This window comes from Myotis yumanensis, unplaced genomic scaffold (genome assembly GCF_028538775.1).
Source record: "Myotis yumanensis isolate MYYU_CA2020_CCGP unplaced genomic scaffold, mMyoYum1.0.hap1 SCAF_9, whole genome shotgun sequence".
NCBI classification, from domain to species: domain Eukaryota; kingdom Metazoa; phylum Chordata; class Mammalia; order Chiroptera; family Vespertilionidae; genus Myotis; species Myotis yumanensis.
The window spans coordinates 75,056,998-75,962,500 of NW_027223760.1; the positions used below are offsets into that span (position 1 = coordinate 75,056,998).

General features: G+C 39.3%; 5 protein-coding genes, 1 non-coding gene and 4 pseudogenes across 9 annotated transcripts; 8 read left to right on the forward strand and 2 right to left on the reverse strand.

Moving 5' to 3' along the window:
• Positions 1 to 19,967: 19,967 nt before the first annotated feature.
• On the forward strand, positions 19,968 to 25,356 carry YAE1 (YAE1 maturation factor of ABCE1). The gene is made up of 3 exons (XM_070424728.1): positions 19,968 to 20,136; positions 21,620 to 21,741; positions 23,604 to 25,356. Exons 1-3 carry the CDS (start codon positions 20,008 to 20,010, stop codon positions 24,031 to 24,033), a joined length of 681 nt encoding a protein of 226 aa, XP_070280829.1. The 5' UTR covers positions 19,968 to 20,007; the 3' UTR covers positions 24,034 to 25,356.
• Positions 25,357 to 35,559: 10,203 nt separating this feature from the next.
• Positions 35,560 to 36,847, forward strand: LOC139016027 (F-box only protein 31 pseudogene; annotated as a pseudogene).
• A 17,266-nt stretch (positions 36,848 to 54,113) lies between these two features.
• Positions 54,114 to 89,531, forward strand: RALA (RAS like proto-oncogene A). Its single transcript, XM_070424729.1, has 5 exons — positions 54,114 to 54,336; positions 67,099 to 67,247; positions 76,681 to 76,889; positions 83,918 to 84,092; positions 87,402 to 89,531. The coding sequence occupies exons 2-5, from the start codon at positions 67,134 to 67,136 to the stop codon at positions 87,522 to 87,524; spliced, it is 621 nt and encodes a 206-aa protein (XP_070280830.1). The 5' UTR covers positions 54,114 to 54,336; positions 67,099 to 67,133; the 3' UTR covers positions 87,525 to 89,531.
• Positions 89,532 to 120,267: 30,736 nt separating this feature from the next.
• Positions 120,268 to 120,530, forward strand: LOC139017024 (splicing factor 3B subunit 5-like; annotated as a pseudogene).
• A 21,581-nt stretch (positions 120,531 to 142,111) lies between these two features.
• On the forward strand, positions 142,112 to 263,265 carry CDK13 (cyclin dependent kinase 13). Of its 3 annotated transcripts, none has more exons than XM_070424731.1 (14): positions 142,112 to 143,429; positions 175,525 to 176,178; positions 182,962 to 183,132; positions 184,376 to 184,515; positions 186,251 to 186,421; positions 215,841 to 216,030; positions 216,944 to 217,000; positions 234,514 to 234,615; positions 234,709 to 234,786; positions 247,515 to 247,631; positions 248,218 to 248,349; positions 254,555 to 254,760; positions 261,258 to 261,713; positions 262,291 to 263,265. In XM_070424731.1, the coding sequence occupies exons 1-14, from the start codon at positions 142,198 to 142,200 to the stop codon at positions 263,139 to 263,141; spliced, it is 4,557 nt and encodes a 1,518-aa protein (XP_070280832.1). In that variant the 5' UTR covers positions 142,112 to 142,197; the 3' UTR covers positions 263,142 to 263,265. The 3 variants fall into 3 exon arrangements, with proteins under 3 accessions (XP_070280832.1, XP_070280833.1, XP_070280834.1); XM_070424732.1 differs by having other exon boundaries at positions 261,438 to 261,713; XM_070424733.1 differs by lacking the exon at positions 261,258 to 261,713.
• Positions 162,981 to 163,169, forward strand: LOC139017140 (U2 spliceosomal RNA). Its single transcript, XR_011472806.1, has one exon. It is a non-coding gene; the product is annotated as a U2 spliceosomal RNA (small nuclear RNA).
• Positions 177,982 to 178,547, reverse strand: LOC139016538 (small ribosomal subunit protein eS24 pseudogene; annotated as a pseudogene).
• Positions 186,859 to 191,401, forward strand: LOC139016656 (dnaJ homolog subfamily C member 9 pseudogene; annotated as a pseudogene).
• Positions 263,266 to 292,248: 28,983 nt separating the features above from the next.
• MPLKIP (M-phase specific PLK1 interacting protein) lies at positions 292,249 to 294,179 on the reverse strand. Its single transcript, XM_070425192.1, has 2 exons — positions 293,766 to 294,179; positions 292,249 to 292,772 (listed from the first exon to the last, which is right to left on the reverse strand). Exons 1-2 carry the CDS (start codon positions 294,099 to 294,101, stop codon positions 292,572 to 292,574), a joined length of 537 nt encoding a protein of 178 aa, XP_070281293.1. The 5' UTR covers positions 294,102 to 294,179; the 3' UTR covers positions 292,249 to 292,571.
• An 860-nt stretch (positions 294,180 to 295,039) lies between these two features.
• SUGCT (succinyl-CoA:glutarate-CoA transferase) lies at positions 295,040 to 822,148 on the forward strand. 2 transcript variants are annotated; one of them, XM_070425194.1, is made up of 15 exons: positions 295,090 to 295,177; positions 298,256 to 298,396; positions 302,659 to 302,710; positions 303,342 to 303,415; positions 305,143 to 305,228; positions 305,735 to 305,785; positions 311,508 to 311,628; positions 336,312 to 336,403; positions 342,089 to 342,232; positions 390,740 to 390,835; positions 470,192 to 470,263; positions 479,214 to 479,311; positions 511,168 to 511,270; positions 731,478 to 731,541; positions 820,722 to 822,147. In XM_070425194.1, the coding sequence occupies exons 4-15, from the start codon at positions 303,367 to 303,369 to the stop codon at positions 820,883 to 820,885; spliced, it is 1,140 nt and encodes a 379-aa protein (XP_070281295.1). In that variant the 5' UTR covers positions 295,090 to 295,177; positions 298,256 to 298,396; positions 302,659 to 302,710; positions 303,342 to 303,366; the 3' UTR covers positions 820,886 to 822,147. The 2 variants fall into 2 exon arrangements, with proteins under 2 accessions (XP_070281294.1, XP_070281295.1); XM_070425193.1 differs by lacking the exon at positions 298,256 to 298,396 and having other exon boundaries at positions 295,040 to 295,177; positions 820,722 to 822,148.
• The last annotated feature ends 83,355 nt before the right edge of the window (positions 822,149 to 905,503 follow it).

Genomic DNA, 905,503 nt, shown 5'->3' on the forward strand with positions numbered 1-905,503 from the left:
TATTGGCTCTGTTTCTCTGGAGAAAACCGGCAAATGCATCTTATCATCCCTAGAATCTAAATTCCCAATAGCCCTCTGACCAAAGCCTATGTATAGATCCCTCACTTTCTTTTTTTTTTATTTATCTTTGTTGTTGAAAGTATTACAGAGGTCCCTTTGTTTTTGTTTCTTTCTTTCCCACTGATCCCTTCCACCACACACCCGCCACTCCCAAGCCTTCACCACACTATTGTCCGTGTCCATGGACTATGCATATATGCATATAAATTCCCCGGTTAATCTCTCCCCCCACCCACCCACTCTCACCCCGCCTTCCCTCTGAAATTCGTCAGTTTGTTCCATGCTTAGAAAAAAAGAAGAAGCATAGCATTCACCAAGGATAGTCTCCAAACCTTACACAGAATAAGAAGCATGGTAGTCACCAAGGATAGGTCTCCAAACCTTACAGGAAGAAAGAATGGAAAGGGCTGTAATAAAAGGTAGAGGCTGGGCAACAAGATAGGTCTGGTTACTAGGTAACTGACTCTCAGCCACAACTCCCTGGCAGTTTAGGTTATTCCAATTTATGCCCAAGCAACATTTTGCAATTTTTCTTAGAGAATGGACTTCCAAATCACACTCAAATGTCTTAAACTGTAAAAGTTACAGCTATAAATGGTTAGAATCTACTAGGATGTGAAAAATTGCTGCACAGCCCAATCAACTGAGAAAATGTAAGATAAGTTGAACTAATGAGAAACTCCCAAGAACTGACTTGAGTCCTTCTCAGCCTCTTTTTTAAACGGAGGTAAATTGACATATAAAATTATATTAGTTTAAGGTGTACAGCATAATCTATAATAATAAAAGCATAATATGCTAATTAGACCAGACGTCCTTCTGGACGACCTTCCGGACCAAGATGCGGTGGTGGGGCCAAGGCAGCCCCTTGCATGAATTTCATGAATCGGGCCTTCGTGATTTAATATTTGTATATATTATAAAAATGATCACCACAATAAATCTAATTAACATCACACACAGGTTACAAAATTTATTTTCTTGTGATAAAAAATGTTAAGTTCTACTCTTAGTAACTTTAAAATATACAATACAGTTTTATTAACTATAGTACCCATGCTATATATCCCATGATATATTTATTTTATAACTAGAAGTTTATACTTTTTAGCCCCCTTCACCCATTTCGCCAACCTCCAGCCCACCCCACTCCCACCTCTGGTTACCACCGATCTGTTCTTTTTGTCCATAAGCTTGAGTTTTTTGGTTGGTTGGTTAGTTGGTTGTTTTTGTTTGTTTGGTTGGTTGGTTTCTAGATTTCACAAATAAGTGACATCATGAAGTATTTGGTTTTCTCTGTCTGGTGTATTTCATTTAACATAATGCCTTAAGGTTCATCCATGTCACAAATGGCGAGATTTCATGCACTCATTTTTAAGGCTAAATAGTGTATGTATATCCATTGTGAAATGGCCAGCACACCTCATTAATTCTTATTTCTCATGCTAACTCTGGTGGGCTTAAACCTATAATCTCCTCCAAATGCCAAACCACAAAGCAGAGAGCAGACATCCTGAGAAACACCATGATGACTCATTCTCAAAGGAATGCTTTCCAAGCCTTTGCCATCCTTTATTTAAAAGGGAGTAAGGGAGAGGAGGAGAGGAAGGGAAGAAAGAGCAGAGAAAAAGGAAATGAGGGAGGAGAAGGGAGGGAAGGAAAGAAGAGAGGGGAGGAAGGAGAGAGGAAGGAAGGAGAGGGAAGGTGTGGGAAGAGGCGAGGAGGGGATCAGCCAGTGCAATGTGCAAAACAGATGCCATACCTAACTAGCCAGGACATGGGCATGTGGGCTTCCCAAGGCTCAAACACTAAAGTGAGATTCTTCAGTTCAGCCTGGAGAAATTCATATTGGTTGCAGCAAAGGATTCAATAAAGCAAGAGCTGACTGGATACCTCGAATCATAACCACAAAAGACCATTTTGTGGTTTTTGTGGCTATTTTAGTTCACTCTCTGGAGCAAAGCACAGTTGATTCCCTGCAGGATAATCTTCAGTATGTCATCCAATCGCTTCTCAAATGCCTTAAGCAATGGGATTTTCACAGCTTCCCTTGGGAAGTTATTCTTTTCAAGTAGAATGGCCGAGGTATTTTTCCTGATATTGAACATCCATCTTTCCTTTTCTTAACTTCATCCCTGTTATTCTGTGGAATAAGCTTATGTCCTCAGCACTGTCTTTTTCTCTTAGTGTTTACTGATGCATTTGCCAGGCATACTTACTGTACCACTTCAGCTTCTATGCACTCGAGCCTCAGAGATTAAGAAACGGCTAAGAAATGCAGTGACAAATAAGAGCTCTGCCACCTGGCAGGCATAAACATAAATGAGATGGGAGAACAAAATTTCAATAAAGAAGGGATCATCATCAATCCACCCTCCATGCGGAGGCCCGTGACAACCGCAGAATTACTCTGCAGTGACTGATGCTCTGCCAATGGGACTCTGTTCTCACTGTGTTTCATTTTTACAACCTAATGAGTTCTCCCTCCCTCAAAATGATTTTATGAAACATTAAATTTATCTTATTATATCTATCTTTAACTTTATTCACACAACTCGTTGTACTTTCTATCTTCACTGTGCTATGGCATGAAAACAGAAGCCTGGTGTATAAATTCTCATTCTACAAAACTTTTGAGAGTTAAGAGCTTGCTAACTCCTTGCTTTAGGTAGACGAGTCAAAGTGAGCTCTGACAGTGGGTTGCCCAACTGGACATGAGCCTTGTTTTCACCCTGATGAATGTAGAGGGATTTGGCTCTTTTCTCCCTACATTTAGAATCTTTTTTCAAGATCCAGGAAATCTCTAGTAATTAAAAATAGCTGCTTATGTGGCTTCCAGTAAAGCTGGTGGAGTAAGTAACCTCTGTGCTCACAACCTCCCACAACCACATCAAAATTACAACTAAATTACAGAACAATCATTTTTTTAAAACATATTTTATTGATTTTTTACAGAGAGGAAGGGAGAGAGACAGAGAGTTAGAAACATCGATCAGCTGCCTCCTGCACACTACCTACTGGGTAGGTGCCCGCAACCAAGGTACATGCCCTTGACCGGAATTGAACCTGGGACCCTTGATTCCGCAGGCCGATGCTCTATCCACTGAGCCAAACCGGTTAGGGCCAGAACAATCATTATTTAAAAAACACCTGAAGACTAACTGATCAGAATTCCTGTAACTAAGGATGTAGAAAAGAAGCTACCCTGAGACTGGTAGGAGTGACAGAGATAAAGATCAGACAGGTCCCACACACGTGTGGCAGTTAAAAATCTTGAGGAATATCTCAGATATGGAGGTCCCCCCTAAGAAATGAGGGGCTCCAGCCCCACACCAGGCTTCTCAGATGAAGGTACCAGTGCCTGGAAGAGTGAGTGAGACAGAGGACTTGTGGAGACGCAGACATCCTGTTATAGAGCCCGCACACAAACTCACTCACTCACAAACGCACTGGCTGTGAGTTCCAGCGCTGGAGCAGCAGCTTGAAAGGAAGTGGAATTGATTAGCTTCAGGGTGATGGCTTGGGAGTTAAGGGTCAGGACAACTCTCTCTGGAGACAGAAGTGCCCGCAGGTGCCATTTTTCCTTTGTTGAACACCCCTCTGGCCTAGCCAGCCAGAAATAAGCTGATGTTAAATCAATGTTCTCTATGAACATAGCTAACACCACTCACTCCACCCTGGTGATTCCCTGAGACCCTACCCCAGCCAACTCACCCATCTCTTCCAGCAGCTCCTCCACACAAACAGCCTGCCTCGGCTCATGCTGTGGACTTTCCCAAAACCTCTTAAAGATCCACAAATCCCAAACAGCAGCGGCTGACTTCAGAGTGCCTTATAGCAATTGCTAAGAGGCTCCAAGCACAACCCAAGTGGTGGCTGACTTCAATGCACATTGAGGTGCCCATCACGGGGTTCTGAGCCCGGCACAAGTGGCAGCTGACCTTGAATCACTACATAACCTCTCCCAGGCACCTCCAAGCACAGCACAGGTGACAACCAACCACAGATCACTCTGTAGCTCCTACCAAAGGGCCCCAAGCCTGGCCAAAGAATGGCTGGCCTTGCCTCACAGAAACACCTCACAAGAGGCTCTATAACCAACACACCTGATGGTCGGCTTCAGACCACACCAGAGCACCACCCAACCAGCTTCACAAATGACACACCTAAGGCCAGACTCAGCTGGCACCAGAGCCTTCCTAAAGTTGAGAGCACTCAGTGGAATCAGTCCCTATACAACAGCTCATCTGATGTATTCACAGTCAGTCTGAGAGTCAACCCAATGCACTGACATGCAAGAGCAATTAGGGCTCATCCACTCTCAAAACCCACACAGGTGACCAGGGAGACTGCACCACTGAGCCCCACAAGACACCTTCCACATAAGGATATTCTGTCAAGACTGGGAGACATAGCAGATCTACCATAAATAGAAACAAATACAGGAGGTCAAAAAAAGTGAGGAGACAAAGAAACTTGTCTCAAATGAAACAACAGGACAAAACTCTAGAGAAAGAGACAAACAATCTACCAGATGCCAAGTTAAAAACACTTGTTATAAGAATGCTCAATGAACTTAGGGAAAGAATAGATGAGCTCAGTAAATACTTCAACAAAGAAATCGAAAACATAATAAAATAAAATAAAAAATAAATATGAAACATAGAAATGGATATAGAAAACATAAGAAGAACTAGTCAGAAATAAAGAATGCAATAACTGAAATGAAGAACACATTACAAGGGATCAATAGCAGGTTAGATGAAGCAAACAATTGAATCAGTGATCTGTAATACAAGGTAGCAAAAAGCATCCACTCAAAAAGAAAGAAGAAAAAAAGAATTTTAAAAATGAGGATAGTTTTGCCCTAACTGGTTTGGCTCAGTGGATAGAGTGTCTGCCTGCAGACTCAAGGATCCCAGGTTCGATTCCGATCAAGGGCATGTACCTTGGTTGCCGGCACATCCCCAGTAGGGAGTGTGCAGGAGGCAGCTGAATCAATGTTTCTCTCTCATCGATGTTTCTAACTCTCTATCCCTCTCCCTTCCTCTTTCTAAAAACTCAATAAAATATAATTTTTTAAAAAATGAGGATAGTTTAAAGGACCTCTGGAACAACATCAAATGTACCAAGAATTGCATCATAGGGATATCAGAAAGAAAAGAGGGAGAAAGAGACTGAAAACCTATTTAAAGAAATAATAAATAAAAACTTCCCTCCCTGATGAAGAAAATAGACATACAAGTCCAAGAAGTGCAGGGAGTCCCAAGCAAGCTCACACCAAGACATATCATAATTAAAATGCCAAAGGTTAAAGATAAACAGAGAATCTTAAAAGTAGCAAGAGAAAAGCAGTTAGTGACCTACAAGGGAGCTCTCATAAGACTGTCGGCTGATTTCTAAACAGAGACTTGGCAGGTCAGAGGGATTGGCACAAAATATTCAAACTGATGAAAACCTGCTACAACCAAGATTATTCTACCCAACAAAGTCAGCATTTATAATTGAAAAACAGGTAAATAGCTTCCCAGACAAATAAAAACTAAAGAGGTGGTTTCCTCAAAAAACTAAAAATGGAACTTCCATTTGACCCAGTGATCCCACTTCTAGGAATATATCCCAAGAAACCAGAAACACCAATCAGAAAGGATATATGCACCCCTATGTTCATAGCAGCACAATTTACAATAGCTAAGATTTGGAATCAGCCTAAGTGCCCATCAGCAGATGAGTGGATTAAAAAACTGTGGTACATCTACACAATGGAATACTATGCCACAGTAAAAAGGAAGGAACTCTTTATCATTTGCAACAGCATGGATGGAGCTGGAGAGCGTTATGCTAAGTGAAATAAGTCAGTCAGAGAAAGATAAATATCACATGATCTCACTCATTTGTGGACTATAATGAACAACATAAACCAATGAACAAAAACATATCTAGAGACAGAGAAGCATCGATCAGATGCTCTAACCTCAGAGGGAAGGTAGGGGAGGGTGGGGGTTAGGGGGAGAGATCAACCAAAGGACTGGTATGCATGCATATAAGCATAAGCGATGGACACAGACAACAGGGGGTGAGGGTGAGGGCAAGACTGGGGGGATGAGGGGACAATGGGGGGATAAAGACACATTTGTAATACCTTAATCAATAAAAAAAATTTTTTTAAAAACTAAAGAGTTAATCACCACCCAACCAGCATTACAAGAAATGTTAAAGGATCTCCTTTAAAAAGAATAAAAAAAGATCAAAAATATGAATAATAAAATGGCAATAACTACATTTCTATAAACAATTACTTTAAATGGAAATGAATAAAATGCTCCAATCAAAAGACATATGGTGGCTGAAGGAATAACAGCATATACATTTAAAAAAGAACTACCTTTATGTCCCAGCAATTCCACTTCTGGATATTTAACCAAAGAAATCCAAACCACTAATTAGGAAAGATACATGCATCCCTATGTTCATTGCAGCATTACTTACAATAGCTGAGATATGGAAGCAACATAGACACAATGGACTATGACTCAGCAATAAAAAACAATGAAATCTTGCCATGTGCAACAACATGGATGGACCTAGAGGGTATTGTGCTAAGTAAAATAAATCAGACATTGAAAGACAAATACCATATAATTTTACTTATATGTGGAATCTAAAAAACAAAATAAATGAACAAACAAAACAGAAACAAACTCATAGATACAAACTCATTGAAAACAAACTGGTGGTTTCCAGATGGGAGGGAGTTGGGGGGATGGGTTAAAAAGGTGAAAGGATTAAAAAGTACAAACTGCCAGTGATTAAAATAGTCACAAGGCTGTAAAGTACAGCATAGGTAATATAGTCAATAACATTGTAATAAGTATTATGGTGTCAAATGGGTACTAGATTCTCGGGATGATCACTTTGTAAAGTATATAAATGTCTAATCACTATGTTGTACAACTGAAACTAATATTGTATGTCAACTGTAATTGAAAAATAAATTTTTAAAAGTTAAAAAATAAACACAGAAAATAATCTCTTTTGAACCACCTAATTTATCTCCTATCCACACTCTACCTCCACTATATATATGCACTCTGTTCATACCACTCTCTTTCGGACCTTTTACTGTGATGCCTCTTAGAAAATGTTCCTTTTTCTCCACCAAACATAGTTTACAGAATTTATATCTGGACAGGTCCTTAGTTGAGACTTTTTTTAGATGACAGAACTAGAGACTCAGAAAGAAAAACTTTAATCTGATGCTCAGTTTAGTGCTTTTTTCCCCATTTTTTAAAAATACATTTATTGTATGGCATGGAGATATAAGGCACAGTCCTTACCCTGAAGGAACTCTCAGAGTAGTGGAGATGATACACAAATAAACAGAAAATTGCTTTTGTGATTAATAAGTGCTTTGCTCAACAACAACAAAAAGTACCAGATTCTTTAGGAATATCTAGGAGGGATTGCTAACCCAGAGTGGGGTACATCATTCTTTTTGCTCTTTATCTCCCTCCTAGCCATTCTCCAGATTGTAGTCAGAGTAATCTTTTTTAAAATAAATAAATAAAATTAGGTCATTCCTCTGCTTATGAAAGTTCAGGGGCTTCCTATGCATTCAAATGGAATTCAAGCTTCCTATTGGGTTATACACCGTTATAGGAGAGCTGGCCTTGACTACCTCTGTAACTCCCTCTTCTATCACCTTCTCCATGGCTCATCATATTCCAGCTCCACTAACCTGTTTTCAATTCCTAGACTTTATTTTTTAAAAAAGGCACAGAGACTTCACTTTCCCAACTTCCACCAAGTGAGGGTACAAGAAGTTGCCAGTCAGCAACCTGGAAGAGGGCCTTCACCAGAAGTCAACGCGGCTAGCACCCTGATCCAGGAGCTCCAGCTTCCAAAACTATAAGAGCAAGTCTGCTCTGGGTGCTTTCCTCCTCCTCAGCAAGAGTGTGAAGTAAATGGTTTCTGCCCCAGTGGTGTCATAAAGATCTTGTGTGGCTGGACAACCTCCATCACCTATGATTGTCTGATGATTTGCGAAGGAAAACGTTGCCTCTCCAATGTGTAAGTGATTTATACTTTCCCCCGAAAAGTTGGAAATAGAAAATGTAGACACTTTGAAACCATAAAACGCTTGGCAAACTTCACTCACCCTTGTCATCCCTGAAGATCGAACATGATCCCTGTCTTTATTCACATGGAGAATTGTCACAGCTCCAGGGAAATGATTTTCCCCTGAACTCAACAGATGATGAGAGACTCTAGAGAAGATAAACAGAAAGGAAACAAAAGGAAGAACTGAACACTGAACTACATTAAGCTGACTCAACTAAATAAAAGGCGAGACTTCACTGCTACACTTCACTATTCAGGGGGATGCTTCCATTTTATTACCGGAGTAAATTCAGATCAGAAAGTGACAGAATATTGGCATTTCAATCAAGGCAGTTTCACAAAGGCACACATGTGGACACACACACACATACACACGCTTTCACATACACATCTTCCTGCCCAGTTCACTGATCTCTGTGTGTTGAAAGCTTTATGAAAGAAAGCCTAGAGGATATCCAGAGATCACTGACAAGATTCAAATCCTTATAAAAGAACTGGGAGCCCATGCCAATAAGAAGTTGAAATATGTCCCTCCACTCCTCTGGCTGTACAGAAAAATATCATAAACAACTTGCAGAGAATATACATTCCCACAGAATATATCAACCTCAAGCTGAGTCTTACTGTCCTCTCTTCTTCTTTAAAAGCTAGGAATTAGTGATGTTGCTTGGGTAATACAGACTTGCCTGGCTCCTTCAATCACTTGGCAAATTATAAAACAGAGGTATGTCACTTCAGCTACTGAAATAAGGAGGCAGACTGACATTACCAAGTAAGCAAGTCCAGTGCAGGGGTATAAGAAATGGGGTGATATTTCAAGTGCTTAGAAAGTGACAAATTTTATGGTGAGCTACAGTCACTGCAGGGGCAGACATTGCATGAGAGTAAACTGTTTGGTACACATTTGTAAAATATTTACATTCCACCAGGAAAATAATAATGCTTCTTTGCACATATGCCAGATAAGTTTTATAATGGAAGTTTTAGCCTGTTTCTATGTAAATTATTAAATCACCAGTTCTCTAATGAAATATAATTGTCTGCTCTGATCTTCCAGAGAAAATGACTGCCCCAGAATAAGAGAACTAATATGATACCATACTTCAGAAGATTGTAGAAAATTAAAGAAACCAGCATTTATTGAACAAAATGTCAGGCACTGAGTAGATGACTGACTTGCTATGTAATTTTACTAAATCCTAATATCAACTTACAAAGAAAGAATAATTTCTCCCATATCAGAAATGAGAATATTCAAAGAGGCTAGATCACTTGCCAAGAAACACAATCCTAAGAAGTGATAGAAATAAGGTTTGAAAATCTAGGTCTTACTAAAACCTAACTTCATTCAAATACTGTATACAAACTCCCAACCTGGACAAAGTTGACCTAGATAATCTTGCCCTGGCTTTTCAAGACAAAATTAAATATAGTCTTAATAAGTAGGTCATCTATCAACCAATGTATGTTAATGTCCATACATGTTAGGTAATTTGTGTCAGGCACTGTACTACATTTCATACATATAGACTATGTAACCTAATATAATCGCTCTTAGTAATCACAAGTAAGGTCAGAGAAACTTTTCAAAAAGAATTTATCAAAATTGGAAGCTAAGTATCATCTAATTCATCTTTCAATTTACTGACTAATTCATTCAACAAATATTTGTTGAGTGCCTAGGGGTCATGTACTGTTCTAGACACTGTGGATATAGCAGTAAATAAAACATACATCATCTCTACTCTGATAGACCTTAAATTTTAATGGTGAAGACAGATAGTAAATAATATCTTTACCATGGAGAAACCCAGCAAACACTACCTTAACCAAGTGATGAAAGTTAACATCACCAGTATATCATGTGGATGACATTTACCTCTGATATGATGTGATGAAAAAGGCACCTCACTTTTCTAGTATTCTTTAAAAATAAATAAATAAATAACAACAACCTAACTCCAGTCTAATTATGAGAACAATATCAGGCAAGCTCATACTGGAGACAGTCTACAGGATACCAAACCAGTACTCCACAGGGCTGTCAAGGTAATAAAAAACAGAAGTTTACAAACATGTGGAACTAAACAACTCACCCCTGAACAAACAAAAAGTCAAAGAAGAAATCCAAAGGGAAATAAAAAAAATATATATCTGAAAACTAATGAAGATGGAAACACAACATATCAAAATCCATGGGATTCTGCAAAAGTAGTTCTTAGAGGGACATTTATAGCAACAAATGCATATATGTTAAAAAGAAATATCTCAAATAAGTAACATATTTGAGATATGTTAACCTCAAGGAACTAGAACAATAAAAACAAACTAACCCAAAGGTTACCAGAATGAAGTTACTAAACAAAAATAAGAAAATAAACAAATGAAATAAAGACCACAAAAATAATACAAAATAACAAAACTAAATTTAAAAAACTTTTTTGAAAAGGTAGACAAAATTGGCAAATCTTTAACTATATTAACTAAGAGAAAATAAGCAAATCGTACAATCAGAAATGAAAGTAGAGACATAACTAATATCACACAAATATATCTATACTAATAATAGAGGAATATGCAAATTGTCCAGGACACCAGCACAGTAACAGTAACGACCAAACAGCAGGCTGTGTGGGTTGACAAGGCCATCAGGGGGGTTAGTGAGGGACGACCAAATGACTGAACAGCAGGCTACATGGGGCGACCAGGCCGGCACGGGGCGGGGGGCAGTTGAGGGCGACCAGGCTGATTGGGGGGGGGAGGGCAGTTGGGGACGACCAAGCCAGCAGGGTGGGAGCAGTTGGGGTGATCAGGCTGGCAGCGGGGGGAGTTAGGGGTGATCAGGCAACCAGGCAGGTGAGCAGTTAGGAGCCAGCGGACCCAGATTGTGAGAGGGATGTCCCCCAAGGGATCCCGGATTGGAGAGGGTGCAGGCTGGGCTGAAGGATTTCATGCACAAATTTCATGCACTGGGCCTCTAGTCCTATATAATAATAGCCTAATATGCAAATCGACCGAACAGTGGAATGACCAGCAGAATGACTGGTTCCTATGATGCGCACTGACCACCAGGGGGCAGATGCTCAATGCAGGAGCTGCCCCCAGCCCACAGGCCCCAGACCAGCCAAGGCAGATGCTAGTGGGGGCCCTCCAATTGCCCCACTGGTTGCCCCATAGATTGGCCCTGATTGCTGGCCAGGCCTAGAGACTCTACCTGTGCACAAATTTCGTGCACCAGGCCTCTAGTAGTATCATAATTGACTATTATGAACAATTACAGGGTAAGGCAAAAGTAGGTTTACAGAAAATATGCAATAAATAATAATACAAGCATAAACTCTGTGTTTCGCATACTTTGCCCCAACCTGTATATGCCAACAAATTTGATATTTTGGAAGAAATAGATAAATTCCTAGAAACACACAACTTATCAAGACTGAATCATGAAGAGAAAAACAATGTAAACAGACCAATAATGAGTGAGGAGATTGAATCAGTAATCAAAAACCTCCCAACACAGCAAAGCTCAAGACTAGATACTTTACTATTGAATTCTACTAAATGTTTAAGAAAGAATTAATGTCAATCCTTCTCAAACTTTTCCACATTATTTAAAATATTTTCAAACTCATTTTAAAAAGCCAGCATTACCCTGATACCAGAGCCAGATAAGAACACTACAAGAAACGAAAATTATAGATCAATATCCCTGACATATATAGGCATAAAAAAAATTCTTAACAAAATATTGATCAAATACAACAGCACACTAAAAGGATCATATACCATGATCAAGTGAAATTCATCTCTAAAATGCAAAGATGGTCCAACATATGAAATCAATAAATCTGATATACCATATTACTAGAATGAAAGATAAAAATCATATAATCATCTAAATAGATGCAGAAAAAGCACTTGACAAAATACAACACCCTTTCATTATTAAAAAACCCTCAACAAATTGGATATAAAAGGAACACTTCACCCTAACTGGTTTGGCTCAGTGGATAGAGCGTTGGTCTGCGGACTGAAGGGTTCCAGGTTCGATTCTGGTCAAGGGCATGTACCTTGGTTGCAGGCACATCCCCAGTGGGGGGTGTGCAAGAGGCAGCTGATTGATGTTTCTCTCTCATCAATGTTTCTGGCTCTCTATCCCTCTCCCTTTCTCTCTGTAAAAAATCAATAAAATATATTTTTTCTTAACAAGAAGATAAATATAACACTGATTTGAACATGCTTAAATGCTTCAGACATAGCTGTCCATCAATTGGCCATTTGAAACACCAATCAGCCTTCCTGTCTGATATTTCTACTTCATCCTATCTAATACTCAACAAACATTCCATATTGGACTAATAATTTTCCCCATAGCTTTGACAGCTATATGATAACTGGGGTCTTCTGTAGACACAATACTTTAAAATAAAGGCAACTCTACCCAGGATCAACCTACCTACTGTAAAAGCCCTCTCTTTAGAAGCCATATTTTGAATGTTCTTCCATCATTTTCAACACTAGCAACAATTATATTTTTAATACATATTATACAGCCTTAGAGAAAACATATTAAAATTAAAAGATGACACCCAAAGACTTAGTCAACCAAATAGCACTGAAGTTCATAGAAGATAGGAAAGTTTAGAAGGGACAAGAAAAAATGGAAAACTACTTCCCTTGACACATAGAAATCAGGAATTCTGCTGGCTGGTTGCCAGAGATTTAATGATTAAAGCCAGTATGCTAGAAACTTTGACAAGGAACCAAGAAAAAGGTCTGTGCCCTTTTAGAGTTTATTATACCAACTACCAAATAGCAGTTTACAAAAGGCACAAATAAGGTGTAGGAAACTGAGATAAAAATGAAACATAGCAGGAGAAGGGAGATAGAAGGACATAAAAAAGAATTGCTGAAGGCCTTTGAAGGAAAAGACGGGATGAAGGATAAACAGAATAGGAAAAAAATCTAGTGCATGCTAAAGGTTGACTTCCTCATCATAGAGTATTTATATAAGAAATATTGAACTGCACAATAAGTTTCTAAATACTTTGAGTAAGTTCGCACTGTGACACCAAAATTTATACAGGGGGTTGTCACCGTTATTTACACTTCATTTTAAAAAGAAACGCTATTTTGGGAAGAAAAAAATAGAATCACATTTGAAAGGACCTTGAAAGATCATCTTGTTCCTGGCAAAGGCATACAGCTGTCAGCCTCCAGCTGTTAGCATTTACAGGACTAAGTGGAAATCCGCCTCAGATTTCCAACCAAGGTCACACTCTACAAAGTCATGCCCCAGCCAATAACTGAACATGGCAGGGGTACCAAGGCCAGGCCTTGTGTGCATAACACAGAACTTCTCTTTGCCTTTTGCCCCAAAGCCCACTTTTACATTGGCCAAGACTTTGTCAGATCTACATACCAATCTGCAGCTTCCTCAGCCCAATCCTGCTCCCTCTCCCCCCCACACACTTTCCTATTGTAGGGATAAGATCAGCATCCCCTTCCCTTTTTAAAAAATTTATCTTTATTGTTGAACCTATTACAGATGTTCCCTTTTTTTCCCCCATTGACCTCCTCCACTCCGCATCCACACTCCCAGGCGATCCACACTATTATCTGTGTCTGTGGGTTATGCATATAAGTCATTTGGTTAATCTCTCCCCACCTTCCGTCTGAGATTCGCCAATTTGTTCCATGCTTCTGTGTCTCTGGATCTATTTTGTTCATCAGTTTATTTTGTTCATTAGATTCCACATATGAATGAGATCATGCGATACTTGTCTTTCTTGAACTGGCTTATTTCGCTCAGCACTCTCCAGATCCCTTGTATGGGCTTTCCCTGTTTCCTCCTCTTTTTATCTTTCCCTAAAACACTTCAAGAACTCCTAAGTATCTCCATCTGCACAGCTGTCTCCTGATGGATTATAACTACTGCAAAGAACATATTTGCAATTCATGTATCTGACAAAGAACTTATGTGCAAAATATATAAAGAAACTTTTAAAATGCAATAAGACAACCCATTTTTTTTTTTAAGGGACAAGGACTTCATTTCCAAAGACAGAAAAATGGAAAGTAAGTACATGAAAAGATGTTCAATATCATAAGTCCTCTGGAAAATGAAAATAAAAGCCATAATAAGGTGCCACTATACACCTATCAGAGGAGCTAATATTACAAAGATTGTCAATGCCAAGTGAGGAAGAGAATGTGGAGCAACTGACACAAGAATACACTGCTGGTGGGAGCATAAAGTCACTTTGGAAAACAGTTTGGCAGTTTCTTATAAAGTTAGTTTTTATTTACCATTTGACTCAACAAACCCACATCTAGATATCTACCCAAGGGAAATGAAAACGTGTACACAAAATGACTTGTACAAGAATATTCATGGCAACTTTATTCAAAATAGCCAAAAACTGGAAACATTCCAAATGTCCAACAACTTGTGAAAGAATAAATTATGGTCTATCCATGCAATGAAAAGAGTACTTAACAAGAAAAAAGAACAACCTACTAATACAACCAACCACATGAATGAATCTCAGAAACATGTTGAGTCAAAGAAGCCAAATACATAAAAGATGGCAAAACTAATCTTGAGTGATAGAAATTGGATCAGGGATTGCCTCAGATGGTGAGGAATTGACTGCAAAGAAGTATGAGGAAATTTTACAGGGTGATGGAAATGTCTATATCTTGATTGGGGGTGGTTACACAGGTATGTGTATTTGTCAAAACTGTACACTCAAAATGTATGCATATCACTGTGCATAATGTAAATTATACTGCAATAAAGCTGACTTTTTAAAAAAATATATTTTTATTGATTTCAGAAAGGAAGGGAGAGGGAGAGAGAGATAGAAACATCAATGATGAGAGAGAATCATTGATCAGCTGCCTCCTGCACGCCCCACACCGGGGATCAAACCCGAAACCCAGGAAGGTGCCTCGTATTTCTTAAAAAGAAATCAAAACAGCTGAGCTTAAACTAAATTGTTTATCTCCCAAGATCTAATCTGAGCTTGGAAAATATTCAGAAAACAATCAGACCCCCACCTGCCATTTGTGCCCCCTGCAGTGGCGGGGTCACCTTGGAAACTTGGGGGAACGCGGGCTCCTCCCTGACCCTGTCAGCAGAAGTCTCCCATCTGTTCATCCTGACGTTGCTGGTCTGAACGCAGCCAGAGATGAAGTGGCTTTAAAGCCAACAACGATGTCTGTGATGGGAGGGGAGGACCGGGCTGCTGGCGGCAGCGTCCTCGGAGGAGGACTCGCCAGCCCGGGGAAGGCTACGCTGAAGCCAGACCGGCTCTGCCTCTCCTCCCGCACAGAAGTCTGCGGGGAGAGCAGTGTGATGCCGGGGCGCAACTCTGCTGAAAAGTCGGTATTCATGTTAAACTAGGGTGATTTTTTTTTTCAACCGGCCTCTTCCTTAACTAAACAGCTCCTCAGGAACCGCTCAATAAATTATCCATTGGAATAGGCACCACCGTTAACAGTCGCTTTTCAGAGGAAGAAACCCATCGCTGAATATACAAACCCACGTAAGCAGCACGCTGGTATCAGAAACACTAATGTGTGAAATATGCACATTGGAATCGAGGTATCTGTGTGCATGTATCTGTGCTATGTCACAGATATACACGAGGCTATACTCATAATATGCATAAACACACTGAATTCATATAATAGAAACAAGGAGAGAAAAAAAGAAACAGGTCGCAGGAACTTTGTATGCTTACCTCTATGTGAACACACATGTTCCACTTAATCTTGACTCATTTCAGGTTGAAGGTGCACAGAGACCAGGGCATCCGGGGAACTGAAATATAACCAGCATTCTGCTTTAAGTGGGAAGAGGATGGAAAGCCATCTGCTTACAGCACTAATGAGTGCCACTAATTATTAAGAGATTATTTTAAGAGTGACAACACTGGGAACAGGTTTTGTTCCACCTGGTACATCGTATAGTGAGATTTTAGAACCAGCAATGGAGGGAGGCCCAAGCGTGAGTTTTCTTTCTTTTTCTCCCCCCCATTCCCCTTACTCTGCAGATGCCCTTTGAGCCCTGGTGCTGCCCCAGGAATTCTAATTAATTCCCTTTCAACGTGCACGAATCTGTGCACCAGGACACTGGTTGCTATGTAATAATCACTGCTGTATTGTAACTGCTATCTAATCACCTTCTGCATGAGGCCTTTATGTTAGATTCTGCTCCTGTGGAGCCCTTAGCTGGCGATGAAATCCCATGGAAGGGGGGGGGGGGGGGGGGGGGCTGGTGCTGGAGTGGCACATGCAGCCCTGAAAGCATGGGCACCGGAGTGGGAGAAGCCAGGGTGGAACCCCACAGTGGCACTCGCTGTCTGTATCCAAACAAGAAACTCTCTTTCTCCAAGTCTCAGGCTCCTGGCCTGTCCCATAGGAATGGCAGGTCCCCTGGGGGAGTGGCTGAGGATGTCTGTAAGCTTATGTTCTGTAGCACCTAGAACATTGCTTGGCAGGTCATGGGGACACGCAGAGAAGTGACCTGGGATACAGAGTTAGGAGACAATTTCATGGGCGTGGTGCATTTCTGCCATCTTCAACGCACAAGGCACCAACTGCTTCCATTCCGGACTATGTTTCCTGGATGTTTACCCAGTAAATAGTTTGGAAGATATGGTGTCTCCCTCCAGAGCAGAGAGCAGGGTGGCTTACTATCCAGTATCATAGAGAATGTCTCCCCTTGGGACAAAGTTCAGGCAGGTGCTTTTGAGTCCATTAAAAAAGGTCTGGGTTCCCCGAGCTCAGGGTACCTTCCTGTCACACAACCCCTCAGGTGGGCGGGCAGCACCGGGGCCGGATGAGCCGCACCTACAAGCATGAAAAGACTAAGGGGCAGCAGACAACAGCCTGGCGCCTTCCCCAGGTCTCTGACCCGACCTGGGCCCACAGAGCCTGGAGAACTGGAACATTGCAAAGACGTGATAGTGCAAAAACTAGAGGGGGGAGGGGGAGGCAAAAAGAGTGCCGTGCTCTTTACGAAGGGCTATTTCTCAGCTCTTTTCAGAAGACATCCCTAATAGACACTGAATGGTAAATCCTTTAGCATGGCACCACCAAGCACAATACACCTCCAAGTCCAGGGAATTCTAGCAAAACACATATACCTTTCAGGCCTGGGCAGGTGAGATGTCCGACCGGGTCTCCAGGGTTCAGCTCCAGAGCCCATGCAGCTGCCTCCCGACCTCCTGCCTGCAGGACCGCCAGTTGGTGGGCAAGACGCTGCCAGCTTGGACCTCTGAGCCAGGGCAGGGCAAGTCCTCCAGGAGGACTGGGTTTGGCCTAATAGGTGGCGTGAGCTGGGTTGTTCAGGGACTATCTGGGGGGAGGGCCTCCTGCCCCCGGGTGCCTGCTGTTTCTCATCACAGAAATCTCTACCTCCCATAGGACCTAGAGACCCCAGTTCAGGCTCCCTCTGGGGAGTGTGGTCAGGGCTCAGTGCCCCAACCCCTCCCCGCATTCCGTGTTGCAGCTGCGTTCACACCTCAGGCCTAGGAGATGTTTGCGTGTCAGGCCTCGGAGATGTTTGCGTGTCAGGCCTAGGAGATGTTTGTGTGTCAGGCCTAGGAGATGTTTGCGTGTCAGGCCTCGGAGATGTTTGCATGTGCCCAGCAAAGAGCGTCGCCAGGGGCATGCTTGTTTACAAGGTTATGGGATTTAACATTGCTGCCATTATCAGAGTTCGCCTGGGCTTACACGTGCTTTCTGTTAGAGAGGAAGGGAGGGGGGAAACAGAGGGATGAGAAAGAGAGAAACATTGAGGGGGGGTGGGAGACCCCCCAGAGGACTCAGCAGGCTGGGCACCGAGCGGGAGGGTGTTGCTCCCAGGGAGAGCTGAGCAGCTGGCTCTGCACTCAATCTAGGGCCGTGGTCGGCAAACTGCGGCTCTCGAGCCACATGTGGCTCTTTGGCCCCTTGAGTGTGGCTCTTCCTAAGCCTTAGGAGTACCCTAATTAAGTTAATAACAATGTACCTACTTATGTAGTTTAAGTTTAAAAAATTTGGCTCTCAAAAGAAATTTCAATCGTTGTACTGTTGCTATTTGGCTCTGTTGACTAATGTGTTTGCCGACCACTAGATTCTAGACGAGTGTCAACTGGGCTGACTGGGCACTTCAAGTCTCTGCCCCGTATCTGTTCCATGCCAGTAGCTACCTCAGGAATGTCCTCATGGAGATGACAGAAGCACAAGAAAGAGCAAGGCCTCTCAAGTTGTAGACTTAGAAGCAGCATACTTGCACTTCTGCTTCATTCTATTACCCAAAGTCAGGCACATGGTCAAGTCCAGAGACAGAGGCAGAGGACACTTCAAAGTTAAATGGCCAAGGGGGTGGATGCAGAGAGGGTAAAAGATCATCCAACCCATCAGCAAGACCTATCAATTCTACCTTAGAAATATTTTCCACACCTGTCCAATACTCCTTCTATCTTATTGCTCCCACCACTTCAGTTCACCATGAACTCTCTTACCTATCACCACCTGACTGCTCTGTCCAAATCTTTCTTGTCCATTCCTTCTCAGACCATTCTTTAAGACCGAGGCTGACCAGAGATGCCTTTTAGTCCACAAGGAGTTATCCAGTTATTCTTTCAGAGTTTCAGAAGGCTTATCAGGATTTAGGCACACATAACCTTATTCCCTGTCTCTTCTCCCCAATTTTCTCTCAGTGATCAACAAGAGGCAAATGTGAGTGGTTTAACGTCAACAAGTGGTATTAGGTGAATCTACCAGGGAAAAAAAGGTGATTGAAACCCTTTGCTTTAGGCCCTAAAAAAAAAAAGAGAGGAGAAGAGTGCAGATTGGTTTGGCTCAGTGGATAGAGCTTCGGCCTGGGGATTGAAGGGCCTGAAGTTTGAATGCAGCCAAGGACGAGAGAGAGAGAGAGAGAGAGAGAGAGAGAGAGAGAGAGAGAGAGAATGTACCTTGGTTGCGGGCACATCCCCAGTAGGAGGTGTGCAGGAGGCAGCTGATTGATGTTTTCCTCTCATCAATGTTTCTAACTCTCTATCCCTCTCCCTTCCTCTCTGTAAAAAATCAATAAAATATATATTTTTTAAAAAAGGAACATACTTTGACATACTAGGCCAGTATCTTCCTTGACAAAAAGGTCCCTCTCTACTGAGCCTATCTACTGTCACTGTCTTTTTGCATCTATGAATGTCAGAATAATTCCCTTTTGCCATACCCCTCAGGGCACAATCTCCCTCCAGAGCAGACCACAGAACCCCCTCATTGTTGTCTGGTTCCATCTCTATGTGTTGCAAATGTTCCTTGTTAACTATCCTGCCCCACCGTTATAAATAGATGTGTCTATGCATTTTCTTATCCAATCCCAGGGACTTCCGGCTTTGCTTTCTCCCACCTCCCTCATCTATCACCAATGGATTTCATGCAACCCCTTGGGCCTCCTCCTTTGGGTGGAATGCATAAAATAAGGTGCAAAGCTACCATTCCCTGGCGCATTTTTCCAATCCGTTGAGCTTTTGCTCCCCGGCAACTGTCGTCAGTTTGGCTCAAATAAACTTTTAAATATTCTCTGCAGGTTTAAACGTTTCTCAAGTTGACGTGCCCAGAACCACAGTGAGGCGAAAGCTGCTGCAAGAGCCAGGTCCCACGAGTCCGCCCCGCCCCGCCCACCCACACACCCTCTGCGCGTGCGCAGCCCCCCCCCCCCCGCCCCACCCCCCCAGCCAGTCGGGACTCCAGGCATCCCGCCCCTCAGACCGGAAGCGACTGCGATTGCTTCCTGCGCTCGCCCGGCCTTGGGGTTGCCTAGCGATGTCCTGGGTCCCAGCAGCTCTCGGGGTCCGGGGCGGCGGAGAGGAGGGCGAAGTGTTCGACGAGGAAGCGGACGAGTCGCTCCTGGCGCAGCGGGAATGGCGGAGCCAGATGCAGAGACGAGTGAAAGTAAAGCCGCGCGGACGGACGGCGCGGGGTCCCTGCTGGGCTGGTTGCGGGGCGGGGCGTGGGCTCGTGAAGAATCTGGGCAGGACCTGGGAGGCCGGAGTGGTCTGGCCCGGCCCACGGAGGCCCGCATCCTGCCAGGGTCACCCAGGGGGTTCCTGACGCAGCGGTTCTCAACCTTCTGGCCCTGTAAATACAGTTCCTCATGTTGTGACCCCCAACCGGAAAATTATTTTCGTTGCTACTTCATCACTGTCACGTTGCTACTGTTATGAATCGTCATGTAAATATCTGATATGCAGGATGGTCTTAGGTGACCCCTGTGAAAGGGTCATTCGACTGCCAAAGGGGTCGCGACCCACAGGTTGAGAACCGCTGCTGAAGGCGTGTGAACCACCGAGTGCGCCCGCCGGGTGGGTAGGCGCAGGGTCCGCCCGCAGGAAACCGTGCACACTTGGGAGAGATCGGGGTTTGCCGAGGGCCGCAGGGGCGCGGTGGGGGGATGTGGACACTGTGCTGACTATGGCTGTCAGAGGACTTGTGCAGGTCGCAGGGTTGCTCGAATGGGTGAGGAGCCTGCGGTTCGGGGTGATGTTAACCGGTGTATGTACGTGGGAACAGCAGGTGTAAGGATGTTGTCAGAGGGCTATACGGGGAGCCTAATTGGAATACTGGGGACCAGGTGAGGAAGCATTAACGTTGGGGTTTTTATTTGTTAGGTGCGATTTGCCCGTCTCTGATTTGTTTCACTTTTCATGAGATTAAGCTTCATACCACACCCCCCGTTGCCAGGTGGGGCCCTGGCACCAAATGGCAAGGTCCACTTGCACTCACTACCATTGCCAGCCATTAAACTGCCCTGAGTCTGCTTCTGTTTAATGTTTCAGTCAAATAATGGCTGAGCCCAACGACCGTGTTGTCGGTTTCAGAAACGCCGGCGGTGAGGCTGGGGCATCTTTTGAGCATCTTTTGCGCGGGGTGGCACCGCCGGGTGGCACCAGCCGAGATGCAGGACCAAAAGCCCTGCCCGCCGTGGATTTGCAGTTTAATTGAATGTAGATATCAAACAGAATTTCTAGAGCTGGGTTTCTTATTTTCCTTTTGCTAAACCAGTTTCCTCTTTCCCTCCTTCAGCTAATTATCCAAGGCCTTTGATAACCCTACTTACTGCCTTGCTTCCTCACCTACCATACCAAGCCAGTCATTGGCAAAGGGGCCAGGCATGAAATTCTCCATGTATCCTTTCTGTGAAGCCGCTGCTAACACAGGATGTTAATGGGATAGACCAATAATATATTTCTATGAGAAGTATAGTCTAGTCTACTTTGTGTAGCTTCGCCATATGTTTTAGAACCATGATGTTAAATAACTCAGGAAAAGCTTGTTTTCATTGATTTTCTAAATTGATTCTATGACTTTCTAGAAACACCTACAGTGGTTCACTTGATGTTCGTTACAGCTGAAATTCTTCATTACTTATTTTTAGGAAGGCTACAGAGATGGACTACAGGCTGGCAAAGCAGTTGCCCTTCAACAAGGCTTCAATCAAGGCTATAAAGAAGGTGCAGAAGTCATTATAAACTATGGACAACTCAGAGGAACGCTGAGGTAATTTTTAAAACTTAAATCTGGAGTCATTTTAACCTCAGGACTACTGGGAGATTTTTATAAAAGTAGTATGTGAAAACCATAGTGTTTAAACGAAAGTGCTTTTCCTGGTGTTAAATCCACAAGAGGGCTGCAAAGCATTAGAATAATATTGCCTTCAAAAAGTCAAGATTATCAGTTCATCCACTTTAATATGTGAGCCAGGTGCCCTTTATAGCAAAGAAAAGGTAGAAGGTGTGTACTTTTTACTACCTGAACTATCACCAGTCTATATCTCGACGTCATTTAAAGGATCTTCAGGTTTTGAGTAAAGCTTTTAGTCTTGCACATGTGGCAGAACACAGTATGACAGAAGTCTATACTAGAAGTACATGATGGAAATTATAGCTGGTAATAGAGAGAAAAATTATCCCATGTACTTTAATCCTGAACATCGAATACCTGCCAAGATCCCATAGTAGTAATGCCATATTTTAGAGCCAGTGGTCAGATGGCACGTGGAGCTAAGGGCATGACAGAGTTGTCCTTTTTGATACTCTATATCTTTTAAATTGCCCTCAATAGAGAAAATGCTGCAAAGAATCATTGATTTTTAAAAGGGTAGAAAATAAGTTATCAAAACAACAAAAAATGTATTGTTTAAGATTTTAGAAAATTCAATGGTAAGAATCAGAATATGTAGTCTACTACCATAGGAAAATGATCATCTTTATCTTTACATCAGATTAAATCCTTTATAAGCTCAGAAAGCTTATTGCTAAGTCTTTTTCATCAGTTGATTCCATTTTAAAACATCGTTACTTTTCACAGTCTTTTTATGTCATGATTATCTGAACAATCTGAACTATCCAAAGACAAAAGTACTATCTGTACTAGAAAAGTAAGAAAAATATTTATTAGGAATAGAATGATTTTTACCTTCTTCAAGAAAATTGTTAGCTCAGCAAACAGTGTCTGCTTATAACAAAGTTGGGAAAGTGAAGTGGCCTAAAAACTTATTTTCCTAATCTTCAGTTTTGATGGCAAGCAACTGCTGTATATGATTAGAACAATGGTTCAACCTTGGCTGCACCTTGATATCAGCTGGGCAGCTTTAAAAAATAATACCCCTAGCCTAGAGATTCTGGTTTAATTGGTCTGGGATATGACCTAGGTCAGTGATGGCGAACCTTTTAAGCTCATCGTGTCAGCATTTTGAAAAACCCTAACTTAACTCTGGTACCGTGTCACATATAGAAATTTTTTGATATTTGCAACCATAGTAAAACAAAGACTTATATTTTTGATATTTATTTTATATATTTAAATGCCATTTAACAAAAAAAAATCAACCAAAAAAATGAGTATGCGTGTCAAAGGTTCACCATCACTGACCTAGATCTTGATAGTTTCAAGAGCTCCCCACCTGATTCTAATGTACATCCGAGATTGAGAATCACTAGTTTAGAAGCTGTTTGATGTCTTTAGAGGAAAAACTAATTTTTCTGGTCTCCCTCTCTTCTCTCTCTCTCTCTCTCTCTCTCTCTCTCTCTCTCTCTCATTGTATCCCTCTTCAACAGAAGCTACACAGTCATAAGGGGAAAATCTAAAATGAGGAAAAGTGGATGTAGATCTGTGAAGGAGGGGTTATGATATAGAAACAGTTTATATGGTTAAGCCCAATTGTTTAATTCCTGTTGAAAGATACATATTTTTTAATCCTATTTTGCCATTATTACTTTCTTTATTTTGACTTGCATTATTGTTATTAATTCGCTTTGCATGGTGTTATCTAGAAAAGAAACAGGTAGCATAGAAAGTTCTAAAAGCTTATGATTGTTTAATTTTTTCCCTATTAAACTCTTGTTTATATTTTCATTCAGTGCTTTGCTCTCCTGGTGTCACCTTCATGATAACAGTTCGGCTTTGATCAGTAAAATAAATAACCTTCTGGATGCAGTTGGCCACTGTGAAGAGTATGTGCTCAAACATCTGAAATCAATCACCCCACAGCCGCATGTTGTAGATTTATTGGACTCCATTCAGGACATGGACCTTTGTCATGTATCTCCAGCTGAGAAAAAGATTTATGAAGTTGAAGATGAAAGACTCTGTGAAAATAATGCTGAGTTTAACAAAAGCTGTAGCAATAGTCTTAGTGGGGTAGATTGTTCATCTTTAGAATGTTGTGGAACGCAGGAGCGTACACATTCTGAAAACCCAAGCCTCACTTGGATTTTAGAACAGACAGCTAGTTTGGTAAAACAGCTGGGAGTATCAGTAGACATATTACAGCACCTCAAACAACTATGAAAATTATCTTCACTTTTCTGGTGAAAATAATGTTCAGAACATTCCTTGGAGCGTTTTGTTTCTTAACAAGTTTACCAAAATTTGTACTGGTTTCTACATTGAACACTTCACTAGCCTTTGTGGAAGTTTGAAACATCTTTAGAATTAACACTATTAAATGTAACATAAGCCTTTTTTCTCTGTCACTGGTAATTTTTACGAAGTTTATGATATGCTCAGAAATTCCAGTTATCGTTGTCATTTCCAGATTTCTGATCAAAACCATTTTCAGACTCACTAGCAAAAGTGAATCAAACATTTTGTAAGGGCCTAACCATGCTTTCTGCTCTATCACCATCAGTTAGTTAGGACCTCATTTCCAGCTAGTCAGACCAAGGTTACCAAATATAATGGCTAACATCGTAAATAAACACACATAGATTTGTAGATAATATATTGAAAATAAGAGGCCATAAGTATAAAAAACTGAAGACGTTTTTATACTGGTGATTAAAAACATGCTATAAATACTAAAATTGATTTTAGTTTAGTGTTAATTTAAAAGTAAAAACATACAATTCCTTGAAAAATACAGAAAATAACTTATTTTCTACTCTTTTTAAAATCAATGATTCTTTGCAGCATTTTCTCTATTGAGGGCAATTTCAAAGACACGGAGTATCAAAAAGGACAACTCTGTCATGCTCTTAGCTCCATGTGCCATTTGATCACTTGGCTCTGAAATATGCCATTACTGCTATGGAATCTTAGCAGGTATTCGATGTTGGTGCTGAGGCCACCAACATTTTTTGTGATTGATAGGAACTGGGCAACTAAATTCCCCTACCTGCATCCTTATTTATATCCTAACCCAGCTTACTAACTGCTTTGTGGTAAACCAAAATGAAAGTTTTGAACCAAATCCAAGTTACGGTCCTCACCCATCTTCAAACTAAAATTAAAGGTTTGTGTTCTAGTCTGAGACTGAAGATATATTAATATATATAGGAATAGAGTCTAACTTAATTCTAAGTCTTATTCTTAATTTCAGACCAGTGGATGAAGTAAATATCATATGCTATGTTAATAAACTACCAATCAGCCGAACCGGTTTGGCTCAGTGGATTGAGCGTCGGCCTGCGGACTCAAGGGTCCCAGGTTCGATTCTGGTCAAGGGCATGTACCTGGGTTGCGGGCACATCCCTACTGGGGGCTGTGCAGGAGGCAGCTGATCGATCTCTCTCATCGATGTTTCTAAGTCTCTATCTCTCTCCCTTCTTCTCTGTGAAAATTCAATAAAATATATTTTTAAAAAAATAAAATAAAATAAAAATAAACTACCAATCAGACTTCTTGCTCTGCAGAAATTCTCCAAGCTCCGTCATGCAGATACTTCACAATCATTGTTGGCTCCCTACTGCCTTTCCCCAGCAATCTGACTCCTCTTCCTCATTCCTGGCTGTTCTGCCCAGAATACTGGAAGAGGAGTCTTGTCACTGTCTCACCTTGTTTTCTTCCCATTCATACTCCTCAGCTTCAAACTGCTTTTGGCTAAGGTCACTGATGGCCAAAGTCACACAACTGCCCCTGACTTGTTTTAGTTCTGTCTCATGTCTCCATCACTGGACATGAACCATCTCTACTTTTATAATCCTTTCTACAGCAGCACTTTTTCTTATTATTACTACTTATTTCTACTGTACCAGTTATACACTTGAATTTTTCTGGGCCCAAGCAACATTGTCATTCTGATCTCTCATCCTGCCTCCTGCTCCCCGAACACTCCACACTTTTTTATGGATGATGCTGTAATATTTTATGGACAATTCCCAACGTGCAATATTGCTCATTCCTGACCGTTCTGCCCAGAATACTTTCCCACATCCCTCCTTACCAGAAAAGTCCTATTTATCCTTCAGTTACAGCTCAGATTTCAACTTTGTCAGTTAGTTGCTCTTCCCAGTGTTCCTTCTGCGTTTTGAGAATCTCAGACTTCATTTTTTTTTTCAAGAAAGTGCCTTATTGTTACATCACCAGTACTTAGCACCATACCCTGTACATAGATGCATAGGTGGTATTTGGTGAGATAAAAAATATTTAAATGCATCTACCAATGAAAATCAGAAATTTAGATTCCAAAATACATCATGTTATATTTTTTATTTTAAAAAGCAAACCACTTTTTTTTGCCTTTTTTTAAATGTTTCTTTTCATTTTGCATATTAATAAAAGTCCATATCTACAAATTGTGTTGTCTTATACCAGGCTAAATTGTAACAGGTGATCATATTTACCAATCACTAAAAGAATTGCACTAATGAATAAATAACATTAAAATATAATATTTAAAGATACAAAATAACAAGTACAGTTTCACATAATAAAGGACAGAAGGAAACTGCAAAAAAAAAAAAACAACCCTGGAAGAACACCCAAAAATATTAGTTTCTATCAGGATGCCTGGTGCATAGTATCTAATAACTGTAAGAAGGAGTTGGAAGAAATAGAGGAATGGAAAAGTAATAGCTAACACATGGTGTTAATGATATGCAGGCACTATTCTGAAAACTTTACATATATTAATTTGTTTAATCCTCATAACCCTATAGGCATAACTATTACGTATCCCCATCCTAGAGATGAGGCAACCAGGACACTGAGAAGACTGGGTAACTTGTCCATTTCACAGCCACCAAATGGTCCAGTTGAGATTTAAAGCAAGGCAAATCTAGCTCTACAGTTTGCTCAGGATAGAGGCACACAAAATAATAGCATTAGCAGTCATTGTGTATAATAGAGGGACTATTTCCCCCATGCTGTTAATTTCTACTTTTGTGCACTTTTCAAATCTAACCCAGCAGCAAGTGTTGTTTATAATGTGTATATTAATCAGCAGCTACAAAGAACAAATAAATTACCAGAAGTTTGTTTGCTATCCATCTAGAAAAAGAAATACCATTCCCTATTGGAGAGAATCTTTGTCATCTAGGAAGTGGTATAGAAAGGTGTCTTGAGCCTATACAGAAACTAAATTCTCCTTGAAGGCCTTAGACTTTCCATACTCTTGGTGGAGAGGATAATTTGTGTCACTCATTTTGTGATGCTTCTTAGCTCTCATAAACTCCTATTTAACTTTCAAAAACAGACGTTAGCTCACTACTTATAAATATATTCATTGCCAAAAAGAGCCAAAAGTCCTTAACATACACCAAACTCCATTTTCTTGTCCTATAAATTGTCTGATCTTTCCAGAAAGTAGGATAACAAAGTAAGATCAGAACTACCTACAATGGATTCAATTCTGCAAAAGTTAAATCCTGGTGTTTTCATGCATGCCTATGTAATACACCATTCAGAGAGGCGCTGGACTTCGGGGTCATATTTCCAAGGAGCTGCTAAATTCTTTCAAGGCCACTGGGTGGTGCTGGTGCATCCTGATTTGTAATGTGCTCTATGCTGCGTTTTCATGGTCACAAGGACAAAAAGCCAATGATTATCCCTAAAGCTGTGCCAGTCATTTGTCAGGTTGGGTGGGTGAGGTTAGTTTTCTGAGGTATGTCCAAAAACGCAAGAAATTAGAGTACCCTGCATTTTTTAATTCTAAGCTGATAATTTTTCTAAATCAAAGTAACCAATCATAAGGAAACCCATTCACAAGAAAAAAAAGCACATTTTATTCTCTCCAAACCCCTGAGGCCTAAAAATAAACACCTAGAATCCAAAGCATACAGCCTCTAATCGGAAGTGATATAAAATTATAATTTCACAGGCTTGAAGCATCTTTTTCAGGCAGGACTGTACCTAAACTAAAAATCAATCTCTCCTCTCTCTCTCTCTCTCTCTCTCTCTCTCTCTCTCTCTCTCTTTATATATATATATAATGTCATCTGCAAACAATGACAGTTTTACTTCTTTCTTTCCCATTTGGATGCTTTTTTTCTGATTGCTGTGGCTAGGACTTCCAGTACTATCTATAATAATAAAAGCGTAATATGCTAATTAGACCGAACATCCTTCTGGACAACCTTCCAGACGAAGCCGCAGCAGCAGGGGCCAAGGCAGAGGTGGAGACCAAGCCCCCTTGCATGAATTTCGTGCATCAGGCCTCTAGTGTTGAATGAAAATAGTGAAATTGAACAAACTGTCTTGTTCCTGATCAAAAGGGAAACACTTGTAGTTTTTGCCTGTAGAGCAGCGGTTCTCAACCTGTGGGTCATGACCCCTTTGGCAGGGGTTGCCTAAGACCATCCTGCATATCAGATATTTACATTACAATTCATAACAGTAGCAAAATTACAGTTATGAAGTAGCAACGAAAATAATTTTATGGTTGGGTCACAACATGAGGAACTGTCTTTAAAGGGCGAGAAGGTTGAGAACCACTGCTATAGAGTATGATGTTGGCTACTGGTTTATCATATTTGGCCTTTGTTACATTGAGGTATGTTCCCTCTAGTCCCACTTTGCTGAGCGTTTTTATCATAAACTAGAGGCCCGGTGCACAAAATTTATACACTCAGTGGTGGGGGGTCCCTCAGCCCGGCCTGCACCCTCTCACAGTCAGGGAGCCCTCAGGGGATGTCTGACTGATGGCTTGGGGGCCGGAGAGGCTCCCGCCACCGCAGCTACGCTTGCCAGCCCTTAGCCTGGCTTCTGGCTGAGCAGCGCTCCCCCTGTGGGAGCACACTGACCACCGGGGGGCAGCTCCTGCATTGAGCATCTGCCCTGTGGTGGTCAGTGTGCATCATAGCAACTGGTCCTTCTGCCATTCGGTCGATTTGCATATTACACTTTTATTATATAGGATAAATACTGGATTTTATCAAATGCTTTTTCTGCATCTATTGATTATGTGGTTTTTATCCTTCACTTTGTTTGTGGTATATCACATTTATTGATTTGTAGATATTGTACCAACTTTGCAATCCAGGAATAAATCCCTTAATTATGGTGTAAATCTGTTTAATGTATTTCTAGATTTGATTTGCTAATATTTTGTTGAGAATTTTAGCATCTATATTCATCAGGGATATTGGTTTATAATTTTTGTTCTTTTCAGTGTAGTTATCTGGTCTTAGAATTAGGATAATGCCTGTTTCATAAGATGAACTGGGAGTTTTTCCTCCTCTTACATTTTTTGGAATATTTTGAAAAGGACAGGTGTTATTTCTGCTGTGAGTGATTGGTAAAATTCACCTGTGAAGCCAGTCCAGGATTTTTTTTTTTTCGGAGTTTTTTTCTTTTTCTTTTCTTTTCTTTCAAGTCGGAGTTTTTTTATTACTGCTTCAAATTCACTAGTGTCAACTCAGATTCTCTGATTCTTCCTGATTTAGTTTTGGAAGATTGTATGTTTCTAGGAATTTATCCATTCCTTCTAGATTGTTGAATTTGTTGGCATATAGTTGTTCATAACATTTTCTTACAATTATTTGTATCTGTGTTGTCAGTTGTTACTTCTCCTCTTTCATTTCTGATTTTATATATGTGGGTCCTCTCTTTATTGATGAGTCTGGTTAAAGATTTGTCAACCTTGTTTATCTTTTCAAAGAACCAGCTCTTAGTTTCCTTGATCTTTTGTATTGTCTTTTTAAACTCTATTCCTTTTTAATCTTCCTGCTCTATCTTTATTATTTCCTTCCTTCTATTCACTTTGGATTTTGTCATTCTTTTTAAAGTTCCTTTAAGTGTACAGTTAGATTGTTTTTTTTTTAATATATTTTATTGATTTTTTACAGAGAGGAAGGGAGAGAGGTAGAGAGTTAGAAACATCGATGAGAGAGAAACATCGATCAGCTGCCTCCTGCACACCTCCCACTGGGGATGTGCCCGAAACCAAGGTACATGCCCTTGACCGGAATCGAACCTGGGACCCTTCTGTCCACAGGCCGATGCTCTATCCACTGAGCCAAACCGGTTTCGGCAGTTAGATTGTTTATTTTAGATTCTTCTTGTTTCTTGAAATAGGCCATTAATGCTATGAATTTCCCTCTTAAGACTGGTTTTGCTATGTCCCATAGAATTTGGGTTGTTGTGTTCTCATTTTCATTTGTTTCAAAGTATCTTTTTATTTCATCCTTGATCTTATTGTTAACCCATTCTTTGATTAGTAACATGTTAATTAGCCTCCATGTCTTTGTGTGTTTTTCAGTTTTTTGACTGGACTAATTTCTAGTTTCATACCATTATGATTAAAAAAAAAAAAAGATGCTTGATATGATATCAATCTTCTTAAATTTAGAGAATTGTTTTGTGTCCTAACATGTGGTCTCTCCTAGAAAATGATCTATGAGCAACTTGAAAAGAATATATACTTGCTGCTTTGGGGAGAAATACTCTGAATATATTAGTTAGATACATCATATCCAGTATGCAATTTAAGGTCTCTGTTTTCTTGTTGATTTTCTGTCTGGAAGATCTATTCATTGATGTCAATGGGGTGTTAAAATCCTCTACGATGATTTTATTATTGTCAATTTCTTCCTTTTTGTCCACCAATATTTTCTTTACATGTTTAGATGCTTTTATATTGGGTGCATAAATGTTTACTAGGGTTATATTCTCTTGTTGGATTGTTCCCTTTATTATTATGTAGTGCTTTTCTTTGTCTCTTATTATAGCCATTGTTTTAAAGTCTATTTTGTCAGATATAAGTATTTCTAGTCCAGCTTTTTAAAATTTCCATTTGCATGAAATATCATTCTCCATTCCTTTACCTTTAGTCTGTGTATATCTTTCATTCTGAGGTGGGTCTGTTATTGACAGCATATATATGGGTCTTTGCTGGGGTCAAACCCCAACAGGTCCAGGGGTCCCCAAAGGTGTGGACGGAGTCGGCGATGAAGGAATGACATGGAGACAGCGTTCAGTTGATCAGCAGCCTAGCCAGGATCTCTAGCCAGGAACTCCAGCCAAGTTCTGGTCAGGACCTCCAGCGAAGTTCTGGTCAGGACCTCCAGCGAAGTTCTGGCCAGGATCTCCAGCCAAGTTCTGTAGCCAGGTTCTGGTTCTCCAGCCAGGTTCGGTTGCCAGGTTCTATCCAGGTTCTCCCGCCATGTTCTGTCTAGGTTCTCCAGCCAAGTTCTGTAGCCAGGTTCTGTCCAGGATCTTTTGCCATGTTCTCTCCCTAGGTTCTCTCTCTAGGTTCTGTGTCTAGGTTCTGTCTAGGATCTCCAGCCAAGTCCTGTCTCTAGGTTCTATGTAGGATCTCCAGCCAAGTCTTGTCTCTAGGTTCTGTGTAGGATCTCCAGCCAAGTCCTGTCTCTAGGTTCTGTCTCTCTCTAGGTTCTGTGTCTAGGTTCTGAGTCTAGGTTCTGTGTTTTGGTATCTTGTTACATCTGTATTTATACCAGTTGATTTTAATCCTATCAACTTCTATTCCAAAGGTTAGGGTGTTTCTTATCTCCATTCCAGGGAGTAAAGATTATGTAGCTTAAGCATGATTAACTACCCACCTGGCACTTAGTTAAGGGGTTTTATCTCCTCCCTAACTTCAGGGAAAAATCCCTACCTGGGGAAACAACCTTTCTCGGAGAGGTGATCTTGGTTAAAACACATAGCGCTAAGGGGAGCAAACATATCAAGAACAGTATGCCACATACGCCAGGTCCCCCGAAACATACGCTGTGCAGATGTTTCTTCTCTGCAGCGACTGTGTCAAGCAGCAAGGATGGACCGGCTCCCGGCAGGTCTTGTTTTCTTATCCATTCAATTACCCTATGTCTTTTGATTGGAGCATTAAGCTGTTTACATTTAAATTGATTATTGGTAGGTACAGATTTATTGCCAATTTATTCTTTAAACTTTGTTCTTCTGTCTCCTCCTCCTCCCCTTCTTCTTCTTCTTCAAGTAGGCACTTTAGCATTTCTTGTAATATTGGTTTGGTGGAAACAAACTCCTTTAACTTGTTCTTGTCCGGGAAGCTCTTTATTTCTGCTTCAACTTTCAATAACAGCATTGCTGGGTAAAGTAGTCTTAGTTACAGGTCCTTGCTTTTCATCACTTTAATTATTTCATACCATTCCATTCTGGCCAGAAATGTTTCTGTTAAGAAATCAACTGACTGTCTTATGGGAGCTCACTTGCTTTTCTCTTACTGCTTTTAAGATTTTTCTCTTTGTCTTTAATCTTTGGCATTTTAATTATGATGTGTCTTGGTGGGGACCTCTTTGGGTTCATTTTGTTTGGAACTCTCTGCACTTCTTGGACTTGTATGTCTATTTCCTTCACCAGATTAGGGAAGTTTTCGGTCATTACTTCTTCAAATAGGTTCTCAATCCCTTGCTCTCTCTCTTCTCCCACTGGTACTCCTATAATGCGGATGTTGTTATGCTTCATGTTGTCCAAAAAGTCCCTTTAACTATCCTCATTCTATTTAATCATTTTTTTCTTTTTGCTGCTCTGATTGGGTGTTTTTTCTACATTGTTTTCCATATCACTGATTTGACCCTCTGCTTCATCAAACCTACTGTGTATTCTTCCCAGTGTATTTTTCATTTCAGATATTGTATTATTCATTTCTGATTGGTTCTTTTTTATGGTTTCTATGTCCTTTCTCATGCTGTTGAGCATCCTTTTAACCATTACGTTGCACTCTTTATCTGATAAATTGCTTGCTTCCATTTTATTTAGCTCTTTTTCTGGATATTTCTCTTGTTATTTCATTTGGGGCCTGATTCTTTGTCTTTGTGTGGTGGCCTTGTGTAGTAGGTGTCCTTGGGGGTCCAATAGTGTAGTCTCCTTGATCACCTGAGTTGGGTACTCCAGGAATGTCCCTTGGTGGGTCATATGGACCATCTTGTTGTTATTGAGTCTTGATTGCTATTGGCCTCTTCATGTGTGGATTGACCCTCAGGTTGGCTGATTCAGGCTCAACCATGACCATCACATGAGAGCTTCTGTGCAGGTGCTGACCATCTGAAGCAGAATTTACCTCAGCTATGTTTGGTGCCTGCTGATATCATCCTTTAGATATCTTGCTTGTAAAGCTAATTAGATCCTGCTCTTATGTTATCTGATGCTGGCCCCTGGGTGTGTTAGTTCTGGGTCTCTTGGGAAGGAATCTGGTGCAGGAAAATGTAAGATGCTGTCCGTGACTGGCCCTGGGCAACCTGTTTGTGGCTACAAGTGATCCAGAGTTTGTGGCTACTTCTTCAGGGTTTGAGTGTGTGAAGAACAGAAGGATGAAGCTACATACCAAGACTGGCTTTTACCAGCACCAGGCTTGGGGCAGGTCATTAAAAGTCTCAAGGCACTCAGAGATCTGCCTCTGCTGGCCTTCACCTACTGGCTGCTCTTAGGCTCCGTCACTGAAAGAGCCTCTGGCAGTACTCATAATGCTTGAGGTAGATTCATAGTGAGTCACCAGGTTGGGGCAAGCGGTTGTCCCGTAAGGGGGAGGTGCTGACCAGGCTTCCAGGAAGATGGTGTTGTGGCTCCCAGGCTGATACTACACATAGGGGAGTGTTCCACCCAAGAAAGATGGTGTCTGAGGTATAGAAAAATGATTCAGCACAGGGATCGTGGTGCCTGTCCCTTCAGCTCTCTTGCCAGAAACATAAACCCCAGACTCTCCTCATGCAACTCTAATCTGCTCCACTCCTCCTTTGAAGGAGCCCAGGGTGAGTGGCTGTGAATGAAATTTTGTGTGTCAGCCTTTTAAGAGGGCACCTGGTCTCTAGTGGACCCTCATCTCTCCCTGATGAACAGAACCACTAATTTTCACAGCCAGATGTTATGTGGGCACCTTTTCCTGGCCCTGGTGCTCTGGACTGGGAGCCTGGCTTGGGGTCTAGACACCATGCTTCTTTGGGGGAACCCCTTTAGCTGAAATATTGCTCCAGAACTTCAGCCACTGCCCATGAAAGCAGGGTGAGTCTCCCTGACCCACCAGACACACATGTACCCTTGGAGACCATCCCTCAAAGTCCCATCAGTGCAGGATCCTGAAAGAAGAGTCTTTGCACCCATTACCCAGTTGCATACCAATAGTAATATGGGGCTATTCTTCAGGGGAGGGATTGAGAAGTTTTAGTCTTTAAATGATCGAGGTCAGTGTCTGTGGCAGATGGAATTTGCACTCCTCTATCAAATAAACTGCCCTGAATGTCTATTCCTGACAAAAGCCAAATCAAATTCCTCCCAGGGCACTGGGAGGACCTTCCAAAGGTCAGAGTGTTTCTCTGGTAGGAATCCAGAAAAGTGGAAAGAAGAAATCTAGCTGCTCTCAACATGAGGATGGAGGCCTGTCTGAATAAGCGGGGCCAGTCTCAGCCCATAGGAGAGTTATGTTCACGGTGGGCAGATCCTGTGAACTTTTTTTTGAGGGCATCCATTCACCCAAGGAGCTAGCAGGGTTAGTCACTTGAAAGTGAAGAACTGAGGTCAACCGAAAGTGAGGAACTCGAGTCCATCCTTGCTCACATGTAGGAGCCCATTCCTACCAGGGTCCTGGGAGACTTGGCAGAGGCTGGGTTGAGGCTGAGCATAGAATGGATTTCCCTTATGGAGTTCAGGGTCAGGTCAACCCACAGTCAGTGACTCTGCTCTAAACTATAGTGAAGTACCACTCAACACTCGCCAGGATGGCTATCATGTGTTTTTTTTTTAAGCATTCATGAGAATGTTTAAAAGTTGGACCCCTGGTGCAGTGCTGGTGGAAATGTAAAATAGCGGGGCCACATTGGAAAACGCTTTTGGCAGTTCCTCAACATGCTAAGCATAGAGTTACCAGATGACCCAGAAGTTCCACTTCTAGGTACATACCCAAAAGAAATGGAAACATGTTCACACAGAAAAACTTGTACACAGTGTTCCTGCGGTGTTGTTCATGAGGGCCTCAAACCGGAAACAGCGCAAATACTCATCAACTGATGAATGGGTAAACAAAATGTGGTATACCCATACACTAGAATATAGCGTACATAAAACTTTAAAATGTTATGCTAAGTGAAAGAAGCCAGCCACAAAAGACCAGATATTATGACTGCATTTATGTGAAATGTCCCGTTTCCAGCCCCCCGCCTCCCCCCCAGGCATATCCCTGGAGGCATATCCCTACAGAAAGCGGATTAGTGACTGCCTGGGGCTAGGGCGGGAGGACAGGGAGGGGGCACTGGGAAAGCGTATGGGATTGTCAAGGGTGGGGAGGAGACATATGTAATACTCTTTGTAATACTTTAAGCAATAAAACAATTAAAACAAAGTCCTACAATTGGCTCCTCTCTGAGGGGGCGTGGCTGGACTCAGCTTAAAGCCCGGCTGAGGAGCAGGAGCCCACACTGTGGTGGCTGTTACACGTGGAGGCATGGAGGAGTGCGCTTGCATCAGCGGCTTGGGCTCTTCGCCAGGACGTCGATGTAGTCAGCAGCGCCAAGGCCCAGCTGAGACGGCAGCGGCTGAGGGCAAGCCCGCTCGACAGCAGCAGAAAAGCACCTCGAGGCAGAGGCAGAGGCAGAGGCAGAGGCAGAGGCAGAGGCAGAGGCAGAGGCAGAGGCAGAGGCAGAGGCGGCAGCACGGTGCTGTGCGGGGAGTGGAGGAATCGGGAGCCCCATGCCGCCCCACGCACTGCTCACTGCAGGGCCTGCCGGTGGAGATGCTGGTGGACATCTTTGCCTGGCTCCCCGGCACCGATCTGCTCAGCCTGGCCCTGGCCTGCACCAGATCCTGCACATCGACAGCATCTGGAGACGGCGCTGCCGGGAGGAGTTTGGCTTCTGTGAAAACTTGCAGAACCTGGAGACGATCGGTATGTCTTACCGAGAAGTCTATGCGAAGCTGTTCCACCCGTACAGACACATTTTGGGATTGTGGCAGCTAGGTCATGACTATAGAAGACTGCTGAAAGTCGTGGTGGACGGCTTAGGCATTACTGGTTGGATGTACGGACCTTCCCTTAACACCCATGTGGATGGCCCAATGCCATTCAAGCCCGCGTTCAGAATTCGCCTGACAGAGCGGAAATCAGCCACGGTGGAGTGCCTGGAAGGCTGCCACAGCAGGCCCCACAGCAGGCCCCACCACCCAGTGCGACAAGACAGACCACCTAACAGACTCACCAACGCGGTTTAGGGGAAGACGGGGGCTGGTGCTGTCGCAAACACAGGGGTTTGACTTCCTGGTCTACCACCGCCTCTACCTCCCACCATGCCACCCGGATGACCTCATCAGGCCAGGCCTCTTCCAAGGCAAATACGATTGCTTCAGCCTATCGATTGTCATGCTCAGCTTCCATGGGAAGTATGCCAGGGTCACCAAGATCACGGGAGACTCCAAACAGATATTAGAGATCCACCTCAAGCACCGCATCCAGCTGCGAGATGGCGAGATCTTCCGCAACTTCAACGAGCTCTCCCGCGTGGTCCAGGAGATTGACAAGCAGGTGATCCGGGAGCAGCAGCAAAAAATCGGGACTGAGGAAAGCGAGGGCCATGGCTGGCAGAGCCCTGCTCAGCCCAGCGTTGGGGAGTCCGGGGCTGCAGCTTCGGAGGAGCAGCCTGTTCCATTTGTTCTGCCTGTGGGCGTGAGCTCATCGGACCAGAACTACCCCCGAACCTGCAGGATGTGTCTCTATGCTAGCGTGGACACTGTTACTGTTACCCACTATGGCTTCCCCTACTGCATGCACTACCCTGGAGTCTTCGTCCTGTTCGATGAGGACCACTTCGGGTTCATCTGTCTGGAGCTGAAATACTTCATCCTGTACGGCAGAGTCCAGAGCAACTTCCAGAATGTGGAGGCACCATCCCCGCAGGCTTTCCTGAGATGCTCTACCAGAGCATTCAGTCCGGACCCCCTGGGAGGAGCAGCTTGCATGCACTTTGAAGATTTCACCTTCTGACCAGGTTACCCACCTTTGTTTGTTTTTTTAATCCTCACCCAAGGATATTTCCCCATTGATGTTAGAGAGAGTGGGGGAGAGAGGGAAAGACAGAAATAATCCATGTGAGAGAAACACATCAGTTGGTTGCCTCCTGTCCAAGCCCGGACCAGGGCCAGGCTGGGTAGGAGCCAGCAATTGAGGTAGAAATAAACCTTAGACCAGTGGTTCTCAACCTTCCTAATGCTGTGATCCTTTAATACAGTTCCTCATGTTGTGGTGACCCTCAATTTCATTGTTACCAATTGAACATAATTAAAGCATAGTGATTAATCACAAAAACAATATGTAATTATATAGGTGTTTTCTGATGGTCTTAGGCCTTTCCATCTGCAGGTCCAGGCTCTATCCACTGAGCCAAGCCAGCTAGGGCTGAGCATGTCTTTCTTTTTTCTTATTTTTTTAAATTGTTTTATTGCTTAAAGCATTACTAAGAGTATTACATATGTCTCCTTTTTTTTTAGCCGCCCTTGACAATCTCCTGGCCTCCCCTAACCCCCAGTGTCTTATGTCCGTTGGTTATGCTCATATGCATGCATACAAGTCCTTCGGTTGATCTCTTACCCCCTTCCCTCCTGCCCCCCAACCCTCCCCGGCCTTCCCGCTGCAGTTTGACAATCTGTTTGAGACAGCTCTGCCTCTGTATCTATTATTGTTCAAAAGTTTATAATGGTCTCTATTATCCATGAATGTGTGAGATCATGTGGTATTTTTCCTTCATTGACTGGCTTATTTCACTTAGCATAATGCTCTCCAGTTCCATCCATGCTGTTGCAAATCTATTTTTTTTTTTAATTAGATCTTTATTTTCAGATTAAAAACAAAAAAAGAGCAGGGCGAGCCCTTTCTATGACTCTGTTCTTCCTACCAGTCTTGATGTAGCTTCTTCTGTAAATCCTTGGCTATAAGACCTCTTTCCAGTTAGTCTTCAGTTGGTTACTCAGGATGATTATTCTATAATTTGGTTGTAATTCCAGTTTGGTCTTGGGAGGAGGTGAGTGTAGCTTTTACCTATTTCACTGCCATCTTGATCTCTTGTAAGAAAATATTTTAATCAATTCATTATTTTTTTTTAAATATCTTTATTATTGAGAAGACAATTCATTTTTTTAAATCTCCCAACTTCTCATACTGTTTATAATACGCATACAAATTGATTTTTTCTTTTATTGAAGTTGATATATTTATCATGCTTTTAATAAAAATAAGACTATTAAAAAATATATTCAACATTCTCTTAATACATTTTTTAAAAGTAAATTGGGGCCCTAACTAGTTTGGTTCAGTGGATGGAGCGTTGGCCTGCGGACTGAAGGGTCCCAGGTTCCATTGCGGTCAAGGGCATGTACCTTGGTTGCGGGCACATCCCCAGTGGGGAGTGTGCAGGAGGCAGCTGATCGATGTTTCTCTCTCATCGATGTTTCTAACTCTCTATCCCTCCCCCTTCCTCTCTGTAAAAAACCAATAAAAAATTTTTTAAAAAGTAAATTGGGTCTTTCAGTCTCAGTTTTATAATCTGAACAATGTTTTTTAAAATGTGAGGCTAAAATTTCTATATTTAAATTTTTATTTCTCTTAATTACTGAAAAGAAAAGAATAATCCAATTTTATAATTAATTCTGTTATGAGCCTTTTTGTTTTCCATAATTAAAGGTAACTTACTAAAGTCCCTGACATCTCTGTCACAAAATACTCTCCTGTTTGCCAGGAGGCCCTATGATGCCTGTCAAGGGTAACTTCAGGAATTTGGGTGGCAGCATCTACATCAGTAACAAAGCTACTGCAGTCCGTCAGCATTTAGGGAACTGCAGCCATATTTCAGGAAGCTCTGCTTGGAGGCAGTAGGCAGATGAAAAGTCACGTATCACCACAAGACATAAGACGATGACTCACCAAAATCCCCTTTCCAAACCTTGGGATTCAGAGACAGATAACACTAGTAAAATATCCATGTGATTACACAAACAGGAGGTTCCAAATACAAAGGAATATAATTTCAGTACAGCTCACCCCCATCAATGTGAAAATCTGTGTCTATAAATGAATTATTAATGAATATATACTATGTAAGTGTTTAGTATTTCAAGTATTTACAAAGACACTGTACTAAATACTGTAAACCATAATAACATTGTTAACATCATAGTCAATCAAACATAACTTACATGTTAATCATTTTAATTACTGGAGATATTTTTAAAGAAATTATCATTTATATGCATCTCACAGAGTTGTCATGAAATTAAATGATAAAATAATGGTACTTATTGAGCACTTAAAATGTGTCAAATACTAGCTAAGGGATTTACATAGACTGTTATTTTATTCTCATTAAGTGATAATATTATTCCTATTTTACAGATAAATAGCCAGTAAGATTCAACCCATATCTGCCAGGCTCCAAAGCCTGTCCTTTTAATTACTATGATCTTTAGAAATATCCTCTCAGGCCTTTACAGTGGAGTGCCCACTTTTTTACAGAACTTAATATAACACTTGCATTAGCTGCCTTTCTTTCCTTTCTTCTCTCCCTACCTCTCTACTGTTAAACAAAAAAATTTCACTTGCTGGACAGAAAGTCTTTTTAAAAGTAAGGGTTAGGTCATTGCTAGAAAAAAAATAAAAATAAAAAGAACACTGGTCCTAGGTCATGGATTCTAAACCACCAGCAGTTTGGCTGGGTAGAAAAATACATGTCCAGCCCTGACCGGTTTGGCTCAGTGGATAGAACGTCGGCCTGTGGACTCAAGGGTCCTAGGTTTGATTCCGGTCAAGGGCATGTACCTTGGTTGTGGGCACATCCCCAGTAGGGGGTGTGCAGGAGGCAGCTGATCAATGTTTCTCTCTCATTGATGTTTCTGACTCTATCCTTATCCCTTCTTCTCTGTGGAAAATCAATAAAATATATTTTTAAAAAAGAAAGAAAAGAAAATACATGTCCAACATCCAAGAGTTCTGCAAGCACTTTTATGCACCACGTCATTCTGAAGGAATTTACATTAACTATTGGGGGTGGGAGAAGGTGAAGCAGGGCTAGTTCTGTAGCAGAGTCTGCAGCACAATGAGTTAAGCTTCTGTGTGAAGAAGATGCAGAGCTCCTGGGGTTCCCAGGGGCCTGGCTATTGTCTCTTTTGGGTAATCACAGATATCACCTGAAAATTAATCCTAAATTCTAACAGGTACATATGTACGTTTGTTTTTTAGGGTATTTTTCTTTTCTGTAAAACATTAAAAAATTTTAAATTACAATATTATATTTGTTTTATGTGTACAACATAGTGATTATACATTTACATAACTTATGATCACCGCAGTTAAGTCTAGCACCTACCTGGCACCATACATATTATCCTATATAATAAAAGGCTAATATGCAAATTGAAATTGTCCCCTCGGGAGTTCAACTGACTGGGAGTTTGACCACTTGCTATGATGTGCGCTGACCACCAGGGTGTGGTACAGAGCGAAGGAAGGCCCCAGCCAGCAGCTGGCAGCCAGGGAAAGCAAGGCCTCAATCGGCCCTGATCGCCGGCCAGGCCTAGGGACCTTACCCATGTACTATGCACCAGGCCTCTAGTTTATTATATTTCCTATGCCCCATGACTACTTTGTAACTGCCAATTTGTACTTTTTAATCATGAAAGGACATTTTTCTATGCAGATGTAAAACTCTAGACACTTTTGCTAGGTATGTGTTAGATTAAAACTCTGGTGTTTGAGTTTTTTCCCTTTCAGCACTTTATGCCATTCAGTTGCCTTCTGGCTTCTGGTAAAAGTCTATTGTCATTATGTGTCACCGTTGCCCTGTTTATAATGTGCTGGTTTTCTCTGGCTGCTCTAAAGAATTTCCCTTTAATTTTGGATTTCAGTAGTTGATTATGACATGCCTAGGTGTGGTTTGCCAAGTATCTTGGATGTTTACTGAATTTGAAAACACTTTGGCCATTGATTCTTCAAATTTTGGAGTCTCCCCGCCAACCCCCCATGGGACTTCAATTACACATACTGTTTTTTCCCAGGTTTTCTTCTGTTTTGTTTGTTTGTTTGTTTTGTTTTGTTTTTTTCAGATTGAATAATTTCTATCAATCTATCTTAAAAGGTACTAATTCTTTCTTCTATTATTTTCAATCTGTAGTTAGGCCTATCTAGTCAATCTCCCATATCAGATATCTTAACATCTAGTTCTAGAATTTCAATTTTTCTTTTTTTTAGTTTCCATTTGTTTGCCTAAATTTTCTATATGTTAATTCATTAAAATTATATTTTCTTTTACGTTTTTGAGTATAGTTATAGTATCTGCCTTAAAATCCTTGCCTGCTAATTACAAGGCATCTTCAGGTTAGTCTGTATTAATTATCTTTTCCTTTGAATATTGGTCACATTTTTTTTTGTTTCTTCACTTGTCTTGTAATTTTGGATTGTGTAATGGGCATGGTGAATGATACATTGTAGAGACTCTGAACTCTCTTATTTTCTTCTCAAGAATATTGACTTTGTTGTAGTAGACAGTTAACTTAGCAGAACTCAAACTCCAAACTCTGTTTCCTTTATGTTGGGCAGTAGCTGAATCTTGTGTTCTGTTCTTTTAGCCTTTAGGCCACTTAGATCTGCCCTGAGCACACATAGTGCAGGGGTCAGCCAGATGTCAGGCAGAGTTTATACTCATAAACTGGGAGCCCCTTCTATTGCTCTCTCTTTTCTGGAATATTCTTCTTCACATTTCAGCTGTGGTTGTTCTAAGCATTGACTCTGAATACTTAACCTGTAAAATTCAAAATTTCATTGGAAGAGAAACTGTTCCATGATGTGACCACTGTCTGTCTAGCAAGTGGGACCTGGGCCAGAACAGAGGTTGCTTCCTGCAAACCCCACTTAGAAACTGTCTGATCTTAACGGATGCCCATTCTGACATTAATCAGCACTCCTCCTTTGCTTCCTGCTAAGTGCTGATTCCTACAGCAGATTGTTGTCCTGACCTGGTCAAACAGGTAAAGTAATTTCTGTACCTGATGGTATACACATACCCTTTACCCTATACAATTATCTGGCACAGGGATCCATTTTATCTTGCAGTCACCTAAGATATGCCTTGTATGTATGGAGGCAGTGTTCAGTTGATCAGCATAGCAAGGTTCTCCCGCCAGATTCTGTAGCCAGATTCTGTCCAGGATCTTTTGCCATGTTCTCTCGCTAGGTTCTGTCTCTAGGTTCTGTCCCTAGGTTCTGTCTCCTGTTGTCTTGTTACATCTATATTTATACCAGTTGATTTTAATCCTGTCAATTTCTATTCTAAAGGTTAGGGCGTTCCTTATCTCCATTCCAGGGAGTATAGATTATGTAGCTTAAGTGTGATTGTTCTTAGTTAAAGTGATTAACTACCCGCCTGGCACTTAGTGAAGGTGTTTTATTCCCTCCCTAAATTCAGGGAAAAATCCCTACCTGGGGAAACAACCTTTCTCGGAGAGGTGACCTTGGTTAAAACACATAGCGCCAAGAAGGGGAGCAAACATATTAAGAACAGTATGCCATATACGCCAGATCCCTTTGAAACATATGCTGTGCAGATGTTTCTTCCCTGCAGTGACTGTGTCAAGCAGCAAGGATGGACTGGCTCCGGCAGAGAACAGACTGACTGATGCTTGCCAGAGTTGAAGAGGTTTGGGGGACTGGATGAAAAAGGTGATGGTATTGGGAAGTACAGATTGGTTGTTAGAAAATAGAGATGGGGATGTAAAGTACAGTACAGGAAATATAGTCATTAATAACGTAATATTAATAACTAGAGGCCCAGTGCACAAAATTTGTGCACTTGGGGGGGGTGTCCCTCAGCCTGGCCTGTGCCCTATCGCAGTTCGGGACCCCTCAGGGGATGTCTGACGGGCCTAAGCCGGCAGTCGGGACATCTTTAGTGCTGCGGTGGAGGTGGGAGAGGCTCCCACCACTGCTGCTGCGCTCGCCAGCTGTGAGCCTGGCTCAGGGCTTCTGGCTGAGCGGTGCTCCCCCTGTGGGAGCGCACTGACCACCAGGGGGCAGCTCCTGTGTTGAGCGTCTGCCCCCTGGTGATCAGTGCACGTCATAGCGACTGGTGGTTCTGCTGTTTGGGCAATTTGCATATTAACCTTCTATTATATAGGATAACCTTTGGGTACTGAAAATATCAGGGGAACACTTTGTAACGAATATGATTGTCTAACCACTGTGTTCTACACCTGAAACTAATACAAAGTGAATTTGAACTGTAAAAAAAGATTAAAATATAATCTGAAAGTCCAAGAGCACCTTGATAGCAAATTATATAAGCAAAACAAGGCAGGTATACAAAGACAAACAAGTGTTTAAAAAAGGAAATGCAACCATAGTTCTCTGTTTGGTTTTATAATGAATAATATTTACATCATCATAATGATATAAACATTCATTATTGGTTTATCAAGAATAATGATGTTACCAAATTGGAAGGAAGGGAAAAGTTGAGGTGCTTGTTTATAACAGAGCCAAATCATTATCTATCAAGCTGCAAGTCAACAGATAATGTTTACAGCTGATAAATAAGAAATGATGGTGTGAGCTCATTATTGAGAAACATGACAACAAATACTGGAAAAAACAGGTGTGAAAGCTAAAAAGGGATTTCAATATTGTTTTATTTTTTATTTACAGTATGTGTATCAGTTTGATAATGATTTATTGTGGTGAGCTGAATACTGCCCACACCCAAAGATGTCCATGTCCTAAAATTTTGGAACCTGTGAATATGTTATTTTATATGGCAAAAGAAACTTGGTAGATGTGATTAAGCTAAGGATATTAAGTCAGGAAATTATCCTAGATTTTTCTCATAAACCCAGTGTAATCATAAAAATTCTTATAAGAGGGAGGCAAGAGGGGCAGAGTCAAAGAGGAGATGTGATGACAAATCAAGGTTGGAGTGATACAATTGCTGACTTTGAAGATCGAAGAGAACCATGAGCCAAAGAATGTGAGTGGCCTCCCTATGCTGGAAAAAAGCAAAGAATAGAATTCTCCCCTAAAGCCTTTAGTAGGAACATAGGCCTGCCAACCACCCACATGAGACTTCTGAGATTTGGAACTGAAAAGTAATAAATTTGTCTGCTTAAAGTCACTAAATTTGTGGTAATTGTTACAGCAGCAAGAGAAAATGAATACATTTATTTAGAAAATAGATTTTAAAAAAATAGAACATGCTAAGACATGAATTATAGAAACTTACCAGCTACTGGCAATAGTTCAAAATGAAGGAATAAATTAATCTGAATTAGAAAGGGATAATTTGAATATGATTACATGATTACTTATTATGCATTAGGACAAGGTTAGGTAACTAAAGGATAGTCATATGAGTCAATGCTTAGCCACATTCTAATATTCTTTACCGTATATATTTTTCATTATTCCTTCTCCCTTTTTTTCTTCCCCACTCCCTATGTATCTTCTTTCTTCCTGTCACTGATATACTGTTGTGATAGCTGTCTGGCTCCCAGTCCAGTGATTCTATCATATCCTGAAATGGTCCCTATATCAGTCAGGGTTCTCCAGAGGAACAGAACCAATTATATAGAGAGAAATTTACTTTAATGAATTGCCTCACATGATTGTGGGTGCTGACAAGTCCAAAATCCATATATTCATTGGGCAGGCTGGGAACTCAGCAGAAGTTGCCATTGCAGAGTTGAAACACAATTCTCTCTTTTCTAGGAAATCTTTGTTTTTGTTCTCAAGGCCTTCAAATTCAACCACATTATCAAGAATAACCTCTTTTACTTAAAATCCCAATTGTAGATGTTAAACATATCTGCAAAATGCCTTCACAGTAACAACACCTAGAGTTTAATTAAATAGCTGAGTACTGCCCTGACCAGTTGGCTCAGTGGATAGCTCAGAGCGTTGGGCCTGGGGACTGAAGGGTCCCAGGTTCCATTGCGGTCAAAGGCATGTACCTTGGTTGCGGGCACATCCCCGGTGGGGGATGTGCAGGAGGCAGCTGATGGATGTTTCTCTCTCATCGATGTTTCTAACTCTCTATCCCTCTCCCTTCCTCTCTGTAAAAAAATCAATAAAAATATTTTAAAATAAACAAATAAATAGCTGAGTACTATAGGGTAGCCAAATTCACACATAAGATTAGCCACCACAGCCCCCAATTCTTGAGGAGTGGGTGGCAGGCACCATGTTTGTGCTCTGTGACTCCTGCTCACAGGTGGCTGGTTCAAGAGTGGACACATCACACCCACAAGACTATACAAAAGCCTAAGGATGTACTAAAGGAATCTAGAAAAAACACTTGGCCCTCTCTTTTGTGGTGGCAGCCTTGAGAAGCAAAGATTGGAAGATATCAGTGGCCATATGATAGCTTTCATTCTGAACTGGAAGAGGCTAAAGCCAACGTACAGAAAGAATCAGAAAAAGATCTGGAAGAGTCTTGGTTACAAATATGACAACTCCGAGCCACTCCTGCATTTTAAGTGGTTTAATTTCTTTCAGCTCTATGATCTCATTATTCCCTTATCTCCTAAACTAGATTGAACTGGATTTATGTCACATGTAACTAAAAGAGTCTTGACAAAGACATATGAGTAGGGTATCTTTGGGCTATATAGAAATGTTCATGTTTCCCTCTCCTTCTGGGCACGTGAGGGGTTACCTGCTTTGAACAGGCACGACTACATAACTTGCTTTGTCAAAATATGAGCAAAATATGTCATTTTAAGAGCAAGTGAAAGATTTGCCAGGTTCTCGGTGCCTGCAGTGACTGTGGAACACTCGTCACTTGGTGCCGCCAACAGGTGAGTTCCTAAGTGACAGTGAGGAGAAAATCCCAGCAAGCTGGCACATGTATCATAAGCAAGCAATGAACTTTTGTGATGTTAAGCCACTGAGATGTTCTGCTTTCTCTTCCTGCATTGTAACCTACCTTATCTTGATTAACAGAGAGGGCACTTACCTTCATAATTTTTTTGCCATGATTCATTCATTTAAAAAATAATATTGATCTAATATAGGGCCATAACAGTACACAAAACAGATCTACTTCCTGCCTTCCTGAGTAAGAACTGTCTTTCTTACAATCCCAATAAAGTGTGTTATGTGCCAAGGAAAGTACAGGGCACAAAGGGAGCCCAGGCTTCTGTCACCTACCGCCTACGGGAAGTTGAGGAGAAGCTTCCTGGATGAAGTGATATAAAGATGAATGACTGGGAAGTAGGAGGTTGAAGGGGGAGGAGTATGAGATTTTTCTCCAGGCAGAAAAAAACAGCAGGGATAAGAGCACAGGGAGAGGTGGCATTGAACTTTATACATTAATCCCCTCCTTCCCCACCCTCTACTTTTTCTAGGCTGAATTGGGATCACAACACATCCACTGATAAAAAGTGAAGCTGTTATTACATAGTGGTAATTGTCAATTAATAGTTTAACTTCAGAGTAATGCCACCTTTGCACAGCAGTATTTGTGCAATTGTTTATATAATTTTTTGCATTTGAACTTAATGTTTTACAAAACTTAATGAGAAAATTAAAATGCTGCTAACAACAGTATAATTGAGACAAAGGCCAAATATATATATATATATATATATATATATATATAATCATTAGGTTGGCCTACAGTTGTGAATCTTTAGCCTAAATCAGATGCTTATCGGACTTGAAATTGACTATAAATTCATATGTAAAGGAAAAGAACTACATTAAAGAACACTGGAGAAATACTAGAGATTTATCCTTGACAATTGTGTCTAAGACATAAAACGCAGTGACAAAAGATATGGAAAGGTCATTAAAATTATCAATTGATAATTGATTTAAATACATAAAGAACATAGTATAAATGAAAATGTGCCCTAACCGGTTTGGCTCAGTGGAAAGAGCATCCGCCTGCAGACTGAAGGGTCCTAGGTTCAATTCCAGTCAAGGGCAACCTTGTTTGCGGGCACATCCCCAGTAGGGGGTATGCAGGAGGCAGCTGGTCGATGTTTCTCTCTCATTTTCTAACTCTCTATCCGCCTCCCTTTCTCTCTGTAAAAAAATCAATAAAATATATATATTTTTAAAAAGTGTGATATGTGCCAAGAAAAGTACAGGGCACAAAGGAAGAAAAACACCAACAAATCTAAAACTTTTACACAACTAGAAATTTTAGAATTTTTATATCTTTATAATCTTTAAAACCCAACTTTTACTCATTTAACTTTCATGTTTTTTTGGACTGCAATATGTACAAAAGCAGGCACCTATATTTTTGGAGCCAGGTGTGTGTGTGTGTGTGTGTGTGTGTGTAGCGAGGGAAACAGTACGTGACCAGAGATGAGACTACAGAAAGAAACAGAAATTAGATTGTATTAGGCTGCACAAGACACATGAAGGAATTCAGACTAACTTGAGATTAATGGAAGTATTGAAAGAGTTTAGGCAGAGAAGATATATGATCCTATTTGCCTTCCAGAAAGATCATGATGGTTTCAGTGTGAATATTGGATTTAGAGGAGGAAAAGGCTGAACCCACTGGACCTATACTGCAGTAACCGTAAGCAGGTAATAATAACTTGAATTAGGGATGTAGTAGTAGAAATGGAGTGGGATGGATGATTCCGAAATATACTAAGGAGGAAGGTTTAACAGCCTGATGACTGAGCGGATATTGAGGAAAATATAGAAATTCAAAGTTAACATTTAGATTTCATGGGCATTTAATGTATGATGGCAATAGCTCAGTTTAGACATGTTGTGTTTGAGTAGGATGTCTATAAAACACCTAAGAGATACCAAGTAGGGGACTGAATATATGGTTTTCAAGCTTAGGAGTCAGCTCATGGCTAGAAGCCATCAATGTATAGAAAGCAAAATCATGAGCATAGATGAGATCATCCAAGAAGAATGTATAGATTAGACTAGAATGATAAGAGCCTTAGAATTCCTTTAATGGCAATATTTAAGTAAAAACAGAAGTGTCCAAAGGACAATGATGAGTGGCCAGAAAGGAAACAGTGAACTGTGTTATTACAGAAGGTAAAGAATGTTTCAGAAAGGAAGTAATGATCAACAGTTAAAATATTAAAAATTAAGACATCATATAATAGGGATGATATTGGTGACTTTATTGAGACTAGTTTCACAGCAGCGTTGGGAATGTAAGCCTGATTACAAAATGATTGAGAAGTAACTCGGAGATGACAAAGTAGAGATGGCGAGCACAGAAAATTCTCTCAAATTTTTTCTTTAATGAAAGGAAGGAAAATTTGGGCAGAAGCTAGAGGAAGAATATGTATGAGGGAAACATTTTAAACAACTGAGCATGCTAATGGCAAGGAACCAGTACTCTGAGAGGTTGAAGAAACAATAGAAAGAGAATAATTAATGGAGCAAGGTTCTCAAGTAGACAGGAGTTGAGATCCAAAATAGACTGAATGATGGCCTTCCCTTCAAAAGAATGAAGGGATGGGTATGGTTCAAAAATTGGTTTGATCGTGCTAATTAACATGCACTAGCTCATGTAATTTTTAATTCTTATAATAAACTATACAGTGTAAGTATTTTAAAAGACAGGGAGTAGCCTGGGCAGTATGGCTCAGTGGTTGAGCATTGACCAATGAACCAGGAAGTCACAGTTCAATTCCAGGTGAGGGCACATGCCTGGGTTTGGGGCTTGGTCCGGTAGGGGCCTGCAGGAAGCAGCTGAGCAAAGATTCTCTCTCATCATTGATGTTTCTATCTTTCTCTCTCCCTTCCTTTCTCTGAAAACAAACAAAAAAAGTTAGAGAGTAATATAATTTGTTCAAGTGTCCTGCTTGTTAATACTATTAATACTATTTTTCTGACTCCAAGCCAAGATTTAAACTGCCTATGTTGTAATGTACCCCGCGAATCACACAAGGACGCCTCAAGAAGTCGAATTAAAGAGTCATATTTATTGCAAATCTGGGACTATGAGGGGGCATTTCCGCTCTCCCAAATCTCACAGTGATAAGATGGCCGCAACACCAGATTTATATAGGCAAAGATCACAAAGGTATTGATTACATCCCAGGGTTTGGAATGGGGAATCTGGTTCACAAAAAAAAGCAGTTTACAGAAGCAGAAGCAGCATGTTATCTAAATTATAGTTTTGGGTCTCCGGCCGGATCACTGAATTGACAGAAACACATTATCTAGAGCCCTCAGGTCTGGAATGAGGAACCTGGTCAGACTTAAGCATGTTATTTAAATTACAGTTTTTGGGTCTCTGGAACACTGAGTCAACAGGGACATGTTAACTGGAGCCCTCTGACCTTGGGATAATCGTGCTGTCCTTCCCAGGTAAAGGAAAATGTGCTTTCTGAAAGGGTAAGGGCTACGCCCTCCACCTTGCCCCAGGGTAAGGGCTAGGCCCTCCACCTTGCCCCAGGGTCAGTGCTCCATCTTACCTTGGCCACGTGCTTGGCAAGGAGCTTCTTCCCGGAAGTCTAAGCCCCTGCTAGCCACACCCAGGAACAAGACACCAACTCTTGCCTGGCCAATCGGCAGAGCACAGTCCTTTCTCCTCCCCTTACTCCAACTCCCCCTATATAACCCGTCTCCACACAGCGTTATCTCTCTCTGCTTCCTGCTGCTGTGTTGGCAAGGTGGGGGAGCCGAGCTAGCTCGAATAAAGACTCTTATGCTTTTGCATCGGACATGGCTGGCTCCCTGATGTGGTTTTTTGGGGATCCTGAAATCTGGGCATAACACTTTCTAAAACCAGTATGACCAAACCAATGGGATATTCATATTACAATCGATAGAGTATTTAATCGAATGGGGTGATTTATATAATTCAGAAAATTAAAATAACTTTTCTATTATTTTAGCAAGCAAATAAGTATAGAAACCAAACAGCAGGGTTAAACTATAGTTTCTACCTGAGATGACTGCTTCCATACTTCACCTAGATTTATAGAATTTCACCAAATATTCTTTATTTCAGCAGTTCTCAACCTGTGTGTCGCAACCCCTTTGGTGGTTGAACCACCTTTTCACAGGGGTCGCCTGAGACCATCCTGCATATCAGATATTTACATTACGATTCATAACAGTAGCAACATTACAGTTATGAAGTAGCCACGAAAATAATTTTATGGTTGGGTCACAACATGAGGAACTGTATTTAAAGAGTCAGGAGGTTGAGAACCACTGCCTTATTTTGTAAGGTGCCTGATACAAAGTCTGAAATATAGTAAATATTCAATAAATACGAATTTAATTCTCTTTCCTTAACTAATTCCTCCTTCTGGCTTCTCAGATCTAATCTATTCTACTTACCAGATCCCTCCTGACTCTATTTTTTGGTCATCCTCACCTGAGGATATTTTTTCATTGATCTTTAGAGTGTAGGAGAGGGAGAGAGAGAAGCATTGATGTGAGAGATAAACATCGATTAGTTGGCTCTGCAAGCACTCCTTAAGCAGGGCCAGGGATTGAGCCTACAACCAAGGTATATGCCGTTGACTGGAATCTAACCCGGGACCCTTCAGTCTGCAGGCTGACAGTCTACCCACTGAGCCAAACCGGCTAGGGCCTTCCTGACTTTATAAATACTTTCTGTCGGGTCTATCCCTACCTTTACCCTTTCCCAGGACAAATTAGTTCATTTATGATAGAATTCACTTAATGAAGTACATTAAACACTAAATTAGCATTCAGCATGAAGATATGAAGGTATTCTGTATGTGTGTATACACACAGACAGCACACACAATAATACAGGAGCCACTAGAAGTTGATACTAGGTATGTGGAAAATAATGCAACTTATAAAACTGGATAAAAATAAAATGGGTATCAATTTTCATAGAAATAGATGCTGACCAAAGGCGTATTTTCCCAGACTTTGCCAAAATGTATCAAAGAACCCTTAAAAATATTGAACTGGCCAGGCGGCAGTAGCTTAGTGGTTGAGTGTCGCCCTATGAATGAGGAGGTCATGGCTCAATTTCCGGTGGCACATGCCTGGGTTGTGAACTCAATCCCTGATGGGGGGCATGCAGGAGGCAGCTGATCAATGATTCTTTTTTTTTTTTTTAATATATTTTATTGATTTTTTTACAGAGAGGAAGGGAGAGGGATAGAGAGTTAGAAACATCAATCAGCTGCCTCCTGCATACCCCCTACTGGGGATGTGCCTGCAACCAAGGTACATGCCCTTAACCGGAATCGAACCTGGAACCCTTCAGTCCCCAGGCTGATGCTCTATCCACTGAGCCAAACCAGTTAGGGCGATCAATGATTCTTTGTCATCATTAATGTTTCTATCTTTCTCCCCCTTCCTCTCCCTCTAAAATCAATAAAAACATATTCTCAGGTGAGGATAAAAAAAGAAAGGTCATAAAGAGTTAAGTGACTTTTCTAGGATCATACAATGAACAAAACATAAAAGGGCCTTAGCCAGTTTGGCTCAGTGGATAGAGCGTTGGCCTGTGGAATGGAAGGTCCCAGGTTTGACCCTAGTCAAAAGCGTAAGTGTGGGTTGCGGGCTCAATCCCCAGTAGGGGGCGTGCAGAAGGCAACCAATCAATGATTCTCTCTCATCATTGATGTTTCTCTCTCTCTCTCTCTCTCCCTCTCCTTTCCTCTCTGAAATCAATAAAAATATATTTAAAAAACAAGAAACATAAAAGTAACTCAAGCTCAAGATCATTTAGGTTCATTAATAGACCTAAATATAGGGTGTCCCAAAAAATGTATACCCACACTTACGCTTTTGACTAGAGTCAAACCTGGGACCTTCCATTCCACAGGCCAACGCTCTATCCACTGAGCCAAACTGGCTAAGGCCCTTTTATGTTTTGTTCATTGTATGATCCTAGAAAAGTCACCCTGTATATTTCTACTCTAGGACAATTAAGAATAATGTACTTAAATAATCTAAGAACTGAAAGTGAGAGTTCCTCATTTTTTTGTGTTTAAAATGCTGCTCTATAGGAATGTAAAACAAGACCTAATAATCTTTGACACTGTAGCTATTATTTATAGGGCTTTTGCTATTTGTGGTTTTCTGAAGCCTCTGCTCAAAATGATCCATACTATTTCTGAGGGCTTTAAGACAGGTTAGCAAAGCTGTGAACAACCGAGACAGCTGAGACAGGCTAATGAATTTAAAGTTGTCTTTCGTTGTGTTCCCGCTGCTCATTCCTAAGGCCATCCTCCTTCTAGTTCTCCATTCAGCAGTTACTTGCACAATCTGCCATCCTCAATCCTTCATCTGTGGCCAGCTTAACTAACCTAATGTCAGTGATCAAATTTAAAATATCTTTTCATTAAAATTACATTTCAATTTACGAGTTTATGATGCTATACTCTTACCATTGTCATATTCAGTTCCCTGTAAACCTAACCTTTATGATCCTCAGACCGTTAAGCGTTTGGGTATTAAGTCTATAGAGGGGCAGAAATCATCACATGAGGGAGGGGAGTGGTTTCAGTGTAACATTTCAGCACTTTCCCAAGAAAACATAGGAAGAAAGGAGAAGTGGTTTTGAAACTGCTCAGTGAAGTGAGACTGCCGTCTGCCTGGATGTGGTTAACACATACCTGGGGCTTTTCTTTTTTTTTTTTTTTTTTTATTGCTTAAAGCATTACAAAGACCTGGGGCTTTTCTAAGTCCAGCCTACATCCTCCCCAGAGCCTAGATCCATATTGCAACTGCCATTTGACCTGCTACTTCAAACTCACCAGGTCCCAAATGGCACTCATTTGCTGCACCCCTCCCCCATCTGACTGCCACCCTTCTCTCATTTATCCTCCCCCGAAGTCAAAACAGCCTCATTGCCACACACACACCCCCTTTACCCCGCACCTGACCTCAGCAATCAATTACCCAAATCAGTTGATTTGGCCTCCTGAGTATTTTAGGAATCTATCTTTGCATGATCACTGATACTCACATAATGATCCTTTCATCCTCGATCTCTGGTCTGCAAGTACTCTTCTTGCCCTGCTCCTCCCAACTAACCTGTCCCTCGCCCACAGCTTGTCCAAGCGCCCGGGCTCATCACTCTAGTCATTGCCTCACCATGGCAGGGAAGGTAGTTCTCATGATTTGTCTTCTGGCTGCTGCTCCAGCCTCATCTTTTTTCAGAAATTCGGGCCTGGAATGGATTTCTCAACACATTATTTGTCCCTGCGCTGCATGACTTTTCTGTTAGGAACTGGACTTGCATCCCATCCCCCATTTTTGAGCTGGGAAACCCGCATTTGACTTTAAAATCTAACTGCAGAGTTAGTCAAGTCACTTATTCTTGCTCCGTCAACCTTGATAGACCACACTTCCGATCGTAATTATATGCTTTCATGTCTGCCTACAGAGTGGGTCCTGCCGATCCCTGAGTTGGTACTCAGTTTGGAGGCAGGGCGCAAAGATAAGAGAACAAAAAAAAGTAAAAAAAAAAAAAAAAAGAGAGAGATACGGCTCTATAGTTACTAACAAATGTTAAGCAAATGATCTATGTTGAACCTGTGGCTGGATTTAAACAAAGCAACCAACTCTGGGAGTACAGCTACCAAATCCAAGGGTGGAGCCGCAGGGCGACCTAAGCGCCGCGCCGCCCTGCAGGGTCCCGGGGGGCGGGGGGAGAGCCCCTCGTCAAGGCTCCAGCGTCCAGACCACCCGGGCGGGCGACCTCCACGGACCAGCAGCCTCGAGCCCCGGGGGCGGCCCCCGAGACCCTCCCGCTCGGGCGCTGGGCGGACCCACTTCCTAGGACTCGGCCCGCGACCAGCCAGGGCGCCGGCTCCGCTTCGGCAAACCCCGGCCGCCGGACGGAGAGGCCTCCATCCTAGGACGCCCCGGGAGAGGGGGCTGCTCCCTAGAAGCAAGATGGCGTCCTCTGGTCTTCCCTCTTTCCTCCAAGACCCCCCTCTTGGCCCCCATAAGAGAGAGAGAGACGTCGCGGCGCTGACGCAGAGATCGGGAAACTCCCCGAGGCTGCGGCCACTCCCAGGCCCGCGGGAGGTGATTTCATCTCGGGCACAGGGAGCTGGGGGTGGGGACGCCCCACAGGCAGCGCAGCCGGGCCGCAGCCCGCAGAGGGTGGACGCGAGAGAGCCCGCCCCCCGCCCCCCAAGCTATTGTTCTCCAGCTCGGGCCCCCGGACACCCTCGGCTCCGCCAAAGGAGCGGAAGTCCCGCCCCATCTGGGCCGCTCCGCCCCTAGCGCCCCGGAAGTGCTCTGCGGCGGCTGCTGCAGAGCGGGCGGGAGGAGGGTGGATCTGTCGTGAGCGGGGCGTCCCTAGTCCTCCTCCTCCGCCTCCTCCGCCTCGTCCTCCCCCTGCCTCCCAGCCTCCTCCGCCGCCGCCCGTCGGACTCCTCCTGCTGCTGCTCGCGGCGCAGAGCCTCCCAGACGAGGACCGAGCACTCTCGGCCGGAGCCAGCCCTGCCGCGGCTTCCGGTGCCCGTGGGGCGGCGGACTGGTTGGCGGTGCAGGTGAGCGACGCCCGTCCCGGCCGCTCGGGAGGGTGGGGGCCGCCGGGGGGCGGCGGGGGTGTGTCCGGCTGGCAGCGGGCCGAGGCCGCGGCGCGGGGCCCGGCGCGGAGATTGCACCTCGCGCGTTCTGCCCGGGGCGAGCCCGGGATGGAATCCGCGCGCCGTGTTCGCCTCGGGGCGGCCGAGCGCACCTCCGAGGGCGGGCGGGCGGCGGCGGCGAGGGCCCCCGCGCCCGACACCCGCTCCAAGTTCTCTTCGTCGGAAGGTCACCCCGCATTTCTGGCCCTGCGCGCGGAGGACCTTGCCTGGGCGGTGCCCGCAACCTGGGGACCCGCCGCCGCTGCCCCAGCCCCTGCGCCTCCCTCCGCTCCTGTCCCCTCCATCCCTTCCTTTCAACTCCTGGCCTGGACTAGAGCGGTCAAAGGAAAGGGGTTTTTTCCCAGACTGGTCGTTAGATTTTACGCACTGAACTCAGTAGCCGGCTCTGGGCTCTTGCACAGGTTTGGCCCCTATTCGGGTAATTCCGCCTCTTAAGACGAGGAAGAGAATGTAATTCTTTGGAGCGAAGGGTAGTCCGTCCCTACAGGCTGTCCAGAGGTGGCAGGTGGGATCGGTACGCGCGAGGCTGATAGGTGTCCAAGTGGGCGGGGTCGCCGTGCCGCGTTGTTTTCAGGTTTGGGGAGAATGAAGGAGTTAACTGGCCTTTGCTCGGGAACCAGAATGTCCAGATGTTTGAGAGCTCATCCAGGTGCCATGGAGGTTGTGTGAGAACTCCAGCGCCACACCCAGCATGTCAACCTGAAAAACACCTCATTTACAGATGGTGTCTGGTGGTGATGGTAGGGGGAAACTATAAAACATGTGTCATAAGTTAAATCCTGTCCTTAATGACAGCTTTAATCATGTTCCGAAAACGGGGTAACAAATTTCCTTAGTGAACTCACAGTAGAAGGCATTTCACTTACCTTATGTTTACTGATCTGTTTAAATATGTATATCTTCTTAGTTGTTTTTGTGCCTTTATTAAAATGACTGTAACTCTAAAATATTATTTTTAGACTTAGAATTTCTTCAGGGCAGAAGCCATGTCTTACTCGTCTGTTTCCATGTGATGGGCCTACATAGACGTTATTCATTCATTTCTTCATTGAATGAATGAAAGTCTAATTAGCTCACAGTTGTCTTCCAGGAGTCATTTATTTTATTGGGCTAGGTTGTGTGTGTGTGTGTGTGTGTGTGTGTGTGTGTTCCAGTTTCTTGACACATACAGACTTTGCTTTGCCTGTCTGTTCTTTAGCACGGTCAAAAAACAATTCAAGAAGAATCCCTCCCTCTCCTTCCAAAACTCTGTCCTCCCTTGAAAGGTTAAAATTATATTTGGGGAATTGTGACTAGGCATTATAATAATTTGTATCTCAGTGTTAAAGGTTTACTACTTGAGCATGTTTGTCCAAGGTTATCAAGCAGAGATTTCCTGGTGATAGTAAGTTTAGGTTTAGAGTTGACAGCCATACCCTGTCTTTAAAAAGAGGAAATTGGGAGCTGCCATTGTTGGGAAAACGTGGTGCATCCCGGAATTGCTTATAGTGGCTCATTTTTCCCATGGATACGTGAAATCCTATGACGTCCAATATGACCTTGGCATAATTTACCAATAGCCACGTTCACATTTCTTTTCAGAGATCCAGATGCTGCTCTCTAGTGTGTCTGCTGAGTGTGCAGGCATCTGCATCATCTATTTTGAAGCAGTTCTTCAACACCTTTTTTGAAGGGCTTTCAGGTGGAAAGGGCCAATTATAGGAAAGACCCTTGCCTACCATTTGTGTGGGGGGGATAATTTTTGTCTGTAAGTAGTTGGGTTATTTTCACTTTAGGAAGGTCCAAATAAAAAAGTGCTGATACCTTCTTTCCTTTCCAAATATCTGGTGGTGGTTCTGCACTGGTTTTCTAAGCTCCGCTTCTAAATAAATGTACCAGTATCATTTCTTGTATGTGTATGTATCAGTGTAATACGTACTAGTAACCCTTACTAGTTGGATGGCCAGGACAATCACTTTTAAAATACTAGAATAAGAGGCTGTTAATGAGGAAAAAGATTTATGATTTTGAAGAAGTAGGGAGACAATATATGGTTTCCATTGTTTTATAAAATGTTTTCATTTTTAGACACTAAGGAGAGGAAGGAAGCCTGCAGTTTCTTACTTCATTGTCATTATCACTGTACAGTGGTCAGATTTCCCTTTTTGAATGTACCAACCCTCCTGATAATAACATTCCTCATACATTGATTGCCTGCCAAGTCCTGTGATAAGAGCTTTACTTACATTATTTCAAATCTCCACAGTACCTCTGCAAGATAGGTAGTTTTCCTACACTTTACTAAGTGAAGCTATTTGCCAGTGGCTAGGCAGCTAGCTAGTGTGTAGTAAAGTCTGAATTTTAAAGTAATGACTTCTTAAAGCTTGGGTATTGCAATTAATCCTAAGAGGCTGAGGAAAATGAGATTCGGGAAAGCAAGATACTGATCTCAGCACTTGGTTGGCTAGTGGGGCCTGGGGCTGCTAGTAACCCTGGCCAAGTGGCTGGCAGTGGCAGTGGCAGTAGCGACTCTTCTGTTTATCTCCAGTGAACCTATAAATACAGTGTTATCACCCTTTATATGTGCTGTGATGAAAAAAATGGTTGGGCATTATTCATATAAGTGTCCTGGGAAAATAGAGTACATATTAGGAACTCAACTATGGTGTTTGATGACTGCTTTTTACCTCTGCAGTATTTGAAATGTGAGGGGATTTTTTGAAACCTATTTATAGTAAGCTTTCCTTAAGGCATGCTGTTTTTTCTTTCACTAAAAGAGATGGGGGAGAGGTTGTAGGGGAATGGGAAAATGGTAAAAGAAGCAAAGGTGGCCCTAACTGGTTTGGCTCAGTGGATAGAGCGTCAGCCTGTGGACAAAAGGTCCCAGGTTCGATTCCGGTGAAGGGCATGTACCTTGGTTGTGGGCACATCCCCAGTAGGAGGTGTGCAGGAGGCAGCTGATCGATGTTTCTCTCTCATCGATGTTTCTAACTCTCTATCACTCTCCCTTCCTCTCTGTAAAAAATCAATAAAATATATTAAAAAAAAAAAAAAGCAAAGGTGTACTGGGTGTATTTTTACCATTTTAGACCATATGTCATTTTCTTTTTGGTTTTAATATGGAGGCTTAAAGTGGGCTGAACTTTTGTAAGGGTCTAATTGCTATTTAGTGCTAGAAGAATTCTCTTCACTCTCTCTAAGCCTGTGGAGTTTTTTGTTTTTTTAACAATTTTAAATGGGCTCAAGTCAAATGTGTTCATCTCTTGGTTTTAAAACAAGTACCTAGCTGTATGTAAAAACAGCTCATTATCTAGTCCTCATTAGTAACAATTATTTTTTTATTTCTTTTTAGCTCTAAGACACCTTATCGTACCCATTAGGATTTGGTTATAATATATAAAAAGTAAAATGAAAGGTCTGAGTTTTTCAAGGACTTGTGAGTAAATTTTAGAAGAGAATTTTTATCTTTGATTTAATTATAGCTTAAGGTGAAGACTTAATTTCTCAATGTCAAGGAGGTAGTCTGTACAAGCCAAAAAAGCAAATTTCCATAAAATATTATAATACTATCCTGAAGGGCTTTCCCAGCTAGAGTCCTATATGAGATTTAGTAGATATAACCTTTGACACAAATAATCTCTTTGAAATGTAGGATCCAGTTTCACCGCTGAATTCACTTATTGAAGCTAAATATCAGGGTTTGACAGTGTCATCTTGAAGAGTAAAACAGCAAGATTGTGAACTGACTTCTTCTCCCAAATGCATTGTGAAGGTGAGGCAAAGATCCCAGATTTTCACAAAGATCATGATTGTCGTCACCGAAACCACAGGATCTCTGCTTCTGTGTTAAGCAGTTGAATAGCTAGCATACTAGTGCATTGAAAGTGGAGGTTGCCACATCACTGAGTAATTGCAAATGCTTTAGTTCAGCTGCTCTGTCCAGATCTATTCTGAATTACTGCAGCAGCTTTTAGCCTCTGGTTGCTCCCCACCACCAACCCCTCTTTCCTCCCCATTTTGTTAGAGCAATCATGATACTCCCCCACTTAAAACCCTGTTGCAACTCCTTTTTGCCCATTAAAATAAAATCTAAACTCCTCTTATCCTCAATCACATAAACAAAACCTTCAAGATCTACTCCTTCCTAACCTCTTTTTTTCCAGGAGACTCAGTGTCAGCAATGCCAAGTTTCTGGACCCAGCATTTTCTCAGTCCTCCATTTTTCTCTTCCTGTAATTCTAGCCACTCCTTCCCCCCAGTCTAGTATACTTCTCAGAACTCAGCTTAGGTTATGTCTCCAAAAATTTTATCTTGATTAGATGCTTTCTCTTAACACAATTTCTGGGGGAGTGGGGGGAGACAGACAAAAAACAACTTTCAAGACAGCTACTTGCTCTTATGTGCCATCATAAAAATCTATTATAGCTCTTATACTATGGACAGTGCCTTCATTAGCCTATTGTAAATTTTGTTAACCACAATCCACAGTAACCTCATAACTACATACACATACACTCTTAAAAGCCTTCACAGGCCTTTATCAGAAGTTCCCAAACTTTCTCAGTTTATGGCAGCCTTATTATATCCGTAAGTTTTTTATAGCATCCCTAGGTCAAACGAAACATGTAATGGTTTTATTTCTTACATAGTTAGGTCCAAACAACTGAATATACATTTATGTCCTAACAATTTAGAAGCTGTTTGAAAAACTGATACACATAAATTAAATAACTTTTCCTTCTTGACTGCATAGAACTCAATTGTGTGTACAAGGGTTTATTCAACCATTCTCTTGTACTTGGACATTTAAGTATTTACCAATATTTTTCTATTACAAATGATCTATGGTAATAAAAGCATAATATGCTAATTAGACCAGATGTCCTTCCTGACAAAGCCGGGGCTGCGAGGGAAGCCCAGGTTCCGGGTGCTAGAGGGAAGCCGGTGCCGGCAGCTGGGGGAAGGAAGGCCTACTCTTGCACAAATTTTGTGCATCGGGCCTCTAGTGTTATAATGAAAAACTTTGCTTATATGTATTTTTGTATTGTTGGACATATATCTTCAAGATAAATTCCTGTATAAGATTTATTAGATGCTAGAGGCCTGGTGCACGAAATTCGTGCACTGGGGGAGGGGGAGTGTCCCTCAACCCAGTCTGCACCCTCTCCAATCTGGGACCCCTGTGGGATTGGGCCTAAACTGGCAGTCGGACATCCCTCTCACAATCCGGGACTGCTGGCTCCCAACCGCTCGCCTGCCTGCCTGATTGCTCCTAACCACGTCTGCCTGCCAACCTGATCAGCCCCTAAACACTCCCCTGCCAGCCTGATCGATGCCTAACTGCTCCCCTGCCAGCTCGATTGCCCTCCCCTGCTGGCCTGGTCCCCCCCAACTGCCCTCCCCTGCAGGCCTGGTTCCCCCCCCAACTGCCCTCCCCTGCTGGCCATCTTGTGGTGGCCATCTTTGACCACATGGGGGCGGCCACCTTGTGCGAGGGTGTGATGGGCAATTTGCATAATACCTCTTTATTATATAGGATTGCTAAATTCCTCTCCCTGTGCGGTTTACTATTTTGAATTACCATCAGTAGTGTATAAGAGTGCCAGTCTCTGCACCCAGGCCTTTCCCTTCCCTCTGCCCTGTTTACCCCTAGTCCCTCAGGTGCATTACCTTTGCCTTTCTCTCTCTTAAGCTCCAAGGGCCCTTCTTTTGCTTCTATAACTTGTTTCCTTAGCCCATTTCTTCTATGGCTCACTTTTACTACCTCTGTAACTTTCTAAATAAACTTTCTCTTATAATTTGAGTTCCTGGTTCTGAATTCTTTCTTTGCCAAACTCAAGAACTGAGATTAATAATACATCATCTAAGTTTTTAACATTTCAGTTTATTCATAAGTATTTTATTTTTTGTTGCTATTATAGGGTTTTCTTGTCCATTCTATCTTCTAACTGGTTATTCTTCATGTATATGAATATTGCTAATTTCTGGATATTTCCTGCTGCCTTGCTGAATCCTTATTGTTTGAGTTACTTTAATCATTGCTTCTCTTAGATATACTATCCTGTCACCTGTATATAGAAATTGTATCCCTTTCTTTTCCAATGTTTATGCCTCTCATTATTTATGTTATCTAATTGCATTGATTAACATCTCCAGAACAAGGTGAAATAGCAGTATTACAGTGTCTTTAGTAGATATGTTGAGAGCTTTATTGTATTATCTTCTCTGGATATACAAAGATGTACATTTGCATGTTAATTTAGCTATGGATATGCCTGTCAAAGACTGTAGTCCTTCGCTATCTCTAAGATATCTTTCATGGAGATGAATGTAGTAAGAGGTAGGGCTTTCTTGGTGGGCAGCAGCACAAAGTACAATGATAAGCAATGCTAGAAATGTTCCATGGTTTCCCGGTTCATACAACTAGTCCTGAGTTTTGTTCCTGCTTCTCCACACAATTCTTCCAAACTTCATTGTAGTCTTCACTCAACCAGTCATGGATGTCACCGTGACTTCTAGGCTAATGCTGCTATAGGTCGATGAAAATCTAAGGGTTCCCTTCTAGGTTTTCATAGTCTTAAGTGGTTTCTGTGTTTTGCAGATGAATTGGGTTAATGTCATATTGATGTGGTTTTGGCTTCGGTCTATAGGTTATTTGGCAAAGCAAGTTTGTAGACCAGTTTATCCATTGGGATGGCCTAGAGTACACAGCTGTGGGACAGTTCCAGATACATTTGTAGAGCCTGGATCGTCTGACTTTGAGGCTATTCCTTCTCCAGAACTCATTTATGAAGACCTAGTTCTCTGGCTGGAAGTGATGTGTTGGTGTAGAATCGGGTGTTGGCCCAGCATCCTGCACATATTCCACCCACATGCAATTATAGGCAACACCAGTGCTCAGTCTCCCAACTTTGGAGTGTTTTTATTTCACTGCCATCTAATTCATCCAGAAAGTTCAAGTAGGATATTTTCTGTAGGTTCTTGTTCAAGTTTATTTGGGTGCATGTGTGAACTCTCAGTTCACATCCCATTATTTATCTCTGCCATCCGAAGTATTTCCTTTTCCCAGGAGTGTTGGTGGTAGGGTATTTGTTAATTTCTTGTCCCTTATGCTGAGATACTTCTCTCTAGAAGTTTCTACAGTTCTCATTTCATCTTTGCTGTCCCAAGAGTGATGGTAGCTGGGTGTTTACGAAATAATCTCTTCTTGTCCCTAGGTTGAGGAGCTCTCACTTACTTGGTGAGTACTCTTTGTCCATGGCTGACTGTCCATCCCTACTTTTCCTGGCACCCATGTTGCCTTTTACTCTCCAGGTCTTGCTGCCTAACTGGCATGCCATTCAGCCTTGGGTTGGAGGTTAGGGGTGTCTCACCCTCTAGTACAGTGGTTCTCAACCTTGGCTGCACATTAGAATCAGCTGGGAATCTTTTTAAAATCCTGATTTCTGGGCCTCATCATTAGTAACAAAGAAACAGAATTTCCAGAGGATGAGGCCCAGAAATCAGGATTTTAAAAAGATTCCCAGCTGATTCTAATGTGCAGCCAAGGTTGAGAACCACTGTCCTAGTATATGCTGCCATCCTGATGGCAGGGCTTGGTCAGGAGGCTAATCTTTTCCATTCCCTCTATTTGCCCCTCCCCACACCCCCTCCTTTTTAGTCTGAGGACAGTCTGTTTCCCCTCTTATTTCTGCCTGAGACATTTTGACGGTGACAAAATCCCTGTGCCCTGAGGACTTAGGTTTCTGGGACACCAACCCTGCTCTCTTAATTTTTGGATTATTAGTAACTTTCCCAACACCCTATTAATCACCAAGGTCTTCCTATTTCACATGACTAAAAACTACAACTAAGATAATTCTCTCTGAGTCTGTTGCTTCATTTAATCTTACTTGGTGCTTATGGGTTTTGTTTGTGTGTGTGTGTGTGTGTGTGTGTGTGTGTGTGTTTTATATATTTTTATTGATTTCAGAGGGAGGAAGGGAGAGAGAGATCAGAACATCAATGATGAGAAAGAATCATTGATCAGCTGCCTCCTGCACACCCCCCACAATCTGGGGATTGAGCCCGAAACCTGGGCATGTGCCCTGACTGGGAACCACACCATGACCTCCTGGTTCATGGGTTGACACTCAACCACTGAGCCACACCAGCCAGGTGGTGCTTGGGGTTTTTAGTAGTTGTCTTGGTCCTTCACAATAAGATAAAACTTGCCTTAACCGGTTTGGCTCAGTGGATAGAGCATTGGCCTGCAGACTCAAGGGTCCCAGGTTCGATTCCGGTCAAGGGCATGTACCTTGGTTGCGGGCACATCCCCAGTGGGGAGTGTGCAGGAGGCAGCTGATCGATGTTTCTCTCTCATCGATGTTTCTAACTCTCTATCCCTCTCCCTTCCTCTCTGAAAAAAATCAATAAAATATATTTTTAATAAAATAAAATAAAACTTGATCAGATTATAAAAACTATTCCTGTCTTTATGTTTTATTTTGAAGATTACATATTTGGTTACAACTGTTTGAACTTTTGTACATTCAGTGGTTATTTATATTTTTTATTCTGTGAAATGCCTTTTTATGACCTTTGCTTATTTTGGGATGTGGGAGGCTGATATTTTAAAATAACAAGTTTACTAAGATATAATTTACATATCATAAAATTTACTCTTAAAGTATGCCATCTAGTAGATGTAGTTTGCAATCATCACCACTATCGAATTCAAGAACATTTTCATTACCCCATAAAAGAAACCCCATGCTCATTAAGTCATCACTCTTGATTCCATCCACCCTTATAGCCCCAAGCAACCACAGTTGACCCTTGGACAATGTCGGGGTTATGAGTGTGGACATCTGTGCATTTGAAAATCTGTGTATAACTTTAACTCACCCCAGACTTAACTACTAAAAGCTTACTGTTGACTGGAAGCCTTATTGATAATATAAACAGTTGATTAACATATTTTGTATGTTATATACAAATAATATATATTCTTACAATGAAGTAAGCTAGAGAAAAGAAAATGTTATTAAGAAAGTCATAAGGAGCCCTGGCCGGTTTGGCTCAGTGGATGGAGTGTCAGCCTGCGGACGCAAAGGTCCCATGTTCGATTCCGGTCAAGGGCATGTACCTTGGTTTCGGGCACATCCCCAGTGGGGAGTTTGCGAGAGACAGCTGATCGGTGTTTCTCTCTCATCAATGTTTCTGACTCTCTGTCCCTCTCCCTTCCTCTCTCTGAAAAATCAATAAAATGTATTTTAAAAAAGTCAAAAGGAAAAAAATGTACAGCATTGTACATATTTAGTAACCAAAACCCATGTATAGGTGGACCCGTGCATTTCAAACCTGTGTTGTTCAAGGGTCAACTGTACTTAATCTACTTCCATCTGTACAGATTTGCCTATTTGGAAATTTCTGGACTCCATAAATGGAATCAGACAATATGCAGTCTTTTTTAAGTGCTATGTAATTTACATCTAACATCATATTAGTTTCATGTGTACAACATGATTTGCTATTTGTATATACTGAGAAATGATCACCACAGTAAATCTAGTTAACGTCCATCACCACACATAGTTACAAAAATATTTTTTTTCCTTATGAGAACTTTTAAAATTACCCTCTTGGCAACTTAAAGCTAAGTCAGTAGTATTACTAACTATAGTCACCATGCTGTATTAAAGCCCCTTGACTTATTTTTTTCACTAGAGCAGGGGTCCTCAAACTTCTTAAACAGGGGGCCAGTTCACTGTCCCTCAGACCGTTGGAGGGCCGGACTATAGTTTAAAAAAAAACTATGAACAAATTCCTATGCACACTGCACATATCTTATTTTGAAGTAAAAAAAAACAAAACGGGAACAGATACAATATTTGTATTTGCATGTGGCCCGCGGGCCATAGTTTGAGGACCCCTGCACTAGAGGTTTGTACCTTATGGTCCCCTTCACCTATTTTGCCCTGCCTCTGGGAAATACCAGTCAGGTCTCTGCAATTATGAGCTTGTGTTTTTTTTTTCAGATCCACATGTGAGTGAGATCATATTGGATTTGTCTTTCTCTCGACAACATAAGAAACATTCGAACCTATAGTGAATTTTTGTGAGTTTATTTGAACCAAACTGTCAATAATTGCTGAGAAGCAAAATCTCAACAGATTGAGATAATGCTTCAGAAATGGCAGTTTTGCACTTTATTTTATTCAGTACAGTCAAGAGAGAAGACAAAAGTGAGTTACATGAAGTCCATTGGTGATAGATAAGGGAGATGGGAGGAAGCAAAGTGGGGATTGGATTAAAAGTAAAGTGATAGACATATACATCTTTTACATAGGTGGGTACAGGATAGTTAATAGTCAACAATTAGCATGATAATAGCAGTGAGAGGAATTATGGTCTTCATGGGGTGCATTGGTTGTGCCCTGAGGGGTCTGGGAAAAGGAGAGTTACCCTGCCATTCCAAAGGTATGTTATGGTAGGTGCAAAAGACAGTAGGCTAAGTTAAGGTAACGATTGACTGGTTGGCCGTTCCCTTAGGTTTTTATGTATATAGATCATGTTAGCAGAAGCAGCTTAAACTGTGAAATGTACCGTAAAGAATCCACACTTGAAGGCTCGAAGTTCAATTCAACTCAAACAACAGGATTGAGTCCCTCTTTTTCCTGGATACCAAGGACATGATCATTCTATTCTGACTGACTACCACTGCTCAGAAATAGTGAAAATAGTACACTTCAGATAAGTGTAAACCAAGCCTACACAAGTTTACAGAGCGTGCTGCTGCTGGTATGTCTAAATAAATCAGGAAATTACTTCTTTCTCACTATTATAATCCTTACTCAGTAGCTGTAATCATTTCATGGCTTCTTAACTATGGTTTTATTTTTAAAACATTAAGTATCACATGAGCTCAGGGTGTTACCATATCAATTAATACTCTAAAATTGTGTGTGTGTACATTTTTCGTTTTGTTAATCCTTCCTGGAAGATATTTTTTCCATTGATTTTAGAGAGACTGGTTGGAAGGGGGGAGAGGGACCGAGGACAGAGAAAAACATTGATGTGAGAGAGCCCATCAATTGTTTGCTCCCCAACATGCCCCAACCAGGGAAACCTGAAACCCAGGTACATGCCCTTGACCAGAGCCGAACCTGTGACCCTTCGGTTCTCGAGCTGATGTTCTAACCACTTAGATACATGGGCCAGAGCTGTGTGCTCATTTTTAAAGCAAAACATTTAGCAATTATACCAACTGGGTTAAAACAATTTTCCTTCCACAACAGTTTAAAATATAGTCTGTGACTTAGAAAAGGAAGAGGGTCCCAAAGACATTTTCCCAAAGTGCAATTATCCTATATAATAATCCTATATAATAAAAGGGTAATATGCAAATTATCTCCTCGACCGAAAGTTCGACCAGAGTTCAACCAGGGGGCAGGGCTAGCCCGCCAACCACCTGGGGCCCCTCCCCGCGGCCACCCCCACCCCTGATTGGCACCCCCCACCCCGATAGGAGGTGGGGTAAGCCCGCCAACTGCCCACGGCCCCCAAGGAAAGAGAACAAAGGACAGGGAAGAGCCTAATTTAGACTGAGATTTTCAGGCAAGGCTGAAATCCTAAAACGGAGTTTGCCAGCTAGAATAAGAATGTGCCAAATGGAAGAAACTGTATAGCAAAGGCTAAGAGGTAGAGAAGAGCATATGAAGAACTGAAGGGAGACCAGTGTGTGTCTGATGCAGCTAAGCTGGGAGAGATTAGCACAATATAGGGAAGTAGGCAGGATGGGGTGTGGTCCTGTGAGCGGCAACTTGGGAAAGCTGTATCTGTGGCCAAAATAAGTCAAAGAGATGCTGAGAAGAAAGGTAAGTCCCCGGATCTCCTAATAAGATAAACTCTTCTTGTTTGGTCCTCCACACAGTCAGTGTTTGTTGTGACCTCGTGGCCTCCTTTTCTAAGACCTGGTACCATAGTCAAAGGTAACTGGGTACCATTAATGTACCTCACCAGTACAGCTTCTGAAGGAACCTGGCCTTTCTACGCTGAGCACATGCACGTAGTAAACAAATGATGCTTGTTCCACAGAAGGGCACAAGACCCAGGACTTGAAACATTTGTTTATTAGCCATCCACCCAACATTCCAGTGCTAGGATACTTTGGAGTTGGGGTAGATGGTGTTGGATTCTATTCATAATTCTACTACCAATTTGCTGGGATGTGGTTTCTTCTTTTCTAAACTGAAATAAGCCTTTCAGTTGGCATTCTTCTTTTGTTGTCCAGTTTCTTACTGGAACTAGAAAAATATCTCTTCAATTATTGCCAATAGAGGTTAATATGAAAACAAAGTGATCATTTAACCGGTTTTCATAATCTATGTGATTATATTCTCATACAAGTCTATTATCGTCAACATGTGGTTGCACTGGGATGTTTTCACTTTTGGTCACAGCTCATTACTAAAAACTATTATAAGAGAAATGCCCTTGAGTTATATACTTGTTTTATTGGCAAGGTGTTGTTCTCTGATAAGTGGTTTTTCCCTTAAATGAGCACATTTCATTTGCCATCTGTTTAAAATCACTGCAGGATGAAAACTAGTATCTTGAAGCATAAGGACATCATACCTCTTTCCTTTACTGGATTCTGAAGAAGAATATACTGAGTATTACTTATTCTCTCATTCTTTTTAGATTCTCCTTACTCCTTTGGTGAAAACTGATATAAGATGGCCACAAATAAGCCCAAGGGTCAGAATTCTTTGGCCTTACACAAAGTCATCATGGTGGGCAGTGGTGGTGTTGGCAAGTCCGCTCTGACTCTGCAGTTCATGTATGATGAGGTAAGTCCTAATTTTATAATGGATATCAAAGTTTGGGCTTTCAGAGAGTATTTCTCTAGCTTAGTTTGGTGCTGTTTTGGATTAATTCCTTGAATCTTTGAACACTATTAATCTTTTTTTTTCCTTTTTAAATTCAGAACCAACATTTATATACAGATTTATATACCAAGTCAAGAACTCAAAGTTCATAAAAACCTTATCCTTAAAAAAAAAACAAAAACAACAAAAAAAAACACAGATCTAGAAACAGTACCTATTCTTAAGCAATCTAACTTGGGCCTTTATTTTTAGTGTTTTAATGGCAGTTCTCACCTTGAATTAATAGAACTGGTGAATATAGTACCTAATTGAGACTTGAGGTTAACATACATAAGGTGTCCTATAATAACTTCAGTTAAAAGGTTCTTTATTGTGTATTTGGCATGGTACTACATTCACCATTAAACAGGTAAAGGCTGTATGCCTAAAATGTAATTGCTAGACAGGTTATCAGATTTGTGTGCATATAATATATCAGACTTTATCGATCCAGATTCTTTCCCTGGAAGACTATTATTAAGTCTAAATAATTTAAGAGTTGGTCACCTAATTTAAGCATTTATCCTCAGTTCTTCTAATAAAAGCAGGGTTTTGTGGTTACTCTTTCTTACCTAATGCTCATAAAAGTCCTGCATGGTAGGTAGTGGTATTCCCATTTTACAGATGAGAAAACAAACCCTCAAAGAGGTTATTCAACCTGCTTAAATTGGTCTCTTGAAAAAAATCTTGCAGATTTCTACCACCCCATGTCTTCTTCTATTGCATCCTTCTATACCATATTTTTCATACACACAAAAATCTTAAATCTATCAGCTGTCTCACTTGTCAGTGACTATAATAAAAAATTTAAACAGAGGGGAAATTGAAATAGTACTTTAAATGAAATTACTAATTTATCTGTTCAATTCTGTTGTCCATACTATTCATTTTAACAGCTACTCTTCTTTTTTTTAAAAATTTATTTTTTATTGATTTCATAGAGGAAGGGTGAGGGAGAGATAGAAACATCAATGATGAGAGGGCATCATTGATCAGCCGCCTCCTGCATGCCCTCCACTGAGGATCGAGCCCGCAACCTGGGCATGTGCCCTTGATCAGAATCAAACCTGGGACCCTTCAGCCCGCAGGCTGATGCTCTCTCCACTGAGCCAAATTGGCTAGGGCTCTTCTTTTTTAAAAAAATCAAAGTGTACAAACTACACTTTGTCAAGTGGTAAGAATAATGGTTTCCTTTTTCAAAAATTATGGCTTACAAGACATTCTTCCACAAAGTACTTGCTCTAGCATCCTAATTAATATTTCCTTTTTCTTGGTTAAAATCATTGTCATCTTTTAAAAAATTTTATAATTCATTTTTCAATTATAGCTGACATACAATATTATATTACTTTCACATGTACACCATAGTGAGTAGACATTTAAATAACTTATGATCACCCGGATAAATCTAGTGCCATCTAGTACACCATACATAGTTATTAAAATATTCCCTATTCCCTGTGCTGTACTTTACATCCCCATAACTATTTTTATAACTGGCAATTTGTACTTATTAATTCCTTTCACATTTTTCAACCATTCCACAAACCCCTCTCTGATATAGAGACCATCAGTTTGTTCTCTATATCTATGAGTTTGTGTCTGTGTTGTTTGTTCATTTATTTTATTTTTTAGGTTTCACATGTAAGTGAAATCATATAGTATTTGTCTTTCTCTTTCTGACTTCACTTAGAATATTAATCTAAGTGAAGGATGTTATGTTGTTGCAAATGGCAAGATTTCATTCTCTTACCGCTGAGTAATATTCCACTGTATATATGTACCACATCTTCTTTTATTTATTCATCTATCAGTAGACACTTCGGTTGCTTCCATATCTTGGATATTGTAAATAATGCTGCAGTGAACATTGGGGTACATAGGTCTATTCAAATTAGTGGTTTGGATTTCTTCAGATAAATACCCAGAAATGGAATTGCTGAGACGTGTAGCAGTTCTATTTTTAGTTTTTTGAGGAACCACCTCCATACTGTTCTCCACAGTGGCTGAACCAATTTCGAGTCCTATAACACCAGTGCATGAAGTTCTCTTTTCTACACAACATGTTGTTTGTTGATTTATAGATGATAGGCATTCTGACAGGTGTGAGGTTGTATTTCCTCTGGCTTTAATTTGCATTTCTCTGATGATTAGTGACATTGAGCATTTTTTCTTATGTGTATTGGCCATCTGTATGACCACTTTGAAGAAATGTCTGTTCAGGTCCTCTGCCCATTTTGTAATTGGATTGTTTGGTGGTTTTTTGGTGAAAAGTTGTATGAGTTTTTTATGAATTTTGCATATTAACCTCTTATCGAATGCATCACTGGTCAATATCTTCTCCCATTCAGTAAGTTTTCGTTTTGTTGATGGTTTTCTACACTGTAATAAAAATTTTAGTTTGATACAGTCCCGTTTTTTGTTTCTTTTGCTTGAGGAGTCATAGCCCCCCAAAATATTGCTAGGGCCGATGTCAAAGAGTTTAATGCCTATTATTTTTCTTCTAAGAATGTCATGATTTCAGGTTTTATATTTAAGTCTTTAACCCATTTTGAGTTTACTTTTGTTTATGGTTTAAGAAAGTGGTCTAGTTTCGGTTTTTTTCCATGTGTTTGTCATTTTCCCAACACCAATTATTGAATGCACTATATTTACTTCATTATATATCCTTGTCCCCTTTCTCATGTATTAGTTGACCACAGAAGCATGGCTGGTCTCTCTATTCTGTTACATTAATCTTTATGTCTGTTTTTATGCCAGTACCATGTTGTTTTGATTACAAAAGCCTTGTGGTATAGTTTGATAACAAGTGGCATGATACCTCAGACTTTGTTCTTCTTTCTCCCTATTGCTTTGGCTATATAGAGTTTATTGTGAATCCACATAAATTTTAGGATTCTTAGGTCTAATTCTGTGAAAAATGCCATTGGTATTTTGATAGGGATTGCATAGAATCTGTAGATTGCTTTGGATAGTATGGATATTTTTAACAGTATTAACTCTTCCGATCCATGGGCACAGAATATCCTTCCATTTGTTTGTATCTTCTTTTATTCCTTCAGTGTCTTCTAGTTTTCCAAGTACAGGTCTTTTACCTCCTTGATTAAATTTATTTCTAGATATTTTATTCTTTTCAATGCAATTGTAAATGGCATTGTTTTCTTAATTTCTTTGACAATTCATTATTGGTGTATAAACATGCAACCAGTTTCTGAATATTAATTTTGTGTCCTGCTACTTTACGGAATTCATTTGGATGCCTTTTTTTCCCCGTATCGGATTGCTATGGTGAAAGTTATGGTAACTGTGGGTTTGCCATAGATGATCTTTATTATGTTAAGATTTGGTTCCCCATCCTCCTCACTTCCTGAGAGTTTTTATCATGAATGAATTTTGGATTCTGTCAATGCTTTTGCACCTATTGAAGTGATCATATTATTTTTACCTTCCTTTTTGTCTTTTTTAATCCTCACCCGAGGATTTTTTTCCATTATTTTTAGAGAGAGTGGAAGGGAGGGGAAGAGACACAGAGAGAAAAACATTGATGTGAGAGAGACACATCAATTGGTTGCCTCTTGCATACACCCTGACCAAGGCCAGGGATGGAGCCTGCAACCAAGGTACATACCCTTGACGGAACTGAACCCAGGTCTCTTCAGTCCGCAGGCCAACACTGTATCCACTGAGCCAAACCAGACAGGGCTTTCATTTTATTCATGTGGTGTTATCTATCATGTTAATTGATTTGTTCACATTGAACCAACCTTGAATCCTGAGAATATATTCCATTTGATCACAGTGTATGATCTTTTTAATGTATTGCTGAATTCAACTTGCTAATATATTGTAGAGGATTTTCCTCTAAGTTCATCAGGGATATTGGCTAGAATTTTCTTTGTCTGATTTTTTCAGAGTATACTAGCCTGGTAAAATGAGTTTGGGAGTCTTTCCTCGTCTTCAATTTTTTTTGAATAGGTTAAGAAAGATAGATGTTAATTCTTCTTTGAATGTTTGGTAAAAGTCCATCTGTTCCAGGACTTTTGTTTGTTGGGTGTATTTTGAGTACTGATTTGATTTCATCAGATTTTTTGGTTCTTCCTGATTCAATCTTGGAGGATTGTATGTTTCTAGGAATCTTTTACTTCTTCCAGGTTGCCCAATTTGTTGGCATACTAATGTTCATAGTATTTTCTTATAATTCTTTATATTTCTGTAGTATCAGTTGTCAGTTTTATTTCTGATTTTAATAATTTTAGTCTTCTCTGTTTTTTTATGATCAGTCTGGCTAAAGGCTTATCAGTTTTGTTTATGTTTTCAGGGAACCAGTTCTTGCTTTCATTGATCTTTTAAAAAAAATTTTCTGCTTTGATCTTATTATCTTCTTCCTTATAATCACTTTTGGCTTTATTTTTCTATTTTCTTTAGGAATAAAGTGAGATTTTTCTTGCTTCTTGAGGTAGAACTGTATTGCTGTAATTTTCTCTCTACAACTGCTTTATCTTGTCCCATAGATTTTGGGTTGACTTAGTGTATCTTTTGATACCTTTCTTGATCTCATTGTTAACCCATTCATTGTTTACTAGCACATTATTTAGCCTCCACATGTTTGTGTGTTTTTTCAGTTTTCTTTTTGTAGTTAATTTCTAATTTCACACCATTGTGGTCAGAGAAGATGTTTCATATGATTTAAATCTTCTTAAATTTATTGAGACTTGTTTTGTGGTCTGACATGTGGTCTGTTCTGGAAAATATTCTGTGTGCACTTGAATGTATATTCTGCTTTGGGGTGAGGTGCGCTAAAAATATCAATTAAATTTATATGGTCTAATGCATCATTTAAGGCCACTGTTTCCTTGCTGATTTTCTATGTGGATGTTCAACCCATTGTTGTCAATGGAGTGTTAAAGTCCCCTACTGTTACTGTCTTACTGTTGAGCTCTCTCTTTATGGCTGTCAATATTTGCTTTAGGTATTTACATGCTGCTACATTTGGTGAATAGATGTTTACAAGTGTTCTGTCCTTTTTATGTATTGTTCCCTTTATGGTTATGAAGTGCTCTTCTTTATTTTGGTATAGCCTTTGTTTTAAAGTATATTTTGTCTGCTGTAAGTATTGTGACTCCAGCTCTCCTTTTTGCTCTCACTTGTCTGAAATATCTTTTTCCATCCCTTTTCTTTAGTCAAGGTGTATCTAATCTGAAATGGGTCTCTTGTAGGCATCATATATTGGGTCTTGTTTTCTTATCAAGTCAGCTACCCTATGTCGTTTGACTAGAGCACTAATTAATTTACACTTAATGTAGTTATTGATAGTTATGCAGTTATTGCTGTTTTATTATTATACCTTTGATCTTTCTCCTACTCCTCCTCCTCCTCCTCCTCCCTTTAACATTTCTTAAAATAGTGGCATGGTGGTGATGAACACTTTTAGCTTTTTCTTATCTAGGCAGCTCTTTATGTCTCTCTGCTTTGATTCTTGTGGGGTAGAGTAATCTTGGTTGTAGGTCCTTGCTTTTTATCACTGAATATTTTGTGCCATTCCCTTCTGGCCTACAAAGTTTCTGTTGAGAAACCAATTGACAGTCTTTTGGGAACTGCCTTGTAGGTAATTGCCTTTCTCTTGTTGCTTTGAAGATTCTCCCTTTGTCTTTAACCTTTTGCATTTTAATTATGATGTGTCTTGGTGTGGGCCTTTTTGGATTCATCTTGTTTGGGACTCTGCACTTCCTGGACTTGTATGTCTATTTCCTTCACCAAGTTAGGGAACTTCTCATTCATTATTTCTTTGAATAGGTTTCTAATTCCTTGCTCTCTCTCTTCTTATTCTGGTACCCCTGTGATGTGAATGTTGTTATGCTTGATGTTGTCCCAGGAGTCCTTTAAACTAGTCTCATATTTTTCTTTTTTCCTTGTTGCTGTTTTGATTGGATGTTTTCTTCTACCTTGTCTTCCACATCGCTGATTCTGTCCTCTGCTTCATCTAATCTGCTGTTGATTCCCTCTAACACATTCTTCATTTCAGTTATTATATTCTTCATTTCTGACTGGTTCTTTTTTATGGTTTCTATCACTTTGTGTAAGTTCTCACTGAATTCATCTATTCTTCCCCTAGGTTTTTGAGCATTCTTATAACTATGTTTTGAACTCTGTATGTGATAGATTGCTTGTCTCCATTTTACTTAGTTTTCTGGCATTTTGTCCTGTCCTTTCTTTTGGGGAAGAGTTTCTTTGTCTCTTCACTTTGGTTGTGTGTGTATGTTTGTGTCTGTTTTTAAGTAGATCTTGCTATGTCTCCTGGTCTTGATAGTGTGATCTTTTATGTAGAAGGTGTCCTATGGGGCCCAGTAATACAGTCTTCCTGGTCACCTGTGCTTGGTGCCCCAGGAATGTCTTCTGTGTGGGTTGTGTGTGCCCACCAGTTGTAGTTGGGGTTCAGTTGCTGTTGGCATGTGAGTGAGTGGGGTTGACCTCGGGCTGACTGCCTATGAGGGTGACTGTGACAGTAGCAGGCATGCAAGGGCAGCAGCTTGAAAGACCCATTGGAGCAAGAGTTGCTTTAGTGGGGCACTGGTGCCCACTGAGTGTGGCCTTTAGGTTTGTCATTTGTGGAGCTGCTAGAGAGATGCTGTGGTGTGTTTTGATACTGGTCACTGGGCATGTTGGGTCTGGAGCCTCCTGGAAAGGGCTCCAGTGCAGGTCAAGATCAGCTGCCTTTTGTTTCATGCTTGGGGTCTCCCAAGTAGAAGCTTCAAAGTGATGTATAGTTGGTTGCCACTGGCGCTGGATTTGGAGATGCTTGGGAGAGGCTACACTGTCTGCTGAGGCTGGGCGCTACTCGTTCCTGTCATGGGACCCTGTGATGGGCACCATAGTGCAAATTGAGACCAGGCATCACCTTGCCAGGTTTGTGGCTACTTAGTTAAAGCTGTGTTCCAGGCCAACACTGGCTACTGCTTATGCCAGGCTTGGGGTCTGCTGATGGGAGGTAACAGTGCAAGTTGATGGGAGTTAGCAGTGCAAGTTGATGGGAGTTAACAGTGTAAGTTGAGACCTGTCACCACTTTTGTTGGGCTTGGGGCTGCTTACAAGAGCTACAAGGTACACCAAGGTCACTGCTGCTTTTGGGGGTTTGGGGATCTTTCAGACATTTTGGGAAAGTTCACAGCAGTAGCCAAGGCAGGGTACTTTTCTGTAGGAGTTGCTGGAAGAGGCTTGGGCTGGGCAAGTGAGTTGGATGGGACAGGGTCTTGGAATCATCAGGGTGGGGTGCATGGTGTTAGCCAGGTTAAAGGAGAGCACAGATTTGGCTCCCACTTGTGCCTGGCTGGCTAGGTTGAGGGGGGAGTTCAACAAAGGAACGGTGGCACCTGCCAGCTTTTCTGTCCACAGAGAGAATTGCCCTGATCTCTCCCCCTTCAGCCCCCTTCCTGAAGTCAGTCAGTTAAGTTCCTCCCCAGATGTTGCCAGTGGTTTTCAAGCTGCTGTCCTTGCATGGAAACTTAGAGCTACTGAGTTTGTAAGTGAGTGACTCTGTTGCTGGCCTCCCAAGAAGTTCACATCAGTTCCAGCAGTCCCCTGTCTTTCTCAAATGCACAGCCAGATGTGCAGGCTCCTCTTTCAGACATCGGTCTGCAGAGCCTGGTATAAGGCTGGATCCACTTCCTCCTCAGGGGGACCTCCACAGCCAAGATACCCCTCCTGATACTTAATGTGGGGCCTGCCCGTTTCACGTCTTCACCCATCCTACCAGTCTGGATATGGATTCTTTATACCCTTAGTTTTAGGACGTGTGTGCAGCTAGTCTTCAGGTGGTCTCATCTCAGTAATGGTTGGTCTATAATTTAGTTGTAATTTTGTGGGGTCATGGGAGGAGGAGAGCACAGAGTTTACCGACTCAGCAATTCTGACCGAAACCTAGCTACTCTTTCAACCTAATCCTAAATCCGTCTCCTTGACAATAAGGAGGTCAAAAGTAATAATATTCACAATCCTGACCTTTGATGAATGGTTAAGCCTTCATTTAATATTCATAAATATAAATATTCATTTGATGTTCATAAATATTTATAAAACATTAGCATGTAAATATGATAGAATGTTCTATAGCTTTTATAGTTATAAACACACTCTGTTCATTTTCTAAAAAATAATTCTTTATTGAGTGTCTAAAATGTACAAGGCACTATTTTAGACTTTGGAGATATAGTGATAAGTCCCAGTAGTCAGCACCTGCTCCTAGAGGTTAAATGCTAGCAGGAGGATATAGACAGTGAGTAAATAAATGAGAGAGTATTAAAGAATGAAATATTTATAGGAACTAATAAAAGTGTGTTCATATATAGACTCACACTAACAATAATGCACTGATGAAAATATCAAGGTGAGATTCATGAGGTTGAAAATAGAAGTGGGCATGTAAAGTTGTTTAATTTACTATTTAAAAATATCAGCCCTAGCCTGTTTGGCTCAGTGGGTAGAGCATCGGCCTGTGGACCAAAGGGTCCTGGGTTTGATTCCAGCAAGGGCACGTACCTTGGTTGCAGACTCCTCCCTGGTCCAGGCCCTGGTCGGGGTGCATGCAGGAGGCAACCAGTCTGTGTGTTTCTCTCACATCAGTACTTCAGACAGAGGTCTTTCCCTCTCATCCATTTTCTAAAAAATCAGTGGAAAAATATCCTTGGATGAGGATTAAATATATATATCAAAAGTTTGAGAAGAAATCTCAAAATTCAAGATTTGACATTCTGCAGAGAAGTATAAGCCAGTTTGACTTGATTCATTTTGGAGAAAGAAAAGATTTAATGGTACTTTCAGTGTTTACCTAAATAAAGACTTACTTTCAAGTTATTTCCTTATTTCCACAATTCTGGCGTGAAAATTGATATTTAGAGTCACATAGAAAGGGATTCTTACACATTTAATACAATACTGGCATGCGTCATTTTATAGCACCACGCTTTACTGCGCTTCACAGGTTTTGTTTCCCAAATTGTAGGCAAGACCCTTTCCACCAACAGAAAGATTACAACTTGCTTTATTGTGGTTGTCTAGAACCAAACCTGCAATATCTCTAAGGTATGCCTATACTTATGTAATAGTGTTTGCAGGTAGTGTTTTAAGGAAGAAAAAAGGCACACATTTCAAGCTGTAAACAGCCTCACTTATTACAAATGAGGAAGCTGCCAAATTGTCTAAAATGAAAACTTAAATTAATACCATCTTTACCATTGGGGAAAACTGAATGGGGGTACAGGACCTCTCTACTATTTTGGAAACTTCATGTGAATTTATATTTCAAAATAAGAAGTTTTGAAAAGTAAAGCTAATTTTTAAATGGATTTTTCATCTTTTTTAGTTTGTGGAGGACTATGAGCCTACCAAAGCAGACAGCTATCGGAAAAAGGTAGTGCTGGATGGGGAGGAAGTGCAGATCGATATCTTGGATACAGCTGGGCAGGAGGACTACGCTGCCATTAGAGACAACTACTTCCGGAGCGGGGAAGGTTTCCTCTGTGTGTTCTCTATTACAGAAATGGAATCCTTTGCAGCCACAGCTGACTTCAGGTATGTCAGGGAGTAATGTTGATGCTCTTATTGCATAACAGTTTCTTCCCCAGAAACATGTGGACAACAAGAGGTTCTTATTTGGTAGGCTTTCACTCTGTCTATCTGTCCACTATGTACTTATACGCAGATGCTATCCCAGTTCCAGCTGTATTGGAGCTTGAGTTTGTGACAGCCTCGCTACCCAACATTACAGTAGTCTCTTCATGCATCATAGTAGTATTTCTCTTTGAAATAGAGTGTTACTGCTGCCGTAATAGTTGACATTTGGATCACATAATGGAGCTCTGACCCACATTTTAAATCTTTCTTCATTAGTCACTGTTTTCTCAGCACCTGTGTAGTGCTCAGCAGGCGAATTGCCATCCTCCTCACAATATAGATGTCCTGACAGCATGAAATGAGATTTTTAATTGTAGATTGGCACACTAGGTTATTTTGTGTAATATCTTTTCTACCTTATTTACCATTTGCTTAATCAAAATCTGACATCCATTTGGTTTGATGGAGAGAGGAGTATGGGAGAGAGGGGCTCTCTTTATACCCAAGAGAAATGTAACATAAATAAGCTCCTGAGTAGTCTCATAAATTCTACATGCATAATCAAAAGTATTCTTTAATTATATGTTTTTATTTCTGTGTTAAGTACCTGCTTTGGTATGGGGGACACAAAAGAAGCATGTCTTGTTTTCAAGCTTCATACAGCTTAGTTGAGTAAGACATGAAACCAAAAGCAAGTTAGTGACAAGTAGGAGACATGAACAGTGTCATTACAGAGGACCCAGGCGAGGCCTTCATGAAATAGACGAGCCTGAAGAACAAGGACTTCTACAGTTGAGGAAAGAAATTATTTCAGATGGCTGAGTAAAGAACTGAATCTGGGTGTATACAAAGTATTCCTTTCTATGTACACTTGAAAGTCTCAAGAACTTAAAGGATTCTAGAAGAACATTCTTTACAAAAGCATATCGTTGAGAACCTTTTAAAATAATGGATTTATTTACAAAATTAAGTTTGTTGATTTCTCTAAGGAAGCAGTTTTGTATGTGGTAAAGTGCAAAGGGTGGCAGATTCTGGTAGCTTGTAACACTGGGAGACAGGTTGAAAGTTACATAAATGTCAATGCTTATTCATTCAGCAAATATTTGAGTGCTTATTGTGTCATAGCAGGTTCTATTGTAGGTAATGGAATAAATTTTATCACCATAGTCACCAAAGCCAAAGTGGTATTTCAAGGAAATAAGGTATTTTTATGCCAAGAGAAAGACTCTTGGGCTATTGCTAACAGTGAATCATTCATTACTCCTCTGTTGTACCTCCAGTATGTTGCCCTTCTCATAAACAACAATGTCCTAATGACTGACCAGCGATTATCGGAGGGGGTTTTGGGGACTGTCAGTCCACATGGTCAAACCTGCAAAGTGCACCACGGATGTCAGCTCCTCTGTGTAGTCTTTCTGGTCCTCCCCCTCTCAGGGTGGAATCCATTGTTTCTTCATCTCTGTTTGCTATGTACTTTCCCCGGCTCCAATAGCACTTATACTGAGCTTGATTTATAGGTAAAGATTCTTGAGAGCAGAACTCATTTCTTATCCATGTCAGTGTTCCTATCACCTGTAATTTGCACAGTTGCTAGCATATCTATACTAATAAAAGGGTAATACACTAATTAGAGCGGATGTCTTCTGGACAACCATCTGGACGTCCTTCCGGACAAAGCTGCGGCGGCTGCTGCGAGGCCCAGGCCAAGGCTCAGGCCAGCAGTGGCAGCAGCAGCGGGGTAAAGAGGGCGGCGCCTTCCCCTGATCCACCAGGTCGCCTCCCACAGAGGGAAGCCAGACTGCAGCTTAGGCCGGGGGCCAAGGCAGAGGCAGTTAGGGTTGATCAGGCCAGCAGGGGAGCAAGGTAGGGGCAATCAGGCTGGCAGGGGAGCAAGTTAGAGTTGATCAGGCCAGCAGGGGGCAAGGTAGGGGCTATCAGGCCGGCAGACAGAGGCAGTTAGGGGTGATCAGACAGACAGGCAGAGGGGTTAGGGGTGATCAGGCAGGCAGGCAGGCAAGCAGTTAGGAGTCAGCAGTCCCAGATTGCAAGAGGGATGTCCCAGATTGGAGAGGGTGCAGGCCAGGCTGAGGGGACCCTCCCTCCCCCATGTACAAATTTTGTGCACCAGGCCTCTAGTCTACACTAATAAAAGAGAAACATGGCAATTAGCATACGACCGCTACCCTTTTCATTGGCTAATCAGTGAGTATATGCAAATTAACTGTCAGCCAAGATGGCGGCCGGCAGCCAGGCACTGAAGCAAGCATGAGGCTTGCTTGCTGCGGACTCTAACGTTCCCCGCCTCACTTGCCGGCCTCTCAGCTACAACTCTAAGCAACTATGTACTATGTTGCAAATAAGAAGCTAAACAAAACACCAGAAACCAGCCGGACTAAAAGCCAGCGGACCGAAACTTTGTATCGATGTTTTCAGCAGCGAGGCCTCAGAGCTAAAGCTGGCCCAGAATTAAAAAAAAAGAAAACAAGGAGCGGTTGGAAGCTTCAGTCACTCGCTTCTGGAAAACAGCCCTCAGCCCCTCACCCAGACTGGCCAGGCACCCCAGTGGGGACCCCCACCCTGATCCAGGACACCCTTCAGGGCAAACCATCCGGCCCCCACCCATGCATCAGGCCTCTATCCTATATAGTAAAAGGGTAATATGCCTCCCGGCACCAGGATCAGCGGAGCAGCGAGGCTCCTGGCACCAGGATCAGGGTGACATGGGGCAGCGCCTAAACCCCCTGATCGCCCTGCAGCTCTGTGTGTGACAGGGTGCGGCGCCCCAGCCCCCTGATTGGCTCTGCTCTGTGCATGACAGGGGGCAGCGCCCAACCCCCTGATTGGCCCTGCTCTGTGCGTGACAGGGGGTGGCGCTGCAACCTCCCCATCAACCCTGCCTTGAGTGTGACAGGGGGCGGTGCCCCAACCCCCCAATCGGCCCTACCCTGAGCGTGACTGAGGGTGGCATCGCAACCTCCCGATCCGCCCTGCTCTGTGCATGACGGGGAGGCGCCCCGACTCCCCAATCGGCCCTGCTCTGAGCCTGACCAGGGGCTGCACTTAGGGATTGGGCCTGCCCTCTGCCACCCGGGAGCAGGCCTAAGCCAGCAGGTCGTTATCTCCCGAGGAGTCCCAACTGCGAGAGGGCACAGGCCGGGCTGGGGGACCCCCCCCCCCCCCCCCCCCCCGCCGAGTGCACAAATTTTTGTGCACCGGGCCTCTAGTCTATAATAATAACAGTGTAATATGCTAATTAGACCAGATGACCTTCTGGACAAAGCTGGGGCTGCAAGGGAAGTCTGGGTACCGGGTGCCAGAGGGAAGCTGGTGTCGGCAGCTGGGGGAAGGAAGGCCTACTCTTGCATGAATTTCGTGCATTGGGCCTCTAGTAACATATAATGCTTAGTAAACAATTGATAGAAATGTTAGTAGACTCTCTTGCTTTTTTTTGATTCACACTTTTCTTATGTCAAAAATGAAGAAGCTGGACCAGTTTGTAAAGGTTCTTTCTTATTCTAAAAGTCTGTAATACTCTCTTTAACTCTATTTAAAGAGAGCATCACAGTAAGCAAATGTGTATGAATGTTCTAGACACAGCAGTATCTTTCTCTGACATCCAGAAAAGCAGCTAATAAAACCAACTTATTAATAACTTCAAAGAATGTTGTCTTCTCACCTCTGAACCCATTGCGTCCAAGTTTTCTATGGCCATTTTTTGATAGCATTAATCACACTGTAATTTCAATACTGGATCTTCCTGAAGCACCTGACCCATAGTAGCTTTGTAGGTATTTATTAAGAAGTAAATTTGCCCTAACTGGTTTCGCTCAGTGGATAGAGCGTCGGCCTGTGGGCTGAAGGGTCCCAGGTTCGATTCCAGTCAAGGGCATGAACCTTGGTTGCAGGCACATCCCCAGTATGGAGTGTGCAGGAGGCAGCTGATCAATGTTTCTCTCTCATCAATGTTTCTAACTCTCTATCCCTCTCCCTTCCTCTCTGTAAAAAATCAATAAAATATTTAAAAAAAATTTTTTTTTAAAGAAAATAAATTAATGATTATATATAATATGACCAGAAGTGCTAGAGTCACAAATTAGAGTTACTCTTATATTCCTGGTGGTTAGTGAGACTGAGTGGTAAGTCAGTTATTAGCATCTTAGTTTAGGCCAGTGGTCGGCAAACTGCGCCTCTCGAGCCACATGCGGCTCTTTGGCCCCTTGAGTGTGGCTCTTCCACAAAATACCACGTGTGGGTGCACATTTACAGTGCCGCATGTGGCTCGCGAGCCGCAGTTTGCCGACCACTGGTTTAGGCTGCTGTTCACAAAGGAAACTGGGTAAGAAAGTAAGAGCAAATTGGTGTTACCAGCACTGGGAAAAGATTGTGATTGGCCGAAATCCTCCTCACAGATACGTCATAAATTTAATACCAATAATGCTGAGTGTTGAGATGCTTTTTGCAAGAAATCATGTGAGTAGTAGGAAACATAGCACTCTAGAACTGTACAGCTCAGCCTCTCACCCATATTCGGTACTCTATTAACATTTTTACTTTCTAAAAGAATGTTTAAGGTAACTACAAATCAGTGAAGGATGGAGGTGACTGTATGTATGGTCCGTAGTTTAGTCATACTAGAAAAACTAGTAATTCCGATCCAAAGAGTGTCCTGCAAGCATTGAGTCAGAGTGTTTATCACTTCATCAGTAATCGGGTGAATGTAGTACTATTGATGCTAGGACACACAGTTTTTACATTTTGTCATCTATTAAAATCAGGACTGCGTCATATTGTATGACATCTTAATTGGCAGCAGTTTTTCTTAGTAGTTCATGAAATAAATAATGCATATCGTTAGTGACTTCTTAAAAGTGTGTGTGTGTTAAATATTATCCAAATTTATCAGTGAAGAAACCGAAGCACACAAAGGCTCAGTGACCTCCCCCCGTTCATGCAGTTAGGAGTGGCAAAGCAGTTAAAATCAGGAGGTCCCTATTCTTGCTTTTAAAAACTCTGCAATACTGGCTCTCGTTAAACAACTGATGGCTCTTTTATCACACCATATGGCCATCCCATTTCATGTTGTTAAAATGGAATATGGCGAATTTTCTTTTTAAAATGCAGCCCTTTCCCTACTGTGTATTTTTTAATGTATTAAACATTTTTATGTAAGGCATTGTTTTTAAACTATGTAATTAAAGTATTTTATGACATCATATTGTATCACTAGTTATCTTGTTAGTATCAATCCTAACCCTCAGTTGAAACAACTAATTGAAAACATTTTCTCAGAAAGGTAAATGTCTTCATATGATCAACACTTTTCTCCCACCTTTCTTTTACCTCATCTTCTCCCACAGGTTGGCTCTGATGACTATAACTAGAATAAAGAGGTTTCCCTCTGCCAGTTTGTAACTTTGCCATGCAGGGGAAATGTCCTGTAACGTGGAGACCCTCACCATAATGCCCAGTGGACACCTTGGTGTTCATTCCGTATCAGAGGTAGGGGTCTCTTGTGATGACTAACTTTTGGGAACTAAACCTTTTGAACAGGGTTTGTTCCGTTAGACATTCCATTATGGGGAGGCCCCGTAGTATCTAGTGTAGAAGTTGTATGTGTGCTCTGGAGTTAGATTTCTCAAACTCCTATCCTACTTCTACTTAACTGTGACTAAGCAAATTACTTAAGTTCTCTGTGCCTCATTTTCCTTATCTGTAGTAGGACGATAATATTAGTATTAATGTAGTTAGGGGTGAGGATTAAATCAGATAATAAATGGGAAGCACTTAAAACATTTAAAGCACCTGCTGCATTGTGAGCACTCAAAATGTTAGCAGCAGTGGAGGTGGTGGCATTATTTAGCAGATGCTAAGAGCCACAAAATAAACTAACCTGAAAATAAACCATGACAAAGATTGATACTGTCAAAGGTCACGGTAAGAGTCCTACAAAATCAGATGCACCTGCTGATCTGTCATTCTAATCCCTTAATTTTCTGATTTTCTCTTAGTCTAAAGTATTTACATTTCTATAGTTTCAATGTCTCTTGATTTCAAAGGAGAGGCATCTGTAAGATAGTAAGCTAGTAAACCTGTCTCTGGAATTTCTCTTGTTTGTTGATTTTACAAGAAAACATCTTTCTCCAGTGGATTAATGATAATCCATAAGAGTAGCTAGCATTTCCTGAATATTGACTGTGTGCTAAGCACTTTATGTTTAATTCTCACAGCAATTGTATAAGGAAGATATTATTGTAGTCCTACTTTACAAATGAGAAAACTGAGGCAAAAAAAAAGGGCTGTATTCAGAGTCGCATGACTAGGAAGGGCAGTGCTATCTGTAAAATTGGTGGCACTTTCAAAGCTGGAAACTTATCTCTAAATGCAAAATCTATACTAAAGAGCTGACGTCCAGATATTTCCAGCATGTGTGGGGCTTTAAAAACATTTAGTTGGATCTTTGATATGGTGTGATAAGAATGGCGTTCTCTCCATTTGTGTCCTCCTCCAAAATCCCATGACCCCAGTTTAATCATGCGAAAAGCATCAGACAAATCATAATAGATATTTTTCTACAAATTACCTAACCAGCACTCTTCAAAACTGTGAAGGTCATCAAAAACAAGGAAGGTCTGAGAACTGTCCTAGCCAAGTGGAATCTGAGGAGATAGGATGACAAAAGGTCATGTATCCTAGGTGGAATTCTGGAAAGCATTCAGGGGGAACTTGCATTTGATACTTTTATTTCGTACTTCACCTGCCATATTTTATACTGTCTTCCTTGGGGTATTTTTCCTTTTTCAGTTAAGTGAATGTGTAACTCAAATGGTTGATGGTAGAATAAGGAAGAAGTGCTGCACATTTCCTACCATGGAATAAATGAGCTGATTGTTATTATGCAGAAACAAATAAGTGCCAAAAGCAGGTGGTATTTTAGTTATTTTAACAAGTACAGGTAATGTTAATGTTTCTCATTTTCTCTCATCCAGGGAGCAGATTTTAAGAGTAAAAGAAGATGAGAATGTTCCATTTCTGCTGGTTGGTAACAAATCAGATTTAGAAGATAAAAGGCAGGTTTCTGTAGAAGAGGCGAAAACCAGAGCTGATCAGTGGAATGTTAACTATGTGGAAACATCTGCTAAAACACGAGCTAATGTTGACAAGGTAAAGGTGGCTTGCTGTACTCCATGTTAAAAATAGGTTGATTTGATTTAACTCTGTTCCATTTTGTCCAGAAATTCTGAGACTTTCAAATCACAATTTAATATGTGTTGATTTTTTTTTGTCAGCCCTGAATGCTCAAGTGCAACATGTTAGGGATTTCTTACTTCACTTTGTCCCTTGGTTTCCAAGAGACATTACAACAGGAGACACCATAGCAAATGTACATTTTTGTTGTTGCACTGCTGGGATTCCTGGCTTGAATGCTTGCCTTTTTTTCCCCCTCCCCTTTCTTTTCTTGATTGGTGGCTGGATGATTTAGAAGGAATTGTATCAGTCCACAGAGCTGACACCTGTCTCCCCATTTAAGTTCTCAAAAGTGAAAGAGCCCTAGATTAGAGGATTTTTAAATCTCTGTATAACTCTACTCCCCATCCTCAACCTCTGTTTTGCCCTGAGTGGAAAGGGAAACTGCCTACCCTCTTTCCTTATAGTCCCACTTTGTTCAGATTGGTCTTTCCTGGAGACCAGATGAGGAACACACTACTTGTTTCTAGGAGCCTTCCCAGGTGCATTTAATCCTGCTGCCAGCGATTGTCTTCAGTATTTAGGAAAACTGCCTCTTGGGCTGAGGCAACACAGGTGCTTAGAGCTGGGGAGAGGGGGGCCTTTTTCAGCCCCCAACCATCTAGATCCCACCAAGTGCTCGATAAACACAGATTCCGCCCTAGCTGGTTTGGCTCAGTGGATAGATAGAGTGTCAGCCTGCCGACTGAAGGGTCCCTGATTCGATTCTGGTCAAGGGCACAAGCCCAGGTTGCAGACTCGATCCCCAGTAGGGGGCGTGCAGGGGGCAGCCGATCAATGATGCTCTCTCATCATTTATGTTTCCCTCTCCCCCTCTCCCTTTCTTTCTGAAATAAATAAAAATATGTATTTTTTAAAGACACAGATTCCTGGGTCTTACTCCCCAGAGATTTTGATTGCTCTGGTTCAAGGTGGAACCTGAGAGTTTGCATACTGGTTGTCTCCCAGGTGGTGCAGACTGGACTGCTGAAGCCCACTGCCTGAGGAACAGCGCTGCTCTAGGTGGCCTAGAGCATGTTCTAGGGAACTCTCCTTGTGCTTGTAGATTTACAGCCCTGATCCAGAATTCAGAAGGTTAAAAACATTAGCAATTTTTTTTGTTCACTTACTGTAGGTCTTAAGACAGTGTCATTACTATATCAAGCTGATTAGATTTTTTTTAGTCACATGGTCAGATTCCTATAGATCCAAGATATCTGTACAAAATGAATGCTATAAAATTTCTACTCAGTATACGAGTTTTCTCTAAAGTTATGGCCAATGTTTTTTAAAGTATTAATAAAAATATGTTTTAAGGTTATACGTTTGGGGTTTTGAAAGGCAGTATTGCACATTATCATAGCATTAGTGTATATATACTTTGTTTTCTCCTCACTGATGTTTTGAGCAGATTGTAGAACATACTCTAAACCAGTGGTCCGCAAACTCATTAGTAACAGAGCCAAATATCAACAGTACAACGATTGAAATTTCTTTTGAGAGCCAAATTTTTTAAACTTAAACTATATAGGTAGGTACATTGTTATTAACTTAATTAGGCTACTGCTAAGCTGGCCTTTGCTAAAAACGTCCTCAATCTGATTGAGGTATGTTCGCTGAGGTTGACCCCTTCCAACCTCCCATCCTCAACTCGTGCATGAATCGCGCGCGCCTCCCCCGCGCTGCGTCTCCTGTTGCCGCCTGACCCACACCCCCCACTTCTTCTAACACCACTTCTTCAAAATAGACTCGCCCAGGCCAAAAACCGACTTCTGCGCATGGGCCACGAAGTTTCAATCGCACTGTACGTGCGCGCCCGCACGTGGTATTTTGTGGAAGAGCCACACTCAAGGGGCCAAAAAGCCATATGTGGCTCGCGAGCTGCGGTTTGCCGACCACTGCTCTAAACCATTCGGTCTATCAAGTGGAAAAGTATCATGTTTTGTCACAGAAAACAGATACTTATCTCCCTACAAAATTCCTGTCCTCATCTGGTTTCCAAATGGACCATTGGGTAGATGCTTCAGAGAGGCAGATTTAAATCCGTCAGTGAATCCACCTTGTGAAAAAGCTTCGTGACCATCAGAGTTGTTGAGCTAGAGCCTAGCCTGTTCCAGGAGGCTGTGCCTATCACAGAGGAATTACCCAGATTAGAGGGCCACCGACATACCTGCTTGTGTACTGACTGGCTGCCAGGTTCATCTGATGACCTTAATACCCTTCTAGCTAAAGGCTTTGGCTTTTTAATATTATTTTGTTTGTTTTTTCATTGTATATTGCTTATACAATATGCTTATTGTGCAAAAAACATTCATAATTTGGAGGGAGAAGTATGAGGAAAAAGTGAGTCACTCTTCACCCAGATTCTACTTCCCTCCCCTTCCTGGAGGTAACCGCTGCCAACATGTGTGTATCTTTCCAGGCATTTGCTTGCATTTATAGGCCACCATACAGAGTCTAAGGGAGAGTGTGTTTGCTTGTTTTTCCCCGTATAAGTAGGGTTTTTACAGTATATAGTATATAAATGTATAGTGTGTTTATATATTATATGAATAGCATTTCTGTATATGATGATAGACAATTTCTGTGGTTTTTTTTTTTTAAATATATTTTATTGATTTTTCACAGAGAGGAAGTTGAGAGGGATAGAGAGTTAGAAACATCGATGAGAGAGAAACATCGATCAGCTGCCTCCTGCACACCCCTCACTGGGAATGTGCCCGCAACCCAGGTACATGCCCTTGACCGGAATCGAACCTGGGACCCTTCAGTCCGCAGGCCGACGCTCTATCCACTGAGCCAAACCAGTCAGGGCCTGTGGTTTGTTTTTTAAATTGTACGATGGATAGGGCTTGTAGTTCTTTCCATGGCATTGTATATAGATGTACCACATTCTTTTTAGATCTGCAAAGTGTTCTATAATTAGGCTTTTTCATAATTCAGATGTAATCCATTGAGTTTTATCTTTGGAGCTGTCATCACTTTTATCTTAAAAATTGGAATGGAAAGACCAGGTTATATTATGTGAACATTTTTACCAAAAAGTGTAATTCAGGAAACTTCCCAATTTTTACATTTTTCCAATATACGTAGAGAAGTAGACTTTAATTTTCCTCTCCCTATGCTCCCCAAACAGCCCTTAAGTATTTATTCTTATATTATGTCCAAGGGTTACTGCTGTGATTCTGAGAAGTACCAAGCTCATACTATCTGTTTGCTTTATTTACCTTCTTTTCTTCTTTCTAGGTATTTTTTGATTTAATGAGGGAAATTCGAGCCAGAAAGATGGAAGATAGCAAAGAAAAGAATGGAAAAAAGAAAAGGAAAAGTTTAGCCAAGAGAATCAGAGAAAGATGCTGCATTTTATAATCAAAGCCCAAACTCCTTTCTTATCTTGACCATACTAATAAATATAATTTATAAGCATTGCCATTGAAGGCTCAATTGACTGAAATTACTTTAACATTTTGGAAATTGTTATGTATCACTAAAAGCATGAATTGGAACTGCACTGAAAGTCAGATTCGCTTTAAAAAGAAATTAATGTGGCTTCACAAGAAGCAAAGTTCAACTTACTTCATAATTGCCTACATTATCACGATCCTGAATGTAATGTATGAGCTTGTGTTTTGAGGGCAGTCTTTACGAAACTGTTAAAGGGGTGCGCTGGGGGTGGAGAGTGGGAGGTAAAGCTATTTTATATCATTTTAAAATGTTGTGGTCTCCTACTGCCTTGAAAATGACAATTGTGAACGATAGTTAAACTGTACCACTTTTTTAAACCATTATTATGCAAAATATAGAAGAAAAGTTATTGGCATGATTGTTGCATATAGTTATGAGAGTAATTTATCTGTGAACCGGCATTAATTACCTGGTGATTGACCTAGAAGAGTGGTGTAAACTTGCACATGGACATTTTTAAATATGCCTTAATTTAGAAACTAAAAATACCCAGTTCCATCATTCTGGGTGTGTCCTCCTTGGTGCCATGGGCCATTACCCCGTGTGTCCTGGTGAGAGACTCTATACCTGGTAAGGAATACAAAGGTTCTTGAGAAGTAACTGCTAGGGAGTCTGTTCAAATTTAAAATGTGTGCCATACTCTGGTTCTTCAAAGTAAGCTTCCAGAGCTCCTGAATGCTTTTAATTAACAATACGGGAGTTTAAAACGAAGGGCCAGCATATACCTGTAAGATAATTTTAGACTATGAGGATTCAGCACCAGTTACATTTTAGTGAACCCTCTTTTTCTTTAAGATGCTAGTCGCTGGAAATCTCTTTCTGCAAGTGGTAAGCATGTTAAGGTTTTTTCTCCTCGGAGCAATCACAGGAAAAACATCAGTAGCACGAATGCATTTTGCACTAGAACTTTGGGGAACTATTCATGCTTGCCACCTGTTAAATTTTTTTTTATCTTCATCACAGGATATGTTTTTATTGATTTTTAGAGGAAGGGGGAGGGAGGGAGAACCATCGGTGTGAGAAAAACATCCATCAGCTGCCTCTCATGTGATTGCCCTGACTGGGAATCGAACCTGTAACCTTTTGGTGTACAAGATGACACTCCGACCAACTGAGCCACCCGGGAGGGCACCACCTGTTAATTTTTAAACATGTACTCATGAGATTACATTTTGGCTATATGGGCGTTATTAGGTGTATTTGTCTCCTGTTTGTGTTCATAATGAACACTGTAGCTATATTTTCCTTAAAGTTAACATCAAGCAATCAAACCTGAGTACAGTGCAGAAAACAAGCATACACAGGTAAAACCTTAGGCCTGTGTCACCATTGTGTGGGGTGCCCACCGGAAGAATTCTAGCATGCTATTTAGGAACATAATTTCAGTGGGAAATCTACCACTGTCAGATTTTTCTTTTATTTTTTGGAACGGAGCTAAGACAATTGATTCGCAGAGTTTTTCTTCCTTTTTGTTCAGTCCTAATTTCATTAGTTCAGGCATTCCAGGTAACAGATGTGTAAGTAAAGTTCATGAAAATAGGCTTTTTAGAAACTCAGCTCTTTAGATATTGCACCTGGCTTGTTATGTTAAATATTTGTCCTGAAAGGGTTTGAGATGTACATCTTTTATTTGGTATTTTTCATAGGCTGCCATGTCAGAATTAAAGTACCAATGTCACACCGGCCCCGTGGGCCCTGCGCTCTCCATGTGTACTCATTGTGGTCTTATTTAACCAGGGGTCCTAACCACTAACATTGTGACTTTGCTTTGAGACCTTTCCTCTCCTGGGTACTGAGGTGCTATGAAGCCAACTGACAGACACATCACATGTCTTAGGCTGATGCCACTACCCAGTTGCTTTATTTGCAATTTGAGCCATTTAAAGACCAATAAAATTCCTTTTTTAAAAATGTTTGTGGTGTTACTTGATGTTTACAATATGACATGTAAAATTCAGATTTATCAACCCTGGGTATCTTTACTAGAGATTTAGAAAACAACTAGATCTTTTGAGCTATCTGTTTAGAGACTTCTTTTGTGTAACACCAGATTTCCTAAACAACAGTGTTATCATTGCTCAGGTTTAGTCGAGGCTCAGAAATAGAAGAATCCCACGTGCACAATTACATAGAAGATAGGCTGCCGTGAAATTCACAAAATTGTGCATTAGTTTTAGACTACATTAAACTCTAGCATGAATAGAGTGACAGCTTCATATTCATGTGCAAAACAGAAGCCCCATCCCCCCCGAGACTATTTAATTTCCAAATTGTTGCTGGAGTAACCACCCTGTTACCATTTCACCAAGCTTCCGGCCATTCTCTCTCACATTCGGGGTCTGGTGAGAAATAGTGGCCTGTTAACTATCAAACAGCCTGTGGGTTAGAAACGATTGGTCCAATATTGAGCACAGTCTTTCAAACTTCAGTTCATTTTAATTCATTTAAGTATTAGAAATCTCCTTTAGCAGATACTTTGGAAGTCAGAAGTGGCAGGTCAATAGAGGTTTTCATACCTTTAGTTTTCAGTACATTTTTATGGACCATCTACTGTGGGCACTACTGGGAATCCAACAGGTCAGGTGAAGGACGTGAGTTACGAGCCACATGCATTAGGAGAGAAAAAGAAGGTAAGAGATTAAGTTTAGTTCTTACTCTAGGCTAGACCTACTTATGATTTTCAACCCTAACAGTAATGGCAGCAAGCTCACAGTGCATCTAATATCAAGATACTATATATACATTTAAATTTCATAACCCTATGAAGGAGGTGCTATCATTAACCCTGTTTTGCAGATGGAGAGCAGTTGAATAACACCCAGGGCTACAAAGCTAGTAGTAGTGATGATTACCTGGAATTGGAAGCAAAATAGTCTGGCCCCCAAGTCTATGCTCATCCCTGCAGAGTGGAGACTAGAATTAATTATGGAGTAGCCTGTACTAAGGTAGGCAATGCCTGGTTTCCCCAAGGCTGCGGCCACTTGTTCAATGATTGTCTTCGGAGAGCTTGCAGAGGCTGCTTTGCACGGAAGAGGCCTTTTGTCATGACAGCCTGGTTGTTAATAGATCAGATGCTGGGCGGGAGAGCCAGGCGCAGAGCTCAAATGTAGAGCCGGTCTTGCCATGCTTTTTCCATGACCTCAGTAAAGAGGCAGCATTCCTCTGGCAGGTCAGCAGCTTTCATCCCAACGTTTTTAACTGCAAAATAATTTCCTATTCCTAGCCCTGCTCCAGCAGCCCCGCATGCAGCTGTGGCGGGCTGCAGATGCATGGCAAGCGGATGGGGAGGAAGGTTAGGTCATCTGCATTCTCGATCTTAAAGAAACTCCGTTTCTGGGGATAGAGGGCGGGCAGGGCACTGAACATCTGTTCAAGAGGCTGAAAGACCTGTCATTCACTTTCATGGTTAATCTAATAGAAGGACAAGGTTGCTTTTATCAAAAGCTCCAAGGAACATAAACAGCCGAAGTGCTTGGTGCTTCACCTAGGACCTAGCAGTTAGAAAATGCTCCTAAGGCCAGAGTGTGTGAGAGGACCCCCCCCCGCCCCCCCGCCCCCGCCAAAAAAAAAAAAAAAAAAAAAAAGGTCGGCAAGCCTTGTTTAATTGGAAGGTAAAGGAGCAGGTATGAGAGCTGACTCCTGGGCTCCTGCGGAAAGGAGCCACCCCCATGGGAGTGAAGGACTTGCAGGCTGCAGCCCGACAGTTACATCAATGACACCAGAGCTCTCCCGGATAACACTCTTCATAGCAATGACATTTACTGCCGCAAGTACTTAATATCTGCGGGTGCCTCTGCACTGTGACTTCAATGTGTTAGCTACATTGTCTGCTTTTCCCCATCATGGCCTGTTGGTAGCACAGGCCAGATACACATACAAATGCTCAGCAAGTACTTATTGGAGTGAATAGGATTGGTAGAGATTTGTAAAAAAAATAATAATAAAAGTAAAGAAATTTTAAAAAGGCACAAGAAGCCTTCAAACCAGAAAAAAGAGAGAGAGATTCTGTGACTAGTGTAAAGCAAGTGCTATCAAGGTGTGAAAAAGTCCTGTCAGATTAAAAAGGGGGGAGTCACTGAGTCACATCCATGGGGCAATGTTATCTATATAGCTTGTTACTATAGAAAATTTAGTTATTCATAAGAGTGAAGAGAATAATAGTATAATAGACCCCCGTGTACCTTTCATCCAGTTTCAATAAGTATTAATATTTTCCCAAATGTTTTCATCTTTTTCCCCAACTCTACTTTTTTCTAGAGTATTTTGAAGTAACTCCAAGGAATTATATCACTTTACGCATAAATACTTGCATCATTCCACTTATAAATACTTCAGTATGCACCTTCAATAGGTCAAGATGATTTTTGTTCATAAACATCACATCTAACAAAATTAATATTTTTAATATTCTCTAATACCCAATCTATATTCAAGTTACTGATGTTTTCTCAAAAAAAAAATTATAGTTTGAATCGGGATCCAAATGTGTCTACATGTATTTTATTACATGTTTAAGATTTTTTAAATAAGTTTTTGTGTTAGAATTTTAGATTTACAGAAAAGTTGCAAAGAATTCCTATATATCTTTCCTATATACTACTAATGTTAACACAATCAGGGTCACAACTAATAATTAATATTTGTACAAAAGACAATTAGTTAAACCCCAGACTTTATTAACTTTCACCAGTTTTTCCAGAAACTTTTTCTGTTTCACAGTCCAATCCAGAGCCTGCATTGAATTTAGTCTTCATATCTCCCTAGATTCCTCCAGTCAATGATTATTCCTAATAGAGACGAACTGGAAGCATGTGGCCGGGGACACAGAAGACAATAGGTGTGAAAGGTCTGCCCACCTTACCCTCACCAGCTACATGTCTAAATCCCACTCCTGCTCAAGGCCCACCTCAAACATTCCTCCTCTTTGCAGTTTTAGGCAATTGAAAGACAAAATAGTGGATCTTATATTCAAAATATATGTGATTGTTGGCCATTGTATGGGAAAACACACATTTTGGGGGGCGCTTCGGCAGGATCTACTAAAATATAAAAAGCACATACCTTAATACACAAAGTTTACTTTTTCTGTCTCTCTAAAGCAGGGGTGTGGGACTTTTTTTCTGCCAAGGGCCATTTGGATACTTACAACATCATTCGTGAGCCATACAAAATGATCAGCTTAAAAATGAGCCTGCTATATTTGCTCAGACATTTAATTAACTCACCCCTGATGCCTTGGCAGGGCCAGACAAAAGGATTTCTTGGGCCTTCTGCGGCCAGTTCCCCACCCCTGCTCTAAAGAAACAATTGCAGAGTCAGGTACAAGGTGTGGTTCATTGTAGCAGTTTCCCAGAGGAACACGAGCAACTACCTAGATGCCTAGGAACAGAGGAATGACTAAACAGAATGTGTCATAGTCATACAATGACTTACTGACTGTACAGTAGTTTAAAGAAACAGACTAACGATGTTTATCAGCATAGGAAAGCACTTTTCAACCAGTGTGCAGCAAGGATTTTTAAAACATGCAATAACTGACTGAATAGTCAGGACGCTGACCTCTTTTCCCTTAGATTATCAAATGTAAAAACGACAACAGTCAACAATGGTCATCCGGTGAATGAATCAAAATTATACCTTTTTTTTGTCAGATTGGCAAAAAATATATTTTTTGGTGTGCTACAGAATTTTAGTAATTAGTTTATGTGTGCCATGAGACGAAATAGGTTGAAAATCACTGGCATGGAGAAATCCCTAAAATATTCTTGAGTCAAAAATGCATTTTGCACTGTGATACAAATAATACAACTATTTTGTAAAACATATTTCTAAAACAACACTATAGACATTTTATGAATTTGTATATTTTGAGAAAAGTATTTTTAAATATCTAGATAGCTATACCTCAAATACATAATAACGGGTTACCTCTGGGAGGATGGTGGAATAGGAAAGGATTTGCTGGTTTAAACTTTATCTTATATTACTATTTTGGGATGAAGAATGCATTTATGTTCTTCTTACATGTTTGAAATTAATTTTTCAAAATATATGATTGCATATCCAGCAAAGGCCCTATATCTAGGATATATTTTTTAATTCAAAACAGTAAAAAAATTAGAAAACGGAAAAAAGACAAACAGATATTTCACTAAATGGCAAATAAACATATGAAAAGATGTTCATCATCATGCCACTTGGGAAATTCAGATTAAAGCCATAAGATATGACTATGCACTTATTATAACAGATAAATTAGAAGTAACACCAAATGTTGACAAGGATGCAGAGAAACTAGATTTCTCCTACATTGCTGGAGGGGGAATATAAAATGGTACAGCCCATTTGGGCAATTTATTAACAAATCTGGAAAGCATTTTGTCAGTTTGTTAACAAAACTAAACATGCATTACTCAGTAATTGCACTCTTAGATATTTATCCTAGAGAAATAAAAACTTATGTTCACACAAAACCTGCATACAAATGTTCAAAGCAGTTTTCTCCATAATAACAAAATACCAGAAAGAACCCAACTGTCCCTCATTGATGAATAGTTAAACAAACTCTAGGACATCCCTAAAGTAGAATGGATATCAACAATAGAAAGGAATAAACTATGTTCATTTACAGCATTATTTACAATAGCCAAGGTTTGGAAACAACCTAAGTGTCCTTTGACGGATCATTGGATAAAGATGGGGAGGACACACACACACACACACACACACACACACACAGAGGAATAATACTACTCAGCTACAAAAATAAAGATGAAATATTGCCATTTACAACAACATGAATGAATCTTGAGAGTATGATGCCAAGTGAAGTAAGTCAGATGGAAAAGGACAAGAAACATATGATTTCATTCATGGGATATAAACTCAAAAGCAACAAACAAGACAAAAACAAACAAATTCATAGACAAAGACAACAGAATGGAAGTTAACAAAAGGAAAGGGGGGTGGAAGAAGAAGAGACTAGGGTGTCTAGTGGATGGTGACAGAAAGAGACTAGAATTTGGATGGTGAGCACACAATAGAGTATATAGATGTCATATTATAACGTTGTAAACCTGAAATTTACATAATGTCATTAACCAATGTTATACCAATACATTTAATTTTTTTAAAAGAACAACCTAGATAAATCTGGTATTCGTTTTCTATTACTACTGTAATAAATTGCCACAGACTTAGTAGCAACACAACTTTATCATCTTATAATTCCGGTGTAAAGAATCTGATATGAGGTTTGAAGTCCGAAATGGAACTCATTAGGTTAAAATTAAGGTGTCAATGTTCATTCTGGAAACCTATGGGAGAATTCATTTCCTTGCCCTTTCCATCTTATGAGGCTGCCTGCATTCTTCGACTTACAGTCACCTTCCATCTTCAAAGCCAGCAACACTGGGCCAATACCTTCTCACAATGCTATCTTTCTGGTTTTCTCTGCCCATTATTTCCTCCACTTGTAAGACCCTCATAGTCACACTGGACCCACCAGCTAATTAGTACCCAAATTCCCTTTGCTATATAACTTAATGTATTTCAGTGGTTCCAGATTAGGACATAAACATCTTTGGGAAAGCATTATTCTGTCTACTACAAACCTCAAGTCAGTCTGTAAAGGTTACCTATTCACAAGAAAAAAATGTCACTCTCACCACTTCTCTTCAACATTGTACTTAAGACTCCAGCAGGATGATTAGCCAAGAAAATGAAATAAAAGGTATTCAGATAAGAAAGGGATAAATGAAACTGTATTAATGGCAGGATCATCTATATAGAAAACCTAAAAGAAACAACAAAAAACTTCTGAAATAATAAACTATTATAGCAAGGCTGTAGAAAACAAGGTTAATATGCAAAAGTCATTCGCTTCCCTATACACCAGCAATGAACAAGTGGACTTAGAAATTAAAAGCACAATATCATTCACATTAGCACCCCACAAATGAAATACATAGGTATAAATCTAACAAAATATGCACAAAATCTCTCTGTGGGGAAAAACTAAAAAAACTCTAATGAAAGATGTTGAAGGACTAAATAAATGGAGAAAGATTCCGTGTTCATGGATAAAAGGATTTAATATTGTCAAGAGGTCAGTTCTTCCCAAGTTGATTTATAGATTCAATGCAATCCCAAACAAATTACCAGCAAGTTATTTTGTGGATGTCAACAAACTAATTCTAAAGTTTATATAGAGAGGCAAAGGATTGAGAATAGCCAACACAACATTGAAGAACTCAGTTGGAGGACTGACACTACCAGACCTTAAGACTTACATAAAGCTATAGTAATCAAGACAATGTGGTAATGGCAAAAGAATTGATGAGTAGGTCAATACAACAGAATATAGAGCCCCAACATAGGCCCGCATACAGTCAACTGATTTTTAAAATATTCTTAACATATTTTTATTGCTTTCAAAGAGGAAGGGAGAGGGAAAGAGAGATAGAAACATCAATGATGAGAATCATTGATCGGCTGTCTTCTGCATGCCCCACACTGGGGATCAAGCCCACAACCTGGGGCATGTGCCCCAACCGGAAATTAATCTGTGACCTCCTGGTTCATAGGTCAATGCTCAACCTCTGGGCTACATCAGCTGGGCAGTCAACTGATTTTTGCCAAAGGAGCGAAGGCAGTATGCTGGAGGGAAGAGAGTCTCGCCCTGGCCGGTAGCTCAGTTGGTTAGTGCATCATCCCAATACCAGCCAGGTTTATGGGTTTGATCCCCAGTCAGAGCACACACAAAGATCAACCAATGAATGCATAAACAAGTGGAACAACAAATTCATGTTTCTCTCTTTCTCTCTCTCTCTGGCCCTCTCTGAAATCAATAAATTCCTGGTTGGGGTACATGCCCAGATTGATCCCCAGTAGGGGGCATATAGGAGGCAGCCAATCAATGATTCTCATCACTGATGTTTGTATCTCCCTCTCCCGTCCTCTCTGAAATCAACAAAAATATATTTAAAAATAAATAGTAAATAATAAAAATTTTAGTTCTGGCCTGTGTGACTCAATTCGTTGAATATCATCCCATGCACCAGGAGTTCACCGGTTTGATACCCCCTTAAGGGCACAGGCTCCACTTGCAGGCTTGACCCCCAGTAAGGGGTGTGCGGGAGACAGTCGATCGATTTTTTTCTCTCATCAATGTTTCTCTATTTCTAAAATCAATAAAGGAGCATATATTTTTTAACTCTATCATCTAAAATAAATTTAAAAAATCTAAAAGGACAGTCTTTTCAACAAATAATGTGGAATATCTGGATATTTATATGCAAAAGAAAATGAATCCAGACACATACTTTACATCCTTTATAATAATTAATTCAAAATGGACCATAGACTTAAATGTAAAATGCAAAATGATGAAGTGCCTAGAAGATAACGTAGGAGAACCTTGGATGACCTTGGTTTGGTGATGGATTTTCAGATATTCCACAATCCATGAGAGAAGGAATGGATAAGCTGGACTTCATTAAAATTTAAAAATTCAGCTCCACAAGACACTGTCAAGAGAATGAAAAGATCAACCACATACTGGGGGAAAATGTTTTCAGAAGACATATCTGAAGAAGCACTGTTACACAAAATATGCAAAGAATTCTTAAAACTCAACAATGAGAGCCATGACTGGGTGGCTCTGTTGGTTGGTGTATCATCCCATTCGCCAAAAAGGTTGCAGATTCAATACCCTTTCAGGGCACATAACTGGGATGCAGGTTCAATCCCCTGTCAGGGAGCATATGGGAGGCAGCCATTGGATGTTTCTCTCTCACATTGATGTTTCTCTCTCTCTCCCTCTCTTTCTCTCTCTCCCCTTTCTCTAAGCATATCCTCGGGTGAGCATTAAAAACAAAACAAAACACAAAACTCAACAATGAGAAAACAAACAACCAATTAAAAAATGGGCCTCAGACTTTAACATACACCTCACCAAAGAAGATACACAGATGACCAATAAACATATGAAAGATGCTCCACAGCATGGATCATCAAAGAAGTGCAAAGTGGTACAGAGGCCAATAGGGGCCAGATCATGAAGGACCACGTAAACAACAGTCTTTGGAGTCCTGTAAGGGTGGATTTTGCCCGTAATTAGATGCCCTCATTTGCTATGTAAGAGGCCCTTGAGTCAAGGTCATGCCTAGAGGGAAGGTCAACAGACCTTTCTATTCTCCTTCAGTCCATGTGTAATATAAATGAGCCAAAGATGGCCTCGCTAGGTTGTTAATTTCTTCACTGTGGACCAAGACCCACTAGCTCAAAAGCCTGCCAGTGCGCAACTCAAATTGTTATACATCAAATTACTTTTAAAATAGCCCCCCAAAAAACAGATTTTTAGCCATTTAGAGCCTTCCTGCTTTGCGCATCCTGAGCAAAGTGGCTCACCTCATGTCTACCAGCCATAAATAAGACAGACCCAGTAGTTATAAGACCCCAAGCTGCCCTTTAACCCAGAGACCCCTCACCATGCTGCTGAGAAACTCCTCCCAGGCATGTGAGCCCCTCTCCAAGTCCCATGAGCCCTGGAAATCCCTTGCCTTCCTCCCCTTTCAGATGGTGGCCACCACTCTGATGGTCTCATACTATGGGTCTCATGCTATGGGGGACTTCCGTTCCCATGCAACCTTGTTCAAGCACAACCTTGTTAAAGCTTTTGTGTTATCACCTATGATGGTCATCTCTCTCTTTTTTTTTAACCAGCCCCTAAGTCCCTGGAACCTCAACACCCTGTCCCTGTCCATGCCCCACTTACTCCTTCCTGGGACTGCAGCTCAGGACACGGTGAGGAGCGTCCTCAAACCCAGCCCTGTTCTCTGGGTGAATCCTTTGATCCATCTGAGACAGCAGAAGAGGAGGGAACATACTGAGAGGAGGGGGTGGGATGGATTCCTCGCAGGGGCTTGGGGAGACAGCCCGAAGGCCTCAGATCCTAGCACTTGGAAGAGACAGTTTTTTGGGAAATGGTCAGGGTGTTATCAAGAAAAGATATCCTCTTAGTGAAATAAGCCAGACAGAGAAAGACAAATACTGCATGGTATCACTCATATGTAGAATCTTTAAAAACAACAACCAAAAAAACACTTCAAACTCATAGAAACAGAGTAGCAATGTGGTTGCCAGAGGCTGGAAGTGGGGAAATAGGGAAAGGTTGGTAAAAGGGTACACGCTTCAATTACAAGGTGAATAAGAGGCTCTAATGTAAAACATGGTGACTATTACCAAAAACCCCGTATTGTTTAGCTGAAATTTATAGAGAGTGAAAAGACAAATATGTGGGGTGATGAATGTGTTAATTAGCTCGATGGGGGCATCTTTTCACAACGCATAAGCATGTCAAACCACCATGATGTACATGTTAAATAAACTACAATTTGATGTGTCAATTATACCGCAATAAAGCTGAAATTTAGGGCCACGTCTGGCATGATCTGCTCCCTGTGTTCAGCACCGATGATTCTCTCAGAACAGAGGCTGCAGGATAGAGTCTAGAATTCAGGTTCCAATGCATCCGGGAACATAGTCTCCTTGAGGGCTGGAACCTCGTTGTCTTATCCATTACGGTATCTTCAGCACTTGGCACAGGGCCTGGCTCATAGTTGGCCCTGACTACAAAGAAAGGAAGGAAGGGAGGACTGACCTCTTTTCAGGGACCCTCCCCCAACCTGGGCTAAGCCAGGTTCTGTTTCCATCTGAGGAAAACACCAAGGCCTGCTGGGCCCAGAGAGTACTTGATACAGACACTCCCCTCCCCAGCGCCCTGTCCTCCAGAAATACCAGTGGATAGACGCCTGCCATGTAGGAATGTCCAGCCGCCTCTGGCTACAGACCCACATTTCTCACTGTCTGCTGGCCATCTCCGCGGGACCCGGGGAGACAGCCTGGCAGTCAGCCTCCCTATAAATTCCCCTCTAGCCAATCCCCCCTCCCCTAGGCACACCTCCGTTGGTTGAATAGACTTCTTGGTTTTCCAGGGTGGCATGTCCCTCCCCAGTCGGGAAAAGCCCTCCTCAGCCTTTCCTCCCACTGCCGCCTGAAGCCCCCGCAACCTTCCCAGGCAGAATCCAAAGTCAGCGACCAGGTTCCTTAGCGAGGCCTTCTCTGACCCTGCCCCACTCATGGCCACCACTCCTAGTGGACACGGCTGTGCCCACTTTGAAACCGAATTCAGGAGGGGGTGCCTCTGCCAGGCTCTTAAATACGGCCGTCCCTCTGGGCACTGGCCTGAGCTCTCTTCTCACCGCAAGTGCCATCTCTGCAGGTAGTTTCCAAGTCTCCGTTGCCAGCTCAGATCTCTCCTGACCTGTGAACTGTATTGTGTAATGTCCTCATCCTTTCACTCAAGAAAACGGGTCTCTCCACTGCTCTGAGGGGGTCTCAGGAAGAATAAACCAGTGAAAGACAAGTCCCCACTTCTCACCTATCAGCCTGGAGGGTGGCAGACCAGCCTGCCCACCTCCTCCAGCAGGAATGGGAATGTTCCGCGTGACATCCGAGCCCCTTAAAATTAATTGTCCAGGTAAAGCTTTGAGACCCAGGAGACTCTATGTTCCCCACCTCAGGGAAGAGCTGGAAGTGGACCCCAGAGCAGTAAGGCCTTGGTCCAGGAGGACTCCATGTGGGTGGCTTAGAGAAACTGTTTGATACCCTTTTTTCTCCTTTCTCACTGTTTGAGTTAATTTAGGCCTTCTGGACCCTGGGGCTCACAAATCATTTTATGAAAGGCCTACCTCTCCACGCTCATCTCTCATGGCTCCCTTTGTCCTCCAGATGTACCTTGGAGTCTCTGCACATGCTGCTTCCTCGGCCTAGAACGTACTCTGTCCTGGTTACAGCCCTGCCACCCACACTTTCACAAGGCCATTTGCTACCCATCCTTCTGATCTCAGCTTAGATGTCACATCCTCTAGGAAGCCTTCCTGAACCTCAAAAATTGGTTAAATATTCTTTACAGATGCATATTAATGGGTGTGGAAATGAAAGTGACACAATGTCTAGGATTTGTTTTAAAAATAAATAAAGAAAGAAGAGAAATAATTATCAAGAGTGACCAAATTTTGATACTTACTGAAATTAGATTGTTATAAGAGAATTTATTACGCTATTCTCTCTACCTTTGCACATATTTGAAATTTTACCAATTTTTTTAAAAAAAGAGGAAAAGTATATATATATATATATATATATATATATATGAACAAAAAATAAATCTTGGGTAGGAGTGACAAAGCCAGACCCAGACACTTCCACTTTTGCTGCTGGCCAATGTCCTGTTCTTTGTCTAATATAAATGATTAGCTAAGATTAGAACCATTTGTCCCCTTGAAACCAGCTAGACACAGAGATGGTAAACATTTCCTGTTTAGCTGACTGAGACTTTTCCTGATTGCAAAACAATCCCAACAGTAAATCCCCACACCTGCAGCTTGTCTACTTCTCCCTGTAAATGTCTAAGGCAAAACCACACTGCCTACTAGACTCTCCAACCTTCAGATCTCCCTAATGCAATAAATGGAAGAAAATCCTTTTACTTACTTGTCTGGATTTTGTCTTTGATAGGAGTCCCTTCTATGGTTTCCACAGAAATCCTCTCCATCAGAGATATCTTGATGAACTGTAATTGCCTGTCTGTCTGTCTTCCCCCGTATCAAGCACAATACCTGGCATAAAGTAGATGCTCAATAATTATTTATTAAAATTTTAAAAATAGTCAATCTGTGACTCTTTTTTTTTCTGGTAATAATGATCTAGCAGAAAGCCCTCCTCGTTTGAAGGAATAATGCATACCATATGTTTATTACAAAATGCTTATCTTTCTGTTCTCTGTAACAAGAAAATGGAACTGATCCCATGTAGAAGTTTTATGCTTTTAATAAACAAATTGAAAAGAAGGGAGAGTAGATCATAGCATTGTGTTGGGTTTGTTTGAAGATTGTTTCCATGGAAGTTTGGCTTCCCCTTCTCCAGTGACAGATAGCTAACAGTGCTTCTCAACCTTAGCTCACCTGAGAGTCCTAAAAAATAAAAAAAAATGCTACCTGGGCCCCACCCCTAAAGATTCGGATGCAATTGGTCCAGGGGGTGTCCTGGCTACAGATTCTTAAAATGTCCCCAGTGATCCCACTGTGCAGCCAAAGTGAGAATCACTGTTACATCTGAGGCAGAGCACCCTCCGCATCCCCTCCTGGCAGCATCAATGGGACAATGGAGTGAGTCTCCACTTGGTGGCACCTCCCTGGGGTTGGCGATCTGACTGGCAGTGCTGCCAGCAATCTCAGCGTTGGCACCTCTAGCCAACTGCAGACAACCCAGCGTTGCCAATCTGGACTGGTGGCAGGAAGCCATCTCTGGGGTGGATCGAGGTCTGGCAGCTTTGATCTCATTACCAAGAGGCCTGGACAGGGGAAACTGGTCGGTAGCCAGACCGAGAAAGCTGCTGAAAGAGCTGGATGAGGGCAAGGCTGGTGCTGGCCAGGGCTGCCCGGATGACAACCTCAGTGTCCTCATCCGTAAATTGGTGCTAAAAATAGCATCTGTTCATAAGTCATTATGGGGAATAAATGAGTTTACTGGTATGGACAGGAAGTATTGCTAAGTGGTGTGTAGGCCTTAGCTATTGTTGTAATTGTTTGGAGGGGCGAGGAAGCAGGCAGCTGTTTCAGTGGATAAAACGGGAAGGCTTTTCACGCACATGTCTTCCCTCCCCAGGTGGCCTCTTCCTATGAAGGTGCTCGCAGTTGACTTTGTTTTTAGCTCCGATCATAATGAAAACACTTGCGGTGGTGACACTGCCTCAGTGTAAACGCACTTCTGTGTTGTACGTCACGCCGTTTTCATGTACTAACATGACTTGTGTTCTGCCAGACTTCATTGCATTTTCCTCCTTTAGAACTTCAACAAGACGCTGGGGTTTATACTAGGACTGGCCATGTTGGGGGAGTGATTGGGAGGGACCTCACATCCATGTCTACCAACCAACTACCGTGCCTTTACCTGTGGCCTGATCTCCTGGGTTAGCTTATTGGGAACAAAAGACACTTAGGAGGCTGACACTTGGAAGCCAGGGACAGGTGGGTGTGACATCCCCGTCTCTGTGACGTCACGGGGTGGACTGTCCTGAAGGAGCCCACCTGCTGTTCTTCATGCCTGCGCAGGTCCGGGTCTGTGGTAGCACCAGAGCTCCTCCCAAGCCCTGGGGGTGCTGACCTTGCAGCTGTCAAACTTGAGCACAAGCACAGCAATTCCACCTGAAGACAAACAGGCTCAAACAAGAGAATTCAGCCCCCATCCCTCCCACCCCCCGCCAGGGGTCCCATTATTGTTGTTGTCCTCCTGAAGAAAAAAAGGCCCAGGAATTGTCCACAATTTTAACCAACTGACACAAGGGGTGGGGGTGGGAGTGGGGGTGGAATACTGTGTCAGAACAAGAGAGACTGTAGACTATTGTCTAATCCTCTGGAAAACCAGGCATCTTTTGAAACGATTTGTATCTGAAATTCAAATTCTAAATTGAAGTACCTTGAACCTATCAAAAGCAGCTCAGTGACATTCATTGGAGCCCTTTGTATGTCAGTCAATGATAAATGCTTTCTATATGTTCAATCATTTAAAATCCTTTTAACAAAACGAATGCAAAGATAGCCCAGAAATTCTGAAAAGGAAAATAATGGAAGGGGGACTTGCCCCCCTCCCCTTCAAACACTAAAAGACATGGACAAGAATGTTCCTAGTGGCATTATTGACAATAGCCAAGAATGAGATAATATCCAAATTCCCATCAACAGTAGAATGGATAAATGCATTGCTGTATATTCATAGAATGATGCAGCATAAGGAATGAACTCCTGCTACACCCAACAACGGGGGTGAATCTGATAGATACAACCATGAGTGAAATAAGCCAGTCTTCAAAGAGTGAACGCTATATGATCTACTTCCATAGAAAGTTCAGAAACCAAGGCTGACAGAAACTGGAAGAGAGGTTACCTTCGGGGTGAGAAAAACAATGTACACCGAGCCACTTCAAAATGCAATCGGAGCAGCTATCCCAGAGGAACTGTTTTGCATGTCTTACTCCTCACACCTTTTGAATGTTAAAACTAAGCAAAATAACTTTTGGACTGGGCCTAAAGCAGTATTGTATCCTAAAACTTTCTTATTTTATTTATTTTTTATTGATGAGAGAGAGAGAGAGAGATTTATAGCTCCACCTATTTATGCATTCCTTGGTTGATTCTTGTATGTGCCTTGACCAGGGATCAAACCCACAACCTTGGTTTATCAGGAGAGTGGTCTAACCAACCGAGCTGCCTGGCCAGGACTGCAACATAGTATTCTAAACAACTGTCTCTTATGACTGTGGGACTGAAAATTAAAGATTCTCTTTAGCCAAAACCAGTTTGGCTCAGTGGATAGAGCATCGGCCTGCGGACTGAAGGGTCCCGGGTTCGATTCCGGTCAAGGGCATGTACCTTGGTTGCAGCCACATCCCCAGTGGGAGCTGTGCAGGAGGCAGCTGATCGGTGTTTCTCTTTCATCGATGTTTCTAACTCTCTATTTCTCTCCCTTCCTCTCTGTAAAAAATCATTAAAAATATATTTAAAAAATAAATAAATAAAGACTCTCTTTAGAGTTAGCATCTCTATATTATCTTTTCTGCATTCCTTGGCTTATTAATACCCATGGAAATTCCTTTCTTCTATTCATGCAATCATTCCCCTTCTCTTTCTCAGAAAAACTCCTTGCCTTCACCTAATCAAACCACTATTGGGCTTCCTGCCCAAATCAGTGCTTCCTGAATAGCTATTCTTTTGGATCTCAAATTAAAAGGCTTTTTCACTTTAGCCTTTTATTTTTAGGCTAATAGGGGCACAAGAGAGGATTCCGATGTAATGATTACACTTTTTAAAAATTCAGTATTAGAATTTACCAGAATATACAGGGAAGAAAATAAATGAGCTACTCGACAACATGCATACGTTCACAAAGTTAATATTGAGTGAAATAAATCAGACACAAATGTATGATTCCATTTATATAAAGCCAAAAGATAGTCAAAATCAATCTATAATGTTAAACTCCAGAGGAGTGCTCATATCTGGGAAGTCAACTCCTGAACGAATGCGAGTGGCCCAAGCAACCCTGAGGCTCAGAGACTGGATGACACCACATCGGCTCCCAGCTTACGCCCGTTGTCCTGGTGTCATTACTCACACTTACCTTTTCATCCTCCAAAGTGCCCCAGTGTGAGTGGTAAATTATATGTTCTCCTTATTGAGAACCTGACTGGAGTCTATTATCTCAACAGTTAGCAAGATTTGGCAGCCTCAGTTTGGAGAACCAGGGTTCGGGGACACTGTGGTGGTCCCCAAAAGGTAAAAGGAATGGATAGTGCGGGGGAGGGTTGAAGTTGTTCAGCTGAATGTAGAAAGACCCAGGAGGCAAAGATACCTGCTCCGGTTCACCTCCATGCTCCTGTCAATGTGAGAAATGTTTAAACCTGTAGAGAATTTTTGTGAGTTTATTTGAGCCAAACTGACAACAATTGCCGGGAATCTCAACAGATTGAGGAAATGCTCCAGGGAATGGCAGTTCTGCACCCTATTTTATGTTACAGTCAAAGGAGGAGGTGTACCTGGTTTACATGAGATCAATTGGTGGTAGATTAGGGAGGCGGTAGGAAGGAAAGTTGGTAAAATGAAAGCCCGGCCGGTGTAGCTCAGTGGCTGAACCCAGAGGTCACTGATTCAATTCCCAGTCAGGGCACATGCCCAGGTTTCGGGCTTGATCCCCAGTAGGGGGCATGCAGGAGGCAGCTAATCAATGATGTTTCTCTCTCATTGATGTTTCTATCTCTCTACCCCTCTCCCTTTCTTTCTCTCTAAAAAAAAAAAAAAAATCAGTAAAAACATATTTAAAAAAAATAAAACGATATTTTACAGAGGTGGGTACAGGATAGTCAACAGTCAACAATTAACACAATAACAATAACAGTGAGGGGATTTGTGATCTCTGCTCTGGTGAGGTCGTTGTGCCTGGAGAGGTCCCGAAAAGGGGAAGTACCTTCACATTCCAAAGGTATGTTATTGCAGATGCAGAAAGACAGTAGACAGGCTTAATTAAGGCAAAGATTGACTTTTGTCGGGGAAGGTTCTGGCCTACGACATGACTACCCACCATCAACTGCTTTTAGTTGAAAAGTTTTCATTTCGGACCATCCTATGTGGTTGCTTTAGGTCTCTGAGTTTGTAAGGCCACCACGCAGGCCTCCCCTGAGCTTGTCAGGTTTGGTGTGAGGCCCCTTCGTCTACATCCCTGTCACCCTGTCTGCTGGGCACCCACCCTGCTGCTCCACGTACTGGGAATCCAGAGGCATGAAGCACTGACCTCAGCCTGTGATTAGGAGAAATCAAACACTCATTCCATCTACCAAGCATTTGCTGATGCCCTCCTTAGGGCTAGGAACAGTCATGAATCCTGGGAGTTTAAAATGAATTTCAGGAGGGTAAGTAAAGACATCACTCAGTGAGGTAAATGCTGTAAGTTAGTTGAGCTCAAGGTGCCTCAGGAGCCCAGAGGAAGAAGTGGCTCGCTTTTCCTGGAAAGGGAAGGGGGTGGGTACCAGGAAAGCTGCCACAAAGGAGCTGTGTGAGTCTGGCTCTGCAGAGAAGAGGAGATATCAGGTACCTCCATGTGGGAGGCAGGGAATTCTCAGCTTTCAAGAGCCAACCAGCTATGATTAATAGGACGCGTGAGACAGCAGCAGGGCCCAGGCGGGCAGATGAAAAACAGGATGAGAGGGTCTTGGAGGATGGGGCTGGTGCTCCTTCCACTCTCCTCTTAGGAACAGCTTCCGCCAGGACCTGAGCTCAGGCTGGGTCTGCAGGTCAGTGGCCTCTAGATAGCCTTCGGGAGGCGAGGGGAGGGTGGGTCTGAGAACCAGAGAGGCTTTTATAAAGTTTATCTGACATTAGATAAACTTCCTGGGGAGACCATGTGAAGCAACAAAAATAGGCAACCCCCCAGGCACTGGTTTATGTGCGCCTAGAAGAAAAACTTTAGAAACAGGGCTGTCCTTGCTCACCCCTCCCAGCCCCTTCACTGTCCATGATTTTTTCCAACTGCAGGTTGTGCTCAGTGCTGTGGTGGAGACCCCAGCACTGAGGATGCGGCCCTGGCGGGTAGCTCAGTTGGTTAGAGAGCATCATCCTGAGAAGCCAAGGTTGTGGGTTTGATCCCCAGTCAGGGCACATACAAGAATCAAGCAATGAATGCATAAGTAGAACAACAAATCTCTCTCTCTCTCTCTCTCTCTCTCTCTCTCTCTCTATCTATCTCATGCACACACACAACAAGTATGCCATTAGGTTAGGGTCTGCTTGAGGTTGCCTACTGGTTCTCAAGCTTCAGCAACACCTGGGAGGGCTGTTAAAACACAGATTTCTGGGCCCCAGTCCAGAATCTTTAAGTCCATAGAGGTGGGGTACCCCAAGCTTCCAGTTATCTGACTCTCGTGTTTTGAGAACCACTGAAGTAACTTGTTCTGCCCTGAGAGGCTGTCTGGGGCTGAGGAGAGGGCATGGGATTTGCAAACAGGCAGCTCTGGATATGGGGTTTGACTCCTCAGGGTAATTCCGAGTCTCAACCAAGACCTTAGCTGCGAGCCCATTTGTAAACAGAGAGGTAAGGTTCACTGTCAGTTATCATTGCACCCATACATAGAGCTGCAAAATGTGCTTTCTTCTCCTAAAATAATTACAGCTGTGACCTGAGAATCACACTCCTTTGTCACTCCTTTTTCCTGATTGGGTTAATCAGATCCTCCCACGTAAGTGTTCAGAACATGTTTAATGTCAGAAGGAAATGCGATTCTCTTGCGTTTGAGAAATGTGGTCCCTTTAAATGTCTCAACTAGTTGCAATTTGACTGGTCCGGTGCTTTGGCATTTCGTTTGCGAAGGTGAAATGCAGACTGGGCAAGTCTCTTCCGAGAGTGGCATCCCTCTTTGAGGTACCACATCCCCTGGAGGCGTGGCTTAGCACACAGCCGCCAGCTGCAGCCCCTGCAGGACGCTCGAGGTGTGAACCTGTGTGCAGCTAATGGAGTCTCTCCATGGCAGTAGCTTGCCCTATTCCGTGTTCATTTAGCATTTCTTGCAGAAGAAATCAAGTTCCCTCATGTATCAATTCACACTGAAACTGTTACAGAAGACCAGAGAAGACCAAGCAACGCTTAGAGAGATGGAGTTACATTTATTATTATTATTACAGCGGGCCCAGAGGAAAAATGTCTCTAGAATTCTGGGCGGAGTCACACAGGAAGTTTCCTGTATTTATACCTTTTTATCTTCTTTGTCTCCCAAATATGGGGTTTTCCCGTCTCCTTTGCAAGTTCTTAAAGGGCCCTATGTGCTGGGGCTTTGAGACCTCAACCAAAGGCTTGGCCTGGTGCCAGCACTGATAACTTCGTCTGGGGAAGGTTTAATGGCCGCTCTGAAATGGGAGTAGTCTTATTTTCCTTATTATGTAAGCCAGCAAGTATTTACAGAAGCCAAAATAGCAGGGTTAAAACGTCAAACAGCAGTTTTTATATAAGATAGATGCTTCAAAACAAATTTGTATTTTCTAATAGCAAAACTGACTGTTCTGCCAGAAGGCTGTAATGCAGCCATTAAGAAGGTGCTGATATGGAAATAGCTCTAAAATAAATTGTAAAGTTAAAAAAAAAACCAAGGTGCAAAAAAAAAAAAAAAAAAAAAAAAAAAAAAAAAAAAAGGTGCTACATCTCTGTAGCCTGGCAGGGAAAGTGTTTGTGGATTTAGAATACCTAACGAACAACCTGAGACTTCCTCTGAGCTTTCTGCTGAATTGCCTGGGGTCACCTCATCACAGCACCCTGGAGTTCGAGGACTTATGAGAGCTGTTCTTCCGAATTGCAATGTGTATACTCAGCACACGGCGATTAGTAAAAGGTAAACTAGGATACGTGAAAATTTGAAGAGCTTATCTGACCAAAGATCAATTTGGATCAGGCCGTACCAAACAAAAAGTGGTCACGAGCCCTCCATCTACAGGTGTGAGGAGAAAGATTTTTATAGAGCAGATGCCAAAGCAAATCCAATAAATTGCTTGATCGGCTGTAGCTTGAGCATTGTCTTATTTAGGAAATCCTAATTGGCTGTTTGTTCTTAAATTTTGTTTTCTGAGATTCGAGTGCATTGACTGTGGTTTAGGTTTTGGTTTGTTTACATACGCTGCCAAGGCATGAGCGCCACCTTGGTCCATAGTTTACACTAGGGCTTACTCTCGGTGTCACACATTCTAAGGGTTTGGACAAATTTATAATGACATGTATCCATCATTATAGTGTCATCCAGAGCAGTTTCACGGCCCTAAAGATCCTCTAAATTCCATTTGTTCATCCCTTCCTCCTCTCTAACACCTGGCAACCACTAACCTTTTTACTGCTTCCATAGTCTTGCCTTTTCAAGAATGCCAGTTTGGCTTCTTTCCTTTAGTGTAGTAAAAGGCATTTAAGTTTCCTTCCTGTCCTTTCATGGCTTGGTAGCTCATTTCATTTTAGTGCTAAATAATATTTCATTGTCTGGATGTACCACAGTTTATTTATCCATTCACCTACTGAAGATTCCAAAAATCTTTTATGAGTAAAAGGAAACCCCATACTCATTAAGTACTCACTCCCCATTCCCTTCTCTACCCACCCGCTGGCAACTACTAATCTACTTCTGGTCTCTATGGATTTGCCTATTCTGGACATTTCATATAAATGGAATCTCATTAATTATTTTACCTTCCTTACACTTCAGTCTTTCTTTCATTTGCTCATTTTCCACTTCTCATCCCTAGATGCTCAACTTTCTCCTGCTACAAAGTATGACATTGTGTTAACTTCCCTCAGCGCATTTGCATTTTAAACCCATATGAATGTAGCAGGCATAAAGCAAAAAATATATATATATATGTATTTTGAATCATATTTCTGGGCAAGGTGATTCCCCTCACCTGGTTCATCCTCAGAGTCACCTGGAGAATTTCATGAAATGCAGATCCCACCTGTCCACGAGAGAAGTCTTACCTAGATTCCTACGGTGTCTTTGGCATGGCTTCGAAAGTCGTCTTTTGTTCGTGTGCACTTGTGAGCACTCTGGGCAGGGCTGGGAGCAGAGTAACAGTGAGCCCTGGGCGCAGCAGGAGGGTAGCACTCATGCTACCCACTTGGTCCACCCCAGTCAGGGGTCTCCTAAAATTGTGTGGGGAAAATAGGTGCCTCTAGTCTAGGCAGTGGTTCTCAACCTTGGCTGCACATTAGAATCACATGGGGATCTTTTTAAAATCCTGATTTCTGGGCCTCATCCTCCGGAAATTCTGTTTCTTTGTTACTAATGTTGTGGCCCCACCCCATAACAAAGACACAGAATTCCCGGAGGATGAGGCCCAGAAATCAGGGTTTTAAAAAGATTCCCAGGTGATTCTAAAGTGCAGCCAAGGTTGAGAACCACTGCCCTAGGCTAGGGGGTTGGAGCCAGCAGCCTGGCTCAGAAAATACACAGGTTATACCGATAAGGCCTCTTTACGTAAATAGTATGGGTTTTCACTGTTATCTTTTAAAAGATGGTATCTTTAATTAGTGGTCACAACCACAGGGCAAGAGACGTCTGAGAAAAAAAAAAAAGAGACGTCTGAAAACTATTTATAATTTGTGACATTGACTTGTCTCAAACGGAAGCGTTCTAAGACGCTGTATTAGTCTCCTAGGGCTGCTGTAACAACTACCAAAACCTGGGTGGCTTGGAACAGCAATTCATTCTCTTCCAATTCTGGAGGCCTGACGTCTGAAATCAAGGTGTTGGCAGGGCCATGCTCCCTCTGAAACCTATAGGGGAGAATCCTTTATCTGCTCTTTCTGGCTTCTGGGATGTGCTGGCCAATCGTGGCATTTCTCAGCTTGCAACTGCATCACTCCAATCCCTGCCTCCACGGTCACATGACCTTCTCCTCTCCTTGTCTGAGTCTGTATCTCTGTCTTGAAATCTCCCTCTCCTTGTAAGGACGCCGATCACTGAATTTAGGCAACTGTAATCCAGTATGACATCATCCTAACTGGATGGCATCTGCAAAAAAAAACTATTTCCAAATAAGGTCACATTCGTAAGTTACAGATGAACATGAATTTTCACGGGGTGGTTGGGGTTACTATTCAACCCAGTACAGGTAGTTTTTCCATTTGATTTGGACTTGTTCTCTTCACCTCGCTCTACATAAGCTGGGGACTTTTGTAAGGATTTGAATGGATGTTGCCAACCATCTAACACCAATTTAAAAAGAACGGAAAAGGATATTCTCACACATGAATCGGCACATCAAATTCTTCGTGTGCTCTGCTCCCCTATAGAAATGCACATTTATAAGGGAGCAGCCTTTAGGGTTCAGCCAGCTTGTACATTCCCAACTATAGCTTGTCTCAGTTTGTAGTCAGTTGAGCCCTAGGGAGGCTAAGTGATTTTCTAAGTTCACACAGTTCATCAATCACCTACAAAATGTTTATTAATTCTCTACTACATATAACCCTCTATGCCGAGTGGTGTAGGGGCCCTTGACTCTAGATTGCTGGTCTCTTGCTTTTTCCTGTCTAAAATGCTATTTCAGCCCTGGCTGGTTTGGCTCAGTGGATTGAGCGTCAGCCTGTGGACAGAAGGGCCCTGGGTTTGATTCCGGTCAAGGGCACATGCCCAGGTTGCTGGCTCGATCCCCAGTGGGGGGCCTGCAGGAGGCAGACAATCAATAACAAAGAAACATATCTCCTGTGCCCCCTTAGCAGGAGATATGAGGCACCTCAAGGCCAGATGTTATTTTGGAGGTGTTTGTGAATCTTTAAGAGATTTTAGGCAAGACTGAAGCATGTGCTAAGATAGACCGTTTGTATGGAAAAGTCACTGGAAACAGCTTGGGTGGGCCCACAATTTGTTTCTCTCTCATCATTGATGTTTCTATCTCTCTCTCCCTCTCCCTTTCTCTCTGAAATCAATAAAAATATAAAAATAAATAAAATAAAATAAAATGCTATTTCATCTCACAGCCTCAAATCATCTGCCTCTGAACCCCAGCCATGATTTGCCTTGTTCACTATGGCACTGATGGTGAAAAGCAATCATGGTGAATTTGTTTGGGGTTTCAGCAGCACCTAACTGTATTGTAGTCATTGCATTCTTTATCTCCGTACACTGACAACTTTTGAAAAAGCCAGTATCATTTAAGAACGTTCTTTCTGTTTGTTCCATTTGAGTTCTGATTTTAAGGAGCGTATGCTGGGTTCTTACAGTCCCAGTGAGGGGCAGCGACAGAACACTTCCTGTGAGATAACTTGTTAACAGCAAGTCCCAGTGGCCTCACCCTGCAAGTCCACATAGGCGTGGGGTGGTAAGGAATATCGGCATTGGCCTAACACTACCTCTGGGAGGTATCTAAACCCTTCTCCCACTCCTGAAAAGGCACTGAGTCATTGTTTAAGTTGCAAACGGAACTACCTGCATTTTCCATGGAGCACCATTTTTACTTTCTGAAACAACACCTAGCAGACAAACTAGATCTATTCACACTTGAGTATTTGGCAGGCATTTCTTAGAAAATGAGTGAAGTGAGCATGCCACTTTAAGGAAAAATTATCAGCATTGTTGCCAATGATAAAATTTGAAGTTTCAAGTAAAAATTAGAATTTTGGAGAACTTGTACCCACCACTCTAGTGAGTGGGACTGGAGGAAGGGTTTCCTCATGTGAGTGTAGGGGGCCCTCTTCCACGATGACTACTAATTGATGCCTCAGACGGACCTTTCCTTTGCTTTCTTTCAAATCATACATGTTCCTGCTTCAGGGTCTACATTATTCCTTCTCCTGGAACATGCTTAGTTGAGATCAGGGATCAAAGATCAGGGGTCAGCAAACATAGCCAATAGTCTATTTGTTATATTGCATCTGATCTAAGAATGTGTTTTGCATTTTAAAATGGTTAGAAAAACATTAAAAGAAAAATAATATTTTGTGGCCCATGAAAAGTACATGAAATTCACATTTCTTTTTTCTTTTTGTCTCCTCATTTTGACAGGCTCCCTGTGTTTGTTTCTATGTATTACACAGCTCTGTTATGTCTCCCAGTCTTGGAAGAGGGGCCTTATGTAGTAGCTGTCCTGTAGGGCCCAATGGCATAGCCTCCCTGGTCACCAGAACTGGGCGTTCCAGGTTAACCCCCAGGAGGGCTGTATGCACCCTCTTGTTCCAGCTGAACCTTGATTCCTATTTTCACATCAGTGGGAAGGATTTACCCCAGGGTGATCAGCTGTGAGGAGGTGACCCTACAAAGCAGAACTTGCTTCAGCAGGGCTCTGGTGCTTGATGAGTCTGCCCCTTGAATGTGTCGCGTGTGGAGGTGGTTGGGTGGTGTTTTGGCATCTTCTGAAGCTGTCCACTGGGTGTGCTGACTCTGGGGCCTACCAGAAGGTCAAGGCCAAAGCCAGCTACAGCCTGTGCCCTGCTGTGGGCCAGCTGGCATGAGCTACGGAGCAATTTGCGGATGGTTGCTGCTTGTGCTGGGCTTGGAGTTGCCCAGGAGAATCCAAACTGTGAGCCGAGGTTAGCTGCTGCTAGTACCAAGCCTGCGCCCCCTTAGCAGGAGATATGGGGCACCTCAAGGCCAGATGTTATTCTGGGGGTGTTTGTGAATCTTTAAGAGATTTTAGGCAAGACTGAAGCATGAGCTAAGACAGACCATTTGTATGGAAAAGTCACTGGAAACAGCTTGGGTGGGCCCACAATTTGGGTGGGCAGGGTCTCAGGGAATCAACTGGCGGGGGGAGGGGTGGTGATCAGTGTTAGCCAGGTTGATGGAAACTTGGATATGGTGCTGGCCTGCCGTCTCTGTGGAGGGAGGGCTCAGCGAAGGAACAATGGCCGCTGCCAGCACGTCTGTATGAAAGAAAGCTGCCCCTCCTGCCTTTGCCCTGAATCTAGATAATTCAGTTCCTCCCTGTGTGTCCCTGGCACCTTTTGAGCCGCTGTCCCAGCACTGGAGCTCGGAATGAGTCAGCCTGAGTAAGTCTGTGTGAAGGCCCTTTAAGAGGAGCACCTGGGACTCCAGAAGCCCTCTGTCTCACTCAGGGACAATCTCTGCTAATTTTCACAGCCAGAAGTTATGGGGACTTCTCTTCTTGGCACTGGCACCCTGCGCTGAGCAGCCTGGTGTGGGCTGGACCTGTCGCTCCTCAGGGAGGACCTCTGCCACCAAGATATCCCTCCCAGTTTTTAACCACCGCACAGTCAGTGAGGGAACAGCCTGTTCTGGGTCTCCACCCCTCCTGCCATTCTTGATGTGGCTTCTTCTGTATATCCTTAGTTATAGGACTAAGGATATATAGAAATATATATATATGGAAATATATATATATTTATATAAAAATATATATATATTTCAGAGAGGAAGGGAGAGGGAGAGGGAGATAGAAACATCAATAATGAGAGAGAATCATTGATCAGCTGCCTCCTGCACACCTCACACGGGGATTGAGCCCACAACCCGGGCATGTGCCCTGACTGGGAATCAAACCATGACCTCCTGGTTCATAGGTTGATGTTCAAGCACTGAGCCACGCTGGCCAGGCTGTTTAGTTGTAATTTTGATGTGGTTGTGGGAGGATGCACATACCACACTTATCAACTCGGCCATCTTGACTGGAAGCCTGCACCTTGGATTTTAGATGATCATTGGTTTCTATCAGGCAAGGTCAGGGCAGAGAAGACCCAGGGAATGAATGGTATGCTGCACAAAAGATGCCTTCATAAGGGCTGGTGGTGGGGTTTTAAGTGAAGGAGATGAAGAGAGGCAATGGGAATTCCTAGGGTAAAGAAAGGGGGAGGTACTCTCCAAGGGACACAGGTCAAACCCAAGTTACCTGTGAATATGTATATCTCTTATAAATAAATAGGAGAAATTTAGATAGTGCTTCTATGTACCAAGGATTATTCTAGGTGCTTTACAGGCAAACCTCCCAGCAACCTGTGATGTAGGCACTATTAACATCTCCAGTTTCATGTGAGTGAGCTGAGGTGAAGAGCAGTTAAGTAACTCACTCAAGCTCCCCTAGCTGCTACATGGTGGGGCTGGTCTCAAACAAGTCAGGCTTGTTTTAATATCCTTCCTCCAAACCATGAAACGATGGTGTTTGTGTGACCCGGTGTTGAGGATAGCACGAAATGTCAGAGTTACAAATTCTGGTTGATCTTCCTTCCCCAAAAACTGGATCACCCTTACAATCCCTTGGTTTATTCAGCCAGGACACTGTGGGTCTCCAGCATTTCCCCCTGCTCACAGCCAGTCCCTCCTGGATCCCTCTTGGCTTATCCTATTCTTAGATGGGGTGTCCTGTCTCTGTTCCAGTGAATCAGTCAGAGAAATAAACACCACTGTCACCAGGAGTGCTTTTAAACAGGGGACTGACAACGGGCACGAAATCATTTGGGGAGCTGGTCAAAAGGTCTAGTATGATGTTCTGGAAGTGAAGATGGATACAATAAAAGGGGTGGGGGGAGGGGAAGGGGAGGACAAAGACAAACTTGAACCCACAACCATAAAGCCAGAACCAAAGGAGAGATTGCAACCCACATATGTCTTTCAAAAAGCCTCCAAATTCAAGGAAGTGGGTGTCCCATAGAAAAGCCAGATCTGCCCCTATGGAACTGAACACACACTTGGCCCAGGACTCAGAAGCTGAAGGAGGCGCCAATGGGAGCCGGAGAGTCCCCCAGGCGCTGCAACCCACCGCACCTCAACACCCTACAGCAGTCTATGTAGAAGGAATTTGGCAGCTGTTTCACTTCCGCCTTCCAAATTCCATACCAGATGTCTCCTGCGGCCCATGCCAACCGAATCTGCAGGGAGGGGAATTCCAGGAACGTAGTTCCAGTTTAACTAAATTACTACATTACCAAGCCACATACTTGGGATGGGACACCCTGCTTATGCTGGGGAAGCCCCACTGTCTTTCACTGGCTTTTAAAATCCGGGGGTGGGTAGTAGGGGGGGCAGAATCCAGAAAATTTCCTTTCTTTAATATTTGCTTTGTGCTTTATTTATTCCTCCCTCCCCCACCCCTGGACATAGGGTTACTTTTCAGTTACAGCTCATGTTTAATATTATTTGGTATTAGTGTCATCTGACTGGCTGCAAACAAGAATGTGTGTGCTGGCCTTTTAAGAGGGCACCTGTGTCTCTAGCCGACTCCCTGGGGGACAGAATCCCCACTGATTTCCACAGCCAGATGTTTTGTGGGCGCCTCTCCCCCCTCGGGTGCTCTGGGCTGAGGAGCCCGGCATAAGTTTGACCTCACACCCTCAGTGGGTGCCTTTGCGGCTGAGATATCCCTTCAGGTTCTCAACCACGACATGTGGGTGCAGAGAAGGCCCTTTTGGCACCTCAGCCTTTCCTGCGAGCCTGGGTGTGGCTTCTGTATATCCTTGCTTATAAACTTCTCTGTTCAGGTAAATCGTTTTACAATTCAGTTGTAATTCCAGTTTGGGAGGAAGTGAGTGGAACTGTCGCTTTGGGCAAGTGTTTTGTTGACTCCAAGCCCAACAGGAACTTCTTTTGGAGAAGCGTGTTCTGGCGCCCTCTGGTGGCTGACCAGCCACCGTCTTGGATCCACTTTGTGATTTACCTCTTAGAGCAGCGGTTCTCAACCTGTGGGTCGCGACCATCGGAAAACACATATATAATTACACATTGCTTTTGTGATTAATCACTCTGTTTTAATTATGTTCAATTTGTAACAATGAAAATACATCCTGCATATCAGATATTTACATGACGATTCATAACAGTAGCAAAATTACAGTTATGAAGTAGCAACGAAAATAATGTTATGGTTGGGGGTCACCACAACATGAGGAACTGTATGAAAGGGTCGCGGCATTAGGGAGGTTGAGAACCACTGTCCTAGAGCCTCTGGTGAGGACACCCCAGTGGGTCCTTCAGAGTCACCCTCACCCTCCGATGTCCTTGGGCCTCTTCTCCGCAGAAGCGGTTGTTATTCCCATAAACACTCAGTTATGAAGAACAGAGAATCCCTGACAGTCACCAGTTTGGGAAGTGCAACTGATTTATTTTTTTAGGATCTAAATGATATAAGCCTTATATTTCAAAATGCATTTCCCCTTAAGTATTGAACAGTGTCTTTTGAATATGCCACAATTACATGGCCGAACATAAATGACAGTGTAATCATATCTCCCACTCTGATCTCCAGGGTAAGTCTAGGCCCAGGGTTGTTTTTATTTAAATATCCTCACAATTGGAGGTAACATCGCCTCGGGCAGAGTCAAACTTGCCTGTGGCAGAACCGCCTGGAGGGTTGGTTAGAACTCTGCTGGTTCCCATTCCCAGAGTTTCTGACTCTAAAGGTCTGGGGTGGGGTCTGAGAACTGGCAGTTCTATCACGTTCCCAGGTAATGATGGCTGGTGCTGGTCTGTGGCCATACTTTGAGAACCACTGGCCTTGTGGTTAAGATGACAGGCTTCGAGGCCAGGCGCCATGGGTGGGGCTCCCAATTCACCATCTCTTTGCTGTGTGACCTCTGCCAAATTGCTCAATATCGGTATGCTTCCATTTCTTGCCATGTGAAATAGGGATCATAAGGGCACCTACATTTGGGGGTTACAGTGAGGCTTAAATAAATTAATCCACATAAAACACAGATACTGGATTTATCCATAAAATACCTTACCATATAAAATATAGAGACAACATATAGTAAGCACTCTGATATTTTCCATTATTTTAATTCAGAATGTTTTCTGCGTCAGTAATTATGTAGCAAATGCATATTATAAAATATTCCAGATCCACAGGTGTTTCATACTTATAAAGGTGGAATCAGCAAGAAATTGGAGGTTTGTTTTTTTTGTTTGTTTGTTTAAATATATTTTTATTGATTTCAGAGAGGAAGGGGGAGAGAGAGAGAGAGAGATCAATGATGTGAGAGAATCATTGACGGACTGCCTCCTGCACACTCCCTACTGGGGATTGAATCCACAACCCAGGCATGTGCCCTGACAGGGAAGCCAACTGTGACCTCCTGGTTCATAGGTCGATGTCAACCACTGAGCCACACCAGCCAGGCAGAAATTGAAGTTATAAATTTAATTTCTCAGTAATTCCTTGTGAAATTTTTGTGTCTTTTCATATTTGTCCCTGCGTACTTTTCTAATGACAATCACAGAACTTGGAAATGTCCAGCAAATGCACTAGGAAAAAACGTATTATGATAGAAATACAGCATAACATGTAACGGAAAAGCTCATTTTAAGGCAAAGTTTTAATTTCCTAGTTGAACAGAGGGTGGCAGCACTACACGGGAATTCTGCAGAAGAGTGTTGCTCTGAGCTGCCTCCCTATCCCCAACCTGCACTTCCCACCACAGGCTGGCTGTTTTGTACTTTGAGCCCCATTTCCTGGGTCTCAGACTCTTTAATATTCCTGTTCAGGCTTTAGACCTTCAGTGGACGGAGCTCCCTTCCTGTTGGGGACTCCATGTCAGTTCATGGGTTAGAAAACAAGTTTTACCACCGAAGTGTGGACGAAAGGGGCCACATGCTGACCTGACAAGCTCAGGGGAGGCCTGCATGGCAGTCTTGCAAACTCAGAGACCTAAAGTAACCACAAAGGATGGTCTGAATTTAAACTTTAACTAAAGTAGTTATGGTGGGCAGTTACGTCCTAGGCCAGTATCTTCACTGACAAGGTCAACCTTTACCTTAACTGAGCCTATCTGTCTTTTTGCATCTGTGATAACATACCCTTGAAATGTCTGGGTAACTTGTAACTTCCCTTTTTCTGGAGCCCCTGGGGCACAACCAAATGTGCTGGGTGCCAGGACAGATACCACAAACTCCTTCATTATCATGTTAATTGATCCTGCACCCACCTAAGTGTGTGTCCATCATTTTACTTTTTATCCAACTCCAAGGGTTTCCCTGCTTTGCTTTATCCCTCCTCCTTAATCTGTCACCAATGAATTTCATGTAACCCACCTACATCCCTCCTTTGATTGCAATGTATAAATATAAATGTAACCCGCCATTCTCCGGAGCATTATCTCAATTTGTTGAGGTCCTGCTTCCCAGCATATGTCCACAGTTTGGCTCAAATAAACTCACAAAAATTCTTTACAGATTTCAATGGTTTTTACGTTAACAGCAGCAAGACTAGCCTGAAGTGGGACTCCAAACTGGTCCCTGTGCCCCTCTGAGTTCCTGTGTAAAAGGAGGACAGTGGAATGGGGGCTCTCCGAGATCATCAGCCCTGACAGCCGGGGAGATGGAGGGGGGTCAAAGTTCACAGTGGGGCTTGCAGGAGGTGTCACAGCAGGCAGGGCCATCTGAGCTCCCCAGCGAGTGCGGGCTGCAGGACTGCAGGAAGCGTGGGTCCGCGCCAGGCTGTGCCAGGCCAAGACCAACACGGCGCCCTCTGGAGCATCCTGTTTAGCTGGTGTGAGAAATGTGAAAACATCGTCTGCCAAGTTAAAACAAGCCAGGATGTGCCAGGAAATCCAGTGGAAAGTCACATCAATGGTTAACATACAGCCGATGACGTCAACGAAGTTGCATGCCTCAGTAGACTTTTTCAGGGGCCACCTCTTCTGTCTTTGGGGTACTTTAGTGGAGATTGTCACTTTGGGCAAGTGTTTTTGTTTAATCAAAGCTTAACAAAAACAGATCCAGAGACGGAGAAGCACCGATCAGACAGTCAAACCTCAGAGGGAGGGGAAGGGAGGGTGGGGGTAAGAGGGAGAGATCAACCAAAGGACTTATATGCAAGCATATAGGCCTAATTGCCAGAAGCCCGTCCATCCTTGCTGCTCGACAGTCGCTGCAGGGAAGAAACATCTGCACAGCATATGTTTCAAGGGACCTGGCGTATATGGCATACTGTTCTTAATATGTTTGCTCCCCTTCTTAGCGCTATGTGTTCTTACCAGGGTCACCTCTCCGAGAAAGGTTGTTTCCCCAGTGGGGATTTTTCCCTGAAGTTAGGGAGGGAATAAAACCCCTTAACTAAATGCCAGGCGGACAGTTAATCACTTTGACTATGAACAATCACGCTTAAGCTACATAATCTTTACTCCCTGGAATAGAGATAACAAACGCCCTAACCTTTGGAATAGAATGGATGGGATTAAGATCAAATAGTATAAATACAGATGTAAGAGGTCAATAAAGAGAGAACCTAGCTAGATGATCAACTGAACGCTGTCTCCATTTCCTTCATTCTTCGCCGACTCGGTCCACACCTTTGGGAACTCCTGGTCCTGCTAGAGCTGGACCCCAACACCTAATCAATGGACACAGACAACAGGGGGGTGAGGGCATGGGTGGGAGGATAGGAGGTAACGTGGGGATAAGGACACATACGTAATAACTTAGTCAATTAAAAAAAAAGCTTAGATTCGCCCGCGACAGTGCTGGCCGGAGGTTCAGTGGAGCGTTCCCTCTCCAGCGTGACTTTCCAGGACGGTTCCCTGTCGCCGCGGCCTCTGACCTGGGAGCCACGAGGAAAGCGGCGAGATGACGGACCGCTACACCATCCACAGCCAGCTGGAGCACCTGCAGTCCAAGTACATCGCCCGGGCCACGCCGACACCAACGAGTGGGAATGGCTGGTGAACCAGCACCGCGACCCCTACTGCTCCTACCTGGGCCACTTCGACCTCCTCAACTGCTTCGCCATTGCGGAGAACGAGAGCAAAGCCCGAGTCCGCTTCAACCGATGGGGAAGATGCTGCAGCCCTGCGGACCGCCGGCCAGCCGACAAGCCCGAGGAGAGCTGAGGTCCCGCCGGTCCGCGCTGTGCCGGAGGGCACCGTGTTCCTCCCGGGGTGCGGCGGCGGGGGCGGGGTGGGCGGGGGGGGGGGCGGGTCTGCGTGCCTCCGGTGTCTCCCCGGACACACGTGCTGCCTCCGGGCGCCTCCTGACCTGCCTCCGTGTGGACCCTCGGAACACAGCGTGGGGCCCCTGAGATCTGTGACCTTGGCGAGACGGCCCTGGAATGAGACGGAATAGAGAGGCTTGCTTTTATTTTTATTTTTTTGCATTCTCAGCCCATGCTGCTTTATTATGCACACACACACACACACACACACACGTGCAGAGTTTCCAATTCTTAAAGCAGTTCCTTTTTACATAAAATCTTTAGAAAACAATAAAATCTTTTCTAAAATCCCAAAGATGCACAGATTAGAAAGCAAGCTGCTTTTGTAATACTTTAAACATTCAATGAAATTCTTTTAACATTATCGCCTATGTCACTGGTGCAATGGAGAAGAGGCAGAATAGCAAGTAAAAACAATGAGCAACAACTGTACTTAAAAGGACAGGTAGCACATAAAACCCTATGTAAAGGATACTCTCATGTGATTCTTAGTGATGGGTGATTTTAAGGTAAATGCCAAGATGACCGCTATTGTTTAAGGACTGATGATAATGTATTGCCAGAATATCTTTTGTCCCTGGGAGAAAAATATATTTGAATTGATGGCATGGCTGACCATCGCCACAAGAGACAAAATCTTCTGGAAATTGTTAGTAACCCTAAAATATCTGACTTAAAAGGGAGGCTTTGGAGTATGGATTCCTGGAGAAATCTATGACTTTTGTTTTTCTAATAACCTTTAATATGGGAGGCTCGCTTTTAGCCAGTTTGATCGTCGCTGTGGGTTTTTTCATAAAGTTCAGGAAATGTTAAAAAAAAAAAAAAGCTTAAGGAGTTCATCACCACCAAACCAGGAATATATGAAATGCTAAAGGATGTTCTTTAAGAAGAGGAAGAAGAAGAAAACGTTAACGATAAAAATTATGAACAACAAAGTGACAACAAATAAAGAACTATCAACAAGTGAACCTAAAAATTAAGTCAGAATAAACTGGTGAATATAATAGAAGCAGGGGCATAGAAAGGGAGTGAACTGACAATTCTTGGGGAGAAGGGGGTGTGGGGGGGCGGGAAGAGACTGGACAAAAATCGTACACCTATGGATGAGGACAATGGCAGGGGGTAAGGGCATGGGGTGGGATGGGAACCAGGTGGAGGGGAGATATGGGGGAACATCTGTAATAATCTGAACAATAAAGATTTATTAATTTTTAAAAAAAGCTTAACGTATTTTTGTTCAACAGAAACGTCTTTTGGAGAAGGATGCTCTGGCGCCCTCTGGTGACTTCTAAGTAAGGCACCATTCACCTTATTAATGCTTTTGAATCTCTCACACCAAATAATCCCGTTTTTTGCCTTAGAGTCCTGTTACCTGCTTCTGGATTATTGCTTTTTGAAAGCTAATTCTAGGATCCTCCCAAGTAGCGGTTATGAGGTTCCAAGTTAGTAATATGGACTCCAGACAAGGTCAGAGCAGAAACACTAATTAAGCTGACTTGGTGGAACTGCCAAGACTCTGGTGTTGGTGATGGTTGTCAGTCCCAGCAGGGACAGGGAACATCCGCCAGGAGCCTCACATTTTCTGTGCTGATGGTCCAGGTAGCTGTCACTCTGGAATCCCCGCCCCTACCCTTTCCTCTACCTCCTGTCTACTCAGCGCCGCTTCAGGTCATGCTTGAGATCACAGTTTCTCACAGACTGGCTCCTCTTGGAGCCCCGACATGTAGTGAATGAGGGGCCAGCTCCTGACCTTTGTGCCTGGAAGTGTTGCTAGAAATACCAATATTTCTCTAGGGATCAATCGCATCAGAATCTTCTAAGATGCTGCTGACGTCCAGACTCCTTGGGTCCAGGCCCTTCGGGTCCAGCCCTGAAATTGCTGCACTAGACTCTCTGAAGGTGGAGATGAGAATTGTGCATTTGAAACAAGCTCCCTAGGTGATTGTTAGGCAAGCCAAGATTTAGAAATTGCTTCATGGATCTGTGACTCATCGTCATGATACCCTCTGTCCACATAATACGTGTCTGCATTTCAGCTGCCACTTCCCCACCCCACCTCCAACCGAATTGCACCAGCCAGGGTGCATGAGAAACGTAGAATAAACACATCATAGAGTAAATTTCTCAGCTCTTTTCTGGACTCATTTTTGCTTCCATCAGGCTAGTGCTTCTGAGATTGCAGCAAAACTCTTTGCTGAGCAACTTTAAATTATGCCCCTAACATTAAAATAAAAAATGTCAGGGAACTTGTAAGGTCATAAAGGCGTATGTAAGCTGTTATGAACATATCCCCAGAATCATTTATATTTAGGCAAAAATAAAAGCTACCTAATCAAAACAATTGTGCTGTATTTTGGTAGCTTTGCTCAGTTGAGACACCCTTTGTCTCCATTTGTGTCTGTCAGTCTGTCTTTTTGTCTGTGATAGGCATGGCACTCAGTTGTGCACTTACCATTAACAGGAATAACTTGAAAGTGAGCATTTGGCATTTCTGTTAGACAGAAACCCATCCCAGGGTTCAGGAGCTCAGTGTTGGGAAGGACAGTAAAGTCCAGCGTCTTCCTCGGGGCAGGAATCCCTTCCCCACACACCCACTCAAGGGACATTATCTTAGATACCGACTTCTGCAGCTGCCTGCCCTTGGACCTGTGTTCAGGTATACTTTTAATTTGAGTACCTGAGTGCTTCCTCACCCAGAAAGGCTCACAAAATAGGACGAGAACAAAATAGTCTACAAGCTCACTAACACTGGTCAGTAGCATTAGAGTGCTGCTGCTCACAGAGGCTAGGGTAGTGCTAACACCATAGCCAGGGGCCACATGTGGCCATCGAACACTTGAAATGTGGCTCATGTGGGAGGAACCAACATGATGGTGTAGGTCAACACTGGTACTCGCATCCTCCCACAACCACATCAGAGTTACAGCTAAAACACAGAACAACCATCATTCAGAACTACCTGAAATCTGGCTGGATGAAAGTCCTACAACTACATTAGTTAATATATATATACATATATATATATATATACACATACATACATACATACACTAGTGGCCCGGTGCACAAAATTCGTGCACATTAAAAGGGAATTAATTAGAGGAAATATTTTAATATTGCTATTTGCCCTTTCTCTATAATAGAAGTGTCAGAGATGAAGATTAGTAAAATGTATATGAAAATCTTCCTCCTGTCAGAGTCTGGGGTGCGCCACAGGACCTAGAGTCAAGTCCCCACCCACCACCCACACACACTTTGAAAACGCAGGAGACCCAGACCCGGCCAGCCCCACCCCCGTTGGGTGAGACCCAGACCCAGCCGGCCCCACCCCGGTCAAGCCCCTCTGTGTGGGGGGGCACAGCCTCAGGTCCCTGAGCCCGGCACCATGGGGGCGGCACAGTCTCAGGTCCCCCAGCCCAGTGCCAGGGTGGGGGACACAGCCTGAGGTCCCCTATCAAGCCCCGTCAGGCAGGGGGTGCAGCCTGAGGTCCCCCGGCCCTGCACTGGGGCTAAGGGGGGGGGGGCATGGCCTGAGGTCCCCTGGCCTGGCGCTGGGGCAGGGAGGGCACGGCCTGAGGTCCTCCGTCAAGCCCCGCTGGGCAGGGGCACAGCCTGAGGTCCCTCAGCCCAGTGCTGGGATGGGGGGTGCGGCTTGAGGTCTCCTGGCCTGGTGCCAGGACAAGGGACATGGCCTAAGGTCCCCGTCAAGCCCCACGGGGTAGGGGGCATGGCCTGAGGTCCCTCGCCCTGGCCAGGCGCCATGCAACCTCAGGTCCTTGCTGTTTGGTCATGATGTTATGGCATCCTGGCTAATTTGCATGTTCCTCTATTATATAGATCGATAATATTCTGGATATGTTGGACTATATAAAAACATCGTTAAACTTAATTTTACTTGTCTATTTGTCTTTTTAAAATTTGGCTACCAATGGGCAATTTAAAATTACATGGCATGGCTCTGACCCTATTGGTCTAAACCTGTGGTATTTATCTAATGTTCTCTACTGTGACTAACCTTTTGGGGCTTAACCACCTCCCCAGACTATGTGATCAGTCTGGTTCTTCCTAGTTCTTCCCCTCCGGGCCAACCCTATCCTATTGCCCATGGAGCTGTGTGACACATGACAGGTCTTGCTAGAATGCTCCAGGTTGTTCATTTCATTGCTCCATAACACCAGCTGTCAGAAGATTCAACTTTTATAGAAGCCAAAATATGCTTCCCTGGGGAACAGCTTTCCATGAGAATAAATGAGTCATAGTTAATGACCACATAGGAACAAATTTATGCCATTTATTTAACCAGTTTCCTAATGCTATTATTTAGTCTGCTTTCAGGTTTCTAAAAATTGTATTATGGTAATCATCCTTACACTTAAATCTTGATACACATGTTAAATGATTTCCTTTATTTTTTAAAAATATATTTCTTTATTTCAGAGAGGAAGGGAGAAGAAGAGAGAGATAGAAACATCAATGATGAGAGAGAATCATTGATTGGCTGCCTCCTGTACACCCCCCACTGGGGATTGAGCCCACAACCCAGGCATGTGCCCTTAGCCGGAATCGAACCCGGGACCCTTCAGTCCACAGGCTGATGCTCCATCCACTGAGCTAAGCCAGCCAGAGCTAAATGATTTCCATTAGATAAATTCTTACTAATATCATCATTAAAACTTTGACACCATTCTATACTACCTGATGACATTATATATATATTTTTTAAATTGGCTTCAGAGAGGAAGGGAGAGGGAGAGAAAGAAACCTCAATAAGGGAGAATAATTGATTTGCTGCCTCCTGCACACCCCCTACTGGGGACCAAGCCTGCAACCTGGGCCTGTGCAGTGACCTCCTGGTTTATAGGTCAATGCTCAACCACTGAGACACACCACTCAGGCTAGATATTATATTTTTATCTTTATATTTGTAATAAAATGATAATTTGTTTAAGATGTTACATTAAAATGATTTAAAATAAGTTAAAAATGGTAATTTATTTTTTTCCTTTACTGTGGTGGTATGATATTGGAATTTTATTAGTTTAATTAGCACCTAATTTCAACTCAAGCTCCCTTTTTGTTATGGTAGAAATTAAGTAGAATTCAATTGCTAGGTTTTACATGTGTGTATTCTTCAGGAGGTACTTTATACATTTTCTTTAAAAAACTTTTTTAAAATATATTTTTATGATTGATTTCAGAGAAGAAGGGAGAGGGAGAGAGAGATAGATACATCAATGATGAGAGAGAATTATTGATCCGCTGTCTCCTGCATGCCCCACACTGGAGATTGAGCCTGCAACCCTGGCATGTGCCCTGACTGGGAATTGAACCATGAGAGCATTGAAGATTCCTCAAAAAATTAAAACTGTAATTCCCATGTAACCCAGAAATTTCACATCTGGGTATTTATCTGAAGAAACCTAAAACACTAATTTGGAAAGACATGTGCATGTCTATGTTCATTGCAGCATTATTTTATTTTTATTATTTTTTTCATTGCAGCATTATTTACAATAGCTAATATATAGAAACAATCCAGGTGTCCGTAAACAGAAGAATGGATAAAGAAGAGGTGGTACATACATACAATGAAATATTACCCATAGAAAACAATGAAATGTTGCCATTTGCAACAACATGGATGTACCTAGAGGGTATTATGCTAAGTGAAGTATGTCAGGGAAAGACAAACACCATATGATTTCACTTATGTGTGGAATCTAAAAGACAAAATAAACAAACCATGAAAACAGAAACAAACTCATAGATAAAGGGAACATTTTGATGGTAGCCTGATGGGAAGGGAGTTCGGGGGATGGGTGAAAAAGTGGAAGGGATTCAGATATACAAATTGCCTGTTAAGAAAACCGGTCACAGAAATGTGAAGTCCAGCACAGGGAATATGGCCTATAATATCGAAACAACTATGTATGGTGTCAGACTGGTATGAGGCTTATTGGGTGATCACTTTGTAAGTTATATAAGGGTCTAATCACTGTGTTGCACATCTGAAACTAATATGATAGTATATCAACTGTAATTTAGAAAAATTTTAAACTATTTTTAAAAAGATTAATGATTGCCAGAAGTTAGAAGGGAGCTTGAAAGGTTTAAATAGGTGAAGTGCAGGGGATATTTTGTTGTATGTGTGTGGGAGGAGTATATTTTAGGGCAGTTAAACTGTTCTACGTGGTACTCTAATGAGAGATACATGAATTTCATAGCTGTCTTATTAATAATAGCTTTAAACCAACAACAATCTGAATGTCCAACCACAGGTGAATGGAGAAATAATGTGTGTATCCATACAATGGAATACTGCTCAGCAACAGAAAGGAAGGACAAGGTGACGAATCTCAAAAACATTATTCGGAGCAAGAGAAGACAGATCTGCATAGTCTATGATTCAATTAACCAGAAATTCTAGAACATGAAAACTAATCTGTATCTAGTTGCTGGAGGCCAGGTGGTGGTAGTATATCAGCAGTAAGGTTGACTGGACACAAAGGAGATTCTCGATGGATAGACCTTCTTTCAGAGCACAGGTAAAGTCCTAACTGGTTTGGCTCAGTGGATAGAGTGCCAGCCTTGGACTGAAGGGTCCCAGGTTCAATTCCCGTCAAGGGCACATTCTCAGGTTGCAGGCTCAATTCCCAGTCAGGGGCCTGCAAGAAGTAACCAATCAATGATTCTCTCTCATCATTGATGTTTCTATCTCTCTCCCTCTCCCTTCCTCTCTGAAATCAATAAAAATATATCTTTTAAAAAAGAATGGAAGATTTTCCTGCTGTACCGACTCCTTCCTAGCATCCCTAGTTCTCTCTAGGCCAGCGGTTCTCAACCTGTGGGTCGCGACCCCTTTGGCGGTCGAACGACCTTTTCACAGGGGTCGCCTAAGACCATCCTGCATATTAGATATTTACATTACGATTCATAACAGTAGCAACATTACAGTTATGAAGTAGCAACGAAAATAATTTTATGGTTGGGTCACAACATGAGGAACTGTATTTGAAGGGCCAGAAGGTTGAGAACCACTGCTCTAGGCAGTTCTTTAGAAAAGAAGTCTCCACTCCTCCCCAACCTGCACCACCACCATCCAGGGGTAGTCAGTCACCTGACTGCCAACTCTTCTGTGTTTCAGGGTTTGGATGGCAGTTGTTCTGTTCCCTATATAGCTTCAAATCAGTCTCATCCTGACGCACTTCTCCTTCCTTCCCTTTGTGATATTTTCTATACCCAAGTCCAGAACCTTTTCCAAGTTTTGCAAATGCAAAGGTGTTAATTTTTTCTGAGGATTTTGTGTGTGTGTGTGTGTGTGTGTGTGTGTGTTTTCCTCTGATGAGTGATTTAATCTGATTAAGGGAAATCATTTTTTTGAGAATAATTTAGCATTTTAACAGTAATTCTTTACTTGTCATCCCAACTTTATTTATTTTTTATTGCCTACCTTTTTAAAAAATTTTCTTTATTGATTAAAGTATTACATATGTGTCCTTATCCCCCTTTGGCCCCCCCACACCTCCACTCATGCCCTCACCTCCCTGGTGACTGTGTCCCTTGGTTAGGCTCATATGCATGCATACAAGTCCTTTGGTTGATTTTTACTTCTTGATGTGCATCCATTAATTTTATCCTAGTTGAAGGGCATTGCATTAATTATCTATTGCTGCATCACAAATATCATAAAATTTAGGGGCTTAAAACACAATAAAAAGGAGATGAAAATCATTGGGGATCATCTTGGAAGTTGACTAATACAGTCAGTAAATACTTGTGTGTTTATGTCCATCTACTTCATTTTTTTTAAAGTATATATTTTATTGATTTTTTTTTTTACAGAAGGGAAGGGAAAGAGAGTTAGAAACATCGATGAGAGAGAAACATCGATCAGCTGCCTCTTGCACACCCCCTTCTGGGGATGTGCCCACAACCAAGGTACTTGCCCTTGATCGGATTCGAACCTGGGACTCCTCAGTCCGTAGGCCGACACTCTATCCACTGAGCCAACCCGGTTAGGGCCATCTACCTCATTTTTATGCCTCACAGGTGTTTCATCTGCCACTTGTGAAGAAAATACTAATCAATTTTATTAGTACAATAAACATAACTAAGAAGTTTATAGTTTTTAAAAGTACAATTGTATGTGTTTTTCTCTTTTAAACATTTAATAGAATTTTTAAAGCAGTTTTAGGTTTATGAAAAAATTGAGCCAGAAACATAGAGTTCCCCTATATTCCTCATCCCCTGGATTCTTCTATTAATATCTTACATCAGTGTGGTACATTTATTATAATTAATGAGCCAATATTCATACATTATTACCAACTAAATTCCATAGTTTACATTAGAGTGTTCACTCTTTGTGTGTTGTACATTCTATGAATTTTGACAAATGTGTAACGACACATTTTCTTACAGTACATTTTCACTTCCTGAAAAGTATCCCTTGCTCCCCTCGTCACCCTCTCCCTCTGAAATTCTGATCTTTTTACTGTCTCCAGTTTTGCCTTTCCTAAAATGTCATGTAGTTGGAATGATGCAGTATGTGGCCTTTTGAAACTGGCTTCTTTCATTTAGGAATATGCACCTAAGATTTCTCCATTTCTTTTTGTGGCTAATAACAATTATTTTTAATGCTGAGAATAATCCATTGTACGGATGTACCACAGTTTGTTCAACCATTCCCTTACTGAAGGATATCCTGGTTGCTTCCAAATTTTGGCAATTATGGATAAAGCTGGTATGAATATTGATGTGCAGGGTTTGTGTGAATACATGCCTTTTCATCCCTTGTTCGTCAAGTTTTCTTAGATGGCTTGTTTCTTCCACATCTGAGAAAAACTCTTTCATCTTGCATAATGAGCCTGAATTCTTATTAGGTTCTCAGAGATATTACCACAAGGTTCCTCAAAATTCATACAAAATCTATAAAATTTGTTGAGTGATTTTCAAAGTCCTTTAGATTTCCAGGAGCTGGCCATTTCTACAGAAAGGTAGAATTATGTGCTATAATCGAGATTGGAACACTAAATAATTTCTGCATAGTGTAACGAAAATTATTTTTTTTAAATATATATTTATTGATTTTTTACAGAGGAAGGGAGAGGGATAGAGAGTTAGAAACATCGATGAGAGAGAAGCATGGATCAGCTGCCCCCTGCACACCCCCCCACTGGGGATGTGCCTGCAACCAAGGTACATGCCCCTGACTGGAATCGAACCTGGGACCCTTCAGTCCCCAGGCCGACGCTCTATCCAGTGAGCCAAACCAGCCAGGGCACAAAAATTATTTCAAGTTCTTTTCAGTTGACATCTTAAATGCCTATTTTGTAATTTTTTCTACACTTAACTGAACACTTCATTAAGTAAAACTTCTAGCACAAGACAAATTAATTACTAAACATTCCATTTGACTACAGAATTAAGATTTGTTTTTCTAAAAACATCACTCAATTCAAGTGTTTTGATGACCTTTTAAGCCATTCCAGAGGCCCTATATATACCAAAACAGACTGCTTTGTGTGGGAACACATGTTTTGCTTTAGTTCTACATAGCTGTAACAGATAGCTGTACTTTCTTGGTTGCTCCATAGCAAACCCTTCTTCCTGTTTGAGGGCATTCCCCCACTGTCTCGGTGACAGGCATGCCCTCCTTTCCACTCTGGAAGTGGGGAGGGACCATATCCTGATGGTCCCACCTCTAGCGGTCTGAACATGGGCACTTGATCTTTAGCCAGTGATAATTTTTTCCAGAAATTTGAATCTTGACCAAGTGACAAACAGACAAAGAGGTGATGATGAGATGGAATTCGCAGCAGTGAGGAGGTTATTTCCAAGAGGGTTGAGGCGGAATCCCAAGGAGGCAGCAGCAGGGCCCTACAACAGAGGTCGGTGGTTGTGTTCTGCTACTCCTGCAAACATTTTCCAGCTTCCTGGCTTCCCAGAGTTACCTTGGCCTTAACCTATTTTTTAAGCTTGCTACTATAGCTTTCTGTCAATTTGTGAGCCCATTACACCTATCCAATAAATTCCTTTTTCACTTAAGATTGTTAAGAGTAGCTGTTACTTTCAATAGAAGCATTTTAAATGAAGAATCAGCAAAATCAATTCATTCATTAATTCTCCCAATATTCAGTAAGCACCTACCAGGTACCATACATTGTTCCAGGCTTAAGAATATGATGGTGAGTAAAGAAGACATCGTCTCTACTGTCTTGGAACCTACAGTTTACTGGAAAATACTGATGAGGAGAAAGATGACTGCAGTACATGTCTGATGGGGGAGGACACCATTCAATGGGAACAGTAAGGAGGAGTATTTCATCTAACCTTAGTCGGGGGGTGGGAAGGGGTATCAGAGAAAACTTTAAGAGATACCTACATTGAGATTTAAATATGTAAAAATTAGGCCTAGTTGATATGTAGGAAGTGGGATGAGTATTCCAAATAGTGGGGACAGTCCATGTGAAGGCCCAGAGTTGAGAGAAGTCCAGAACCTTAAAAAAACTGAAAAAAAGTCCCATATGACTGACGTACAGAGTTCAAGCCGAGATAGAAAGATGAGTCTGGAGCAGTAACGGGACTCATGCAGAGTAATGTGTACATTATTGCAGAGAAGATTGCCTGAGACCATGTTCTTTAGTGTTTTTGCTTGTATGTCCTAAAAAAGTTTTGAGAGTCTATATATCCCTTTGCATCTTTTGATGTTGACAGTTAAGATTAAGATTCTGTTAATTATAAATTTAAATAGTTGCAAAGGATGCAATTTTTTGTGGTTTTTATAAAGATTAACATCTAAAAATAACACTATTATATCATTCTTGTGTGTATCCAAAAGACTCTCAAACAAAAACTATTTGATACCCACTATCATTCTTTTAGTAAAATGATATCAACTGGCAGAATTTTACATTGTTCCTTTTACTTTTTCAATTTGTATTTCCATTCCATTACTCTCACCATTTTATCCTAACGTAATACACTAACATCCATTTTTGCTTTAAAGTCTTTTGTTAATCACTCTATCATCCTGCCATAAAATATGTATGTAAATGGGAATTTATGTTGATTTTTCTCTAGATTGAGTCATAATTATAATGATCAGTACTATACAATTGATTAAAACAGCAGGTACATTTCACATTTTGATGAATAATTTTTAAACATTAATGTGCCCCCTACTAGTTCATATGTCCATAGAAGAATATCACTTACTATGAGACAGACTGTCTTGATTAAAAAAGCCTTTCTTACACCAATGTTTTGAATCTTGGCCTGGTTTGCCTTTGATCTTACACTTTGGGGCAATAATATTAGAGAATGAATGACAATTGTGTCTTTGTTTTTTAAAGTGGGACAAAGAGAACCAGCAAGATGCCTTGATCACATTTTCAGGCAGATCAATGTTAGAAATATTGAAGTTGAGGATCTGAAAACTGATTTCCTCAAAACTTTCTACCCTATGTACCCCTTAGAATGTCTTTGGGCACCACAAATGAGTTTGAAAACCACGAGTTCATGTAAAGAGTACGGAGCAAGAGAGAGATAAAATAAACTGGGCTTCCTTGACAAAGTAGCAGTAAGATCTTAGACATCGGATTTGTGTAACTCTCAGTTCCCATCAATAAAGTGAGGAGAGGGGTATTGAGCTAATTTTTACGGATTCTTACCAGCTCTAAGTTTCCTTAATTTCCACTGGAAATTTTTAGCTGCGCCCAGGACACTGGGAAGAAGGCCAGGCACCAACAGAGAAATGGAAAAGAAGTACTTGTGTGGTCACTGAGGACAATGAAGGACAAAGGGATTGTTTGGATATAGATCAAGAAACACTTTTAACAAGAGTGTTTTTCTGTTCAGGATGTATATGGGGGTTAAAATTCCAGTTTCACATTATTGTTTATATGGTATAGACAACTCAATCTCTGAGCTTTACTTTAGGTTAAGAGAGAAAATAAAGCTTATTTCACTTAGCATGAAGTTTTCAAAGTTCATCCATTTTGTAACATGTATCAGAAACTAATTCCTCTTTATTGCTGGAAAGATACTATATTAGAGATATGTAATATTTTGTTTGTCCATTAATCTTTTGGTGGATATTGAGGTTGTTTCCATTCATGTGCAAGTTTTTATATGGAAATATGTTTTCATCATATCTTGTGGGTATATACCCAGGAGTGGAATTGCTGGGTTATATTGTAATTCTATGTTTAATATTTTCAAGAACTGCTGAACTGTTTTCCAAAGTAGCTGTACCATTTTTACATTCCCACCAGCAATGTATGAGGATTCTAGTTCCTCCACATCTTTGACATTTGTCTATTGATTATAGTCATCCTGGTATCACATTGTGGTTTTTACCTGAATTTCCTTAATGGCTAGTGATGTTGAACATCTTTTTTTTTTTTAATATTTTAATAATTTTTATTTCTTAAAGTATTACAAAGAATATTACATATGTCTCCTTTTTTCCCCCCCTTGACATTCCCCCGGCCCCTACCCCCCGCCCCGTGTCTGTGTCCATTGGTTAATCTTATATGCATGCATATAAGTCCTTCAGTTGGTCTCTTAATCCCCCCCCCAACCCTCCCCAGGCTTCCCACTGTAGTTTAACATTCTTGAACATCTTTTCATGTTCTTGTTCGCCATTTGTATCTTGCTTAGAGAAATGACTATTTAGATCTTGTAATCATTTTTTATATTGGGTTATTTATCATTCTATTATCGAGTTGAAGTAGTTATACATTTTAGATACAAGTCCCATGATAGGTATATAATTTGTAAATATTTATGGGCTGCCCTTTACACTTTCTTACCAGTGTAATTTGAAGCACAAAGTTGTTTTAATTTTGAGAAGTCCAACTTAACTATTTTTCTTTTTGTCACTTGTGCTTTTGATGTGTAACCCAACTGTGAAAATATTTATTCCTGTTTACTTCTCAGTTTCATAGTTTTAGCTCTTCTATTAGGTCTCTGATCCATTCTGAGATAATTTTTGTATGTGGTTTGAGGTTGGGGTCCAACTTCATTCTTTTGCATGTGGCTATTCAGTTGTCCCAGGGCCATTTGTTGCAGAGACTATTCTTCCCCATTGAATTATATTGGCACCCTTGTTGAAAGTCATCTGACCATAAATATAAGTGTAAATCAAGTTTAAATGCTAATTCTAATACTTTTATTGTAATGCTCTGAAAATAAAGTAAGAGTCACATTGTCAGTTAAAAAGTGCTTGTAGAAATTATTTCCTTTGATTTATTGTAAGATTATAATGACCTTATTTATGAGAACTTTCTTTTCTTTTTTCTAATAAGACTAAATATATTCAATAACCGAGTAAAAGTTTTGAGTATAAGTATCCAACAGTATAAAAAGTACAAGACAGATTTGTAGATTTCTAATATATTAATACAAAGTGCATGACATATGAGAACTTTTAATACAACATAGATGAATTGTTCAGGTTTGCTTATGCTTTCTTCATCAACTCTGTTGATGTATTTATAAATTTAAAATATTTTTATTCTGTAGTTGAACTTCCAAAAATTCCTGAATATCTATCTCCTATATTCTTATGAAATTAAACATTAATAAAATATTTATCTTAATACATCATGTCCCCTTTAAACTCTGACATAATTCAATTGTGTTGTTTTGATATATGTTTATAAGGCATAGCTAACATAGCATAACTGTAATGTTATAGTGCTATGACAGGATGTGAATCCTAAATTTTTGGACCAACCAAATCCCCAAATAATCACAAGAATTGCTCCAGGACAAGCATAAAAAATAATTTCATTGATAGTACCAGCTCTGACCTATTGGTAATGGATCTCTAAATGTGTAAATAATGAGTTTGGGAGCAGCACATCTATCACTTCAGAGTTTCACCAGTGAAATTAGTCAGAGAACTTTACCATCAATTTTGCATTATACTTTATTTTCTTTTGGAATATATTACACTCTGTGTGTGGATGTCCGTCCCAAGCTTCTTTATTTAAGACCAAAGTGATGAGTGATGTGGGATTAAAATCAAGAGCATCACTGAACTTAACCTTCCCTCTAACCAGTTCCCCCAAACTCCCTGCCCCTATACCCTTTGTGTTTTTAATTATTTTCTTATTGAATGAAAAACCTAATCCCCAAAGCCCTGGTATAAATCCAGGGTTCTCTTTCTCTAGCTTTCCCCTTTCCTCTGTCCTCCCAGTACTGGGATGGGGAGGTATTTCAGTATAACATATGGAAGAACCCAGAGTGGTGAAAGATGCAGAGGGAAAGGTTACTGACTACAACACAGTAAACTGAGGGCCCCCATAACCTGGGGTACCAAAATGGGACCCCGGTGCCAGAAGAAAGAATACTGGTCCCCCTGAGAAAGGGACCCAGCAGCCTCAGAATCTTCTCATTGCAAGTAGTCACTGCTTGATCGTTTGCCCTTCTGGTGACAGTTGCAGAACCACACTCAGACCATGTTCTTCTCAAACTACTCGAGCTTCTGGGTGATGTAGCTCATCTGCTGCAGTATGGATTTCAGGTACTTACGTTGACAAGGATTCTGGGACTGTATTTAGATTAGCAGGAAGAAGTGCTATCATTAATTAAAGCTACCCATCATGGAAGAAGGATAGGAGCATGGGGTCACATTGTAATATTTTGGAATTTAGTTTGGCTGTAATAAAATTTGAAAAAGCAGTGGCTTAAACATGTTACCAGTTTTGTATGTCTTTTTCAGTCCAAGGGTGGTTTGGTAGATCCACAATGTCCTCAGGGAGCCAGGCTCTTCTTTCTTTTCATCCTTAGTATGTGTTTGTTCCTTTCTAGTCACAAGATGGTGGTCAAACTCCAGTATTGCATTTGAGTTCCAGTTGTAAAGAAAAATAAGGCTTACGGGTAAAAAGCACAGGTCAACTAACTTGGACTTCTTTTTTTTTTTAAATGTGTTTTTATTGATTTCAGAGAGGAAGCGAGAGGGAGAGATAGAAACATCAATGATGAGAGAGAATCACTGATTGGCTGCCTCCTGCATGCCCCCTACTGGGGATCAAGCCTGCAACCTGGGCATGTGCCCTTGTCTGGAATTGAACCCAAGACTCTTCAGTTTGAAGGCCTATGCTCTATCCACGGAGCCAAACCAGCCAGGGCTGGGCTTCCATTTTAAGAAACATACCCAGAAGCCTCATCCAACAACTTTCACTTACACTTCATTGGCCAGAACTGCATAAAATGGTCATTTCCTTCATCTGCAAGGAGTGCTGGGAGATGTAGTTTTTAGCTAGGCACATTTATACCCCACAGCTAGTTTTCCATTGATCATGGAGAAGCTATATTCGCAAGGTCTTTCACAGTTTAGTCCACCATTCCTGTTCTAGAAATAGGTATCCTCACTCTATGTTTATTACAGCATCATTTATAATAGCCAAGATATAGAAGCAACCCAGGTTCCCATCAACAGACAACTGGATAAAGAAGGTGTAGTACATATATAAAGAAATATTACTCAGCCATGAAAATGAATGAAACCTTATCATTTGCACATGGATGGACCTAAAGGGTACTATGCTAAGTGAAATAAGTCAAACAGAGACAAACCATGTGAATCTAAATAAAGAACAAAATCTCAAGAATAAGATAAATGAACAAACAAAACAGATTCCAAAGAACAAAACAGATGAACAAAGCATCCAGAAAGACTCATAGATACAGAGAACAAACTGAGGGTTGCCAGATGGGAAGGGGGTAGGGGAGCTGGATGAAAAAGATGAAGGGATTAAGACGTATAAATTTGTAGTTACACAACTGGTAGTACAAATTGGTAGTCATGGGGATCTAAAGTACAGCATAGGGAAGATATATAGTCCATAATCTTATATAATAAAGAGCTAATATGCAAATTTGTCAGGACACTGTCACAGTAACAACCAACCGATCAGCAGGAGGCTGTGTGTGCAACAGGCACGCATGGGTGGGCGGGGCTGGGCTGCGTGCCCGACGGGTCATCAGGAGATGCATGGAGCACCTCTGGGTCCCTCCCTTGCCTCCCACAGAAGCAGTGCGGCTCCCTCCCGCTGGCTCCCGCGGAAGCTGTGGGCGGCCTACTGCGCATAATACAATACACTAGTATTGTAATAATTATGTATACTACCAGGTGAGTACTAGAATTACTGGGGGATCACTTCGTACATTATATAACTGTCTACTAGGCTGTAGACCTGAAATTAATATAAAATAATATTGAATATCAATGGTAATTGAAAAATAAAAACTACGTATCTTTCACCTTTATTGAGCTGGTGAGAAGCCCCTCTAATTCCCCACATTGTTCTTCTACAAGGGCTAATAGCAAGTGTGAGCCTCTGAGCTGTGTCAAAGATGAGCATGGGAAAGGCACATCTATCACTTCAGTTTTACTAGCAAAATTGACCTTAAATTTTTATCATAAATTTTTCATTTCTTTTATTGTGGAATATCCATTATAATTGGGTTAGACATAAATTTCAGGAGCACTGTTATCACTGTTAAACATCTTGTAATTCTTAAAAGACTAGGCTACTAAGACTTGTTTTCGGATTCCAGATCCACGTTTATTGATAGTGTACTTTGGGCAAGACACTCAGTCTATGTGCCTTAGTTTTCTCATTTGTAAATGGGGATAAGAATTTTTACAAGCAGGATGATCAGGTAATTTATATCCAGACCTGGAAACTTATGTACTGGAAAGGGAACCTATAATTATAAAAGTGTAATATGCTAATTAGACCAGAGGTCCTTCTGGAGGAAGCTGGGGCTGTGAGGAAAGCCGGGGTCCCGGATGCCAGAGGGAAGCCGGTGCCAGCAGCCAGGGAAAGGAAGGTCTCTACTCGTGCACGAATTTTGTGCACCAGGCCTCTAGTACTATTAATAATTAGGCTTGAACAAGAGGCAGAAACCAGTACCACTCAGGCATACCCACGACTATGGTCATCTTACTAGTAGACACTTTTGAGAAGATTAAATGAGAAAATAGATATAAAGCACCTAGCACAGAGCCTGACATACAGTGTTGAGTAAATACTTGCCACAACTTGTTTTTACCATTGGGTTGAAAAGTTCCGTTATTTCAGCATTGCTTTTCTCTCGTTTAACAATATAATATGCTTGATTTTCTTCCTTACAATGGAGAATAATGGACTGAGAAAAGAACTTAAGTTTTTGCAAGACTGAGAAAAACCCAATTTAAAATCAAACAACCAACCTCTCTAAAGGAAGAACAACAGTGAAAGACACTGCAGAAATTCCTAGTTAAAAGAGAGATTCTGGAATGACAGTGCATGTAAACTCTTTGTACCAGTGAGAAGCATAAAGGGGAGAATCAGAATTTTAACAATTTCTGCATTTTGCATTTCTCAAAGGTTTTGGTCTGGGGATCCCTTTACACTCTTAAAAATTTTTGAGGACCACAAAGAAGCTTTTCTTTATATGAGTTATATATATTCATGTAGAAATAAAAATTGAGAAAATTTAAAAATATTCTCTTAAAACAATAATCCCACCATATATGAATATAAATAACACATTTATTTTCTATTAAAATATATTTGTTATTGTTGATAGTATTACAGACATCTGCAGATCTCTTTATTGCCTGGTTTAGAAATGAAATTAATTTTAATATCTGCCTTTTTATGCAACTTTGCAATATGTTGTTTTACTGGAAATATATGAACACAATGTTTTTGGAAAAGGGGTGGAATATTAATCACCTTTCAAGATAAGTGTGTTTACTCTTTGACACTGTACTAAAACTCCACAATAGTGTCTTAAAGGTTAGTTGTGAAGTGGACTCTGAAATTATATCAATGAAATTTTTGTGCTGTTACATTAGAAACAATCTGTCTTATAGTTTGAATGAATCTTTTACTCATGCTTTTTTGTTGTTGTTAATCCTCACCGGAGGATATTTTTTCCATTTTTTGAGAGATAGTGCAAGGGGGGAAGGGGGAGAAAGACAGACAGAGAGAAACATGATGTGAGAGAGACACATAAATTGGTTGCTTCCAATATGCATCCCAACCAGGGCCCAGGATAGAACCTGCAACCCATGTATGTGCCCTTGACCTGGAATCAAACCCTCAACCCTCCAGTGTGGTGGGCCAATGCTCTAACCGCTGAGAACGCCGGCCAGGGCTACTCATGCTTTTGTAATATTCATTACTCATTTGGAAAATATTGGTTCACTTCAGAAACCTAATGCCTAGAACATTCTAGAAAAATGTGAACACACAAGCACACATTCCATTAGCCATTAGAATGATGATGTCATATTGCCTCTGGAAAACTCCACTATACATTTGTGAAAGAATGAGAGGGAAAAAGATAAATCATAACATTATTATTATGAAAGTAGTCTTGACTATGCTATTCGTTGAGAAGGTTTTAGTTTCAGAGCACACTTTAAGAATAGCTGATATGACCCTTAAAGCCAAAAACTTACCAGCTGTTTTTAAAACCAGGAGACAACCAGCAAAATACTAAAATATAGTCCCAAGTGACAATTTCAAATCTCTTTAGATGAAGGCAACTAGACAAGCCTATTAGAAAATCAGATGGCTTCTAATTTAAAAGCCTTTCTCATTTTGGGGAGTTTGAATCCTATTAGCATCTCTGTGCATGTGGGCAAGTATTTGGGGGAGCTCAAAATGCTTCATTTCTTCCTCTTCTCCACATCTCCCCCAAGATAGAATCTTCGTGGAAACATGTAGCTGGCAAACCCCCACTAAAGATATTTTAATACATGTTTTCTGTTTGTAATGTTTGCAAATTTCTATCCATTTACTAAGGATCAAGTTTTCTTTGCAAGAATACGATAGAAGATGACTTCTCAAGTGGAACTGGTTATCCATGTGAAGAACTTGCTTTTCAAAGTAGGATGATAGGGCAGGTTGATCTTTTTATAAAAACAACAACAAACAAACAAACAACCTTGCTAACTAGTTTTAGCGGGAGGCTGGTTATAGGACCTCCACTCAGCAATTCTCAGCCAAGGAGAAACTTGTTTAGGGCATCCTGCCCCCTAGCTTCTCAGTTTCCCAGTGCCCTCAAGCCACTTCCTTTTGGCTGCATAGTAGGTCTACCCCCTTAGGAAATGCTTTGACTTCTAGATTACCGCTTTGCCTCCTCTTTTATCCTTCGGCAACAAACACCCTTGTATTCATTTTTTTTCATTTAAGTCTGGTCTTCGATCAGTCCAGTTTGAGATACAGTGTTAGTGGATGTGATAAATAAAATTATTTACATTAAGGTCTGAATGAGGGCTAGATACCAGATGTTTAAGAACTAAGAACCGACTAATGGTCTGAACAAAACAATCAGCAAAGGGGTGACAACATGCAGCCAATTGAATGGACTTAACTTTTATTTTCAACAAACCATATTAAGAGCCATTTAGATTTTTAACCCAATTATTCTAAGTGTCCCATCTATAAATAACAAGCAAGCCTGGTAAGGCAGGAAATGAACCCCGCTGGCTTGGCTCCGTGGTTGAGCTTGGCTGATGAACCGAGAGGTCACGGTTTGATTCCCAGCAGCAGGACATGCCGGGGTTTACGGGCTCCATCTGCGGGAGAGGGGCGTGCGTGCGGGAGAGGGGCGTGCGGGGGGGGCCGCAGCGATCCGGGATTCTCCCTCATCATTGATGTTTCTCTCTCTCTCTCTCTCTCTCTCTCTCCCTCTCTGAAATCAATAAAAATATATTTTAAAAATCTTAACACTCCCCCTCCCGCCCCCCAAAAAGACAGCGAATGAGACGCGAGGTTCCCGAATGGCTACTCTGTGACAGCCGCACGGATTAGGTGTCAAGGAGAAAGCGGGGGAAGTGCCCAGCGGGCAGTCCTCCCTGGAGCAAGATGTTCCGACTTCAAGGTCGTTGGTAATAATCCTGATATTTCTCAGTAGCCCCTTTCGACGTTTCATTTATTACCCGGATTAGTTTAAGGCTTTTAAAAAATATAAAGTAAATTTCAGTGCTTATGAAAGCTCGACACAGTGATCTCCAAGTGTGTTTTCAGGGTAAGATGTGGCCTCGGGTTTGGGCGGACGTGAGGCCACGGCAGCCCACGGACCTTCGCTCTCCTCGGCAGGCGCCGTTCTGCGCTCAGCTGTCCCCACCCCGGGGTTGGCGGAGGGGAGATGCTGGGTAACTACCGAGCCCACAGGCCCGTGAACGGCGTGTCCCCCGTCAAAGTCTTCCGGTTCTGGCCTCTCGCCCCGACCTCTCGGCCGGCAGGCAGGCAGGCGGTGTGGCGCCAGCGGAGGGTCGGGGCCGGCTCTGCGCGCGGGACGTCAGCCGCGGGCACGGCCGGCCAGGCGTCGCCGCGAGTCCCCGCGACAGCAGTGGGCGGCGCGCCGAGCCTCTCCTTTCTTTCACCCCGCTCCCCACGCAGGCGCACCCTCGCCGGAAGCTCGTACTTACGTCACATCCGGTCGGGGCGCCAGTCGCCGGCGGGAGCGAGCCCGCCGGTGCGAGGCCACTTTGTTCCCGCCTCCTTCGCCCCGACGCCACTCACCTTCGGCTCCTGCGGAGCGTGGCCTGCGTGCGCGCTCCCGGCCGGGCGTCAGGGCCCGGGGACAGGCCGAGGGAGCGAGGCGAGGAGGAGGGGCTGGGGAGGTGAGGGCCCAGCCAGCCAGTCCCGGCGCCCTCCCTCCGCCAGACGGGGCGCGGAGAGGGAAGGGGAGGAGCGAGCGGGGCCGGCCGCGCACCCCAGAAACCTCCTCGTGGGAGGGGGGAGCGCAGGAAAGGGGCAGCTCCGCCACCTCTGCTCGCGCCGGCGAAGGAAGGAGAAAGTCAGGGCTCCTACCCACCGCCACGGACTCAGAAACCCCCACCCCCGCCCCCATCTCCCCGGAAACAGCCCCCCGCCCAGTTCGCACACTCGCTGCCCCGAACGAGAGCCGCAGCCCGGTCGCCTCCGCCTCGCCGCGTCGCCCGCCCCTGCGGGCCGCAAAGTGCGCGAGGCCCTAGGCCGGGAGTTGTCAAGACCCAGCCATTGCCGAGGCGCCCGCCGTGTGTCGCCACCACCCCTGGAAGACGACGTCGACGCGGAGGAGGAGGCGGCGGCGGCGGAGGCGTGTTGTTGTTTCGCCCACTCCCCTCCCCTGAACTCGCACCCAACGTCAGGGCGCGATGGAGTGAAGCGACGACGAAGGTGGTACTTCCGCGTTGCGCTGCCGGAGCCGAGCGCGGCCCAGGCCGCTCCCCAGCCCCGGGGGCACTTGGAGGACTCCGGACTCGCCCGCCCGGCGCATCGGCTGTTTCGGCTGCTCAGGACTAGGACGACCCGCGCGAACCGGAGCTCGGCCGCCCGGATCCCTGCTGCCCTCGGGCCTGGAGGCCGCTGCGTACCCCACGGTGACCTGGAACCCGGGGACCCGCGTCCCGACCCGGATTATCGTGGCCTGGCCGCCGCACCGCCCCGGTGCTCGGTGTCCCTCCGCCGCCGCCGCCGCGGTCCCGTTTCCGGCGGGAGCGATGGCCAGGATCTGACCCGGGAAGAGGCCGCACCCGCGCCGCGCTCGGCGGCGAGCCCTAGGCGATGCCGAGCAGCTCGGACACGGCGCTGGGGGGAGGCGGGGGCCTGAGCTGGGCGGAGAAGAAGTTGGAGGAACGCCGCAAGCGGAGGCGATTCCTGTCCCCTCAGCAGCCGCCGCTGCTGCTGCCGCTCCTCCAGCCGCAGCTCCTGCAACCGCCGCCGCCCCCGCCGCCTCTGCTCTTCCTGGCTGCTCCCGGCACGGCCGCCGCCGCCGCAGCCGCCGCCGCCGCCGCGGCCTCCTCCTCTTGCTTCAGCCCGGGCCCCCCTCTGGAGGTCAAGCGGCTGGCGAGAGGCAAGAGGCGCCCCGGGGGGCGGCAGAAGCGGCGCCGCGGGCCCCGCGCCGGGCAGGAGGCGGAGAAGCGCCGGGTCTTCTCGCTGCCCCAGCCGCAGCAGGACGGCGGTGGCGGTGCCAGCAGCGGCGGGGGTGTGACCCCGCTGGTGGAGTACGAGGATGTGAGCTCCCAGTCCGAGCAGGGGCTGCTGCTGGGGGGCGCCAGCGCGGCCGCGGCGGCGACGGCTGCCGGGGGGACGGGGGGCAGCGGCGGGAGTCCGGCCTCCTCCTCCGGCACCCAGCGGCGGGGGGAGGGGTCGGGGTCGGGGTCGGGGCGCCGGCCCCGCCGGGACCGCCGCCGCAGCAGCGGCCGCAGCAAGGAGCGCCACCGCGAGCACCGGCGGCGGGACGGGCAGCGCGGCGGCGGCGAGGCCTCCAAGTCCCGCAGCCGCCACAGCCACAGCGGCGAGGAGCGGGCCGAGGCCGCCAAGAGCGGCAGCAGCAGCAGCAGCGGCGGCCGCCGGAAGAGCGCCTCGGCCACGTCCAGCAGCAGCAGCGGCCGCAAGGACCGGGACCCGAAGGCTCACCGGAGCCGGACTAAGTCGTCCAAGGAGCCGCCGTCGGCCTACAAGGAGCCGCCCAAGGCCTACCGGGAGGACAAGACCGAGCCGAAGGCCTACCGGCGGCGGCAGCGGTCCCTGAGCCCCCTGGGCGGCCGGGACGACAGCCCGGTGTCGCACCGGGCCTCGCAGAGCCTGCGGAGCCGCAAGTCCCCCAGCCCGGCGGGAGGGGGCAGCAGCCCCTATTCGCGGCGGCTGGCGCGCTCCCCGAGCCCCTACAGCCGCCGCCGCTCGCCCAGCTACAGCCGCCACAGCTCGTACGAACGGGGCGGCGACGTGTCCCCCAGCCCCTACAGCAGCAGCAGCTGGCGGCGCTCCCGGAGCCCCTACAGCCCCGTCATCAGGTGAGTCGGCCGGGGCGCCCCTGCGTGTGCCCGGGGCTGGGCCGGCGGGTTCCCGGGGGCCGGGAGAGGGGTCACGGGGCTCCGCAAAACCACCCGGGACTGGACACCCCGCTCGGGGCGCGCTTCAAGGGTCCAGAGGCGTTTGGGCGCCGTGACGCCGCGGAGGGGGCGGAGGGACAGAGCAACAGGTCCGGCCGAGCGTGTCTCCTCCGGGGAGGAAGGTTTCCAGGGAGAGTGCAAAGCTTTAAACTTGTTGCATTGGTAGGTCCACAGGTTCCTCTCAACCGCCCTTGGTGTTTCCAGCACAGTTAATTGGGATAAACGTAGAGCCTGTTTAATGTGTCATACTTTTTTTGGAAAACCCTCTAAAGAGGTTCCATTGTTGAAGATTTAGGGGCTATTTATTATAAAGGAGGGTTTGAGTCACGTGCTGATGTCAGGTTTAGATACAGATTGTTAATGTGTCAACGATGGGAAAGCAGCTCTTCTGTAAGGTGTATTTCTTAATGTGTGAAAAAAAGCTTATAGTTCTAAATTCTTGAAGACAAGGAAGAACGTTCATTTTGCGATGTTTTTGGTGGTATAGTTTCTTATGCAGTCTTTCAGTCATAATTTCAAAAAGTAGAAAAATGACAAAGACAAGATTGTTGTTTTTTTTAAGGTTGTTGGTTTTTGACGACACCCAGTTGTTAATTACGTGCAAATGTAATCTAGTTGATGTAGTCCAGTGTAACCAAGTAAATGTTCTAGTACATTCTCACGTTAACTCTTATTCTGAGTTACTATTTACACTTAAAGTAAAGTACTAGTAGACCCTTAAATATTAGGATCTTTGTTTAGAAATCTTTTAAAGGGTAAATTTAACCTAGCGAAATTAGAGTAAATCTTTGATATAGCTATTATGCCTTGCTTGTATTTCTCAAAAAAAAGTGTGATCATTGATATATAACTACCTGTAAGCACGGTGAATTATAAGGAACTTTTGAGTATTTTGCATGATCTTATATTCTTTAAGATGTCTGGAAATTCTAGGCCTCGTAATTTAGGAATTTACAGAATGACATTTGCATTGATTGTGATTTTCGTATTGGTCTTAGTTTTCTTTCAGTAATGCCAAATGGGTGCTTAGTACCTCTATGTACGAGTTATGTTGACTCAGTATAGTATATGTACCTGTAAAATTAGCAGATTTTTTGAAGTGCCAGCCTAGTGTTTGTAAAGATGTGATATGAATAGAGATACAGGTATGAGTTTATCTTTAAACTAAAACAGCTGTATACATTTCTTCATTTCTTTTTTTAAACTTTATTTTTATTGCTTAAACTAAAGTATTACAAATAGTAGTACATGTGTCTCCTTTTCTTCCCCATTGACCTTCTCCCGGCCTCCCCTAACCCTGGCACATGCCCTCACCGCCCGCCCCCCCCCTCCAGTGTCTTGTGTCCATTGGTTATGCTTATATGCATGCATACAGGTCCTTCTGTTGATCTCTTCCACCCTTCCCCCAACACTCCCCAGCCTTTCCGCTGTAATTTGGCAGTCTGTTCGATGCTCATTTCTTCATTCTTACAGTGTTCAAGCACACTCAAAATGCTAGTTGATTGATGCTTTACGCAGACTATCAACACTGAAAAGTCATTTCACCAAATTTATTCTTTACATCTTGTAAGACCTTATATCAGTGGTTCTCAACCTTCTTAATGCCGCGACCCTTTAATACAGTTCCTCATGTTGTGGTGACCCCCAACCATAAAATTATTTTTGTTGCTACTTCATAACTGTAATTTTGCTGCTGTTATGAATCGTAATGTAAATATCTGATATGCAGGATGTATTTTCATTGTTACAAATTGAACATAATTAAAGCATAGTGATTAATCACAAAAGCAACATGTAATTATATATGTGTTTTCCGATGGTTTTAGGCCACCCCTGTGAAAGGGTCGTTTGAGCTCCAAAGGAGTCGCGACCCACAGGTTGAGAACCGCTGCCTTATATTTTACTTTTAAGATATTTTAGGTTTGCCAAAAGGTTTGTGTTTTTTGTTTTAATTGAATTTGTTTTTGAAAATCGATTAGGCAGAATTTCAGGACTTTAGTGATTTTAAGTGTGATATAATATTAATAATGGATATTATGTTTATCAGGCTTTTTAGTTGCTGGATACTTTAGCAAGGTCCTTTATTATCTAATAGTGCTATGCATTTTGTTTATTTGATATAACAGTGGTATGTGTGATTGGGGTTATCCATATTTAGCAAATATTTATTGAGTATATATTATATGCCAGATACTGTTCTAGAGACTGGGATATAGCAGTGAAGAAAGACAAGGTCCTTGCCCTTAGGAAACTTGCCTTCTAAAGAACCATTCATAACTGAAATATTTCGTGGTGTTTATATTGACCACTAGTATTTCTAAAAGATTCGATTTGGAATGAGCTTTAGAATATCTTCACTAACATTCCTGACAGCTGGCCATTTGGTGTGTTCCTGAATACATTTAGAGGTGGGAAGATGTTGCTTTGAAGGCAGCTTATTTCATTACATCTGGGACTCAAGTACTAGTCTTGGTTTGCCCAGGTTTTAGCTAGATCCTTGGAGACTCAGTTTCCTAAGCTGTAACAGGAAAATACCTGTTTTGTGGTGTGTGTTTGTGTATGTGTGTGTGTGTATTTCAGGAATTAAATGAAAATTTATGTATAGAAATAGTGTAGAGTATTACAGAAATCTACTGTGGTTTAGATGTTATTGAATTATTAGAATTCTTCATATTGAAACAGAAATCCAGCTCTGTGTCAGTTCTAACCATTGCTTCAAATTTAACCCTTTGAAATGATACAGAGCAAACCTGTATGGTACCTCTTTAAATATAAAGAGTTACTATATCTTGAGTCTTCTTTTCTTGGCCCCCAAACTCATTTTTCATAAGATATGCTATTAAGATTTTCCACATTATATCTAGTTTGTCAAATGTCCTACTTAAAATGTGGGGCCCAGAATTTATAGCTAACATAGTTGATTGAAAAACTTAAAGATTTTTAAATATAGCAAATGTTTAATTACTGTTTAGGAACAGTTAATTGAACTCACTTGTCCAGTTTAATACAAAAAGTTTTATTTATTTTTAGAATATAGTAATTGTAGTAGGTGACCCATATTGTTTAAGGAATAGACTACTGGATTGGGAGCTCCATGAAGGCAACTAGCCTGTCTTGACCACCATTATAATCCTAGTGCTAATCATAGTGTCTGACAGAAGTAGACTCAATAATTGTTGAAAGGGAAAATGAAGGGATGATGGACTTTACTGAGCATATGAAATATTCATGTGGGCCTGGATTATGTAAGTATTTAATATAGACCACATGTTGTGCTGCAGGAAATAAGCCTTGGATCTTTCTCCAGCCACATGGAGCTTACATATTAATAAATTGTCAATGTAGATATCTTTAAGGAAATGCAAACACATGCAAAATACTAATATTGAAACCATGATTGATATTTTTCTTGGTATTAATTCCTAGAATAAATCCTCTCTATTCTGTTGACATCTGCGTTATAACGGCTCTTTGCCTTTATTTGAACCTTCAGTCCTTTGCTCGTGCTTTTCTTTTAATCAGTCACTTTGTAGCTTTACTTTTCCCCCCTGTATAACCAGTTTACCATACTTTCTTTAATACTTGAATGTTGGAGTGTAGGAAGTCACATAATTTTGCTGATTGGCCCTGTAATAAATATGAGGGTGCACTGAAGAGAGGGGCTGTTTAGGAAAGGTACTAAGATGAGTTTTACTATGTGCCACACGTCGATAAATATTTAACGTACATCCACCCCCAAAACACATGTTACCGGTAGTTGGAAACATTTCTGTTGATAGTTTGGGAAATGGAAACTCTAAAAAGTTAAGTGATTTGTTACAAGGCCAGCTTGGATTGGTCTGATTCTAAAGTACATGCTGTTGGTATTATGCTGTATCAAACCTCACCTGGCATTCAAGGGAGCTGGCCATCTCACATAATAATTTGTTTTGCTAAAATTCAATTACTGTTTGGATATTTATGTATTAATTTTTGTTTTCCTGGCCACCATTGCAACATTTGAGGATTTTAAAAAACACATTCTTCTAAAGATTCTTTCAGCTCATTTTGTCTTTACTAATTCATAGCTTTTATGAATAGGAGCTTAAAAAAAACATTTCTTAAAGACATTAATTACTCTTAGTTATCGATTCTTGATCCGAAGTTGATCAAGTCAGATCAGGTACAATTAATACAGTAAATTGTTATATATAATTGGTTGTCTCTCTGAACCTATAGAAGTTCTATTCTACCAAGAAGTAGCAGAGTCTCCATTATGGAAAAACAATATGACCCTGTGAATCTAAAGATGGGTGGACCTAGATGTAAATAAGTGAATATATTAGTATTCACTTGCATATGATGTGGAGTACCTCTATCATGGATTACTTAGTGTTTTGTCCTAAAAACTTGTGTTCTAAAATATACAAAATGAAGACATTCTAGAATTTTAAAGAAGCTCCTAAATGCTACTGGTTTTAATATATATTTAATAGAAGTAAGTCATGGGTATCCTTAGATGAATGGAATTCTTAAAATGCTTTTTTAAAGCGTCAAAAGTATAGGATACTAGAATAAATTCAGAAACACTCAGAAGGGCTGTAAATTTAGGTGAACTCTCATAAATCTCTAAACTTTTAATCACTCCTTTCATTATTAAGATGGCCTTGTATTTTGCTCCTTTTTCTGACCAAATCTTTTTTTTTTTTTTTTTTAAATATTTTATTGATTTTTTACAGAGAGGAAGAGAGAGGGATAGAGAGTTAGAAACATCGATGAGAGAGAAACATCGACCAGCTGCCTCCTGCACATCTCCTACCGGGGGTGTGCCCGCAACCAACGTACATGCCCTTGACCGGAATCGAACCCGGGACCTTTCAGTCCGCAGGTTTCTGACCAAATCTTACTTGACATTTGTATCTACTCAGCCCTTACCACATTTTTGTTCCAACACAAGTTATTTATCCCATTTCCATTTTTAGCTCCTTAGTTCAGGCCCTTTTTTTTAAAAATTGCACTTCCTGTTATTATTTCTTCCCTATTCATCTATTCTTTTATTTCTAACTAGAGGCCTGGTGCACGAAATTCATGCACTCGAATAGGGGTCCCTCAGCCCACTCTGCACTAAGCCAGCAGTCGGACATCTCCCAAGGGGTCCTTAGTGTTGTCATGGAGGTGGGAGAGGCTCCCGCCACCACCACTGCACTCGCCAGCCGTGAGCCCGGCTCAGGGCTTCTGACTGAGCGGTGCTCCCCCTATGGGAGTGCACTGACCACCCGGGGGCAGCTCCTGCATTGTGCGTCTGCCCCCGGGTGGTCAGTGCATGTCATAGAGACTGGTCATTTCTCCTTTTGGTCGACTTGCACATTAGCCTTTTATTATATAGGAGGACTAGTGACCCGATGCACAGTTTCATGCACATTGAAAGGAAATTAATTAGAAGGTCGCCGGTGGGGTGGGACTGGGACTGGGTGAGACAGGCCAGGCATGCCCTGGAGTGAACTTCCCACGGTCCCTCCCCAGAGTCTGCGGAGTGAGCGGCCTCCCTCCGGCAGGTGGGGTCCCTTGGCCTGGCCTGCCGGGGTCAGGCTGAAACCGGCTCCCTGACATCGCCCCAGGGGTCCTGGAGTGTGAGAGGGCACTCTGCAAAGTTGCTGTTGTACAGGGTGTGGAATGCAAACGCAAGTGTGCAGTAAACCAGATTCAGGGCCAACAGTGCCCCCAGGAACAACATAACCCATAGCTGAAGGTGGAATCATGCTGCCCCGCGTGGAATAGCACGGCCCTGCGAGGAATCGGCCTCCCTCCTCTCTGGTTTTGGGGTGCGTCACCCGAGAACCGCCGCTGCCAAGTCTCTGCAGCTCAGCAGATCCTGTATTGAGTGTCTACCCCCTAGTTGTCAGTGCGCGTCATAGCGACCGGTCAGACGAGCAGAGGGACAATTAGGATATTATCCTCATATATATATAGATTCATTCATTATTAGAATTTTCTTAAAATCTTGGTCTGATGTGTCACTTTCATTATATAGAATTAAATCCAAGCTTTCTAATGCATAATCAGGTAATGTCTTTTATGATCTGGCCTCATTCTAACAGAATTCTGTTTTTAGAGGCACTTTCATTAATTTTACTTTTGCTGTTCTTTTAGCTTGAAATGCCCTTTTTTTCTCTTCTCTGCCTCCAGTTGCATTCAAAACCCAACTCAAATCCCACTCCATCTTGTAACCTTTCTGCATTCATCTAGAAAAAGTTTATTCCTTTTCTTATATTTCTTGCACTTTGCTTTTTCTTTGTTATGGGGCTTAAAAAACCCTATTTAATATTCTAATTACTTGGCTGGCTACATTTGTGTTTTCTCTACTAGACTGTAAGCTCCTAGAGGACAAATTCCAAAGTGTATTAGTGGTTGAAATATATTAACTTTTTTTTCTTAAAGTAAATATACTAAAATGTTTATTAGATTGAAATACCATTTTTCTCCACAGATTAATGCAAACGAATCTTTGCACAGATATCAGTTGTGTGTTTTTTTTAGTGATAATTTTCTGAGCAGACATTTGAATGTCAAGCTCCTATAAGCTAACTGAAAAATTGTAGCTATTTCTGAAAAACCAGTTTAAAATTAATGTTGCTTAACATTCACTATTTAAAATCATTTTATTTACTTTTTTATTTTTTTTAAATAACTTTATTGATTTCAGAAAGGAAGGGAGAGGAAGAGAGAGAGAGAAATATCAGTGATGAGAGAGACCTCCTGGTTCATAGGTTGATGCTCAACCACTGAACCACGCTGGCTGGGTTTAAGATCATTTTAGTTTTTTCTCGTGTACTTTTAAAATAAATATTACTGAAGTCTTTAGTTTCTTGGTTTGCTTTGTTTTGTATGTAGATAACTGTAAGCTTTAAAGTGGGTGTTGGAAGCAAAATGATCAGAAGTATTACTTGTTTGCACTGATTTTTGTTCCTTAAATATCTAAATTGTGCATATCTAAATTGTGGGAGAATCTTATGGTCTTAATATATTTGGAAAATAAAATGTAGATTAGAGGGTAAAATTTAGGTTAATACTGGAATTTTTATAAAGTGGAAAAGAAAGGGGTAGTGAGATAAACTGAAAGCTGAAAATAGTTACTGGGCTGTGTGCCTTCTTACTTTTCTATTTCTTTAGTTTCAGTTGCATAGGGACACTTTCACTGAGATTTTTTTTTTGACACTCCAAACTTAATTTACCCAACATTAAATTAATTATTTTACCTTTCTTGGAGTCATATTTTTCAGATATTGCTCGCCATTATTTTTCACTTGTTTACAAAGATAGTAGAGGCTTGTAGAAATTTTCGGTTAGTTTAGAAAAGGGTAAGAGATTCAAGGCGTGTTGAGTCCAACCACTTGAGATGTTCACCCTTGATATTTTGATGAACAGTCTTCTAGACTTTTCTATGCAAATGTACATAGGAACATAAGATTTTATATAAATGGGAACATACTGCAATGCTATTTTGTACCCTGTAGTACATAGTATATTCTTTCTACTGACTCCTAGGATTCCATTGTATTGGTGTCCTATAACTTGTTTGGCCAAGTCCACTTTGCTACTCTTAGACTGTAAGCTCCTAGGACTTATTTTTGCAATGTGTATGTATCTATTGCAAATTTTGTGTGCATTTGTCCCATAATATCTTCTAGATTAGATTTCCCAGGGGTAGAATTCTTGGGCCAAAAATGCTATGCACATTTGTAGTTTTGATAATTCTGTCATATTGCATCTTCAGAAAGCTTTTATCAATTTGTATTTTCCAAGTATCGGAGTACCCATTTCCGCAGTCTCCACTGTCTGTGGAGTTGTCAATTATCCCATTCCTGTTTTCAGTTGCATTTCTTTAAAATCTAATAATGCTAAATTTATTTTCATCTATTTTTTGGTTCTTATATCTTGATTTTTGTTAGTTTTCTTATTAGCTTTTAAGAGCCTTTTTTGTATTAGAGATATTAACTGGTGTGTGTGTGTGTGTGTGTGTGTGTGTGTGCGCGCGCGCGCGCGCGCGCATATCTTTAATTAGCAAGTATTTTTCATGAGTTGTCTTTTGTCTTTTAACCTTGTTTATGTTTTAAGAAGTTTTTGATTTGCATATGTGTGTGCAAGTGTTTTAAGAGGTAGTTGTTTCTCCCAGACAGCTAGTGCTTAAAGTAATATTTATCTTTTCTCCCTCCCCACTTCGAATAAATTGTTTGTTCTGTTGGCGCTTTTGCAGTGGTTTCTAGTCCACTCTGATTTAGTTTAAAGCTTCTTAATTTATGGATCTTCTTATTGTTGGATCTGCATGCTTTGGGCCTTTATTCTTCAAGCTCCTACCGTTTTCTGCATTGAAATTAATCTTAAAATACCACTTTGATTCTATCATTTTCCTATAAAACATATTTACAGATTCAAATTTTTCTTCTTTAAAATATATTTGTATTGATTTCAGAGAGGAAGGGAGAGAGAGGTAGAAACATCAGTGACGAGAGAGAATCATTGATTGACTGCCTCCTGCACAGGCCTCACTGGGGATCGAGCCTGCAGCCTGGGCATGTGCCCTGATAGGAATCAAACCATGATCTTCTGGTTCATAGGTCAATGTCTACCACTGAGCCATGCCAGCCAGGCCAGATTCAAATTGTATTGGGCATTTAAGGTTCCCCACCCAAGACTCACCCAAATTACCCTTCTTATATACTAGAGGCCTGGTGCACAGGATTCGTGCACTAGTGGGGGGCATGGCCTGTGGGGATTGGCCTTTTGTTGGAGCACTTGCCCTCTGAGCGGTTGCTCTTGCAGTGGTAGCAGCCACTCATCCGGGTCAGCCAAGCAGCACCCCATTGTGGGAGTGCACTGACCACCAGGGGGCAGCTCCTGCATTGAGCGTCTGCACTCTGGTGGTCAGTGCACATCATAGCGACTGGTTGACCTGTCATCTGGTCATTCTGCCGTTTGGTTGCTGGGCTTTTATTATATCAGATGTTGATCACAGTACAAACTGGACTCCTTAATATTTTCCTTTCTTTTTTTTTTTAAATTAAATCTTTATTGTTCAGATTATTACAGTTGTTCCTCTTTTTCCCCCCATAGCTCCCCTCCACCCGTTTCCCACCCCACCATCCGCCCTCGCCCTCCCCCCACTGTCCTCATCCATAGGTGCACGATTTTTGTTCAGTCTCTTCCTGCATCCCCCACTTCCCTTCCCCCCCCCAAGAATAGTCAGTCCACTCCCTTTCTATGCCCCTGATTCTATTATAATCACCAGTTTATTCTGTTCATCAGATTATTTATTCACTTGATTTTTAGATTTACTTGTTGATGTGTATTTGTTGTTCATAGTTTGTATCTTTACCATTTTCTTCTTCTTCCTCTTCTAAAAGGATACCTTTCAGCATTTCATATAATACTGGTTTAGTGGTGATGAACTCCTTTAGCTTTTTCTTATCTGTGAAGCTCTTTATCCGAACTTCAATTCTGAATGATACCTTTGCTGGATAAAGTAATCTTGGTTGTAGGTTCTTGGTATTCATCACTTTGAATATTTCTTGCCACTCCCTTCTGGCCTGCAAAGTTTCTGTTGAGAAATCAGCTGACAGTCGTATGGGTACTCCCTTGTAGGTAACTGACTGTCTTTCTCTTGCTGCTTTTAAGATTCTCTCTTTGTCTTTTGCTCTTGGCATTTTAATTATGATGTGTCTTGGTGTGGTCCTCTTTGGATTCCTTTTGTTTGGGGTTCTCTGCACTTCTTGGACTTGTAAGTCTATTTCTTTCACCAGGTAGGGGAAGTTTTCTGTCGTTATTTCTTCAGATAGGTTATCAATATCTTGCCCTCTCTCTTCTTCTGGCACCCCTATAATTCGAATGTTGGTACGCTTGAAGCTGTCCCAGAGGCTCCTTACACTATCTTCGTATTTTTGGATTCTTTTTTCATTTTGCTTTTCCGGTTGGGTGTTTTTTGCTTCTTCGTATTTCAAATTTTTGACTTGATTCTTGTGATCCTCTAGTCTGCTGTTGGGAGTCTGTATAATATTCTTTATTTCAGTCAGTGTGTGCTTAATTTCTAGTTGGTCCTTTATCACAACCTCGAGGGTCTCATTAGATTTCTTGAGGGTCTCATTAAGTTTATCGGTGGTTTCTAGAAAATTCTTGAAAAACCTTAAAAGTGTGGTTTTAAACTCTATATCCAGTAGTTTGCTTTCCTCCATTTCTGTCATTTGTGACCTGTTTCTTTGTCTCCACATTTTGGCTGCTTCCCTGTGTTGATAGAGTGGCTTTCTGTGCTAGGTGTCCTATAGGGCCCAGTGGCTCAGCCTCCCCAATTACCTGAGGTAGACACTCTTGGTGCACCCCCTTGTGGGCTTTGTGCACAGTCTTGTTGTAGTTAAGCCTTGATTGTTGTAGGTAAAACTGGGAGGGATTGACCTCCAGGCCAATTGGCTGTGAGAGTCAGCTGTGTCTGCAGTGGGAGAACTTCTGTGCTGGAGACACCCCTCCGGGGCAAGACTTGCTTCAATGGGGCTTCGGTGCTCACTGAGTCTGCCCCCTGAGTTTGTCCTTTATGGATCCGAGGAGCTGCAATCTGGATGGTCCCACTCTGACCACCAGGCACACTGGCTCCTGGATCTCTAAGGAGGCGCTAATCTAGCCTCTGCCTGAGGCTATCCAGCAGGAGCCAGCTGTGATGCAATGCATGTTGCCCTGGGGCCTTGGGCCAGCTGCAGTTTGTTAGGTAATTATCAGATTGCAAAGGGTCAGGCCTTTCATATGCAAAAGCCTCCGTGGCTTGGGCAGGACGGGGTCCCAGGGATCAACAGGGCGAAGCGAGCAGTTATGGCTGCTCTCAGTCCTGCCCTCAGAGGCCCTGCTTCTCAGTGTCCCAGCAATCACTGCAAGCACCCCCGAGAGAAAGCTGCCCTCGAGTTCCGACCGATGCCAGACAGTCCAATTTCTCCCGTATGAGTCTGGGTCCCCAGAGACCCGCCCGAAACTGGAGCTCAGAGCTGGAGACTCCCTCCCAATTGAGAAAGACAACGTGTCCTCAGCCGCCAGCCCTCTCCACATGTGCCTCTGTACCTCTGTATTTTACTTCCACACCGCACCTCCTCTGAGTCTCGGTATGCTTTTCTCTTTCCTTCTAGTTGTAGAATTTCCACTCAGCCAGCCTTCCTGTGATTCTGGATGATGTCCGTTCCATCTTTTAGTTGTATTTTTGAAGTGGTAGTGCCAGGCAGCAATCTCCGGGATTTACCTATGCCGCCATCTTGGTTTCTCAATATTTTCCTTTTTTTAATTGTTTTTTTTTAAGGAGGAGATAAGATTCATTTATGGAATAGAATTCATTTGTGAATAGAATTTTTCTCCCTGCCCCTTATTATTTGCCACTCAGTTGTCTCATATTGGTCTAGTGTTCTTTATTTAAATAAAAGCAAATATGAATATATGTTCTTATTTCCCTTCCTACTTTTTTATACAAAAGGCAGCACATTACATAACTTTTCTGTAACTTGCTTTTTGTCCTTAACAGTATGACCTGGGACCTTTCTATGTTGGTACAGGAAGAGTTTCCTTATTCTTATTTTCCAAAACTGCATAGTATTCCATTGTGTGAATGACTGCCTCCTAGTTTATGGAACCAGGCCCTTACAAATGGACACTATAGTTGTTTTCAGTATTTGCTATTACAAGCAATACTTCAATGAACAAAAGCAGCTTTTTTAAAGGATTGCACAGCACTGCATATGCTACCTTTTTCCCTTTTTATTGACTTTATTGGAATGACACTGGTTAGAATTCTGTAGGTTTCAGATGCACAATTCTATAACACATCATCTGTCCACTGTATCATGTGTTCACCACCTCAGTCAAGTCTCTGTCCATCACCATTTATCCCCCCATACCCTCTCCCATCTCTCCCTATCCCCCTCACAATCACTATACTGTTGTCTGTGTCCGTGAGTTTTTTTCTCCTTTTTGCTCAATCCCTTCACCACTTCATATGCTATTTAAAGTGAGATTATTTTTCAGTCTTAGAATGCTTGTTGGTTTTATTGGTTGATAAATTCCCAATTATTGGTATTCATGAATGAAACATTGATGGTAGGACTGACATCCCTTCATAATTAAAGTATCATTAATTTGCCCCATGGAGGCTTATTGCTCTATCTTAAGTTTATCTATATCATAAAAGCCCAGTGACTGTTTCAGCGGAACAACCAAAATGACCGGTTGCTATGACGCGCGGGCCGCACGGGCCGCCGCTGCTGAGCCCAAGGGCCCCAGGGCCAGTTGTGCAGCTGTCGCCAAGGCGCTGGTAAAGAAGAAGGCGAAGGTGGCCAGTGTGAGTGTACAGCTTGAGATGAAGGTTCTGTGGGATGAATTCAATCAGCTGGGCACCGAGATGATCGTCACCAAGGCTGGTAGGTCAGGGCGCCCCTCTCCCCGCTGCGACCCTCCCCACATGGTGCCAGTCTCAGGCAGCGGGCTTTGGCCCAATCCACGCAAGCAAGACTGACAAGTGGGGTGGGGGCACGGCCTGGCCACCTGCAGGTCGCTCTCAGCGCAGGCCAGCTCCTTTGCTCTCTGAGTCCTGGCTCTAGTGACAGCCGCCTGGCATGCCAGGCTGGAGGGTGCTGCTCGGGAGGCCAGGAAGGCGATGGAGAGAAACCCTGTGGACCTGCCGCCTGACCAGCAGCCCAGGACCTGGCACCACCAGAAAAAGACTGGCTCAGAGCACACTGAGCTTGGGGGGAAGGCAGCTGCCTGTGAGGGGCCTTGTCACCAGCTGGCTTCTGGTGGATCCCACCTCAAGGGAAACTCGGTTTTTGGTTCCTTAGTTCAATCTATCCTGGCTAAAGAGGAGCTGATGGGCATATTTAGGGGAGAATTAATACTCTAAAACAGTGTGTTCTGTTCTGTGGAGATTGCTACCCAGTTGTCTTAGGCCTAAATTATGGGTGATTGTGGGGCCTGGCTCTGCCACTGGGGTCCACGTCTTCCAATTAGCCTCTGTTTGTTGTAAGGGCTCAAAGAGAAGAAGGGGAACAAGTTTTTTGTTTGTTTTAAAATAGATTTTATTGAAATTTTGCAGAGAGGAGGGGAGAGGGATAGAGAGTTAGAAACATCAATGAGAGAGAAACATCAATAAGCTGCCTCCTGCACACCCCCCATTGGGGATGTGCCCGCAACCAAGGTACATGCCCTTGACTGGAATCGAACCTGGGACCTTTCAGTGTGTAGGCCGACGCTCTATCCACTGAGCAAAGCTGGTTAGGGTTGAACAAGTGTTTTTGATGCAATGGATTTGACCAACAGACAAAGGCGAGTGCCGGGCTGTGTCTAATGTACACACAGAGACCAGCTCTGAGTCCGCCTGGCCTGAGGGAGTTCAGGGTCTGTTTGTAGAGTCTTCTGGTGGTTTCTGTTTCCTTGCTGAGACCATCCTCCCTGGAAAGCCTGGGGCCCATGCTCATCTCCAGTTCAGTGGGTCTTTTCCAGGCCCCTCCCCCAGGCTAGCCCCACCCCCTATTGGCCTGGCCCGACCCCACCCGTGCACAAATTTCTGCACTGGGCCTCTAGTCCTATCTAATAAAAGAGAAACATGGTAATTAGCGTACAACCGCTACCCTTCCCATTGGCTAATCAGGGCGATATGCAAATTAACTGCCAGCCAAGATGGCGGCCGGCAGCCAGGCAGCTTGAAGCTAACAGGAGGCTTGCTTGCTTCAGTGACAGAGGACTCCCAACATTCCCCGCCTGCCTTGTAGGCCTCTGAGCTTGCAGTTTGAAACATTTTAACAAATATAGAAGCTAAACAAAACCCAGAAACCAGCTTTCAGCCGGCCGGGATCTCAGAGCTGGAGTTATACATTGTTTTTATTATAGAACACAAACAAACCAGATACCTGCTTTCAGCAGCGGAAGCCTCAGAGCTACAGCCAGAGCTAAAGCTGGCCCAGAATAAAAAAAAGAAAAAAAAAGGAGCGGTTGGGAGCTTCAGTCAACCGCCAGCCTGAAAGCAGCCCTCAGCCCCTCACCCAGACTGGCCAGGCACCCCAGTGGGGACCCCCACCCTGAAGGGTGCGTGACCAGCTGCAAACAGCCATCATCCCCTCATCCAGGCTGGCCAGGCACCCCAGTGGGGACCCCCACCCTGATCCAGGACACCCTTCAGGGCAAACCAGCCGGCCCCCAGGCCTCTATCTTATATAGTAAAAGGGTAATATGCCTCCCAGCACCGGGATCAGTGGAGCCTCGAGGCCTCCTGGCACCGGATCAGCGTGACAGGGGGCAGCACCCAAACCCCCTGATCGCCCTGCGGCTCTGTGTGTGACAGGGTGCGGCGTCCCAAACCCCCCCCCCCCCCCCACAGGCCCTGCTCTGTGTGTGACAGGGTAGAGCCATAACCTCCCCATCGGCCCTGCCCTGAGTGTGAAAGTGGCGGCACCCCAACCCCCTGATCGGCCCTGCTCTGTGGGTGATAGAGGGCGGCGCCCCAACCCCCTGATCGGCCCTGCTCTGTGTGTGACAGGGGGAGGTGCCCTAACTCCCCTATCGGCCCTACTCTGTGAGTGACAGGGGGGAGCTCCTCAACCCCCTGATCGGCCCTGCTCTGTGCGTGACAGGGGGGAGCTCCCCAACCCCCTGATGGGCCCTGCTCTGTGCATGACAGGGGGCAGTGCCCAGCCCCCTGATTTGCCCTGCTCTGTGTGTGACAGAGTATGGAGTCCCCAACCCCCCTGATGGGCCCTGCTCTGTGCGTGACAGGGGGTGGCGCCGCAACCTCCCCATCGACCCTGCCTTGAGTGTAACAGGGGGCGGTGCCCTAACCCCCCAATCGGCCCTACCCTGAGCGTGACTGAGGGTGGCATCGCAACCTCCCAATCCGCCCTGCTCTGTGCATGACGGGGCGGCGCCCCAACTCCCCAATCGGCCCTGCTCTGAGCCCGACCAGGGGCTGCACCTAGGGATTGGGCGTGCCCTCTACCACCCAGGAGCAGGCCTAAGCCAGCAGGTCGTTATCTCCTGAGGGGTCCCAGACTGCGAGAGGGCACAGGCCGGGCTGAGGGACCCCCCCTTCCCCCCCTCCCCCGAGTGCACAAATTTTTGTGCACCGGGCCTCTAGTATAATAATAAAAACTTTAGAAATTTTAATAGTGAGAGCTTCTTAAAGCCCTTTGCTCAAGAAGTCTGAATCATTGATCACTGACATTTCTGTCATGGCAACTGTAGAGCAAGTTAACATGATAAAAGTGAATAAGATAAATTCCACTTCAGGTTCTTTTGTGTTTTGTTTGTTTGTTTTACCCATCCCTCTGCACCTTCCCTTTTGGTAACCATCAGCTTGTTCTCTATTTCTATGGGTCTAAACTTCTTACTATTTTAAAAAGGGTGGAATTGTAAGCCCTCTGTACTTTAGTTTATGTCCTTGACTCAATTAGCCAATCCTCTTGACCATTCTTCCAACCATAGTTCAGGTGTCATCTAAGAAGCCTTCATTAATCTCATCCAGAAGAGATTTCTCTTAATTTCTTTAGCACTGAGATAACTTTTATGAATACTTACTATATCCAGATTATATTAGAGTTGTCTCTCCTCCTTTTTAGAATATATATATATATATATATATATATATATATATATATATAGGATGTTTCAGTAATTCATTAAAAAAACAACCACAAATCATTTATATTGAGGTATGATTTATATACAATATAATTCATCAATATTAATTGTATAATTGAGTGGATTTTGACAAAGATAAACTTGTGTAACCACCACCACAATCATGATAAAAAGAACATTTCCAGCCCCAGCTCCAAATGTTTCATGTATCCCTTTCATTCTGTCCCCTACTTCTACCTGTGGTCCTTGGCAACAACTGATCTATTTTCCATCACATTACTTTGATCTTTCTTGAACTTTATATAAATGGAATTACATGGTTTGTGTGTGTGTGTTTTTTTAATCCTAATACTCGAAGATATGTTTTTATTGATTTTAGAGAGAAAAGAAGGGGGCGGGGTGAGAGAGAAACTGATCGTAAGCACCACAACCAGAGATCAAACCCGAAACCTTTTTGGTGTATGGGACAATGCGCCAACCAACTGAGCCACCCAGCCATGGCCGTTGTATGTACTTTTCATTGTCTACCTTCACTTAACATGGTTTTGAGGTTAATCAGTGTTGCATGTTCAGGTGTTTTGTTCCTTTTTATTGGTGAGTAATACTCCACTTATGGACATACCATTAATTTGCTTATTCATTCACCAAATTGAACATTTTGAGTTATTTTCAGTTTTGGGCTGAACAAAGCTGCTGTGAACATAGGAATACAGGTCTTGTTTTTGTTACTTGAACATTACAGTTGCTTCACACCCTCACCAAGACTTCAATTTATGTCAGTCTTTGATTTTAGCTATTGTAGTAGATGAGTAGTGGCATATCATTGTGGTTTACTGGCAATTCCCTAATGATTAACAATGTTGCGCATCTTTCCATATGCCTATTGGCTTTTCATATCTTTTGTGAAGTGTCTTAAAATTTTTGTCCATATTCTTCATGAATTTTATTGTCTTACTAAATTGTAAGAATTCTGTACATATTCTGTAAACAAGCTCCTTGTCAGACATATGTTTTGCAAATGTTTTTTTCTCAATCTGTGGCTTGCCTTTCCTTAATTTCAAAGAGCAAAGGTTTTCAATTTTGATGAAATCCAATTTAGTAGTTTTTCTTTTATAACGTGCTTTTTGTAGCCCCCCCTAAAAAAAAAACAAAAAACTTTGCCTGTCTCATGGTCACACAGTTTTTCTCCTTGTTTTAAAATGTATCTCTTCAATTTATCAGTCTACTTTCATGCATAATATGACATTACAAAAGTATACTTTCACTTTCTTCCTCTCTAATACTATTCTTGTCATGCTTTATTTCTACATATGTATGACTTATGCATGTTATATATACATGAAATTTAAAAATGAGAAAAGTCTCTTTTATAAACACTTTCTCATTTCTTTGTGCACATTCAAACTTTGATGTATTTTCTTCTGTCAAAAGGAATGGCTTTTAACATTTCTTACAATGTAGGCCTGCTGTTTTGTTTGTCTGAAAACCTCCATTTTGAAAGATATTTTTGCTGGGTATGGAGTTCTACATGTACTTTTTATCCCTCAGTACTTTGATTCTGGCTTGACGACTATTTTCATATTTTGTTTTTACTTTAGCCACTAGATTGAAAGTCCCATGAGGTTCTTTTTAAACCTTGTCTTTTAAGCACTGACACAGCATATGATAGATAATAGGTACACAGAAAATGATGTTAAAGTGATTTAGATAAGGAAACATCCAGAAACTCAGAATTTAAAAAAATATATATTTTCATTGATTTCAAAAAGGAAGGGAGAGGGATGGAGAGATAGAGACAATGATGAGAGAGAATCATTGATCTGCTGCCCCCTGTACACCCCTCACTGGGGGTTGAGCCTGCAACCTGGGCATGTGCCTGATTGGGAATTGAACCGTGACCTCCTGGTTCATGGGTCAATGCTCAATCACCTAGCTACACTGGCTGGCAAACCTCAGAATTAAAAATAAAATCCTGTTGATATTAACAGGGTCCAGTGTTGGCCTATGAATAAATTCATAATAACTAGAGCTAGACTAATCAAAAGTATGTGTCTTTGGGCAAATCAAGTATTACGCTCTTCCTCTACTCCTCGCCATCTTTTTCTTGAGCGAAACATGAAGACATGCGCAGAGTTTATGCTCAGTGAATTAGAACTTGTTTAGCTGAGCCACTCAGTAAAAAGTCAGCCATGTGTCTTTCATTTTTTTTAACTTTTAGTGTTGCGTAAGGAACATAAAGGAAAGGAAGTATACTTTTAGAACAGCAAAAAACATTTTAATTTTATGTTACTTTTTTCTAGTTTTAAAATAACACCTTTTTTTTGAGATATAATTCACACCGACCATGCAATTTACTCTAATTTTAAGTGATACTATCATTGGCCTTTATTATATTTACAGAGTTGTACAGCCATCATCACTAATTTTAGAGCATATTAATCACCCCCTCCCCCCAAAAACACACACACAAAACTTCCCCTGTTAGTAATCACTCCCCATTCGTACCTCTTGCAGCACCTGGCAACTACTTTCAGTCTTTATGGATTTGCCTATTCTGGACATCCTATATAATAAAAGCCTAATATGCATATTGACCGAACGGTGGAACAACTGGTTGCTATGATGCACACTGACCACCAGGAGACAGATGCTCAATGCAGGAGCTTATGTTAGCCCGCAAGCCCCAGGCCAGCCAAGGCGGGTGCCAGCGGGAGCCCCCTGATTGCCCTGCTGGTCGCCCCACAGATTGGCCCTGATCACCAGCCAGGCCTTGGGGACCCTACCTGTGCATGAATTTCATGCACCGGGCCTCTAGTTTCATATAAATGGAATTATACAGTTTATGCTCTTTTTTTTTACTTAAGCATAAAGTTTTTAAGACTCATCTATGTTGTATTATGTATCAGTACTTCATTCCTTTTTATGGCAAGTATTATTCCATTGTATGGATATATTGCATTTTATTGTTAGTTGATGGACATTTAGGTTGTTTCCACATTTTGGCTATTATGAATTATGCTTCCGTGAACATTTATGTATAGTTTATTTTTCTTGGGCATATACCTAGGAATGGAATTTTGGGTTGTATGGTAATTCTATGTTTTACATTTTAAGGAACTGCCAAACTGTTTTCAAAGGCTGCATCATTTTTATATTCTGACCAGTAATATATGAGGATTCTGATTTCTTCATATCCTTGGCATTAGTTGTCTTTTTTATTATTATCATCCTGAAGTTTAATATGGTATCTCATTATGACTAATGATGTTGAGCATCTTTTCATGTGTTAATTTATATATCTTTTGGAGGGAAATATTCATTCAGATCCTTTACTTATTTTAAAATTGGTTTTTCTTCTTTTTGTTGAATCTTACGAATTCCTAATATACTCTGGATACAAATCTCTGACATGACTTGTAACATTTCTCCTCCTAGAGAGAGGAATTCTTGTATTCAGGAGAGTCAATTTTAATTCAATACAAAGAAGTGGAGTCTTCCCCAGGTGATTTGTTCATAACCATTTCGGCCATTCTAATAGTGTAACATTGAACAAGTCATTTAGCTTCTGAGTCATTGTTTCTTGACTCAAAAGAAGAAAAGAAAGAAGTTCTAGGGTCAGGTGTCAACAAAACAATCAAATGACCACTATCTGTTAAATGGGTAATTATCCAGTAGAAAAAAGCAAGTGCTTAGAAATTATACAGATATGGATTTAGGTGCTTTTGTAGCAGAATAATAATAAGCATTTCCATTAACTTACCTTTTTTGAACTTTGGTGTTTCTTGTAAAATGGGATGAATAATGCCTACCTAATTAAAAAACAACTTGATCACTTCTCGGCCTTTTGGCTAAGATCAAGTGTAGTATCTTCTTATCAGTTTAACATCTGATACGTCCTCTATCTGAGAACATTATATTAAATGTATTTTTGGAATAGGGAGATGGAATAGTAGCTTGCTCCGTCTACTCCACGCATTGACCCAGTATTGCAGTACCTCTGGGAACGGTGCACCAAGGGGGAAAAACAAACAAACTCGAAACAACCCAAGTACTATGAATAAAGGAGCAGTTAAAATAAATTATGGTACAGGTACTTAATTTGCAAATATTTTTTCCCATTGTATCCCTTTGATGATGTCCATTAAAGCACAAAAGTTTTAAATTTTGTTGAAGTTCACTTTGTTTTTTTCTTTTATTTATGCCTTGGTGTCATATCAAAGAAGGCTTTGCCTAACTGAAGGTCACAAATATCTATATTTTCTTCTAAGAGTTTTACAGTTTAAGCTTTTACACCTTGGTCTTTGATCTGTTTAGAGTTAATTTTTTTGTATGATGAAAGAGGTCCAACTTCATTATTTTGCATGTGGATATTTAGTTGTCCACATGCAAAAAGACAATTCTTTCTCCATTGGCATTCTTTTATGTTTTTTTTTTTTTTTTTAATATATTTCATTGATTTCTTACAGAGAGAAAGGGAGAGGGATAGAGAGTTAGAAACATCGATCAGCTGCCTCCTGCACATCTCCCACTGGGGATGTGCCCGCAACTCAGGTACATGCCCTTGACTGGAATCGAACCTGGGACCTTTCAGTCCGCAGGCTGACGCTCTATCCACTGAGCCAAACCGGTTTTGGCCATTGGCATTCTTTTAAAAAAAAAAAGTAATTTGTTGTTGACAGTAATACAGATGTCCCCCATTTAACACCCCTCCCCCTCCACTCAGCCCCTACTCCGCTGCAGACCTTCAGCACTATTTTCTGTGTCCATGAGCTATACATATACAATAAAATCTTGATAGACTAATTTGGGCTAGGGAGTATCTGTTAAGGCGAAAGTCCGTCATAAAGTGGATTTTCTGAATGGGTATGTTAAAAATGGATAAATTAGTTTATCTGTTTTTACTTATGCCAACACATTTGTGTAATTAAAATTAAGCATGTATGAAAAGTTTAATTTCACAAAAGAGTTTTCTATATGTATTACTGTAATTTTAAAATCTACTGAATTTAAATGCATGCATTCACCAGTAACCTCTAGTAAACAAATGCACACAGCTGGGGAATGACTTAGAGCCCACCTGGGCAAAACTGCTGCAGAAAGTTCCACTAGAAACAACAGAACCAATTACTGAGGGATGTAGTGTGATCACCTGCTAATCATTCTCTGAACATTGCTTAAGAGCGGTGACTCTTGGATTTAAATATGTAGACTTCTAGGTACCCAGTGCAGGAATTCATGCACCTTGAAAGGAACTGTCGGCCATGAGGCTGTGGTGGGCACAGGGGCGGGTCTTGGCCCATCCTCCTCGCCCCCACCTGGTCCCTCCTGCCATGGCTCCCAGTCCCCTGTCTGCTGGCAGCCCCACTCCCACCACTACTGCACCCACGCGCCGAGGGCGCTGGCCCCGCTCGCACCTGCTGATGCGTGGAGCGAAAGGGGCTGGCGCCAGCAGCGGGTGCAAGTGGGGGGCTGGAGCCGTTAGTGGGTGCAAGTGGTGGCTGCTGCCCTGATCACCCCTCAGGAGCAGGAGGAGGTGGAGAAGCCCGCAGGGGTGATTGGGACCAGCGCTGGGCGCTGGCAGCAGGTGCGAGTGCCGGGCGGGAGCAAAGAATTTTCAGTAACCACCAGAGGCTTGCCCTGATGACAGTGACCAATGCCACACCTTGGTCTGGTGCCCCCACTCACCTGCTCCACTATCCCGTCCCAGCCGACGCCCACCATGTTCCACACTCTGCCGCCTGCTGCCAATGCCCGCATGTTCTGTACGTGCCCCCAGTGGTCAGCACACATCATAATGACTGATTGTTCAGTCTATTTGCAAATTAGAGTTTTATGTATATAGATAGTTGTAGAAATATAATATTAATTTATGTCAGTGAAATTACTACAGTGTTTTTTCCAACATATGGCCTATTTGCTAAAATTTATTAAAAATAACAGTGAGCTAACAAAAAACTCCGATAATTTAATTATAAGCAAATCTTAACTAAAAGCATTTTAAAATGAACAGGGTTATAATTTTCACATATGACATACAGACTGGGAATTTTGTCCATTAAATCCGAAGTCTGTTAAAATGAGACCCACAAAATTGAGGGTTTACTGTACCACACATTCTTGATTATTCTGCCTTTATAGTGATTTTTGAAATAGGAAGGGAGAGGAATAGAGAGTTAGAAACATCGATGAGAGAGAAACATCAATCAGCTGCCTCCTGCACACCCCCTACTGGGGATCTGCCCGCAGCCAAGATACATGCCCTTGACTGGAATCGAACCCGGGACCTTTTAGTCCACAGCGTGATGCTCTATCCACCGAGCCAAACCGGTTAGGCTGAATTTTATTCTTTTAGATTGCTTGACTTTTTTTTTAATTTGGTGTGGGGGCTGCATTTCCATGTGAATTTTAGGATCACCTTGCCAGTTTGTGCAAAGAAAGTAGCTGAGACTTTTGTAAGGATTGCATTGAATTTGTTGATCAACATGAGAATATTGACATTTTAATAATGTTAAATCATCTAATATACGAACATGAAATTTCTTTCCATTTAATTACGGTTTCCTTTATATTTTCCATTGTGTTTTGAAGTTTTCAGGGTACAATCCTGGCACTTTTGTTAAATTTATTCTGGGTTTCTTGTTAAGCCTATTGTAAATAGGAGTTTTTTTTTTGGTAATTTCATTTTGATTGTTCAATGCTAGTGTATAGAACTATAATAGATTTTTCTATATTTTTCATTTTTCCTTCCATTTTCCTGACTTGTTTCTTAGTCCTAATAGTTAGTAGATTCCTTCAGATTTTCTATATACAAGATTAAGTCATCTCCAGAGATAGTTTTACCTTTTTCCCCCCCTTAGTATTGGATTCTTTTATTTTTGTCTTGTCTAATTGAAATGGCTAGAATCTCAAGTACAGTATTGAATTGAAGTGGTGAGATTGGACTTCCTTGTCCTGTTCCTGATCATATAGAAAATGTATTCAGTCTTTCTCCACAAAATGATAGCTGTGAAGTTTTCAGAAATGCCTAATTTTATTTTTTTATGAAAATTACTTCCCACAGAGTCTAATTTTTTTTTTTTTTTTTAATTAAATCTTTATTGTTCAGATTATTACATTTGTTCCTCTTTTTTCCCCCCATAACTCCCCTCCTTCCAGCTCCCACCCCACCCTCCACCCTCACTCCCCACCCACTGTGTTCATCCATAGGTGCATGATTTTTGTCCAGTCACTTCCCGCATCTCCCACACCCCTTTTTCCCCCAAGAATAGTCAGTCCATTCCCTTTCTATGTCCCTGATTCTATTATAATCACCAGTTCATTCTGTACATCAGGTTATTTATTCACTTGATTCTTAGATTCATTTGTTGATAGATGCATGTTTGTTGTTCATAATTTGTATCTTTACCTTTTTCTTCTTCTTCCTCTTCTTAAAGGATACCTTTCAGCATTTCATATAATACTGGTTTGGCGGTGATGAACTCCTTTAGCTTTTCCTTATCTGTGAAGCTCTTTATCTGACCTTCAATTCTGAATGATAGCTTTGCTGGATAAAGTAATCTTGGTTGTAGGTTCTTGGTATTCAGCACTTTGAAAATTTCTTGCCATTCCCTTCTGGCCTGCAAAGTTTCTGTTGAGAAATCAGCTGACAGTCGTATGGGTATTCCCTTGTAGGTAATTGAGCCTCTTTCTCTTGCTGCTTTTAAGATTTTCTCTTTGTCTTTTGCTCTTGGCATTTTAATGATGATGTGTCTTGGTGTGGTCCTCTTTGGATTCCTTTTGTTTGGGGTTCTCTGCGCTTCTTGGACCTGTAAGTCCATTTCTTTCACCAGGTGGGGGAAGTTTTCTGCCATTATTTCTTGAAATAGGTTTTCAATATCTTGCTGTCTCTCATCTTCTGGCACTCCAATGACTCTGATATTAGACCGCTTAAAGCTGTCCCAGAGGCTCCTTACACTATCTTCACACTTTCGGATTCTTTTTTCATTTTGCTTTTCCAATTGGGTGTTTTTTGTCGAATCTTTGGTTTGATTATTGTACTCCTCTGGTCTGCTATTGGGTATAATATTCTTTATTTCAGTCCGTGTATGCTTACTTTCTAATTTCTTTATCGTAGCATCGAGGGTCTCATTAGTTTTCGTGAGGTTCTGCACAAATTTATGGCAAGCCCTCAAAATTGCGATTCTTAGCTCCATATCCTCCATTTCTGTCATGTTTTTTTGTCTCCGCATCTTTTATGCTTTCTTGGTGCACCCCCTTGTGGTCTCTGTGCGCAGTCTTGTTCTAGCCAAGCCTTAATTGTTGTAGTTAACACTAGGGGGATTTGACCCCCAGGCCGGCTGGCTATAGTAATCAGCTGTGCGGAAAACTCTGTCTTCTGGGGAGGCGCTAATCCAGCCTTTGCCTGAGGCGATCAGCAAATGGCTGTGCGCAGGCTTTGGGCGGGGCGGGATCAACAGGGCGGGCGGAGGGAGCAGTTATGGCAGCTCTCAGTCCCGTTCCCAGAGGCTCTGCTTCTCAGAACCCCGGCAGCCGCTGCAAACCTCGGAGAGAAAGCTGCCCTCAGGTTCCAACTGATGCCGGGTAATCCCGCTTCTCCCGTTTGAGTCTGGGTCCCTAGAGACTCGCCCGGATCTGGAGCCCAGAGTCTGAGACTCAGTCCCGACAGAAAACGACAACCGCGCCCTCAGCCACCAGCCCGCTTTCGCGCGCACCTCGGTACCTTTGTATTTTCCACACTGCGCCGCCTCTGAGCCTCGATTTGCTGTTCTCTTTCCTTCTAGTTGTAGAGTCTCTCTTCAGCCAGCCTTCCTGTGGTTCTGGGTGATGTCCGTTCAGTCTTTTAGTTGTATTTTTGAAATGGTTGTTTGCGGCAGCGGTCTCCGGTGTTTACCTACGCCGCCATCTTGGTCGACTCCAGAGTCTAATTTTTGCTGTAAAAACAATTCTGGGTGTTTTGGTTGACCTTAAACATGAGCCTGTGTAATTATCCATTACTGTCCTAGAGGCTAGGAAAAAAAGAAATCTTCTATTTGTTATGAAAAATATATGCATAATGTTGGTAGTATTTTCTTTATTTAGCTAGTATTACTAAAAGCATTCTGATTTTCTAGATTTAATTATTTGAAGTTAAGCATTTGGAGTAGTGGAGTAAGAATAAATATGTACAACCGTTTTAATTTTAATTTATACTATGTTTTGATTTATAGTAATTTGCAGTGGTGTTTATCTTTAAAATTTTCTGTATTTTTTTTAGTTTTCTATTATAAATTTTTTTTGCTTCTTTTAATCTGCCCTCTCTTTATATTTAAAACATATGAAATTACTGAAAACAGTACAGAAGCATACAGAGCAAGATGTAAAAGAAGCCCTTTATGTCTTTTCATTCCCATTACCTTCCAAACATATAACCATGCAAGTAGATTGAAGTACATCCTTTTTCTGTGTATGTAATTACAAACATATATACATATAAATGTTAAGAGTGTTTGCCATAAATATTGTTATTTACATGCTTTTTTTAAAAGGATTTGCAGGTCCTTCCGTAAGGTTATATAAAATTCCATAATGAAATTTATCAAGCTTTATTTAACTATCAGTTGTTGGGTACTAAGCTGATTTTTCTATATTATAAACTATCCTTTAAAGGATATTGTATAACAACTTTTTTTTAAAAATATATTTTTTATTGATTTTTTTACAGAGAGGAAGGGAGAGGGATAGAGAGTCAGAAACATCGATGAGAGAGAAACATCGATCAGCTGCTTCCCGCACACCCCCCATTGGGGAAGTGCCCGCAACCAGGGCACATGCCCTTGACCGGAATCGAACCTGGGACCTTCCAGTCCGCAGGCCGACGCTCTATCCACTGAGCCAAACCGGTCAGGGCTGTATAACAACTTTTTGACACAAATGGAAATATTTTCTAAGAGGGTATTCTTGTAAGTAAAATTGCAGATCAAAAGCATTTGGTAGATATTACCAAATTGCCTTTTAAAAAGCCTTAACAATTTTATATTTCCTTAACAATTTATATTTATAAATTGATAATTTATGTGTGACCATTTCTCTGCATTCTCACGATTACTTGATATTTTCAAAATTTCTATTTTGGCCATTCTGATGGTTGGAAATTTATTACCATTATTTTATTTTGCCTTGTCTGGTTACCAAAGAGAAGGGAGCATTTTAATTTCTTTACTGGTGATTTGTATTTCTTATGTGATTGTATTATTTTTATAATCATGAAGATCCTCTGTTATTAAAAATAAGGAAATGTTTACATTAGAAAAATTAGTTTTGCTTATTAAATTTGTTATTAGAAAATGGATGTAAAATGTTTGATTGTTAAGGAAAATAATAAAATCATCTCAGTGTTTATATGAAGATACCAATTAACTAAATGTAATGGTTTTCTAAATTTTCAGTTTAAGGAGAATTTTATCAATGGACCTATGACCATTGATTAACTTGCTGGTTATCAATGACGAAAAGCATTCTGTTAATATTTGCAGGTATTCAGAGAAGAAGATAACCTGTTTATTCGTTTTTATTCATCAATTCAGTAGAAATCTTTTGATCCCTTGTTGCATGACAGAAAAAGTTTTAGGTACTGGCGATGTAGTGATAAACAAGACTGGTGGAGGAGAGGGGTATAGATGTGTTAATATATCTTTCTGGTGAGGGGAAGTCTCACTGTGGAGTTGATAAATGGAATCCTGAATGATGAGAAAGAATCAGCTCCTGGACTCTAAATAGACTTCTTAACCATCTTTATTTTAGTCCCCCCATCTGCTTTCTTTTATACCTTGGTTTCTGTGAAGAGCAAGTCAAATTAAAAATGCCTAGAAAAGTGTTTTGTAAACTGTGAGGTTCAATGCAGTATGTTTGTTTATTCAGTAAAAAACTGCTATTTATGTGGTATTATGATAAGGGGTGTGGAATGATAAAAAAAAAAAAAAACAATAGACATCAAAGAGGTCCATTCTGCTTCTCAAAGAGGATGTAGTATAGTAGACAATCTATATATATAAAAGCCAAGTGACCGGAACGACTGGTCGCTGTGACGTGCACTGTGGCCGTCCAAACAGCCAGATTGGGGGTGGGCCAGCCAGCCAACATCCTGTGGTCCCTACCCCTGCACCGATCGGGGTGGGCCAGCTGGACCCCACCCGTGCACGCAAGGAGAGCTTGCTTCTTTCTTGATGTTGGTGGCAAGGCTTTTTGAAGGAAGGACTCTTGAAGTAGGCCTTAAAAGATGGATAGGACTTTAATAGAAGATGGAAGGAAGAGAAATTTCTCAGTAGATGAATCTGTGGGAGTAAAGGCATGGAAAGAAGCATTAGGCAGATTCAGAAATTGATAAGAAAGGCAGGGTTTCAGGCTAAGGAAGGTGAATTAATTCAGTAAGAATACTATCAGCTGTATATTTAATTCTGCAAATATTTATTAAGCATCTGCTATTGCTATGTTTGTGCTAGGTAGGACTATGAAGACACAGTAATCTCAGTTTAGTTAGGGAAGATAGATGATCTAATTATTCTAATGAGATATGATCAAAAGCTGGTAATCACAGGACAAGGAACATCTTCAGCTGCCTGACTTCATAAGGGAAAACTTTATATAGAGATCTTTTATATCTGGTGCTTTGAAATGAAGTATCTCTTTGCTTAGCAGATAGAAGAGGTGAAGAGAGGAATGTCAGAGAAATATTTCTCTTTATGTGTTTTGGGATGGCTTGGCAAGGCCTTTGTATGCAGTGCAAGGCTGTGAAGAGTTTTGTAGAGGGGTAACTGAAAGATGCAGATGGCAGTATGGAGAGTAAATTGGAAAAGATAGAGACTAGAGGTAGGGAACCTGGCAAAAAGGATATTTTGGAAATGATGTTTTATGGTTTTGGTCTCTATACTAATTGGGCCAAGTGAGAGATGATGTAAGCCCTAATATGAAATGGTAACTATGGGGATAAAGAGCCTGGAAAACTGGAGAGATGCTTATATGTAGAATTAGCAGGTCTTGGCTATCAACGGATATGGAAGAAGGGAGGAAAGGAATATAGAATGACTTCTGGATTTCTATTTCAGTGAATGCCATTGCCTAAGAATAAGATACATTTAAGGAGAAAGGAGGGTGGGTTTGGAGAGGAAACAATAGTTTTAACTGTATTGTGTTGAAAGTGCATATAGGATAGTTGGAAGGGGGAGGATGACTTGGTGGGGTAATCAATAGTTAAGTGATAATTAAAGCTATACATAAACATAAATTAAATTATTGTGGGAGAATGAGTATAGTGAAGAAGATAACCTTAAAGAGCACTGAGAATCCTAGAAGTAAGAAAAGAATCAGGAAAAAAAGTAGTGGAAGTAGTCAGGGAGTATTTTTTAAGGGTGTGATCAACATTGTCATCACAGATATTGATATTTTTCTTCCCTCCTTTCTCCCACTGCCCAAAATAAAGGAAAGGTAGATCATTGGTCACCTCAATAATTACAGTGAGGGTAAGAGCCAGAATTGGCTGCAATTGGAAGAGGTAAAAATACAATATCAAGGTACCATTATTTGCATGTTTGTTTGTTTTTTTCTGGTCTGTTTTTAAAAAGCTTAAAGACGAGTTAATTTATGCCTTAAGACGAAATAGCAAATGGACTATTGCAACAGAAATGCTCAGCATAGTGCATCTGAAACTTTAATGAGGGTCTTATTAAATGCAGGTTCTGTGTCAAAGGGTCTATGTTGAGGCCAGAGATATAACATTTCTGACAAGCTTCCAGATGATGCCAGTGTTGCTGTCTATAGACCATACTCTGAGGATCTGGAGAGTATGAGATTGATAGCATTTTAGAGGACTTAGCCTTGGACCTCTACTAAGGTGGAATGTAACTTGGATAGAGATAAAGATTACATTTGCAGGCAGGAGACATGCTTTTGATAATCTTTTTATTTTTTTCTGTGAAATAGAAGTACAGTGATGTTAAGAAAAGACATTGGGAATGGAAGGTGAACTTGAAGAAAGTTGTGAAGGTTTGGAATAGGTACTGAAAAGAGAAGGAAAGTGAGTGGATTGGAGACATGCAATAATCCAGTGATTATTACTTAGTGAGGATTACTTTGGTTATCATGTCTATAGAAATAATTGGAGCAGGGAGAGATTAGATATGTGAAAAGATTTTTAATAAGTTAAGGAAGGAAGCCTACAGGGGAGGTAATGAGGTCTGAAATAGAACAGTACCCTGGAGAATTGAAGATGAGGGTGTGTAGTCTGAATAATGCCACACCCCTCCCCAAAGATATTCCTGTGAACCTGTGAATGTTATCCTACATGGCAAAAGGGACTTTTAAAGATGTGATTAAAATAGGGAACTTGTGAGGGAGAGATGATCCTGGATGGGTACTATGTAATCACAGGGTCTTTTTCTTTCTTTCTTTTTAATTGAATTTATTGGGGTGACCGGTTCGCAAAACCATACAGGTTTCAAGTGTACAACTCAATAAAACATTATCTGCGCACTGTATTGTGTGCCCATCGCACCAGGCGAAGTCTCTTTTGGTCCCCATTCCCCCCCACTTTGTCCACTTCCACCTAGCATCCACCCCCTTTCCCTCTGGCTACCACACTGCTGTCTTGTCTATGTGTTATGTATCTATGTTTTTTTTAAAATATATTTTTGTTGATTTTAGAGAGGGAAGGAGGGAGGGAGAGAGTGGGAGGGGGAGAGAGAGAAAGAAACATTAATGATGAGGGAGAACAATCGATCAGCTGCCCTCCTGCACTGTGGGGACCAAGCCTGCAACCCTGGTATGTGCCCTGACTAGGAATCAGACCGTGACCTCCTGGTTCATAGGTCAACACTCAACCATTGAGCCACACCGGCCAGGCTGTATATATGATTTTTGGCTAATCCCTTCATCTTCTTTCAGTCAGTCCCCACATGCCCCACCCCTCTGTCAGCTGTCAGTCTGTTCCAAGTATTTATACCTCTGTTTCTATTTTGTTCATTAGATTGCACATATAAGTGAGATCATATGGTATTTATCTTTCTCTGACTGGCTTATTTCATTTAGCATAATGCTCTCCATACTGTCACAAAGCATAAGAGTTTATTCTTTTTCATGGTTGAATAGTATTTTATTGTATAATTATACCACAGCTTTTTCATCCACTTATCTACTGATGGGCACTTGGGCTGTTTCCAGATCTTGGCTGTTGTAAATAATGCTGCAACAAACATAGGAGTGCATATATTCTTTCACATTAGTGTTTTGGGATTCTTAGGATATATTCACAGAAGTGGGATCACCAGGTCAAAAGGCACTTCCATTTTTAATTTTTTTTGAGGAAATGACATATTGTTTTCCACAGTGGCTGCACCAGTTTGCATTCCCACTAACAGTGCATGATGGTTTCCTTTTGTCTACATTCTAGCCAGCATGTTTGTTGATTTATTGATGATAGCCATCTGGCAGGTGTGAGGTAATATCTTATTGTAGTTTTAATTTGCATCTCTTTGATGATTAGTGATATTTAGTATTTTTTCATATGTCTGTTGGCCATCAGTATATCTTCTTTGGAGAATTATCTATTCAGGTCCTTTGTGTGTGTGTGTGTGTGTGTGTGTGTGTGTGTGTATATATATATATATATATATAAATAAAATCTCCTATGTAATAAAAGCCTAATATGCTAAGTGTCTGGTCATCCAGTCGGCTGTTCAACCGATCAAAGCATAATATGCTAATGATATGCTAAGGCCTCTCAACTGCTCGCTATGACGTGCACTGACCAACAGGCGGCAGTCAATCAGTCAACCAGTGACTATGATGTGCACTGACCACCAGGGGGCAGATGCTCCGACCAGTAGGTTACCTTGCTGCTGGGGTCTGGCTGATCAGGACTGAGTGATATGTGCCGGACATGCTCTGGAGTCCTACTGTAGTCCCTCTCTGGCTGGCCAACCTCCTGCATCCCTCCCCGGCCCCGATCATGCACCAGTGGGGTCCTTCAGCCTGGCCTGTGCACTCTCGCAATCCCGAACCCCTTGGGGGATGTCAAAGAGCCGGTTTCAGCCAGACGATATAACAACCAGTTGCTATGATGCGCACTGACCACCAGGGGGCAGATGCTCAATGCAGGAGCTACTTCCTGGTAGTCAGTGCGCTCCTACCGGGGGAGCACTACTCAGCCAGAAGCCGGGCTGATGGCTGGGGAGTGCAGCAGCAGTGGCGGGAGCCTCTCCCACCTCCGCAGCACTGCTAAGGATGTCCAACTGCCATCAGTTGGAATACCCCGAGGGCTCCCAGACTGCGAGAAGGCACAGGCCGAGCTGAGGGGGACACCCCCCCCCCATCACCACCACAAGTGCACGAATTTCGTGCACTGGGCCTCTAGTGTGAGTGTGTGTATGTGTGTGTATCTTTATTATTGATTTCAGAGAGAGGAAGGGAGAGAGATAGAAACGTCAATGATGAGAGAGAATCATTGATTGGCTGCCTCCTGCACGCCCCACATTGGGGATTGAGCCCGCAACCTGGGTATGTGCCCTGACAGGAAATTGAACCTTGACCTCCTGGTTCATAGGTCGATGCTCAACCTTTGAGCCAAACCGGCCAGGCCTCCAATAATTTCTGAGACGTGAATTGCACAGTCATTAAGTAGTTCCCAAGATTTAGAGACTTTTACTTATTGCCTAATGACAGGTGTTGTCTTTTTCACTCTTGTAGACAGACCTACTTCTGAACTTAATGGGTGAAGATGCTTTTGAGATGTAGAGATCATCTCCCTGGTAAAAGATCAGTCACGCTGCTACTGCTATCCCTGGTATCCTTGTCGCCTGCTTCTGTTTTCTTCTGTTTTCTGTTTTGTTTTTAATGTTTTTGTTGATTTCAGAGAGGATGGGAGAGTGAGAGAGATAGAAACATCAATGATGAGAGAGAATCATTTGATCAGTTGCCTTCTTACTGGCTGCCCCCCTCCTCCCATTGGGGATCGAGCTCACAGCCCTGGTAATCGAACCATGACCTCCTGGTTCATGAGTCAGTGCTCATCCACTGAGCCGAACTTGATGGACTTCCTCCTAATTCTTAACAGTATTTCTTCTCTCAGAATCTGTTTTCATCCAACCTCACCTTTGAGCTTTTGTAGGGTAGGTCAAGATACTCAGACATTCGCTCTAGTTTCAGTAAAATTATAGCCACGAGATCACCAGACAATATTCTACTTAAAAGCACTTTTTGTTTTTTAAAAATCCTCCCACAAAAACTATATTATGATTTTGAAAATAAATATATCTTTCATTTCACAGGCTGGAGTTAGCAGTTTTTATAAATTTCAACTGAACTTTTCTGAATTACTAACTAAATCTTAATTATTTTCCACCAGACGGTCTGCCAAATCCCGAAGCAGAAGCCCATATTCATCTAGGCATTCAAGATCTCGTAGTAGGCACAGACTATCTAGATCCAGAAGTCGTCATTCTAGCATTTCTCCTAGCACACTAACTCTGAAGAGTAGCCTGGCAGCTGAATTGAACAAGAATAAAAAAGCACGAGCTGCAGAGGCAGCAAGAGCTGCAGAGGCAGCGAAAGCTGCAGAGGCAGCCAAGGCGGCTGAGGCCGCTGCCAAAGCTGCCAAAGCCTCAAACACTTCTACTCCTACCAAGGGGAACACAGAAACTGGTGCCAGCGCATCACAAACAAACCATGTGAAGGATGTGAAGAAACTTAAGATTGAGCCTGCACCTTCTCCCTCAAGTGGTGGAACTTTAAAAAATGACAAGGCAAAAACAAAGCCACTTATTCAGGTAACAAAGGTGGACAATAATTTGATTGTAGATAAAACCGCCAAGAAAGCAGTTGGGAAGGAGAGTAAATCTGCTGCTACAAAGGAGGAACCAGTATCTCTTAAAGAGAAAACCAAACCACTTACACCAAGCACAGGAGCCAAGGAGAAGGAACAACATGTGGCTCTAGTGACCTCTACATTACCACCATTACCTTTGCCTCCCATGCTGCCTGAAGATAAAGATGCTGATAGGTAAGTGCAGAAAATTTGGTCAATAACTGTTTATTATTATTTTTTTTTGTTAATCCTTACTTGAGGATATTTTTCCATTGATTTTTAGAGAGAGGGAGAGACTGAGAGAGAGAAATGTTGAAGTGAGAGACACATTGATTGGTTGTCTTCTGCATGCACCCTGACCAGGGCCAGTGTATGTGCCTTTGACTGGAATCGAACCCAGGACCCTTCAGTCCATGGGCCTATGCTCTATTCACTGAGCTAAACTGGCTAGGGCAGGTCAATAACTATTTGAAGAAAAAAATATGTAAATTTGAAGTGAGAAATTATTTGACTTTTTCCCCCCAAAAAAACTTTACAAAAAATGTTATGTGGATTAATTTTCTAATATATGTCTTAAAATGAAGCACATTGTATAATTCTTAGCATAATTATAGCTTATGCTAAGAATTCCCTGGAAAAATTTGCCAAGTCTTGGAATACAATGTATATATCAGTTTGAGTTTGAGAATTAGAACTGCCGGTATATACTTTGATTTAATATTCCTTGATGATAGTATCAGAGACAGGACATTTAAAAAAAAAAAATATATATATATATATATATATATATATATTTTTTTTTTTTTTTTTTTACAGAGAGGAAGGGAGAGGGATAGAGAGTTAGTAACATTGATGAGAGAGAAACATCGATCAGCTGCCTCCTGCACACCCCCTACTGGGGATGTGCCCGCAGCCAAGGTACATGCCCTTGACTGGAATTGAACCTGGGACCCTTCAGTCCATTGACCGACGCTCTATCCACTGAGCCAAACCTGTTAGGGCTGAGAGGACATTTTATGAGGGAGTCTTTGCTGGGTAATATAAAAGCATGTGTCTTGGTTTTTTAAGTTTCTTTAGTGGCCTTTTAAATTTACCAGTTTGGGTGGATTTATGAATTTATCCCTTTAGTCTTTCTTGACTTTAACTTTTTTGCAATTAGGGATTGATTATATATTACAGAAAACCCATAATGTGGTTATGCTTTCCTTTAATATATTTACAGATTTCTATTATGAATATTGGGGATGTGGCTTGCTTTTTATTTTGAAACATTTTATTTTTAAGAGGATGAAGGTAAGAATATGTGTAAATTTCTTAAATGTATGCTAGGATAGATGCATTATGCTATTGTGTTATATCTGCCTATTATGCCACTTAATTTTTTCAATTTTTATGAAGAAATTAGAGCTGTTTTCCTTCTTTCTATTGAGAAGCAACTTTATGGACAATTTTCCTAACTGAAAGAATTCTGCCATAACAAGCAGATAAAAACACCACGTGGGTAGTTCTTTCAAGTGCTCACTTTGGTTAGCATTATGAAAATTTTATAACTTAATAAAAAAATTTCCTGTGTCATGCCTTCTGAGGCCCTTTTATCCTACAATAAAAAAATGTTACCAAGATACCCCTTTCGATTTAATTTGGTGTTATTCCATTATACTACTACAATTGTGGTAATTCCAGGTTTGACTGTTATCTAGGAGTATTGAAGGTTCATAGTAGTGATTTGGAATTTTCATAAGTGCTGAAATGGGCTTTTCAGCACAATTGAGTGCAGATTTGAGTCACTTATTGGTACCTGAGAATTCAGTGATTATGGACCAGTGAGACTTGTCTCTACTTTATTTTTCATATATGCTTTAGGGATAAATTTTTACTGGTGGTATTTTCAAGAACTCAGGACATACCCATGTGAATGCTCAAGGAGGATATTCTCTGTGCATCTGTTTTTTGTGTGTGTGTGTGTGTTTTTTAGGTTTATAGTTTATTAATCCTCTCATGAAAAATCTGCACAGACATCACAGATAAAGTCACTGAAGAATCTTTACTCCTTCTGTAGTTCAATCTCCAGCTCACCTTTTGCCAGCACCAATGTTGGCCTTTGCAGTGCCCCTGACTTTCTTCATTCTGTTCTTGCGTTCCTTTCTCTGTGTTTTTGTGGTCTTCTTCTTCTCATATAGGCCATGTCTTGCCAAGTCTGTGTTTGGGTTCATTTTTCTTTGCGTAATCCAAGGAATCATAAATCATGCCAAAGCCAGTGGACTTGCCACCACCAAAGTGAGTTCTGAATCCAAACACAAAGATGACATCAGGTGTGGTCTTATACATTTTGGCTAATTTTTCCCGAATTTCTGTCTTGGGTACTGTTGCCTTCCCAGGGTGAAGGACATCAATGACCATTTGCTTCTGCTGAAGTAGTCTGTTGCTCATGAACTTCCTGGTCCTGATAGTTACTGTGTCATTCATGATGGAGGTTGATCTTTAAGCAGCCAGGGAGGAAAAGAGCTCTGTGCATCTATTTTTAATGAGATGGTGACACATTTCATACTTGGTCATTAAAAAATTTCTTTTGATCTGTCTTCTTTTTTTCTATTTGTTGTGTCTCTGCTTTTATTTCTTTGAATGTGTTTGTATGTTTCGTGGATATATAAGTTTCTTCTGTTTTTTTTTTATTCGTCACCTGAGGATATGTTTTCATTGATTTTAGGGGGAGAATGAGAGAGAAAGAAACATCAATATGAGAGAGAAACATCGATCAATTGCCTCCTCCATGCACCCTGACCAGGGTTTGAACTTTGAACCTGGGACAATGCTCCAACCAACTGAGCCTCAGCAGCCAGGGCAAAGATGTTTCTTAAGACCCTGAGTTCTACTACTAATGTGTGTGGTCAGAGGTTGATTCAAGACCAGTTATAGTCACTCTTCCTTTTGATGCTCCAAGTGTCGGAAATTTGGCCTGTGGGGACTTTTTAAAGCTGATTCCTTTGTCCTTTTAACTTGATCCCATTTTGTTGTTGCTGTTTGTTTTGTTTTAGTTAATTCTCACACGAGGATATTTTTCTATTAATTTTTAGAGGGAGTGGAAGAGAGAGGGAAAGACAAAGAGAAACTTCATTAAGATGAGAGAAATACAGCGATTGCCTGCCTCCTGCACACCCCCCGACCAGGGCCCTTGACGGGGAAGGAGGAAAAGCCTGCAACCTGAGTACATATGCCCAGAATCTAACCCAGGACCCTTTGGGCCGTAGGCTGATGCTCTATCCACTGACCCAAACCGGCTAGTTAGGGCAGCCATTGGTGTTTGAGTGAGTCTTCCTTGTTTCCTAGTGAGTCTTTTAGGTTAGGTTCAGTATTCCTACTTATAGGAATGGATGCATCATGCTCTCATTAACTATTCTGCTGTTGACTAATGGATACTTAGATTCATATTTGTTTGCTATTAAACTCACCTTATATTAATATTTCATGTACATGTGAGTTATTTTTAGGGTAGTTGGAAGATCAAATTATGTACATTTAAGAATTGATAGAAACTGCCAAATTGTATTTCAATAAAACTATGTACCAATTTATGCACCCACATGTATGAAATTTCTTAAACAGCATTGCCATTTTTGAATTTTTGATAATCTTTAAAATATGTAATGATTAATTTTGCATTTTGCTGATTATTGAGACATAGCATCTTTTTGAATATTTATTGGCTATTTATTTTTTTCCAGTGAATTGCTTGCTTATATCTTATGCTGGCTTCTCAAGATTGTTTTCCTTTTTCTGATTGATTTGTAGATACTCCTTATGTTAGGGATCTTGACCTTTGCCTCAGTCTGTTTGATTGCCTTTGAGATTTATTTGTTTCGTTCTTGGCTACATTGGTGTTTTCCATTTTAAAAATTGTTCTTTTTCTTTTAAAACTTCTGAGTATATAAAAAGGTTAACTTAAATCTTACAAATATTTGTCTTTAGTTTTTAAATGAAGAAGGAAGATACGTCTCCCCACTATCACCCTGTGGACTAATAAATCCAATTAGTAACATCATTTATTGAATGCTCAATTTCACTGATTTGTGGTGCCATATATAAAAATTCTTATAGCTATCTGTGTTTCCGGACTCTCTTTTATTATCATATATTATTATTTCTTTACCAGTATCTTTTCATGGCATATTGGCTCTCAAACTCAAATTTCTATTATGCGGGTAGGGATAATGTGAGCGTGAAGAGATGGAATCAATTACTGATTAATGAACAGCCCTGCTATTCATCTTTAGCTTCAGTGATGCTGTACATGAATTTAGGTCCATTGTTGTGAGAGTGTTTTTGTTTGTTTTTTAAGAAGTCTGGAATCTGAATGTTTATGTAAATCTTCTGATTTAAAAGTATTATAGTTGATAGTCTTTTACAAAACATTGTATAGAAAGTAATACATATTCTTTGACTTCATCCAAGCCTTTGGCTTTTGGTTTGAGATTTTTTTGGATAGGTGACTCACAGGGCAAATTTCACTTTATTATTCTTTTTCAGAAATTTCTTGGTAGTTTTTTGCTTTTATTCTTAGACAAATTTTCTATTCAGTCAGCTTGTCAAGTTTTATTTAAAAGACTATTCCTGCCTGGCTGGTGTGGCTCAGTGGATGAGCGCCAACCTATGAACCAGGAGGTCATTATTTGATTCGGGGCAAGATGCATGCCCAGGTTTCTGGCTCGATCCCCAGTAGGAGGCATACAGGAGGCAGCCAATAATGATTCTCATCATTGATGTTTCTCTTTTTCCCTCTCCCTTCCTCTCTGAAATCAATAAAAAAACATATGTTAAAAAAAGACTATTCCTTGGGTTTTGTTTGGGACTCTATTAAATGTAATAGGTTAAGCCCTAGCCGGTTTGGCTCAGTGGATAAAGCGTCAGCCTGAGGATTGAGGGGTCCCAGGTTTGATTCTGGTCAAGGGCGTGTACCTTGTTTGCAGGCACATCCCCAGTAGGAGGTGTACAGGAGGCAGCTGATCGATGTTTCTCTCTCATCAATGTTCCTAACTCTCTATCCCCCTCCCTTCCTTTCTGTAAAAAACCAATAAAATATATATTTTGAAAAAATATAATAGGTTAATTTGGAGACTAACGGTATTATAGTTTCCATACAAAAACATGGTTTCTTTTCAGTCAAATTTATTTTCATCAGTCAAATGTTTCAATTTTCTTCTCTTAGTCTTGTACATTTCTTATTAATGCTTTTTATTATTTTTAATGCTGTAGTATATGGAAACTTTTAAAAAATCACATTTTCAAATAGGTTATTGCAGATATTCAGTGAAAATACAATGTTTTTTAATTATGTAATGTTCTTGAAAAACAGTATTTCATTTCTCTTAAATCTGTGAATCTTGCTGAACTTTATAGTTCATCTAATGACATATTGGAATATAGGCGGTCTTTTAAATTTTAAGTTATAAGTAAAGTTAAGACTTTTAGTTTAGTTTTCCCCCCCAAAAAGTTGATTTGAATCCTCAGATAAATGAGAATTTTTGACTAAAACCTAATTACAAGTTAGCAACTTAGTCTTCTAAATAAATTATTTTAATAAGAGTATTTTCAGACAGAGTACAAATTGTACCTTTTCTAGAAAGAAGCTTTTATTGTCTTTCAATCCTGAATAAAATGCCCGTTAGATATCACATTACTCTGGGAATCCATTTGTGTAGTATTTATCCTGTTGCTTACCTGACTGTCTTCTAAAAAAACTGTAAGCTCTTTTCTGAGAGGAACTGTGTCTTAATTGTTATTATTTCTGTTGTTAAATCTCCAGTGCCTTATGTAATACCCAGCACATAGAGGTATACAATCTGTAATAGGAGACAGTAAAATTGAAGAGTAGGCTCTGATACCATTACTTTAAAACAAACAAGTAAATAAATAAAATCAAATAAAACTACAAACCTTCTTTTGAGCATGTTTTTTTCTGTTAAAGAACCTTCTGGTGAGTAACAGGATTATGAAGAAAAGGATCAATTTTTTTTATACAATAATATTAATTTTCAAAAAATTAGTAAGAGTTTTATTGTAAGAAATTAAATCATACATTTTGATAACTTCTTAGTAACTTCTGACTACAGCGGTGTAGTTTCACTAAACTTTCTCATTATGGGACTCATACCTGCTATGAAAGTATATTAAGTCCACATTTTATTATCAATTTAAGATTCTCTTTCAACATGTCATATTATTAGATAAAAGATTTTGTAATATCTGAGAGGTTTAAAATAATGAGTTACCAAAGTAGATATAGTACTTTAAAAATCAGAGCTCTTTATCCATTCATAAAAAGTACTAAACTAATAACTAAGCTAAAATTTTCACCAGCAATTCTAGTAAGCTAGAGCCTTAAAAAAGTTTTAAAAGAACCAATGTTTGATTTTAGAAAAATTAACCTGAAAAGGGATGAAGCTAAATTAGTTGTTTGTGGTTATTTAAATGGACAAGATGAATAATAGCTTGTAGTTTTATTATTTCTTACAACGAAACAACTTTTGTTTCTTCACTGGAATAAAACCAAATGCTATTATAAAATTAATTTTCTTGTAAAACAGTTTACTTTTTGTTCTAATATAGCCTTATAGTAATTATATATTATTTTAAAAAATACACAGATTTTTACAGAAAAAATATACCCTGCACACAGTTTCCTCAGTATAAACAACATTAGTATGGTACATTGGTTAAAATTAATGAGCCAATATTGATAATCCATACTTTGTTCAAATTTCCTTAGTTATGAAATTATACATACTTTTTTACCACCTAATTTTAAATTTGCATTTGAATATAGTATAATATTTTATCTGGAAAATAAGAAACATAGTTCAGTATTTTGCCATTGTATGCTACTTAAATATAAGACATGGCTGCATTTTTATTTTTCAGTGAAATAAAGTTTTATTGGTTTGCGTTTTTTGTTTATTTTTGTCTGACTCCTTTGTTTTTTAGCTTACGAGGAAATATTTCAGTAAAAGCAGTTAAAAAAGAAGTAGAAAAGAAATTACGATGTCTACTTGCTGATTTACCACTGCCCCCTGAGCTACCGGGAGGAGATGATCTCTCAAAGAGTCCAGAGGAAAAGAAAACAGCAACACAGTTACATAATAAAAGGAGGCCTAAGTATGTGCTTGCTTTCTACCTGCTCTTAAATTGACCAGAGGTGATTCTGGATCCTTATAAAACACAAAATTAAGATTTAAAATAATAAAAAGCGTATTTATTTGTTCGACTTAAATATCTGAATAAACTCTTATTAGAGTTTTGAAAAAAATTTCTTAGTTGCCTGCATACCTATTCAAAATGACTAATAAAATTAAATTTAACTTTCTCTCACAGTTTGTAATGTATTGATTTTGGGGGTTATTGTATGTGTTAAAGATAACTTTTATAATGAAGATATTTTTATAACAGAAACACTGAAATTGGACAGATGGTAGTCAGCATTAAGTAATCCCAAACAAAATTAGTAATGGGCACGCTGCTGGTCTTTCCTTGGCTGCATCAGTCAAGCAGGGAGAATGTTGATTTCTTTTTTTTTTTTTTAACTTAACCAATCGAATGTGTTAGAGTTACATCCATTGTAAGCATTGCTGTTCAGGTGCACCTATTGTAAGAATATAAGATGATTTTTCTAGTATGGAGCAGAAAGCTAGAAAACTTTTAAAAATAGTCTTTCTTTGAGTATTAATAGCTTTATTCCATTATATGAATTTCTGTTACTACAGAATATTAAAATACTACAAGACTACATTTTTTTAAAGAATGTCAAATATTATATGTATAACACACACATACATGCACACACACTTAAAGTGTGGATTCCTGAGTGTTGATTTTATTAATACTTGTGTACTGTCAGACTAAAGTTTTTCTGGTGTTTCCATTTTCAAGATAATTTTATCTACCATAAGTCTAAATTTGTCAGTGAGCCTTATAGTTAGATTTTTGGTAATGCTCATTATCAAAATTCTGTGTTTTGAAAGCAGATATATATAGTCAATGAATGAAAAAGAAAACTTTCTGGAGGTTGGTTAGAGAACTTAACTTTGGCTCTTCATACCAATGTTGGTTTTTTCCACTCACTGCAAACGAGGTTTTATTTCTGAAAGTCCTTCATGTAAGCTTTACGTCTTTTCTTCCACAGTTTAAGTGCTATTGTACAAAAGAAGAGTCAGTGTGGAGATTGATACCTTGACTTTCATGATATTTTATAGTACCAAATCCTGGAGTTACTTGCATTCAAATGTGGAAGGGTATGGGGAAATAAAGGATGTAGGATTAGGTGGTGGGAGGAGATTGAGTATTTAACAATTTATTCAGTTTGCTTGATTGTATATAAAAACTTCAGAACTATATTTGATAGAATATGTGGGCCTCGCTATGGTGAAATCAAAGAAAAAGATATTGACTGGGGAAAACGATGCGTGGATAAGTTTGATATCATCGGAATTATTGGAGAAGGAACCTATGGACAAGTTTACAAGGCCAGGGATAAAGACACTGGTAAGAATGCCAAATGTGTGGATCTTTAGGACTATGGGCTGTATTTGTGTTTCTTTTCTAACGAATAACTAACTTCAGCAATTCTCAGGAAAACAGTTAAATTTTTATTATGTTTTTGTTTCATCTTGTTATTTTATATATGCACTTAAGTAATAATCGAGTACATGTAAGTGGGTGTGCATATTTACATTCTAAAAGTATTTAGTATTTGTAATATGTAGTATGCTGGGATTTAGGTTTCTTTTTTTATGGTGAATAAATTCTTAACGTTGTCAGTAATCAGAGGAAAAAAAGTATATTGATGTTATTAGACTTAGTAATAAATCTTGTTGTAGTAAGCCTTATACAACACTTATTTTGGCCAAAATCTTTTTTTTTTTTCTTCTGTAGAAATTACCCTTTATTTGGAGGCCAGATTTAGCAGCTGAATCTTTCAGAACATAATCAGGAACCTGAGAGAAAGTTTTAAAAGGCCTTGCAGAAGAGGAAAATGTAACTGTCAGAGGCTGTATATTTTACAAAGTAATGCTCTGAGCCAGAGTATAATCTTATAATTCCTTGTTGAAATAACCAATAGATTAAAATAGCATAGCTATTCAGGCCATTTAATACGGGGAGGACTACCTTATGCTTAGAACCTCCTGAAGGCATTTACGGCGTGGAGTAATAATATTGATAATGATGATTCTGCTTTATCAAAAACAGATTAAATTATAACCTTTAAAACTGTTTAGTAAACAAGAAGTCCCACATTTTAGAATTCCCTTTAAAAGAGTCAAATACATTTTAATTACTAAAGGTAAAAACATTTTTCTTTTAAAAAATTTGTAAATACAGAATTCTTTTTTCTCCAAAGTAGAATGAACAAACCTTTATTATAGTGATGAATATATTCTTATAATAGAATTTGTATATATGCATGTGTATATTTTACTTATTATTTAGGGTTTATCTGACACAAATATGTGTAAATTATTAGGCTATTAGAGCAGTGGGAAGAGCAAATTTTGAGACAGCTAAACCAGATTTTGAATCCCACTTTCATTACTGGATAATTGGCCGACTTTAGGCAAGTTAATATGTCTTAGCATTTCTCACCTGTGCAATCTACAGAATTTTCTCTTCTGTTCAGAGGGATTTTATACATATACTAGAGGCCCAGTGCATGAAATTCGTACACTGGTAGGGTCCTTAGCGGCTGCTGGTCAGGTACTCCCTCCCTTCCCCCAGCCGCCCGCCACAGCTGGCCAGGGCGTCCCTCCCTTCCCCCAGCTGGCCCTGCCACTTCATTAAACTCCCGGACAAACTCCCGGTTGAGGGGACAATTTGCATACTATGCTTTTATTATATAGGATAAGCTTATTGTATATATTTATCTTCTCCTTCTTTACTTTTCAAAAATGGCAGTGTAATTTATCTACTCTTTCTCATCATTCTTTTTTCATTTATCTTGGAGAACATAAAATAACAATACATATGCACCTACCCTATATTTTTATACAGTTGTATGGTATTCCACAGCTTGGATAAATATCTCTTAGGTTATTTAGCCAGAGATCTAATTTCTTAAACTCTCAACATTATAATGTGGTATGTTGGAAACTAAATATATATTTTGGATTGTAACTTGAAGAGGTAGGAACAAATATTATGAATTAAAATAAATTTAAAATTAAGAAAAATGTCCTGTGGTTTTTGTTAGCTAGTAACTTGATTTTATTTAATTTTCTAATAGGAGAAATGGTTGCCTTAAAAAAAGTACGTCTCGATAATGAAAAGGAAGGCTTTCCGATTACAGCAATTCGAGAAATTAAAATTCTTCGGCAGCTTACTCATCAGAGTATTATCAATATGAAGGAGATAGTTACCGATAAAGAAGATGCTTTGGATTTTAAGAAGGATAAAGGTATGTGTGCATATTTAATGAACCATTCTGTGTATTCATGATTAAGCTATCTTGCAGATTTTGTTATAGGTGTTGACCACTTAAGTAAATGTAGTTGAAGAGTTAATTTATTTACTGTAGTGGTTTTTGAGTCACTCAAGTAGACATCAAAGCACATTTACCAGTATCACACATAAAATATTCACTAGTAGTATTTGGTTTTTGAGCATCAGTGTGATTGAGAAATAATTTATAGTAGTCTTAGAATATTTATACCTTACATCTTTAATGTTATAATGTCTTAATATACGAGGAAATTTATGGTAGGCTTATATATTAATTCTAAAAGTGTGGAGTCAAAAATCTTACCTGAAATTGCATTGAATAAACTGTACCTGGTACATGGTTGGCTTTTAGCAGAAAAGTTGAAAAGAAATTAGTGTATACCATTAGGGAACATGATGGGTGAAAGAAAAGCTCTACTGGCCAGTAGGTTTTAGATCTTCAGAGTAAGATTTTGGAGCCAGTGCTACCCCCTTTATAATCTATGGTTTTTGAAGAGCAGAATTTTTTTTTTTCAAACAAACTCTAGCAGCCCTCGCTGGTTTGGCTCAGTGGATAGAGCATTGGCTTGGAGACTGAAGGGTCCCAGGTTCGATTCAGGTCTAGGGCACATGCATGGGTTGGGGGCTCAATCCCAAGTAGGGGGCGTGCAGGAGGCAGCTGATCAATGATTCTCTCTCACCATTGATGTTTCCATCTCTCTCTCCCCCTCTCCCTTCTTCTTGAAATCAATAAAAATATATTTAAAAAAAAATCCTAACTCTAGCATAAAACAGATTTAAGTGGGTATGTTCTGATTGAACATGGTCTTAACTTCCTTCTATCCTCAACCACACATATTCTCATTCTTATTCTTTCTCTCTCTCTCTCTCTCTCTCTCACACACACACACACACACACACACACACAGTCTTATTCTGGGGAAAACACTGTAAAATGATTGATACATGATAATTGTTTTGTATAAAGGAATTTCTGTTTGAGAGTGTTCTTATGCACTCTGGAGATCATCAAAATTATCTTTTTAATCTGTCACTTCCATTAGTTTTTGCCATAATAAAGCTCATATTCCTTTAGCCTTATTTTTAATCCACTTTGTATTTTTAACTTTATTTTTCATTACTTCTTATTGTGTAGTTGAAAGGATACTGGTTTGACTTAGGCTAGTATGTCTGGGATTTGTGACATAGCTTATTAGCAGTGCAGCCTTATTAGCTGTTTATCCCTTCATTCATTAAAGGGGAACATTACTTCTCTAACTGGATAGGAAAATTTAATTAAAATTTTATATCTGAGGATTGTGTGGAAATGTTTTTTATTACCCTAGTACTATAATCAAATTAATATTTGCTTTTCCCCCATCATACCCTGAACCTCCTGTTTCTTTGATCTGTGGGGACACACTGCCTGCCCATTTCTTCAATCCCATCTTTGCCATTTTTCTGATTGCTCACCAAACTTCAGTTACATTGGCCTTTTGAATTACTACATATGCCATTGCACTTCTCTACCTTAAACATGCTGCTTTCCTGGACTTAAACATCTGCACTCCCAGCACATACATACCACACATTTACACAAATATGCATGTACCTGATTTAAAAGGCTAACTTCTCATCCAATAGGTCTCAATATGAATGTTGCTTTATTCATTAGTAAGGCCTTACCTGACCAGTCTTTCTATTTTCTGCTGAATATAGACACACATAATTTAAGAGCCCTAGCTAGAGACTTGGAGAGAGGGTTGTAAGTGGAGACTGACAATGAGTACGAGGCTCTTTTTGTGGTGATGACAGTGCTCTAAAATTCAGTGAAGATGGTTGCATAACTGCAAATACATTAAAACCAGTTGAATTGTACACTTTATAAATGGGTAAATGTACAGTATGTGAATTAGATCACAATAAAATTATTTAAGACACACACACAAAAAAACCCAACTAGCTTTCAATAATTTCATGTTCTACCCTGGCCAGTGTTGCTTAGTGGTTGAGCATCTACCCATGAACCAGGAGGTCACGGTTCAATTCCCAATCAGGGCACATGCCCAGGATGTGGGCTTGATCCCTAATAGTGTATGTGCAAGAGGAAGCATATCCATGATTCTCTCTTCTCACTGATGTTTCTCTCTTTCCCTCTCCCTTTCTCTCTTTGAAATCAATAAAAAAAGAATTCCGTGTTCTGATGAAAATATTGCATTAATTGAGAGGGATAACTGTTGGGGGAAGTGGTGGATCTGTAGAAAATGAAGCTGTAGAAGTAGGTTAGGACCAAAATTGGTGCTTGACCTTAAATCTATGCCAAGAAACTAAAATATTAACTTTAACTTTCTTTAACAAAAATAGTGCAGTGCTTATCGCGTATTTGAACTAGCATTTATAGTAATTTTATTTGACCTTTAGCAGTTTGACAGATAAAAAATTGTATTTTATCTTTTTAATATTTCTTATTACTATGAAGATCAATGGTTTTTGTGCTGTATTTTATCTTTTTAATAATTATTTCTTATTACCAAGGAGATTGATGATTTCTTGTGCCCATATAATTTCTTTACTCATATAATACTTGTTTATGTCTTTTGCCCATTTTTATTAGTGTATTAATGTTTTTCTTAGTTGGTGTTAAATATGGTTTTTTGTTGTTGTTAATCCTCACCCAAGGATATTTTCCCATTGATTTTTAGAGAGAGTAGAAGGGATGGGGAAAGACAGAGAGGGAGAGAAACATCGATTGATTGGTTGCCTCCCTCTGGCACATGCCCTGACCAGGGCCAGGGATGGAGCCTGCTGCAACCGAGTTACCTGCTGTTGACTGGAATCGAACCCAGGATCCTTCAGTCCTTGGGCCGACGCTCTATCCACTGAGCCAAACCCGCTAGCACAGATGTTAAATTTTTTTACATAGTAGGAATGTTTATATTTTGAGTGACTAGCAGAAAAACTATATAGCCATCTGGTTTCCTTCTTTTCCATGTGTTTCCTAACGTTAGTGCTCAGTAAATGTTGAGTTGAATTGAGGAGAAAAGTATTTATAAAACAGATTGTAGTCTGTTCCAGATTAACCAAATTAACCTGTCATGATTGTGAATTTTGCATAATCAGGAAAAGATATAGGAAGGTGCTTTAGTTATATTCAGTGAATTATAGCAAATAATCCTTTGCAGGGGAAAAAGTGACTTCCTTTTCTGGGTCACAAGGAAACAGAGTTAGTATCATCTGTTGAAATTCAGAGTTTATAGAACATAGAGAAATCAGAATATATAGGTGTCTTCCAGGAGATAACCTATGGCAAAGAATTTAAAGGAAAAGGAATCTGTGGCAAAGTAGGGAAGGTGTAGTGGAAATAGAAAGGGGTGGAGGTGGGGCTTTCCCCTGCCAATATTTCCTAAATGGGTGAATAAGAAATAATGTTCTTTTGAGGCAGATGTAATAAGGTAATAATAATGGGAATTACATGTAGTGGTTAAGAATATAGTTTGAGCCGAAACCGGTTTGGCTCAATGGATAGAGCGTCGGCCTGCGGACTCAAGGGTCCCAGGTTCGATTCCGGTCAATGGCATGTACCTGGGTTGCAGGCACATCCCCAGTGGGAGATGTGCAGGAGGCAGCTGATCGATGTTTCTCTCCCGTCGATGTTTCTAACTATCTATCTCTCTCCCTTCCTCTCTGTAAAAAATCAATAAAATATATTTAAAAAAAAAAAAAAAAGAATATAGTTTGAATCCTTGGTTTTTCCATCATTACATACTGTTTTCCTCATCTGGAAATGGTGTAATAGTACCTAACTCATAGATTTGTTATATTAAATGAAATAATGCATATGAAACACTTATCCTAGAATATTACACATAGTAAGTACACAGTAAAATTTGCTTTTATAGCTTGTTGGTACATCATGAGAGCAGAAATAGATCGATAATATAATAATAATTGTTTATAATTAAGCAGAGAGGATGGAGGTTTGGAAGAAATTAATATTTTACTTTTAGTCCTCTAATGAAATTTATGTGGAGATCAGACATCAGGAATGGTGTTGACCCAGAAGTAAAAAAAGAATTTTTTTCTGAAAGTTTAGAAGTAGTCTCTAATTATTAATTGTAAAAGTTTCAAGAAGAGTGAAAAGCTCTAGTCACATCTAACTAGCTGTGATTGATTGGTTAAACTAGCTGGATAAGGAAGTGTTCACTATCACCTACCTTTACCCAGTGTCCGGTGTGCCCTGTGAGGCAAGGTCCCACACGGCCACCACAAGGTGTCCTTGCAATTGCACCTAGACCAGGTGGATGAGCACGACAAGGAGGATGCCAGCTGCCACTTCCAGACTCTCGGGAAAGTATTGCCTTCTGAGTGGCAGAGAGCCGTGTATGATGAGCAGGGAGAGTGGATGAGCTTTCTGCTGTGTGCTCAACCAAGATTAGGACTGGAAGGTATATTGGATGTTACTCTTTTTAAAAATATATCTCTATAAGACATTCAAGCTTTCACGAAGACAAAGAGATTCTGAAGAAGAGCTGGCTGATATTAAATAGGCATGTCTGGACTTCAAAGGGGACATGGATTAGGTCATGGAGTCTGTGCTATGTGTGCAGTATACAGAGGAACCAGGATAAGGAACATTATTCAGCAAGCTATTTATGCTAGAGAGGTCCCATCCTATAATGCCTTTGTCAGAGAATCGAAGCAAAAGATGAATGCTAGGAAAAGGAGGGCTCAGGAATTGGCTAAAGAAGCAGAATTGAGCAGGAAGGAGGTGGGACTTGAAAAAGAAGATAACTTGAGAGCAATCATTGAGAGAGAGCGAGACAAAAGGTTGGTCAAAAGAAAATGGACAATTTTCTGTCTCCGATGGAAGCAGAGTACTCAAGAATGAAAAGAAATAATGGAGTTTTCTCTTCAAAAGTCCTTAAGTGTCAATTGGTGCCATTGTAGGCAAGGTATAGTCCAGATTTAAAGACAAAAGTCAATTCAACCCTCGAGAACAGTTGTCTTTCCTGTCTAAATTATTCATATTGAGTATGGTAACCACATCTTAGTATATCCTAGAAATCCCCTGACATTCTGTGAGGTCCTCCTATGAAGGAATTTGATGGTGATCAGTGAGGAAAGAGGGGGAGGTTGGTATACTTCTGACAACATTTTTGTGGATCTTCTATACAAGGATATTTATCTAGAATGTGGGTCTGCCTATACATCCTTTACCAGTTGTCATTTTGCCACACAAGAGTGAGCTGCAGAATATTCTGAGTGATGTGTGTGTTTATTATAACAGGCACTTCAGGCATCTTTATAAGACTTATACATGATTAAATAAATTAACAAGTAAAACATGACTGTTAAGTTTCAAATGATCATTGGGAAATTACTGCTGAATGTCCTTAGGCAGGTCACTGAGTTTGTCTGAACTTGTGTTCTCATCTAGGAAAGGCTGGTGGATTTTGGGTAAATGACTTAAGCCATCAGTAGCTTGTTATCTTGTACTCATGGTATTGATTTGTGAGAATAGTACAGACATTTTCATTTATATTTAATTTAATTTAATTGTATGTATTCATTAGAACATATGGAAGTTTTTAGGGACTGTTCAACTGAAAATCGCTTGATTTATAGACTAATAAATACATTTAATGCTGTATGCATGAAACAAGCCTTTTGTTACTGAGCTTTATGTGTCATAACTTATCTGAGATGAGCACGACATGTTTTCAGTGTGGATTATAACAGGTTAAAAATGCTCTTTAATTGTATTAAAATATAATTTAATGCATTAGAATGCTTATATATATTTAAAAAATTACTCTTCCTCTGAAAAATAAAATAAATATTAATCACATCTAAAAAATATCTTCACAGCAATATCTACACTGAGCACTATAGCCTAGCCATGTTGACACATATAATTAACTACCACACTGTATTGGAGTGATTTCAGCAGAGTGACAGAAAATCCAGTTGAAATTGTTTAAACCAAATGGGACTCTATTAGCTTACTTAAGAAGAGGTCCAGAGAATAAGCAGACTTTAGGGTTAGTTGATTCAGTGGCTTACGGATGTCATCAAAGACCCCAGTTATGTTACCCATGCATCTGTTTCATACTCATTGTAGTATGACTTGGAGTGGCAATGAAAGAGGGCCTTGGCTTCCTTTCCATGGCTCTCTGAAGTCCAAGAAGGCTTCTCAGGGGCCTTATTGATATTAAATCTAGGACATAATGTAAAATTCCAATTGGAATTTTAGCTGGACTGGCATGCTAATAAAAGGAGTTTTTAGGGGTGAAAAAGACAGGTTTAGGAAGCTTTAGAAATTAGGGGGCCCATGGGGGAGAAATACAGGGTTGCAAAGCTGGGAGCTGCAGAAGGTATATTCACAGAATAAGGGAGGTGCCAGAAGGCATACATTCATAGAATAGGGGGCTGGGAGCTGCCAAAATGTATACATTTATAGAATAAAGGGAAAGGAAGCCACTCATTCAGAAAAGGAAGTGGAAGGCCAAAGGGAGCAAAAAAACAAAAAAAGAGAGGAACCCCACGTAGGGTTTGAGCTCTGAAGCTGCTTATATAGTAACCAGTTAGAGGGGATATCAGGACACAACTGTAGCCTTTATAAACCTTAGAGAAGAGGGACTTAGTGCAGTGATGGCGAACCTTTTGAGCTCGGCGTGTCAGTGTTTTGAAAAACCCAGCTTAACTCTGTTGCCGTGTCACATATAGAAATTTGTTGATATTTGCAACCATAGTAAAACAAAGACTTACATTTTTGATATTTATTTTATATATTTAAAATGCCATTTAACAAAGAAAAATCAACCAAAAAAATGATGTCATAGGTTCGCCATCACTGACTTAGTGGGTCTCTCTCCTTCCCCTTGTGGGAGTCTGTGCTTGTTTCCCAATACATTTCCACCTTTTTCTATACCACCTTTTTTTCGTGGCTTCATTCTTTGAATCCACCTGGACAAGAACTCAGGAAATCACCTTTGCATCCTGCCCAGAGGAAAACAACACATTTCAATTCCGCATTTCACTACTGTTAAAAATTAAGTGGTTACATTTGTCTTGTCCCAGAATGTCATTGAGGTTGCACATACCTCTCATTGTATAGCCAACTCTTACAGCATGTTACATTAAAAGGTGACAATTTAATGGAGCACTCATGATTAATTTAAAGAGAAGTTGAGTAAAATAATAAATAGCCTTTTTAGGTGGTGACGATATTGTTATGGGTAAAGCAAGTTATAGGTAAAGTTTTTAGAAAGCCAGGTAACTTTGAAAGATAAAGTTGCTTTAAACATATTGAATTTATAAATTAAATTAATCCAAAATTCACAAAGGTTAGTTCATGTGCAAGTCTTTAGAAATAATAATTTTGACTCTTTAACTCTATACAGTTGTCTTTGAGGTAGACCAAAAATTTTATGAAAACAGTACGAAAAAAGTAGAAGCAAATATACTTTTTGAAAATTAGAGAAACTTTTAACAAATCTAAAAAATGAGTTAGTATTTTATGTCATTTGAAAAAGGAGCCAGGTTCTGTCCTAAGCTCCTTACATATTAATCCTCATTAAAAAAAATCTGTGAGGAGCAGAGAAAGAAATGAGGTATAGGAAAAGTTAGAACCATTCTTTGATAGACACAATACTTGATAAATGAAAATAGTGACTAGAAATATTCTTTTTCAAGTATATAGTCATTTCAGTTTATTTTAATAGGATGTGAAAAATTGAATTTCCATGTATCACAGTATATTTGTGGGAAAAAGCATTGGAAATTCAAATTTGAGGCCAATTCACACCTATTCTCTCATACTCCCAGTTTTGGTAGCATTAATAGAGTTCTACTCTTTTTACTCCTATCACCTTTCATGTAGTGGAAGCACATTTATTTACTCAGCTTACTATCACTGGAGGCCTGAATAAGTTAGGAATGGAGGCCCTGAAGTGTGAAGAGCCAGAAGCTCTCAAGTTTTTAGAGTTTGAAGCTTGGAGAGCTTGGGTTTTCTTTGAACCTCTTTTTGGTGTCAACACCTCTGAATTTGAGATAATTTGTTTCCAGGCTGGTCTAATCATCAAACCTTTCTCTTCTGCCATTTCAGGAATTGATAAATTTCTCTCTTTATTGCTGCTGCCACTCTCAGCCACAATTTCTTATAATATGTAATGTGCATGCACTCCTTTTTAGGTTTTCTACCACTAATACCAATGAGACAGAGAAGTGTGCGAGTTCCTTCCTTCTCTGACAACACTCACACCCCCAACCCCTCCCAGACATTTTTTCCTGTCTCTCTGACCTATGGGAATACAGACTTACGAATGTGACTTTGGGGTAAATAAAAATGCTGAAATAAGATCCATGAATACTTTTAGAAGAAATTAATATCTGTTGAATACCTATTAAATGCCATGCATTGTTGTAGTTGCTGGGAGCAGGCAGTAAATTAGATAGACAAGGTCTCTACCCTATGGCCTACATTAGCAGTATAGTGAGTGTGACTTTGGCTGTCTTGGATATTCTATCCTAAGAGTTTAGGATTGGGGCTGGTGGTGGCGGGCGGGGGTGCGGGGGGCGGGGTGGTGGTGGTGGTGGTGGTGGTAAAGAAACAAGGAAAAGAACATAAGTTCAAAGGAGAGTGGAGGAGTGTCCCTATCCATCCTCAGTGGTAATATATGGGTTGGGACTCCAAATGTTAGGTTAATTCACTTCCTCCTGTTAAAGCTAGAAATGTTTTCTAGCAATTATGGATTAAAGGCAAAGATGGCCACAGGAAGAAATGTTTTGCTTTTTTTTCCTTTGCAGATTTCAGGCAGAAAAGTTTTTGAATTTCATACAAATGTCTTGAAAATTTACATATTACAAATATTTAGTACTTGATTTTTTAACTTGTTTTCTCAAAGAGCAGTGTATTTTTTTGTATCCTTAGTTTTACAGTTAGAACTGTTAAATCATGTCTGTTAACTTCTTTCTTGATTATTTCTGATGTTGCATTTGAGAAACAATTCTAATATATCTTACACTTTTCTTTTGAATTTATAAAGATATTTGGAGTTGTAATTAATGATTTTCTAAGACTCTTCACAAAGAAATTCATACCTATTTATTTGTCCTTCTGTTATAAACCTGCCCTAACCTTCAATCTTAGATTGATCACTTTTTTTAATATTAAACTTACTGGGGGGGAAATCATATAACCATGTAGATTATTTTCTCCTCAGACTTATGGCCTATAGCAGTGATGGCGAACCTTCTGAGCTCGGTGTGTCAGCATTTTGAAAAACCCTAACTTAACTCTGGTGCTGTGTCACATATAGAAATTTTTTGATATTTGCAACCATAGTAAAACAAAGACTTATATTTTTGATACTTATTTTATATATTTAAATGCCATTTAACAAAGAAAAATCAACCAAAAAAATGAGTTTGTGTGTCACCTCTGACACACGTGTCATAGGTTCGCCATCACTGGCCTATAGAGCTCGAACTCCAGGACTGCTGGGCAGTCCTTAATCAGCTTCTTCTTCCCTTCTACAAAGCAAACACTCTGTTCTCTTAAGAGAAGAAATTGCTTCATTCTCTACAAAGAAGCTTACACTTACCGATGAGAGTTTACTCTCTCAACTTCTAACTTTCCATGCCTTTCCTTCAGTCTTTACTATTTCACTCCTTTATTTCAGAGTAGGTAGTATTTCTCCTTCCTGCTCAGAGCTGATGCTTTCAGGTTCTTAGGAACCAATGTGTGTCATCTCTTCCTTTCAAACTCTTCCCTCTTCACTGGCTTCTTACTTTCAGCACTAAACCTACTCAAATCTCTGTCTTAAACAGACAAATCTTGCTCTGATTTGAGTCAGCCAATGGCTCCATTACTCTTTGTTGCCAAATTTTTTGAAAGAGTAATCAGTATTTGCTGTCTGTACTTTCTCACTTTTTCATTCATTAATTGGTCTGAATTTTCCTACCACTTTATAAAAATAAGGTCACTAAGGATCTCTTGCCAAACCAGTAGTAATTTCTTAGTTTTTTCTTTCTTTTTTTTTAAAATATATTTTATTGACTCCACAGAGAGGAAGGGAGAGAGACAGAGAGTCAGAAACATCGATGAGAGAGAAACATCGATCAGCCGCCTCCTGCACATCTCCCACTGGGGATGTGCCCGCAACCCAGGCACATGCCCTTGACCGGAATCGAACCCGGGACCCCTCAGTCCGCAGGCCGACGCTCTATCCACCGAGCCAAACCGGTTTCGGCAAGTTTTTTCTTTCTTTTCATGGGCAATATTTATTATGTTGATTTGATTCTTGAATGTTTTGGCTTTTCTGAAAAAGCTCTAGTCAGATTTGTTTTCTCTCTGTCTGACTATTGCTTCATAGCTTAAATCTAATTGGCCCTTTCTTTGCCTTATTCTTAAATGTTGGTGTTCCTCAGGGTTATGTTGTTGGTGGTCTTATCTCTTCTTCCCAGATACTCTCATAGCTCTAAGGTTATCATCATCATTAGCTCTAGCCCTGAGCTCCAGAAAGCTACAACTATTCACTAGATCCCTCCATGTTCACATTTTACAAAGGTATCTCAAACTGAGCACGCCCCTGTCCCCATCATTCGCTTGCTCCAAGCCCTGCTATAAATCTCAGCTTAGATTTCTCTTCATGATTCCCGAGTCAGATTTCATCTTTCAGGATACCACTGCATTTTAAAGCCTATTAGTTAAAGCATTATGATATAATTATTTAGTTATCTATCTGTAGTGCTACCTTATCTATTTGTGTTACTGTATTAGGCTACTCTTACTCTTTTTTGTACTAATAAAAATATATTTCTGTTGACGGTTTTGTTGTATAAAGTCTCACAAAAGTAAAATCCTAAAATAAATGATATAATATAAAGAGTTCATATAAATATATAGTCTAAAAAATAAATTAGGATTTGCAAGGGAAACTTGTAGCTTTTTGGTTCACATTCACTATTCCTATTCCTTATGTCTGCTTTCAGCCATTACTGATTTATTATTTTTGAACAAATAGTCTCTAGGTTAATATATATCATTTATAGAATGGATAATTGAAAGTAGATTGGTCTTTCACATCCTTTTCTCAAAATGTTTTTTTAATTAGGAATAATTTTACTATAAAAATTTTAAAACACATTTTTATAAACTGTGCTAGCTATGATTTCACCTTTTCCTAATTGGTCATGATTTTGGAATTAGTAATAGGTAGACAATTTAGTTTAATCTATTTAAATTGGTGTGCCAGTGAAATTGTTTACTTTCTTGGTGTAACCCACGCTCCCCTTGCCATATATTTTTAATATAATTTATTTTACCCAAAATATTGTTCTAACATGTAATAAATATTAAAATTTTGAGGTTATTTCCCTTATTTTTATACTAAGTCTTCAAAATCCACAGAACATCTCATCTCAGTGAGTCTAGCCATGTTTCAGGTGCTCCATAGGTACTTGTGGCCAATGGCTTCTGAACGGACAATATAGTCATAGAAGAGATTGGCCTTTTGTTGAGGATCCACCTTTCATCTAATCTAAGTCCATGTAGCTGTGGAGCTGACTCCACTTTCATTTCCCTAGAGGCATGTCACTTAGATCCTTTCAGTTCTCCTGTCCAGAGTTTGAGACTTTCCTAAGATTTTATGTATCGTAACTGTGAGATGTGAGCCTAAGAGCAAGAAGGGTCTGTTGCTGCAGCAACCACCTGAGGCTGTATGGGTTCTGAGGATACAGCCAGCACTGAGAAATGGAGAGAGGGACCCTTTTTAAAAAAAAATTTTTTTTCTTAAATTGATTTCAGAGAGGAAGGGAGAGGGATAGAGAGATAGAAACATCAATGATGAGAGAGAATCATTGATCGCCTGCCTCCTGCATGCCCCTTACTGGGGATCGAGCCTGCAACCCAGGCATGTGCCCTTGACCAGAATCAAACCTGGGAACCTTCAGTCCCCAGGCTGATGCTCTATCCACTGAGCCAAACGGCTAGAGCTAGAGAGGGAATCTTGCCATAAAAATTTTGAAAGCTCGATTTTACTCCTTACTCCAAACAAAGGAAAATTTTTAGAAGATTGATAAATTTTCTTTTTTTGTTCAAGCCAGTGTGCATTGGGTTGTAGAACATCCAAGTTTGAGAGGTATGGGTTAGGGAGGTCCATCTTAAAATAGCCTGTCTTAGAATGCCCCAATAGCATCACGTTATTCTGAAGTTGATGATTGGAAGTTGACCAAGCAGAAGTCAGGTCAAGTTGATTCCCAATCCTCAAATGTTTGGCTTGACTTCTTTTTAAAAAAATATATTTTATTGATTTTTTTTAGGGAGAGGAAGGGAGAGGGATAGAGAATTAGAAACATCGATCAGCTGCCTCCAGTAGCGGATGTGCCCACAACCAAGGTACATGCCCTTGACCGGAATTGAACCTGGGACCCTTCAGTCCACAGGCAGATGCTCTATCCACTGAGCCAAACCGGTTAGGGCTGGCCTGACTTCTTGTCAAGGGTTGTTCAGATCTTTTGGTGGGCAGATATTGAAGGATTCAACCTAATTACAGTGAACAATAATGACTGTACCGTCTACTACTCAGTGAAGGGGATCAGAAATGCAAGTAGCACAATAATTTATTTCCCCTTGGGGTGTTCTCATTCCATTTTATTGCTTTGTCTATGAGGATAGAGTTTAATGTGACTAGCTTTTAATGAATTTAAAATCGCTTGTATTTTAACGGCTTATAACTATTCTGTAATTTTTTCTTTTGGAAGTAGAATTCCTCTGTAAAAAGTATAAAAGTAAAATTAATTTACTATAATCATTGAAATAATGCTAATCTATGTGAATAAGAAAAAATTAATTTCCCATTCTCTGTTGCAACTTTCTGCCCAACCCAGTGTTATCAGCCTGTTGTATCCTTCTAGACCTATGCTCAAGAATGGCAATTCTTGAGCATAGAAGGCCTGTTTGGTTCAGTGGATAGAGTGACTGAAGGGTCCTGGGTTCGATTTGGGTCAAGGGCACTCTCGTACCTTGGTTGCAGGCTCGGGGGATGTCAGGACACAGAAATAGAGAGAAAGACAGAGGCATAAGAAGTCCCACAGACACAGAGAATCTGACTGACAGACAGACACATACACACATAATATTCTGACTTTTAAAAATACTCTCTTCCACCTATTCATTCTCCCCTCTTGAAACCCTGGCAACCACTGAATTTTTTACTGTCTCCATAGTTTTGCCGTTTCCAGAATGCCATATAGTTGGAAACATGCAGTAGGTAGCCTTTTCAGATTGATTTCTTTCACTTAGTAATATACATGTAAGTTTGCTCCATGAATTTTCATGCCTTCAAACATCATTTCTTTTTAGTGCTGATTAATGTTCCATTGTCTCAATGTACTACAGCTGCTTTCAAATTTTGATGATGATGAATAAAGCTGTTAATAGACATTCATATGCAGGTTTCTGTGTAGACCATAAGTTTTCAGCTATTTTTGATAAATACTTAGGAGTGTGATTGCTGGATCATATGGTAAGAGTATGTTGGATTTTGTTAGAAACTTTTACACTGTCTTCAGTGGCTGTATCATTTTGTATTCCCACAAGCAATGAATGGTGGTCCAAATCCTTATCAGCACTTGATATTATCACTGTTTTGGATTTTTGCCATCCTGATGTGGATATGATTTCACATTATTGTATTAATTTGCCATTCTCTAATGAAATATGTTGAGAATGTTTTCATATGCTTATGTGGGATGTATCCATTTTCTTTGGGGATGTGTCTCTTCATATATTTTGCCCACTTTTTAATTGGGCTGTTTGTTTACTTATTGTTGATTTTTAAGACTTCTTTCCATATGTTGGATATGTTTTTTTAAAAAGATATGTTTTATAAAGATTTTCTCCCAATCTGTGGTTTGTCATTTCATCCCCCTAACAATGTCTTTCTCAGAGCTGAAGTTTTACATTTTAATGAAGTCCAACTTCTTCTTACACAAAAAGACCGTTTCTTTTTTTTTTTATATATATATATATATATTTTTTTTTTTTATTGATATTTTACAGAGAGGAAGGGAGAGAGATAGAGAGTTAGAAACATCGATGAGAGAGAAACATCGATCAGCCGCCTCTGCACACCTCCTACTGGGGATGTGCCTGCAACCCAGGTACATGCCCTTGACCAGAATCGAACCTGAGACCTTTCAGTCTGTAGGCTGACGCTCTATCCACTGAGCCAAACTGGTTTCGGCCCGTTTCTTCTTTACAGGTTGTAATTTTAGTGGTATATCTACCAAGTCATCACCAAATCTATGTTCACCTAAATTTTCTCCTATATTCCCTTCTAGGAGTTTTACAGTTTTGTATTTTACCCTTAGGTCTATGTAAGGTCTGTATCTAGAATCTTTGGGGGTGTTTTTGGTGTGTGTGTGTGTGTGTAGGGGGTTGTTTGTTTTTGTTTTTATATCTGTGTTTACTTGTCCCAGCAGCATTTGTTGAAAAGACTACCTTTTTGCTAGTGAAGTGTTTTTGCTCTTTTATCTAAGATCTGTTGACTCTTTGAAAGGGTCTATTTTGTGAACTTTCTGTTTTGTTTCATTGACCTACTTGTCTGTTCTTTTGCTAATACTACAATACTAGTATTGATTATTGTAGCTTTATAGTGAGTCTTAAAGTCAAATAGTAACAGCCCTCTAACTTCATTCTCCTTTAATACTGTATTCAATATTGTGTTGGCTATTCAGATCTTCATTCTTTTTTATATTAAACTACAGGCCCAGTGCAGAAAAATTTGTGCACTCTGGCGGGGGGGCGGGGTCCTCAGCCCGGCCTGTGCCCTCTCGCAGTCTGGAACCCCTCGGGGAATGACCACCTGCTGGCTTAGGCCTGCTCCCTGGGGGATTGGGCCTAAGCTGGCAATCAGACATCCCTCTGGCAGCCCGGGAGCCCTTGGGGCATGTTCACTTGCCAGTGGGGAGCAGACCTAAGTTGCAGTTGGACATCCTTAGTGCTGCTGAGGAGTCAGGAGATGCTCCCACCACCACTGCTGTACTGGCAGCCATCAGCCTGGCTTGTAGCTGAGCAGAGCTCCCCCATGTGGGAGCTAACTGACCACCAGAGGGCAGCTCCTGCATTGAGCATCTGCTCCTGGTGGTCAGTGTGTGTCATAATGACCAGTCATTCCCAGTCTTTCTGCTGTTAGGGTCAGTTTGCATATTACCCTTTTTACTATATAGGATAGAAGCCTGGTGCACGGGTGGGGGCCGGCTGGTTTGCCCTGAAGGGTGTCCCAGATCAGGGTGGGGGTCCCGCTTGGGTGCCTGGCCAGCCTGGGTGAGGAGCTGATGGCTGTTTGCAGCTGGTCACACCCCCTTCAGGGTGGGGGTCCCCACTGGAGTGCCTGGCCAGTCTGGATGAGGGGTTGATGGCTGTTTTCAGGCTGCCTGCACCCCTTTCAGGGTGGGGGTCCCCACTGGGGTGCCTGGCCAGTCTGGATGAGGGGCTGAAGGTTTTCAGGCTGGCCAAGCCCGCCGGCTACTGAAGCTCCCAGCCTCTCCTTTTATTCTTTTTTTTTTTTTTTTTTTTTTATTCTGGGATTTATTTACCTTCTATAATTGAAACTTTGTTGCCGCTCCAGCTCCAAGGCCACGGCCTGCTGAAAGCAGGTATCTGGAGTTTGTTTAGCTTCTATAATTGCAACTTTGTTGCTTAGAGTGGAGCTCAGAGCCTGGCCGCAGCAGGAAGGAAGCTTGGCTTCCTCCATCACAGGAGCAAGCAAGCCTCCTGCTCGCTTCAGCTGCGTGGCTGCCGGACGCCATCTTTGTTGGTGGTTAATTTGCATATCTTGCTGATTAGCCCATGGGAAGCGTAGCAGAGGTATGGTTAATTTCAGTCTTTGTTTATTATTAGATAGGATACTAGAGGCCTGGTGCACGAAATTTGTGTACTTGGGGGGGGGCTTGTCCCTCAGTCCAGCCTGCAACGATGCCAGTGTCCCGCACACAGCCAGGGCCAGGACGCTGGGCTCACGTTCCTGGGGCGACACTGCCAGGGTCCTCCTCAAGCCCCCGCCACTATGTGCACCGCCATATTTGTCGTGGAGTGATGGTTAATTTGCATATTCTCTTTTATTAGATAGGGCTAGAGGCCCAGTGCATGAAATTCATGCACTGGGGCGGGGGGGTTGTCCCTCAGCCCAGCCTGCACCCTCTCCAATCTGGGACCCCTCAGGGATGTCCAGCTGCCGGTTTATGCTTAATTTCTGACTGGTCCTTTTTCATGTCTTTGACATTCATACTTAGACTCTTGAAAGTCTCACTAAGTCCTTTGAAGCTCTCATTAAGTCCCTTGAAGCTCTCATTAAGATCCTTGAGTAACCTTATAATCATTGTTTTGAATGCTGTCCAGTGGTTTACTTGCTTTCATTTATTTGTGACGTTTTTCTTTGCCTCTGCATTTTGGTTGCTTCTCTGTGTTTGTTTCTATGTTTTAGGTAGAGTTGCTATGTCTCCTGGAATTGGTAGAGTGGCCTTGTATATTAGGTGTCCTCTAGGGCCCAGTGGCTCAGCCTCCCCAGTCACCTGAGCTGGGCACTCTAGGTGAGTCCCTGTGTGAGCTGTGTGCACAGTCTTATTGTAGTTGAGCCCTGATTGCTGTTGGCATTGGGAGGAATTCAAGTGTAGACCAATTGGCTGTGAGGACAAGCTATGACTACAGTGGAAGAGCTGCTGTGCAGGAGACACCCCTATGGAGCAGGACTTGCTTCAGTGGGACTCTATTGCTAATTGAATCTGCCCCTTAAGTGTGTCACTTGTGGATATATAGAGTTGTAACCTGGCATGGTCTGAAGCTGTCCACTGAATTAAAATGCCACTGGGGCCTCCAGGGAAGTGCAAAGTCAGCCACTACCTAGGGCCACCCATCAGGAGCTACAGAAAGGTCTACAGATGGCTGCTTTTTGTATTGGGCTTGGAAGTGCCCAGGCAAGGCCCTGCTGTGAAGCAAGGCAGGCTGGTGCTAGTGCCAGATCTTGAGCCTTTTACTGATAGGTTTAGGGCAAACTGATACCAGCTGCTGCTTGTCTGAGAGATTTTAGCAAAGCCTGAAGCCTGAAGCAGGATAGGCTATTAATAAGGAAAAGCCACTGCAAATAACTTGGGTGGGGCTGCAAATTGAATGGAGAGGGGTCTCAGGGAATTTCCAGGACAGAGCAAACAGTGTGAGCCAGGCTGATGGAAACTCAGATATGGCTGCCAGTCAGCTCTGGGACAGGTGAGGTCTCAGCATAGGAACAGTCTCCTAAAGTTAAGGAGACTTCTCTTCCAAGCTTGGGAATCCTGTGCTGGGAGGTTTGATGTGGGGCTGGGACTCTTGCTTATCATGGGAGGCCTCTGCAGTGGAGATATCACTCCCCACCCTGCGCCCCAATTTAAAAAATATGCGCATGTGATTGTCAGACCAGCCTGTTCTGTGACTCTACCCCTCCTGCCAGTCTTGATGAACTTTGTTGTTTACTTCTTTAGTTGTAGGACTTCAATTCAGCCAGCATTCCAGCGGTTCTGAATGATGGTTGTTCTATATGTTAGTTGTAATTTTGATGAGGTTGTGGGAGGCATTTACCTACACCACCATCTTGGTTCCTTTATTTCTTTTTTTGAAGTTTCATTATTAACATATAGGAAAGCAGTGGATTTTTATACATTGCTTTTGTATCCTGCAACTTGACTGTATTTTTTCATTGTTTCTAGTAGGTTTTTTTTTTTGCTGGGATCTTTAGGGTTGTCTATATATAGAACCATGTTATCTGTAAAAAGTAACATTTTTATTTCTTCCTGGATGCCTTCTATTTATTTCTCTTGCCTTATTGCTCTGGCTAGGACTTCCAGAACTTTGTTGAATAAGAGTGGCCTCCTTGTCTTGTTTCTGATTTTAGAGGGAAAGCTTTTAGTTTTTTGCCATTGAGTATAATATTGTCTGAGGGTTTATTATATACTAGAGGCCCAGTGGGGTCTCTTGGCCTGGCCTGTGGGAATTGGGCCCAAACCAGCAGTCCACCATCCCCTGAGGGGTCCCGGTTGCAAGAGGGTGCAGGCCAGGCTGAGGGACCCCACTGGTGCACAAATCTGTGCACCGGGCCTCTAGTATGCATATAAGATCTTTGGTTAATCTCTTCCTGCCCCCCCCCCCCCCTTCCCTCTGAGATTCATCAGTCTGTTCTATGTTTCCATGCCTGTGGTTTTTGCTCCTGCATTGAGCATCTGCCCCCTGGTGGTCAGTGTATGTCATAGCTAATGGTCGGACAGTTGCTTAGACTTTTCTATATATAGATGGCCTTCATTATGTTGAGGTACTTTCCCTCTGTTCCTATTTTATTTATTAGTGCTTTCGTCATAAATGGATATTTAGCTTATCAAAAGCTTTTTCTGCATCTGTTGGTAAGATCATATGATTTTTATTTTATTTATTTATTTTTTGGGTTAATTTACACCTGAGGATATTTCTTAAAATATCCTAGTTCTTTAAGATGTAATGTTGATTTCAGAGAGGAAGGGAGAGGGAGAGACAGAAAGAAACATCAGCAATGAGAAGAAGTCATTGATTAGCTGCCTCCTGCACGTCCCCTACTGGGGATCAAGCATGCAACTTGGCATGTACCCTTGACCGGAATTAAACCTGGGACCCTTCAGTCCACAGGCTGATGCTCTATCCATTGAGCCAAACTGGCTAGGGCTCCATTGAGTTTTAGAGAGAGTAGAAGGGAAGGATGTGAAGGGGGTGGAGAGGGAGAGAGAGAGAAACATCAATGTGAGAGAGACATATTGATAGTTTGCCTCTGTATGTGGCCCAACCAGGGCCTGGGATTGAAACTGAGACCCAGGTATGTGCCCTTGACTGGGAATTGATTGGGTGACCCTTTGGTACATGGTCCGATGCTTTAACCACTGAGCCACGCCAGCTAGAGCAAGATCATACGAATTTTATTTGTGTTTTTGTTGATGTTGTGTGTTACATTGATTGATTTGTATATGCTGAACCATCCTTGTGCTCCTTGAATGAATCCCATTTGATCATAATGTATTAATTTTTGTTGTATTGTTGTATTTGATTTACTAGTATTTTGTTTAGGGTTTTTATATCTGTAGGTAATTTCTTTTGTGTTATCCCTGCCAGGTTTTGGTGTGAGGGTGAGGTTGGCCTCATAAAATGTGTTAGGAAGTATTGCCTCCTCAATTTTTTTGAAGAGTTTGAGAAGGATAGGTTTTAAATCTTCTTTGAACATTTGGTAGAATTTGCTGGTGAAGCCATCTGGTCCTGGACTTTTATTTTTTGGGACTTTTTTATAGTTGTTTCAATTTCTTCACTGCTGATTCGTCTATTTAGATTTTCCAGTTCTTCATGATTTAGTTTAGGAAGGTTATACATTTCTAGGAACTTATCAAAATTATTGAATTTGGTGCCATTTCCTTCTATTGTCTTTGGGTTGCTTTTGTTTTTCTTTTTCTAGTTCTTTAAGATGTAATAATGTTAGATTGTTTAATTGAGATTTCTCTTATTTCTTGAGATAGCCTTGCAATGATATAAACTTCCCTATTACTGCTTTCGCTGCATCTCATAAGTCTTTTTTTTTTTAAATACATATTTTTTTTATTGATTTTTTTTTTTTTTTTTTTTTTACAGAGAGGAAGGGAGAGGGATAGAGAGTTAGAAACATTGATGGGAGAGAAACATTGATCAGCTCCCTCCTGCACACCTCCTACTGGGGATGTGCCCGCAACCAAGGTACATGCCCTTGACTGGAATCAAACCTGGGACCTTTCAGTCCGCAGGCCGACGTTCTATCCACTGAGCCAAACCAGTTAGGGCTTTCATAAGTCTTGATATGTCATATTGTCATTCTTGTTTGTCACTGTATGTCTTTTGAACTCACTTATTTCTTCTTTGACCCAGTCATTTTTTAGTAGTATGTTGTTTAATCTCAACATATTTGTGGATTTCTTTACTTCCTTTTTGCAGTTGATTTCTAATTTCAAAGCATTTTGATCAGAGAATATGCTTGGTGTAATTTCAGCCTTAAATTTATTGAGGCTAGTTTTATGACCTAACATATGGCCTATCCTTGTGAATGTTCCATGTACAATAGAGAAGAGCGTATAATCTGATGAAAGGTTCTATAAATGTCAATTATGTCAATTCTAATGTGTTATTAAGCTTTTTTATTTGTTTAGAGAATCATTTTCCACCCTTTCACTTTGAATCTACCTTTGTCTTTGCAGCTTAGATATTTCTTTAGAAGGCAGCTTATGGTTGAGTTTTGTTTTTGATACACTCTGCTACTCTGTGCCTCTTTATTGGTGAATTCATTTCATTTACGTTTAGGGTAATTATTGTTGTAGTTGAGGCCCAGTGGGGTCCCTAGGCCTGCACCCTCTCCCAATCCGGGACCCCTCGGGGGATGTCGGAGAGCCAGTTTCAGCCCGATCCTGCAGGCCAGGCCGAGGGACCCCACTCATGCACCATGCCTTTAGTACGCACTTAAGATCTTTGGTTAATCTCTTCCAGCCCTTCCCCTTCCCTTCTGAGATTCATCAGTCTGTTCCATGTTTCCATGCCTGTGGTTTCTGCTCCTGCATTGAGTGTCTGCCCCTTGGTTTATTCCTGGTTGTTCAACTTCAGCTGCTTCAGTGCATGGGTTTCTCAGGTGTGCTTCTGTATTGAGCAGGGAATCATTTGTTATAGTTGAAGTTTCAGGAGAAGCCGAGGGGATCATCATGCTGCCATTCCTAGAAGCAAATATTATTGATGAAAACACCTCAAAATTTACAACTAATTGACAGCACTTGCTTATATTAAAACCAAATCTAAATTGCATTGTTGCTTGTAGTGAAAGAAATACTTCTTGCCAGCTATAAATGTTTCACATTTTACATGGATGCTATATCTTATTTATCTTCAATAACAGCTTCTATAAGCCAGTCACAAGGTTATTGCAACATCCACCTCACTACCTCTTCAAGGTCTTTATATGAACTTTTTTAGCTTGTCAATATCCATAAAATAACTTGCTGGGATTGTATTAAAAATCTATTGATCTATTTGGTAAGAATTGACATTTTGACAATTTGAGTCTTTCTTTTCCCATGTACATGGAATATTTCTACTGATTTAGAGCGTGGTTTCTTTCATCAGAATTTTGTGGTGGTTCTTATATAGCTCTTGTATATATTTTGTTAGATTTATACCTGGTGTGTGTTTTTCTGCTCAGGTAAATGATGTAATGTTTTTAATTTCAGATTCCAGTTGTTCATTGCCAGTATGTGGTAAAGCAGTTACCTTTTGCATATTATCTTGGTACCTTGCAATCTTATTGTAATTGCTTATTAGTTCCAGGACTTATTTGTTGACTCTGAGATGTTCTACATAGACAATTGTGTGATTTGTGAACAAAGGCATTTCATTTCTTCCTTGCTAATCTATATATCTTTTCCTTAACTTATTGCATTAGCTAGGTTTTACAGTACAATGATAAATAGAAGTGGTGAGAGGGGATATCCGTGGCTTGTTGATCTTATTGGAAGTTCTCTCACCATTAAAAATGATGTTAGCTGTAGGTTGCAGATATTCTTTATCAAGTTCAGGAAGTTCTCCTTTCTTCCTAGTTTTTGTGTGTGTCAGGGGGAGAATTATTATTATTTTTTAATCATGAATGGTTGCCAAATTTTTTCCAATACTTTTTTGCATCTGTTTCTATGACCATATATGTGTTGTTTTTGTTGTTGTTTAATGTAATGGCTTACATTAATTGAATTTTGCCTTGCATACTTGGAACTAGAGCAGCCGTGGGCAAACTACGGCCCGTGGGCTGAATCCGGCCCATTTGAAATGAATAAAACTAAAAAAAAAAAAAAGACCATACCCTTTTATGTAATGATGTTTACTTTGAATTTATATTAGTTCACACAAACACTCCATCCATGCTTTTGTTCCGGCCCTCCGGTCCAGTTTAAGAACCCATTGTGGCCCTCGAGTCAAAAAGTTTGCCCACCCCTGAACTAGAGGCTTGGTGCAGAAAAATTTGTGCACTGGACTTGGGGTGGGGGGCTCTCAGTCCAGCTTGCCCCCTCTCACATACTGGGAGCCCTCAGGGGATGTCCTACTCCCTGATCCCTGCTCCCCTTTGGGAGCGGGCCTAAGCCACAGTCTGGCCTCCCTTTGTGGGAGGCGACTGGGCTGATCAGGGGAAGGCACCAGCCCCATCACCCGGCTGTTGCAGCCACTGCCAGTCACCGCAGCCACCAAGGTGTTTTCATCAACACGGACTCCAGTCCCTTCACCATGAAAAAATGACAACTTTCTTTAGGCATTTTCAAGATGTGTCTTTCGTAGGATATGACATTTCTTTCTTTCTTTCTTTTATCCTCGCCTGAGGATATGTTTCCATTGATTTTTAGAGAATGTGGAAGAGAAAGGGAAAGACAGAGAGAAACATCAAAGTGAGAGGAACACTTTGGTTGGTTGCCTCCTGCAGGAGCCCTGACCTGGGCCCAGGCCAGGGAGGAGCCTGAAACCTAGGTACATGCCCTTAGTCAGAATTGAACCCAGACCCAGCAGTGGGTAGGCTGAGGCATTATCCACTGAGCAAACCCAGCTAGGACAGGATATGACATTTCTTAACTCTCCAGCAGCGGACCTTCCTTTTTTTCTCCAGGAGTGTGGTAAAAACCCTAGATCACCTATTTGGATTCTTATTACCAAAGTTACTAAGAATATTACCAGTGGCATACAGGGAGCTAAACCAATGAGCAGTCAGAAAAGGTGTTTCCTCTGTAGTTCATACCAATTGCCAGCTTGGCCCCTGCCCAGGCCTAACTAATGCCTCTGGCCGAGTCATTAGTCCTGGGCAGGGGACCTCCAGCTCCCTCAATCGTCGGGCTCAGCCCCTGCTCCCCATGATCGCTGGCTCTGCCCCTGCTCCCCACCATCGCCAGCTCCCTCCCTGCTCCCCGTAGTCGCTGGCTCTGCCCCTGCACAGGCCTAACACCTCTGGCCAAGGCCTTAGGCCTGGGCAAGGGACCCCCAGCTCCCACCATCACCGGCTCCACCCCTGCTACCCCCGATTGCTGGAACCGCCCCTGCCCAGACCTAACATCTCTGACTGAGGCGTTAGGCCTGGGCAGGGGACCCCCAGCTCCCCACAATCGTGGGCTTCGCTCCTGCTCCCCACCATTGCTGCCTCTCCCCCTTCTCCCCACCATCGTGGCTCCGCCCATGCCCAGGCCTAACGCTTCTGACCGAGGCGTCAGGCCTGGGCAGGGGTCCTCTCAGCTCTGATTGCAGGTTCAGATAGCCAATAGCCGCTGGGTGCCTATGTATGCAAATTAACCACCATATTTGTTAGCGGTTAATTTGCATATCACACTGATTAGCCAATGGGAGGTGTAGCGAAGGTATGGTCAATTACCCTTTTTGTCTATTATTAGATAGAATGACTCTCATTTGTCATGGTTTATAATTCTTTTTATATATTGTTGGGTACAGTTTGTTTATATTTTGTTGAGGATTTTTACATATGTGTTCATGAGAGACTGCTGTTTAGTTTTCCATTCTTGTAATGTCTTGTTTGATTTTGGTATTAAAATAATGCTGGCCTCATAGAATGAGTTGGGAAGTGGTCTCCTTGTATTTTCTGGAAGAGATTGTAGAGAATTGGTATAATTACATCCTTAAATTTCATCAGTAAATCCATCTGAGCCTGGTGCTTCCTGTTTTTGAGAGTTATTAAGTATTGATAAATTTTCTGCAATAGTTATAGGCCTATTGAGATTATCTATTTCTCCTTTTAGTTTTGGTAGATTATGTCTTTCAAGGTATTGATCTATTTCATCTAGAGTATTAAATTTATGTTTATCTAGTTGTTCGAGTATTCCTTTACCATCCTTTTAATGTTCCTGGGAGCAATAGTGATGACCTGATATTAGTGATTTCATTTCTCATATTAGTAATTAGCACCTTAACCTGGCTAAAGATTTACCTGTTTTATTGATCTTTGCAAAAAATCAGCTTTTAGTTTTGTTGATTTTTTCCCCCTCTGTTGAGTTCCTATTTTCAATATCATTGATTTAAGTTCTGATATTTATTACTACAAAACCTCAGTTTTTGAACTTTTTTCATTCTGAAGGCTGTTTGAGAAGTGATTTGTTCGAAAAGTGAATCATTTTTTCCTATTTGAAATGTAAATTGGCCTGGGATGGGGCAGGAATAAGGTGGCAGTGGGCCCTGGGGGGGAATGAAGGAGGAACATCTGTAATACTCAACAATAAAGATTTAAAAGAAATCGCTGAAACCGGTTTGGCTCAGTGGATAGAGTGTCGGCCTGCGGACTGAGGGGTCCCAGGTTCGATTCCGGTCGAGGGCATGTACCTGGGTTGCGGGCACATCCCCAGTGGAGGGTGTGCGGGAGGCAGCTGATCGATGTTTCTCTCTCATCGATGTTTCTAACTCTCTATCTCTCTCCCTTCCTCTCTGTAAAAAATCAATAAAATATATTTTAAAAAAAAATAAATAAAGATTTAAAAGAAATAAATAAATTGAATTAATCTGTTCTAGACACACAAATGATTCCATTTTAACCTTTCTTATATACAGTACATGTTTAATGTACTGTTTAATATAGAAATAAACACTTCTTTTCTTAAATTTCTAACCACCCTCTACTAACCTTAAAGGAATCACTTTCAGTACTAGTTCCAGAGGTATCTTTCAGGAAGTCTGTATGCGGCATCTTCCTGCCTCCAAAACGGCTGTCACTCAAACTGCTTTTCCTTTATCCAAATCACCAGCAACCTTTCTACCTCTTCAGTTTCCTGTGATCCTTTTTTTCACTCCTTAGCAACATTAGCACTCTTGATGGCTTCTTTATGTTTTAAAACTAGTGGCCCGGTGCACGAAATTCATGCGGGGGAGGGGGTTCCCTCAGCCCGGCCTGCACCCTCTCCAATCTGGGACCCCTCGGGGGCAGCAGTCGGACATCCCTCTCACAGTCCGGGACCGCTGGCTCCTAACAGCTCGCCTGCCTGCCTGATTGCCACTGACCACTCTGCATGCTGGCCTTCTCACCCCCAACTGCCCCCCAGCCAGCCTTCTTGCTCCCAACTGTGTTGGCTTGCTCAACCCCAACTGCTCCCCCTGCCAGCCTGCTCACCCCCAACTGCCTGATTGCTCCTAACTGCCCCCCACTACCGGCCTGCTCACCCCCAACTGCCCTCCCTGCCGGCCTGCTCACCCCCAATTGCAATTGGCCCCCCCCCCCCCCCCCCATCGGCCTGCTTGCCCCTAACCGCCTCTTGTCTTGGCTCCACCACCATGGCTTTGTCCAGAAGGTCTCCCGGTCTAAGCATATTACTCTTTTATTAGTATAAATGGTGCTGATCCTTGATTTTGCCATCAACAAAAGCATTTTCTCATTTGTTTCCTGAGAGATGCTTTTTTTTTTTATGGTGAGGTATCAGCATGAAAGGGTTGTCTGGTCGAAAACTGAAGTTTTGTTCTATAACGAAGACATTTTTTTCTGTGAACAACTTGGTTGAGAACCAAATTGTTCAAGGTGGGAGATGTTTGAGAACCAAGTTGTAACTATTTCTCCTTTTCTGTTTACTTGTAAATTTAATTTGCTCTTTCTCTAGAGTCCTAAAGTGGATAGTTAGGTTGTTGATTCTAGATCTTCTTTTCCTATACATTTACTTAGTGCTATAATTTCTCTCTAAGGAATAGCTTTGCTGTATCCACATATTTTAGTTGTTTTTATTTTAATTTACTTCAAAATATTTTAAAGCCTCTTTTTAGACTCATCTTTAACTCAGGTGTTATTTTAAAGTTTTTTATTTTTTTAGCTCTGAGTGCTTTTGGTTTTCAGCTATCTTCTTGTTACTGATTTTTAGTTTTATTTCTTTGGTATACTTTGTATGGTTTCTTTTAAATTTGTTTAGGTGTGTTTTATGGTCCTGAGTATGCTCTGTATTGGTGAATGGTTCATGTGAATATGAGAAGAATACGTATTTTGTTATTGTTGGATGAAGTACAATATAGATGTAATATTTATTAACCAGTGTAATTCTTTCAGGTTTTTTTTTTCTGATGTATTTTGGCAGCCTTTTGTAAGGAGTGAACACAGTAAAGGTTATTATATGTTCTTGGAGAATTGACCCCTTTATTCCTGATAACTTTCCTTGCTCTTAAATCTGGTCTGTCTGAAATTAATAAATTACTCCCGCTTTCTTTTGATTAGTGATAGTATGGCATAGCTTCCTCTGTTCTTTAATTTTAATCTTTGTCTATTTCTCTCTATTTTTTTAATGCTTGCCCAAGGATATGTTTTTATTGATTTTTAGAAAAAGGATTTTTAAGGGGGGACGGGGGAGAGAGAGAAGAGAGGGAGAGAGGGAGGGGGTGGTGAGGTGAGGTGAGAGAGAAACATGGATCAGTTGCCACTTCTACACACTGTGACCAGGGATTGAACCCACAATCTAGGTATATGTCCTGACTGAGAATCAAACCCATAACCTTTTGGTGTATGGGAGAATGTTCTCCAGTGGTCACCAACCTTTCGGACCTCATGGACCACCAGTTGGCAACCGCTGCAAGGCTCTATTTATATTTAAAGTGTATATAGGAAATATCTAGTTGGGTCTTATTTTTCTTATCCACTTTACCAATCTCTATGTTTTAATTGATATATTTAGATCTTTGGTATGGAAGGTGATTATTGATATAGTTAGATTAATATCATCCATATTTGTTATTTTTTTATTTGTTGTCTACCCCCCCCTCTTTTTCTGCCTTCCCTGGCCTTCATTAAGCTTTTCATATGATTCCATTTTTCCTCCCTTTCTTTAGCATATCAACAATGCTTATTTTTTAAAATTATCTATAGTAGTTGTGCTTATGTTCACAGAATACATTTATAATTTTTAAAATAACATTATACTACTTTATAGGTAGTATAGGTACCTCATAACAGAGTATTCCCAGTTCCTTGCTCCCATTTGTTATAATATTATTAATATTCTTTCACGAGCTAGTTACAGAAACCATTGCTGTTATTTTGAACAAACAGATCAATTAATAAGAAAAATAAATATTTTATTTTACCTTTATTATTTTCTAATGTTCTTCCTTCCTTTATGTGGATCTGAGTTCCTTTCCTGTATCATTTTCCTTCTTTCTGAAGATTTTTTTTGCCTTTGGCAAAGCAGATCTACTGATGACAAATTTCTTCCGTTTTTTTTTTTTTTGAGAATGTTCTTATTTCTCTGTCACTTCTGAAGAATAATTTTGCTGGATATGGAATAGGGAATTTTAGGTTGGTGGATTTTTCTTTCAACACTTTAAATATTTCATTCCACTCTTTTTTTTATTCAACGTTTCTTAAGATAAATCAGTTATAATTTTTATCCTTGAATGCGGTTATAGGTAAGATGTTTTTTCCCTCTGGCTTCTGTCAAGGTTTTCTTTTTTTGTCTTTGATTCTCAGCAGTTTTGCTATTCCCCTTGATGTCCTCCCTAGTTTTCTGGATCAGTGGTTTTCATATATTTTATTGATTTGAGGAAATTTCAGTCATTTTTATTTTACATATTTCTTGTTTTCCGTTCTCTCTTTTTCTGTTGTTTCTTGTATTCCCATTACACATATGTTAACACTTTTTGTAATTGTCCACATTTTGGGGATATTCTGTCTTTTTCTTTGCACTTTTGTTTTGAAAATTTCTATTGACCTATCTTCAAACTCACTTATTCTTTGCTAGGCCATATCCTTCAAACTGATGAGCCTGTCAAAGGCATTCTTTACTTGTATTATGCTGTTTTTGGTTTCTAGCATATCCTTTTGATTTTATCTTATAATTTCTATTTTTGTTCACTGACTTAAAATGTTTTAGTAATTGTTAGATATACAGGGTATTCTCAAAAAATGTATACACACTTTAACAGCTAATAGCTCAGTTTTGAAAATGAAATGTATTTTAATAAACATTGCTTTTATAATTATTCAAAGTTGTATGTATACATTTTTTTGGAACACCCTTTGTATTTGGTGTTTGTTTTCTGGTGTATGTATATTACACTGTTCTGTCTGTCCTAATAGTATGGTAGGTCATATTAATTTCTGGTACAGTAAATGTTTATCACCAGAAACATTTTGGCTGGTACTCTGGTTTTTGTTTAATTCTTATTAAAATTTATTCCTAGTCATTTGTAATATAATTTTTTTCAATTGTGGAGTCTTTTAAATTTTATTTTCTAATGAATTGTTGCTGGCATATATGAAGTCCTTTGCTTTTTTGTATGATTTTCTGTAACTCTCTTTTTATTCTTTCGGATTTTTAGACAGTAAGTTTACTATGAGATCTTTGCTTTGTTTTTAATTAGAAACTGTGAACTTTCTTCAGATGCCTTTTTTTGACATATTGATATTTTTTCCTTTGACAAATAGATGTATTGAATTTTATCAGCTTTTTCATTCTTGAATTGCTAAATTAAACTGTACTTGATTGGGATATTCTTTTTTTTTTTTTTTAAATATATTTTATTGATTTTTTACAGAGAGGAAGGGAGAGAGACAGAGAGTCAGAAACATCGATGAGAGAGAAACATCGACCAGCCGCCTCCTGCACATCTCCCATTGGGGATGTGCCCGCACCCAGATACATGCCCTTGACCGGAATCGAACCCGGGACCCTTCAGTCCGCAGGCCAACGCTCTATCCACTGAGCCAAACCGGTTTCGGCTTGGGATATTCTTTTGATACAGCTTTGGATTCAATTTATGCAAGTTTCACTTAGGATTTTTGAATCTCATAAGTACAGTTGTGTATGTGCTATGTTATGTTTTGGTAGGATTAAGTTGGCTTTATAATATAAAGCTGTAATTTGTATGCTTTCAAATGCTCTGGAGCTGTATAGATAGAATGAAATTATATGTAGAAGGCTTAAATGGATTCATCTAAAGTCCAACTGAGCTCAGATTTTTTTTTAAATTAAAAACAACTCTTTTGCCACCTTCAAATTTTCTTTAATGAGCTGTACTGATTTTATTCCCTTTTCACTAAGAGACAGTTTGTTCGATATGTAAAACAGTTAAGAATTTATTTTACATTAATTATACCCAGAAACTGTGCTATGTGAAAATCAACAGGGTTGATTATATAAGAGTTTTGTTTATGAGACAAAAACTGGGTTAAATGTGTCCTTGGGATGTATTTATTGATAGTAAACTCAGAGAGAAAGATGAACATTATCAAAGGATTAGAAAAGGATTAGTTTTCACCATAGAATTTAAAAAAATTTTGAACCTATAGAAAAGTTGTAAGAATAAAAATCGTTAATGTTTTAATTGTTCTTGTTCTTAGGTGCATTTTATCTGGTATTTGAATATATGGACCATGATCTGATGGGACTACTGGAATCAGGCTTGGTTCATTTTAATGAAAATCACATAAAGTCATTTATGAGACAGCTCATGGAAGGTCTGGATTATTGTCATAAGAAGAACTTTTTGCATAGGGATATTAAATGTTCAAATATTCTTCTAAATAATAGGTATGATATAACTTTGATATGTATGTTCAAAGTGAGTGTTATATAATGTATACCTTGATTTTGTTTAAAGGATTTTTAATTTAGATTATAGTTGACTCTTGAACAACTGGGGGTGGGGGCGGGGGGGTGGGGCTAGGGTGCCAACCTCCTCTTCATCCTCCCAACACATTTGAAAATTTGCATATAACTTTTGATTCCAAATACTGTACTAATAACCTCCTGTTGACTGGAAGCTTTACCGAGAATATAAGTATTTGATGAATACAAATATCAAAGTTTTAAAGTGGCCTTTTTGAAGTGCATACACACGCACACGCACATGCACACACACACGCAAAGCTTGTATTGAATATTTTACTGGCAGCATAACCTGAACTCCTGATAAGTCTATTGTAATTGGTATTATTTGTTAGTTTAAGTGAAGCATGTCTGGTCCTGATTTGGGTTAGTATAAAGTGTTCCAGGCACCTTGCCCCTCTAAGAACAGGAAAATCAATTTAAATTTAAAACATTGTGATTTAGATCTTGAACATTATTGACTTGAGCAAGTAATTTGTCTTATTACTAAGTAGTAGAAATTGCCTCATTTTGTGTTATTTTCTTTGAAGTGTACTTTTCTAAATAGCAACTAAATAGTGCTGAAATACTGTTATACTGGTAATACTGTAATAATAGCAATAATAATAAAAATAGTACTAGTATTATGGTATTAGCTGAACTTCTTCCAAAGAAAAATTTTTTACCTTATTTTATCCTGAGTTTATCTACTTTCCTATACCTATAGTACCTTGAGTACTGCAGTGTGATCAAAGTTAAAGTTTACATATTTTTTATTAATTCTAAGAACATGATTTTGTATGACCACTTCAGAGTAGAATAATATCTTTTATTCATTTTGTTTTACTTCCACCAGAGGGCAGATAAAACTTGCAGATTTTGGACTCGCTCGATTGTATAGCTCAGAAGAAAGGTAAGAGTACTTTAAATTAATATAGACATATTAGAGACCAGTTTTAGAAGCCATGTAAGAATATCTTATTGATAGTTTACTTTTTTTAAGAAAAAGGAAATTTACTTTTTTGTAGTTAAATAAATGGGGTAATAAAACTTTACACCAGAATAGGCTTGACTATTTTAATTACAGAATTTTATACATTTGTCTCAATTTTAAATAATTGTGTTTTTAACACTTAGAGGTAAATATAATTTCTTTTAAAATGTGCCATTGTAAATGTAACTTAAGTGAACTTAGGAATTTGTTTTTCAGTTTTTTTATTTCAAGTAAAATGATTTTAAATATAAAAATGTTACATGCAATAAACCTTAATATTTCAAGAAAAATAATCTTAAATATAATGTTACATGCAATAAACATTAATATCTCAAGAAAAACAATTTTAAATACAATGTTATATGCAATAAACACCAATTACTCAAGAAAAATGATCTTACATATAATATTATATGCAGTAGACATTAATATCTCAAGAATCAAAGGATTTTAAGTATAATAATTCTAAAACTGTACTAACATGGTATGATACCACAAAAGTTGTAGGAAATATTAAAAGTCTGCAAATAACAGATTATTTCTATTATATTCTAGAATATTCCCCCCCCCCCCCCCCCCCCCGCTCTATTTTTGTTCATCAGTTTATGTTGTTCATTATAATCCACAAATGAGTGAGATCATATGATATTTATCTTTCTCCGACTGGCTTATTTCACTTAGCATGATGCTCTCCAGGTCCACCCATACTGTTGCAAATGGTAAGACTTCCTTCTTTTTTATAGCAGCATAGTATTCCATTGTGTAGATGTACCACAGTTTTCTAATCCACTCATCTGCTGATGGGCACTTAGGTTGTTTCCAAATCTTAGCTCTGGTGAATTGTGCTGCTCTGAACATAGGGGTGCTTATATCCTTTCTGATTGGAGTTTCCGTTTTCTTGGGATATATTCCTAGAAGTGGGATAACTGGGTCAAATGGGAGTTCCATTTTTAGTTTTTTGAGGAAACTCCATACTGTCTTCCAGAGTGGCTGCACCAGTCTGCATTCCCACCACCAGTGCACAAGGGTTCCTTTTTCTCCACATCCTTTCCAGCACTTGTCATTTGTTGATTTGTTGATGATAGCCATTCTGACAGGTATTGTTTTGATTTGCATCTCTCAGATGATTAGTGACTTTGAGCATATTTTCATATATCTCTTGACCTTCTTTATGGTCCTGTTTTAAAAAGTGTCTATTTAGGTACTTTGCTCATTTTTTGATTGGATTGCTTGTCTTCCTTTTGTTAAGTAGTATGAGTTCCCTATAAATTTTGGTGATTAAACCCTTATCAGAGATAACATTAGCAAATATGTTCTCCATGCAGTGGGCTTTCTTGTTTTGTTCATGGTTTCTATTGCTGTGCAGAAGGTTTTTATTTTGATGTAGTCCCATTTGTTTATTTTCTCTTTAGTTTCCATTGCCCTAGGAGCTGTATCGGTAAAGATATTGCTACGACATATGTCTGCTGTTTTTGCTGCTTATGGATTCTAAGATTTTTATGGTTTCCCTTCTTACGTTTAAGTCCTTTATCCATTTTGAGTTTATTTTTGTATGTGGTGTAAGGTGGTGGTCTAGTTTCATTTTTTTGCACGTATCTGACCAAATTCCCAACACCATTTATTGAAAAGACTATCTTGACTCCATTGTATGCTCTTGCCTCTTCTGTCAAATATTAATTGAGCATAATGGGTAAGGTCGATTTCTGAGTTCTCTGGTTCCATTGGTCTATATGTCTGTTCTTGTGCCAATACCAGGCAGTTTTGAGAACTGTGGCTTTGTAATATAGCTTGATATCTGGTATTGTGATCCCTCCAATTTTGCTCTTATTTCACAGGATTGCTGCAGCTATTCGGGGTCTTTTTTTATTCCAGATGAATTTTTGGAGAGTTTGTTCTAGGTCTGTGAAATAAACCGTTGGTATTTTAATGGGGAGTGCATTGAATCTATAGATTGCTTTGGGTAGTATGGACATTTTAGTGGTGTCGATTCTACCAATCCATGAACGCAGTATATTCTTCCATTTATTTATGTTTTCCTCTACCTCTTTTTTTCAAAGTCTTGTAGTTTTCCAAGTATAGGTCTTTTACCTCCTTAGTTAAGTTTATTCCTCGGTATCTTAATTTTTTTTTTTTTTTTTGTGCAATGGTAAATGGGATTTTTTTTTTAGTTTCTCTTTCTCTGATTTTGATTGGTATATAAAAAAGTCATAGATTTCTGGGTGTTGATTTTGTATCTTGGTACATTGCCAAATTCATTTATTAGTTCTCGTAGTTTTTTGATGGAGTCTTTGGGGTTTTCTATGTACAATATTATGTCATCTACAAATAATGACAATTTTACTTCTTCTTTTCCAATTTAGATGCCTTTTATTTCTTTTTCTTGTCTGATCGCTTTGGCTAGCATTTCAAGTACTATGTTGAACAGGAGTGGTCAAAGTGGGCATCCCTGTCTTGTTCCTGTTCTTAGGGGAAATGGTTTTAGTTTTTGCCCATTGAGTATGTTGTTGGCTGTAGGTCTGTCATATATGGCCTTTATCATGGTTAGATATGCTCCCTCTATTCCAACTTTGCTGAGAGTTTTTATCAAAAAATGGGTGTTGGATTTTGTTGAATGCTTCTTCTGCATCTATTGATAATCCTGTGTTTTCTGTCTTTCAATTTGTTTATGTGATGTATCACGTTTATTGATTTGTGAATAATGTACCAGCCTTGCATCCCTGGAATAAATCCCACTTGATCATGATGTATGATCTATATTGCTGGATGCGATTTGCTAATATTTTGTTGAGGATTTTAGCATCTATGTTCATCAGGGATATTGGCCTGTAACTCTCTTTGTTTGTAGTGTCTTTATCTGATTTTGGAGTTAGGATAATGCTGGCCTCATAAAAAGAGTTTGGAAGTGTTTCTTCCTCTTGAATTTTCTGAAATAGTTTGAGAGTATAGGTGATACTTCTTCTTTGAATGTTTGGAAAAACTCCCCTATGAAGCCCTCTGGACCTGGACTTCTGTTTGGTGGGAGTTTTTTGATTACTGCTTCTATTTCATTGGTTGTTATTGGCCTATTCAGGTTTTTTGATTCTTCCTGATTCAATTTTGGGAGATTGTAATTTTCTAGGAATTTATCTATTTCATCCACATTGTCCAGCTTGTTGGCATATAGTTATTCATAGTATTTTCTTACAATCCTTTGTATTTCTGTAGTGTCCGTGGTTACTTCTCCACTTTAGTTTCTGATTTTATTTAATTGTTTCTTAATGAGTCTGGCAAATGGTTTATCAATTTTGTTTATCCTTTCAAAGAACCAGCTCTTGGTTTCATTGATTTTTAGTCTCTGTGTTATTTATTTCTGCTGTAATCTTTATTATTTCCATCCTTCCATTTACTCTGGGATTTTCTTGTTCTCTTTCTAGTTCTTTAAGTTGTAGAGTTAAATATTTATTACTGATTTTTCTTGTTTTTTGAGGTATGGCTATAGTGCTATGAACTTCCCTCTCAGGACTGCTTTTGCTGTGTTCCAGAGATTTTGGGTTGTGTGTTCATTTTCATTTGTTTCCAGGAAGTTTTTGATTTCTTTCTTGATTTCATTGATAATCCATTCATTGTTTAATAACAAGCTATTTAGCCTCCATGTATTTGAATGTTTTGGGTGTTTTTACTGTAGTTGATTTCTAATTTCATTCCACTGTGATCTGAGAAGATGCTTGATATGATTTCAGTCTTCTTGAACTTGTAGAGATTTGTTTTGTGTCCTAACCTGGTCTGTCTTTGTGAATGATCCATGTGCACTTGAGAAGAATGTATATTCTGCTGTGTTGAGGTGAAATGTTCTATAAATGTCTATTGAATCTATCTGATCCAGCGAGTCCTTTAGAGTCTCTCTTTCCTTGTAGAGTTTTTGTCTGGAAGATCTGTCCACGGACGTCAGAGGGGTGTTAAAGTCCCCTAATATGACTGTATCGTTGTCAGTCTCTCCGTTAACGTCCTCTAGAAGTTTTTTTTTAATATATTTAGGTGCACCTATATTGGGTGAATAAATCCTCTTGTTGGATGGATCCCTTTAGTATTATGTAGTGACCTTTGTTGTCTCTTGTGATGGTCTTCATTTTAAAGTCTATTTTGTTGGATATGAGTATTGCTATTCCAGCTTTATTTTCTTTTCCATTTGCATGGGAAATTTTTTTCCATCCCTTTGCTTTCATCCTGTGTGTGTCTTTTGTTTTGAGGTGGGTCTCCTATAGACAGCATACAGTTAGGTCATGTTTTTGTATCCATTCAGCTACCCTACCCCTTTTGATTGGAGCATTTAATCCATTTACATTTAGGGTTATTATTGAGAAGTACTTTTTATAGCCATTTTAATTCTGCATGGCTAGGTTTCTCTCTCTGTTTTCTTCTCAGCAATCCCTTATAGTAGCCCCTTTAGCATTTCTTGTAATGCTGGCTTGGTGGTGATGAACTCCTTTAGCCCTTTTTTTGGGTCTGGGAAGGTCTTTATTTGACCGCCTATTTTGAATGATAACCTTGCTGGATATAGTAACCTTGGTCTCAGATCCTTGCTTTCCATTACCTTGAGAACTTCATGCCATTCCCTTCTGGCCTATGGAGTTTCTGATGAGAAATCAGGTGTCAGCCTTATAGGAACTCCTTTGTAGGTAAGTTTTCTTTTCTCTTGCTGCCTTTAAGATTCTGTCTTTAATTTTTGACATTTTAATTATGATGTGTCTGGGTATGGGTCTGTTTGGGTTCTTCTTGTTCAGAGTTCTCTGTGCCTCCTGAACTTGTGTGACTTTTTCCTTTACCAGGTTAGGGAAGTTTTCTACCATTATTTTTCAAACACCTTCTCTATCCCTTTCTGCCTCTTCTGGCACACCTACTATTCTAATATTGTTACGTTTCACATCGTCCCACAGCTCCCTTAAGTGGTCCTCCTGTTTTTTTTAATGTTTTTTCCTTTCTTTTTCGTTCTCTAATTGAGTGATATTTTCAACTCTGTCTTCTAATTCACTGATTCGATCCTCAGCTTCCCCTAATCTGCTATGTATTCCTTCCATGTGTTCTTTGTGTTATGTCATTCTTTATCTCAGACTGTTCTTTTTTCATAGTCACTATATCCTTTTTCATACTGTTGAGCATTTTTACCATCATTACTCTGAACTTTGTTTCAGATAAATTTTTATCTCTGTTTCATTTATCTCTTCTTCTGGAGAATTTACTAGTTCTTTCATTTGGGGGTTGTTTCTTTGTTTCCTCATTTTGGTTGCCTGTTTGGGTTTGTGATTATGTATTAGGTAGATCCTCTACACCTCTGAATCTCTAGTGCAGGATAGTGTAAAGGCTGTTTTTGACTAATTGGATCAGGCAGAGACTCAAAGCCTCCAGAGACTGCCTCTGTCTGCCGACTAAAATAATATTCTGACTTGAATTGCCCCCAGGCAATCATCCTCAGGTGTAGGGAGAGTTTTTCAACAAGGTGGGGCAGTTGCTTCTGCCTGGAGGCTAATTGTTACTTTTAATCTCTTAAGTGGCCTTAGGGCAAGGTGTTTTCCAATAAGGTATGTCAACTGTCTTCCCCCAGGCAAGGCAAATATCTATGTGGGAAAGATGTCCTCCTCTGTGTGAAGGAATGACTATCTCTCTGGGACTTCAGTTGCCATCTATGGTTGCCCAGCCAACCCTTTCGCCCCTCCACCCCTCCCACCAGTCTCTATGTGGTCTCCACCTTTGGTTCTTGGGTATCAGGGTTCTCTCCTGTGAGTTTTCCATTGATTATTAAGCAAGCCTTTCCATATTTCAGTGAACTTAGGACTTTCTTAGAAATTTATACTTATTGAGTTAAGACATTTGTAATTTTTGTGTTTAATGAAAAACACTGGTATATACTTTTTATATTGCATGTTTAAACCTATAAATTTTGTTTTGATTATTATTTTGAACATCTTTTAAAATTATAGTTATATCTATAATGGTATTTGTTTGTTTTAAGCTCCTTAGAGCCTTTTATTTAAGCAAATTTGTGAAGAAGTTCAGTGTATACTAGTAACTTCTTTTTGTGGAGTTTCTCTGGTGAAAGTTGGCATGTATATCCCGCTTTGGTACTTTTATACCTGGTGGTAGTGAAATATGACTTGTTTTATTAGAACTAATATGGAATTTTAAAATATTTTTTGTGAAGTAGTGGATTTTATATAAACAAACTATGGAATTAACTGAGTTTAATAAAGCTCTAGTTTATTAGCCCATTACTTTCCTGTCATTATAATTTCTTTATTTTTAAATACATACTTAATTCTAACATTCTTTATGGCAACTCCGTAATTTCTTTGGTGTAACTACAATGTAATAAAATATTAGTTAATTAGAATTCTTAAAAACAGGTATTTACTTTCACTGAATTTTTGCCAGTTTCAGATTAGTTGAAAAAAATCCGGTTTTGTTTGAATTTTTTAGAGTGAAAAAAAATCTGTTTATTTTCAAATCTTGCAGTGCCCGTGACATCATTCTGAAAGTTATTTTCATTGTTTACTGTTTAGGAGGTTGTTGAATGGTGTGTTTTGGGTCCATTTGAGTTTGTGAAACCCCTCAGAAACTGTGGTGTGGATGGGTTATTGTGAACATGGCTACAGTCCCCTCTACCTACTTTAGCCAGAGCCTTTTTTGCTTTTGTTTTACCCACTACACAGCTATAGCCCTCATTTTGTATTTGAGAAAACTGAGATCCAGAAAGGGTTGAGTGACTTTAAATATAAAAAAATACGTTGTTGGCAGAGTTAAACGTGTATATATAGTTCAAGGTTTCCAACTCCCAATTTTTTATTCTTTCCATCATATATAATAGTGCCTCATGGTAGAAATTGAAGGGGAAAAAATGAATTGGTCCAAATGTGCACTTAATCCAACACTTCACTTGAAATATGTTTTTTGAATGACTAAATTTCAGTTCCTATTCTTTAGGGGGAAATTCTACTTAATTAAGGCATCTATCTGCTTAGCTGATTAAATGAGATTTCACTGTAATTAGATCATTCTTTCATAATACAGTATGTGTCTGTCATACTTGAATATAAACTCACTTTTTCTTGTTTATATGTTAGTTGTCAGTGTAGACTGAGAACAGCTAAATTACCATTTCCCATCTCAGATTATTTTTATGCAGATATTTGTTCACATTGGAATAGATATGTTCCAGAAAATCCGATTTTAAAGCCAAATTTTATCAAAACTTTTAAAATGTAATGTTGGATGTGCCATGGGTGTGGTATGTTTACTGAGCCATGGTCCTCATTGCCCTGCTAAATTCACATGGGAATTTTGAGCTTAGAGGAGCAGGAAATTTAAAATCTTTGCATTTTTATATAATGTATACTGAATTTTTCTGCTTAATCAAATTTGTAAGATAAAAATTTGGTGTATCATTTTGTTTCATAAGTATCATATCCTTCAGGAATTTATATATTCTTTTTAAAATTTATCTTTTTCAGATTTGAATATTTTCAATTTCTTTAAAATCAGAGAAGTAGGCTTATTTTGATGGTATGACTTTAAGAAATATATATTGTTCCAGTAAAGTTTAATAACATAACTTGATTTCTAACACTGAAACCTGCCTTTAACAGATTGTGCTGTGTTGTCCCATGTTTTCTGGATATTGAACTAAACATACAGCAAATGATTTTTCATTCATATTTTTAAAATTATAAACAGAAAGGTAGAGCTTGACCGTAATACTTATCCATCCAAATGTCAAATCAAAGAAAATATTACTTTGAAATATTTTCTAAGTAATTAGCAATAGATAGAATAACTAAAGGATTCAAGAAATTATTATAGGGTTTATTTGTTTAAAAATTGAGCAGATTTGAGCTTGCCACTTTAATAGCATCAACTACATCCTTTCACTCTTGTACTTTTGGATATCTTTTTTGAGATTGAGGAAAACTGGATGGAGTTACAGCTAATATGGAAGAATTGAACACTGAGTGGGTATGAACAAAATGGATCTCCACTGTCATGTGTACTGCAATATAAGAAAAAGCAAGAACTACTAGATTAAAATGAGAAGGAAAACAGTTCCTTTAAAAACTTGCAGAATCATTTTCTCATTTTGAACATTAATTATTAATATTTTATCTCATTTGGCATTGGGAAATATAGATCTTGAGACCAGACCCCCAATTACTTCATTTGATTATTTTTAGTAACTATTTTAAGTCCAACTTTTCCTATGACTGATATGCCCTCTTTCGAGTTTTTATTTTACTAGATTGCTCCAATGCTTTTCTTAATGATGGAATATCTCTTTTTATGTGATTGTCCCATATAAAAAAGTATTTGCTTTCCTATTAAGTTGAAATTAATTTCATTTTCTATAGAAGAAACTATAATTTAGCACATTTGCTTTTTTAATACAAGTAACATAAAACATGTAGGCTCTAGTCCTGGCATTGCTGTTTAATCTGTTGTGGAATATTGGGTAAGTCACTTAATATCTCTAGACCTCATTATTCTCAACTTTAAGAGGAAGGATTAAAAATCTCTAAAATCCTTATTTATAAGGTATTGAAAAACATCTTTTATGGTTCTAAAAATTAACTGATCAAAATAAGTCTTGAAAACATTTGGAAGGCAATATCGCCATCTAGTGTTTTTTCATAAAACTACCATTAAAAGCAAAATTAAATTTCTTCAAAGCTCTATGTATAGGTTAAACGGTAGAGAGGTATTGCCTCTTTGATATTTATCCGAGGACTGGGTGAAATTATATTAATGATAACATTGTCACCTTAACGCTGATCTTATTACTTGTGTTCTTGCCTTTTCAATCAAGCTAGAATTGTAGTTATGCATTTATAGTAACTTTCATTAATTTTGATTTATAAAAAGATTATCCTGATCTGGAGGATGCTTCTCGTATAGATTAGTGCAGGTAGCTTTGGGAATTCTAGATAATGCAGAGGACCTTCTGAGAGACCCTGGACACTGTAGGAACCATGGTAATATAAAAGATCATTCATAACATGAATAACAACAAATAATGTGACTAAACAAGTCTCAGAAATGGAAATCTCATTTAGATTACTGATTTAATTGTAATTTAACAAGATTAAATTGTACTTTTTTGTGTGTGGCCCTAATGGAGTAGGCTACATTTTAAGCATATAAAATGGGAAAGGCAGTTTAATTCTTTCAGGTAGTGTTACCATTCCTCAGTTCCATTAATGCTGAAAACTTACAAATCTGAATTTCAAGCTTTGATCCTTTTTTGATCTCTAAATCTTTGTGTTTACTGGACATAATCTCCTCCTAGATTATCTAAGTACCTTAAACATAGTTACAAAACCTATCTTCACATTCCCTCAAAAAAGTCTATTTCTTTTACTTTATTCTCCACTTTAGTTAAAGATATTCAGTCATTCTCACATATAAATATCTCATATAGACTATTGCAAAGAAAATTTAATTGGTTTTCCTGCCTCTGTTCTTTTGCCCTAACATTCTTTTCTCCTATCTATCTATAATAATAAAAGCATAATATGCTAATTAGACCAGACAGCCAAACAACCTTCAGGACATCCTTCCAGATGAAGCCGGGCTGTGAGGGCTGGGGCTGCAAAGTCCGAGGCTGTGAGGGCCGAGGCAAGCTGCTGCAGCTGCGAGGGCCGAGCCCCTTGCACGAATTTCGTGCGGCGGGCCTCTAGTGTTCTTATAAACTACTAGTTCGGAGTTCTCTGTGCCTCCTGAACTTGTGTGACTTTTTCCTTTACCAGGTTAGGGAAGTTTTCTACCATTATTTTTCAAACACCTTCTCTATCCCTTTCTGCCTCTTCTGGCACACCTACTATTCTAATATTGTTACGTTTCACATCGTCCCACAGCTCCCTTAAGTGGTCCTCCTGTTTTTTTAAATGTTTTTTCCTTTCTTTATGTCTTGATCTTTACAAAGTTTAGTTTTTGTCCATCTAAGAATGTAGCTCATTGGTATTCGTATTTTTTTTTTAATTTAATGGTGGAGAGATTTTGTGTATTGGGTGTGTTGCTATTTTATGGAATGTATTGCTTGGAATGATTGCCCACTCCCTAGTAATAACAATGTTGAACTATTAGCACTTTCCTAAACAAGTTGGGCTCTTGACTACATTTGTGATTCTACATAAGTTGTTTCCTTTTGTATGGAATTGGACTTCCCTGTTTTATTAGTCTGACAAATTTGTGGTTTTGTGTGTTTTTTTTTTCTCTTCAATGTGCAGTTTTGACATTATCTGAAATCTTCCCTGAATCCACAGGCAACATCGGCACATCTTTCTCTATGTGTCCAGAGCATATTATTCATTCTTTTATGTAGTACATAGAGTATATTGTTATAATTTATATCTATATTGTCACCAGACTTTAAGGCTCTAAACAGCTACAACCGTGGTTGGTTGGCTGGCTGTTAGTGCAGTGCCTAGCTTAGAATTTAAGTAAATATTTGTTGTTTATAAAGAAATGAACACACTTAACTAGCATTTGTGCATGATACTATTCTTTTTATTATATTTTTTAAAATCCTCACCTGAGGATATGCTCTACTTATTTGAGAAAGAGGGCAAGGGAGAGAGAGAAAGAAAGAAAGAAAGAAATCAATGTATGAGAGACCTGGGAATCAAACAGGCAAGGTGCATGGAGCCACGCTCCAACCAACTGAATTACACCGACCAAGGCGCATGGTACTTTATTTATACTAATGACCCAGCGCACGGATTCATGCACATTGAAAGGAAATTAATCAGAAGGTGGCCAGCAGGGTGGGACTGGGTGAGACAGGCCAGACACGCCGTGGAGCCAACCTCCCGCTGCCCCTCCCTGGTGTCTGCAGAGTGAGCAGGGTCTCTCCGGCAGGTGGGATCCCTCGGCCTGGCCTGCGGGGATCAGGCCAAAACCGGCTCTCTGACATCCCCCGAGGTGCCCCAGAGTGTGAGAGGGCACTCTGCAAAGTTGCTGTTGTACAGGGTGTGGAACGCAAACACAAGTGTGCAGTGACCAGATTCGGGGCCGACAGTGCCCCAGCAACAACATAACCCACGGGCAAAGGTGGAATTGCACGGCCCCGCAAGGAATAGGGCTTTCTCCTCTCTGGTTTTGGGGTGTGTCACCTGAGAACCTCTGCTGCCAAGTCACTGCAGCTCGGCAGCTCCTGCATTGAGCGCCTGCCCCCTTGTGGTTAGTGCGTGTCATAGCGACCAGTTTGACACTTAGTATATTAGCCTTTTATATACTAACTAGAGGCCTGGTGCACAAAATTTGTGCACGGGTGTTGGGTCCCTCAGCCTGGCCTGCACCCTCTCCAATCCAGGAACCCTCGGGGGATGTCCGCCTGCTGGTCAGACATCCCTCTCTCAATCCAGTACCACTGGCTCCTAATCACTTGCCTGCCTGCCTGATCACTTACCACCCCTGCCTGCTGGCCTGATGCCCCTACCTGCTCCCCTGCCGGCCTGATCGCCCCTAACCGCCTCTGCCTGCCGGCCTGATTGCTCCCTAACTGCTCCCCTCTGCTAGCCTGATTGCCCCTAACCACCTCTGCCTAGGCCCCTGCCACCGTGGCTTTGTCCGGAAGATGTCTGGTCTAATTAGCATATTACCCTTTTATTAGTATAAGTACATGCTAGAGGCCCAGTGCACGAAATTCATGCAAGAGTAGGCTGCCGGCTGAAACCGGTTTGGCTCAGTGGATAGAGCGTCGGCCTGTGGACTGAAGGGTCCCAGGTTCGATTCCGGTCAAGGGCATGTGCCTGGGTTGCGGGCACATCCCCGGTGGGAGATGTGCAGGAGGCGGCTGATCGATGTTTCTCTCTCATCGATGTTTCTAACTATCTCTCTCCCTTCCTCTCTGTAAAAAATCAATAAAATATATTTAAAAAAAAAAAAAAAAGAGTAGGCTGCCGGCACCAGCTTCCCTCTGACACCGGGACCTGGGCTTCCCTCCAGCACCAACAGGCACCTGGGACCCAGGCTTCCCTCGAAGCCCTGGCTTGTCCGGAAGGACATCTGGCCTAATTATCATATTACACTTTTATTATTATAGATAGATGGTTTCCTTTTACAATAGTTATTTTAAGGGGGAGCAGTCCTGTGACATGGGTGGTGTGAATATCATTATTCTTACTCGAGTTTTATAAATTGAAGTTTATTCTTACTCGCGTTTTATAAATTGAAGTTTAGAAAACTGAAGTTTTCACATAGTAAGTGGCAGAGCTAAGTAAGAATTAAACTTGGATTATTTGACAGAAAAGCTACTTATTTTCATTAAATTGGAGTGCTTCCCTGGTTGGACTCTGGATGTAACCTTGATTACCTAAAAAGTATTTTACAGGTGGAGAGCTCAAGTCTGCTTTGGAGATATATGGCAGTTTTTTGGAGCTCTTTTGTAGCAAATATTGTCTGCTGAATTTCATTGTCTCTGTTATCTTATCCTTCAAATATTGTGTTTTATTTTTGCTTAAAAAATGTTACCTTATTACCAGGTTAGCAAGTGTGTGATATTTTAATTTCTGAATCTCACTTGAAGTTTCTTAAGTATGTAATAAGAAGTGAGAAATATTTTGGTAGCATTAAATATTTAAAATTACTTGGGATTTCACATGAAAGTTTTATTAGTAGAAATCCAATGACTTTACATTTTAATATTTTTGTTTGCTACATTAAGGTAGATAGTTTAAAATAAAAAGAAAGTGTTTTTATTTTTGGGTGTTAATTCCCCAACTGTTCCCAAGAAATAGTTCTGCTTTTATTTTTTAAAATGTTATTGAGATTTACAGAGGAAAATATTTAGTGGAAATTGAAATTCAGAGTATATAACATTGTCACCATTATTTCTTTTAAAAAAATATTTCTAAATTTTTTAATTGATTTGGGGGTGGGGGAGAGAAAGAAACATCAGTGTGAGAGAGAAACATCTATTGGTTTGTCTCCCTCACATGCTGCGCGCTCCCTGACTAGGAATCCAACCCACAACCCAGGTATGTGCTCCAACCAGGAACTGAACCCACCACCTTTTGTGTACCGCAGATACTCCAGCCAATAGCCACACCAGCTAGGGCAAGACCATTATGTCTTGATCTTTACAAAGTTTAGTTTTTGTACATCTAAGAATGTAGCTCATTGGTATGCGTATTTTTTTTTAATTTAATGGTGGAGAGATTTTGTGTATTGGGTGTGTTGCTATTTTATGGAATGTATTGCTTGGAATTTAACTATGAGGTTAAATTTAGTGTTCATCTATTTTTAGGTTTTCCTTTTTAAAGTATATTTGCTCTGTAACACCTAAGAACCTGACCATATGTTTTTCATTCCTGTTTTTCAATAGGAATCAGTTTTTTTGTGTGTATGTGGAGAAATTGGGTAGACATTTCTCAAAAATGTAATTTTTAAAAATTCATTAGAAAAAATAAAGCGTCATATATGTGGTGTCACATCAGTTTGTGTTTTCTTTGTGTGATCTAACCAGGACCATCTCTAGAAGTTGACAGTAGGTAGCCAAACCTAGTTGACCCAAGTTTAGAATATTCATTTTTGAGGAGTCTAGATTTTTATTTATTTGTTGGACTTTGGATGATATATTTTCATACTACAACAGTCCTTCAGTTTTCTGGGATTTAAATGTTCTCGTTTCTAAACACAGTTTCAGTGCCTTTTACTTTTGTCTTTACATTTGTAAACACAGCATCCTGATCATAGCATGGAATATTTTCTTCATAATGCTCTAAACCAGTGTTCTCAACCTTCTGGCCCTTTAAATACAGTTCCTCATGTTGTGACCCAACCATAAAATTATTTTCGTTGCTACTTCATAACTGTAATGTTGCTACTGTTATGAATCGTCATGTAAATATCTGATATGCAGGATGGTCTTAGGCGACCCCTGTGAAAGGGTCGTTCAATTGCCAAAGGGGTCTCGACCCACAGGTTGAGAACCGCTGCTCTAAACAGTTATTAACTGTGTGATTCAGTCGACCTTGTTTTTTGTTAATGCCACCTAGCAATTTGCTTTTATGATTAAAGTCCTTTTGTCTGCATACTTTCTCGATGTTTGGTTCTTTCGCATTAAACACTAAAGTGGAAAGTGATGTTTGGCACCTGTTTTGCAAAAATTTGGAATCATCAAGAAATTTTTCTTGACTTTAATAAAGCAATCTTTTTTATTGTCTATTGTCGGTGTTAACTTTTAAATGTTTATTAGCCCAGCCGGCATAACTCAATGCTTGAGTATTGACTTATGAACCAGGTCACGATCTGACTCCCGGTCAGGGCACATGCCAGGGTTGTGGGCTCAATCCGCAGTGGGGGCTATGCAGGAGGCAGCCGATCAATGATTCACTCTCATCATTGATGTTTCTATCTCTCACTCTCCCTCTCCCTTCCTCTCTGAAATCAATAAAAAATATTTTAAAAATGGTTTATTAAACTAGTTTATTAAAAAGCTTATTTAAAGTATTTTTTTGAAAAACATTTAAAACATAATTTAAACTGCTAAAATGCTCTAAATGTTGCCTAGAACTTGAGATGTAAAATAATAATCTTATTTAAACTTCTTTCTTATTAGGATTTAGTAACCTTTATGTGTGTAATTTCTCCACATAATTCAACATGTTTTTTTAAAAAACATCTAAGCCTTTACCTGTGGGCTCAGTTGGTTGGACGTCATCCTGGGCCAGTTCATTTCCTGGTCAGGGCACATGCCTGGGTTGTGGGCTCTATCCCCTGTAGGGGGCGTGCAGGAAGCAGCGGATCAATGTTTATCTCTCACAGCGATGTTTCCCTCTTCCTCTCTCTCTAAAAATCAATAAAAACATTAAGAAAACCATTTTAAACATAAAAAGATTTTAAAATTAGCTATTTACAGATAGATTTATATTAATTTAAACATTTTCTTTATTATAGATAACTCATTGCACTTTAGTAATAAGAGCATGGGTTTCATAGGCTTATGGACGCTTGAAATGTTTTAGAAAACTAGTCTTCATAATTTTCACAAATTTTGTTCTTTCACCCAGGTCGCTAATTCATGTACGTAACCTAAAGTTGCAGGCCCATAAACATTAAGGTGTCTGCCCTATGCCAGCATTGTTCAGGCTTTGTGTGTGGGGTTCATAATAAAGAATGGTTTCTGGGCCTTAGCTCGTTTGGTTCAGTTGGATAGAGCATCGTTAGTGGACTGAAAGGTCCCAGGTTCGATTTCAGCCAAGGGCACATGCCCAGGTTATGGGCTGGATCCCTAGTAGGGGACATGAAAGAGGCAGCCAGTCAATGATTCTCTCTCATCATTGATGTTTCTAGCTCTCCCTCTCCCTTCCTCTCTGAAATAATAAAAATATCTTTTTTAAAAATGACTACGTTGAGCATGTATTATTATTTTTTTTTAAAAGAATGCTCTCTGGGGTCTTTTGACTCTTTGGGAAGGTAGAAAACCTAAAATAGAGTGTTTAATACAGTGGTTGGTGTGATACAAATTTCAGAATGTGAAAATAAATCTATTGTAAACAGAAATAAGTCATTATGGAGATGGGTCTTTCACTGTGCCTTGAAAGAGGTACAGGATTTGATTGAGAAAAATAGGGAAGGAATTTCAAATTTATAATGAGATAAACATATTTTTAAAGAATGATTAAGTCCAGTTTAATTAGAGTAGTGTGATACTAATTTAGTATCTATATTTTAAAAGACCTTATGTGAAAATAAGTGGTTCTAGTAAACAAACAAAAATCACTAAGAAAGGTATTTTAATAATGTTAGAAAAGTCAAATTCTAATTTGCTATTGAACATATATTTCTTATACTATATTCCTTATTTTCACAATTTATACCAAGGTCAATCTTTTTTCCTGCTTTGGCATACTGTTACTATAGTCCTGGCTGTGATAATGCTATGATGCCCAGATCGATGGCATATAGCACAAGTATTTAAATTATTTGGAGAAATTTGGCTGGGTGCAGGCTGCTGAGGGCTTACGCTATCTGGAACTTCAGACCTATGGTTAGTAAGAGGGAATTGCTTTATAAATTATACTAGAGACCCAGTGCATGAATTTGTGCACCAGTGGGGTCCCTCAGCCTGGTCTGTGGGATCAGGCCAAAACTGGCTCTCCAACATCCCCCGAGTGGTCCTGGATTGTGAGAGGGTGCAGGTCAGGCCAAGGGACCCCACTGGTGGCATGATCAGGGCCGGGGAGGGACGCGGGAGGTTGGCCAGCCGGGGAGGGATTGTGGGAGGGCTCCATGGTGTGTCCAGCCCGTCTCACTCAGTCCTGACCGGCCAGATCCCAGCAGCAAGCTAACCTACTGGTCAGAGTGTCTGTCCCCGGTTGGTCAGTGCACGTCATAGTGAGCAGTTGAACGACCTTAGCATATCATTAGCATATTACGCTTTGTTTGGTTGAACGGCCAACCCATCGACCGGACACTTAGCATATTAGGCTTATATGATATAGGATACTCCTTTCCTTATTCCCAAAACTGATTCAGGGCTAAGCCAACCTCAAGTGAAATACAGCCTTAATGGGGCATTTCCTATGAGATGGCCTTGGCATTCTTGTGATTCAGATGATATCCAGAAAGAGGTTTAGAGTTGATCTAAACACATAGTGATCAACCTGAAGTATATATCCTAAACACGATCAGTGCAAGAACCACCTCTAACTTCTTAAGACCCTCTTTAGTCATGTAAATCAGCAGAGTGAATTGAAAACATTTTGCCAGAGAATTTGTACTGTGGTGGTAAAACTTGTCCCTAATACAACTTACTAGATAATCTCTTATATGGTAAATAAAGAGATATCAGTATATATATCTCCTCTCTGTTAGAAGGTGAAAAAGGAATCATCTGATAAAGTATTATACCTGTTGCTAGTGATTTTTTGCAGCATAGACTTCAGCTACTACAATCTACATTTCTGTACTTTCTGTTCACATACTAAAGTGGATTGAAACCAATGAAAGATTGCCAAGAGATATGCCCAGTTGAAAACTTTTGTTAGGTGTTCCAGTTGAAAGTATATCTTGCTACATATTGGTAACTTGCCAGGTTTGGTCAAAATCAACTCTATTTAAGCCAGTTAATCTCTTTAAACATTATTATAGAAAGGAAAAGCAGTACTGAACAGTGGAGGTGATAAAAAGACCTTTCTTTGGCCACATTATAATTAAAACCAGCCAATTTTTATTTTTATATATTATGGGATTTTTCAGTTAATCACATTGCTCACATGTATTTTATAATCATATATTATCTGTCTGTATTTAATAGGCATATGAAAGTGATTTTAGTTAGGATTTTAGGTTTTTTTTGAGCAGCCAAACTAATATTTCCTAAGAGAATTTCTCTTATTCTAACAGATACTAAATCTAAAGAGTTGGTGTTTTTTTGTTTGTTTGTTTTGCTTGTTTTTTTGTTTTAGTCGGCCATATACTAACAAGGTCATCACTTTATGGTACCGTCCACCTGAACTGCTGTTGGGAGAAGAACGGTATACACCGGCTATTGATGTGTGGAGCTGTGGGTAAGATAGGTTTATTGATTGGTTTAATTTACTTGAAACCTTTGTTAAGTAAAATCCATATCATTTGCTAATGATGGGTATTTTTTCCATTAGATGTATCCTTGGTGAACTCTTCACTAAAAAACCTATATTTCAAGCAAATCAGGAACTTGCACAACTAGAATTAATAAGGTAAGCTTATGATTTCATATTTGCCGAGTGGAGGTTGTTATACTCTGTAGGATATTTAAAATCTTTCAGAATGTTTTCAGAGGGAGAACAGCCTGATTCTCTTGAAGGCTCTAATGACTGCTGAATGACAGAGAAACTAGAATGCAGGCACTTTGATCTAGTAAAATTAAGGATCTTAAGGTCTCTAAATGTGTGTGTGTGTGTGTGTGTGTGTGTGTGTGTGTGTGTGTGTGTGTGATTAAATCAAAGGGCTTGAAGTAGAAAAGATGAGACTGGGAAGGAAGAATAAATATGAGGGAGGAGAAAATGAAAGGTAGATACATTTTCATTAAGTATGACAGGATGGAAGAATTAATGGTTTGGGATATTGCAAAGAAATACTCTTATTTATATCCATTTGCATATATGTTTAAATGTATCTATATATGTATACACAGCAAAATATATTCATCATGAAGCATGGGTCTTCATGATTTGAGCCCATCATATGACCTAGGTTATAAGTAATTATCATACATCAGTCACCTTTCTCTTCATCTAATATTTTAAATTTTTTTTTTTTAAAAGAGCTTTTCCGCCCTGGCCAGCTTGGCTCGGTGGATAGAGCATCAGCCTGCGGACTGAGGGGTCCCGGGTTAGATTCCGGCCAAGGGCACATGCCTGGGTTGAGGGCTTGGTCTCCAGTGCGGGGCGTGCGGGCGGCAGCTGATCCATGATTCTCTGTCATCATTGATGTTTCTCTCTCTCCCCTCTCCCTTCCTCTCTGAGGTCAATAAAGAAATATATATATATATTTTAAAAAGAGCTTTCCCTCCATATATAATACTAGAGGCCTGGGGCACGAAAATTCGTGCACCTGCGGGGGGGGGGGGGGGGGGGGTCCCTCAGCCCAGCCTGCGCCCTCTCACAGTCCGGGAGCCCCTCAGGGATGTCCACTTGCTGGCTTAGGCCCGCTCCCCAGGTGATTGGGCCTAAACTGGCAGTCAGACATCCCTCTGGCAGCTCAGGAGCCCTTGGGGGATGTCTAACTAACGGCTGAGCACTGCTGCAGAGGTGGGAGAGGCTCCCGCCACCGCCACTGTGCTGGCCAGCCATGATCCGGCTTCTGGCTGAGTGGCACTCCCTCTGTGGAAGCACACTAACCACCAAGAGACAGCTCCTTCGTCTAGTGTCTGCCCCCTGCTGGTCAGTGCGCATCATAGCGACCGGTCATTCCACTGTTGGGGTCAATTTGCATATTACCCCTTTATTATATATGCTTAATTTACAACTTGTAAGATTTGCATAAGTATTTTAAAATATGCATGAAAACGTTTAGAAAAGAAAATGAATGATATGAGACAGATACCAATATACTATGAATTTTTCCTTCAATAGACTTGTTAGATTAATAGATAACTTTCCATTTCTTCTGTAAATAATATTAGCTTAGATAACATGGGAAGCTGAATTTTTGCAGCTAGTAACTCTGGTAACTATCCCACTAGTTGAAGAGTATGATGACCAAGAGGCAGTTGTTTCCAATCTTTCATGCCAACTTTTTATTACTGTATATTTGTCATTTAATTAACAGATGCAGTGCTTTGCAAGGACTTAAAGTTTGGCAAATAGATATAAATTAGAAAGAAAAGTCATAAAAATTTAGAAGACACTCTGATTGTTTTAAATCCTTGATGATATGTATTGATGTGGTTTACGCAAGAAAGCTAATGTAGAATCCCATTCAGTGAATCCTCTGTGCAAAGAGAAAGCGTTGGCTATGTCAGGAGATTGGAGAATAAATGTTCATTTATAAATTTTATGTTAAAATAAAAATGTTTAAATTATGTATGTGTATCTTTTTTTTTTTTTATGATTCCCTCTGACCATTTTTTCAGTTTACTTACTGTTTGTTCTGATTTTATTGGATACTAGGGCATCTATTTTAATAATAAGTTCACACATATGATGCAAGCATTGTTCTAAGAATTTCATCTGAATTGGCCACATTTGAGCTCTGTAACAACTCTTTGTCTTCTTTTTATAAAGTTAAGAAAAATGGACTTTACAGAAATAAAGAATTTGTCCAGGGTCAAATAACTAGAATGGTGACAAAATTAAAATTAATATGTAGACAGTTTTACCTTAGTATCCAAACTTTTAATCAATTCTCAGTACTATGTAAGAAATAAAACTTTTTACAAAGATAGTGTGATACAAACTTCAAATTGACAAAGACAACATGAAAAATGTCCATAGGATATTAGTCCAAAAATTCAAAAGGAGAGAGATTAGCCAATAGTGTCAGGCTTTTCATTAGAAAATTTAACTTGCAGAAAGTCAAGTAAAGTTCACTTCAAGAATAAAGGATGCTTTGTTTTAGGAAGTCTGTTCTTATAACTCTACATTTTAATAGAAGTAAAATAATATGGTTATCTTGATAGGTGTTGAATAGGTATTTTCTAGAAATATAAACTTGCTAAACTGAGGAAGTGTAGAGAGATATTTCTTTAACATGATAAAAATGTGTATCACAAATTAGTAGCCTGAATAATATTTAGTGGTGAAATATTAGAAGTAAAGACAAGAATGATAAAAAGTTGTCTTCTAGTATTATTTAAGAGTATTTTAGAAGTACTAACCAGTTACCTAAGAGAATTAGAAAAGGGATCCAATAAGAGGTATAACAGTGGAAAAATGAAGGCAGTATTGTCATAATTTATATAATGACTAGAGGCCCGATGCACAAAATTCGTCCGGAAGGTCATTCAGCTGTCTGGTCTAATTAGCATATTACACTTTTATTATTATAGATAACATCACATATATGCATGCAACATAGAAAGGAATTACCTGAAACATCTTAAATAACAAGTTTGGTAAAATGGGGAAGTGTTAAGAAAATTGTGTGTGTGTGTATACACAAAAATGTGCTAATATATGTTATATAATGATACGTACATATTAAAAACAATAGCTTTTATAAAATATGAACCAATAATCACCAGTTAGAAACATGGTGGGAAAGAAGCTTTTTTAAAAACCACCACCATATATTCTCCAGAAACATTAAAAGCTATAATGTCCTGCTTAAAACTATAAAGAAGATTGAATAACTATTATATAGACATAACTTGTTTTTGACTAGGGAGACTTAATTGTTTTTAAATATGATAATTCATTCTATATCATGGTAGTTCTAATGAGAACTTAAAAAATATTTTTAAATGATGTTTGATTTTTAATATTCATCCTGGAGAGATAAATATGGCAATCATCAAGAAAATTCTCAAAAAGAAGGAAAATTTGGCATATCATATGTTAAAACAAAATTATAGTAACTAATAAGACTATTTTGTACTGGCACATGATACATAGATAAATCAATAGGATTATATGGAAAGTCCAGAAATAAACCAAGTTTATATGGACCTTACATTATAATACAGAAGACATTTCAAGTTAGGAGATTAATTGAACAGTATTTATTGATTGCTGGTTGTGTGCCAGTTCATAGGTTCTTTTAGGACACAACGAAGGGTCAAGGCTATATCCTCAGTGCCTCATAACTGGCACACAACTTCTTTTACTTTCTAGTTGAAGACAGCAAACATAAACAATAAAATATATCACGTGATTATATGTGAAAGGGGATGGAAAATGGTAGAAGGTAGTGTTGTAGGTAGAAGGGATGTCTCTCCCATAAGGTATCATTTGAGCAGAGATCTGAAAGAAATGAAGGAACAGCAAAGTAATCAAAATCCTGAGGCATGAGTGTAGGTGAGTTATTTATGAGCATGTTAGCTGCCTTAGTGTGAACCACATGGGAAAAGAAAGAAAGCTCAGTCCATCTGCTTAGCAGCGAAGTGTATAGTAATTAACAAGTAAATGGTAGATCCAAAGGTACTAACATGGAAAAGCAGCATGATTCCATGAAAAGAGCAGTTTTCCAGAAGACTATGTTTAATTTGATCCCATTTAGGTAAAACAAACACATCAAGAGACTGGAATTGTTTATCAACATGGACCTGTTTTGCTTTCCAGTTTATATATTTCAGAATGTTTTTGTTTTGTTGGTAAGATACCATATTTAAAACAGAAAGAGATGCTTCACCTTTGATTCTATAGCATTATTTTTTAAAATATGAAGAGAAAATGGAAGTTTCTGATAAAAGAAACAAGTCTCTGATTTGAAGGAGGCAGCAGAGTGTATTGAAAGGGGTGGGCTGGAATCTTACAGACCTCCGTTCTAATGACCATCAGCTACTTCCTGCTCTTGTGACTTATGGTAAGTTCCGTAGTGTTTGTTTCTTCACAAGTAAAACAGGACTTATGCTTAGGGTTATAAGAATTAAGTAAATGTAAGTTTCCAATACATACCTCCCCCCCACCCCCCACCCCTCATCTTATTTGCAGTAATGCTGGGATATTTCTGCCATCTTAAAAACAAAACAAAACACCTCAGGAATGATGAGGTCCAGAGTTTGTATTATAAAAATAATGTGTAAACTGGTCAAGAGTGGGAATACTAATCAGACTCTGTCTTAAAGAGCTTTATACTACTACAGTAAGCAGGCAGTCTGTATGTTGCCTTGTCCCAGAAAGTATCTTAGGCAGATCACAAAAGTTTTGTGATAGAAGAGCATAGGTTAAAATGTGATGGCAAGCCCTGGCCGGTTAGCTGAGTTGGTTAGAGTGTCCTCTTGATACACCAAGGTTGCAGGTTTGATCCTTGGTCAGGGCACATGTAAAAATCAACCAGTGAATGCATAAATAAGTGGAACAACAAATCGATGTTTCTCCCTCCCCCTCCCTCTCCTTCTCCCTCCCCCCTCCCCCTTCTCTCTCCCTCTTCCTCTCCCTCCCTCTCCCCCTCTCCACCTCCCCCTCCCTCTCCCTGCTTTTTCTCTCTCTAAAGTTTTTAAAAAGTGATGGAAAAAGTGAAAAGCAAAGGTGAGGACATAATGGGATGAATGAGGGCAAAAATGTTTTCACACAAGAGTCAACCCTTTTTAAGACTTCTTGCTGCCAGCGAAAGACTGTTTATATATCACACAGTGTACATTACTTATGAAATAACAGACATTTATAATCATGGAAGAAATTGAAAATAGATAGGAGTGGAAAGAATCCTGCTTCTCTCTATCCAACCTTCCCCTATTCCCCCCACTACTCTTCCCTCCAAAGCCTCAGGCTTGGATGGTGACTCAGGTGAAATTTTAAAAACATTAACGGCACAGGCTTTGGCTTTTTCAGAATACAGGAAAAGAAGGAAAGTTCCCATTTTTTAAAAAATGAAGCATATGTAAATAATAACATAAAAAAATTCCATAGACTTGTGCTTCTTAAGCAATTTTGGTCTCAAAACTTATCTACACTTTTAAATATTATGAAAGGTCCCAGGAGCTTTTGTTTATGTTGATAGTATTTATTGATATTTACCACATCTGAAATTAAAACTGATAAATTAAAAATACTTTAATTCATTTAAAAATAATAGGTTAAAAATGACATCTAAAATTGTAAAAAATCATCTTCTAAATGGAAATAAATGGTGAAATGAGTAACATTTTTATATTTTTAGAAATCTTTTACTGTTTGGCTTAGTAACTACATCTGGGATCCTTATGTCTTTGATGCACTGTTCTTACTAGTCTTTTCAAATCTTTGTGCATCTTCTTTTTTGAAACTGCACTAAATAAATGGTAATTTTTTTGCAGGTTAGTTATGTGCAATCTGAAACCAAATGAAGGAATACTTTGTACTCTAATATATTGAAATCCATTGGTCTCTCTTGCCATCTGAATGGATTTTTTACAACTCTGATGATTTTGTAAATTATATATTGGTCATTTGGAAAATATTGTATCACTGAATTGGGCATCTCTTCCACATGTAACATTTCATTATATATTATTTATTATCACCACTCTTCTCAGCAGAGGAGCCTGTAGGTATTTATTATGAAGCTGTCAATTTCATGGTGTAGATAATAAGCTTTCTAGTCTTCTGATTTTTCTCCTGAAAGCTCGAATTGTGTAATTGGCAGTAAATATTGCAGTTGTCTTCCTTGAAGTAAAAAGCTGACTTTGAACATATTTGAGAAAATGTCTGACAGATACCCAAGTCTGAATGATCATAGTTTGTAGTTGTTTTTGCAGGTAAAAGTGATCCGTGAATAAAGCGGCTACTTCAGCTTGCAACTCAAATAATTGTTCAGGTGCTTCTCAAGGTAGCTATCAGATTTTGTTGTGCAGTAGAAGTGCTTTATGAGTATTTTCTATTTCATTACTGAGAATGTTAAAAAGATATATCCTCAAAGTATTAGGTTTAATACATTAATATTTTTTACTGCTTCAACAAGTAGATTCTTAAGTGAAACTGGCTTCCGCCTTGCTCCTAGATTGTGTGGTAATGAAGAGTACTTATTGCTTTGTGTCATTGCCTTGAATCATGTTAAGGTTCTGGTAGTTTTACCCACTATTGGCTGTCTACTATCAGTAGTAAGTCAACATATTGCAAAGGGCACATAATGTCTTAGTAATACCTTCAAAGTGCCAGGCCCTTGAAGGGCCTAGGGGACACCCAGGGGTTTTTGGACCCCAATTTTGAAAACTGCTGCTATATACCAATCTCACATGAGTATTGATGCAGGACAAATTAACAAGTAGAATGCAGCATGTTAATAAAATATTAGTACTTTTATTAGGCCTAGGTGGCATTCCTTTTCTGAATGTAAGGATAATCAAGTATTAAGGAAATCTTTTACTACATTAGTAGCTTAGGGAAGGAAATGCAGATAATGATTATAAGGTTTCTAAAAATTAAACTGATTAAACTAAAGCATCCTTTAAATATTTAAACCCATAGTAAAAAGGAATAAAAAATGCTTCCAGAATAGGATATGTGGCCGAATTTTTGGGTACCAGTAACTATCTTTATTATGTATTGTTTTCAAACGAAAGTCATCATCTTTCCCAGTGGTAAGCAATGAAAGTACTCCCATTAAAATCAGAAACAAAGCAAAATTATCCAGTATTGTGTAGCACATCATTATCATTCTTACATTGATTGGAAATTACTACATAATGTAACATGCCATAATGATAAAGAGGTATACTCATTTGAAAAAATGGATGAATTCTGAGTACAGGTAATACAATTATAAACCTAGAAAGCCTCAAAGAAACAACTACTAAAACTGTTAGGAGTCATAGGATCTCAGATGGCTGCCTAAAATTTTCATGTCAAATTTCAAGCTTTTCCTACAGTAAAACTTTCCTACTTACTGCTTAGGGAATACAATAAGGATGGGAATTTTTAAAAAGTAAAAACAAAACAAAACACACACCTATAAAAAGAAATATATAAGCCATAGCCAGTTTGGCTCAGTGGATCGAGCGTCAGCCTGCGGGTCCCAGGTTCGATTCTAGCCAAGGGCACATGCCCGGGCTCGAACTAACCCCCCTCCAGTGGGGGGGGCGTGCAGGAGGCAGCCGATCAAGGATTCTCATCATTGATGTTTCTATCTCTCTCCCTTCCTCTCTAAAATCAATAAAAAATATACATTTAAAAAATATATAAGATCTAATTGAAGAAATATATATTAAAATGAATGAAATATAAAAAGTTTAATATTTTTGTGATAGAAATATTAAGCTTTGTAAGGATAGCAATACTTTCGGAATTAATCTATAAATTCAGAGCAGTAGTTGAATTCCAATAGGATGCTCTTCTGGAGTGTGGCAGTATTGATTCTACATTTTAGCTGTAAGGAAATTCTGAGAAGACTAATTAGAGGAATGGGTAGGTAGAGGGGTTTGTCCTGTCAGCCTCATAAAAAATGTAGAACTCATATAGTATTGACATCAGAATATATAAGTCAGGTAATAGATTTCAAAATTAGACCTCAAATATTTGGGGTTTAGCATATGATACATTTTAAGACATTTTCAGTAAATATTTTTGGATAGCTGGCTGATCATCAGGCACAGATGTTGCTAATATGTAGTTATCAATTCCTATCTGCTTCCCTAGATTCTAGTAACTTTCCATGCCTCAATATGTCTATTCCATCCTGAATGCTGGTACCAATTGATAATTTTAAGACTTAGATAATTTCCCACCACATATATAATGAAGTAATTAAAACTCTAGCTAAGAGGTATTGAAACTGATATTTATTATAAGGCTATTCATGGGCCAGGATGCTAGCTCATTTAATTTCACAGCTCTTAAGTAAAATTAATCTGTTTTATGAAAGAAGAAACAGATTCTTATGCAGTGCAATTTGATCATTATTACATAGGATTCAGTTCTAAAGTTTGTCTTCATTGTACAGTTGACCGTTGAATAACACGAGAGGTTGTGGCACCGACCCCATATGCAGTCAAATTTGAGTATAAATTTTGACTCCCCCAAACTGAACTACTAATAGCCTACTGCTGTCAGAGGCCTTGCCAAATAACAGAAACAGTCAGTTAATAAGTATTCTGTTACATATATACTGTACTCTTACAATAAAGTAAGCTAGAGAAAAGAAATGTTATTGAGAGTAAAATACATTTACAGCATTTATTGAAAAAAATCTGTATAAGTGGACTTGTGCAGAACTGGATTGTTTAAGGGTCAATTTTAGTTAGGCAAACTGCCTCTTAAAACTGAATTGTGTTGCCCCTGTTTATCTTCCAGGTAAACCTCCCTGAGCTCTAAATTCTTCCTGTACTGATTTTCTTAGTCTTCCTCCTAAATGTCTAAATTTGGCCACTTCATACTTTTGCCTGAGTACTTCTCTTTGCCATTAACATATTTCTTTTTTTTTTTTTAATATATTTTATTGATTTTTTTACAGAGAGGAAGGGAGAGAGATAGAGAGAGAAACATCGATCAGCTGCCTCCTGCACATCTCCTACTGGGGATGTGCCCGCAACCCGGGTACATGCCCTTGACCGGAATCGAACCTGGGACCTTTCAGTCCACAGGCCGACGCTCTATCCACTGAGCCAAACCGGTTTCGGCATTATTAACATATTTCTTATTCCCTTTCCCACCTGTATATTGTTTAAAGGTCATGATTCCCAAATAATAATTTAATAAGACAAGCGTACATGTAAACAACTAAAATACAAAGCAGGATGAAATAGTATCAAAGGAAACAAGTAGCATGCACAGAGCAATCATTTTGAGTAGTACTGGGGATAAAGAAGACTTCTGTGAATGGATTACTTTTTATCTGACCCTTGAGAAGTGAAAAAGATTCAGCTAGGTAGCATCTAGGGCAGTGATGGTGAACCTTTTGAGCTCGGCGTGTCAGCATTTTGAAAAACCCTAACTTAACTCTGGTGCCGTGTCACATACAGAAATTTTCTGATATTTGCAACCATAGTAAAACAAAGACTTATATTTTTGATATTTATTTTATATATTTAAATGCCATTTAACAAAGAAAAATCAACCAAAAAAATAAGTTCGCGTGTCACCTCTGACACGCGTGTCACAGGTTCGCCATCACTGGGCTAGGGAGAAAGGACTATGAGCCTCAGTATGGAGGCATGGTTGGTCTGTGGGGAGAGCGGAATTGGGAGATGAGACTAGGGAAGGCAGTTTGGGACCAGATTATAAAAGGCCATGCTCCTAGTTTGGCTTTCTTTCCTAAAAAAGAAAAGATTGGGAGTGGACAACGAATAAGACTTTGGTACTTTTCTTAAAGCTTGGGCTTATAAAAATCGAAAACTACAGTAGTCCCCATTATCTGTGGTTTCAATTTGGTTACCCTCGGTCTGAAAATATTAAATGTAACATTCTAGAAATAAATCATAGTTTTAAATTATGTGATGTTCCTGGTAATGCAATGATGAAATCTTACATCATCCCATTCCTTCCCATGGGGAACATGACTCATCCCTTTGTCCAGGGTGTCCACACTGTATAAGGGTAAGTGCAGGGCAATAAGATATTTTGAGAGAGCCCTCGCTGGTGGTGTTCAGTTGGTTGGAGCATCATACCATATACAAAGAAGTGGCAGGTTCAATTCCTGGTCAGGACACATACCCAGGTTGTGGGTTCAATCCCTAATCAGGGTGTGTGCAGGAGGCAGTCAATCAATGTTTCTTTCTCACATAGATGTTTCTCGCTATTTCTGTTTCTGAAATCAATAAAATTTAAAAAATTATAAAATAAATTTTTATTAAAAAAAGGATTTTTGACCAGCCAGTGTGGCTCAGTGGTTGAGCGTTGACCTATAAACCAAGAGGTCACAATTCAATTCCCGATCAGGGCATATGCCCGGTTTTAGGCTTGATTCCCAGTAGGGGACATGCAGGAGCCAGCCAATCTGTGATTCTCTCTCATCATTGATGTTTGCATGTCTCTCACTCTCCCTTCCTCCCTGAAGTCATTAAAAAAAAGAAAGGACATTTTGAGAGAGAGAGACCACATTCATATAACTTTTATTACAGAATAGTGTTATAATTTTTCTATTTGATTATTAGAGTTGTTAATTTCTTGCTGTGCCTAATTTATAAATTAAACTTTACCATAGGTGTGTGTGCCTGTATAGGACAAAAACATTGCACACAAAGGGTTTGTTACTATTCCTGGTTACAGGCATCCACTGGGGGTCTTGGAACATATCCCTCATAGATAAGGGAAATTATCGTATATTGAAACAAAAAGCACAGTTTGGTTGACATATAACTTTAAAAGTGTGAGAGGTTCTCTTACATAATGTGTTTCTGAGATAGCATTCTGAAGCCCAACTAAAGAATGGCAATTTCAGTTGTGAAATGCTTATGCACATTGGTGCATACATTTATATTTATGTGTGTATAGAATATTTTTAGTCAGCAATACATGGGCCTTTTCTTTTTACATTTAAATACCAGCTGACATTTTACATACTATATACATTATCCTTGAGATTTAGTATATTTAAGTTAAGCATATTTAACTAATTTTTTATCTGTCTATTACCAAAATCTGTTTTTAACTATTTACCAGCTGGAGTTACCTATTAGTTATTGCATTTTTTAAATTATTGTAACAAAGACTTACTAATTAATAAAATAATTATGAGGGTTTTCGCCCTGGCTGGGTGGCTCAATTGATTAGAACTGTTGTCCTATACACCAAGCATGTCAAACTTGCAGCCCACAATGAATGTTTTTGCGGCCCAGCCAATGTAATGGTATGTAAGAAACATTTTAATAAAAATTTTGTAACTTAATTCTTACAATATCCTGTTACACATAATTATTAACGAACTACAACGTTCAATAATGACTGATTACTATAATCGTGTTGCATTCATTTCACTTATGCGCCTTACGCGCAGGCGCACTATTTCTCTCCACTCTTACTAGCAGTGAATATTTCAGCAGCCCATTGCCACGTCATTAGTCTTGTACTGACTTGTTTGGTGTGTGCAACAGGAAATAATTCGCCTTTGGAGGACAAGAAAAATAGGTTTATTTGTGATATGCTTATTAATCTGTGCAGTTATTCATTGTCTGGTAAGTTAATGTTCAAAAATACTAATTTTTATTAAAATGTTCTCTATTTTATGTTAACAATGACTCATTTATTTCAGCCCTTTGTATTCAGCATGTCTCTATTGAAATAAACCTACGTTTCTATGAAAATGGAAGGTGGTTGTTTTTTTGCGGCCCACATAAACTTAAACCTTGTTTATTTGGCCCATGTTAGCCTTTGAGTTTGACATGCTTGCTGAACACCAAAAGGTTGCAGTTTGATTCCAGTCAGGGCACATACCGCGGATGGGAGGCAACCGATCGATGTTTCTCTCTCACATCGACATTTCTCTCTTTATATATATATATATATATATATATATATATATATATATATATATATATATATATATAAAATCAATAAAAACATGTCCTCTGTTGAGGATTATTTAAAAAATATCTTTTTAAAAAATTAGTATTTGCCGAAACCGGTTTGGCTAAGTGGATAGAGCGTCGGCCTGCGGACTTAAAGGTCCCAGGTTCGATTCCGGTCAAGGGCATGTGCCTGGGTTGTGGGCACATCCCCAGTGGGGAGTGTGCAGGAGGCAGCTGATCGATGTTTCTCTCTCATCGATGTTTCTAACTCTCTATCTCTCTCCCTTCCTCTCTGTAAAAAATCAATAAAATATATTTTTTTAAAAATTAGTATTTTTAAGGTACAGATAAGCAGAGAGTAAAGCAGTTAAAATTTCTTAATACCTTGAAATCTGGCACAATTTTAAAGAACATACATGTTTCAAGAATGTTACTTTTAGGGTCCACCAGTTGACAGAATTTAAGTCTTTATTTACAATGTACTTACCTTCCTGAGTGTAGTATATCTGTTTCTGATTTTATCGCAAACTTCATTATATTTATGAAAAGTGGTAAATGACAGGTACCTATAAAACCAGAGAAAGGCATATACTAAACTCTCTTAATTTATTGGAATAAGTTTTTTATTTTGTTCAACATATGATCAACATATTTTGAGTGTTACCTTTCAGATTTGATTTTATAAATAAGAAGGTTTTCTTTCTAGGAATTTGAATGTTGGAGTATTAGAAGTATCCACGGAAAATAAATTGATTTCTTAAAACAAGTAATTATGTTGGGATGACTGAAATATTTAATAAAATTTCTATAATTATATCAGGACTTAAATGAGTTGATGTTTTGTATAGCAGTTGTATTATTTTGTCTGTGTAGTTTATAGTGATGTACTTCTTTTTGTGTGTTTAGCCGTATATGTGGGAGTCCATGTCCTGCAGTGTGGCCCGATGTAATCAAACTACCATATTTCAACACCATGAAACCAAAGAAGCAATATCGTCGAAAGTTAAGAGAAGAATTTGTTTTGTAAGAAGGGGATGCTTAAACATCCATATTGCATTGAATGTTTTTTTGTTGTTTGTTTGTTTGTTTGTTTAGTTAATTACTCTGAATTCTAAATGTTACTCAATTCTCTGTTGACTAAAAGTAGATCTATCACAATTATTCTGTGTCATTTTATTTTGAGTTTCCCTTTGCTACATGCAAATTATCATTTCACCACCATTATGGAATCAGTGGTTTGTGTTTGTGTGTTAGATTTGGTACTTACATAAGAAAGAACTTTTACATTATTTTAAATTTTATTGAAACATCTTTCAAGTTCCTTGAGCTCAGGTTTTTATTTTTATTGTAGGAAACTATTCTGTTCAATTCTTAATTTATAACAGCAAATTGCCCATAGAGTAATAAAATATACTCTTTGCCAAAATTAAAATTGTTAGAATGATAGTTATAAAAATATGTGTAAGTATTTTTCAAAAGAAAATTGATATTTACTGGAATAAAGTATTATTAACATGGTATAAAATGCTAGTACTTGAAATAAGCTTCTAAAGAAACATTAAACTTGTGTCAAAGACCATGAATGACTTTTTTAACCCTCTCATGTTAGTATTCCTGCAGCCGCACTAGACTTATTTGATTACATGCTGGCCTTGGATCCTAGTAAGCGCTGCACTGCAGAACAAGCTCTTCAATGTGAGTTCCTACGGGATGTGGAACCCTCAAAAATGCCCCCACCAGAGTAAGTGACTTTTTATTATTAGATCCCTTATATAAAGAAACTGGATAGTTTTAATAACATCAGTATATAACTTTCAGAAGCTTTTTCATGGTTAAGTCAAAAGAAATAAATAAAAAGAAATAGAATAACAGTATAAAATATGTAATTTGCATATCTAGAATGCTTAATGTTCAGCTAACCGTAAGACTAACAAAAGTAGCCTTCCTCTAGCCAATTTTATTAATATATTTTAATTCAAAGAACACATTTCTGCTGCAGCTTATTGTAGTACCCATACTACTGCTTATACTATTAGTTGGTGTTGCTAAAATTTTGAGTGCTAATGCTAAACATTTTTCATGTGTTACATTCATACTCAGGTGAGTATTATTATCATCATCACCATTTTACAGAAGAGGAAGCAGGCTTAAAGAGGTTAAGAAACTTGCCCAAGAATACAAATATAGTAAAGGGTGGACCCCGCTCTCAAATTCAAGTTTGTCCAATAAGAGAAAGAAGTTCTAATATATTCCTTGGCAAACTATATAATAAATTTTTTATATATATAATAAAATTTTAAATCATTGGATAAAAGAATATTAGTATCAAAAGCCTGTATAAAATAAGTTCATTGTCCAATGGGGGGGCTGTGGAATGCATAGAGTTTGGGAGTCAGAATAGCTGGGTTCTTGAAACTTTACTCTCTTGTGGCTCCTATACTTTCTCTAAGATTGATTTGGGGAAAGGGGAGAGGACAAAGCAGATTATTTGGTTCTTGGCAAGATCTAGAAACTTTGCAGGGATTTTTAAAATAATTTAAAAGATGCCGATGAGCGTCATAAAGCAAGCCTGTGCGTACAATAATAAAATATTTCCATGTAATACAATTAACATATTGTAAATGAACAAACATGGGCTTTGGAGTTCAAATCTTGACTCTTTCACTTATCACTTAGATTGGGTTTACTATATTTCTGTGAGACCCTCATATTCAGCTTCATTGAGTTTTTGCTGTATACAAATAGCCTTTGTGGAGATGATTTGAAAGGCTTAAAGGATATATCATCTGACATATTGAGGGACCTGAATTATTCATTGTTGAATTGTCTCATGGATTTTTGTTGGGTTTGCTTATCAGTAGCTATTAGCTGTCATGAAACTTTGGCTCTAGTATCCCTTTAAAGAATTTTTTTCAACTTTGGATTTGAAAATTTTTCTCATTTACATTAATATAGAAAAAAATAATACAGTGAGCATTCATATGTCCTTCACCTAGATTTAACAGTTAATATTTGGGCATATTTGCTTTATCACTCTATGTAAACTTTTATCTGAACTGTTTGAATAATATATTGTGGAAGTGATGCTTCATTTATAAGTGATTCTATAAGAACTAACACTAATTCTGTATAAAGCATAAGAAATTTAACATTGTAATATTTAATAGCCCATAGTCAAATTTCTCCACAATAATTTTCTTTTATACCCCCCCCCCCTTTTTTTTTAGGGCAGAGCTTACATATTTCATTTAGCTGTCATGTGTTTTCAGTCTTGAATCACTCTTTGGATAAGATTTTTATGACATTGACACTTTTGAAGAGTCCAAGCTAGCTGTTTTGTAAAACATTCTAAAATCCGATTAATTGCTTTCTTAATATCAGGATTAGAGTAACATTTTTTTTATTTTTTTGTTGCAAGAACTAGCTAGGTAGTAACGTGTGCTTCCTGCTTTATCATATCAAGAGGAATATAATGTCATTTTTCTTATATTGATAATGTCTAAGTTGATCTAAATTGATATCTTGGTTTAGGTATTACACATGAAAGAATTCTGGTAAAACTGTATGAAAGTTCAATTTTAATCGACATCTAAACTTTTTAAATCAATGGTTTAAATAGTTGCAAAAGATGTAATTTTCAGTCTATCATAAATGTTGACACTTAAATGGAGCAGTTACATCACTCTTAAAAATATATTCAATGAAGTAAAAATATCTTATCTTTATATTCACAAACATTCCCTTAGAAAACATATGAAGAGCTCTAGTCCTTTGGCTTAGTGGATAGTCAGCCCATGGACTGAAGGGTTTCAGGTTCGATTCCGGTCAAGGGCACATACCTTGGTTGCAGGCTTGATCCCAGGCCCCAGGGCCACATGCGTGAGACAACCAATCAATGTGTCTCTCTCACATCGATGTTTCTCTCTCTGTCTCTACCCTTCCCTTCCATTCTCTCAAAAACTCTGGAAAAATATCCTTAGGTGAGGATTAACAACAATAAAAATGTATGAAGAAACTAATAATTTGACATTGCTCTTTTTTCATTTTGGACTTACATTGCTTCTGCAGATTTTTAATGCAGCATATATTTTTGCTTGAAAGCATTAATTGATTACCTTGTGATACATTTTTAAAACAAATATATGTGTACATATATAAATGGAAATTTGATTTTTAAAATCTGACTACAAAGTTCTTTTTCTTCTTAATTTGTCATTGCAAATATTAATAGCACACATTTCAGTTAAGAAAAGGAAAAAAAATTAAAATTTGTTGGAAATGCAACCTAATGAAATAAGTAGGGCTAATTTCCCCATGTAATTTGCATACCTATCAATTAATAGTACTTATTCTAGATTGCAATAGTTCCACATTAATTTTAGTATTATTTTAATAAGTACCCTTGTAAACAAGCATTTGAGAATAGGTGGAGTTTTGTCATAGTTAATCACTGAGTTTTAAATTCCCTCCATATTATATCTCCAAAACCACATAGTAATCGGTCATCAAAAATTATTTTAATGACCTGTCAGATATAAACTTAAGATTTTTTTCTCCTTTAATGTTTTTGACAGTAAATCCTGGAAACTACATGACTTGCCAAAAGATAAGTTATTCAGTCATTAACCACTTAATTTTTCAAATTTTGGGAAAGTAAGCCAAAGAAGCTTTACGAATACTTACTAAAATACTTATTATACTTGTTACTTTTTCTTTTTATTTATACTTGTTTAATCCAGTATACTTAGAAAAGGTTAGGAAGTCAGCATGTCATTCCAGTGTTACTTTGCCAGTCAATTTATTAAATTGTTTCTTATTACATTTTTAAACTACATGTGTTTTTTGTCAAAACCTTGGAACTATAGATGTATTCCCTTCAATTTATGAAAAGTGTCTCCCACATAACTTAATTGAAAACACTTCATATTATCAAATGTAACACCTAAGTTCACTGTTTTTATCAGAACATACCTGACTATATTTTGTTCATTAAGAATAAACATTAATACACATTTTGATGAAAACTCTGTAAACCAGTAATAAATTATGGGATATATCACTAAGGCAGTCAGGTAAAATTATAAAGATGTCAATCTAATATTTAAATAAAAAAGTTATATAAACAATATTACCTCATTTTGTAATATGAAATAGATAATTAAAATTATAAGTTATTTATGAGCTAAGGACGATGAAGAAAGGCATGGCATTCCTTTAGGAAATATGTGTATATAATACACTCTTCTGATCAATTTTTTAGGAATAATCAAATGAGAGTGGGGTATTAAAAAACACAAAAAATAACTCTATTAATTGTGTTAGATGTCCTGTCAAACTTTTCTGAAGTATTTAATGAAAAGAGAAAAAAATATATATTGTTAAAAAGTGAATTAGAATGGCACCTAGCCTATAATTTTTTTCTTAATAGCAAGTATAAAGTATTAAATAATGCATAAGGTAAAATATGAACAGCTGTATTTGCATAAATATTTCATGGTGTGATTTAATAAAAATAGCTTTAAGCTACCTTTTTGAATGATGATAAATGGAATCAAACATGAATATATTGCCTAACCAGGCCCGAGCTCTTACATATGTTAACGTATATTACCTCTACCTATAATGTATTGTTATCTCATTTTTAAAAACATGGAAATTGAGGCACAGAAGTCATTACTTGCCTAATGAGACACAATAAATAAGTCGCTGAGCCAGTATTCGAACCTTCAGAAAAGAACATAAAAATGTGCTCATCCTAGAAAACATTCCTGGTGTATCTGTGAGTCAGCGTCACTGAGTTAATACTGTGTTAGCTATTTGTTGGGTGATGTTTATCTGTCCTAGAGATGAGTGTTGAAATCATCCATAAAGAATCTCTTACCTTTAAATTATGGGAGGGAACAAAGCCCTTTCAGTGGATTTCTTTGCTTTACAGTCATGGGACTCATTTTCTTAAGAGCCATGCATTCCCAGGATATTTGGATGGTGGAAGTAAAATCCTCGTTACTGCAGTACTGTAGTACATCTGATTTCAGAATATCCCCACAGAGGCTAAGGCTACACATCTTGTAAAAACACATGAGGGGCTAGGGGGAGAAAAAGGAGAGGAAAGGCTTTGTCGGGATTATGATGCCTTACAGCTTCCCAATATCAATATTTCAAATTGTCCCTTTGTTTGTTACTCCAGGAGGTTTTTACACGCTGAGGCAATGCGCCATAGTAAGATGGCTGAGAGGTATGCCTTTGTTTTGTTTTTGGACCTCAGGTGCATAGACTTGGTTTAATCATAATCCTTGTATCACTCATCATTGGTCCATGCATGGCTCTTTTTTTTCTTTAGTTACTTAGTTATTTTCAATGGTGTTGATAAGCAGCTATGAGCCTACCAAATGAAAGCTGGAGTCTTGAAAACAATCTACTTTAATCATATCATACCTTTCTCCACTCCAACCCTACACCACTACCTATATCCCCTTGCCTTCCTGTACCTGAGGTAACCATCATCGCTGTTTTCTTTTGTATATACTTTTTGTTGCCATCTACATGTACTCATAATAATTTATATTTTTTAATTTTAGTTTTTAATTTTATAAAAGGGGGTCATGCTGTTTGTATTCTTTTGGGAATGACTTTTTTTTTTGCTTAATATTATATTACATTGCTAAGATTCAACCATGTTGTTGCATATACCTTTCTTTTATAACATGACATAAGAGTAATTGTAAAAGAGGAGGTATGAAAGAATTTGCTGAATGTGCAGGCCATTCTCAAAGATCCATTGTAGGAAAGAGGACATGTGGATATGGAAATTATTTTAAAACAATTTTAAGTGTACCCCCTTAAAAAATCTTCATGTATCCTTAGAGGAAAACATGTATAGGCTGAAGACTGCAGACTTTTATCACCAGGTCGCGGCTTCTTAAGGAAAATTGTAGTTATTTTGGGCAAGTTTATTAACCTTTCCAAGCCTTAATTTTCTTATTTTAAATAGACACAATATTGGATTATTAGGGTAAAAAGAAAATATTTATAAATCAAATATTTAAGTCTCTTTTTAAGCAAAAGTTATTCTGCACGGTTGTCAGGTTTATGAAATTACATTCAGGTAGAGTTATTTCATAATTGAGGGTAATTTTGATGATACTTGCTAGTTATTCAGAACTTTTGTTGATGAATAATGAGCCTGGATTACCTATTTTTGAAATGCCTCTAGCATCAGTGTAATTCTAGGACATTTGCTTACAACAGCAAATACAAGGGTATTAAAAAGTTAAAAGTTTTTGCAAGAAAATTTTTCACAGTTGGTATGTCTTAGTCTTTGTACTTTCAATCCTCTGTCTAGTCTAGTTTCTGCAAATGGCATATGTTTTGCCTTTTTAAATATCGTATTCAATGTATGATGTTCTATGATAAGAATTGGCTTTAAAAGGTTGTACCAAGGATCATTGTAACCCATTTTTATACATTATTTTTTAAAAATATATTTTTATTGATTTCAGAGAAGAAGGGAGAGGGAGAGATAGAAACATCAATGATGCAAGGGAATCATTGATCAGCTGCTTCCTGCACGCCCCCTACTGGGGATCAAACCCGCAACGTGGACATGTGCCCTTGACACCAGTATCGAACCCTGGACCCTTCAGTCTGCAGGCCGACGCTCTATCCACTGAGCCAAATCAGTTAGGGCTGACCATATTTTCTTCACTTATAGTTTTAATAAATGATTAATTAGTGATTATTCAGAAGTCACCATCTGTTTATAAAGGTGAAGGACCGAAGGAGGTGTGCATCAAGGGCAATTTTTATTGGAACAGTTTGTAAAGCCTGTGTGTGAAGTCTTCAAGAACAACTTGCAGGGGCGTGGGATTGGCAATTTGGTTGTTAAGAAATATTAGCATTTTGTTAAGAAATGCCACTGAGAAACCATTTTATTCTTTTTTTTCTAGCCTTCCTTTATGGCAAGACTGTCATGAGTTGTGGAGTAAAAAGCGAAGAAGACAGAAGCAGATGGGCATGACTGATGATGTTTCCACAGTTAAAGCCCCCAAAAAGGACTTGTCTCTGGGCTTGGATGACAGCAGAACGAACACACCCCAGGGTGTGCTGCCAACTTCACAACTGAAATCTCAGGGCAACTCGAATGTGGCACCTGGTCAGTAATGCTTCCATGGTTTTCTTCCAGTTGTTTTGTGGCTACTGTTGATTATATTGTTCTAGTGCTAAGGCATTGGAGGTTAAAAGTTGAACATTAAGGTTTTCACTGAACTTGACATTTCTTTATTATTTGCTTGTGCCAGTACACATGTGTTGCTGGTACTGGCATCGCAATATTAAGCAATGTCAAGGTAAGATGAACTTACAAAGAGGGACTCAAATTACATATGACTAGTCATTAGTCAGATTTCTCTACTTTCTTTTTCCTCCTAGTACAGGAATCACTAGGTCTTTTGCTAACACTGTTCTCACTGAGGCTCAGCATTTAATGTCTGAATGCTCAAGAAGTAAAAAGGATATAGGAAAAGAGCCAAAAATTATAATAGAAGCTCTTTTGTACTGTCTATAATATCCTTAGAAGTTACTCTTAATATATTTCCCATTAATTATAGAATCTCAAAGATTAGAATCTGATTTTTTGTGCCAAAAATGACTTGAAGGATGACAAAGAAGGATATTTGGGGAAAACTTAAATTTCTTCCTCTGACTCAATCTATTGTAAGAGTAAGCTTCTTCATGAGAAATCAGTCTCTTCAGTGTTAACTTTTCAAAAATGGAATCTATTCCCTCATTTGGCCTCAAGAAACCAGAAAGCATTCACGTTTAGTTTAATGTGTGTGTGTGTGTGTGTGTGTGTGTGTGTGTGTGTGTGTGTGTGTGTGTGTGTGTGAAGACAGAGACTAATATGAAATAAATACAGGCATACTTTGTTTTATTGTGCTACACTTTATTGCACTTCATAGATATTGCAGTTTGCATAAATTGAAAGTTTATGGTAACCCTGCATTGAGCAAGTATTTCAGTGCCATTTTTCCAACAGAATTTACTCATTAGTCACATTTTGGTAACTCTCAGAATATTTCAAACTTTTTCATTATTATATTTATTGTGGTGGTTAGTGATTGATCTTTTATTTTTTAAATATATTTTTTAATTGATTTTAAAGAGAGGGGAGAACATCAATGTAACAGAGAAACAGTGATTGATTGCCTCCTGTATGCAACCCAACCAGGGGTCGAACCCCATATATGCCCTGACAAGAAATTGGTGACCTTTTGGTGCATGGGACAATGCTCAACCAACTGAAGCCACACTGGCCAGGGTGGTGATCAGTTACTATTGTTATTGTTTAGGGGCACCCCAACAGTGCCCATAGAAGACAGCTTACTTAATTGGTAAATGTTATATGTGTTCTGACTGCCCCATTGACCTTTTGACCATCTCTCCCCATCTCCTTGGACTTCCCTATTCCCTCAGACACAACAGTAAATTGAAATTAGGCCAGTCAATAACCTCATAATGGCCTCTACCTGTTTAAGGGAAAGGAAGAGCCACACTTTAAATCAAAAGCTAGAAACAATTAAGTGTAGTAAGGAAGGCATGCCAAAAGCAGTGTCAGACCGAAAGCTAGGCCTCTTGCACCAGTTAGTCAAGTTGTGAATGCAAAGGAAAAGTTCTTGAAGGAAATTAAAAGTACTACTCTAGTAAACACACAAATGGTAAGAAAGCTAAACAGCCTAATTCAAAGCAAGGCCATAACTCTCCTCAATTCTGTGATGGCTAAGAGAGGCAAGGAAATGGCAGAAGAAACATTTGGAGCTCGTAGAGATTGCTTCATGAGGTTTAAGGAAAGAAGCTGTCTTCCTAACCAGAAGTGCCAGGCAAAGCAGCAAGTACTGATGGAGAAGCTGCAGCAAATTATCCATAAGATCTAGCCAAGGTAATTAATGAAGGTGGCTACACTAAACAACAGATTTTCAATGTAGAAATACATCCTTAAACTGGAAGAAGATCTAGGACTTTGGTAACTAGACAGGAGAAGTCAAAGCCTGGTTTCAGAGGACAGGCTAACTCTTGTTAGAGGCTAATGCAGCTGGTGATTTTAAGTTGAAGCCAATGCTCATACACCATTCTGAAAATCTTCATGTCCTTAAGAATTTTGGTAAATCTACTCTGCCTGTGCTTTATAAGTGGGACACCAACACCTGGATGACAGGACAGCTGTTTACAGCATAGTTCACTGATATTGTAAGCCCACTGTTGAGGCTTAATGCTCAGCAAAAAAAAAAAAAAAAAAAAAAAAAAAAGATTCATTTCAGAATATCACTACTCATTGACAATGCACATGGTCACTCAAGATCTCTGATGGAGATGTACAGCAAGATTAATGTTGTTTTCATGCCTGTTAACACAACACCCATTCTTCAACTTATGGATCAAGGAGTAATTTCAAATTTAAAGTCTTACTATTTAGGAAACACATTTTGTAAGGGTATAGCTGCCATAGATAGTGATTCCTCTGATGAATTTGGGCAAAGTAAAAACCTGGAAAGTATTCATCATTCTGTATGCCATGAAAAACATTCATGATGCATGGGAAGATTTCTAAATAACATTAACAGGCATTTGGAAGATGATTCCAAACCCAGTGGATGACTTTGAGTGTTCAAGACTTCAGAGGAGGAAGGAAGATGTGGTGGAAAGAGCAAGAGAACTGGAAGCAGAAGTGAAGCCTGAAGATGTGACTGAATTGCTGCAACCAATCTGATAAAACTTCTAATGGATGAGAGTTGTTTCTTATGAGAGGGAAAAGAAAGTGGTTTCCTGAGATGGAATCATCTCCTGTGACGATTGGTGAACTGATACAGGATTTAGAATACCACATAAACTTAGATGATAAAGCCACTTCAGTGTTTGAGAGGTTTGACTCCAATTTTGAAAAAAGTTCTACTTTGGTAAAGTGTTATCAAATAGCATTGTGTGCTGCAAAGAAACTGTCACCCCAACCTTCAGCCACCACCACACTTGGTCAGTCAGCAGCCATTAACAATGAGGCAAGACCCTCCACCAGCAAAAAGGTTATTGACCAGCTGAAGGCTCAGATGATGGTTAGCATTTTTTAGTAATAAAGTATTTTTTTATTAGGTATGCATATAATATTTTTAGAAATGATATTGTTGTATACTTAATAGACTTCAACATAAAATAAATATAGTTTTTATATGCACTGGGAAACCAAAAAATGTGTGTTGACTTGCTTTATTGCAATATTTGCTTTATTTGTGTGGCACCAAACCCACGCTATTTCCAAGGTATGCCTGTATGTACTAGTATATATGTGTGTATGTGTGTATGTAGAGGTGGTAGTTTATCAAACATGAAAAAGTAGTCTAGTACATATTAAGAGATGAATAAATATTGGTTCATTAGTTAATTGATAACAGATCTGTGAATCAGATTTGACTTTTGGTGGTTGAGTATAAATATAGATTAGATTAGCTGAGAAAGCGTGAGTAAGATTACCATTAATGCTTTCCCATGTAATCTGCAAGCTCATACTTGACCTTGGTCAGACAACATTAAAATATTGATACATGTTACTTTAAAAACCAGCAGCAGTTTTTATTTTTTGTAGAGAAGTATTCTTCAGAATTTCTTAAAGTGAATTTCCCTTATACATTAAAATATTTTATACATAGCTCTGGAAAACATGTCTGTTGTACACATTATGATGGCTGTCTAAATCAAGTTCAGTTTATTTTCATGTTAAAAATGTGTAAAATATGGAGAAAGGCAAAAGAGAAGCAACAGGAAGTTTTCTTAATTTGCATTTAAGTTACATGTTTTATATACCATCTACTACTGAAACAGGATCTGAGAGGTCAGTAATACGAAGTGTGGATGGTAGTCAGTTGTCCCAGGTTACAGTTGTCATCTTCCTTAACAAGACTATCAGGTCTTTATTTCTGCTCCTTTTCATGGAACTGTTGTCCTTATTCCACTAGCAAACCTAGTGGAAGGTTAGTTATTTCATTCTATTTTAGCTGGTAAAAAATGAATTGCCCTTTCTGGGCTCATTTTGTTATCTACATATTTAATAACCCTATTAATGGTGGATAGTTTAGTTTTATTTTTTTGTTTTCCTTTTTTTAAAATTCACTATTAAGTGAGAATTCTGATTTTTTTGAAATAGGAATATATCCTCTTTGCTTAATTTTCTTCGTTAATCAGTAAGGGCCTTGAAATAGGGAAATGCCACTTCTGTGGAGGAGACACTGTAAAGAGTACTTCTGAACTCATACAGAGACTGCCTCTGTAAATAGAGAAATGAAAGGGAAAATGAGGAAAAATAGCCTTTGGGGTGTAGTAATCAAACTTTGTTCCTTATTAATGCTGCAGGTCACAAGAATAACTTATAAAAGTTTGATTTAATCTAAAACTGGTATCTGTAATAATAATAAAAGCATAACATGCTAATTAGACCGGATAGCCGAGCGAACTTCTGGACATCCTTCCAGATGACCTTCCGGATGAAGCCAGGGCTTCGAGGGCTGAGGCAAGCGGCTGAGGCTGCAGAGGCAAGCCCCTTGCACAGATTTCATGTGCATTGGGCCTCTAGTTATATAATAAAAATATCTCAAAATCTATAAAGAGAGAATAGAAAAAGACAGCATTCATCATCAGTTTTTAATCTTTTTGGAGTGTTTCTTCTATGATGTGGCTATGGAAATTGCTTATCAGTGTCTGTAGTATTATGTTGTACTAGAGGCCCAGTGTATGAAATGCGTGCCCTGGGTAGGGTCCCTCGGCCTGGACTGTGCCCTCTCGCAATCTGGGACTCCTCAGGGGATGTTGGACTGCCTGGATTGGGCCGAAACTGGCAGTCTGACATCCCCCGAGGGATGTAGCAGTGCGCGACGTGGCAGGCAGCTGGGTAGGAGCCCAAGCCGGGCTCAGCGCTTGGTGCTGCTAACCACTTGCTGCTTGCTCCTTACCGCTCGCTCCTTAGTGCTGCTGCAGAGGTGAGAGGCTCCTGCCACCGCCGCTATGCTTGCCAGCCGTGAGCCCGGCTTCTGGCTGAGTGGCGCTCCCACCGTAGGAACGCACTGACCACCAGGGGGTAGCTCCTGCATTGAGGGTCTGCCTCCTGGTGGTTAGTGCGCATCATTGCGACCTGTCATTTTGGTCATTCCACATAAAGGTTGCTTAGGTTTTTATATATAGAGACTAGAGGCCCATTGCACAAAGATTCACGCAATAGGCCTTCCTTCCCCTGGCTGCCGGCACCGGTTTTCCTACGGCAACCAGGACCCAGGCCTTCGGTCCAGCCACAGTGGAGAAGCCAAAGCTTGGCTTCTCCGCTCCGGCTGCAGCTAAGAAGCCAAGCCTCTTCAGTCTCCAGTCATCTTTAGTGTTCATTCCTCTTCAGTCTTTGCTCCATGCCTGCATATGCAAATTAACCGCCATCTTTGTTGGGTTAATTTGCATACTCATCCTGATTGGCTGGTGGGCATAGTGGAGTGATGCCAATTTGCATGTTTCTCTTTTATTAGTGTAGATTATATGCATTTGAGCTTTGTTGTTATATAGGGGTGGGGAAAAGTAGGTTTATAGTTGTGGGGGTATGATAGTTTATTCTTGTATTATTATTTATTTGTTATTAGTAACCTACTTTTGCCCACCCCTGTATATGATCCAGATAAGCTTTCACAAGAACCTGTATAAACGATCACAAGTCTAAACTGGAAATTGGAAAATGAAAAACCACTGAATCTGTTTTGCTGGTGATGAGTTATTTACCCAGAATAACTTAAAATTTAAAAAAAGTAATTTGAATAAAGTATACTTTATCAAAGAGCCTATGAGAAAAGTTTGAATTAAGCACAAATCTAAGATGGAAGAAGATTTGACTTGGGTGGTAAACATACAATATAATATACAAATGACAATATTGTAGAATTGTATACCTGAAACCTATATAATTAGTGTCACCCCAATAAATTCAATAAATAAAAATAAAACATAAACTTAAAAAAACAAATACAAGGCTAGGTTCTTAGATAATAAGCATTATTTTAGATAAGCAGTACAGTGAGTAGTTAAAAGAGTGCAGATTCTGGAATCAGAATGCTAGGTTCAAATCTCAACTCTGCCACTTACAGAGTTTATGACTTTAGACAAGTTATTTAACCTCTCTAGATGTCAGTTTCTTCTTCATTTAAAAATGGGGCCAATAATAGGGTATGCCTTATTTTGTTGTAAGTAAAAGAGGATATAAAATGCTTAGAAAGTACCTGACACTAGCTGTCGTCGTCGTCGTCATCATCATCATCATCATCATCATTCATTCCCATTCACAGCTGACATTTCCTAGTTACCTTTATAGTATAGGGTTCTAGTGATAGTTTTGATTTTCCTTTTGAAATATTTACTCCTAAAGATAATTTATTCAAAATGGACCACATTTCTTTTTTTTAAAATCTATATACAGTTACATCTTAAATGAATATGAAATTAAACTGAGATTCCCTTTTTACAGTGTTTCTTAAACACTGTCCTACAAATATACATTTTCATGTGGTCATACAGAGCCATTTTGTGGGTGGGGCAGCCATGAATTACAGCAATTCTAATTGATACAAATTTTGTCTTTAGTAAAAACAGGCCCGGGACAGCAGTTAAACCACACTGAATTGGCAATTCTACTAAACCTACTACAATCTAAAACAAGTATTAATATGGCTGATTTTGTTCAAGTGTTGAACATTAAGGTAAACTCTGAGACTGAACAACAGCTAAATAAAATAAACCTTCCTGCTGGAATTTTGGCAACAGGTGAAAAACAGACAGATCCATCAACACCACAACAGGAGTCTTCAAAACCATTGGGAGGAATTCAACCTTCTTCTCAGAGCGTCCAGCCTAAAGTGGAGACGGATGCTGCCCAGGCGGCCGTGCAGAGTGCATTTGCGGTTCTGTTGACTCAGTTAATAAAGGCTCAGCAGTCAAAGCAGAAAGATGTGCTACTAGAGGAAAGGGAAAATGGGTCGGGCCATGAAGCAGCATCGTTACAACTCAGACCGCCTCCAGAACCTAGCACTCCAGTGTCGGGTGAGTGTGCAGATAGCAGACCACTAATGTAGCTGCGTTCACACTGTTTTCTTGCTGTTGGTGGTTATCTATAATGTGTATTGTTGAGTGGCATTGCTAGGAGATGTGTGAAAATTCTCAGGCCTTCGGTTTTTTAATCTGTTCTAAAAATTGACTCTTTAGCAAATTATCCATGTGAGATATAACTTATTATGAACGTCATGGATTTCTATGGTTAAGAAATAATCTTTTACTCCAACTATAACAGGATGATTGACCAAGGCAGAAATTTTGCATATACAGTAGCTTTTGTTCTTCAAGCAATAAACAGGTATATATGAAATACCTTTGAAAAGTCAAATATAATTTAATTTTTTGGTCACGATAGACTTAAATGGTAGTAGGCAGTATTAGGATTTATATACCGTTTCCCTTTTCTTTCTTTTTTTTTTGGCGGGGGGGGGAGGGGTTACGCAGAGATGGAACTTCTAATGCTCTTTAGGACCACCCATAGGAAACATTAACTATTTTGAACATTTGGTTTTCCACAGTATATTTTGACTTTTTTTTCTTCTTCTTCTTTTTTTTTTTCACTTAGGGCAAAATGATCTCATTCAGCACCAAGATATGAGGATGTTAGAGCTCACACCAGAACCAGACCGGCCTCGTATTCTGCCTCCTGATCAACGACCTCCGGAACCACCTGAACCACCACCAGTCACTGAAGAAGATCTGGATTATCGGACAGAAAACCAGCATGTTCCCACCACTAGTTCTTCACTAACTGACCCTCATGCTGGAGTGAAAGCAGCCCTGTTACAGCTGCTTACTCAGCATCAACCCCAGGATGATCCCAAAAGAGAAGGTGGTATTGATTACCAGGCAGGTGATACTTATGTACCCACTTCAGACTACAAGGACAATTTTGGATCCTCTTCTTTCTCTTCTGCTCCTTATATTAGTAATGATGGTCTAGGAGGTGGCTCTGCTCTACCATTGGAACGACGTAGCTTCCTTGGAAACTCAGATATTCAGTCTTTGGATAACTACAGTACTACTTCATCTCATTCTGGTGGCCCACCTCAGCCTTCTGCCTTTTCCGAGTCGTTTCCCAGTTCAGTGGCTGGATATGGAGACATTTACCTCAATTCTGGTCCCATGTTGTTTAGTGGAGACAAGGACCATAGATTTGAATATAGCCATGGCCCCATTGCAGTCCTGGCGAACAGCAGTGACCCTTCCACAGGGCCAGAGAGTACTCATCCTTTGCCAGCAAAGATGCACAACTATAACTATGGTGGTACCTTACAGGAAAACCCGGGGGGCCCCAGCCTCATGCATGGACAGACCTGGACTTCTCCTGCCCAAGGACCTGGATATTCACAAGGATACAGGGGACACATTAGCACATCAGCTGGCAGAGGTCGAGGCAGAGGGCTACCATACTAAGTATCAGTTTTTCCTCAGGCACATCATTTTTATCTGGAAAGACTTTTCTAGCTGCAATTTAAGGCAGCAATCCAAGAGACTTGAATAATATTAATTCAACAACAGCTTTATTTTTATGTGAAAAGGGTCTTGCATACAATAGTTTAAAAAGACCAAAAAAACAAAAAAACCCACCTTTGCTTAAATTCATGCTGTTCTAAAAACTAGATCTATTGATTGTACATCTTCACAAATTCTAGTTAACAGTTTTATTTTGTATTCTTGCAGTTTTAAGTGGATGCTAATATTAGGGACATAAAAGTTCTTTATGGCCCTCTTGCAGATCTCAACTATGCACATTTGTGCTTTTTTTTTGTAAGTTTGGACCAACTTTTATGTAACAACCAACCAATCCCTCCCTTCTCCAGTTTTACAACAATCAGAAAGGGCACTGATTTATTTGGTATTTTTCTTTTTACAAAGCTACCTTTAGTCAAAGGTCACTGTCAGTCTTTGCACCTGCTTTCAGTGTTATTGTGAAAGGTGTACTTTGTGCTCATTTCAGAAAATAAAACACAACCTTTCTCTTGATGCAAGTTTTTATAAAAAAAATGGTCAATGTTATTTTTATTTTATTTTGCAGATTATCATAACCTAGCAAAATGCATTCAAATGAAAAGTGGGTTTTATATGAAAAATATGGGTAGGGTGGGGCGGGTAAGTAAGTGCCTTAACAGGTAAGCTTAAGGTCTGAAAAGTAGTTACCTTTACACGCATTTGTCTTCTGAAGGGAATCAATGCATTGTATTGAAGAGGAAGGGAGCTCTTGGGGGTTTAGGGCTGCCTGTTCAGTTCCTGTTAGAACCATTCTCTGCCCATCACACTTTCTCCTTTTCTGCCTGTCTTTGGGCTGTGTTATCTTCCACTACCACCTTCTCTTGAAAAGGGAGGGAGAGTAAAGTACTGCGATCAGTACTTTGTTACTTCCGATAAGCTCTAAAAAGTTTTGTCATTTAAATGTTGAAAGTAAAAAAATATATATTGAAAGCAATAGCTTAATGAGAATTTCAGAGCATGTTTTCTTTTAGGCTGCCGTGTCCTTCCATTTCCATTTGCCATGAGTAATTGGCGGGCAGTAACATAGAAGCAAGACCTAACAGAATTTGCATAATTCTATTACCACCATTGGGGGGAGGGGTAGCAAACACCATATTTTAAGTTACACAATTTCCATATTAAGAAAAATTAACGCTGTTCACTTGTTAATTACAAACATTGCCTAAATTTAATTTATTGCAAGTGAAAAAAAGTGAGAGGAAACTTCTCCTCTGACCTGTGAGGTTTATTAGGACTTCTGCCAGACTTAGGGCAACTTTAGTTCAATTCAGCATTTTTTAAAATTAAAAGCAACAAAGAATGGAGAAATTCTTATTTAAATTGTAATGTGTCAAATCTAACTTTTTGTGCACACTCACACAGATAATTACAATAATTTTAGAAAGGAACCAAAGGTACACAACCAGTGTTTCCACATCATTAAGTGAAAAAATAGGCTCTGGAAATGAGAGTTGTATCAATTAACCATTTTGTTTTCCTGTTCTCTCCTGGAATCTGATTTGGAATCTTAAATTGAAACAACTGTTATAGAATGGAAATAGCTCCAGTTCTAAAGTCAGTCTTTTAACCCTGTGCCCTCTATCTGACTTGTGAACCTTCCTTTAATATAGTATATGGGAAGCCTTCTAGCTTGGTGAGAGTAAGAATATTTTAAAGTGGATAATTTACCATTTTACTGCTATAAAATGATGTCAGTTGACCATTTTATTTTTTGATGGAATTTTTTTGTTGTTGGGGAGAAATGAATGAAAGAAAAACTTATTTTGCTTTTATTTGGATATTAAGTACTAACAACTTATAATGAAACTGCATTGCAGGAAGTGAATAAATATTTTGAAATTTTACAAAATAGCTACAGTATTCAAGTATCTGAAATTTTAATATGGTGAGTCTTAGAGCTTTAGACTTTCCTATAAGTGACAGTATCTAAGTTATTCTTAATAGTCATACTTGTTAATTCTGCTGACCATAGTAGCTAACATAAAATTGAAGATATTTATGTGACATGAATAGACTGTGTTTTAAAAATTAAATATTTTATATACAATTGAACTGTGTTTGGATAGTTTTTCTAATTAAATCTTTTAGTTATGTATTTATGTTGCGAGAGCGGCTGGATGGATAGGGAAGTTGTTACTTGAATATTGCCCTAACGCAGCATTGATTGAGAGACATACCAGTATTTTATGCAACACTTAGAAATAATGTTGCCAATTAAACCACAATACAATTCTAAATAAGATGAGCAAATTTAAAGAGTCTCCCCAAATTCAGAAATGGGAAAGAATGTGTCTTAGAATCTATGAAATACGGTAGTAAAAATCTTATACCATTTAATATTTTAGGAATTTGGACTAATAAAAAGAGCAGGGTTAGGAAATTGCTACTTCTGTAGGTTATAAAAATTGCAGTAATCACTAGGTATTCTGGAGAGAAATCTAAGGAACATAAAATAATTGCTTAAGTTTTTTGGAAAACAACCACACGGTAAGTCGGATTCCAAATAAAATGAAAACAGAATAGAATGACCTATCAAAAGAAGAAAATGTTTGTCGCCCATGGGAAATGCCTTTGTGTATTTCCTGACACAGCAAGTTTTTCTGCATGTAACTCATTATGTTTCCCATCTTTATTTAGTTCATTATGTGTTGGAGAGTTATAGTCACCCATGTAATTTAAAAAGACTCATTTTAAGGGATTTATTGATTAAAACAGTTTTCAAATGTGAATTAAGATAATGTGTTAGCTGTGATTCAGAGCCTCATTCTATCAGTAAATATATATTTAGTGCCTACCAATGCCAAGTACTGTTCTGATTACTTGGAATACATCACTAAACATGGAAGGCATTAAGTCATACTTTCAGTAGGCTGACAGTGAACAGGGAGATTTTTTAAGTGTCTTGAAAAGCTATTTGCCACTTGAAAATGTGAATGTCTTTGTAAAATTTTAAAGTCATAGTTGAATATAGAAATAAGGTTCTGGAAAGAATAGAACAACTGGAAACTCAATAATGAAAACAAATTTTTAGTTGCATCTAGCTAGTTTGTAGTAAGCCAATTTGTAGGAAATATCAAGATTTCTTGAGAAAAATGGAAGGTAAATGGGTTAAATGCTTCCAAACTAATCTCACTGGTACTTATGAGTTAAAGTACCAGTATTTGCTATGAGCTTAGTCACATTTTTAATAACTTTTCACCATAGGTCCTTTATGTACTTATTTTTTTGGAGTAAGTCTGAAATACATGTTTTGAATAAAGATCTGATTCCCTGGGATATTGGTTTTGATATCTTAAAAGTCTGAAGAGGATGTCCGAGTAATTTAAAGTTATGTGGTCCATCTCTTCACTTTACTGCTAAGAAAATGAGACTTAAGAGAGATGGATTGCCAGTGCTTGTTCCTCTAGTTAGGTTTAAATTCTGCAGAAAATACTTAACTTTTCAATAGGAAAATTGACTATTAAAGTACCAATGTTTTAGTAAGAAAAATTAAATTTAGAATACTGAACAACTAATTTAAGTCAGATGACTTTAAAAAGTCAACAATCCAGAAAAAATAGGAAAATAAGCAATTTTAGAAAATTTAATTAGGGACTATTTCATATGTGGGTAGTCTTTAAAAAGGAGGCTCCTCTTTTTTTTTTTTTTTTTTTAAAGATAATAGCTTCTTAAATATCCAACAATTAGAAAATAAGACTGAATCATTAAAGTGTATTTTCTATTTGTAGGAGGAAGAGTGATACCAGCAAGTCTGCAAACATTGCTTTTATACTTTATCAAGGTTTCATGATTTTTAAGTTGTTTTATAGGGGGAGCAATGGTTTGTGAGGTACCAGAGGCCCCTCCAGATAAGTTCTGAAACTGTTTCTAATTTAATTAAAAATAAAAGCTGTAAATTAATAAAGTATCAAGGGATCCAGTTGAAGATGGGGAAAACAAAATTTTAATCATAATGGAAAAACCTTGCCCTTCAAACTATATAGACTAAAATTTTGTGAGTCTTATTCCTTTCACCATATAAAATGTCCCATTAAGAAAGAATTTTCTGGTTCTAATTGCATTCAAAATGCTGCTGTGTAGTGAATCACCCTTTAATTTTTTTCACAAGTTAATTTGTTGTAAAGTTATGCTTTTTTTTTTTTGGCAAGAACTTTCAGTAAAGTCTTGTAACTGTTAAATCTAATGTGTTTAAGCCATTTGTTTTTAAAAAATATGTATTTGATAGTCTGTAAATAAACTGCCATTAAGAATTTCCAGGCCATTTTTAGCCTTGTTTTCTTCTTGTTTATCTGCAGAACAAATTTAGGAATCTTGTCTGATAAAGGTGACCACTTGTTATCCACTCTGGCATGTTTTATTGACTAAGTTTAAAAACCCTTTTTTCCTTTTTTATATGAGTACATATGTGAAAACATAGGAACACAACCAGAGATAACCACCATTAATATTTTTCCTTTTGATGGATGGATGCGAATGCAAATCTATTTTTTAAAAAAACAATGGGATTACATTTTGTGATTAATTTTTTTTCATGTAATATATTGTGAACATCCTATGTCAATAATTCTATCTTTTTAGTGGTTCTAAATTCTTTTATGGAAAAACCATAATTTAACAACTTCTTATTGCTGAACATAAAATATTTCTAATTGTTATAAATAACAATATGATGAAAATCCACATAGATACATATATACAAGCATACATAAATTCTTTGGAGTTGCTGGCCTAAAGAGTGTACTTCTAAACTTTTGCTTCTAAATTTCTAAGCTTAAAATTGCTCTCAGGAATGGTGCTCAAGTTTTACATTCTTTTTACTTCTGCTTTTCATTTAGCTATGTTAGCTATTTAAAATTTTTAAGTCTTTGCCAGTTTAACAGGTAATAAATCATCTTATTTTTATATTTCTTAGTGAAATTTATTATTTCATTTTAGCCAGTTGTCTTTTGTTTATTAACTATTCATAAGCTTAATAGGTATTTATCTCCTGCTCTGAAGAGCTCTTTATATAAGGAAGGTAGCCCTTTTTAATCTTAAAAATTCTGGGGATATGTTTTAATTATGTATAGTGAAGTCTGTCTTTCTTTATGGTTTCTTCTTAGAAAAGCTTTCTCTACTTTAAGATTACTTTGCCCTGGCTGGTTTGGCGCAGTGGTTGGAGCGTCACAGGCTGAGGGGTCTTGGGTTTGATTCCCCGTCAAGGGCACATACCTTGGTTGCAGGGAGATTTTTAAAGTGTCTTGAAAAGCTAGTGGTATTTGCCTAGTAGGGGCTCCTGGGAGAGGGAACCGGTCCATGTGTGTCTGTCACTGCATTGACTCTCTCTGTCTCCCCCCCCCCCCCCCCCCCCCCCGCCCTTTCCACTCTGGAAATCAATGGAAAAAATAGCCTCAGGTGAGGATTAAAACAAACAAAAAGATTAATTTTCACACAGATTTTAGTTTACTTCTCTAGCATTCTACTTTTACTGTTAATTCTAAGCCATTCTAGAATTTGTTAGATGTGAGGTAATGACCCAAATTTATACTTTGTTACTAATCAGGCCAACATTTGTTAAACAATTCATTCTATCCCTAGATAGAAATTCTTGATACTCATTTGGGGGTATGTTTTTATTGATTTGAGAAAGAAACATCAACTGGTTGCTTCCCATTCTTGCCCCAACCTGGGATCGAACCTGCAACCTGCGTATGTGTCCTGACTGGGAATGGAACCCACCACTTTCTGACTCTCCAACCAGCTGAGCCACACCGACCACGCTGGCTATCTCTAGTTTTAAAATACCATCTCTGTCTTATGTGGGTCTATTTCTGGGCTTTCAGTAGTTATGTTCCACCCCTGATCTTTCTCTTCTGGGTACAAATACTACACTCTGTTATAAACTATGCATCTTTCATTGTAGTCTTTTTTAAATCAATTCCAGGAACAGTTTGTGACACAGACAGTATTTGTTGTAGGATGGAACTTAATTGTTCCTTTGTCAAAGTTTTCTATTGCTGCCCATTTATTTTTCAATGTGACTTTCAGAATCACATTTTGATCACTTAAGTATTGTGTTAGTATTTTAACTGGAAATATACGCTATATTACGTGTTTAAATTTATAATGGTGAGCAGGTCTTTTCATTGAAAGCATAGTGTTTTATTTTGGAATGTTCCTCATTAAAAGTTTGAAATATAGTTCTGATATGTTTGGGGTTTTTTTAAGTTTCAAAAAATATTTGTTTTGCTTTTAGAAATGGACTCTTCATATTATTATTAAGGATTGTAATATTTTAAACCAGTCACTACTTATATAGAAAAGCTGTTGTGTGTGTGTTTTTTAAATTGGCCACAATACTTGGCTTTTCTATTATCATTTTTAATGGCTTTCAGTTGACTGAATATGATAATGGGAATTTTTTCTTTTTTAAAAGATTTTTTATGGATTTTTAGAGAGGGAGAGGATGAGAGATAAACATTTATGTGAGAAGGCGACATCGATTGGCTGCCTCCTGCATGCCCCCTACTGGGGGATCAAGTCCGCAACTCAGGCATGAGACCCGACTCAGAATCAAACCAGCAACCTGCCAGTGCATGGCACAACACCCAACCGAGTCACACTGGGTAGGGTGGGGATTTTTGTTTCGGATTTTATGAATGTCTAATTTTTGCTTTTTGTTAATCTTGTCCAGAGTTTATTTTTCCATTGATTTTTAGGGAGAATGGAAGAGAGAGGGAAAGACAGAGAAACATCGATGTCGATTGGTTGCCTCCTGCACAAGCCCTGACCAGGGTCCCACCAGCCAGGTTGCAGGCTCCAACCAAGGCACGGGCCCTTGACTGGAATCGAATCTGCGACCTTTTGTTCTGCAGGCTGACGCTCTAGTCTATCCACTGAGCAACCCGGCTACGGCATGAATATCTAATTTTGAGGATTTCACTCAGAAGATTTTTTTATGCATTTCTGTATTTGCCAATATATGGATTTTCTCCTTTTACCTAGTGATGATAGATACCAGTTACATTAGTAGAATCTAATATTGAGCCATCTGTTTGCTGCATTCTGTTGACTAAACTTGTATTCAGGATTTTGTATTTATTATTCACTCATAAGAGAGAAGTCTGGTTTTGATTAACAGGTTTTGATGTCTTTCCAGAGTAAATTAGAAAACGATTTCATGTTTTATTTGATTCAGAATAGTTTATATATTCTGAGAATTACCTGTTTTCTGAAGTGGTATTATTTTATTTATATCCAAATACACCTGAATCTTTTCTTGAATGTAATTCTTTCACAAGTTTTCTATTTCCTCATGTGTTCTTGTTCTGTCTCTTGAGTAAATCTTGGTAATTTCCCTTTTTCTGGAAATTCATAGTCTACCTTATATTTAAAATGTTTTTTTAGCATATGGGTACACTTAATGTTAATGTTTTAAATACATATGTTATCTACTATTGCATATCCTTTTTTTGTCTTTTCTCCTTGTCTAGACAAATAGGATTTGCCCCATTCCACCTCCATATTCTTTTCTCACCACCAGAGAATAATTATCATTTATTTCTAATTTATTATAGTATATTGATTTTGATTCCTTTCCTTTACTGTCTTTATTTTTCTTCCTTTCAATTGTAAAAGAAACCATTTTAATTATATGAATTCTCTTCTGATTATTTGGCTCCATCCTATAGGTTAAGAATGTATTTGTTTTCTAAATTTCTGGCAGTGCAAATTTGACTGCTTGTTTGATCCAAGAATTATTTAGGATAGTGTATTTCAACTTCAGGTGGTTGGTATATTTAGAATTTTTAGTTTAGCTTTTTTTGTTAATCACTTGTAATTTCTATTACGTGTAGTTTTCTTTTAGAATTTATTAAAGATTTCTTTTTAGGTTTCTAAGCAAACAACTTTTGTAAATATTTCCTGGGTGCTGGGGTGGATATGTCCTTTGTACAGTTTTCATATAACCATTAAATTGATATTATTAATTAAACACTGGTGAGATTCTCTATAACCTTCCTTATCTCTCAAGAAGTGAGACAGTTAAGTAAATTCTTATGCTGCTATTATGTATTTTTTCCTTAGATGTCTATTTCTTTTTGCTTTATATATTCAGCATACACCTGATCATAAATACATAATTTTTTTCCATTCAAGTTTTTTTAAATATATATTTTGAATTACTTGGGCTCTGTCAGTTTATTCTGTACTTTGCCTTTAAATTTTATTTTTTAAATGCTACCTTGCTGGCTTTGTTTCTAATGTTTTGCTAAATTTTTTTTTCATTTTCTCTCTTTTTTAAATTTGTATTTGGGGATTTTCTGTTGATTTTTAGTGTGTACAGACTTTCTATTTAGCTTTAAATATTTCAAAGACTTTGAAAACTCAAACTGGCCAAAACCGGTTTGGCTCAGTGGATAGAGCGTCAGCCTGTGGACTGAAAGGTCCCAGGTCCGATTCCGGTCAAGGGCATGTACCTGGGTTGCGGGCACATCCCCAGTAGGAGATGTGCAGGAGGCAGCTGATCGATGTTTCTCTCTCATTGATGTATCTAACTCTCTATTTCTCTCCCTTCCTCTCTGTAAAAAATCAATAAAATATATTTTTAAAAAATCCTAGATTTAAAAAAAAGAAAAAAACTCAAACTGATTGTAGGTTATTATTGACCTTAGTGGTTTAAAAAGCAGGCTTACAAGCCAGTCCAAATCCTGGCTTTATTATTTATTAATCTGTATGACCTTAGGTTATCGAAATACTGATTCTCAGTTTTTACATTAGTGAAATGGAACAATGAAACAATACCTAAGGTTTTCAGGATTGGATAACTTAAAAGTGCCTGGTATATTGTATAGTAATTGCTTTATGAATGTTTGCTGTTGGAGATAGAGATTGGGTGGGTGTAGTAAAGGGAAATTTTACTTCATCGTTGATGACTATTTCTTATTTTAATTTAGAAAAATGTCTTTGTAATAAAATAAATTCTGAGTTGGAAGGTGTCGATTCCAATCAACCAATAACAATATTCACCATTGATGCTTTCCACATAATATAAAATATTTGAACTATCTTGTGTCTAGTTCCATCTTAAACATCTGAAGGAGTGATTAGTGCAGAACTCTCTAAAGTGTCATTTTCTTGAGAACACTACAGTTTATTTTCAAATTCAGAGAAATGATTTATTTCTCTGTGTCCATTGGAAGAGATAAGGTAATTCTACATTTGCTAGAAGGAAATGGTATAAGTCTTCTAGCATCTGAACCATTCACTTCAGATATTTTAGTCTTTATCCCGTGTTCAGATTGGCTCTTTCAGGCCATACCTGAAAACAAGTTTCAGCCTTGAATGGGCATCAGAATCACATGTTAAGTTTCATTTTTAATTTCATTTTAAAAGTTATTTAAGTATAATATGTATAAATTAAGGTAATATTTAGTGCACTTAATGAGTTTTATATGTTTACTAGAGGCCTGGTGCACAAGTTTGTGCACCAGTGGGTCCCTTGGCCTGGCCTGCGGGATTGGGCCGAAACCAGCTCTCCAACATCCCCTGAGGGGTCCTGGATTGTGAGAGGGCACAGGCCAGGCCAAGGGACCCCACCAGTGCATGATTGGGGCAGGGAGGGATGCAGGAGGTTGCAAGCTGGGGAGGGACAGCGGGAGGGCTCCAGGGCGTGTCTGGCCCATCTTGCTCAGTCTCAGTCAGCCTGACCCCAGCAGCAAGCTAACCTACTGGTTGCAGTGTCTGCCCCCTGGTGGTCAGTGCATGTCATAGCAACTGGTCGGCTGTCTGCCCCCTGGTGGTCAGTGCATGTCATAACAAGAGGTTGAGTGGCCTTAGCATTATCATTAGCATATTACGCTTTGATTGGTTGAATGAACAACCGGACACTTAGCATATTAGGCTTTTATTATATAGGTTACCCGTGTAATTACCACCCAGAGCAAGACAGAATGTATCTATTATTCCAGGCCATCTTGCTCCTTCCCAATCATTACCCGTAAACAGAACAATTCTAATTTCTATCACCTTTAATTACTTTGGCCTGTTCTTAAGCTTCATATTAAGGGAATCAGACAGTATATACTCTTATTAACTTTGGTCCAATAAATTTGGTAAGTTAGATGAAATAGACAAATATAATTTAAGACTGGCAGAAGAAGAAATCTAAATGTCGTGTATGTATGAAAGGAATTGAATCTATATTTTTCCCACCAAAAAGAACCCCAACCCAAATATATCTGAAGGCTAAGAATGCTTCACTAATGAAATCTTTGAAACACTTATGGAAAAAGTTGTAATTTTACTTTTAGAGACTCTTAGAGATTAGAAAAAGAAGGAATAAGTTCCAATTCATTGTATGAATTCAGCATAACCCTGACACCCAAATCTGACATGGACTTCATTGAGATAATTATAAGCCAATATCTCATTGAACATTCTTAACAAAATAAAAAATTCAGAGATTTTTTAAAAGGATGCTACATTAGGACCAAGTGGAGTTTATTCCAGGAATGCAAAATTGAGTAACATTCATTAATCAATGTAATTTACCATGTTCATGTAATAAGGGCAAAAGGTATAACATTAAACATCCACTTATAATTCCCAGCAGACTAGAAATAGAGGGATGTTTTTAATTTGGTAAGGATACCTATAAAAAAAACTACAATAACAAAACTAACGGGGAAATAAGGAACATTTTCTCCCTGAGGTCCAGACAAGACAAGGATGTTCACTATCACTACTTGTCAATATTTTACCAGCGGTCTGAGCCATATGGCAAAGGGGAAAACATAAAGATTGGAAAGGGAAAAAAAATCTGTCTTTTTTTGAATGACATGATTGTGTATACAGAAAATACAGAAGAATCTATAAACAGGTTATTTTAGTAAGAAAATTGAATAAGCCCTAACTGGTTTGGCTCAGTGGATAGAGCGTCGGCCTGGGGACTCAAGAGCCCCAGGTTCAATTCCGGTCAAGGTCATGTACCTTTGTTGCGGGCATATCCCCAGTAAGGGGTGTGCAGGAGGCAGCTGATCGATGTTTCCTCTCATCGATGTTTCTAACTCTCTATCCCTCTCCCTTCCTCTCTGTAAAAAATCAATCAAGTATATTTTTTTAAAAAAGAAAAGAAAAAAAGAAGCCCTGACGGGTTTGGCTCAGTGGATAGAGTGTCAGCCTACGGACTCAAGGCTCCCCGGTTCGATTCTGGTCAAGGGCATGTACCTTGGTTGCGGGTACGTCCCCAGTGGGGAGTATGCAGGAGGCAGCTGATCCGATGTTTCTCTCTCATCGATGTTTCTAACTCTCGATTCCTCTCCCTTCCTCTCTGTAAAAAATCAATAAAATATATTTAAAAAAAAAAGAAAACTGAATAAGATCAATATACAAAAGTCAATTGTACACACATACACATATGCTAGCAATGTTGGAAAATAAAATTAATTAATCACATTAGCATTAGAAGTCATCTGCTTAGGAATAAATCCTAAGAAAGATGTACGTCTATACTAAAAACTATAAAACATTGCTGAGAGTAAAGATCTAAAGCTATGCAGGGAGGGGAAGGGAGCGTGGGAGAAGACACTAGCTCACGAATTGGAAGCCTTGATAGTATAAAGGTGTACTGGTTAATAATGCGGATTTTGTAATCAAAGAAAACACGATAATTTCAAGAGAAACATCAAAAGTGCTTTATTCAAAGTAATGTCCATCGCTAGCTACACATTTCCCCCATCTTTCAGGTAATTTGTGGATACCGTCCCAATAGAAGTTTTCTTGTTTTGAGGCAAACCATTCAGATACCCAATTTTCCACTTCTTCGTATGTTTTGAAGTGCTGCTCAGAAAGTGCATGTGCCATTGATCAGAACAAGTGGTAATCTGAAGGAGCAAGGTCGTGAATACGGTGGGTGGGTTGATACTTCCCAGGTAAGATCTTTTAATGTGTCTTTAACTGGTTTTGAAGTGTGTGATGGTGCGTTATCATGAAGCAAAATTACTTTGCCGTGTCTTCTGGCCCATTCTGGTCATTTCACCATCAAAGCGTGGTTCAAATTGATTATTTGTTGTTGGTAGCGATCAGTATTAACGGTTTCACCTGGTTTTAGAAGCTCATAATACACCACATCTTCCTGATCCCACCAAACGCAGAGCATTGTCTTCTTTCCGAAGCGATTTGGCCTTGCATTCGATGTTGATGGTTGACCTGGATCAACCCATGATTTTGTGCATTTGGGATTCTCAAAATAAATCCACTTGTCACCGCCAGCCACAATTTGATGCAAAAAAGACTTTCTTTTATGCTGTTGAAGCAACATTTTACTGATGACTTTTTGATTTTCCATTTGTCTTTCATTCAGTTGATGTGTCACCCATTTTCCTTCCTTTAAAATCTTTCCCATTGCTTGTAAACGAACAGAAATTGTTTGCTGAGCAACGTTTAATCTTTCTGCAAGTTGTTTTTGAGTTTGACACGCATCTTCATCCAAGAATGCTTGTAATTGTTGGTCTTCAAACTTTTTCGGTTGACCTGGACGTTCTTTGTCTTTCACATTGAAATCATCACTTTTAAAGCATTTAAACCAGCGTTCACAAGTATCTTGAGATGGAGCATGTTCACCATAATAAGCTTTCCGAAGTATATGATAACTTTCAGCAGCACTTTTCTTCAAAATAATGAATTAAAACTTCCAGCAAATGCTCTTTTTTTGGCACGAAATTTGACATTTTTAAACGTAAAAATATTTATGATGTTAACACCTTCAGAAAATTTGACATAGGAAGTTTTGAAGCTTGCTGTCAATACAACAAAACAGCATACATATCAAATAGCATATATATCAACATATGTGTAATTCCATCTATTGAAAAAAAAAGCCGCATTACTAACCGGTACATCTAGCATTAAAATTCTGCCGAAACTGGTTTGGCTCCGTGGATAGAGCATCGGCCTGCGGACTCAAGGGTCCCAGGTTCGATTCCGGTCAAGGGCATGTACCTGGGTTGCAGGCACATCCCCAGTAGGAGGTGTGCAGGAGGCAGCTGATCGATGTTTCTCTCTCATCGATGTTTCTAACTATCTCTCTCCCTTCCTCTCTGAAAAAAATCAATAAAATATATTTAAAAAAAATAAAAATAAAATTCTCATGTTGGGCTATCTATAGATTCAATGCAATCCCAATTATAAACGCAGCAGGTGTGTGTTTGTAAATTGACATGTTGACATTAAAACTGATGTGCAAATGTAAAGAAACTAGTCAAGGCAACCTTGGAGAACAAAGCTGAAAAACTTTTCTACCAGATTTCAATGCTTAATATAAAGTAACAGTTACTAAGATCATGTGGTATTGGCACAAAGACAGACATAGACCAGTGATTTTCAACCAACGTGCCACAATAATTTTTTTCTTACATCTTTATTTTTGCACAAGAATTTTTAAAACATGCAATACCTGACTAGTCAGGGGCACTTTGTCAAATTTAAAAAATGACAACAGCCAACACACTAGCTGTCCAGTATGAATAAATCAAAATTATACTTACTTTTTTTTAAGATCAGCAAAAAATATATTTTTTGTGCTACAGAATTTTAGTAATTGCTTTATGTGTGCTATGATGAAAAAGGTTGAAAATCTCTGACCTAGGCCAATCAGAAAGAAAACAAATTGTTGGAGGAGGGTGTGATACAGGTTACACCAAGCTGCATCGGAGGCTCCGCCCTCCCCCACCCCATCCTTGGAATGTATGTTCTGTCCACCATTGCCACAGTAGAGGGCATTTTTGGGGACACAGTCTTGAGAAGGCAATGTGTTGTTGAGATCATCTGGGTGGTATATGTGACTGAACCCACCATATAAACTTTTAAAATTCTGGCAGAGGGGTGGAAATCTACTCCTCGAGGAGCCCAAGATAGGCCTCATATGTAAGTTCTCTTGCTCATTAAATCTGCCACCTACCAATCTGGAGTGGTCTGCCCCTGTCTTCACTCTCTCCTTGCCCTTTACTGGAGCCCATTTCAGATTTCTTTTTTTAAAAAATATATTTTATTGATTTTTTACAGAGAGGAAGGGAGAGAGATAGAGAGTTAGAAATATCGACGAGAGAGAAACATCGACCAGCTGCCTCCCGCACATCTCCCACTAGGGATGTGCCCGCATCCCAGGTACATGCCCTTAACCGGAATCGAACCCGGGACCCTTCAGTCCGAAGGCCGATGCTCTATCCACTGAGCCAAACCGGTTTCGGCCCCATTTCAGATTTCATCTGGGAAGTTCCCAAGGTTTTGAACCAACCGAAGTCCAGAAACAGACCCTGGCGTACATTACCTTGATGGTCCCTCCTCAGCTGGCCAACTTCCAACATCCCTCCCTGGCCCCGATTGTGCAGTGGTGGGGTCCCTCGGCCTGGCCTGCGCCCTCTCGCAATCTGGGACCCCTTGGGGGATGTCAGAGAGCCAGTTTCAGCCCGATCCCACAGGCCAGGCCTAGGGACCCCACTGGTGCATGAATTTGTGCACTGGGTCTCTCTAGTTTTCTTAAACGAATCCAGAAAAGGTTGGGCTTCAGACATAGTACATGAGGAATACAGGTTTACTTCTTGGTAGTTCTCTTGGTTCTGTCTTTCTCTGTTTGGCTTTATCTTTAGCATAGTAGCGAGATTGTTGTGGCTGTTCCATGCATCATAGTGAAACAAAATTCCCTTGAGCAAGAAGGATCACCTTTTAAGAAGTACATCTCACTAGCCCAAATTGAGCTACATACACATTGCCAACTCCATTACTGAAAAGAGGAGTGAAATTACCAGTGACTTAGACCAGGGTTGTAGGAATGTTGGAGAATCACCTATATTTAGTATTAAGCATTCATTAAAAAATAAAACAAAAAGGTGACAAAAGAAAGAATCAGAATTATTGAATTTAGAAACATGATTGCAAACAAAAAAAAATGTGGATGGGCTGTAATATAGAATATCCACAACTAAAGATCAAATTAATGAGCCGGAGTATCAAGCTAAGAAATGCTGGGGATGATCCTCCCTAAAACTCACCACTAAAAAAGGGGGACATATGTAATACTTTCAACAATAAAGATTTTAAAAAAGAGAGGGAAAACTAACTAAAATTAAATAGAAAAAAATATAAAATGAAAATTAAGTAATAGAGAGTAGATTTAGATATTCTAACTGTTCATCTGATAGGAGTTCCTAAAGGAGAGAATGGAGAGGAAGAAATAAATACTAGAAGTTTCCACAGGGTTGAAAGAGACATGAGTCTCTTCTAATTAAAGAGGTCCATGGGAAGCAAAGCAATATATATGATAAAAGATTTACTATTGAAATACATCAAAGTAATATTTCAGAATTTTAAATTTTATTGAAAATCTAGATTTATTTTTATTGAAGAACTAACAAAAACAGATTGTCTACTAGTAAAAAGAAAGAGAACCAGACTGGTGTCAGACCCCTCACCATTAACACTGAATGCTAAAACTTTCTGCAAAATTTAAGGGAAATAATTTTGACCTTAAAATACCATAGTCAGTGTGTTACAGTGTAGGTGTGTTCCCTTGGCCTTCTTGCTTTGAAGCATGGCTCTTTCCTGAGAACACTGATTGCCCTGCATCCCTCACAAGCAATAGCTCTTTTCTCTCCCTTGCATCAGTGGGCCTGGAGTCTAGTTAGGTGTCCTTAATCTTTCTTTTCACTTTCAGGCCATTCTTGTTGCCTCCTTAAAGCTGCATAGCTTTCAATTAAAAAGTAAAAGAAATAAAATAATAAATAAAAAACAAATAATAAAGCACCATACCAAATACACACACACACACACACACACGCATACCTGCATAGCTTTGATTCTCATGTCCTCAGACTGTATCACTCATTTCCCCCTGTTGCAGTTATTTACTGATCTGAGTTATTCTTCCTCCTTCACTGTCCCCACCATACGCTGCCACCTACCCATTCTTGGAAGATTTTACTTCCTGGCTTTCACTCTCCCCTATTTCTATCTTGATGTCAACAGGCCTGCGGATGATCCTTCAAATCTTGGCTTCATTGTTTCTTGACCACTTCTCTAATGCTCTTATCCTCCACCTCATCTCAGCTACTTTTGCTCTTGTAAAACCCTGGACTTAAATATCAATCACATACTCACCCCGCCGCCCCCCTGCCAATGGCAACTGAAAGCATACTATTTATATTACTTGAAAACCCCCTCTGAAGTTTGCAGCTCACTCCCTTTAGTACTCAGACTCCAATGACCTTTTCCATAATCACTCTCTCACTCCCTTATATACATATTCAACTTCCTTGTCACTCTCTTGCTTTCCTGTACTCAGCTGAAAAAACAACATATTTTAAAGAAATGAGAAAAGTATATGCATTATTTTGTAGGCTTTTACGTTTATGTGAAGAATAATACATAGTCTTTGTGTGGGTCTTTGCTCAAAATTAGTTTGGAGTTTTTCGTATTGTATCATGTAGCTCTATTTAATTCAATTGCTGAATTGTGCAAATATGCAACTTATTCATTCTTTCTCCTATTGGTGGTCATATTGTTGCCAGCATTTTGATTACTACAAAGAACATTCTTGAATATGTCTCCACACAAATTCGAGTGCATGTATTTCTCTAGGTTACCTATGTTTTCAAATACTTTGTCATAGAGTTCATCATCCTGTGTTTGTGAGAATTTCAAAGCCTTTACTGATATTAATATAATTTCTTCATCTTAAACCTCAGTATACCAGGAAAACCAGTCATCATTTGTTATGTGTCCAATGGACCTTTTTAATTTTTAAAAATAATTCTTTATTTAGTGAACATGTAGAGAATAAAGAAATAAACTTTAATAGAAATTCTAATAAGAATGTAAACATAGAAAACACAACTTTTAAAAAATATTTTTTCTGGTTTTGAAGATATTTAATACACAAGATGGTTATCATCCCTTAAACACAATTGGGTGTTCAACTATCATGAACCTAGAATATATTCACCTTATGAATATATTGAGAATTTAGATGTATTCATGTGACTCATGTGACTCAATTTCAAATGTATCTTTAATGGGCTCTCGTTTATTATCAGTTTTTATTTTGCACTTGCAGATTCAAAATGTAATACATTTAAGAACTCTGATGTCACTTTTTTTTTTTTAATCCTCACCTGAGGATATTTTTCCATTGATTTTTAGAGAGAGTGGAAGGGAGAGGGAGAGACAGAGAGACACATCAATTGGTTGCCTCCCACATGCGCCCCGATTGAGCCTGCAACTGAGGTACATGCTCTGGACCCGAATCGAATCCGGAACCCTTCAGTCCAGGCCGATGGTCTACCCACTGAGCCAAACAGGCTAGGGCTGATGTCACATTTTTATTGGAGAGGATGGCCACCTTTTTTGCTTCATAATTGCTAAAACATTCTCACTTTGATTTCTAAACACCTATCAAAATGGTAAACCCAATTGATTTTTCACTCTTATATAATCTATTTACCCCACCCCCCCACCCTAGTATGGTTGGATATCTTTACTTCAGTTATGTTTGGCTAGAATAAGTAATGAAATTTGGAGATACAATAAATTCTCAAAGAAACTGATTTGATCATCAGGCTTATTCAGCTTAAGTTGTACCTGACTTTACTTCATCTTTTTTTAAAAAATGTATTTTTTATTGTTGATAGTATACAGATATCTCTCATTTGCACCCCACCCCCACCCCCATACTCCCTTTCCCAGCCTCTACCCACCCACTCTAGGCTTTCACTACCCTACTGCCCGTGTCCATGAGTTATGAATATAAGTATATAAGTTCGTTGGTTTATCTCTTCTCGTCCCCCCAACCCCACATGGAGGTATGTCAGTCTGTTCCATGCCTCCATACTTATTTTGTTGGCCAATGCATTTTGTTCATTAGATTCCACAGATGAGATCGTGTGATATTTATCTTTCTCAGATTGCCTTATTTCACTTGGCATAATATTTTCCAGGTCCATCCATGCTGTCCAAAAGGGTAAGAGATCCACAGCTGCATAGTATTCCATGTTGCAAATGTGCCACAGCTTTTTTTATCCATTCAACTACCGATGGGCACTTGGGCTGTTTCCAAATCTTAGCTATTGTAAATAATGCTTCTATGAACATAGGGGTGCATATATTCTTTCTGATTGGTGTTTTGGTATTTTTTGGACATATTCCCAGAAGTGGGATTGCTGGGTCAAATGGAAATTCCATTTTTAATTTTTTGAGGAAACTCCATACTGTTTTTTTTTTTTTAAATCTTTATTGTTCAGATTATTACATTTGTTCCTCTTTTTTCCCCCCATAACTCCCCTCCTTCCAGCTCCCACCCCACCCTCCACCCTCACTCCCCACCCACTGTGTTCATCCATAGGTGCATGATTTTTGTCCAGTCACTTCCCGCATCTCCCACACCCCTTTTCCCCCCAAGAATAGTTAGTCCATTCCCTTTCTATGTCCCTGATTCTATTATAATCACCAGTTCATTCTGTACATCAGGTTATTTATTCACTTGATTCTTAGATTCATTTGTTGATAGATGCATATTTGTTGTTCATAATTTGTATCTTTACCTTTTTCTTCTTCTTCCTCTTCTTAAAGGATACCTTTCAGCATTTCATATAATACTGGTTTGGCGGTGGTGAACTCCTTTAGCTTTTCCTTATCTGTGAAGCTCTTTATCTGACCTTCAATTCTGAATGATAGCTTTGCTGGATAAAGTAATCTTGGTTGTAGGTTCTTGGTATTCAGCACTTTGAATATTTCTTGCCATTCCCTTCTGGCCTGCAAAGTTTCTGTTGAGAAATCAGCTGACAGTCGTATGGGTATTCCCTTGTAGGTAATTGAGCCTCTTTCTCTTGCTGCTTTTAAGATTCTCTCTTTGTCTTTTGCTCTTGGCATTTTAATGATGATGTGTCTTGGTGTGGTCCTCTTTGGATTCCTTTTGTTTGGGGTTCTCTGCGCTTCTTGAACCTGTAAGTCCATTTCTTTCTCCAGGTGGGGGAAGTTTTCTGCCATTATTTCTTGAAATAGGTTTTCAATATCTTGCTGTCTCTCATCTTCTGGCACTCCAATAATTCTGATATTAGACCGCTTAAAGCTGTCCCAGAGGCTCCTTACACTATCTTCACACTTTCGGATTCTTTTTTCATTTTGCTTTTCCAATTGGGTGTTTTTTGTCGAATCTTTGGTTTGATTCTTGAACTCCTCTGGTCTGCTATTGGGTATAATATTCTTTATTTCAGTCCGTGTATGCTTACTTTCTAATTTCTTTATCGTAGCATCGAGGGTCTCATTAGTTTTCGTGAGGCTCTGCACAAATTTATGGCAAGCCCTCAAAATTGCGATTCTTAGCTCCATATCCTCCATTTCTGTCATGTTTTTTTGTCTCCGCATCTTTTATGCTTTCTTGGTGCACCCCCTTGTGGTCTCTGTGCGCAGTCTTGTTCTAGCCAAGCCTTAATTGTTGTAGTTAACACTAGAGGGATTTGACCACCAGGCGGACTGGCTGTTGGAATCAGCTGTGCGGAAAACGTCTGTCTTCTGGGGAGGCGCTAATCCAGCCTTTGCCTGAGGCGATCGGCAAATGGCTGTGCGCAGAGCTTGGGCGGGCGGGATCAACAGGGCGGGGGGAGGGAGCCGCTATGGCCGCTCTCAGTCCGTCCCCAGGGGGGGCCGTAGCCAGACAGTCCCGCTTCTCCCGTTTGAGTCTGGGTCCCTAGAGACTTGCCCGGATCTGTAGCCCAGAGTCTGAGACTCACTCCTGATTGAAAACGACAATCGCGCCCTCAGCCGCCAGCCCGCTTTGCGCGCGCACCACCTCACCACCGCACCACCGTACCTTTAAATTTTCCACACTACGTCTCCTCTGAGCGTCGGAATGCTGTTGTTTTTGCTTCTAGTTGAAGAGTCTCTCCTCAGCCAGCCTTCCTGTGGTTCTGGTTGATGTCCGTTCCGTCTTTTAGTTGTATTTTTAAAGTGGTTGTCCATACTGTTTTTTATAGTGGCTGCACTAATCTGCATTCCCACCAGCAGGGAACTAGTGTTCCCTTTTCTCCACATCCTTGCCAACACTTGATTTTTTTGATGATAGCCATTCTGACAGGTATGAGGTGATATGTCATTGTGGTTTTAATTTGCATTTCTCTGATGATTAGTGACTTTGAATATTTTTTCATATGTCTCTTGGTCATTTATATGTCCTCTTTGGAGAAATGTCTATTCAGGTTTTCTGCTCGTTTTTAAATTGGATTGTTTGTTTTCCTTTTGTTGAGTTATATGAGACTATATATTTAGAATATTAACCCCTTATCAGATGTATCATTGGCAAATATGTTCTCCCAAACAGTGAGTTCCCTATTCATTTTGATGGTTTCTTTTGTTGTGCAGAAGCTTTTTATTTTGATGTAGTCCCATTTGTTTTCTCCTTTTAAAAAAAATATATTTTATTGATTTTTTACAGAGAGTAAGGGAGAGGGATAGAGAGTTAGAAACATCGATCAGCTGCCTCCTGCACACCCCCTACTGGGGATGTGCCTGCAACCAAGATACATGCCCTAGACTGGAATCAAACCTGGGACCCTTAAGTCTATAGGCCGACACTCTATCCACTGAGCCAAACTGGTCAGGGCTGTTTATTTTCTCCTTAGTTTCTTTGCTTCAGGAGATATAACCATAAACATATTACTACGTAAGATGTCTGATACCTTAATGCCTATATTCGCCTTTTTTTTTTAAGGTTTCATGCCTTACACTTAAGTCTTTTATCCAGCTTGAGTTTATTCTTGGGTATGGAGTTAAGTTGCTGGTCTAGTTTCATCTTTTTGCATGTGTTTGTCCAGTTTTCCCAGCACCATTTGTTAACAAGATTGTTTTTACTCCATTATGTTCTTGCCTCTTTGTCAAATATTGACTGTAATGGTGTGGGCCAATTTCTGGGGTCTCTGTTCTGATCCATTGGTCTATAAGCTTGTACTTACACCAGTACCAGGCTGTTTTGGTTATAATGGCTTTGAGGTATAGTTTGATATCCGGTATTGTGATCCCTCCTACTTTGTTCTTCTTTCTCAAGATTGCTGCAGCTATTCAGGGTCTTTTATGGTTCCATATAAATTTTTGGAGTATTTGTTGTAGCTCTGTGAAGTATGTCATTGGTATTTTAAAAGGGATTGCACTGAATCTATAGAATGCTTTGGGCACTATAGACATTTTAATGATGCTAATGCTTCCAATCCATGAACATGGTAAACACTTCCATTTGTTTATATTTTCCTCTTTCTTTTTTTCAATGTCCTATTTTCTAAGTACAGGTCTTTTACCTCCTTTGTTAAGTTTATTCCTAGCATCTTATTTTTTGTTGTTGTTACAATGGTAAATGGGCTTGCTTTTTTCGTTTCTCTCTCTGGGAGTTCATTATTGGTGTATGAAAATGCCATTGATTTCTGGATGTTGATTTTGTATCCTGCTATGCTGCAAATTCATTTATTAAGGCTAGTAGTTTCTGGTCGAGTCTTTAGGATTTTCTATGTACAATATCATCTGCTTCCTCCTTTCCAATGTGGGTGCCTTTTATCTGTTCTTGTCTCATTGCTGTGGCAAGGACTTCCAATACTATGTTGAATAAGAGTGGTGAAAGCAGATATCCTTGCCTTGTTCCTTTTCTTAAGGGAAACACTTTTAGTTTTTGCTCATTGAGTATGATGATGGCTGTAGGTCTGTCATATATGCCCTTTACTATGTTGAGGTATGATCCCTCTATTCCCACTTTACTGAGTTTTTATCAAAAAAGGGTGCTAAATTTTGTCAAATACCTTTTCTGTATCTATTGATATGATCATGTGGTTTTTATCTTTCAATTTATTTATGTGAAGTATCACATTTATTGATTTACGAGTATTGTACCAGCCTTGCATCCCTGGAATACATCCCACTTGATCATGGTGTATGACCTTTTTAATATTCATCTATTTACTTGAATCACTTTTGAATATATACCTTCCTTTAGTATTTGCCTACTTACAAACACTATCGTGTAAATTATGATGAACAAACATAAAAGATGTTGTCATAAAGTATTGTGTGATTAAGTTTTTTTTTGGATGACTGATTGGATGAGAGTATGTATTTCTTTTGTCCTTAGAAATATATATATTGTCCGCTCATTGAATTTTGAATTTGAGAAAATTTTCTGAGAGTTTACTTATGAGTTCTGAGTGCTGATTTGTTTAATAATTATGAAGCATCTGTTAAAATGTTTTGGCATTATGGGTGAAAAAAGAAAAACACTAAATTCCTAGTTGTGCCCAAATAAAAGCTTAGAAGACATTTACAACCTGGCTGGGTGGCTCAGCTGACTGGAGCAATATCCCTACATCAGAAGGTTGTGGGTTGGATCCTTGGTTAGGGCACGAGCAGGAGGCAACCAATTGATGTTTCTCTAACATCAATGTTACTCTCTCTCTCTCCCTCCCTTTCTCCTAAAAAAAAACAACACAAAAAAAACAATAAAAATATATCCTTGGTTGAGGATTAAAAACTATTAAAAACATTTACATAAAGTATGTCTCTAGGTTTCTTTTATACCAGTGGTTCTCAACCTTGGCTGCACATTAGAATCACCGGGGAATCTTTTTAAAATCCTGATTTCTGGCCTCATCCTCCGGAAATTCTTTCTTTGTTATGGGGTGGGGCCACAATATTAGTAACAAAGAAACAGAATTTCCGGAGGATGAGGCCCAGAAATCAGGATTTTAAAAAGATTCCCCGGTGATTCTAATGTGCAGCCAAGGTTGAGAACCACTGTTTTATACCTCCTTGTAAGATGATGCAGTATTTGAGGCAATGCAATAAGAAAGCTGAAGGATAATGCAAGTAATTTATTTCGCTGTTGCTTTTCATTCCAAGTGATGCCATCACTATTGTTTTCTCACTGTAGTCTTTTTTTTTAAATCGTAGTTCCTGATGTTATACCAAAGGTTAATGTTTATTTTTTTCTTTTTGTCCTCCCCTCCCCCCCCCCCCATTAATCTTGGTCTACTTTAATTAATGCAAAGAATAGGTGTTTACTTTTTTGATATTCTCTATAATTTGTCTTCTGTTTCACTGACGTTTTCCAAAGGAGGGTACTTTTGGTTTTTAAATATATTGAACATTTTGGTCAGAAAACACAATCTGTATAACTATCAAATTTTTGAAATTTGCTGATTTTTTAAAATTCATTTTTTATTTTATTGATCTTTTAGAGAGAAGGGAAGGCAGACGGAGATAGAAACATCGATGAGAGAGAACCACTGACTGGCTGTCTCCTGCACATCCCCCACTGGGGATTGAGCCCACAACCTGGGTATGTGCCATGGACAGGAATCCAACCAGTGACCTCTTGGTGCATGGGACGATGCTCAACCAACTGAGCCACACCATCCAGAGTGAAATTTGCGGAGACTTTCTGATTTAGAACATTTATAAAAAATTTATTTTCTTGGCTGGGTGGCCCAGTTGCTTAGAGCAACAGGACATTAAAAGATTAGTAGGTTCCATTTCAGATCAGGGCACAAGCCCAGTGCAAGAGGCAACTGATTGGTTTCTCTCTCACATGGCAGTTTCTCTCTTCCACTTCGTCTCTCTGGAATCAATACAAAACTGGGAAAAAATTTATTTTATACTGTTTATACCTGGAAAAATACATATTATATATAATCTCTATTTTGTATACCAGCTTTCTATCATTACAAATTCTACATAAGTCTTAATTTTAGATGCATCTTTTCGAAACCAGCAAATAGAATGATTCCATTTCTCTAATCCAATCTGATAGTCTTTTAAAAGGGAAATTTTTACTTTTTTTTAGGTCATCACTACTGAAATACTTGGACTTACTGCTGTCATTTTTTTTTACCTTTTTCCTCCTTCCCTTGGATAGTTATATTTCCCTCTCCCTTCTGCTGGTTTGAGATCTTTAAAATTTTTGCTAAGAATATATGTTAAGAATCATATATTCTTTAACATAATTCTGAAAAGTGATGTACTAGTATCCCTTTTACAAATATTTAAGTCAATATACAACCATTTTTTATCATAAGTTTCAAAAATTGCAAAGGAAGTGATTTCTGCAGTAGTGATATTTTGAGTTAAATCAATTACATTAAGGGAATCTAAATATCATAGAAATCTGATATGTACTATCACTCCTTAAAATAATAGGAAATTTTACACTCTTTTATTCCTAATTCATTTTATACCACTTTACTTCTCCACTTTATTAGTATAGTGATGCTTGAAGGTCTTTTACTGATACCCTGTCATACAGCTGTTTCTCAGAATGTATGAAAAAATATATTTATTAAAATAAAAAAATTTGGGGGGAATTAAAAAATCAATTTTTTATGACTACGATTCAAATGATAAAAATAAAACTATATTAATTTTAATGTTATTAAAACATTTTTATTGAAAATGTATCTCTTAATGAGATGGATGGTGCTGTATTTTTCTATATTCAAGGGTAAATATTGCTAATTGCTAGAATGAGATATCAATTTTATTACTCTTTTTAAAGTAAATGCTTAGAACTCATTCATGCATATAAAGAAAAAAGGAATATAGTTTTGTTATAGTGATGCCATTTAATTCTTGGATGCCTTTTATGTTATATGCCAAAAAATCATAAACTGATCTATCATTATTTTGAATGATCATCAATTGACAATTTGATTACACTTTTTTTCAATTTTGCTGGAAGCAAATAATTAAAAAACACACTCACTGGAGACCTTGATGTTCAGGCCATTTTCTTTCTTAGCTCCTTGGAATGTTAACCAAAAGGCTTTACCAAGACTTACCTATAACTCTTACACTTAGAATCATCTTCCTTATGGAAAATTAAGACAAAACTGAGTAAAAATACCCCCATAAAATTGGAAATTGCATAGATATCTTGAAGATGATTATATAGAGATTTAGAAATGTTATATTTGACAATTATTTATGTTTGTTACAAAATTAAAAGAGAATATAAACATCTGACATGGAAGAACTAATCTTAAGTCGTTTTCTACACTTAAATGCACTATGTCCTTAGATTACATTTTATGGACATTTACACCTATACCTACATGTAATTATATGTTCTGCTTTTAAGTATTGTTTAAGCCAGTGGCCGGCAAAACGCGGCTTGCGAGCCACATGCGGCTCTTTGGCCCCTTGAGTGTGGCTCTTCCACTAAATACCACGTGCGGGTGCGCACGTACAGTGTGAAGTTGACTTAAAACTTTAAGTAAAGTTTATTAAGTTAATTTTAGGGAACGTTGTGGAGTGAAAGAAGATGTAGTGTCGAGGATTGAGAAAGGTATGTTGAGATGGTTTGGACATATAGAGAGGATGAACGAAAGGAGATAGACAAAACAAGTATACAAGATGAGTGTGGATGGGAGAGTTGGAAGGGGTCGACCTCAGCAAACGTACCTCAATCAGATTGAGGACGTTTTTAGCAAAGGCCAGCTTAGGAGTACCCTAATGAAGTTAATAACAATGTACCTACCTGTACAGTTTAAATTTAAAAAATTTGGCTCTCAAAAGAAATTTCAATTGTTGTAACTGTTGATATTTGGCTCTGTTGACTAATGAGTTTGCCGACCACTGGTTTAAGCTATTTATCAAGCTAAGATTCACATTTTAACATCTCTGAAATTAGGATGCATCTTATAATTAATGGCATATCATAGTTTATTCTTTTTTGGCATAACATAGTTTAGTTGGCAATGTTTTTCTTTTTATTAAGTGATATATAATGGTGAATCATATAATAATAATGTCTTACATTAGAAAAAATTATATTTGCCTGTGGAAATTAAAAGCAAAAAGATAGTCATTAGTAAGTTCAGGGCTTATGCAAGGTATCCTGATGGCTATTATGTTTTATGACTACTACTGATGACTATTGTTTTATTTACAGTAAAATCCACACTATACTTGTTAATTTTAAAACCTAAGTGTATAGTAAGAATGGAAAAAGCAGATAAATAGCTCAGAGACAATAAGCAGGAGCCTTGGGCCAGGTAAAATTTTAATATGAATTTACAGAATCTAATGATGAACCTGGCAAAGATTAATAAAAATATTTCACCCAAGAATCTGAAAAATGCTCTAGAAAACATAAAATTATGAACTTACCTCTGAAATATGATCTTTCAACTTGAAGATGTAATGTTAATATGTCAGAAATAAAAAAGTAATACACTTCTAATTTTAACTTTCTCCTTGAAATCATGCAAATTATGCTACTCAGACAGGTTTTAGATGTATTCATCAGGCTCTTTACCATTATTGATAATGGTGAAGACAGTTTGCTTGATATCAGATTCACCAAAACCCATAACGCTTGAATATTCTAATTCTAAGATAGATGAGGTCAGCAACCTTCCAATTAGTTGCCTAAAAATAAGGGTTTTTCCCTCAGGCTCTCTTTGCTTTACTTTCACACTACTCAATTATAGGAAAAATGGTTTTTTGAATAGTCAGGTGACAGAAAAAGCAAAGTCATTATACAAAACCTGTCATCACTCTGTCTTTCTACTTGACAATACATCTAAATTCTGAACATCTCCACATTGGCCAATATAACCCATTTCTAAGACCACATCTCACCCACAATGAAAATACATTAGCTTCCACCATACTTCCTTGGTGGAAAGGAAGGAAAGATCTACTCAAGTTCAAAGGGAAGGGACTTAAGTTCACGTCTTGATGGGGGTAGTGGCAAGGTTCTGGAAGAGTATGTGAGACCTGAAATATTATTGGGGTATTTTTTTTTTTTTAAGTGGGATAGGGCGATTACATAATGGCAGAAGAAAAATGGAGAACTGGCATAATCCACTGGTCATGGAGGTGGTCTTTAAAGGCAGATCAGTTTTAACAAAGAGTACAGAGGGGAATTGAGGGTCTGGCTCTGGGTCCCTTAAAGCTTTCTGTGCCTGCATATCCCTTGGGAAAGTTGGATATTGTTGCTGAAGACACAACTATAGATTATTTTTACATTCCTTAATTATATAAATATTTAAGTATAAATTTTTCTAATGTAATTATTTAGCAGGTAAAAATGTGTATTCTGAAACACTAAAAAACCAACCATTTTTCATTTAAAAGAATAATCCACTTTTTTCATTCAGCTAAACAAAAGTAGGCTAATAATAGAAACAAACCAAAATATCAATGTCAAAAGAACTTTGATAACTGACATGACCAACTAGAGTATACAGCAATGCATCTTTTCTGATAACAAAAAGTGTTTCTCTTAAAAAAATTAGAAAAAGTCAGACCTCTGGAAGTATATGTTGGTAACTTGACAGGAAAAAAAAGGTTTTACATTTAGTTGTTTAACATTACACTTAGAGTAAAATAAAATGCACATAAACCACTAGAAGTTAAAATTTGAAAGTCTTCCAAATATGTACTTTAGCACAAAATACTCCTTGACTTCCTTTATCATTTTTGCCAATAACCCAGTGATCTCTAAGAGTTGCTTTAATAATTATTTCCAAAAGCTATTTCCTAAAGATAATATTGCTTACCTCTGAAGTTCAATAAAAGATTTAAAAAAGTAATACACTTGTTCTAATTTTCATTACACATCATGACCTTGAATCATTTGGAAAGACGAGATGTTAGGGAATACAGCCATTTCCTTTAATATACTGGGGTTAAAATATTTACTATTTTTTAATATACAGGATATAAGGGCAGAACAATATAGATATAATCAGAATGTCTGCATTTATTCACCTAATATTTATGAAGCACCTACTTTTTTTCGAGGCACCATTCTAAGAGCTAAGGACATCGGGGTGAATGAGAAATAGCTACAAATTGTCTGAGTGCTTACTATGTGCCAGGCTCTGGCCTAATAGTTCACACATGTAAACCCACTTAATCCTCAAATACAACACCTCTATGACATGGGTACTATGAATTTCTTCATTTTACATGAGAAAACTGAGGCATAGAGAAGTTAAATAACTCATCCAGCTACTAATTGGCAGTAGTAGTCCTGGGTATCACGGAGATTTTATTAATCTAAAATCCTTCCCTTCTCATTTTCTTCTTTGCCTATGTGAAGACCTAACAAAATTAACTGAGTATAGCTCAAATAGGTGGTATGATCATTTCATTTTTGGACATTTATTTCTGGGAATGTGTAAACAAAATTTTAACTAGCTCTATTTTCATGTATTGTGACCTCAAAATATTTAAAAAGCCTGGATGTTATAAGACTTGATTTAAAAAAAAAAAAATCCCTTCATATTTTTCTCTTCATTTCTGTAGATAAATATTCATAACATTTCTCTCTGTGGAAAACCACTTCTCTACTTCAGGTAGGCATAGTGGGGCTAAAAATCACAGTTCCATCTCATTGTAGGGGAGTGTTCATTGTTCGAACTAATTAGGCCTCATACCTTGGACAGTTATTGGAAAAGGACTACACAAACATAATCTAAGTAAGCATGGCCAATCTGCCTTCCCTGGGATTCACAAAGGTGGGAAATGTCCTCTTCACAGTGGAAGTGAATTGAGACTGCCAGTAGCCATCTTTCTTAGCCTCAAGAGAAAATGACTCCACATACTGAGTAATGTAGAGACATTCAGACACAAAATACTTTGACCTAGCTATGCAAGAAATAGGTATGTTCTTGCCTTTTCCAGTTAAGTAAGGGTTCAAAACTCTTTACTTAAGCTTGAGTTTCTGTGGCTTCCAGTCAAGTTCCAATGCATTTTAACAAAAGCATTACAGAAAATATGCACATAAAACAATGGTTATAACAGACAGGAACAGAACTCTCCTTTATTCTCTTCCGTGACCCCTCTTTCCCTAGGTGAACAAATATAGAACTGTCTATAGCTCAAAGGATGGTTTATTAATTTATTTTCAAAAGTAGTAGGCAAAATATTTACTTACGAATTCTGATGACAAAGCATTAATTTAATACTTCTATTCCTTTAGCATATGACAAAACCACAATATAGCTAGGAAGACAAAATGTTTTATTTTAAAACACTGGAAAAACATTAAAAGACAAATGTCCATTATATAACCAAGAATGTTAAATAGTTGGAAACTGTAAATCTTCTAAAATGTGGTAGGCACTTTCAGAGAAATATTGCAAATTATCCTACCATATTTCTTTTCTAATACCAACAATATTTGACATGATGAAAAATACCAAGAAGACTCAACTAATTATTCAGTCAAAGTCACCATGTCAGGGTTCAATTTAGGGTTCAAAACACAAGTGAGTTTTGTCCAAGATGTTCCTGACACATGAAGCTTCCAGTTGAATTTCAGAAATGTTAACAAAAGTATCTTCCTTTTTTGCCTGTGAATGTCTGAGTATTGCTGTACTGTTGGCTTATATCCACTACGGACACTGGTTCTAGGCCAGCCCAAGGGTCTTCAAGCATTGAAGGTTTGAAATAACTTTCCAACTCATTAGACATTCTTTTTTCTCTACCACGCCCTGATCCAAAGGGTGTAGATGTCCTTGGAGAACCCTTTAGGAAAAAAATCATCAGTTAAAAAAACATTTCCTAGGGATAACTGGTACTTTTTAAAAGGTCCTAAGGGTCACACTGCCAGTTTAAAGTTGATGTGCCTTTGAAGCCAAATATGTTCAATTGCAAACTCCATCTTTATGTAATCTAGTGTTTTTGTTTTTGAAATGTATTTAAACCAATTTGGGATGCTCTTTTATTATTAATTCCATGCTCACTGTCACCTCAAAATACTTTGGGTCTTCTAACTTTGCAGAACTACCAATTGGTGGTGAAATTAAGAAACAATTGTATTTCAATTTTTTTCCCCCCTCAAAATTCCCCTATTTTCTGGGGGGTGGGGATGGGGAATTTAAATCTTGTAAACCCTACAGCTTAAAGATTTCTAGAACCTTCCCACCTTCATTAGCTCTAGATTTAAAGGGACGGGGTTGATTTAGCATAAGGAAAGATGGCAATGCATCGAGTACCTGCGAGCAGTAAACCAGCAATCCTGCACCCACCGGAAGCCCCCTCTCCTGCACTCACTCTCACTGAGGGGAACAGGAAGCGGCCACCATCACCGGTCCTCCCCTGGGAACACTTGGAGCGGAAGCCAGTGCGGTTCGAAAACAAAGCCGGGGAAGGAAAGGGGGGAAAGAGTGCAGGAGCGATGGCCCTGCAACCTAGCCGACCGCTATGCTGGGAGTCGGAGCTCGGCGCCTGGAGACCGGGCTCAGCATAAATGCACTGACACGGGCTGACGAGACCTCCGACCACGGAGAGAGAACTGGGGGCAGCCGAGGGCTCTAGGAAGGGAAGGCTTTGCCCGGGGAACCTAGAGACCGTTACTTAACTTCTCTGAGCCTCAGTTTATTCGTCTGCCAAGAGGGGCTAACAAGCGATCGTCTCACCTCATAGAGGATCGAAAAAAAAATAAAAATCCACGGACAGGGATTCTGGTACCGTGCCTGCCAGACAGTAAGAACTCCGCCAACGCTGGCTATGTGTTACCTGGGGGTGGGCCTGCTGCCCCGGGGAGTAGCCGAATTGCTGCTGGGACCCCGCGGGGGACCTGGAGTAGGAGCCAGGGTAGCCGCCAGGGGACGGAGACCCGAACCGGCCCCCGGGAAAGCCGCCGCCGTGTCGCGGAGAGTGGCTGCTCCCATAGGGCCTACACCGGGGCCCGAACGACGGCGTGTGATGCGGGCTCCCGTACCCGTCCCGAGGGGAAGGAGGCCGCGGCCCGCCTCCGCCCGGGGTACCCCGGTAGCTGCTCCCGCTGCTCCAACCTCCTACCCCCGGGCCGGGGTAAGGAGGAGTCGGGGGTCGGAAGTTCTGTCGGTGCATGTCGGCAGAGGAAGGCCTCACACCCGCGTCCCCGGAACTGTCTCGACTGAGCCACCGGGGAGACCTGGTGGTCCTCTACCAAAGCAGTCCCTCACCAAAGCAATCCCCCGGCTGCCGGAGCCGCACAGCACATTGGTTCCGGCTTCCCAAAGGTTCCGCTACGGGCAGGGGAACAAATGGGGGCATTATTTATTTCTATTGATTTCAGAGAGGAAGGGAGCGGGAGAGATAGAAACATCAATGAGAGAGAGAGTCATTGATCGGCTGCCTCCCGCACGCCCCACACTAGGAATCGAGCCCACAACCGGGCACGTGCCAGGAATCGAACCGTGAGCTCCTGGTTCAGAGATGGACGCTCAACCACGGAGCCACGCCGGGCGGGTTATTGAATTGGGTAAAGAACCAGCGAATGAAATAAAGGCAGGAGGAAGAAGAGGACAGAAGAGAGGCCGAACGCCCGGCTCGGAAACCGCCTGTACAGTTTGGCTGCGTCCGGTCGGGGCGGCTGGTGGGACACCTGCCCGGCCAGTGACGCGGCGAACGAGCTCCGCCCGGTGCTCCCGCCCCTGCCCAGGCGGGTCCAGGCGGCTGCGGACGAGCTCCGCCCGGCGCTCCCGCCCCTGCCCAGGCGGGTCCCAGCGGCAGGGGGAGAGCTCCGCCCCGCGCTCCCGCCCCTTTCCAGGCGGTCCCAGCGGCTGCGGACGAGCTCCGCCCGGCGCTCCCGCCCCTGCCCAGGCGGGTCCCAGCGGCAGGGGGAGAGCTCCGCCCGGCGCTCCCGCCCCTGCCCAGGCGGGTCCCAGCGGCAGGGGGAGAGCTCCGCCCCGCGCTCCCGCCCCTGCCCAGGCGGGGAGAGCTCCGCCCCGCGCTCCCGCCCCTGCCCAGGCGGTCCCGGCGGCTGGGGGCGTCCTCTGCGGCTGCAGGTCGCGCGTGCGCCGGGCTCACTCCCGCCGGGACCGCGGCGTCTCAGAGGCTCGAGATGCTGGCTGCGCTGGCGCGGGTCGCCGCTCTGCGGAGGACCGGCTGTGTGTGCGGCCCGGGCGGCAGGAGGCAGCTGTGGACCGGCCCCCCGCAGTCAGGTACCCCCACGGCTCGGTCTGGGCGGCGAAGCGCACCTCGCCCCAGCCTCCAGCCTCCGGCGGCGCCCGGAGCCAAGTGCCCGAGCCTTCCCGAAACTCCTGCTCGCCCCGCCGCCCGCCCTCCCGGCTGTCCGCCTCCCCGCGCCCGGGCTGGGGCCTCGGGGCTGGCGTCGTCCGCTCCACGGCCGCCCCCGCTGCCCTGCGTGCGGCCCGGGGCTGGGAGCTTGCTGCTGCGGGTCCGCCCCCCGCTCCGTCCTAGTGGGCGGGAGTCTCGCCCTCGGTCACCCCCACTCTCTCCTTCTCCTTTAAATAACGTTAACAATGTGCACCCGTGTTTCAGAACGGGGTGCAGGGTGCATCTCTAACTGGGAGAGTCTCTGCAAACAGCTGCCGGACTTTACCCCCTCTTTTGGATTAGCAGGCGAGGGAGGTGGCTAGGAAGCAGGAGGACTGATTTTCAAAGAACAAAATTTGGCCAACGCGCTCCATTATTGTTTCACAGACTTTTAGTTATAAAGAAAAATGTGACAAATCAAGAACGACACCTAATGTATAATAAAATATGCCTTTGTATCAGACAGCTGTCCCGGAATTTGTTTAGGATTCGAAATTTAAATTTGCCACAGTTGTGTAGAACGTTCTTTACTCCTTCAGAATTTGGGGTTGTAGTCACTGAACCTTGAAACCAGCTTGTAGGAAACAGTCTTCAAGTGTTGGCGGCGGGAATGTCACCAGGTGTTAGACTCCTTGGGGTCCCTGGACCTGGGTTCAGCAACCTGGGTCCTTGCGTTCTGGCTAAGAAAGAATTCAGAGGCAAGACTCAAGACGCAAACTGTACGATAACCTTTATTTATAAAACTAGAGGCCCAGTGCACAAAAATTTGTGCACTCGGGGGATCCCTCAGCCCGGCCTGTGCCCTCTCGCAGTCTGGGACTCCTCGGGGGGATGACCACCTGCTGGCTTAGGCCTGCTTCCCAGGGGATTGGGCCTAAGCTGGGAGTCAGACATCCCTCTGGCAGCCCGGGAGCCCTCGGGGGATGCCCACTTGCCAGCGGGGAGCAGGCCTAAGCTGCAGTCGGACATCCTTAGTGCTGCTGAGGAGGCGGGAGAGGCTCCTGCCACCACCGCTGTACTGGCAGCCGTCAGCCTGGCTTGTGGCTCAGCAGAGCTCCCCCTGTGGGAGCACACTGACCACCAGGGGGCATCTCCTGCATTGAGCATCTGCCCCCTGGTGGTCAGTGTGTGTCATAGTGACCAGTCATTCCCAGTCATTCTACTGTTAGGGTCACTTTGCATATTACCCTTTTATTATATAGGATCACAGAGGTGGAAGAAGTAATTCATGGAAGAATACGCTTCAGTTATAGAGGCAAAGAAAGGGCCCTTGGAGCTTAGAAGGAAGGAAGGTAAAGGTAATGAGCCTGGCAGTGGGGGGATGGTGAGGTGGAGGGAGAAGGTAGAGGCAATGGCCTGCTCCAGGGAAGTAGAGGCAATGTGTCCCCTGTCCCGTGGGTTTTAAGGGTAGAGCTTTTAGGGGAGGTCCCAGGAGAAGATCTCAATAGACTGTTCAACAGCTTTCCAGGTGTATCCTTTTGGGGTCAGGGTCTCCACTGATTGATTGCTGGGCGCCAGGGCAGGGAGTCATTATTCAGTGTAGTTGGTCCTGAGGTCCGTGTGGCATTGCTGGTCTGGTTTTGCTGCTTTTCTGAGCTCGGAGCTGAAATACAACTGAGGCCTAGATGTTATCTCAAGGGAAGAAAGGTCAGGGAGTCTAAACCACATGACCAGTGATATGCTAGGGGGCAATGGTCACCCTGGGAACGAGGTGCCACCCTAGAATTGTCCTTTGCTAGGTACCCCCGGCTATCCCCCCCTGGGACCTCTGTACCTGCCCCATCGTCCTTGCTCTGCTCATGTGTGTCTAACCATGACCACAAAAGAACTTAAACTCATTCATTCTTTGCCTCATGGATAGCCTGTGCTTTTCAGCCTATACATGTTCTTGCAGCTGCCACTCCTCACTCTGTTTTGCAACAGGCCTAGCCTAGAGTGTTAACATAAGAAACATTTAAATAATTTTTTTTGAGTTAATTTGAGCATGGTACTGGAAGTCCTAGCCACAACAATCAGGCCAGAAGAAGAAATAAAAGGCATCCATGTTGGAAAGGAAGCAGTAAAACTTATTATTTGCAGATGACATGATACTGTATATAGAAAACCCTAAAGGTTCCATAAAAAAAAATCTAGAACTTATAAGTAAATTCAGTAAAGTAGCAGGATACAAAATAAATATCTAGAAATCAATTGCATTTTTATACACCAATAATGAATTATCAGAAAGGGAAACTAATAAAACAATTCTATTCACAATTGCTTCAAAAAGAATAAAATACCTAGGGATACTTTTAATCAAGTATAGAAAGGACTGGTACTTGGAAAATTATAAGACACTGAAACAAGAAATTGAAGAAGATACAAATAAGTGAAAGCATATACCATGTTTATAGATATAATTAACATCATTAAAATGTCCTTACTACCCAAAGCAATCTACAGATTCAGTGCCATTCCTATCAAAATGCCAATGATGTATTTCACAGAACTAGAACAAAAAGTTACATGGAAACACAAAAGACCCCAAATAGTAACAGCGATCTTGAGAAAGAAGAACAAAGTTGGAGGAATCACGCTACCAGATATGTAACTATACTACAAAGCCATAGTAATCAAAACAGTGTGGTACTGGCATAAAAACAGACATATAGATCAGTGAAACAGAATAGAGAGCCCAGAAATAAACCCATGCCTTTATAGCCACATTAATATTTGACCAAGGAGGGAAAAGCATACAATGTGGTAAAGATAGTCTATTCAGTAAATGTTGTTGGGAAAATTGGACAGATGCATGTAAAACAGCAAAACTAGACCACTTTCTTACACCAAACACAAGAATAAACTCAAAATGGACTAAAGACTTGAATGTTAGATTCAAAACCATAAAAATCCTAGGAGAAAACATAGGCAGTAAAGTCTTGTATATTTCTTGTAGCAATATTTTTTTCTGATATATTTCCTAGGGCAAGAGAAACAAAAAGGAAAATAAACAAATGGGACTACATTAAACTAAAAAAATTTTCCACAGCAAAGGAAACCATCAACAAAATGAAAAGACAACCCACTGAATGGGAGAACATATTCGTCAGTACATCTGATTAAAGGTTAATATCTGAACTTTATAAAGAACTTACAAAACTGAATACCAAAAACCCCCAAACAATCTAATTTTTAAATGTATAAAGAACCTGAATAGACACTTCTCCAAAGAGGACATGTAGATAGCCAATAGACATATGAAAGGATGCTCACTGTCACTAACCATCGGAGAGATGCAAATTAAAACCACAATGAGATATCATCTCACACCTGTCAGAATGATTATCATCAATAAATAAACAAAGAAGTGTTGGCGAGGATGTGGAAAAGACAACCCTTGTTCACTGTTGGTGAGAATACAGACTGGTGTAGCTACTGTGGAAAGCAGTATGGAGTTACCTCAAAAAATTAAAAATGGAACTGCCTTATGACCCAGCAATTCCACTTTTGGGAATTTATTTGAAGAAACCTGAAATACTAATTCAAACGAATATATGCACCCATTGTAGCATTATTAACAATAGCCAAAATTTGGGAGCAGCCTAAGTGTCCATCAGTAGATGAGTGGATAAAAAAAGCTGTGGTACATTTACACAATGGGATACCACTCTGCTGTAAAAAGGAAGAAAATTTCTCCTTTTGGGAGAGCGTGGATGGACCTGGAGAACATTATGCTAAGTGAAATAAGCCAGTGAGAGAAAGACAAGTATATGATTTCACTCATGTGGAATTTAATGGACGTACTGAACTAACAAACAAAATAAAGACAATCTCATAGAGAGCAGGCAGACAGCTCTGGAGCAGGGGTGGGAGTAAAGGGTTGGTGGAGGGGGAATGGTGGGGAGGGTAGGGGGATTGAGCAAAAAAGAAAACAGAGAAAGTACTCATGGACATAGACAACAGTGTGGTGATTACGAAGGGGAAGACGGTATGGGGGATAAATGATGATGGAAAAAATAAAATTGTTTTTGCCTTGGGTTAATTGATTTCAATTAAAGAACTATTTATAGAGTACTTAGTATGTATAAAGCTTAGTGATCATCAGTGCAAAAGTACAAAATGGATAGGAGATAAATGCTGTATAAATAATAAGAATCCAAAGCTGAATAAAGTGAATGTCTTAAGAACAACAACAACAACATCTGTGAGTTAAGGTCACAGAAATAATACCCAGTTAGAAAATAAGAAATAAATTCATTGAGAACTGGCAATTTAATGGAGACTTGAAGCATGGGTAGGATTTTAGCAAATGATGTTGGGAAAAAGTACATAATGAGAAGGAAGGAACATAAATTAGAGCTTAGAGGAGAGATAGATACAAGGGTAAATTCTTGGGCAAACATTTCAGTACTAGAGGCCCGGTGCACGAATTCGTGCACAGGGGGGTCCCTAGGCCTGGCTGGCGATCAGGGCCGATCAGGGCCAGGTCAATCGGGGCCTGCTGGCCATGGGGAGGGATGGGGCGCGGGAGGTTGGCTGCCAGCTCCAAGGAGGGAGCTGGCCTTCAGCCCCCCTGAGAAAGGGATCCACCACCACCAACCCCAGGTTCCCCATCCCAGCCCAGGGCTGAAGGTGACGGTCGCCAGCCAGCCCGGAAGCAACAGACGCCAGCTGCTGACACTGCTGGCTGGCTGTGGGAGGTTGGCTTTGGGAGCAGCTCCTGTGTTGAGCGTCTGCCCCCTGATGGTCAGTGCGCATCATAGCGAATGGTCAACCGGTCGTTCTGTTCATTCAGTCCTAACGGTTGCTTAGGTTTTTATATATATAGATAAACATAGTATAGGATCAACTCTGTGGTATGTTGGCAATTTCCCATTTCCTCAGACCTCTTTTGGAATGTCTGGTTCTGCTGTTTGCTTTAGTTCAAAAGCCATTCCTTGAATGTTCACGAAGTAATCAGCACTCTCAGTCACTCACAGAGATAAGTGTTCTCTTTTACTATGTGCTCAGAGTTCTCGTTAGAATCTTGGAGTGGTCTGCCCAGAAAACGGGAGCATCTTTCTGATGTTGTCTTTGTATAGTTTTCCTTTTCATTTCTCCATTGAAGATGAATGATTCAAAGAATCCAAATAATGCTTGTGAAAATATACTCCATCTTAAGGGAAAGTGAAAATCACGCCTGGCTCCAAAAAGCTCTGGAAATGTCAGAATTTTCTGTGTATGGCAGTAGCTGCGATGTACCCACTCCTACAGGCCCCTCTCCCAGCCCACTTAGTGCCACAGGAACTAATGAAGCCCATTAAAAAAATGTATCAAGCATCCCTGGCTGAGTGGTCAGTTAATTGGAGCATTGTCTGGTACACCAAAATGGTGTGGGCTTGATTCCTGGTTAGGGCATATACCTAGATTGTTGGTTTGATATCTCTCTCTCTCTAAATCAATAAAAACATATCCTTGGGTGAGGATTTTAAAAAAATGTATTGAACCAATTAGTTTCATCATTTTTCTTCATAAGTTCAGCCTGATCTGAACTTTGTAAGCCATTTGACTGTAATTTGATTTTGTGACTTAATGTTGATGTTAGATATGCAGTGAATTACTGAGATAATTGACAACCTATCTCCTTTTCTTTTTTAATCCTTACGGAGGACATGTTTTTTAATTGATTTTTTTAAGAGAAAGAGGAAAAGAGAGAGAGAGAAACATTAATGAAAGAGAGAAACATCAATCGCTTGCCCTATACACACGACTGGGGTCATCTAGGTGGATTGAACCTGCAAACCAGGGGTGTGCGCTGACTGGGAATCAAACCCGCCATCTTTCAGTGCATGGGATGATGCATTAGCCAACTGAGCCACACTGTCCAGGGCTGTCTTCTTATTTTTAAAGCTAATGGGTGAAAAGAAAAAGGAAATACACAGATGATTGTAAATTGTTTAATAAACTTTAAAAAATCATTTTTTCTTCCTGTCTTAAATGTAGAACAAATATGCAGAGGTCTTTATTGTTATTTTTTGTTACTACTTTTTTTTTTTGTTTAGTTTACTTTATATTTTATTTTATTTTATTTTATTTTTTTAAAATATATTTTATTGATTTTCCACAGAGAGGAAGGGAGAGAGATAGAGAGTTAGAAACATCGATGAGAGAGAAACTTCAATCAGCTGTCTCCTGCACATCCCCCACTGGGGATGTGCCTGCAACCCAGGTACATGCCCTTGACCGGAATCGAACCTGGGACCCTTCAGTCCGCAGGCCGACGCTCTATCCACCGAGCCAAACCGGTTTCGGCATTTTTATATTTTATTTTATTTTATTTTATTTTTTATTATTATTATTTTTTTAAAATATATTTTATTGATTTTCCACAGAGAGGAAGGGAGAGAGATAGAGAGTTAGAAACATCGATGAGAGAGAAACATCGACCAGCTGCCTCCTGCACATCTCCTACTTGGGGATGTGCCCGCAACCCAGGTACATGCCCTTGACCGGAATCGAACCTGGGACCTTTCAGTCCGCAGGCCGACGCTCTATCCACTGAGCCAAACCGGTTTTGGCTATTTTATTTTATTTTTTAAAAAAATATATTTTTATTGATTTCAGAGATGAAGGGAGAGGGAGAGAGAGAGAATCATTGATCAGCTGCTTTCCCCCATGTCCGCTCATCGGGGACCAAGTCTGCAACCTGGACATGTGCCCTTGACCGGAATCCAACCCGGGACCATTCAGTCCGCAGGCTGACTCTCTATCCACTGAGCCAAACCAGCTAGGGCTGTTTAGTTTACTTTTTATTTGTTTTTTAAAGGCTGTATATTTTTAGAGCAGTTTCAGGTTCACAGGAAAATTGAGAGGGAGTTACAGAGATTTCCCATATATTCCCTACCCCCACACATGCACAGCCTCCTCCAGATGGTACTTTTGTTACGACTGATGGACCTACATTGACAAATCATAATCACCCAAAAACCATACTTTATATTAGGGTTCACTCTTGGTGATGTACATTCTTCGGGCTTGGAAAAATGTATAGTTACATATCTAACATTATAGCATCATATAGAGTATTTTCAGTGCCCTAAAATTCCTCTGTGCTCAGCTTATATGTCTCTCCACTTCTTACTTTTTATTTTTCAAACTATTGCAAGTGTAGCTGGTGACTTAATTAATTGTGAATAATCTGGGATTGGAAGTTTTAATTTTTACAAATTGACTTAATTGGATCAGGCCAAGATTTCTGTGTTACATATAAAGCAGAAATAGTGTAAAAGAAAAACATTTTCTTTTGGTAGTAATAGAAATTGCTCAATACACAGTGTGAAGAATTCTTGATTCTTTCTCCTGAAAATTTGTAATCAAGACTCTTCAAGTGTTTTCTGTGTTTTGGCAGATACTGACAATGTGAAGCCATTGGAGGGTATAAAAGTTCTGGATCTAACAAGGTTTGTATTGGCCTATCTGTTTTTTTGGTGGTTGAGTTTTAACTTCTCAAAAAATATTCATCTTTTATATTATAAGAGGGTGCTTATATGCTTAGTATCAAAATTTTGGAAAGAAAAAAATTCCTGTAATTTTATCATTCTAAATGACAATTAGTATAATACTTATGCATTTCTTCCCAATCTGCATATTTAAATATATTTATAAAAACAAATATTTGAACCATATTGAAATGATAGTTTTACCCATATTTTAAATATTATGTTATATTTTCAATGTGTTCCTGTCATTCAAAATTCAATAAAAATATACAATATTTTATTATATAGTTGTCACAAAATCTTCCCCCAATATTTCACTATTATAAGGTAGGTTTCCTATTACATAAATCTTTGTCTCAGTAATCTTTTAACTTCTTCCTTAGGATAGAATTCTGGAAGTAGAATTACTACACCCAAGGGAATATACTTTTTAAAACTGTTGATACATATGGCCAAATTACATTTTGGACAGTTTTATCAATTTTAATTTTTGCTATCATTATATAAGCTTGTCTGTGTTGATGGACTATTAAGAAAATTAATATAAAAATCTTCAAGGTGGTAATTTATATATCATTGTTTAACATTGTAGAGTATTGGCAGGACCTTTTGCTACGATGAATTTAGGAGATCTTGGAGCAGAAGTTATAAAAGTGGAAAGACCAGGTAAAATTATTGCTACCTTTAAAACATAAAAACAAATGAATAAGTATTTTTAATAGTTTAAAAAATGTCCACGTACCTGCATATGGGATGAAGAAAGAATTGAAATGAAATGATTTTCTCTTCTCCATTCCTTATTTTCTTCTGGACCTAGACTAATCATCTCTTTTTATTCTTTTAAAAAATATTTTTATTGATTTCCGAGAGGAGGGGAGAGGGAGAGAGAGATAGAAACATCAATGATGAGAGAGAATCATTGGTTGGCTGCCTCCTGCACACCCCACACTGGGGATTGAGCCCACAACACCGGGCATGTGTCTTGACTGGGAATTGAACTGTGACCTTCTGGTTCATAGGTCGGCACTCAACCACTGAGCCACGCTGGCCAGGCTCCACAGATTAAGGCCTAAGCAGGTCTTTCACACACATGTGAAAGCCTCTGGTGAAAACTGAGATGCCAACAACACTTACCAGAGTGCCAAGCACATATATATATAATGTTGCCTATATTAATTTATTTAATCTTTACATTACCCTTATGGGCTGATGTTATTATTCCTAGATTATGAATGAGAAGACAGAGACACAGAGAGATAAAGCAATTCATCCAAGGTCACACAGCTAAGAAGGAATATCCAGGCACTCAGGTCTGGTTCTGGCTCTCCTTAGGCCCACACAAGCCTTACTGTTGAGACTGAGATTGGACTGAGCCTGGCCACACTCCCTCCTGTGGGATGAAAAAGAAATCAAAGTCCCGGAAAAAAGAAACCCAAATACCCTAACCTAAGTCATTTTTTTTCTATTTTTAATAAAAGAAACACTTTTCCATTTTATAATTTAAAGATTTTTAGGGAAGACACCTAAGCTTTGTTTTTATGTTTCTCATCTGACATCTTTCTGGTTCTTTTTTCCCCCTTTGTCCATCAAATAAATGTTTTTTTGTGTATACAATTCTCACTTTTATTTGGTACTTTCTTAGCATTTTGGTGTTCAGTTCATGCCATTATTGACACTTAAAAAAGTGTCATGTTGTGTGCCCTTTCCTCCAACAAGAGCTCAGAGCAGAGTCTGTGTTCTCTATATCCTCTACATCCTATCGAATAAAGAAGGAATATGCTAATTGACCCTCACACTATTGCAAAGATGGTGACGCCCACAGCCAATAAGGAGGGAATATGCTAATTGACTGCCCTACCCTCAAAGTTGTCAGTGCCCACAGCTAATAAGGAGGGAATATGCTAATTGACTGTCCCACCCTCAAAGATGGTGGCGTCCACGGCATACAACATGCCGTTGTATCATGTCATTTTATCACTTATCATTATTCCGATTTAAATAATATTTAACAAACATCTTTTGCAGAGTCAACATTTTCTTTGCATATTTAATGCCAAGAAACACAGACTGAATTGCTTGCCAAAAACTGAGTGTAATTTTTCCCCCTTAGATTTGCCATTTATTAAATGTAAAGACTGCTGGTAGGATATTTCCTTCTGGATTTTGACTTTCAGGGATAGATTTTAGTGAAAAGATAGGAAAGATTTAGTGATTAACATTTACAGGTAAAGAGTTTAGACAGTTCTAATGGGCTCCTCTACATTGTTAATTCCACTTAACAGAACTGATTAGTTCAGTCATCTGTGAATGCATATGATGAGTGAGACTGTTGGTCTGAAATGTCTCATGATGTTTCACAGTTAGAGATTAATAATTCATACTGTCACTTTCAGGAGCTGGTGATGATACACGAACTTGGGGACCACCTTTTGTGGGGACAGAAAGTACTTATTTTCTCAGTGTAAATCGAAATAAAAAAGTAAGAATATAATTTTTTTATGCTTTCTTTGTGTAATTCTCTTATAAAAACAAAACTTTTGATATCCTGGTTTGTTTGTTTTTACCCCTTTCTGTAGATGTAATTAATATTTTAAATAAGGTGAAATTTTATTCATTCGACAGTTACAAATAGAAACAAGAGAGCTTTTTGCTAATCTTCCCTACTAACTTAAAACAAGAATTTATAATGGAAATAATTTTATTAAACTTATTAAGTGGTTCTTTACATTTGTTATTATTTTGGAGATTGATAACTGCCTAAAAGTGGGTATTATAATTTGAAGCATTTTTACTGTAATCCTTGCTACATTCTAACATATCTAAATTTCAAATAAAATAAGTAAAGATGATTTAAATATTTCTTCAGGAGGAAAATGCATTTGCTTTAAGAGGAGAATCTATGGTATGATTTGCTCCCTTATTGAACTGTTAGTATTAACAAAGAATTTTATGATACCATTGTAATATACATATTTTAATTTTTAGAGTATAGCTGTTAATATCAAGGATCCAAAAGGGGTGAAAATCATCAAAGAGGTACAGTATACTCAATGAAAGGCATCTTACCACTGGGGTTGTAATTAGGGATTTGAGCAACAGAGTAAAAGTGTTTTAAAACTTTATTTAATTGACAATCTGTAATTTTTTTGTACATGCCATTTAAGAATTTAACTTTACTTTTATAGTAAGTATAATTTGCTTTATAGTTTCTTTTATATTGTGTATAATGTTTCTTCACACTGTGAAGGTAAGTATTCCATTGTAGTACTGGCTGCTATTGACTGAGTGCCTCCTCTGTATCAGATCTTAGGCTTGAGCACTTCACTTACGTTATCTTCTCAAATCCTCAGAATACATGAGGTATTACTAGTAGAGTCTTCATTTTCACAGGTGTGAAATGAGTCTGATGGGGCTTCAGTGATGCTCTAAAGATCACATAGCTAGTAAAAGGAGGAGCCGAAATTTTGAACCCTGGGTCATGTTACTGGCCAAAACTTTTTGTTGTTGTTAATCCTTACCAGAGGATATTTTTTCTATTGATTTTGAGAGAGAGTGGAAGGGCCCTTCATTCTCAGGACCTTCTTTTTGTCTTCTCTGTAGTTATTATTATTACTAGTGACCTGGTGTGCGAAATCGTGAGGCCCCGCCCACCGCCCGCCTTGACACCCTAACCTCTCTACCTAGAGCTTGAGTGCACCTGGCCCCACCCCTGCCCCTGCCCCTGCCCCCTCCAGCCTTCTCTGGCTGCTTCAAGTCCCACCCTCGGTTCTGTGAGTCACCTCGGCTGGTCCTGCCTCCTCTGGGTGCCTCCCCACTTTCGTCCCGTCTCTGGAGCAACATGGCGGCTTCCCCCCACTGCACACGCACATGCAGCCTCCTGCTGATTGGTCGTTATGGCGTGAGGGTGTCATGACCATTAGCATATTAGCTTTTTATTATATAGGATTATATATATCTAAGGGATTGTTCTTTCCTTAATTCTTCTCTTTCTGCTCTGTGTTTCTTAGTTTCATCTTTAGTTTCAGTTCCTACTTCTTTGCTTTTATTTCAGGATATTCTGATATTTTATCTAGTCAAGGTTTCATGTTTGATTGAACAGATATGGCACCATTTCAGTAGGGGTTCTCAGTAGGGCAGTGTTGGGTGGAATTCATAACTCTTACTTCTAAGGCATTTGAACATTTTAGGCCAACATGTATCATTCTGACCAAAATAAATGAGTTGCTGGGACTTCCTTTTACTCTCCTTGGGTCTTGCTAGTGTCCACCACACTATAACTATTTTAAATTACACTTCATTGTGGGCTTGATTTCTCTGATTGATAACAATAAAGTACTTTTCAGCTCATAATAAACGTTGATTGTCTGGAGACATTATTCATGCCTATGGTTTTAGCTAGTTATATCACTTAAAAGTTATGCATCTTACGGCCTAGAGGAAAAATTATTTTTGCCTAGTTTTTTTTTTTTATTCTTCAGGGCATGGATTTCTTTTTTGACCTTAAGAATAGTAAAATAACATCTGTACTAGTATTCAGACCTTGGCGGCTATTATAGCTAATATAATGAGTCTAGATTATAGAAACGGTTCCAAAGTATTATACCAACCCAACAGTGGATATGTGAGATCCCCCCAAAATATGATTTCTTTGTCAAGTAGGTTAACCAAAAACAGGTTGTGTGGCAAACAAAACTCTGCTTAAAAAATCTATGTGGAGCCTGGTATTTCCATGGCAATATGATATGATATCTTTCTAATATGTTATCTATATTTCAGATACTTTTCCATGTTAGGTGACAGTCACACTATTCATACTGTGTCCACAGAACAATGTGATAGGTTTTGTTTTCCTCCAACATTATACTGTGAAAAATTAAAACATAACAAAAACATTGAAAGATGCAACAATTTTAACATTTTGCTATATTTGCTTATTTACATATGTATTCATATGTGTATGCATCTGTTTATGTGTGTATTTTTGAACCATTTGAAAGTAAGTGGAAGATGTTATGAAACTTTGTCCTTAAATCCTTCAGAATACATCTCCTACAGATATGGATATTCCTTGACATAAAATTTAAAAATTATTATTATTATTTTTTAAAAAATATATTTTATTGAATTTTTACAGAGAGGAAGGGAGAGAGATAGAAAGTTAGAAACATCGATGAGAGAGAAACATTGACCAGCTGCCTCCTGCACATCTCCCACTGGGGATGTGCCGGCAACCCAGGTACATGCCCTTGACCGGAATCGAACCTGGGACCCTTCAGTCTGCAGGCCGACGCTCTATCCACTGAGCCAAACCGGTTTCGGCTAAAATTTAAAAATTATTTTATGATTTTTTAAAATACATTTTATTGTTATTTTACAGAGAGGAAGGGAGAGGGATAGAGAGTTAGAAACATCAGTGAGAGAGAAACATCAGTTAGCTGCCTCCTTCACACTCCCCACTGGGGATGTGCCCGCAACTAAGGTACATGCCCTTGACCGGAATCGAACCTGGGACCCTTGAGTCCACAGGCCGGCGCTCTGTCCACTGAGCCAAACCAGCTAGGGCTATTTGATGATTTTTTAAACTAATAAATATGGTTACATTATCATTATCACTTTCTCCTCTACTTCTGATGTTGCTCATCCATTCTGTTCCTAAGTTACACCTAATAAAGAGAACTCAGAATTTGGTACGCTATATTTCAAATTGATTTTAGTTCTTATTTTACTCTGTGACTGGAAGGAAGAATTAGTTTTTCCCTTTGAGAAAGAAAGAGATGGTGGGTTCTCTAAGTCACAAATTTTTTTTTTTTAATTTTGGGCAACGTTCTAGAAGAGGTTATTAGGTAATTTGTGAGCAACTCGATGAGGCAGAGATGATCAGCAGTAAAACTGGGAACCAGTCTTTTTTTTTTTTTTCTCACTTTACTTTCTAGTAGATGATTAAGTCAGGGAATCCAGTAAACAAATTTCATCTCCACTGGAGCAGTTAACTTGTATAATACTTGAAGATAATGTGGAGATCAGTGTAACTCAGAAGTTTTCTGATGGCTCTGATTTTAACACTGTTGTGTTTAGAATTTTTATGAATGACTTTGCTAAAGCTGTAGGGAACATACATGATATTGAAATGGGTGAATATCCTGAAACAAGAGAGGGAGAGATAATATTTTGGATGACACATTCACTAAGAATATCTAGTAAGTAGCTAGTTTTTATTTATTTAAAATAAACATTTATAAAATGGAGAAAAGGATAAGTTCTGCCCTATATCCTTTTCCAGGGATATTTTATCAATAAATATAAAAATGCATATATATAGATTTCTTGGGTATCATAAAAAAACTACTGGGTATCTTTATCAGGAGAAATCTTTAGCTTTTAAACTCAACTTTTGCATACTTTTTTATCACATTGTACTCTCAGACTGCATGTTACTTTGAGTACATTTTTAGTTAAAAATAGTTTTTCTTGTTATATAAGTAATAACTGTTCATGAGCAAAAGGATTAATATTTTAGCATATCATATAAAATGTCTTTACATCCTTTGAATAACAATTTTTCTCCCCAAAACATGAGATAATACCATGTACATTGTTTTTTTATCTGATTTTTTGATTAATACTTTTCTACTAGTATAAGTTATTCATTATATTTATATTTGTGTTTTGTTGAAACAGTGAATTTGTGCTCCATCTGGATACTTTATATGGATTGAGTTGTGATTTAGGATTCCATAGAAGTCTAAAAAATACAAATACCCTGCATTGTTAAAAAATTTGTTTTTATTGTGGTAAAATATATACAATAAGAATTTCCATTTTAATAATTTTCAAGTTTACAATCCAGTGGCAGTAATTACATTTAGTGTACAACCATCTATCTGTTTCTAAAATATTTCATCACTTCAGGCAGTAACTCTGTATACATTAAGTAATAATTCTCCACTTCCCTCTCTACCCAGTCCCTAATAATCTCTTATCTATTTTTTGTCTCTGACTTTTCCTATTCTGGATATTTCATGTAAGTGAAATCATATGATATTTGTACTTTTTTGTCTGGTTAATTCACTTAGCGTAATACTTTCAGGTTCATTCATGCTGTAGCATGTATAGAAACTTTTGATAGCTAATAATATTCCACTTTATGGATGTATTTGTCTGTTTTGGACAGGAGTTATTTCCACCTTTTGGCTACTGTGAATAGGGCTGCTATGAACATTTGCAAACAAGTATTGGTTTGAGTCCCTGTTGTCAATTGTTTTGGGTATGTGCCTACGAGTGGCATGGCCGGGTCATATGGTAATTCTATATTTAACTTTCTGAGGAACTGACATGAGTTTTTTAAAATAAAAAATAATTTATTAGGTGTCATTTGCATAATGTACTGTTTTATGCACCATGCAGAAATATGACCAGTGTAAAAGCCTAGATGGGCTTGATATAGTTTGTTTCCTTTAGTGCCTGCAGGAGTGCCTTGTAAGTAGTAAATAGAGGCTTAGAGAAAAATTGTGGAATAAATTGATGTGTAACTATAGATTTGTGTTGTATTTCATACTAACCCCTGCCATCCCACCAAATCCCCAAGCAATACTTTGTAGAAAATTAATAATAAATAAATGTATAATTATTGGGATTCTCCCTGGAGCATGCTACATGGAGTTGCCCACAGGAGAAACAGGTCAAATGGTAATTGGCACCTAAAATTTGGAAAAGATGCCTATGCCTGAAACTTGGGGTGCATGCGTAAGCCTTCCTGTCTTAATACATTTATCATTCCTCTCTAGTCGGTGGTCAGTGAGGCTTCTGGTGCATCTGTGTCAGGAGCTCAGGAGGATGACAGCTTATTTCCTTGAGATGTGTCCTAAGTTCTCCCCTCCCCCTAAATTAGGTTGTCAGGCAATTCCATAAACACAGTCCCAATTTGGTGATGCAGTAATAGACAAGCATTCAATTTTTAATAAGAGTATATTTTTATTGATTTCAGGGAGGAAGGGAGAGGAAGAGAGAGATAGAAACATCAATGATGAGAGACAATCATTGATCGGCTGCCACCTGCACACCCTAGGCTGGGGATCGAGCCCACAACCTGAGCATGTGTCCTGCTTAGGAATCAAGCCGTGACCTCCTGGTTCATGGATCAACACTCAGCCATCAGCCATACAGGCTGGGCTGTTTCAGATAGTTATTGATACACTGGGTTACAGTTTAATAGTTTAAAAAATGGTTAATTTAATGTATTTAACACACTGGAAAGAAAGCACCTGAAAAGTTTGAGAGCATGTAAGAATCATGTTTACATGTGCTTATATGTGTATGTTGTAATGAGGAATATCACATAATAAGGATGGAGAAGTAGTAAAGTCATTATATTTTTTTAAGGGTTTAAAAGATGTTTTTCATATATTTTCTTTACTTATATTCTAATTTTTCTACCTCGACATCTGAAAATATATTTGCACCATGTAGCCTAGATATTTTTTACATTTAACATAAGCAAAATCCATTTAATACTATGGTATTTACTGAAAACTTTAATAGCCATTGTTTTACTGGCAGTAATACCTCAAGTATTTGACCAGAGCCTTTATGTTGATCTAATTCTACTTTGTAATTCTACTTTTCCTGTGCTTTTTGTATGGACTATTATAAAAATGAGGGTCAATTTTGTTTACTGAAATTAGAATTCTATGATGTGCGGATTTGTTAAATGTTTGACAGTCGTTTAAGAAATCTGACTCATCTCTACCTCTTCCTTCAGCTTGCAGCTGTGTGTGATGTGTTTGTGGAAAACTATGTCCCTGGCAAACTATCTGCAATGGGCCTGGGGTACGAAGAGATAGACAGAATCGCACCTCACATCGTCTACTGCTCCATCACAGGTATTTCAGTCCCACACACTCGCCAGTGAATAGATTTTCCAGTTTCTATCAGAAACCTCTTACTAATGTTCGTTTTCTTGATGTGATTCTGCTCTTCTTCCCCTCTCAAAATATTTTAGGTTCCCGAAAAGTAACCTTTAAAAACATTAACTTAAATGAACATTTTTTTTCATGTATTTATCGGCAATTTACATTTCTGTGAATTGCCTGTCTATAATTTTTTATTTTGCAGACATTTTCAAAGTACTATTGATTCACATAGAATTATAGTTGAAATGTTAATAGCCTTTAAGATAATACAAGAACTCAACATATCTCTTCAATATATTCAAAAGTGCTAAGCCAAGGAAAAGGTGCTATAAAGTCTTTCAGTTTTTTCAGCCTTTGTAGTGACCTTCCTGTGTGTGTGTGTGTGTGTGTGTGTGTGTGTATGAATGTGTGTGAATTTAGGTCAAAGAGGAAAACAGTCATCATATATGTTAGTTTTACATATTTAATAAGCATAATAACACATTTTTTGGTTTCATTATTTTATGGTTGAGTAATATTCCCTTATTTTATGTACTACATCTTCTTCATCTAATTGTCTACTGATGGGCACTTTGATTGTTTCAATATCTTGGCTATTGTAAATAATGCTTTAATGAACATAGAATTGCATATATCTTTTTGAATTAGTGTTTTGGACTTATTTTGATAAATACTCAGAAATGTAATTGTTAGGGCATCTGATACAAGTATTGCTACCCAGCTTTTTATTCATTTCCATTTGCATGAAACATCTTTTTTCATTCCTTTACTTTTAGTCTGTGTGCCTTTTAATTGGAAGTGGGTCTTTTTTAGATAGCATATGTATGGGTCCTGTTTTCTTATCCATTTAGCTATCCTATGTCTTTTGATTGGAGCATTTACTACATGTATTTTTGAAGTGATTATTGATAGGTACATAGTTATTGTTGTTTTATTGTGATATTTATTTTCTCCCCCCTTCTTCTTCTAAAAGAAGTCCCTTTAACATTTCTTATAATACTGGTTTGGTGATGATGAACTACTTTAGCTTTTTCTTGTCTATATATCACTATGAGATCAGGATTAAAAAATGTTTTTATTGATTTTAGAGCAAGAGGAAGGGAGAGGGAGAGAGAAACATTGATGTGAGAGAAACATCGACTGGCTGCATCCTGCACATCCTGTACTGGGGGTCGAGCCTGTAACCCTGGTATGTGCCCTAACCAGGAATCCAACCAGTGACCTTTTGGCTCATAAGATGAAGCTCAACCAAGCCATTCGGCCAGGCAGAATTTTTTTCTTAAAATATCGCAGTCCAGTGGAAATGTTGAGGTCTAAAATATTAAAATAGGTAAAATATCTTTTGAATTGCCCCCTTACCATAAAAATACTGCATGTGTGACAAATGCAAAATCTTATATGACAATAAGAATTTATTTCTCATTCACATGAATGTGGGCCAACTGGGATTCAGCTGATTTAAACTGATTTGATTTGGCTCCATATTGCAGTTTGGGGCCTGGTTTGCTCTACATGTCTCTCATATTCCTTGGACCAGTGGCTACCAAATGCACGTTCTACTCCTAGTGAAAGGCAAGAGCACAAAGAGAACAAGCCAAGTCTCACAAGCAAGTTTACAGCCTCTCCTCACATAGCATCTGCTAACGTTCCTTTGGTCATGAAAAATCACATGACCAAACCCAGTATCAATGGGTCATGAAATATATTCTACTCTTGTGGCAGGAACTACAAAGTCACGTGACAAGGAGGTGGATTCTGAGGAGGTGAAGACTGGGAATTCCAATGCATTTTATCAATCACCTAGCCAAATAAAGTGCTAATCTACGTGGGAAGCCTCACACTTGCCCAAGTTCCACATCTATAACTAATGATGGTTAGAGTTAGAAGTTCTTCTGGGCCATGGCTTATGACTGGAGAATCTCTAAGTTTTCTTCCTGTTCTTAGATCCTGTATTAACATTTTAGTGAGGCAAAGGGCCTTAGACATCTAATCTAATAAAAGAGAAACATGCAAATAGACTGCACCTCTGCTACACCCCAAGCCACACCCACCATCCAATCAGAGCGACTATATGCAAATTAACCCAACCAAGATGACGGCTGGCAGCCACAGAGCTGGAGTAAGCAAGAGGCTTAGTTGCCCCAGCGATGGAGGAAGCCAAACTTCCTGCCTGCCCTGGCCGGCTGTAGCCTCCATTCAAGGCAACAAAGTTTCAATTATAGAAGCTAAATAAATCCCAGATACCTGCTTCCAGCCAGACTCCACTGGGAGCTTGGGTGGCTGGGGGCCATGGCCAGCCTGCAAACAGCCATCAGCTCCTCACCCAGGCTGGCCACACCCTCATGGGGTGAGGGTCCCCCCTGGGGGGCTTAGCCAGCCTGAAAACAGCCCTCAGCTCCTCACCTAGGCTGGCCAGGCACCCGAGCAGAACCCCCACCATGATGTGGGACATCCTTCAGGGCAAACCAGCTGGTCCCCACCCATGCACCAGGCCTCTATCCTATATAATAAAAGGGTAATATGCAAATTGACCCTAACAGCAGAATGACTGATCACTAGACACACACTGACCACCAGGGGGCAGATGCTCAATGCAGGAGCTGCCCCCTGGTGGTCAGTGTGCTCCCACAGGGGGAGCTCTGCTCAGCCACAAGTCAGGCTGCCAGCTGCCAGCACAGTGGTGATGGTGGGAGCCTCTCCCTCCTCCTCAGCAGTGCTAAGGATGTCCGACTGCAGCTTTGGCCTGCTCCCCGCTGGCAAGTGGACATCCCCCAAGGGCTCCCAGGCTGCTAGAGGGATGTCTGACTGCCAGCTTAGGCCCAATCCCCCGGGGAGCCGGCCTAAGCCAGCAGGTGGTCATCCCCCGAGGGTTCCCAGACTGTGAGAGGGCACAGGCTGGGCTGAGGGGACCCCCCCCCCCCCCAGTGCACAAATTTTTGTGCACCGGGCCTCTAGTAGATAATATAATTCAGAAGTTTTCAGCTTAGGGGAAATTGGGGGTATCATATGCTTTTAAGTAATAGGGATGGGGTAATAAGGAGTTGATGGGGAGAGGCATGTGTAGTCTGAAAAAATACCTCTCAAAATTCTGTAATTCCCTACGTGCACATCTAACAATCATTAGAAGAACACCCATTTAGTACTGTCTCCTTTATTTCCTGATGAAGAAACAGACCTAGAGCAGCTAAGGTACCTAAGTTCACACAGCTCTTTAATGGCAGATGGATTTAAAACTCAGGCTTCTCGACTAGTATTAAGTGCTTCTATGCTTTTCATACTCAGACATATATTATTGTTAAGTGATGACATGGATTTTGTGATTCCAAGACACTGAACAGCTGTAGTTGAGAATAATGTATTTTTGCTCTTCTCTTTCATTGGTTGTTAGTCATATTTGCGATGGAGGAAATCATGAAAAAATGTGCTCATCAGGGAGTCTAAATTTCAACAGATTCTTTTAGAAGCAAAGGTCATTTATGAGTCATGAGTTTGTGTGTGTATATAAAGCAAGGGCCATCTCTCTTTTAAAAGTTTGATATTCTTGGTAATCAGTGTTTGTTTTTTTATTTTTTAGTAAGACTGATTAGATCAGTCTAAAGTTGCACATGTTATGATTGGGATCCTAGACTTTCCTGATGTTTCCCAGTGGTATTGCTGTCTCGTCAGTGCTGTCCAAGCCCCAATGGTCTGTTCTCACTCCCATGTTGGCCTTACTGCTTATGTGAGCAATCTTAGAATGGTTAGGATATTTACTCTAATGCATCCTGACTGTTGTGTGGTTGAGATTGCCTTGGGCTGTGAAATCTGGTCTGCAGGACAGAAATGCTAGACTGATCACAGGGGAGGAAGGACCCGATTATTTTTTATTGGCATGATCCCTCTGTCATTTTAGAGGAAGCTGAATATGGACATTAGGGGGCAGTGTTTAAAAAGTTATAATTCACTAGGAATTTCATTTTGAGAGAACTTTAGGATTTTCTTCATGCCACTGGATAGAGAGAATCTCTGAAAGGACCTATTTATACTTTTTAAAAAGTATTTCTTTTAAAAGCCACCATTCTGTACCTCTCTATACTTTTAGAATTCTATCGATATTTTCCTTAACAATTTAAAGTTGTACCTTCTTTCCTTTGAATACTCTGAGCATGTTATTAGTTATAAAAATGTAGCAGTATGACTTTCATATACCACATTTAAAATATTTCTTCTTGTTAACTTTATTATTCTTTCTTTCCAGAAGGATAAACATTACATTATATTTTTGACTAGACTGATTTTGTGGTAGGAACAGCACATATACCCTTTAATTATACCTCCCCCCTCTTTTTTTTAAGGAAAGAAGTTTGGAAAGTGCCTTTTTGTTTTTTTTTTTTTGTGAATTTCCCAGTGGCATTTTCTTAATCTCTGTCCTTGAATGGACAGATTGCAGGGTTCTACTTGGGCCTCATGAGGACCTCTTAGGGAAATGGAAGTGAGTTAATGGGTACGTACCAAAAAGCCATTATATTATTGGTGTAGGTGGAGTCCTGCATTGGAACCTTCTGTATGGCTGAAGCTCAGTTGGTTGCTCTTTGTCTTATAGGAGCTTTATAGGATCCTCAGAGACCTCAGACTGAAGATTTTACCCTTCGGCCTCTATTGTGTGTGTGTGTGTGTGTGTGTGTGTGTGTGTGTGTGTGTATGTTCCTTATAAAGAGTCTATCTTTTCAGGTCACCTTATCTTATAAGCAGCCCTCATGGGTAAAACTCCCTTTAAATGAACTAGTTCTGCTCTCCTGATAGTCTGCTTGGCCCACAGGGAAAGCTCCCCTTCCGCTTTTTCACCATTGGAGGAAGTACAGTTCACTCCCAGATCTGTTAGTTCTGCAGCCTTTAACTGATGTAACCATAGTCTCTTGCTTTTGATATAATTTTAAGCACATGTCAGGTCTTTGGTAATTTCAAAATCTCAGAACACAGGCTAAGATTTCAGATACTTTTTATGAAGTATCTCTCATATGGCTTGAAGTAAAGGGAGGCAGTTTGCTCCTCCCCTATGACATAGTGAAATGACAATTCTTCCTAAGGAAATCCTTACTAAAAGTCTTATTTACCTTTCTACCTTTTCTTGTATACTCACAAATGCATGATACACTAAGGGCAGCAAAACAGATTTCATAGCATGACCTGCATTGTGTTCTGGCACTTAGGATATCTTCTGAGTTGGAAGCCTCGGCTGAAATTTATTTTGTTGAAGAAATATGTTTTTCGGGTGGTAGAGTAAACCTGAGATACCTGTCTTCAAAGTTTTTAGTATGAAGATATAATATTTCCTAAGATAAAAGTGTTTTGATTCATTTCCTATACATTGTCAGTTATTTAAACAAATGAAAAGGTCAAGTTTCTCCAGATATATAATTCTAAATAAATATATTTTTCCAATAGCAAACACCACTTTGAAGCCAATCCTGTCTTGTTCCTGGGATAAGGGACATTATTAAAGTTTTCTTTGGAAACTCCTTATGAAACTGTAGGATTAAGAAAATCTACTGCATTGGAACATAGACAAAATGAGTCCCCAAAATGATGGAGTGACATGATTTTATTCATTTGAATGTATGTTTGAACTATTCAAGTTCCAAAATACTTTGATTTTTCTTAATTGTTCAATAAAATAGAAATCCAAGACTTGAAAAGGAGTTTGGTTTGTTTTTTCAATGCTTTCAAATTCCAGAAGCAAGACATAGCCTGGGCTAGGAATCTGGTGTGAACCTAGAGTCAGCTGGTTTTACCTTTGGTCTCTGATTTCTAGTATGTGGATATAGTGGCTCCCAAGTTAAAGAACATTTGGGGACCAGAAGCCAGCAAGAGGGAAAAAGATGACAATGTTAGTTAATGTCAAAACAGTAGTTATTTCAGAACCTTCACAAATTAAATGTTTCATAGCGTGTGCCAGATAAACATGCCAAGACTTAACCACCATAGAAAAACTCTGTCATCAGAACTGAATTGTTTCTTCTTTTAGTGATAGGCCTGGGAAATAAATCATAAATTTAAAGAAGCAATGCTAGATAAGAAGAAATGTCATACTTAAATAGGTAAAAAAAATAAATGTTAGATAAAATTTATATAACATTTATTTCAGGAATGCTAATGATTTTTTTCTATTTAGCATTAGTGCGATATAGCCTTCAGCCCATTATTTGAACCATAGTATCTTTTAAAAAAATATGTATTTTTATTGATTTCAGAGAGGAAAGGCGAGGGAGAGAGAGAGATAGAAACATCAATGATGAGAGAGAATCAATGATGGGCTGCTTCCTGCGTGCCCCCTACTGCGGATCGAGTCCACAATCCAGGCATGTGCCCTTGACCAGAATTGAACTCAGGATTCTCCCGTCCGCAGGCCCATGCTCTATCCATCGAGCCAAACTGGCTAGGGCAACTATTATTTACTTTTGATCTTTGTGATTAAAGATACTATGATTCAGCCATAGTATCTTGACTAGTCAAAGAGTTTCATCCTTCCTTCCTTCCTTCCTTCCTTCCTTCCTTCCTTCCTTCCTTCCTTCCTTCCTCCCTTCCTTCCTTCCTCCCTTCCTCCCTTCCTCCCTTCCTCCCTTCCTCCCTTCCTTCCTTCCCTCCTTCCTTTAAAAAAATCTTTATTGTTGAAAGTATTACATATATGTCCCCCTTTCCCCCCCAATAACCCCCTCCAGCCTGCCCCTGTCCCCTGCCCCAGGCCTTCACCACCCTATTGTCTGTGTCCATTGGTTATGCATATATGCATACAACGTCTTTGGTTGATTACCTCCCATCTACCCACCCTCCCTCACCTTCCCTCCGAGATTCTGCACTCTGTTCCATGCTTCCATGTCTCTGGACCGACTCCATTTATTTCTTATAAAATGCAAATAATATTTAGAGGTACCTGAAGGTTTGGCACTTCTATGCTATGAATGGTTCAGGATTTTGGAGCTGATATTTCTCCATTAGTAGGTAGAGGTAGATGCCTGCAGCCCACAGTTCACACTTTTAAGGAAATACCAGGTTATAATTACCTTTTGTAGGACAGAGATTATGGGTCTAAAATAAAATTTTCTTTCAGCTTTCATCCACAGGAGAAAGCCTGTTTTACTTTCCTTACGTGTTTTGGGAAACCCAAGTGTTCTAAAAAGGATTTTAATGTTTTATTTTTCATTTTGTCTTGTTGCAGATGTATAGATAGTTTACAAGGAAGCATGAAGGATCATGCCTGGCTCGTACCCTTTTTATGTAAGAAGGAAAAAGGGATTACAGGGCAGCTAGGAGGTTAGGCCACATGCAAGGATATTCCTGATGGAGTTTCCTTTTCCATGCTGACTGTCCACTGGGATGCTGGTATTTCCTCTCTCTCAATATTAGATTGAATGGGAAATTGTTTATAGAATCTGTATCTGAATTTAGCAGAGGTTTGTTGCACCAAGGTTTTTAGTCTCTTGCTTTAACTAACTGATGCTGTTATTAGGCTCGTGCCACAGATACTGTGTGGGGTCTGCCCTCTCTCCTGCCAACCCACCCCCCCATGAATTGCTTCCAGAATTATTCTTGTCTCCACCCTGCTCATAGTTCATTTTCTTAGTTATCAAAGCATCCCAGCATGCTGTGCATGCCTTCAAATCCTCATTTAATTTCTCCTCCGTTGTGTAGTAGAAATTGGTAGTCTATAAATGGCTGTGGAAACAGGAAAGTGAATGGGCTGATAGAGGACCTAAATTCTGGTTCTGGAAAATTGGTGTGTGTGTGTTTTTTTACATGCAGTTTATGCATTCTAGAATTAATGACTGTACCAGCCTACTCCTGGAAAATCTTACATTTGTGGCCAGAGATGTTTAGCTATTTGCCACTAATCCTTATAGAAAAAAAAGAGCTTAACAAACTGTCACTAGTGTCCCTTGAGTCTTGCATGGTTAGGGACTTACATTCCAAGAACAATTTACACAATTAAAAAAAAAAACACGTGAAAGCAAGAGTTGCTCTGTGAAATTATTTTATTTTACTCTTTGGGGTACTATGCATATAAACGACTTTATAGCAATTATGTTTTTATTAAATAATAGAAGCCTGGCTCCTAATGCTCCAAATGAGAGGAAAAAAAGGGTGTTAGAATTAGCTATCACCATGATCAATCATCTCAATTGTAAGAGTCTGGTCACCTTGTCTCTTAGGGATGTAGTCACGGGGCTGGCTCCATGGAAATTTTCCGTGAATGAACCTCTCTTCACCAGGTGTGCTGATAGTAGGGTGATGATTCCATTCTTTGTATGTTTCAAACAAACATCTAATAGGTACAATAAGACAAAAATTAGAAAATTAAAAACTCGTCAGCAAGAGCTGAAAAAAAAGCAACCAGTGCAGGTAATACCTTAACATAGAAATTAAAAGGGTCTTTGTTAAAAAAAATATCTTTGACCCCCAAAATCTCTGAAAATCTTTCCTTAGAATTCTAAATATTTTGCTAATTGCCATATAAAAAGTATCAATTAACTAATTAGGGCCTGGTAAAGATATGGAACTCTATCCTAATCTCTAACTGGTTGGCCTGTATGATTCTGATTTAGAATAGAACACATGATTTATCATTCAAGAATGTGCTTAATCCTTTGCACCAATCATGCTTTTGGTGGAAATTGTCCACTAAACATGGAATGTGATGTTATCTTCCCTCTAAGTGATTTCCCCCTCTCCCTACCCCTCCCCCAGTTTTTTATTTTTATTACATGCCTCTATAGGTATTTTGATGGGATGTTGAGAGAACGTATACAGGGATTGCTGTCTGCTGCCATGTTAACCCAGAAATTAGAAGGACCACTTTCGCTACATTTCCTGATATTTCATCTGGCTCTAATGATATTCCCAGAGTGTTACAGATATTTATGTATCTCTGGTGCAAAGTTCGTATTAATTAAAAACATAAAGCTGGCTTTGTAATCTGACTGTATCGGGGGAAACTTGGTATTGGTACATGATTTTGTGATAAGTCTGTTACCAAGTATTTTCAGGCTCTGAGACCATCAGACCAAGTGATAGTCCCCGAGTGATGATGGAGGAATGTATTGCTTAATCTAAACTGTGTGTGGAGATGACAAAAGCTGAAATCTCTAATCACTTTATCAAGCTCATTTAATTTAGGTCTGCAACAGAAACTACTCTCTGTGCAATGGTTTTTCATGCACTGTAGGAAGTTTTCGATTTCTGGTAAAATTCGACAAATAAATAGAAATAACATTTTCAACAAAATAATGCCAGCTTCACCTTAGTTTTTTTATTCTTAGAAAAACACATGGTACCTTTGGCCGGTGTGGCTTCGTTGGCTGAGCATCGATCGTCCCATGCACCAAAAGGTCACTCCAGTTTGATTCCTAATCAGGGTACATGCCCAGGTTGCGGCTTTGGTCCCTGGTTGATGTTTCTCTCTCACATAGACGTTTCTCTCTCTCTTCCTTCCTCTCTCTCTAAAATAAATAAAAACACTTAAAAAAAGAAAAGCATGGTAAATTCTCAATTATTTATTTTTGGATTAGCTACAGAAAAATTTTGAACCTGGCCGGATTCCCCCAGATACAAAATGTGTGTTTTATTAAAATTCTTAGTTTATTAATCCTCTAATGAAGAATCTGTATAAGCACCACAGTAAAGTCACTGAAAAATCTTTACTCCTGTTTTTTTTTTTTTTTTTTTTGCTAGCATCAACCTTGGCCTTTGCAGTCCCCTGATTTTCTTGATTCTGATCTTACGTTCTTTTCACTGTTTTTTTCTTTAAACATTTTTTTTATTGTTTAAAGTATTACATATAGTATTACATATGTCTCCTTTTCCCCCCATTGACCTCTCCCTGGCCACCCCCACCCCCCACATATACCCTCACCCCCCTAGTGTCTGTGTCCATCAGTTATGCTTATATGCATGCATACAAGTCCTTTGGTTGATCTCTCTGCCTTACCCCCACCCTCCCCTACCTTCCCTCTGAGGTTAGAGCATCTGATCGATGCTTCTCTGTCTCTGGATCTGTTTTTGTTCATCAGTTTATGTTGTTCATTATATTCCACAAATGAGTGAGATCATGTGATATTTATCTTTCTCTGACTAACTTATTTCGCTTAGCATAATGCTCTCCAGGTCCATCCATGCTGTTGCAAATGGTAGGAGATCCTTCCTTTTTACAGCAGCATAGTATTCCATTGTGTAGATGTACCACAGGTTTTTAATCCACTCATCTGCTGATGGGCACTTAGGCTGTTTCCAAATTTTAGCTACTGTAAATTGTGCTGCTATGAACATAGGGGAGTATATGTCCTTTCTGATTGGTGTTTCTGATTTCTTGGGTTATATTCCTAGAAGTGGGATCACTGAGTCAAATGGGAGTTCCATTTTTAATTTTTTGAGGAAACTCCATACTGTTTTCCATAGTGGCTGCACCAGTCTGCATTCCCACCAGCAGTGCACAGGGGTTCCTTTTTCTCCACATCCTCTCCAGCACTTGTCGTTTGTTGATTTGTTGATGACAGCCATTCTGACAGGTGTGAGATGGCATCTCATTGTCATTTTGATTTACATCTGATTAGTGACTTTGAGCATGTTTTCATATGTCTCTTGGCCTTACTGTTTTTTTCTTGAGGTCTTCTCAGTCAGGCCATGTCTTATAAATCTGTTTGGGTTAATTTTTTTTTGTTTAATCCACGGAATCATAAGTTATGCCAAAGCTAGTTGTCTTGCCACCACCAAGATGGGTTCCGAATCCAACTACAAAGACGACATCAGCTGTGGTCTTAAGACATTTTGGCTAGTTTCTCCTGAGTTTCTGTCATAGGTACTGTTGCCTTCCCAGGGAGAAGGACATCAGTGACCATTTGTTTCTGCTGAAATAGTCTGTTGGTCATGAACTTCCTGGTGTGGATAGTTACTGTGTCATTCATGTTGGTGGTCAGTTTTCAAGCAGCCAGGGGTGAAAAGAGTTTTTTTTAAAAATAGTTCTTAGATGAAATGTTTTGAATTATTTTCCTTTGCCATTGTTTGGATTGTGGAAAAAAAATGTAAATTTATCTTAATACTTGTTTAGCTGAAATAATAAGGGAGATAAGTATATTGAAAGAAATCCATGTTTTTATATTGAAGATACACTAAATGGACAACTTTTGTTTTGGTTTTTGGAGTCAGTGTCTTCACCATCAGTGGAGATACCAAAGATATGAGTATGGTTAGATCTTCTCTTAGGATTTATCGCATTCTTTGCAAAAAAAAAAAAAAAAAGGAAATGCAGTTTTTATCACTTTGTATTGGTAAATGTACTTTGTAATAATTAATTGAAATGTAATTATAAAATAAACCAGATGTTTACATTAGCTATGTTTTAAAAATATATTTTCATTGATTACTGGATTTTATTTGATATCTTTCTTACTTGGGTTCCTTTTATTCTTTTGTTTCATTGATCTCTGTTAACTAAAGATGGTGATATTACTTAATTAAATATTTTTCTCTTGGCAATGGGATAAGGCTAAAGGTGATTCTTGTTAATGTATCAGCCAACTGAGTTATTCATTTATCTGAATTTAATTTGAGATGATATTTAGTCTCTGTAAAGAGATTAGTACTGAACATTTTTGTGTTTTTTGCCCAAAATGTCCTTTCGCAGGCTGACGTAGTGCTGCTATTTCGAGTGTGGGAATCTTACTATCGGGAATTGGTTTTATGTGAGAGTCTGGCTGGATTTTTATTTTCTTTTCTACTCATAGAGTGTGTTTAATATTTCTGTCACTTATAATTTGATTTTGTTCCTGAAAATGATAAATAGATAACAATGGTGATTCTCTTTATTATTTAATGATTTTAAGGGGCATCCCAAAACGTGAGCTTCATTTGTCTTATAGGAAATGTTGACTCTTGGGATATAGATGTAACTGCTGATATAGTTTCTTTTTCATAGATTCTATGAAAATATATTTGAATTTTTAATTTGAGGGCAAATTCTCCAATTAATTTTCATTGTATCAGTATGGGTGATAATATTTTTCCCCCTCCTTATTTGAATAAATTTTCTGGGATTTAGGATATTCTCTCTCTCGCTTTCTCTTTCTCTCTCTGAGTATGTACATTATTGCGGGTGTAGTTAAAGTCACTTTAAGCATGATTATCAGAGCCTTTGCAATTGTAGACTCCATTTGGATGATGATAGTTTTAAAGGCTTTTCATTTTTTTTCTATAAAAAACTGCATATTACATGCAAGATGGTGTCTTGATATTCAATTCCTAACTCCTGTCAATCTTGTGAAAACATTTATCTTTATAATTTATGTGAAGAATATCATAGGCATGCACAAAATGGTATAAATACAAAAATATGTAGTAGTACAGGTAATAAGTGTTTAAGTTCCTACTGTCTGCTTAGTGTTATGCCAACTAGTTGGGGAAAATGAACACATACATAAGAAACAATTGTCACCTGGCCAGCATGGCTCAGTGGTTGAGCATTGACCTATGAACCAGGAGGTCACGGTTCGATTCCAGGTCAGGGCACATGCCCTGGTTTGGGGCTCAGTCCCCAGTGTGGGTTGTGCAGGGGGCAGCCGATAAATGACTCTCTCATCATTGATGTTTCTGTCTCTCTCCTTCTCCCTTTCTCTCTGAAATCAATAAGAATATATTAAAAAAAGAAACAATTGTCAGACAAAACATACTTTTATATATTGGCATCATCAAGTTGGGTGTCATAACATAGAATGGTAATTGTGAGATAATGATATATCATCAGTGTAAAGATTTTTTTTTTTTGCTTGGTATGCTTTTGCTGCATTGATGAATACTGCTTAACTCACAAATTTATTTACCTTCTCTGACTAGGAATACATACTTAATAGTATTATATTTTGCTGCCTCTCTGGGATAGAGATTGAGGGATCTAATTTTAAAGGTTATTGAGGTAGCAGACCAAATTAATCACATTTTTGGTCTTTGGACAATGTATGAACTACTGATATTCATGGAAAATATTTTATTAAAGTGGTTACATAGTAATGAGTGTCAACACTTCAATAACTACCTATAGAATTATGGTAAATAGATGTGTGATCTTGGGTAGGGCACTTAGTTTCTCAAAACCTCATTTTTCTCAGTAGTAATTAAAATAGGGTAATAAAATTTACCTCCTTTAGTTCTTATGGGACTGAAATGAGATAATACCCAGAAAGCACCAACATAGTTCCTGAAACATAGCAAGTGCTCGGTCCATGTTAACTATTATTATTACTATTATTACCCCTAAATTACCTTTGTTAGTTGGCTTTATGGAGTTCTTGGGTTAAGTGCTAGTTTTGATTGTTCAGCAGGTTTGCAGGGAGGTGTCTTGCTGTATTGAAATTTACAGGAATCTCATTGGAGTCCTGCTACGGTATGTAATCTTGTAGAAAGTTGCATATATTACAGGTTAGAAATGCTATATTCTTACCCCGAGGGAGAAAGAAATAAAACATACCAAAATGAGGTATGACTGTGAGAATCCTAATTGTTGTGCATATGACAGAAGTACAAACCCTAATAAATGGAAGGTCTGATTGTGGGAAAACTATAAAAGGAATAGGAAGGTTTTTTACAATGCCAACAGGAAAAGTTCAGCGACAAACCATAAGAATGTGCAACTTTGGCCCATTTGCTGAACACATCTCATTTAATTGTCACAGTGGAGGAAAGAGGCTTAAGGGAAATGTCTACAAAACAAAGCACACAAATGAAAAAATAAAACACTTATTAGAGAACTGGCTCTTTAATATGTTTCTGAATTAATCCTATAAAGTAGAAGAGATAGGAGATTCTTCAGAATAGAATAGAACTCTCCTGTTCACATGGAGAACAAGACTTGGAAACTGAAAACTTGAGTGTGAGTCATAGTTTTGCTATTGATGGGCTTTATTGCATTGGACAAGTCCCTTAGCCTGTCTAGGCCTTAGTTTTCTCATCTGAAAAGCAAGAATTTTTGCCCTAAACCCATTCCATTCTAATATTCCTCCCCTGCTGGCCTGGTTGCCCCTAACTGCCCTCCCCTGCATGTCGTTCTTAAGTTTATTTATTTTTTGACATTTTATTGTGGAAAATTTTAAAATCACATTAAAGTAGATAGAATAGTATAATGGCTTTTGGCACATATAACCCAGCTCAATAATGACCATAGCCAATCTTATTTTGTTTACAAAGCCACCTCTTTTCCATCTCTCTAGTATTTTAAAAGCAAATTTTATATTTTCATTTCTAAATATTTCAGAATATATCTGAAAGAGAAGAACTCTTTTTAAAGCATAACTATCCAATGTTATCACATGAAAAATAAAAAATAACTATAATTTAACATTATGAAATATGTAGTTGGTTTTCAGACTTTCCCACTTCTCTTGCTCATTCTTTTTACAATTTCTTAATTTGAATTGGGATCCAAATTAAATCCAATTATTACAATCGATTGGTATGTTTCTTAAATCTTTAATTTTTAGTTCCTCCTCAATCTCTTTTTTTCTTACAGTTTATTTGTTGGGAAGTTTGTATTTTGCTGCTTACATTCCCGTGTTGTTTAACTTTTTCTTTTTCTTTATAAATTGAAACATTTGTGGGCTTGCTCAGATTTAAACATTTTTGGGGGTCAAGAATATTTCATAGATGGAAGTTTCTAATAACAGCAGGAGGAACATAAGGTCTAGCTGTTGATATTTTGCGATGTTAACAGCCATTGATGATGATTGCCTAGATCTGTTCATTAGGAGCTACAAAATGAAGCTATCCTACTTCTGCCATTCCTTCTTCATATATTAGTTGGAAAATTTCTATAAAGGGAATCTTCTCCTCATCAACTATTTGATTACCCTGAAGTATAGTTCATTTAGTAAAGGCAGGATAGATGTAAATTCATTCCACTTACCAATTGTCATGGTAATGAATTTATTCCCTAGTATCCTCCAAGGGTGACTGATGATTTTAAAAAATCATTATAAACTCACAAATTTTAACAAATTTGATGTGTTTCAGTCCATTGAAGCTATTGTCCTTATTGATACCCAAACTATTTCAACTTTGGTCAGTAGGGGCCTTTTTAAGATGGCTTCTGCATCCTTTTAATGATCAATAGTCTTTGACTATTGGTATAACAAGATATTCTAGGTGTACTTTGTACATTTCCTGCCCCATCCTGGAATCAACTATTTCCCAAAGGAATCTTAATTCTTTTCTTTTTTTGGGGGTGTGTGTGTGTGTGTGTGTGTTAATTTTATTATTATTTTTTAAATAATTTTTTATTGTTGAAAGTATTACATATGTCCCCCTTTTCCCCCATTGACCCCCAAGTCCCTCCTATCCCCCCTAATTCCTTTTAGTGGGAAATGGTATTTACAGACCACAACCTAGATATTAGAGATGTTCATTGCTATTGGGTGGTTAGTCTTTGCTTCTAGGTCTTTTCAGTAGACAGATAAGAAAATAAATATATTTAAAAAATTAAATGTATCATGAGTTCATAATTTATCATTTTAATTCAGAAATAATCTATATACCAGAAAATGAGCAGAAACAGAATCCAGATACTTGTATACATTTTGAAAGATTCTGTTCTTTGTTGTCAAATATTTTATTGCCTTCTGTTCTCCTTTTATGTAAAAATATATTGTTGGAGTTTCTGTAGCTGCTGAAATGTTGATATCGGCTAACAGCCATGATATTAACTTCAGACATGCCTGCTTTGTTTTTAAATTTATTACCAAGATAGGTCCTAGTCTTCTTGAAACCTCATTTCTTGTTCTTAAGAGCCCATTATCGACTAGGTCTTTATTTTAAGAGTTCTTTGTTTACAAGACAGACCAGCAGGTGGGGGTGATAAGTAAAATGGAGTGTACAGAGGCCCAGAGGAATGAAAGAGCCTTGTATATGTGGAGAACAGTTAACTGAGTGTGAGTTGTTTTAGAGGAGTGGCAGGAGATGACATACGGAGTGGTGAGGGGCCAGGTGCAAGTGACTCAGTGTGTCATACTAAGAAAGTATTATTTTATCCTGTAGGCAATTTAATAAAAATTTAATAAGGGAAATGACTTGATCAGAATTACATATTCAAAAGGCATTTATAGCCATGTGAAGAATAAACTGAGGTGAGGGACCAGGTAGTAAGCTATAAAAGGGCATAATGTTTTAAATCGATTTGTGAGTTATTTGGCAGATCAAATAATAATGAATTAGTGATTAATTGGTTATGGACACAAACTGAAGGAAAACTGTCCAGGGTGACTCTTAGGATTTTGGATTTTTGCAGATGTGGGGGTGATATTTCGTTCAGTAAAACAGTAAATGTGGAAAATGACTGGTCTGGGTTGGTGGCATGTGAGTGTGACTGAGGTGGCATATGAGTCTGTTTGGGGCATCTTCAACTTGAGCTACCTTGGACTTTTGCACAAAAAAACATTTTTATGTTTAAGGCTCCAGACTTGAGTTAAAATCCTAGTCCTGCTACTTCCTATTAGTGTGACCTTAGACAGGGCACTTAACCTTCTAAGACTCAGCTTTTATAATTGTAAAAAAGGGATAATGGTACCTAACTCATAGGGTTGTTGTGCGAATTAAATGATCTAGTGGACAAACATTTAATAGAGTGCTAATACATGATAACTCAATAAATATTGTTATCATTCTAGATATGGGTGCTTCGAATATCTTGTTTGGACCATGGTATGGATGAGATGCACAGAGAATGAAAAGAGAGGGGACGAGATATCGTCTACTAGGGAATGTGAACAGTTGAACCTGGGAAATGTAGTTGTCTGGACCTTCTTACTCTGTCCTCTACCCTAAACAGGTTATTCCAGGTATTACTGGAGGAAGTACAGTTTAATCTTTGCCTTCTAGCCAAAGAATAAGTGTTAAGTTAGGTAAGTATTAAGTAAGATAAGTGTTATTTCTATTTCCTAAACTCATTTATTCACATTTATTTATTCACACATTTACTGAGATACCCGTAGACATTGTAGGTGCTGAAAAGATATGGCAGAGAACAGACACTTGTCACAGCTCTCATGGTGCTTGCCTTCTAAAGGAGAGGCAGTTGTTCATCAAAAAATAAAAAATATCAGGCTGGAGCCATCTAGGCCCAGCCACCTGGTGTGCAGATGATTGAATAAATTCGTAACCCCTCACCAAATATATATATATAATGTATCAGAGAGTGATAAGTGCTGTAGAGAGAATGAAAATATGATAAAATGTCAGAGTTCCTAGGAGTTTATTTTCGATTGGGCGGGCAGGGAAAGCCTCTTTGTGGATGATATATTTAAGATCAGTAGTAGCCAGCCATGTGAAGAGTAGAAGAAAAAAAACACATTCTAGGTAGTGCAAATGCCTCAGGAAGGGATAAGCTGTTGGGATAAGTCATGAAGGACTCTCTAATCCAGGGATAAGTAGTTCAGATTTACTCTAGGTGACTTGGAAAAGCTCCTAGAAAGCTTTAGGCAGGAAAGTAGTGCACTCTGATTTACGTATTAGGAAGATCACTGTGATCAGAAGAGGTAAGTATGAGGTAGAAGCAGGAGGCTAATGAAATAGTCTAGATCAGTGATGGCGAACCTATGACACGCGTGTCAGAGGTGACACGCGAACTCATTTTTTTGGTTGATTTTTCTTTGTTAAATGGCATTTAAATATATAAAATAAATATCAAAAATATAAGTCTTTGTTTCACTATGGTTTCAAATATCAAAAAATTTCTGTATGTGACACGGCACCAGAGTTAAGTTAGGGTTTTTCAAAATGCTGATACGCCGAGCTCAAAAGGTTCGCCATCACTGGGACTCTAGATGGAACCTTACTTATTTTGTTCTCCTATTTTTGGGCCGAATCCCCATTCTGAAGCTCCTATTTGCATGGAAGTCTCAAAGGTGTCCTTGAATTGATCCCCTGCAGGAGGATTGTGCTGATAATCTAGGTGCTGTGGGCCTGGAGCAGATAGAAAACAAGCAGTGATTACCAACTGAGGGTCTTTAACCAGTTTTTTAGCTATGGGTTCAGGAATGGGGTTCTAGGAGTGTAAGCATATGTTCAATTACTTTTTTCTAGGAAGAATTTATAGCTTCTTACCAGTTTGTCAGAGGGACCTTTGACCTCTGGAAGATTAACCTATGATAGGCAGAGCGTTGAGAGCTGTGGGAGGAGGTGTCATAGGTGGTATAGAAAACAAAAACACCAGTGAAGCGTCTGCTTTTTAAGAGCTCATAAGTTAAGGAGACAACCCAGGTAGACACAAGAAAAATGAGTGAAACCAGAAGTGGGCAGGCCAGATCATCTGGTGTTCAGGCAAATGAAAAGATAAAATATCTTTGCCTGGCTGGCATGGCTCAGTGGTTGAGCATCAACCTATGAACCAGGAGGTCATGGTTTGATTCCTGGTCAGGGCACATGCCCAGGTTGTGGGCTTGATCCTCAGTGTGGGGCATATATGAGGCAGCCAATCAACGATTCTCTCTCATCATTGATGTTTCTATCTCTCCTTTCTCTCTGAAATTAATAAAGATATATTAAAAAAAGATAAAATATCTTTTCCCTTTAGCTTCCTTCCCTTGCATTTTTACTTATAAAGTCCGGAAATGCAAGTTTTGCTCTGTATTAAATGTTCATAAAAACCACAAGATGGCGAGGTTGCTCCTTAAAATGAATGTGAGCACCTGAGGGATTGGAGTGGGGTTGGGAGGGAGGAGAGAGAGAGAGAGAGAGAGAGAGAGAGAGAGAGAGAGAGGAGGGGGAGAATCGATAAGGAAGAGACAGGAGAGAGAGAAGGGGTTAGGGAAGGAGAAGGGAGAGGGAGAGGGAGAGGGGAGAGGGGACAGGGGAGAGGGCCATATAGGAGGGGAGAGGGGAGAGAGGAGAGGGGAGAGGTGTTTCTCTCTGATTTTCCATAACCTCTTTAGTTTTCCTTATCTTCTTACTTGATTATAAAATAGAACTGACATGCTTAAATTTTTCCTCTTTAATTTTGATTATAGTTGTTTTTTTGGAACTGTAAAGTTTACAATTAAAAAGAACTATCTGGCTCCCATGCTTACCATTTTTTCAGCTCTTTATTAAATTATTAATAAATAATTCAGTTCTCACATTGCCAACAGAGTAATCTTTGCAAACTACCATTTTGATAATGTCAGTACTCTGCTTTAAAATTTTCTATTTCTTGTCATAAATATATGTTGATAGTACTGGTAGTTAAGGTAAGTATAATGCAAAAAGGTAGAATAATTTTTGACTCATACTACAAAAATATGTAAATATATTTTATTATTATCTTCTTTTCTAAAATGAACAAGTACAAAAACTTTCCATTTTAATGGGTTATTAAACAACATAATTACAACAACACTTAGACTATTTATTCTCATCATTTCATTGTGCCTCAAGGCAGTTTTTGTTTTTCTCAATATTTTGTGGAAAGGGCAAGCTACTATATTATTAGCATATTAATCAATGAAAATTTATTAGCTAAGTGTATTTAGCTCTCATAGTAAAGTGTATTTTGTTTTACTGTCTTATCAAATTGAATTCTCATAATAAATCTATGAGATAAATGTGACCATTGTGGACACAGAGGCTCAGGGAGGTTAAAGGAATTGTCAAAAATATAGTCGTTGGCAGAGCTATAATTTGAATCCAAATGTTTTCATTCCTAAAACTCATCCTCTTATTCTTCATGCCATACTTCCTGCCTCCACAAGAGTAACCGTTTATTTTTCTCTTTAATAGAAATACTTGGAAGTTAGAACTTGCATTGTAAGGGAAGCACTGCAGTGCACTTTTACTTAGCAAGCTGTGTGTTTTCTGGGTGTGTTTTCCTGCTGGCTTTGTTTGGAAGAGTCCATTCAGAGTAGTGATGGTGAGGGCTTCTGTTTGTCTCATTTGATGGGTTGGGCTCCTGGCCAGAAGCCTGAGCACCTGATTTCCCTACCTGGAGCGGAATGACCATTAGTTCCGTCTCTTGACACACACACACACACACACACACACACACACACACACACACACACACACACAGTGTTCCTGCCTTATGATGGAGTTTCTCTCTGCTCCTGGAGGCCTGTTTTATGCTGGGGATACCAGAGCTTCAAGGCTGGAAGCATGGTTTAGGGTGCTCTTTACAGCTGTGAACTAGCTGTCCTGGAATATAAATTCACTCCTTAAGCTTGACACTCATTTCAATCCCCAGGCCGATGCTCTATTCACTGAGCCAAACCAGCTAGGGCACCAAGTACATTTTTTCCCATTGAATTTTTTAGGGAGTGGAAGGGAGGGAGGGAGGGAGAGGGAGGGAAAGAGAGAGAGAAATAGAGAGAGAAACATTGATTGGTTGCCTCCCATATGTGCCTTAACTGGGGCTAGGGATTGATCCTGCAGCCCATGTACATTCCCTTGACCAGGAATAGAACTTGAGACCCTTCAGTGCATGGGCCAATGCTCTAACCACTTAGCACACCGGCCAGGGTATGATTTTTATCCTTTATCATTTATGGCCTTTCTTGTCTATTTTTTGGAAGAGTTTAAAAAGTATTGATACATCTGGTTAAATGTGTAGTTTAAGTCCAGTATTTTCTTTTCTTTTTTTTAAAATTAATTCTTTATTGTTGAAAGTATTACATATGTCCACCTTTCCCTGCATTGACCTCTCCCAGCCCAGGCCTTCACCCCACTATTGTCTGTGTCCATTGGTTATGCTTATATGCATACAAGTTCATTGGTTCATTTCTTCCCACCTGCCCCACCCTCTCCTGCCTTCCCTCTGAGGTTTGACAGCAATATTTTCTTATTGATTTTATGTCTTGGATGATCTAGCCATTATTGAAAGTGGGATATTATAGTCCCCTGCTATTATTGTATTGCTGTATTTTCCCCTGCATGTCTGTTAATATTTGTTTGATATATTTATATGCTTCTATGTTGTGTGCTTAAAAAGTTATAAATGTTATGTCTTCTTGTTAAATTGACCCCTTTATTATTATATAATGACCATCTTTGTCTTAAAGTATATTTTATCTGATAAGTATAGCTATACCTGCTTTGTTTTGGTTGCCATTTGCATGGAACATATATTTTTATCACTTCACTTTCAATCTGTGTCCTTAAAGCTAAAGTGAGTTTCTTGTAGGAAGCATGTGGTTGGGTCTTTTTGTTTTATCCATTCAGATATTCAGTGTCTTGATGGGAGAATTTCGTTCATTTACATTTAAAGTGATTACTGATAGTAATTATGGACTTACTATTATCATTTTAATTGTTTTCTGGTTGTTTTGTAATTTCTTTTCCCCATTTTTTTCTTTGTGATTTGATGATTTTCTGTAGTTGTATGTTTAGATTTCTGTCTCTTTATCTTCTGTGTATCTATTATATGTTTTTGCCTTGTTTCTTCATCTTCCTTGACTTTGTGTGTTGGTTTTCACATGTTAGCTAAAACAGCTACCTCTTTCAGTCTTTACAGACTGATCTTCTGTAGGAGATGAATCTTATGGATGAGCCCAGCCTGAGCTCCCGGGTGCCTCTGAAGCCTGTGTAATTGCCCCAGACACTCTCTTTGTTGCCTCTCAGTAGTTGAGGGTGTGAGAAGACCCATTAATGTCCCAAAGGGAATGATTGCTGTCAGCACCTAGATGCAGGCTGATTAGAAGCTGGGCCCCAGGCAACAACTGTGAAAGCTTGCAACCCTTCTGCATTGAGCCTGGGCGCATAGCTGTGTGTGGGGGGTGCTCCTTAGCCTTTAAAAAACCCTGCCTGTTTGCTTACTACAGTCCTGTGGAACCCATGAAAGCTTGGCTGGCAGTCTAGCCAGGTGATCCAGGGGCCCATCCCTGAAGAAGTAGCTGCAAAAGTGGGGGCATGAGACAAGCATAGTCGTAGAAGTTCCTTCCAGGGAGTCTGGTGAGTTGGTTTTATTGTTGAGTTAGCTGGAGGGAGAAAGTGGGGGATGTGCCCACTGGTTCTTTCTGGTTCCAGGTGGGATCACAGTCAGCCTCTACAAGTGTATTAATTACTAGGCCCTCAGGTAGCATCTTATAAAGTATGCAGTTACACTCTTTCCAGGGAAGGAGAGACCGGGAGGCAGATGTTTTTTTTCCTGCTCCGTCTGTTCTGAGCCCTGCAGGGGTAGCTGTGGTTAGGGTTCCTGTGCATCAACAACTTCTTTGTTTGCTACAAGTCTGTGGGCCTGAACTCTGCTAGCTATCAGAGCTACTTGTTTGGGGGCCCACCCCTCAGGTGGGAATTTAAGAATTGGGGCATTTACTGTGCTGTTGAAACCCTTTGCTCCTCAGGGAGAAGCTGGGAGTTCGGGGTTCCATCCTAATTGTTTATCACTGTGCCTAGAGTGGGACTTATGACAAGAGTATGTCTCAGCCTTTCCTACCAATTTCGATGTGGGTATTCTCTCCTGTCCAATATTTAGGAATCATTCAACTCGTTTGTGGATTTCTCTCAGAGTGAAGCTCCACGTGTAGCTGTACATTCAGTGTATCCAGGAGAGAAGGAAAATGGCCTTCTATGTTGCCATTTTGGTCAATTACAAAACAAAACAAAACAAAACAAAATAGAAAAAACCCCCATTGTTTTCTTTATTAATTTACTTTTTATGGATTATTTGTGTTTTGGAAATAATATCTTTTATATAACCAGCAGTCATTCATTCATTCATTCATTCATGCAATAAATGTTATTGGATTCTATTCTAGATGCTGGGCATACAACAGTGAGTTGAATAGAAAAAAACCTTGGAGTATATACATTTTAGTAGGGAGGAGACAAAATAAATCAATAAAAAATATGTTATATATCTTGTGGTGATAAGGGTTATCAAGACAAATATAATCAGGGAAGGGTGATAAAGAGTGAGAAGTAAGAGTGTTCTTTCATTAAAGTTTGCTATGGAAGGTCCCTTTGGTAAGAAATTGTTTGAGTGCTGACGTGGAGGATGCGAGGGAGAGAGTTATGTGGGTGTAAGGACTGAAAGAGGGAGCGTGTTCCAGGTGGCTAGAGAAGCAAGCAAGGACCTCTAGACACTTCTTTCCTGATCTTTCTGAAGTAGAGTATGCAAGGAATTTCAGCCAAGAGCTGATGGCTATGAAAGGTTCTTCATCTGGCCACTTTCTGATTGACAGATGGGATTTGGAAACAGATTCATTCATGTAGCTCCTAATATAACCTTTATTATTCCACAGTAAGCACCAGGACTGAGGAGAGCAGGATAAAATATTTTTTTGTGTTTTAGCTGATGGCAAAAAAAAGTGATACCTTTTCTGTCTCTTTGTAACATAAAAATCACTGTTAGAAGATGTTATCATTTTATTCATGCTCAGGTTTTTAATTATTGATATATTTTTTATATACTTGAGATAATATGCAAACAGAACCTAGGGAGACATTTTTTTTCCACTTTGTATATTGTTTTGTATAGAACAAGAATAGCAAATACCTGTTGGAGTCTGGAAGGTAAGTTAAATGAATGAAACAGGCTGAGGCATAAAGGAGTGAGTGGTGGTGGAGACTGCCAAATTGGAGAATTTATGCCCTGTGTAAAAGGGAAGAGCTATTATTTAACTCTTATTCTTGCCATGTGAGAACGTGGGCCTAGTTATTATTTTCTGATTTTTCAAAAAATGCCTGCAGGGGTTCTTGTTCCAGCATTAAGAAGGGTTCAGCAATCTGGAGAAGGCTGTGCGTAGATTAAATAGGAGTCCAGAAACGAAAAATAATTTTGAAAGGCATTTGGGGGTCAGAGGAACTTAGCTTAAAGCAGTGGTTCTCAACCTTCCTAGTGCCGCGACCCTTTAGTACAGTTCCTCATGTTGTGGTGACCCCCAATTTCATTGTTACAAATTGAACATAATTAAAGCATAGTGATTAATTACAAAACAATATGTAATTATATATGTGTTTTCCGATGGTCTTAGGCGACCCCTGTGAAAGGGTCGTTCGACCCCCAAAGGGGTCGCGACCCACAGGTTGAGAACTGCTGGCTTAAAGGAAACTAAGATCTATGTTCTAAATTCTAAGGTTTCCTCGTCCCAGGACCCCATGCTTTTTATTAACACAACTTGTCTTGAGGCAAGGCAGAGATATACACTTCAAAGGGTCAGAGTTTGGTACAGAATCCATTGTCAGAATGGGGGAATTAGCCTACGGCTGTTCAGGTGTTTGGCCAGTAGGAGGCAATAACATGTAGATTAAGATGCCCTTTAGCTGTCTGGCAGCCAAGAAATCAATTTAATGTATCCTATTCAGGTTTGGGGAAATGCCCTTGCCACTCCAGATGATTCAGCCCTGGTGAACATGCTGGAATTGGCTTCTGGCAATGCCAGAAATTTTTATTTTTTGTGCTAACTTCTGATTTTTAAATGTTCTAAACAATAAAAAGATTTGAAAACACTCTTCAGACTAGACTTGACTAAGACATTCGTGCAGGTGTACAGTCACCAGTTTGCGACCTTCTGGGGTACAACACCATAATTAATGTTTACGACCTTTTTCAAGGGATTGTGTTGATGGTAATAGCAACAGAATGCTGCAGGATTTCTGCACACAAACGGTTTTAAACACACCATTGTACTACTGCTCTCCTTACACGGTGCTGAATGTGTCTGTTCTTATTGTGTTAGGGTATGGCCAGACAGGTCCACTGTCTCAGCGGGCTGGTTATGATGCTGTGGCCTCTGCTGTCTCTGGTCTGATGCACATCACAGGGCCTGAGGTAGGTATCCTTCTTAAGATTATTCATAATTTTTAACCAGGTGTTCCAAAAGGATTTTCAGTCTTTACTAACCCATTAAACTTGAGTTAATTTTAGAAAGAGTCCAAGGAAAGCGAATGACTTACTAAAATTATCTATGTGCCCTAGATGTGAATATGGCCTCATAGAAAATAACACTCTTTTTAGCAAGAAGCAATAGAGTGTAAACACATGTTGCATGTGTGTTATGTCCTTCAAGTTCAACATAAGCACCTTCATGCAATTTAGGAATAGTATTTCTGTGAAGTAGAATGGCTGGCTAGACTGGTGCACAGATGTCCACTTCTACAGAGTGCCTTCACTTGGCATGTGTACGTAGTGGAGGGTTTCTTTTTCCCTCTGGAATAATGTAAGTTGTCATTTATTTTAAGACTTATTAATAATGCCTCAGGTGTAGTTGTGTCTGATTGTTATGCGCATTAGATTCTGACAGTGAAAAAGTTAATTTGATTTCATAGTAATCCTTCTTCATTGATGACAGGTAGGGAAGTTCCTAAAAGGTACATAGGTGGCCAAAATGTGCTTGGTTAGAGCAGACTCTTAGAAAATGCACACTTGGGGAAAATAATAAGAAAGTAATTAAAGTTAAAAAAAGGTGTGAAAGCCTAGTAAATAGAAATACTAAAAGACATTCATTTCCCAAACAGAATAGATTGATAGTCTTAAAAAACTGTTTCTAGTAGGTGTTTCTTCCCTGAATTACTTGCTTCAGTTAATTCTTCAGAAAGTATTGCTGTAGTGTTAGGATAAATAGGCAGAGTGCCTTTGTCTTGTTTTCTTTTCTTTTTTTTTAACGTCTACTTCTTTCTGTTAATTTTAAAGCAGGTGCTAGGATTTTAGCGACTTTAAGTATAAGGTCTTTTGTATTCTTCTTCTCTTTTATTTTCACCAGTCTTAGAAAAAATGTGTATGGCCTTTCCTTAAAATATTCAAGTGCACTGATTTTCTTTCTATCCCTTGAGAGAATAGAGCATGGATCTCTCTCTCTTTATCTTATTAAAGTTCTTTTATGTATAAGGCATGATTGTGAGTGGTCTTATTTAAAAGCACTGAACTCAATTGTGAATATGTGAAAGGATCTTGGATTTTTAAATTTGTATATTCAAAACTTAAAATGTATTAACACAAAAACAACTGAGGTAGGTGAAGGACTACTGTGGCTCCTTTAGTACACTTTTTCTTGAGATACCATAAGGACAGCACCCCAGCACTCAGCTTATTTAAATGTTGAATTTGTTATCGGTGGAAGTGGGGTACCCCTTTCCCCACTGAGTGTTGGGGGTGGTGTTCTTATGATATCTTGAGGAAAATAATTTTCTGAGACTCCCATAGGAGGATGAGTGATTTTTATTTGTTTACATCCCAGGGTTTTCAAAGCCCCATTTCCCTTAATCCAGACTTGGAAGAAGTGCAGCTGGGGATCCAGTAGAGCTAAAAGCCAAGTCTGTCCAGCGTTTCCGTTCCATGTTGCAGCCAGGTCCAGTTCAACATTTGACTATTTGCAGCCCATTAGTCCATTGTGTGTGGGGGTGCACCTGGGATGGGTCCTGTGGTTGAACGCAGGGAGCTAAGCCTAAGCCAGGAGCCAAGTGTGCTGAGAAGAACCAAGAGCTCGAACTCCTTGTTTAGGGGATTAAATATCTCAAATCTTTGCACATTTGCTGTGGCCACGCCCATTCTGGCCAGTGACCCATGTTCACAGGTGTTGCTGACAGCAAGCATCTTTGCTAGTTCCCCCAACTTTCCTGGGCATGGGTCTATCTCCCCCCCCCCCCCCAAAATGTCCAGGCCCTTCCCCCAGGAATCTGTGGGGAATACACTACTGGTTCCCGGGGTGTGTAAAGCTTTAGCTTCCTGGTGAAGCTGCCTAAATGACATGCCTATACTATTTGGTCTTCCCTTTGCTCCTTTCCTGTTATTAATAACTAGAGGCCTGGTGCATGGGATTCGTGCACTGGTGGGGGGCGTGGCCTGCAGGGATCGACCAGCTGTGGGAGTGCCGCTCATCCCGGTCAGCCTATCTGCTGTGGACCCGCCCTCTGAGCGGCTGCTCCCTGGTCTGGCATCTTCTGTGGAGCCGGAGCACTCGCCTCTCCAGGGGACCCGGTTGGGGCCGGGCCCAGGGACAATAGCACTGAGAGGCCCGCTTCCCAGCCTCCAGTGTCAGCTCTGTGAGCCCAGCAGCGGTGCTGTGCTGCCTGTGGGCTTTCGCAGGAGGCGACAGGGAGTGAGGAGGAGGAGCCTGGGGTGAGGAGGCGAGGATTGCAGCTTGGGTTTCTCCCTGTCGGCCTGGGGTTTGCAGCGGGAGCAGCTGCTCATCCCAGTCAGCTGAGCAGCGCTCCCACTGTGGTAGCGCACCGACCACCAGGGGACAGCTCCTGTGTTGAGTGTCTGCCCCCTGGTGGTCAGTGCACGTCATAGCAGCTGGTCGACCAGTCGTTCGTTAGGTTGCTGGGCTTTTATTATATAGGATTAGGTTAATTACAACACTATCAATAGGACAAAAAAGGACTTTTAAGTATATATGAATACCAATATAGAAAGGGAGTGTACATTGGGAACATTGTTTTGAAATATCCAGATTATGCATGGATAATATTTACTTTCTTCAAATTCCTCTCATTTGGAGGATGCTCATACTTGGTTATTAAACCTGCAACTTCTAGGGTAGGGACAGTGTCACAGGCTTCTTGCTCTCCAACCTCACATCTAGTCTATGGTTTTACAACCGTATGCCAACACTCGCTCCACTTCTAAAATCTGCGCACGGACCCTCTCTTTCCCAGACTCAGCTTCAGTCATCCTGGGCTTGTCTCTCCCCTGCTATGTTATCTGGGAACTTTAACCCTCACAGTTTTTTTGTTAAGTCCAGTTCCTCTCATTATCTTTATTATCTTCATTGATGACCTATTTAATGTCTTCATTGAACAGTCTTGGGAATCGGAAAACCAGAATTTGAACTTTCATTTTGTCTTCAGTGTAACATTAGATAAGTTGTCTGATTTCAGTTTTCACTTCTGTAAAATAGGGAAAATACATTTTTATTTTTATTTTAAAATATTTTTATTGATTTTAGAGAGGAAGGAAGAGGGAGAGAGATAGAAACATCAATGATCAGTTGCCTCCTGCACACCCCACACCCGGGATTGAGCCTGCAGCCCGGACATGTGCCCTGACTGGGAATTGAACCGTGACCTCCTGGTTCACAGGTTGATGCTCAACCACTGAGCCACACTGGCCAGGCGGAAAAATATATATTTTTAATTGGTAGTGATAAAGTTGTGAACTGATGGTAGAGGCATCACCTGAATTATATGAAAAAACCACGCTGAAGTCTAATTCAAATGCCTATTTATAGGCAGGGAAGTGAAGCTGCTTAGGACTAGATTCTATAGCTCTCGGTTCAGTGTTTCAACTATTAAGTGGGATTTCCTTCATGTAAGGGAAAGAATACTTTATGAAAATTAATTTTGTGACTGTGTTAAAAGCATAATTTTAGCTTCAGTGAGTAATTTGAGTAGAGTGTGTGTTTAGAAGATTCATATACTGTAATAATTTCAGAGTTTGTTCTTACGAACTGTGAAGGCAGAGACTGTGGTGACTGTGTTCATGTGCACTAAAATCCTCATTTGATATGAATGTGCCACTTTTTGTTCTCCATGTTGTTCTTTGTACTTCTAAATAAGTTTTTCCTACTAATTAGGACTGTAAATAATACTTACAGTGGTTTTTATAATCAAAATATTAACCTTGGAAACTTAATTTTCTGTTGATTGTTTTTCCAAATTAATTTCATTTTTAAAATATATTTTATTGATTTTTTACAGAGAAGAAGGGCGAGGGATAGAGAGTTAGAAACATCGATGAGAGAGAAACATTGATCAGCTGCCTCCTGCACACTCCCCACTGGGAATGAACCCGCAATCAAGGTACATGCCCTTGACCCGAATCGAACCTGGGACCCTTGAGTCCGCAGGCTGACGCTCTATCCACTGAGCCAAACCAGTCAGGGCTAATTTCATTTTTAATCCCTACTCTACTCAGCCAATAATCAAAGTCTAAGAATTCAAATTTCTAAGTATCTCTTGAATCCATCCATCCTTCTTTCTCTGTCCTTAATTGAGGTTCTCATCTTCTCTCTCCCCCTCTGAACTATTGCCAAATTATTTTATGAATCTCCTAGCATCACACCAAGAGTCTTTTAAAAAGTCCCATTTTTGTAGCCTTTTATATTCATAAAGTGCTTTGATGCATCTTTTGTTATTTAATTCTCATATCTACCAATGAGGTAGATTTTATCATTACCCTCATTAAATAATTGAGAAAAAAGTAAGAAAGGCCAGGACTTTTCCAAAAGTATTGAAGTTAGCAAATGGTGGAAGAATTCATATTTCAGAAAATAGGTCATTAAAAAAATTAATGTGCTCCCAGGTAGAAACAATATTTTCTGTGGACTACATTAGTATAATGAATTACTCAGTATGAAATAAATGTATGACTTATAGACACAGATACATTTAAGAATAATTATTTATTTTGAAAATGAAACTACTTAAAAAAGAAAGTTTTAACATTTTTGTTGTTTTATAAGTAATTAGGTTGAGTAATAGGCTAAGGAGAAAAATGCTTGGTGACTGGACTAGCTGCTATTATTTTTTAAAAATAAAAAACACTAAGATTTCTGCCATCTCAAAATTGTCATATTTTATTTTTAAAGAAATAATTTAGGTTTTACTTTTCAACATTGTTATTTTTAAAAGTTTTGTACTTACAGAAAAGTTACAAAAATAGTACAGAAGGTTCCAATACTCTTAATTCATAACCTTCATCATTACCCTATACTGTATATCCTTCACCATTTTGTAATATTAACACTACAAAACCATAGCACAATGAATGATCAAAACTAAGAAATTAACACTGGTACAAAATTATTAACTAAACTCTACACTTTATTCAGATTTCCGTAGTTTTCTAAGTAATGTTCAGGCTTTACTTTTAATGAGTTTTTGAATACATGGATAAATACGGGGATGACGGAGTATAAGAAAATAACATTGATAATAATGACCATGGAGAAACACATGAATGAATATGAAAAGTGAGTAATTGGGAAGACTCTTAATATTTTATTTTATACTTTTTCCTTCCACTGTAATTGTATATCGTAAGTCTTGAGTAAAACTTTCCTTTTCTTATGCCTTAGTTTTACAGGAAAATCACCAAAGATTGTTCTTACAAAAGAGTTTTGTTAATGTATTAAAAGAGATAAATACATTTAAAGCGGTTTCTAAGAGACTATAAAAAAAAAATAAGTCATTCTACTAACAATATTTAGAATTATAATTTAGTAAAATATAAACAAGGTAAAATGTATTAAAAAGAACTTAAGACATGTTTACAAATTTTATTTTATTTGGTTTGTCTTTGGTTGGTACGGGATAGGGCAAGAAATTCAGCAAATATACAGTAAATATAAATGTATTCTTACCACCAAGAGATATCTATAGTAGTTTGTTGTATTTCTTTAGTGTGTGTTTGCATATACAATTTTTTCTTCTATTTGACCTTAGAATACTTGAGAAATCATATGATGGTTTTAATTCTCAATTTTCTCTGTTTTTCTCAACCCAACTCTTAAATCAGGACGGAGATCCAGTTCGTCCAGGAGTGGCCATGACCGATCTTGCCACTGGCCTGTATGCATATGGAGCCATTATGGCTGGATTGATACAAAGATATAAAACTGGAAAAGGACTGTTCATTGATTGTAACCTACTGTCATCTCAGGTACCAATCCAAATAACATTTTAGATAATGTAGTAAAAGCATGTATCTGGGTTATACTTTTTCATACTACATACAGTGAATCACATCTGAAAAAATAGAAAACAAAACAGAAAAAAACAAAAAGCTGTTTTGTTTTGATGTATTTAATTGTTGTCATATTAAAATAATCACAAAAATGTTGTTGTATGTAGACATTGCCACTAAACTAGATTTTAGAGACAGTTTTTATTGTAATAGATCTATTACAAGAGTATAAGTGTTTCTATTTTATTGTCACACTAGAGGCCCAGTGCACGAATTTGTGCACGGTTATGGGGGTCCCTTGGCCTGGCTGGCGATTGGGGCTGATCAGGGCCGTGGAAGGTTGGCTGGGGGGAGGGGCCACAGGAGGTTGGCTGGCTGGGGGGAGGGACCGTGGGAGGTTGGCCAGCCGGCCCTATCGGGGCTTATCAGGGCTGGTTGGCTGGGGGAGGGATCGCGGGAGGTTTGCTGGCTGTGGGAGGTTGATTGTGGGAGCACACTGACCACCAGGGGGCAGCTCCTGCATTGAGCGTCTGTCCCCTGGTGGTCAGTGCATGTCATAGTGACCTACCAACTGGTCGTTCGGTTGTTCAGTCGGTCAGTTGGTCGGTTGCTTAGGCTTTTATATGTATAGGTGAGCTCTGTGACTTATTTTGACCAAGATTTCTTCACCTTCTTTGTGGTAGGACCCTTTGGGTATTCTGGTGAAGTCTGTAGACATTTTCTCAGATTTTTTTTTTAAATATATAAAATGATATAGGTAGGTGTACAAAGGAAGCCAATTATATTGAAATGTAGTTATTTCAATGTAAAAACAAATTTTTGCTATATCATTTATAATTCATACTGTATACATTAATGTGTTATACCATTTACATTAAACCACAAGATCTAATAGTGAGTCCAATAACTATTGTCATTTGAGGTATTGAGCATAAACAACATTTAAAATAGATGCAATAACTATAATATGATATGAAAATGTGTATATTATTTATTAGTGATCAAGTCATAGGTATTACTATGGTACCTGTCCTGTGTTTGTTGATTTGTTACCTATATTCATAATTGAAGAAAATGCTAAACTTTGTTTAGAGTTTGATGAAAATAAAGATATGTTTTTTTCTTTTATTAAAAATATTTTAAAATATGTTTTTATTGATTTTAGAGAGAATGTTAGGGAGTGGGATAGAGAGATAGAAAATTGATGAGAGAGAAACATCGAATGGCTGCCTCCTACATGCTCCCTACTGGGGATTGAGCCTGCAACCTGGGCATGTGCCCTGACTGGGGAATTGAACTGGTGATCTCTTGGTTCATGGGTTGACACTCACCAATGAGCAACACCAGCCAGGAAATATATATTTTTTTCCATTCAGGTTAATTAGGTCCCAGAATTCTTTCCATGGACTCTAGATTAAGAACCCCTGGTTTAGATAGTTATCAGTTATGTTATGCTAAATACTAAACTAAAGGAATAAAAGGGTTAACTCTCTTTCAAATGGACATTTCGCCTCTTTTTTTTTTTTTAAATATATTTTATTGATTTTTTACAGAGAGGAAGGGAGAGAGATAGAGAGTTAGAAACATCGATGAGAGAGAAACATCGACCAGCTGCCTCCTGCATATCTCCCACTGGAGATGTGCCCGCAACCCAGGTACATGCCCTTGACCGGAATCGAACCCGGGACCTTTCAGTCCGCAGGCCGACACTCCATCCACTGAGCCAAACCGGTTTTGGCTTGCCTCTTTTTAACTAGAGCAGACCAAGCTGCTGTACCGTATGTGAAGCTGATTCTGACTAGGAAATTTTTTAGGGATACAAAAAAACATTTAGTTTGTACAAGTAAACATTTTACTGTAAGGAAAATTACTCTATAGACAGAGACCTCAGTTGGGTATTTCATATTTAAATGGCATACATGGGAAAATAATAAACTTAGAATACTGCTTTGGAGATTTTTTTTTCTCTTAGGCAAAATTAAAGAAGTGTGTGAAAGTGAAATACTATGTATGGGTTTTCAACACTAGCTTTGAGTCACAGTCAGAATTTTAATGATTACATAACATGGTAAAAGAACTCTCTCTAAATGATCTGTCTCCTTAACAGAGAAACACAAATGTTAGTTATGGGAAGAAGCTGAAGTTTTTTTTCCTTCCCTTAATTTTGCATCTGTAAGGAACCTGAGATTAGTTGAGTGACTGGCTAATGGTTGCACATCCAATAAGTATGGATGCCTGGAAGAGTTCATGGGTGTGTGACCAGTTCAGTCACAGAGGGCCCTAGGCTTAGTTTAAATGTTTTGTTGTCATTGCCTTGAAATTCTTAGCCATTTTAAACAAGAGGCCATACATTTTTTATTTTGCTCCAGTACTTAACAAATTTCGTAGCTGGACCTGGATTTGGGACTCTACTTATGTCTCCTGATCTCTACCTAGATTGCTTTACATATATGTTAATGATGAATTAATTAGCTTTGGAAAAAGTATTGTGGAGTTTAATTCTCTTCCAGCACCTGACACAGTGATTTACAATGTCAAAGTCTGTGGTTCTGGGGTTTTTCTGGGGGTGGGGTCGGATACAGGTAGAATCACTGCTAGGGTTGTTTCAAAGTGAGGGAACAGTGAGGGCAAACTTAATGCATATATACCAGCCATTTTGGGTGTGTGTCTATATTTATTGTTCATGTTACTCCTTGAGACTGTAAGTTTCAGGAGTGCAGGAATAATCTTTGTTCTTGCTTTCATTGGTATCCTCACAGCCCAGCTTAGTTAGTATTTGTCAAATGCAGACTCAAATCAGTTGGAGATCAGTTGTTACCAATGGATATGTCTCATGGCCCCTAGGTTTGCTAGAAAAAGGTAGAGAGCCATTGAGTTAGGGTACTTGATAAACAACTAATGATATGATTTGCTTTTGGCAAATATGGTAGCAGTGATTTAGCCTATTGTGCTGTAGCAAACTAACGTAATCAGAGGTTGCTAAGATTATTAGTGCATTTAAAATTAATGAACGACCTTTTTAAAAATTGTGATATAATTGACATGTAACATTATATTAGTTTCATATTAACAACATAATGATTTGATATTTGTATATTACTGTGAAATGATCACCACAATATTTAGTTAACATCTGTCACCGCAGTTACAACTTTTTTTTCTTGTGATGGGAACTTTTAAGATCCACTCTCTTAGCAACTTTCAAATATACAATTCAGTAACATTAACTATAGTCACCATGCTGTATATTACATCCTCATGACTTATTTATAACTGGAAGTTTGTACCTTTTGACCCCCTTTATGCATTTTGCCCAACCTCATCCCCTGCCTCAGGCAACCACCTATCTGTTCTCTGTATCTATGAGCTTGGTATTTTTTTTTTTAATTAAAAAAAATATTTTAGATTACACATGTAAGTGAAACCAGCCCAAACAACCCTCAGGTTCTTTTGCCTGACACCATGAAGCCAAACACATGACCCAGGTGCTGATGAAAGGAAAGTGATTTATTTCAGTACCGACATCCTGAGAAGATAGCAGGCTTATGCTTTTATAACCACCTTAATATCTCAGGGTAGGCAAAAGGGCTTTTATAGGGGGAATCGTGGAAAGAAGGGAACTAAGGAATTCTGGCAATGTGTAGTTTCGCATCGGGTGGTTTCGATGCTCTCTTTCATGGGTGTCTGGCATCTTTTCTCTCTGTGGGTTTTATTTCTGGGGACAGGATGTTGCAGGCCTGGCCAGCCATTGGCATCCACTACACTCCTGTGGTCGAAGTTGGCAAAAAGGGGAACTGGAACTGCTGCTGCCTGTAACATGTTTAATATGAAACTATCAATATTTTAGACTGTAAGTTTTGTTAGTATATTTAATTCTTGGTTAGTTAGTTAACTGTGAGGCTTGTTTTTAATACCCTATACTCTGTTATATAAGTCAGATCATATGGTATTTGTCTTTCTCTGTCTGACTTATTTCACTTAACATGATACCGTCAAGCTTCATCCATGATGCCGAAAGTGGCAGACTTTCCTTTTTTTTGGCTGAAAAATGTTCCATTGTATATAGTTAGCTGTTGAACAACATGGGTTTGAACTTCATGGGTCTACCTATTCGTGTATTTTTTCCCCAATAAGTATACAGTCTGCTCTCCATATCCCTGGGATTCATATCTTCAGATTCAACCAATTGGAGATTGAAAACAGTATTTTTCTATTTCTTTTTTAAATTTTTACTTAAGTAATACTTTATTCTTTAATTACAATTGATATACAATATTATATGAGTTTCAGGTTTATAACCCAGTGATTAGATATTTATATAATTTATGAGTGATCACCCTGATATATCTAGTACCCATCTGACACCACACGTAGTTATTACAATAGTATTGACTATCTTTCCTATGCGGGATTTTATATCTCCTGACTAGTGTGTAACTACTAATTTGTATTTTTTAATTCCTTCAACCTTTTCTACCTGTTCCCTCAACCCTCCTGCCATCTGGTAACTGTCAAAATGTTTTCTATATCTATGACTTCATTTCTGTTCTGCTTGTTCATTTATTTTGTTTTTAAGATTCCACATGCAAGTGAAATATATGGAGGTCTTATTTTGTTATCCATTTGGCCTTCATATGGCTTTTGATTGGAACATTTAATCCATTTGCATTTAAAGTAAGGGGTGTCCCAAAATTCACGCAAGAAGTAATTTTGATAAAAAACACAGGTTTATAATTAAAAATTGTAAATTTTTTATTGATTCATAAAGTATACAGTATAGGGTTATGTATGGAGTAGCATATCGGGTAAATGGCCTCCACGGTGCCACATGACATACAGCCCGAGAAACAATTCAATTACTGCATGAATCTTTTCCTGGTCGTGTAATTTCCCGTTTTGGTGATGAGAATTGGCCGCCCAGATCATGCGATTTAATGCCGTTGGACTTTTTTCTTTGGGGTTTTTTTGAAGTCTAAGGTTTATGCCAACAAGCCCATGACCACCCACTCCTTGAAGGAGGAAATTGAGCGCTGTATCAACGAAATTCAGCCACATTTATGCAAAAACGGTCATGGAAAATTTCAACAAAAGAGTGTGTATGTGCCAGCAAAGCCATGGAGGCTGTTTACCCAATATGCTATTCCATACATAACCCTATACTGTATACTTTACGAATCAATAAAAAATTTACAATTTTTAATTATAAACCTGTGTTTTCTATCAAAATTACTTCTTGCGTAAATTTTGGGACACCCTTTATTTGCTGATAGGTATTTATTGCCATTTTATTATTAGTGTTTTTTATTTTTTTCCTCCTTCTTAAAGAAGATCCTTTAACATTTTATTGTAATACTGATTTGGTGATGTTGAAGTCTTTTAGCTTTTTCTTGTTTGGGAAGCTCTTTATCTGTCCTTTGTTTCTAACTGATAGCTTTGTTGGGTAGAGTAATATTGGTTATAGGTCTTTGTTTTTCAACACTTTCAATATTTCTTGCCACTCCCTTCTGGCCTGCAGCATTCCTGTTGAGAAGTCAGCTGACAGCCTTATGGGAGCTCCCTTGTAGGTAACTGGTTGCTTTTCTTTTATTGTTTTTAAGATTTTGTCCTTTTCTTTAACCTTTGGCATTTTAAGTATGATATGTCTTGGTGTGGACCTCTTTGGGTTCATGTTGTTTGGGACTCTCTGCACTTCCTGGACTTGTGTGTCTATATTCTTCACCAAGTTAGGGAAGTTTTTCATCATTCTTTGTTCACATAGGTTTCAAATCCTTACTCTCTTCTCCCTCTGTCACCCCCAACTACCGCCCCCCCCCCATCCCCGTTGCTAATTTTGGTGTGCTTGAAGTTGTCCCAGAGGCTCTTTATATTATCCTAAATTGTTTTGGATTTTTTCTTTTGCTGTTCTATTTGATTGGTTTTTACTTTCTCATCTTCTAAATCTTTGATTTGATTCTCTGCTGAATCTACTCCACTTTTGATTCCATGTAATGTAGTCTTCATTTCTGACTGGTTCTTTTTATGTTTTATATTTTTATGTTTCCTATTGCATTGTTGAAGTTCTAAGTTCGTCTACTCTTCCCTTAAGTTTGTTGAGCATCCTGATAGCCAATGTTTTGAACTCTACATCTTGTTGATTGTTTGTCTCCATTTGTTCAGTTCTTTTTCTGGAGTTTTGTTCTGTTCTTTCATTTCTTTGTCTCCATACATTTTCACAGGGCTAAATGACTATTCCTGAACCTCTTAATGAGGCCTGAAAGAGTAGGCTGATTGCCTTAAGCAATTCCTGGCACTAGTGTTGGGGTTAACTTCACTCAAATCATAGGGCTATGACTATAGAGAGGTGATTTCCCGCAAAGAAAGGTGTGGTTATTTTTTTTTTTTGGTCAGAGGAAGGGGAAATGGACATTGGGGAACCAACCACCAATGTTCAGTATACTAATACTATACTGTGTTGTTTAAAGGATCTAATTCAATAAAGGATATAAAAAATTCTTTGTAAATTGAAAGTGTTCTGCTGATGACTAGTATAAATTTTATTAGATTATAAAAATATTTCACAGTGTTATAAATGTGCTGAGATTAAAAAGTTGGTTATTGACTGATTTTATCATAATTATTATAACTTTTCATAATACAGAAATCTTGACTAACTTCACTTAGTCTTTTCATTTAAGATAACATTCACATACTCTAGATCCAAAAACCAAACCACAAAATAATTAAAAATTGCTTTATGAAAAGTGCTATTTCCAGATAGTTTACAAATAACATAATAGGAAACTTCGCCCTTAAAAACTGTGTTCATTTCTTTTTTATATAAATTTTCACCTGCATTAAGTAGGTTATATTAGCACTTAATTTTACCTGGGTGAAGAATGCCTGTGATTTCATACAGTGGTAAAAAACATACTTTTCTACTCATTTTTATTACATTATAGAATTACAAATGAATGTTTGTAACATTTAATATCAGTTGCTAAAGATGAAATTTTGTATTTCCTCTCTTAAACGTGATCTAACGTACAATAGACAAATTACACTGATTTGAATAGTAGCTAATTATTAACTCAGAGATGATTGCCTCAACCACAACAAAACCATTACATTGTACAGATATGACAGTGGCCGGGATGTGGTTTTTAGTGGGCATCAATTTTTTTGGGAGTTTCATGGCTATAAACTTTTAACCCTTTTCATAAACTTCTTTGATTTTTTTTTTTTAGTCTTAATATGATTTAAAGTTGTCAACTAAAGATTGTCTATCATCAGCATCTAAACAGTATTCTTTAGATAATATTGGTAAATAACAAGGAAGTGGTTTGGGATGTGGTTCCAATTATTCTGTTGCTCTTATTCTTCTGTTGTGGCTTACAGAAATATCTATTGGAAGTTTTAATATCCTTCCTGTACTTAATTGCAACCAGGCTCTCATAATTACTACTACAATGAGTTAGTTTTGTGTTTTTTTTTTAGCACCAAACTTAAATAATTATTTCACATACAGAATGTTTTGGCATGTTGTCACTATGCTTTCTCTATGTTTGTAATATTGTTTATATTTAGGGTACATAAAATTTTAACTCCCATTATTATAGCACAATTTTATGGATAAACTTTTGAATTTCAAACAAATATAGTAATCTGAGATTTATCTTTTTTGTGTCTTTAGATGCAACTGTGTTTCTGCTTTTTTTAATGCTATATCTTATTTTACAATTTTCATGAGTTATATTTTACATACCATAAAATTCACCCTATTTGAAGTGACCATGTGATAATTTTTAGTAAATTTAGTGAGTTATGCAACCATCACCATAAATCAGGTTTTGAAATAAATACTCATACAGTTACCTCTGGTCTAGGTGTTCCCCCTGAGGCCAGTGGAGAGGGAGGTAAGGCTGAGCTCATTCAGAGGAATTCAGGGCCCATTATGACTTCTGTGGGCCCTAGAAAATGTTGCCTTTGTGGGTATGTTTCTCCATAAAAATATTAAGAATAATAATTGCATTGATATAAAGATAAACATAATTCATTATTATGTGTTTAACATGATTGCATTCACTTTTTTTCTTCTGATTTCAAAAGAAATTAAAATTAAGGGCTCTTTTGTACCTCTAAAGCATGGGTGGGGAACCTTTTTCTGTCGAGGGCCATTTGGATATTTATAACATCATTCACGGGCCATACAAAATTAACAATTTAAAAAATTAGCCTGCTATTTTTGGTCAAGCATTTAACTCGGTCACCTCTAATGCCTCGGCAGGGCCAGACATCATCTCAAGGGCATTTTATGTCCCACAGGCCTGCCGTTCCCCCCCTACTCTAAAGTATCATGGGCCTTAAGCACTATGCTAAATTGGTAAGTCAGCTCTAGAATGTGCTACATCTGTGAGGAAAGACAATTGTGCATCCAAGAAGGGAGTGGAAGCTGAAAGTTGAGATTATGCTGAAAGGTGAATAGAAAAAGGAAAGGTAGAGAGGCAGCGGTATATAATTCTCTCCAAGGAAATGGAGAGAATTGGAGTAGGGAGAGGGGAAAAAGGATAATATGAGGAAGTTCAGGAAGTCAGGGAACTGTCAGCCTGCATTTGAACCTCCTTTTTTGAGGAGCCCGATGCATTCCTGCCTTGAAGGCCCTTGTCAGCCTGTTGGCAGTTTTTCATCCTAGTCCGGTTTCCATTCTTTAATGAGCACTCTCTCTGAAACCTCCCGCTGTCTATTAATTTAAGTTCAGGGCATACAAATGGATATTAACATTTACCTAATATTAAGAAGAGCAACCAGGAAGATAAAGATATACACACACAAAATGAAAAAAATCAGGTGACTTCCAAGGAAAGATACAAAGTACTTTAGATAATTTTTTCTTTTCTTTTCTTTTTTTTAATACTGTTGGTTAGATTGAATATAGGTGACTGCAATACAAATCATGGTTCACCATTTTTAAAAGAAGATTCAGTGAAATGCATGTATACTGGTAGGATTCTCTGGTTTTGTATAATTGAAGACATTAGTTATATTCATGGGCATTGCATATTTTTATATGTAAGGCAAAGACTAGAGCTTTTAAGTAATAGTAATCAATAATTATTAGTGGAGGATATCTCAAAGGAGAAGAGAATAAAATGGGAAGATAAATTTTATTGTAATCTAATTTAATTCTCTTGTTAGATACTTTAAAACAAGTTGGTGCTTTTAAAATGTGTAAAACAATAGAAACATAATTAAGATCAAGATATAAAATAGGAGAAAGATCCATTGGTATTGACAAATATTCCCTGAAATTAGATTTTTTCCTTGTAGACTCTTATAGAAAAATAAATTTAATTGTTCTTAAAGGTGGGTTTAACAGTTTTAGAATCACCTATATTCTCTATTACTAGAGTTAGAAAAATTTGTCTTTTTTTCCTGTTCATCAGTTTCGCCTCCATCTTTGTCCTTTTTAGAGTCAGAAAATTTTATGTAGAATAAAATGTAGAGATCATATCTTTTTGTATTGACTAATTAAGTAGTAGATGTTGCATTATATAGGCTGTTTATAATTAAGGGTGACTGTTTATCTGCCATAGGTATAGACCAGCTGATTCCTAGTGGAATGTGTCTATTTGGCCTCAACTATTATGCCATCATTGTAGCTACGTAGACCATTAACATCGGGCATGGTAGCTGAGATTTAATTTCTAGGACAATCATTTTAGTTATTAACAGAATGTGTATTAGGTATAATGGTGAGTAATTTTAAAATATTTTGCAGCCTAGAGTCATTATCTATCAGCAATTTATAATATCTTGATTAACTGGAATGCTTAGCAATTTGGATATTCTGTTTGATTTCATTTTCTAGATGACTGAGGGCTAAAGGAAACTGGGTTGGTTTCTAACATTTTCATAGAAAAATCTTCTAAAATGCTTTAATATACTTTTCTGTTGTAAATACGATATACTAAATATATTTTTTACCTTAAAGATTATTATTATGATCTTTATTTTTTTAACCTATTGATACTCACTTTAGGGAATAAGAAATTAAGTCATATTTGTACTAACAGAATCCATTTATCCGTCTAACTCCATCTACCCATCCATTTATACCTGTTTTTCCTTATTTGTTAGAGTATACAATAAGCGATACATAATTCAGCAAGTGCCCTGCCCCGTGGAATTTACATTGTAGTTGGAAATAATAGGCAGTAAACCAAGTAACAAGAGATAAATTCACAGAAGGAAATAAACAGTTTTGATAAAGATAACAGGGTCACCTATTTTAGCCAGGGCAAGATTATTCCATACATGTAAAGGCCCGAGGCAGTACAAACTGTGGCAAGTTCTAGGAACCGGCAAAATGCCACTGTGACCCACTGAAAGATGTTCCTTAGAAGTTGACATTGTCACTGGCCATTGTTAATACTCATCTGCAGAATAAACATGGGGTGTAACTCAATATTCTATGGCCAGTAGGCACATTCGAAGTTGGGAATCAGTGATAGCCTGTTCTCTTTTGGGGGAGGGAATTTCTTGGCATGGTACAAGGTCAAACCTGTAGAGCAAGAGTTGAGTTCTGGTGCAGTTCTGGAAGAATGGCTAATAGAAGCAACTCAAGACTGCAAACAGCTTTAATGTTTTCTGCCATCTGGGCTGACTGGAGACGCGTATTGAGAATTTTGAGACAGGTTCTGGAAAAAGAGTGCTGTGATTATTAACAGTGTCTGCCAAGGTGTAGCACTGGGAGTGCTATGAACTTCCCGATGTTATAGTAGATGTTGCATTATATAGGCTGTTTGTATTTGTCAAAGTTGATTTTTTGAGAGTGACTCTAATAACAGTAAAACTTATGTCACATTTACTTTATACTAGACTCTGTTCTAAGCACATTGCATATATTCACTAATTTGTTTCCCCAACAGCTTTATTATTCCTGTTTTACTGAGGAGGAAGCAGAATAGCAACATAACCTGGCCTAGGTCACACAGCCAGTAAGTAGCAGATCTGGGACCTGAACTCAGACTGAATGCAGACTGTGCTGTGCTTCTACTCTCCCTGAGAGGATAAAGTCCTCCCAGCATTAATTCACTTAAATATTTATTGAGTGCCCAGTGCCAGGAACGCTGTTATTCCTGACAATGTTATGGTGAATAAGGATGTCTGGGGAATATGTTTTAGCTCTTAAGAGGGATTTACAGAGATACATCTTGGCTTATCTTTTGGGGAGAATTATTTTTAATAAGTAATGTGATCAGCACTGAGCAACAGAACTTAGTATGATGATTGTACATTGATTTTGTGTCTTAGAACCTTGTAGGGCTAGCTTTTTTAGTTCTAAGAGTATTTTGGTGGATATTTTAGGATTTTTTCATATACAAGATCATGCCATTTATGCATAGAGATAGTTTTACTTCTTCCTTTCCAACATGGATGCCTTTGTTTCTTTCTTTTTCTTTTCTTTTCTTTTTTTTTATGATCAGAATCTATTTATTGTTTTACCTTTGTCATATACTCCTGGCCACTTCCCCAATTCGAGGTGAGACAAAAGGAGGTATGGATGATCCAAGTATGTTTCTTTCTTTTTTTAAAAAATATGTTTTTTATTGATTTTAGAGGGAAAGGGACAGAGAGAGAGAGAGAGAGAGAGAGAAACATTGATGTAAAAGAGACATTGATTGGTTGTTTCCTCTACACATCCTGACCAAGGATTGAACCCTCAACTGGGTTATGTGCCCTGACCAAGAATTAAACTGGTGACCTTTTGGTGCATAGGATGATGCTCAACCAGCCAGGGCACCTTTTGTTTCTTTTCTTGTCTAATTTCCCTGGGTAGAAAGAATCGCAACAATCTATATATGTAAAAGCCTAAGCGACTGTTAAGATGGAATGACTGGAACGACCGGTCACTATGACATGTACTGACCACCAGGGGCCAGACGCTCATCGCAGGAGCTTCCCCCAGCCTGCAGGCCCAGCTCGCCGATGGGGCCTGCCAGCCAAACTCCTGGTCCTTACCCCCTGCCGGCAGGTCCTGATTGCCCGATCAGGGCTGGGCCCCAGGCTGGGACAGGAAACCGGGGGTGGGTGGCGGCAGACACGGGCAGCAAGGGAAGGAGGAGGTGGGGAGGCAGAGAGGTGGGGAACCTGATTGGCCCTGATCACTGGCCAGATCTAGGGACCCCACCCATGCACGAATTTCATGTACTGGGCCTCTAGTGTTGAATAAAGCAGAAAGAGCAGACACTGTTTTCTGTTTCCTGATTTCAGGGCAAAACATTAAGTTTTTCACTAGGGTCTAGAAGATCTTCCAGTGATATCAATAGGGTGTTAAAATTCCCTACTATGATTGTATTGCTTTTGATCTCTCCCTTAAAATCCTACGGAACTTCTAAAATATATCTGGATGTTCCTGTATTGGGTGCATATATGTTTACCAGAGTTATATCCTCTTGTTGTATTGTTCCCTTTAGTATTATGAAGTATCCTTTGTTATCTTTTATTATGGCCTTCACTTTGAAGTCTACTTTGTCAGATAAGTGTTGCTATCCAGCTTTTTTTTTTTTTCATTTCCATTTGCCTAGAAAAATTTTTCCATCCCTTAACTTTCATTCTGTGTGAGTCCTTTGTTCTGTGGTAAATTTCTTGTAGATAGTATACATATGGGTCATGTTTCCTTATTCGTTTGGCTACTGTATGTTGTTTAATTGGAGCATATAAACCATTTATATTTAAGGTTATTATTGATAGGTAATTATTTATTGCCATCCTTATTCTTTATGCCTGTGTTCTTCTCTTTCTCTCTATTTCTTCTTAAAACGGTCCCTTCAGCATTTCTTGCAGTAATGGCTTGGTGGTAATAAACTTTTTAACCGTTTTTTGTCTGCAAAGCACTTTATTTCAACTTCAATTTTGAAAGATAGCCTTGCTGGATAGAGTAGTCTTGGGTTTAGTCCCTTGGTTTTCATTACTTTGTATACTTCATGCTATTCCCTCTGAAGTGTTTCTATTGAGAAGTCAGTCTACTATCTAATGGGAGTCCTCTTGTAGATAACTTTCTGTCTCTCTTTTAGCCTTTAAGACTATTTCTTTGTCTTTAATGTTTGCCATTTTAATTAATATGTGCCTAGGTGTGGGTCTTTTGGGGTTTATCTTGGCTGGGACTCTTTGTGTTTCCCAAACTTGAGTGACTTTTTCCTTCACCAGGTTGGGGAAATTTTCTGCCATTATTTCTTCAAACAGATTCTCTGTTCCTTTCTCAGATTCTGCTCCTTCTGACACCCCTATAATGCAAATGTTGTTATGTTTCATGTTGTCCCAAAGCTACATTAGACTCTCCTGCTTTTAAATTTTTTGTCCATTTGCTACTCTGACTGGATATTTTTTCTACCTTGTCTTCTAATTCATTGATTTGGTTCTCAGCTTCTTATAGTCTACTAGAGGCCCGGTGCATGAGGGGTATGTGTGTGTCTGTGTGTGTGTGTGTGTGTGTGTGTGTGTGTGTCCCTCAGCCCAGCCTGCATGCTCTCTAATCTAGGACCGCTGGCTCCCAACCACTCAGCTGCCTGCCTGCCTGATCACCCTCTAACCACTCCCCTGCGAGCCTGATCGATGCCTACCTGTTCCCCTGCTGACCCAATTGCCCCCAACTGCCCTCCCTTTCAGGCCTGGTCCCTGCCAACTGCCCTCCCCTGCCGGCCATCTTGTGGTGGCCATCTTTGACTACATGGGGGTGGCCATCTTGTGTGTTGGAGTGATGGTCAATTTGCAAAATACCTCTTTATTAAGTAGGATTCTTGAATCCTTACAGGGTGTTCTTTATTACAACTCTTGTCATTCCTCATTTCCAATTGATTTTTATTTAATGTTTCAACCTCTCTGTTCAAGTTGGTGTAGCTCGCATTAAGTCCCTTATAATTTTCACTAATTTCCTTATAATTCTCACTAAGGTGCTTGTAGTTCTCACTGAATTCTTTGAGCACCCTTATTACCATTACTCTGAATTCTTTATTTGACAAATTGCTTGCCTCCAGTTCATTTAGTTTTTTTTTTTATTGTGATTCCTCCTTTTCTTTCATTTGGGGGTGTTTTTTTGTCTCCCCATGTTTGCCGTCTCTTTGTTTTTGTTTCTATGTATTAAATCAAACTGTTATGCCCCCCAGACTTTGTGGGCTGGTCTTATGTAGCAGGTGTTTTTTGGGACCCAGTGGTGCAGTCTCTTAGATCTCCTGTGCTGGGTGCTCTAGGAAAGCCCCCTACTTGAGTTGTTTGAGTTCTCCTGTTGTAGTTGGGTCTTGAATGTAATTGTCCCATTCATGGATGAAGTCTCCTCTCAGACTGATTGACTGTGTGGCTCACCCCTGACCATGTCATGTGAGCTGTTGTGGAGGTGCTGTCTCTAGGTGTTTTCTGTTCTTCCTTTATATGTCTCCTCCTCAGCTGCACTTCAGTGGGTAATTCCTGGTGAATGCTTTCCAATTTCGTTGTATTTCCAATCTGGCCCTGGGACGAGGTGCACGACAGGTCTGCCTATTTAACTGTCATTTTCTCCCCCCCAACAGCCTCCATTTTTTTTAAAGTTTTGTTCTTCTAATTGATTTTTAGTTACATATAATTTTGTTTGGAAAATGTATTTGATGTGAATTCAGTCCTCTTAAGTAAGTCAATTGAGACTTTTTTGATATCATAATATGCAGTTTATTTTGGAAAATATTCCATGTATGCTTAAAAAGAATGTATATTCTGCCCAGCCAGCATGGTTGAGCATCGACCTATGAACCAGGAGGTCACAGTTCAATTCTCAGTTGGGGCACATGCCCAGGTTGTGGGCTTGATCCCCAGTATGGGGTATACAGGAGGAAGCCAGTTGATGATTTTCTCTCATCATTGATGTTTCTACCTCTCTCTCCTTCTCCCTTCCTCTCTGAAATAAATAAAAATATATTTTTAAAAAAGAATGTATATTCTTTTCTTTTGTTGTGAAATGTCTTAAAAATAGTCAAATTCATCTATTCTGATGTGTTTTTTAAGGCTGCTGTTTTCTTGTTGATTTTATGTCTGGATTATCTATTGTTAATGGGTTGCTAACATCCTCTACCATTACTGTATTGCCTTCATTCTCTTCCTTTATATTTGTCTATATTTACTTTACATGTTTAGGTTCTTGTATGTTGGGTGCATAAATGTTTACAAGGGTTATATCCTCTTGCTGGATTGATAACTTTATTATTATGAAATATACTTCTTTATGTTTTTTAAAGTGCATTTTATCTGATATAAGTATTTTTTTTTTTTTAATATATTTTATTGATTTTTTACAGAGAGGAAGGGAGAGAGATAGAGAGCCAGAAACGTCGATGAGAGAGAAACATCGACCAGCTGCCTCCTGCACATCTCCCACTGGAGATGTGCCCGCAACCCAGGTACATGCCCTTGACCGGAATCGAACCCGGGACCTTTCAGTCCGCAGGCCGACGCTCTATCCACTGAGCCAAACCGGTTTCGGCTTATCTGATATAAGTATTACTACCCGAGCTTTTTTTGTTTTTGTTTCCATTTGCATGAAATATCTTTTTGCCTCCCTTTATTTTGAGTCTGCGTTTGTCTTTATATCTGACGTGGGTTCCTTATAGTCAGCACATATTTGGGTTTTGTTATGTTGTCCATTCACCTACCCTATATCTTTTGATTAGAACACTTAATCAATTTTCATTTAAGTAATTGTTGATAGATATGTACTTATTACTATTTTATTGTTCACTAGAGGCTCTGTGCATGAGATTTGTTCACTGCGGGGGCTGTCCCTCAGCCCGGCCTGCACCCTCTCACAGTCAGACATCCCTCTCGCAGCCCGGGACCCCTTGCTCCTTACTGCCCACCTGGCTTCTGGCTGAGTGGCGCTCCCCCTGTGGGAGTGCACTGCCCACCAGGGGGCAGCTCCTGTGTTGAGCATGTGCCCCCCGGTGGTCAGTGCGCGTCATAGCGATCAGTCGTTCCACCGTTCTGTCGATTTGCATATTAGGCTTTTATTATATAGGATACTTTTGATCTTTTTTTCTTCTTCTTAAAGAAGACCCTTTAACTTTTCTTGTAATACTGGTTTATTGGTGACAAACTTCTTTAGCTTTTGCATGTCTGGCTTTATCTCTCCTTTGATTATAAATGATAGCCTTGCTGGTAGAATAGTTTTTGTTGTGGGTTCTTGCTTCTCATCACTTTGAATATTCCATGCCAATCTCTTCTGATCTACGGTGTTTCTGTTGAGAAGTCAGCTGACAGCCATTGTAGGGAACTAACTCCTTTTCTCTTGCTAATGTTAAGATTCTCTTTTTACTTAATGTGTGGCATTTTAATTATATTGTGTCTTGGTGTGGGCCTCCTTGGGTTCAGCTCATTTCAGACTCTGTGCTTCCTGGACATGTATGTTTATTTCCTTGGCCAGGTTAGGGGAGTTTTTTTGTCATATTTCTTCTGATACATTTTCAATCTTGTGCTTTTTCTCTTCTATTTTTGGTACCTCTATTATGTGAATATTGTTACACTTGATATTTTCCTAGAGATCCCTTAAACTATCCTCATCTTTTATTCTTTTCTCTTTTTGCTGTACTGATTAGTTTTTTCTGCTATTTTATTTTCCAAATTTTTGTTTTATCTAGTCTGCTGTTAGTTCAATCCAATATATTCTTAATTTCAGTTACTGTATTCTTTATTTCTTTTTTTAAAGTTATTTTTTCCCTTTACTTTATTTTCCATCATCATTTATTCCCCCATGCCCTCTTACACCTACACCTCCCTCACATGCAATCACCACACTGTTGTCTGTGTCCATGAATTATCTTTTTTTGCTTGATCTGTTACTGGGAACCCCCGGTTGGGCTTGGGCTGCCTGTCGCTATGTCCAATAATGAAGGCAGGGTTGAATCATATAAGGCGTTTATTGAGAAGGCCAGCTAATCAAGAAGACAGGGCGCTTACAAGCATTCAAATTCTGTCTTCCCAGTAAGGCAGTGGTTCTCAACCTTGGCTGCACATTAGAATCACCTGGGAATCTTTTTAAAATCCTGATTTCTGAGCCTCATCCTCCGGAAATTCTGTTTTTTTTGTTACTGATGTTGTGGCCCCATCCTATAACAAAGAAACAGAATTTCCAGAGGATGAGGCCCAGAAATCAGAATTTTAAAAAGATTCCCGGGTGATTCTAATGTGCAGCCAAGGTTGAGAACCACTGGCTATAGGGTAAGGCAGCCCTTGAGGTCTGCAGATGTCAGCTATTATTCTTTAGTCATCAGGTGATGAGATGATGTTGATGAGATGTTTTGACTCCTGTTGGATTGGTCTGACCCTGCTTATCAGTTCTGTTTGCTGGATTCACAGCTGAGTCACCTCCTTATTTGCTTTACACAGGCCTTGAAATGGAAACTTAAGAAAAACGTAACCCCTATTCAAGTATATATGTTCTAAAATTTAAAATAATATGATTATTTTTCAGATTAATTAAGGTTCTCTATCAGATTATAGGTCCCCCTTATCAAATTCTTCCACCCCTTTCCCCCACTAACCTCCTAACCCCCATCAGAGCTGTCTGCCTATTCTCTGTGAATCTGTTTTTATAGTTTGTTTTTTCTCTAACTGGCATATTTCACTTGGCATAATGTTCAAATCAAGTTATTTGTGGTGATACCTTAAGGCAGTGGTTCTCAACCTTCCTAATGCCTCGACCCTTTAATACAGTTCCTCATGTTGTGGTGACCCTCAACCATAAAATTATTTTCGTTGCTACTTCATAACTGTAATTTTGCTACTGTTATGAATTGTAATGTAAATATCTGATATGCATGATGTATTTTCATTGTTACAGATTGAACATAATTAAAGCATAGTGATTAATCACAAAAACAATATGTAATTATATGTGTTTTCCGATGGTCTTAGGCGACCCCTGTGAAAGGGTCGTTTGAGCCCCAAAGGGGTCGCGACCCACAGGTTGAGAACCGCTGCCTTAAGGAGACCCAAGCGAGACTCCACTTAAAATTTATAAGCATGAGCTTGAGTGCCTTTGTCTGTTGCTCCTCCTTGTTCAGGTGGGTTCTGATGGAGTAGAATTCACTAACTCCTGGGTCTTCCATCAGGCCCTTCCCTATGTGGATGGTGTAGGGCAGTGGTCGGCAAACTGCGGCTCGCGAGCCACATGCGGCTCTTTGGCCCCTTGATTGTGGCTCTTCCTAAGCCTTGGGAGTACCCTAATTAAGTTAATAACAATGTACCTACCTATATAGTTTAAGTTTAAAAAAATTGGCTCTCAAAAGAAATTTCAATCGTTGTACTGTTGATATTTGGCTCTGTTGACTAATGAGTTTGCCCACCACTGAAGAGGCACTATCCTAGAGCTCTTCAAGGTCTACCAGTATCTCCATCCTGGAGGTAGAGCCTTCCTCTGGAGTTGCTCCTGGCTCCCCCTGAGCTAAGGGGAATTTCAAAGCTGCAGGCTCTTGGCTGAGGTCCAGGCCCCAGGTCTCCGTGGAACAAGTCAGCTTCAGGGGCCCGCGGCAGAAATGGCAAATGAAGCGGATGGAGGACATGGTGGAGGTTTTGACTTTCACCGTTGACTCTAAGTTTTTTTCTGTATTCTTTATTTCTAACGACTTATATTTTATGGTTTCGGTCTCTTTGTTTAAGTTCTCACTGAGTTTATTTATTCTTCCCATAAGTTCATTGAACATCTTTATAACCAGTGTATTGAAATCTTGTATTTGGTAGATTGCTTGCCTCCATTTTGTTTAACTCTCCTTCTGGAGTTTTGTTCTGATTTGTCATTTGGGACATGGTTCTTTTTCTTTTCATTTTGGCTGCCTCCCTGTGTTTGTTTCTATGTATTAGTTAGCTCTGCAACATCTCTCCCACTTGGCAGAGTGGCCTTATGTAGTACGTGTTTTGTTGTGCCCAGTGGTGCAGCCTCATTTTTCACCTGAGCTATGTGTTCCAGGTGTGCTTGTTGTGTGGATTGTGTGTGTCCTCTTGTAGTTGAGTCTTGGTTTCTGTTGGCTTGTCTGTGGGTAGAATCGACCCTCTGATTGACTTGCTATGAGGATGGGCTGGGACTATAGTGGAGGGGCCTTGTGTGGAGGCTCAACCTACAAAGTAGGGTTTGCGTTAGCTGGGCTCTGTTATCCATGGAGTCCACCTTTTGGGTGTTTCATTTGTGGAGCTAATTGTGTGGTGCTCTGGTGTAGCCTGTAGCTGGCCACCAGGTGTGTTGTTTCCAGGACCTTGGGGGCAGGGCTGAAGCGCAGATTAAGATCAGTTGCTGCCTGTGCTCTGACTGGAGCCACCTGGTAGGAAATACAAAATGATCTGTGTTTGGTGGCTGCCTATGCTGGGCTTGAAGATGCTGGGGAACGTTACGCTGGTAACCCAGGCCGCCTGCCACTAGGGTCAGGCTTGGTGCCACTTAGCAAGAGGTACAGGACACACTGAGGTCAGCTGCTGCTTATTGGTGTTTGTGGACCTTTGAGAGAATTTAGGTAAGTCCTCAGTGCCGGCCAAGGCCATTTGCTTCTGAAGAACAGCCACTGAGAGGGGTTTGGCCTCTGTGTGAGTTGGGTGGGGTGGAGCCTCAGGTAATCACCAGGGTGGAATGAGCAGTGATAGCAGGTTGTTGGAGACTCACACTAGGCAACTTCTTGCTTCTGCTGTGTAGGAGGAGGGCTCAACAAAGGAACCATGGCTCCTGCCAACACTTACGCCTGCTGGCCGGGTGGGGGAAGGTGACAACAAAGAACTATGGTGCCCAGTAGCAGGTCTGTCCCAAGAGAGCTGCCTTTTCAGCCCTCACCCTGAAGCCAGACATTTTAGTTCCTCGAACTCTTTATGTCCTTGATGTTTTTTGAGTTGTTGTCCCTTTGCCGGAGCTTAGTGACTGTGAGGGAGGGAGGGAGTCTGTGCTCGGGCCCTCTAAGAGGACACCTGGGTCTTACAGCTGCTCTCCATCTCACTAGGACGGAGTCCCTGTCCATTTTCACAGCCAGATGCTGTGAGGACCCCTCTTTCCCTCACTGATGCTCTGGGCTGGGGAGCCTGATGTCGGGCTGGGACCCCTCCCATCTCAGGGGGGAATTTCTGCAGCCAAGATTTCCCTCTAGATTCTTAACTGCCACATGTGGGTGTGGGACCTGCTGGTTCTGAGTCTCTGGGCCTCTTTCTAGTCTTGACTTGGCTTCCTCTTTATAACCTTAGTTATAGGACTTCTGTTGCACTCGTCTTCATGTGGTTCTCAAGGGTGGTGTTCTATAATTTAGTTGTCATTTTGATGTGGCCATGGGAGGAGGCAAGCCACAATGTTTACCTACTCTGCCATCTTGAGTGGAAGTTAGAAAATGGATATAAAATTAATAAGGAGATATTTTACATTTTTCCGACAGGGTCTTTCCCATTTAACATGTACTTTATACCTTCAGCACATCCTAATTTGGCATATCCTCATCAAGGGCTTATTAGTCACATGTGGTTAGTGGCTGTTGCAATGACCAGAACAGTCTTTGAACACAGAGAAGGGGAGGTGCATTGAAATCCCAGTGTTTCCTTTCTTTCCTCCCCATTTGTGTTGAAAAGGAAAAGGAATGTTAAACCATGATGATGTCCAGTTCTATTCCTTCCTTGTTACTATCTGTGCCAAACCAGATAATGGACCCAGATGAGTCCATGTCCTCATCCTCAGAACCTATGCATATGCTACCTTTTATGACAAAGGGAACTAAGTTCAGGATGTTGAGATGGGAGGATTATCCTGGATGGGGTGAGCCTAATGTAAATACAAGGGTCTTTTAAAGAGAGAGGCAGGAAGATCAGAGTCACTAGTTTGAGATGTAACAACGGTTGCAAGAAGGTGGAGTGAGTGAGGAAAAGGCCATGCACTGAAGGAATGCTGACAGCCTCTGGAAGCTCTAAGGCAGCAGTTCTCAACCTGTGGGTTGCGACTGCTTTGGCGGTCGGATGACCCTTTCACAGGGGTCACCTAAGACCATCCTGCATATCAGATATTTACATTACGATTCATAACAGTAGCAACATTACAGTTATGAAGTAGCAACGAAAATAATTTTATGGTTGGGTCACAACATGAGGAACTGTATTTAAAGGGCCAGAAGGTTGAGAACCACTGCTGTCAGGGGTAGGGGATAGGAAACAGGTTCTCACCTGAGAGTCTCCAGAATGAACCAGCCTTGCTGACCCCTTGACATTAGCCTAGTGAGAGGGAGTTTAGACTTCTGACCTCCAGGACTGTAAAGGAATATGTAACTAAATTTGGGGGTATTATGTAACAGCAGCAATCGGAAACTGCTTCACCACCTTAGCGGTCAGAAGTGGCTATGGAAAGTTTGGTTTTATATGTAAACTAAAGTCCTGATGCACGAAATTCGTGCATGGGGGGGAGGTGTGTCCCTCAGCCCAGCCTGCACCCTCTCCGATCTGGGACCCCTCGAGGGATCCTGGTGGGATGGGGCCTAAATGGGCAGCCGGACATCCCTCTCACCATTCAGGACTGCTGGCTCCCAACTGCTTGCCTACCTGTCTGCCTGATTGCTCCTAACTGCTTCTGCCTGCCAGCCTGATCACCCCCTAACCACTCCCCTGCCAGCCTGATCAATGCTTAACTTCTCCCCTGCCAGCCTATTCGCCCCTAACTGTCCTCCCCTGCAGGCCTGGTTGCCCCCAACTGCCCTCCCCTGCTGTCCCGATCACCCCTAACTTCCCTCCCTTGCCAGCCTGGTCACCCCTAACTGCCTTCCCCTGCTGGCCTGGTCGCCCCTAAGTGCTCTCCCCTGCTGGCCTGGTCACCCCCAACTGCCCTCCCCTGCTGGCCTGGTCACCCCTAACTTCCCTCCCTTGCCAGCCTGGTCGCCCCTAATTGCTCTCCTCTGCTGGCCTGGTCACCTCCAACTGCCCTCCCCTGCAGGCCTGGGTCCCCTCCCAACTGTCCTCCCCTGCTGGCCATCTTGTGGTAGCCATCTTTGACCACATGGGGGTGGCCATCTTGTGTGTTGGAGTGATGGTCAATTTGCATATTACCATTTTATTAGATAGGATTTATGTCAGTGTAAAAGAACTCATGTTCCATGCAAGTGAAGAGCTATAATGATTCTGATTCAAGGTTTACATCACTGATTAAGGTACTTATTATTATTATTGTTGTTATTATTGTTATTATTTTTAATCCTCACCCAAGAATATTTTTCCATTGATTTTTAGAGCGTGGAAGGAAGGGGAAGAGAGGGAGAGAGACACATCAATTGGTTGCCTTTTGCACAGGCCCCTATGGGGGCTGGCTGGGGATTGAGCCTGCAGCCGAGGCACGTGCCCTTGACAGGAATTGAACCCTGGAACCTTCAGTCTGTGCGCCGACGCTCTATCCATTGAGCCAAACCCACCAGGGCGGTACTCATTTTTAATGTTAGCAATTTTATATTTTAAGATGGATTTACATAGGGCCAGAGGACTAAAACATTGCTGAGAAGCAATTGCCAGAAATTTCAGGGTAGCTCTAAAATTCCAGGAACGCCGTGTCTTCTTGGTGGCATAGTTTCTTTTCAGTTCAATCAATTCTTCCTGAAACTGAACCACACTTATAGAATTAGATGGTAATACAGATACATTCTGAGGTTTTCTCTAAAGGAAGCTGCAGAAACTTAAAACATGATTTGAAATCATGTAAATCATTGAGTCTTATTTGAAATGATGACTTCCTTTCCACCAAATAGCTCTGTAATTCTTTTATATTTTTGATTCCATTGAACTGAAGCCAGACCACAAATGAGTAAAATGAGTACATTCTCCTTTTGTCTCCTGTTCAATCTATAGTTCCAGTTTGAGTCTGAAATTTGTACTTCTTTGAGTAAAGTCATGCTTTTTAAATTCTGTGACTATAGTTTTGGTTCACTGTGTTCATATATGTTGTCTCCAGTTGAATAGCATACTGTCATGTAAGCCACCGAGGGAAGACCAAAAGACTTAAGAAAGAAGCTTACTGAATCATTTAATTTCTTTGACATTGATACCTTACTAAAAATCTAATTTGTTTTGATACACATTCTGCTTCTGCATCTTCTAAATATCCTCAAACTGTTGCACTTAGATTTGTAACAGTTTGAAAAAAAAGTACAATATTGGTCACTTCCTCCATCAAATTATGTAATGAATCTGATTTTCAATATTTAAAGCATATGTTTTCTGCCATTGAAGGTTGTACTTAATACGTTTCCTTTTTGTTTGATTCAGATAAACTGTTATCCTGCCCCTTGGTATGTTGCCATATCAGCAACGAGAATTTTTCCATGTTTAAATTGTGATGAACAATTCTCTTCATGGCAGCTTATTAGGCCTTAATTGTTGCCACCACGATTGACTAACTAAAATTTTTTGTTGTCGTTGTTAAAAATCTCAAGTTGAGTTTGCCCTGACACCCAGAAAGGCTGTATTTCGTCTCTGAGCTGTACGTGGAGTCAAACTTGGTTATACATTGAAATCACTGGGGAAGCTTCAAAAAACCGCTGCCTGTGTCCCATCCCCAGATTCTGGTTTAACTGGTATGGGGTCTGGCCTGGGCATTGGGATTTATAAGTGCTCTCCAGATGATTCGAATGCCCAGCAGTGTATGGGAACTGCTGTTCCACAAAATGTTTCCCAAAATTATGATGTATGAAAATCACTAGGGGCTTTTGTTTTAACTTACTGTTTAGAACAGTTTCAAGTTTACAACAAAATTGAGAGAAGGTACAGAGATTTCTCACATATTCCCTGCTCCTACCCCATTATCAACATCACTCCTCAGAAGGGTACATTTTTACCAAGGATGAATCTACACTGACACCTCAGAATCATCCAAAGTTCATAGCTTAACTTAGGGTTCACTTTTGATGCTATACCGTCTGTGGGTTTGGATAAAAAGTATGTTGATTTATTTCTATTATTATAATATCATAGAGCATTTTCTCTGCCCCCCAAAATCCTCTTTGTTTGCCTCTTCATTCCCCACTCCCCATACTGCCCCACAACCACTGATCCTTCCATTGTCTCCGTAGTTTTGCCATTTCTAGGATGGAATCATGCAGTACGTAGCCCTTTCAGGTTGGCTTTTTTTTCACTTAGTAATAGGCATTTACGTTTTCTTCATGTCTTTTCATGCCTTGGTACTGCATTCCTTTTTGGCGCTGAGTAATATTCTCTTATCTGTATGTAGCACATTTTTGGTAATTATGAATAACCAAAGTTTTTGCAATTATAGTAAAGCTGTTTTGGCAGTTATGAATAAAGGTATTATAAACATTCACATGCAGGTTTCTGAGTGGATGCATGTCTTCAACTCTTTGGGTAAATAGCAAGGCGTGCGATTGCTGGATCATGTGGTACGATTACATTTAGTTTCGTCGGAAGTGGGCAAACTGTCTTCCATAGCGATTTGCATTCCCCCCAGCAATGAATGAGAGTTCCTGGTGCTCCACATCCTTTCCCAAACTTGGTATTGTCAGTGTTTTGAATGTAGGTTATTCTAGTAGGGAGATTAAAAAAAATAGCAAACAACAGATTCTCTAACTTCCCACTATTATTCATGAGGTCCAGTGGGCCTGGGACAGGACTCTGGAGCCTGCATTTTTCGAGCAGCACCAAGGTGACTTTGATATAGGAGATCTGTGGGTCATAATTTAAAAAGATGTGTCTTAGAGTAAACCTGCAACATATTTCTTCCACATATTACCTTCATACTCTCAAAATTAAATGGCATTAAAGTTCCCCCTCATAATTTTTGATCAAGACTCAAGTCATACAAGTAGCAAGTTTTTTGGCTGGCCTGAGGGTTTAGATATGGACATCAAAGTGTACTTTAGGCCTTGGTTCTACTGAAACTCCATGGGACTTTTAGCAGGTCAGGAAATGAAAACAAAAATATAGAGTGGTTAGAAAGAAGCTTAAAGTTTTATGACTCTACTAGAGGCCCAATGCATGAAATTCATGCAAGAGTAGGCCTTCCTTCCCCCGGCTGCCGGCACCGGCTTCCCTCACAGCCCGGCTTTGTCCGGAAGGTTGCCTGGAAGGACGTCTGGTCTAATTAGCATATTACGCTTTTATTATTATAGATGGTACACCTAACTTTAGGCAATGCTGATGATATGGACTAACAGAGAATCAGCAGCTGAGTGGTCAGTATGATTTGCAGTCTTGAGGAGTGTGGGAACTCTTCATATGAACCCTTGTCTTGAAGGGAAACAGCTGTGGAGAGAGACATTCCAGTGGCCACAGACACGAACCTCGAGTTTGACTCCACTTCTCACATATTGGTGACCAGAGTTCGCATATTTGTCTTTTTAATCATATTTACTCCCATTGGCTTGTTCTCAATCATGGCATTTTAAAAATGAAAGAATTTAAAAGCTGGCTTAGCTACTAACTGGAAAATATATTTAAAAAATAATTAGATTTGGAAGTAGTTCTGTGGTAAAAGGCATTTATTTATTTAAGCAAAAGTTGTGTTTTATTTGTGTATGTTAAAACATCAGTTGCAAAACAATTGAAATGTGTAAGGTATGTATAGGAAACAGAGACTTCACCTGTGTGTTTCTTCCTACCGACTTTAATGGAGTGGAGCACAGGACTTTTCTACACTTTTAACAAAAGAAATACATGTTCAGGGAGAAAGTGCCAAAAAAATACAAATATATACCTTAGAAACTATTTTTTGTGTGTAATTCTACTCTTTAGCAATAATTACTATTAAAAGTTTGATGACTGTTTCATAAAAAAAAATCTTATTTAAAGAACTCACTGATAGATTTTTTTGAATTCCTTCCAGGGACACATATAATTATTTTGTCTTAGTGATATAATTAGCTATAATATTATGGTTTTGGATGAAAACTAAACTTTAAAATTCAGTTAAGTTACAATGTAAACATTCCTTATATGAGAATTTTAAAAAAGTAATTGCCCACCTATTTAGGTCTCCAGATACATTTTGCCTTGTTTGATGCTTGCCCAGCTCCCCTTCCTACACCATGTATCTCCTCCACCATATGCTTAATTGCTGCATCTGTTTCCTTTTGGAGGTTCCATAGTGCAGGTACTGTGATGGGGATACTTGCGTTGCTGTTTAGAGCAGGTGTTTCAGCCCTCCTCATTGACTGCTTCTGACTTCCACAGTCCACTGACTGAAAGGCTATACTGGGAAGCACCGAACTACCCTATGTGGTGACAATATCATGTCCTCACTGCGTGACTAAAATGCTATTAGTAAATAGAATTACTTGTTGAGGAAAATGAAGTACTCTAGTAAATTATCAGCAACCTCTCTTATTCCTGAAGTTAATAGTTTGGATTGGTCTTATCAAACTCGTGTTTTTTAAAAAAAGAAATATTGGGGGAGATTTAACAGTTAGGGTAATTCGGTAAAAATCATCGTAAAATAAAAGGTAGGGTACTACTAATATTTGTTTCCTTTTTTTTAATGTGAAAATTTTGGATTAGTTATAGAAAAGATATGGTAACTTGCAGAAGAGGATGTACAAGTGATTCACCTACTTTATCACTGGATGGCACTGTGGGTCCATGAGCTGCACTTGGGGTGGCTAAAATATTGTGCTTCATCTTTCTGGGGAGGACTCTTATATTCATTTCTAATATTTGCAATTGTACTTGGTACCCGTATCCAAGTAAACATTGCAATTTACATTGTGTTTATTAAGTAGAACATTTTAATATGCATGCAATATATATATTTTTTCTTTAAAGGAAAAAGACTTAATTTTTTTTTTTAAAACTTAATTTTAAGGTTATTGTTGAATTAACTTCTTTCCATTTGGTAACCTTATTCAGGCTTATGGGGAAGTGATTAGGAACATGGACTCTGGTGCTAGACAGCTGAGATTTAAGCCCTCAATATGCTACTAAGTAAAGGGTGTCCCATAATTCACGCAGGAAGTAATTTTGATAGTAAACACAGGTTTATAATTAAAAATTGTAAATTTTTTTATTGATTCATAAAGTACACAGTATAGGGTTATGTATGGAATAGCATATCGGGTAAATGGCCTCCCTGGCTTTGCTGGCACATATGCACTCTTTTGTTATTGCCTGAGCAGCCACATTTTTGAAGAAGAATGGTCCAATGATGCCTCCAGCCCAAAATCCCAAACAGTGACACGTTGTGGATGCATTTGTTTCTCAACAATCACTCGTGGATTTTCTGAACCCCAAATGCAACTATTTTGTCGATTAACCAAGCCATCAAGATGAAATGAGCCTCATCAAAATTCAGCCACATTTATGCAAAAACGGTCATGGAAAATTTCAACAAAAGAGTGCGTATGTGCCAGCAAAGCCGTGGAGACCATTTACCCGATATGCTATTCCATACATAACCCTACACTGTATACTTTATGAATCAATAAAGAATTTTTACAATTTTTATTTATAAACCTATGTTTTCTATCAAAATTACTTCTTGCATGAATTTTGGGACACCCTTTATTTGAGGCCCTTGGGCAAGTCTTAAAATGGCTCTATGCCTCAGTTTTCTCAGTCATCAAATGGGGATAATAACAGTGTTTGTCTTCTAAATTTGCTGTTAGGATTAAAATTCGTTTATATATGTAAAGTGCTTGCAACAGTGCCTATTACATAGTAAGCACTAAATCAGTGTTAGCTTTTATTATTATTAATTTTATATTAATTATAATAATTATATATACTAATATAGCCATTATAATATTAACTATGACTATTACCATTGTCTCCACCTTAGTTTCTCCTGTATTGTTCCCTTTCCTCTCACCCCTCTTCAGCACACTCTCACCTTAACCCTGCGTGTACTGACCTAGGAGTACATGGGTTGCAGCAATTATTTAGAATATAAACATTAAAAATAGTCTTACTTTGCTACTGTTTTTTAAGTCGAGAGAATGTGCATGTTCAAATGCCTCAATCAAAATTAAGTTAAAAATACCGAGGACATATTTATTGCTTATTGTAAATATATGCAAGTGAGGCCCATGATAACTTGTTGTAAGTCCTGGAAATACTTATTTGCTAGTCAGCTGCAGTGAAGGTACTCTGGCTTACTTTGAACTCTTTCACTAAAAGAGCTGTTATTCCTGAAGTAACAGGTCCATGCCTTTAGCATTAGATTAGTGAAAATCAACATAGTGAACAAAGTTCAACATCAATTGGTGAAGCTGGTACATATTACTGAATACAAGTAAACTCTTGTACTTTTTGCTGTTTTTTTCCTTTGTTTTGTTTTTGTTTTGGGGAATATTGACAAACTTCTCTTGACTTTAGTGTATCTTTTTCTGAGTTCTCCCATGTACACTCTAGAACAGCAGTTCTCAACCTGTGGGTCGCGACCCCTTTGGGGGTCAAACGACCCTTTTCCCAGGGGTCACCTAAGACCATCGGAAAATACATATATAATTACATATTGTTTTTGTGATTAATCACTATGCTTTAATTATGTTCAATTTGTAACAATGAAATTGGGGGTCACCACAACATGATGAACTGTATTAAAGGGTCGCGGCATTAGGAAGGTTGAGAACCACTGCTCTAGAATGTCCCATGTACATGGGACCATGCTTGATGTTCTTTTTCCCCCTCCCTTCCTTTTTCCTTCCTTCAGGTTTCTTTAATCTCCTTGTTTCCTTACTACAGTAAAATTGACCTTGTTATAGTTTTGGGCCTATGGTAGAATTTCAAATACTTGTTATTTTTGAGCACTTTGAAAAAAAGAAAAGACCAGTAACCATGCTAAAGTAGGTCTGAGACTGAAAAAAAATCTGGTGGGAGGTCGAGGAGGGAAGATGGAATTTAAAAGGGGTGCATTGAGGTAGACACTCCTGACACATGCTCATGTGGCTCCTTCCTTGTGGTGTGGTCATGCTTACTGCCAGGACAGTATCTAGAGATACAAATCTTTGATGTGAACTGTTTTAGGAATTTCTGTGGGTCTGTGTCCTTTCCCAAATTTTGTCTTCTGTCTTTGTTCTTGGGACCTTGGAAGTGGTTTGTGGAAAATGCTTTTTGTCTAGCAGGTCTAGGACGCTCATGCCCCAAAGGAGGAAGTGATAAATGAAAGTGTTATTGTACAATGTGACATGAAAGGGAATATTGCTCACTACTGCCATATCCAGTTTCATGTTCAGACATTCTTATTGAGAGAGTCATTTAATCAGAGGTTTTTCTTCTGTAGGAATTTTTCTGCCCAGGTTTTCAAGATCTCCATCAAATATCCATATACGGTCTGTAGATAAACCAAAGCCTTCATAGTTTTGAGAAGCAATGGCTATTTTGCACCTAGAAATAAAAATTCTCAGTTTTTCAAGAATATGCAATTAATAGTCCTAACTTAAAAAAAATACCCATTTTTTCCTAACTGCTCAGTTTCAGATTTAAAATCTATTACAATGTTATTTTTTGCTTAAATAACACAATAGTTAGAAAGGGGAGAAAAAGGAATCTAAAGGCGGTATTTTGATTTGTCCAGTAGTGTTGAATTTAAGCCTGGTCTTTGTTTGTAAGTATCAAGCAAGCACATTGACTTGGCTTTTTATATTTATTATTATTCAAGAGTTTTTAAAAATAGAGTATGACTGTAAGCCAGTTGTAGCATTTACCAATTCTCATGGTGTAAATATTTCCATATTGCTAATTTCAAGCTTCGAATGTGTTTGTCACTAAACATGTTCGGAAGAGATATTAACAATGGCTTTTAAAAAATATATATATTTTATTGATTTTTTTATAGAGAGGGAGAGGGATAGAGAGTTAGAAACATCAATGAGAGAGAAACATCGATCAGCTGCCTCCTGCACACCCCCTACTGGGGATGCGCCCGCAACCAAGGTACATGCCCTTGACCGGAATCAAACCTGGGACCCTTGAGTCTGCAGGCTGACACTCTATCCACTGAGCCAAACCGGTCAGGGCTAAAAATGGCTTTTATGAGCCAGTATAAGCTAGCTCCTACACCACTAGCCCAGTGTAGCCAGAATTTCAATTTTGAAGCAAGAAATCTGAATTTTTATAAAACTTTTCAATTTTTGAAATACTGTGTAGGCCAAACAAAATACATTAATAAACTGAATCATACTCACAAGCTGCCAGTTTACAACCTCTGGAGATAAACAGATAATAGTTGTCTTAGAAATCTTATTAGAAATCAATTTTTGCTCCTTTATAGTTAAACTGCAGATGTTTAAGCTGTAGTTCCACTGGTATTTTTCTAAACTAACAGTTTTTCAATGTGTGTTTAATATTTGTAAAAGGTAAAAAATGTACAGTTCAGATATTTGTCTTTGATAATAAAAGCAATAAATATACTTGGAATTTCTAAAGCTGATTAGCTAGATTTGCCATCTGCGGCAGTTGTTTTTTATAAATGGACTAGAGGCCCGATGCATGAAATTTGTGCAAGAGTAGGCCTTCCTTCCCCCTGCTGCTGGCACCGGCTTCCCTCTGGCACCTGGAACCTGGGCTTCCCTCCAGCTGCTGGCAGGCACCCAGGACCCGGGCTTCCCTTGCAGCCCCGGCTTCATCCAGAAGGTCGTCTGGAAGGACGTCCGGTCTAATTAGTATATTATGCTTTTATTATTAAGATTATTTGTAACAGTGAAAGATAGAAAACACCAATCTAATATGTGGAAGTTTTAAATTGCTCTATAGTAAAAGTCTATGTTAGCTGTTTGTCTGTATTGGCTTGGATAATATGTTTTTCTTTTTTAAAATGATACTTTTGATTCTTACTTTGGAGTATTTTCAAAGCACTTTTATAATGTTATTCTGTAGTCATACTTACAGGGCTAGGAGGAGGTTGGTGATGTTTTGCAAACTTGACTCAGGGTTCAGAACTTTGTAGTGAGTGTCTAAGCCAGCCGTGGGCAAACTACGGCCCGCGGGCCGGATCTGGCCCGTTTGAAATGAATAAAACTAAAAAAAAAAAAAAGACTGTACCCTTTTATGTAATGATGTTTACTTTGAATTTATATTAGTTCACACAAACACTCCATCCATGCTTTTGTTCCGGCCCTCCGGTCCAGTTTAAGAACCCATGTGGCCCTCGAGTCAAAAAGTTTGCCCACCCCTGGAGGCTGGGATTCAGGCCTGTTGTCTCAGGATCCACATTTCTCTCCACCACACTGCTGAGGATGTCAAAAAGATTCAAAGATTATGCCCTCTTTAGAACTGTCTAGCCCTCCAATTGTGGTTAAGGAGTAGGTGGAGGATGTGGCTAAGAGAATGGTCATTGTCTGATGAATATGAGAATTGACAGAACAAAGCAGAGTGGCTTCTTAAGGGTTCTATCATATTACAGTCTTCTAGCATATGAAAACATATTTGTGGATATGTTAGAATGCAGATCATATGCAAATGTGCCAAATTAAGGACATATGAGAATTTGGATATATGATACATTGTATCATCAAAGGCTGATTATGTGGGTGTACCTTTGAGGTCTCGTAGAGGTGATGTTGAAAAGCCCCACACGTCTATAATTTACAGCTTAGATCTTAAAACCTATCCAGGTTGTGCCATGTGGCCAGTTGCTGATGAGTTCTGAATGTGATAAAAGTTAGTGATGTTCTGAAATCAGCTTACTTGATTTTCATCTCTGGTGAGATGTATTAAACATAGGCGAGATAGACCAGGTGTTCATATATAATGGAATATTCTCATTGTTTCTCTTTCTGTGAAGTGACTCCCAAATTAGTCAAGATGGCCTTTATATTTGCCCAATGCATTTTGTGTGTGTTGATGGGAGGAGGGGGCAGGGAAGTGTGAAAAGAACGAGTTTGTCATACAAACTTAACTTTGAGCTGAGTTCCCTACCAGTGGTTGGCAAACTGCAGCTTAGCAAACTGTGGCTCGCGAGCCACATGCAGCTCTTTGGCCCCTGAGTGTGGCTCTTCCACAAAATACCGACTTCTGCTCATGGGCCACAAAGTTTCAATCGCACTGTAGATGCGCGCCCACACGTGGTATTTTGTGGAAGAGCCACACTCAAGGGGCCAAAGAGCCGCATGTGGCTCGCGAGCCGCGGTTTGCTGACCACGGCATCGAGGCCTTTTCCAATCAGATTGCTGCCCCCAGACTACTCATGTCACTGGGCAGGCTTTAGCATGTGTAACATGTGTCTTCTCACTAGACTGTTTCATGAGGGCAGAGACCCCATCACTTTTTACCACTATCTTTCTAGCACCTCGCACGCTGACTGAACAGAGTAGTCAATCAATAAGTATTTGCTGAGTGAAAACAATGAAATGTAAATGCAAGATTTTTAAGACTTTGAAATAGAATTAGTATATAAAAATATAGAATGTGTTTTCTCTCTCTTGGTGTTCTTGGAGTTGTTTTTTGCTTTTCATCACGGAGTTGGTTTTTGTTAATTGGCACAGCAGTTCTTGGCACTGGTGTATGTGTATTCATTGTATGAATTTTTGCTTGAAGTGTAATGACATGACACATAGTTTACCTGCTGAATCATTTGGTCACTGACATCGTGATTTCTTGTCCTAATCCACACTTGGCTTTACGCCTTTCCCTAGAACTCCCACAAGGACTCACTAAAAAGCGTCACCACTAAAGAACTCAATCATGGACTGCATTCAGTGAGTCTCCCCTGGTACTCTGGGAACTGTTCCACAGAAGCTCAGCGAGCAGCACAGTGTGACATGGCCAGACAAAAATCATCAGCAGATTCACCTTTACATTCTTAGGTGTCAGTCATTCAGAAGGATCAGATATAGGCAGAGTGTGCAAGTTAATTTCTTTCTTTCTCATGCCAGGCCTGGTTTATAACCTGTTGTTGTATGCAGGGCTGTTTTATATAGTTCTGTGACCTAAAGGCTCTAGGAAACTACCATGATGATAAACTTGGAAAAAGGCCTAAAATTTCACTAGGAGAGATTCATTCCTTTAGCGCCAAGGCTTTTGGGTCTTCATTAATTTTCTATTAAAATCTGTATATACTGGAAAAAGAAACATCATGAGCAATCTTTACTTGACACCATTTTTGGCGATTGGGCCATGCATTCCAGCTATTGTTTTACCTCTTTCCTCCTTTCACTGCTGAATTTAAAATATTTGTATTTGAGGTTTCCGCTTCCTACCTACTTCTCTAACCCCTTGTGTTAACGATGTCTACTCCAATTCCTCTATTGATATTGTTGTTAAAGGCTAATTTCTTTGTAAAAAAATATTTTTATTGATTTCAGAGAAGAAGGGAGAAGGAGAGAGAGATAGTAACATCAATGAAAAACATTGATTGGCTGCCTCTTGTACGCCCCCTACTGGGGATCTAGCCCGCAACCTGGGCATGTGTGCCTTGACTGGGAATTGAACCGTGACCTCCTGGTTTATAGGTTGACGCTCAACCACTGAGCCACAGCAAAGGCTAATTTTTTTTGTTGGTTCCAAGATTCTCACTCTCATCCTCCTTGACCTCACTTGGCTATTTGACATGCATTCAACACTATTTCTTTTAACATGCTCCACTGTTGGCCTCCAGACACCATCCTTGTCTGTTACTCTTCTTACCTTTACAGCCTATTCTTTTTTTTTGTCTCTTACTCATTTGACTTCAGTGCCCTGCCCTTGTCCTCTGCTTTCCCTCTAATTACCTAGTCTAGTCATCCACTTTAATGGTTTCAACCCTGTATTAGTTTTCTATTGCTGCATAATAAATTACACAAATGTAACTTTAAAATAGCAAAAAGTCCTTATCTCATAGTTTCCATGGGCGAGGAGTCCAGGAAAGGCTGGATCCTGTGCTCAGGTCTTAAAAGGCTGCAATCAGAGTGTCTACTGGATTGCATTCTTATTTGCGTCTCATAGTCCTCTCCCGAACTCATTCAGGTTGTTGGCAGAATACAGTTCCTGTGTCTGTAGCATTCTTGGAGGCTGCATCTTCAAGGCCAGTGGGAGCATGTCTCTCTGAGCTTCACCTTCTTTTAAGGTTCTTTGGATTAGATCAGGCCCACCCAACAAATCCCCCTTTTGATTAAAGGTCCCTAGGGCATAAAGGCAGACAGAGGTGATCAGAAATAAAGGTAAACAGTGGCAAATAGAGAATTGTAGAAGGTACCCTGAGTTAGCATAATTGAACAAGTGTATGCAGTTCTTCCCAAAATGAACCACAACCATGTACGTGTGTGTGTGTGTGTGTTTGTAGAAGAAACAGCTTCTGGGCTCCATGGAACAATGAAGGGGATCTGCAGGGGTCAGTGGGTATCAGCCTTTATTCAACTTCTTAGCCTTTGAACTGCCTACCCTCCCTTTTAAGACCTTTTGGATCCCCGTTACAGCCTCACCCAATCCCCTATTTTGACTAAAAGGAAGAGTTGTTATTTCATCTCTCAACTCATCCATGAATTTTTAGCATCATCATATACTCAACTTTTAGGCCCCTGAAGATTCCCTTATTATTTCTTAAGTCACCTTTGTTGCTTTTCTCACCCTGAATATGAGACCACAGGGCCTGACAATGTTATCTAACTCAGCCTCTATTTTTGTTTACCCAATCGGCATATGATAAAAGAATGAGTGGTCTTGTTCTTTGTGACTCCAGTGGCCAGAGCCAGGATTTAGAAAGAGAGAGGCAAATATCAGCCTATTTTTATTCTATGAAGATGTCTTTTCCTATTCTGCTATTCTGTAGGGATTGCATCCACCTTTTCTCTTTCTCACTTGAACTATTTCTTTTTCTTCATTGAGCTTCTCCTCCCAAATTAGAGCAAAACTGTATCATTCATTCATTATTTACTAGTTAATAATTGCTGAGTGCCTACAGTATGTCTCAGGGAGTGTTCCTGCCACTGGGCAGAGAGCAGCAAACAAATCAGACACGTTCTTTCCCTCCCTAATCTTCCGTTCTAGTGGACAGAGAGACAGAAAAGGAATCGACTTCATCTCAGCGAGTTAGGGAAGACTTCACTGAGAGATGACATTTTTTACCCTTAATCCTTCACTCATACTTTCTTACTTATTCTCTTCTGTCTTGCTTAAGACTCCACACCTTCAATTAATTCTTTTTTCTAGTATACTTAAATGAACTTTAGGGTTTTTTTTCATCCTCAAAAATAAAACTTTTATCTTCCTCCTTACCTGCTTGAGCTACTGTCCAGTCTCTCTCCTTCCCCCTTTACACAGCCTCTAAAATACAGGCCAGTGTGGCTCAGTTGGTTGGGTGTCATCCTGTGCACAGAAGGTCGCTGGTTTGATTCCCAGGTGCAGGCTCAGTCCCTAGTGGGGTGGGCGGGGCGACTGATCGATGTTTCACTTTCACATCAATGTTTCTCTCTCTTCTCCCTTCCTCTTTCTCTAAAAAAAAAAAAAGAAATCAATAAAAAGTCTTAAAAAATATTTTTGCAGCACCCACATTCTTTTCATTCATTCCTTAGACCCCTTTAATCTGGCTCTTGTCCCTGCTGCTTTATTGATATTGCATCTTAGTGATCATCTATGATCTTCTGGTCATTACATCTAATGCCTTGTTTCAGTTTGTATTTTCAATCATTAACTAATTTGTTCAAAAAGACCCAATACTTTTCTATCTCTGCTGTGACTTTGTTCACAATTTTGCTTTCGATGGGAGGCCCTTTTCTTTTCTTTTTTTTTTTTTTAGCATGACTAAATTCTCTTTATCAAAGGGTCAGCTCAAATGGCACTTTTTATCCCTACTTGATGGCACTGTTATTTTTCTTTTGGATTTTAACCTTCTTGAGAAACTCTGTTTTATTGATTTTGGGACCTTCGAAGACACCTGACAGAGTGCCTTGCATATAATAAGTGCTTATTAATTATCTGCTAAATGCAGAAAGGAAGCAATAAACAAAAGTAACTTTCATCTTGTTCTTAGAACTTCTTTTTAAACCTAGTGTTGCAGAACAAAGCACTATTTTATTCTAAAAACAGACATCTTAAAGAACTAAGTTATTTGAAATGTAAGACCATATCTGAAGAAGACTTTTGAAATTGAACAAATGGAATCGCAGAGATAAATAAATAATGTCATTAAATGTTACTTTTCTACATTTCCACTTACTCATCACATTTTTTAGTTGTTCATAACTACTTTTTGAGAATAATGATTGATTGGGTCAGTGGTTCATGGTAAGAAATATGTTTGATGTATTATCTTAAACATGCTTTTGAAATTCTATGTCTCTTTGCTGTCTGGTCATACCTCTGGCATTTGATATCCAATTTCCTTATATATCTGATTTTGACTAAGATGCATTGGAAAAATTATTCTGAGTATAATGCAACTATGTCTTCACTTAGAGTTTATTATATAAAGTAAACATGCATATTATTTGACTATCATTAGTGATAACTCAGAGGAATGTGAAAGTGTGTGTTCGTTTCATTAAGTTAAAAATTGTTAGGAAGAGGATATGATAATGTTTTTTCTTTGCTAAGTAAATAAATGTAGAGATTTTAAAGTTGATATAACAGCTCTACTGGTTTTTCAGTGTTTACAGGTAAAATGTTTATTGATTGAAATTTATTTCAAGTTACATTGGAATAGAAGCCAAAACATAGTTGCAGCAAAGCAGAAAACTGTGAATGAGTACTACATTAAATATTATATAATAATTAAAGTCAAACTTAACTGCAGAAAGTTTACCTAATTGAAAAGGAATCTTAATCACTGTTTTTTTTCTTTACCAAGTAGGACAGTCCAATAAAACTTTTCCATGATCAAAGTCATTCCGAAATCTTCAGTAATCTGATTATGTATATAATATAGTATAGATTGCCAGACTCTAGACTAGCTGAATTCACGTACTGGCTTGATATATAGGTATATAACCTTGGGCAGATCACTAAACTGCTGTGTGCCATTTGTACCTAAAATGAGTTAATAGAAGTCCCTTTTTCATACAGTTGTCATGATGATTAAATGAGATAGCTCATATCAAATGCTCAGAACAGTGCACAATAGGTGATTAGTAAGTTTTAGCTTTTATCATTAGTAAATACCTAAACTTAATGACAAATGTAGTATGAATAGGTAGAATTCTTATTCTTTCAACTTGAGGTAGTCAGAATAACTTCTCTACTCCCGAATGTTTTTCTCCTTGGCCCTAGTGACTCTGAAGGAATTAGTTTACTTTATGGTGTGAGGGACAAAGTGTAGCAGATTAAATTGCACAGGAATCTTGACATGCAAAGTAATGAAAAAGAGAGCTATTAGATCTCAAAATGTTTTTCTGATGGGAGGATAAATTTCCCTTTTTGAAAGATGTGTTCTCATTTATCGTCTAATATTTTTCCCTGAAAATGCTTTATAGTTGGCAAATGATTGAGGTTGAGTAGAAGAACATGAGAAGAATTATTGATTCAGTTAATGATGTGCTTTCTAAGCAAATGCAGAGGACAGTTGAGTGATCATGAAGGGGTTCCAGTTACTCCAGAATTTGGGGAGGGGGGGCTTGCAGGGAATATAAAATGTGAACTCCAGGATATAACCTAGATATATATAAAGTCAAGTACTACTAGGGTGAGAGGGACTGGGAGCAGAGAGCTTGAGCAGAAGCAAGTACTGTAGTGTGTAGGGATGGCTTAGAGCTGTGATGGCGAACCCATGACACGTGTGTCAGATGTGGCATGCGAACTCATTTTTTGGTTGATTTTTCTTTGTTAAATGGCATTTAAATATATAAAATAAATATCAAAAATATAAGTCTTTGTTTTACTATGGTTGCAAATATCAAAAAATTTCTATATGTGACACGGCACCAGAGTTAAGTTAGGGTTTTTCAAAATGCTGACACGCCGAGCTCAAAAGGTTCACCATCACTAGCTTAGAGCATAGAGTGACCTGAGTGTTAGTCAGCTTTACCATCCACCAACTGTGAGATCCAGAGGAGATACTTAATTTCCATGGGCTTAGTGTTCTCATTTGAAAAGTGGGAGTTGTAATACCTACCTCATCTGAGATAATTTGGTTGTATTCATTGCCTCTTGAAACCTCATATAAAATCCAGGTAATCTAATTATATAAATCAATGGCTTCCCATGACCCTTAGAATAATATCCCAGATCCTTACTTACCCAAGCCTATAGGAACCTATGTGATCTGGCCTTTGCATACCTTTCTGGCCTTACCTTGTACCAATCCCTCTTTTACTTACTATGTTGCAGCTCCAGTGGCCTTCTTTTTCTTCTTGCATATGGTAAGCTTTTTACCACAATAAAGTCTTTTAATTAGTTGATCTTGTCACCTAGAAAGATTTTCTCTAGATTTTCACATGTCTTTTCTAGGTCTCAGGTTCAATGTTACATCTTCAAAGAGGTCTTCACTAACCTGCTAGTCCAGAAGAGCCCTTTCTGTGATTCTATTTCAGTTTCTTCATATAACTTATAATTTCTTGATATTTTCTTCTTTGTGTATATCTGAATGTACCTTACACTAGAATGTAAGCTTCATGAGAGTGCAACCATATCTGTCTTGTTTTCTGCTATATCACTTGTACCTAGAATAGTTCCTGGTACATAGTAGGTGTGATGTCAAGATTTTTGAATAAATGAGTGAACCAATGAGGTGCTAGTTGACACTAAAATAAATAGTAGGTCCCTTTCCTTACCCTATGACTTCTCTTCTTTTTATGCTTTCCTGTAAGAATGGAATAAGACATATAAGGATGAGCCTGGAGCATCTTGTAGTGCCACAAAGAAGAGAGTGCTAAAAGTAAAAAAAAAAAGAATACAAGACACACAAAAAATACATGACAATGATGGGGAGGATGTCAGGGGACACAGGAACCAGCTGAAAGAGCTCCCAATGTCCAAATCTGGAATGATTTGAGCAACAAAATAAAGTAGTATTGCATTATAATCCAAAGTATAAAATAAATAAGTCTGTGGTGATATAAGTAAATGATTGAATAAGTAGGGGAGAAGAGACAGATTTCCTGTGCAGAATTCTAAATAATTTATATAGACACTGACCTTCTAGAAGGAGGATCACAGTCGCCCAGCCCACCTCTTAAGTGGAGAAAAAAAAAGAGTAAGTTTACAGAGGAGAAACCTGATAAACACGGCCTCACCCAGGTGATCAAGTGCAACACCGAAAGTGATAAATCATGTCAATAGTATATGCCTTTGATATGACGTGTTGAAAATGGTGCTTACTTTTGTGGTCTTCATTCCAAAACCCCATAATCCCAGTCTAATTATGGGAAAAACATTTAAAAATTCCCAGTTGAGGAACTTTCTGCAAAATACCTCATTACTACTCCTCAAAACTGTCAAGGTCATCAAAAACAAGGAATGCATGATAAACTGTTACAGCCACAGGAGGCTAAGGAGCCAATAACTACCTATAATGTATTAGTTAACCTGGATGCTATTGTGGAACAGAAAAAGGACATCAAGTAAAAACTAAGGAAATCTGAACATCTGGATTATAATCATTAACAGTTTAAAAATATGTTTTTATTGAATTTAGAGAGGAAGGTAGGGAAGTGGAGGGGGACATGGTGGGGGGGGGAGAAATAGAGAGAGGAGAGGAGAGGAAAGAGAGAGAGAGAGGGAGAGAGAGAGGAAAGAGGAGAGAGAAAACATCGATCGGCTGCCTCCCGCATGCACCCTGACTGGGGACCGAACATACACTCTGGGCATGTGCCCTGACTGGGAATTGAACCGTTGACCCTTGGTACACGGGACACCCACCACTCAACCAACTGAGTGCAACTACTGGGGTTAATCATTATGTTTATCAATATTGGTTCTTTAAATATGTGTCACACTAATATGTTAGTAATAGGGGAACTGGGAATGGGATATATGGAAACTTTCTGTACTATCTTGGTAATTTTTCTATAAATCTAAAACTTCTAATCCCTTCATCCCTTCACCATTTTCTAAAATAATTTTTTTTTTTTAAAAAAGCGAGTAGTCAGCATTTTCTTAAATAAGACTGTATTCTTCTGTTGTATTATTTTCAGTGTCTACTTTGTCTTCCACTATATATAAATATCATATCTTATTAACCTATGCCCTGTTTGGGGTATTTAAATTGGTGCTAGTAGTTTGTACCTACATCATTGACCATACCTGTGATTAGTGGAAAGGCTGTTTTGACATGGAGACTTACCTTCTTTTGTTTTATATTACTTCTGATTTCTTCTCTTAGTTTATCTCTACATTTCCCCTTAAGGCAGTGGTTCTCAACCTGTGGGTCGCGACCCTTTGGGGGTCGAACGACCCTTTCACAGGGGTCGCCTAAGACCATCCTGCATATCAGATATTTACATTACGATTCATAACAGTAGCAACATTACAGTTATGAAGTAGCAACGAAAATAATTTTATGGTTGGAGGTCACAACATGAAGAACTATATTTAAAGGGCCAGTAGGTTGAGCACCACTGCCTTAAGGGATGACTTTATGTATGTTCTATATGTTGATGACTCCAGCCTAATTGATTGTCTTGCAGGCTTCTCCATTTCAAAATATTCAAATGTGGACTCTTATTTTCCTTTCCTTTCAGCTTGTTCCTTTCTCTGACTTCCTTTTTTCTTTAATGTCTTTTTTAAAAAAATAAGTCTTTATTGTTCAGATTATTACAGTCGTTCCTCTTTTTTCTCCCCATAGCTCCCCTCCACCTGGTTCCCACCCCATCCCATGTCCTTAACCCCCCATTGTCCTTGTCCATAGGGGTTCGATTTTTGTCCAGTCTCTTCCCGAATCCCCCACATCTCCTTCCCCCTGAGAATTGTCAGTCCACTCCCTTTCTGTGCCCCTGATTCTATTACAATCACCAGTTTATTCTGTTCATCAGATTTTTTATTCACTTGATTTTTAGATTAACTTCTTCATAGATATGTATTTGTTGTCACTTTGTGTTCATAATTTTTATCTTTACCTTTTTCTTCTTCCTCTTCTTAAAGAATACCCTTAAGCATTTAATATAATACTGGTTTGGCGGTGATGAACTCCTTTAGCTTGTTCTTATCTGTGAAGCTCTTTATGTGACCTTCAATTCTAGATGATAGCTTTGCTGGGTAGAGTAATCTTGGTTGTAGGTTCATCACTTTGAATATTTCTTGCCACTTCCTTCTGGCCTGCATAGTTTCTGTTGAGAAATCAGCTGACAGTCCTATGGGCACGCCCTGGCAGGTAACTAACTGCTCTTCTCTTGCTGCTTTTAAGAGTCTCTCTTTGTCTTTTGCCCTTGGCATTTTAATTATGATCTGTCTTGGTGTGGTCCTCTTTGGGTTCTTCTTGTTTGGGGTTCTCTTCGCTTCCTGGACTTGTAAGTCTATTTCTTTCACCAGGTAGGGGAAGTTTTCTGTCATTATTTCTTCAAATAGGTTTTCAATATCTTGCTCTCTCTCTTCTTCTGTCACCCCCATAATTCAGATGTTGGTACGCTTGAAGTTGTCCAAGAGGTTCCTTACATTGTCTTCATATTTTTAGATTCTTTTTTCTTTTTGCTTTTCCGGCTGGGTGTTTTTGCTTCTTCATATTTCAAATCTTTGACTTGATTCTTGGGATCCTCTAGTCTGCTTTTGGATCTCTGTATATTATTCTTTATTTCAGTTAGTGTATGCTTACTTTCTACTTGGTCCTTTTTCATATCCTTGAGGGTCTCACTAAATTTCTCATAGCTTTCTAGAAGATTCTTGAGTAACCTTATAACCGTGGTTTTGAACTCTATATCCAGTAGTTTGCTTCCCTCCATTTCTTTCATTTGTGACATGTTTCTTTGTCTCCACATTTTGGCTGCTTCCCTGTGTTGATAGAGTGGTTTTGTGTGCTAGGTTCCCGATAGGGCCCAGTGGCTCAGCCTCCCCAGTCACCTGAGTTGGACACTCTTGGTGCACCCCTTTGTGGGCTTTGTGCACAGTCTTGTTATAGTTAAGCCTTGATTGCTGTTGGTATCACTGGGAGGAATTGACCTCCAGGTCAACTGGCTGTGAGGACCAGTTGTGTCTACAATGGGAGAACTGCTGTGCTGGAAACACCCTTATATGGCAGAACTTGCTTCAGTGGGGCTTTGGTGTTCACTGAGTTTGTCCCGAGTGTTTCTCTTATGGATCTGAAGAGTTGTAATCTGGTGTGGTCTCACTCTGACCACTGGGTACACTGGCTCTTGGATCTCCAAGGAGGTGCAAAGTAAGCTACTGCCTGAGGCCACCCAGCAGGAGCTACAGAGAGATCTGCAGATTCCTCCTCTTTGTTTGGGGTTTGGAGGTGCCCAGATGAGGCATAGCTGTGAAGCAATGCAGGCTGCTGAGGAGCCTTAGGCCTTCTTTTGGAAGCTCTGGGGTTCTTTGACCCAGCTGCAGTTTGTTAGGTTGTAGATTTCAAAAAGCCAGGCCATTCATATGCAAAAGCCTCTGTGCACAGCTTGGGTGGGGTTGTAAATTGGGTGGGGTGGGATCTCAGGGAATCATTGGGTGGTGCAAACAGCAATGGTTGCCTGTCGGCCCTGCCCCAGATAGGTCCCTGGGTTTCTGTGTCCCACGGCCCTGTGCAGGAGCAATGAATGCTGAGAGCACCTCTGAGGGAAAGCCGCCCTTGTTTTCCCACCTGATGCCAGACAGTCCAGTTTCTCTCCATGTGAGTCTGGGTCCCCAGAGTCTTGCCCGGAACTGGAATTCAGAGCAGTAGGGAGTTTGTATCTCACTCCCGATTGGAAAAGACCACAGCATACCCAGTTGCCAGCCCGTTTCGTGTGCCTCCGTACCTCTGTTCTTCCACACCTCTGCACCTCCTACCAGTCTAGATGTGCTTTTCTCTTTCCCTCTAGTTGTCGGACTTCCACTCAGCCAGCCTTCCTGTGGTTCTGGATGATATTTGTTTTGTCTTTTAGTTGTAGTTTTGATGTGGTTGTGTGAGGCAGCAAGTTCAGGTGTTTACCTGTGCTGCCATCTTGGTTCCTTTCTGTTAATATCTTAATAGCTTACCCGATATTCAGCCAGAAATCTGCCAGTGGTGAACCTAAGGGGGTGGTGATGGTGAAGGATTAAAGAAAACAGACAAGAGAATACAGTTGGGGCCAGGTGGGACACTGTTCTCCGATGGAGAGACAGTGCCACTGCCTGTAAACCGAGTCTTTATTTTATAGTCAGATCCCACGAGGCAAAGAAAGGGCATGGTCAAGATGTTTACAATGTTCTCGTGAGTTTTGAATCTACTTGATTACATGCACCTGAGAACTCTATTAAGCTTTGTTTTGGCAGAACTTGCTGCACCTCCCACAGCCTACATCAGTCAGCCACCTGGGACCACAGGTTCAGACCATAACGTCAAGCTAACAACCATAGCCTTTGGCTATAATTGTGCTGGGAGGGCTTTGCTCTCCAAGCTGGGACTTGCACGTGGCTTTGCCACGAGAGGACCATGCCCTCTCATTAGTCTGAGGCTTGAGCCTGTCCAAACGCTGTAGCTGCTCTCCACATTTTACCATGATCTGCAAGGGCTGGCATGATCTGGCCTCTGTCAGCCTCTCCAATTTCATTCCCTATTTTGTTCTTGGAACGCTTCAGTTACATTGGTCTACTGTCAGGTTCTCCCCCCGCCTGCCCCAGCCCTCATGCTAATCACTTTCCAGCCTTAGGGCTTTCACACATGTTATTATCTTTGTTTTTAAAGTTCTCTTCCAGCTCCTTTCCCCATATCAGTTTTAATAAGTCCAAGGGGTGCAGGATAATGTCTTTTGCATTTACTTATGTATACCCAATACCTAGCATAATGCCTTACACAAAGCAGCACTTAGTATTTGTTGAATAAGTAAGACAACAGTAATTAGTCATTCATGTGTTAAAAAATTAGTGTGCAAGCTCCATGTTAGGTGCTATGAGAAGGTACAAAGGTTTTATAATACATAATTTTTACCCTGAAATAGTTCCCAGTTTAAAAGGAGTGATAGGATAAGATACTAAATAATATTGTAACATGGAGAAAGGCACTATTCCTTTATTTAGCTATCCTATATAATAAAAGGCTAATATGCAAATTGTCCCCTTGTCCAGGAGTTCCACTGGGAGTTTGACCAGGGGGCAGGGCCGGCTGGCCAACTTCACCCATCCTTTCCCCCAGCCAGCCTGGTCTGACTGCCCCAATCGGGGTGGGCTGGCCAGACGCCACCCATGCACGAATTCATGCACTGGGCCTCTAGTCTGTAATATTAAGGAATTAGACTAGACTTTTCTAAGGCTTGTTTACAATTAATAGTACATTGGTTAAATTTTTTCCCCAGGCTCCATCCTTGAAGAGTCTGATTCAGTAGATCTGGAGAATTCCCCATGTGATTGTATGACTCAACTAGGTTTAGGAACTATCGATCTAGGTCAGTGATGGCGAACCTATGACACGTGTGTCAGAGGTGACAGGCGAACTCATTTTTTTGGTTGATTTTTCTTTGTTAAATGGCATTTAAATATATAAAATAAATATCAAAAATATAAGTCTTTGTTTTACTATGGTTGCAAATATAAAAAAATTTCTATATGTGACACGGCACCAGAGTTAAGTTAGGGTTTTTCAAAATGCTGACACGCCGAGCTCAAAAGGTTCTCCATCACTGATCTAGGTCTTTCTAGCTTTTCCATGTTATAATTCGAATTGTAGTACAAGGTTGACTCTGAAAGTGTAGCAGAAGTCAGGCAAATTAAGGTCTTGTGCCGTATTTGTTCAGAGGCAGGGAAAATATTTTTGTGCTTCAGTGATGGGAGAACTTAATGGATAAGATCACACTGAAATGGACTTTGAAGACTGGCTAGAGATATGGGCAAATGCAGAAATGAAGCATAACTGGGGTTTAGTCCACAGTTTAGTTAGAGGCCAGAATATATGCAAGAGAGTGGGGTTTGCAGATGGTGAAATTACCCATTTTGATGCAATGGACCATAGTTCTAGTCTTGTTTTCCCCAATTTGCCTATCATACTTGGTTGTCCTTTTGGAGATGAAAGATTCTATTATTGCAGCTTGATCCTCATTTGGTAGGAGTGAAATATGTGGTGACTGATATCTTGAAGCTGCTTTGGGAAATAATTGTGTGTCTTCTTACTTAATCCTTTAGGGACTCTGCCCTTTAAGATCCACTTTGACCACACCATTGGTTTTCTGGTCAGAAACAAAGAATATTAGGATCCACTATGTTATCTAAAATAATAGTTTTGCTGTCAGAATGATTATTATTAAATCAAAGATGGCTTTTTTTTTTGTTTAGATGAAACCACATAAAGGCAACATTCTGAGTAAATTATATAGCATCCACATGATGAAATAATGAGCCTAAGTTTAGACGATGAAAATAATGATATAATGCAATATTTAGAATGGATATACAGTATGTACTTATTAACCAAAAAGTCACATCCTATGTTCATTTGAGTTTTGCAAAATTTGTCATTAATTGCCAGGAAGCCTCTGTTTTTTTTTTATACATAATCACATGATAGCTGTTGACTCTCTCCCCTTTCTCCTGCCTTAAAAAAAATCCTTGTAAATAGTAGATTACTTTCAGATCTGTAATACCCCTTTTAAACATTGGGTTACTAAGTTTAGCCCAGTGCTCTCTTTTTTCAAAGTATAATTCATTTCCCTCCAACTTTGCCTCTGAGTATTTACTGATAAATCATACTTTCTTTTTGGATGACATCTGGCTTCAAATCTTATTTAATCTGTTTGCCCAGTGGGAGCACGCTAGTTCTGAAATGTTTGCTGTTTTCATGAGTCAGCACTGTGTGGAGAAAATGGATATAGTATTCCATTTAGAAACAGTCTGTGAAATGAGTTCTGACTCTTCATTCAAACTAACTCTAAATGGGGCTGCTTTTATTAAATAGTTGTTTAAGACAGCTATCAAGGTGGGGACAGAAACACAGAAGCCAAAGTTGAGAAGAAAGAATGAGGTAGTGGGCAAGATAGCCAGGTACAGTCCACACCATGTGTACCCCTCGCAGTTGTCTTAGGTCTGTCTAGGATTTAAGACTAACCTGTGATCATCCAGTCAGCCCACTATCTCATGCAGCTCTTGCTGATGTGGATGTATTAATTATCAGTTGACCTTGAGATTAGAGAAGTAGGAATACTAAGCCTGTTGTGATTAATTGTTTGCAAATAATTACTTTTATTAATGTGAACTAGAGGCCTGATGCACGAAATTTGTGCAAGAGTAGGCTTTCCTTCCCCCAGCTGCCACCATTGGCTTCCCTCTGGCACCTGGGACTGGGGCTTCCCTTGCAGCCTCGGCTTAGTCCAGAAGGTCATCTGGAAGGACATCTGGTTTAGCATATTACGCTTTTATTATTATAGATTCTTTGCCTCCAGTAGCAGCAGAGCACATTAGAGGATGTTTTAACCTAATGTATTTGAAAGAAACAACCTCCCCCTGATCCATTCTCCCCCCTCCCCAAACAACAACAACATAGCTAGATTAACGAAGATCCTTTCTTATAGGTAAGAAAATAGAAGACCTTAGACTGGAGAAAATTTCCTCAATTTCACAGGAAAATTGCTATTGCATCCCTGCTATCTTTTATCTGCCAGACTTTTAAGAAGAAGAGTAGGGTCAGAAGCGTAGAGAACTTGGAAGCAAAGTTAAGACTATTTACTATTTTGCAAATTGTGTTCTGTGTTCATGTTGCGCAGGGTGGCATTGCAGGTCTGCCTCTGCATCAGTCAGAGCACGTGGGGGTATTATGTGCATATAAAGCGTGTCCCCAAAAATGTGTACCCACTTTAACAGCTAATGCTCAATTTTGAAAATGAAATGTATTGTAATAAACATTGCCTTCATAATTATTCAAAGTGTGTATTCATTTTTTTGAGACACCCTATATATTAGGATTTCCTGTATTATGTGGTTCGATATAGGAGTTCTGCTCTTTTAAAAAAAGCTTAAAAAATTGAAAATTGGTTTGGGTCAAAAGCCAAAGATACAGAGAATGTACCTGAAAAATCAAAGTAGTTAAATTATATACCTACAGTGGTACAACTATTTAGAGGTAGACTGAAATGAGAAACCATGAACCTGGACTTCCCATCCAGTGCATTTTTACTACAAAATGTTGATTTGGTTTTCCATTTTGAAAGACACAGAAGTGATCTGTGAAATGGTGATTAACATTAGGCAGCCCCAGGCAGCCCTGGAATGCTCCATGGTTCAAATGCATAAGACCAGATGGAGGTCCAGAAGTGGATGACTCAAAGGTTATTAGTTTTGCCACCTGGGCAGTACAGCCGAACCAGCTGCCATAAGGCAGTTCCAATTTCAACAGAGCAGTAAATGAACATAAAAATCAGTGTAAATCCCAAGAATACGCTAAAGGAGAATGGCTGCCGCTGCAAGGGGATTCGTTCAGGCCAAGCCCTATTGATGGCCCTGGTAGGAGGCAGAGGGCAGTAACAGGTTGTGGCACCGAGCCTTGAAAAGTCACCCGTTGAGTTGTTGCAGGAGTCAGCCTCAATGTGGAATATATTTGACTTGCTGGCTTGATAGATTGCTAGTCACATCTGATGATTTATAATGGGAAGAGCAAGCCCATGCTCTGTCTTGATGATGTTAGAAGTCAAGATGCCTTTTTTTCTGGAAACTGAAAAGTTGTTATTAGGTCACCTCCTTTCCATAGTCCTGGGCCCTGAAAGGCATGGCTTTTCACTGGAACATAGTTTCTTGTGGCAGATCTCTAGGGAGCAAGTTATTATCTTCATGCTATCCTTCGATGGAGTTGGATTATTGTGGGTTTTCAAGATCTGCATATGAAATGTTGCACGAGTCAGTTTTAGATAACCCCTTTAATAGAACTATGCTTCTTGAACATGGAAATAAGTATAATAATGAGGCCAGAAGCAAGTTGGGAAAGTTACAGTACTTTTTGTTTAAATGAGGGTGATTCACGCTGAATAAAATATCAATAAATAATCTTGATTCTCTGTGTTAGTAAAAATGCTTTAGGCAGCGAGGAACAGAAAACTTGACTAAACAGACTTAAAAACAAAATAGAGGTTAGTTAGTTTGTTTATCTGTATATGTAATGACAAGTTTAGAGGGATGTGCCTCCTGACTTTGGTTCACCTGCTCAGTGATGACACAGTCTCATTTTGTGTCATATTGATGGAAAGTAAAAGGGCCGGAGGAGAGGGGAAGGGAATGTATGATTGCTGATTTATTTTGCTCAGGCTTTGATGCTAAAAGCTTGACCAGGTTCCACCTGCTGGGGCAACTTCTGCCTTCAGGTAATCTTTTCAGGAGCTAAATGTTTCTGTATTTATACTTCTCAGGTGACCATTACTCATGCAATAATATAACACTGCTCTTCCTTGCTTTGTATGATGAAAGGTGATGCCTGCATATTTTCTAACCTGTTGGGAGTTTCTTTTTTTCTCTCTTATCTTCTGCAATGACATTAAGTGAAATCAAATCAGAACTTTCATATTATAACCTTTTGTTAATGATTGAGTATAGATACACTGGCTAATTTTTTTTTCTTTTTTCTTCTAATAGGTGGCATGTTTAACCCAGGTAGCTGCTAATTATCTTATTGGCCAAAAAGAAGCAAAACGTTGGGGCACAGCTCATGGCAGTATTGTTCCCTACCAGGTGAGAATACAACAAGAATATAGTGTTGGGCTACTATAACCTGCAGTTTTGTATGGTATGAGTTTGTGAAATGATTTCCTTAAAAAAACATTCAGAATATTCTATCATATATCTTTGTCTAACTATAACAAGGTTCTGTTGTTCACTGTAATGCTGTGTTTTGCACATTTCTTCATCAGAAGATTAGTAACAGGACACTTAAATGGATCAAAGAAACTTGCTGAAAGTGAATAACTCTTGGACTCAGGATGGTTTGCTTTATTATTTTTTTCTTTTTTCACCCAAAAGAGGCACTAATTGTAGCCATTTGAGAAAGTGTGGTTTGTTCACTATGTCACTTATAAACCAAATGTTACCTACCCCAGTTGACAATAATATTCTCACAGGGTTGGAGTAAAATGAAAATTTGCCTGTGACAGATCTTCGTTTTTGAGCAAAGCAGATGGTTCAGGAACTGCTGTTCTTTATTAAGTGTCTAAACTTGTCCTTAGAAATTCTTGACTTTGGCTAGTGTGAATGAAGTGGGAAGGAACTGTGATCTTTCAAAAATAAAAACAAAAAACTCCAACTCTTCTTCCAAACCCCTAACCTTTGCTTAGCCCAGTTGTATTATATCTCATTGTATTTGTCATATCTTCCGCAATATGATGTAAGTGTAAGAGTAGAGGTGTTTTTTTCATGGTGTCCTTTTTTATACCTAGTAGAAGCACATACTAGATACTATAAAATTTCTGTTGAATAAGGGAGTGAACTTTGCTATAGTCATTTTAGTGCTAGTGCTCTTAACAGAACTCATAAAAGTCAGCATTTTCCATTTGTCAGGAAACCCATCAACATTGCTAATCATCTTTTTAGTTTTAAGAACAGTATTTCCTCGGGCAAAACTAGTTTCATTTCAGTTTTTTAATACAGATCTGAAGAAAGCGGTGACCCAATATGATTCCACAATTCTCTCTCTATTTCTGTTTATGGTCTTTATGCCTGAGACATCACTATGATTTTCCTTAGAACCACGATCTCTCTTTTGAACACATTTAGTTAATCTCTTGGCAGAGTTACAGTTGTGGAGATGTTTTCTTTAGTTCCTTCCCTCTTTCCTCCCATCGTGGTTTTGTGACCACCATGGGTTACATTTTGCTTCCCCTCTCCTTAGCCCTTTGTGTTTGCTCCTATCCTTTTAGCCAAACCTACCTCCCGTCACAAAAGTGGTCTTTTTGGACTAGTTAGAGATGGTCCAATTCAGCCTTCTCATTTTTCAGGTAAGACATCTTGTCCTTAGATTGGTTAGATGGACTCCAACTCTGACCTCCTGCCTCCTTGTGGAGTTTTCTTTCAGACCGTGCTACCTTTGATAGGAGAGTGTGTGATTCCGGTTTCCTCCTTCTACACCACCCCACCCCTGCTCCACCAAACTGGCTCCTAGCTAAGGGGTCTCATCAGCTAATTAATTTATGCTCATCCTTAATAATGGAAATCCCTGTCAAGGGCATTTTTAACAGAGGACAATGCTAGAACCCTTGGGAATTCATCTCAAATAATGTCAGCCTCGGCTTCACTTTTTGATGTGTATGGAGGAAGCATTTATGAGTTGGAAGGTTTTACAGTGTAATTCCAACTCACGTGACATAGCGAGGGGTTCATGTATGTGTTCAAGTATAAGGTTTACATTTTATCTTTCACTTATTTTAAAAAATAGAATGTATTTTTTAAAAGTTTTGTAAAGACTTCAGTTATCCATCCTGGTGTTTGCACCAGAGCTCTGGAATCTTGGTTGTTTTCTCAATAACTTCATTATGATGTGAAAAGAAATTTACAATCTTTGTAATTGTAGTTAAAAGATGTAAGTGTGTGTGCGCACATGTGCGCATGTGCGGACTTTTGTTCTTTGAAGACACAAATGTGCGTCTTCGGCTTGGATTGTCCCAGTGACATAAAATGGATAATGTGCTTATTTTATCTAGTTGATTGCAGCTTTATTATTCCTAAGAAGAGGAGATCTGCTAGGGTCTTTCCTCAGGAGCCCAGAATTAATTTGTTTTCTCTTGGTAAAGTTCAGCACTATGACTAAGGAACAAATGCAAATGTAGCTCGAATGAGACTAGCATACCAAGATAGGTCCTAGATATACTTGTAGAACCTGATCTGTTTACAATTTTAAAAATATATTTGGAAAATATTTTTATGGGTGAATAAGAGGATAATTACAATTAATTTTATATAATAATTATTGTTTGTATCTAGTTTGAGTTGTCTGAGTTTTGATATAAAGGTCTACAATGGAAGACTCTGGTGGTCTTAGGAATTAGTTAAGAGGCCCAGTCCACTCTCCTCTATTCTTGCTGAACCCTATCTGAAAGATTGTAGACCTTGAATGCATGGAATGTAAATGTCTGGAAAGTATTCTATGCCTGCACTCAAGCAATAGATATGGGTAGAAGAAAACATAAATACAACCTAACTCAGAATTTATGACTGCCTCTCTCAAATTTCTCCCAGCTTTACCCAGCTCTCCTACATATTTACTTCTGGGATGACTATTTCACATCTCCTCTCTCCTCAAGTCTTTCCCCTCTCTCCTCACCTTTACCTTCTTATTTCACTCAAAAGTGATGCAATCAGAAGAGAACTACTACATCTTTTCTTTACAGTACCTCCCAAACTTCTACATGTGTATCCATAAGTAGTTCATTTCATTCCCTTCTATCACAATGGATGAATTGTCCCTTGCCTGCACGTCATCTCCTCTATCACTTACATTACCCAGTGTCTGTGGATAAACATATGATCATATCTTTCACCATAAATAATCCCAGAAACCTTCCGTGGATTCCATGGCACGTCTTTTTCCATCTCTCATCCCATTTCTCCATGTTCTCTATTACAACACTCCTCAGAAGAGTTTTGGGTGGTGTCTGCTGGAAGGGAGCACTCCACCATTTATAGTACAATACAATTGGTGCCTCTCAGGCAGAGAGATTTTACAGTACTCTGAGGCCTCAGAAATTTGGGCGCTTGGAAAAGTTGACTTTCTGAGCAGTTCATTAATAAGAATCTTTTTTTTGAGCCCTTCAAATGTAGGAACTTCAAGTGGAATTTTCCCCAATGGCCTGATAATTTACATGGGGAATTTTCTTTTAATTTCCTTTCCCCCCAGTAGCTTCTAATTCAAGAAATTGAAGAAAACAGTTATTCAGATGACTAAGTAAAATCCAGTTTCCCTTTCTTCAGTTGGCCCCATTCAGCCAATGAGCGGAGCAGGAAGCTGTGCCATGTTATTTCTGGTAGGGACTTTATACTGTATATTTAATTTGGCACAAGCAGAGACTCGGACAGGCGGTAAATTACAAGCTTGAAGAGATGTAGCACTTTGCTGTCAGTCCTTAGAAAACATCAAAATACTGTTACATCATAGCATATCATATTTTCAAAACCTATTTAAGGATTTTTTAGTAAGTCAAAATGTAAACATTATACATCTATCTGTTTCTTTGTGAGTTTTTCCTTTATTATAGTGACACTACACATTAACTACTTTTTCCCCACCATAACCCTAACTTTAAATCTAACCTTAAACCTAAACATAACTCAAAACCTAACCCTAACCTTAAACCTAAACCTTACCTTAGCTCTTATCCTAACTCTAACATTAATCCTAAACTTAATTTAAACACAAACGCTATACTCAATGCTAACTCTAATCCTAACCATAATTCTAACTCAAACCTTAAGACCAATTATAGTAAAAACTTAATCCCAACCCTAAAGCTAACTCTAAATGCAACTTTAATTTAGCTCTTAATCAAATGCTAACCCTAGACCTAATCTAATTTTAAAACAAACCCTAACCTTGAAGTTAACTCTGCTCTAACACTAACCCTGAACCTAATCATAAACTCAACCCTAATCCTAACCCTTAAGCATCCCTAAATCTAACCCTTAACCTAAACCTAACACTAATTTAAATCCAAACAATAAACTCTAATCTAACTCTTACTCTAACCTTAATCCTAATTATAAACTCAACCCTAACCACAACTCTAACCCTAACCTTCACACAAAACCTAACTCAAAATTAAATTCTAACACTAACCCTAAAACATAAACTTAACCCTAGCCCTAGCTCTTACACTAAACCTAAACCTACCCTTAATTTAAAACCACATGCTAACCTCAATGCTAACGCAGATCCTAATACTAACACTAATCACAAACTCAGTGTTAACCTCAACCTTAACCTGAACTCTCTCATCCTAACCCTGACCTAATTTTAACTCAAAACATAACCCTGACCCTGAACTGAGCTCTGATCCTTGCCTCTACCCTAATCCTACCCCAACCTTAACTCTAATAAATCCAAACTAAAATTTGAAAGTATAGTTTAAACAAGCATATGTTGGCATTGCACATTTAATTTAATTGATGCATTGGTTAGTCACAGTAATATCTTGCAGGCTCCATTGAACATATACTATGTAATGGATTAAATAAATAAATACACATACAGATACATTTACACACACACACACACACACACACGCACACAGACACTTCTCATTTTTTTTTTTTTGATGAGAGGGACACCTGGAGTGATTGAGCAACTTTCTTATGACCATAGCTAGGGTCAAAAGAGCCTGAGTTGAAACGATGGTTTTAAGATTTCAAAGCTTGTTTTCTTCCTATTTCCAAACTGGTAGCTTTTTTGGTGTTTGATACATTGTGGATACCTGCCTTTTAATTTCTTTGGCAGATGGTAGAGTTCTTCTAATCTGTTTTCATCATTTCTTTGACAAATGACTTGTTACGATTCTAGAAGGTACCAAACCTAACAGGTGACCTTGCTAGAGTAGTATATTTGAATTCTGAACTACAGGGCAATTATAGGTTTTCCTCTACTATGTTTTCAATTCATGCTTTTGCAGAGCTCCTGATAAATCAAATAAACAACAATTTCTTGAGCCCCCAGTGGAGTTTCAGGTCCTGAAGGCTTCCAGTTGAGGAAGAACTGAGCTGTTGACTTCTAGAAACTCAGAGAGAATGTAGGAGGCACAGCCGGGAGTGTGTGAGCTGTGGAGTCAGACGGACCTAGGCTCATGCCTCCAGCACATAGTCACTGTGAAATCTTGGACAAGTCTTTTACTCTCCCTAAGGTGAGCTGCTTCCTGTCCAAAAAGGTAATAACGATAGTCGTTTTTATGTTTAATGAAGGAATTAAATGAGATAGTGTGTGCAAGTGTTTTGTGTAGTACCTGACTCTAATAAGTGTTCACTAAAAGGTAGGTCCTATGATTATTTCTGTAAACTCATAATTATAACTTTGTATAACAGTTATAGGAAACTATGGAATAATTTTATGAAAACCATCATGGCAGCTTAGGGGAAGAGAAAATAAAGATCTAACATGCTGTGGTACTTTTCTGTTTTAAAAATCTGTTCTCAGATCTTTTTCAGAAATTGTAGTATTGAGCCATTGCCCAATATAGCATTACAGTTTGAGGAGCATCATATATAGCAACACTGCTCAATTTTCAAAGGGAATAGAGAAGGATTCTAGTTTACTGAAGTGTTTAGTTAATGTAGTTTTAGTGTAAATTCATTAACAAAATGAAACATGACAAAATGATTTTCAGAAGTAATTTCTGAGAAGCCTCCAAGAGGGGAACCTATCTCTATAAAAGATACACACCCATCCCTTTGATAGCCAACAGTTGTGGAGATTTCTCTCTCGGTTTTAAAAAGTGAGAAAACCACAGAACATTTTAAACATTTGTTCTTATATCCTTAAGATTGCAAAGTACTTTGATAATGATAACCCAGTAAGAAATACCTGGATATTTATCGGGAACGAAAGTGTGGGCGACAGCAAATACATTAGAGGTTTCTGTAAACTTTTTGATTACTTAGCACTGATAAGTTAGAATATTGAAGGTTTTTATTTTTTATTTTTTGTAAATTAAGGCATGAGTTGCCTGAATTTCCCCTGCGCCTTTGGTTCTCTAAAGGTTTTGGTGAGGTAGCTTTTACATAGTATTTGCTTTAAATCTTATGTGTGCCTTCATCCTTATGAATTTGGGATTCTTGTTGAAACAAAAACAAAACCGTTTATTTGAAGATCCAGATTACTTTGAAAGGAGTGTCTGGGACTCTCATAGTCCTCAGAATACGGGTAATTGAGCATGCTAGGCTCCTGGCATAATAGGCTCCCGCTGGGCTTCTCCTTAGGTTCAGCTTTCTTTGATTTTAGGGACCATCCCTAAATTTAAAATGAATTAGGCAATATGATGTTGAAGGACAGCATATTGCACAAAGAATAAACATACTTATGACTGTTCAAAGGCCATTGTGATGTAAAAAAAATCAGAATTGCCTCCAATTGACAAATTGGCCTGTTTTATTTTATTTTTTTTAAAAAAATATATTTTATTGATTTTTTACAGAAAGGGAGGGAGAGGAATAGAAAGTTAGAAACATCGATGAGAGAGAAACATTGATCAACTGCCTCCTGCACACCTTCTACTGGGGATGTGCCTGCAACCAGGGTATATGCCCTTGACCGGAATCAAACCTGGGACCTTTCAGTTCACAGGCCGATTCTCCATCCATCGAGCCAAACTGGTTAGGGCTATTTTATTAAAAAAAAGACTTTTATTGATTTCAGAGAAGAAGGGAGAGGGAGAGAGAGAGATAGAAACATCAATGATGAGAATCATTGTTTGGCTGCTTCCTGCATGCCCCCTACTGGGGATTGAGCCTGCAGCCCCGGGCATGTGCCCCGACTGGGAATTGAACCCTGACCTCCTGGTTCACAGGTCGATGCTCAACCACTGAGCCACACACAAAGAAAGGAAGTTATTTTAAGGAAAAAACCTGGAATTTCTTTAGGATTTTATCAGCTTCTCTTACATTCTTAATTTTCTCACTGTATTCACGGGATTGTATGTGTTTTGTATCAAATTTGGCTAAAATGATCCCAAAGCTCAAATGCCATTATGAATATTCAGTTAAATAATATTATTACTAATAATATTAATAATATTATACTGAGATCACATTTATTGAATGAATATTACTATGCCATTATTAAATATTTAAAATATTAATTAAATCTTCACAGCAATGCTGTGAAATAAGTATAGCTCTTGCCCTTACTTTCAGATGAGGAAACGGAGGCATGGAGAGGTTAGGTAACTTGGCCAGCATCTCATGTAAGTGGTGTAGCTGGGATTCCAACCGAGGCAGGGAGACTATATGATATAACTACATGAGTAGATGCAATGCTACTTACTTAAACTGGCATGTTTAGTTTCATTTTTTATCTTTGACCAACAATTTTCTTTTGGTCAATTGATTTTTTTCTTTATTAAAACATTTCTCCCCCATCACCATTTATTCCCCCTATACCCTCTTCTACCCCAACCCCTCCCTCCACCCCACAATCACCACACTGTATCTTCAACCAACTATTTAGGAAGAGTGATATGATATTTTCTTCTACATATTTTTTCCTTTAGGGATTGCCAAGAGCAATTGAAGAGGTATGAGCAATTCCGTTGTTTACTCATTACAGAGATCCTTAATTACTACTTAAAAGCAAATTTCCTTCAGGAAATCAAGTTGTACATCTCTTGAATAAATCCTTTGGTTGCATATGCTAAAATTGTATTAGAATTATAATTAAGTCACATGAAATATCTCTTGCTCCCGTCTGTGTAAAGAGTAATAATGCCCAGGAGCAATATAGCGGCTTGGTTTTAACTATTGTGAGGCTCACAGTTTCTGGTTTTCAAACTCTAGTTTGTGAAGTTGGTAGGCTGGGGCAGAAGTGGGGTGTGAAGGAATATTTGAGGCATGAAGAGGCATGTTCAGGGGCCTGGGGTAGGGGACAGCCTTGGGAGAAATCCGGGAGGCGGATCTCTGAGTTTTCCAAACCCGTTTCAACTAGAACAGCTCTGCTTTTTGTTTTTTCATTTGTTTTAATCCTTCACCTGTATCCACCCCGCCCCCCCCCCCCCCCAGCATTGAATCTAGAGAGAGAGGCAGAAAGAGGGAGAGAAGAAAGGAGAGAGAGAAACATCAATGTGAGAAAGTAACATTGGTTGGCTGCCTCCTGCATGTGCCCCAACCGGCAATCGAATCCACAACCCTTTGATGCATAGGCCAACCCTCTAACCACTGAGCATACCATCCGGGGCTACTTTTTGTTTTTTTAAATATGTGTGCCACTGCTTGAAAATGACAATTTGTCCTAGATCAGTGGACTTGTATTAAAGGATTCTACTGGACTAGGAAGTGGGCGTTGTGCATTTTTGTGTGTTTGGGGAAAGGGGGACTTGTTTTTCTCCATGTGGGGTGGCTCTGAGAATGGTGACCCAGAACCAAGGAAAGCGTCTCATTTACCTGGGCTGGAGGCCTTGGCAGGGGGAGTTTGTGGGGGGCCTGACAGAGCTCCTCTGGGGCGGGGTGCACACGTTACTTTACAGCTAAGAGTCCTGTCTGGTGGCTCTGCATGGAGGTCAAGGCTCTTCGGTTCAGGTAAATCACATGGGACTGGATCTGGAAACAGTTGGATTTAAATGTATTTGCATATCCTTTTCTGTTCTTAGGGGTGCCCAGGGCAAATGTTGAAATTCTGAGTAGGTGTGCTTAGTATTTATACATTCCCATGAGGGCTCCCTTTTCAGGTACAAGTTAACTTGCGGGGGCGGGGAGCGTGTGGAACTGAGTTCTGATATGGCACAAATTATTTTTATAATGTAACCCAATATTGGGCTAATATAATAGTAAAAGGAAACCTGTAAGATGTTATGTTCTGTGAACCTGTATTGGGGACTTGAGCAAATCGTGCCCACATGTAAATGTGGCTGTGAAGTAGGCTCTTTACCTTCTTAGTTTTGTTTCTGGAATGTAGGAAAAGGAATACGGTATAGGGAGTCTGCTCAGACAGGAGATGGTAAGTGTGCATGCTGAGAGGGGCTAGTGAAGTAGGGACAGTTTAAAAAATCATTTGACTTAATTAAATTTTATTTTTTAATCTCTATTATTGAAAGTATTACATAGGTCCTCCCTGCCCCCCCCATTAACCTCTTCCAGCCTTTGACTTAATTTTTACCTGGAAATGATTCTCTCATGCTGCCCCCCCCACCCCTCCTTTTTCCCCCTGAGAAGTAAAAGCAGGTGTGAAATGCCCTAGGTCTTCCCCACTCTAAGTGGTCCAGCGAGAAGGGGTGTTGGTACTACCTGGACGCTTGTTAGAAATAATAGATTCTAGTTTATTCTCCTGAACCAGAATCTGCATCTTAAGATCTCTAGGGTTCATTGTTAGGTTAGATTTTGAGAAGCCCTGCTCTAAAGTACAGGTGAAATCCTTTTGGGCATTATATTATGAGTCCACTAGATGTCACTCTTGTAACCTGGTAATGGAATGGCAATTTTCTTTGGGGACTTGGAGGACTCTGGGAACATGATCACATTATTAGATGATTTCCTCCCCGTCCTTAGAGCTACTGATATTTTATTTAAGGTAAAACTACCGTTTTCTTTGGTTCAGTGTCCTGGAGAGAGGTTCCTGGGAATGATTTTCATTTTGTGGAATCAGCACTCTTGCATTTGTCTCTTTCCCTCCTTCCAGCCCCCTACTGCTCGGGTTATCCTGTTATTATATAACTTCAGCACTGAATATCCTGCAGTTGCTCTAAGTGACTGGATTACCAAGTGAACAGCATCCTGCTCAGCACAGAATAAATGTGCAGGTTTGATCTCTGTAGAAATGACTGAGAGCAGAAGGGAAGCAACACTGTACCCTAAAATAGGCAGCAGCCTCTTCTGTGATTGTCGGAGGAAGTGCTGACCTTTCTGAATTCTTGGGGTGTCTCCAGGGTGGTTTTACAAAGGAGATCGAGTCCACTACTGCTGGGAAAAAAGTGTCCCAGGTGTAATCTTGTCGGGCATTAGTTTCAGTTATGAAGATGAATATTAGGGACATTTACAGGTAAAGTAAGATCCAGAGGGAGATGATGTACTTTCTGAGATATATGAGGCCCCCAGGACAAGTCCTGTTAACAACTGGTTAGGTCTGCATATTAGGAAAGGGGGTGAAAAGGTTAAGGAGTATGCTTTAGAATTTTCAATCTTTACAGGTAAAAAAAATGTAGTTTTTTTCCAGCTGCCCAGCCTGAGAAAAGTTAGTTCTTGAAATAAATCAGCCTCTTGCAAACTCTCCTCCCTCTCAGTCTGATATATTTTTTTAAATCTGTTTAAGTTAATAAGGGTAGCAAATAAGTCCCAAAAGTAGTAGAGCTGTGTGTAAGCTTGGGTGTGTTTTGTGAGTGTGTGTATTTCCTTTTCTTGGTGTGAGTGGGAGCATTTAATTTATAACATCACTAAATGAATGAAAAAAGTTTAATTTGATTTCCGTCAAGCTAATATTCTTGTTTATGTGAAAACAATATGGCTTTAGCTTGAATATAATTTTCTTTTGTTCAAAATAATTAAGATGGCCATAGTAGTTACTGTTAAGCTTTAGAGACCTTTCTGTAACATCATTTGTTATCATGTGATTCTGATGACAAGGAGCAGGATTAATTTTAAAGCATTTTACTGAAAATCAGTTTCATTTAAAAAACAGTGCCTAAGTTATGGAAAATAAGCCTCAAATTTGCATTTCTATTCCTAGACACAGTCTCAATTTCTGCTTCTGCAGTGATAGGATTTTACATCACTATCCCTTTTACTGTTGAATTTTCTTCCCTCCCTTTTTTAAAAACGATTGCTGCTCAGGCTCCAGATGCTGCCAGATATAGCAGCATACTTAGATGCATCATTTAAAAATACGGCCTTTGGAGTCAGATAGACCTTGGGCAAATTGCTTCATTCCACTGAGCTGTTTTTTTCATTTGTAAAAGAGATAATACTACCTACCTCATGGGTGCTGGTGATGATTTAGCAAGACAGTTGTGAGCCCTGGGGGAGCGGGGGGAGGCGGGTGGGGGAAAGTCACCTAAGAAGGGCTCTTGCTGGCTCAAAAAAAGCAGAAACCTAGCTGCCTCTCATGCAAATTGCACTTCACCCAGAAGTCTGCCTCTGTGCTGGACTGCCTGCCGCTGTACTCAGCTGCCTGCCGGCACTGTGATTCTGCCATATGAGACAGCCCTTACAAAGGAGTTCCCGGAGTCCTATTCCAACCAATAGGACTGAGACTTTCCCCATCCAATTAGAGCAGCACAGCTCTGACCTATCAGAGTGTCTCTATTTTGACCAATCAGGACAGTGGCTTTTGGGCCAATCATACTGCGAGGGTTCGGAGCCCTCATTTGCATAAGTATGGACCAGTGAAGGACCAGGGACCAGGGCTCAGGACTTCTGTGCATATAAGCCAGCCCCTCCCTGGTTTGGAGAATGCACTTTCAATGAAGTTGTGTCTCCTTGACTAAGCTGAAGCACTGAAGATGCCTCTCCAGAACAGAGTGAAGCAGACCATTATGGAGTGGACCTGACTCTCTGGAGAGAGGCCTGTTCCCTCCGGGGCCACCTGGCCTCAGAGCTGTTCTATAGCTTTGCTGGTTCAAGGCCCTACTTTATCACAATTGAGCTGCTCCACGTCCTGCTGTTTTCATGCCTGCGCTGTTGCTCTATTGAACTGTTTGCCCTGAATAACATTTCCTTCTTCACTGCACCCCAAACTGGGGATTCCTGTTGGCCTTTAAATTGGTGGCAGCGACCATCCGTTAGCATAGTGCGTATAAAGTATGTGGCCTAGAGTCAGGCACATACAGTGTATGTTCAGCAGATGGTAGCTGGTATCACCATTGTCACACCCCAGACCCCAGACCTATTGCTCTTATCTCCATCTCTCAGTTGATATTACCCAGTCCGCCAGCTGCTGGAGGAGCCCTTGCTTCTATACTTCTTCTCTAAGAGGACAGCTCCAAGTCAAGAGGGCAACTCCCTTCCCTGCTGCCTGGAAAATGTGTATGATGAGGTGGGTTGATGGGGAGCAGATTAGTAGAACAGTAGAGTGGTAGGGAGGATGTTGATCCCAAGACTGCGACAAGGAGAGAAGCTCTTGCAACTGACACTGGAGTTCTCCATGAAAACTTCCCTCAGTGTTATAAAATGGTGATCAAGTCCAATAGAATTGTTAGCACTGTTAATGTTGTCAGTACAGACATATCATAGGCTGGCCCATGATCCTATTTGCCAATTTAAACATTGTTTCTAAAGAAAAACAAACTCAGAGACCTAAACTGCCAAATCCCAATTATTTTTGTAACTTATTTTCCAGATTGCCTGCTCTTTACATCTTTACGGCTTTGGAATGACCTTTTTGGTGTAGAGAGGACATCTAGGCTTTGAATATCTGTAATTCATACCTTGGGCCAGTGGGACATTACCCGATTAGGTCCTATAACAGTGATGGCGAACCTATGACACGTGTGTCAGAGGTGACACGCGAACTCATTTTTTTGGTTGATTTTTCTTTGTTAAATGTCATTTAAATATATAAAATAAATATCAAAATATAAATCTTTGTTTTACTATGGTTGCAAATATCAAAAAATTTCTATATGTGACACGGCACCAGAGTTAAGTTAGGGTTTTTCAAAATGCTGACACGCCGAGCTCAAAAGGTTCACCATCACTGTCCTATAAACATCCTTGTACGTCGTTGCAGTTCCATGTCGGCAGCCCTATGGTTTCATTTGATACCATCCTGCTGATGAAGAACAAGGGAGAGTTTGATGGAAGTGTGCTGCCTCAAATAGAAAAGGATAAAAACTATTAAAGAATTATGAGCACTGTGTATCTTTAAAATCTACTCATTTTTCTTGCTAGACTTTTGGAAGCTGCATTGGATTTTGTTTTTACATAGTAAATTTTAATATGTTTTTGGTAATTGTTTAAAATACGTTCCAAAAAAACCTTAAAATGGGGCATAGATTGTTCTTTTTTCCCCCACCACATCATTTTTGTTTCCATTGCAAGGAGTTAAGTCAGTAAGTTCAGACCTAGTTCAAAGAAGCTGGGGGTAGGGAACAAAATTTATAATGGTGTTACTGTGCAGATTGCAGAAGAATCTGAGGTTTGTTCAGCAAATATAATGGTGCATTGAGGTGTTGTGTTGATGTGGGGGGTCAGAAAATGAGCTCTGTGTGTAGCAAATCTGTTAAGTGGCAGTTTAGAACTTAACCTAAAAATTGAGAGAAAGTTGGTACGTGCAGGGGAAGCATGAGATTTTGCGGGGTTGATGGTGGCGGAGAGTGGGAGGAGGAGTGAAAGGAGAAGTGAATTGTGTCGTGTGTTAGATGAAGAAGGGGGCGGAAAAATCATCCATCTATATACACGTAAAATAGACAGCTTTATGGAACAGCAAAGACCCAAGTATTTAAATGCATATTGGATGTATACACTCTAGAAGTTTGCAAAAGAGTGGATAGAATGATTGGTAGCAAGTGAGGGTCCCAGTTCGTTTGGTCGAAGGAGAAACCTGGTAGAAGCTAATGAAAACTGGTACTGCAGGGTTAGAAAATCTATACAGGTGTGGTAGGGATGGATGAACTGATAGGATTATATCATTTTATATATAGAAATGATGAAATCAGAATAAGCGTAATAAAAAACTGTAAACAAAAATCATAATTTCTTTGAGAAACTGGTGAAAACTAGAACCCTTTCTCAGAAAAGTGCACATACCCATATATATATATATATATATATATATATATATATATATATATATATATACATGACTCTGCCTATGATTTTAGGGGCTTCTCAGACCTCTTGGCACCCATCCCTGAACCCCAGGTTAAGATACCCCACCAGAGATCAACTGGATGGGATAAGGATATTGACATTCTATTGATAAAGCTGGAAAATTACACCCAAAAGTAGTTATGAGGGAGATCCTATTCAGAGACTAAAAGATCTCATACATATTCTGCTTCATAGGGCATGTTTTAGAATTAAGGAAAGAATGAACTTACACTGGACTTGGGTCTAAGATTAGACTGGGATTGGTGCAGGAAATTGTCTGTGACTATTGTAGAATGCTCCCAACTCAATTATATTCAACCTTTGGAAGGGGAGTAAGAGACCAAAAAAGAAAATCCTCATCACATTACTGCTGAGTTTTAAAGAATGGAGCTATTATTAAATCAATGTATGTATTAAGTTAAACTTGAAAATAATATTTTCAAAAGTTTGTAATTTGTAGGAAACTTGGAAGTGCTTTAAACACATTAATGGAAGGGCAGGAAAATATGTCACATACCAAAGATTAGGAGTATATATAAAAACTTTTACATCCATCTCATAAAGTAAAAAAGAAGCAAAAGTAGGAGGAAAAGTAGGAAAAAGATTGTTCAAGTGAGAATAGGGCAGGCGTCAAAGTGTGGTAGGTCAGGTGTAAATAAGAAGCCAGTCAGACAATAAAGGAATTCACGAAACAGCACAAAAGAGACTGCAATGCAGAAATAAAAGCTTTTTTTTTTTTTTTAATACATGAAAGATAGAAGGTCAACTGGAGAATCAGTGGGACCTCTTGATGATCAGGGTGTAAAAGATGTGCCCACGGGGAAGAAAGATCTCGAGTCTCACTGAATTCTTTGCTTTGGTCTTTTTGGAAACATAGAAGTTTCCACTGTCATCATGTCTTTGAAGCAAAGAGGTAGGAGATGTAGTATTAGATCAAATAGTGGTAAGGGAGCAGGATGTTCTACCTGATTGACATGCTGAATATAAGGAAATTGCTGAAAGTTTATGGCATCTATACTAATAAAAGGGTAATATGCTAATTAGATTGGATAGACTGGACGTCTTTCAGACGTCATTCCAGATGTCCTTCTGGACATCCTTCCTGACAAAGCCAGGGCCAGGGCTAAGTCGCCAGGGGTCCTGGGTGCCTGCAGCTGGTCAGAAGGAGGAAAGCCTGGGTCCCAGGTGCGGGGGCTGAGGCAGAGGTGGTTAGGGGCGATGAGGCAGGCAGGCAAGCAGTTAGGGGCGATCAGGCAGGCAGGCAGTGGTGGTTAGGGGTGATCAGGCAGGTAGGTGAGCAGTTAGGGGTGATCAGAGTGGTTAGGGGCGATCAGGCAGGCAAGCAGTTAGGAGCCAGTGGTCCCGGATTGCGAGAGGGATGTCTGACTGCTGGTTTAGGCCCGATACCAGCAGTCAGACATCCCCGAGGGGTCCCAGATTGCGAGAGCATGCAGAACGGGCTGAGGGACGCCCCCCCCCCCCAACCCCCTGTGCACAAATTTCGTGCAGCAGGCCTCTAGTCCATTATAAGGCTCTGAAGAAACTCAAGGGAATAAACGGTGACCAAACATACAAAATAGGTTATTGCACTTCACTATTAGTGAATTCCAACTCTTGTTTCCATTCTAATGAGGAGACCCTACAGTTTATTGCCTGATGAGTCTTATTCATATTGTTAGACTTCAAAAAGTTGTAGGATCATTCACCATTTAGTATAATAAGTGGAGGAAAGTATTGTTTTCTATAACATGCTAGAATTGCTCTAAGAGGTAAATAAAGCACCAGGAAAACAACAATAATAAATGTAATTTGTTTAGACTATCAGGCAGTCAGTTACAAAGTTTCACAACAAAGCTATTGCACATTGTGTTACCATGGTATTAGCAGGAATATTTTGTCACACATAGGTATTAATAAAGGAAACAAAAAGTAGGATGTGTGAGCCTGCTGTTGATGGAAACGTGTAAACAGTGAGGCCCCTCTAGGGATTTCTGCTGGACCACTTTATTAAACATGTTTATAGATAATCTGGAAGAATAAGTCCACAATGAAATTTCCGAGAGTGCAAGACTAAGCTCTTTTGGCTAGTGAAATGATAAAACAAAAGAAATAAGCTTTTGAAAGACTGGATAGGTGGACAAGGACAATACAGGGACCCTCCAATTCTGTGAGAAATGTTACCCATTTAGGGAAAAGGAAAGCAGACTAAGCTTGTAGAATTGTGGTCTTTGAATTATTTAGAAACCTGCTTTCGTTCAGGAACCAGGAAAAGAATTTGGAGTCATTGTAGTTGCAGCCTTCTGACTAGGCCCGCACAATGGTGGCAGGTTCTGAAAACAAAGGTATACTTGAAGCAAACCATGGTGGCTCACGTTCTTTGGTTTTGACGGTCATCTATCAAAAAATGGGTGTGAGAAAGGCCTGGTTTTGAACCTGACTTAACCTTCAGAGGATTGTTATGAGGACCAAATGAGTAAGTAAAATTTCTTAATACAGTGGCCAATGGTAAGCATTGAATAGGGTTTCATAGGGGACATGGTTCAGTCGCTCACCTGGTACTGGAGAGGCCATAGCAGTGCTGAGCCACCTTCCCTCCAACTCAGCCACAAGGAGCTCACTTCTTACAAGGGAGACAATTTAAGTGTTTAACAGCTCTAATTGTCATTAAGGACTTTAGACTTTCTTGAAAGCAACTTTTCTGTAATAGAATATCAGGCTAAATGGCTTCTCAGGTCCCACTTGCTCCCATTCCCAGAGAGGAAACGGCACCTGAGAAACCACTTAGACAAAACCTTTTACTTTGTGGATGTAAACAAAGTAAAAGTCTTTAAACAAATATCTGGGAGACATGTCACTCATATTGACACTTTTTAATCCCAGCATAACTATTGGTTTCGCTCAGCCTTGAAAGAATCTATCTGAGATATCTTGGCTCTTTTTAGAATCGTGGCACAATAAGAAACGTTTTATGGGAAGTAATGACTGTTAATAAACATATTTGCTTGCTTATTTATTTATTTATTTGATAAATCTTAAGGCTAAGCTCTGGGGTAAGTTCTGTAGTCATAAACCATACATACAAACAACTACATCAACCTTTTATTCTTAGGTGTATTGCAAATTTTTATACTAATTCATCTGTTCATTCTGAAGATTATTATTGTTATTGTTAGAAATTGTCATTAGCTCATGAACTCACAGCTGTTATAATTATTTGCATAATGTAAATAAATTTGTGTACTCGTAATTCATGATATTCATCTATAATAATTACCAGTTTGCTATCTCACAGAATGTGCTGGACGGGTTTATAGAACAAATTAGACAGACTTGGGACTTGAATCCAGATCTTTTCAAGTGAGGAATCAGCAACGCTGTTTTGTATTCCAGAACTGAGTTCTCATCTCTGCTGGCAAACACAATAGGTGGCTTAACTTCTCTTTAGCACTCACCACAGTCTGGTTGCTGTTCAAAATCTTTATTTTAAATCTTAATGGGAAATGCTTATTGACATACATTTAGATTCAGGAGGCATTAGAGGACTGGGCTGTTGTATCGGGGGAATGATCTCTCTCTTTTTTTCCCTGTACATTTGAATTAGCTGTTGCTCTAGTGACTAACTTTTTGGCATCATAGTAGTCCTTTCCAAGTATTTGAGTCTAGCCCTTGTCGTTCTATTTTCTGTTTGATGTTGTCATTGCACAAATTTTGGAGCCTCCTCTCAGAGCCTTGCTTCTTCTGAGTCGCAAAGTGGAGGCTGTGCCACTTGCTCCCCATCTATTGTTTCACCATCTCATTCCTCTAGTAAGGCCTTTTATATTATTGTCGATGCTGTTTTTTTAATTGTAAGATTTATCAGTGGATCCCTGGTGATTTCACTTATTTTGGCTCATTTAGAATATGCCTCGCAGAAAATCTTCAAACTTTCTGTTCCAGTGTTCTTTATTCTAGTATTGTTCTCTTTCTTTCTTTTAAAACAACTTCTAATATAAATGAATGAATGAATAAATAAATAAATAATAAATAAAATAATAGGTAAATTTAAATGCATATCTAGGAAGAATAAAGATAATAATTTTCATGTCAACCTTTTACTTATCAGTTACACATTGTTTAAAAAAAAATCTTTGCCGCCCTAGCCAGTTTGGGTCTGAAGGGTCTCGGGTTTAATTCCAGTCAAGGGCATGCACCTCTTTGCAGGCTTGATCCCTGGCCCTGGTTGGGGCTCATGTGGGAGGCAACCAATCAATGTCTCTTTCTCACTTCAATGTTTCTCTCTCTGTCTCCCCCTTCCTTCCACTCTCTCAAAATCAATGGAAAAATATCCTTGGGTGAGGACTAACAACAAAAAATTAAAAAAATCTCTGCCTAATTGATAGGTGAATCATACTCATTGTTTTATTTTTACTTGTTATATTCTTAAGAATTTTGAATGCTTTTTGTTTATTAAATGTATAACAAATTATTTCTGTTCTTTGTTTATTGTGGTGTAAGTCTTATGAGCTTCAGGTGACAATATTGTGCTATCTGTTAGTTGTTGTCACTGTTCTTTCCCAGTTTGTTTCTGTTTTCAATGTATAAAATGTTATGTTTAGTTATTAAATTTAATAATTTTTTGTGACCTGTTATTGGTTTTATGTTTCAAAAGCATTTTTCATTCTGAAATATGACAATAATCTATCTCTTTTGTCAAATTCTTATGATTTCACATTAAAAAATTTATATCTGCTTATTTTCCCCTTTGGGGAAAAATAAACAAATCATGTTCCTGTTTCCTTGAATGGATCATTAGATTTATTTTGGTATTCAGCATAATGTACTAACAGTAATGTGATTGTGTTTTTTTAATTATCCTTCCAAGATTCTCCAAGCCTTTACAAACATTATCTCATTAATTCACACAGCATTCTTGTGGGTTAGGTAATAACTCTGATCAGAGATTCACATTCTGTTTTTAGAAAAATCTCTAGAATAAATCATGCTTCATTTTGTTAACAGAACATTTGTAAGCAGTCTTTAATGACTAGGTGACATCACATTTAGAGTTTGGGATAAAAACATACTTCTATTTAATGGCAGCTTTGCTAGCTTATCTGTTTTCTGTCTTCATTTTTTAGTCAACGGAAAATTCCTACTCTTATAACTCTTTAATACGTAATAGTAGGTGGGTTATGATTGAAGAAAAGGATATTTTAAATTTTAGATTAGTGGTTCTCAATCTTGTCTTCACATTAAAATTATCTGAGAAGCTTTTTAAAATTTATCTTCAGAAATTACTATTTCAGTGTTTTGTGGTGGAACTGGACATTAAGAGTTTTAAAAAAATGTTTTTATTGATTTCAGAGAGGAAGGGAAAGGGAGAGAGAAACAAAAACATCAGTGATGAGAGAGAATCATTGATTGGTTGCCTCCTGTGCACCCTCTACTGAGGATTGAGCCCACAATCCGGGCATGTGCCCTGACCAGGAACCCTGACCTCCTCGTTCATGGCTCAGCACTCAACCACTGAGCCACACCAGCCAGGCAAGAGTTTTGTAAAAGCTCCCCAGGTGATCAAATCTACAGCCAGAGAAGAAAACCATTATTTGCCATCAGTGTTCTCTAAATGTGGTCCCTAGACTGTGCATCCCCTAGAATCTTGTTAGAAATGTAAATTATCATGTTATGTTCCAGATCTGTTGAATCAGAAACTTGAGGGATAGAGCATAGCAGTGGTATGTGTGTGTGTGTTTATTTGTTTTAAATTTTTTGTGATGGAATAATTATAGACTCACATGCAATTAGAAGAAATAATAGAGATCTGACTTCACCAGTCTTACATGCACTGTGGTGTGTTTAAGTCCATGCAATTTTATCACATGTGTACTACAACCACAGTCAAGACATAACAAGGATATGTTGGGCTCTAGGTGATTCTGATGCAGCTGAGTCTTGAGAATCATCTCTAAAATGAAATAGAAGAACAGGAACAGACAATTTTTTCATAAGTATTTGTCAAGTATTCAAAATGAACTAATAGACAAGCAACAGTCTCACCACTAATCTGTGTCCCATAGATTTTGGGTTGTTGTGTGTTCATTTACATTTATTTCCAGAAGACTATTTTTTCCTTGATCTCATTGGTAATTCATTCATTGTTTAATAACGTGCTATTTAGCCTCCATGTGTTTAAATGCATTTGAGTGTTCTTACTGTAGTTGATTTCTAGTTTCATGTCATTCTGACTTGAGAAGATGCTTGATATGATTTCAGTCTTCTTGAGCTTGTTAAGACTTATTTTGCGTCCTAATGTGTTCTATCTTTGAGAATGTTCCATGTGCACTTGAGAATACTGTATATTCTGCTGCTTTGGGATGAGAAAACTTCATGGGACTAACAGGGGTTAAGCTTATCAGAGAAAATGAAAACCATCATTAACACTACTAGTTTAATGCCACATGATAAATTCATATCTTTTCCTCAAAGTATTTGCTGATGAATAATTGAATGAATAATCATAGGCTTTAACCACCCTGGTGGGACAGGAGTCGGGTGGAGGGGGCAAAGAGGAGGGGAAATGGGGAATACAGTACATTTTTATAAGCTCTGTAAATTTGTCTTAGTCTCTTTTGCTCCACACATAATTTTTCCCACCCAAAGTTGTAACACATAGTAGATCCCACTGAAGTTGTATTGGATTAGTGTTTTTTTTCAACTTTTTTGGGAAATATTTTTGTTCATAGTTGTTCCATGCAGTTTAGTTATAGATGCTAATTCTTTAATCACTTCAAAATCGGTATGGACTCCTTGTATAAAGAAGAATTGAGCAGTATCTATAACATCTGTTATCTCATTAAAGCCAAGGAAAAGCACTCAGAAAAAAGAACTTAAATGCATATGTGCACAACCCATGGACACAGACAATAGTGAGGTGAAGACCTCTGGTGGGACAGGAGTCAGGTGGAGGAGGTGAAAGGGAGGGGAAATGGGGAACATCTGTAAGACTCTCAACAATAAAAATAATTTAAAAATGTGCTTCATTTTAAAATTGACTGTTTATATTGCTCCCAGTGTCTTCAACTCTTAGTTGAATAGTCCTAAATGAGTTTATTCTGTTTGGACACATTGCTTCAGCTGCTGTAATCAAATACAATTTAATTAACTCACCATTGGTAAATGACTTTCATTGTTTGGCTAACAAGTGAGCCACTCACAAATTCACTTTGGTTACTGTCTCATTTTCAGGTTTTTTTTCTTCTTTTTTTTGACTTTTGTGAAGAAATTTTGCTGTGATGAGATATTCTGTTTTAAATTTTGTAATTTTTCTGACCATGATTTTTTGCAACTAATACATTGCAACTAATATGTTGCAAATATTGTGATACATGCTTAATTGGGCATATATTGTATACTTTTAGTAAGGAGATAATGTCATTGAATAATAAACAAAATGCTTTGTCATCTAATTCAATAACAGCATAGCCCATCTTCAGTGTGTGCTACAACTGTGGCCTATGTTGTTCTTTCCTTGTTTTGATGAGATGGTTTTGTAGCGTGAATAAAATAAATAGGGGTTAAAATAATACACATGAAATTTGAAATGCTGTCACATTATGTTCATGTCACTGTGATTTATAGTGCATTGTCAGTGTACGAAACATCCAAATCTGTACAAATTTGTATGAGCCAAACTGGTTACAATTGCCAGGAGGCACAATCTGAGTGTATATACATGATACAATATATGGGATCCTAAAGAGAATGAAATTAAAATGAATTGTTTAATATTAGGTTAAAAATAGCTGAGCATCATGAAAAAGTGTTTAGTAGCTGGGAATCATTTAGTTTAGGTTACTAATTTACATAATAATAACTGAGAGCTTATTATTTTGGGTAATTTAGGTGTGAGGGAAGTTGCAGCAGACAAACAGAACACTCTATAAGCTATTGCAATAAGGCTTTTTACTGTTACACTTTATAATTAAACTAGAGGCCTGGTACATGGATTCATGCACCGGTGGGGTCCCTCAACCTGGCCTGAGCCCTCTTGCAATCTGGGACCCCTCGGGGGATGTTGGAGAGCCAGTTTCGGCCCAATCCCCACAGGTCAGACCGAGGGAACCCACTAGTGCACGAATCTGTGCACCAGGCCTTTAGTATGCATATAAGATCTTTGGTTAATCTCTTCCTGCCATCCTCTCTCCCCACTTCCCTCTGAGATTCATCAGTCTGTTTCATGTTTCCATGCCTGGGGTTTCCACTCCTTTGTTGAGTGTCTGCCCCCTGGTGGTCAGTGCATGTCATAGCTACTGGCCAGTTGGCCAATCGGCTGGTCAGCCTGTCGCTTAGGCTTTTATATATATACTAGTGGCCCGGTGCACGAAATTAGCGCACTGGGGGCGGGGTGTCCCTCATCCCAGCCTGCACCCTCTCACAATCCAGGACTGCTGGTTCCTAACCGCTCACCTGCCTGCCTGCCTAATTGCCCCTAACCACTCTACCTGCCGGCCTGCTCACCCCCAACTGCCCGCCCCTGCTGGCCTGCTCACCCCCAACTGCCCTCCCCTGCCGGCCTACTCGCCCCCAACTGCCTCCCACTGCTGGCCTGCTTGCCCCCAACTGCCCCCACCTGTCGGCCTGCTCACCCTCAACTGCTCCCCTGCTGGCCTGATCACCCCCAACTGCCTTCCTCTCCTGGCCTGATCACCCCTAACCACCTCTGCCTCCGCCCCGCCACCATGGCTTTGTCCGGAAGGATGTCCGGAAGGTGTCCCAGAAGGTCTCCCAGTCTAATTAGCACATTACTCTTTTATTAGTATAGACTAGAGGCCTGGTGCACGAAATTCGTGCACAGGGGGTGGTGGTCCCTCAGCCTGGCCTGCATCCTCTCGCAATCCGGGACTTCTTGGGGGATGTCCGACTGCACAGGGATTGGGCCTAAACCGGCAGTCGGACAAACCTGTCACAATCTGGGAACGCTGGCTCTTAACTGCTCACCTGCCTGCCTGATGGCCCCTAACCAACTCTGCCTTGGCCCCTGCTGTGGTGGCTTTGTCCAGAAGGACGTCCGGAAGGTCTTTCGGCTGTCCAGTGTAATTAGCATATTATGCTTTTATTATTATAAATAGATGCCTTGAAAAAAGTTATGCAAAGAAACTGAATTTTCAACAGGAAAAGAATTTCAAGCCAAAGAAACTACTAGCTAATAGTGTTTTCAGGAGGGTGAATTAGTGTATTTTAACTATTTAATGTACTAGATGATTTAAATAAAGTCCCCCCTCCCTAAATAAGGAGTGCTTTTAGGAATCTGATTAGTCTCTAGGACATGGGTAACTAAGGGACATAAGCCTGTTAGCCAAAGGTGCATTTAACACAACATTTTCCTTTTTTAAAATTGATTTTAGAGAGAGAGGAAGGGAGGGAGGGAGAGAAGGAGGGGAGAGAGAGAGAGAGAGAGAGAGAGAGAGAGAGAGAATACCGATGTTCAATACATTTTCAAACTCAGTATTGCATGCACATGAAGAACTCAGCTTTTAAGCATCACGTTTGGCATGAGGCTATATTCCAAGAATATGTACTTCTTTATACTAAACTCAGAGGCATTTCTCACTCCAGTAGCCTTAACTTTGTGTTCTGTCACTTCCTAGAGCAAGATTGGATGTGACATGGCCATGTAAGTTCAAGTTTCATGTTTGCTTTGTTTTCCTGCGACAAGGGCATGTTGGGTAAGGGTTGGCATACTGGCGTTTTCATATCCTAGCTTGACCTTGTGGGCCAGGTGCTTACCCTTCTGGAGCCTTGGTTTCTTCCTCTGAAAAGCTGTAATCTGATCTACTTCAGAGCTTGATTGTGGAGATTAAAGGAGACAATATGTGTCAACTGCTGAGCACAGTGCTTGGAGAATGGTAATAGTAGATATTTATATTAAAGGACAGATTTCATACTTAATATTTCTTACTTTAAGATGACTAGGTGACTGTTGACACTGCATAATACAAGCTCATTGTGGACAGAGTTAGCACTAACTACTTACAAATGTTAGATGAATGTCTTGCCCGTGAAAATCACGTTCTTTCATGGAGCCTCAAGGAAAGCATTCCAGGCACCCACGCATGGGAGATTGTGGCGTGGTAAGATTTATTTTGGGTGGAAATAGAAGGCTGGCCTCAGGTTCCCAATGTCTCATCTCTACCCTTCCCACTGAGGAACAAGTCCCATCTTGTCTTCATCAAGCTCAGTAGAAAGGCCGACATCCAACATTTCTGTGCCATGCCAAAGCTTAGTTCATGTCTGGCCTCATCTGGGCTAGCGTAGTCTGTTCCTGGCTGGTGCTGTGCCCAGGCCTGTGCTTGATCTGCGTGACTGCGGGGCAGCAGGTGGCTGCTAGGGCCACACAGTTGTTATGGAGGGAGAACGTCCAAAAGAATAGGCCAGAGTGTGTTACTGAGCAAGAGAGAGAGAAAGCTTCCTTGTTAGGGTGACTATATTATCTCGGGCTTGGACCAGGTACTTTTTCAAAATAAGCAATCAACTTCCCAATCTTTCCCCGGCTTCTACTAGATCCACCCCGTAACCAATGTATTTCCTAGATCTTTCAGGGTTCCATGTCCCTTACTCAGTCCCATCCTTTTCCTGGGCTACACTGTCAGGCCATCTTGGTCACCTTCTTGGTTTTTACTGCACGTGCGTCCAACAGAGGAATTTCTCCTGCTGTTTTTATTCCTCCCCCAGGGAGTGTGTGAAGCTGCTGCTTCCTAGTGAAGCAGCAGGCTCAGTGTCTGACTCAGCTCCCCAGCCGATTAGGCTCAACCTGCCCCATTCCCTTGGTTCCCTCCCTTTATTAATATTTAGCTAACTATGCTAACAAATGAACCACAGCCCCTTAATATACACGGAATAATCCATGAGTCTGCTTTGCATGTGTGTGCAAGATATTTTATCACTTTGTTAATCCTCACCCAAGGATATTTTACTATTGATTTTTTGGAGAGAGTGAAAGGAAGAAGGGATGAGGGAGGGAGGAGAGAGAGAGAGAGAGAGAGAGAGAGAGAGAGAGAGAGAGAGAGAAAGAAAGAGAGAAACATTGATTTGATAGAGACATTGATTTGATCAGTTGGTTGCCTCCCACACATGCCCCCAACTGGGGCTGAGGATCAAATCTGCAACCCAGGTACTTGCCCTTGACCCAGGTAGTCCCTGACTCAGAAGGGTCATGGGAATTGAACCCATGATCCTTCTGTGTGCAGGCTGATGCTCTAACCATGAAGCCACATTGGCCAGAGCTGTGCAAGACTTTTTTACTTCCTATTTTTCTTGTTTTTAAACTTTGATTGAAAAAAATCAATGCAGTTTTGGTGAATGAAATGTGAGAAGCAATACAGGGGCTATTAATCATTCATTAATTTATCCATTTATTTTAAAAAATGTAAAGTGATCTTTGAGAGAATCATTAATTTGTTGTTCCACTTATTTATGCATCCATTGGTTGATTTCTGTATGTGCCCTGACCAGAGATCGAACCTGCAACCATGGCATATCAGGACGAAGAAGCTCTAACCAACTGAGCTAACTGGCCAGGGCGGTCCATTAACTTTTAATTTCAACAAATAGTGTGAGCACACTGTGCCAAGCGATGGGTGACAGTGAAGAACAAGATGTGGACTCTGTGCCTAATGTGCTGCTCACCTGTAGCTGGGGAGACAATCAAGTTAGTGATTGATTCAGTAACAGAGTAAGTACGTGGTGATATGGAGATGCATGAAAGGGGCACCTAACCTGTTTGGGGGAGACCAGCGATTTCCCAGAGGAAGGGAATCTCTGCGGAAGCCAAGTGAAGGAGTGATGAAGGGATTGGACTAGTAGCAGAGGCAGCAAGTGAAAGCATCTGGAGAGGTTTTTATGGGCCTTGTAAGCCATGTTATGAAATGCAAGCACTATCCTAAGGGCAGGAAGGAACCTATGAGAGGTTTTAAGTACACAAAAATATTTGTGTTTGGAAATACAATTTTGGTAGTAGTGTGGAGCCAGTTAAGACTGTGGCCAAGGAGAGCGTTTAAGAGGCCATGGCAGTCTTCCAGGTGCGGGAAAATTGTGGCTGTGGGGCTAGAGAGAAAGCAAACAGATTTAAGATCTAGTGAAGAGTTTGAATTGATTTTACTTGGTTGTAATTGTGGGTGAGAATGTAAAAGATGGAGGATTAAGTCATGATTCCCAAGTTTTTTACGTCAGCCTCTAGGTGGATGTTAGTGCCATTCACTGACATGAGAGGAAGAACATTTTTTTTTTTTTCTTCTGGGGAAATAATGAGTTCTGTTTTAGTCATATTGGTTTTGTAGTGCTTATGGGACTTTCAGATGGGGATCCCCTAAATGCCTGCAATTTAGGAATTGTGTTTGATTTCCCAGTAGGCAGACTAATCAGATTTTTGGGATGCCAGCAGAATACAGGCATCTTACCCCTCAAAGAGGGAGAGCATTAGAAAAATCTAGAAAGTAGTGATTTTAAACTTCAACATACTTTTAGGTTTTGTGTCCACTTAGAATACATAATTTTATTTTGTGCTTTGGTGTTTTTATTTTGAACGACAAAGGCAGTGGGAACCAGAAATATAGATTTGGAAGTCATTGGCATAAAGATGATAAAGTGACTGTGGATGAGATTGTTCACGGAGAATAAAGAGCAGCAATTTCCTTTTCTGATTGCACAATGGAATCCCTTAGGGAGCTTTAATAAGTCCTAATCCCTGAGACCTATCTCCAGAGGTTCTGACATTGTTGCTCTAGGGCAGTGGTCGGCAAACTGGGCCTCGTGAGCCACATGTGGTTCTTTGGCCCCTTGGGTGTGGCTCTTCCACAAAATGCTGACTTCTGCGCATGGGGCACGAAGTTTCAATCGCACTGTACATGCGCGCCCACACGTGGTTTTCTGTGGAAGAGCCACACTCCAGGGGCCAAAGAGCCGCATGTGGCTCTTGAGCCGCAGTTTGCCGACCACTGCTAGGGTGACCTGGGTCAAGGTTTGAGAAGCACTGGCCTGGAGTGAGAAGAGATCTCAGTACAGAATAGGGAGGATCACAGCATTTAAGGACCAGGTCAGAGAGGAAAGTAAGACAGGGAAACTGCCGCCGAGCTGAAGGAAACGACACTCTTCAGGAGCACCAGGGTCGCTGCATCACAGGTGCTTGATTCAGGTGATTGAGACGTTCAACACCAACTAAGCAACCAACCAATTATCATGATCCTCCCGTGTCCATCAATACCAACAGCAGTAGCCTCCCTGGGATGTGTAAGGATGAACATGACTACTGTGTCAAAGATTCTGTTACTAGGTCTGCATGCTAGGGAAGGGAGCTTAGGAAAGGAATTCCTGTATGCATCTGGCCGCAGTGTGTGTGTAACCTGAACTCCTGATGCTTCTCCCATATTCAGAAGGGATCCTGCTGCCTCTTTTTTTTTTAAAATAGGTATAAAGATTAATTACATCATATAATTTTTTTTTTACTTCAGAATGTGCTGCATAAATATTTTTTTCCCTTTTCTCAAATTTATTTTTCTACAAACGTTGAAAATGCTTCACATTTCTTTCTAATTCTATTTTTTTTTAATGCGTGTGACTGTTTACTTAGCGTTAAGGTGATGTGTGGGCATTTCTCATTAAAGCAATAATTTATGCTACTTTATATGGCATGCTAACATCCTGTCTTGACAACCTTGTTGTGACACGTTACAATTGTTAGGTGGGATTGATGCATATACAGATGCTTAACCAGATTTTATTGATTATAAATAAAAGAGCTTAAAAATAAAACTTTAAAAATATAATCACTGCTGCTATTGTCACAAAAAAGTCAGAATAAAAACAATATGGGGTGTTCTCTGAAGGACAGAAAGATGGCTTGGTTTCCTTTGCACCAGGATACAGAAGCAACCCGAAAAGCCGCCTTCAGAACCATTACAAATACGCAGTGTGGTGCGTCCTCAGGAGTGTGCAGAAGACAGGCCGAGAGTGACCATGGTTTTAGAAAGCCCTTTATGCTATACTCTTAAAAATGAAGTATTGATAGGCTGTATCAATCTTCTCAGTAAGCTCCCATATGTAAGAAATGCCGTGGTACTTAATTCTTTTAAAATCAGCCAAAATCCAATCCAACTCAGCTGCCATCTCTCCTCCTTGAAGGGAATTCAACCTCAGTCACAACTCACAAAGTCGTGGCCTGAGAGAATGTTCTGCAGAACAGAGTGACCCTTGTTCTTTTAGTCCAAATTTCTATTTTGATGCCCATCGTCCACCAGTTTCTCTTAACAGTGTACTGTCATTTCAGTTGAAACAGTTCTTGTGGTGTAGGACTGTCCTGTACATTTAAAAAATATATATATATTTTTACTGATTTCAGAGAGAGATAAAGATTGAAACATCAATGATGAGAGAGAATCATTGATTGGCTGCCTCCTGCACACCCCACACTGGGGTCTGAGCCCACAACCCAGGCATGTGCCCTGACGGGGAATTGAACCATGACCTGGTTCATAGGTTGATGCTCAACCACTGAGCCACACCTGCTGGGGCTGTCCATTGTTTTTAGTATCCATGACTCCCATTCTTTGTGACAAGCCGAAAAAGCTTCCCCCACATTTCCAAAGCCCCTGAGTTGAGCTCCCTAATTGACAGACCTACTTTTTTTCTCCCCATCCCTTGGAATCTGATGGTGTTGGGACTATCATGTCCTCTATTGTGGGCTCAGGGGCTCTGAATGGAAACGTGTATGGCTACTTTGCTGTCATTTCCTATGGAAACCCGACCTCTTTCCTGGAACTCTGCAAGGGGGGAAGCTGTGGGTCTCTTCACTGGAGGTTCCACAGACCTCCAGCCCTTCCTTACGTTTGGGATAGTCGTTTTATTTCTCTTGCTGCTTCTGCCACACCTGTCCCTCCCTTTATCCTCCACTCTCATATCGAATGCACTGGCTTCTTTTCTATCTCCGTAGCACAAACCTTTTGGAAAACTATGGCAAGTGAGGGAGGTTCTCTTCAGGCCATTTCTGCTTTAGCCTTGCAGCCTACCCTGCGGCAAGGGGTGCAGAAGGTCTGGCCATCTTCTCAGAAGGCAGGGGTAGAGTATAAGGAGGAAAAATAAAAACACAACCTGCTAGATGTTGTCTTACTCTCTTGGGCCATTCAAAAGCAGCAAAACCAAAAAGCTAAATAATATCTCAAATTATCCCGCCATGAATAGAATTTATATCATATTTCCTTCAAAAATGAATGTTCCTGCTCTACCTCTATGGTCGGATTTCTTTACCACAGGGAATCAGAGTTCTTTAACTTGGGCAAGTAGGAGGCATGGCTATCAGTAATACTATCGGAGGCAAAGGCAGGGAATAATTTGGCAGGATTGAGGGCTGTACTTTTTTCTTCTGGGGTTCCTCAGTTTTAATACAAATCACTGGAAAAACACAATTCAGAACATGTTAACATTTTTAAAAATTTTCAGATGTTTCTTGTAGAGCTTAACATTTTATAATTTCATATCATCATGCTCGGAAGAACAACAAAACAGAGAAAGCTATTTGAGTTACTATTTTTCTCAGTTCTCCATGGCTGGTACTTTCTAGTTTGATAGGAGAGAAGTCAATTCATTCCATGTAATGGATACCTTAGGGCCGCGGTCGGCAAACTGCGGCTCACGAGCCACATGTGGCTCTTTGGCCCCTTGAATGTGGCTCTCCTAAGCCTTAGGAGTACCCTAATTAAGTTAATAACAATGTAACTACCTATATAGTTTAAGTTTAAAAAATTAGGCTCTCAAAAGAAATTTCAATCGTTGTACTGTTGATATTTGGCTCTGTTCACTAATGAGTTTGCCGACCACAGCCTTAGGGTATTAGGGCTTAGTTCCCTTGCTGAGTTCCCTGGAGTGGTTAGTGCTGATCCCTGTTTAAATGGTCTGTTGTCCTGTGAAATAATCAGAACTGCGGTTTAGAAATGGCTTCTTGTTGTTAAAGGAGGATAACAATACCTACCACAAGGGGCTGTTAAAGGATTAAAAAATTAATGCACTTCTGGGATTACCTCCTAAGAATCTCAAAACACTAATTTGAAAGAATATATTCACTCCTATGTTCATAATAGTGCTATTTACAATAGCCAGGATCTGGAAACAGACCTTGTGTCTATCAGTAGAGGAGTGGATAAAAAAACTGTGGTACATTCACACAATGGAATACTATGCAGCTGCAAAAAAAAGAGAAGGATCTCTTATCCTTTGTGACAGCGTGGATGGACCTGGAGATTCTTATGCTAAGTGAAATAAGCCAGTCAGAGAAAGACACATATCACATGATGTCACTTATATGTGGAATCTAATGAACAAAATAAACTGATGAACAAAATAGAAAGAGAGGCATGGGTACATGGAGGGAGTGGAGACTGGATGAAAGAAGGTGAAGGGATTAACCAAAGAACATGTATGCATAACCCAAGGACACAGATGACAATGTCGTGATGGCCAGTAGGAAGGGTGGGGAGAGGGGGGTCGGGCTGTGTTGAGGGGGAAAACAAAGGGGAATGATGACATCTGTAATAATGTTAATAATAAAAATAAATGAAAAATAAAGTGCCTAGACTACTGCATGCACTCAGTAAGTGCTGTGTAGGGGATAATGTTAATGTGTCCAGGCAAAATGCATTACATCGTTGTCTATTTTCATTTATGCTCCCTAACCTCTCCTGAGGTATAATATTATCCCCATTTCACAGAGGAGGAATATGAGGCTTCACAAGTATTTTACTTGCCCAAGGAAATACAACTTGTGAGTGGATGGGTTGGAGTTGGTTGCAAGTACAGAAGAGAGTATCTGGTCTTGCAAACATGGGGTGGGAAGGGGGGGAAAGGGCTCAGGCTCCCCTCATTCTAAAAGATTCCATCAATATTGTGTTGAGTTTGGTCTTCTACAGGTCTGCACACTGCTTTGAATCAAAAGTAGGGAAATGAAGTAGAAATCTAATCAAAATTATCACAATGTTAAGACTGAAAAATAAATCTAGTTAAGTCTATTGAGTACAGAGTTGACACCTGGAATATATTTTTTTTGGTCCTTCTTACACACTGCTGAAGAATATGTTGTAATTACAAATATTTAATGAAGCATATGGTAGGCACTTTGGTAATAGATTGCAATTTATTTTCCTTAGGGCAATGAACAGGCTTATAATATAATGAGAAAATTTTGGTTTTGGACTCAATTTTAATTCAAATCACTGGAAAAACACAATTTAGAACATTTTAACATTTTAAAAATTAGCAGATGTTCTTGTAGAACTTAACATTTTATATTTTCATATCATCTTGCTCTGAAGTAAACTAAAAGCAGGATCTCCTGTTTTTGTGTGTGGATAATTCATAATGATTTAGTATAAGGGATCTTTCCCCCCCCTCCCCCCAGAGAAAAGTCATCCATGGTTCTTAGTATTCATGATTTTACTCATTCAGAATTTAAAAAAATGTTTGAGTTATTTATTTATTTATTTATTTATTTATTTATTTATTTATTGTGGGAAAACACTACTGCGGCCCTGACTTTTCATTTACCTTTTAAACAAGATTCTCAGTGATTTGGATGCAGATTCAAGTTGAGAGTCATTAATCTGCTCTAGGCTATACTACCTCTTCCCTTCCCCTCCCCCAGCTTGGAGAATGGGGAACCTCTTCAGCCATCCAGTTTCTCAGTGGAAGAAAGCTATTGAAAGCTAGAGAACATTTAAGGGGAATTCTGAGATAAGAAGCTGTCGCCCAGGTGTTCTGAATTGCTTAATAGTTCACATAGTCTGGTTTTAGGTCTAAGAAATACAAATGGAAAGTTGACAATCTGTTATAAAAAACGAGCACAGATAGAAGATCTATCTGTATACAGAATAGGCATACTGTGGTTCTTGGAGGCAGAACCAAGCATTTCATTAAGAAACACCTTGAATTTATGCAACAGCTAACAAAGGTTTTTTCACAGACTCCAGAGAACTACAGCCAGGAGCGTGTAAAAGGTCATCTTAGCTTAGCTTTGGCGGGACACACACACACACACACACACACACACACACACACCATGAAAATCATGAAAGAACATTATATGTCTAAAAACTAGCTTATCTTAAAGAAGAGACCCTTACCTTTTTTGCATTGCTCAGATTTAAAAAGTGAATCATTTACTAAATTTATTTGCTTCTAAGACTCTTTTCAGGTAAATTGGACACAACATTAAAATGGGACTCAAAATACCATATTACAACTTGGGCATGGGGAAGCCCATGAACTCTTTTGGAATCTTGCTTTTTTAAATCTGTAAATGAGGATACAGTTTTTTGACCCATTTTATTCCAGAATTATTCTAAAGATTAAATATATGGAATGTGCTCTTAAAATTATTAATTGATATTCTGATGTAGATTAACCCAGGCCGTTGTGGTTTTTTGTTTGTTTGTTTGATTTTTTGTTAATCCTCACCAGAGGTTATTTTTCCTTTTCTATTTTTCATTTTTATTTTTTTTTAGGGAGAGTAGAAGACAGAGGGAAAGACAGAGAGAAACATTGATGTGAGAGAAACACATCGATTCATTGCCTCTGCCTGGGCCAGGGAGGAGCCTGCAACCAAGGTGCGTGCCCTTGACCTGGATGGAACCTGGGATCTTTTGGTCTGCAGGCCGACGCTCTGTCCACTGAGCCAAATCAGCTAGGGCATGCCATTGTGTTTTTAAGAGCTGCACTAAGATTGTGTATTTGAGGGTTGACAAAACAATAGTTAGGACTGTCTAAAACAGTCCTCAAGCTAAACTGAATTATTTATTCTGTAAGAAAGAAACTATTTTCCTTCGGCTTCAGTTATTACACTTTAGTCAATTTACTTCACATTCGACTCTGGTAAGAATAAGATTAATAATAAAGCTGTAGCAAAACTAAAATATTAATTCCCTCCGGATGTGGAGAAAACCACATGTGTACAGATGTGTTTAACATTGATTTTCTACTTTATTTACTTTGGCTAATTTCCTTTCAAACTCATATATATATATATATATATATATATATATATAAATACATTCAGGCACCTGCTGAAGAGAATATTAAGCAGTGACTTATTTTGTTCATTTATCTTTTTTTATTACCTTCTTTTATAAAATACAAATGATCACTTCTTATTTTAAGCAGTATTTGGACAAAGAAAGACAAAAAAGATCACAAGCTTTTAAACTTTTATGCTATCCTTATATGACCACGAGGGAATGACCCCCTTCTGACTTTCTGCATTTCTTTTAAACTAGTTTGATCTTGTAAAAAATTTAAAATATAAATACAGCTCAGCTGGCATGGCTCAGTGGTTGAGCATCGACCTATGAACCAGGAGGTCATGGTTTGATTCCCGGTCAGGGCATATGCCCGGTTGTGGGCTCCATCCCCATTAGGAGGCATGCAGGAGGCAGCCAATCACTGATTCTCTCTCCTTATTGATGTTTCTATCTCTCCCTCTCCCTTTCTCTCTGAAATTAAAAATAATGTAATAAAATAAAGAATATAAATACAACCTGGTGTTAAAAACCACTATGCAGCTGATAGACCTTACCACCAGAGGCATTAACGTCATGCCACTTTTAAGAGGTGACAGCTCCGATGATAGATGGTTACAGTACTCCTTTGTCATGTGGACGTTCTGCTTCAGACAAGCCAGACTGTTTCTCAAAGGAGCATGCATTTTTTTTTTTCCTGTGGGTGGAGTGTTGCTTATAATATTCTCTATATATTTACATATAGTATAGAGGATATTACTGACAGAATCCCATCCATTCTTCAAAATTCAGCTCACAAGCCTACTCATTCACATATTCTTCCTGATTCTGCCAACAGATAGTCATGCCCATTGAGCCCCCAAAGCACTTTGTATGTACCTGTCTTTTGGCGTTTAGCTCATTCTGCATTAGGTTTTAGTTATTTGTGACCTTGACTTCTTCCCTCTGCTGGGTAGCTGGAGAACAGGGACTATGTCTTCTTTACTCTTGAAACTCTTGAGAATTAATGCTCCTATTTCCTCAGGAAGATCATTCCCGAGGAGACTAAAGACAGACTGGTCAGAAAAGGTAGATTATATCAAGGCACACGTTTCTTTTGTCTTTTAAATAATATTGATCAAAGGGGAATGTATTATATTTAATAAGGAATTATGTCAATGGTAGAAGTAGAAACATAATATGTTAAATAGGTAAATGATGAGCATAGAGATTATAGAGAAATCCATGAGATAAAGAGGAGGAGGAGAGCCGAAACCGGTTTGGCTCAGTGGATAGAGCGTCGGCCTGTGGACTGAAAGGTCCCAGGTTCGATTCCAGTCAAGGGCATGTACCTGGGTTGCGGGCACATCCCCAGTAGGAGATGTGCAGGAGGCAGCTGATTGATATTTCTCTCTCATCGATGTTTCTAACTATCTCTCTCCTTTCCTCTCTGTAAAAAAATCAATAAAATATATTTAAAAAAAAAAGAGGAGGAGGAGACAGATGAATGTTGATATTCATGTGATCCTGAGATGAGGTAACTTGAGAGCTTAGTTAGACTGTGTAAGGGATGTTGTTGATGTCCCACCCCATCACACTTCCATCTACTTCTGAGTTCTCCCACAGTGTGGGTTCCTGTAATCACTGACAGCTTTCTTTCTGAAGCATCTGTGTCTCTCTGATTCTCTGTGTGAGGGCTTACTTCCATGTTATAGTTGCTTGCTCAACCCACACATGGCAGCTCAGAAATTCCAGGGAATTCATGCCCCAATGGGCAACCCTCAACAAGTGAGGATGCCAGTCAGTGGTTAAATAGCCCACTTTCTCTGTTCCATGGTAAGATAATTTTGAGGTACATTTTATGTAGTTTTCCAGAAATTCCCAGTGAGATTGAGTCTCAGGTGGCCACAGCAGTAACTGTTTATTAACACATTATTTATTGGCTTTTCTCCTTTCCCCATCTCATTTTTATTTCTTTCTAACTTGTGCTTCCTAGGATCATATAACAAATAGGGTCTTCTTGTGTATTAGCCTATCATAAGACATTCTGACCAAGTAGAGCTGAGATCTTCACAAAGAATAAATTCCTTCAAATATGAGGTCCAGTGTTCATATTAATAATATTATAATGGCAGTAGCCACAGATAAAACAAGCATATCATAATTGGAGTGGGAACACATGGTTTAGTTAGAATCATTTTGGAGAAGGATTTTTGGAGGGGCCTGGGAGGAATTTGTGCAGTGAACAAATTATAATGTAAGGGTGATCTTGGGTTGTAGATAAAAGTAATTGTATTGAGCTGTCATCTGGAAAATGTAATGTGTGTTGCATACTTCTCATATCTTCTGATGAATTTGGCCATAATCAGTATAAATAACAAGCATATTTTTTACCTCTACCTTGTACAAATCTGCCATGTCTGATTGCTGTTCCATTACTATTGCAATATGCAAAGTTAATCTTGAAGGAGCATAACAGATGAATCTACATTACCACCTTTTGACATTGGTGCAGAGGTTTACAGGGGACTGACTTTGGTTTACCAGTTGAGAATTAAAATATTTTTTTTTACCATATTGCATTTATTTATTACATATTTGGCAATATAATATTTATACTAATTTCTATGCTGTTATTTTACTAATTCCAGTTAGATTAGCAGTCATTCTTCAGAGAAGAAAAAAAACAACAGCAAAAGAAGTCAAAAGTCTACGCCCTGAGGGGATTTAAGACAAGAAAGAAGATATGAGAAAAAATTTGAACTTTTAGGTGCTAACCCATATTGGCTTAAGCCAAAAAGAGAATTTATATGACTGAATGGCCCAAGGAGTAGAACTATTCTTAAACAAGCTTGATTCATGGCTCAATGTCACAAGGATCATTTTTAGACCCTGCACTTAATGAGGTAGTTCTGTTTTCAGACTATACTGTGGCCTCAGAAGCTTGAGGTTGTCTCACCACAATAGAAGACAGCACAGCAGGAGAGAGAATTCATACTCAAATTCAGGAATTGGACCGTGTAGCCTGATTTGGGCCAGGTGTCCATATCCAAATAGAAGCCAAGATAATGGAAGGGAAACATTATTTTACTTTGTACTTTCCAATTTGTATGTTTTTAGTTTCTCTTTCCTGATTTACTGCACTGGCTGGGTTCTCCAGTACAGGCAAGAGCAGGCATCCTAGCTTTTTTTGATATTAGGGAAAAATGGCTTAGTGTTTCATCATAAAGTATGATCTTAGTTGTAGGTTTTCATAGCTTTCATCTATTAGACTGAGGAAGTTCCATTCTATTCCCAGTTTGCTGAAGATTTTTAAAAAACCATGAATTGGTGTTGAATTTTGTTAAATGTGTTTTCTGCACCAATTGAGATGATTATGTAATTTTCTTCTTTATTCTCATAGTATAGTGAATTATGTTAATGAATTTCACCTTGATTTCTGGCATAATCCCTACAAAATTGTTATGTATTGGATACATTTTATAAGTTGCTAATTCAGTTTGTGTGTGCTTAATCTTATGTCCATATTATTGAGTGTTATTGGTTCGTTTTATTATTTTTTTTGCAATGTCTTTATTGGCTTTGGTATCAGTGTAATGCTGGACTCATGAAATGAGTTAGGAAGTGTTCTGTCTTCCACTATTTTCAGAAAGAGTTTGCATAGAAAGATTAATTAATTTTAATTCACGATCTTACTCCTGTTCTCAAGGGGTACAGTTAGTTTTGTCCAAGTGCCTGAATTGACAATGGGAGAAGGATGATCCCCTTGAAAACAAAATGAGGTGTAATTGCCACAAGAAAGAAGAGTGGAAGCTGGGTGGCATTATATGAGACAGAACAAGGCTTCTCATCACCAAGATTAGAGAAGATTCCTTGGGTTGATGGGGCAGAAGAAATGGAGAGGGGTGGGATGGGGAGATAAGGTTCTTAATGAGGGGTCAAGAACCGGAGCAGAGCTTATCTCCAGAGGACCCCCAATGCACTCTCATGGGAACCCCTTGGGAGCCAACTTTAGTCTCCATATGAGCAGAGTTTATTCATGTGTCACCTGTGGCCAGGACATGGCATGGGTTTCTCTTCTGATTGGCTTTTGGTGAGGACCTACCCCCCTGCCAGCCTGTCTGCCCTTGACTTTCAGCTGGTGTGATGTGATTCATTTCTGTGTCTCCACCTTGTGTTTGCTTCCTACTCTACGTACCTAAGTGGCAGCCTACCTTCCAGTGTCCCAGTCTCCAGAGAGAAAGGTATGAACCCAGGAGGGTGCTAAGGATGTGAAGGGGGCAAAGCTCCCTGCACCTGACTTGGATGGGTTTGAACAAAGCCAGACGGAATCCTCTAACACAGGTATCATCAAAAAAGCAACCAAATGCATTCCTTTAAAGTTGCTAAAATGCTTTTGTTTTATACCTTCTTTTATCTCAATGTTAGTCTTTAGCTGTTATTTACTCCTTTTTTTGTCACTCTTGAGTTATGAATTATTCTTCATAATTTCTGAGATTCAGGAAAGATAACTGGCTGATTATTTTTCCTTCTGGATTGATCTGTATATCACAAAGCCTCAGATACATTTAAAAAATTACAGTGTCTGGTCTTAAAAGGGACAAATTTTTCTTATTGTCAGCTGGAAAAAGAAAATCTCCCTAGACTTTTATTAGACTAAACTTCAGAAGTCATTGTATGGCAGTATTGGGTCCTATACAATAACAGGTGCCTTGCTCAATTCACTTATACTTTTTAAAGGGCCTGCACTAGTGACAACAGGGCTAGATCTTGAGATGGTTCAGGCAGAGGCTCTGCCCTCCAGGTGCTCTACTACCCTGCATCTTGGGACTGGTGGGTACTGAGGACTAGACAGGGAACCCTGGAAGTGTAACAGTGTGAGAAGCTGCTAGTTTAGTAACTTATACAGCACAGTGTGAAGGCCCAAGTAGAAAATAGTCAGTTACATTGAGAGAGTCCTTGGAGAGGGTCATTGAGGGGGAAAAGGGACATATGTAATACTTTCAACAATAAAGAACTATTAAATAAAAAAATAAATTGAGAGAGTCCTGGATTATCTGGGGTTCGTACCTCAAATTTTGCAGTCTGAGAGCTGGCCATTCAGTTCACCTAAAGACTGAGTAAGCGCTAGGGAAAGAAGGGTTCACAATGACCGAATCCTGATTTTCGCTAGATACAAGTTTAATAACCTAAAGTAGTAAACCCTTCCTCCTAGAAGGGGAGTTTACATAAGATTAGAAATATCAAGAGCTATAAATCAAGACCAGAAAGCACCTTGGTGGATATGTAGTAGTTGAATATAGTAGCATTTCTCAGGAAAAGCCTATCCCAGCTATTAGTTTAGTTAGGGCTCTTCTCTCCTTAACTGCGATCCAGTTTCTTTCTGGTACTCTTTCAAAACTTCCCCAAGTCGCTCCCTTTAATATTTGTGGTTGCATGAACTTTGGTTTAAACCAATCACTCCAAATTGTTTCATAAAAAACACGTTTAGTGAGCACTCGTAACAACAATAATAGCTAATATTAACCAAGCATTTGCCAGGAACTACTCTAAATGTATCTATGAATTCTCTTCTTTAGCTCTTATACTCACTCTATAAAATAAGTATTATTATTATTACACCCTCCCCTTTTTTTCAAATGAAGGAGCTGAGGCCTGTGGAAGTTAAGCATGCTACTACCCTAGGTCACCCCGTTAGGAAGGGTGCTTCCAGAGCCTTGCTAGTACGCATTTTGTGGTTCTGCCTCGGTCTTCCTTGGGATGCTTGAGACATTAGCAATGATTTGGTGTAATCGGCTTTCATTTGTAAGATGGGTGAATAGAGGAGGTTATGGGAGGCTGACATAGCAAATGAAGCCACCAGCTCTTATTGTGTTTTCTGACATCCTATGGCCTGGAAATCAACTGCTTCAATTAAGAAAGGTAACTTGTGTTATAAGAAGCAAACATTTTCTTTTTATAAACTTCCATGGAGTAAAATTGATGATAAGATAGACCAATACGGCCCAATAAAAAATGTGCTAATGCGAAGACAGTAAAATAGATGGTTCTGGAAATAAAATCTCCCCCTCTCCCTTCCTTCCCCCTTCCTCCTCCTCTTCCACCCTCTCCCCCCTCTTCCTCTCTCCTGTAGGCTTTTAGAAAGGCCTCTCTTATTGCTTCTTTCTGACCAGGTAGGACCCACCCTCTTTAGGTTGAGAGGAAGTTCCGTCCCAAACAGCTTGAGTTTGGACTCTCCGGAGCAAGCACTGCCCACTTGCTGATTGATGTGTGGTGTTAGTGACGAGGGCTACTGTCTAACATGGATTTCGGTGAGGACACCAGAGGCTTTTTGGGGAACCTTCATGTTGTGTTCACTTAATTTCCGATAGGTTAGAGCACCAGTTTCCAACCTTTTTCATCTCATGGTGCACGTAAACTAATTACTAAATTTCTGTGGCAAACTAAAAATTTTTTGCCAATGTAACAAAAAATAGGTATAATTTTGAGTCATTCACAGTGGATGGATATTATTGTGTTGTGTGTTGTCATTTTTTAATTTGACGTCTAAGGGAAAAGAGATCAGTACCCCTGCCTAAATAGTCAGGTATTTCATGTTTTAAAAATTCTCACAGCACACCGATTGAAAACCACTGGGTTAGAAGCAGCCTGATACGTGATTGTATGTGTAGAGGCATTATCTGGTCTCGATATCTGTTACTTATTACATTTTAAAACGTAACCTTATTCCTCATGTCCTGTGTTCATTCTTACATTTTTTTTTTCATTTTCCTTCTTTTGCCTTTGGGGAGTAGATGACTATAAGTTATATGTTAAACACAATGATTTTCTTTTTGCTCTCATTTTCCATACTTTTATTAGGTTTTATACAAAAATGTAAGTGCTTTGTTGGTGACCTGTCATAAAAGTAAGGAAGTAGATATGCCAAACAATATAAAAGTCCTTTTGTAAATAAATAAAGTGTCCCATGCAAGTTTTGTTCACTTATAAATAAAACAAGACTTGTCATGCTGAATGAAGCTGGATAGTGTTTTAACCACCACGCATTTGAATACGGTACAAATTATTTACCTCATTGTACTAAAAACAGTGGTAACACTTTCAGGAACACTTGACTTTTGCCAGAGGTACTGTAAGCCGAAAGCGACAGAGGAATAGCATTTGCACAGAAGGAACAGTAACTATATTTTAACTATTAGGATGTTGGGCAAAAGGGGAAAGTTACAGGGGCATAAAAATGGAGGAGCCATTCTAAAATTCAGGAGGAATGTTTACCTAACCCAAGCAGGTCACTATGACCTGAACGTAGGTCAGAGTGGCTACAACTTTTAATCTGCCGAAGTCTGGTCTTGTTTTGCTTTTGATGTTCTTAGATGACTCATAACTTGTTTCTACTCCATTTCTTCATAGAAGAATGGGACTAATTTGAGGCAGTTTGATGGCAGCATGTTTTCATTGTCTGTATGGCAGACAGGCCGCGTTTGCAGTGTGAACATGCTCTTTTAATCTCTTTGAAGGTTAATTTTGGAAGCAGGATCTGCTCCTGGGGCTTCTTTTGACTAGCTTGCTGGCTGATGAAATGTCATCAATCTAGATGGAATCATACATTCCAGTCTTTGCCACTTCTTTGACTTGGTGAGTTTCCTTTTGTCAGATTCTAGCCACATAGGAAAAGGAGATAAGACAGGGAGAGAAGCTGCACTGGCTTCATTCAGGGACCAAGTGCAAAGTGCCTGGACACAGGTCAAGTAGCAGCGGAAGCAGACACAGGTGCACTGCTCTGTGCGGTTGGAGGGCCCCTGCCTGCATCTTAGGAAGCTCCACTTACGATTGGCTGATCTTGGGCAAGTCGCTGTAGGTCACTGCGATTGACTTTTCTCATCAGAAAGATGAAGAATTAGAGCGGATGCAGCTCCATACAGTCACTACTTCATGATTATAAGTAAAACGGAAGTTGGTGTTGGTTCTGCTCCTTAGTAAGCTAGGCAAGGCTCCTGGCACCTCACACAAGAGTGTGTACCTTGGCAGTGACCTTCGTTACCTTTTTGTCCTCCTTGGCCTAAGGAAGACACGCCGTTGGGAGAGATCTCTAGTTGCAGTTGTTGCTCTAAATTTGTACATAGAGGAGATTCTGATGTTCTGCTGCCTTGATAACATAGCTTCTTACAGAGAAACTTTTCAAGCCTACGGAGGCTCTTTAGTATGCTCCTGTGCTCTGCCAGGTCTGTCCTGATGACAGAGAAGTGTGCCCTAGCAGTGCCGGGACAAAGTGGTTTCCATTTATAGCTCTGGTATCTTTATAGAATTAGCTGGGCTTTTTAGCTGAAACACCACAGTAAAACTCGCTGGTATTCTGAGCTGGGTTATGTGGTTTAATTTCTAGGCCTCTTCATCACCTAAAACCAAACTTAAACCTCATCTCCTTCCTGCAAGCTGCATAGGAAATCCTAGAGACGTGGCACGTGGAGGCTCTCCCAGAGCAACAGAAGGCCATGTTGCATCTTAGCGAGTTCCTCTGCACTTTACCAGTAAAACCAGTGTTTTGAAGTCTGCATCTAGTAGATTGCTTGTCTCCATCTTATTCAGTTATTTAAAAAAAATATTTTTATTTATTTCAGAGAGGAAGGGAGAGCGAGAGATAGAAACATCAATGATGAGAGAGAATCATTGATTGGCTGCCTCCTGCATGCCCCACACTGGGGATAGAGCCCCAAACCTGGGCATGTGACCTGACCAGGAATCGAACTGTGACCTCTGGGTTCATAGGTCGATGCTCAACCACTGAACCACGCTGGCTGGGCCTATTCAGTTATTTTTCTTGAGTTATGTTCTCTTTTTTCATTTGGGACCTGCTTCTTTGTTTTCCCATTGTGGCTTCCTTCCTATGTTTGTTTCTATGTATTAGGTAGAGATGATACATCCCCTGGGCTTTGTAGAGTAGCCTTACATAGTGTCATGTAGGGTCCAGTGTCACAGCCTTACCAGTAACCAAGTTGGGCACTCCAGGAATGCCCCACCGTGTGGGTTGTGTACACCTTCCTGTTGAAGTTGAGCCCTGATTGCTGTTGGCACCTCGATGGGAGGGATTCACCCCCAGGCCCATTAGTTGTGAGGACTGGCTTCGACCATCACAGAGGATCAGCTGTTCATGGGTTGATCCCACAGTACAGTCCTTACTTCAGCATGGTTCTGGTGTGTCACCTTTGAGTGTGTCACTTGTGCAAGTGTTTGGGTGATGCTTTGATGTGGTCTGAAGCTGTCCATCAGGTATGCTGGCTCTGGGTCCTCTTAGGAGATGCTAAGGTCAGCCCAGGCTGCTAGTGTCAGGACCACTTAAGCGAGAGATACGTGGTACACCATGGCCAGATGTTGCTTGTTTGAGAGACTTAGGCAAGTCTGAAGCATGAGTCAAGACAGGCCGTTTGTATGGACAAGCCACTGGTAAGGGCTTGGATGGGCCTACAATTTGAGTGGAGCAGGGGCTCAGGAAAAAAACCACAGGGGCGGGTGGGTGAACAGTGTTAGCCAGGTTGAAGGAGACTCAGATATGACACCCACCTGCTGGCTCTTTTGGGGGTGGTGGCTCAGCAAGGGAACAATGGCCTCTGCCAGCACTTCTTCTAGAGAAAACTGCCCCTGTAGCTCTCGCTCTGCTGCCAGACAATTCTGTTCCTCCCTGTGCATCCCTATTGTTTTACAAGCTGCTGCCCTAGCACCGGAGCTCAGAGCAAGTGAGTCCTAGTAAGTCCACAGGAGGCCCACCTACAGCCTCAGTAGCCTTCCACCTCACTCAGCCACAGTCTCCTCTGGTTTTTACAGCCAGAAGTTATGGGGACTTCTCTTCCCAATACCGGACCTCTGGGCTGGTGCTGGGACTCCTGGAAACAGAGCTATCCCTCTGAATTTTCATCTGCCCTGTGAGCGTGTGGGACCAGCCCATTCCATGTCTCTGTCACTTTTACCGTTCTTGATGTGGCTTCTTTATTTCCTTATTTGTAGGATTTCTTTTCAGCTAGATTTCAGGTAGTTCTGAATGATGGTTGTTCTGTAGTTTAGCTGTAATTTTGTTGTGCTTATGGGAGAATTTGAGTACCTCATTTACCTAAGCTACCATCTGGACCGAAACTTCTGAATATGTAATGTTTTAAGTATTACAAAGCACATTTTTCTTTGTTTAAATAACACCAGTGTTTCTTATTATAGGAAATATTTTATAAAGTTAGCATTTTTAACAATCAGGAAATTTTTCTTTTAGTTTATGAAATCCTATTATGCCATCACAGCAGATTTTAATTGTGATGTCATTAGGAAATTAGAGAGATAATCTGATTAGGATTTGTTTTGAGTTAATTTATACAAATTTCTTTTATTGAGAAAGTTGTAACTTCATCATAAAAATATAGCTCAAGGATAAATATGCCCAAAATATGTTCTAGTCTTTTGGGAAGTTTGCAAAGAGTAAATAATCTTGTACAATATACTAGTGTTTTAGGTGCTTATCCATATTCAATGTCAGTTTAGCGAATTGTGAATTTTTACAATGATGATTTAGCTTGGGTGAAGAAAGAATCTCTTTCATTTTCCATTTTTGCTGAGCTTTAAATTATACATATGGATAGAAAACTGGGAAATATAATGATAGTCTAAGTTCTTGGCTTAAAACAAATGTTGAAATAAAGTTTATCTTACAAAAATAATACAAATACATTTTTTTAAGAAGAAAAGAAAAAAGAGAGCTAAGACCTACTCTTAACAGTCTACAACAAACAAAACAGAAAATATGAATGAAAATGAGAATTCAAATGCATAGACTTATGGGAAAATACTTGTAATTTCCCTTAATGTAATAATATTTTGCTGTTGACATCTCTTTCTTGACTAAATTAAACATTTTCCTGACTTATTTGGCTATCTGAATAAAAATGTAACAAATGTAGGTATGCAATGTTTCAGGAGCTGAAATGTTTCAGGATGAAGTGACTTGTAAAGTTTAAGAACTATTCCTGTTATTTAATTTTATTAAAACAATAAAAGCCAGAAAGGATTTGTCAGGATATAATCTGAAATTAAGGTAACATTTATTTAATCATATATTATATTTTTAAATATGATGATACATAAAATTATGTATGTGCTACTACTAGTGACAAAAAAGGAAAACCAAACAATGTCATTATTTTTCATTTGATATATTTATATTTTAAAAGTAGCCCAATATAAGTCATTAAAAGATTGAAATAGTTAGCTTCAGTACTTAAGGAGATCATGCAAAAAATGAATGAAAAAGTTATACTGAGCTAAGTCTGTAAGTATTGAAGAATGGAAAAAATTGAGAATACTTTGCTTTTGATCCTGTCATCCAGTTTTGGCAATCTTCAGCAAAAGAATTTGGTAGGTCAGCACTTTTAGAAGGCTCTTAAAGGAATATAGGTAATATAAGTATCCTTTTTACACCCCTTCCACCTGGCTTATTTCTCAGTACATGTAGGAGAATTGGCATCACAGACTAGAAGAGCATTTTCATTTATATTTCTTCTAAACAATTTTATCTTAGCTTAAAACAGGACATATACTCTGAAGTAAGAGCCATTCTCTAGTGAGATGGGATAATTTCCATTATCATTAATTCTCTAACCTACCCCTGAGTTGAGATGCTTTCTTTAGTCCCGTTTCACCCTTTTTCCTTGGAAGGATATTAATTATTTGTTGATTTGATGCCAGCAAGCTTTCCAAATCATTTAAACTAAATGTACTTTCCTGCCGTTTTTGGTGGTCATTATATAAAAAACCCAAAAGGCAAATTGAAAATGATGCCTTTCTTTTTTAGATGGCAATATTCCTAGAGCATTCCTCAAACTTGAAAGTGACTTCCTACAGTTTTCTCCTTCCTCTTAAATAACAGATGTTCCTGGCTATTAATGTATAATGAGCATACTTATGTATTCTTATCATATATGTTGGAGCTACAATTGAGAACATATTCTTTAGTGATTTTTCTAGACATTCTCATCTACATTAGTAGTAATTCAGAAAAAACTGGTCATTTTCACTTGAACATTTCTATTCAAGAAACCATGTTAAAGAGATGCTTATGCAACCTGAGAAGGGTTGACTATCTTCTATTATTCCCATCCCCTGTGGATGCGTCTCCTTCCTACCTGCAGAAGGTGACCTTCTGGAATGCCTTCTGACTCTGCTCCTCACTGTAGCCTGTCACCAAGGCCCACTTTTCTAAGATGGTTTTCACCTCTTTTCTCTTTCACAGTTTGCCTGGGTTATAGTTTGTTACCAAAACAAATTTTTTTTTTCTCTCTCAGTTGCCTTTCACTGTGGAAGGAATCTCACATTTATTGAATTAAAACAACATATTTTTCTTTTCTAATTACAACTTTAATTGAACCCACACCATTACAATAACATTTATGAGGTTTTTCTAATTACAAATTAAAACATTCTTAATGTTGGAAATTTGGAGAGCTCAGGAAAATACTAAAACACTATGGAAAGACAAAACAAACTGAAACAAAACAAAATAATCATTTTTAATTTTACTGCATAAGTAGAGTTTATATTTTTTCATAAATCCTTTAGATAATTATCTCATTCAATTATAACCACTTAATAATTTAATCCTTCAGTGGTAAGAAATAATTTTATAAGCACACATGTGGAGGCCCACATGATTCTGGACTTGATGTTCTCTTTTTCTTTCATATTTTGCCTCAGGTAAACTCCATTATTATTATTTTAATTTATAACAAGTTTAGACACCTATTTTTATAAATTCTTTTTTCTATATTTTTATGCCTATTATTTTCTGTATAAGTTTTCAGAGAAATTTCAAGTCAAATGTCAAGTTAAAAACATCCCTTCAGTTCTGAATGGAATTGTTTCAATATAAATTTTAATTTGGTTAGATTTGATCTGTTAACCATAATTGAATCTTCTTATCCAGAAACATGGTACTAATCAACTCTTATAATATGCCCGTCAGCTGAGTTTTATAGATTTCTTCATATAGATCATATGCTTTTCTCTTGTTTATTTCTAGATATTTTACAGGTTTTGGGAGCTGTAGTGGGTAATATCTTTTCCCATTATGTTTTCCAATTGGTAGCTGCTTATGATATACTAGAGGCCGGGTGCATAAAATTTATGCACGGCGGGAGGGTGTCCCTCAGCCTGGCCTGCACCCTCTCCAATCTGGGACCCCTCGGGGGATGTCTAACTGCCTCTCGAAATCTGGGACCACTGGATCCTAACTGCTCCCCTGCTGTCCTGATTGCCCCTAACCGCCTCTGCCTCGCCCCGCACCTGGGACCCAGGATTCCCTCTTCTAGCCAGTTGCAGGCACCCGGGACCCGGACTTCTCTCCCTCTGGCTGGCCACAGGCACCCAGGACCTGGGCCGGCTTTGCCTGGGCCGACTGCAGCCACAGGGGACCGTGGGTGGGTGGCTTTGCCTGGGCTGCAGGTGCTGGCGCCCGGGACCATGGGGCGTGTGGTTTGTCCTTCTCCCAGTCTGCAGCCAGGCTCGTCCCCATTCCTTTCTCACGAGCTCATTTGTGCCTGGCTGGTCCCCATTCCTCTCTTGCGAGCTCATTTGGGCCTGGCTGGTCCCCATTCATCTTTCCCCAGTGTAGAGTGTCTGAGCCATTACGGCGTGATGGCATGAGGGCATGATGGCCATTTGCATATTAGATCTTTATTATATTGGATACACATAACTGGCCACATCCACCAATATTCTTTTTATTTATAACTAGAGGCCCAGTGCATGAAATTCGTGCATGGGTGGGGTGTCCCTCAGCCTGGACTGTGCCCTCTTACAGTCTGGGAGCCCCACGATCAATCACCCTGCAGAGGGAGGCCCTGCCCACCCGCTACAGCGCTGCCTCCACCGGTTAGCCTGGGCCTCCCTCTTTGGGGTGATCGATCTCCGGGCTCTGTGACTGATCGCCCCAAAGGGGTAGGCCCTGCCTACCCGGCCGGGGCTCTGTGATGGATTATCCCCACAGAGGGAGGCCCTGCCCATCCGCTGCAGTGCCGCTGTGGGGTAGCCTCGGCCTCCCTCTTTGGGGTGGTTGTGGAGCCCTCCGATTGATCGCCCTGCTGGCTGTTGGCCTGGGCCTCTCTCTGCAGAGTGATTATGGAGCAATGGCTGGGCCCCCAACCAATCTCATTGCACCTGCCTTGGCTGGCCTGGCACCAGTGGGTGTCATAGCGTGGTCGTCTGGACTGTCGTTCCGCTGTTCGGCCATTCGGTCGATTTGCATATTATGCTTTTATTATTATAGCTAATCCAGATCTTGGGTTGTATTATAACCTCCAATTTTATCTAGCTGTTTTTTATTTTTATTCAATTTCATATTTTTTTTGCCTTGGGTTCTATATTTGTTTGTTTGTATGACATTGTTTGGTACAACTTTGACGTAAAGGAAAGGCAACAGAGAGACATGATTGATCTGCAGGGACGAAGAGTGAGTATCATCATGTTTGAGCACAGCTTAACCATAGAGGTTGGTTGGGCAATTTTGTTATTGTGATAACACCATACAGTGGACTTACACAGACCTGGATGGAATAGCCTACTGTGCACCTAAGGTATATAGTATAGCTATTGCTCCTAGGTAACAGGCCTGTGCAGCATGTTACTGTACAAAAAACATGAGATTAAATCAAGTAGGGGAAAATATGATGCAATCAAGAGACACAGAAAATGAGCGATGTATGAGGCTGATGCCGACATAACACGCATACTGTTTTACAGCCAACTATTTTTTTAATAGGTAGAAGGAGTTCACCCTAAAAAAGTATGGCGGATCTATGACACGCGTGTCAGAGGTGACACACGAACTCATTTTTTTGGTTGATTTTTCTTTGTTAAATGGCATTTAAATATATAAAATAAATATCAAAAATATAAATCTTTGTTTTACTATGGTTGCAAATATCAAAAGATTTCTATATGTGACACGGCACCAGAGTTAAGTTAGGGTTTTTCAAAATGCTGACACGCCGAGCTCAAAAGGTTCGCCATCACTGCTCTAAAATAAGGATAAAAAGGATAGTGTAGTGGCATAATTATTTATTATCATTATCAACTATTATGTGCTATACATAATTGTATGTGCTGTACTTTTATATGACTGACAGTGCAGAAGGTTCGTTTACACCAGCATCACCACAGACTCATAGGTAATGTGATGCCACTATGTGATAAAAACTTGTCAGCTTTGTTATGATCTTATGGAGCACCATCATATATGCACTTTGTTGTTGACCTAAATGTTATGTGGTGCATGACTGTATTGTGATGAAAACCAGGTGCATTTGTGCCAGGCTTCCTGGGTTTGACCATAGAGGTGTTACTTATTATCCGATTAACCAATTTCTACCTCAGTTTTCTCATCTATAAAATGTGGATGTTTTGAAGATTTGAATGAGTAAGTAGATGTAAAATGCCTTTGGTGGTGCCTAGAGCGTAATACTCACTCTATAAGTATTTGCTATTATCATTATTATTTTAATATTTTTGGAATAATTTTGATTTCGATATGTTTTTTAAAAATGTAGTAATCTCCAATGCTCATTTGTATATTACTGATATACTTGGTTCTACTTCTGAAGAACGTGATTTGAATTTTTAAAAATCTTTCCTATTGTTCCCTTTGTTTTGTGTCCTTTGAAACCTTGCTGTATTGGTTTTTTGTTCCATCTAGTACTTTGGAGGGCATCTATTTGCTTTAATTTTTACTGAAAAGATTTTTCTGTTAAAAATGTATTTGAAAATTTATTTTTCCAATTACCCATATGGAAAAAGAAACAAAATTGTTTCCCTTGATATAAATCAGAGGAATTTGGACCTTTTTACTTTCTTTGCTCTGCAACTTTCGGATTTCTGTTTGCATACTTGGTTATTTTTTCTCTCAGTTACTACATAAATGATTACTTTTAACTCATGTATCTTTTCTTTCAATTATTATAGTAGTATATTCTATTTTATATTTCTATTTTAGCAGCTATTTGGATATGATTCTGAGATTAAGTAGTGGCAATATTCCTTCCTATTTCTTTCATAGCACAGTTTGCATGTTCACGAGGTTTTTTGTTGTTGTTTTGTCTCTGTGACTGAAATGTGCCTCCAAGCATTTTATTTTTCCTTTAGTATGCATAGTTGGTATATGTTATGAGCCCTTACATATCTGATAATATATTTCTGTTGTCTTTAGAAGTGAGTGACAGTTTTTCTGGATATAGAACTCTTGAGAAGTGCTCTTTCTCCATTAAAAAAAATATATACAGACATATCTGTATATTCAATTCCATCTGTAATATTGTGAAGAAGTTACCTAGGCCCATCTGCTATTTTTTTTAAACACACTTTTAAAGGACTGTTTCTTTTTCTTTTCTTTTCTTTTCTTTTCTTTTCTTTCCTTTCCTTTCCTTTTCTTTTCTTTCCTTTTCTTTCTCTCTTTCTCTTTCTTTCTTTCTTTCTTTCTTTCTTTCTTTCTTTCTTTCTTTCTTTCTTTCTTTCTTTCTTTCTTTCTTTCTTTCTTTCTTTTCATTCTTTCTTTCTTTTTTTGTTCTGTTAATCCTCACCTGAGGATATTTCTCCATTGATTTTTAGAGAGAGTGGAAGGGAGGTGGAGAGACACAGAGAAAGGAACTTTGATGGGAGCCCGGCCAGAGTGGCTCAGTGGTTGAGCGTTGACCTATGAACCAGGAGGTCATGGTTCAGTTCCTGGTCAAGGCACATGCCTGGATTTTGGGCTTAATCCCAGGTGTGGGGTGTGCAGGAGGCAGCCAATCAATGATTCTCTCTCATCATTGATGTTTCTGTCTCTTACTCCTTCTCCCTTCCTCTCTGAAATCAATAAAAATATATTAAAAAAAAGAAACACCGATGCAAAAGAGACCCATTAATTGGTTGCCTCCCGCACATCCCCACCCCTCTACCAGGGTCAGGATCAAGCCAGCCGAGGCACCTGCCCTTAACCAGAATCGAACCCGAGACCCTTTAGACCACGGGTTGACTCTCTATCCACTGAGTCAAACCGGGTAGGGAAGGACTATTTCTTTATATTTGACAAATATTTATTGGGATTTGTCTAGGTTTAATTAGTTAGTGTCATGTATGAGGTGAAGATTTTTAGTCAGAAGATTTAGATTTTTATTCAGCTCAGTAATTTTGTTATAGATAAGCTCTGGTTAAGTTAAAAGAATACAGGCTAGGCAAAATGCCTCTAACCCACTGGCTTAGAACATATTACAACCCCATCTTCTTTCCTAACCCTGTTCAAGTGCTCACATGCACTTTCTCTCTTTGGGCATTGTTGATGGCAAATATGATGTAACGGACTTGTTTAAAGATGGAAGTCAAAAGGTGTCAATAGGGTTTTATATCTGATCATTCCTTATATCATGTTCAAAGCCACAAATTCTTGTCTCTTAGACCAATGATCTGGTGGTTGTTCAGAGTCCTCATGACTCTCACTTCAGAAGCCACGCTCTTCTCATTGGCTTGTTCCCTCCTAAGTCTGACTCACAGAGTGCTTAATTCTTATTGGTCCATCCACTTATCTTGTTAGGAAGGCAAAGTTTAACCAGGAACTAACAATTTTAGTGGTAAAATGTGCTGATCAAGAGAAAATTCTTATACTGCTTAGAGTAATTGTAGTTTGTAAACCTCGTTGATGCTTATTCCAGTTTCTTCATTCTTCCAAGGTAATATTAAACAACAACAAACAAACTTTAAGGAAAGTTTCTTATGTAATATTAGATGCTTTTGTCTCATTTGTTTAGGTTTCTTCTGTAGTAAAATAAATTATTTATATTTGTTGAATCTCCATTTTGTATCCTATATTTTTTTTTATCATTTTTAAATTTTAATTTTTGTCCCTTTCTTCCTTCAATCTTGGCTACTTTTATAAGTTTGTCTTCCATATGATTTACTAGATTTTTTGCAGTATAGATTCTGAGCTTTATAAGTTTTAGTGCAATTTTTTTATTTTTTAAAATTTATCTTTATAGTTGAGAGTATTACATCTCCCCTATTGCCCTTACCCCCTCCACCTGGTTCCTGCCCCACCCCAGGCCTTCACCACGCTATTGTCTGTGTCCATGGGTTATGAGTTTTAGTGCAATTTTAAATTGTATGAAGCCATTCTCTCTTTCCTCCCTACATTATTTTAGTGAGTCTGTCAATTTTCTTAGCTCATCTTTACTTTTTTTTTCCTGAGAGTCTAGGGTATTTTTTAAAATTTCCTTGGTAGCATAAATAATGTGCTTTCTAAAATTTGCTTATGTTTACTTATATTTACATTACTATTATGTTCTTTACCTCTTACATGCTATATTGATTTTCTTTTGTAGGGCATAATGCCTTTATGGGTATCCTTTCATCTTGATATTTATACATTCTTAAATGAGAAATATTTATTCCGACAATGTATTTGCCAGTAAGTAGCATGGATGGATTTTCTGGGGCCCTGTTAATGTTCCCCTGCATGTTGGGATCCTTCCCTGGGATCCACAGTTGAATGGCTGCGTTGGGTAAATGTATATTAGTGACCCAGCAATCTGAAAGAAGTTGGAGACACGGGATACCCAAGCAGGGAAATTTTCTCTGTGCTTGGTTTATTTTCTATACATGGGAAAACTACTATTCTATAAGCCAGTTTCCATAGCTAGGTTTTTTTTTTTCCCTTCTGGCTCCCCCTCAAAAATACTGTTTGGCTATGTCTGACCTCCTTCCTGGAGCTCCTGCCTGCTGTTTCAGGCAAAACCTTATTTCCATGGGAGAGTCAGATTTCTAACTCACTTCATTCACCAAAATAAACTCCAGATGGTTTAAAGATTTACATGTAAAAAATTAAAACTTTATGAGTACTCAAAGAAAAAATGGGAAAACATTTATATACTCTTTGTGTGGCAATGTATATTTTAAGTCCAACACAAGGGCAAATTAAATTACTGATAGATTTAACAATTTAAAAATGTATAGCATCTCTATGTGAGAAGGCTTACTTCACATATACCATTATATGGTAAATATAAATATTTATAACATGATTTGATGATCAAGGAGTGATTCCTTATGTATAAAGAATTTTGTAAACCAATAAGGAAAATATGAAAATCCTAATAGAAAAATGGGCAACATTAAGAGTCAAGTCATAGAAAATAAAATGAAAATGGCCAATAAAAACATTGGTTATCAAATAAATGTAAATTATAGGAATGAGTTATAATTTTCCACATAATATTGAAAAGATAATAATACTTATCCAGTACATCACGATCATGGAAATATCTTTTTCCAATACATCATTCTTTTGAATAGTTGCATACTTCCTGGCTTGGATATAACATGATTTATTTCCCCATTGTTAGACAGTATGTTATTTTCATTTTTTGCCACTATAAAAATTCTACAATGAACATTCTTTTAGGTATGTGTAAATTATGGTTATTATATTCACAGTATAGATTATCAAGATGGGTTTGCTGTAAGTTAAAGGACTGCCTGCAGAAGCAATTCACATTTTTATCAACAGTATATGAAAATGCTTTTCTCTTACCTCTAATTTTCCCTAATCCTAATATTTATTTTTAAAATACAGATTACAGTCAATATTATTTAGTATTATTATTATTCTTTAAAAACTTACCCAACTTGCCCTAACTGGTTTGGCTCAGTGGATAGAGCGTCAGCCTGCAGACTGAAGGGTCCCAGGTTCGATTCCGGTCAAGGGCATGTACCTTGGTTTCGGGCACATCCCCAGTAAGGGGTGTGCTGGAGGCAGCTGATCGATGTTTCTCTCTCGTCGATGTTTCTAACTCTATCCCTCTCCCTTCCTCTCTGTAAAAAAATCAATAAAAATATTAAAAAAAAAAAATTTACCCAACTTAATGGGTAAGAAATTGAATAGCAATGCTATTTTAATATTGTATATTTGCGTTTCCTAGTCAGATTATATTTTTGTTTGTTTTAATATTTCTATTATTAAAGGAACTCTTTATAGTAATAAAATTTTCCTGTTTCATTTTTCATCTTTGGTAAATATTTTCCTTATTGGTTTACAAATTGGTTTATATTTGTTTGCCTATGTTTTTATCTTTTATCTAACCAAATATGTCTCATTTTTTTGGTAAGCATTTGAGTTTTCTACCTTTGATTAAAAAGTCCTTGATTAAAAAATTTCCCCAATATTTATTTTCCTAAATTTTATTTTATTTTTCTATTTGTGTCTTTACTTTATATGAAATGTTTCTTTTTATCATGGGAACTACTAGCCAACTTAATTTACTTATAGATGGATGGTTAGTTTTGACAGTACTTTGAATAAATACATTTTTATTATTGAAATAAAATTCTGTATCTGTTATATTAAATTCTTGTATATATTGGCAACTACAACTTACTCTCTTCCTTTTAACTGAACTATTTACCTCTAGGTTTCTTTAAAAAAATACAATGTGTAGATCTTATTTGAATTCTGATTTGAGCAAACTAATAAACAATTGAGGAAACTAATAAGTAAACCATCAAAACCGTTTTTTTTTTTTTTGGTTAATCCTCACGTGAGGATATTTTCCCCATTGATTTTTAGAGAGAATGGAAGGAAGGGAGGAAGAGAGAGAAAGAGAGAGAGACATCAATGTGAGAGAGACACATCAATTGGTTGCCTCCCGCACATGCCCCGACTGGGGCTAAGGATCAAACCTGCAGCCCAAGTGCATGCCCTTTACCGGGAATTGAACCCAAGACCCTTCGGTGTGCGGGCCAATGCTCTAACCACCGAGAAACACCAGGCAGGGCAACCATAAAAACTCTTAAATACATTGGTGAAAATTGAACCTAGACTTGGTATTTAAGGCATTTAAAAAGTTTGTTAAGTGTGATAATATTATTTTTAAACAATCCTTATCTTTTAGAGATACATGTGAAAATTCATGTGAGCATAACTGTATAATATCTGAAATTTTCTTTAAAAAACTCCAGAAAATAGAAATAAAATTTAAATTAATGAGTGAAAACTTGATGAAAGAAGAATGACAAAATGCTGTTCATTGTAGAGGCTAGTGACAGGCACAAGATGGCTTATCATACTGTTCTCTCTTGTGTATATTTGAAAAGTTTCGCAATAGTGAATTAAACTTTTTGCTTTTACATGTATGCACTCATTTTAACAGGTTTCCATGAACTAATTCCTTTATTTATTTTTAAAATTACAGATTAAAGTCAATATTATTTAGTATTAATTTTAGGTAGATGGTTTGACAATCATGTACTTTACAAAGTGTTCTTCCTAATATTGCCAGTCCCCAACTGGAGGGTCTTTCTTCATTGAGATAGTGAGGTGATCTATTCGCTTCTTGCACCCACATGTCTAGTTATTTTACCAAGTTTGGGAACTTCTCAGCTATTAAGTCTTTAAAACTTTTTTTCGTTATTGATTAAGGTATTACATATGTGTCCTTATCAGCTATTAATTCTGTAAATAACCTCTCTGCCACCTTCTTCTTCTGTTACATCCATTAATCTTATGTTGGCTTTTCTAATGGAGTCTAGTAATTTTCAGAGTGTTTCTTCACTTTTAAAAAAATCTTCATTTTCTTTCCTCTTCTATGTGAAGCATTACTAGATTTCTAATTCTCTCTTCCATTGGATCTGCTTTATTTCCAGTACTTCCTAATGCATCCTTTATCTCATTTAATGAATTCTTCAGCTTCAGAATTTTTATTTGGGTCTTTTGTAGGATTTCAGACTTTTTTGATAAAGTATTCCCTTTGCTCATTCATTTTATTCTTGAGTTCATTGACTTGCCTTTCTGAGTTTTCTTATATAGGCCACTGAATTTCTGCATAAAGGATATTTTGAATTCTCATCAGTTAGATCCCTGTCTTTGTTGGCTTGAATTTGGTTGCTGGAGAATTGTCATTTTCTTTTTGTGATACCATATTACTGTGCTTTTTGATAGTGTTTGGTGAGATGTGCCTCCACCAGTACATTTGAAGTAACAAACACCTTCCTTAATTAGGTAAAGCTTTGTTTGCTTTGATTTTTGACAGTTCAGTGGGTTAGGAATTAGAGGCCTTTCTTTTCACTTCTAGTAGGTGGTGCTATAGGACAAGTTTATTTTGTTATTCTTACTCAGATTTTGGAAGTGTGCCCTTCTCACCCTCTGCCTCCTTTGTCAGAGTGGTGGCCAGAATCATTGAAGTTGTTGTAGTCATCAGGTTTGTAGGTGCCACTATTGGGGTCACAGTAACCACAACCACTGCAGGGGCTGTGTTTCAGTGGGTGCCACCACTACTGGAAATGTTGGGTTCGAGGCACTGTTGCTGCTGCTCCCCCGGTTTTGCTGCTGCTCTTCTGGTTCAACCACCTCCATGAAATCTAATTCGCCAGTCTTCAGATATATACATCTGTGGATCTCTCAGGTGTCCTGGTGTGCTGTGTTGGTATGAATGTCCTACTGGTTGTAAATTGAAGGGGAGAAACACTGGGAATAACTTGCACTGCTCTGATGATGAGGTCACTCTTTTCTTCACATTCTTTTTGTCTAACATCTATGGGAGGAAATGAAGAATTAATTCAAGAGCTTGGGCCCTGACTGATTTGGCTCAGTGGATAGAGCGTCGGCCTGCAAAACGAAGGGTCCCGGGTTCGATTCCGGTCAAGGGCATGTGCCTTGGTTGCGGGATAACTGTATGATATCTGAAATTTTCTTGCAGCTGATCAATGCTTCTCTCTCATCGATGTTTCTAACTCTCTGTCCCTCTCCCTTCCTCTCTGTAAAAAAATCAAAAACAGTTGCTTGAAAAAAAGAAGAAAAAAAAGAAAAAAAAGAGCTTGGATATCTTTTTGTGAATTTACAGTTCAAGTCTACTGTTGAGGAGTTCCATTGCCAAGCAGCATGTCTGGATGGAAGTGGGGGTGAGAGGGGCTGATATCTTGGTAAAAAGTTTGGTTGTAAGTAATTGATTTTGATGGTTACCTAGTGCAAATAGCCTGGTTCTCTTCATTGTTTAATCTGCAGCATTACAAGAAGAGTTAATGAAAGAGCTGTATTATTCAATGCTTCTGCCATGCCAGTCACTACTGTAAATTAATCAGTTTCTATGTATTGTCTCATACCCTTCCTGAAGTTTTCCTGTGAGGTTGATCTTATCTGTGTTTTGCAGAGGAAGGTGAGGCCCAAGGTAGTAAATTACAGAAACACTAGCCTTTGCTCTTAATCTCTGCATTCAACTATTTTTTCCATGTGACTGGTTATAGTTTTAGGCGGGAGAACAGAAAATCAAAATTAGCACTTAGTATATGCTATGTACCATGGTAGAGATATAGAAGGTTGCTGTGGGAGTACATGGACTGTGATGAGATGAGAAAACTTTAGGAAAATCAGATACTGAGGTGAATTTTGAAACACAAGAAAGAGTTGATAAATGAAGACGATGGGGAAGGGCATTCTGGTGACAAGGAATAGTATTCTGTGAAATGATGTGGGTGGGTAACTCTATGGGGTATGTTACGGCTACTAGCTGCAGTGGAAGTTCCTTGTAAGTAGTGATGGGGAATGAAGGTATAGAAGTGGGCTGGAATCGGATCAGATTATATAAATGCGTTTTACAAAGATTATGTCTGCACATTCCATTTGAAGTTTCCGAGTGCCATGAGGGAGATCCTCTTCCTGGCTTTTTGTGCTGCTATGATTTGCATCCTCATTTCCATGGAACAACCTACCTCAGCATCTCATTTTCCCTGGCCTGGTCTACTATACAAACTATGCCTTCTTCTCCATTTTTAAAATATATACTCTCTTGAACATAGAAGCCAGAGCTTTGATCAGGTCTCTTTCCTGCTTGCAAACTTACAGAGCCTCTCTTAAGATTTATCGATTAAAATCCAGCTCCCTTAATATGGAAGCTATTGAGACTCCTATCCATTTTTCCAATGGCATTTCCATATTTCCTTTACCTAACCTATGTTATTATCAAATGGGACAAATATTTGTTCATGTACTTTCTCTTTGCTCTCTCATTATAGCCTGGTTTGGTCAGGCTCAGGTCAAACTACCTTCCCACATCTTTGGATTTGCACTATCTTGTCCAGGTAGGTACAGAGCTGCAATAGATGCTTCTTAACCCATTCCTGAGACCTCTGGCACTCTTCAGAGATTTTTAGGAGCTACCCTCTACAACTCTGGGGATTTTTCTAGCATTTACCTTCTACTTTTCACTTCCATCTAATTTTCTGAGTTTCCATCTTATCAAGTTCCTAGAGATCTGTTGCCTTCCTTTTCCATTATTTTCTCCTCAATACTTCACCTCTAGCATCAATAACATTTGCGTTGAGAGGCCCTAGGGACCCTACCCCATGTCCTTGCCAGACCAGGCTCCAGGATACTTTACCAGAATCCACGCTCAGCATACCTCTTGTCCTATGGCCCCTAGAAGGATGATTGGTCCTAGTGCCATGAGTCTGTTGATTTGTTTTGTAATTTATTCCTTCAACAAATATTTACTGATTACCTACTGTGTGCCAGGAACTGGGACGTACTGGTGACCCCAGCTGGCTAAGGAGGTCAGGAAATGCCTCATTGAGAAATCCCCAAAGTTGATACATGTCACCATCCCCAAAACTATGCACTAACCCTGAGCTGTGACTCATCCACACAAAATGGCAAGTCCTTCTGAACTTGCCATTTTGTCAGAGAACTGTTCTGATCTTCCATCCAGGAGCCCTGTACTTGCCTCTGTTGTCTCCCTTACATATTCAAACACTGACTATGTTTTGGTGATGTGGTGTCTAACATTTGAATGCCAATATCTTCCACTTTTGTCATTTACTCCCTAATCAAGACCAGGTTTAGGTAACCTAAGGAACTGTTTGTATCCTGTTTTGATCCTTGGAAGTCTGTGGAACACAGTCAAAATGACTTTAAATGCTTCTACATTAGTCTTAAATTTATAATATATATGAATACAGTGGAAGCAAATGGAGAGTAGAAATATGTGTATTTCTGTGTTTATGTTGATAGTATTTCATTAGTATTTAAAATGCAGTGTAATTACATTTTTAATAAATAATTTATTGGCTAGAATTTTTGAGGCTTTTAGTATATACAGGCACTGTACTAAAATTTACCATATGTATTATTTCATTTAAGTCTTTGAAAGAACTATAAACATATTTTTTTATTGAATTATATATAAACTAGAGGCCCGGTGCATGAAATTTGTGTGTGTGTGTGTGTGTGTGGGGGGGGGGGGGGGGGCGAAGGTTCCCTCAGCCCAGCCTGCACCCTCTCCAATCCGGGACCCCTCGGGGGATGTCCGACTGCCGGTTTAGGTCCCATCCCGAGGATCAGGCCTAAACCAGAAGTCGGACATCCCTCTCATAATCCAGGACTGCTGGCTCCTAACTGCTCACCTGCCTGCTGGCCTGGTCACCCCCAACTGCCAACCCCTGCTGGCCTGGTCACCCCTAATTGCCCCCCCGCTGGCCTGGTCGCCCTCAACTACCCTCATTTCCCGCATCATCTCAGTCTCGCATCATCTCTGTCTCGCATCATCTCTGTCTCGCCTTATCTCTGTCTCACATCATCTCTGTCTCGCATCATCTCGGTCTCGCATCATCTCAGTTTCGCATCATCTCGGTCTCACATCATCTCTGTCTCGCATCATCTCGGTTTCGCATCATCTCAGTCTCGTATTATCTCGGTCTCACATCATCTTTGTCTGGCATTATCTCTGCCTTGCATCATCTCTGTCTCACATTATCTCACCTCCATCTGCCCCCCTGCCAGTCTGGTCACCCCCAACTGCCTTCCTGCTGGCTTGGTAGCCCCCAACTGCTTCTCCCACCAGCCTGGTCACCTCCAACACCCCCCCACCCCCCTCCCCGCCAGCCTGGTCACCCCACGCAGCTTGCTATTCAGTTGTTTGGTCGTCCCTCACTAACCCCCCTGCTGGCCTGGTCGCCCCACGCAGCCTGCTGTTCAGTCGTTTGGTCATCCCTCACTAACCCCCCTGCTGGCCTGGTTGCCCCACACAGCCTGCTGTTTGGTCGTTACTGTGATGGCATCCTGGACAATTTGCATATTCCTCTATTATTAGTATAGACTAGAGGCCCAGTGCATGAAAATTCATGCACTCAGTGGGGGCGGGGTGTCTCTCAGCCCAGCCTGCATACTTTCACAATCAGGGACCACTCAGGTAGGGTCCAGTACCATTGCAGCATGGCTCTGGTTCCCCAGGCCTGCGGGCAGTGTGGAGGGATCAAGAGGCCAGTCTGATCACAGCATGGCTCTGTTCCCACAGCTCCCTCCTGCTGTGCTGTAGGCAGCCAGGACACACAGCTCCCTCCCATTGCGGGGGGCCGGGACCCAGGACTGACTCCCACTGCACCCCTGGGATCCAGGACTGACTTCCGCTGCACCGGCTGGGACCCTAGCCTGGTGTTCGGTCATTCATCTGGACGTTTAGGTTGTGATGGACCCTGGTTCTTTATTTATTAGGATGCTTTTGGGGCTTTTCACAATTTGGCCTATACCTTCTTGTCTAGACTCATTTTCCACTGTCTTTGGATACTTTGTGACAACCAAACATGTTCTTATTTTGTGAACCATATTAGTATTAGCATATGTTCTTTTACTCCACCTAGAATGCAGTCTTTTCTCTTCACATCAAAATCTTGGGAGTTGTTACCTCTTCAAGACACTCTAGTCAATCTATATTGGATATATTCTTTGACATGTTCCTTAAGTAAAGTAGATGCTCAGTGAATATTTGTTGAATTAAACATCAGATGCTTTGGGTAGCTTTGGTAATTTATGTCATTTAAATTAAACCTACATAGCCCTAGCCAGCTTGGCTCAGTGGATAGAGCGTCAGCCTGCGGACCTATGGGTCCCAGGTTCGATTCCGGCCAAGGGCACATGCCTGGGTTTCGGGCTCGTTCCCCAGTAGGGGGTGTGCAGGAGGCAGCCGATCAATGATTTTCTCTCATCATTGATGTTTCTCTCTCTCTCACCTTCTCCCTTCCTCTCTGAAATCAATAAAGAAATATCTTCTAAATTAAGCCTATATAAACTAATCAAATAATTAATATGATTTGAGATGGTTTGTAGCTCTTCCTCCCTGCCATCTTAGAGAATTAACCAGCTGTAAAAACAAACATCATCTCTAAAACATACAATCACTAAGATTCACTAATACTTCATTTTGAGAAATTTTCATGATTTAAGAGTACATTAATCGTATTAAATAAAGCAAGTTCCAGGAATTATAGTTTATAGCTGTTTGCCCCAGCAGGTACTTACTGTTTTTGATTAAATAGCTCCTCTGAGATGGGTGCTGTTATTATCAGATTAAAAATAGGATGACTGTGGCATGGAGAAGGTAGATTGCCTACGTCACAAAGTAGCAAGCAGCAGAGCTCACACCTTAACCTTATGTGTCCTTGTCTCTGGTCCATATGCTCAGCTGAGTCAACATTTATCAGAGGTCTAATTTTCAATTGAGTGTCTTTTCACATTTAATTCTGTTGTTACTCTTTGGCATGCCAATCTTCCAGGACTACAAGGACTCCGAAATGTTATGACTGGTGACTAGTGACTGCAGAAAGATATTAATGTTACTGCTGATGCATTTCATGTCCAGTAAGAAAGTGCGTGTCAAAATTTCTGAAATCACAGGTTATTTTATTAGAGATAGGGCTAAATGTATTTGGCAACTAACTTTGAAAATATATTTACAAATCGAATTGTCAAAAGCTTTTGTTTGACTTTCCTTTACAGTACCTGTTTTTCAAAATAATTGGGAAAAATAATCTTCTTGTAAATGGTCAACAGTTGCTTTTAGTTTCCTTTTACATTCTAAAAATGTTACCAAGAACGTACATGCCACATTTTACTTAATTGCATTTTTATAGACCAGCTATTAACCTATTGAAAAAAGTAGCTTAAATGGAAACACTGACATAAACCTCATTACACTGGCTCCAATGTGTTGCTATCATAAAGCATTCATCTTCTATATGTGTATGTTTTCATACGATACTATTGAGAAGGTAATGGAAAATTAACGTTGCAATGGAGAATTTGATTCTGTGTAGATATTTTTAAACACTCCAGCACAGTGTATGTTTACAACATCAATGGGTTTATTTGGAATTAAGGTTTATCATAAATTTTATGATATTTAAAACAGATTTTACAACTGGCCATATATTATTTCTGCTCCCCATTTTCAAGTTTTTTTCTCATTTAGTTTTGGACGAAATATTTGTTACATGTCTCTCTTTGGGCTAATAACAGTTTACTTATAATTAATTTTCAATAAGAAAAAAAAACAAGTCTTTGTATTTCAAAGTGATCAATTACAGTTTCCTTTATGAATTATTTTTTGACATTTAAAGTTTAAAACATGTTCTGATGTGGTGGGCTAATGTGTTAAATGGTAGAAATAGTTGAGTCTGAAATAATTTTAAAGGTACTATTATTGTTATGATCATTATCATCATTATCATCTCAACATCATCTTTGGTCATACTGGTGTGGGCAGGGAAACTTGCCTATACAGTTTTCATAAAGAAAAGAAGCCGGGCGTGGGGAACTAAAGCAGTTGAGATAGTGACAGGAATGTGGGAATACGTGCAAGCTTGGAGGTGATTTATTTCCATACATACTTGATATATGTGTAGATATGTGGAAATAGTAGAGGTGGAAGAATTTCATGATTTGAGACTCGATAGTCATTCCTTATCAATCTAATCAGCCTGCACCCTGCATATCAATTTGTGAAACTTGGGAAGAAATCAGCACTTTTCCTCCAGATCTGGAGCTTCTACCACATTGCGGTTGCTTTGCAGGAAGGGGTTCGAGAGCATTGATCTTTTTAAGCTGTGTAACTGTGGACAAATTACTCAACTTCTCTGTGCTTCAGTTTCCATACCTGCAAATGGAGGTAAGAGTGTCTAGCTCAGTGATGGCGAACCTTTTGAGCTCGGCGTGTCAGCATTTTGAAAAACTCTAACTTAACTCTGGTGCCGTGTCACATATAGAAATTTTTTGATATTTGCAACCATAGTAAAACAAAGATTTATATTTTTGATATTTATTTTATATATTTAAATGCCATTTAACAAAGAAAAATCAACCAAAAAAATGAGTTCGCGTGTCACCCCTGACACGCGTGTCATAGGTTCGCCATCACTGGTCTAGCTGATAAGGCTGCTGAGAGGCTTAAAAGCATTTTTATATACTAAGAATTCAATAACTGTTACTATTATGGTTTAAATAGTGAGCAGATATAAGTTATTTTGAACCAGCATGGCAGAGCAGAGCTGACAGACTCTGGTTCTCATCTTTGTTTCTTATTTAAGGGTGTAAGGCTAAGCTCCTGTAAACTCTGAGGCCTGATTTTCTTACGAGTAAAGTGGGATAATAATACAGGCTTGTTGGAAAAAGGGGATTATGTATGTAAATTGCCAAGCATGGAGTCAGACCCAATAGTGTGTGCTCGATGAATGGGAACCATTATAATTATTTACAAAAAACACAGTAATAATTAGATTGAGTGCCTAAGGACACTATGTTTTTACAAAATATCATTACTTTACCCAACAACATAAAGAACAAAGGTCAGTGTTCTTAGAAACTCATGTAGTTGAACATTACCTCTCAGCCAAAAGAAATATATTACAGAGTAAGTGGTTGTAAATGCTATGTTCTATTTATACATGATGAGGGTGCTGTGAACTCTGGAGCCACATTTTAAATATCATGTGTGTGAGGGCTTTCTTGTTTTTTACCTTATAAAATGTCCTCATTTTAAATGTCTCTAAGTGCATGTAAACATGTATAAAATAGGCCCAAACACTCACAATAAAATAAGCAAGATCTTCCAGCCAGACCATTTTCTTTCTTTTTCACTGTTTTATTACAATCCTCCTATCAGGATTTCATGTTTGATCTTAAAATCACAGAATTTTATAGCTGGAAGGAACCAGTCCAACACCCGAAATTTATAAGCGAGGAAACTCTGACATGGCAAGTTTAAGTGATTTGCCTGAGGCTCTCGAGTACGTTAGTGGGAGAATCCTGGTCTCTAGCCTCTGAGCCAGAATATTTAGGGAAGAGAAATGACAACTGGATCCAGACAAAGTTGAAGCTTTTATAACTCAGGAGAGGTGGTTTGGAATCCTCCTAAGTGGCTCTCAGCATACGTGTGTACGCCATAAAGCATACAGCTCAAAGAAAGGGAGAAACTCGTGCTGGGGATGGCTGTTGTGAAATGACTTGGCTAGAGTAATAAACTTTATAGAAGGTATCGTGATCTAAGGAACGTTCAGGTAACGATAATCTAAGGATGTCAGGTGGAACCAGAAAGGCAAGCATCATGTAAGTAGAGGGGTAGTCGATTCAAAGTCAGAAAAGCAATAGCACCTTAGCTTCAGGGGAGGCTCTGCTGATTAATAGCTTGAGGAAGTTGCTTATCTTTCAATGCTTCAGTTTCCTCAACAGTACATTTATAATAATACCTATGTATTATGGTTGTGCTGGTAATCAAACAAAATAATTCATGAAATGAACTTAGCATTGTGCTTGGCACATATGGTAGCCACTTACTAAATAATAGCTGTCACTATAATAACCAGCGATCCATGTCTTTGTGGTGGGAGATCTGTTACAGGGAGATGAATTCTACCCTAAAGAGGGTGCTGAGAGAACTTATTAAGTTCTCAGAGTTTTAGCAAAGTCATCCACACTTTAGGATAACAGTCCCCTCTGGACAAATAAAGGGAGCACTTGGTAGAGAAACTGAGGTGACACCGGTTCCCTGAACTTGTCAGGAAGGTGGGTATATAGTATTCGTAGGGAGTGCAGTCCAGGGAATTTTGTGCTTTCCAGTATATACAAGTGAGCTGAATATTTCTTAGACTCAAGAGGCTCTGAATCTAAGACAAATTCCAGTGATTTTTATCCTGACTAGACTCAAAGATGGTCACACTGGTGTACTTTCCTCCTGGGCTCCTTTAGACAGATGAATTCTAAATAACATCAGATTAATACTTATTGTAACGAATTACTTTTAGATGTGACGTTTTCTAAAGTGTTTTTTTTTTTTTGCTGCTGCTCCAAAATTAATTTTTAACGGTTATAATGATTGGATATAGTGATATTCAAGGTTTAGGTTCTAAAGTGCTGCTCTAGGTTTTAGTAAGGTCAATAAAAATCAACCTGAAAGTCAGAATACTGAGGAGCAAATTTCTTCCCATCACAAATTTCTGATATGTTCTAAGAGACATGAAAATCTATAGTTCTTCTTAGTACTTTGCATGGCTTACTTTCTATCTTTTGTTAATGGAGTTTCATGGGAGTTCTGTGCAACCTGAAGCAGCTTGAGTCAACAGATCATGTGGACATGATATATGTTCAGCCTGTCCATTAAAGATTAATAAAACAGACAAATCCACAAATAATAAGTCACATTTATTTGTACATTTCTTACCACTTTAGGTCTTCTCAGGCTCTTCTTGGAATATAGATATAAACATTGAAAACTAAAGCCAACATACAACCATAAAAATAAAAATTTGAAACAAAGTGTGACAGAACAACATTTTGTTTTTATTAGCCCTCTCATTTCTCTCTTTATCCACTGGTTCATACACTTTGACATTAGACCTCTTGAAAGTATATTATTCTTATTTGTATTCCCAGTGCCTGATATAGTACCCATAAGAATATACGGTAGGACACAATAAATATGTATTGAAAGAACAAATAATGGTGGTTTGCTTTAATAACCCTGGGATAAGGAATAGCCTTTAAATCTGGAGAACTTTTGGATGTTTTATGCTATGTGCTGAATACTCTTTTTTTTTCTCAGTAAGAGAACCTGTGTTTGATCAAATAAAATAAATGTGAAAATTCTTTGAAAGTTGTAATATGCTCTGCCAAAAGTAGGCTTAGTCAGTACTTTGTGTTATTACACTGAGAACCTGGAAAGACCACACTCTCTGAGTAAGGACCAAAGTCTAGGAATATATTGCAATAACCAACTTTAACAAAGGCTAAAGCCAATTCATGATAAGTTCAAGACAGTCTATTAGGTAATTCAACCTGCTGGCCAGAATAAAACCTAACTTCAACACTGTGGAATTTTATAGGAAGTTAACGTCATCCAGAGGCTTAGCAATATAACCTTTATAATGTTTAACACGTAATTGAAAATTTGTAGGTGTGATAAAGTTGAAAAAGTGACTGATAAGCAAGAAATAAAATAATCAATAGAGGCAGACATAGATGAACCAGATATTAAATATAAGAGGCAAGGACTCCAATAATAGTTATTATAAATGTGTTAAAAATAGAGGAAAAGATGGTCATAATGGTGATGATAAAAAGATAGGCTATTTCAACAGATATATAAAATTAATTAAATGGACACTAAACAATACCAAAATATATCAGAAATTGGAACCCATTAGGTAAATTTAACTACAAGTTTCACACAGTAAGACAGTATTAGTGAATTCAGGGAGAAGTCAATAAAAATATTCAAACTGAAGTTCAAGATAGAAAAAGTAATGGGATAAAGAAAAGAATGGAAGCAAAAAAAAAAAGATATATGTAGATCATGCTCAAAAGCTCCAACACGTGTTATAATTTCAGAAGGAGTGTATAGAGAGAATGGGATTAAGCAATATTTGAAAAAGTAATGACTGAGAATTTCCCTAAACCGATGAAAGATATTAACCAACAGATTCAAGAATCTCAGGCAACTGAAAATCGTCAACATCAGAGTCTAATGAATCTTCTGAAATGAGGCCAGAGGTGGAGAAAGTCATATTATCTTTGAGGAGCAACATAGAGCATAATGACCCACTTAAAAAAAATCTGTGGAGCCCTGGTTGGGTAGCTCAGTTGGTTGGAGCATCCTCTGGATGCGCCAAGGTTGTGGGTTTGATCCCTGATTGAGGTGCATGGAATCAACCAGTGAGTGCATGGGTAAATGGAACAACAAATCAATATCTCTCCCTTCCTCTCTCTCTAAAAAATAATCAATAAATATTTAAAATAAATCTATGGAAGCCAGTAGATAATGTAATGTTATTTTTAAAATGCTGAAATAATAGTAATAAAACCCTGTATGGTATAAGACCTAATATTAATATGATGTCCTTTCTTGACATCTGATGCCAGGAGGCCCTCAAGTGGGTTTAATTGCAAGTTCCTGTCCTCATTCTGCTCAAGTAACTGAGGTTCCCGAGCCAAACCAAGTCTCCTTAACTAACAGACCAGGCACAGGTTCTGTTTATTCCTGAGTAGTGTTTCAGTTCCTTGCCAGCCAGTGGAATTAATCAAACAAGTCAGTCACATTCTGTGGGAACCAGAGGATGCCCTGCCCTCTTGATGCTATCAAGCCTGCTTCCCCCTGACCCTGGCTGTTCACTTTGTTACTGAGTGCAGCTCCCATGTGGCCCTGTACGTGCACAGTGTCGTCCTCCCTGGGCTGTGGGTATATGTGACTAGTAAACTGCTGTTGATCCTACCTGTCCAGCTTTGGGTGTTGTGTTTGGCCATCCTCTAACTCTAGGGCAGGGGAGTCCTCCTTCACCCATGAGGTGAAGAGGATGTAAGATTAAAAAACTCTGCCAACCTGTGAGGAAGGGAGAGGGAGAGAGAGATAGAAACATCAATGATGAGAAAGAATCATTGATGCCTCCTACTGTGGATCGAGTTCGCAACCTGGGCATGTGCCCTGACCAGGAATTGGACCATGACTTCCTGGTTCATAGGTTGATGCTCAACCACTGAGCCACATCAGCCAGGCAAGACAAAGAGAGAATCTTAAAAGAAGTGAGAGAAAGACAGTAAGGTAGCTATAAGGCAGCTCCCATAAAACTGGTTTAACAACAGAAACATTTCAAACCTGAAGTGATTGGCATGAAATATTTAAAGTGATGAAAAGCAAGGACCTACAATCAAGACTTCTCTTTCTAGCAAAGCTAGCATTTAAAATCAAAGGATAAATAAAAAACTTCCCAGAAAGAAAGAGCTAAAGGAGTTCATCACCACCAAACCAGTATTCCATAAAAATGTTAATGGGGCTTCTTTAAGAAGAAAGAGAAAACCAAAAGAGGAACATAGTTATAATGCATAAAATGGCAATAATATGTACTTATCAATAACAATTTTAAATGAAAATTGCTTAAATGCTCCAATAAAAAGATATAGGGTAGCTGAATGGATAAGAAAATAAGACCCATATATATGCTGTCTACATGACACCCACCTCAGAACAAAAGATGCACACAGACTGAAAGTGAAGGGATGGGAAAAGATAATTCATGCAAAAAGAAATGGGATAAAAATCTGGGGTAGAAATTCTTTTATCACAAAAAAGGGACTTTAAAACAAAGACTATAGTAAGAGACAAAGAAGGACACTGCATAAATGGAGCAATCCTACAAGAGGATATACCCCTTTTACACAATTATGCACCCAACATAGGAGCACCTACATATATAAAGCAAATGTTTTTAAACTATATATTTTATTAATTTTTTAGAGACAAGAAGGGAGAGGGATAGAGAGAGAGAGACATACATGATGAGGAAGGAACATCATTGACTGGCTGCCTCCTACATGCTCCTATTAGGGGATCGAGCCTGCAACCTGGGCATGTGCCCTGTCCAGGAATTGAACCGGTGGCCTCTTGGTTTCTAGCTTGATTCTCAGCTGCTGAGCTACACCAGTGGGCTATCAAGCAAATCTTGATGGACATAAGGAGAGAGGTTGACCGTAATACAGTCATTGTGGGGGATTATGACACCCCATTAACATCAGTGGATAGATCTTCCAGACAAAAAAATCAACAAGGAAACAGCAGCATTAAAGGACACACGAGATCAGGTAGACTTAATTGATATTTTCAGAGCATTTTTCTCCCAAAGCAGCAGAATATACATTCTTTCCCAATGCACATAGAACATTTTCTAGGATAGACCACATGTTAGGACACAAAACAAGTCTCAATAAACTTAAGAATATTGAAATCATATTGAGCATCTTCTCTGGCCATAAGGGTATCAAACTAGAAATCAGTAATAAAAAACCCGGAAAACACATAAAAACACGTGGAAGCTAAATAAGGTTACTAAATAATTAGTGGGTTAACAATGAGATCAAGGAAGAAATCAAAAGATACCTTGTGACAAATGAAAATGGAAACATAACAACCCCAAATCTTTGGGATACAGCAAAAGCAGTCCTAAGAAGGATGTTTATAGCATTACAGGCCTACCTCAAGAAACAAGAAAAATATCAAATAAACAATCTAACTGTACACTGAAAGGATCAAGAAAAAGAACAATAAATAAAACTCAAAGTTACTAGAAAAGTGGAAATAATAAAGGTCAGAGCAGAAATAAATAAAATAGGGTCTAAAAACACGATGTAAAAAAGGAATGAAGCTAAGAGCTGGTTCTTCGAAAAGATAAAAAGATTGTACACTTTTAACCAGACTCATCAAGAAAAAAAGAGAGCAACCCAAATAAAAGAAATGAGAAATGAAAGAGGAAAAATAACAACTGACACCACAGAAATATAAAGGCTTATAAGAAAATATTTTGAAAAACTATATGCCAACAAATTGGACAATCTGGAAGATCTTGATTAAATTCCTAAAAATATACAATCTTCCAAACCGAATCAAGAAGAAACAGAAAATATGAATAGTCCGGTTACAATTAACAAAATTGAAGCAGTAATTAAAAAACTCCCAATAACTAAAATTCCTTGAGTGGATTGTTTGGTGAAGTTTACCAAACATTCAAAGAAGAACTAATACCTGTGCTTCTCAAACTATTGCAAGAAATGCAAGAGGAGGGAAGACTCACAAGCTCATTTTACAGTGCCAGCATTATCCTAATTAAAAAACAACACAACAGCTAAAGACATTAAAACAAATTATAAGCCAATATCCCTGATAAACATAGGTACGAAATCCTCAACTAAAGGTTATTAAACTGAATTCAGCAATACATTAAAAATATCGTATACCATATCCCTGATAAACATAGGTACGAAATCCTCAACTAAAGGTTATTAAACTGAATTCAGCAATACATTAAAAATATCGTATACCATAATCAAGCGGGATCTATTTTTGGGACGCAAGGTTGGTACAATACCTACAGATCACATTTAATGCGATACACCACATAAACAAAATGAAGGATAAAAATCATATGATCATATCAATAGATGCAGAAAAGTGTTTGACAAAATCTAGCACCTATTAATGATATAAACTCTCAGCAAAGTGGTAACAGAGAGATCATACCTCAATATAATAAAGGCCAAAAATGAAAAACCCACAGCCATCATCATACTTAGCATAGAAAAACTGAAAGCCTTTTCCTGAAGATGAACAAGACAGGGATGCCTGCTTTCACCACTCTTATTCAACATAATACTGGAAGTCCTAGACATAGCAAGCAGACAAGGAGGAGAAATAAAATACATTTAAATTGGAAAGGAAGAAATAAACTGTCATTATTTGCAGATGTCATAATACTGTACATAGAGAACCCCAAGAATTCCACCAAAACCTATTATAACCAATAAATAAATTCATTAAAGTAGCAGAATACAAAAAATATCCTGAATAGGTTGCATTTTTATACACTAATAACGAACCAGCATAAAGAGAAATTAAGAAAAAATCCCATTTGCAATTGCATTAAAAACAAAAGCCTAGGAATAAATTTAAGCAAGGAGGTAAATTATAAGACACTTAAGAAAGAAACTGAAGAAGATATAAATAAATGGAAGCAAGTACCATGGCCATGGATATGAAGAATTAGCATCATTAAAATGTCCATCCTACCCAAAGCAATCTATAGATTCATCGCAATTCCTATCAAAATACCAATGGTGTATTTCACAGCAGTAGAACAAATAATCCAAAAATTTATATGGAACACAAAAGACACCAAATAGTGATAGCAATCTGAGGAAGAACAACAAAGTTGGAGGAATTGTGCTACCTTATATCAAACTATACTACAAGGCTTTTGTAATCAAAACGGCATGGTATTGGCATAAAAACAGACATATAGATCAATGGCACAATGTGGAGAGCCTAGAAATAAACCCATGCCTATATGGTCATTTAATATTTGACAAAGAAGGTAAGAACATGCAATAGGGTAAACACAGTCTATTCAATAAATGGTGTTAGGTAAATTGGATAGATACACATAACAATATGAAACTAGACCACCTTTTTATACCACTTACAGAATAAACTCAAAATGGATTAAAGACTTAAATGTAAGACTCAAAATTCTAAATCTCCTAGAAGAAAAAATAGGCTGTAAAATCTTGGACATCCTCTTAGTAATTTTTCCCCCCTGCTATATCTGCTCCAGCAAGGGAAACAAAAGAGATAAGAACCAGTGGGACTACATCAAACTAAAAAGTTTTTACACACCAAAAAGGAAACTATCAACAAAATTAAAAGAGAACCCACTGAATGGGAGAACATGTTCTCTAATGATATATCTGATAAGGGGTTAATATCTAAAATTTGTAAAGAATTCATACAACTTAACACCAAAAAACCCCCAAACAATCCAATTAAAAAATAAGTGGAGGACCTTAATAGACACTTTCAAAGAGGACATACAGATGGCCAATAGACATATGTAAATATGCTCAATGTCACTAATCATCACAGAAATGGAAATTAAAATTGCAATGAGATATCACCTCACCTCTGTTAGAATGGCTATCATTAACAGATCCACAAACTACAAGTGTTGGAGAGGATGTGGAGAAAAGGGAACCCTCATACACTGTTGGTGGGAATGCAGGTTAATGCAGTCACTGTGGAAAGCATTATGTAGTTACCTCAAAAATTTAAAAATGGGACTGCCTCATGACCCAGTGATTCCACTTCTGGATATTTATCTGAAGAAATCCAAAACACTAATTCAAAAGAATATATGCATCCGTATGCTCATTAAAGCATTTTTTTTTACAATAGCCAAGCTATGGAAGCAGCCCAAATGCCTATCAAAAGATGAGTGGGTAAAGTGGTGGTACATATACACAATGGAATAACAAAGAATGAAATCTTACCATTTGTGACAGCAAAGGAAACTAGAGGGTATTATTCTAAGTGAAATAAGTCAGCCAGAGAAAGACAAATACTATATGATTTCACTTATATGTGGAATCTAAAGAACAATATTAATGAACAAACAAAACAGAAACAGACTCATAAATACAGAGAACAGACTGATGGTTGTTGGAGGGGAGGGGCATTGGGGGACTGGGTGCAAAAGGTGAAGGGATTGAGAAGTAAAAATTGGGACTTACAAATATATGGTGCCAGGTGGGTACTGGAAATATTAGGGGAACAGTTTATAAAGTATATGATTGTGTAACACCTGAACCTAATACAAAATAATTAGGTATTCCTGGGCTCATTTACCACTTGTTACACAGTTCTATTTCATAGATGACACTGTTCTTGACTGGTAAGCAGTTTGTGCCTCATAGCCATCTGGCTCAGCCAGCTCTAACACCATAAGGTGAACTGAAGTGTTGGTGATAGGAAATAGTGCTCTATATTTGTCACAATGTACTCTCCCAGTCCCAAAGCCAGTGACTGCTTGACATTCCAGAGAACATTCTCATGGCAGTGAGTTAAACTTCATGGAATGTCTTTTTCCAGTGAATGATGAAGTCATTTAGCAAGGGTTACCTTTTGTGGAAGAATGTGGTGTTCAAAATTAAGTAACCCAAAGGCTTAACATTTGTGTTCTTTTTTTTTGAAGTAGACACTACCAATTATATGCACTTTATTTAGACCAGAGAAAATATTGATAAATCAACACGGGTAGCTTACGAGGGTGACGCAGAAGGTTCCAGTTTTTCTTTTTTCTATTCGATCATCTGATAGATTAAGTTGATGCAGAACTTCCTCATGTGGTTTTATATTTTGAAAGCTCAGTAGTTAGGGCATCATCAGATGGGGTCAGCATGCCTAGAAGCTCAGAAAGCGGAGCATCTGGGAAGAACAGAAACTTCCAAGAACAATGGGAATTCCAGACTGACCCTCCTATTTCTCTGCCTTCACATCTGCTCACTATTCCCTGCTCCTGTATTTCACATCTTTACCCCCCAGTCATTCGTATGGTCACATTTCACATCTGAAACTGCTCTAACTAGAGGAGCTAAACTCTGAACCCTCATGCTCTTTCCATATCTTCCAATGTGATGACTTGTGCCATTTCCTTGGGACATCTAATCCTTTACCAATAAATATTTCCTCAGCCTGAAAAACACCTCTCTCCAAAGAGAGGAGGTTTATCATGACTAGAATGTGAAGAGAATTATCTCATTTCTGCGTGACCTTCCAACCAGTGAAACTTGTCACCCTTGGATGAGCACAACCCACAGAAAAAAGCATCTTTCCTCAGGAATAATAAAATCTGGTCTCCTCTGTGGAAAAGCTTAGTTCTGGCTTTGTCTTTTTAAAACTAAAGATAAATATCACATGATCTCACTCATATGTGGGATATAATGAACAACATAAACTGATGAACAAAAATAGATCCAGAGACAAAGAAACACCAAACAGACCATCCAACCTCAGAGGGAAGGCAGGGGAGGGTGGGGGGTTAGAGATCAACCAAAGGACTGGTATGCATGCATATTAGCATAACCAGTAGACATGGACACTGGGACGGTGGGAGCTTGTCCTGGAGGGTGGGGGTAGCCGGCGAGGGTTCAATTGGGGAAAAAGGAGACATACGTAATACTTTTAAAATACGTAATACAATTAAAAAAAGATTAAAAAATATTAAAAATACAAAACAAAACAAAACTACAGATATTTGCTCCTACTGCCCTTTTCCCACCTTTTCATGCAGAAGCAATTGCTTTTTTTCCACCTGAGGCTTGACTTCCTTACACAAGGAAGAGACACCCTAGTCATGAGTGTTTGCAGCTCAATTGGATGCTTTTGATCTGTGAGGGTGTGCATGGCCTGTTGTCACTTACCATGCCTGGTATAGAGACTGAGGCAACCGAGGATGAGGAGTTATTTACAGAGTGGATGAGGGCCCAGGCACAGGATCTGAGGGCTGGGAATGCACGCGGGAGTTCGTTTTATGCAAAACCCAGTATATAGAAATTGTTTAATAATAAGTTTTTATTGAGTCCCCAACTTTTATCAGCAACTATTCTATGTCCCTCCTACTGTGGCTCTCACCTCACATTGAAGTAGTTTCACTTCAATAACCACTGAATGAAGCATTTTACTGTCTGACCTTCCCACCTTGCATGTTGAGTTACTTTTATTATGAGAATTTGTTGACTTCACAGGATTTCTTATGCACTGTCCTATCCATAGAATCCTCCTGTCTTCACCACCTGTTTCATACTCAGCCCATTGTTCGTTGCTCCGTAACGTTCTGGGTATTTTTCCTAAACTTGTATCTCTGTGTCATATCCATCTGATAGAACCCTAAATCTACTGAATGTAAATATTAATTTATTCCCTGTAACTGAGTGATGATGGAAGAAAACCACTTCATTGGGCTCTCAGCACTTCGGCATGACAGTGGTGCTTATCAGGTGACTCTGCTCTCTCACTGTTGGTAATGATCCATCAGCAGGTCTCCACTCCTTTCAGTCTTCTAGTCTCATGTCTCCCAGCCCTACTCTCATTTGATGGCCTCACCTCTTCCTTCATCACAAAGCAGAAGGATCCAGTGGGAACTTTCACCACCAGCTGCCATGGGGCCAGGCTCTGCATCGTGCTCCCCCTGTGCCCTCAGTCCCTTGCTCATTCTTCACTTCTTGGATGTTTGCATGTGCTGCCTCCATTTCCTTACCTGTTACTTAGCCCTTGATCCACTTCAAACCGAATTCTGCCGACATTGTGATACCAGGGCCACATTCGCTGAGGTAAGGAAAGACCGCCTGTGGGCATTAGTTAGTGCGCATCTTACTCTCTGGCTAACTTCTCTTCTGCCCTCTTTCAAATGGGGGTGGCCTTCAGACTCATCCTTGGCTCCCGTACCTCTCCCTGCTCTGCAGTATGAACTCTTTCTAAATGACCTCATCTATGTGATGGCTTTAGTAATGGGTGACAAGCAAATTACTCCCAAGTTTTGTCTACAGCTCAGGCTTTCATATGGTCCCCAATACCTACTCATTTGAAATTTCCTCTGGATTATCATAAAAACTCCTCAGACACCTAAATGCCATCCATGATGCCTTCCTTTCCCTTATATTTCAACTCTTAACTATCATGTTCAAGTCATTACCAACTGTAGTAGATTTTAACATCTAAATATTTCTTAACTTTATTTCCTTCCATCTCTGTTGTCAGGGCTCTAATATTATATAGCAGCATGTTTTGGAAAAATAAAAATAAAAATGCTGACCTCTTTTTTACAACTGTAATACTTTAAACAATAAGATAAATTTTTTAAAAAAGTTGAGATAATTGTAGATTCACGTGTATTGTAATAAATAATAGAGACAGATTCTGTGTAGCCCTTGTACAATTTATGCCGATGGTAACATCTTGCAAAACTATAGTATAATATCACAATCGGGATATTGACATTGATATATTCAAGATACAGAACATTATCATCACCATAAGGATGCTTCCTATTGTCCTTTTTATTTTTTTTATTTTATTTTATTTTTTAAAAAAATTTTTTTTATTGCTTAAAGCATTACAAAGGTTATTACATATGTGTCCTTTTTTTCCCCCACCCTTGACAATACCCCGGCTTCCCCACCCCCCAGTGTCTTATGTTCATTGGTTATGCTCATATGCATGCATACAAGTCCTTCAGTTGATCTCTTACCCCCCTCCCTCCTGCCCCCCAACCCTCCCCGGCCTTCCCGCTGTAGTTTGACAATCTCTGTGAGGCAGCTCTGCCTCTGTAACTATTATTGTTCAAAAGTTTATAATGGTCTCTATTATCCATGAATGAGTGAGATCATGTGGTATTTTTCCTTCATTGACTGGCTTATTTCACTTAGCATAATGCTTTCCAGCTCCATCCCCTATTGTCCTTCTTAAAAAAATGATTTTTAGAGCAATTTTAGGTTCACAGCAAAATTGAACAAAAAGAACAGAAATTTCCCATCATACCACTTTCTCCCACACATGTAAAGTCTCCCCCATTATCAACATCCACGTACCCCTTACCCAGGAGTGGTATATTTGTTACAATTGATGAACCTACACTGACACATAATGATCATTCCAAGTCCATTGTTTATATTAGGGTTCACTCTTGGTATACATTCCATTGGTTTGGACAAATGTATAATGACATGAATCCATCATTATGGTGTAACACTGAGTATTTTCATTGCCCTAAAAATCCTCTGTGCGCTACCTATTCATCCTTCCTCCCCATCCTGCTCCAGCAACCACTGATCTTTATATTGTAAAAATAGTTTTTCCTTTTCCAGAGTGTCATATACTTGGGATCATGTAACATATAGTTTTTTAGATTGGCTTCTTTCACTTAATATTTATTTAAGATTCCTCCATGTCTTTTCATGGCTTGATAGCTCATTTCTTTTTATGAGTAATATTCCATTGTCTGGATGTATCACAGTTTATTCATTCCCCTGCTAAAGGGTATGCTCTTATCAAATGGTCACTTGGCCACACCCTTAATGTTTTCTTCTGACCATAATTTCTCATTTTTTCACAACATAGAGTGTCCCAAAAGTGTATTACATACTTTAACAGCTGATAGCTCAATTTTGAAAGTGAAATGTATTTTAAGAAACACTGCCTTCATAATTATTCAAAGTGTGTGTATACATTTTTTGGGGACACCCTATAGATAGAGAATTTTCAAATCCTTAGTTTCTGTTTTCTTTTTGCTTAATAATTTTACCTTTGAGTCATTTGTCTTTTTTCACATTGTACTATAAGCAGTCAGGAGGAGCCAAGTTGTACCTTCAACATGTTGCTTAGAAAGAGCTTTAGCTAAACATCCAGTTTCATCACTAGCAAGTTCTGCCTTTCATGAAATACTAGAGCATGAACACAGTTCAGCCAAGTTTTTTGCCTTTGTAACAAGGATCACCTTTCCTTCAGTTTCCAGTAACATATTCCTCATTTCCACCCGAGACCTCATCAAAATGATCTTTACCGTCTATATTTCTACCAACATTCCATTCAGATTGACTCAGGTTATTTTTTAAGAAGACTAAGGCTCTCTTCACGGTGCTTTCTTTTCTTTCTGAGCTCTCACCAGAATTCCCCTTAATGGTTTGTTTATGGCAATGTAGATTTTTTTATTTTGTACCTCAAAACTCTTCTAGTCTCTATGCATTACCCAGTTCTAAAGATGCTTCCACATCTGTAGGTACTTTTTACAGCAGCACCTCTCTTCTCAGTACCATTTCTCAGGTTGCTATAACAGAATAGCATAGGCTGGGTGGCTTAAACAGCAAACATTTATTTCTTACAGTTGTTGAGACTAGGAAGTTCAAGATCAAGGCATTGCAGATTTGGTGTCTGATGAAGACCTACTTCCTGGTTCATAGATGGCTGTGTTCTTGCTCCTGATATCATCTCACTGGAGGATTTCAATATGTGAATTTTTTTTGGGGGGGTGGGGACCGATAACATTTCAGTCTACAGCACAATGTAGTATTTTTTTTTTAGAAAGTTCTTATTAAAATATATTTAGTAAACACTGTAGCAACAAAGGAGGGACCAAATAAGTATTTAAAGCCCTCATAATCTTACTTTTATTTCTATAAGACTGTGATTAGGTGCTTTTTAGTCTAATCATATTCTGGTGGCTTGGCTGTTATTCACTTTCCTGTGATCATTAGTTATCTCTGCTTAAGTTTTAAAAAATTATATGTCAGTAAAGATGTATTTCATGGTAGGTTTCAAGCTTAAGGAAGAAACAAGCATTTCATCATTAATTAAAAGGAAATAACCTCTCCCCCCAAAATGTAAACTTGTTGAACATGTTACTAATCTAAATTTTTGAAAACCTTTCCTTACATTGTACCTGTCAACACACATTGTACTTCACATAAGTTTTGCACTCCCCAACTTCCTCTTCCTTTGCAAAAAGGAGAGCAAATATACAACCTGTGTGTCTTCATAGTTCTCAATGGCTTGTTGAGATATCTTCGCTCAAAACCCTTCATCTCTCACTCACAGCTATATTTCAGATCCCTTTTGGTAGTTTAAGAAACACTAATGCCTTATATATAACATTAACTTTGCTTTGCCCTGTGAACAGAGCAAATGAATGTTTAAAATAGTGCATGTGATATCTTTTTAGTAGCATTCATTACCAAACCAAGAAAAAATGTAAATAGGATAAACCTGTTAAACTGTTTTCCTTACAATCCATTTTAGCCACAATTCTACTACATGGAAGCAATCACTTGATTGATTCATTAACAATTTATAACCATTTATTAATTGACATTATTCAGATATCATGTTAGTCTTAGTAGGAAGAATAAAGAAAAAATACTATCTACCAGCTCCACTCTACCAGTACTGTACCACTTTCTATGATGATGGTGGAAATGCTCTTCATCTACATTTTCGAATATGACAGCCACTGGCCATGTGTGGCTATTGAATGCTTGACGTGTAGCTAGTGTGTCTGTGGAGTTGAACCATTAATTTAATTTTTCTTATTGACAGTTTCATTGGTAAATAATTCACATACCATATATGTTCACCCATTTAAGGTATAGACTTCAATGGTTTTTAGTGTATTCACAGAGTCGAGCCGCCATTACCACAATCAATATTAGTACTTTCCATCACCTCAACAAGAAACCCAATGTTCATGAGCAGTAGCTCCCCAGATTTTTACAACTTCCTTAGACCTAGGAAGCCATTAATCTGTCTCCACAGATATGACTATTTTGGATTTTTCATGTGAATGGAATCACATATATAATCTTTTGTGACTAATTTAATTTATTTAAATTCAATTGCCACATGTGGCTAGTGGCCACCATAAGAAGCAAGTGAACTAAAAGACCAAGTACAGATGCTTAAGAAATGCTGAAGGCTGAGGAGAAGATACTCCTGCAAGACAAGTAAGAGAGATTAAAGATGAAGCTTAGAGATGACAGGTTTCTGGAAGATGGGATAATCTGTTAATAACAGTACTAAATAATAAAGAGGGGTCAGCGTGGTGAAGAAGGGCAGGCAGGTGGCACTTTTATACCATTTAGAGATGGAGGGAAGATCACTTGAGAGGGATGACAGGATTGATAGAAATTCTGTTTTGTTGCTGTTAATATTTTTAGTGTAGGCATGAGCCTATAAGTAGGCGGTAGACAAGGATCCAGTGGAAGTACAGAGGTTCAAGGTGTTTGAGCAGGGTTCTGGAAGATGTTAGTTAAAGCAGCACCAAGGTCATTAGCATGGGAGTAAGCCCTGCTAAGAAAGATAGAGGTCATGTTTCTCAGAGGCAGGAGTGAGAGAAGAAAAAGTAGGCCAAGATACATTGAAATTTTTACATAGAAAAGAAGGGAAACTAAAGGAATGTATTTACTTAAAGAAAGTGGGAAGAAATCTTTCTAAGGGTAAAGTTTGGTTCCTCCAAACTCTACTGTGATCAAATGTGGAGAAGGAGGTGCTGAGAAGTTCTCCACAGAGGCTAGGACAGTGGTTCCCAAACTTATTTGGCCTACCGCCCCCTTTCCAGAAAAAATATTACTCAGCCCTTGGAAATTAACTTTTTTAAAAATTTTAATAGCAGTTACTCATCGCCCCCAAATGCACCTGTGGCCATCACTGCCCCCCTGGATCACTGCAGCGCCCACCGGGGGGTGGTAGCGCCCACTTTGGGAATCACTGGGCTAGGATTATGGGACGTGGGAATGTTGACTACTTCTCAGTATTGCTGACTAAATGTCTGTTTCTCCAAAAAGGGACAGACATTTTCAGGTAGATAAGCCACAAGAAGTCCAGGTTTTAGGTATGTCCATTTTCACTTACTAAAGAGTGAAAACTGCGCACAAGTTTGCATCTGAGGTTTTCAAAGATGAAATGTAGTTGCATCAGTGCATGCGTCCCTCCTCTTTCCCTTTCCTTCCTTCTGCTTTCATTTTTCCCATCTATTCATATCGTTTGTAGAAAACAATGTACCCTCTTGCTTTGTCCTACAAGAAAAAAGTGGAAACAAAACACAAAACTTTGGGAAAATTCAACATTCTTCGTGTTGTGATGAATACAGAATTTCACATTATGAGCTGTAAGAAAATTCCAGTATTTTCTTCATTTTCCTAGATTATTCCCTCCTCCCATGTCATAAAACTGGAAGAGCCAGAAAGTGCTTTGAAAATCCCAAATGAAAGCCACTATGCAAATATAAGTGGAAAATATACTAATTCGTTGATACTGACTTAATAAAATTGCTTCAGAACCAGCTTTTTATATAGAAGTTTTAAAAATTAAAGCCAACTTTTGTGGTATTCTCAATATATAAAATTATATATTTATGTGTGTATTTTTTATTTTAGGCTTTTAAAACCAAGGATGGCTATCTTGTAGTTGGAGCAGGAAATAACCAACAGTTTGCTACCGTGTGCAAGGTAACTGGTGATCTTTGGGGTGGGTGGATGATATATGCAACAACTCATTTAGCAAAAAGCCAGGAAGGTTAATTTTGCCTAGAACAGTGTTGCTAAGTATATAAGCAATGCAAGAGCCTCCTGGTTAGACTTAAGTTAAAGTACGCCATTTTCATGCTTATAAATGCCAAGTACAGGGTCTGAATCAGCACTCTCACTGTTTTATTATTTTTTTCTGAGGTATCGGGCTGTATTTTGAAATAAAGAATGATAGTAACTTAAATTATTCTAAAACCTGACCTGTCTGCCAGTCCAAACAAAAGGAAACAAACAATAACAATAACAAAATTAAAGGGATCTTCAACACTAGTTTTTTTCCTCCCTCCCTCCCTCCCTCCCTCCCTCCCTCTCTCTTTCCCTCCCTCCCTCCCTTCTTTTTTCTTCCTTTCCCTCCTTTCTTCTACAATGAGAGCCTAATTAGGCCCAAATATAATCGTCTACCAAATTTATTTTATCACCAGAAAAATTTGAAGTATTTTTTTTTAATTTCTTTATTGGTTAAGGTATTACAAATGTGTCCTCATCCCCCCATTAACACCCAACCTCCCCCCCCCCCCCCCCACTCATGTTCTCGTTCCCCTGTTGTCCATGTCCATTGGTTTGGCTTATATGCATGCATACAAGTCCTTTGGTTGATCTCTTCCCCTTACCCCCATCCTCCCCTACGTTCCCTCTGAAGATTGATAGTCTGATCGCTGTTTCTCCATCTTTGGATCTGTCCCTGTTCATCAGTCTATGTAGTTCTCTATATTCCACAAATGAGTGAGATCATGTGGTATTTATCTTTCTCTGACTGGCTAATTTCACTTAGCATAATGCTCTCCAGTTCCATCCATGCTGTTGCAAATGGCAAGAGTTCCTTCTTTTTTACCACAGCGTAGTATTCCATTGTGTAGATGTACCACAGTTTTCTAATCCACTCTGCTGATGGGCACTTAGGCTGTTTCCAAATCTTAGCTATGGTGAATTGTGCTGCTATGAACATAGGGGTGCATATATCCTTTCTGATTTGTGTTTCTGGTTTCTTGGGATATAGTCCTAGAAAATTTGAAGTATTTTAATGATTGCCTTTCTGCAAAATCTATGTTTTAAGATTTTAACATATGGTTTTATAAAAAATGTTGCTCCTCAATAAGGCCTTAAAAAGTGGCCTTGGAATCATAAAATAATTTTATGCTGAAGATACTCTTTTTTTTAAAATTAAAAATATATTTTTTATTGACTTTAAAGAGAAAAGGAGAGGGAGAAAGAGATAGAAACATCAATGATGAGAGAGAATTATCAATTGGCTGCCATGCCCTGACCAGGAATCAAACCATCATCTCTGGCTCATAGGTCAGTACTCAACCACAGAGTCACACCAGCCAGGATGAAGATACTCTTATTTTTTTTTAGCAATGCTTAGGCTTTAAAAAAATGTTGATGTTTTGCATTTATCTAGGCTCTCTTTGGTCCTTTTTTTTTTTTTTAACTTAAGGCTTTAGGTTTCAGTTTACTTTTTCCAGTTGTAATGCCATAAATATAATCTAGTTATTTTTAAAAATATATATTTTATTGATTTTTTTTTACAGAGGGGAAGGGAGAGGGATAGAGTTAGAAACATCGATGAGAGAGAAACATTGATCAGCTGCCTCCTGCACACCCCCAACTGGGGATGTAACCCCAACCAAGGTACATGCCCTTGACCGGAATCGAACCTAGGACCCTAGGACCACAGGCTGACACTCTAGCCACTGAGCCAAACCGGTTAGGGCTAATCTAGTTCTTTAAAACAAAATGTGTGTGTTTTTTCCTTGCATATATGCAAAGGCCTCAATTACTGAGGCTGTTTTTCCTGATTGGGACTTTTTTTTTTTTTTTTTACTAACTATACTACCATGAGCTTTCAGTTTTATTAAAGATGCCTATGAGTTCCTTATAGGAACCTTATTTATTGTGGTTAACTTATTATGTACAAAACTTATTTATTACTGTGCCTCTTTCGACTGAGAGGTTAACGAGCAGAGCTAAAAACCACAGCAAAGGGGTGGGAAGTACCACAGAGAAGGTGACAAATGGAGATAGTTCTGGTTGGAGCAAGGGCTGGAACATCTGAGGTGGGGAAGAGGGGGGCTTTTATAATGGTTTCTCTGAATAAGTGTAGAGAAAATTGATTCATACATTTGATCTGGGATCAAAGAATCTTTATTGTGAACGGTCAATGTTAAAAATATGAAACATACGGAAGCTGTTGCCTATGAAGTCATTTGTGTACTCTAGCTCCAGAGATGTAAAAGCCAGTTCACTGCTATAAATGAGTACAGATTGTCTTCCTGGGCCATATGTTTTGGAGTTTTCTCTCTCCAGAAAAGGTGGGGGAGGAGAGGAGAGAAATCACTGGTTGACATATTCTTTACTGTTGAAAATAACTGTACTGAGTTCTTTTTATTTTTGATTCATTATTGCTGATTAATTTGAAACTTTTGAACTTCCTCATAAATATCCATAAGAACATTTATTGGAAAAGATTTTTATTTCAAAGCAGGATATTTGCCATAAATTATAGTACTAAAATATGAGTTATTGTTGAGTGTTATGACACATTGTTTAAAAAAAAGGCTATCAGAGGGCTTTGGGGAGTGGCATACTGACCTTGTTTTTTCCATATGTGAGTTAGGAATGATAATTCCTATTTCGAACCATTAAGACAGTATCTATAAAATTCTGATATCTTCAGAAAAAATTGTATATAATATTTTAATGTTATTTACATCATTTACTAGGCATATTGAGCAAACATTGCAATCTGATTGGCATTTTCAAACTTCCTAATTATATCCTTACATGTAAACTTGTTTTAAAAAGACCTTTTCACCTAAGAAGTATCACCTATGTCCTTATTTACTTTATTATTTTAAAAAAAATCTTCACTCAAGGATTTTTTTTTTCTTTTTTAGAGGGAGAGGGAGTGAGAGAGAAAGAAACATCGCTATGAGAGAGAAACATCAATTTGTTGCCTCCCGTATGTGCCCCAACCAGGGATCAAACCCGCAGCCTGGGTATGTGCTTTGACAGGGAATCGAACCTGTGACCCTTGGGTGCATGGGATGATGCTCCAACCAGCTGAGCCACACTGGTCAGGACACCTGTGTCCTTATTTTGATGTAAGATTTCCCCCCTCCCAACTGTAGTGGGTGAGTTTCTTCTAAGTATTTTTTTATTCAGATATATCTCATACTGAGAGGCTTGCCATTCAAGCTGGCTTTATTAGAAGATGAGATCCCCAGTTTCTGACAGTGAGCCCATCAGCATTGTTCTTATGCCATGTAAGATCCAGTTTGAAATATATGGCCACTCTACTTCCCTACCTCCTGGGGAGAAATGTAGCAATATTGTCTGCCGCAAATGAGTAGAATTCACTTAGGCCTAATCTCTTCCCCAAGTAAAATTTGATATACTGCTTAACTAACACTTCTTGGGGAGGTTCCTGTTAGGAAGCTCTTAATGTCAGGGATTAGAGTGAGGGCAAGAACATTGGGTTCAAAGCTTGGAGTTGAGAATATCTTCCTGCATATAAAGTGAACCTTGCTTTATAAAAAATCCCACTTTATGGCCCTTAACATGATACAGAAGAGTAGGGAATGTGAGCATATGTAAGATATTTCCAGCTGATTGATGCCAACTCTAATGGGTATTCCTATTTGAAGTATATTGACATCCTTTTAAAAGTTATTTGGACTTAAAGTTTCTTTTATTGGAGGCAATATGCATTGGCTCCCAACTTCAGCACGCATAGCAAATGTCCATTCCCAAAGATTTTGACTTATATGTCTGAGATGGGGCACAGGAAGGGATCACTGAAGGGCCCACACACAGACTTGTCCAACCTGGGCACAGAGAAAAAACCGGTTTAAAGGGCACCTACATATATGGGAAGTAAATCCATTTACTAACCCTAGAGCATTTGCCAAACATGTGGGCAACTATGGGAACTCCCTCTAATGTCAGAGACACAGAAGCACACCCTTTGTTTTGCTGCCACTCCACCTTGATTTCATGAGCACAAACACAACCCAGAAGTCCTAGGCAGAAATTCGTGCATCGGGGCGTGGGTCCCCTCAGCCCAGACTGCACCCTCTCTAATCCGGGAACCCTTGGGGGACATCCCTCTCACAATCCTGGACCGCTGGCTCCTAATTGCTCACCTGCCTGCCTGCCTGGTCGCCTCTAACTGCCCCCTCCACTGGCCTTATCACCCCTAATTGCCCCCCCCCCCCCTGCTGGCCTGGTCACTCCTAACTACCCCCCACTGCCGGCTAGGTTGCCCCCAACTGCCCCCTCCCTGCCAGCCTGGTTGCTCCTAACTGTCCCCCCCCACTGCCCTGGTCACCCCTTACTGCCCCCCCTGCTGGCCTGGTTGCCCCCAACTACCCCCCTCTGCCGGCCTGGTCACCCCTCATTGCCCCCCCTGCCAGCCTAATTACCCCCAATTGGCCCCCCCTGCCAGCCTGGTCACCCCAACTGCACCACCCCCACCGGCTTAGTTGCCCCACATGCCCCACCCCCGCTGTCCTGGTCACCCCATGCAGCCTGCTGTTCAGTCGTTTGGTTGTCCCTCACTAAGCCCCCCTGCCGGCCTGGTTGCCCCACACAGCCTGCTTGTTCAGTCGTTTGGTCGTCCCTCACTAACTCCCCTGCCTGCCTGGTCATAGGCAGCCATCTTGTGAGGGTGTGAGGGTTAATTTGCATATCACCTATTTATTATATAGGATGAAGGCCTGGGGCAGGGGGAGGAGGCAGGCTATAAGGGTTCAATGGGGAAAAATGGGTACGTCTGTATAACTTTAAGCAATAAAGATAAATTTTAAAAAAGCAAGTGCCTTCATTAAATCACAGCTTAAATTTATAAATCTGGCCTCACCCAGAATATACTTTAGCTACATATAACACTACTCTGTGACTGCACTCAAGGGTAACTGACTTTACTTATTGGACCTCTTTTCTCGTGTGTCCTTATTTGACTTATTGGACCTCTTTTCTCTTTGGAAGTGTTAAACAGTGAGCAAAAGTAATGTTTCTAGAGAAACTGCTTCGTGTGTTATGATCATACTCATTCTAATTATTCTTTAGGTGCTTTAAAGAGTGCTGCTTCAGAAAAAAATGAAACAACATAAACAAAAGTGCTTTATCTATTAAGCACTAAACAAATGTCATGTACTCCTACTAGGTACTATTTTCCCTAAAAGAAATAAAAAGCATTTGCTTGTTCAAAACAGAATGGCAAAGAGAGAGGAAGAATGCTTTCACCTAACCTTCATCTTAAAAGGATATTTCTATTGGGTATAGAATTCTGGGTTGACAGTTCTTTCCTTTCAGTCCTTTAAGCACATTGTGCCACTTTGCTCTGGGTTATGTAATTCCTAACAAAAAATCTGCAATCAGTTGAGTCAATATTCTGCTATAGGTAATACATCATTTTTCTTGAGGGAGTTTCAAAATTTTATCTTTGTCATTAGTTTTCACCAGTAAGATTTTGTTGTATTTGAGCATGGATGTAGTGAGGTTTATCCTATTTGAGGTTCTATGAAATTATTAAATCAGTAGGTTTTTAATTTTTACCAAATTTGGGAAGTTTGCAGCATATATTCTTTCTCCTCTCCTTCTGGGAGTACAATAACCTAAATATTAGACTTTTTGCTATTGTCATACTGATCCTTGAAGATGTGTTCTTTCATTTTTGGGGGGAGGGGATTAGTTTTCTTCTTTCTGTGGTTCAGATAGAATAATTTCTAGTTATCTATTTTCAATTTTTTTGATTGTTTACTCTGTCATCTCCATTGTGCTATTGAGCTCACTTAGTGAAGTGTTTCTTTTTTTATTTAGCTGTATTTTTTAGTTCTAAAATTTCCATTTGGTTCTTCATATCTTCTATTTCTTTGCTGATCATTTCTACTTTTCCATTTAGTTCTTTTAATATGCATTTTTAATTATAGATGACATGCAATATTATTAGTTTTATGTGTACAACATAGTGATTCAATATTTATATACCTTACAAAGTGATCACCATAATAAGTTTAGTAATTACCTGTCACTGTACATAGTTATTACAATATTATTGATTATATTCCCTATGCTATATATTACATCTTCATGAATTGTTTAGTTTATAACTGGACATTTTTACTTTCCCCTTTATTGTCCCCTACCTCCCAATCACCTTACTGCTAATAACCATCAGTTATAGCTAGGAGTTTGCCTCTATTTCATTTTGTTTATTTGTTTTGTATTTTTGATTCCTCATAAAAAAGAAATCATAGCATATTTGCTTTTTCTGTCAGACTTATTCCACCTAAAAAAATGCTCTCTGTTCCATTGTTCTATATGATCCAAACTTTTTTCCATAGTGGTTGCATCAATCTGCATTTTCACCAACAGTGCACTAAGGTTTCTTTTCCCTGCATCCTCCCCAACACCTGTTGTTTGTTAATTTACGGATGGTAGCCATCTGATAAGTGTGAGGTGGTATCTCCTTGCAGTTTTGTTTTGCATTTCTCTGAGGATTAGTGACGTTCAGCAACTTTTCATATGTCTATTGGCCATCTGTATGTCCTCTTTGAAGAAGCATCTATTCAGGTCTTCTGTGGACTTCCCTCCCCCCCCACGTTTTATTAAAATTGATTTCAGAGAGGAAGGAAGAGGGAGAGAGATAGAAACATCAACAATGAGAGAAAATCATTGATCAGCTGCCTCCCACACACCCCCTACTGGGGAATTGAGCCCACAGCACAGGCATGTGCCCTGACCTGGAATGAAACCTTTTCTTCCTGGTTCATAGGTCGACTGTCAATCACTGAACCACACTGGCTGGGGTCTGCCCACCTTTTAATTGGGTTGTTTGAGCTCTTTATGAATTTTGGATATTAACCCCTTATCAGATGTATCACTGGTGAATATCATCTCTCACTCATTAGATTTTCTTTTTATTTTGTTGATTTTTTCCTTTGCTGTGTAAAAACTATAGTTTGATGTATTCCCCTTTGTTTATTTTTCCTTTCCCCCCCTTGCCCAAGCACATACATATATCAGAGAAAATATTGCTAAGAGAAATGTCCAAGATTTTACTGCCTATGTTGTGTTGTTTTATGTTTTATAGGTTTCGGGTCTTACAGTGAAGTCTTTAATTCATTTTGAGTTTATTTTTGTATATGATGTAGTTTCAATTTTTTGGCGTGTATCTGTCCAATTTTTCAAACACTATTTATTGACTAGACTATCTTTATCCCATTGTCTGTTCTTGCCTCCTTTATGAAAAAGTAATTGATCATATAGTGTGGCTTTATTTATGGGGCGCTCTCTTCTGCTCTATTGATCTATATGTCTGTTTTTATGCCAGTACCATGCTGTTTTGATTACTGTAACCTTATAGTATGGTATGATATCAGGTTGGTATTTATTTTGTATCCTGCTACTTTACTGAATTAATTTATCAGTTCTAGTAGGTTTTTTGGTGGCATCTTTAGTGTTCTCTCTATATATAGTATCTGCAAATAATGACAGTTTTACTTGTTTCTTTCCAATTTGGATGCCTTTTATTTTTTCTTCTTGTCTGATTGCTGTGGCTAGAAGTTCCAGTATTATGTGGAATAAGAATGTTGAAAGTGGACATTTCTGTCTTGTTCCTGATCTTGAGGGAAACGATTTTTGTTTTTCCCCATTGACTATGATGTTGGCTGTGGATTTATCACTTATGGGCTTTATATTGTGGTATGTCCCCTCTATTCACACTTTCCTGAGAGTTAATATCATAAATGGGTGTTGGATTTTGTAAAATGCTTTTCTGCATCTATGAATGTAATCATATGATTTGAATCTTTCATTTTGTTAATGTGGTATAACATATTAATTGATTTGTTGATAGTGTATCAACTTTGCATCCCAGGATCATGGTGTATGATATTTTTAATATATTGCTGAAGTCGGGTTGCTAATATTTTGTTGAGGATTTTTGCATCAATATTCATGAGGGATATTGGCCTATAATTTTTTTTCTTTGTAATGTCTTTACCTGGTTTTGGAATTAGGGTAATGCTGGTGTCGTGAGCTTGTGTGTTTTCCCTACTCTTGAATTTTTTAGTGTAGTTTGAGTTACTTCTCGCTCTTTTGTAAGATGATTAATGGATTATTTTATTTATACTGTGGGAAACAAATGAAACCATTAAATGTTTTTATTTAAAGCAAATACATTAATAGATGTAGTGAAGCTTTCTGTAGGCGACATGCCCTGACCCTAGTCTATAAATGCTCCTGACTTTCCAACCCAACTGCCAAACTTGCCTCCACATATTGTTTTTAAAACATCCATTCCAAACCCACTAGATACTTCTATTATGATCTTGTTAAGATTGTAGGATAGTGAGTGGAACTTGGCAGATAGATTTTTCGTTTATGGAGGAGGAGCCAAAGAGGGAGTATATAAAGCATTTTTATTTGTTATTCCTTCAGGAAGAGATATTAAAGAAAAATAGTGGTACTTGTATTAGAAGAATATCTTTAAATTTGACATTATTTCAATGGTGAGCATTTAGGGTAAATGTGTGTGTGTTTTGCCTTTATTTTAGCATCTTGTACAACATCATGGATAGGACTAGCAGGACAGATAATATTTATTTACATGTGGAACAAATAAGTAAATGTAACTACAAGATATATGTTGATTAGAGGATTTCTGTAAGTGCGGACAGTCACAGCATCACGCATCCTAATGGCATGATTCTTCCCTCTAGTTTCCTTTGTGCTCTTGTTGAGAAAAGGATAAAGACCAGGAAGGAATGGTCTTGGGGAGGGAGTGGTAGGCCTTGAACACTAGTACCCACAGGCAGGTACGAGAAAAACTTGTGAGTTATACATTAAAATTATTTTTCTCTTTTAGATCTTGAATTTGTCTGAACTGATTGATGACTGCAAGTATAAAACTAATCACCTTCGGGTACAGAATAGAAAAGAGCTTATTAAAATATTATCTGCACGGTAAGCTTTGATCTACTATTTGTACATTCAAGAATTATGTCATTAGCATTTATATGGTGTTTTGTGGTGTTCTTTTTAGGCTTATTTAGATTAACTTGACTATTTTTTTTTCCATCTCACAAAATTGGTTAATGGGAAGGTATTTTAAAACTAAGTGTTTTCTTTATTTGAATGCATTTAAAAGCATTTTAATTGTCTTCTTAAGTACTGAGTCTTAACAGTGCTATAAACAAGATGTATTGATTGTCTGTGGCATGTTCTTTGGGGTTAGAACAGCATGAATACCAACAACAACAATAATTAACATTAGTTCTTACCTTTACTTTCTTAAACACTCTACATACCTGATCTCTCTTAACCTTTACAATCATCCTGTGAGGTCAGCTTTATTATTCCCCTTCTTATAGACAAGGAAACTGAGACAAATAGAGGTTAAGTTAGGAGTTTTTTTGGCTTTTCTGACCCTCTTCTGTGAAGTTTGTAATGATGTTTTGAAAATGCCATATTGAGCTATGGTCACAAGCATTAATGTTAATTAGAGTATCTGATTTCCCAATTATTACATTCACATCAGGTTATGCTTCTGTTAAAACCTATACCAATTTGTCAAGTTTGCCTCAGAAGACTGTAGTAATTCTTAATTTTTAAAATCAGTTTTACTTGTTTATTTCTACATTTCTAAATATATAAATTAGACTTTATGGTTTTTGCAGAATTAGATGCCCACTTGAGCTATTCTTCATGTATGGAACATTGGCTCTCATTATGCCAATAAATTATGTACTGTTGTTGAAATACCACATCTTGTGTTTTGAAAAGGCACTTGTATTTCTATGTAGTATATATCAAAGTTTTAGAAATTGAATTTCACTAATACAATATTTAGATCTTTCTCCTTTATATATGGGGCTTTCTACATGAGTCAACATTCATTACTTATATTTGCTCTCTCCTGGAGTTTAAGCACTTCCCCACACTGCCTGTATCTCCCCCATGTGCCAAAGGTTTTGCAGTCAATGGGAGCTCTGTGTGTGGGACTGATACGCAGAGAATGGGGGAATGAGAATGGGGCTCCCCTTCCTTAGTCATTAGTTAAATATAACTCTGATTCTACTGCAGAGCCTAAGAGCCCTCAATCATTAACCTTTCTCCACATGAGAACCGGCCAGTTCGTTCTGCTTTTGGCTTCTTTGCCTCTTAAGCAGTTTTTAATTCATTTAATTCATTGATACGACTTTTTTCTTTCACACCATGGTTACCAAGTTTCAATAATAGGCTCTTGTGAGAATCTTATACAAGCTCTTTGATAGTCTAAATAAATCATATCCATTCTGTGAGAAGAGTTGACCCAAGGAAAATACAAAACCCAGGCAGATACAAGTGTCATCTTGCTATTTAGTTGCCAGCACTTTATAACTTCAAGAACCTCGAAGTTAAGTTGTTGGTTTCCTAAGTCCTAAAACTTGTATTCCTTGCTAAATTCTGTTGTAGAATTCTGCTGTGAGAATACTTTTAGCAGCACCCGTAACAGATTAATTTTTATTTTTCTCCTTAGGATGAATTAAATATTATCATATTTTTCCTACTCATATACACAGAAGGGGAATTTTAGCATTTTGGAACCCATAAAGTTCGTATGTCTTTATTTGTACTTAATAAGAAGCATCGATCAGACTGTCAAACCTCAGAGGGAAGGTAGAGGAGGGTGGGTGTAAGGGGGAGAGATCAACCAAAGGACTTATATGCTTGCATATAAGCCTAACCAATGGACACAGACACCAGGGGGGTGAGGGCATGTGTGGGAGGATGGCGGGGTAATGGGGGGATAAGAACAAATATATAATACCTTAATCAATAAAGAAAAAAATAAAACAAAGAAGAGTCTAGGGAGTAGTCTTAAGAGAGGTCCTACTCAGATCACACACACACACAGAGCCCTTGTTGTTTGGAGGCCAAGTTTCATGTGCTCTTGTTCTGGTGTGTTGACATTTTTTGGTGCTCTCTTGTGATAATGTAGTTCTTCAGTCTTTCCCAGCTCATGTCTCTTTTCCTATGTGGTGAATCAAGCAGTGATGACCAGGGAGATTAGGATATGGTTAATTCCCATTTATAACCTTGTCATTTGTTTTTCTGAACAAATGTCACTGGGTTCATTAGTACCGTCTGCTGCTCAGCTTTCAGAAGTCTCTGAACGTTTTAAAATTTACCATTTTATTATTCTGTGTCTTACTGATTTTCAAATGTTTAGTGACTCTCTGGCTCTCTACTAATTATAGTATGAAGTCTGGTCTTTTTAGTCAGACATCATGATCTTTCATAATCTTACATGACCTTTCCTTTCTCTCTTTTTCTCAATATATGGCGCCTGCTCCAGCCACACTCCCATTTGGCTTCTTTTGTTCTCTCTCTGAAATGCTTCCCAGATTTACCATTACTCTAGAACAGTCACGTTTCAACGTTAATTCTGCAACTTCATGAAATCATCCTCAAATGTCTCTATTTGGGTTCCCAGTCAGAAAAGAAGGTGTCCTTTTGTTCCTTGTATCCGGTTACCAAGCAGAAACAGAATCCTCAGGAGTTGTTTTTGGGAAAGACATTGTGAAAGGTCTGCTCAACACATTGTTCCTTTCATTTAACAGCAATCGCAGAACTTGTGAATCATAGACACATTAGCTCCCAACCACGAAAAGGAGGCAGCGTAAAAGGAAGGAGAGGAATCTGCATTTATTTGAGGCCAAGGGTCTACCAGAAAAATATTATTAGTTTTTCTTTACAGATGAAAATTCTAAAGTATAGGGAGGTTAGTCTCAAAGTTAGACCCCATAGTGAATAGTTAGAAAAGATATTCAAAAGACAGAACCTTGATCACATATCATATTGTCTCCTTGAAGTGGTATATAAAATGTTATTGTGTCCTTGTTTATTCACTCAATAAACATTTTTCTCTCTGTATTGATTAAGGTATTACATATGTGTCTTTATCCCCCCATTGCCCCCCACTCCTCCACTCATGCCCTCACCCCCCTGGTGTCTGTGTCCATTAGTTAGGCTTATATGCATGCATGCAAGTCCTTTGGTTGATCTCTTCCCCTTACCCCCACACTCCCCTAACTTCCCTCTGAGGTTTGATGGTCTGATCGATGCTTCTCTGTCTCTGGATCTGTTTTTGTTCATTATATTCCACAAATGAGTGAGATCATGTGATACTTATCTTTCTCTGACTGGCTTATTTCGCTTAGCATAATGCTCTCCAGTTCCAATAACATTTGGTAAGCACCAAGGATAGAGAAGTAAAAGATCAAAATAAGTTGATGAAAAATAAATGCAGGGAAGTGGGGGATATGAGGAGAGCCAAAAGCTGGGTCTGAGGCTGGCTCTTCCGTTTAGGCTGTCACTCTCTGATAAAGTGACATTTGTGCAGAGTCCTGAAGGAAACGAGATAGGAAGAGCAGCAGATATCCTGGAGAAGCTTTCCAGGCAGTAGTGCATGGTTGGGAGTTTAAGGAGTAGCCAAGAGGACAGTATACCCGGGGCTCGGCGATCAGGGGTAAGAATGGGAGTAGGTGGGTCCAGAGAGAGGTGGCAGGCAAGTCATGTTGCAAAAGTTATGACTTTATGATAAAGTAGTTTCTTAAACTTGTGAAATTAAGGAATTGTTTTTGATCTAAAAATCAGCAACTTCTATTTTCTAATTAACCAGAATAGGCATATTTCCCCCCCACTTTTATTGAAAATATAATTAATACATGTATTAATTTCACCACAATAAATTTAGTTAACATCCATCCCCTCAAGTAGTTATATATATATTTTTCTTTTTATGAGAATTTTTAGGTCTACTCTCTTAGTAACTTTCAAATATACAATAGAGCATGGTTAACTGTAGTCACCATGCTGTATGTTAAATCCCCAGAACTTTTCTTCTTATAACTAGAAGTTTACATTTTGACACCTTCACCCATTTCTCCCACCCCAAAGAGATGACTTGAAGGGAATACTACACCTGGTAGAGCAACTGAAAGGCAGCAAAACCTTTTTCAAATGAAGATACTTGAGGGACTCAAGAGTTTCAATGGTATATGCTTCCCAATCATTCATTCATTCTCTCACTCATTTGTTAACAAACATTTATCGAACCTGTTATATACCAGTGACTGTTTTGAGCACTAGAAATACTGTTTTTAAAAAAACAAAGATAAAAGCCCTATTGGACTTTCCTGAGAGTAACCCTGCAGACTTTCTAGAAGACTTAATTTTTTTTTTTTAAAGAACTCTTCCATAGAGGATCCAAGATGGCTACAGGACAGGTGAAAGCTACACACAGCTCCTCCGGGCACCAAACTGGATTTATAGCTAAATTATAGAGCAATCAACCTGAATAACTAGCTGAAGGACAGCTGAACAGGAACATTATATTCAAGGGTTTATAGAAGAAGCTACACAGAGACTGGTAAGAAGGGCAGAGACGTAGAGAGGGCTGGCCCTTGCACCCAGGTGTGGTAGCTGAGAAGTAAGAAGGATATGTTGGCTGCAAAAGTCCCCTTGAGCACCATGGGGTCTCAACCCCATGCTGGGACCCCCAAAACCAGAGCACTAGGGCCGAAAAGAGGAGCCTTCATAGTGCCTGGCAGCAAGAATCAGTGGGACTCTGTCCACTGGGAAGAGGAGGAAGTCTGCTAGAATCCCAAGTGCTCTCCTCAAGGGCCAGCACACAGGAGCTTGCTCTTGGGCACTCAGCTGGGACTTTGGTGGAGGGAAGGTGACTCATGGGTGTACAGAAGCCTGGAGGGTCGGCTACTGAGGTCCCAATCCTGAGTTAACATCCCGCACCACCTGCAGGTGCCGTCTCTCAGGGTCGGGCTCTCCTATTCTTACAGCACTGGCTGGGGGACTACACGAACCCAGTCCTCCAAATGCTGGCAACACCTCCCTGCCAAGCTCAAGTCCAGCAGAAAGGACTGTTGGCTTCTGCAGAAGCCATAGGCAGACTGTAAGACAGTCATTGAGTTGTGTGGCTTTGGAAAGGAGGCTAATCTTTCCCCCTCTCCTGTGGGTTTGGCAGGTGCCACCCCCAACAGAAGACTCCCTTGTTGGGGTCTCTGGCATGGCTGTGGAGCTAAGGGAGGTGTGCAGCTTGCACCACCCCCAATGGAGAGCTGCCTTGATCTGCTTCCCCATATCCTCCTGGCCCTGTCCTGTTGAGCTCAATTCCACAGGGGAAAGGGGTGCAGCGTAGAGCTGGAACCACTGGCGTGACTCCTCTGGAGCTCCCGTCAGGGTCTCTGATAGCACAGCAATTTCACTTCTTATGACCCAGCAATTTCACTATGGGAATATATCCAAAGACACTTGAAACACTAATTCAAACAAATATATGCACCCCTGTGTTCATTGCAGCTGTATTTACAATAGCCAGGATCTGGAAGCATCCCAAGTGCCCATCATTAGACGAGTGGATTAAAAAGTTATAGTACATTTATTGAATGGAACACTACTTGGATATAAAAAAGAAGAAAACCTTACCTTTTATGACAGCATGGATGGGCCTTGAAGTTATGCCAAGTGAAATCAGCCAGTCAGAGAAAGACAAATACCACATGATCTCACTTACATGTGGCATCTAATCAACAAAATAATTTAACAAACAAAATGGAAACAGAAGCATAGACACATCAAACAGACTGATAGCTGTAGGAGGGGAGGGGCCTTGTGAGGCTGGGTTAAAAAAGGTGAAGGGATTAAGGAATATGTATGACACATAGACATACGTAGGAGTATGGTCTGAGGCCGTGGTCGGCAAACTCACTAGTCAACAGAGCCAAATATCAAGAGTACGACGATTGAAATTATTTTTGAGAGCCACATTTTTTTAAACTTAAACTATATAGGTAGGTACATTGTTATTAACTTAATTAGGGTACTCCTAAGGCTTAGGAAGAGCCACACTCAAGGGGCCAAAGAGCCGCATGTGGCTCGCAAGCCTCAGTTTGCCGACCACGGGTCTGAGGGAATGGGGGCAGAGGGAGGTGGAAGCGGGCACAAGGGGGATAAATGGGAATGGGAAGAGGCTTGACTTTAGGTGGTGAATGCCCAATGCAGTGTGCAGATGATATTTTATTGGGTTGTACACTTGAAACCTATATGGTTTCATTAACCAATGTCACCCCAATAAACTTATAAAATGAAAAAAAGAACTCTTCCATAAAAACATTTATTGTGATACATCTAAGTAGTTAGCTTTCTACTACTTTTTATTTTTCAGGTAACATTTAAAAAAAAAATATACTTTACAAAAGTATTGCATTCACAGACTGTGCCTGTTAATAATTTATTATCTTTTTGCCTTTTTTTAGCATGTTCATATACATGCTATAACTTTGATTAGTGTGGTGTTCCCATCATTTCTATAATAAAAGCATTGTTTTGGTAACAATAGCTACATTACCATGTGAGTATACCATGTTTTTGCCTGTTGTCTGCTATTAAACATTACATTATAAATACTTGCCTTTAATGCTCATAGACAATTTCCTTGGCCTACATTTTTATTTTAAAAAGTTGTTAAAATATGTATAACTGTAGAGGGAGTTGTGAGAGTGAATTTGCAGTGCAGACAGCTTTGAAAACACATTCTAGGAATGGACACAGTGTTTATTTTTATTTTTTTAAAGAACAACTCTTACCCCTTTCTATCCAATTTGACATCCAAAAGTAAAAAACAGAAGCATTTATGGATTTTTACAAGGTCTCCTCTCCTAAATGTGCGTACATATATCCTCTCCTGTTTCAAAATCTTTCTTACAAAGCATTTTTTCTGATTAAGTTTTGATTAATTTCTTGACTAATTTTCCAAGATAACTTCTCTGTCCATGGTAAGCCATCATTTAGTTTTTTTAGAATCAGATGATGCACTTTGTGTTCTTCTATGAAATCCATAGATTCTTTTAAGATGCTTATCAGAAATGCCAGTCACTTACATGCCTTTTCCGTTATTCTTGCTAATTGCAGTTTGATGCTACTCACTGGGAGTGGTTAGCCTCATTCAGAGGACGGCAGCTGCATGTTTTTGTCATCAGTGAGTTTTCCCTTCACAGCCAGCGCAGGCCCAGTTCCCCTAAGTGCTCTCAGGTATTACTATTCTCATCAGTGTGGCAAGCAACTTTTATTTTATTTTTTAAAATGTAAAGATGGAAGACTCTCTTCCCGCGCTTGCCATTCTAGCCAGGGTGCTGCAGAAAGTCTGTTGACCCAGCTGCTGATCTTGAAAAGTAGGCAAAGCTAAAGCATGTGAAAGTTCCCAGCTAAAACTCAGAAGGGATATAAAAAAGGTTAATCCGGAGCCTGTTAAATCTAACCCCTTCTTTGCAGTGCTAAGTAGCAGCACACTTCTGAACCTCAGCCACTCACACATTGGACCAGCATGATTTGCAATAGTCGGGACCTCAGGAGAGAGGTGAAAATCATGAAACTAAAGAGAAGTAAAGATGATGTATTAGTACTTGGGGAGAAATAATAGGAAGACATGAAATGAGGACAAAGGAAAAGAGAAATGATGGAGAAAATAGAAATACAATTCACTTTATTTCTCCCCCTTTCTCTCTTTACAACATTATTGGCCACTGACTATGGGCCCTGCCTGCTCCTGCAAATACAGAGATGAAATATGAGGTCTGGGATTTAGAGGAACTCATGTTATAATCCTATATAATAAAAGCCTAATATCCTAAGTGTCTGGTCATCCGGTTATCTGTTCAACCAATCAAAGCGTAATATGCTAATCTGCTCAACCGCTTGTTATGATGTGCACTGACCACCAGGGGGCAGATGCTCCGACCAGTAGGTTAGCTTACTGTTGGGGTCCAGCTGATTGGGACTAAGTGAGAGGGGTCGGACATGTCCTGGAGCCCTCCCCCATCCCTTCCTGGCTGACCAACCTCCTGCATCCCTCCCTGGCCCTTATTGTGCACCAGTGGTGTCCCTCGGCCTGGCTTGCGCCCTCTTACAATCTGGGACCCCTCAGGGGATGTTGGAGAGCTAGTTTTGGCCTGATCCCGCAGACCAGGCCAGGGGACCCCACTGGTGCACGAATTCATGCACTGGGCCTCTAGTTAGGAAATAAATTAGTAAGACAATGATTTAAGTAGTGTGTGCAGCATGCTAGGATCAACCTAGGCAGAGGGTGCTGGAGTCCAAAGAAGGGGTTAAACACCTCAAACTGGGGAAGTCAGGGAAGGCTTCCTGCAGCGGGTGCCACCTGTGTCTTGAAGGGCAAGTAGAATTAGGTAAATGAGGAAAAAAGATAGTTCTTAAGAGGAAATAGCAAACTAAATATAATTTCATAGGGAAGAAAAGAATCACGAGAGGAGAAAATATATCTTGGAAGATGACACCTTTTAAATTGACTTTTGAAAAGTGCTACACTTTTAAAAGTGTTAAGCAGGTGTATGTCAATATAGTATAGTAAAGGCATTTCTGACATGTTGGTTACACTCAGTTGCCATAAATAAAACTTCACAGCATTAGGATAAATTTACCTTGTAAACCGCTGTGACAATTCCCTTTAGTGAAATTATTTTTAGTTTTGAATGATCATATTTTTCTAAATTATGTTTCTAATATGTAATTGAATACTTGCTTATTTTCAGACTTTACTATATTATAATGTTGTAAAATTAAACGCCCTAGTTCAGGGCCTTCTAAACAGGGGTGCTAAACAAATACTTTTTGAATTGATTCAAGGGTTTATTAAAAAGCTTCATTTAATCTGATCACATTTTTAAAATTTGGTGTCAAATTATCTTTACTAGACTTGTGCAGAATATTGGAAAGTAGGACCTGGAGCAATATTTGGTCGTTGATGGAGGGATTGTAACCTCAAAGATACTTAAATGTAACGTTGATTTTTAAAAACTGACATCTTGTACTATAAGGTAAATTTGGTCACTCTACTTCCTGCGTAGGTCTTTTAGGGACTCTGCAGGGTTTTGAGGGTAAAATTTGAATGACCTTAACACCTGGAATTGCATTTCCCAGCCTTCACCTTACAATCACTTGCAATTCCTTATAATGTGGCCTGGTGTTTGAAGCCTCTCTGCTCACATGGCCATTCCTTTTCCCTGAAATGATGCAGCTTTTTTTTTTTTTTTTTGTCTCACTGGTTGCTACTACCAGTCCTTTGACATGAGCACATGTTTCAGGAGCTTTCCTTCTGCACTTGTCTATTTCAGCAGCCCCTCCTCTGCTGCCGCATCAAAGCACCTACAGCACTCAATTGTCCTCACTCATTTACCTCTCCCTCCTGGCAAGAGAGTAAATTTCTTAAGGTAGAGACAATTTCTTTTTTCTTATTAAGACTTTATTTTGGAGCAGTTTTAGGTTCACAGCAAAATTCAGAGCAAAGTACAGAGAGCTCCCATATCCCCCTGTCCCTTCTCAACATTCCCTGCCTGAGGGTACATTTGTTACAACCGATGAACCTACAAGGGACTATATCTTTTTTTATTTTATTTCTAGTGCCTATTTGGGTTTCAGGCACTCAGTGAGGGAGGCCAAAGCTTTCCAAGTTTGGCAGAACTGGCCAAAGGGAAGAGGGAAGATCCCTCAATGTCAGGTCAAAATAAAAACAGGGAGCAGTGGTAGCCGGACATGAGGACTTGGTCTGAACTAACCTAGGAGACCGCTGTTGTGATCACCTGATGTCAAAAGCCTGAATTGGAGACAAGAGTCTTCCTTTGACTAACTCTGGGGTCTTGAGCAAGTCCTCTGAGTGCTCTGAGCCTCAGGTTCTCCTATGTACGACACACATTCCAAGACCTACCTCATAGTGAGAAATAACAAGCAGTTCAGGCATAGAAACTACTATTATAGCACTCAGCACACCACAGTGCTCAGTCTATTTTAGGAGACTCTCAACCCTCAAGAATCATAAATTACAGCTCCTGAATTTTTTATTATCAAAGTTTGTATCATTTTTTAAAATTCATGAATCCCATATTTTGGAGAAGATTTTCTCTTCCAAACTGTAATTACATGAATTAACTTCCACAATTTTGATTTCATAAAGTTCTATTTAACTGCCAGTCAAATCCTGATAGGATGATATAACTTGGTAGTATTGTATTGATTTGATTTAATTCTAGCAAAAGCAAAGCATGCCATTCTAGTTGGCCTGTATGGCCTTGCTCCAGCTAACTTAAAAAATAAATTTAAAATAGCCCACAGGACTCAGGAATACATTTAACTTTGTGTAGCACTCTTAATAAAGGCTATTAATAGTGTTTAGTATTTTTATTTTTAAACCACAAGTGGATCTTAATAACTTGTATTCTATTCCTTTTCAGGAGACATTTGTTTCTCAGTGTTGGCAATGACTTTGGAACTTGTGAATATTCTACTTGCTCTGTTCCGTGCAGTTGTGACTGTACTCTATAAAGAATGAAGCACTTCTGTGTGTCCCTTAGTTGCTCTGCAGTGTTAACAGACGCTATGAAAAGGTTCAGTCTGGGCCTTTGAACTAAGTAAAATACATCCTGTGTCATTTTTATGGTTAAGTCTTTCAAAGCTTTAATGAGTCTTTGGCCTTCCTGAAAGCTGTTGACTTACTTTTCTATTAAATAACATCTGTAATACCCTTAATTTTTATTTTTAGTAGAAAATAACACTACCTCATATTTTATTTCTAATAGCTTTCTATCTTCTGCCCCTTCTTTCCCCCTTTCTTAATCCCCATTTCAGTCCTCCTTTCTGCCTTCTTTCCCTGCCCCATCTTCCTGTCCTCATCTTGTCTTTCACATTTGAACTGTTTTAGAACAAATAATAAGTGGACATCATGTATCAACTTCCTAGTTGGCTTTTACTTCTTCGTATGAAGGCTTCATTGAACAAGTGGTTTGCTTAGAGAACAGGGGGGATTTTATCAGTGGCCACTGTTATGATATCATTTAGAAGGACTGCAAGGAACATCCAATCCATGGGATATAACCCTACTTTACACTTAGTTTGCTAATTTTAGAGAATCTGCAATTATAGATTTTTTTTGACTTAAAAGTTTGCCCACTCTTCAGGTTTAAATAACACAGGGAGAGTTAAAGCAGGAATGCTTATTTCTTAGTGCAGCGGTTCTCAACCTGTGGATCGCAACCCCTTTGGCGGTCGAACAACCCTTTCACAGGGGTCGCCTAAGATCATCCTGCATATTAGATATTTACATTATGATTCATAACAGTAGCAGCATTACAGTTATGAAGTAGCAATGAAAATAATTTTATGGTTGGGTCACAACATGAGGAAATGTATTAAAGGGCCAGAAGGTTGAGAACCACTGCCTTAGTGAAATAAATTTTCCCCGACCTTTTCCTCAGCCTGGATTAGAATGTAGAGAAGGTAGAGGGATCATGCAAGCAGTGTTTGCCAAAGGTGAATGAAGAGAAGAATGAAAAGTCCGAGATTAGGTTCCCCTAACTGACACTCCTGCCCGGCCGGGAGGCTATGGAAGTCTCTTTAAACTCTTATTAATTCCTCCCCTCTCTAAACCTGGCAACAATTGACTCTCCCATGTCTACATGTTTTCAATATACATAGAGAAACTTATTGTTTTCTTCTTCTGAAGCTTTTTCTTTTTTTGACTAATAGTCTCTTTCCCATCTGATCACATTTAAAGTCTCTTCTGCCAACCCTCTTCCCCCCACACCCCAACTTCTATTAGTATCTTATGAGGCTGCATTTCATGTGATTTATATACATCCTCAACCTACATATTTAGTTTGTTGTAACCTCCCCCCCAGCCCTCCATAATGCTTTGAATCATATCGTGGTAGGTTTATCTGGCGTACGCTGGAGAGGGCTGATTTGGGTAAATAGATGTGACATTTGGTCAGGGTCACATTTGTTTTCTGATGCATTCCATGGAAGCTCTGCCATTATCAGCTAATAGATGGTCCCTTGTAAAATGTCTGCGTTTTATGTGGTCCATTTTCTGGATGTTGGTGATTTGGAGATAGATTTAAGTGGATATGTGTTGTTACTATAAAATCAGCCCGGAGGGGAGAAGAATGAAACACAGCCCTGGAATGCATCCCTCTGGCTCTCAGAACGCACAGGGAACCACCGCAACTCCAAACAAGCTCCTCATGACCAGGCCTCTTTCCATCCTGTTGGGAGAATTCTTTGTGACTGAGAATCAAATGATGATTTTAAGTGAGTCAGGATGCACTGGAATGTCATCCCACTCATCACCCTCCCTTCTTTTTTTTCCAGGAGGGCTATAAAACATCCCACACTGCCTTTTAGTAGAAAGAATTAGGTGGTAGTGGTGGGATATTTATATGTCCTTGTGGGGTGAGGGTGGGGAGTGATGGTGGTGGGTAGGAGTCCAGTAAACTGTTTCCCTGAATAAAAAAAAAAAGGAATTTCCTCGTTTCTCTTTTGAAATGTAATGTATATTTTTAGATATATAGAACTTGGTGAGCTGGATAGAATTTGGATATCATTGAACTTAACCCCTTTATAAGTGTAAGAACTTAGAATTTAACAGCGTCTTGGTCAGAGACCCCTGGAAATCTGGTGGAGATTCCACAAAGCCAACCCCAAAGGCCTTGGTGTGGGGAGGCAGTAGGCACAGCTCTCCAGACATTTCTGGCTGACCTTGTTTTGCTCTTGACTTTTGAATTGAGTAGAGAATCTAGAGTTTGACTGGTTCTCCTGTGACCTTGGTTTGAACCTCAGACTCCCAGACTCATTTCTGCCCTGCCCAAATTCCTGCCTGCCTTTGGCTCAGACCGAGTTCTGTTTGGCAACTACTTGGCCTCCACTTGGGTTCTATTCTTACCTCCGTTTAGCTTTGGTTTTCCAGCCTTCCCTGGGTCTTTGATCTTACATCAACTGATGTTTCCCGTAAGGCCTGACAGCTGACATCCCTGCTGTCTGGACTTCCACCGGCTGTCCAGCATCGGGACATATTCTCTAGTGACCAGCTGCTCCTGACCATCTTCACCTGCACAACCCACAGTAGCTTTGGCAAGCTACTCACTGCTTCCGGTGCCAGACTGGACCTACCGTCGTTCTACTTTAACATGTTTTCCCCAGTATCATCACACAGTCCATTGGTGAGACTGAAATGGGAGTCTTCTGATGATCAATGCCTTTTCCACAATACTTACAGAATAATTGCTTATTCTCCTTTTCTATAGCTGTAAATTTTATGTTTCAAACAATCCTTCCTAGGAAAAGAGAATAAGTGAACATTCTGTCACCCCCAGACCCCTTACTTACACACACACACACACACACACACACACACACACACACACCTTTTAGTCCTTCAATTTATACATTTTCCTTTCTTAATGATTTTCCTTTACTGTATTGTGAACTGTTTTTCTTTTCTCATTTGCTAACTTTGGAAAAAGAAAAATCCAGACTTTGGAATGTCTGAGTTTATTTAAGTCTCAGAACTCTTTTCAATTTAATGAAGGGAAATAAAAAAGGAAAATCAGAATGCTGGCCTGGATCTTCCTGGTTTGGGATTGGCCCTTTTTGGTGGCCATTGCTTTATACTGTACTTGGAAAATAAGAGTCATTGATGGTTCTCAGCTATTTTAAGCACATAAAAGTATAGAAATAAATTCTGAAATAAATTTAGAACTACCAGACAGTTAGAAATTGTGAGAAACATAATTGTTTTATAAAAATTTAACATGCTATTTTCTCAAGTAGATTAAGAGAGGAGGATATATGTAGTATATTTAATGAGGTAGAAGTAGTAGATATGTGTCACACTTGCATACTCAGCTAACAGAGAGCATATATTCTTTTCTAGTTTCTGAGGGACATTTACAAACATCGATTACAGACTAGGTCACAAAGAATATCTTACTAAACTTCAAAAAAGAAAACTAAGCTACAATGAAATATTTCAGAAATTAATAACTAATTTAAATATACAAACATAGGTATAACTTTAAAAAACACAGTGTGGTATGCAAAAAAAAAAGATAAAAAAATTTAAAATCTTAAGTAACTATTGCCTTATAGCATACTATCCTAGAACTTATTGCTTTAAAATAGGTTGGGAAGTCTTTTTCTTAAAGGACTAGAGAGTAAATATTTTAGGCTTTCTTGTTAACTCTACCATTGTAGCAAGATAACAACCATAGACAATACTTAGTGAGTGAGTGTGACTGGGTTCCAGTGGAATTTTATTTATGGACACAGAAATTTGAATTTCACATAGTTTTCATGTCTTATGAGATATTCTTCTCTTGACTTCTGTCAACCATTTAAAAATGTAAATTCCATTTTCGGCTCAAGGGTTCTACAAAAACAGAATAAATGTGGCCCATGTGGCCCTGTCTTGAAACAATGATTTATTATTTTTTATGGTTCTAAGGTTTTTTTGGTGGTACTGCTGGATTTTAGGGGGCCCACTTATATAGTTGTTTTCAGCTTCAGGGGTGGGGAACCTTTTTTCTGCCACGGGCCATTTGGATATTTATAACATCATTGGCGGGCCATACAAAATTATCACCTTAAAAAATTAGCCTGCTATATTTGGTCAAACATTTAATTAACTCACCCCTAATGCCTTGGCAGGGCCAGACCTAATGATTTCTTGGGGCTTATATGGCCCGGGAGCTGGACGTTCCCCACCCCTGCAACCAAAGCCTAGTTCAGAACACATCCCTATCTCTCTTTAATTCTCTGGTTATCTGGGCTGGAAAGTCCAGGATGGCTTCACTCACATATCTGGTTGGTGCTGCTTGTGACTACAAGGAGTGACTTGGTTCTCTTCACCTTTTTTATTCTTTAGGCTGGAGAGACTTTCTTACATGGTCTTTGAACACCTGTTCACCAGGCAAAGGCAGAAGACACAAGGCCTCTTGATGTCTGGGCTCTAGAACTTGAATTGTCTCTTCCATTACATTTTATTAGTCAAATTCAAGCTGAAGACAAATATTTTATTCTTTTAGGGAATTTTTTACAACCTTACTATGCTAGTGTGTAGTATGAATCCCTATGGAGAAATAGTAAGTAGTGACTATTTCTTATATGACTGGAGAAACTTTCTTTTCTTTTTCCTCTTCTATCCCAAACATCTATTAAGATATCAAGGGATGCTAGTGTGTCTGGGAACACAATTTGGGAAACAAGAGTATATAATTTAATATAATTTAAGAAAGTAAATTCTAAAATAATAGCAAATAGGATAATTATCCTATATAATAAAAGAGAAACATGCAAATTAACTGTCCCTCTGCTACACTCCCAGCCACACTCCCAGCCACACCCACCAGCCAATGAGGAGTGAGTATGTAAATTAACCCGACAAAGATGGTGGGTAATTTGCATACACAGAGCAGAGTGCGAGAGCCAGCATCTTGAGGGGACGTGGCTCCCTTGGTCAGGGAAAATCCAGAGAGTGGGGAGCACCAGGAATTCTGGGAATAGTAGTTTTGGTGGCAGCTCCAGGACCAGAAGCAGAAGCCCAGAGCATGGGGAGCACCAGGAATGCTGGGAATCATAGTTCTGGTGGCAGATGGCTCTCCTAGACACTACAGCAAAGTGAGCCTGGAGCAAGTTACTGTTTCGGTTGGGGATGGAGGGAAAGCAAAGGTTAGAAACATAAGTAAAATCAGAGTATCTAGGAAAAATTAAAGGGAAGATATCCTAAAACTTCCAGGAAATCTCCACCAATGACGCAAAGAAAAAGCCTCTATTATTCTGTGAGCAACAAACCAAACTGGGTTGGGGGTCTCAGACAATTTGCTCATATGATTGCAAAGATAGACAGAAACTCCTGGATTGGAGAGGGCTCCCCTGAGGGCTTCCAGATTGGAGAGGGTGCGGGTCGGGCTGAGGGACCCCCCCTCCACCCTCCCATCCTCCCAGTGCACAAATCTTTGTGCACTGGGCCCCTAGTATTATTATAATATATTTATATACTAGAGGCCCGGTACATGAATTCGTGCATTAGTGGGGTCCCTCGGCCTGGCCTGTGGATGGGACCGAAACAAGCTCTCCAACATCTCTTGAGGGGTCCTGGATTGTGAGAGGGTGCAGGTCAGGCCGAGGGACCCCACAAATGCACTATTGGGACTGGGGATGGACATGGGAGGTTGGCCAGCTGGGGAGGGACCATGGGAAGGCTCTAGGGTGTGTCTGGCCCATCTCACTCAGTCCCGATTGGCTGGACCCCAGCAGCAAGCTAACCTACTGGTCAGAGCGTCTGCCCCCTGGTGGTCTGTGCACATAATAGCAAGCCGTTGAGCGGCCTTAGCATATCATTAGCATATTATACTTTGATTGGTTGAATGGCCGACCAGACACTTAGCATATTAGGCTTTTATTATATAGGATAACATATAATGATAACATATTAGAACTTATTTCAGGTATTAACATTATAGGAAACCTAGGAGTTGAATTTACATAGGAGTTTTGAATTTTACTGATGTCATTCTTGGATTAGACTGGCTTATTTTAATATAAGAACAAAAAGCCTACATATTCATTACCTAAGAAAGATGGGAAAGGTGATGAGATAGTCACAATATTTTTCTAGGGTTTGGGAAATACTAAATCCAAAGAGTGGGATGGAATTTGGGAGAGAGAATAAAGTTGATCTCTGAATGCACACTAACAAGTACAGGTTGTTCACTAAAACAATTACATTTGTTAGATTAAAGAAAGAGTCTACTTATAGTGGTACTACATATAATACTAAAGAATATGCACTGGCTTGGTGGTTCATTTGGTTGGAGCGTCGTTCCATACACCAGAAGGTTGAGAGTTTGATTCCAGTCAGGGCACATACCTAGGTTGTGGGTTCAGTCCTCAGTTGGGGTATGTGTGGGCAGGTAACCTACTAATGTTTCTCTCAAACATTGATATTTCTCTCTCTCAAATCAGTAAACATATCTTTAAGTGAGGATAAAAACCTTTTTTAAAGAATAGTACATTTAAGAAAAATTTATAACTAATAGAGTTAAGCACGTACTAAATACAAAAGCAGTGTACAGAAAACAGTTTTTTTCCTATACAATCCAAAAATGTAATGGAGGGATTGCATGTGTGGTAAACAGCAGTGACATCAAGTACAAAATACTTAAGGACAATGGTAACAAGATATGTATGGGAACTACATGAAAGAACTATAAAATTTTCTTGGCTAGGTAGACTCAATATTGTAAAGTTGTCAGTTTTTCTCATTAATATTTTAACAAAACTTTAAACACCATTTCAACAGGGTAATTTTTGAAATTTAACAAATTCTAAAGTTCATTTTCAAGAATAAGTAAACTAAATTTTTTAAGTGTTGAAGATGACAATCCCTCCTATATATTAGAACAACTCCAATGTTTTAACACCATAAATAAATTGAAAACAAAAAAAGGTGGGGAACATATTTCTAACAATAACCTAAGATGATGGTAGTTATTTATTTTATAAAAGGAACAGTCAAATATATCCAATTAAACCCACAATAGCCTCAATAAATTAACTTGAAGAAATAATTTGTATTAACTGAAATTCTAATGTTAAAGTGATGTATGAAAAAGCACTTGGTCTTACTAGTAATTAAGTATCTATAACAAAAAAAGCATAATATGCTAATTAGACCAGACATTCTTCCAGATGACCTTCCAGACGAAGCCAGGGCTGTGAGGCCGAGCCCCTTGCACAGATTTTGTGTATTGGGCCTCTAGTATATAAGTAAAAATAGCTCAAGTATTACTTTCTCTTTTTATTATCAATGTTTTAATCACTAATTTTTAAACATAAATACTAATTAGTGTTGCCTAATGTATAGTAAGACATATAGGTTCATGATCTGCTGGAGGTAAAGCAATTGCACAATAGACATATAGAGCCTGAAAGCGCTATTCTTAACTCGATAATTCTATTTGGAATTATCCATCCTTTATTTCCTCACAAATCTCCTTAGATGAATGAAAATGAAGGCACTTGCAGAATTGTGCACAGTAATGAAGTACCACAAAGCACTTCGATATCTAGCATTAGGGAAATAAATAAATACTTATTTTGAATTAATCTATAACAAAGGAGGCAAGGATATTAGTATACTTGAGGTAAAGATAGTCTCTTCAATAACTGGTATTGGCAATAACTGGACAGATACATATAAAAATAAAATTGAACCACTTACACCATATTAAAAAATAAATTAAAAATGAATTAAAGACTTAAATGTTAGACCTGACATTAAAAAACGTATAGAAAATATAGGCAGTAAAGCTTTGACATTAATCTTAGCAATATCTTTTTGGCTATATATCCTGGAGCAAGGAAAACAAAAGAAAAAATAAACAAATGGGACTACCTCAAACTAAAAAGCTTTTTCACAGTGAAGGAAATCATCCATAATATGAAAAACAAAACAAAACAACAACAACACTGAATGGGAGAACTTATTTGCTATTGATACATCTAGTAAAGGGTTTATATCCAAAATATATAAAGAACTCATATATTTTAACACCAAAAAAACCAAACAATCCAATTAAAAAATGGGCAGAGGACCTGAATAGACATTTCTCCCAAGAGGACATACAAATGGCCAACACTGTATGAAAAGATATTCATCATCATCAGGGAAATGCAAATTAAAACTAAAATGAGGTGTCACTTCAAAGTTGTTAGAATGGCTATCCTCAGTACATCAACAAATAACAAGTGTTGGTGAGAAAAGGGAACCCTCATACAATGTTGGTGGGATGGTCAACTGGTGTAGCCACTATGGATGACAGTATGGATATTTCTCAAAAAATTAAAAATAGAGCTGCCAAATGATCCAGCAGTTCCATATCTGGGTATTTATTTGAATAAAATGAAGACATTAATTTAAAAAGATATCTCCAGCTCTATTTTCATTGCAGCATTCATTGCTAGTAATAGCCAAGATGTGGAAGCAACCTAGATGTCCAATAGATGAAGATGTGATACGTAAAAAGAATATTTGCAACAACATGGATGGACCTAGAGGGCATTATGTCAAGAGAAATAAGTCAGACAGAGGAAGACAAATATTGTATGATCACACTTTTTGTGGAATCTAATAAAGCAAAATAAGTGAATTAAAAAACCCCCAAAGCAGAAACAGCACCATAGTTATAGAGAACAAGCTGATGGTTGACCAAGGGGAGGGGAAAGGGGGTGAGAATGAAAAATACTTATTTTAGGAATATTGTACATTCACTAAAATTAAAGTTACTGGTAGTTTTTCATAGGAAGGGAGTACTTATTATAGAATATTAATTTTAAAATGCAAAATTATATAACAACAACTAAAAGGAATGGCAACAGTGGAGGTAGTATAGCTAAATATTAACTTTTGTCTCTGGATAGAATCATAAGTAAGATTGGTTTTCCCATCCTTATATTTCTGTTTGTTTTCCAAATTTTCTAATATGAACAGCATAGTAATTAAGAAATTAATAAAATTGACAAATAACCTTGCAATACCCACCAATTTTTCGTAGAGCTAACACTACAATTCCAAGATAACCAAGAGCAAACAGTTCTGTGCTCTGTTCTAGTTGGTAAACAAACCTGAAATTTTATTATAAGCCTTTGGTCATTGAGGACTAAGAACAGGACAGAATATAAAGGTCAAAATAAAGGGCAGAATTTATTCCTCCTGTCATTAGTTCATATTCTTAATTTCACTTTGTGTGAATATCAAAATAGAAGGTGTCTTTGACTTTTTTCTAACTTTTATATGATTCTGGATAAAAAGCTAAATTTTTATAATTATACTAGTATATTATACTTATTTTCAGTTAAGTTTTCTCTCTAATAAATTAATTGAGAAAGTTGTATATTTTCCTTGCTTTGACTCTGGAAGGGAAAGTGTAAACTTGGTTTAGAGGGGAGAGGACCATGCCTTTTGTTTGTGTGCTATAAAACTTCTCAGTTTTTAGCAGGAGAGAGAATGTTTTGATGAAACACAGTCCACCAGTGAATTTTGTGTGGCACAAGTAGCAGACTCTACTAACAATTTGTGCATGCTTTTTATGGTTGTTTACTGCATTGTTCAATAAAACTTACATACTTTTTTTTTTTAACAATAACTATACGAAGCATGTTAAAGCAACAAGTTCATGCAAAAGCTGTATATTAGAGAAATGTCAATAATTTTATGATCGTTGGTTACCTTATTTTTCTAAATATGTCAGTTTATTCATGCAACAGTAGTAGTTGAATGTGACATCTGATTATTAAAATGTTATTTTTCAGTGTAGTAAATTAACTAAAATGGTAATGTTTCATTTAGGATACTTTTTAAAATAGCCTTTATTTTTCCCATTCCCAAGGTGTTTCTAATCTGAATTGTTCATGTGTAAGATAGCAGCACCTTAGCATTAGTGAATTATCAACAGCACTTTTTAGCATCTCCTAAGTGTACTCCTGGAATTAGAAGAGTCTGACTGTGACCTATAAACACAGTAACAATTGGTGGGGTGATTTAATGAAGCACATGAAATAGTTTTCCAGTTTGTTAGCTCAGTTTGATTTATATTTCTAACTACCAAGAACTCCCTTTGGGCATATCCAAAAAGCAAATGAATTAATGAACTTACTCTTTTCAGATATATTCTTGAGAATGAATCAGTTTTGTAATTTGGTGCTGGGAGTCCATGGGGTTGGGCAAAGACCTGAATTTTACTCACCTTGTAGTGATTAAGTTTAAAATTCCTGTCTCATATTCTTCTTCCATTGTTTTGCCATTTTCCCTTCCTTTTCTTTCCCAGCTACTATTGGGCTTGGCTGGTGGCCTGGAGGAAAATCATGCTAGCCTCTTTTATTTTTCCCCAAGTCATGCTCTAGTTCAGCTCATAACATAAAATCATCACAGAATGTATAATTAATGCCGGAACTATCTAGGGTACGCTTAAAGATAAGTTATTTAAATTCTTAAACTAATTAAGTAATTACTTAAATTTAGTAGAAGATTTAAAAGTGATTCAAAAATAGCATTGGGAGGTACCTTAGTTTGGGTTTTCCCAAAAGCAGACCTTGATCCAGGGGCATGGGTACAGGTAATTTACTAGGGAAATGTTCTCAAGAAATACAAGTGAACATCGGGGAGAGAGAGGCCTAGAAGGTGCATTGACAGGCAGGTTGCCACTGTGGGCAGCTGGGGCTCTGTTGTGCTGGGGATACCGAAAACTGTGGCACATTCTTCAGAATCAGCTCACCAGAGGGTGGGGAAGCTGGGGCATTTATCTGCCAGCTCCTGTTTCCCCTGTTTGAGGATTGCCACTGCAGGTGCAGCCCAGCAAACTCCAGGGTGTTGGAGAAAGCTCACATACAACGAAGAGATGCAGCAGTTTGAGAAGGAAAGCTGGCAGCGGGCTGAAATTGTCTGTATGTCACTGCAGTGGAATTTATGTTGGTCAAGGGCACATGGGATAGAGCATCTATAGCCTCTGCAATTTTTTTCTGTCAGAGAACAAGAAAGGCTGAGTAGAATCATGGTTAGCCTAAGTTGAAACTGGAATTAGACTGCTCAGCTTTCAATACTGTCCTGTCCTATTAGTTGTAAGGTATTTGGCAAGATGTGTGACTTCTATGTTTCAGATTTTTTTTTACTATACATTTGGGATAGTAATAATAATCCTTATCTCTAGAATTGTTGGAGAATTAAAGAGTGGATGTAGCAAAGGTAAAACTCTCAGAAGAGTGCCTGGCATATGGGACGCACTTGATAAGTTTACTAATTGTAGGGATCTGGCTGGGCAGCAGTGTAGGAGGGTGGTGGTTATCTTGTATGGTGTAACAGAGTTCTGTTAATGAAATGTACGTCTCCGTCTTATTTGGCAGACATGAGGCATGTTGACTTGCGTTAAGTACTAACAACAAAAACACCTTAAAACAAACGCTCCCTCTGTTTTAGTGAAAGATGCCGACATCTAGGGGCTCCCTCCTAGGCTTTGCCTCTTGGAAAAAGAGCGAAGCCAGTTCCTGATGCCACCCCTGCCCCAGTTTCACTGTGGCCTAGTTGGCTGGGGCTGGGGCTGCCCTGGAGGGAAGCTATTTACCCTGAGTTTGGACCAGAGACTGACACCCAAAGAACAAATGAAACAAGTACAAAAGGCTCAGTTTGCTTTTTCTTTCCCTGTTTTGTTTTGTTTTGAACCTAAGTATGAAGGTTCTGAGACAACAGCATGGGCAGCATCACTCTTCCCAGAGGCCAGAGGGCCCGTGTCTGCTACAGGTGTAAGAGGAAACGAATGTTTCGCTGTGTGCATGTTGTCTCCTCTGTGGGCAGTTGGCACCCTCAGTCACCTCTGTCACCCAGTGACTCAAAAGTGACCACCCAGGGCACGTCACTCTTTAGGGCCCTTGAGCCATTGGTGCACAGCTGGTTGTAAATGAATCTGCCGCGGGGAGGTTGTTGTCTTTGTTTCTGTGTCGTTTGGGGTGGCCAGCCTTTCTGCCTGCAGAGTTCAGTGGAGAAGGCCATCTCTGAGCCCTCAGACAGGAGGAAGTGGGGGCGGCCAGGGCTGCTTCTGAGCTCCCCTCCTCTGAACTCTGCAGATGTTAAAGCTGTCAGCCACCCCTCAACGTTTGTGGCAAATTGCAGGGGAGGTTTCTCTGAGCGGGACTTGGCCAGGTGCAGTCCAGGCTGGCCCTGGGTTTCTGGAGAAGGTGCAGTGGAAGACAAGGGCTTGGGCCCTGTGGCCACTGCTGGACCCTTTCCCTAGAAGGGTCTCCCATGTTTTTTTTTTTTCCTTGTGGACACCAAAGAGAAGACAAGTAGGTGGCTCTTTTAACCAGCTTTCCAGGTTTCTGCCACTTCAGAGTTTCCCCCCAAAGTCTCACCTTATTTAGAAGAGAATAAAAAGATAACTAAATATAAAAAAAAGAAAAAAGAAAAAAGGATCAATGGGAGGATGTTTGCAGAGGCAGATTCTGGGATGAATGTGAATCGCTGTCTTCTAACATTTATGGCATTGGTTTCAGCTGGGAGGAATCTTGGGCTATCCATCAAAGGGAGGAGGCTAGTGAGGGTGGGGCCAGGGAGGATGGAGAAAGAGCAGGAAGACTGGGGAGCGGAGTCCTTATTCAGCTATTTCCAAATGTGAGGTGAGTGGCTGCTGAGAAGACTGTCCACCCTGGGTGAGCACTTCCTGCGCTGTGTCCGCGCAAAGGCAGGCTGGGTGACCGTTCTTCTGGGTTTCCAGAGCTGGAGGAAATTGCCAGTAAAATTCATTTCGCCTTCGGGATCCTTTGAAATCAAATATAGCATTTTATAGCCTGTAACTCTTTTTTCTTAATACCATTTTCATTTTAGTGTATTGTGTACAATAAGAACATAATGTTTTCTTTTCTGAGGCTGTTCATTCATGGAAGACACCAGATGAGGAAACGGGTAAATCCGGGAAGCCGGGGATTTTCATACTGCATTTGAAAATTTCCTTTCTTTAATGGATTTAGATTTAGTAGAGATATATTACAAATGGAATTTTGAAACAGGAAAATTAAGGAAAGCAAAACTGGTCTTTTGCTTCCCTTTACCATATATCGGGATTTATATTATGTTTAGTGTGGTGCTGATGGTCTAAATGTATATTTTAACTGACTTTGGGGACTATAAGAGATGGACCTCATAAATCACCTAGGTCAGTGGTCAGCAAACCGCGGCTCGAGAGCCACATGCAGCTCTTTGGCCCCTTGAGTGTGGCTCTTCCACAAAATACCACGTGCGGACCTGCACGTACAGTGCAATTGAAACTTCGTGGCCCATGCACAGAAGTTAGTATTTTGTGGAAGAGCCACACTCAAGGGGCCAAAGAGCCGCATGTGGCTCTCCAGCCGCAGTTTGCCGACCACTGACCTAGGTGATGTGTTTTAATACAGTGCACAACTGGGTTAAAAGTAATGAAAAGATGCCTGTTGGTCAAAGGAAAAGAGATTGAATTTGACCAGGAAAAAAGAATAAAAATTGGATCACAAATGAGTGTCTGTGAGCTCCAAATGGCAACTGACTAGCAGTCTATAAGGAAGCTTCTTCAAATATCTTAAAAATAGTACCAGTAAACTTCAGGTAAGATGGTGGTGTCAGAGGCAGCGTAGTTTATGGATCTTCCCAAATGTCCATATAAAAACAGATAGAGCTACTAGAGAACAAGATTGGAAAGATCATGGGAAACATTTACAGCAAAATGACAAGGAATTCACTTGCACCCCAAAGGGTGGGAACAAACCATCAAAAACCATAAGAAAGCACGATATGAGCATTTGTAAGGGAAAACCTAGAACAAAGCATTGGGGTCTCGAATGGACCAAAGAACGAGTCCAAACTAGCCTGCAGGTGACCTTTGGAAGGCACAGGGCAAACTTGACAATAGCAACTAAAACTAGGAAGGGAGTGCAAGGGGTTCCTGGTAATATCTGAGAGACTGGGGCGGTATAGCTTCTTGAAAACCACCCTCCACTAGAGAAACTAGTGAAATAAAAATTAAGCAGGAAATGGATAAGAGACATAAGGACAGAAAAGGTACAAATAAACCTAATAGAAGGGAAGAGCCTCAAGAAGTTTTGAAAATCAAGTTACCATATATATATATATATATATATATATATATATATATATATATATATTTAGCACCATACAAGAAAACTGAAGAGGGATTTCTGTGATGGTAAAAAGGCTATTTGAACCAAGCCTCCTTCTAAAAGTTCAGGAAAACCTAATTTGATATAAAAAATAAAAAGTAACACTCTAGCTGGTTTGGCTCAGTGGATAGAGCGTCGGCCTGTGGACTGAAGGGTCCCAGGTTCGATTCTGGTCAAGGGCACATGCCCGGGTTGTGGACTCTATCCCCGGTGGGGGCTGTGCCGGAGGCAGCCGATTAATGATTCTCTCTCATCATTAATGTTTCTATCTCTCCCTCTCCCTTCCTCTCTGAAATAAAAAAAAAAAAGAAAAAAAAGTAACAGAAAAGTGCAGAGATCAAATCTTATTCAATATTATTATAAAATACAAAAGGGATGAGCAGAATAATATCCTTATAGACTTCCCATATTATGTTTGCAGTGATGTTGCTTAGACTGTGCAGATAGTCATAGCAAAGCTGGTCAGGCCAGAAACCATTATAATCTATCACCTACACTTCATTTTGAATTTATACAGAACAGAATGTGTTTCTGAGCTGTGAATGACGATTTGTATGGATGAAAATTATTAATGTGGTAATAATTAGTGTGGATCTTAAGACATGGTGGTTACTTTGCCTAGTAAGTGTCTCACTGCGTTTAAGAGCCAGTTGTATGAAAAGTCCTGAGAGACTCCGAACTAGAAGGCGGTGATTGGGTTTCCTGGATATACTCTTCTTACTACATACTTTGTGTGGCCTATGAATTGACACACAGACAAAGGAGAGAGCTAGTGAATGCTAGGAGGAAAAAAAGATAACTTCAACCATAATTTATCAGTAATGTGTAGAGATAAATACCTAAGAGGAAATAAGGTCTGAGGAAATTACAGGAAATATTAAATCTATGATTCTGTTTACGGTAGAAACGCCGACCAACAAATTCCAGCTGTTTCTCTGTGGGTTATGGAAGTGTCACAGGTCTGTTTATAGTTAACTGCATTGTAGACTCCAGCCTGAGTCTTATGGAATCTCTGGTTGGGTTTGGCTTTACTTAGATTTGTCTAAAGAGACATTTTCCTATTGACAATACATTTATGGACTGTAGCCCTGTACCAAATTTTTATTTCCGTAACTTCTATTTTAATTTCTTGTCCCTCCTTGCCAACAGTTTGCCTCACCAGAAATGTTAGCATAGGTTTATTTATTTAGCATTTATGTAGCACTTACTAGTACAATGCACCTTTAAAGTATTAATACTTTAATTTTTCATGACAAGCTTATGAGCTAGATACTATTTTTTTATTGCTTAAAGTATTACAAAGAGTATTACATATGTCTCCTTTTTTTCCCCCTTGATCTTCCCCCGGCCTCCCCTACCCCCCAGTGTCTTGTGACCATTGGTTATGCTTATATGCATGCATACAAGTCCTTCTGTTGATCTCTTACCACCCCCCACCCCAACCCTACCCAGCCTTCCCACTGTAGTTTGACAGTCTGTTCGATGCTGCTCTGCCTCTGTATCTATTTTTGTTCATCAGTTTATAATGGTCTTTATTATCCATAAATGAGTGAGATCATGTGGTATTTTTCTTTCATTGGCTTATTTCACTTAGCATAATAGATACTATTTTTTAAACCAACTTGAAAAGCAAACTTAAGGACAAAGAATAATGAAGTAAATAAAGCTAAAGACAATCAAAAAGCTAGGAGAAGAAATTTGTAATGCATATAACTAGTAAAGGATTTGTATATAGGGTACGTCGACTCTGAGAATGAAGGTACCTGTTGAGAAGGGCTCCAAAGAGGACACTAGGCATATGAAAAGATGCTCAATGTCACTATCATCAGAGAAATGCAAAAAATATGACAAGGAGATATAAGCTCACATTTGTCAGAATGGCTATTATCAATAAATCTACCCATAATAAGTGTTGGCCAAGATGTGCACTGTTGGTGGTAATGCAGACTGGTGCAGCCACTGTGGAAAGCAGTTTGGAGTTACCTCCACAAATTGAAAATGGAACTACCTCATGACCTAGTTATTCCACTTCTGGGAATTCATCTTAAAAACTGAAACATTATGCTGTAACCAGTTTGGCTCAGTGGATAGAGCGTCGGCCTGTGGACTGAAGGGTCCCAGGTTAGATTCCAGTCAAGGGCATGTACCTTGGTTGCGGGCATATCCCCAGTAGGGTTTGTGCAGGAGGCAGCTGATCTATGTTTCTCTCTCATCGATGTTTCTAACTCTCTATCCCTCTTCCTTCCTCTCTGTAAAAAAATCAATAAAATATATATTTTTTTAAAAAGTGAAACACTAATTATAAAAAAATATATGCATCCCTATGTTTATTGTAGCGTTATTTACAATAGCTAATGTTTAGAAGCAGCCCAAGTGTGCATCAGTAGATGAGTGGATAAAAAGCTGTGGTATTTTTACACAATGGAATACTACTTGGCCATAAAAAGACTGAAATCTTACCCTTTGAGACACATGTCTGGACCTGGAGACCATTATACTAAGTGAAGTAACCCTGACAGAGAAAGATAAGTACCATATTATTTCCACTCATAGGTGGAATCTAATGAATAAAATAAACCAGCAAATGAAATAGACACAGATTCATAGAGAGAGAACAGATTGACATCTGTCAGAGGGGAGGTTTGGGGCTGGGTGAAAAAGGTGAAGGATTAAGCAAAAAACCCCCAACAAACAAACTCATAGACACAGACAACTGTATGGTGATTACCAGAGGAAAATGAGGGTGGGAGGAAGCAGAAGAGGATATAGGGAGGAGCAAGGAGAATGGAAGGAATCTTGGTTTGTGTGGTGAACACACAATACAATATTCAGATTATGTATTATAGAATTGTGCACCTGAAAACTATATAATTTGATTAGCCAGTGTCCCCCCTATAAATTCAATAAAAGGTGGGAAAAAAAGAAAAGAGTTCAGCTGAAAAATGGACAAAAGATATGAAGAGAAACGAAAGAAAAATATCTGAAAGCTTGTAAACTTATGAAAATATGTTCAATTTCCCCATCTGTGAGAAATGCAACTTAAAGTTACCACTTCTATCAGTTTGGCAAAACTCCCGTTTGACAATAACAACTTGGTAAGCACCTAAGGACATGGAGCATGGTGGAAGCACAAATTGGCATCAACCACTTTGTAGAGAAATTTGGCAAAATATGAGATAGCTAATGATGTGCCTGCTTTATGACTCTGCAATTCTACCTCTGTGTATAACTTAGGGAATCAACCCCATAGAACAGAGAAACTGGAAATAATGTGCCATTGCTAGGAGAAAAAATAGATTTAGAATTATTTCACAGAAACATGCCAAGTGGATAATAAAATGAATGAGCCAAATCTACATTTGTGAATATGGATAGATCCTGAAATTAAAATATTTAATAAGAAAAGTGAGTTGCAATGTAAAGTTTAAAGATACACATCCAAACAGATACACACGCAAAATATATACAATAACATGAATATAGAAATGCACATGAACTTTTTTTGGATGGTGGTTACTTCTGAGAAGAAAAAAGGGGGAAAAGGTTAAGTAGAGGTACAAAAGAGACTTTGCCTGTGTCTGTACCATTTTGTTTCTTAAAAGATATGAAGCAAATATGCTAAGATATTAACATTTTAAAAATGTGGGTGGGTGAAGAGATAAATGTATTTACGTTATTTTCTATAGTTTTCTATTCATACACTTCTTTTGGGCTTGTTCGAAAGGTTTCACAATAATAAAATAAAAAATAAATTTAATAATTTAAAAACTAACTCTCCTGGGTAAAGTACTGGATTTTCTTTTAAAAATCTTTGGGAAACATTGTTGTTATATTGAGATAAACTTCCAAAAACCTTTACGTTGTGTGAACAGCATCTTTTCCCAAAGTTTTATATTCAGTTATTACTCGTTTATAGTGTAATGTGTTTTGCAATTCTTCATTGTTTTTGTTAAGTCTATGTAAGATGTTTGCTTAGCTTTTTCACAAAATTATTTAGAATTTAAAGGCACAGCTTTCTGGGTCTAGTTATCTGTACATCCAGAAAGTTGGCATGTTAAGAGGATAAAACTAATGTGTGCAAATCTTAAAATATTATGGGTTTTTGTTATACAAATATCAAAAGTTATTTTCAGAAAACTGTGGTTGGCAAATCTACAACCCTACCATAGAGACAGTATGACAAAAAGAAGAGGGCTTTTTAAAAGTTAAATGTTGATGTTAAGAAATTTAAACTCAAGAAATTTAACCTTAATGTAGCTGTGTTTTATCTACCTAAATGATGCTGTCTGATTAACAATACCCAATCCAGCATCAAGTAAATTAAAAAAAAATCTACAACTAAATATAGGAGTTAATTTAATAAATTCACAATTAAGTATGTATTGGTATTTTTAATATATAGATATATATATTTTTGTTGATTTTAGAGATGGAGAGGAAGAGAGAGAGATAGAAACATCAATGATGAGAGAGAATCATCGATAAGCTGCCTCTTGTACACCCTTCCCTGGAGATCAAGCCTGATGTGCCCTGATCTGGAATCGAAACTGTGACATCTTGATTCAGAGGTCAAAGCTCAACCACTGAGCAACACGGTCCAAGTTCAAATTGTTTTTTTGAGTTTCCTAGAGGAGGCTCTAGCTTTGAGGATCACTAAACTGGATCTAAGGACACCCTACTTGTCTAATCTTCCAGATTGTGTTTCTCTGTGATTTAGATCAGCTTTTTATAAAATTTTAGCAGAATTTTTGTGGCTAATAAAACATGTGCTTAATAACTTTTTTTTTTGCATAGATAAAGGAAAGGAATCTACATCAGATTAGATCAAGAGATAGATTTTCAGAAGAAAATGACTGATATGTCCTCTGGGAGCAGTGGAATGCAGACATGCTCTGTCTCTGAGTTTAAGGCATCTATGAACAATTCCACACCCACACCCACACAAAGACGCAAACAGTGGTCACAACTGCATCTCCAGAAGCTGCCTCGCTCCCATCTCATTTCCAAAGTGCATCCACTGTTTTCCATAACATAAAATAAATCCCTCTCTTTTGCCCAGTGGTGAAAAGCTTATATAAATACTAAAATTTCAACTATCCCCTCGAGCTTTCTCTTGGCAGCCTGCAGCTATGGGTTTGTTTGGTTATTGACATATGTTTTCTGTGTAGATCTTCCAGGCCACTTGGGTGAGCCCAGTGGTGATAAATGTACTTGTCTGGAAAATTTAGCAGACTAATCATTATAACACTCTGTTTATGAAAACTTAAATAATTAACACTCTAAATGAAAAGGCTCTGTATTTGAAGTATCTCTTTTATTCTTTCAACATACATCATTTTGGTGATACATATCTCTATAAATCTTCGAAAGTCTTAGCCAGGAGATGACTTTAACAGTCATTAAAAAGAAAATATGGATGTAAAGAATTGATTAGTGCAAGACATTTAATCTTGCATTGTGGTGTTCCCATGAAGGAATATTTTTCAATATTTGGGAGTGAAATATTTTATTGTGTACTAAATAGGGATAATTAACATTACTAATCTGTAATTAAAATTTATAATGAAAAATCTTTATTTCTCATAATGGAGAGAAATGGGGAGGCATTATATTTAAAGACAATAATCAAGACATTCTCTAGCTGTTTGTAGAATAAGTGGCTGCATGAATAGGATCAATTACATTCCTAAAAGGTAATATTACCTACATAAAAAATTAATCAGATTCTTATTTATATGGAAATTTTAATGTAAAATAATAATGTAAATTATTTTATATAAATATGTAAACATTATAGTTCATGTAGTAGTCTATCTTTTAGAGAATACATTAATTCAAACTTTTTTTTCTTTCTTTGTATCTACTAGAAGGCAATCAGAGAAATGTCCTCAAAGTGTAGATAGTGTTTTTACACTTTTTTCTATGTGGAAGAAGTCCATTTCTCTAATATAATTTTCCATGGAATCTGTAGATCTGAGATGAATTCTAGCTATGTATAAGAGTGCTGCGTAGAAGTCCTTGAATACTAAACATTTCTACTCTATTTGCACTAGTGAAGTAATTTACTTGCTGCCAGCAATCTACCTTAGCTAATGCTTTTAAAAAACCTTTTCACCTCGATCGTTACTTTAAAAATAATTTGCTATTTTAACAATTAGCAGTTCTAAAGTTTTTCATATTTACAAACTATGAACGTCGTTGAGGATCCAAGCCTGTTCTGTCCTTTTTTAAAAGAGAAGAAATATAAAACAGTAAATTTCATTAATGAATTAGGTTCCCTTTTCTTCCTTATAGAGAAAATGAAGAAAATCAAATAAGCATTTATGCCCATGAACTCCAGTTTTAAGTTATACTAAAAACAAAACAAAGGTAAAAGACTTTAATGAATTTGAGTGTCGTTGGCTAACCTGAGATATCTGTCTTTATAAGTAATGTCTAATTTTTTCTGGTTAGTAAGTCACAGTATGGATAAATAAGTAACAGATTATTTTTAGTAATGCTTGTGGCTATTAATTCTGATGCACTTTGAATGTAATGGTGATAAAACATGTACCTTTCTTTTAAAACAACCACATTAGTTTATTTTTTTGTTTTGAGGAGTAATATAGTATATCAGTTTCTATGCCTGAGACCTAAAAAATACTTTGCCCAGTAATATGATATTCTCAAAATTGCAATGATATTATTTTTATAAGGAACTCAATGACACATTGAAACAACACAATTTTTTCACATAATCTCTCTTCTCCAAGGGAATCTCTGTTAAAAAGTACACACGGACAGAAATAGAAGGAATCATGGATTTTCAACAATCCTACCTGGTTGGCTACAATGCAATTTAAGCCATTTCATATAGGCAACATTCTCTCAAAACTAGGAGCAAAGAAACTCGAAAACACTGCCATTACTGGTTGCTGCAAAAGAGGGTCACATGAGAAATAAAGTTGTTACCTTTTCTAAAAAATATATATTTTTATTCATTTCAGAGAGGAATGGAGATGGAGAGAGAAATAGAAATATCAATGATGAGAAAATCATCCACAGGCCACCTCCCGCATACCCCCAACCAGGGATTGAGCCTGAAACTCGGGCATGTGCCCTAACTGGGAATCGAACCATGATCTCCTGGTTTATAGGTTAATGCTCAACCACTAGCACACTGGCCGGACACCTTCTTTAGAGTATAAAAATGCATCTTTTTTTTGGTCTCTTTCTAGGTTTGAAGAAGAAACGACCAGCAAGTGGTTACACCTCTTTGAAGGCAGTAAAGTCCCCTATGGCCCAATAAACAATATGAAGAATCTATTTGCAGAACCTCAGGTTTGCTTTTTGAAGTTTTTATTACACCATGATTAAAACAAAAATTTGCTTTTGTTTTCTATCCAGATTGATTCATATGAATATAAATTAGTCATTAGTCTTACACTTTAATCATATAACTTGATATTTTACTGTTATGTTAAACTATGGATATGAAATAGAAATAATTAGAATTTAAAATGGGCTGTCTACAATCATAATTTTATGTTTACCAGATCTAACATATTTCTTCAGCCGCCACTACATAAAATTTCCAAGGTCAGGACATTTTTTTTTTTTCCTGAAAAATAGAAATATAGACCACTGAGAGGTTGGGGTCAGACATTCAGAAAACATCCTCTGTAAAAAGAAATATGAGAACTTTCACAGTTACAGCCTATTTCTCATAATATTGCTCTCTTAAAGTATACAAAGCAAGGCATAGTTAATTCCGCAAATGAGAGGCTTTTATATGCTTTGATTAATGTGTGTTATTCATGAAGAATAAATTGTACTTGAATAGAGATTTGTGCTCTAACTTGATACAGGCTCCTTAGTGGGGCCCAGGAAAAAGGGTCAACTGAAAAAAACACACAGTTCTATAATATTGTTTACATGGTTATTTTTAAATAGTGTCAAAATAATGTTTTTATTTTAATCAATATCATGGCAAGCGATTTATCATTTCTGAGATTCATATATTAATTCCAAAAGCTAGAAGAACTTCATTTCTCTGGGAAGGTTTCACTGTGATTATTTCTATATCTTGTCAGTTTTCAAAGTTTTGAATTTCTAGAGTTTTAAAAATCTTTTGATTTATATAGTGATAGATCCTTGAAATGAATTGTTGAAAATGGAATACACGTTTTAAGCTAAGAGAACTTTGTTGAAAACTGACCTAACCCTTTACTTTGGTACCTTTATCTTACATGAATATATATATATATATATAAATGTAATGATTTAATTCAATGTTTACAATATTGAAGAAAAAAAGTGAATGAATTCAGGAATTCTGCTCGTGCTATTTTTCAGCCAAGATTGTGAGTATGGCAAGGCTTGGTCAATAAGTATTTGAAATGAGGGAGCCCACTTGATACTCACTGTGTTTATGTGAAAGGGTCCCACCACATCAGCAAATTAATTCCTTGTGATTCCTTGTGGTGAGGTAGCAGCGTACACACTCTGGAAGTAGTAGACCAGACACCCCATCTTCTTACTTCATAACTTTGAATAAAAGGCAAATCTTTGGCTTTATGCTGTACTGGGGTGGGGGGGGGGGGGGTTGGAGGTAGGGGAAGGGGGATGGTTGGTTTTTATTGTTACTTTTCTGCTTAAAGCTGATACAAAGCTGAGTAGGGCTTTACATTAAACTCATTTGGAGGGCACATTTCTCTAGAGATAATTCCTGAGAGCTTTTCAGCAGTTTTGTTGCTCCACTTGTATTTAATCAGGGGTAAAGTCATTAAAGTAAAGAATGTCACCATAAAAATCATTAGATATATTCTAACATTACCTATTTTTTAGGCTTTGTTGAAAAAGGATACCCCCATCACCTTAAAATTGTTCACTTTATGGGCTAGTTCAAATTGAATATAAGATAATTAGAATTTTCATTCCCAAGTTTAATTATTTCAACTCTTTTGGACCTTCAAGAAATTTCTATTGTTGGTCTATGGTATATTTCCAGTACTTAGCTCATTTCCTAAATGGAGAAGGTTGAAATGATCTAAGCTAGGATACCAACTTTTGCTTCTACCCCCAAAGGCTCTGAAAACTGCCTTCTTACACACCAAAAAATAGATTCTAATTGCTACAGTCCTAACCTCAAAAATTCTTAAGCATACAGTGATAGTTGTTGATAATTTTACTCTAGTTGCAAAAGTAGAGTTGGTCTCATATATAATTTTATTCTGTGGAATTTAAATGCTAAAATGTATGTATATAATTTATCTGGATTTTTAGTAAGACTAGAGAGCAATGTAGTATTATTACATTTAAAAAATAATCAAAGGCAACTATAGCAATTGTGAGTAGGACTTTTTTCCACAAGAGGCAAGGGCACTCACTGTCTTTCCCCTGTGCTCATTTGGCTCATTTAGAAAGAAGTGCATATAATTTTGAATTTTGAAGGAGTGGAGACTGTCAAAAAAAAATCAGAGAGTGTTTTTCTTAATTTGTGTAACATAACTGATTTTACACAGAATTAAATAGGGCACCTACAAGTAACTATTTTGATAGTTTATTCAAGAAACCTTTATTGTTGTTAATGTACCAGGCTCAAGATATTTAGTATGACTTTGGTAATTTTCTTCCTTTCTGAGAAATAAATTCAAAATGGACTTCACTAGCAAATACTCAATAAATATTTGTTGATGCATGAGTCAGCGAATGAATGAGTTGATTCTCTACAAAGTATAGATTTTTTCCAAATGATCCAGTGACTGACAAGCTCTATCTATGGGCCTGGCTGAAAAGCCTTGGGTTGAAAAGCTCAGGGACGAAGCATAACGTAATGGTTAAGGCCACGGAGTTAAGATTGATGGGCAGTTTTATAAACTCTCTAGGTTTCAGCTTCCTCGACTGGGAAGTGGTGAAATGGGATCCCTCCTTTATATTGTTGTAAATGGTAAATGAGATCATGTTGAGTAAGGGCACATAGTAGGGACTGCCAGATGTAAATGCTTAAGGAACGGTAGGAGCTCTGGTTTTGATGGTGCCCTTTGTGGTTAGTTTTTTTGTGAAAAAAACACTTTCTTTTACTTACTTTTGTTTGATGGGTAGAGAGGCACACCCAGTGTACTTATGGAGATGGAGGTCATTAGCTTCAAACTGAGCTCCAACTAACATCCTTAAAAAAAAAAAAAAAAAAAAGCATCAGCAAACTCTATGCCAAGAAGTTCTCAACCACTCACCGTTTCTGATGATTGAAAATCCTTTTATTTTTCACTTTCCGTGAAAGTATAATTTCCGTTTAAGGTGTCCTCCCTTGTTTTCCCCCTGCTGAGCTGTGGAGTTTCTTGGCCCTGGGTGCACGGAGCCGGCCACTTCTGTTCAGATGTGGGGCGGCACTGCTGGCGCCTGGGGCCCAGCTCTCAGTGTGTGCTGTGCCAGTGCAGCTGCTGGTTCTACTGAAAGCTGACTTGGGTGAAGTACAAGGCCTGGAACATGGTGCAGAGCGTGAGACTTTGATGAGGTGAAAGTGGGTATGTTTAACAAAAAAAAAAAAAAAAAACCAAAAAAACCCACAAAAAGGTTTTGAAGCATCACCAAATAGGAGAGCATTTTCTGTGGCTGTACTTATCAAGTAGACCATTCACATTTCATTTGTGGTTTACATTTTCATCTTGGTAGGCAACGAAAATTTACAGGATGGCAGAAACTATTTCTAACCTAAGTAATTTCATTATTGTCTAGTGTTTGGAGAAATCTTTTTTTTTTTTTTTTTTTTTTTTTACCTAAACAGCAGATGATTTTTTTTCTTTGATAGATGCAAGGTTCTCTACCTTCTATCTCTGATTATATGCCTCAGAACTTTGCACAGTTAAATTGATGCTACAGGTATCCACTGATGAGTTAATCAGGAATACTATGGGAGCGGGGCAGGGAGTTGGTCTATATTTACTGATAATTTTTGATACAAAACCTTTTTACTAGTGGTAGTTTTGTTGTTTTTTTTGCCCCTCAATGATAAATTGTGGAAAACCATTTGCATTATAGAAGTACTAGAGGCCCGGTGCACATAATTTTTGCATGGGGGCAGGGGGAGTCCCTCAGCCCAGCTTGCACCCTCTTGCAATCTGGGACCCCTCGGGGGATGTCCGTCTGCAGGGATTGGGTCTAAACCAGCAGTCAGACATCCCTCTCGCAATCTGGGACCACTGGCTCCTAACCACTTGCCTGCCTGCCTGCCTCATCACCCCTAACCACTCGCCTGCCTGCCTCATCGCCCCTAACCACTCTGCCTGCCTGCTTGATTGCCCCTAACCACTCGCCTGCCTGCCTGATCGCCCCTAACTGCTCGCCTGCCTGCCTGATTGCCCCTAACCTCCCCGCCACCGTGTCTTCATCCAGAAGGACGTCTGGAATGATGTCCGGAAGGTCGTTTGGCTCGCTGGTCTAATTAGCATATTATGCTTTTATTATTATAAATAATATAGATTATCTGCATATAGATTTTAATAGTTGTTTTTCCAAGTGCTTTCTTAAAATATTTTTTTAATCAGGCCAAGATTGTGCAGTACATTAAAGGAATTCTTAAAAAGCTTAAAAAACTTATTAGATGACCTCAGTATGGTCCCATTTAACATACCCTTGGGAACATGTGCATGAAATACATTGTGGTTTGAGGTTTTCCAATCCAAATAAACTTAAAAAGAAAATGCAGCTTTTAATAGAAACTATTCAAATTCTTGCAAAAATAGGTATGGATTTCACCACTGAGAGGGTTTAAAAGCATCAGTATCAACCCTGAGAATCTAAAGAGAATGTGTTATCTTGCTTTCTGTATTTTGCTTAAGACTGCATGTTTGGCGATTCTAGTGTATTACTATCGTTGAATGAACTGCTCAATTAATTATATATATATATATCTGAACCTCTGATTCATATTATCTTTCCTTGATACTGTGACCTCTGCTTGGGCAGAGGGTGTCATTTAGCAGAGCCTTCCCGTTTGTACCACACACGTTGAACACATCAGGTGTGAGACATCACCCTGCAGCATCACTTCGGAGAACTGTTGGGAGGGAACTCTCAGAACTGAAATATCACAGCTGGCCCTGACTTTAACGAGTGCCAAACACCTGCAGGCTCTAAAAGGAACCAAAACAAAACCCCACCCCGTGGCGGCGCGCCATCCCCCCAACAACCCTTCCTGAGCTGCGCATCACCATCAGAATTAATTTAACATTTTCTACAGAAACCTTATTCTTTCTGTCCCAGGAGGCCATGACAACTGCTTTAGCAAAACCTTTGTATGGGATAAATATGTCATAGAAATAAACAGAGGGAAGTATTGAAATATTTGATAGTTTAAAATTATCTGTTCTTTTCACATAATAATTTGTGGAAGCCTGTGAAGTTGGAGGTTTTATTAATCTCTAGGCTAGCTCATATCCCCTAAGTGATTTTGTTTTAGCACATTTTGGCAAAATATCTGAGCATCTGGAAAAAAATCCTTCAATATATGTGCCTTAAGCACCCCAAAACATAGACCTATTTGTCAAGTTTTTTCTAACACACACACACACACACACACAACTGGTGTGTTTTACAGATTACCATTTCATTGACATTAGTTGATATTTACTAAAATGCAGTTGCATAGCCCTAGGAGGGTTATAAACAAAATTGTATCCTTGTCTCTGTGCTGCTGGGAAGTGCATACATGCAGTGCTCTCTCTGCAACTGGAAAGCAGTTGATGAAGACCTGGGGTAAACAGTACCTGAAAGTAGATGAAGGAGATACAAAATACATCTTATGTTTATCTCTGAATACACATGATACATTTTAAATGATGAATAAGTTCAGAATCATTACATATGTCTGTTTTATGATACCTGGGTATAATATTTTCAATTTTGAAGAAACAATCTATGTTAGACTTCAGTGATTAAATGAAATAAAAATGGAAAGTTTATGCTTCAATTTTATGTTAAAACTAGAGGCCTGTTGCACAAAAAGATTCGTGCAATAGGCCTTCCCTTCCCCTGGCTGCCAGCACTGGTTTTCCTCCGGCACCCGGGACCCAGGCCTTTGCTCCGGCTGGAGGCACCTTCAAGCCTCTCGCAGCTCCCCATGGCCGGAGCCACCTTTAGTCTTTGATCCGCCACTTTGCGCCTAAGTATGCAAATTAACCGCCATCTTTGTTGGCGGTTAATTTGCATATCTCGCTGATTAGCCAATGGGAGGTGTAGCGAAGGTATGGTCAATTTCAATCTTTGTCTATTATTAGATAGGATATAAGGTATTAGGTAATAATATTTAATTTTACTTGGTTGAGTTGAGAAGAATCTAAATTCAAAACACCATGTGGCCCTAGTCAGTGCCACTAAGTGATTAGAGCATCGGCCCACACTGAAGGGTCATGGGTTCTATGATTCTTGTTCAAGGGCATATATATGGGTTGTAGGTTCGATCCCTGGCCCTGGTTGAGGCATGAGTGGGAGGCAGCCAATTGATGTGTCTCTCTCACATTGATGTCTCCCCCTCACTATCTTTTTTCTACTCCTCCCTGCCTTCCACTCTCTCTAAAAATCAATGGGAAAAATATTCTCAGATGGGGATTAACAAAAACAACCAAAACAAAAATATCTTATGTGTTACTATGTAAGAGGAAACTCATTGAAATGTCACATAAAAATTATTGTTATTCTATGTTCATTTTTTCATATATCTAAGAAATTTGGATATGCTAATTTCTTTGAACTATGATCTATATACACATACCTATATGTATATGTATTTAGATATTTATATATCCAACTGGAATGCCTTGAGCATTTCTTGAATGACATTGTTGGAAATAAGTTTGTAGAATTTATGTTAAATTAAAGAAAAGCCTCCTTCCCTTTTCATCTTTTCCTAAAAACATAAAGGGCATGGTTTAGGACAAAGGAAACCATAATCACTTATTCGTTTTTTCATTCATTCATTCTTCTGTTCATTCAGCAAATAGTAACTGCAGACCTACCATATAGTTTATATATGAATGCATCGAAAGCACAAAGACGACGCTATTAAATATTCAAGGAGGATGCCTAGTCCAGTTCAAGGCAGAAAAGGAGAAATAATGGGCATAAAACATCATGAAATGAATTAACAAAAACTTAAAATCTGACAAAAACACTTTTAACTTACCAAAGAACTCTTTATCCTTTTAAATACTTGTTACAATTACTTTACTATAATAGTAATAAATTCCTTCTCAATGATTAAGAGGAATTTAATGGAGGGTTTCAACTTTTACTCTTCAGGGATTTTTAAAATTATTTTTGACCTGGGAACCTCTGAAAATTTTGTTTGTACTTTTTGTTTGTGTGTTTTTTATAAAGTGTTTCTCCGTATCTGTCTATTCTTTCTTTAAAACACAGCTTAATCATCAAACACAACATATACATCTCATATTTTCCTAACATTTTCAAAGTATTTCAGAGTGGAGATACAAAGTATGATCATTGACTTTTCCTAAGTCGTGAACTTTCAAACCAAAGACCTAATGTATTTTTTTATAGGTAAAAAGTGAAAACCAAGAAAGTGTAACCTCAGGGGAGTAAAAATCGGAACCTCATGCCATTTTCCATAGTGGCTGTATCAATTTCATTCTCACCAGCAGCACAAGGGTTTCCTTTTCTCTACATCCTCACCAGCACTTGTCTGATCTTTTTGGTAATAGACATCCCGGCAGGTGTGAGGTGATATCTCATTGTGGTTTTGATTTGCATTTCCCTGGTGATTAGTGATGTCAAGCACTTTTCTATGTATTTGTTGACATGGGAACATCTACAGTGTTTTTTTTTGTTTTTTTTTTAAATAAATGTCTATTCAAGTTATTTGCCTATTTTTAAACTGAAATGCAGATTAAGTAATTTGAAAGTTATTAATACAATGGAACAATATATTGCCTTCATCATCTTTTTGAGGAATGACATCAAAGTTTTGATTCATAAAAATGGAACAAAGCATCATACAAAATTATATTTAATATAAATTCAGTTTTGTAAAAATAAGTATAGTTTTTAAAAAACAATCATATACTACCATTTTATTTAGGAAAAATGGTTAAAATAGTCTCATAGCTTGCCCTAGCTGCTTTGGCTCAGTAGATAGAGTGTTGGCCTACGGACTGAAGGTTCCTGGGTTCAATTTCCAGTCAGGGCACATGCCCGGGTTGCAGGCTCAATCCCCAGCAGGGGGCATGCAGGGGGTTAGCCAGTCAATGATTCTCTCTTACAATTGATGTTTCTATCTCTCTCTCCCTCTCCCTTCCTCTCTGAAATCAATAAAAAATATATTTAAAAATATTCTTATAACTTAAATGGTTTCTTAAGTGGAAATTTAAAATGAGTTATTCTAATGAAAACACTTTTTTATTGTTTTTGTAATTACTTATATACATAAAACATTTTAGTAATATTGAACATGAACAAGATTGTCAGGGACTGAGCTCATTTTATATTTTAAGAAATTTTCTAAAAAGATTAACAATGAAGGAGGAATAGATACAAAATGGCGTAGTCATAGTCTAAAGGGACCTTGGAATGGAATTCTGTTCTTTGAGAACTCAGCAGTTAAAAGTGGACCCGGAATTTGCAATTTATCTTTTTTATATTTGTCTCTTGTGCTTTAGGTTCATACTAAGAAACTACTGACAAATTTAAGGATATGAATATTTTCACTTATAATTTCTTTTAGAAGTTTTATAATTTGACTTACATTCAGGTGTGTGATCCATTTTGAGTTCATTTGTGCATGTTTGGGCATGGTGTGAGGTGGAGAGTCCCACGTATTATCTTGCATGTGGATATATCCCATTGTCCCAGCATCATTTATTGAAAAGACTATTCTTTTTCCATTGAATTTTTTTGGTACTTTATGATAAAAATCATTTGACCATTGATATAAGGGTTAATTTCAGAACTTTTGATTACATAGGAGTGTCTTACTTCCACATTTGTATATATTTATTAAACTTTTAAATGTTAATTTTATTTGTAAAATAAAAAAAAACATAGTTTGTATAATTTCAGCTTCTTCATATTTATTTAGGCTTGTGTTATGGCCTAACACTGGATCTATTCTGCTGAATGTTCCAGGTGTTCTTTAGAAGAATGTATATTTTTTGGCATATTTCATAGATGCTTATTAGGTCTTATTTGAACATTCCATTGTTAACTCTTGAATTTCCTTGTTGATCTACTAACTGATCATAATACCCATGACTGAAAGTTGGGTATTGAAGCCTGCAACTATTATGTTGAATTGTCTATCTCTCCTTTCAATCAGTTTTTGCTTCTTGTAGTTTGAGCTCTGTTGTTATGTGCATATATGCTTATCGTTGTTATATCTTCCTGATAGATTGTCCCTATTATCATCATGAAATGTCCCTTTTTACTTCTAGTAACATTTTTTTTGTTTTAATATATATTTTTTGATATTAGTATAGCTGCCCCCTTATCTGTTATGGTTGCTGTTTGCATTATACACCTTTTTCTATCCTTTTATTTTTAACCTACTTGCATGTTTGAATCTAAAGTATCTCTCTCTCTTTTTTAGTTATTTACCTACTAGTTTCTCTTGGGCTTGTAATATATAACTTAATTTATCAGAATTGACTTCAGTTGTATACTGACTGAAATATGAAAACTTTGTTACAGTGAAATATGAAAACTTTGTTCCTATATAGTTCCTTTTTTGTGTATATAGATATGAAACATCTATGTATATTGTAAGCTCAGCAATTCATTATTATAATTATTATTCTATATGATGTTATATAATATTAAGTATTTCCAGGAAGCTGATAGAAGAAATGAGAGCCAGCCTATATTTATGAATTTTTTATATTAATTTCATTTATGCTGTCTTCTCTTAATTTCTTCCTATGGTTTTGGGTTATAGAACTGAGTTGGATCTGATGTCCTTTCCTTATTCCAATAGAGCTTTTTGCTTTATCTACATCCCTGTGCTATTATTGACAAAAATAGGCCATTTCTATATGTGATAGGCCCAAGAGTACACTTATATACATATAATTTATTGCTATAACTTTTTAAGTCAGTCAAGAAAGGAGAAGTATGCAATTATACTTAAAAAAAATAATCGCCTACATAATTATTTTATTGATATTCTTTCTGTATTCTGTGTGTGGATTTGTAGTACTTTATGGTATCATTTACTTTCAGCCTAAAGAATTTTCTTTTGTATTCATTCAAATGTAAGTCTGCTACTTAACAAATGATCTGCTTTGGTTTATCTTTAGTTTAGCTTCATTTGTGAAAGATAGTTTTGCTGGATACAATATTTGGTAGTTTGGTAGTTTTTTACTTTCAGCATTTTGAATATGTTGCTCCACTGCCTTCTGACTTTCATGGTGTGTGATGAAATGTTAAATATTAATCTTATTGATTAATTTTTATTTTGCTCCTTTCAGGATTTCCTCTTTGTCTTTAAACATTGAGTATGGTGTGTCTGGGTATGTGTGGATCTCTTTACAATTAACCTACTTAGAGTTCGTTGAGTTTCTTAGATGTGTAGATGAATGCTTTCATGAAATTTGCAAAGCTTTCAGTCATTTAAAAAACATTTTCATCCCTTCCTCATATCTCTTTCCGGTACTCCTATTATTTGTATGTTGGTATGCTTAATAGTGTCTCACATTTCTCTGAGACTGTTCATTTTTCTTTATTTTTTCTCTGTTCTAGGCTTGCATAATCTCTATTATCTATCTTTGAATTTCTGTTTCTTTCAGTTCCAATATATGGCTGTGCCTCTCTAGTCAATTTTTCATTTCAGTTACTGTACTTTTAGTACAGTAACAGAATTTTCATTTGGTTCCTCTTAATTTGAATATTTCTATCTCTTCATTGATATTATCTCTTTGATGAGACATTGTCCTCATATCTTCTTTTAATTCTTTAAGCATGGTTTCCTTTTGTTCTTTGAATGTATTTATGATAGCTGCTTTGAAGTTCTTTTCTTCTAAGTTCACCATCTGGGTCTCTTCAAAGGCAGTTTCTATTGCCAGCTTTTTCTTTCTATTTATTGGACACACTTGACTATTTCTTTGCATGTCTCATAATTTTTTGTTGATGTCTAGAGATTTTAGATCCAGGAGTTGTTTAGACCCAGGAGTTGTTTTACTTGCTGCTTACTAAGTTACACATCAGTGACGTGGCTGCACCAATCCTGTGAAGTCTATTTTCCCTGTAATGTATAGCCTCTGCTGTCCCAGCTCAGATTATGTTCACTTATTTTTATCTTTAACTTAGGGGTCACTCTTGGGTTGGCATAAGCCACTTATTGTTCAAAGGTTGCTCTCAGCCAGTTAGATTTTTGTTCTTCATAGTAGGATGAGTGTGACTGGGAGGCTGCTATCACAGTACAGGGAGTTTACTCACCCCCCCTACTTTCAGCCAGGGACTATTAGCTTGGGGATTCCCTCTGTGATTGCTTCTGAAGGAACACAATGTACCTGCACACTATTGCCCCGACTTTCAGGGATAACTGTGGTTTTATTTTTAGGTATAACTTCTGAGGCATTTCGCTTGGGTCTGAGTAGCTTACTATTAAGTCAGTGTTTGTCAGAGATTATTGGGCATTGGTGATTCATTCAACTTCTGACCCCTTTCCCCTTTCCAGGAAATCAGGGTGTGGAATATGTCCACACTCTCTTTGAGTGTTATGCATTCTCTTTCTCATTCCTTGCTTCTGGCGCTTTCTCTGTCTGCATCTGTCTTAGTTCGTTCGGGCTGCTATAACAAAAATACTATAGACCGGGTGGCTAATAAACAACAGAAATGTATTGGTCAAATTTCTGGAGGCTGGGAAAATCCAAGATCAAGGTACTGGCAGATTCAGTGTGTGATGAAGAAGGCCCATTTTCTGGTTCATCGGTGGCCATTTACTTTGCTCTGTCCTCTCATGGTGGAAGGGGTAAGGGACTCTAAGAGGTCTCTTTTATAAGGGTGTAAATACCATTCATGAAAGCTTTGCCCTCAGGTTCTGGTCACTTCTCTCAGACTGCACCTCCAAATGCCATCATGTTGGAGGACCCAGTTTCAACAAATGGGAACTTGGGGGGTGGAGGGGCAAAAACACACTTCTTGGTTTTCTATGTAAGTTTAGACTAGGGATATAGCATTTTTTTTTTTAAAAAAGGTAAATTTAACACTTATATGGTGGCATTTGAATTCTGTTCTTCCCTAATCCACTTGTTGCTATTTAGTTTTGAATCCTTGAGTAGCAGCTCCAGGTATTCTGTCTAGGTTCTATAGCAGTGATGGTGAACCTTTTGAGCTCGGCGTGCCAGCATTTTGAAAAACCCTAACTTAACTCTGGTGCCGTGTCACATATAGAAATTTTTTGATATCTGAAACCATAGTAAAACAAAGACTTATATTTTTGATATTTATTTTGTATATTTAAATGCCATTTAACAAAGAAAAATCAACCAAAAAAATGAGTTCGCATGTCACCTCTGACACGCGTGTCATAGGTTCGCCATCATTGTTCTATAGCCTCATTCAGTGGGAGATGTATAGGGTATACTTGTTGCTCTGTAGTATCTGAACTCAAATGTATCTATTTTAAAGAAAAGTTTCTTACTATTTTTAAAAAATTAGATCATTTTTCTTGAAGAGAAGTCTGAACTAGTTGTTAGTTGAAGTGCTCACAAAGTTTATATACTTTATAGGTACTTATTTATGCAAATAAGTAATTGGAAACAAAACATAAAAATAAATTGACTTAAGAAGTTAATAAATAACTAACTACAAATTTAAAACCCTAATTTTTATATTGCTTGTGGGGTAAGCAAATGTTGTAATTTTGAACATTTACATTAATATATTTACACTAATACACTTTTAAATGCTTTTTATATATTGGGGGTTTATTTACTTTTTTAATTAAAATAAAGGGTTTCCTGATAAAAAGAAAAAAGTGTACAGTGGCAATGGGGCAGTCCTCTATAGAACACGCAAAATAAAATGTTAAATTTCAGGGTTCCATAATTTAACACAATGCTTACAAAAAAATCAGAGGATTCTTATATGCCATTGCTTTTGTTTTCTCACAATTCAAATTTATTGATTATAATAATTCTCCCTTTGCTGTTTTAGGGACATGAAACCCTGAGTAGTATGAAGCCTGAGCTATTATTGATATTTCTGCATGCCAGCTGAGGTTTTTATTTCTGATGCCGGAGGAACACTAAGACAGCCTCACACTCAATCAAGTGTTCAGATCTTCTCCTCACAATTGTAGTTGATCCCTTGTCAAGAATTTAAATGAAAGATAATTTAAATTCATTTTTTCTTTACCAAACAGATTTTTGCTAATTTATAAAATGTAATTAAAATGTTACCAGAATGCAGTTACTCTTGGAAATACTTCTCTACAGATTCTCATTTTTGCAAAATAGCTATGTCTCATTTAACTTTTATGAAAAATGGTTAAATTTTCAAAATTGGTTTCAGATGCTCTCCAATTTCTTAGTGTTACACGGTAGTGTCAATAGTTGTTGTAAGCTCTTCTATATCATCGGCAAGTTGTTCTCATACAGGATGTGCACTAAAGTCACCTAGGGAACGTTTCCAAATCATGGATCCCAGAGCTCCAGTATCAGGGATTTTGATAGCATAGGCCTAGAATAGATTTAGGGATATTTAGGCGATTCCCCACGGAATGAAGTGTTATGGCTATTAATATGGTCTTTATAGTTGAACAGACCTGACTGTTATTTGGGCTCTGCCATTTTAACAGTGTTTTAACTATTAACTTGACCCTCTCTAAGTTCCTTAATACCATAAAAAGATACCCTGGCAAATGGATATAACATATTCTAGACTTTTTGGCAAGAAATAATTTACTCTCCTTGCTAAGAAATAATTTGGTATCTATGACTATTAATTAATCTCATATTTGCTTCGAGCCAACCAAGTACTGTGATTCTTTCTCTCCAGTCCCTAAGACACCATTCTGAACACAGCTGGCACTTGTGAAATAGATTATGAGTGAATTCTGAATCTTCAGGTCTCAGACAACAAACTGAACTATGGTGGCTCTATTTTGGTACTGTTGAGCCTAGTCTAAAGGTAATGTCAACCTACTTAGAGTATCAACTTTTTTCCCATAAAGATTTTCTTTTTTGGAGAAATTTTAGGTTCACAGCAAAATCAACAAGGTACAAAGAGTTCCCATATGCCCATAACCCCTACACATGCATAGCCTCACCTATTATCAACATATACCACCAGTAATATTTTGAAGCTTTTTATGTTGAAATTATTAGATTAACAAGTAGTTGCAAAGATGGTACAGAGAGGACCTATGAATTCCTCACTCAGTTTTCTTCAGTGATTGCATCTTACATAAAATCGTATAATAGCAAAACCAGGAATCTGATATTGGTACAATGTGTATATGTAGTTCCATCCCATTGTGTTACACCAATGTATAGATTCATGTAACCACAACCACAATCAAGAGGCAGAACTGTTCCATGACCACAAAGATCTATCCTCCTTATGCCACTCCTTGTAGTCACATCTACCACTACCCCATTCCTAATCCATAGCAACCATTAATTTGATCCCATCTCTTGATTCATGAGGAGGTTATGTCTTTCCACTTATTTACTCTTCTTTATTTCAAAAGTATTTTGTAGTTTGCAGTGTACAAATATTGTATTTCTTTTGGTTAATTTTATACTTGGAAGGATTTAGTGAAGTATCACCCTCCCTGCAGCCTCTACCAATACATTCACGGGTTGAAGCATCTAATGTATCCATACAGACGGTGTAGCTTCAGACATGTGTAGAGTCATTTTAGGATTACCTTGGTTTTAGCAGACTCTTAATTTTCTTAATCTCTCTGTCAAATTGTCTGCCTCTGTTGATTTAACATCCTGTTGTTAGTTTCCATTAGTTGACAGGTTATTTTTATTTATTTATTTATTTATTTATTTATTTATTTATTTATTTATTTTAGCATAAATAGCTCCACAGTTTGAATGATAACATTGGTCCCGCTTTGGAGGGATAGATTTTAAGGCTGGTCTTTGTGGTCTCTTCTGAAACCAGGATGGGGAAGGTGCCTACTTAACTGTCTTTCCCCTGAGCATCCAGTTTCCTTTTTTTTTTGCTTTTTTATTAATTGCCACCAGAAAGTTTCCAAATCTCCATTGCTTTTGAGAGCATCCTTAGTCATGATCTTCTTCATACTCTTTCCAAATATAGTCAGTTCCTTTGGGGTAACTCTTGAAATTTCTGTTATTATTTTTCCTTTCTCTCTCTGGGCTACATTTCTGAGGGACTGCTCTGGAGCTGTAGGCAGGGACAGTAGTGACTTCTCTCAGAGTGACACCCCTGCTTTCTGAGCAAGGCACTGGGGGGAGGGGTGGCTTCTGGCCTTTGTGTTTTTAATACGTGTTTTTTTTTTTTTTTAATCTTTATTGATTTCAGAGAGAGGAAGGAAGAGAGGGATAGAAACATCAATGATGAGAGAGAATCATTGATCAGCTGCCTCCTGCACACCCTACACTGGGGATTGAGCCCACAACCTGGGCATGTGTCCCAACTGGGAATCCAACCATGGCCTCCTGATTCACAGGTTGATGCTCAACCACTGAGCTACACCAGCCAGGCAGGCCTTTGTGTTTTGCCTTTCCTAGTATAGGACCTCTGTTCTATGAGCAAGCTGGGACAAAATTAACTGGAATCTCAATATTTTTGACCTATCCTACCTGGGTAGAGCCTCTGTTCTGTGAGTTGGAGTTGTGTGGAAGGAGACAGCCCTCTAATAGTTCTTTCCTGAAATAGGGACTCTGCAATACTGAGCTGAGACTGGGGCAGAAATGAGATATGCCGTTGACCTGCACCTTCTGGAGATATACTTTAGTGCTTGGCTGGGAGCTGGGTGGATTGGGAGCTCTGTATACTTGGATGTACCCACTTGGAATAGGGCTTCTATCCTGCTGATATCAGAGGCGCTGAAAGGAGGGGGTTTGTGGAGGGAGTGGGTTGTGGCTCAAGTGCCACAGACTTTTGATGTTCTTATTGAGATTTATTAAATATTTCTTCCTTTGCTGTATGCCTTGAGGATAACTTAAAGAAACTTTAAATGGTTGTTTTTTTTATTTTCTTATTTATTTATTTATTTATTTATTTTTTATTGCTTAAAGTATTACAAAGGGTATTACATATGTGTCCTTTTTTTTCTCCCCGCCCTTGACAATCCCCTGGCCTCCCCTCCCCCCCAGTGTCTTATGTCCATTGGTTATGCTTATATGCATGCATACAAGTCCTTCGGTTGATCTCTTACCCCCCTCCCTCCTGCCCCCCAACCCTCCCCGGCCTTCCCGCTGCAGTTTGACAATCTGTTTGAGGCAGCTCTGCCTCTGTATCTATTATTGTTCAAAAGTTTGTAATGGTCTTTATTATCCATGAATGAGTGAGATCATGTGGTATTTTTCCTTCATTGACTGGCTTATTTCACTTAGCATAATGCTCTCCAGTTCCATCCATGCCGTTGCAAATGGTAAGAGTTCCTTGTTTTTTACAGCAGCATAGTATTCCATCGTGTAGATGTACCACAGTTTTCTAATCCATTCATCTACTGATGGGCACTTAGGCTGTTTCCAGGTCTTAGCTATGGTGAATTGTGCTGCTATGAACATATGGGTGCATATATCCTTTCTGACTGGTGTTTCTGGTTTCTTGGGATATATTCCTAGAAGTGGGATCACAGGGTCAAATGGGAGTTCCATTTTTAGTTTTTTGAGGAAACTCCATGTTGTCTTCCATAGTGGCTGCACCAGTCTGCATTCCCACCAGCAGTGCACAAGTGTTCCTTTTTCTCCAATGGTTGTTTTTAATAATGATTTTCGCCAGCAATGGTTGTTTCACCAAGGACTGGATTTGTGGAGCTCCTCATGTTATCATTCTGGAAGTCTCCAAATACCTCTCAGAACCCCGTTCCAAACAGCCCCTCCCCTGCATACACACTAGGTAAATTTTAACTGCATTTTACTATGTGAAATAAATCAGGGGAAAAAGGCTGCATATTACATAATTTAATTACATAATTATGTAGTTGTATAATATTCCAGTAGATGCAGAAATATAGTTAGAGACAGATGAGTAGTTGATAGTGTTTAAGAGTGTGGGTAGAGATTGAATATAAAGGGGCAGCACAAGAGAATTTTGGGGGTGATTAATCTGTTCGGTATGATACTGTGGCAGTGAATAGAGAACTTAATGCATTTGTCAAAACCCATACAACTGTAAAGAATATGTAAATTAAGAAAAAATCATCCAAGATGTCAAGAAACCCCAAGGTACTATCTAGACTGTGACAAATGAATAGCATACTATACGGAAAAGAATAGGTAAGAAAGGAACTGACCTAACTAACTTTTGGAAATGTTTATTTTTATTGGATACTGTAAGCTAAAGACACAAATTAGTACACAGAAATAATGTATTCTAGTTGGTAAACTTGTTTTTCAAATGAATTTCGGTTAGGAATTACTTGAGTTGTAATTCAAATAATATTTTTGTTATTTGGATCATTATACATAATAACAATTCTTCTTCTTCAGTAATCCTGAATTAGATCCAGGTATAGAAAAAAGATATTAGTGGAAAAGTTGGTGAAATCCAAGTAAAGTCTATGGTTTAGTTAATAGCATAGTACTAATATTACATTCTTAGTTTTGACAATTGTACCGTGGTTACATAACAGGTTAGGATTAGGGGAAATAGGTAAAGAGTGCATAGAAACTCCTTGTAACTATTTTTAAACTCTTCTCTATGTCTTAAATTATTTAAAAAGTAAATAATTTAAAATGCAATGAAACAACACTGTAAAAGAGATATTGCTAGATGCTATAATAGATGTAAAAAATTCTTTGAGCTAAGAATAGGAATAGGGGAGAGCATTATGCTAAGCAAAATAAGCCAGTCAGAGAAAGATAAATATCACATGATCTCACTCATTTATGGAATATAATGAACAACATAAACTGATGAACAAAAACAGATCCAGAGACAGAGAAGCATTGATCAGACCTCAGAGGGAAGGTAGGGGAGGGTGTGGGTAAGGGGGAGAGATCAACCAAAGGACTTGTACGCATGCACATAAGCCTAACCAATGGACACAGACAACAGGGATTGAGGGCATGAGTGGCGGGGGGGGGGGGGGGGGGGGGGGGAAGGGAGGCAATGGGGCAATAAGGACACATATCTAATACCTTAAGCAATAAAAAAAACAAATAAAATAAGAAAAAAAGAATAGGAATAGGTTTAGAAAATCCTGACAGAATATGTCTGAATTAAATCTATAAAATAAATGGACAGAAGAGTAAGTAGATTTTAAAAAGTATTGTAATGGGGTCAGTCCATAAAAGATAAGACAGGCTATTGATATGTTTTATTAGCTTATAGCAAACAAACAAAGCTTATATTTGCTTAATAATTCAAGAGGATTTTCCTTCTAGAAGGGGAACCAACATTACCATGACATTCTGTAAATTAGGATAACTTATAAAAGTGTCCAATAAACTTCAACTTTGTTGAAAAACTCATTCAGCCACTCATTTATTCTCGGTATTGAGTAAATGACAAGTCATCAATAGCATGTGACTCTGTTATTCTATATGATGCTTTGGAATTTGGACTAGTCTTAAATAGAGGAAGCTGAATAGCTTCTAATTTTAAAGTGGAATACTATGAGATAAACAAAGCGAAAGTGGCTTAATTATTACAGACAGAAAAATAAAAAAGAGATAATATGGAATTTTTCTATTGAACTAGAAGAAAAAATAAAAGTCAAAGTAAGGGTTGACACCCAATTTATATTTAGCAAGTTTCCTAGACATGTGGAATAGAAACAAAATACTAAAATATACAATATTTACAATATCTTTATAATGTTAAAATATCCATAATGTGCAACATATAGCATTGAATATAATTGGAAAGGTTAAAAAGGAGACAGATTGAAAAAATTCTGGTGGCTATTAAGCTTTCTAGGGACTTTTATAGTTCAGAGGAAATGTGGGTGAGAACATCTGTGTTTCAATCCTGTAATTTTTAGTACATCTACCCCTGTGTACCTCAGCTTCGTGAGTTGTGAAATGCTGATACTGTTGATTTCTGAAGTTATGAGCTTAAAGGAAATAATGGGTACGAAAGGAATTTGGTAAAATATTGCCCATTATATTTTAAAGAAAATGTTACAAAACTTAAACAACTAGGAGGACTCTTTTACGTTATTTGCTGAGTAGGAGGAAGAGCAGAATGAACTATTTGCCTGGACAAACCAAATTTGAGATGAGGAATTTGCCACTCCATCTCAGCTCTCGCTGCTGTAATGCTTCTGGTGTGTGGGCACAGTATCCCAGGTAATTTAACTCAACTCATTTTTCTCTTATAATTTAGTAGGACACGCACCTGCCATTGCACAGTCCTGAAGAAGGTGTTCACTGCTGCAATTTAGATGCAGGAGAAAGGACAGGAAAGTTAAAAGGGGACACATTTTCATACAGATTGGCAGGTATAATTTCTAAAATTTTGCTTCTAAAACAAGATGCCACTCCAAAGGAAATAATTTTGTTGCAAGAGTCACTAAAGGATTTAAAGTACCTCGAATTGTCATGCACTGAAGAATATAGGTGAAAGATTATGGAAAATATGATAAAAGTAAAACTGGAGGTGGTCAGGATAGAAACAAAACGCTTTCACTTGTTCCACGTTTACATGGGGTATATGTGAATTTATTGTTGCTGAGTCTTTAAGATCGAGAAGTACTGATTAAATTACTAATTTAAGTATCTCATCTCAAGGGCTTTCCTTCTCTTATTCTCTCCCCGGCACTGGAACTACCCACTGGGTGGCCTGCTGTGGGTCTGGGATCCTTGGCTCCTCAGGGGTGATGTCCACAGCCCAGAGATATCACTCCTGAGTTTTATCTGCCAACCGTGGGCCTGGGACCAGCCCTTTCTGTGTCTCCACCCCTCCCATCAGTTTGATGTGGTTTCCCTTTTATATCCTTAGTAGTAGGACTTCTGTTCAGCTATATTTTAGGCAGTTATGAACGATGGTTGTTTTGTAGTTTAGTTGACATTTTGATGTGGTTGTGGGAGGATGTACCACATTTACCTGCGCTGCCATCTTTACTGAAAGCCAAGACTCAGAATATCTATTTAATATCTATTTTATTGACATTTAATATTGATTTCAAGAATTGTATGTATCTATTTTCTCTATTTTAAGCACTGTGAACTTAAAGGCAAGAAGATATCTTAGTATTATTATAACCTAATATGGTATCTGATTATATTAGTTGTCTATTATTGCTAAAACATTTTTCTATAGAACAGTTTAAAATAATGCAAATTTATTATCCTATGATTCTGTAGACCTGAAATCTAAAATAGGTTTCCCTGGGCTAAATTAAATATGTTTCCTATTAGAGGCTCTAGGGGAAAATACATTTCTTTGCTTTTTCCAGCTTCTAGAAACTGATAGTCCTTGCCTTATGGCCAGCTTCTCTCTTTAAAGCCAGTGCTGGTTAGTTGAGTCTTTCTTTCAGTATGTCACTTTGGAAATGATTATGTTGCCTTTCTTTTTCTCTTATATGCACCCTTATGATTACATTGGGCCCACTCACATGGTTCAGGAAAATCTTCCCCTCTCAAGCTTCTTGGCTTAATCACACTTGGAAAGTCCCTTTTGCAATGTAAAGTAACACATTCACAGGTTCTGTGGTTGGGATGTGGATCTCTTTGAGGGGTTACTAGTCTGCCCATTGCACTGACCTATGGCAGAGAACAAATCTTTTTGACTCAATGGACACAATAAAGTTATACCCAAAAATATCCATGAAAGTATTTATTATGCAATGGTTAAGGGTGTTGTGCAATGGTAGACAATGCTATCGTTAGCATTATTTTTAAAGAATCACTTTAGCTATTTTAAGATCATTCATTACTTATTATTTATATATTATGTTATACTAGAGGCTCGGTGCATGAAAATTCATGCACTGGGCGGTGTTCCTCAGCTCAGCCTGCCCCCTCTCACACTCCAGGAGCCCTCAGGGGATGTCCTTCTGACAGCTTAGGCCCTTAGAGCCGCGGTCTGGCCTCCTTCCATGGGAGGTGACTGGCTGATCAGCCCACTGCTTGCTGCCACTGCCGGCCACCACGGCTTCCTGAGGCTTGGCCCAGCCCTTGCAGCAGCAGCAGCCACCATCCGCCGCTTGCCTGAGTCCCTGCGAGCCTGCAGCATGTCAGCCAGGCCAGGCGGGGCCTGGGGAGGCCTTTCCCTCCTGGAGCTGTTCTTCCCAGGGTGGCAGTGTCGGCTGTTTTTTTTTTTTTTTCCAATTTATTTATTTTTATTGGAAAGCAAGCTCTGGGTTTGTGGTTCCTGGGATCCCTGAGCCATAGCATGCTCCTCCAGGTCTCACTGCGCCCCCCCCACCCCCAAGTCAGTGATGGCGAACCCATGGCACGTGTGTCAGAAGTGACACGTGAACTCATTTTTTTGGTTGATTTTTCTTTGTTAAATGGCATTTAAATATATAAAATAAATATTAAAAATATAAGTCTTTGTTTTACTATGGTTTCAGATATCAAAAAATTTCTATATGTGACACGGCACCAGAGTTAAGTTAGGGTTTTTCAAAATGCTGACACGCCGAGCTCAAAAGGTTAGCCATCACTGTCCTAGGTTGAGCTGCTGGCCCCTGGTGGTCATTATGGTCATTACACCCTTAGGGCTTTTATTATATAGGATTATTTTTAAATTTTAATTAACTAAATATGTATTTTTAAAGAATTGTTAAATAATTCAGCAAAGTAGCAGAAATTGATGGCATTTTTATATACAAATAATGAACTCTCAGAAACAGACACTAAAGAATCCATTCCATTTACCATTGCAACAACAAAAAAATAAGATACCTTGGAATAGTTACCCAAGGAGGTAAAAACACCCGTACTCAGAAAACTACAGGACATTGTCCTCACCAGTGTGGTAAAGTTGGTTGAGCATTGTCGCATGCACCAAAAGGTTGCTGGTTCTGATTGATGCTTTGTTCTCACATCGATGTTTCTCTCTCTCTCTCTCTCTCTCTCTCTCTCTCTCTCTCTCTCTCTCTCTTTCTCTCTCTCTCCTTCTCCCCCCCTCTTTCTCTTTCTCTCCCCTTTCTTCTTTCTTTTAAAAAAAACAGAGAAAAATTTTACAAAACATCAACAAAAAATGACAAGACATTGAAAAAAGAAATAGAGGAAGATACAAACAAATGGAAGAATATATCATGTTTATGGATTGGAAAAATTAAACATCATTAAGATGTCCATATTACCTAAAGCAATCTATAGATTCAATACAATTCCTATTAAAACACCAATGGCATATTTCACAGATCTAGAACAAATATTCCAAAAATTTGTATGGAATCAAAAAAAGACCCTGAATAGCTATATTAATCTTAAGAAAGAAGAACAAAGTTGTAGGTATCAAAATACCAGATATGAAAGTATACTACAAAGCAATTGTAATCAAGTCAGCCTAGTACTGGCATAAGAATGGGCATTTAGATCAATGGACCGGAACAGAATCGACCTACATCATCATGGCCAATTAATATTTGACAAAGTAGGCAAGATAATACACTGGAGTAAAGACAGTCTCTTGAGTATATGGTGTTGGGAAAATTGGACATGTACATGCAAAAAAAAAAATGAAACTAGATCACTGTTTACAACACACACAAGGATAAGCTCAAGTTGAATAAAATACTTAAATGTAAGTCGGGAAACCATAAAAATCCTAGAAGAAAACATAGGCAGCAAAATCTCAGACATCTTTTATATTAGAATTTTCACCAATACATCTCCTTGGGCAAGAGAAACAAAGGAAAAAATAAACAAATGAGACTGCATCAAACTAAAAGCTTCTGCAGAGCAAAAGAAATCATCATCAAAATGAAAAGGGATCCCACTGTATGGGAGAACATATTTGCCAATGACATATCTGATAAGGGGCTAATTTATAAAATATAGTAAGTACTAATACAGCTCAACAAAAGGAAGACAAATAACCCAATTTAAAAATGGCACAGGACCTGAATAGGCACTTCTCCATAGAAGACATACAGTTGGCCAAGAGACATATGAAAAAATGCTCAATCACTAATCATCCAAGAGCCATCACCTCACATCTGTCAGAATGGCTACCATCAATAAATCAACAAACAACAAGTGCTGGTGAGGATGTGGAGAAAAGGAAACCCTAGTACACTGCTGATGAGAATGTAGATTAGTGTAGTTACTATGGAAAACAATATGAAATTTACTAAAAAAAAAATAAAATATAGAACTATTCTTTAACCCAGTGATCCCACTTCTAGGAATATATCCTAAGAACTCCAAAACACCAATCAGAAAGAATATGTGCACCCCTATGTTCATAACAACATTATTTACAATAGCTAAGAAATGGAAACAGCCCAAGTGCCCATCAGTAGATGAGGAATAAAAAAGCAGTGGTATATTTACTAGTACACAATGGAATACAATGCAGCTGTCAAAAGGAAGGATTTCTTATCCTTTGTGACAACATGGATGGACCTGGAGAGTATTATGTTGAGTGAAATAAGGCAGTCAGAGAAAGACAAATATCACATAATCTCACTTATATGTTGACTCTAATTTATATATATAAAAGCCTAAGCAACTGAAGGATGGAACGAGCAGTTGCTATGATGCACACTGACTCCCAGGGGGCAGACACTCAATGCAGGAGCTGCCCCCTGATGGTCAGTGCACTCCCACAGCCAACCTCCCATGGCCATGCAACCTCCCGTGGTCCCTCTCCCCAGCCAGCCAGCCCTGATTGACCCTGATTGACCCTGATCTCTGGCCAGGCTGAGGGACCCCACCTGTGCACGAATTCATGCACCAGGGCTCTGGTAAACTTAATAAACTGATAAAATAGGTCCAAAGGTACAGAGGCATGGAACAGGCTGACATATCTCAGAAGGGAGTGGGGGGCGGGGGCGGGGAGATGGGAAGAGATTAACCAAAGAACTCATATACATATATGCATAATCAATGGACACAGATAATAGTGTGGTAAAGACCTGGCATGGTGCAGGGGCTGGAAGGAGGAGGGTAAACTGGGAGAAAATTTGGAGACATCTGTAATACTGTCAACAATAAAATAGAATTTAAAATAATAATATAAATAATTTTACATTTACAGAAAAATTAAGATAGCACAGAGTTCCCATGAACCTGGCACCAGTTTCACCATTATTGACATCTTACATTGTTATGGTGTATTTGTTACATTTAATAAACCAGTATTAATATATTATTTTTTTTAAAATAGAATGCATATTATGTGGAAGTAACAAATTTCTTTAGATGTTACAATTGTGACTTGAAATGTTTAACTGATATGCATAGGAAGACGATGAACATCTTCATTTTTATCTTGACTTGTGCAAGTATTTCTAGAATAAATTCCTTAAAGTATTACTTCTGGTTGGCTGGGTCAGCACCACTTAATATTTTGTAAAAACTACCAAATGCTTCTCACAGGAGGTGTGAATTTATACTCTAGTCAAAACTGAATGGAGAATGCTTGTTTTCCCACATTATCACTAATACTAGATATTATCAGTCTTTTCAGCTTTCAGTAATCTAATTGCCTAAAAGTGATGGCATTTGCATTTCATAAGCACTAGAATGAGCACTTTCATGTCCTAGATTAAAAAGAAGAAAGAAAACAAATAATGAGACTTTCTGATGTCTATTTGTCTTAACTGTTAAAATCCTTTGCCTATTTTGTTATTATCTTTTAAGACATTTTTACTTTTGTATATTATGAATTATAATTCCTTTTGTAGTTATAAACAGTAAACTTATTTTCTACAATGCTGCTTATTTTTTAACTTTATACTTTTTGTTGCTTTATTTATTTTTGCAAAAAGACCATTTTAGTTTCTAATGTTGTCAAATAAATCATTTTTTTTCATTTGTGATGCATGGGCTTTGTGTCTTGCATAACAGGAGCTAGTATTTTAAAGTTATTAAACTGGTCATATTTGTTTCTTCCTTGACATTTTTATAGCTTTGTTTTTAGCTCTTAATTATTTCAATACTTTTTGTCTATAAGACTATACCTTAATTTGTTTTTTAACCAAATGGCTTTATCCCAAAGCCATTTATTTTTGTAGCTTTCCTTTTCCTGCTGCTTTGTAACAGACCGTAATCAGAATATATTTCATGTATCTTTTTGTGGATTCTCTATTCTGCTTACTGTCCAGTACACATATACCTGGGTGAGTTTTTTGCTGGATTTTAATTACTGCAATTGCATAGTACATTAGGCCAAACTTTCTTCTTTTTTTAAAAAAAATGTTGTTGCTCATTTCATGAATCTATTTTACATAGATTTTAGAGTGATATGACTGATTTCTGTAATTTGTAGATTAATTTGAGGGCACATTTACACTTTTATGATATTGAATTTTCCCTTTCAGAAGCATGATGTTTCTTAAGTAAGGATTTAAGCCTTATTTTATGTCCATGGCAAGACTGACAGATTGACAGTTTTTCTAAAAATATGTTTGGCACATTTACTTCATCTTTATTCTCAGTTATCATATGAGTATTATTTGAGTTCTGAATGAAATCCTTATGGGTTGCATCCTCTAATTTGCTATTGTTAGCATGTAAGATAACTGTTTTTTTATATGTTGATATTTTATTCATCTGGCTTAGTAAACTCATATTTATTTTAATAATTTTCTAAATGTTTCACTGGATGTCAGACTGTTGATAAAGAATGCTAATTTTGTTTCTTACACTACATGCTTGATTCTGTATGTTTTTTCCTTTTTTGTGTATTTGCTAAGACCTGTTTTTTTCCCTTTTACTATACACTGAGAGATTTTTTATGATCTTCTAAGTCACTAATTGAATTTTTATCCATATCCATCTTAATATTTACTTACTATTGGTTTATTTTAGCCACAGTGTTTTTAATTTCCAAAATACACAATTATTTCTCTCCTTCCTTCTCTTCCTCTTTCTTGTCTTTCTTCTGAGCAGTGTTTTTTTAAAGAATGCAATATTTTCTTTGGATTTGTCAATTATTATAATTACTAGAGGCCCGATGCACAAAATTTGTGCAAGGGTTTTGGCCCTTGCAGCCCCTGCTACCTCGGCCCTTATAGCCCTGTGGCTTCATCTGGAAGGTCATCGGGATGGTCGTTCTAATTAGCATATTAGCTCTTTATTATATAGGATAGTCCTTTTAAAAGTTTTATTTCTTTCAGAAATTCTTATTTCTTAGGGATTACTTCTGTTTGGAACATTTTAATCACTCTGTTGGTTTCCCCTAAATGATCATTCTTGTTCATTTTTTAATAGCTGTATTCGAAGAATTCAGTTGAGTGGTTTTGGTAGGTGGGGTGGGGGGGTCATTTCCTAAGGACAAATTAGGAATCCCTCTTACTTCAGCAATGAATTTGGTCAAACCCAGGAACCCTGGATTCAGGGGCAGTTTCATGGAAAGAGGAGAAGAGTGTCAGTTTCACATCTGGAGCAGAAGCCGTCTTCCTTTATAAATATGTTTATTCCTGACATCTGGAGTAGCACTAGCTTAATATTTAATCCAAATGCTGCTATATAGGTTAACCAAAGACTGATGTTAAACTTTTAGACACTTAGTATTGTTTCCTAACAGTTGTAAATTCAACATGGCAAAATAATGAATTTGGAAGCACTGATCTATAATTAAATCCTGTATAGTAAGCAGGCTTTAATTTATTTTCCGCCTTAATGCCTATCCTCACTTGCATTTTTCATCTATTGTCTTTTTTCTCAAGCTGTGGAGAGGGATGTAGAAGAGCTCCTGGAACATTCAGGACATGGTTTGGAGAGTGACTATAAAACTGATTGAACTTTAGGATTCACATAAAGAAAGAGTGGAAGATAAAGCTGGAGTCAGGCAATGAAGATGTTTATATTTATGTTTACGGAGTTTGGACTTTACACTGTCAATAAGGAAGGGTTGTGAGCAAGGAAGCATCATGATAAAAGCAGTTTTATTTGACAACAGTTTTTATGATAAATACTAGAGGCCTGGTGCACGAAATTCGTGCACTTGGGGGCAGGGGTCCCTCAGCCCAGCTTGCACCCTCTTGCAGTCTGGGAGCCCTCGGGGGATATCCCATTGGGGAGCGGGCCTAAGCGGGCAGGCAAACATCCTTAGCACTGCTGCGGAGGTGAGAGAGGCTCCCGCCACCGCTGCTGCGCTTGCCAGCCATGAGCTTGGCTTCTGGCTGAGTGGCGCTCCCCCGTGGAAGCACAGTGACCACAAGGGGACAGCTCCTGTGTTGAGCGTCTTCCCCCTGGAGGTCAGTGTGCGTCATAGCGACCGGTCATTCCACAGTTTGGTTGATTTGCATATTAGCCTTTTATTATATAGGATAAGGGAGAAGGAGAATAAGAGACCATTGCAGTAACCTAGGATGAGGAGATGAGGAGAGAAGGTAAGGGCATGAGATAAAGTAGGGGAAGTTGTGCAAAGTGACATATAGAAAATTCTGAGCAAAATAATTTTAGTCTTTGGTGATTTCTTGGATGGGACAGTGAAGAAAGAGGAATGCTCAAGAAGATATCAAGGTTTCAGGCTTGAATGACTGGGAAAGCGGTAATAGATCTACATAGGGAAATAAACAGAGGCTGCTGTCTATTTTTCTGGTTTTAGCTGTCATTTATACACTTAGACACAAGCCTGATTTATATCTTTTTTAAAAATATATTTTTATTATTGAATTTTTACAGAGAGAAAGAGACAGGGATAGAGAGCTATAAACATTGATGAGAGAGAAACATCGATCAGCTGCCTCCTGCATAACTCCTACTGGGGATGTGCCTGCAACCAAGGTACATGCCCTTGACCGGAATCGAACCTGGGACCCTTGAGTCCACAGGCCGACACTCCATCCACTGAGCCAAACCGGTTAGGGCCTGATTTATATATTGATTTTTTTTATATTCTCTGTTCATTAGCACTATAAATATCCATTGATAGTATAAGGCTGTGGTGATGGGAGCAGGGATGAAAATGATGGTGTTTGGTGCTGGTCAGACTTGACAATTTCGTTTCAATATCTACCATCTTACTTACTTGTCACCAATACTATCCAGTGCATCTTGCTAGCTGGACTCAGTTCAGCTTCCATTATGGACCATAATAAAGGATATCAGACTGGAAATGATTCAAAGAGTTATTCATGAAAAAACACACACATACGCACACACACAAAAACTAGACCTTGACCTGTTCATCTTTCAAGAGAAATTTCAAAATTTTGTGAAGATTTTTACCAGTAAAAGTTGCTTTAAGGGTACTTGGTAATCCCAGTGTTCATGTCTCTGTTACTATTGGTAGGTAGACATTCAAGAAACTCACACTTCTCTATTACTCGGCCATAAAAAAGAATGAAAACTTACCATTTGCAACAGCCTGGATACACCTAGAGGGTATTATGCTCAGTGAAATAAGTCAGACAGAGAAAGACAAATACCATATGATTTCACTTATATGTGCAGTATAAAGAGCAAATTAAACAAACAAAATAGAAACAGACTCATATATACAGAGAACAAGCTGATGGTCGACAGATGCAAGGGGATTAGGGAGTTGAAAAAGGTGAAGGGATTAAGAAGTATAAATTGGTAGTCACAAAATAGTCAGAGAGATACAACATGGGGAATATAGTCTATAATATTCTAATAACTATGTATGGTGCCCAGTGGCTACTTGAAATATCAGGGGGACCACTTTTAAAATATATGATTGTCTAAACACTGTGTTGTGCACCTGAAACAAAATAATGCAAACTATAATTAAAAAATGAAAATGTAAAGGTGCCACTCTAAAATGGTGCATCATTATAGGGAATCAGAATAAGACAAAAAGTCACAATTTTTTTTAAAAAAGAAACACTTCTCATAATAGCACTGTCTATTTTTAGTTACTTAGTTTCACTGTGCCCTGTCTAGCTAACAAATTGCACGGGTGTAGTAGTTATAGAGTTGCCATAGAATGATTAAATGAGAAAGTATAGGTAATATGTCATGAAGAGTGCTTTGCTCATAGTAAGCCCTCAATAACTCTCGACTGTTATTCCTATTAGGTTCCACAGACTACTTTTTCCTGATAATGTTGTGATGTTTCAGGCAGTGGATACCAGACTTTTGTGTGCTTTGAGATAACCTTTCAGGTGTATGAAAACAGATGACTGGACCTCATCTCCAGACTTTCTTATTCGGTTGGTCTTAGGAGGGGCCTGGGAATTTGTATCTCTGACAAGTTCCCAGATGATGTTGATGCGGCTGGTGGGGGACAAACTTCTTGAGAATCAGCTGTTTGCATGTGGGAAGGGGGACTGAGGTTTATGAATATAAAGGAGTCAGTTACTTTGCAGTTGGGCATTCTGTTCTTTTCTGGCTGTACATCCTGAACCGCAGTCTGCTGTGCTCTTTGTTTTCTGAAGCGGCTGTACCAGTCAGCAGGTGACAAATTTCATTACCCGACTTTCTTTGAATTTTCCCAGGGAGTACTAATTATACCAGTGTTGTTAGTGCTGGCACTTTTCTGTTATTTTAAGGATTTGTTGGTTTTTCTAAGGTGGTTTTTCCTTGATGCCAGAGGATGTGCATAGGAACATTATGATTTGGCTTGGGTCTACCTTAGTATTTGATATACTATAAAGTTTATGTTTTTATTTAATATTCATTTTAATACATGCTTTTCTTTCTCGCATCCTTTTAAATTCTCACTTAATTAGCCTGAGTTACAAATGGCATCACTTATAAACATACTTGCAAGCACAGCAGTGTGGCTCTCGGCATCTCTATAATGAAAGTTTAAACTCCTTGGAACTCTAGCTTACATTCCTTTAAGTCTTTCTGATCTAAATATTCTTTCCCATGATGCCAAAGGTTCTTTGTGATCATCTAAAGTTTGAAATTCTTTTTCAAATCAAAGGCACTGCCAAACGCAGAAGCAAGTGTGTGAAGGAAATGTGTGGAAACACCAGTCATTACAGGTTGGTTTATAAAAAGAGTTGCAGATTGATAGGCCTTTGAAAAATGTTTGGTGACACAAAACTCTTTCAATCAGTTCCAAATCTGGCAACTCTCTTGTTGCATTAGATTTTCTTTCCTTCACTTTTCTTCTCTCTCTAACAGAGACAGACACATCCCCTTTCCTGCATCCCATTTTAGATGACTGATGGAAAAGTAAACACCAAATATGAGCATGTGGGGATGGTTTATTTCTTTTTACATTGACTAGAAGGCAGTGTTGAAAGGGAGACACTGCTGTCATTTCACAATGTAGGAAATTTAGAAAAGGTGTTAGAGCTGTTTTAAATAATTCCTATTTTTGGATTATGCCATTCATGAGGGTATGTAGTCTTTCCTTTATAGAAGGAATTTGTTTAAAGTATATCTGAGATCTCTTGGTGACAAATAAACAATGTGTTCAAAAGAAAGCCCTGTAATTTTTTCATTAGATGATTCATGCTTAAAATGTCAAATGATCAGAAATGAAAGACCCAGTGATCGGGTCATTTGAAACATATGGTTCTGGGAGTTATCACGCATGCCAGCTCTAAATATGGAATCTCAGTCCCTCCTTTTGTCCTTCTAAAGATAGCAGAGTCTTCGCGCCTCGTTCTTCTCTTTTTTTGCATTTTAAATTCAGTGCCCTCACATTTCCTTTACCTGTCAGGCAGCATAGGATCATGGTTAGATGTAAAGACTAGGAAGTGGGTTTGCCTGGGTTCAGCTTCTGATTCATTGAGTGGTGGTGAGAAAGCTACTTAGCCTTTCTGTGCCTACATTTTCTAATTTGTGAAATCCAAAATAATGAGTATACTTAACTTGAAAGATTGCAGTGAAGATGAATTAAAGTAATACATGTGATACCTTTAGAACAGTTCCTGTTATATAATAGGCACACTCAATCAATGTTAGCTTTTATTGTTTACTTTGATTGGACTATACAGTTTGATCAGTTATGTCCCCTAAAAGAGGGAAGATTATTTCAACCTCAGGGTAAATTTCTATTTATGATATTATTTGGGGATGGTTCAGACTTAAAATAGGTAAAATATTGTGAATTCAGAATCATCTTTATGAACATTAAATATGTGATATTTTGATCATGGGTTATATTTCTACAGAGAAACCATATTCCATTACAGTAATTTCTCCATGCATTAACAATGGGAAAAAATTTTAGGCCAATAGATTTTGGATTCTTTTGTTTCGTGAGAAAGGATCTATGATCTTTACTTTTATTCTGTTTTCTCTGATGGATGAAAAGTTTATACAAAAAAAGAGTAATTTGTTAACTATATTGAAACTGTTAGGAATGGCTCAAGTGATATAAATGTCCAACTACTATGCTAGATACCTAAAACTAATATAAAATAATACTGAATGTAAACTGTAATTGAAAAAATTTATAAAAAGGAAAACAAACAATGGCTCAAGTTAAATCTTAATGTAAATAAATAAATTCATAGAAATGAATTCTTTTGAGCTGTATATTTGGATGTGAAATATTTTGGGGGGCATTAAAATAATATATCTAGATTCCTTATAATCCCAGGTGTCTACTTTTTCCTTAATTCTTCCAAATTAGTAATCAATAGCATCCATTACTTCTTGGAAAGGACCGTTCCCGCTGAGAACAACAGAGTCATCATTTGGCATTCAACCTTCAAATAGAATTTGCCACATCTATAGCAAGATGATGGGCTTGACGTAAGCACCAACATTCTCTTTTGAGAAAAAAAGAGAGATGTTTGTTATGATTTCCTTACAAATGAAGAGGGATCATGGTCAGAACAGAGCAGAGAAGAGCACAGGTCAGAACATATGGGAAGTTCCCACAATGTGGGGAGGAGCAAATCTCCCAGTGCTAGAGTGCATCCCTGAAAGAGAAGAAAGTCAAGAAAGCTGACAGAAAACCTTCGCTTCCACATCCTGCCACCTCCAGGTGGCATCTTGGAGTTGGGAAAGGAGAAGTAAAATATTCATATTTGTCTTCGTTCAAGAACATTGGAAATTGATGCTCCCATTTACTTGGGAAAAGCCTGAGGCAGTTGCAGACTTTTTGTCATGGCAACATGTCCAACATGACAGCAGAGGGCCAGTGGCTAATGGGGGAGGCTAAGGGTGCTTGGGCAGAGTCCTGCATACTGTGCTGTGCAGCAGAGAAGGCAGCTGAAGGCCTTCTTCCCTATTTCTGCTCCACTGTCCCCATTCTGGGAGGACCAGTGGACCAGAGGGCCGGGTACTGGAGGATGACAAATGCTGGGATCTCAGCACCAAGCACAATGCCACGCTCCATGGTCAGCAGCAGCGGGAGCCAAGCTGACACCATGAAAACCAGATCAGCGCCATTCGTGTCGCTAGCCGAGGATTCCCAGTAAAGTGAGAAGATTGTAGGACATCTCAGCAGAAGCCCAAGAAAACCCAGAGGATAAAGGAACACTGACAATTCCATCTTGCGAAGAAGGAAGAGGAAAAAGGAAGTTTTCCTATTCAAGTTAAAAGATTTTGTTTGTCTGTTTTGACATCAGTAGGAATGAAGCCTATAAGGAAAACCATGTCAGTGATAGAAAGTAAAGCAAGTGAGATGCAGAATATAAATTTCGCCCTCGCTACAGAAATTACTAGTTAAGATAACATTCTGTGTTCAAAAGCACATGAAAGGTTGAGTTTTCCAAGGTCAGTAGCGGCATCACACAGCTCATTCCGCCCTGATGTGGACCACACGCCCCCCGAGTCCCGTGTCTGGAGATTTTTAACCTAATTGCTCACCTGACTCTAATTTCTCTTCTGTAAATTCTTTCCTCCTTGTTTCTCCGGCTGACCATCTTCCTGCAGTCTGCGTCTTTTGTCAAGTAGTTCCCTAACTCAAGAACCTCAATATTTGTTTATACCTAGAAGTACTGGGATTCACTCTTAAGGTTTATTTGTTTCTTGCTTTCTTGCTATATTTTTGTTCCTTTGAGTGGTTCTAATTATAACTTATGGCAAGTCCGGAGTAGTGTCCTGTAATTTTTAGCTACAGAAGATGACTATTTGGAATCAGTTTTCTTTCTATGTCCCTAATGTTATTGGAAACATAATATATACTTTTTGGCATGAAGATATAATTGTTTTAATAAAGAATCAAGCTGACCAATAGCAGGAAGTGTATTTAACTCTTCAAATACTGCTGCTAAGCAGTTGATTAAAATGAGCAAGAAACTTGAGAAAAGCAGGCTTACAATTTAACTTTGTCACATATTGAAGTCTTGTATGTCAGTGTGCCTATTTCATGGGATTTGTAAGCTGAAAGACCTTGATGCTAACTTAATACAAACAAGATAAAATATTCTTAACAGAATGTGCTGACCATATGTGGGATTCATTTGATGATGCTTTTTCTTTTCTTTTTTTTTTTAAAAAATAAGTTTTTATTGATTTTAGAGGGAGAGGAAGAAAGAGGGAGAGGGAGAGAGAAACATCAATTGGCGGCCTCCTGCATGCCCCCTATGGGCAATTGAGCCCCAAACCTGGGCATATGCCCTGACCAGGAATTGAATCGACAACCTCTCAGTGCATGGGATGATGCTCAGCCAACTAAACCACACAGTCCAGGGCTTTATTTTCTTTATAAAACATATCTCAGGACCACTAGCAGTTACTGTTCAGAAGTTTAAATCACAAAAATGAAGTGCTATGATGGTAACCAAAGGATCCATTACCTTTAAGGGTTCAATTTTAGATTCACCTAATTTAAACTGAATCCCTACTACATCACAAATGACCAAGCCCATTTTTTTTGTATACGTCATGAAAAAATATTTATTTAATCATTCATTCAGGGTTTTTTTTTGTTGTTTGGTTTTGTTGTTGGTTTTTTTTTCTATGGGTTAGGCATGTACTAAGTATACATGATGAGATGGAAGGCATAGTTTAGGAACTCAAGGAATATAGAGTGTGGTCAGGGAGTTGGATCAAGAAACAAGTAAATATTAAAATAAATATTTGTACAGGCTGATCTTGGAACCTAGAGGATGAGCTGATTCAACTTGGAGGTGGTCAGGGAAGGTTTCATTGAGTGTTTATTACTTAATACTTATTATCCACATGACAGAGGAAGATGGCATTCAAACAAAGGGGAAGAATGAAGGTGACACCTTTACAGAACCTCAAGGAGGTGCAACCAGAACATAGATGCCTGTTGAGAAAGTGGTTCAGTGACGTAGGGTGGAATCAGTTTGTTCATCAGCCAGCTCATGAACAATTTACTTTAAACATCACAAGAACTCCGTGGGATGTGGTGTTATGCCTTTTTACAGATGAGGAGATGGACTTCGGAGCTTAAAAAACTGCTTATGGCTACAAGGTACATAGCAGGTCTGGGTCTTCTGACCTCAAAGCCAGTGCTCATCTCACTACCACAGCGGAGGGTTTTTAGTCTCTTAATGGCCATTTTTTGTTTTTAACAATATGATCAGCCATAAAAATATGAGAAAGTATTGAATTAGAATTGCTTTCTGGTTGTAAACAATGCTATTCAGATAAACGACTCAAAAGTATATTAATAATAATAATAGTTCTTGCTTTTATTTATAGCGGGCAAGATATATCTATCTCCAAACTGTATGGTTTCAGTTTGTATTGAGCATGAGAAAATTTTAAACTATGTTTCTACCACATGCATAGGACGGTCTCTAGTTCACTTCTTCTGAATATGTACCTGTCCAGATGCCTGGGAGATAAGATCAAATAGCTGATGAAACAGACCTAAGAGAGGAGACAGGCAGGAAGAGAGGCCTCCTGTGGGTTTGGCCAGTATCACTGAGTGAAATTTTCAAGAATAAGGATCCAACGCTGGTAAATATTTTGATGTCTTAGACTTAGAGTGACTTTACAACAGCAGGGACATTAAAGTAATTTTAGAACCATGATAAAACAAAACAAAATAAGACAAAACAAAATTTAGCCATGTCTTATGCTCCTTTGGGGACCACAGAGGGAAAAATCATCTTTATTTTTAAGGGAAAATTGATGAACCTGGGGCCCATTATTCCTGGGATAGGTCCAATATTAGGCTCTAGCCAGGTGTGTTTGTGTGTATATAAATTATCTGGAATGGAGGGAGGGAACCATAGGATTCCTTATATTCTTAAACGGATGCAATAACTCATGAAATATTAAGCATTTCAAGTGTTACATCACTAAATGAGCATGTATATGTGTATTTTATGTTTGTGGGTGGTCTAAGATTACTTTAGTTTGGTCATTATTCCTCACATGAGGATATTTTTCCATTGATTTTTTTTTTTGAGAGTAGAAGGGAAGGGGAGAGGCACAGAGAGAGAAACTTCGATGTGAGAGAGAGAGAGAGACACATCGACTGGTTGCCTCTTGCACATGTCCCAATCAGGGTTGGGGATCGAGCCTCGAACCAAGGTATGTGCCCTTGACCAGAGCTGAACTGGGACCCTTCAGTACGCGAACCTATGCTCTATCCTTTGAGCCAAATTGGTAAGATTACTTTTACCCTGTAGTGTTGAATTTTCTGAAGTTGGTCCTAAGTAAGCATGCAAGAGGTTTTAGAACACATTTCATGTTAACTTTTGACAAAAAACTTTTGTATATTAAAAGAGGAATTTCATAAAGTAACATCCCGCTTCCATTATGTCTTCCAAACAATATTATGTTCCACAACAATAAAGCTTTGGACCTATAAATTAATGTTTAATATGTGAATTATAAACAAAATGTTTTAATTATGGAATTTAAATCAATACCACATTACCAGTCTAGTCTCTCAGGTCATGTGAATGACTAGAACTGTCGTCTTTAAGTTCAGTTGAGTTGGTTAACACTTTCTGCTTTTTAAAATTTGTGAGAGGCTACTAAATAAAAAAACCTCTCCCTTCCATCCCCCTAAAAATGTTTTCAGATAATTCAGAATACAACATGAGTTGCTATAATAACTATACAGCTAAAGTAATATACCATGTAATAGCCATGAAATTAAGAAGCATTATTATGTTTGTATTAAATAAACAAAGAACTAGGGTGATTTAACCATAAAAAATTTTATTTTATGTTGACCACTAAAATTAAATAAGGGAATCATGTTTGCATCATCTATAAATGCTCAACATCACTAGTCATCAGAGAGATACAAATTAAACCCACAATGAGGTACCACCTCACACCTGTCAGAATGGTTACCTATAATAGCACTGTTCTCTTTTTACAAATGCATACAAGATGCATAAAAAAATTAAAAATTCTTTATTGTTTAAAGTATTACATATAGTATTACATATGTCTCCTTTTCCCCCCATTGACCTCTCCCCAGCCACTCCCAACTCCTCCCCCACACATGCCCTCACCCCCCTAGTGTCTGTGTCTATTGGTTATGTTCATTTATATGCATACATACAAGTCCTTTGGTTGATTTCTAACCCCCACCCCCCGCCTTCCCTCTGAAGTTTGACTGCCTGTTTGATGCTTCTCTGTCTATGGGTCTATTTTTGTTCATCAGTTTATGTTGTTTATTGCATTTCACAAATGAGTGAGATCATGTGATATTTATCTTTCTCTGACTGGCTTATTTCACTTAGCATAATGCTCTCCAGGTCCGTCCATGCTGTTGCAAATGGTAAGAGCTCTTTCTTTTTTTATAGCAGCGTAGTATTCCATTGTGTAAATGGAACACTCATCTGCTGATGGGCACTTAGGCTGTTTCCAAATCTTAGCTATTGTAAATACTGCTGCTATAAAAAATATTTTTGCAAATGCATACAAAGAATTGATAGTATTAGTTTGTTCTCTAAAACAGCACTGTTCCCTATAAATCTACTGATGCCAGATCTACGTTAATACTATTCAGTGCAGTTAGCACTATGGCGTGGCTTTCATATTTTTTATGAAACATTATAACACTGACTTTTGTTTCAACATATTTCCAAGTAACCAATAACCCCCCCCCCCCAAGTCATTGACAAAATATTGAATTATTGGAGGAAATAAGTTGTACAAATGCTGACAAATGTTTGTGCAGAGAAATTTCTGTGGAATAGGGGAGGTAGAGCCCTGGTAGAATAGGTTTAAGTGTTCATAGGAGTGAGGAAATCAGTTGGATTGATCTTTTCAGAAGCTTGACTGTGAAGGGAAGGTCAAAGGGATAATTAAAGAGCAGTGTTGGATCAAGGATGGGGGAGACTTGCACACTTCAGAGAAGGTACGAGCAATGGCGGGGGAGAGATTTCATATTCTAGAGAAAGAAGGAGCATAACGAAAGGAAAAATATCATGAATATGAAGGAACTGGGAAGGAATGAATTCAGAACCTGGGAGAAAGGGTACTTTGTGCTCTGTGACTGGCAGGAAGAAGGCAGGGTGGGGAAAGGTGGATCGAAGTTCAAGGGACAGGAAGTGGAAGTAGTTCATGCTTTGTTCATTTTCTCTATTAAGCAGGAGGCAAAATTATTTTTAAGTGGTAAGAGGGCAAGGCATTGTGAGGGGTGTGAGAATGGAAAGTTTGGAATGATAGTTCTCAGAATTGGAGGTGAACTAGCTAATGGGGCCAGGCCAGTACTTGGGGTGTGTGATGCTGAGACAGTATTTTACAAGCATTCCTGAAGGATGCTCCATGTTAAGTACCTGGTTAGACTCTGGCGATACAGGTAGGAAAGATCTGGTCCTGGTCCCAAGGAATTTACAGACATGTAAACACTGGGTACCGTGTGGGTGCTGTGATGGGAGCTGAGAGGAGGGATGTCTTTTCAGCCTGAGGAGAAGAGAGAAGCTGATACATTTTTCTTAAAAAAGAGCCTTTAGACCCTTTCATGTGTCTGGTTAGCTTTCTTTTATGCATGTGTTTCAAATATGATTATCTAGTTTTTAAGCAAATCAGTAGCAGAAAATTCTAAAGGTCGAAGGTATATACTAAATGACTTCTGACAGAACAATAGGAAATAAACCACAAAACCTAAAAAATAAAATAAAATAAAAAATGAGCACCTATGTGTTATATCAGACTTTTTCAGTTGTTAGTGACCAAAATCCAATTCATAGTGGATTAAAGAAAAAAAGTGGAGGTACAGATTCACACCATTGCAAAAGTCTGGATTCAGGAATGGCTGCCTTTAGGGCTTCAGATAATATCATCAGGTCTGCCTACGTTTTTTGAGGAAAGAGCCTCCTCTTTTCTCCAGTGCTTCACACGGTAGCATCCATAAGCCTGTGTATTTCCCTTTGAGGGTAAAATTTTCCCTTTTTCCAAAGCAATGTGGCAGACCCTTGAGCCTCAGGTGCAGGAAAGCTTCCTTCCCTATCAAATCTGGCCACAGAATCAGATGGGTAATATTTGCCTTAGCATTATAGTAAGAACAAAGAAATGAAGTTATGCATATATTTGTTAAAACTTGGGTTAAAGCTACAAAATCTAGTTAAAGCTTATTATGAGTTTTTCCTATGTATTAGGTAAGCATTTTTTAAGTTTTATTCATTAATTCTGAAAGCTTCATCTTCATTAACAATATAGCCACTAATTACTGCAATATAATTCTAAATGTATACCATGTGTAACTCTGGTGTTTAGAGTAATTTAAACAGTAGAAAATAGGAATATACATTAGAATTATAGATGTTGATGTAGACTAAATCACATGTGCTGTTGAGAAATAATTTTTTGTGGTTATGTAGCTCTGAATAGACAAAACATAAATCCTTCATTGTAGGGTTCCCATAACATTAAAATATACTGACCTTTTAACAGAGATCTTGAAGATTTTTTGAATTTAATAGAATCCAAAAGACTAATAAACACTTTTCCTAATAATGTTTAATATACAGATAGGAAATTATCAGATAGTGAAAAATTAATATTCCTAAAGATAAAAAACAAAACAAGAACCATACAAAATGCAGTAGCATAAGGCTAATTTTAAATTACATTATAAGCAAGAAAATTACTAATTGGGGAAGTTTAGAAAATAATGCATATGTGTTTTATATCATTATAAGTCACCTTAGTGTTCTTTATTGCATATATCTGAATTTCTATATTCCTTTCTTTTTGTTGTTAGAGTAATGACCAAGGATATCTACAAAACATATTATTTTCTTTACCTGATTTACTTTAACCTCTTTACAACCTCAGTGGCATTCATCAGTGGGCAATTAATTTAACTTTATTATTGATGTTACTCTTACAATAAGTCAAGTAAGAAAATACATCTATGGTGAAGCATGCTATATTGTGTTTTGATAGTTCAATTTTATTCTATGATTAATGACAATAATAACTATTATTATTTTTTCATCATTTAGCATTGATGTTTTTAACTTAAGAAACCATCAGCACAATCAAGATAATGAAAATACCAATCTGTTTAGCATTAATAATTTTTAATGCTGGGAATTTGAAACTCTGAGAGCAGTTGGAAGAAAGCAAACATTAGGATTATTACTGATTACCAAATAAATGTCCTGGTATGAAAGCTATGAAACAATATAAAAACTTTAATTTAAAGTTTGTGCACACACTATTAGAAAATGAAGGCTTATGTCTTGATCTTTGCAGTAAAAATACCATCTCCCCTTTTGCCTATAATACACTTAACCAGATAAAGTTACAGTTATGGTCACCACGTGTTTTATTGGAGCAGGGCGTTCTGTCTTCTAAGTTTCTGGTCGGAGGTTGAAGCTGTGTACAACAAAACAAGCACCATCCTCATACAAGCACTGCATGTGGCAAGTGTCTTTAGCTTTAACGGTAGTTCACAATATTAAAGATTAGAGTATGAAAGCTAATAATCTTGGTTATTTTTTCAAGAAATGCTTCTTAATAAAAAAAAAAACACAAACACCCAGAAAAACAAAAAAAACGAAGATTAAGGCTTAGTGCTGACAATACAAAGGAATGATAAGAAATAAACATTAAAATTTCACGAGACATTTTCTTGGGTAAAGACTGAACATGTGAGACCACTGCAAAGTAGGGGTGCAGGTGAAGAAAGGCTGAATATCTCTCCTTTAAAAGGCTCTAGCCCAGCTGACATGACTCAGTGGTTGAGCATCGACATATGAACCTGGAGGTCATAGTTCAATTCCCGGTTAGGGCACATACCTGGGTTGTGGGCTTGATCCCCTGGAGGGGGGGGGGGATGGTGTGTGCAGGAGGCAGCTGATCAATTATTCTTTCTCATCATTGATGTTTCTCTCTCTCTTTCCCCCTCTTCCTTCCTCTCTAAAAACAATAAAAATATGTATATTTTTAAAAGGCTCTAAAATGAAGCTCATACTCACTCCTCCTTAGTCATTGAAATTGTTCTGTTTCTTTATCTAAATTTTATTCAAGAAGATGAAAGCGAAAGTAGGGAAAAAGACATGAACAATAAATTCAAGAGGTGATAAATCTAAAAACAAAAAAAGAGAAAGTAGGCAAGCCTAGGCAAAGAAAAGTATGTGTAAGGAATACCTCTGGGAAGAGGTGAGAACAAAAAATACAAAATGTAGCCCAGCACATTCATATGTGACCTCAACATTGGTTCTGAAATTTCTAGCAGCCAGCAAAAAGAGGGAAACCAGGTCACCTACAAGCACCATGATTTTCATACGATTAAAATAAACAATTTTCTATAGAAGCAAAATTCTTCTCTGGCACTAAGAACCATTTATTTCATTAGTCCTTACAGAAATGCTTGCTCCTGTTCTTTTGTCTCAAATGTTATGTAGAGTCTTCTGATTTCCAAAGTACTAAATAAAAGTTGGACATTTCTCAATGATAAGGTAAAAGGTTAAAAATTCTGCCAGCATTATTTTTACCCCTAGAAAAATGCTTCTGACATTTTGAATCATGGAATAGATTATTGTTTTTAGCACTAACTTTATGCCAGTAATAAGGTGCTGTCAAGCTTTGGAAATCAATGGTATTTAACATGTTTTATGTCATTTTGCAGGTTGCAAATGCTTTCATATTTATCATCACATCAGATATATACAGTGTCTCTGTGGAGGAGATAGTATTATTCCTGTGTACAGGTTTGAGGTCAAGAGACTGATTTGCTTGAGCTCACACTGCGAAAAAGTGTTAGAGCTAGGACTCAACTAGAACCAAATCTTTCTCTCTTAAAATAGTATATTTTCCCCACTATAGCAAATACAGTTTAATTCTGCAAGGGAAAACCTCCCACCTAATCATTTATTATAGTTATAGACATTTCTTTCCAATACTTTATACTTTCATCTATTCCTTTAATCTTGATAATATGGAATAGTTTGGCAAAATAATCTACATATATAAAACCCTAATATGCAAATAGACCAATCAGCGGGACAACTGAACAACCAGGGGGCGCAGGCGAAACATGGTGGGCGTCGGCCATGGTGGGATGGTGGAGCAGATGAGCTGGGTGCCAGACCAAGGTGGGGCACGAGTCATTGTCATCGGGGCAAGCCTCTGGTGATTACTGAAAATTCCTTGCTCCTTTGCAGTCCCACCTGGCGCTTGAACCCACTGCCTGTGTTTGGACTGGCCCCAATCACTCAACGCCGTCAGCAGGGGGTGAGGGGCGGCTGCTGGCCCTGATCACCCCTGAGGGCTTCTCCACCTCCCTCTGCTCCTGTGGGATGATTGGGCCAGCAGCTACTGCTCGTACCCACTGATGACACCACCTGCTGACGGTGCCACCCACTTACATCACCGGCCCGTTCGCACCACTGCTGGTGCTGGCCCCAATCCTCTTTGCTGTCAGCAGGTGTGAGTAGGGCTGGTGACGTTAGCTTGTGGGATCGGCAGCGGTGAGAGCAGGACTGCTGGCAGACAGGGGACTGTGGCAGGAGGGTGAGGGCAGGGGTGCAGAGGATGGGCCAAGACCCACTTCTGTGCCCACCACAGCCTCACGGCCCATAGTTCCTTTCAAGGTCCATGAATTTGTGCACTGGGCCCCTAGTAGTCATAATAAAATAGCTACTATTTTTTTAAATTGTTTTATTGCTTAAAGTATTACATGTGTCTCCTTTTTTTCCCGCCCTTAACAATCCCCCGGCCTCCCGTACCCCCCAGTGTCTTATGTCCATTGGCAACAGAAGGACTTGTATGCATGCATATAAAATAGCTACTATTCATCAAGTACTATACTACTATTTCATTTGACTATTACAATAGCCCTATAAAGCTGGTATCATTGTCCACATTTTGCAGATGAGGAAACTGATGTCATCAGAAGAAATGAAAAGTAACATACCTGGTATGTAGCAGAGTCAAAATTCTAGCCAGGTCTGTTTGACTTCAAATACCTTGTTTTTGATGACCATGCTATGTGACTTGTCAGCTTTCATGATATACATTAAGCAAGTGTTCGTGATGGTAGGGTAAATTAAGTTTAAGACCATTTTTGTCCTGCCTTTATCAGGATGTTAAAAGTATAACTACCTGCACTGGCTCCTGGGTAAATGCCTACTTACTCTGTAAGGCATATTCATGTTGGCAGTCAAGGCAATTTTCGGAACCAGTCTTTGCTCCTGTATTTAGGAGCAGGGCTTTGGAGGTTACCAGGATGAAGCTGCAGCCTAATTTCCATCAGGTCCTTAAAGTGAGTGGCGACGAGAATGTACTTGCTCTTCTGACCCAGGGGCTGATGTCTGTGTCACAGTAGAATGTCCACTTATGGCAGCATGTTAGTACCTTCCTTCTACCCTTCACTGTGGTATTTGAGGGGGTAAATGGGTGCTGCCATTTTCAGTTCAACTGGTCAATGGAACTCATGGTTTTAGCAAGAAGAGAATTAAGTATATCCAACTTATTTTAGAATTTAAAGCACTCATTTCTCTCTGTAGTTGTTCTTATCCCCTCATACTTTCATGCTTTCCATTTATTTTTGAGTGCATGTTTTAGGTTGTTCCTCAGGTGCTATTGCAGGTGCTGTAGTGAGTGCAAAAATGAGCAAAAACAAACAAACAAACAAATATACCCCTACCTTAAAGTGAGCTATGATTTTGCAAAGAGTGAAGTGTAAAGACAAGTATTTTTATTTAAAAATCTCCAGGCTATGTATGCTAAATGCCTAAGAAAAATAGAACTATGAAAATTAAATATATTAGCAGAGGGATGCAAATGGAGACCATTATGAGATGTCAGTTTACACTGAATAAAGTAGCAAGAATTAGAAGGTTGGATAGAGCCAAGTGTTGGCCAAGGTGTAAGGATATAGAGGCCAACATGCACCTTTGTTGAGACTGTACACTGTTGCAAACTTCCTAGTTTGGCATTACTTAGTCAATAAACTTAACCTATTCCTGTGATCCTTCAATTCAGCTCTTTGATAAAAAAACAACAACTCAAATGTTTCCAAACAGGTCCTTAAGGGGTCATATGTAAATATATTCATTTCTGGTGGTTGGGAGTTCGCCAAATGTGTACGTAGAATGTGGGCAGTGCACATCATGGAGTATTATAGCCGCTAGAAATATCCATAGCAAAATGGAAGGATCACAGAACAGCATTGGGCAATGGAAGAAGCAGAATGAAATCTACCTCAGTATCCATTTAAATACATTTACATACATGCATGCATAAACTAGTACATATTTTCCAAGAATCCTTATTAATAAAAAATACAGATTCACTACAGCAGTGGGCAAAAGTAGGTTTCAGTTGTTCATATGGGAAAATAATGCAATAAATTATAAATAGTAATAGGAGAATAAACTCTGTTTTGTGTACTCACAACTGTAAACCTACTTTTGTCCACCCCTGTATATTAGAATGACTTTCTGTGGTAAGAGAAAGGTGGGATTGGGGCTTGGGAATGAAAGGGAAAATAAATATAACACAGGGACTATCCATAAATCAATAATTATAATGTGACATTAAATGGTTGCATATGTTTAATTCAACCCTCTATAGCAGAAAGATAAAAACCACGGAGATCCAAGACAGTGAGAAGTCACAACTTGAAGAGTTCAAGAAATACTGCCTTGAGAAGGTAGTATTTGAGTTGTGGCTTGAAGGATGGATATCATTTGGGTAGAAATTGGAGAGGATGGGAAGCTGGCAATAGATATTAGGATATATGAAAAGAGTCTTCCACAGAAGAGTCAGGACCAACAAAGGATTATCAATACAGTGGCAGGAGGTTAGGGTTCAGTGAGGAGTGAGGGATTCACTTTGGTTGGAGCGTAGGGTACAGGTGGGTCAATGCAATAATAACTAACATTTAGCACCAAGTATCAGGCTCTGTGCTGATTCCTTTATGGACCTTATCTAATTAATCCTCACCATCACCCACTTTACAAATGGGGAAACCATGTCTCAAGGAGGGAGGCAACTTTCCGCGCACACATCCTGTGCTGGAGTCATGAGGAAAAGCCAGGTATACCTGACTCCAAAGTCTGTGCTCTTTTTTATTTTTTTTAAATATATTTTTATCGATTTCAGAGAGGAAGGAAGAGGGGGAGAGAGAGAGAGAGAAAGAGAGAGAGAGAGAGAGAGAGAGAGAGAGAGAGAAATTGATTGGCAGCCTCCTGCACGCCCACAACCAGGTATGAGCCCTTGACCGGAATCGAACCTGGGACCCTTCAGTCCGCAGGCTGATGCTCTATCCACTGAGCCAAACTGGCTAGGGCCAAAGTCTGTGTTCTTAACCTCCATGCCAGACACCCTTCAAGGCCATGCTCTCTAGTCCCCTGTCAGTGTAGATGCAGAGGGGTAGTGAAGTGGTTAAAGTAGCCAAAACTCAGCGCTGTGCTATGTATGGCTTTAATTATCCCTTACTCCTGATTAGTTTGATAGCAAAAGGATATTCGAGAAGGAAGCTGCTCGTATTATAAAGGCCTGCCTATATTATAAAGCCTTTCTGCTCATGTGTGTCTCATTGAAATGATGGAGGGGCTCTGCCAACATTAAGCTAAATAAGGAGAAAACATTTATAAGCACCCTTTTAACCCTGCTAGAGCTATGCATTCTGAAATTCCTGCAAGTAACAAATGGCTAAGAACAAAAGGGGCAAAATTGGCCTTTCAACTGCAGACTGTAGTTTAAGCTTTAGAGGTTTATCATGCTGTCTTGATGCAGTTAAACTCTAAGCTTCTATGCAGCTAAAGATGGGAGCAATGACCTCTCCAAGGTAGGGTTCTGAATCTCGGCATATTGAAATGGAATGTAAAATGTATTGTTTTGGTCAATATAGGAATAGAATATATTAATTTGTTGGAAATGAATAGCCAGGTGAACATTTAGTCCAATGTCTACGGGCTGTCGCCATGTTTTGGACATTTGCAACATGAGAAATGGTGAAGCTGGAAGCCCACCAGTGGAAAACAAAAGCCAAGATGTTTAGAAAGGGCTTTTTGTTATAGATTCATGCGAACCGAAGTTCTAACTGGTCTGTTTTTTATTTATGCCTTTCTCTTTCTTGCATCTCTACCCATTTCTCAAATTCTTCCTTGGCTATTTACACATCAGAACATCTGGAATTAGGCTTTCAGCACCTGCTATAGGAAGCAGAGATTTTCCTGATGAAAACATGCTTTTAAATGGCAAATTTTAAATTAATATTCCTTACTTAGTTCAAGAAGAATATGTTTTAAAATCTGGCCCTAAACAAATATGCAGCTTAAGAAATAATAACAACAAAATAATTTGAACAAAAGAAATACCCAGACCTGAAGATCTTGATAAAAGAATACAACAAATGAAGGATTCAACACACAGACTGAAAACAGACTCTTCATAGTTTAGACCTGGAAGACTTTACAGTACATCTGTTTAACATCTTGCAGTTTGAAGAACTCTGCCTTGAAAAACCTTCTGTACCAAAGACACACTGAATAAAAGGTTATGTTATGACTTTCAGATGGAAACCTGCAAAAGTTTATCTGCTGGACTGGACCATTAACTCTTCTTACTTCTGATTCCAACTGTTAAAAAGATTTTTCATGTGTGAATTATAATTAACTTTTCCAGTTTACATCAGAAGCCCTCGAAAGAATTTTTGCTTGGAGAGAGTGAACATGCTGTGGAATGAATAGAATGCTTTAGTTGTGATGTCCAAATGGAACTAAAATCTCCCCAGTAGGGATTTATAGAGTGCATTTTAATAATAAGCATATATGTCTGTATATTGGATGGGGAACATAAGTACCATATTTGAAATATGATTGTGTTACAAAACCTCTGCAACTGGCAACATTCATTGAAAGTTTTGCTGAGATGACAGGAGTCTATTTGCTTCAAACCTGTGCAGAAAAATGCCCTTTTATTGATGTGGCAAAAATCATACTTGATAAGGAGGCACTGCAGTCTGGAATAAAGTTGCAGAAACATTAGAAATCCCTTTTGAGATTAGTTTGCTACCAGAATTGCATTGTCTTTGTTTACAATTTACATGGCTTTTTTGTGGGGTGTGTGTGTAAAAACACAAAAGAGCAGTTTCTGTACACACCAGGTTCTCCTGTGTTTAGCTGTCAGGTGCATGTGCATTTTCTTGATTTGTAGGAAGGAGGTACTTCCTTCTTCCCCAGCCACACATGAGGCTCGCTGCCAGCCTCCTGCCTCTGTGCCCCCAGCGTCCAGCAGACACATCTCGGAAATGCTATCTGAAGCTCACCGCGCAGAAAGCGGGTGTGTGAGAAGAGGAGGGATATCATTTCCTTCAGAGACATACACACCCTCTGACCCAGACGGAGGAAGAATCTGCTGTGCAAAGGGCTTGCTGCAGGGGACTTTCCATGTGCATTTTATTATGCCGAAGCTGACCGTGGTGACAAGTTACACATTAAATAGCTATCTGTCTTTTCTGAAATTTCACATTCTCTTCTTTTTTGTAGGGAAAATGATGTCATACTCTATTGCTCGTGTAAACAATATCATTTAATTAGAGGGTGTCCGTTTTCCCTTGCACAGTGTGCACGCGGAGTTCTTCTTGCTTGGACGCCATCATGGACTGGTTACATGGGGGTGATTATACAACTGTGCTCTTGTGCTCTTGGGGACCGTGAGGTGTATATTCCCGCCTTGTTAGTAGCCAGAAGCTTTCGCTAGGGAAATAAGTTCAGCATAGTGCTATTCATTTGGTTTAGAAAATAGCTGCAGACTTCTCAGACAAATAAGACGTAGCAGAACACATGGTCTTTGTTATTCAATAACTCTCCCCTGTAAAGGAAGCATGGTCTATTTCCCCTTTGAGAAGGAGCTTACAACAAACTAGTAAATATGGAAAGAGGGCTACACATGTACTATAATTTTATTGAATAGTTCTCCTCATGCACTTACACAGATAGCCCTCCCTCACCCCAGCACACTCCATAACATGTCCACATAGATGTATTCCCAGCTGGTATTAGCATAATCATTACCACATTATAAACAGGCTTGTGGAAAAATAGCCTGAGAGATTTAGATGACTTGTTTTATAAATGAAGGCAGGTGGAGAGGGAGAACCAGATATTTTGGAACAAATTCTCTCCCCCCCCTTTAGAAATAATAGGCTAGATCTCGTAAACCTTAATTGATAGTATGGACTGAGGAGATGGAGTTGAAAGGAGTCATGACATAGTTAGTATTCCTGGATAAAAGTCAGGGAAAGGTTTGCCATGGAGCCCCTCTGCTGGAAGAGGTCCTCGCTTAATGGTGGAAACATTGAGCCTCTCCTTTTTTTCTTTCCCGTTGGAGAGCAAGTGGAATACTTTTCCTCTGGCTTAATGTAGGTTCTGTTGGTCAAGGTCGGTGGCTCTTTCTTCCTTTCTCTATTGTACTTTTTCCTGGAGCTGACGAGATGAGAAATATGGACTAGCTAATTCCAAGTTTACTGCCAAGAGCAGAAATAAAATATGATGTAAAATATGGCCTTACCTGAAAGCTTCAGGATGTTAAATGCTGTCAGATCAAGGTTTCATTATAAAAAGAACCCAAGACGAAGGAAAATAATTTTATAAAATTAAGAGCTGGTACATATGTGCAGGTTCTAAGAGATGTCAACAGGGATGTCCTTTTTTCTTTATTTCTCTCTCTTCCTTTTTCTTTCTTTCTCTCTTTTTTTCCATCCCCCCCCCCCGTGTTTATGTTTCTTTTCTATTGATTTAAATTTTTTTAATTGATTTCAGAGAGGAAGGGAAAAGGAGAGAGAGATAGGAACATCAACGATGAGAATCAATGATTGGCTGCCTCCTGCACTACCCCCACTGAGGATCGAGCCCGCAACCTGGGCATGTACCATGACCAGGAATTGAGCCATGACCTTCTGGTTCATAGGTCGATGCTCAACCACTGAAGCAACACCGGCCAGGCTTCTATTGATTTTTATAAGCATACAGAGAATAAGCATGCTAGCCACCGAAGAATTATGGATATGTTCTTCTAAACTTCTGACTTCAGAAATACCCAGAGAACTGTATGGTTAGGCTGATAATGGCATTGGTGAATGTGGGTAAGTCAGTACACTCTTTTATTACATTTTCTGTGGCCCAGTGATTTGTTTGTAAAATTGCCTTAATTTGATCACATGAGTTTGCCATGTGTGTCTATAAAGCCAGAATCATATATAATGCGGATCACATGAATTTGAACATCCAGGCAGTTAGTCTTCAAGTACAGTACTTAAGTATCTCTAAAGTTTCACATAAGATTTCTGTTTGGAATAAGATTAATAAGGCTCCTTTCTCCTAGGCCAACTTAGACTCATGTAGGTACCCATTACACACAGCGGACCTATGGGAAGGGGATGCAAACATATCAAACTGGCATTGCTGTTTGGTCTACTGGTAACCTCACTCAATCCTTGTGCAGTATCCTCAAATTGCATTAAGTGCTGAAATTATTTAATGTTTCTTTATAAAAAATAATCTGGTATAAAATGTGTTATCCTCATAAATTGGCTTTTTCCATGATTAAGAAAAAGAATTAGATTAACACAGTCCTATTTCAAAGTAATGTGCCTATTTTTCCATTATTGTTTGCAAAGTTAATAATTGATAGTACAAAGACTTTGCTAAAAGCCAGGGCATTTTCAGGCCTTACAATTAAACCATGATGTCCAAAAGAACTTGCTAAATGCTTTATTTATTGAGTACTGATGGAATATTCAGTGTAGTAATGAACAAAGTTAAGCCAATGTAGTCATAGTTCAAATAAAATCAGCTAAGTATTGTTTCCTATTGATAATCTGATTTTAGATTTATAGAACAGAAAAGGACCCTGGAGGATTTCTGGTCTAAACAACTCATTTAATAGATGAAGAATCAGAGGCTTTGGAATAAGATTTTTCTTACTCCAGGGCATAATAGCTCAGCTGGAATTAGAACTCAGCCCTGTTGATTCTCTTTTTACCATAATCTGCCCGTTCCCACTGGCTGTACTGGAGGCCATTCCCTCATCCTTTTTGACCAATTTCTGCAACATCTTTCAGGCTGGATACTTAGCCTCTGGCCTTCCTGACTCCAGTCCATCCTACGTACCACTGTAAGATTAACCTTCTGTAAACAGATTTTTTATGGAGAATTCCTTCAGAGAAACAGAACCAGTTGGGGACACACACACACACACACACACACACACGCATGCACACACACGAGCCAGTAATGCAGTCTGAGTCTAAAGGCCTGAGAACCAGGAGAGCCCTGGTGTAAGTTCCAGTCTGTGGGTTGGAGAAGACCAATGTGCCAGCTCAACCAGGCAGGTGATATTCCCGCTTACTCAGTCTTTTTGTTCTGTTCGAGTCTTCGTTTGATTGATGACAGCCATCCCATTGGGAAGGGTGATGTGCTTTATTCAGTCTATGGACTCAGGTTAAATGTTAAAAACATCCTCACAGATGCAAATCAAAACAACAATGAGGTACCATCTCACACCTGTCAGAATGGCCATCATCAACAAATCAACAAACGACAAGTGCTGGAGAGGATGTGGAGAAAAAGGAACACTTGTGCACTGCTGGTGGGAATGCAGACTGGTGCAGCCACTATGGAAGGCAGTATGGAGGTTCCTCAAAAAATTGGAAATGGAACTCCCATTTGACCCTGTGATCCCACTTCTAGGAATATATCCCAAGAAACCAGAAACACCAATCAGAAAGGATATATGCACCCAGATGTTCATAGCAGCACAATTCACCATAGCTAAGATCTGGAAACAGCCTAAGTGCCCATCAGTAGATGAATGGATTAGAAAACTGTGGTACATCTACACGATGGAATACTATGCTGCTGTTAAAAAGAAGGAACTCCTACCATTTGCAACATCATGGATGGAACTGGAGAGCATTATGCTAAGTGAAACAAGCCAGTCAATGAAGGAAAAATACCACATGATCTCACTCATTCATGGATAATAAAGACCATTACAAACTTTTGAACAATAATAGATACAGAGGCAGAGCTGCCTCAAACTGATTGTCAAACTGCAGTGGGAAGGCCAGAGAGAGTTGGGGGGCAGGAGGGAGGGGAGTAAGAGATCAACCGAAGGACTTGTATGCATGCATATAAGCATAACTAATGGACATAAGACACTGGGGGGTAAGGGAGGGTAGGGGTTTGTCAAGGGCGGGGGGGAAAAAAGGACACTTATGTAATACCCTTTGTAATACTTTAAGCGAAAAATAAAAAAAAATAAAAAAAACCCAAAACAACAACAAAAAAAACAAACAAACAAAAAAAACATCCTCACAGACAGACATATTAATGTTTGAACAAATATCTTGTACCTTGTGGTCCAGAATAATTGACACATAAAATTAATCAACATACCTTCCTTAAGAAGTTATAATGGCTATGTCTTATTATATATTTTTTTTCTTTTTAGTACAGCATTTTACTTATTTCAAAACTCTTTTATGGATTTAATCTTTTTTAGCTCTTCCCTTGCTCACAGAGAGAAGAGGGGAGAATGCCGACTTTGAGTTCCAGATTGTTGCTAGGTACTAAGAAAAGCTTTTAGTGTTTATTTTCCTTATTATACAAGAATTGCATGTTTGTCATAAAATGCAAGTAATAGGCATAAGAGAAAGAAGAAAATAAATGTTTTCCTTAATTCAAAAATCATAGACAACCTCTCTTTATAGGTTTTTAGACTTTAATACGTGTAATTCATTTTATAAAAGATATGTAATACTCATTCTGATATGTTATCATCCTTTTTCATTCATACCTATATACCTGCCAATGGAAGGGTCTTGGGTTTGATTCCCAGTCGAGGGCACATACCTGTGTTTCAGGTTTGACTCCCCTCCTTGGACCGGGCAAGTGCAGGAGGCAACCAATTGATGTGTCTCTCTCACACTTATGTTTCTCTCCTTCTCCGCCCTCCTCGCCCCTTCCCTTCCACTTTCTCTAAAAAATAAAAAAAAATTAGTGGAAAAATATCTTCAGATGAGGATTAACTCAAAAAAACAACTAAATAAAACCCCCCACAAAATAGAGCTATTTTTGTAATAGCTAAGAATAAATACTAATAGGCCTTAGAATGATCACTAAATTTAAATGGGGTATGAAATTAGAACAAGTATTAAAGTAATGCAAGCATCTGGCTGAAACTTGTTTAGGAGGAAACCGTGAAGATGATAAGACAGTGTACCCCTGCCTAAGGAGCTGTCTATCCAGTTGGAAATTTGTACACACCACTCTCTAGTATGCCAATTGCCAACACTGATGCCATTCAACATTAACTTAGTGTGATTTCTCTATGGAGGCAAGAACAAATAGTGTGACTAAGAGGACCAAGGAAGACTCATTGATGAAAGACATTTGAGCAGGGCCTTAAAGATAAGTGCGAAGAGTGAAAAGAAAATTATAGGTGCGGGGATAGCATGAAGAGGCAGTATAAATATCCAGGTATGCATATTTGTTCCTGGAATGTTGAACAGTCTGGTTCAGTAGAATAAAAGGATAAGGAAGGAGGAAAGTGGTAGAAGATAAAAGTGGAAAAGCAGATTGAGGTCTGATTCTGCAGAATATTCAATACATCCTAAACAGTTCAGAATTCATTGTTTAGGTCTTGGAAGGCAACTAGGAGAGGATTATAAGTAGAGGATGGCACAATTGGGTTTAACTTTTAGGATAATTACTCCAACTTTGCCACAGAAACAGGTGACAAGGGCTAGATACTGGAAGTGAGAGAACAGTTGGGAGTCCTTGTTCAGGATGACTATCCTCAATCATGAATGGTCATTTATAGTAGTGACACTTCCACATGATAAAGAGATACTTTAATTGAATTTAAACCCTCTTGGATTTTATCATTGACTTTAGGTCTCCCAGTACTTTTATGGGGTATTAATGCCATATGTTTTCTTTTGCTATTGGTTGTATCTCTTTTGATAAGGAGGGCGTATTTGTGTTGTCATAGGGGTTTCCACTGGTCCTAAGTATTCTCTATATTTAATAGTTCATGTTTCATCTTCTCTTAAATACTAAGACTTTTATGAGGTTTCATTTGCTATCTGGGACAGAGTCTGCTCCATTCCACCTCTTCTGTTTTCAGACAGGAAGTCAGTGACAGAGGCAGATCCAATAAAGAACTTATTTATTCCTGCTTGCGTGGAGGATAGCTATTAGTGCTCTCACATTGAGGCATTTGTTATAGTAACAATTTCCTTACAGGGGTCCTATCCTAAAACCTAAAACCTATATGATTTTATTAACCAATATCACCCAACAAATTCAATAAAAATAAAATATATATGATTGTTACATGTCTGTATTATGACACTCATCCTACCACACTATAATCATTTGAATTCATGTTTGTCTCCCCAAATATACTGTTACTTCTTCTGAACAGAAGTATGTCTTCTAATGCCTTACATCCACAGAACCCAGCACATGGGGTGCTCCATTGTGTATGTTCTGTAATTGCATGAATATACTTCAGTATGAATTGTTAATATTTATTATGATTTAGCACAACATAGATTTACTTCTCTTTCTGTCTTAGATTGTATACTTTCTAGTAGTTTGACTGAACCACTTCTCTGTTTACAAACCTTGCAAGAGAGAGCTTAAATGTGTTTTAAAGTTATATGCAAGTATGGATTAAAAATGTCTATAGATGTGATAGTACTCCTGGTAGCATTCAGCCTGAAAGCCAATTCTTTTCCTCCACATAGATAGGATATTCCAAGGAAAAATAAAGAGAACTTTGTATTCAGCAAAAATGAGTTGTCTTATATATAGGAGTTTTCAGCTTTTCAATGCCAAGGCCAAAACATTTGCTAAGGATTTAACCAAAGCTGGGGGCTGGAGGTGGAAGGGCTGTGCAGAGTGGGGAATGGGAGAGCCCTCCACTGTGCTCCCACCTACCCCAGGCCTTCACTTCACTATTGACTGTGTCCATGGGCTAAGCATATGTGCATGTAAATTCTTTGGTTAATCTCTTCCTGCCCTCTTCCCCACCCGCTTCCCTCTGAGATCTGTTGGTCTGTTCCATGCTTCCGTGTCTCCAGACCCATTTTGTTTTTCTGTTTATTTTGTTCATTAGATTCCACATAAAAGTGAGATAATGTGATATTTGTCTTTCTCTGACTGGCTTATTTTGCTTAGCATAATATTCTCCAAATATTAATTGGGTTTATATCTGGGCTGTCTGTTCCATTCTGGTGATCTATATGTCTGTTTTTATGCTAGTACCATTCTGTCGTGGTTACTTATGGCCTTGTAGTATAGTTTGATATCAGGTAGTGTGATTTCTCCCACTTTGTTCTTCTTTCTCAAGATTGCTGTGGCTGTTTAGGATCTTTTCTGGTTCTCTTGTGTGGGTTATGTGGGCCCTCCTGTTGTAATTGAGTGTTGATTGCTATTGGCTCATTTGTGTGTTGGGTTGACCCTCAGATGGCTGACTGTGAGGGTCAACCCTAACCACATTGTATGAGAGGCTGTGCAAGTGCTATCCATATGATGCAGAATTTGCCTCAGCAGGGTCTGGTGCCTGCTGAGATCTCCCTTTGGATATGCAGCTTGTGAAGCTAATTGGATCCTGCTCTGATGTTGTCTGAAGCTGGCCACTTGGTGTGTTGGTTCTGGTGCAGGCCAATGTCAGATGCTGTCTGTCCTGGCCCTTGGCAATCTCTTTGGAGCTGCAAAGTGAGCTACAGTTTTGTGGCTGCTTCTGCTGGGCCTGGTTGTGCACTGCAAGGTTGTGCACTAAGGCGGGCTTTTACCAGCACTGGGCCCAGGGGCTGGTCAGCAAACGTTCTGAGGCATCTCTAGATTTGACTCTGCCTCCCTCTGCCTGCCTGCCTGCCTGCTGCCTGTTAGGCTCCATCACTGAAAGAGCCTCTGGAGGTACTTGACTTGCATGAGGGAGGTTCTTAGTGAGTCGCCAGGTTGGGCGAGTGGTATTCACCAGATTGATACAAGTTCAAACTCTGTGCCAGTGCTCAGTCTGAGGCCACTCAGCAGATGTCCCAGGTTATACCAAATCGAGCTGCCATGGGCTGGGTGCGCCCATGCCTTTGTGGTTGGGTGGCGTCTCAGGGAGTTGTTAGGGTGAGGCCGACAGAGTTATCACGCCCAAACAGACCAAGATTTGGTGCTGCACCTGTCGGGGATGCGAGGGAAATCTGGCCCCAACCTAGTGCCACACAACTCAGTCTGTCTCAGATTCTTTCAGGAGCCCCATCTTAGCAGGGTGGGGCCACCACTGGGAGTCAGGATAAGGGGGTGGTGGATCTCCCAGGAGGGGGAGGTACCAGTCAGATTTGGGGTAAGGTGGGGGAAGTGGCCCTGGGCCCAGAGCCACACAACTCACTCTGTACCAGATTAGAGCCACCAGGAGTTGGAAGTTGTGGCCAATGGAGGCCTGGTGAGTGGGGCTAGCAGATCACTAGTCAGGTTCACGGGAAAGTTAGACCAATGGCCCCAGCCACAAAGCCAACAACTCAGTCACTGATACCCCCTGAGTCTGCCCAGAACTCTACACCCTCCCCAGATAGTTGACTCCTTAGCAGGTGCAAGTCCAGAAGGTAGAGCTATTGCTTCCCTCTGGGCTGATGCCCCATGGAAGGGAATGCTGGGCCCGGGAAAGGTGGTGTCTGTGGTTGGGAGGTGGACTCAGCACAGGGATCCTGGCAACTGTTTCTTTAGCTCTTTCCCCAGAACCACAAACCCCAGTGTCTCCTCACAACTATCGTCCACGTAGCCCTCCCTCCACTAGAGCTCAGGGTGAGTGGCTGCAAATGAGATTTTGTGTGTTGGCCCTTAAGGTGGGCACCTGTGTCTCTAGCAGACTCCCATCTCTCCTTGGTGGACAGAATCCTTGCTGATTTTCACAGCCGACGTTACGTGGGTGCCTTTTCCCAGCTCTGGTGCTCTGGCCTGGGAAGCTCAGCTTGCAGTTGAGAACCCATGCTTCTCAGTGGGAACTTTTGCAGCTGAAATATCCCTTCAGAATCTTAGCCGCCACTCATGGGAGCTGGGCCAGCCCTTTGCACATCTTCACTCTTCCTACCAATCTTGATGTGGGTTCTTCTGTAAATCCTTGATTATAAAACTTTCCTTCAGCTGTCTTCAGTGGGTTGATTGCTCTATATTTTAGTTGAAATTCCAGTTTGGTTCCGGGAGGATGTGAGTGTAGCTTTCACCTACTCTGTTTCCTTCTTGGATCTCCTTTGTAACAATATTTTTGAGGATGCAGATAAGAGAGTGAATAATTTTCACCCACCCAGGAAGCTGTTTCACAGTGGTGATGCTCAGTTAGTCTGAGAACAACAGAAAGGCTGGAATAAATGAGCCTTCACAGGCCAGCATTACACTTGGTTTGTAAGCAATGGGAAGCCACTTTCCGATAATTACATATCGATATATCAGGTTCAGGCAAGGGAGAGTCCATTAAAGCAGAAAGACTTTTCTATATAATGAAAGTCCAGCGGCTGAATGGCAGAATGACAGGATGACCGGAACAACCGTGGCCCCTCGCCCTGGCCGGCCCCACCCCTGATTGGCCCCCATCAGGGCGGGCCAACTGGACCCCACCAGTGCACGAATTCGTGCACTGGGCCTCTATTTATATAACAAAGTAGGTTTTCTGAATGTACATGTTAAAAAATTGACTAATGAGTTAGTTACCTATTTTTCCTTATTGTGGACACATTAGTGTAATTAAAATTAATTATGTATGAAAAGTTTAATTTCACAGAAAAGTTTTCTATATGTATTACTGTAATTTTAAATTTATACTGAATAGGTCTAATAAATGTGTGCACTCACCGGTCACCATGAGTAAACAAATGCACACAGATGGGGTGTGGCTTAGAGCACATAGGAACATTGGCCTGCACACATTAAAACTGCTGCAGAAAGCCACCCCATGTGACAACAGAACCAATTATTGCAAGATGCAGTGTGATCACATGCTAATCATTAGCCAAACATTGTTTACGAGTGGTAAATCTTGGATTTAAATATATAGAGTATAGTTGTAGGTATATAATATTTATTTATGTTGGCAAAATTACTACAGTGTTTTTCCAACACATGGCATATTTGCTAAAATTTATTAAAAATAACAGTGAATTAATAACAAATTAATAGGGTATTAATTTCCACATATGACATATGGACCTGAAATTTTGTTCATTAAATCCAAAGTCCGTTAAATCGAGGTCCACTGATCAAAAGCATATGCCCTGGTTGCAGGCTTGATCCTGAGCAGGGGTCGGGCAGGAGGCAGCCAATCTATGATTCTCTCTCACCATTGATGTTTCTATCTCTCCCTCTCCCTTCCTCTCTCTGAAAGAAATAAAAATATATTTAAATCGAGGTCCACAAAACGAGGGTTTGCTGTATAGAATTCATCAGAATCATTAAACTTGAGCTTCACCATCTTGGAGAGCTTTATCAAACTTTAAGGATCCAGATTGTCTAGAGCAGTGGTTCTCAACCTTGGCTGCATATTAGAATCACCTGGGAATCTTTTTAAAATCCTGATTTCTGGGCCTCATGCTCTGGAAATTCTGTTTCTTTGTTATGGGGTGGGACCACAACATTAGTAACAAAGAAAAAGAATTTCCGGAGGATGAGGGCCAGAAATCAGGATTTAAAAAAGATTCCCAGGTGATTCTAATGTGCAGCCAAGGTTGAGAACCACTGGTCTAGAGCAAACATGTCAAACTCGTGGCCTGTGGGCCGCATGCCTCATTTATTTGGCCCTTGTTAGCCTTTGAGTTTGACATGCTGGGTCGAGAGAACAAAAACGTCTCTGAGGTTATAGGTTGCTGATGCCCTTGTCACACTGACACTTTCTCTTACGAGCATCATGACAGCAAAGCAGTGACAGCTGTTGCTGTGTGACTGTGCTGTGAATACACTGAAGGGGACAGGCAGTGGTTTAGCGCAGCCTGTGACTTGTAAGGAATTTCATATGGAGAGAATTCTACTCTGTGGTTCTGAAATTAGGGAAAAGAGGAAGTCGCTTTTATTACTGTGGCAAAAGAAAGAGGCCCCTCTGCCCCAGGTCCCTTTCTTTTTCTAATTTGTAATCATTTCCTGACTGACATTCATGTTGCATGCTTTTTCATAAGTTCCCCATGCTTAAATCAGTTAGTTAATGGCTGGGTCTGCACTCGACAAGCCTGCAGCCGAGCCCCACACCTGGGCTCACCCTGCTAATAGATCACACAGAGCCTGGTGCCGGCCGGCGAGGCCAGATGGAACTGTTCAGCCCTGGGTTCATCCGTCACGATTACCATGTGCTTGGGTTTTGCTAGGCTTGCTCCTCTCATTTTCTTTGTCAGCGTGACTAAGATCAAAGTGCAAGAAGAATACATAAATGATAACCTAGAACTTTGCCCAAACACAGAGGCTACTATCTGGGCAACGTCTTCCATCATACTTTCCCCAGAGGCACAGAAAGGAAAGGGCAAATTATGTTTAAGTATAGCCTCTCACACAGCCACTTACAACACAGCCCCTCACTGTGTTTCCTGAACCCATCATAGTTGTATTAATCATTTGGTTTAGGGACTCGAGATTTCTTGACTCAATCACGGGATTTTGGAAATACGTATTAATTTCTGTTTATTTGAAGCTGTGGCTGTGATTGCAGACTTTGTACCTGGCTGAGCTCACATCTATCATTCCATATTAAGGATTTGAGATGGTTCTGGCCACTTTCCTGAAAAGTGGGGATGAATGATCTCTGCTTGTGTTGTGAGCAGAAGTTCATGTACTTGCAGAATGCATTTTGTTTAAAATACTATTGACAAACAATATTCATAAGGGTGACAATAGTTATGGAAGTAATTGTACAGATAATAATTCCCTCTGGGCTTGTGTTCCAGATTTAAAAAAAATATTGCAATGTTTCTGAGTTTGCTTTTTTCATGCTATACTTCTCTTCAAAATGAATATTGGTGCCTTAAAGAAAGGGAGAGCCCTGGCTGGTTTGGCTCAGGAGATGAAGTGTTGGCCTGTGGACTGAAGGGTCCTGGGTTTGATTCCATTCAAGGGCACACACCTTGGTTGCAGGTTCCCTGCCCCAGTCAGGGCACCTGCTGGAGGCAACCAATCGGTATGTGTCTTTCAGATCAATGTTTCTCTCTCTGTGTCTCTCCCCCTTCCTTTCCCTCTCTCTAAAAAATCAATGCAAAGAATAATATCCTGGGGTGGCAATTAACAAAAAAGGAGAGAGATGAATTGGGGGTATGGCCACAAGTTAGGAAATAACTAGCAATTGACTAAGAGGAATAATTCTTTCAGAAAAATACAGCTTAGATAACCTAATAGGTCTTAATTTAGGTAGCAAACTTTATATGATTGTTCTCTTGATTAGTGTTGTCTTGAGATAGTGCATTGTATAGAATAGCCCTGGAAGTTGAGGTTGAATGATCAGCCATTGTAAATGCTCAGTGTTTTCTTTATCAGGACGATTATGTTTTATGATAACAGATAATAATTCCTCTGTACATTTCCAGAAATTACAGCTAGTCCAGGTGCCACTCTCATTCCTTTCTGAAAACAGATACTATAGATTTATTTATAACTGCCTAGATATCTATCTACACACACACACACACACACACACACGCACGCACTCACACACACACACACACACAGAAACTGACATATCATTAACTGAGACTAGAAAGCTAAAGTGTAGATGCTTCCCACACCACTATTGCCTTTCCTAAGCTGCCACATTACTCTTTGTGCCCATGTGCATACATCTTCAGTGCTGTCATCTATACTGTATTTCAAGTGTTTTTACTTTCTTTCGCAGAAAATATTGGCATGTTTTGAACATACTGAGAGTGCCTCCATCAGGGTTACCCTTCCACTAGGTGGTGGAGCAGCACTGCCCTGGGACTCAGACAGCTTAGGTTAGTTCTTCCTGATGACTCTTATTGAACTTGACACTTACCTTCTCTGAGTCTCATGTTCCTCTCCTGTAAAATGGAGATAATAATAATAAAGGAGACAATATGTGAAGAGACACTGTTTAGTGCTTTCTGCTTCTTGAGTCTGCAGATGTGAATTTGAATCCTACTTAAAAGCTATATATCCTTAGGCAATTCATTTAACTTTCTGAGTCTCAGAAATAATATAAGGCATGTAAAGAGCATAGTGCCTGGCACAAAGTAAGCATTCAATATGTATTTGCTATTATTATTAAATTATAAAAACTATGCTGATGTTAACTTTTTATGATGAGCTGAAAATAAGACAATGACTCTGATAGTTAATGGTTTCTCTAAACCTATTCTAAAAACAGATATGGAGAATTTAGTGGCATGTCAGTTAGCATTTTCTAAATTTATAGCCTGCCAACTGTGTGAGTGAATGAATGTATCTGTAGGTTTAAGCTAAAAGTTCAGTCGCATGCATTTGTATTAAAGACACCTGGAATCATTTAGGTTGTCCATGTTTCACAACTCTTCTATGGTAAATATGAAAGTTAAACAGCATTTTCATGATTACAGCTTCTCTGTACTATGTTTTGCTTTGCAACTCATTTTAATGACTGTTGTCTTGAGGGTAATGGTGAGTTTTCTGTTTCAGCTAAAACAATCAGACGTTTGTAGAAGAGGAGTATAACATTTATTGATATCTGCAGTCCACAGGAAAATGTACCTTGTGTTTCCTTAGCTAAATATTTGTCAATTTTATGCCCAGAACTTCTTATATATTTTTCTACCTTTCCAAAGTTCTACTTCCAAGACTTTTAAGAGATTTCTTTTCTCCCAAAATACCTTCTCCCTAATTCATTTTGCAGACCTTACCAGGGACACCTTACCTAAAGCTTAGGCTCTGTTCATTTCACTCATAGGCCTATTGGTTCCTCATCCTGATCCCCCAAATCATATTTCCATGACTCCTTTCTGCATATTCTGTCCTACTAAGCTATGCTAGTCTTTCATAAAGCATACTTTTATATGTCATATATTCATGGTCACTTCTAAGTCTGGTCTTCTTGATACATGACTTCAGGTTATGGTGGTGCTGCTTGTCTTCACTCTCTGTTGGCATAAACCATTGGCCTGTCATTTTCTGAGGCAGTGTGGGTATTTGTGAGCCTCTGGAGCTGACCTAGTCCTTAAGAAAGGAGGAAGAGCAAGAACTCCTAAGAGATGAATTGGGAGGATGGCTCCCATGGTGGTCCAGGCCCTGCCCTTGGACTAATAAAATTGTTCTTCTCATTTTTTTCTCACTGACTTGGCCTCCTGGAACTCTGCATCACCCTAGCCTCAAGCTTATTCGTCTCAAAGGCTGCCCTCCAGTTTGGCTGTCCCTTCTTCTAGCATCATAGTCAGAAGCGTGGACTCTGGAGCCAGAAGGCCTGGGTTTAAATCCCAGTTCTACTACCTACCAGTTGAGTGACCTTAGGCAAGTTACTGAATTCTTTGTGCTTTAGTTTCTTTACCCACAAAAAGGAGTTAAAGTAGTACTTCATCATATTGTTATGAGGATTAGATAAATTAATACTTATTAAGCACTTAAAAATTATTTCTGGAGTAGTGTAAATGCCAATTAGCTGTTTGTAAAAACAAATTAAAATAAATCCTTTGAAAGAAATTAAGAAAACACAAATAATTGAAAAGACATTCTGTGTGTTCATTGATAAGAAGACGATATTACTAAGATGATAGTACTATCCAAAGTGACCTATAGATTCAGTGTAATCCCAAACCCAAAATCCCAATGGCCTTTTTTTTTTTCAGAAATAAAAACCCATCCTAAAGGGGCTTTGAATAGCTAAGATTATCTTGAAAAAGATTAAAAAGTCGAGTGACACACTTCCTAATCTCAAATTACTACAGAGCTACAGTAATAAAAGAAGTGTGGTACCAGCATAAGAACAGACATGTAGACCAGTGGGATAGAATAGAGAGCTAGGAACTAAATTTCATCTATGTGATATGTGATTAATTGATTTTCCACAAAGGTGCCAAGACCATTCTATGGGGAGAGGAAAGCTTTTTTCAACAAAAGTGATGGATACATGCAAAAGCATGAAGTTGGATTTTTATCTTATACCCTATACAAAAACTAACTAAAAATTGATCATGATCCTAAATGTGAGAACTAAAAGTATAAAACTCTTAGACAAAAAAATGGAAATTTTCATGACTTTGGGTTTGCCAATTATTTCTTAGATATGATTCCAAAAGCACAAACAACAAAAATAAAAACAGATAAAATGGAGTTTATTGAAATAAATAAATCACTTCTGTACATCAAAAAACGTTATAAAAAAGTGCAAAGACGATCCATATAATGGAAGAACATATTTGAAAATCATATATCTGATTAGGGATTAATATGGACTATACAAAGAACTTCTATAGCTAAATAACAAACAAAAAGACCACTTCAAAAAATGGGCAAAGGACTTGAATAAACATTTCTTTGAAGAAGATATACAAATGCTAAATGCTTAATAAGCAGAGAAAAGACACTCAGCATCATTAGTCATTAGGGAAATGCAAATCAAAACCACAATGAGATACCACTTAACACCCATTAGGATGGCTATTACAAACAAGCAAACAAAACAGAAATAACAAGTTTGGGCAAAGTGAAGAAATTGGAATCCTCATGCAATGTGGGAATGTAAATGGTGCAGCTGCTGTGAAAAATAGTGTAGCAGTTTTTCAAAAAGTGAAACACAGAATTATCACATGAGCCAGTAATTCCTCCCGCCCCCCCCCCACTGCCCGCCACCTGCCCCCAGGTATATATCCTAAAGAATCGAAGGCAAACACTCAAGCAGATCATTGTATACCAGTGATCATAACAGCATTATTCATAAGAGCCAAAAGGTGGAAATAACCGAAATGTCCATTACAGATGAATGTCTAAGCAACATGTGTACAATGTAATGTTACTCAGCCATGAACAGGAATGCAATTCTGATACATGCTACAACATGAATGAACTTTGAAAGCATGCTAAATGAAGTAAACCAGACACAAAATGACAAATAGTGTATGATTACACTGATTTGAGGGATCTAGAATAGGCAAATTCATAGAGAAAAAGTGGAAGAGAAGTTACCAGGAAGGAAAGGAGAATGGGCATTTATAGTTTAATGGGGACAGAGTTATTGTTTAATGGGTACAGAGTTTCTGTTAAGGATGATAAAGTTTCAGAAGTAGTGGTGATAGTTATATAGTATTGTGAATACAGTTAATGCAATTGTATACTTAAAGATGATTACAAGGGAAAATTTTATGTTATGTATATTTACCAGAGTAAAAAAAAAGTCCATTACTTATAGTCTTTCATTTTGCTATTCCTATTGTGTCTTTGAAACTTTGATATGTCTCATTAATGTTTCCTTTCTCTCTCATGAAAGAAGTACATGTGAGTCATCGATGGGCATTAAAACAAAGTGCCTGAATAGCTGTGAAATTTTAAACATCCAGTTAAAAGCACGAATAAATAAGAGAATAATTAGATTATTTGAGAATTCTTTCGGTTTAGTCAGAATTTGCAATAACCCAATGAGTGCAGTGAGTTCTGTTTAATTATTGATACCAGAAAGCAATCGGAGTCTAGCTTTACCGCTTATGATTTTATAAAGGCTATCCATATGGGTCCACTTGTTTGGGCTTATAGGCAAATTGGTCTCGAGCCAGATGCTCCATCTTCTTATGTATCACACCTCTCCATCGAGCTGAAATGTTCCCCTGAAGAGAAACTTTTAAAAATCCCACAAACTCTCATTTAGATTTGGCAGTCACTGTGCTGTGTTTGAGTGTTTTGAACTTAGCAATAAATAATGTTTTAAAACTTCCAATGTCTTGTGTCTTAGTTGCTGTGCTCTCTGTTTGTATTTGTCAGCAAAATCCCCAGACGAAAGAGTAACTTATTGGTTAAGATTGTCCTTCCCTCCCCATAGCCTCAGATTCTCCTCATTTTTTACCATAAATAGTGAAGTGAAATGAAAGAAGGAGGAAGGAGAGGAGGTGTGTTTGTTTATGAGATAGTGTTCCTCAAGGAATCAGTTGACAAGTTTGACTAATCTTCATAACATGTGGCCTGACATATTTTTGCTGTTGCTTCTCAGACTTTTACATCTTTATCTTAAGACTTTTTCGTCTTCATCTAGGCAGTCCAGGGTTGGGGATCTCTGAGACAAGGGACTGAACCATTTAAATGTTATTTTACATCTAATTTTATTCAAAGGAAGGCCATAGGAACACAGGCAAACTTCCATTTTACAACTTCCTAAATTTCAGCCAATCTCACACTCATTTTACACAAAACTACTTTAAGTCCTTTTCTGGAACAAGAGAAGGCATAAGTAGACAAAGCCATAATATGTCAACCTTTTTAATAAAACAATTTCGATCTTTGGATATGTAATTGAATATTTTTTAATCTTTGCAATTCGGATTCAAATGAGCTTGTTTTCTGCTGTTGGCCTAGGGCCAGTGATTCTCAACCTTTTTCATCTCAATGCACACATAAACTGCTAAAATTATGTGGCACACCAAAAAAGAGGTATACTTTCAAGTCATTCACACCAGAGGGCCATTGTTGTGTTGGCTGTTGTCATTTTTGTTGGAAAAATCTAAGGGGAAAGAGGTCAGTGCATGTTTTAAAAATTCTTGTGGCACACCAGTTAAAAATTGCTGGTCTAGAGTTCTTAGGTGAAATGGTAGTTTGTTATAAATTATTCTGTTTAAAACATCGTGATGTTACTGGTGGATCTGTTCTTAGAGAGTGTAGAGATAATACATCTCTCCATCCTTTGTGGATAGAGTTTATAACAAGAGATGAGTGACCCTGAGATATAACTAGGTCGACTACGTGAACACTTAGTCAATACCCACTTGGTGGAAATCTGAGCATTAGGAAAGTTACATATATATATATTCATTCCCTCCACTTTGGGGGTGGAGTGATCTTAGAAACAATGACATGAACAATGCAAAGAGAGACAGAAAAAGGAATGGCCTCTGAGCAGAGGGCAGCATTGAGGTATAACTTGTAAACCTAGTTTGTAAGGGGCACCAGCCCTCTCTGCACAAGGCAGAGAACCATTCTCACACAGAGCTAACAGTATCAGAACACACGTCCTTATGCCAAGCACAGAATTCCTAGAAAGTCTCTTAGAAGTGATATATCAACTTAAGTGAAAATCCTGTGCCACAACCATCTTAGGTTCCTGAATAGAGAGTATACTGATAGAGACAAATTGGTTATTTTCACCCAACCCTCCAAACCTCCCTGTTTGCCTTTGTACAGAAAATAAAAAGTAAACCTTTATTTATTTATCTTTACTGCAAAACTTGAATGGTGAAAGTTTGTTGATGTGCGGTGAATCCCTAGTGGGAAATCACTGGAACTAACAAGAGTAGGAATATTTGTTTTTAAATGGATTTTTAAATTGACCTTGATAGTTTTCAATGTTTCTTAATTAGTGTTTGCAAATCTGCTGATTTTACGAAAAATCTGTTTCTTGCTGTATTAGAGTATAGCATCACAACAAAATTAGCATTCCATATGTTGTTTTGTTAAACATACTTGGTGACTTTCTTTAAAATCTCTTGGGAAGTGTTGTGAAATTTGTTGAGACAAACATGCAACACTTGAAATTAAATGGTGATTATCACCACATTGTCCCTTCTTTGAGGCATCTTGGGTATGTTTGGACTCAGTTAGGAATGCTATCACTAAGCACATACCCTTCAGAAATTACTCATGAATAGGTTGGACCCAGACATAAGTGTTTTCCTCAAGGTCAGTAAAAGTAGCTTGCTACAGAATTCCAGCAATGCACGGTGCCATGATGAAGCACCTCTACTTCACCAAAGGCTGCAGTGGCAAAAGTGATTGTAAAGCTTTTATTAAGGTTTTCTCTTCTCCAAATGGATGAGAATTCATCTCCTTTTCCCTAAAATCTCCCTCAGAACTCTTAAAGAGAAGCAGAAGAACGTGTTTCATCTGAAATTAGAGAACTGACTTGCATACCATTGGTAGTACTAATCATTTTAACATTCAGTCATGTATTGAAACTGGGATGTAGAAAAAATTATCTTGTCTGTGTCTTCATTTCAGACTAAAAATGTAGTCAGCAAACATACTGAACATATACTCTGTGCTAGGAACTGAAGTTAGTGACGCCAATAACTCTACTTTGAGGGCCTGAGAGTTTAGCATGGGCATTAACAGGCACTACCAGGGCAAGCAGGGAGGTGCTCAGGGAAGATTTCACAGAGTACATACTTAAGTTGCATCTTAAAAGATGAATGCAAGCTTACCGGGTAGAAAAGGCAGGAAAGAACATTCCAGGGTGAGTGGCTGACCCACATAAGGCACCTAGGCGTAACAGATTGCAGGATGTTGGTGTGATTGCAATTCCTTTAGTTTATCGGGGTTCAGGATGAGCCCTGGGGGAAAATGCATTTGGAAATATTGTTGGGTGTGTATTCTGCCATGCTGAGGAGTGGATTTTGTCTTGAAGAATATGGAGACTTTGAAGAATTTTAAGAAGGGACAGACATTGATCAGTGTTGTATGAGGGGGAGGTGAAGAGATAAATATATTAGTATTAATTAGGAAACTATTTTAATATTATCTTCCCACTTTTATTAGCATCCTTCTAATTCTTTATTTTTACTAATTCACTCTCAAAAATCGAATACAGCTCTTGCCCCCTAGATCTCTTTGTATCTAAACACGTATATTTATAGTCACACTGGGCAGAAACTGTTAAGTCAGTTAACTTATAAAACACATTGATGACGTCAAGTGACTAAAAATGGCGATACTTTTCAGGTGTATTGTTCAATGTAAAAATGGTTTTGATTAAAGGTATAATTGTGAATCAGCTTTTATTGAGGCATAGGCTGTCACCTTAATATCATACTTATTTATCCTTTCTTTTATTCAGCAAATCTTTATTGAACATTTAGTACGTGCTAGGCACTGTTTTCAAGTATTGTGTTCAGGATCTCATAGTTCTGCTCTAGGTAAAAGCTGATGTGATTTGCTCTAGTCATTGGCCAGCATGATCATCATGCCCCGTCTCTGTTCAGACCCCCTGGTTGCTTTCCATCACAATGAGAGGATTTCCAAGGCTGTACATGATCTGGCCCGTTACCTCTGTCACCTTATCTCCTACCCCTACTCGCTTAGTCACTCTGCTCCAGCCCCACTGGCACCCTTGATGTTCCTCAAGCAAATTAAGGAAGCTCATGCTTTAGAATTCTTGTATTTGCATGGAGAACTCTTGCTGCAGATATCCATGGACTATTTCCTCATTTTGTTCAGGCCTTTGCTCGAACATCACGGCAATAGAGAGTCTTTATCTGACATGGTCCTTCTTCTTTATTTTCTGTTCTCTTTTCTTGCTTCATCCCCCCCCCCCCCCCTCCGTAGCACTCATATATATTGTGTAATGGCATAAAATAAAATAATTGTGTGTGTGTGTGTGTGTGTGTGTGTGTGTGTAGCCTTTATCTCCACTAAAACATAAATGCCATAAAGTCAGGCACTTTATTTTGTCATATTCCTAGCACCTAGAACAGAGCCTGGCTATAATGTGTGTGTGTGTGTGTGTGTGTGTGTGTATTATTGATTTTTTACAGAGAAGAAGGGAAAGGGATAGAGAGCTAGAAACATTGATGAGAGAGAAACATCGATCAGCTGCCTCCTGCGTAACTCCTACTGGGGATGTGCCTGCAACCAAGGTACATGCCCTTGACCAGAACTGAACCTGGGACCCTTCAGTCCGCAGGCTGATGCTCTATCCATTGAGCCAAACCAGTTAGGATCATAATGTATATTTGATGAGTATTTATAGATTGTCTAATGACTTCACTTCACTTGGAGCATCTGCAATTCAGTCTTCTTAATCTTGGGTTTATGGCTCTTGCCCAGGACATAATCAACTAAACAAAGAAGGAACAGAATTACCACACCGAAAATATGTATTAAGGGAATTCAATCATAAGAAGTTCCAGTTATTTACCAAAAAATACAACTAATAGTATATCCACCAGGTCTTTTCCTAGAGCCCTGTGATCAGGACATGTGGCCGTTGTGACTTTGGCTTGGCTTTGCTGTTATTTTTACATGGTGTTAATTTGTTCCTGACATATTTCAGAGACCACGCTTGTCATTTACTTTGAGGGGTCCCATTAATTTCTCTCTTACACTTTTGAAATGAAATTCCAGAATTGAATCAAATTTATTGTTTCAATCAAAATGGATTTGATTTACAGATGTCTGATCCCTTAAATACAAATCTAAAAAAAGAAAGCTTCCATCAACTTCAATTTTTGTTTTCTTGTCTCCTCTAAACAAGAAGGACTTTCTGTAAGACATTTTCTGTAAGACTATATTGTGTTGAAAACATCAGTATGCGTTAAACTAAGTACATAATATTTGCTTATATTTTAAGGTTTGTTTCATCAGGGAAGTAGTATAATCCACTAGCAAGTTGTGTGTGCCTTTTCAGAATGTGATTATTGCTCATAAAAGTGGTTTTAATTGAAACTTTTATGTCATGGATGGCCTATAGCAATCTTAGATCCACATACCTATATTTATGTGTCTATAACTTATTTTTTAGGATTCCCTATACAACAGTATTTTGAAATTACTAAAGGGCTTTTCTTTTTTTGTTATTCATATGGGAAACTTTAAAAATATTGCTGTTATGTTCAACTGTTGGCACTGTTGCAGGCAACTAAAAGCTTAAGAAAATTATTTCCCCGCCTGTCCACCTCCCCCACAGCCCCCTGCAAATTCACATCTAAAAAGGTTGCAAAAGGAAACACACAATTCAAGTAATCGCCATGGTATATCTGAGATTAACTTGGACACAGATGTTTTAACTTATAGTTTGATCTGGCGTAATATATACATTTAAACAAAATCCTGTTTTGTATTGCTTCTATAAACACTGACATCTGATAAAAGTGTATTGATTTTTCTGCTATTTAAGAGCTTTTGAACCAGTGCTTAAAGTGGGTTTTCTCCAAGGCTTAAATTAACTCTTTCAGCTTTTGACTATGGTTTTTGTGTAGGGGTATGTGTGTGCATGCAAGTATGTATTTGTTTATGCTGGAAATGGATTAGAATGGCAAACCATTTTGTGGTCTGCAATATTTTACTTGCTGGGGATAATCATTAGACTTTGTTCTTGATTTTTTTTTCTTAGAAGTTGAAGTGATTCAACACTGTTCATTACTGCTCATTTCCTAACCACGCTGTAATCATTATAGGCCTAGATATTATCTGAACAGTTACTGAAAGTATTAATACAACATGAATAGGGTTTCCCTTCGCACTCTGGGCATTTAAATATGAACATATTTCCTTTTTCTGGCTTTCAGGCCTTCTAGCCAACTGATCTGAATGTGAGGGCCCTCCAGGAAGTGACTCAGGAAACATCAATCCAGTTAAAGTCCATCTTCTTTTTAAAATCATGCTCACACTCTCTTCTCTTTTGGCCAACATTCTAACACACCACCGGGTCAGCTTCTCACCTTGTGCAGGGCACAGCAGCCATCACCACTGGGAGTAGGTTTCTCCAAATTATTTGTGTCTTGTGACCCAAATTGTGACCTTGGTAACTCCTGGGGGGAAGGGGGAAGATATCCCAATTTAAAACACAAAAGGAAATGTCACTTTCACAACACCACAACCTTTTTGCAGCTACAGAGACTTTCGCTAAGTGGATTCTCTTATGATGGCATAAAAATATAGGTTCTGAAATAGACAAGACACTAACATGAGGGCTTATTGGACTTTGTAATTTACAAAAGAACTTCACATGCATTATTTCATTTGCGTTTCAATGTAACTTTCTGAAGAATGTGTTTTAGGTATCTCCACTTTACAAATGACCGCACAGTCTCTGAGACAGGAAAATTGGTAGAGGCAAGAATTTAAATTCTGCATTTCTTTTATTTTACTCTGTACAAAGACCACTGGTCTTTGAATATAATGGACAAACAAGCATTTAATTCAGTGGAAAGTTAGTCAGATGGCTATTTTGTGATATTGAACTACATTTCTTAATTTTTAAATTCGTCATCCAGGTATACAGTAAGCACAATGTATAACAGTGATAAGAATATAAGAATATTTATCTACTTATCAGTCTCTCTCTCTCTTACATACGCGTGCGCGCACACACACACACACACACACACACTCCTCAAGGGACAAAGGGGAATGCAGAACCAAAAACTAGAACCCTCTAAACTGTTTTCTTGAACAAAACTTATAGAATATAAAAATCTATTTAGAGTTTGCATAAAAACCACTTTAAAGAGAATTTGCTTCTCAACTCCTGGAGGTTGGCTGTTTCAGTGGGACAGAACTTCCACATTCACTCGTGCCAGAGAGCAGCAGTCGCTGGCCAAGCTCCTTTGCAGAGCATAACCAGGAGGTGTGGCTTGTCCACACACCTGGCTGGCAAATGACACTGTAGTTGTGAGGCTCTTGGGAAACTCAGGACATATTCTCAGGTAAAGTTATTATTAAAGTGGGTTTTCAGGACAAAGTGGGTTTGATGTCAAGATAATAGAAGTGTTTTATACTGGGTGGGGCAAAAGTAGGTTTATGGTTGTTTGCATGCAAAATAATAAAATAATTAATAAATAATAATACAAAAATAAACTTGGTATTTACTCACAACTGTAAACCTGCTTTTGCCCCACCCTGTATACGTTTTTGAAGATTTTCTTTAATTAACATTTTCATTATTATTTATTTACTAGAGGCCCAGTGCACAAAAATTTGTTTTTGTGCACTCGGGGAGGGGAGGTCCCCTCAGCCTGGCCTATGCCCTCTTGCAGTCTGGGACCCCTCGGAGGATGTCCACCTGCTGGCTTAGGCCTGTTCCTTGGGGGATCGGGCCCAAGCTGGCAGTCATACATTCCTCTGGCAGCCCGGCAGTCCTCAGGGGATGTCCACTTGCCAGCGGGGAGCAGGCCTAAGCTGCAGTCGGACATCCTTAGTGCTGCTGAGGAGGCAGGAGAGGCTCCCACCACCACCACTGTACTGGCAGCCATCAGCCTGGCTTGTGGCTAAGCAGAGCTCCCCCTGTGGGAGCGCACTGACAACCAGGGGACAGCTCCTGCATTGAGCGTCTTCCCCCTGGTGGTCAGTGTGTGTCATAGTGACCAGTCATTCCCAGTCTTTCTGCTGTTAGGGTCAGTTTGCATATTACCCTTTTACTATTTAGGATAGAGGCCTGGTGCACAGGTGGGGGCCAGCTGGTTTGCCCTGAAGGGTGTCCCGGATCAGAGTGGGGGTCCCGCTGGGGTGCCTGGCCAGCCTGGGTGAGGGGCTGAGAGCTGTTTGCAGGCTGGTCAAGCCCCCGCCTCCAGTGGGGACCCTCACCCCATGGAGGTTTGGCCAGCCTGGGTGAGGGTCTGAGGGCCGTTTTCAGGCTGGCCAAGCCCCCCGGCGACAGAAGCTCCCAGCCTCTCCTTTTTTTCCTTTTTCTTTTTTATTCTGGGATTTATTTACCTTCTATAATTGAAACTTTGTAGCCTTGAGAGGAGCTCAGAGCCAGCCAGGGCGGGTGGGAGGGAAGCCTTCTGCTTGCTCCAGCTCCATGGCCATGGCTGGCTGAAAGCAGGTATCTGGGGTTTATTTACCTTCTATAATTGAAACTTTGTTGCTTTCAGTGGAGCTCAGAGCCCGACATGGCAAGCGGGAAGCTTGGCTTCCTCCATCATTGGGTTAACCAAGCCTCCTGCTTGCTCCAGCTCCGTGGCTGCCAGCCGCCATCTTGGTTGGGTTAATTTGCATATAGTCACTCTGATTGGCTGGGGGTGTGGCTTAAGGCACAGCGAAGGTACGGTCAATTTGCATGTCTGTATTTTATTAGTGTAGATTGTACATTTTAATTTACATTCTTTTAGCAGATAATATTTAATAATGTCCTCAGTGAGAATGCAGATTCTTTCAGCAGCAGTAGAAGGCAGGAGAATCCTATAATTCTGAAAAAATGTTGCCTTAAATCCTAGCTCTGCTTCTTCGCTAGCTGTGTGATCTTGGATAAGTTGATTTTCTCTTTGAGCCTTGTTTTTTTTCTCATCTGAAAAACATAAATATTAACATTTACCTTAAAGGGTTGTTTAAAATATTGTAGAGAATATATGGAATTGGCCCAAGATAATTTTTGAAAAATTGGGTATTTAATTTATTTGAGGAATGGCACTTGGATCATGAAAAGTCTCAATGCAGGATGTAGGTACTGCCAAGGACCTCAACTTCATTACCTGAAATACCAAATAGGGGAAGTGATATTGGGGGTCAGGAAGTTTAGATTGTAAGGAGCCGGGGAATCCTAAGGAGGCACATAAGCTCCTCCTTTCCTGAGAGACTGCTGACCCTTCAGCAAAGGCACCGCTCACCCTATCAGAATTGTGAAAACACCATCCTATTGGTCAATATCTCTTTCCATATGTCTTTGATGGGTATCTGCTCATTTTATCCACCAAACTTGCTTTCCTGATTTTCAGCTTCATTGAGCCAGCACGTCTTTGCAGGAACAAGCTAGATCTGACTCTGCTTCTCACATCCTGGAAAGAACTGTTAGCTCCATTTCTATCGCACAATTTTGGTCGCTCTCAAGGGTGCCAGAACTCAGTGTTTCCCCTTCCAGGTTGAATTGGCACAGCTGGGTCAGAGAGACATCTTCTTGAGACTTGTGAATGGAGCAACTTAGATTGATGAATCATTGAGAAGATTCACATGGGAACTTGAGTTTGCACTGTAAAATCTCAATTATCTGAATGTTGAAGGATCATAAGAAATGAACTTGGAATTAATTCATTATTAAAAACAGTTATACCATCTGATCCTTTTGACCTGTGGTCCATTCTGAACATAAAATTTCAATAAAAAGCTTTTATTAAATCTGAAGTCCTAGCCTAAATAATAAGGTTGGTATTGTTTTTTTACTTAATCCATTGCAAAAATTAATAGACAGTATTTTTGCTGTTATTCTCTCACCAAAATCTGAAGTATGGTGTTGATTTGATGACATGTACTTGCTTTCATAAAGATGCAGGCTGCATAGCTGCATTGCTATGAAACCTTTCTGTCATACTAAGGAAAATGAGAATTTATTACATTGGGGTAATAGTTCTGTGGTGATGGTGTTACAGTTCAAAAAATAAGGATTTTTTAAATTACCTGAAGTTGTTACAGCTTTTATCTTTAAGACTGCCTCATTTTAATCATTTTTTTGGTGGATATGCTTTATTTCACTCTGCATTTTATATAAAATATACTAAAGATAGCTCTTCCTGAAGGTCACAGGGCTAACATTATATGTATCTTTCATTTACTTACTCAACACATATTTTCTTAAGTGCCCATCTAGTGACACTTGTTGTATAAAATGAGGTTTGAAGAAAGAGACTGTAACCATGTGAAGAATGGGGGGCAAATAGTTCTAGGCAGAGAGAAGAGAGTGAGCAAAGCCCTAAGGTGGGGAAGGAATTGACAGGTTTGCACAACTGGAGCTTAGTGAGGGACGAGAAGGGAAGGAGGAACCGAAGAAGATAGACTAGAATGCAGCTGCACCTTGAGGGGCTATTACTGTGCATAGAGTGATTGCCCCTTCATTTAAATGTTACGAGGATCCTGTAGATTTTGTCATGTGTGTTATGTCTTTATTTTGTGATCTGATGTTGTTTCCTCCAGTTTCTTCCTTTATTATTAATTCCTTGACTGTGCAGCAATGATTGCATCTGATTCCAGTAACGTTATCTTCTTTTCTTTCTAATTTTCTTTCCATTGGGAAGATGAATCAGATAACCAAACTAATGAGAATTATGTCTAAATAGTAGAAAAACCATGAATTTGAGACAAACAGTCTCCTCTGGACGAAATACATAAGCTTTTATAAACGAACCACTTTCTTTCTACATTTTAGTTTTCTCATCTATAAAAGCAGGCTAATGATCAAAATAACACATAAGTGCTCTTTCAATCTACAATGATTTTATAAAAGTTTTAAAAAATAATTGCATAAACTTGCTACATTTTAATTATCTGGAAGTGTTAACAACTTCTTTAAATAAAAGTACCCAATGCATTAATAATTCTGCATTTTGGCCCCGGCTGGGTGACTCAATTGGTTGAAGCATCGGCCCATGCACCAAAGGGTCGGGTTCAATTCCCAGTCAGGGTACATACATACCCAGGGTTCGATCTCTAGTCAGGGCCCGTACAGAAGGCAACCAATTGATGTTTCTCTCTCTCTCTCTCTCTCTCTCTCCCTCTCTCTCTCTCTCTCTCTCCGTTCCTCTTCCTCTAAAAATCAATAAAACATATAAACACACCCTCAGGCAAGGATTAAAAAAGAATAATTCTACATTTTGAAGATGCATGTATTTTTCTTATTCCAAAATTCTAGATTCTAAACTTTCCATACACAGGAGTATATAGTTGTGCATGGACACACAACCATTAATTCTTTTTTTGGGGGGGGGGGGTGCGGGGGGAGGAGCTGTCTCTTCTATTTATATATCAGCTGTGGCGTTTGCCATAGTGTTTTGAGAAAAATAGATGCTCCAGCAAACGTTGATTGAGTGAATCCACAAATGAATAGAATAAGTTGGCTTGAATCTGACATACAGTTTTGCTAAATGCATCAGGAGTCATCACTCAGCTGCTTTTCTGTCTTCAGAAACCTTTTTTCAGGCACCAGCTTCTTAAAAATAAAGTGTGAATACATGGCATTCTAGAATTCTCTGGGATTATGTAGGAATGTGTAAGATGGTCTTCATTGTCTCAGGAGAAAAGGGTTAGTAAGCAACACTTACATCGAAATAAGGTAGTTCCAGACAGTGGTCGACCTCAGCCAAAGCATTTGCAAAATAACAGTCAAGTGATTTTTCTCCTTTGCTTCTGGGGTCAGAAACTGTCCACTTGCCTCCAAACCTTACTTCTGGCTAATTGCGGGGAGGGATGCATGGAAGGCAGGGTGCTGGACAAGTGCTGACAGCTGTCCTGGATGTGGCATCTTATTTCCTGGAGGCCCTGGTCTGTGCAGCACTGCACAGTGCTGAGCTTCGGTCAGGATGTGGTCAGTGCTTGTTGGAAGGTGTATGAGAAATCGGCTTTCCAGGAGGACAGCTCCTGCAAATGTACACCGTGCATGCAAATTTCAGTGTAGAAAATTGCCTTTAAAATTTGGGGGGAGGGAAACAAATGTGTTGGTTTGGCAGCAGAGAAAATATATATATATATCCTCCCTGAAGAAAAAATCCACAGGGCTTCTAGTCTATATTTGAAAAGAGGGAAATTCATTCCTAGAAATATTTTGGAATTGCTGGCTCTTAGATGGCTTGGGGTCCATTCATTAATGGCTGGATGCTTCTGGAGAGCTTTGTGGGGGTCAAGGAAAGAAAAATGAAAAGTTGAGGTGGAGGGCCTTTTAAAGATGGTGGGTACACTTGTAATACAACAATCCTTGAAGAGCATGAGGAAATCGTGAAAACTATTTGTTGAATTAATCGGTGCTTAAACTAAATGGGGATTGTCTTTAGTTTAAAGAGCAGCGGTGGAAGAAGGTGTCTGGAGAAAAACCTGAACACTTCTGGAAGAAATTTATGATTTTAATCTCTTCATATTACTGTGGTGTTTAGAGGATTAACTCTTCCTTAAGAGTAAGCAGCTAAATTGATGATGTGTGAGGTCCCTGCTGGCTTTAGATTTCGGTGATGCCGGGATTAATGAAGAATGAAGGCGTGTCTGGGAAAGACCTGTCACGTCTCCTTATTTCTAAATCACCTGGTGTCATTGGCAGCATCCGTTGTGACATCGAACTTCTGTGGAACAAGGAGACAAGATAGAAGCCACATGGGTACGTGCTTCACGCAGATGAAGAGATCTGTCCTCCGACTTGTTTGGAGAGTGGGGTGAGAAACCCCGGGACTGAGGAAGGATGTTAGACACAAAAATGTGTCCCATTAAAATGGGTGAGCACAAATGTTCACCTTTTGCTTCAGTTTGAGCCAGTGACCTCTCAAAAGTGCTTATTCAGCCTTTCTTAATACCAGAGCAGCTTAAGAGCAAATCCCATCTTTTACCGAAGCTGCATAGAGCAGCTCCTTTGGGCCCCTGGCTTTGACAAGATTCATTCTGAAATGGTCCAGTGTCATGCAGCCTGTGCAGCAAACTTGTTACTTTTCTAAAAGAACAAGCAGACGAGGTTTTCCAGAGTCCAGCTGTGAATCTTTAGGTTGTCGTCATGTTACTCAGAACAGAACAACTGTTTGAATCAAAGCCAACGATGTCCTTGAATCATTTGGTATCGGGGCACTAATGAGCTCTGCAGACATTTCAAATTCCTTTTCCTTCCCTCTTCTCCCTCCCCTCCCACCTTAACCAGGTGTGACTTAATCCAGTCTACTTTTCCCATAAGTAATAAGCTGTAACATACACACACACACACACACACACACATACACACACACACACACACATGTATATACACATACATAAAATTTAGGTGTATACATTTTCTTTTGTATTGTGAAGTCAGCTTTCAAGACAATGTTGCTTTTTCTAAAAAAGAGTGAGATATTTTCCTCATCTGTTGTATCAATAGGTATATAAAAGCAGCGTTTTAATTTTCATTGCATCCTAGGCTTTTTGGGGATGACAGATACCTTGGTGATCTGCTAAGCCAACTCTTGGTCATTAGAGAGGAGAACACTGGGGCTCAGCATTTGAAGAGCTTTACTCAAGAAAACATAGGTAAAGACTGAGAGAGCCAGCCTTGGGCCAGGCTATTGAACTCCTGTGCTCTTTCCTTTTGAACATGTGATTTGAGAGCTTGGTTCCTATTTTTGACTTCTCCCATTTTCCTCCACTTAAAATTGTCTGTTATAAATGAGCTAGTTTTCTTCACCTATGATGTTTTTCTTTTGGTGAATTAATGAAATCATATTATTCTGAAATTATATGTTAGGTGAATAGTGTCATTTCTGTCTGTCAGATATGCTCAGCACTCCCTCCCTGTCCTGTGAACTTATCTGTCTGATGAATTTCCACTTATAACCAAGGCTTCACGGCCTCTGCTGTGAAACTCTATGCAAAGTAAAGCTTCCCTGGACAATCACCTCTGCTCACCCTGGAGTTAGAGGTCTCTTAGGTTCCCCCGATGGGAGCACCTGGGCCTGAGAAGTTGTGTCACATGGAATCTTGTCTTGTGTGGTGAAAACGAGACAGCATTGCTGAGCTGTGACAGATCAGGCTTTTAAAAAAATCTCTGTTGTTGAGAGCATTACAGATGTCCTCCTTTTCCCCATTCATTGTCCTTTCCACAGACAAGAAAAAGCTAAAGGAGTTCATCACCACTAAAGCAGTATTACATGAAATGGTGAAGAGTATTCTTTAAGAAGAAGAAGAAGAAGAAAAATAAAAAATATGAACACTAAAATGGCAATAAATACTTATCTATAGACAATTGGAATCTAAAAATCAGGCTTTTATAATTCACTGTTTCTCATGCTTGTCATTTATCAATTAGAACTGAATAGTAAAAGATGGCCTTTTTATTTACATAAAGATGCAAAATAAGGCTCATCAAGCTTACTTAGCTGTTTGAACAACTCAGCTCTAGTGGCAGAGCAGAAATGTGCTCAAAAGAAAGAAAATAATGAGAAGTGTTTATCTGTTGGTAGAGCAGTAGCACGAAGGCGGAATGTGAGCTGTAGCTTTGCAGCTTTTGGTTATGAACTGTGTTTTGTCTATGTCTCAGGTAAAAGGGAGAGAAGGGAGTGAAAGGGGTCTGCACCCCCCAGAGGAAAATGCTTCTTAGAGATGGTTTGCTTAGAAGCTATTTCATCCCACCAAAAAAATGAAATTATCTTTCTAGTCTGTTGAGAACAAAGAACATGTGCGTCTGGGAAATCAGAAGGCTCTTGGAGAGTTGAGTGTTTTTGCAGACCTAGTATGTGAAAGTTAGAATGAGGTGATAGGGGAAGGTTGTTCAAAATCACTGATGGTCAATGTAGTCCAGGGGTCAGCCAGACCAGAGGGAAGGAGTTGCCAGTATTGTTCTTGATTTTATAGACAAAGGCTTGGCCGAGTTTTGTTAGAGCCTTTGTTTTCAAATAATTTTATATTAATATTTGTACTTCTACCATTTTTATTTGCATATGCCTATCTTTTTGTTAACATTAAATCTTTATTACTTTTGTTAACTAAAAAGAACCTATTCTTTACATCTCTTTTTAAATGGGAGAATCATGGCCATTCACATTTATTTGATCACTGACATATTTAGTAGTTTTCTTTACATTTAATAATTATTTCCTTCTTTTCCCTTTGTGGAAAATTTTTGATAATTTTCTTAAGTTGCAATTTATTTACTTTATTCCCCTTGCCAAATTAATTTTTTATTCCATTAATGATTATTTTCACTTTCCAGTACTCATAATCTTACACATATTTCTATATTATCACATGGAATCAAGACACCAGAGTTTCTTTTACCAACATACTGTATTCTTCCAGGAAAATAAATGAAACCTATAAAAAAATCTTCATTATCTATTTATCTCTCCATATCCTTACCCAAATTCCTCAGTTGTAGTGAGATAGTATAATATTAGTGCAATATTTAATTCTGCGGTCTATTAAAATTTCTCTCTTTTACCTCAGGAGTCCTTATTTAGCATGTACTTTATACATTTCTAAACAGCCTGTCAGTGTATTATTATCCATACATTTAATTATATGTGTGGAATATATATGTGTATGTGTTTGTATTTGTTTCTCATTGTTTCCTTCTTTCTTAATCTTCTCTTCAGACTTCTCTGCATACCTGTTGTTTCAATAGATTTGTTTTTGAGTATTTTCTTTAGTTGAATATATGAGTCATTTGTTACTTGAATATTTGCATACCTAAAGACATGGTTGTGTTTTTTCAAGTCTAATGACGAGTGGACATTCTTTGAGTTGTAGTTGTTTACCTTAGATAATCTATAGATATTATTTTACTGTCTTCTAACTTCCAAGTTTGCAAATGAGAAGTCTGATCCATATGTGTCTCTTTTTTCTTTTTGCAAAGAAATTATTTCAGTCTAGAAGGTTATAAAATTTTGTTTTGGAATTTTTGGATTTAAATAACTTTTTAAATCATATATATGTACATATATTTTATTATCAATTCTGATTAAAACTCTGTGAAATCTTTCAAGTCTTTCTCTTGGGGTACTTTAAAAAAATTATTTGTTTAATATTTTTCCTATATTCATTCCTTCTCCTCAACCCCCGGTGTTTCCCATTCTTTGGATGTTAAGGACTTCTGGGTTTATCTTAAATTGACTTCTCTTTCTTTCATGATTTATATCTCTTTCATTTTCTCTTTTATTTTCTCCTCTACTAATTTGACCCTTAACAGAGACCATCCTCTCCTTCAGTTTATGTAACAATTTTTTTAAAGTTTAGAGTGATTTTTGTTTTTGTTTTTAAGTCTTTGGGTAGGGTGCCACAAGTGGTTGTGGTTATGGGAATGGTAGAAGGCCGATTGGCTCTGACCCCAATGCAGCAACAAGCAGATGGTGAGTTTTATGTCCAGACTCCAGAAAGCTTCTCTGTTCCCTGGTTTCTACACACTGTTCTTCCTGTTTTGTGGTTCTCATTCCTGGCTGTCCCTTAGAATTGGCTCAGAACATTTAAATGATACCAGTTCCCACGCTCCAGCACCTAAGCCCAGTGAAATCAGAGTTTCGGATTCCTTAACACCCCAAGGGATTCTCATGGGCAGCCACCATTGAGAATTACTGTGTTCTCACACAGGATCCAGCCATTGGTGAAAAACACCCTTACTCTCCATCCTAACAAATTTGTAATTTGCTTATCACTTCCTGTTCTTTTCTTCTTTCTCACATCTCTATTTATTTATTTTCTGCGTCCTCTCCTCAAAGAGAATACTAGGACAAGCCCTGTGAAGCAAGAGCTTTGTCTTGTTTATCAGTTGTGTCTCCCCACATCTCAGAACAGTATCTAGAACAGGTCACCACTCAATAACTCTTAGTTCATGCCTGCCATATGCTAAATACCATGTTAGGCCCCAAGATCAGTACAATAATGAATAACAGTAGTAGCAGGAACAGACAAAAGAGTACAGGCGTACCTCATTTTATTGCGCTTTGCTTTTATTGCACTTCACAGATGTTGTGTGTATTACAAACTGAAGGTAAGACCCTCCACGGGCAAAATGATGACAACTCGCTTTATTGCAGTGGTCCGGCACTGAAACGGCAAAATCTCTGAGGTTTGCCTTCATAGAGCTCACAATCTAGTAGATTATTAAAAAAAGACCTTTTGTATTATTCTGTTAGAACCTCCCAGAAAAGTAAATGGTTATACAAATAAAGGGGAAACATTTTACCATGTAGAGACTGCCACTAGCATCTTATCTTTTTATTATAGTTATCAGCCACACATATTTACACAATTAGATGAACTTAGTGGTTTGCAGAAATTGAAGTGACATTTCAACCGTGCCATATAAAAACCCGAGCCCTTGATTTCGGGCTCTGTGACTTCTGTCTTCCCTTAAAGCTTAGTGCTATCAGGAGCTGAGATAGTCCAGCTTCCTCCCCCACAGCAAGTCCTTGGTGCAAGCCTCCTGATGGTCTAAGAGCAGGGCTGAGCCCTGTGGTTGGGCTGCAGGAAGCACTCTGTAGTCCCTCATTTCAGCCAGACAGACACATGGAAGGGTCCAAGAACACACACAGAGAAAACACGGAAGTGTACACTCATCCATTTTTATGGAAGCAGACATAAATATGGGGGAGGTGCTTTAGCATATGAGCATCTAGATTCTAGAGGGTTTAGTCAGGAGACAGTGACAGTCTTGACTGCAGAAATTTCAATGAAGGGGGAACTCTTTTGGGGAGATCAGGACTAGGGCATTGCAGGCCAAGTGAATACATGTGAAAAGTCCAGGGGGCTTTAGCTAATACACCACATATGAGACCTAAGCAAATAGCCCCTTTACTGATCTTAGGGAGGCCTGCCTGGACTGGAGCAGTTTAGCCTTATGGATTAGGTAGAGCCAGCAGTTCTTCATGCTACCTTGACTTCTGAAATCATTCACGTATCTGATCAGATTTATTAAAGGATTAAAAGGGATCAATTCAAAGCAACTTATTCAGCCATGTGAAACAATCTGCAAAGGCAGTATAGACATTTCAAGGAACTAAACCAACTTTGACTAGCTTATCTAGATTTATTATCTTTAATTATTAAGCTATTAGAAAAGTTTAATCTAGAGCTCTGTTTTTGCAATGCAAACTTATGTAGAGACATTCATTAGTTAATTGAAACATAAATTTGAACAAGAAATATTTTTCCATATATAGTATATATGGTATGTACTAGTATATATAATCCTATATAATAAAGAGCTAATATGCAAATGGACATCACGCCCTCACGCCATCACACCATGATGCCCTCACGCCGTCACAATCCATCACCATGGGGCTGCATGCGCAGCAAGCGTGCACATGTGGGCGGGGACTTGATGCTGCATGCGCGGCACGCAGGCAGGTCCTGGCAGCTCCGCATAGCGATGCCGGGGTCTCGGCAGCTCCGTGTGGTGAGGCCTGGGGGTCCTGAGGCTCCGTGTGGCATGGATGTGGGACCCAGGGCTCTGGCCTACCTCTTTGGGGTGATCCATCAAGGAGCCCTGGATGGGTGGGTGGGGCCTACCTCTTTGGGGTGATCGATGCAGGGCTCCTGCACTGTGAGAGGGCACAGGCCAGGCTGGGGCCACCCCCCCACCCAAGTGTGCGATTTTCATGCACTGGGCTTCTAGTATATGTATATTATATATATATATATATAAAATATGTGTATATGAGTAGCTATCTGTCTGTCGAAATGAAATGACAAATTCTTTGTTTGCCAAAAGGTAGTGACTAGTTCTACTTAGAAAATATGTCCTATAAACATTTAAATATTTATGTTTTTATTTTTAATTTAATTTTAAAAATATTTTTATTGATTTCAGAGATGAAAGGAGACAGAGAGAGGTAGAAACATCAATAATGAGGAAGAATAATTGATTGGCTGCCTCCTGCATGCCCCACACTGGGGATCGAGCCCTCAACCCAGGCATGTACCCTGACTGGGGATCACACTATGATCTCCTGGTTCAGAAGTCAACACTCAACCACTGAGCCACACTAGTCAGGCTAAAATATTTATGTTTTTAGTGAAGAAAGTTTAACAAAAGTGCTGGAAGTCTTGTAGCTTGTGCAGGCATTGTCTTTTAAATTACCATGTGGGCCCAACACCTAAGCTACTCTGTCAAATGCAAACCAGAATCCCAGAATGTCCTGAGCAGTGTATCTAACCCTGCACTGGACTTTTTTTAGAGCTTAAGTAAGAAATCAGCCCCTCATAACTTCATAAAGCAAATATGGTGAGTCAGAGGAAAGGACACGACATTTCTTGATTAATCTGTAATTGTAGATTTGTATAAAAATTTACTTGCACTAGCAAAAGATAGTGCAATTATTGTCTGATACAGCTTCATAAAGAAGCCTGCTCTCTGTTTTATTATTTATGTAATCATTAATTCAATACATATTTATTTAGAGTTATGGTCACTGGATATATAATGATTAAGAAATTTTAAAAGTTTACCATTAGGTGAAGGAGGCAGGGCAACAATAATAAAAATAAATTTAAAAACCCTCTATAGTTAAGGTGTGGTCTTACTTGAATAAAAGTGGTACTATATGAGACTGATGTGGGGGATGTCATTTAAATGGGGGGTGGGGTGGGGCAGCTAAGAGACATTTAAGCCTAGAAGGGAGTTAGCAGCCAAAATGGACCTTACATTTTAGGGTTTCCAAAAAATCTGCAAAGTTGACATCCTTTATATTTTACTTTCAAAATTAAAGGGAGAAGAGGGACAGTAACTTGTTTTAGTTTTATTGCATTCTTGAAGAAAAATATGGAAATTCATTTTCCCCCTAAAATAGGTTAATTATGGAGGAAGTCTAAAATTGGACTTTATTTTTGTTTCAAAATTTCAATTTTTATCCCATACATTTAATACTCTGCATCCCATAACATGTGTGAATGTGTGTGTATATAATCTTTTTCCTGATACAGGTTGGGTAAAAGACTATGCTTGCACAGGAAATAAGAAATAAGAATACCCACAGGCTAGAATATTTGAATAATTTCTGCAAGATGTAGTACAAATAGGACCTAATTTAGGGAGGTTCTGCTCAGCCTGCCATTTACAGCAAGGGAAGGAAAAGTCCATCTAGAAAGTGAGCAGAGAGGGTCTCAGCATCCCAAATCACCTCCGTGTGTGAAGACTAGCCTATGAAACTAAAGACGAGAAACCACTGGCACGGAAGTAAACGTCCTTCCTCCTACATGAGTAATTTGGGAAAACAAAACCTCACAGAACATAATCCTTCTTCTTTCCACTTTGGTACTGAAAGAATTGAAGAGGGACATACAAAATCCCTCACAGAGTCTATTGTAATTTCCAGTCCTGGACCAACACACACCACTTGTATAAAGATGAAAAGGGAAAAGTCGCAAGAGAGATTGCTTCCAGAAATAGCGAGGAAACATAAAAACATCCTCATTTTCCTTTCATGGAGAATGGGGTCATCACAGACTATAAATCCACGACAATTGCGTCTGAAAAAGGAGTCATCCCCTTGGCAATCGCTTCACTGGCAAGATTCTGAGGTGTACAATTTATGATATAACTTATGTTATTTCTTAATTGAGGACATATTAACAAATTATGTCATGGTTGTAGTGTCTCTCCACAATAATGTATTTGAATCCCATTCTTACATTTCACAACCAGACTAAAGTTTAGTCACTATTTGCCACTAAATCCTTATGACCAAGGCATAGTGTCTTGAGTTAAACTGTTTTCCATCTATAAAAGTGTTGTAAATATAATTCATAATTAGGGTATTTGATAGTCTTCTTTTTGTGGACACTAAATCTTTATACCGTTTTGAAAATATACCATGGCCCAAACTTTGAGACAGAATTTCTTTATAATGCTATATAACAAATGCTTTTTCACTGAATGCTTGCTCCTTCTCTGCCAGTTCCTGCTGCAAACAAAACATCTAGTTTTCTGGTAAGAGTGAGTGCCTGGAGTCAGATGACTCCAGTTTTCTCTAGCCACTTGGCCTCAATTTCCTCATCTCTACATTGGGAATCTAGGGGTAGCTCTTGTATTGGATGAGCCCTCAGCTCCATGCCTGTCACAGAGCATGCCATGCTTAGTATATATGAGTTTTCTATCCGAAAAGGTTGGGGAAACAATGGTTTAATAATGTCAGTAAATGCCATTTTCTATAGTAATAATGCTGATAATACTAATTTTTCTAGATATTGTTATTTTTTTATTCATGAATAACCTTAGGTTAGCTCTATTTTATGTATAGGTATATCTTCCTCCAAAACTAAACCAACACAATGGCAAAAAAACTGATACACCATGAAAAAAGACACAAAATTTGGCAGCTCAATTACTTGCTTTACAACATAATACCCTTAAATAACAATTAACTGGTTATCTGAAACTTTTGAAAACAAGAAGTTTATTGAATGGGAGGAACATCACTAAAGGAAGATATACTTTTAAAAACTTAAAACTAAGTGAACAGGAAAGGTGAAAAACAGCCTTTGAATTCCTGTCATAAGACAATATAATAGTCTGAACCTAATGGTTCATTTAATGTGAAATAAATTGTTTTCTTGAATACAGAAGGAGATAGATTTTTTTTGGTACTCTATAAATCTTTCTGTCTTACATAGATAGAGCTTTCCTTGGTTCTTTTAATAAATACATTTTAGCATTATATATTCATCTTAAGATGATAATTAAACATCAAATATCCTTGCTGTTGATAATTCAAACTATATTTTCTAAAATATGTTGTTCCTGGACTTGTTTGATGATCTTTACTTATACTGAGTCAATGATTTTACCTTCCCATTCAGACAATAAGCTTAAAACCAATTCTTAAACATAACAAATTGAAAAGAATGTTTCCAAATGAAACCAATAGCTCTTTTTTTTGTATCTGCGGCATGCTTTCATTTCTACCAGCTACGCATAAATGGGCAAAGTATGTTATTGGCTACAATAATCCTGATGACTTCAAAACAGTGTTTTGCCATCCTTGAACAAGTCCTGAGCCCATCTACCCTGGATTTTGGGATAAAGACAAAGCTCTATCCTGCCATGCACCTGGTCAGTTGTGCAACACTGACCAATAAACAGCTGCTAACAATAAGGTTATTGTGCTTATGTAACACAGTTCAGGATCTGATGGTTAGTCTCTTGATAAATGGTGAAACACTAGGGATTTTTTTCTTGCCAGGATGCCTGCTTCATGGAAAATACTATGTCTATATTTGACTGTACACTCAAATCTTCTCTCTATGTGAGTTTGTGGATTCTAGAAGGTCACATTAGCCTCCCCAATTGGTTGTGAGCGGGTTAAGCTTCTCTTAGCCGAAAAATGGCCATATAGTGTGGCAGGGGATGTAATTTTAGGAACTGTTTTTTGTAGACTTGTTTTACCATGTTAACAAAAGTTTGTATTATGTTTCTTCCCATTGATGTGGGTGTGTCCTTGTGTGTGTATTCAAGAGAGGCTTCCGTTTGTTGAGTGATCTTCATGCAAACATCTTGGAGTGCTTTACAAAAGAATTTAAAAAATTAAAGCAAACAGGATATGAAACTGTGCTGCCAAACAAGTAAGTCTTTAGGCATGATTTAAATTTAGTTAATGACATAAAGAGCTAAATCTGTGAAAGGAAGCAAGTTCCTTGGATCAGAGAAAAAGAAGCAGAAAACAGATACGAATATTTTGTGTAAGTCTTCCTTTGAGTAGCTCCAAAAATGTTCTTTTAGAAGTGCAATTGGAAAACCCCAGGCTAAGTGAGTTCCAAGAAACAGTGTTTTAGGGAAAAAGACCAGATAATAGCTTCCATGTGCATAGTGATTACAAAGTGTTTTCCCATCCATTATATCATTTGATTGTCACAACATCCCATCAAAGTAGTTAAGGAATGTGTTATCCCATTTTACAGATGAATAAACTGATGACAGGAGAAATTAAGGTATTAAAGTCACTCAGCTAGAAACTGATAGAGTTGGATTCAAATATGGATCTTGATCTAAATCTAGTGTGCTATTTACAGTACTATGAGTGCAAATCATTTACACTGGATATGCTTCCCCTGCCCTTATAGTTCTCGGTCTCTGAGGTAAAAATAGCTTCTCAGGATAATCTAGCATTCTGCTCCCCTCTCTTGAGGAACTCCTGACATTCTTGTGTACGTGGGAAATTAGAATACCAGTCTTCTATTGCAAGTGCATTGCAGATGATAATGTCAGGACTTGATCCTTTCACAACATTTAAACTGAATTTCATGGTTTGCTTTTCAAGTCACCCTCCAGGTGTTCCTGTAATCCTCCTCTAGGAGATGTGATTGCATGACATCACCTTCTGTGGTTGTAGGTAGCTTCTCATGGTTAAGATACTGTAGTGAGGAAAATGGGGAATTCTTAATGAGCATCCTGTCTATTTCTGATCAGACCAAGGGTGGTTATTCTAGAACCTCTGAAGATTCTATCAGCATTGTGGTTTCTGACAGTGGGCCATGTCCTTGTGCCTGGGGTGGGTGATATACTAGTACTATCTGAATTGGCTCCTGAGACATATAGGAACTCTTTAAAGTAGACCCTTCAGAAGTGACTGTGCTAGTGCTGTCAATTGTGTTTTGCCTTTTCCTCTAAAAGCACACTTGATTTCTTATCCAAGGTTTGGACCTTAAGCAGCTTACGTTTTCTTTGATACTCCTACAGCCAAAGCTGGGGAGAACACGGATTCGTGACTCTATAGATCTTTTGGCAAATCACATGTGATAGACCCAACAATAAGCAACTGAAGCCATGTCTCTGTAACCAGCTTCTTGAGCAAGCCACTCAAGCCAAATATTAGCTCAAATAAGGAATGGGAAAATGAAGGGACACCATTTGAGCAGGTAGGGCTTTGCAGAAAGCCAATAAATGTAAAGATTACTTTCTAAATGTAGATTTTAATGTACTAGTTTTTGTGGAGTTTTACCTCTATGTTTAAAAATATTAATATAAAGACTTCAGCTCTCTTGCTTTGTACCAATAAACAAAGCCTATCCAAAAGATTTGTATCACTTCCATATGCCATCTGAACATACGAGACAGGAAGACACACCATTCCATGAGGAACTATCAGGGATTAAAGATAGCTGGAATGGCATTTCCAACTGGCTACATTCCCCAGTCTGGCCTCCTGTATGGGCACTCATTCTTTCATCCTTTAGTTCTCTGATGTGAGTGATTTCTGGCTGCATTGTGCTGATCTTTGAATACTGCCTTCCTCTTTGAGCCTGTGTTTATCTCAGCATCACTTTGATTGCCTGGTCTCTACTTATAGATTCATTTTTTTCAACTTGACTTTGCTTGTTACTGCCTACCTCTGGATTTACTCTGTGCTTACCTTTGCCAAACTATCCTTAGTTTGATCTGCATTGAACATGTGTTTTTGGATCCTCATCACATGACTGTCACATGTCACCCTCTGTCACATGACTGCATTTATCCCTTTTCCTGATCATTTGATTCCTCTATGTCTGAGTGTGTTAGTTATGACCCTCTGTATCTAACACTGTGCTTGATTTGCTGGAAAGAATATATAAAAAAGTACAAGATAAGGTTCTGCCCATTTTTCTAACTATGTGAACACTTGCTTTTCATATATGTCCAAACTTTTAATGACCTACTTCTTTACTAGTCTGGTCTTGATAGTCATTTCTTCTTTTACATGCCTTTAGCATCTATTGTCCAAATCGCTCAAGATCACATAAACAATATTGCATCATTTCTTAATGTTTGTTTTATGATAAGCTCTTAGAAGGCAAATGTTCAGATCTTCAGTCCCTGTCAGAGTATCTTGCACCTAATAGGTGCTTAGTCAATGTCTTCTAGTTATTAGTTTTGTATGTGATATAAGATTATGTGCATAGAAAAACTAAGAATACAACTATATTATATAACCCAGTTCTAAATAGAACTATATAGTTTTAAATATTAAATAGTGTTGCCCAATAGAAATTCTGTGAGGATTGAAATAGTTTATATCTTCATGAACCAATATGGCAGCCATTAGCCACTTTTTGCGTTGAACTCTGTGACTGAAGTGTTAAATTTCAGTTTTATTTAACTGTAATTACTTTAACATTAAAAAGCCACATGTAGGTAGTGGCTACCAAATTGGATACCGAGTGCTACAGGAATGTGAAGAATGAAAAGATAAATGTGGACTATAAATTGGGAACATTTTCATGGAGAAAGATAAACATGGGTCTTGAAGATGGGAAGCAGAAAGAAGTGATAATATATTTTAGATGAAGGGATGTAGGAAAATCTCTGAGATGACTGGGATCAGTGTGAAGACTCAAAGTAAGGAGAATTTGAGAACTAGAGATAATAGTAATAACGGCAGCCATTTATTTATACTACAAATCACTTAATAATTTGATCTCCACAACAAGACTATCACTCATAAAAATATAAGTAATTTGCCCAAACATGCAAATGAATATATGGCAGACTTGGGATTTGAAATAAAGTCTGTGTAGCTCAAAAACCGGAGTTCTCAATCACCACACTATACTGTCTCATGCTCTGACATATTAATAAAGACAAGTAGAAATAGCCCGAATCCTTCATCTTATAAATGGGTAAACAAGTAACTAATATATTCAACCAATGAATAGTACTTAACAATATAAAGAGTAACAGAATTACACATAAAGGAATAACATGAATGAATCTCAAATGCATTATGCTAAGTGAAAGAAGCCAGATGTAAAAGGTTATACCTTATATGATTTCATTTATATGACATTATGGAAAAGGTTAAATTAGAAAACAGAGCAGTGGCTGCCATGAACTGGGAGTGAAGGGAGGGACTGACTACAGAGAAATGAGAATTTTGGGGGGGATGATGAAAATATTCTGTATTTTGATTGTAGTGGTAGTTACATGATTATGCATTTGTCAGAAATCACAGAACTGTAAACTAAAAAGGGTGAATTTTACTATAAGTAAATTGTACAATAAATTTGACTGAAAAAGAAAAACTTACAAGTAGATTCAAGTTTATTTTCACAAAGGAAGGTGGGAATATGGTTGGTTATTTTAACTCAGGATCTTTTGAAAAATAAATAATTCTAAATTTCTTTTGTTTAAACATATCTTCATATTTATTACATATACACATATAATAGAAAAATGATGTAGGAATTGACTTAAAAAGAGACGTGTGTTTGTGTATGTGTGTATGTGTGTGCGTGTGTCTGAAGCGGTTACATTTGTATTTAGCATGAGTTGACACAGTAAATGTTTATTCAACTTGATGTTTTTTTGCCATTGGCATGGGAAAGAGGGTGGAGGTGGAGCAGGAAGAGATATTTTAATTAAACCTGAATGGTAAGATGTCGTATGACTTATCCCATTTTCAATTTATTTTGTTTAAGTGAAAAATAACTACCATATGAGGTCATCAGCCCTTTTGAAAGCTTGCTCGAAAATTTCCCAATACATAATGAAATTCTTGTTTTTACAATAAACTACTTATGTGAGACAATAGTACAATGGATATCTTTCTGCATATACTGATTTTTTCCTTTTATATTTCCAAGGAAAGTGTCATGCAGAATTAATTATCTAAAAGGATTACATGATTTTGATTTTATTCATTTTGTTGTGTGTTCATATAACCATAGTTACATCCAATTCTTAGGCAGAGGGGATTTCAAAATATTATACTGCCCAGTCCATGTCTATGAGCAGGTAAGGGGTTACCTCTATTTTATAACTGAAAAGATGACATACAGAGTAATTAAATAATGTTCCCATTGTCACATTTCTAATGCCTAGAGATTTATTCTTAAAGAGTGATTCATTTTAATGAAGAACTGTAAACAAGATTATTTAACAATTCTGATTTAATCATTTTTCTTGGTTTTCTGCTTTAAGCATTTCGTCATTTTCAAGATTTATTAACATAATATATAATAATACTTTAATAAAATTCATTAATTTAAAAATAGTCTTATGAGGGAAAGTATAAATTACAGAATATGTTATTCTTTGAATAGATTGCATTTATCAACGTGGTATTTGAGATAAAGAATATGAAAATACTTTGCTGGCTATAAAACACTAGACAAATGTTATTTTTTTCTTTGATTTTTATCCTTCAGTCATTTATTTACAGTTTTTCTATATTCCTGAGTACTAGAATGCTTACATTTGTAGAGAAAAGTGATATCTGATTTTTTTCCTAGCTAGGAAATAATTCTGTTGCAGTATAAGTAAATATATAATTAAATATCTACATCTACATATAACTAAATTTCAAAGAGTGACCTAATTAAAATAATATAAATAAAATTGCTTTTGAACCGATACAGAACCAGTAATTGATATCATAGTGACTTATCACTCTGTTCAGTAATCTCGTAGCATTTTTTAAATATATATAATATGTGTGTGTTTGAGTATAAGTATATTCTTAAGACTGTGATCCGAGGCAACATTTCCATATTTACTTACTCCTTTTATTTTTCTTCTTGTAATTTCACTTTAAAGATATATATATAGAGAGAGATTAGATATGATAGGGTCAGAACTTACCAACTCTTAATTGTGTTAAGGCAATATCTCCATTAAATATATTTCTTTTGACACTTAATAAAAACTTAAAACCAAAGAAAAAAATTTAACTTTGTTGATTTTATGACTTTTCTTAGGACTTCATATATATATATATATTTTTTAAGCATTTTGGGTATATTCTTTTGCCGTTTTCCCCATTTCTAATATTTCCTCTTCACAAAATATAGAAAAAATTTGCAAAAGTACAGAACGTTTTAGCCATGTGGTAGGAGGTATCAAACTTATATCAGAAGAAAAATCTTTGATAATATAAAGAACGGGTTTAAACACTTGTTAATAAGTTGGGTTATATTTTTATTCAGGTCATTTTCACTTTTGGGAATTGCTAGTCACCATAATCATGGGCTAGACAACTTTAGCTATTGAGAGCTGACAGCCCTTAAGTTAGGGATCTGGTCCCAGTGTCTCCCTCCTCTCCTTGTCACAGAGATTCACATAAAATATTGATGCTGCTGATCCTGGGTTTGTAGGCTACAAGATGAGAAGGCCTACAATCACTGCTTGTCAAGAAGAGAAGGTACACCATCGCACATTGAGCCTGTAAGCCCTGGTCTGAGAACTTGCATTGGAATAGGAAGGAAAGAAGGGAGGTGGAGGTCTTTGTACACTATAAAATGAGAGGTTGCTAATTGAGGGAGATACATAAGGAATGGGAGACAGTGTGATATTTAGAAAAAGTGTAGTAAATATAGAAGGTAAGTTATACCTGGGGCTTTCCGATTTGATTTTAGATACTATACTTGGGTTCTGCCAAGTTTCTGCTGGGGGAGGTTCTTACCTTGAGTTAGGCAACAATTTGAATATGGTTGTGACCGATATATTTTGATGTGTGCCAAAAGCACACAAACAAGGTAGTCATAACTTAGTATATATTTTCCACATTACTAAGGAGGTAAGGATGGTCTACAACTCGTTCCTGTTCCTCATCTCTAGATCTTGGGGATGGCGATTGAAGTTCAGAGATGCCTGCTGCACACATGTCCCAGTTATAAACAGCGGTTTTTTTCGTTTTGACACATTTGCATCAAAAAACTCTCCAAAGAGCTAAATGAAATATCCTGCTTGGAATTAAGGTCACAAATAAGAGCCAGGCGATTAAATCAGAGCCTATGAGGAAGGCATAATGCTAGGCCAGACTCTGAGTGAGTAACAAAGAGGAAGAGGACCAAAATGTGAAGGTTGTGGCAGGTAAGAAGGCAGAGTCTTGTTGGGACTGTTAAGAATACAAGTCTATAGGGGTTAGAGAGGCCTTGGAATACAGACCAGAGAAGACGCTGCATAGCCCAGCCTTGCTCTGCCTTAGTCCTAGATTTCCTGGTATCCAAGCAGGAGCCCCTCTCCTTTTATTTCTTCTTGGTTTAACTGTTTCTCTCCCTGTCTCTGATGAGGATTAAATGAATAAATAATTGTAAAGCACTTGGGCTTGGCACATATAATCTATTTAAGTGGTAGCTAAATTATATTTTTTGTTTCTGCCTCTTTTCTTCCTGTCTCCTGCTTACCTAGCTCAGACTCTTCAAGTCACCAGATGGTTGCCTTGGGAGGGCATGATTGGTTAGGTGTCTTTTTCCGGTGACAATGACTGCCACTCCACACGTTGGTTTCCAAAGAAGGACAACATACTGATTTTCTCCAGATTTGGACACAGGTCCTTCCTAAATAACCACAGTCTGTAAGAGTCCATCCCAGCCCTTTGTGTGAGAGTTAGGGATACATGAGAGAACACAACACGGGGTATGACTCTCAATAGTAGAACAAGTTCGGATCCAGTCCAGACTCTTCTTAGGACAACTGCTGACTCTCTCAGCCTCCCCCGCCATAGCAGGGGCAGCGCATCCTCCACTCCCCAAACCATTCAGGCCTCAGGCTAGGAATCTGGGCCAAATGTTGAAACGTACCCACGGTTACGCATAGTAAGAACAGCTATCCCTTTTGGCCAAACTCCTTCTCTCTTCATAGGATTAGAGTTAGTTCCTGTGTGGCACCAACAAGGAAATCATAAGCAGGCCATCGCCGGTACATTTCCCAAACCGTATGTTTATACACAGTCAGTATAAAACAGAACAAAGTACAGGTGCTTTGGTTGAAGTAGGGTGAGAAACCCAAGCCTCATCTGCTTGAACTTTGCCCTCACCTCATCAACCTCTCAGGTTACTCCAGTAGGTTTAGAATGACAATCAGACCTTTAAAGCACTTTATCTCCTAGGAATAGTTCATTGACTTTTTCTGTGTTACGAATGAATCATTTTCTCTTAAAAGTTGCTGCTGGCATTGGGGGGAAAAAAGGATTTTTTTGTTAGACATCAGGAAAAACTATGTTCCCCATATACTTAATATTCTAAAGAAGAGACCACAAATTTTTAAGTTACAAAGTGCCAGGTGCTTTTAGATACATTGTCTTATATATTATCTGCCATAGCTCTGTGATAAAACTATTATGCTTCATATTACTGTTGATGAAAATGGGCACCTAAAAAAGGTGAAGCTATTTGGCCTGGGTCATAATGCTATGAAGTGATGGATCTGTATGACACTAAAGGCTGCATTCTTTCCATTCCCCCTTTCCATCTGTGGAGGCTTCAGGTAGTGTATTGTGCTTTAATTTCTGCTATTATATATTATTATAATCCATTAATGCCTTGAGCAGAGAAGCAAGTGGAGTGGAGCCTGTGAACCTTGGAAAGCATTTCATAGAAAGTGGGAGTAGTTAATTGGCAAGTTGAAGTTGATGGGACTTACAGCATTTTGGAGGCAGAGGAGAAGTCCTCACATTATTTCTTGGACAGAAGTATGGAGAGAGAGAAACTTTAGGGACTTCAGCAGCTCCCTTTGTGTTGTATATCTCAATGGGCTATTAGCTCCACCCCCTTTCTTTTTCTTCATTTGCCATAGAAGGATGAACACAGTACATTTTCAATATGTTAGGAACTAGCTACAGCTATATCAGCATTCTCTTTTTCAAAATCACTCAGCTATCACAACTCATTAAAGGTGAAATGGGGTAACCAGAATAAAGAGATGATCTTTGCTAACAAAGGTTAGCATAAACTCTTTTTAAAAAAAAAAATATTTTATTGATATTTTACAGAGAAGAAGGGAGAGGGATAGAGAGTTAGAAACATCGATGAGAGAGAAACATCAATCAGCTGCCTCCTGCACGCTCCCTACTGAGGATGTGCCCGCAACCTAAGTACATGCCCTTGACTGGAATCGAACCTGGGACCCTTGAGTCTGCAGGCCGACGCTCCATCCACTGAGCCAAACTGGCTAGAGCAGCATAAACTCTTTACACTTCTGAACTGGGTAGGATTTAGAATCTGTACCAATGGTTGATAGCCTATGGTCTTAATCTTAGTAAACTAAACAATTTAATTCATCAAAAGCAGGAAATTTTCCCCCACCTAAAATTGATGGAAAAAAATGTCCTAAATAGGACAAATAATTGGAAAGAAAAGTGTCTTAAAATAACACTTAATCTTGAATATGTTGAAAATAGTGACATTCCCATGTAGTGTGAAACTTCATTTTATTCAGAACATGGTTGACATGTTTATAAGTTCAGTTTATTTTCAGTCCAGAAAATCCCACAGATGTCTCATCTGGGAGGACTTACGAGCTATGTGACTTACTTTATTGTTATTGTTAATAATAAAACAGACTGTTCAATAATGAAATCTTTTCTTATCCTTTTCATTGTTCTTTGAACATTTCCTTTGTAGCTTTAAAAAGATTCTTTGGATTTTAATATTTCACTCTTTCCAATAAAATTAAACTACAGTAGTCATTGGGCGTACACCATGTTCTTGGAAGCCGCATTGGTACACCAATACTAAAAGGACTACCGAGGCACAGACAAAATTCTACAACTGCTTTTGCACATGTATAGCGAGCATTTTGCTATGCTACATGTTGCTGCTGCAATGTACATTTTCATGTTTTTAGGAAACTGGGTTCTTGGAATATGCACAAATTATTCTAAATTAAATACTTAGGAAGCCAAAGAGAACCACCCTCTTAAGGCCCTATGACTTTAGTAAGAACATAAGACTTCACCTCCCAGAGTTGGCCACACACTGACAGGTTTGACTTTACATAACTTTTAACACTTGGAACAGTTTTCATTGTATGCTGGAATCCCAGTAGTTGGGGATGGGTGAAGATCTTTCAGATATTATATTTGGTTATTAAAGTGTTCATTTACCTCTCATATCTTTTGACTCACCAATCATTTATCTTCCCTGGTACCTCCTTTAGGGGCTCGTATATCATTGCACTTTACAGATTAGTGAAAGTTTAGTAATTTTCATATTATGTTTATCCATACCTGTATTACCACATCCTATTATTTAGAATCAAGTGATTTTGACCACTAGTGGGAAATAGATTATAAGATTCGTGAGCTCGATCATGCATTTCCCACCCCTGTGTTACCAGTGCAGCCAAGTACCTATATCCAGTAGATGTTAAATGAATATTTCATAACTGGACAAAATAATATTATTCATTTCTGGGTAGAAAACTGAAGCATATGAGACTTTAAATAAGCTAGTCACCAGGTAGATAGAAGTTGAGAAACTAGGTCTCATATCTTTTTGATAGTCTAATAAATCATTGTTTTCATCAGATTCTGCTCCCTTTAAAAGGGAAATTTTTAGTGGCTGATCATAAACCCAGGCACCAAGAGGTCCCTGGTTGGGTTCTGGTCAGGGCACATGCCCAGGTTGTGGGCTCAATCCCTAGTTGGGGGCATGCAGGAGGTAGCCAATCAATGTTATCAATGTGTCTATCTCTCCCTCTCTCTCTAAAAAAATCAATTAAAATATATTAAAAAAACACACACAAATATTTGATTGCTCATAGTTGAATTAATTTTTCCTAACATATTTATAAAACAATGAATTTGTCTGTTCTGGCTTTCTTAGCAAAAACTTCTAGAGATTTAATTGTGCAGTTGTGCTACTTCAGGTTCAAATAGGTTTTTCCAGAAACTTTCAAACTAGATACAGAGGCTCTCAAATCTAGGAACAATGTGCATTTTATCAATTTACACTAAATCATCAGAAAAACCTGTTTCAGTATAATACAACTCAATCTATTGTAACAAGTGTGATCTGCTTTACAAGCGTGGGGTACAAATAAGGTCATGTGGTAGTCATCAGTGCTGTTTACCAAGTATTTCCAGCTTTCTGCTTTCTTTCAATATGGTAGGATTGCACTTCCTAGCTTTTTTATAGTGTGCTGGGAACATGTGACTAGATCTGGCCAAAGTGTTGTGAACAGAGGGCGTATGCCATTTCCAGGCCATAGCATTTAATATCTGGTTTAAGACCCAACAGAGTTGTCATTCTCTTTGGCATGGTAGACTCTTAAATGTTCGAGACTTCTTTCTCATCCTGGTGCCCTGAGTTATTAAAAGGAGCAGAGCCCACTGCTAACTTGAAGTTGTCATATAGCATGGGAGAGAATGAATCTGTGTTAAGTCACTGTGGTGGGGTTGTTACTGTAGCATAATCTAGCCTATTCTGACTACTATAAGTAATATATTTTTTTATTTCTCCAGCTAATCTTTGGAATACACAAAAATTATCATATGCCTTCTCCATCAATTTGTCCCACAAAACCTACTGTTTTGTTTTATTCAAAAAGTTCAGAAAAAGACCAGAAAGTCTTAGCAGTTCACTACTGCCTTTTCTCCCTCTCTGCCACATAGTATATCCATTGCTTCTTGCAAACAAGTGTTTTTTTGTCCACTAAAGGGATAATACTTTTACTGGTTTAAATTCTGCATAGGTCTAAGTAGTGCCATATCAGTTTTTTAAATTCACACTTACATCCGTAGCCATTGCTGCAAGTGTGGTAGAGTGAAAGGGTAACTGGACCACACAACTCCATATACTGGAACCACAACTCTTTCAAGTACTGGGCTTTGTGGGGGTCTCTCACTGGGTACTTGATGCCATAGTCTGTCAATAGAGCATAATTAGATTCATGATCCATTTGAGATATTCTAATAATCTTGCCCACCAAAATGGAAGAAACCAGTGCTTGATCCTTGCTCAGGGAGATAGACAGATTCATACATAATACATTCTGATTTATCAACATACCATGTCAATATTACAGAGGCAGAAGCTCTTGTGAAAGGTGATTGTAGGAGGCTTTAGAGAGTGATAATTGATTTAAACACCAAGGTATATGGCTTTTTATCTGGTAGGAAACTGGAGAAAGGTATTATAAGAAGAGGAACTGTTTATGTAGACCTGAAAGTATTAAGGAAGTGGTTGCAACAAGTCAGGTTCTGATGAGACATATATTAGGAAAGGAGTTCTTTGGAAGGCATGGGGAATGAGAAATAACTGTAGGATATTATTCAGAAAAATCAGATGGTAAAGAAGGCAACATAAGATCATAACTGACCTGTGAATGACAATCACCATCCCAACACGGCAGCTTTGTATACAGGGTGCCAATTTCCAAACCCCTCACATGTGCTGCTTGACTTCTAGAATTGAGAGTATTTCTCTTGCAACTGAATTGGAGAGAGGGAGCATATCAGACTTTGAAAATACTGGCAAAGGAATAGTGATTCCTAAAGAGATCATCTCCATTATCTCCAAGACCATGTTCTTTTCCATCCACAATTGTAAACGTGAAGAATGTAGAGCCGGAATGGGAAGGGACACTTACATGTGGCTCACCTTGCTCCTCATTTCCTTCGGGATAAAATGCTGTCTTTTGTTTCTGCTGCTTATTTTAGATGCCACAGGAAGGAGCTCTGCTTTGTGGTCAGACTCAAGAAAGGGAGGTTGAAACCAACACTTTAAGGGCAGCCTCGGAAGCTGGTGCTTGAGATTTGCTTGCTGTGCTTGCCACAGGATACCACAGTGTTGGGGGAGTTTTCCGAGAAGTTTGTGGGTAGCTTGTTCATTCTCATTAATTAGGAAATTAGGTTGTTGAGTATAAATTGGAGAGTTAGAAATGTGTTCATTTAAAGTTGAGGAAATGAAGCGTGGGAGGTTAGATGATAGATGTGCCTTTTACACCAAATTGCAGTGGTTTACTTGATTGTGCTTTGGGGGGTCATATTAACTTCAGCACCAAAGCTCGTCCCTCAGAAGGCTGTTCAGTCTTCCTATGGATGGATAGGTTCGTTTTACAAGGTTTCCTGTATGAGCATGATTCCGAGTAACATAAGAAACCTTATTGATTACAAGTCTTTTTTTCTCATCCCCCAAACTGCCCACTTGATTTTTTTTCTTTAAGGCGCTCGTAATTCTTCTAGAAACAAATTTAAAATCCAGTTGCCTTGATATATAAACCAAGGTTCCCTAAGGTTATCAGCTTGTGGATAATACACAATATAATTTAATCTCATCTCCATTCACTCATATATTCCGGTCCCTAGTCCCACTCTTAAGCAGTCTTTTTAAAAATATATATATATTTTATTGATTTTTTACAGAAAGGAAGGGAGAGGGAGAGGGATAGAGAGTTAGAAACAGCGATGAGAGAGAAACATCAATCAGCTGCCTCCTGCACACCTCCTTCTGGGGATGTGCCTGCAAGCAAGGTACATGCCCTTGACCAGAATCGAACCTGGGACCCTTCAGTCCGTAGGCTGACACTCTGTCCACTGAGCCAAACCGGGCAGTCCTTTTTGTTTGTTGTTTGTTTTGACACTCTGAGGTTATGTTCTTTAAATGTTTTTTTCAATTACAGTTGATGCACAATATTGTATTAGTTTCAGTGATTAGACAGTTATATAACTTACAAGGCGATCACTCTGATAAATCTAGTACCCATCTGATACCATACATCGTTATTACAATATTATTGACTATATTCCCTCTGCTGTAGTTACATCCCCATGACTATTCTGTAACTGTCAATTTGTACTTCGTTTTTTTTTTTTTTTTTTTTTTTTTTTTTTTTTTTTTTTTTTTTTTTTGCTTAATCCCTCTATCCCTCTACCCATCTCCCCATCCTCCAACAGCTGTCAGCCTGCTCTCTATCTATGAGTCTGTCTCTATTTTGCTTGTTAGTTCATTTTGGTCATTAGATGCACCATATCAGTGAAACCATATGGAACTTGTCTATCTCTGACTGGCTTATTTCACTTAGCATAATGCTCTCCAGGTCCATCTATACAGTTCTTTATACATTTTGGATATAAATGTCTCATTTGAGAATATGTTCTCCCATTCAGTGGGTTGTCTTTTCCTTTTGTTGATGGTTTCCTTTGCTGTGCAAAGACTCTTTAGTGTGATGTAGTCCCATGAATTAATTAAGTTTTTGTTGTTTCCCTTTTCTAAGGGGATATATTAGAAAAATATTTCTAGAGTGATCTTCCCAACATGCAAATCTGATCATGTTACTACTGCCTGTTGAAAATTCTCCAAAGGCTTCTAATGGCATCAGGATAAAATCATACTACTTGGCATGATGTATGAGTTACACCAAGCTTTATCTTTCACTACTCCCCAACTCCCCGCTCTGCTCTTCAGGCAGCTGGGAGCACCCGCAGCCTTCCAGTAATTCCCCATTCTGCTTCTAGGCCCTAGCACAGGAGGGGAGGAGAGTTCCTCAGTTTGGGGGTAAAATTCCTTGCAGATCTTTTATCTCTGTGTGAGGTGTCGTTTGAAGGAAAAGAGCAACATTATGGGCATTCTTTCTGAGGGTTAACAAGAGACCCTCGCTCTCTGCTCCCTCTCAACAGTTTCGGGGTTAACAGAGCGGACAATCTCCCTACAAGGTCTATGATGTTATTTTGCTCCTCTCCAGCATAGCATAGAGAGGGATTATGGAACATTACTTGAGGAATCTGTTTGGTTTATTTTTAGTTTTCCTCTTCTAAATTGGTGGTCCTTACTCTTAAGTGGACAACAGATGCCTCTGTCTTTAGAATGTGAATGGATGTCATATTTTCCCCTCTTCTACTTAGTTTAAATATGGATTTAAGGGAAGGAGTTTCCCCCATTCAGCCTTTTAATAGCCTGATGATCTTAATGTTACACTTCTGATGCCTAAAGTATATAAACTAAATCATGAAGAGTGGAAAATCATTTTCCTTTAAGTTTTGGAGGAGGCACATTTTGAGAGTCTCCACTTCCATGTCCCTTATTCATTCTTAGGGGGAAGGTAGAAGAGTGGGTACTATACCTATTGCTGTTGGAAATGGTGTCCTTTCATGAGTCACAAGGAAAGCATTCCAGGGACCCACATATGGGAGGATAAGGTATAGTGATAAGATTTATTGTAGAAGCAAAGTCAAAGGACTGCCCGGGGGTTCAGCTCCGCCCCACTGTGCAAGAAGTCCAGCCTGGTCTTCATCAAGTCCAGGATAAAGGCCAGTGTCCAGAAGTTTGATGCCATTTGTTCAGTCCGTATCCAGGCTTAGTCCAGTTCAGCCTTAGTCCCCATGTGACTAGGCTGGTCTCCATTCCAGGCTGCGCTCTGGCAGGCGCTGCATTGTTGTACCCAGGTGTGCCTTTGGAGCCTGCACTTGGAGTCCTGTAGCTGCTGGTCTCATGGCAATTACAGAGAGAGGGTGCATGAGTGAACGGGGCAAGCACCTGAGAGAGAGAGAGAGAGAGAGAGAGAGAATGCACGAAAGCTCCTTGTCAGGCTGATTATGTTACCTTGGGCTTAGGAAGGGCCAGACGCTTTTTCAAACTAACCAATTTCCCAATCATTCATGGGCTTCTGCTGGCTCCTCCCCCTAACCAGTCCATCTGGGATTCCGTGTCCCTTATCCAATCAGGTCCTTTTCCCAAGGTGGGCCCCTTATTATTGCCATCCTAGTTCCTACTGAGAGTGCCTCAAAGTAGAAGAACCTCCCCCTGTGCCATCTTGGCTTCTACTGGGCATGCATCCAGCAGAGAAAAATTGATTGTTTATTCTTCCCCCGCTATGGGTGAGTGAACCAGTTGTACCCTGGGAGGATGGCAAGCTGGTCCTTTCTCCCTTCCCAGGGGAGGAAGGCATGTTAACCCCCTTGGCAGGGAAATGCAGCCATCTCCTGGGGTGCCTAATGCTGCAGATTCCTAGTGAAGCAGGCTTATTATGCAGTTTAGCTCCCTCGTTTATTATGCTCAATAATGTCTGATTCCCTTTGCTCCATTCTTTAATGACTATCTAGCTACCTATGCTAACATAACCAGTTTAGGTTATAGCTGTAGCTGTAATAGAAGTAAGAGTTAAGGTTTCTTTTCGTAAGAAATTATCATACTCCTAAGTGAACAGCTCCTTCACCTCTCCCCATTGCTCCCAAACTAGTGTGCCTGAGAAATGGAAGTCTGGTAACACTTCACTGTGAGTGGCAAGAAAAGAACTGAGCACCAGGGAGCAGGCAGGGACAGGATAGTGCACTGACACAGATTAAGAGGCTTTGGTTTGTTGAGCAACTGTGCCCTAGCTCCACCAGTTTTGTTGACCCATCTTGCACCATACTGGGGGCTGTGTGCCCTCTCTGGACGGAGCAACACACGAGGGCTCCCCACAACATCTGGCCTCCTGAGTTACAAGCTGTTGCTGACACCTGGGCAGATTTTCTTTTCAGGAGTGGTGTTCTGACAGGGTAAGATGATGGCCATGAAAGCAGCACCCTGAGTTGTTCAGGGTAATTTAAAGTCTAATCTGGACAAACAAGCAAGAATCATTTTATGTTCTACCCCCGTCAACTTAATACCCATACATTTCCTCTCTGTGCAGAATGTGGCTTTAGTCTTGGTCTAATGCCATTCAGTTCAGTGGCACAGTACCCCAAAGTGCACGTCTTTGTGGTCAGAGTAAATGGAATCACAAGAAGAATCACCTACTAACTTATACTTTCTATTTAACATATCTCACATTTTATAGGGGAGTGTAAGATATTGGCATATTTGAATGCTTTTTTATTATGTTTAATATAGTTCTTTCTAACATTAACATTTTATTTGAATTTTATGCATTTGTTTATTGTTTTAGTTGTTCAATAAGCATTAATGGGCACCTACTATATACCAGGCATTGAGTAGAGTTGTGGAGAGCACTAGGAGATAAAGGAGAATAGAGATACCTGGAATCTTGAATAGCTCAGTCTAGAGGGGGACTTTCAGATTTATAACTTCAAAAGGCATTAATTAGGAAAGGGGCACGCGGTTTGGGGAACACAGAAGTCAGAATAATAACACTGCAAAGGGGAAGAAGTTAGGATATACTGTAGGTGGGAGACATAAGTATGGAGAGATGTTTGTGTGTCTTCCAGTTAGACAAAGTGGGGCATGGCAGATAGTAGATGGTGGGGGGAATGGCATGGTGTGTATGTGACTCGAGAAAGGCAGGGCCTTTTGAGAGGCTAGAGTTTAAAGTGGAGAATGCAAAGAACTGAGGCTAATGTGGTAGCTTACAGCCAGCTTCTGAAGGGCCTTATAGTGCACTCGGAAGAGTAGATTGTATCTAACTGGAGATGGGAAGTCACCTAAGGACTGTGGCCAGGGGAGAGTATGACTGCTTTTCATTTTAGAAATAGCTCAGGAAGGTAGAGGATGGATAGAGGGTAGGGGACTGTCAGAATAGCAACAGGGGGCTATATGAGAAATGGTTGGAGTAGAAAAGAAAAAAAAAGAATGAGAGTGGGGATCCTGGAAAAAGGATTAACTGGAAAACTGCTTGAGAGGTGAAAACTGATTGGATGTGGAGGATGAGGGAGATGGAAGACTTGACAGGTGGATTATGGTGATACCAGAGTAAGCAGAAAAAGGTTTAGTGTAACAATGATGACTTGCACTTTAAGCATGTTGCATTTGAGCTGATTACATGTAAGGATATCCCCTAAATAGATGGAAATAGGGGTCTTGAGCTCAAGGAGAGGAAATGGCTAAAGCAGGAGATTGGGGATTCACCAGCGGAGCCTGAGGAGTCAGCGAGAGTGTCCAAGAGTCTGTGTGTGGAGAGATGGAGATGCAAATGGAGCACCTTACACTTCCCTTTTACTTCCTAGAGTAAGGAGACAATTTCATTACCTGCTATTTAAATATTAAATGTTGTCAAGGACGTGGATTTGGGAAACATTTTATCTTAATGAGAAACCTATTCAAAAGTAAGTTTTAAAAATATATTTATATTCCTACATGATCAACTTTTCATTATGGAATTTGTTAGCTTTAGCATCTTGGGTTAATGTCAATGTGTATTTTTAAAAACTCATATTAAATCAGAAATGACTTAAACTCTCAGTGAAGTTGATCTATTCAAATTAAAACCAGGATTAAGTTATATACATGATAAAACGTCAAAGATTGAGTTCCTCTGGGGTGTGTTTTGGAGTGGGAAAATATCTAATCTGTCCTGATCTCAAGGGGGAATCAGCATTCGTTTTTATCTGTATTCATACGTGTAATTAGTTCTGGGAAATGCCTGAAATTCTAGCCGCTTAATGAGGAAGGAGGAATTTAGAGAACATGTAGAATCCTATGTTTATCAATGAGGAAACTGAAAAATGAATTTGAGAAACACTGTAGCCCTGGCTGGTGTACTCAGTGGTTAGAGTGTCAGCTCATGCACCAAAGGGTCATGGGTTCGATTCTTGGTCAAGATTCTATCCCTGGCCCCAGTGCTGGAGGCAACCAATCGATGTGTCTCTCACATCAATGTTTCTCTCTCTCTCTCTCTCTCTCTCTCTCCCTCCCACTCTCCTTAAAAATCAATGGAAAAAATATCCTTTGGGAGGATTAACAAAAAATTAAAAAAAGAAAAGAAACACTGTAGACTGTCTCTTATGCCTCCTTAAGAGAGTCATAATTCACACTGTCACATTAAAGGTTCCGAGAAGTATCGAAGGAAATAGAATAATGATTTTGTTTAACCTAGATTTCCCAGTCTGGTTTGAAGACCAACTCAGTATTTCTGATTTTGAAGAATGGCACTTTAAAGATTTATTTTATAATTTAGTGGAGCAAAAATGTAAGATTTCAAACTTTTAGCAAAAAGCTCAGTTCAGTTAGCAAACATTTAATGATCACTAAATATTTATCAGAACTGTGTTAGGTACTAAGGGCGCAAAGATCATTAATAAAATAACAATAATAGTAGTAGCTAAAACTTGCTGAGTGCTAACCAGGTGCTAGGAACTTTGCTAAGTATTGGACCTATACCATCTCATGTAATCCTCTCAACCCTGTGAGGGATGTAACTACTAGTTGCATTTTAGAGATGGGGAAGTTTAGGCTCAGAGAGGTGACATGATTTTTCTAAGGCCATAGACCTAGTGAATTACAGAACTGGGGTTCACAAGAAGTTCCTATCTGATGCCACTGTTCACATTCTTCACTACCACAGCACTGTCCACAAAAGATGTACAGCCTACATCATGTCCATAAATTCTCAAGATGGGCTTCAGGTATTTTGACTTGAGAATCTCCAACCTATAATGTCTAATGTTCACCCTTGAGATTAACCTGACAAGTTGTCCTCATCTAGCAACCAGGGTAACCTTTTTTTCTCTGAATCTGAAGCGTTGGGTATGAAAACAGCCCTTTGTTGGGGTGTAGTATCTCATTTCTTCCACGTTACATAATGTAACATATATGAAGTAGATCAGGGTATAGCTAATTTACAACTTTCCTGTATGGTTCCTGAATGTTCCTCTCTCATTTCTTTAAGTGGAAAAAGTGTGCACTATATTTTAAATCTTCTTTATGCACCCTAGGCAATACTTAAACATTTAACTCTTAGCAATTTGTGTTTTTAATGGAATAGAGCTTTCCTTTTGGGTCATTTTCATAGAGTAACTTTGGTTGTCCAAACACACTCTGAAATACATTGGGGATTATGGTTTCTACACATGTAAGCCTAAGGCCAAAGTATGAGTAACACATGATATTTTGTTACATTTCGTGAACAAACCACTGTTTTGTGGTATAATACAAAACACAGTTAAGTAGTTTAGATCGCTATCAGACATTACAAGGTTAGATTTTCAATTTATGTGATTACTCAAAGCTCATTAGAAAGTATATTCTCTAGCTCTAGGGAATGCGGCCTAGAAAACTGTTTTTTTCCTTGTGAAATAATGCTATATTTTTAGTCCATTTATTATGTTTTTAGTTTATCTCAATTATATTCCTTTGTACTTTTAGTATAATAGTTGAATTCACAAATAAACTTACAAAGCCTATCTAACAACAAGCCAAAAAGGGTAAAAACATTATTTTTATTTATTAACTTGGGTTCTGTCTTCAGAATGTCACAGCCCTTCCATCAATGAAACCACTATTACAAATTATTCTTTTTATATCATACCAACTGTGATGTGGTAGAAAAGCTCTAAGTTCTAGTTCTGGCTCCTGTGGACACTGGAAAGCCAGTTTGACTTTCCAATATTTTGGTTTCTTCACTTAGCAAATGGGTCTAGTACCATGCACTCTGCAATGTGCAAGTTCTTTTGAGATATGTTAGGAATAACATGAGCTTTGAAATTACCTCTATATAGGGTTAATATTCTCTTGCTAGCTCTGTGATCTTGAATGAGTTATGTAATCCCTGAGCCTCAGTTTTCTGTGTCTACTTGATAGCATGCTAGGATCATTGTGGAGATTAAGTTAGATAAGGTATGTTAAGTGCCAGAGAACAGGATGGACTGCAGGGTCCTTTCTCATAGCACATTGTATTCTTTCCCTTTTTCCTTACACATTTTCTCTCTTTATATCTATCTATCTATCTATCTATCTATCTATCTATCATCTATCTATCTGTCTCTACATAGATGTGTGTGTGTGTGTGTGTGTGTGTGTGTTTGTGTGTGTACAGGGGTGGCAAAAGTAGGTTTACAGTTTTAAATACACAAAACAAAGTTTATAATTGTACTATTGTGTATTAATTATTATTTAATTAAATTAATTTATTTATATTGTATAAACCTACTTTTGCCCATCCCTGTAGTATATATACATACATATCTTTTATATACTTTCTTAATTGTATTTTATTTATATGTGAATACTTCTAAGATTGTACTTAAAACCCTTAAACAACATGAAAACAAGAACTGTGAATTGTGATTATATATCTGATACCTGAAAAATTAGGCCTAATTTGATCTAGCACATTTACTGAGCTTTTGCTATGCATAATTCATTGGATTAACTAATGAAAACTGACCTCTTTATGAATTCTTGATAAGTTCACATTAACAGGGCATTTTTTATTTTGTTTTATTTTATGTTGGTTGGTTTGTGTTTTACAAATAGTAAAATTTTTATTAAAAACTAGAGACCTGGTGCACAGATTCGTGCACTGGTGGGGTCCCTTGGCCTGGCCTGTGGGGATCAGGCCAAAACTGGCTCTCTGACATCCCCTGAGGGATCCCGGATTGCGAGAAGATGGTTCTTGGGTGATGCACCCTGGAATTGGGCTCCCTCCTCTCTGGTTTTGGGTGCATCACCTGAGAACCACAGCTGCCAAGTGACTGCAGCTCGGCAGCTCCTCTATTGATTATCTGCCCCCTGGTGGTCAGTGTGTGTCATAGCTACTGGCTGGTCGGCCGGTTGGCCAGTCAACTGGTTGCTTAGGCTTTTATATATATAGATAGTAAAATATGATTGCATTGTTGGTAATATAAGGACCATTTCTTTGGTTTAAAATAGAAACATTGACCATATTGTAAAAACTGAAATATTGTCTGTAGCGGCCGTCCTTCTGCAGAGCATAGAGGCCTTAGTAAAAAGAGCAGCAGGATTTTGCTCTGAAAAAGACATGCACAAAAGAAATATTTATGTAGTGTTGATCTGTGAGTCTTAAATAGATACACATTCATTGACATACTCTGACCTGTAATTTTAGGATAATCATTTAAATCTGCCTGTTATTTGCAATCCCTTTAACTTAATTCTTGGAGACCTTTTCTCTTCTTGCTTTGACCATCAGGAAGCTTAAGACTGAATGTGTGATCCATTTATTTTTCATGGCCCGTAAATTTATAATTTATCTTTTATTAGTGATCTCATAAAATTTGTTGATTAAGTGGAAGTATTAATAAGACAAACAAACAAATAAATAAGTAAGAAAAACCTAGTAAGCCTTTTGTTAGAAGAGAGCTTGTTCCCAAATGAGGCAGACAGTTGAATCGTAATGGGGTAAGAAAAACATGGGTCAACTTACACCTCATCTGCTCTCTTATGGAAAATGCATTTGTTTTGGCAAACTCCAAGTTGAGTGATTGGAAATGGGTTATTCTTAGAAGAGACCAGCAAATCCCCATATTTCTGGACTGCCCTGGGGATCAGAGTGCTGGTTTGAACAATAATCCTGATTTTTTTTTAACAGTTTATTATGTGTTGCTCCACTTTGGGCCAAGGGGATTTATTTGTGCTTAAGACTTCAAATTCCATCATGAACTTCGTAGTGGCCCATGTCAGTTTAAGATTAATTATGGCAATTCTCGAAGCACCTGAGTGTGAGTCAGAGTTTCTGTTGAGATCCACACTCCTCCTCTGATCCGGAACCCAGGGCTTGGGTGGCTGGGGAAGGACATGCCTTTTAGACATTTACCGAGCATGCTTGATTCCAATGGTCCAATGCCTTGACCTCCCATTGCCAATAGCACCAGTGGGCACCTCCATGTACTTTCACTGCATACTGCCTGGCTCTCTAAAGCATTTTTATAGTCAGGGTACATCAAATTTAGTTTAAAAAACAACAACTCCAGAGTGACCATATGCCTGGAGGTATAACTCCTTTTGTAACATCAAAAATGAAAAGGTTGTGAATCTGTAAATAATTAGTCATTCCCTTGTTTAAATAAAGTAACTTAGCATAGCTTAGCCATAAATTTGGTTTCTTTAGAGTGCCATTTATATCTCCATGCTGTATCATGACGATTAATAATGACTTATTAAACACAATACCTTAGGAGATTTTCCATTTTATTTATTTTTTAAAAATCTTTATTGTTGAAAGTATTGCATAGGTCCTCCTTTATCCCCCATTAATCTCTTCCAGCGAAATTTTCCATTTTAGATCGCCAGTGGTGACATGTGATTGAAAGAGGACCAAAACATACTGGATGTCCTCTTGCAAACTTTAAAGAAATCGAATTATTGGATCTGAATGAGTGTTGGTTTTATTTTATATCCAATGTTTTTCCTATATCACAGGTACCCCATTGTTTCTCTTGGGGCAATAATTCTATGAGGAAAAATGTCACAAGATGTATGGAGTTATATAGTAGAATTGCACAGTGGTAGTAGTAATAGTGATAGTAATAGTACTAGTAGTAACAAAACTACATTTTTTGAGTATCTGCCAAGATTTTTTTCTAAGCACATTATATCTATTATCTCATGTAAGCTTCATACTCCAAGAAACAAACATTATTATCTCCATTTTGTAACCCTCTGAATACAGACATTTTTATTTTCTTCACTTTACAAGTGAGGAAACTGAGGCACAGATAGGGGAAGGCACTTGTCCAAGATCACACAGCTATTCAGTAGTGAAGCTGGGCAGCTGGTATGCAGAACTGCTGCTTTAACCAGTATCACAGAATTGCCTCTTTAGTCATTTTTTATTGTTAATGTTTTATAAATTTATATTACATTGCTAGAAGCTTAGATTAACCCCCTTTCTATAACATGGCAATGGTTTGTAGCAGCATCCCATTGATGCTGTTATAATGATTATTGTGGTCATAATGTACTATGAACTTTAACTGTACTAGTATGTGCTTGATGTGTCTGATAGCTGACATTTATTAATATGCTATGTCAGACATTGTTCAAAGTTCTTTACATGCATTAAAACATGTAATTCTACTATTATTTAGGTATCGATAAGGATCATAATAGTATCTACTTCATAGAATTAAAAATAAAAATATATACAAAGGGTTTGGATGCATGGCATATAGTAAATGCATGATAAATGCTAGTTATGATGATCCATATGTTACAGACAGGCCCCTGAGACTTTAGAGAGGTTAAATACTTGCTCACAGCGCACAGCTGTTTAGAGGGAGAATGGGGCTTTGAACTGAGGCAGTCATGCTCCAGAGCCCACACCCAACCACCACACAAGCAAGAAAAATCAGGACATGTGTGTATTATACTCCTATTTGTACTTGCTTGGATTGCCCAACAGAACTGAAGCTTTTGTTTTACTTAGAGAAGCAGCGTGGTATCGGGCTTCAGAGGACGGGATCTGGAGGCAGCCTGCCTAGATCGCAATATCATCTCTATCCCTTGGTGGTTGTGAAAACTTGGGAAAGTTACCTGAACTCTCTGTGCTTTGGGTTCCTGATCCTTAAAATGAGAATAATTATATTCCTTTATATTACTGTGAAGATTAAATGAGAAAAAAAATTATCAAAAGCTTTTAGTATAGTTCTTGGCAAATGGCCAGTGGCATTCAAATAAGATTAGCTCACATGTTTAGGTTATTCAAATAAAATTACATTTGCATTTCACAAGTATACTTTGAATTTTAAAATCACAGATTAAATCCGGGGAGCCGAATGCAAGGAATACTCCTGTAAACCACACCAGACTCCCCCTGGAAGTCTGTGTGTGAACCTTCTTACACTGAAAGTCAGGGCTTTAGAGGGAACATGCTGTATGGCTGGAGTAGCTAGTGGGGGCTCTGGCTGAAAATGCCAGAATGATCCGCATGGCTACATTTATTTGAGGCTCTTAGCCATTGTTTAGGCAGTTTATTCCCTAGTTGTATGGGGAGTCAGAATTCACTTAGCTCCAACACCTGGGAAGAAAGACAAAGAGCACACACAATGACTTCCTAGCACTGTATCTTCCTCACCTTAGATTCTTTTATTCTTGGAGGATAAGCCAATGGCTGTGGTCTTTCTGAAAGAGCCAGCATACACATTTGCTGTTCCCTCCCAGTCTTTCCACACACCCAGTATTTCTAAATAACACAGAAGTGAAGGCTATGAGTTAGAGTTTTGATTTTATTAATTTTAAGTTGTTTTTGTTTGGTTTTGAATGTCTTACTTATGCTAATTAATATGCCTAAGATTTTTATGGTCCCTCTCTCTGAAATCCTACATTTTCCTTCAGGAAATAAGTCTAGGAAGAAGATGTGAAAAGATAAATAAAAAACATACACAAGCCTAAGGCTGTGTTTGTTTCAAAACCCATTCCATTATCCAGTTGACATTGATGGTTCTTGCTTGATTTTTTTTTTTTTTGCTTTCTTTTAATTTTGTTGAGTTCTGCATTCAAGAAGATGACATCTTCTTATGTGGCTACTACCTGCTTCCCTAGTCTATTCTGTACATGGGGGTTCAGAGGACCTTATAGATGCTCTGCTAAAGAAGTGTGCTGTTTGACATTAGTTTGGGAAGCACTGGCTTATACAGCATAACCAGGCTTCTTTTCTCCTAGACTGCACAGAGCCTTTGTGAACCCCTAGTACATGTCAGTCTCCAAGAGATGACCAGAAACTATGCTTATTTAACTATTGCATCTTTATTTCTTGCAACATCTTGCAGTTGGTGTTTGAGGGCCATGCTTTGGGAAATGCTAATTTATATGGTCAGTCATTTTTATAATGGAAGTTGGGAAAAGTGCCATAGCTTAATGGTAATTATGGTTTTAATTTTAAAATGTTAAATAGATGCCATACCACAGCTTATTAAAAAAAACAAAACAAAACAAAAATCTTGAATTTGGAACTTACTAGAGTGTTTTCCCCTTCTATCCAACTTAAGAAAAGAGGATAATTACAAAAAAGGAATTTACTTAAAAACACACTAATTCTATAATGAATCATGAATCTATCACACATTTAGTATAATAGTATAATATTCTATCTATAGATAGACTCCTGGGGTACTACAAGCTCCTCAATCCTCAAAGATGTTATTTTTTTTGTATGTTTTACAAATTCAAGACAGTACAATATCCTATATAATAAAGAGGTAATATGCAAATTAACCCTCACACCCTATACAAGATGGCTGCCTACAACCAGGCCAGCAGGGGTGTTAGTGAGGGATGACCAAACAACTGAACAGCAGGCTGCATGGGGCAATTAGGCTGGTGAGGGGGCAGTGAGGGGTGACTAGGTCGGCGGGGGGGCGGGGAGGGGAAGTTGGGGGCGACTAGGCCAGCAGGGGGTGCAGTGAGGGGTGACCAGGTCGGCAGAGGGGGGCAGTTGGGGGCAACCAAGCTGGCAGGGGGGCAGTTAAGGGCGACCAGGAAGGCAGGCAGGTGAGCGATTAGGAGCCAGCTATCCAGGATTGTGAGAGGGATATCCAACTGCCGGTTTAGGCCCGATCCCCAAGGTCATGCCTAAAATGGCAGGTGGACATCCCCCAAGGGGCCCCGGATTGGAGAGGGTGCAGGCCAGGCTGAGGGGACCATCCCCCCATGCACGAATTTCATGTACCAGGCCTCTAGTAGAGTAATAAAATCCTGATAATTTGTATAATAGAGATTAAAATAAAAATATTTCTGGACATCTCTAGCTACTCCAAAAATGACTTTTCCAGAACCACCCAATCCCAGTACAGTAAATGGGGTGATTTATTGTGGTCATATTTTAATTCATGCTCTTTAATTTTAGGTGAGAAGAAAACTAACTTTTTCTATCAAGATATGAGACTCTAGAACAGTTGTTCTCAACCTTGGCTGCACATTAGAATCACCTGGGAATCTTTTTAAAATCCTGATTTCTGGGCCTCATCCTCTGGAAATTCTGTTTCTTTGTTATGAGGTGAGGCCACAACATTAGTATTTTTGATCACTATGTCAAAAAATATAATTATAGGACTGGAGAATGGAGTTAATATTTATTGAGTGCCTATTATCAGATACTATACAATATGTTGAGCTATTTATATATGCTATCTTCTTTATTCTTTAAAGAAACCTAAGTATGATAAATTAGTTTGAGAAAATCAAGGCTAAAGTTCAAGTGATTTGCACAAGATCCAGGAGCTAGTGAACGATGGACTAGGAATACCCTCAGAGAAAAAGAAAAATATTTCAGGACTAAGTAGTACATTTCAAGTAGATTGGTGGTCTGTGTAAGGAACTGTGAGATTAGTAGGAAGAGAAAAGACCCTGAAAGTGGCAGTGGGCTAAGGGCCCTTATGGTCCCTGAGCAAGGGTCTTTAGTAGAAGTGGGGCATGACCCCTTCCCACTTTGAACTCTGAGGGGAGCTGTAAGTTTCAAGTGGCATTTCATTCTGAGTGGTGTGCACTTGGTGACTACACATTTCACCAGATATTTTTATTTCATTAATGTTGGTTGTCATGGCAAAGTCTAGTTTTTCCATTTACATATAATTGAACCCAGATATTAAATAAATGTTTCCACTTCAAATATGCAAAGGATATCTTTAGTGGATTAAAGGTCAGAAATAATTATGGCTTTTTCATACCATGCTGTAAGGCAAATGAATATTATGGGTTTTTTTGGTAACATACTTTAGTTTTCAATCTTTTTTTCCCTTCCTGCTTAGTGTTTAGAAAAAAAAATCCAAGACATTTGCCTCTACTTTCACTATTTTGAAGAAATCATTCCTAAAGACTGGAATTATATCTTTAAAAGATGGATGAACACCATTTTGATCTCTGGCAAATACCTTTGTTATAGGGGGGGTTAATAAATACCCTTAGATGATCAAGGTTAGATGAAAGCATTGGGAAGTCAAGTGTCATGGGCTTTGAATAAGATCTTCCCTAAGGCTTCTATCAAGCGGAAGCTTTATTCTTAGATGCTATCTGAAGTTTGCCCGTGAAATGTGTGCTTTTGACATATTATTAAAAGAAGTTTTGATTGTCACAGTAAAAGAGCTCAGATGTTCAGTAAAATTCTGATATAAATTCAATTGGTTAGATTTCTGTTTTTTAAATTATTATTATTATTAACAGACCTGTTTTTCAAGGAAAAAACCCCCAACTTAGCTACTTTTTAAAAAGTCACTTGTAGATCCTTACTTAGTGAGATTAAAGCATTGAGTTTTAAATCTCTGAAGACTTAAGTCAAACATCTCAGAAATCCCATATACTTTACACGTTGCTTATTAATTGACCCTAAATATTGAAAACCAATAACTATATATACATATTTTTCAGTGAAGAACTATAAATACATCTTTTTTCCCCATGGTTTCAGTGTCCTGCCCCCTGTGCTACTAAAAAAATGGCAAGTAAATTCTTATTTCTTACATTGTACCAATTGTTCAAAATTATATCTTCAGGTTTTTCATATTCTCTCTATCAAACTTTCTCAGTTTAGATTTTTCTTTCTGTTTTTAGTTGTTGTTCTTTTATATACTTGAGAGAAAAAAATACATTTTTACAAAGTAAAAATGCACCTTAATCCCATTGAATCTCTCATAATCTCTTTCTTTTTCCAAAAGGCATTCATTGTTCCTGGAGATTTCCACTGATTTTGAATGATTGTTCTCTAGGCTTATTACAAAGCTAACATCTTGAGAACTATTTTCAAAGTACTCTTGAGCTTATTCAACATTAGGTACCACTGATGTCTTCCTTTTTTGGTCTTGTTCCTATTTTGTTGGAGTACTACTTGACATCTCTACTTGGATGCCTAATAAACATCTCAAATTTAGTTGATCTTCCCACTGGACCTGCTATATCCATGGTCTTCCTTATCTTTGTGAATGGCCACTCTTTCCTTCCCATGGAGTCAAATATCTAGACTCCACACTTGATTCTTTCTCTCTCAGTCCACATCTCATTCAACAGGAAATATTGTAGCTTTACTGCCAAAATATATCAGAATCTAACCAGATCTCTACAGTAACCATGTGCATCATTGAAGTGGTAGCTATACTGTCTCAGAAGTGTACATGACCAAGTGACTTGGTTGTAATTACCAACCTGGAACACTTGAGAGGCTGCAGCCAGGCCAATAGAATGTCTTGTTACATTTTTTAACATGAAATTTTTACTCCCTCAAAGACCCTTGATGGCATTTGGTAACTTCTTTCAAATAACTTAGGGACTGTCAAATAGATGGAAATAGTAAGAAGTAAGGTCTGGAATTTACATGATCTATTGTTTATGTAGCAATTTACAGTTTATAAAGCACTTTATAGAATTATCTCAGTTGGTCTCCATAAACTTCCTAGGTGATGAAGAAACTGAGGCTCAGAATGTAAATAATTTGACCTAATCTTGTTAAAGGTGATGACATCAGAATGTAAATCTGATTTTTCTGTTTCTACTTTTATACTCTTTTTTTGTCTCTGTTCTCTGTCTTCAAGGAGGCATAATTAGGACCAGTACTAGGAATTTAGAGACAGTGATTGTTATTGAACAAAAATGGACACTCTCATAATTAGAGGTATCCAAATTAGAATGTGCCCAAGAGATGGCAGGTTTTCTATCAGTGGTAGTGTTCAGAGGCTGATATTCCGTCTCTTGATTCCCTTCCCGTGCTCCCCCCAACCCCAGCCAGGGATATTCTGGGACATGGGATTTCTGCATTGCTAGCTGGCGCTTTAGGATGCCTTCCACATATCCTTTCAGGGATGAAATCTGTTATTTATAAAGGCCTATGGGCATGTCTGCTTCTATAAGAACTCATATATCAGCAATACTGCCGAGCTTCTTTCATTCTCATTTTAATAATTTTTATTAAAATATTGAGATAGTGAATTATTAGTCATGGCTACCTCTGCCTTGTCCATTACTATTTTTCATATTTGTATCATTTTCTTTCATCCTATAGTAGGCTAATATATTTTATAACCTTTTTAAAAATTGAATTTTGAGAGAAAATAGAGAGATTTGTTGTTCCACTTATTGATGCATTCATTGGTTGCTTCCTGTATGTGCCTTGACAGGAGATGGAACCCACAACCTTGGCATATCGGATGGGCCCGCTAACCAATTGAACCACCTGGCCAGCGCCTAGGCTAGTATATTTTAAATGAAAGCTAAAAATATTTCCTGACAAATATGGAAAATATATTCTGCATTTAACATTGCCAAATGACATCTATACATTTATTTTTCAATCAGAGCCCTTAAACTTTATATTAAACCATTTCTGACAATTTTATTTATTGTTTTTGTTTTTGCTAATCTTTATACATTAGTTATAAGTGGACTTTCCATCATGTTTATGTTTTTTATTATGAAATTTTTAACATATGAGAACATATTTCTATGACATAGTTTTTAACGTCTCATATAGAGGGAAGATTTATTTTAATTTTATGATCAGACATAATGTAATTCCTACCTTTTACGTCACAGATTTTGTCGGTCAACCAAAGCTTTTTTAAAATTCCTTTCCCTCAAATTCATCTGTGATATATCATCGCCAGGCTGATGATTGGTCTTAAAGTAAATGTTGGGGATTTGCTTTTTCATCTACCTCTCTCTCTTCTTTTTGGGCATAGACACTATACATGACTTAGGCTCATTTTTCAAAATATAGATATGCTTTTCTCCTTTGCCTTTCAGTAGTAGTCATGAATTATACAGGTATTGTAAACACCTCCTAGGTTAGATTTATAACTTGTCCTAGAAGGTGAATATTAGGGTATTTGGGAAAGTAACCAATCAAAGACATTTGAATGATTTTAGCACAATGTGGTATACAGATGAAAGACAGAAAGATAAAACACTGGGTATTACAGTGAGGACTGCGTAATATGGTTTTTCTTTATTGGATGATAACATTTGGTTTTAAAAAAACTCAAGCAGAAAGAAACTAGGCCTCATGTCAAGAGTGCTCATATTTCCCATTATTAGACATATCATACTTTATATGATGTTTCCTTGCTATATTATTTTCAGTTCAGCTTTCAGAGTTGTTCACAAAGAGTTTTCATTTTTGATTCGGACTTACCGAGAAGCAATAGGATGATTTAGTGGCTCTCCTCTATAATTTACCTTTTCAATGAATGAAAAAAAGCAAATTTCTACAAATTGTTCCACACTGTCAAGATAGAGACATGGGAATTGCTCACTTTCCATATCCATACAATCACAGGAATGCTGCAATAAATGAATATTTTGCTTTTGGAACAAGGCTGGCCTAGAGTTAAGCCATTGTATGCTGGAGCCAGTGCCTGGCTGACATGATGTGACGTTGCTTATCTTTCCCCAACTCTGTGTTTAGTGACATCACCTTGGTAGCTTGAAATCCACTGGTGGGACTATTTACACCATGGAAATCAGCAAATACTATAAAACAGAACTTTTCCCTGAACTCAAAGAGCTGATTGGTAAACATTTACCAGCATAACAGTGATTTGAACACAATTTGTGTCACTTTGCTCAAGATATTTAACCTCTCTGCCTCATTCTCCATATCTGTAAAATGTGGGAAGCTAGTACTTTTGAAAAAAATAAGTGAGATAACATAGATGACAACTCTTACTATAGCATTTAATGAATGGTTGTACCAGTAATGATGATGATAAAAATAATTATATCAAACACAAAAAAATTGTTAATTTACAGGACTACTTTACACACTGTTAGGTAAGTAGCAAGGGGAAATAAATTGCAAAACACTAGGAGAAACTTCATCTCTTTTTAGTCTTGGTGAGCTCTTACCCTTGTCAGTCTTTTAATGTTTTTTATTTAATTCAGTATCTATCTTCCGTATGTATCATATGACAACTCACTATGATAACTATAGCGGAGACTATATTTTATATTTTGCTGCCTGTTTCCTTTTGCTACTTCTGAAATAACGAGTAAACCAGTTCTAGAAGTAAGTACTAACAATTTACCATGTGCTTTTTATTCTATCTTCTGAGACATTTTTATTATATTTATTTATACACATAATATTTATTATATATATTTATTATTATTATATTTATTATTGTAGCAGGTTGAGGAATAAATGGGAAGAAAGAATTTGAAAATACAAAAAGAAGTCAGCTATTATAGCCCAGCAAATGCATCAGGAGGAACACTGTGAGTGAGAGAGCTTTTCCATGTGTTTTTATTTTCTTATTTTCTTCCATGTATATATATATATATATATATATATATATATATATATATATATATATATATAGATTATTGATTTCAGAGACAAAGGGAGAGGGAGATAGAAACATCAATGATGAGAATCATTGATTGGCTATCTCCTGCACGTCCCCCACTGGGGATCGAACCTGCAACCTGGACATGTGCCCTGACTGGGAATCTAACCATGACCTCCTGTTTCATGGGTCAATGCTCAACCACTGAGCCACACTGGCCAGGCAGTTTTCTTCCTGTCTTTTTCCTTGTAACAATCAGTGATAAAAATGGGCCAGTGTGAATGCTCTTAGAGTCAGCTGGAGTTGCTGAGCTGCATATTGCTCCCTGGCTTGCAGCTTGAGAGGAGGAGTTTCAAGGGTAGAGTGGGTGGAAGTAGCTACCAAACGAGAAAGAACGAGATGAAATCTCTGGGGCATTTGCCTCTAAAGCAGCGGTTCTCAACCTGTGGGTCAGGACCCCTTTGAGGGTCGAATGACCCTTTCACAGGGGTCGCCTAAGACCATCGGAAAACACATATATAATTACTATTGTTTTTGTGATTAATCACTATGCTTTAATTATGTTCAATTTGTAACAATGAAATTGGGGGTCACCACAACATGAGGAACTGTATTAAAGGGTCGCGGCATTAGGAAGGTTGAGAACCACTGCTCTAAAGCAAAGGAGCGCAGGGGAGGCTGGGCTAATCAGAAGAGGCGACAGTGAGGTTTCCTGACATGGGGAGCAGTTGTAGAAATCTGGTGATAAAAGAAGAAGGGTGTTTCAATAGCTTGACGGGAAGGTAACAGGCAAGAGAAAATTAGAGATGCAGGGTATGCAATCAAATGATGGGACTTCCTTAAGGTAGACCATCAGGTCATCTTATTTTTAAAGCAGTGATTTCTCAGACATTTTTCATCTTATATCATGATGATCATATGCCCCAGATTTCCTAGGATAGGCCAGATTTAGGATATTTTTGTCATTGTTAGATCATTGGTACCAAGTTAGGATTGGAAAAGCCTATCTAATAATAGACAAACATGGTAATTGACCGTACCTTCGCTACACCTCTCATTGGCTAATCTGCACAATATGCAAATTAACCCAACCAAGATGGCGGCCGGCAGCCACGCAGCTGAAGCGAGCAGGAGGCTTGCTTGCTCCAGTGATGGAGGAAGCCAAGGTTCCCCACCTGCTGCATCCCGGCTCTGAGCTCTGAAAGCAACAAAGTTTCAATTATAGAAGCTAAACAAACCCCAGATACCTGCTTTCAGCCAGCCGGGGCCTCAGAGCTTAGAGCACCAGTGATGGCAACAGAGTTTCAATTATAGAAGCTAAACAAACCCCAGATACCTGCTTTCAGCAGGCAGTGGCCTCAGACCTGGAGTGAGTAGGAGCCGGCTCTCAGCTCTAGTGACAGCAACAAAGTTTTAATTATAGAAGGTAAATAAATACCAGAATAAAAAAAAAAAGAAAAAAAGGAGAGGCTGGGAGCTTCAGTTGCTGGCCAGCCTGAAAACGGCCCTCAGCCCCTCACCCAGACTTGCCAGGCACCCCAGTGGGGACCCCCACCCTAAAGGGGGTGTGGCCAGCCTGAAAACAGCCATCAGCCCTTCACCCAGGCTGGCCAGGCACCCAAACGGGACACCCCCCCGATCCGGGACACCCTTCAGGGCAAACCAGCTGGCCCCCACCCGTGCACCAGGCCTCTATCCTAAATAGTAAAAGGGTAATATGCAAACTGACCCTAACAGCAGAAAGACTGGGAATGACTGGTCACTATGACACACACTGATGACCAGGGGGCAGACGCTCAATGCAGGAGCTGCCCCTGGTGGTCAGTGCACTCCCACAGGGGGAGCTCTGTTTAGCCACAAGCCAGGCTGATGGCTGCCAGTACAGCGGTGGTGGTGGGAGCCTCTCTTGCCTCCTTAGCAGCACTAAGGATGTCTGACTGCAGCTTAGGTCTGCTCCCCGCTGGCAAGTGAACATCCCCCGAGGGCTGCTGGGCTGCCAGAGGGATGTCTGATTGCCAGCTTAGGCCCAATCCCCCCAGGGAGCAGGCCTAAACCAGCAGGTGGTCATCTCCCAAGGGGTCCCAGACTGCGAGAGGGCACAGTTCAGGCTGAGGGACCACCCCCCCCGCTGAGTGCACAAATTTTTGTGCACCAGGCCTCTAGTAGTTCAATAATTATTCTTATACCTCCATCTGCCAACTTCTATTACCTTTATCCCATTCCATTTCCAAGTAGAAAACAGCATCATTAAGCAGCTATCCAAAGCAGAGATTCCCAGACCTGACTATATATCAGAATCATCTGGGACATTTGTTAAAATACTGGTTCCTGTGCTACTTTCTCCATCCCTGTAGCCCACAAAATTCAGATTCTTTAGGATTTGGAAGATAATCAAATATCTGTATTTTTTAAACAAGTGTCCCATGCAATCATGAGGAGCTGGCTCATGGACAGGGTGTTGGGAACCAATAGACCAATCAATTGTATTCACATCTACTTCTAAGCTTTACAGAGTTTCTTATAATAGGACTTCTTATATAGAACATATGGAAATCTTTGAGTTCCTGATATTTTATCATTAATTTGGTGAATATGAGTCCAGAAGCAGTTCCCAAGGAGAGGACTATAGCTTTAATCAATTTCTCAATGGAGTTAATAGCCAAGAAAAGTTACAAATTCATGTCTTAAAGGCCAAGAATCAGACCATCCAGAAAGTGGAAGGTACTTTTTTCAATGATCTCAGACATAACTGCCCTCATGGTTGTTTTGTTTTGAGGAATGTTGTTGTTTTTCCATCTCAGAACAAATTACTGATCTACCAGGAGTTTCTTTTCTGGTTTAAAGAAGAACACGCACCACCTATAAACACCCATGATGACTTCTCTCAAACACGTATTTTCAATTTTGTCAGCCAATAGCATTTAATAGTGTGTGTGTGTGTGTGTGTGTGTGTGTGGGGGGGGTGATCTGATCACTTAATTAAGCTTCCTTATATCCTGCCCCCTTGCCCTCTACCTTTCCCTGAATATTCACCAAAACAGATTCTGGATCTATGATCCAGTGAAATGCTGTCTGTTTTAAACCTTGGGGTTAATATTCTCCAGCTGTGTTGCCTCAGCTTTAAGGAGACTTTTCCTTGACACGCATTTGTGGTTTAGGGAGCCAAGCAATAGATTGGAAACTTCAGGGCTGTGAGTTCTAACTCTGGGTCTGCCCTGACACAGCATATGACCTTGGCCAATTCATTTGATCTCATTCCAAACTCTCTGATGCTTGATAACAGGATTTTCTAGAAATCTTCCTGCCAATGAAGGCATATGGAACCACTCCTTGGTCCCACAAGTGAAGGCTACACTTCATTATCTTTCAGGCTTTCAACTCTCGTTCTCCATTTGCCCATCTCTTCATGCCAGAGACACTAGAGTCTTACCATGGCTGTTTCCCAAGTCTTTTCCCAGCGCTCCCCAGGATTACAAACTTTGTCTCCAAATACCTACCCCACAAAATTAAATTGTCCAGGCTGCTTTGGAAGAGTGTGGGTGTGCAGAACTGGACACTGCCCTGGATTTCACCTGGCTACTGTAAATAGAAGAAAGTTCATTTTTTTCTCATTTTTCAGCTTTCTACAATGTACAATTTATTGTTTTATGAGCCTCCACAAATCATGTTTATACTTCCTCTACTTTTAACATCTCCTTTTAGAGAAAATGATTAAGTTGATAAATTATATTAAAAATAATACAATTCCAAGGATTTTTCTGTAGAGAACATGCACTATTTCAGCTTTTGGACTTCATTAGAAGATCATTTACTCAGATAATATGTATCTTTTAAGTTTTGGGAACACACACACATATTCCAGTATGTAATCAAGAATTTTGTGTGATGGCATAGGAGAAAATTATGTTTTATAAGGAACTTTTAGATTCCTGATAATTGCCAGTTCCTCATTTAAGAATAGGTTGGAGAGTACAGTTGTGACTCTTACTAATATTTTCTTCTGCCTTCTGCCTTAAGATACTATGCCCTTTTGTACATTACAGTCACTTTATTTTTGCTAATGATAATTAAGGGTTCTTGGGCCGGAATACTAACAAGAGTCAGCGTATGGTTCAATCAAATGGAGTTAGGAGTTAAACAGTTAGTGGAGAACCTTTGGTTGTGTTATGAGTCAGCTACCCCCTGACTTGGAGTGATGCTGGTAGTTACTCTTCTGGGATGGAGAACCTTCCTTCTGCTTGGTGCACCTTCATTCTCCTCTTAGTCTTAGGCCCCAGACACTTGTTGTGTTTCCCCAGTAGACCATCTCCTTTCTCACAAGACCTCAGTTGCACAAGACCTCTTTTGTGTAATTGCCAACCTGGAAATTATTTGATAATCTAATATCTGCATATTATTCCTGTGAAAAGGAAGTATTTTAAAGTAACAGTAATAGTTAACATTTATTATTTGCTCTGTGCTAATACCTTTTATAATACTTTACATGGAAGTTTGCATTTAATCTTCGTAATAATCCTGTGAGGTCTTTTACTTTTATATACCTACCATATAGATAACATACAGAAAAAGGGTTAAGGTAATTCACCTAGACTCACACAATGAATAAAGGCAATCTGATTTGAGACCTTGTGCCCTCAAATAAACCGTTCCATCTATGAAAAATAGCCAGATACACCTTTTTATGTGATTTAAAAACTGTGATGGTTAGAACCAATCACAGGTAGACCTGCTCTATGGTTGAGAGGAAATTGGTGTGTGGAGGAAGCAAGTAGAAAGGGCACTGACTCCCCCTCCTCTCTCTCTCTCTCTCTCTCTCTCTCTCTCTCTCTCTCATACACACACACCCCACACACATGGTTGCACACAGACCAAGCTGAGCAGATATTCTTTTATCTGTTTTTACACTGGACTTCCAAGTAACGTTTCATTTGAAGAGAGATTTTTCTCTGTAAAATACAAACAAGCTTTGGAAATTATTGCTCTCTACAATCCCACTTATCATAATGCATTCTTATCTCCCCCCTACCCCCATCTGGAAGTGCTAATGTAACTCAGATGTTAGCTGAGGTCACCCTTGTCTCTGAGGTCACCCTGTCCTTTGAGATTTACATAAAATTGTCTCAATCCCCCATTTCATATCTTCTGGAAGGTTCCAATGCCATACCCCAGGTTTCTGCACATTCTCGAACTGATTCCCACGGGCAGGTTTCCTGGTAAACTCTTGACCTCCACTGTGTCCTGCCTCCCACAGCTGCCTTTTTCTCTGTGTTCCATGCTGACCTTGAGGGGAACTAAATCTTTGTTTCCTAACTTGCACCCCTTCCCCGACCCCCCAGTTCACTCCCACAGGAACTGTTTCATAATGAAGATTGGGCAGGCAACAGGGGAGGGTTTATATCCCAGCAAAATATTTAAAAAGGAATATTAAGCTTCCTTCATAAGCCACTTTGCCACCAGGAAGTTCTTAATGACTATATCCCTCTGTCATACCAGGTCCAGACCCTCTCACTCTCTCAGTACCTTTTCTTCCTCCCCATCTTCTTTTCCCCTCCTCTGCCTCCTTCTCTTCTCCCCTCTCTTTCCCTTTCCCCTCCCCTCTTTTTCCTCCAGCTCCTCCCTCTCCTCCCCCTCCTCTTTTTCTTCCTCCTCCTCCTCCTTGCCATCTCTCAATTTAAAATCCCTCTGTATTTCTTTAGCTATTCTTTATTTGCTGCCTCCTTCTTAACTATGTCTCCCAGAACCTCACCTTTTCTACTGTGAGCAACTTAACAGGCTATTTTTTCTAAATGAAGATAGGTTTCTGTCCAGGAGAAACTGTAGTGCAAGCTATTGAGATGAGTATTTCCCAAGCTACACGAGCCCAGTCTAGCCCTATTGAATCACTATGACCAGGCTTATTAGCAAGTCCACCCTGGAGACTAACTTCACCCCTTGCTGGAGAGCAGTCAGGAGCCTGTATGAAGGGTAGGTAAACAATTTTTTTTCCTTGAATATTTAATATTAAGATTGATATAAACCTTTTATTAAGCAGATACTCAGCACTAGGTACTATGCTCAACACTTAACATTTTTTTATTTAATTGATATTTCACAATCTGAAGTACATATTTGTATTTTCTTTTAACTAATGAGAGACATTAAACAATTTGTCCAAAAGTCATAGAGTTATTAGAAAGTAGTACAGCCCTGCTTTAAGCCCTGCACTGACACTCCATGTTCTTATGCTATTCAACCATCTAGTGGTCAAATGAACACTCTTTCCTAAATGTTCCAGTCCACCTTCTGGCAGCCCTTACTTCCCTCCGGAAGCTCCACAGACTCTATGTCATTGTCCTGTCTCCTGAGAGACTCTCAGAAAATTTGAGGAATGCAACTATTTTCAGCTCCCTTTGGGGAATATGTGCTTTTTCTAGTATATAGCAAAGAACTGGGCTTTATATGAAAGTCATGTTAACTCTAGGTTTAGATATCTGTATTTCTAAATGAAATGTGCTAAGTAAACTTTTTTTAAAAACAATAGTAAGAGATAAGAGAGCTTGTGAGAAAAAGGTCCAGATCGTCATGGGCCTAAATTCTGGTTCCATATGCTCTTGTGTATCCTATGGCAAGTTGCTTATCTTCCCTGAGCCTTCATTTTTGTTTAACATCCTATATAGTAAAAGCCTAACATACTAAGTATCCGATTGTCTGGTCAGCTGTTCAACCAATCAAAGCATAATATGCTAATGATATGCTAAGGCCGCTCAACTGCTCACTATCATGTGCACTCACCACCAGGGGGAAGACGCTCCGACCAGTAGGTAAGCTTGCTGCTGGGGTCTGGCCAATTGGGACGGAGTGAAATGGATCGGATATGCCCTGGAGCCCTCCTGCGGTCCCTTCCAAGCTGGCCAACCTCCTGTGTCCCTCCATGGCCCCAGTTGTGCCCCAGTGGGGTCCCTTGGCCTGGCCTGCACCTTCTCACAATCCAGGATCTGTCAGGGGATATCTGAGAGGTTGTTTCAGCCTGATTGGTTTCTGGCACCAATCCAATGACTTGACAAATATCTTTTCTTAATAACCATACATATGAAATAACTACATTGTACTTTTCTAGAAACACTGATCAGGCAGATAGGACTCATTCATCAAAGCATGTTATTTAATTTCTCCTTAAATTGTTGGTTTCTGTCAGGTGGGGCATCTATATCAGGCCCTCTGGCTAGGGCTGAGGCACACACAAGGATTCTTGTCATCTTGAATGGAGTAATTTCACTTGACAGCAAATTCTGCTCCTTTAAAAAATATATGTATATTTTTATTAACTTCAGAGAGGAAGGGAGAGTGAAAGAGAGATAGGAACATCAATGATGAGAAAGAATCATTGATTGGCTGCCTCCTGCATGCCCCCAATTGGGGATGGATCCCACAATCTGGGCATGTGCCCTGACTGGGAATCAAACCATGACTTCTTGGTTCATAGGTTGATGCTCCACCACTGAGAACATTGACTGGGCAAATTCTTCTCCTTCTTAATCAATACTGCAAGCTCAGAGGAAACATGTATCCAATAAAGGCGATCTTTCTCCTTTCAGGTTCTTAATATTTTCTGAAAGTGAATAGTAGTACAAACTTTGATGTTTGCTCTCTGTTTAAGCATACTTATTGTACAGCATCAGTTCTCAAACCTCACTGTACATCATGATTTGCACAGCTCCTAAGTTCTGATTGCATTAACTTGAGATCAATTCAAGAATCTTGATTTTTCAAAAGTTTCTTCAGTATTTCTGTACATATTGTGCCTATCTTTCAAATGACTATAATATAGACACCTGATATACACAAATGGCTATTTCTATTTCTTCTCAACCCCTGACTTCTCTGTTTTTCCATCTTTTCCTATCCTCCACCCTAACCCCTTGTTGTTCTTCATAGAAAATGGTTTTAGAAATATCTTTGGGTTTCTATGGACTCGGAAGTGAAAGGAGTTCAAGCAATGGTAATTAGCATAGATAATTCTTATGCAAGCCATATATGTTCTTATATTTAATTCTTATAATTCTATGAGTTAGGTATCATTATTTTCATTCCATTTTACCAAAAGGGAAACCAAAACTGAGAGATTAAGTAAGTTTCCCAAGATCTAGAGTAGGTAAATGGCACTTGAATCTAGGACTCAAATCATCCAACAAAATTAGTATTCATGGAACTTTAATGTAGGTATATATTTTAATCTAATACCAGATGGTTTAATTTTCTCTGTCTCTTTTCTGGTTCAGGTGTATGTGTGTGAATTCAGTTTTGAGCATGTTTAATTTGTGGTCCTATGGAACATTCTTTTATCTTCCCATCCTTGTTTAGAGTAAAATTTTAAGATAAAAAGTTTATTCATCTACAGTTCCAAAAGAAATACTAACCCACATTCGTCTAAATGGTAAGCAGGAAGGAGATTGTATAGGTTCACAGCTCATCAGAAACTAGAACACTCTTGTGATACTTCACCATCTGGTGGTCAGAAACTCAAGTGAGCCATCTGGGCACTAACTAAGCAAAGACCATGCTATTGAGGTACCTTCTTACTTAGCTGAGAATTCTGTTATAACTTGGCCATTTGCCAGTCCCAAGGCCTGCTAGCTAGCTGTCATATAAAAGTGGAATTCTCAATTTATGCCCCAATCCATGCAAATCTTGGCATACATAATAAATGTGCGCCTTTCTGTGCCCGCACCATCAGAGGTGCTGATTCTGTACTGCACTAAAACCCATTTTCACTAAGGCTACCTATGGCCCTTCTAGTTGTCATATGCAATAGCAATTTGCACTCTTGACTACTTCCCCTGTCTAAATTCTATCCTCCTCTGATTACTAGAAACATACACTCCTAGATTTTTCTTTTCTGTTCCTTTAGTCCTTCTCAGGCACCTCCTTAAAAGTTCCTCTTGCTTTGTCAGTCCCTAAAATTTAGATGTTTATCTGGGTCCCCTGTTTGGCCTTTTGGGTTCAATGGGGAGATCTTGGCAACTCTTAGTAACTTCTGACTCCTAACTTCATCCCCAAGGAAGAGGGATGATTAAGTGGGATTACGGGCAATGACATTTATTAGATCCAGGTGCAGGGGATTCTCTGTCTCCCCCTCTCTTGAATATTACTCTTATACAATCTCTCTCTTCCTCCCATGAAACTGCGAGTAATATGGATTTGGGGCCCTTACTACTAGGGAAATACCTTATCCTGAGAATACCTCGGTGCCTGGATTAGGCAGTCTTTACCCTGGACCATCCCTCTTGTATACCTTAATTTGTCTCCTTTGGCACATTTTCCTTGACACTGTAGTGGTCAGATACAGGGGACTGAGACACGTGTTTCAATTTAAGCCTTCCAGCTTACTTTAAGTGTTGTAGACCCTTTATATCTGCCTCTGTCTTTAGAGCATGAATGGTCCAGTCTCACTCATAAAGGGAATTTTCTATAGTGGTGAAGTGTTATAATAGTAAACCATATACTTTGATCTGGTCTTATTAGTTCTTGACCTGTAAGCATCTTTTTCCTTGGAGAATTTTTGATGAGAGTTTAAAAGATCAAGGGTGGAGCTTGGGTATTCTGTGGCAATAAGGTTAGGATTCTGGTTTACGGATATCTCTTAATAGATTTCCATCATAGAAGACCCACTTCTTGTTGTATATATCCTTCCTCTGCTTCTAAATACAACCCAGCTACCACATATATTCCAGCTTTCCCAATATTCTTGTCTTCAATCCACTTCTCTCTACTATAGCACAGGCACATATAGTAATTTCCCATCTGGAAGTTTTTCCTTAGGTGCCCCATAGGATCTCAAATATGTCCCAAACTAAGCTCATAATATTTCCTTCTTTTACACCCTGAATCTGCCCTTCCTCCTCTATCTCAATAATAACAGGTGCTTAAGTCAGAAAGAAAGAGATCACCCTTGACCTGGATCTCTCTTAGTGTGCCCCTCACCCCGATTCAACCTGTCGTGCAGTTATACACAGATAACTTTTAAAAGTAGCTTTATTGAGCTTTCCTCTCTCCTTCACTCTCACTGCTACTGCCTTACTTAGGCCTTCATTATTTCTGATATGTTTATAAATTAACCTTATTGGGGTGACATTGGTTAATAAGATTGACATTTTTTTTAAACAACAGCATCCTAAGAGGTTTCTCCACGTGCAATCACTCCCTTTGTCATCAGGAAGATAATACTACACATTTCTTTGACCAGACCCTTCCTATAAATGTCCATCACTTCTCAGACATAAGACCAAATCCGTCTCAAAAGCCTGGGTGGAGTATGGCAGACATAGTAGAAGACTACTGAGTTGAGATTCCCCTGACCTGGACAGGCCTCTTATTCTTCTCTAAGAAATAGAGGTCTACTTTATTGCTACATGGATTTGAACTTTCTTTTAAGAACCTGGATCCTCCTCTGCACCCACCTTTGGCTTTTAACTCAGCTTGTATTTTGAAGTTACTGAATTTTTTTTCTTTAGACTCTGACCTTACCCCTTGCAGATGCTCCCAGGCCCAGAACCCTGTATATTTTTGCAGGAATGCTAGTTTCATGGAAGTGGGACCTCATTATCTGCAGTGTCTCTGTGGCCTAGAATAGTGCCTTGCAAATATTGTGCCCCCTGTAAGTATGTGTGGGATGAATTTGGTACCATTAGACACTCAGGTTGATCCATCCTTTCCTGAGGTTGCTTTCACCCCAGGGTGGAAGTCCTGCTCCATCTTGGCCCTCTGTCAGCATTTATAGTGAAGTCTTTTTTTTTTTTAAACTCCCCTAGCCCAATTTCACTGAGATATAATTGATACATACCACTGTATAAATTTAAGGTGTAAAACAATGATTTGATACATGTATGTTTTGAAATGATTAACACAATAATTAACACAATGTTTAGTTAACATCCATACCTCACATAATTATAAATTTTTATTCCTTGTGATGAGAAATTTTAGGATTTACTCTTTCAGCAACTTTCAGATATACAATATTATTAACTATAGTCCCCATGCTGTACATTATATCCCAGGACTTATTCATCTTATAACTGGAAGTTTGTACCTTTTGACTATCTTCACCCATTTCATCTGCCCTCCACCAGCTTCCACAAAAACAAGTGTAATCTCTGTTTTTTTGGATTTGTTATCTTTAGATTCCACGTATAAGTAAAATCGTACAGTATTTATTTTCTGTCTAACTTATTTCACTAGCATAATGCCCTCAAGACCCATCTAGGTTGTTGTAGATGTCAGGGTTTTCTTTTTTTGTGATTGAATAGTATTTCATTATATATGACTTCTTCTTTACTCATTTTTCAGTTGATGGACACTTAGGTTGTTTTCATATCTTTTTTTTTTTTTTGTAGTTTCAAGGGAAGTTTTTTATTTGTTTTCATACGAGAAAGACTTGAGTACAATTTTAAAGGAAGAAGTATATGATCCCTTTTACATGTCCCTATTGTATTGTTCATTTTTTAAATTCATTATTCTTTCAACAATTTTCTTATTGAGCACCAACTATATGTGAGGAACTGGTACAGATGCTAGGAAGATTTAGGTAAATAAAACAAATAAAACCCCTCCCTTCAAGGAAACTGTGTTACCCCCTCTTGATTCTAAAATTCCTTAAATTTCTTGAAGAAAGGCTCCCTGAGCTCCTTGCCATCCAGCCAGGGCTCCTCTTGCTCTGCCTGTGACCAGGCCACGCCGCCTCACCTGAGCTCACTGGGCCTGTCACATCCTATAGTCTGGATCTTCCTCCAGGACAAGGACCTCGTCTCTCTCTTTTGGTGGAAAAGCTTGATTTTTATTTATTTTTATTTTTTAAATAAGTCTTTATTGTTCAGATTATTACAGTTGTTCCTCTTTTTTCTCCCCATAGCTTCCCTCCACCCGGTTCCCACCCCACCCCATGCCCCATTGTCCTTGTCCATAGGTGTTTGATTTTTGTCCACTCTCTTCCCACACCCCCTCCCCCCTGAGAATTGTCAGTCCATTTCCTTTCTATGCCCCTGATTCTATTTTATTCAACAGTTTATTCTGTTCATCATATTTTTTATTCACTTGGTTTTTAGATTCACTTGTTGATAGATATGTATTTGTTGTCACTTTGTTGTTCATAACGTTTATTTTTACCTTTTTCTTTTTCTTCCTCTTCTTAAAGAATACCCTTAAGCATTTCATATAATACTGGTTTGGTGGTGATGAACTCCTTTAGCTTGTTCTTATCTGTGAAGCTCTTTATCTGACCTTTAATTCTAAATGATAGCTTTGCTGGGTAGAGTAATGTTGGTTGTAGGTTCTTACTATTCATCACTTTGAATATTTCTTGTCACTCCCTTCTGGCCTGCATAGTTTCTGTTGAGAAATCAGCTGATAGTCATATGGGTACTACCTTGTAGGTAACTAACTATTTTTCTCTTGTTGCTTTTAAGATTCTCTCTTTGTCTTTTGCTCTTGGCATTTTAATTATGATGTGTCTTGGTGTGGTCTTCTTTGGATTCCTTTTGTTTGGGGTTCTCTGCGCTTCCTGGACTTGTACGGCTATTTCTTTCACCAGGTAGGGGAAGTTTTCTGTCATTATTTCTTCAAATAGGTTTTCAATATCTTGCTCTCTCTCTTCTTCTGGCTCCCCCATAATTCGGATGTTGGTATGCTTGAAGTTGTCTCAGAGGCTCCATACACTATCTTCATATTTTTGGATTCTTTTTTTTTTTTGCTTTTTCAGTTGGGTGTTTTTTGCTTCTTCATATTTCAAATCTTTGACTTGATTCTTGGGATCCTCTACTCTGCTATTGGATCTCTGTATATTATTCTTTATTTCAGTCAGTGTATGCTTAATTTCTAATTGGTCCTTTTTCATATCCTTGAGAGTCTCACTAAATTTCTTGGAGGTTTCTAGAAGATACTTGAGTAACCTTATAACTGTGGTTTTGAACTGTATATCCAATAGTTTGCTTTCCTCCATTTCTTTCATTTGTGACATGTTTCTTTGTCTCTGCATTTTGGCTGCTTCCCTGTGTTGATAGAGTAGCCTTGTGTGGTTGGTGTCCTATAGGGCCCAGTGGCTCAGCCTCCCCAGTCACCTGAGGTGGATGCTCTTGGTGCACCCCTTTGTGGGCTGTGTGCACAGTCTTGTTGTAGTTAAGCCTTGATTGCTGTTGGTATCACTGGGAGGAATTGACCTCCAGGTCAACTGGCTGTGAGGACCAGTTGTGTCTACAATGGGAGAACTTCTGTGCTGGAGACACTCTTATGGGGCAGGACTAGCTTCACTGGGGCTTTGGTGCTCACTGAGTCTGCCCTGATTGTGTCTCTTGTGGATCTGAAGAGTTGTAATCTGGTGTCGTCTCATTCTGACCACTGGGTACACTGGCTCTTGGATCTCCAAGGAGGTGCAGTCAACCACTGCCTGAGGCTACCCAGCAGGAGCTACAGAGAGATCTGTAGATTCCTCCTCTTTGTTTGGGGTTTGGAGGTGCCCAGATGAGATGCAACTGTGAAGCAATACAGGCTGCTGACGAGCCTTAGGCCTTACCCAGTAGCCAGCCCATTTCGCGCACCTCTGTACCTCCGGTCTTCTGCACCTCTGCACCTCCTACCAGTCTAGATGCACTTTTCTCTTTCCCGCTAGTTGTCAGACTTCCACTCAGCCAGCCTTCCCATGGTTCTGGATGATATCCGTTTTGTCTTTTAGTTGTAGTTTTGATGTGTTGTGAAAGGCAGCAAGTTCAGGTGTTTACCTATGCTGCCATCTTCGTTCATATTTTCATGTCTTGACTATTATAAGTAAGGCTGCAGTGAAAATGGGTGTTTGATATTTCTTTGGGACAGTGATTTTGTTACCTTTAGATATACACCCAGAAGTGGAATTGGTTGATCACACGATAGTTTTATTTTTAATATTTTGAGGATCCTCATATTGTTTTTCTCAGTGGCTGCATTAATTTATATTCCCATCAACAGTGCAGGAGGGTTCCCTTTTCTCCACACCCTTGCCAACACTTGTTTGTTTATTGATTTGTGAATGATAGGTATTCTGACAGGTATGAGGTGCTATCTCATTGTGGTTTTAATTTGCATTTCCCCAATGATTAGTGATATTGAGCATCTTTTCATTTACCTATTGGCCATTTGAATGTCTTCTTTGGAATAATGTTTATTAGTGAAGCCTTGATGTACTCTGTTTCTTGCCTTTGACTGGAAGATAAGAATCACGTCCTTTTATATTGGACCTGGCATAAAGCTTATGGCTAGTATATGCCAAACTTTCTCTTCTGAATCTTCTACCTCTGAATCTCAGCTTAACTGATCTGTTCAGTCATCTGTCCTTCTAGACTTCCTTTTCTATTCCCTAGTCAACCTCACTCACCATGAAGGTCAACTAGACATCCATGAAAAAGGACTGTGGAGCCACCCTAACAATTATTTTCTTCTGACTTTTGCCCTTTTATGCCTGAGCAAGAAGAAAAGAATAAGGTATATAGCTGTTTCCATACATATTATGTAAAAAACATATCATTCATTAAAAAATATGTAATGAGTATTAGCTATATTTGGTCACACAAATTTGTGAAAATGCGATTTATTTTTATCTGTATCTTCAAACAAGAGAAGATTTAGAATCTCTCATTTAGAAATATTAAATAATAATGACTAGTTTACAAGTGTTATTGACATTTAAGAACAATTATATTCATAAATGCCACTGTTACATTTAATAACCTGCACATTTCACCAGTCTGAGTACAAACTGCACTATAAAGTAAGTTTTCTTCAGCTAATTAAAAAATGGTAAGAGAACATCTTCAAAAACTCTGAGAGGGAGAGAGGAAGAGAAAGAAAAACAGAGACTGTTTTAGAAGGGTTTCACCACATATTATACAACAACTACTATCTTATAGAATAAAAGGCTAATATGCAAATCGACCAAATGGTGGGATGACCAGATGCTCAATGCAGGAGCCGAGCTCACAGCTGGCGAGCACAGTGGTGGTGGCCAGGCTGAAGAACACCCCCCCCCCCCCCCCCGTACAGTGCACAAATGTTGTGCACCGGGCCTCTAGTATTATAAATATTATACAATTGGCTAGAGGAATAATTGTGTGTGTTTTAGAGATTTTTTTGTATCCCTTGATGAAGGTGCTCAGTAACTTCCTCTGAGTTCCTGTACTGACAATTTAAAATAAAATAAGACTATCTGTATTTTAAAAACCTAATATTTAATATTAAGAATTGAAAGAACATCTTTCCTTTTTAAAATAAAATAAACTTTCTACAAATGATATAACTCATATACAGAAACTGACCTCTTTGCAGAAAGACAGGCCTACACTGAAATGGGCTAACTCTGCACAGAGTTTTTTGAGCATATTAAAGCTTGCTAAAAATGAACTGACATGTAGACCAATGTTTGGGTGAAGTCTATTGTCAGTGCCTATGTCAAGTCAGCTGCCCCTTCAGCCAGGAAAATGATACCTTTTAGCAGGTACTTGGTGCAACATTAAGTAATCAGAACTTGTCTTTGACAATTAGAAGAGCTAAAGAACCGGTTCTCACTTGACTAGAAGCTTGTTTATGTTATGAATCTTAAGCAAAAATCTAGTAATTCAAAAGATTTAAAGGGTTTCAAACCATTGTGGAGATCTGCAAATGGTTCATTTCCCATGTGAAGAATATAACTTGTGATTCTCTGCATATCTTCTGCTTTTGCATAGATATACACATATATTTAAAAGCTGTATTCTTTTTAAAATATATTTTTATTGATTTCAGAGAAGAAGGGAGAGGGAGGGAGACATAGAAACATCAATGATGAGAGAGAATCATTAATTGGCTGCCTCCTGTACTCCCCATACTGGGGATCGAGCCTGCAACCTGGGCATGTGCCCTGACTGGTTTGGAATCAGACCATGACATTCTGGTTCATAGGCTGACGCTTAACCACTGAACCATGCTGGCTGGACTAAAAGTTGTATTTTTTGGTAGTACTAGCACTGGCTCAAATATTGTCAGAGTCCTGTGTTATATAGAACACTTGCTTCATAGTATTATTTTCATTCCTTTATTATAGCAAATATATCATCTTATGCACTGGTGGAATTACTTTATACTCTCTTCAACATGACAAAGATGAAAATTTTAACTATAAAAAGAATATGGATTTTCATGCAAAATAGAGGAAAAAGTAATTACTTTTATTCTAACTTTTGCCTCTGTAGCCAAGATGGCAGAGTGGGAACTCATGCAGTGCAAAATAGAGAGTGTCTCTCCATCCATTTAGGACACAGAAAATTGGGGGGAAAAAACTTTAAAAAATGTAGAGTTTCCCTAATAAAGCAGAATTTATAGTGACAATCTCTGATGAGCAAGCACAAAATGAAAATTCTTCTGGAGAGCAGGAGCTGAAGCACCAGGGCTCAGAGACTGGAAAGAGGGGCCAGGCCCAATAGTCCAAGGCTCATGCAACACTGAGTGTGTCCACCGTGGTGGGTCACACAGCCCGTGGCCTTTGTGATGTTAGGGGCTTGTTAGAAATGACCTGGCAGGAGCAGAAGCAGAGCTCCTTGCTCATTCCAGTGGATTTTCCAATAAAATTTTTATTTGCGAACATGGGGGCTGGACTATAGTTTCCCCATTGTGCAAGGTTCCTATTTTCTAATGTAGTGCCTAGTTCTGAGCTGGGGGCTCTCAGGTCAGGCTGAGGTAATACTGAAACTGCCCACTATATGGAGGTGAGGTTAGGAAGAGCTACAGACAAAGACATAAAACAAACAAAATTTCCTTGGCAAGAAAAACTCCCAAGCCCAGATTTAAAAACACATGTGGAAATTCAAGACAATAAAAGATAGCCAGTATACCCATCAAGTTGGAGGAATTATACTTGAAGAATTAGAAATAATCATTTGTCATATGGTTTCAATAAAATTAATTTAGAAATTGTTGAAAGGATAAAAAATGGGACTGGTATTCTGTAAATAAAAATTTAAAAAGTTTGAAACAAGTATGGATGAATATGTCTAATAATCCATTAGAAATCTTGCAAATGAATTTTACATGTAGATTAAAAATTGAAAAAAATGACTCTAATAAAGAGGATAAATAATAGATTGGACACAATTGAAGTGATAGTTACTTAGAATGAAAAATAGAACTAAATTACAACAATTGTGTTACAGAAAAGAAAGAAGGGAGAAAGAAAGAGAAAGGAAGGAAGGAAGGAAGGAAGAAAGGAAGGGGAAGGAAGGAAAGGGAAGTGATAAAAAACATAAAAGAAAAGAGTTGGAGGATGAATTGAAACATTGAAATATATTTCTAACAGGATTTATGGAAGGAGAGAATGAAGAAAATATAGAACAGACAACAGCCAAGACTTTTCTAGAACTGAAGAAAACCGTATGCTCTCAGCCAGAAAAAGCACAAAGTGCTAATCAGATTAAATTGACACAAAACAAAAAAATATCTGCTTGTAAACACATTTTATTGGAGTTTTAAAGTAATATTTGAAACATTATCTTTTTTTCTTGCAGTCCTATAGTTGCCAAAACACAGCCTGTCTGCATTATTGTTTATTTTTTTTCTACTAAGATCTCCTATTAACTTATTTTTATCTCCATTATTTATTAAGTGAAGGAACAAGTAAAGTAGCCAAAATTTGTATTTTTTTTTTCTTATCAAGGAGAAACACACTAATTTTGCCAGTGGATTAAACACATTTTCTCATAATTGATTTTACATGTTCCCATCAATACCCAATGCCCAATTAACTATTTTCTAATTTTCTCCCAAGGTATGAATATTACTTGCTATTGTGCAGAAACTCAAGTATAACTAGTTGATTCAAGAAGGTTGATTCCTTGCCAGGCCTGCATGGCTCAGTGGTTGAGCATTGACCTATGAACCAGGAGGTCACGGTTTGATTCCCCGTCAGGGCACATGCCTGGGTTGCAGGCTTGATCCTCAGTAGGTGGCATGCAGGAGGCAGCCAATCAATAATTCTTGCTCATCGTTGATGCTTCTATCTCTCTCTCCCTCTCCTTTCCTCTCTGAAATCAATAATTATACATATATATGTTATGTATATACACCCATATATACACACACACACACATATATATAAAGACTGTTGATTTCTTCTTGCCTTAACTTTGTTCGAAGTTATTAAGAAGTTATTTACTTGAATATTCCAAAGCCATCTTGTCCCCAGGATGCCCTGGAGTGGGGTTCTGATTTTTTTGCTTATCTATTTTATGGAATAGTGAGAGGGCTGATATTCAACTGATAAAAACCTGAGTGATATACTGGCTTGCATTCATCTTGATTAGTTGATATTTCAATGATCTATTGGTACATAATAAAGTACCTCAAAATTTAGTGATATAAAATGATGACAGCAACTCTCTTCTTCATGAATCTGAAATTTGGGGAGGGCTTCATGAAGTCTATTTGCCTCTGCTTCACTGGGCGTCAGCTGGTGTGGCTCCAGTGCTGGGGGCTGGAATTATCTAAAGGCTCACTCAGATGCCTGGTGCTTGATGCTAGCTCTCGGCTGGGTCTTCTGCTGGGGCTGCAGCCAGGTTACCTACACTTGACCTTTTCATGTGGCTGCTTGGCTTCCTCACAGTGTAGTGGCCGTGTTCCCAGGGCGAGATGAGAGATAAGAGGCCAGGTGGAAGCTGTATGGTCTTTGTCAGCTAGCCTTGAAGTCACCCAGTGCCACTTTTGCCTCATTCTATTCATTAGAAGTGAGTCACTAAGATATCAAGTAGAAATGTGGCTAAGATACAGGAACCAGCATCTCTGAAAAGTAGAATTGTTTAATTGTGGGCAGGGTGCACTCAGCCCTGGGATCAATCATTTTGTATGGCACAGACCCTGGCCAGTTCAAAGAACAGGAATGTGTTTCTGGCATATATGTTGCTAATTCTTTTACATCAGACCTTAGTCTGCAAACTACCACAGCACATGGCTCACTGGCCTTAGAAACTTGGCACTATTCATTTCAGTGCCGGTCCTTCATGAGGATTGTCAGAGCTTTAACTCATGTTTTGTCACTAATTGAGAATCCAGACAAGTGCTCTAATATTAGTATATTTACCTCTGTGGTTTCTTAGTTTTATAGCAGCAACAACATTTTCATGCTGACAAATGATTATTATGCTAAGAGCATAAAATATACTACTTTGAGGATGTGATAGGATGTTTGGAAGATTCTTTAAAAGAAAAGGGTTAGTAGGTGTAAATTTAACACAATCAACCATAGTGAAAGGAAAGCATTTGGCTTGGTATTGCAGTGTTTCTCTTTCTGACTTTCATTGGGTATTTGGAAGTATTTTATATCATTACTAGTCATGTGTGGTAATAATGTTTGAACTTTTCAGAAAATGCCTTGGGGTATATACTATACTTGCACATACATATGTGGGGAATTTTATCAGATCTACTCATGACCTCAGATACTGTGTCATAAAAAAGCTTCCCTCTGTTGAAAAGGAATTTGCTTTAAAAGTAAAAGTCAGTTGCCTTTAGAAGGCTATGAGCCATTGTCTTCCAACATCATGCAGAGATTTTTGATAGCACATTTGTAACCACAGTGCCTCGGTGTGTTGTACTGTAAAGCCTAGATAATTACTTACCTACTAGTTAAGTGAAATTTTTGAGTGCTTTATTTTGAAAAAAAAAGAAAAGAAATTAGGATAGATTTAAGGTTTCCTCTTTACCAATATTGACTTGCATTATGACTGCTTTCTTATTGGAAGAGAGTAGTTGAAGGTTGTATGACTGGGTCACTCCTGTGAGAGTATATCCACCAGGCATAGGTCACCCATCATGTGCATAGCGAAAAATTCTGGTTAATTTAGTACTTTATGTTAATCTTGGAGGTTTGCTTTTGTCCACTTTTGAAAAATCTCAAGATCAAAATGATTGAACACATCCCAACGTGGTGAAAACTGCATAAGATGGCTTCTGAAAAAGGCCTCCCTTTTCTGTACTAGGAGAGGACCTAGTCCCCAAGAATGATAGGAATTTGTCCTTTCTGCTTTTGGGAATGTTTGATCCTAGTGTGTGAAAGTGCTGTAGAGGCCACTATGGGAGGAGGAGAGAAGATGAGCACATTAGGGAAAGGATGTAGTAGTAGGGATGCAGTGTCTGGGGTATGAAAGAACTTTGGGGAAGCGAGATGCAGATAGAAGGGTCTTGGCTGGGTGAAGGGAGAAGGAATAATGGATTGCTTCAAAGATATAAGTGGGGCATGTCCATGGAGGAAGGCATTGTAAAACCTTGAAATACAAGGAAAGTAAGGCCAATTATTCTTTTCTTTGCATTTAAGTCTCTTCTAGTACCTTTTGCTTTATTCTATCTGGCACTGCTAAAATCACAGTCAACCAAAGAAAACTGATTGGATGGTATGGTATTGAAACAGAAATATCAAGATATATAAAGGTATCAAGATTGAATTGAGTGAATAGTCAGTTGATTTAAAGTTTGGGGAATGAACATGATTACTCAGCAGGCGTATTTCTCTAGTTTCTTGTGAGGTCTACAGAATTTATACCATTTGGGCGCATTCTGCTTGTGTTCCCTAGCATGCTGTCCTGCCAGTGAATATGTCTGTCTTCCTGTCTAGATTGCACATTTTGAAGGCATGACCACATCTACCCCACTAACTTCTACATTCCTAGTATAGTCCGAGGCAAAAAGTCAGTGCTACCTGAAAGTTGGCAAAAGAGGAAGCATAAATATAGAAAAAAGACCACAGCATCTCAAACCAGATGGACCTGAGTTTGAATTCTACTAACTTATCGGACAGCTCACTTGAGCCAGTCATATTAATTACTCTGATTATCAGTTTATTTGCTCGTAAAATGAGGGTAATAATATATGTTTTATAATGATGTTATAAAAATTAATTTGTAAATGATTTTATTCAATTTCTGGTTTTTAATAGCCTTTTAATTAATCATTTTTATTACCTGTAATGATACTATTAAAGTCAGTTTTGTCTGGTTGCTGCTGGATTGGTTAGGGGGATGACTTCAGCGAAAAAGCCATGGAGATTCAGCATCGCTGTGGTTGAGTATGTAGGTGAGGTGTGCAGACTATCCTTAAGATCTTGATTTCAGAAGAATATGAAACAATGCTTGCACCTCCTTAATGAACCCCTTTTTTAAACTTCTATTAGCTCTCTTGTCTTTTTCCATTAAACCCAGTAAATCAGAAAATCAAACAATGAAACCAAAAAAGCTAAAGCTTACCATGGAAGTGAAATAAATATTTACACATGGCTTCCATAAGCATGATATATGTTTATACCTTTAGTATGTTTTGATTTGTGTATCCTACCACCTCGAGATGTAAGCTTCTAGCAGCTGGGATCCTTATCCTGGACATATTTTGTTTGCTCTTTATGGGATCTAATGACGCTCAGAGTCCACCAATAAATATCTTAGACTCAATGGAGATGCATGCATGGATAATTTAGCAAGCATTCTTATCTACAGTTCTGTCTTGTTGCTTGGCTGCTGTATCAGTAGACTAGAAGACTCAGCTACAGCTGTCCTCAGAGGCTATCTATAAAAGTGCAGGTGTTCAGCATTAGCAAATAGTTCTTATTATATGAATCGACTTTTGGCAGCTAGTAACTATGTTTTCTGAGATTGAAAAATGATTTTGTACCTTAAACAGTGGTTTCACATTACTGGAATGCCAAATTACACACACACACACACACACACACACACACACACACACACACCAAAATTCTTTTCATCAAGTAGATGAAACTGTTTTTGTTAGTTGTATACATTTCATGATTTGTATATTTTATAGTAGAATTTAAGCCTTTCTTTTTAACTGTTGTGGTTAGGTTTAGTTCCTTTGCCAAATGAAGTAGACTATGAAGAATTAGGAAGGGTAATGTATCCTGCCCGGGATTCTGTTCTTGGTAAAGGGGACCAGGGCCTGGTCAGATGCCAAGGAAGGACCTGGGGGGCTGGGGATGTTTTCAAGGCTTTAAAAATATTAGGGCATCTTTTTGTTCTACTATTGGAGACTTATTTTTACATCATCAGATATTAGCATATCGCCTTTTATCCCTATTTACAAGGAGTTCAAATGTCCTTTGTGATATAACTCTTACCCCTCCTCCACCTTAACCTGAGGGTCATGACTGGGCAGAATTTGAGGACCTTGTTTAAAATGATGAATGGGTAGTTGGGAAATCCTCTCTCTGCACTCCCTCCATTTCCTATATACATACCTATTGATTAAACCAGAGGATGAACTGTAAGGCTTGGTATCTTGTTAACTTCTAGATCAAAAATACAAGATTAAAAAGGTAAATTACAGGGCAGATCATCTGTAAAGGGATAGCAAAGCTTGCACCCAGTATTTCAGCTCTTCACTGGTTGCTTGGGAGTTTGCTGAGGCCACAGAGAAACCAGTTTAGCTAAAAGAAATGACAAGACAGTGCTATTGGTGGGGTGATGTTGGGGGGGGCTATACTTGAATTGATCTTAAGGCTGGTTCTGTAAAATACTTTTCCTTACTTTGGCAACACATCACTGACATTTTAGGGTCTTTATGAGGTAAGCCTTGATATTGAGGAAAACCAAACAAACCAATGTCAATTATCTGCACTAAGCTCTGCCTTAGCAGACGGCCCATGGCAGGATAATTCAGAAATGTTCCATGTGTTAAGGTTTCCCCTTCATCATCTTACCTTTTCTCTCCTTCAGGTCTTTGCAGCCGAGTACATTTCAGATTTTTGTTCAGCATATGAAAGGCTCAGTTTCAAAGGCTTGGGTTTTCACATCCATGTCAGTATCACAGATTGAAATGTGACACGGGTACCTGGCCGCATACTTTCTTTAAACCTGAGCCAGTAATACTGCAAAATGTTAGGGCAGGCACTCTTTCATCTCACACTTTAAAGTGAAAGGTTTGTTGATGTAACCTCATTTCCAGTCTGCAGAGGTCACCCTGTCATGTAGCACCATGATGATAAGCCCATCAGTGCCGTTTGATGTTTGAATTTCCCTCCCCCTGTTTTTTTTTTTACCCCCACTTTGTTTTGTAAAGTAAGTTTGGTAATAGTGAGATCCGGGCTTGCTAGCATGTGACAATATGATTTCCCCTGACACACAGAGTGGCTTTTTAAGCCATGGATGTGCTTTGCAGGGATCATACCTGGATATGATTATAAGAGGGATGCTAGAAATAAGTATGTTCTTACATACATTTGATAATGTTCTTGGGAAGGGTCAGTGATCAGAGGCAGAGATACTAAACTCTGGTCCCTCACATTCCTGTGACCTCTGACAGTGGTGAAAGTTGCTCTGTATTATAAGCACTGAGCATCAGTATTAAATCAGTTGGTGATCTCAGTGTAGTCTCTGAAGGATGTGGGTGTGTGGGCATGTACTGAGGGTGGGGGAGAAGGAAGGGAAATGGATAGCAACAAGAGTTATGGAGAGGAGGCCATGAGATAATTTCTCTGACCTACTCATTTGCCCTTAGTAGACCCATATAACCTAAAATGGAAGGCCACACCATATTTCTGGTCCTAGTCCTAATTTAAGAAGCAAAATCAGGGGTGAGTGTGGACTAAAGTGTGGACGAAAAGGGACCATGCGTTAACCTGACAAGGTCAGGGAAGGCCTTTCAAACTCAAAGACCTAAAGTAACCACACAGAATGGTCTGAAATTAAAACTTTCACTAAAAGCAGTTTATAGTGGGTAGTCTTGTCCTAGGCCAGTATCTTCCCTGACAAAGATCAACTTTGATGGTAACTGAGCCTATTGTCTTTTTGCATCTAAAATAACATAACTTTGGAATATCAAGGTAAGTTGTAACTTCCCTTTTGCAGATCCTTCAGGGCACAACCAATGCACCAGGGCTAGACCACAAATGTCCTCATTGTTATTGTGTTCATTGTTGACTGTTAACTATCCTGTACCCCACCTATGTAAAAGAAGCATGTGCCTATCATTTTACTTTTTATCCAATCCCCGAGATTTTCCCCCCTTGCTTTCTCCCGCCGCCCTAATCTATAGCCAATGGATTTCATGTAATCCACTAACATCTCCTCCTTTGATTGTAATTTATGAAACAAGGGGAAGAACTACCATTCTCCTGAGCATTGTCTCAAACCATTGAGATTCCACTTCTTGGCAATTGTCCACAGTTTGGCTCAAGTAAACTCACAAAAATTCTTTGCAGGTTTGAATGTTTCTTATTTTAACATAAGCATGTTACCTAGAATATTGGAAGGTTCAAGTTGATTGGGAATCAATCAGACCAGTGAAATACAGCTTGAAACATAAAAGAGCCAATGTTTGGCCTTTTATGATATACAAAAGCATATGACCCAATGTTTTTGTTTCATTTTGAAACGAATTTTTTGGGGGTGAAAAAGACAGGTTTTAGGAAATTTTAGAAATCAAGGGGACCATGGGAGAAGCACAGGGCTGCAGAGCAGCTGAAGATATATTTCCATAGAATAGGAAAGCTAAAAATCTGCAACAGGTACATCTACAGAGAATAAGGAACTGGGAACAGCAAAAGGTCTATATTTACAAAATAAAGGGAGGGAAGCCCTTCATCCAGAAGGAGAAGAAGAAAACCCAAAGGGAATAGGAAAACAATAAGGAAGGAGGGAGGGACCTTTGAGCCCAGGAGTTACTATAGTAACCAGTCTAAGGGAATAGTGACCAATCAGAGTGGATATCAAGGCACAAGGATCTGTAGCCTTTATAAGCCATAGAGAAAGGGAAGTCAGTGGGACCCTTTCCTCCTCCCCACATGGGAATCTGTTCTGTGGGACTCTTTCCCTCTCTCCACGTGGGAGTCTGTACTTGTTCTTCAATAAATCTCCACCTTTGCTATACACCTCTCTGTCCGTGGATTCATTCTTCGACTCCAGTGGACAGAGAATCCGGGTTCCAGTCCAAAAATTCCATATCAATTTGATTTCAGATTGGTTCAACCTAATTCTACCTTCAATAGCCAAATTATTTTTCCCTTCTGGTTTACATCTTCACCATCCCTTTCATGTGAAAGGCTAGGGCAGGGTAGTGCATTCTGTCTAGCAGCTGCCTACTGTGACAAACATGTGTTATCTTTGTTGTTGGGTCCCTTCTGGAAAAGAGAGACAAAAAGACCTTATTCAAATTATAGTGCTGGAGGTCACCATGGGAGCACTGCTAGTTTGTCCCCTTTTCTTCAGTTAAATCATCCTGATAATAATCATTTACTCTTTTGTAATGTTCCATATCAGCTGGAGTGGCAGTTTTGGGATTCATGGTTCTTCCTGGTGATGCTTTTGGTGTAAACTCCCAGCTAGATGCAGCCTCCTTGAAGACTATGGCATTACCAGATGGTGTGTATGGTAGTAGAAAAAGAAATGAGACCAGCATTAAAATAGGTCCCTTCCAAGTGAGTTGAAACGCTCTATGTTGCTTCTAAGCCCTTGTCACCATGATGGATTGTAGTATCCCCGTCTGTTCCACTGACTTACCTGCGTAGTTTGGGCAGTCATATAATTAATCTGGTTAGCATGGTTCCAGCACAGTGGGTTGGGAAACTACAGTGTGAAGGAGGTTGGGAAACTACAGTGTAAAGTCCCAGGGTTCTTCTGAGTTGCCTTTGAGTGGTGGCTGCTGGGGAGGGAGGGGCATCGTCATGGGTCAAGACTGGGCTTTCCATACCCTCTTACCATTGATTCCTTTCAGCCAGAACAGCTTTGTCCTTTTTGTTTTATATTTGAAGAAAGAGTTCAAAAACTAACAGGAAAAAAAATTTGAATACCATTGGACTTAATGATCTTTGGGCGTTCTTTTAGCTCTTTGAGAAATTAGAATTCTTTCTCTGAATGTCAACATGTACAATCTGACAGCGTATGCCTGTACAAAGGAGAATCATTTTCTTCTCCATGCATCTCTTCTGAGGCCCATAAAATGGAAACATCTGTCCTTGAAATATTGGGAAGGGAGGAAACTTTCGGCCTTCCTTCCAGCCCCCTCCCAAAGGAGAGGGAGACTTACTTGATTGCCTAATTTAAGGAAAGTAACCTACATTGCTGGCTCAGCCCCCCTCTGGGTTTTCTGTCAGCCCAGTGTGTCTGCAGGCAGGGCATGTTCTTTCCTCCTTGTGGTTCTAGCATAGGACAGGCTGTGCCTCTGCCTCAGGGAAAACCTGCATTTGGTCCTGTGTGGGGAAGATGGGAGCCCGATTGTGACCTTACATACTAGGCACATGCTCTGACCCAGCTTTACTAGTAAGTAAGCTGATAGATTGATCCCTATGTGACGCCTGCATCCATTTCTCAGTAAGTTCTGAAACTGCAGGAGTGAGGAGAGATGGAGGCAGTTTTTTTGGAGAAACTCCAACAAACTAAATCTTTATTCTGTGACTGTTTATTCCTGATTTCCACAGGATAGAGAAGACCCCTCTGTAGACCCCTTGACCTGTGTAACAGTGCCTTTCATGTCTAGACCAAGACCCTGGCCTCTTACATGTTCTCTCTTCCCCTTCCTGCCTCTCTTGTCCTCGGCTGTGCCCACGGCTGATGCACAAGGATGGCTCACTGGATTAATGAGCCACTGTCACTACTGATTACACTCTCCTGTCCTGGCACTGAGCTTTTCCTCACATTGCTTCTGTAGTTTAATTTAATTCATAGTCCTGTGAACTGCCATAGGTAGATCTGTTTTTCACAAGAAAGCCTTCGTCAAGAAACCATGCAAGGAGTTCATTTCTGGTGGACAAGGGCAGGCAGCTCAACCACAGCTCTCTGTGCTTAGACATGCCCAACCCGTTACTCTCAGGATCCTCCCCTCTGCTCTATCACGAACAGAGGTGCTGCCAGGTGCCTGATGTCAGGGAACCTTGCAGCCTGGCATGAAGTTGGTGACTCCAAGAAGACACCCCTGTCATTCCTGTGCCTCGTCATGTCCCTATTGGGCAGACTTCATGTGGTGCTTGCCTTCCTCAGGCTGGTTCAGGGTGTCCACTCGAGTCCCTTTGTGGGCCATCTGCTCCTCTGCACTTGGCTCAGGAGGAAGGCAGATCTTATGCTTCTTCCTCAATTACGTGGTAGCTGTGTTTCTGTCTCAACTTTTCTCCACAGCCTAACGCATGATACATTTCAGAATGCTTCTCTGCCCTTTCCATCCTCCTGCCACCTACCAGTGTTCCATTCCCTCTGGCTTGTGAAATGGACTACAGCTGACTGAGTCAGTGGAGGCAGGCCTTTGGATACATTGGAGCAGATGTGAGTCAGTGTTGATCTGAAAAGCTGGTGCTGCTGTTCTGCCTTGTCCCTTTCCATCTACTTAGTCAGCACCTACCTTAGGATAGAGGGGCACTGAAGTGCTGGTGGCTCCCACACAGCCTGCAGCTCATCCCTCTGCCTTCCCTCCTATTGGCTGCTCTTCCTAAAATGCCCTCCCACCACTCAGGGATTTGGAAAAGACTAGGGAGCCATTGCTTTGGAGGGCAAGTGAGAGGACGCTCCAAGATTTTTCCTACCTCCCTGAAACACTGATCTGTCTTCTGTGGAGAGACACTGCCTTTCCACTAAGACTCATTTAAAATACAAGTGCACGGTGCCCTGGCGGGTGTGGCTCTGTGGTAGAACGTCGGTCCGCACACTGAAGGGCTGCGGGTTTCCTTCCCCGTCAATGGCCCATACCTGGGTTGCAGGTGCGTCCCCTATCGGGGCATGTGCGGAAGGCAACCAATTGATGTGTCTCTCTCACATTGATGTTTCTCTCTCTCTCCCCCCTCCCTCTCTTCCACTCTCTCTAAAAATCAGTGGAAAAAAATATTCTCAGGTGAGCATTAACAACAACCGATACGAGTGCATGGTTTAGTACAGGCTGGATGCCAATCACAGGAGGCAGATCTGGGGTCTAAAAGCCTGGCAGGGGATCTTTAGGTCATTTCATGAGAGATGAGTCCCAGCAGGATCCAAGGGTAGAGCTCACTCTACTGCAGGGCCTTCAACCCCGTGAGGAGGAGTGGATGGGAAGACAGTCCCTCAGCCAGTCACGTTGGGGTTCAGGCCAAGGCTGAGTCTAAGTGGGAACTGCCTCCCCAGGTCTGGCCATTTCTGATGCTGACCAACTTTGATATGTGTATCTCGAGCACAGACCCCGCATCTCAGTTCATCTCCATTCTGATACTAGATGCCCAAATATTTCAAAATATTGCATTTGGAAAACAAAGCTCTCACCCCCATTTTCAATTCTTCTACCCCCAGCCCCTCAGCAAAATTTTCTCTCTAAGTTTATCTTTACCTCAATCAATGGTTCTATCATACAACCAAGACTCCTGGCAGTGACCCTTGGTCCCTTCCTTTTTCCCATAAACAGTGTAGCAGCTAGCTCAATCATGTCTCACTCAACAGAGTACTCAAATGCATCCGATTCTCTGCCTCCACACTAGTTCAAGGCCCCACTACACTTCACCTGGAACTCTTCATCACTTCCTTACTAGTCTCCCCATTTCTATTCCTTTCTATTATTGATCTGTTTTTCCAGAATGCAGCCAATCTTATAAAAACATAATTTGAACAACTGTTGTTCTTTTGCTTAAAACCTGTCAATCAATGCCTTCTCAGTGCAATTAAAAAGGATCAACATTTATTTCTTATTGTGGCCTCTGTGTAGCTAACCCATTTCTTTCCTCCCTCCCCTGCACCACTTTACTGGCTTCATTTCCATTATTTGAATTTGTCTAGTGCTTTCCAGTTCAGGAGCTTCATGCAGTATTTCCTCACCTGGGCCACGCCCTGCCCATACTCCGCCTCCTTGCCTAGCCTGTCTCTTTAATCCAGGGGTGGGGAACCCTTTTTTTGTCTTGGGCCATTTGGATGTTTATAACATCATTCATGCATCATACAAAATTATTAACTTAAAAATTAGCCTGAACAACATAATCTGATGAACAAAAATAGATCCAGAGACAGAGAAACATCGAACAGACCATCAAACCTCAGAGGGAAGGCAGGGGAGGGTGTGGGGGTATTAAGAGATCAACCAAAGGACTTGTATGCAGCATATAAGCATAACCAATGGACACAGACACTGGGGCAGTGGGGGCTTGTCCTGGGGGGTGGGGTGGCCGGGGAGGGGGTCAATGGGGGGAAAAGGAGACATGTGTATTATTTTAAACAAACAAAAAAATTAGCCTGCTATATTTGGTCAAACACTTAATTAACTCACCCCTAATGCCTTGGCAGGGCCAGACCAAATGACTACACCGGCCTTATATGGCTCTCTGGCGGGCCAGCCATCTCCCATCCCTGCTAATCTTAATTCTTCAGGTTTTCTCCAAGGGGCCTTCTCTGACTACCCAATCTGACTAGGCCATCTCTTCCTCTTTTTCTCCATCTGTGTGCCCTATTGGTTCCTTCATGATCCTTATCACAGTGTACAATTCTGCATTTGTTTAGTCCTTTAATTCACTAAGCTTCAGGAGGGCAGGTGCTATTTTGTTCAGCATCTAGTAGAGGGCCTTGTAATCAATGAATATTTGTTATTGGACTGAATCTCTTAACCCAGTGTGGGTCAGGGTGAGCAGAATGGTGATACTGACTCAGAAATCAGACACACTTGCCAGCAGAATTGTACAGTGGGAAAATCCCAGACTTTCTTGATCTTGGGAAGGTTACTTGGAACATACTGCCCAGGGTCCCGCCAGCTGGGCTGGGTACACTTGAGGGTCACAGGCTTCCACACCTGTAGCTTGACAGGGCAAGGCAGGAACAGATAGGAACTAATAATATCAGGGCCTCAGCACCCTCTGTGGCCTCTTTCACTGGGGGCTGGACAAGTTACTGAAAGACTGTAACTTTAAATCATTATAATTCAGGGCACTCAAAGGATAGCAAATAATGCTGGAAGTATATCAGACTTACTATTTGGTAGAGGAGGAGCTGGAACAACTATCTATTTCCCATTTGGTCACTTTATGATCTCTGTGCCCTGTGTATCATAAAGTTATCATACTGTATTTCAGGGGACACAATCAGAATCCTATATAATAAAAGCCTAATATGCTAAGTGTCCAGCCGTCCATTCAACCAATCAAAGCATAATATGCTAATGATATGCTAAGGCCATTCAACCGCTTGCTATGAAGTGCACTGACCACCAGGGGGAAGACACTCCAACCAGTAGGTTAGCTTGCTGCTGGGATCCGAGCCAGATGGGCTGGACATGCCCTGGAGCCCTCCTGCAGTCCCTCCCCAGCTGGCCAACCTACTGCATCCCTTCCTGACTCTGATTATGCACCGGTGGGATTCCTCTACCTGGCCTGTGCCCTCTTGTAATCCTGGACCCCTTGGGGGATGTCGGAGGGCCAGTTTTGGCCTGATCCTGCTCAACGCAGGAGTTGCTCCCTTGTGGTCAGTGCCCCCTGGCACCCACAGGGGGAGCGCCGCTCAGCCAGAAGTCAGGCTCACAATTGGGGAGCACACTGGTAGTGGCAGGGGCTTCTCCCGCCTCCGCAGCAGTGCTAAGGATGTCCGACTGATGGCTTAGGCCTGCTCCCCATCAGTCAGACATCCTTCAAAGCCTCCTAGACTGCAAGAGGGCGCAGACTGAGCTGAGAGACTCCCCCCCCCCGAGGGCACAAATTTCGTGCACCTGGCCTCTAGTATAGTATATGTGGAATGTTTGGAAGGCACCACTTTTATTCCTACAGCTGCTATCAGGCACCCCGCATGAAATTGCTGGCCAAATTGTAGGTAAAAAGCAGTTGAAATGTATGATTTTTGTTGATTATATGAGCAAAAAGTTTGCTAAAACAATGTTCTGATGTGGATCCTATTAAATACTTCCAGTTTACAGATTAGGATGCTAAAACATATAGACCAGCGGTTCTCAACCTGTGGGTCGTGACCCCTTTGGAACGACCTTTTCACAGGGGTCGCCTAAGACCATCCTGCATATCAGATATTTACATTATGATTCATAACAGTAGCAACGAAAATAATTTTATGGTTGGGTCACAACATGAGGAACTGTATTTAAAGGGCCAGAAGGCTGAGAACCACTGTTATAGAGGTTAGGTCATTTGCCCAAGTTTATGCAGCCAGAAAGTAACAGATCCTGACTGTAAACCCAGGTTACTGGTGTGTGATCTCAACAGTACATGTAAATGTACAACTGTCCCACATCCCATACGTTCCTCAAGCTTTTTAAAATTCCTTTAAGAAACACACAAGCATGTGCACAGCTCTTCAAAGGTAAGTGTGAAAAATTACTTTTATTGTTATAAATCTAACAGGCTGGGAAAGTCTAAAAAAATCATTTTAACTGTAAGAAACTATTGAAAGTGCAGCAAATTATGATGAGAATAGAAATCACCTCTGATTCTACCAACCAATGTTAACCACAATTACTATTTTAGTGTACTTTCTCTAAGATTTTTTTCTATGTATATGTTTGTATAGATTATTTGAGGTCATTATATTGTTTTATGTATTTAAGTATCTATATTTCAATATTTTTACTTTATATCCTATTGCTAAGGAAAATAGAATTTCTCTGTTACTAGTGAGAGTGGGGTTCTTGGGGCGCCACTGGAATAAGCATTTCCAGAGCCCCCCACAGGAGGATGAGATGTGGTAAAAAGCTTTATTTTCATGGAGGTACATTCCTCGGGTTCCCATTTCCCCTCATTCAGTCCTGAAAAAGATGCAGCTGGGGCGTTAGCAGAGCTAAAAGCAAAGCCTAGTGTGCAGAGTTTGCATGCCCTGGGGAGCTGGCTTCGGTGTAGCATCAGGCTAGTTAAAGTCCATGAGTTCATTATGTGATTATGTGGAGTCCACATGGCGGTGGGCCACATGGGAGAGTGTGGGAGAGCCCTGCAAGCAGGGGACAGGCATGAGCAGCAAGAGAGTGAGAGAGAGAGAGAGAAAGAGAGAGAGAGAAACTTTCTTTGTTCAGGAGTTGAGTATCTTAGATTTCATGCCCCTGCAGAAGCCACGCCTATTCTGGCCACTGACTCACTCCCAGGTATGACTGACAGGTAAGCATATTCCCACATCACCCAGACCTTGTGTCTGTTGTCCAGTGGGCGTGTGTCTATTGTCCAGTGTCTTCGCCTAGCAATCTGCAAGAAATAAACGTAGATAATGTTACCTGCAGCTTCCGGGCAAAGCTGTATAAATGGCATGCCTATATTATCTAGTCTTCCCCTTTTCCCTTTCCTGTTAATAATAAACCAGGTTATTAATGGTATCAGTATCACTGATATTTTTCACATATTAATTATTCATTCACAATCTGATTTTTAGTAAGTTTTGGATATTTGATGATATAGATATTTGCTAATTTGACTCTTACTTTCTTGTCACATATGTAAGTTGTTCCCGATTATTTTTAGGTGTGCCCTCTGTAAATGGTATTTTGCTCTTATGGAATTGTCTGTCCCCTAAATGATGTGTTCATGTCCTAACCCCTCATACCTGTGGATGTGACCGTAATTGGAACTAGGGTCTTTGCAGATATAATCAGGTTAAGGTGAGGTCATTTTGGTTTAGAATTGGCCTTAGCTCCACTGGCTGGTGTCCTTGTGAGGAGAGAGAGATTTAGAAACAGAGTCACTAACACAGAGGAAAGATGGCCTGTGAAGATGGGGGCAAGGTTGGAGGGATGCAATTCTTGAGTGGACGTTCCCTGAGTGTATTTAAAAAGCTAAATTCAATTGCCCTCTCCTTTTTTGTCCCTTTCAGTTCCCACTCCACTCTTTTCTAGGATTAGTGGTTTAAACAACCTGAATAACCTGGGAGTGGCCTGTTCGGTGGCATGGGCTCCTCATGCTGGCCCAGGTGGGCTGCAAATCTCAGAGGAAACCATTTACCCCTTTGGGTGTCTCACCTTTAACCTCTGAGAAACAGGTTGACCTGGTTCATTGGATTGTTTCACATAAAGTAGTGGTGCTTTTTCTTCCTGAACTCTAAAATCAGCTTCTGTGGAAGTGATTAAGTTGTTCTAACAGCATTACTGAGGCCTGTGTGACACAGTAGCAAGTACACATCAGCTGTTAACAAACAAAGATCTTGCTTTCCTGCTGGAGACATATGGTTACAGCTACAACAACCATTACAAAAAGTACCAAAAGGAGAGTTTGCACACACAGAAAAAAATTTAAGAGAATAAGTTTAAATAATTTATTACTGACCTTTCCTTGAAGGATCGATATCTCATAAACACTGAATAGCATTGAGCTGATTAAAAAAAAAAGGGTTAAATTAAGATACTAGTTACTTTAGCAGCGGGGAGATGGGTAGAGTATATTAGAGAGCGAGGAGTTGTAGCCTCTTGCTGTTGTCATTTCTGAGAATGAAAAATATAAGAAGAGCTCAGGCAGAAATAATATCTCTCATTGCAGTACAACTCACAAGCTTGCACATCCTATAAGGAGAAGGCTCCTTGTTAGCTGCCAAAATCTGCCATCCCATCTGTCTTCCAGTTATTACATTTTGATGTGCCCTTGACAAGCCTTAGCACACAAAAACTCAACACCTCCCCCTGAACCCCTCCGGTACCAGAAAGATCACGGAGGGCTGACAGAGGCCTGTGCTTGGCGCTTTATTATTCGCATAGCTGGGGTGTTTATAAACAGAACAGTGTCAGGAGAGCAAACGCTTAACCGCATCCAGCGGCTCCCTGCCTTGCCTGCCATTGCGGTATTAACTCTCTCTTGCCCTGTACTTGTGCTTCGTGCCAAGGCCCGAACTCGGTGCCTGAAAACTGTCCTGAGGGTTTTAAAAAGGATGGCAAACAACTCTCTTTTCTTTTGATAATTCTGATGATGCCTTGTCCCACCCCTTAGGGCCTGTAGCATTTGGTGTTTTTGCAAGCATCTTTAGATGTCACCCTGATCTCCTGGGTCCCAGCAGCAGCCACTCTTGGCCCCCTGACTTATCCTCACAGATTTATTCCTGCACCTAGACTCAAGTGGGGACAATAGAAAGGATTCACTATTGCTATTCATTTCATGAAATGTGTTATAAACCTCAGAATAATTGAAGGGAAAGACAATAAAAACAATGCCACGGTGTCTTTGTGACTATAATTATAACCTCTCTCACACTTTTTTCCCTTCACTGCTGTTAGTGTGATGTTCTGGCTGAGTTTCATTTGAAAGGCCATAACCTACTCCTCTGGAATAAATTGCTTTCAGCATCATTCTTAGCTCTACTAAACTTTTTCAGTGCAAAGTAGAATTCTCTTGTATATTTTAGGCCAAGTATTAGTTTGCAAACTTGTTCATTGCTAGCCCTGAATGTTAGACAGAGATTGGTTTGAAAGGCCATGACACACTGGGGTCCAGGGTGTACTCTAACCCCAGGGCCTGTGATTGTCCTGATTTTGCTGGATCAAGGTGATTATAATATACTACTATTGACTGTGTTGGTGGGGCCAGTGGAGGGACGGGGAGTAGTAAAATTATAAAGTACAATTTGCGACTACCTTATCATAAAAATATATTTCATGAAATACTTTTAAGTGTAATGATAAACTTTTCTGAGATATACAAAGGAGAGTCCTTTCAAATCTATGGATATGTTTAATCTCTTATACTATACCAGTGTTCGGCAAACTGCGGCTCGCGAGCCACATGCGGCTCTTTGGCCCCTTGAGTGTGGCTCTTCCACAAAATATCGACTTCTGCTCATGGGCCACGAAGTTTCAATCTCACTGTACATGCGCGCCCGCACGTGGTATTTTGTGGAAGAGCCACAGTCAAGGGGCCAAAGAGCGCATGTGGCTCGCCAGCTGCAGTTTGCCGACCACTGTACTATACGTTATCAGAGAAAATGGGGGGGGAGTTCTCTTCCCCACTGGGTGCTGGGGGTGGGGTTGTTAGGATATCCTGAGAAAAAACATTTTCTGAGACTGGTAAGGGAGAATGAGTGATTCTTTTTTGCGTGGAATTACATCCCTGGGTTTCTAAAGTTCAATTTTCCTTAGTCCAGTTATAGAAGTGTAGCTGGGGTTTCAGGAAAGCTAGAAGCAGAGGCAGAGTCCAGAGTTTCCATTCCATGTTACAGCCGGGTGCAGTACAGCATCAGGCTAGTTGCAGCCCATTAGTCCATGTGTGTGTGGGGGGAGGGTTCGCATGTCCATGGGCCACAAAGGAGAATGCAGTAGAGCATGCCCCAAGCAACAAGAGTCCCAAGGGTCCTGAAAACACAAGAAGGCAAATTCCTTTGTTGAGGGGATTCAATATCCCAAATCTTCCCTTGCTTGTGGTGGCCACACCCATTCTGGCCAATGAACTCTGTTCCCAGGTGTCACTGATAGACAAGCACCTTTGCTATACCCCCAACTTTACTACCTTCCCTTTGTTCAGTCCTCTTCCCCCTATGTTTGCAGGGGACAGGCCTATAATGTCTGGCCTTCCCTTTGCTCCTTTCCTGTTATTAATAACTAGGTAAATTACAATGATATCAATATTACTGACATTTTAAGTTGTAGGGTACATACAACTTCCTGTCTCATTATATTTGCCAAAAATATATTGCTTTTAGAAAACATAAATTAACAAAGAATAGACTGAAAAAGACAGGGCGAGTCAAGACTGCTTTTACCAATATTTGTGGAATGCTTTTTTTTACCAACACAGTCTCCTAATTGTTAGGTGTTTTACATATGTTATAAATTTAATATAATAATCAGAACACAGATATCTTAAAGATAAGGATTATTCCCATTTTCCAGATTTGGAAAGATAAAGAACTATTATCCTCAAAGTCAGACAACTAGTAAATTAAAATCTAGGTCAGTTTGATGCCAAAACCATGCTTTTCACAGCATCTTTTTTTTCTTCATCTTTTCCTTTTTTGTTTTTTTAAAGAAATAATATGTTTAAAGACATAGATTTGACCCTAACACACAAAATCTTCCAGGCAAAATGTACACCTCAGAGGGACAATAGAAAATTTGCCTCAATTAATCAACAACTGATAGAAACTATGGAGATAGTACAAATGATTCTGGTTGAAATGAGAAACAAATATATTCACTAGCCTGTTTGCATGTGAGAATAGCTGGAATTCCTAGGTTACTCTTTCTTGTTTTAAAAAGGTAATTAAACCAACTGTCCTAAGAAAACTGTTCCTTCTGTTCCACATATAACCAATTCCAGATGTCCCTACAATAATTGGTTAGTGTTTTACTTTGACTGGTTTGACCTTTTTTTGAGACCTACTCCTCATCAAGCTCATTTAGATGCTAGTTTTCAGACTGAAAATCAAATTTGGATCCTAAAGTGTGGAATGTCTGCAACTGAAAATTCCGATTTTAATTTCCACACTCTGAAAACATTAGAGGTGGAAAGGAAGGAAGGAATGATGATCTCCCTAGGACCAAAGTTCCGACCCCACTCTGGTGTCTTCCTGTAGCTTAGTCCCTCTCCCAGACAAGACCCTCAACTGGGGCTTTCTTGGCTTGGAGTCATTTTGCTGCAGTTAACATTTAGTTCACACATCATTAGGTAAAACCCAGGTTACAAAGATACACTGCTCTTGTCATAGCAGAAGTATGCTGCATGCACCTGCAGTTTGAAGTTTTAGTTGAGGGAATAGACTAAAATGAATGAAAAGATTGAAACCATTTACGTTTTTGTGACTCCACCTGCTGTGGTATATTTATTTTGGACAGGATAACTAGAGGTGTGTTTATGGCTTTAGGGAAAGGATACATTAGGGGTTACATAGCTTTAAGGCTATTTTTTCTTTCAAGCTATAAATCAAATTTTCATGAAAACAGTTGTATGGACATAACTGTTATAGATTTTGTGTGTGTATATCTGTATGTATTATACATTGGTGGGTCAGGAAGGGATAATTCCCTTTGTTGTTGTTAGCCCAGGAATAATTTGCTTGTGGTAGTAGGACCATATCTGTGCTATATTTGACATTAACAATAGGTCAAAATAAAAATTAGCCTATCTTCCTTATAAACTTAGAGTTATCAGATTTTTCTTTCAGGAGAGCATACTCTAAATCAAGTGTTCAATGAGGCCCTGATATATTTAATTAGTAATCTCATAATCCCCATTTCCAAGATGAAGAACCTAAGGTCAAAGATAAGTGACTTCTGAAGCTCTGGTAGCTCGTAAGTGATAATGCCAGGTTAACTAAGTCGATTGGTTCAGTGATCTACGACTACACAGTATCACCACGATTAAAAACTCAAAAGCCCTGCCCAGCTGGCGTGGCTCAGGGATTGAGTGTTGACCTATGAACCAGGAGGTCATGGTTTGATTCCTGGTCAGTAGGTTCAGGTTGAAGGCTCCATCTCTCATTGTTGATGGTCTCTCTCTCTCTCTCTCTTCCTCTCTGAAATCAATTTAAAAAATATATTTAAAAGACAAACAAAACCCTCAAACACCCCAAATGACAGTCAAACACATTGTCCCTTTATGAATATGTATCAAGTCTTCAGTTAATACATCTTTTTCTATTTATGACTTCTAGGTATTCCTTCTATATGGCATTTCTATTATTAACCTTTGAATATTTTCAAGTAAGAATGACTATAGGAAGTATATCCTCTATACTGTCTTTCCTCAATAAACAGTATTGAGGAATCTCAATTTATTAAAATAGAAGCATGAAATTAATGTTTACAATTCTATTATGTTGAACCTTCCCACATCCTCATCTCTTAATATCATATTGGGATGACTCCATAAATGTCCAGTTATTTTAATATTAGAGCTAATATTAATTTATTTCTGCACTCATTTTAAAGCCCTCTCTTTTCCCTACTAAAGGCTAGGCTTCTCCCTTAGAGTGGACAGGTGTGTGGCTTAGCTCTGACTTAGTTTCCATTCTCTTCAAGATTTAGCTACTTATCTATTGGGATTAGGGAGGATGGATTACAGAGGCAGATATTTTCTTTTTTTCACCATTATTGAGGTATAATTGACAAATAAAATTGTAATATATTTAAAGTGTACAATGTGATGTTTTGATATATGTATACATTGTGAAAGGATTCTCACCATTGAGTTAACACATCCATCACACCTCATACATTTACCTTTTTTCTCACTTGGCTTTGTGTGTGGGATACCAGCATTCTTTCCTTCTCCTTAGATATATTGTACTACTCATGAAGCCAACAATTCATGGCTTGCCTCTTTTTTGTCCTTTCCTTACATGAGCTGGGGTGTGTGGGGGGTGTGGGGTAATGGTTGGTGAGTAGTAGGGACACTACAGTTGTAATTTTTTGAAGAGGTCTCTGGCTATAATTATGAGACACATGATAGATGATATTGGTTAAAGTAGTAATTTTAACTGCTGTAATAAATAACCCTGAAATTTTAGTGGCTTATTCAACATAAGTTTACATTGTTCTCACATAGTCTCCTAACCAGGAGTGTTGCTCTGTATAGTCATTCAGACTAAGAGAGGCTCTGCCATCCTCCTATTTAATAAAAGGTTAATATGCAAATCAAACAGCAGAATGACCGGTCGCTATGACACACACTGACCACCAGGGCTCATGGCTGGCAAACTCAGTGGCAGTGGGGCGGTGGCGGGAGCTCCTCCTGCCTCTGTGGCAGTGCTTAGGATGTCTGACTGCCGGCTTAGGCCCACTCAAGCCCTCAGTCAGATATCCTCTGAGGGCTCCTGGACTGCAAGAGGGTGCAGGCTGGGCTAAGGGACACCCCCTCCCCCCCACCCAATGCATAAATTTCGTGTACTGGGCCTATAGTATTCAATAGAGGCCTGCAGTGTGACCTTGACCTTTGACTTCTAGCCAGTGAAAAGGATAAGCTAGAAAGTATAGGAAGTGTTTGTGGGCTAGACCTGACTTAGCGTTCATCACTTTCTGTTCACATGTCATTGGCCAGAACTTAACACATGCCTCCCCCTAATTTCACAAGGAGGGTGAGAGAGAAGGCAGCTGGGAAATATAGTCCCTGGTTGGGAAGCCTCTCCTCATTCTGCACTAAGAAAGGAGAATATGAACTTTTGGTAGATAGCTGGCCATTGCTGTCATTGCATGGCGTTTACAAATGTTACATGGCATTGTGTGAAACCTGACACATGTGAGGAGAACATAGAGGCAAGTGCTCTGGACTGAGCCCTTCCTACAGGGATTGGACCACATTCCCTGGGCCACAATGCCTAAGTGGCCACAGGCCTCTCTGAGCTTGCCAGTCACGGAGTGCACAGACATAAGACCAGTCCCATGAATCTTCACATCCTCAGTTGCCGTCTGAGTCCCTCATTTCTACTGCTTAGTAACCACCTCAGTCATAGCCCATTGGCCACCCTCCACTCCCTCACTCTCCAAACCTCCCCATTATGAGCTCTTATCATCAACTTCCTTAGTCTCAACCTTTTCTTGGAAAGTTCCCTTCACTCTCTTTCTCTAACTTCAACCCAACCTAGCTCTCAGCTGAAATACTGCCTCCCCTCCAGTCCTCTCCAATGATGGCTGGTCCACCAATCTCAGGGCTGAAAGGCCAGATAGTTATCACTTTCCCCTATTTTCTGCTTCTGAATTGTCTTTCCTCCTTCTGTCTTTGATGTGCATGCCAATAGACTTTACTACCCATAGCCTTTCTTATTATCATCTGTTACACTCTCGACTGCTTTCCTTTCATTCTAGCAATTTCCACATAAGAGCGGACAATGCAAACAATAGCCAGGCTTCTGGTTCTCTGAGCTTTTTGGCTTGGGTGATCTTCTCCACATGTTGGCAACTCACTCAGGTGTAATATCTTAGGTGTTAGAATCAGTGATGTGCCACCTCAGAAAACTCAATTTGGAAATGACAACCCAGAATGACCATCACCTAATATATTTCTAACTCACTTATTCTGGCTTCTAACTTTCCAAGAACTCTCCCACTAATTCTTAGCTGAGTCTCTTTTCAGCTATTCATCATTCTCCTTGTACCTTCACTTCCCTGCCTACTGACCTACATTTCATTGTCTAGTACTATAATCTTGCTTATAATCTCATGTTTCTTGCTTCTCTCTCCTTTTTAGTACTTGACTGGTAAAACCTAAGTCTGGTAAAAACCAACTGTCTACTAATGTCAGACCTGTATTTGTGCAGCTGAACATTGCTAATGAAAACACAGACAGCCCTGGCTGGGTAGCTCAGTTAGTTAGAGTGTTGTCCAGCTATGCCAAGGTGCAGGTTCAATCCCTAATCAGGGCACATACAAGAATCAGCCAATGAATATATAAATCAGTGGAGCAACAAATAGATGTTTCTCTCTCTCAAATCAATAAATAAAAATAAAAGTACAGTTTTACTGACTGTAGTCATTTCTGTTTTAATTTGCATCTCTCAAATGATTAGTGACTTTGACCACACAAGCCTTTTTGAAAGAACGAATGCATCAAACCTATACTGAACACTGGGAGCACAATGATGAAAAATATTTATATAGTCAAGCTAAGTGAGATTAAGACAAAACAGTGGGGACTGAAATTTATAGGTGCTCAAGGTGTTTCTAAAGTGATGTCTAAGATGAAGGAAGGGTGGGAGTGAGCTAGGTTAAATGAGTCAGACAAAATGGTCTAAGCCAGAGGTTCTCAACCTGTGGGTCGCGACCCCTTTGGGGGTCAAATGACCCTTTCACAGGCGTCACCTAAGACCATCGGAAAACATATATAATTACATATTGTTTTTGTGATTAATCACTATGCTTTAATTATGTTCGATTTGTAACAATGAAACTGGGGGTCACCACAACATGAGGAACTGTATTAAAGGGTTGTGGCATTAGGAAGGCTGAGAACCACTGGTCTAGGCAGAGCAGGCTCTGGTTGCAAAAGTCTGGGATTGAAAAAGCATAAGGAAGTGGGGGCAATTTGGTATGGATAGGACATCAAATGAGCAGTGAGAGTTAGGAGAAATAAGGTATCAAAACAGGGAGTCATGCTGAGAGTTGGGACTAGGGAGCAAGTGGTGGGTGAATGACACAAAGTTTTGACTTAGTGTCCTATCACGGAGCTTTGACTTAGTTCTTTAAACAACAATGTATAAACGTGAGCACGTTTAGACTTGAGAAAGATATCAGTGGCTGCCGTCGGATTTGAGGACAGCCTGGGCGACTAGTGAGGAGGCAGAGGCCAGTCACATCAGGGAATAGACAACATTGAGGAAAATTCAAAATATGTAATTAACAATAATAGACATCAGGAGGCATTACAAAAGCTTTGGAGCTACATGGACAGGCCTACTGGGATCGTGTTGTTAGCATCTTTAGTTTTCTCATTTGGCAAAGGACTGTTGAAGCTTCATAGAGTTGTTGTGAAGATTAAAAAGAAATACTGCCTGCAATGTACTTTAAAACTTAGTACAGGATTGATATGTGGTTACTATTACCTTTCTAATGATTGTTATTTTATCATAGGACAAAAAGTGAAATACACTTCATGAGATCTTATGCTTGCCAGTTTTTATTCCCCATTCATGGGCTAAATGGGAAAAGAACATATCAAAATGTACCAAAATGTTTACCTGTGCCTTGGCCAGTGTGACTCAGTTGGTTGGGCATTGTCCCATGCACCTTAAGGTTGCCAGTTCCATTCCACGTGCCTGGTTTGCCAGCTTGATCCCCGTTATGCAGGAGGCAGCTGTGTTTCACTTTCACATTGTGTTTCTCTCTCTCTCTCTCTTTCTCTCTTGCTCTTCTTTCTTTCTCTCTCTCTAAAAATCAATAAGACATCTTTAAAAAGAAGTTTACTTATTATTTATCAAAGCAGACAAAAGACAAAAGGAGAAACCCCTCATGTTTTGAAGTTGCTTATTTTGTTACATAAAAATTGTTATAGGAAACCAAACTTACAAACCCAAAGCTTTCAGAATGATGATGACTTAATGTGTGCGCGCGCTGTACTGTGTAAAAAAGGTCCTAACGTGCCCACAAAAGTCACTTACTTCCCCATGTGAGTGTTCTAAATGTTCTGAAACCAACACAGAGTGTATGGAAAAATCAGCTATCATACCAGTTTTTCTGCATTTCCCCTAACACTGCCTCTCTTCTTCAGCATGTATCCCAACAGGCGACAATGAAAGCAAATACTGCATCCCCACATAACCAGGTTGATCCTCTTTCCAACAGGAATAGTTGGAATTTCACAGCCTGATATCCTGTCCCTTTTCTTCAGCCAATTTTACATGTTAGTATCTGTTATTTAAAACACCTCCTCTTGGTTCCAAAATCTGCATCAATTTGGAATGCTATCAGCTGCAAGTAATAGAAACTCCAGCTAATAGTGGTATAAAAATAGGGTTTGTTTTAATCACTTGCAGGTGATAGGATGTAGCCAGCACAAGTTCACTTGGCCAGCAGTGTTATCAGGAACCTAAGCTCTCTCCTGTTTACTCCATAACCCCTTGCCCTTAGTTTTTCATCCTCATGCTCACTGTATCCAAGCTGTAAGAGAGCTGCCTCAGATCATGACATAAAAATGTTCAAAGCAAAAACATGAGGGAGGGAGCTGTATCAGTAAATTCTCCTTGTGTATGTGTTCTTTCTGTAAGAAAGCTCCCTTAGTAGACTCTCCCTTACCTCTCATTGGTCAGAATGGCGTCCATGGCCACTTCTAATTCAAGGGAGGCTAATGAAAAAAATCAGTATCTTTTTAAAATCTCTAGAGTAGGAGACAGTCAAAAAAGAGAATGGAGTTGAAAACACTGTTGGGTGAGCTGCTGTATTAGTTATCTGTTGCTACATAAATTACCTCAAAATATAGTGACTTTAAACAAAATAAATGGTTTATTATCTTTCACAGTTGGTGTGTGCGTCAGAATTCAGGAGCAACTTAGATGGGAGTTTTGAAGTCTATCATGAGCTTGTAGGGACTTGTTGGTTTCAGATGGTCATCTGAAGACTTGATTGGGGTGCAAGGTCTGCTTCCAAGGTGGCCCACAGACAGGGTTGGCCATTTGGTGCTGGCTGTTGGTGGTGGGCTTCAGTTCCCCTGCTGAAAGCCTGTCCACAGAGCATGGCGACTCGTTTCCCACAGAGCAAAGAATTCAAGAGATCAAAAAAGGAGCTTCAGGTATCTTCTGTGGAGAGCGGCTACAGTGTTTGGACAGGTTCAAGCCTTGGACTGATGAGAGGGCACAGTCCTCTCATGGCCACGTGCAAGTCCCAGCTTGGAGGGCAGAGCCCTCCCAGCACAATTATAGCCAACAGCTATAGTTGTAAGCTTGAGCCTACGGTCCAAACACATGGTCCCACGTGTCGGAGTAATATGGGCTTGATAGAGTTCAGGTGCATGTAATTGAGTAGGCTTGAAACCCTGGAGAATGTTGTAAACATCTTGACCACGCCCTTACTTTGCCTCGTGGAATCTGACTATTAAATAAAGACACGGCTTGTAGTCCCTGGCGCTGTCGCTAGCTCTCTATCGGAGGGGACAGCATCCCACCGAGACCCAGCTTTCATTCTCTTGTCTGTCTTTTCTCAATCCTTCACCGCCCCCACTCGAGCTCACCGAACCTGGAACCTGGCTGAGCTGGCACAGCATATAAGGCGCCCAATGTGGGGTGAGTATGCCTTGGCCATGCCAGCCCGCCACAATCTTTTATGACCTATTCTAAGAGTTCATACACCATTACTTCTGTAGCATTCTAGTGATCATGCTGGTCATCCCTGTACTATATGGGAGGAAACCACACAGCTCCTGAGTACTAGAAGGTAAGGACCATCAGTTGCCATCTTGGAGGCTGGCTACCACAGCAACAAAGATCGACAGTACTGTCTCTATTTTACCTTCTGCCTCACATGGTGTTTCCTTGGCAGCCATGGTGACATGTTTACCGCTTTCTATGCTTCCTGTTCAGAGTAGGAGTGAAAGAATGTATACTGAAGTAGAGAAGATGCTTAATCTAGACTTGTATTTAGCTGTCAAGAAATAATTATACATACCTCCTCACTTCACCAGAAAAAATTTCTCTGAATTACCAGTCACCAAAAGAAAGAAAATTGGCATGAATAAAATACTCATGGCATATCCTGCATTCTGTCCTAAGTATATTCACTGGGGAAAAAAAGCCAGACATGTCTGGGTGATTTTTAACAAAATCATGAGAAAAATTCCATGACAATAACAGAGTGAGTGGCATAAATTACTTTCCCAGAGATGGTGTGCTTATATGGTATACATACTATAGGAACTATGACATTTTGAATAAAGTTTTGGACTTTAATATAGATACTTTTTCTTACATGAAGAAAATAAAGATAATTTGATCCAATTAACCCTCACTGTAACCAATTTGGTTATTAGGAAGACCCCCTAACCGTTAGTGCAAAAGAACCTTAGCTAATTTAATGATTCATAATTTTTAGGTTCTTTCTGGTTGACTTTGGTAGCTGTGTATAGTTCAAGATAGTGGTGACTAACAATTTTTCAAATCAGGGACTGGACACAAGACTTCTTAAGAAAGCCCAGGTTCCCATTTTGAAGGTTTCAGGCTATTAGGCTCATCAGATTTTTAAAATTTATTTATTTGGATGTAGAAATGCCTCTACAATATTTTTTATCACATATATGGCCACTGATTTCACTGATTAAAGAATATTTCCAATATTCATTATGCTAGTGAGCAAAGCTCCTGGTATATATTAGAGCTGAAGACAACTGAAGACTATCTTGTGATAACTGTATCAGGAGCTGACCTTTTGATGCGATTTTTCTCATGTGAGCTCACCACTGCTGGGAGGTACACTCATGATAGGCACAGATGACCAGTCCAGGGGTATAGATGAAAAGTAAAATACATGTGGATACATCTCCTATCTATGCTGGAGTATTTTAAAGAAAGTTACAATCTCATAAAAACCACTCATTGGAGCCCTAACCGGTTTGGCTCAGTGGATAGAGCGTTGGCCTGTAGACTGAAGAGTCTCAGGTTCTATTCTGGTCAAGGGCATGTACCTTGGTTGCAGGCACATCCTCAGTAGAGGGTGTGCAGGAGGCAGCTGATTAATGTTTCTTTCTCATCGATGTTTCTAACTCTCTATCTCTCTCCCTTCCTCTCTGTAAAAAATCAATAAAATATATTTAAAAAAACAAACCACTCATTGGAAAGCTGAACAAGGTTGGATCCACTACACACAACTGCCCTTATCATGCAAGTCTCTTCAATAGAGTCAAGGTCCTTTATTAAAAAGGAGTAGTACTCTAGGCAACTTTTCCCACTTTGCTCCTGTTTTTATGGTTTAGCCCCTGTTTTGGTGGCTGAAAACAGAGAACACTTTGTCTGGCATGGACAACAGAAGGTACCTAGTTGATAAAATAGCAGTTACATTGGAAATCCTATATAATAAAAGCCTAATATGCTAAGTGTTCAGTCGTCCGGTTGTCCACTCAACCAATCAAAGCGTAATATGCTAATGATATGCTAAGGTTGCTCAACTGCTCGCTATGATGTGTACTTACCACCAGGGCAGATGCTCCAACTGGTAGGTTAGCTTACTGCTGAGGTCCAGCCGATCAGGACTGAGAGAGATGGGCCAGACATACCCTGGAGCCCTCTTGTGGTCCCTCCCCAGCTGGCCAACCTCCCATGTTCCTCCCTGGCCCCGATCATGCACTGGTGGGGTCCCTCGGCCTGGCCTGTGCCTTCTGACAATCCAGGACCCCTCAGGGGATGTCAGAGAGCTGGTTTCAGCCCAATCCCACAGGCCAAGTTGAAGGACCCCACTGGTGCAGGAATTTGTGCACCGGGCCTCTAGTTTTATAATAAAAAAATCCCAGATGTTAGAGTCTCGAGTTCACAGTGAAGCCCCTCATGAATTAAAATTTGGTTGTATTTGCTAAATTTACCCTCCCTTTTTCAGTCTCATTTGCTGTTCTGTAATTGGCCTCTTCTCACTCACTCAAATATTCTCTCATGATAGGAATTTCATATCTAGTCTAGACAGTGCCTTAACTTAAAGCCATTTTCCATACCATAGCATTTTGTGCCATTAATAGAAAGATATACTATTTTATTTTAAAACCAATATTGCTAATATGTGTTTCTCCATATTAAATTAGAGGGTTAGAAAAAAAGAGAAGGTAATGTCACATTTTTGACCCTTCAACTTTTTAAGGAGCAAGTCTACATGTGGACATACAGAAAGTTTATTTTTACAGAGAGATGCAACCCTTTTTCTAACGACAGAATAAAGACTTATTGTCAAAATAACCTAAATAAATAGAGCTATATATATTTTTTTGGTTTGGTAATAGAAGGATTTGGTTCTTTAAAAAATTAAAGTCAGCTGTTTAACACCTGCAAAAAATTTAGGATATAGTATGTTCAAAAAGTGTTAACGTTTTAAAAGGAGATAAAAATCAGCAAACAAAAAAAAATTGTTTTTGTACAGTAAATGTTAGCATCTGAAGCACTCTCTTTAGCTTATTCATGAGTATTACTTAGAAGTCGGTCTGAGGCTCATTAGGCCATTTAAAATCACAGGTCTATCCATATGTAGACCAAATGTTTAAAAAAGGATTGCACATCTACAAAAGAAGTAAAATAAAAATAAAAGGCCTAACAGTTTTGCCTTGAAAGGCCCAGAGTACATTCTATTGTCAAAGGTAATTACATTGCCTACTCCCTCCCTCCCCCCAGGTATTAACTACTCATTGTTTCATGAGGTTTTATGGGGGTAGGGGAGTCCCGTGTTTCACATTGGTAAAATCTTAATCTCAAGGGAATTTGGACATCATTTATAATGGGGAATCATATTATCTCCCATTCTGCATTTTCTATGTTCTCTTTGGTTATGATGACCATAGTTCCCAGATCTAAATTTGGGATGCTTGGTCAGTGTAGCCATGGTCATTCTACCTGGGGGTACAGTAATAGTATAGTAAATGAGACTCTAGGGACAGTAATGAATAATGAAATGAAGCACCATGTGCAATTTATTACCATGACCCATTCAACATCAGGTAACATACACACTTACATTAGGAAAGTCCATGCATTTTCTTTAAACTTAAGCACAGCATTAAGTGTGTGCAATTTTCCACGAGCAAAGGGACATTTACCTCAAAACATTCTGATCTTCCTCTGTCAGTACACCTCAGGTACTGGGAACCTTTGAGGAGGTTTCATAGAAAACTGAGACTAAAGGTCCCCTTACTCTCCCAGGGAAGAGGGAGGGAAGTTAGTATTTTGTTTGTTTTTATTGAGCTTGAATATAGTTTTTATTCTTTATTTTGCAAAAGTAGCAATAAGTTATATTCCTTTTATTCTCTTTTAATTTTCTAATGTCTTCAAAAAGAAAAGACTTGATAGCAACAGTCCTTGAGGCATGTGGAATTTGAAAGGGTCAATTCCATCTCTATTATTGTTATTCTTTCAAAAGGTTTTGGACCTGTAGCACGTCAGCAGTAGAAATAGGATTTCTTTGTATTTTGTAGTTTGTCAATTTATTTTTCTTGCTTTGTATTAGTAATTTGTTCTTTTAAAATTTAGTTTAGATTACTTTTCTGCTTAAAAAATCAACCTAGACTTTTTCTGTAAAAATAAAGTGTAATAAAAGCACTTTTCCAATTATTCTGTGTAAATTTCAATAGTTTAATATTCTAGTTAAGAAAAGGATCATGAAAAGATGCTCAACATTGCTAACCATCAGGGAAACACAAATCAAAACCACGATGAGATATCACCTCATACCTGTTAGATGGCTATCATCAAGAAGAAAAGAGTATTGGCAAAGACGTGGAGAAAAGGAAACCTCATGCACTGGTGGGAATGCAAATCGCTGCAACCACCATGGAAAACAGTATGGAGTTCCTGAAAAAGTTAAAAATACAGCCCTGGCCAGCTTTGTTCAGTGGTTAGAGCATTAGCCTGCACACCCAAGGGTCTTGGGTTGGGTCCAATTTCCGCTCAAGTGCACCTATCTGGATTACAGGTTTGATCCCAGCCCTGGTTGGGGTCAGTGCTAGAGGCAACCAATGGATGTATCTCTCTCACATTGATGTTTCTCTGACTCTCACATCTCTTCCTCTCTCTTTCTCCCACTACCCTTCCCTTCCACTCTCTTTGCAAATCAATGGAAAAAATATCCTCTGGTAAGGATTAACAAAAACAATTAAAAAATATAACTGCCATCCTAGCTGGTTTGGCTCAGTGGATAGAACGTTGGCCGGTGGACTGAAGGGTCCGGGGTTCGATTCCATTCAAGGGCACATGCCAAGTTGTGGGCTTGATCCCCAGTAGGGGGTGTGTAGGAGGCAGCCAATCAATGATTCTCTCTCATCATTGATGTTTCCATCTCTCTCTCCCTCTTCCTTCCTCTCTGAAATCAATAAAAATATATTAAAAAATAAAATCAATAAAAACATTATATATATATAATCTGCCATGTGATCCAGCCATCTTTCTTCTAGATATATATCCAAAGGAAATGAAAAGTGGATATCAAAAGGACATCTTCATCCCATATTTATTGCACATTATTTACAATGGCCAAGATATGTGTGTGTGTGTGTGTGTGTGTGTGTATATATATATATATATATATATATATATATATATATATTTAGTAGCATATATATTACTTATATATGAATATTATTCAACCATGAGAAAGAAGGAGATTCTTTCATTTGTGGCAATCTTGAGGGCATTATTTTAAGTGAGATAATCCAGACATAGACAGACAAAAGCTGTATTATCTCACTAATATGTAGAATCTAAAAAAGTTGAACTTATAGAAACAGTAAAATGGTGGTTACAAGGCTCTGGGTGTGAGGGAACTGGGGGAACTATAATATGGTGGTAATCATATTACAATATATAAACATATCAAAGCAACATATTCTACTCCTTAAATTTATAGTGTTTTATGTCCATTTTATCTCAATTTTAAAAATTCCCACATTAAAAAAGAAAAGAAAAGAAAAAGATCAGAGCTATTTACCTCATTTGCTGCCTGTCAGGTAAAAGTAAAGGACAGTTTATAGCTTTAATTTTTTTTTTTTATTTTTATTTTTTTTAAAATATATTTTATTGATTTTCTACAGAGAGGAAGGGAGAGAGACAGAGAGCTAGAAACATCGATGAGAGAGAACCATCGACCAGCTGCCTCCTGCACATCTCCCAGTGGGGATGTGCCCACAACCCAGGTACATGCCCTTGACCGGAATCAAACCTGGGACCCTTCAGTCTGCAGGCCGGCACCCCATCCACTGAGCCAAACCGGTTTCGGCTATCGCTTTAATTTTATTTAGTCCTGAAACTTCTGCTCATGTTGCTGCAGAGGTGGCTATTTGAGGAGCTCAGTTTTTTTCATTCTCTGGCCTGTACTCAGGATTACTTCCTTTTTGCTGGGCTTACTCATGAAGTCAGAGATTGTGCTTTTATCTCTGGTGTTTATAAGTATTTATATTCCATCATAAACACATCCCACTGACTTGGATAGATTTGATAGGGATGGCTCTAATGGAAAAGTATGGTAGAAATGTGGATGTTTGAAGTTCTCGTTCCACTGTTGGGAATCTTCACACCTCTTGTTTATGTGCAGTCATTCTGTGATTGGTAGGTAGGTCCTCCATTGCTTGACTTGCAGTTGATCCTTGTCAATTGAATTGACAAGATAAGACAGTCTCTCTTGTGAATTTTAAATTTATGTATTTATCAAGCCTATGGAGTGTCCACATTCACGCTCAGACTTTGTCACTTAAGGTTCTCTCTCATGGACAGTAACTGAGTTAATTGGTTTAGGAGTTGGCAATCTGTATTTGTCCACTAATGTTACCATAACGAATTACCACAAAGCTAGCAGATTAAAACAACATAAATGTATTATATAATAATTTGGTAGGTCAGAAATCTGACATGGATTTCACCAGGCAAAAACCAAGATGTCAGCAGGCTGCATTTCTTTTGGACACATCTTGGGACAGTCCATTTACTTGCTCATCTGGGTTTTGGCAGAATTTTCAATTCCTTGTGGTTGTAAGATTGAGGTCCCTGTTTTCTTGCTGGGTGTCAGCTGAGGGCTGTTTTCAACTTCTAAAGGCTGCTGCACTCTTTGGCTCTTGGCCCCCTTTTTTATCTTCAAAGCCCAACAAGGATAGGTTGAGGCCTTCTCATGTTGCATGTCTTGCTGCAGCCAGGAAAGGTTCTCCACTGCTAAGGCCTCATGTGATTCAGCTGGACTACCAGATAATTCAGGATAACTCCTCTCACCAAGGTAATAATTGTACCTTTGCTTTGCCCATATAGGGTAACACCACCGATTCCAGAGATTAGGGCATGGCACCTTTCTGCTTACCACACACTCTCTGTTGCTCTGATTTGGCTTAATTCTCTATAGTCCTGCCATTCAAATGATTTACCGAAGCTTCCCCTTATTGCCAATTTGGGACTATTTTCTAGAACCAATTCTTTCTATTAGAAAAAGACACATAGGATATAATATTATTTATTTAGACTTTGCATGTTGGAAAAACTCTATTGTATTTTCACCTTTGATTAATATTTGGTTAAGTGTCTCTCATTGTCTTCTGTCCTTCAGAGTTGCTGTTGAGATGCCTAATGTCATTTTAATTTTTTAATCTTCTGGTTTTATTGTCTTTCCTCTCCAGAAACTTTCAAAATAGTCTTTTTATATCTGATGGCTGAATATTTATCTGTGATGTGTCCTTGTGTGAATTTTTTGTCATTCATTTTGTTAGCTGGATATTCATAGGCTCCTTCAATCTGGAAGTTTTCTTGTATTATTTCTTTGATAATTTCATGATCACAGCTTAATCTGTTCTTATTTTCTGGATGAACCACCTTAGTTTTCTCTCTTTGTTTCTTAGTTCCACATTCTATTTTTTAACTCACCTATTTAATCTTCTGCTCCTATAATCTCTTGTTCTTTGAATGAGAAGGCATCTTTTCTTTCTTTCTTTCTTTCTCTTTCTTTCTTTCTTTCTTTCTTTCTTTCTTTCTTTCTTTCTTCCTTCCTTCCTTCCTTCCTTCCTTCCTTCCTTCCTTCCTTCCTTCCTTTCTTTTTCTTTCTTTCTTTCTTTCTTTCTTTCTTTCTTTCTTTCTTTCTTTCTTTCTTTCTTTCTTTTTTTCTTTCTTTCTTTCTTTCTTTCTCTCTTTTTTCTTTTCTTTTCTTTTCTTTTCTTTTCTTTTCTTTTCTTTTCTTTTCTTTTCTTTTCTTTTCTTTTCTTTCTTTTCCTTCCTTCCTTCCTTCCTTCCTTCCTTCCTTCCTTCCTTCCTTCCTTCCTTTTTTGTATATTTTTTTCTTTTTTTACCTGAAGTGCCTTCTAGGTTTTTCTGGTAGTCTCTTGGCTCAGGAACAACTGAGTTCCTCTTCCACATCTCAGAGTTTCATGGGGGAAGTGGATTGGGGTGCCCACACTTTTTTCTTCACACAAACACTATATGATACTGCAACCACTTCATGCTCTGTTGACTAGGGTGTTATAACAGGCCTCCCTCCTTCAGTAATTTCTAGATGATATGCAAACACTAGCCTCTTATTTTTACCCTATATACCTCATAAGACTTATGTAAAATCCCTTAGGAACTCTCTCCTGAGGATCAAGATCCTCCAAGAGCATTCCCATAGGATCTTCCAGGTTCTTCAAGTCAGCAAGTCTCAAGCAGAGGATAGGTGGCTATACTTGGAAATGGTGAAGATAAGTTGTTCTTGTCCACTTCTTCTGTGATTTGGAATTATAGGCCCAGAAATGTTCTTTTAGCCATCAACTTATCTACCAAAGAAGTGATTTTTTAATATGGAGCTATTCATCCTTCAATAAAATTTGTTGAACATTCAAGATGTTAAGACAACCTGGAAAGTGTCATAGAAATGGAAAATCTTATTAGTAATCTTAATGTTGTGGTAAGTAAATATTAGTGCTATGTAGGTAAAGACTCCCAGGGCATGATAAATCTTGGTCCAATAGACTGAGACTTTTTGTTCATATTCATTTTGCAGTGGTTACCATTAGAGATCCAGTCTCCCTTGTGGATGTGCAGGGTCCAAAGAAGGTCTTTTTGCCAGAGATCTAAAGTGAGATGCTTCAAGATCTACTAGCCATGTACTTCTGAGATCCAATTTGCCCAAAGAAATAAAAACCCAGATGTTCTTCCCAGTCACTGGAATAGTTGCAATGGCACTTTTATTTGTCTGAAATTATGTTTGTTCCCAAGATAGCATTAAAAATAAAAAATTAAAGACAATTACCAAACCCCAAAGTAGTTATATCTAAATAATAGATTACCATCGAACAAACTGTATATAATATTAAAGAAGAGATAGCAAGATACAAAATTTCAAGCATACTTTCATCATAATTATAAGAAAAGCAATATGCAAAATAAAAAAAATTTGGAGGGACATATCCTCAAATATTAATACTAATTGTGTTTGGGAGTAAGAGTATATAGCCCTTTAAAATTTTTTCCCCTGCATTTTTCAAATTTTCTATAATGAATTGTTTTTAAATTACTGTTTTGTGTATAAATGATGTTTTAATAATATATATAACACTATATAAATTTTTATACGATAAAAAAACTTTAAATTAAAATTGGCATATTTGTGCATGGGATTAAGTATTTAAATTCTATATTCAAATTTTAGAGAAACTTTGGAGGGAGTAAACATTCTAATGTCCCACTATGGAATTCTGCAATGGGATGGATTTACTTAAAGGCTAACTTAAAGATCTGTGGGGCTGGAGTGAGAGTTTTAAACATTGACTCCTCGTCATATAGTTTGTCAGTGAAGGAAAGAAAGGAAGGCAATTATTTAATTACATTAGGAAAAGACCCAACTATACATTTTTTTTTTGAAAAATTGTAAGCAAGACTTGCTCAGAAAGCCACAACCTGACCTTATGTATCCCAATTTCCACCGCCCTGCATTTTCCCCTCTGTGTTTGCTCATTTTAAACTTATCAAGTAATTGGAAAAGGAGACATTGCATTGTTTGAGAGAAGACTTAAGTTTCCAGTGGCTGGCAAGTGTTGAACCCTCAACTTCTTGGGAAAACAAATATAATGGGATGGCAGTATATTTTATTTTTTTTCACATCTACATTTTAAAAAAACAAATCATAGTTTTCCAAGCAAAGAGAGAGCAGCATTGTTTAGAATGTTGCTCTCAAAGGATAAAAAAAGATTATTATGAGTATTTTCCCAATGAGAGAAGTAAAGAACCTTAATGGGATTGCTGTCTTCTTAGATTTCAGATGGAGTCTTTCTGCTATTGGCCTGCAGGCCTTCCATAAATACTATCCTTGGTCCATAGTTCCTTCCTTCCTTCTCACTGTGTGAAGAGCACCATATAGCAAAGGCAGGAAATCTTCATGGAATCCTGGAATGAATGAGATGAAACCACAGTAGAGGGCTCATTTCTTATAAATAGACCAAGTCTGTTTGCTGCAACTCAAATTCTTGTAGCAAACTCTGCTGGATATTCCTCATTTAATTAAGTAGCTCGGTGGTGAAGTGGATGGATTGGAAGGTGAGGAAGTGAGAAATGAGGTGGGGGTAATTTGGGTGGGGGAGAATGATACAGAGTTAATGATGAGGATTAGCTGTGTGTATTATTTTACCCAAGGCACTCTCTTCATTAATTTCCAGTCTCTAGCCCTGTGGATTTTCCACATTTAAGGAATAAGTAGCCACTGTAAATTACCACTTAACAGGATTCGTTTTTCATGTCAGAAACCTAAAGTGTTCCAACAGAAAGGGAAATTAATATATATTTTTTTTACTTTCTGAGGGTTGGTTCATATGGTCACCATACTCCAAAGAGTTTCAAATTCATATTTAGATAAATGGATTTGTTCTCTCATGCATTTGGAATAGCAACAAAAAGGAATCTTCATATTTGAGCCCTTATTGTTGAATCAAAAAACCGATGCCAAAAACATGTGGAGCGTGGGACATGGGCCAAGATGGTAAACATAATGGTTACAATTTGGTTGTCTGTGACTATTGCCTTAAAGCTCTTTTTAAAACTTGTGTTTACAGTATCATTATATGTATGAACAAGAATAGTTTTGTGATGTGAGTTGACTTCTGTTCAAAAGAAGTTTAAAACAAGAAAATATTTTAGACTTTAGACTTCCTATCCAGACACCTTCACATGTGCTTTGTAACTCCAATATTATTGTTCTTAAGAGCTGACTTTTTTCCCATGGCTAATTAAGTTCTATATTAATTAATGAAAAGCTACATTTCTATGTCTTACTGTAAGTCACATTAATGGAATAGTACAAGAGATTCATCTATATAAACATTTAAACTGGAATCATTAGGAGGACTTAGAGATTGTGACTGAGAATGTTACTGACAAGGTCTATTTCTCTCCAGTGGTAAAGGCAAGAATCCATCAAGACCAAATACACTCATGCCTTTTGCCTTGGCTTTCTGACTTTCTCTTGGAGACTGATAAGAGGATCAAGTTAAAACTGAGGTTAGGGTCCTTACTGTTGGAAAACTAGGATGTCAAAGAATGCCCTTGAAATCTATAGGAACCGTGGGGGGAGAAAAGCTGAATGAAGCCCTGGAGTGTTCTGGACCTCTCATTGAAAATGAAGGACATTATTTTTGTGCATGTTTTTAAGCTCTGTCATATTGTCTCATGCTACGATAAAATATATATGAGTGTGGTAGACTCCAGAAAGCTGATGAATGTATGTGAGAGGCTTTTTGTTGTTGTTGTTGTCGTCTCTAGATCTGAAATAAGACCAGAGGTTTTCGCCTCACAGCCATATCATAATCAAAAGCCATGCCATTTTTTGATCATGAAATATCACAGTCATAGGGGTCTGGAAAGAATCAAATTCAGCATGATCCATAATTCTCCCCAGATAGCAGGCCCAGCTTTCTGGTGAGTGTGGAATCAGAATAACCATGTTAGAAGTATTAAAAATGTAATGGAGCCAAGCCAAAATATCCTGCAAATATCTATTCCATAATGGTGATAACTTTGTCAGTGGGGCAAGAAATTATTAAAGACTATTGGCTTAGCAATCCTACATTCATCTCCATACTAAGACCACCCTTGATATCAGGGTTGTGTTCCGTCAAATAGATGTCTCCCTCCCTTAGACTCTCCTAAAATCTGTCATTATAATTTTCCTTTATCCAAACTTTCAAGAGCTACATTCTTCTGTTCTAAAAAGAAGAAATGGGGTGGGGGTGGGAGAGTGGAAGAGGAGCATAAAGAGAAGAAAATATGCACAAAATTTAAGATAGACACAAAAATTTGTTAAATGTGCACTATGTAGCAAAAATGTTTATATCCCTTTCTCATTTATTTCTTATAGCAATACTGTCTATTTCATAGATGAAGAAACAGGTTCATAGAGGTCTTGCCCATGATCACATAACTAGGAGGTAGTAAATCAAAATCTGTTAACCTTTAATGGTTTTTCTCAGTAAACCCCATTGCGTGTCTGTTATATCTCAAGGCTATACTAGGTGCTGAATAGAGAAAGATTATGAAACAATATGCTAAGTGTTATAGGGTTATAAGAAATTGAAGAATACAAAAGAGGCAACTCTTTGCCTTGCAGGGGACACAGATGATCCTGAGGTCTAGGAAAACTACAGTGAAGATGTACCATTTGTCTTTCCTTAGAGTAGTGGTAAGAGTTTGCCAGGTTAAGATGGCAAAGGGGGGTTGAGGGAGGGGAAAAGAAGAAGGTATTTCAAGTCAGGAAGTAAGAGCAACAAAAGCAAAAATTTGAAGGCTCAACAGTCCTGATTTTATGGACTTCCATGGTACAATCCCTGAAAATGCAAAAGGTCTTTTTTAATGTGTACTAAAAGAGTGGGAGCCTTCATTAGGGGGAAACTGGATGAGAAAAATGAAGCTGTAAAATTTGATGATGTGAATATGCTACCACAATGGACCCTTTCACTAACCCAAGAACATTTCATAGATCCTTGATTCCTAGGGTAGAGTGGGGGAGGAGGGTGTGGTGGGGGCAGGAATAGTGGCAGAGGAAAGAAGGTTCCAGAAGAAAGACAGATAGAACCCAGGCACCAGCCTTCATTTTAAAATTCGGCAAGAGCCTGCTAGGCTGCTGCCTTCACCCAGAAGTCAGCTGAAATTGACTCATACTCAGCAAAATTCTACTAATGACAGACTCCATCATGATGAGAGGGGTACATTCTTGAGAAGTTTGTTGAGGAAGGGGAAGGAGATGGCTTTCAGATGATCACGCTTTGTGCTAAGTGTTAAGAAAGGGACCCCATTAAATGGAGGGAAGACGAGTTTTAATAGGATTCATCTTTGTAATCGTACCCCTTCATTATAAGTGATTTGGGGAGAGGAAAGGAGTTGTGGATGCCTTTTGTAAAGTTATGGAAACTACTTCCTGGACTGAGAACGTTCCTAATCTCTGCCCTAGTAGCTATTATGTCCTTTAGTAGGAAAGACCAATTCTTCCTTTTTATAGTCATCTTCCCAAATACATTACATGTGGAGTGCTTGTGAGCTTGAGCTTTGGCCTGAGAGAGAGGTTGTTTCTAGTACTGGCTCCACCGCTTAAGAGCTGTCTGATCTTGGGCAAGTTCGTCTACCTACCAAATCCTCATTTTCCTCATCTGTTAGATGAGAATGATGGGCAGACAGTACTTACTTCACATCTTCTGTGTGAAGATGAAATTAGATAAGGGGAGCTACAATTGATGGAACATTTAATAAATTAGGTGCCATTCTTCCAAAGTTCTTACAGGCTTAATTTTTTTAAAACAGTGGCCTTATTATCCCCACTTAACAGATGAGAAAGCTGAGGGTTGGAGAAGTTTAATAAGTTTCCCAAAGTCACACAAGTATCAGAGCTGGGATTTGAACCCAGACTTTGAACTTCTGAGGTCACACTGTTTGACTACCATTCTCTACTCTCAAGGAGTGTAAAGCATTTGAGCACATTAGCTGGAAGATATAATCATGGAATAAAGATAGGCCAACTAAAGAAAACCTGGCTTTTTACATGGCCTGATGCTCAGCATATTCATCAATATTAGAATTTTGAAATTCTCATCTTACCTTGATGACACTTTAACTGATATTCACTTCTTCACAAATCCCAGCTACATGCACACAGTTAAAATATTTGCTCTTTCCATGACCTGGAAAGTTTTAACAAGTGGTACTCCTTTCAGTCAATGTTTGAAAACATTTTATTCCAACCTGTGGAAAATAGAAGTCAGCATATCGAGCTCTCAAAAAACATTACCTTGTCATGTTCTCACCATACTTTTTGAAAGCATTTCCACAGCTCAAACAAATTAAAGATGTCCATACCCACAATATAACCAGTATGTATCTAGACTTTTTTGGAGGTTCGTATTCAAATAAGTTCATCTTGAACTTATTTGAATATCAACCATTGAATTCAGTGGGATCTCCAGATGTTGTAAAAATTAAAATCTTGATTTTGACTGGCTGCCATTTTTGTTTTCCATTTTGAAAGCTTCTGTCAAAGGCCCCAAATGTGAATGGGGAAGACTGCCTTTAGTCCAAACCGTACCAACTTGTTTCCATGCTGCGAAAGCTGACATGGAGAAAGCTCAGCAAGGATGTCAGATCTGCCCTAACATATCTATCATGGTTTGCAAAGTGTGTGATCAGTGTCTTGGCAAAACCATGAGGAGGGGAACTTCTCCAGCTGTAGCTCCAGCCTGCCACCCCTTTCTTGAACTTGGCACTTAATGAATTGGTCTTTGGTGTGTTTGCATCATAGTCAGGCTGGAATAATTTTCATTCTGAATGTAGGGCTTTTCAGTTTTGTCTCTAGTATTTCCTTTGCAATAGAAATGTTATTAACATTCATAAATAAAGTTTTCCACATACTGTCATCTATCTCTCTTCCACCTAACTTATCCCAGATTTTCTGGGGCTTGTCTGAAAATGATTCACATTGCTAGTGAACAATTGCCACATTGTTCTTGCTGGTTTGTAAATAGAACCTTGCCCTGGCTTCAGCCAGTGTGAAATATATGAATTTGTCCTCTTTTGGTCTTATTAAACAAACAAATCAAAGAAGACATAAACCAATTCTGGCCATCAGTGTCCAGACCACTCCTTTTTGAAGATATCACTGTGTAGGAAATGGTGCTGCACTTTCTGAGATGAAATTAACACCTTGCCTCAAGAAGAAGCAGATGAATATGGACCACATGCCTAGAGACATTTTGGGGGATTAGATAGCCCAATGCCACTGGGTTACATGTCAGTTCTAGTGGCTTCAGCTTGAAAATCAGATACATATGTGCTGACCACACCTTTGTTTTATGAGTTTTGGTTTCAGGAAGAGTAAGGTTAGCATTGGGCATAAGATAAGTATTTATGAAGTATTACTGAGGGGGACTGAGATTGCCAACTACAGTAAAATAGCCCACACAACATTGCCTCCAGTTAATAACTGCTGCATTAAGGAGATGAAGAAACCAAGGCCTGGAGAGGTTGAGTAGCTTTCCCAGTCACACGGTGGAAGAGCTAGGACTACAAATCTTTTATGAGTGCAAAATATCTATTCATGACCCTATACATATTCCATCCAACCATCCTCTTTCATGTTCAATATCATGTCTCATGGACATTTGGTTAATATACTGTATGTGCATACCTGCATGCACCCATGTCTAGCAACTATCCTATATAATAAAAGCCCAGCGACCAAAAACGGTGGAACAACCAGAAAGACCAGAGACCAGACCACAACAGCCCCTTGCCCCAGCTGGCCCCACTCCCCAGGGAGTGGTTAGGGGTGATCAGGCAGGCAGGCAGAGGTGGTTAGGAGCCAGTGGCCACGTATTATGAGAGTGATGTCTGACTGCCGGTTTAGGCTCCATTTGCTGCGGAATCGGGCCTACACTGGCAGCCGGACATCCCCTGAAAGGTCCCGGATTGTGAGAAGGTGCAGGCCAGGCTGAGGGACCCTCCCACTCCTGTGCACAGATTTCGTGCACCAGGCCTCTAGTCTGTTAATATTTGAAAGCACTTCTAAACTAACTTTGCATTAATACTTAGGCACCATCAGAGAGGAATGGTGGAAAAGGAAACATACTTGTGTCATTGCAGTAGCTGTCTTTGAGCCAGTAGGCTGTTTGAGTGGAGGTCTGAGGTCAGAGGTTTAGGTGTGAGTTCAAACTAGGTGTCCCCAGTGCAGAGAACCTCGCATTTCCTAGGGGCCGTTACACTGCCCAGGCCATATCTTATGTGCAGGGTAAGTAGACTATCCCAGTCTCCAAGTGATAAATTAAAGAACATGAAAAGAATTCTTACCTATGGGCTGTTAATAAGAGAGGATTGACATCCAGAGCCATAACTAGCCAATGTATCTTTTGTTTTTCTTCACACCCTATAGTCATTATCAAAACCTCTAAACTCCAAGTTTCGGCTACCTTGTCTGAAGTAACTGAGCCTCTAGGAAGGTGTAAGAATGCTAATAGATTTAATGTGATTCATTTGCTTCTCACTGTTTATATCAGCTCTTCATGCTCGGCAATATTTTCTTCATTACTTCATAAATGCATGAATATTTATTACTTTGGGGGAAAACACACTACTGTTCACAATGACTGCAGCTGAAAAAAATGATAATAAACATGAGAGATTAACAGGACTCCGGAGAGGAAGCAGTTCGGGATGGTAAACCAGGATCTGTGGAATGTTAAAACAACTGTCAGCCGAAGGACAGCTAACATGTTAGAGACATGCAAAAGGTCATTGTGGGAGAAAGTAACCAAGGGGATTATAGTGTGTAATTAGTCTGTAGTTAACATTTGCATAAATATTCACAGCAGAGGACTTTTTGGATAGTAGTAGCAGATAACCAAAACACATACACACACACACACACACACACACACACAGACACACACACACACACACATAGCTAAAAGGCTGGAAAAATGTGTATAATTATGTACTCATCATTTAAGATCTGCCTCAAAACTCATCTCCAGAGCTAAATCTGTCCTATCTCCTCTACGAAGACTTGTTGCATTTCACTCAGCCACCTCTGGCTCTTCTCTGTTTATAAATCTATTAACTCTCCAGACTCTAGACACCTCTAGACCCTCGGCTTACCTGATTGTTGCTTCCTGATTGTTGTTACCTGATTTTTCACACAGTTCCTAATGAAATGTGTGTATATAGGTGATCAGTAAATGATTGCTGAATACATAAAGCTTGTTCAAGGCAAGAATTGTGTGGCTCAATTTTATTTAACTAATTGATAAGGTGAACCAGGCACTGTATTAGGCACCGAGGAACAGAAACATCTCAAATAACTCTGGCTTTTACCTCCCAGTGGCCTGAGGTGATGGATACGACTGCACCTTATTACTGTCAATTCATTCAACTAGTCAGCCAACAAGCTTTTTCCTTGGGGCTCACCATGTGCCAGCTATTTGTGGGACCTTTGAGGACACAAGGTAGAGATAACAGGATTTACTGTTTGGAGTCATAAATGCTGTGCTTACTCTAGGTCCAGGATTTTTGGAAAGCACAGAGGAAGAGATTTTAATAGCCTGATGGAGACAGTAAAACTTCCCAGGTTGTAGGAGCTGAGTCTGAAGGATGAATGGGCAAGGACAAGTTACTTGGGTGGGCATCTGAGACAAGGTGCAGCATGAGTAATCCCTGAAGACAGAGAGAGCTGTGAGGGGAAGCCTGCCAGTGGTCAGCATGGCTGGGGCAGGGGTGTCAGTATCTTAGAGGCCACTAGGAGGGAAAGGCAATGTCCATCATATGAGTATCACACGTTCAGGTGGCCTGAACCAAGGCTGTTAGAGGTAGCAGGGAGGAGTAGGCAAGAGGAGAGTGGCTCAAAGAGTACCGAAAAAGCTGAAGCTTGGAGTGGTTTTGCCCTTGATCTGAGTCTCAGCAATCTTAGAGCATGTGTTCATTTGTAACTGGAGCGCCAGCGCAGGCTGAGGGCTAGCTCGGGATGCATACCGTCTCCTTCATGGTTAGGCCTCTGTATGTGGGCCACATCAAAGAGGAAAAAGTGATTACATTCTGCTATTTTTGTGGAAAGTTCACAGATGCTTTGCGTTATACATGTCAGGATAGCAACATAATCTTCTTAAATAGCTTACTCTTTTTCTCTTGACTGTTACTTTGATATACTTTCTTTTTCTTTTACTTTGCCTAATTGGTTGCTAAGATTGGCCTCAGTATTCAGTTAGGGTTGAAACATTACATTTTACTATCCAAATAATTGGAGTTAAAAATACTTCCAACAGTATATGACTCATACTTTTCAACCCATAGATGAGAAAAAACAAAGTGGGTGACTGGATGCCTGTGATTGTGGTACAGGCTTAAGTACCACTGAGTTCTAAATGTCATTTCTGGCCCTCTGGGAAGGCTCTGACACTCCCAAGTCATCCCAGACTTTCTGGCTATGCCAGACATTAGTTAGAGCCACATCCATTTAGATTCAAGTTTATTACCTACAGTGATATGTAACTTTTTAAGTTCCCATCAATCATACAGCTTTTATGTGTTTGAAAGACCTGAGAGTTTGATAGATGGGAATTGAGGCTGAGAACTAGACGTTATAGGATGGGGATGAACAAAATGTACCTGTTCTGCGATTGTATCAGATTGATTCAGTTTGGTTCAACTTACCAAATATTTACAGAGCACGTGCTGCATGAAAGATGCAAGGCCACATCCTGAGATAGGCGTACAAATAATTGAGATGACAGCTTGTTGTGTGATGAGACTGGCTGCTAAGGGACACGGAGGGTGGGTGGGAGTGAGTAGGCATGTGTATGCCTGTGGCAGGGGTGACAATTTGGAGCTCAGGCTACATGGTGGTGGACGCTGAGCAAGGAGGCTGAATGTGACAGCAGCTCTACCAATATAGAAATGTAGCCTTTGCCAGGTTATGCAGAGCTCAGAGTTGGCTTGCTCATCTGTAAATTAGGGATGACAAAATCTTCCCCTCTCGCTCAGAAGTTTGTTATGAAGGTTGGATGAGTTACTTAAGTGTTAAGAATGTGAAGTATACAAAGGGTGCTTAAATGCTTTTCATGATTTGATTGTTAGCAGAATCAGAATTGGAACCCAGACTATCTGATTTAATCCATGAACCACTAAATTCTGTGAGCCCTTTGAAACTTTTTTTTTCTTGTTGCTGGAATTTGATTTATGGGGGAAATCTTTGTGGTTACCGTAGGCAGCTGAATATGTCTCTTGATCTATAGAGGAGGTTGGAACAAGGACAAGGGAGAAGATGACATTGAAAAGCATGGGTGGAGAATTCTACATTTTATGAGTCACATACACTTCCTGGGACTCCGAAGATGCTTGGAACTTCTTGAAAGCCTGCCTTACACACTGTGTTTTAAGTTGCAGTGTAAGTACACAAGCTAAATGGGCTTTGGTCTCACATCTCTAACCCTATCTTAGGATTGGAGATGCTTAAAGCATTCAGGAGGACCTAAGGGGTGGGTCTCCTGGCCTTGCTGGAGTGAGATCTTACACTGTAGGATTGAAGTGATTGTGAAATGAGAGACCTATGCATTGAGTCTATTCAGGGAATCCCGAGTAGGAAATATCCTGGATATACTAATGTTTGAGCAACTTGGAAAGCTGAAGGAACTAAGCTAGTCATGCTGTCCTGTTTTGAACAATTTTCACTTGTTCTGCTTTAAATCACTTACTGATATTTTTATGATGGTGAAAATGGACAGATGTCAAAGGGAATGTTCCCTGACTCCCCTGGTCCTGGAAATCAATGAAAGAAACATATGTATTAACTGTATTGTTGTTTTTTTTCAATATCTGAATTATGGCTTCTGATTGAATCACTTCTTTTCCTGAGTTTAGACAGCAAGGATTCAGATAGCCAGGGATACTTTCTGACCATGGAGTCCTACATTTTATCAGAGACTGCTAGGAGGTGCTTGATGTCACTCACTGAGGAGAAAGAACCACCACAGAAACAAAACCACACCTCGTTTGCCTTCTGCAGACCTTCCTGTAGCAAACCCAGTCTGAAAATTACAAGCAAGCGTTGGGGTGAGAGGGAATCTTCCCCCTCCCTCTTTGGTTTGGTCGATAGTGGCCCTGCTAAAACCCTGGCTCCTTTTCTCATTTGTTCCTGTTCTAGTTTATTTTCAAGAAAGCCCCAGGCCTCTGAGGCTGGCTTCCACCCCCATCAGAGATTTGAATTATGAGGACAGGAAATTAGTTCGGCTTTGTCGTTTTATGACACTGTTGCCCACTCCCTCACCCACGTACCCTCCTGAAAAGTCCTGCCAACATTAAGCAGCCGTCTTTTCATGTGGCTTTGGCTGAACTTGTCCTCTAGGAAGTGCACCCCTATCTCAGCCACTCCAGCCACTTCCGAAAGCTGAGTTCATCTATCACTCCAGAGTTCAGGGTTCCCAGGGCGGGGGTGGTCTGTGAACAGGGCTGGGTGGCCTGAGGGCTCAGTGCTGCTTCAGCAGGGCAGGCTGGCTGCTCTAGCAACTAACACTGCTGTTCAGAGATAGCTGCTACCTGCTTTATGCAAGACAGGAATCTTGAAAAACATGATTATATGTAGGCTTATATCCATAGTATTTTCCTGATGGTCATCTGGAAAATGACGGAAGTGATTTACAGAAATAGAGAAAAACATAGCAATTAAAGGAATTGTGTAAAGTCCACAAGCCATTCGGGCACCAACAGAAGGTGCATTTTCAGATCTCCTTTCTACCACATTTTATCTCGCGAGAGACACTTGGTAGCTGTGTATTTTTACTGTTGAGGATTTCCAGAGCAATTCTAGAAATGTAACATGCTCTGCCACCTCGTTTTGTTAAAACTCCACTGAGTAGCTCTGTGAAGGAGGTAAGTGGGGGCTTCCCCTCACTTTCAACGGAGGAAATTGAGTCGTAGAAGGAGTTTGTGTGTGGCCTGGAGCCAGACAGTGAGTTAATGGAAGATATGTTCTAAAAACCCAGCCTGGAGTTAGGAGTCCCTGGTGTACCCAGGCCACGAGTTATATGACCCTTCTCTGACGCAGGCTTGCCAAGGTGAAGCAGTAGAAATGCTTAAGAAACTCAAAGGTTACTGTGAGACCCACCCTGGTTACATCATCGCAGGATGCAATTCTCGCTTTGTCATCAGCCCATTCTTAAACCCACCCAAGGCCTCGCTTCCCAAAATAACCCTCACCGCCACCAAAAGCCTGACCAGCCTGCCACGCTCAGAGCGATTTGAAGGCAGTTCTCTCTCAGATGATCTAGGTGGAGACAGAGATAATTATCAATGACCGAATTTCTTTTGTAGTGGATGGGCAGGCGGGCTGCTGGACAAGTTTAGAAGAAATGTAAAGTCCAGCTCCAAATCTTTCGTACTGTTGAGATCTTTTTCTAATGTGAAAGAAACTTGGCATGTTTCTGATGAGGAGGATAGTAGGGTGGAAAAAAAGATATTTTCATGTGACTTTTTCCACAGAAACATCAAAAGTCAAGGAAGCCAAGTTCAATCGTTCTTCTTAGAACCACAAATTACCTTTTCGGCTTCTTGGACTGCGGACTTCTGTCTGCCTTTTCCTCCCCCGTGTGCTCAGCAGTGATATCTGGAGCAGATGGAGGTATTGATACTTTAGATGTATGTGTATTATAAAGGCTCTGAGCCCACCTTGCTTTAACCCTCTCTACTTAGGAGCAAACCTGTTATAAAGCTACTTCCAGTTTCACCATGACCCATCAACCTGAGCCGGCTCCATGTTTTCAGGGTTGAGAGACTGTGGAGTAAGGTGTTCCCGTGAATGCCCTGCAAGCACCAGTGTGGGATTTCAGGCTCAACAGAAGATCACTGAAAAGCATTTTTTTTTCTGGGGTAGTTTCTTATCCTGTGGGGCCCTCACCTATAAACCAGAGCTAAACACAGACTGCTCGTATAGGAAAAAAAAACCCTACTGCTCTCAAATCAGCGCACAAGGTGTGCAAGATTTTGATTAGAGGCAGTTCAGTTCTGTATGCATAACGAAGTCATTCTTCCGTCCCCACCCCGCTTTTGTCATTCCAAGGAAAACATCTAAATGATATCCACATAGAGCAGGGGTGGGGAAACTTAACCTGCTATATTTGGTCAAACATTTAATTAACTCACCCTTAATGCCTTGGCAGGGCCAGACCAAAAATGATTTCGTGGGCCTTTTGGGCTGGGCCTTCTCCCTGACACAAAGTATCATAATAGGAGAAATATGCATTGTGTGTGTGTGTGTGTGTGTGTGTGTGTGAGCGAGCACATGCGTGTATGAGAGAGAGAGAGAATGTGTATGCATACCGGTGCCTCTGTGTTCTCTATGAGTGTTGATTGTTGCTGGACCCAGTTGACTTAGTTTACCAGGGGAGCTCAGTCAGCACAGGGGAGGCTTTGCATTGGCCCATGGCTTTCCCTGGGAGTGTGTTTTTGTGTGCCCGCCTCTCCTCCCACCTTCCTTTAGTTATAGATACTCAAATTTCTTTGGAGATTGAAAGGATTAGAGTGTGTCTTGCAGTGTGTATTTCCTGAAAAGTGAAAAGTTCCTTTCACAATGTGGGAAAAGAGATCCAGTAAAGTTTAACCACTTGCCCAAGGTCACACTAAATGGTGATTTTATGAAAATTCCATTTTTGGCTCCAAGAGCAAGCAATAGAAAGCAAAGTCACACAGCAATCAAGTGATAGAGCTATGGTTTTCACCCAAGCAATTTGGCTCCAGAGTCCACACTTTTAGCCACTTATATAAGTGATATAAATTAATTAAACCCTCATTTGTCAGATACACAGAAAACATCTGAATATTTGCCTACAGATTTTGTATTTTTGGACATTCAGAAAAAACACATTTTATGTGATTAAATTTATTAATTAAAAAAATAGATTCTCCCTTGCTCATGCTAAGTTCAGCTATTGTTTTACTTTATTCTAATTCTTCTGTGAATACATTTTATTTTGACTATTTTGATTTAATTTTAGGTTCACAGGGAGTTGTAAAAATAGTACAGAAAAATCCTGTGTATCCTCCACCCAGTTTCCTCCAGTGGTTACATCTTACATAATTATAGTACACTATCAAAATCAGGAAACTGACATTGGTACAATATGCATGCATAATTCTATGCTATTTTATCACATGTGAATATTCATGTAATGATAACTGCAATTAAGATACAGAACTATTCTATCACCATGAAGATACTTTTATTTAAAATTTATTGGTTCATCTGGAATTTATTTTGGGTGTTATTGAGAAGTAGGGAATCTATCTTCTAATTTCCATTTTTCCTCAGCACCACTTATCTTACAAATCATCATTTTGACATTAATTAGAAACTCCACCTTTCTGCTCCAGTACATGATTAGAAACCCCAGATCTTTCAGACCTCAAAGCCATTGTTTCTTCCTATTCACAATATTACCACCTACAATTTGGGTCATAGCAGGAGCAGGTTTTGATTTGTATGCAATTAGAAATAATGGAGCTTACAACAGGGTCTTGGGCCACTAAACTATTACTGTCTTTTTTGTGTGTGGCTTAAATTTGATCCTTGGTGTCATTGAGACAGTGGGGAGGACAGTGGCTGTCCATCTGCCTCCTTTCTAGTGCAGTGCTTCTAGTTCTCCCCTGGTGGCTTTCTTCGAAGATGGCACATCTCAGAAACTCAGAGGGACTGGGCATGAGTTCACAAATCTCCAGATTCATCATTCTTCTTAATTTCCTTAATTGTTTTTCAGCCTTAGTTTTCCCATCTGTAAAGTTGGGAAAATTACATCTACCTCAAAGGGCCATGATTTTTATGAAGATTAAGTGAGTTACTATATTTAAATGTATAGGTTAGGAATGGCTCCACATAGTATAGTACTTTTATGCTCATTCCCATTTCTAATAATATACTATTTCTTTTATTTAATGGTGAATATATTTTTATAATTTGTATCAGCATGTGCTGTCAGTCATATAGGTATTATTTCCTCCTGAGAAGTCAGTGTGATCGTGTCATAGAATTGAGGAAAGGTGTTAATTATAATATACGAGTATGAAGTTGATGGTCATTGTCTTAGTCTTAGTCTGGTTCAGGCCGTTATAACAAAATGCCATGAACTCGGTGGCTGATCAACAATAAAAATTTATTTCTCACAGTTCCGGTAGCTGGGAAGTCGAAGAACCAGGCACTAGTAGGTTCAATGTCTACTTCTTAGTTCATAGGTGGCCATCTCTTTGCTGTGTCCTCACAGGGCAGAAGGGGACAGGGACATCTTGTATAAGGGTGCTAATCCCATTAGTGAAGGCTTCACCCTTATGCTCTCATCACTTTCCAATGGCCCCACCTTCAAATACTATCACTTTGGGAATTAGGTTTCAGCACGTGATTTGGGGGGGAAACACGAATGTTCAGTCTACAGCCATCTGTAAGTGAAAAAGTCCTCTTTCTTCCCTGGGCAGTGTTTTTCATGGCAGTGGCTTCTTCTGTTGGCGGGCACGTCCATCCATCAGCTTTCTAGAGGCTGCTCTGGCACTGGGACACCTTGCCTTGCTTCTAGGACCACATCCAGTGGGCAGCTATCTCGAGAGACCTGGCTAAATCTTAATCTAGAGGCAGCGACAGCGTCACCCAGGGTTTATAAGGTAACTTTGTGTGACAGTTTTGTGTGTAGGAAGCTAGTCTACATAACCCAACTGCACCCTTTTCTTTCTTTTGTGGACACAGCCCCACAAGCCCTCACTTAGGTTAGAGGAGCAGTCTTATACATAAAGGAAGTCATAACAAATGTTATGGTTATGACACAGTACTGACAACTAGAGCACTACTCAGCCTCATTATCCAGCTTCACCGTGGAACACAAGAAGCACCTGTTCCAATAGCAGCCTTGGGTATCCTATGATTGCCCAAGATAGAACTGCTCTGAAAAACTCTAACTATGTCTCAGATTACATGAACCTGTATCTAACACTAAAAAGAAGGGGAGAGGGTATAGATTTGAAATCCCAGTGTAAGCTACAGAAATACTGCAATAGTTACTATTGCAAGCAAGAAGAGAGAATTTGGGACACGCAGAACATTTCTTTCCTCTCTTTCCTCTGCTTCCTTCTCCTTTGGTTTTGGGAAGTGTCTTGTATATGTGCATATGAGGGTTTTGCTTCTCAGTTGTCACTAGAAAACACAAGAATTATGCTGTGATCATCATTTCCGAAAGAGTCTCTCTTACAGGAAATTGGGCTGCAAGAGGGGGAAAGTGTATGTTTTCCTGAAGGAAGTGCGTGTAGAAAGCTAAGTCTGGGAAACAAATTATGGAGAAAGTATAAATAAACTCCTGGTGCTTTACATTTGAATGGTGAGATAGTACCTCTGGTCCCAAGGAAAGCAATTTCTTTTTGGACATGATCCTTAAGGCATGTGAACGATTCAGGTTTAATTTTAAAACCAGTACCTTCATTCTTTCCTTTTTCCCTAAACCACCTGACCACAGGCACATATTCCACAACCACCAACATTGGGAAATCTACGAATGGGAAAGTTGAATTCCACTTAGAAAAGGAGTATTAGAAATCTCCACAGATTTAAGCTTTAAATATTATTTCTAAGTAAGCTCTGGTGGGTTATTCTTTTTAAAAGAGTTTACCTCTTATGTTAAAACTTGCTTGGATTATAAATTGTAATTTAAATCTCCTTTCCATGCATTTAAAAACTTAGAATACAGTTTTAGCAAAGAATATATTTTTATTAGGAGCAAAATATGAAGTAGAAAATTTTAGTTGTTAGCATAGATGGTATCAAATGTCTTCTCTTATGGTACTGTTTAATAACATATTTATACACTTGAGTAAAATGAAATGGAACTAAATTATTCCTTACATCGTGGCTTTAGAGAATAGAACTTGGTGAAACTTCCCAGATCTCCACAGTACCATATAAAAGGACAGGAAGCAGGGAGCTGTTTCATGAAATACAGTAATTCTAGTGTCAACAACGGGCACCAGGATTGAAACACTTCTTGGGTACTCTGTGCTATACCTAACTCAGACTGAGTATCTGAGACTTAATGCCTTTGTAAATCCTGCCTTCCCATTCCAGGTTGTGATACAGCAATGAGGGAAGGAGAGTTGCAGAGTGTGCACATCTTGTAGGGCTATTCAGAATTCTCATTGAATTAAAGAGGTAAATGAGTAGATAAGTAAACTTTTCTGCAAGCCGTTAGTCTTCATCTCATTCTTGCCTCGTCTACTGCAATATCCTCTTATCTGTGGTCTCTGATTCTCTTGCACCACCTAAAGTCTGTTCTCTGTAAGTCAGTAAGTATAGACTTTGAAAACATATGTCCAACCATGCCACCACCTGCTCAGAACCTCCGAGAGCTTCCCATCGCATTATGTTTATACTATGACCTACAAGCCCCTCATCTCCTGCCATTGTCTGTCTCACTAAGTAAGCATCTAGCTGGGGTCTTGACACTTGCTGTTTCTTCTGTATAGAACACGTTAGATAGTCTCATGACTTACGGCATTTAATATCACCTCCTCAATGAGTTCTCAGCCCTCACCCCAAGTTATCACTCTCTATCCACTTTTCTTGTTTTACTTTTCTTCATAATATATATTTTTTCCATTCCTTGATGTCAGAGTGCATGTATTATGGGAGCTCCCTGAGGATAGAGACTTTGCCTATAGAGTTTAGTATGGAAGCCCCAGTGCCTGGCACAAAGGGGCTCAATCAACATTTGTTGAATGAGTTGTTTTATGTTAGTGAACATGAGTGCCTGCCCCTCTTGGTACTTGTCCTTTCTCTTCTTGTAGGGTAGGGCAAAGGTAGGTTTCTTGTTGTTCATATGGAAAATATAATAGTTAATAAATAATAATACAAGAATACACTGTTTCATGTACTCACAACTATAAACCTACTTTTGCCCCATCTTGTATAGTTGAACACAAGTAAGATTGTACATTAAGAATCTCTTATTCACTATCATGACACATACAATTTAGAACTTGAATGGTCAATAGAGATCATCTGGTCCACCAGTTTTCAGCCTTTGTTTTTACTGTGCTGAAACATAGAGTATAATCTGATATACTTTTTGAGGAGACTCTTTTGGGAATTCCCATATTTAGGAACCTCATTCCTCACACACACACAGACACACACACACACACACACACACACACAAAACAAAAACCATTCCCACCCATCATTGCTCATAGAAAGGCTTTGCAATAACTTATAATCATTACAACTATTAATAATGTCTTAGCTTCTCTAGAGGTGGAAGGTGAGAAAGGAATATGGGTGTGCAGGTTTCAGAAAGATTGGTAAGAGACTGAGGAGAGCAGGGTAGAGGAGGATAAGGAGTCCCGAAGGATGTGTTCTTAGGGAAAATCTAGCCTTGGCCTGAGGCATGGGGCACACAGGGCAGAGCTGTTTTGCCCTTTAAGGGGTCTAGGCTTAAGTACCTTCTGTAAGACAGTCACTGGCTGCCCCTCCCCCCAACCCCGGGTTGGGGATGGTAGCTGGGTGGCTTCCCAGGCATCTCCTCTTGTTCTGTCAGCCAAGGATAAGTCACTGAAGAAGTTCAAAGCAGCCAGAGGTTGGGTATACCGGCTGGTCAGGAGGATCTGAATGTCTGGGCACCTGTAACCTCTTCTATACATGGTTCTCAGTAATGGCCGCTTACTATGAGGTTATAGTAGCAGCTCTCAAATTTCAGCGTACATCAGATTCACTTGGAGGGCTACTTAAAATACATGTTGCTGGACCCTACTTTCAGAATTTCTGACACAATGGGGGTGGGGCTCGAGTTATTCTAGCAAATTCCCAGGTGGTACAGATGCTAGTCGGGGTTGGGGGAAAAACTTTGAGAACCACTCCACTGGGTTGCATCATACTGAAGATTTCCTTGAAGTCAGAAACACAAATCTTACTCCAAAAAGCTTTCGAAGCCATAATGTTCTTCAGGTCCATCCATGCTGTCGCCAGTAAGAGAAAGACCAGTACCATATGGTTTCATTCGTATGTGGAATTTAATGGACAAACTGAACTACGAAGCAAAACATTTTAGACTTTATGACACTTTCCATGGTGATATTGTTTAGCTAATATTAATTATTGAAAACAAAATCAAAACAAGAAACAAAAGAAATATACTTATTCTTCAAAAGGTATCCTGAGATGTGTCATTTGCTGACTGGATTGTCTCTAAGAACTGAGCGCTGTGGTTCTGCTGCGATTTCTGTTTACTCTCCCAGTGTTGCCCACAGCCATGAAGTTGGCCTCAGAGCCAGCCTCTCTCCAGCCCTTACAAAGTGACAAACGTGTTTGTGTGGGTTATTTTTTCTCTTGAAAGTTCTTTTTCATTAATTAATGAAACTATTTAGTAATGTATAGATCTTAAATAATAGGGTTCACATTGGCTGGTATCAGGTTAGTCACATTAACACAAACACTTGTTCTCAGAAGCAAATTTAACTCTAGACATGTTTAAAGCCAATCACAACACCCTAGAGCAGTGGTCGGCAAACTGCGGTTCGCGAGCCACATGCGGCTCTTTGGCCCCTTGAGTGTGGCTCTCCCTAAGCCTTAGGAGTACCCTAATTAAGTTAATAACAGTGTACCTACCTATATAGTTTAAGTTTAAAAAATGTGGCTCTCAAAAGAAATTTTTAGTTCTACTGAAACAGTATTTTAAAAAAATAAAATCTCTCTTTTGTTTTTGAAACATATCAACCTAATACAGATAAGTCATTCTTAAGTATTTATTCATTCCATTTGTGTAGCAAAGAATGAGAAGATTATAGCCAGTGCAGCAAACAGAACAGATGTTAATGTGGGGGGTGGGATAAGGAAATATTGCCATTGTGACCTAATCTACACAATTGTAAAGTACATTTGGCCTGCTTTTGCTGCCTTCTAAAACCCCTTCTCTTATTTCCTGGCACCCCCTCTCCTGCCTTTTAGGAACCCAATGTCTTTGACTGTAAGGTGAAAGGAATGTCACCTTATATATAGCATGTTCCATCTATGAACTTCCTTATTTCCGGCAAAACAAACAGACAAGTGAAAAAGCTCACCTCATTCCCCAGTGAGGATGCTCTCACTAGGAAAGCAAATGACCTAAAGTAATTTACAGTTGGATGTGATTGGCTCTCCCCTGAGCTCCAGATTTGTATGTATCCAACTCTGAGCTGTGCATTTCCCCTGGGCTGTGTCCACCTACAGCAGCTCACACTCCACAAGTCTAAAACTGAGTTGACCTTTGCCCATCCTGCTGTGTTTTCTCTCTCAATGGATGGGCACAAGCATATTACCAAACATAAAAGCTACTAACTGGATAATTTTCCCAGACTTTTCTTTGAACTTCCTTATTCTCCGTATTCAATCAGTTGTCAAGTCCTAATTCCGTTCCTCACTGTATCTTCTATCTGATTCCCTTTCAGTTTCCCCAGACTTGTCATTTGACATTCTCACTGTCATTTCAATGCCAGAGCCCAGTGGTACATTTCTCATTTGCTTGTTAAACTGTTCCCACCGTCATTGTTTCCACTTGGCATCTTCAGATACCTCTCCAAGTGTTTTTTCTATCTTCCTTCCTTCCTCTTGGACCACTGTTTACGTCTTTACTCTTCTATTGCTCTCCCAGTGGCACTGGTACACTAAAGTTTGAATTTTGTAGCATTTTTTTTATTGACTTATTTTTCGCCCACTGGCTGGTTCTCTGCCTGCCATTAGTGCTAGGCACAGACTAGCTGCTCATCCAATGTCAGCTGAGTGCACTGACTGGCTGAGGGTATTGTAAAAGACTAGAGGCCTGGTGCATGAAATTTGTGCATGAGGGGGGTTCCCTCAGCCTGGCCTGCACCCTCTTGCAGTCTGGGACATCCCCCTTGCAGTCTGGGACCCCTTGCTCCTTACCGCCCACCTGCTCGCTGCTCCTTACCACTTGGTTCGCTGTTTCTTAGCCTGGCTTCTGGCTTCTGCGTTGAGCATCTGCCCCCTGGTGGTCAGTGTGAATCATAGCGACTAGTCATTCTGGTCATTCCACTGTAATGGTTGCTTAGGCTTTTATTATATAGACTAGAGGCCCGGTGCACAAAAATTTGTGCACTTGGGGGGGGAAGAGGGGGTCCCTCAGCCCGGCCTGTGCCCTCTCGCAGTCTGGGACCCCTCGGGAGATAACGACCTGCTGGCTTAGGCCTGCTCCTGAGTGGCAGAGGGCAGGCCCAATCCCTAGGTGCAGCCCCTGGTCGGGCTCAGAGCAGGGCTGATTGGGGAGTTGGGGCGCCGCCCCCTGTCATGCACAGAGCAGGGCGGATCGGGAGGTTGCGATGCCACCCTCAGTCAAGCTCAGGGTAGGGCTGATTGGGGGGTTGGGGCACCACCCCCTGTCACACTCAAGGCAGGTTCAATGGGGAGGTTGCGGCGCCACCCCCTGTGATGCACAGAGCAGGGCCAATCAGGGGGTTGGGGCGCTGCCCCCTGTCACTCACAGAGCAGGGCCCATCAGGGGGTTGGGGAGCTCCCCCCTGTCACGCACAGAGTAGGGCCGATAGGGGAGTTAGGGCACTGGCCCCTGTCACACACAGAGCAGGGTGGATCAGGGGGTTGGGGCGCCGCCCTCTATCACCCACAGAGCAGGGCCAATCAGGGGGTTGGGGCGCCACCACTGTCACACTCAGGGCAGGGCCGATGGGGAGGTTATGGCTCTACCCCGTCACACACAGAGCAGGGCCCGTGGGCGGGGGGAGGGGGGTTGGGGCACCACCCCCTGTCACACACAGAGCAGGGCTGATCAGGGGGTTGGGACGCCACACACTGTCACACACAGAGCCGCAGGGTGATCAGGGGGTTTGGGCGCTGCCCCCTGTCACGCTGATCTGGTGCCAGGAGGCCTCACGGCTCCGCTGATCCCGGTGCTGGGAGGCATATTACCCTTTTACTATATAGGATAGAGGCCTGGGGGCTGGCTGGTTTGCCCTGAAGGGTGTCCTGGATCAGGGTGGGGGTCCCCACTGGGGTGCCTGGCCAGCCTGGGTGAGGGGCTGATGGCTGTTTGCAGCTGGCCACACACACTTCAGGGTGGGGGTCCCCACTGGGGTGCCTGGCCAGTCTGGGTGAGGGGCTGAGGGCTGCTTTCAGGCTGGCGGTTTTGACTAAAGCTCCCAACCTCTCCATTTTTCTTTTTTTTTTTTTCTTCTGGGCCAGCTTTAGCTCTGGCTCTAGCTCTGAGGCTTCCGCTGCTGGTTTGTTTGCCGTTCTATAATCGAAACAATGTATAACTTCAGCTCTGAGATCCCAGCCGGCTATATTTGTTAGAATGTTTCAAACTGCCAGCTCAGAGTCCGGCAAGGCGGGGAACGTTGGAGTCTGCAGTCACGGGAGCAAGCAAGCCTCACGTTCGCTTCCAGCTGCCTGGCTGCCGGCCGCCATCTTGGCTGACAGTTAATTTGCATAAGGATACGCTGATTAGCCAATCGGAAGGGTAGCGGTCATACGCTAATTACCATTTTTCTCTTTTATTAGTGTAGATAAGCTTTTGAACTGACTCGTGTGGGGGGGGGGGGGGGCGGGGGGGGCGGGTTACCTTACTTTAGCATATTGCCCTGGTGGCCTCAGTAAATTCCTGTGGAGTTGTGTTTAGTACTGAAAGGAGAGACTTCCCAGCCCTGCTCAGTAGTCCCTCCTCCCTGATGTCAGGGCCAGAAGAGGGTTGCCAGCACTGAGGAACAGTAGTTTTCAGTTTTCTGGGTTCTATTATTTATTATGTGACTAAAGCAGAGATAAGTCCGGGAGCCAAAATTGCTGATTGGCATTTCCCACCTAAAACTAGAATCCCTTCAGATGTTTTAAACCATGGCTAAAAAACCTTAACTTAGACCAAAGTCTACAAATTGTTTCTACAAATTTAATTAGTCAATCAATGAAAATTTATTAAGTGCTTATTGTGTTTAAGACGCTGAAATAATAGGGATTACTAATGTTTAAATAGAATAAACTTTAAATATGATATCTTTAAATACAAATATGAGCAAAAAAGAATTATTCAATAAATATTATTAAGAGAATTGGGTAATCCATTTGGGAAAAACTAATTCTCATTTATTAAATAAAAAATATAATAGAAAAAACACAGGTGAATATTTATTGCATAAAACTAGAGAAATCATGAGCATGCCAGCTAAAGAAGAGACAATTAGACTACCTAAAAGCTAAAATCGCCTGTGTATCTGTTAAACACAGCCACACATATAAAGCCAGACCATATTTTATGGCATTCCAGACATCGGTTATATGGTGTAACAATATATTATAAGTATCACTAAGAAAGGGAAAAATAACAAACCACCAGTTAAATTATGATATACCATTAATTGTTAAATGTGACTCCATTGTAAGCATATCAAAATGTATGGGGATCCCATGTGCCTCCTGGGATCAAGGAAGTATGGTAGCAACTAGAAAAAACAACATGACAGAAAATGTCATCTACTCAGCTGTAGTGGGACTATCACTTAGTACAGTCTTTCTGGATGCAATTTAGCAGTATGTACAACATTTATAAAACATGCATCCTTTGACTCACAGATTTTACTTTTTGGAATTTATGCTGTTGAAATGATCAAGAATGTGTAGAAAGATCGAGCTACATATTTGTTCATTGCCATCATATTTATAAAACCAAAACATTGGAATAATTTAAATGTTCACAAATCAGTGACTACAAATCAGCTAAACAAATTATAGCATATCCATATCAGGGCACTGTCTCTAGTCATTAAAAATGATGCTGTAGCTGAAGATTAATTGCCATGGAAAGAACTTCACTGCTTGTTTTGATTCTGTTTCAAGAAGTAATTATAGATATAGTTATATAGATATACAAAGAAAAAAAGCTGGAACTAAATTTATATTAGAGGTGGTTACTGAGGGTGGTGCCATAATGAGAATTTTATTTTCCTCTTTTTTATTCATATGTTTTAGTTTGTAAAATATATACAATCTATAATAGCACAATAATTAGTTATTTTCTAGTTAAAATAAAAATCATGCTTTTAATAGATTTAAAAGATTATTTGAAATGTTAAGGGGAATAATACAAATGAAAATTATTGAAATAAAAATATAAACTATGCCCTTGATTTCTGTAAAATCATTGTTCCTGCAAAGTAATGAGCATTCTATAAAAAAATTTTCTCTGTTTTATTGCTACTTTGATTAATAACAAGTCAAATTCCTATTTGTGTCTCATGTGTATTAAAACTCTAATCTCCACTAACAAGTTCAACAAAATCTTATGAAATATTTTATAAATAATTCTTGAGAAGTAACTAGGCACTTAAAAATTAACAAGTATTGGGTGTAAGCTGACCTTCAGTGTCACATTTTAACATCTGTTTTTCATGTTGTGATACTTATTTGAGATCTGGTATTATTAAGTAATGAGGAAAATATCTGACTGTTACCATAGGTTACAGGACAGTAACTTGAAGCCGATGGATCAGCATTCTTCAAATAAAATTCAAATAAAATCATGACATTATGGCTCTAGCCTTCATCCACAAGCATCTATACATTTTTTTTCATCTGATAAATGAACTGCTAGGCTTTCTGACTGGTTAATAATAGTCCAATAAAAGGAAGAGAAACAGCTTTTGGTCTTCCATTTAAAATTGCTCTCAGCAGTGTGCAGATTTAGGTATATACATAAATATTTTAAGTGATTCTGCAGTGGCATTTTTTTTTCAGTGAAAGACATTGAGTATTTTAAATAATACTTATTGAAATGGATTCCACATACTTGTGTCTGAGCCAGTGTTCATACTATTGCCACAAACTCTGAGAACAAGTTCTTTTAATATTACAGACTACAAAAATACTTATTTATAGTCTTTCTTCCCAAAGACTATCCTATATAATAAAACCCTAATATGCAAATTGACCAAATGGTGGAACGATCGGTGGAATGACCAGTCGCTATGATGTGCACTGTCCACCAGGGGGCAGACTTTCAATGCAGGAACTGCCCCCTGGTGGTCAGTGTGCTCCCACATGGGGAGCGCTGCTCAGCCAGATGCTGGGTTCATGGCTGGCGAGCTCAGAAGCGGTGGCAGGAGCCTCTTCCGCCTCTGCTGTAGGCGGGCAGTAAGGAGCGAGGGGTCCCAGACTGTGAGAGCCCCAGACTGGAATGGGGATGTCTGACTGTCAGCTTAGGCCCGATCCCCCCCCCTGGGGGGATCGGGCCTAAGCCGGCAGGTGGACATCCCCCAAGGGGTCCTGGACTGCAAGCGGGCACAGACCAGGCTGAGAACGCCTGCTCCCACTGCATGAATTTTGTGCACTGGGCCTCTAGTTCTATATAATAAAAGCCTAATATGCTAAGTGTCTGGTTGTCTGGTCAGCCGTTCAACCAATCAAAGCATAACATGCTAATGATATGCTAAGGCCATTCAACTGCTCACTATGATGTGTACTAACCACCAGGGGGCAGACTCTCTGACCGGTAGGTTAGGTTCCTGCTGGGGTCCAGCTGATCAAGACTGAAACCTCCTGTGGTCCCTTGCCAGCTGACCAACCTCCCACGTCCCTCCCCAGCCCCAATTGTGCACCGGTGGGGTCCCTCAGCCTGGCCTGCACCCTCTCTCAATCCTGGGACACCTCGGGGATGTCAGAGAGCTGGTTTCAGCCCAATCCCGCAGGCCAGGCCAAGAGACCCCACTAGTGCACAAATTCCTGCACCGGGCCTCTAGTCTAATATAAAAATTAAAAAAAAAATCTGCAGATATTAAAGAAGGCCACTTTGAAAAGGTGATTGAATATAGTTGTTTTAGCTATTAAGGTTGACTGGAGATTTCCTATGCAGCATTCCTAACATGCAAATTTCATCATGTTATTACATGTTGGAACGTTTTAGTTTCTCTTCATTGTCCTTAAGAGAAAGTCCAAGCTCCTAACATAGCTTACAAAGCCATCCGTGACCTGGTACTTCCCAGCCTTCCTAAGCTCTTTTCCCCTATGGATCCCTTCCCATTCCATCTTGCACCAGGCAGCACTTCTTTCAGGCATTGGCCAACTGGTCCCCTGCTCTCTGGTGTATGGGCCTTTGCTCATGCTATTCTTCCTGAAGCTGTCTGGACATGTTTTCATTCTCTGGTCTTCAGTCCTATTTATCACAATCTATTTTTCATTGCGAACCAGGCTCTTTTACCTCATCCCTTTTCGACTATTCTCCTTCTCCTCCTTCTTCTCCTTCTCCTTCTCCTTCTCCTTCTCCTTCTCCTTCTCCTTCTCTTTCTCCTTCTTCTCTTTCTCCTTCTCTTCCTTCTTCTCCTCCTTCTTCTCCTTCTCCTCCTTCTTCTCCTTCTTCTTATTTAACTCCCCTGCTACTTTAGCTGTGAGGTTTTTGCTTTAGGTCAGTTTCTCTATTCCTGACTCTGATCTTACTCAAGAGCTTTTGGTCCCACTTGTTTTTACCACTTTGATACCTTGGTAACATACTGAGTTGTGGCCAGCCCTAAAGAGCTACATGTCAGGGAACTTCAAAATGTACAAAACCCTACAAGCCATGAACTCAAAAACCAGCAAAACTGAAAACTGGATTAGGAAAAGAGTTAACCAAAGTCCACAACAGGAAACTCAGACAGAATGAAGTTGAGAATTGGGTGAACACAGGGAGAATTGGGATCAGTAATTCGCAGGTGTTCACAAAGCTAGAGGATAAAAACATCACATGTTCTTGGAACATTACTTTTATATAATGGAGCAACATTAAATGCCATTTTAAAAATCCATAGCAAAGTGGATATGCTTTGGAGTCAAATGCAAAATTTGAATACAGTTTTAGGGTAAAGCATGTAATTACAAAGACATTTTATCCATGCCAGGCCTCTAAGTCCTCCCTCAAATCTCTGAGGAATCCCTGCTCACTCCTCTCTTCTATTGCAAGCATTTCAGTGGACCTGGGTGAGAAGCAGATACTATAGTATTTCTCAGGCTCCTTCCAGCTAAAACAAGAAGTTTCATTTAAAAAAAATAAAAAGATTAGTGCAACGTGTTAAATATAAACGTTGTTAACAGCAGTATTATGCCTCTTTGAAATAAGTAAAATAATAACCTTAATGTTACCAAATACTGCTATCTGCATATCATGGGTTAGCCTCTTAATGAATATATCTTGTATTAAAACACATCTTATATGTATCATCTTTGAAATAGGACAAGAAGCTACATGGAGTTTTGAAAATAAGAAGGAAGCTCTATCACATGTTATATAAAAGATTTGAAAATGGACCTGTTTTTCTTTCTGTCTTTCTAAGTTCTACCTCGATTTATAATGGTAGGATTTCTTTTCCTGGTCTTTATGAGCCTGAGCTTTGGTTAATTTCCCCAAATACTCAAAACAATGAGTCTAGTGACAGTAATTTGGGCTTTTGATGTGACCATTCCAGTGACTTATTGATGCAAGAGCCCCAAGTTGGTAGGTTCTGGAGCCAGTCTGTAGCAGCTCCCTTTACTCTGAGGATTTGTTGATGGACTAAGGCAGAACCAAACAGTCGCTACCTATCAGTTGCTGTGTAAACGAGGACCCCTTGATTTAAAAAAAAAGTGAGGGGTAAATCTTGGTGCTGGGATGTAACAAATCAGATTAGCACAAAACAGAGCTCCCATTTTGTCCTATGCCTCATTCAGGCCACACTCATTCGGGTGGCTTTTTTTCCTTTTCATTTCCTGAGAGGTATTATGGATTTTCTTTACTTAGTGTTATATTTAAGCCCTTTGAATAGTTTTCTGTCTGCAGCAGGGGTGCCAGATACAGAGTGCTATCAGAGTGCATCTCACTGTGAGACATAATGGTGAAAGGCTGCAATGCATGGAATTTTATTTGGGACTGCAATTTAATAAATGATGGACTATCTCTAGGTCACATCTAGTCCAGATCAGTCACTACCATCTGTCACCAAGCTACAGCCAACTGGCAGCTGGTTGGTGGCTATTATGAAATCCATTAGTAATTTCAGTTCATTTCTTAATTAATGGACATACTTATGCACAGAACATTCCATAATTGACCATTTTCTTAAGCAGCTTTATTTTGTTCCTATAACCTGGATGTTCTTTGCCTCTGAGGAGTATCTTCTGGTTTGCAATTGCTACAGTGGGGATAAAGTTTCTTCTCTCCCTATGTATGCATATGTGCGCAATCTGTGAAGGAATGGTAGGTTTGGGCATTTTGTTTTCCATAGCTTGAGGTAGAAATATCAGTCCCAGTCAGACTTCTGAACTTAGAAGCAAAGCATTGCAAGACTGCCCTTTCCTGTGGGATTTGAGTATTGCATAGGATGGTATTCTGGACCCAGGTAAAAACAGGTCTTGCAGAAGTCTGTGACCAAGAAAACCTAACCATTCAAATGCGAGGAGAACAGGCCTGCGTTGGGGCCATTTGCCAACCCGTTTGTATTTTATCTGAATAATTTAATCTGCCACAAATTGACAGGCTGAAGGACTTCCTGCTTTTTGATTGCCAACAAGCACATTTTGCTATCAGTAAATTCTCCTAAATAATAGGCACCACAAATGACACTAATAAAGAAAAATATTAAATGTAAAAAAAGGCTGACAGCTGTGAAAACAAAACAAGTATGCCTTTCTTAAATTTAAAGAAATCCTAGATCACTCATACTGTCATGTAGGAAAGAAAGTCGCTGGGCAGAGTCATAGTGTTGCTCTATTTTTGTATAATAAATACACATGTAATCAAATGAAAATAGACCTCGATGCAGTGCTCAGCCATTCCCATGCCGTGACGATATAGCTTACTTAAATGCTCCTTAGGAATGTTAGCTCATTCAATGAGAAAACAGTCAGTTTTAGACCAAATATAGTCAATTCCAAAAAAGAAGTCAAACCAGTTGCATGGAAATGAATTTTTTCACTTCCCCACTGGTTGTTTTGGAATCACATTGACCCACAGATAAGATGGAATGAGCATTTTAAAACCACATTGTTATCCACTCTAGATATAGTGGCCCTCAAGGATCACTGATGAATCTTCATTTTCTAAAGAAGCTCGTGGTTGTCTAAACAGGACCTTTCAGAGGTGGGGGCAGAGGGGGTGCTCTCTGGATCTGATCCGTTGGAGTACAGATGATGTGAAGATCCCAGGCTTGTGTGGTGGCGAAGGGCCAGTGTTCTGTTCCCCACCACCCACCCTGCGCACAGAATTTCCCCTCCTTGTGCAGTTGACGAGTCTGGAACGCGGGCTATGTGCAAATCTCCTGCCAAAGCAAGAGTTTCTCCTTACAAGGAATTAACTTCATGAGGAAATTAAGTCCGATTCAGGGGCCAAGCCTTTACTTTGTACATAGACTTTGCTGATGGCCCCGTTTGAGCAAACAGCATTAGAGGAGACAACTGTGCGCAGGATGCCATTCTCAGTAACTAACCGCCTAGAGCTGCTTCTTCCAAGACTGATTTATTCATTGACTCCCTCCTCCAATGAATGAGATGAATAGAAATTTAAGGAAAAATTACATACAAGTTTTCATATTGCTTTCAGTTTACCAGAACTCATGGGCATGGATCTGAGAACAGAGCACCAGAATACACATCTGAATTGAATTTGTAAGATTCATGGCAGTTGAGTGCAGACACAGTAAGCTAGTTTCTGTTTCTGAGGGGTTTTGGTGTTTGCCTTGATTAAACCAATAGCAACTATGTTGGCACTCAAAACACAAGGCAAAAAAACCTAAAAACCCTCTTAGTGATGTTAAAACCTCCTCAAGCCAACCTAACACAAATCACAAATCCCTGAAAGGTACTACTTTACAGCTACCATGCAGGAAAGTGATCAAGACAGATCATTTAGTCCTCTTTCCTAGAAAGTCAACATATTGAGTCTATTGGCTCAGAGAGGAAAGATATGAAAATCATAATGTGCATTCCAATAGTCTTTATACACTTTACAAAACTGTTGCTGACCCATCTATCATACCAGTGAAGCTAGAGAAAGGTAGGTGTTCCCAGAAGATGCTTGACTGCTAGTTCCCAAAAGCTCACATGTGAAGTCTACATTTATTTGACTATATCCATACAGACAAACAATGTAGTAAGTAGTTTTTCTTGTGTTGGAAGAGGATGTATTTTAGCATAAGTTTAGTCTGCTGAGTCCCCTGTATTTTAATATAGCCTGAAATTTAAAAAGTCATAGAAAGTAGAGAATTCCCACTAAATTACATAAAAATGTAAATCTTGTCCAAATGTTGTTTTTGAATAAGGGTAGCCAAATATTATTGTTTACAAGTTCTACTCTTAAGGATTCAAATTTCTTAGCAGGAGATGGGGTATAAATAAATAAATCAGTCAGTTTAGAAACACATTACTAGGAAATATGGGTCGGTAATGTTATTTTAGGGACAAGTCCAAAAGGGATGGCTGACTGATACATTATTAAACATCATGTTTGTGTAAAAGATATTTTTCTCTAATTTAAATATAGAAATAATCAGTAAAGGACTCGTAAGTGCATGAACAAGTACCATATATTTCTATATAATGTTATAATGTTCATTACATATATATGTGTGTGTGTGTGTGTGTGTGTGTGTGTGTGTATCTTCCCTAAGCTGAATTACCATGTTCCTACTTAGCTTTTTCTATCACACCTTTTTAATGTGCCCCTTTAAGGTGAAGTATTCCCAACCCCTTGTTTGGTCAATAAAATGTCCATGTGACACAATGAGGTGATATCCTTCAATCTGATAAAGTTATTTATAAACTGTATACATCATTAACAACATTGACCATCTGAAATGAATCCACCAATAGTGTTGTTGGAAGTGATTTGCTTTCGAGATCAGCTAGCTTGGGATTTAAATACAGAAAGCAAACTGGCAGAGTTTATAGGAGTATTCGAACTTCTGGCTAAACTAAAATGATAAAATGCTTCTGAAGCACTGTGTGAAAATTGGGGAGTCATACCACTTCATCAGGGATATTTCCATGAGGTTGGGCCTTAAGCTCAACTGGCAGGGGATACAAGAAGAACAATTTTAGCGGGAGGTGGATGGGCTGGAATCTTGGCTCTACCACTTTGTGACATTTGAAAATCACTTCATTTCTCTGAGTTTCAGTTTCCTTCGCAGTTGATGCACAGTAAGCAGGTCTTACCATGAAAGGAGATGATGACCTGTGAGTCACTGGCACAGTGCCAGGAAATAGTGGTGTTGGCAATGGTATTCTCTTTATCTCTGTCTCTCCCCTACTCAGCAGGCATAGGGGCTGCTGCTTTTTCTTTTCCTTTGCTCCCATTGCAGAAAGATACAAAAAGCACAGATACCTCAACTGATCACTGGGGAGGTGAGCCTTTCCTCTCTGGGATGTCCAGTCTCCTTGAAGTCACAGTTCTCTGGAAGAGAATGAGGCTTGTTTTGATTTAACAAGAACAATTTCTGATACTTATTTTTGGAAATGGACTCCTACTTCTGACTTTGACTTTCAATTAAATCACAAAACCACAGTAAATCACTGACTAATTTGGTGTTTCAGACTAACATTTTGTTGATAAAACAAAACTTTGATTTGCTAGCAAACATTAGAGTCATTAATCTTACGTACTACATCCTTTCAAGGCACATAGTAAGGGTGTTGAGCCCTTAAGCTCTACAAAGCGTAATTGTCTACTTGCTGTTTGCATCTCCATGACAGGGGTTGTTACTCCCCTCCACCCCTACCACCTCCCTTATAATAGACACCTGCCAACTGTTGCTGGATCAAAAAATGGATCGATATTTATGTATTTCCTGTCTATTTCCTTCAAGAATTTAGGCAGTTTATAACAAAACACATGGGAAAAAGAGCAGTCAAATTATGATAAGAAAAAGTCCAGACACCATGTGAGCAAATTGAAAAGATATTTATGCCAAGGGCCGGGACCTGGGATGAAATCACTTGAACAATAGACTTACCTCTCAATTGAGGCAAAAAAAAAAAATGATCACATGATTGACTGTATTGTTCTCTTAATTGGAGAAGACAAAACATACAAGGGGAATTTCTTCACATGGAGACACTAGCTATGGGAGCCCTTCCAGAGGGCAGTTGCCACATCTGATCCTAGTTGCATCTACCTGGCCTACTTGGTCCTTCCCTCTCCTATGAAGAAGATGTGGGGTTGAATGCAATGGCTTGGAGTCTGAGATCCAAGTGTAGCAAGTGGTTTATTGACCTCTCCTCTGAAGTCAGTGCAATACAATTTGAATATGTATTATATGTGTAATATGGATGTTTATTATGTATATGATATACATAATATGTAGATATATAACTTATACATGTAGCTTACCTATGTGTATTTATCTCATGCATGAAAATCAAATATCTATTGGAATTAACTCTGTATCCTTTATTTTAAAAAAAGAAAAATTGGAAACAGATACAACCATTAACAAATGTATTTTATTTAAGTTTTGAGAAAACAAAAGAACAATCATTTTAAACATCTGTCCCATCACCATAAAAGGGGCTTTTAGCTGAATTTGCCTGTAGCCCATTTTTATAGAAATGGTAAAATTCTAGAAGGATTCAAAGTAGGCTAGAGAAATGTTTGACTGGAGTAGAGCCCTCTCCAATGGGAGCTGTAGTGCTTCTCCTTGCAGTGCCTGTCCCCGATTCTTATTGTAGCCTGGCCTTGTGTCCCTTCCCAGGATGTGTGCATTTGGTGGTCTTCTCATGCAGTGATATAGTCTTGCCATGGAAGGTGTGTTCTGCCAGCAGCAGTATCACCTGGGAGTGTGTTGGAAATGCAATCTCGGATTTGCAAACCTCCTAAACCTGCTTTCTGTCGAGTAACACTTCCTCCACGTTCTGCGTGGAGTAGGGTTCGGTATCTGAAAATGGAGCCGCACAACAAATGAGAGAAAAAGACACAAGATAATTTTGCAATATTGGGGGACCAGGCAGGCAAGTCCCGAAGGACTTCCACCCATGCTCAGGCTGCTCCAATCTTTTATTGATCTGGAGTAGCCCTTAGGGTAAGGAAGTTTCAATGACACACAGATCAGCAGACAATTTCCAGGAGTAGACAAAAGTATCTGATTAACTCATCAGTAGATTTCCAGGAGTATCTGATTAACAATAATCAACAAGGATCTACATAAGTATCTAAGGAATTAAGGGAACTAAGGTGGGGATGCTTCAACTATTATTACCTAAATTAACTGAGTGGTTCCTAGATTAACTGGGTGGTGCACAGCCCTGACCTTTGCTAGGACTTTCAAGCCCTGACCTTTACTAGGACTTTGGATGGCTACTAGCTTTTGGGGGGGTCTCTGTCTAAACTCAGCTAGTGAAGACAATGAATGGACTCTGGCACTTTCAAGGGGATCTGAGGCTGTTAGAGTGATAAGCACTGAAATTGAAGACACTTAATTTTGAATGAATAAGTGAATGAGTGAAAAACATGAGGCCTTCTCTCTTTAGTGTATTCTTTTATAGATATGTATTATCTGAAAGTATCTTCTTAAAATCCTAATATCCAAACGATACAACACATTTTCTTTCTTGGTACAGAGGGATCAGCTTAGAATCCTCACCTATTTTTAATTTTTTAATCATTTGAGTTAATGCTTACTTACTTTTCTTTTTCTTATTTTATTTATTTTAATTAAATTTTTAAATTGAAATATATTTGCTATATAACGTATAAGTTTATGGTGTACAACATGTTTATTTGATACATTTATATATTGCAATATGACTGTAGCTAACACCTCTATGATGCCACATCGTTATCATTTCTTTTTTGTGAGTGGAATAATTTAGATCTAGTCTCTTAGACTTTTCTTTTTAAAGTGTTTCCTTCTAGATAAATCCCTACCTATTAAGAAGGTGGCCAACAAGGCACATTAAGGGCTGTAGAAGGCTTCGGGCAAGTAGAAACCTTTACTTTCCTTTCCCACACTCTTTCCAAGCCTTCCCCCCTTTTCCTTTTATTTTAAAAATTCTCTTTATTATATTTTATTATTTTCCATCACCATGTATCTCTGCTATCGCTCTCCCACCTCCCATCAAATCCCTCCCCCCCACAATCACCACACTATTGTCCCTATCTCTGTTAACTATCGGGACTCACCAGAATGCTCTCTCCTCACACTTGACTCATATGCTCCCTTCTAGGGATAATCTCTTGGTAATCCTATAATTAATCATGTATACCTACCTTGATCTTGTTTTTCAGCAGATTTAATCCAAGTCTCTAGTTCCCAGAATTGCTCTGCTCTTGATGAAAGTTCTGGACTCTTTCCAGAAAGAAATTGGATTTTTCCTTATTTTTATTGCCTGAAACCCTCTGGCAGCCTTGATTTATGAGGATACAATTTTTAGGTAAGGAACCCACCAGAGGGAATAAGAAGAGTATAGTTTATTATAGAGAGAGGCAGCGAGCAACTCCTGGTGAAAAATAATAGATATCTTGATAACCAGGGAGGCAGTTATTAGACAGTATTAAACAGGGTTGGGTAGCTTTGGCCCGGGCACCAAACAGCCCCAGTTCAGATCCCAGCTCTGCTATTTAAACTGGCTGGGTGACCTTAAAAATTACATACCTTGTGGACCTCAGTTTCTTGGTAAAACAGGGCTAATAGGCAATGAAAGGAAATAATCTATACAAAATGCTTGGCTCATAATAAGCATTCATGAAATACTGGCAATTACTACCTAATAAATACTAATCGGTATGCTCCAGGCACTGAACTCTTTCTTAGATGTGTAAAGGCAGCATCTTATAGTCTGGCATAATCGCTCATGGAGAGAGATTATATGTGGAGTGGAGTGGAAGAAATCTGCGGTTCCACAACAGTGCAGTAACCTACCGAGTTGCCAGGGTTTTGTTTTGGCGGACGTTGGCATGGGGTTGACTCCTCACCACCATAAGAGTATGCGCACTGTAACTCACTACGCAGGTGCTGCTTGAAAATAGGCAGCGTTATGCCAGAAATGAACTTCATCAGCAGGGAAGGAGTTAGTGCTTATTGATAGCAACACTGTTAGCTAAAGGGCTTTGCACCAAGAAAACAAAGATTGATATATAAAGAAGGCTCACCGCTTGCCTGGCAGGTGAAAGATGAATGGGGAACTGAAGCAAGGCTCTTGAGGCAGAGCACTGTGTGTGCGACTGAAAGGCTGCACAGCCTATGTATATTGTGTTTGGAGAAACCGGTGAGGCCCTGTGGGCTGTCAAATACTGAAAAATATATTAGTAGGAATGACATTGTGTTATTGTCAGTGACTCCTTTGCTCACGATGAGCTAACATAGTAACTTTTTCTCTATACTAGGATTTCATGCCATTTGAGATTTCATTTTTGCTCGGTACAAGTATATTTTTCCATGCTATATACAAAGATGTCATGATTTCTTTGGTAGAAAATCAATTATTGTTGTCCCCTGGAAGTTGTTTTTAGCTTATCCAAGAGATGTGAATTTATTTTTGTATTTCCCAGTCAGTCACAGTTGTTGATTCCCTCTTCTCAGTAGATATAAAGCTGCAACATTTTGGAAACTATTGGCCAGCCACCCTTCCTCATTTTCACCAATAGACTCTAGCCCAGGGGTCCTCAAACTTTTTAAACAGTGGGCCAGTTCACTGTCCCTCAGATCGTTGGAGGGCCGGACTATAGTTTAAAAAAAAAACTAGTCGGCTGCTAAGCAACAACACCCTGCAGGCCAGATAAATGTTTTCGGCGGGCCGCATGTGGCCCGCGGGCCGTAGTTTGAGGACCCCTGCTGAGTCTAGCCCACTGGACCATTCTCCTCTTTTGTAAGCACTCTTCATTTACATGAGTCCCAAGGGCCTTTTCTCATCATACACCCATTTTTATTGATGTTCCACTGAAAACGTTCAGTTATGCTCTTCATGTCTGATAGCTGGGCCATGTAAAGCTCAGCAAGAAATATCGTAGGCGTGGTTTCTTTCAAATGACCCATCCTGTTCAGGTTAGATTCTCAAACATTGATTCTTGACATGTTGCTATCAATTTAATATAAATGTTTTTTGTGTAATTTTGAATGCATGAGTCATAGAGATGAAATGTTTAGTTACTATGGGCAGAATGAAAATTTTGCCTAGCCTAGGAATTCTGTGGTTCTAGATGCTAAGATTAAAAATGTGTAGATTTCACATATAAACCTGAACTTATGAATTTTCATGAAAGACAACATGGTCTTGAAAGCCTCGATCTAACCTATGTGAGCAAAGAGGCAGCTATTGTCTTCAACTTGGCATATGCTTTCCTATTTTCCCTAATGTTGGTGACCCCAGTCTGCTTCACTGATTGGCCTTATTTGTGACTTCTGGTCTATAGGATAAAGCCAAAACTTTAGCACAGACAAAACAAAACAAAACAAACAACAAAGCAATAACAAAAAACAAAAAAATAAAAACAAAAACTTCACACTCTTGCCCTAGACTACTTTTCTTGTCTCATCTCATCCAAATGCAGCATCAAACACTTATAGAGTCCTATATATCACACTCTTTCAAACTCCTGACTTTTAAAATGCTTCCACCACCAGCACACATCCCCAATGTTATCTTCTTTGCACATGAACCCTATTACTAGACCCTACTACTAGCAAAATCTTATTTGGTCAGCTCAGAACAACTTTGGTGCTTCCTCTTCTAATCCTACACTATTAAAGCATTTATCACATCTACACTAATAAAAGAGAAACATGGTAATTAGCGTACGACCGCTACCCTTCCCATTGGATAATCAGCATATCCTTATGCAAATTGACTGTCAGCCAAGATGGCGGCCGGCAGCCAGGCAGCTGGAAGCGAACGTGAGGCTTGCTTGCTCCAGTGACTGCAGACTGCAATGTTCCCCGCCTGACTTGCCGGCCTCTGAGCTGGCAGTTTGAAACATTCTAACAAATATAGGCCGGGATCTCAGAGCTGGAGTTATACATTGTTTCGATTATAGAACTGAAACAAACCAGATACCTGCTCTCAGAGCTAGAGCCAGAGCTAAAGCTGGCCCAGAATAAAATAAAAAAAAGGAGCAGTTGGGAGCTTCAATCAACAACCGCCAGCCTGAAAGCAGCCCTCAGCCCCTCACCCAGACTGGCCAGGCACCCCAGTGGGGACCCCCACCCTGAAGGGTGTGTGACCAGCTGCAAACAGCCATCATCCCCTCATCCAGGCTGGCCAGGCACCCCAGTAGGGACCCCCACCCTGAAGGGTGTGTGACCAGCTGCAAACAGCCATCATCCCCTCATCCAGGCTGGCCAGGCACCACAGTGGGGACCCCCACCCTGATCCAGGACACCCTTCAGGGCAAACAAGCCTGCCCCCAGGCCTCTCTCCTATATAGTAAAAGGGTAATATGCCTCCCAGCACCGGGATCAGCGGAGCCGCGAGGCCTCCTGGCACCGGATCAGCGTGACAGGGGGCAGCACCCAAACCCCCTGATCGCCCTGTGGCTCTGTGTGTGACAGGGTGCGGTGCCCCAATCCCCTGATTGGCCCTGCTCTGTGTGTGACAGGGTGCAGCGCCCCAACCCCCCCTCCCCCACGGGCCCTGCTCTGTGTGTGATGGGGTAGAGCCATAACCTCCCCATTGGCCCTGCCCTGAGTGTGACAGTGGTGGCTCCCCAACCCCCTGATCGGCCCTGCTCTGTGAGTGACAGGTGGCAGCGCCCCAACCCCCTGATCGGCCCTGATCTGTGAGTGACAGGGGGCAGCGCCCTAACCCCCTGATTGGCCCTGCTCTGTGCGTCACAGGGGATGGCGCCGCAACCTCCCCATCGACCCTGCCTTGAGTGTGACAGGGGGCGGTGCCCCAACCCCCTAATCGGCCCTATCCTGAGTGTGACTGAGGGTGGCATTGCAACCTCCCGATCCGCCCTGCTCTGTGCATGACAGGGGGCGGCGCCCCAACTCCCCAATTGGCCCTGCTCTGAGCCTGACCAGGGGCTGCACCTAGGGATTGTGCCTGCCCTCTGCCACCCGGGAGCAGGCCTAAGCCAGCAGGTCGTTATCTCCTGAGGGGTCCCAGACTGCGAGAGGGCACAGGCAGGGCTGGGGGACCCCCCTTCCCCCCCCCCCCCCGAGTGCACAAATTTTTGTGCACTGGGCCTCTAGTTGGTTTATAGTCATTTGTGACATGTAGTCTCTGAGAAAAGGGATCACACCTACTTAACTTTATATCCCTGTCCTCTTCCACAGTACCTGGCAAAAGTATTTGTTAGTAAGCGTTGGTTAAAAGAATCAATACGTTCAAGTGCTTATCTACCATTTGGCACATAGCAAGTACTCAATAAATTTGATTTGAATTGAAGTAAATAGTATGAGGTGTCACAGACTAGAGTTTTATATGAATGAATTTCACTTTGGATTTTATCAGAAGATGAAGTTGTGGTGTAGTGGCTAAAGGTGTAATCTCTTGAATCAGGCTTTATAGGATATATTCTAGCTCTCAGCCTTGCTAGCTGCTCAAAGGTCAACAAGTGTCTTTCTTAAGTTAGTTTAATCATCTGTAAATAAGAATTATAATAGTACCTGTTTTGAAGGTTATTAACCACATGGTTCAGCTCATTGTGAGCAGAAGCAAAATGTCCAAATTAGAGAAGTAGTGTCAAGTGTCAGGTCCAAAAGATAACAGAACATACAGTTAGAATTTCGAAGACAGTGTCTCCCATGATTCTCATGTTAGGAAAACCAGAGGCAAGAGGCACTTTTCTGGCTACTCCATCGAGATGTGACAGCGCCATGAATATCCTGGCTGAAAAATATGTCTGTAAGGCAGGTTGATAGCATGGAACTGAAATTATGAGCCACTGGATGCAAAAAGTTAGCTGATAAAATTGTGTCAAAAGAGGATCAGGCCTAACTCTGGACTAAGTTTATGTCTCTCTGTTTTATTTTCTGCGTATTACCATCCCTACTCCTCCACGCCACACTCCAACTAATTCAAGCCAAAATTACATATGTATGACTCAGCCTTTTGGGTGATAAAATCTCTTGGCATATCCAAAGGATTACTTGCCCACAGAGTTATCAGTGACCCTGCTCACACATCAATTTTATCTCCCCCAACCTTAGTCATACAGACTCCTTCCTAAAATAGTTATCCTTACCTCTTGCTTTAGAGCAAACAAACATCTGCCAGCAACAAGCAAAATATTTCCCCACCAACACAAATTCCCATGACCACCAAACCAAAATGAAAAATTAAAACACAGAACTTATTGCTTTTTACAACCGCCACCTTAGTGTTTTTCACTTAGAAACATGCTCATTGTCATAATTGTTTTGAGTTTTATTTGTTTATTTTGAACCTGAGCAAATTTTGCAAGTGATGATTTGGGTGCAAGGAGGATGTGGTGAGCTGTGTTGATGATCTTTCTGTAGTCACAGGACGTTTGCTTAATTGCCCCTTGGGCGGTTATGGTTCTCTAGAATGGCTGACATAAAGTAGACAAATAACAGTGCTTCCTTGTGATACAGGACTGAGTAACTGTCACATGTATCAGTTGATATTTTGCTTTGTGACTGTTCAGATAGCACTTGTGCCATGACATTATATCCTCTGGTTTCCTGATCCTGAAAAATTTTCCTGGTTAAACTTACATCATACTGTCTCAAGAGTGATAAAGAGTCAGACATATTTGGCATACATAACTGTATTAAAGGAGGAATTGTTAAGGAAGCAGATGCTGATGCTTTGTTACATCCTGCAGTCCTTCATATTCCTGTGGACTTACTAAGAGAAAGCACTGTTATGCCAAATTAAGTGATGCCTTATTGTAATTAGATCCCAGTAGATATTTAATTTCAATAAAGTTTACAACACACTACCATCAAGGAGACAGAAAGCAAGCCCTCAATAAAATATTACTTGCATCTTACTATACCCAAGCTTCTAGACAGCACATCAGCCAACAGAAGAAAAGTGGCATACTCATGTCTCCCTGATGGCCTAGCCTAGAGCCCTTCCACCACACTATGCTGTCTCTCAAGAGTTCCACTACCACTTCCCACTATAATAAGTGCAGCCACTATGGAAAACTGGATTGTCCTTAAAAAATAAAAAAAAATGGAACTGCCTTACATCCCAATGATTCCACTTCTGGGTTTATATCTGAAGGAACCCCAAACGCTAATTCAAAAGAATATATGCACTCCTGTGTTTATTGCAGCATTATTTATAATAGCCAAGATATGGAAGTAACCCAAGTGCCCATCAAGAGATGACTGGATAAAAAATGGTCATACATATATACAATGGAATATCACTCAGCCATAAAAAAAGAATGAAATCTTACCATTTGTGACAGCACAGATGGACATAGACGGTATATGCTAAGTGAAATAAGTCAGAGAGGGACAAATACCATATGATTTTACTTATATGTGGAATCTAGAGAAAAACTAAATGAACAAACAAAATTTAAACAGACTTTCAGATACAGAGAACAAAGTAATAGTTGCCAGAGGTGATGAGGTTGGGGAAGCTGGATAAAAAATATGAAGGGATTAAAAGTACAAATTGATAGTTTCAAAAGTAGTAAGTAAAATTTGGGAGTGTAAAGTGCCACACAGGGAAAATGGTCATCAATCTATATTTATAAAACCCTAATATGCAAATAGACCAAAAGGCAGAACAACTGAACAACCGGTTGCTACGACGTGCACTGACCACCAGGGGGCGCGTACAAAACAATACGGGTATCAGCAGCAGGCGGCAGAGCGCAGAACATGGCGGGCATTGGCCGCAGCGGGATGGTGGAGCAGGTGAGCAGTGGCACCAGACCAAGGCGGAGTGCCGGTAGCTGTCATTGGGGTGAGCCTCTGGTGGTTATTGAAAATTCTTTGCTCCCACGTGCCACGGTCCCGGTGCTTGCACCTGCTTCTGGTGCTGGCCCTGCTCGCACCCACTGCTGGTGTTGGAGCCGCAGCTCGCACCCGCTGCTGGCTCCTGGCGCCGGTCCTGATTGTTTGGACCTGTCAGCGGGTGCAAGGCAGCTGCTGGCCCCAATCACCCCTGAGGGCTCTTCCACCTCCTCCTGCTCCTGAGGAGCGATCAGGGCAGTAGCCGCCACTTGCACCAGCTGATAGCACCGGCCCTGCACACAGCCACTGTTGGTGGCTCCAATCACTCCACGCCATCAGTGGGTGCGAGTGGGGTCGGCACCATCAGTGGGTGGGAGCGGCAGCAGCAGTAGTGGGGCTGCTGGCAGACAGGGGACTGGAGGCCGTGGTGGGAGGGGCTGGGCGGGGGCGTGGAGGATGGGCCGAGACCTGCCTCTGTGCCCACCTCAGTCTCACGGGCCAGAGTTCCTTTCAAGGTGCACAAATTCGTTCCCTGGGCTTCTAGTGTTGTAATAACTATGTACAGTGCTTGGTGGATATTGGAAATATAGGGGGATCACTTTATAAAGTATCTGGTTGTGTAACCACTATGCTCTACACCTGAAACTGATACAAGATAATATTGCATATAAACTGTAATTGAAAATAAAGTTTAAAGTTCTTTTTAAAACAATGAATGCTATTAAGTGAAAACATACACTGTGTAACCCTATGGAATTCGCTTTTTCCCCCCCACTCAGCATAAATCCCTCAAGATTCATCCAAGTTGTTGCATGAATCAATCGTTTGTGTCTTGTTATTACCTAGGAATAATCCATAATATGGATGTACCACAGTTGGAAAATGATTCACCAGGTGAAGGATATCTGTGTTGTTTCCCATTTGGGGCTATTACACACAAATAAACTGCTATGAAAATTCAGTGCAGATTTTTGTATGAACATAAATTTTCATTTATGGAATAAATGCTCAGGAGTGCAACTCCTGGGATGTATGCAGCTGTATGTTTAGTTGATTTTGTTTGTTTGCTTGTTTTGGTTTTTAAGAAACTGCCAAACTTTTCCAAATATCTGCATCATTTTCCATTCTAACTAGAAATGAATGAGTGATTCGGTTTCTCTTTGCCAGTATTTTATGTCACTTAAAAAAATTTAGCCATCTGACACTAATATTTTGTTATGCTTTTAATTTGCATCTCCCTAGTGGTTATTGATATTGACCATTTTTTCATGTGCTTATTTGCAATCTCTATATCCTCTTTGGTGAGATGTCTGTTTATGCCTTTTGCCTATTTTTTACTCATGTTGTTTGTGTTTTTACTGTCTAATTGTAAGACTCTCTCTCTCTCTCTCTCTCTCTCTATATATATATATATATATACTGGATACTAGTCCCTTGTCAAACATTTCTCCCAGTTTGTAGCTTTCTCATCTTCTTAACATGAGTTTTTGCAGAGCGATCTCCAAGATTTTTTCTAGGATTTTGTCATTTTAAATTTATACATTAAAATCCATGGCCCATTTTAAGCTAATTTTTGTATAAGATATGAGATTTAGGTGGAGGATTTTTTGTTCTTTTTTTCACAATTGTTCCAGTACCATTTGTTGGACAGGCTATCCTTCCTCAACTGCAGTTACACCTTTGTCAGCAATTATTTTGGCATATTTGTGTGGATATATTTCTGAGTTCTCTATTCTGTTCCATTGATTTATGTGGCCAACCCTCTGTCAATACCTTTCTTAGCGGCTATATAGTATACTTTAATATCAGACAGATTGTCTCTCTTTTTTTAAATATATTTTATTGATTTTTTTATAGAGAGAAAGGAAGAGGGATAGAGAGTTAGAAACATTGATCAGCTGCCTCCTGCACACCCCCTACTGGGGATGTGCCCGAAACCAAGGTATATGCCCTTGACCAGAATCGAACCTGGGACGCCTCAGTCCGCAGGCCGACACTCCATCCACTGAGCCAAACCGGTTAGGGCCAGACAGATTCTCTTTCACTTTATTCTTATTTTCAAGATTATTTAAGCTATTCTGACACCCATGTCTTTCCATGTACATTGTAGAATAAGCATTTTCTATATCTACAAAAATCATTTCTAGGATTTTGGTAATAATTACATGAAAGCTATGGATAAATGAAGATGTTGACTCTTCAAAACTAAGGACATGGTATGCTTCTTCATTTATTTAGGTCCCTTTGATTGCTTTCTTTAGCATTTGTAATTTAAGAGTCTGTACACATTTTGTTAAGTGTATATCTAAGTATTTTTTTTGGAGTGATTGTTAATGATATTGTGTTTTGATTTTGGGTCCCTTATTTACAACAGTTCATTGTTGGTAAACAAATGTGACTGATGTTTGTGTTAATCTTGCACCTTTGACCTTGCCAATTCATTAGTTCTAGGAATATTTTTTATGCAGTCAGTCATATCGATCTGTATGATTTCTTCCTTTACAATTTTTTTCCTTTTATTCATTACATTTCTTTCTTTCTTTATTATTTTATTTCATCCTTCCCATCTGTATGCCTTTATGCAAATTACGTCTTTATCTCTCAATATTGCAATGGCTAAAAACTTCTAGTAAAATGTTAAATAAGAGTAGTGAAAGCAGTTGAGCGTCGACCCAGGAACCAAGAGGTCATGAGTTCAATTCCTAGTCAGGGCATAGCCCTGGGTTGTGGGCTCGATCTCCAGTGTGGGGCAGGGAGGAGGGAGCCAATCAGTGATTCTCTCTCATTGTTGATGTTTCAATATCTCTCTCCCTCTCTGAAATCAACAAAAAAAGTAGTGAAAGCAGACATGCTTGCCTTGTTCTCAATCTTAAAGCAAAAGCATTCAGTCTTTCACCATTAAGTATGATGTTATCTTTAGAGTAATTCTTCTAATCCTAAACTTGCTGTGAGCTTCTATTATAAACTAGTGGCCCAGTGCATGAATTCGTACACATTGAAAGGAAATTAATTAGAAGAAATATCTCAATATTGCTATTTGCCCTTTCTCTATAATAGAAGTGTCAACCAAATTCACGTTTGACAATGACAGATCAAAACACATGCATGCGATTGGTGCCAGCAAGAGCTTTATATGTACCATGTATGCACTAGTCAACTTAGCTTTTTATAGATATAGAATAAACTTGCTTAATTAGATCTGCTTTCTGATGTAGCTAAACTTTTTCCAGCCCAGTGAAGCACCCCAACTTCTCTTTCAGGTAATTGTCAGCAACACAGCAGTAAATATCAACATGCAGCAGATTATTATTATAGACCACGCAGGGAGAACAAAGGGTAAAATATTTAACCGAAGCAGTGTTTGAGTATATTTTGTGCAGTGAGAAAACCTGAAGTCATTTTCAAGGTCCATCATTTCTTACTTCTTTTCAGTCAGGTCAAGTTTCTAAGTTTTCTAAACCTGCATTTTCCAGCTAATGAAAAGTAAATAGGATTCCACCGAGTCTCCTATCTTCCTATTCCAGGACTTCTGTGAGGATCAAATGAGATGAGGCACAGGAAAACGCTTCACAGACATTTGATTACAGTGTAAAGTGTTTTCAACTGGCTATAAAGCAAGTCATGTTTCTGGGCTGAAGAAACTGCAAGGAGGCTAGTCGCTAGGGAGAGGAACCTGGGCATTGCTACATGACATCATTTCCTGGATGGTCGGACACTTAGCATATTAGCTTTTTATATTTATAGATTGGCCAATGTCAAAACCATTATAGGATAATTTAGGAGGATATCTTTATCACCTAGAGTAGGGAAGAAATTTTAAAATATGTCATAAAAAGTGTAGCAATAAAGGCCCAGCCAGTGTGTTACAGTGGTTGAGTGTTGACCTATGAACCAGGAGATCATGGTTTGATTTCTGGTCAGGGCACAGGCCTGGGTTGTGGGCTCAATCCCCAGTAGGGGGCATACAGGAGGTAGCTGATCAATTATTCTCTCTCATCACTGATATTTCTACCTCTCTCTCTTCCTCTCTCTGAAATCAGTAAAAACATATTTTTTTAAAAAGTGCAGACATAAAGGAAAATTTCAATAAATTTGAGAATGCCAAAATTAAAAACTTCTGTTCATCAAAGCACCATAAAGCGAGAAATACAGAATAATATCGAATGTAAATTGTAATTGAAAAGTAAATTAAAAGGTAAAATAGAGAAAACTCTCCAATCACCACCCACTCCACTAAGTAGAAAGGAGCCACTTTCTACTTAGTGAATTCAATTTTATAGATAAATAAATACATTTAATTCAATAGATTCAATAAAATATTATTGATCATCTACCAGATAGTGCCAAATAATGTTCAAGGCACTGGGGATATAGCACAGAACTAAACACCTGTTATGTAACAGTAACAGACCTATGGATAGCAATGAATTCGAAAGTCTCCCTTACAGGATTGTAAGCTTCTTAAAGGCAAGGACCTTGCTTGTTCTGTGACCCAGTTTTTCCTGAGTAGTTAACAGTAGTTATCAGTAGTGGCACTAATAACAGTTGATATTATTAACTAGAGGCTTGGTACATGAAATTCGTGCACTCGCGGTGGGGGGGGGAGTCCCCCAGCCTGGCCTGTGCCCTCTCACAGTGCGATCACCCCAAAGAGGTAGGCCTGCCCACGCATCTGGGGCTCCTCCGTGGATTGCCCCAAAGAGGTAGGCCAGAGCTGGGGGTCCTGCCTCTGGGCCACACACACAGCGTCAAGTCCCTGCCCACCCGCGCATGCCTCGCTGTGCACACAGCCCTGCCCACCCGCGTGCACCCACTGCGCACGCAGCCTCCTGGTGATGGATTGTGACAGCGTGAGGGCATCATGGTGTGAAGGCATGAGGGCGTGACAACCATTTGCATATTAGCTCTTTATTTTATAGGATTATTAATCATTACTGTTGATACATTTACATATGTTTGTTGCATGAATGAATGTGACCCACAGCCACACAACTGGAACTTGGTGGAGCCAGAGCTTGAACCTCGTTTGTGGAGAGTGGTGAACCAATTGCCATTCACTGTGCTCAGTGCTTTGCCCTCGCCATCTCACTTAACCCTCGGACATTCCTGAGAAAGATATTCTTACTCCCCTTGTACTGATGAGGGTTCTGAGCCTCATATACTTAACTGCCTTGCCCAAGGTCACCCACTGGTGTCCCCTCTAAATCTAAGCCTGGCAGGGCCCAAATCCTTTATCGTTCACAGACTTTGTGTCTGTAGTAGCCAGCATTTCCTTGGCTACCTAGGAGGGAGCAGTTCAGGTTATGAACGAATTGGGTCTCATAATGACAAGCAGTACAAGCCGTTCGTTTGGCTGGTTCTCTTTCCTCCATGAACTGACTAATTTGTTTTACAAAATTGACCACATCAGCTAGTTGGGTTAATGGTAAATCAAATTATGCTTGTTTATCTTTTCTTTTCACTGTCAGGAACCTGGCAGCCACTCATTAATTGTGAAATCCTGGGCAGGTACTTGGCCTCTTTAGGCTTCCACCACTTGATCAGTAGAAATGCAGATGATAGTAATTCCCACCTAGTTTAGCTAATGAGGGGGTTAAATGGAGACAACTCCCCGGGGTGGGAACTTCCGGCCTCGGGCCTTATAAAGCCCTCAAAAGCATTTGGTCTGGCCCTGCCAAGGCATTAGGGGTGCGTGAATGAAGTGTTTGACCATATATAGCAGGCTAATTTTTAAGTTGATAATTTTGTATGACCTATGGATATTTTGTAAATATCCAAATGGCCCTTGGTAGAAGAAAAGTTCCCCATCCCAGCTGAGCTCCTAACTCAGTGCTTGACCCTCAGGAGTTTTGGTAAGCAATAGCTGCTGTTATCTTGTCTATCATTGTAATTGTTAATCTTAAGGTTATATATTTCAACATCATTTTTATTCTAAGACTTCTGCTTGCCTCCTTCACCTATATCCTTCAGCTTCCTTTGGAGGGAGGCAGAGTTACTTGTTTCTTATTGGACATTGTGGAGTTTAAATTATGTCTTACAAATTGGCTTAGGTCTCTTATTCCCTACCCTTTCTTCTAATCATAGGCACTTTCAATGAAGTTTATTTGTCTTTTTATCACCAGCCCTTTCACATTGTCAGCAAACTGTGGCTCATGAGCCACATGCGGCTCTTTGGCCCCTTGAGTGTGGCTCTTCCTAAGCCTTAGGAGTACCCTAATTAAGTTAATAATAATGTACCTGCCTATATAGTTTAAGTTTAAAAAATTTGGCTTTCAAAAGAAATTTCAATCGTTGTACTGTTGATATTTGGCTCTGTTGACTAATGAGTTTGTCGACCACTGGTAGCATGTAGGTACTCTATGATGTTTGTTACATTCAATGAATAGATTATGTCTCTACTCATAGTGAATGGATAGATCAGTTCTCTTGTGTATCGTTAAAATCATTGACGGTATTCCATTGATTTTTTAAGTTGAATTTATCCTGGTGACATTGGTTCACAAAATCGTACAGCTTTCAAGTGTACAAGTCAACAAAACATCATTTGCACAGTGCATTGTGTGCCCATTGCCCAAAGCAAAGGCCCTTTCCGTCCTCCTCATTTATCCTCCCTTTGTCCTCTTCCACCTTCCCCCACCCCCTTTCCCTCTGGCTATCACCACACTGTTGTTCGTGTCTGTGTGTTATATATATAATGCTTTGATGTGCTCTTTACATGTATCATTTGTATGTTATTTTGTAACCAGACAACCAAGGGGTCTGGGCTGCCTGTCACTACTTCAGCCAATTAAGCAGAGACAGGGTTGAGTCATATATGAACGTTTATTCCAATAATGCCAGCGGTATGGGAGAGCAGCAGGTCATCCACACAAATCTGCTTTGCACCCCAGCATAAGCCAGCTGCTTATACTGGGTAGAAGGACAAGATTACCTGGGGAAGTAGGAATTACAGGTATGGGAAAGTGGGCGTGGGATAATCATTACAGGTTAAAAGTCATGGTGGGGTGGGGTGGTCACAGATAGTGGGTGCCCTGGGCCCCCCAGGACCAGATTACAGGTAATAGAGGCTGGGGGTTGTAAAGAACAGGTGCCTCCAGGACTAGGTGCCATGCGATTATAAATCTTTCCATAAGGGTAGGCAATTCTCAGGAAAGGAGGATGGACTGCATTCCGATGTTAGCTCCCAGGTCCCAGGGCGTACAACTCTCAGCGAGGTTAGAATGTGCTTTCTCTAATCAGAACAGAACAATCACAGTTAACAGGGCATGGTTACCTAATAGTTATTATAATAATCATTAATTTCTAATATTCTATTTGTGCCCCTTACAATTTAATGCCAATGCCCTAGCAGTCTCTCTTCATTTGAATATGCTTTCCTACTTCTGTTCTTGACCCAGATCTCTTGCTTTCTGTGTAGATTTTCACATAAAGTGGGTATTTTTATTTGATTTGTTTTACATTTTTTTCTTGCTAGTGTTACATTATAGACTTTTCCCCTCTGCCATTCCTGCCATAGGACTTTATAAAAGGACTGTCTTACTTTCACTTAAACTTTTATTTCCCACGTAACTTTAAGGTATACATTTTACTCCTCCCCCCATCATTAATACATTACCATTTGACTCTCTCATTAGGCTGTCAATCTGTAAAACTCTAGAAGAAGAAAGAGAGGCCTTATTTTAAATAGGCCTGATACTTTGCTAAAGATGTTGGTGCACTGTCTACAATTCTATTCTTGTCAAGAAAATGCTTTTGAAATTTCAAGGAGAAATGAAATTAAGAAAAGCTACCAAACCAGGAAAGATTTAGAGAGGATAAAATAAAGAAAAGAAGGACAGAACCCACTACAAAAATCTAGGGAAGGTCCGTGTCTTATTTAAAATAACTAAATATGTGATGAAGAGGATCCTGAATGGCCAGACTGAGGTTCTAGGCATGACATCCTCCCAATGGGAAAATGGTAGTTGAAGGCCCCTAAGCCAAGGTCCCTGTGCCATTGTTAATGGTCAGCAAATGAAACACTATTCAATGTGGATTTCTAGGTTAAGGTAATAGAGACTGGGGCGTTGAGCCTGGGTACGAAAAGGAAGGGGAACATTTAGTAACGATTCCCACAGAAATGTTATACAAACGTTGGTACGGGGCAGTTTCTCCCGTTTCAGTGGAGCTAAGATGAGACAATACGCCTGAAGTGCAGCAGGGGCGATTTATGTTAAAATTCAGGCAGACGGTCTGGTCTCTGAGATCCTCGAATATGTTACTAAGCAGAGCAGGACTTGCCCCACAAACAGGGCTGGAGAGTTTTCCAAGATTCCAAGTCATTAGGCAGGGTTTCCCGGGACGGCACTGCCGCAGCCTCAGCTGTTCTCTGCGAGCATCTGACCTGATTCACGAAGAAAGCCTATGGAATTCTGTCGACTTCAGACTTGACATGAAAAGGTGGGTGGCAACCAGGGCAGGTCTTTCTGCAGATGGGGGCTCGCCTGTCCCCCTTTGCCTCGTGAGGGCACGGTGGCTACCGCAAATGAGAAACTGCAGTTAGCTTTCTTTGCCAGACAGCAGGAAAATTTATATTTCTGCTTAAAACAGAATGCTTTTCAAGGCAGAGGAATTAATAAGGTTAGAAACAAAGTTTCTTCTGGGGAATGGTGTATGGAGACAGCAACGGGGGTAGGGCTGGAGGGAATACACTCCTTAAGCTGCTTCTGTGAAAAACTTCCATCAACTGCTAGCTTTTGCTTCTACAAAACTTTGACATCTGTCCCTTGACCTTTACCAACTACCCTTTCACGTTTGACACTTAGCGTTTGCTACATAATTACAATTCAGCGTTAATTAATTTCAACACTATCGGTTAAGTTATATTTAGCTGAGAACACTCACTTTTGTCTTTTGTGAGTAGCAGTGCAGTGTTATTACAGAGAGGTAGTCAGGAGGGCAACAGAGATACGAGAAGAATGATTCAGTGTGCGGATAATTGTTTCGAGTGAAATTTAGCTCGGTATTTTTGTTCCTGTCCTCAGTAGAACTGAGATTTAGCACCTCGAGTTGGCATTTAGCCCCCACCCCCACACAGGAGGAGGTTGTGCTGGGCGGGTGCTGAGAACGAGCCACACCAGAATGAAATTATAGCACAGTTCTAACACTGGCAAGCTTTTTCTCTGGCCAGCTCCTGGGTGCAAAGCTGGTGACTCCAAAAGAGAGGCAAGGCATCCCTAGAAAGGATCTCCATCTGGTGTGGCGTCACCCTCAATGAGGGGGGCTGACTTGGTTGTTGTTTAAAGAGCATGTTGCTCAAAAAGTGGTGACCACACCCCCCCTTCCCCCCCAAAAAAGGAAAAAAAAAGTGGTGGGAGCCTGGATAGTCATTGCAGAGTTATAGTTCTAACGTTAAAAAGTCACCCATGAGATTATCTTTTTTGGGGGGCGGGAGGAGGGGGATTATTCCATAATGGGACCAAAAAACCTTAATAGAAATGGATAAAAAAAGAAAAAGAAAAAGATATTTGACCTCTTTTTCTGAGTTTTTCAAGCAGGAAAACATTTTTACAAGTTTATGCATTGCATGCTCTTTTGCTTTGTAAGAGGATTATATAGGAATATGAATATGCTTCAAAACACTACGAAACCATTACAACTTGCCATTCTCTATATGCCAAGGATTTGAGTAGCTCTAGTTCAGTTAGCATGAGGTTGTGGTCCACTAGTTTACGGTGCCGCTGAAATGTCTGTCCTTACATCCGTGTACGGAACAGGAAGAGAGAGCTCTCCACCTGGTAGATAGTGCAGGTGGAACACAGTGTGAGCCACTCATACATGGTTCCCTGAAGATGCAGTCATGACAGTAAACTGAATTGTTGGGTGTTCTTCGAGACAGTATAGCCAGATAGCCCCCAGTTGTTAAAAAATATACAAAAAAGGAAACAATTTTATAGCATTTTTATTTGTGGGATTATAGAACATTTTTGCCTCTAGTAATTCAACTTTTACCTTTAGAATCACATCCTATGCCCCCATCTCATCCTCTCCCTACAGTGGGAGGGCACTTGTGCCCTGGCAGATTTTGTTTTCCTGCCCACCCGTTGGAAAGAACGGCAGCCTCTATTTGCCAGGGATCTCCGGTTCAGTAGTCAAGCAATTCAGCATCAAGTCAGATTTCTGCTGGTTGGGCACTGCTAGATTGTCCCTGTTAGACAGTAACTGACCTTGAATCTTAACCCTGAGACCAAGTCACCTTGTGTTTTTAATGGGATACTAATAAATATCCCTCTTGGTCCCAGTGCATGAGAGTCTAACAGGCCCTCTAAGATGAGGTCTTTGGCTTTTTTTTTTTTTTTTTTTCCAGTTGTCTCCTCCCTCCCCAACCTGCCCCAAACTGACTGCAGGATAGTGGAATCCTAGTGATGAAGCCCAGTCTTATGATAAAGGTCTCACTATCACTGAAAACATCTCTGCTTTCAATCTCTTGCTCAGGCCTCTGACCTGGGCCTACTCTGGGCTCCCCTGACAGCTGGCTCTGTTCATTGCTTGTCACAGCAGCCCTGAGTCTGTCCACTTCTGGAAGTCACTGGGCCTCTGGATGCTCTGTTTCACCTTTCAAACTGCACTGACTCCCCATACCTTCCACCAAATAAATTGCCAGGAGCATATGTGCCACCCCAGGGGGCTCCTCTGCTCCAGGTCTGCTTCTTCCTGTCCTGTCCTGGAGTTGACCTTGGCCAAACCCTGCTATGAAGCAGTGCAGGAAGAGGCGAAGCTTTATTATTTAGAGCACTGGTTTCAACCTTCCTAATGCCGCGACCCTTTAATACAGTTCCTCATGTTGTGGTGACCCCCAACCATAAAATTATTTTCGTTGCTACTTCATAACTGTAATGTTGCTACTGTTAGGAATCGTAACGTAAATATCTGATATGCAGGATGTATTTTCATTGTTACAAATTGAGCATAATTAAAGCATAGTGATTAATCACAAAAACAATATGTAATTACATATGTGTCTTCCGATGGTCTTAGGCGACCCCTGTGAAAGGGTTATTCAACCCCCAAAGGGGTCGCGATCCACAGGTTGAGAACCGCTGATTTAGAGGATCATACCTAGATGAAGGGGGAAGATCATACCCTAATTTAGGAGCAAATAATATTTTTAAGAGTGGGAAGAATCTTATTTTTTTTAGCTTCATTTGGTAAAATACAAAATAGAAACGTTATTTTTGTATCAAATATTTACTTTGAAACAAAAATTTCAAGCATCTCTCTTTTCTAATATCTTTCGTCAATGGACTGAATTGGTGGCTTTCTATATACCTTGAGGTTGAAGATAATTTTATTTGTAATGTATTTTCTCTCTCTTTTTACATTTTAAGGTGTTACACAATGGCCTCATTATGGAAATGAAACATCCAACTGTGGGGAAGATATCAGTCCCAGGTTTGAAAACTTTTATTTTTCTTACTACCTTCCTTAATAAACTGTTCCCTATGTTTATACCCCAAACAGCTTGTCAAGACATTGTCCAAAATTTTTGTTTTTGATGAAAGTTAGAGTCACACCAACAAGACTGCATGCTGAGGCTACAGAAATGTGTCTTTGCTCTAACAAATATCTGACTGTCTCACGGTCAGCAAAATGCTTGTATCACCTAACTCCATTTTCTGTAATCATGTACTCACAAAGGTACATTGTGAAATTGCCAGCAGATAAGTAATGATTGATATGGCAAATATTATGAAATTACATGCGGTTCATATGCGAATGAGAAAGGAAGCCAGGCTCCGTAGAGGTGGTGTCCAGTGAAGGCTACTGACTGCTCAGGCCAGGGCATTTTTCTTTCTGAACTATGGTTTAGGGTCTCGATCTTAGCTTTGTAGATCAAGAAACTAAATGTTTTCGGGAAACTCAGAATATATTGAAGTTTTGTAATTTGACTCAGACCAAACAAACTCACCCAAAGAATTTTGGCCAAAATGCCAACTTTATACTTCCGGGGGGAATTCTTTTCCTTGTAGCCAGGAACCTTCTTCCTCCTCTCAAAGCATCCAGACTGTAGCAAGAGCTTATGATTAACCTGTTACATACACAGGCTTCACTTCTCTAGTGATCATAATGTGACCATTCCTCAGGTCTGTTGTCTCTGCTCTGGGGATTGCTGGTAAAACATGCCACATTCTTCATTGTGTCCCTATTTTCCAGACTATGCACAAACCATGCACTTTTTTTTTTCCTTTTCTTCTAAGATTTGGGATCAACTTACAGTATTGTCCCAGAACAGATCAGATAATGGCCACTGGCATGTAAAAAATAATAATAAGCCCTGACCAGTTTGGCTCAGTGGATAGAGCATCAGCCTGCAGACTCAAGGGTCCCAGGTTCGATTCCTGTCAAGGGCATGTACCTTGGTTGCGGGCACATCCCCAGTGTGTGTGTGTGGGGGGTGTGCAGGAGGCAGCTGATCGATGTTTCTCTCTCATCGATGTTTCTAACTCTCTATCCCTCTCCCTTCCTCTCTGTAAAAAAATCAATAAAATATATTAAAAATAATAATAAGAGGGAATTATGATAAATAAATAAAATTGAAATAGAAAATTCTAATGCCCAGGAATATAGGGAACATTATACACAAATTAAGGAAGGTAACTAAGAGAGAGAAAGAGCAGGTATAAGCATATCAGAGACTGAGATCATATGTTAATATGGAAATGATATATCATGTAGAAAGGTAATAGGGGAAAAGCATGTTAATAAAAGCTAAGAAAGGCTTTTATTCGTTCATATTATTGAGCGTATACTATGTGGCAGGCAATGCTTTGGGTCCTCAGAATGAAAAAATAAACCAGATTCCTTGGCTCCTGGCCACATGGAGCTCATTCTCAATGGAAATTCTGGCAATAAAAGCAATCAACAAATGTTCCTATAACTATAATTCATGGTATGTGCAAGGAAGGGGAATGAACAGGGTGCTGTCACAGAGAATAATGGGGAAAGAGGGACCTGTGTTAATTTAGTTGATCAGAGGATGACTTATCAACTGGGAACTGAAGGATGTAAAGAAGTCAACATTTGGAGAGTAGGGGGAAGAGCATTCCAAGCAAAGGGACCAGCATGTGAGACGACCCTGAGGTGGGAAGGAGCTGGGTGCGTTTTAAGCCAGGACATGAGACTAGAGAGCAGGGCAGAGCCTTGAAGGCCCCACTAAATCTGATTTCACTCTAGTTTTAAGCAGGGGAGTAAAATGACAGTGTATAATTTACAGCAGGTTAAGAAGTTATTACAGGAGTTCAGGTACTGATGTCTTAAGTGAGGGTCATGGTAATAGCAATAAAGGGAAGGGGGTGGTCAAAATGTAATCACAGAGTTTTCAGTATGAAAAGACTTTAAAAGGCATTTTGTCCAGTAGTTTTAACTTTATTTTTTAAACAGTAAACTGATCATCTAAAACAGATCAAAACAGAGTTTTGCTGGTCGATAGATTAGCACTCCAGCTGTTTGACTTCCTTTTACTTTCATCATGCCTTCCAAATCCCTCCTTAGAACCATCGGCCCTAACGAACAACCCAAGAACCACTGGTCCAATTTAATTCCCCAAGTTTAAAGATGAGGTCCGACAGTCATTTATATCCCCAACACATGAGAGGAAAGGTTAAACACTAGAAAGTTAGTACAAATATTAGTATGAAAGTAAGGAAACAAGTAAGCCAGTGGCCAACCTAGAATGAACTCACTGGATGTAATCCTCTCTCAATCAATCAGACATGAATTTGCTGACTTCCAGGTAACTCAGGAAGATGGGAAATATTTTTTCAGATTCCTTAAAGGGAGATGTATACCCATTTCACTCACTTGAATTTACACGTGTATTTGTTAGTTATAGTCACAAGAAAGCTGTATAACAAATAACCACAAAAATCTCAGTGGCACTCTAGCATAAGCATTTATTTATTCCATGGATGTGGATCTAAGTGGGGGATGGCTGAGCGGGGTTGGACTTGCCCGGGTAGCTTTTATTACAGGTGCAAGCCTGGCATCTAGTGAGGTTTGCCTCCTCACTGTGTTAGCCTCAGTTCTGCTCCGTGTGTCTCTCCTGTTCTTGTCATGACAATGGCAGGAGAGCAAGAAACTAAGCAGAAACCACAAGGCCACTTAAGACCTTCTGCAGAGCTGTCAGATCCTTCTGCCCGCACTCTATTGGCCAAAGCAGCTTTTAGGCTGTATCCCAAGAGCTGGGGAAATAAATATCTTTTTACGTGAAACTGGTAAAGGCTTCGGAGGGGTAAATAAGGCTTGGGTCAAAAATTCAAGTTACCATGACAGAATTCTCAGATCTGTCGTAATCTTTCTTATTCTTCATTTTTATCTTTATTCTCTTTGGGAGTTTGTCTGTCTTTCTTTCTTTCTTTCTTTCTTTCTTTCTTTCTTTCTCTCTCTCTCTCTCTCTCTCTCTCTCTCTCTCTCTCTCTTTCTTTCTTTCCTTCTTTCCTTCTTTCCTCTCTTCCTCCCTCCCTTCCTCCCTCCCTCCCTCCCTCCCTCCCTTCCTTCCTTCCTTCCTTCCTTCCTTCCTTCCTTCCTTCCTTCCTTCCTTCCTTCCTTCCTTCCTTCTTTCCTCCCTCCCTCCCTCCCTCCCTCCCTCCCTCCCTCACCTGAGGGCATATTTCCATTGACCCCAGAGAGAGAGAGAGGAAGAGAGAGACATCCATTGGTTGCTTCCTTTATGCCCCCCCTCCCCCCCCCCCGACTGAGGATTGAACCAGCCACCTTTTGGTGTACAGGACAATGCTTCAATCAACTGAGCCACCCAACCAGGGCTATTTTTGTTCCTTTAATTTCTATAGAGCTTAAGCATATTTTTATATATCTATCTTATTGACTTACCTTTTATCCTTTCTATAGAATTATCAATATTGGAAGTCTCAGATTTGGGATGAAATGGATGCATTTAGGTCATTTTCAAAATTAGTATCTGAGTGTTTCTCCAAGGCAATACACCTGGACTCCCCATGAAAAGGGAGAGAAAATCAGATAAAAAGTTGCTATTGTTTCTTCTAATTCAGTGTATCCTAGTAAGGGGCCTCTCAAACAGGATAAGATATATTAATATAAATAATTTCACAGTAAATAATTAAATTTTTCCTGTGGATTGCCCCTTTCATTGATTTTATTTACCTATGATAGTTCTGTCTTTCTTTGTAAATGTTCCCTTTGGAGACCTCATGAATGTTGTAAAAATAACTCAGACTCTCCCACAATGCCTCATTAAAGTGAATCTGCCAAAACAGAAAAAGTGGGTAGAGTGAAAGGTGATTTTATGCTACACTGTTTGCTAGTTAGCCAGTGGAGACACATTTTGAATTCATTAAATGTATTTCTCTAGATTTGCATATACATGGGTGTGCAAAAATAGGTTTACAGTTGTTTCTATGGAAAAATATATAACACAAGAATAGTATATAATAAAAGCCTAATATGCTAAGTGTCCGGTCGTCCAGTTGGCCGTTCAACCAATCAAAGTTTAATATGCTAATGATATGCAAAGCTGCTGAACTGCTCACTATGACATGCACTGACCACCAGGGGGAAGACGCTCTGACCAGTAGGTTAGCTTGCTGCTGGGGTCCGGCCGATCCAGACTGAGCAAGGCAGGCCGGTCCCTCCCGGGCTGGCCAACCTCCCACATCCCTCCCTGGCCCTGATTGTGCACCAGTGGGGTCCCTTGGCCTGGCCTGTGCCCTCTTGCAATCTGGGACCCCTCCGGGGATGTCAGAGAGCCAGTTTCGGCCCCATTGGCAGAATAATCAGTCGCTATGACACACACTGACCACCAGGGGGAAGATGCTCAATGCAGGAGCTACCCCCTGGTGGTCAGTGCTCTCCCGCTGTGGGAAGCCGGGTGGGTGAGTGCAGCGGCAGTGGCGGGAGCCTCTCCAACCTCCGCAGCAGCGCTAGAAATATCTGACTGATGGCTTAAGCCCGCTCCCCACAGGACTCCCGGACTGCACAGACTAGGCTGAGGGGACCCCCCCCCCCCCCCAAAGTGCATGAATTTCATGCACCGGGCCTCTAGTAAACAATAATACAAGAATAAACTGTTTCACGTACTTACAACTGTAAATCTACTTTTGCCACCCCCTTTATATCTGCATCTTCACATTTACAATAAAAAAATCCTGTTGACATTACTTCAAACTACTTATTTATATTTCCTTTGTTATTAGTGAACCTGTACTGAAATTTTGATATATTCTATTAATTTACCTGAAGCATTATGTCTTAGTAGTTACTAGAAACCTGTCCCTTGAAGAAAGCAATAATTCTTATGTAATTTTGATTGTACCTTTTTAGAGATGTGTAAGTCCACACCATTCCCTCAGATTCTCAAATTAGAGCTCCTGTGTACTCCTAATTGATTAATACTGAAAGATATTGGTCAACCAGTGTTTCCCAACTATTGGGAAATTATTTGCCTCTTCAAAATTCCTGTTGCCTACTTAAATAATTATTGTGAGCATTTAATACATTGTTACAATATTTGCAGCCATTACCAATATTAAAATATACCATGTAATATGATCTAAACTATCTCCTTTATTAATTAACATATATTCCAATATACTTTTTATATCATTTCCCATCATCTCCAACACAATAAATAATTAAGAAAGACATTTATTTTGTATATATACATGTCATAGTTAAAGTATGCAATCTAGTTAATGCTCATGAATTATCACTAAATATGAATTGTAGTTATATTAATGCTAATGCTGTTGTTCTTTATTTCATGTACTGCTCATGACACTACTCTCTCATTTGAGCTTTAAAGCCTATTTTACAGTTAAAAATGGAAAGAAACTAATAAAATTTATTATTCATGGGGGTATAAATGAGAAAATATATCATATTTTTCTTTGCCAGACTTAAATATTCTGGCGTTCTGATAATACCCCATGAGGGTCATAGTCCTTAGTTTTCGCTCACCATTATCTTAGTGGCAGAAGTGTGAGCACACTGGGCACAATGTACTGATTTGCTCCTAATTAACTAATTTAATCTGATGCAGTGACCAATCTTCAAGCACACACACATGCTCACACCACACACAACTACACTCCCTAAACCTATTGTCTTCCATAAGCTCTATGAAGATCTGGTGAGAGAGCTGCCCCCAGAACAGACAGAGCCACTCGTGGAGATTACAGTTTGGCAGGGAAGGCACCATTCAGTGCATACAGAGCAGCAGGATGAGCGTTTCCATAGAAAACCAGAGGCTACAGCCCGGTGCTCTGGAAGACTGACCAGGGAGACCTAAGCTAGTGTGTGGGATCAGGAAAGTTTTCTTGAGAAGTGAACTGTAAACAGACATGGGAACAATGACCAGTTGTCAGCGGAGCCAACCTGGTGTGGCTGAAGGAGCAACAAAGAGGCCCAGTGCTAGTATCTGGAGGAGATGAGACAGGGCTCAAACGGAGAAATGGAGTGGGACAGGCTTATGGTTACCCTGGGGAGGTAGACAGAGGCCAGAAGAATGAGACCTACGATAGAACTAATGACCAAATTCAAAACAAATCAAAATGTCCAGGAGAGCTATGCTGGGTCTCTCAGATCCCTACTATCTAGGGGGAAAGGTGGGACTTACAAGAGGAGCTTGGGTAGGAACCTCAAACCTAGTTGGGCAGATGTTCTGATTGATTGAGTTCAGGGTTAATTTCTAAGTTGGTTAAAGAATTTTATAAAGCTCATATTATCATGCATTTTAAACTGAAATAGATAAAAAATTTGTTAATTACTGGAAGGCAAAGGCACATTGGAGTTCCCACCATGATATTTCTTCAGCAAGACATTGGCCATTATATAAACATCACCTTATTTGTTAGTTTACTGAAAAGATCTTAAATCAGTGATTATATCAAAAGGACTGCCAGTTTCCACTGAGCCATTCACCCACCATTTGCACCTTCTTCTTGAAATACTGCTACCCACTGGACTTTTAGCCAGAGTGGAATGTCTTTCCACGTAGTGTGTAGGGGCCAAAACAGTCTTGGTGCTGAGTTCCAAACTTCAAAGAATATCACTGAAATAGAGTTTGCTGTGAGCTCAGTTCCTCCCCACAGTCTTTGTCAGATGTTTCCCTGTGCATGTGGGTTGCGGTTACTTGACTCCAGTGGCACTGCTGGGAAGTATTGTACTGATGAGTGTGTCAGCGCTGTGGCAAGGAAGCCGTCTTCTGTGCATAGAAAATGAGTTTCAATGGAATTAGCCTTGCCTGCTATCCCACGCCCCCCCCGCCCCCCCCGCCCTGTGTTTTTCAGAAAGTAGCTCGAAGTGATTTTAAATGAAACGTTTCATAAGTCTCTTCCCATAGGATTTTAATATTCATATTTGGAACGTGCAACAATTCTTAGCTAGTGGATGTCGGATGTGGGAAGAGCAATCACCACTATGAATTAATGTAGCTCAAACCAGATTATTAGAATTCTGATGTTTGGATTTTATAGTGAATTTTGAAAAAGTTGAATGTTTGTTATTTGATTATCTGACATGTTTTATTTCTGAGTGTTTGGCAGCTTATATAAAAGACTAGAGGCCCAGTGCACAAAAATTTGTGCACTCGGGGGGGGAGAGGGGGTCCCTCAGCCCATCCTGTGCCCTCTCGCAGTCTGGGACCCCTCAGGAGATAATGACCTGCTGGCTTAGGCCTGCTCCTGGGTGGCAGAGGGCAGGCCCAATCCCTAGGTGCAGCCCCTGGTCGGGCTCAGAGCAGGGCCGATTGGGGAGTTGGGGCGCCGCCCCCTATCATGCACAGAGCAGGGCGGATGGGGAGGTTGTGATGCCACCCCTAGTCACGCTCAGGGTAGGGCCGATTGGGGGGTTGGGGCACCGCCCTCTGTCACACTCAAGGCAGGGTCGATAGGGAAGTTGCGGTGCCACCCCCTGCCACGCACAGAGCAGGGCTGATCAGGGGGTTGGGGCGCTGCCCCCTGCCATGCACAGAGCAGGGCCGATCAGGGGGTTGGGGCGCTGCCCCCTGCCACGCACAGAGCAGGGCCGATCAGGGGGTTGGGGCGCTGCCCCCTGCCATGCACAGAGCAGGGCCGATCAGGGGGTTGGGGCGCTGCCCCCTGTCACACACAGAGCAGGGACCATCGGGGCTTGGGGCTCCGTACTCTGTCACACACAGAGTAGGGCCCATCAGGGGTTTGGGGAGCTCCCCCTTGTCATGCACAGAGCAGGGTCAATCAGGGGTTTTGGGAGCTCCCCCCTGTCATGCACAGAGCAGGGCTGATCAGGGGGTTGGGGAGCTGCCCCCTGTCACACACAGAGCAGGGCCAATCAGGGGTTTTGGGAGCTCCTCCCTGCCACGCACAGAGTAGGGCCAATAGGGGAGCTGGGGCACCGCCCCCTGTCACATATAGAGCAGGGCCCGTGGGGGGGGGGGGGGCGGGTAGTTGAGGCGCCACACCCTGTCACACTCAGGGCAGGGCCGATGGGGAGGTATGGCTCTACCCCGTCTCACATAGAGCAGGGCCCGTGGGGGGGTTGGGGTGCCGCCACTGTCACACACAGAGCCGCAGGGCAATCGGGGTTGGGGCGCCGCCCTCTATCACCCACAGAGCAGGGCTGATCAGGGGGTTGGGGCACTGCCCCCTATCACCCACAGAGCCGCAGGGCTGATCAGGGCGTTTGGGCATTGCCCCCTGTCACACACAGAGCCGCAGGGCAATCAGGGGGTTGGGGCACTGCCCCCTGTCACACACAGAGCCGCAGGGCAATCAGGGCGTTTGGGCGCTGCCCCCTGTCACGCTGATCCCGGTGCCGGGAGGCCTCGAGGCTCCGCTGATCCCGCCCGGCAGGGTCACAGATCCGGGTCCCAGACCGCAGACAGCCTTGCCTGCTGCCGCCTGCCTTCAGTATGCAAATTAGCCGCCATCTTGTTGCTTCAGGGTGGGGGTCCCCACTGGGGTGCCTGGCCAGTCTGGGTGAGGGGCTGAGGGCCGTTTTCAGGCTGGCGGGCGACTGGAGCTCCAAACCTCTCCTTTTTTTCTTTTTTTTATTCTGGCATTTATTTACCTTCTATGGCTGTCACTGGAGCTGAGAGCCGGCTTTCTCTCTGAGGCTCGGCTGAAAGCAGGTTTCTGGCCTTTGTTTTCTGTATTCGAAACAATGTTGCGACTCCAGCTCTGAGATCCCGGCTGACTGACAGGAGCTTTCTGGAGTTTTGTTTATCTTCTGTAAATGTTACTATGTTTCCAACTGAAGCTCAGAGGCCGGCGGGGAACGTTGGAGTCCACAGCAAGCAAGCCTCCTGTTAGCTTCCAGCTGCCTGGCTGCCGGCCGCCATCTTGGCTGACAGTTAATTTGCATAAGGATACGCTGATTAGCCAATGGGAAGGGTAGCGGTCGTACGCCAATTACCATGTTTCTCTTTTATTAGTGTAGATGGTCCATAACACCTTTCTTTTGTAAGCTTCTGGGAGGAAAGATGCTGTCATTTAACATCTAACGAACACCCTCTATACCAACTAAGTTCTTAATAGATATTTTCTGGATGATGATTAGAGTAAAAACCTTTAGATGAAAAAATAATTTAAAAAGATAATTTGTGACTATTTTAAGCAATATGCATTTTTTTATGAACAGACTGGCTACCTGTAGAAGCTATCCGAAAGAGATTCATTTCACTTCTTTAGTTTGTTTCCAGTTTGAAGTACATAAATGAAGTTACCACCTAGTCTCTTGCTTACAAATCTTCCTCTTCTAGCTACATGAGACTTTGCCTTGCCTTTCCTTTTAGCTTTTTTCCTTCCCTTTAGGTACAAAATTAGTTAGTGTTTTTGAAATCACATACCCTCAAAGTGCAGTTAAATTTCTATAATGGATAACAGCTATGGGGAAAGCTGTCACAAGTCTCACTGGGAGAAAAGAAAAATTATGAGGAACCAAAGTTTCAGCTTACACCCCTCCTTAAAGTTTAAATATGTGAGTTCTAAGAAGGAATTCTAAGTAAAACCAACCTGAGAGTAAAAGGTGGGATAACTTATTTCTTCCAGGTAGAGAAATCTCTCAGGTGACAACAGGAAGCGTGTAAAGTTTTCATGTTGTGCGTAGTGCGTAATCTGTCTCCTAGAAAGAGCATACCCCTTCAGGGAGCAGGTTAAGCTGTAAAAAAGAGGAAAGAGATGAAAGGAAGGTTCTACAGTCTGTCAACAGAATGAGAGAAAGCTGGCAGGGAAGTGAATTTTCAAATAGACTAGCCATGGTACTTCCCAAAGTCCTCAATTATTTTTAACTTTATTAAACCCTTAACCCAAGGCAATGTACTGATGGTTAAATAAATCAGTGTTATTCTCAGACGATTTGACATTGAGTGCCGGCAGCCTTCTCTGGAAGTCCCGTGTAGTGAGGCAGGATCACAGACCTTGTTGCCTGTCAGTGAGAAATGAATAGCACAGTGACTTCCCTGCCTAGGAGAGCCTGGAGGAAGCAGGAGGGAATCACAGCCCCAGGAATGTCTTTCCATCAGGAACCTAAGAAGCCCTAAGAGCCAAGTTACTGTCACTGATAGGACTTAGGAACCTTCATCAACTATGCTTCTCTGTGCCATGAGGAAGACATATTTTGTTAGACCAGGGCTTTCCTTCTCAGGGAATTCATATCCCTATTAGTTGGGACTGGGAATGTGGCCAAGAACTCAGTTGTTCCTCTTCAACATATGCTCATCAATCTAGACACTCAGGTAAGTAAATCCATCTAATAGACAAGAAACTCTTCTTGCAAACTCGTCATAAGTTATCAATGAAATTAGAGTAAGTTTTCAGTATTAGGAAGTGACATTTAAGCTAAAGGATTTTTCTTGGTGTATATTTAATTAGACTTATAAATTATTTGGGATGTTTTCTCAAATATCAAGATGCAGAATGATCCTTGAGGTGAGAGTTGTGTTTGAAATCATCTGAATGAACCACTGAATGCTGAGCCAAATCTAGAAATCAAAATAAGATTAAAAAAAAAATCAAAAGCCACAGGAAGAGTGGAAGCCTCAATGATAGTAAAGCATTTTTTTTTTTTTTTTTTGGTTATTTTGTCTTAGAAAGTGTATCAGATATTTTCTGGGATCAGTTCTTTAGTTCTTCAATTTGCTGCAGTCAACTTTCATTGGGTACTCAGGGAAGTCTTTTACTGGATCAAACTCTAGTGCTGACCTTATGATAAATCTTAGAGAATAAAGTGATTAAATGTAATTAGGCAAGTAGACTGGCTGGATAAATAAATTCAAATACCAAGTAATAGCTAAATATAAAAAAAATTAAATTATTTTCCAGTTTGGACTTCCATGTTATGGAGTTAACTTGGATAAGCAAGAGGTGACATCATCTTTGCCACCAAGTGGGTTTCAGCCTAGAGTGTGTTGCTTGACTTCATTGCTGGATTTATCTATGCCTGAATTCTTCTTATGCTCTGAGATAAGAATGGCTTTGTTTTCCTCCAGCATCACCAGGTAGGGACTTTTTAGTCCATGAAGATATGACAATTGGGCTGAATCCCATAGGAAATTAAAAAAAATACATGGATTCTTAAGATATCAAGATATATTCCTGTTCAAAAGGCTTAGCTAAAAAAAAAATCAATGGAGTAAGCAATATTTTTATTTAAAGATATTATGGCTTAATTTTTACTAAGCACAGTGTTATGTTAATATAATAAGTATTGGAGGAGGTGAAGAAATGGTAGTTAAAGGATTTATTTGACACTGAGCTGGTCTATGGGGCTCATTGCTTGTCTTCTCAGTAGGAGCAAATGGTATTTTGTGTATGTCAGTTCTGTATCAGTCTTCATGGAACCATATCCCCATGTTGTTATATCTGTCTGGTATGGCATTAGTAGTCAATGTGTCTCTGAGCTCATCTTTTGAGTAAGATTGAGATACCACCTGAGGGGAAGGGATGAGGGACCTTGAAATGTTCACCCAACGTGTCCTTCACCTGAACACATCTAAGTCTCAGCATCCCTGTGACTCTCAGAGGGGTGACCCATTAGTCTAACCTACTCAAAACCCTGTGTCTGTTGCAAGTGTTCCTATGAACCCTCTACTTGAGGTTATTACAAGAAGCCACATGCTTTTCAAACAAGTAAGCAAAACCTAATTTTCATTAAATGAAAAAAGTTATTAGAAGACATTTTGGGAATTTCAGGACAGGGTGTGGTGAAATAAGATTCTGCAGCCACAAAAAGATAGGGAAATACTACCCATATAGATTTAAATATAGTTTACCCCTATAAATTCCTCAAAGACAACTTGCTTTCTCTTTGCTGGACCTTCAAATTGGTGTGTGACTTTAAGTAACTCACTTTACCTTCTAGTGCAGTGGTTCTCAACCTTCCTAAGGCCGCGACCCTTTAATACAGTTCCTCATGTTGTGGTGACCCTCAACCATAAAATTATTTTCCTTGCTACTTCATAACTGTAATTTTGCTACTGTTATGAATCATAATGTAAATATCTGATATGCAGGATGTATTTTCATTGTTATAAATTGAACATAATTAAAGCATAGTGATTAATCACAAAAACAATATGTAATTATATATGTGTTTTCCGATGGTCTTAGGCGACCCCTGTGAAAGGGTCATTCGACCCCCAAAGGGGTCGCGACCCACAGGTTGAGAAATGCTGTTTTAGTGCCTTATAATCTTGTGCTAATGGGATCAATCTTTTTGTTCTTTTAATTTAAAGGAAAATGCAATTCACTGTACTAAATATAAATATATTATGTGAATGGATTTTAATGACATCATTACCATGGAACATTTAAATTTGAAAAAAAGAATATGAGCAAACATCTGTTGAGTACTTCTCTGTATAGGGTGTGTATGTAAGCCCTTTATATATATAATTTATTTAATCTCTAGGACAATTCAGTAAACCATATATTATTATGTCCAATTTACAGATGAGAAAATTGGGACTTGGTGAATGTTGCAGCACCAAATCCAAGTTTGAGTATCCCTGAAATCTGTCTTCTTTTCTCTATTTACTATTATTTCCTGAAGTTGAGCCAAAAAGGAAAATTAAGCTCACTCTTATGCTTTTGACCTTACAACTTTGACCTCTAACTTAAAGGCTGCTTAATATATTTTTAAATCTTTCATTTAAAGATCAGCTTGGAAATTTATTTAAAGAATGTTTACATTCAAGAATTTGAACTTAGATTGAGTCTACCTCCTTTGGGGATTCAGTTTTTTTTTATTTTTTATTTATTATTTATTATTATTATTTTTACAAAATCTATAATTGTGCTTCTATGAAAAAAAAGCCATTGGAAAATGCATTGGTAGGCCATTTTCATATTCTCAAGAGCATATAAGTGTAAATGCACCATAACATGTGGATTATATTTCCTTTAAGTTGTACTGTTTTCACACATTAACAGAAAAGCAGTTTGGGAAGAGGAAAAAAAGAGAAATGTTTGGGCTATACATGCAAAGACCCAGGATATAAGCTGCCACCCTGATGTTCCTGGATTTCGCATCCTGTCAGTGATCACCCGTGGTCTGGGTGCTGTGTGGGCAAATTTCCTCTTGCTCACTGGGGGCTGGCTTTGTTATAAAGTTAGAGCCAGATTTTCTTTTAGCAACATTAATCGGTGTGTTGTTATAAGAAAGTTAAGATGAGTGTTGATACTATGGCCAAAACAAGAATTTAAAAATTCATGAAATTCTGTATGACTCTACTGACAGGAGGTGCCTAAGTAGTCAAATTTATAAAGACAGAACGTAGAAAGGTGGTTGCCAGCGGTTGCAGGGAGGGAAGAAAGGGGAGTTAGTGTTTCATGGGTACACCATTTCAGTTGGGGAAGATGACAAATTTCTGGAGAGATTGGTGGTGATGGGCATGCAACAATATGAATGCACTCAATGTTACAGAACTGTCCACTTAAAAAAGGCTAAAGTGATAAATTTTATATTGTATATATTTTACCACAATAAAAATATGACTACCACACATAGATTAGCTAAGTTCTGTGTTGTTTCCCCAGTGTACACATGGTACATATGTATGGTGTGCGCACAAGACATGGCAGAGTGGAGGGCGGATAGGCTCCATCACTGAGGCCCGAGTGCAAAACCTGGCTCTGCAGTTTATAGTTGGAGACTGTAGGTAGCCTTTCTAAGCCACCTCACTGGCATCTACCTTATCTGTAATAGAAAGGTAAACACTTACCCCACTGTGACTTATAATAATTCTATAATAATATATTCCAAGTGCTCAGCACATAGAAGGAATAAGCGAAAGCACATTGTAGAGAATACGCTCTCAAAATATCTACAGTAGCAACAGTAGCAACAACTCCTGCAGAAAATAAAACTAGCCACTTTGTCGGGTATTTTTCAAACATTAAATAATTTTGCATAATTCTCTAAGTCGTACAGTTACATAAATCATTCTTTTGTTTAATAAGTGTTTATCTGGTATCTGCTCTATGCCAAGTGTTGGCTGACAAGGAGCTTAGATTAATGGGCATTTGATAGTGACCAATAAAATGAAATGCAGTGGGGACTGGGAAACCCTGGGACTGGTGCTGCCAGGTGTGTGTTAGGCAAAACCAGTCCCTATAACCGCCTTCCCGCTAGGAGCTCTTGGACAAATATATTGTGCATAAAGTAACTGGAGACTATGCAGTATGAAAGCATCCTTCAAAAGCAGCATTGTTCTCTGACAGGTCATGCAGGTGAAAATAATAATTCAGACATCACACATGAGAATATAATAACTTGTTTCATAGAAATTAGAGAAGAGCCTTGATACAGTGCAATGTTTCCAAAATATACTCTGCATAACCTACAGTTTCTTGTAGCCCTAATATTTGTCTCACCAAGAAATGGACATGTTGTCAGACAACTTTGGGAAACCTACATTAAACAAAAGTCAATGAATTGTCTTTACCATGACATTTCTCAATATTGTTAAAATTCTGATATATGATTGTCTCTAAGAAGGAGATACCGAATACCTTGTTTTCTTGTTATTTGACAGTGGAGCCCTTTACCCTCAGAGCTCTTATTAAGATCTCATGGAAAAGCATTTTGTGGGTCACTCCACTGGAACACGTGTCCCTTGGAGCCACATGAGACAAGTTGTAATGTCACTTCCTGGATAAATGGGCTAGTTTTCACTAACAAAGGGAGGGGAAGCCAAATAAGACAACTATCCTCTGAGGGTTGAATTTTCTTTTCTTTTTTTCTTAGTCCAAGGGACCAAGGGTCCCAGGGAGTATTAGAAGGTTTTTTCTCTTCTTCTCTGGATGTTAAACACACATGAACACTGGGCAGGAAGGGGTCAGCTGGGAGCAGAGCCAAGGGGGTGTCTGTGTGGCTGAAAGGTTATAGTGGTGCTGGGGGCACTTTCAGTCCAAGCTGGCTCAGCCCGTACCAGTGAGAGCCTCATTAGACCACGAAAGGCATCTAGAATGGAAATGGATTGAAGGCAACACCAAAGTGCAGATCAGGAATAGCTCACACGGTGATGCTCTTGCACTAGAAGCAAAATCTATCCTTGGATCTAAAGAAATCACTTGAGGAGAAAACACTTTCTCTTCATTGAGCCTCAGTAAAGCTGCATTAGAAGAATTCTGCACAATTGTTCATACCCTAGCTTAGAAAATGGAGTTGATTAAGTGGAAGGAAATTTTAAAAATGTGACAGAGATGATGAGGTGATTAAGAGGTAGGATTTAAGGAGTAAGGTATGGAGAATTGAAGATGGATGACTGAGTAGCAATGACAGTGAGGTGTGTGACAGCTGCCTATAAATACCCAATTAATTGCCTAATGTGGCAAATGAGAATAAACAGGCTTTAAGCACCGAAAGGGAAACTTGAATTTAAATCCATTAGGGAAACTTTATTTACAGTGCAAGGGAAATCAGCTGAGTTATTTGAAGAAAGATTCAGGATGATACTTTTCTTTCTTAAATGATCTTAAACGAAGTTTTTATTTTATTTTAAAAGGATACATAATTTTTTATGTTTCTTAGGAGTAGAAATTGAAGAATAAAGAATACATTTTTATTTTGCTGCAGGGTATTGTGAACTGCTGACAACACTTAAGGCTGCTTCAAGCCTCTAGACATGTTTTCCTTCTAAGGTGAATTATAGTGATATGCATGGTGGTAAGAAGCATATAAAACCTACACATTGGGTTACACTGTGGAGATGCACCTTGTAGTGTACAGCATAGTAAGGGTAGTTACTATAGAGAGCACTTGATAAAAGTACCCAACCTTTAGTGAGTCTGCTTATGCATTAGGTGCAGCACATATATAGTATCTAATCATCATTTGACATTCTGAGGGAGACACTAGTATCCCCATTTTATAGATGAGCAAACTGAGCCTCAGTGACATAAATGAGCCGACCAAAGGCACACAGCCAGTAAGTTGATGAGTCAGAATTTGCATTCAATTCTGAGTTACTTAAAAGTCCATGCCTTTTAGTGCAATGCTATGCCACCCCCTGATCGCCATTTGTATAAACCCTGAGCCAATGGCATTTTGATCACCATTTGTATAAACTCTGAGCCAATGGCTTAGTATATAGGAAGCACTCCTGAGAGTGAAATGGTTTGCTTGTGTTTGAGGGTGGGTGGTCACTCAGCGTGCTCCCCACACTTACTCTGCTTAAGCAAACAGCTGGCCCAGGGTTGTCCATGGCATGAATTAGGCAAGGCTGGAAGAAAGGGCAGTGGGCTCTAGCCGCTGTATGGAGGAGCTCTGTCAGATCTCAAAAGCAGCATCTAGATTTAATTATAACTTCTCTTTGTGGTCTTTGAAGCTTTTTGGTATTTCTTTCCTTGCCTCATGGAGTTCAGATCTGTTTTCACATAAACAGAAATGATTCCTCCTTTCTGAGCACTTCATTGTTGGTGGCATTGTGGAATGTTCCAGGAAGGGGGAAATGAGGCCAATTATAAAGGAGAAATTCCTCTTCGGCTTGCATGTTTATATGAAAATGCCAAAGCTACCAGCTGTTACTATAGCAAGCCTGGCTAAAGCCCCTTTTCCCAACTGTCCTACAGCCTGCATACAGCAGGGGGAGATACTTCCAGTAGACTTGGTTAGAAGATGAAAAGAGTTCCCACAAGTGTCATCCTGCATTGGTGAGTTTTACAGGAAATTTAGGAAACATGCACGTTAGTACACTTTTTATTTTAGTAAGAGTTTCCCAAACTGTAAGCATGGCAGTGACAACTCAAATAAATGCTAACCATTCTCTATTAAATACCTTCCCTCAACTTACCACTGCGGAGTGTTTTCCTTGAACAGAGAGAATGTAGATTGAAAGAAATTAATTTCACATTCCAATTTATAGGACATTTGAGACGAACAGCCCATCAGTGTTACCGTTACCTCATTCGCCTTTTTTAGCCATCAGGACTGACTGCTTATGTCTTTTACACTCATGGAATGCATTTCAAATGTAAGGAATTCAGTTCCATAGCAGGGACTGAGCAGAGACGATATATATCATCTTGTTGGCTATCTTGATCATGCTTTCTTCTTTTCTTAAAAAAGGAATATAAATGGCATATTAGGACTGATGGAAAAAACAGATCTGAAAGGAAGGTTGAAAAAAATTAAGTTTATTTAAACAATTCTCCTGGAATCATTCAAGAGTGTAGAGTGGAGTAGATTCAAAAATCAGAGCAATATAATCATGAGATTATATTTTCCAAATGGAGCTTAATTGGAGCAGTTTTACCGTATTGAACTGGTTAAGGCATCTTTCCTGTCAAGACTCCCAACAGAGGTAACCCTAGTCCTATTTCCTCCCTCTGCCACCGGGTGTCCAAGGTGAGCCTTCAGTTTCCTGGACATAGCAGTTACAGCTGGGACTCATACCAGCTCTCTCAGGCAGCCACAGTCTGGAGCAGTATGCTCTTTCTGGGGGGAGAACTTCACCCTGGAGGTGCTGGAGGCCCACCTTCCTCTCCTATTCCAGTGTTAAAGATTTTCTTGTGTGTTTACAGCAGCTCAAGTTATGGTCAGAATGACACCGTGGTGTTCCTGGTTCTCTTTGGCCTGGGTATAATAATGGGGAACCTTAAGTCCTCAAAAAGTATAAGTGACAGCTTATTTCATATTTGGCATTTTAATTCCAACAATAGTTTCATTAGTTGCCTTCCCTTCATTTGTGGTGAATTACAGACAGTTTTCTTTCTGGTCTATGTTTCTCCCAATTGTGAAATTTTTTTCCAGTAAGACCAAAATGAAAAGAAAAAAGAGCTGTCATTTAAACACATTTGACTTAAATCAAATTGAAACTCTACGAACTCCAAACCAAAGGCTGCCATTCTGGGTGAAATACCAAGATGTCGTCTGTGGAATGAATTCTTTTCATTAAAAAACAACAACAACAAAACAAAACAAAAATAAACTTTACTTGAAGATGCTTCTTGGATTCTCTGCATTCAGTCATCTCCTCCAACTCCCTGCCTGCGATCCAGAGTCTGATACAAATGATTTTGGAGGCCTGCCTTTTTAAAAAGAAAATAAAAACCGTGTGCTTTCCCTGAAATAAAAAATAACCAACATTTAGGCCTTCACGTCATCTATTGAGTATTTGAGCCAAAAGAAAAATTAACTGTTTAGAATCAGAGGTTTCCTAACTATTATAGTCCTTTTTATCATCTGTTTCCTTTGTATTTATTCCAAAGGGTACAGGAGGTAATATCGAAGAAGACTTAAACAAGGCAAATAAATGGGGAAAAATAGAATTTATGAGTGAAGAAAATAGAGGGATTACTCACATTTGAACAGGCTCTGAAATGGTTAAACTTTCACTGCACTCAGCCAGTGCACCTTCTCTCATACACAGGGAAATCCTTTGACAACACGCCTCTTCCTGTGCTTTTCTTGAATATCAAACATCACCCTCTAAGTTTTCAGCCATGTATTTTCTTTGGACTGCTCCACTTTACCCTTATTAAATATTTCGCATATCCGAAAGGAAATGTCAACACTTAACCTTTTGTGTGAGGTGGGAAAAAGGAAAAAGTTTATTTCACTATTCTTCCATTTAAACACAATGGAACTCTGCTCTAATATAATTTTTATTCTTGCATTCCAATATAATATGGGTGAAACCATGACTCCCCCAAAAGTGCAGAAAAAGCAATACATAACATCCATCCACAAAGCCCGGTGTCAGTCCTGGTGTGAAAACAAAATTTAACCTCATATTTTTATATGTGGCTACTATGGCTGTTGTTGTTTTTTTTCTCCCCCCAATTTAAATTTCTCCAAATCCCAATCTATTATTTTTTAATAAAACTGGAAGTCTTAATGTTAGTGAGAATTAAGCTTTTGATATGATACCACTTATATGTGAAATCTAAAGAACAAAATAAATTGACAAACAAAATAGAAACAGATTTATAGGTCGAGAACAGACTGATGGATGCCAGAGGGGAGGGGTGTTGGGGATCTGGGTGAAAAAGGTGAAGGGATTCAGACCCACAAATTGATATACAGGAAATATGGAGGGGAACACTTTGTAAAGTGTATGATTGTTTAACCCCTACGCTGTACACCTGAAACTAATACAAGAAAACCACAGTTCCATATCTAGACAAAACAGAAGAAATCCAGCTACCACTCAGTGAAGAGTTAGTGAATTTTCATTCCAAATTTATTAGTATATATAGGCAAACATTTAAGTGCTTCACTTAAAGGAAGTTGAGATGACTAATTACTACTGGATTAGCTACAGCACAGTAATTTTCATTGGTATTATTTAAAAAATTCAACAAGTGTATAAATAGAAAAAAAGTACTAAATGATAGTTATAGAATAATCATGGGGGTGTACAATAAAAAATAGAGAATATATTCAGCGATATTGTAATAGCTGTGTATGGTGCCAGGTGGGTACTAGATTTATTGGGGTGATCACTTCATACATTATACAAACATCTCATTACTGGGTTGTACGCCTGAAACTAATACAAGATAGTGTTGAATGCAAATTGCAATTTAAAAAAACCATTTAAAAAAGTCTTTGAAATAAATTAATTTTTCTCTGCAGTGTACTATCAGGGTAAATATAGAGAATTTGAAAAAGGCAGTCAGTTTTAGACTTTATGAGATACACATATTTTCAAGTAAGCAGCCAACTTTTATTCTTCTGGTTTATATATGCAATTTGAGGTGTATGTGTGTTTGTGTGATATATTTGAATATGTCATGTCAAATATTTTAAGTGTTAAGTAAATGTCAGCTTTTGCTAATATTATAGAGGTGACATCTACTTTGTGCCATGAGAAATTCAGTGATGTTGGATGGAGGTGATGGATTGTGGGTAGTATTGTAGGCTGAAAACTGGAGTTCCTTAAGGAGAACTTATTTTAATAATGATTATATAACAGCAATACGTACACATCTCACATAAACCATGTTTGAAAATGTTGTCTGGCTTATTTACTTACTAGGTGTTTTTGAAAATGTTCCAGTGACAGGAGACCTTTAAGTCTGCATTTTGCAAAGAAAGAGAAAAGTTTACCTAAACCACAAGACTAAAAACAAATAGAGTAGTAAGAATTAACCTCCTAATTTTTGCCTTTCTAATATCATAGGTCTCTTTATAGAATTTTTCTAATATTAATTTCTATACTTAAAATATGCCATCCGTATATACTTCCATACACCAAAGGTATGCTATAGAATGTAAACTATGCAATATAAAAGTAAATTTTATGGTATTTCTAAGCTTTGGCACCCCGAAAACTATCTTATTGGGTAATTTTAAAAAATGCCATTAGTCCAAAGGTCCCTGGGTCTTATTTCAAACCACAGAGGAGAGAGGCAGTGCTTGTCACACTAGTAACCTGGAGCCCGGGAGGAACTGGACAGACGCACTGATGTGGGTAGAAGGATAGCAGAAGACAACCTACCTATGGAAAATGGAGACACTGCCAACTCATTGGCGGGCACAATAACTGGTATACATAGGGTCATATTTACCAAGAGATGGCAAAGTGCATTGGCAGGCAATGGATAAAGATCATAGGTTCAAGGGCCACCAGAGTCCTAGCAAGTAGCATGCAGTGGACCCCAGGTAAATTCTTTAGCTTAGCAAGGCTTCAACCTCAAGACTGGTATCTAGGAGCTCTTATGTCCTGGCATAAGAAAGAGGCAAGAGCAAGTTGGAATCACTTTTCCTATATCCTGGAAGGACAACGTTCCCAGAATGGTTTGAAAGACAGAAACTAACCCTAGGGAAGAAGGCAGAACCTACTTTTCAAAACTTGAGCAAAAGGCAAGACTTGGTTTCAGGGCAAATTCAAGCACATGGCTGGGTCTGAGGCACACAGTGAGGACCAGCAGGCCCTATGTCTTCTGAGCACAATCACCCAGGCTCCCAGGATCCACAGAAGTAGAGGAAACGTATCAAGGGGCCGAAAGCCAAGCAGATATCAACCAGAGAATGTTTCCAGCTCAGGTCTTAGGGTTATCCCTCTCTGTTCAGCAGGTGAGTCCAGAGGCAGTGGACTCAAGGTACTTAACTTGTTTCTCAGAAATTTCCACCAAGTCAGTGGAAGAGGCAGTACCTGCCCCTGGAGTGACCTCAGCTGTGTGACAACAAGAATCTAAGCCAGTGCTGTGTTTCCTGGGGTCCTTCATGGCCCCAAGGACTCCAGACCTTTAAGAAAAACACCAAAATGATGCTTAAAATTCTGTAGGCCACTTTGTGGAAGGCTCTTTGTGACCAGGGGGCAAAGCCACGCAGGAATCTGTTCAGTTTATTGGGACAGCTGGATGCCAAAAACCAATATGTTTCAAAAGTCCACAGACCATCATTATCTCACCATTTCTGGGAAGCAGGTATGTTCAACATGACCAAGACCAAATAGTACTTTTTAAAAGAATGTTTGAGAATATCTTACCTGTGTCAAATGCCTTTATTTCCTTGGCTGTCTCTTACACTGGACCATGAGCAATTTGAGGCAGGAGCTCTGTTTTTATTAATGTACTAGAGGCCTGGTGCACAAATTCATGCACGGATGGGGTCCGGCCAGCCTGCCCCAATTGGGGTCGATTGGGATGGCAGGCCAGGGGAAGGGGTTGTAGGCAGTTGGCCAGCCAGCCCCACCCCCTGGTCGAACTTCTGGTTGAGGGGACAATTTGCACATTAGCCTTTTATTATATAGGATTGCCTAGCACAGTGACTTTAAAAGTTTACTTATATTGAATAAGTTAATGAGTTAACCTTGAAAAGTTTCCTGATGTCAGTGTCCAAAGAATTTTGCATTTTTAGCAGATATTTTAGTTTAAGGTGTACTGTTTTTTGTGTTCTTAATTTATTTTGGTGGAAGTTTATAGAAATAATAAACCGTATACCTAAATACTAGTATGTAGCAAATATAGCTGTGTATGAGTATCTTATAGGTTGAAAAGTGAGAATTTGCCCAAAGTAAGACACACTTAGATTTTTTTTACATTCCCACCTCACCTTTCCCTGTAAAGATTGTTTAACAAAATATAATCAAGAGGAGTTTATTTTCATTCAAGCCATTAAAATGAAGCAGATTGCATGTAGACCACAATCTGTATCAATGCAACCAAGTGATATAGATAATTGTAACTCTGTAAAGTTAAGAGGTAAATGCTCTGGCTCATGTTCCTCAGTAGTTAGAGTGTTGGCCCACTGAATGAAGGGCCAAGGGTTTGATTCCCAGTCAAAGGCACGTACCTGGGTTGCAGGTTCAATCCAGGCCTGGTTGGGGCAGGTGTGGGAGACAACCAATTGATGTGTGTCTCTCACATTGTTCTCTCTCTCTCTCTCTTTCATACTCTATCTCTCCTTTACCTTCCTCCCTTCTAACTCTCCCTCTTAAAAAAATCAATGGAAAAAATCCTCTTGCTCTTAATTTATTTTCGAGCACATTAATGATATTAAAACATTAAGAGGTAAACTAATAAATTTATTGAAACACATAATTTTATTTTTAGCATTTTTTTCTGATATGCTTTTTTTTAACAGTGCCATGAGATTATTAATACTAGAAAGGTATGTACTAAGTCTGGAGAAATCTAGACTCCTATAGTACTTTCTAAGTTCAAGCAACTAATTTTAGCCCAGTAAGAATAATTTAAGAATAGATGGGAGAATAAAATTATGGTTATTATTTTCAATATGTAGGTTTTCATTTTTTTAAACAGATACTTATCATCTAATGAGTAAATCAATTACATGAGACTTGAAAGAAAACATAATGAAAAAAGACATGGTAACAGCTTTTTAAAAACTATAACCTATAAGGAATAGAGTTTATATTAAAAATTGTAATGTGTTACAGTGGGTGAGGTTAACTGAGAGGATGAATTCGACTGAGAGTGGGGAGACTATTTCTTCAGAGTATTATAAGGAATTCTTTGTGAATTACCTGTTCATGCTTTTCTACCATCTTCTACCTCAACAATGATTAGAGGATAGTATTAGCATAGTATTTTTTGCCTTGCTCTTTACAACTAGGGTGACCATATTTTCAGTTTGCCTGGGACCGTCTCCATCTATGCCTGTTGTGCCAGCATAATTATTTTTTCCCCTTTATTGAATAAGATATTACAAATGTGTCCTTATCCCCCCAATGTCCCCTCATTCTCCCAACCCTGCCCTCACCCTCACCCCCTGTTGTCCACATCCAGCATAATTATTAATAGTGCCCTCTCACTGCCTTCTTCTCCACCCTCAGCAGTATGAACTGTCCCTCACTCTTCCTCCTTTGCTGCTCTCCATAGCAAAAGCATGGAAGAGTCGGAAAGAAGGTAACTCACTCTCCTCGAAAGCTCAGTTTCCGGCCTACATTCCATATTCCTGCTACACCTGCTGAAGATCAGCTCATCCTCACGGCTTGCAGATTGTTTCAATTTCTATGGTTTACAAATAAAAGCCTATGTTCTTTGGAAGAGAACATGCTTCTGATTTAAAGGGGAAAAAAAGACAGATTTCCATGTTTGAGCTCATAAGTATTTCTTCAAATAACTATAGATCACCCAGCACGGCGTATATATGCTTTCTCAAATTGAGTAATTTGATCTATTGAAAACGTATAACCTATAGGGAATATTCCCTAATTAATTTAGCTTTTGGCATTAAAAATATTTTCTTCTGAGGGAATGAGTTCCTCCATAGAGTGAATGTACTGTTTAGTATTATCAATCAGTGAATAGATAGATGGTAGTCACCAGAGCTCATCTTTCTAAGTGCTAATCCTTTTGGAATGTTTTCCTTATTTGATGGAATTTTACATAATGACTTAAATACCTAGATGGCTTTCTTAATGTGGCCCCAAAAATAAATTATCCACTTTTATAATCATTAGGAATGTTTGTTACTTTTTATGTAATAAGCAATGTTCTCATTGACTCCTGAGGTGTATGGGTTGTTTGTCCTTTTTTAATACTTTTTGAATGTGTCTTTTTTATGTCATATTGTTCTCAGTTTATTGCCTCTATTAGTTCCTCTTTCTCACTTATGATTTGTTTCATCTCATCTGTTGTAGGCTCAAAAACAATATCAGTATAATGGTTGCAATTGTTAATAAAATCAAGGTAAATATGCTCTAAATGATTAGCAGCTATCAGAGAGTGAAAATCTGAGTTTTTTATGACATCACTTTTGGCTGCACAGATACTTTTTTTGCTTGCTTTTGGTCTGCGTTCCAAGTAGTTGACCTCTAGATAAATAAAGTGTTTTTGTAATTCTATTTGAAAATTAGTGTGGAAAATTAAGGTGTGCACCCCTATGGAGAAAGTTGAGGTCAAGTAATTCATTCCTAAAGCTGTGCAGTCATAAAGATTCACACACTGGGCTCAGAAATAGTATTAGCCAATCAAATTGCTCCCAGAGGGGTGCTCACTTCTTAGTTCAACTCTTAAAACACTCCACATAGCCATTTCAGTCTTGCAAATACTTGCTTGGTGAATGGACAGAAAAACAGGAAATCAGAGTGAAAATGGATGCTATAAATCTGTTTCATACAGAAATATAGTGAACGACTTTTAGTGAGGGCAAATGCACTACATCAGACTTTGGGATTCCACAGTACAACCGCATTCATCTGGGAAACGAAGCCTTTCCTTTGTTTCATTTCTCTTTTTTCCCCCTCGTAGTTTAAGACTCACCAAAATTATTTAAAGCTTGTGATTGTTCCTGACTTTCAGAAGTCAAAGTTTTCCTCCTCTTCCATCAAGGGGTTGAAAACAATCCCTCTAAAAGTCACAGAGAAGGTAAGCAATTCTACAAAGTGGATTTAACTTGCCTACTTAAAAGTTATGATTGCCAAAAGAATGCCTTCAAAAGCAGCAGGCAAAACTAAAACTAAAAGCTGTGCCCTAATTTTCATAAAAGGGAGAGATCTCAGGACGAGAATACATACATATCTGTTGCATTCCTTTAAGAAATGGATGTAAAAAAAATAACCCTGAAAAGTTCCCAGATACCAGTGTCCTAAAACAATCAATCTGTAATTTTCACAGTATTCCTTCTGGAAATGGGGAGACAGTGGGAAAGGGTGTAGATTTTACTACATTATTTTTTTTCAGGTGCTCATGTGCAACATGTAGGCCAAAAGTACTCTTTTATTTTCAATTTTGTTTTGTATTAGTTTTAGGTATACAGCTTAGTGGTCAGAGAGTTACATACTTTACATAGTGTTCCCCCCCATATTTTCAGTACCCCAACTGGCATCATATATAGTTATTGCAATATTATTGACTATATTCCCTATACTTTACTTACAACCCTGTGACTATTTTGTAACTACCAATTTATACTTCTTAATCCCTTCACCTCTTTCACCCAGTCCCACACACCTCCTCCCTACTGGCAGCCACCAGTTTGCTCTCTGTGTCTATGAGTCTGTGTCAGTTTTGTTTGTTCATCTATTTTGTTCTTGAGATTCTATATGTAAGTGAAATAATATGGTTATTTGTCTTTCTCTGACTAATTTCACTAAGTGTAATACCCTCTCCATCCATGCTGTCGCAAATGGTAAGATTTCATTCTTTTTTTATTCCATTGTATATATGTACCACCACTTTTTTTTTAATCTACTACCTGTCTATTGCTTCCATATCTTGGCTATTGTAAATAAGGCTGCAATGAACACAGAGGTGCTTATATTCTTTTGAATTAGTGTTTTGGCTTTCTTCAGATAAATCCCCAGAAGTAGAATCATTGGTCATAAGACAGTTCCATTGTTAGTTTTTTGAGGACCACCCGCACTGTTTTCCAGGGTGACTACACCAGTCTGCCTTCCCAGCAACAGTGCAGGAAGGTTCCCTTTTCTCCACATCCTCGCAAGCACTTGTTTTTTTGGTGGATTCGTTGATGACAGCCATTCTGACATGAGTGAAATGATCTCTCATTGTTGTTTTAATTTGCATTTCTCTGATGATTAGTGATGTTGGACATCTCTTCATATGCCTATTGTCTTCTTTTGAGAAATGTGTATTCAGGTCCTCTGTACATTTTTTGTTGTTGTTTTTTTTTGGTGCTGAGTAGTATGAGTTCTTTATAAATGTTGGTGATTAACTCCTTATCCGAAGTATTATTAGGGGATATGTTCTATTTAGGAGGTTGTCTTTTTGTTTTGTTGATGTTGCCTTTGGTATGCAAAAACTTTTTAGTTTGATGTAGTACTATTTGCTTATTAGTCTTTTGTTTCCCTTGCAAAAGCACCATGCCTTGCCTGAATGCAATTGTGTTTCCAAACAGTTAATTTCTGGCACTGATAATATTTGTAGGCAGATTATTATAAAGCCTTGAAAGAATTCCTGGGTTTTGATTTTATGTTGGCTTTTTCCACAAGTTACATATTTCAATCTACCCCAAGTAGTGCAACTGTGAAATATAACGAGTGCGTGATTTTATCACAAAACACACATTTGTCCTGAACATCAAGACATAGTGCATCTTAAGTTTTCATGGCCATTATTGCTCTTCCATTAGTAACATTTAGGAAAAAATGGGAAAAAATGTTTTAAAATGATTTACATCTTTTAAACTGTGAAACAACAACAACAACAAAACCTTTAAATGGGCCAAATGCTTGCCAATGAAAAATGTATATTATACAGTAGTATTTAACACGCATTTTTTGTAACAGCTTGTTATATTATGCAATTTCAATAGTGGTATTTTTGTGGGTTGTTTCAGCACAGAAAAGATACCAAAAACAAAAGACAAACTAACAAACAAAATAAACATATTTGAGAGCCATAATAGTTGCCTGAATATCTCTGAAACTTTTAAAAGATCAACCGCCTTTTCCATCTGTAATCATTGAAGTAGCTTGTCCTAGAAGGAGGTGGTCTTAAGGGCCACACACACTAATGAGCTCTGCTCCTAATGAGTGGGATGTCCTTGGTCCAATTACATGCCCTCATTTACAAGTGGATATATTTTATTTCTGGACTCAGCCACTGACTTATACCTGAGGTCTTTGGCAGGACACCGAGTCCCAGTTTATCTTCTGGGCAACTGAACTTCTATAAGCATTTTCAGTTAATGATACTAAGAGGGAGGTATATCTATGTATAAGCTAATAGTTACTTGATCACTCTCTGTCAGACACTGGATCCCATGCCCAACGTATACTATTCTAAAAATATTCTTTCATTTTATAAAGTAGACACTGTTTTCTCTGCTTTATAGATTAGAAAACCAAGGTTTGGATTAGGGACATGTTTAAGGTCACCCAGCTGATGAGAAGCAGGACCAGTGTTCCAACTGGAGTGAGTCTGATTCTGAAATCATTGCACTGTACCTGTCTTTTGCCTCACTTCTCCAGCGCCGAGAGTCTAGTCTGATTTTAGACGGATGCACTTCATGCCTTTTAGAGGGCGAGCCAAAAATATTAAAATGTCTCTGGCTTAAGTGTGAAGCGAGTGGATTATTTCTGTGCTTTATCTCCTCTCATGGAAATATAAATAAGTCAATACAGGTGCAGTCTTCAAAATTCCTTTAAATAAGCAGCAACATAAAGTCAAATTCCCATATAATGTCAGAGGGAGGCACTTAATACATATTTTGAAAGTAGATGAGGCTTTCAGAAATGGTTAGATTTCTGGATTTATCAGAGCATTGCTTTCCCTGTTTCCAAAGTTTCTAAGGAATCTATTCAGTTGAGATACATTGTTTTTCAATGTCAACTAATCTTGTGAGCACTAATCTGAGCCCTGCCCGCCATGAAACATTGCCAGTCTCCTGCTGGCCATATTGCAGTTTGCAGGGAAGTTCCCAGTGGTTGTCTTTATTCTGCTGCTGTGAAAGTCAGCCAGGGAATGCAGGTGTCTGAGGACTAAAACAAGTCAGCTCTAAATTAACTAATTTTCTATGCCCAGAATCTGCTACTGATTCACCCTGGTGTTTTTGAACCCAACTGATGCAATTCATATTCTTGTGCCTGAACCCAGACATTAGTTGTCTAAGGGTAGTTCCTACTAACCTTTCCACTCTGCCTGTTTCTTAAATATCAAAGAGGAAAAGCATATATGTTCTGAAGGGAGAATTCAGTCTTATTTAGATGGAAAAGCTTTTGAGGTTCTTTTTAGGATTCATGTCCCAGTTTATTATATCATTACTTTTATTTTTCAATTTGATGGTTATTTCTGTTTGACTGGCATATTGTTCTTACACATCATGAGATAAACTCTACTTCCTAGATTTGAGTTCTCATACTTTTCTGTATGTTTCAGTTAGTAATTTCTTGCTGCTATTTTTCCAGAACCTAGAGGCAACAAGTTTCATATCAGTGTTATTTTCTATATATTATTATGGTTCTAAATGCCAAGACCTCAATCTGAAATGGATATTTAAAGCTAAATAGTTTTGTGCTGGCTCAAATATGCAGAGTGCTAAATCCAATACTTGTTTATACATTAAAGGTGTCATCTAAGGTTGGCCAGTACCCAGCATTCAGGCTCTTTTCCCTCCCATGCCTGTGGCATACAGTGTGAATCAATCCTGCACTTCCCCCCACCAAGCATAGAAGCTACTTGGTTTTAAAGAGCCCTTTTTGGCACAGGGCTCAAACAATCATTTGGAATTGGTTTGCAAGATAAAATCAAATTGTCCTCCATGGAACAATGAATGGCCCATGTGATCAATACCAAGACAAACATAGATGCTTTCTACTTTAAAACCTTAACAAAAAAATACTTTGTAGTAAACCATGGAGAAAACCCTAAAATTATTATAAGCTCTATAATGAAATAATGCAGATCTCTTCTATTTTACAAATATTGCAAACTATTCTTTGAAGAAATGACGTTTTGAGTTAAAAATCTAGAGTCAGGGAGGAGAGAGAATTTGCTTCTTTTCTATAGATTGCTTTTCATTAGGTTTCATCTGGAAAGGTTGCTCAGGTTCATGTCCCACAAACACTGATGAAATTCATATTCTTGTGCCTGAACCCAGACACTAGTCTCTAGGGATAGCTCCTGCTTACCTTTTCTCCTGAGCTTGAACACAAAGGAAAATTGTGGAAGTATAAATCAGATGGGGCATTCTTATCTTCACCATGAACATCAAGATAAATTCCTTGCAGTAAGTAGAAGAGTGACACATTCCTGTTGATGAAGTGCTAGAGTAAAAAGACATTGGATCCAAATAGTTATATGCCTAGTTATGAGATTTTTTTTAATCAGTTCACTTTATTTTTATCATCTTTTAATCTAAATATAAGCAGTATAAATTTCAGCGATACTTCATATTAACTTTGGAAGAGGAATGACCAAGTTGCTTGAAGAACTCTAATCAACCAGGAGCTGTGCTGGGGGCTCCCTCTTCCAGGAGACCTGGCATTGCCCTGGCCTTGGGGAGAGCTCTGTGTGCCTGGGGCTGGGCAGCTAGAAGGTAGGATGACCACAGAAAGTCTTTAATCATTTTCTCAGAGGTCTTAGTTCTTCTCAAGGTGACAAAAAACAGACATGCACCTTATATTGCCTTACATAAAGGAGGGTTGATCAAAAGTTTGTGTGTGGGAGAAGCTGGATTACAAGCATAGAAGGACAGATGCTAAGTTGTAGCACCCTCCCATCTATGTTTCCTGAATCGTAATGCCCCTGCCACACTTTCCTCTCAGTTTCCCACCTGGGTTCCTCTGAGCATTCCTGGTCACTCCCCTCATAAATCCAGCATATGCTTGACCCATAGTGGACACCCTACCACTACTTGTTAGCTATAGTCACCTCAGATAATTAAGCTCAGTTACTTAGCTTCCCAGTTCTTAATTCCACTAAGAGGACTTGGGAGAGACATCTTTCCAAGCCAACCATTGATCATAATGTCACATTGACTGAAATCCAGGCATTAGCTGCCCTAGGTTTCCTACTGGTTTAATCAGTTATGGCCAGAGGTTGCAGAATCACACTGTACATGTCACAGCTTCCTTCGATAGCCTGTGTATTATACTTGTGCTTTCAGCCCCCTTGGAGGTATGAGAATATAATGAACCAGTCTAGAAATAGAATCATAAGAATCAACTCTACTTACCTAGGGAATAGTATAAAAGTACAGTAGCCATTTCCAAAGCTGACTTCAGAGAGTTGATAATAGGTTTAAAGTTATGGTTAGAAATTTAGCTATGACATTTATTCCATGTGAAATTTGCATCCATCTTCACTTCTTTTTCTGACTGAAGTAGAATAATTTCAGAAGCACTCATTTTTTCCTGTAAGTATTGTCATTGGCTTATTTCATAATTTAATGATGAAGGAATGCTCTCTGTAACACAAAGGTGAGGCAAGGCTACAAAAAAGGACACTTTACATTCTGTTCCGCACTCTTGCAATGATCAGAACATCACCAGAATGGATCACAGGCTTGGAGGCTAGGGAAGCTGCGCTAATTTGTAGACCCACTTGGTATAAAGCTTGTGCTTTTCTTACCCTCCCCTTTCTAGTTAATGAAATATGATGTTGTTAATAATTTGGGATTAGACCTGAGAATTTTGAAGTAGTTCTTTGTAGAAACATATTTCCGTGGTAGGTAAAATGAGGCCGCATGTCTTGGATAAGAGATTTTCCACAACGTTGCTATTTTCTGGATGGCTTTTTTTTTTCTCTCTCTCTTTTTTTTTTTATTGCTTAAAGTATTACAAAGAGTATCACATATGTCTCCTTTTTTTTCCCCCTGCCCTTGACAATCCCCCGGCCTCCCCTACCCCCCAGTGTCTTATGTCCATTGGTTATGCTTATATGCATGCATACAAGTCCTTTGGTTGATCTCTCACCCCGCCTCCCCGCCCCCCAACCCTCCCCGGCCTTCCCGCTGTAGTTCGACAGTATGTTCAAGGCAGCTCTGCCTCTGTATCTATTTTTGTTCAAAAGTTTATTATGGTCTTTATTATCCATAAATGGGTGAGATCATGTGGTATTTTTCCTTCATTGACTGGCTTATTTCACTTAGCATAATGCTCTCCAGTTCCTCTGGATGGCTTAAAAAAAAAAAAGACCACACAAAACAAAACAAAAAACAAACACAAATCAAGCCATGATTAGAGACCGTTTATCCAGCTCTTTCAGCTTCCTTCCAGCCATCTAAGAAATGTTAGCATGTACCTTGACCAGCATTCCCACCCAGGTAGGTGGCATTCTGAGCAGTGATCTTGGAGAAAAAGATCAGGCAGGATGGTCAAGGGTCTGAGATTCTGTTGGGTTCTTCCTGCTTATTTTGTCTCTGTTGATGTCCTTGACCTTGAAAAATTCACCCAATCTCTTTCCAGGTCTCAGTTTCCTCATATGAAAAATGGGATTCAGTTTCCATCAATGATCTCTAAGGAGTATTGGGAAGTTTGCCTGTTAATGATGCGAAGAATGCTTGGAACTTATAAATATTTCTTAGGGAAATCTGGTATCTTTCTTTTTGCTATAAGATTGGAGGAAGTATGCAGCATCTCTTCTGTTCATCTATAATTTAGTCAGGTTGTGTACAGACTGCATTGCATTAAACGCTGAACTCTGATCCTAGTGTTTAAACATATTAAATACAAAATATGGGTAGTATAAATTGTGTGAAACACTTTGGTCTCCTACTTGGAAGCCTAACAAGATTTTGATGCAGGGTCACCACAAACATTATACAGACACTGCTAAGAGTAAGTGGAAGTCTTTTAGAGGGTGGAAAATAGTCTTACAACAAAAGTAGTAGAAACCCATCACCAGGGGATTTATAAGTGGGCCAAGAAAAATTGAGGGGAACCAGTCTGCAATGGTCGTGGGTGGGCAAGGATTAGAGGTATTTGTTTATTTTATTTGCACATTAACTTTTATAATGCTATTCCTCTATAGAACACAAAAGAGCTTTACAGATAACAGACTCCAAGTTTTAAACTCTCCATTCCCTCAACAGCTTTGTTGGGGTTTGCTGCCATAATTAACCCCAAAGAACAGTCACCCCATTTCTCCTTTTAGAAATATAAAACGTTAAGACGAGGTAGTTTTCCATCGTTGTTTGGGGCTGGAGGACACCAGCACATACCTTTTATTTTTAGTTTGGGGTTCTGGGTTTTCATTAATAAACACACAACAGATTTGTAAGCGGGAGCATACTGACATGAGGAAACTAGGCAGAAGCCAATGCGGATGATTCTCATCTTCATTGTTGACCTGCAACTCTAATGATTTTCTTTATCCACAGATTCTTTAAATTATGGATTTTCCCTGTCTTTTTCCAGAAGAAGTCATCTGGTGCCTTCCTTGGCTTTTATGTTTGAGTAGCAGACTCCACATCACTACAATTGCCTTTCTCCAGGCACAGAGCGAATGTTTATGTCTTAAAAGAAATTGAAGCTCTTTGACCTTTTTCTTCTTACATCAAGCTGTTTTCTGTTTTGTCCTAGCCTAGACTATGATATCTTGAGGTCTTTAGTATTTTCCCCGGAGCCAAGCCCAAGAAGAAAAAGAACTCTGGGAAGAGTAATAGAAACTGTTGACAAGGAAAGTTTGAAAATGACCAGGTTTTATTGCAGTTTTCAAAAACTGTAAGCTGACATGGAGAAACCTCAACAGTTACACATATTGGTTGATGACTCTTTCCTCTGAGAAAAAGGGAGAGATTTATGAAATCCTCAAGGGCTAGGGCCACATAACCCAGTTTGAGCTTAGAAGGCACTAGCTCCTTAATGCCAAGTAAATTCTGGAAATGATTCTCCTTTGCTGACAGTACCCTCATTACTGATTGTGTAGAGTAATTTATCAGGCATTTCTTAAAATAAACCATTCATTTATACTAATAGGACTTGGCAGGAAGGAAAAATTGGCAGGACTTGGAGTTCCTAGTGGGTTTTTTTTTCTTCTTCTTTTAAATTTTGTCTTAAAAAATTTAAAAACACCAACATTGATAAGTTTTAAACATTTTGAGGAAACAGTTTTTAGGGGCCAGCTTGAAGTTCATTAAAACATAAGTTGCATTATAAATCTTCAAAATGGAAGAAAAGAAATGTTTCTAATAACGAAGTTCACCAAAAGGAAAAAAGTACAATGTCACCGATTTTATCTTTCTGCATTCTTCAGGCATGGGTTTCCTCATGCTGATGCCTTTGTTCCTTCCTTTTGCTATCATACAGGCTTTGGAAGAGGGCACATTTTACGTTTTCTTCTCCATGCAAAGTTATAGTCTCCTTCGCCTTGAAGCCTGTATCAGCTAGCTGTTTCTCTTTCGTTATGCCCATAACGTATCAGTGTTGTTTATATATACCCCAAATAGTTATTTTCAAGGTTTTCTGATTATCTGCCTGGTCTTAGCCTTGGGCCTCTGACAATACATTTCCATCTTACATTCCCTTGGAATTAAAAGGACATCGCCAGGATTGCTAACCTTTTCTCCTAATAAAACAATAGCCATGTAAATCATAATAAAATATAGGTAACAATGAAATCTTCAAGCTCAGGAAAAATGCCTCAGCCCTCTCCCAGTACTGGGGATAAGCAAGGCCTGAGAGCTAAACTCTGACAGTGCTAAGCTCTAGTACAGGAGATATATACATATACATATACATATACATATACATATACATATACATACACATATACATATACATATACATACAAATACACACTCACATGCATATACACATCCACATATATATTATAAAAACAAAACACATTAAATATGCAGATAACAATGTAGTTATACATATACACACATCTATACACAAATGCACATACTCTTCAGTAATGGAGTATATAAGTTATAGTATGTGTTGAGACTTAGGCATGCCAGTAGGTTGTGTGATTTCAGATTAAAACAGAAAGAATAAAAGTTATTTTCTGAGAATGAATAAAATTCTTTAAAAGTTCAGAGATCTAATGATGATTGAATTAAACTGGAGAGTAATGTGGGCCAAACGGAACTTACTAGTATAGTAATGAGTTAAGAATTGTTTTTCTACCACGGAATCAGAAACTCTATTAGCTTCTCAGGCAAGGCAACTTCCTTAGTTGACTTTTTAACATCAAATGGTAGTTATCTCTTCGCTTTCATCTTCTTTCCTATCAAGATAGTAGAGCTTGTTATTTGTCTAAGACTCAACTTTTAGATTGTTTTGTAATATTCAAGCTTTTGCATAATTGATATAATGAAGTTTATGCCCCCCCCCCAATGTCTATAAGGAAATATATCAAAATAATGTTATGTTGTGATAAATAATTTTTCTGTGAGGTAAGATTATGGGTAATTTTTATCTTCATTATTTTTTAATATTTTTAGAAATTTTACAATATTATTTTAATGTTTAGAAAAATATTTCTAGAAAAATAAGGGGAAAAGGCATATGCCTTATTTTTTTAGAGGTACAGTATAAACAAATAGAATATTGTTTTTCCTAGAAAGTTTAAATTATGTTTCTTGTTTTTTTTCTCAATGTGCATTACCAGGCCTTTTCGTAATCATATTATATCCTATATATCTTTATATTTTTATATCCATATTTTAAAAATGTGCCTGATCCACTGGTAACTTCTAATTCTCTAGTTTTCTCATAAGTATTTTTACCAAATAAGTATTTTTGCAGTTTTTTTTTCTTTTCACTTTTATACTAGTAAGACAAGCATAGGCAAAATTTTGAGATATCATCACCAGTTTATTTGGACTATTATCTGTGGTCTATGATATAAAGAAGTTAGGTAGTAAAAACTTGATATCTGTGTGTTTCCTTCTTTTCCTATCCAAAGATTTTAAACAAAATCTTTAGCAGAACTGTCTCTGCATTCATCAACTTTAGATCATTGCCTTTAATTCCAAGTTGAAGGACTGTCTAGAAAAGTTTCAGGGCAACATGTATTTGGATTGGCACGCAGATTCAGTGAGTCTGAAAATATTAAGAGAATCCAGAAAAATTAATTGCTGTTAGGGTTGAAAGTAGTTCCATGGGCCTCATTCCTTACCACTTTTAGGATTAAATCTATGGCATAAAATTGCCCATGCTCTTGTTTAGCAAGAGCAATAGGAGAATGGAAGAACATAGTTGTTTCATCATGAAGATTCTTTTTATAATAGTAGTTCAGGATGTCCAACAAACTCAGGAGATTTCATCCTCTTCTTTTATTTAACCTTTCTCACCACAGGTTGCCTTTTCCTTCCATACTATGCCTTTGTCGGGAGGGAAATCTGAGTGAAGAGGAATGAGTGAAGGGGTAACTCCCCATGTGCAATGTTGCCTATATCAGTGCTGTGTGGTTATGATGTTGGGGTAAGATATTGAGGTTCAGTTAATTCTGTGCCGAGTAAAGTTCATCTTGAGCATTGGTTTCATTCTGGTATCAATGATTAGTCAGACCTCCAGCCAGAATCCGAATGGAACTTGGATCTTTTGTTAAAACTCTGGGTGGGGACTACATTCTGAAGCTTACCATGTGGAGGCTTGCTGGTGCTAGGAAGAGGACATCAAGCCACCTTGCTAGGGGGTTATTTTAGTCCCTGGGATCTAGAGGGTAGTGACCCTTTTCAGGGAACCCCATATAGAGTGAGATAGGACTTTCAAGCCCCACAGGCCAACTAGCTTTGACAGCTCAGAAAGCTTTTCTTAATGAGCTTGCTTGTGAACATAAAGTCTCATTTTCTTTTTGTTCTTTAGTATTTAGTAGAGAATTGTTTCTGATAGTTTCAACCGATTTCAGCTGAAACTAATGAACTATTGATTAATGTCTGTTTCAGGGCACCAGAGGGAGAAGTCCTAAAGCAGTGGTTCTCAACCTTCTGGCCCTTTAAATACAGTTCCTCATGTTGTGACCCAACCATAAAATTATTTTCATTGCTACTTCATAACTATAATGTTGCTACTGTTATGAATTGTAATGTAAATATCTGATATGCAGGATGGTCTTAGGCAACCCCTGTGAAAGGGTCATTCGACCCCCAAAGGGGTCGCGACCCACAGGTTGAGAACCGCTGTCCTAAGGGGTTCCCTAGTGGGAGAGTAAGAATCAGAGGGGAGAACTTGAACTGGTTCACTATGATTTACTCACTCAAGAGGTTTTAGGCCCCGATAACATTGATTTTTGCCCTTTAAATTTATGTAAAACAAATTTGCATCAAAAAGCCCATTCGAACCTGAGTTTGTAAAGGGCTATAGTATCTTTATCATTTTTGAGTCTCAGTGCTGTGCATGGGTGTGTGACTCAATTAATGCTTGTTGAATGAATATGTATTAAATTAATGTATGTGGGGGGGGGAAGCCTTTAACAGTGTCTAGATATTTCTATCTTTGCCTACAGTACCTTCCTCTTAGTTTAAAAACATAGTATGGCAAGTTGGTATCTGCACAATGGTTCGAGCCTAGTTTTAGAGCAAACAAAAGCAGGTAGTTTAGAGCAGCTGTGTGGGGAGGGTAATCTCAGAACTTTGTGAAAGATGATTTCTGCTTCACTCGTCAGTATATCTTTGTTGTTATCGGACACTTCAGCTCCTCTGAGGTTGTCTCCCTTGGACAGGGCTAGCAGCATTCTTTTCATTCCCAGTGTCAGTGTTTCAAGTGGACCACTCAGAAATGCTTAAGTCATCCTCTTCTCATAGCTATTTCTAACACTTTTATATCATTAAAATCCTACCTTACTGGGGATTACATCTGGGGGACTAGATTCACTTGCTTTTGGGAGGAATTCTCATAGACTAATCCCTTATTAACACCATGTGAATTCCAGATCTCCTGGACCAGGGAATGCCCCTTCTTTGACCTCTGTCTAGTTCATCGTTTATGTAAGAAGGACTGGGCAAGGAAATAAATTTAAAACAATTATGAGCATAATGCCAAAATGACTTAAAAATTCCTTAAAATTGTCTGAATATCATTATTTGACATGAGTGGAGTATATGCAAGCATTCTTTGGACTCCAATCAAGTGGAACAGATATTGAACTAAGAGTTAAAATTGGCTTTCCTACTTATCTATTTTGTTACATTGAGAAAGTGTCATAAGCATGTTAAGTCTACATCTCTTCACTTTAAAATAAATAAAATTACTATCAGAAATAAATAATATTAAAATATATCTATAGGATCCCATAAATACAAGGTAATGTGGCATATAATATCTCAATAGCAAAATAAGAGGAATGTCCTCATTTGCAATCATGGCCAATAATTAGAAGGCTTTAGTTTATCAATTCATGCTACCACCATTTATAAATCCCTAGATGCGTTGACATTTATAAATTTTTCATTTTCTACATAAATTTTAACAACCGAAAACTGCCTCTTAAAGTGAGTCAGAGTGTATTAAAAATTGGTATTATCTATTTCTTCTTTAAGGAAGCATACCCTGCTGTATTATCCATTATTAGAGAAAAGAGCTGTTCTCAGATTGAGTTGGTTTGACTACTTGTTTTTCACTAATTTTTTAGAGGATAGGAACTATGACTAAATTAGCTCAATAAAATGAATTCTGACTGTCTGAGTCTTCTATCTAGTAACCCATTCCTTACAGTAGCTTCAGATATGTCAGTCTCACAAATACCTTTAAAAGAGGCATAGCTCTAGTGAGGGTGTGCAAATTTGATATTGAAATTTCTTTGGGTACAATGAGTAACTCAGAACTTGATATAGATCCAAGAAAAGCCTCCATGGCTTGGTCATAATAGTTGGGAACGAGTAACATGTCTATACACACTTTTCCTTTTACTTGCAGCACACAGCACCATTTACAACACAGTATATAAAGAAAAAAGAAAAGCTAAGGCATAAGAAAATGCATGCAGTATGCTCCACATTGGTCTGTTTTGGAGCGAAAAAAATATGAGGGAGCAGATATTTTTGCCTTTGTATTACAATTTAGCAAAATCATTAATTATACTTATACCTGTAATATAATTTAAAGAAAAATAATCTTAGCTTAATGCCTTAAGTCTCTCTATAAAAAGTTAATGAGTAAAATATTGAATAAGGCTGGTGGTAAACACAAAATATAAAATTCTCATGTGTTTTTTGTGTGAAATCTAAGCACATACCTCATACAAGCATAATGGCAATAATATACTCAGACCATAGAAATAAGTGATTACAGTGAATGATGAAAAAATAAAGATGGCCACTATTAATGAATTTGCAATGATTATTTTCTTGAAAACATGTTATAAAGTGTTCTTAGTTTCATTCATTCAGCATAACACTGTTGATCAGCAAGAAAAAATTGCTATCTAAACTATGAGGTTGGCCTTATCAGAAATGATTTAGCTTAACCTGGCAATTATGTCTGCTTTTAATTATGTTAATGAAAGGTAAAGATATTTATAGATGAAATTAACATAGGGTTCATTAGCAGAAATAATTCTGAGTGGTTTTGTTGATTATATTGTTACATATCACCAAATAAATAGAAGAGCTATGCCAAACAATTCTCTCTGAGAATTACCAAGAAGAAATTATAATTAAATCCTATAATAGAAGAAAAAACAAAATAGGATATACGGGGCTCAGGTATACACAGAAGTGATAATTCAGAACACTTAACAGCTAAGTCAGGGCCCTTACCAAAAATGGTGGGATACTAGCCATGGTATCAGAACAGTGCTGCTAAAGGTTCACCCTTTGAATCATTAGAAATTTCAATGGGGTCCCAAGGAAGACATGGGACATAGAAGATAGCAGTTATTTGGTAATTAATATATTGATATTTTGGTAACCAGTATGGTAATACCAGTTCACACAAGCTGAGTATCAGTCATGGGAGATACCTAAATAATCCATTAGTAAACATTTGATTTATTTCCTATTAAACTTTACAAACAGAATCTGTCCTGACTCTGTGGCCTTCACTGTCAGAATTAATTTATAAGCGCAGGGCAGATATGAAAGGAGAGGATGCCAAGTAGAATGATGTGTAAAAACCTTTAGGAGATATCTGAGTATTCCACTTCTGGTAACGGGAAAACTAGCTTGCAATATACCAATCCTCCCAGCAAGGACAGTAAGGAAACTTTGATAATTTTTTAAAAAATCTGTTTGAAAGCACCGAGGAACTATTGAGAAAGCTAGGATTTCAGGGGTCAAATCACAAAGAAAAGGGAAACAAATTAAGGTGAGAACTATACTACTTCACTTTTGCTCCACTTTAAAATATTTCAGTTTTTTGACTTCCAGTACAGAGACCTACCAGAAAGTGGTGTCTTAGTGCATACATCAGTTTTACTGGGTTTGAGATTAGGGGTACATATGGCAGCAAGGACTTAAGGGCCCAAGATCTAAGATAAAAGTGGATAGTAGAGACAAAAATAAGAAGACTGAAATATGGAGAGAAGTAGCCAACCAGCTAAGGATCTTGGGACCCAGGGATTGATATGACAGTGAGTTCCCAGTCTCCTTCCACCTCCAAATTGGGTATTAAGCAAGCTGGCAACCAAAAATTGCAAGACCAAAACAAACAAACAAACAAACAAACAAACAAACAATCCCCAAGAAATTCCTGCTCTCTCTTGCCAAAGGACCGGACCAGGGAAAGTGGGAAGGTGCAAGCTAGAATTACAGATGACTTGTAGACAATGACCTCCCTACTTCGGTCAAACACCACAGGAAAAAACTGCAGCCCTACTCCAGCTCTGTCAGCAAATGAGAGGCACACTCCCCCAACACCCACCCACACTAGGGTGGTGTCACCCACTCTTCAGCTCTGTCAGTGAAAGCCATGTGGGTCGGAGGACCCAGGCACTCCTCTCACTATGAGCCAAGTTGGTATCTGCAGAGGCTCAGTGGGGAACCTGAACTCCTATCTTATCCAGCAGTATAGAGGAGCCTCCTGCTACACTTTCACCACAGGGTACTGGTGGAGATAAATTGGGGAGCCTGAGCTTCCACCACCACCTTATAGTAAAAAGGCAATACCCCCTTTGTCAGACGACTCCTTCTAAAACAGATTTAAATAAGATATAATCTCATAATATGTAAGATGTCTGGGATGCAATTATTATTTTTTTTAAATATCACGAACCAGGGAAATCTCAACTTTAATGAGAATAGACAATCAACTGAAGTCAACATTGGAATGCAGAGATGTTGTAATTATATGACAGAGGTTTTAAAGCATCATGTTAAAAATGCTTCAACAAGCAATTACAAACACACTTGAAACAAAGGAAAATTTAGAAAATCTTAACAATGAAATAGAATGTCTGCAAAGAAAGAGGATGTATACAGAAGGACCAAATGGAAATGATAGAATGTGTTCTGACTATAACGTTTTCATTATCCTTAGATGGACTGCTGGGTGGGCTGGGGAATACATTTAAAGTTCAAAATTTCTCAAGTCTGTCACAGCTTTTTTACTTTCCACTTAGCTCTCTTATGTCTTCTCCTCCTCACAATAGCTCACGTAGAGTTGCTACCACCTCCCATGGTCACCTGCTTGAGGTGAGCTAAGAGATGGGAAAGAGGACATGGTGAGAGTTAGGGTTCTTGCTGGTGACATAGTTCGATCACCTGTATCTACCTGGACTTTGTTGAGTTAGATTTGGAATTAGTTCACTTACTTCTTCAAGGGCCCCAAGAAATGAGAATCCCAAAGAGAAAAAGCCTATTTCATAATTCTATGGTTTAAAATATAGAAAGATTTTTTCCCATTGAGTATGATGTTGGCTGTAGGTTTGTCATATAAGCCTTTTATTATGTTGAGGTATAATCCCTCTCTTCCCATTTTGCTGAGGGTTTTTATCAAGAAAGGGTGTTGGATTTTGTCAAATGCTTTTTTCTGCATCAATTGATATCACTATGTGATTTTTATCTTTCAATTTGTTTATGTGATGTATCACATTTATTGATTTGCGGATATTGTACCATCCTTGCATCCCTGGGATAAATCCTACTTGGTCATGGTGTATGATCTTTCTGATGTACTGCTGAATCCGATTTGCTAGAATTTTGTTGAGGATTTTGGCATCTATGTTCATGAGTGATATTGGCCTGTAATTCTCTTTCATTGTGTTGTCTTTATCTGGTTTTGGTATTAGGGTGATGCTGACTTCATAGAATGAGCTTGGAAGTGTTCCTTCCTCTTGAATTTTTTGCAATAGTCTGAGGAGGATAGGGTTTAGTTCTTCCTTGAATGTTTGGTAAAACTCCCCTGTGAAGCCGTCTGGCCCTGGGCTTTTGTTTGCTGGAAGCTTTTTATGACTGCTTCAATTTCTTCCATAGTTATTGGCCTATTGAGATTTTTAGAATCTTCCTGATTGAGTTTTGGAAGGTTGTATTTTTCTAGGAATATGTCCATTTCCTCCACGTTGTCTAGTTTGTTAGAATAGAGTTGTTCATATTATTTTTTTAACAATCCTTTGTATTTCTGTGGGGTCTGTTGTTATTTCGCCTCTTTCATTTCTGATTTTGTTTATTTGGGTCCTCTCTCTTTGCTTCTTGGTGAGCCTGGCTAAAGGTTCATCAATCTTGTTTATCCTTTCAAAGAACCAGCTCTTGGTTTCATTGATCTTTTGTATTGTTGGGTTTTTTTTTGTCTTTATGTCATTTATTTCTGCTCTGATCTTTATTATCTCCTTCCTTCTGCTCACTCTGGGCTTTTCTTGTTGCTCTCTTTCTACTTCTTTAAGTTGTAGAGTTAGATAATTTATTACCATTTTTTTCTTGTTTTTTTTTGAGATAGGCTTGTAGAGTTATAAACTTACCTCACAGGACTGCTTTCACTGTGTGCCATAGATTTTGGATTGTTGTGTTTTCATTGTCATTTGTTTCCGGGATGTTTTCAATTTCTTCTCTGAGCTCTTTGGTAACCCAATCATTGTTTAATAACATGATATTTAGCCTCCAAGTGTTTGAATTTTTGGGATTGTTTTTATTTTAGATTATTTCTAATATTATGCCATTGTGTTCTGAGAAGATGCTTGATATGATTTCAATCTTCTTGAATTTGGGGAGACTTTGCCTGTGACCCAATATGTGGTCTATCTTTGAAAACGTCCCATGTGCACTTGAGAAGAACATATATTCTGTGGCTTTGGGGTGAAATGTTCTGAAGATGTCAATCTAGTGAGTCATTTAGGATTTCTGTTTCTTTGCTGATTTTTTGTCTAAAGGATTTATCCAGTGATGTCAGTGGAATATTAAAGTCCCCTACTGTGATTGTATTGTTGTCCATCTCTCCCTTGATATCTTCTAAGAGTTTTTTTATGTATTTGGGTGTTTCTGCATTGGGTGCATATATGTTTACCAGGGTTATATCCTCTTGTTGTATCAATTCCTTTATTATTATGAAGTGGCCTTCCTTATCTCTTGTTATGGCCTTCACTTTGAAGTCTATTTTGTCAGATATAAGTATTGCTACTCCAGCTTTTTTTTTCATTTCCATTTGCCTGTAATATAGTTTTCCAGTCCTTCACTTTCAGTCTGTGTGAGTCCCTTGTTCTGAGGTGGGTCTTTTGTAGACGGCATATATATGGGTCATGTTTTTTTTATCCATTCAGCCACTCAATGTCTTTTGATTGTAGCATTTAGTCTGTTTATGTTTAAAGTTATTATTGATAGGTACTTGTTTGTAGCCATTTTTATTTTTTGTGCTTGTGTTTCTTCTTCCCTTTTTATTTCTTCTTTTTACACCAGTCCCTTTAGCATTTCTTGCATTGATGGCTTGGTAGTAATAAACTCCCTTAGCCTTTTTTGTGCCTGTGAAGCTCCTTATTTCCCCTCCAATTTTGAATGATAGCCTTGTTAGATAGAGTATTCTTGGATTCAGTCCCTTGCTTTGCATCACTTTGTAAATTTCCTTACATTCCTTTCTGGCCGGATATGTTTCTGTAGAAAGAAGCTGATTTTTATAGCATAGTTATTTTCTTTCTAAAGCACTGTGCTTGGTTTTATACTCATCAACTTTTCTACTGCTAATAAAACCCAATGTGGTGAGTGTCATTCCCACATTTAAAAAATGAATGAAGGAGGAGGCCTGGAAAGATTAGGAAAGGTGTTCAGGTTCCCCTGACTAGTCAATGCCAGAGGCAAAATTCAAAGTCTGACATGTCTGATCCCAAAGAGTGCCTTCAAATTAAGATTTACTTGTACATGTATGGGAAAGAGAAAATGTATTACAAATAATAATTTCTCCATCAATGAATTTTCACCCCTTTAATACAACTTTTAGATATGTACTTATAGGGAAAAAAACAACAACCAAACAAATAGTGAGCCAACACACAAATATGAGACTTTTATTGAAATATATTTTCTTGAAGGCCTAATTCAGATTTAAAGAAGATTCAACTAGATAATAGAATAACAGGATGGGTTATAGAAATAATTTGCAGGCAAATAAAATTAATTTCAATGCAATAGTGAAATAATTCAAGAATATTATGTCACCACATGCTTACTTATGTGCACATAATCATTTAAACTCTGATCTCTTTACCTTGGTCAAATAAAAATTTGAGGTATTACTGGTGATTTTTTTTTAACAACAACTCTTTAACTTGAGCAATGAATAAATATTTCAATATAATCTGTTTTGAATATAGTATTGTATTCTGTACTTAGACAATGACTGATGTTTATTATTTCCATCTGTAAGCAATGAGTTAAATTGCCTTTTTGATGCAGTTTTTTTATTTGCTAGTCAAAGAATATTATGAATGATTGAAAGGATTTATAAAATGAGGTGGCTGAGATTTGTTCTTATTTGCTTCCAGCTGAAAGCATAATACACTTAATGCTTCCAGGATATGGAGGAGCTAACAGATGTCAAATGAGCAGGGAAAGCTATTTAGCTAAGATCTTTCAAAAGCCAAACAAAAATCTTTTCTTTTACAAAATCCATAAACTTTATTTTTCAGACATTAATTATATTTGACAGAAAATGCACTGCTGTTTACATAAAATGTATCTTTTTCTTTTTCAAATAAGAAAATAAAAGTTGTTATGATAAAGGTAAAACCACTGGATTAAAATTAGTGTAACATAAGTTTGTTTTAATCAAATAACCATTACTGTAAAATTTATCATCATAACTCTTTATTGTCTATCTAATGCAGACCAATAATTTTGTTTAAAGATAGAAACAAAATAATTAAAAATCAGCGAATGATTTTACTCACTATGTTGTTTAACCAGTTTTCTAATTGATCAGAGTTTCTAGGAACTGCTATTTGGTGCTGGATATTTTATCTGTGGATTTACTTTAGTGATCAGAGGTCTGCAAGGCTTGCTAACTAGGTCAATTTGGTATGCTTGAAAGAATAGCCATAATATTGTGCATTGCAATTTTAATAGCAAGATGGTAGTTTGAAGGAATAATTTGCTTAATGCTGTTTCCATAGGTCCCATGTAAGCAAACAGTAGAATGTTGGCAAGTTTTAACAATCAAGCCAGAGTTTAATAAAGGCAGGAAGGAATAAAAAATAGAAATATTATTCCTGGATTTACATTTTGTCTTACCTCTATCCAAATTCTTACTGTTAAAACGATCCAAAAATATATTGAAGATCTCACCTAGGCTGCCACCCTGCTCTTATAAACATGTAACTTTAATGAATGGGTTTGTTTCTGACAGACACTCCCTGTGGAATTAATCAGGAATACTAGGAATACAGCAACTATTTGGCCTTATACACTTCTGTCTTATTTCTCTCTTTTGTTGGCCTAATCTTTCCCCCTTTTCTTCCTCTGGGGAAACTCTTCCCACACACATGGAGATCATAAGCAACCATGTTGATCCAGCCCTCTGGCTACACTGATTGGCCAAGGGTTAACCTAAGATGGGTAAATATTAGGCATCACTACAGAGTTTTACAATTATAATGGAAGGAAGAGTTCCTATCCAGTGGCAGGAGCTGCATTGATTCAATGATTTTATAAGTCACATTAAATCTATACATCTCTGTCTTAAGATACATCTTGACATTAGACATATGAACATGTGCTGTGTCTTAGAATAGAAAGAGTATATTTAAAGAGTTTTAATCTGAAGCAGGGATAGGGTAGTTAGTTAAGGAGTTTTGCAGAAGAATGTCATCTGTACACATCCCATCCCATACAAGTACTGTCAGTCCCATCAATAGCAGGCTTTTGAAGCAGACGTGCATGCCTGCATTGCTGGTTGTTGTCAACGGACTTGTATATTCCAGTCTCGTGTTGAAAACCATCACTTCAATGTGGAGGATATTTGAATGGATCTTCAATTTATCTACTGCCTCTTGTTCTGATTCTATATTCACCAACAACCTATTAATTCTCAAGAAACAAATATGCTGATGGAATATTCTGGTCTCAGTGTAGCTGTCTGGTCCATGAGACAAAGATTGCTGATGCAAATTGTTAGTATCTTCTTGTAATTATGTTTCCATGTAGCTGTCTATAGGTGGAGAATGGGCCAATCATGGAAACATTAATATTTGTGCTTCACAGGACAGCTATACACTTTAAGGAGTGGTATTCTGGTATCTACTTCAGTGCTAAAGGCAGTTTGATTTTGAGTGTGTCAGCTTTCATGAGACTGAGAGCTGATAAGAACCAGGTTGTGGGTCTATAAAGCACAGGCTTGATCTCGCTGGAGTTCCCTCAGACCAGTAGTTCCGAAAGCTGTCAGTGTATCAAAGTCAGCTAGAGTGCTTTGTCAAAGTAAAGATTCCTGTGCTTGAGATGGTGTTTCAGTAAATCAGGTATAGTCTAGCTATTCACATTTTAAAAGACACTCCCCAGCTGGTTCCAATGTATAGCCATGTTTCGGAACCACTGTTTTAGACTCTATCTCCATATGATAGTCAGATGTGCATTCTCTTAACTGGATTTTTAAAGACATAATTAGATTTAGTGAGTTGCTAGATTTGCCTGTATTATACTCATAAATTCCTAGATGAAATTTCTGGCTGAGTAACCATAGTACACATTTCTGAGTTTGTAGAAGGGGGTTGGGATAGGGGCTGGCCACATGGGAAGTGGCCATGGAATTTCTGATGTAGTAAATAGGCAACCAAGCTCACTGTGCTCTTCCCTAGAGACTTCAGAAATGATTAGTGGCGATTCTACTCTTAACATTAATGATATCCTTTTCCCAGTTAGTCAGATAATTGATCCTTTTTACTTTGTTTTCATAATTATAGAATATCAATGAGGTCATTTGTACTAATTAGTAGTCACTATACCTTTGCCTTCATTTTTGCTGTCAAAATGTCAGCTTTCTATCTCATTGTGTTTCTTTGTAGGTAATCTTTTCTCTTTATCTATTGCTCACTTGAAACTTTTCTCTTAGATTTCTTTTATTTTTTCAATTTTACTATGATTTTTCTGAGCATGAGTTTATTGATATTTTTATTATCTCACTTGGGATTTGTTGGGCTTCCAGAATCTAAGAAATCATGACTTTCATCAATTGTGAAAAATTCTTCAAGTTTTGACTCTATTTTCTCCTTCTGGAACTTCACTTAGATGTGTCTTAAACCTAACCACCTTATTCTTCATGTCTGTTCACTTCTTTTTTATGTTTTTCAAATCTTTGTTCCTTCTATTGTATGCTGAGCAGTAACTTCAGGTCTGTTTTGCAGACTAAATGCCTCTTCAGCTGTGTCTAATCTGATGTTCAATCTTCCCATCAAGTTCTTAATTAAATTATTTTTTCACTTCTAGAAGCTATGTTTTTGAATGTTTCTGATTATTCTGATATACTTTGGTTTTTTCATGTAACTTTGATTTCTTCCCTATTTTCTTAAACATATTTATACACTGGATCTGGTAACCTAATATCTGAAATATTTGAATATCTGGTTGTTTTGCTTTGTCTAGTACAGCAGTTCTCAACTTGTGGGTCCTGACCCCTTTGGGGGTCAAACGACCCTTTCACAGGGGTCACCTAAGACCATTGGAAAACACATATATAATTACATATTGTTTTTGTGATTAATCTCTGTGCTTCATTTATGTTCAATTTGTAACAATGAAAATACATCCTGCATATCAGATATTTACATTACGATTCATAACAGTAGCAATGAAGTAGCAACGAAAATAATTTTATGGGTGGGGGTCACCACAACATGAGGAACTGTATTAAAGGGTCGCGGCATTAGGAAGGTTGAGAACCACTGGTCTAGTACTTGGAGACTTATTTACAGGTATACTATGTTATGTGTGTTCATTAGAACTTAAACTGACAGAATTTTTTGAGGCCTAGATTGAGAACACATTCCTTTAGGTTGGCCTCTGGTAGACATCTATGACACTGTAAACTACATTCCACCTTATAGTTTTTGTGACCACCAAAGTGGTATTAAGCAAGCTCCAAACTTGTATGAGGACTGACTTGTGGTAAGTTATAAGAATTTACCACAAAGAAAATTTTTTATTAATCCTTATCTAAATCAGAGTGAGACATATTTTTTCTTGCCATTGTGCCATGTATGATGGATTTTATTTCTAATTTACCATTTTACAGAGGTTATACCATTTTGAGGGGTCTTGGCTTTGGGGAAGTCTCAAACATGACTTCTCACCTTGTACAACCCTTAATGTATGTCTTCTGTTCTCCATGTGGTCCTTTAGGCCACAGCTGGAAGTCATTAAGCATTGGTAGATGCTCTTGGGGTAGCTTTTGGCTTCAGAACTTAACTATTTATATTTTTTTCTGTTTGTTGGGTCCTTTACAACTCCCCTCATCCCTCGCCACTGCCCAAGAATTTCTTTTACTTTCTTATTAATTCATACATTTAAATTATTTACAAATATAGCCTAACATTTTTATTTACTTTTTAAGATATTTTATTATTGATTTCAGAGAGGAAAGGAGAGGGAGAGAGAGATAGAAATATCAATGAGAAGAGAGAATCATTGATTGGCTGCCTCCTGCATGCCCCAAACTGGGGATCAAGCCTGCAACCTGGGCATATGCCCTGACTGGGAATTGAATTGTGACTTCTCCTGGTTCATAGGTCAACACTCAACCACACCAGCCGGGCTAGCTTAACATTTTTAAATGTCTTGGATCAAAAGGGTTTTTTAATGATATTTCCATAAACAGAAGTTCCATTAAAATGTAATTAAGACCTTTTAATTTTCCAATTCTCATTTTATGCTACTTACATTCATTTTGAGCAATCAAACAATACAAAAAGCTTACAGGATCTTAATATACATTTTTCCACTACCCTCTGGGTGTTTGTGTGCGTGTGTGTGTATGTGTGTGTGTGTGCGTATGTTTGTTTGTTTATTTTTTTGGTCTGATGAGTAAATGTATACTTAGAGTAGCACTTGCCAAAGTGAGTTCCATAAAACACTAATTTGTAGTTATGTAGGCAAATAAGTTTGGGAAGCCCTGGATTAAACAAAGTTACAGATGTTCTGACTAAAGACATTGTGTGGTGTGTAATATGTGCAGTTTTGAGAGTGGGATGACTTATAGGACTGATACACTTCCCAGGGGTACACTTGTGGAAAGTTGGCCCAGAAAAATGTCTTCCTTAAGACTACAGAGGAAGTTAGTAGCAGAGCAAAGGCTAGACCCCAGTTCTTCTAGCTCTCTGTTCCTCTTTATCATTACAATGAAACATTTCACAAATAGCTGGTTATGAAACTACTAGAGGCCCGATGCACAAAGATTCATGCAAGAGTAGGACTTTCTTCCCCTGGCTGCCAGCATTGCCTTTGCTCTGGCTGAGAGCTGCCTTCTGCCTTCGGGCACTGCCCAAAGGCCCAGAGCAGCCAGGGCAGGGGCAGAACACCTGTGTTGTCACCATGGCGATGACACAAGCATCTCAGCCCGGCTTCCGCCATCTTTGTTGCATCAATTTGCATATTCCCTCCTTATTGGCTGTGAGCACCACCATCTTTGTTGTGAAGTGATGGTCAATTTGCATATTTCTTCTTTATTAGCTAGGATTGTCAGTAGTGCCCTATCCTCAAATTGAAATGCATTTGGAGCCTGTCTTCTTTCACTAAATGAAAAGGAAGTTGGCTTCTCTTTCCAAAATAGCTAAATAGGAATGCTCCAGAAGTTCTTTAAGGAAAATACAGATCTGAAGTTCCAGATCTTTACCTGAAGTAGAAAAGTGATGTTTTCACAGGGCTTTAATACAAATCAGTGCAGATATACAGTGATCTTGTCTGATTTTTAAAAGGGCTTGCATTCTCCTGAAAAGAAGCGTTTTTAGTTGGCAGGGAATAAACTCCCAAGGACAAGTTGTTACAGATAACTTTTTAAAAAACTACTTTTGGATTTTAACCAGCAGAATGTGCACAGTTTCTGACAGCTTATTCTTCCCCATATCACCCAGAAAATGGACTGTGCAAACTTGGGAAGATGAAGTGCAATATTATTTACATTTTTGTGCCAAAAAATTATAAAGTAAAATAGTCAAACATGCTGAGTGAGTGCAGCATATGAAAATTAATAGGAACATTTTGAATATGCGATATTGTATTTGAAACAATATAAATGAAAATGGTCTGTTGAAGTACTTTTTTGACCTTTTAAATGTTTCGTTCCCTCTCTCTTTTTTTTTTAACACTCTCAATTGTTTATAATAACTCTTTGAATCTTAGACCTTAAAGTTTGCTCCTTATAGAATTTCCTTTCCTCTGTGTGTCTGTGTACAACAAATATTTTTCAGGGGGAAAAATCCACAGTGCCTTGAGTTCACTAAATAGTCAGTTAATGATGTCTAATAGCATTGACGTAGGATGTGAGGATGAGTATTGGGTTTGGAATTCAAGTGTTGGTGTACCATTCAGTAATTAATCTATGAAAATAAGTGGATATATAATATGATATTTAAAGGGAATGAGTACATTATAGCTACTTTAAGGAGAGAACTTATAATTGAAGGTTAAGGAGTGACCTCAGAATTTCTGAAATGGTGTTTAATAAGATGGAAACTTGCTAGAATTTTTACTAACAAGAAGCATATTATGGAGAATTCATAATAAAGAAAAAACAGAAGAGAAAGAGAAAACATATTGAACTTTTACTCTCTGTCAGGTATCGTGTTAGGTGCTGGACATATATTATGGGTTTGTTATGTTTGTACCTCAAAAGCTAAAGAAAGTTTCTGTTATCATCCCAGACATACATATGAGGCTTAGAGAGCTAACAAGCTAAAAAGGTAATTTGTACAAGATCTTACATCATAAAATGGTAAATCAGGAATTTGAACCCAGTTGTTTTCTGACACCTGCCTTAATTGTTAAACTACATTGACTCCTGCATCAGGCTATGGGCTATATCTTTTTTTTTTTATATCCTTGCCAATTTGGAGAAAGGGCTTGACTTTAAGCAATGAATCTGAACCAGTGAAGGTCTGTAGCCAACTGGTAACCCCAGCAGTTTGGGCATGAGGCTAGGACTGAAAAGAGAGGGTGAGTGAAGGTCAGCAATAGATGAGCCTATAGCTGGACTCTGGGGACAAGCCAGGGGTAACCTGGAAGCTGAATGTCCAAACAACAAGGCAGAGTAGAGCCACAGTTGACTGGGATATGAACAAAGTAGCTAAGTGGATCAGGACATTTCTGAAAAAGCGTTTTCTAGTGGTCATAAGTTTGCAACCTATAGGGCATACCTAGGGGGCTCATTGAAGTCTTGTGATAACTTTCATGGGCCTCACAAAATAAAGAGGAGAGTAGGTAATGCACTCCATTTAATTTCACGCATTTTCAGTTAGTGTTTATCAAATAGCACATGAACTTTTTTAAACCATAATATTGATCCTTGATATCTGCATTTAACTTAAAATACACAGCACTTCATAGTCATAAAATAACCCAGGTTGAAACACCTGCCTAATTTTCTCACACAAAAAAATGCATAGTGGGCAGGTCCTTATAAACCATATATATTTTTTTCATTTGGAAAATATGACGACTCTTCACAATTCACAGCTCAGTTATTTTAATTTCTTAACTCAAGATGTCTCATACTACACTCACTGGTTATCCATCCTTTGAAATCTGTTCCTCCTCTTGTATTCACTCTCTATGATATTCACCCCATCGGTTACTATAGCTGGAAGCTTTGCCATCATCCCTAAAAGGCTTCTTCTTCCTCACCCCCGTGTGCAGTTGGTCAAGAGAAATCTCAATTCCAAATCATATGTCTCTCTCAAAGTTTTCCTTTCCCCTGCATCCCTAAATTCCTCATCCTACCTACATTATAAGCCAATGGGCTTCCTAATGTTTAATATTTAGGTAAGGCACTGATTGTCAGCTCTGTTTATTGTCGTTAAGTTACAGGATCGTATCATCAAAAGCATGGGACCTGAAAGGAAGGGCCAGGGGCCGCTTTGCTTAGAAGGTGTAATGCCTCTCCCTGAAGGGAGTCTGGAGCCAGCCCCTCCTCTTTGTGCACCATGTGGCCCTTGAGATCCCCAAGAACTGGTCTTCTTATTTATCCAAACACTGAAACCAAAACTTTAAAAGACTAACATCAAAGTTATTGCAAAATTATGATAGCTTTGGCTAGAAATAGCATGCTATTTTTGGAACTTTCTGAAGAAAATGTATTGAAAATTTCCTGTGCGATTGGTTTGAAAAATTGACCTAAGTATGTTATTTTAAAGAAAATTACCCAAACAACCAGAAGAAAGGACAGAGGGGAGGGATTGAAAAGGGTTGGTTGGTTGATGGCTGACATGTGAAACTCTTTACCATTCATAAAATATTTAGGTTATTTGAGCTAAGGAGGAAATTGCTAAGGATTAGGTTTGTAGCACTTGACCATGTCTCAGAAGTGCTACTCCGTAAAACTTGTCAAAGGCAAAAAAAAGGGAAAGCAATCCCATTAGAAAACCTGGGCTTTACTTCCTGTTGTTTATTAAATTTGTCAGTTGAAGCAGTAAGGATTATGGCAGGAGATTTATTAATTTTTCAGAAACCCTGGCATGAAGCAGCCTTACCCTTGGCACTAGCCTGGAAAATGTGGTGCAGGAAGTTTGTGAAACAAGCAGAATGCTGAATACCTGTTGTGAAAAAGTCATTACTACAGCAAACCTGTCACAGATGAAGCCAGCTAACAAATTTAGGAACGGCTTTCTTCCTAACACTCAGCAAGATTTTATTCACGATCTTTTTGTATGAAGGAAAATTCTTTTTGTATAAAGGAACATTCTTGTATAAAGGAAAATTCTTTCATAGCACAAGTGCTATGGTGGTTCCTGTCATGACCCTGGGCCTAGAAAATGACATTATGCTTCAGGCAAACATTTGTTTGTAATTCTAACATTCAAGAGTCATTATCATGGATGTCTAGATTAAGTCTTGCCTACCCTCGCCCTGGCTAGTGTGGCTCTGTTGGTTGATTTGCTGTACCTTCTGGGAGGTACAGCAAATGGCCGCGTACTACTCTGAGGAAGTAAATTTAGAAATGAAAGCTTGTGGGACATTCCAACTTGGGCTGAACTTTGAACTCACTTATGTACCTTGAACATAGGGATGAGTAGATAAACAGCAACCCTAAAGATGTTATGAATTATTTGGTTTAATAGATATGCTTCAGACCCTTGTTGGCCGGGATGGGTACAGCTTAAAATACCCTCGTACTTGCACTTGAGGAGGATGTGACTTCACAGACAAGAATCTGCATATAGTCTTGCATCTCTTCTAGCAAATATTAGGCATGGCTACAGAGAAACTCAGTTATTAAAGTGAAAAGAAACTGTTTCCTATGGTATGAATTTAAAGAATAGACTTACTTTTTACTCCCTTTTAAATAGAAACAGTGAGTGGAAGTGGAATAAAATTAAGGTAAATAAGAGGAAACAGTGAAATTTTGTAGACTGTGGAGTAGTCTCACTGGGAACATTTTGGAAGCCCCATCACTTAGTCATTTCAAACTAGACCAGACAAATGACTTGAAGATAAGCTGTAAGAGGCAAGGTTGTAGAGAAATGAATGAATGATTTTTTTCTCTGTTACCTATGGAAAATTTCTCATTGGTGTCAACACACACACACACACACATCACTTACTTTAAAATTGCCTCCTGACTTTTTAATTTGATCATCACAAATATGGCATTTTAAAATGTCAAATGCCTCTTTCTATTGCTGGATCTACATTTACTGTCAATTCTGATGCCCTCTTTTCTTCATTATGGACAAGGTTTTCTCTTTGGACTATAAAATCCTTACAAGTTTCCCCTTTGTCGTATTTAAAGCCTTGTAAAAACCGTCCCCACTGTGTCCTAGAGATTGCAAGTAGTGAACAGTAGAGCTTCCTCTCTGAGACTTGGTAGGGAACAAGGAGAATAACTGAAGTCCCATCAAATGGGGATCTGCAGAAGCTGTGCATTTCATCAGGCTCATTCAAAATACCCAACCAGAAGGCCACGGAGCGTCCCCTCCATCCCCGGAGTAATACACTGTGAATGGATAGCTGGTAGAAGTCACAACAGTGAAGAGACAACTTATTGCAAATTGGGAGCTGGAAGTAGGGATATTAAACATAAACATCTCTCCTCTTCCCTATTCTTCAGAGTGTAGCAAGTTTTGCACCAAAAGATATATAAATGACTGGATTAGATGAACTCTTTTGTTCTATTAACTAGAGTAAGAAATTTGAATGAGATTTTTAAAAATTATTTGTGGTTTTCCACTTAAACATGTTAATTTATATTCCTCATGGGAAATTAGAAATTGGTTACATGTTTCCTTAAAAAAGATATTTAACTATTCTAGGTAGTTGATCATAGCATGACAGAATATCAATTTTTATTTTCAATTGTAAAATTTTGGAAGACAAAATTTTTCTGTTATACTTCATTCTTTTTCTTCTCCTGGCCTTGTAAGAGAAAAATAATGGAATAACAATGATAGCAATAATAAAACATCAGCAACCACTTATGGAATACTCACAAATATGCCAAACCTTGTATTAAGCTCTTCGTAGGTACTGTTTCATTTTATCCTCACAGCTCTTCAAGTAAGCTGTTCTTATTTTACTGATGGGAAGATTGATCTTAGAGAGGTTCAACTATGCCTAAAATCATACAGCTAGTGTATAGCAAGATTCAAGCCAATTTTTCTGACTCCACGGCTCATGGCTCATGTCTTTAATTACCTGCCATAAGCCTCAGAAAGACACATGCTCATTTAGATCTTAAGAGTCGTTGTATTTCCTATGATCCTCCCTTCCCTCACTTTGTATCTTCTTATAACATTCACAAGAAGAAATAAGAGTCCATTTTCCAAAATAATATTTTTGAACCACTAGAAATACTAGACACTACATTATTAACTTTGCCAGCTATTAAAATAGTCTCACAAATAACATGATCATGCAACTAGGGCTGGACTACTTACATTACCTAACGGAAGCAAGTAGTGGTTCTAAAAAAAAAACTCGTACAGTAAATTAAAATTTATTTGAAAATGGCACATTTTTTTCTGTTGCTTTTGGGATTTTCCCAATTGCTAGTTTTATTCGAGAATATAAAGCACATGGTTATAATTCTTATGGGAAGGGTAGTGCATTGATTCCATTTTCTTTTGCAACAGAAGGGAAAGGGTTCACATTATTTTTCTATCTAGAAATCTAGAAAGATCAACTTTACAACATGAAGTTTACTCACTTTCCACCCCAAATGCCCTATCATAGTAGGGTGACTAAATGGAACATGTGATGTCAAGAGAATAGTATTTTACTCATTGTTTCAAAGATGCTGATCATAATGATCTAGGAATTAATGATGCACCAGAGAGAAAAAAATGTGTAGACATCATCCTGCCTCCCCAAAGCTTACCAATTTGTGCAGCATTATATACCTTGTGCATAAATATGACATTGGACATAAAACTACTGGAGACGCTTACCAAAAATGCAAGCAAATGCTCAATTGAACAATAAAGTATCGATACCTTTATTTTCCCCGCTCCAGATAGAATGCAGGCGGTATGAGGACAGAATCTTGGTATTTCTTAGTTAATGGCTCTCTGTCTAGCACCTAGAAGAGTACCTGGCACATAATAGATATTTAGTAAGTTATGTCTTACATAATGTGAACTTTATGAGAAGTAATCAAGGGGACACTGCAACTCTCCCTGCATATATTTCTAGATCTATGAGGAGGAATAGCGGGATTGTCCACCCTCCTTTCCTTAATATCGCTGTCCAGGCCATTGCCCTTCTCAGACAAAATTATTCTTTCAGGGCAATAACATTGTGGGTGATTCAAGGACTGAATATCTTAAATGAAAGCATCTTTTAGAAAACATGATAAGGTACTCAAGGACAACGTTCTTGTCATTTATATGTTCTGAATGATGTCCAGCTGCTCATGGGTCATCTCCAAGTTCTAAATTGCCGTAATAAAAAGATTAGTGCTATTGTCCTAGAAGTGCTGTGTCTCTCCCAGCTTGAGTCCAGAAAACAAATGCTGGCACCATGGGACTGATTCTGCACCCATGTGGAATAATTTAATTTTATTAATAATGCGAAAAATGTTAAGAAAATAGTCGTAGGGAAAAAAGGCAGAATATGGGGCATGCAAAACTAGTCTTTTTCATCTGTAGTCCAGGATCCATTTGTTTTCCATTGTTTGCTGTAGTTATTCTGTATCTGTTTTCACTTTTATTTGTGGTCAGCTTCGATATGTCTATATGAAAGCACATGTCAGAAGTAAAATGACTATCTGTTTATAGTTGGCTACAGGCAGTTGGACAGTTTTAGAGTTTACTGGCTCCTGGATCAGTTTCCCATGCCTGCTTGAAGCAAACTAGTTAATATACCGCAAAGGAAAAAGGCGTTGTCATTAAAGGTCCATAAATCCAAGTCATTGAGCTAGATTCTGGGCCCAAACTCTGTCCTTAGATTCTCATGCCTAGCTCCCCAGCTGAAATATGCCCCTCTGAAATTCTCATGCAATTTTCATTGACTACAGTGGCACCAGCTGTGTCCAAGGGTAGAATCTGGCTAGCTGCATGTAATTTACTGTATGGGTTGGGGGTACAAAGCCAAAAAAACCTTGTTTACTATTTATATGGGCCTTCACCAATTTCTGAATGCCAAAAGAGATGAACTCCCTGCTTCTGAATAACTCATTCATCAAAACAGATGAGAACATTTTTATTTCTTGGGTTTAGTTAGAAGGAAAATATTTGGGGTTCTTCACTTCAGCCCAACCTGACAACACCTTACAACAAGATGGCTTGCTTTAGGCAGAGAGCCATATGTGCAAGCAGTTGTGTCCACGAGAGTATGGCAAAGACACTGAGGATGGCTTGAATCTTCTTGTAGCTTTCCTACAAAGTTCAAGTTTTCATAAACCATTTGCAGAGCAACCACTTTGATTGGTATCATTCAAATGTAGGAAACTGTTAATGCCTCCCCTGTCAGCAATCAATAGTTTTTCTGTGTACTTAATGGCAGTTGCCATTTATTATATTATGTTCTTGTGAAAAGATTACATTTTCCTTTGAGGTACTTTTTAGTATAAAAATGCTTGTGTTTTGCCTTTGAACATATTAAATGGTTCCATGTGTATTATCAAGCTATTGTAGTAGTGAAAACAGGGTGTCACTCTGACTTGGTCTAAAATCATTGCATGTCTGTGAAATGTCATTTGAGGAACCTCAAGACAAACGCCAGAAATGTAGAGCAGAGAGAAGAAAAGGCTCCTTGTAGCTGTGCCTGCATCATGGAAAGCATTTGGAGAACCTCCTGAGAAGCAATGGAATAGTTACACTTCCAAACCCTCAAATATCAAGCATCCAAGTGAAGACCATTAAGTTTAATAAGCTCTTTCGTCTGTAAAAGAAAACTAAATCCTTAAAGAAATGTCAAGTTTGCAAGTACCTAGGCCTAGATATTTTGGACTAAATTCAAGCTCTTTAAGAAAGGGTATGTCTAAAGCTTTCAATATTGACGGGGTTTTGTTCTCAAAGGGTTCCAGATGGTCCTGTAGAGCCAGTTTCAGGGTTTCATCAAACTCATGGTCAAGACTTGCAGATGTCCAATCCAAAGCCCCCTACTTTAAATCTATTTTACCCTGTCTGTACTGCTAAGAATGTTGAGAATCTTTCCTCCTAAGGCATTCTTTGCACATTGATATTCTATTCAAGACAGGCTTAGCTTTATCTTCTCTACTGGCACCATTGTAACTACTTTCATCAACCTGATTTTCCTCTCTTTGCTTCTATCTGTTATTCTGTTCTCTCAGTTTTATAAAATTAGGGAAACTATAGTGGTTCTAATTAGTTGTGCTCTCTTATACCCATCCTTGGGGGATTTTATGTTGGTTTTGTTACTCCCTCCTATTGTATCTGTTTTGTTAAGAAAAGCAACATTATGAATGTTTATCTTGAGATCAGGTTCTGACTTCACATATTTGAATTCAGAGTAGCTACACCACTTAACCAAGTTGCTTAAACTAGTGCTTTACAACATTTTTAATGCCATGGAATGAAAATTAAATTGATAATATTTGTACAAGGGCTGGGATGAGAACCCTGGGGTAAACAAATGAGGCTTCTGGAAGCAGAGGCCAGAGTCTGGCTCAGCTGCTCTAAGAGGCGAGCTGATATATATCCCAGAAGACTCATAACCTATTCTCTATGCAGTACCATGGCATAGCAGGTGGCAATATATGGCTTCAGATCTTTATAGATCAGTTTTCTGATCTATGAAATGGAAATAAGAGGCATATCCACTACTCACTTCTTAAAGTTGTAAAGATTAAGTTAGTTCATACATATAAAGAAAGCACTTAGCATAATTCCCATTATCAAAAAGGTGCTAATTAGTAGTGGCAGTAGTTGAAGTAGTGGTAGTTAACAGCAGTTAGAGTAACTTTGTTTCTTTATAATATCATAAGTTGGAGAGAATCATTAATACACCATATAGGCCAATTCTATTTACATTTTCAAAGAACAGTTGCATTATCTGATGCCTAATGGACGATAGGAAATATTTATGTGAGGCAAGGTCAGTGAGGAGGGGAAATATGTGGAGAGCAAGATGCCAAGGCAGGTAGAGTCTGGATAAAATGACTCAGTTTCTCATTAGAAGAAAGCAAACTGTCCAAAGAACAGGTTACATAACTAAAATTTAGTCAATAAGCTGAGATTTAGGAAAGGACTATGGACCTTGAGGAAGCAGGAAGCTGAACTGCCAGACAGAAGCTCAGTATCATGATAAGACTAACCTGGGGGTTGTTTGAATGATGACAAAAGGACCATCTGGCTACTCTGGACATGTCCCTGGCCACTCAACTTTACCCTGTTTGCAAGCACAGGAAGTACAGGAGTAAGTGAGGAAAACCCAGGAGCTTAGCAGTGGATTTCAGGCCCGAGAAAGCTGTTCTGAAGGACTTCTCTCTTGAGACTGGCCCCTGGCCTCACATGCAGATAGAGGAAATCAGATATCCAGCAACAGAAGTCTGGGCAGCTGAACAAGTGGGAATGGCCATCTGGAAAACTAAGAAGCCTTAGATTTGTAAGAACTATATTCAGCCAAGTCTGGATTATCTGCACAGAGGCATCCGTATGCTTGGGCACTATCTCTTACCTCACTGCTCAAATGGTCTACTTCCAGCCATGCTCCCTGGGGACATTGCCCAAGCCTTACTCTCTGTCAGTTTAGCAAAGCCTAGTTGGTTAAATTTCTTTGCCTTCCATTGTTTATGCCTAATAAGGGAGCCAGTCTGCTATGAGTTGGGATAAGGAGCTGGTGGTAGGAAGAACATTCTTCCAAGGGCCTTTTGATCTTTGAGGCTACAAGTGGCTTTTATGTAAAAAATATCTCTTCTATGTGTCATTCAAACAGACTTCTTTTCTTCCCATGAATGTAATTGTTCTCTTGGAGATTTTATATGAAACAGGCTGTAGGCCATCCCAAAGTCAGGCAGAAGAGGAAGGCATATGACTTTGGACAAGCTGTTTCATACCTTTGGGTCTGTTTTCTTTTCTGGAAACTTAACAAGTTGAACTTGATAAGGTAAATTTGATAGTGTGTTATTGCTGTTAAAAACATGATTTTGAAGATGAATATACCTGACTTTAAATCCTCGTTCTGTTTCTTGGCAAAAGTGATGCAACTACACTAGAGGCTCACTTTTCTAGTCTATCAACAAGGTTGTTATAAGGATTATAAAAATTATGCTTGTAAAGTGCTTAATAGTACCTGGATATTATAAGTGCTAAGTAAATTTTAGCCCATATTACTTTTCTATCTATAATTTTTCTCCTAGGATTGAATTTTACATACATACTAGAGGCCTGGTGCATGAAATTTGTGCATGGGTGTGGTGGTCCCTCAGCCTGGCCTGCATGCTTTACAATCTTGGACATCCCTCTCACAATCTGGGACTGCTGGCTCCTAACTGCTTGCCCCCTAACTGCCCCTTTGCAGGCCTGGTTGCTCCCTAACTGCTCCCCTGCCGGCCTGATCGCCCCCTAACCACCTCTGCCTTGGCGCCTACCACTGTGGCTTTGTCTGGAAGGACGTCCAGATGGATGTCTGGTCTAATTAGCATATTGTCATTTTATTATATAGGACAGTGATGGCGAACCTCTGGTGCCATGTCACACACAGAAATTTTTTGATATTTGCAACCATAGTAAAACAAAGACTTATATTTTTGATATTTATTTTATATATTTAAATACCATTTAACAAAGAAAAATCAACCAAAAAAATGAGTTCGTGTGTCACCTCTGACATGCGTGTCATAGGTTCGCCATCACTGATATAGGATATTACTCTCTACCACATATGCCAGTACTCTATTAGTGTGGACAAATAAAAATTGCCAATGAAGGCACTATGTTTGATTCTATATATATAAGTACATTTGTATGTATACATGTATTTTCTTCATTCTTTTCTTCTTTCCCCTCCTCTTCCTCCTTCTCCTTCTCCTCCTCCTTCTTCTTTCTCTCTCTCTCTCATACACAAACTACAACAAAAAGGTAACTGGATTTCCTACTATCAATGGAATCTACAATTTACTTAAAGATGTATCATACCTGCAACCCTACTGTATGCAGAAGTAAAGGTCCTCTCTAATATAGAAGGAACAAAATATTGATGAGTGAGGTATTCACCACTGTGCAGTGTTAGCTATGGTCATTAACCTTAGAAACAGGTCTGTTTTGGTAGGAGCACACATGTAATAAGCCAAATAGAGCTGCATGAAGGTCTTGTAAAAAAGAAGTCTGAGAAAGGAATGGGAATGGAGTGAGAAATGTTTGTGTCTAGTGTCTTTTGAGAAAAGCTTTTCAGAATATGAACCAACACCTCTGTTGTTCAGTATTACATTTCTCATTCTAGTTGAGTAGTTTTTGATGTAATTCAGAGTCTGGAGCATCTTTGGTTTTGTGTATAGTGCAGGTAAGTCTGATGTTTTATTTATTTATTCATTTATCTATTATTTTTCTAAAAACATTAATACATAATTGTAGTTTTCCATCATTGTGCTAGATGGTAGAAGTACAAGTGTGACTAAGACTGGATCGCTACCCACTAGGAACTTACAGTCTTGGAGGAGACAGAAGAAGAAGTCAGTACTCTCGTTATAGTGGGTGGGTACTATGAAAGAGGTTACAGAAGGTCCTATGGGAACACAGAGCAAGACCACTGAAATCAAGGGGGAGTCAGGGAATGAGTACTTGAATAAGGCAGCAATAGAGGAGTGCAGTGAAGAAGATATATTGGAGAGAAGTTAAAGCATGGAGTAACTGACAGCAGTGAAACTGTACTTAGACTCAGATTACTGACTGGAGCTACTAGGATAATAATGGTATCACCCATTGATGTAAGGAACACAAGACAAAGATCTGATTTGTGCAAAATAATGAAGACTCTGATTTTAACCATGTCAAATTTGAGGATCTTGTGGGACACCCAAAGGAAGATAAGGTATCCAGCAAACAATTGTCATTAGGATTTAAATGGAGGTTGAAGCCAAGAGTATGTATGTACTTCTTCAAAGAGAGAGTATATAGATTTAAGAAAAGTAGTTCATGCCCAGCTGGTGTTCTCACTGTTTGAGCATCAACCCCTGAACCAGGAGATCCAGGGTTGATTCCCAGTAAGGGCACATGCCTGGGTTGCAGGCTCAATCCCTAGGCATGCAGGAGGCAGCCAATCAATGATTCTCTCTCATCATTAATGTTTCTATATCTCTCTCCCTCTCCCCTCCTCTCTCTGAAATCAATAAAAACATATTTTTTAAAAGGAATAGTAGGTCATAATATGCCTGATTAATTTATAAGGATTGAGATGAGGAAATACAGAAGATAGAGATGATTAAAAAAGAAATAACTTTGTAGATAGGAGAATGCCAAGAAGAATTGTATCAGATAAACTAAGAGAGTGTGACCTTCTGGAAGGAGATAGTGATCAGCAGAGTCCAATATCCCAGAAACAAGATAAATTTGGGGGTTTTTTGAGTAAAGAGTATCTTAATTCAAGTTTTCATAAGTAATAGTGGCTTTTTTGTAAGTGCACACTCAAAAAATGAAGTAGGCACTAACCTTATTTATGTAACCAAGTTTTGGCAGAATAGGAATTATAGAAAAGTCAGGCCTTGCTGAGATTTGGATTCTGTTCAGAAACCATAAGTTCAGGATACATCATAACTTTTGCAACCAGGATATATTGTTGCTTCCTGAAGGTTCTATGGAATACAAAGGACAATCTGAGGACCCTCCATGTAGGAGGTCCCTCCATGATCCCTCTTTGAGTGACCTATCATTCTAATTCTTTGTTTCTCTGTGGAGGTCTGCATGCTTTGGCTCTACTGCCATATTGCCGTCTTTAACCAGCCTTTCCAGGAGAGAAACCCCAGTTTCTAATGAGAGAGGGGCCACATAGGCCATACATTGATAATCCTTGGGTCACTTGTATACACCCACCCCCTGGGATCCAGTCAGCTGTGGCCAGAGAGACAAGGTAACATGTTACCCAGAGCATGACTACCTCTGCATAAAGAACTGCTTAGGACTGCTTTCCTCAAGAGACAGTGGCCCTGGAAGATTATTTCTATTTTAAAGCTTCTTCTTTAGTACCATAGATATTGGTAATGTGGAAGTATTCACATTCTGAGGGAGTGATTTTAACAGTGGAGACAGAGGCCAGAGTTTGAATTTCAGTAGACAGAGGAGTAAATGGGAAGTGAGCCAGTAGAGAACAGGAAATATAAATGAGTCTTTGTGGGAAGAAAGGTAGGAGGTACCAGAGTTAATAGGACATATGTTTCTAAGACAAGATAGAGGTTACTTCAGCCTATTTATAAAGTAATAGAGAAGGTAGAGTTGAGAGAAACAAAGGGTGCTTATACAGGGGAGAAGATGATGGATAGACCGACATCCCTAGAGAATGAGAGGAATCCTGGTAGAGCACCATCATTCACTTCATATGTATTTACACTTGTCAATGTAGTCCCCTAGCTGAGGCAGACAGATATTTTGGGGTGTGGAGAAATAATGAGAGAAATATGGATAAGAACTAAAATAAAAGTAAGAGTGTTAAAGAAATGGAGAAACACTATGTGAGTATGCAGCTAGAAACACCAATGGGAATAGGAAAGAAAGAAGAGTGGGAAGGTCAGAGAATGTAAAGAATCAGTAGGCAGGAATCCCACCAAATATTCCCAAAGGACAGGTTATGGATCCTCTTGGATATCCTGATGACTCTAAAAGTTGTGTTTATTTCTCTGGGAACAAGGAGAAACATAGAAGCAGACCTTGGTTGTGCTGCCTCTTATAAGTCAATACCATAGCAGGAAAGTCCTCAGATATTTTAGAGCTGCTTATTTGTATCAATAAATGTTTACTGCTAATCATCCACTTGGTGATTTTTTTTCCATGCATCTGTCTGAATTTCTTGTAACAATCTTTTTAAAAAAATTTATACTAGAAATAACCCAGTGGATAAGCCAATTAGGTCTTAAAAATAGCAGCTTTGTTACACACACACACACACACACACACACACTACAGTTTCTCTTCTGGTATTGAGCTCTGTCATTGATAAATTGCCTTTAACCTCCTCACTTAGGTTAAGACTCTCTTATACATACATATTCTAGAATCAGTAAGATTGTTTTTTCATTTAAAAATAGATCCAAAGGCAAACATATTTCAAGTGGATTTCCTACTATAGGGATTTCCAAAACTAACACTGGAGAATGAAGGTGGAAACTGTAGTTTTACATTTGTATTTAACAAATGCAATTTCTGCTCTTATAGTTTTCCATTTCCTCCACCTGACTGCTATTCTGCTTATTATAAATATGAATATTAAGTGGCAGATTTTGTAAGCATTTGAGACCTCTATTTTCTGTTTTGAGAGGAAAATGGGCTTCTTCCAAGTTTCCTTTTTCTTTCTATTCCTCTTTATCCTCCTCCTCTTCCCTTTTCTATTGAGAGAAGGAAAAAGAAAAAGAAGTTATTTCAAGATGAATTAAAAAGTGGTATCTATACTTAAAATTTCATTTCCTTTAAGTGTCAGATCTGGGATTCAAATAAGTATGAACTAAGAGATGAGCCAGGCAGCTGTCTTAGAAATTGCCCTAATTCCTCTTACAGAGTCAAAATTGATTTGCTTCCTGGTTTATTACCTTACCCTATAACATAAAACGCTAATATGCAAATCAACCAAATGGCAGAACGACCGGTCACTATGACACACACACACTGACCACCAGGGGGCAGACACTCAATGCACAGCTGGCAAGTGCAGGGGCGGTGGCGCACCTGGCCTCTAGTCACTAAATAATAGCCAACATGCTGAGGAGAAGCAGAGAATAAACACTGGGGTCCCTTTTTTGAATGCTCACACTATAGTACATCTCTGGATAGTTGCTAAGTTAATGCAACAATGTTGGAGAAGTGGAAGTTAGAAAGGGAGAAAATGACAATGAGCAGGGATAGATAATGTTCCTCACTTATTCAGTCTCATCACAAGTAGCTAGCTATCCTATTAGCCTCACTTGGTGACTAGAGAGAGCAAATTACATTTCTTGCTCGAAAAAAAAGTTCCCTAAAGAAAGGACTATGCCTGTAGCTATGAATCTGGTTGATGTCCTTGAAGCGCACGGAGTGACAGGCCTGATTGCTATTTCAAAACTGAAAAAAAGAGTTTGTAAAGGTAAAGGGGTGTGTATGTTGGGGAGGCAGGCACAAAGGAAGGAGCAAGGGAAAAAAATCACATAGGAGGATGGAATAAGTGCTTATGCAGATGAAGTCATTTTCCTAATTTTTATCTTAGAACTAGAGGCCCAGTGCACAAAATTCATGCATTTGTAAGGTCCCTAGTGTCTGCTGGCCACCGGCCGGGGCCTCCCTCTCTTCCCCTGGCTGGCCCCACCCCCTGGCTGAACTCCTGGACAACTCCCAGTCGAGGGGACAATTTGCATACTACGCTTTCATTATATAGGATGATGACTATGGGTAGGCAGGAAATAAGCAACACTAAGGATATCTGTGATAGATGATGGTATGTTGGTGTTAGTCATGCTAGCCACTGAAACAAGAAACACTTAATTCTCAAATAATTATTTTTTGTCCACCTCTGACACAGTCCAATATAGTCCTGGGGACAGAGGACATCATATAATGCAGTCTTTTGGGGACAGGCTCTTCCTATCTTTTAATGACACCATCTTCAGTATGTGGTCCCAAGGTTTATGTAAAAGGAACAGCAAGATGTGAAAGATTGTGCAGGAGAAGGGAGGATTGTGGCCAGGCCTGGAAGTGGCACACAAAATTCTCATTTGCATTCCACCGGATAGAATTCAGACTCATGACACAAAACTCATTGCAGAAGAAACTGGGAAATATAGTCTTCCTGTATGTCCAGAAGGAAAATAAATGGGTACAATAAGTAAATAATGTCATAAATAAATATGGCATTGTCTTGGACATGTGGTAGTATGTCCATCAGGCTGAAATTGACAGTGATAAGAGTCCTAAAAAAACATACAAGTAAGGTCTTGCCCTTATTGGAACACTGGCTACCTTATTTTCAGCATTACTTAGAAGAGTTTGAATCTATATACTTATTATTTATACCTCTAGGACTTTAGTGAAGAACATTTATAAGGTTTCAAACTTTTTGAGGAAAGCTAATTACAAGTTCATGGTCTAGGCTGTCTTCCTTCCTTCCTTCCTTCCTTCCTTCCTTCCTTCCTTCCTTCCTTCCTTCCTTCCTTCCTCCTTCCTATTAGATATAATTGCTGTGTCAATTCCATGGAAAAAAGGAAAAAAGAAAAGAAAAAGAAAAATATGACTTTTTAAAAGTACTAACACTGCACTTGAGTAAGGAAAAATGGAGGCTGGAATAAGGAAAAATGGAGGCTGGAATAAGGAAAAATGGAGGCTGGAATTGGATGTGTGTCCACTTTGTAAGAGATTACTTCCTTCCATCTCTGATTGTCAGAGTTGACTCAGTTCATTGAACGTAGGCTAGGCAGATACCCCATCCTGCCCAGCTGTCTGATGATCAAAACAGACAACTCTCCCAGTTAAAGGAGCCATCTTCTTGGATGAAGATTACATAGGTCCTTGCATTCCCAGCTAGAATGTTAAACAAGTCCTCATAGCATAAGAACTTGCCTTTCGATTTTACCATTGTTGTAGAGATAACTAAATGACTATAGTAGCAAAAATAAAGAAAAATAAATAACTCAAAACCCCAACATTATGTATCTCTCTCGCTATATATATATATTTCTCTAAATCTTATTTTTATTACATATCGCAGACAATATAATCAAGAAGACTTAAGCACAAAATGTAAAATAATAATAAACAATCTAGATGTTGTCTTTTTAAAATACTCATATTGCACAGCTAGTTGTCTTTAAGTTTTAAATGGTAGTTGCTAAAATATATCAACAAGGATTACTTTTAGCAAAAATAACAGCTGGCTTTGAAATTAATTTTAAAATGAACATAATCTATAACAGGTACATATCCATGAGATGAAGCAATTCTTGGCATCTTTCAATTGATACACTATCTTACAGTTTAGGGGAAAGCATTTAGCATTCAGGAAAATTACACATAAGATTGTGTTTTATGAAATTTTCCCTGGAAGGGTATGAACAGGCATTACAAACATGCTATACACCTGTAAGGCCTACTATTATCGTAGGTGACTAGGGAATATCCACCACACCAAGAAAAATCTGCACAATGAATCAGGCAGAGAGCAGCTGGTGAAGAAATCAGGTGGAGGATCAGCGTGATCTGCGGAAGGTATTTGAATTCACCATAAACATTGTGCAAGCATTCAGTGAAGAAGCTAGACCTCTGGGCCTCATAACCAAAATCTAGCTTGCTGCAGCCTAGAGGAGTGGTTTTCAGAAAGTACACAGCTCGAGACAAAGAATTACCGTTTAAACAATATGTGGGGGATGTTGTTGATTCTGACTTGGGTTATTTTTGAATCATCCACAAGGCGTCAGTCTTCAGAAGAATTGGCCTTGGGATTCTGGAGATTGTGGGCTCTTGGATGCCCTGTCTTTCCGCTGCTAGCAACAGGTGCATCACTAGAGAAAAAAGGGTGTTTCCTTTAAGTACTATATTAAGCACATGCTGGGCAGGAAAGAGTCTTTGCCTGTCCCTTAAGGCACAAAATAAGAGCACTGTGGTGAGTAACTGAGAACTTGGCCAAGACAGAACTATGTTTGAGGTTTGGGAAAGTGGGATGCAAGTTTGTTTTTATTCACCTCAAATCTGCTAGATTTTCCTCTCTCATCTTTCTCTTGGCACTTCTTACTTCCAATCTTTGTGTGTAAGGCCTAATTTTTTAAAAAAAATATGAACTGAAAGGAGTCCCCCCAACTTACAAACAAAGGAAGGTGCTCAGTGAGCTTAGGCCACAGGGAAAAGGAGGGTGGGGCAGAGAAACAGAGGCCTAGGAAAGAAAAACACAAAAACACAGATTCTGGAGTGAACTCAAGAGCGAAAGGTCAAATGTAAACCCGAAGTGCACATGGCCAAAGGTCGAAGGTGACAGGGTGTGGGGGTGAAAGGTGCTGCCTCTGAGACATTCCCCAGTTGAGAAATTCCACTGGACTCAAGCACCTGCTCCTTTAAGATCAGGGCCTCAGGAAGGGGAGAGAAGCCTTAAGTTGTTCAGGGAGGAGAGAGGGAACAAAGCTGCCCGCATTTACAGGCCAATGTGTTGCTTCTTGCTCACCAGCTTCAAGCTGATGCTGATTTGGGGCCCCAGGTTGTTCTGTAGTCAACTGACATAGGAAGAGCTCTTAATTCCAGTGGAAGTTTACACAGAAGAAGCTTGCATCTGGTACTAACCTCGAGGCTCATTTCTCCTCCGGGGTGTGTCCAGTTGGGTCTGATCCTCCCTTCCTCGCAGTGGCCAGGGGACTTGATCTGCAAGGCTTTCGCCACCCTTCGGGGAGTTTTTACCACCCAGCTCTCCTTCGGTCTAAGCAAGGCTGGCAAAGGGGGCAAAACCACAAGAACTTAAACTTCACAAGAGCAGCAGCAACGAAACTTCCCTACATGGAAACTATCCAGTCCCTGGGAGGCCCGCCTGTCCCCTGGTGGTGGTGCTTGGATGCCACCAGCACAGAGGTTGCCATTCTGTCACATGCTGACAGCAGGGTCTTGAAAATTAGTCCTGTCCTCCAGTGTCAACTCCATAGCATTGGTCAAATTTCTAATTCAAAACTCATGCCTGGATTCTTATGTGGAATGTGCCCTCTGTCTACTTCATCCCTTTGGAGCTTAAATCCAAACATTGCCTGCTCCTTTAGGACTCTGAAATAAAACTAAAACAGATAATTGGAATATGAGAGGGTAGAAAAATAACAAGAACCAGCAAGTATAGGGTCATGTTCAGTTTTACTTTGCTTATAGAAGTGTTTGTCAATTTTTAAAGTGTTTTTATTGATTTGAGAGAGAGAGAGAGAGGAAGGATATATAGAGAGAAACATTGATGAGAGAGAAACATCAATAGCTGCCTCCTACATGCCCCCTACTGGGGATAGAACCTGCAACCCTGGCATATGCCCTGACCAGGAATCTAACTGGTGACCTCTTGGTTCATGGGTTGCTCAACCACTGAACCACACCAACCGGGTGCATTTCTCAATTCTTGAATAAAATGAGGCTGTCCCAGGGATAGAAACCGGGGTAAAGACTCTCTCACCCACTTTATGACTCTTTATTAGGAATCAAGCAGTGGAAGAAGTTGGGGACTATAGGATCAGATAGTCTTTAGACTTCCTTCTTCACCTGGTGTCCATGAAGCTGGAATTTCATATTTCTATACCATTGAGCAATAGCTGCAGATTAGGAGGAATAAAAAGGATGAATGAATGGAGAAAGGTTGCTGAGGGAGAGCTGGTATGTATGTCAGGACTCACTTAACCCTCTTTGCTAAAGACTTTGTTCCCTCCTCCTATTACTCTTATTTTCTAAAGTGTATCTGACTCATTACAGAAAACAACATCTCAAGAACGCAATGTTAAGTGAAAAAATCCAGATACAAAAGAATATAGTACAAAAATTAATTATGTTAATGAAAAACTATAGAAGATTATTATAAAGATATCTTTATGTAGCCCTGGCTGGTGTCCATCATCCTGTGTACCAAAAGGTCATGGGTTTGATTCCTGGTCAGGACATATACCCAGGTTGTGGGTTCAATTCCCAGTTGGGGTGCATGCAGGAGGCAATTGATCAATGTATCTCTCTCACATCAGTGTTTCTCTCTCCCTCTCCCTTTCTCTCCCTCTCTAAAATCAATGAAAACATAGCCTCAGGTGATGATTAAATATATACATCTATGTAATAAAAGCTAGAAAACATGAAGATACACATTAGCAAAATAATAGCAATAACTACCATGTTCACCTCCACCAGCACCGTAGTACCTGACCATTATAGAGAACTTTCCACATGCCAGGCACTGTTCTTTAAATTAGTTCACTAAAGCCTCTGGAAAGGAAAGAAGGGCTTGGGGTGTATTTGAAATGAATATAGGAAAGTGCCCAAATGTTCACAAATTACAGATTTTGGCAGTGTGTCAGTTACTTTATTTTTGGTATTCGGGGCGTTTGAAACATTTCAAAGTTCTTTAATTAAAAAATAAAACAAAAGCAATAAACAAAAGAAATATGAATCCTTTCAGGTGGAGAGGGCCCCTTCTGCCAAGGGTCCTGCCTTCTCACTGATGGAATGTGTCCCCCCAAGACTTCTCACTGCTTCCCTGGCAATGGTTTAGTCCTCTTTTCTCTGTTCCTACTTCCCAGACGACTGACTGCCTCTAGTCCCCTGCCTTTCAGACCACTGTCCTGCCAAGGGTTCCACAGTGTCTGTTCCAGGCCTGTGCTCCTTCCCACACTGCAGCGGGCACTCTTCATCACCACATGGACACCCGATGGGTATATCAAACTCAACCTGCTCAAGAGAAGACTGATCACCACACACTGAATTCTCCATCCCAGTAAATAGCGTTACCTTTAGAGTAAAAACAACAATTTGAGTCTTTCTCAGCCACCTTCTTTCTGTCACGTTCTAGAACTGACCCAACCGCAAGTCTTACTGGTTCTGATTTCAGAACACACATTGAATCAGAACATATCTTGGCCAACTGCTACTGCCCAACTGGCCCCGGGGCCATGGTCTCTGGCCTGCACCGCAGACTGCAGTGGCCTCCCAGTGTTTGCTGGCTTCCACCACTATAATCTGTTCTCCATATGGCTTTTCTAAATCCTCCCCAGTGCTCCATTGTACTCAGAACTAAATAGAAAGTCCTTTTGGTGGTCTGCAGAGTGTACATCAATGGGCCACCGGTCCCTTTCAATGCCCATCCTTTCCTTGCTCCCTCCACTGCCAGCCTACATCCTCTGAGACCTCGCTGTTCATCAGTTCGGCCCACAAATGCCTGGCCTTTAGCCTTGCTCTCCCCTCTCTCTACCTGGACACCTCTTCACCTAGATATTTTTATGGTTCTCTTTCCCCCTCTCTTCCTTCAATCTCTGCTGAAATCTCATCTCTTCAGAGAAACTTCCCTGGCCACCCCACCTCATATAACAGCCTTGTCATTTTCTTTCTCCTTGCCTGGATTTATTTTTTCTAGAATCGTGCCTGGCCCATATTAGGCCCACACCACACATTTGCTGAAATATTGAATTAATAATACTTCTCAAGCACGAGCTGGTCGCAGGCATTAACTTACATTATGTCATTTTCGAAGAGCACAGATGACTGAAACTCAGAGAGTGTGCCCAGGTTCTCATTGGTGCCCATTCTGAGAGTGGAATTTGAAACTGTTCCCTTCTATTCTGTTTTCCCGCTATATCACACTGCATCTCTCAAAGGGGAAAGCAAGAAAAAACAACAACATTCAACTGTGTGTTGTTTGCTGCCAGGGGTTGTGCCGGTCACATTTACAAAGTTATCTGGATCTTCACCAATATCCCAAGAAGTAAACATTGTCTCCATTTTAGAGATGAGAAAACTGAACCGCCTGAGAGGTTAAATATTTAGCATAACATCACCATTTCTGCTCAGTGGAAGAATGTACCCCAGGCCTGCCTCATCCACAGACTGTGCTTTCTTAATGACATCCATCCTGCTTGCCTAAAAGTTCCATTTTAATTCCTTTCAAAGGCCTTCCTCCCTGTAGCATGGGCTTAGCCATCCTTGCTGATTTGTGAATGATTCCAGCCCAGTCTTCTTCCCTCTCCTCATTCCCTCCCTCTGCTGCCGGGACCTTTCCCCAGAACTTTCACCTTCCACTCATTGCTTACGCCTGCTCTAGTCTCAGAGGAGCAATAGTTCTCATGGGCCACCCAGAAGTTGGACATGAGAAAACAGGTTAGGTCGACGAGAGCGCGTAGGGGAACAGCCAGTGCTGGGAGACAGACGGTGCCCAACTTGCAAATGGGTTTGTTTGCTACAGTTTTTGGAGGGCTGTCATGTGGAACTTGAAACACATTTTATCAATGATGGATGGGGTCTTGGGATCATTCCTGAAGCCTTGTATAATGTAAATGTCAAACCAAGATGCTACTAGATACTTCTAGAATTTTGGATCTTCACGAGCAGATCAGCATCAGTCACATGGACTCTGTGAGAAAATAAGATTTTTGAGTTTCAGTTGGAGACTGAGAATTCCCTAAAGACGAAGCCCAGACATCCCAATTGTTCCAGGCCTTCTCCTACTTGTGGTCCTCCCTGCCTGTTGGCCACCCCTGGGTCAGACCATGCAACAAGTGCTCTGCATGGCTGCATGCTCCCCCTTATGCAGAATCTACCTTGCCAGCAGTGCCCCCTTGTTTGTTGTTGTTGTACTGTTGGAGAAAATCTAATAAATAATTTGTAAGCCTCCTAAAAATTATCAAATAGATCACATTTTTGTTGCAGATTGCTGGAGGAAAAACAAATCTTTATCCAAACTCCAAAGGTAGGAATGTTAAGCTGAGATGGTTCATATTCTACAACCCTGCATATAACAGGAAAACTTAACAAACCAAGGGGAGTCTTTATTTGGAAAACACTTCCACCTTCCCCCACTGAATTACTTCTCCCCAGTTTGTGACGTCAAGTTCCTGTGTGGAAAGCAAATATGGACCTGGCTGACTACTTTTAAATGACTATTCTTTTTGTATAAGTCCACCTATTTAGTGCTTCGCTATTTCAACATGTGTTCATAAATGTATTGCTTAATTTTCAACAGTCTCCATGTTAAGTCCCAGACTGCCTTGTGTCTTTAGAAAACTGAAGTCATGGACACAAACCATTTTAAAGTTGAATTGATATGAAAAATAATGGTGTCCTGCAAGGTTCTCTTGAACCTTGCCTTTCAGGATCTTGGCACATAACTGCATCATTACTGTATAACCACCTGCTTGGAGATCAGATGCTGCAAATGTTCCTCTATTTGTCTCTAGACTGAATGAGTCACTAAGAGATTTGGTTCTATAACATCCCAGCTGGGCAATGGTTAAACTAGCATTTACAATGCCGATTTCCCTCTCCCACTGCCCGTTCAAGTAGTTGTAGAAAAGGTGCACTGGGTGGAGGACTGTGGAAAATACCAAACTCGTTAGAATTCAGTTGAACAGGACCTCACCTTTATTATTTTTTGAAAATCAGTAATGTCATTAAAAAATGTTACTCTGCATTGTTTTACTATAAAATGTGGGTGCCAGGATTGGAGGTGCAGTCTCAGTGTTCTAGGTTTGATGAGTACTTTCTTGTGCTATAAAAGTTTTTCTGGTGATTGTAAACTAATAAATGTTAGCATCTGCTTCTAGATTTCTAGGAAAAGGTGAAGTATGTTGTAGGAAATTTAGTATAAGTAGATTACCAGCTATGTTTTTGTGGGTAAAACAGAGAAGTAGGGACTACTAGACACTACTACAGTCCAACTGGCTTGAAAATGGTTGGATTCAAGTGGTGATGGTTTTGGGGATGGGATGGATGATGGTGAGAGTTTTCCAAAGACATATTGGGGATGTAATTTAACGTGAAAAGGTGTAGGAGACCATGCACTTGCATCTGAGACAAAGCCAACGTTGTTAATGAATTTGCCACCTGAAGTATTCAGAAGTATGCTGGTGGTCCACTTCACGGAGACATTAGAAGTAAAATAAAAAAAATTCAATTAGCTGGAGCAATGGCCACATTTAACAAATTGCAGTAGTTTATTATACTGAAAACTCATTGCAAAAAAAAAAAAAAAAAAAAGCTGACTAGTTAGGTTACTAAAAGACACCTTGTGATATTAGTCTATAAAAATAGAAGTGCACTATCCAGAATAAAGGAACAGAAAAATATTTTAAACTCTGAGCACCTGAAGCATGTACTTCATTTTGATTATTTGATTAGAGATATAGGTAAAATGGAATGTAGAGGGGAATCCAGCAGTAAACAGCCAGAATGATGGAAGACTTATAACTATAAAATACTTACAAAGAACAGAAATGTTTCTCTTACCTTGGAAAAAAATGAGGGAACTTATAATATTTGCCTATAGAAAAAAATGTTTAACCATAGGTTGTGCAACCACAAAGTATCAAGCATATGACAAGTGTTTTGGCATGATGATATTAAGGTCCTTTGCAAACCTGCTCTTCTAGAAGGTCATGGGCATACTTCTATGAAGGGTCCATTTTGTAAAATGGTGTCCTTTAAAAAATATTTTAGATCTTTGTAACATTTTCCTTAACTATCTAGACTAGAGCATCGGTTTTCAACCTGTGGGTCGCGACCCCTTTGGGGGTTGAACGACCCTTTCACAGGGGTCGCCTAAGTCCATCGGAAAAACCCATATATAATTACATATTGTTTTGTGATTAATCACTATGCTTTAATTATGTTCAATTTGTAACAATGAAATTGGGGGCCACCACAACATGAGGAACTGTATTAAAAGGTCGCAGCATTAGGAAGGTTGAGAACCACTGGTCTAGAGTGTGGCTTTCCAATATTTTATTGAGATGATTAAAATATTTTCTGTTCTGTCCAGTAGGATAGCCACTAGCCACATGTGGCTATTCAACACTAGAAATTGGCTAATTTACCTAAGGAACTAGTTTTTCATTTTACTGATGGTAATTTTAATGCCCACATAGGGCTGGTAGTCATGGGCAGGGCAGCTCAAGATATTGTCCTGCTCTTCCATTTCACCATGCTAACACTTTAAGAATTTAGTCTTTAGTTTCTTCCAGATTCGCCTAAAAGCTTAAAAGCAAATGTGTAACAGAATTAAAATCTAATTTCCAGATTACTAAATGTGGACTATTATTTTTCAGATTCCTTCTAGATATTTTCTGAGTCCCATATCCCAGTTCTTCAAATTTCTTCTTAGCAAGTGACATCTGCTTGAGAGCACCTGTCATTATTTCTGGCATGTTGAAATGTTGATCGCAGAAATTAGGTTCTGTTAGTACCCTCCTTCTGTCAGCACTCACATCCTATTGCCAGACCTCCAGAAACAGTGCTATCTAGGAAGGACCTGCCTTTGCTACTCTTAATCCAGGATAAATATGACATGGTAGGTAATCCCCAAGGCTTGCTAACAACTTGGAAAAATAACATATTTGATAGCTGTGTTTACTAGTATATACTCATTTTTTTTCAAGCTTTTAAAAAGATAAGCAACTTTTTGGATTCAAAGAAAAATATTTTTATGGTTTGAAGTAATCTTCATTAACTGTTTATTAAGCCCTCTCTTCCAGGAAAATCAATTTTTCAGCCCCAATTTCAAGATCAATGCAGTTATAGAATAGGGAAATATCCAGTATCTTCTTTTTGGAGGAAATCATTAGTATCTTTCATTCTCTTAAGATGAAGTGTTAGATTTGAACTGCTTTGTAGTAAAAGATAAAAAGCACTAATCAAATGCAATCAAATTGCTTTTGTTTTTCTTATCTTTTTATAACTCTTTAAAAACTTTTGATTTTTGAGATAATTGTGTATATATATATATATATATATATATATATATATATATATGCAGTTTTAAGAAATAATATCTTCACCCAGTTTCCCCCTATTGGTAACACCTTACATAAATATAATATAATATTACAGACAGGAAATTAACATTGATGCAATCCACTGATCTTATCTAGATTCTATCAGTTTATGTGATTCATTTGCCTGTGTTTAATTCTATCCTTAAAATACATATTATGTATGTGATGTTCTCGACTTTAAAACATTGCTGATAGTGTGATAACCTCCAGATCCTTTATAGTGTACAAAAATAGTCATTTTTCCTCACATAGACTATTTTATACCTCTTCATGTAATTTTAAGGTACAAAAACTTCCAGAGAAAGTATAATCCACACAGGACTCTTAAATTATAACCCATTTTTTGTTATAGTATTTAGACTTTTTCTTTCATGATATTCAAAATGCCATGTGAAAGACTTATAATTAGAGTATTTATTATTTACTTTTCAACAACATGGTGTATCACTGCTCATCAAAGGCTTTTTTACTCATGCTAATCTACAAATAATTATCTGGGATCAGGTCTTCTGCTTTTATGGCCCTTGTGAACCTAGAATCCTGAGAACAGCAACATTTTGAATTTGGTTCTCATTAATTTGGAATGCGTGATCACTTAGATATTTAGATGATAATTTTGAAGTTTGTTTTTATGCTATCTTGTTAAACACACACACACACACACACACACACACAAAATCTGAACAAATTATTGGCTTAATTATGATTACACAGGAAATGTTTTTACTGCTCCTAAAAATAAGTACACTCAAACAAGAATAAGTTCCCTTTGTGGGCAAAAGATTAATTTAGTAATTATAATCCACTTGTGTATATTATTAAGTAAGCTTTCTTATAATTTACAAGGCATCTCTGGCCTAGTTTAATTTATTTTTAAGAAATGATATATTTTTTATTTTTCATTTACTTAAGTTGGATTGTTACTCAGGCAAAATTAAGGAAGTTCCAATGTGGAAATGTCTTTCCACTTAACATGGACGGAGGATATCCTAACACATTTCATGCCAATTCTACTCTTAGCAGATGAAAAGAACTAAGTTTGTGTTATTGGAAACTGCAAAGAACTCCATGCCGGGAGGGAACATTACTCATTCATTTTAATTAATGTATAAAGAAGTAAATTACCATCTTCAAATTTACAATGAAACTATGAAAATGAAAACAACAGTTTAGATATTCAATAGTTATTGGCCCTTTTTACCTTGTTAAATACTTTTAAGTAATACAAAAGATACTAGGAAAGAATAACCACAGAATTAATGTACAAGAGAGTCAGCAGGGCATTTTGTAAACACCAATCAAAATAACTAATAAGGAGAATGTGGGAAAGGGAAGAAATAATAAATAAGAAAATGTTTGTGTACCACAACAGACATGTATTATGCAAAATTCATAATACCCATGAGCAAAGAGAAACATAGGAGACGATATTAAATTAACATGCAATTGTCAAAATTATAGTTCATATAAATAAAATCAAGACATTTTCCAAGTAGAAAAAAATAGACATTAAAATTTAGAAGAAATTATGTCCTTCTAAGAAGGAATAATAAACGTTTTTAAAAGTCTGACAGTGGTTTCCGGAGCTATTTTACATTGTTCAGAGTCCTAAGTATTATTGTCATATTAAAAAATTAATTTCTAAGCAAATTAATTTAAGGTAAAATTTGGTATCACTGTACTAACATCCAGGTGGTAAAACTTTTCTTTGTGTGAATATTAACATTATTTTTACTGTCTTTTTTATTTCTGAAAATATAAGTGTCCTTTCTCTTCATTCATATATTCAACAAATATGTATTGACCATCACAATTTACTGGCTTCTGGACATAAAGCGGACTCAAAACAGATATAGTTCCTGTCCTCACAGAATCATAAAAATTCCACCCAACTATTGGAATGTTTCATCTTTGGAATGTTGTAGTTATCTGTCCTCATGGATAATGTAAGTGCAAGATTCACAACTAGATAAAGCAGAAGCACGGAGACAAACACATTGCATTGAATACTTTTTGTTTACATGTGATTCTTTTGGTTCATAGTAATAACAGTGCTTCACCTTGCTTTTGGGTATGTTTGACAAGATTCATTTTGCTAGAATCTTGAAGTCTTAGAGTATGAATACTTTGAGTTTTATTGTGGCAGAAACCTGAGAACTAAATTCAAAATCTAGTTGTGTTCATTCATTCATTCATTCATTTGTTCATTCATTCATACATATTTAGCAAATATTTGTTGAGGAAAACAGACACAGCTCCCTGCCACTGGAAATCTAATGCTCTAGCAGAGGGAGACAAAGAACAGTAAACATACAGGAACAATGTGGAAAAAGAGAAAGTAGAGCAGAGTAAGGGGGATTGGAAATGGCAGCGTCAGAATGGCAGGTTGCAATGTTAAATATGATAGATAGTGAGCAGAGACCTCGTTGAGCAAAGACTTGAAGTGTTTGTGGGAATGATATGTGTAGACATTAGATGGAAGAAAGTTCTAAGTAAAGAGAAGAGCTGGAGCAAAACCTGAGGATGAGTGTGCCTGGTGAAGAGCAAGAAGGCCAGCAGGGCTGGAACAAAGTGAGTAAGAGAGGAAAAGGCAGGAGGAGAGCTCAGTTAGAAGGGTTAGTGGATTATGTAGAATTTTGGAATCCACTGTCAGAATTGTGAGCAGAAGAATGCCATGATAGGAATTATGTTTTTAGAGCAGTGGTTCCCAAACTTATTTGGCCTACCGCCCCCTTTCCAGAAAAAATATTACTCAGCCCCTGGAAATTAATTTTTTAAAAATTTTAATAGCAGTTATTCATCGCCCCCAAATGCACCTGTGGCCATCACTCTCCTGTATCGCTGCAGCGCCTACCAGGGGGCGGTAGCGCCCACTTTGGGAATCACTGTTTTAGAGGATAACTTCATCTACTTTTTAAATAATATGTTGGAAGGAAGCATGTAAGAAGGTACACATGATAGGAGGCTCTCACCAGCAAGAGATGATGGTAGCTAAGACCAGGCTTGTTGTAAAATGTGGTTGGATTCCCATATATTTTGAAGGTAGCGTCAACAGGATTTGCTGATGGGTTGGATATGGGGTGGGAAAGAGGAAAGTAAAGATGACTTCTTTTAGAAACTTGATGCAAAATACGTTAATTTCCAAGATTTAACTTCTCCATACATATTTTCAATTCTGGACATCTAGTTAGTTTTTTGTTTCCTTTATATCTAATTCGTTTTGTTTAATAATTATTTATTAAACACTCACCATGTGATGGGTACTGTTGGAGATGCAAAATGAGCAAAACATCAGTTCTGGCCTCAAAAAAAAAATCACAAGAGGCAAAGTAATTAGAAATTGAGATAATACCATAAAGGAAATGCCAGTCAAATGTTATAGGACATCAGAGAAGGGAGACGTTCCTTTGCACTGTGAGAAAAAGGGAAGGCTCAACATCAAGTGAACTTGAACAGAAATTTAATAATGTGAGCTTGGGGATTGCTAAAATGAGGTGTATTCTAGGCGGGTCCAAGGATCCACATAGCATCAGGTCCAGAGGAGAATAATATAGTTTGGCTGGAGGGAACAAATGAGGAAAAAAAAATAAGTAAGAGCTTCCTCCTATTTCAGGGTGCTTTGGCCAAGGAGGTAGCAGAAAAGATCAGAAGTGTGTGGATGTGTAAGAGACATTTCAGAGATAGGACTCCTGGTATAGCAAGGTATCAAAGGCAGTGCTGAGGATTAGGACATGCTAACGGAGAAGTAGGGACATGGAGGGAAAGGACTTTCTCCTAAAATCTTTCCATCTGGAGCACAGAGGCAAGCAAAGTGAAAGGGAAAAACTACAATAAATTCTTGTAACAAATAGCACATTCCCATTTTCTCAGCAGCAGGTCTGGGGAACTAATTTTCTTTTTTAAAAAATATATATTTTATTGATTTTTTACAGAGAGGAAGGGAGAGGGATAGAGAGTTAGAAACATCGATGAGCGAGAAACATTGACCAGCCACCTCCTGCACACCCCTCACTGGGTTGTGCCCGCAACCCAGGTACATGCCCTTGACCGGAATCAAACCTGGGACCCTTCAGTCTGCAGGCCCACACACTATCCACTGAGCCAAACCGGTTAAGGCGGGATCTAATTTTCTGGATCCTCTGTTTGATTGGGTTGTGATTGTGATTTCTGTGACCTCAGAGACTCTTGCGAAAGGAAATAAGGTGGTAGATAAGGCTGATTCCTTTAAGAGAGAGATTAAGAAGTGCAGAAAAATTTATTAAATTACGAAAGACCTTTAAAGGTTTACAGAACAACTTTTCCAAGCTATTTGAGGTAAGAGCCACAAATAACCACCTGCTTCAACTCTGTTCAGTTCCTCCTCTCCAAACTGAATCGAAATGCAATCTGGCTTCTTTGAATGGAAACTTCTTCCGGTATTTTCCTTAATCGAGCATAGAGGCAGAGGAGGTGAAGAGAAGGTCACTACTTTGAAGGTCTATGAAGCTTAAAATGTTCTGGCTACAGACTCCAGCTGAACCAATTTTGTTTTCCGTGGTGAAGTCTACCAAACAAAACCTTGGGAACGTGCCCAAGGAACTTGTATTGAATATTTGAATTTAGGAAGGCAAAGAAGCAGGATAATTGATTATTTTGGCAAAGAACACATTGTCAGCAAGGTGTTTCTTCACCCTTCCTCGCGTTTTCAGAAGTGTTAAAAATAATTAGAAGCAAATACAAATGTTGGGAAGCATTCTGGGGGGATTTTCTTCCAGGCGGGCATTTTTCAGAGACCTCAGCTGAAAGTTCGGGTAGCACACTTTGAGGGGAGAGGGAGTATTTGCTAATGAATATGAATAGCATTTCCTTATGGGCCATATATTTTTCCAGCAGGAAATGGATAATCTACTATGACATTTCAGTGGGTTGGAACAAGATAGATAAATCAAGTACAAGTTGCCGTGTTTCTTTTTCAAATGAAAGATAAATGCCTCAATGGAGTAGCAATCATAAAATATATAAGTATTTATAATACAGTACTGTTTTATACCATCTGCCAAAGAATGGTATTTATTCAGCCACTGATATGAGAACAGATTTTCTTCCACATTATGCAGGGAGGAAATACATCCTAGTGTTAATGAGCATGCACTTTGTAGTTAGCCAGCCTAAGTTCTAACGAAATTTTTAGTTGACTGGCTGTGTAATTTTGATAATGTTACTTAACCCCACTTTCCCTGTCGATCCAATGGTGCAATAATAAATCCTACGTTTTAAAGTCATTTAGTCTATCAAACAAGGTAATATATGAAAAGCATTCTACCAAATGCCTAACACATGCAAGTACTCAATAAATAATAGCTGTTCTCATCATTCCACTGGTTAAAATTGGCTACACACAAAATGAGAGTTTCAAAGTATTTGGAACATTTGAACTGAATGCTTTTTAAAGGAATGCGGAGGGACTAGATTAATGAGTCCCTCTTCTGGTTCAGGCAAATATGTCTCTGTATTAAAATTGAGGCATATAATCCATTTCCCTGTAATTCCAAATAACATTGGCTCTAAACAATACAAATATATTACATGCTCATACTACTACATGTCCATCATGGGTTTAAAGGGCCCCAGGCTGGTGGAGCAGTCAACATCTCACACACTGCCAAGTTTCATGAAAAAGAGAATCTTCAATCAGCAAGTGAGTGTTCTGGCCTGGAGGTAGCATACATATCCCTTCCATTTACAATTTGTTGGCCACTCACATGACCTTATCCAACATCAAAGGGGTCAGAACATAATATCCTGCTCTTAGAAGGTGGAAAGTGGAAATTTGATGGACAACACTGATGACTACCATAGGATCATAGACATAGTTGAAAATGCACTGTTCCCTTACAGGTAGTGGCACTTGAGGTACTCTTTATTGAGTCACAAAATAGCGAATTAAAGTTCATTACATCAGGAATGATAAATGGTGCCTCTGAACTCTGGGTGAGACTGGAGGGTGACCCATCTAGGTTGGTGGTACCCACCCAGGACATGTTGCCTTGAGTTTCTGGAATGCTTGACAACCTAAGCAGTCCCATAGATTGAGGTCTTCTGTGAAAGTTGTCCAAAGCCATTTTTAACTCTAAAGCCTTTTCCCATCATTTCATTCTAGTTTAAATGGTTTTATCTCATATCTAATGGGTTTAATGTGTTCTATCTGTATGACTCCATTTGGCGCCTTGGATGCTATGGCTGAGAGGCATCATCTAAATAATATTGTTATTGTTATGATGATGAGTTCAAGCACTGGAGGGAAAATTGTGAAATAACTTGGTACTGAAGCCATCATTATTTTCAGCAAAATGAAGTTTGGCTTCTTATTACACTAGTAAGCCTTGAAGATTAAATGGTATCTACAGCCTGTATCTGAGTAATGGTCTAAAGAAGTCAAAATAAAAATGTTTGATATAGCATTTTACATATTATAAAACAGATGTTTGCTTTTAACTATTCTTGATATTTTAAAAAGTTGACACTTGTATCTGCTATTAAAAGAAACAACAAATGAAAAGACCCACACAATTACCTTTAATTTTATTTATTTTTGCTTTCCTTATGATTGGACAGGCCAACTCTGTTAATTATTTTAACCCTTAGTGTTGATCATTTGCCAATGTGTTGTGAGGTTGAGCAATAGACTGTTTCATTGCTTTCAAAATGCATCATCAAGATGGGAGGTGCAGAGAGTTCTGGAAAAAAAGGACTGTTTAGGTTCCTTCCCTCGTGATGATGTGATATTATATTCCCATTACTTGAATATTCATTATGGTTACCCACATGCTTTTGGCTACCTCTGTTTCCTGCAACTGTTTACATTATTAAGTTGGTCTGGGTTATAAAATGTAGCTTGAACTCTGTATATAGTTAGTGCAGTGTGGGATCTTTGCATATATTGGGTAGATTCCCTTTTTTCAGCCTAAAAGAATCATGGAAGGTTTCTAAAAGGAGATGAGACAAAATAGGGTCTTGTTACTGCAGGGCCTCAAACCACAGATGGAAAACACGACAGGGATAGTCTGAGGAATTCTCTGGCACATCAGGATCTGGGTCCTCCCTGTGGCTTCCACCAGATAACTTTCTGCAAGAAAATACAGCAAAGCCCTCATTCCTTTTCGGGTGGGGAGGGTGGAGGGCTTTGGAGAGCATTGCCTAACTCAGAAACATGAGAAAATGAAATGTATTGATGGTGCTGCGATTTTATGACTTCCTACAAGGAAATAGCTGGCATATGACAAATTAATTTGAAAAGGTAAGATAGTAATGTATAAATATTGCATAAGATATCTAATAGAACTGTGATCTGGAAAGATAGAGAGAACAGACTGGTCAGAACATGAAACCTGAAGCTGTTCTTGGCCTGTTCTACTCTAAGACCCCTCAGTTCAGTTTCAAACTTAGATAATTCCCTCTTGCTCCCCTCCACCCTTTCACCAAGAAGCAGTGTGGAAAGAACTCAGCCACAGGTCTAATATACAGTAAACACTCACCAAGTAGTGGTTTCCAATGTTATTCTCTATGACTTGGAGACGGAGACAAGATATTTCCTCACCTACCTTTGTATTTGTCAGCCTCAAGCTGTTGAACTCTAGATTCCATGAAATTTATCAGTTCAGTCTTCCTTGATAGGCATGTGCAGATGTCAAATAAAAAAGCTTAGCATTGTTTTAGAATCATACAGACCATCCCTGAGGGAACCATAGGCAGTTCACACACAGTCCTCAGAGGTAGATGTAGCCTTCAAATCATGTCACCCAATTCCCTTAAAAATTTTTTTTTAAATGTAGTTACAGTTTACATTAAATATTATTTTGTGTTAGTTTCAGGTGTACAAGTAGTGGTTAGACAATCATATACTTTACAAAGTGCTGCCTCTACTATTTTCAGAACCCACCTGGCACCATCCACACTTACTATAATATTGTTAACTGTATTTCCTATGATGTACTTTACATCCCTTTGGCTATTTTGTAACTACCAACTTGTATTTCTTAATCCCTTCACCAACCCCCCAAATCCCTTCCCCTTTGGCAACCATCAATCTGTTCTTTGTATCTATGAGTCTGTTTCTGTTTAGCTTGTTCATTTATGTTGTTCTTTAGATTACACATATAAGTGAAATCATATGGTATTTGATATTCTCTGACTGACTTATTTCACTTAGCATAATACCCACTAGGTCCATTCTTGCTGTTGCAAATGGTAAGATTTCATTCTTTTTTATGGTTGAGTAATAATTCATTGTATATGTGTACCAGCACTTTCTTATCCACTCATCTATTGATGGGTACTTGGGTTACTTCCATATCTAGGCTATTATAAATAACACTGCAGTAATCATGGGGATGCATATATTCTTTTGGATGTGTTTTGGGTTTCTTCAGATACATACCCATAAGTGGAATTGCTGTGTCATAGGAGCTTCATTTTTAATGTTTTGAGGAGACTCCATACTGTTTTCCATGGAGGCTGCACCAATCTGCATTCCCACCAACGGTGAATGAGAGTTCCCTTTTTTAAAATTCTTTTTTTGTTTAAAGTATTACATAAGTCTCCTTTTTTCCCCATTGACCTCTCCCCAGCCATCCCCATCCCCCAGCACATGCCCTCACACCCCTACTATCTGTGTCCATTGGTTATGCTCATATGCATGCATACAAGTCCTTTGGTTGATCACTTACCCCCCTACTCCCCTCATAGGTTGGACAGGCTGTTTCCAAATCTTAGCTATTGAATATAGTGCTGCTATGAACATAGGGGTGCATATACCCTTTCTGATTGGTGTTTCTGCTTTCTTGGGATATATTCCTAGAAGTGGGATCACTGGGTCAAATCCAGGTTCCATTTTTAATTTTTTGAGGAAACGCCATACTGTTTTCCACAGTGGCTGCACCAGTCTGCATTCCCAGAGAATTCCCTTTTGTCTACATCCTGACATTTGCTTGTTGATTAATTGATGATAGCCATTCTGATAGGAGGGAGGTGATATCTCATTATGGTTTAACTTTGCATTTCTCGGATTATTTAAACTTGAGCATCTTTTCATATGTCATCCTTATGTCCTCTTTAGAGACATGTCTATTCAGGTCCTTTCCTCAATTTTCCATTGGATTGTTTGTTGTTGTTGTTTTTTGTTCTGAGTAGTTTGAATTCTTTATACATTTTGGATATTAACCCCTTGTCAATTGTACCACAGGTGAATATATTCTCCCATTCAGTGGGCTGTCTTTTCACTTTGTTGATTGTTTCTCTTGCTGTGCAAAATCTTTTTAGTTTGATGTAGTTCATTTGCTAGCTTTTCTTTTGTTTCCCTTGCCAAAGGATTAATATTAGAAAAAAAATAACACTAAGAGAAATGTCTGATACAGTACTACATTTTCTTCTAGGAGTTTTATTGTTTTTAGTCTTTCATTTAAGTCTTTAACTCATGTTTATTTTATTCTTGTATAATGTGTAAGGAGGTGTAAGGCTCATCAGGGGGAGGCCAGCAATGTTTATCAGGCCCAAACTGACCAGGATTTGGACATATGAAGGGAGGACTCTGCACCCATTTGGTGTGTGAGGGAAAAAATGGCACCATTCTAGAACCACACAACTCAGTCTATTCCATATTCTTTCAATACCTCCTGGAGAGTCCAGCCTCAGCAGGGTAGGGTGACAGGGAGTCGGTAGGATGGGGCTGTGTATTTCCCAAGGCTGATATAGTATGGAGGGTAGTGCTTGACCCAAGAAAGATTGCATTTGTTGGTGGCATGGCAGAGGGACTCAGCATAGGGACTCTGGAGCTATCTATCCCTTCAGCTCTCTCCCCAGAGCCACAAACCCTATCTCTCCTCACAAGACTGTAGTTCTCTGTGAGCTGACCCACCCTCCTTCTGCCAGAACCCAGGGTAAGTGGCTGAAAACAAGATTTTGCGTGGTGGCCCTTTAAGAGGGTGCCTGGGTTTCTAGCAGACTTCCTTCTCTCGCTAGAAAGACATAATCACCATTGATTTTTAAAGCCTTATATCATGTAGGCCCCTCTTTCCAGCTCTGGTGTTCTGGGCTGGGGATCCTGGTACAGGGTTAAGACCTTACACTCCTCAGGGAGTTCCTGAGCCACATGTGGGTACAGGGCCAGCCCTTCCTGCATCACTACCCTTTTTACTAGTCTATATCACATCTTCTATAAATTCTTGGTTATAAGACTTCTGTTCAGCTAGTCTTCAGTTGGTTATTCTGGTTAACATTTCTATGTTTTGGTTGTAATTCTGGTTTTGTTCTGGAAGGAAATGAGTGTAACTTCTACCTACTCCATTGCCATCTTGGATCCCATAATTTGCCTTTGTTTTTGTGAGGGGTGTAAGGAGACCCAGGGCTTTAACCACCAATCATTAGATTAGCTAGGCCCCTCAGAAGCACTTGTGGTTTCAGTTGATGTACTGGAAATTGCTATGCTGTGCCTTTATTTCACTGTTTTTCAGTTTGATTGCTTTTTAAAAATATCTTTTTATTGATTTTTTGACAGAGAGGGAAAGAGATAGATAGATTGAAACATTGATGAGAGAGACACATCAATTGGCTACCTCCTGCATGCCCCCCAATGGGGAACAAGCCCACCACTCAGGCATGTGCCCTGACCTGGAATGGAACCAAAAACCTCTTGGTTCCTGGGTTGATACTCAACCACTGAGCCACACTGGCCTGGCTGATCACTTTTGTTAAGGCAGAGGAAAATCACCTCACCTTTGTTTACCCCTAAGTGGCTATGACTCACTCAAAGAGAACCTGAGTTTCTTTCTCTGCCTCTTTTGTGGGATATATAGGCCACGGTTCTTTTCAATGTAAAACTATCCTAAGTCTACTCTTAAGTCAATAGCAGTTTTCTTCTTTAAGGCCAAGAATATGGAATGGAATTTATTTTAAAGAAATGCATTTATCTCCAAAATTATGAGTTATAGAGATTAATTTTTCATTCATTTAATTTGCTTCCTGTGGACACTAAACATTTTTGATGCAATAGATTTAGTATAGATATTAGATAGTAGAGAAAAGGCTGCCTAAACTACTTAAGACCTCAGCATCAGGGACGTCTCATTTCAGGTAATTCATTTGGAAGTCTCATCTCAGTGGGGAGTCTCATTTCAGTAGGAAGTCTCATTTCAGGTAATTCATTTAAGAAAAAGTCACATCACATTGACTTCAGACATGTACTACCTCAGTGGGGTTCTTCTTTTGAAAGACAAGTTTTAGATTAAAACTGTTGATAATTAATGTCAAAATGGAACCAAATCTGAGAGAAAAAATGAGTAAGGATCACATCCCTAAACCATCAGATTATCAGTTTTATCAGGAGAGTAGAACACCGTGCCTGCCAATGCATGCTCCTTTAATGAAATGGAACCAACCCATGAAAAACAGTCATGCACAGGGGCACTTAAAAGGAGATATAAGAACAAAAAAATGGATTTCACTGAGCTTCAGAGAAGGAAAACTTTGGGTATTAATTGAAAGTTGCCATTTATCTGTAGTGGATGGTATGTGTTACACAGAGGTGTGGCTTAATGGTCTCTGCCCTTTAACTCTATTGCAATGGTTTCTACCACAATACTTTTTATTAATGGAATTCTACAAAGAGCTCAAAGCACATTTGCTGCTTTCCTGACTGACATTCTGTTACCTAAACATGCATTGGATTTACTTTTTTAAAATGAGATTCCAAATCAAAAGGAGGCTGAAAAAAATTTTTTTTATTAGTTAAGGTATTACAAATGTGTCCTCATCCCCCCCATTAACCTCCAACCTCCCCCCCCCCACCCCCCCCACACTCACGCTCCCATCCCCCTGTTGTCCATGTCCATTGGTTTGGCTTATATGTGTGTTTTTATTACTGTTTTGCAGCCTTCTTGTGACTAGTTTGTTTTCCTGAAGGCTAATAAAATGATATAAAGGAAAGCCAACATCCATACCACTTCACTTAATGAGGCAGGAAAGATAAAATCTGTTCCCCAATGTCAGTTCGTCTTTTCAAAGAAAGAGTAGAGAGTAAAAAGAGACTGCTAAGGCTAAGACTGCTAGGGCGTTCAATGGGAGACAATTCAAATGCACATGGATTTGCATCCTGGAACTATTAATAATATTAGCAATGTGACCTTAAGTAAACCCGTAGCTTTTGGGGCTTTAGGGACCATAAATGAAGAATGGGATAATATATTCCCAACAGTTGGGTGGAAGTATTGCTTGAGCTACCCTGTTTATAGTGGCTTAGTGTTCAGTGAATAGCTGGCGATATGTCTTTTCCCCTTGCACTGCAAGCTTCAAGATTGATGCTGTGGCAGCTTTTGCCATCAGAGTAGCCAATGGATTTTGTGCATTACTGTGGCCTATGGAATATTTGCTTAGTGCTTTCTGTTGTCAAGTTTATGTGGTTAACACCATCCCCAATTTAGATCTGTGGAACATGAGGCTCAGAGAAGTTAATTTATTCAAGATGGCTCTGCTAGAATGGCTATCATCAACAAATCAATGAACGACAAGTGCTGGAGAGACTGCGGAGAAAAAGGAACCCTCCCTCTTGCACTGCTGGTGGGAATGCAGACTGGTGCAGCCACTGTGGAAAACAGTATGGCATTTCCTCAAAAAATTAAAAATGGAACTCCCATTTGACCCAGTGATCCCACTTCTAGGAATACTTTCCAAGAAAACCGAAACACCAATCAGAAAGGATCTATGCACCCCTATGTTCATAGCAGCACAATTTACAATAGCTAAGATTTGGAAACAGCCTAAGTTTCCAAATGAAACTTAGCAGATGAGTGGATTAGAAAACTGTGGTACATCTACACAATAGAATACTACGCTGCTGTAAAAAAGAAGGAATTTTTACCATTTGCAACAGCATGGATGGAACTGGAGAGCATTATGCTAAGTGAAATAAGCCAGTCAGAGAAAGATAAATATCACATAATCTCACTCATTAGTGGAATATAATGAACAACATAAACTGATGAGCAAAAATAGAACCAGAGTCATTGAAGCATCGCAAGACTATCCCACCTATGGGGGAAGGTGGGGGGTGAGAGATCAACCAAAGGACTTGTATGCATGCATATGAGCATAACCAATGGACACAGACTGGGAGGGTGTGTGGGGAGAGGGCATGTGTTGGGGGGGGCAGCTGGGGAGAAGTCGATGGGGGAAAAAGGAGACATGTAATACTTTTAACAATAAAGAATTTTTAAAAAGAAAAATATATCATATGAAAAAACAAACAAAAAAAGATGGCTCTGCTAGAAATCACATGAAAAAAATGCTCAGTGTCACTAGTTATCAGAGAGATGCAAATTAAAACAACAATGAGGTACCACCTCACACCTGCCAGAATGGCTACCATTAATAAGTCAATAGACAGCAAGTGCTGGCAAGGATGTGGAGGAAAAAAAACCCCTAGTACACCACTGGTGGGAATGCAGACTGGTACAACCACAATGGAAAACAGTGTGGAGTTTCCTCAAAAAATTAAAAGTGGAACTACCATTTGACTCAGTGATCCCACTTCTAGGAACATATCCTAAGAATCCTGAAACACCAATCAGAAAGAATATATGTACCCCTATGTTCATAGCAGCGTTATTTACAATAGCTAAGATCTGGAAACAGCTCAAGTGCCCATCAATAGATGAGTAGATAAAAAAAAAAAAGCTGTGCTACATCTACACAATGGAATACTATGCAGCTGTAAAAAAGAAGGATCTAGGAAGGATCTCATACCCTTTGAGACAGCATGAAGGAACCTGGAGATTATTATGCTGAGCAAAATAAGGCAGTCAGCGAATGACAAGTGTCACATGATCTCACTTTTATATGGACTATGATGAACAAAATAAACTGACAAACAAAAAATATCCAGAGACATTGAAGCATGCAATGATCTGACACATTTCAGAGGGAAGGGGATTGGAGGGTGGAAAGACATTAACCAAAGAATTTATATGCATATATGCATAGCCCTTGGACAGATAATAGTGCAGGAAAGACCTGTGGAGGGGGTGGAAACGGGATGGTGGGTCAGTGCAGGGGTGTGGTGGGTAGACATCTGTAATACCTTCAACAATAAAGACAAATTTAAAAAAAGAGGTAACATTCAAACTGAAATCTCCTAACAATGGAGCTTGCATATATAACTTCTACCATCAAAAGGGTTCAACCAGGGTCTGGCTGCTGTATAGCTGATCTGCTGTTTGTTGAACTAAATCTTGGAACTGTACAGTTGGCAGTGAATAGTGAAAATTTGGGCTATCCTCACCTGGGATCAGATTTTGAGTTTCAGAAGGACACTATATATCTTGGTTGTTGTTCTCTTGGACCCAGAGTGTCCAGTCAGTTGAGCACCCTACCCCTGAGATTTCCTGTGACAGGACTGACAGCTTCTGGACAGGCTTAGCACATACCAGGCATGGACATGCAGTCCCCTGCACACTGGTAGGCAGATCCGATGACGACTGTGCAGTTGGATGAAATGGAGTCAAGAAAAGCCACATGTGAAAATACATTTCCTTCCAAAATGATGGTGCATCTGCAAGGGTGTAACAAGCAGTGATATTCTTGGCATTCGCTAGAAACACCCCGGGCTGCTTGGGTAATACATTTCCTAGGGTTAGTCATTAACAGGCTTCCTGCTTTCCACCTCTTTCGACAGGCCCAGCTGTGAGATACAGTAAGTTCAAGATGTCAGAGGCCAGGCCACCTCCCCTGCTTGGGCAGCACACGACGCACATCCTGAAAGAGGCCCTCAGATACGATGACAGGACCATCGCCGAGCTGCTCAGGACTGGAGTCGTGCACCAACATGAAGCCGAATGACAGAGGAAAAATGCTCTTTCTTAAAAACAGAGTCTGACTGCACTTTACTAGCAAAGGCAATACTCTTTCTGAACCCTACTTCCCAATTCTGGTGCTTGGCACTAAAAAGAATAAATTCCAGATTTCCTGCCTAGCATTTGGCTCTGGTATCAATGAATCTAGTGCTTCTTAAATGTATCCCACCTTTCACTCATTACCATTTTTTCCCTCCAGATAATAGATTAATTGTGAATTTGTGGGATTTTTTGGTAAAAATTTTTTTTTTGGGAAAAATACATTCCTCCTTCTAATTAGATGAATAGCCTAAACGTTTGCCTCCCCAGCTCATGCAGGTCTGAAAAAGAGCAGGTCTCTTGACATTCTCTACTTGCACATAAAGTCCTCATTTAAACCTTTGTTAGGAAGTCAAAGCAATAAGCAGAGTGACAGTCTCAGTGATTGATTTTAAACAGAATAACTTAATTTTGAGCTCATGAGCTCTTTGTTAATCTGTAATTTAAACCATGGATTTTGCTGATGGCCATTATAAAACCAAACTTCATTCTCCACAGGGGAGTAAATGTTTGACTTATGCTGTATTTCTCTAATTAATTTCATGATACATAGCAGAAAATCGATTTCCACCAATGCATTTTGAGGTGTAGGTATCTATCTGCAATAAGAGTAGAAAAGTGGTTCTTTAATTGATACCTTAGTTTGAGCCAAGTGTAAATGCAACATGTTTTTAAATGAATATCAGATGACTATCTAGGTATTAAATAATGTATAAACAATGACAAATAGAAGAATAAAACATTTTTCTTATAATTTGAGTATCCACTGTAGAAAAATGTATCCTGTCTTGATATTAAATATTTGTACTTAAACATTTAAATAGTTGTCAGTGAATTCAAAGTCTAGAAAATATCTTCTGTCCAGAACGTAGTAACTGAATTGTATGTGCATTCCAAATTAAACTGTCACTCAGACTGTCAATCACCCACAACTAGGTATAGACCAAGGAATCAAATAACACCTACTATCAATATCCAGGTATAATCTCAATTCATGGTTGTTGGACACACATATTTGAAAGTCATGTCATTACATATCAAGTGGTAAGTTAGATTATAGATAGATATTCATCCTTCAAACTATGATTTTGAGCTAGTTTTCTTTTTGTGTCCTTTTTTATTGGAATAATTGGAGCCATTTATCCATGTTGTAAGCCCAATATGTGTCTAGAATCAAAGTTCTGAATAAAACAATGTCTTCTCACAAGGCCTCATAGGACTTTTTAGAAGGATACCTACTAGTTCTTAAAGCAGTTATTGTCCTCCCTGCTTTTGTTCTCTGTGCACATCTTATTCAGAAGAACTCCTGCTATTATTCCACCAGATAGAATTTCATTATACGAGGGTAATTAATGCCTTCTGTAGTACTTTCCCCCCAATGGCTAATTCAAAGATACATATTTGGAGACATTCCCTTCAGGCCAAACATCTAAATAAAATTCCTCCATAAATATACAATTAGCAATGAAAATGGTAAAAGGCTGGATGAAGAGAACTGGCAAAACTACATATCTTAAAAGACAAATCCACCATTTCTTCTACTGATCCAAGTGGATATCTTGAGATGCAAATTAATTGGATGCTGAGCAATGACCCTAAATATCTGGGTAGCCAGATGTAGGAGCATACTGATCATTCAAAGAGGGTCACAGAATTCCTCAAAACCTTGAAATCAATCAAAACTGCAATCTTCATCATAGCAGAGCGACCCTTAGAGACAGTCTCCAGTGTAATCATGTATTGTAGGAACTAACCAGCTTTCTAGCTACACAACTCAAAATGATCCAGGAGAAGTTTGAACCAGTTCATCATCCAATAAAAAGCATTCACTTTACCTATTTAGTGAGAGAAATAATTCACAATATATTTTAAATTCAGATAGATAATTAGCCCTGAAAGAAACGTGCTTGCTAAAATTTTTAGCAGTATGCCCCAGATCAGGTTATGCCTATAAACAAATGTGCTGTTTTAATTATCAGGCCCTATTATCTTCTACTCTCCCTAAGCTGAACACACTGCTAAGTACCATATGCTCAAGTTCAGTCTGTGTCAAGGCCTGCCTTCTGACAGGTTTGTGTCTGAGGCTCGCCTAGAAAATGCTTTGAAACTTAGTGGGTTAATCAATATGGAAGTGAGGGTGTGTTCACAAGCAACTAGGCTTCCTTTACTTGATTTTTTTTCCTGGAAACTTTTGCTGCAATAATTTTCTGGTTAACCAGGCATGGTATTTTCCAACATGCAGTCTGATATGCTGAATGTTATCCTAGCAGCGTCACCCTTGGAGACAGTCTCCAGAAGAGAAATGAACGCCAAGCAACATTGTGTGACTATCCCAGATAGTTGGTGTCCTTTTCTCTTTGCTCCATTTCCTAAGAGTTAGAAGCACAAATGTGATTTTAAAAAATCAAAGAGGTCTCGTGTAGGCTATTTCATTCTACGCCATTTGGCTACTAAACCTTGACAACCTCACAATGGGGACTTTTACAGGAAGACTTCATGATTTCTGCTTTCAACATTCAGGGGTATTCACACCCACTCCCATCTCACCTGGATTTGACATTTCACCACTGACTCTTATCCTGTGACATTAGCATGTTGCCTACTTTAAAAGCTTTATAGATGCCAGTCTTGCTTATCACTTTCCCATATGGCTCAATGCTGCCTTCATCCATAGAACTGGTCCTCCAGATAATGGGCCTATAGATACTGAGAAAGAATTCCAGCTCAGGGGTGAATGGACCATCCAGATCTTCTGCCTTTCCCCTGACTACTCACCATTGATTCTCAATTGGCAAAGGAGACAAGTGGGAAAAAAGGCACATTCCTCACCCTTCCTACCCTGAACCTGGGCTATTCATTTTCAAACTCATCCTTCAATATTATGTTGTTATTCTTGCATTTGCTTCTATTTATAGGGGGTTATCCACTTATAATTGATGAGATTCCCGAGACACAATGGGCCTGAAAAGATAGTTGTTAATCTTGATTATAGTATCAGTGATCCTTAAGAGGCCAGAATATCAAGCTCTTTTCTTTTCCCTCTTGCTTTCGTGGTACTAGTACTGGTACAGTATTATTTGAAAAGGAGGATAATAAGATTCAGAGAAAAGTATATATTTCCATTCCAAACAACAATTGGAAACACAAAGCATCACAGTCTCTTATCACCATCCATATTGAGGTGTAGGAAGGCATAAGGATAAAATTGTATTTTTATAGCAATACCAGGGTTAAATGTCTTATAAATTACTACCCTCATAAGATGATGAAATAATTTTTTAATGTAGACATACCAAGCTATCTTTTGAGTCCAAAGTGCCCTGAACTTTTAAACCAGTCTGGCTTTATGCAGGCCAGGTTTATGTGGTACAATTAGTAGATATAAGCAACTCCAATAGATAATTTTCTCTAACACCCATTCAAAAACCTGTCTTCTGCTGTCACTCCAGGAGGTTAAAGTATTAGAGTCAAATGAATGCAAATTCTTTGCACTCATACATTTAATTCCATACAAGCTATGGGAGTTAGAACAGATACATTTAATTAGTAGGAAAGGAAAAGAGACAGCACACCCAGGTCAGGCAGACCCAAGGGTGCCTTTGCTCAGGATACTCTGGTGAGCCCATAGCTGTATGAGCCCAGCCAGATGTGGAGGTGCCAAGAAGGGAAGGCAGACACTGGCAGAAGCTCAAACACTACCTAGGGAACGGATTTTACCCACCTCAAAAATTTTCCTAAGAAATAGCTCTTTTTTATTTTCCATTTCTTAAGACTTTCGTTTTAAAAGCACTGCCTCAGATCCTGCCACTTTACAACATTCTTAATAAAAGAGTGTGGTAGGCAGAATCATTGCCCACCAAAGACGTCCACACCCTCATTTCCAGAACCTGTGACTATGTTACCTTGCATGGCAAGAGGGAATTAAGGTTGCCAATTATGTGATGTGAGAAAGACTTTACTGACCAACCATTGCTGGCTTTGGAAATGGACGTGAACCAAGAAACATAGGCATCTAGATGATGGAAGGCAAGAAAGTGGACTCTCCACAGAGCCTCCTGAAAGAACGCAGCCCTCCTTGATGTTAGGCTGGTAAAATTTATTTTGGACTCATTTTGAACTTCTGACCTCCATAGGTTTAACATAATAAATTAGCATTGTTTGAAGTCACTAAATTAGTGATACTTTGTTTCAGCACCAATAGAAAACTAATACAGAGGCTGCTCTGCCTTTGCAAGTCTAAAGTGACAAGAAAATCACTACTTTGCAAAGTGACCAGATGACCCTGTGTTTGTTTCTCTATTTTTCTGTCTACTGACTTCCCTAACGTTCTTTTTCCCCCATTCTTTGAAACCCCTTATTCTCCTCTCTTTCTCAGGGGTAATCTTTTTCCTCCCTCTCCTTTTACCTTCCTTGCCCCTTCCTCCTCTTCTATCTCATCTTTCTCTCCCTTTCTCTACATGGACACACAGAGGCAGAGTCATATATTCGTGTTATACAAGCATGGATGCCAAAACCTTTGACCGACTTTCAGAAAAATAGGGCTCGCTCAGTAATTTGGAAGATAACTAGTGGTCATTCTGGCCATGACCTCACCTCCACAAGCAATCTTGAATTAATCTCTGGGTGGGGTGGTTCTCAAATAACTGGCTGCCACTTCTTCTCCCTTGAAACTCAGGCAAAAACATGAAGGACTGCTCCAAGTGCCAATCTGGGCTGAGGCAGAGCCCTCAGGCTTACTACATCTCTGTCACATGCCCCAGTTCTAAGAAAAAAGCTAAACTAAATAAAATATAACACAGAACAGAATCTAGACTGTGACAGCCAGGGCCCTGCTGCTTTGGTTATTGGATGTTCATCTGAGAAAGCGGGGGTGGGGAGACACGATGGTTCACGCACTAGGCCTTGGCCTCTGTTTCTGGTTCTTTTTCAGAGAAGGCAGCTTCCTTGGCCCTCAGGTGGGGATGACTAGTTTGTCCCTGGCCATTGTACGGATACTCAAATGGCCTCCAGAAGGAAGGTGCTTTCTTCCCTCTTGGTTTTGCCATCTGCTAAAAACGGTGACTGGATCCTCACAGCTCTCTGTCATTTCTTCTTTCAACAGGATGGAAAACACTTTAGCACATCTCCGCTCCCCTTTTCACTTTCCTGCAAAGTAACCACATGGCAATCTGTCCAACTCAACTTGGTTTCTTTGGCTCCTCACCACAGAGATCGGAGGAAACATGCTTTCCTGCCCCTCCTCCTATCACCCGCACCCTCTCCTCTCACCCAGAACTATTGCACAAGTACTCACCGTGAAGCAAGGCACACAGCTTCAGAACACACAACTGAGATTGAAATTAATGTAACACGGCCACGGGAAAATATCTTTCTTTCTGCCCCTTTACCTCCTTGTGAACCCTAAAGAAAAATTTGGACTTCCACAGCATCTCTTGGTTTGAGAAGTGGCAACATGTGTAACACACATTTGTCCTGACAGTCATGAATTTATGATTTTAGATTTCACAAAGAACTTTCTGGCTGTTCTTGACAGAAGTTTTGAAATGTACTGCTATTAGACATCGCTGTGGTCTTTCTTTGGAGAGGGTCAAGAAAATTGTGGCATCTATATTGGGGGAGGGGCTTAAAAATCTCTATTTCTGGGGATAGATAAATGTACTATATTCCCTCTCTAGGATTGCCCTTACATTGGGTCAAACATGCTAGCAATGGCATTGACACAGACAAGAGGGAAGGACAAAAATGTGATGACCCACAGGTCACATCTGGAAATGGTACCCAGTGACTTGGACCCTGAATATTTTCTCAGCCTGATTTGCGAACTGTGTGATGGGAAAGGTCTGAGGCAATAGCAACTAAATTTTACCATTAAAAAAAAAACACACCAAAAAAAAAAAAAAAGCTGGAAATGTCCAATCACTAAGATTCCACCTTTGAGTCCATGTTTTCCATCTTCTGAATTCCAAACCCTGTTTTTGGTTCTCCACATTTGCATTCTGGGAAAACTTAAGTGAGGGATGTGGACTCAGTACTCAGGCAGAGGTGGTGCTCAGGACACAACTGACAGACAAGTTTGAACAATACTGTTGCAAAGAGAAACACACTTTAAATGAGGAATTAGGAGCAGTCCTTTTGAGTATCTGGTGATCTAGAACTATAGGGAAGTAGAGTATTTACAAAATTAACAAATATGAAGTGGCATAATACACACATTCCTTGGCAAGTCTTTCTATCTCTTTGATGTGTGCTCTCTGCAGATGTTTGCTCTGGGGAAGAGTTGAGGTATGATTGAGACTAAGTGCTCCCATGGAAGATCTCAGGTTTCAGCCTCAGCAGAACCTAGGGGTCCCATGATCAGTGCAGCCCAATAATATCCCTCATCTCTCTGAAAACCTGAAGATCTGGATGTCAGATTCTTCCCTAGGATGGAGCTTTGGAGGGGGACCTGAGGACATGAAAAAGGGAATAAATCTGTGCAATTCTATCCAATTGTTCTGACAAGGCTAAAGTGAGGACCAAAATACTCACCAACAAGCCTCCCATTGGAAAAAGTTACCTTGCCAAAGGAAATGATATTTCAAAGAATTAAATGGAAGAAGAACATTTAAAGGTCATAAGATAGAATTTAAGCCTAGACAATGACTTTTTCTTGGCTATAGTTCTCAACTCTATAGACCTAAGCGAGTTACACCTAGAAGATATGCAAAGGGAAGGGCATCTGGCAACCAGACTTCTGTACCAGGGTGTTGATTTTTACTCAACTATCAGAACATGGCCAGGCTCTGGGATCCACCCATTCCTTCCCATGTCCACCATCACCATTTTAACCCACACCCTTCTTGCTTCCTTTCCTTCTTGCCCTCTGCCATTCCTGTTATTTCTTCCAAACCCAGTTTAAAATGTCACCTCTCTAGTAAGACCTTTTAAAATTCATACTAGTTCATTCTGATTATAACTGATTACTCCTTAACTCTATCTATCCAATACTAAGTCTGACTTTATTTTGCCATCAAACAAGATTGTTGGAGATCTTGTGTTTGTTAAGCATTGGGCAGGTAGAGAAGATTGGTACAAGGTGCTCAACATTAAAAAAACTGGAAATTGGACTGGGAAGGCAAGATAGTTACATAAACTTGATGCAAAGTAACTCCTGGTGGTACATAAAAAATGCCAGTGCTATTGGAGTTCAGAGGGGAGAATAATCGGTGTAATCTGATGTGTTTAGGAAAGTAATTATGTAGGAAGTAGAAACCTTTATCTTCAAAGAAAAGTAAAATTTAAATGAATGGAGACAGGCAGGGTATGGCATACAGAGGTGAGCAAGCCATGAAGGCAGATCTTGAGTGAACAAATTTAGTTAAAGAGAACATTTGAGTAGTGAAAGAGGGCAGCTGTGTTGTCAATAGAGTGAAAGATGGGAAAGGGACAGATTTTAGAGGGTAGTTGGAGGTCTTAAAAGTCAAGAGAGTAATTTTTCTGTAGGTATTGGGATGCCATTGTGGATTTTCCAACAAGAAAGTGACTTGCTCAATGCTGTCCTTTGGAAAGATGACCCTGATAGTTGCAATTAAGTGTAGGAGGACTGGAGTCAAAGAGACCAGCTGCCATAATCTGCCTGTGAGTCCAGAAGGGCCTGCACCAGAGAGGGCAGTCTTACATGTTGATCTATACATTTTGTTCCATATATTTATGTTGTATGAGTTTAACCAGATTATAAATTCCTTATAAACCAAGAACATTTTCCCCCAGTTTTATAGCATTCTCTTCTGGTCTATATAGTGCTCAAGATAAGGTATCTGTTGGTAAGTAAATGTTATTGTTACTATTACTTAATACATTTTTATAGGCTTAGATGTTCCAAATTTGTTTCAAACACACGACACTGGTAGGGCAATTATGTAAATTGTGATATACAATATATTCTCTATGTAACATATTCTCTTGGGCCAAGGATGCCGCACCATCTAGGTCAGATCAATCATGTTTGAACAGTGAGTCCTGAGGATTACATTGGAAGATGGAGCCCTGAGAAGCCATTGACATACTTTTAGAGCTCTAGAAATTTACCCCCACATCAGTCTTCAAAATGCATTCTTCTCTGGAAGATGTATTTATACAAGGTCATGATAGTGGTTACAGTAAACACATGGGAGAAATTGATGCGAAGCCTGAAAAATTCTGAGGCCATCTGTCTGCCTGCTCCATGGAAAGTATCAGTCCCCAGTACAGATTTAGGCTGAGCCCATATTCCAATTTGCAAAACGGTGCTGCAGTTAATTATGGGATTCTCCCTGGTCAGTTTAGTCATGGCCAATTAAAATTGCTGTAGCGATTTCCTTGAGCCCTCAATTCTAGATGGTCTGGTTCTACTATTTAACACTTTACTGTCCACATACATGCTTTCGTTTCCAAGATAGATGGGAAGTGTCTTAAGGATAGAGTTTGTGTCTTACACTTCTTTTGTATCCTGCTAAGCACCTGCCACAAAACAGGAAAATGAGTTAGTGTTCAGTAAATAGTTGTTGAATTGGTCTGTTGGGAAAGCTCACTCAGAAATCTGGAAGACCAGCTTTTCTGTTAAAATCATTTTTCAGTGGTGATGATGAACTCCTGGCTTTAGTCTGAAAGACTTGAGGAGGTTGAGGTAGTTCTATGAGGCCTGATTTTTTAAAAAGTGGTGGAAAGAAGGAGTACAAATGGGACCGTGATGTTGTTCAGTTCCACTCATGGCATTGATGAAGCTATACCTTGTGCCCTTGGCCAATTCCTAGAACTTATCATTTTACCTTCCCCTCCCCAGCAGAGGTCAAACTCCCAAATTCCTAGGCACCATTTTAGGCAGCCACTTGCAATAAATCTTATTTGACACTAAAAATAAAATCAATTTGCCATTTAAAGACTTTTGAATCAATTGCCAGTTGCATCTTTGGAAAAACTCCATAAGACCAAGGGCAGCATAATGTGGAAAATAATGGAGATAAGTGGTAGTCTTCAGTGGGCGTTTAAATAACCTTCTTCTATATCCATTTCTCCTCCAAAGGTGAGTTTGTACCAGTCACAGTGACTCTATTTTTCTTGAAGTGGAAATTTTAAAATAGGCTTGTGATCATCAGAGATAGGCAAATTAAAACCACAATGAGATATCACTCGCACTTGTCAGAATGGCTATGATTAATAACTCAACAAACAACAAGTGCTGTTGAGAATGTGAAGAAAAGGGAATCCCCTGCATTGTTGGTGGGACTGCAGACTGATGCAGCCCCTATGGAAAACAGTATGGAATATAATGTATAGATGTATTGTGTGTTATAGAATTGTATGTCTGAAGCCTATGTAATTTTATTCACTAATGTCACCCCAATAAATTCAATAAAAAATAAAGTTAGAATGTTTATAAAAAATGGAACTGCCTTTTGACCCAGTGATCCCACTTCTGGGAATATATCCTAAGAAACCCAAAACACCAACCAGAAAGAATATATACAACCCTATGTTCATAGCAGCATTATTTACAATAACAAAGATCTGGATACACCCCAAGTGCCCATCAGTAGATTAAAAAAACTGGTACATTTACACAATGGAATACTATGTGGTGGTAAAAAGAAAGAACTCTTATCTCTTTTAACAGCATGGATAGACCTGAAGATTATTATGCTAAGTGAAATAAGCCAGCCAGAGAAAGACAAATATTATGTGGTCTCACTTATATGTGGAATCTAATACATAAAATAAATGGACAGAACCAAGGCATGGATACATGAAACAGACTGCCAGAGATCAGAGGCGAAAGAGATGGGGGGTACTGGATGAAAGAAGGTGAGGAAATTAGCCAAAGGATATATATGTCTGAACTATAGACACAGACAATAGTGTGGTGAGGGCCAGAAGGAGGGGGCAGGGAGTGGGTGGAGGTGGGTAAAGGGGGAGGAGAATAGGGAACACCTGTAATAGTGTCAACAAAAATGAATGAATGAATGAATGAATGAATAAAATAGGCTTGTGATTCGATTCTGCCCAATAGGGTGGAGGAAATATACTGGAAAGCTTCTGGAAAGTTTGCCTTGCCCTTTCTTATTGAACATGAACAAGAAACAGTGTAGTCCTAGTTGGCATAGAAAACAACATGTGACCAGGCAAGGAAGCAGCTTTATGATAAATCAGTGCCAAGAATAGCATATGAGAGGGGGAAAGAACCTGGGCTTCTGACAGTCCATCAAGTTGTCAATCATTTTATGCTGGAAGCCTGCTCTTCTGGATCCCAGCCTGTATGAAACACACACTTACTTCTCCTTTTAGCCAGTGTGAGTTACTGTTTCTGTTGTTTGCAGCCATAGTTCCTCTGCTCAAGGGAATATCCTAAATTCACAGAGATAATCTCAATTAATCCTCATAGGAGCTCTGTAAGGTTGACACTATCTTAATCCCCATGTCTCCGTGCAGGAACCCGAGAATTAGATTGCTTACCTAATTTTCCTAAAGTCACAGAGCACGTATGCTTTGGAGCTGTCATTTGAACTCAGGAACCCAGACTCTTAAATATTATACTTGAGTCAAGCTGCCTATGAATGTATTCCATGGGAAAACAAATGGATTATATACTAGGAAATGCACAGGCCGGGCATGTTGACATTTCTAGAAAGTCTTTTTAACACATTAAAGGCAGAGATTATTTGTCTGTACCAAGTTTAAGGAGCTAATACCACTCATGACTTAGAAATCTATGTACAAAAAGTGTTTAATTTGGCTCCTTTCCTTCTATCAAGGCCGCAGCTATATTTTAGAGGAAAGGAAAGCTTCAATCCCCCATAAATCAGAGGTTCCTCTCCAAACTCCACATAGGTTGTCTCTGTCCCATGAAAGGTGGATTTGGCTCTTTGGGATGGTCATGTTTTGGGGGGTGGGTTATTGAATCATTATGCAGAATGAATTTGTGTGTGTGCATCCCTCCCTGGGCTGCCACACTTGACAAATGCTGTTCAGAGTCACAGTTCCCTCTGGGAACAGACACTGTCTGCAACCATTGCTCCTGGCGGGGGGGCGGCGGGGGGGCTGGCTGTGCAGCCTGGAGCCATTCCAGTTTTTCACACAGTCAGCGTTCTAGCCCTCCACCCTTTTTATAGTACCCTTCCACAGAATTCATAAAAGCTTTTCTGTTCTTCAATATATATGTGGATTTCCCCCTTTTTCCATTTAGAACTTGAATTAAGTTAAAAAAATTAAAGTTGAGGTCTAGTTATGATTTTTTGAATATTTTCCTTTTGTCTATTGATCCCTTTAACCCACTTTAAGTCTCCTTAGGCCAAAGATGTTCACAGATAAACAATGTTCTTCTTGAATTCTGGCTTGAAATCAAAACTGTAAATGTTCTTTAGCCTGGCTGGCATTGCTCAGTGGTTGAGGGTCAACTTATTAACCAGGAGGTAATGGTTCAATTCCTGGTCAGGGCACATGCCTGGGTTGCAGGCTCAATCCCCAGTGGTGGGTGTGCAGGAGGCAGCCAATTAATGATTCTCTCTCATCATTGATGATTCTCTCTCTCTCTCTCCCTTCCTCTCTGAAAATAATAAAAATATATTAAAACTAAAATAAAATAAAGTAAATGCTCTTTAGATAAAATATAATAAAAACATTTAGCAAGGGGTTCTTAAAAATATCTTTCACATTATACCCAAATATGTGTCTTTACTGGAAATCATATAATTTCAAGGTTCATTATTGGATATGTCCCCCAAATCATCACCAAAGGGATTCTAAGCACTTTGATAAGAATTTTTAGACAGAACCTGTGTGAAAATAATTTTGACATATTTTGTAGATTTTTTCAATAATGTACTGCGGGCACTGTGTCCTTAGTGAGTGGGGTGTGTGAGTAAAATTCTTCCCAATATGTACACCTTTCAATTTTACAAAAATTTCAAGCAACTCATCTGGAAACCAGAAGCTTTTAAAACTAAAATGGCAGGAGCTTCTCTAGGAAATTGACTTCGCTGGGAGAAATCTTAGATTTTTTGGAAACCATCTTTCTATACTATGTGCTGGCAATTAATATAGAGAATAGACTGAGAATTTTAGGTCTAGAAATGAATGCCTGGCTGAGTTATTAGATACTTGAGGATGTACTTCTTATGATGCTGAGTCTTCTTTGGCTTTACATTTCTAAAATGTGCTCATCTCATTGAATTGTTTCTGTATATGTGTGTCATATAATCTGAAAATGCCTGGTGACAAAAACCAGACAAGATGAAAACACTGAAGATTTTAACAAAGCTCTACTGTGTGCCTTTCCCTCAGATAAATGGTGACTCCACCCTACTCCTGTTCACTCAGTTTAATTCCTCTCCTGTGTGCCTCCAATACTTCCTTCATTTTCACAGGGATGGACAGTATCCTATTCCTCTTTCTTTCTTTCTTTCTTTCTTTCTTTCTTTCTTTCTTTCTTTCTTTCTTTCTTTCTTTCTTTCTTTCTTTCTTTCCTTCTTCCTTCCTTCCTTCCTTCCTTCCTTCCTTCCTTCCTTCCTTCCTTCCTTTCTTTCTTTCTTTCTTTCTTTCTTTCTTTCTTTCTTTCTTTCTTTCTTTCTTTCTTCCTTTCTTTTTTATCGTGAGGACTATATTATCTTTATTCTTTGTTTTGATGGGAAGAGTGAGAGTTGGATTGAATTTTAACGTCTATAGCACTTTATTTCTCATTTTTTCTTTGTTATAGAATTCTATCCTGTTTTTTTTTTTTTCTTGAATGTTATCTTATTTCAAATGTCTCTGAGAATGTTAATCAAAAATCTTCCCTGCAAAAAGACATCCTCTGTTTTCCATTTCTGCTTTCTCTGGTGTCATTTTCCCTCAGGGTTTACCTCTGTGATGAGGCTGGTTTCTCTCATTGTAAGGTGGTCCTTAGGGGTCTGTTCATATTTTCAAATGGAGCAATGATGCCCTGGTTGGTATTTCTCTGTTGACAGGGCTGATCACCTGATGGGCTTCATTTTAGGATGAACATATAGGGAGCAGACCATTATAGTAAAATGCTTGATTTGGGAGTGCTTTACTTTGGGGCAACAGTGCCCATTAGCTATCCCAGTTTACCTCCGAGAGAATTTGTTTAAAAAGAAAGTAAGCCTACTATTTTTCACCTGGAAGGTAAAAATTGGTTATCATTCCATGTTTAGTTGTGTATTTATACATACTTTCAATTATACACCCGTTGTCAGCTCTGTTGGGCAGATCAACAACCTTTTCAAAGCAGATCAACAACCTTTTCAAACCTACTCTTCTTCTCCCTCCAACCCCACATACACAAGATAATGAAATTTTCTCATCCTTATTTTCAAAATTACCACTCATCCAAACAATTTACATCTTTCAGAAATTTTGGAATATTTTTTTGGCTGGTGACTCCCTTCATGTCCTATTTGTCATTTTTGTTAATGCCTTCTATATTATTTGCTATGATTTAAACATTATTTCTAGGGATAAAATTAAAACATACATAAAAATTAGAGATAATAGCATAATTATCCTCTGTGTGCTAGCATCCAGCTTCAACAGTTATTAATATTTTGTGAACACTTTGTTCATCTCAGTTTTTTCTTAGACTATTAAAAAACAAATTCAGACATCATGTCATTTAACCCATAAATGCCTCAGTATACATCTCTACATGCGTATAGGATCATTCTCATATCAAATAAGTTTAATTATTTCTTAATATTACATAATGTACTAGTACAAACCTCTTTCAAATTGTTTCCAATATCCTTAAAGTGACCTTTTATACTTGAATTGCTGAACTGAGATCTAATCTTGGTCCACAACATGTCCTTAATGATTTCATTTCTTAAGTTTTTTATTTATTCCATAACAGTTCCTCTTTTTGTGCATTTAAAAAAAATTAAATTAACCAGCTTTGTTGTGGGAATAAATGACCTCCAAATATCATTTTTTATAACAATAAAAAGTTAAAAATTTTTATTTCTGGTTCACTCTGCACTTTGCCTGCAGTTAGGCAGTGGCACAGCCTGTCTCCATGTGTCTTCTTATTCTGGGACCTAGGCTATTTGTATTAGGATATTCTTGTGGCAGAAGTAAAAGGGCCTCAAAGCAGTGATTACATGATGAGCAAAGCTTTACTTAGATGTGGCATCGTCTCTTTTTCTCACTCGCCATTGGTCAAAGCAAGTCATGAAGCCCAACCTACATCAAAGGGATAGGGATATGTCCAGTTTCTCTGAATGACCAGCCAAAAGGCAGGAGGCACAAATGTATGATCTGCTTACAAGTGTATAATCCTTACTCTCTTATAGAAAAGAGGGATGAATAATTGGACAATAATAAAATCTACTGCATATGCCTTTGCTCAACTGAGAAGTTAGGTCATTTATTCTGTAGACTGACTCACATTGTGAGTTTGGCTGATCACTTCCTCATGGTATGGTTTGACTTATTTGTGTATATCCTGCAAACAGATATTTAAATATAGAGGATTGACTGCATTTGGGTTTGATATTTCTTTAGAAGAGTACTTTCTAGATACTCTTTACTTGTACTTCCTATTGCATCACCTCTGAGGCCACAATATAGTTGATTGTTACTTTTGATCAATGGACTCAGCTGGTATCAGCCTGATCCTTTCATTAAAAAGTTTCTTATCAACATTTCATCTTATGGTTTCAACATCCATTTATAATTATTGTCTAGATCCATTGTTTCATTGATAACTGCAAAATAATGATTTTTTTCTTAATTCAATCTATATTAAGTGAAACTAATAAAAAGTAATAATCAAATTGCCATATTGGATCATAGCTACTGTAATTATTTTATATTTTAATATGTGAGCAAAATTTCCAACTGAAAATTTTTTTATTAAAAACAGTTTATGAATCATTGTGCCAGAGGATCTCTTGGATACCTGCCAGCTTTAATGGTTGATGCTTCACGGCAGGTCAAAGAAGTACAGCTGATAGGTTGGTGTGCAATTCTCCCTCTGGCCTAGAGAATTATGATAAAGTCATGGAAGGCTTTCCTGAGCAATAGCCTATTTTAGGGTGAAGAGAGAATGACGCTCCAGCCTCAGTCTTGAAAGCCATGCAGAATGATTGTACAGTGCAAGTATATGTACCCACACCAATGTAGGATATAAAACTGGGATTACAAAGCATAACCAAAAAAAAAACCCCACAAAAAACCCTCAATTTCTCTTCCCCCATCCGCCACTATGGGACCTTTAGCTTCCTCTAAAGTACCCTGTCCCTATCCCCATGGTCTCATGAGATAACATGTTCTCCCCTGTTCTCAGAAATATAAAGTCATCCATCATTAACCTGTTCTATGACCATCACCCACAACCTTGAAATTATAGCCTGCCACTATTGAAGAACACAGCTCTGCTATGTCCTCTGCACTCCTTGATGTGCTACTCTGAACTCCTTTTACGTGGGAATAATTCCTCTCCTATATATTTATTTATTTTTTATTTTTTTAAAATATATTTTATTGATTTTTTACAGAGAGGAAGGGGGAGAGATAGAGAGTTAGAAACATCCATGAGAGAGAAACATCGATCAGCTGCCTCCTGCACATCTCCTACTGGGGATGTGCCTGCAACCCAGGTACATGCCCTTGACCGGAATCGAACCCGGGACCCTTCAGTCCGCAGGTCGACGCTCTACCCACTGAGCCAAACCGGTTTCGGCTCCTATATATTTATGTTCCATTTCATTATGTGAATAGTAAAGAAATTCTCTTGGTCACCCATAATTTACAGAGATTTTATTGAAACAACTGTCTCAAGTTGAACCTACTGCCTCCTCTCTTGTGACTCAGGCACATGTTTATGGGGCTTAGGATAACAGATCACCTCAATGACAGCCACTTTACTGCATATCATATGTCCCTTATCTTGCTTTGGCTGGGACATTCAGGTGACCCCATGTCCTGATATAAAAAGAGAGATTGTTGAGCTCACTCTTAACAGGAGAGTTCCAATGTCTCTAGTCATGCCAAGGAAAGCAGTAGCTTGGTAGATAACCTCAGATCTCTTCACCAGATCTTAAGTGTAGTGACACCCTTCCCCCTGTTGAAGTTGAAATGGCTTCTACCACATAGGATGGGACTGGAGAGGGTAAGATGGAACCTTGTTGGTAGATTATATTTATGCTGAGGTCCTCACTCCCACCTCAGAGAATGCAGACTGCAGGAGTAACAGGAAAATTGGAGGGAAGCCTTGGAAAGCAGCAGAATCTAAGGCAATATTAGCAGCTAGTGTAGAAAAAAAATACACATGTAAAAGCCAGCAAAGAAAGAGGGTTACTTGGTTTTCTGAGTAAACCATCACTGGCTCTGGTGTCCAAACCCGCGAGAAAGGTTCTTGTTCTCACACCTTTGTTTGCTTCCAAGTTTCCTCTCTAAGACAAAGTTTTAGAAGCTATAAAATGTCTTGGTAGAGATGAAAACTCACTATATCTGCCACAAACAGGAAGGTCTCCCATTACCTTCTGAGAATCAGGGAATGACCCACAAGGCTAAAAATTATGGAGGGAAAATTCATAAACTTAAGAAGGTTAGGAAATATCAAACACTAAATTTTAAGTTCTTGAAGTCTTGCCATTAGAAAGAATTTCACAAAAAGCTCTATTTAGTCCTATTCAGAAGCAGACAAAATGAACCAGTCTCTTTGTGGTAATGGGGCCAAGTTGTCTATCATCAACTGATTGGATTTATTTATGTTTGTTATAAAGAGGACCATCTTAACCACCGCAGCCACTTCCTCTGATACAAATTTATTCTCTTTTCCCTTATGGAAGACAACACCCAATGATCATTGTTGAATTTGTGTGTGTGTGTGTGTGTGTGTGTGTGTGTGTGTCTATGTGTGTCTGACAGAGCTCCTAAGATTCCCAGTGTCGCCGAAACCAGTTTGGCTCAGTGGATAGAGCATCAGCCTGCGGACTGAAAGGTCCCAGATTCGATTCCGGTCAAGGGCATGTACCTGGGTTGCAGGCACATCCCCAGTAGGAGATGTGCAGGAGGCAGCTGATCGGTGTTTCTCTCTCATCGATGTTTCTAACTCTCTATCTCTCTCCCTTCCTCTCTGAAAAAAAATCAATAAAATATATTTTTTAAAAAAAGAACTGTTTAAAAAAAAAAAGATTCCCAGTGTCACTAACAGAAGAAGGTAGATGTGCTCACTATTAGAACAATTAATAAGGCTTTCAGAATGATACTCAAACTAAGTGCATGTGACCATGCACTTAATTGAAAATAATAAAGATGCTGCAAATAAACTTTGGCCTTTTTGAAATTACATAAATGTAGAAACTTAAACAGAACAATAAAGTAAGGTATTGATTTTTTAAAGTAAAGAGGAGAAAAGAGGGTGATCAGAATTGGTGTTTTTCAGTTAAAACCAGATTTATCTTATCTCATTTAATCTAGAATCAATCATTTGTTCTTGACTATTTCTTAGAATAATTCCTTGTGGTTTGAGGGCTTAAGAAATTAGACCCACATCTGCCTGTTCCTTTTCCATACTCCTATATATGTGAATCAACTTACTCTTCTTCATGGTGCTCTTTCACTATCCTAGACCTTGGTTCAGTAGACAGAGTGCTTAGTGTTTAATAGAGAATTATCTTCACAGTTCACTTTCCAATACTTTCCTTTAATGCTCAGTTATCCTGCATAACTGAAAGCAAGAGATTACACTGAGGGAATCAGACCTTGGCATTCCTGACTTCAGTTTTTGTAGTCAGTTCACCAAGCCTCACTATGCTTTTTTCTCCCCAAAACTACAGGCTTGTTAATCCTATATAATAAAAGCCCAATATGCTAAGCGTCCAGTTGTCCAGTCTGCCATTCAACCAATCAAAGCCTAATATGCTAGTGATATGCTAAGGTTGCTCAACTGCTCGCGATGACAGGCACTGACCACCAGGGGGCAGACGCTCCAACCGGTAGGTTAGCTTGCTGCTGGGGCCTGGTCAGTTAGGACTGAGAGAGACTGGCCAGACACACCCTGGAGCCCTCCTGCGGTCTCTCCCCTGCTGGTCAGCCTCCCGCGTCCCTTGCTGGCCCCAGTTTTGCTCCGGTGGGGTCTCTCGGCCTGGCTTGCACTCTCTCGCAATCCAGGACCCCTTGGGGGATGTCGGAGAGCTGATTTTGGCCCAATCCCGCAGGCCAGGCCAAAGGACCCCATTGGTGCATGAATTCGTGCACCAGGCCTCTAGTTATAAATAAGTCCAGCTCATGAGCTGCAAGAGGTGAAGGTGTTCCCATTGGTATTTGGAACCAAAAGCAGCATGCTGCTGGTAGCTGGGGACATTGGACTCAGTTACTCAACTGTTACTTATCTCTATAGCCACCTCCAGGTGTGACTGTGATGACCCTGGGAGTTGGAGGACATGGGACTTGGTTTCTTTTATTTGGTCCACAGGTAGCATTATATGGAAGTTAATAGCATGGGCTTCGGAATACAACAGCCTTAAGGGCACATCTTTGCTCTGACATATATTATGTGTGAACTTGTAAAAGTCTCTGAATCTATCTGTGTTCATTTCATCTATAAAATAGACACTATATGTCTATCTCATTGGACTGACATGAGGGCTAAGTGAGATAGTGCGTGTAACATGCTTAGGACAGAGTAAGTCCTTCTAAGTTAGGTACTAAAATTGTTACAAATAGTATAAGATTGGCCTTCAGGAAGTTCAGGCTGGAGCTTTTCAGGATTGTTTCAATATACAAATGCCTTACGTGGGGTTTTTAGCATGAAGTTTGGTTTAACTTCCCATACCTTTTACTATAAGCAGTCGATGCAGCTCTACCTCAGTCCTGAAGGAACAGACAGGCCTTGCCCGCCTACTCCCAGGAGTGTCCCACTGACCTGCCACCAACTGTGGGAGCGGGATGTACAACCACAGATAAGGGCTCTAGTCAATTCAGTCTCCAGGAGCTTAAACAATAGATGTTGATGGCAGATCAATAATCTGTTCTCTGAATCACTGACAGAAGAAAAGTGTAGATGTGCTCACTATTAGAACAAACAATAAGGCTCTTAGAATGATACTCAACCTAAGTGCATGTGAGGGCTGCTTCCCATGGATTCGTTTTAAAGTTCTGCAATGGCAAGTTTGTTCCAGAGAGAGGGGTACCATAATCATGGCTCAAATCAAACTGGGCTTTCGTTTCATATTCTCCCTCTCATAACTTCAGTGAAAAAAATCTGTCAAGCAACTCCAACCCTAGGCAAGATTTATGTTCAGCTTTTTGACATTTGGTTCTTTTACTTGGATCAGGCTCATTCCAAGATGTTTATGCTTGAAGAGCCCACTGGAAACTTTTCTAAGCCAGCAACAGGAGACCGCTACCTAGCGGATCCTCCCCTCAGTTGCTGGCATAGGCAGAAAAAAGACTCAGGGAACAGACTATGGATCTGCCTGTCAGCATCTACATCAACATTAACTCTTTGTAGTCCATGATGGCAAATGATATTCTAGGCTTCCTGGGACATCTGTGTTTCCCCTCCCTATCACCCCTGGTGGGGGATCAAATGCTTTGGGATTCCTGGAGAGATGGTTCTTCCCTATGGCTGTGTGCCCTGAACTTAGTGGCTGGCCGAGCCTGGAAGATGCCCCTTAACTTAATTCAATTCTCACATGTTAAGATTTGGCTCCCTTCTGCTGTTGTGTTAGATGTTGGGGAGCTTTTGTGAAAGGAATTATTATTCCTGAAATTTTCAAGAAGTCACAGTGACCTGCTGAGAATTCAAGAATGGCCTTAGGAATTTAGAATAGAAGAAACATGGCAACTGCCTCTTGCTTGGTGGAAATGAGTGAATGAGTGATGGCCCCAATGGAGAAGAAAGGGAGTCAGTTATTCTGAGGAGTATGGCATCACTGAAAGTATGAGTGAGCAGAAGGAGAGGAGTAGTTGGGGATGGAAGAGACATGCAGTAAGACTAGCCTTTGCTTTATGGTTTGTTTGTTATTTTGTTAATCTTAACTCTCTTTTCTGTTCCAAAGGGGATCTTCCATCTGGTACAGTGATTGAGTCACACTTGAGTGAGAATTTCAGCTCTGCCACTCACAAGATATATATCTTGGTCAGGTTGCATGATCTTTCTAAACCTTGGTTTCCTCATTATTAAGGATAATAACTCCTGTTATATAAATTAAATGACTAGTAATCATAAAACACCTAAAATGGTGCCTGACAAATAATTCAAAGGCATTAAAGATTAGCTGGTGATAGAGATGGAGATGATGCTAGAGGTGGTGATCATGGTGTTAAGGTGGTAGTACTGGTGTTAGTACAAGTGGAAAAAGATTCTCTAGCTTTTTCACCATATGACTCAATGGTCCTCCAAGTGTGCCATAGCAAATATACTGACTTGGACAGGAAACACATTTTTTTGGCCTCACTCCCCTACTGCTTTCTCCAAAGTACATTTTCCCACCACTTCTGCCTGATTTAACTGAGCCAGCCTTGCAAATGGAAAAAATAAGAAGGGTCAGTATTCCTGACACCTGCTTCACCTGAGCTCCTCAGAGACCTGGCAGTGAAGATTTCCTCAGAGTCCTGGCTAGAGACTGGCCTTTGAGTCTTCCTCTCTGGGCACTCCTGTTCCCTTTCCTAAATCCCCAGCCAGACAGGCCAGGTGGTTTTCCATGCTATCAGACTGAGGTCAGATTTGACCTCAGTCCTCTGAGAAAAGGTACCATTTCCTTTGACCAATCCCCTGGAGCCAACCTTTATCCTGTGATTGGCCTTCTCCCAGAGTGACTCATCAACACAGAGTCTGCCCTTGTACTGACCCCTGACGTCTTCCTGAGACAGGGTGAGATCTGCTGTGAGGAAAGGCAATCATTATATCATCCCTAAGCTGAGGCCACATAAACACTTCCCTTCTCTAATGAATGGGCTCCAAAGGGCAGGCTGACTTGTCTTGGTGTGGCCTTCCCAGGACAAGGGTGTGGATGGGAATTTAAATTAATGTTGGTGTAGGGAACATGTAGATATCAATTTTCCAACTTTTCCCCATTATACAGAATGTTAATGCTGTTGTAGAAGGACCTTCACCCTTTTTATCCCTTTAAAAGACTTTACAGAAGTAGACTAAGAAACCACCCTACTAACAGTGCATTGTCCAAAAAATGTCAGGGTGTCATATACTGTGAAGGCCTAGGATATATAAAGATGAGTCTCCAGGGACATGGAGAGACAGGCATGCTTGTGAATGAGGCAAAATAGTGCAATAGTGAAGACAGTGCATGATAGAGTCAGACAGAGGTGGGATTGAATTGTGACTGTAAATATGCTACTGTTTTTTAAGTCTCAGTTTCCTTATAGATAAAATGTTCAGTATGTTAGATAAAGCTTATAAATGGATTAATACTGCACCAGTGCAGAAATGATGCTTAATCCATGGTAGGATGCGGTAGGGGCGATTAGAACCCCCAGGAGTGAATACTAAGCTCTGGTTGAAATGAATATCTCAACTAGATTTAAAATATTTGAGAGCTAGGATTTGGTTTGGGCCTTGGAGTAAAATGTGATTTCCACAGTGCCCGAGGAAGTAGCATGGATAGAGAATGATCACTGTGCTCTGAAAGGTAAATTCATCAGACAATGGGTAGTTTGATAGGACATAATTCAGGGTATGTGGGGAGAGTAGTGAATGGAAGATAAGCTGTGTTCAGTCTTGGTGGGCTTGATTAATATACTAAGAAATTATTCCAGAATAAGAGGCTTCCCTCATGATGCATTCTCTCAGCCCTGCTACCTAGCTAAGTCCCAGAACTATTTACCCCAAGAGATAAGAAAATTCAGAGATAAAAAACTTGATATACAGTGGCCATCCCAACATATTATAGACTTGTTTCCAATACTGGAATTCCAAACTACTGACAGGTCTAACCTATTGGAAGGGAAGGCCCAGAAAAGTCTATTTATCTGAGAAATTGGGAAGCTACCAGAGAAAATAACCATTCCAAGAAGTTGCCTCTTGGTCAAAGCCTTCAGCTTGAGAGAGCAGGAGTAATTCTGAACCCATGGCATCTCTTACTTCAGTCTCCCATGGACCTACACTAGAGTTCTTCGTTGGATAAAGGTCCTGTAAATAAGAAATGGGGAACATTCTAGGACAATAGAATAGCACCTGTCAGGACCTTGAAGTATGAAAGGGGGCCAGCATGACTGGAACACAACCAGTAAGTAGAAGACTGGAATGAAATTAACTTGAAGACCTAGGCAAAGGCCAGATAATAAAGAACATCCCAAGTCCTGAAGAATAGTTTGAGTTTAATTCTATGTATAAAGTGAAATTATCATGGGGGATTAAACAGCCAAGTGACATGATCTCACTTTCAAGTTAGAGAGACCACACTTGTTTGGAAATTGTGTTGGGTGGGAGCAGGACTGGAAGCTGGAAGACAGGTAAGAAGCTACTGCAGTAGTTGGAGCAAGAGTTGGTAATCAGCTAGATTGCTGCACAGGTAGTGGGGGAGTCATGGAGACAAGGTTAGATTCAAATTTATTTTAGATATAGAACCATGGAGTTCAACAATGGATCAAAATTCTATTGTTTCTGGCTTTAGCCACCAGGACAATAGTGAAACTATTCACTGAAATAGAACATACAGGGATAAGAAATTGGCAGAGAGGATCAAGAGTTCTGTTTTTGGGCCCTAGCCTGTTTGGCCAGTGGCTAGAGCATCGGCCTGTGGACCTAAAGGTCGCCAGTTCGATTCCAGTCAAGGGCATGTACCTAGGTTTCAGGCTTCTCCCTGGCGCGGGGCACATACAGGAGGCAACCAATTGATGTGTTTCTCTCACATTGATAATTCTCTCTGTCTTTCCCTCTCTCTTCCACTCTCTCTAAAAATCAATGGAAAAATATCCTCCAGTGAGGATTAAAAAAAAAAAAAAATGGGTTCCGTTTTTGAAAAATTCAAATGGAGTCTCAAGGAGACATTTGCTTATCTAAGATGTTTTTGTGTCCCAGGAACACTTTGGCTGAGGGCTGATCTTCCTGAGGGAGAGGAAAGGGACAGGGCTCTAGGACTAATGCCCAGCACCTTTAAAATGTAGTGTTTGGGAGGAGGAGATAGAGTCCACTAAGGGCACTGAAAAGAGGTGACCAATGGGTTTGATAAAAAGTAAGGGAGTGTGGCATGTAGAAGTGGGCAGTGGGGAGTGCTTTCTATCAAGGCAGGCCTTGTTCAGCAAGGTCAGGTGCCACTAAAGGCCTTAGTATAGCAGACATGGCACTAAGCATTCTACGTAGCATTTAATCCCTGCAGTGGCAGAGCTGGGCTTGAAAAAGCTGATTTCAGAGCTGATGCCTTTACTTCTACACTACACTCCTTAGATATTCTCATTTTGCAGATAAAGAACTGAGCATGAAGTGATGAAGCCACTACACAGACCAGCAGAGACTCACATGGACCTGTAACGCAGGGCTTCTTGCTCCTAATTCATGTCCTTTAACCCACAGCAGGCTTCTTCTCCTACTCCATTCCCAACACCATTGAAACTCAGAATATATGGAAATGGCTCTCCATAAAGACCTAACCACAAAAGTAGAGATACACCAACCATCAGGGTTCCAAAGGTCTTTTTGAAGAATCCAAATAAGCTTGATTTGCATAAGAAACAACAATGAATGACATTCTTAGCCTTGTGCTTTCAAACAGGGATATGGGTTTTTCTTTTTCTTTTTTTAAAAATATATTTTATTGATTTTTTACAGAGAGGAGGGGAAAGGGATAGAGAGTTAGAAACATTGATGAGAGAGAAACATCAATCAGCTACCTCCTGCACACTCCCTACTGAGGATGTGGCCGCAACCAAGATACATGCCCTTGACCAGAATCAAACCTGGGACCCTCCAGTCCGCAGGCCGACACTCTATCCACTGAGCCACACCGGTTAGGGCAGGGACATAGGTTTTTTGATACTCATGTCACAGAATAACTAAAGCCCTCCGGGGTGGCAGCCAGGAACACCTAAGCAGGGACCCTCAGATGGGTGTGGTATACCTGCATGTCCTGAGACTGTTAACCTGTGAACGTAAGAAACATTCAAATCTGTAAAGAATTTCTGTGAGTTTATTTGAGCCAAACTGTGGACAATTGCCAGGAAGTGGAATCTCAAGGGATTTAGATAATGCTCTGGAGAATGACAGTTTTCACCTTGTTTTATAAATTACAAAGGAGGAGATGTAAGTGGGTTACATGAAATCCATCGGTGGTAGATTAGGGAGGTGGGAGAAAGTAAAGGTGCGGGGAGACCTCTGGGATTGGATAAAAAGTAGTGATGGACACATGCTTCTTTTATATAGGTGGGTATATAGGTATTAACAGTCAACAATTAACATGATAACAATAACAATGAGGGAATTTGTGGTCATCCTGGTACATTGTTTTTGCCCTGAGAGGTCCTCCAGAAAAAAGGAATTTGCCCTGACATTCCAAAGGTATGTTCTCATAGATGTAAGGTGATAATAGGCTCAGTTCAGATCAAAGTTGATCTTTATCTGGGAAGACAGGGCCTAGGAGAGTGATGGCGAACCTATGACACGTGTGTCAGAGGTGACACGCGAACTCATTTTTTTGGTTGATTTTTCTTTGTTAAATGGCATTTAAATATATAAAATAAATATCAAAAATATAAGTCTTTGTTTTACTATGGTTGCAAATATCAAAAAATTTCTATATGTGACACGGCACCAGAGTTAAGTTAGGGTTTTTCAAAATGCTGGCACGCCGAGCTCAAAAGGTTCGCCATCACTGGTCTAGGACATGACGACCCACCATAAACTGCTTTTAGTGAAAAGTTTTAATTTCAGACCATCCTTTGTGATTACTTCAGATCTTTGGGTTTGCAAGGTCTCCATGCAGACTTTCCCTGAGCTTGTCAGGATAACGTGCGGCCCCTTTTTGTCCACAGACCTTGGTAGGGAGCATGTATGGCTGATCAGAAACAGACACTGTTCCCTGCCTCAGCTGGGGGCGGGGTTGTCCATGTGGGAAGGGGTTACCTGGCAGATCCGAGGTGACACGCCCTTGAGTGTGGATAGGAGGGGGGCTCAGATGCGGCTGGGTGTGGCAGCTTCTACTTCTGTTCCTGGAACTCCAGGCTAGCTGCTGCTCAGCAGCTGTTCTGCAGATCTCTCTGAGCTGTCAGAGTCACTTAGGCTGTGACAAACAGCCTGTGGCCTGATGCCGCATGATTGTGTTTTATTTGACTAATTTTATTTTGGCACAAAGGCAGCAGGAACATGCAGATGTGCTGGAGCTTGGCTGTGAGGGATGGAGCAGGGGGATCCAGGAGTTAAGCTGTGGCCTTAGGCAGGTTGGTGGGCCAGGCTGGTGTCCTCTATCAGGAATATGGACCCTGAGGGGTTAGTGGGTTGGCTGGTCTCTGGGGCTCCAGGGGAACATCTAGAAAGTAGGAGTCATCAGTTTATGGCTTCCAGTTGGGCTGAGCAGTTTGGAAGCACATGGCCTGCAGAGCTGCCTGGGAGGACAGCTCCTTTCAAACCCTAAGGGCTGGGTGCTCTATGGAGCCACCTCCTTAATGGGAGGAGAGGTGCCCTGAGCACTGCTAACTTGGGAGTGGGCCTGGAGATAGGGCCCTGGGAAGCTCATGTCTGATCTATGAGCAGCGGAATCCCAACATGACTGGCTCCCAGGGGGCTTCACATCCTCAGACCATGTGCCTTCACCATCTTCAGTGTCAGAAACAGAGCACATGGCCCGGCTCTAACACTCCAGTCCACTGCCTGGGGGCTTGGGGTGGATTTTTTTTGTCCTCACAGACCAAGATCCCCTGCTGTGGAACACAAAGTAAATTCCTTCATCACCAGTGTCTTCTCCAACCAAAAACTAAGCGAACTAACCTCCTTGGCTATATTATTACTACTAGCCACAGTTCTGTTTCAGTGGGCCTTGCTCAGCAAAACTCCAGAAAAATGCAGTCTCTACTTCCCTCCTCTGCACTTCCCCCCTCACTTCCCATTCCCTCCTAAACCCAAACTCCTCTCATCAGAAATAGCCCATGGGCAGGAATGAGAGTGAGGGTGTGCTGTGGAGGGTCTTGAATCTCTCTCTGGGGACATGCCTGGGGTCATAAGTAGGCAGTCCCCTCTCCCAACCCCCTCTATTGCCATTCTCCACACAGCCACTAGGGAGGTCTATCACAAATGGGAATTAGGTCATGCTCTCCAGTTGCTCCAACCCTCCCACACTTTTCCATTACAACCAAAAGAAGCCCTAACCCTTCCACCCTGGCTCTGACCTGCCAGCTTCCCTCACTCTGCCCTGCCTGCAATGCTGCTTCCTCAGACCCTGTTCCAGCTGCTCACCGCGCAGGTCTCTGCTCAAGGTTACCTGCCAAACAGTCCTGCTCTTACAAATTGTTCAAAGTAGCCCCACAACTCACCTTGCTTACCGCAAAACAACTGCGGCCAACTGACCAACCCTAAGATTTGTGTTTAGGCTCCTTTTCTCTTCGAATGCAAGCTCCATGAGGGCAGTCACATGAGGGCAGTCACATGAGGGCAGTCACATGAGGGCAGTCATTTTGCATCTCTTATTGAGTACTGGCAGCATGCCTGATGCATACTAGTAATAGTTGCTGGAAAATACTTATTCAATCATTGAGTGAATAAAGGGTCCATGTGATTGTCATATGGGTATAATGAGGCGACAGGAGAGCAGCTGGAGAGTAAATCAGGCTCAGAATATGCAACCCCTTGAGTGCTATGTTAATATATGTGGGTTTTATCTTCTAGGAGGTGAGCAAACCTCAGAAGAGCTTTAACCAGGTCAGGGACAGGATCAAAGCTGTGTTGTGGAGTGATCACTCTGGTGGCTGGGAAGAGTGGGTTCCACCTCCCGGAAGCAGAGAGATCTCTGGGGGCCATTGCAGAGGGCTGCCAAGAGCCTTCAGTGAGCCACAGGGCCTCCAGCCGAGCCTGCAGAATTTCCAAGGGCAGGAAGGAGGGAAGAGTATGGAAGTGAGGGATAAAGAACAAGCTAAGTGAGGTCTAAAAGAGACCAGGAGGTGATTTACTTGATAGGAGTGGAGAAATCCTATAGATCAGGGGCAGTCAAACCTTTTAGCTAAGAGGAGCTTTTCTTCCAACAAAATCCTATTCAGAACTTCCACAGTAAACTAGATGAACATGGCTCTCATTAGGGCTGGGAAGCAGACCCGAAGCCAAGCCCTGCCCCATTCACTCTGACTTCTGCTCTGCCTCAACAGAGTCCCCCAAGCCCTTCTTGCAGAACCCCAAAGCTCTGAGGGGCAAGTGATAAGTTGTGATGTGGGAGGAGGGAGAGTTACAGCACCCTGGTGTGTCTCTCCTCTCCTCCTTGCCTTGGCTGACAGGTGCAGTGTGTCGCTGTTGACCTTCGCTCTGCGAACAGACGAGCATCCCTCCTCCCCAGCAACATGACTGGACAGAGATCTCTGCAGGGCCCAGGCAGGGCTCCCAACCTGGAGGCAGGGCTTGTCATTCACCCCCCTTGGCACCTCTGCTGCTATAAATACACCTTGTGATGGTAATTGCAAGATGGAGCAGAAGTGGCTCCAAAGCCTGCTGGCTCCAGGCTACTGCGTCAGCAGTATACCTCTGAGAAGCATATAAAAAGACTAGCGACTCAGGAGGTAACGCAGACGCTCAAAAGTAAGAAAGAACCGAAGGGAAAAATACAACAAACAAAACTCATAAGACAACATTATGAGTATTCCCAGGAGAGTGGAAAGGCTCCACAAAGGTAACACCCGTCCCCTGAGCACACAATATGGGTTTTATACACTTCCCCGACTCCCTTCTCTGTTTTTTTGTTTTTACCATTTTACCCTCACAATACACTTTTTTTCCGAAGGAAACTAAACACAAAACACTTACTGTATATTTAATTTAAAGAGGGGGAAAGAACAGAGACCCTCTCAATGTTGAAATGTCATTAAGGAGGTGACGCAAAGCTGAGAGGCCAGGAAATGGAGTCTTTAACCTGCCACTCTGTCCCTGACACACCACAGTGGGCACCACTGCACATCGCTGGGCTTCCAACTAGGAATTCAGCTTGATTCTAGGGACAGAAGGGAAAAGCCCAGTCAGGGAGAAGCTTCCACATCTCTAGGGCTGGGGCGGAGGCTGCCCCCCAGGTCCAGAGGTCATGGTAGCACAGGGACCACAGCGTCTGTTACTGTGGGAGCTGCTGCCAGGCCTCTGAGATGAAGTTGTAGCCCTACTGTGGAAAGAGCCCACACAGGACAGACTGTGCTTTCCAGCTCTGGAAAGAGGTGTCCTGCTCTTCCTTAAATCCCCCTCTCATTTTGGCTTGTCTCAAATGTTGCTGTCCTTCAAAGCCCAGGACAAGTACCATAGTCTCTGTGCAGTACCATAGTCTCCAGTCCCTGGCTTTTTCTTCCTCTGGCCGCTCTCTGCCCCCATGTGGATTTGTAGGTCAGATTTTGAATTTTGAGTTCATGGAGATGCTCCACTATGTTGAACAGATTACTGAGCCTCTTGGTGTTTCCTTGTCTGTAAGACAAGCTAGTTGTGTGGAGTAAGTGAGACAATGTCCATTGAAACACTTTGCCTGGGGCCTGGCCCATGCTGTTTCACACTGCATTGCCTATTATCATACCCAGTTCGATATGCTTAAGCGCCTACTGTGTTCAGGCATTCTATCAGGACATAGTCAGTGGCTGGAGCCTCCTGGGATCACATTCTCTTGGGGAAGCTTATCACTCATTTGTGTTTCTTCCATGGCACCCGTCACCTCTCTTCATCATATTGTAATTGCATTTGTCACTCCTTCCAAACAAGGTGAATTTGCCACTCCCATTTTGCAGGTAAGGTAAGTAAGGCTGCTGACAAGTTAAGTAGCTTGCAAAGGTTCTTGCTGTGAGGATCACCCTAGCTCCATCTATCCCCAAAGCCTCAGCCACTCTCTTGTGCTGCCTATGCTCCCTTTCAGTGATTTTCAGCTTAGAGTCAGGAACCGTACAAACATCAGGTGGTGCAGGACTATTGACAAGTGTGCATTTAGTTAGCATCATATTTGAAACTAGAGGCCCAGTGCATGACATTATGCGAGGGGGTAAGGGGGTGGGGAGAGGGGAGAGTGGGGGCCCCTCAGCCTGGCCTGCACTCTCTCCCAATCTGGGACTCCTCCACAGATGTCCAACTGCCTGTTTAGGCCCGATCCTGCTGCAGGATCGGGCCTAAACAGGCAGTTGGACATCCCTCTCGCAATCTGGGACCGCTGGCTCCTAACCACTTGCCTGCCTGCCTGCCTGATCGCCCCTAACCACTCACCTGCCTGCCTGCCTGATCGCCCCTAACTGCCTCTGCCTGCCTGCCTGATTGCCCCTAACCACTCTGCCTGCCTGCCTGATCATCCCTAACCACTTGCCTGCCTGCCTGATTGCCCCTAACTGCTCGCCTGCCTGCCTGATCACCCCTAACTCGGCCCCTGCCACCACGGCTTCATCTGGAAGGATGTCTGGAATGACGTCTGGAAGGTTGTTCAGCTGTCCAGTCTAATTTGCATATTATGCTTTTATTATTATAGATTAGAATTAATATTGCTACTTTGTGTTTTCATCATTGCTGGGTTTCAGTAATGTGTTTTTACAGTAAAGAGATATTCTTGTTTTCATGAATAAAATATTTACTAAATATTTCTATGTCTGGCTTTAGGTGTGCCATATTGGAGGTTAATGTGACAGCTGTGTTGCTCATCTTAGAATTGTGAAGGGGAAGTGACTGATCCAAGCTCACACTGGGCTTTTGCAGTGGAGTTGGTGCCAGCTCCCTGACTCCTCCCCAGCTTTGAGGGCCTCAGCCTGGGAGTACAAGGGTCTTCTTCCCAGAAGAACCAGTCCTTCAAGGCTGCTCTTTATCCTTATTGTTGCTTGGAAACCTGGCTCAGAATCAGCTGATCAGCTTCTTAAAGCTGTGGACTCCTGGAGCCAGTGCAGGTTTTCCACGTCAGGCCCTGGGGCAGCTTGGAATGCCCACACTTAACAAGCCACTGGTGGTCTGGGGCACCAGGAAGGATGCTGGCTTTCTCTGGGGATTGTGGCCTTTGTGATTCATGCCTCCCAGCCTTGCGCAGGGGGATCACTTGCCACCACTTTTTCTAGGATGTTCAATCTGTCATTCAAGAGTTGTTACTTAAACTACGCTGGTGGGCATAGTGGATGCAAAATAAAACCTGTTTTTGCTCCTGTTGATCTGCAGAGATAGTTCCACAGATTTGGCTAAAACAATAGCATTTGTTTGGTTATCAAAGGTAAGTTCCTGGCTCAGGCCTGGGTCGGTTGGGTGCCAATGGACACGGAGAAAAATGCTGAAAAAATATGAGGTTTCTTGTCCAAGAAAAGCACTGGATACTCTCAGGAAACCATCTGTGCTCAAGAAACCATGAGTTAGCATAGGAGCCATGATTCCACAGGGGACTAAAGGGTGAAGTGCTGGACTGGGGTGATGAGGTCTCTCAAAAGAAAACTGGCACTTCATTTATTTTTTTATGAAGTGATTGATCTGTATATTATTGTTTCTTGAAAGATTTTAGGCGTTTTCAGAATCGCATGCAATTTGAAATATAAGATAATAAGTCCATGGGTTATACTTGGTCCACTGAGTGTAAAGAAATAAATCGGTTTAATCAGTTTGGCTGTATGGACATGTGTGTTGCAGGGATAGGAGTGTGAGATGTGCCCCCACTCTGAGCTTTCTGTTTTGGTTTCCCTCTTGTGATTCATACTCTATTTGGCTTCAATAAGCTTTAAGTCCAGTACAGAGTAGAGGTGCCAGGTAACTTCCAGCTCTTACATAGATTTCAAGAGAACTTTGTTACAAAGAATTAGGAGACTCACCCAGGGGCCTTATGACCAATGGCTGGGAAGATGGCTAGAGAAGAAGGGACTCAGGGAATGGCTGGTGAGGAGGAAGGGGATAAATCTCATGGCTAGTCCTAAGTCTCTTGCTTCCTCATCAATATCCTTTGGTTGCCTCCTTGGCCAGGCAATGCTGTCCTTACTATTTGTTTCAACTTACTGGAAATTGTTCAGGAGCCTGGTCCCTGTATCTCCATCTCATGAGGATAACCGTTCAATTCTATATATCTTTCCAACACACACCGTTAAGCATCCATCATCTTAGTGTACTGGACAGTGCATTTGATGTCCATTCATTTAGAAGGTCACCCCTGAGGTCCTCTGAAAGCAAGGCCCTGCCAAAAGGGCTTTCCAATCTACCTTGATGTATACCCATCTTCAGAGAGAGGCTCATAGAGCACTCTGCATGTCCACGTTAACTATGTGAGTTTCTTGGCACATATATATAAGAGCAAAGGAAGTGAGGCAATAAATTAGGAAGCAGAACTAAGAAATAAACACAAAGAGGAGCAACAAAAATGAAGAATATATCTGATGAAAATGAGTGGGGCTACAGTCTTTAACATCCCTTAAAATAGTTCAGAAATGCTAAATGTGAAAGGAGTTGCCTCTTTTTTTCATTAAGATTTTATAATTTAGAGCAATTTAGGTTCATAGCAAAATTGAGAGGAAGGTACAGAGATTTCCCATATTCCTCTTTCCCCCACACATGCATTCCCTCCCCCACTATCAACATCACTCCCCAGAATAAAATCCATTTATTAAAACTGAGGGACCTACATTGGCATATCACAATCGCCCAAAGTTCATAGTTTACATTAGGGTTCACTCTTGGTGTTGTACATTCTATGGATTTGTATAAAATGTATAGTGACATGTTATATATTCATCATTATGAGACCATACAATGTATTTTCACTGACCCACAAATCTCTGTGCCCTATTTGTATCTTACCTTTTCTCTCCAGCCCCTGGTAACTGCTGATCTTTTTGTCATAGCTTTGCTGTTTCCAGAATGTCACATAGTTGGAGTCATATAATATGTAGCCTTTTCATAGTGGTTTCTTTCCCTTAATAATATGCATTTAAGTTCCCTCCATATCTTTTCATGGCTTGATAGCTTATGTCTTTTTAGCACTGAAAGGTATTTCATTATCTGCATGTACCTCACTTTATCTACCCGTTCACCTACTGAAGGAAGAAATCCTGGTTGCTTCCAAGTTTTGGCAATTAATGACCAAAAGGTCTAGATATCTTTAAAATTATAGAATCTCAGACCCAATGTCATGATGCAGTAGGGCTTCACTGGTTATTTTGTACAGTGGTGCCAGAAATAAGGAGTATGGTAATTCACATCAAACCAGACCCGGGCAGAAGGTAATGGAGAAATGAAGAGGGCTTTGGCCAAGTGAAATATTATCTTGCCCCATCAGGATTTATTGCAGTCCCCACATGGGACCAGGGCTCTGTAGTACATACAAAAGGCATGAACTCCTCTTCAACTCGAACAGCCAGTGTTTACTGTCTAGGAGTTGTTCTATAAAAAAAGAAGAATCTGTGTTTTCCTTTCAAGTAATAGAAACCGTGAGATAAGTGTTCAGAAAAGGTTTTCCTGCAAATCCAGACATTATAGATAAACTTGTGGCTAGAATGATATGTTTATGTTTAATATACTTTTCCTTTTTCAAAAAAAAGATGAAACCATAGAGAATTTATAAGTGTGCTGTTTATCCATAAAGTTATCTTCCTTGCATTTCTTTTAGAGTAATTAAATTCTGACAAAATCTCAATGTAAATGATATATATATTTTTTTTCAAATTGGCTTCCAGGCTCTGTATGTCTCTTTTTATCTCTGTAAAGTCTACACAAGGAACATGACTGGAAGGAAGGTGCACTTGTATCCAGTCCTTCTCTGGCCTCATCTTTCTGAATGGGTAGAGAACCAGTAGCTTCAAGAGATATCCTTTAGGTCAAAAATCAAAATTGTTAGAGCTAAAAAAACAAACAAAAACAAAACAACAACCAAAAAACAAACAAAAACTCAGAAAAATATGTTTAATTTTCTCATGTTACAAAGGAGAATCCTAGAAAGATAAATGTTTTCCCCCACATTCAGATCTCCTAACTCCAAGTCAAGATGCTTCCTGTCATCCTGGGGCCTGGCCTGCTGGCAAAGGCAAGGTTGGCCAGCCATTCTGTTTAGTCAAGCTCTCCCTCCAAAAGGCTTGCAGCTGTATCTAGATGAGAAGTACATATGAATGGGCTTCAGCCAGCACAAGTGTCCCATGAGGGACAGTTCTCAGTTCACAGTAGACCCCACACCATACCCTAGTTAGAGAATTATGGAAAGTAACCAGGGACAGAGTTGAGAAAGGGAGAAAAGAGGGCTTGGGGAGAGGAAGAGAAGGGCAGTGGGCTCTGGCTCTCCAGTCTATTGAGCCAGAGGGTCAATACAAGAACTTCCTTGTATACGTTTGGAAGCCACTACAGCAGCACACAGAACTTATACTAGATCACTTCTGACCCTGAGGTCACTTCCGATACACCTTTTAGTTATATTCCTACTGCCTCAGAATGAGTAAGAGTAGCCTTCTCCTACTTGGTTAACCTTCCTCTAGCAATCCCTGGAGAAAGGAGAAATGTTCTTTTGTCATATACAAAGCAAGGGATGGCACACTAGACTTCCAGGGGAACTGTTTTTAGCATAAAATGGCCTCTATCTCTAGTCTTCATTTCTACATCCTTCTGCCATAAGGAAAGATCAGTGACATTCAAGGGACTAGAGGGCCTTAAAGGGTGCTTCCATATTTATAGTAAGGCTGAGATTGATGTGGAGCCATTTGCTTAACAACCAGGAGCCCATGAGCACTTCATATATTTGGACATTGAAGATCACAGGAAAGATGAGCCTCTATAGGCAATGCGAATGGCCATAGCCCAAGCTTTGCCCAGCTTACATTAGGCATACCACCCTTCATGGCCAGCCAACTATCCTTGACCTCCTGATGGTGTTTGCGCCAGCAATCGTTATGACTTTATTATCGCTCCTTTCAGCAAGTCATGAATTTTTACAGCCAAATTACAAGTCTGTTTACACTTAAGTGGCAGCAAGTACTTTTAAAGGAAGTACTGTAGATATTTTTACAACTGAGTTTGCACCATCAGAAACACACAAAATATATAGGCAGGACCCAGAAAGCCAGTGAGACTGTTTAGGGTTCAACTAAATAGGGCAAAGAAAGGAGCTTTGTATTTGCCTTAAGGAGGCAGGACCCATCAGGCCAGGGCTTGGATTCCACTGTGAAACCAGGAGGTCGTTGTGTATACTCCAATGATGGGTTGTTTCTATGATTTAAGGGACATAATTTGCTTGATTAACTGTATTAAAACTAGAATAATTACAATAAAGTTTAAAAAATATTTGTTATTGTATGATAACACTTATACAAGGTATATAGAAGATTCAAATTTAAAGAGACAGAAAGTAAGATGGTGGTTTCCAGGGGTGGGGGGCAGAGTGAATAGGGAATTATTGTTTAAGAGGTACAGGGTTTCAGTTTGGGAAGATGAGAAAATTCTGGAGATGAATGGTTGCACAATAATGCTAATGACACTGAACTATACCCTTAAGAATGATTAAAATGATACATTCTTTTACCAAAGTAAAATTTATTTGGAAGCTGAAGACATGTTATTGTCTTCAGATAGTGTATAGGGGTTTAGGATTGGATAATTGTGCGTGTGTGTGTGTGTGTGTGTATGTTTAAAACAGGGGTTGTCTATTCTATACTATTCTATACTTTGATAACACTGAAATCTCAGTTTAATATAAGATGATTAAAATATTTTAGTATTATCATTTCAGCCATGTTTGCTTGTTTGCCTGAGTAATAGTGGAGGGTGGTATTTTTTATTTATTTTTGATTAATTTTTATTATTAAATGAAAATAACAACCAAAAGTAAACCTGAACTTAGATTACAAATTTATAATTAAACAAATGTAATTAAAGTAGTATTGAGCAATGTTAAATTATATATATGCAGATAGATATAGTTGCTGAATAAAAAAAGGAGTAAAGATAGGATCATTGAAGTTAAGCATTCATAATTTTATGTAATACATATTTCCTCAGCAAGCCTAATAAAAAATATACATGTTTCAAAGGACTAAATATTTTAACTATGAATGTAAACAATTTAAAATGTTAAAAAATGCACTATTTATTATCTTGGAAACTAATTTGAAAAATAGCAACATTAAAATTGTAGGCATATTTTCACACTTTCTCCCCAAATTGTTAAACAATAAACAGAAAAACAAATATAGGAAATTTGAAGACATTCAAAGACGAGTATATTTTCATACTAACTCTTGCACTGATAATTACAGTTTAACTCTACAATAAACTTAAGACTCAAAGGTATTTCCCCTCTTGACACCTCCACTGTGGTGATTCATTAGCATTCTGAATATCACATCCTCCAAACTGAGCTCTTGGTTTCTGCCCTGTAGATCTGTTCCTCTGCCAGTAGACCCAGTAACAGCCCCCCAATCATGTCTACATGCTCTCCCTGAAGCTCTGATAGGACGTGGCCAAGGGGACTGTGCAGATATAATTTGGGCACGTAGGGAAAAACAGTTTTGAAGAGGAAACAACTACATAAAGAAGAACAGAGGGAGATATGAAGGGGAAAAGAAAGGGAGAGGAATAAGATACAGAGAGAAAAATAGAAACACAAAGAGAAGGAAATGGTTGAGCAGCTTGATTGTACTTCTTAGATAAGCCAATGCATTCTCCTTTTTTGTTTATGAAAGTTTGAAATAGCCCAGCCTGTTGCTCAGTGGTTGAGCATGGACCCATGTACCAGGAGATCATGACACATGCCCAGTTTGCAGGCTTGATCTCCAGTAGGGGGTGTGCAAGAGGCAGCAGATCAATGATTCTCTGTCATCGTTGATATTTCTCTCTCTCCCTCTCCCTTCCTGTCTCTGAAATCAATAAAAACATATATATAGAAATAGACATAGACATAGATATAGATAGATATAGATAAATATGAGAGAGAGAGAGAGAGAGAGAGAGAGAGAGAGAGAATTTAAAATGGATTTCTCTCACAGAACTCTAAAAACAGTCAGGTACAAAATTGGTGCATGGATGAGGGGAGTTTGACATCATAGACTAATTGGAAATATGATTAATGCAAGTGACAGAGCATACTCTGGTATGAATTGTTATTTATACATAGTAATCTAGAACCAGATAAATGCTCATATATTTCATCTTAGGACTTAGATCATCAGATATCAGATATTTAAATTGTGATTTATTGGCTAATTTGGGCTTTCAGAAAGAAAGAAATAAGTTTCAGTCCATGTTTCCTTGTCTGAAAGCAAAAAATGAGACTAAGTTTTTTTTAAAGGAATTTTTTCTACCCATGCATTGCTACCTATGCATGGCTATCTAATTTCAAATGAAAATAGCAAACATTGCAACCAGGTGCTAAAAATAAAGCTTGTCATGACAAAGGGATAAAAAAGTAGAAATAAATTACATACCTTGATGTGGGGTTAGGGGGATGAGAAGAGATAAACCAAAGAACTTATATACCTATATGTGTAGCTCATGGACACTGGCAATAGGATAGTGAAGACCTGGGGGGTGGGTAAGGGCTGGGAGGAGAGGGGTAAAAGGGAGGAAAATGGGAGATATCTGTAATACTATCAACAATAAAAATATATTTAAAAAATAAAAATTGAGATGTAATTTAGAGTTGACAAACCAAATACAATTTTCCTGGAGAGGGAGCTATTCCTTCAGTTCTTAGTAGTCTCACAAAGACTCAAGATGATTCTCTCTTTCCATCCTGAAGATGTTGTTGCTGGAACCATGGGCTTACCTTGATGCTGGCTGTTTCTTTGTTTTCTTAACAGGATGTGGCTTGAGTTCAGGGTGCGAAGACGTAAGTAAGATTCTAGTACTCAGGAGAAATATGAGACTTGTTTTCTGAGCTTTCCTGGTTTCTGCACTCCTTCCTGAGCACAATAATGATTAGTCACTTTCTCAGCTCAGAAATGCAGTATCTACATCCAGACTTAGCCTCCCCACCATTATGTTACATGTCCCATTCCCAGATGGAAATCAACCTCACTCTGACACAGTTCTGTAAGGGGTGGTGCTTAATCTAGTATTTTTTCCTTCCTGAGCTCTGAATTCTTTATTCTAATTGTTAGAGCCTATGAAGAACGGGTGTAATATGAGTGTAATATAGCCAACACTTATTAAGTTATTATTCAATGTCAGGCGCTATGCTTGTAAAGCAGTGCCTACATGTAGTTAACATTTAACTCATTGCTTTTATATGCGATGCCTCATCTGATGCTCACAAAAAGACCCTATGAAGTAGGCGTTATTAGCCTTCCCATTTCACAGCTGAATAAACTGAAACCGAGATTAAATTATATTATTACGCAATGCCACCATACCTAGTGAGCTGCAGAAAGAACTTGAGTCCAGATTTGTTTAACATCACGGCCTGTTCACTTAACCACAATGTTGTTTCTGGATGGGATCTTTGACTCAAAATTGTGTAAAGATGAGGAGAGTGTGTTGACAATGCCTGAGACACACTGAATTTTACAACTATAATCTCAGATAAACATCTGACATCATCCTCACCAGAACTGAAATAGTAAAACAAGAAAAGTTTGTTAATTTATCTCCTGAGGCTGAGTTGATCTTTACTTCTTAATTTTTAACACTAGGAAATAGAGGTCTAGTCTCATTACTTTATAGTTTCAAAATGTTCAAAAGTAACCATTTTTTGTAAGATATGTTTACAAATCAGCAAGAAAAAGACTCATGCTCAACCTCAACATAAGAGAAAAATGGGAAAGGCATTATCAGGAAAGTCACTTAAAAATATGGATCATAAGTTGGTTAAGTAAATTTTTGGAAGATCTCTACACTTAAATATCAAGTGGCTGTTAAAATAGAGGGAACTGATTGTAGCTGTAGAAAGCTACCATGAATTATTAAAGAAAGAAGAATTTATAACACAATAGGGATTCTATGGGTTGTACACTTACAGGCGCATCTTTCTGTAGTATATATTGAATACAGATGCATACATCACATACAGAAGAAAATCTTTGGAATGGGAGACCTTAAAATATGCACAAAGCCATCTCTGGGTGGTAATTTATGTTTTTTCCCTTTATTCTCAAGTGCTTTTTCTAAAATTAACACCAACTGCAAGCATAGTAATAACATTTTATGAAGCCTGGCTAGTGTGGCTCAGTGGTTGGGCACTGACCTAGGCACCAAGAGGTCGCCAGTTTGATTCTGGTTAGGGCACATGCTGGGGTTGTGGGCTCAATCCCTGCTCGATCCCAGGAGGCAGCTGATAATGTTTCTCTCTCATCGATGTTTCTATCTCTCCCTCTACCTTTCTCTCTCTCTAAAATCAATAAAAACATATATAAATGTTAAAAATAAATACATAAATAAATACAATTTTATTAAGTCAAAGAGATTGGAGGCTCAATCATCTGTTAGGGCAGAAATATAGGCCCAACCACTTCCAAAGTCAACCGTTCCTCCTTGGATCACCTGGGCTGGAGTTCCTCCCACGGTGGGCCTAGATCTGGAACTTGGGAGCAACACTGCTGGACACTCACTCTTTGGTTTCCCAATGTGACTAGTACAACCGGTGTATGCCTCCGTCTGCCTCTCTGAATTCCTGCCTTGTTGTGTGGCTGCATGTCGGCGGGTTCACTCAGCTCCTGCTCTCTGGCAGTGGACCAGGGCTCACTCACTGAGTGGCCTATTATTTTATGACAGTCAGAGCTGGTAAGTAGATGCAATGAAACATGAAGACACCTATGGTGTGTGCTGCTGATCTTATGACAACATAGGGAGGGGAGTGCTAGAGGGACCTCTATCCTTTAACATCCTGGTCCTCTTTCACTAATGGCTGCCTTTGCATGGTTTTTCTTTCTGGGTAACTTCATCTTTAATTCAGTTTTACTTGATCCCAGATATTTCTTGAGAGATTTTAACTAGGCCATTTGTCTGGTTATTCTGGCACCTTCCAGACAGGCTGGCTCCAAGGTTATGAGGTAGTTTGGACTCATCTAGTGACTTTATCAGGAGGCTTTTCAGAGTGAAGTCATCTGCATGAAATTCCTACCGAGTGACAGCTTTTACAGCCTATGTGTCTGAATCTAAAAACAGCAACTAGGTTAGATAGGAGTCCACCTCAGGGTATCTTCCAGGGATGTGCTCACAGAACCAGCTGACTCCTTGAGTGGAGTTCAGCAGGTTAAGTCACTTCTCACCGTCCTTGTTGGAAGCTGGTGCCAGGAGGGAGAACGTTCAGAATTAGAAGACTTTTATCCAATCCAGCTGCTCCTACATGAACCCGAATATAGGTTTAAAATGTATTTTATTTTATCTATTCTATTTTATTTAATTTTGGTGTTCAACATGGAAAATGCTTTTCCAGGCCTATCAGCCTACAAAGGGTGGTTTTGTAAAAGGCCCATTGAATAGATAAAACCTTTGAGGTAGGAAGCAATCAAAGGCTTAACTAAAATGTGTATCAAACTGAAAATGAAGTACAAGATGGATGGATGGAAGGCCAAAATATGAGAAAGATGGCAAAATGCCCAGTTTGAGATTGACTTTTAAAAAATATTTATTGTTGAGAGTATTACAGATGTTCCGCCATTTCTTCCCCATTGCCCCAGCCCAGGCGTTCACTACCCTATATTGTCTGTGTCCATGGACAATGCATATACGCACATACATTCTTTGGTTAATCTCTTACCGCCCCCAGCTCTCCCTTCCCTCTGAGATTTATCTCTCTATGTGCAAAACTCAATATAATCCACGTCACACAATAGATTGCGAATACATTCACTACTTCGGCATTTATTTGATGATTGACTTTTTTACATGTAAAAATTATGGTAGGCCCTTAGAAAAGTCAAAATGCCTTTAACAGAGAAATTTGTAGAGCTGTGTTTTTTTGTTGTTGTTGGTGGTGGTGGTGGTTGGTTTTTGGTTTTGTGCTTATTTATTTATTTATTTATTTATTGTAATAAAGGCTATGCTGACATTGGATCGTGACTTAGGGAAAGAAGAAGATTCTTATAATAGATGTTAAAAATTAATCTGGGCTTTATTTATATACTAGAGGCCCGGTGCATGAAATTCATGCACTCGGTGAGGGGGGGCGTTCCGTCACCCTGGCCTGCACCCGCTTGCAGTTCGGGAGCCCACAGGAGATGTCCAACTGACAGCTTAGGCCCATTTCCTGTGGAGAGCGGGCCTAAGCTGGCACTTGGACATTCTTAGCACTGCTGTGTAGGCAGGAGAGTCTTCTGCCACCACCGCTGCACTCGCCAGCTGTGAGCCCAGCTTCTGGTGCACTGATCACCAGCGGGCAGCTCCCACGTTGAGCATTTGCCCCCTGGTGGTCAGTGCATGTCATAGCAACTGGTCATTTCACTGTTCGGTCAATTTGCATATTAGTCTTTTATTATATAGGATAGCACTGTGCCCTTCCCTTTGCAGTGCTCTTCCTGGGACCATAATTAGCAGGCCTAACTTTCCATTCTTCCTGAACACTTTCCTCAAAGTATCCAGGGTGATTCTTTGGCCTCAGGATATTCTTTAGAGGTGGGGAAAGGCTAGATAATCAAAGAGAATAAATTACAGACAAAGAAACACAATGCAAAAGCAAGCAAACCCACCACAAACCTCAGTGTAATTTAGATGTTGTGATTACTTTTTTGAAAATAATCTTTGAGTTCCCTTGGAAGTCAATAACATTATTTTAAAAACTTCTATTGGTGAGCTGCTACAAGAACAATCATAAAATGATTGTTACTAACACTTAAGTTCTTTAATTACCTCTAATACAATAAGTTAAATACAAGAAGCAATTAATTATAGTAACTAGAGAATAATAAATGTTAGCTAAACCTGTGCCTATTGATTTTCTGAAAGTAAATGAAAAGAAAGCAAGTTCACCAAAATCAAACAAACTTTGGCTCTAGCACTATCCACTTATTTTTTCCTCTTCCCCCTTTCTTTCTTAGTCTTTCTTCATCTTTCCATCTATGTGATCATTTATTTAACAAATATTCATTAAACCACCTTAATGCTCCATGCACCAGACTATGATCACAGTAATCAAACAAGTTCCTTGCTTTCTTTGCAGATTGTAATTGGGCTACCTATGAGTTGTACTTCCTGTTGAGAAATAAAATGAATTTTCAAGTATTATTCAAGGCAGCTGAATGGCTGAATCCACATTTTTTTTCTATAATACAAATCTTTGTGTAAAGTGGGGTCTCTCAACTTTTGTTGCAGGGGTTGTCTTATGAACGCTAGGAGCAACATCCCTGACTTCTACTAATTAGATGCCAATAACACCATCTAGTTGAAACAGCCTAAAATATCTTCATCAGACATTACTAAATTTGAAGAAAAATCATGCTTAGTTACAAACCACTGGTATAAAGGAACCATGAAAAGAAGTTTCCTAGTGTTGTTTTTCAAATACCTATTTTCAAGGATAGACATTACAGTGATTATACTATAAACTCAGGCAGGATGGAGGGTGGGGGTGTATGTGTGTGTATGTGCATGTGTAAGCTAATTATATATGGTGATAGAAATGTTGACAATTTTAATTTAAGATCTGTTGGTGATTTTTCATAAACATTCTTTCCCAAAGTCTTGCATTTAAAGAAACTCTATTGGCTTTTATTTGACATATTCACAGCAGTGAAATATACTGAGGAATAAGGAATGCATCACTTAAACTTACTGTGTCAGCTTGCTTTTTGTTTTTGTTTTTTTAAGATGTGGGCCATACACACTGTCCTACAAAAGTCTTAATTCAAAGTTTACAATAGCCATCTTTCTATTAATTTTATGTTGACCAAATTTATAATACATTTGGCTTGTGTTTTATGTGTTATTTGTAAATTCTTACCCATTTTAAGAAACTGGGATCATAATTTACTAATTGAAATTATTTTTGGAAGTTTGTGGTGGTTGTATCTTGTTTATGTGCCATATTGTTGGTCATATCTATGATTTATTTGCTGCTGAGTCCTTGGTCAGGAACACAACTCCTAATTATCCAACCAATTATAAAATTGTTCTGTGGGAAAACTTCAGCAACTGAAGTTGTTGACTAACTATAATAAAAAAAGAGCACCATAATATCAGATAAACTACAGCTAAAATTTTGTTTTGGTCGCCAATCACCAGTGTTCACATGACAAGTTCTAGTAACTCTATCTATTGGGGATTTATGCTGTGCGTTTCCCATGCAGGATGGGGCCATTCTTGTAGCTTTTGCTGTCAAGAAAGCCAATTGGTAAGACTTGTTCTGAATAATTTCGAATTTAAAAATAATTGGTTAGTTACTACATGATACAGTAATCTGGGTTCTGAAAAACTACACATTTAGGCAATTAAGTATATCCAAAAAGAGCTGACTTTACATACCGCCATGTGGCACTCACTATTTCGCTTTCAAAAGAGAATTCTACTTTGCTTGCATTTAAAATGTACTCCATCAATATTTAATGATCCTGTTTAGACACTGGGTGAACTGGTCAAAGGGCACACCCCTGGTCTGCTCTAGTCCTGTCAACCCCTACTGTACTTTGTGACTTCTGAATTGCTGGACTACGACACACACTTAGTCTACCTGTAAAGGACACACCACCACAGGAGGTGGTGTAGAGGAAATGGAGAAACACTGCCATCTGCCACTAGGCCACATGCACATTGAATTTGTAATTCATCCTGCTATAGGGATGTTAGGGTGGAAAACAATGTACATCTTAGAATGAGAAAATCATATCTCCCAAATCTCTAATAGCCCACCCAAAGGAAACATACAATCTAAATAAAAACAGTGTCCATGCTCTGCAAATGCAACTGCTACATAATTTTCTTTGTCCCATTTTCCAATCAGATTTTTGCTTTTAGAAAGATATTCTGGAGCATATACCATAAGAAGGTCTTAATGAGCTATTGTCAAAATAATGCTGGATAGCAATCTCAAAATTTGGTAGCTTACAACACGAGTACTTATTTTCTCACTCATGGTTCTGCAGGCTGAGTGCAGCTGATCTAGAATGGGCTCATCCAGGTGGCTTTCTTCACGCTGTGGGTTGGATTCAGGTCCACTGTAGGTGAGCTCATTTTGGGACACAAACTGAAGGGGCAGCTTTATCAGCAGCATTTTATTCTGATGATATTACAGATGCACAAGAGCCAAGCCAAAATGCACATGCTCATTTAAGACCTCTTCCTGTCATGTCCTCTAACATTCCATTGACTATAGAATATCATACAGCCAACCTGAGCATCAATGAGTCAGGAAATAAACTTCACACACCCAGGAAATAGAAATAACTAAATATTTGCTGAACAATAACCCCAAAAATTACAACATTCGAAAAAGAGACTTAAAGAGATATACAATAGAGGTTTTTAAAAGCTCATTCTTGAGTTAACATTGCTTCTTTTACATATCCAACTTTTATGTAGATGTTCTCCCCTCCCTCTATTTTATTTATTTATTTTTCCCCCTCCCTCTATTTTAGTTCCAAATGTCTGGGTAGGGTTCCACCCTCATATCAAGGGTGTAGCATGTGGCCCAAAGAGAAAATTTCATTCCTTTTGTCACAGTGACTAGCGTGTCTTAGGACAAAGTTGATAATGCTGGGACAAGTACTTTCACTGTGTTTTAAGTCATATCTAGGTTTGAACTCAAGTTTTGTGAATCAATTAATGCCTATGCTTAATACCTCATATTTAGGAACTTAATCGGAGATAGGATCCTGACCAACACATACATCATTAATAGGAGTGAGGTATTGTATGTAAGAGACCCAAAGTATGATAATGCTAAGCTGAGGAGGTAGATTGGAAGGTATTGAGAACTAATTATTCACAGCATAGAAGTTGGTGAACCAAGTTATATCTCAGACCTTAGACCATATACCTACAGAAGCATCTGGGAATGTGGTAGGAGAAATTCAAGATTTTGGAACATGTGAACCACTTTTTGCAGCCTTTAAAAGGAGACGATATAGGTCCCAGAATTAGATAAGCATATGTTGAAGCTGACATAGCTGAAATCAGAGAAGAACGAGAGTACACGTTTTCTGAAAGATGACTTTCTGGATGAAATCCGTAGAATAAGAAAGTTAAGATGGGTATTTTGGATCCTTGCAGGATCAGAGAAGTTTATTCTCTACCCAACCCAAAAGTTAGTGCGAACTAAGTTAGAAACATAGAAACCATATCAGAAGATATCGTTAGAATATGGAGCAAACCTGTTTCATATCATTGCCAAGCACCTCCTGTTATATGTTTCCTACATAACAAAGAGGATGATTACTCACACTTTTAAGGCATGTGTAGTTGCTACCTGAGTGTCAGATTGGTGTTCTTATCTCAATCATTGTTTCAAATTGCTCTGGAGCAGTGCAAAGATGAAGATCAGCAAAGGAAGGACGTCAGGGATGGACAGTGAATCTATCTAATTACTTTGAAAGAGAAATTTTCAGGCTGGATTCCAATTTAAAGGGTCATAACGAAACAAGACCTCTGGCTTTGGAGTTCTGTTTGGAGCTAGATAAAAACGAACACATTTTTAAAAGAGAAGTCAGAACAATTGTCTATGAATATTTAGTCTCCGAGAAAGCCCTCAGACCTGAGAAATGTTAACAACAAAAAAATGGTCTAACATTCGGAACATTTTCTACAATGTCAAGATATGACCACAGAAGATAATAGTTTATGAAGATTTCTACAAAGAGCAGAAAAGTTGTATTACAGACAAAGACCAGATGCAATCCTTAGAAGAATATTAGTAGGTAGGTCAGCTGAGCATAAAACAGTAAATCTTTGCTGTTTCTGTCTAGCTGTGTATTCATTCATTCATTCATGAATTCATTGAACAAATGCTAGGTACCAACCATGTCCCAGTCAATGTTATAGAAATGTATTAGTGAACAATGAAAGTTTACATATGCATGAAGAAGTGACTACAAATGTATCCTGGGTGATTTCCTATCCTGGGTGTTTTGTTCTCTTTCTGCTGTTGTGTATTGAGTGTGTTGGGTGTCTGTTTGTAAGGATTTCCTATCACCCAGTAATCCTAAACCTGAAGTGGAGTGCAGCATCAAATGAGATTTTACTTTCATTTTCTGTGGATTGAGTGACTATGTTATATCTAGATGTAGACATTAAAGAAAAAAAGAAAAATACACATGCAATAAGCACTAGTAATAGTAGTCCTACTAAGATTGTATATGAACATTGGACAGCCAAGAGGTGCATTGTTGTGGATGGCTGTTGTTTGTTTCTCTATCATCTGTTTCCTCTTCTTTCAGGAACAGACATAATATTCTGTTTGAAGTTTACTCCTTCCTCTAAGTTAACATAGTCTGGACATAGATCCATTTACAGCCCTAGGAATGGAGGTCTAAGTCAATCATTGCATTACATACATTACAAGAATGGCTATGACCAGAGCAAGTCCAATTAAAGTGAATCCCAGAACTTTGAGAACGCCAGGAAAGACTCACTAGTTGCCACTGGATTTGAACCTAAAATTTTATAATTCCATGAGCTTCAGATATCTTGTGATGATGAGAGAAGAGTCTTTTTGAGAAGGGAGCCAATACAGATGAAGAGAAAGAAACTGAATCTTGATAACATCATGTAATTCACAGCACGCTATCATAATTTACACTAGGTCTACCCTTATATAGTTTTGTTATTGAGCCAGTGAGTTGCCATTTTATTACATTCCCCAATTTATATTTAGCCACAAATATTGCAATAACAGATTGACAGACTTCTTGTCCCAGAAAATATGAAGACATGGTTGTGGGCTCCAAGCAGCCATGCAGATTCCTCTCATCTTGTAACTACATCATTTCTTGCTATCATCGACATGGTGGGGTGTGAGTTGTAGCCATTCCTAGGATCTAGCTTGCAAAAAGGTGGAATAAGCCTGTCCACAGAAATAATAATACAGAAATAATTTATTTGCTTTAGAGACATTTTCCTGTCAGAACTTTCACTCATTCTCCAGGTTGAAATGTATAGCATCCACTGAATTAAACCAGAATCCTGGAAGGTGATGATTGGAATAAAAAGACGGGGCAAGAATGGAAACAATAGAGAATGTCCTTTTTGGTGCCAATCTTGGCTTCAAATATCTTTGTTTATGCCTAAAATTCCAATCTTAGTGGTTCATTTCTTGGTATTGAAACACTCAACCAGCCAGAATTCCTTAGATTCTAATTTTCACAAGGAAGGGTAATGCTTTTAATCTCTTATACCATTGTTTGTTATAAATATGAGTATTTGTCATTGTCAAAAGTATCTGGTGCCTGGGGGATTCTGAACAGATAAAAAAGTCCCATCAAAAGCTATGAGGGAAGAAAAATTACCCTTACATCTCTGATTTTCTTCATAGGAATGGAGAGCCATTCATGGAACTGTTCGAGTTTTCTTTCCCCTCTCCTCATTCCTGGATGATCTCATTGAATCACATGCCTTTACCCACCTTTTAAATACAGATGACTCACACATTTATTTTTATAACCATGACTTCTCTTTAAGCTCTATGCTCATATTCTCAATGCCTACCAGTCATTTCCAACTAGATGTTCCACAGTCACTTCAAACTCAATCTGCCTTATACTATTATTTCCTTCAAAATAAGCTTCCTCTGGTATTGTCCACATTATTTGTTACTTTTAATCCTCTATCTCCTCTGCTTTCTATGTACTCACCCAGAAAGATCTATTAATTTATCTTAATAACCCCATTCCTAGGTGTTCTTAATTCAGTTTTCATAATCTCTTTGCCATAAATATTGCAATAACTGGTTGACAGAACTTCTTGTCCCAGTTCTCTCTCCCACTCATCTTACCCTCAACCCTCATTTCATTTTTCAGATTGTTGCTAGAATGATCTAACTGACCATCTCACTCCCTCATGCAAAAACTTTCAGTGACTGCCTGTTACTTAACTAACAAAGTACTCCAGAATGCAGCCAGGCCCTCCACAATTTGGTTTCCCCTAAATATCTGAGCTCATCTCCCTCAGCTCCTATATTATCCCTCTGCACCTTTTGTTTTGGTGTAAATTGTAATTCCCTAAACACATATTGATTGACCAATTGCTCATGCTTCTATTTTCTCCCATAGTTTTTTTCTCACACTGTTCCCTACCTATCCTTCATAATTCAACCTCAGAACATTTTATGTGGTGCTTAACTCTCTTGTCCATGAATACCTTCTTCCTCTTCTCTGGGATTAAAGGCCCTTCTATGTGCTCCACAGTCTCCTCTACATTACAGAATTCATCCATTAAAATAATTTATATACCTAGTATACCTCCTACACTCTTCTTTTCTCAGGAAGGAACCATGTCTTGCTCATTCCTGTTTCCTAAGTGCCCAGATTTGGCATATGCCATATTATCTTTTCCATTCACCTATATGTTTATCTTTCCTAGTGCTCTTTATACCTTCACATAGATTTGACTTACTTTCTAATGTACTTTTGTTTCATCCTAAAGGGGTCTAGGTAATAGTTCTTGTAGGGCTGATTTTCCAGTTGCACACTCAGTTCTGTTTATCTTGGAATGTCTTCATCTCTCCTTTAATCTTATTTTGAAGAACAGATTTGTTAGATACAGAATTATTGGTTGACAATCATCTATTTTCTGTACTTTGCATATGTTAGTCCAATATCTTCTGGTTCCATGTTTGTTAATGAGAAGTCTGCTAATCATATGATTGATGATCCCTTATGTGAGAAATTGCTTCTCTCGCTGCTTTCACTTCAAGTTTGCTAATTCTTCCTTCTGCCCATTCAAATATGATGCTGCTCCTTTCTAGCAAATTTTCCCTTTCAATTATTGTACTTTTCAACTTTAGAATTATTATTTGGTTCTTTTATACTGTCTAGCTCCATTAATATTATATAATTAACGAGACATAATTCTCATATTTATTTCTTTTGACAAGGTTTTCTTTATTTCTTTAGACAGTATTTCTTTTAGTTTTGTGGACATATTTAAACTATCTGATTTAAAGTATTTTTCTAGTAAGTCTGCATGGGCTTCTTCAGGCACAAATTCTATTGACTGCTTTTGTTCCTCTGTATGGGTCATATTTTCTTATTTCTTTCCATTTCTCATATTTTTTTCTTAAAAAGTGGACTTTTAAATAATAGAATGTAGCAACTCTGAAAATCTCATCCTACCCCTGCATAAAATGTTATTATTGTTGTTTTTTGTTATTGTTCCTGATGTTATTTGTTTAATGACTTTCCTAAACTAATTACATAAAGTCTATTCCTTGTCATATGTGGCCACTAAATTCTTTGCTCAATTAACTTAGAAGTTCACTAATTATTGGAGAGGGATTTACTTAAATGCCTGTTGTCCAGTTTTTGCCAAAGGACTCTTTGTATGTATTGAGGGATGTCTTCAATGTTCCAGGAGGAAATTTACAATTTTATGTTAGCCTTCAGTTATTGCTTGTTCACAAGTTTCATCAGCAGTTTCATGGTGATATCATAAAGAATAACAGAAGAAATGCCTGAGCTTTTTTTCTACCCAGGATGCAGCAGGAAAGCTTCTTTATCTTTAGCCAGTGAAGGCTCCGTTGCCATTTTGAAGGTTGCAAAGAAATAACCAATGCTTTCTTATTCTGTGTGTAGGCTGGTTTCCTTCTACAAAGAAACCACATGGATGTCTTGAAAGTTCTACTCATGTGCTGTGACATTGCACAAGTAGCCGAAGACAAAACAGAAAATAGTGCTTTGTTTTTTAGTTTTTTGGTTTTTTTTCAGTATATTTATCCATTTGTTATAGTCATGACATTTCTTCTATTCATGAAAACACCAACATGGCTATCTCCTTAAAACTATTACCACCCATGAGTGTGTTCCAAGGTAATTGCAAGATAGACCACTAAAGCAATTTAATGGATGACTTCCTTCATCATTTTATAATTCACATTACTTGCACTGGCATGTAACCCACAAACAGATTTAGTGTCTAATCTGGCAGTAACCCTGCTCCCCCAGCAACCTTTGATGCCATATTGCCAAATTGCCAGTGATAACCATTAGATCCTGAGCCTTTGTGTGATGGAAAACCAACAAACAAAAAACAGCTACCCACAGAAAAGCATAGCACTTCATTTTCACTCCATTCTTCAAATGTGGTTTCTCATGAGGAATTTTTTTTTTTTTTGGAAGCTAAGACTTAAACTATATAGATCTTGTGTTCCTGTCACTGTTCTGTTCCCACACAAGTTTATTCTTGCGGCAGCCATTTTGCATAAATAACATCAGTATTTGCAAGGAGAGTCCCATTAGTGCCATTCACAGGATGATCCATTTTGATTCCAGGTTCAAGCAATAATGTTTGAAATCAGAAAAGGTCTTACACGGTGCATAGCATTCCAATACTGTACACACTTTCAAAGATCCCCTGAATCTAAAAGATTTGGAAATTCAGAGGCCTGTACCTTAGTGACAGTAAAACTATATTTTTAAAGAGAAACATTACACATATATGGTACATCAGTTTGGAGAAATTTGGAGTGTCTGTTTCCATTTGTTCTTCCAATCTTTCTCACGATTCTAGATATTTTCTCTTTTTTATTAAATTTATTTGGGTGACATTGGTTAATATAATCATATAGGTTTCAGGTGTGGATTTCTATGGTAGAAGATCTGTATATTGCACTGTGAGCCCACCACACAAAGACATTTTCTCTTTTAAAAAATAAAATTATCAATATTATATGTCATTTATGTTTCTTTTAATATCGTAGCATATCAGTACTTTGCTTCTCTTCCAGAACTTGGATGCATCAGTCCACAAACATTTATGTGTTTCAGTGCATGTTCAACAGTATCACACACTTATATGATTTGTGATATGACAACTCATTTGAGCAGGTAGGTCTAAAAAGTAGGAACTTCCCATAAGGATTTTTGAAGTTGAATGTTTATTCTTGGAAGTTTGGGATACTCCCTTAAGAAGGGAAACAAATATTGTATATACACAGATGGTATTTTAAAACAACAACATTAGGATTTACTGTAATTAGATGCGAATCCCCACCCACCCCCAATCAGGTCACTTTAAATTACATAATAGATTCAAAATATTTAGAAATACTTAAAGAATCTTGAATGATTTCAAAACTAGAGTAAAGTTTACTAAGTCCAAGTTGACTGTACTTTTTGTCCACACATGGGTGCTCTCTGGTGAAGACGTTGAAGACAGAGGGGTTCACATGTAGTTCCCCACCCTGACCTCCAAGATGGTGAGGGCGTGTGACCAAAGACTCCCTCACTGAGGACTCCATGATGCCTCCAGGACTCTGTAACCTGTTTCTTGCTCTCTTCTCTTGCTTTCAGTCACCCCATTTCCTCGCTTGGTTTTAGCTAAGAATTTCATCTCCCACCTCTTATTGATAAAGAGAGAGGGGGGGACTCAGGTAACCCCAGCTCTTCTGTATTTGCTTCTAAGGCAATCAAAGCATAAGATAGGGTGTTGCCATACTCTTTCCTCAATTGGACAGTTGGTGTGTCCAGATATTTCATACTGAGTAATATCCATTTCAACAGACTTTTCTCCCCAAGAATCACCAGCTCCTGCTATGTGGATCCCTTCAAAGACAGACAGAGAGAGAGAGAGAGAGAGAGAGAGAGAGAGAGAGAGAACAACAAACTGAAGAAAATGGTGAGTTGTGTCTAGGCAGATAGCACACTTGTATTACTATTGAGAAATTCTAAATTAAAAGTCCATCATGAATGTCATGAAAATAGTATGCGCTTCAATGGGAAATAGGTGAGTGATTTGGCACTTCCAGAGCAGGTCACACCATGGTTCAGGTTGACTTTTGATAAGGAACACAGCAGAGTTCAATGTGCTTCTGAGATAGAAGTGTCATGAATCAACTCCTGGGAACTTTTATACCCTAATCATTCCCAGACTCTTTATTTTCAAATCTAAGTACCACTCTTTAGGCAGATTTCAGGTGGATCATCAGGAGAAGAATGTATTTCCCACTCCCTCCCCTTATAATAATGGCCAATAAGAAGCTGACTAAACCAGATGAATTGCATTTTAAACATCAACTACACCTTTTATTGGTAATTTCACATAAAGAAATATTATGATGCTACCCCAGACTGTGCTTTTACAAGTTCTTTATTCTGAGTTATACCATTTCAAAATTTACCCAATTAATTATATTTGAATTATCCCCACATGTACATATTATGCTTATTTTATTTTCAAGTATTTTAATTTTGTACCCAGAAGTAAGCGACCATTTTGGCAGATGTAAAAGTACTGTTGGCTACCTAAGTGAAGACGGTCACCAACTCCTCTGCACACTGAAGAAGAGTTCTATCCCCAATCAGCTTTCTAATGCGTTAGAGATGTTCTTCATTGCTATTTTTACTGTTTCCATTGCAGCTATTGCATTACATCCTTGGATATTAGACTCTATTAAATAGATTTTTGACATCATTTTTTTCTTTTCTTTTAAGAATGAAAAGAATTGTCTTTGGAATGCTGAACAGTAGGATATGCTTTCATGGCTTACCTGGAGTCAATTTGTATTGGGTAGGATGTGTTTGTGTTGCTCTCCTTCAGGAAAGCCCTGTGTTAAATTAAATGGAATACTCCTTTCCAAATTAATTTGCACACAGAATTTAATAATGTTAAATGGAACTCTATGGGATAATTATGGGGTGCTGTTACTTCCATATATCAATATTCTAGTATAGCTCACCCTAGTTATATAAAATCATCAGTGTGTACCTCATGATTTTCATTCTTTCTGGCAGGGCATATGCATCTAGATGATCTGGAAGCAATTCCAAATCATTAAGATAAAAGTTAAAAATAAGAGAGGCCAAGCACAGCAATGTTTCATGCTCTTCAATATTTTGATCCTTTGAAAGATGTCAAATGCAGATTCACACTGTGCTATTGTATAAAGCTGACATAGCTCATGTACCCTGATCAGGACCACCATTAGGAGGACTTGTCAAGAGCACCTTTTTTTCCTTCAGTTTAATCCTTGAAGTGATGTCTCCCAGATCACTGAATGCTAAATTGAACAAGTGGTAGGAGTTTTTAGAAACATTTCTATATTTTATGTAGTATTTTTTGTTCCCTTGGAGGTATTAAAATGCTTTATTAACCTTATTTCAAGAAGAGTTCTCTATTCATTTCCTACCCAGGAATCATTCAGAAATTGAAAAAGATTAATCTCACTATGTTTGAATAAACATGGGTCTTGCCTATCTATTTCTTGGTTGGGAAGGTCTTTTGCTATATAAAAAAGCCTCATTTAGGTAAAAATGACAGCATATAAGGGGAAACAGAAAGGAACTTGCTAAAATTTAAACTTCATTTTAAACATCTTATTGCATCCTAAAAACAGAAACATCCAATCATTGTAGGGATGTCAGACATGACTGTGCTGATCAGTGTGAGGGTAGGCTGTGAGATCCAGATTCTGGAGAGGGCTTCAGGAAAGCACGTCCAACCAAGTGCCTCAAGTGTCATAGGCACTTGGCTCTCTCTGGTTGGGATCTAGTCACCCATGACACAAAGTTCACATTATGAAAAATAGCCAATGGTGTGCAGCTAAGTGAGGATGCTTTTCCTACCAGAGCTATTCTAATCTCAATCTGTGGGATTGACTCCAGCTGGATAGACCCAAGGTATACACTCCTTTTTGTTTGCAGAAGGTTCATTCTCAATTCTTTATATGCTGGAAATAATTTTCTACAGGAAGTGTGTCCATATTTACTGCCAGGGCTTAACGCTGTAGGAAAGTGGGACAGCCACTGATAAGGAGAGCATTAGCTGCTCACCTATACCTTGGTTGTGATAGACTGGCATGTTGTGATTAAGTTTCTTTTGTCCAGATAATGAATCTGCTTTCAAAGACTTCATCAAACAACTGGCTTTCCATCCCCCACTGAAAAAGTACTATTAAACCATCTGTTATCTAACCTCAACAAAATGGTTCTCTAAAGGTTAAGCACTCCATGCCCCCACTCAAGCTGGACTGACAGAAACTTTCATAATTTAAAATATTCTTATGTTAAGTTGTGTTTTAATGTTGTACTCTTGACTTTTAAGGAGGGCTCTGTAATGTCCTTGGCTGTAGAACTCCAGTTGAGTACACTGTATGACAACACTCAATGTTTCCCATTTGAGGCACCATCAAGCTTGCTTCCCTGAGGAACTAGTATGCTTTTTCTTACCTCACAGTAAGAACTGTGTAACAGAGCATATCTTCCTTTTTTGGCTTTGGTTGCCAGGGCCTTAGAGCAAAATTTAACTGTGTTTGCAAGTACATAAGGCCTATTCTCTGTGTACTTTCATTCTTTTATCACCTTCCTTTTTCTTTTTTTCCTCTTACTTTATCAATTCATTTGTTTTAGTCTTACCCTCATCAATTATTCTGGGCAAAGAAGCAGAATATAAATTAATAGTAAAAAAATAAACAATGTTTGCTAATTTTCAAAATAAAAATTATTGTATTTCACATATTTATTGTTCATTTTCTAATGATAATGTTATAAATCATATTAATAGGTGTTGCATATAATATTTCTTTTAAGCTATTACATTTTCACACTAAAATAAATTTAAAAAAACACTTTGGTATTTTGGTTGCTTTAAGTTTCAAGAATTTGTTAATTCTACTTCTGAAAGACAAACTAGACTTAAAAAAACTGACACAAAAAAGAGTGACAGTAGATAAAGTGTTTTCCCCCATTGTTGTCACTCTATCCCCCTCTCCCCCCATTCCTCTGTTAGTAAGCAGAGAAGACAGATCAGGGCCCTATTTGCACAGAACATCAAGGTTATGCAATAAGAAGTGGACAATATTATCAAGTCAAAGGCTTATCAAGTGTATTTTAATTACAAAGAACCAAAAGCTACTTCTAAGGACAAATAAGATTACATAGATTTGAAAGAGTTTGATGGTGATGGAACAACATGGGGCATTTGGTTGGGAGGTAGGGTTCTGGGATGAGGGAGCAAGACACAAAGACTATGAAGGGAGGCCAGGAGAGAGAGGACTTCTGAGGAGGAGGCTGCATTGATGGACAAATGAAAACAAAATAATCAATAAGCAAACCTGTTTTGAATCATCTCTTGGATTCACATAAGTGGTGTTATGATAGCAGTATTTTTTTTCCCCTGGTAGTAGGTTGTACTCTTTTGCCCTTTCAGAAGTTAAGGACTTCATTAAGGGGAGATTAAAATCTTGACTTAATCATAGAGCAATAGACCGTCATATTGAAAAAGATTTATGGCTTACTCGAAAGAGCTCATTAAAAGAAACACTGGAGAGGAAATGTGAAATCGTTTTAGAGTCCAGAGATATTTAAGTTAGCTCCTTATTCATTGTTTAGAAAGATGTATTTGTGGACATATCGGGCCTCATATTTCTTCTCTTCTTCTAAGTTTTGGAAAATTTGATGCTTACCATCACATGACCCTGAATGTAAGCAAGCACATTTTTCTCTGGGCTTGTCTATAAAACACAAGATAGGAGTTACTCAGACAATCTGTTTTGTTGCTGAGATGGGATGAGCATGACAGGCCCTACAGAGTCCTGTGCTTCTTCGTGGGCCAGGGTGCAATGTCACCATTGTGGAGAAAAGTGCAGCCTGACTCCCAGAGGCAGGGACATTATCCTTGTCACAGTTGGAAAAGAGCAAGGTGAGCTGGGATCATGCATTGTTATTGTAAGTCACCAAGTTCATGTGTAAGTAATGAGAGAATCACAGAATCTCCATTTAATGACTAAGACAAGCACAGAACCCCTTAGTATCAAGTGCATTTCATATGAAACTGATAACCAGATTCTTTCACATCCAAGCAATTAAAATAAAACAACCTCCTCCCCATTTTCCAAACGTACACACTCTCACCTTCAATCAAAATGAAGATGATATACTTACATATAAATTCTGGTTATGCAGCTTTGAATGTTTTCTTTTCCCCAAATAATGGAAATTTCTGGAAATAAACCACCTTGATTTCTCATATAGAAATGCATGTATTAATCACACAAAAAACACTCTTCCACTATTTCTTCCCTAATATAAAGCTTAAGACTGAAATCAAATTATTAAAAACAACATGATGCATATTTCTAAACCATGGAGCATAATTTTAGTGCATAATAGATGAAATTTAATAGGTTTGTACTTAACCCACCCATTTTGCTTTGCTTCTTTCATGGACTTAAGGAAATTGCCAAATGAAAAGCACACTCATTCTGTGAACAATGGGCCTGATAAGAGTTGGACAAATTCCTCTTTTTGTCTACATCTTTAAGGCTTATTTATATACTTTTGTAAAACTAGAATGAACAAAATAAGATGAGACAATCTAGACATATCTGAAATATTTATGAAATAAACCCTTTTATAACAAATCATTCACAACACACATGGATTAGATCACAAACTGAACCATCTTCTTAATATGCCCATAACTTTACATTGAACAATGGAGCTACATTTGATGACTTAGCTATGAGGAGAACTGCTTCAAGCTCAAACTCATTCTATTGCTAGGGCTAAGCTGAAGCCTGGGGTGGGCATGGTAAATCACAATCAGTTGATTATGCTACCTCTGCGTATGTAATTTGGTGGGTGGTTCTAGTTCTGGCGAGCTGAGAAACCCATGCAGTGTGATGTCCATACACTAGTTTTCAACTTCAATGAGTTCACCTCAGAGGCTGGGAGAGGCATCAAATAACAGAACAAAGTTCTTCTGGCACTATGGGAAATGAAGTTGTGCTGATCACAAGACAAAAAGGACTGCCTAAGGTATTAAGAGGATGCAGGACTCAACGTTTAACAAGCCAAGATGGAGTAATCAAAAGCAAGGAGAGCCCTGGCCAGTTTTGCTCAATGGTTAGAGCATTGTCCCATTCACCAAAGGGTCACAGGTTCAATTCCCCATCAGGGCACATTTTCAGGTTTCAGTTGGGACGCATGTGTGAGGCAACTGATCAATGTTTCTTACATTGATACTTGTCTCTCTCCCTCCCTCTCTTTTCCTCTTTCTCTAGAACCAATGAAAAGCATATCTTGGGTGAGTATTTAAAAAAAGAAAAAGGTGAGCAAAAGAGTTCTCTGGAGCAGAGCCTCTAGCAAAAGAAAGCTATTGTTCTATTTGTGGAGGGCTGTGGCAGACCCCCTGTGGGACATGATCTGATTTTTAGTCCTTACCTGTTGGACCTAAGAGTGTTTCAAACCCTCCTACAGGAGCCCTTGTGGCATGAGTGTCCAGCAGGTATGCTCTTAGCCATGTGGCTCCTCAGCAAACCTGGGAGACCCAGTTCCTCCCAGCAGCCCCTTGGCTATGCTTTTGTCTCTAACCAGCTGCCTGAGGCCAGCTCAGGATGCTGTGGGTGTCAATAGGAAGAACTTTTTTTTTTTTTAAAAAAAATATATTTTATTGATTTTTTACAGAGAAGAAGGGAGAGAGATAGAGAGCCAGAAACATCGATGAGAGAGAAACATCCATCAGCTGCCTCCTGCACACTCCCCACTGGGTATGTGCCTGCAACCAAGGTACATGCCCTTGACCGGAATCAAACCCAGGACCCTTGAGTCCTCAGGCCGACGCCCTATCCACTGTGCCAAACTGGCCAGGGCAATAAGAAGAACTTTTAATGATACGTTTGATTTGTCCTGATCCTGAATTAAGCTCTGTAAACTCCTCTGTTGCTGATTGTTCCAGAGTCTTTCTTGTCAAAAATCCTCATGTTAGAAATGGCTTATCAAGTGCTATCATGTCACAAGGTCTGTCTTTGACACTTCAAAACATTTCTGCTTAAGATATGAGACCATAATGAAGAAACAAAGAACATTTAAAATTTATATGTAGCCCATCTTTTCGAGTCCTACCCCAAGTGATACATTATAAATAGAATATGGAAACTTGATGTTCAGTTTCAGGCTCAAATTCTATTGGATTAGTCATTTTTCTAAAAGCTTGTTTTGTTTTCTACTCCAGCTTTGATTTGCTCAAGTTAACATTTGTTTCTGTCCTTGGATGTTTTTATTAATAAATTATGGAAAAGGCTTAAGATATTTTATTATGCTCAGTTCTATAAGATAATATCAAAAAGCATATCATGTTGTGACAGCATTAGATTTTCCTGTTGGCTTTTCTCCCAGGAATGTTTGACATTCCCAAGGTGTTCATGCTCCGATGGCAGTAGAGGGGGGACTGCCATGTGTCACACAGAAACGAATATTTCCAAAGTAACATTTTTTTTGCAGGTAAGAATCACCCAATTTATTCCTTTCTGGGCAGCAAAATATTGATGGTAACACATTCAGAGTCCATCAGGAGTTCTTAATTTGGAACTTTCAGAATTAATATTCATTGAACATGTTTGAACTCAGACTCTGAAGTTTTAACTATATTTTTGATGTATAGCATAAATAGTCTCCTTTTTGCCAAGTATAGCACTAGATGTTGATAATATAAGTATAAATTAGATGTGGTTTCTGTCCTCAAAGGGCTTATAAACCAATAGGAGAGGAAGATATTAAACAAAACAAAGCAAAGCAAAGCATGGAAGGTGTTTTGAGAAATTTTCATATGATCTGGTTGGGACTCTAAGAAGGGAATTCAACTTGGACCAGTAGTTATGACACACTTCCTAGAGGAGCTGAATTTTGAGAGAAGCATTTACTTGACAGGGTTGGGGTAGGGCATTCATGAGGAAGAGGCAAGAAATCAAAAGAAATGAGTCTGGGAAGCAGAGCAAGGAGGACGAGTCAGCAGGAGCACATAACGGTGGAGGACCTTACCTGCAAAGCCATTTGGTCAGCATTTGGAAGGCACTGAAGCAGATGAAGCAAAAAAGGGACAGGCTCTAATCTGTGGTTTTTGTTTTGTTTGTTTGTTTGTTTTGTTGTTTTAAGTCATTTGGCAGCAGAGTTAAGCTGGGCTAGAGATATATGAAATGGAGACAGAGAGAGTAATTCAAAGACAATTGCAATACCTTGGAAAACAATGAGGAGCACCTTAGATCAGGCCAGAACAGTAAGATGAGCTGGAGGGGATGGTCCGAACAGGCTTAAAAGGGGTGCATGTATAGATGAATCAGTGAGATTGAGGGCCCACTCTCAGACTTTATCGATGAATTATGATATAACTCATGGAGGTGACAAATATTCTTTATTTTTTTCAGTTTTATTGAGGTATATTTGACATATAAAATCATAAGTTAAAGTATATACCATGGTGATTTGATATACATATACATTGTGAAAGAGTTCTTCTGTCAGTAATGAACACATCCATCACCTCACATTCATTTTTTTTTTTTTTTAGTGAGAACATTTAACTTCTACTCTCTTAGCAAAGTTCAATTATACATTACAGTGGTATCAATATAGTCACCATATTTTAAATTAGATCCGCAGACCTTTTTCATCTTATAGCTGAAAGTTTTTACTCTTTTACCAACTTCTTTCTGCTTCCCCTACTACCTAGCCCTTGGTTTGATATTTTAAGTTTGATATTTTTAAAGATCCTACATATAAGTGATACTATATATTGTTTATTTTTCTCTGTCTGGATTATTTACTTTTAAAAAAATATATTTTATTGTTTTTTTTACAGAGAGAAAGGGTGAGGGATAGAGAGTTAGAAACATCAATGAGAGAGAAACATTGATCAGCTGCCTCCTGCACACCCCCTACTGGGGATGTGCCTGCAACCAAGGTACATGCCCTTGACCGGAATTGAACCTGGGACCCCTCAGTCTGCAGGCCGACGCTCTATCCACTGAGCCAAACTGGTTAGGGCTGGATTATTTCATAATGCTCTGAAGCTCCACCCATGTTGTTGCAAATGACAGGGTTTTCTTCTTTTTTGTGTCTAAGTAATATTCCATCACATTTATATACCACATCTATTTTGTTTATTTATCAATTGATGGATAATTAGGTTATTCCCACATTTTAATACTGCAGTAAACATTGACACTTCTGCATAGCAAGTTAAACATGACCAAAATGAAAAGAAAAGCTACAGAATGAGAGAAAATATTTGCAAATCACATATCTGGTAAGGTGTTAATATCAAAAATATATAAAGAACTCACACAGCTCAATATCAAAAAACAAACTATCTGGTTTAAGAATTGGCACTGAAACTGAATAGCTTTTTCTCCAAAGAAGAAAAATGGCCAACAAGTAGATGAAAAGGTGCTCACCATCACTAACCATGAGCAAAATGCAAGTCAAAACCACAAAGAGATTTCACCTCACACCTATTAAAATGACTACCATGAGAAAGACAATAGATAAGTGTATGTGAGGATATTGAGAAAAGGGAAAACTTATGCCCTATTGGTTGGAGCAGTCCTTATGGAAAACAATGAAGGTTCTTCAAAAAATTAAAAATATAGCTACCACATGACCCAGCCATTCCACCTCTGGGTATATACCCAAAGGAAATAAAAACAGAAAATGAAAAAGATACTTGCATTTCCATATTCATTGCAACATTAGAGTGAGTTCTCAATGTCATCAATAGGTTCTTGGAAACTGCGACTTTAAGTGAAACATTTTACCATGGCTAATTGATATAAACAGGAATAAGTACACATTTTCGGGCACAAAATCACCAAACTTCTAAATAAAGACCCCAAACTCTTCTAATACTAAACATTGAAATAAATGTAAGCTACACATACATTTTAGAAAGATTAATAAAAACAAGTGAGATAATTCTTTTCCAACCTGCTTATTCCAGTTCATGGTTGGTGGTGGCTAAGCCTTTCTCAGCAGCTCAGGGTGCAAGGTGGGAAACCCACCCTCTATAGGACACCCTTCCATTGCTAAGCAAACTCATACTCACACCCACACTCACTCAGACCAGGACCATTAGACACTCTAGTTCATTTCATATGCACATCTTTGGGATGTGGGAGGAAACCTGAATTCCTGGGAAAAACCCATACAGATATGAGGAGAACTTGAAAACTCCACACTGGGAATCATTTTTTTTTTCATCAATGTGATAACAAAACATTGAATGAAGAAATGACGTTATTTGAGGACCTGCTGTATTTACAATAGCTAATACAGATTGTAATTATCCATGAACATACTAGCATGTTTAGCATCTAAGATTCTAAAGAGTAGGTTCTGATACTCATCTTCAAATGTTCTAAGAAGATTGTGTCTAATAAAGAACTTTCCCATGATTTCTCCTCATTGAGGATCTGTGAGTCACCATCCATACTGCATGAAAAGCTGTGTTCTATCAGGAACATTACTTCTTTTTGCAATTTTCCCTTGTATGTACAAGTATTTTGTCATATTTTTCTGGCAGTTCTTTTCAAGTATAATTATTAGTTGTTATGCATATTCACAATAGAAAGAGGAGACCAGGAGAAAGTAGAAACTCTTAAAAACAAAAGAGCAAATGATCTCATTCCAAAGGTGTGTACCTGCTCTTCTCCATCAGCTATTGGCAGGCTATTCTCTTGACCCAACTTGCGGACCTGAAAGTTCAAATTAAAGGCTCTCTAAGATCTTTTATTGCTTTGTAATAAATTATTCCAATGAACAGGAGCACTTACATGTATTACATGTTGGGAACACAAAAAATGAGTAAAATTCAGCAATCATTAATGATGGACTATAGTATTAAAAGTTTACATAAAAAAGAGGAGACCATACAAATAAGAAGAGGAATGAATAAAACTCTTTCCTAAGTCCATCAACTAGAGATTGCTCCAGCTGACATTTTTTTAATAGGACCATCTAGAAATATTGTGCATATACACCTGTGAAATATCTATGTGTTTCTATAAAGGTAGATCTATTCATATTTCTTTATTACCTGCTTTTTCCTCTGAAAACTATAGTTATGTTATTTCCACATCAGTAAATACGCATTCCAAAGTCCTTTGAAATGTCTGCACCACCTTTTGTATGTGTCTGGACCATAATTAATTTAATCATTTTTCTCCATGGATAACATTTAGTTTCATTTTTTAAAACAACAATGCTGTCTTAAGTGTCAGATTTAAAATTTGATTGTATCCAACTTGCCAGCTCAGAATTAAGCCTGATACTGTGTTATGGATGTTGGCAGAAGACATAAGACTCCTAGGTCAGAGCTTTCGGTTCCCTTGCCTCCAAATTTCACAGTAGTGATTCCATAGGCCCAGATGCATTCTGTGCACATGGTGGGTTTGCATTGTAGCTGAGGAATACTGAGTTTATGAAATCTACTTTTTCTATGTAAGTTGTAAGCAAGCCTGCTCTTCGCCCCAAAAGGAGACATTAGTTCATCCTTCAAGGCCACTTGCTTGAAGCACAAGCCTGAACAATGGCCTGGGTAAAGAGTGGTAAGATGTGTAGAAGCACAAGAGACTGATGGGCATCTCCCAATAATAAACATTCTTACTTATACATTTTAAAATGCCCTGATGGTAAATTCAAAGAAATGAAATTACCCAAGCAAAGAGTGTGCACTGCTGTACACTTTCTGTGCATGTTACTAAATTACCTTCTAGAAACTTGCCCTTGCAGGTTTGCTTTCTCAGTTGTGCTCTGTAACATGGCTATCGCTTCCCCCTTGCCAGCACAAAAATGACTTTGCTCATCTGATACTCAGGCTCATGCTGGTGTTCTCTGCTTTTCCAAGGCTATGTCTCATTTGCATTAACAGGAAGGGTATTGTAGCTGAGCCATTTCCTGATTGGTGTCAAGCTGAAAATAGATCACTTGCCCCAGGTTGGGTGGGAACAGAAATGCTAAGAAAAGCAACAACATGGCCTCTCTCTGGTTGCAGTAGGTCAAGTCTCTTCCTATTCATGAGACCCAGGCCCCTATATTCTCCTTTGATCTAACACTATAGACAGGTGGTATGTTGTGTTTATGTGCTTCTAGGTGAATTTTAATGACATTTCAAGACATTTTGAATAAAACAAAGTCATTCTTTGGATTGCTTTTGTCAAATAAAATTATTTGACATAAATTTTATTGAAAACAGATGTGGAAATATGCAATTCTTATTCTTTACTACCCTTCCCTGGGGCTCTTGGCTTATGCCAATCTGAATTTTGAGGCTGAAAGCTTCAATGTCTCTTCTTTGCAGGTATGTTGTCTTTAATATATAGGAAAATCCCAGAAGAGGACCCTTGAGCAGTTGCTAACACAATTAAAAGCGAGACTGAACCATCATAGAAATAAAAGATTAGGAAAGGTTTGTCCTTAGATCCAGGCGTCCGGGGTAGGACTCTGGTGCATGAATCCCGGTCATGGCTAATGCCTATGGTTTGGGGCTTGGGAAACTCAGGCTCTTCCTATGACTTTGGTATACTCACTTCTTTTCAGTTTCCTCTTCTGTTAAAGAGAATACAAATTTCTGGGTCTGGGCTCAATTAGAGAATCACCTGTAAAGTCCTTGCTTTTTATTTATATGTGTGAGACCCGACTACAGGTTGACAGGAAGCATTTTGTATTCCACCTGGAGCCCCGTCTCCTTTATCCCCTAGCATTGGCTCTCTCTGGTGTACCTGTGTGTTTCCTGGCATTGGAAGCAGATCCATGGAAATGACCTGTTATCTAGATATGTCTCTCCTGGAAGTGAATGATCTGAGTTCTGCACAAGGAGACCCTGACTACTGCTCTCTGGTTGGCTAATTTTTGTCTCCATACCGGGGAAGCTTATCCTTTTATACTGGAATGCTTAAAAGAAAACTCCAGAGTGCCTGAAGAGCTATGTAAAAATAGTGGTCCTATTTTTCTTCCTCATTTTGTGGAGAACCCTTTGAGCACCATTGCTCTACTACTACCCTGGTGGACATTCCTTTCACAGACCTGCTTTAAGTAAACCAGGCAGACAGAATTAGTCATTGTTATAGACTGAATATTTTTGTGTCCATCCAAGTCCCTACTGTAAATTCATATATTAAAGCTCTAATCCCCAAAGTTACTGTATTTGGAGATAGGGCCTGAGAGGAGGTGATAAAGGTTAAATGAGATCATAAGGGTAAGGCCTAATTTGGTAGGGTTGGTGCCTTATAAGAAAAGAGATCCAGCAAGATAGTGGCTGTTTGCAAATCAGAAAGAGAGGTCCTATCAGAAACCAACCTAATCAGATCTTGATCTGAGACCTCTAGCCCTCAGAATTATGAGAAAATAAATTTCCGTTATTAAAGCCATACAGCCTATAGTATTTTGTTATGGCAGCCTGAGCAGACTAACACAGTTATGTAAATATTCCAAAGATAGCCACTATGGTGGACAGGAAGGAATCCCGTCACCTTTGAGATGGCTTATTCCAAACCAACACTCTCAAATCTCTTGAGAAAACACAAATTCTACAATAATAATAATGATAATAAAGCAGATATGCACACTCCATTTTTTAACTATGCTGAGCTACTTTTCCATTTTTCTTTGAAACTTATACATATTCCAATTATCCAAATGCTCATCAAATTTTATAAAAATAGTTGCTGAATTTCTGCTTTGATATATACATTAGTTTTCTGAAACCAGGTAAATAATACTTACCATGTTACCCATGCACCTGACATTGTTATAGGTAGACAATAAATATTTGGTGCATGATGAATGAATGAATAAATGAGTAATAAGTGGAATCTAAACTGTTTATAGGCATTTGGTCAATTTTTAAAATCATTCTATATCTTTTCTATCTTTGAAATAATCTTCTTTACCCAAGATTTTTGATACATATCCCTTCAGATAACCTAAAGAAACCTGACCAGGATACCTTTATTCAATTCTGCTCTGTAAAGGATGGAACATTTGGAAGTGGTCATCTCAAGGACTGTCCTCCTTATGTGTACAGTGTGTCCTTCTGGATTTCTATATGTGTATGACTTCTTTGGAACCCATGTCATAGTTGAGATGTTCAAATCATTTAAGTCAGATAAGGATGCTTAAAAGGAGATCAAGATTGCATTACTTATAAGTATAAGAAACTCATAGGGGCTTACACTAATGTTTGTATTTTCTTTCTATATATGTCACAAAATCGAGAGGTAGGCTGTCCAGAGCTCATAGTCTCCTGATTCAATGATCTCTCAATTCTGTAGCTTTTTTATGTTTTCCATATGGCTTCTGCACCTCTAGACATAACATCTGCTTCCCAGTTAGCAGGAAATGGGAAGAGAACCTCTTTTTTTTTTTACTTTGGAACCCTTAACTCTGGCTCAGAGAGCTGTGGCTGTATCTCTTTGTTCAGAACTCTATTGTGCAGCCACCCTGAGATGCAGAGGGAAAGGAAGGCGAGGAAGAACTTGGCTGAGAATGAACCTATCTTCCATATCTTCTGGATTTTGGAAAATTCCAGATAAGACTTAAATGGATGGAGATAAAAGTAGCTTCTGAGCAAAAAGAGATTAAGCAAAAATAGGTTATGGATATTCCTCTCACAGACCTGCCTTAAATAAACTCCAAGTCGGTGTCACCTTGCTCCAATCTGAATGACCAATCCAAGATCAAGTGTCTTTCCTATTCTATGTAAATCCATCATGACTAGGGGTTCTGCTGGCTGAGGGTCATCAGTGGGGCCTTACCCAATGTACTGATGGTCATTCTCAGAGAAAGGGAGTAATTTTTAACCAGGGAATCTGAGGTGGGTCCACCTGACTTTGAGAGAGTGAGTGGAAATGGCAAGCAGGTTCTTTCAAAATTGTCTCCTGCTGCCCTCAGTAGCCTCTGGATATGGTTTTAGCGACCATGAAAAACATGTCTTAGCACCCAAAGATGGCCTTGAGTCCCAGCTCTGGGCTATGACTTCAGGCAAATCATTCCTTAGACCTCCATTACCTCATCTGTGAAGTAAGAATAAAAATATCCACAGATTAAGTGAGAAAATGTAGCAAGCACACTCTGACAGGCATGCGTGTACATAGAAGGTGTTGTTATAATTTTTAGAACAGTGCCAAGCTGTGATTACCTTTCCTGTTCATTAGTAAGGTTCATGTCATTGAATTGACCTAGTGAACATAGGTCATTAATATTTACAAGAAGAATCTTTTTTCCTATGAGCCATACTTCGATTTTTTTCAGGTCTTTTGTTACTTCTCACCACCCATGTTCTCTTTCATAAGTGGTTGGGGAAAGATATGTATGTGCATGGGACATGTGTCTGCTCAAACCAAGAACTGTCTCATGATCTCATTTGCAGTGGATGTGAGCAGAACCTAAAGGGTTAAAGCAACATGCAAATGAGCTGCATACTACAGTCTCTAATGGGCCATCCAATAATATAGTCACTTGACCACACCACATTCAATGAGGTAATGGTCCCACATGCATCCTCTTCTTGGTAGAATGCACATAAAATATAAATAAATGATCAGATTGCAAAATGAACTCTGAGTGACCAATTTTGGTTCAAATAAAGGCCTTCCCCTATCCCACAGTTCCCTGATGATAAATCTTTCAGCAACAGGTTGATCCCTCTCAGAAACAGACTGTCTAGCCATGTTTTCACCTTCTGCACTTGTCAGGATGGAGTGAGTGTGAGTTGGAGGCCTGAATACACATGTAACTACAGACTAAGAGCCTTGAGTGGATCTGCTTTTTCAAAGACCTTTAAGTTGATACTTTGGCTGCTGCTGGGAGATAGAGAAAAGGGAACAGGTTGTGATATCAATAGTAATAGCAAATGCAATAGGCCATCTGCAAAAAGGAGCTGCTGATCTGACTTCCAGAATATGCGAGCTGCAAACTTAAAAGAACAGGACAGATATGTTACCAATAAAAAGAGTGGCAATGTCAGTTTTCGTTTATGCATGCTCTTAGTTTTCAGGTGCGTTACTTAAAGTCTGTCATGTGTCTTTGCAAATTCATAAAGCCAATTACATGTGCTCTCTCATTTACCCAGTTCTATATGTATCCATAGAAAAAGAATATGACGGTATTAGAGCTTTAACATTTCCTAAGGTATTCTTTGGTGACAAGTTGCATGAGGTTTATGCGGCAGGAGGGGCCCTGAATTTATAAAGCTGCTGCTCTGACCCAAAACAAAAATCAATCCCTGTCTTTGGGATATTGTTCTTGATAAAGAAATATAACAAAGTTATTCTTTTTTTAAATATATATTTTATTGATTTTTTTACAGAGAGGAAGGGAGAGGGAAAGAGAGTTAGAAACATCGATGAGAGAGAAGCATCGATCAGCTGCATCCTGCACACCCACTACCGGGGATGTGCCTGCAACCAAGGTACATGCCCTTGACTGGAATCGAACCCGGGACCCTTCAGTCTGCAGGCCGAAGCTCTATCCACTGAGTCAAACCAGTTAGGGCAACAAAGTTATTGGCTTTGTTCTCTGATTCCCATGGTATTTGCCACTCCTCCCAAGTCAAATAGAACCTAAAGGCTTCAAAGTGAACCGTGTATTCCTATGCAGAATGAGGCAGCTGAGTCTGGCATGGCCCTTCGCCTTAGCCTCCATAATACACTAAACCCCACGTCTGCAAGGCAACGTTATTTACTTGCTTTTTCCCTTAGCATTTCCCATTTTCAAGCTCTAAGACATCCACAAGCAGACATCCTTAGGACCCTTTTTCCCTCTTATATGAAAGAAGTGCGATTCCTACACTATAACCAATTACTAACTCTTTACTGGGATTCAGACCTGGCCCAAAAACTATCTGTGAACCTGACATATTATACATGTTAATCTAAAGACCATCCAGTGGTCATGCAGTCCCCTTGGAGACCAGGTTGCATCTAGTGAAACTTAATTTTGACACAAGTGTTGGTAACATGATCAAATCGTCTAGACATGAGAGATTCTGTTGCCCTTTCCCTTGGTGGCCTCTTTATACAGTTTCATGGGAGTGGGGGATTTCTACCTCATACTCAGACATGTTTTAAGAAGAAAGAGTAATTCCAGGCACCCAGAACCTTCAATCAAGTCACACTTTCCTCTATCCATTGGTATAAAGGGAACATGAGAGAGTGAAACACTTTAAGAATCCATGTAAAACTTGCTCTAGAGATATGTTTTAGGAGAAAAGGACCACTGAAAGTGGAGAGCAGTTGGTCAAGGGAAAGATTTCAAATTAGACTTTTGGTTTCAAATCCCAGCCCTACCATTTCCTATATATGTCTTAGTCTGCTTCATTGCCTTATCAAAACATTGTAGATTAGGTGACAATGTATGGTAAATAATAAAAATTTATTTCTCACAATTCAGGAGTCTGAAAACCTGAGATCAGGGTGAACTCATGGTCAAGTTCTGGTGAGAGTTTTCTCCCTGATTTGTAGATGGCCACCTTCTCATTGTGTTTTCACATACTCATGTGGGAGAGAGACAGAGACAGGAAGAGAGAGAGAGAGAGAGAGAGAGAGAGAGAATAGTGTGGTATCTCTTCCTATAAGGGCACTAATCCTATCAATAGGGCCCCACTTTCAGAACCTCATCAAACCCTAATTACCTCCTAAATGCCCCTTCTTGGAAATACCATTACAATGGGATTAAGGCTTTAACACATAAATTTTTGGAAGACACAAACATTTAGTTCATAGCATTCTGTCCCTGCCCCCTCAAAATAATGTTCTTATAACATGCAAAATGTATTTATTCTCCCTAAACAAACCCCAAAGTCTTAATCCATTACAGCATTAACTCTGAAGTCTAATATATGTCTTATATAAATACCACCTAAATCAGATATGGCTGATATTTAAGGTATGATTCATTTTGAGGGAAAATTCTTCTCCAGTATGACTTTGTAACCATAGACAAGCCATATGCTTCCAAAATACAATAGTGAAGCAGAAGGTAGAGTCACATTCCAAAAGAAAGAAATTAGAAGGAAAAAAGGGGTGATAGATCCTAAGCATGTTCATAACCTAGCAAGGCAAGTCCCATTAGTTGTTAAAGCTCAAGAATAATCCTCTTGATGTTCTACCCTACAGACCCACTGGGGTGGCAGCATCAACTCACCAGAGTGGCTCCAACCATGTGATTCATTGCAAGGATCACCCTGTGTGGCAGTGCTGACATTTAAAATCAGGTAATGTCAGGCTTACTGCCCAGGCCTGTGCACTCTGGGTCTGTGGTGGGAGTGGCAACTGTGATAATCTCTAAATTGCCTTTTGAATATTTTTTTCTTTTCTTGAAAAATAATGCAAGTCTGCAACCAAATAGTGCTATGGTTCTAGCCTGTGAAATTCAAGAAGTCTAATACCTTCCTTCAGCCTGTCCCACCTTCTCTGTCCCCTTTAGTTCAAAGTGGCAGTGTCACTGATAGTATAGTCTCATCTTTATTCTTGGCTTCTGTTGAGATGACTAATAAAGTTCATGAGTCAAACTTACAATCTCTTATTAAATGGTCATTCAGCCATCTCTTTAGTGTTCTCCTCAGAACAAGTTTTCTCATTTTTTAAACATTGGGGCTGAGAACTTTCTAAACCTTCAAATTCTGGTTCTTTATTGCTTAATGATTGTTTCTTCAACTTATGTCTCTCTTCATTTTACTTTAAGCAATGAGAAAGAATGAAAGAATTCCAGTCAAGATGATTTAATAGGTAAACATTGTGTTCTCCTCCTCCCATGACCACATCAAAATTACAACTAAATTATAGAACAATCAACCTGAAGAACCATCCGAAGACTAGCCAATCAGAAGTCCTATAACTATGTATATAAAGAAGAAGCCATGTCAAGAATGGTAGGAGGGGCAGGCACTAAAAACAGGCTGTCCCCATGCCCACATGTGGCAGTTGAGGGATATAGCACAGGGGGGATATCTCAGCTGCAGAAGTCCCCCCTGAAGATCAAGGGGTCCAAGCCCAACACCAGGGTCCCCATCCCAGAGCACTAGTGCCAGGAAGAGCCCCCCACCCAATATCTGGCTGTGAAATATCCATGGGGATTCTATGCATCTACGTGAGAGAGAAGGCTGCTGAAAACCTAGGCATCCTCTTAAAGGGCCCACACACAGACTCACTTGCTCATAGGTATTCCCCTTAGGATCTTGTGGAGAAACAGAGGCTCAGGAAGTGCCAGAGGCACAAATATAGAAATTGAGTTGTGTGGCTTTAATATGAAGGCTGGAGAGACAGCTGCCATTGTCCTTGTATTGATTCCTCCTCCCACAAAACTGGCAGACAGGCACCATCTTTCCTGCGTCGAGTCCTCCAAAGGCCTGTGAACCAGTACAAAGTTGTAGGTTCCAGCCCAAAGCCAGAAACAGATCAATGTCCCAGCTGAGAAATCAGGCAGACTAAGTTTTCTCTTACTGGCCTTTTTGTCCTGAATGATTTTTTAATTGATTGGATGAGGCCCATGCACATTTGGCAGGGTAATATGCTTTTTCTCAGTTTACCAATTCAAAGGTTCATTCACATCATCCAGAAATACCCACACAGACATACCTAGAATAATGTTCGCCCAAATGTTTAGGTGCCTCACAGTTGACACAAAATAAACCATCAGTGTCCATGACGCCCAAGATTCTCATCCTCTGTTTATCAGTTGCTTCCTCTGTAAAATGGGAATAACAAAACAAACTCATAGAATTGCTTTGAAGAGCAAACTTTTTAAATGCATGTAAAGCACTTACCAGTGCCTGGCCTATAGTGAAAGCTCAGGTATGGTCATTATTACCAGTGGGTTGTACATATCACCAGATAACACATCTATCTTGAAAATCAGAATTTTCATAAATGACTTTAATTCACTCCAATTGTTCACAATGCTGTGATGTCAGGTGTGTTAGTCTTAAGCGTATCATCCTAGGACAATATGACCTGGTATTTCACCTATTGAAACTAAGAAACCTTGTTAAACTCTTCTGGAATATAATGAGAAATGCTACTTGCATTAGAAGCATCATCAAACTTGTTAAAAAAATAAAACTCAGGTGCCACACAAATACCATTATGGCAGCATCTATTGGGCAAGAGACCCAAGGATGTATGTACACTTTTAACCAGAGCCTCTGATAATTCTGATGAGCACTAGATATTGAGATCCACTGTCATACTGGAACTCGGCACAGGCTACTGGTTCATTATTTTCTCCCATTCGTTTCATTATATTTATGTGTAGTGCCGCAATGTTATTGCCCCATTGGAGTTTCTGTTTACTTTTCTCCCTTTGTTTTCCTCTAGCTGAATAGCATCTTCCTTTAGGGTGGGACTCTGTACTGTGGTTAATACTTATGGTCCAAGGCCTGCTCACTCCCAGCTTGTTTACTGCTACTGAACACATCATGCCCTTGGTACCCTCAACCATAACAGACAGTCCCTACTGATTTATTCTGTAGTGTATTATCTTCTCCCCCACCTCCTTCCTGGTGATTTAAGGAGCTGTTTTTATTGTTTCTAGAGCCAACACATCTGTCATATATTTCCCTCCAACGAAAAGCATTGGAAAATCACTGGTTACTTAGCACAAAGTTATGCCTGCACTACAGGATCACTTCTTTTGTCACTAGCTCTCAATTAGTAGGACTGGATGTTTTAGGCGTCTGCCCTCTTGCTCTCCCTTGCGGCCCGTTAGAATAGGCCCTTAAACTCAGTGTAGACAGAAATGCCTCCTGTCCTAGGTTTGTGTATACAGTTGCTTAATCTTGTGACTTAAAGTAAACTTGTGGTTCATCCATAGTTTCCCATTTTTGTAGACTCCTCTTTCTCTATGAACCCAGAAATTTAAGCCGTAGTTATAACGGAAGAGGTGTTACAGCACAGTGTATTAGCAAAGGCATGTAAATTGGTTGGAAAGCCTTGGCCTGCCTCTATTATAATTATATTTATAATGAGCATCTTACTAGTCAGAAATAGCAGAAATTAATATATTTAATTTCTCAACAAAAAGTGAATTTGCCGGAGGATATCAAAGAGCACCCAGAAACATCAGGCACAGAGCACAGGTAGGGACTAAGGAAGCCTGGGCAGTGGGAGCCTCTTGCTGAATGCAGGAGCCTGATAAAGGCACTGGGTGGTGCCCCTGTGGCCTGTCCAGTCTAGATTCAGAGCCCTAGGCAAGGGTCCTGATTGGATGAGTTCAACCTGGTTCATTATTTTCTCCCATTCGTTTCATTATATTTATGTGTAGTGCCGCAATGTTATTGCCCCATTGGAGTTTCTGTTTACTTTTCTCCCTTGTTTATCCTGGTGAGTTCAACCTCTCTGTAGACAGGGACTTGCCCTTTAGAATTTCCATAGTGGAAGGCGATCCTTCTTCCTTCCTCACAGAGCTCTTTGTAGCCTCAAACGACAGGAAGTCAATTCCAAACATGATTTATATCTCCCTATTTCAATATCCATCAGTTATTGAGGACTCCTATTTTTTTAGGTATGCTCCATATGTAGAATCTCTCATCCTTATCACACCGTCTAAAAAAGTAGTAGTATAAGTAGTAGTATGTGTTTTTTAATAGTGAAAAAACTGAGCCTCAACGAAAGTAAATAACTTGTCTATGGCCATAAAGATGGTAAGTGATGGACCCAGGCTTATCTTACTCCAGAATTGATGGTCTGAACACTCTATCGCACTGCTGCCTCTGTGTATTACCTTCACTTGAAGTTTTCACTGTATCCCGAACAGGTTAGGCAAGTAGGACTTGTTTCTTAGCAATTATGTCCACATCTAAATAATAAAGGGTATTGACAAAATCATCTCTAAAGCTCCTCCCATTTATGTAATTTTCTTTCTTTAACTGTATTCCAACGGCTACCATTTAAAATGGAATTGAGTATATAACCGTAGAGTGTCTTTGGTGATGTTGGAGGAACCATTTTCACTACCAAGTGTGATTGTTTTCTTTGCTCTTATGCAGATTTCCCTGTAAGATTGTACTTCTCCCACCAAATCAGATTCCTGAAGTTTGTTTAGAAACTAAACCCAGGCCTGTTTCCCTGTGGAGCTGGCTGCCAAACATACAATTCCTGCTGTCTTGTTGGTGACATGCTAATTACCCTTTGTTCTTCTAAATGAATACACCTCAGCAGAAACTCAAAGGAACATTTTCAAAGAAAGTATATGTGTTCACCATATTTATGGAGACAAAATGGGGAGTGGTTGTTCAAATAACTCCTGATATTATCTTGGGCATATGTGGTTTTACCTGGAAACTAAAAGCCATTTGGACACTATTGCTGAAGCATATCCCTGGCACTAGTCTGGAACTCCTGTCCAAAACTGCAACTAGCATCAGAGCATTAAAAGGCAGAAACTGGGGGTGTATTCTTTCTCCAGGAGGAGCAGGGTGTGATTTGATTATTCAATTGTTCTGTAAGTGGACATTTATATCACATCTCCTTGGGGCCAGGGATTGTATCAGTCTTGAGTTTTTTCTTGCAAAAAAAGGACAAAATCCTCTTGGCGGGGGGGAGAGGGAGGGAGAGTAGACATTAAAACATGAAAATGCAGGATGATGGAAATGTCATTATAAATGCCTAGAGACTGTACTAGAGGAGCACAGAGAAGAGGATAACTGTATGTTTTGGATAAATCTGAATAAAAAAATCTCAGAAGTTATATCTGAGTGGAGTCATCATGAAAACAATTTTACCCAGAAGATAATGGGAAGGGTATGTGAAGGTTGAAAAGTAAAAGCCTGCAAGTTTGAAGACAGGAAGTTTAGGGTGATTGTGAGTTACATAGGAGGGAAGTGAAAAAAGGGTGAAAGGAGAATTTAAAACAGAGTTAACATAGGCCATGATATGAGATATATGAGCCATTTATCTCATGCAAAAGCATTTGGATTGTGTTTGTAGGGAATTACTGAAGGGTTTCAAATGAGAGTGACGTGATCAGATTATATTTTAGAAAATCACTCTGTTGACAGAAGGATGGATTATAGCAAAAAGGGGATAGGAACTTTTTAGATAGTCAAATCACAGATACAATTTTACCATTTCTGTAAGAATTTATGGAAGACTTATTATTTTTAAGTCTCCTTTAAAATATCAACGCCATGAGAATCTGATATTAAAATGTGTGGTATTTTCATAAGGACATAATTACAATGGTTATTTTAGTTTATTAGCCTGGAATCTAAAAAATAAATAAATAAATAAATACAATAGACCAATAGCGTATACTTTGACTTTTTATAATGTCAGTTTGATATAGCATGAGTCAAATTTTGTTCTCTAATCCATAAAATTATTACCAAGAAAATCCTCAATTATGGTAAGTTATTAAAAATACTCTTTTGTATTTGAAAGCTTTCACACTAGTTGTGTAGCCACTGAAAATGCTTACTTAACATTCATACTATATTTAAGAACCATTTTCAAACATCTAGCATGTATCATTAAACTAGATCAGAAGATGTGAATGTGGACTGCTTTAAGACATGTCAAAATGAATAAGTGCTTTATTAAGCTGTTCTATTTAGAATACAAGCCAGTGAAAATACAATGAGCAAGTCTTCAGTGTTGTGATGGGAAAATATGAAAACCATTCCAACTTATTCCACTCATGGCCATGGTTTCATCGTCTATTACACAGTAAAACAAACATAGCCACTGACTATAACCCTTAATGAGCATATGTAACTCTGATAATATTTATCAGGTTTATTTGTTTGAGGCCAAATGAAATGAAAAGAAAACAGTGTGGGATGGGGTCATTAGTCTCTTCTGACGTGTGCTGTAATTATAAGGAAAACATTAGGAGCCTATTTTTAGCACATACCTTCATCCACTTGCATCCAGTGGGATGCAAGTAAAAACTCAAGACTGAAGTGATCCTGAGATGGAAAACAGAAATTCCCAAAATTAAACTTTCTTGCTATTCTGTTCTATGGTCAAAAGAAATCTATCAGCACCATCATTTCTCATTAACATCAAGAAATGCTTTATTTCAGACTATTAGGCAATTTTCCCAATAGGTTGCCTTTCACCTTCATCACCACTTAATAAGTGTTCTTCCAGCCAAAAGAAATAAAAAAAGTCACCTCCTCTAGGAAGCCCCTCTTTGCCGACAAATGTTATCACTTGTACTTTATATTTCACTTACATAATCTATTTATTCTAGTTAATGTTCTTCTATTTATTAAAATGTTATTAAAAAACTCAATCAGAAATGATAAGAGCAAGACATTGTTCTAAGCTCCACAGTGATGGTGTATAGGGGAGACAGCAGAGAGGTGAAAAGGTACAGTTTCTCCTCTACAGAGGTATAAAACCCAGTAGATGCGATAAGACAGATCTGATCAAAAAGTGGTCCTCAAAAAAAAAAAGTGGTCTTCAATATCATCTCACCTAAGCAGTTGAGAGAGATGAAGTCCCCTGGTGCAATCCCTAAAATTCATCAATTGTCAAGAGTGTACGGACATGGTGTGGTGGCCAGAATGTAGGCTGGCAGGATGGGAGGAGAGAAGAGTAATTTGAAAAATGTCAGGAGGCATTGGTGATCAAAGCAAGGAATTTGGACTAAAGCAGGGATGGGTTAGAATGTGTGATTCTGATGAGTTACATAATCATTTTGAAACTAATACTAATAGCGTTAACACTAAATGAAATACTGTAAAAAGATATTGTATTGGCCAGCTTATAAGTTCTCAGTAAAGAGCATTTATTGTTTTTATTGCTATTCTTTTATTCTTTTCAGAGGGTGTGTCCTCCCCGTTTAATTATGAATTGACTCCCAACAAAAGCAGAGTACATGCTGGGTATTCAGAAGAAAAGCAATTCTAAGCTTTGGAGGAGGGAATCATACAAGGCTTTATGGAAGATGTGCCATTACAGCTGGTTCACAAGAGTCATTTTTATTTAAGGAAGTCGTGTTGAAGGAGACAGACCATCCATCCATGAGCTAAATGACAAACAGACAGCAGCTACACATTTCTTTCTTGGTGTTCCAACACGAATTCCAGGCATTTGTTGGATATTCTTATCAGAAATGGTAAGTTTCTTTGAGCAGGAACAATGATTTTATGTTTTATTTTTTAAATCTCTACAGAGAAGCCAATAAAGATAAAATGTATTCTGGCCATGTGACCATGTCCATATACTCTTGGCAATTGATGAATTTTTGTTGACTATCTGGGGCCTATGTGGAAGGTTGATCGATGCACTGTAGCAGACACTCACTTCTTCAGAGAAAAGGAGGCTTGGAGAACATTGAGGTGAATCTGGGGAATAGGATGCAGTCCTCTTATTTCTAGATCTGTGCGGGCTCCCATCTCTACTCCCCAACGAGCATTACCTACGTAATAGAATCATGGTGCTTTGGGTTTATTCATCTTCCACAATTCCTCTTTCATTGGTAAATTCTTTTATTTTATTTGAAAAGTTTCCAATATATTTTCAGCTTTGCAAAGAGGCAACTAGGTGACAGTGTTTAGTTGGAATGTGTGCAGAAGTGTCAAAGGCCAAGAGCTCCTGTTGAACTGGTGGGTGGACAGAAGACCTATGGTGTGGCAACCCTCAAACTCCCAAGGAAATGAAAGTGAGCTAGATATACCTGAGAAGGGGTAATGCAGAGAGAAAGGTGTACGAGCTGCCTAGGAAGTCTGTCAGGTACCATGATATTTCATAAGGGGTGGTTACCCCTGCCCTCAAGTTTGGGATACTGGTCAGGTCATGGCTAGTCAAAGCCAAACTCTAAATGGTAAACCCATGGCGCCCCTGGAGGTGTGAAGTATGAACTTAGCTTGAAGGTAAACAGATCTCCTTGCTTTAATAAAGAACATTTGAGTAAGAGGATTGAATCGCGTTTCTTTCATGTTGTTGATAGTATAATGAGAATACCTCAAAAATTCAATGTAAAGCGGTGGGGGCAGGCGGGGGGGAGAAAGTATCCACTCCCCTACTCCCCCAAAGAATTATACCCAATCAGGCAAGTCTGCTAGCTTCCTAATATTTTTCTTGTCTAACTCCTTGATCTAAATCAGAGGTAGGGCATGTCCGGCCCATCGGCCATGTAAGGCCTGCAAAATCATATAGTCTGGCCCTGCCAAGGCATTAGGGGCGAGTTAATTAAATGTTTGACCAAATATAGCAGACTAATTTTTAAGTTGATAATTTTGTATGGACCACTAATTATAAATATCCAAATGGCCCTTGGCAAAAAAAAGGTTCCCCACCCCTGATCTAAATGAACAAATTTAATGCCATTGTTTTGAAGATATTGGAGCACATGCTCTGGATAGGTTTCTTGATATTTTTGGAAGAATCAGGAATGACTCAGAACCACCTGGCAAACAGAGCGAGTGGTCTGGGACTTGGTCAGAGGAGGACACTGAAGGTAGGTACTAGTCTTTCTGTGTCTTAGTCCCACTGGTCCCAAAATTAGATGTTCCCTTACACTTCATCAGCAGCATAGTGCTGATGAATAACGAAACTGAAGATACTGAAATGAAGGGTACACCAGGCTCATCTCTTGGGCTGGGAACAGAAATAATGAGAAAGTCAAAGAATCAGCTCTGTTTGCTCAAAGAATGACTCTTCCATTTAATGATTGGGTTCTGCCTAAATGTTCTCTTCTAGGGTGTATCTTCCAGGTGTTAAACAAATTAATACCTACCCCAAGACAAGTACACACATCCCCCTTACCACCTCCTCTAACTCAGCATTTGCCATTTTATTTATTTTTTCAGTTTTCTCTCTTCCATCACTATAATGAAAGTTTCATGAAAGATGACTTATTGCTTAGTATTATATCCCTACTACTGACCATGGCCTAAAAATAATAAGGGCTTGGTAAATATCTCTGAATAAACAATACCCTGATATCTATGTCCCCGAACTCTTTTCTGACCTTAGAGTTCTAAGGTTATTCTGTGGGGTTTTTTTTCTTTCTTTTTACCTCCTTTAATATTTTCCTTAGCCTATTTCCCTGTCATCATTGTCACCAAGTTTTCTCATAAAATAATTAGCATTCTTGTTCATGGAGAATTTGAAAACCTATGATTCTTCATGGCAACAGCCTCCTGGCATCATAACCATTGGGCACAAGAGAAATCAACAACTGTACTTCAAGTAAACAGTTCCCGACCCTCTTCATGCAGATTGCTTCCTTTGTGAAATCCACTTCTCAAGCTATATTTCTCTCCAGGGCACTTACGAAAATGAACTAGGTCAGTTAGAGAAAAGGAAAGTCATAAAATCACTTTTCTGGTGAGATGTATCAGGGCAAATGGTATGCCTAATGTTCTCACACCCTGAATTGCATAATGAGTTCTAAGTGGCAAGAAACATGTTTATCTAGTGTGAGAAATTTTGTCACAGGCAGGAAAATATTTTTGGGAAATGTCTGATATATAGTAAGCACTCGAAGTTATTGGAAAGAATGTGTGGATGAAATTCCCCTGGATGCTTTCTTTTTCCCTCCTATGTTGGTGGCTGGAGCTGGGGATTTGTGGTAGAGTTAACCACATGTCCATACTTCGTTTCTCCGAAGCCCAGCTGTCCCTGTGTAGCCTCTGTCTTCCTGTACATAAAATATTCCCTGTGTATCTGGAGACCCAAAGAAAGGGCCCTGCCAGCCTGCACATGAAATTTGTAGCACTCAACTTCTGCACCTGTGGGCTAAGTGATCTGGAATACATTTGCGTTTCCCGGTCACACTTGGAGCAGTGAGATTTAACCTTTAGAAAGCAGTGGTTTGTTAAGAGCCTGTTCTTAGTTCTTTTCAAATCATGTACACAGTGCAAGAGCCGGACACCTCGGCCTACCAAAGGCTAAAGGAATGCGCCTTGAAGCCAAGTCTTGACAGAATTCCAAGGCTGGGGGTCAGCGGGACAGGGTGATCACCACAGGGTCCATGCCAACTTTCTGTTCTGCATTTTACCAATTTTGTATTTTGGGATTTTAGCCAATGTGGGAGGTCTTTTGTGCCAAGAATGACTATAACAAGTGGGTTGAGGTTTCCACTGGAGATTAATTTAAATGTTTCACCTTCCTTCAGCTGCTTATTTAGAGAGTATGTGACGTTTCCTGAGGCAGCCCCAAGGTTTTCCAGGACTCTGTTTACTGAGGGAAGGAGCAAAGGGAGGCCAAGCTATTCTCTGTCATTTCTCAGTGTATAGCCACCTGTAATCAATCATCAGATGAATGGAGATTTTCAAAATAGAAGCAAAACAATTGAATTAGCAAAGTAGTAATCCCACCTGTCAATGTGATGAGCAAAATACAGAATGAAAGTGAACAAAACAGGCAAGACATTTCTGCCTGCCTCCCTTTCTGCAGACGCCCAATCCAGCTTAACAACTCAAGGCTGGGCCATCCCTGAGCTACATAGCTGGCATCCCATTAAAAGCTGGCACCCCAAACCTTCATGTGGTTCATGGCCTTTATCATAAACTACCTGTCTCCACCATTTCAAACTCCATATCCTGAGGGCAACATTTTCCTGGCAACTGAATCTTCTAGAGGTCTGCTCAAATGTATCACCTTGGGCCAAGTATTTTTTTCTCATTCTGCTCATAACTTTCCATGTTATTTTGAAATTATTTGATGGCATCTCCTTCCTAAACTCTCAGCTCCTGGAAAGTAAGAGTGTACCTAAAATGCCGGCCCTAATACCTAGAACACAAAAGGTACTCAATAAATCTTTGTCAAAGAAAAATGATTAGCTTCATTTTTTCCTCAAGATAGTTTTCTTGGCATTGATCTCTTGACTTGCTTTACTTCCTGTCTGGACAGTGGTGTAGACTATTCCTCCATTGATGCTGTCCCTGGTGTCTTGCTAAACAACCCCTCCAATGCTGACTCCTTACTCCCTGAAAACCAGCCCTGGGATCTCTTAGTGGCCTCTCTGAAGTTGTCAATGAGGATTCATTTCTGAATGAGTTTGAAACTAGATCTGGTGACTTGAGTATATAATCATTATTAAATTAAATTTTTTTTCCCCACAACAAAGACAGAGTAGAATGTAGGGTTAAGTGAAAGAGGTCACAACTGTATAAGATTCTGTAGGTACAAAGGGTTGATCATCTTATTTAGAAATGTTAGTAACCCTAATGCCCAGTTGGTACTAAATTAATATTTTCTTCTGAACTCTGACTGCATATCGACATCACTTAGGGAGCTTTTTAGAAAAGTTAATGTCCAGGTACAATCCCAGCGATTCTGTTTTAATGGGTCTGGATAGAGTCTGAGTATTGGTATATCTAAGGAAGATTCCCAGCTCCAATGACTTTTTGAGCATCTACACTTGAGAAGGATTGGTCTACAAAGAGCTTGCCCAATTAGGTTCTTCCTAGCCAGAGCAAGTCTTATCCATGGATTCCTAAGGACAGTGGACTTCACAAACCTTTAGGTAATCTCTCTTTAGGTTAGCTTCAACTAATTCTTCAACTTAGAATTTCACTATAAATGGAATTTGTTGCAAGAAAAAAATAACACTACAACAGCATCACATTATGTTTTTGTAGCAGTTACTTTAAGCACTTATAGGCAATGGAAAAATATCCTCGGGTGAGAATTTTTTTTAAAGTACAGATTGGTAATTAGAATATGTCATGGGGATATAAAGTAAGGCATAGGAAATATAGCCAATCACTATGTATGGTGCAGGTGGTTTCTGGAAATATAGGAGGAACACTTAGTAAAATGTATGATTATCTAAACACATGCTGTACACCTGAACCTAATACAAAATAATATGAATGTAAACTATAACTAAAAAGATTAATTCTAAAAAATAAATAAAATATTAACAGAAGATTATTATACAAAATTTTTAAAAAGAACAAAAGAAGAAGAACTACATGCAATGTGCACATCTTAGTTGAAACCCAAATTAGGAAAACAAAAAGCCAATCTATAATACATTTTTGTAACAATTTGAGGAAATTCAAATATTAACTGTATATTAAATGGGGTTATACGATTCATATTAATTTAAATTTTTTTTATTGATTTCAGAGACTGGAAGGGAGAAGAGAGGGAGAAGGAGATAAAAACATCAACGATGAGAGAGAATCATAGATTGGTTGCCTCCTGCATGCCCCCCACTGGGAACCTAGCCCACAACCTGGGCATGTGCCCTGACCAGGAATCGAACCATGACCTCCTGGTTCATGGGTCAATGCTCAACTTCTGAACAACACCGGCCAGGGTAATGTTAATTTTCTTAAGTGTGATATATATATATATATATATCCCTCATTTTTTAAAAGCAATTATAGTTGTGGCAGTTGGAGATACCTATTATCTATCCATATGCAAATGGCAAGTCAAGAGTTTGAGGGAAAGGCCCGGGATAGGATATCTCTTTTCAAGTTTTATGTAGGTGAATCTCAAGTGGTGGGTCTTGATGAGTTTTCTAATTTAGAGATACAGGTAGAGAACAGAAAGGGACTAGGATGGAGCTCTGGGGAAAGCACTAACATTTGAAGGTCAGTCAGAGTAGGCAAGTGAGGGGAAGTGGGATCAGGAGAGCATGGTGTCTCAGAAACTCACAGAAGATACATTACTAGTAAGTCCTGCAAAGAAGTAGAGCAAGAAGAAAGAGGCTGCCAGCGAATTTGGTGGCATGGTGGTCATGAGTGACCTGACAAAGGCAAACTCCAGGGTACAGTGAAAATAGAGATCTTATTGAAATGAATCCCGCCCCCCCGCCTCCCCCCCCCCCCCGCCTTATTTTACCATATAACAAAGGGAAGCAGAGAATGAATATCATGGGGGTGGGAGGGGAGTAGCCTCAGGCGGCATATTTTAAGGATGCATGTTTATATGCTGATGGCAGTGACCCAGTAGAAATGGAGAATTTGGTGATTTAGCAAAGACAAGAGCCAAGTCTTTGAAAAGACAAGGCATGAGATCCAGGTGTGTAATTGGAACAGTTACCATTTGATGGGAATGGAAACTTTATCCCTTATCAAAAGACAGAGGGCAGAGAACAGGTATGTCAGCAACTATGGTGACAGAGATGAAAAAGCTCCAGCTAATTGCTTATTTTCTCAATAACGAGGCAAGGTCATAAGCTGAGGGTGTGAGTGGTTGTGGTATATAGAAGATGTGAGAACAGCTGGGTAGGAAACACTTGTTTGGGAAATCTAAAAATAACATGAAATGCACCTAGACCTGGTTGGTACAATTAAGTTCTATTTGAGATTTATAAATGTAAAATTTAAGAGACCAGTCAGCATAGTGAGTCTTTTTGTCCAGCAATGTTTTGCTGTACTGGGGCAGGAGGTGTAGCTGCTATTATTAATAGTAATAATAGCTGGCATATATTGAATGCTTACTATGTGCCAGACACTTTTTAAAAACAATTTACAAGCGCTCATGCTATGATGTATATGCTATTATATATGAGAAAACAGTCATAGAGAAGTTAAGTAATTTGTTCAAGGTCACACAGCAAATACACCTGGAGCCCATTAGAGATCCTAACAGTTAAACTCAAGAGACCACATAATTCACACTTCATAGTGTTATTACTGGGAAAATAAACCAATGGTATATTAAACATCTAGCACAGAGCTCTGCATTTTAGCTAATATGAATAGCAGTAAAAAGAGAATATCTACCCCATAGAGTTTTTGTAAAGTTTAAAAGAGCTGACATGTGTGGATTCTGAGCCTAGCACCTGGAACTGATGAATGTCGTTATACTCTGTCTTTATTCTTCACAAATCAACCTGTGTAGTAGGTATTCTGACATCTAAGGCCTTGATTGCTGACAACTGTGTTGCCATGTGATGCCACTAGGTGGCGCCACGAAAGAGCAAGCCTGTTTCATTCACCTTCAGATCTCTAACTCAGATACAGGTGGGCAAGCAGAAGCTGGACACTGACAACCAAAAGAAGAGTTGTCACAATAAAATAAATAGAAGGTAGATGATAGATAGATGATAGATAGATAGATAGATAGATAGATGGATAGATAGATAGATAGATGATAGATAGATAGATAGATAGATAAAACATATATTTGAGCAAGCAAATAAAACAAAGAATATGTATAGCAAGAAGACTTATTTGATAGGTAGGCAAGAAGGGCCAATGCAAATTTCTTGTGCTTTAAAACCAACTAAGACAGAAATTTTGGTTATTTTCTCAAAACCAAGGTATATTCCTAAACTGTTAAATACATGGGTCAAAACAAAATTTCAAACAGTGGCATGGACATATACATATTTGGTTCTCTTGGCTCCAGGACAGGTAATGGAGACTCAGAGCTGTAACTCAGTAAGGTCTGTGTCCCTCCCCCAACCTTCAGCCTAGCCCAGCCTATAATTTGATAGCCATCTTTCTAGCTGCCAACTCCATCCAAGGTCAACAAATGAAAACACCTAGTGTTCCATGGAATGTTGCTTCATAAGGAGACTATTCCAGGTATCTTCCTTTGTGCGACACCTACATTCCAGTCATTTCTCTCTGAATGGCAACAGTCAGCCACAGAAATAGCATCGCATGCTTTCCTTATCTGTATTTACCTCTGAGCAGTGATGTAATGTGATTGAAATCTCTGCCCACTTATTGTGTCACCAATAGCTCTCTATATAACTAAATAGTATTCCAAAAAAGGAAAAGACACAATTAAAACAGAAGTAGAATAAACACCCACCAACCATATTATCATGGCCTTTAGGTATATTTTCCAAGTTCCTCTCTCCCCATCCCTGGCCATCTTCATGTCTTTCTATTGTTTGCTGGATCGCGCCACTCAGGCCATGTGCTTCTGCTTGTAGCCAGTACAACTGAGCTCCCCAAACACAGATTCCCATGAAAACTGAACAAAAGAGAAGGGAGAGGCAGAGCATGTTAAATGTCTCATTAGGCCTTCTGTCTGATTCTCATTAGATTCACTGACTGCTTCTCATTAGGCCCATTGCCTCAACTTCTTTCAGGCCCTGGATATGTAGGCCAGTGCTTATTGTCATAGTTGATCAAGAAGATCCATTTCATTTATTCATAAATTGAATGTGGCTTCTGAAAAGTCCCAGGCAAAGTTAATACAGGCTTATTGTTGTTATTTGCTATTTTTTGAGCAATTCTAAGTAGCATGGGCAGAAAGTAATTTAAAAGACCCAGCATAAGAACATCAAACCCTGCTGCGGAATTGGGGCACTGGGAGATAAGTGTTCTAGCCAAGAGGCCAGCCTGGTGTGCAGACATCAGCAACAAGTGACATTGTGGGCCAAGTCACAAATTCAACTGGCTTATAAGTTACTGTTGTGGATAGAATCAGATGCCCAGCAGGCAGGGTATGGAAGAGGGCAGCTGTCAGGGCACATGAGGGTACTGCAACTCCTGTCCCCGCTGAATTCTGGGAACATTTCCCCAGGATGTTAAATTAAGAACTAGATAATAATACGGAAAAGTCACCATACAGTTGAACATTCTACAAATTATATGTGTAGGACATTATCCTGGTGAAAAGAAATTACTTATGTTCAATATTCTTCTGACTAAAACAAGTGCCTGGTCCCTTCCACTGGGTGGGGAAAGCTCCCAAGATATGGCAGGCAAGTCATGTGGTGATGACATCAGTGGGCATAGGTCTGAAATATAACATGAAGTACATATCTCCAATTGGAGAAGCGGAACTTGATGAACATGTGCTCAAAAAGTGGTAAGCAAATGCTTACTTTCTATGTTCCCTCTTTGCTCTTATTTTCCATTTCGATGTTTGAAATTCTCATTTGGGGAATGTTATGTGGACTCAAAGTAGTATTGATGCCCTAGCTGGGTGGCTCAGGTGATCGAAGCATTGTCCATGCACCAAAAGGTTGTGGGTTTAATTCCCAGTCAGGGCACACACATAGGTCGTAGGTTTGATCCCAGGTTGGGGCACTTCCAGGAAGCAACCAATTGAGATTTCTCTCTCTCCTTTCTTTTCTCTCTGAAAATCAATTTTAAAAAATCCTCCGGTAAGGATTAAAAATAAATAAAAGTATGGTTTTGAGAATCATCTGGTGCTAAAATGAAAAAAAATAAGACTCAAAGGGAATTACTCCCCCCGCCCCCCCATGGACATTAAGGTTAGTAGGAAGAGATTTAGTAACCTTTAGAAAGCAGATGTTTTCCCCTGAACTGAATGTGTGGCTGATATAGACCTATAGAGGAAACTCAAGCTGCCAAAGAGGAATATTTATAAAATTAGATGTCAATATAAGATTTGACATCTTCTCCCTGCCCTAGGCCCCCAGGCAGAGGGGTGAGAAAAAAGTACCTCCATTTAAAGCCATCTCCTCCCTCTGGAGGGAGGTGGGTATTCCCCAAGGAAGGAGGAGAGTTGACTCACTGAGGGGGCAGAGGGTGTGGTGTCTTTCAGACAAGCTCCAGCTGCTCCATAAGCTGGAAAGACATGGTCACTTTTTCTTTGTATTTTTTTTTTCATGAGTTTGCAATGGCCCATTTTTTACATGACCATATCAATGAAGTTACATATTTTTAAGATTGTTACCTTCTTATCCAGCTCTGCGGTCAATCTTAAAAAGACCTACATGAAGATTAGAGACTAGAACTTGCTGGTAGGAAAGGGCACAGTCATTTCAAAGATGTTTCTGTAAAAGGTTTTATTGTGTTGTGTTTTTTTCTCCATCGAATACAGGCTTC

Bases quoted from the DNA above. Each gene is read 5' to 3' on its own strand.
- YAE1 (XM_070424728.1), top strand. From the start codon at position 20,008: ATGTCCTGGGTCCCAGCAGCTCTCGGGGTCCGGGGCGGCGGAGAGGAG. The intron at 20,137-21,619 runs GTAAAGCCGCGC...ACTTATTTTTAG, and splicing joins AGATGCAGAGACGAGTGAAA to GAAGGCTACAGAGATGGACT. The intron at 21,742-23,603 runs GTAATTTTTAAA...ATTTTCATTCAG, and splicing joins CAACTCAGAGGAACGCTGAG to TGCTTTGCTCTCCTGGTGTC.
- RALA (XM_070424729.1), top strand. From the start codon at position 67,134: ATGGCCACAAATAAGCCCAAGGGTCAGAATTCTTTGGCCTTACACAAA. The intron at 76,890-83,917 runs GTATGTCAGGGA...TCTCTCATCCAG, and splicing joins GCAGCCACAGCTGACTTCAG to GGAGCAGATTTTAAGAGTAA. The intron at 84,093-87,401 runs GTAAAGGTGGCT...TCTTCTTTCTAG, and splicing joins CACGAGCTAATGTTGACAAG to GTATTTTTTGATTTAATGAG.
- CDK13 (XM_070424731.1), top strand. From the start codon at position 142,198: ATGCCGAGCAGCTCGGACACGGCGCTGGGGGGAGGCGGGGGCCTGAGC. The intron at 184,516-186,250 runs GTAAGAATGCCA...ATTTTCTAATAG, and splicing joins GGCCAGGGATAAAGACACTG to GAGAAATGGTTGCCTTAAAA. The intron at 186,422-215,840 runs GTATGTGTGCAT...TCTTGTTCTTAG, and splicing joins GGATTTTAAGAAGGATAAAG to GTGCATTTTATCTGGTATTT.
- MPLKIP (XM_070425192.1), bottom strand. From the start codon at position 294,101: ATGCACCGACAGAACTTCCGACCCCCGACTCCTCCTTACCCCGGCCCG. The intron at 292,773-293,765 runs GTAACACATAGC...TTTTTCCTAAAG, and splicing joins GGCAGCAGGCCCACCCCCAG to GGTTCTCCAAGGACATCTAC.
- SUGCT (XM_070425193.1), top strand. From the start codon at position 295,078: ATGCTGGCTGCGCTGGCGCGGGTCGCCGCTCTGCGGAGGACCGGCTGT. The intron at 305,229-305,734 runs GTAAGAATATAA...TTTAATTTTTAG, and splicing joins GTGTAAATCGAAATAAAAAA to AGTATAGCTGTTAATATCAA. The intron at 336,404-342,088 runs GTAGGTATCCTT...CTCTTAAATCAG, and splicing joins TGCACATCACAGGGCCTGAG to GACGGAGATCCAGTTCGTCC.